A 1,084,083-nucleotide genomic window follows, 5' to 3' on the forward strand; every position below is an offset into this window, starting at 1 on the left:
CGGTATTTATAATGGTCACAGAATAAGGAATTAGGTACGCAGCCCAAGGTTACATGACTAGCTGGGCCTGGAGTCAGACAAACCTGGGTTCCAATTCCAGCTGTCACTTACAAGCTGTTACTGTTGGTTCCCTGAAGTCTCCCGATCTCAGTTTCTTCATCTTTAAAATGAAGTTACTGACGATGCCTACGTCACAGGGTTACAGTGAGAGTTAAGTAAGAGGGCACATGCCAAGGGCAGCCACATCATTACACCTGGAGAAGTTACTGGAATCAAGACCTGCGTGCTTGGCAAAGGAAAGAGAGATGGAGAGAGAACTGAAGAGCACTGTCTGTCCTGCTCCCCATTCCAGACAAGGAGCGCCTGGTGCAGGGCAAACACGGAGCAAGAGAAAAAGCATCTCTCAGATTCTGTTCTCCAGTGTCTCTTATGCTTGAGCCAGCTGCCAAAACAAGTGTGATTAGGATGGTAAAGGGTTGATATCCTCCATACATTCAGTTCCTAAAACATTCAGTGACTTCCTCATACACTCAAGTGGAAAAAAAAAAAAAAAAGCAGCAATCTGTTTCAATTTTGTGAGAAAACCTAGCCACCCTGGGCATAGTGAGAACCCAATGGCAGTCCCCACTGTGGGACCTTCCTAAGGATGAGCAAGGCTGATGACGACCCTACACTTCTTGCCTGAGGAGCCACCTTCAGTATCAAATGCTCCCATGAGACGTCATGGTACTAAAGCTTAACTGGTAGAGCTGGGGCGCCAACTGTATACTGTGCTGAGATCTGATCAAGTATTTCAGATTTCAAAAGAAGAAACTCAAGCTGGGGAAGAGGGCAGAGGAGGAGACATACCAGCACTAGGATGGTCAGGTTCTGGCCCAAAGACTTTTTTCTCAAAACTGTTGAAGATACGGGTCTATTAAACACCCAGAATACATCCTCACCTCCCCAGCCAGTCATTTACAGTCATGGAAAATATGGTCTCAGCCCACCCTACAGTTTCCCCTCTGGTATCCAGTGTCTGTAGACCTGCCCCGTCAGCAAGGCTGAGGAACTCATGGCCCACCTTCTCCCTCAATACACCTTTTTCTTCCCCACTTCTTTGCATTTGCTTGTATTTTCCCTACCACTAAAATGCAGTTTCTTGCCTCCTTACCAAGTTCAGTCCCACCCATGCTGTGGAATCCAGTTCAGACTGGGCCTCATGTGTGAACTTTTCCTATGGGTGCAGGCATCACTCCCAGTCATGCCCACTGAGCACTGAATATTCTCTGACCTGGGGAAGCCTCACTGGCTTTTCCCATCACTGCTTCCTCAAGGAGCAAGACCATATTACTGAGAGATCGATGGATAAACAAAATATCCATTCACTTATCCATTCATCCATCCACCTATCTATCCATCCACCCACCCACCCACCCATCCACCCATCCATCCACGTACCTACTTAACGTCTCTTGCCTTGTTGATAAAAGGCTGTCAGTTGGAGACCACATCTTGTCATTTCTCTACCCCTGACCCTGCCGCTTCTAGCAGATATTAAAAGACCCTAGTATGTTTGGTGGTTCAATGAGTGATTTTAAACACGGTCTTTGCCCTGTCCCCACACTCTCGCAGCTGGAAATCTCACGGCAGTGAGGTATTCACTATAGGCTAGAAGAGTAGGTTGGTCTCTAACTAGTTTCAAGGATTAAGAGTTTATTTTGAAAATTAACAGCTTTTAAGTAAGTGCCCCTCTCCTGGGGAAATGACTGACACGTGGTGGGGGTGCCCTGGTGCTCTGGGATGCCTTCCTAGAACCCCTATGCTTGGCCTGGCCGTCCAGAGACGGATGAGGGCAGTCTGCGGATCCTTCAGAACCAAGGTCTATCTGATCCCTAGGTGATGCAGCAGCCTTAGTTTTGGAGAAGAAAACATTTTAATCTACTTATAACTTACGAAACACTTACGCTGTGCCTAGCATCTTAATAATTTATGTAAGTTTTAAAGTTTAATCTAAGAACTCTTTGAGGTAGGCAGTGCCTGCTCCATTTTACAGATGAGAAAACTGATACTTGGGAAGTTTCAGTCCCCAGCAAGGCCACGCAACTCAAAGGGGCCAGGGAGAAAAAAATCCATCTTACCCTAACTACCTCACCGCCTTGGTCCCTACATGTGACTGGCATAGCACAGAGCTCTTTGGAAAAGACTGTCTTAAAGGCATCAAGGTGAGTATCAGGCCCTTATAATAAATTGTTTCCTTTTTTATTGACTTGAAAGAAAATGCAACTGTGAATGCTGTACATTAATAGGTTTTCTGTGTAACTAATGGTCTGATGGGCTGCTCCAATGTGTAGTACTACAGCAAGCAATCATTAGATTCTAAGAAGGGGAAAATGGGCTTCATTGTTAGAAAATGGAATCCTTTCTACAAGGTAAAGGTAGATTCAGAAGATTGATTTGGAAGGTCAGGGTTAACAAGCTCATTAATGGCTGGGTTAAAATCCAGCCCAATCTTTCCTTTTTTTTAAAAAAAGATGAATCAATCATTTAGCAAAGTGATGCCCTTTGCTGGTAGCCTGAGGCTTTTCTTCTAGTCCCAGCAGGAATCCAGTGAAGTCTGGTGCTGCGGAGAACCTGAGCCGAGAGGCTGAAGCTAGCTCCGCTCCTCACCGTCTGGGTAACCTCGGCTGCACCGCACACCCTCTTTGTGTCGCGCTTTTCTTAACCGAAGAAAACCAAGATAAAACCTACTTCTTCGAACTGCTGGGAGAACAACATGAGACAATTCATGGACCCCAAGGGGTCCAATTTCATGTATGCTCTCAAAATAAACATTAGCGAATATTATCTTCTAAACTCCAGGTCTGCAAACTCATTTTTGGAAAGGATCAGCTCGCAGATATTTCAGTCTTTGCAGGCTGATAGTCTGTCTCGGTTGCGACTCTTCAAATCTGCTCCTATAGCCTGAAAGCCACATATAAACAAATGGGCATGGCTATGTCCCCATAAAGCTTTATTTACGTAAGCAGGCTGCTAGCCAGATTTGACCTCTGGGTCATCCTTCGATGACCCCTGTTCTAATCTAAACTAGGTAGGAATACACTTTCCGACTGGATCATAGGTCCCCCGAAGATGGGCTATAACTGCCATGCGGGCGACACTTACAAGACAGGGCTCATCCCCACGCTCAGCTTGGAGAACCAAAGGACGGAGTCATGGCGAGTTAAGTGGGCCCAAATCAGGAGCTTTGAAGGGAGTTTTAAAAATACAAATTCCAAGAGCCCACCCAGAGTGTGACCTGGGAGTCTACTGGAGGAGCAACTGTGACGGGCAGCATCTTGAATCTTCAGGCACTGGGTACCGCAGCCCCCAGGGGAAGAACGACGGGGCTCCGTCGACCGTATTTTTCAAGCTTAACTGTCTCTTGGGGGTGAAGCTACCTTAAGGCACCCTGAGCTCTCAGGTAACCATGCAAAGGGTGTCAGATCTTTCCTTTGAACAGATCCCAAATCATCCCAGAGGTAAACTGAGCTCTAACTCGATCTGAGATCTTGAGATTCCTGAGGCAGTCTCCCCGTGGGCAAGACGCATGTCAGCAGTGAATCTCCAACACCACCACGGCAAACTTCTTGTTACAAAACTGACAAAACGACTTTTAGCCACGTGGCCATGGTCTTCTGCAAAGAGCTTGATAAGGCTTTCTGACAATGTGCCGAAAGCCAAGTTGTTTGCAAACTTTTCCTCTGCCCATAATTTTATTTTTTAAACCATTGGCCCTTCGGGGTTTCTTACCTGACTGATGCTGCAAACCATGCTTTGAAGTACTTTTAAAGACTTCTATGTTTGGCATCCGCTCTTTCCTTTATTTGGGATGCTGAAGTAAATATGACCCTGTCACCCCATTTTCTGCTTTTTTATATACTAGATCTTATATATTTATTTCATGTTCCCATTCGCCAGCATGTCACTTTGCTCCTAGGGATGGTTAGAGTCAAGGTTTAACTGCTACCCCAAATGAAGAGGGTGTGGCCCAGCCTCTTACCCTGGACTTTTACCTGGGACAACATCACCACCATCTTGGATTAGCTTGGGTCACAGAAAGCAAGAGGATTTTCCCATCTACCTTTGCAGCCCACGTAGATTAGAGGATTATTTGGGCCCTCCACTCTTCTGCTGTGGAACCCTAGAATAATCCACGACTGAGTATAAATGAGATTTCCTTTTCTTCAATGTCTAGAAATTAGATTTTTAAAATGTATTTCTCAATCTCTTACAGCAAAACAATTCTTTGTTGCTCAAGTGAGCTTTTTGAGTGAGGACAAAAGTGACATTAATCTAACCACAAATTGCTTAGCTTCATGATTTTAATGGAGCAAAGAAAACTGATTTATTAATAAAGTGTATTGTTGAAAGAGAATCTTCGTGGAATTTCAGACTGTGCAACGCATCCATTTTTATTGGCTTCGCTTTGTTATGCTTTCAGAGCTATTTATAATGTTATTTCACTGAAAATTCCTTTCTATATTGTCATTTGTCTTCCATCTCCAGAAAGCTTCCCATCTAAATTAAAAAGAAAAAAAAAGTGAGTCTTTCTTCTTTCTTCTACACCTCCTTAAAATGAATTGAATGTGGCATCTCCTGGGAATGGGTCCATCTCCTGTCCACGTCTGAAGAGTCTCCTGCTCCCAGCAGGGGAAAAAAGTGGAACTTCCTTTTCAAATGTTTGCTCCTTCCAAGAAACACACCTTGGGCAAAGGCTCTCACTCCCTCCTTACCCAGAAGTGATCTGCTTTAACATTCTCTTCTTCTAGCAAAAGAAATATGAGAATCAGAGCCGTCTTCTGGGGGGTGGGGCCTGAGCCATCACACAAGGTGCTGAGAAGGACCCCACACACTTGGTTTAATGCTCTGAGGCATCGTGAGCCTTACCAGTCTTTGAACAAGGGTCCTCGTGTTCTCATTTTGCACTGGTCCCTGAGTGTGACGTAGCCACTGTGGACACTTGTTCTAGGAGACAAAGTTGAAGGCATTCTCTCTCTCTACACTGATTTCTCAACTCCATTTCCACCACATTTCTGGCTTTGGAGGCACCTCCTGGCTGGAAGACTGCTCCTTCTTCCACTTTCACAAAACTCCTTGTCTTTTCTTTTTTAATTCTGTATTTAAAATGTCATGGAAAGCCCATTCAAAACTGTGTATTTGGTATGCTTTGTTTCTCTCAGCCCGATATGTCTTTCCCAGATGACACCTCCTTCTCAGTCTTCGTCCTTGTTATCCTAGTGGAAGTGCTCTCCACCCATCCCAGACAATCAAAATAACCCATGTTTGAATAACAGCATCCCAAAGAATTTTATGATAGATTCAGGGATGGGCAACTTTGTGGGAATCATCGTGAAAGAGAAGCATTTTTTTTTCCCTGCTGTGCTGGAAAATGTGTAGTTGGAACTCCTTGGGTCTTCAAATTCAATCAGAACCAAGAGATGGAGGAAGAAGTATTCATGAAACACTTGAACTCCTTGATCCATTCACATTCATTCTCTGGACAACTTGACTTCATAATCCAAGAAAATATTTCGCTTAAGTCACTTTGTTGAGATTCTGTCACTTGCAACCAAGTGAGTTCTGGTTTGTTAACAGCAAATAGTGACTGCACTTGTCAAAGAGAAAGTTTTCTCAACATTTGTGTGGAGGACTTGGTAAACTAGGGACCATCCATACAATCTCAACCTGTGCTTCTTCTTTAATAAATGGGAATAAGGATGGGCTCTGAGGTTAGGAAGCAGACACACTGAGAGCTGAAAACATTCTCAAATTCAAAGATCACGTGCTAAAGAATCTCTATAAATTTTCTTCCCTGATGTTTCTTGTTATTTCTTGTCAGTGTAAAAAGTAGTTTTTTTTTTGTCTTTTTCCAATTGTAGTACAGAATTTGTCAATATTTTAGGAAAGGTATTTACACGCTCCTTAAGGGAAGGGTCTAAACTGTCTTGGGTCATTTTGTTTTCCTGGTGCCTGGCTGGTTCCCACTATGTTGTACATGGCCCCTTTTTCTCTCTTTCTCACCCACACATGCGCGCACGCACGCACAAATTGCCCCATGAATGAAAGACCTATCAGAATTCCCTTTCCGCAGCCAGAAGGGTGATCACTGTCATCAGTGGGCTGAGCTGGTTTTCGAGTTCAGTATCAATCTGCATTTGGATGGAAGACATGAGAGCCTCTTCTAAACTGTCTGCTTCAAGTGAATGAATGGATACTCAGAAGTTGAAATTGCTAATGGCATTTGGGAGAACTTCAAACAAAATTACAAGAGTTTTTCTTCATTTCTTATCTATCAGAAGAGACTTTGCCCCGGGTACTTCATTTTTCAGATTCTGTCAAACACAAAGATTCTATTCTCAAAATAAATATGGAAAAATCCATACAGTACATTTGGCTCCAACAGAGCTGCAGTGAACGAACTTTTGTGCGGGTGTCATTTTGGTGACTCTGCACATATTTTCCTACAGGTCACATGGCTAACTTTGTCAGGCCAGGAATCATGGAGGGGGCACTCCCCTCACTCGCTAAGTGCAGTGCTGGCAGCCATCCAGTGAACGCAGGGTGTGCAGACCAGCAACCAAGATTATTTTTTGCTTTGGGATATCTAGACATTTGTTGCCTACATGTTTAAACCTCCAGAAGGCCAGCCCATACTTCAACTTTACTGTATGGACCTGAGTCATTTAAAGAGAAATGTCTCTTGCCCAGATACTCCCAGGAAACAGTGCGCCATCTTTGTACACCTCATGAATCCTTCCGGGCAGAGGGTCTTAACAAGATACTCTGAAGTAACAGGTGACGGCCTAGAGTGCAGACCTGTGTTGGGAACTTCAACTCTATTATAACTTCCTGTCTGTTGTGTCCTTGGCCAGGTACTTAGTGAATTGGATTCACAATTTTCCTTTCTGTAAAATGGAGGTAACAACACTGACCTAGCCGAATTGTTGCACAGATGAGAGCTGATGCAACACACAACTTAGTGTGGCTGGACACACAGGAGGTGCTCAGCATTTTCTCCTCATGTCATGTTCCTTGGATGCCCATGAACTACGTGGCACTCACTTCTATTCCTGGGCTCTGCCTACTTCTCCAGAGTAAGTTGAAGAACATGGACTTGGCAGCTGGAAAACATGGGCTTGAATCACAGTAACACTCCTTACGGACCAGGGAGCTAGATTTAGCAAATGGAAACCCAGGATGCCCCCTTCAAATGGAACTTCAGAGAAAAGACAATTTTTTTTTTTTTAGTTTTAAGTATATCCTATGAAATATTTGGGATATACTTATACTAAAAAACTTTTTTATTTAAAATTCAATTTTAATGGGACATTCCATATTTTATCTGGAAACATTACCCATAGGCTATGCGACCCCTCAGCAAATCATGCAGTATTTTGACTTTCATCTTACATGAGGGTAACATTCACATCAATTGTTATATGCCACATAGTTTTCCAATCATTTTATCCTCAGAGAAGATTTATGAGCTAATTTTGTTATTTTTATCTTGTAGATGTTCAACAGCGGCACTGGGAGGCGAAGTAAACCACGTCCACACAGCTAGTAAGCAGTTGGACCAATTCTGAATCCAGTTGGCACAAGAGAGTCCACTGTGTCCTCCTGCCTCTCTAAAATGCAGAATATATCCACTAACTACTGACACCACATGAGAAGAGCAGGTCATACGTACTGGTTTAAGACTCATAAATCCAAGGTTCCCACATAGAGCAGTCTTGGGGAATCAAATTTTAAGGAGCAGGGTTCAACTGCCAAAAAACAGTTTTTAAAAATTTCATTAAAGAAGGCCCCGATATTTTAATAACACGGGTCAAAATTCTCTTCCATTTCCTCCCACTTCACTTGTGCTCTGCCAATCCTCAGGGACTTCTCGGCATCTCTTGGAGAAAAATCCTTCACCCCTTCTCTGAGACTTATTTTTCCTCCTCTTCTCCCCTCTTCTATTTCTCAGCCCTTTATTATGTAGATGCACTTGGCCCCTCTCCTAGAAGAAAGAGTCCATATTCCTTAGAAGAAAGAAGGAAGACATTTAGACTGGCAAGTTGAGAATTGTCTTTGGCAGGCTGGGGAGCTGCTCAAGTTCACGTACCTCCCCATGTTAGTAGTTTCTTGTTCTTTTATACTAGGGACTCATTAAATGTTAACTTCCTTCTGCTTTCCTTCGTTACTTGTTCATTTTTGCCCACTATTATGAGAGATCGCCCCAAGATCCAGCTCAGTATTCCGCACATGGCTTGACAGGTACCCGAGGCTCTTGGAAACAGATGGGCACTGAGGCCCAGCGTACCGCTGAGATTACTAGGTAAGAGAAGAGTGAGAAAAAGGCAGCCCAGAGAATAAAGGCACATCTCAAGACAGTGTGTTTCTAGGGAACCAAGGGGCAGCATAGGGTGAGAACGGAGTCCAAGAAAATGCCCTTCCTAAGTAGGAAGCCTCTGCAAGCCTAGGGTGATCTGTCTCTATTATTCCTTCTACAGCCTTCTACGTTGTTCTGTGTGATAAAGGGACAGCTAACCAAGGAATTTATTTGTAGCCAATTGGCTCATTCCACCTTCCCCCATATATGGCCCAGCCCTGTCCCCAGCAAGGGCTACGCCTGGCCTGTACGCTGGAGGTGTGTTTATGTACCCTCTAGTCACCATGCATTCTAGAGCATCTGGTACAATTACCTCTCAGTTCACTATGGCCTCTAATTCCAACAAAAAGAAGTTTCACTTTAGGTCTTGATAATCATAAGCATTTAAAAAAAAAAAAACACCACCACAAGATCTAGTGCAAGCATTTATGTGTCGAGGGGAACACTGAAACAATCCCTTATACTGCTTCTTTTGTAACTTTTATCAGCTTGTAGGTAAATCCTTGTGTAATTTTATTATTTTGCTATTGGAAGCTTTTCTCTGTCTCCTTTTCATGTGTCAATAATGCAGCAAAAAAAAAAAAATCGTCTCCTTAGCACATGGGAAACAATGGTAACAGACTGTAATTTGTATAGAATATTACTTATTTTATTCCAAAAAACCCACTGCAGGGTTGTTCTGCTCTTGTTATTTTGCAGCTGGGAAAATGGTAAAGGTCTTGTCTGAAGTCACACAGCTAAGAGGCTCTAGCACTGAGACGAGAGCCCACGGCTTTCTGGCTTCAAAAACTGTGTCCTTCTCTTGACGCAGAGTATGACTCAAAACACATGACAAGGACTAGAATAGACATTTCTCCAAAGAATATATACAAATAGCCACTAAGCACATGGAAAGATGTGCAACATCACTAAAGCATTAGAAATTCAAATCAAACCACAATAAGACGCCACTTTCCACCCATCAGGAGGACTATTATAAAGATTATATACATAGTCTATATCTGCATAGAACAAAATAACAAGCGTTGGTGAAGACAGGCAGACCCCGGACCCCTTGCACATTGCTGGTGGGAATGTCAAATGGTGGAGCCACTGTACAAAATGATGTAACAATTTCTCAAAATTTTAAACCCAGAATCACCATCTGATTTAGCAATGCCACTTGTGGGATACACCCCAAAGAAGTGAATGCAGCACTCCCGCAGGTATCTGTAAGCCCACGTTCACAGTGGCAGCGTTCACAACAGCCAAAAGGTGGAAGCAGCCCGGATGTGCCAACCTCTCAGAACCAGAAGGTGGGAGATGTGGGATTCGTTCTCAGACTATCTGACTTCAGAGTCTACTCTTTCAAGCACCACTATGGGAAACCTAACAATATACATTTAAAAATTGTACTCAGGGTGTTTTCTGGTGCCCAAAATACATGATATAAGCTTCTGGAAGCTGGGAAAGTGGATTTTCCTAAGTGTTGTTGGAGATCTGTGCTTCTCGACTGGGGGGTGACTCCTTGTGCCCCCCCTCCCCATGGACATTTGGCAAAACCTGGACACAGTTTTGGTTGTCAAAACTGCGACTGCTACATCATGCACTTGTACCTCATGGGCAGATACCAGAGATGCTACTTAAACATCCTACAATGTGCAGGACAGCCTCCATCCTTGCAACAAAGAATGATCTGCTTCAACATGTCAACAGAGCCGAGGTTGGCAAACTTTGGTGTGGAATACGCACTCAGACCTTCTTTCATGGAATTTCATTACAATCTCTTTTGGTAGCTGAACTATCCTTCTTCAAATTTCACTCCATTAAACTGAGTTGGGTAAGAAGCCCAGATAGTTTAAATTTGACCTTGACATCGTCCTTGAAGTCCGCTGGATTTTGCCGGTGACGTATTACGTATTCACAGCATACCTCTGTATTACTTATTTAATTTCTCTTAATCCAGTTGTTGTAGGATCTTTACACAGAGATCACATGTAACTTGGGGCAAAACATCATGCATCAATTTCCCCTTAATCAATACGTAAAAATCTTAGTGTTCAGCAACCTGCCTGTATCACGAAGTCTTCACAATGCACTCGTCCCTTTGGACTTGGCATGTTCTTTCCCTCCAAGTCAGTTTGCTTTTAGAGGTTAATTCCAGTGTAAGGACGACTTCATAACATGTGTGATGTCCTAACATTCTCACTGCCCTCCCCCCCCCGGGGTCTACTTTGGAACACCAATTTTCATCACTGAAGCTGAACTTACTCATTCAGGTGATCCTGAGGAAAACACATCTCTATGATTCCTACATCAAGTCGGAAGTTTTACTGGCTGTTGATCAGCAAAACTGATCTGAGCTCCCCTTGGAGATATAATCAAAATTCTTCCAATGAAGTTAAACCACAGACTGGGGAGGAATGAGTTTCACAACCCAAACTCTACCAATCTCGGTCAGCTGTACCCCGAATCAGTCTTGCCATCAACAAAAGGAGAACAAGCAGAAACCATGTGCATCCTGATATAACTCAAGAGGAAACAGACAGCCCCGCCCCTGAAGGATTCTTGCCAAAAACATAATTTAACCAGAGCGTAATCAAGTCTCTAGATCTAACGATGCACTTACAGGAAACGAGGGAGATGGAGGAACAAATGAAATTACACGATCAGAAAACGAGCAGCCAGAATCAGAATGCGGGAAACCCACCAAAGGCAACGGACCTTGTTTGGATTCTGAGTCATACAAAGCAAGTACAAAGAGACACGTGAGACAAGAAGGAAAATCTGAACATGCGCTGGGCATTAGATGATGTTAAGGAATCACTGTTCATTTTGTCAGAGATGATAATGACCCTGCAGTTATGTTAAAAATAAGTTAGGCACGCCTAATGCTAACAATAAAGTTTTTCCAGACGTGAGACTCCACTGTCTTACATCAGATGTTCAGGATTAACTATGTTTTTAAACTGGGACAACACGAGCCCTGCCACACCCCTTGGCAGTAACATTTAACCATGGGTTACCTTCTAGTCATGAACTGCAAAGTGGGTGATGATGGTCTAACTGAGATGACAGGCAGATCGAAATGTTCATAGCATAAAGCACCTCGATAGAGGCAAAAGCAGGCTTTCAACACATTAACTGAATTAGCTACAATCGAAAGTAACATTCCGATGGGGCATGATGAAGAGAGAAGGAGAGCCAAATGCTGTTGAGGGCATGCGATGAAGCTGTTGGAGCCAAATCGTGTCAATGGGCACTGAAAGTCCCTGAGATGTGCTTGAGAGCATCTCCCCGATCTGTGTCTCCATCAAGACGTTGGAGCCGGAAAAAGGGCACTTCTGCTTACAGATCTTTTGGATGTAAAACATGACAAAAGGAATGCAACCCACCAGTGAATTAGTCAATATTTAATGATTTTCAGTTTAATAACTTGCCATTTAGTTGCATAAAAGAATTGCTCACGCTTTTCTTTTTTAAACGATACTCTTCTTTGGTTGGATTTGTGCCAATATCATTTTGGAAGCATGAATGACGTCATTTTCATCCTCAATAGGGTTAAAACTACTAGCAGAACCCCCTTCAGCCAACACTGTGACTTGGCCTCAAATATCTGACTTTAATCCAAGCCATGGGGATGAAGGCATCTAGGGGAGGAATCAAAATTTAGGCAGAGGGTGAACTCAATCACTTTGGGCTTTGAGGCTATAACATCAGTGTATCAACACACCTGCTCAAGGGCAACAAAGAAATGAGGACTCCCACGGGTTACCCAGCCTTAATAATTCAGTACAACATCACGTCTAATTTTCCTACTCAACTGAAAGTTTTGGGGAATGATTTAACACGTGGTTTCACATCAAACAGAACAAGAGCATGTAGCATGTCTTTTCTTGAGTTCGTCTTCAGTCCTTCTCCATGCTTCCAACCTGACTGAGTTCACTCCACCATGAGACAAGAGTGGTGGATGGCTGAAGAGGAGAAAGAAACTCTAATCCTGACTTGGCAAAACATCCATCTCACTGTTGACTGCATCTTTACCACTCAGTAAAAGAAAAAAAAAAATCTAGAAAGGAGGTATAGATTCAAAGTGGGTTTTGGCTTTATTTTCTGATCCAGCACAGTCAACGGCTAGGACAACCCCTGATCAGTGATGGAGGAGCTCACTTCTGTAGTGCTGTGGGGAGGGGCTCACGCTCTGGCGTTAATCTGTTGTTATGAATACTTGCTGCTCCTCTCCGAGGAGGCGTATCTTTCCCCCTCCCACTGCAGCCAGGCTGGGCCACCTTTTGTGGTCAGTGACATGTGACTGGAGATGATGTGGCCCCTGTGGTTAGAAGCTTAGAAGCCTAAGTGCAACTTGCTGTGTTGCTCTTTTATTCTCTCGCGAGACAGGTAACGCTTTGGATAGAGACCTCTCCTTTAGCGTGGGTCCCGGAAGGAAGATGCTACGGGGCAGAGCTGCAGTCAGCACATGATGGGCAGGCAACACGAGTGGACAATACACCTGTGTTGCTGTAAGCCGCCAGTACTGGGGGTGGGGGGTGGTTGTTTTGTTTTACTAAAGCACAACCTGTCCCATCCTGAGGTATTCTCCCTGAGCAGCAAACCAGATTCGCGGTGGGGTGGTGAGAGGAGGGTAGCATCGCTTGAAAAGCCTCTCAGGTGATTCCAAGGAGCCCTACTGATCACGTCGAGGTAAAGACTGTTTCATCGAGGAGATGATCTTTTCCATGAACTATCAGCACGAGCACTGTGGTCTCAGACTTGTATCAGGCTTCGGCAATACGGGTTAGCTGCTCATCTACCGTTCAACTAGAAAGCGATCTTCCAACATATCGAGGACCTAGCTATTGATGATAAATGAGCCTAGTTCTTGGGGTTTTGTTTCAGCTTTATTCCCTCTTTTACTTTTTTGAATCTTAGGCAGTTTAACTGCCTTTTCATCATTATTGGGCTTTCTGGTCTTACAGCCAGTCTGGACTGCTTAGTTCTGAAAATAAAGTAACACAAGGTAGGTAAACAGCATATTCTGAGGTCCATTTACGTTCCCGGCCTTTGTATTGGATGCTGTAAGATACCACAATTGCTCTCACTTAACAAAAGAGGACATTGAGACTCAGAAGTGGTTAGGTTCTTTGCCTACAGTCTATCACCTGAGAAATGGAAGATCAGGCATATGAATACAGCCTAATTCAACCATCCATTCCCCCAGCGTGTGGCTCCCTTTACACACTGCTCTTTTTGAATGATCTAATCCAAAGAATTTCTTAGTAGGCATGGGTTCCTCCTTCATTTCCTTTACATTCTTTATTTCAGAGGGTTTCAAATTTGGCTCAGGATCAGGCAGAATATGCTAGTTTATGCTGCAATAAAAAAAACTCCTCGAGATCTGTGGCTTAGGGGAACATGACTTTAAACGCCACTCATGCTACATGACCAATGTAGGACCGCAGGCTCCCGGCTCCTAGTCACCCAACTGGGTCAATGCGTCTTGCCCCAGCATTCCATGATGGCCAGTCAGGGAAAAAAGAAATGCAATGCACCATGCACAGGCTTACTATTAAAGGTTCCCACTAGAAATAGCACGTATCACTTACATGTACATTTTATTGGTTAAAGCAAGACATGTGCCCTACCTTCAAAGGCAGTGGGAAACCAGTCCTGTCACACACATAGAAGGAGGGGAGAACTGGGATATTCATTAATACTAAAACATTTTTGAGGTACAATGCGTATCCAGTGGTGTTTCGTCATGAAACAAATAAAACGTCCTTTACTAAAACATAATATAGTAGCTACTGTGGGTATCAAGAAATTCTTGATGCTCCTGGGTTAGAATCGGTCAGACAACAGTGACTATCCAACTTACTCTGGGTGTGTTTTTCAGCACAGCTTCGATTTTTCAGATCTTCTCAATTACAGTCTCTCAAATCGGGAACTCATTCCTGTCTAAGCTTAAAGGCAGCATTTGATGGGCAGGAGTGAAATTCCTGTGCTGGGCTAGTCAGTGGGTCCTGACTTCAAGAACTGGTTCTACCCCACGGTCTTAAAACACTGTCTGTTTGTAAACAGGTTCAGAGTTTGGCCAATGCCGGTAAATGAACGAGATAGGCACACATTATAAATTATCTTATTAAAAATTAAAGCCAGATAAAATTGTATACATTTCACTAAATTACCTTTCTAGGCTTTGCAAATATTCTGAGGGCAGCTAATCTCTCCATTTTAATTAGATTGCACATCTTTTTCAAACGCTACTTACTGTCCTGATGTTTTAATATAAAAAGACCGTTCCTGTTTAAGGCAGAAATCTGGAGAGTTGAGAATTAACATTTACTGTTAACCTTTTCTTAAGGGGAATGATTTAACTTCAAGTGAGGAAGACCCTCTAGATTTGAACCACATTTCTGATTTTTAGAACAGAGTAGTAGCAAATGATACCGTCTGTCTGGGATGCAACCGAACTAAAATTAAACTCTCACCCTCTTCCTTTGCCCCTCCCCTAGTTCATTTTTACCCTGAGCTTTTATCATTACTCAACATGTTTTATGTTTTGCTTCTTTTTAAATTGTCCCTCTCCCTCACGGATTCAGGGATTTTTTTCTGGTTCATGGCTTTATCTTCAATGCCAAGTCAAATGCCTGGAACATAGTAGATACTTAACTAAATTTGTTGGCATGGAAGAAGGAATAAATGAAATTGCAGACCGTCACCATTAAGGAACACCTGCCACTTGAACATAAACTCTCCAAGAGGAGAACCTTGGTCAGTCTTTTCCTCCAACTCTATCTCTGGTACCAGAACACCTCCTGGGCTCCAGCAGGCTCTCGATAAATGTTAGTGAACCAAGGCACTAATGTACTCTGACAACAAATACAGCACAGGCTCATCTGGATGGCAGGCAGGAAGAAAGGAGGCCTGACACTTACAAACAACTTGAGCGCCACGTGGCACACTTTGCTCACAATGCACCGGCCACGCTGAGTGGCTTTCCCTGCCTTGTTGGTTCAGGTTGTCCCCTAGCTTTGGGCTCGCACCCGTGTCCAGGCTAGGTGGGACTACCTTCCAGCCACTCATTTTGTGGGTGATTTTTTTCCTCCAGGACTCAGCTTAGACATCACTTTCTATAACCCAGGGAAATTCACACAAAATACTTGCTGAATGTATTAAGTCTTCAGCTTCAGGCCGCAAATCCTTGAATGATCTCTAACATCTGTCTCTCATCTTTCATTAGATCCACTGGCAAATCCTGTCCAATCACTTCAAAAATACACTGAGGACTTGACCTCATTCATCTTCCATACTTCACGGCCACCTTACCGCTTGCCAGGGCTATCACCGTGACTTCCGGACGGGGCTTCCTGATTCAGCCACTGTCTCCTAACCAGAGTGATTCTTTCGAAAGAGAAACTGCCTTTCTGTCCTTCCACTCAGTACCCACCAGGGACTTTCTAACTCCAAGCCACGCAAGCTTCCTTGCAGTTTGTCAAACCCACCAAGCACAGCCCCACTTGGATGGTCTTCGACCAGCTATTTCCACTCCCCAGAATGTTTTTCTCCCAAACACTTGCATGACTTTCCTTTTGGTCTGAGCTCAGAAGTGCCTTTATAAGAACATCCTTCCGTGGTCATTCACTATGAAACAGCATCCTCAACCCACCTCTCACCCCAACGCCCTCAACTCACCTCCCACACTGTATTTACCTGCTCATCATTTGTCATCTTTTCTTCCCTCTAGAATGCAAGCTCCGGGTGACCCCAGTATTACCAATGCTTTGTGTTTTACAGAGAATATAAATTCAGTGAGTATTTTTTAATTGAACTGTTGAAATAGAATTAACAGATGTAGAAATTTTTTTTTTCCTGAGGATTTATCCAGCCTACAGAAACACTACTATCTGATGATGGGTTCTCTAGAAAGAATCCAGACCTTGTCAAGGGCAGTCACGTCCATGGTGATACAACTTGGCAGGGAGATTTTAAACCAATCCTAGAGAGGAGGCGGCACTGAACCTGTCTTCAATATGTAAGAATCTTCCTCATCATTTAGAGCTTGTTAAATTGACATCATCATTCAGAAACTATTTCAAAGTAAAGGACATTTTAGAAAAGCAGATGGTTGAGAAGCTCCCTTAGAAGGCATGCAGACAGCCTATCATGGTGGTCAAATGCATGGGTTTTTAAAATTTCAGCCATGCTCTTTCCTAGCTATGTGGCTGTGCACCACACACTTTGCCTTTAGAAGTTCAAGTTCCCTCACCCTGAAAGTATCACAATGGTTCCCGATGGGTGGGAACACACAAGACAGGCATCGCGCAGTGGCTGATGCCACGTGTGAACTAAACGTGACCTGCCTTTACAGTTACTGTCCTCACTGGTCAGGGCACTTCTGGTGCCCACCCAGCCATACTTAGTTCTACGCTCGACACGGAGAGATAGAAGACTTTCCATGGGACTCAAATAATGTCTTTTTTTACCCTACCCTTTATTTGCATCTACCCCCAAAGCAAACTTGAATAGCTCCCTCACTGGGTCTGGGTCTGTGGCCATTTGTGTGGGTGGGTGAAGGGCGGTCAAGGTCAACCCAGCCCAGTGCCAGGCCCATGGTTGCAGGCACGCTATAAATACCCACCCAAAGAACATCAAGAGCAGTTTGACCAGGAAAGAATGGAGTCTTCTCTCTAACGGTCAGATGCAGAGACACTGCGGCCTGAAGTTACAGCCAGATTCTCAATGTCAAAACTTTCGCATATACCCTTTATATGAAGAACACAGAGGAGAGTCATTTTTATCAATTCGTGCCTGAATATACAAATGCTATGCCTGAATATACAAATGTTAAGTGGATAGTAAATATTTTTGTAGGATGACCGCATGGTTCACGTATGCATTTTTGGTTTGACCAGGGAGAGATTTGAATCACATCACCACAAGCAGCAAACTGAGAGGGAGGGCTGAGAAGTTTAAACAATTCCTGAAGCACATGACGTTCAGGCTAGAGTTTTAAACGGGATACCCCTCAGATATAAAATTGCCATAATGACCCATAAGATCTTATCTTATATTGGTCCTAATTTTATCAAAGATCTTCTACTTAATTTCTCCTTTTTCAATTCCTAAATTCCCATTAATGCAGGGCCTTCTAAACTCTTACTTTCCAATTGTCTTTCTTTTTTCATTGATGTTCATTTTGAGGGAACTGTAAATTCACTGTGGTCTTAAGAAACAGCAGAGAGAGAGCCCTCATACACTTAGCTTTGTCTTCCCAATGGCAAAATTTTGCAAAATTATAGTATAGTTATTCAGTACAGTAGACTATCACCACCAGGATGCTCACATTGTTAGGATCCAGTGATTTTAGTCAGATTTTCTCAGTTGCTCTCACATACGTGTGGGCGGGGATTAACTTCTAAACATTATTATCATCTGAGTACGTTCTCTGTATCCACCACCCCACCAATATACTGAATAGTTTCAACACTACAAGGATCTTGCCTGCTGTCTTTTTCACAGCCACATCCACTTCCCTCCCACCCTGGTGCCCAAGTCCTGGCAAACTGTTTTCTACTCCTAAAATTCTGTCATTTCAAAAGTGTTATAAATATAAACATGTCATATGAAGCCTGTGGGATTGACATTTTTCACTCAGCCTAATTCCACAGAGAGCCATCCATGTGCTGCGTGTATCTATCCATCATTCGTCCCGATCGATGGCTGAGAAGTGTTCCACTCTATGCATGTGTCACACAGTTGGTGTATACTTGGAGAGCTGAGCTGAGCCCAGTTTGGGGCTACTCCAACAGAGCTGCCATGAACATTTGTGTACAGGTAACTGTGTGAACACGAATTTCATTTGGGGTGATAACGCCCAGGGGAGCAACTGATGGCTTGTCTGATGGTCGCGTGTTTAGTGTCTTCAGGAACTGAAAAATGGTTTTCTAGGGTGGCTGCACCATTTTACATTCTCACCAATAATCTGACGTGTAAGTGACCTGGTTTCTCCACGTATTCACCAGCATTTGGTACCGCCACTCCTATTCTCTTTCAGCCTGTCTGCTATCTGTGATCTCTTGTATCTGTATGCTGTGGTATCTGGCGGTGGTTATTTGCATTTCCTTAGTGGTGAGTCACATTGAACATCTTTCTATTTGCTCATTATCTTCTTCAGTAAAATGTCTGTTTATATCTTTTGTCAATTTTGAAATTTTATTGTTTGTTGCTTCACTGTTGACTTCTGAGAGTTCCTGACAGATACCAGAGAACCACCATCTTTTGCTGGATACAGGGTTTGCAAATACTTTTTCCTCTTCTGTAGCTTGTCATTCATTCCCTTCCCCTAAGCTTTTTCAAGGAACAAAAGGTTTACGTTTTGCTGCAGTGTTACTTACTAGTTTTTTCCCTTTAGGGGATTATACGTTTGGTGCCAAGCTCCTGAAGGTTTTCTCCTCTGTGTTTTTCTCAGTTTTACAGTTTTACATTTCTCAGTGAAGCATACACTCTATTTTGAGTTAACTTCCGTATAAGATGTGAAGATTAGGTTCCTGTCAGGGTTAGGTTCACTTTTTTTTTTTTGGTCTGAAAATGTCCCATTGCTCCAGCAACAAACTCATCTTTCCTTTACTGAAATGGTTTTGCACTTTTGTCACAGTCAGTGGGACGTATTTGTATGTCTTTTTTTCTTCCATTGCTCTGCAAGTGTACTCCTTCACCAACACCATGACTTCCTGATTACTGGGCTGTCTGTATCAGGCAAGCAATTCCTTTCACTGTCTTCTTCTTCGCAATTTAGTTATTTCAGGGTCTGTGCTTGACCATTTACATTTTAGAATAAGCTGGCCTATGTCCATGAGAATTCCAGGAGGTTCTTCACAGGAATTACACAACATATAGGTCAATTTGCGAAGAACTGCATCATTACTATGTTGAGTTCTCCAATTCATGAACACAGTACATCTCCCCATTATTTAGGTTTTCTTTGATTTCATCCACCAGCATTCTGATTTTTTTTTCATTGAAGTATAGTCAGTTTACAATGTTGTATCAGTTTCCGGTGTATGGCATAATCTTTTAGTCATACATATACATACATATATTCCTTTTCATGTTCTTTTTCATTCTAGGGTATTATAAGACACTGAATATAGTTCCCTGTGCCATACAGTAGAAAGTTGTTTAGCATTCTGATTTTTAAGCATACAAATACTGTAGATGTCTGCTGAGTGCTGGTTATTATACAGACATGTGACAGATTTTTTGGCATGTTGATTTCGTATGCTGCGACCTTGAACTCATTCAGCAAATAAAATTATTTTCAGACTCTGCTCTGGTCACCATATAGCTGAAATACAAAATGCTCAGGCAAAAGCCTGTGGTCCTTGGGGTTACTTATTTTGAAAGGGACCCAAAGACATTGTCTGCTTATTCATTCTTTTAGCCCTTCAGCCAACAACTGAGAGACGCTGCCCCAGAAGAGGTTTTTATCTGTTTTAACTTATCTGTGATCTGTTTTAACTGGCCTACTTTTTGCGGAGAACAGATCGAGCCTAATGACAGAGAAATGATCCCAGGTCAGCATTTTGGAGGGAAATTCATTTTCATTCTGGACTGACTTGTTAAGAAATCCTTGGTTTACTAGCTCACAGAAAATTAAGTGGTTTGGGGCTTAGAACCCACATTTAAGTTTTAAGTGATCTCAGAAGTTATAGAATGTGTCAAAGCCATCTTCTCCAGAAAATGTGTGGCCAAAGCAATGCTTTCCAGCCACTAGCCCTAAATAGCCCAAGAAGAAAGCGGATCCTGGTGTATCTTTCTTTCTTATGCTCTTTCCCCTCTAAAGAGTTTCCTATAAGAAATTCAACAAGACCAAATCCTCAACTTAATTTTTTTTTTTCCCGCCAGGTCCCTAATTTTGATTCAGAACCACATCTTTGTTTAAGGGTTTATGTAGATAAACCTCAATTTGGTCAATCTCAATTTTGTCTAAGAAGTAGGATCAACTTCTAATTTTCAGTGTTAAATCCTGCACTCTGCTTTCTCCTGCAATATTCTCAAGATGATTGCGCCAGGTTATGTCCCATCCTGGGCCAGACGTTCTCAGTAAACCAAGTCACTGTTCCTGCAGGTGCTGGGTGGCATCAAACGCTGGCAAGAACAGAGGGGAAGCCTGGACATGCTTATTGTCTGTGCTCTTCTCTGCCCATCTCCCGGAGGCATGTGGAGTTCTCCTGGGATAGCCAGAGGCTTCTCTGGTCAGACTCTGACTTAAGTAAAATTAATCTACCTGGTCATATTTGAAGGAGATGTGAAGCTTTATCCATACAGTGAGATCTAATACCTCAATGCTAGATGAAACTGGCCCCTTTGACTAATTGGTAAAGAATCCATTGAACCCAGAGGAAAAAAACTCAGATGCCTGGGGATGGATGGACAGGAAATGTACATCAACAAAACAAGTCTGCATAGAATAGGAGAGAACACTGGGGACCGAGGAAAACTTACAATACAACCTTGCCTAAGGTCAGCCCCCAATTTTTAAGGTATCGAGTAAGACTAGAAAACAAAATAAAACAAAACAAAATGCACCCGCCATCTAAATCTGCTTGCAAGACCGCCTAGTATAATATCTCTAGGTGGTGGTACAAACTCTGTAGGGGAGAAAGATACTTAAGACTTCAAATATCATTTCTTTGCAGGTATGCAAATATAACCAAATCTCAGACTGGTGGACTGGTGACTAGTTACTACTTAGCCTTACGAAAGACAGTTTCATGACTCCCTTTACTTTGGGTGGTACCCAAACTTCCAATACTACATTAGGAGCTGAATTCAAAGGATTGCCTTTTAATTCAAGCAAACAGACATTTATTAAAATGACTTTTCTGAGAAACATATTTATATGCATTATAAACAAGAACACTTTTTAACATTAAAAAATTTGAACTTTAAAAAATATGTAAAATGTTCGAGAGATGTAAACAGGAATTTTCATCTCGTTTTTCCATATGGTTATGTAAGCACCTTAAATATCAACACAGATCACAGACAGGCCCATTTACATTCATAGGAATTTTCTAAATAAGAAAAAATGGAAAAATTGTTTCCAAAATTAAATGTTATTTTTTGGCAGCTGAAGTAATACTTGTAATCACAAAGACTGAAGGATCATATGTGCTACATGTAAGTAAAATGTCCACGAAATTGAAGGGTTTTTCCCCCTTAAGAAGCTACTTTAAAATGTTTTAACATTTTCCGACAGGTTTCTGACTTTTTCTATTCGAAGATATGGAACATGAAATTAGATCGGCTTGATAATCCATGTTCTCATTAGAAACATCTCGAATTGGTCAGCATGTCTTTTCAGTTTTTATTTTCTTCATCCTCAATGACACTTGTTTATAGAAATTTATGCATTTATTTTATCTTCCCTGATTATCTCTACCAGTTCTAATAAAACTTCTCCACTGCAACAGGCAAAGAACCTGGACTGTTAGCAATATTTCTTAAATAAAAGTAATCACTGAATGAGATTTTAATCAATGAGGAAGTTTTGTTTTATTTTTTGCTGTTGTTAGTCAGATTTTTGGTTAGGGATTATGTTCTAGGTTGCTCAAGGAGGAACTCTTAGAATGACAGCTTTCAAAAGGACAATGACATTACATAGCTTTTGATGAAAGAAATCAACTTCTGTAAGTTAAGACCGAATGAAATCTCTGCTTTTGTGTATGGTCTCACATGTATTTTAAAACCTTATTTTAGCATGGGATAAGGTTTTAGGTTTTTTCTAACCACAACACAAACTTAAACTTATTTTGAATGAAAATGCTCAATACAGAACTGAAAAAGATGTGTGTGAGTCTTAGTTTCTAGGGCTGATGCAACAAATTACCACAAACTAAGTGGCTTCTAACGACAAAATTTGTTCCCTCGCAGTTCAGGAGGCTGGAAGCCCAACATCGAGGCATCATCATGGCTGACACCTTCCAGAGACTCAGAGGGAAGCTGCTCCCTGCCTTTCCCCTAGCTTTTGGGGCTTGTCAGAAACCCCTGGCCTCCCCTGACTTACAGCTGCCATCACGCCAGTCTTTTCCTCCACCTTCACACAGTATTTGTGTGTGTGTGTAAGTCCCGTTTCTTCTTCCTATAAGGACAGCAGTCATAGGACCCACCCTAAGAAGGATAACTCCACCTTAATTTGATTACATCTGTAAAGACCCTATTTCCAAGTGAGGTCACAGTCACAGGTACCAAGGGTTAGAACTTGAACCCATCTTTTTTGGGGACCCAATTTAACCCACTTGATATGGATACATGTTAACTATTTAATATGTTCTACAGAATATACAATGTATACATAAATTACAAACTCTCATGATAGGTGATTTTACAGATACACAGGAGATAATCAACTGCAGATCGATTTTTAAATGGCATAACTTAAAAGTAAAGATCTCAGTGCCCTTCTTGGATAAAGCATGTAATCTTCCAAGCCAAAGAATCAAGTCAAAGTAAGTTCCAACACTAGGACACTCTCCATGCCGGTCACTCTATCTAGATTCGAAGTGAACACACTAATTAGAACCAACCCTCATAATTACTTTTATATTAATAGCATTATAAGATAAGCGTTCTTCTATCTGGGTTTTATCTCTCCGCTATAAACTGCATTGCTACTTTCTATCATGCCTCTTACATTATCAATGATTGGAGTCGCTTTTTAGACGGAACTGGGGCCGTGAGTAATTGTAGAAGCATCTGGTGGAGAGGGGGAGCTTTTTCCTTTTCCTTGTAAAGCTAGATCTCTGTAATGTGGCTATGAGAACACTGGTATCGGACAACCCTTATTCATTCCGGTAGTTTCTGGAACGCCAGTATAAAACCTATTGGACAGGGAAGGGGATTCCTAACAGTCTCTCCGGCTTCTGTTTAGCTTTTTCCCTGATGTCCTGCAAAGAAAGCACACATGTGCTTACTAACACGAGGAGTGTCTACGTCTAGGTGACTCCCTGGAATCCAGCGACAGCCACCGTCAAACTAGAACAAGAAACAAAGTTTATGCTTTTAGGGAACAAACCTCTCTTTACACACTTTTAAGTTCAACTCAGATTGGTGACCTTGAGGAAGACGACATCTGAGGCCCTCAAAATCCCCAGATTCTCCCATAAATCCAGCTTGATTCATTTGCACTCTTCCTAGCGGTCTGATTTATGCCGGCGGATCGTTTTTATGGGTATCAGGTTAGCTTTCTCACAAGCCTTTTTAATTTGCACCATTATCTAGTGATAATGGTGTAATGGGCCTGCGTCCTCTGAAAAACACCAAAGTGTGCTTCGCCACAAAACACTCCGAAGACTTCACGGGTGGAGGGGGAGCTCTGCTGGAGGCTCTTAATGGGATGGTGGCTGACAAAAATGTCAAAGACCTAAGTTATTGTTCCAGTCCACTTGAAACCTTAGAATATGTTCCCCCAGTCACCCTATTAATGGAGATATATTATCTCTCTGAGAATTTCCTGTCAAACTCTGTTAAGTAAATAAAGGATAGGTGAAATATCAGAAACAGAGCTAACAAATGGAGTGGAGGCCTCCGCTTGAAAGAGGAAAGCCAGCTGTTTACTGTGCTAATTCGAAACAAAATGAAAATGTATGTTTTTCATCTTGCTGGAATATAATTTTCAAACACAGATTGAACATTGGCTTTAGAAAAGATTTTTTTTTTTAAAGGGATATTCAGCGGTCTGGTTTCTGTGTGACAAATGTGACTAGGCTCTGACATAAGACAAATGCTTGGTTGAGCCTTGCATATTGCCTCTAAATTGAACTCAAACCACAAAGTAATGTTGGAATCGTTTAGCCGAGTTAGTCTCAATGTGTCAAGATCAGAATAGACTAGATTTTTTCTTCCCCTACATGGGGAAAAATATGGGACCCATGTTCATCACCACCAATGGCCAGGCAGGCCCCAGGAAGAGGGGTGTAAGTGAGCAAAGGCCCCCAGCTCTCTGGATCTGGTGATGCTCGCAGATCTCAACCCACAGAACACACACTCGGGATTTCGTCCTGGAGGTCAAGAGTTCACCTGGGAGTGAGTATTTTCCTCCCAGGGGACACTGGGCAATGTCTGGAGACATTTCTGGTTGTCTCAAGTGGGGAGGTCACTTCTGGTATCTGGGCCGAGGCCAGGGATGCCGTTGGACATGCCGAAGTGCACAGGACCGCCCTCCACTGCAGAGAGGCATCAGGCCTACCACGTCTACAGGGTCAAGGTGGAGAAACTCCACTGCAGGATAGTGGTCCTCACACCAGGACGTCTGCCAGAATCACCTGATAAACTCACAAGGAAGAGGCAGGCCCAGCCTCATTCAAGGAGGTGAGGGCCTATTTTTTGCCAGCTTTCCAGGTGATTCCCACCACAGTTTGAGAATCATTGCTGGGGGGTATTAATTTGGCTCAGAAGTTGGACGGGAATCATTATTCACAACCTTTGGGGGAGTTGGTCTACATCTCTTGCACAGGAAAGAACTCAATCCTATGACAAATGCTTAATCATTTCTTCTCTAGACCAGTATTTCCCAATCTGTAGGTTGTGAAGTTATGAAGTCTGTGAGCAAGCATGTGTGCAAGCACTGCTAATAGAATCGAAAAAATATTCTCTTATACACATAAATAGAAGAGCATTTTCCAGATCGCATAGATGATCTGATTAATAATGTGCACGTTCATTTAGAAGCATTACTCACCAAGAGCTTTCTGTTTTCTTTCAAGCAGATGAACACTAATACATAGCTACTGCCACATGTGGGTTCATGAAATTTTTGATATTTTGCAAGATGTCCTCTGAACTGACCATTACCTGCAGACTGCATTTCAGGATTTTTCCAAAAATCTCTTTTTTTTTGCCCAAGTATCAGTGATCCCAGTTTCTTACTGAGATGCCAAGTTTTGTACCTCTAATACTAGGTTTAGAGCAGTATCTTGCCATGCTGAATTTTGCAAATATATCACCCAGGAACCTTGTTATCCTACAGATTCTAATTGGGTTTCTCTGGGCCTGAGATTCTGCATTTGTGAAAGGCTCCCAAGGAAATGCAGATTTCCCTGGTCCTCAGTCCACGATCTGAGCAGTGGGGATTCAGGCATGGCCAGTTCTTGATATGTATGCACTCTGTATACCACACGTCTTAAAATGCTTCGAGCTGGATCTCAGTAAAACAGGAAAAGAGAAAAAAATACGTATCCACTAAATGAAATATCATGACTCACATTTAGCTTGTATAAACTTTACTGAAAGTCCTTCTTCATGAACTGAATTTTAATTTTTCCAACACAATAAGAACAATGGAAGAAAATTCAGGTGAGAACAAAAGCCCATACACGAGGCTTGGGCCACGAGAGGGCTCTATACACGGATACTGGATACGAACCACATTTCATTCCCAGTCAACTCTGGCATCACTAATTCTATCAGCACAGCCAGGGACAAACGTGCACAATTTGATGACAAGCAGGTGGCACTACTAGGGTCACTGTAGAGTCTACCCCGCCTCTTGGTAAAAGCTCCTAAATGTTCCTCCTTGAAGTTCTGCAGCTTTTATTTTGTTTTCCTACATGAACTTCAGTAAACTAGCAATTGTGACATCGCTTAGATTCTGGCTAAACGTTTTAATAGATTTTAAAAAAATGCAATCAGGTGAGCTTCCAGGACAATTAACTGACTTGTTTTTCTGCGGTGGAAATAAGACATTTGCAGAAGAAAATAGACATAGGAGAGGTAATCTGGTGAATAAAATAAGTTAAAGCCTCTGTAGAAGTAAAGGGCAGTGAACTGAAATACAGATGTTAATTGACAGGTGTACTTGGAAGTCCTGGGCTTGGGGGTACAAATTCTGTCTCCCCTCCAAGAGCCAGACAGAGAAGAAGCCATCAAATTAGGGGTACTATCCCCTCACTCCATCTAATGGGTATGCCAAAGGAATGTGACTTTCCACCCTCTCAATTTTTGAAGGTGGAAATCTGGATGTGTGTGTGGAGTCTTTCTGACTTGTAAGAGTGGAAAAAATAACTTGGAAAATTTAAGCCGCTACAGGGGAGACAGTCAAGTGAGACCAGAAGCTGAATTCGGTTTTCAGACCCCGGGTTGCAATCTTGGCCTCTCCAAGTGTGGTTCACAGACCAGCAGCACCCACATCGCCTGGGAACTTGTCAGAAATGCACACTCTCAGGCCCCACTCAGCATCCGCCCAGTGGGGCCCAGCAATCTGTCTCAATAAGCCCTCTACGGGACTCAGATACAAGTTCAAGTTTGCCCATCACTCATCTGGAGCTTTTCTGGTGCGCCTGCTCAGTTCCTTCCTGCCGTGAGCCAGAGCTTCTCCCTCAGTTTACCGTTCAGGGCTACCGTTCCAGGAGCTTTGAGGTACAGGCTGGTTCTCTGATACCCGAGCTGTCACCCCCGTGGGGCTGCCCCCACCTTCCCCATCCAGTCACTGGCTTGGACCCTACTTTAACCTGCCTCCTACCTGCCCACATCTCTAGCTGTAAACCCTTTGGTCCTTTTCCCGTCATGCCATGTGAATCATATGGAAATCTGTTTTTGGAGGTGAAAATCTGTTTCTGATGAACATATTTGGTAATATTTTTGTTTATGATGTACCTGCTTTCCACCATGCATATCCATCATCTCAGAGAGTTGTAAACAGGAAATAAAATGCATAAAATAACTAGGGTAAGCCTGGCGCAGAGTGAGCGCACAGTAAACACTAGCGGTTACGACTTTCCGGTCCAAAATGGGAACAATCAGCAAGACAGTTCTCTCCTTTTTTAGGGGAATATATCGAGGCTCAAGGAATTATGTTGTCTGAGAGTTAGTCCTACAGCTAGAAAGAGGCAAGTGCTGGACTTGAACTTACACGTTTCTGCTCCCAAACCCTGTGCTTTATTTACCATGTAATATGGTCCTTCAGTCTGTCTCGGTGGGTAGTGCCACTGGGTTTGCTGCTTTGTGGACCTGGCATTGGACTTGTCAGACCCCCTTGTCCAGTCCTTGCCCCTCTGTCAGCCTATGATATAGATTATTTCTTTTCTCTTTTTTGTTTTTTTTAATGGCGGTACCAAGGATTGAACCCAGGACCCTGCGCACGCTAAGCACACACTCTATCACTGAGCTATACCCTCCCCCAAGTCCAGGATGTACTGGTAACAGCACTTCTGCCTCAAGGCATTGGGAAGGCTGGGGCGATGCCAGCTCTGAAGGCTACCTGTCTATTCCAGAGTGATTCCAGAGTGATTCCAGAGATAAAGAGGTCAAGGGGTAGAAGAGAGTCCCCAGATCTGACATCTTCTGGTTACACTGATGGGGCTGCTATGAGAAATGTTAGTTCTAGTGACTAACAGAACATCTGGGTTTCTGCAGCCAATAACCAGGAACCCAGCAAGGGTGGGTTATGCCAAGGGCTTCGGTAGGAAGCCCGGGGTCAGATGAGCTGGCCAGCAGAGGGCAGCATGCGTAACTGGGCTGTGTCAGTGAAGGCACTGCCCCAAAACAATATAGATGACCCAGCCACGACGAAGGTTTACATCTACCATTAACAGTGGTCCTCACCAAGGAGGCAAGAGACAGCCAAATTCTTGACTTAAACTCTGCCTGCCAAGCCAAGTTCCCATGGACTATCTCACCTTGAGGAGGGACCTTTCCCTATTTCTCTCAAAGACAGAAATGGGTTCACGCCAGTCCTGAGTCAAGTCAGTAGGGACAGGATAGGGAACAGGTGGAGACGTGGGTGATTTCAAACGTAACAGAGAAAGAATCCTAGAGGACCTTTGAAATTAGATGGCAGGGAGGAATCATAAAATGCTGGCACTCGCTGTATTGAAAACCATGGAACCTCTATTTATTCACTCATTCAGCACTTTGGAGGTTTGAACAAATTATGAATAGACTTCAGTTTTTAGAGCAGTTTTAGGTTTACCTGAAAAAAAAAAAAAAGCGAACGCACAGAGTTCTCATGTACTGTCTCCCCTCCCCCTTCATCTTCATCTCCCTCCAGGTTCCATATTATCAACTTCTTGCAGGGACGCAGTACACCTGTTACAACTGAGGAACCAATGCTGATACACCATTACTAACTGAAGTCTACAGTTCACAATAGGTTTCATGCTCTGCGTTGCACATTCTATGGGCTTCCACCAATGTATCATGATGTGTATCTGCTGTTACAGTATCATACCGAAAACTTTCACTGCCCCCAAAATTTCCTGTGCTCCAACTGGGCATCCCTTCCTCCAGGCACTGACTGCTGCTCTTTTTGCTATGCTCAGTTTCACCCTTCTTGGAATGTAATTCAGCTGAAATCATGAAATCAGACTGGCTTCCTTCATTTAGCAGTATTTATTTAAATTTACTTAATATCTTTTCTCAGGAGCTCATTTCTTTTAATACTGTATCATATTTCATTGTGTGGGTATCACTTGAAAGCTTTTGATCTACAAAATAATGTGCTAAGTACCTGCAAAGACACAAACCTCACCTGAAGTTTTAGCCAATCAACCTTATGACCAGTGTTTTGCATGGTCATTTTAAAGCAGTAACTCATCTAATTCTCATCAAGTCCCTGTGAGGTATGCAATAGTTTCTCTATTTTCCATGTGGAAACAGAAGCTGAGCTAAGTTAGTTAACTTTTTCAACAACTGCATGTGGTGGAGAGCAACCGAACCAAGGACTTTTACTCCAGTATCGCCCACTTGTTTCAATATAAATCTATGTATATATATGGACTGTCATTGGGAGAGTATAGTTCAGTGGGAAATAAGAACTTTGCATTGCATGCCTCAGATTCCCCAGTCAATATTTGTTTACTTAAGCAAAGTTATCTTTCCTACCTCTTGTTTCTTGTCCCATCACTCCATCATAAACATCCTCTAAAAATCATGCCTAGTATGCCAAGCAATTCAGATCTTGCCCTCAGCTTGCATTCCCTGCCAGAAAAACAAAACCCCAGTAGCTAAGTAAATGGGACCCTTCCACCACATGAAACTCTCTCTGGCTCTAAAAGCCGTAATTTGCTCACTGTACCACAGTCCACAACTCTGAGAAAAGACCCAGGGACAGCTGGTAAACCAGACTCCATCTTCCTTAATTTGCCATTCTTAGCAACTCCGCTGTCATCGTGGCCAGATGGTTGGTTCCTAGTATACTCAGGAGGTCCCCTAAGAAGCGTTGGCAAGCTTACCGACTGGAGTTCAAGGTTGGAAGAGTAAGACAATGTATTTCCTCCTTTCCAAAAGACACCACCAGCTTACAGCTGCATGGGCCCCACTCTATGCTGGATACCCAGCCCCGGCCCTAACTAATCCCTTCTCTAATTCATTCACCTGAGGCAACAATATATCCAGTTTTCCCTAACCACTACTTTCAATTCTTTACTCCTCACTCAAAGATTGCCAGTGAAAGGAAACAAGGAAGTATTTTTACAGGGGAGAAGCCTGACAGATACTCTCTTAACCCAGTAATCAGAGTTCATATCACCAGGAATGAGACAAATGAAACTTCAAGCCACCCGAGAAGATGTCATGAGAACAACACAGCATCACTTCTGTGACATACTTGCCAAAGCTCAACTCCCCGAATCTAAGTCATGAAGGGTCAAAGGACAAACCTAAATGGAGGGACATTCTACAAAGATACTGGCCTGCAATCTTTAAAAGAATCCAGTCATGGAAGTCAAGAAAATGGCTGTAGACTGAAGAAGGCCAAAGAATCATGACAACATATGTACCACATGATTTGAAACTAGACAATTTTGATGTTAACGCATTTTGATGTTAAGATGTTAGTGCCAACTGGCAAATCCAGAAAGGGGTAAAGATGAAATAGACTGTGTTAACGCAACAATGTTAATTTCCAAACTTCGATTATTTGTATGTTGGTTATGTGGAGGAACGTTCTTGTTTGTAGGAAATATTTTACAAGCAGTAGGGGTGGTGGGGCCAACCATGTCAGCAACTTCATCTTTGAAATGTTCCTGCACCTTTGTTCTAAGTTTGAGGTTTTTTCAAAAAACAGTACCAAAAGATAACTCCCGGGAATGCATCCTTATCCATAATGCCTTCGGCTGATGTATGTCAGGACCTCTGTTATGTGATTCCACCCTCCTTTTATCCCGTGTGGCTCCCCAGGCTGCTGGCCATCTCTTTAGGGTTCTAGGGGAAGGAGGCTCCATTCCTGCCTAAGGCTTCCCTCAGCAGTCAAAAATTTCCCTCTCCTCCTCCCCTCAGTCCGTCATCATCCTATCTGTTAGCCCAAGTCCAAGGTGATCACACCTTGTTAGACAGCCTTCCTGTCACATCAGCCCTTTGCATTACCATTTTTCTGATGAACTGTATCCTTAGCTTCGAGCATCCAATTTAGTATCTAGTTGTGTTGTTAGCTTCTAGCATCCAATTTAGCAGCTAGGTGTACAAAGATGTCTGTTACCTGCTAACTCTAAAGTACCCCTTTGGGAAGCAGTGTTCATTTCAGATAATTCCAAGAATACTTTCTTCTTAGTATGTGCTCAATAAACACCTGGTCTCTGTCTGAACACTGCCTGATCAGATGTTCATTATAATGATATAAAGACCTATTTATGACTCATTCCTCTGAAAAAGTCATCACTTGACTAATACAAAGGATTCCTACTCTTCTTGGGCTTGACAGAAAATTTAAACCATGTGGCAGCAAAGATTCCAGAGCCAACTTTCTCAAGCCTAAGAAAACTTAGTAGTAGCCTCTTTGAAATATTCTCTAACAAACTACTAGAGCTTTGTGTCCATCTGAGACTTTTTCCATCTTTCTGCTTACTTTCCTCCTTGATTTTTATCTTTCCACTGACATTTGCAGGCATCAGTGTGTTCAGCAAATGCAGAACCTGAGAAGTAATAGAGCTATAGAATTCAGCCCACAGGCTGGGATCTTCCAAGAATACTAGACCCAACTATTTGCCACATAACAGATAAACACACACGCATGCCTGCTTACTGAAAACGATTCTGATCTTTTAAACATACATTGTCTTTAAGCAAAAAATCATCACAAAAAAAAAAATCAAGAGAATGGAGGTGGGGTGGTACTTGAGGCGTACAGAAGTCTCCACAGTATAAAACACCGGCACGTACTTCCGGGTGCACTGGACGTAACTGCACGTCCAATGGCATTTCTGCACATCTCACTTTCTATTTTGTGTCTCCAAACTCTGCTTGGCTGTGAAGACAGAGAAAGTCTCTGGCACTTACCGTATGTCTCTCTCTTTTTGTGGATACACTTACTCAACCCAATTTTGGAAATCTGGGCTTCGGTGGGTGGCTCATTTTTGTGTGATTGGTGCATAATGATACTCATCAGTAGCTTATTGCTATGTAATCAAAACCACTCAAGGTTTCAATGCTGCACTAATATTAACTTCAACCATTTACTCTTTTAATGAAGTGAGTGTTGATATAAACATTTGCATACTTATTTGTCAATACAAACAGATTTGATGTTGAGTAATAAGGTCATTAAAAGTAATCACATATTTACATCTTTTAATCCCCATTTCCCTCCACCTCCGGCTCCAATTCCTCTCCTCTGCACCACCGCACTCAAAACATTAACGACGTAACACTGGAACCACAGTCCAGGACCACCGTGAGCTTTTCCATTCCAGAATCTGTCACTATCATTCAAGAAACTGCCAGCGGGTACCAGCTACACAGAGGAAGGTCACATTCTCTAGACAGATCCCTATAAGAGGCTCAGAAGCCTGCTGTGCTGAGCTGTGATTCATTTCAGGAATTTGATGCACTGGGTAAGTCCAGATGAGACAGGAAAAAAAAAAAAAAAAAGACTTACCAATAACCTGCACCTGGGTTGAGGCTACAAGCTCAAGCTATTTAGATGTATGCACCCTGCACCAACCTCCTACTCAAACCTGTTACCCTCCTTCTCCTTCTCACTATCAAGACAGCCCAGATAGAGGCGAGGGAGGTGTGGACTGGGGAGATGAAATAAACTGGGGCATGTAGATAGGAGGACAGAGGAAGCTGGAGACTCTTTTTGAAAGCCAAGGTACTGAGTGTTAGAGCCAGAAGGGATCTTTGAGATCCTTTAACTACAACCCTTGTTTTAGACATAAGTAGTGAGAGGCTCAGAGAGGTCATGTGACTTGCCTGAGGTCACACAGCAACTCTGGACTGTTCCTCGAAAGTACTCTTCAGAAGAATCTTTTGTCAAATGACTACAAGGTACTCAGCCATGAGATGCAGGATCAGTGGTCCAAAGTTGCTTCCGTATATGCACGTGTATACAGATATACTCAGACTAGCATTCATTCCTGCCCCACCCCCACCAGCCCCACTTGCCTTCAGGTCATAGCTCCTAGGATCTACTCCTTTTGCACGACAGTCTTGGGAGGACAGTCAGTCAAGGTGCTTTGTCCTTCTTTCACAGACGATGGGCTATAACCCTGGGCCAATCCCTTTCTCTTCTTGGGATTTCTGTCTTGAGCCTTAAGAGACTTAAAGCGATTAGAAGATTCATGCTGAGGTAACGAACTGTCTATGAAAGATGGTCTTCTGGTCCTGCTCCCTAGAACCCAGGAACTACTCCAGCTCTCTATCTTTGGACCTGGGAGTGGCTCTATGCTGTGGGTAGATTCATTCAGAGGTTCTCAACTAGGGGTGATTTGGCCCCCAGGGGATATTTGGTACCTTGATACACGCTTGGTTGTTACAAGTGGGGAGGGGGAGCTACTGGCACCTAGTAGGGAGAAGCCAGATGTGTTCCTAAAGAGCCTTCAAGGAACAGGGCAGCCTCCGCAACAAGGAATTACCTGCCCTCAAATGTCCACGCGGGTGAGGTTGAGAACTCCTGGGCTAAGCCCACTCCCTTCTCTCTAGCCTGCTTTCTTTCAAAGGGTGAAAGTTATTCTTTCCAACCCTCTCTCATAGCTAAAGATGAGGAGTCCAAGTCATAGTTTTGACCAGTGAGATTTGAGCAGAATCTGGTTTCCTACTTAGAGAAACAGGAGCAGCTGTTCTCATCATCCTATTTAGAAGGGAGATAAAGCTTGGTGCACTGGCAGCCACTGTACGAACATGAGGCAAAGGCCAAGAAAATCATAGGTACCATCACCAATTCCAATGGTTATCTCCTTTCAAGACTTTTTTTTTTTCCTTTTTTAATTTGGAGAGGGGGGTAATTCAGTTTGTTTCTTTAGTTATTTTAAAGGAGGTAACACGGGGATTGAATCCAGGACCCAATGTATGCTAAGCACATGCTCTACCACTGAGCTCTACCCTCCCTGCTCGACTTCTTGCTGTTGAAGAAAAACCGAATCCTCATTTGTTTAAAACTATTCATCAACAAGTATTCCTCGATGTTCAGTTGAGAGCATTTCAGTGGTTATTCCTCCCCACAAATGGTTTCTCTGCTTATGTCCACGAGAGTCCATTTTTGTGTTTTTGCAAGGAAAGAACTGTACTTGATGTAGCACACTGCACACAAGCCTTTGTGGATTATGCACTGCAGCCAGCACAGAGCTGGTCCCTGTCTTATTATTCTCGCTGCTGGCTGAAATGTGGGCTCCACGCAGCAAGTGAACGTGGGCAACTCTTCACTAGCATCCAGCAGTATTTTTGGATCTGTGCTTTGGGATAAGATTTGTGATAAAAATGACTTTCTGCCTTTTAACTCTAGGTCACAAAAGATTTCTGCCTTGGAACTCTAGGTCAGAAAAATCCTGTCAGCTGTAGGGTCAGCGAGACGTGTTCAGGAAGCCCTTTCCAAGTCGGGATGAGAGAGGAGAGCTGAGGAAATGTGTTTTCTGCTCCTCTGTGGAGTGAGGACGAGGACACAGCAGCAGGCATTTCAGGAGAAAGGGAACCAGCGTATGTGGGTGGAGCAGAGGAAGGCGGGCAAGAGAGACCCACCCTCCCCCACTGCCCATCCCCCCTCCCTCCCAGTCCTGCTTCACAAGGTTCTCCCAGGAGCTGGGGGTGAAGGCACTGCTGGAGAGCATCCTCCGACCAACGCTCAAAGGCTGCTCAACCTGCATTTTTATTGTTGGTTCCAGGGAGTAAGTCAAAGAGGCAGAAGCCATCGTCCCTGATTCAGACAGGCACTGTCGCTGTCCCCTTGCCCAACGTCACAGCGAGGCTCAGTCCCTCCCACAGTGCAGGGCTTCCTCGCCCTCCTCTCCCCTCCCCCACCGGGACCTGCCCATCAGAGCAGGGTCCCCTCAGCCCTCCTGGCTCACTCTCAGCACAGCTCCTTCAGACGCAAGGGGACTGGCTTATCTTCTCTGCTGACTCACTAAGGGCACTTGGGGTCTTAACTGCTGTTGGCTCCCTGGCTGTCTCCTGATTAGGGGGTGGTCAACGTTCAGTCATCTCTCAGGACTGCAGCATTTCTTGGAGGCAGCACGTGTGCAGAGGTGAGGAGCCCAGGTTCTGGAGCCTGCCCCGGTGTGTACACGGTAATGGCAGCAACAGCAGGTGATGTTAATAATTGACCGTATGTAACACTGAGCTAAGTGCTTGACATACATTATCCCGCTTCGGAGCGGTTTGACTTTCATCAAGTTGCTGGACATCTTTGAGCATCAGGTGACTCAGGCAAAACGAGGATAATAAGAGAACCCAATCTGGATGATTACAGGACCAAAAGGAGCAACACAGCAGAGCGCCTGACACCTAGTGAGCCGTCTTTTGATGTCAGCTCCTAACATTCGAGGTGACAGATCTTGACTGGTTGAAAGCTACCTGAAATTCCTATTGAAATGAGACACTGTAAAGCCAACGATCCGGTATGACTTATTTTGACTTTTAGAACAGAGAATCAGGAGCTAAAGTCTGGAACATCTCTCCTGCACATTCACCACCAACTCGCACAGCGTGGGTGCACAACCAGGACTCGAACCCCGGGGCCCTGGGGAGGCTACTAGCTTCCTTCTTGCCCCTGGAAACCTGTAAAGCTTGTCTTTGAGGCTGGATGGCTGGAATTAATAGGATTGATTGGAGTGTCTGAAGGCTCCTGATCCAACTGTTTCCTTCCTTTGCTTGCTAGAACAAGCTTCCGGTGGATAATTTAGAAACTGTTTGGCAAAAGCGCCCATTCCAGTGATCTGCTGAAGTTGGAGGGAAAGTGGGCTTCTGAACTGCGATGAGGTGACATAAATGATAATGATGAGGACAATTATTATGGAAGATATGGATGCTGGGTTATTACGGAGTGTCACTCACCACACCCCAGCTCTCATCAAGTCCAAATCCCCGGGAGAAAGACACAACCCTACTATGCTCAGGAAGAGTAAATGACTTACCCACAGACCCCCCAGTGAGGAATCAGGAAAGCTAGGACTTAAACCCAAGGACTTCTCCAAGTCTGGGTCTCAGAACCAGCTTGCTACAAACCAAGACAGAGGGTTCTACAGCTGCTCTGGGAAACCCCACTGCACAGGGGAGAAACTGCCCCACTCATCCCCAGTGGATGAGGCTGTGTGACCTTCTGGGATGTTAGCGCTGGCTGGGATGTAATGGGAGGCCCAGTCTGACTTCCTTTGGGCACAACCTGAGCTCTGAGAAGCCTTAACCAGGGATCTTTCACCTCGTAAATCAAAGGGATGAAAATCAAGTTACCCTCTGATATTAGAGTAGATCAACTTGGGAAAATGCCATCTCTTGTTCTACATCTGTGTCTGAAACACTGGGTAGGAAGCTCCTAGGGTCCTGCCAGGACTGGTGATCTCCAAGTACCTCCCTATGAGCTATGTTCTTGGTATAAAATGTATCTCATTACAGGTTATTACAAACTATTGAATATAGTTCCCTGTGCTATACAATAACCCATAATGAAAAAGAATATGAACAAGAATGTATAATTAAGTCACTGTCTATGATTATATGCTGAACACCAGAAACTAACACAACATTGCTAGTCAACTGTACATCAAAGAAAATACACTAATAAATAAATGTATTAATATATTAATAAAATAAATTAAAAATAAATTAGTTTGAAAAGGCAATGAAATAAGTGTATCCCAATAATCTCACGCAATGTGCTGGTATTTACCTGAATTTAGAAAAACGGTTCGTATAGCAAGGCACACCGCACAGCTGTCTGGCCTCTTCGGCGTGTGCTTTGCAGAATCTGTGCTCCTTCATAAACAACCTGTCAGCGAGGTTCCGGCCAACCTCACCGGACGTGGATGCACTCAGCGCTGAACCTGCAACCCTCTCACTTCATTAGCCATACCTTTCTGGCCGCTGTTTATTATTCCTTGAGATAAATGAAAGTTTTCTATTTCTTGCCAAGGCTCCAGCAGAGAAACCTGGCTTTTTTTTCCTTTTTTTTCCCCCTTTCTTTGAATATGTCCTTCTTCAGGCTCAAGTATAAAATGAGTCAGAACTCTCAAAAAATTTTCAAATCAAGTCCAATTTACGAAAAGTGCCTTAGACTGTTAATTAAGTGAATTAAGTGAAAGAAATTTTTTATGAAGGGCTTACTAAAGGACCTTCAAATAGGAGAAGACATGCTTTTAGCTGGCAGTGATAAGAGGACCTGTAAGAGAGGCCAGCTGGTCATTAGACAAGACAGTAGATCTGTAGACAATTCATTTAGGTCTATGGGGACCCACAGATACCCGTCTCTCTCTTTTTCCTCCTTCTCCCTCCCCTGCTCTCTAGGAATCAGCTCTATTTGTCAAGTAGGGCAACCATGACATGCATGGTTGTGCAGGCTGTGCACTGCACAGTCTCACCATGTCAACAAGGTTACTGAGCAAAGCCAAAAAACCACGTTCTCAGTGTGACTGGAGACAGTTCATGTGGGGCCTATATTTTAAGGGGTCAGCAGGTTCTTTGACTTTCTGGGGCCACGACAACTTTTGAGACCCAGATGACAATGCTGGATCTTCTCTTCTGGAAAAAGGCACAAACCCTCAAATAGTTTGAATACAATTTAAAGGGATTCATCGGTTCTCAAAACCCATCCACAAGCTCTAGTACTTGGGCCAAGAAAGCCAAGTTCTGATAGAATCAGTTGAGAAGCCAAATGCGAATGAGAAGCTTGCCTGGTGAACAAATATTCCGATATTTAATGGTGTCAGACTAAGAAAACACGGTACATCTAACTCCATGCTGGGAAAAGCCTTACTTTGGCGCAGGATGACCCTCAGTCACAGGGAGGCTCCCTCCATGCCTTGAGCATGGCTGGGGTGGGCAACGTCAACTCTGGATTTCCAGATGCTCGTCTTTTCTTGGCTTGGATGTCAGATCCACACTTACGCAAACCCTCTGCTTCCTGACGGACACATCCTTCCTTTAAATATGTTGATCCGTTTGGGCCTCACTGGCTGAGGGTCACTGGACTCTTCAAGAGATCTGCCTCATCTCTGTCCTCACCTCCTCTGTTTATCTTGCCTTTTAACCTCACAGATCAATGTCTTATTTCTACATCCAAATTCTCCAAGGAACCCCCTCACTCTAGTTTAATACCAGACACCACGCCAGACCCAAGACCTAACAACAAGAATGGTACCAATTAACCTATTTTGTTCCTCCTGTGCATTAAGCCCTCTGGCTATGACCTGACTCCTTTTAATCTCATAACCACACTTCACCGTAGGCACCAACTACTATTATCCATCCCAATCCACAGGTAAGGAAACTGAGGCCGAGAGCAGTTATGTTAGTTGTCCAAAGTCACAATGTAAACTGCAGCTTTGGAAATCAAACATGATCACCTGTACCTACCAGGGATTCGAAAACTTTTTGCTGTGAAGGGTCAGATGGGAAATATTTTAGACTTCATGGACCATATGATCTGTTTCAACTACTCTGCTCTGCCTTTGCGGTGGGGAAGAAGTCGCAGAAGCATGGAAAATGGGCACGGTCTTGTCCTCTAGGCCTTGGTCTGCCACCCCCTGCTCCACACCACACTTCAAGCTCCAAGTCTCAGGATGTGGTTACCTTGGAGAATGAAATAATCACAACTTGAACACGTAGAGCTTGTTACGCTTTTAAAGCAAATCTGAATTCTTACAGTTAAAAGAAAAAAAACTTAGGATAGTAAAATACCGATAGTCATAAATTTGAAAGTAACGTGCATCTTACTTATTGTTTTAGCAAATTTTGTATTTCAAGTCATGCCAGGCTTCTGAAACCCTCAGTTCTTGTTTTCCGGAGATGTGGGTTAGATCGGACACAGAACAAACAGTGAAAATAAAAGAACACCGAGTTCTCCAACTTCCTGGAAGACTTTGGTCAGGCAAGAAAGCAAGCTCCTTATTAAATACTCCTTTGCATGCTAGGTCTGGGGAAATAACATTTTTGTTTATAATAAATACCATTCCAAAAAGGATTGATTAAACTAGACACAGACGCTAACCAGAAAAGTGAGTGTTCATGTTTTCAAATCACACTTGGTCTGATTTTTCGTGTCTGCCTATTTGCTCTTCAGAAGCTCTGCCTTTCTATGTCTGCCTGGGGAAACTTGTCTTGAATTTAATTAGAGAGAACATTGTGACAGATCAAAGATGTGGTCTGCAGTCCCTCTCTCATGTTTACTGCCTCTGTTAGCAGAAGGTGACGAAGGCAGAAGAAGGCAAAGTAAATGGAGAAGAGATGATTAAAGCTGAGATGTTTGGAACTGGGTACGGAGATATTGAGCTATCCTTGCCTCTCCTCAAGGGAATGCCAGCGGTAGTGGGGTAGCCTTGGAACTATCAGAAGAGAAGGTGTATCACCCCAAACCATCACGTACCTACCTGGGTGAGGAAAAGGAGATGAGCAGGACGGGCTGGGGAATTCACCCTAGGAAATCTCTTCCCCAACATTTGGGCTAATTCCTTCCTAAGCCTTGAAAACTTTATTTAGGTTAAATGATATGAATAAATCCCTTTCTTTTCCCAGTATTTAAAGATAGTTCCACTTTACAGAATGGTGTGTCCTCTACCTTCCTGAAACAATCACACAAGCTCTAATAAAGCAGCAACAACACCACAGTAACTATGACGATAGCAACGGCCAGCTCTTATGAAGTGTTTCCTATGCACCAAGTACTGCTCTTAAAACTCCATGAGGTACAATTGTTATCTCCACTTTACAGAGGGAAGAACTGAGGTTAGAGTTTTCATTTCCCAAAGTTTCACAGATAGGAAGCCCATGTAGAATTAGACTGTATCGGGTCAAGAGAGCTGTCAGTGTTTCTCAAACTGCTTTCACTGTGATTCCCACAAATGCACAGGACAGATCGGAGGTTTTGAGGAAAAGCCAGAGATGAAGAGGTAAGAGCGATGCACTGTCATTCTTCTATCTTTGCCTTTTTTCCCTCCTGTATTTCAGATGGTGTTTAATTTTGTAGCTGTGTTGATATTAATATAAAAACAAGATTCATAACTGAGGGTACGAGAGGATGTTCCACCATGGCTTCAGGCACTCCCAGGGCGCACCTTTATCAGTGCGGGAAATGCAGCTTGAGTTATCACTTCCCAGCAAGGGAACAGACCCAAAGGCCAGGAGGGTCTGAAAGCAGCACTCACCATGTCCAGCCACACAAACTCAAGTACTTATTTATTCATCAGTGCTTTTACAAATAAATGGAAAATAGTTTTTTTAGGGGTGGAAGGTTATCAAATATAACTCCCTCTGTAGATTCCTTAAAAAACTAAAAAGAGTTACTACATGATCCAGCAATCCTACTGCTGGGCATATATCCAGAAAAGACAAAAACTCTAATTTGAATAGATATACACACCCCACTGTTCACAGCAGCACTATTTACAATAGCCAGAACATGGAAGCAACCAAGTGTCCATCGACAGATGAACAGATAAAGAAGACAGATAAAGAAGAAGAACAGATAAAGAAGACAGATGAACAGATAAAGATACACACACACACACAATGCAATATTACTCAGACGTAAAAAAGAAAGAAACAATGCCATTTGCAGCAACAGTGATGGACCTAGAGATTATCATACTAAGTAGAAAAAAACCAGACAAAAAAAGTATCTTATCACTTACATGTAGAATCTAAAAAAATGTTACCAATGAACCTATTTATAAAGCAGAAATAGACTCACGGATATAGAAAATAAATTCATGGTTACCAAAGAGGAAAAGGTGGGAAGGGATAAATTAAGAGTTTGAGGATTAACAGGTACACATGACTAAGTACACATTACTGTACATAAAATAGATAAACAATGAGGATAGCACAGGGGGCCATATTCAATACCTTATAATAACTGATAATGGAAAAGAAATGGAAAAAGAATATACATACATATATCCTTATGTATATATTACTGAATCACTTTGTTGTATACCTGAACCCTTGTAAATTATACTTCAATAAAAATATACAATACAAGAGGAATTGAAAAAAGCAATCTAGGTCCTTCTCTCAGGGCACATCACCTGAATGCCCAGATGACACAGATCCATCCACTTCCTCATTCAACAGAATGTATGGAGTTCCAACACTTGTAACAGGCACTGGGGCCATCATGATTTGACCTCCAAGGAGTTTGGGGGTTATAGGCTTTGTGGATGCCAGACATCAGAATAGAGCAAGGCCAGGTGGTCCTGGAAATGGAACCCAGTCTTGACTCTGAAATGCCCCTTTCTCCTCACCAACTTTCCTCAAGGTAGTCTTGAAAGGCTGACAGTGTCTACCCACATTTGCTAAGTGTCTCATGAAAAAGGGGAAAAAAAAAAATCTAGTTTCTAAGAAACCCCCCTTTGAATGCAGCCTAAAGTCTCCATTTTGTTTTGAGAAACAAATGCTTCCTAATGGCCAAAATATTTATGTTTGAAAGCCACATAATGAAAATACACAATAGTTGCTTCCCTCAACTTTTTTTTTTTATTCCAGCACTAATTTCCTTGTCACCTGAATGTGACTCTCGATTGTCACAATGACTCTGAGACAATGATTCGGTGCTGCCTGATGGCACAAAGTGAAGTTGTGAAGCTGATGCCAAAACTGTGTCAGCTTAACTCAGGAGAATGACAAAAGCTGTGAGCAATCTTGCCTATTTAGAAAGCGGCGGGGCCACCAAAGCAGCACTCAGGTTAGCTCCATCCAGTAACTTGCCTTTTTTGTTCAGTACCTGGATTGGGTGCCCCTCCCATCTCTTCACTGCGAAGGCGTCTCCATTTGATACAAACTGCTCTCTGAGATTCCTGAATCCAGGACTATGGAAGGCAAGTAAGCCAGGCACAGTCCCAATGGGAATTACTCTCCCCTCCCCCAACTCCCCTGGGGGGGGGGAATCTCACTCAAGTATTTTTAATGAGAGAATAAGATAATTTAGATTGTTTAAACTATTAAAGCCAAAAGTCAAAAGGCTACCCGGGCCTTTGTTTTTTCAGTCAGTTGATGGCCCAGAGGCTGCCATTCTCCACCACTAAGGCCCTTCTTGCCCGAGGACCCTGGATGTGACTTCACAGTCTTTCCCAACACAGTACCAGCCCCACAGGCTTCAAGAGCAAGAGACACAGCAACGCTCTCCTAGGGCAGTCTACCCAGGCATTAGAAATAAAAGGCAAAATATACATACGGGATCTCATTAAACTTGCAAGCTTTTGCACAGCAAAGAAAACCATAAGCAAAACAAAAAGACAAACTACAGAATGGGAGAAAATATTTCCATAAGATGAGACTGACAAGGGCTTAAACTCCAGAATATATAAACAGCTCATACAACTTAACAACAACAACAATAAAAAACTCCCCCAATCTAAAAATGGCAGAAGACTTAAACAAGCAATTCTCCAGTGAAGACATACAAATGACCAATAGGCATATGAAAAAAAAAAAAAGCTCAATATTGCTAATTATCAAAGAAATGCACATCAAAACTACAACGAGGTTTCACCTCACACCACTCAGAATGGCCATCATTCAAAAGTCCATGAACAATAAATCCTGGAAAGGGGGTCGAGAAAAGGGAACCCTCCTACACTGCTGGTGGGAATGTAGTTTGGTGCAGCTGTTAGGGAAAACAGTATGGAGATTCCTCAAAAAACTAAAAACAGACTTATCATATGACCCAGCAATCCCACTCCTAGACATATATCCAGAGGGAACCTTAATTCAAAAAGATACATGCACCCCAATGTTCACAGAAGCACTATTTACAATAGCTAAGACAAGGAAACAACCTAAATATACACTGACAGATGACTGGATAAAGAAGTTGGGGTATATTTATACAATGGGATACTACTCAGCCATAAAAAATAATAAAACAATGGCATTTGCAGTAACATGGATGGACCTGGAGAATGTCATTCTAAGTGAAGTAAGCCAGAAAGAGAAAGGAAAATACCATATAATATCACTTATAATGTGGAATCTTAAAAAAAAAAAAAAAGGACAAACAAACTTGTTTATAAAACAGAAACAGACTCACAGACGTAGAAAACAAACTTATGGTTACCGGTGGGGGGAAGGGGGTGGGAAGGAGTAAATTGGGAGTTTGAGATTTGCAGATACTAACTAATACACATAAAATAGATCAACAAGAAGTTTATACTGTACAGCACAGGGAATGATATATATTCAATATCTTACAGTAACCTATGGTGAAAAAGAATATGAAAATGAACATATGTTCCTATATGACTGAAGTATTGTGCTGTACACCACAAACTGACACATTGTAAACTAACTATACGTCAATTAAAAATATATATATAGATAGCAAGAGACAGAAGCTGCTCTGCTACATCAACAGTCCAAATTTTGGCCCCGTGGGATCTTTAGCAAATCTCATTCATTGTGTCATTCAGGACATATATGTGAAGTCCCTGCTCTGGGCCTCATAAAATGGGAGTAAAGAGCAGACTGACTTACAGTCCCACGGAACTGATAGTCTAAAGAGAATGCTGCACACAGGAAAAGCAGTTACACTAAGGGATGCTAGACTTTACAATGTGTAAGGAAGTTATCTTTGAAATTAAATCTAGAAAAAGAAGAAGTGACACTGCGGACAAGGACTGCAAGGGCTGAAGGGGTCGGGGGCTGAGGAGGAATTCAGTAAGTACAAAGTCTGAGCAATCGATAGAAATAGAATCCACAGGAAGGGAGTGTAGCTACAAAGCTTGCAGCAGGAATTACACAGAGGAAGAGGCTGCAAGGTCAGGAAAAAGGAGTGAACCACCATCTTTCCCATTGTCACCTTCTGTTGAGATCTTATTCATGCTAGAAGGCCCTGCTAAAATGTCCCTTTCTTTCCTCTTCTCCTGGACTGTTGTACCAAGAGCAATGCTGCTGTAACATCTGACTTTATCACGTTAAAGGAGAGTTTGTTTTTCAAGTAAGTAATTAGGGAGAAAATTATACACAGTAAAAAACAAACTGCCCATCAACATGAATTTTAATCATCAGGATGGGGTTCCTTGCAAGCCCCAAAGCCAAATATTAACTTCCTCAAGATTCTCTTGCTTTCCACCTTTTGTTTTCACTAAGGCAGGAGAGTGCAAGGTCAAGTTGAAACAGGAAAGGGTTAAAGATGATTTCCTCCCCCTCTTTTCTCCTTTCTTGCTAAGCCTCAGAATCCCATTGCTTTTGCTTTGCTGAGTAATGTATGCTACTTGAGGGCACAGAGCTCCTATTGAGGAAAGTCAAGGTTTTTAGAGGAAATCTGGAGGAAGGAGGTTGGAGGAGAGAGAGAGGCTACAATGGGTAAATAGAATTAAGTTTTTCTCAGATGGTTCAGAACATAATCCTCTCATTTGCCTCATTAGGAAAGCATCCATAAAAATGACATTCATAAGCGATGCTTTAGGTATTTGGATTATGTACTGTGTGTGCTCTTGATGCATTAAGGACGGTGGATGGCCTTAAGGTAGGGATACAAAGAGCAAAGGCGGAGGCTGCCGGGAGCCGCACCAGCCCACCTCCATGACATTTGTTCTCAAAGACCGTTGCGTCACTGAGAGATTATGGGAAACGCGCGCCTCAGTCCGCCCACACAGTTGAACACAGTTCACTGGAAATCCTAAAAACAAAACCAACCTCTAACCAGCTTGGGTCCTGAACAGAAATCAGTACACTCCCGAACTTCAGCAAAAACAAAAGCCCCAAGCAGTGATACAAATTGCAACCAGTGTGAATAACACGTCTTTTACGGAATATTTAACCCGACCGCTTAGGCTGGATGAGAACTTTTATTCTAGAGAATTCTCCCCCTATCTTTCCGGATTCTTCTCTCGGAATCGCAGCATATCGGCAATCACTTGCTTTTGCCTGAATCCACGAGACTCTGAAATTAGGATTTCTGGCTCTTGTCTTGTTCACCAACAAATCCTTACCTAACACGCACTCACTGCTTTCCTCATTCCATAAACAGCGCACGAGCACCTATGCGTGGGTTGCCCACGGCTGCTGTAAGGAGCTGCCACAAAAGCAACGACTTAAAATAACACGAATGTGTAAGCTTACGGTTTGGGCGGTCATGAAGTCTCAAGTCCAAAATCCACCTCACGGGGCTTAAACCACGGTGATGGCGAGGGAGCCTTCCTCCTGCACGCTCTAGAGAATAATCCACTGCCCTTCGTCGCCCACGCGCACAGCGCCCGGCCCTCCTCGGCTCGCGGCCCCCCGCACGCCGCCCCCCCCGCACGCCCGCCCCCCTCGCCGCCTCTCCGCCTCGGACGCTGACCCGCCCTCCCGCCCCTTTATAAGAGCCCTTGATTACATTGGCCTCACCTGGCTGATCCACGCCGCCGCGCTCTCCGACTCAACAGGCTTCATTTAATCACACCGCAGCGTCCCTCTGCCAAGTAAGGAAACCTGTTCACAGGTTTTGAGGATTAGAACACAGCCGTCCTCAGGTCAAGAAAGGGGCAGTTACTATTCATCTTTCTACAACCTCCTACGTGTCAGGCATTATGCTAATACTACGAAGAACAAAACCAGATATAGGTCCTGTCTTCATGACGCTGTGGCCTAGACGGGGATACTTCTGAGAGACAGAATCTCATGAACAAAGGCTCTCGAGCAGGACTCAGAAGCTGAACTGTGAACTTGGGGGACCACGGACGTCTGTAGACCAGCGTGGGATGGAGCACTTGCTGCAGAGAGTGACAGCAGGAATGACCAGGGGTACAACCAGCAGGATTTGAGGTTTATAATTACCAGAGCAAAAGAAGCCAATGCAGCTTTTTAAACAGGTGTGTTGGCGGTGTGATGCCTGGGGAAACAACTCACTGCCTGGCGGATGTGTGGACACTAAACTGCATGGACCCAAGAATGCCATTAGTGGGGAGACTACTGCAATAATCCAGACAAGCAGAAGTGCTAGTGGGAATCAGGATGGAAAACAAAGATGGAGAGGAGTCACAGGACGGGGGATAGGAGACCATGGCCTGAAGGCCACATCTGGTTCACACCCAGTGCTGTAAATAAAGTTTTATTGAAACACAGCTACACCCCCTTGTTTACTGATTGTCTATGACTGCTTTAGCCTACAAAGGCAGAGTTGAATATTTGTGACCAAGACCATGAAGAACGGCAGAGCCTAAAACACTATCTGGCTATTTACAAAAACAGTTCACCAACCCCTAATATATAAGGTTAAACTAACATGACTGACAAAAGTTGGGGACCAGAGGTTTCCAAGAGAGGCAGGTTTCTTCACTGAGGATGGTACCCACTTGGAGGAGGTCCTGGTTTGGAGGGTGGAGAGAAGTGGTGGTGTTGAAGACCAGGAATTAATTTAAAAAAACTAGGTTAGGTTTGAGTTGACTTTGAGATTTCTTAAGGGCAATAGTCAGTAGATATGTGGGTCTGAAGCTCTGAGGATATATTCACAAGCTGTAGTATCCTGCCTACTTGGTGCTCAAAGACATATTGAAATTTTGGACTAAATCCCATAATAAAATTTCATTTAAGCTCTGTTTTAGAACTCTTACTGTGTTCATATTAATGGAAAAGACAACGCCAGCAACACTGGTTGAACCAGTGTGTCTGTGAGAGTGAGTGGATGTGCGTATTTGTGTAAATCAATTTGCAATTATTGAAAGACATTAACATTTTCATTCAGCTCACTGTGATTCTTGGTCATAATCTAAACTTCATAGCCAAAGAGTAGCCAATTCATATTTTAACCTTTTCTCAAATTTGAGAACTGTGAAAATCTATATTTTGTTATTTATGAGACTTAATATTAATGCGTGAGAAGTGAATGTCAGGAAGAGCCCATAAAGGGTACTTTTTATCCAAGCAACTGTCAAAGAACCAAGGGGATGGCAGTGACATTTCTCCTTCCAGTTAACTGCTCAAGATGTCAACTCTCCTTGACGCTGGTCAGTGTGTGAAACCAACTCAGCATGCAAAAAGTGGATGGTGACTCAATGGTTTTACCTGCTTTAGTTACAGGATTCACCAACTTATCTGTGTACGACCCTTCCCTTTTGGTCCTAAAATAACCTTACGTTTCTGATCAAACATTTCCACTGTAATGTTCCTGAAGGTGTCTCCCTCCCCTCCCCCCAACATGAGCACATACTCTGGTAAGTGATTCCCATTTCTAAACTAATCAAACTGCACCCTCGATCCTCCTCCTCCCCAGACAGAAGGACATATAGCCCTCTGATTTATTCCTCACCATTGTCCTGAACACCATTTAACAGTCTATATTTTACTTCTTTCATTAATTGCTTGCCTCTTCCCATTAGAATGGAAGCTAACCAACAGTAGAGAATTTTATCTTTCTTTGTTCTCTCTGTTCTAGTACCTAGAACAGTGCTTGGATTATAGCAGAAATTCTGTAAATATTTGTTGAATTGGTGAATGAATAGGCAATAGTTGCTTGAGATTCAAGTTTCATAAAAATCTGTATCTGTTTGATCAACACTCAACCATTATCCCCTCTTTTTAAACTGGGTAGGTTTTTATTAAAAAAAAAAAAAAGATTCTGGCACATTGTTGCTTAGTATGAAATAGAGTTGAAAATAAACTGTAGTGTTGACAAGACGGCTTGCCAAGGATCTTAAGCCTAGCACTTCTTTATTGAGCTGCAAGATTCCTGACCTTCATTATCAGTTTGGTAATCAGCCTACTACTTCCTTCTCATCTTCCTGAACTGCTCAAGATTTCAACTCGATGAGTCATAAGTCAAGGCCAATTTCTCTCCATTTTCAGATTGAACAATTCAAGATGAAAAATTTATTTTGAGTCACATGCTCATTCCTGGCCAACCAACATGGCAAGGTGAATGGGCTATGGTGAATGGCTGGTCTTGAGCCATGTATCCTTCCTCTTTTCCAGGAAAGCAACAGCCCCAGTGACCCTTCCAAGCTCCTGACTGTAGTCATGGTAAGTAGATTCCCAAAGGAAGAGTCAAGGAGGTGCTGGACAGGCAAAAACTAGCATCTCTCCGTGGTGCCTTTCTCACCCTCACTTGGACGTCTGCCAACCAGCCTCTCTGCCTATTTTCCTACTTTTTTCTGGGTTAGTCATTCTTTCCCTAACAGGTAGTATGATTAAAGCATAGATGAGATCACATCACTTCTCCCCTACATACTCCCCGATAGGCTGAATAATGCCTCCCCACCAAATACGTCCACGTACTGGTCCCCAAACCTCGACTGTGTTTACCTTTCATGGCAAAACAGAGTTTGTACATAAGTTTAAGTTAAGGATCCAGAGACAGATCCTACCCTGGACTATCTGAGTGGGCTCAAGGCAATCACAAGGGTCCTTATAAGACAGAGGCAGAAGGGTCAGATAGCTAGAAGGAGGCAATGCAACAACTGAAGCAGCCTTGGAATGACTGTGAGCCCAGGAATGTTAGCAACCTCTAGAAACGGGAAGAACCCAGGAACAAATTCTCTCTTGGAGCGTCCAGAAGGAACCAACTCTGCTGACACCTAAGCCTCATTTCAGACTTTTGACGTCCAGAATGGCCAGATAATAAATCTGCGTCCTTTTAAGTCACTGAGTTTGTAGTAGTTTGTCACAACTGGGTTAGGAAACAAACACAACTCTAATAGTTATTTATTACACTTCAAATAAAACCCAAATTCCCAGTTCCTTACCATCTGCTGAGAAGACTTACCTTCCTGGATCTTCCCTCCTCACTCCATCTATCTCAGCTCTCCCGAACTCCTCGTCCTCTGACTCCGCCCTGTCCAAAATGGTAGCCACGAGCCAACTCAGTTGCCGAGCACTTGCAGTAGAGCTGGTGCAATCCAGGAGCTGAATTTTTAAATCCAGTTACATTTTCATTCATTTACATTTTAATTTAAACACTGAAGCAGTGTAAGGGCTGTTTTTCCTTAAAACACAACTTTATTGTTCAGCAGGATTACACTTATCTATTGAAAACTTTGCATCCAAATTGAGATGTGCTTTACGTATAAAATGCGCACTGGATTTTGAAGACAGTATAAAACACATAAAAGATCTCATTAATAATTTTTATACAGATTACATGTTGAAATGAAATGACAACACGCTGCATATGCGAGGCTAAATGAAATACATTCAATTTAATTTCATCTGTTCTTTTTGCTTTTTTGGATGTCACAACTAGAAAATTTAAAAATTACATATGTGGCTTGTACTCTGTGTGTCCTGGACAGTGGGCTCTACTCTTCCGGCTTTTGACTTGTTTCTTTGGCTTGCAAAGCCATTCCCCTAGGTTTTGTAGGACTCACAGCTCCAGCCTCTTTCAGTTCACTTAAAGTTCAATGCCAGTGTCACCTAGTCAAGAATGCTCTCCCCAGTGCAAGAAGCCCCCCCACCCCCACTCTCTCTTTGCCAAATTCCAGCACTCTTATCCTATTTTGCATAATACATCCTGATTTATCTTCTTCCTAGCAACTAATAGCATTTGGCGTCCTTATTTACTTGCTTGTGTTTCTGTTGTCTGTCTCCCCCAGCTGGAATGCAAGCCCATGGGAGCAGGGTCTCTGGTGTTCCTTTTCACCCCTGCTCCCCAGCAGGTAGAATGAAGCCTGGCAAATTTCAGGTACACAATCATTATTTCTTGACAAGAACCAATCATACTTCCCAATGTCAAGTTCCCAGTGATTCACCTGGAAACTTTTAAATAAAAGTCCCTTGTTTTGTTTGAGTACCTTTCAAAAGGTTTCTATTACCAGCAAGCAAAGGGGCTTTGACCACGTGCAGTGGGTGCCATAAAGGGAGTGAAGACGTTTCTTCACTCTGTTTTTACACTTGGAGCAGTTTTGCAGCCCTGTTCAAAAATTAATGTGTAAATCAGGCAAATGATGAGGCAAAAGAGAGTAGTAACTGGCCTTCTTTTCCTTTCTCTCTCCCCCTTAAAGGGCAGGAAAGAAACGTTTTCACTTTATACTTGTTTTTTCTTGAGTGATGTAAGAGTTTGCTTTGAAAGGTTCTCCTCCAGGCTCCTTGATGCAATAACTTTGAACGAAAACCAAATTTGGGAAGGAGACAGAGGGCAGCCAACCTTCCTAAATCTACTTGCAGCAACTTGAATTCCTTCTTTGGTTCTTCCTGGGATTGCTAGCTTCCTTTTATTAGTTAACATGTGCTGTTATTTACACAGCTGTTAATAGAGCATTTTTTTCCTCATGTTATTTTTGTTTTTTTCCAGTTCTGTTTGTCTGGGCAAATTTGGAGGCTGACAGTTTATGTACAGCCTGGGATTTAAATCTGCAGTTGTCAGTTATTAAAAGCTACAGAAGTAACAGTTCATCCTCTTAAGATAGAGTCTCTGGGATGCAACTTTTTGAAAACAGGACTTGAATGACACAAGCAACATAAGCAACTTGGATTTTATATTATTAGTCAAAAGGGACATCTAGTCTCTCTGTACCTTTAATTTGAAGATAAAGTAGATTGCAAAGATAAGGTCTCCTTTATGATGAGATCTCCAATTATGGAAGGAAGTTCTTTGGTTTTTCCAATTTACATATTTTACTCTAATTTTACATTTTTCCCACTTCTCTTTTATCTGCCTATCTTTTCTTACTCCCAGTGCTCATAAAATACAGAAAGCAGAAGTTGGGGGGGGATCTGTCTGACATGGTAACACCAGGAACCGACCTATACAACGGATGCAGATTGACATCTTTTTAGCGATAAGTGGCAGTAAGTGAACAAGTTTATCTCCTTTTTTTTTTTTTTTAAAGTTTGACAAGTGATTTAATTTCAGCTGCAGAAAATAAATAGCCAGGCAGTCAGGAAATTTTCATGTCCCATTTTTCTCTGGGCAGGAATAAATGGGTTTTGTAGGAAGAGATAAAATTAATGAGGACCAGAGTTTCTGAGGAGGTGTCTACAAGGCCCCAGCTGAGATAGTGGACAATTATTTCATTAGACTGCAGTACAGGGAGGACTACTGTCTGCCTGACAAGTTCTGTGGGATTGTGAGCAGCCACCTTACCATGAACTTCTCCCCTCAGCCCTCTCTGTATAGGCTGCGTCCTCCAGGATGTATGTGGTCACATATGTGTTTTGACAACATTTTTCTTTCTTTCTTTTTTTTTTTTTTTTACTGTGAAAGACAAAATGCACAAGACCCTCAAGGAAATCATTTTATTCAGTGCACTGCAATCAGGATAATGCTCTCAATCAGAAACATCTCAAAGAAAAGGAAGGAGCCATCGGGTCTTACAGAGACAAGCAAACAAGGGAGTTACCCCTAGTCTTATGGGAATCACGAGGAAGGATGGAGATGAGTCTTATCTGAGTCACTGAGGCAGGATGAAGGTAAGTCTTAGCTCAGAATAGGTGAGGTCCTAAGGCTGAGAGTGGTCCTTGAGGACAGCTCTTTCTCAGAACCCCAAAGGGTAGGGAGGAATTTTCAACTGTGTCTGGTTTTTTGGAGCACAAGACTCAGGCAAAGTTCAACACTGTCAGTCTTCCCTTTTGTTCAAGATGAATGAGTATAATTTGTCACTGAACATTTCAGAGGTGATCAAAAACAGGGTCTAGGAAATCGTGTCTTGAAGGATTCTTGTTTGCATTTCTTCAAACCCAGTTGAACCATCTGTTGAGAGGTGGTGGCAAACGTCAGTTTTCTTAGAGTTTGGAAATCAGGCATCTTAAAAGAGGAATGCATAAAATGAAGAAAAATTAATATAAAAGGTTGTATTCCAATAGAAAGCCAGGAATGGAACCATGAGGATAACTAGTTCACTGGATTCCGAGAACTCTGTGGAGGAAAATCTTCCGATTGTGCAGTTATGCATTTCTTGATGCCCTTGAGCTAGAACACTGATGCTCTGGGTGATGTTGTCCACAGCACTGGTTACCTCTAGTACAAGTGCATGCATGACTGGACTACCTTAATGGTCCAGACTGTTGACCAGAGAGAATTCAGGTCCTTGCACAAATGGCTGCATAAAGAGTCCTTTGAGGTTAATATCAAGTCTCTGGGCTTCAGCTTGCAGGACTTCTTTAGATTTTGGAGTGTGAGAGGGATCTGGGCAGTAGACTCTAGTTCTTGATGATGCCAAAGCAAAGGGAAGAAAAATTGGAAACACTAGTTTGGAGAACTGTAGCCAGATATCAAAGGAAATGGGAAGAACTGAAAATTTTGTATGGATTGACAATTTGAGCAAGGCAAAAACTGCAGTGCAATTTACAAGTAGGTACCAACAGAGATAAGATTTCTAGAACCCATTAATCTGTTTGAAGAAATCACCAAATAGGTCCGGCCATGAAACCAAAAGAAGTCAGCACCTGAAATCAAGCAAGTACTCAAAGAGAATAAAAATCACATCCTTACCTTGTTGCCAAGGGGTAAGTGTCCAGAGGACAAGATCAGGAATCGGACTCAATGTTGGCTCCCCAGTTCGCCAGCCAGGGAAGGACTGCCTGTGCTACCTAGCTGGAAAAAGCAGAAATCTAAAGATGAGGTCTAATCCTACCCAAGCCACATCCCCAAACTGAAAGACAAAACACACAGGCCAAATCAGGAGATGATTCTATTCAGGCTATTACAATAGGGAGAACTTATTAATGAGGACAATTTCCAAGAAAAGAAGTGAGTCGAAGGTTTGAGAGAGGCAGGTAAACAAGAAACAAGGAGTCTTCTGGGAGTCAGGAGGAAGAATGGAGACAGATCTTATTTGGGAGGCAAGATAGAGGTTGGTGTTTTCTTGGAATATGGGAAAGCAGGGTAGTCCTTTGCGTTTAGCTGTTTCTCAGAATGCAAAGGAATAGCCGAGGTGTTGGTGGGGCTGTATGGAACTCTCAGCCATCATCTCCGCTTTGGGGAGCTCAGACTCAGATCAAGATCAACACTGTCTCCATTTTTCAAAGCGTTACTTCAATATTTACATTAACAGGAACATACACATGACTACTCAGGGAACAAACAATTGGTATGTAGTAGACTAGGTACAGTGTTAGGTCTAACCACTAGTCTAATACTTGACCTTCCCCAAGTGTTCTCCAGCTTTTTCTTGGACTCTTTTATTGACAAGGAAACCCATGTACCTGAGGAGGCAACTGATTCTACTTTGACTCACCTCTGTTACAAAGGTTTTGGGTTTTTTTCCCCCTCTCAATTTTGAAAATAACTTTTATCTACATGTCAGTTCTAACCACTGGGAAGTATACAATATTAGACCATAGAAACATTATCAATATGATACTGGAAAATACAAAATTTAGTTGGAAAACTATGATTGATTCCTATTTTTAAAAACCCTGCTCAGACTTCATAGTAGACACTTTGAAATTGCTAGCAAAATGGTAGCAATTTGGATTAATTAGCAAAAAGGTAATTTACAATTAATGAAAATTCTGAATTAGAGAATACAGTATTTAAAAGAAACTCTGGTTTATTACTTTCCACCACATTCTGTGACTCAAATTCACTAAGGGAACTTGCCTAGAAGATCATCTTAGGAGACCTACTTTAATAAGAATTACTTATAATTAGCATAATAATTTCATATGCAAATAGTACTTCTAAAGTACTTTAAATTTACTCTTAAGTATTTTATACATTGCCATTTGCAGTCTTATTTACACCTTTAATTTGAGCTTTCTATGAAGAATGACTTTTCCCTAATGAAGAGTCAACTTAAAGCCAGCTCCACAAACTCTGAGCTAGCAAACCCAAATCAATGAGATTTTACTTCATATATGTTAAATAGTACTATATATAACAAAAATACTGATTCTTAGTGATGTACAATTATAATAAAACTCTACTCCTATTTAAATTCTGTAGTGTTTATATATACATGATTTATGGTAGGTTGGGAAAGAAACTAACTTATTGCAAGTAATTGGATGTGAAAGGCTTTAAAATTCATACTGTAACTGCCGGTACTATATACCGTATATCTTCATCTGGTACTTTTAAAGAAATAGCACTTTTGAACACTATTTTCAGAAAATAGTTCTGCGATGCCCAAAATCTTAGCTCATCTGTAGAATCAATAGGAGAAAACTGTAACCAACAGCACATTAATAGGTCTTTAAAACAAATATAAACTAAAATGAAAAAAATACGTGTTTCCCCAAATTTACATCTAAAGGGTGAAAAAATATGCAAAATAGTTTCTAACTTTAGCTACCTGGGACACTATCTTTAATTTAACTCTGAGAGAAAATGCTTTGGACTGCTTTGAGGTTTAAATCCCCCCCCCCCCCCGTTTGGCAAGCATCATGGGCCACAATTTTAAAATCTGATTCTCAATCTACCTTTTGCAGTTTCCAACTCTCCCATCTATCTCTCGGGGCTTGCAGGCTGTGTTTACGTTATGCCAAAGAGCTGAAGCAAAAGTGGAATTCCAATTCATCACCCAGATGTTTCCAAACTCCATGGAGCCGTATTTGGAATTGTATATATAAAATATCCCTATAATTTATTAATTTTTCTTCCCCACCTGGATGTTTTGGCATCAAGTCACTTTATGTCTGGCAACTCCTGGGAATTTCATATGAAGGCCTGGGATGGGGGTTTCTTGCTCATCAGTCTGCTTTCATCTTGAAGTCCAGCCAGATTGGTGGGGGCGGGAGGGGCCAGACATTCCCCAAATGCCCGATGCTTAGAATTCAGGTATTTTTTTTTAAGAAGAGTGGGAATGCAAAACCAGGATCAGTAAAAAGTATGCTTACTGCTCCTGAATAGTGATCAAGATAGAAAGCTAATTTGCTTTTCATTACTTAAAAATAAAATGTGTATGCGTAAGTGTATACATGGTATACGTGTGTGTGTGTACATATACATATGGTGTCACTTTTGTCATCAGAATAAAAAAGTTCCTTCTTCTTAAAAGAAGTTAATAAGGTAGTTCTCGTCTTGGAGCTAGAAGCTCCAAGAAATTCGAGTCTGCTTCATTCCTTTCACAGATAAATAAACTATGGCCGAGACAGGTGAGGTGACTTCTCCAGGCGGGCAGAGTGCACTGAAAAGGAACTGAGACCAGAACCCAGGTCCAAACAAGCCGTGCACGGAATGTTGACGCGGTAGGTTTCTTTATTTTGCCACTGGGAACAACTATTAGGATAAATAAGGCTTTTATTACTTTAAATGCCAAATCATATCAGGATAATTCTCATATCGAAATGGGCTTAGAAAGCTTTCATGTTGTTTAAATGATACAAGCACTGAATCAAATCCTGCCTTTGGACTGTCACATGTCATTTATACTAGGGTCACATGGCAGTTAATAGGAACCTAGCCTCTGAGCCTCAGTTTCTCCTTCTGATAAACCAGAAGACGAATACCAGCCTCACAGAGTGGATGCAGAGGTGAACCAAATGTGTGTAAAGTCCCTGCCCTGGCACAAAGTTAAGTATTGAATAAATGGTCACGTGATGATGGTGACCTGTAAATTTCACCCTGGAAGGGACAGTAATGTTTCCATGAACATCTAGACGGAAGACCAAAGTGTAGGCTATCAATCTTCCACCACAGCAAAGTATGCAGTATCACACAGATTTGCTGAATAATGTGTCACATCTGGAAGAAACCAGCTCATGAATCATAGAAGAAGCTGCTGTGGTTAAAAAAAAACAAAAACATAAGCTCAACCGTGATAAAGAAATTGCTTTTACAATGCGGTGCAAGAGTGAGGTTTTTGTTTTTTTTTTTTAAATATACGAAGTTAGTATTCAAAAGACCTTTGCTAGACCTTGAGAGACTGCTTCTAACGCTGACAAAAAAAAAAAAAAAAAATGCACATTGCACCAAACAATCTAAGCTAACCAACCCACCAAAACTCTTCTGTCCTGGAGTAGAAATACAGTACATGGCACTAACAAGGCATTAGCACTGTACCCATATGTCTAATCACTGAACCCTAAGATCGTTTTGCAATCTCTTTCAGCTGCATCTTCTTAAGCAGCTGACCTACCGACTGTCTTTTATGAGAAAGTTAAAAATCATCCCCTTCTAGGTGAAGTGATGAAATGTCTATGCCGGGCAGAGGAGACTTTTTGTGAAAAGATCTCATCTGTCCTACAACGTAGCAGATGCTTGCCATTTAGGGGGGAATATATCTAGAGACCATTGCAAATACAATTTTGCTTAAAAACTGCAGTCAAGTACCACTGAAAAGATTTCAGAATGCCTTTGCATCCTTAGTAAGAATTTTGGCATTTGTGTAAAACAAAGTGTAAAGACAGTATTGTGCTATCATGATACTCATTCATGAATCAAGTGATGAGTTCTTGAACTCTAAGCTTGCTATACATAAAATTAATATTAGTACCTGTATTAGTCATACTGCTGCGTAACAAATCACCACAAACTTATAGCTTAAGCAACACATCCTTTATCACCTCCCAGTTTCAGGCTGCAATCAAGGTGTCAGAGGAGGCTTGACTAGCAACAGTCTGCTTTCCTGTTCTGAGACTGTGGGGAGATTCAGTTCCTGGTGGTCGTAGGATTGAGAGCTTCATTTTTTTTTTCTGACTGTTTGTTGGAAGCCACACTCAGCAATTGGAGGCTGCCTACAGTTCCTTGTCACACGGGCTTCCCCAACAAGCCACTCATGGCAATGTGCTTCCTAGACAAACACAGCAAGCGAGCAAGCGACAGACATCCTAGCAAAGATGGGCACCGCAATCTTAATGCAATCACGTACATGTAAACACACGCAGCCCATCACCTTGGCTATATCCCACTGGTTAGAAGCAAGACACATCCCTTGCACACTCAAGAGGGGACTGCGCCAAAGTGTGAATAACCAGGGTGTGGGGCTGATGGGGGTCACCTTAAGAATCTGCCCATCACAGCATGTCTGCACAATTACAACTACCGGAATTACAGTATTTATCTCTTGAATAGTCAAAATTGCCAACGTTAATTCTGTCAATACCAGAGGCTTGCATTTGTGTAGCTCTGAGTGTCTATCCTGTAGAGTCAATCCACAACTTCTCTTGAGCAACAGCAGCCCCACCCTCCCAGAACTACAAATGGCTGGCCTATTGGTAGGCACACACACTCCCTCTTTTCTTCAAGATACTGTAGCGGGAGAGGATTTTCTGCTTGCTCCCTTCACTTGCCTTCTTATCCCTGCCATTTTCTTCCCCAGATCTGTGAGGGGAGCAAGTGCCCAAAGGCTGGGATATTCTTAGCTTAATAGCACACTAAAATGATGCTATGAGAGGTCATATGAGAGGTAAGAAAGCATAAACTTTGATACTCAAGTTTCCTCACAGCTAATTGAGTCCCTGGAAATGAGGAGGGATGGAAAATGCTAATGGGATGGTGAGCTATACAAGACGGATGATGCTTAAAGAGAGGAGAGCAACTTAATGGTACCCATGGACGTCGGGAGCAGGCTCATCTGATGTGCGACTTGATGAGGAAAGTGATGACCTGCCTTGCACCCTGCACCTTCCTCAGGACCTGCTCACAGGCGATGAGTTTGGCCTAGAGGTCTTGGGTATGTGGGCATCAGTAACGTTTAAAGTTCTAATTTCCCCCAAGTGAATGTGAGTAACAACTCCTTCTCCCTTAAAGGAACAAAGAAGGTTTGAACACGACATAGTTACAGCTGCACCCTAGATGATTTGGGAACATCCTTCAGGATGAGAGAAAACTCAGCCTCGTTACAAAGTCTCTTAATGTCCTCTCAGCAGAGAAAAAGACTCCTTGGGAGCAACTCTCACAGCAGAAGGAAGGTAAACTGTTTACATTTTCTCCGTGCCCTGCTCCCCTTGGAGCACAGCAAGTGCTATCTCGTTAGCAAAAACAAAGGAGTGGGTATCTTCTCTGCTCAGTACGTGGGGATTCAGACAGGCAGCGCGCATTAGTGTTAATGGGTGTTAGACGCGTAAAACCCAGCCCTTCAACATGATAATACATAATACACCCCTTAATTTTTAATTCACTCGGGTCTCAATTTTAAAGCATTTTCTTGTAGTTTGTCCTAATTATAATCATTTTTAATGACAGCTTAAAAATTTCATCCAACTGTCTTATCACATACGGTACTTAATTTCTCAAGTGAACAGTTTTACTGTACACCATTCTGGGAATTTTAAGAACTAAAACATAAAAGGAGAGAAAGTCCTTTGTATGGTGAAACTAGATGTTAATTGTTCTAATATACATAAAGAGACCAAAGCAGTTTCTTTGGAAGCGCGGGGCCGGCCTTCCCGCGGAGTTTACTCCCACCCCTTTCAAGGGAGATGCGCAAAACCCCAGGGAAAAACGAGAAGAAAAGGATTCCACTCCCCCTCCCGCTCCCCCCAACCCCGGTTTGGCTGGGTTCTGCCAAAAACCAGAACTGGGATTGAATATTCATCATATTCTACACGTTGAATAGATTGCCCTTGTTTGCTGAGAGCAAAGTGGAAACTTCCCAGTTAGAAAGAATCACAAGCAGACTCCCTCAGCCGACCAGCCTCGGCCAGGCTGTTTGTCGGGTCGTTTGAGGCACAAGGAGTTTTCTAACATCTGCTTGCCACTCTTTGGGTGAGTGGACTCCCTGGTATGTTCGCTAGCTTACTGGCACCTGGAAAAACAGCGGATCCCAGAGCTGTTACATGCTTCGCTGTCGTTAACCATGAGCCCCAGGTACGATGTAGGAGGGTCAGACACGCGCACACACACATACACACATACAGACATATTTTAAACCGACAAGAGAGAGCTGGGGGCCATCGTGTCTTCCCCATCTTCTGTGATGTTAACACGCCAGACCAGGGCTTCCTCCACTGTTTCCTGGGGTCCTTGATTTCACTGCCCTGATAAGTCTGACCTTCAGTGTTATCCTAAGGTCCTTGGACTGTGCTGTTCTCTCTGGCTCTGCTCTCTTCCTCCACAAACTGAGGTCTCTGCTCAAAGTGCTACCCTGCAAACAGGCTTCCCCTGACTGTGTTGGATCCATCTCCCCTATAAGCCTTACCCTTTTTACCCTTCTACAGACCCCTTGTTACCACCTGAAATTATGTTCAATGCTGTAAAGGGAAAATGCCCCCCGTTTTAGCAGCACAAGCCTAGAGGACACCACCGCTGAAGCGCCATGACCTTCACCTTGTGTGGCCCCAGTTCACCAGCCCTAGTGAGTCCTGGTCCAAGACTCTTCCCTCAACGCCAACAAAGGGCTTGTTTGGTCTTTGGACTATCACTTGTGAATAGCTCACCATTTACTTAGTTACTGTGTTTCTTCCACAGACTGTAAGCTTCACGAAAGCAGGCATTTTACTGTTCTACTTACTGCTGTGTTTAGAGCAGTGCCTGGCATGTGCCAAGCTCAGCGAGCCTGTGGAATGACTTTGTCTGTTGGATTGTGGACTGTCCTTACCTATGGTCTCAGCTGAGACACACCGATGGACCAGAGCAATTAAACCACACTCAAGCCTATTTCTAGGGTATAAAGGCAAGTGAGAACCGAGGAAAGGTTCTTTTTGAGATTTTGATACTATATAAATGACATAATTATTTGAACTGTCCATTTTCAATGTGATTTTGGGGGGAGGGGGTAAGCATTACATATATACAGAAAAGCGCCAAATTGTCAACGTATCACTGGATGCATTTTTACAAAGTGAGCACATCTCTGAGATCAGCACCCAGATCACGACACAGAACATTACCAGGATCCCAGAGCCCTTTGCTCCTCTGGACCCATTCGCCCCGAGTCACCAGAGTAACTGGGATGTTCTCCCCAGTGCAGATCAGTTCCCTAGGCCATGGCTGTATCGTAATTAGAACATATGGCTATTTAATATGCTAAATTAACTGCTGAGTTTGGAGGAAACTTTGCATCTTCTGCTTTTTTTTGTTAATATCCTAGGGCTCGAGTTTTGTTATGCTTCAGTCACAGATTTTTGGAGAAGCTGGAAATCTCCCGTGAATGCCTACCGAGCTGGCAGAAGTTTTCTGTGCTTCTCTCTGTCTCTAAGAAGCTGCACTGAGGGCTCTTTCTTTTCAGTTTAGTTGGGTCAGTCTGTTAGAGCAGGCAGATAGCTAGATATGAGCAGAGAAAGGGGGGTCCGGGCCAAATGACAGGAAACCATAAATCTTGTGAACAACGGGGGGGGGGGGGGGTCCTTGGACAACCAGAGGAAAGCAAGAATCTCGGCACTGATAAGAGATCACACATTTTGGGATGACAAGTGTCCTGGAGGCAGGAAAAGAAAGGTGGGAAAATGGAGGCAGGAATCTCCAGTGTACCAATGTGACCCTTTGCTCATTATGCTATCATTACAATAAAATTAACCTTGTAGATAAGAAGTACCCGTCAGGCACCGAAGCCATCACACTTTGGATCAAAACTAAATAAGGACAAAAATCCCTCTTCCCCTCAGGAAGGTGGAGCTGGGATGAAAATCGGGGAATACAACCCCAAACCATCGCCTCCCCAGTGAACACTCCACCCATTCATTTTTATACCCTATGTAACCAACTTGCCAAAGAAACTCAGGGCAGCTGCTCACCTGAGTCTGCCCGCTTTCCCCCTGACAGTGTCCTACCTATTGCTTAATAAATCTTTACTTTACTTTCCTGAACTCCATGTCTTATCTCTGAATTCTTCCTGCAGTGAGACAAGAACTTAATTGCTAGCAACATCTTCTCAGATGACCACTAACTGGACTGGGGAAACTCCCCTTTATTTGTTGTGATTAACCCTGAGAACAATTCGAAAGAACACAGGAGAAACTCAAAAGCTGTGACATTTAAATTATTTAAGCTGTGCTACAGAACAAGCCACGCTCTACTCAATCTCCACACCATCTGTAAGGCAGGGGCTCATGACAGCCAGTGAGTACTGGAATCACTGAGCTACACTGAGGTGGGGTGGGATGCTGACTAAAAATGCACGTTCCTATGAATCATTTCCAAAGACCCAGATTTGGTGGTCCTGTGGGAGGTTTATTTCTATTAAGAACCTCGTGTGATTCTAAAGTAAGATGCTGTAAAGAGTGACTTGGGGACCTAGTTTCTTTGGTAGGACTTGGGCTGTGGTCAAAACAAACAAAAAAAAAAAACCAAAAAAAAAAAACAAACCCCCACAATAAAAAGCAAAAACAAAACAAATCAAAACAAAACCCAATAACAACAATAAAAAAATTCCCCAATAAATGCTTTTAACTCTTCATCGGCAGGCAATTTCCTTTTCCTGTGAGAGAAACAACCACAATAACAGAGGCCCTACACACTCACACACAAACGAATTCTACACACCCACAACCATTTTAAGCTTAGCAACCACTTGCCAGCAGGCATTACCACAAGTTTTTATCAGGAGCGGGATATCAAAAGTGACATTTAGAGGGAAGTCTGCCTGGGGTTTGACCCTCTGTAGTTTGGGTACATCCAGATCTAACATAACTATTGGGAAAAAGCCGCACTTCCCCCCCATCAGTTTACTCCTGCCGGGCTCCTGTTCCAGATGGCAGGAAGGCACACACGCTATTTCCGTGCGTGTGGGTCTGTCTTCACTTCCTTTCGGGGAAGGCCCAGGTTTTTCTGGGTGGTGTGTACAGAGTTCATATTCAGCTATGTGTGTTCATTCCCCTGTGCACGGTTCATCGCTGCAGCGATGGTGGCCATGACCCTCTTTGAAACGGCTCTAGGGTTTGCAGTGTAATGATCAGAACCCAACGTTCGCCCAAATACGTTTACTCCCATCATGTGCCAGATGGAATGAAGCAGGCAGGCACAAACATTTCTCTCTCTCTTTTTTTTTTTTTTTGGATGCATCTCTCCCATCTATGTGCCTGTGCAGTCTGTTTTGACTTCTTTTTGAGAGAAAAAAAAAAAAAAACAGGTTTTTCCCATGTGTTTTATGCAGGGCCAATATTAAGACCAAGAGTGGAGCTCTCCCAATGGCACACATCAGTCTTCTGCTAGTACCAGCCACACCCCCCCCAACTCAAGCAGCCCCTGATACTGTTCCAGGGGTGCAGGTGGGTGGCAGAGCGGCTGTCCCTTCTTCTTTGGCCCAGCACACCCAGGGAGTGAAATCGAAAGCCACTGGCCACCCCGGCAGGTGAGCTCGTGACCACCAAGGCGGTGCACGAGAAAGCTAATCTCCCTTCTCCGGCGTGGCTGGGATGAGGGATTCCGTGGCCCTCCAAGCGGAAGGGGAAGTTGCACTCAGTGTAAATGCCTGCGGGTAAAAATCACCGCCAAATTAGTAGCTTCCAAATATCATTTTCAATAAAAACTTCACGATAAAAAGCATGTTAATACCCAATGGTTAGTGGTTTTTATGACGGTGTTAAACCATTTGTACTGAGGCTCTCCTGCTGGTGCCGTTCCCCTCGCCGAAGAAAGAAATTGGCTGTTCGTGCAACGTTGGTGCGCCTTCACTGTTGCTATAAAATCAGCCCCCAGGAGAATTTTAAGTCTTGAATTGCTTTTTAGCACAGACTAAGGAAGTAAAAGTTCTAAAACTGCCTGGTTACAGACAAATCACTTAAAAAGCCAGCTCTGTACTGGCAAAGTCTTGCTGCAGGAAATGTTTCAAAAGGCAGAAGATAACAATATGAAAGCTAAGTATTGTTATTTATTTAACAAACGAAGCCGGCTGTCATGGAAAACTAAGCCTCTGGGAGGAAACTCTTTAAGGTCATGTGAAATGCCAGATCCTTGTAACAGACGTCCTGCTATAACATGTGATGATGTTTACACACGTATGTCTTGGCTGCTGGACTTGTTTATAAATACACACACAGGCACATACACTCTATTCGATGAAAGTTCATTAATCCACTGCACGGTGATTCAAAATAGTACCTTTGGTGAAGCCTTTCTCCAGATGGCCAGAATCACTGCATCTTCCAATGAGAAATACAGACTAATCTAGGGTAGCAGAATTCAAATCTGATAGACCGAGAGGGAAACTAACCAGATTTTGTTGTACGTTACATACACCCAGTGTGCACAGTGTTTTTAAGAAATGGAGTGAGGCCGGATGGAAGGAGCCACTGTGGAAGGTGGGTGGCGTTCCAAAGGTGGGAGGACGTGACCTGATTTAAGTGTTGAGTGTTATCTATTCCTCTCACTGCAGGGTGAGCCCCTCCAGGACCGACACTGTGTGAATTCATCTTTCTCTTCCCGGTTCCTCGGCACCCATGGTGGTATTCTGCATCTAAACGTGTTCAATAAGCATTTCAGGTCAGAAAATAGATGTGGTGATATATTTTCTACTTCACTGGAAGGAGATTATTTCATTCCATTCATTGGCCAAGAATACAAAGATCATAATTCAACAAAATAATTCTATCAAACAAAATGAAACATCTAGGCTGGTTTTCATTGATTGGCAGTGAGATCCTCAGCCCAGAAATCCGCTTAAAAGTGGCCCAATGTAAGCCACCAGGCACTCTGCCGCATGCTGGAATGTTCCCTGGCTTACATGCCACGACCTTTGGGTTGGCCATCCACGCATATTCCAAACAACTTATCCTCCTCAAACGTAACAAAGAACTAGGGTGTTAAAATCCAGGGAAGACATTTGAGAAATGATAAACAACCCTGAGGATTTGAGTATTTATTCTAGGCTGCTTATGATGACATATTTTTATAACACTTGTCTGGGTGCCAGGTAATGGCAGGATGGAAAATTCACATTCCCCAAATAAGTGAAGGGTGTGTCACCCCAAACTGTTTCCATCTCTAGCAGACTCTCTGATAGCTGAAAAAGAGAGTTTAAAGGTGCAAGAGAGATTTAATTCCTCTCAAAATGTCTTTTAAGAACCTTATGTTCGGAGAAGCCTTCTTTTCCTCCCTTTTTCTTTCTCTTTCTTTCTTTCTTTCTTTTTTTTTTTACAGCCCACTCTCAGTGTTTGCTAATTTGTGATCTTTAGAAATGTCTAATGTGTTTTCAGGCCTTCTGTGTACCTTCAGTGAGAAAGGTTTCTCTGCTTAATTAATTTGCATTCTTTTTTTTTTTTTTTTTTGCCAGATAGGGTATTCTGTTAATTTTTTTTTTTTCCTCTAGGAAGCAAAGAAGGAACTGGAATCATTTTGCATTTCAGTTTTGGAACATTTCATTTGAGTAATTTGGGTATTAAGCTGATGAGAAGAGACATACAAATCAGATTCCTCTCAATTTTGTATGTCTGTGTTTCTGAAAGTCTTCACTGAAAGGTTAACTTAGTCTTTTTTTTTTTTTTTTGTTAGAGTAGGACTTGAAATTGGGATTCCAGCAGGAACCATGTATACCTTTTCAGTACACTGACACTTCTCATTGTAAAATAATCCATGTAAAGTTCCAAACACTATATAAGTTAGGGATGGTCATTACAAGATTTACCCAAGATGCTTGGATGGTTTCCTGTCAAGTAATTAAATTTACACATGCAAGTTAAAAGCTACCACTGAAAGAAAAACACAATTTGTGTAAAAACCAGGGCTGGGAAGTCGACCTTCCTCACTGAAAATTAGAATTCTCATAGCATGTGGAACTATCATACTTAACTTCACGCTGGTCAAGTAAGAGACTATTATTAGTGACAAGTAAAACCAGGAGATTTGCAATTATGACTTTGTCTAGTTAGGGGTTGAAAAGGGCAGACAATTTATGCCCAATACATCTGATTTTCTGCATTTTTGGATGTTAATAGTAAACTTGGCTTCCACATTTGCTGAAATTTGCATGAGGTCTGCCATAGCGCTCCAGAACAGAGTAAAAACTGCATTTCAATGACCAGAGCTAAGCTCATAACCTCCAAAGAACATGGAAAACAGGTTCCTTTGGGGGCTAAGGAAGATCATTTGAGTGTTTCTTAGAGATGTAGCACAAAAGAAGGCCATTTTCAGCCTTTTTTGAAGATCCAATACTGAGCATCTGAAGAAGACGTGGAGGTGTTTCAGGATGGACACAGGTGGACTGTGCCCATTTTGTGGGAATGTGACTTGCGTAGGCGCACTGGGCCCTCAACTCAGAAGGACCTGTAATTGTTCTGAGACTCTGTTGTCTCCACCTTGAAATTTTAAATCATTTTACCTTTGAATCTGTGCTTTGTAAGTGAAGTCCTACAAGATGACAGATCATGCGTGTGAACAGAGGAGGTAACGCGTAATACGTGTTCATCCTTCCTTGCCACCTTGTTTGCATATAACCTGCACGAAGCCCCTTGAACACAGGATTTTGGACGATCCATAGCGCATGGGGGTTGAGACTCAAAGTGCGTACGATGGGAACCTGTTAAGAAAGCCTAGAGATCCGCAGAGTATTGGTAGAACGTGGATGAATCAAGAAGTGAAATAAAAACAGGAGAGGTCATTTGGGGCAGTGTTTCTACTGCTCTGGTAAGAATGAAATACATACCCATACAAGAGCGATGAAAAACAAATTGTGTAACTGTAACGATTTCACGCATGAGTTGAATGTTCTTGCGTCTGCATTGAAGTCTAGCACTGGACAATCTGAAGATGAATGATAAAAATCATGCCAATATTTTACAGTTTTACTTTTTCGTAGAACAACATTAAATGGCAAATAAAAACCATGATGACAAGTTGAGAGAAAAAGGCCACGGGAGAAAGGAAAAAAACCCCACCACCACATTTTAGTGCCCATAATGGCACTTCACCTCTACTTTTTGAGCAAGAGGTCTTAACTTTCATTCCGCCCTGAGCCCTGTAAATTACGTATCTGGGGTTGATTAGGAAGACAGATACCATGTTAGCCATTTTGATGGAGACAATTTAATACGGGGAGTTAGATAAATACGTATTGATGGGCTAAATAGGCAAAAAGAGAACATGGAGGTAACTCAGATGGTAAATGTGGGCAACAGTCAGCACTCCAACGGCAGGGAGAACAGGGGGAGGAGCTGGGGTTATCAACGCCCAGAAGCTCAGAAGAGAAGCCTTGTAGAGCTGGGGCCCAGATGGCCAAGGAAGGGGCATTGACTGGCTGGTGCTGGTACCTTGAGAACTCAGAGGAGCAACCCCACAGAGACAGGACTCAGACCTCTGAGCAGGGGACAATGCTTCTTGTGCTGGTACCTCCGGTGGAGTGCACTGAGGCTGGTTCTAGAAACTGGATCAACACTGCTAGAGCCAGTTACTGTACAGGAATGGTCCATGGAAAAGGAGCAAGGCCCTCTCCTCCCTTCTGCCTTCCAAGTTACTTTTAGTGCTCCCCACCCTGGCCCATCTAGTACGGATTCAGCTGGGAAAGGAGAAACCTAGTCCGCAGAGTCCCCGTGCCAGCATCACAAAGCAGAGCATGGAAGGGTAGGATTGGGGCTGAGACACTTGCTTAATAACCAGCACATAAATGAACCACGTTGAAACCTCTAGGATATTAACCATTTGTTACAAAAGCTAAGTTTTCACTGGTGGCCATACACAACATTCATCCTGCCTGCATGACTTCTCTTCCTCATCACCAATTTGAAGGCTACCTGCTACTGTCCCTGTACTGAATAATCACATGAATCATACTTCTTTTATAATTTCTATATTCCCATGATTTTTTCTTAATCTAAAATCTATTAGCATCTCCACATTCCACTATTTACACATTATTTTATAATTGTTGCCTTAAATTGTCAGAAACGCTGACTCTCACGTTCGTGAGCGTGTACATCCATTTGTCCCCTAGGCGTTTCTAAGACTTAGATGAGATTCATGTTTTCATTTTTGTTTTCCTCGAATGTACATAGTAGGCATTTAATGAATGTCTATTAAACTCAAATAGGAAAATACGCCTTTAAGTGACAATCCTAAAGAAATTATGGACAGCAGAGTTGACATCTAATTCATTCTTCCTTAAAGGAAATTCCTGTTTGATGTATCTGAACAAACAACAGAAGTAGGGGTCAGAGGAAGCACAGAGAGAACAGGAAGCTACCTGCTTGAGATGAAAGGGTTTCCAGAAGGGTCCGCAGAGCTGAATTTTCAGCATTAGTGATTCGAACAAGGGAATAAAGAAGGAAAGGAAGGAAGAAAAGCAAGAAAGATAAAAGAATGGATTGCAAATTAAATCCATTTTTAATTTAAAAGAGACATGGAAATAAACAGAACTAAGAATTAGGGAATTCAATATTTTAAAATTATGAGCACAGTAGCCACAGTTCTTTTTAACGACATATTTCGAATCTCCTAGCTTTTAGAAGTTAACTACAACATAATTCCCCAAGAAGAAGGAAGATGGCAAAAACCAGGGTTCGGAGTCATCTTAAGCACCAGGGAGCACACACACATGTGATCTTAGTAACCGTTCCCAGCGTCCCTGGGCCCATTTCAGAGCATCGAGCAACCCTTTGCCCCTCAGAAAGTGAAACAAAGACAAGAAACTGCAGCACAGGACAGCGGTTAAGAGTTTAAGGTGGGAAATCGGACTGCCATTGAGTCAGACAGCTGGTGTCAAATATCTGCTTCCCCTCTTCCTAGCTGTGGGCCTTAGGCAACTTAGGGAAGGCTCCCGGGTGTGAGTCTAATAGTATCTCTTAGGTGGTTGGGAAGATTAAAGAAGCTACAGCATGGGAAACTCTTAGCACACGGTTTGGCAAGTAATAAACACTCAGTAAATGCTATGGACCGTACAAAGCAGCAGCCCTTTTGTCTAACCACCAGATGACATTTCCTTCCTTTTGGGGTTGCAGATTCCCCTATCAGGTGGTTATAAAGTTATCTGCTATCTCACGGTGGAGGGAGGCCTGCCTTCACATTTCAGTTTTATGAGTTTCCTGGCTGCCTGAGTGCTGGGAAACCCTTCATGTGCCCAACGTGCCAAACCCATCTCCCTGCAAACAAACAAAACGATGACAGTGTCCTGCTCCAAAAACAAAACAAATCCAGAGCCTGAGAACTAAGGCATTTCCACGGTAAAGAATAATGAGCGCACCGAGAATGTAATTTCTGCCACAGTCCAGGTGGCCTTCGAGGCAGGTGACAGCAGAGGCCAGGATGGTATTAACTTCATCAGAGTAGATAAGTCAGCGGGAGCTACTCAATCACTTGACAGAAGTCAATTCAGAAGGCATCTGAAATGCCTGGCTTTAAAGATAATCATGTTACGAATCAAAAAGGGGTCTTATGTTTGAGTCATGCCTTTCAAATGCAACAAATCATTATACCTGTCAAGATTTATGGACAGATGTATTTATGTTGACACTGGACCACTAATGCTTTGACAAATGAGGGGCCTTGACATACACAACAGATATGTCCAAGTCTATTTCCTGATTCAAAAAAAGGGATGCAGTAGAGAATGATGACAAGCTAGCGATGTGGGCTGGCCTGGCTCTGGGGGGCTTCTGCTGTCTGGCCACCCCCACTATGGCCCCTCGCCCATTACAGCAGGCCCAACGACGTTAAGCACAAAGGGCCCCTCTCGCCAATGAGTAAGACTAGAAATGGCTGATGTGAAAGTTGAATAAAGAATAGATTCCCCTGGAGGTTACCCCCACACAGAAATGAGTCTGATTCCTCAGGCCTCAAAGGACTTGTGGCCCTCTGTGAAGGAAGTGAGGAGAATTGGATTAGCTGCTGAGAAACTGAGTGTGGTGATGCAGCGGTGGCCTCAGCTCCTGATTAAGTTTATTAAGGACGCTAATTCCTGTCAGTGAATTAAAGTCAGGGCTGGATGCAGACCCAAACACCTGGAAGAAATTTGTTTTGGAAAGAAAAGAAAAGCCTGTAAAGAGGCAATTAGATTTATCATCTATCATCAGGAATTTGATAAACTCACGATGGTCAAAAGGGACTTTAGATGAGATTCATTAATGTAACAGGATCTGGAGCATTAATAAGAGGGGCCTTTGCAGATGGAATTGTATTTCTACCTGTGTGTTTTTGGATATCATCCCCTGAATTTTTTTTTACCAACTCACACCTAAGGCAACTAACTTCCTAAGGCCAGACTTAGGAAAATCCAATCTATAATAACATAGTCCCTGGATTAAAAGAAGGGATTTCTTTATTACAGGAGAATGCAACACACACCAAAGCTTTCTGGGAAGGAAACAAGAGCCTGGAATGACAACAGTGAGCTTCTATATAGGGTCAGAGATTGGGCGGTGGCCATTACTCCAGAGGCAGAAGGTAGCATCACTAAGAGGTCCCCATGAGACACAGCAGGTAGCTTCAGCCCACGTGTCTCCATGCCTGTGCACAAACACACACACACACCCCTCCTGAATTCCGTTGTGATGATGGAAGGCAGAAGGATTAAGAGGAGTTCCGTGTGGTAGAACAACCACTATCCCAACAGTCATTCATTCATTCATTCAGAAAATATTTATGAACACTTCCTGTGCTCTGGACACCAAGTCCTGAAGATACACCAGTGGAAGATCGCAGATAACACGCCTGCTCTCAGGCGCTGACAGTCCAGTGGTGGGTGGTGTGAGGGGAGAAGCATCAGCAAGGCAGATTAAAAGATAAATGCAGGGTGAGACAGATGCTGTAAAGCAAAGAACTTGTGGGATGAAGAGTAACGTGGAGGAGGGCACCTGAAGAAGACTTTATGGGAGGATGGCTGAGAGAGAAGATAGGAAGGAAGAGGATGGAACAGCCACACCGAGACCTGATGTGCAGTGAGCTGAAAACTCCTGAGGGAGGCAAACTCTTGGCTTGTTGGAGGAAAAGACAGAGAGTTGAGCATGAGAGAGAAGACAGAGTAAGTTACGGCAAAGAGTGAAGAAGAACCAGTCAAGTTTTATCATCAGATTTCACTCGAAAAAAATACATCTGATTGATCTGTCAGTAACCTACTGTAGAGAGGTAAGAAGGTGCGCAGGGATATGTACTAAGGCTGTTTAGTAATTCAGGCGAAATGATGGCTGTGTGGACCATATGGATGCCATGCGGATGGAGAGAAGTAGATGGATTTGGGATTTATTTTGGAGTCAAAACAGACTGTAATTGCACAGTCAGTTTCTTCTAAGGTTAGAACTTTTTTTTCTTCCAACCATGCACCTAAGATTTATATGGAGATTAATAAAATGGTATCCACACAGTGCTTTGAATTCCTTGGAGGGAAGCAAAGCATTATTATTATTTTCTTTACTCATATTATGAATTTATTAAGTTTTAACTCCTATACAGAGGTAGGCATTTCACTGACAGCTGGGGTCTCATTTAGCTAACCAGGTGCCCAAGTTAAACAAAGGTTATATTATTATTGAAGTTATTATTGGAAAAACATAATAGCTCATGTTGAATACCAATAACAAAATCTAATTTCATATAACTCCAGCAGGCAGCTTAGTTATGGGGCATGGGTAAGGGTACTCAGTGATCAGGTTTCTGATACTCAATGTTCTCTTTTTCTTACCAGCTTTAAGGGGGTTTGGGGTCTTGAATGGTTCCAGCCCAGTTCATTCTAAATGATAGTTTTGCACAGTGGTCAAAACCAAAAATTTCTCCAGAATTTTAAATTAATCTCTTAAGGAAGTAAAGGCCAGCATGTTGACAGGGCAAAGGAAAAAAAAAAAAAAAAAAACCCAAATTAACTGGTCCTTAAGAAGTAATTAAACCCAGGAAATTTGGTTATAGGAGGAAGGGAATTTTAGAATAGGCTTATGATTAAATTAAACAAAGCATAATAAATGTAGTAAGAATACACAGTAATATATTTTTCATAGTTTGGATGTGAACAAAATCAGAGCTAATATATTGCCTGAGACCATTCTAGTCTCCCCTCCCCCGCAAGGCCCTCCTCCTCCAAAATTAGATTGTACCAGGCATAAACTGCATAGTTAGTTGTGAGCTCCATCACTTAATAGCTGTTTTTTTTTCTAAAAAAGATTAGAGCTTGCAAACTAAATAATATGGCTTAAATGAGGCAACTGTGTGCAGAAATACTGGTTAATGGCTATGTTAACCAGGGTAAAAAATGTCCTTTAATATGGACTGGGCACCTACTGAGGACATAGTCGCTGCTGTTAGCATTGGTGTGTGTCAGTGAAGTACACTATTAGAGCCTGAAATGAGGGCTCTCTGAGAGTCAGGACATCAATATATGTATAGTTGGAAGATGGCCATTACCAACAGCATTAATCCACATCATAAGTCAAATGGGCAGAAGGAGAGTTTCCTCTAACTGAGTGCTAAGTTGTGAACTCCTCATACTCCTTCTCTAGGTCCAGGCCCTTGCTCTCATGTTTCGTGCTCCCTTCCACCATAGAAGACATTAGTCTTCCGTCAGCTGCCTACCCAATTTCCATTTCCCTTTTCTTCTTTGTTAACAGAGCCCTGATTTTGACTGAGGTTGTCATGTGCCTGGGCAAAGTGTCCAGCTTCCCCGATTCCCTTGCAGCTAGGGTTGGCTCCGCGAGTCACTTCTGGCTAAGGAGATGTAAGTGGAAATCTGTTGGATCAGGCTTCCCGGAAAGCCATTGTTTTCCTAATCGTAAGAGGCCAGACTTGACTGGCAGGTCTTTTTAAAATTTTAGCCAACTACCCTTTGTTTCTTTCTCTTCTTTGTGCCAGAAACAAGGACATGATACCTGGAGATGCAGCAGACACACTGACCACATAAGTTGTCAAGCAGAAGGATAAAAGCTAACTCACTAAGGATAGGGGAGAAGTGAGAATGAGTGAGCCTGGGCCCTGCCAGAATTGTTGAGCAGTGATAAAAATCCTGGACTGCCTACTTCCAGATTTGCTAATACATTTCTAAGCGACAGTTGGCTGCACTCTTACATACTATCCTGAAACACTGAGGTGGACCATCAGCTTTTACCTGATTTGCAGAGCAATGCCCCCCACTTCACTCTAAGTTTCCTGAGGGCAGGAACAAAGCTTTCTTTATCTAAGCATTCCCTATGGTGCCTAGCTAAGAGCTAAAGACCTAGGGAACCCTGAACTAATTTGAAACCTTAAAAGGGATGCAAGAAACCTAAGGCTTCCTTTATACGAGTGATTCTCAACCAGGAATCACACATCAGATTCACTATGTGTGTGTATATATGTGTAAAAAGAGAGACACAATCATATACAACATAACTACCTGGGCTCCATCTCCAAGCATTCAGATTTAGAAGGTCCTGATTGGAACTTCTGGCATCTGTAAAGAAACAAAACAAAACAAATGAACACACAAACAAGAAAACCTCTATAGGTGCAATTGAAATCCTTTCTTCACACAACTGCCAGGACACGGAGCTTTAACTTCATGTACTTTATGTACACATCCACCCATCTATGTATCTCACATACTCCCTTCCAGAAAAGTCCACCATTCGTGGGTTTCCAAATTTTTTTGCTCATACTTGGAACTTTAGTGGCAAGAATTCCTCCCCTCCCCCCACTTATGAAACATGGTATATTATAATATCCTTTTCTCTTTTAGCCATTTGAGAGGAACAGAAATTAGAATGGTCAAGAGCTAAACCAGGGCTAGTTAGTCCAGAGCTTCTCCAAAGAGAAAGCTTCAAGATTGTGCCTGGTAAGGAGCTACAATGATCATATCTCTTAGCAATTAAACAAGCTCAAGCTGGCTAAATAGTGACTGTCTCTGGAATGGCTGAGGTAAGAACATGGTGGCATCCAATCAGGTAGGGACGCTCTAGGGCTTCAGAGGGGGACTGTTTCTAAAAGTGGGGGGTTGATCCAGGCACATTTGCTACCTATATACCTTATGAGTGCATTAGAGACACGCTTATGAGTATAAAATATTTTGTAAAAAATACGGAGAAATTCAGGCAAAGGATATTGTAAGTCTTCTTTGATCAAAGAATATAGAAACAAACAAAAGGCAAACAACCAACCAAACAAAGATTTGTGTTTCATGCAAATTTTCCCCATCAGTGGATGATGCCAGTTTCCAGCCTTGGCAATTTTCTTTTCTACTACCTTAGTACACAAATTTTCCTGATTAAGGAAGTCCCCCATCATCAAATGTAAACCCTGGTCACACTGAAGAACTCATCTCTAAAGTAAGGAGTGTTTTATTTAGAGCAATAAGGGTATAATTACTTTCCATTGACCTTCAACTTATGGAAAAAGGGCAGGTCATGGAAGGCTGTAGATCTATCTTGTTTTATTTCAAAACAAATTCTATTTTTATTTTTTTCCCTCTTGGACCAGACTTTCCATGATCTGCACTGCGGGAGAGAGATGCAGAAGTATATAGATCCCCACAGAACAGGCAAACTCGCAATGGTATAATTTCAAAAACTGCTTACTTCCTGGCCAACCCTGAACCCCCTTTGGAGCAGAGCAGGACATTGTGTGCATTCCTTTCCTTCCTTCCTGAAAGTGATGGAGGCTAATGCAAGGCCGTGACGGGAAGTAAGCTGTAAAGGGTGTGCTACTCCCGATGGAGAGTCCATGGCTAACATTGCTAACTGATTGCAAAACTCTTCCCTACTGAGCCAAATGGAAGCAGAATCTACAACGCAGGGCCTCAAACAGTCCCCTCCAGTCTGTTGGAGATGGCATAAGCACATGGACCTGGTTGCCATCACCGGTGAAACTGAAGACCAATGCCCTGAGTGAGTGGGGATACTGAATTTCCCAGCGACCTATTCATACTTCTGCTTTATGACTCTCCCCTTGGCAATGCCAGCTCTCTAGCTGGTAGGTTTTTGAGATGTTACAGACCAAGTCCATCACACTGAGTGAGATGACTTCTTCAAATCATTCAGACCAATAGTTCTCCAAATGAGCGCGCATTAGAAACTCTTGGTGCTCGCCCACGCCCCTTGCCATAGATTAAGGTAAGTCCAAGGTAGAGTGCAGGTGATTCTGGCACAGGTAGTCCACACTTTTAAAAACACAATCCAAAACATAACCCAAAACCAAAAAACAATGTTATTTACTTTATGAACTCCTGTGGTTTTTTTTTAAAGGAGGAAAGGGAAGAAGGGTGTTTACTAGTTTGACACATATCTCTTCTTAAAGGATCTTATTGAGACTCTAAGTCTAAGGAAAATATCTTGGAAAAAGATGAGCAATAAAAGAGCAAGCCAATAGCAGCAGCAACCTGCCACGACCTTAGACCTAGGAGCTGGAGAGAGCAAGACACCCACTGGGGTGATGGCTACCACCTGGGCGAATGAGAGAAGCGGTCACTGCTGCTCACTGTGTCTCACCCCATACTAGGCTAACATTTTAAAGCCTCATTTAAAAGATGTATCTCAAGATAAACCTGTGCTAAATTTAAAAAAAAAATTAAAAATGAAAGACCAACAAAAAACCCCACCACCTTTGGACTGGTCTAATTTCTCTTCGGAGCGAGACTCTTTTCTGGTGGTTCTGGGGACTTAGAGGAGTGCCACGTATGGGGGGACAGTAGATACAGCTTCCAGTCCTGTTGCCCCACCCATTTGTTCAGACCTGAAAAGTGACACAGATGGAAGTCCTAATTATTTGTCCTATTTGTCTGGCCACTGATCTACCCAAGCCCACCTCTACCCCCTCAAACAATAAACTATGAAACAGTAGATTCTCAAAAACATGTTGAGTGGATGGACACATGAATCCAATTTTACTTCAGGAAAGAGCTCCCAGAGGTCTCCTGACATGGATTTGAGGGTCTTTTAAGGCCTCTGATTGCATCACCTGCATCACCTTTTAAAATATTTTTGCAAGAAAAAAATTCTCTTCTCGGGAGCCCACTCCAAAGCCAATGCTGTCAGTTGGAATGCGCGTGGAGTGGCTTGATCAGGGAGCACTTCGGCTACGAATAATTGAGTAGAGCCTGGCTGCCAACGGACCCAGGGGCACAACCACTGTCTGACAACTTCCTCTGGTTCACAAGCTGCCCACTATGTATAAAAGAACAAAGGTTGGAGCAGATGTTTGCATGAAAGTTGTCCAGTTGAAAAATTGGCTCTAAGTCAAATTAAAAATAGGACTTCATAAAATAGATCACACTTGTTCGGTGACAGTCATTCACCTGTCTCTGCATTACTCAAGGTCAATGCTGCCGGCTGCTTTTTATATAGGGAAAGAATTGGCTACTGTTTCTCATTATGTCTTCTTAAATTTTAATGCCATCTTCTCAGCAAGACTGAATTCCACATAACTCTAGGACACCTAGCGTTGGAATGTAAGCCAGCCACAACCACGGGGGTCCATCTTCTCCTCCAGGGAACAAGTGAATTGTCCAGATTCATGGGGTGTGTACTTCCAAATAATGCCAGATTAAAATTTGTTTAGCTTTCATCTCAGTTCAGTTCAGTACATATTTACCGAGCCCCTACAATTTGCCAGGCTTTGTGTAAGGCCCTGAGGATCCGGTGGTGAATCAGTCAGACATGCTCTGGCCTCACCAGAGGAGCTCTGAGTCAAATGCAGGAATTCTTATCTCTTGGGAGCTACAGAGCCCTTCTGCAGTTTGGGGAAACCTATGAACCCTTTCGTGGGATAATATTCTTAAATATAATAAATACAGAGGGCTATAAAAAAATCAATGATAATAAAATTATCTCAATAATTTAAAAACCTGATATAATAATATATGTGCTTCTTTATTAATGTATTAAATAAATTCCTGTGTATTAAAGAAGTTCCTCTGATAGTGATGAGCATAAATATTTCAAGAGGTCAGTGATAACTGTGTTATGAAATATCTGCTCCATTGTTGACGAAGTCATAGCAACTGCTAACACTACTGGGTTCTGCTGCCTCCACACACACTGGAAGGAAATGATGAATTTCAGTTTGAAGTTAGTGAAAAAAAAAAAAAAAGATGTAATTTTTTCCACAGCTAAGTCCATAACCACCCCTGGAGCCCCCCTGAATTTCTATCTGTGGATCACTTGGAGATTTGTCTAGTCAGGTTAAGTCAGATTTCCTGGTAGTGGATTAGATGATGAATTCGGTAATTATTCCTTCTATAGCATATCTGTATCTTTATATCTAAATAGAAATAAAATATAATGTGTGGCAGATGGTGTGATTGGAGAGTATAGGGCTATTGTAATATCTAATCGAGGAAGGCTGGGACATCTGGAAGAAGTCTGCCACTTCCATGGACGTTGGGACATAAAATACAAGTAGAATTAAACCAACGGAAGGAGTATAAGGAGGCGGAATGAAGCGCTGTTTCAGACAAAACAAACCATATATGCAAACTCTAAAGCAAAATGGAGCATGCAAGGAAGGGGTGAGAGAAGTTTCCAGAGCTGGACTGTGGAATGGTGACGCGCGTGTGGCTGGGGAGGGCTAAGAGCTGGCACTGGACTGGGGAAGATACCAGGTCATTAGGGAAGATAAGCCATGCTAAGGAGTTTGGCCTCTGTCCTAAGGCTGGCGAGAAACCACGGTTGGTTTTTAGGAAGTGTGTTAATTTCGAGATCACTTGGACTACTATGTGGAAAGCAGATCATGAGGGGAAAAGAAAACCGGCAGAGAGACCGCTGGAAGGCTGCTGAGCCAATCTGGCCACTGACCCGATGTGGAAGTGAGCAGGACTCTGCGCTTACCATGGCACCTTCCCTGAAATTGAGATTTCAAAAAGAGATGTGGGTTTAGGGTAAGGGAGAAATACTGAATTTGGTTTTGAGTGTGGTCAGTTTCATGTGTCTGTGAGAAATCCAAGTGGCCATAACCAGTGTGCTGGTGTATATCTGCATGCAGTCTGATGCACAGAAATAAAATATGGGCTGGAGATGTAAATTAAGATAATCTTTTTCTTGTTGGAAACCAAACCAAAGATTCTAAAATTGGTGACAAACTATACTGAATCACATATTACATAATTATTTTTAAAAAACTACCATTTAATGCTATGTTTCGGCACCATAATATATAATTTGTATATATTTTTTCAGTCTTTGAAAAATTGTATGATCTAGGTATATTTGTGCTAACTTCACAGACAGGGAACATCAATACTGACAGAGGCTAAGTGATCTGTAGGTCATATGATGAGTAAAAGACAGAACCAGACTTTAAACCAGGCCATCTGATGCCCAAATCCATGCTCTTAAATACCACGTTCTAGGGTTTCCCTAACTAATTGCCCTCCGTGAGAAAAAAGCATAACACTGCATTTACAGAAAAAACAATAGAAATTTCAGATTTTTTTCTTTCTCTCTTCCTGAAAATTCCACTAATCTCTATAAAATTTTCTGCACATTTTTGTTTGAAGTCACGGATTACATCTAATAAAATCTTTTTATCCACTTCATTGGTTTGTGTTGTATTTATGAAATAAATGGAAATACAAGTTTCACTTGAATTAGATTCATTAGGGAAGAAGAATATGCAGGAAAATGTTGTGAATCAGGTAGAATTATGTTAGTTGCAAGAGACGTACACCAAACCTGCTTCAAACTAGTTTAAAGAGGACAGAAAGATTCTCTTTAGGATGACTGGATTCAGGTATTGTTCAAGTGACGTCACTAGATTTGGTCTCCGTCGTTCCTTTACTGTGCTGGTCTTGTCACAAGGCTCCCTCCCAGTAGCTCCAGGTTGACATCTTCTTAGATTCATTTCCAGGAAAAAGAGCTTCTTTATTCCAGGCATTCCAGTATGATTCCCTGAATTGCATCTCTTTGGTCTGGCTGGGATCACACGTTCATTTGGAGCCAATCTCTGTGGCCAAGAGGAAAGATTCCAACGTCTGGCCGGGTCTGAGTCACAGGTCCACCCTTCAAGTGTGGGTGAGGACGAGGGTCCTCCCAAAACCATATTCACTAAGGGGATGATAGGGGTGGGATCTCCCCCCAAATGCAGCCCCTGTTAATACTAAAGGGAGGAATATGCGCTGGGCAGGCAACAAACAACAGATGTCCATTGCATTTGGCCACAGCAAAATAAGATTCTAGTTTGTCACAAAGAATGCAGTTTTTATATAAATATCTCTGTGTCTAGAGATAAGAATATTTCAACAACAGTAAGTTCCACAGTTAACTATTCAATCACCAGGTGTTATTTTATGAGTCGCTTTGTGATTTTTTAACTTGACTCAAATAACATCACTAAGACATAAAATTTTAAGGGCACCTAGCTGCAAAAAATGAAAACCACCATCAGCAATGTCATCTGGCCTCCTGTCAGGAATTTCTAAAGCTATATATTCTGTGATTTGAAGGAAAAAAATCATCCCGGACACCGGCGGAACTTCTGTGCCAAGAATAAGTGACTCATCTTAGAGCAAAATAAGAAAACTAGCTCTCATTATCTAAGATCTATTTGGTTCCTGGGTTCAGATCGCTTGAGTTATCACTGTGAGGGTCACTTATAATAATTTTACGCTAATAATTCTCCGTACTTGAGGTACTTAGGATAACTTTTACTTTGTGATGTTATCCTTATACACATCAATGACATACACAATTATGTAAATGTAACATTTAACAAAATAAGAACAAAATTCCATCCGTTAAAGATGAACTATAGCATTCTGAAGATGTGTGACAGTGTTAGTTTTGACTATAAGTAAAGGAAAAGCAAAAGGAAGAATAACTTAGTTACCTAATTGAACTCATTAGACACATACACTGTCTGCATTAACGTTGTATTTCTGTAGTGCCAATGTTAGGATGCCCGAGATGATAGACGTCTAGACATTTCTTAAAGAATAAGTTCATCTCACAACAAAGCAGAGCAAAATTAGATAAAGGCTTTTCTTCAGTATTTTTTTTTTTTTCTTTTCTCCCTCTCCCTTTTTTGTTCTTGGTACCCAGAGAGAGATTAATTAAAGGAGGAACAATAGGAAATTGTCTCAGGAAACTGATCAACATAAATATTTCAAGATCAAGAGAGGAAAATTAACAGGATGAAACTAACATTCACTGAACACCTACTACGTGCATGAAAATTTCCAACTAAGATAAAAACCTTTTTATTTTAAAGTAATTTTAGACTTACAAAAGAGTTGTAAAGAAAGTATAGAGAATTCTTATTTGTTCCTGAGCTACCCTCCACCTATGCTAACATTTTACACAATCGTAGAATGTTTATCAAAATTGAGAGATTAATTTCAGAACAGTATTATTAATGAAACTACAGACTTTATTTGGATTTAACCATTTTTTTCACTGATTATTTTTTCATATTCCAGGATCCAACCAAGGATTCCACATTGCATTTTAGTACAGTTCTTATAGATACTTATATATATGTCCTTTAGTCTGCATAACTTTCATACATGTTAAACAACAGAACTTAAGACTCCTGGTGGCAAGAACTCTGACAGCAAATGCTGTAACTTTTTATCCCTATACTTCACACTTAGCTTATAAATGAATAAACTTAGAAATTATATTAGGAATATTTTTGCTTAAATTCTTACTAATTAAAGAATTTTATATTCATACATTCAGAAATTTCCCCTTTAAAGAGTATGATACAGACAACTTCACATCCTGTATTGATCCAAAACTAGACAGTCAGGAAGATCAATATAGCACTTTAAGAAAACTATTAGTGTTTGATTAATTCAAAAGATAGGCATTTCTTTTCTAAGACTCTGAACAAATAAGCAAGAGGTGGTCAAGCAGATCTTGTGGTCAATTGCAGCCTCACATGCATTCCCGCTTTTTGATGTACCTTCATTTTTTTTGTTGTTGTTGTTGGGGGTGATTATAATCACCTCTTCCTACGCAATTCCTTATGATGGTTTCACACTGCAGAAGGTGAGGGATGACCTTCATCTTCCTCCCACCTGGAGACAGCCCAGCAGTAGCTACAAGACCGAAGCTCAACCAGCTACAAATTGCTTCCCAGAACTTTGGATCTTGAGCAGACAACATAAGGATAAAAAGACCAGCCAGAATTCAACAGCCATCTCACCATTCTATTTCTACCATTAAACTCCGGTTTCTGCTCTCCAGGGCTCTCTTCCTGCCGATTTCTAAGCCAAATTCTCTAGTGGCCCATTAATTCTGAGTCTCCACCTCACCTTTCCTTCCAATAAATTCCTTTTTACTTAGGTTAACAGAATTGTTTTCTGTTGCTTGCAACCATGTGCTCTAAGTAAAACATACGAGATACCCTCTGGAGACACTGCTAATTCCTCACACAATTAGAATGCTTTGGAAGGCTTCCGAACTCTTTCTTATCCAATCCTTCCTTAGTTCATAACCTGAATGTTTAAAAGCCCAGAATCCAGTACTCCCTGTTTGGTCATATTCATCACACTTAGTTTTCGCTGTCTGATTTCTGTCCTAAATGACTCTTGCCACGCAGGCAGGGCCTCGGCCCTCAGCATCTAACACTGCATCAGACACATGGCAGGCACTCATTAGACAAGAGGGAAAGAAATGCATGATTATGAAACAAATCTCTCCCAGTCAATAGACATCATTTACCGCTATTCACGGGAAGTCCCATTTGTACCTTTGTGATTCTGGTGAAGAGCCAACATTTGTGTCCAACCCCAACTTAGCAAAAGCAGATACAATTTCGCCAAACATTGAAGAAGATCCCTTTAAAGGGGCCAGAAACATTTTCGTCGTGTACATTGGAAAGTTGTTTACCAACTTTGACTTCACCAAATAGGCCCATATTATTACTTGGCCTAGGATACTTGAGAAAGAAACCACTTCCATATGCTATGCTGAATCTCATGATAGATCATTAAAACTCTTAAGGGAGACGTTATTTTTCTCTAGAGTTAAGACATATTCAGAATCATGGGCTTACAAGTTGGGGAAAAGCTACAGCCAACCAAAGCCATAACAACAATGTTTAGCAAATGAGCGTGATGTTTACAACAGGACCGAATGTGACAGCTTTCAAAGCATTATGTATATTTCCAGGCAGACACATGTAGAGCTCTGACAGCATGTCACTTACAATTTTTGGAATAACGTGGATATAATTTATTAGAGTTCAAATATAGAATAAACTGAGCACACACTTCAGCCCAAAGTACTAATTTGTCTATTGCTGACAGTTTTGTGTGTGTTTTAAGGAGAAATAAAGACATTCTAATTGAATAAACGTTTTCCCTTTGCTAACCATGCCCTCTCAGGGTTAACAGCAAGCAAATGGAATAATGTGGATTCCTTGCAAAAGTAACCACAAATAAGACAACTATGGGGGAGAGGTGGGTTTCAGCTTTCCTGGTCGCCTGCCCTAGAAGTTTGCTCATATGTGATTGATTGCCCTGGTGAGTAATACTAGTTGGCAGACATTAGTAACACTTTGTCTTACTTTTGGTACAGTTGTTAGCTTTTCTATGTTTAGCATGTTTTCATATTTTAATAAGAATTCTGAAGCTGTGTATATATATATATTCAGCATTAGCCTGAAACTTGACACTTTTGATTCTGGGGTAATTTATAGCTTCATCTGTATTTGACATAACTACAAGATGCTTTCAACATATGGAATTATGCTTGTAAAATTTAACCTTATTACATTCCTTTTCCAGCCCCTGTGCATTTTTTTACACACATTTTACTTTGCATTTTCAACATTTTGATTAGATATTGTTAGTGCGCTTGGCACGGTTTTGCAGGAGGCACGGAGGATGGGAGAAAAGTAGGGGCTACGTGGAGTTGTTTTTTTTTTGTTGTTGTTTTTTTGACAGTTGACCAGGAGGCTCCATTTCATTTACGACGCGAGATGGATGAGGTACCAGCCTGAAATCCTTTGTGATGTGGCCAACAACACGAGTACCAGGAATGTTTTTACCCCTGCCCTTAAGTATCGGATGAGGTGTTGGAAACATGCGGGCTCTTCCAGTATTTTGCGTGGTGCACTTGCTCCCTTCTGGGAGTTGGATCACATCCACCAGGCGAACCATGTGAAAGGCATGAGCCTTCAACAATGGTGTGATGGAAATTTAAATAGGCAAGGACCGGCGCCAAGTTTGCGGAGTATTGTTTCAGGCTGACTTTAAGCTCCAGCCAATGAGTGGCTTGGCTTGCCTACTTTGAGGCAGAAGTTGAAAATGGCTTATGGTTGTTTTGAAAGTCCTGGGAGTTTCCAGATACTTAATAGCACCCCGCTCCAACCCCCCCCCCCCTTCTTCAACCTGAGATAGTTCTAAGGGCTAGCTTGATCTAGGAAATGGCACAAAATACCCCCAAGAAAGAAGGCTCTGAATGGTTTTAATTCACAACGACAAACTACAACCAAAATTAAGTGGATGATAATCCATTCTGTATTTGCTTTATTTCAGTTTATTGCAATGGAGAAGTGCATTTTAAATGCTTTATTATGTTCTTTCTATGGAGTTCAGTTAACACTGCCTCGGGCTCAAGAGGAGGGGAAACTTAGAGGTTTTTCTTAAACAAAAGAGAGGAGTGCTTGCTCCTGAAGCAGGTTTCCCAAGGTCATGGCCACTTCTAATTACGATTCTAATGAAACATAAGGAGATCTTCCCAGGAGATCATTACTTGGTAATTTTTCAACAATAGCTATACCATCTTCTTCCCTATTTGGAAAATACAGAAAAATGGCCCATCAGCGTCCCTACCATAGATTTCATTTTCATACTGGGTATTTCTGAATCCCTGATTAGTTCTCTGACAAGCAGCACATTTATATACAGTATGAAATATGAGCGTTATCTGTGCCTCAGTCTTAATTTAAAATTTGCATTATACAGTATTTATGTAGACCTTCTCTGCAACCTTTCAAGTACTCAAACAAATGATTCTCCATTAACAGAGTTTATCTTGAAATATCTGTCTGAGCATTGTAAATAGCATGTTACGGATCACGCGTTTATTTAGCCAAGTGAAATACAACATCAAAAGCTATAGTGGAAAAACTAGGCCAACATGGGCATTAAAAATATAGCACCATATATCTCGGGCAGGAAAGTTCTCCAGATCCCACATGCGATGAAGGGGAATATTTAGACTCCCTAGCAAAGATTACATGTTTCTTGATTCATCTCACAGCGCAAGTCTACTTCATTTGCAAAGTGATAACCTATTACCATAACTAAACCGCCTATTGCATGGAGGCTCAGATATAAAATAAAAAGATTAGCCAGTTATCTTATTTACATATATTGAATTGCAGTAATACAGCCCGATCTCTGCCTCTCATTTGATTCTAATTAAAGCGTAGCAGAGAAACTGCAATCCACACAAGAGCTTATTTTAATAGTCAGAGCTGGCAAAGTCCCAATATCACAATGTAGCAATTAACAGCACGGCTGTATTTGCTATTCATGGTTTGATGTAAAAACTTGTTTATTAAGATGGGCTGGAGGCGCTGGTGTGCAATAGACCTGCATGTAATTAGATTCCAATTATTTGTCTGTTTCTGATATTGTAAACTGGCACTTAGCACATCAGTTAAATTGACACACGGCGCTGCATGGTTTACTCGGTAATTAAAACATGTTCTGTTAATTAGATGATGACCACTTTATTTCAGGGCTCTTGTGTTTGGGTTTTCTAGTGTGCTCTGTTTGTATCATGAGCCACCAGACGCTCCTCTAATGAGTCCTTGTTTTGTTTCAATTACCACCTGCTGTTCAAAAGCAAAGCTTGTTTTAACTAAACAAAATTAATGCTTGTCTCTTCCTTTGTAAGAACTTAAACGTTAGACAAATTAATACGCTTATTATCGAAGTGCTAAGCTCTGGTTTTAAAGACTGCTAAGGCAATTAGAAGAAAGTTATAAAATGTTGTCGAGCGCGGCATAAATATTGTTTAGCGTATTAAGAGGCATTACAAACAATGAAATATTTGCTGGAGTTGAAAGGGAGCAGAGAGACTTAGCCTCCCCATCCCCAAATTAAATTAGCTCTTGCAACTGGCAAAGGGATCCAGAAACTAAAGATACCAGAGACTTTCGAAGAGAAGGAATCGAATGAAGTTAGACGTGAAGGTATGTGGCGTGGCTATAAATAAATCCATGAATGATACTGGATCATCCTGGATGGTTTCCCAAACTACATGTTTGCTGCATGTTCTCTCCCATGATACGTGCTCTTTCCATGCTAAACAATCAACGGAGCTGTTTCTTCAAGCTTTTACTGCAAACATTGGCAGGAAAGCCACTCTGTATTTTCTGGGGGAGTTAGGGCTTGTCTTATTAACTAAGCTTCTTATTCCACAGTCACCTCCAGCCACATCAGCACCTCTCCCACGGGACCACCAGAGCACAGTAGATCTTTATAACATTTCCACAGCCCTTCCATCCGAACAGCTTCTCAATGCACACCATGACATCATGACTACTGTTGGGAGTGGAGAATTATGGTGGTGTAAGGGTAGGAACAAAGGATAACTACTGATTTCCCACAATACCTTCCTCATCTGCTTTGGAGAACTCATTAATGAGACCAATAAAGTGATGTCAGGCAAGTAAGACACTGTTTAAGAAGCTACTCCAAATAGATCAGGCATTTTAGAATGGCTTGTAAAACTACCAGTTTGTTCCCCTCCACTGGCACCAACCAGACAAATCAGGAAGTAGAGTTGTCCTATATAAGATAGCTGAGACATAAGATGACTTCCAATGCACTCTTTTTAAGTTGCAATTCAGTTATTCAGGGTTCACGTCTCAGTGCTTTAGAGTTAGTATCTGTCATCTTTAGGGAAATGCACCAGCAAATTTGGAATGGCATATTCACGATGTGGTTCCCTGGAAAGGTATTTGAATTCCAAGGCAAATCATGTTCTTCTGTTGCAAGAATTGTTCTGACAGGTGTATCCTGGAATCATTTACACCAGATATCCAACAATAGCGATGTCACAACATGGAATGCAAATGTGAGTTTGTGGACATCAGCCCCCAAGACCACAGCTCCAACAGTGAAGGTGATACACGTGTGTACAAAAAGGAAATGCTGCACTTCCTCCTGGAACTTTAATTAAAAAAAAATTCACAGTAGCTGTTTTCTATCCTTAGGGGTACATTTCCAAAGCAATGGGCGGCAAGTGAGCTGCAAGACTTCTTTTGATATTAATGGCAGTCACAGAGCTAAATCACTGAGCACCACTTGGCAAACTTACTCCTTAATGCTGCGGTTGCCTTAAATTAATATTTTACAAAGACCTAAAGTAATTAGACTGTGTCTCACTAAATGCCCCATTTACTCATTAGGTATTTCAAAATGCATCTTTTGCTGCAGGCCCATCGGGGCACATTAACTACTCTAAAATATATAAATGACTTCATTGGGACCTTTTTAAAAATACTGGTACAGGGGAGGCGCACAGGCTCTTCACCGGTGACCAGTTAACATTGGCCCATTAAGGTACACACTGTTGGGGCTCAGGGGACATGACTTGATCCTGACTATCCAGATCCAGGAAGCCATGAGGTCAACTATGTCTCATGCATACATTTTAAAAGTAAGCCCTAACTGACAACCTTGTGGTAGACATTTGCTGGTTGTGGCCTTCCAGGCTCTATTCCCTTTGGACTAATTTTTCATTTGGGTTCTTTTCTTTGCCAATTTACACCTAGGGAAGCTGATTCTACTCTGGAATGAGAAGGCCAGGTTGAGACCACCCCTCTTGGCTGCAGTGATGGGTTCATAAATGGGATCTTAACCAGGATGGTCCAATCCCTGAAGCCAAGGATGTTCATTCAATAGGCGAAGAAAGAAATATTTTCTTTTCTGCTGGCTGGGGGCCTGGAGGGAAAAAGCCCCAGTAGTTGCTGGCTGACATCTTTAACTACATCTTTGGAGCAAAGAGTCAACCCAGAGGAAGCAGAGGCAATAGACAGAACGTGATCAAATCTTCCATGACCTGTATCAAACCGTGTCTGTCATCAGTGCCAGCCCTAGATTTATGTGAGCCATTATCTCCTCCACTACCTTCGCTACCATTGTTTTTGTTTTGCTTTGTTTTAGCATCTAAGCCAGTGAAGGATGGGTTTTTTTTCACTTGCACATAGGAAAATTCCCAACTGATACAATCCAACCTTTCTCATCACGCCATCAGTCTGTTTTACTCACTTGGCACGTGAAGCTCAAGAGAAGAATCCCTAAAGGCAGAGACTTCACCTGGGGGTCCAGGGATGGATTTCAGAGGATTAATCAATTCCCTGAAATCATAAGCAACATTTCATGCTATGTGCATTTCTCCTGGGAGTCAAAATGACAAAATAGTCCCATCTCAAGAAAGTTCAAGAATCCCCATTACCAGTAGCAAAAGTCCTGGAAGGTCAGCATCAGGAGGCACAACAGGAAGGAGGATTTTATATCAAGGTGTCAATTTTGTCTGACATCAAAAATTCAAGAGAACACATGGGGTCCTCTGAAGAAAACTGCATAGCTGAATACTAGAGTTTTTTAGAAAGTGGAAGTGGTTTCCCTGGAAGATAAAAGATGCAAATTGGGATTGCACAGGAATGAATAAAGTGGTTTTTTTAAACCCTTAATGATTGGCTTGACTTTTCTGCATCTATATATGTGATGTGTATAGAATATACTACATATATATGTATCTATATATATCTATATATTTTCCCCCCACATAAGTCCACACCAAAACGTCTACAGCAAGAAACAGGTATTTCTAGTGCACGGCAGTCTTCAAATGCACTTCGGGAAGGAGCTCACCACCAGGTTCTGTACTCAAAGAATAACACCAGAACAAGGCCTGAAATGGTTGTAACGCCACAGGCGTGGAGGAAATGTCTATTACAACACCTTCCCATCTTCTCTCAGATGTTCATCAACACCTGTTCCAGCTGATCTAAATGAAAAGAGATCCCTGCTACTCAGGGATGATAGGACAAGAAAAGCAAAGCAAAGAAAAACCAAACTAAGCGTAAGAACAAAACAGACCCAGTCCTGCTAAACTTATCATCACGTACACTTCGGAGTTCTGCCTGATGATTGTGTCAGAGTGATCAAAAGCCTGGACTCTGAAGGCAGATTGTGAATTCAAATTCTGGCTCTACCATTATCTGATAGGAGACTTTGAACGTAGCAATGAACATGTCTGTAACTTAGCTCACCGTCTAAAAAGTACCTGTAGGCTCAATCACATGAAATGGCTTGATCTTCATCTGCGTTTAGAGAATGAGCAGTTTTGTACGGTTCAGACCCATATCTCTACTGAAGGGCTGCCATAATAAAGTACCAAAAATGGAAGAGCTTAAAATAGCAGGGATTTATTCTTTCACAGTTCTGGAGACTTGACGTCCAAAATCAAGACGTCTGCAGAGCCATGATCCCTCTGAAGTTTCTAGGGAAGAACCCTTCCTTGCCTCTTTCTAGCTTCTGGTGACTGCTGGCCGTCCCTGGCGTTCCTTGGCTTATAGCTGCTTCACTCTAATCTCTGCCTCTATCTTTACATGGCTCTGTGTCTCTCCTTATAAGGAAACCAGCCTCATCCAGGATGACTCATCTTGATTACATCTGAAAGACCCTACTTCCAAATATGGTCACATTCACAGGTACTAGGGGTTAAGACTTAAACCTCTCTTTTCGGAGGATATAACTGAACCCACCATACTATCCTAGGGTTATTATAAGGATTAAAGAAATTAATGTATGCAAAGTATTGAGAGCAGTGTCTGGAACATAGGAAGTACTCAGTGTTGCTATAATCATTTCATCCTCTTCCACTCTGCCTGCATTTGACAAAGCTCTGACTCTCTTAGACCCTGGATACCTCCATGTCTGCACCAGAATCAAACAAGCTATTTTCTGTCTTCTCAAGGGAATTCCTTATGTACCCTGACTGACCCAGCTGTATAATCTCTCATCATAAAGATTTTCAAAAGATTTAGTAACAGAACTCTTTCTTCAAAGGGAGCGTTATTGGAAGACCACTTCTTAAACCACATGAAAGGGGAATTGCTCTTTGAGAAGAAGGTGGGAACTCGCAAGCTGGTGTGTTAACCACCACCGCCACCACTGTGTATCTGTTGCCTTATGCCCCTCCCCCAGTAGCCCCCAAGACATTTCTTTGGAATATAGAAGGGCCAGGAAACTACTTTTCAATCATAAATAAGCTCATTTCAAACATGTGGGAAGAGGTGGTCTTTGGACCCTCATCCTCTCTTTCAGCATCCCACCCCCCCATCCACCCCCTGCCCCTGACTCACCCCCAGCTCCTGTACCCCAACCAGGCCAAGGAAGCAAAGGTTGTCACTCTGGGCAGAATCTAGGGTATTTATTGTGCCATATTCACCAGCGTCACTCATACTACTGGTTCTGTAACAAGGCTGTGTTTATCACACAAGCCTGTGCTTCTATGTATTGGACTTGGCTTGGGATTTCCCTAGCAAGGATCATCCAACGGAGAAGGATGTCCAAGATCTAGATACAGCTGGGCAGAGAGGGGTAGCCTCGCTCATACCTTGGAGCCAAGTCATATGCTTCCCCATAGGGCACTGTGTTAGTTCATTCTGGCTGCTGCAACAAATAACCACAGACTGTGAGCTTATAAACAACAGAAACTTATTTCTCGCAGCTCTAAAGGCTGAGAAGTCTAAGATCAAGGCATGACCATGTTTTGGTAAAGGCCCTCTTCCTGGTTCATAGCTGGTGCCTTCTCACTGTATCCTCACGTGGTGGATGAGGGGAAAGAGCTCTGTGGGGTCTCCTTTGTAAGAATACTAATCCCACTCATGAGGGCTCCACTTGCATGACTTTAGCAACTCTCAAAGGCCTCACCTCCAAGTACCTTCTCAACAGGCATTAGCATCTCAACACTTGAAACTGGCGGAGAAAAACATTCAAACCACACCAGGCACTTAGGAAGAAGCCCAGCTGACTTAACAAGGGCAAAGTCTTTCTCATTTGGGTATTATTCCTGGTATATAAACCTCCTGTGGGGACCTCGGGGGAGAAGGGATAACTTCCCGGCCTGAGTTGGAATATTCCTGTGAGGACTAGCCAGTGTCGTCAACTCTATTTAAAGAATCCTTCCTCCTGTCTCTTCCAAATGAAATCTGGGTTCCTCCAGGGGATACTACTTGACCACAGGCTGCTTTTGTGCTGGAAGCTGCTTTTCCAGTACCCTGTATCCACTGTAGGTGTGAGCAACCATTAGGACCCACTGTTTATTCCATATTCTGACTCGTCAACTCGTTCAAAAATACCCACCATGTTATAAGATCTTTCCTCCCTCTCTGCTTTGTTTTCTTCTTTCATCCTCATCCTCATTCTTACCCCCAAATTCCTGTTCATGGCTAAGTTAGACAACTTGAGTTATAACTTTGTCTCACTCCTACTTTTGCTAACCATCTGCTCAGGCATTTCTTTCCCAAACCAAAGTGGTCCCAAGCGAAACATTGACACGTACTAGTCAGGGAGACCCAGAGAAACACAACCAGTAGGAAGTATATATTGACAGAAAGAGATTTGTTATAAGGAATTGGCTTATATAGAGGCTGAGAAGCCCTGAGATCTGAGGATGGCAAGCTGGGGACGCTGGATTGCCAACTTGTGGTTCCCATCTGAGTCCAAAGTCCTGAGGACCAGGACAGCCAATGGTGGAAGTTCCAGTCCAAAAGCCAGGAGGCTCAAGACCCAAGAGGAGCTGATGTTTCGGGTTGAGTCTGGAAAAGACTGATGTTCCTGCTCAAGACAGTCAGGCAGGAGGAATTTTTTCTTACTTGTATAAAGTCAGCATTTTAAATTCTGTTCAGGCTTTCAACCAACTGTACGAGGACCATTCACATTCAGCACATAAATCTGCTTCACTCAGTCTCCTGCTGATTTAAATGTTAGTTTCATCCAGAAACACCCTCTCGGATATACCCAAAGTAATGTTTGACCGAATATGTGGGCACCTTACGGTCCAGTCAAGTTGACACATAAAATTAATCACGACGAAGAAGGTTCTCTCCTCTGAGAGAATTTCTGCAGACAACCCTCATATTTAATGTTTCTTGCCACTCTCATCAGATTATTTTAAGTTTTCTAATTGGTTGCCCATTACCAATTGTCCCTTACCAGTTAATTTTCCATATAACTGGCAGACTACACTTTCTTAAAAAGCTGACCAAACCCTGTCTCATTCCTGTCTACTGTACCATTTCTTTTTGCAAAAAAAAGGAGGGGGAAGAAAATGAAAAAGAAAAAATAACTCAAAATTCTTAGTTTGACATACCAAATTAGTATATATATATACACACACACACACTAATATGTATAATATATATATATGATATATATATAATATAAATATATATATATAATATGTATATAATATGTATATATATCCTTTTTTTTTTAGTCATTTTTCCATGCATCCTGCCCTCCTACCATTTTGAGTTTAAATTTTTTCCTTAGAAGCCCTTTTGGTCTTTTACTCCGACAGAAGGCTTTCCACTTACCTAGAATATTCTTATCCTCTTGCTTACTTGTTCTAAACTACTTGCTGTTTTATTTGCTGTATTTGTGAAACATGTTCTCCACATCATTATAACAAAACTTCCAATTTTTTGTTTATATATCTCTCCCTACCACTAGGCCAGCATTTTCCAAAATATGTACCTGACTATGGTAGCCCCAGAAAAATACTCCCTCTTAAAAAAGGATTTCCTATTAAAAATTGCAAAATGTGTCTATTATATTCTCTTGTAGGAATTTTGTAATGTATATGCTAGTGACTGTTAAGAAATTCTTCAGAAAAGAAGCCTATTTAACTTGGTCTACTTTAATATTTAGTCTACTTTAATATTTGATTTATTTTCTCCTAAGGGTGATTTATTTTGCATTTATACTAGCTAGAGGTTTATGGAGTCTCTTGGATCTATGGGATGAAATTTTTCACTTCATTTGGAAAAAAATTCAACATCATTTCTTCAAATGTTTTTCTGCTCTAATATCTTTTCCTTTCAGGGCTCCAGTTACACAGTTAGACTATTTGGTATTTTCCCATAGTTCATTGATGCTCTCTATATGTATTTAATTTTTCAACTTCTCTCTGCCCCTGGCTTCAGTTTGAATACTTTCTACTGACTAGTTTTTCTTTCTCTCTTCCTTGGTGTCCAATTTGCTACCAAGCTTCTCCTATGAACTTTTAAAAGTAAGAGATATTGTATGATTTGGGGTGCTAGATTTTTCATTTGTTCTCTGGAATTTCCATTTTCTTGCCAGAAATAACCTCATTATATCCACTTTTTCCTATAAGTCATTTCATGTATTTACATGAGTTTTTTTTTTTTTAAAGCCTCACTAATTTCAATAACTGAGTCATCTACTGATCTGCTTCTATTGACTGTGTTTTCCTTTGATTATGTATCACATTTTCTTACTTCTTCTCATATCTCATAATTTAAAATCTCATACTTGATTATATATAAAATGTAAAGGGTCTGAAAGATGAAAGGTACAGAGAACACAGTTGTGGCTATTCTTCTTCCCTTATTGTAGACAATGAAAATGGATGTTCCATTCTCCTAATCAAGTGTGGGGACTTCTAGAGATGTACTTGTAGAGATGATGTGTATTCAGGAAGTAAGGCGGGGAGCCCATTTCCTGGTTGGGCATTTGATTGTACGTTACCTTTGCTGATCTTTCTCCCGCTTTGAGCATGAGAAAATCAACAGGGGAGAGACAACAAACTAAAGAGAGAACATCAATGAAATTGCCTATTCTGCTACACTCAAGGCAACAGGAACATGTGAATTCTGTGTAGGTCAAGTGGACCAGTCAGGCTTGCACTGTCTTGTCATCTCACCCCTTTGGAGGGTTGCCTGCCAAGAGGCTGGGGTTAGGGACTTAGGATGGAAACTGAGGCATCAGAAATGCTTATGCCACATTGGGGAACTCTCAGTGAGATAGACTCTTGTAGGGCTTTCTGGAGAACTCATACATGGGTACCACTGATCCTTAAGGGACAGGACAGGAAACCAGATATGGTAAGAGTTATACCATTTCATGACTGTAGTACTTGTCAGGGTTTGGAAATGCTTAATAAACTAGTTATATTAAGTGTCTGTCTCCTATGATGAGCCATATGCCAGGGCTTGTGTCTGTCTTGCCTGCTGCCTTGTACAGAGACTCACATATAGTGGGTGCTCAGTGTGTTCCAAAAATGTATCTTGAATAAATGAGCAAATGAAGTAGAGTGTCCCCACTTTTCCCTTACCCTCTCATTACTTTATTTTTATTCTTAGCATTTATCACATCTGACACATTATATGTTTATTTATGTACTTGGCTACTGCTTATCTTCCCCACAGAATGTAAGTCCTACGGAGATGGGGGGGGAGAGGGCTGTTTTGTTCACTGTGTGTCCCCAGGCCCTACAACAGTGACGAGCACCTAGCATGTGTTCAATAAAAAATTTTTGAATGGGTGCTTTGCTGTACATCACTTTCAGAACATAGATATTACGGGTGGGGTAGCTAAAAAGGTACTCTCAGGGCAAACATGTGACATGTATTTCAGTAGCAGAGATAAAAACTGAGGCAGGAGAGAATTTTTATACTAAAATAGATTTTGGAAATGAAGTATAAAGCTACTCCAAAGGACCTTTTTTATTAAAAAAAAAATTCCTCAAGTTTCAATATGTATCTTTAAACAGTCACCTTTGCTCAAACCTTTTACAAATTGTAACATTTTAATGATATATTGTATGCCAAGGATAAAGAAAGAAACAATTTCTGATTGATAGGATTACAATCTAAGAAGTTAGCTGAAGACTAAATATTTAAAAAACCAGTTGAAAAGACATGTGAATACTGGTTAACGTGAGGCTTCATACAGTAAGTACTGAATATACTTAAGCAGATACAGTGAATATTAGCTTTGGAGAGAAGATTTAAACAAAGGTTTAAATGCAAAAAGGAAACAATCTTATATTGAAACTAGAGAATTGTTTTAATCTAATAATGTACTTGTGATATGTATTTTGCTTAGAATATTTCTTGACTTACCGCCCTTTATCCTGCTAGTAGGAAGGGCACCAAATCGTAACCCAGGTGAGAAAGGAATCAAATCTTGGGTAGTCTGTGACTGTCAGAATGTCTAGTTCTAGAGTGTTTGTAAACAGAGCTTTGGCTGACCTCTACCAGGGTCACTGGCAGACGTATCATGGATAAGGAAGATTTTTTTCCCCCAGTATGAAATTGTTTTAGTGTTGGTATCTGTACAGCATGTGATGTCAAGATTGGAAGAAGAGCAAACGCACACTCAGTGAGACATGGCTATCTGAGACAAGCTGTGAGTGAATGGAGAAGAGTTCACATGGCTTCCATGCTTTCCTGGGTACCAGACAGCTCCAGGCCACCTCCTCCCCTGCCTCCTCTATGAATGTCTGTCTGCTAGACGGCAAAAAGAGAGGGGTTAGGCTTTTGTCCTTAGGAGCCTAATCTTTCTGTCACAAATATCTCCCCTAAGTAAGCAACTGACAGTGTGGGGAGCCCGTGAGCTAGCTCTTTACTTCCCTATGTCATCATCTGATTGAGCTGCAGCTGTCCCTGATAGCAGGGTGGAGGCTTACTAAGTGAAGCCAGAAAAAGAAAGCAAAATACCCTATGATATCACTTACACGTGGAATCTAAAAAAAAAAAAAAAGACACAAATGAACTTATCTACAAAACAGAAATAGACTCACAGACATAGAGAACAAACTTAGGGTTACTGTACCCTGTAGGGGGTACAGGGGGTGGGAATGGGTAAATCAGGAGTTCGAATTTTTCCCCTCTTGGGGGAGTGATGGAAATGTTAGCTATCTTGATGGTGATGGTGGTTTCATAGGTGTATATACATCTATCAGAATTCATCAAATTATACATTTGAAACATATGTAGTTTACTGTATAGAAATTATACCACAATAAAGGTATTTAAAATATTAGAAAAAAAAATTTAAAGCCAAAAAAAAAAAAGGTAGGGTCATGGCAAAAGCACCAATCATAATACTATATTTCTTTCAGTCAAAGATTGTGGGTAAGTGGAAGAAACATCTTTGAGATTTCACTTGATATTCTTTATGCTTAGTGATAAACGTCAGGCCAACACTGGGACTTCAGAAAACCTATTTTAATAACCACACTTCCTAAAAACATGCTCTCTGATGTCGGTAAGGTGTTGTTTCACCACACAGGAAATTACCTAGAAAAAGAATCTGCAAGTGGCAATTTCTACAGTAATAGATGTTAATGAATATTTTTTCAAAATGTTCTGCTGATGCTTGACATCGTAATGAATCATGCCAGATTACATCAATCATGTTGTGTCACTTAAAAAAAACCAAAACAACCCCTAAACCACAATGTATCTGGTAAAGATGGAGTTTTAATGGGTCATAGTTAGGAGGTACCAATTTTTAGAAAGAAAAATATACTGTAAATACTTAATATGTAGTGCCTGATAACCAAATTAAGAAAGGCTTGAAAATTTTCTCTGAAAAGCAGAGAACAGTGTAAGGCTTCATTTTTAAAGATGAGATATACATTAAAGAAAAAAAGGATCATCTGGAAATAAATATTCTAAATACTACCAATTCACAAACTCACACTGATTGGGACCATTCTCAAAAGATGATTCAGTTCTCTCCAACTAGAACACAATTCGTAGTTTATCAACCAAATGGGGCTTCTAGAAACATTCCCAGGTAGAAGATAGCTGTCATCAAACAAGACCACTTGGGGCTGGATACAGGTGAGGATGAGGAAGATGAGATTATCCTGAAAGGTTCTGTATCACCCATCAAGTTCCTAGGGAAGGTCTTTCTTCATTTGACTCACTTAAGTAGTATTTCTGTAGGTTGTCAGTGCTCTCAGAATCAAGAAGTGTTTCCTTCTAAATCTTTCCTTCAATTGAAATTTAACTCTGCTTCCTTTTTACTTGTCCCTATAGAAACAGGATGGCATCAACTATATCATATATATTTTTTTGAGATGCAAAAATTGCACCTTTTTCTTCTTCTCTAAAACTATTATTTTCCAACTGCTCTATCCTAAGAAATCTCTCTTCCAATAAAGTTTTAGTATAAAATAGAGCAAAACTGCTTAGGCTGAAAGGGGTAGAGGATGTCCTTAAATCCTTCTTTCAGGAAATATTCCATTGACCCAGTCAGGTCTACATGGAATACGTACAGTGTGGCATGACAATTGTTTCATCCACCTTTGCATGTTCAGAGCCAAGTTCCCAATGTTAAGCATTTTTGTTACTCTTTTCTGCACACACACCCCCACCTTTACATATTCATACGAAAGCCTAAAACTAAAAAGTTTTGAAAAAATCATGCTGAAATTTGGTGCAAAAAAAATAAATTCCATGGATGAACAATCTGATTAGGTTTAGCATGACTGGTTTCTTCCTTATTTTGCAGATGTATTTCTTAATACTCTGGGGGGCATAAATATCTCCACTGGTATATATTTCCCTGTTTCCAAAATTTGTGATTAGGTGAAAAGTTTTGGAAGTCTATTAAATATTTTTTTCTATGTTTTTTAAACTCTAAGCCGATAGATCAAATTCTTAGATTTTATACCCAGTAGCAACCATCCTAATATGTTCAGGAGGGGGAAAAAAATGAGAAAAGCACCCTATGGGGTGTTAATTTGACAAGAAGACTTCACATATCGGGGTCAGTACTGGAGGGGAGATGGATTCAATGAGATGTCTATACTCAGTCTGCCTGGAGTTCAAATCTTCACACTAACTACTAGTGGTAGAACTTTGGTAAATTATTTTATCTCCCAAAACCTGTTTTTCATCTGTAAAATGAGAATTTTACTAGTGGCTGCCAGTCAGAGGTACTGTGAGGAGAACATGACCTAGCACACACAAGACATTTGATATGGAGGTCTCACTCTTAGCCAGTGTACTTTTTTGGGGAAAACAATTATCTATTGTAATTTTTGCATGTCACTTTACATTTCTGAAGGTTCAAGACTATTATGAAATATTTTTTCTAATCTTCCTTGAGATGAAAAAATTCAATCTTAATCACAGACTTTTACTAGAGGATACAGTTGACCACCAAGGATTAATATTCCCATTCTAACAGGCAGAGAGGCAATGTAGTCTGAACGCAAGTCAAGGTTAGAAAATGCCTGATTCTTCATACCTCTCCTTTTAACCACGAGACAATATTTACCCTGCAAAAGAGTTCTCCCTTGTTATTGAATCTCTTGCAGCTTTGACCTTTGGGCACTGGCCGGTATATATTTGGATTTTCTTCAAATGACTGGAATAAATTCTTGGTTGAAACTGAAAGTTGGAGAAACCAGAAATCCTTCACGGTGCATTGTGGCCTGAGGCCCTTGGAAAACTCAAAAAGCATCACAATTTACCACCTGTTCTTACTTTCCTGCTTCATGAAAAGTGATGGTTTGTTGGGTGGGGGTGGCTTGGGACCGGTGATTTACAAAGAGCTGCTTCCCCTACCCAAGTTTTGCAGCATGTGAGAGCAAGTCACGTGGGAGGGACAGAGGACGTGGACTGCTTTGATGACGGTTGGCCATCGCCAAGGAAACTGCTCCCTTGGCAACTGTGGTCAGTACATCTGTCTAGTTGCATTTCTAAGACTCAAATAGTCACTACCATGGAAAATATGTTTTAAGACACAAACACATGAAAAAACAAATAAAAAGTAATGGAGTTGATAAGGAATTCTTTGCTTTTATGGCAAAGTAGTTTGGATGGAGTTACAGTGGTGCTCAGCAGAACACATTCAGGGGTGTTAACTCATAAATGGAAAACACGATGTCCCCAATTTAAGCCAGCCCATAAAACAAAACAAATCTAAACCAGATAATCATTGGGTTTACTATTCACAATACACATGGGTTTAAGACTTCACAAAATTGTTTGTAGGGAGCTTATTTGCAACGTTAAGTGCTTCCAAGTACAGTTAAACTAAAGTTTGTATAACGTTATCTTAAAAAGAGACGTAGGCAAGAAAGAGGGAGATAAAGATTGAACTAGGGTAGGGTAGAATGATAAGATCTGGCAAAAATGAAGAAAAGCAATTCTGAAGTAAAAAATCTAAGGTGGTAGAAAACCTGATTCTATTTAAAACCCCTTGATTTATTCACAGATCTTCAGGAATATAATCATGCAATATGGGAGGAATGCCTACATAGAAATGCCACTGACTAGAGACTAGACTAGGTTAGAGAGAGTTAAGTTTTGAACTTACAAAGTTTGAGTAAGAATAGAAACAAAGATTTTAATATATATTACCTACACGAATTTCATGGGAAGTATATTGTTTCTACAAAAATAACTTGTGAATTATAATTAAGCTCTTCATAGAAAACATAATTTGAAGAATTTACACCATGAAGGATGGGTATAAATTCCATAGGAGTGTTCTTTACAAGTCCTCATTTATACCAATGTAAAAAGCTAAAGAAATAAAAGATACGTTATGTGGGTTATATTTTATATTCTTCAAAAATTTTTTTAATATAATTTAATTTATTTTTACGGGAGAGATCATTAAGTCTATTTATTTACTGTTAGTTTTTTCTTTTTGGATGGGGGTAACTGGGGATTGAACCCAGGACCTAGTGCATGCTAAGCATGTGCTCTACAACTTGAGCTATAGCCTCTCCCCTGTATTTTATATTCTGAAAACACTAGACAACATTAGGGAATTAAGAAAAGTTGTTGGGCTTTGTTTTCACCTGCATGATCAACAAAAATTGTATTTAACAAATTCTTGATGTACTTTTCTCACATCTTATTGGGAAGTATTTTAACATGCTGCTGACCGGGCAGTGATGGTGACAGGGTTATCACCACCTGTGCTTGCTAATGAAAACTTTTTGCACGAGAGGGTGTCAGCAGCTTGGAGGAAAGTTTGGGGGACAACAGCGGCACGTTCTTTTAGGGATGCTAATGCTCATGATGGTGCAGAAGACAAGAGTAGATGGAAAAACACAAACATCAACAACTGCGTCAAGCGAATTCAGAAAAGTTGGACTATAAATGTGCAGAAATTTTAGGAACACTTTAACCAATTTATTTTACTTATGTTTTACTTTTTATGTTTGCACAAGTGTGAAATATGATAAAAAATGTGTCTAAGTCTAAAACTGTTCTTTTGGTAAGTATAGAATAAAAATTCTAGGTGATAGGAAAGCATTACATTATAGTTTAAGCAGTACTGTTTTTCCTTTCTTGGTAAATTAAAAAATGGCGCATCTTACAATGAACAGGACCTTAGATTCAATGAAATAGGGGCCTAAGTTTTGACATCACCCTTCACTGTCTAAGAAGTGAGGCAAAAAGAGAGTGAGAGAGACTGAGATGGAAATACTGATCAAGAAGGATACCACTCACTTCTCTCCTCCTCCCCAATAAATGGAAAAAAGCAAAGATAGTAAAAGGTATTCACTGCATTGCTGATTAGCAAAGACAAAAATATAAAGTTGGTAAGCATTTCTCTGTGCCAAAGCATGTCACAATTAAACAAATGATTAAATCAATTTCATAGATGACCTTGATGTTTAATCTTAGTCTGCTGCTGTCACTTAATCTGAAATCCAATTTAATGTCGGCTTTGTACATCAAAGAGCAACACCGGTCCATGCTACGTATTTTCTCAAAGGAAAAAGTTAAATTAAAAGAGAAAAAGTTTCCCAAATAGCAAGGTCGATGTAGATACGTTCGGTGGAGTACCACTAAATTTGGCAGTTCTATAGAAACTCTATCTGATTTTCTCCCAGATAAATTATTCTTCCAGAATATCTTCAATGTCAAGCCTAAAAAGTTGTCTTTACAATACTGCCAGTCAGTTATTGTACATGTTCTCTTTCAACTGATTTATCTAGCAGGGTCTTTGTGTGTCTATTGATTAAGAAGTCAACCCTGCATACATTTCGTTTTCCTGATCTATTTGACAGAATCTTGGGGAAACATTGAAGGAGAGAATCCTGCTTCCACAGTTACATCACTCTGAGATTCCATTGAAATTCAGCAATAGATAATACCAATTCCAACTTTATAGTATAACTTCCATTTAGTGGAAAGCTATTTTCATTTTGGCACATTAACTAGCAAGATATGAAAATGAAAAATCCGAAAGTGACTATGAAAATCTGTATACCCTCCAGCTGATCCTTCAAAGTTCATTTTCAAAATGTACTTGTTTTGAGATTCTCTGCCATAGGGACACTGTATTTACCAAACCACGTAGCGCATTCCTAGACAGACACAATACCACTAAATCAGTCCATTTAATGTTGGCACTTGCCTTCCTTGAGAGTTTGGTTTTTTGAGCATGGTTCTCCTGTTCTCACTGATAATACAATTTCTGGAGCATCTGGAAACTACTGGCAAATTTTAGTAAGACCTAACTGTAGCAGAAACAAAACCATCTGTGGCACTGGGAAGGCCACATTTCCTAGCCTTCTTTGCAGTCAGGTGTGATGGGGAACTCTATTCCAGTCAACAGAATGTGGACAGAACTGACAGATCCAGTTCCGGGCCTCATTCTTTTGTTTCTATGCTTGTTGGACGATAGGTCCCAATAATCCAGGGAGGACTCTTGAGATTTTAGAAAGGGATGAGCAGCAGGAGGAAGGAGCCTGGGTCCATGTCCACCTGTGTGCAGGAGACCAAGCCCCCATTCCCAAATCACTTCTGACCATGCCAAGAGTAAAACCTCAACTCCTGTTATGTCAAACTGCTGAAATGCTGGGACTGTTTGTTACAGCAGTGAGAGTTACATAACCTGACTAGAAATGATAATATAATAGACATAGAGAAGTCCCAACCTATATTCCTTAGTAACTCCACCAGATATTGTATAATATAGGTATAGGGCCTTTGTAACATGGGGAAACATTACCAAAGTGTTCAGTAACAGTTCTGGACACTTATGCCCTCACCTTGGAGATATGTTTGGGTGACTGTGTCTCAAGCATCGGGAGGAGTTCAGGGGATGTCCTAATGAGCTAAACAGACGTCATGCTCTTCCTCATGAAACTTATAATCCAGGAGGTAGACCCATCATGGCAATGGATCAAACATACTAATGTAAGATTATAACCATGATCATTTCCAGGACAGGAGAATCATAATCTTATCCAACATAAAAATCAAATTATTTGCCATAATGAGGGAGGCACCCATGAGGAAGGATTCCACGTCCAGGAGGACAGATATGCGATTGTCATGGGGAATTCAGACGGCAGGAGACAACGTGAAAGAGAGCCAGATGAGGTGGGGTAAAGAGATGAAGGGAATTAGCATAAGATGAGCCTAGACGAGAACGCAGGGGCCAAACCACGCTAGAATAAGGATGTTCCTTTTTGTTCAGATACTACATGATCAGATCTGCCTTTTGTCTTTTGAAAAACCCACTCTGGCTACACTGTAGAAGAATAGAAAGCACATGAACAGGTGCCTAGAGTTACATGAAGACAGTAGAGAGTATGTGATAACATGAGTATCACCTATCAATATACATATCCCCAGAAAGAAAAGGAAATAAAATAGTTCAGCATCAGAAATGCTTTTGGGATTGGATGGTTGTTAGGAAAATTTTTAGTTATTTTTAATTTTGTGCTTTTTTTTTTTTTTTAACAGTTAAGATCCTCTAGTAGTTCAGTCTGGTGAGTTTGAGGTAGGAGACATTTGCCTTAGGCCACTGGCAACATCCAAAGCAAACAAAATTGCAGTAAAATATGAGGCTGCTTTGAGTGAGATTTTTGTCTTCAGTGACTCCATCACTCAATACTCTTGGGAAATCTGTAAGTCACTCTCCCATACCAGCCACTGAGGGGGACTCCCTAGAAGAGACACTGGGATTTCCTGACTTTCATTATTGGGGTGTCATTATGACATATCAGTCTCTCCACATAATTTATAAAGAATTATGCTGAAAACATGAAGGAGAAAGACATCTTCAGCTTCCGTGATTCATGCAGATTTCTAGTATGGATTTCCATTTTTCTTAGACAATCTCCCAATTCCTGGGAGAATTTACAGGTTGATGTCTCCAATTTTTTCTCCTAATTTTTTTCCTCTCTGTATATGCAAACCACTGCTATAGAAGCTTGCAATTAAATAATCATCTTGAGATGTTCTCTGTTGGATTCTGGGCCCCAGTCTGATTTCTTGCTCTTGTGATTCAGGTGGTGAAACCTGGCAATCACCCCTTCCCAACCACATAAACATCAGAGCAAGTTCCTACTGGCCCTCTCCCCTCCATGCATGGGAGATCTGCATGCCCAGCCCTATGTTGCTTTTTGTTTTTAGACACACTACACCTTTCCAGAAGCAATATACACAGAGAATTCTAAATAGGCTCCCCTGCATTGAGTTGCATCTAAAAGATGTTGTTTCCCTGTAAGAAAGGATGATTAATTCCAAGTAGTTATTTTCTAAGGTACAACTGTAGACCTTCAAAGTCAGGCTGTTAATTTGGTGTTATTAACTTTTGAGTCACTTGACGAGTCAGTTTAGGAAGCAACAATTCTCTTAAAACTCTCATAATTACATTTGGACAAGTTTGCGCGTAGGACCGCAAGTCCATCAGCTTATTATAACCATGGCGCATTTCACACACCATCTTCATTATCTTGTGCTAAAGAAGAGAGCGCACACTCTTCTGTGGGTAATTTTAGATTGGCCACTGACACACTCCACAGTGTTTATAAAGAAAACAAAACTTGGATGTTGGCCCTTTTAATTATAACTGGCAGAATCGCTACACCCAAAAATCACATAATCTCTTCACCATATTATATCTTTGAAGACATCTGCTTACAAAGCAGTAACAAGGAACTCGAAATCTAAAAACAAACTTTGTACTAGATTGATTGGTTTGGCGAGCCATGCTTTTGAAGCACTGGCGGATTCTGAAAAGATGCATTCCTGAAGTTCAAAAAAAGCTTAAAATATGCTACGATGGAGCTACAGCAACTTGTCCTCAGTCTGGACAGGCGGATTGGAGTCTGTTATTAGGGTGCCGATCAACTGGCCCAGCTGAAGATGCCGTAAATTTCACCAGCCATTTTTGCTGTTTCGCAGTTTCCAAACAAACGTCTAGCTGATGAAACATTTTGGTAAGTTCGGGGTACTGTTTCACCTGAGAAATAATCACCCTTAAGGTGCTGTTATCTAGGTGTTTTATATAATATTTTGAGGACAACTGAGAACCCTAGACATTCACCAAAGAATGAAGGCTGATCTATGACATCATCTTGACTATTCGTCAGATACGTGCCTCTCTTCACACGGATTTGGACGTGATTTGCACTCGTCTTTGAGTTACTACCAAGTCACTTACCTTTGGGCGGATGATTTCACAGCCTGCAGAGTTCCTCAACTCATGGTACTGTAACCTGAAAGATAAAATGGAACAATTATTTATTAGTTAATCTGTGCTCTGCAGATGGGTAGGAATCTTTCTTTCTGTAGGTGACTTGCGGACACGTATTTGAATTAAGAGTATTAACCCCCCCCAAAAAAAAAAACCCAAACCCAATGCACAAGCCTGAATTTGTTGCCAAAATAAAACTGCCTACATCTTATGCAGTCATCTAATTCATAAGGTCCCACCCTCCTTCCACAACTCCAGCCAAACAGTCTGTTTTTCCTTCCCTAACAGTATTTTCTGGAACTCAGGACTAGTTGTTAAACACTAACGTGACTTAAGACAGCGGCTGGAAAAGTGAAAGTAATCTCATTGTGCTGCATTATTTCAACCAAAATGACTAACAAGTTTCAACATTTAGATATCCAATTGGACAAATATTTACTGCTCAGTTAGTAAGTTTATTTTAAGAATCTTAATCCAAAATCACTTTGCTGGTAGTAATGCCGTGAACACTGCCTATACTTTAATCAAACTGATTTTTATTCCCGATGTTAAAAATTACAGTTATAAATAGGTACACTGCCTAAAAATTACAAAACAGTGTGCTTAATTTTTTAAATGTCAAAACTGCTCAAAAAGCTTCAAAGATGCTGACATTTGTTGTCATTCTAATACTGATTTTATTAGTCAAAAGTATTTTTTCCCAAATGTTTTTTCTGAGATGCGCAGAGCACCAAACTATTAACTGTTAACAGCAGGGGAGTTTTCAGGCTCCAACATTTTAGTGCATGCTTGGATGTAAGCATTTTACTCATACATCTCCCTCTTGCAAATATGTAAGCCAAGACAGTTAGTAATTTTGATGTGAATTAAAAACTCCTGAAAGTCTTCATAAATGTAGCACAGACTTGGGAAACATTATTAGGACTAGCAAACTGCTAGGAGCATAGAAAGTGAGAAAATAAAACGAACGATTACAGTACAAATAATGATTTATTTTAATGGAGCCGGGTCAGCATTTCCATTTTAGTTATTTATAGTACCATTATCCAATATATTTTCTTTCTTTCTTTCTTTCTTTTTTTTTTTTTTTTGGTAGCTCAAGTATGGAAGATTTCAGCTGAAGAAAATCAGAACAGATAAGAAATAATGCAAGAGAAAAAATTAAAACTATCCCATGAGGATGTCATTCTAGAACTTTCTGTCTCCCAGGGAGTGAGGCCATAATGTTTGGAGCTAGGTACATCTGGAGAGAGCTTTGGGTTCTCAGGACTTCCACAGAACACAGTAGGGGTAAAAAGACCAGCAGAGGCTTCTAATTAGAAGAGCTATAAGGCATGTGGTGATCTTTTCTTGCTTTACAGTGTGTGTGGTTTTGTGCCCGCAGATAGATGCCCCAGTTATAAGTTGTAGGTGATTTTTATGCAAGTCTGCTTTGCAGGACTAGTCTTCCAAGGTGTTTTCCGGGGGTAAGTAAAATCGTGATCATCGAAAAAGGATGAATGCATACGTCCCCACTCCAAGTTAATTTGCCCCACAGGCTGCTAACACACAAAATTCCTCTCAGGAGGAGAGAATCTAGAAAAGCCTGTGACTTCTGCACGGCCCTCTCAGATGTGAAGGGAGAAAGCACGGCTGCTTTCCGATTCTCATAGGAAATGTAATTTCTGCAGTGAGTAATGGTACAAATAAAATTATGTTTATTATTATTTCATTCAAGGCATTTAATTACAGAGGGAGATGGGTAGTCAGATAACAGAACAGCCATAAACAAGGGAAAGTCCCCTTCTCTCTTTTTAAATCAGGGCTCTAAAACAATTGGGAAGAGTGTTAATAGAATGTCCAGTGAGAGACAGACTCCACAGGTCTAAGTGTTCACTTGGGGTTCATCAAGTGATGGACTGTCAGCCTATTTTTCAAGCCATTTCTCTGCAGTAACTTGACATTTGATAGGATTACCTCTGGATTTTGGTCTGAGTCTCCGCTGTGCCTGAGAAGATTGTCATCTTTTGATTTAAAGATAACAGAGCCGATCACGTGAAAAGGTTCTGTACAGTCAGCCTGTGACTCATAACCAAATAGCAAAAAAGATTTTGTCTACAGTTTGCTTTCTTACCTCACTGTTGTAACTGGATCAAACTACCAGTTTCCATTATAAACACCATATATTCATTTTCTAAAAAAGCCTGACATTCTTCTGAGATGAAATCTAAGAGGATCATAAAACTCAGGGGCGATTCTTTTCCCCAGAAGACTCGGAGCATTTGCTGATTATAATTTCAATTTCAAAGTTTTACCAAGAAAAATGAATCAATTTTGCTTCAGCAGAACATCGAACAATTAAAAGAAAAATCTGCACGGGTCAGACATAGAGAAAACCAAATTACGAGGCAATGGAATTATATACAGGAGAACAAACAAAACACACCTAAACACTGGCAATGCAATTGACCATTCAAAATAGAGTTAATAAGTTCCCAAACATGCAAGTCTGAATTTTAAAATTAAGCCTCCCAATTGCCAATTTCAAAAAGTGTAATGAGTTTAGAGTGGCCTTTTTATTATGCATGGTTTTATGTCTTTAGATTTCAAAATTACCTAGCATGCATTTTCAACTTTGCTACAATTTCCGGGCTGTTTTCATTTCTATTTAAAAAAGGCTAAACAGTAAGATGTGCCTCTGCTTTGCATTCTAATTGCACGTAACTGATTTGCACTGCAGAACAAAAAACTCATTTTCAGATTAAGAATCGTGCACCAAGAAATAATTATTGTTCCACCAGAAAAAAAAAATTTCCCACTTCCTTCTCTCATTTACAGGAATTGTTTTCTAGGTTCCCCCCGGTTGATCTCTTTTATAGACCACCATGCATTGCTCTTTGGGGACGAAAATAATGCAAATAGAAACAAGGAACATACAACTGTTTTGAGTACATTCTTCTACTTGCAACATAACACTTGCCTTTTATTATTTTATCTTCAACAATCAAGGGGTGACTAAATGGTTGCAGGTGGTGATGAAAATAAAAGTCATCCATCATTATTTATTAGGCATGAAAAAGATACACAATAATGTAATTTAATCTCAGAGCAGACAATTATTTCCACATATCGATAATACAATGTGAAAACTGTCATGAATTCTAATATGATATTTCGGCTTTATTGGTGCACCACGGCCAGCATGGCAAATAATGAAACTGCATCAAAAAGAAAAAAACAAGGTAATTATGAGCGTATGTCAATATCATGGGTGGAAAACATATCACCAAATTTTTAAAGCTTCTTCATTACAACTTGAACAAGCCAGAAGTTTGATGTGGAAAAAAAGAAGCACATTTTCTGTTTTCGCTATTTAAAACACAATCTATTACATTCATACCACAATCTATAATCTGAATAAACACTGACTATGTAAGTGTTTTATCATATAAAAGTTTTGAAGACCAGCCAGTCTGCTAAAATATTTGCAAGAAGTATATATACACCATAGGGTCAAATTTCTAACATATTCTTTGTTTCACTGTAGTCTGGTAAAAATCTGCAGATGAAAACTCTGTGATCTCTACTTTGGGTAGCATACACATGGCTATTAAATGTAGCAAAGAACATACCTTTTAGCCAAATAAAGCAAGAAATGGTTGAAAATAAACATCTTTGGTAGGAAAAATCCTGACTGATGAAATGCTTGGTCAAAAAAAGTGAAAGCTAGTTTTTCGTTATGTTAAACGATTCCTATTTCTCCTTGGCAGTTAAACTCTAGCTCCAAATAGGACTTGGAAGGTGAAAATATGACAAAAAAGAAACAAACTATCATTTCATCTCTGTAGAGGGGAAGCAAAAACATCTTACGACTTATATTTGAATAGATTTTGGTTTCGGCCAGGAGAGTGATCACAATTAGAGACTTTCCTAGTTAGAAATAAATTAGAAGCTTTTTTATAACACACATTTATTCTACAGCACATATATACAGCTACGCTTTCTCAGGGTCTAATTTATTCACAGTTCACGTATATATTAGAAATATGAATGTAAGCTTATTGGATAAGATAAATGACCTTCTCTTAGAAAAATGCCTTTTTAGAATTATTAAGGAAGGAAAATATTTTAGACTTGGATTGAGTGGTGGACAAGACCTGGAAGAAAAAGTGTTTCTGAGTGATCACAACACTGTGACCATTCTGGGCTGGGAGAGAAAATTTATATATCATGCGGTTACTCAATTTTATAAAGGGAACCTAAGAACAAGTGTAGGCACTGGGTAGGAAAAACAAATGAAAGGAATAATTTAAAAAGTCAATAAGCCACAGGAAATCTGGAGACTGTTTAAAAACACCTTATTGGAAGCCTAGCAAAAGTATGTGCCAGAGATCAAAGGGACACTTGGAAATGTGGCCCAAGTAAGGAAACCAGGGAGCTCCGCAAACTGTGGCAGGTCAGGTGCGAACAAGAATGCGGACGAGCCAAAAGAGAATTCAAGAGTCCCTTGCAAGTGACTCCAAAGCTAATAAAAATGTTCTTCAAAATATATCCATGGCAGAAAACCAAGTAAAGAACTAATGGGCCAATCAAGTGACCCACTCTGGGCAAAAGAGATATTCTTCTTAGAGGATATAAACTCTTCTGACTATACTGAAGAACATTCATTCATTCATTCATTCATTCATACATTCATTCATACATTCACTTTTGTCCACTCATTCAATCATCCACCCATCTGATCATCTATTAATTAAAAAAAAGTACAGATTGCCTACCATGAACCAGACTTTGGGTTCAATACTAGGGATATAAAACTATTAAGTCATTCATTCATTCATTCTTTCTTCTCACTCAGTCACCAATTCATCCAACCATCATGTGTTTGATTACCCATTTATTTCACAAAAAAGTTACAGAACATGTATCATGAGACAGACTCTGGGTTAAACACTGTATCAATTCTTAAAACATCCATTCAGTCAGTCAACAAATACTTGAGAGTCTGCCATGTGCCCAGCCCTGATCTAATTCTTTGAGACAGATCAGTGAACAGCAGAGACAACAGCCCTGCCTGAATTGAGCTTCTTTTCTCATGGGGCGTAGCAGTGGAGGTAGGCAACGACACAACAAACAACTCATCACAAAATCAAAAGCAATCATTTAGAATGACAGGTATAGTGAAGGACAAGTTCAGGCAGTTGTCAGGGCCCAATGGTGGGGGAGGGGTGGGGTGGCAGGAAACAGCACCCTTTTGACAGACCTGAAGGAACAAGAGCAGGGAAGTCGCAGGAGGTGAGGATGAGGAGAAGGCAGAGAGGTCACATTATCTGGGACTTGGTACTCCACATAAAGAACTCTGGACTTAATCTGAAGAGCAAGGGAGGCAGTTGAAGGCTTTTAAGCAAGTACGATTTACGTAGGAAGTTTGACAATTCTTCTGTTCAAAACCCAGCAAAGGCTGCCCCCTACAAGCAGAGTACAGGTTGATGTACTTCCAGTGACCTACCAGACCCTCTATCTTCTGTCCTCTGTTAGATCTCTGGCTTCATTTTTTACCACTCTGCCCCGCTCACTTGACTCTAGCTACATGGGGCTCCTTGTGGCCACTGGCTAGTTCCTTCTCACCCAAACCAAATGGACGCATGCTTACCTTCTTCAAGTCCATGCTCAAACCTCACCTTGTCTACGGGGCATGACCTGAGGACTGGACTTAATACTGTAACTTTCCTGCCATCTCTACTTCTACCCTGCTTCGCATTTCCCCCCTGGAGCATTCATTCCCTTCTGATGGACAGTACACTTTATTTATTTATTACGTTTTGCATACAGTTAACCCTCTGTATCCTCAGGTTCTCCATCTGTGGATTCAACCAACTGCAGACTGAAAATGTTCAGAAAAAAGAATTCCAGAAAGTTCTGGAAAGCAAAACTTGAATTTGCCCCACTAGTTACACATTGTATTTGCAACAACTTACAAAGAATTTACATTATATTAGGTGGTACGCTAGAGATGACTTAAATTATACAGAAGGATGTGCATAGATTATATGCAAATACTACACCCTTTTATATAAAGGGCTTGAGCATCCATGGATGTGGGTACCAGCAGGCAGTCCTGAAACAAATGTACCACAGACACTAAGGGACAACTGCACAGACCTGCCTCACTCTCATTTTATTCTGCTCTGCTTTATTGCACTTCACAGAGACTGTTTTGTTTTTTTTTTTACACAAATTGAAGGTTTGTGGCAACTCTGTCGAGCAAGTCTACCTGTGTCATTTTTCCAACAGCATTATTTTTCCATTAAGGGATGCACACTGCTTTAAGACATACTACTATTACACACAATAGACTACAGTATAGTTTTAGTTTTAAACATAACTTTCATATGCACTGAGAAACAAAGAAACTCGTGTGACTCACTTTGTTGCGGTATTCACATTATTGCAGTGGTATGGAACTGAAACTGCAGTATCTCTGACGTCTGCTAATACTGTCTACCTCCCCCCACAGGAGAATGGAGTTTTCATGAGGCCGGAGTTTTTGACTTGTGTTCACATTTAGCCTTGTCGACTGAAAACTGAAATAGTGCTTGGGACATAGAACTCAACAGTCATTTGTTGAACAGATAAATTAATGAATGCATTGGATAATAAAACCATATTGGCATTTGAGATAATTACTCTAGTTAAGCTTGACGAATACGTTGAAAAGAGCTAAGTGCAGATGCAGAAAAACAAGAGGCTATGCTGAGTGTCTAATAAAAAAAGCAATGGCAATTTAGGCGAGGGTGATGATGCTAGAAGCGGAGAAAAGTAAACTGGTTTAAAGGGTTTTTTTAGTAGAATCATCAGGGCCTGCTTACAGTGGTGTGCTGGAGTTGGTGTGCAATGGCCTGCAAGAGTCGATAATTACTCTTCAGGAATTTTGTTAGGTGGTTGTTAAGCACAGATGTTATTAAAAATTAAATTATATAAACCTTCAATTAATTATATTAAAATAAAGCTAATAAATATTCAAAAGTAATTAATTCCTAATTATTTTACTATTATCTATGCTCACGAGGCTATTTACGTCTATTGTGTTTCTACGGGAAATATTACCTGACGCTGTGTTACTGTGCAACATTTTCCTACTCCACATTCAGTTATGTCACACTGGTAGCTTGAAATCAGTCATAGTGGGAGTATTTATTCCTTGGTAATTGTCAAATGCTATAAATCAGAGCTTGCTTTATTATCTTGTTGACTTAGTAGACTAAGAAAGTGATGGAGAAGGCGTTAATAATACAGATTAATTTAAAAAGTATGTCATGTCTGCAGATATTTCACTGTTTTTTTTAAACATTTTTTATTGATTTATAATCATTTTACAATGTTGTGTCAAATTCCAGTGTTCAGCACAATTTTTCAGTCATTCATGGACATATACACACTCATTGTCACATTTTTCACTGTTAACATCACACAAAACTGAGGAACTATTTCTCCAGTGCGTGAAAACAATGATCTGATTCAGCAAAGAAGTCATTCACATCATTGTTAAAAGAACGAAATTCTGACATACATCTATGTTGTGTCACCCTTGTCCTAGCTTTTAATGTAAAGAAAACTACCAATTAACATATACATCGGAAATACACTCACTTGTTAGTTGCAATCAACTATGGATCCAAGAGTTTTGCAAAAATCAATGAAAGCGTTCTATGAGAATCGATTGGCTATGTGAAATTTATAGCAAAAAATATTGTATACTTTACTATCATTGTAAACTGTGTACCACATGTCCTTTATATCAATAAAATATGGGATAAATTTAAATATGTATGTATACATTTTCTTTCTGGAGAACTGCCTTTTAAACAGCAAACCACTGGGTATATATGGGTCAAGAGAAAAAGAAGCACCAAAAATGCTGCCAGTTTCTGTCTTGTTCAACTGTCTAAATGACGACACCCATGCTCTTACACAGGGAACATTAGAAAAGGACTAGGCTTGCTGGGCTGGAATAGGGAAGGCAGTAGCATGGGTTAGTTTGGGTGATACTGAGTTCGAATAGACAGGCAGACACGGTCAGGAGGCCAGTTGTAGCCAAAGCTCTGCAGTTCTGAAAATAATTTGAAGCTGGAGCCATCATTTGGGTGATATTTGTGAAGATCAATTACTCAAAGACCTGAGAGTAGATGAAGCTATTCTGAGTGTGTCTTCCAAATTAACTTCCAAAGCAGAAGTTTGGAGGCATTTAGATTAAAATGGCAAGTGCTGAATGTTCTAGTACTGACAGGCAAATTAATAGTACACACATCATCAAGGCTAAACAATGTCCTCTAAGAATATTGGTTTCCATCAGGGATGTACAGTTCCATGACCAAAGACATGTCCTCCTTTATTAGAGAAGGATGTCTCAGTTAAATGGGTAGGGTCAAAAACACAGATCCCTGTTGGGAACCTGTGATGAGTACAAGATTACAGGGGGTGCCATATGTAAGTGGACTTGGGTTATTTTCTTGTTAGTTCCCAATGATTCTGTGCACTGTGAGTAGGATTAGTTAATTACTAAATAATAGGAAATTTGGGGGTCAGATTCTCAAAAACAAGACCTTTATTTGAGGGCTTTATATTACCTATAAAAAAATAGAATCATGGACACCCATTTCTGAGAAGATGTGGTTTTTCCCAATTTTCTCACTTTACACATAAAAGCCCTGGACAGTATATGTAACGTGTATGCTTCATCTCTGAAAGACAGAGAAAAGAAGGCAGATCAGCTAGGGTCTTTGGTACTCAAGGAACAAGGTAGAATTCAGTTTTCTGGGTTTTCCCTTTGTTTCATATATCCCAAACTCGGAGCTGAAGAAGCCAGCAATTCAGAAACACCAACAGGCACAGACCCTCCCACGCTGCCCCCTCCCCTCGCCCCAAATAAACCAACAACGAAACAAGAAACAGCTGCACCAAACAAAAGCCTACTCTCTCTAGTTAAAGAAGCAAGAAAGGGGCAACTTAAACAGGTAGAAAGCTTTGAGAAAATAACCACTCTACTCCAGCCAAACACTCCAGAAAAAAATGTGGTTCCACCCCATTCACATCAGCAAAAACCAAGAGGGGAGCATAGACATACACCTTTGTTGGACTGTAACAAGGCTCCCCAGCATCACTGTTGGGATGGTGTTAGAGAAGTTCAAGTAGGAAGTGCAGACTTTCATCTCCACCTATGGTAACAGACACCCCACCCCTCCCCACACTTATCCCCTGTGGTATTGGTGGAGACCACAAATGGACCTTAGAATTCCATCTTCGCCCAGCAATAATGTGGACCCCACCACCAATGCTGGTGTCAACAAAGGCTGAGTGCGGAGCCTGGACTTCTACCTCCAGTCGGCAATAGAGAGGGACTGCTTCCTTCCTTCTCTTGTTGGAGTCATACAAGAAGTAAGCTAAAACAGAGGTCTAAATAAAATTGAAACATAATACAAAAATGTCTAGATTTCAACTGAAAATCACTCATCGTACCACAAACCAAAAAGATCTAAATCAGAACAAAAGAAGACAATAAATTTTAACACCAAGATGGCAGAGATGTTAAAAACATCAGACCAAGATTTAAAAATAGCCATGATAAAAATGCTTCAATGGGCAATTAAAATATGTGCGAAACAAACGAAAAACATATAATAGCTCAGAAAATAAATAGAAAATACCTGCAAAGAGATAGAAGGTTAAAAAAAAAAAAGAACCAAGTGGAAGTTTTCCAACTAAATTATACAATAACCCACATGAAAAGATAAGTGGATGGGTGCAACAGCAGAATGGGAAAAACAGAGAGGAGAATCAATGAATGGTAACACAGAATGACAGGAACGATCCAATCTGAACAATAGAAATAAAATATACTGAAAAAATTTGAGTCTCAGGAGCCTTTTGCTCATTTCTGTATCATTGCTGCCTCCAGTTACTATTGTGGGGTCCTCATTTCCAAAAAGAACCCTGTTTTGAGTTCTTGCTATGACAAGTTGATCTAGTCTAGTGAATGAGGCAAGTAACGAGGATGGGGATCAGGAAACTCAAGTTAAATTTTGATTTCTGCTCATAACATTAAGTAAATCTTTGCATTTACTTTTAAACCTTGTACCTCCAGGTATTGATTTCTCACAGTCCAGAGGGATGAGTGATGGGTTTGTTCATTTCATTTTCACTTGCAGATTGGACACTTTTGATGGAAAAAAGACAGAACAAATATTTTATTCCACAGGATGGCCAAATTTTAGATCCCTTAGGGCAAAAATATGTTTGCTAATGTTTCTATTGAGGGACCACAGTTATAGCTGCTTCGATTTTGTTTTTATATGTATAAAGAATTTTTAAATGTTGAGAATATATTTTTTAACACTGTGAACATTTATTATTTGTTGTCCACCATAAACAAATCTGTCAAAATGAAAACCTGTACTACTGAAGTCTGGGAGATTTACTGTACTTCAGGACTTTTATTTTGACTCTCTCTGCTGATTCATTTTAAAGTTTAATTTACTTCTCAGTCATCTACTTCTTCCCAATAATGTACATACCATTTCAACGGTTATTAAATGTGAACACAAATGAACCATTCTTATTTTTATTAATAATGTAGCTACATTTGGGCCAAATCATTGTTTGATAGGAGAACTGATGGACTTTGAATGGAAGACTACAAATTCATGAGAGTTTATTGTTTAAAATAAAAACAAAAAAGAAAAGAGCCTAAAATTTCTTTTGGTTGTAACCACAAAATATCTTGAAATTTTATGAAATTCAAAGGTAAAATACGGGAAATGTTGGCAAATTGTTCAGAGTAGCTGAAATTATGTATTATAAATATTTGTGTGTGTGTGTGAAATAACTGACATTTTGTGAGGATCAAAATTACCACAGAAATTTGGCCAAGTCAGCATCAAGTGATTTCACACAATTATTGAACTTTTCTCTGTTGGAGATGTTCCCGGCCAAATCCTTCCTTTTTGGAAATTTCCTGGAGCTCCCTCGTCTGCCACAGAATAGCACTGAATGTTTCTCATCCAACAACTGAGCAAGACATGAGTGGCTCCCTTTAGTTTTCAGCCAAGCCTTTGTCTTTTACCTCAGGAGAAGCTACTTATTTATTTTTTTTCTACTCTTGATTTTTGCCCGTTTGTACAGCTTTTTGAAGCGGCGCCTAGGATTGACCTTTCTCACTTATCTGCTTGGCTAATTCTGTATCTCAAACTCTAGAACAGCACTTTCCAATAAAACCTTCATGATGATGGAAATGTTCTACATCTTGCATTGTCCAACATGGTAGCCACCAGCTCCATGAGACTCTTGAGCCCTTAAAATGCTAGTGCATCGGAGAACTGAGGATTTGAATTTATTCAATTTTAAATTACTCTTAATTGAAATAATCACATGCTTCTACATTGGACAGCACAGCTCTACATGGTCTCTTTTCATAAAGACTTTGCAAAACTAAAGACTTTTAAAAACTAGATTATAAATTCCATGAATACAGGTCTACGCTCTCTCTGTTTTATGCACTGTTCCATCAATAACATATAATACTGGGTTTAGCATACAGCAGGCACTCAAATGTTTTCGTTAAATGTATGACTGACTGCATGAATGAATATAGGAACTTTAAGCATAAAGGTAAAATTCAAATGGGGAAGACAAAAAGGTCTATGTGTGCCCTTTAATCTTAGAATGTATTAAATCCATTCCTTTTTAAAGGTGATCTCCTCAAGATAATATTGCTGGTTAAACTAAACTGTGGGACACAAAGAAATGATGAATTTCCACTCATTGCGGGTTACCTTCTGAGCTCTATATAGTCCCTTAACTTAAAGGGACTGTGCCCAGTATGTACGAAGTTTTCACGGATCAGTCCTGCTCACAGGGTTGTTTTTATTAGTGGCTGGCACATACTCCTCTCAATAAATATAAATTCCTGGGAGATCTGTTGTGGCACCTGTAGACTGAAGCTTTCTTGACATCTGCAAGTATGAAAAAGACAGTGGGGAAGTGCAGGAGAGGCACAGGGCATGGTTTTCACGCATTAGCTCACTGAGTTCAATATTGCCACTTTCCACCTCGTGCTTCAGTACTAATGACCTACCATGACCAAATGTCAAAGAACACAACCGTAAATACAGAGTGAGCTCTCAGGCTGCGGAGTTCTACTTTGTTATAAGATAGGACAGTGCTATCCAACCCAAAACAGTTGTATTTGGGAGATAAGTCATATTCCAGATAAGACTAAAGAGATCAGTCCCTATGCAGTAAAGCCAAACAATTTTTAAAGAGTCTAATAGTGAAGGGAGGAGTGTACAGCAGGTAAACTGAGATTTGAGGGAGGCCAAAGATGATCTGACTCACTGAAACTACCTGAAATATAAACTTCAATTCCGCATTCTCCACAAGAATGATGCCAGGACATTTGAGAATGACATTTGATAAAAAAGCTGAAAATCTGGCAGAGATGAATAGGCTCTTACGGTACAAAGTTTAGAAATACCAGCTTCCTTTCAGAGAGCATTTATGGGCCAGACCTGGTTCTAGGTGAGTTGCATTTTTAATTCACAGATAATATTTTAATATCCATTATGCAGATGAGAAAACTAAGACCCATCCGTCCATAATCACCCAGCTGTTGAGTGGCAGAGCCAACAGGCAAACCCAGGGTTGTTGGATTACAAATGGCTATTCTTCCATCATTCCACAAGACCACTAAAACCTTGTGAATAATAGGTATGTTTTCATGTCAATATAGGTATGTTTCAATGCCATTGTCCTGGTCTCCTTAGAATGGGTAGTTCTGGGTTTCATACTATCTGAACTCCTTCCATCAAATAAATATACTTCTAAGGCACTTTGGGTATTATCTCTTAAGACAGTTCTCATCTATAGGAGAGCTTCTCTCACTGAGTAAGCAGAATAGCTTCTGTACTCATTGACTATCTGTTATCACACTTTCTATCTAAATAATGAATAGGTTCCTTGTTCCATAGGCTAGAACTCTCAAACTCTAAATAAAAAGAAAAAGAAAGAAAATAAAAAGAAAGGAAGGTTGTTTACTACATCTGCAGGTCTGTTTCTGTTTTGTAGATGAGTTCATTAGTCTTTTTTTTCCTTTTTTTAGATTCCACATATGAGTGATATCATATGGTATTTTTCTTCCTCTTTCTGGCTTACTTCACTTACAATGACAATTTCCAGGTCCATCCATGTTACTGTAAATGACATTATTTTACTTTTTTATTGCTGAGTAGTATTCCATTGTATAAATATACCACAACTTCTTTATCCAGTCATCTGCTGATGGACATTTAGGTTGTTTTCATGTTTTGGGTATGGTATATAGTGCTGGTATAAACACTGGGGTGCATGTATCTTTTCAAATCTGAGTTCCCTCCAGATATATGTCCCCAGGAGTGGGATTGCTAGATCATACGGTAAATCTATTTTTAGTTTTTTGAGGAATCTCCATACTGTTTTCCCTAATGGCTGCACCAAACTACATTCCCACCAACAGTGTAGGAGGGTTCCCTTTTCTCCACACCCTCTCCAGCATTTGTTGTTACAGTTACCAGAGGGGGAAGAGGGTGGGAAGGGATAAATTTGGGAGTTTGAGATTTGCAAATATTAAGTACTATATATAAAAAAAGATTAACAAATTCTGCATATCACAGGGAACTATATTCAATATCTTGTAATAACCTTTAATGAAAAAGAATCTGAAAATGAATATATGTATGTATATGTATGACTGGGACATTATGCGTACAGCAGAGACTGACACATTGTAACTGACTGTACTTCAATTAAAAAAAAGAAAGGAAGAAAGAAAGAAAAAAAGAAAAAGTGAAAACTTCCAATTAGTTTCTTTCCACTTATTGTTCTTTGGCCTGCCAACAGTTTTAGCTAATCATATGCCTTTACTCAAAATGGCTTTTACAGGGAACATCTCCAAATCTATAACCAGTTACTGAATTTATCAAACCATGAAGGAGTGGCAGAGAAGACAAGAGTAGAAGAAAAACATATACAAACATGCACACAAGAGCATATACACTTTAATGGCCTCTCCAGGACCACACCCATCTATCATTTGGCCTTTCTACAAAAGATCTCAACTTATTTTTGCAAATGTTAGATCAAAAAAAAAAAATCCATCAACAACCTCATTTCTTTAACGCTAATCACTTGGAAAGTTCTATTGACATTATATGGTTATATTCTCAGAGGAATTTTCCCGTTCTCCAAGATTAATTTTCATTTTTCTCAGATGTATTTTCTGCATAGACCCAGGCAAAACAACATTCTAGATGCTCATGGAAAATTCTCTTTTTCCCTCTGCAAATATTATGCTGAAATCTGTCATTCATTCTATGTCCCAAATCAACAAATGGTAAATATTTCAATATAGTTGTCTGATATATTTTGGTATCTTCCTCTCTAAATTCTTTTTAAAGAAAAAGTATGCCCTTCACTTAACTAATGTATCTGCAAAGAAACTAAAAACCAGTCTGGGGGAAAAAAAAGTCTTTGTTCTCCTTTATTGTCTCATACAAGGACCTTTGTACTTACAATAATGCTGTGAAAAATGTCTCCGTGTTCTATCAATAATACATTGAGGTTCAGTTTATTTCATTTCATGTTGTTTTTACTCTGCTTGGCAAATAACGCTTTCTGGACTTTCTCATTCTAATCAAACTGTAGAATGTTAATAAAACAAACCCAAACCAATAAAGCCCATTTTCTCTATATTAATCCTCTTAAGGTTATCAGGGACTCACATCTCTATGTATGAATAGTACAATCAGACATAGAGTAGGCAGATAAAACATGGATAAAGGAACTATTAACATACAAGGGTAAGACAAAAACATAGTGACAAAGGCTGTACTGAACTTGTTGATGTAAGACATGTGCTGGGGACAGAGTCCAGTCTACAGGAAACATCTAACACTGTTGCACCCCCCATCACCTCTGCATGAGAATTAGTTCAGCGTTCAGAAAAAAATTTAATTTTTGTTTTTACACTGATCAATTTCTTTTGAAAAAGATTTCTGCCTGCAAACCACACATTTGATAATTGTTTTCCTCAGTGCTTAGGACTATTGAGATTCTTTGCTTTTCACAAAGAAGAATTTCCTCTAAAATCTAGTTTAGTTTAATTATAGCAGTCTGGGTGTGATTTCTGTTTATATCCCTCCGGTTGAATCTGCTCTGGTTGGGTTTGGGTCAGAGCTATTTCTAGGAAATGCTTGCTACTTCTTCTCAAACTAAAACTTCTCTGTGTTTTTCTTTTTTCCTGCTTGATGTATTTCTTACTTTGATAAGAGAACAGGTGATTCACATGCATGTCTATAACGAGGCATGTGGACCTGATACCTGACGCAGCTAATTCTAAAGGAGGCTGGTGAGTCTGTGGATATGGTAAGTATTTTCCTTGAACTATTAAAACCACTCCATTATTTAAGGCTCTTCAGTTCCAGGTAATAGCAACCAAGCTTGATTTCAGCAAAATGAACCAACCAACAAACCAAATGAAAAGCAAAGAAAGAACAACGCATGCTAACAATACAGAGGTGCCCTGTGCGTTCCTTGGCAGGAAATCTATTGGGTTTCAGGAAGCACTGGACCCAGGACCTCACAGGCAGCCTGGAATCTGTGGAGTACTCTCTCCCCTTCTCATGGATGACTGGCTCTATGTCTATTTAAATTTCTTCCCTGTCAGAACAGCTTTATCTGCAGACATAAGATGGTCCCCAACAACTCCCAATTTTACAGGTAACAGTAACTTTCCCACAGAGAAGTGAACTTTTCCTTCTTCCCACTTCCAAATTCCTAGGAAAGGAATCTGATGGGAGGCAAATTTGGTACAAATTCCCACTCCTTACAGTCTAGTTGTCCAAGCCACTGTGGCTAAGAGATCTAGGGACTCACCAGAAGAGATTCATAGGGGTAGATTAAGGTGACAGTTAAGAGTATTCGCTGAGAGTTTGGCAGTTGCTCTATAAAGTTTCCCTGTCACTAAGATGAGGAGAGAAAAAAAATCAAACATGCGACAGAGTAGTAAGGCTGACATGAGGCACACGCCCACTGGCCTGTGACCACAGAGTATTGTGAGCTTTAAGAATAACTCGGCTGCCATCTTGAGATGTTCAGCCCAACAACTGTCGTGCCTGAAGCAGTTCATAGTTCTTTTCAAAAGGTGGGATTTGGTCAGCATGTCCCAGTTTCGATGCTCAGCTGTACTGGTATTACATTCTGCCCCGATCTGAGATGTCAACTTGGCCCCCTGCCAGCTGACAAGACACTGCACTCTGAACACTGCATTTCTCTAAAGCCCAGTGAACTTTATTCAAGAAATGACACTGAATCTGATCCCATAAAGGAGATTTCATAAGGAAAATTTTCACACATCAGTGCCCCCCAAAATCATATAAAAAATAGAAACTTAAAAAAAAAAAAGATGTGGATTTAACAGTTCACATTGTCCCACCCATATAAGGCGGCTCCCAATTAAGAGATATTTTTCCTTTCTCTGCTAAATAATAAGAGCAAAATAAAAAAAAAATCCCTTTGGACTACACTATCAAAATTCATACACCTGTATCAATGAAAACCCACAAAAAATTTAAATTACACTTATTCCTTATGTTGTGATTTCATCTTTTCCTCACCCAAAGGAGGCACTGGGAACTTATGAAGGTGGTGGGTGACATTGGCAGCTGACTACAGAGCAACCAAGAATGACAGACACTTCTGTACAAATGCACATTTTCTCCTTGACTCTTTCTGAAGGAAGAAATGAGTCCCTATGCCACCAAGACGTCACTAGCTTTGGTCTGTAACAATCAGTGAGGGTGGGGAGATTTTCCTTCTCGCACAGTATTCAGTGAGTTACACCACGATTCTATGTAATTGCTGTGATGAGGAAGACATGGGAACCTGGAGAGGTGTCCTGTAATTTACCAGGATGCAAGAGCCTCGTTTCACACAGATACACTTTCTCCACGTTTTCCTTCGTAGGTTTATTAGGTTTTTTTTTTTACCATGCATTTTTTACCATGATTACTGGATTGATGTCTGTCTTTTCACAAGACTGCATGTTCCCTGAGGGCAGGGACTTAATACATCTTGCTGTTTAGTAGCAAGTCAAACCAAGAGCGTAGTGCAGTGGCAACTTAGTTTGGAGCTAGGAACATGGTCTTTGGAGGCCAAAGGTTTGAATCTCAGCCTTGCCATTTGTCAGCTGTGGGACTTTTGGCCAACTACGTGGCCTCCTGTGTCTAAGTATCTCACCTATAGAAGAGAAATACATCTATGTCATAAAGATGCTATGAGGATTGAAATGAGTTACATATAAAGCACTTACAAACTGCTGGCACACAGTAAGTGCTTGTGAGTGTTTGTTAAATGAATAACAGAGCCTCAAATATTTATTAAACAACTATTTAACAAATTACACAGAGAAAGGAATGAGAGGGGCAATTTTAACAATTTTACAAGCTCTGAGCTCTGGCATATGGTTTTATATTTTGTCTCCAAAACCCAATCAGTTCTTTTCCTGCATATTATTTTTATAATTATATTTAAATTGAAGGCATTATTTTTTTATCCCCAAAGTGGCTCAAGAAGCTTTGAGCTCTGATACAGGTGGATCTTAGTTTGTCTGTTCTGTGCCACCTATGGGTAGGGAATGGAGAGCATCTCTATTAAAAGAAAAAACATTATTTGTTTTCAATCACCAATTCTCTCTAGACACAAGAATTATTGTGTCTTAGTAAATTTAATTTTAGTTTCATCATAAAAAGAATACATGTTCATTATATAAATACTTAAAAGTAAGAAATGTTCATAGAGAAATAAAACAAAACACTCGTATTAATCACACTACATTGAGAGAATCACTGTTTTGTAAAAATGTTATGATATATCCCAGGTTATAAATTAAAAGTGTATTCACTTAAAAGTTGAGGTTATAGTAAACATTTTATTCTACTAGTTTCTTCGTTTATATCATGAACATTCCTTTATGTTATTAATAGTTTTCAAAAAGAGAATTTTTAAATGGGTGTGGATTTTCCCTCATATGGATAATTTATTTTATGATTCCAACATTTTTGGAAATATAGGATGCTTGTGACTTTTCTATTACAAATGATGCTGTGATCAGCATTCTCAAAAGAGGGCAAAACAGACTTTCCCTGAAAATATTAAGAAACAGGCAGGAAAAGAAATGCCCACAGAAAAGAACTGCTATCTCCTTTGCAATCAATCTTGAAGCCCAAGGAATATTTATTTCTGGTTTCTGACTTGCCTATCAAATTTAATTTAAATTTAAATTTAATCTTTTAACCTTCATATGCCTGCAAAATATTCCAGAAATACTGAAAAGAAGTTCACAGTGCCAGGATCACTATCTCTGCTCAAGAAATACATGCTGAATGATTAACCACTCTCTGTTTTCTCTGTGAAGTTTTAGAGTTGAATCCATAAAACAAGATCCAGAAAGAGGACAATTCGAAGATCAAGATATTGAAGCAAAGTTGAAAGCCATTCAAAAAAAGATAAAGGGAAAATGCATGGATGAGAAATTTCACTTTTCAACAAAAGTTTAACAATCAGGATATATGAGCTGGTAGTTTAATGAACACTTAACAATTAATTCTCTCTTTTACAGAGTCAAGAATTTTGGAGTTAAAAGGTTATGGATTCTTATTTGTCAGAAGAGGAACACAGAGGTGTGGAGTTTAAGTAATTTTTCTAAGGGTACATTTGGAATAAAATCTAAACTCTTCACCCAGCTTTGCCAAACCCTACTTGACCTGATCCGTGCTACTCCCTGCCACCCCCATCCCCATGCTCCTCTTCCCATTAAAGGCTACGTTCCAGTCACGATAGCTTCCAGGAAACCAGGAGCCCCAGATGGGCCCTTCCAGCTGGTAAGCAATCTCAAGGAACCTCACTGTCCACATACTCTGCCACCATCGCACCTTCCCTCCCCTCTAGCCCCCAGCATCCCTTCCCAGCCCCTCCTCCCTCTACTTGCTTTCTTTCTACAAGAAAAGCAGTAGTAATAAGAGGTGAAATTAACAGCTGCCTACTAGCCCAGGCACTCACTTATCAGACTCTGTACCCACATACCTTGCCTACTGGTCTGTAACCGCTCTGCACATTCCCTTTTTCTGGAATATTCTTTGTTCATTGTCACACAGTGGCTCACTCAGATACCAAAGACCTCAATGGGGTCTTTCCTAACAGCACAATCTAAAAGAGTCCCCAATTATTTGCCACCACTCACCCTATTTTCATAGTTCTTGTCATTTATATCTTATTTGTTACTTTATTTTTTATTGAAGTATAGTCAATTTTCAATGTTGTGTTAATTTCTGGAGTACAGCATAGTGATTCATTTATATATATATATACACACACACACATATACACATATGTGATTCATTTATATACATAAACACACATACACACACATACATATACCTTTTTATATTCCTTGTTGTTATAGGCCATTACAAGGTACTGAATATAGTTTCTTGTGCTATACAGTAGGATCTTGTTTATCTATTTGATATAGTAGTTAGTATCTACAAATCCCAAACTCCCAATTTATCCCTCCCTACCCTCCTTCCTTGCTGGTAACCAAAAGTTTGTTTCCTGTGTCTGTGAGTCTGTCTTTATTTTTACATATTCCTGGTCCCCAACCCCATTCATTCATATTCACCTCTGAATTTCTAGGACCTAGAACATTGCCTGGTATATATCATGCACAGTTTTATGATACGAAGAAAAATCACACAGTTAGTGTACCATCTGGAAGGTATTACACAAATCATATGTTAATGGCAGAATACAAGGGCAGAACTTTTTCCTACTGCAGGTCAAAACCTCCTTAATAGGTGTTCTGCCAACTTAGCAATCAAAAGAAAGCTAAACAAGAGGATAAAATATGATATTCCTATTTTTAGTAGGCTTTGCCATCATGATTTATCTGAGTCACGACCTAGTTTTCACACAAGGGGCTCAAACCCATGGAGTGTTGCACAGCTTCAGCTGAGCTCCTCTCCCGCTTCCTAGGATCTCTATTTCCCTGACAGGTCAATCATGTCCTTCATCGACATGTCCCTTAATGTTTACAAACACACTTTCTTTCGCTTCATTTCATCTGAACAAACATCTAGAGGATATAACCCATTGCCATTTAACCCCTGTTTCAATGCCTATAGACTTAGTAGGCAGTGAGGGAGCGTCCATTTTCCCATGCAGAGTTAAAGCCACGAAAGAATGGACAGTGACAGCATTCCACGCTTAACCACACCCTTCTTGGTATTGTATTATAGGCAAAGATGCTCACATTGGAGCTACACGTGTCCCATGATGAACACAGGAAAGTTGATGGGTCTCCATAAACGTGTAGGGGATTATGAACTCAGAGAAAAGTGCTCAAATGAGCCGAATGAGAGTGAAAGCAGAACAGATCTTCAGTTGGATGACAATGGATATATTGTAGGCGTGGATCCCCCATAAATCTCCCTTTTAGTAATAGTGCAAAGTTATGAGCATCTTGGTCCACTGAAAACATGGTGGTCTGTCACAGGGTAATTTGGAGGACTTGGCAAAGCCTCAGGATCTTTTGCTGAGTCACTGGAAGGCAGCATGCAGGCTAACATTGCTCATGGAAAGCGGCCTCTGCCCCACTCCCTGTCATTCCAAGCTAACGGGGCTGTCAGAGGGCTCACCTAAATGGCCCCTGTGGCATAGCTTCCACATGACCCTCAGGCATGTCCCCAATGCTGTTCCATTTCCTCTTCATGGAGTTGCCCCAGGTCAGCACTCTCCTCTCTGACACCTCTATGCCTGGCCTTCAATGTCACGGTCTCATCACGCCTCTGTCTCCCTTTAACCAATGTGACCCTCCTCTAATTGCTAGGGTTTTAGCCAGGAACACCATACATGTGTGAGACCAAATTGGAGGGGAGGAAAGTTTATTTGTTAAAATCCATGTGAAATTACCCATCTGAAGCAACACAGGAGGAGGCTGTGGCAATGGTTCTGAGCAGGTGAGGGAGGGTGGCAGTGAGGATTCCCAGCAGAGGGGAAGAAGGCAGGGCTGAGAGAAACTAGGGTTGTGGAGAGTCCCATGGATAGAGGCAGGAGACAAGGGTGGCCATAGCCCTCAATCCATAGTTAACCACTGGTCAACCCATCAGCTGTTCTGCTAAGTTGCTTTAAAAGAATAGAAAGGGGGCGGGGCAGACACTCTGTGAGCAGTTAGGTTTTAGAGAAGTGTATGCACCATTTAATAAAAGTCATTTAAATAAGTCAACACTTACTCCATAGTAAAAAGCACTTGGAATTGACTTGCCCCTGTAGTGAATGGCCCTTGTTACTGCTTATCACACCAGAAACCACCGTAGAGGGAGATCTGCCACAGGTGGGAAAATGATTTTAGCATGTGTGGTACAAAGTCATGGTTTGCCAGCCTGGCATCCTGTCCCTCTTCCTTTGGCCAAAGACCCATATTTCAGGAATGACCACCCAACACCGCTACTCTCAGCCCAGGGAGCTTTTACCCCCTGGTTTCTGTAAATGACAGTGACACGGGATGCAGGAGTGGTTTGAGTACCTTCATTCTCATAGTGAAGACCCCAGAGGTGGTCATGTGACTCAAGTCTATGAAACACACCCCCTGGGAGTTTTGTAAGGGCTGTAGGAAAGGGGGCTCTCTTTTCTACTGGAGTTAAAGCTGGACACCTATGATCACTTGGGGAGGTGGGGGCCACAGGGATAGGATTTGTCTGAGAAAGAAGCCGACACAGAGAAAGGCAGGAGGAAAAGCACATGAGGATGGAACATCATCTCTCAGGGCGGTGTTCAGTGTCAGACCTCCTAATGGGGTCAGTGAATAACACTCACTGCTGGCATTTTATTTGCATTAGTGAATGAGTGAAGGACTATAACCATAATCTGTTCACTACTTGCTATTGGTTTTGTTTTAATATTCAACTATAGTAGTGTTTTAAAAGTTAAACGAAGAATAAACTTGAATATAAAAGCTCAAAAAAAAAAAAAAGAGAGAAAGACAGAGAGATCTGAAGAAATAATTTGCACACTTGGATCCAGTTGTGTCTTGGTGATTTTTTAAGTTCATTGAGTCAATGAACCCCTATTGCTTTTGACTTGGGTTTCTGTCACTTGCAGTCAGAAGAGTCTGACAAATAATAGTATCAGCAGACACTCACACAGTGCTTACCATGTGCCGTCACACAACCTTTTATGTACGAACTCATTTAATCCTCTAAGAACCCTATGAGGTTGATGCTGGTACATCTCCATCTTATAGATGGGGAAGCTATGTGATCTCAAGATCCAGTAAATAAGCAATGACTCAGCCTAGCTTCAGAACCGGTACCCTTGAGCACTGCATCCCACTAGTCTAGTTGAGCACAGAATCAATTTGAAGAGCATTTATGGTATCCAGAGTGACTAGCCTAGGTCCAGCTTAACCAGGGCTGGAAAATTTCTTCGGGATTTTGACTTCAATAGAGTGGAACTTCCCACAGGGCAAGAATAACATTTCATTCTCTAAACCCCAGTGTCCAGCACGTGCTTGGCTCTTGACTATACCATCATGATGGATGCCGAACTGAAATGGAAGGCAAGATACTTTAAAAACAGCTCTATAGTTTGCCTCTAGGATAGAGAAAAAAGATCTAGAACCATGAAGCCAGGTAAAAGTGTGCCACACTCTTACACACACTTGACCATATGAGCAGTCTTGCCCAGGGACAGAGCTGTAGGAAGAACTGCATATAGGACTTCATAATGAATTGGAATTCACTTCCAAACACTGAACATTTTCTCTTTCTCTCTTATAATAGCCAGGGCTGCTGCTTAAGCCATAAAGGAAATCAATTTTCTGAACTGTCTCTCGGAGCCCCACGCAGGTTTCAACCGCACCCTCTGTCTGCTTGGCAAGTTCTATTCACTTTGCTGCCTCTACCCCGTGGATTCCAAGCACGGGTTTTCTTCTCTTTTGCTGCCCGTCCTCCCCCTGTTCCCCCTCCTTCCAAACGTCCGTTCTGATCAGATGGACAAGTCAGGCTTTGCCCAATTAGTCCACTTTAAGTAGCTTACCCTGTACTTTATTAAAAGCAAAATCCACATTGGGTTGACAAGATTAGAGGAAAATATAAAAATAAATTACTGTATTAAAATTAATTAAATGAAAAGCTGTATCTAATACCAGGAAATGATGGACTTCACAGGAGCAGTGAAGCCCTTAGTTCAACAAATGATTTTTTAAAAATCCTAAAAACTCCCAACCCAGGCCTGAATTAAATAGGCTACACCAAATGCAAAGGCAAAAAGATGTTAATTTTGGCTTTCTGCACAAAGTGAATCAAAAGTTCATTCTGCTCTTTGCTCTGCAGGAAAATTCTTTTGATTGCAACACCATTCCACAGGCTGGGTGTTATAAATGCACTACCTCAGACTTAAAGAGAGCAACTTTGATTTGAGGATCTCTAAGAATTTTGAAAATAGTTATCTAAGTGCACTGACAAACAAATAAATAAGACTAGAGGTTCAATTACTCAATTTAATATCGACTGCACCATTCAGGAGCCAGGTTCTGTGCAGAGTGATGGGCATGCTTGAAGCTGGAAACTAGAAAAGAGCAGTTAGAGAATCAGGATTAGAATCCAACACCAAAAGCCAAATGGTTTGAATTTTTATACCCTGTCATCAATTATTTTTATAGCTTAGTTCTTGATAAGATCAAATTCCTTCATTCATTCATCAACAGTAGAAGGAACTGAAGAAGGATTTTAATGAGTATGGAATAAACCGGGGGAAAAAATCAAGTCCAACATGGAATATAATAGAAATATTCAGATGTTCTTATTCTTCATTCATATTTTGGATTTCTGAAACTACATTTTCCCGTTTCTTTTCTATGTGTTAGTGCAACAGGGGTGAAGAAGTCAAATAATGGAATCGGTTTTCTTGGCTGCCTCTTCCTCTTCTAAAGCAAGTCCTCACCAAACGCCCCACACCCCAGGAAGGGAATGGAAAGCTGAGTGGAACTCAGAACCAAACACGGGGTTCGGGCAGCTCAGGTGGACTCCGGCCTTCCCACCACCTGCACCACTTACGAGCCCTGTGAGAGACCCCAAGGACTCAGTGCCTCTGAGACTTCGCTTCCGCTTTTGTTAAAAGAGGACAGATCATCAGAGCCTCTGCCTCCCACGCTGGCTGTGCCGGTACCACGGGTCTTGGAATATGTGAAAGTTCCAACACTGTGCTTGGCACGTGGTAAGAGCTTGACATATTTTAGGTCCCCAGCTGAGCTGGTACTGCTGTATTTTCTGGGCCTCCACTGAATTTCATAGAAATTCTCTTTTTCTTCTGGAATTTCCATAGAATGTCCTCTTTTCCTCTCCAGGAGAGGCCCGATCACTGTCTACTCCACAATCTCCCCAGTCTCCATCACTCTCTATCCCTGCACTCTGCCATATTTTTCCCCAAAGAACACACCACCAAGAACATACAAGTATTTGTATGTTTACTTCCCCACCTCCACCTCCCTGATGTAGTTACTATGACTCTTACAAATGAGGAAACAGTTGGTTTTTCACCCCCAGCCACCAGACCCTCAGTTCTGGGAGAGTAAGGATTGGTTTGTTCTTTTCCTGATGCATGCCCAGATTCTAGAACAGCACCTCGCAGTAGGCCCCCCATAAATATTCTGAGACTAAATGAATAAGCTAGTTGTTCTCAAGGGCATAATACTTCCTGGCACAAATCTGACCCACAGTCCCTTCTTCTGTGAATCTGAACCCACCTTGGAAAGGCTACATGTGTTCTATACTGCATTTGAGGAGATCTAAACACAGGAAATGCTGGATTCCTGATGGTGCAGTTTCCCTGGTGTACATGGTACCTTTTAATTCCATCAGAACATTCTCCTATAATCCCATGCCCTGGGAAGTGATCAGAAACTATCCACCATAGAAACTAGCCACCTGGGCTCAAAAATATGTGTGTGCGTGTCTGTGTGTGGGCATACGCACACTCACACGTATGTGTGTATTACTTAACGATTTCAGCAAATACATAAAAACTGGGAGATTTCAGGTTCCCTTTAAGAGGTCCAGAGCTGTGTAACACAGTCCCGGGTATCATTCCCTGGCTCAGAGTGGCTGTACCTTCATTTAGATGGAGCATGTGTCTCTGGTTTGCTACAGTCTTTGCCAATCCTTATTGAGTTTCTGCCATTGTGGGTAAGTGTCACAACCAAGGAACACTTCCTAAAATAGATAAATCTTCTGATCAAAAGTGAAAAAACAAGAAGACTTGGTGCTTCAGAAAATGGGAGAAAGAATTTTTTTTTAAGTAAAGAATGGATTGTTCTGATATGTTTGCTACTGAACTGCCCAGCAGGCTTGACTCTTTATGTCACGTGGCCCCTTTCAGTGCTTGTGTTTGCCATCATACCCTACAGAGTGAGGCCTATGGTGTGGACCACTCAGCCATCTTGGGGTTCTGCTAAATTGATGAATATTTAGTGTTTTTTTCTTGCAAAACATGTTTGGATATCAACTTACATTGTCATTTAACTTTATGCAAGCAATAGTTTGGGTAATACTGCAGAATATTAATTCACAAAGTCTCAAGAAATGGCTGTTCCTCCAGGATCAGCAATGATAATCTGATCTGAATGCATTAGAGCATTTTATTTCTAATTTTACTCATATACTGGGATATGTTTCAGTAAGTCTCTATTGGTAAGAGGCATTATAGGAAAAATAGGTTTGTGGTTAAATAAGACTAGAAAACATAAGATGAAATCAGATACTATGGATTCCTTTCTGTGAATTACTTTTGCTTTTTTTTTAAAAACAGACATTGTGAATCTCAAAGACTGAGGACTCAGAGGGATGAGGGATGGGAAGGGCTAGGGGCTGGTATGTATTATTTTCTAAACTTGTTTTATTTGGTTATAGACCTCCCTCCACACTTTTTAAAATCACAAAAGATCAGTTGGCAAGAACTACAGTTTTTGATCTACTCAGCATCAAGCATATTCTCTATGTTTTCCAGGTCAGTATTAACTGGATCCATGAAGATAACAATACAGAGACATCACTCACATCCTGGATTCCCAAGGACTTAACTAAAACATGCTACTCAACCTTCAGATAACTAATGTTTCACATTTATTAGGATCTTATTACTGCCGGACATTGTGCCAGGCTCGCACTCTCTCAGTCTTTACAACAACCCCTGCCCCGCCCCACTTCCAAGGCAGGTAAATACCATTCCCATTTTACATATGTGGAAACCAAGGCTTTGGGACATTAAGTAATTTACCCAAGGTCCCACCTAGAAGGAGTGAAGTTAAAGCATCAGGGAATGTTTTAGGTAGCTATGTTTCTGAACATCTATGCTCTTTAGTGATGAATAGCTAGCATTTGTTTAAATGCTTAAGATGAGTCTGGCACAGATGGATTTTATATGTATTATTTAGTTTAATTCTCCCCCTATAAAGTAAGTGCTACTAGAATTCTCACTTTCACAGATTAGAAATTAAGGTTGAGGGGAAACCTCATAAAAGACGTATCATCACAAAATCAGTAAGTTGTGGGGCCAACTCCACACACATCTGGAAGGATGCTGACATCCACATGCTTAATTGCTATTCTGGACGCTCCAGAGATATTCCTTACGCATCTGGGCCTTACAAAGTTCCACAATAAATACTGATACTTAGTCAGGGTTTAAAAGCACAGAGGAAAAGAGAAGGGTGCTTATCTAAAGTATCAGAAGTGTATCTCTAAGAAACGGCAAAAATTCTAGTCAATCTGCTTAACGACGTCATTGAAGTGTTTTCTAGTCTTTCAGTGTGTTTCTGAATCTCTGTTTTATTCTTTGTGTGCAAACTTTAGCCTAGTAGCTTTCGCTTATTAGAAAAAAACCCACAAAACTTGTCTTAATGAATTCCAAGTGAGAAATTGTATAACCCACTGCTCACACCTGCTCTCCAACAGGTGGCTGCTGCCGCCGGGGGAAGGTGGGTGTCTTGGCCTTGTCAATGTCTTCCCACACATGGAAGGGGGTGTCCTGGCTGTTAGGTGCACCCACCGCTGTCCTAAAGACGTTGACAGATTCCCCAAGAATGTAACAAAGAGCTAGAGGAAGGCACACTCGCAGAGGAAATTGGAAGCGAACGCCAGAGCTACAAAGAGTTCCCAAAGTAGGTCCTTGTAAAAGTGAATAATGAGCTGCATAGACTAGTTTCTTCACGCTGAGCTCAACACACATCTTTAAACATAAGATTGTTGAGGAAGCAGATACTCGGAAACCCTTTCATCTTAATTAAAGTTATGTGGGCTATGAAATACTTTCCCTTTACATTAAGCTCTTATTCCTGTGGAGAAATTTCTATTTGTTTTTATCTAATTTGAGCTTCAAGGTTAATCTTGGTTTAAGACTTTCACTCACTGGGAGAGACGGCCCATCCTGTTCGCCCCTGATCCCATGTATATGCATGTATCCACCAGGACCCTGCTGGGCTCCAAAGCCTCTTGCCTGTGATGCATTCTTTACACTGTTCCCTTCAACGGAAAGAACAAGCTGCGGATCCGGGAAGGATATAACGGAATGGGGAGGATTTTGCAAAAGGTCACACCACTTTCTATTTTAGGGAACCACATGCCACAATCCTTAAATGTGGAGTTTCTGATAAAAACTTACTCTGAGATACAGAGTCCAAGGTTTTTACAGTGGGGGAAGCAGGAGGACGCGGGAGACACTGGAGACAAAGAAGGGGAATGTATTTTCTTCCAGAAGTGGGTTTCTGTAGACTTTCAGACAACTGATAGATCGGATTCCTTGGCACACCACGCTTCCTAATTTTCTTCAATAAATAATATGTTGGGTTGAATTAAACTGATGATGGAAGTGACTTGTGCTTTTGGTTTCAAAGAGAAAGTAAGAACTCATAAATAAGTTGCAGAAGATCGAATGAACGATCTAATTGGAAGTTCTTGGAATTTTCTCTTTGAGGGTCTGCCTTCCCTATATGATGGTAAGTTATCTTAAATGCCATTATGCCTTTAGTGCCTGAGAAATACTATGTTCTGAAAAGTTGGTGAAACAAATGAGGGCAGATTCTGATGTACAGTGAGTGTTCAGCCACAACCTGAGACTGTGCCCAGGACAGACATCATTAACTAAGGATACTAATCATTAATCAATCATGATATTCTTTCCACCTGCAGCTAGATGAAACCTCAAAACCCTTGACAATGACCTTCAGTTCCCAGAATGAAGCAATTAACGGCAGCATAAGTCATGAAGTCTATTTATCACTGTAGGCCCCACATTTCATTTTCCCAAAGTATTTCAGAAATATTTGGCCTTTATGGAATATGCACAATTCACTTTCCTACTGAGCTGACCTCATTCTCGTCTCCTCCTTCCACTTCATTTTGCCTTTCTTTTCTTTTTGTTTTTTTAATTTTTTTTTTCTTTCTTTCTTTTCTCCTCCCAGTTTTATACAAAGCCCCCATCAGCCGGCTTGGAGTCCCATTCTCAGTACATCCTGCCATCCAGCTATTTTTACATAAGCCCATGAAACTCCAGACCACTGACCCAGGAGAAGACAGAATTTTCATCGAGACGTTCACATTTCTATATTATGATTCAGAATGGTACTGAAAGGATTTCTGCAGTTAGTGCATAAAGATTTATCTCCAGCAAACGCACTTCATCTGAGAGAACCAGGCTTGCTACACACACAATAACGTACTTGGAATCAGAAAACCCAGATGCATGTCCTGGATGAGATACCACATGTTGTGACCTTGGATAAATTACCACACAGATCAGGGCTTTGGTTTGCCCCATTTATGATGTGAATGGGCTTTATGTTTGCCAAGGTCTTTTCTTGGGTCTCCTTGGAGAAGATGTGAGAAGTCAGCTCCTCAAGCACATTTCCATGGCATCCCCTTTGCTATAGGGAACCACCTCTTCTCTGACCATGTTTCTGAAAGAGAACTTAGATGGTGATATCTAGATTTGGAGAGAAACTGGAGGGATTCCAGAGAGCTGTGCTTCATGGCTCATCTTCAGGAAGGTTAAGTTATAAGTAATAAATTTTTTTAGTTCTTTTGCATTTTTTTCTATTTTGAATGGTAATATACCCTGCAACATTAATTTCACCACATTTGAAATCTTTTTTTTAACTTTTTAATTATTTAAAATTCATTTTTTGTAAAGGAAATTTATTTAGTAGTTCAAAAATAGGTAAATTACTAATAAAATCACCTTCCTCACCTTCTTGTATGCCCTTGAATATAAATATAATTCCTCTCCTTTTAAAAACTAGACATATTACCCATGACATTTTTCACCAAAATAGAACAAATAATCCTAAAATTTATATAGAATCAAAAGAGACCTAGAATTGCCAAAAAATAGTGGTAAAAATAAAAAAGAACAAAGTTGGAGGCATAACCCTCCCAGACTTCAGACAATACTACAGAGCTACAGTAATTAAAACAGTGTGGTATTGGCACAACAGACATATGGATCAATGGAACAGAACAGAGAGCCCAGAAATAAGCCCACACACCTATGGTCAATTAAACTTCAACAAAAGAGGCAAGAATATACAATGTAGAAAAGACAGTCTCTTCAGCAAGTGTATTGGGAAAGCTAGACAGCCATATATAAAGCAATAAAGTTAGAATGCTCTCTCACACCATGCACAAAAATAAACTCAAAATGGCTAAAAGAATTAAACATAAGGCAGGATACCATAAATCTCCTAGAAGAGAACATAGGCAAAACATTCTCTAACATAAATTGTACCAATGTTTTATTAGGTCAATCACCCTAGGCAAAATAAATAAATAAATAACAAGTGGGATCTAATCAAACTTATAAGCTTTTGTACAGCAAAGGAAACCATAAATAAAATGAAAAGACAACCTATGGAATGGGAGAAAATATTTGCAAACTATTTGGCTGACTAGGGTTTAACTTCCAGAATATATAAACAGCTCATACAACTCAATAACAAACAAACAAATTGAAAAATGGGCAGAAGACAGACATTTTTTCAGTGAAGACACATAGATGGCCAATAGGCACATGAAAAGATGCTCAACATCACTAATTATCAGAGAAATGGAAATCAAAACTACAAGGAGGTATCACCTCACACCAGTCATAAAGGCCATCATTAAAAATTCACAAGTGATAAATGTTGGAGAGGGTGTGGAAAAAAGGGAACCTTCTTACTCTGCTGGTCGGAATGTAATTTGGTACAGCCACTATGGAAAACAGGATGGGGATTCCTTAAAAAGCTGAAAATAGAGTTACCATCTGATCCTGCAATTCCATTCCTGGGCATACACCTGGTGAAAATTCTAATTTGAAAAGATACATGTACCACAATGTTCACAGCAGTACTACTTACAATAGCCAAGACATGGAAACAACCTAAATGTCCACTGACAGATAGATAGATAAAGAAGTTGTGGTATATACATACAACGAAATACTACTCAGTCATAAAAAAGAATGAAATAATGCCATTTGCAGCAACATGGATGGATTTGGAGATTGTCATACTAAATGGAGTAAGTCAGACAGAGAAAGACAAATATACGATATCACTTATATGTGGAATCTAAAAAAATGACACAAATGAACTTATTTACAAAACAGGAACAGAATCACAGACAGAAAATAAACTATGGTTACCAGGAGGAAAGATGGGGAGGGAGGGAGTCAGGCATTGGCAGATACAAATTACTATGTGCAAAACAGATAGGCAACAAGATCCTACTGTATAGCACAGGGAACTATATTCAGTGATTTGTAGTAATCTGTAATGAAAAGAATTTTATATATCTCTCTCTTTATAAATATCTGAATCACTACACTGCATACTAGGAACTAATACAACATTGTAAGTCAACTATACGTCAATCTAAAAAACCCAAAAAACTAGACACACATACTTTTTGCACCTTGCTTTTTTTTTTTTTTTTGCTAAATATGCTTATCTTTCTAAAGCAGTACATGGGAAATTTCTTATTTTTATTTAAACTTTTTTAAACACTGGCACAGCATCTCATTATATAGATGTGTTATTCTTTAATTGGTCCTACTGGTGGCCATTTAGGTTGTTTCTGATTTTTTGGTGCCACAAACAATGCTGCAATGAATATTCTTAGTCATATATCATTTTTCATGTGGGCAACTTATTTGTCGGAAAAATTCATAAAAGGAAAATTACTAAATTGAACAACACATGCATTAATAATTTTGATATTGCCAGATTGCTTCCAGAGGGGCTATCCCAATGGACAATTTGACCAGAAATATATGAAATTTCCTATGTTTCCTGGCTTTCCAAGAGTAACTTTATAAAAACCTTTTTAACATACAGATAGAAAAGTACCAAATCCATAAGTGCATAGCATGATGAATTTTCATAAACCTGAGACACATAGTAATCCACAACCAGATTAAGAAACAGAACTGTCTCATGACCCCAGAAGCCTCCCTTCCAGCTCCAGCCATCATCCCCAACCCCAAGGGAATTTCTTTTCTGAACTTTAACAGCAGAGATTAGTTTTATAACAGTTGGTAAATTTTAAAGTGCTTACATCAATGGTGGTTTGCCCTAAAAATAGTCTTTGCTTCACTATGCATACTATACGTCTTGGCTCTAAGTACAAAAAATTTAGTCAGACCACTGTCCCACCCAACACGTGCTTTTTTGTCTAACAGGTCCAGTAAAGAGTTTCCCATTCTTTTATAAGATTGTTTGAGATGCTATCCAACCCAGCCCACTGTATTTGGGCCATCTCTTGTTGTAAAGCATTTGTGTCTTCCTCAAGCTGGAAAACTAAGCTGTTATAAAATGATGTTCACCAAGTTTAGCCAAGTATTTGGAATGATTTCTGATTTAAAATATAGAGTATATGGAGTAAATGGGATTCATTATTTTAGCAGGAGAATCTCAGAGAAATCCAAAGAAAAAGCCACCCATACTTCAGAGTACCTTAAACTGAAGTAGAAGAAAAGTAACTCTTGTTTGAGGGAGACTGAACACATATAATAAAGTGCTGGGGACCAGGCAGGTAAGTGCGGTTTTCAGTATGAACCCAAATCAAAGTCAGAGCATACGTGCTCCATGTTGCAGGTGTTGAGTTGTGTCCGAGAACTTTTACACAGGGGCAGTTCTACTGAGTATCCTCCAGAGTGACTAGCAATAGGAATTTATTGAAGGATGCCTAGTGATTTTCTTAAGGTTCACTGAGGCTGCTCAGTGATCTCTGGAGCAACAGAGGGGAGCCCATCTGTAATAAACATGATGCTGCTCTAGGCTACTTCCTTTCTGAAATCTCCACACTGGTATTATTGTATATTCTTGGCTCCAGACCTTCAGGTTTCCATGACTTTTCTAAGAACATCCTGCTTTGCTCTTTTGAGTCCTTCCTTTCTTGGTATTTCCAGTTTTCCCTTTCTCCTTTTCTATTCAGCCAACTTACCGTAGTCAAGAGGAGTCAACTGGATTGGTGGCATGATGCCTCATAAAGAAATTGTAAGGAATTCACAAACAAACCATAAAAACATGATATAACCTGCCCATCTGATTTCTCTGAAGACTTGCCTGGTTTATCAGTTAATATGAAAAAACCAGACTGCAAGGTCTCTAAACTAAAGTAATTTCATTTTATGTATTATATCTACTGGATTGTCTGAAGGATTTAGGATGACTTACAAAAACACATTATAGAGAAAGATAAGCTATGTTTGAATACGAAAGATCAGGAAAAGAAACAACATGGGTAGTGATACTAAATGAAATGAAAAAGGCAATTTGAACTGGAAATGTTTATCATTAAGTCCTTTGCACTTTGTGGATAACAATTTTGACCTTAAAATTTCTGGAAGTTAACAGCAATAGGAGAACATGAAAAGCTACAGAACTGGCTATTGTCCAGAAGATAAAAAAGCAAACCAGCTCTTTAGAAGAGGCACTATTCTTGTTACTAAAATAAGAAATAGAAGTCTGAAAGGGTTCTCATAAAGAAGATACTTAGTAATATGAATTACAAGGTCAATGTAGCAGGTGTAACAAAGCACTTCTAAAGGCTCTCGATCATCATCATCGTTAGATGGTACTTTACCAAAGAATAGAGTGGCTCAGGTCACAGATTTCCAACCAGCGGTGGTAAACATGAGCTGTTCCAGAAAAAAACACCTGAATCACATGTGCACCATCAGAAAATGGTTCAAAATTATTTTGACCTGGATGGTGATTTATCTGGGTTTCTACCTAGGGTTGGAGACGTAAGTTTTAATAGTCTGTTGAGCTGATAAAAAAAATGGTTGATATCTTTTTATTAAAGAAAGGGGCACTTAAGATGTTCACATAATTTCCCTGAAGGCAACTCAGCTGCTACTCAGAAGTAATCAGGAGCCTGGATTTTCCTGGGACCATGATTAAGATTGTCCTTAGGAAATAATTTTAGATCTACTCTACTGTACTGAAAAATGGGCAATGGAAAGGTCCAAAGATGCCCACTCTCGAGCCTGAGAACCATTAGAATCCACCTTACATTTAAAAGCAAGAAATCTCAACAAAGCCCCCAGGGGACGTCTGCTGTCCACCATGAGATCTCTGATGGGTTCTCTGAGACAGACTATTTGCCCAGCTTATGTTACTCTGAGGACAGAAATAAAATCTATAAAGTACTTAATCCGTACAATCATGCATTCTCCTAATGGCCAAGTCCCAAATTAGACACAATAAAAACCTCTTTCTACTAATTGCAGAATCTTTTCTGCTGAGAAGAAAATGCCATATAGGCACTGAACCCCTAACTATAGAAAAAATATTCCTTAGCAGAACGAAATATAAAATATAGATCTACTATTCTCTCTGCATTTGATCTTTTGTGTTTGATCATAAATGCACATTGTGAGGAGATGTCTCATCCCTCCAAGCTAAACACTGTTTGCTACTCATTAGTGATTTATAAATGATATTTTCTCCCTGGTGACATATCTTTTGATATGATTCTCTAATAATAACATCCACCAATATTAAAATAAGAACATCCCCATGTATTGTGATCATCTTCAACCACATTTCCTCACGAAAATTAAATTTTAGCACACCAACTGATATTGTATGCATATATTTGTCTACCGTCATTATAAATCTCCTAAGGGTCTCTATAAAATGATAGTTTTGCCTCTTTGCAGTAATTCTACCTAATGCTCCAAAGCAAGAAACTAATTACATGCTGACTTTTCACTAACTTTGATCTTTCAAATACCATGCTATGGAGGTTCTATAGGTAATCATATAATTACAATTCACTAAATGAGTTGAAATTAGCCATAAACCTTTTTATTTAAATTGTATTAACTGTTTCTTCAGTAACACTGTCGGCAATTCTACTTTTTCCTACATAAGTTCGCCAATATAAGGTTTCAAACTAAAATCTGATTATGGTCACTAATGTTTATAACAAATGCCTCATTATAACACCAGAAGCACCAATGAAGATGAATATGTGAAGAATTTCTTAAAATATGCTTCAGGAAAGGCCAAGGATAAACTGTAGTGCTATAAGGAAATGACTGAAATTTCTCAGGGGAATTTTCTAGTCGGCAAGAAAAAAAAATGACCTCACTTGTGTTTTCCCATTGAGTTGGTGCGGTATTTCCTGAAAGAAAAATTAAAGACAATTGTTCCTTTCAGTATACCACAGAGCTATGTATAGAAAGAGAAAAAAATTCCGGATTTCACTTTTGGAAAATATCAGTTTAGACTGATGAGACTATTGGCTAAGGATTGCCTTTAAAAAAAAAAAAAAAAAGGTTATTTAATTAAATTTCATTTATTCACAATAGTCATTTTTGTGGGGAATGTTTAAGTTCCTATTGCTATTTATTTAACAATACATATAATACTGTTTTTCTGGGTTGCTTTCACTTGGCACTGAAACTTTCTTCTCTCGTTAGTAACACTGGACCAGTGTCTCACAACTGGGATTGCTTTTGTCCCTCAAAGGACATGTGACAATGTCTGGAGACACTTCTGGTTGTCATAATTTAGGGGGTTCCACTAGCATCTAGCATGTAGAAGCCAAGGACACTGCTAAACGTCCCACAATACACAGAACGGCTCCCACAACAAAGAATCTCTAGCCCCAAATGTCAATAGCGCTGAGGCTGAGAAACCCTGTCTTTGACCACATAAAATAAAGCCAGTACAGATTAGTAAGTATTTTGAAAAGCCTTAAAAGGAAAGAAACAAAACAAAACAAAACTCAAGCCTTTTGAGTAATCAAACTGGTCATGAATTTCCTCTTGAAAGTTGACCCTCGACAGGTACAGAAAGGCAATGTTCCATTGTTTGGAAAACAGACCTCTACCGTTAACGTATTTATGGACCTTATTTACCTAACAACATTCAGAACTGCACAGAACCCTGACCACCACATTCTCGTTAGAGCTGAGTAAACAAAGCATGTTTTGACTTGTCATGAATCATGACATGTGATCACAGGGAATGTTGTGTGCAAGAGGCAGTTGTCTTATCTGGAGTCTCAGCCTTGAAAAAATCCAAAACAGTGAGGTTGTTTATCTGACACCGCTCTTGACCTGACGGCAGTGCTTCATTTTAAGAGAAAGTAAAACACACACTACTTTTTGATGATTTGTAATTACGTAGGAAGTCTATTTCCCTGGCGAATATTGCTGTGGTCTTAGGACTAGAAAGAAACAGGAAAAGCTTAAAAAACAAAAACCAAAAAACCTTCATGAAAAATGGGGTGAGCGTTAATTGTTATCTCCAAGCCACGTGTGGAACCGAGGAGGACTCACTTTTTTATAAGTTTTCAGAAGTATTAGAGTATTAGTATAAGAGTATTGGTACTAGTATTAGAGTGTTAGTGTGCATTTAGCTCTAGGAATTGCATGCTTTCAGCGCCCTTTGTTCCAAAGGATGAAATTACATACACAAGTATGATAACCTGACCACCCAGCCTCTGAGACCCACCTATAAACCCAACGACACATGCTGGGCTTCGTGCAGGTGGACAGCCAGCACTGTTTCAGACACATACTTGACTTAATTTCCAAATCTTACTTTCTCTGACCAGACTCACCTCTAATATCAGCTCCTTCCATTCTGTATGAAGATTGTCTTTTACTAACTTTGGCTGCCTAGGAAAGAAGTGTTTGTATCCTGGGGCATGCACTGACCTCGCAATACAGAGCTGAGCCACCTGACCCAGCGGAAACAAGACTGTGCCTTAATCGTGATTCTCCTACCTACCGGATGAGCAACTAACTTTAGCCACTTGGCTCTTCCAGTCAGTAATTCTCAGGATACCATCCAAAGCCCTCTTGGGCTGTTATTTGCCTTGATTCTTTTGGACAAATGACATACAAATTCATTTATTTCTTATTCAGGTCATTACAATTACTTACAACATTCTAATAAGTTATTGAGCAAAACCAAAACTTGGTTTTCAAGAGCTAAAAAGACCATGTAATGAAACTATCACTAGCATTCAAAGACGTAGGATTTTGAGACATCGGACTACAAAGCCTTTCCCCACACCACACGTGCCCACAGAAGAAATCCTAGCGGGCTCTGATGAGTGGGTGCCAGGGCCACGTTTTTTGTTTGCTTGTTTTCTTTTAATCATTTAGGTAGGATGTAGTCAAAAAACATACAGAGTCACCGTTCCAGTATCTGTTTCCTCGTCTTCAATTTAGGACAATTGGACTAGCAGATTTCCAAGCTACATTCCAATGATTTGAGCGGAAGCACACCTACAAATTCAGGTTTACCTTACTTCCTCTTGGGTCAAGCATACCTCGTCACTGGGTTGGGAAGGAGAGACATAAAACAGCAAAATGGGCATTCCATATTACATTAAAAAAGGCAATACTTGAGATGTAAGGATAGTCGACATATTTATTTTAATTCAGCGAATTTCTTTGATCTTACTGGCCCAAGGAACTTGACTCTTCCTTTCTCTGCTTAGAATGTGTTACCTGTGTCCACCCTGTCCAACACTGCTTAGTTTTGGGGACTTAGCTCAGCATCCCGTCCTCTGTAAAACTTCCTTCTGTACCACTCAGTCACTCCTTCCTCTTTTGGGAACCACAGCCCTTAGCATATATCTGCATCCATACATCCACACTATCATGCTATTCTCTATTTTTAACAGCTTTATTGAGGTATTTTTGTGTCATATCATAAAGTCACCATTGAAACACACAATTCAATGATTGTTAGTAAATCTGCAGAGCTGTGCAATCGTCACCACAATCCAATTTTAGGACATTTTCATCACACCAAAAAACAGCTTTCATAACCATTTCAGTCGTTCTCCATTCCTACCCCACCCTCAGACTACCACTAATCTGCTTTCTGCTTCTACAGATTTCATCATGTCCCTTGTACTTCCACTGTGCTTTTCCTTGAGAAGATTCTAAGCTCCCGGAAGACATGGATCGTGATTTTCTTTCTTAGCCTTTTCTTCCCAATTCTTAGCACAACTTCCAGAACACAGGTGATAAATAATAGTGTGTAATATTTATCAAAACTCCATAGAAAATAAACTTACGGTTACTGGGGGGGAAGGGTGTGGGAAGAGATTAATTGGGAACTCGAGACTAGCAGATACTATTATATATAAAACAGATATACAATAAGTTTCTTCTGTATAGCATAGGGAACTATATATTCAATACCTTGTAGTAACCTATAATGAAAAAGAATATGAAAACAAATATATGTATGTATCTGTATGAGTGAAATATTATGCTGTACACCAGAAATCGACACATTGTAAACTGACTATATCACAATAAAAAATTCAAAAATAAAAAAAATAGAGTTCTTGTGTAAAAAAAAACCTACAAACTTCCGTTAAGAGCATTATAAATTCTAATTTAATTCCTAAAACAGTCATTGGGTAGGTACTACTTTTATCCCCTTCAGAGATAAGGATATAATCTTAGTGTTAAATAACATACCCAGAGTCATGTCAAGATTTGAAGCCCAAGTTGTCTGACTACAAATGAATGAATGAATGAATGAATGCATTAATGAATAATGAGGATAGGAGATCTTAATCTGGAATAGAGTTTGGTCATTCTAGAGAGAATTCTGAGAGAAAACTCTAGAATGTGTTTGCAGGGTTTTAGGTGCATTATAGTATACATTGCTGATGTGATGTGCACAGATTTCAGTATTATTAGTATTTTTCATGATTATTTTAAAGGCAGCCATGGTCCAAAAAGTGACAGCGCCCCAAGTGTAGGTACTGAGAGGAGCCAGAATAATGGTGGGTCTTTGTCCCTCAACGTGCTTCGATCCTATCAGGATAAAAAGGTAGATGCAATCCTTACGCTTTGTGTGATGCGGATCACTATTTGAGCAAGGTTTTCTAAGAACTTGTCCCAAACCTTATTTTATGTTCATAATAAGGAAGTTAACCTTACCTCACGCGTATCAAAGGAAACACCTTCCCACTCTTTGTCCTTCCTTTGTTTCCAGCTGCCTGTCACGTCAATAAAGTTGTTGGGGGAAAAAAAAATTCAAATGGGAGAAAGACTATTAATGGAGAACCCCTTAGATCCTTTCTTCTCCCTGGCGTAAACTCTTCCTTTTCCCCCAGAGCAGGGGTAAGTTAATTGTATTTGAATGAATAATTCTAATAAAGCAGTGACCTTTAATGCCAACTGGTGTTTTTAATTTTGATTCACTGTCAGTCACTCCAGTGTGAGCCACCCCAGGATGTGAGCAGTGGAAAGGCCAGTATGTACAGAGAGGAGAAAAACAAACACGCAGAGCTGGGTGCTGCCCACAGGTAAACACGGAGATGGCAGATCTTACAAAGAGATGTGGCCTGGAGACTCCTCACAAAGGACTCAGGAAAATGGTGGAAATTAATCAGAACCACAAGCATAGTGAAGTCCAATTGGAAAATTTTCCTCCTTTCGAGAAGGTAACAATTCCTTACTCACTGTGTAAAATTTAGAAGAGACAGGAAAAAAAAAAAAAAAAAGAGTGAGAGAGAGAGAAGTGAAAAAATAAAATAGAAAAAAAAAAGCCATCTGAAATCGCATCATTTAGAGACAACTACTGCTATGACTACTGAATATTCTCAAGTATATCCTTTCAGCCTTTTCCCAACATTTATATACATATATAAAATATATGTATACCCACACATCTATAGATTTGAAAACTGAATTATTCTGTGCATATTGTTTTATTGCTTACCTGAGAATCATTTTTCACTTTTTTCTTGTGACTTAAAATTGAGTTTTAAAATTCCTCAGTCATAGGAAAATAGTAGATGTCACTATCTGAAGGAAGAAAAGAGTTCAAGAGTATAGAATCACCTACAGAAGATTTCAGAACTCACATACTTAAAGGAGTTGGACTGGCATTTAACTGATGATAGAGACCCAGGTTGGTGCTCTGTCTCACTGAGACAGACCCTACTAGGGCACAGTAAGAATTTGGGCTCATTTTTGCCCATACATTGACGTCAAGTCAGAAATTCATTATTCTGAGAAATCTTCCCATTTGAAAAATAATAGCAACTAATTTAAATAAAAAAGTTGGACACTGACCAAATGAATCCTATCTCCAGGCTGGACTTGGCGGAGGGACTGACAGTTGTCAATTCCATTCTAAAGTAACACGCATAGTTCCTCCACCCCCAGCCCACCCCTCCACTCCACTCCACCATCACAGCCAGTCCAACCATCCAGCATTCATCCTTTCATAGAAGCTGGCTGATCTTACACAGTGTATACTAAAATTTAAACAGAATATAATTTAATATGCCATTTTAATTCCTTTTTTCTTTCATGGCTTCTCTGTAGTAATCTAGAACAAAAATGGATATGGTGTCTTCCTTCTGAGGGTCTTTTTCAAGAGGTGTTAGAGGCTTTACCATGGGAGAGGACTCCATACCAATATATTTATGTATATATTAATGACATCATTACAAGCATTTTATTTCAATCCAATGAACATTTCTTAGGCATCTACTATATTTAGAAATAAAAGAAACCACCCATTATTTCACATGCAAAAGTGTGTATATTTAATTATCTGTCCAATATGTCACTGAATTTCTACTGTGGTGACACTGCTCTCAGCACTGGGTAGAGAGAAGTAAATGGACAAAACTGTAAGTGTGTGTGTTCAAATACTGAATAAATGTCATAAATTTATGGGAAATAAAATAGTTTAGGACCTGTAGGCATCTTGATCCTATGGTACAATCCTTTCCTCTTAGGCGCAAGAATACGTAGTTCACAGAGGTAAAATCAGTTGCTCAAATCACACAGGTATGTCAATTTAAATGCATCTCAAAGATATTTCAATGAGGAAAAAGAAAATTAATAAACATGATTCCAGATATAGAAGGTGAAGGTGGACACCGTGGAAACAACAGCCAATAGCAGTGGCTGTTGTGAGCTACCTACATGTACTTGCCTGAACTCAGATGGGTTAATATGAAACATATCTGAAATCTGAGTGGCAAATATTCATGATTTCTTAGGTGACAATATACAAGTACAGCATCCTCAATGTTAGAAATTAAAACAAAATGAAACAGAAAACCCACATGGTATAGCATTAAATTCAAGAAGGTGTTTAATTTTTATCTCTGTTGGCAACAATGATTAGAATATGGTTTTAATGTCTAATCTGATTCCAAATGTATTTCTTAGTGAGAATCAAAAATGATTCACTAGATATGGTTTTGACTAAAATAATATTTTGTTAGACTCTAATAGGATGTTAATATCCCTATGAGCCAGGCTGGCTCCATTCAGTGTTCATCTTAATTAGCTAACATTAACCATCATTAGGATTTTATATGGTACAATGCACATTACTTCATAACTTCCACCCAGATCACATGGCGCTAGATCATAATACATGTTATCAATCATCAAGTTCCTGGGCTTTCTTAACACCTAGCTTTTATTTTAAAAGTTAAGGTCAATGTTAAGTGTTACACTTCAGCTGAAAAAGTTAAAAAAAAATCAATGTTAATTAACAATGTTAATTAAATGTTAATCATGTAAATGAAAGCATTTTCCATTCACTTGCCTAGTAAATTATACTCAGGTAGTGGCCCATGTATTATTTGAGATGACGTAGGAAAATGACACTCACGAAGAGGGAATGGGGAAGGAAACTGCATAAAATAAAACAAAAATTAACACACAGGAAGTAGGGTTTTGTTTTTTTTTTTTGACCTAAAGAAAATCTACCTTTATTTCCAGAGACCTCATTGAGTGATATACGGGAAGGGTATAGAAAAAATAAAGATGAAGCTTTTGAATAGTGTGATATTTGGAAGGTCTTTTTCCGACTAAACCTATCCTCGCCTGACACAAGACGCAGACCATATACACTTGGCTTCAGAATTTTGAGTTAATGAAAATAAGGTATTTTTAAACAGTATTTTAATATCTAAGAGTCTTACAAAGCAGGTAGGGGCCCTACAACCAAAAAGCCCATTTGGAAAGTTTCAACATTCCTCACGTGCAGGCCTGTTTTATCCTTGTCCTATCAGCAGCAATAATTGCTCCCAAAAACTTTGGTCTTCTTTGGTTTTGCAAACTGTGTTGTGGTTCTGAATTCTAAAGCTCCCAGGGAGAACTTTACATAATGACACTGATCTCAATGGGTAAATGCCTACTCTGTGTCAAATCCTGTAAATATATGGATGGGAATTTCATGGATGTGCAATCCTTTCTTATTCAGGTCCTACTAGTTAAAATATAAGACATCAGACTCTGAATACACACACACACAAACACACCCCCACACACAGAATTCAGGGGTCACTGAAGCTAAGTTAATTTCATAGGTAAGAAAGAGGAGACCCAGAGACGCTGAAGGGTGTAGCAAAAATCAGAGCTATGGAAGGCTGGACCCCAACAGTTCCCTGTGTGTATTTTTACCACGTAATTATTGGGTGTCATCTGAAAGGAGGCTTGCATTTGTTTGCTTATTTGAGCAGAAGGCAAAGGCCACTTGTCCAGGTTGTTTGTCAACATGGCCAATGGGAGAGATGACGAGAGTGGATGTTATAAAATGACAACAATACACATGTGAGGGTCATTTCTTTCACTAGGATTCTTCGATTGCAATCAACAGAAACAGTCTCTGACTTAAGCAGAGACAAGATTGGTTGAGGTTTAGAAGTTCCCAGGACAGGACCTTGCTCCCTACCAGCCTGTACTGGAGGGAAAGGGATGGAGAAGGATGGATTCCGTGTAGGTAAGATGTCTCTGCTCCACTCACCAAAGTAGATAAATTACTCACAGACTTTTACATTGTGATCATCATTAGCAAAATCGCCTGCATTGCACCTTATTTGAGACAAATTTATGTCGTGTCACCTCTCTAATCATTATGTGATTTTATGCTTTAGGCTTTGATTTCTAGGGTTAGAAAGTGGAAATGATGCCTCTCTCCCAGAAATGACCAAGGTGAATGATTTCCAAAAGAAAAATACTTGAAAGAGGGTATCTCTTCTTTTGACTGAAACTGGTTGTGAAGTCATTTCAGAAAAATTGAAATATCTAAGTCCTGTTAGAGGTTTTCTCCATTTGGAGGTTCTAATCCTACGGCAGAAAAGTGAGTGGGAGAAGCTATCCCTATTCCAAAACTTTTCACTTCTTTCTCATCACTCTTCCTACCTGGAAAACACACACACACACATACATGGATTCCAAGAGGAAATTACTTTAACTCCTGCTTTTTCAAAATCCAGTAACTTTCTCTGATCATAATTGCCTCCTGAAACATCTGGACATATCTGGTTCCATTATAAGAAAATAGGTTATTTAAGAGAAATTTTAGCCTTCAAGGGACTTTTCAATGCCTTCTCTTTAATAGTCAGATGGCAACACCATTTAATTTGCCAAACTACCCTGCAAATCAAATATAAGTCACTATGATTGGTGATAGCAATGCACCCACTCAGCTTTTGACTTTCCCCCACTTGGCCTGGGTAGATATATCAGTTCTTGACATAGTAACTTGAAATTTGTGTATTTGTTGTCAAAATGTCAGCTGTGGAAGACAGTATCTTAGGGTGATTTTTATTTGCAGAGTTCTGCACCCAGATTGGCAGCAGGTTTCTCAGGGCAGTTAACAGAAGTTGTTGGTGGGGTTCAGGTGGCAGCGGCTGGAGCAGAGGACTACCAGTTGGCAAGGATGAAGGTCTTGGGGACATGGGGTTAGCTCTGTGATTATTAACGGAAGGCACACATCCCAGACAGAACAGAAACTGGAACCCTCTGTTGTGCTGGGGACCAGAGAAGTGAGCAAGAGGTAATTTTTTGGTTTTGAAATTAGCTACGTGATGTAAGAAACCCTGGCATCCTCAGAAGCCTCGGGAGCAGAAGAGTCAAACGTTAAATTAATTTTTGCCTTAATCAAGAAATTAAGTCATGATCACAATGAAACCAGGGGAAAGGACATCTAGAAATTCTTAATTTTGTTCATTTGACAGACTTGTGTCATGGAGGCTCACACAGAATCAGAGACACACAGTCACAAGCAGCAGTTCTGATGCTGTGATTCACCACTTGCGGCTGAGCTTCTGAGATGGGATTCTATGTGGCAAATCTGTTTTTAAGAGGCCCACATAATTTGTCTTTGGAATTTTGATTCAAAAATGAGATAAGAGAAAGTTCCTCTTGGGAAATCTGTGTGTCTGAAATTGTTTCTCCTTCCCACACTGTGGCCCCAAGATAAACACAACCATCTAAAAGCAGTTCACTTCATTTTGGAAGCATGTTTACTTCTATAAACAAAATTCTAAACTAGAAAAAAAGAGAATGACTATCCACTGAGTGAGTCACCAGGAAATTTTAACCTGAGAGCATTTTGAAACAGAAGAAAAAACTTGCAAAATAAGAAAACAGCAAACTTCTTAACTGTATGTTATGCAGATGGGAACTGAACACATTAGAATTTTCTTCTTGGTCACTAATCAAATTCTTTGGTCATCAAAGCATTTTGGTGTTTGATTTGAAATATACTTTCTTTATGAATAAACTATTCCCATGTCATCAGAATCTCTCTCCTCAACCCCATCTTTCTCCATTCAGTCATTTAAAAACCCTTCTTTTTGACGGAAACTCTGGCCACACCCATCTTATAATAATAGAAAAGCATATAAAAACGTCTCAAGCATCTTTTACAGTGAAGAATAAACAATACAGGATTTCTCCTCTGTCACTCACTCATCAAAAAAATATCTGAATGAAAATTTTTCAATTCAAAGGCCTACATTTTAACTTAGGATTTTTCAACCCCAGCTTTGATATCATAAAAGAATGATGCACAAAAAGAAAACTCAGTTATTTTGAGTGATTTCTCCCTCTTCTTATTATTTCTTTTCTTTCTTTCTTTCTTTCTTTTTTAACTATTTGGCACAACTGGCAGTATAAATCTGTACTGTAATTTTGGTCTACAATGTATAAAATGTTGGCTAAAGAAGGATGACTTTCAGTTTGATGCCACGGGTTTTTGTTAAGGGAATAAACTTAATCATGTTGTCTTGAATCGCTGCTGTAAAACACCCAAAGTTTTGCAATCCCAGGGGAAAAGCTGTGGCCTGGTTAGAGTCTGAGCAAATACTGTTCTCTTTTTCTTTTTCAAAGACTTAGGCAGTTGTTTGCTTGTAGATTTAACTCAGTCGTAATTTGATTTCTTGTGCTTTTCTGATTTGCTCTGTTAAGTTACCAAATCCTTAATATCAAAGCATTAAATGAAAGTCTTAGAAGACCCAATTCTGAAAAGCAACAAAATACTGCATCCTTCCCTTTTCCCTAACTGTGTTTAGTCTTACATTGTCTGTATTGGCATCAACTTTTAAAAGCCAAGAACAGTAGACACTGGAAGTAACACAAATGTGAAGAAACTGTTCACATGTGCCATGTTTCCATTTTCATAGGACTGTTGAATGGCCACCCCTCCCCCAAAAAAAGGATTTCTCACAGGAAGACAAAAATCAGTAGGCAGATTAAGGAAAAGAGATGCTCTAAAACTGCAGGATATACTACAGCCTTCCAAGAGATCAGTCTTTGCAAATGCTGGCCTTAAGAGGGAAGAGAATGAACTCATTTTGGACAATGCAGCATTCCACAAGCTTAGTCATTCTTAGAAATACTGGCTATCGCCTTGGTGCAGACACAGGGGGAGCTAGTGCCTGGATTCCATAACAGAATGGAACCAGAGAGAATGATATAAAACATATCAACCCCCCAAGAGCCTCATGTAAAATTCTTCTTCCCTGATTTTTTTCCTTTGCAGCATCTTAATAGTGTTTATTTCTACATCTGAGGCATAGAGAACTTTATTCTTCAAGTGGCAGCAGCTTAAACACAGAAATCAGAACTGCCACGAATAAGCCCTGCTCCAGAGTGTGCAATGCTTTACTCCAACCATAAAAACGGAGTGTTTGTTTTGATAACTCTTGAAATATTTTTTCTTTATTTTCACTCTGAGTCTGAGAACTTTGGCATTGGCCTAATTTACCATGCATTTAAGGCTGGTAGCAATATCGGGAAAGAAATATGATAATCACTTGCTGCCACAAAGTATTCTGTATACTGTTCTCTCTTTCAGCTCTGGTTTCACATGTGTTGGTTCAATGGAATATTCAATAGACATTTATAGGAAATAAATTGAGAGATGAATGTAAACCATATGGCATCTGGAGGTTTATTTGCAAAGTCCCTGCATCAAAGCTTTCTCCAGATCACACCATATTAGCTATGTTTTTCCAGTCCAGCAGAATCAGGAAGGTAACCACAGACTTCCTTGATGGAAAACACATGAAAAACAGAGCAAATCTTAATATGTAGCTTGAGTTGCTGGTCAAGGAGCATCCCTTAAAATAATTTTATTACCAGTGTTTTCAGCACATTGTTTAGAACTGCATTAAAAACACGAAGCACGCCGCTCTTGCCTACGATTTTCTTCAAAATTATAGGACACATTTCTATTTATTTATGCCCATAAAATTAAATCTCTATAGTAGCATTTTATTAAAACCTCAGGACTATTTTTTTTTTTGGCTTGGATATGTAAAGCTAAATTCCAATCAAAGAGAAACTCAACATTTAAATATAGCACATATACAACTGGCCATTAGAATTTTTATGAAAAGAAACAGTTGTATATGAATACTCTCGCCTATACAAAGGCCACCATGCTAAACTTTGTAGAATCACATTATTATAAGTAATAGTTTAAAAACACAGATTGGACAGAATGAGAAATGGTCCTCAAACTTAATTTCTATATATAAAAAATTTCCTCAACCTTGAATGCTCTCTGCTGGGTGCAGTAGGTTACAGCTAGCGTCACATCTGCTATCGAATTAATTTTCATGCAGCCTGTTATATAAATCATTATGAAATGTCAAAAGCTTGTACATATATATTTTTTAAGTTTTCACTTACTTTCCAAATAGTTTCCATTTTTCAGTGTCACCGGCTTTGCAACCACTCAGTCAATTTTAATGATTTTTTTTTATCACTCTAAAATGTTTCTCCCATTTACAGTCCATTTGTGCAAGCCTACGTATGTACATGCACGTGTTACACCAGAGGATGCGGGTGACATGCACAACAGGAAATCTGAAAAATTCTTCATTCTTTTCTTCAGTTCGTATTGAATGGTCAAATGATCGGCACAGGCAAAGAAGAAAATGTTTTGATATTGAAATATGCAACAGCTTCTGACTGCCCGTGATAAATAAATATTAAAGATGAAAACAACAGTAAATTGACTCCTTGACCCCTGTTACCCATCATTCCCATTTTCTAACAGTTGCTAAGGAAAATGGTGCTTTGCACTTTGTGGCGATTAACTCAATTACACATCTCAATGAAGGTCTCCTCCCTCTACAGGTTAAGCTTTGAAATTTATGGCAGTCAGTTAATGCCACTCACAACTTAAAAAAGAAAAAGTATATGAGCAACATCACTTAAAAAATATGTGGCTAACTGCTGGAAGCTATTAAAAACCAAATAAACAAAAGAGATTACACTTCAAAGAAATGTCAACAGTTTTTCCTCTCTCAGAACAGACGAGTTTTCTTTACTTATATTCACATCCACATCTGGAAAATGCTTATGGCTTTATACATCTTTTATGGTAAAATGAATTTATTGAGTTTCAAAATTTTCGTGATGGATTAATGCAATCTTCATAAAAGGTAAACCCACACCCTAGTAAGAATCTGTCTTAACGGTGAAAAATGATTTCCACAATAAATTAATGGTCCAATGTTCATTTCAAGGAACAAAATAATTTTGAGAAAGCATTTGGTTAACTAGATTTTATATTTTTTATATTACTACATGGAAATGAAAAGGCAATATCTTGTTCCTTATGACCTATCTTTATGCTGGCACAATTAATTCTTAGGTTGAGGGAGAAATAAAAGAAGCAGTGTGCAAAGCCAACTCAAAAGTTTAACTGAATATACCTTCTCCAATTAACTAACAATAGACTTAAAGAACACAGTAAATTTACCGATAGCAAGATCTCCAAGGGAAGATTTCAAAACAATTAATTTCCACAGTTCTTCACAAAATTATACAGCGTCGCTTTTGTGTATTTAAAAGGTGAGATATAGTTTCCCCAAAAATCTGTGCCTGTTCAGAGGGCCCAAACAATTGACTTCATATGCTACACAACATTCTCTTGTGGCCCCAAGGTGACAGCTTTCATTTGATGTTGTTTTACAATTAACTAGGTAGTAGCAACTTGCCCTCTGCGCAAGCTTGCCAAAAAAAATATCACCTTGGATATACAATCCAATATCCACATGTGGACAACTGACTTAAATGGAGTAATTTACAGTTTTGATGGGGGCACGGGGAAAGACGTGAAATATGGGAGAAAGTGTCATCTTTATAAGTCAGGCCAAGAATTAAGGAGGGGAGGAAAAAAAAAAAACCAAACTAGAAGAATGTTTAAAATGGAAGAACATTATTTGGACATAAAGTAAGTGGTCTGTAGTCAATAAAAAAAAAAGAGAAAGAAAAAGAAAAATAAACTCCAACAGGCCGGCTGCAGAATAGGAAAGCAGATCTATTTTGTTTATTTTTAAGTGAGTAGCAAGTCGATTCTTTCACACTAACTAAACCAGACAGTAATTATAAACACAGGTTGGTTAAATTCCGTGCACCCCTATCAAAGGAAACAAGCTCCTTTCTTTTCCAAACATTGTCCTTTGTTTATTGAGCCTCTTTGGGGCTTGGCTTCATTTAAAACTATGTAAGCACACATCTGTTACCCCCAAACAATGTCAACCTTTTTAAGCCGAACCTGAATACTCATTATCCAAAAATTTGCAAGTAACCTAACAGCAATTCCTCGAGTAGCCAGTTAGCATACTGAGTAAAGAATTTGGATTATTTTGTTCCATTACAGAAAAACCTTACATTATAGTGTAATCATACAGGAAGCAAACAGTCACTGCCTCAGTAGTTTCGGATAATTAGTTACCTAAATTTTCTGAGGTGAATTCAATGTACTTAGATGGAGGAACATTACTGCTTATATTCTGCAATACCGCAATACAATCTTGGTTAACAATGAAATTATATAAATATTGGAGTAAAACGTCATTTTAGAAATCATTAGGTTTTATCAGTACAGTACAACTGAGTCCCTCATTTAAGCAACTGTTTTATTAAAAAAAAATAAAGGGGGGAGCCTGTGATATTGCTTATATTAGCTCATGTAAGATATCAGATTTCAAAAAACTTTAACACGGTAGACACTATTAAAACATCATTATTAGAGTTGTCACGCTTGGGTGGTTTGAACTAAAGTGAATTTCATGTATTTGCTGGGAGACAGCACTAATAAATCCTGGAGTCTGCATTTCTAAGTTGTGACCTAGAGTCTTAGGGAATTGACTTAATGAACAGGACAACTGGATGAGTCCAGGGGGTGGGGGGCACTGTGGAGAGGGGCGGAATCTGACCAAAGCTCACATGGAAGTACACATGTCACCCCAACTCCCTCCGGCAATCACTCTAAACGGGATAATCTGTGCCTACTTTGACTTTTGTGCCACTCACAGAATCCACATAAGTGGCGATGATCTCAGCGTATCTAGTACTGCCTGCCTACCCTACTTCCGTCCCCCATGCAGACATACCTAGTTGATCACCAAACTCTCCCTGGAGTCTGAATGGAGAGTCTTGATCTTTCTCAATGCAACACACTAGTCAGCCACCTCCAATCAATCCATCTGCCAGCCCAGTGTTAGATGAGGAGTGAGAGTTTACAGAGCAACCCCTAGACTTTGCACCCCACCTGGAGCCTGTGGGAGGTACACAAATGTCTGTTCAGGAAATGATGACTTAACTTGCCTCAAATGGAAGAACAGAATAGTTGAGAGTACTGGCTGGTGCCAAACTGGGTTCAAATCCTACCTCTCCCACCTCCTTTTTCCTGTAACTTTGAGCAAGTTACTCAACCTTTCTGTTTCTGTTTTCTCATCTATAAAATATGAGGAATTAAGGAGTTAACATAGATAGAGTGCACAGAAGAGTGTCTGATATGTAATAATCTATTGTTCTTGGCTGCAATCACTACTTTACTTCTTATTGTTTATTGAAAGGTCTTGTCTAGGTGACAAAATTCCATGTAGCTCGTCCCTGCTCCTGTTCGCATTTAGTACACATTTGCTAACTCATCACATAAATGCTAGAGACATCCTTCTAAAACACAGATCACAGGACATTCATTTCTTTAAAAGCCTGAAGTGACTTCCCATTGGCGATGATACAACATAGTCCAAAGCAACCTATTTCACCTTCTAAAAGGTGAGGCCAACCTATACTTTCAAACCTACTTTTGGCTCCCAGACATCACCACCTCCCATCTCCCTACCAACCCTGCACCCCTATTCCTGGGTCATGCCTAAGTCCTTGCTCTGCGGATGAGCTACGAGCTCTCATTCATGTCTTCTGTTGAACCACTGTACTTTCTGTTCAGTTCTACATGGGCAGTTCCCTTGTGTAGCTGACAAACACAGACTTGTCTTTTGAGACACAATTCAAACACTCCCTCCTATGTGAAATATTCCCCAAATCCCTCAATGAACTGCTTGATTCTCAGCACATTTTGTTTATCTCATTATTTTACACTGCCTGCCGTTGGCTTCTTGCACTGACTTGTGAGTTTCTACCGTCCTGCTTACGTATGTGTTCCTTGCACTTAACACAAAAATTATTCAAATATTTTAAAATGAATAAATAACCCCAATCCCCAAATAATAAATTTTCTAAGGCTATTTTTTCCCTTTGTTTGTACTTAAATTGTTATATTTCAAGTACTCCTGACTGGTTGTGAAAACTTACAGGATTAATACATGACTACGTTGAAAAAAAAAAAGTGTAACATAGTCCAGAGCCATTCAGTCCTGCTCTCTGACCGAACCAACAGTAACAGAGCAGTGTACATCCTCACCTTGCTTTTTGCTTATGGGAATATATACAATCATACATACCAGGGGCCAACATTTTCTGTAAAAATCTAGATAGCAAGTATTTCAGTCTTCGCTGATAATATGGTCTTGGCGACAATTTCTCAAATCTGTCCGTGTAGCGTGAAAGCAATATAGAGGAGTCATCAATAGTTGTGGCTAAGTCCCTCAACTTTGCAAAAACAGACAACCAGCTGAATTTGGTCTAAAAGGCCCACTTGGCCACCCTGTGATTGAATATTTTCTCTGTTCATTTGCCTTTAAGCAACATAGCACCAAACCATACAAATCACACTGCAATTTGCTGTATTACATACTCTGTTAACTTCCAGTAAGTTAATGGAGTCAAACAGAATTCTTTTTTCCTCTAATTTCTTCGGCCATATATAAAACATATACAAAGTATACATTTATCATAGCTTTAAAAAAATGGGACATATCATTCCCATTTCTGAGGTGTGCGAATGTGTATTATTTTCTTTTTGGTGTGCTTCTTTTTTTTTTTTTTTTTTTTTTTTTTGCTTGCCTCTTGCATGCCATAGATCCTCTTAACACTCACATGCATTCTTCTTTATTTTCCTTAATGCTCATTTATCTGAGTATAAAACACACACACAGACTTCTATGCATATTGTTAGTGTTACTAAAACCGTATGGCATACCTGTTTCTACACCTTACTCTTTCGGTTCAAAGCACTCATGGAAACTCTCCCAAGTCAACTAGAAGAGGACTAATCCATTTCTTTAACAGACACGTTACGTGGTATACTTGTACCATAAATATTAATACCTATTCATTGGTTCTAGGTTTTTGATGCTATGAACAACACTCCAATGTATGTCTTTGTGCTTACAGATAAGATAGAGTCCCAGAAATGGGTTTGTTGATTTGAACCACGTACACAACTTATTTTCCATGAATGTTATGAGAACTACATTTCCACTTAAAACGTATCAGGCGGCTATTTTCGGTGCAACCCTACAAGCAATTGGTATTATCATTTTAAATAATTCCTGGGACAATCTGTTAGGTAGTGTAGTATCTCACAGTTACTTTGACATTTCTGAACACACATGATCTGGGATATCTTTTCATGGTGGCTGATCATACAGATATGCTCTTCTTCAACTGTCCACTCAGTTTTTGAAACCATAGCTTTTTATTAACAATAAGCTAGAATCACATTGTCTTCAGTTATCTTGATGTTTTATCTTTATCACTGTTAACTCCAGATAAGGTGAACAGCCTGGCTCTGTTTTTTTTTCTTCTCTCTCTTTTTGTAATCCTGCTATCTGGTATCTTGGTAGACGTACCCAAATTCTATTCACCAAGTGACCAAGGTACACCTTACTTTAACCATTGCTCATGTGGCCTAAATTCTCTGTAATATTTTCTTTCTTAAGTCTCAATTTAAAATTTTCACAGCCATTGTGAGTTTTAAAGGTGCACTGGCTGAGGTATAAATCTAACAGAAATGTTTAGGTTCACCCTTAAAAACTGTATTTAATCAGGAGTATTTATTGAGTTTTTGCTTCATAACAGACACCATGCTGAGCACTTTCTGTACAAGATCTTATTTAATACTCACAACAATCCTATGAGGTAGAGGTTTCTATCACCTACATTATGGTGATGGGCTGTTGAGGTCATGAGAATGTGAACAACTCGCCCAGGTTCACACCAATAATCTGATTCACTCCAAAGGTTCTGCCCTTCACACTATGTGATCCCACCAAATTTAAGACATCCAACAGACAGAAAGCATGGACATATTTTAAGTTTTTGTTGGAAAACGGGGACATAGCTTAAGTTTTGCCTTGGATAATTTGACTAGTCCAGCCTTTCTACTTGAGAGTAAAATTTTTGTCAATCCAGATGTTAGACGATTAGGTCCATAACTCAAATGTTCAATTGAGAATCGCACAGTAATTGTCAGGGAGCAACCTGTTACAATTAACAAGGAGAAAAAAAGCACTAGATTTGGAATTGGAAAACCTGAACTCGGGTCCTGACCAAATCAGCTATTAGCCACGCGACTTGGAACAGTTGACCTTGACTCCTTAGTCACATTATCCTCCTCTGCAAAATAAGGACATTGCTTTTTGTTGTTGCAACTTCACAAGGTTTTCATGAAGCCCCAACGAGATGAACTATAAGGAAGCACTTTTTGGTGTTTTTTCTTCTTTTTTGGGAGATTTAACAATTGGTTATCTTTTGCATATTTGCATTGTTATTTTTGATGAATTCTTTTAAAGAAATTATTATTTATTGAAGCATGATTTATTATTACAACATTATTACATGCTTCTTAACTACATCAGAATATATCTCTAAAAAAATAAGGACAGTAGGAACCACTTTTTAAACTCAAAATCACGAGTTCCGAAATAAGGTACTATTATGATTACTATACATAATGCATCTTGAAGAATCTACTTAACTTCCCTGTACCACTGAATTCCACCTGTGTCGTAAAGGCTCTGTCAAGAGGAATGTCAAATTCTTAGGCTGCTGAAGAGCTTCAGAAAAAAAAACAAACCCACAGTACTTATATAATCACCATCTATTCTTTCCATCTAACGACTGTAAAAAGAGAATCCCTCTCAATTATACTTCAGAAGTAGAGCACTACATTAAAAGCAGGACACATTCAATAACTCAAGTTAATAACGCATTCGTCTGTCTGTCCTTTCAAACACAGAAGAGGGAATTTAAAGTAAGCACAAGTAAAAGATTCTGCCACTTCAAAACATCTGAAGAAACGAAATAAGATGTAGACTCCTGGATCATAGGGGGGAAAAATTATTTCCACATCTTTGAATCTGCCCTATGTAAGCCCACGACACCTAGGGACAGCCCATGCTCCCTAGAGGAGCTCAACAAACATTTCTTGATGAAGATAAACACCTGCTGTATTTAAATACGAGATGAAGAAGTCAGAGCGTAAATGAATCTAAGAATAAACTGGGTGTGTATGCGCACACAGCTCCTATTAGCATTATGGGAAATTACATTCCTGCTATTATTATGATTATCATTCTAATGACAAAGGGCTACATACTGAGACAGGGAAAATTATCAAGAAGAAAGGAATAAATCAGTTAAAGAGGAGAGTGAGTTTAAAGCACACATATACTCTTACACCCAAGGACCCCCAAATAAGGCAAAAAGATGGGAGTTTTCTAATAGAAATGATGGCAGGGGCGGAAACAGCGGTAAACACCACGCGATCACAGTCGGAAAGAGCTAGAAACTGCGGGAAGAAAACGTACAGCATCTTCTCCACTAGGCTTCGATCCTCTCTCCCACCCGAAAAGCCTTTGTCCAGCATCTTCTGTTTAGCAGATGCTTCACTGCCATATTTTCTTTGTGGTTTGTTCATACCAATAATGACTCGAATCAGATTGTTCAAACCCGAGCGAAAGCAGGGTGGCACAAAGGTTTGCGTCGGCAGACAAGACACAAGAGACAGCACGGACTGAAGGGTGACTAGGAACAATGAAACTTAAAAACCGCACTGGCTTGTCTAGCAGTAGGGTCAACTTTATCTGCTTCGGAAGCCCACTGTGAGCTGGAGTTCGAATTAATTAGACTGTTTTCTCATGCTAAGCAGTCACCGTTTCCACAAATAACCTCTTTTCTCAATAATATATTCCAAGCGAACACCATGATCTGAGAATCGAACTCTGGGGGATGACACTGTGAAATTTCCAGGACCTTGGTGCTTACATGTAGGTGCTTGAATGCACTGCATGTCGGGCAGACTTCCAAAATCCAGTCCAGGGGTGAGTCTACCTAGAATACTGTAGTATAATTCAGCCTTTCCTGGAGAGGGTAGATCTTTCTCAAAGTGACAACCACTTACAAACAGTACTTGAGGAGAAAACAAAATTACCTGCTTTCTTGCAACTGAAATGGCTCCCCAGTCAAAGCTTCCGGAAACACTTCCAGGGCAGGGGTCTGACAGGAGTCAGCAGGTCTGCAGATCTGCTCTGACCCTTCTGGGTTAGGATGGTTAGACAAAACCAAACAAAGCGCTGCTCAGCACACAACTGAGTGGGGCCTAACGCCGGGAGGAAAGAAAACAGACAGGGGTACTGGGAAATCTAAGGCCTCTTATTTTTTAAATGCCCAAATGTTTACCAGCTGACCTTCCTCTTTACTGCGGTCTGGGAAGCAAGGTGCATACAATAAAGTTCAAACCAATCAACTGCTTTCAGCTGTTCTTGTGCAATGAATTTTTAAACATGTGGTCATTAAGCCCAATATATATGCAGGTCAGTTTTTGAACAGGATGGGAACAGTTTGGGAGCAGATGCCACGGTGCTGCCTGGTGGAAAGGGGATAGTAAGGGAGCACAGAGGATATTTGCGTGGCTCCGCCCATCAGGTTCAATGTCTCCCCGTTCTTTTGCCCCCCAGCCACCTCTCTACATTGCTTCAATGATCAGGAATAGTTATTAACTTCTGTTGTCACTTCTTTTCATTAACTGAATGGCAGCCTGAAGACCATAAAGAGGAGACCCTGGGTCAGTCTTCTCTTAAACTGAACCCTCCACGAGTAGTCTGAAGGTGGTGGAGCTGCAAACTGGCCCTGTGTGTTGGGTGGGTGGCACACTGATTTGTTAGTCTCTGAGCCGTCTGTGCTAGGTTCTTCAACTTATTTTTGAACATCAATGGGCTGAAAGCTTTCAGGGGTAAAGAATTTAAATCACTTAACCATTTCCCTTTGTTGCATTCTGGTGGCCATATGTATGGGGGTAGCTTTAATGCCAATAGCATGGGGGTCAAACACAAGATTATACTGAAGATGGCAAAAAAAGAAAAAAAAAGAGAAGACACAGTATCCTACAAGTCAGTTTAAAAGGTTATCCTTGTTAGCTCAGACCAGCAGCCTATGGTTGCATTCCTCACAAGGATCTTCTAACAGCAGCATTCACCAAATTTTATAATACGCGTTGCCCCTCCACGCCCCCAAACCAGGCAGGAGGGGAGGTTGCTGGGGTTGATGTTAGATTAGGACATATATAAAATCTCATTTAGAAGTACCCCAACAAATAGAAGTCCAGCGTGGCCAGGTATGTTTGGATGGTGGAAAGACAACCAACCACAGCTTGCTGATAAAATTTTCAGAAGTAGTGTTGGGGAAAAGGCAACAACTTGCTTTATAAGGCACAGCTGGTAATGCACAGGGCTTTTTGTCTGACTATAGCAGCTGGCCATTCGGTTTAAATAATATCTGAATAGCTAGTAATCTTGATACTATCAAAACTGTAACAAAGCAATAAAGTCAGGGTGTTAAACCTTTTTGTGTGTGTGTGTGTGATAGCAAAATTCTGTACTCCACACAAACTATCAGAGACATAGAGTATTATTCAAAAGTGATTATTTAAGTAACACAAATATCATTTCTAGTCTTTTAAAAGTATTCAAGCCTGAAGATTCGTATCAAGAAAAGTCAAGGTGTTTTACTAGGGGAGAACCATTATGGACATATATCTTTGCAGAACAACTGTGGGAAGGGAGGTATGGGAAGAATTATCTATATTTTAGATAACCAAATATCTATAATGTGTTAATAGGCTGGTAGCGTGTGTGTCGACATTTGTAGGCACTCAACTATCAAAGTTTTCCCCTGTAAAATCAAGGAGAACTGGTCAGTCAGCAGCCTCAGGACACTCTAAATACAAGAAGGTTCATTGTGAAGTTCTCATTTGAGAAGCCAAATAATAGAAAACGTTGATAGGCAAAATCATTGAGCGGTCTCTGGGTTTTTCCTGGAAGAGAAATCTGGATGTATGAGAAAAAGAGTCTTTCAGTTTAGAAAAAGATATTGCAGATTTAAGACCAAAATTTCTAAGGAATGATGCCATACAACTGCTCCTCCCTGCCCCCTCACCCTCCACCACAACACCCACCCCCCAGGTGCTGATGCTCCTACCTGCTTGAAAAGAGAGAACCACCAAAGAACCAGAGCAAGGGGCACTGCAAGGGCCTTTGCTAAAACTTCATCAATACAAGGAGGGAAGCCGAGAACAACCATCAGGCCAGCTCACTTCTCCCTATCATCCAAATATTTTTCCTCACTCATTACTCTGTTTCTGACAGAAGGGTAAATCAGAAGACAGGACTCATTTCCACAGTTATTACCTGATCAGTGACTTTCAAAATCTAGCTACACAGATTTTTTTTTTAATCTTATGTTATGCCACCTGAAAAGTTTATTTTAATACCCGCTTTTTATGTGTCACAAAAAAACAATGGTTTGTGCTCCCTCTGTTGGCTTTTCAGTAGCAGTTAATTCATAAATTCCGTTCCTGGAGGTCCCCTGGTATCGCTGGGCACTCCTGCAGCTGCCGCAAGGGACAGGATGTGTCAGTAATTGAACTTTATGTTCCCTTTAAACAGAAAGTCATTCTAATTTCATTTCTTGCAAATAACGCAGCAAGCTGAAGATACTTGGTAATGGAGCAGAGTTATTTCACAACCAAAGAAGAGTATGGATGCCCTGAAAGTATCAGGTCAGATTTTTTAAAATGTATAGAAAAATAGTTCTTCTAACCATTGGAGTTGGTGAGCAAACATATTAATGGAATAATTGATTTTCCATTCATTCTCTTAATTGTTTTTGTCCCCGTAAGAGCTGCACGCTTAACATAAAAGGACAGAGAGTACTAAAATAAGAAACAAATCATTTTCACACCCCAGTCAGGGTAATTTGAATGGAGAAAAAAACCTAGAACTTCACTTAATTTAACTTATCTTCCTATTAAAAAAAAGTAAGTTTCAGACCAAAATTATTCTATGTAATTCATTACTATTCACCTTCATTTAGCCTGGCAAGGCCTCCTAAGGCTCTTAACTTACTGAGAAAAACCCATTCACGATGAGTATGCTAGTCTAAGGTTTTGGGGTTTTTTTGTTGTTGTTCTTGTTTTTGTGGCTGTTGTCTAATTGTGGGTCTTACGCTTTAAAAGCTAGAATATTTACTTGGGAATGCCAAATCTCGAGTACACTGATATTTCAGGCTCCTGTATTTGTGGTTTAAATGATCTAATTATGTATCATGCAAGCCTGTTGGCCTTTGGAGAGAGCTTCTCAATGTTAGACAAGGGAGTTCTTTTTAAAGAGGATCAGAAAATCATCAGAGCACTACTAAGTGAGTATTTGCTATGTGCCAGGCACCATGCTAAGCTCTGCAGATGCGTTATCTCATGTCATCTTCAGAACAATTTTGCAGGGATTATCAGAGACATTACCATCAGACTCATCTGGCAGGAGTGGATGGACACTGAGGATGAGAGAGATCAAATGTCTCGGCTGAACTCACAAGCCTGCTGAGAAATTGGGCTGGGCTTCAAACCCAGGGAAAGTGATTCCAAATCGTTGCTATAGAACAGTGGTTCTCCAACTTGAGCAATCAAACAGTTCACCTGGGGAGGTGGTTAAAACGCAGACTCTGTCTCAGTAGGGTGGGACCTGAGATTCTGCATTCCTAGTGAGCTCCCTAATGATGCTGATGCTGGAGATCCTCCCAGCATAATTTGCATGACCAGGCTCAAGGTCGGCAGGTCTCAAACTTTAGTAACCTCAGAATCATCTGGAGGGCTTGTTAAAACCCAAGATTGTGGAGCCCCATGCCCCAGAGTTTTTGATTCAACAAATCTGGCGTAGACTGTGCTAGTTTGCATTTTGAACAATTCTTAGGTGATGCTGATGCTGCTGGCCTGGGTACCACACTTAGAGACTAACTGTCATAAAAGATGAAGTCCTGCCCATGAGATTTTAATTTTGTGGGCATTGAGAGGAGCTGGGAAGAAGTGTCTTCTCCACTCCTGCAGGTGATTTTTTGGGGGGAGTGGAAGTAATTAGGTTTTTAAATTTATTTATCTTTAATGGAGGTACTGGGGATTGAACCCAGGACCTTGTGCATGCTAGGCAGGAACTGCACTTCTGAGCTATACCCTCCCTGCCAGATGATTTTTAAAATCAGGTAAATTTGTGAAATACAGCTCTAATGTAGAATATACAAGTAGTTTGTTACATTAGAGTGTAGTATTCTATAGTAGGGCTGTCATAATACAGCATCCTTTATTACTCACCAAATATAATAATGCTTTATATTATTCAAAGAATATATGTACCACAGAGACACTCCCCCCCCACGCACACATTAAAAACAATGATTTCCTCTCCTTTTGGTTGGAGTGTCTTTGAAGTTGTGCAAGATTCCCAGAGCAGTTCTTGATGTGGAAGTTTGACATCTGGTGGGTTTTTCAAATTTTTGTTTAGTGTCAATGTGTCAATGTAGTCAGTAGTATACATTTCTCAAAATGCCGACTATTGAGCAAACATCCACTTAACCCTGCTTTTTGGTGGATTTCAGTCTGATAGCTGTGACACTGCAATTAACTTTGATGGAGCGTGTGAGATCTGTGTATGTGTTTGCTGCTCTGTCCAAGCTTGAACAATTAGAACGGGAACCCAAGTTGGAAAATCCTTTTCAGAATCATCAGCTGAGTCAAGGAGGCAGGAGATGCTCATCTGACTTTTCTGCCAACAAGCCCTGTCTGCATATGTGCCCGCGGCAAAGCACAGCTGCCCTCAACACTTGAGAAATCTTCCAGTTGGTAGGGCCTCTATCCTCTTCCTCGCCTCTAGCTTTGTGCTGGGCTTTGCTGCCCAGAGATTAAGTAACTTGGTCTCTCATTTAAACAGGCAAAAACCAAACTTTACTGCAAGAGGGGCACTGCAGGAAAAGTGGAGACAGAACGAATGTTCCTTCTGAAAACTATTTAAATGTCTACTCTGTATTAAAAAACAACAGGAAATAAGCCCCATAGCCCTGAGTATAAGCCTTATTCTCATTGATTAGAAAATCGGACATTTGGCAAACATTCTAAAATATTTCAGATATACAGTAAGTACGTAGAGCAATATGACAAATACAAGTGTATATACCACCTCAGTTAGAAAATAAATCATCACCAGTACAGCTGAAGCCCTTGGTGTCCTGCTCCTCGTTTATTTCCCCGAGCCCTCCTTGGTAAACAGTATCATGCAGAATTGATACTTGTTATGTTTTTATATTCCTGTATGCTATTATTCTACTTGTATGAATACTGAAGGAGCGGGTAACATTGCCTTGGAGGTATTTTAACTTTACTTTGCAGGTATTTTGAAAATATGCATTTTTCTGCAGTTTGTCTTTATCACACAATCTATTTTTATGGCAACTATGGCTCTTGCTCCTTTCTTTTCACACGCTTCGTCGTACTGTATGAGACGGCTAGACCAGAATTCATAAACCTATTCTTTTGTTGATGGACATTTGCATTGTTTCCATTTAAAAATTTTTGTAAGAAGGCTGCAATCACTGTTCTTCGAACTCCTGGTATAAATTTGCGGTGGGCTTCTTATACGGATTTTACTGGCTGTGGACTTGTGCTCACTGTCCAGTATGGTCGCTGCTTACGACATGTGGCCATGGAGTTCCTGAACTGTGCCTAGTCTGAATTGCAACGTCCTGTGAGTGTAAAACACACAATGGGTTTCTGAGACAGCATAAGAAAAATGAGGTAAAATATCGCGAATAATGCCTGAGATTGATTATATGCTGAAATGATAATATTTTGGACAGGTAAGTCTAAATAAAATGTTATTGAAATTAACTTGACCTGTTTTCTTTTACCTTTTTAAAATGTGGCTGCTGGAAAGTCTCTCTTCCATTTGTGGCTCACATTTTATTTTTATTAGGCAGAGCTGGCCCAGATGATTTCCAAAGTAGTTATACCAATTTAGCCTCCCATGAAGGATGTTAAGAACTCCCTCATACATAGTCTTGCTTACACATGGTACTGTTAAACTCTCATTTTTGCTATTTTAGCTGTGGAATAAGATCTATTCAGGGTAAGATTCTGCATTTAACTCATTATTTATGAGGTTGAGAATCATACGTATTAATCATCTATCTTGGTTTCTTCCTCCATTGATGTCTTTTGATCATTTTTCTATGGGGCTATTTTTTATTTTCTTAATGACTTGGAGGAGTTCTTTATGTTCTCCCAGTGTAGGTCTTAAAAGCTTTTTTTTAATTGTCTTTTTTGATATCTAGAAATGTTTCATTTAATGTATCCATTTACTGACTTTTCGAACTTGAGCTTCTCAGTAAATAACATTTTGAAATGTTTTAACAGGGGTAGGGATTTTTCAATTTGTTTTAATAACTGCTTTATTGCCAGCACCTAGAATGGGGCCTGGCATGAATAGGCCCTCAATAAATATTTCTTGAAGTTACATCGCCTTCTGTGGCTTTCTGAAGCCCATACTAAGCCTTTGTCATCAGATTCCTTCCCCAGGATCTAGAGTTGCTTTTCTGTGTAGCTTAATGGAGCTTGCTTTCATTCCCTTTGAAGCTTATTGGTTTCATATTTTTCACTCTGCTGACCATTTGTACTTATAGAGTGTTTCTCAAAGTGCATTGCTTCCAATAGCAGCTCCAGAGAATGTTAAAATGTTACGTGAAAAATAGATTCTCATAGACAAGTAGTGTCTGGCAACTAAGACGGACAGTTTCTGGCATTACAGTTCTTCTGGAGCCTTTGATATGCGAATATGATCGTGAACATCTAAGTGTGGGGTGGATACAGGTTACAGCGTTGCCCAAACCCATTCTACCAAGGGCATGCATGTTAAAAAAAATGTTATTGTGTATCTCCTGCTCCAAAGAATATGCTTTTTCAAAAAGCTATGGATGGACCTACTGGAGGACTGAATTAAAAACCCCAAGACGGCGATTACACACAGAGCAAAATATTGAATATGGTCAATAATTTGGAAATAACAAGTTTTGAAATTAACACACATTTAACTCAAAAATCTGAATTTTTCCATGTTAAGTTGTTTTCTTAATACTTTTAGATCACTAACCCTTCACAGTGTCTGGGTGAACATGTCAGCCATGTTAGGGGCTGTACTTTAAATGAACATAACCAATAGAACATACTAAAAGTTAGCTTTTTTTCAAATTAGAAAGGCTATTTTTGAAATAAGTGCTTTCTAATATGAAAGGTATTTCTGTACCTTTTGAGACTTCACTTGCATCAATAACTATTCTTAGTCCTTTTAAAGTATTTTTTCCTTTTTATTCTAAATTTAGCATTTGCCTTAAGAAGACGTTTTCCCTTTTAATATTACAGACACCAGGTTGGACAGAAAAGCATATGCTATGAACCTGGACACAATGGGCAGAATACGTTAAGTTTATAAAATTCTTTTTCATTTGTTTCTGGTTTCAGGCTGTTAATTTTCAGTTTGGAGAGGGTTAGAGATGGTATGATCAAAAAGCAGATCCAGAAGAAAAGAGATCAAATTGGTAGAGCCAGTTTGGAAGGCAAGTTGGCAATACTTATGAAAACTAAAAATGGACATTCCCTTTGGTCCAGTAATTTCATTTTTTTGTATCTACCTTAGGAAAAAAAGGAAATCAATGATGTGTTAGACTAGATATTCAGAAATATTCATTGAAATATTATTCATAATAGTGAAAAATAGAAAAAAATTATAGACTATTTAAATGTTACTAGGGGAACACTTGAAAACACTTGACAAAGACATACTATGGAATAATATGAAACAGTAAAAAAATTACAGCTGTATCTAATAGTAAGGAAAGACCTCTAAGATGTATTTTGAGTTGTAGAAGAAAGCATACAAAATGATCCCATTTTGTTTGAAAAAACACAAAACTCATGTATTTCTATAGTCACATGTGATCTAAATGTAGTCAGTAAATATGGTATGAAAAAGCAGTAGTGAAAAAAAAAAAAAAAACCAGAAAAGAAAAGCAGTAGTTATATCTGGTGATGTTAAATCTGCCTGAGTTGGAGAAGATGGTCAAGGGAGATGCAAAAATAATCCTTGTGTTGCTTTTGTAGTTATACATTAATGAAAAAATAAAAATATTACTTATTAAAATCTTTTTAGCCTTTTACACATTTAACTGTACTGCAGCTCAAATTTCGTAAAAGCAACTCTTGTTACCCGTCTTCGCTCAGTACAAAAAGGCACAATTGATCCTTCTATGTCTGTCATTGGGATATGCAGACTCATATTATTTTAAGGACTATTTCCTGATGATAAGGGGCAGAAATGAGGGAGAAAATGGAGAAGAAAAGCCTTTCTGTCTGCGAGACAGCAGGAGCACATTGTAAAGATTCTCCACTTGACAATTTTTCCCCAGGACAGGACATGTAGAAACGTATTTGCCAACAACAAAGCCACATCTGGCTTTTAGAAACAGAGAAAAATAAAAGCGGCCCTGAGAGAAATGCCTTTGAAGACGACCTGTTGTCCATTGTCGACGTTCTTCCCTTGGAAAAGAATCAGCAAATATATATGCGGTGGCTGCATCCCCAAACTGGGCACTAGATTAAAAACATGCCAGAGCAAAGGCACGAGACGCATGCCAAGATGGGGATACCTTGGGCTGTAAAAACAGGTAGAGAGGTCTGCTCAGTTGAAACCTGCAATTGGGTATTAGGGAGAGCAGAGCGGTGTTATGGGGGAATTTATGAACCTATTTGAACATCATAAGTTTGAAATTTCCAGACGAAATTGAGCCTGGTACGGTTCCATTTATCACACTTTCCATTTCAGGCTGGCGGAGATGGAAGGAGTTTAAGTGACAGCTGGCTCACCCTCACCCCCAGGCCACCTGATGAAATTGTGGAGCGGAGTCGGCCTGGCACGTAGGAGGCAGAAGGGATGGAGCAGCAGGGGAATGTGGAATGAGGGAGCGCGTAGGGGTAGCACCGAGCAGGTCGAGGGCTTGATGAGAGATGGGGAGCGAGGACGGGGAGGAGTCTGCTAGGAAGACCTGACAAGGAGAAGGAGCAGAAGGCTTACAACTGAAGTCTTTGTGCCTAGAGAAGGATAAAAAGGGATGGAGGGGGAAGGCAGGAAGGAAAAACTAGCCCAGCTGTTCAAGCACCTTTAAAGTGACGAGGATGGTGATGGAGAACAGTCATCAGTCACAAAGGCCAGGACAACAAAAGAAACACAGAAAGGGACTGACTGCCTGGAGGAAGAAAGTCTCTTGCATTTTTATTACTGCTTTTAAAATGAGGGAGAACTGTCAAGGTGGGTGGAATGATTTCAGCATCTCCAAACATGTTGAGACCTGCCTGGCTATGGCCAGGATGTTTGCTTGGCCGCCTCTCATCTCTTGTTTCCTTAGAAAGTTGGAGAGTTAGCTTATCCATTCCCCTCAGACAGGTGGAAACTGTCCTTGATACAGAGGTAGCTCTCTGTGCTTCACCGGACAAGAAAAAGGGACGAAGAGTAAGAAAGTTCTAGCTTAGCGATTCACAGCATTTTTCCCCTTCTGTTTTACCCCCAGGCTACTATTTCTCTCTCCGCTTTGAATTTCTCTTAGTGTTTAACACACTAAGTATTTTTACTGTGTTTTTGTTGTATTTTTCAAAACCGCCCTCTCTCCCCCCAGAATAGTTACCTTTGGGAAGAAGGGATCATGGACTCCTAGAAATTCCAAACTGGCTTGTGTTAATCCAAGGCACATGAAAAAAATTTTTTTTCGGAGGGTCACTTGAGACACATCAATAGTACCAGTTTGTTTTGGAATCACATTTAGCAGAATTTTTTTTAAACCATGAATAAGTCTGTGTTTTTCATGAAAACAAAGAGCAGATTTTGCAAACAAAGGAGGTCATTTCTCCCCCAAATGAAAGTGTTTTGTATGTAAACAATATGACACTTTACCCGAGAAAATTAGTGATGAATTAATGACAGTAGATTCTACTTCTATCCACCCTCCCTATCTACTGGTGGTAAAAAAATTTGCCCATGAAAGAAACTGTAGTCCTTTCTCCTCACAGAGTCACAGAGATACCAGTCACTTTGTGAAATGAAAATTGATGGTTTGATAAGCAATTAACACGTGCTTCTTTCAGATACAGCCAAATGTTTCATTAGATTTTTAGATAACGGCATTTTGAGCCTTTTATTCAAGCTCACGTGTCGTGTCTTAGAAATGGTCCCATTTGAAGCTGTTGCTGAGACTACAAAGGAAGAACATCACTCTCTCCAGCAAAGCCCAACAATCTGCCCTTTTCACTCGCACTTTTGCACTAAAACCCCAGGTCACAGTCAACAACAATCGAGGTCTCATGGGACGGCGCAAGTTGAAGTGCTATCTGTTGGGTGAGGTGGTCGTGCAGAGCTGTGAGTTGCTTTCAGGTGCATCACAGAGGATGCACGCTCCCAAGAAAGTGAAAGGAGAATCTGGTTCAGGAGTGCAACTGATTTGAAAGTGACCTAACAATCTGAGTCACTCTACAGACTTGAGGCTAGCCCGTTGTTCTCTGAAATTCAGAGGGGGAGACAATAAAATCAGATGCTCCTTTGGAATTGAGTGTGCTGATTCAGCACTTCCCTTGGCTCCCTACCAAGAGCATAAAATCTGTGCTTTAAAAATGTAAGAGGCAATACCCTGATTGGATGGGATGCTGTAAGATACTCCGATGGCTTACACTTCACTTGGGATCAACTGGAAAATGTGTGTTAAGAATCTCTTTCACAATTACGAAATTTCACTTCCAACGCAAAAATATCTTGCCGGGCTAAATGAGAAGTAATACCACTCCAGAGAAAAGCATTGGCTGTCTCCCAGATTAATATGGGGTTATGATCCATGATTGGGTTAGATGAGGTAAAACTTTCCCACCACTCTTCCAGATAGACAGGAAATTGTTGTGCTTGAAATAGATTTGGGCTAAGCAACTAATTAAAAGAATTTGGATCAAGAAATGTGACATGGAATGTGATGTCGATATTTCCAGTTCTTATGCAGGAAACCTTATTGCAAAAAGGTTGAAAGATAATTGAGAAAATAATTTATATGGTGGTGAGAGTTATTTGTGTGAAGATAAAATACAGAGTCCTTTTCATTGAGATGGAGAAGCTGCCAAATAGCTCTTGGTGATAATTCTATGCGCAAAATTTTCATAGTGGGCTTCAATACCTTGCCAGATGAAAGCTTTTGCTCAGTTTAAAGTTGGAAAAGAGATTTGAGTCTCCACCAAGGATAATGTGTTAAGCTTGGTAATTAAAGACTGTTTTTCATAAATAATGCCAAAACCACACTGGGAACATTGGGCTCATATATTACTGTACTTTAAAGAAATCTAGGGCCTAATAAATTCTTGATAGGATCACAGACACACATACACACACATACCCCATTAACATCAGGATATGAGATGAAATGACATAATTTTTCTAACTAAATACTATTAAAGGACATTAAAGGGAAACACACCTATGGTGTTTGTAAATAACAACCAGTTTTAAAAATACAAACTTTCAGCTGCAGGGTCCTGTACTACACAAATTGTTTTCAATGATCTGGGGCCAGTTCATAATCAGTCCACAAAAGATAAACACAGAAATGGAGTGTAATCATTTACAAACAGTTACAGCAATCAGACAATGACTGCTGAACGTCATAATTTAAAAATGATCTTGTGCTTCCTATCCTTTTCATTTTCTATTTTGCATCTATTCTATTTTATAAATGCCTTGGTCCACCATGCTAAAAAATATTTTCTTCCTCCACAGACAATTTGAGAAACAGTGACCTTAACTGTTCTTTTAAGAATCTCCATACAATTATTTGAATTCACAATACCTTTGTATTTACAGAAGGTGCATGATTTAACCTCAGTTTAATGAGGACAACCAGGCACGCAGGTGGGATCTGATCCAGACCCCTGCCACCCTCCCCCTCACTTACTCTAACCCCAGGCCCTTCTCTCTGTCCCTCAAGTACGTCAAATTCCTTCCTGTCTTTCAGTCTTCGCACTTATACTCCCCTTTGCCTGTAAGGCTTTTTTCCCTCTCTTTCTTCCACAAGCCGGATCTTTGCAATGTACATCTCAGCTCCCATGTCACCTGCTTAGGCTGGGGCCTCCCTAACTCTAAATGAAGTTACTTCCCTCCAAGTCATCTTGAATGATTCTTTCAGTGCCACCATCGTGACTACTATATATTTTTAAATTGTCTGTTGTCAGTTTTGCCACACTAGATTGTTAAGCCAGAAGAGCAGGGAACTTGACTGTTTTTCTTTTCATTGCCGTGTCCTCAAAGCCTAGGGCAACACAGAACACACAGGCATATTGGTTCACTGAAGGACTAATAGACCCTCTGAACATCTACAGTCTTCTAGTAGAGTGTAAGCCCCTCAAGGACAGGTTTTGTTTTATTCATGTATGTATTCCTAGCATTTGAACACAGTGCCTAGCACAGAGGAACTACCTGAAAAATGTCTTCTGAGGATGTAAGTGAATAATACCCCTCCTGGGAACATCCATCTGGGGGTCCCACGGGACTCAACGATTTGCATCTAAACTCATCGCCCACCTTTGCAGTCTTCACTTTTCATTACCATTCACCCAGGCAAGGAACCAGTGTCAAAGCTGATTGTGCCCTCACCCTCATTCCTGATTAGCAAATTAAGGACAAATGAAACTTAATTGAAATTCCAATACTTCTTTTACCTTTGACTATATTCTTATTTTTGTTCTTGAGAACTTTTTTTTTTTTTTTGACGTAGGCAGAGGTACAATTTTTTTTCTTTATGACTTGGGCTTTTCACATCTTGTACAGAAAGTCCTACTTATTGTTTGTAGTGGCAGTTGCACTAGGGTGCTTTGCCTAGTTCCTTGGGTCCTTCTTCCTGCCTACCTCCCTGCTTCTGTATGCTTTGCTTCCAGGGGCTCCCACTTGCAACTTTGCTCAGAGAGCTGTGCAGGGGTTACTGGAGATGCTTGTACCCCATGTGCAAAAAGTCAGCAGGCCCTGGAAGTCTCTCCATCTCCTGTATGGCATCAATACATGCCTTCTATCGATGCATGTCAGCCCAGCATCCTTGCCTCGAGCTGGGACAAACTCTGAGGGGTAGTTTATTCTCTAGAGCTCCCTAGGGATCGGACTAAGGCTGAGACTTCATTGAGGCTAGTTTTACATTTCACTAACTGAAGCTAAGCACATTAAGGAATCAGCAACAGAGTTACTTTTTTCCCCCCTAACCAATAGCTTATGAAGGGAATTACTTTTCATATTTCTTAAGGATACTAATGCTGTGGGGTGGAAAGAACAAAATAACAACCTAAATCTGTAAGTCGAAGCTTCCTATATACCCATGTTTCATGAAGCAATTCATTAAAATCTCTGCAAGAGAGAGAGAGGGGGTCACCTGCCATTGGTAAGGCAGGTAGGGTTTGAGGAAAAAGATGACAGAGAGCATCATACAATGGATTTGTCCTACAAAGCTGAGTGGGAAAATTCAGTTAAAGGAAAACAGACAATAAGATGTTACGGAGATAGAGGAAAGCTTCTAACCCACATATCTCCACTTAACTATATATATCTCTACTTAACTTAAAAGCCTTTGATACTGTATCCAGAACTGTACCTTACATAAGAAACAGAATCTAAAGTCAGTGTATATGGTACATGTTGTTCAAATATAAATAATAAAACAATCATTGTGGGGAGATAATGTTCCTACAAAAAGCACCCAAGAACTGAAGGCCGCAAATGGAACAACAGATTCGTGTTTCTCATCTAATATTCGCGCTAGGGTAGAAGCATATTGCGTGGATGATAAGCAGAATCGTGACATTTTTTAAGTTGTTAGTTTTCTTTGTTACACTTTGTTTCACTCTTGCTGACCTTCCTCTCATGATGAAACAAAACCATATACATTTAAGTAGATGAAACGTTTACATATTATACTATATTAGTAAAGTAAGACAATTCTATTCTAAGAAAATCAAATGGGTTAAAAAAAAAATGAAGAAACTAAAGCGGCAGGCGGAAGAGTTCATGAAAGCAATTTTAGGAGAGAAAGGTCTTCCTGTGTCCACCAGAATCCCCCTTCCTGGGAAAGCGATTAAGACAACCCTGAAGGAAATAAAAGTTTTTCATTGTATGCTGCAAGGTCTAGAATTGCTTCTTAATTAGAAGAACCCGTTTAATTAACTTTTTAATTAAGGATTTTTAGCAGTAGGAAAAATTTGCACACATACAGGAAATGGATAATTATTTTAACATTTGGTGGCCTTTTATTAAATATTCTGAAAAATATAAACTCTGTAGATGCCAAATTTTGCAACATGATCTTCTTCAGTCTGTTCCTGTACAGAAGTAGGCAGCTGAGTGGAAAGAAAAGCAAAGTTTCTCTGCTCAGAAGAAAGATGGCTTTTGTTTATCTGGCCTCTCGTGCTTTTCCACTCACGGCTATTTCAGAAAGATTACACTTGTGAAAGGTTTACTCATGGCACAATCTTGGACCAGACGTATTAATAGATGTCTTTTAAAAAAATGATAAAAAATGAATAAACTAAACAACAATAAAAACACAATGCAGTTGGGTTTAATACATGTTTATCTTTATCAAAAATTAATATCTCCTGTACTGTTGATTAAAATTTCATCAGCTATGTTTCTGCATAGAAACTCAGTGGTTATTTTGATTTTTTTCAAAGAGAGAATAAAAATATACAAAATAATAGTACTGGACAGGAAACCCAATATAAAGCCCTATGATTGGAATGAAAAGCAGGAGTCTGCATTCACTTCTAGTCAAACCCGGCAACGTGGAAAGATAAGAGTCCGCAGGCATCCGACGTAGAGATACTGCCTGCCGACTTTGGAAGCTCTAGGTGGTCTAATGGTGTTCCTTACTACCTGGGCCAGAATTCTAATGTCTCTGAGCCTAGTCTGTAGGATGGGGATGCTACAGTGCAGGACCACTGTGAGGATCAAAAGCCGTGATGTGTGCCAAGCACTTGGCAGTATCTGATGTTGTATATACTTAATATAGGTTAGCTATTGTCAGTGCAGTGGTACAACTTCGGAAAATACTTTCCTTGTCAGGTATGTCTCCCCACCATTAAAATAAGATGGCTGAGCAAGATCTATGATTCCCAAAGAACAGGTTTGCAAAACACTGGTATTAAAATCAAGACAATGTAAGGTGTTAGAGGACACAATACTGAATAAACTTGAATCTCAATATGAAAATGATGTTCCCATTGCAAATCTCATCCAAATCTTCTCATTAAGTCAAAGAGAACATCTTTGTTTAGTGTTAGAATGACTTAACAACTCCTTGTAATCTGGGAGGAAAAACAAGCCTTAATCCTTTGACAGGCAGTGACAAGAATTTGGTACCATGCTTTATTTTTTTTTTTTCATCATATTTATTGTTGATTACATTCTATTCATGATAATTGATACTAGTTTTATATTTACAATAATACTATAACATTTTCTTTTTAAAGTGTTATTTCAATAGCCACTGTTGAGAAAGGCAGTCTTGTGAATGCCACCTTTTGACCCCTATTCAGGTCTGTAAGCATAAGCCTTGAGTCTGGAGCAATTCCTTATTGATAGAGTCCTCACTGCCTGTGCCAGGTTTGTAAGCCTGTGTGGGAGTATCTGTCCCTGTTTCAGATTCAGTGTGTGCTTCTTTGTTCTGCTTGAGTGTGTGCATCATATGGTACCCGGCCAACCTCACTCCTGTATCTGTGTCCTGCAGGGAGAGGATGGGGTCCTTCATGCAGTGGCACAAGAGGGGTATGTGCAGGCCAGCTGCCCTGTATCAGCCGCCGGCAGGGCCTCTTTGGTCATGATGGACAAATGCCCATGACTGAAACAGACTGTCTTCTGCCTCTTCTCTGAGTCAAGCATTATTTCATCCAGTGCTTAACTGTACGTTTTCCTTGCTGACTCTAATGCCCAGATGCAATGTGCCTAGACTTCTATTATTGGCGATAGGTGATAGATTTTATTTGCTTCCCTCCAGACCCCAAATGATGAGTGATTTAAAGAAAAATAAAGTAAAATAATACAGGCAATGTGCCAATAGAGCAAAAATCTTAACCTTGGCTTGCTAGAGACTAAAGTTTGGAAAATGCTGGATTGATCTAACATTTTATATTTCTATGGGGAAGAACTAATTCTCTCTGGTGACTGTCTTGGCAAGACTGGCTTTAGGGTCAAGTGTATGCTGATGGCTTTACTTTATCAGTCCAGAGCTTAGTTGAGGGTGGAGGCTGGGTGTTTCTTTGTAGGGATCAGATAGGTAGAGAGTGACTTGGGGATCTTAAAGGGAAAGGGCAATTCTACTTACTGGTGCTTAAAAAAAAAAAAGCAAACGAACACACAGAGATAAACACAATCCGATCAATGCACTACACCGCTCCACGTACCACCAAGGAAGAGTGGGAAGATACCTAACCCCTCTACTTATTGGCTTTGATTGTGACCAAATATACCAAAAATTACCATCTTAATTATTTTTAAGTGTACAATTCAGTGGCATTAAGTAATTTACAACACCGTACAACCACCCCTCCGGAACTTTTCATCATCCCAAACGGAACCTCTGTACCCATCAAGCCAATAACTTCCCATCACCCCGCCCTCCAGCACCGGGTAACCTCTATTCCACTTTCCATTCCTATGGATTTGCGTATTCTAGGTACATCATAAAAGTGGAATCATGTATTATTTGTTCTTTTCTGTCTGGCTTATTTTACTTAGTGTGTTTCCAAGGGTCATCCATGTTGTATCATGTATCAGAACTTCACTCTTTTTTATTCCATTGCATGTATATTCCACATTTTATTGTTAATGGACACTTGGGTTATTTCCACCTTTTGGCTATTGTAAGTAATGCTGCTAATGAACAATGCCCCTTCTATTTAACACTTAGATAATATGTTCTTCTTTTAAATACCACCCTTGAGCATTAGTCAAGGTGCTGGCAGGGCTGATTTCTTTTGGAGGCTCTGAAAGAGAATCTACTTCCTTGCCTTCTTTCGCTTCTCAAGGCCCCCTGCATTCCTTGGCCAGTTGCCCCTTTTTCATTCTTTTAAGTGCATCACTCCAATCTCTGACCCTCCTGTCTCCCTCTTATAAGGCCCCTTGTAATTACACTGGGTTTACAGAACAATTGAGAATAATCTCCACCATTTCAACCTCTTTAATCACATTTGCAAAATCCTTTCCACAATGGAAGGCAACATATTCCCAGGTTCTAGGGGTTAGGACCGGACACTTTGGGGACACAATGACCAACTTTATTACTCAGCCTATCACAGTGATTTTGACCACTAACAAAATGGCAAGAGGGATCTAGTAGGGGCAGTGATATTTTCTCATTACTTACTTGGGAGGAACTCAGGGAACCAATTTCCCTAAGGATGGCCCCCTGCATGAGCCAAGCAATTTCAGAATGTGGAGCAGAGAACGTCACACTTAAGCAGACCCACCTGGAACACCATCTCAAGGATAATTTGTTTAGGCCACTGAACAGATCGGAAACAAAGAGAGCAGATCAAGTATTTCTTCACTGCTTATTAGGTGCCTGGCTTGTGCTGTCTCATTAATCCACGCAGCACGACCCTAAGGTCACAGCAAGTACACAGTGAAGCTGCAGATTCAAATACATGGTATCTGACCCTGCTCAGCTTCTCTGTAGCTCCGCTATGACTGGGTTTATGTCACTTTAACTGGTATCAGCAAAGAGGGTTGTCGGTTCCTCAGAGCTCCGAAGTGTGGCAGAGACACACCAGGGATCATTAGTGTCTATACCTAGACGAGGCCTTCAACTGACCGTTAGGTTCCACAATCTCTTACCTACAATTTCAAAATGCAATGCTCTGAAAACGAAAAAATTATTTTCTTATCTCTGTTGGAAGCAAAAACATCACCAAGCTAAAAATAAGGTAATTCATAGATGTCATTTATCCCACTTGGTATGAATATTCTTACAATTTGCCGAGGAAATGCCTACAAGATTATGGTGTGCTGCTCCGAACCCCAGATCCTGAGATATTCGTTTCATAAGGTATGGTATATGCAATTTTGTACCTTCCTGAAATCCAAACAGTTCTGAAGTTTGAAATATATTTGACCTAAAGGCTTTTGGAGAGAGGATGGTGGACTTGTACTTCTCATGAACGTCTCATAGTCAACTTTGAGACACAACGTGTGACTGCATTAGACTCTCTCAGCTCTAAGTGCTACAGACCCAACCCAAACTGCCTTAAGCACAACAACAACAACAACAACAACAACAACAACAACAACAACAACAACAATAAAGGAATCTGACTGGTTGTCATAACTGAAAGGTACACGTCAGGTATGGTGGGCTCCAGAGACTCAAACGATGTTTTTCTGGTGTTCCCCTACTAAGCCTGTTGACTTTATTCTTGAGGATATTCCTGTACCACAAGGCACGAATAGTAGCACTCCCAAATTCACATCCTTAGAGCTTATGATCCAAAAGGAAAACATTCCTCCCCTCAAAATCAAATATCAAATTTCAGGGAGTATCTGATGGACTTGATTACACATGCTGATCCCTAAACCAGTTACTCTGGAGGGACACGGTTTTCTGTCCGGCACCTGTCACGTGTGCCACCTGGTTACTGAAAAGCATAGGGAAGGGGCATGTGACTGACCCTATCACCAGGACTTCAGGGAGTAAGGAAAACTCATGAGCTCATAGAAAAGTGAGGCAGTGCTATAAGAAGAGGGAGGAGAGATGCTGGGCAGGCAAACTACATAAATAAACGAACAGATATCACTACTTTCTCTGTTTCACCATACAGTGTTTCTACAGGTTTACTTGCCACCAAATAAGGGACTACTGAAGCAAACTACTCTATTTTAAACAATAATTTGTGCAAAAAGTAGGTATTTTGTATTTTTCTCTCAACTCACAATGACCAACTTTATTAAGAAAGTTTCTTACTTTCCTAAGCTAGGCCCCTGGCAACCAAATTTGTGCTAAGGTCTCTTAAACATGTGATCCAGGATGAAGCAATCATGTTCTTTCTGTTAGAATCAGGAATGAGACCGAGAGGATATTCAGCATCTCGGCGAACTTCTTGAATGGAGAATGTATTCTCAGGAGTCTTTCTTCTTTCACACGCACAGAGAAGTTGAGAAAGTTGATGTGCAGCAAGAGGAGATTCAAGCAGCAGAGAAGAGAAAAGAAGAGACAAGAAAAAGAGAGAATGCTGCCTGGGTCTCTTGAATATTCAGTTCCTTACTCTGGTCCCTTCCAGAACCTCAGACTTTGCTGCCCTTGGAATTCATGAAGACGTCCCGCATTTGTACAACAATCCCACTTACTGCTGAAGCTGGTTCTTGTTCTTCATAATAAAATAATCTTAATTTTATTAAGCTGATTTTTTTCAGTTTCTTAGATCTGAAATATTCTGGAAATAAATGATAGAAGTACTATATATATATTCCAAAACAAGTCAACTGCTAATCACAAGGATTCCATTTGTATCACACGAGGACATTTGCTTTAACTACTATCTAATTCAATATAAAGTAACCGGAGTTCACCATTATACAACACATTTAAGAAGACCCCTTCTTAATTTGATCAATAATTTTAGGAAAAAGAATCTTACCTTTGAGTAAGATACTAACTAGAGGATGATTTGATGCTAACTAACTAGACTGATGGCAAATAACTAGAGAGTGATTTGACCACTGTTAGGTGATCACATTAGTCCTCATAAGATGACATCATAACTTATCAGAGAAATGGAACATGCAGAACATAATTACACATTTTGCTACTCAGTACACTGCACACAGCATCTCTGGCCCAGGCTGTATGTGATCTTCCTGATCTTGAGGCTGGTAGAAAAACTCAATACAATAATGAAAGAGAAAAGCTGTCCTTAAGGTAATAAAGCCCCATAGGGCAAATTTATTACCAACCCACCCATATAGCTGCAGAGAAAGGAGAAAAATCAAGTTTAAAATGAAACTAGGAGCTTACAGAGAGCTTTTTATTCATGTGACATGATTTTGTGATAAATTACTTTAATGCTTTCTGAACCCTAGTAAATGGATTGACATGATAACAGATTTTGTTTGGTGGCTTATTTACTCCCTAAAATTAAATTATGAAGTGGGAAGGACATCAACTCTTTTATACCAATAGAAAATCATTTAGGGCACTGGGCTGGGGAAAGTACTAGGAATAAGGGCTTGAGGGAGGATTTCTAAGCCTCTTTATATACCTGATGACCTTACTAGAATGCAAAAATCACAAAGACAAGGGATGAGGAAACAAACACACAAATAAAGAACAGTTAACACTTGCACATATGAAGATTATGCTAAAATTCTGCATGCACGGTAACTGAAAATGTAAACCGGTGGATCTCAGCATATGGTCCTCACACCAGCAGCAGGGACATCACCAGAAAACTTGTTAGTTCTGCAAACTCTCAGGCCAAACCCAGGTCTACTGAATCCATAGTGCTGAATTATGTTTTAACAAAGCCTCCAGGTGATTCTGATGTACACCAAAGTTTCAGATTCACTTGAACACAGGTGAAAATGAAGGGCTTTATAGTTGGGCCAGTGTGGGTTGCAATTAGCTTTTCTTCTTACTCATCGTATTATTTTGGCCATTTACATGATCTCTGAGAGCCTAAATGTCCTCATCTGTGAAATGTGAAAAAGGATCCCTATTTCACACTCATGTACCGTTTATGAAAAGGCATGTCAAAACACCTGATACATTCAAATAATGGTACCATGTTATTAGTTCCATTTTACAGCAGTGGTATCTGGTGGACCCAGGCCATAAGTCTAGGTCAGCTGAGCCCACAATCCATGGTTCTCGGCTACAAAATGGATTGCTTCTCCTAGTGCTGAAATACTGTTTCCTCTTGCCACTCCACAAGAATCAACTTAATGGATTTATTTATTCTCTCCAATATATATAAGAAATATATGTCTAATGCAGGAGAGGACAGAAAAACAAAAAATGCAGACTTCAAGAAAAAGTCATCATAATTTTACAACTCAGAGATTACCACTACAGATTTCAGCACTACAGATTACAAACAAATCTTCTGTTATAAAATATCTTAACTGCTGTTTTTCTCCCACTCAAAATATTAATAATAATTAAGAGCCTCTCTGTCATCTTGATAAATGTACCTACGAAAGGATCAAAAGCAATCTGTGCTGTATGAAACGTTTTAGCATATATGCTGTATACAGAAAATAGTATACTTCCAAAGTTTTGAGTGTAACTAGAATGGGCATTATAGCTGTCATCCTGATATCCACTGCACTCCTCCTCAATTATGCCGCTGCCCAGAGATTAGAATGCTGCTGACACCAGGCCCAGCACTAGGAATGAGCCCTAATTAGTATAAAGCAATAGAAGTTACCACGTTTCCCTGGTCACATGATTCGTTTAGAGAAGTGCACTAATCAAGGCTTTTCTTGTAATTAGTGTGCTACTAATTCAAAGTTGGCTCATGAATGAACATGAGATCCAAGTTGGCCCAGTCAGAGGGAAGCTATGGACTTTTGCTTGAGAGCAAAAGGACTTCCCTCTGGACTTAAATGACAAAGGTGTGACCAGGAGGCACTGACAGTCACTATGTGACTTGGAGGAGAATCAGACTTAGATTAAAACTGAATCAAGAGATTGGAAGATGAATCTCACAGAATCCCTGGATCAATTAGTACTGAAGCTACAATACCACTAATTAGTTTCCTTATAGCTTAATTCAGTTTTATCTTTTCTATTACTTGTAACCTCAAGTATCCTAATGTATATAGTAAGTATAGAAGTAGAATCTAGAATTTGAGAAGAACCTAAGAATTTATCTAATCCAAGTTCCTTCTTTCCAGAGCCAGCCTAATTTTATACCCACACAATTCTCTTTCATCAGCTGGAGTAATTTAATTGTCCTCTTAACTTTAGCCCCGTAAGAGGTTCTGGGACCAAATTTATCTACATACAGATGAGATATTAAAAGACTGTGTTTGGTCATGACAGGGTAACTACACTGAACCAGCACTCTCCTCCTGTGTACAAGTATAAAATGGAATAAAGTGTATATAATAACTATTTTCAGATGTTGGAAAAAATGCAACACAGAACTAAACTGTGATCTTTTAGAGAATGCAAGTAAACAAGGTGAGACCCATAATCACCCTCTCTGCATAAAGATGTTTGCAGATTGTGGCACAGGGTGAGGAAACCCAGAGTATGGCAGTTATGCTGGATTGAGGAGACAGAGAACCAAGCTTGAGGCTCTAAGGTGACTTGAATTCGTTGGGGCGAGATTCCTAACAAAAGAGTTGGGCAAAGCAGAAGCTCTTAAAATCTGTGTAGGGGTCCCCCTGCGCCAATGACCAAATACTAAACACGTATTCACTCAATAAAATAGCATCTCATGTCCAGCATAAAGAAAAAAATTAGTAGACATAGGAATGGATGGGAAAATGCTACTCATAATGAGAAGAAACATAACTGAATTGAAAAACCTAGAAATGATAGAACTAAGGAACTTGCCAGAGAAGGATTTTAAAATAGCAATTATAAATATTTCAAGGATTTAAAAGAAATTATGAATATAATGAGGGGACAATAAAGACTCTCAGTAGGGAAATGGGAACTATGAAAAGAACCAAAGAGGACTTGTAGAAATGAAATTACAGTATCTGAAACTTAAAAAATTAACAGACAAGCCTAACAGCAGATTAGATGCTAAAGAAGAAAAGATCAATGGATGTGAAGACATAGTAATATAATCTAAGTATATATATATAAGCTGAAGCACATGGTGGGGAAAAGAGGCAAAACAAAATACCACACCAGAGCCTAAGGGAATTGTGGAATAATATCCAATTGACTAACATACATGTAACCAGATTCCCAGAAAGAGGTTGGAGAGGAAGTTTTTTTTTGAAAGAAACATCGTCCAAACTTTCCAAATTTGATAAATAATATTAACTCACATTTCCAAAACATTCAGTGAATCCCAGCAGGACAGAAAAAGAAAACTACACCTCAGAATACTTATGATTAAATTGTTGAAATCCAATGATAAAGAGAAAACCATTAAGAGATGTCAGAGGAAAAATATGTACTGGAGAACAATGATAAGGATTTCTGTTGACTTCTTATTAGAAACAATGCAAATCAGATGGCCATAAAAATATTTCCTTAAAAATAATTGAAAGCCAAATTCTCTTAATGGTGGAAAAGTGAAATGTTTATGTTCACTCTTTCAGATAAGAACTATAATATGTCATATTTTAAATCTATTTAAAGGCATTAAAAACATCTAAGAGCAGACAGAAACCAAAGGAACGTTTAACTTAAAATACTGCTACCATAAGAGATAAGAATTTGAGTTTAAGAGTTTCCAGTTTAACAATATTGCTTAACTCTCACGGCTATGGCTGGCAACAAGGCACGGCAAAAAATGTAGCACATTGGCTAAAGATATTGGAGATCAGACTATACGTCTAGGAAAGAAGCTGGAAATTTAAAGGGAAAAATGAGACTTGTGAGAATCTAAGAAAATATGAGGCCCACACTTCAGAGTATAAACAATCCAACTCACTTGTAGCTAAACCATGGGAAAGTCTGAGAGTAGGGAATGCTTAAGAAAGCAGGTAGAGACTAGAGAGAAATAGTCTTAAAAGATAATACTACGTGGAACCTGATCTGGGAGTTTGACACTTAACTGGGTGTGTAACGAATGTGAAATGGATGGGCTTGAGATTTAGAGTTGGAGATGACTGAGTAGCTGAGAAATAGGGATCAATTCTTAGCAGCAGGGGACTACAGAGAGAACTATCCTTATTTCTAGTGAACTCCTTGGTTTTAGCCACATTTTGCAGGTACTGAGAAAAGATTTTAAAAAGCAACAATGAAGTCATAAAGTGGATATTATCAATTGTACATTTACTAAGAGTCAAAGTGTGCAATTTGAATCTAGGCAATTTTAATGTCTACTTCCACAAAGACACAAAACAACTTTCATTAATCCTCAAAATAAGATGCCAATTAGAACCATATATTGTAAACAATGTTCAGTTTTCAACCAAAATTTATCAGACATGAAAACAAACAGAAAAGCAAGGTCCAATATCAAGGAAAAAAAAAGCAGTTGAAAAAAATACTGACTCTGAATAGGCTCAGATGTTGGATTTACTAGATAATACTTCAAATCAGCTATTACAACCATCCTGTAAGTATGAAAATACTTTTAATGATTAAAGGAAAATATGATATTAGTAAATGAACAGATGGGGAATCTAAATATAAACTTGGAATCAATAAAATAAAAAGGGGGGTGGGGTAAACTTAGTGGTATAATGCATACTTAATATGCATGTGGTCCTGGGATCAATCCCCAGTATCTTCACTAACCAACCAACCAACCAATAAATAAAATTAAAAATAAAATAAAATAAATAGAAATTCTGGAGCAGACAAGCACAATAAATGCAATAAAAATTTGCTAGCTAATCTCAACAGCAGCAAAATAAATATTCCATAAACTTAAGACAGAGCAATAGAAATTACCAAGTCTGAAGAAAAGAGAAAAACAGGGTTAAAGAAAAAAAATGAACAGAACCTTAAATTCTTTCTCACACACACACACACACACACACACACACACAGGACTATATATAGTGGGGCTTTACATATATATGATATATGTGTGTGTGTGTGTGTGTATCTCTCTACCTTATTTTTTAATGTAATGGCTTCCTTGCTGCTTTTGTTAGTCTGTTCCCTTGTGTCTGCAAAATATGGATACAACCAAGGAGTTGGATAGGGATGAGGACTGCACTCTCTGTAGTTTCCTGCTTTCAAGGAATTCCCCAAATATACAATTATCTGTATAATATACATAATTACTAATGTTTATAATTTCATACATATATGTACATAGTCTCAGAAAAGGAGAGAGGAAAAAGGCAGAAAAATATTTCAAGAAATTATGGCTTAAAACATCACACATTTTTTGAGAAACATTAGTTTACAGTTTGAGAAGTGCAATGGATATAATCAGGTTAAGTTAAAAGAAAAGTACTCCTACATATGTAATAGCCAAATTGTTGACAGCCAAATGTAAAGAGAAAATGTTAAAAGCAGCTACAGAAAAAGGATACCTTATATGCAAGAAGACAATAGTGTGATTAATGGATAGCTTCTCACTAGAAACACAGAAGTCGGAAAGCAATGTAATGACATATTCACAGTGCTGAATTAAAAGTTAAAATGGCAGTAAAGAATTATATATCCTACACAAGCAACCTTCAGAAATGAAGGCAAAAGAAATACATTTTAGAAAATAAAAATCCGTAAGCATTTATCACCATCAGACTGGCAATATAAGTAACACTAAAAGAAATCCTTAAATCTGAAAGGAAATCAAACCATAAATATATATATATATATATCTCCATCTATAGCTGTATCTATGTCTGTATCTATATATCTATATGACTAGAGCTCTAGAAATAATAAATATGTTGGTATATATAAAAGATCATTTTTCTTGTCTTTTGTTAATCTACTTAAAACACACATGCCTTATTAAAGCAAAAATAATTCACATTGTATAGGTGGGTTTACAGTGTTCGTAATAACAACAGCTCCAAGACTGGAGGCTTCATAACAAATCCTCACAACTTGGTGGCTTAAAACGATTCCGTTTATTACCTCACAGTTCTGTAGGTCCTAAACCTGAACTGGGATCTCTGTTTAGGGTTTCAAAAGTTGAAATCAAGGTGTCAGATGTGTTGTGCTCCTTTCTAGAGTTCAGAGTTTTCTTTCTAGCTTACATGGCTGTTGACAGAATTCAATTCCTTGCAGCTCGAAGACTGAGGGCCCTGTTCTCTCACTGGCAGTTGGCCAGGAGCCACTCTGAGCTCCTATGCATCTTTGCCATGTGGCCTTCTCTGTAGACCCTCTCTTGTTTTGAATCTCTCTGACTTCATGAAGGGTCCAGTCCCTTTTAAGGGTACATCTGATTATGCCAGGCCCACCCAAATAATCATCCTTTTGATGAAATCAGATTCAACTGAGTAATAATCTCATCATGAGAGTGGTATTCTATCATATTCAAAGGTTCTACCCTCATTCATGGAGAGGGGAATATACAATGTACGTACATTAGTGGACAATAATTTCAGGGGCCATCTTAGACTTCTGCCTACTAAAAAATACAATACAAATTAAAACCATTGTAAGTTTTTCATATTTTACCTTTGATAGTTATATCTTAGCATTAAGTACATTGGAATAAATTTAAAAGGCATATTGTAATCTCTATAGAGATTACATGCAAGCTTTTGGTGGTCTCTACAGAGATTACGTGTAAGCTAGACCAATCACGTAAGCTAGAAAGAAAACCCTAAACTCTAGACAAACTAAAATAAAATACTAAGAAGTATTCAAAAGAAGACAAGAAAGGAGTAAAAGAAGCAAGAAAAGAAATAAGACAAATAAAAAGCAAAATTAGAAAATGTTAGAACCGAATACAACCATATCAATAATTACATTAAATATAAACAGATTAAACACAAATAAAAAGGCAGAGATTATTCAGGCTGGACTGAGTAAAAAACAAGAAACAACTCTATACTATCTGTAAGAGATACACTTTAAATAAAAAGACACAAACAGATTGAAGGAAATCAGAGAAATAGATGTACAATGGAAATAATATGTATAGGAAACCTGGAGAGGCTATATTAGTATCAGACAAAGTATATTTTACTTTAGTGAGGTGATTTTATTAGATATAAAAAATAGATAGTTCATAATAATCAAAGAGTCAATAAATAAAGAAGAGTGTATGGTAAAAATATATTATGATATAAACACAAAATAACACACCTGATTTCACATCCCTTCCTCAATCCAAACTCTACTGAGCAGCCAAAGTTATTAAAATCAAAATCAGATTATGAGAGCCAAATAGACTGAAGCCTAACATAAAATAGAATTTATGCCTAGAATGCAAGACTGGTTCAACACGAGAGAAGCCATTTTGTAAATAACACGAGAGAAGCCATTTTGTAAATAGCCATTTTGAAGGAGAAAAACGATATGATTACCTTGATAGATGCAGAAAAAGCATTTGCCAGAGACTACTACCAGTTACTTATAATATAAACCATTAGTAAGTTAGGAATTGAAGAGAATTTTCTTGACAGCTATTCGTAATACCAAAAACCTTCATGAAACTTTATACAAAATGAATAAACTTTAGCTGCATTCCTATCAGGAATGGGAATAAGACTTAGATGTCCATTACCACTAATGTTTAATATTTTTTTAGATGTGCCAGCCAGCATATTTCTTTCCCTATATAAAGAGAATGAAAAAAAATATGAGGACTCAAAGGAAGAAATAATAGTGACTATCATTATATACAGATGTTTGCTCATTTCTATCAGCACTGTCCAAGAGAAATGCAATGTGAGCCATATTCTACACCATTACTAATGAACTAGAACATATAATCAAATACAGAATTATACATAATGGGCAAAAGAACCTACAAAACCATCTAAGAGTTAACAAAAATTAGTCTAGATCTTTTCAGAGTAAAGTTGCACACTAAATTTAAAAATATGCAAAAAGAACTGAATAACTGGTGAGACAGTTCTTCCTAATTTAATCTTTGAAGTTAACGGAATGTTAATCAAAATTTCAGAAAAAAATTCTTGCTTTAGGAACTCAATAAGCTTATTCAAAATTTAGGAAACCAAAATAGAACAGTGAATAATGGCATGCCCTACAGAGTAAGTCATGTTTTAAATCTTTACAAGACTGTTACCAGAATAGACAAACTGACCCATGGAACAGATAGGTGAGCTCAGCAAACTTAACATTTGATTGCGAGCATCATAAATCAATAGAGACAGCTTATTGAATAATGTTAGGAAATCCAGATCAGGTACATGGAATAAATAAAACTAGGTCCCTTTGTAACCCTACATGAAAATGTGGACCCTGGATGGATTAAAGATGGGAGTGTGAAAGGTAAACACGTAAAGTCAGTAGAAAATCATGTAGGAGAATAACTTTAGGACCAAATTAGGTAAAGATTTCTAAAATAAGTGCTCCAAAGTGCAAGCCATACATAAAAGAAAGCATAAATTTGATTGTAACAAAATCAAAATATTTGTTCAAATGAAAGTTACAATGGGTAAAGTTAATAGAGAGGTGGCAGATTGGAAAAATAAGTTTTCAATGTCCAAAACTGGTAAGAGAGTAATATTGCGGTATATTAAGTAGAATTTCTGCAAATCGAGAAATAGAATTACCAATGGAAAAGTAGGTAAAGGCTATGAACAGGTGTTACACAAAATCAAACACTCAAAAAATTGATAAACATACGTCAAGATACCGATATTCATTACTATTTAGAAAAATGCTTCTTAAAACAATAATGAATTATCAGTTTATATCTATCATATTGACAAGAATTAGACAGCTAAGTAATGCAAATTACTGGCAGAAGTCTGGGAATACGAGAGCCTTCAGACACCTCCCTTGAGAGTGTAAACAGGAGGAACCTTTCTTGGGGGGCATTTTGGAGTTGTTAGTTAAATACATTTACACCCTATAAAGGGACAATTCCACTTCTAGGTCTATATACCAGAGAGCATCTCAACACAGCTTGATAAGAGAACAGCTTGTATGAGAATGGTCCTCTTAGCTTTATGGCAGTGGAGAGTTGAAAGCAATCTACTTGTTCACTGCCCAATTAAAGGATAAAAAAATTACCGTGGGTTCATGCTTCAGAATGTCATCAAAATCAACCAGCCAAAGGCGCTACAAACTGGCAAATATTAAGAAAATGGTGCTGAGTAAAAAGAAAACCTAAAGAAGTTATGTAACATGGTACTATATAAAACTACATGTAAAGAAAATGAACAACGCATGCTTTATAAGAAACACATGCTAATAAAAAACAAAAGAGGTATCAAACATATTACAATGACTATCTGTGGTGGAGGGCAGGGTGGGAGTGAGTTCTGTGACTAAAAGGGAACATAAATGTAAATGAAGAAAATGACTCACACGGGCCAAGATGGCAGTGTGTGATGGTCTGGGAAACACGATTAACTCGACCCTCTGCCCCTTTGGTCCAGCCTGTCTTATTCCCCTTTGTGTGCAGAAATACAAATCAGATTTTGTCAATTATAATTGTTCAATGACTTCCCATGATTCTTCAAACTAAATCTAGACACTAATCTGGACTGTAAAGCCCACTTTTTACACCCCAGTGCTTAGAACAGTGACTGGAATTACAGAAGCTCTCTATAAACATGCATTGTATATAAACAGTGAAGGAACCGTAACTCTCACTGGCCTCTTACCATATAATGTCTTATTTCACAAGCTGATTTGTAAGCCCAGGAAAAGCTAAGAGCTACCTACTTACTTGCCTTTTTGTGTTCCCAGGCAGTAGAATTGCTCATACTAAGTCAGTGAATGGCTTTTTCAGCATAGTAATCATAAGTAAAATTATACAGAACTACAATCGGTTCAGGAAAAAGCCTCAAAGTTGAAAATATTCATTAATGTTCAAAAATGTTACACGGTGATAATCACAATCACTCTTATTTATTCATTTAAAGGAGTTTTCCAAAGCGTTCTCTACTTGGCAACAGTTTATGCCCTCTGGTCCATTACAGCTCGAGAAGTATTCTGAATTACCAAATATGTCAGAAAGTTAGGATATATAATTTCTTTAAAAATATTCTATAATTCCTACTTTTCTACCAGTTAAGTTTCGTTTTTCCACCAGTTGGTCTAAATTAGATTTTACTGTATTTGGCAGTTCCTTCATGTTATATAAATCACTCTCTTATTAACATCCTCTCACTGCTAATTAGTTAAGGGACTTTAACCACTGCACACGTGGAACTCCCACTACCTTCATGAGGATTAAACATTCATACCTTAGGGCAGAATTGGCATTTAACAAGAGAAATTGTTTCATGTGAATTAACCTTGAGGATGGGAGATAAATAATCCAGAAGGTACATGAAGATTCCCAAGGGTCCTCACTGGGGATTCCATAATCTTAGACTGGCCCAAATACCAGTGGCATATTGAGAAATTTAAACCACCTGAACTGGCATACAGTCTTGTGCTATTTATGTTAAATTTTTCAAGTGTCCAATATTTAAAGAATACCTGGTTATTAGAGTACATAGCTTGGTGGAATCCATACTGTAACTACAAGTGCAAAGCATATTCACATGTGACAAAAACTCTTTAATTTCATGCATTTTAAATTGTTCCAATTATATGTTGATGATCTGGATGTCTGGTTAATATTGAAGAAACTGGCACAAGTTGTTTTTTTTTTTAAAGCAGAAAATAAATTTACTTTGGGTAATTTTGTCAAAGTTTAGAAAGTGATGGATTTTGGAAACTTGCACATAGAGAATTCTTATTAATACTCTGTGCGAGGCATTATGTTGCGAGTTGTAGAAAAGCAGTCTCTAACCACAAAGTGTTATAGGATACACGCAGTGAGCAATGGAATGAGAGTTGTATCAGACCACTAGTTTGAAGAGAAATTCTGTCTGTGAGGGAGGGGATAGGGCAGGCAGTTCAGAAAGAATAAAAAAAAAGGTAATGTTTAAGCTTGATTTTAAATGGAAGAAGGAGGGGTGGAGGCGGGAACAGAAATTCCACATGGGAGAACAAGAAGAAGAAAGCCATAGAGTCATGGAGGAATAGAATAGGAGAATACTGGCAGTGAGGGGGGTTATGTGTCGGTAAGGCTCCTGCACAGAGACGGCGCGCCTAGGATATGTATACAATTCTGAGTCTGTACTATGAGGAACAGAAAACTAGTTTTAAAAATCACATGAACATTTTTTACCTCAGAATCTACTTCAGGGAACCGAACCTAAGCCAGATGGTTTAGATCTAAGATGCCTATTTGCTATCAAAGTGAAGATGTCAAGTATATAGTTGATTACATGAGTTTAGAAATCAGAGGAGAGCTCACGGCTGGATGAGAAAAACTGAGGAGTCATTAGTGTGTAGATGGTATTTAAAACTATGGCCATGGAAGGGATCATGACACATTAGAGGAATAGAAAGGAAGACCACTGTGACCAGAGTGCAGATGGAGGAGATAAGAGGAGACAAGAGAAGAAAGTAAGGGCCAGAGTGACGCAGCACGTTTTAAGTTTTGTAGGACTTGAGTCTTGTTCTGGAGAGTAAAACCAAAGGCAGCTTTCGAAGCACTATTCAGACAGCAACATGTTAACTTCTTATTTATACTCTCTTTACAGCTCAGGAAACACTACACAGAGAGGTAAAGTCACTTGTCTAAGATCACAGAGCTAGGAAGTAGCAGAACATGGCTGTAAACCCTAGCAGTCTGACTTCAATGTTTCCGTACGTATGCAGTTAATAGATTAATTCAAAATGTGATGATATTTCACATACGCAATGGTGGATTAGAGATAATCTGTTCCATGGCAATTCAGAGTCAAAAACTTCAGTAACTTGCAAATAGTTCATGGAGACAGAACAGGGACTCATGCTGGGGTGTCTCGACCCCTGGTCTGGTGTTTTTTGTCTAAATTTGATTGAGGTATAACTTTCATGCAAAAATTGCACCTACTTCAAGTATACAATTTGTTGACTTTTGAAAGATGTGTATATTCATGAAACACAGAGATACTCAAGAGACAGAACATTTCTACCATCACAAAATATTCTTTTGGTCTCTTTGGAGTCCATCCTTCCTTCCAGCTTCAGCATTCAATATCATGATGAAAATACTACAAAAATTTGTGTTGCAAGTTTTTGTGTGGACGTACACTTTTATTTCTTGGGTAAATACCTAGGAATGGAATGGGTGGATAAAATGGTGGGTGTTACATTGGACTTTCTAAGAAACTAAAGAATCATTTTTCACAGTTGTACAATTTTACGTTCCCATCAGTGGTGAATGAAAGTTTTAGTTGCTCCACATTCTCTCCAACGTGTACTACTGTCAGGCTTTTCACTTCAGCCAACTGACAGATCCTCACTATGGGTTTAATTTTCATTTCCCTGATGCTAATGATGTTAAGTGTCTTTTAATTTCTTTATTTGCCATTTATTGTGTTCAACTCTTTTGCCCTTTGAAAAAACTCAACTGTCACCTATTTCTTGAGTTGTAAGAATTCCTTATATATTCTGGATATGAATCTCTTATCAGATAGGCATTTTGCAAATATACTTTTCCAGTCTGTAATTTGCTTTTCATTTTCTTCAGAGTATCTTTTGAAGAGCACAAGTTTTTAACTTTTGAAAAAAATCTAATTTATCATTTTTTTCTTTTTGGTTTGTACTTTTGGTGTACAACCCAAAAATCTTTGTATAACCCTAAGTATCACAGATTTGTGATTTTTTCAAAAGAAGTCATTGTTTTGGGGTTTTCTATGTCTATGATTAATTTTAAATTTATTTTTGTATATTTATATATTTTCTATATTTTTGTGTATTAGATGTTTACTTTGGGTGCATGCTGTGTTAAGCATATAATACACATTATTTTATTTAATCCTCACAAAACTCATATATGATTGATACTATTATCTCCATCCTACTGATGTAGATACTGAGGCTTCGAGAGGCTAGGAAACTTACCCAGGGTCATTACTCTAATTATTTGAGGACCAGGAATTCAAATACAGATATTTTTATTTTGGAGTCTGGCTTTAACCCACTAAACTCTACCTACAGTGTAACCATATCAGTAAAATAATGAGGCCCTTCTAGATGGGTTTCTAGCCTGTTGTGCCTCTTAGTAATTCCAAGTACTTCCTAATGACTTATTCTGAACTATTATGGAGAAGGATTCATACTAAAACGTCTTAGTACTGTAGGTATTTATTCAGGAGTTGAGATGGGGATGCTTATCAATTACACAGAATAGAAAATCTTTTTAGCATAGAAAACAACTATATTTAGATTATCCTAATAAACCAGAGGCATAGCATTTTTTCCTATTTTTGTAACTATTTATACAATTTGACAAAAGGCATTTCAAACTTCATAAGTGAGTGATATCATAGAGTGGAAGAAATATAATCCCAAAAGATCAGTAAATCTGTTCCCATTCGAATACATACAACCCTTTAAAGTACAGTGGATTAGGAGAAACTTTGAAGATCCCACTTCTGGTTCTACCATTAGTTAAGTAACGTGGATTTATTGCTTGTATTAGTTTGCTAGAGCTGCCAAAACAAAGAACCCCAGACTGGGTGGCTTAAACAACAGAACTAAATTTTCTTACAGTTCTGGAGCCTAGAAGCCAAAGATCAAGGTGTTGGCAGGGCTGGTTTCTTCTGAGGCCTGACTTCTAGAAGGCTGCCTGCCCCCTGTATCTTCATGCTATCTTCTTCTGTACAGGTCTGTGTCCGAAGTTCCACTTCTTCTAAGGATTAAGGCCAACCTAATGACTTCATTTTAACTTTATTACCCCTTTAAAGACCCTACCTTCAAATAGAGATACATTCTGAGGTACTGGGGGTTAAGACTTCAACATATAAATCTGGAGATGGTGGGGGGGCACACACTTAAGCCTATAACACAATCTAACCTCTGGGCTTCAGTTTATTTATCCATACAATGGGAATATTGAATGAGATCAAGAATTCATAACCTTGAGTTTTAGTTGGGTTAAGGAGGGTGTGCACAAACCCTGTGGAAATATTATACCACATTTTGTATGTAAATGTTTTCTAAGGAGGAAAGTCTACAGTGTTAATTAGATTCTAAAAGGGTTAGATGAGCACTCAAAAGATTAAGAGGCAATGTATGAGATAATATGTACAGTTCTCCTCAGTTCTTAAATTGTAAGAGTCTACTCCATGTAAAGAGAAGACAGTATTTTATTCTTTCATAAGACTCAGAGCAGGAAATTCTCTGTAATGCCTTTAATAAACACTTTCCATTATAAATACAATTTACTGCATTTTGGACTGATTCTAGAACAAATGTAGTCAAGAGAGGTCACTGGTACATTTCTATTCTTTCAGAGTTTTATGAATAACGTCTCTGGTCATCAATGGGATATTGAAATCTAATTCCTTTGCTGTTCTGCTTGGAGCTGAACTCACTAATCTGCCAACAATTTTTGTTGTCCTTCTCTAGTCATTATTCCTGCTCTTTAGAAAGTTAATGTCTGATGAACTGTCATTCGTCCATGCACACCCCCCAACACACGTACCAATGGCCCAGCTTGAACAAAGACAAAATGAATAGAATGCTATGCTGAACATAGTAAAAGTTTAGCAACATTTGTTAAATAAAAAAATAAATGAATGAGTTGAATCCTAGGGAGAATAAATTAAACTTCAATTCTGTTAATCATTGAATAACTACTTTCAAAGCCCAGAAATAACACGACTGTACTAGTTAGACTTTTGATTATGAGTAATCACTTCATAGATCATTTCAGGCAGAAAACAAAAACCTAGAAAGATGATTAAACAGATAGAAAACAACAACCTAGAAAGATTATCAAAAGACTACGTGTGGACGTGTATGTACTAGATCTGCATGTACATGTATTTATGTATTACTTATTTAATATTTAGAAACGTGTGTGTGTATGTGAGTGGGTAATGTAATTAAAGAAAGAGCAGTGCAAACTGCATCTCTCTCACTGGTGTAACTTGTGCAGTGAAGCCAACTTGTTTATTTCCTCACCCCCAATCTAGGGCAAGCTGGCTGGATTTTTGTTTCACTGTAATCCCATGTTTACTGAGTAACATGTTAGGAAACAATGTACCGCATTGACATTTTTACACCTCTTGCGCAAGCCTTAGCTCCCCATGCTTGCCTGGGTGCGTCTGTGCGTCGTGGTCAAGGTGGGTATCACAAAAGGGACATAGAATCAAAAGAGAGGGCGGAGGCTGGTTTACGATGTTGACTTGCACCATTTACACAGGGGCTACATTTCCATAACACACGTATTTCTTACACTTTCCCAGCATATTTTACTGTCTGCTTCAGCATATGTAATGTCCAAAGGCCCAGGATTTGACTAACACTGGTGAGAAGGCTGGAGGTCTGGATGCTGTCATGGCTCCCAGCAGACTTGACTCCCATTACACCTGCTTCAGATCTTCCAGTGTTTGGCACAATGTGTCTTTTTCAACATGTTGAACCTCCCCCTCTATCATAAACATTCTCTCATGTATTTGGGGTTAGAGGACTAATGAGAAATATGCTTTGGATTCTGTGGTCTATTTTATTTGGGGATCATTAATGTCCAGAGAAAAGTTAAGCTTTCAAGGGTTTTGCTGAAAGATCACTGCCCTGTCAGGGCTGCATCACAGGCACTCAATTTATCAGCCTTCCGCTGGGGTGACCCGGCTCGGATTTGAACCTCCGGCTCCAGGGAGTCTAGGTTGAACTACGGTGATGGGGAGGCCACTCAGCCACTGCCTCCAGCCAAAAAAGATTAGTGTCATCAAAAATAGATTAGCGAGTCAGTTAAAAAAATTAAGTAACCCCTTTGTTCTAAAATATTTGTCAGAGTAAGCAAAGAAATTAGCTTTCATTTCAGATTAACTACAGAGTAAATTAGGATTTGAGGCAAGAACACTGTAGATTTTTTTTCCTCCTTCAACTATGGACATGGAGAAATGTGTAACATTTATAATAACTATCTTTGAAGGCACGAGCATCTATGCAAAAGCCTGACGCAGCTTACTGGAGCTCCTGCCTGTAAACTTTTGGTCACTGGAGAATTCCTGCAATGTAGACTCTGCCCTTACCGTTAAGGAAAGAAAAATGTTTCAAAGGAAAGAAATGAAAAACTCACCTTTGGTTTCTTCTGATTCTGACTCCTAGAACCATGCGATCTCATCCCAGCTCCCCCACCCCACCCCACCCAGGATCCTTGACACAGAGTGAATTGGGGTCCCATCCCCACAAAAGGATAATGATACATCTGGACATTTAGTCAGTACAGCCTGGATGTCAGACAGGAAGAGAAGTGAAGTACCGACTTGCTCTTTTCAGGGAAGAATCTGGGAAATGAACCAAGACATCTCTCTCAACAGTGGGCTGTGCTGGCTTGGGCAAACAGAAAGGCGGTGCATTGCTCAGCTGCCTGACTTTGAAGAGAGAAACTTAGTCAGTCAGCATTCATTTATTCATTCATGAACAAATATTTACCAGGCATCCATTATACACCAGGCACTGTGCTAAGAGTTGAAAACATTCAGATGATCAAAAATAGAATAGGAACTTTAGAGTAGAAAAACTGAGATGATCACCTTCACCAAGTGATTAAACTGAACATCACCAGTCAATGAGAGACATGGACATCCTGTACCCCTGAAGAGACGTACTGATAAGGTATGACATCACTTCTGTGGTATCCTTGCCAAAAATGGAACTCTAATTTTGAGAGAATGCCAGACAAATCCAAATAGAGAGTATATTAAAAACTGGTACCCTTCTAAAGTATCAACGTCATGAAAGACACAGGATGACTGAGGAGCTGTCACAGTTTGAGGAAATAGGTCAACCAAAGGCAATGGAGGAGCCTGGACTGGAGCCTGACCTAGGAAGAGGACACAGGTGGGGAAACTGGAAATCCAAGTAAGGTGTATGGTTCAGTAAAGAACATTGCTTATTGGGCTTAATTTTTTGGTTTTAATCACTGCAATCTGGTTATATGAGATGTTAACCTTAGGGGAAGGCGGGGGAAGAATATACACGAATTCTCTGTACAAGTTTTGCAACTTTTCTGAAAGTCTAAAATTATTTCTAAAGTAAGAAAAATTTTTTTCTCAATTCCAAAACTAAGACACATGTGGCCCCTGGCCTCAAGTTTGCCCTCTAATGGGGAAGATCTTCAATCATTCAAACACACAACTGAAAATGTATTTACAAACTTCAGCGCTTCCAAGGAAAGAAATTTCATGAGAGTATAACGAGAGTAATCACGAAGAGACAGCATTTATTTAGAGCTTACTATGAGCCAGAAATATCAAGTATTCATCAGATAGTAATCACTTCATTTGCCCCTTCACGTTAACTGCTATCATCTCAGTTCTGATGAAGCCCTCAGTCAATATTGCCTGTATTTTCCTGTGATATTTTTCACATGTAGACTCAACCACTGCCGAATGCCTCTGCATGGATATTCTAAGGATACTTCAAATTTGCCAGCTCCAAAGTGAACCATTACCTCCCCTCTAAAGAAACCTACTCTTCCTATCAAAGACCTTGGGTGACATCACTGTTCACGTGATCGCTCCAGTTAGAAACATCTCTGTTTTTCCCTTTCTTTAATTATGCTCTGAGAAAGTTATCTGGCAAATGCCAAACTTTCTAAAAAGCAAATCTGATCACACCCTTTGTTTGCTTGCTTGTTTTACTTCTGCAGTTTATTTCTATTACCTATAGGATAAATTCTAAGCTTTCTCATATGCAAATTACATCCTCTATTGTCTGCCCTTTGCAGACACCACTCCAGCCTCTTGTCTCTGCCCTCCTCAGTGGCCATCTCGTCTACCTTTGGGGTGGAGAGCAATGCCCTTCAGGCACTCACCTTCCATCCCTAGCTCACCTTCCTCACATTCTGAACGTCTTTTCTCAGGCTTCAAACAAGTACCTTAATTTTGTGTACATCAAAGTCATTTTCATTCCAGTTTATGAATGTGTCACAATTACACTTTAAATAATTGCTTTGTTTACCGGTAGGTGATTTTATATTCGGATCTTGGGTATAACTTTTTCAAAGCGTGAGGACAAACATATGTGGTCTAAAAACTCCTGAAGAGTATTTTTTTGTTGTTGTACATGTGTGTATGCCTGATTGGCCCCACTACCCTACAAGAGTCTGGTTTTTAAACATGTCCCATAAAAACCTTCATAGAAAATGAAAACCAACCACCACCATGGAGTTTTCTCAACAGTAGAGTCAGGTTCCCGTAACCACATCTTACTATTGAGATTTCCACCTGCTTGTGTCTGAACTGCAATCTGACTTTAAAATACTCAGATGAGAGATGAGGACAATGTTGCTTCTGTGAGCCACAGCTCCGAGCATCCAGAACCATTTCATCACTGATAGCCAAGCCACATTTAGTAAGAATTTCACGACTTTAATCTTGGTAGGAAACTTCTGCAGCTGCAGTGGGGGGGCGGAGGGGGTGACTGACTCTTAAATACTCCATCATTGTAACATGTCAGATTTGTCCAAAAGAAACATTTTTCTGTCTCTGATTATTGTATCATGAGTTTAAGGTTTTGAGCTCCCAGGAAAGCCACGAGGGAGGGCGATGCACGCACACATCTATTTGATGGCTAATGCCTCCCAGACACTGAGCACACTGAGACAAACAAGGGATCCCCAGAGTGCTCATCTGCTACAGGACTTATTTCATACTGGATCAATTATGCAAATTGAGATGTGAAGATAGCTCCCTCTTTTAGCAAGGCGTGATTACTCCTGCACTCACAATTCTAACACAGCCTCACCGGAAATACCAGTCAGATTCTGAACCACCTGGTTCCATCTGGAGAATGTGCTTTCTTAATCGAGGGGAAGGGGAAAAGGATTTTTTTTTCTAATTTCCACAGCATTACTATTCATATACATTTAACATCATAAAATGTTTGCCATTAAGTGATCCAAGTAAAGATATTTACATATGTGTGAGTTTTGATTTTGTGATGAAAACTATAGAGGATAATGAATACTTATTTTTAAAAGTTTAACAATCTTAACTCTTAGGCATCATTTCAGAGACTTGAAAGCTAGAGTAATATGACAGGTTTATCCTTTCAGATACTCTTCTAAAAACCCCTTTAAGGAACTGCTATATGGAAAATGTTTAAAATGCCAAAGAGTAATTTATTGGGGCTGGGAAAATTAATAACGGTGGTGAATCAGAAAATAATGAGATGAGAGTTAGTAACTGGAGAAATGAAATCTGGTTAGAAAACCTTTTGACAATTATTATCGCTAGAAATGCGAATTATTCCTCTCCCTTTTCTCTGTGTATCCAATACTCACACTTCCCACCTTCCCTGTCCTCTATCCACATACTCCCCTCTTCATGGAATGCTTGTCTTGGGGGTGAAAACCTTCTTTTATTTTTATTATACTACCTAGTTGGTCACTTCTATGTCTTCTTTTCTGGGCAAGCCTCTAAAACTAAAAAAAGTAAGTTTAAGAAAACTAGGCACGTGCATTCTTGTACTGGGAAATGGCAGAGAAATCTGTAAACCTCCAAGGTACTGGTTTGACAGAATTCCGGTGGTTTGTCGTGGGTAAGATGTAGCCATTTTTAAGAAGATAATTATGACTCACAGTAGAGACCTACCATAGGGGGGCCCAAATGGCCCTCTTTTGTCCTGCTTTGATGCAAACCAGTCGCTCAGAGAAATCGGGACTATTTACCCACTTGAATAATTGCGTACTTACCTCATTTTCAAAATGACACACCCACATACAAAATTGACAAGTCACAGATATAAATCTCAACTAGTTGAAAGTCCTTTTATTTCAAGGCACATAAATCTTTCTAAGTCCATCCATTAATTTTATGTAGTTTTAATTACAGCTTCTAACCTCTGCAATTATGACAAGCCTGGATGTTTCCCCTTAAGTCAACAGATGGTAATGAGAAGTCTGCACGACGTAGCAACTTTGGCTCAGCTGAATAGAGATCCCTTGCCCTTCAAATTCCTCTGTGTTTACAGTTCATCTCCAGTCCCCTGCCTCAGTTTCCTTGCACAAAAGCTGCAAGTTCTGAAGCTTCTACTTGTCTCCCAGGGACATGAAAATTATTTTAGGTTTATAAGCTTTTTAAAAGATCTTTTTTTTTTAAAAAGCTCTTTCTGTAAGTGCTACCTATTGCTTTCAGAACTAACCTATATTTTATCAAATATAATGGAGTCAATTATTTAAAAATGTAGACTAAAACTTGTCTACGGCTGACTAAAATGAAAGGAATTAAAATATAAACCTTTTAGGGGTGTGTGTTTTATAGAGCTCCTAAAACACATGCCACCTGAAGTCACAATAGTAGAATTTTCCTGAAAGTTACCGCTGAACGTGAAAGTCACTTATACGGGAAGAATTTGTATTGCATTTGTGAAAGCAAAATTACAATAGCTGACAAAACATGAAAGTTTCATCATGGTGGATAAGAACGTTGCAAAGAACTCAAAGGAATTTATCGTTATTCAACATTTCAGCTAACATTCTTGTAACGTCTCTTCTGGGAGTAGATTTGTCTCCTCACTCTGTAGGAAGCCCATACACATAAAAAGGTTAGATTAGCGACACATAGTAAATAATATAACAAACAGTTCCTATCATGTTAGACTCCACTCAGCACAGAGCAGGCAGGCAAGCAAATATGTAATGTTCAGATCCCTGCTCTGCTGGCTGGTCTGTCGCCCACGCGGCGGGACGGCTCCCCAGTGTCTCACAAAGCTCAGCCTTGGATGAGGCACTGCCTTTCAATATTGTCGAGGACTGATGCCACTTTCTCCCTCATCAAACATAAATAATGCTCGCAAATTTCCTCTGTCCTCTGCTGAGGGTTTGACTTTAGGAAATGACATTAGGGGAAGAGAAAAGACTGAAAACGTTAGAAGATTTGGGTTAAGTGCTTCTCTTTGTTTTTTTACTTGGTGAAGTCTTTTTGTTTTTTTTGTTTTTTTGTTTGTTTGTTTGTTTTATGGTACTGACTGGATGTCACTTCCACTTTCCTTACAAATTCCTTCCCCTTCCCCAGGTGTCTTCTTATGCCCCCCATGCCCATCTCTTTAAAAGAGTACTGACCACACAGGGAGAGATTTGAAGTTTCTAGCTTGACTGTCTGCCACTAGACTACTGATTTTCTCATCTCTTGGGCTCATGAGTTCTGTCTTAGTTTGGGTTCCCCCAGAAACAGACCCAGAGACAAGGATTCCAGAGGGGAGTGGTTGACTTGGAAAAGGGTCCTAGGAAAGATGGTGGGAAAGAGGATGGAAGAGAGACAGGGACGAGGAGGTAGGCAGCAGAGTGGACCTTATCAAGCAGTTACCACTATGGGTAACTGGAGCTTAATCCCACTGGGGAACCCTCGGAGTCACTGCAGAACTGAATTGGGGGAAGGGCATAATTTTTACTTCCTGTCTGCCCTGTGCACGGTCGGAGAGGTGAGATCCAAGGGGTGGGAAGAAGAGGGGAACCAAGACAATTTGAGTAACTAATAGAAACGTGTGAGATCTCTACCCACTCCTCCCACCTCAATGTATACTGACTGAAGGAAAGATAGGAAAAAATAAAAACTAAACAAACACTTAAAATAGACCAGAAACACCTTGCAGGTAGAGTATACAGACCTAAGCATTGTTATATTTTTACTACCTGATATAATTTCTGGTTTGCAACAGGCTCTCCAAAACATTTGCTCGATGAATAAATAAATAGGAAAGGTGCAGAGATGGTATTTTCAAATTATTCACATAGAGAACATTTAAAATTAAGCAGAATTTTCAATTGCGATGGGAATGATCTTGGTTTTTGGAAACTCTGATGACTGAGATAGCCTTTAATTTATTCTAAAGCATGCAAAGATTCTTAGAGCTGGGTAGTTTGCCTTCCCAAGGCTAGAAAGATTATGGGGTTAGCAGTTTAGCAAGTAACTGTACAGAATATCAGTTCCCCATTCCAAAGATTTTGGAAAACTTTATATTTTAATTCACTTCCACTAGGAAAAACATGAATGAAATTCTAAGAATCCAAGGTTTGTGTGATTCTAAAAATTCTGGTTCTACATGGTCTTTGGGGACTGTGTATTCTGGGCCTCTCGGTCAGGTAATAGGGGTCCACAGTAGACAACTCTACTATATACAGAGAGAGTCTGGCCCCCTACTCTTCAGCTGCTGGAACTTGAGGATTCTAGCTAGGTCTGGTCAACTGGATGCTTTCTCTTGGAACATTGAATCTTGAGTGAGTGATGGATACTTCAAAATTATTCATGGGATCTCACAGAGCTGAGAGTTCATCAGTGACAGTGATGAGTGTCCAGGACCAGGGGGAGCGTCATGGAGCGTGACTTCAGATGTGTGCTCTGAATAGGCTCCCTTAGTTCCTCAACTTCTTGTTGGCCTCTTTTTCTTCTGGTTGACTCTATGAGCTATCTGATATCCTTCCAATGACTTTTTTTTTTTTTTCCTGATCAAGTCATTCCACAGTTTATTTGTTTGTTTGTGTGTTTGTTTTAAATCAAGAGCTCTGATAAGTGTCCTCAAGAGATTGCTTCCTGGAAAAGAGTTTTTAAGAAGGAGATTGAAGAAAAGAACATAAGAACAATGGGTACCTCAGACTTAGAGAAAGAGACCTCCACCTGAGGGTTCAAATGCACAGAAAGACAGTTCTGGGGATACATGTGCCCTTTTTAGCAACTGAGAAAAATGGGTATTCCTGTGAGAGTTGCCAAATGAGATACCTTATGCTTGCTGCTGTTTTAAATTCATTTAAATTGCATCTGATATGCGTTAGTACAGTGGTTTTCAGAATCACGTAGGGTGTACAGAATCTCTCAAAGCATTTGTTAAAAAAGATTCCTGGGCCCCATCCTCAGAATTTCTGATATACAAGGTTAGGGTGGTGCCTGAGAACGTGCAATTCTAACAAGTTTCCAAGTGATGCACTTTGAGAACCACTGCTTAAGTAAACTCAGACGCCCACGGTCAAGGCAACCTAAGACTCCAATCAGCTAAAAGATGCAAAGGAATCCTGGAAGAACCTGGCCAGAGTTGGCATGGGTTGGAATGCTGGTTCTTTTACTTTATACTAGTTAGGTGACCTTGGGAAGTTCTCTCTGGACCATAGTTTCCTCGTCTATGACATTAGAAACACCCACAGATCATTCTGGAGATCAGCTAAATCTGAATTCCCTGAGACTCATATTAAAAGGCACGTTCTGGGGCACATCCAGCCCAGACCCCCTGAACCAGAATATTGTAGGCCGTTCTGATATTCAGCCAGGTCTGGGGATTCCTGGTACATGATCCTTCTTTCTTAAGCAGAGCAGAAGAGCATAATTTAGCTTTCCCTGGTGACTCAGGCTCATCTTAATGACCATCAATTACCATACAGCAGTTTTATTGCTTTGTCTTGTTGCTGTCTCTCCCATCTGCAGCTTTGTCCTTGCCTCTGGGGCGCCCCCACCCCCCACTTCTAATTTGCACTGACTAATGTGCCGTGGGATGATTAATCAGACTGCCAGCACTGTCAGTACTGGGGGTAAAATCTGAATCAGGAAGCTTTGCCTCCTGCCTGATGACCGCCTCTGGAACCCACCAGCTAAAGTGCAGGACTGAGGCTTTCTGGTTTAGAGCTAGGTTTTTGGAAAGGCGATGGTGTCCAAAGCCTGGCCTCCTAAAAACCACAGTCACATTGCCTCTGTAGAAGGCTGAGCCTCACCATTAGAGAGGCACTGCTTCTAGATCTGGTCCAAAGAACCACACCTCTCTTGAGGCAGACAGTGTATTGTCAATACTTCAATCCCCATACAAATATGTTCTATCATCACACGTTTACTGTCACCTTCTTATTAATAGCTTCCATTAAAGACACAGTAAGTTTAAAGATCATTTTTAATATTAGCATAATCTGAAATATTTCAATATTAAAGTATTCTCATGATGGAAACATATTTGGTTTTCACTGGGAGACTGATTTCTAGGTACGGAGGCTACCATGAGGGGGATGTCATAATCTTTCAGGTGTTGTAAACTCCAGTGCCTCGATTTCCTACATTTACAAAGTCCTGCACTCAATCTTTCATCACACAAAGTGACATTTACCTCTGCCACAGTCAACTGAGTGAAGGGAAGCACCAAGAGAATCCATTTTAAACTCTATTTCCTGTGGTTTTTATATACTATTCAGATTAAAAAATGTCTTCCCAAAACTCTAAAATCTGTAACAATATTTACTTTACATATGTTCTTTGTTCCCACAGTAAAATGATATTCTTGGTAATTTTACAAGAGCAACTACAGACCCCACAGAGCAATGACACTGTTTTGTCTCTTGCAATATGCTGCTAATTATTGCTCTCAGACAAAATGGTTCAGAAACAGACTTAGGTTCCTAGGCTGGGGGAAAAAAAAAACCCAGAAATGCATTATGAAAATGATGTATTTGCCCTCTGGGGACCCCACCCCCTCTATGAAAACTCTTGCCAATCAGTCCACAGAACAGAATCTGACTCAATTCTGGGGCAAACATTTGCCTGCTGCTGCAGCTCAGAAGAAAAGAAAGATGTTTCGTGTTCTAGTGCCAAGGAAGGTGGGAGAAAATGGGACTTAAATCTAGGGGGCAAATAAAGAAATATGTACATGTGTATTTCTGTGTTCTGTATTTTGGCTCTAATTGCTTCAAAGATTATTTATTTTTCAATTTTTTTCCTTTCATTTTTAAAAAAATACCTTCCAGCTTCTTAACATATTTTTCAAAGTAGGAGCTGGAAGGCATAATAAAAAGCAAGCAGGGATATGCTTTTTGAATAGAGTGAAATAATTAATGTAAGAATGCTTTCGTTTGGGCATTTTTTTATGAAGTGAAATATATTATTTTTCTTTTAAAATGGAGGTAATTTGTTACACAAAAGTGGTGTTTTCTTTAATCTGAAAATAATACTAATTATAACACTATTTGGGAGCTAGAGTTTTGAAGCCTAAAATTCCTTTTGTAGTTTGAAATTACTTAGCTGCCATAACTCTACTGGCCCAGCTTCCTGAATATTGTCATTTCTTTTGGCATTGTCCCTTTCCCGCCACCCGGCCACTCTCCTCCCTACATTTTCTATGGAATGCCTCCGAGCTCCCCAGGCTTTGGGCTACTGGTGTTTATTCTCTTTAATTTAATTTATTCCCTTTGCAGTTGGTACTGTTCTTTAAGCTATCCACAGCGCTTCATTGTTCAACACAAGAAGGGTTGTGTGGCAGGACTTCTGGTCAGAGAGTGGGGGAGTTCTGCGCTCAGAACCTTTCCGGACTTTGTCCTGTGTGTCTCTTCATCTGGCTGTTCACCTGTATCCTGTATCATATCCTTTATTAGACAACAATTTGGTAAATGTGTTTCCCTGAGTTCTGTGAGCTATTCTAGCAAATGACTGAATCCAAGGAGGCGGTCATGGGAATCTCCGATTTGTAGCCAAATCAGACAGCATTTGCGGGTAACTTGGGGACCTACTGTTTGTGATTGGTGTCTGATGTTGGGGAAGCAATCTGGCGGAACTGAACCCTTAACCAGTGGGGCCTGCATTAATTCCATTTAGTGGCAGAATTGAGTTACAGGATACTCAGCTGGTGTTGCAGAGAATTTCTTGATGTGTAGAAAACTGACACATCTTGTGTCGGAAGTATTGGGAGAGTGTTAAGTGAAGGAAAAAAAAACATAAGGAATATGTTTTTCCTAAAGAAGGGTCATTTTTGAGGATCGAATGAAAAGTACACACATAGACACACACGTAAAAATCTGTGAATCTTTAAAGGGATTCAGAGGTATTTCCCACCCAGAACCAAAGTTCCTCCAAAGGTTTCTTGGTTAAGAAGAACTGTTTATTGAACACCAGAGAGCCCTCCCTGTTGCATTCTTCTCTGTCCTCATTTTGCACTGTGCTCCCCACCACTCATAGTACCTCATAGTTTCCCTGCAATGGTACATGCTTGTTCCTGCCCAGTCTTTGAATTAGCTATTCTTAAAAAAAGAAAAAATTAATGAAGAACAGTTGATTTACAATGTTTCAGGTATACAGCAAAGTGATTCAGTTATACATATACATGTATTCTTTTTCAGATTATTTTCCATTGTAGGTTATTACAAGATATTGAATATAGTTCCCTGTGCTATATAGTAGGTCCTTGTTGTTCATCTACTTTAGATATACTAGTGTGTATATGTTAATCCCAAATTCCAAATTCATCTCTTTCTCCCCCTTTCCCCTTTGGTAACCAGAAGTTTGTTTTCTATGTCTGTGAGTCTTCCTGTGTCTGACTTACTTTACTTACTATGATAATCTCTAGGTCCATCCATGTTGTTGCAAATGGCATTCTTTTTTAATGAATGAGTAAGAAAGCTATTCTCACTTCCTAGAATGCCCTTTCCCCAGAAAGGCTCCACATTATCCTTTGGGTCTGACCAGTCACTGCTTCTTCAGAGAGGCCTTCCTTGACCATTCTAACACAAAGTGATGACAACCTTTCTTTTTACCACATCACTCTTCTTTATTGTCTTAGCAAGTATTTTATGTAACAGGAGGGCTCAAAACACTAAAGCAGAGTGATGTCTGTTTACTTCTTTAGTGTCTAAATACCTCCCCTGTCCTGTCTCTTTAATGTGTAAACTCCATGAGAACTGCTGTATCCCATTCCTGATAATGGTGCCTGACCCTCAGTAAGCAAATTAAGCAGAGTAGGAATGGATATTTAAATTACTAGATTGTGTGCATGGTCTAATCATGACTATCTGAGCTTTCACTGAGGGAAGCTTCGGCCCACTGATTAAATTTAAGGAGGCAGCAGGACACAAAAATAAATTTGGTTTATGAATAAATCCTATGAATTGTGCTTGTTTGACCTCTAGGTTTGTCTCTAGGCTCCTAATGCCTGGCACATAATAGAAAATACATATTCACATCATTAGATGCTTCAAAACTAATCTGTCCAAACTTCTGTATATTTGGGGCGTTATCTGCCATGTGTACAAAAGGAGATGAATTTTCTGTTTCATTCAAGTCACCAAAGAATGGGATGGCTTGCAGCTTCAAAAGTCTTTGAAACTCTTATAAATCATTTTCCTTAGGTTTGATTAGATTATAAGCTTTTCTACTCAAGATCAGAGCACAATACTTTTCACTTTCTCTTCTTCCGTGTGGCCGGTCATCTCCTCTATCAGTCACTTCCCATTGGCAACTCTGACACTACGCAGCAATTTACACAGCTCAGCTCAGCTTTGGTCTCCCATCAGGGCTTGTAAGGTAAAACACTGTAATCATTAGGTCCTGCTCTAAACTGGCAGGATGTGACAGAGAATCTACGATCCGGGATAAGGCCAGTGTCAACTAACTGTGACATTCTATCAAATAGAGCATCCTTAATGTCATGGAGAGTTACTCTCTGCATGGGTGATAAACTATGGGCACGCTGACAGGCTCTTGCTTAACTGTACTCATTGGCCTTGGTATGTTCATGCCAATTCATTGTTTTATAACAGATTGGCTCACATTGAAGATGAGCATTCAATTTGAGATTTTATTGTTAACCTTTAAGGTCCTTGGAGGCACTGTTGGGCTCCTCCGCCGACAGGAGCTAACTGGAGTTTATGCTCCCATTCGTCTGTGTCTATCAACCATGATTTTACGTTGACACGTCCACATCAGTCTCTCAAGCCTCTCTAACAACACTTAACACAAAAATTACTTATTTTCAGATTTGAATAAAATTTGGTGACTGGTATCCCATACTTGCTGTACTTTCTAGCAGACTTCATTTTTGGATATCAACCTACTTGACTTTTATTTTTATGCCTGACGATATTTTTCCCATTTAGGATTGGGACTTCAATCTGAACGGAAGTAGAGCAAGGCCTTATGAAGGGTGACTTGAAATACCACTCCCAAGCCACATCATGGAAGGAACCGCCACATTTCTTTTCGAGCATTCAACCTACCAGTTCTAAGGTCCATGGACTTTGTTAGAATAAATGATCACTACAAGTCTGAAATGAGTTGCAGGAGAGAAGAGAAAACAGGACACATTTGTTTTGAGGGACCACTAGGAGCTACTAAGCATGGGTTTTGAACAAAGTGCACCTAGAATTGAAGTATTTATTTTAGACCTGGAAGTGCTCACAATTCACTCGGCAACAATGGCATCGAGGCCCCTCAGGAATGATGACAACTATTCCAGCCAAATCTCAGCAACCCTGTACAAGTAAATAGGATGATACATGCAAAGCAGTCCCAGTTTCTTTGATGGAATGTTTTCTTCTTTTTAAAGCACTACAATAGTTACACAAGGTTCACTGGATTATTTCATTTTGCTTTATTTATGCTCTTTGGAGGCAAATGGATGGGCAAGAAAAGAGCACATATTCCTATAAATGAGTCAACTTATAAATAATGATCTTGGTTGTATAAAAAAAACACCTCTATTTAGAGAGATGGGTTTTTTTTAAATAAATGCAAATATTTCTAGTTTTTTATGTGCCCAGCCTAGATTTCTTAAGCTTTGGGCTGTTATCCAGCACAGCATCAGGTATGCAACGAGGTCTATTGTATTACATATTGGCAAAAAGCTTACTAAAGCAAAGCTAAAAGAGTGATGGCATGTAGCCAATTCTACTGTCAATTCTCCAGCTTGTTTCTCTGTTCCTCCCTTGGAACCCAACCATTTCCTCCCTTTCATTTCTATAAAGAACAAAGCAACCTGCCTCTATTAGGAGTTTTCGGGGTTTTTTTTAGTACTGTTTGTTATAATAGGCAGGATCAATGGCTGTGATAGCCCACCATGCTCAGAATCTGAAATGCCACTTTTCACCAGGAGGCTAAATTTCATTATGGGACACCCAAGAAGTTTAAGTATGTGAAATGTCAGAAACATCACAACAATATAAACGTGAGTTCTGAATTATGATTACTTTCGGCAAGTCCTACTATATGACTAGACTTCTAATAAGTGGGGAAAGAAATGAACTGTTTGTTGCTTAGCAGGAAGCCAACAATGTACATCTCTTTGAGTGACACCACTGGCTGAAAGATTCAGATCACCTCATAGCAGAGCAGAAGATTTTATTTTGGTGGTGGATACCTACAAAAATATTCTGCAATGTGTTAGACAGCTTCCATTTCTTTCTCTAGTTCCTCCTCTCCACTCTGTACTCTTTGCTCTGAGAGTTTGGTCTTTTGGCTTCTGGCTGGGTTCAGCCAATGGGGACACCCCTCCAGATGCTTGGTGGAAGTGAGAAGAGTAGGGTCATGTATCAGTTTTTGATTTCCTGGTTCCCTCTGTACGAGTCGCCTTGAGCAGGGCAGTGTGCCTTTACAGAAGGTAACTACTTCTTTTAAAGTGGTCCATTCTATACAATTCTCTCCATCCACATTCCAATACCCAGGTTCTCTGCCTGTTTCCTCAGACCCAGCATGGGACTAGGTAGCAAGCTACCAGTCCCGGTTACTGTTGTTCTACACACATCCCTTTGAAAATTCCCTTGTTAATTAAACCTTCCTTAAATTATCCTATGTTAAGTGTCCCATCTGTTTCCTAATCTTACAATTTTGCAGATACACAGGGCAACAAAAAACTGGAAAGATGTTAAATACATATCTGAGAAATCAGGAATAATAAATTTGAAAGTAACGCTAATCAAAAGGGTGACTAGTAGATGGGGTGAAGAATAAGGTCCAAGTACAACTCTATCATTAGACAAAAGAAAATAAAATTTGTAGAAAAGGTAATGAATATATTTAAATGTCTGAAGAACTATTATATGAAGAATGGATTAAACCGAAGTGCCACTATACAGAACAGGATCTGTAGCATATTTGTGGAAGTAAGGGAGGTACTGAATTTTGATTCAATATAATAAAGCATTTACTTTTGTTTAGGACTGAAATAATCTGCCTCATCAGGAAATAAATATTTTACTATAAAACTCATTAAAAGAATACATTCTCATATTGGGAGAGGTACTGGACTGCTTATCTTTAAGATTTTCTCCAACTCTAAGATTCCAGAAGTGTTGTTATAATCTCATTGTAACCCAAATAAAACACAGGGCCTATTTTGGCTCATTTTAGGGCCACAATGAAAGAAAAAAGAGACCATAAATAGCAATGCAAGTAAAAAGTAAATATAATCTTTTTTTGAATTGCTTGGACACCATTAAATGGATTCAATAAATTATTTACACCAAAGACTTCTAAGTTCTTGTTCTTCCATTTCTGTTGTTTCTTCCTTCCCACTCAAAGCTGCTTCTATTAACTCTCTTTTTGTCTATTCTCAAATCTTTCCATCAACATTCTCCTAGAATACCTCCTCCCAAAGCATTTTCTTCTACTCCCCCACCCAACCTTTGTTCCTTATTTCTTTCTCTCTGTACTGAGATAATTCCTTACATCTTCCTCTTGATTTTGCTTTCCACTGACTACTTTGAGATACACAATAGGATGGACACAGCAGTGTAAAGTCCTGTTTTAGCAATGACTATGTGGGTGAGGAAAAGAGTAGTAGTACTGGAAAGAGAGGAAGAATAGGAAGTTTTGATTCATTACAAATTTTTGTTCCCATCACATGAGCTTCTTTCTCAAACAAATAAGCAATCGAGAATAGAAAAGTAAATTACTGCTAGTGTATTGTGTTTATATAACAATCTGTTTAGGAAGATTTTTGGACACAAGAAAAAATATTGATAAGAATAAAAGTTGAAGCGGATAATCACAAAGCCTTAGTTAAATCATTTTTAGGCTGAATTGCAGTGGCAAATTTCCACGCATTTAAGTCCTCCCATTTTATTTACTGTCTGCATCATCCACCACTTTGGGCCAGTTAGCTGATTTCTCCTCTACCTCAATTTCTCCACCTAAGTAACAGTGACAATAATAATAGTATCTGCTTTATGGGGGATACTATCAAGTTTAAGGGATATATTTCTCTATAGTACTTAGTATTATAGGAATGACTCATCAAAGGTCACCATAATTATTGCTATCACTTACAATTTTTATAAGTAGTATTATATAGCTACAAAGCTCTATATGATATACATATTAAGTTTGAGCTTGAAATTTTTTTAGGGAAATAAAGTTAATGTAAAAGTTCTGATTGTACATATGGTAAAGACTGGCTGGTTGGACATTCAACTAATTTTCTCTTCTTCTTAGACAATATTTCCAACATCTTCTGAAGTTAGGTGTGATCATACAGCTGAGATCGTTCCAATGGAATGAGATAGGAAGTAATACGTGTCCTCCTGGGACTGGCCCATAAAACTCCTCTGATACGCACGGCTCCAGGATTATTACCCTTCTGTGACATGACGGACCTGAGACGGCAACGTTGGCAGCTACATCTTGAAGGTGACAACCACGGGTGGAAGGAGCCTTGGGTCTTTGAATCACTGCTTGGAACAAAGTCACTTTGCCAGTCTGAGACACTTGTTTTAGACTTTATATGAGGATGAAATAGACTTCTATTATCTTCAAGGCCATTCATTTCTTAGGTTGGTTGGTTGGTTTGTTTTGCGGTAATACCTAGGGTTACCTAGCTAGCTCAGTAATATATTGAGCATAGTGATTATTTTCTTTGGCCTAAGTACCTTGTAAAAATCTCACCAAAATAATCTTATTAGAGTAAAAAGTCTTCGACACAATTAAGTTAAATCAACAAATTTAAACATTTTCATTTGTGTATCTTCCTTGTACCCTAAACATTTCTCTCAGTGTATTATTCAAGGCTTCTCCTCTTTCAAGTGTTTTAACCCTTTGCTTGAATATTATGTCAATATTTTACTTCTGCCAGAACTGCAGCTAATTTTTTCTTCTTGTATTTTTGATCATAAATATTTACAGCTGGTGGCTGTGCTTGGTGTGCACTAAAATGTCTTACAAGGAGGTATCAAATAATTTTGTTTAGTAATAAAGGCAAGGAAGAGGTAAGTGGAAAACAATGACAGAAATTTTTCCCCAAAGTCCATAAACTCAGTAAGAGGCACTAGTGGAAATGGTTTTGGCATTAAGTCAATGGGGAAAACACATGTTAATAAAAATATTTCTTTTTAGGACACTATGAACTCATCTACAAAACAGAAATAGACTCGCAGACATAGTAAACAATCTTACGGTTACTGGGGAGAGGGGGTGGGAAGGGATAAATTTGGGAGTTTGAGATTTGTAAATGTTAGTTACTATATATAAAAATAGATTAAAAAAACAAGTTTCTTCTGTATAGCACAGGGATCTATATTCAATATCTTATAATAACCCTTTATGAAAACAAATACATGTATGTATATGCATGACTGAGACACTGTGCTGCACACCAGAGATTCACACATTGTAACTGACTATGCTTCAATTAAAAAAATTATTTTTAAATTTGGTTGTAAAGGCATTATATATATTTAGTTTCTCCGTTCCAAGTGTTGTAAACTGAGTCACAGTCTTAGAAAGAGTACATGACCAGTTAGCATGATTATGATGTAACTTTGAAAGCAAACTCGTTCCACATTAAGAGAAATGAGGGCAGTAATAACATTCTCTAGGCTGCTTTGGGCACATGGGAGACACATTGCTAACACAGATACAGTGCTCTTAATTGTTGAGTAGTTGGGTGGTGTGACACTGTGATTTATAGTAAGAAATTTATATTTGGTTTTCAACCCCATTCCTGGCCAGAGCTCCTAAAACCCTTAGAATTTCCTAAGTGGTGACTGCTACTAAGATATCTTTTGTTATGTTAATGAAGTGACTTCTGGACCATCCCGAAGGATGGGGACTGGTTGCCAGGAGGACCAACCAGGTGACTGGAACTTTCAGTTTCACCCTTACCTCAGCTCTTCCACATATACCTCCTGGGAGGGGAGAGGGGCTGAAGGTTGGATCAATCTCCAATGGCAAATAATTTAATCAACCATGCTTTTGTAATCATGTCTCCACAAAAAACTTACAAGGATGGGATTTGGAGAGTTCCTGGGCTGATGAACACGTGGAGGTTCTGCTGGCATGGTGGACCAGGAGAGAGCATAAAAGTTCTCTACCCTTTCCCCACACACTGCCCTAGGCATCTCTTCCATCTGCCTGAGTCATACCCTTTGATAATAAACTGGTGACCTAGGAGGTAAAGTGTTTCTCTGTGTCCTGTGAGCCACACTAGCAAACTGATGGAACCCAAGAAGGGGACCATGTGAACCTTCAATCTATAAGTGGTCAGTCTGTCAGAGGCACAGGTGACCACCTGAACTGGGGATTGGTGTTGGAAGTTGTATGGGGTAGGGCAGTCTAGTAGGACTGAACCTTTAACCTGTGGAATCGGATGCTATCTCCAGGTAGACAGTGTCACAAACTGAGCTGAATTGTAGGACACCAAGCTGGTGGCTGAGAATTGCTTGTTGGTTCCCCGCTCCAACATACACATGCACACGAATTGGCTCCAGAACTTAGCTGGAGATGCTAAAAATATCTGAGAGAGAAATAGCAGACCTGGAGGGGTTCAGGGGTGGGATTTGGACTACTGAGTATATAATTTTGGTTCCAAGTGCAGATTTCCATATGCTAATAATAAAAATAGCATCATCATTATCAATAACAATAGTTGTACTACTCCCACTATGCTTCAGAGTTAGGAAAATATTTTCATATTAGCTTGTTAAGTAACTTTGGGTAATAGCACTTACACAATTTTATGACTGTGGCTGACACTGGTTGTTTTCCTGGCTTCTTCCTTGTAACACAACTCTGATTTTGTTCTGTTAGTGGGTGATTCTACCTTGACCTCGGAAAAGCCGGCCTCTCCTTCAGCCTCTCAGGATGGATCATGGCTCTACTTCCATCATAGGAATTCCCTTCTCCTGTGATTGGGCTCGGGGTGGGTTTAAGTCTCAGCTTTGACCAATGAAATATAAGGAGAAGTGTGTAATCTGTTTCTAGAAAGGAACTGCAATGGAAAGACCAACGGAATCATAGAGGACCCAGAGCTTTGAATGAACCTTGGACCACTGAAGGAACAGGTTTCCTGTAATATAAGAAAAATAACTCCATTTTGGTCACTAGTACTTGAGAATCCTAACTGATATGGTGACATGGGCAGGTATAATTATCCATATTTTTGTTAAAGTCATTATATTAGGCTCAAGATGGAGCCACGTATGGGAAGCCCTATGTCAGCACACCAGAAATAACTAAGTCTGCACGCTGAGCTCTCCCAGGAAAGGAAGGTGTAGGTCAACCAACCAGTGCTGGGCTGCTAACCCTAGCTGCATGACCCGGCGACTAGACTTCCCTTTAACCCATGTAAGCAAAGCGATCCTGCTTTAACCAGACAGAACATGCCCAGTATAACTTCCTTGACCCTGCCCACTTTGGTCTAGAAAAATCTCTCACCTTGTACAGATCTTCAGAGCTTCCTTCTATCTGCTAGACTGGCTGCTGCCCTATTCATGAGCTGCTAAGTCAAATCAATTAGATCTTTAAAATGTATTCCGTTGACTTTATTCTATATCAGTGTAAAAGTGAGGAATCTAAGACTCAGAGAGGCCAAGTAACTTGTTAATTCTCATGCCTTAAAATGTAGGAATCCTGCCCTCATAAATTCTCAATGGTAGGGAGAATGTTTTTTATTCTTTTATTCCTCACCCACAGATGTGAACTTAATGCTAAGCCTTTAACTGATTATTTAACTTACATCTATTAAATACATGGAAATCTCACTCTTATTCTACACAGAATATGTTGAAGAAGAAAAAATAATATATCTTCCTAAGGACAAGCCATCTTGTACATAAAAAGCTATTTGTGCCAGTAAAGTTTTATTTTCATTTACTTAGCATTTTTTTCACTATTGAAGTTAAATGTGTTTAATGTCTTCTGTGTTTTTAGAAGTGTTTTCCTTTCTAATGCCCTTCAAGTGGATATGCACCAAGTCCTAAGAATTCTTCATGAGTTCCCATTAATTAGAAAAGAGAAGTTTGTTGGTGATCTGCTCTGCTACACTGTGAATAAGATGTTATAATAGAAGTTATCTGACTTAAATCAAGTAATTTCATCCTAAACAAAGATAACTTTTTTTCTAGTGTGGAGTTTTAAAGTAAAAGTCTCATGATTTCAATTTCCTGCAACTCGGAACATTTCTCAGATTTTAATATATTTCAAACTGTCTATCAGAGTAGAAAGAGGAGGACTTTGGGCAGGGGACAGGAGAGGATTTGTATCCACCTTGCAGCTGGGGAAAGCAGGGCAGAAGAAAGTTAATCAACGTGACTCAAGTACACACAGAAAATCACAAAGCAAAGCTCTGAGAAACCGTGCCACACTTTTCCATTAAATGCTCACACTCTGTAAAGCTGCCACAGATATACACATCTTTTCAGAGAAAAGAGGTACTCTTACTATTTTTAAAAGTCTTTTAAAGTAAGGGGGGTGGGTGTAGTCCAGCAGTAGAACTCATGCTTAGCATGCACGAGGTCCTGCATTCAATCCCCAGTACTTCCACTTAAAATAATTTTAAATAGAAAATCTTTTAAAATAAACATAGCCTTAATACTAAGTCGTTAATATTTTCAAAGACGCAACAGTCTAGATGAATGTTAATGAACTTTATATAAATCTCTCTATACAATTTTATTGTAGTTTACTTAGTTAAATCGTAGTGTTTATTGTTCCTGCAGCCCCAAGTAATATACTCAGATTTCTTGCACTCTACCTCCAGCATAAATAAATCACCATCATTTTCACTTATACTGTTTTCTAAAACCTCATTCTTTTTTTTTTTAACAGTTTTGTTGTGGTATGATTTCTGTACAGTAAAACTACACATATTTCAGATGTACAATTTGATGAATTTTGATAGATGTATACCCCAATGAACACACCATCACAATAGCTAACATTTCCATCACTCCTCAGGAGGTACAAATTTCAAATTCCCAGTTTATCCCTTCCCACCCTCTTTACCCCGTGGTAACCGTAAGTTTGTTCTCCACATCTGTGAGTCTGTTTCTATAAAAACTAATTCTTAATTTATTTTTCAACTGCACATCAGCTCCGTCATGTCTATCAGTTTATCTTATGTCTGAGCATTCTGATTAAACTTTGATTTCCATCATCCTCCCCTCTCCCTCCCAAGGCATCCTCACTTCCACAGTGCCCTGCCCTCTTGCTCTAAACAGGATTCTCATTTTCTGGACTTGCAGCACCAATTCTATAATTTGATACAAAAATTACCTCATAAACGAAGATTATTTCTGTGAAACTTAAGGAGGCAGAAAGGGTATTACCCTAACAGCTGTCTAACTCAACACTTGTCTTTCCTTGGGGCTACACAAAGCTAAACATCCAGATGTAATGCGATCATTTCAGACAATCAGCTGGATGCCTCAGCACGGGAGAAGTGTGGTAGCTGAGAAACAAAGCAGCCTGACTGCGTGGCTTTTTCCCATTTGCATCTGGATATTCTGACACGATCCAGACGTCATCTTTATCATAACACGACCAAAAATGAACGCAAGATCTGGGTCCAATGACTGGAGGTGAGCACAATGTGCAACCTTATTCTCATTTATGGTGATTCCTTGACAGTGCTCATCCTGATTTTTTAGAAATTTCGCACCATGTTTAAAAAAACCTTGAGTGCTTATGTACTTGAAGAAAAATACTTTTAATTTGATAAAAACATTCACGCTAGGTTTGTTTTTTTTTTTTTTGCAAGGAGTACATCTCTTGAAAATTTTACCAACACCCATCTTGCCTTCAAAAATTTAGGTGTCATATTTTGTTGGGCAAATCCAGTTCTACTGTCAGGAAATGGAAAGAACTCCTTTATTCTTATTTATTCTTACTCCAAAGTTTCATTTCTCAGCATTTAGCCACAGGCTGAATAAAGTATATTATATTTACAATCATAATGGATTTTAAACACACTCTTAGCCAAAGCTTTCAACATTAAAAAAAAAAAAAAGAAATTAAAAAAAAATTAGCTTTGTCCAAAAACTGTTCTCTTTCCCTGATAGAACCGCCCAGCAGTGGTACCGTGGCATCCCGCTTAGTCTTGGAGTAAGAAAGAGAGGACTGAGATGTGAGTTACAGAGAGAAGGGCACCAGGATTAATGAAGCAGATCTTCAAACAGTATTTTCTAGCATTAAATTTGTAATTTTACAGTATCAGATGGAATTATATTCTGCCCCCATTTTGGGGGGCAGTATTCCTTTAAGAAACTATTTTGATCTACTCTTCCTTAACCAGTTGGACACTCAGGAGAGCCAGATTTTATTGTCTCTCTATCCAGTACTGTACCTAGATGATAGTCAAAGAGGACGTTAACTTCCAGTAATCTTAACCCTTTTACGAGTGCAAATTGATCGCTTAACATTTTTTAAAAAGTCCATTTGGTATCTGACCTGGTAACCTTCATATGACGCCATGACATCTTAAAATCAGAGAAACTATTAGAAAAATTATGTCTTAAATATGGGCCTTTGTATCTTTCACACATTCTCTTCTCTAGTGGTTATTACCTAATAATTTTTGACACTGGTGATTAAACACAAAGTTTTACATTTTACGATTCTCTTTCAAACACACAATTGCTAACATATATATCAAGGCAAAAATTAAGCATTCTTAAAGAGTCTGTAATTATATTTATACATTAAAATGTCAACTGGGTAAAATGAATAACTTCAAACAATATTTTAATCTAATTGTTTTAAAACAAAACAATTAATCAGTATTTTATCATCACTCCTAAATAATCTCATGTTTAAAGAAATAGAAAGGGAGACTGATATCCTTTTTCATTAATTGGAGAGGTGATTATGATTAGGAAAAATTCAGTTAATTATCGGATATTTTCATAACCACATCCTATCTGATTAGAGAGTAATTTCTAATCCTTTACAACTTGATTACTGAAACATTCATTGTTCTATCATTTATTCCTGAATCTTCATATTTGAGGCTCCTTTTAAGGCTTAAGTCAGTGGTAAAGGTTTCATGTCTTAAAAGAAAAATTTCTGTTCAGATTGTCACATATGCCAGTAGTCTTGTTTGTACTCAGCTGGGAAACTCAGAGTAGGGAGGGACCTTCTGGGGTGGAAGCCTTGTTTTAGAATAGGAATTCTTTGGACAAAGTTAATCTTCCAGAACACCCAGCATTCATTTTCTGCACTTTCTTCCTTTTTTTGGTGGTGGTGATGGTGGTGGTGGGGGTGATTACATTTATTTATTTATTTTCAGTGGGGACTGAACCCAGGACCTGGTGCATGCTAAGCATGCGGTCTACCACGGAGCTATACCCTCACCCCCTTCTTCCTTTCTTGAGGATAAATAACATCCCTAGGTGCTGAGTGTGTTCATGATTGCTTTCTACTCTGATAACTTGTTTGCTGTATATATCTGCCCACTCCAAGGAAGATGGCTAATGGACTCATTCATACTGAGATGCAAATGGCTAATATTAAAAAGTTACCATTTGCCCTTTGGACAAACCAAACAACTTCAGCTACAGTTAGGGATATCCCAGCATTAGCAAGTCTGATTAAGCTCCTCTATTCAACAGGCAAACGTTAAGAGTCTAATATTCTTGGCAGAGTAGGAGATTAAAAAAAAAAAAGATGAACAAGACATTTCTGTGGACTTCAAGGAACTTATACTCTAGTTAGACTGATGAAACGGTAAAATAAATGAGATTAGATGCTTCATCCTTCTTTGAAAGTCTTTTTGCCCCTTGGGTAGCTCAGAAACTGCTCCTATAAGATCAATCTTGCCTGCTAGCCAGTGTTTATCTTCATCAGAGCCCTTAAAATACTTCACATGTCTGTTGATTGTGAAATCATGGACTCCTTGAGGTCAATGACTTTTTTATTTCTGAATATCTAGTATGTTATAGTAGGTTTTAAATAAGTGTTTTTAAATGGCTGGACATATAAATAAATTAATTAGCTATTCAATTACTTTGTTTTCTGGATGCTGTCTGTAGGAGGCAGTAATTGAAGCTGTCGAGGGCAGAAAGAAGAGGCTCAAGAAAAGAAAAGAGGACGATCTGCATATAAGGGACAAGAGGAAGTGGAGAAACTTGGACAACGGAAGCCCACAGTCCCCTCAGAGACATAGAACTCCTTTTACACAGCTTGAAATACCTGCTCATAGAACTGATTTTGAAACAGACATTTACCCTATTACCAAAGGGTTTGTAAATATTTCTTTAGAAAAGGTAAATCCCCAAACATGTAATGTAATAGGTGGCAATAAAGAGAATTATTCAAAGCAGCCAAATTTTAAAAATTGAAGAATTATCTCTGAGCTCAGAATTATGCATAACAAGCTAATTCATTTGCAGAAAAAGACAAATACTATATAATATCACTTATATGTGGAATCCAAAAAAGCAGAACTAGTGAAAACAGAGGGGAGAATGTTGGTTACCACGGGCTGAGGGATGGGGGAAATGGAGAGATGTTATTCATGCGTATAAACTTGCAACTAGTAGATAAGTAAGTCCTGTAGATGTAATGTACAGCATAATGATTACAGGCGACAATACTGTAGTACAGACTTCAAGGTTGCAAAGAGACTAGATCTTGCTCTTACCACAAAAAAGAAATAATACGACATGACAGAGATGCCAACTGTACATAGCTAACACCAGGATGGTAATCATACCGCAGAAGATAAATGTATCAAATCAACACGTTGTACACCATAAACCTACACAATCTTATGTTTATTACATCTCCATAGAAAAAAAGGATTTTCCCATATATTTGGGAAATGATCAAAGAAAATATGCTCTGAAAAGCCAGACTCTTAAGTTTTTCTGCTACTTAGTTCTGGTGCTATTCATTTAGATAAATTACATTACCAAATAATAAAACTTGCTAGCATTATTTAATTATCCCATATTCATAAATTAAAAGCAACTCAATATTTGGGAACCATGTTTAGTCTTGACAATATTTAATTTTCTGGTGTTCTCTGCCTCTATGCTTCTCTCCTCCCCTCCCTCCCTCCCTCCCCACAGCAGAGACTGCTAGCTGCCCGCCCCACCCCTACTCTTCCCTTTCACCTCTGCAGGTTCATTTCCATCCAGCTAAAATACCATTATTTCCATGTCTCTCTTACAATCAGGGTGGCTGTGCATTTATGATTTGGTCAATGAGATGCAAGCAGGCATGCTGTATGAGGCATTCTAGGAATCTCCTTAAACAGGAGAGGGCTTGTTGGTCTTCTCTTCCTCCCTTCTACTGCTTGGAGCTCTGATGTGATGGCTGAGGATTAAACAGCCACATTCTGCAACGAGGACAAAGGTGATGCCTAGCCAGAGCGAATCAGGGTTCTAAGTGATTTGGAGGAGCTGCTGTTTCAGTCCAAGGCTGCTGAGAGAAATGAACTTACATCTTGTTTTTATCATTATTATTCTAGATTTTGTTCTGTTTTGTTAGAAGCAGCCTGAAACTAATCTTACCCGTAACTACTAATTATCTCCACATTCTGACTTAAAAATTAGCACATATTAAATATACATATATATACGGAAATATTGTCCTACTTCCTTAGAATAAAGGTAAAATTTTGGTAACATTGCCAAACTCCTTTATATTCTAATTTGGGTTTCTTCTCAACAATCTCCTTTCATCACATTCTTATGGAAAGGTGGAATGTGCTTGATACCTTCTTTGAAATTAGATGTGAGATAATGCATGTGAAAATGCTGGTAAATTATGTGGTGTTACACAGAGTTTCTGGGTTGTTATTTATATAAGTCCCTTTCCCACACACTGCAGTTCGAGAACATCTGACTGCATCCTAAAGTCTATCCAACTTCTAGAAGGGAATGAGTTAGATGTACAGGTTTAGGGCCAAATTTCTCATTAGTACCTCATGAATAGCTGTGGCAAAAGGCAAAAGAATTCTAGTCAAATTATACTCATGCTCTAATGGGAACCAGAAATCTTTTACTCCTATCAACTTATGATTTTGCTTATTTATGGTCTATGTGCCCAAGGGCTAGACAAGAAAGACATTTTATTAATCTACAAAATGAGCAAGTTCAATGGAGTTTAGTTAATATTTTGTACCGTATCAAACGATGACACAAACAAAATTTTGGCTACCTCACCGCCTATAAATAGGAAAATATACATACAGAGAGACTGAATGCTGGAATATATGACCATGTGGATAGCCAATGTTAAATTGTAAATGGAAAATCAATGGCCAGGTATCACCAAGAAGAAAATCAATAAATCATTCATGTTAAAGTGACAACCATTGTGACCACAGTGTCAAGGGCTCATTCCCTGAGATGCTTCTGAATTTTTAGACTTAAATTTGGAAATATACATCTAAAAGGGGTATAAAATCTTCATCAAGGTCTAACTGCCAAAGAGAGAACAAAATACATCTCAGGACCCTGCTTTACGTTGGCAAAGTGTAAACGGTCTTTGCAAATTGTAGAGATAATTCTATTTAAAAATTTTTTTAGTTAAGTTCTTTGGATTTGCACAGGAAATTCTGAATCATGTTAGAAAATAAGATAGGCAGAGGGGAAATAAGGAAAGCATAAGAAGAGACCCAGGAAGCAAGAGGAAAGAAAGAAAAGAAAATATAGAAACTTATTAGAGTTTCTAATAAGACATACAAAAAATAAAATTGCAAAAAAGGAAGGGGAGAATAAAGAATTATATGATGTACGTCCTGCACGGGAACGTGTAACCAGTTTCATCATTTCCAACAGATTACCATTTGATCCACGTATATTTGGGGGTTTCTTTCTCTCCCTTTTGAAACAAAAACACATCTGGCAAGAGCATTTTTACATATTATTTTCATCACCCGGCAAATGCTTAAAGGTTTAATGTTAAAGGAAAAAGAACAAAAGACTAGACCAGGGGCTAATTAAGTGTAGGTGGAAAGAAAGAGTGAAGAATGGGAGAAAAGGTCTGTAAGAACAAACATAAGATTTTTCTCCATTACTTATCATTATTGGCCCCATATTCTTTACGGCGCTAATGCTTTCAGTACTTATTGATTTACTGTACTGGTAATTACACTAACATCGACCTGCAGTTTCCCTTCCTGCATAAATGTTGAATTTGTTTAAAAACTGGTGTGATCAGGGAACTGCAATGCCCAAATATAAGACAGTGGACATACTGAAGTCCTACTGTGTGCGAGGCTCAGCACTGGCACTGGGGAACTCAGCCTCAATTCTTAATTTGAGGAAGCTATCTGACCTACTTTAGAGATTAATTTTATTTTCAACGAAATGATCATCCAGCATATAGAGAATCATAAAAATATGAACACCGGCTGTTGGGGGTTTCAAAGAAAAGAGAGAGGGTTTGTTATAGACCAGAATATTTTAAAAGCACAACTTGTAAAATAGATGGCATCAAAACTGTATGACCTTCACCAAACTGCCTCCGCTCAGGAAACCTCAGTTTCCTGCTCCCTAGGATTGAGATAATAATAACACCTACTTCATGAGACTGTTTTTAAAGAATTAAGTAAAATACAAAGTACCCCAAACAGTGCCGGCACATAATAAACCCTGTATAATAAATGTTAGCTCTTAACGATCTATAATTATTATATTTATTGCTATTATTAAGCTTGAACAGGTAATCTCAGAATTCTAACAAGACCCAAGCTATTTTCATTCTATTTTTTTCATGCGCCTAATACATTAACAAAGAAAGGACAAATAGGGTTGTTAAAGGATGGAGGTGTATTTTAAACATTCACATATAAGAAATAAATGTTTTTTTTTTAACACCAAGACATATCATCACTTTCTCTACTTGACCATAATTGAAGGGAAATTTGAGGGGTTTTTGCGCGTGTAAGCCCTCAGGTAAATGGTCCTCCTCCCCATCCCATCATAAGCCCTGATACTGAAAAATGGACATCAGTAAGAATGTAGAGATGAAGAAGGGGCATTTCAGGTGGAAGAAACAACGGGAACAGAGGTTTGGAAGTAAAAGACACAGGGAGAGCCTGGGGAAGGATGAATTGTTTATTTTACTTGGGGCATAGGTAATACCTAAGAAAGCAAGATAGATAATTTTGGAGCACAAGGTGGTAGATGTCAAAGTACTCAATTCAAGAGGGAATGAGATCAGTTTCTTTAGTCTCTGTGTGTATGTGTATGTGTCTGCACGCCTGTGTGTGTGTGTGTGTGTGTGTGTATCTTTGTATTGGTAATGATAGTTATGTAATTAAAATTGTATTTTAAAGGGATTAATTTGCAATTGTATATAGTGTGTATCTGATAGAGATGGGTGGCAGTTAAAGTGTCAGGCAGAAAATTGGAGTGAGGACGTGGAAATGACACTGGCAAGAAAAAGGGACTTGTTTCACTAATGGATAAAGGAGATGTGGTATACATACACAATGGAGTATTACTCAGCCACAAAAAAAGAAATTCGGCCATTTGTGACAATGTGGATGGATGTAGAGGATGTTATGTTCAGCATCTTAAAACTTTTGATTTAATTATCTTTTTTTTTTTTTTTAAAGATAGGAAAATTTATCCAAGTATCTGGAATTCTAGCTCCTTTAAAAAAATTGGAGCAGCTTAGTACAATGAGGCCCCATATCCGTATGGAAACAATAGCTAGGTCTGAGGTGATTCCCACACAGAGTTCTTCCACTTCTCACAGTGTCCATCCAGCCTGCTTTCCCCATTCGAGATGCCTGATAGGCTTTGGTGGGCATTTCAGTCTAGGGCCCCTGCAGCTTCTTTGGGAAACTAAAATGTGTTTAAAAGGGCTTTCCTGGGACACCAGCACTGTTGAGGGCTATGTTGCTGTGAGAATTTTCCCTTCTCAGTTAAGAATTGATCTCTGCCCTCGTATATCATGAATAATGTGCTAAAATTTAAAAAACCATCTGGGTAAAGCATTTGTTATATATTATGCTGTAATGGTCACTGTCTACTAAGGGTGCAGGCGATTAACTTTTACTTGGTGATTTCTTCAATTTTAGGGAAACGTTTTTGATTTGGTCTTGATGTAGTTTAAATGCATTGTATGAACTTCCTTTTTTTCTGAAAGAATATAATTTGGTTCATAAATTGCAGATGGTGGAATCATGCTAAATGAATATCCTCATTGCTCAGAAAATTAATTCTTTTGACAGAATCATTCACTTAAAATGGAGTGAATATTTAACTTTACATATTAAGAGGTCTGGATGAAGTATCAATGCCTTCATTTTCATATACTGCCTCCCTCCATAATTTCATAGTTCATTTCCCTTTTATTGAAGTTAGGGGTATTTGAGCCATATTTGTAAGTTCTCATTGCCAAACATTTTTCTTTCATTCATTTTCTCTTTATTTTTTTTCTTTTTTGTGTGATGTTTCTGGTTCCCCTGCATTTGCTGTCTGATGGAAATGGTCATAATCAATACATGTACCTTTAACAATTGACTTAGGCTGTACAGTGATTAAGAAAAGGGGCCTGGAATCAGACTGGTTGAGATTTAAATCCAGGAGTCTCCACCTTTTGCTATGTGACGTTGAACAGTCAGCTAACCCTCTCCGAATGAATTTCAGTTTCTTCATGTATATGGTGAAGACAATTGGCTGTTCAAAAGAAGAAATCAGGTAATACACAGATACAGATGGATATCTCTATCTATATAATACTTGGCCACTATTATTAAGATGATACTCATTGCAATTTCTGTATGCTGCTGCCAGCTTCAACGTGCTAAGGCAAATGACCCTGTATGCATTCAAATCTTCCAGGTCAAAGCCTTTTCACCATCACTGCCCACAAAATGGAATCCAGAATCCAGTTACTTTTCTAGTTAAGGTCTTCCACATTCTAAACTGCTCTTTGAAATTCTCTTCCACTTACTCCAGGCTCCCTGATTTTTGCTTTGTTTTGGTTTTGCTTCTGATCATCCTATGTGTCTGCCTTCCCTTATCCCTCTGCTTTTGCCATTTTCCTTGACTATAATAATTTTCTTAATCCTCATAATTATCAGAATTCTTTTTGTCCTTGAAGGTCTGGCTCAAATAACACCTTTTCTCTTAGACTCCTTCTCTCAAACGTAGAAGTCTTAATTTTGGAACTGTAAATTTGGCACTTGTATGTCATTTATCTTTTTTATAGTTTCTGTTAATGGAAGCAAATGGGGGGAGATGTGTGCAGATAGAAATAGATGGCCTAAATTTGGATAAAAGAAAATAGATGGATTTGAATTGTACAGGATCAGATTAACCATGGTTTAGCAGGTGCCTGGGAGTTAGTTATCTCCAAGCAGGTCTTGGCTGTAATAGCAGAAGTCAATTCTTAAGTTAGGGCTACCCTGGAGTGAGACTGAGATGGTGAGTCGGATGCAGGGGAAACTGGAAGACAAGAAAATGGGTGAATTTTCAGAGAAAAATAGGAGGAAATAAGGACAATCTAGATTCCTGACAACTTTTAACCTTAGTTGATTGTGGTAATCAACCCATGAATGACTTACAGGGATCAGCAAACATTTTCTGGAAAGGTCCAGAAAGGAAATATTTTCAGCCATATCTTCTATGTTGCAACTAGTTAACTCTGTAATTTTAGCACAAAAGCAGCCGTAGACAATATGTAAAGAGATAGGTGTGGCTCTGTTCCAATAAATTTTATTTAGATATCTGGAGGCAGGCTGGACTGGGGTTGAATTTGTTGACCCCTATACTTATGAACAAAATATAGATCTTCAAGGACAGGGTTGTCTCTCTCTCTCTCTCTTCCCGAACCTCTGTGAGTATAATTCTGATATATTTTATATATTCAATAAAGATGTATTATTCATTAAGGGTGAAGATTATTTGCGGCATAACACATCTCATTTATAATCTATATATGTTAATCCACTCTGATACCTGGAACGTTTTCCTCCATTACCATATTTGTGTTGACATTTACTATTTTGGGGGTAACAGTTTTACTTCCTAAATATGTTCTCCTACTACATTTTCTGAATGTTTCATTAGTTAAAAATAATATAATTCTTTTTATTTGAGTTTTATAAAAGTGCTTCTCCTGCTGATTTTTATTTCCAAAGACTCTGAAAAACAAATGAACATTATTTACTAACTTTAAAAAAGCAACAAGAGACCATCAATTTAGGTACCAACTAACTCCAAGTGGCTGATCCTTGTTGTCTGTCATTTTCTGATGATATGACATGAAGCTACTAGTCCCAGGGGTTGGAAAGCAGTAATTGATTGATACTGTTTGTCACAAGTGGGTGAAGAAGGTAGTGGTGATAACATTTAATTTATATATCTGGCATCCTTGATCCAAATACCATAATAAATTCTGCTGATCAACAAAAATATAATTATATTTATATTCTATGACTATGTGTTTATATTTGAAAGAAACTCACCAAATTATTAACGAGGGTAGTCTGGATGGCAGAGGATGCCATTTTTGATTTTGACTTTTATAGATTTTTCCAAATGTTCTACCATGAAAAATGTTACTTTTGGGATTTCTGCTTCAGGTAGTAAGATGGACTAGATACCCAGAAGAGCCTAAGATAATGCACCTCTAGAGTATTTTTAATGCATTACTGGGTTCTCAGGAAAGTTGGAAAAATAAACTAATCAGTTAAACTATTTGATCTCACTAGCCCAGAGAAGTCCTAGAAGTAAATGTCAACACCAGTGTTGGGACCAGAAGGCTTAACTGGGGGCTGCTACATGTTGATGGGGCTAAGTCTCTGACTCCTACACTAGGGCAGAAAACTGAAAAGTGCTAAAGTGGTCCCAGGGCAAAACTGCAAATTCCCTCTAGAATAACGAGTCCAAAATGTATGTCATCACTATTTCAACAGGTAAAATTCAACAAATTTTTAGCTCACAATAAAAAGAAAATCACCAAACACAAAATGAAATAAAACCACAAGTGAGAGGCAGCACAAACAATAAAGATTTAGGTCCTTACCTGGAGAGTACAGCTAATGGAATTATCAAACATAGAATATAAAATAGTATATAATACAGTATAAGTTTAAATAAATAAGAGGTAGAAGAAAAAATGAGCAATCAACAAAAAGTTACCAAGAATGACCAACCAATTGAATTTTTAGAAATACGAAAGGTAACTATTGACAATTAAACTCAATAGATGGCTTAAAAATAGATTAGACACTATCAAAGTGAGAACTAGGGAAACAAAAGGCATATCCAAGGTAACTACTCAAATATATTAGAGTGAGACAGAGATGCAAAATGCAAAAGGCTAAGATATATGGACATTAGAATTAGAAAGTTGAATACACTTTCAGTGGAAGTCCCAGAAAAAACAGACTAGAGATAACTGTGGAGAAGAGAAAAATGTCTGAGACTTTATGACAACTTAGGAAAGATAGGAACTCACAAACATAAGAAGTACAATATATAAAATACAGAGAAAAAAAAAAAAACCTAGACAACTGTGGTCAGACTACAGAACACAATGTCAAAAGAAAAGATCTTAAAAGAGCCCAAGAGAAAGAATAGATCAAATGAATGTAAATTAGACTGGCAACAGAGTTCTTAGCAAGAACAATAGAGGCATGAAGGTGAACTACATTCAGTTCTAAGAGAAATGACTGTTGAACTAGAATTATGAACCCAGCAAAACTATCTTTTAAGAAAAAAAGTGAGATGAGAACAAACTGATTCTCTGGGGGAGTTTATTTAAAATCATATTTCTTCTTCAAATACAACTAGTGGCTTTATTTTAGCTTGGAATTTTCTTCGTTGCAAGTTTTATTTACATATTCAATCTTTAAAATAGATATTAAACTTTCAATTTCTTCTTGTATAACAAAAATTAGCTCTACTTCTCTGAGAATTAAAAAAATCTCATTTGAAGTTTCAAATTTATTAGCATATGATTTTCCAAAACATTATTATCTTTTGGGATATATAGTGATAATTATTTTTTCACTTCTGATATTGATTATTTACTTCTCTTTTTTTGTTTTTCTGATTCACTGAGGTTTCATCAACTTTTCTTTTTTTAAAAAAACTTCTTTGTGCCTGTTGAACCTCACTATTTCACTTTTCTTTTCTATGTTTAAGTTCATTTCTGCTCTTAGCCTTATTCTTCTTTCTCTGATTTTCTTTTTTAAGTTGCTGTTTCTTTTTATAATTCTTTTAGATGGGCGCTGAGAATGGATTTCACATCTTTTTGATGTTCTAACATGTATCATTTGACTCCACAGTTTTCAAAGTCAGTCCCTGGATTGGCAGCATTAGTGTTACCCAGGAATTTGTTAGAAATGCAATTTGTTGGGCCTAACCTCAAATCTATCACAAAGAGAATCCTGAGGGATAGGACCCAGCAATCTGTATTCTAGAAAGTTTGCATTTAATAACAGAACACTGTTCATGTTAGTTAATCGTTGTAAAGGGTAGACAATTAGACTAATAAGGTTAAAACTAGGCTTAAAAAAAAGTAAATGTAGGTGAAATCATTCTTTTTCTATCAGAAAAAATATTATTACAGAAATACATCCTGAACTAAATGTGGTTATGGAAACCCCAGCAACATCAATACCAAAACCAAACCAAACACAACACAAAATTCCTAACACAAAATTGAATGGCTGATCACGCTAATATTAAATAAGGCTCATAATTCAATCACAATTTTAAATCAACCCTGCTTTCTTATACCAAATGCTCTTCCTCCTAAACAATGGAAGAAAAATGTTCTTAGCCATTGCTATATATTTCAAATTACATAGAAGAAATTTCCTCATGATAATGAGGCACTAAGTTCCTTAAAAGGGTAATACTCAAAGAAGCAACATTTTAAGCTCTTTCATTAAATTATTAAAAAAAATAATTTTGACTGAACATTAACAAAAGGAAAAAAAGCCACCAGGAACATCATCTCAAACAGATGGTTTCAAATAGTTGGAATGCTATTCTTCGCCTGCTTCAGTAGCTCCTGAAATAACATGTAAATCCATAAATAAAGAGAAAAAAGCAAGCAGACAAATCAGATAGTACTGAACTTCACTTAGAATTGGTACGGAGAATGCCCTATTTTCAAAAGGAATGCCCACAACCAACAGCACATTATGCACTGTTAGGTTTAATATGCAGCCTTTATGAAGAAGAAAATACACCAGAACAGCAACACCAGCAGATAAAGACAAAACATTTGGTCACTTCAACTTTAAAGAAAAGGGTATCAGTGAGAGAAAACTATATATGGAATCTCAAAGTCCTATTAAAATCTGGAGCAAAAACATTGTAATTCACTTATCACCACTGAGTAATTCAGGCAAAAACTACTTGTTTGATTATTAAAACTGTATCTTGATTATCAATAACTCTTATCAAGATATTTTGTCAGTATACCTAAATTGACAACTTCTGAACTTTTTTTTTACCAGAAAATCAAGTGAGTTTATACTTTACTATGGGGAAAAAAGTCTGACCAAGTCTTTAAATAAAGCAACTGTTTTAATTTTTAAGCTAAAATAAAGCAAAAGAAATCTTCTAATCTGTAAATCGTTCCTAGTTTGACTGTACAATTGTTGGCATTTGTCAATCAGTTCAGAAATGGTTTTTTTCCTCTTTTCTATCAAATCACTGAAGATTGAGTCATATTTCCCTTTTTTTTTAACTTCTTCCTTTAAAAATATCTTTCCTTAAAATAGTTCTGAGACACTCAAAAGGGTAAGCAATGGAAGAATAGTAAGAAAGCAAAATTATCTGGATGACCTAGAAAATGGTAACAAGTTTTGAATTTATGTGGAAAGTTTAAATTCTATATTCTATATATTACCAATCACTAAGGAGATTATTAAAATCACACTTTTCTGCAAAGGAATTATATAGTATTTTATACCTTAGTAAGCCATTAATATTTCTATATACTAATACTTTGTGTGTGTGACAATAACAGTTTTATTCAAGATTCTGTGGATGTTTATTTCAATTATTGACATAGTAAAATAAGAGTATTTTATACATTTTACCAGTTGTATTAATGTTGTTTTATATTCAGTGCATATTTTGAAATAAAATGAAGGAACTTATCAAATGTCTTTGTTCATTTGTGCCTTAGTTATTAAATGAAGTTGCCCAAAGTAGATCTAAGTAAAAACTTTTATTATTCTTTTTATTCACCTAAATTTAATGACATGTAAATTTACACTATACATATTGAATTTTATTTGCCAAGTTTCTGCAGAATGAAGAAAAACCTTGAAAGATAACTAACACAACAAGGGACCTTTACCACTGCATGTATCCATTCTACCTAAAGAACTCTTATGGTCACTACGTTTGGGAAAACAGTTATACAGACTGATTTAAAATTCATTAACAGTGGTTTCATGGATAGAATATTTTGGTTGTTGAGAATACCAGACGGCACAATGAGTGTAAACCACGTTAAATGTTTGAGTATTAGCTTTGAGTTGGGCCAGTAAAGTAATTTGCTTCCTAAACTGTGTCAAGGTTGACAACAGCAGAGAGTGAATAAAACAGAAAGTAAACCATGTGTTAAAATAGAACAGAAACCAAGGAAAACAATGTGAGCTATCAAGGCAAATAAATAAATATAAACAGTGACTGTGGTGGACTACAGAGTCTTACTGTTTGTTCTTTGTCTAGGTCATCAGGTGAAGGAAACTCTAGTTGCAATCTATTCATTTATGGTAGAGGTGTGTGTATAGTTTGTCCCAGGGCACTGATAAACCCTCAGAGCCTCCAGGCCAAGGATTTTACGCTCCAATGGAGACATTTTTTGCCAGGTACGTATTTTTGATGCTATCACACCCTAAATGTTACTTCAAAGCCAATCACAGTCTGTAGAATTTATTTCCTTCCAAGATGGACAACTCTGTTAGTTATTATCAGTGTTTATATAATAAAGACTTTGGGACTTGGCATTTTAAAGAAGCTTAAAATACAAAACAGAAGTATGCTATTAAAACTGCCAGCCCTACTTCTTTTTAGTGCTGGCATGTTATTTGAAAAGAAATAGAGATATGGGAGATAAGAAACTTAAAAAAAATCCATCATTGATAAAAGAAAGATGACTAGATTTGGAATCAGAGTAACTTTCTCTAATTTTTGAGAAAGGTCTTTAAATTTTCTGACTCTTAGATTCCTTATCTGTAAAATCAGAATAAGGATATGAGTAAAACATATGTGAAAGATATCTTAGGAAGTATAAATTGATAGAAAAATAAGAATTTTTGTTGACATACTATGTTAAATCTCTCTTGTTATTTATACATTATTTTTAAAATTCTATTTTAAATGCTTAAAAATTTATAATGTATGACATTATTTAAAAATTTTCTTTCTAGTTATCTCTCAAGACTTTTTTTTTCTTATTTTTATGGGTTTATTTTTGATACCAATCAGAGATAGGACAATTTTTATTTAACTAACTGCATCTGTTTGAGTTAAAAAAATTCAAGATAAAAAATTAACAAAGCCATGTATTTTCAACTTCCATTAATAAATTCTTAAAAAGCAGCTTAACTTCTCTACTCACATATGTTTGAGGACTGAGTGTTGCCCCAAAATGTTAAACACACAGTGATGAGTATGACATGGCTCCTTCCCTTAGAGATCTCATAGTCTCACAGAGGAGACAAACCTATAATCATAATAACCACAAAAATTATAACATAAACATAGTCTCATGGATAAAGATGTACTTTTCATTTAGCCTAGTGGGTGGCAGGTAAAGAAAAGTTGGTTCACTTACTTGCTTACTCTGTACAAAGCATAATCTTGCTATGTGCCTAGTGCACAAAGCTTTAGTTTCTACAATAGAAAATCTAGGACAACAGTGGACGTGTAGCAGGGGTTTGGTTTGGGGCATGAATTAAAATGAAAGCAATCTTACCCACCCATTCTTCAGTAGATATATTTTATGTCAACTAACTATATGTAATTTATCCATGCTTCTCAGAATACTCAGAATTTACTGGGAGTTAAAGCAATCGAATCGCCCTTGATCATAGGACATAGAGTAAGGCTTTCTATCCTGGACTGATTAGGGCATGAAAGTTATGCGTTTCTGCATCAGTTTAAACATGACGTTTTGGATAACAAAATTCATTCTGAGTGAAAGAAAATAAATAACTTGGGATTTTATCCCAATTTTGTGTTACTAAAAATGGGTAAAACTGCATGGACTTCATGGACATTACTTTATACAGTTCTTTGTATATTAAATGAAAATGTTCATCTATTTTAGTATGTGTGTGAACAAGAATAGGTACTGATAAAAACATCTTAGTTCACTGCAAATATAAACAGTAAAAAACAGCATGTGCAAAGATTAAACAATATCCTATGTAAGCAAAAATCACTCTTTATTTCTTATCATGTTATGACATAAGGAGAGAAAAAATGTTTTGATTTAAAAATCTGTCAGCTATCATGTAATTTAATATGTAGTGACATATACTGCTAAAAGGTATATATTAACATTAAAGACCTAAACTCCAATGATTAATATTATAGTGATGACAGAATGAGAGTGCCTAATTTTAATCCACTGTTTATCTATGTGAGGTAATTTATAGATCACTCGACATGTTTTAATAGTAGACATAAAAAGATATCCTCTAATACCCACTTGCTTTCAAGATCTGACATTTGCAATTACAAATACAAAGAAATACCAGGGGTTGCCTTCATTGGATATGTATACAAATAGCTAGTCATCCCATACACAGTTTATAAAAAGTGATCTATTAATAACAAAACTGCTCCAAAGACCCAGGGTCTCTTAATATTCTAGTTGAATAGCAAGGGGTTGACTTAAAATGAGGGCAGAAACACAAAGAGTGGACAACACATTGATTTGCCTGCCAAATATAGTTTTACCATCATAAATCTCAGGCTGACAACTGCACAAAGCTTTCTTCACCCAAACACTGCCAAGTAAGGGCGTTTATTCACTGATTGGCTGATAGTTGCCATGACAACAGATGCCACAATTAGACAAGTACAATCCCACTTTCAAACATGCACACAATTCATTAATTCAGCAGGACTTTGTTGATGATACATTATGAAGGAAATATTTAATACTATTCAGGGACTGGGACATTTGTCCCTTATCTAGGGTAAAATAAAGTATAAGGAGTGATGAAAACAACCATTTAATTAGACCAAAGTGAGTCTGATGAGCAATTCAGTGAATTTAAATGTTTTTAATAATTCTGTACGTGTTTCATTCTGTAAACTTCCTATGGGCCCTTTTAAAAAAAGAGGTTGGAAAGAAGGTAAGCCTAATTTTCTACATACTAAATAAGATAACAAGAAATATTTCTTTGGCATGTGAGAGGAAATAATTTTACTCAATGTTGACTGATTATTGAATTTAACAGATATTCATCTGGAGAAACCCCAATGAAAATTGCAAAAGGAATTATTTCCTTATCCTTTGTCTACACAGAAACCATATTTACCAGAATCCTAAGGCAGATTAACCATGTAAATTCAGAATCTAAGTACTAGTAAGAGTAGTCTAATGAGACTAATGTACGTGAAAACTGTGTTTGTCAACTTTTATTTAATTTTAACTCAGCCAGTCTTATCAAACTATTGGAAGTGAAATGCTGAGATTTCTAAATTCAGTTCCTCATATTGAGATCCAACGTGAAGATGTGTTAATGTGAAGATGCAGTTAATGAGTTAAAACCCTATACATATATGTGTTAAAAGTTTGTGTTTCAGTTTCTTTACGTCTCTAAGAATACACAGTGAAAGGTGAAGAAAGCTAGATACCAAGTCGTTAATGATGTTTATTATTTCAGAGATGTGGGTTAGGAGAGGGAGCGGAAATAATTTTTCTTTATATATATCTTTAGTGATTAATTTAATTACAATGAAGTTTAATTCTTAACTTTCTAAGTACAAAATCCAATAAAGTACTGAAAAAGTGATCATGATATCATTAAAAACCTGGGTACCAAAGTATTATGTTTAATATGTGCGATCTCATTTTATTATATATGTACTATATATGTCAGTTTACATCTCTGTGTGTGTGGAGTGTATATTTGAGTATAAAATGGAAAAAAAAAGCCTAGAAGAATGTATACTACACATTTACCATTGATTATCCCTGGATAGTAGGATTACCTTTTATTTTCTTCTTTTTAATTATTTGTATTGTTTGTGATAAGAATGATTTAATTCTTTTATTAAGAAGAGTTATTATGTTATAATCTAGAAAAGTGAGTAAAGGAAACATCTGTTTTTTACTTTCTATGGGTAATGCTCATTATTAGGAACCAAAGGAGATGCCGAGAAGAGTCTCTGTTTTCAAGATCATTACCGTTTAATGCAGAAACACAGGACAACTATGAAAAATTGTAACACATTAGAGGAAGAATACAGACGATGACTGTATAGCAGCTAAAAATCGTGACCATACACCTTTTTCAAGATAAATATTTGCCACACTTATACTACCATTTTTGGTGAAGTGTTAAGGTTAAGTCATTTGATCCATGGATAATCTGAAAACGCATTTAAAGTAACTACCAAAATTAATTTGCTTAGGCAATACAAGAAGAAATGTAATTCTAAAACCACTTAGAAGTAGGACAACAATCTCTAAAAATTTAAACTTTTTAAAAAACCAGTCCTTAAAAAAATGAGACTGACTAAATAGACAAAGTTAAGAAATATCCAAGTGCAAAATATTTTATCTTTTTCTTTGACTCTGGGTGCAACCTAGAAGCTCATTTAAAAAAAAATGGCTCAGGCTTTAATGAGGTTGTATAAATTAATACCCATATTTACTATCAGCTTAGCATGCTTTCATCCAACCAGAGATTCTCCTTAGTTCTAAACTAGTGACACAGAATATGGGAATGCTTGGAGTCATATTTGTGAATGATGTTGGGCAGGTCTAATTGTTCTTTGGTGTGAATATTTTCTGTAGTTCTTGCTGTAGGACCAAATAGAGGGTTATAGATTCATGCCTGCTTTCCAAGAAGGGTCCTCCTGGTTTCCATTAATTTTTCTGAGCCCCTTAGAGCCTGACAATAAATTGTATCTTGCCTAAGATTTACCAGAATCAGTTTCTGTTGCTTACAACTCAGAACCTGACCAAACTGCTACATCCCAAATTATATGATGCATCGTAACAGCATCCAAAATGCCTAACTTCCACATGGTTTTAAGTTCCACGTGGCTTATATGTGGTCATATTTCACCAAAATATAGGTTTAAAATTTATACTGTGCCTAAAAAAATTTTGAAATCCACATATTTAATGGAATTAATTAAAAATAAAATCTCAAGAGATTTCTTTTTCAGACAGTTGTGTGATTTTTATTCAATGGGAAGATTTATATAAAGGGTATCAAATCTGAAACTTCTTGTAGAGTCCATTTTTATGACATTTTCCCCTTAGAATCAGCAACTTAGAAGATGTAGTTAGCTTTTTGCAATGAGCAAACATCTTTGTGTAATAATGAGGGAGAAACATAACCTTTACTCTGAATGTTCACTCAACACACTACTTGCTTGGTTTGTGGCATCCTGAAAAACACTGCCTCAAAAACATTGCCTTTGCACACCTTCCAAATGCTTCTTTTTGTCATCTTCTGTTTCAGTTTCTAAGTGTTTAAGGGGGATACTTTCTGAGGCAACAGTCAGAAAAACAGCCCTCCAGCTTATCTTTTCTTTTTCTCTTGCTAAACACTTTGGTTCAAAACTGTAATGTCTTACACACCATGTAAAAAATAATACTAGTCTTTTCCTTGATGAGTTGTACTCTGTTTTAGGAAGCAAGTAGAGGACATTAAACAGCAATCCTTATTTACTTTCTTGTGTTTGCCTTAGCTGGACCTTAGAGTAGTTTAAAGTGAAACTCTTTGATTCAACAGCAAAAAATTAGAAAAAATCAAAACACCTCTCTGCTCGCTAACAGGATGAACTTGGGCTAGTTACTGATTTTCTCTGAACCTCACTTGTTTCAGTTTTAAGTAGAGAATTAATACCTGATGTTGCCTACATCAAAAGGCTGTTGTAAGACTCAGATGAGGTAATTATGTATGTGACAGCACATTATAAATTAAAAGTTTTTTTTTTAAATAAGGCTGATGTTTAGATAGTCAGAGACAACAGTGTCTGTGTAAGGCCAGACTGTAGCCCTGTCTGTAGCAATTTAATAGTTCCCACAAAAGCAAAGGCTTACATGAAAAAAATATTCATCACTACCACCTATAAAAGAAATGTACTTTCAAACCAAAGAATTATCACTTGGCTCTATTCCTTACTGTCCCTTACTCAACAAACTCAGAGAGCATACAGAATTTCCATGATGCTACTAAGTTTTCAGATAGTCCAAAGAATCTTGGTCTCAAGCAAGTCTTGGGAAATGCTATACTTCTTTAAAAGTCTGTCTGGAAAAGTTCCTAGTTTATACATCTTTGCATCTAATTTATATTTCAGAGGGGACAATCTCACTGCAAGCAACCCAGGAAGCTCTCTGCTTTCATGCCTCCGATGGAAAGAGGTCCACCTCAGAGACATGGGTGTTTTTAAGAGATAACACCATTATACTTCAGTCCCTTAGTGTAAGGTGTCCATTTCAGCCCTACCATAACATCACTCAGGGGAACAATTTGCTGGCTACCATACCTGGCATGACATAGGCACGAGAGAGAGAGAGATGACACAAAAAGAGCGTTTCATCTAGTTGTGACATATGTAAACTAGCATGCTGGAATAAATTCTTCATAATTTCATTATTTGGAAGTCACACAATTTCACTAAATTCAGTGCTGTGTATTTTATTTTTCTATTTCAGGCTTCAAAGAGAATAGTAATGTCTGAATGTCTTCCAGAAATACAGAGATTACATATTTAAATTATTTTTTTGTCCATTTTGTAGAATATACACATTCAAAAAAAAATAGTGCTATGTGGGTCATGTGAAGAATCTCTCCAAGAAATCTGTTTAAGTGGCACAGCCATTATAAGGGGAAATCGGTTAACATGGCAATTTTCTGCTTAGTGTTGCTAACCAATGTCTACTCAAGTCATGGCACTGGAAAATGGGCCACATCAGCAAATGGACCACTAGATCTCTTCCTCTTCTTGAGGCTCACTCCCTCAGACGTTTCCACAATGTTTTTTGCCAACAAGGGAAATGGTGGTGATAATGGGGTGCATTCAGCTCCCAAACTCTAGAGGGACAACAACTGAAGAAGTGGTCAGCTTGGGCTGCAGTGACAAAGCTGGGATAACTAACGGTACAAAGAAAGCATTTTCATTTTGGGTGGACAATGGCAGATCATTAAGAAAAAGAGGTTTAATGAGGAATTTCCAATGTGGAAGTGAGATTGGGTCTATGATAATCAAATAAGATGCACATGATAGGAAAGAGTAATAAAAATAACTGGGGCCAATTAAATGGAACTGATAATTCATTTAGTGCAGCTTTAAGGACATGGGAGAATTGAAAACTTTTGCAGTCAGATACCTAAATGATAGCAGGAGAGGAGAAAAAACTAGATGGTGGAGGTGGCAGACACTGGGGGAAATTTTGTAATTTTCTAAGTGAACTTGGAATGCAGCAAAAAGGCTTTTCTGTGCTGCCACAATACGTTTTGTGCCAACTGTTTAAAATTGAGGTTGCAAAGCTAAAATCCAGTGAGGGTGAGGTGGGGATGTAAACAAGAGATGACTATTATGTGTGCGAATAGGGAACCAGGAAGAACCTGGTGCACCAAAAGAAGGATGAGCCTTCCAACTAGAAGACAGGTCAGTACTCGGTGGAAGTCGTCACCATGCGAAAGCATCACACTGACATGATTTTTAAGAGAAGCTGAAAAGCAGGAATGTATGATTTTTTTTTTGATATTTAAAACAGTGGATTGTGGGCCACAGTTTGTAACTTCCAACTTAAAGATAGAAAAGACATTTCTGAATAACATTTTAGTCATTTAAAAAACATGAGGTAACTGGTATGGAAGAGTGGCTATAATACATTGTTTCATGCAAAAAGCCAGTTACAATTCAAAATATACTGAATGGTTCCGTCTTATAAAAAACTGCATATGCATTTATGGGAGAGGCAGAACCAACTATTAACAGAGGTTTGGGAACAGATAATACCTACATAGATGTGCACTGTTTGCTTTTTCCCAACATACATCACTTGTAATTACCAAACCTCACTGATTCTAAAACACATTTTTTTACATTTCTCAAAATTTATTTTTTCACATTTCTCAAAATTGAGGTTAGTCTTGTAATTCCAACTCACAACAGTCCATGAAGTAATAGTGAGTTATATAATCAATGCAGGTTAGATTCAGTGAAATATGATTTAAAAAGTTAAAAACAAAAAAAAATTTAAAAAGAAAATTCATTTAACTCCATTTCTTTGACATCTGATGCTTGAGGAAAATAATCTGGTACTTAGGTTTCTTAGAATTTATGTTTACATAAAAAACCAAAAATAATCAGATAGCAACCGGACATTCAGGTAACTCCTTGGATGACACATTTCTCCCTTTTGGAATGTATCTGAGTTACTACACTTTTTATTTTAATGGTTGAGGTGTCAAGGATCAAAACCCCAAATCTTCAAGACCCACACCATCTCAGGAGCAGATTCTGGTATATGTAAAAATTCTTGCTTCCAAAGAAGTTATGGCCCAAACTGTTGAAGACTTTAATTGTCAGAACCTCTAATTACCCCAGAAAGCAAAGAGATCTTTATTGCAGGTTTCAGATCAGAGGCATTATGTACTCCAAGTGGCTAACAGCATTACGGAGCTGGGCAGTTCCACTGAGCACCAGCTGAAGCATCCACGAGGTCTAGGGGTTGTCATGTTGCTAGATGAAATTATGAATAATTCGTAGGAAATACTTAATGAATAATTTCTCTTGCCCCCCTCCTATGTGCCATTATGGTCTAGATCCTAAAGAAATTTCTAATAAAAGTGTATCACATTTCTTCATTAGTAACCACAGTATGTATGCCATTGATGTCACGGGAGTTCAGTGTACATTTGCAATGAGGTATATTATGCAAGGTATCACAACAGCCAATATTAAAGTACAGCACACCCGGATCCAGTGATGTGATATATTTTTTTATGCTATAGACCATGAAATTATAGAATCTCCCATAGTTCTGACACATTATTTCTCCTCCTAAATCATTATAATCACCAGACCCATCTCATGCCTCAATCTCTAAATGATAATGGAAGCAGAATCACAGTATAATCAAGGAAGTTCTCAAGATTCATTTTCAGAAAAATATGATGCTCACCCTCACTAAGTAGAATTCTTCATTAATTAATAGTGTCATGGACGGTGTTATGTTACCCACCACCAAGTTTCTGAAAATCTCACTTTATGGCACCATAAAAATCAGAATCTGTGGAAAGTACTGTATGAATAAATAGTTATAGTATAGTCAAACAGGAACAACTGCTTGAAGAGACTTCTGGAAAAACTCCTCCATCCTCCCTGTTTTCAGGAAATGGTTTGAACTAAATGCATAGACTGAATTGTGGCCCTTAGATTTTTACCAAATGGTGCCATGGAGAGGCTTATGGGAGGGATATGTACTCTAGACTCTGTAAGAGGAGGGTTATATGAACTTCACCTTCCCTGTCCCCTGCATGCTCAACGCGACTACCTTAGTCTCAGCTATTATCAGCTCACTCCTCGATTGTGGCTTGGGTACCGATGAAGCAAACTCATAATGCTTCTAGATTAATTACAGAGCAAGAATGAGACACAAATGCACAGAAGAGTGGTGCCTGGCCATAGCAGATATATAATAATTATCTGTTAAATCAATGATTTTTAGACATTGTAAATATAATACATACTCATTTGAGAGACAGATTAAGAAAAGCAAGTATAATCCTGTCAACTGTAACTCCACCCCACAATCTCCTCCTCCTTTATAGGTCCTACTTTCAACCATGTGTACAGTTGTGACTCTGTCCAACATATGCACATCTATACACACTTCATTCTATATCCTGTTTTTATCTTCATAACAAAGGTGACATCTTTCTAAGTACAGAGACCTGCTTCATTAACTGCAATGGCTGTATATGTGATTTGATATTATTTATCTGATCCCCTATTGACTGGTCATAAAAATTGATCCCCGTGATACACTGTGGTAAACAATGAACAATATGTATGTTACAGAATACTTGAGCTTTTGTTGGGAGTTGAGTTCACTCCCATTTCTGTCCATACAACCTTGATGAAGTTTTCTCCTGATTGCTCACAGATGGTCTTTCACAGTGGGAAAGAGTTCAAGTTTTGGAGTTAGACATGTTTGTGGCTGAATCCCAGATCTGCTACTTACTACCTTGGTGGCCAAACCTCCCTGAGTCTTGATACCTCAAACCTCATTCCATCAAGGGAGGATTAGAGAATGAACTGCATGTGAAACACTTAGGACAGTGCCCGGCACAGAGAAATTCTCCCTATCGAAGAGGCTGCTGTTGGCAAAGCAACTTCTGCTACAAAATGGCTTGCTTCATGACCTGATAATAGCATATTAGAGCACTATCTTAGAATAAAGTAATTCCTTCATCAAATAGGAATTAACCCTGCCTGCCAGCCAATAGTACCAAAGGGTAATATACAACCAGCTGAATCCCATGACAATATCCCATGCTAGGAGACTCTAATCATTATTACTACAAAATAAGTGCATTTTAGATACATAATTTTCCCCTATTTATTTACTTTAATCCTAATTTATAGTCCAAGAAACTGAGGGTCAGTGAGGATTTAAAATCATATTTGTCTGACTTCATAGTCACTGCTCTCAATTAAAATGCTAACCGTTTTTCTTTATCGTCAACTTAAGAAAGAAGAATTTACATGAAAATGTGAGAAACTGCAAATACTGTATGTATAAAAAGTAAAATGATTATTGTGTTTTGTAAGAACTTTTTAGAGATAATAACTCACATACTGCATAATTCACTCAATTGAGCACTGTGTTTTAAACAAAATTTCCTGTTGAATAGATTAGTAACTTCATAGTAATGCTCAGTCTTTAGTACGTATTTGCTGAGAGCCTACTGTGTGGCAGGTCTTGTTCTGGGCCCTGGGGATAAGGCTTAACGCTGCAAATCAGGGATTATCAAGCTCAGCACTATTGGCATTTTGGGCTAGAGTTCTTTGTTGCAAGGCTGTCCTGTGCATTGTAAGGTACTGAGCAGAATCCCTGGCCTCTACCAGGTAGATGCCGGTAGTCCCTCCTCCTTAACTGTGGTAACCACCAACATCTCGCAACATTTACAAATGTCCCTTCAGGAGCAAAGTTATCCCCGTTGAGAACCACTGCTCTAAACCATACGGTCAAGCTCTACACAGGCTCATGGAGGCTTGGTTATGAGCACACTTTTCATACCATTCTTTGATTTAAACCAATGTATACAAATTACATACACATATTAACTTTCAGATATATTCTTGCATCCACACAGCACCAAACACAGCCTGCACCACTATGTGATGATGCAAATATTTGTTGACTCCCATGGCAATGAGGTTTCAGTCAGTTCTTTATCAAGTGGTTCCAATCACTACTTTGTTACACAACCTGCAGTATATTAGGCAATATATTCAAAGCCTATGATAATGTCAGAAATAAACAAAAAATTAAATTTCTTCTTTTGTATAGTTTGTGCTGTATCTCACACCAGTGAATTTATTTCTCAAGCATGAATTTATTTCTCGTTACATTTTGAATATTTGTATCAGAAGGTGCCTGTAGAGCTCCCCTACTCAGCATTCATGCAAAAGAAACAACAAACGAGTCAATAATTCAAAAAATAAAAGCTACTCTGTCCAGATAATTTTTCTTGTCCATATGCTGGATGGCACTGATTAATGCCTGCCTGCTGGCATTGTTTAGACAGCTCAAAATTTAAGGCCATTTTGTGGCCTCTGCCATGTCATTCCTAGTTTTAAATTCCTGAGCAGACCCCACTTCCCTCACATGGCTGTGCCGTCTGTCTTCAAAAGTCCCTACTTCCCTTACTGCCCACAATTCATGGCCATCTTTCTCTTCTGACTCCATGTAGTCAAAGGAGTAGAACGTGGCCAGAAATGATTGCTACATCCCTGTTTAACTTGAGACCCAGTGATAAAAGCCAAGAAAGGAAATTCTCTTTAAAGCGTGGCAGAGGAAAACTACATTATTCATTATTGGATAGTTGGAAAGGCCCCCGGTGGTATTTCACACAACTATGTGAGTACTCGGATATTGCATACCCAGTGCGCGGGATTCCCATTGGACATCCTTGATAATAATTCCTATCTGGAAATTACACAAGAACTATAATGAGACACCATTACCTAACAGCAACTTGACTAAATGATTGCATTAGTGAGGTGTAAATCAATAAATGGTGATTAATGAGGTTACATTTCATTTGTGTTATTTCAGTGGTGCTCAGTAAAATAAACCTGAGTTGCTTATACTAGGTAAAACAGAAACGTAACCATCAAAATGTTTCTTTCTCTTGTTTCACTAACATTTTCTTTTATGATTTGTTTAGTTGCCCATTTTTTTGTTTGGGGTTTTTTGTTTTGTTTTGTTTTTAATTTTTATATTATTTATTTATTTACTTACTTATTTATTTATTTCTGTAGCAACCCAAAGAGGAAAAGAAAAATGACTATTAAAAAGTAGGAATATGCCATATTGAGATCCTGCCATGGTCCTTCATTGCAATCAAATAGGCAAAGGTATATTAATAAGAATGTCTAGCTTCAGTGAGCACTTGCTATGTATGAGATATTCTGCAAAGAGCTTGGCATATAATTTATCTTTTAATTCTCACAACAGCCATATGAGATCATGTGAAAGGCACTCCACTGCATTAGTCATTAGAAAAAGGAATATTAAAGCTACAAGATAATACTTCAACCTATCAGAATGGCTAAAATTAAAAAAAAAAAAAAAAAAAGGCAATGCTAACCATCATTGGTGATGTGAAATGCCTGGAAATCTCATATGCTGTTGGGAGAGTAAATTGGTAGAACCACATTGGACAGTTGTTCAGCAGAGTCAACCAAAGTTAAATATACAAATACTCTCTGATCCAGCAGTTCCATTCCTAAGTATATACCCAACAGAAATGCATACATATATTTATTAAAGACACTCACAGAATATTTATGGTAAAATATTCAAAATAGTCCCAAACTAGAGCTCCAAATTTCTATCAATAATAGAATAGATAATACATTATGGTACATCCACAAAAAGAAACACTATGCAAGAATGATAATGAACCAACTATAGCTACACGGAATAACAAGGAAGATCTTCCCAAATGTAATATTGAAAGAAAGAAGCCAGACCCAAAGAAGTCCATATTGAATGATATTTTTATATATAAAGTTAAAAAAAAACTAGGTAATGCTGATCTACGATGCTAGAAGTTGTGAGAGTGGTAAATTTCGGTGAGATGGTATTGACCCAAAAAAGGTAAGAGGAGGACTTAAGAGATTTTGTTTCTTAATCTGGAAGCTGGGTACATGAGTGTGTTCACTTTGTAAAACATTGATTTAGCTCTATATTTTTAATCTGTGGATGTTTCTGTACGTGTGATACTTCAATAAAACAGTTTACTAAGACAATTTGAGGGGTCAGGGACTAACATTATTCCCCATTTTATAGATGTGAATATGGAGGGCTGATGAAGTTAAGTAACCTGTCTGAGGCTACAAAGAGAGATTGTGAGTTTAGGCAGTTTTTACCTCAAATCCCTTGCTCTTCACTGCTGCTCTGGAGGCTAGACAGGAGAGGTTCAGTTTTGTCCCTCTCTTCAGGACTCATCCCTTGTCTCTGATTATCCAGAGTTGAAGGAGTGGGGAGAATCAGACGGGTTCACTAGGGATGCCTCATACTGTGTCATGAGATTTCTACTTGATGAGTCCTCGGAAAAGACCTGATTCCGACCGCACACCAGCGATACCACAAGCCATTGTGTATTCAGTTGGTAAATGACATGTCCAGTTTTAGGTAATGCATTCTCCTCCAAGTTTGATTCCAAGTGGAGAAATTTAAAGCTGAAGACCTAGACAGATATCACTGAATACCCTGGAATATGGAATAAGAAAGATAAGAACTCTAAAAGCTTCTAGTGAAATCTGCATACCCCAAAATGAGTAGGTGATGGGACAGGGGCCCTCTAGGGAAGAATATAGGGAGGAAGAAGGAAATACGGCAGGTTCCTTGCCAGTATGAATAGAGGAAGCTGCTAAGGGCATTATGATGGGAAGCAGGGTAATGCTCCTTACGTGAATAATAGTCGGCGGTGATGCTGTCTGATGCTATCTGTATGGAATAGTCACAGGGTCATGGCGTTCAGCTACAGTATGAGTCAATGTGCAAATAAAATGCAGATTTGGGGACCTATCCTCGGTGATTCCTGTCTGAGGTAGAACTCAAGAATCTGAATATGCTTAATAATGATCTGATGCAGTCATGACACACTGAGCAATACTGGTTTGGTGAACTGCTACCTGAAAGAAAAATGCCTTGAATGGGTCTTCAGTGGGTTTCAGGTCCTTGAGGTAAAAGGGCAAGAGAGAAAATGGAAAGCAGAGAGAGTTAATTCTTTTCTCAAGCATCCCTTTTACATGTTAAGTTTTAATCTAGATTTAAATTGCTTGACAAATATAACTCTGATTAAATATAAGAAAATCAAGAACAAAAGAAAGAATAAAATAAATCCCCAGTAATCCAAGGTATGCAAACCAAATTCATTTCTTAAGTACACTCTAAACGCACACATACACACAATTTCTTAAGCCCTCCAGGCTTCCTAAATTTTAGCATGATGGATATCTTGGAGTTAATTGAAGAAGTAATTTAAAATGAGTGTTGATATATTCTGGGAGCTGAAAAAAATGACAGTAGTACCACTGACTTAGAATTTCAAAGCATGTTATGTATGTGACAATAGTTCTCATGTTCTGTATGCATATATACCGATAGAAAATACCAGTCCCCACCCAAGGTACTACTCACGATTACTGTGTGACAGCCTAGAAAATCAGCATCTGACTTAAAGTTTTGTTTAACTTTATCCTATGTGATTATTCTTACAAAACCTTAAGCTGTAATGTGTTTTAAAGAATTCTGCTTTTCCTGACTGAAGTGCCTAGTTAGTATTGTGTATGTACAAGAAATTTTAGTCCGAGTTATTAGTATATTTGTCATGGCAACTTACACAACCAGAGATCATTCCATACTTTTACAAAGCATGAGAGCATGAATAGTATGACATACATAAAAATGTTATCTTGTATTGCTTAGATTTTAAAGTTCCTGAAAATCTGGATCATGAGAGTCTGTTTCTGAGTAGGATGTAGTAGGTTACTACAGATGGATGGATGGCACTGACAGACATAACTGGGTAAATTGCAATAATCATGATTTTATAGGCAAGAGAAAACAAGAAAAACCAGACAGACTGCAATGTAAGAGAGAGGAGAACCAGTAGGTGGTAAGTCGATAGTTGATGAGTGGCTTTATCCTGGGGATACTCGTCATACTAGGCACATGATGAGATCCTGGTGCTGGTGGATGGTCACCATAGAAAGAAGGAGAAAAAGCAACGTTTTTAGTCGTATGATGAAGTCAAAATAATAGAATTTGGTAATGTGAGGGCTTTCATTGAGACAGCCCATTTTTACATGAGTTGATTAATCTAAGACTGTGTGAAAGGCTAAAGAAACACACCAAGAGATTCTGAAAGAGAGAATAAAAAAATTCCACAATCTTCCAGATTCAAGAAACAAAGACCTTCTCGGGGAGAATGACTGAAAACAAACTGAACAATATGGAAACCTTAAAGAAGGGTTGAGTTAGCACCAAAGATTTGCAACTAATGTTACCTGGGCACACTGATTCCAGATTCATCTGAAACTGAGGATTAAGGACAAAGGGGATAAGAAACTATGATGTTTTTGATATTTGTGTGGGACTGACACATAAGGTTAGATGCTTAAGACCTCTAATACATGGACTTAATATATTTACTCAGTTTTGAAGCTGCATGAGGTCAAAGATGAAACAGCTAAGCTGAAACTGAGTTTGCAAAAGTTACAGCTCAGCCACAATACAGCACAATCCCTGATTCCATGTAGCCAATCAGCCCCTCACATCATCTGCTAAAGCAAAGAGGAGACTTCTTTTGTGGAAGTTAACAACATTTGAAGTCTGTACAGACTTTTATACACAATGTCTCACATACAGTAAAAAAAAAAAAAAAAAAAAAAAAAAGATTAAACACAAGAAGTGGAACAGCCATAAGCAACAACCAAGAGCAAAAAGAGACAATAGAAACAAACCTACAGATAATGCAGATGCTGACATTAGCCAACCAAGTGTTTTTAATAGTTATGATTAACATGCTCAAAGAAATAGAGAAAAAGATGGATAAAATAAAGGACAAAGAATTTCAAAATGCCTATCTAAATCTATAAAAACTGATTCAAATGAACAATTTAGCATTAAAAATACAATATATGAATTTAGGAAAGGGGATTCGTAAGCTAATGATAAGTCAATAAAAGACATTCAAATTGAAACTCCGTAAGAAAAAAGGACAGCAAGAAGAAAAAAAGAGTCCAAGAGACATGCAAGACAGTCAACAGTACTATGGTCGGTGGAACTGGAGTCTCAGGAAGAGAGCAGGAAGACAATGGAAAAGTCCCCGAACAAACAAAAGAAATCAACGTAAATATTAAAGAAGCTTAGAGAACCCTAAACAGATTTTAAAAATCCAATAGATTGTAAGAACCAGAGAGGGCAGGACAATACTCCAGCCAGCTTTGTATCTGTAGGGGGTCCAAGCACAGAAAAATGAACCTCTGTCGAAGTAATTACTCCCCGAACAGCCTCACATTACTACCATTATTTTTTCAACCATTTCTATAGAAATTTCACAACATGATTAAACCTGTGAATCAATTACCTCCTAGAATTGTGACTGTTCTTATGAAAAGACACCTTAGGAATCCCCTAGTAAATAGCTTTAAATTAAACTTTGCTGATTCCCAAGGCTTTAATTTAGTTCCACTGAAGAGGACCACAATGGGAAAAAAAGATATTGTGCAGGAGGGCTCTGAGGCACCCATCCCTGCTTTGTACAAAGTTTCCCTGCTTTTATCTGTGTTACTGGTTTGCACTCACATTTCATTTGGAAAAAAAAAATCTTCACATTAAAAAAAAAAAAGATTGTGGAATCATGAATCTATTGCACAAACCCCCACCCCCTTATATAAGAGACAATAAAATTGAGGCGTGGAGATACCATGTGACCTTCTCAAGGTTACATTGCTAATTAATGGCAGAATAGGTACTAGACTAAATGTCTCCTGAATTCTAATTCATGGCCATTTGTAATACATCACACCACTTCTCCTTATCTAAAAAATTATACAAAAAAGGGTACTTTTGCAACATATTCATTAAGACCATGGTACTTTCTACTATATTATTTGGACATTTGTTCTGAACTCCTATAAACTCATTATTTCACTTTCACTGCAAAATAGACTTAACCTAATTGCTCCTTCCATTCTTTATCTTTATTTCTATAATTTCTGCCTCTTTTTATCCTCCACCTTATCTTACACTTCCTTGAATGATGTGGCCATCAGCTTGCACCATGAGGATATGATTACGCCCACCATGTTAATACTTCCTGATCTCATGTTTAGTTTCAAGTCTAGCTCAAGACCTATTTAGTCTAAACCTTTTCTAAACAGCATCATAGGGTGGTCAGTTGTCATTTAAAATTTCCCTAGCATTAAACATGTCTTTTTGTATTTGTTCTTATATTGTCTTAAAGTAACACCTATTTTTTAAAAGTTAATTATACAGGCACAATAAATGCTTGGACAAAATTCAAAATATACAAAAGGATATAGAGTGATTAAAAAAAAAGTTGTAATCCCGTCCCTGTCCTATAGACAATGGACTCACCATCTCTTCAGGGATAACAAGTGTTCTTGTGTGTACCTCTAGTGATAACCTATGCAGATGGTAGCATATAGGTATGTATTTCACTTTTTTTTTTCATACAATGGGAATATACAGTAACACTCATCTGTACATTGCTGTTTTCATTTAAAAATATTCTTACACATAATTCTTACTTGTACTCACAGAGATGCTTCGTGTTTTTAATGTCTGTGTAGAGCTACACTGTATGAATGTACAGAAATACATTTATTGGGTTCTCTACACTTAGGTTGTTTCCATGGTTTTTATACAGCAAGCAGTGCTACAGTAAGTAACCTGCATTTTGCCCATATGTGAGAATGCCCTAGAAATAAAATTATGTGTATTTTGGGGATAGATATTGCTAAATTGTTCTCCAAGAGGATCATAATAAATTCAACTTCTACTTTTACAGTGCTTATAACAATTTATACTTACACCCTTGCTAACAAGCTGGTTGTAAAACTTTAAAAATTTTTACCAATATTCTAAATGGTATCTCGTTAAGTTGCATTTATCTTATAAAGAGTGTAGATGAACATTTTTCAAATATGTTAGTGCTAGTATATTTCCTTTTCTTTTGTCCATTTTCCTATTATGCTGCAGATTTTTTAACTGATTTGTAAGAATATTATATGTATTAAAAATCAGTCCTTTACTAAGATATGAGTTGGAAAAATATTTCCCCATGTGTTGTTTGTCTTTTGACATTACTATGATACTCTGTGGCTGTGTGGATTTTTTTCATGTTTATGCAACAGATTTTGTCATTTTAAAAATAGATTGAGTTTTCAGTTACACATAGACAGGCCTTCCCCTATCTAACACTAAGATTACATAAATATTTTAGAAGGTCCTTGTTTTCATTTAGTATGTTGATTTCATTTTGCAGATTTTAGTCTGATCAATCTAGAATTTGTTTTGCTGTAAGCTCTGACATAGGCATACAGCTTTTATTTTTTTCCAGAAACTATACTTAATTTTAATAGATTTTTCTCAATTTTATCATGACTTTTCTAATAGGATGTGACTTAAAGTCAGAGATCTATTTTTTAAATTGGCACAATACTGTGCATAAAGTTAGCTCTCAGCAAATGTTTATTAAACTGAAATGATGCAGACAGTATAGTACTATAATAATAATACACATATTATACATGTATCATAATAATCAGCTTCAGTAAAATATGTGGATGCCAGATCAATTTCATGTTGTATTTCTTCCCTTTTTAAAGCTCAAATGAATGATTTGATTCAATTTCTTTTTTCTTTCTAGTTTGTTGGAATACCTATTTTCACAAATTGCTTCTCAAATGTGAATAATACAGTTTTATTTGTATTTGTTATTTCCTCATCAGTATTATATATTTTAAACACAGAACATAAATCACTGTCAGTAGCTTGTGAAAATGAGTCATAAAGTGGAAAGTCAACCCACGACCAAGCAAATCACATACATTCTCTTAGAAAATGTAGAAAACATCTAAAAATTTTATTTCTGTGCTCATGTTAAAACCTCAGCATTCTCCCCAATATATATACTACAAGATGGGGTTTGGAAACCATAGTAAAAAGCAAACTTTATGCATTAGGTGAAGAATAAAGAAATCATAGTAAAAATATGCTGTCGTTAGAAAAATGGCTGCAAGAGTTAAAAAAGAAACGATAGTGACCATAAGTTACTAAAGTCCGGACAGCAGACCCAACACCCATCAATATTTTATGTATGTTTTATTTGCCTATTTATTTCACAGTTCAATAAAAATTACATGTTGCTATGGAAACATAAAAAAACCCATAGATACCTGCTGTACTCAGAGGTACGGCTTTTCACTTTCTTAATGAAACACACATATCATAGGGGCTTAAGCTCTGTATTTGGTCATAACTTTTGGAAAGTAAAATTTTTTACAGAATGAACAGTTATTTTTGGTACTGGCACTGATTTAGCAGAAGAGCTAGAAATATTCCACAAAAAATAAAAGATAAAATAGTATACATCTAAAACAAGGTAAGTAAGATCTCTGGGTTCCTTGAAAGCCTGAAAAAAATTTTTTTTAACAAATTTAAAAATAGTCTCTAGGTAAGACCCACCTGTGGGTCACCTAAGATTGTTTTTAAAAGGGAAAGCAACTGGTTATTCATTTCCATTCCTAGAAGGGGCCAGAAGAGCAATTGCCAAAAACACAAAGCCCCACCCTTTTTAAGCAGGCATACTTGAACTCTCCTGTATTTTCAGAATCCATTCCAGGGGGACGAAAAATTCCACACCAAGATTTCCTGGTGCCCACCACTGGTGCAAACAGTACCTAGTGATGTCTGCACAAGTGTCAGAGAGGTGGAGAAATCCTTCAAATCTGTTAAATGTGGAATAAAGAGGAGAATAACTTGAATTAAATTCCTGTCCCCACTTGAAATAGACTCTGACTGTGCCTCTGTACCTGGCCCTGATTTTTGCATGAAAATATTCCTTTTGTCCCTATCTGGTGCTAGCCTTCAAAAAGGAACAGGGTTTAAAAAGCAGGAAATAATGTGAGATTTTAAGCAAACAGTTCAATATTCTTTTAGAATGCTCTCTGTATTCAAAAGCACTTTGATTTATATCTTTAGGAGTCTTTGAAATTGTACCTCTTTTAAAAGACCATCCCTGATTTTGGGTCTTTGTTCTTTTATGAGCTTTGTCCCTGATTTCTAATATAGAGACCCGAGAGCATGTTGTTAAAGGAAGGAAAAATAATTTTTTAAAAAGCCTGGCAAACTGTGTTAAATATGCTTTTGAAAATTAAGTTTAATATAAAGTTCAGTATAACCGTCACCATTGAACATATTGTCTGTGCCAAGTAACTCTTCTGATAAAAACATCCTTTGTTTTCCTGTAATGTAATTAAAAGTGAGCCCAAAAGGGCAGCCATAAATCAAGGTGCACAAAAGCAGAAAAATATTATAATTAATATTTAACATAAGTTTTGATTGCTTTTAGAGTAAGTATTAAAAATATCAATTAGAATATATATTCAAAGTTTTCTTCCTTTCCCATTACACAGTGGAAGGGGCTATTTTTAATTCTGGATACTACAAACCAAATAATACATAGTCCCTAATTAAATAAAAGGCTACAATTGAACTGAGAGTTTCTGCTGATGTCATACATAATGAGAGCACAGCTCGAGGTATGAATGAATGGCAGCCGAACCCTGAGAATGAATTACAATGTTAGCATTCAATCAGGGACTAGGTATTGTTATTCGTAATAGATGTAAAATGATTATTATTATTTTTAAATACAGACAAAGGGAAGGAAATTTGAATTCAAAAATCTGAGACTAGGAGGCAGAAAGATTAGAAAGTATGTGATTAAAGTGAATATGCTGTATTGGAAAATGAAATGTACAAATTTACCAGTGAATAATTGCTTTATATATTATATATAGATAAATAGCTAGGTATAACCATATCCATATCTATGTGGGGATAGATGCGTGCAGAAAGCCTCTAAATAGAATAAGACTTTTAGTTTGCAGGCACTTATTTGAAAATACTAAAAAGAAACTTATGACATAATGAAAGGGTAAAATGGTATATATTTAACTTATCTAAGATTCTGCATAAAATGCTATGATTTACAGTCTTTATCAGAACATATCAAAGACTCTCTTTCAGAACCTTATCTGCAGAGGCACATTTTAATCTCTACATATGGTGAATTAAGCATGTAAAGCCAATATGGCCAATTATTTATTGTTGAGTATTTACTCAGCATAAGGCAGGGAAAATAAAGTGTCTTCTACCCTAAGGGGTTTCAGACAACGAGTTCTACCTCTTCTCTCTTCTCCCTCCTCCTGCTTCCTAAGTCAGATGATCACTGTAATACAAGTGCGCAAGAATGTCGTTCTCAGTCTGTCACTTTTTCCTTCCCTCAAATTTCGCTGGCCCCTCCTTCTGTCTTATTGCCAGATGAACAAAACTAGACTATAATCCATATAAGATGAATTCAACTCTAAAACGAAAGTATGGAAATTGTACTTAAAGTACCAAGACAGACAGAAAGTCTGAAAGTTTTGAGAGAAACAAGCAGAAGATCTAGGGAGCTTAGAAAAAAATTCAGAAAATTAAAATGTCAAAACCCTGATTGATACCAATGAGGAAAAGTAATACAACAAAAGGATAATTCTATAGAAAAACTCCATTAGTCCTGTAGAACCAGTGTTCTCTTGTAATATACCTCAGTTGAAAATATTACTAGTGTAACAACTTGGCTTGCTTGTGTTCAGTGACTTGTCAATGTCACCTGTCTAGAACACAGCCAGTAATAGTGTTCCTGAGTAGTCAAATGCTCTACCACAACTGAGCGGTGAAATTCATGCCGTATGTTCTCAAACTTTGATGTGCAAGACAATCACCTCGAATAGTTGTCGACAACAGAACCCAGACTTCAACAGTCTTCACAGCTGTGTGACCTTAGCCATGTCCTATCCTCTCTACGCTTCCATGTCTGTAAAATGGAGATCATAATAGATAGTCCCCATCACTAGAGCGGTACGGTTTAAATTAATTAATATACGTGGAGCTTTAGAGCAGTGTCTAGTCCATGTTAAGTGTTAAATAAGTGTTAATTATTCATTACCATTAAATGATGAAAGAAATGAAGTGGGCTCTCTTTGATTTATCTTTACTGCTTAATTTTTTATTTTGAAATAATTTCAGACTCAAAAAGAGTTGCAAAAAACACAAAGAATTTCCCATACTATCTATCCTGTTTCTCTTAGTAGTGCCATCTCACATAACCATAATACAATGATCAAAATTAGGAAATTAACATAAAACTGTTGACTAATCTAAAATTTTTACTCAAATCTTCCCAATTGTTCCACGAACACCCTTTTTCTCTCATCCAGGATCCCCTGCTCCATTTAGCTGTCATGTTTCCTTAAGCCTCTCCCAATCTGGGACAGTTCTCCAGTCTTTGTTTTTCATGACTTAGACATTTTTGAGGAGTCTAGTTAGAATTTCTTTTTTGTTTAGTTTTTTACTGAAGTGTAGTTGATTTACAATATTGTGTTAGTTTCAAGTGCATAGCATAGGACTCGGTTTTTTTCAGATTATACTCTGTTATGGGTTATCACGAGATATTGAATATAATTTCCTGTGCTAGACAGTAAATCCTTATTGCTTATATATTTAATGTATAGTACTTTGTATCTGTTAATCTCATACTCTTAATTTGTCCCTCTCTACCTCTCCCCTTTGGTAACCATAAATTTCTTTTCTATGTGAGTCTGTTTCTGTTTTGTATACAGATTCATTTGTATTATTTTTCAGATTCTACATGTAAGTGATATCATATAGTATTTGTCTTTCTGTCTGACTTCACTAAGCATAATAATCTCTAGGTCCATCCATGTTGCTGCAAATGGCAGTATTTCACTTTTTTATGGCTGAGTAATACTCGATTGTGTGTGTGTGTGTGTGTGTGTGTGTGTATTATATCTTCTTAAGCTAACCATCTGCAGTTGAGTGGTTTCATGTCTTGGCTATTGTAAATAGTGCTGCAATGAACACTGGGGGTGCATGTATCTTTCTGAATTAGAATTTTCTTTTTTTTCTGTATATAAACCTAGGAGTGGGGAGGCTGGATCATTGGTAGCTCTATTTTTAGTTTTTTAAGGAAACTTTATACTGTTTAGCGTAATGGCTGCACCAACTTACTTTCCCACCAATAGTGTAGGAGGGTTCCCTTTTCTTTACACCCTATCCAGAATTTATTATTTGTAGACTTTTTAAAGATTGCCATTCTGGCCAATGCGAGGTGATAATTCATTTTGGTTGTGATTTGCATTTCTCTAATAATTAGCAATGTTGATAATCTTTTCTTGTGCCTGTTAGTCACCTGCAAGTCTTCTTTGGAAAAATATCTATTTAGACCTTTTATCCATTTTTGATTGGACTGTTTGTTTTTTTGATATTGAGTTGTATGAGCTGTTTGCATATTTTGGAATATTAGCCCCTTTTTGGTTGCATCATTTGTAAATTTCAGAAGCTGTCTTTTCATTTTGTTGATGTTTTCCTTTGCCGGGCAAAACCTTTTAAGTTTGATTAGGTCCCATTTGTTTCTTTTTGCCTTTATTTCTTTTGCCTTGGGAGACTGCTCTGAGAAAATACTGCTATGATTTCAGTCAGAGAATGGTTTGCCTATGTTCTCTTTGAGGAGTTTCATGGTGTCTTATCTTATATTTAGGTCTTTAAACCATTTTGAGGGTTTTTCTTTTTTTTTTTTTTGCATATGGTGTGAGGGAGTAGTTTTTATTTCATTGATTTACATGTGGCTGTCCAATTTTCCCAACACCACTTCTTGAGGAGACTGTCTTTTCTCCATTGTGTATTCATACTTCCTTTGTCATAGATTAACTGACTGTAGGTGTATGGGATTAGAATTTCTTTATATTGGTTTCCTATTGTAACAAATTACCACAAATCTGGTGGCTTGAAACAACACAAATCTATTATCTTACAGTTCTAAGGATCAGAAGCCCCTAATGGGGCTTAGAGGGCCAAACCAAGGAGTCGGCAGGGCTGAGTTCCCACTGGAGGCTCTAGGCAAGCGTCTGTTCCCTGCATCTTTCTAGCCGCTAGAGGCTACCCAGGCTTTGGCATGTGGCCTTGCAGCACTGCAGTCTCTGCTTCTGTGGTCACGTCTCCACCTCTGACTCTGAACCCCTGCCCACCTTTAGTAAGACCCCGTGATTACATCAGCCCACATGGAGACCCAGAATACTCTTCCCGTATCAAAATCCTTCACATAATCTTCTCTGCAAAGTCTCTTTGCCATGGAAAGTGACATGTTCACAGGTCCCAGGGATTAGGATGTAAGCATTTGGGGAGGAACATTATTCCATCTACCTCAGTCTCTACTGAATTTTTCTAATATCTGTTCATGTTTCAAGTCAATGGATGTGTTTTCTGGCATAACAACAGAAATGGGGTTGTGTCCTCCTCAGGACATCTCGCTGCTTTGCTTTTGTGAAAAAAAAAAAAAAAAGAAAGAAACAATTAAGAAAGATCTGTAATCACTTTGCTGTACACCAGAAACTAACACAACACTGTAAATCAACTATACTTCAATTTTAAAAAATTTGGATAAAAATTTATAAGAAAAAACGAAAAAGATCTACAACTCCTTAATCTACGATTCTAAAATTGAAAAAGCTTTGAAAATCCATTTTTCCCCTTGCCAAGTTCTGCACAAACTCATTAGGCAGGAAAACCTGACCCTGAGTCAACAAAATGCTATGTACAGTTTTTATTTATTCCACTCAATGAGAATACCTATACATTTTCTCACAGAATTATTAACATGTTTGATTATGAGGTGCTGCCCTCAACCCTGCTTGGGGGTGGGAGATGTTATGTAATGTATAGTTCTGCACTAAATTACTTTGGTAAAATCTTAAGAATTCTAAAACATATATTGCCTCTAGGGTTTTATGCACAGATTGTGAACCTGTATATTTAAGCACAATTTAAATAAGAAAAGCTTTGTTGGAAAGAAACTATCATATACTCCCATAACTTAGAACATTGACTCTTGTCCCCTTGAAAAAAAAAATGCAACAAAAAGAATATATATGATATTCAAATTGTAATAACTAAGTGAATTGCTAAAATGACTTTTGTTACTCGTACCCTTTTGACATTGAGATAGTGATTACTACTTCAAAAAAATGTACCAAATGTTTTTCTTTTGGGGAGGTAATTAGGTTTATTTATTTATTATTACTTTTTTAAAAAATGGAGGTACTGGGGATTGAACCCAGGACCTTGTGCATGCTAAAAGCATGCATGTGCTCTACCACTGAGCTATTCCTACCCTCCTAAATTCTAAGCATACATATAGCATATAAACCACTATGTCAGTGACTTGATGGTTTCTTTTGGAAAAACAATTATGACAGATGAAATATACAGTAGATATGTCATAATTTAGTTTTGTGAATTTCCAATAATTTTTAAATTTGAATTTTTGTTCCCATTCCTCTGATTGAACTCCACAAATGCTGAGTTAAATAAAAAGTTAAAATTAAATACTTAACTTCTTCTAAGTTTATTTTAAAATTTGTAGATGCAATGATTTCAATTCTGTTAATCCTAAAATGCAACTGTGAAGAAGATTAAAGGTAACTTTATGGAATATTAAAAATCATAAGAGCATATTTAAAAAAATACAGTTTTCAGAAAATATCAATGAACTATTGTATTTTACTTTCCTTCCTTAGGCCTTGAATCAGCCATATTTCCCCAAGAAGCCCCAGTTTCTTTTAATAGGAAATAGTATTTCAGGACCATATAGCTACTTATTGTTCCTAGAGCTTTCCAGCACAGCCAGGAAATACTATATATATTTACACACACACACACACACACACACACACACACACAGAATAGCTAAGATAGAATGCCTCATGATTTCCTACTGATATTTCCAATTCAAATTCAGGGTTACAGATTTTCTTAACCTCTGGTATATTTTATCTTACATGCTGAGAATCCTGGTTCTCAAAGACACAGAGACAGAATGACAGAAGTAACTCACAATCACTCATTGGCTTTATCTTGTACTACAAACACAACTATCTTAGAATAATAATACGAACACTATCGTCACCAGTTGGGTTCCTGAAATCAGATAAGTATATTTTTTTCTAATCGTTCTCCTGCTCGTCTGTCATTTGTTTTAGAGTTATACTATGTCTACATGGAAAGACCGTATAAGCTTAGTTTTATATATATGTATATGTTCACAAAAGTCGTGGGTTGATGTCTGGTCATTTTGGTTGTCAGAAATTCCCTCAGCTCTGCACAGATACCACTAGCAGGCAGATACGGTGGTTTCTGTTGTTCTGTCCTCAGCCTACTGCACTTTGGGGCTCGTGGCAACATCTCGTCACTTTCTCTTATTGCAAACATGGTCTACAGTGTTCTGATGTGGCTCTCTAGTTGCTGTCCTGTTTCTATGTGGGGACTGAGGAACATCTAAACACTAGACTGCACTACAGTCACCATCTTTCCAAAATTCTATCCTAAATGTTTTTGATGCATTAACTCACTTAATGTTTATAACATGTCTAGATATTAGTCTTTTAAAAAAATCAGTTTTAATGTCTCCATTTTACAATAATAAAAGCAGAAGTCTCAAAAATGATAAATACTTATCTAAGACCAAATAGCTAATTGATGATGGAAAGCCATTTGAACTCAGGTCTACCTGACAACTCAGGAGTGCATATTCTTTGCCCCAACATCACACCGCAGTAATTTCAAAACGAAACATTTTCTTAATATCAGACAAACTAGAGCCTTGAGACTTCTAAACAAGATAAACTTTCAGTGGAAAATTTCAATGCATTTCAAACTGTAATAATCTTACCATAACACAAAAAAATACTGCATAGAGAGCTGTACACGCACACAATTTTCTTTTAGAAATTCTATATAATCACCAAAGAAACTTCCATTGGATTATTTTTAAAAACTCCTTCATGAATGCTCTATGTTACCAGTAAAGACAGCTTTCAGCAAGTCTTTACTAAATACTAAGATGAGGCAGTATCAGTTGTGGACAGAACACAAGACACATGGTCAGAATTCCTAGGTTTCATTCTTGATTCTGTCATCAGCATACTGTGTGGCCTCCTGAAAGCCCATTTAGCCATATGATTATAGGCTCCTTCAACACTCCTGCAAAGTTGGTCTCTGGTATCTAATGTCCTTCGACATCATCTGGGGACAATAGTTGGAGCAAATACGATAAGAGGCACATAATGGATTATGTATCGATGACATAAAGGAGGCACGCATAATGCAGAGTGGAAAATAAACTCTAAGCAAGTAGGACAGTGAGGGGATTGTTTCATTCTCTTCAGGAAGAGAAAAAAAGGCTTTTTTATTTTCAAAAAGCCATTCATAGACAAGAGTTTCATCAATAAACTAATTTCTCTGATTGCCCTGGTCAGAATCTGAGATGGATTTTTATACATGAGAAACTTCCACAGAAAATAGCCTGTTCTCAACTTCAAATCTGTGGCTTGGCAACAACAGTGCCAAAGAAAACCCAAGGTGACTGAGGAGGAAACAGTTTTAGACATACGTATATTTTAATATTTTGCTTGCTAAGAGCTAAATACTGGGTTACATGTTGAGGGCTAAGAGTAAAACCATAGGGACAGCAGAGAGTGGTGGTGGGAATTCTTGGGGACTCTGACTTCAAAGCCTTGAATTTTCACACAGTTGCTCTACATATATGTAATGAGAATTATAAGGTAAATCCCTGCTCTGAAATCTTTTCTTTCTCCTTCTCCCTTTCAGAAACATCTTCCTTGAAGTCTGTTTAGAAACAAATTTAGAATTATTGTGTAATTCTTTTAGTACTAACATCTGTCTCTGCCAAGTGATAGAGAACATGGAAACAAATAAATCTCTCTGGTTTGGATTATTTCAAAATGACTCAAAAGCTTTACCATGCTTGGGGATTTTCTATGTATTCACAGGGAGGAGACACAGTGAAGGAGACAGCTAACAGGTGCAACGCTTTGGAGAAAGCAAAGGATCTAGGAATTATTTGAACTGTTCCCCATAACTCTGGTGATCTGGTTACCTAGAGTCATCCTTGACTACCTCTCCATCACAGTGAGCTGACATTTTAGAGAGAATTTTGCCTAATAGGAGAAAGTTTCCAAGTGTTTTTATTTTAAATATGTGAGAGGAAAAAAAAAAAAACAGTAATAGAATCACTTCACTTCATGAACAGGGCAAACTATGTTAATTCATTTTAATTTGAGGCTAATTATGTGTGGATGACATTGAATAGTAGTAATTATTTTAGATCCAAATCACAGTGTCTTCAAGCTATAAGACAAGTAGGGAGGATATAACCTATACCGAGACTTCCAAGTGATTCATTCAGACAGTTCAGAGCTCCTTTGAGACCACTTTTCAGTATCTAAAAGTTTAGATGCTCTAGAGATGAAGTGTGGTGGGGGATGTGTGCAGGAATAAGAAATTCTCCTGACTCCTCCCCACCCCTCAAAATCTATCCCATCCTTCTGCACCCTGGCATTTCTTCTGTTCATTTCATTCCTTAATCTCACTTTAAAAATATCTGCACCTTAACCATTTAATGGTTGAAGTTTTAACATTTTCGGGCAACATTACAAATGAGGAAATTCCAACTTCAGCCACATAACTGCATTAAACCCAGAACCAACAAGTTATATGGAAGAGAACAAGCAAAACCCAAGAGCATAATGTAAGTTTTGATGCAAATGGGAGCTTGGGTAGAGTTTTAAACACTGAATCTGCTCCCAAAGCAGCTAAAAGGGTATTATGAAGTTCCCTTGGAGCCACATGTTCAGCAGGATGAAAGATGATGATGATGATAATGGTGACAGTGATGACGAAAGATAATGCAAGAGAGGAAGAGTGAAATCACTTTTCTTAAATCCGGTCATTGTTTGTAAAGTCTAGTGTCCTCCACTAACATTCTGGTATCATATTTCTATTGGAGATAAACATCATTATTTTTATTTTTAAAGTGGCCTTCTTCCCATTGGGACACTGCCCCTAATCCATGATGCTCTGTTATTGTGGGACTGTCAGTTATAGAGCCCAGTGCACACAGCGTTGAGCATGTGACCCAGGGTGGATCAACTCTTTGGCATTTCATCTTTTTGGCCAAGGTGACTGATCCAAGGGCTAGCATATGAGTAAAGGTGGGACAGCCCTCTTACAGATTTAATATATAAATACCAGGAGAGAGAAGTTTCTCTTTCTTTTGGATGACATGTTACATAGGACTAGTTGCTGAAGCTAGCAGCAACCTTCTTCAACGTGAGAGGATCTGGACCATCTAAAGCAAAAGAAAAAAGCAAAATGCAAAAAGAATCTAGGTGCACCAAGAGTTGGTGAGAGAGCTCTGACACCATCTTTGAGCCCCTGAATCCAGCCCTTCCTGAAGCAAGATCAACATTCAACTTCTTGGTTGCATGAGGCAGTCAAGTTCTCTTCCAACCACTTCAGGTTTTTTGTTTTTTTTGTTTAATTTAAAGGTGGCTAGCTTGAGTCTGTCTTTGGTTACATAAAGCTAGAAGTTTTGACTAGTATGTTTTGACTAACATGACATGGAGGAGCAAAACTATTTTTTTCTAATTGCATAGTTAAAAACCCAGAAGATGATAAAAAATAATCAATTATGGTGTGTAAATTAATTTCATATCTACTTGAAATGACTCATATGACTATTTACCAATAACTTAAACATAAGTGGCAAATTTGCTTAATGAAATGGTAACAGACTTGAAAGTAATCCAGTTACAACAAAAACGCACATCACTAAAATATTTATGTGTATTCATTCACCTGGGGTTTAGATCACAGATTGATAAACTTTTTCCATAATAGGTCAGATAGCAAATACTTTTGGCTTTGCACCATACAATCTCTGTTACAACTAATCAAATCTGCCATCAGAGTTTAAAAAGAGCTATAGACAATACATTAAAAAGTAGTATGGCTGTATGCCAATAAAACTTTATTTATAAAAACAAGTGGTGAGCTGGATTTGGCCCATGGGCTGTAGTTTGTCAACCTTTATGTATTTATTTATGTATTTATGTATTTATTTATTTATTTATTTATTTATTTATTTATGTATGTATGTTAATTATTATTAGTTCTATTATCATCTCATATCACACAAAATACAAGTTTGTATTATCAAATTTTTTCATCTTTGCTGTCAACCTCTACTTAGAAGATCCACTTTGGACTCCTCTAAATTCACTTCACCATGAATTCCTAGAATAGCTACATGATATGAGGTGACATATTCAGCTCTACAAAAAAATCAAAAATCAGAGATATGTATGGAAAAGTTCCGACCTTCAAAGAACCTGCAATATAATAGGAAAGGTAGGCAAGTTTACTACTAAAGTATCATTCATACCAAGTATCGTGTGTCTTATAAATAAGATAAAACAAAATTATATGAAAGCCCAGAGATGAAGATTAAGTCTACGGAGGGCATCCCCCTGACCCCCAATGGCCTGGAAAGATATTATTTGCTCAGCACGACACTTAATCCCATGTCACTCTGTGTTGCCACAGGATAGGGAAAAAACATAATAACTGTACCCCTTTTCTCTTTCCTTGTCCTGAAAGGTAATTCTTTGCCCTGCTCAGAGAAAGAGATTGTGTGTGTGTGTGTGTGTGTTGATCTGAAATTAATGTTGGAAATATGGAATTAAAGTTGGACAACAATGACTGGTGGGCAGGAAGATATACAAGGAAAGTTTTCTTAGACAGTATACATTATAGTCGGCTCTCTACTCCCTGGAACTTCTCGTTTCCTGATCCAGATTTAGAACAAGATCACTGGGAAGAGACTATTTGTCTAAAAATCTCCTCTATCACTGCTGAATGTCTGGAGTCGGATATTTGTTGCTTTTGAGTGATAACGTGACAGAGGGCATTTAGATGAGAGAGAGAAAGCCCAGACTAAATGGATGTTGAATATATAAATGACACTGGATGTTCAGAGTCAGAAGTGTCTTTGGAAGCACAGGCAATATGTTCTTTTTCAAAGTGTTTTCTGCAGAATCCTCACGTTGAAGGCAGGTCATGAGCAAGTGGGCAAAGACATAAGCGGGAGGCTCTGTAGGTTGGACACTGGGACCCTTGCCCTGAACCAGAGCTAATGGGTTTGTTTTAATCTGCTTTATGTGCTAGGGTTTCAGGTAAGACAGTTGAAAAGAAATGGTCTAAGGCTGGAAGAAGAAATGCTTCTTCTTGAGAGAGGAGAGAGGAGAGAGGAGAGAGGAGAGCAGAGGAGATACTATTTATTTCTCTGATCAGTTTCTCCTCTCTCCTCTCTCCTCTCTCCTCTCACCACTATCAAGTTGAACCAGAGGTGTCACGCAGGTTGAGCCAGAGCTGGGACGAGATCTCACAGTTTCCTTTTGACTCCCTGGCACTGCTCTTTCATGTGTATTCTCAAATAAGAAGGTGACTTTCCTGAAGACATAAAGGGACTGGGTTCAAATGATCATCTCTTGATTCACTTATTATATGTTGAGTATTAGAATCCCTGCTATGACCAAGCACTGTTCCCTGTTTACTTCGACCACAGGGCTATACACATATTTGTTGAACCAAACTGACAGTGTTTGTGCCTCCATACCTGATAAATTAAATGTACAAGTCTGTCTTCCTTTGAGATTCATCCCCTTGGAACTGGGCTTCACCTCTGCCTCTTGAATAACTGCTTCTACATTTTCAGCAAGAGGTCTTGGATGGCCTGCTGGCCATCTGGGAGGGGAGCCAGACTGACCTTCTTTTCTGTAGTACTGAGTCTTGGGACAAATGGCTCCAAGTGGATCTAGTTAGTCCCTGGGGCCATTTATAACTTGATCCTTTCACAGTATGGTTTGCTTTTTCTTTACTACCATGTTTTCATTCTGCCTTACAGAGTCAATCAAAGAGTCTCATGTGTTTATATTCACTTCTAGAATTAACCATACAAAATTATTCTGTCTTATATGAACTCTAGACTAACTTGCATTGATAATTTCCACCTGAAAAATTCTGCGAGTGGTTTTTGGTAACATTCCCTGATTCAGAGGAAGTAAAAGACGTCAACTCAATGAAGTGATACTATTTATTTCTCTGATCAGTTAGATATCTAATTGAGGAATAAAGCATGATTGTCCCCCTCTCCTGCCCCATCATAGAGGAATAAAGCAAGATCCTGGACCTCATCAACACAAATGCTAAAACAGCTTATAAAGAAGAAGATGGCTAAGAGAAGAACAGTAGTGGTGAAAAGATTGGAAGGAGGAGGAGTGATTAGATTTGGCTGTCCACAAGTTCTCGCTCCTAAGACACATACCCAGAGATAAAAACCATAATGTCCAGGTCCTACTGATGTATTTTTTCCACTGTTTCATTAAACAGTCACCTTCAGGCATGCCTACCAAGAACATTAATCCAAAATCATTTGGTAATCTCCTTAGGGTTGACGAACAACAGTCCCCACAACTATAACCGCAGTAACATCAACAACCAATAATTCGACAGGCTGGCTGAGGTTCAGGCACTGTTCTAAGCACTTCAAGTTCAGTATCTACCAAGTGCCAAAGGAGAAGAATCAGCTCCCATCCGTCTCTCTTCAAGCTTGCCCTTCAGATGAAGAGCACAAAAAGGATGAGAAAGTAGTTCTCTAATCTCGGGTTCCATAGATCTTAGGAAAAACATGACCCACAGAAACTGAAGAGTACTGTGCTAGCCTCCAGGAAATTAACCAGTTTGAAGGAAAGACCACCACACTGAAGAACTGAATGGACAGTATCATGAAAGAGTCAATGGTGTATCTGTCCCTCTATTCTCTTTAAAGTTTCACCATTTTGAGCATTTGATGAATTTTATCAAGCACTTACTGCACTTTAAGTTTCACATGTTTTGTGTAACTATTCAAAAAGGTCTGTGTGATGTGTTAGCCACAAACCATTTACTGAATTCAGGGTAGATTAGAAACACTATGAATTAGATGACATGGGCCTTCAAGTAAACGAATTAAGTATGCATATTTAATTCTTGATGACTTTCAGAGGTGACGCTTACCTAAAAACAGGATAACATACTTGAAGAACAAAACTCTTTCATCAACAGTCATTTGCAGCTATAATCTTTAAACATTCAGGTTGCGGCAGGAAATACAAAAGTTTTAAGATTTCACTGAAAGACAAATGATTCTAAATGATTTTTTTTTTACATAAATATTTAGTTGTTGGCATAAAGGCTAAAGTATCAGAAGCCAGGGGGAAGGAAACTGTAACAGCTATAAAGGTAACAATAGGCTCAAAATATAAAAAGGACCAATTCAGCTGGTTTAAAAAAAGAAAAGAAAGCACAATAGCACACCAGTAAGTTCACCTATTATATAATTACGGGTTTTGTATACAAGTGCAGACAAGCAGACAGAATAAAAACCTCCTCTAGGAAATCCAAAAAACTTGGCATCTCTGGCCAGGTGGGATGTGATGCTGGTACCAACAACAAAAAGAAACAGACTGCAACTAGGGTTTGGCCTAAGTCTGAATTTGGCTTCTCTCTGCTAAACAGCAGTTTGCTGCAAAACTCGGGGAAACAAAGGGAAAAATGGAAAGTACTAGAGAATTAAGGCATAGAGATCGGGTAACGAAAAGAAGATGTTGTCAGTCACAGGCTTTGCCAGGCAATGCTTTTGCCTTCATTTATGAGAACAACTCACTTGAGATCTTTTAAGAACTTCAGAAGACAGGCATTTCATAAACAAAGCTCTTCAGCAGAAGGCAAAGGAGGAGACAAAGACAAGTGTTTTTAGAACATGAAGCTGTGGTGATGATATACAATAATACACAGATGCGTTTTAGATTCAAAGCAGCTCAGATTTGACTGGGGTTATGGCAACTGATGATTCCAGATTTGGGAAACCTCCAGGCAATTTACTTCCTTTCCTAGCGTGCATATTTTTTTGCCCAATTGCTTTCCACCCTGTGTTTACTTGTTATATAGGGCACTCAAAAGATAATCAATCCAGCATATCTATCTCTGGGTGTATACCCAAAGAACTCAGAGCAGGAACTTCAAGAAATATTTGCATCCCCATGTTCACAGCAGTACGATTCATAACAACTACAAAGTAGAAGCAGCCCACATGTCCAGTGATAGATGACTGGATACACACAACATATAATACATACAATGGAATATTAATCAGCCTTAAAAAGAAAGGAAATTCTGACATATGCTACAACATGGATGAGCCTTGAGGACATCATGCTAAATGAAAGAAGCCAGTCACAAAAGGATAAAGATTGTATGATCCCTCTTAAATGAGGTTCCCAGAGTAGTCAAATTCATAGAGACAGACGGTAGAACTGAGGTCACCAGCGGCCGTGGAGAAGGGAGAGTGGGGAGTTAGCGTTTAATGGGCAGAGTTTTAGTTTTGTCAGGTAAGAAAGACTGGATGGACGGTGGTGACGGTAGCACAACAATGTAATGTATTTAAAGCCAGTGAACTATACCCTTTCAAAATGGTTCAGATGGTATATGTTATGTTATGTGTATTTTAATGCAATTTAAAAAATATCAAGTATCTGAGGGTGTGGAGAGGAGAGGCCAATAAGTGATGACAGTAATGCCACTGAAGAAGATCCTAACAGCCAGAGACTGGGACCAACTGACGATGGACGGCTCCCAAACTGCAGCAGGTGCTGCCGGTGCATTACCCACACTGCCTCACTTACCACTAAAATGAGAAAGGGGGATGCTGCTGAACTAGGAAGAAGTTCCAGAATCAGGATCACTAAAAGTCTATACAACAAACAAACACAAAATCTTAAATTCTTGCAGATGAGAGGTGCAAGGCTATTAGAGGGCCACGCGTATATCAACTGAGGGTGTCTCTTCCCTTTACATTGGCTATGTCACAAAATGGGAACAAAACCTCTGTGGGGTCAATCCTCACACACAGAAATCAACATTAAAGAAAGGCCTAGCCAATAGAAATAAAAGCAAAAATGAACAAATGGGACCTATTTAAACTTAGAAGCTTTTGCACAGCAAAGGAAACTTTAAACAAAATAAAAAGACAACCAAACGAATGGGAGAAAATGTTTACAAATGATGCAACTGACAAGGACTTAAGTTCCAGAATATACAAACAGCTCATACAACTCAATAACAAAAAAACAAACAACCCAATCCAAAAATGGGCAGAAGACCTAAACAGATATTTCTCCAGTGAAGCCATACAGATGGCCAATAGGTACATGAAAAGATGCTCAGTACCACTAATTATCAGAGAAATGCAGATCAAAACTATAGCGAGATATCACCTCACACCACTCAGAATGTCCATCATTAAAAAGTCCACAAACAGTAAATGCTGGAGAAGATGTGGAGAAAAGGGAACTCTCCTACACTGTTGGTGGGAATGTAATTTGGTGCAGCCACTATGGGAAACAGTAGTATGGAAATTCCTTAAAAAACTACAAACAGATTTACCATATGATCCAGTAAATCTCAGTCCTGGGAAAATATCCAGAGGAAACTAATTCAAAAAGATACATGCACCCCAATGTTCATAGAAGCATTATATACAATAGCCAAGACCTGAAAGCAACCTAAATGTCCGTTAACAGGTGATTGCATCAAGAAGTTGTGGTATACATATGCAATGGAATACTACTTAGCCACAAAAAGGATGAGATCACATCATTTACAGCAACATGGAGGGACCTAGAGATTTTCATACTAAGTGAAGTAAGGCAGGTAGAGAAAGAAAAGTACCACATAGTATCACTTATATGTGGAATCGAAAAGAAAAATGACATAAATGAACTTATTTACAAAATAGAAACAAACTCACAGGCACAGAAAACAAACTTATGGTTACTGGGGTCAGGGAAGAGGGGGAGGGATAAATTGGGAGTTGGGGATTTGAAGTTAATAAACAAGATCCCACTGTAGGGCACAGGGAACTCTAGTCAATATCTTGTAGGAACCTATAATGAAAAAGAATATGAAAAAGAATATAAAAAAAAGAAAGGCCTAGCAACATGGTTGATGGCTGACAGAGATTCCTCCTGAGTGCTCCCAGTGCTGTACTAATGCACAAAATGACTTGTGTCCTGGTCAAACTCACCTAGCATGGAATTCAAATTTATGTCTCGGCAAAAAGACAAATTATTTAATATCGCTGAACTTTGGGGAGGCCCTCAAACGGTCACCCTTGCCATGGCTGACACTCTGAATTCCCTGGGCCTCCTGGGCTGGGATTTCGGGCTCTATGAAAAACACGATTGGTTGTCATCTGCATTGACTCATTTTCCTTCACTGGAACTTTTTTCTTGGCCACATTAAGCAGTGAGCCTGTCAACACTTACAAATGCTCTCCAGGAAGAACGGTCACTCCCTCTCAGCCTGCCTCGCCAGAAAAATCTTTCAGGGCTACCTGTCCAGTTCCTTGTTCCTCTTGGGAGACTCCGTTTGCTTCTATCACCCGGGTTGTTTGAGTTCTCTGCGAGCGTGACGTTAACAGGCACTGCAGGGTGTTACACTATCTGTTCCTCTCTCTCTCTCTCTCTGTTGTTCATTTCCAGACAATCCAATCACAGAGCTTTGCCTTGGCGTCTCTGATAATGGGGTTGGTTCCAGGGCAAAAAAAGTGGGGCCAGCAGTTGGTGAGAAAATAAGTGAGAGTCAAAAAGAAGACTCCAAGAAATCATTTCTGGCTTCTTTTCTAATGCTTGGATTGATCTGACGCAAAGATATCCTTGGAGAGGGTTGATTATTAATGTGTCTTAATCCTGCAGCTTCCATGTAGAATTCCACAAAGATTCCCAGGGGTGGGATCGATGGTAGTTCAGCCTCTGGCCCCAGTAATATGTTGACCAGACACCTATGATTAAAGCTTCGATTGTACCACTGAAAACGCCAGACTCTATTGTGGGGCTTTAACAATAGCTTCTGCGGCACCCGATTCTATTCCAACATGAGAAGAGCACAGAAGACTATCAGAACCTGTAGTTTTATAGACATAATTTGAAAAACCGTATGAGAGGGAAACAGTCACACATGATGTTTAGCTTTGAAGACGAGGAGCTAAGACCCTTTTGTACTGAAAACCAATGGGCATGAATTCTCACTCTATCCCTGCTATGAACTACAGCCTTGGAAGAGTTGCTTAATTCCACTGGGCATTAGTTTTTCCTGCCTTGTCAAATAAGGGGGTGCGCAAGACTTTGTCCAAGAACCCTCCCAGCTCAAGCATTCTATGATATCTCAGCAAAAATGAGAAAATATCACAAATATTATTTGCACAGAATGGGTTAGCCTAGTCCCCAATCACTTGATCAATGGCAAAAACACTGCTGATAGAGACCAAAAAAAGAAAAAAGTGGAAGAGATGACTTGCATACATGGGGTTGATTTGAGTGTGAATCGATAAATACCTTGTGAAAAAAACATTAGATAAATAGTTTTCATAAGCCAGTAAAATATACTGAAGTGTATGAAAAATGATTGACATGATTCTAAGTGGGAAGGGGGAAATTTTTAGGGGAGGAATTCTCTCTCATCAGATGTTCCACCATTTCACATGCAGAGTCGTATACAGTGAGACCGTTTGAGATCCAGAGAGCATATAGTTTTATTTACGAACATCAAACTGTTAATACGTGAAAATCATAAATTGATCATTGTTTTCATTAGAATGCTCTTCCAGGTGGACTCTGAGACAAAGATTTTGGTGCAGGTAGCTTATTTGGGAGGTGCTACTGGGAGGCTGAAGAAGGGGAGAGGGAAAAGTGAGAAGGGAAGAGAAAAGGGAAGAGAGAGCATGAATCAGTGGGTTGCCACGCTACCACAGTAACGAAGTTTCGCTCAACAGCACCGGCATTATTTTGAGGAATGGCACAAGAGTGATCCTCCTCAGTGACTCACTGAAGGACAGGAAGCACTGGGTGTTTATCCACTCACCCCCATTTCCCTTTGGTTAAAGGCTGTTGGAGGGGACAATCCTGGGGTGTGGCTGTCTGCTACCTTGTTCTGTCACCCTCTCGCAGCTTCAGGAAAAGCAAAATGGAGGGAGCCTCAGCCCCACTGCTTGCAGACCATTTGACAGGTACAAAGAACTGCCCACCACACCTGCCTTGACATCAGCTAGGCCAACTGGATGTGGCAAGGTACATCACAAGAGCCACAGTTATGTTAATCAGATGTGGTATATTTACATCTGAATTCAGTTAATGGGAAAAAGCACATGTGCTCAAGATTTTTAAAATCTACTGTAACAGTTGAGCTGGGGACTTGAAAAAAAATTATCTTTAATCCTAAATTAGAAATATCTTTCAAGGAAGTGGGCTTAGAGAAGAGGGGTGGAAGGTGCCCATGGTGGATGCGGATGTCTGTACTGAGCACTGAGGCCGACAGCTGAGGATGACAGTCTGGGTGTCTGCACTCCTTTTTACATCACAACTGCATCAACTCTGAGAGCTAGAGAGGCATAAGCCAGCACCAAACAGCTGACTGCCTACCCTTTCACCCTTCCTTCTAGACACATATTTGCCCCTCTGGATTTAAAACACTTGAAAAGAGGGAGGGACAATAAAAATGACTTAGAAAAGCTCTAAGCCCCATTCTTTGTACATCTTTATTTAGTATTGGTCAACCTTATCTGCTGAAGAATAAACTTAGGAAGCCTTGATTTGGAGTTTGATTTTCCAACCCTGCTGGTTTCCAGAAGGAGAGAGAGGGAAGATCTTTATCCAGCTGAAAATAAAGAGGATACTTCATAACTTCATGGGCTAAATAAGCTCCTTGTGGTTCAAGGATCAGAGTCCCCACTCAAGCTCAGATGAAACAAAGTGGGATTTATTTTAATGACACAACACAGATGTGGAGAGACTCACACATAGCACACATGGGCTTCTCAAGGACTAGAATCAGAAACTGAAAACTCTATGCTATCACTTATATGTGGGATCTAAAAAAAAATGACACACATGAACTTATCTACAAGACACAAACAGACTCATAGGCAAAGAAAACAAATTTATGGTTACCAAAGGGGAAAGAGGGATGGGGAGAAAGGATAAATTAGGAGTTGAGGATTAGCAGTTACAAACTACTGTATGTAAAACAGATAAACAACAAGGTCCTACCATATAGCACAGGGAACTATATTCAATACTTTGTAATACCCTATAATGAAAGAGGATATGAAAATATATATATATATATGTATAACTGAATCACTACGCTGTACACCAGAAACTAACATAAGATTGTAAATCAACTATTCTTCAATTAAAAAAAAAAGAAATGGAAATGAAGTCCTTCTCCATTTATTAAGGGCTGTGGTTTTCTCTCTCTCACACACACACTCTTCACCCCTCAACCACCAACTTCCTCTACTGATTCTTATTCTAGTGCCTCAAATAACCTCCACTCATAACCTTCCAGTTCTAGAAACCCTTTCCAATCAAGAATTTCCTGTTTCTCTAACACCAAGTTCCCGAGAGAAGAATCCACTGGAACCATTCCAAGTCACACTAGACCAGACAAGTCATAAATTGTTAGAAACTATACAGTTAGGTCAAGTTCCCATCTTCTGTTCAATCAGCTATTGCAAGGGCCAGGGTCACAGAGACCACACACACTCAGGAGGGCTGCGGGTGGGACAGGTCCCCCCAGAAGAGGGCATGTGTACGGTAAGCAGTAAGTCACATATCTAAGGCTTCCAGAATAGCCCATTAGAAAGTAAAGGAATAAATTACTTTATTTTCTATACTACTGTAGTTTATTGATATATTTTAAAATAAATTTAACTAGTGCTCATTAAAAGTCACAGTCCATCACTTACTTATGAGACCTAAGTAAATAAAACAACCTTTTGGAGTTTCACTTCTGTCTCCTACTCGTGGCAGAAATAATATTTATCCCCAGATCAAGGGTTGGCAAACCAGGACCGGGTGGGCCAATTCCTGCCAGTTGCCTGCTTTTGTAAATGATGCTTTAATGGCACATAGTCATGCCCTTTTTTTTTTAAAATAAATTATAAGGTAACAATGGCAGAGCTGAGTACTGGGACAAAGACCTTCTGTCCCATAAAGCCTAAAATATTTGCTATCTGCTCTGAACTGAACTGTGTCCCTCCCAAATTCAAATGCGGAAGCTGTAGTCGCCCACATGATGGTATCTGGAGGTGGGGCCTTTGGGAGGCCTTTAGATTTCCTGAGGTGACGAGGGTGGGATGTTCATGATGGGACAAGTACCCTTAGAAGAAGAGGAGAGAGATCTCTCTCATTGTGCACGCACAGAGGAGAGACCCAGTGAACGCAGAGCAAGAAGGCAGCCGTACACAAGCCAGAAAGAGGGCCCTCTTCAAGACTCCAATCATCTAGCACCTTGATCTTGGACCTCAGCCTCCAGAACCGTGAGAAATAAATGTCTGTGGTTTAAGCCACCCTGACTATGGTAGTTTGTTACGGCAGCCCAAAGACACAATCTATCCTCTTACAGATAAAGTTTGTTGACCACAGCCTAAATTACCGGGAGATTAATTGTGACAGTGCCTCCCTAAGCACATATCCTGGAGACCACACACTTTCTCAATGTGTATCACATTCCTTGTGTTGCACTCGGAACACATTCAGGGTTCTAAGATCACATACCTTTGGAGGGAGAAAAGTAGCCTACAAATTCAAGATCAAAGAAATGGTTGTTATGCATTTAGTATACTCTTGAAATCTTTGCAGGTTTTCAGTTAATCTGTTAAATGTAGCAGTGTGTTCATAACTTAATTTGTGTATTTTAGCCATTTGCTTTAATGCAAGTAATTGGCAGGTACCGCATTAACACACAAAGGTATTTAATGCCACGTACAAAAAAAAAAGTGTATTTAGTTCTTTATTATTTCTGCTAAATAATATAATGCACGAATCATAGAACTGAAGGGCCTGAAATGAAGTGTGAAGGTGGATTCATTCATCCCTCAGCTTCTGGGCAGCACTTCACATCAATTATTCTACAAAAATCATCGCACGTTAGTCATTAAAATCACCAGATAATGAGATTCCACAGAATCCCTTGGTAACATGCACCAGGGCCTCACAATTCCTTTCTTGGGGTATTTTCCTGAAATGGAGCCCCAATTCTTCCTGCTGCTAGGTCTTTCATGCTGTTCTCAAAGGTCTGGGCTGCTCTACCTGAGGTGGGATGTGGCGTACAGTCACTGAAATGCCTGCTTCATTCCTTCCCTCCCTGTGAACAGGAGTAACAGCCACGTTGTCCTCATAACCCCCTGGACCTTGAAGATGATGCTCGTACAGTCAGGGCCACGTTCGAGTCAGCGAAGAAGAATAAAGCCACTCCTCAGGAGCCTGAAGAGGGGAGGCAGGGAGGCTTCTGGGACAAAGAACATATTTTTCCTCTGTCTTGGACACAGGGACCATTGCCGTTTGTCTAACGATAAGGCAAGAAGGTCGTCTTTGTTAGAGTGTTATAAACAACACCACCTTTTCCACGGAAAGCGAGGCATCCCTTTGGGATGGTCTGTGATCTCTTAACATTTGAAATACATTTTCTTAAACCTGTATCCTCGATAGGCAGAGAAACTCCAGTTTCTGACAGTAAGATGCTTAAAAGTTTGAGAAAAATTAACTGCCTCAGGACCAGAGAGGGTGATCTATCAACCCTATCACACGAGAAGTTTGCTTTCCTGCAAACGCTTTCCAAGAGCATTAGGCTAGCTGAAGATATACTCAAATGCATCTTCATGAAAACATGGTAGCTAAAAGTAAAATAATCTAAGTGAAGGCATGATTAAAACTATATTTCTGTTGTCCTCTCTATTCTTAAGAAAGCATTTTTTTAAAAAAACAGGCATAAAAGCATACATTCATGATTTGAAATTCTTCTCATTTTAATTATTCAATTAAAATGCAGTGTTGGGGGTTTACCTGCCATTCCTTATGCCTCCCCTTTCCCGTGTTCCTGTAACCACACCCTATCAGAATCTCACCGCAGAGAGGCTGCTTCATTAGACTTGGCGACAAGAGGAGTGACCCACAGAATTCCCAGTTGAAGATGCACCTCTATGTAAAGGCAGAGAAGGAAATAAGAGTTTCTAGGAAGCAAGAAAGTTGCTGAAGGGGAGAGACCAGTGACATTATTTGATAAGACTGGTTCCCTAAAATCTGAGATATATCCACGCACCTCTATCACGGGGACTTTTAAATAGACAGTGGTGAAAGATGCAAACCATTTGGAGCATATTGACTGACACGGAAACAAACCAGTAAAAACTGGAATGTGTCTTGGCAACTAGGTCATATAAGCTAAACCACACTTTGTCAATATTTCTTTCCAGACATAAATAATTGTAAGATAGTCACTACATTCCCAGAAATATATGTGATTTTCAAACAGATATTTTTCTGATAACTTTAGGCCATACTTCACTCCTACTTAAGAATGTGTTTGTAGGTTCAGCCACTGGATAGTTCATACGAATGTTTAAATCACCGACCTAATGTATAGTTATCACCCAAAATGGGTCAGATCACTTTTACAACTGAGCCACAAGCTTGTATTTACTATATCAAGGAACTTCTAAGAAATAAATGAAAACAGCTTCATTTTGATCCAGGTAGAATTTTGAAACTTGAAGTTAGTCTCTTTAAATCTGTTTCCAATTTTAGAATGCTATCAACATCTGTGCCAAGACGTCTTCTTAGAGAAGAACCTAGGAGGACTTTTTAGGTTGGACAGATTCAACTTTCAAATTTGATTAATGAAATACGTTATATGTGAAAGGCTACTGATTTTTTAATTTTGTTCCCCATCACATACTCCCCAGAACACTGTGAGAGGCACCTTTAATCATGCTAATTTAGGCAGGTTCATAATGTCCTGGAGATTCGTATATTTTAAATTGAATTAATCATCACCTCCCCTCTACCCACCCTCTTAGCAAGCAGCCCCCTTTTCTATTTTTTTCCCCCCTATTACTGGCACCACCATCCTCCCAGCCACCCAGACTCAAAACCTCACAATGATTATCACATTTCTTTTCATGCCTAATATTTAACCAAATGACAAGATCATTGATGCTACCTTTATAACATTTCTTACATCTGCTCTTCCTCTTTACTGCTTCCTTTCAGTAATTCAGAGACTTACTCCCTTTGGCTCAAACCAGAGATTTGTTCTGAAGCCCCCAAAGTTCTGATAACCCAAAGGTTTTTTATTTTCTGTTTTTAGTTTATTTGTTTTTAAATAATTTGTGACCTGAACTGACATGAGGCTTTTTATAGACACCATTTATAATATTTAGTTTGAGTTTATCTGGAAAAATATTAAAGAGAGCTTCGCTAGACCCCATTGTTGTCCAATATAAGGTATATGCCTTGTAGCACTTTTCTAAAATCTGGAAAATTCTGAATCCAAAATAGATCTGGCCTCAGGGGTTTCAAAGGACAAAATGTGGATTTTAATTAACACAATAACCTCTTGAAGAAAACTCTAATTATTATTTTTTCCTTTCTTTAATCCATTCTATACATTTCTACCAAAGGAACCTTTCTGAATATATTTAATCCAAAACTGTAGCTTTTATCAGATACTTCCACCTCCACATTTTGGCATTCAGGCCCTTTGTGATCTGGTCTATTTTTTCTGCTCACAGAAGGTGGGGCCTACAGGACTTCAGATTACATACTGACTAGCTTTGAGAAATACAAGACGTCCGAAGTTAAGCACCAAGCCCAATTCACTTTGTATACCCGTAGGTTGGCTGTTGAGTCCATGAGTACTCAATAAACATCTGTTGAATAAATAAAAGAATGAATAACTGGCTGAGAAAAGAAAGGCTGAATGAAAGAATGAACAAGTATTGATCAGAAAAAGTATGAATGATAATTGAAAGCGGCAGGTTTTTGTCCATATGTCACTGCTCAGGTTCTATTTAGGGTCAACTTTGGAATTCCTTAACTCAAGAGAGACAATGCAATTTTAGAAAAGATCTAAAGAAGAGGCAGCTAAATAGTGAAGTATTCTTAAGAAAATCTAAATAGGCTGGGTTTGGTTTTGTTTTGTTTTGAGTGAGGAAAACAAATGAAGGGAGTTGTAAGACAGGCAGTTGTGATGGCCCGTACTTACTAACTGCCCACGTGACTAGCTATAGAAAAGACGCAGCATCAGGGGACAGGGAGGGCCCACAGCCTGACACGCCCAGCAAGCATGTGCAGACACGGTCAGGGCCCATGGCAGGCTGTCTCTCTCAACGTGGATGCAAATTGTTTCAAACACAGTAAGAGGGATTTGGTTCTTACTAAACCAAAGTGAATACACGTGGACTGAAATTTGAAGGATTTCAGCTACACCTATTGAAGAAACCACCTCAAACTGATATAATATATAGAACAGAAAATATCAGAGTGACATATATTTGAGCAACCAATATATTTGAGTAATAAGTCAATAAGAACTTCATGAAGTGGGTTAAAGACATCGAAGCGAGTATGACAATTTTATTTTATTTTTATCGAGACTGCTAAAAGAAAAATAAAGACACATATCTTCTTGGAACTGTGTCGTTCATTCCAGTTTGGGAACAGACAAGTGAACCCCAGAGCTTTTTCCCTACCTACCTAGTGTTTTGTAATGTAGGAGTCTGAAGGGCTATATTCAAAGGGCATCAGAAGGGAAAAAAAATTAAAAAAGGCAAGCAAGCTACTGGTGACAGAAATAGAAGCAGTGGAGGGGTTTGTGATCCTTTTGACAATTCATAAGGGAAGCGTCATCTGCCATAACCTTAAGCGCAGTAGAGTATCTGTGAATACTCCAATAACGCTGGCTTATATCTGAATCACCTAGTCAGCAGCTCTGGTAGTATCAATATGACATATATGAATGGACCCACTCAACCTGCATTCCAATCATTCACTTCACTCCTAACCCAGGACTTTAATGACTGCCAAACCTCAGCATTCACTTGCATGCACTCATCACAGTCACGCTCTTCTGACAGCTCATTCAAATAAGAGGAATATGACTCAACTCCCAAAGCAGGACATAGGGAGTTCTAGCGCTGAAAAGCAAGCCAAATTTACCATTCAAAAAATAAATTCCAGCCATGTTCAATAAATTACATATTGCATACTCTAAGAATTACATTATGATTGCCATAATAATATATGGCTGTTATTAGAATTACTAGCAGTAACATATGCAACTGCTAATGGACTTATAATGTAGCACGCCATTGGGAAATAAAAACGAACTATATTTTTTCCTGTTACCAAACAAATGTTGCCATAATCTATATAGTAATTTGAAACTGAATAGTTCTAAGTAGAAGTTTATACCCGTATTTGCTATGCATATATGGGCCTCTGTCACATAATTTTCAACTAAAGTTAAATAAGAGGAAAATATTACACACAGACTACTTCAGATACTCAAACTGTTGTGATTATTTTGATTGACTAAACTGGCTAAGTCAAGTGTTAAAAAGTTGAACTCAACCAAAAAGAGTCAGAGAGGTCAAAACAATAATCAAGTCAATCAAAAACTGAATTTTAAGTTCTTTCCCCCTGCTACCCTTGAAGAGATTGATTTGACTGGTCAAATCAGTCAAAAGAGTCAACCCAGTTTGTGTGTACAGACATAACCATAGCATTTAATCATACCTAGCTCAATGGAAAAAATAGCAACGATACTTTACATTTATTAGCTAAGTTGATATTCTTATAAACTCACTGAGATGGGTAGGACAAATGTTTCCACTCCTAGTTTTAAGCTGAAGAGTTTCAGAGAAAAGTGGCTGGCATGTGTCATCTACAACTGCCCTAAAACATAGTGACTGAAAATGATTTATTATTTTTCACAATTCTATGAGTTGAATGGATTCAGCTGGACAGTTCATTTGCTCCACTTGGTATATAGACTGAGGTCATTCATGTAGTTGCATTTAGGTGGGAGCTTGGCTGGAGATGGAATATCCAAGGTGACCTCTCATCCACCAAGATTTCTCCCCTTCTAGCTACTCACTATTTCGTATAGCTTAACCTCAGTTTCCTTCTAACAAGACGGTTGACTTCCAAGTGGAAACATTCCAAGAAGACAAGCCCCAGCGTGCAAGCATTAACTGAGTCTCTGATTGCTTCACACTTGCTAACATCCTGCTGTCAAAGCAAACCCAGAGACTGGGTGGGACGGGACTCCAGAAGGGCATGAACACCAGGAGACGTGATTCCTTGGGGGTCACCCATGTAACATTCTACCACAACGTGGCTATTGAGCTTGCAGAGCAAGGACTACAATTCTGGCCTCCTTAATGTGGTTTTCTTCCCATCAGACTAAGTTGACTTCCCAGTGTCACATTTGACCTTTCTTTTAACTCATGGTCTCTTGGGAACATATGTGCATAAACCTTAGAACGTATTAACATGGAGCTTCTCTACCTGCTGAGAGTTTATAGCACAGATTGATGGTGGTGTCTACGTGAGCATTTGAGGAGTTCCATGTCTTGTAGCACAAAGGACACCCCAAACCAGCTTCCTGGTCTCAAAAATCCCTTTAATTTCTAAAAATTATTAAGAACCCCAAAAAGCTTTTGCTATACAAATACACCTGTCAATATTTACTGTATTATAAACTGAAACTGAGAATTTTCTTCAGTCATAAGAACATAAAAGTATATATTCTGTTCACTGTCAGAGTGATGACATCACCACATCTCATGTGACTTCTGTACACTCCACTGTACCCTCTGAAGGGAATGGGAGGAAAGAAAAGGCAAATCCTATCTTGTTTATTATTATGGACATAGTTTTGACTCTGAAAGGGTCTCAGAGGCACTCAGACGCTCCTACATCACATTTTAAGGACTGCTGTTCTAAAACAATTTTCTCCCTGAAAATAATAAATGGCACTAAGCAGGAAATTACTAAACCTCTCTTTATTTTCACTCCTAAACTGACAAGAAATTAAAAGCTATCCTTAGAGAATAAACCTGAAGTGACAGCACAAATGCAGAGCGGAAAGGGAAAACTGAGCCTGGGGTCCATCTTTTGTGACCATCAAATTTGACATGGAAAGATATGTTTGGTGGAGAAGTCAAAAGCACGGCTCAAAGCTGGCCCAAAGTGCTTGTTTCAATAGATGGCAGCTCCACTGGGCTTTCAGTTTTATGCCAAGATCCCAAAGGGATATTGTATCTCAGCAAAAGGGTGAATGAAGGAGAAGACCTGCTCCTCAGAAAGGGACATGAAGAAATCTTCTCTCATTACAATCTTGGATGGAAGGAAAAAAATTCCTCTGAAAATTCATAACCATAGGTTTGCCCTTTTCTGGGTTTTCAGCCCATTTTTTATTACAAAGTTATCCCAGGTTGGTGGTGCTTCCAGGCACTTGGCAAGCACAAAAGCAAACTGGACCTGGAGGAATACACTTTTAACCCGGGCTTCAAAATATTCTCACACACAAGTGCCATTAAAAAATAAGCTCGTAATTAAAAAAAAAAAACCATGAAACACAAATTGCTGAGTTAGATGGGCAAAAACCACACTAAAAAGAGTATAAAATAAGAATGTTTACCATGCCTATTAGAAAAAAAAAAGTATGTCAAAGGACGAGTCTAATCTGAAAAGGAATAAAATCAAATTTCTAGATGAAATAATCAAATCACTTTGAGAAATGATAATATTTGAAGTTAAATAGCGCATAAGGCCACAGAGCAACTAGACTTCTCACATACTGCTGAGAGGAGGGTAAATTGGTAAAACCACTTTGGAAAACTGTTTGGCAGTATTCACTGGAGCTAAATGACATATACTTCACAACAAAGCAATTCTTCCTAATATAAACTCAGTAAAAATGCTCAACACATTCTCACCTCAAGAACTACGCAGTAAAGTGTACAGCAACTCTATTCATCACTGGTATAAGTGTGCATTTGCTCTATAAAAATTCATCTAGCTCTACATTTAGGATGTGTATATTTTTCTATATGTACGTAGTGACTGAATGAAAATTAACACATATACGTGTGTGCACGTACACACACACACACACACACACACTGAACAAAAATTCCTTAATGTCCAAAGAAGAGGACATTCCTGATAAATCAGAGCAAATACCACTCTGAAATGGATTTACTGCACAAAATAGAAAAAAGTCAACAAATGAATCAAAAAGTAAATCTGATACTTCTAAAGAAAAGAAAATCAGAAGTTACATCTAAAGGAATTATAAAATACGGTCCAAAAAGAGCATGAGAGACAGTATTTGAAATAAAGACTAAGAATCTCCCACAACTGATGCAAGACCTGATGCAAGAACGCGGAAGAAGATAATTTCCAAGGCTCGGCCAGATAAGGAAACACACACCAAAATGCATCGTAGAAAGCTGTAGAACAGCAAAGAAAAAAGGGAGGTCCTAAAGGCAGCAAGAAGAAGCAGGGCAGAATTTATGCAAAAAAAAAAAAATTTTTTTTTCTTTTTTTAGGCTGGCAGCAACAATGGAAGTCAGAATATCACAGAATGATGATTTCAAAAGTTCAAAGAGAAAATCATTATCAATCTAAAAATAGTCTAATTTGGGAGAGAGTTATGCAGAATTTGCAGAATTAAAGCATGTAAGTACTGTGTGTTGCCTAAAAAGATACTACATCGAGGTACTGTTCTTTTCACCATGAACTGCTGCAGAAAAGAGCATGGTATACTCTCTGGTTGTTTGTGAAATTTAAACATGCAGTTAATAAATTGCTCTGTTAATGAAATGTGCTTGGTCACCTACAATGAGCCAGATAGATGTGATCCATATAGTCTAAAAGTCCTTTCATTTTCCTGGTACTCAGCATTAGGCTACGTATGAAATAGATGCTCAGGTAATATACAAACAGAGGAAAGGATAAATGGATGAATGGCTGTTAGATGGATGAATGGATAGACAGACAGACGGATGGATGGACACATAGATGGACGGATAGACAGAGATATATATATACAGGCAGACAGGACATACATTTTGTGGACTAATTTCATCATCTGTATCTGACTCTCACCCTGAATATCTCTTAGGCAGAGTCTGATAGAACACAGAATCCTAAATGCTAATTTTCTGAATTTTCAGCTCCCGGATCTGATTAGTGTTTCTTGGACTAAAGGAAATGCAGGGAAACAGCTTTATGTGTCCATAATGGAGAGCATTTGTCTCTATGAACACTCGCTGGGCGCCACCATTATGTTTTCCAGTGAAATCAGCTGATGAAAGATCTCTGCCAGGGTGGAGGTCAGGGTCTTTCCCTGAGTGAAATGTGACAGATGTTGGGCCAGTTGTGAATATCTTTGTCCATGGCCCAGAACTTATTTATCTTCTCTGGACACTGACAAACACACACACACACAGTATGGCACACTTTTAAAAAAGTGTGTCACCGTTTCCTGAGAGAAATGATCTCCTCTCTAGGATGTGACTGAAAATCATGGGCAACTGGAAGTCTGGTGTACCCCTGTGGACTATTACTCACCCTATAAAAGTTAATTTAAAACAAATTAATCCATAAATCTCCACATTGTCTGCAAATACCTACCACTATAAAAAACCTAATTTAAGCCCTTTCCCCTCTATTCTAAATTAGGGTTGCACTGCATTTTAGAAAATGTCTTCCCGACTCGGAATAAATTACCAGTTATTTCCTCTTATTGACGACGGTGTAAGTTCTAAGGGTGGTAGTAGGTCCAACATCACAATCCCTTCATACTCAAAGAGAAAGAATGCACAGTATTTTACAGGAGTCTTAATACAGAAACTTTATATATTGGAGAAGTTTAATTTTAAATGCAGTTCCTCAGGCCGTTCCTCCTGAAAGTCACTTAATAGAGTTTCTTAGTTAACACTTTAGTCACACTTAGCATGTGGAAGAAGATGAAATCAGAGAGGTAGATCTTTGACAGAGATAGAATTTTTACTTTTATCAGGATCTTTAATTACGGAGTCTCAAAGCAGAATAAATAAGAGTGGCCCACCCTTAGGGAAAAGGCTAAAAATGGCAACCTGAACCATTAAATGGTTCAGATTTCTACTGAAAAGCCAAAATACAGACTTTCTAAACTTTAGAAAACTGTTTAAAAATATTTGTGGAGCAAGGTGAATGACCAGGTTAAAAAAAACGTTTTTTATCTTTTCTAAGTTGATGAGATAGTAACTAGAAACACAGTCATTTAAAACACTAATTTATAATCCCTCCCACCCCCATCTTGAGGGACAGCGTGTTTAAAAAGGAACATTGCCCCCTCTGGTACTTTGGAACTTTTAGAAATGCAATTTTTGCATAGAAAAATCCTATTCTTGATGCTAAGTGGTTTTTATCCTGAATATTTGGGGGAAAAAATGGCTACCTTCTAAGCCAGAGGAAGACTCAGGTGGCGAGTTCGTCAATTAAATCTAAATGTCCCCAATTCCATTGTCTATAGCCAATGAGAATAAACAAGAGGGTATTTAGCACATTGAGACATTTCACAGAAAGGTGTTCCAGGGCTGTCATTCCATAATCTAAAAAAAGGCACTTAGCGAACTGCTAATTATCAGGCTCCCCCACACCACTGTACTGATGTTAAATGGCACTGTTCCATTAGCTGTAATTATTCCATTTGTAATAAATAAGCATTAACCATTTTCAAGCATACACTCACAAATCATTTTTAAAGGATGAGTTTCATGCATTTAAAATCATATATTTCAAAACAGCCTCAGCGGCAAATCTACGTGAAGGCCTAAATTCAAATGAGAAGAGCATTTAAGAAATTAAAATAAAATATATTCAGTAACAGAAATTATTACAGCCTGCAAAACCTTCAAAAGAGAGAGAGAGAGAAAGAGAGAATACTGCCACCAAGTTAAGGAGAAAAATGTTTCAATGTTCAACGGGGTGGATATAATAATTCTTCAAAAGGCCCAGATTTCTTTATATAAGACAGCATCTGGAACCTAGGAAGTGATTTGTATGAAAACAGACTGATAGTGGAAGATCAGATGTGGTCACATTAATACACAAATGTCTTTGACCTCTATTCGGGGAAATGGGATGTAAGCGACCACTTGCAAATGCGGAGATACAGATGTGGGCGGGCGTGACTTGGGGGGAGGAAAGGAGGAGACATAACAGACTTAGACCTTGCCCACAACTGCTACCTGGAGGTCATCTGAAGGAGCACAAGACTTACTGCATTCACCAGTCTTTAGACGTTTACCCACCTTGCTTACACTGAGAACAAAACAATTAATTAGCAGTACTATAAAAAGTCACTGAACCATATAGGTATGATGTGTGCACCTTTTCTGACGTATGCCTTCTTGCAATGAAATTTACAAAGCAAAGCAAAAACTGAATGAATAAATTATAAAGTGACTGTTACAAATTGGTAAAATCTATGTGTGGGTAACCAAAAGGCTGATGTGGATGTAGAAGATAAACCCTAACATTATTTTTTCAAAGCAAATAAAAAATAAGCGCTTACTTTATTAATGAACTTGGAGAGTCAAAGTTCTGTTTGCTATGAGTCTTGTACGGAAAGGAGGTACCTACATATTGGTCCAAGAGTCCTCAAAGTAGTTCTAGGTGTGGACTCTCTCAAAGACTCAGAGCTTTTAATACTAGAGTGGAAACTATTCAAAGGATTTTATGAACACTGAATATGACTTGCAGAAAATATGACTTGTTATGTATCCACAATATATGTAATACATATTCCCAATCATGAAAAAAAGATCGGTTACCAATAATACCAACACACAGGATTAACCTGCTTGCTATCGTGAGCGATGGCTTAGTATCGTGCACTGTCCAACGGAGCACTAACGTGGAGATTTAAATTTAAATTAATTCAAATTAAACAAAATTAAAAACTTAGTTCCCCTGTTGCACTGGCTACATTTCAAGTGCTCAACAGCCACCCATCGCTAGTGGCTATGACTCGGGGCAACACAGACACAGAGCGTTTCCATCGCGGAAGAAAGCTCTCACGGACAGCACTTTCGCCAAGCACTTTGTAACAGTCGGCTAAAAAGGATAGGCCCAGACAATTCATAGTTTTCTAACCAACAAAAGATGCTAATGAGTTGCTTTTACTGCTTAGGTTTTCTGCAACAAACACGCTTTTCAAATTTTGCAGTCAATCTATGCCCTTGAAGTTAAAGTTTATATTCCCAAGAAATGAAATCAAAACTTCAAATCTGAAGTTAAATGTCGTGGGGGGCCTTAGGCACATTTTCTGTAAACACTGGGAAGAAGAACTGTGATTTTTCTGATGACAAGAAACAGAACCTGTATAAATTCAAACTTAAACAGACTCTTTACCCCACTTTGCCTGTGCTGTCTGCTCACTGTGCTTCTGCACTCACTGAAATGTAAATATTTTCTAAATGTCTCTTTCTTATCTTTGCCTATAGGGTGAATAGCACCTTGTATTTTCAAATACAGGACCATGAGATCATTTTATTTCAAGTATTCTCATCAAATGCTACTGTCAACTCAAAGTCTTGATGCCTTAAGTTTTCTTCCACACTGTGAACATCAGTTTTCTTCTTCGTTTGCTGAAAGCACTTGGTTAACAATTTAGCACCCTGAGATAGCACTAAGTCACAGGACAGAATTTTTAACAGGAGCTGTTGAACTGATTTTCCACAACACGGTACCCAAATACTGACTCATAATTAAGCAGGGTCCACTCTGTCTAAAATACACTATATACAAACTGATATATTAATACATATGTTATATATTATATCATATATTAACCTATCTATATATGTATATAATATAATGTATCTCATATATTATAAAATGATAACTCAAAACATTTGTTTCGTTCCAATTTTTTAGCTGAACCCATAGTGATCCAGAAAATTGGCATAGAGTTTACTCTTTCAATTTATGGACTCTGAGTGCTAAGGAATGTACAGTGACTTTCTTCTGAGATCTGTTCTCCAGTCATAGGACTTGGGAAAGTCACTCAGTGTTATCCAGGAGAACTGTCACTGGCTGGTCTGGTCTAGTCGCCCTTCTACAGACCAAGCTGTGCTGGTGCCACATGTTCATTTGGTCCGTCCTGGAAAAACCCTGTTCTCACTTCAAGGCCTTCATTAGAAGATTTTATCCCTTTTTATACACTTGTCCAAAATAAGATGTTTATATTCTGAGTATTTAATCAGTTGATATCTTCTGAAGGCTTTATTTCCTTAAATTAAAAAAAAAAATTGTCTCTTTCGATAGCTGTGTTCCTTTTCCTCTCCCATTCTTTACTAAAATATGATTTTATCTACTCCTACGCAATTAAATCAGAATCCCTAGGGGTAGAGACCAGGCAAAAGCATTTTGGAAAAGTTCCTAGGGCAATTCTAAGTCACACTGATGGGTGAGAAGCTGTTCCAAACGGAGTGTGATTAATTTTACTCCTCAGTATGTGGGTGCACATACTGGTCCTGTCACTCATGATTTGTGCCAAGAGATCCCCCAACCTTCCTGTGCCTCACTGTCATCATCCATAAAAGGGGAATGACAGTGGTTTCCGATAATTGTTGAGAGACTTGAATGAGGTAAAACTTGCATTGTCTTCATGGAAATTGTACTTCTCATTCCCCTGTTTTTGGTAATGAGAAGGCACTTTCTAAGCTGATTTTGGGGAAGAGGTATATTCCTTCTTGGGGTTCAACGTGAAAGTGGGTTCCTGGTTGGAGAACGCCATCAAATGGCCCCGTTCATGTGCCACTCCCACTTGGAGAAACACAACTCTCTGCGGTTAATATTAATTACTTTCTGCCCAGTCTTGCAGTGGTTGCAAACTCAGTTCGTTTTATAAATTTCTTATCAGCATTCAGAGAGGTTCTGGTCATTTAAGAAAACCACGGGAAAGAAAAGGTTTCACTTGAGACAATTTGATGCATTTGCTTAATTTGATTTCGTGAACTCTGAAAAGACGATTATTCTATTTTAGTGTCAAGAGTACATTTCTTCTGCAAAAGAGCCTGGTTTGAGGACCACTGAGGCAACCTACCACATTTTCTGAGCTACTTAACTGTAGAAGAACAGAGGTCACATATAATTCATACTGGGGTCTCTAATATGCTTTGCAAAAAGAAAACACTTGGTAAATATTTAGGGACTTACAATTGAGAAAAACAAGCAGGTTTCAGATTTCAAATAGTAGATAGTCTGAAATTATTAAAAAAAAACAAAACTGGAATACACCTTCCATTTCACCTTCTAGTTATGATGGGCTCGAAAGGTTCTGGCTTCACTATGTATTACCTAAGCCCAAACCAGCTCAGAAAGAAGATGACCAAGAGAGGGGAAGATGCCTAGGGGTCGCAGTCTTCCTGGAACAATCCACGAGTCTTTTCTAATATTTCAAGCATTTATAAAGGAAAATCTCAGTGCACTGGCAGAACTGCTTATATGACAGCCTTGACAGACAGATCAATTTGACTCCTGACAGTGTGAGGGGGGGGTCTGCTCATTTTTAGTGGAGTTACATGTAGCTCTGAAGGTGAAAACTTAGAATTACCCCAGATGACTTCCCCAGGATTCCACAGTGGGTCCAACCACAATCTAGCTAAACGACCAGGAGGGGTGACTGTCAACCCTGGTTGAGGGTTTTTTGTTTTTGTTTTTGTTTTTGTTTTTTTAAGAGAATCATGAGATGAAGACAAGATCCTCTATTTCAAAAACACTCTAGGAGCAAATTCTGTAACAAGCCAACATTTAAAAACAAATCTTCACAAATCCTAGAAATAGAGTGGCCTCGACTCATTTTCCAAATAAAATCAAAAGGGATGAGCCTCGGAAAACTGTGAAAGACATGAAATGTGCCTTCTTGCCTCTAACCTTTCTCACCCCACCCCACCCACCTCTCAGTGGGGCTCCCCACCCCAATGCCAGGAGCCCCCTGATTTCGTGTCAATCATTTGTGATGGCTGAGTGACTGGCACTCTCAGAATGAAACTCATTCACACCCAAGTGCCACCTTGAGCGCTCATGTGCATTTGAACTCTTTTTTCTTTGGAGTTGCCAGCATTTTGTTTTTGTTTTTGTTTTGTTTTCCCTTCCTCAAAAGATTTTCAAAAAATTTCAAGCAGAAGACAAAAGAGATCTGCTGTGGGGACTAGGGTTTATCGTCACCCCAGGTTTATTTTCCCAGGTCTGAAAGCAAAGCTCAGAGCACCTTTTATGTTTGGGGAAAACAAGAGGACTGGAAGGATGGAGAGATGAAAGAAGAGAGAGATGAAAGAAGGTAGGAAAGCTGGAAAGAAGAAAGGGAAGGAAGAAGGGGAGGAGAGAGATGATTTTGGCTTTTATTCTAGAGTTGAAGATTTCCTGTCTGATGTCCCTTTAGGGGTAGTCTTGGAAGTTAGAGAAGATGGGGGGTGGGTTCTCTTGGCAATGATTCCTCTAGAGCTTATCTGCCTTCCCCTCTCTATTCAAGTGACTTGGGATCTGGTAACTCTCCGGATTCCCACAATTTTAAAACAATCCATCTTATTCCACTCCTTTGACCCACGATATGACATATATGCATTTTGTTTGTGACATTTCTGCTAGGTGTTTTCCTGTGCATATATATTTGAATGATTTAAAATAATCCCTGTATATTATTGTTCCAGCCTCTGTTTCTGACAAAATAAGCCATTTTCTTCCCCTTCACAGCATCACAGGTATCATCACAGAGCATGCTGTCGTCAGTTCCTTCGAGCTCATCCACTTGGCTGAGCACTGGAGGGGGAAATGGCTTAAGACTAGGAAGACCAGAATGAAACCTCGCGTGGAAAGGCTGGCTCTCACACGCACGTCTCTAAAGGTGGGTTATGAATGGTCTGCCCAGCCCTGCATGATTAGCAGGAAAAACTGAGTAGCGATGTCTGTCTTGGGCCCAGGGTGACTGCAGGACACTTATTTGCCTCTTTCGTCTAAGCTTCTCTCAACAGTCTTGGCTCTGTCCCATCAGTGCCCAGGCACTTTGTGACTTTGTGGCTCTAGTTGCCTCTCCCTCTCTCACATTCATTTTGTGAAATCTTACTTGATTAGACTTCTGTCTGTTGTTAGTTAGGTGGCCTGAGTGAATAAAGATGACATTCAAATGCTCCAAGCATAGCATCCCAAGACATCAACTTCCCAGGGACAACTAACTGTAAACATTTGATCTAGCCTTTGGAGAGGTAAAGACGTAATGCAAAGTCCAGCAAAGGAGTTATTATGGAATTGCCAAATATCTCATGCTTCTAGTTCTGTGGTGGTGTTAAAATCGCAAATGTTTTATATCAAGATAATATTAATGAAGATGATGATGATGGCTAAATACTTATCTTTAAACAACAGACTCACAAAGCAAGACAGCCAAGACTGGCTGAGGGAACAGCAGATTGCCACCTCCCACCGCACTCTCACGCCAGCATGGAGTGGCAGGTAGAAAGACTGGCACTATTGAAATTAATTCCCCCATGCCTTTTTGGGGGGTTGTTGTTGCCAATCTTGTAAAGTTGAAGTTATCTAAGTTAGATGTTCTTACTGTGAATGTGTACTGTTTTCCCAGCTACACCCTGAGAACAACCATGGCATTGTCTTATGATAGACAAAAACAGGACATCAGTGAGCACATGTTAGTCTGCCAGTACATCCCCAGTCCTGGATGGCTTCCCTAAACATGTGCTTTGCTAATTAGAAGCGGAAGGGTCTGCATGGAGGAGTGATTGCCTCAATCAACAACAAAGTTAAAACACAAGCTATGAAGTAGGACAGATACGAGGTAGCATCCCAGCCCTGCCACCTATTAGTTTGTGGCGTTACATGGCTACTTCACATCTCTGAGTTCTTTTTTCATCTGTGAAATGGGTATAATGACACCTACCTCAGGGACACATTGTATAGTAGGTGGAAGGTACTTTTTTTTTTTTTGCATATGGATTCCAAAAATAACTGCATTCTGGTCATTTCAATGAGAGAAGTTGTTCTGGTGTAAGAATAACATTGGGCTGGTAGGGACAGTCATGACAGGGAAAAAAACAGGGACATCAAAAGGAGGGACGCTCATGATGCACAGCAGCCAACTTCTGTTTGGCTGGAATCTAGCTTAGTATTTCCAGATTTTCTAATTTTTCAAGGGGATTTTTTTTCCCCAAGGAAAATAAAAAAAATACACATTTTCATGTGAAAAAGTTCCCAGTAATTTGTATTTTAGAACCATACCAGATCAACTGGCTAGTCTAGAGAGAACCTGTGCTAGGATGTGATTTGGCCCTTGGTCTGTCTCTTTCCACCTCCAGTCTAAAAAAAATCACACTTAACATAAAACAGTGATTATTATTATCATTAGCCTCCACACCAGTAGAAAAACAACTCAAATTGGAAATTTCTTAACAAGTGTATGACAATTATCTGGTCATATAGTAACGCTGATGTTGGAATCTTCAAAATGAACTGAGGACCTGATGGCTAGAGGTCCTGTCTGTTCAGAGCTAACTATGAATTTATCAGTTACTACCTGAAAACTACAAGCTCAATCTCATCTAAGCTTAAGGAGACGCAGCCAAACCCAACTGGAAATTTGGTACCATCCTATGAACATAATAATAAAATGCAACACACATGCCAGCGTATGAAGAATGCATTCTACTTGGAAAGCAGGAGAGAAAATGAGAAGTGCCTATTTCTATGTATAAAGCATATCCTATAAGTGCTAAACGCAGTTTTACATTATAATAGTACATAAGCAAACTGCTTAGGATATATTTATAAACTTCCAGAGAGAGAGATTTGGGGAAAAAGAAGCAGTTGTGTTCAGTCACGATGAATTTTCATCCCCTGAAATGCTGAAGAGGCTTGTTAAGTGCTCAGAGGTACACTCAGAATTTATTGTGTCAAAGCTCTTCCCTTCTTTGCTGCGTGACAAGAGGTCAAAGTGACTCAATCTCTCTGAGCCTCATCTGTTAAACGGAAATAAATATTAGGTTCTACTTCAGAGGCTGACTTAAAACAATAAAGAAATTTAATGTAAAGCTGTTTATTTAGCACAATGCCCAGAACATAGTAAACGCTCAGAAGGTTAGCTGTTAGGATGAAATGACTCAAGTTTAACTAGTGAAATTCGTATATGGATAACTCGGCTTTTTTAATGGGCTAACATTTTTATTATGGTATCTCTCTGGGAGCAAATTACAAAAATAAAGACTTTTGGCATTTTCTAAGAGTAACGTCTATAAGGTACGATTTAAAAGCCTTTATCTAGGACGAACTGTTGGAATAGAGAGATTCTAATGCAACGTTTCAGTGTTATGAACAAGGAGCTTTTGCCTGGTAAACTCATGGGGTGAAATCCCATCCCCTGATCTTCAAAATGTGACAAAGAGCTATTGATTGAGAGCATATTGTCATTTAAATTACAATTAGGGATGGGTGAAAGGTGGTTATTCAACAATTCAAACCTTTCTTTTAATACTGTCAAGGACGACTTAACCTTCACCCAAACACACTTCTAAAACTTTTGAGTTTCAACATGTCTAAAATCAATTGCTCTTTTCTTAAAGTAAGAGAATCCTGTCATTACTCTCAAATGTCGAATTCGGTAGTTTTGAATCTGGTGGTGAAAATCTTTCAGAAAGCTTTGCTTGCAGTCACAAAACACGTGTGTCTCAACACAAAACCAGTACTACATTTGCACCTTAATATGAAATTAAATCATTCAGCACATTTTCCTAGAGGAGCTAGTTACAAAAGTATATGTATTTTCAAAAATCAAGCGTTCTGTGGGTGATGTATGTTTTAATTCAGAGTGTTTTAAATAGAAAACCATCCTTCTGAAGGCACAAATCGCTATGAACTTCATGTCTTTTATGATGGGCAAAACAATGCTCAATTCTAAAGGCATTAGGCAGTGCATATGTTAAATGAGCCAGTGGACAGAACGGAACCTGTGTGTGCGTGTCTGAGTATTTACGCTCTATGACCGACTTCCTTGCATTTTTGCAATATGAAGACACTTCATACATAATTTGCTTTGGTACTGCAAACACACACACAGACACACACGCTAACATGCTATGCCTGCATTGCAAAATGCGGGACTCAATCTTACAGTCTTGCCCCGGCCAAGTTCCCTGCAGCTTTCACAGGCATGCAGACAGCATGAAGACTGCAGCTCTGATCTCCTACACTGAAGTACATTTAGAATTTATTTCGTGAAAGCATCTCCTCTCTTTCTCTCTTTCTCTTTCTTCTCCTCTCTTTCTGTGATGCATGCACACCTGTCTGTTTCTCAGGAATGGTAGGCATTTACTCAGATGACTTATTATTCCAGAGATGCCTTTGGCAGCCTCTCATCCTCAGGGCAACCATTGTTCTGGCAGCAGTAGGTCAGTGAACAGTGCAAGGTCACCCAGCCCCACAGTCCTCCATCTCCTTTCTCCTGTATGCGGCACGAGCTCCAAGGTATCCTTCACTTGCTTGACACGTGAGGTCATGGAAGATAGTCTCCAACCCAGGAAAACACCAAGTAAGCCACAGCACTCACTGACAAGAGAGTTGGCGGTACCCATAAAGGGTAGGAAACTTACTACAGCAGTTCCGACTGAGCTTTCCATGCTATCATTAGATGATATCATCTCACTTGTAAAGGAAACCCATTAAAAGTGTATTTTTTTCCTGTACTTCAATGATTTGTCGGGCATCTGCTAAACAAGAGGGAGCATCCAATTTTACATTTTATTTGAAAACTCTGAGCAGAAAAATCACATGCGAATGCCATCATCACATAATATGATTAGGAAGAGAAAAAAATACATCAAACTTATTAACGTTGCTCAAATAGAACTTCTCTTATTAGAAAATTTACACGGACTCACTGTAACCTTGAAAAACAGGAAAGGAGTACTGCTTGTCAATATAAATAGGCAATTTATGTTATCAAAACTTTCAGGATTTTGATTCATCTATTTTAAGGAAAATTAATTGAGTATCATTAGGACCAGCTCATATTTACTAATGCATTCTGTTTGAATGGTGAAGCATCAACTTGAAGGTAGAAGAGTTTTTAGTGTTATTCAGGCAAATATAAAATCTAAATATTTAGAAAATGAAGACTTAGGAATTCAAGATATTGGGGGGAAGCAAGATGTTTTACTGCCGCCTTGTGGACAATTTAAAAGAACTGCGTATTTATTTAAACCAGTGGTTAATACACGAATCTTGGCCAGTAACAGAACCAGACAAAAACGGGTACAGGATAGATGTGGGTCAGAAACACATATCAATTAATCAAGTCTAGTCAGAGTAATATTTTCTTTTGTTTTTTAAACCCAAGGAGATCTGTAAGGTCTTCAAGTGACTATTTCACTATAGTTTGAGAAATTCCTGACAACCACAAATAGAAGATGGAGAAAAAAACGAGATAGTATTAAACATTGGTTAATAGAGTTTAATCAGAGTAACACCGTTCTGTTTTTTTTTTTTTAATCAAAGGCGTTTCATAGATTTTTGAATTTTGCCACTGCATCTCAAGAAAATTTACCAAATCCCAGTTCGTTACCATTGAATTAAATGCAGCACCAGAAAGCAGCGATAAGAAAAACTGGACATATTCTAGGGTTCAGTCCAGCAATTTAGCTTAGAATGTTTATTTAAATATAACTTGAGTTTATAAACTTGTTTTCTAGGGAGATTTATAGTGCTTTCTGATTTTGGCTGGACTGAAGAAGTCCAGCTTGACTTCCTGCAAAGAACACACTTGTATAAACCACCTTCTTACATTTTGACATGAAAATTTTTCATTAGATACATTTCTAATTACAAACAAATGCCCAGGTGGATGGTTAATTTAAATCTAGCTACCGATATCACAGAAGTAGCATCCTGAAACTTTTAGCATTCTAGTACCACATAAATCCTTGTTGACAAAACATCTAATAATATATTCTAATTTCCAGTTTCCCCTTGTTCATCTGTTGGATAAATATTTGATACGTCTAACTTATCCATTAAGAAAAAAGGTGCCTTAGCACTTGTGAGTTGTGAATCTAATTTAAAACTGAAAGAACAAATTAATAGGTTTTTAATTAAAATGTTTTTAAGCATATCAAGTTACACAATAAATGCTTTAAACTTCAGAATATGATTTTCAATGACTTTGCCACTATTGAATTATATTTTTTTCACTGGGGAGGAGAGGGGAGAAGTATCTTCAGTGAAACAATCTGAAGATCAAACAACAGGGTAATCTAAATTTTGCTAAATCATCGAAAATTCAAATTATTCATTTTTTAATGATTAAACTATCTTGATTTAAGTGAGAAGTGGGTATAGGAAAATTATTTAAATAAAATAACACATATTCTCTACTTAACAACAGTGAACACTTCATAAGCTACAGATCTGGGTGTAGTAATAGTCAATCTTTATCTTAGTACTGAGCATGACAAAACTTAAGTAAAGGACATTTTCAAAACTTCTGACCCATTTTTCTTACAGTAGAGAATGATTTCAGATGATTGATGAATATGCTCATCTCTATTATTAAAATAAGGGTTCTGTTTTAAATTATTTTACAAACATGTTCTTGCCTATTATTAGTAGACTATTAATCACTTATTTTTCAATGTCATGGAGTCTTCATTATATGCTGTATACCTTGGCTGCATTCTCATTACAGCCTCATTATGACCCATAAACAAATTATCTTCTTTTTAACAGATCAGAAAGTAAAGACTCAGAAAATAAAGGCTCAGAGAGGTTAAGCAGACTACCCATGGTCACACAGCCTTTCAGTGGTACTTCTAGCAGCATCAATGACTTTATGTACCTCTCTACTTCCACCAATCTTTGGGGAACCAACATCACCCATTTTTTCAGTAGGGTTTGGCAGTGCTTTGGAGTTTGGCTCTGGCTCATGATCAAAGGCCATCCAAAAATGTTCAGCTTTTGCAAGAGCAAAAGCTGTTTATTATCTACTAGTTAATTCATTTAATAAATATTTATTTAATGTTTCATGCTGGGTAAAGTGCCAGGAACAGGGGTGCAATAATGCCACACCCAGAACGGGAACTGGATTTTTGGAGCTTAACAGTTTAGACACTGAGGACGTTTGAGAAATGGAGAATGAGTAGGACCCAGTCCTTCATGATGAAGGGAAAAAAGCAGTAGTTCTGGAATCAAGTGAACTTCAAGCTACTCTGCTATCTTCTGTTTCTGAGAAAGTGAGAAGCCATTTGTCTTTCGTCGCTGCTTCCTCTTCTGTACGAACAGGTGCATTCAGAGGCTTAGCATACAACATATAATGTTCCTGGCCAAAAATAGTGTTCCATACACAGTGACAGTTATTACAACACGTGAGGGGGAGAAGGAGCTGTGTAAACAATTTAGTGAGAAGTCCCAGCCTAATGGTATTGACAAAGTTTTCTGGTAACCCAGGGGGCAAGGTGCTGGAGAAGGTTGATGGAAATGTCACATCAGAAGTGATACATGATGTGGGTCTATGAGGATAAGAAGAGGTCTGCTGGACACAGGAAGTTTCACGTACAAAGATGTAGATGCGTGACTATTTCGATGGGACCAGAAAGTTTGGATTGGGAAAAGAAGATGGGGAAAAGACTGCAGTCAGTTCTTGAAAGCTCTTAACTTCACAGTTTAAGGACTGTACCCTGCAAAGAACTCTGGAACATATTCTTCCTGTATCTTTTAGGAATCTTTGACTTCAAGTACAAGTAAATGAAACTCAGGTGAAGTTAAATAAATAAGGAATTTCTTGGTTCAGGTAAGTGGAAATTCAAAAGTTATGGTGGTTTCAGGTGAGGTTTGATCCAGATGTTATCATGCCCTGTTCTGCTATCCTCTCAGCTCTTCTGTCTTCCACGTGACATCATCTTCAGACGAGGCTTCACTCCTGGCACCAACAGTATCTGCAAGCAGTGAAGTCATGTCTCCTGGCCCTAAAAGGGTCATGTGCTCACCCTCTTACCAAACACTGAGTCCTAGCAGGAAGATGTGCTGATTGGCATAAGCACTCTCCAAGAGTGGGACCACTCCCACCTAAACCACGACGCTGTGAATGAGAGAGGTACAATTTGGGAGCTGTTCGCCAAAGAGAAAAATGAAACCAACCAACATCTAATACTCTCCTCTTATATGATGGCGTCTCAGTTGGAGCTGACCCCTGGAAAGGCTGGCATCCAAGTCTCCTCAGAATGATTAAATTAAACAAAAACAAGAAGAAATGGCGAAGTATATTTTCCTATTTTTACACAAGGAATTTATTATTGACACATGTTTGAGACGGCAATGAATGATATAGCTAAAGAGAATTCCAAAAAAATTTACTCTCCAATTCATCAACGTGTATCCACAAAGGCAGGGCTTAAGTCTGAATCAAGTACATTTCAAGGCCCTTAGAAGCACGTACTCCTTGAATTCCTTTTTAGTTCATATTTCTTTAGAGTCCACTTTTTTTTTCATGTTAACAGAGGCCAGAATGAGTTTAAATATGAGGGCAACAAGAAAATTGAAATAAAACATTTATTGTATTTTTTACTTTGTGTTTCCCCAAATGTTTCCCTTGCGTAAGCTTCTAATATCTATAGCTGTAGATGTGTCATCATTACTTAGCTGGAATGTTTGCATTATTAGAACCACATTAGGCAGTAAGCAAAAACACATGCCCGGGAGTCTAGTTATGAGATTTGTGCATGTTTTCTTTGAGTTGAAACAAAAGAATAATGACCAGCAGCATTCAGCAACTTAGCCTTGTCTCTATCCTATTAGGACCATATTCCCAGGAGAGAGCTCTGGTTTTAAAAGCTATTTGCAAATGTAGGGCGACTTTCTTGTAATTTTTCACCAAGCAGCTGCAGAATGGAGCACAAGGAGACACAAAACGTCATAACTTGAGGAGTTCCTTTTTTTTTTTTGAAATGACTACTGAATGATCAGAATACTAAGGAAAAATCATGATTTGTGTTTCTTATTTAGTCACTGGAGGGGGACTGTTCCATTTTAGCTTGTAGAGAATCATCTTGGAACATTCAGACTGATGATGTATCTTGATTCACTGGGATTATAAAACAGTGCTTAAAATCACGCCATAGTTTCTTTTCATTCCTAAAACAGTAAACACGTACATTATTTTATGTGAAGTTCATAAATTAAGTCCACTGAAAAAGAACTTCATAATGTCCCTCTACGCAATGCTGTTTTCAATGTATCTTAGTAGAGATAGTCCCTAAAATTCTAACACTTTGAGACATCTATTCATTTATTGTACATTTATTGAGTCTTACTGTGTGTTGGGCATGGTTTTAGGGCTCTGCAGATGTGGAGATCAACACCACATCTCTATCTTCATTGAAATAACAGCAAAAGATAGTCAAGGAATAATTAATCACAAGTTTGAGGAACATTTTAAAAAACAACAAAGAGATGAGTAGAGGTATGAGAACACATGAGAAGTGGATTTCAGTGTCTGTGGGGCAAGTGCTCACAGAAGATGTCCCTGAGGAAGTAGCTTTTAAGCTAAGATCAGAGAGATGATGACTGAATTAAGAAGATGTGATGTGTATGTATATATGTATCTGTGTGTATGTATACACACACATATCCATATACTCACACAATGGAATATTACTTGGCCATAAAAAGGAATGAAAGTCTATAGCATGCAGCAATGAGGAAGGACCTAGAGAATATTATGCTTTGTGAAATGTCAGAAAAAAAAAACCCACTGTATGGTATCATTTATATATGAAATCTAAAAAAAAAAAAAAAAAGTATATGCAAAACAGAAACAGACTCACAGATCTAGAAAACAAACTTGTGATTACCAAAGGGGGAGGAAGGGACAAATTAGGGGTGTAGGATTAACAGATACAAACCACTATGTATAAAATAGATAAGCAACAAGGATGTACTGTATAGCATAGGGAATTACAGCCATTACTGTGTAATAAATTGTAATGCAGTATAGCTGCAAAAAAACCGGAATTGCTATGCTGTATGCCTAAAACTAACACAATACTGTAAATCAACTAGACTTCAAAAAAAAGAAAAAAAATGGATGAATAAGAAGCACCTAGATCAAGCCTCTGAGTTAAGAGAGAACAGGATTCAAATCCGGATTCACAGAAGAGAGCGGAGCACCTGCAAGGATGTTCATGCTAGCTATGACCCTAGAGTGGTGTAAGATGGATCCCAGAGGGCCTTGAAATACAGGTTGTGTTGGTAATTTATCTTATAGGCAATTGGGAGCCACCATTAGATTCTAATTTGGTGGGTGATGTGAACAGATCTGAACTGTACATGGCCCCTCTGGCTGCTTTCTAGGGAATGACTTTCCACATGTGTATCGATTATAAGTGGAATATTTTCATTCTTGGTGTAAAACTCTATTTCTTTCTCCTTATTTGCTTCAAGATGGCAACAAGGACTCCTGACTTAACGCCTTCAGTTAGCAGAACAACAACCAGCAGATTCATCCCGACAACTGATTTCAACCAAACGTCTCATGGACTTGGGCAGTTTGGGGCTTTACGTGCTTTTTTTCCCAGACGCTATCTAAGTAGTCTGGTTATTGCCAAATTTAAGAACACATAAGGGATTTAACTGTGAAAGTTCTTTTTTGGAAACAGCCAAAATTAAAGCCAACAATTTCCAGCCTTTAATTTGGTCCCACTAAATTATCTTCTTTTAATTATGTCCCCCCAACCCCTATCATTGCCCCATAAGATTTTCATCATATGATATACAAAATCATCAAAAGACTGATTTTCTAATTTTCCCTCTCAAGAAGTCTATGCCTCTCAGTATATGTAATTATGAGAGAACATATACGCCTCCAGCAAGAGACAGAAGATTATACAGTGTAGAAGAATAGAAATGTTCCTCTTAATTCAACAATTCTGTCATTAACAGAAAATCAAATACGTTGGGCCTGATTATATAGACAAAAAGACAGAACTTCCCAGTTTTGGGGTGAATTATCTTTCCAGGGTGCAATTCCCTTTTTGCTGTGGCTGCTAGGCAACCCAAGGCCAGATTCAAGCTCATCTCTGCTATTGTAAATGACATGTAATATGCATTCAACAACCTCATACACCTAGAATTCACTTATATCAACTTTTCATCCTTTTGTCCAAGTTTTCTCTTTATTTACCTATTTCTATAAGTAACCTCAAGGAATTTTTTTTAACAAGGCGGAGGTATAAATAAAGATTTGAATGTCTTAAATTCTCCTAACAAAAAATGCCCTTCTACCAGGCCCTTTTAGGTGTATCAAAATATGTGTTAAGTAAAATTTCAAAATCATGTTTCCTACTTTAAAACAACTGTGGGATTGCAATGCTCCAAGGCAACCCAAAGAAATTATCTGCAGTAATTGCCCCCCTTCCCCAAATTCTCCCTGCATGCAGCCAACAAGACAGCGGACAGTGGAACTGGGACCCAGCCTTCTCAATAATTGATCTAAATGGGCTGTGTATCTGATCAGACCTTGGGGCCTCAAGGTCAGACTGAAGGAATTGACCTTGGTGAACTAGGCTGGAGAATATTTCCCTGCTGTGGCCACCCCTTCTGTGAGTATAAACAGGACTTCAAAGGGAAGGAAAAGGTCAGCCGGAAAGGGTGTTTGGCCACTGCCACTGTCAGCAGCCCCCTTTCCCTACCATCAGTTGAAATCCTATGGGCCCAGCAGTGTTTTTTAACTAGAAAGGAAATATTTTTGTCCTGCGGTCATTACAACCACTGAAGAGAAAGAGAGGCCATCCAGTTTTTATTCTTTCTTCTGTAATCAACAGGTCTTTTAAAGAGATAATATTCAATTAATCTTCCTTTTCTTTCTTTTTTTTTTTTTTTTTAAAAACATTAAACATTTTGGTAGTTTAAATGGGTTGAGTCAGTTCCAAGCCATGGCTAGTTACGGCGTCAGCAGGGCCCCCCAACCTAACGTCACGAAATGTTCAACAATGACTTTAAAATAAGTAGCTTTTTGGAAGTTATGTCTTTGAAGTTTCATTAATTAGTCATATCATCGGGAATGTATGGCTAAAGTAAATTACAGTGTTTAAAATATCTACTCTTTCAGTGTGAAAAATGAAAGGATCCCACTACCTTGTCTTTACACTAATGAAGATATTATTAATTGGTTTAGCAAAAACATAGATCTAACCATAATGTGCAACAGTTATTAAAGATAATTAACTACAGATCATTGGTTTGAAACATCTAGTCCAAAATGATTTCTGAAGGGCACATTATTCTACGAGATAAAATAATTAAATTTCTAACTGCTGCATGAGACAACTGTGGCATAGCTAGCGTTTTAATTTCTTTTGTTCTATTCTCAGGGTACTCTTACAGTTTCAGGTTTTGAAAAAGCTACCCGTGTTTCACAGTGAGCTCTCTGTACAGCGTGTTTTGCCGAACTCTTTCATGTCTATGGAAAAATTATGATTGAAAGAAAAGGATTACAATGACACTAGACCTCATAAAAAGCCCACATAAATTCAGCTTCTTTTTACTGGAGAGGGGAGTAATGGTAAATCAAACAAATAGAAAACTAAACAAGTTACTTAAATGAAATACCTTTCAAACACATCCCTCACTGAGTCTGTTTTTTAAAAATGGAAAAGTCTCACGTTTGCAAAATAAATAAGGGAAAATACAAGTACGAACAAATGCCAGGTATTTGTGGATTAATTCATAGCATCATTATGTGCATACACATAAAATTAAACAATTACAGTGAAAACAACTGAGGCACTGGAACAGAAGGTTGTTTATTAAAAGCTGTAAGATTAGAAGCAAAAAAATTCTGACCATATTTCTAAAAAATTGTTTTACTTGGTTCTTACCATTTGAAGAGCAGTAAAATTAAAGTGAAAAAAAAAATTAAGACTCAGATGCCAATCATAGCGGTTTTAGGAATCTTAAACAAAATTATGATAATACTTAACATCACTAGCACATTCAGATGTTCACTGATGATCATGTTTAAAAGGTCTGAAAAACATATTGCTCTGAATATGAGATGTCCGAATTTCAAAATATTTATTGTATTATCTTGTGACCGCAAACTTGCTTTGTATTAAAAGCCAACAGTGAAAAATAACAGGAGTGTACTTTCTCTTTAGAAATAATTCAGATTTATGTTGTCTAAATTCATAAACCGTGTCTTAATTTGTGGGAGGCCTGGAAAAAGCAATGTGTTTTGAGGCACAGCTGAAGGCTTAGGTATAAGTTATTATTCTGAGAAATATTAATATCTTTAATCCAGTAAGGGTACACCTGGTAAAATAGTTTTTAAAAACCATAAAAATAAAGACATTTCTTGCTAGGACTGAAGTTTAGAGACATGACTGAATATAAAGATTTTCAACTTGTGAAGTTTATGTTGATACTGATAATTGGAAAGAACAAAACCAAAATATTTAGTGCATTTTTTGGTCGATCATACAAAAAAAAAAAAAAAAATTCCTTGGAAAAAAAAAAGTAACACATGGAGGGAAGTAGGTTGAGGCTAAAAATGAGTAAAGTCATTACAAGTTCCCTACTATAGATTAAAGTTTCTGAAAATGTGTGCTGTGGGCCACTAGTCCCCTAAAAAGAAGGAAAAAATGTTCTTTGGTGAAAGGTTTGAAAATACAGCATACGAAATGCCCCTTTTATAGATTTGCAGGGCACATGAGCAAAATCAAAGGTTCTGAAAAGTCCTGCAATGACAATATTCACTTAACCTAGCTCTCAAATGCTTATTTTCCTGAACACTGATTCACAGGGAATTAGTATTCTTTATAACACTTTAAAAGACGGGGCTTTAAGGTCCCTTGTGAAGGTAAGTTTGGTTTGATTTCAGGGCGTCCCAAGTCCCATTTTGTATTCCTCTGGTGTCACATTCTTTCACCTTCAGCCACTGATTTCATCTCTTCTTCTCACTTAAACTCATTTTAAAAAGGTTTTTGTTCACTATTTGCAACTCAGTGAATATTTAAGTTGCATTATTATGCTTCCTACAGATATTTACTTTTAAATGTCTTGTTCTAATTGCAGAACAAAAGATTTTAAAAATAAAAGACTCACCTGTCATTGCAGAGTTTGGGGTAGGGGATTTTTAAGTCTCCCAGACATTGTAACACACAGGTCACAGCACCTTCCTTAGATGGGGAGGCAGAAGGTCCTGTGAACAACAGTCTTGCCCTAGGACACGTGGCCACTGACGTCCAAAGCTGAGGCGTGACCCTCTGTCCTCTTACTGGCAAATTCAAGGCTGCTTCTCTCATATTTTCATATGTACATCTAGAGGTAAGTATCTTAAATGTACCCAGAAGTCCCAAACTTGTAGACTCCAAGCTGCATTTAGCATGTGGATGTATTTGTCCTCCTGGTGCTTCATTCAATAATTACAGAGAATGAGTTGGGAACAGTTAAAATTCAGCAGATACCATGTAATAACCAAGATTCCACCTTCTGAGGAAGTAGAGGATCTTGGGATGTCAGACCCACTGGCTGGAGCTGTGATGGTCCTCCAACTTAGAAAGGGCAGCCGCTCTGCTCTCCCTTGAGCCCTGGTCCCTACCAATCCTTAAAGCCCCACCTGGGCATAAAGCGAGAGTAGGCTGCCATTTATTACTGCCTTACTCATGTTGTTCATTTATACCAGGATTGCTTCATTGATTTACATTTTAGGACTTCCCCCTTTTATTTTCAATTCCTGCTCTCAACAACCTTATATGTATCACCTTTCTATTTGGCTCTTTTCTGTCTGAAAATCCTCTTCATTTCCCTAATAGGGGAAGTAATTTAAGTTGGTCACCAGAATGTTACCTTTAGATAAATAAGTGGAACCCAACTGCACTAGGTGAGATCAAGGGCTCACCCACTACTTTGGGTGACCCTGATTAAAACCTTTGTGTCAAAGGTAGCCTCCTCAGACTGCTGACTGTCACCCCCACCGACACCGTGGCAGGTGCGTGGCACTCACTCCACGTGGGGCAGGGAAGGCAAGGGTAATTTTAACCAGTGCCCCGACAGTGATTCAATCAGAAGACTGTCTTTCCCCTTAATATGTGACACATCCTTCATCTTTTCATCAGGAAGATATCCCAAGTAACTGGAAGAAGGGCTCGCTGGTTCATGACAAGTGAAGAATGCGGATGTCTCCTCCTCCAAGAGATTTCCCTTTATACAACCTATAAAGAATGTGCAGTGTATGTTTTCAGCTACAACAAGACAACCTTCCATGGGTCACATATTCCTGTTGCTGGCTCACCAGCAACTGATGAGTCTGAGTGAGGAAGGCAGCCTGCTTCTCGTGCATTCCTGAAAATCAGAAAACTGAGCGGTCAAGAGACGCATGATTAATAGCCCTTGAAATGCAGCCTGAGCTTTGAAACCCGAGCTGTGGCTTTCCCTGCCTCCTCTTTGGGGCGTCAGCCATACGTTCACTGCCTGTCGTCCTGTGTGGCTGCAGGAGCGAGTGGAGGGGAGGTTATGGATGTGCTGTAATCAGATGGAGAGGTGGAGCCATCTGCTCCAACTTTGCCAGTTATTGTTGGCTCAGAGGCTGCAGCTTTGGTTTGGGTCTTTTAACAGTTCATTTAACTGAAGAGGAGGGAGTGGATTCCGAATAGGAGGCCCTGGGCATCGGTGAAGTTTCGTTGCAGATTTTCTGCTCCTCTTTCTAAATGGCCCCTTCAAATTCCTTCTCTTCTCTCAAACCCACTCTTTTTCTCTTTCTTTCTTGGCAAGGAACTGCTACTCCAGGATGCTCACTGAGTCAGTTCTTCCCAGCACTGACCCCAAGACACTCACCACCAACTATCACTTACTCACGATATTTAAAATGCTGGGTACACAGTGTCTTCTCGGGTATTTTTGTTGCATTTGAATGACATCCAATAATACTGGTTCTTACCAAACTGTCAATACCACAGATGTGTCTTGTTAACTCAGGTTTTCTAGAGGTTTTAAAAAAAAGACTACCGAGCATTATTTCTATTGAACTATTTTCATAGCTTATATTCTGGGTGGAGGGAAGGTTACGTGGAAACTTTCATTTTTCAGCCCCCATAATTTGTCTTTCCCTTAAAATTTGTTCTGTATCCTCTCTCTCGCTCCCATGTCAGACACTTCACCTTCAGGAAAATGACAACTGTGTTTAAATGAAATCACAGTGACTCCAACCCATTCTGAATGTTACCTTGCTTTTGAACAGTGCAAGTGAATCCCCCCCCAACACACAAAATATTTGACTAGCTTCTGGGTCAGGGTCGTAACTGTACAAAGATCTCCCTCCCCTTTACCTTAGTAAAAAATTTTTTCTGGCAGTTTCCTTTTAAAATTTAAGGAAGCAGCAAGAGCAAAAGACAAAGAAAGAGGCTTGCAATTTGAAAATTAAGAGTCAGAAAATAAAGCATGCTGAGTGGATATTATTTCTTTTGTTATTAATTTACTATAGAAAACAATGTAAGAAAAGTCAATGCCGAAAGAGAAAGTACATACAATTGGAAATTCCTTCCAAGAGGAAGCTTATGTTACCAAGAAGAAAAACAGAAAAAAATGTGTCCTGACTCAAGTCACTGTTTAAAAAAATACATTATCACACAGGCCACCATGTTCTCCCTTCTTAGCTACAGTTTCTCGCCACTCAGCTCAAAACATCCTCAGATTCCTTCTTACCTCTGGTCACCTAGGCAGACAAAGGCAAAAGAACTACATGGACTGGGGAGATGGAATCCCTTTGACATTCCTGTGCTCTTTGCTATGACTTCTGATATCTTGACTCCCTAACCAACCAGTCAGTATCTGTGGATGGGAATCATATCTACATTGTCTGCTGTGTAGGTTCAACAACTATACCTTTATTTATTTATTTCATTTCAAATTTATTTCATTTCAAATGAACAGTGCCTTCTGCCATATGAAGGATCAAGGGTAAGAATTATGAAGACTGATGATGCTTTAAAAAGAACATTCAAATCAAGAGATTCGAATCTCAATCCTGCCTCTGGCAGTTACCAACTAACTGTCTGACTCCAGGGAGTCACCAGCATTATCTTGTCCCCAGTTTCCTGCCAAACAGTAGTAACAAAACAATGTTCACCTCACAAGGCAGGTTGTGGGAACTGAAGGAGACAATGAATACTAGGGTTGAAAACTCAAATAGGAGCTGGGCAGGTAACTCAAACGAGTAAAGTGGGCTGGGTGTAAGACACACAGCAAGTGAGAGTCTCTGATTCTGAGAGAGCGGTGCAGCCTGTAAAAATCTCAAGACTTTCTGTTCCTCTAAAGGGGCAGCTGTTTTATTGGGCTCCAGCCAGTTTTTGAAATGGAAAAAATGAAGGCCTGGTATTGCCAGATTTTTCCGGGAAGCTGGAAGTCCGGACTTTTCTGTGAAACCTCCCAACTTTTAGTTGCTGGCAATCAATTCAAATTTAGAGTGCTGGGAAAGCCAAACAAAACACATCTGCAGGGCCCAAAAGCCCAGGGAGCCTCCAAGTTGTGACCTCTGATAGGCATGAACGTGTCTGTAACAGAACCTGCCTCATTACGGATATTCCATAAATATTTGCCTCCTCTTTTCCTCGTGACATCCCGCATGAGAAAACAAAACAAAACAAAACAATTCATTTGGTCTTTCTAGAAAGGTATTAGGATGCCCATTCTTAAGGCTCAGATTTATTATTTAAGTCATAAAGTGACATGTTTACTGAAATCTTACTGACCAGGAAAACACTTAACCAGGGTATATAGCTTGTGCTTTGGAAAATTTAATCGGGTCCCCTGACTTTGTGACGGAAGTTTAATTTTTGTTAGAAAACACACACTTAAGAGACAGCCGAGACACTGCTAAATCACAGCAAGGAAAATTCACCCTTTCAGATGCTGAGTTCCTTTGGAATCTAGTAAATGAGCTGTTCCCATCTGGACATTTCTTTGTCTTCGGAGGAGCAGGACCTGGTTTTAACTGGTACATCTTCGTGTCACTCACTCCTTAAGTAGTTTAACTTACTTTTTAACTGTTACATGCCAACAAAACAGGTTGCTTAATTGGTTTGACCTTTCACAGTATTTTTTAATTTTTCAATCTTAGTTTCATAGTTCCATCTGGCCCTTTAAAACGACATCTGGTTAACTGTACTTAACCAGCTGATCACTGTACAGTTATTTTTAAATGTAATGTATGCTTAAACAGATGTTATTTTTATAGATGTGGATCTAAACTGCACTTGTGTACGTGCTATGTCTGCATAAACTCTTTCTGCAATTCAAATGTTGACACCCAAAATTACAAGCCAGAATGCTTATGAACTCCACTATTATGGTACTGCACTTTTGTGCTGCTTGTTAGGTAAACATCAATTCAGTTCTTTTTTTCTCTCTTCATTGCACATAAATAAAACATTAGCATTTAGTTTATAAAGTGATGAACATTTTGCTGTGTTGGATTTAGCTTTATAAATACAACTGCTGTCAGCAAGAAAAAAGGATTTATTGAATAAATAATAAGAAAGCTAAGGGAAAATGAAAATATATATATTATGCAAAACATGGTGTCTGTCAACAGGTCACAAAGGAGCCTCAGTGCTTTTGGTTTTGCTGTCGGAGATAATTCCATTGGTGGTACACTGCATCTGAAGTATTCCGTACCTTTCTCTCATGGTATGGGTCTTAGATTTAATCCAGAAAGCACACTAGAGGAAATAAATTTATTTTGTAGAACTCTGAAGGCTTGACTGTCCAGGGTGCAATTAACACTTAGAACAATTTAAATGTCTTCTTACTGAAGCAGGGAAGATGCTCAGAAATCTTGTTTAAAAAAAATCTGCCCATTCAATTCTACAGTTCTATTTTTGTGTTTTTTCTACCACAAAAGAAAAAAAATGATGATGACAGTAATTTGTGCATAGGTGGAAAGGTCTTCCAATCATGAAAGCACCGTAACATGCAGGGTACCTGGTTTCAGGGGGAGCGCAAGCTCACCAGGCTGAGAGCTCGGTAGACCGTTAGTGTGGGGAGTCTGCATGCGACACAAGGTTGAGTCTTACTTGAGACAAAGAAAGTGGTCGCTGTTGGAAATATTCTACCGAGAACTTGAAAAGTTTCATTCTCAAGGTTAAAAATTGCTGTTATACATAATACCCCAGTAATTGATAGACATTTTCTCTCTCCAGAGTCCATTTTCTCTGAAAAACACCGCATAACATCTGTTCACAAACAGTCCTTCTGTGAAAACACTGACACAGGTCTTGAGCTTCCACGGGCTCAATTCCCCCGCCACGTGCAGATGGCACGATGTATTTATACAGCTGAAGCCTGGGTAACAGAAGCCTGGCCGGATCTCCAGGTAAGACTTCAGGCAAACACGTGAGGCTCTTCTATGGCCTCACCCCAAGTTGTTCAAGGGGTTCCTTCTGACACAAAGACAAATTGTTTCCCCCTGATGTGTGAGATTGGTCGGAAAAATGACCTTCGGCAATCAACGTCTAACTCTACAGAGAAAAGGGCATTTCCAGTCTTTTAAAAAAGATTCCACGGAACACATTAATGAAAAACTAATTAGGTTACAGAGGTATTTGGGAAACTAAATAGGGATCTGATTATTCCGTTGCCTTTTTTTTTCCTTTTCCTTTTTTTTTTTTTTTTTTTTGGCCTCTATGCTTGATGTGTGATGTTTAACTGGAATTAATTATTACAACTAAAAGCAAAAAGTTTGGGGTCAAGGGTATAAATAATTCATGTTCAACATTTCAATAATGACCACAAGGGGGGAAGATGTCATTCCAATGAAAGGAATTATTTCCTGTGAAACTTCCTTTAGCTTCTCCTGATACACATGAAGTGGAGATGGGTACAAAGATAGAGCTTTTCCACTGAATGTTGACTGAGAAACATTTGAGAGACTTGCAAACCCAAGTGAACTTCCATTGCTTTTCAAATCTGGTTTCCCTATTGATTACTGTGATGTTGGTCCTTTGGCATCGAAAATTGTCCTTTCTTGCTCCAAATTCCAAGGACAGGCAGAGCCCACTTCTCAGGACCTGGAGAAACACTGATTCTAAGTAAAAGCAGGATGCCAGAGCTTTCAAAGGGTTGAGCGGCCTCAGAGATCACCCAAATAAACAGAACAAGGAGGCTGCACACACGCATAACCTGGGTTTATTTGTACCTGTCTTCGTGACACAGCTGCATTGCACGTGAGAGTCAGGATCAGAAAAACATATCTACGGTACCTTAATATAGTATAAACTGTTCATATGTTATTCTCCATGAACACCACAGGCAAATTTTTGTTATATTTGACCAGCTGGGATCAAAAATGTTATGCAGGGTTTGAAGGATTTTTGCCTTAGCTACACTCTCTAAGTCACCCACCAGCTTTCTGGTTTGCACATTTCAAAGATGTCTTCACAGCATTTATGAACCCACTACTTTATTCAGTAATCTTCAGAGTGGCTTAGTCCAGGCTACAGACTCAACTCTGGTCAAGATTTGCAAGAGAAAAAAAAAATTAGCCATTTGAGAATATGACGCTGAGGTGTCGTGTCTCACTAGAGGAAGGCAGATGAACTCAAGAACATCTGGAAAATTCTTTTAGGGGGACAATTGTAGGAGTCTGTTTCTATATGATGGAAAAAACTCAAGAGACATTTCCCGTTCACCCTTCTCTGGTTATTCCTCAAAATAAACCTCAGTGAAAAGAGAAGCAATCACTGAGACGAAAATCAAGTTTTACCTCCACATCATCCACCAAGACTGCTTTTCACTCAGTACTGAGCTGCATGATTATTCCAGTGAAATTATATAGTTAGGAGAAGTAGAAGAGATCAAACACAAACCACGTTTTACATTGAAGAAAACACGCATTACATTAGGCTAAATTTTTCTGGGCTTAGTTATTAAGTTCTTTTACTGATACTTCATTTTTTCCCCCAGGAAAATTGGAAGTTGTGGGAATGTACCTTCACTTCTACCTGATGTATGCACAAATAATAGAAGCTTAAATTTTTTGGAAATATTTTTTATCATATTCTATGTTCCCATAGTATAATAGGATCATTATGGCATTATTTATAATAGAGGAAAAAAATGGAAAGAACCCTAAGATCAAATAATAGAGGCCTGATTAAGTAACTATTGACATGGGAAAATTATGTCATACATTAAGTGGAAAATAGAAAAGTAACAAATTGCATATACACTCTGGAATCTCAACTAGGAATATGACAGACAGGTATGAGAAAGAAAATCTGGAAAAATATGCCAATGTTTTAAAAATTACTATTTCTGGGGGGTAGGTTTATGGATTAATTTTCATCTTTTTATATAGGTATTTCCTAAATGTTTTACACTGGACATGTATTACTTTAATAATCAGAAAAATGCAATGAAAAGCTTAATAAAAACATTTTCTCCTAAGAAAAACATTTGTTATCATAACAATAGGAGTTTTAGCATCTTTGGGCAAGAATATAAGTAGATATGGATTACACTGAGTAATAGAAAGAAATTTATGAAATTCAGGAAGAGATGATTTACGGAACTCTTCTTCCCAGTAAGGTACCTTTGGATACAATCATAATTTGCTGCCTGGATACTGAAATGATGCCCTAGGTCGTGACCTCCCTGACTTTACTAACCTCTCCCTCCTTCACTCCCTCCTTTCCTTCCTTCCTTAATAAATACTTATTGATTACTAACTCTGTGCCTGGTACTCAGGATGTGGGTTGATACCTAGGAATTTGTAGCCGAGGAAGTAAGATAGTCAGTGAACAAGCAACAGACTATACAATGAATACATGAATAACAGCATCACAACTGCGAGAGGCAGGTGCACCTGGGGAAAGCAGGGGTGAGCAGCCCTGCCATTTGCAGAGTGGGAGGGAAGTCCTTATATATGGCAGCAACATTTGTGCTGAAAACTAAAACACAAGAAAGAACTAACTTGTTGTACCCAGTGTGGGAGGATGCTAGCAGGAGTGTGCTGGTCTCATACTGAGTAGTTGGCATCCTTGTCTTACACCGTCTCAGCATCCTTGTCTTAAACCCTCTCAAATATTTATTGATAGGCTTGATTTGGAAGATAAGCCATGGAAGTCTTCAATTCAGTAGGACCAAGGCAGAATGAATCAAAATCCTACCAGTCTGTGGATAACCTTAATTCCACCTCTAAAAAGGCCTGCCTTCCATGAGGTCCATCTTACAACCAAAGATGCAATGACTCACTGCTCCTAGCTATGGAAGGCTTTCCTGGTAGACACATGGAGACTTTGGATAGTTTAAAATGCATTCTCCATTTAAGTGGAGTGAAAGGTTTTCTCTATACTGAGCCTTGATGTAAAGTCAGTGGTAAATATGAATATCAAACTGTGCAAAATTATTACCGAATTTCTGGAGTGTTCTAATCAAGTTTCTAACCATTATAACGTAAGTGCCAAAGAACCAGTTAGTACTGTCAGCACATGTGGCTAGCTGCTTATAATTCTTAATATTTTTCCTCAATAAAAATATTTGGCTTAATATCAAAATCACCAAAAGGACTAGACACAGGTTGGCCCAAATCATTCATTCTTTCTGAATTTGTACCAACTGCTTTCCACAAAGAAGATGCCCACTCAGCTGGAAGAAAGCTGGAAGAATGAAAGAATTTTTGCTCTGTCAGATGCCAAGAGTGGCTCTGACTGACTTCCTCACTGGGTTGATCAAATCAAGCATTTGCCTCCTTAAAAATATAAAGAGTTTTATGTCCCTCAGCTTGTTGAGGGCAATGATTTATCTACTACTAATGAGGGAACATCATACCCTCAAATAAGATCAAATTCAAGAACTAAGGAAAAATGTACTTTCTGATCATGAGAGAGAACACATTTTTCATAGAAGAATATCTGGTTAGAGAAGGGAGGTGATGATAAACGTGGGAAACGATTAACCTTCCAGCTCCAATGAAAACAAGATGTTGATCACGAAACTAAAATTTCTAGTGCCTAGTACTTAAAAATCTATCACAAATAACTATTGCCTTCCAGACATGTATAATTGATCCTGTCTGTATCAACAGTAAGTTACTTTTCAGTTTTTTCTTCTGTTAACTTTTTTTCTTCACAGGGTATTATTTTCCTTAAATGGCATTTCCACTGACAACCACACCGAATGCACTGTATAATTATCATGTCTTCAGTTTCTTTTTCTACACTTCTTTTTAATTACAAAATAATACCCTTTTGAAGCACGCATCTCTGATATCTTAACCATCGTTGGGTCAATACAGCAGCGTGCTCATTATCAATATATTTTAATTATTTCATTCTCTCTAATGCCTCGTTTTTGTTTTCCATGAACTGCCAGGTAATTATGTTTGTATCGGGATAAATAATTAACGTTCTCTGAAGCAGAACGGCTATTATTTTCCTTTCTCTCTCTCTCTTTTTTTTTTTTTCTTCAGCCATGGCAATGGAAGAAATAGGCATTTACCTGGATTGACTAAATGTGGTCTTTTCTGGGGGCAAAAGTAACTTACTGGTGATTCAAGAACTGGTTCTGGTGAAGCTCTGAACTACTTAGAGCCTCCTAACTTCTCTAAACAGAACAAAGCTGCCTTCATTACACAGTGAAATTCTCTTCTGTCCTACTTCATGCATTAAGTCATCCTCTCAAAACAGGATGCAGGGTGTCACGGCTGTACGTGCAAAGGCTATTTATATGCATAAAATTAATATATAGTCCTATTCAAAATAATACGCCTTTAAAATAAACTCTAAATATGTAAGGCAACAAAAACATGAGCATTTTCAAAAATACTTACTGAGAAGAACTTGTGTGTGAGTGACAAGGTCAAAGACAAAGTAAAATGAAGGTGATGTTCAGTAGGTGAGGCTTGAGAGAAAGACCACAAGGCAGATGAATGGAGCAAAGCCAAGCTGTGGCATTGATCATAGTTAATGCCATTTCCTCATTGAGTGAAAATTGCTTCTCAGTAACTTGGAGTATCCATTCCTCGAAGGTGCTATTCCAGAAGGAAGGAAAAGGTAGTCTAGTGCTATCTGTGTGACCTTCTGCAAGTTACTTAACCTCTCTTGCTGGCAGCTTTCTCACCTGTGAAGTAAGGCTAATAAGAGTGTCTGAGCACACTTTTAGAATGCCAGTTTTGTAATGCAGGTTGTTATCTAAAGACACCTTTCAAATTCCTACAGTCCTTCAAGCTAAACATCCCAACAGCTTCAAATCAGATGCTTTCAAAGATCCTCACCATTTTGGTCACTCTCCTTTTGTCTGTGCTCAAGTTTGAAGTTCTCCAATCAACTATGGATGCTCCAGAAAGAGTCTGAACTCACATACCAAGAGAAGATAACAATCCTCTCCGCTTTCATCCAACTATAAAATTTAAATACTCAAATATTCAGCTTTCTGGTTTTCTCTGTTTTTCTCCTTCCCTTTGTATTATTAAGTCTGACAAATGTGTTGTTGGTTCTTTTCAACGTCCCCACATCTGCCAATTACTGGGCTGAGCGCCAGTGGCACAATGTGGGAGCGCCTGTTCTAATCCCTACCTTTATGACAGTGTTAAACTAGAGAGAGCCAAGGGTTCACCTTTAATTTTGATAAGTCAATATTCTCATAGAAGGTGCAGTGATACGGTAAGTCAAATCCCTCACTAGGAATGAAAACATTCAGAAGAACCAGATTTTCCCTTTAAATAATAAGTGAGATGCAAGAGGAGAAGAACTGTTGATGGACTTTAAAGACCATGATCTGGGAGAGGGGGACAGCTTACTTCAGGCATCTCTAAACTGCTAATCTTGGACTGGTTGGTCAAAGTCACCATTATCACAAATACTGTAGAAAAAGACACTTCAATAAAAAAATTGAATTTTATGACTCCTACGGAACGATTCTGCCCCAGACTTATGTGCTAAGTAAGTATGGTCATCCCTAAATGATATGACAAACAATACTAACGCATTTTATACTCTGAACCCTAGAACTGGATTAAGCATTGAACACTTCCTAATCCTCACACGTCTTTCACTAAATTCATGCTTATGTATTTTCAGAATCTTACCTGTCCTAAAACCACATTCATTCTTTTATAACTCATACAAAAAAATATAACTGAGCAGCTACTGAGTGCAAGGGAATGGTGGTTTCTGATCAGGGCTTTTGTAAAAGCACTTAGTCAGTATAATGTCCAACATTATTATGTCATCTTTCATTAGGAATATGCAACACTGCATCCTTCACGTCCAAATATCTGCATTCTTTCTATGACCCTGAAAATGAGTTCAGACTCCACTCCTACCATTTTGCTATATTTAAAGAAGAGACAAAAAAAGAAAAAAATAACAACAACAAATAACTATGAAATAATTTCATGCTCAGTGAGATAAAAAGTGCTTCAGTTTTCACAGAAAGGGTTTTACGCTGGGATTTAGGTAAACTCCAGCGTAACAAGATAGCTGTTCCTCCATGCTCTAGCCATATGCAAATACAAAATTTTCAAATACTCATTTCTGAGGCAAGATATTAAACAAATCTTTAAAATTCATAGTTAATTTAATTATTATCATTTGAACTTTCTTAAGCAACCCATTCCTAATAAAAGCATTTAACAAGAGGAAATAGAAAGCATTACTAGGATTTTCAAGCTTTAAATCTGACAATTCATGTATTTAAGACAGCCTAGAGGGGAGAAGGCACAGCTCAGGGGTAGAGGGCGTGCTTAGCATGCACAAGGTCCTGGGTTCAATCCCCTCACTAACCAAACAAACAAACAAGCAAACAAATAAATAAATGTAATGACCCCTTCCCTCCTTCAAAAGGCAGCCTGAACCTCCTAAGTGTTGCCATTTGGAGGCTGACTACAATGTAAACGAATATTTAAGCAAGATTAGGCAACATAATTTTGATCTTTGTATGTTCATAAAATCACAGAGACTAATACAATTCAGGAAAATTAGACTTCTAAGGGAAAAGTTTAAAAATCCTAGTAGTAACATGATTTTAATAAAACGCCCTTCTATGTAAAAGCTGTGTACGATAAATAATATTTAGACAACACGGCATCCATTTTAAGAACTGGCTAAAATCCTCTAGCCACATAAAGAGTGTCGTTTATCTTGTAAAATCAACTTCAGAGCAGCAAGATAATGCTTAGTTTTACAAGATTCTTGCCTCAGTGATGGGTGTTTATAACCAAACAGCAGATCTAGGGCAAGATACCTACACAGTCAAACTAAACAGCTAAGAAATTTGATGGAAACAAAGGGAGAGTTGCACAAATAAGTTTTAAGCTTTGTATCTTGGAAATCAAATGACTCTGCAGTACTGCAGAAAGAGTCATCACGGAGCTGCCTTCGAACGGGTTCAGCTGTATCCAGCGTTTACACAGAGCCGCTCTGCTTTCACTATCCCCTGCCTTGTTTTCTCACTTTGTCTGGGACTTTATTTGAAAAACTGAGCTTCAGTGATGCTTGGAAATAAGCATTTTAAGCACCCCCCAAAGAAATAACTCCAACTAAAGAAAGACTTTAAAATATTTTTCAAAAAATCTTTGAACTTACAGGGCATAACATTTTTTCCTGTTTTCCAATAATATGAGGTTACAAATACAGTAATATACTTTCTCCAAAACTGTTCTTAGAAAACAACAAAAACTATACATGTACACCTTTTGGGGAAAAAAGGTGGAGAGTTCTGCCTTTAGCAGACAAACAGAAGGGAAAAATCTGTCTGAATAAACTTTTAAAAAATTGCTTCTTTTATGTTATTAAGTAAGTCTGTCCATACTGGTTCAACACAGAGAAGTTAATAACCTTGCACAGTACAACAGTGGTAGCAATTCACTAACTGAATAAATATTCCCAATAGAAGGATGCATTTTCTGTCAGAAATAATAAAACATGTTAAAGTAATTTTCATTGCAAAAAAAAAAAAAAATAGAATTGCTTGTATGTATCTAAAGTGACAAAAAGGCAAATCAAGTGATGACCAGAAACAGAACTGAGAACAGTAAGTAAAAGTGGTGATCTTATCTCTCTCCACTTTCTGAACCAGTGACAATGGGGCAAAGGGGAACATCAGTATTCTGGATTCTGCCTGGCTCCCAGTTTTTGGAAATTTTTGGAAATTAGAGAGTATGTTGTCACAGACTACCAACCTTCATTTTTAAATGTAAAATTCGACAATAAATTTTTTCACAGTCTAAGAAGATGGAAGATGTCATTACATTATCTTCTCAGTAAGTTAATACCATGGAAGTTATCAGGGTACCAAAAAAGTAATGGAGTCCTCTATTTTCCAGTATTTTCTAACTTTTTCAAATAGAGAAAGAACACAGAAAAAAAATTAGCACATAAAGAGAAATTTAATGTCGAACGTGATAAAACAGAAAATTCTTTTCAAACTATAGTTTTCAAAATATTTGCCCCCCCCAAACTCTTCCTCTGTGCCCATCTATTTATTATTCATATTTAACTTTCACTTTGCTCAGACTATAGACCCTGGTATCAGAAGTTCTAAGTTTGAATTTTGGCTCCACTATTCACCAGCTTTAAAATCTTGTGCAAGGTATTTTTTCTCTTAAGGCTCAGCTCTACCTCTATAAAAATGGAAATCACAACCATATACTACTTTATGAAAAATGATCAATAAATGTGGTTGCTATTTTATCTTTTTATTACTATTATCATTACTCCTCCTCCTCCAATTATTAATCCTAAAATTCCCATTAAAATACTTTTCTGAAAGTAACAGATGGAATACTTTTAAATGTGAACAATAGCATAGTTATTTGAATGATTTTAATCTGTGTCCCAGCTATGTGAGGTATTCCATTTGTGATTAAAAAAAAAAACAAAAAACACAATTCCTAAATGAACATTTGGTTTCCTTTCTGTAAAAAGGGGATACGAATGTTTGCCTCTGGGTTTTGAGCGAATTAAGTAAGATTATGTATGGAAATCATAAACACCCTGCAAAGGCTAATAACTGTGAGGAAAGTAAGCAACTGCAACTTTTGAAAGAAAAGATATCACCATTAAAGGTCTATAAATACTGTGGCGGGGAAGCAATTTTTATGATTTATGTGGGTTTTATCTGCCGACTTCTCTTGACACACTGTGGTATTAAACGTATTACATTAAGTAGTTGAAATCAGATTGAATACAATTCATTCTGGTCCACTTGCTGAAACATGCCAATCGAATGTTTTCCAATTTTCTCACATAATATTCCTCTTGTCCTTTGGGGTCATGTGGTAATTTCTGCAGGGAAAACAGTCTTATCACTGTTAAACTGATCAAAGTGTGACTACGAATACTGCCTTAGGACAAATGATGTGAACCTTTCTATCATCAAAACATCTGCAAATTTCTCTCTTATATATGTGTCAATAAGGGAACGTATGCTGGTTGAATTTCCTTCCCCCTAAAACACCTGATATACACCTGGCATGTATAATTGAATTCAAGAAAAATTGGTGATGGGAACTTTTAGGAATTAATTAACAAATTCATGTAATAAGACAACGCCCAAATCTTACAAAGCCATAAATCATTTTCCAAAGTCTTAACTGTAAATCCATTTTGCAAATGTGAGTTAATATGCTGGTTCCTAAAATATTACTCTACATAAATATTGCTTTTGTACCTTTTCCAGAATTATGTGTGGTAGCCCAGAAACCTCCCCATGATATAGGCCACTCAAGGTCATTTACAGGCAGTTTAAAATAATCTCAGCCTGATTTTTGTCATGTACTGGTATAGTTCATGTTTTGTAGACATGTTTTTAGTTTAAAAGAAGACATATCTTATTTTGCTAAATGGGACCCTGATGAAAAAACTTAGTAAAATATTTGCTTTGGCAGTAATGAAGGCATTATATGTTTCTTTGTGTAAGCACGTGCACACACACCTGTGTGGAATACATATCTCTACCTGAAAATTAAGCTTTAAAAAAATAACATAATTGAAAATGGGATGATGTTAATTTTTGCCATCTTTTTGTTTTAATTGATTGTCATAAGCTAAGTCACTGTTTGATGCTTTGCACATACATTTGAAAGATTACAAATGAGGAGATTGGTCCTGGCCCATTCCATGTGTACATGTCATTTAAGTGGAGCTGCAGTCAAGAAATATGTAATAAAAATGACAGCTTCCTTTTGAAAATCTAAATGTGAAGCTATGCATGCCAACATAATTTTCAAAATGGCAAATAAGAATAAAAATAATGGATTGCAATTAGTCATAAAATAGAAAAATGTATGCATTCTTTCATTGGCAGGAGGTTGACTGCGCCCATTGAGTTAATTTGGCTGAATAGCTGGTTGGGTGAGTGCTCCCTTCCCCTCTCCTGATATGAGGGTTTCCACTGTCCCATCTAAGTTTCAGAACAATAGGAACCTAGGCCTTAAGTGCAATGATCTTCCCTATTATGAGTTTTATTATCATTAAAAATATTCTGAAATCCAAATGGAATATATTCCAGAATGTCAGATAATATGGTCCATGTATATAACACATACACTGAGGGCTCCTTCTTTATTTAAATATCCAACATGTCATCTTAACATTCTGTTTAACCTAATGTTAATGCTCACAGTTCTAGGTTTTCAGCTCCTGTGGTTTTACTTCCACCGATTTATTACTGTTTTTATTTTTCTATATCAAGTTTCTTATTAAATTATAAATAAAAGTATATGTTGATGGTGGTATTCTAAACATATTACCTTGAATAATAGGAGTGTTTATTGCCTTTAAACTCTAAATGACATACTTTGTACTAGGTTAAATGTTCTCCAACAATATAACAAAATATAAATCATCTGGTGGAACCCACATCCTAAAATATAACCAAGTCTATATTCATATTAACTCATGGAAAATTCTTTTCTGCACTGTTTGAGAGTGTATGCTTAATGTTTTACTATTGTTTATTCTTCAATAACTAATCACCCTTCTTGGTCTTCCAAAGGTTCCTGGTATTTCACTAGTTTACACACTGATTGAATACTGTTCCCAGAATTGCTTGTGGCATAAGGCCAACAGCTGTGATAATCAGCTATAAGATTTATTCCAGGAGAGAAGAGTTGTAAACATAAGGCGGCACGCTAAAAATGAATACTGATGCTTTCTTTGAGATGGTTAAAAACTTTTGTGCCTTCAATGAGCACTAATGCCAGTCTTTACACTCTTAAACTACATGTGAGCTTTGATTGTGTGGGAAAAAGGCATGTTCATTAGATTTGGCGATTTGATTTTTCTATTAATCATTATTAGCCAGTGTAGCAAATTGAAATGATTTCTTTTCACAAAGGCAAATGCAGAAAAAATCACAGAGAATACTTTCAAAGCTCCCCCCCTTTATGGAAATTAAGGGATTAACTGTTATACATGATCTGACACATTTACTGCTATAGGATATGTTATATTGGTTGATGGGTGGAGTAAAAGTACAAAGGAAGCCAAAAAAATTCAAAGGGAAACAGTTGGCAGGTAAATGCACTGAGCTAGAAAAGAATAATAAGGAGAAATGAGGTGTGAGTGGGAAACAGGACACAATTATTTCTTAAATAAAAGAAATAAAAGCAGAGAAAAGTAACTTACAGTTTACAGAATGTTGAGAAGAAAAGGTTGCAGAATATTAATCTTAAGCAGGGGGAAAGAAAATAGATAACCACTGAAACATGGGAAAGGTAAAGAAATAGAATTCAATGAATTTGGGAGTTTGAGATTTACAAATGTTACCACTAAATGTAAAAACAGATTTAAAAAAAACCCGAATTTCTTCTGTATAGCACAGGGAACTATATTCAATGTCTTGTCATAATGTTTAATGAAAATGAATATATGTATGTATATGCATGACTGGGACATTGAGCCATACACCAGAAATTGATACACTGTAAGTGACTATATTTCAGTTAAAAAAAAAAATGAAGGTAATTCATGACTACATAAAGACAGGTGTTTGGGTGGATTTGAGGGGTTGCAGAAGAGTTAAGGAATAAGAGAATCTAGAAAGCCCGGAGTCAAAACGACAAGAGTACTATGATTCCCACAGGATCTGGTGGGCCCTATGGGTACTCTGAGTTCATCCAGAGGTCACCAAAACTTCCTCAAGAAAACATCCTCAGATTTGCCAAACATGTGTTGAAAGAGCTCCCTTTATTTTTCCTTTTGAGAATGTATCACCACTTCTAATTATTTACCTGTGTCACTGTCTAATTTTCTCTCACAGGGGAAGAGACACCACAGAAATCCTGGTAGGGCAACCTCACCACGACAGCAGCAAGCTTACTGCGGCGCCCAAACAACAGTAGGCATTCAGGAACGCTGTTTGAATGAAAAAACACACGAATGGACTAGCTACCCTGTGTGCAGAAATCCTGCTTGAAATTAGGAATTAGAGTAACAGGAAGAGAAATAACAGTTCAATACAAAGAAAGAATTCTTAGGAAGGGCTTGCAAATAAATGGGGAGGAGGCAAAAGAAGAAACCTAGGGGAAAGAGAGTTTTGGAGGTTGAAAAACATAAAACTAGACAGTGAGGGAGGTGTGAAATGAAGGAGGTAAACATGGAAATTAGAGTTTAAATCTAATTTCATGCCCAAAGAGGCATCTAACAAAACATGTGGCAACCCTTACATGTTCTGAATATGAAAATCTAAGATACTGGTAAATATTGAAAATATAAATGGTAAAATCATAAACTCTTATACATGAGGCTTTTCTCCAGAATACAGTAATTTTTTTTCATTCAAATATCTAATGAAATAATAACAGTAATTTTTATTTATTGAGCGCATATTCTGTGCCAGCTACTGCCTGATTCTCGCATGTGTTTTGTCTTCAAACACATGGGTGAGACTTACTATTGTGATCTATCTATTCCAGCTTCACTAGCTCACTTCTCTCTCACTCTCAAACTACCTACATCCCATATCCTACCCACCCCGCCCCATTCCTCTGAAATTCTTTTTATGAAGGTTGCTGTGTCCCACCTGTTGCCAACTCTTCAAAGACCTTCTTCTACCTGCTCACAGTCTACAGAACAAGTGTGAAGGGAATCAGGCTTAGAACGGCACTGCCCGCATACTGCCTCCCTCAGGACATCTCTGGGGCCTTTCTCTGCAGAATGATTCCAAAGAGAAAGCGACTTATGTGCACAGCTGTGCTGGCCAGGTGCATCCGCATTTAGACTACAGTTGCTAAAAGCAGAAGTGGTAGGTGGCATGAAACGGTTGTGTGTGATGACTTCCTCTCTGCCTATCCGGTTAAGCCACTCTCCAGGCTCTACAGAGCGCCATAACACAACACTCCACCAAGAAGGGGAGACGTGAACACGGTCCCAGCCAGATGGACGTGAGTTCCAATCCTAGCTGCAATTTACACTGGCCGTAGGAGCTTGGAGAGGAGGTTTTTTGTTTTTTTTTTAAATTGAAGTATAGTCAGTTACAACGTGTTTTCCTTTGGGAAATAGAAATAAGGTCTCTTTAGCACCTACGTTGGTGCTTGTTAAGTTCTGAACAAAGGCTTGCCACGTCCTTAGCTGAGTGGGCCATTTAGCAAGTTCACGAAGCTGGGTTCTTTTTATACTTCTGTTACAAAAGGTGATATGTTAGTTTAAATGAGGGAAACCTTAACTGCTGTTCAAAAGTGTTAGCACACAGAGGATGCAACTCAACGTTTTCTGCATGTAGGAAAGGTTCATGCGAAATAGATCTGCCTTTTTACAATTCATGTACTAGAAGAGAATAATGACTATGATCACAGGAGTATCTTCACTGGCAGTGGAAGAATAAATGAAGTGCTCACTAAGGAATCTGCCTCCTGGATTTTCTTTCCTGGTTGTTTCCTGGCTCTGAATAATACTTTAAAGATACTGTCCCCCACATTCCCTAGTAGCTTCTCCTGTTGTGTGGGCCTTCTCTCTTTTCTTTTCTAAATGATCTATATTTTATTGTGCCATGGAAGGGATGACACACCCAGAAATATCAGAATGAGCAAAGGGGATTATAGCTGGATTTTGAGATTTTGAAAGCTTAATTTCCAGGTCAATGGGAAAGACTCACGTGCACAGCTAAGAGACTTGGGAGAAGGTAAGTGGGTAAAAACAAAAATTTCCACCTCACTCCTGAGAATACACAAGATTTCCTCAGTTGTAGGGCACTGGGAACAGATGCTGTGGGAACAGAGTAAGGGCCAGAGATGTCGTGAAGGGCCCCTCTCTCAGGAGTAGAGTTACTATCCAGCTACCCAGCCTTCATATGAACAAGCAATGCCCTGGAATCAACCGAGAGCTAACTTGGTGCCCTCAGAACCACACAGCTGCCATCCAAGTGAACGTCATTTATGCCACCTCAGAAAAGCCATGTTACTCACTGAAATTTAATTATTTAAAGTCTGTTCGCCACATGCAGAAAACACTGGAAGAGATTTATTAAGAATATATAAGATCTGAATGAAACAGATGTATCAAGCATGAAACACTACAAAATTATTGAATATATATTTACATAAATACATACCTCATATGTAGGTACTAGATATATACTGCACTTGAATTAGGGATCGCCTAGTAGAAAAGCCTTAAAATCACAAAAACGCCCATTTTTTTCATTTTAAGTCTAATACAAATATAATCAAAACTGTAATGGAAATTGGAGGAGTCGACAAAAACATCCTAAACTTCAGTAACTCTTCACACTCTCAGGTTTCTGTTCTCCTTTCCCAATCCTAACACACACAGGGGAGTGACAAAGGACTTTTCAATGTTCCCTGAATAAATGCTGTCCCCTTTCTTCCTGACCAGTAGTGAACTTCAATTCATTCCTCCAGACCTCTTTCATACATAAGTGCCACAGCCCAGCATTGAGAACAAGGGCTCCAAGAAACAGGCACCTGGGTTTATGCCTGGTTCTTCTTTCCAGATGTTGCGAAGTTGGACAATTAACTCACCTTCTCTAAGGCTAGTTAAGCCCAATTCTAAAGTGGGCAAATATCTACACCATCTACATCCAGACAGTAGACAGAAGAAAGCCTAGCAAAGTCCTCTGGAATGTCCACTGAACATATCCAGTCATGTTACCTGTCCCTGTCCACTTTCTTTTGAAAGGAAAGGCAACCAGTGCCCTGACTGCTCACTGACAGAGCAGATGCTGTCCTGGTTCAGGCTGTCTCTGGGTGGCCAATTAGATATGCCATGGCCCTGAGAGGAAAGATGACCTGTGAGACAATCGGATTCCACTTCTCAGGAAACTGAAGTGAAGGGACTGAAAGAATTCCCCTGGTGGGAACAGGAAGAGTAAAAGGAGAGTACGACGTGGAGACGGTCAATCGGCGTTAACAGAGGATCACCAGAACAAAGTCTTCGTACATCCTGATGCCCAATAACGTAGATGGGTGAGATCATTCAGACCCATCCTTCTGCAAGAAACAACTGAAAATACTGAAATAAATTTTAAAACACCTTCTTAGTCACAGGAACTTGCTGACTGTGTAGCAAGGAATTATCACAGCAGTATCTGAGTGGCAGTGGGAAGCCAGAAAAGTGGATCCTCACAGACCTTACAGAGCCAGGAGAACCTAACTGACTTTGGAGATGTCACAGAATGCAGAGAATTCAAAGCCGAGCCCACCCAGGGTAGGATGTCTAAGATGACAGCCTCCACCCATGCCACTGGGTCCCAGCAAGGCTTCATACTCTAGGTAAGGACAAATCAAAGGTACACTCACCACATCCCTGCTAAGCCCAAAGGTCTTACGTGAAGTTCTCTACCTGCTGAGCAGAGCAGGAACATAAAAAAAATCTCTGAGAAATTATAACAAGCCCCTTCTTGCTAGGATATTCCAGACAAAATATTAATACCTGGGTGGTCCAAAAATGTTCTTGCCCCAAAGTCCTCACCCCTTGAACTGTTTGTTATTATTATTATGACAAAAAAAAACATAGAACATAAAAATTTACTATTATAACTATTTGAAAGTGTACAATTAGTGGCATTAATAATATTGTGACTACAAGTCACAATATTATGTATCTATTACCACTATCTAGTTCCAAAATATTTTCATCACCTCAAATGGAAACCCCAAACCCATTCACTCCCCCTTCCCCCCTCTTATCAGTCCCTAGCCATTACTAACCTGCTTCCCATCTCCATGGATCTGCCTATTCTGGGTATTTCATATGAATGGGATCATATAATATGTGGTCATCCATGTTCAATTTATTTCAGTTAGTGTAACGTTTTCAGCGTTCATTCAGTTTGTAGCAAGCATCAGTACTTCATTCCTTTTAACGGCTGAATGATACGCCATTGTATGGATTTAGTATATTTTGTTTATCCATTCATTCATTGTTGAATATTTGAATTTTTTTCCCATCTTCCTTGAACTATTTTAAAAAGGTCTTACACTGGTAGTGGTCATGACTCTGGGCACTTGGCAGAAACAAAAGAAATCTGAGAAAGACATCTTGATCCAAAGAATTCAAGTAACTTAGGAAAATGAGCAGGTCATTAAAAAATAACCAACTATGTAAGGAAACAAAGCATCATGACTGAGCACCAGCATAATAAGCAACAGATAGCAGTAACAGAACTGCGAAGTTTCAGATCCTAGAATGAGCAAGTGGAGATTATAAAATAATAAAGATTTTTAAAAATTATATACAAGTTGGATTAACACAAAGATCTAAATAAATAATAATAGAGTTGAAAAGTAGATATGGAAAACAATGGGAAATTTGAATGAAAATGCATAAAGTTGGAGACACCAAAAATTAGACAATATCAGGTACCTGAATAACCATTCTATGCCTTGGCAAATGTATTTATTATTTTTAATTCCCTGAGATTCTACATCTGATCTTTCTCAAAATATTATTACTCAATATAATGTGTTTGATATTGAGTTCCTGGCCAATTATAACATTGTTCTTAGCTGAAAATATTATCAACTTTATGATATTCAGCACCTCAAACATTTCTGGAATGTGTTATGATAAAAGACAAACACTATTTGTGTATTTCATTCTGGAAACTCGAAGATGCATAGAAGGATTTGACAGTGGAGTGAAATCCACTATGTAGGGCCAAAAAGCAGTCATGAAATGTTAAAATCTGGGAAGTCAGGTAGTTATTAAAGCTTACTTTCCTTTAAATACAAACATGGACTCAAAAATAGGGGAATGAAATTTAACAGACAAGCAAATAATAGTAATTCAGGACGTTTTAAAAATTATGAGAAATATCTTGAGATGTTTTATTTGACTAAAATTTAAGAATTCTTACCAAATATAACTTAATTCCTGATCTCTTCCTGATAATTGTATGCAAAAGACCAAATCATACGAACGAAAAATGAAAACTTTAACCCATCACTAGATTGCCTCCAGAATGCTAAACATCCAGATGACTGATGTCAGCAAAGCTTTTATCCTGTTATATACCCACACTCAATGAGGAATTAGGTAAGCATTAAAGATTTCAAGGAAAAAAAATTTCACCATCCATATTAACATAGCGAGATACTCTGTAACACGACAAAAGCTTAGGCAAAACTGGTTCTGACTCCCACCCACCTAAAGAAAGAAGTATCAATTTCTTATCACCTCTAACCAAAACTATACAGAATTTTACATTCAAAACTCCAGACACATAACAGAAATTCAACAAAAATATTTGAATGCAGGCAATCCTTGCTTTGCATGGCATCGAGTTAACTGAAACTCCTGCACTGCGTCCTCTCTAAAGCAAGGACTGTCTGTATTCTAAACAGCTCACTATTTTGCACAAACACAAGCAAATGCAACTGTCTCACTACATGGGTGAGATATAGAACTCTTTGAGCTATTTAAAATATACTTTGTTTTCCCAATTACCATTCTGTTTCTATAAAATAGGGAGGGAGGAAGGGAATTTGATTTGCACAAAGTTACACTGATTAATAAAAAATTCTGTATTTATCTGAGAATATTATTCTGGGGTCTATTTAATGTGACTGAACAGACACAGATTACCATATATAACCTTAAGTGAAACTTAAAATGCTCATTCCCGCGAGCTTTATTTTATGCTCTGCATTCAGTTAAGTACATTCTATTCTGAAATGCGCTCTTTTAAAAAGGACTCTACAAGCACAAACAGACAGATGGATTAATTACATTAAAAACTGACATGTTAAATATAAAGTTAAAGAAGCCAAACTTATGCAAATAGAAAATTTATCATTTAATACCCAATTGAATCTAAATGAATTCTTTCTTACTGTCATCAGATTTCAAAACATTTCAGGCATGGGATAAGAGGTAATTTATCTGGCATCACAGAAATCTGAGAAAATAATTTCCCTTTCCTTTTAGATTTTGAGAAGAATCAACTATTTATAGACTAATATTAAAAATAATAATAAACCTTTAGGATAGAGACTTTTTTTTTAGAGAGAGTAGGTCAATGTAAGAAAAATATAGACCCTTCATTTCCCCAAATCAGCATTTTCTTTTCCAAACCTCATTGTCCTTATCTCATATTGCTAGAAAAATAGCAATTACTGAGTAACAGAAGGTTCACTTTTCTCCAGAGCACTTTCATGGGCAGAGTCACCAATTAAAAGTATTGCCAGATTTCAAACGATATCATAAAAGACACATAATTTTTTCTCTCGTTTTTATAAATCAAAAGGAAGGAACGTAACTATCTATAATAGCTGTAAATTTATTAAATTTCTCTACTTATAACTCACTTATTTGCCAAACTATAACTGTAACTACCCCCACCAGATACTTAGTGTAGGGGTTAAGAACACTGCCTCCACTTACGTCCCAGCTCTGTGACTACTACATATTCTCCTTGAGCAATGTTACTGAACTGCTTCCCACCTCAGTTTATGCATCAGTTAAATGGAATAATAATAGTTAATATCTACCCCATAGTTAAGAGGATTAAATGAGTTAAACCCCAAAGCATTCAGAGGAACATAATAAATGCTCAGTAAATACTGCAAAAATAGAAATAAAACATAATCACGGAAATCTGGGTGATGATAAAAATGATTGTAAATGGATAGATTTCCAGTCTGACGTAAGTTTTAGAAACTTCCTATTTATTTCTCATTCTATTTCTAATCTTCCTCCTCCAAAGTATCCTATTTGTATAACAACAGGGCAGGTCCATATTTTACCTTATCTTCCAAACTTTCTAAGTTAGTATTTCTCTGTTACAGCAGGAGGGGAATATGAGAGGAAAGGCAGGGTACACATCAGTATCTGCAGGGAGTAGGCTGATTTGTAGATGAGTTATCTGAAAGGGTTGGATGGTGATATTAATTCAAAGATGAGTCCTCATACACTGACCCCACCCCTTCTCTCTCCTTAGACCCAAAGAAGCAATTAGTTCCTCACAAAACAGCAGCATCAACAGTTTAGCAGGGGTCACGGGAAATGGAACTATTTTTAAAGCCAAGTCTACAATTGTAAGTCTTATAAAAAATCAATTAAAACAAGACTTGGAAAATTATTTCAACACATTTATCAGTAAGTATCTCACATTTGCACGTGCAAATCTGAAATCTCCCTTAGGAACATATGAAATGCGAACTTGTTTTATTTGCAATAATAACTTAATAATAATGGCTGCAAATTAATATACAGCAGCACTGTGATAAATCTGCTATATGGATTATGTCATTTCATTCATATCTCTGAGGGACAGTAACTATTAAACCTTATGGCATAAAGATTTTAAGTTACTCATCAAGTGGCCAGAGTCCACTTGATGGAAAATCAGATTCTTCTGACTTCAGAGTGCATGCTCTCAAGCTCTTTCCTATAGTCATGAATTTTTGTAAATTATTTGCTTGGTCAGATTCTCCTTGCTGCAGAAATGATCATGGCACTCTCTAACCTTGCTGAGAGGAGAGAATTCAGCTTTCTTTGGGAGAGGTACATCCACCTGAGGATTCTTCAGAGCACATCTCTGTCCCACCTGGAACCTAAATTCCCCCGAATTGGGTTTATTGTTACTCTAATTTTATTCTTCAGATGTCAGCCATGTCTTTGGACATAAAAGAGAATGAACTTTTGAAGTCATTTCCAAGGACTTCCGATCCTTTTCGCCTGCTAGAACTTTCAAGTACTAAGATTTGAATTCTTGCATCAAATTCTCAAATCAGATGTAAAAGCTCTGAAAGACTTAAACAGCTTTCATGTTGAGAGACTAGATATATTTGAAGGGGAAATGACATGTATTCAATTTTAATGTTAGAATTCAAGTTATTTAAACTGAGCTGAGGTGGTTAGCCCCAAGGTTTGTGTGTGGAAAACAGACGAAAATATTGAATCCATTTTAATAGTGTGAACATACGGACTAGATGGAAAATTTAATGGAGGCATCTTTCTCCTGGTTTCCTTCCTTGTTATTATATTTCAGGCAACAGCTCCATCCTGCCAAGTCATCATACTACACTGAATTTAGAACTCTTATGGGCACATGCTTTCAAAAGGAAGATTCCCTTACCATAATATTAGTAATTTCAGGCAGCTTATTTGAAAGTCAGTGGAAATTTAGGGTGCCCCAACAATATACTGACTTCCAAAAGTAGAAATGTGGTTCTAATATAAATGCTTGCAAATATTACTGTCGTCCTCTCTTGGGCTATATTTACTTCTGAAAAAATGAAAATGATAGTTTTATTTTAGCAAGAGCAAGTATGGAAATCTTTAATTTAAAAGACATTGGTAAATCTTGTGTAACTGTCGCAGCATTGAATTTAACACTGAATTTTCCTTGTAAACTCATGTATTCAAAGAGATGGGTAGAGTAAGACTCTCAGTGACAGTTTTTAAAGATTAACCATTTTGTCCCCATTGACCTAGTAAGGTATGGGGAATTCACGGTAGGTATAGGAAGGGCTGTTGTATGTACATACTTGGCTCAGAAGACAGAGTTCTCATGCCATGAAGGGAGACATTCAGAAACTAAGTGCACAAAGTATTTGTTGCCGAGGAAAAGGAGAGAGGTCTAAAAGTGATTGTTCTCTGAGCCTTTGCTCTATAGCTCATCTCAGACAGATAATACCAGTTGCAAAACTGGTAAAGGAATAAATAGTCGTATAAGGCAGGGTAGTTTTGTATTCTGATGTGCCTAGGAAGTTTTATTGCGCTACAAAGTAAGATACCTTTTGAAATGGGCATACACTTTTAAAAATAATTCATTATTTTAAAAAATTATTTTCCTTTTATTAATAAAAGTCTTTTCATAGTAGGAAATGTAGAAATACATACAAGAAGAAATAAAAACTGTAAAAACCACTTACAAAAGTACTTTCAGAGATAACTAGTATGAAGAATTTCATGCATCCTCTAAAATATCTGCATGCACGTGTGTGTATGTTTGTTTGTTTATATAAAGTATGAATGGAAACAGAAATACACACAATATTTTGTAATCTGCCGTCTGTATGTATGTTAGGAGCATTTTTCACAGAGATTAATTTTTTTTCTTTAAAACTTAATGTCTATCTGTAGGGCAAATAAGAAGAATTCAAATTCTGGACTTAATACTGGACCATCTTTCTTCCAGAACAACAAAGTGGCTGGAGATGTTGAAAAGCCATCAACTTTAAGGGGAAGAAATCTTGCTATACTAGATTTGCTGTAATCCAAAGAAAGGAATGCTGGGCAGGACCAGAAATATATTATTCATATGCTAGATACTGACAAAACTCCAGAGATGATAATGCTAAGATGTGCTACCAAATCTAAAAAGGATAATGACTCATGTTATTTCTAAATCTTCTTATCCACAGATTTATCTAAAGCATTCTTTTCTTTAATAAAAGTACAAATAGAAGTCAGGCTGCCTGGGTTTGAATCCTGAGTCCTAAGCCTCAGGGTGCTCTTCTGTAAAATGGGTATGAGTAATAGGTTGCTGTGAGAACAAATGAGACGGGGGCTCGGAACAGTGCCTAGTGCAATCCACGAAGTCCGTAAGTTAGGCTGTTGCTGTTACTGTTTGGTTAGGCTACTCTCCTTTGATTACTGGAAACTCCCCGACAGAATTTTTGAAGTAGAATTACCTTCCTCAAAGATAGGAAGTATAACTTGCTTACCATTGTATGGCTGGCTCCTATCACAGCTGACTTATAATGGGGTACAAAAATAAACAAATAGGCAAAACAAATCAAGCAAAGAAGAGCTCTCCTTGGACCTTACTTGCCCTGCAGGCTTTAATCCATCTTATGAGCTACCTGGTAAAATCTCTGATTAAATTTTAAAACTTAAGTTCGCCAGTATTGGTTTCTGCTGTTAGCAATTAGAGATTACCACTTCTTAAACTGACTCAGATGCTCCCAAGGCCAGCATAGATCTGTGTTCACTGGGGACAAATGTTTAGAGGCAAAGTTATTTTGTTAGTTGGCCAGTCCATAGGGAATCTTTTCATGTAATGACAATGTTTCCCTCAATATATGACCTCAACAGTGGGAAAGTGAAAAATTAAAATTGATGTAAGGAATCATTGCAATTAGAACCAAGCCTCTAGACTTGGTATCTGGGTTCTAAATCCTGCTTTACCCTGCACTTGTTGTGTATTCTGCAGCAAATTATGGAAATTCTCAGTGCTCTATTTCCTTACCTATAAAAGTGGGGATATGGTAATTCCAAACTTATAGGGTATTGTAAGTATACCATGTGCTTAGAGGGTTGTCAAACACAAGAACTCAATAAATGCTAGGAATAATAATATAAATAATGGTTAATAAGAAGAACAGCCTAGAACCAGCTCTATGTTGAGTTGGTTCTTTAAAGAATGATAGTGAAGTCCAGTGAGGGCCCTTAGTAAGTGGGAGTGGTACTAAACCCAACACTAATCTGATTGCATTCTCTGCATTACCAATACACTTAAACTGATGCTTAGTTTTGGAGGAAACAAAATTAAATATAGTAGTCATTAAATTAAATGTGAATGATTGACTTTTCCTATCAAAGGGCAGAGATTACGTCACTGGATTAAAAGAACCCTAGTTATATACTAGTTCTCATTTAAGACAGGAAATGTTAAACAAAAATAAAGAATGCTACACCAGAAATTAACACAACACTATAAATTGACTATACTTCAATAAAAATAAATCAGTTTTTTAAAGGATGTGCAAAGAATGCCCATGAATACATACAAAAGGCAAGTATTGTAGTAGTAATACACACAGCAGACAGGAATTCAGGGGTGAAAGCAGGAAGAAGGATAAAGAGGGACATTATGAAACGTAAAGAGGGACAATTTATGATGCACTTGTAACACATTTGCATTTCCAAACAAGCTAACAACTAACACTTACAGCAAAAACTATTTGCTATGCAAGATTTTTATAAAAATAAAATAGAATTTTCAATAGACCTCAAAGAATTGAATAGATCTACTAAATTAAAAATAAGTAAAGACATAGAGGACTTGATTAATAAATTGATTTAATAAATATACAGAGATATTTTCATCCATCAAATAGAGAATATGTTTTTGTATGTCCATGTACTATTTATAAAAATTAACCATTAAAAATATTTACTACATTTTTTTCAACTAGAGTTATATTTTCAGGCTATGCTTTTTAAAAATCATAAACCAATACAAATGTCTAATGCAATTAGATATAGACAAAAGATGATCAAAATAATTTTATATTTAAAAATAAATTTTCTAGATATTTCCTAGAAAATGAAATTAAATACAATCTAAAAAATACTGAGCTGGAGACTATTTCATCCCAAATTTAGTGGGTTCAGTGAAAACCATACTATTAGGACTAGTTCTAATTTTAAAAGTCTTCATTATTAGAGAAGACAAAAAATAAAACTATTATGTAGTACCTTAAGAAATAGTAAAAGAACAAGATAAACAAAAAGAAACCAAGATACACTTAAAATTAAGGACATAGAAAGTGAATATGAAGTAGAATGAATAAATAAAATTGAAAATTGAGTCTTGTAAAATGGCTAGTGAAATAGATGGCCTTCTTGTAATTATGATTGGTACAAAAAGAAAAAATATAAAAATAGATACAAGTAAGAATGAGAAGTGGGGCATACAACCCAGACATTCAGGAGAAATGAAACAAATCTTGAGGCTCTTCTGCCTGAAACTTTATGGCAACTAATTAGAAAACCTAGAGAAAATGGGTGACTACCTGGCCCAACACATTTTAACAAAATTACTTCTCAAAGAAAAGGATAATCTGGGTAGACCATTTATCCTTTAAGACATTAGATGGTGATTAGAAATGTGCCATGAAAAAGATTCTAGTTCCAGATGCTCTCAAAGCTGACTCTTTTCAATCTTTAAGGACATATACATTGTTACACAAACTTTTAAAAAAAATATGAAAATTCTTCCCCAGCCATTTTATGGAACCGAGTTTGTGTTAATACCAAAACCTCGCAAAGACATCACAAAAGAAACAAGACTACAATATTAACTCACTTTTAAAGACAGATGCAAAATTCTAAATAAAATGTTTAAAATGAAATCCAACAGTGTATCCGAGACTACCGCATGTGACTGACCAAGTGATGTAGTATCAGCAAAGTCTATCAAATAGTCCCTTAATAAATTAAAGGAGGAAAACAGATTTATGATAACGTTCATGGACTACAAGAAGATATTTGTTAACATCAACAGCCATTTCTAATGAAAACGCTAAGTCAAGCAGGAATAGAAAGTTACTAATTTAAATAAAACTCAATAGATTTACCATGAACCAATACAAGTGTTATCTGCAAATCATTTCACCTTCAAGTTTTGCTATTTTATTTCTAACCTATCCCACTGTATCTCTCCATTCCTTTCTCCTGTGAAGGAAAAATACTGCAAACCATATCAGTAAACAAAGAATGCTGAAACCATCAAGTTATCAGTGGCTGCCCACACCCCCCAGTGAAGACAAGCCTGCAGCCCAGCCTCTGCAGCCACTCACGAAGGTGCACCCTAAGGGGACTCAGAATAATAAAGGACAAGATACTGGTCCTAAATAGCTAGGTGCTTGTCAAAGGAATGAATTCAATGAGCCCAAATGTTTGCTTCCTCTCATACACAGAAAAGCACTAAATTCTTTAACTTGAGATGCCTGCTCTTAAAGAAGATAAATAACAAGTAATCTTTATTGTTCCAACTACCTGGTCTTTGTTGTAAAGCTCCTATATATCCTAGCTCCTCCCCTACCTCTTCTGAGCGGTCCCTCAGAATCCTCCCGCCTCGAGTCCTCCAGCCAAATAAAACATAACTCTCAACTTTTAGGCTGTGCATTTATTTCAGTTGACACTCCCTTCCATGAGCAAACATTGATTGTATGCCTGTATATTTCAGGCACTGTGCTGGGCCACAATGGAAAGAAATTAAATATATAATCCAAAAAGAAATATGAAAAATTAGCATCAAATGAAAACAATACAAAGTGACACACTAGGGGCAAGTTAAAAAACTGACTCCCTACTGACCAAGTTGACCTCAATTTCCCTCTTCTGAATTGGACAAGGATTGAAAATTAGCTTTTAGCATACAAGTTAAGACATTTTCTACAAATGGGGTCCATGATCGGATAACAGTGAAATAACTTCTGTTTTTCTCATATATTGTAACAGTCTGAACCAAACTAAAAACAAAAGCAAAATAGCAATAGCATTTTACCAAAGGGAAGAGTGTGCATTTCTCTAGCATTTCCATGGTCCCTGCACTTCTCTGGGATTTTCCAAAGTTTGCATTTAATCAGAGCACCCTGAAGTGACTGCAGGCAGGAGAAACCACTATTATGCTGCAGGGGTTGCTGACAGACAGCTTCAGGAGCGTTTAGTTAACAAATCATTACTTAGTGTTTGTAAGACTTCTACCTGAACCCAAACAGAGCGTGTAACTGTCTTGGAAGAACAAAGCCATCAATTGTAAAACAAACCTTGGTAAAGGCAGCTAGGATCAGCAGGGAGGGGAAATAAAGTAATTTATTCAAATTGTATATTTGAATAGTAAGAATTTTTTTTCTAAAAGTAACATAGATTTGGCATCATTTAAAAAATGTGAACGATAGGTCTTTGCTTTAAGGACAAAGAGTGTATTTGTTAAGTTGAAGGAGAGTGAAAATGAAATGAGAAAAGAATACTAATAAACCACTCAAGTAAGAAATGACCACGTGTACATTCTCCAACTTTTGTGCAAAGCATGTGGCAATGTTGGGTTTAGTTTTGTCACGGAAAAGAGAAAGGCAAAGTTTTAACGCTAACCTGTCATTGTGATATCCTAACTTCTGCCCTATTCAAGACACTTAATCATCTTCTAATTGCCAAGGCCACACATAGGCAGGGAAGAGGGGGCAGGGCTGAACCAAATGCAGAAGAGGAAAAAAAAGAAAAGAACAAAGCTCAAAGCAGCAGAGGTAACTATTATTTTTCAAAGACTACGCGAAGCATTGAAATTCTGATACCTCATTCCTGTGACAAAAATTGTAATGAGAACAGGAAATGGTACCCCATGAATCCACTGTCCTGACAATGATTTAATGAGAATGGGAAATGGTGAGAGCATAACTAATTCGCATTATGATCCTAAAGTTGTCATCTTGTGGTTCTGCTCAGATGCTGCGAAATGAAGGATGTCGGACATCAGCTGGGAGAGTGCGAGGAAAAGCATGAAGACGGTGACACTGCGTGGCCTGAAAGTAATAGCGGCATGTGTTAGTGATGGAGGGGTGCCGCGCGGGAGGGGCAGGAGGGAGAGATGAAGCCTGGCGTTGGTCTGCTGAATGACAAACTAGGAATCCACTTAAAGGCGGCAAGGGTGCGAACTGGAAGGGAGAGACCAGCAGGTAAGGCAAAGGCTGTGATGTAAAAGTGAGCGAGGAAGTAACCAAAAGGTCAAATGAGACTGCATAAATGGGGGAAATCTGCCGAGTCTGGATGTTTTGCATTTTATCTTCTCTTGGAGTTAGTCAAGTCTGTTAAAAAGCAATTGATTTTGTGGTTTTAATGTAAAGCCTCTTTTCCTCCTTTAGCAAATAAAGTTTTGCATTCAAATCTCTAAACTGTGCATTTTATAAGGGAAGCAATCAAAGGTACCCCATCTCAGCTGCAAAAGCTCTGGAATACAGTGGTCAGTGGGAGAAAGAATGTCATTCAGCTCGATTGTGCTGGTGGAAACCAGCTCTCAGGACATCAAGATTACTTAGAATCCAAATTCCACAGATGACAGAAAGTAATTTATTTCTTGTAAACAAATAAATTTTGACCATTTCTCTAAATAGCAACTCAGGTTCTAGACAGTTTTGAGGGCCAGATTATTCCAAAACTTCTAGACTTCACTGAGCATGCCAAGGCAATGTTCATCGTCTGCTTACATTTTGGGAAATATGTTACCATACATGGCATGGTTAAAAAATCAGCAGGTAAATGGAGAAATAAAACATCCTAACTATGCAAATTATGCATTTTCAAACATGACTTGCTCCTCAAAGAACTAGCCATTTAAAGTTGTTGCTTAAAATTTCGTCTGTAAGGCTGCCTTAACATTTAGAATGCTTCTCACAGGTGAATCCTCCAAGAATAAAGAAAACAGAGAGTCATGATGGAGATCAAATACTAAAAACCTCTGGGAAAAGAAACTGTATTTTACTGATTACAATACCAAAGCAGCATAGTGATCATGTTCCAGATTCATTCTACAAAATAACAAAAACAATAATAAAGAGTGGCATTTTTCCATGCAGTTTTCTCTTAGCACCTTTTATTTAAATACAACAATAAAGAGATGTTTTTGAAGATGAAAAGCAACTTAGAGAAAAAATGAAAATGACTGATTCTCTCACCACTAGTCAAAAACCTTTCAGACTAAGATAAATGACTCAAAGCCATTAGAAAAAAATTATTGCAAACTTACGTGTGCCTAAGCTCCCCCCTGCTTTGCATTTTGATTCATATTTAAAATATTGATTCCATCAAATGGAGGAACAGTTAGTGTCAGCAAGATGATGATGGAGAAAATGAAGTCAAAGGTGAACAATGTAAACAGTGGATTTATTTATTTATGCGCAGGTGAAGGTGCCAGATTTCACTTATATTGAAGACTTACTCAATTTATTAATTTAATCCTCCTAAAGCACCACTTTACAAAGCGATGCAATTTCAGATCAAACAGATCACTGCGTACTTGTTGAATTCACGGTTAATGATACACGAATTTGTAATCCAGAATGATACATAACTGAGTGAGCTACCTTATTTTCCTCCCCTACTACAGGAGAGGTGCACAACGAAAGATGATCATGTTCAAGGAAGAAATGTGAATGACATTCTCAAAAGTTGAACTATACTGAACAATAATAATGTCTAATGAAAATGAAATATTTAATGTCCATATTGAGGTCCTCAATCATGGATTATGTGGTCACGTAAGGGGTGTCAAATGCCAATGAGAATTTCAATCTGACCCAGCAAAAATGAAGTAAGCAACATCCAGTATTTCATCTGTTATGTCCATTTTCACAGTGAAGGATTGGTTCCATCATGCTTATTACTCAATCCAATGTCAAGGTCTTAAAAACAAATTTTGAAAGCACTTAAGAGGTTCTTTTAGCAGCTGTATTTAGTAACAAATGGCAGATATCTATTAATGCAAGTACATCTTATATAAAATATTTTAATATGGATTTTTGGTGAGAGTATATTCTTATTAACATCAGGTGGAAATTGACACATCACAGCAGCTCTTTGAGATGAAAGATCCATTTAGTCCCATCTTCAAATTATGGATTGATACAATATTCTATGCCATAATGGTTCCAAAAGCATTGTTAGTGCTATGTATTATTCATGTTTTTGGGTACCATTGTTTCAGCTCATAATAGAGTGTCTCACAGTTGTGAGTGAGGCTTATAATGAACTGAAGAAAATGATCTAACTCTAGTATTTTAACAGGTCACCTAGTTGGTGCAGAGGACATCCGGGCACTATATTTGTATCAGTACTTGGCACTGGACTCAAACTTGAGAAAAGAAGGATTTTAAGTTCTGAATGATCTACTTCCTCCCACAAGCACAATATGTTTACGAGGGTATTTTTAAAGATGCATATAGTTGTCAGGTATGATGGCTAGGGTGGGGAATTCAGTTTGAAAATAAATACGGTTTAAACATAGTCCAATATATGTCCATTAGGAATAAAACAAATTGTACTACTTAGCTATGGAATCGAAACATTGTAAAACTTGCTTCCCAAACTTTACCGGGCATACAAAATCACCTGGGCATCTTGTTCCCATGCAGATTCTAATTCAGGAAAGCGGAAGCAGGGCCTGAGATTTTGCATTTCTAACCAACTGTCAGAAGGTGCTGCTCACTGGACCAATGAGGAAGAGGATCACTGTGGATATCTAAACCACTACCCGCTAGTCTGGGATTTGCCACTCTGTGGACCTAGGATCCCAGTACTAACCACTTCATAAGGATGTTATACTGAGAGAATTAAATCAGAAATACACGCAAAGGGTTTAGCATAACAAACAACTACATCCTCACTGGCCGCTTTTGGAGGTTACCTACCTTGTTTATTCCTCAGGCTTAACACCAAAAATAAATGTTAATTTAAAAGCCAACTCTTGGGCAAGCTCTATTCTCTGATTATATGAGTCCGGTGACAGGTAATTATCAAGACCTTATAAGGCAGTAGATCTAATTATTAGAAAGCACTTCCTACTTTATCTGATATATCTGCTATTCTATGATAAGAAATACAACTTTTAGTTTTGTGTTTCGGAAACTGACCAAAAATAAATCGAATCCCTTTCTGTATGTCAGTAGCACTAATATTTTATGATATGCGGTTATTTTATTTTCCCCAAAATTTGAATTTTCAAAATATTTTTTGGAACAGAATACCTTCTCTTGGTTCAAAAATCAAAAAAGCAGCAGAAGGTATTGAAACAGATGCTGTGGGTACAAGGTCTACTACTCCATGCCTGCGACTGAGAGCAGGTGCAGCTGTGCCGGAGGGCTCCGCATCTCCAAGCAGTCATCAATCAGTGAGGTGCCCTTGCCCACTGCTGGGGTCACTCTGATGTGCAGTTCACACGGTTTGCCAGAGGTTGCCAGTGGGATAAAGCTCCAGTTGCTCATGGTGGTCACCTGTTTCATCATTCATCATCTACTGCTTCCTTCCCTTCCCTGCTGCCCTGCTACGCTTCCTAGGATCACCTCCTAAAATGCTACTTGGATGAAAATTGTCAGCTCAGGGTCTGCTTCTATGGGAGCCACATCAAGTCAGGGATGAAGTAGAAAGTTTCCCTCTAGTCCCTTTTCTATCCTCCCTCTGCCCAGTTCTCACCCCCAATAGAGAAGTTATTTCCTTCGTTTCTTTCTAAGTTTTAACTCTGTGAATCTCCAAGCAAGTTAAGATGCTTATTCCTTTCTATTTAAATAAAATATAACAAATATACTCACACTATGCTGCACCTGGTTTTTTGACTTAATATATCTTGGACATCTTTCAATATCAGTGTACATGGAGCCTTTATTCCTTTGCACGACTGTGTGGTATTCCACTGTATGTAAATGACCAGCTGGTCCAAACCCCTTTTGCCATTTCTTCTCCAGCGTCTACATCTCCATTTTATTTGATTACTGATTGAATGACAAGGTTTAATCATCTTAACGACCTCCTCTGGCCACAAACCTATATTTACGATGTCCTTTTCAAAATATTATCCCTCATAATAAACAATTCTCTTACAAGAGATCATCTCTAGCACAAGAGAAGTAGGATACTGTTCCTCCTACCCGAGACAAAAATAAAGTTGCAGACAGCTTGCTCACTGTGGTACCTGGGAGGCTGACACTGAATTTGTAAACAGGTAAAGCTCTTGAGACTTCTCCACACATAAGTTCTCAGCCTGTATTTATATAATTAACTTCTTTTAAACACAGGTCTGGAACTTTACCTTCTGGGTATATTATATGTCCACTGTTTTAGCTCCTTGTCCTAGACCATATTTCTAACACAATCATTAGCTTCCAATTATTGGACATTTAAAATTGCCAAGCCCTCTCATGTGTACTTTATACGTATCATTTTTTTTATCAGTTTATTAATTATCTTATAAGTTAATTATTGTCCCCATTTACAGAAGAGGAAATGGATGCTCAGAGAAGGTAAGTCACTTGTCAGAGTCAAGTAATCAGCAAGTGGTAAAACTCAGGATTGAGATGCTTCAGTCTTCATCCTATTGTCTAATGAACAAACTGTCCTTCCCAGCTTTCTGTCAAGGGCATAGAACAATCACTGCCCTCAGTTAAGTAGTTGATAAAATTACAAATTATAATATGACTAGGGAATGAGTCATGAATGGATTTCTATAGAGAACACTTTCCTGTTACACTAGCTAAAGTTCTCCAGAGAAGCAGAACCAATGGGAGAACCATACAGTTCTCTTATGACACATCGTATATATTTGTGTACAAACGTATACATATGTATAAGAGGGAATTTATTATAGAAATTGTCTCACACAGTTATGGAAGCTGGTTAAGTCCCATAATCTGCCATCTACAAGCTGAAGAACTGGGAAAGCCAGTGGTGTAACTCCCACTCTGGGACTGAAGTCTCAAGTCCAAGGTTCCAAGAAACCTGAAATCCAACATCAGAGGGCAGAAGGAAGAGGACATCCCAGCTCAAGAAGAAAGGGAATTCACCCTTCCTCCACATTTTTGTTCTACTGGGGCCATCGAGAGATTGGCTGGCGACCACCCACACAGGTGTGGGCAAATCTTCTCTACTCAGTGTATGGACTCTTTGACTGATTCAAATACTCAATCTCTTTCAGAAACAACCTCACAGACACACCCAGAAATAATGTTTTACCAGCTATCTGTGCATCCCTTAGACCAGGTGACATATAAAATTAGCCATCACACCTCTTTTAGTACTGATCAGTAATCAATACGCTTTAGATTCTGTCTTTCAAAAAGTTAATACGCTTCTACAGATATTATAATATATCCTTTTACCATTGCCCAGAAGAATATCATGGTTGTTACAGATTTAAAAACAGTAACATAACAACAACAAAACCCCAAACCCTTTACTACATTAACTTTTTCTCCTTTATCAGGTAAGGAAAAGGGATTTGTTTGGTATGACTTGTTTTTAGAACCTCTACTGTGGGTTGCAGAAAAAACGCTTTGCTTTCCAAGCCTCCCAATCTGCCACTTAAAGAACGAGTCAGCTGATTTTGCTAGGAATTAATGCAAACTTATTAGGCTGTCTCTTCCAGAATCTGAATTTTTCTACACTTTGGAGAATTTTAACAGGGTTTACTCAGTTCTCATTTTCTAACACGTCTCCCATCCTCCAGAATTCCTTGTAGATGACTGGGATACATTCTAGAATTATAACCACAACTGGCACCCTGGACAGAAGCCATCTGAAGCTTTAGGAAAATCTACTTTAAGGAGCCCCACACAGTCAGTTTACTCCCTCCCCTGGGCATCCTGCTTCCTCCTTCCATTTCAGTTTGAAGACAATTTCTGGTGGAGGAAGAAAGAGAGGTGGCATCCAGTAAGCTTCTTCCTCACTGTCATTAGTTATCGATACACCATCAGCCTCATCTCTTCCCAGTGCTTCCTTTTCCTCCTAACAATCCATAAAACCTTCTTTACAAAAATTATTTTTAGAGCATTTTGAAAGCTGCAGATCATTTTAGACACTGGCCTTTTATATATTGCTTTTCTGTTCCATATCATCATTTGTTCAAACTCTTTTTTTTCCCCCAGTGACTACATCATTGCAGGTCATTCTTTATAGACCCATTATTTCTATTTGATATCTTGTAAGAATTTAATTTATAAGAGCCTTCCATCTTGGAGTCACCTTTTTCTTCTGCTGTCATTGGCCATGGAATTTTCTGCATCATTTCCAACAAACTTAAACTTTGGTGGGGTCTAGGTTTATGGTTTTTAAAATGCCCCTTTATAATTTTGTGAGGAAAATGGTCAACTGCTACAAAGTAGGAAGCAGAATGATTTCTAGCAAATAGCACTGTGTTTTCCTTAATTGGGTATGTGCGTCAAAGTAAAACAAACACATAGTTTTAATATCTAATATTGTGTGATCTAGTGTTATACACTGAAAGTGCTAAGTGGAAGTAGTGCAACATAATAGTATTAATAATGTTTCACTTTATGGCAAAAAATTGAAATAACAGAAATTCTCTCCGATTTTAAAATTTAATCAGGGGCTGCAGTTAAAAGCAGGTAGTCTCAGTAAATTATGCTTACAATACTCTCATAAAAGATTCTTCACCCCCTTTGATGCTATCATTTGAAACAAAGAGTGGTTTATGTGCATCTTTAATGACTACTGTGCTCCTTTACAGCACTCTATACTGACTATTATACAAAAACACTTTAAGGCATCTTATAATAATCCACATATCTTTAATTAGCCCCCTATCTTTATCTACACATCTTTATTTCAAGTGTCTGAAGCATCTGTATTCTCATCTATTTCCCTGCACCCTCCTTGGTACTGGAGATCTCCCCATCTCTGAGGCTCTCCATCCTTTGTCCTACCCTCTTGCCCTGCTAGACCAGCAAGCATCTTTACATCTGTTTGTTCTACATGATGGTCCCTGCTTCAAAAGGCATTTGAATAACGGCTTTATGACTAACGAAATTTGAATACCAACTACCTAAAATCCTGGTGTAACTAAACTGAGTACTTTCTTCCTGAACTAGTTTAAACTACAATGAGACATAATGGAAATATGTGTTTTGACGATGTAGTTGAACAAATTTGCTTCATCAATCCACCCATAAAAATGTCGAAGGAGATAAACATGAAGACACAGCTATCCCAAGCCCAAGTAGAATTTACAGTAATTCCATCTTTTAGGGAGGCAAGTGGCTAAGCAAATTCTTGCTCTGTGAACCTGGTGTAAAAACAAAGTCCTCACTAACAGCATCTTACATCAGAGACAGAAGCTGTGCTGGCCAGACAAGTTAAGAGCCCATCTCTTAACTCTTTGCTGATCAAGTAGAACCAGAATCCTTCTACCTTCAATAGGTCCTCTTGGTAAATTCATTGTAAGGCCACAGAAAAAAAATTTTGATCTACAAAGATAAATGGATGTATATATATGGTCTTGTGGGATGTTCCCACACATTACTGTCTGTCTAGGATAGATCAGTCATTTTAAAATAAATAAGGACTAAATGACATAATAATTTTGAGTTAAAAACCATGTACTAATGTTCATCTGCTACATAAAGCCATTCTTTTTAAGCATTAATGAGCTCTATTTGAAAGTATACACAGAAAACCACAGAATAGTAAACATGTTCTCTAACAATACAGAATATAGCCTCTGAGCATGATAAACAAAATTATATTAAAATTAATCAACATTATAAAAACTAGACATTAAAGAGCTATCTCCATAAGCCGCCTAAAACTATTGGTCTCAAACAAAGCAAATACATAATTATAAACTATTTTGGAGACAACAAAAGTGAAACTTATTTACAGCATTTTGTGAGATTCCACCAAATACAAGTTGAGGAACAAATTCAAAATGTGGCATTTTATATTTAAAATATAAAAACAGGCAAATGGACCAGATTTAACCTGCCAGCCATAGTTTGCCTACTTCTGTTCTAAGAGATGGCACTGTTAAGAGGCATATGAAAAATTTAACAGGTGCTTTACTGTTAGCGAGAAGAAGTAAAAATGTGCAGGGGATGGGAGAGCTGAACTCTTCTGCCAGCACTGTACATCACCTTTGTCACTCAATCTTGAACATATATTAATGATAATGTATTATCTCTGGACAGATAAACTCAGCGCCATTTCTCAATGGGCCTGAATAAGGCCTCAGAATCCTTCTTAACCCATTTCTCTAGGCAGTCACAAACAATTAGAACTGACAGAAAACATAAAACCTTTTTGCCACTCCTAATCTTCTATACTCTTATTAGTGTATGTTATTGAGAATTTGACCCAGAACTTTGGCTTGACAGAATAGAGAGGAATCATCACCTTGCCTGACCTAAACTGTTGTAGCCTATGATCACAAACACTTTTGCAACCTCATCATGCCACTGACACACATTAAGCTAACAATCAACTAAAACCTTGAAGCCTTCTCCAAACCAGCTGCTGTTAAGTCATGCCTTAAATGCCTTCTATGTTAGATTCGAATGTATAATCTCCCAGCTTCAACTAAGTCAAATCAGCATGCCTTTGAACTTTATGCCATTTCAACATAAGACAATGGTCACAAACAGAATTCCTTAACACACCATTTGAAACTCTCTTCTTGATAACCGAAATAACCATGTTTTAAATTACTCTACCCATCAGGTGTAAAAATCTTTGTGGTAATATTTATATTCACACCATACATAATATCTACACACAAAAAATACTTTTTTGAGCATATAGGAAAATTTTTTTCAAAACCATATCATTGGTTTACTAAATTAAGCAATAAAGATAACTTCAAGACTGTTCTCCTACCTTTGAGCCTCAAGCACGGACTCCAGCTAGAAAAAGCTTTAGGCAAGTAGTGATTCCAGGAATTTCTTGTTTTCCAACTAAGTCTCTTGGTTGAGCAACAGAACAGAATACCTGTCATCCTGAAAGATAAAGAATGTACACAAAATTGAGTTTCACAGTGCTAAACAATAAAAAAAAAAAAGTGAGTTGTGTTACAGTACAGCTATCAAACATTAAATACTATCATGGAAGAGCTTTGAAAAGTTACAGGTGTTATACAAACATCAGGAATCACTTTTTTGGTATGTATTTTGTTGCCTTAAGGTGGACAGTGTTATTCCACCTGCATTTCTAGAAAAGAGATAGTAGAGTAGCATCCTGTAGTCTTAATTTATCATCCCGACTATATTTTCTTCATTTTAAGTTTATTTTCTCAAGATATAATTATTTTCCTTTTAGGTCTGATTTTCTTGGTGAAAAATGTAGCAACCCATTTGGTTAACACTGATTTCTTGGGATAACAGAATGCTTTTAATAGAGAAGATTATTTGGATGTATTCTTATACAGGGATCAGCACACTTTCGCTATAGTCCAGAAAGTAAACATTTTCAGCTTGGCAGGCTACGAAGCTGTGTCCTCAACTCTCCCTGAAATACTCACAGTCTTTTTTACGTTCTACATTTAAATATGTAAAAACCACACTTGGCTCACAGACTGTACAAAAACAGGTGGTAGGCCAGATTCGGCCATTATTTGGTGACGCCTGCTCCAGAATATTGCCTGTTAAACAAAAGTAAGACCACAGTTGCCTGGACATCCATCAAAACCTGAAACTTAGTCATTTCCTTTTGTGTGTTTATGGGACAAGACAGATGACACAGTTCAAAAATTACCTCCATTTCGATCAAAGAAATTCCATGAGACAAGTTTTGAATTCTTTCAATTGAGAAAATAGGACCCAAAGAATCCTAAAGTTTCTCTTTCAATAAACAAATATTAAATACTTATTGCCATTTGCCAAACCGTGTGCTGTGAAATGAAAAACAAAATCAAACCAAACCAACACCACGAACCCAAATAGATCCCAAGCCCCTTCCACTGAAACAGTACAGCATTTATAGATGACATCTTCCTACTTTACCTAGAGATACACGTCAGAAAGGACTATATAAAAGGCTTAAACATAGTTTTCACCAAAAACCATGAATGAAACTTGAAATCCTTTCTTTAAATTTTTCAAACCTGTTTCTTCTCCTACTCAAATAATTTCAATATAAATATCTTTAAAGACTTTGTAATAAATAATTACATAGCCAAAAGCTGAACACACACAGCTCTTTAGTCTGATAATAAACTGTAAAGTCAACGTCCACCAACGATGAGGAAGAGTAAGTCAAACTGCATGTTAAGTAAGTATAAAGAATTACAACAAGCTTCCCAAGTCAAAATTGTTTATTTCTTCTTTTTCAAAAAAGAATTAAACTTATATCTAACAACACAGAGAAACTTCTATGCATCCTCAGGCATTCTAGCTTGTCGCTGAGTAGAACCGTAGGGGTGTTCTGTCACCTTCTCTGCCTACAGTGCGCATTTTGAACATTCCTCCCATCCTAGAAGAATTCCTCATCTTAAGAGTCCTGCATCCCCATGATAGAAGCTGAAAACCCTGCTTTCAGAACTGGACTTTGCCCGCCTGAGATTTCACTTTGAAAGAAGCAACATGGAGAAGCTGGGGCCAGGTACACAGAGTTCACATCTGCCTGAGCGCAGAAGGGCTTGGCTCTCAATGGCAGGAAGGCAGACGTTCTACAATCTCATACACGCAGCAGCAGCGGCCACTGAAGCTGTGGTGTCCGTATGAAGCAGGAGTGGCTCTTCTTGGGAACCATCCCTTTGTGGTTGGGCGGTGTTCCTTGCTGTGCAGTCTCCAAGACTCATCCTCTGGCCCTCCCTGTGAGCTCCCTGACTTCGTGTGTCTCAGGTTCCTGCAGCGGGTTGATTTACGTCCCCCAGAAAAGACATGTGGGAAAGCTTAACTATTGGTACCTGTGAATGTGAATTTATTTGTGAAGTAGGGTCCTTGCAGATGTACAGAAGTCATGGGTCAGAATCCAGTATGGCGGGTGTCCTTATAAGGAGAGAAAATAAAAGACACACAGGGAAAATGCCATGTGACAATAGAAGCAGAGATTAGAGTGAGGCAGCTGCCAGCCAAGAAATGCCACGGATTGATGGCAACCACCAGAAGCTGAAAAGAGGCAAGAAAATACTTACCCAGAGTCTAAGAGGGAACATAACCCTACTGGCACCTTGATTTTGGCCTTTGAGCCTCCATGACGGTAAGAGAATACATTTCTGTTAAGCCACCCAAGTTGTGATATTTTGTTATGGCAGCCCTAGCAACCTAATAACAGTTGGCGTCCTCAGAAGGGGACCCTGAGACAAGGATTTAGTGCAAGTGACTCTTCAGAAAATGCTCCCAGGAGAAACTAGTAAGAAAGCAGAGAGAGCAGGACAGGGAAGGATTTAGGAGCCAAGTATGTACGAGATCTTAGGCAAACTCCCAGGAGTTTAAATTATACCCAAAGTTTGTCCTAATTGGAGGCAACCGAGCCGATTTTCGTACCTGGGAGCCAGTCAGTCATTGGCTGCCCCTCCAGACCTAATTTCCCTGGCACCTGGGGCTCTCTGTGCTGGGCAGGTATCTGAAGAAAGTTGCAGGTGCCAATCTGGGAAGAAAATTACTGGAAAATCTGGGTGTGAAGCACACAACACAGTAAAAGAATTTAGTGGTATTTGGGTGGAGAACGAGTTGCATTAGTATATTCATTAGTAGATTTCTTTACTGCTCAAATTTCCTAGTGTGAAGTCTGTTGTTTGCAACTAAGAACAAGAGTTGATATGCCACCCCAAAGAAGAAAATTATCTGTTATTTTTACACCTACAAAAATAGTTCAAAGTCATTCACCTTTTAAAATGTGGATGGGTTCCTAAAAATGTGGAAAGGTCCAGTTTTTATAAAGCAAGTCACATTTTAAGTGCATTAAGGGAAACTTGATATTGAAAGAAAAACTTGTGAAATATTGAGTAAAGTGAAGACTATTTCTATAAATATGCAAGCGTATCAGTTTTGTTATTACATATTTCTACAAGCTACTATTGTCTACAAATATGTTACAAGTGCCTCTCAGTTACAGAGTGCTACTTTGGGGACAATAAAAATATATGCTGTGCTTACTCTTTTCAAAGGTTCATACATCAGTATCCATATAGTCTTTGGTTAAGTCACTCAACACTTTTGAGCCTCAGTTTCCCTCCTTGTGAAATGCAGATGATAATGTTAATATGAACTGCAATGGAGATCATGATATAACTTATGTAAATACTTTTTTTGTGAGAATAAAAGATTACATAAATATAACGATATTGAGAAACATAAAAATATGGTATAAATACAAAGTCCCACAGGAATTCAAGTGAAGAATAATATCAAGTCCATGGGACCTGGGAAGTCCTAGTGGCAAGCAGATTTCTCTCAAAGATGTAGGTGCACTGGACAATTGTCAATGCATTCTAGAAAACCCTTGATGGGGGGGAGGGTATAGCTTAAGTGGTAGAGTGTATGCTTAGCACGCACAAGGTCCTGGGTTCAATCCCCAGTATCTCCTCCAAAAATAACTAAATTAATTATCTCCCCCTGCCAAAATAAAATAATTAAATAATATAATAGATAAAATATTAAAAAGATAAATAAAAATAAAAATATTAAAAAAAATCCAAACACTTGAGCCCTACATATCACTCTGCTGGCTCTAATTCCAAATACATCAGGTAAAATTCTAGTTACAATTTATCATCCCACAGAGCTTGCCTGCAAGGAGACAAAGTATCAAGCAGAGGACACATATGTCTGGGGCCTTGACAATTACATTTCTCAATGTACTCTGAGAAGTTCATACTCTAGTAAATAAGTTTGTGTGTTATCAGTTTGGTTAATGTGAGTTTGGCTTAAGAGATGACTCTGCTATTAAGGCACAAAGTCAAGTTTGAGAGACTTCAAAGTGCTAACCAGATAACTGAAACTTTTTCAATTCACCAAGATGTCCTATGTCTTGCCTTGGCAAGTAGCTATTATCCTCTTCCTTGAAATTTCCACTCTCTAGTACATTTTAAACATACTAAATGTTATAATTCTCTTTAGATTCTTGAGATTCCCTTTATTGAAACCTGCAGGATGCCTAGAGGACTCAAAAAGCTTTAATAGTCTGCAGAAAAATGTTCATCAGTTCTGAGAGCTAGTTTGAATACAGATAGTCGTTTCATGGACTTCTGGTTTCCAAAACAGAAACTACACAAACCCCCTGTATTATTTTCCCCCTCTGGATATAATCCCTTGTTCAATGATATTTGAAGTATGTTTATGGTAATTTGATTCTTGTTTGTTTTTTCAATCTATTCTTAGTGTAGAGGAATGGCAGGAATTTAAACAATCCTCTACTTTTACATCTAGGAAAACACCATTGAAATAATACCCGTTCAAGTTCAGTTCAGATTTTATGTTGAGATCCTGGTCTGGCCCCTCTAGCCTCAGAGAGAGTATTAAGTTTTCTTTCTTTCTGTCTGTTTTTCTCTCTCCTATCTTTTCTTTCCTTCGTTTCTTTCTCTTTCTAATATCTGGGTCATTGTTTTTCTTTCTGTATCACTTTTATTCTCTTTCTCTACCTAGGTTCTTCAATCTCTACTAATTTCACACACATCTTTCTTTACACATGCATGCACAGGCCTCCTCTGTTAGAAAGGAAAGAAAAATGAAGTGAAAGTGGAAGGTGGGGAAAAATAGAAGACAGGGAAAGAAGAAAGGATGGAAGAAACAAAGGGAGAAAATGAAGAGAAAACAACTGGATACATTTATCTTTTAGTCAAGCATGAATACATTACTACATTAATTTTTTTTTTTTATTAAATGCCTGTTATATGTAAGACCTTGGGCTAGGTGGTAGGAAAGTAAAGCTAAATTAGCCATGAATTTACCATCTAATAGAGCAGACATCATATCATTGTAAATAACCTAACAAAAGGCAAAAGGTAAATGAATAAGTTCCCTCAGAGACTCATAACTAAGTGACCGTTGACAGTGGAAAAGAAGGAGAGATGGCATTCAATTAGGTGGAGGATGGAGAGAGCAGAAAGGTCTCTTGGAAAGATGGCACTTGAGATGGGCCCTTGAGGATAAGATTTGCTTTCCCTTCAAATTTCTCCCATCAGTTTCACTACAAAACCCCTCAAGCAAGTTCTGTGGAGCCCCTTTCTCATCACTCCTTCACCTCCTAGCTAATCTGCCTTCTACTCTTATTCCATCCTCAAAATGGACCTTTCCAAGGATACCCACAACACTTTTACATTGAAACCCCACATCTTGGAGATTTTGATTTAAAAAACAAAACAAAATCATTTTTTTCAGAACAAAACTTGCTCTCTTCTTAACTTTTCTAACAGCAGTATTCCAAGTGTATTATCTTTGACTCAGACCAGATTCTCTAATGGAACTGATTTGGGGATTCCATCACCATCAGTATCAGGGATTTACCCTCGTACACAACCCTGAAAGACCTACTCAAAGATATAATTCAAGACTTAATGTCTACACTCTTCTGACCTAAGTGTGATGGCATCACCTTTGAAAACCTTGTTTTTTGATCCATGCTCACCTTTGACCAAGATTCAGCACATGAAGTCATCTCTGAAAAGCATATTCTATTCCAAACTACATTAACAATTAATCAGTATTTTACTAAAGATGTTGAAGGAAGACAAGAAATAGGATTTACATTACCTACCACTCAGGAGTATTGTACCACCACTGTGTGCTACCATTCTTCCTATAAAATGTCTTCCATTGGCTGCCCATGCCCCCTTCTCTATAGATGAAAATAGAAGGCTAAATTATCTTTGTCAAACAGAATGAAAATCATATACTCAAGTTGAGATGTGATATTATAACTAGGAGTATAAATTAGGAAGAGAAACATGGTGGAGAGAATAGGTAGAGAGAAAAGGAGGGTCGTAATATTTTCATCTTATATAGTATGGTGTTGAGAGTAGTCAGTGACCATGAAATGGCAGTTTAAACACATAATTTAAAGGTATAAAGTTTTTTAGAAGGCCAAAAATATCTATCAAAAATTGGTAGTAAATGGGGATACATGTGGGCAGGGCAGAACAAATGTGGTGGTATAAGCCTCTCATCTTTTATGTCCAGTATTTAACATTCAATTCTGATAAACTGAGACCTATTAATTAAGCATATTATTTAGTTTTTGGAGATAATCACTCCAAAGAACTGCATAGGAAACCATTAAAAGTGATTTCCTCCGTGTGCTAGCCTGAAGATACTGAGGAATGAGATGGCCAACTGCTACTTTAATTATAAGCCTTTTGTCCCATTTGTTTTTTTCAAACTATATACACAGATTCATATATTAAAATTTTGCAAAGGGAAAACATATTGGGAAGAATATTTTTAACATCAATTATTTGGTTGAAGGTCCTACCTGAAAATTACAGAGCTTTTTATTCTTAATAAAATTAAACATGTATTTTCATGCTAAACCTAGGTACCAGTAGATAAGCAGATTCAGACGTAAAGGTTTAATTCAGAAATATTGGGAGAACAATCTTGAGAGGGAGATGGTCTTATTGATGAAATATTCTTTTTCAGTACGAATTAGATCATTTAAAATTATTCAACTTCAAAAAATAATATTCAGCTTCAAATGCCTAGTCCAAGGGCATCATTTGAGAATCAATGTCCTAAATATTCACAGTTGGGTATATCTCACCTAAAAATAGACAGCTCCTATTTTATCAAAATAGAAGCCCCTGTAGGCAGTGGTTTGTGTCAGCCTCCCTCTGCTTTTCCTCTTTTCTTTCCCTTCTCTGTAGGGTGTCCCTAGTCTGTTGGGTGGTTTTCGCTCTCATTGATTGCCTGTACCTGTTCTCTTTTTTGTTTCGTTTTGTTGTTCAATTAATCTTCTTCTATTTGCCAATACACTCAAACCCTTAAAATTTTCTAATCTAAATGTCGCCAACAATGATTATGCCTCTGTGGGTTGCTTAACAGACGACCATATAAGTACATTAACGAATGCAAAGATTGACCCTCAAATCATCACCATTATCACTAGGTGATATTAAGTAGCTCTTCATAGTTAATAAAGTCTATAACATCAGATTTTTTGGCATTATACAACAAACTTGTCAATTTCAACATCAAACGAGATTGCAATCGGTGTGGATATGACCTCAGAAACCGAATGAGACATGTATGCAATTGTGATCATCAACTGTCTGGTTTAAATCCATGGAGGCAAAAAATCCTGTCTCTTCTAGGATGTGGACACTCCCTTACACAGCTTTCTTAAAGCTGGCGGGTTCTCCGGACAGGCAGGAGTACTTCAGTCTCATCTGTTCTAAGATTGTTTTAACAAAACTGGGTGCTTATCACAGATCACTGTCTTTTCAGATTAGAAGGCTTTTAGACCTAGACGAGTTATTTTCATGGTAATGTAATCATTAAATGTTATTAAGCAGGGGTTATAAAACAGCAATTGTTTCTCAGGACCTTGAAATTTAGGATTCTCTTTTGAGCTGCCCCTGATTCCTCTTTTTGTTGTGATCTTGGGATTAGTTATTTAGCTATTCTATATTCTAGCTTTTTATGCAAAATGAGAAAAATGCCACTTCTACGAGTAGGCTGTAAATTCCTAATGCTTAAAGCACACTTTAGTTCCTTTCATCTGAGAAAATTAAAGTAAATGAAAATATTTCATTATTAATAATCTAATTCTCTTTGAATCTCTGATTAATACCATTTTAATATATGAGATTTTCAAAATTGGGTCATATCCTATATAAATTTTTGAAAGTGGAAGCTATATACAAATAGAAAAATTTGAGTTAAAACTAATTCCCCTAAGAAGATCTAAAATGGACATAATACCTCATGAATTAAGCATAAAATAGCAGATTCAGGTACAGTTTCCTTCAAAACCCAGTAGTATATTGCTACTTTTAAGTATTTTATTTTCATTAGTGGTGAGATAAGCACTTTCACAACTTTGAATTTTTTGATAATATAAAAATTACATACTCTCTAATGAATATCTTTTAAATATAAGTCGAGTTTGTGTCAAAGTGGCACAGCACACCCGATGGAAACGGTACGTTCAGAATGTCATTTTGGATTGGCGAAATATTTTTCTTTCCCCACTAAATTGCTAACTGGAGTATATTGTGAAGTATTTCTCACCACTACACTCTTCTTCATGACGTTCTGTGTTAAGGCTTCAAAAATACGACACTTCAACATGAATGGATGTTTTCAGGGACTCTTAAGGAATATTGACATTTCAGTTGGAGCTCATTTGGTTAGTTTAAACTTTCTTAACATCCTTCTACGAAATGTGTAAACGTACTAAAATGTAAGGCACATTCCAAAGGAAGGGTTTGAAAGTGTTAAAGCAAAGTGTCAAATATGTTATAAAGTCCTACCACTGAACTCTGCATTACCCTTTCCCTTTCATATTTAACATGCACGCAGCTGCTCATGCCATGTAATCAACTGATTGTTACACAAGCATTTTCTAAAGCTATGACAATCTCAGATTTATGAGGTCAAGAAGTGCAGACTTAATCCATTCAATAGCTGCAATTTATCGTCTGATTATAATTGTATACACAAACACAGTAATGATTTAGATGACATAGTGTAAAGATGAAATCCGTTTATTTTAAAAGGGTTTCTAACCTTTAAAATATGTTGCCATGAACACCTTTCGATGTCCGCTTTTAACAACACAATTATTATTGTTTTATTGATCAGGGTTTTATTACGGATTTGACACTTATATTTCACACTAATCGAAAAAGGTGTAATTTTTCTGAGCAATTTTAACAAGGATATGACTGTAATTAATTATATCACTATTATGTTTTCAGTGTCAAGAAAGAAGTGCTTAATTTATCACACATGTCTTCTACAGCATATGGAAACCTCTTTTAAAAAGACAGGGTGCGTGCTCCTTCCTGAGATGATAGGATATGACATAGGCACTATATTTATAGATTTCTGTTGCCATGCTGACCTGGTTTTATAGTGACAGCTTCTCTGGAATGGGATTTGTACATTAGCAACTTAGCCAGCCTGGGTGGCACCCAATATTACCACCGTTTGGTCTTATAACACTAATTAGTGGTCACTCCCTAATGCCTTCATAGATCAAGAAAACAATCCACAAAGCCAAAGTGGTCTGGTTAAATAACACAACCATATATATTTCAGATTTTTTTTTCCAGTTTGCAAGTTGTAACAAATGACGAAATACCATTGCCAAGTTGCATGGCTATATATGGCAGTTTTGTTCACTTAATATTTACTGTTGTACATCAGCGGTTTTAAGCTATACCTACGGCATACACACACTATTATGTATGTAATATTTATACTGCTCTTTATTTTATTGTTAATGATCTTATTACTTTTCTAAAATATCATGGCTCTATCACACAAGAGAATTAGAACCCTTATATATAGCAGTATAATTTATGTTTCAAATGAAATTTTTAAAATAATTCGTATCCCCTGCTAATAAAGCCCACCTTTTTCCTGTTCAATTTTTATATGTTGTTCAATAATAACCTTATTAAATCACATAAATTTACATTTCACTTTCCATATCACCTACATATATGAATTGCATTTCATTACATGCTGCTGGGCATTCTTCAGAATTTTTATTATACGAATCCATAAATTCTAATTAATACATATAATTTGGCACATTAATATTTAGATACATAGCCTTGTATTTTCTAAACATGCTTAAAATCCTTATATATCAAAGGTTTGATCTATCCCCATATCTTTTTCCTAAATTTTCACTATGATGCTGATTATTTTAGTCTATTAGAAAATATTTGATTTAAGAACCTAAATGGGAAGGCATTAAAAATTAAAATAATTTATAAATATGAAATTCTATACTGAACATTATGTAGAATGGATGAAAAAGTATATAATATATTATAAGATGGCAAATGAAGTAAAATCAATAGCTGAATTGGTAGCAGGTTCTACTGTAATTAAACAGTCATGCTCACTTGCTTTTCTGCTGTTTTAAATAGAACAGTCCCAGTGGAGAAACACAGGCTAAGAGTTTTTCTTCACTCTTTGAAAGAACTGAATCAATATTATTATAATCAATATATCTTTATCTTTAATAGAATGGTCAGGGAAAAATACCACAAATAAAAATAATTATTTCCAGTAATTCAAATGTAAAAAGACAAATTATATGTGTTCCTGCCACATGTCATCGTACCATTAATAGATTTTTAAATTTTTGCTTTTATGTAAAAAGTCCCAATCTGAGCATTTTCATCATGGAAACCATAGTCTTAGTGTTAGGGTCTGGGCTGACTTGAAGCTTTGCTTTCCATTTTATCATTATCCTTCTAGTTTTAAGCCCACAATGTTGACAGTGAACTTTGAAATCATCAGAAACCCACTGCCAAGAGACTGGAAGGATGCGTCAAGTGCTGATTAATGGTCTTAATCACTCACTAGTATTTACTGGGCACCCACTATATTCCTGGCACTATTTTAAGCCCTGGCAACACATCCGTGAGCAAAACACATAAAGATCTCTGTCCTTGTAGAGTTTATGTTTTAGAATGGGAAAGCTGGGCAGTTAGCATACAGTGAGTAAGTTAACTACACAGTCGGTGAGAAAGTGAAAGTGGTAGGGCCAAGAAAAGGGGAAGAGGCCAGGGAAGTGCAGGCTGACATTTTAAATAGCATGGTCTGCACAGGGATTATGAAGAAGGTGTCATCTGAAGGAAGAGTCTAAGGAGGTGAGGGAGAGAGCCCTTTAGTATCTGCTGGGGGTGCTCCAAGCAGAGATGGTGCACAGAAAATATGGAAGTTCTTCTGATAGGTAGGAGGGACACCAAGTGTTGAGGCTGGAGCAGAGCTGAGAGTTGGGGGTAGGGGAGAGAGGAAAAGATGTGGGGAGAGGTCGAAGAGGTAAGAAGGACCCAGAGCAACGTCAGGAAAGGTCACTGGCTTTCCACTCCAAGCAAGATGGCACACTACGGCAGGGCACTATGTAGGAAGAAGCCTGATGTCATCTAACTCACATTTTAAGAGGATCATTTAAAGAAGGTGCTGTCTTGAGACTAGGCTGTCAGGACATATGCGTGGAGCAGGAGTAGATGGCAGGAATCCAGTGGAGAGAGGAGGGAGACCCAACTCCAGGTATAAGCAGCAACAATGGGATGGCAACACAACATGGGCTTAATTTAATACCATTCCTAACTGTTTACACATACTTAAGTATCTTTCCTAGGTAAAGCTAGTTGGAAAACAGAAACTTATGTCGGGTCAGACTTTCATTTTCAGGCCACGATCAAATTCAAGAATTTCTTAAAAGGCATAATTTATGCAAGATTCTTATAGATTCCTTTTTCCCCCCTCCTAACCAAAATGATTGTTTCCATATTATTCTTGTTTTACTATTTGTAAGTGATACTACCGTAATACATAGAATTATTTATTAACTATTTTCTTATCTCTGAACTTCCATATTAACTGATTATTCAAACAGATCTATGTGCTATCAACGACCTTCATAACCATTCATTCTTTCATTATATATTCTGAGTACACACTATCACAAGCACTGTGCTTGGCAGTTTCACAGGTGCTTTCATCCTAGTTCACCAAAGATGACCTGTTAGACCCTTTATTTGTAGCATGAAGTCTCATTCCATGCAAAGTATTCCTTAGGATTCACACCTTGAAACAAGTTGTAACAGCAAACAAAAAGAGTTCCTGCTCTTGGCCTGTCGTATAGGAAGGAGGACATGTATCTCAGCATCACACAAAGCAGAGGGAGAAATGCCAAGGTTAAGCCACGAGCATTATCCAGTGGCAGCACAGTGGCAGCTTTTAAAGAATGAGGAGGACTTTCTCTTTCCTACTGCCACAAGACAGAAGTGGTAATACATACTTGCAGAATCATACACACCTCTCCTTTTCTACCTTGGGATGATTTCTGCTATGTTGGGTTTGGACTATGTTTGGGAAATAGCTTTTTCATGAGTGAAACGAAATACATCAATTCTGCTATAATGCAACGTAGGCGTTGCATTATAAAAATCACCACATTATGCCAATGCACACAATAAAGACTTCAAGGCTTATATGGAAAATGGGGTTAGGGTGCAACACTCAAAAACTGTGACACATAAAAATAAAAAACTTTAAAAGGAACCTAATAAAAGCAGCAACGTAAGTGTACACATTTAAGAAATACAGAAATACGACAATAAATGTAGCATTTTACAATGGAAAAAAATGAAAGATTGCTCTTAGAAGTGGGTATTAGAAGACTTGCAGCTTTTATGTTATTGTGAATGGTAGAAAGAGGGTTGTGGGGAATCGGTTGAAAGGGTGTAACACCAGAGGTGAGTGGGTGTGGTGTATACAGCACGTGGGGAACTGGAGTAGATGTTTAAGTAAGTTTGTGTGTGTATTCTGTACGTAGCTTTGGGACTGGGTTTAGCTAGGGGCATTTCCTGCATTTATCAAGTGTTTCTTGTAGACAAAATCACATGTATGCAAAAGCAAAATTCCTATTTTGCTTGGATGTTCCCCAGTATATCATTCCTGTTGTAACAAATCATATTCTCAAAACAAGCATTACAGCAGAACTGCTATAGTTTGCACTCATTTTGAATTTAAGATTTAATAGAGATATACGGAGACAACTGACTTTTAAATGGCTTGAATAAACCCCTTCTGAACTGATGCAATCTCACTAGCAGGTTTTTTTGAGGGATGGTACCTCTGGTTGTAGAAAATAATGTTCATCCCTCTGGGGGCGCTGCCTGCTGAATACAGGGGAGGCTGTTCACATTTCAGGTTTACTTGCTTTCTCACCCAGGCCGATGTTATGCTAAACTAAGGTGAACTTTGAAGGGTTAATAAGCTAAAAGAATCACTGATTCCTTTGCCAGAAGTTCTAGGGTTTAATGTCAATGTTCTATTTCTTTACAAGTGTTATAGTTGTTTGTTGTAATAGCTTATAAAATAATTTATTCTGTGTAATTTTTAATGACTCCAAATTGTTAAGGTCCTAACCTATTTACTATTTCATTATCAAATGATGCAAAAGAATCCCATTAAAAAGAAGCCCAGATAAGACACAAAAAAACAAGAACCATAAAAGAAAAAAAAGTCAATGAGACTTTATCAAAGATAAAATTTCTCCTCATCAAAAAATAGCTTAATTTAAAATTGATTAATGTACAACTTTCACATCAACATGCTAAAAAAGAAAAATCATATGATATCAGTAAATGCAGAAAACATTTGACAAAATCCAATATCCAGTCATAATTAAAAAAACTCTCAGCAAACTATGAATAGGGGTAACTTCCTCAACTTGGTAAAGAAAATCTACAAAATACCAACAGTTGATATCACACTTAGTAGTGAGAAACTAAATACTTTTTTGCTAAGTTGAGGGACAAAGGTTTTCCTGCTAACCACTGCTATTCATCATCCTGGATGTCCCTACTAATACAGTAAGATAAGAAAAATAAACGGTATATGTATTTGGAAGAAAAAAATAAAACTGTCTTCATTCACAGATGACATGGTCGTCTATGAAGAAAATCTTAATCACCAAAAAAACTCCTGGAACTAATCAACAATTATAGCAAGGTTGCAGGATACAAGGTTAACATGCAAAAATCAACTGCCCTTTTACATACCAGCAATGAACAACTGAAATTTGAAATTAAAAACATAATATCATTTACATTGGCACCCAAAAAAGACATATGCAGGTACAAATCTAACATAATATGTACAAGATCCACATGAGGAAAACTGCAAAGTTTTGACTAAACAAATCAAACAACAGCTAAATAAATGAAGAATATTTCATGTCATGGATAGGAAGACCCAATACTGTCAACATACCAGTCCTTACAATTTGATCTATAGATAGAGTCAACGCAATCTTAATAAAAATCCCAGGAAATTATTTTGTGGGTATCTACAAACTGATTCCAAAAGGAAAAGAAGACCCAGAATAGCCAACACAGTATTAAAAGAGAAGAATGAAGTTGGAGGGCTGACACTACCAGACTTTAAGACTTAATATCAGGCTACAGTAATCAAGACATTGTGGTGCTGGTGAAAGAACAGATGAACAGGTCACCAGAACAGCCTGAAGAGCCCAGAATTAGACTCAAACCCACGGAGTCAAGTAGTATTTGGCATAGCAGCAAAAGCAGTTCAATGGAAAAAGAATAATGTTTTCAACAAATGGTGCTTTGCAACAAACTGGACATTCACATGCCCCCTCCCCACCCCCAAAAAATCTAGATACAGATCTTACAACTTTCACAAAAATTAACCCAATATGGATCACAGACTAACTTCAAAACTGTAAAACTCCTAGATGATAACACAGAAGAAAATTTAGGTGACCTTGGAGTTGGTAGTAACTTTTTAGATAGACGAAAAGCGTAATTCATGAAGGAAACTGTTAAGTCAGATATGATTAAAATTAAAAACACGTTCTCTGCAAAAGACACAGGTAAGAGAATAAAAAGATAAGCCACAGACATGGAAAAAATCTTTGCAAAGCATATATCTGATAAAGGATTGGTATCAAAAATATACAAAAAATTCTTAAAACTCAACAATAAGAAAAAGGCAACCCTATTAAAAAAACGGGCAAAGGATCTCAACAGACACTTCAACAAAGATGCAAATATGGATGGCAAGTAAGCATATGAAAAGATGCTCCACATTATGTATCATCAGAGACTTGCAAATTAAAATAACAAGTTATCAATACACACCTACTACAATGGCTGCAATCTGAAACACTGACAATACCAAATGCTGGCAAGGATGTGAAGCAAGAGGAATTCTCATTGCTGGTAGGTAAGCAAAACAGAACAACCACTTTGGAAGACAGCTCAGCAGCTTCTCATGAAACTAAACATACTCTTACTGTATGATCCAGCAATTGCACTCTCTTCTATTTAGCCAAAGGAGTTGAAAGCTTATGTCCACACACAAACCTGAACACATATATGTCTACATCAGTTTTACTCATAACTGAAAGCAATGAAAATGTCCTTCAATAGGCATATGAATTAACTGGTACATATATACAAATGAATATTTTTCAGTGATAAAAAAGAAATGAGCTATCAAGCCGCAAAAAGACGGAGGAACTTTAAATGCATATTGCTAAGTGAAAGGAGCCAATCTGAAAAGGCAACATACTCTATGATTCCAACTGTATGACATTCTGAACAAGGCAAAACTACAGAGACAGTAAAAAGATCAGTGGTTGTCAGGAATTTGAGGTGAAGGAAGAATGAATGGTCCCACTTAGCCTCAGTTTTGTTTTTATGGTTTTAGTTACCTATAGTCAATTGTAGTCTAAAAATGGAGAATTCCAGAATAAAGAATTCATAATTTAAACTGCACACCATTGTGAGTAGTGTGATGAATCCTGGGCTGTGCACTCCATCCTGCCCAAGATCTCCAACCATAGACATCATCTGCCCCTGACATCCAACTGCTGACAACATCACAGCTGGATGATGCAGGATCACCCAAAGGAGATGACACTCCTTCTGACATATCATCAGAAGGCTACGAATAGCCTAACACTACATCACAATGCCTGTATCATTCGCCTCACTTCCTCTCATCACGTGGCCATTGTATCATCTCACATCATCACAAGGAGAAAGGTGAGTACAGTATAATACGGTATTTTGAGAGAGAGGCCACATTCACATAATTTTAATGTAGTGTATTGTTATAAATGTTCTGTTTTATTTTTCATTATTGTTATTGATACTATGACTAATTTATAAATTAAAATTGATCATAGGCACATATGTACAGTAAAAATGATAGTATATATAGGGTTTGCTACTATCAGCAGTTTGGTTTATAATAACGTATCAGTACTGGGTCAGTAAGTGTAACTGTACCACATTAATTCAAGATATTAATAAAAGAGGAAATTGTGTTTGAGAGGCTGAGGGGTTATATGGGAACTCTTTGTACTTTGTGCTCAATTTTCCTATAAATCTAAAAAAAAGTCTATTAATCAAAAAAGAAAAAGTTAAAGAAAATTGAGTAGACAGGCTACATATTGGAATGTATATACATATATGTCTATGTGCACACATATTTTTGTTAAATATTTGGCAATTCCTGTGAATATACATTCACAGTACATTATATGCCTTAATATTTTTTTTAATGAGTTTTCTACTGTTTGTTTATTAGGCTCTTTCTCATTTACTTTGTTCTTGATGTTTCAGAGTTCTTTATATACCTAGATACAATCCCTTTATTAACTAGATACACTGTGAATATATTTATGTATGTACATGTGAGTTCATATGTATAAAAACACATAAATATATACACATGTATATGTGAATTCATATATATAAAAATATGTGAACATATATATTCACAGTACATACACTTGACAAAGGAACTGTATCTAGATATATAAAAAAAAACTCCTAAAGATGAACAATAAAAGAAAAATAGCCTAAAAACAATGAGCAAAAAAACCTGTAACAGACACCTCATAACAATATATATTAAGGGACAACAGGCACATGAAAAAACCCACAGTGAGTTAACACTTCACATCCACTAGAAGAACTAAAATAAAAAAGACTGATAAAACCAATTATTAAGAATATGGAATGAATGGAACCCTCCAGCACTGCTGGCAGAAATGTAAAATGAACCAACCTCACTGGCAAACTGGCTGTTTTTTACAAACATTCTCACCCCATGCCACCATGACCAAATAATTCTATCCTTTGATATTTACACAAAAGAAGTAAAAACATACGTTCACACAAAGACTTATGTCTGAAGCTTCCTGGCAGCATTATTCATAAGAGTGGAAAAGTGGAAACCATTGTGGTATATCTATACAATGTATAACCACTCAGCAATAAAGGATGAATGAACTACTTACATATGCAAAAATATGCAAAAACATCAAAAACATTCTGTTCAGCAAAAGAAGCCAGAACCTAAAGAACACATATTGTGTGATCTATTTATATGAAATCTAAAAACAAGTAAAACTATTTCTTTGTGATAGAAATTAGATAAATAGTTGCAATTGACATTGCCTGGAAAAGGGCATCAGGTGACTTTCTGAGACACATTCTTCATCTTGTTTGAGGTGATCATTATACAGGTTTATACAATTGTCAGAAATGAACTGAACATTCAAGACCTATGTACTTTACAGTATGTTAATTACAGCTAAATATAAATGCCCAGATGCCAGCACAATAAAATATATACACATGAATTAAAATGTTTCCTACTATAGAATCTGGGCAGACCCTGTTCCCAAGCTAATCATCTTGGAGACAGATTGAAATATTTTATTATATTCCTATTACTCCCAGGGATTCTTATCCTAGGAGAGTTTCATTCTATACTAAAGCAAAACTGAATGTCCCCAAAGAGAATCATGCAACATTTCAAAGTGTAAGAGACTAAGGAATGTTTTACTTAATCAGGTGTCTCAGAATTTTGTTTCACCCTAAACTAGAAAAGTTGATGAACTTCTATAATTATTATACCATATTTCTAACCAATATCATCACCTTAACATTGGAAATTTAAAACTTGCAAGAATCAACAGTTTAGTAAGGGCTTTCTTTCACTGAAAATGGATACTTCTTCAGACTTTAAAGCATTCTGAGCTTTTCTGAGGACTGCTCTATTTTTGTAAATGTTGCTTTTACAAATAACAAAAAATCTATTTTTGTAAATGTTCTTCTCATTTGAGCTTTTTCAGTGAGTTTCTACTCTTTTCAACAAATAAGTCCATAGGTTGTCCAAACTATTCTCTAAGAAACCAGGAGCTCAAAGAAAAATTCAGTGATCACTCGTCCATATCAAACCACTAAACAGTTGAAACATATTAATTTCTCAAGTGAAAAAAAAATGAAGTGAGGGCCCAAGTATTGAATTGAATGAAATATCCTCTTTGTTCAAAATCCTGGTAGAATTATCTCAAAACTAAAATGGAAAAATAAAATAAGACTGAGTAGAAATTATAACCTTATTGTGATAAGGTACAAATGCAAAACCACATCCAAAGTATATGTCAATCAATTTCTTGATGAATTTGATGAGATTAAGGACACCTTTCAAATCTGATCTTGTCTGAGTTTGTGCTTAATGGATAGCCATTGGTGCTGCTATGAACAACAAAAATAATGGACTTCATTCTAATGATTTCAAGGTTACATGTATACAGTTTAGGATGTGCGTTGCTTCTTTGGTTCTATCATCTCAAGGATTCCAGTTATGATCTTCCATATATTCTTTGCCTGGTTTAGACAAAAACTTAATGGCTAAGAACAACTCAGGTCTCAAACTAAACTTTTCTTTTTCTAAGAAATTCTTCCTAACTGCTCCCCCCTACTCTTTCTACTGGGTTAATCTCAAGTCACATGCTCTTCTAACAACATGGAATGTGTAATCAAACATAATATGAGTTTTACATAACCAGCATTGTAATGATTCTTTTATTGTGTTTCCATCACTTACTATCTTCAAAGGTCCATCAGGACAGGGATCATGCTTATCTTATTCTTCATGGTAGCTCCAATCTCTTTGATGAATAAGTGAATCATCATGATAAAAAGGAGGATGACATTTAAAAAGCACTCACCAGCCTAGGTGTCCATCAATAGATGATTGGATAAAGAAGATTATATATATTATCTCTATATGTCTATAGAGAGATATATACACACAGAAACACACAACTGAATACTATTCAGCCACAAAAATGAATGAAATAATACCATTTACAGCAACATAGATGGATGTAGAGACTATCATATTAAGTGAAGTAAGCCAGACAAAGACAAAAATCATATAATATCACTTATATGTGGAATCTAAAAAAAATGACACAAATGAACTTATTTACAAAACAGAAACAGACTCACAGACACAGAAAACAAACTTATGGTTACCAAAGGGGAAAAGAAGGGAGGGATAAGTTAGCAGTTTGGGATTAGCAGATACAAACTACTATATGTAGAATAAATAAACAACTAGGTCCTACTGTGTAGCACAAGGAACTATGTTTAATAGGTTGTAATAACCTATTGTGAAAGAGTATCAAAATGAAAATGTATATCTATAACTGAATCACTGTGCTGTACACCAGAAACTAACACACTGTAAATCAACTATACTTCAATAAAAAAAAAAAAAAGAAGCAGCCTTCACAAATCCTACACTAGTGACCTGTATCAAGTATCAAAGTAAGAAGAGAGAAATTACATTTGTAGACCGTAATATCCTCACTGGTGATACTCAATAGATTGCAAGTTTAATTTTTTGCCCATAGTATCCAATTGTTCCTGTACCATTTGTAAAATCACATTCTACTACATTGCCTTCGCACCTTTGTCAAAGGTCTGCGGTTTATCTATATGTGGGTTTATTTTTGAATTTTATTCTTTCCACTAATTTACAAATCTGCCTTAAAGCCAATTCTATATTATGTTGACTACTGATTCTTGAAATCAGGAAGTTTTAATCCCCCAACTTTTTCTGTACAATCTTTTTTTTTTTTTTAGCTATTTTAGGCCCTTTGCATTTCCACATAAAGTTGAGAATCAGCTGGCAATTTCTACCCAAGCCTGCTGACATTGTGTAAAGATTGTATACAACCTAAAGATCAATTTGGGGAGAAGTAATCTTGGTAATATTGAGTCTTCTGATTCATAAACAAACTATATATCTCCAGTCCTTTAGATTTTCATCAATTTCTCTCAGCAATATTTTACAGTATTCAATGTCATGATCTTTCACATATTTTGTCAGATTTATCCCTCAGTAATCTATATAGTTTTATACTATTTTAAAACAGTATAAAATTTTATTTCCTGATTGTTGGTTGCTAGTTCATAGAAACACAATTTATTTTAAATATTGATATTATCTCTTTCAACCTTGGAGGGAAAAAGGATTCTACACTGATTAAGATACCCTTGAAGTTACCAATGAAAGCAAGACATTCCAAAAATACCTCCAAAGGCCAGACTTTACAATTTGTGTGATGAGTAGAGATTGCTGACACATTTTTATGAGGATAGTTTCAAGTCACTACTACACTTGTATAGAACATTATGTTTAGTACTTTTACCTAAGTGAGAAAATATGGAAGAAATGCACACTGTGAACTTCAAAACTTTATACACATGCCAATTAGTACACATCATTAAGAAATCACACTTGAACGAACGAATGAACAGATGACTACAACGATGAAAGCTTGGAAGATCAACCCTGAACAGAGAAAAATTTTGTTTGCCATCACAGACTTTAGAATTTGCCGAACCATCTTAGTGGAAATGCAAATATCAAAAGGCTTTCCTTACCCATCTCTTCAATCTGATCACATTTTATGATTAACAACATGTGTCATATGATTCATCTTTGTTTTAAACCACATGTAGACTGAGGAGCCAGTGGTAACTTTTTGAAGAATTTACACTGTTCACCTACTATTAATATTTTACCATATATACCTTTTAAGCAGAAGTTAAAGTTTTATTCCGTCATTACCTTGGACAACCTGAATATAACCTATTTGGGAAATTTTGAATGTGAAGGTGACCAGATGTGAAATCAGTTGCTAAACTAATATGAGCATTCTTCTGGATGACCCAGCTAGTTAGGCAGGTTCAATTTTCTTCATAGTTTCACACTCATCCTTTCTATATCTAAGTTCTCAAAGATGCCAAGAATCCTAACAGACTTGTGTGGTTCAGGGCATACAAATAACTGTACTATCTTGTGAAAACTTTAGTCTGGGAAAGGCTAAAAGCTCTGTCTACTGGCATGGAAGTGATTCTGATATTTAAAAAGCTATTAGCGGGAGGGGAATTTAAACCATATCTTTTCTCACAGTTACTGGAAGAAGAAAGAGAAGGAGGGAGAGGGGAGAAGGGGGAGGGGAAGAAAGCAAAGAACAAAATCCTTGCCTTTTCATATTAAGCATCTAAGTTTAACAGCCTTAGAATTCTCAACCCAGGAGTCCTTGCAGACAATGAAGAATTTCACAGGGGAGAATTTCTTGATTAGAGTAGGTCACCTCCTCAAAATGATTTAGTGTGTGCAGTTCCTCTTCAAATCTCTGCTTCAGTTATCATAGTGTTTGTTAGCAATTCACTGTGGTTTCTAATAACAGATCTGCTCTGTTGAGTTTAAGGAATCCGGGGACAGGAACCTCATCCAAGCTGTCACATTTGGTCTCTTCACTGTCAGGCAAATGGTCAAGAACAAAGGACTCAGCCTCAAGAAACAGCCTATTGGATGACATAGGACAACAGACTTGCCAAGATTCTTAATATTTGTCATACTGTTCCATTTTCAGTAAAAAGACCCAGTGCTACTGAACTACTAAGTGATTTATCAAGCTTTAAGCAAACAGTTACCAAGCAAGAAAATATCCCAGAGGCTACATATCTCAACCTTTCCTTCAAATCCACATGACTTCTGTTACATTTTCAACAGGAACTACACATTGAGAACAACATAGGCCCTGACAATACCGCTAAGTTTAAAGAGTCACGGATGCAGATGCTACAAAAGTAACTTCAGAAATACTGATCTCTGCTGAACTTGATCCCTTACAGAATTACTAGAAATATTTCCTTTCAACTAACGTACAACAAAATTTTAGAGGTTACTCATCCTGAGTCCTCACATGGGCCTCAAATAAGAAGTAATTCTTGTCAGTACACAGCAGTTGCTAAAATTAGTGTTCCTAGGAATTTCCATGTATTAATATAGGAAATAGAATAAGCCATGAGTCCGCTGGTTAACAGAGTATACAAGCAAAATTTGAAGGCATGACAGGGAGCTTCTCAGTTCAATTTTCCTTTGTGTTACACATAGAGAAAGGTAGTGCTAAAGTGAGGTGGGAGAGCTTTAAGTCCAACACTCTTACTTGACAAACAGAGAAGCTGAGAACCAAGGAGATTAAGTGATGTGACCATATTCTCATGGCTCCTTCCAAACAGGAGAGAGATGAGAACACACATCTCTTGACCCATGGACTAGAGCCTATTAAGTCAAACTGCCTCCTACAAATCTTCTTTGTTCTTCTCTTCCTCTTTCTCCATCTTCCCCTCCTCCTTTCTCTTCTTCACTCCTTTAGTTCACTTCTTCTCTATTGGGGGCAATTTTGTTCCTCTGGGACAATGTCTGCAGACATTCTGGGTTGTCAAAACTGGGGAGGCAGTGCTACTGGCATCTTGTGGGTACAACCAAGGAATGCTGCTACACACCCTAAAAGGTACAGGACAGCCTTCCTCCACCCCAACAGCAACAAAAAAGATCACTCTGGAAGATCAAAATGTCTACAGTGCTCAAAGTGATAAACCCTGCCCTAGTTACATTGTGTAGTTATTAAAGATAGGTATAATTTAGAAGAGGTTTTTTTTTTTAAGGGTAGGATCTTCCATATTCTTAATGATCTCTTATGCATAACTCTAGTATGCAAATAAAAGCAGTTTTTGATTTGCATGGGTTTATTTGACGAGCACACACCCACAATTTTTACATACTACGGAGGCATTCAATGGAAGCTCGCAGTTACTGTGTCAGTGACATCCAGCGTGAAAAAACTTGCTATTTAACACATTTTAGTCCATTTGTTGTTTTTCATTATCATTTGAAAAAATATGTGAGAATGTGTTTAAAGCAAGATCTGAATCAAACATTTTTAAGATTCTTGAATTACCTCTACAAAGCATGAGAGTTCTGTGGACTACCTTTTGCTCTGATTTGTGTGTTATAACCCCCAAATAATATATTCCAAGGGTTAAGGACTGATTTTTCAAAGCAAAATATATAATACATGACTTTTATACAAATACAAAATTAACATGTCAAAAAAGTAATCAATTAATGAGGGAACCAGTAAAATTATCAAAACTGGTTCAAAGAGGATTCTGAATAACAGAAATTAATACACACAAACACAACAGTCAGAAATGTTGATGTGGCAGAACTAGTTACTAATTCATTGGGCAATAAAATGTAACATTTGGGGTTATCTTTTCTACAGGATGGGAATTAACTGCATATCTACTGGAAAAATTCATTTACTTTATTATGAACAGAATCACTGCAATTTAACCTCTCCTCCAGCAGAGCTGGAGACAAAGACCATCAAAGGTGCATATTCCTGTAGAATCTGATAATCCCAGACCAGGACGGTCTGCTAAAGAATGCCCAGTACTCCAATGAAAGAGTGTAGTCATCTTTTTTTGCCCATTTCCAAGTCACTGATACCTTTCCTTGGCACAAGCCAGTCCAGAAGTTTCTGTATTATGAAGAACCCTTGAAAGTATTTAGTCATTTCTAGGTTTTATTTATAAACATTCTACCCCCATCTAACCCCCGAACACATGGAGTTCTAAGAAGTCCTACACAATTAGGTCAGCTGACTCTGTACTTTTTAGACCTCATGTTAGTTAGAGAGGAAAATGTTAATTACTTAATGTAAAAATAAACCAGGAGAACACGTTTTTCTCACTGATTGCCTGACTGTTTTCTGGTACTTACAGCTGAGAGGGAAATTAAATTATCATCACTGATTGGAAGTTCAATGCTTGTTTTTATTTGGGGAGCAATCTGGAAACGGAGATGCTATTAGGTAGAAAGGTAAAATGTGATCTCCATGTTGAGTGCTCCGCATGCCTACCTGGGAGGATGCAGCAGTATTTCAGAAACTGAAATTGTTACAGGTAAGAAAACCATGTTGGTCCTATTTCTCTGTGGAAAGGCAAGGCAAATGGCCATTTTTTATAACATTTTATATGATTAAAAGAGAAACACATTCCTTCTAGAAAATTTGTAAAATATAGAAAAGCACAAAGAAGAACACAAAATACTCCTGTAATCCCCAGACCGACAGGTAAACATTGCTAACACATTAATATAAATTATATCTTTCCTTCTCTTTCTCTGACGATATATCTTTCTCTTTCAGTCTATTGTTTCTTTTTAAAATACACATAGCTATTCATGCAGACAAACTTCATTTTTAGTATACCTTGTATATACCGTTTTTAGTAACTTACTCTTTCATGTAATGGTATATTTTTCCCATATTCCTAAAAATTTTTGCAACTTCATTATAAGTGAGTGTGCGAATTTTATTACAAATAAAACATGCATTTTATTAAAATTATATAAAACTTATAATTGCTTGCTTTTATGTCAAATTTTAGGATGTACAAAAAGATTAAAATTTTAATTTTAATTATTATTTATATAGGTACCAACAGAAGAAAAAGTATACAGTATGTTAATCAAATTTCAAAAATCATTTTTATTTTAAGTTTTCTGAAATGAATTCTTGGCTTTATGATCATCCTTATTAGTTTTCATAGGTGTATCTAACAAATGAAATGAGAAAGCTTTAAGTTTGTTACATAATTTACAGGAATGGTTAGGTAAGGTTCAGAGTATAATGTGGATATTATTTAATTTTCTGAATTCAGGTACTATCACACAATATATTTGTGCCAAATAACTCAAACTGTTTTTCTGTGTTCTTCTAGTTCAAATTCCATTAACTCAGAGAGTGTTATAAATCAGAGATTATCAAATAATATGTTGTATAGAATAATCTATTGATTCATATGAAAAAAGGAAAGCAATTATATAATTAACGTGTGATAGTCAAAGATATAAACTATTCTCAGATTCTAAAACAATAGTTAGTGCTGACTGTTTTTTAGAGGTAAATCTGAAAAATTTCAGAAGTTGGGGGGATGAGGGGTGAGGCAAATGGGAACTGAAGAAGCTAATCTAAGAATAACAATCCATATTTTCCTCATTTTATTCCTCTGTCATCTTTTTTTGGTGTGACTTTTCCCTCTTACACTATTCAGTAGACAAAGTGCCTCTAATTTCTTTTTAACTCAGTTGAACATCATACCTCATCTAACACAGTATTTTTTAAAATTACAGTTTTATAATTTTTAACATACTAAATACAAGGTTCTTAAGTAGCTTATACTGACTTTCTCTCTTATGATATTTGTGGTTTGTTTTTTTTTTTTAACAGACCATGGATGAGTCAATTCCATCTACATTTTTTACTGGTGTAAAATACCAGCATAATTTATTTTAATCAATGTAGCCCTCAGCCATTTCATTTTCTTAAGGGAAAGGAATGGAAATCTCTAGAGTACGAGAAAACTGGAAAGTGTGAATCACCTACATTTCTCATTTACCCATGCTAATTAAGACCAGGCATATGAAAGTTACCATCTGAAGGAAAATTAAGCCAATTAACCCACTGATGAAGATAATTTTCAATATTCTATCAGGAGGCAAAACTCTTCACCAGCCCTTCTTATTCCTACTGTGGAGATAATTTTCATACTGTCTTTGAGCACTAAGAACTCAAATGAGTGTCACACCAGTTCTGTGGGTTCTAATTGCAACTTTTATTTAAATTCTGATTTTCTGCCCCACAGCTCGATTTCTGATTGGCTGGACCTGATTGCTTTCAGACCTGATTAGATTTTATTTGCAGACCCTTGGAAACTTGCATGGGTGAACATTCTTTGAGTTGAGAGGGAAATCCTCCTAAGATCTAGCTTTCCGTTTCAATTGGAGCATAAGAACCACTAGAGGTTCTTTAGGAAAAGAATTAATTTGGGAGCATTAATTACCAAATAATTATAGCCTATGTATAAGTCACTCATGAAGATGTTTTTCTAGATCTAAAGCTGTTTCTCAGATGAATTTATTCCTTTTTAATTTCAGCATATGCATTTCATCTTTTATTGTTTTTCTTTATGCCTGGAGTCTGTGGCTAGCATAAAAAAGACATTAAAGTAAAAATGCCTTTGCTAACTGAAATTGAGCAAGTAACTGAGCCTATTTCTTTGTAAAATCTTTCCTTGTTTTGATGAGGGGAGATTGAAAGATTTAAATGAGATAAATATATATGATTTAAAAATCCTGGAACTTTTTAGATATAAATGAAAGTTGTAATTATTATTTATCTAAATATTTAAACACATTTAGTATTCCAAACAACAATGAACTAACTTGCACAGAAAAAAAAATGTAAATTAAATTAAAATTGTTATTTTTACGTGTGGCCCTGTTCATGCTTTTACATTATCTGCAGGGTCATTCTAGGCTTTGAGTTTATGATACTTGCTCTGGGTTCTCAATCAGTGGCATATACTTCCACTCAGTCTTCCTGGTTTCCAGCTCAAAAACTTTTGGAAAAAGGTGCTCAATGAGGAAAATACACCAAAGCTCCCACAATCTCCTCCTGCACATTATTTCTGAAACTAGACCATTTTAAACTGCCCTAAATGCAAGCAAGAAGAGATAATAATGCTATGAATCTCTTCGGAGATAAGAGCTTGACATTTTATGATTTTTTTTTATACAGCAGAAATTTGGTTTTTATTTGTTTAGTATTTTTATAATAAACTTTTAAACATAAAAAGTTTAAGCAATTTGACTAGAATATGACTACATTTGAGACATTCAAATAGCCTTTAGGGAAATTCTGCTTTTTCCTAATCAATCATTATGATTATCTGTCAATGAAAATAACATTCAGCTATATTGACTACTAATGATAATTTATGAAAATAGTGGTTCTCACTGTACATTGATCCTTGGAAAATATACAGTCAGAGACCGTCACTCTCCACTTCAATCAGAGCAAAATCAAATAGTGGCCCCATGAGCTACCAGTACATTTCTTGAAACAAATGGTTCTTTCTTCTAAACACATGCAATGAACTCCTTTGGCATTGTGGTGAGTTTGGAAATGTCTACATGTGTGTCTCTCCTGCTTTGGGCTTAATGAGTTTTGTGACACTGAGTAGAAACAATTTTGAAAGTACACCAAAAACCACCAGGTAGGTAAGGGGACACATTGGGCAACTTACCATTCTATTGTTGGTTTGCTACAAGCCAGTTAGCCTATACGGCCGAGGCCATGGACAGTGAGTCATAAAATTGGGGGGGGGGGGGGTCTTTCGCCAGAAAGGCTCTTCATACAGGGCATGTGTCTCTCTTCTGTCTCTTCTCTCTCAAAGAAGTTTTAGAAAACTGTTAGTTCCTTTCTTCAACAAGAAATCTGACAATAAACCAAGAGAAGGGAACAAGCTCTATCCATGTGTAATACCATTTCACAGAGAGGATAATTGTGGTGGGGTTTTCACATGCGGGGGAATCTGTTTTCATTTCCTATATAATCTATATCCTAGAATTGACTTTCTCAAACCCTTCTTCCCATCAGTGGCAGGTCAGCAGATATAGAAACACCTAGCACAGCACTAACCTGAAGGATTCATCCAACAGAAAGGGAACCATTTGAGGGCAATAACTATGTGGTAGGAATAACAGTGGATATCTTAAGGGAGACTTGCTACTGCCATGCATTACCTCATTGACTCAATGGAGAAGTTAAATAGACCAAAGAAAACAGAAGTCAACTTTCGGGTTTTAAGTTCCATCACAATTTTTTGATATTTAAAAGAAAGAAGATTATAGTTCACTGGTAAGAGTCGGCCATGGTAAAGTCTAGAAATTTGCTGTATTACAAAATTTTAATGGTGAACATCAAAAGCATCTTCTGAAAAATCCGACCATGTCTTTTATGAGGTTCCCTGGAAACGAACTCCCAGTCAGAAAGCTGCCTGAGGAAGGTTCACTGGGAAGCGCTCCTGACAGACACACTTGTAAAGCAGTAAGGAAAGCAGGACTAGCCTGACAGGCTGACCTGCAATGTGGTTGAGACCAGCCGAGACCGCACTGCTCCCACGGGGAGTTCTTCAGCTGGGGAGGCCCTCCAGAGTGGCCCCAGTCTGAGGTGAACTTTCTGTGCCTATGTACCCTTTTATTGGTCAGCTGCAGGCTGAGGGACACTCCCTGGGAGGGAAGGTAACCTTGGGGAGGCAGTTCACCACTGCAGGGAAACACCACTGCAGGTAAGCCATCTGCAGCCAATACCTGCAACGGGTGGAAGATGGATGCATTGGGCCCTGAACGGATGACCAGGTAAAACAGGGGCATAAAATTTTATAAATACTGGAAGAGGATGACATTAGCCGACCACCTCTCTTCCAGATAAAGCTGGCCTGGATTAGAGAGGAACAGTTGGAAAGAAAGGGAGAGAGCTGTATCCTACTGGGTTTCCAAGAATGGGTCTTACAGTCTGCCATGTTTCTGGGCTAAAACCCCCAGAGGGAAAGAAGGGAGGTGGATGAAGGAGGAGCTGAACTTCCTTATCCCCTGAGGGAGACTGAGAAGTTGGCTGAGAAATGGCTATTGGATTTCAAGGGGTCTGATGAATGGGAATGCGAGAAGACAAAGAAGGAGACCGTCCATCAAAGCCATTGGGAGGCACAGATGCCCCAGCCATTGCTAGCCTGGCAGGGTATTAATGCCAAGAACCTCAGGAGAAGGGCTGGATCTAAGCAGAGGCAAAAGGAGGAGAGCTGGGCCAGGGGGTAGATGCCCCAATACCCATCCCCATTCAAAAATAATACAGGAGCAACACCCCAGGAAGGTAGGAGGGTGGAGAGGGGAGAGCCACAACTGACAAAATGTAAACTCTAAGCAGTGAGTACATAAAGGTGATGGGGTTTACCTGGAACTTCCTAGATTAAGTTGTGTAATATCAGGTGCTTGACCAGACTTTTAGTTATAAGGGAAGGTACACTCATTGTACCTGAATTTGTTCACTTTCTCTGAAACAGAAGAATCCTTGTGATGTCAGCATGAGTGAGTACTATCAAAGACAGAAATACCTGAGGTGAGTAGTAAGATATGCTGAGGTCCTGGGACCAGAAGGGTGATGGACTACCTAACCCAGATGGACAAAAGGTGGCAAAGTTTTCCCAGCATCTCTTTTCTTTCTGTTATTTAGAGAACCTTCTATTTCTTAACAGTCTGGCCCTATCCCATCAGGATAAGGTAGATGAGGGCAGCTGTTCATCACATGTCCTTTTGTTCTTTCAATACATACTGGGGGCAAATGACTCAGTCTGGCTTTAAACCAAGTGTCATGTAAGCTGGAAGCAGGAATGTGATCAACTGGAACCAATCAGAATTCTCATCTGGGACAAAGAGCACCTCTACCCTTTGATAATCTAAGTCAGTGTAAATCCTAAACCTAAAGCCTTCCAGTTACTGGTCTTTACTGCCATGGGGAAAACAGGCTTCCTGAGAAGGAAGCTATCACAGAGAAAGTCAAAGAATAGGACACAGTGAGGAGAAGAGATGATACTTCTGACTGAGCCCCTGGATCCAGCCATGCTTGAAGTCAAGATCATTTTTTTTCCCATGAGGAAATAAAATTCCCATTTTTTTCAGTTGAGTAAGTTGGAGTTTATCTCTCATTTGCGACCTGATGACTAAATCTTCCTAAAACTCTAAATTTAAGAAAGGATTTAAGGTAGTATTATAAAGAGAAAGCTAAGGGAACCTCAAATTGACCATTGCCCTGAGGAGGACTATGGAAAGATACTTTGAATGATTTTACACTTTGTTCTGCTGAGGGCTCCTTAAGTTAATAATGACACTGATATTAAATGAGTCCTAAATCAATTTTACCTGATAAATGTTTTGGTTCTAGGAAGTAGGCTCACAAAGTCCAACGATGATTGCCTTTAGCAAAGGGGTGAAATATTCTGAGGAGTAAAGACTCTCTATTCAGAACAGGATGCTGGGTTTCACTCCTGTGCCAAGCTATTAGATAGCTCTGTTCCAGGTGGCTGCCTGGAACAGCATGTTTGAAAGTATTCTGAGGCTGGGTCTTGGCTCAATAGAAAAGTGGTCTCAGCCAATTACTGCTATCTGTCAGAAGAGTTGGAGGGAGAAATGGTATGATCGTGCTAGGTGTTTTTGCTATTTCTGTGTGGCTATAGAGTCTTATTCTCAAAAGCACAGCCCTTGAGCAATGGCTTATTCTAGCATGAATTTCCTGGGTCAGTGAAAAAATTCAGCAGCTTCTGTTAGCTTCTACTAAGTAAATTTGCAATAGCAAACATTACAACTAAAAAAATTTAATCCTTGCCCTGTAACTTTCCCATGGAAAATTCTTACAAATTTCACTAAATTGAAAGGGATGCTTCCTGGTGATACATATCCCTTTAAATAGTTTAAAGTGAGGGTGAAAGGTATGTGCAAGGAGAGGGTTTATATACCACACAGATGAGTAGTGATTCTGTTTAAATTAGCCATAAAATTATGTGGCTGATTAAAAAAAGGAGAAACTGACCAAAGTCTGCACAATACATGCAGAAAAATCACTTCATATTGTATTTAGATTGATTTGGATGACAACAGAAGGAGAAATGTAATGTAAAATACCATGACTTTTACCACCCATCCATGAGTAATACACTGCTAAAATATAGCATATTTACAGTAGAAAGAAGGAGTCCAGATTTGTCCCAATTAACCTTGTAACTAGATGTACTCCAGTGCTTATTAATGACAGTAATGAGATGCAGACAAGACAATGCATTAAACATCATTGGCATATAAATTAAATTTACATACAGTTTAAAAGGAATAGATACCTTTATGTACTGGACATGAAAAGAAATTATTAAGAAGCTATTTCATAAGAAAAAGCTAATTAGAAAGAAAATTCAATACTTTCTCTAGAGTTCATCTCCATCAGTGTTGGAAACAAGTCTGACCACGAACTAAGAAATTGTCCCCATTGAAATTACTGTGCAAGGTATGAAATTAATTTTATGATTGTCCCAATGGATGCTACAGTAGCTACAAATACTTATATGCCCATTATCATTTTCCTCTATATTGGCCTACATTTTAATTTGCTTAGGTTTCTATCCAAAGCTTATGAATAATTTAAAATAGATATTCTGCTGTCTTTACAGCAAAATAATGATAGATAGAAGAACAAGATAAGACATTTTGCTGTACACAGAATCCAAATTCAACAGCAAAAAAAAAAAAACAAAAAAAAAACCTGAACTATATACTGGAAGATTGTTTTAAAAGGCCATTTACAGGGCTATATAATTAAAGGTAGCTCAATATGCAACATTTTACAGCATGACTCTTTCAGTGTATGTGATAATTAGCTAGAAAGAATTCAGATGGAATTCAGGTGTTCTATGGTTTACTCTTTACAACACTGTGTCTCATATTTTAGAAGAAGCATCTCAAATTTTTTCAGAGCTAAGGACAGTGAAATTTGATTATGACACTGACCTCTCCTGACAAGTCTTTAGAAAATATCACCACAGTGAAAGGCTGAAAAAACTGGGTCTTCCCAATTGTCACAGGCTAATAGCTACTGCCTTTTTCCCCCGAGATCTAGCTAAAAATGGGATCCAGTCTTAGAACAATAGCAGCAACCAAAAAGGAGGGGGAACTCCTCCCACTCACCTATGTAGTAAACATCAGACAATCAAGTTGGCACTGACATTAAGTACAATCGTGTCAGAGCCCCCATCAGAAATCAATCAAAGACATTTTTCTTTTGTGTTGTTGTTTTTTTAAATTCACAGCAACTCAGAGCACCAAAGAAGAAAGGCAAGCTTCTAAACAAAAAATAAAATTAGTAACAGCAGACCCATTGCCAAGGGCAACATGCGTTTGACAGAAGATGCAATGATGACAGATGAGTCCTCATTCCCAGTCTAAATTTTGTCTACAAAATGAATTTATAATATCTTAAATATTATCAGCCATGCTTCACTCACCTTTGTTCTATAGAATGGAAGGGGGCTGTGTTGGCAGAAGTCAACAGAGATGTAATTTCCTCCATTTCCCCCTTCTGATCCTCCCTACTTACAGTTGACAGTAATTGTTATAGTTTGTCCTCCCCACCCCCGGCTCCCCTGCTCCCATTCTCTTCATTTTTTTCTCTATATTCATGGATCTTTTCCCTCTCCTCACCTCTTCTCTTACAAAGTTGCCGTTGTCTAGTTTCTGCCACTGGGACCATCCATTTTTTAACTGATTTGAAATACTCATAAGTAAAATGTTTCATTCTGAAATTTCTTTCTTTGAAAAATACTACTTTTCCTAGAATGCAATTCAAATAAATTTTTGTTGTTGTTGTTTTAAATACTAAAAGCTGTCAGCGTTCACCTAGGGCAGCTTCATTTTACAAATGAGAAAACAAGGATCCAAAAAGGTCACATTCAACACCTAATATTGGCATAGCCTCAAAAATTGTTTAGCAAACTGTTTTCAGTTGTGTTTTGCTCTCCGATTTGGATGATCTCCAAATCTCACGGGAAAATCAGGTCTCAGTCATTGCCACTTCATAAAGAAGTGTAGGCTCAGGGAAGATAATTAATTCATCCAGGGTCACAAACTAAGTGACAGCCTTGCTGACTCCAAGTGTGGACACCTCCCCGTGGGGTTCCCCCCTTACTGTGATGCCGTAGTAGGCAAGTTATTTCTAAAAATATAAATTCCCATTTTTATATTTCATATTAGAGTTTTTACTTTCATTTTCAGTACTTTCCCCCAACTCCAAAATTAATACATTAAGCATTTTTATAAACACTATCATCTCCTTGTATTTACAAAGCTCTAGGAATTCAGTTAGAAATGGGCCAGAGGTTGTTTCTCAATACTTACGTCAAGGGATGAGCTGAAATGACCCCATGATAATGGGGGTTTACATGTTAAAGACCAGAGCAAATCAGTTTTTTTTTTTTTTTTTTTACTTGTCAAAATCTATGCCCCTCACACAAGCCTTTACAAACTGTCTAATGATCAGAAACCAGAGATTTTCAGAGAGCTCTCAATAGAACAAAACTATCTAAGACAAATGTAGGACAGATATCAAAATTACTCTGGTATTCTATTTATTAAGCTCTTTCCTCCAAAAGACTGGATTCTCCCTCCTCCTCCTTTTTCTTTGCCTGATAAGCTTTAGAACAGTTGCTATAAAGGACTTTCAAGCTTTCAAGCACACTATGTTTAGACAGACGGTAAAGGTAACAAAAGGTACAATTAACCAGAAGCCACTGCAAACTAATCATGGCAAAGCTATTTATTATTGAATCATTTTCCTCTAATTTTAGAAACTGAAGAACTTTCCTTCTATTGTCCATATTTTAATTACTGCCTATTATTTTCCCTAAATAGTGTCCTCTTTTGACACGCTATTTATACACACAGTTTCTGAAAATATACAGAATATGCCTGGCAAGCAGAATCTCCACAAAATGTTTTGTGAGAAGTATTTGGGTCCCTTTTGTCTCAGGAATGTCTGGAGGACAAATTTGTAATGGTGCCCTCCTGGGAGTATTCCAGCTTTCAGCTGCTTTTTATGTAATTTTAATATATTTGATGTTGTATTTTGATTACTCTGCATACATTTCCAGCTTTTAATGATGAATTTGGTTTCCATAGGACGGGCTGACAATAAGCACTTCTGACTTTTTCTGGTCCTTTTCAGGGTGACTTTGCAGAAGCCCACTTGTGCTATCACGCATAGAAAGTGTTTTTAGAAAGCTTATTTACATGGAACAAATGACACAGGAATATTTGTCCAGCCTGAATGAAGTATAGCCGAAATGTCTTTTGAAGCAATAGAGTGCAGCTTGATAGAGAGAAAGAATAAAATGGAACACTGGAATGGATTACTAAAGAAGAAAGCAGCTCTCTATTGGGGGAAATCTAGAATTACAGTGCTTAAAGAGGATTTTCAGGAGAGAAGATTTGGAACTCACCAAATAGTTGACATCTTCTCCATCTGTTTAATATTTTGATTCCTTCTTTTCTCCATTTTCTTAAATTAGGAAAAGCAGGTTTTAAAAGACTTATTTTTAGGATACTTTCTGAAGAATGGCAGATTCTATGTTTTAAAAACATAGGCCTCCATTCTGAGGTGAAATGTCTTATCTTGTGGTAGGGCAAGTTAAGAATATATTTTTTTTGCAATCTCGAGAACTAAAACACTGGAATATTGGTGAAATGTTAAAAACACCTTTATTCAGCATAGTAATTTAAGCCCCTCACTTCCTTCAGGATGTCACCAGTTGCTTGATTCTAGGTGTATAAATGAGTTCCCCTGGGCTTCTTAGACGAATCAAGCCTCCCAACTATATTCTGTTTAATCTCTGCCATGTCACAGCAGGTGCATTATGCTGACATCGATGCAGGCAAAGGAGATACCGTGTTTAAACACCATGAACGTGCTGTTGGGCTGTGCTATTCAAGTCCTAGTCAGAACCCAGCAAGGACATCTACTCGTACCTTACTTTACAGCAAACACTTCTGCAGATTTCTTACTATAGGAACAGAGCCATCACTTAGTAAATTCACAACTCTTTATACATTTTTAAATGGGCTTTTGGCTCTATCACTTTGCATACCTCAAATCTTTTCCCCAGTTTAAAAGAAAAAGTGTGCCTCTAGGCATTTTACTCTTCGCTTTGTTTCAAAAATGATTTTAATGATCAAATAGTTTGTTACATGTACCATGCATTAAGACAATATGAAACATCTAATTACAGAATGGTCACAGGTCTGATAGGTTTAAACTAGGATGGATGTATAACCTCGGCTTCAGTCCCACATCACATCACATTTAAAGAAGTCTGTCTGATTGCTCTGGTAAGATAAGTCCATCACAGTTAATATGTTTTTACATATTCAATTCATGAAGTTTAACTGCTTTCTTTTAATTTCATCAGCATTGAATTAGTCCTTTAAAAGCTTCCCCTCATTAACGTGAAAGGAAATTGAAAGGAAGAGTGAAAAGAATGGGTTGTAAGATCGTTAAAATTATTCAAAACCAGGAGGAAATGTCCTTCTTGCTTCTAAACATCCAAAGTACTTTTTGTTAAGTACTTCATGGGTATATACATTTTCCTTCATTATAAGGCATAAGCAAAATCATTCTCATCATTATACACATACTATATCCACTTAGCATCAGAACCAAAAATTTAATTGTCTAGAAATAAACAGTGTTTTTGATTCTGTTATCATGAACCAACATGTTGAATGTTTCTCATCTAAGAGGTGGAGGAAAGCTCTGAATTGAAATATTCAAGAAGATTCTTCTACAAAATGCAATTTCTATCCACAAAGCAAGAATTCGTTCACTGATATAAAATCTTTCTCTCTAGAAAGATTCAAAGCTAAGCCAGCTAAAACAGATCAAATCTGACAAATAAAATGCAAACACTTTATTCGGAAATGAACCCTAAATCTCAATAAATCTGCCTTCATGTTAGCCTAAACAATTCTTCAAAATTCTTGTCTCTGTTGGCATCATTCAAGTACAACCACTGTACCATCCTTCCCGTCCATACTTGTGCTACTTTAAGTAGATCATTGGTAGACTTCAAAGGAATGGAAATCCAACTGGGGAGGTGGAATAGAGGGAGGTTCCAAGGTGATAGATGATATCAATTCCCCTGACTTCTTAGATGTGATGGTGAATGAGATAGCATTCTGGCCCTCAGTAAGTGTGCAGCCTGGGGAATGGCTACAATACAAAGAGGCATGAAGGGAGAAAATAAAGTCCAAATTTCTCTGGACCTTCTGAGAAAAGAGACATTATTATCTGTTAAGTCATTCCTAGGCCTTGTTCTTCTGAAAATGAGCCCTTGTAAAAAATCTTCAACCTTGATTTCACAGTAACTACTTTTTCTTTCTTTTTATGACAGTAAGGACAGGGTTGAAATGTAAGTTCATTTGGTTGCTTTGTTTTAAGCTACAGCCTCACCAAGCTTAGGTGACAGTAACAAATTACAAAACGGTGGAGCTTCTGTTTTATTGCCCTTTCACAATTTTCATCACCTCATGGAAGGTTCAAAAAAGTCCTGCAGGAAAGAAATTTGTTTTGTCTTCATCACCCCCGTGTCTCTCTCACTTGTTTGTAGTTGGTCCCCTTTTTTCCCTTCTCAAGTACCTTATATTTAGACATCCTGGGGGTCAGGGTCACAGTCTAAATACATCTTGGAAAGTAGACCTGATATTTGCTTTCTGTGTTCCCACTGTTGACTGTCAATGTCTTGTATCTGTTTTTTTTTTTTTTTAATCCTAGCCAATGATAAATCCAGGGGAATGACTAAAGAGTAGCCGTGAGTAACAATTTAAGCATCAAAACCAAGGGCTGTGCCATCTTCATTTCTGTCGATACAGAAGGAACAGAGTACCTAGTTTACCAGAATAGTACACTTAGCTTGGTGGGGGACAGGCTGTACAACAGAATCACAGGCAGAATCTAGTGAGGAGGTCAAACATGAATGCGAATTGCACAAGGCAAATGGAGAGGTAAAAAGATACTGGAAAATCAGCTGAAGAACAGTTCAGGGAGAAAAGCTTTGTGTTCAAAAGCCTGAGTCTTGAGGATCACAAGCCAAGTCTCCAAATGACGCCACAATTAAATATATCTCATTCTATGAGACTTTCTTTTTCTAATTTGTGAAGCCACGAAGTTTAATAAAAGTAGGAGTACGTTTAAAAAATTAGATAATTACTGATATGTTAACTGTACCTTAATTTGATTTTTGGTCCCAAAGCACCTTAATGATACAGACTCTCCTCCCTCTTTTTTCATAGAAGAGGAAACCAAATATCACAAAGGTTAAATGACATGGATAAGGTCACACAGATACCTGGGGACAATGTTGCAACCAGAATACATATCTACATCTTTCAAAGTCAGCAACTAAGTATTTAAATTTTTTCTTCAGTTCTTTTCTTCTAGGAAAAGCATCTTATTTTTCTGAGAGTTTGTTCTCCTCCTTAAATGATTTTGGTTTTGTCAAATTTGGTTACGTGTGATGATTTTAAAAATTTAATTCCTATTTCAAGAAATTAACCACCAAGAAAATTAAACACCTCACTCCCCAATTATTGTGCCCTTATGTAATTCCATTCATCTGTTACAACAAAATATATTTTGGGGAAAACGTCACAAAGGAAAATAATGACTGGTTACCAATAATCATGTTGGATCATCAGTACAAGCTCACAGCAAGACCCTCAGTTATCTGACCATTTAGTGTTACAAAGCTGCACTGAGTCTGTCATTTACTCATTGTTTTCTGCTTGTCAGTTCTGTTCTTTGTTCTCTTCTTCCTCATTTCCTGTCTTCTTTTGGATTGATTTTCTTTTTAGAATTCCAATTATTCTCCTCTCTCAGCCTGTAAGATTTCATAGCTGCACTTACTGGCTTTGTTTCTTAGTGGCTGCTCTAAGGTTACAGTATACATCTTTAACTTGTCACCATCTACCTTCAAATAATGTATTTTATATTATATACAATGTAACACCTTCCATTTCCCTCTATCATCCTTTGTGCTCCTGTTGTCACAAATTTTACTTTTACATATTCTCTCATTTTCTACACACTCTCTCAATACATTATTGCTATTTTTAAGTGGTTGACTGTCTTAAAGGCATTTTAAAAAGAAAGCAAAGTCTTAAATTTGCTCCACATATATTCCGTTTCTGGACTCCTTTAACATGTTTTGAAATACAAGTCTGTGGGCAACAAATCCTCTCAGATTTCATCTGTCTAAAAATTATTTTTATTTTTTAAAGAATAACTTCATTGGATATAGAGTTCTAGGGTAACTGTTTATTTTTGCTTTCAGCACTTCAGTGATGTTTTGCTGTCTTCTGGTAAGAATGTCTTTTAATGAGAACTTAGTAGTGATTCTTATTTTTACTTTCCTGTATTTAATATGCCTTTTCTTCTGGCTACTTTTAAGATTTTTCTATTTATCATTAGTTTCTAAAATTTTATTATGATGTGCCTGGGTATACAGTTCTTTGTGTTAAACCTATCATAGTTCATTGAGCTTCTTGGCTCTTTGGGTTTAAACCTCTGTGAAAATGTGAACAAATGTTGCCCAATATTTTTTCAGATTTTTTTTCTGCTTCCTGTTCAGCCCTTTCCTTCTGAACTCCAAGTGCATACACATTAGATTGCTTGATATTGTCGAAAAAATCACAGTCTGCATTCATTATTTTCATGTTTTTTTTTTCCTTTGTGCTAAAGTTTGGATAGTTTCTATTCTATTGCTATATATATAACCTTTTGATTATTTTTTCTGCAGTATCTCATCTATTAAACACAGTTATTGTATTTTCATCTCTAGAATTTACATTTGGTTATCCTTTGATATCCATGTATCTACTTTTATGTTCATGTTCTCCTTTAAGTCATTTAACATGTTCATAATAGTTATCTTCAAATCCTATCATCTCTGTGTCTGTTTTTATTGCATGATCTTTCTTCTGGCTATGGGTCACATTTTTTTTCTGCTCCCTCTACCATGCTATGTATTTGCAGTAATTTTTTTTTCAAATTCTGATAATTTTAAATATTGTTGAGTATTCTGCTGAGTGTATGGTTTCTATCTGTTTAAAAAGTGTCAAGGATTTTATTTTATTGTTTTTCTTGTCAGCAGTTAAGCTTCATCATTTTTGTTTTATTTTAAAACTCTGCTAGGGTAAATCTAGAATAACCTTTATTAGGACTTGCTTAGCTTGCCTACTACTGTGGTGTGATCCTTCGATACCTAACGAGTGTCCCATTGTTAAATGAGGTTTTGGCACTTCAGTTGGTTGGAATTTGAACATCTCCCAGCCTTATGAGAGCTCTGAACTGTTCCACTTACAACTACCTGACAGTTATTTTTTTACTGGTGTTTTTCTTTTGCTAGCTTCATGGATTCTCACCCTGCACACTGACAGCTAGGTACTATGCCAAAGGCTCAAGGGAACCCTATACAGATTTCTGGGTCTCTTTCTCAGGATAGTTTCCTTCCCTCCTATGCTTTGCCCATCAATCTCTGGCTACTTCAGGTTCACCCAAACTCTGAACTCTGTGTCCTCAACTTAGGGAAACTGTTGTGCTTTGCTTATGGTTCCCATCCTACACTGTTCTCTGGAAGGGGCCTCATATAGAAATCTAGGGCAAGCCTAGGGTGTGCTTTTCTGTTTCCCCTCCCTTATGAATCACAGTCTTCTCCTGCATTTATCTGATTTCATTTTTTATATTTTGCTCAGATTCTGGTTGTTTATGACAGGCATGCAAATCTGGTATCATTCCTCCATCATATTCAGAAGCAGAATAGAATCATACTTTATTCAAAAAGACATCTAAACTAATTCAAACTATATACCATCCTTACTGTGGTTTTTATTCTTATGCTTGAATCCCAAGAAGATTAATTATATCAAGTCAGCATAGCTCCTTCCCATCTGGTCTTCCATGTCTACTGGGTATCTCTGAATCTTGACAAGATCAAAACTGCCATATGGAAGGATATCTACATGGGTCCAGGTCAATATAAGGTTCAAAAATGTCTTATATGTGTTAAATTTGATGCACAACATTCCTTGGTCTCAAAGTCATAGAAAATGAGTTACTTCTCAATTGCATGATCTTAAGTATCAACAAATCCTCCCAAAAGAATGTAAGTAAACATTGTGATAGGGATAGTAATGGTATCTGGAAACTAAGAAACTATATGACGATGTAAGAAAATACTAAATTGTATGAGAATAAGAAATCATGATGACAGCATGCTAAATTAGCTTAAATGTAATAGCAGAAAAAAAGTTTTAATCACTCAGCTATGCAAGATATTAAAGATCGAATCAAAAATCCATTCACAACTCATTTGAATGTTTCAATATAATCACTATCTTGAAAGTTGATGAAAAAAAACATTTGAGACTGCTTCCAAACATGGACCTTGTATTTTGAAAACTATAAGCTCTTTGTCAAAACCTGGTAATTTTATGTAGATACTAAAAGTGAAATTTGATAGAAAGCACAATATCTGTTCTGCATCAAGGTTTTTTTTCTAGCAAATATAAGTTTCTGCTAAAATACACACACATATACATACATATTACATATATACACACACATCCATATATCTGTACCTATGATCAGAAGATCAAAATGAGGACGTCTGGTATCGTATTATGATTTATTTACAGCAGGAGTCAGCAAACATTGGATGTTAAGAACCCTCTTGTGAATATTTTAGACTTTGTGGCCATGGAGTCTGTTACAAGTGCTCCACTGTGCAACTGTAATGTGAAAGCAGCCACAGAACATAAGTAAATGAATGTAAGTGACTGTGTTCCAATAAAACTTTACGCAAAAGGTGGTGAACCAGGTTTGGCCTGTGAGTCATGGTTTGCCTGTATAGCACAAAAATACCCAGAAGTCCTAAAGCCACTTGAAGACAGACGCATTATCTACAATAAGCTTTGAACCATTAAGACAGTCAAACTTGGGTACCCATCTCTTGCGTGAATGCCAAGCACAGGGTATGGATAACACTCAAGGGTTAGAAATCAACCCAGACACTTTCCTATCTGTTCTTATTCTAATTCATTTTTCTGCTTGTTTCCATCTTCCTTTCTGGCCCTGACTCCTGGCTCTGGGTATTTGTTTGGTCACTTCAGTAATTCTCCAGGGGGACAAAAAAAGTGACTGGGCCTCTTGTCTCCAGCTTTTCCTGCTCTGGACTGACTGCTTGAGGCAGGATAACCAAATATGATTTTGTCTCTGTCTTCAACCTTGGATGGGTCTACTCAGAGCAAGGTGAGGGGGAGGCCTGTGAGCTCTTAAGATCATACTTTGAATTTCATAGATTATTATGCAAAATAATGGTACCCAAACCATCTCTTTTTTCTATACCTCCTTAAATTAACTTCAGTGGCAAAATGATTTATGAACTGGCCATCTGTGACTATAAATTAGTAGTCTTGGCTACTAATACCAGGTTGATTCAGGGAAAATGTCCAGCATATACATAATTTTTAATTGTGAAATAAACACTCCTATAAGACTATATTCTATACTCCACCCATTTTGTTAAATATTTTTTAAAGTTTTCAGAAAAATATGCCAACTTAACCCATGTATGTTGAACTTCATAAAACAACATAGAATTGTTGTGATGTTTTAACTAAGAAAACATACAGAAAGTGCCCATGACAGTACATAGCATGTGGGAGGCATTCCAACATTAATTTCTTTACTCTAATGTATCAGATATAGAAGAAAATACCAATGGGACCAATTCCACTTACGAAAGTAAATGTGTATTTTCAGATGATGTTTCCGTAAGAAATTCCCTAAGCCTAGTTCAATTATTTCAGAATGAATAACAACTGAAATTATAAAGGAACCAAGATTCTGCCAATAACCATACATCGCCATAGAAGGTACTCTATATAAATATACACGTTACCACTGCAGAACAGATTTGAGATGATGGATAATATTGAAAGAAAAGGACATAACAGAGTAAGATTTTAGCACAGTATAAAAGGTCACACTTTTATGTAACCTGGAAAAATGAGGCTGGTTAATTATCTGTTGAATTTTAGTGAGCACTAAAGACATACTAAAGAAATATGATTAGGAAGAACAAGTAATGCTTTAGCCAAGGTTTATAAAAGTAAACTTCAGTATAAAGAAGAACCTTGTAGATGTTTGCTCATGACTTTTTTCAAAAAAGCAAAATAAAATATTTAATAATCTCTTTCATATGGCATAATTTAGCTTGTTTTTGCCTTAGGCAAAAGGGAGATTTTTGCCAATAAATTTGCTTTGAGCTTTTTCAAAGAGGAAACCTAAGCTAAAAGCTATTTCAGCAAGTAATAGATCCTCAGAATAAATCTTAACCACATTTTCAATAATTTTTTAAATTGCAAAAAGTGAAAATAAATAGGAAAAAAATTCCAGAAAAAGGTAGAGCAAATTTTTGAAAAATCAGAAGTGGTCATTTAGCAAGAATTTTTTTTTCTCAAAAAATAATCAGATTTGTACCTAGATTTCATTTTTGTACTATTTTGAGAAACAATAAACAATAAACTGTATGACTGAATTATTTTATCCCAATCACTAGGGATTATATTTGATCCAATGGACATTAATGGGAATTCTTTAACCTGAAGTACTAGAAACTGCCTAATCTGAGAGGAAGGTGAGGACCTAAGCTGAAATTTATATTCTGGGAAGGCCTAGAATTTCTGCAGCATCGCCAACTCCAGTATTTACCCAAGTTACTGCCTAATATAGAAAGTGAGTTGTAGCTCTTCATTTGGACTTTCCTATCTTTGATTATATAGCATTATGAAGACTATCCAGAAAAACCCTTGTTCACTGGACTCTACCAAACTTGTAAATGGGGAGAAAGAAAATATTTATTCTATAAGTTGCCAGGACAAAGTGGAAAAGAATTTGGCTTTAAAAAGGAAGGAACAACAGAGTTCAAGAAAAAGAATAAAGGCTAATTGAACAGTTTGAAACAATGGTGGACCATATTTCGATGTTAATCCTCAACTGTAATAGAAAATGATTATATATTCTCTTTTGAGATTCTCAGTGATGAGCAACTCTAACTCCACTCACATGAGTTTCTCTAGGTTAATGTTTTCCAAATCACAGTGACTCATGTACCACATTCAAAATTCTTGCCATGTTTGTATGCAAGGTCTACTATTATTTACTAATTGTTTTTCATCAACCTGATTTTTTCTTCATTAAATACATTTTCAAAGAAAATCTAGTATCACCATGAAATCAAGGGTTTGGTGTTCCAGAAATATTCTGAATACATATGAAAACAAAAACAGTATTATTTTTAAATGTTGTAACTATTATCACATAAAATTATCATACACTTTGCCTACCTGACTTAAAGAAAAACTACCCTATATTAGAAATAGTATACCTCACATAAATGAGAAAAACTGATATCCATGAAAGTGTTTTTATAATTGTGAACATTTTGGTAAAACGATATCAATAGATACATTTGTTGGGGCTTTCTTTTACTTGTATGGATTTCTAGTTGGTCTATAGCCTGAGGGAAATTTAATGGTGAATAATCAACTTTTTATTAACTACTATCATATTTACTGGCATTATATCACGCTCTGGACCGAAATACAATTTATTCACATGACAACTCAAGGAATTTGGTACTTCTGTCACTCCCATCCTCATTTTACAGATGAGAAAACTTTAAACAATTCATTTAAACAATTCACTTAGGAGTTTATAATCGGAATTTGCCCACGAGGCTGTCCTGTTACCAAGACTCCCCCTAAGAAGTAAAACAAGGATGTTGTGGAATGTGAGTGGGTGGCCCTGACAACCAGCAAAAGGAGAAAAAAGAGAGGGAGTGAAAGTGGGCTGGCTGCTTACTCCAAGTAAAAACATTTCTGTCTCTATTTCCATTGTAAATATCTTGGAGACTAAAACCACAAGATTCATGTATCGTCCTTCAGATGTTTCTAGCTCTAAAACAGAATGAGTCGAAGACTCACATTTTCAAATGATGGCCTAACGATGAATTAAGGTATACTTCTCATTTGGCCAAGTCTATTTTTTCCATCTATCACCTTGTCTCTATGGAGGCTCTCGTTTCGCAAAGCCATATAAATGGGATTTTGTCACATGCTCTTAATTTCGGAATTAGGAAATTTTGGCTCCAAAAGCCATAAGGCTGACAGATAGCTGTAGTAATTCCAACAAATCTATATTTATGTGTGTCTCAGCTGAGCATTGAGCATTTACATTTTCTACCACACTGCCTATGTTGTTGATGAAGTGAAAAGTCAAATTTGAAGGGATGAGGATAAAATTTACAGGACATTTTTAGGATCCCCAAAATTATGAAGAATAACTTTGGGTCATATAAAAGCCACTGTATAGTGTGTTATTTTTACATAAAAAAATGCTTCAGAAACATCTTCTATCTACTTCAATTGGTCAAACCAACAGTTTGATTAAGGATCACAAGGACATATGCTGTTGAGAAGGCAACTAGTAATACAAGACTGTGCTATGTTTATTTGGATTGTTAAAGAATACACAGCTTTTGAAATTTCTCTGTTGATTTGTCGAAGAAATAAGGCTTCGTAAATTATGGAAACAGCGAGAGATACATGTTAAGGTATGATCTACAAAATTATTTTGAATTCATTTTGGATGAAAAGCCTTTAATTTGACTTAGTCCAAAATATGTAAGAAACCTCATTCATTCTTTACTGAGATCAGTAAACACGATTCCAGGATAAGACCAACATGAGTAAATATCTTTCTTTTCAAGTGATAAACATGTTTAAACCACCTGTAGATACACATAATTTTGTATTTTTCTTTCAATATCTGCTCTGCTTTGTAACTCATGTAACTTGTTTCCACGTTGCCCTGGCATAGTTTTTGTGTAGCACAGATTTGCTTCCAGACATTTTGTTTTCAGACTCTGGCCACTATGATCACTGTTACTTAACACTGTTTTGGAAATTATAAATAGTTCAATAAGGAAAAATATATAACCATTAGAAATGAGGGTATAAAATCATAAATATTTGCTGAGCTACTGGAAAAGCTAAGAAAATCAGAACAATCACATTCAACATTATTCATAAAAAAAAATCCAAAAAAAGACTGCGATATTATATCTTGTCTAATATATCAGCAAGTAATAACCAAATATTCTCGTGTGGGTACTGTGAAATGAACTCGTTTTTCTCTGACGTTGAAAGTGTAAATGATATAATTTTTCTCAAAGGTATTTGATCATTCATAGTAAGATATTTATACCTTTTCATGCAGTAATTTCACTTTTACAATTTTTTCTAAAAAAACTGAAGTCAAATACACGTGTGTGTATATATATATATATCTGTATACATACATATATACACATGCATACCATTAATTGAGAAGTGGAGATGACTTTAGGAACTGAGGAATCTCTAGCAGATTCTCCTACATCCCCTCCATCAAATATTTATCTAACATTACAAATAATTTTTTCTAAACACTGTTAGAGAACAAAGGCTGAAAAATCAGAGGATCGTCTAAGAGTAAACTAAAAATGGAATACTAAACTCAAAACAGAGCAATGCTCAAATCTTGATTTAAAATTATATATATATATGTCACTTATAAAAAACTGAGAAAAATCTATTAATGCTGTAATGGTGACAATCTTTTAGTGGTGAGATTTGGGGTGAATGCTGTTTTCTTCTTTATCACATTATCTACTAAAGTGTATATATGACAATTTGGAGTACTTTTTCATTATTTTATGATTTTATGTAAAAAAAACCCACAATCCATATAAATGACTCATTAAGCATTAGCTAACTTCATGAAATTTTCTTTTCCACTCAAAGCCAAATTAAAAATTAGAAAGAAAAGCCAATTCATGGAAGCAACCTAAATGTCCATCGACAGGTAACTGGATAAAGCAGCTGTGGTGTATTTATACAATGGAATACTTCTCAGCCATAAAAAAATAATAAAATAATGCCATTTGCAGCAACATGAATGGGCCTGGAGAATGTCATTCTAAGTGAAGTATGCCAGAAAGAGAAAGAAAAATACCATATGATATCACTCATATGTGGAATCTAAAAAAAAAAAAAAAAGACAAACTTATTTACAAAACAGAAACAGACTCACAGACATAGAAAACTAACTTACAGTTACCAGGGAGGTAAGGAGGTGGGAAGGGATAAATTGGGAGTTCGAGATCTGCAGATACTAACTACTATATATATACATAAAATAAAAAGTTTATACTTTTTATGGCACAGGGAACTATATTCAATATCTTGTAGTAACTTTTGGTTAAAAAGAACATGAAAATGAATATATGTATGTTCCTATATGATTGAAGTATTGTGCCATACACCAGAAATTGACACAACATTGTAAACTGACTATACCTCAATAAAAATATATTAAAAATAAATAAAATTAAATTAAAAAAAAGAAGTCCAACTTCCAAAGATTCTCAGGTTTCTGACCAGGATCACTGCTGCTACTTGAACCCAAGCCATCAGCATCCTTTATCTCCACTCACTTGCAAGTGCCTCCTGTCTCAGCACCTTTGCACAGGTCTCCCTCTAATCCATTTTCCACATAGCTACCAAAGGCATCTTTAAAAAGTATTGGCTTGTACCACCTTCCAGCTTAAAACTCCTAAGTTGTTATTCGGCATATGCAGAATAAATCCAACGCCTCAGCAAACCTTGCTCTGCAGCCCCTGTCCACGTCTCTGAGCTCAGCCCCTACTTCTCTGTCTCATATTTTCGCTTTGCTCAGAGACAGAAGAGTAAAGCTTGTTCCCTCTTCCAGACCTGTGCATTGGTGGTCCCTCTGCTCTCTGCCTGTCTTACTAGTTCCCATTCCTCAAACTGCTGCCTAAGTCTCACCTCTTTAGAGAAGAGCACTAAATTATTCTTTTACAGCTAGTTTTTTTAAAAGACGCTTTTATCACAAACCTTCTGTAATTATATCATTCTATATAGGGGATTATATGCTTATTTTTCTCCACCTCCAGAAAGCAAGTGCTCCTAATTAAGGAACCACACTCTTGGCAACATTTAGCATTGCTTACGGCATACAGTAGGTGCTCGAACAACTTGCTGAATGAACAAACAAGTGATAGACCTTTTATGAAAAATGGTAAAACGGCCACCATTAGTTTCAATCAAGTGAGTACTAAGCATTGCACAAAGCATTTTACATATACAATCCCCTATTATGTCCCAGTTTAATGTGAGAAAAACGGAGGCTCAAAGAGTTTTATGGACATGCCTGAAGCCCAAAACACTGCAAGTTGAGCTTTGTGAATTAAACACCAGTGCATCAGTCTTTGAGAACCCAGAAAACATGTCAAGATTGAATATAAAAATTTGCCACAAGTATTCACTGTACAAGCCATAAAATGGCATACCATGGAAGAATGTATCAAAATCATACTCAGATATCCAAGCTTTTTATCAAAAGTATTCCCGTCTGTCCCTGCTCTGTTCCTGCTTGAATCACATTTCTTTGAAAGAGGTAAGAATTACCTTTTCTGAGCAAAATCTTCAGTGGAGATCCCCAAACAGCAAAATCAGCTCTGTGACGCAAACGAAAGCCTGCTCCTCTCCAAAGTCCGTACTTTCCCATGATCCCATGCTGCCCGGAGCTTCTGCCACGTGAATCCTCAGCTTGTTAAATACATTCACCTGTCCTGAGTCAGTTCTCCTCATTCCACCCCTATGGAATGAACAACCCACAGGTTTCCTATGGAATTAACAACACTAATGAGGTAAATACCCTCATTAGGTCCACTCTACAGCTGGCGTTACTGGGAATCAAATCTTTCAGTCAGAATCATGAAGCCAGTTGTAGAGGCAGCATTCAAACACAGGTGTGACTTTGCTAGAGCCTCCACTTTTAACTCTTTGGCATCCCTTTAAACATTCTTCGTATCGGCTCTGTTGCATGGCTCTTCAGAAAGGACCATGGTCTTCCAAAGAAGCATGGGCTAGAGTGAGTCTTACAACCTATCTGATTGAGCTCCAGATGTCTGCCGTTAGTGAATCCTTCTTCCGAAGAGGCCAAGTGTACATTATTTACTTGCAGGGGATCTGAAGTCAGGTAAGCCTTGTTGTCTGCTGCAAATTCCTGCGTGACCCCCGGTTAAGTTCCATAACCTCTCTGAGCCTCAAATTTATGTAAAGAAAATAGCACCTACCCCTCTATGGGATGGTGAGATTTTAAATGAGATAGAGAATGAAAAACAATTTGTATGGTGTTTGTCAGGGAGTAAGTGTCCAAAAATCAGAGGATTATTGTGATTCAGATCTTCAACCTTTTTTTTCCAGTCCTCGATTTGTATTTTCAAAACGAAGAAAAAAGCTTCCAAACGCAAAATCACGTCGACTTCCAATCTGTCTCAGGCTAGCCTAGGTAGTGCTGTACCCACTTCTTTCTATCGCTGGACACAGGAAGCTTGGTATTTGTGAGCAGACGGGCTTATCACTCATAGAGATAAATAGCAGGGTGTTCCTGATGCAACAGGAGACTATTTGGCATGCAGTAAGAACTAACAAATCAATCTTGTAAACATTGTTTTATGGATCTATTTGAAAGTGACAAGACTTCATTATTTTATACAAAATTTATCAAATTCTTACTATAGATATTGGCCACGATGGGTCAGTAAAGTTGCCTTGGTGTAACAAAAGCAAAGAGCAACTTCAGTTAATACAATTAAAAGTCTCATTCTTTTCAAAGGGATACATTTTAGCTTCACACCAGGAAATTGAAACAAATGAGCCTAAAAAAAAAAAAAAAAGTATGAAATTCCATTCCAAATCCCCTTTATTAGAAGAAAATAAAATTATTAAAATAAAAAGGAACCAAAACATAATCCTCAATACTGCTGAAAATCAAAGTTTGGCTATAGTGAACACAGACAATTATGCACATATCATTGGATTACAGACAACTTCCTCCTTGCAATTACAAGAATTTCCCTACAAATACCACGAAAGACACCATACAAAAACATTACTGGCACTACCCTAAAACACATGTTGTGCCATTGAGAACCCAGAAAGCAGGTGCCAAAGTGAAATGAACCTGAAATTGTACACAAAATACTATAAAATATTATGCCAAAAAGGGCATACTCCTAAGAATGCATCAACATGATTATAAATATTTATCCAGTTAATTTGAATCTTTTAAGTCCAAAATATTCCACTCATTTATCCATTCCTGCTTTAATTACATTTTTGTCAAAAGAGCAATAGGGATTTACTTTTCTAAACTTGTTTTTCTAAGAGTTGATCTCAAACAAAACAGAAACATCTTACATACATGTAATTCAAAATAAATAATTTCAGCTGCAGAGGTGAGGGGATTCTTTTTCTGCAATAGCTCTTAGCCTTTCTAGTCTAAATTACCACCAACCTACCCAAGACATGGCCTGACTGTAGTAACACATGGTAACATATTTTTTACAGATTGTAACAACACAATCGGGTCTAAACTTAACACAAATTTATTAACAGAATATCTTGCTGAATACACTAAACAATACATACTTTTATAATTTTGTATATAATATTTTTCATCTCCTGCATATACTCCTCCCACTTTTTAACTTCTATATTCCTCCAAAATTTGAAGAAATCCTAAGAATGAAGAATTATTTTTTATTTGGTACCTTGCTTCATTACACAGAGACAAAATACCTTATTTATTAAAATAATGTTTCTTGACATCAGCTTTTATATTTTATACCACATTCAAATAGACTAATCTGAAACAATGAGAACTATCAAATTTAAAACCACAAATGAAGAAATTTTATCAGGGCAATTACTCTAAAAGTGGATCATTTTTATTCATGTTACAAGTGCAGAAATTGAAATACATGGAAGATAATCTGCCAAGATATTATGTGTCAAGCATTAACCTTGCTTTCAGGAATCCTGTTTTTACAGTGAGTCCACACTGTCTTTAAACTGTAGGTTAAACCTAAGAATCGTATTACAGGACTCATAAACTGACATCATTTTTGCCATCTTGAAAAATTGTTCTGGTTATTTATTATCATCCCTCCTTCAGTTGCTCTTGGATTTTCAGGAAGAGATGAAAGTTATTAGTACTCATTTATACTCATTTTTTTCTTTCCAATTTAAAAAAAAAATACAATGTTCAGCCAGAACATTGCTCTGAACACTCTGTAGAGATTGCCATAATCTGGGTCATGAATGATATCCACCTTACTATACCTAAAGATCATTCCTGGTCCTCCTCCTGTGTGAACTGTCGGCAGCATTTGACACAGTTAATTACCCCTTTCTCCTTGGAGTCACTTTCTTGTCTTGGCTTCTAGAAAAATCTGCCAGTCCTCTTAACACCCAGATATCCCAGAATGTCACTTCTGCTGCATTTAACTGGTCAAAGCAAGTCACAAGGCCAGCCTAGATTCCAGGGGAGGGAGCAGACACCCCAGTGCAGAGAGCATGGGGAGGGGAGGGCTTGTTGGGAGCCATGCTTAGGGACTGCAGCACAGACCTCAAACATAAATAGAAATTAAACAGGTGGATGAAGGAAGAAGAGGATAGGAAGAGATACAGAGAACTATGTCCCATTTGGAGAGTAGTTATAATTTAATACAATATGTTTATAAATCAGACAGCCTATTTTTACTTTAGATTGAATTTGTAGCAACCCTACCTCCACATTTTCTTTCTTGCTACCCCCAACACTTGAGATTTGTAAGATTTTGAATTACAATTTTATATTAGATAGGCTAATTTATACTGTGATTCACAAAAATCAAAGATAATCAGGACTGGGGCTTTCACTCTTTCTTGGGGGTTTCTCACCTGCTCAGCACAGCCACACTGACTCTCCGCGTTCACACTCAGGACAAGAACGCGAGCAAGGGGTGGTGCTGGCTACGGTGGTTTCAGAATCTCCCAGCCACCCTTCATTCCTACATCAAGGACTAGAACTGAGTCATATGGTTGCCTTTAAGTATAAAGAAAATTGGAAAGTGAGTGTGTAGAATTCCCCAGTCTGTATTTTAGAGATAGCCGTGGAGAAAGAAGGTTGGGCTGACTTTTGAATCTACAGTGATTACTACACGTAAAAGAAGAAAACTGAAGGCAGAATATAAAGAAACAAAAAACTGTCTTTTACAGTGTGAGTTGGATAACCTTTTCTGTAAAGGAACATATAGTAAACATTTTAGGCTTTGAAGGTCATATATCTCTGCTGAAATGACTCAATTCTGCCACTGCAGTGCAAAAACAGACAGACACAATATGCAAAATATGTTGCAATAAAACTTTATTTATAAAAATAAGCGGTGGGCCAGAGCTGGCCCCTTGGGTCAGTCAGCTCACCTCTACTTTAGAACAATAACTTGAACAAACATTTGTCTAAATCATGTATATTCCCAGAATCCTACACCTCTACTCAAAGGATTTGCACAGTTACTAAGAACCACACTCCCTATTTGTACCAAAAAAAAAGCCTTCATCACTTCACTGCTCTGGGGGACCGGGAACTAACAAACCAGCAAAAACCAAACAAACAGAAACAGACTCAACTGTAGCAAATGTTAAGTTGGGATGTCATTAGAGGAATAATATATATTTTCATAATACATTTTAGTCATGTTCTGCAATAAAATTTCATGTACACACTTCAAATAACTCCTGTATCTTGATGACAGTCATTTGAGAGGTAGACAGAAGCCATGAACACAGCCCCTGTATGATTTACATCAACACAGCCACAGATAAGAAGGAGCATATCTATATGAACTGTGTACTCAAAAAACTGATCCTCAATAAAAAAAATTTCACTCTCCATTTTGAAGTTCTTCATGTGCCCCAATGGTTACATTTTGCCCTTTGCTATTCAGAATCTCTTAATTTCAACTCAACAGTATTTTTCCCAAGTATGGTATCATCATAATAGCTGAAAATGAAAACGATTCCAAAAATAACTTCAAGTTAATTGTGCAGGTGAGAAAATACATCCACCCACACATCCACCAGTGCCAAATTGTCTGAGTAAAGAAATTAAAGTCTGGAAAGAGAGCAACTAAGCCCCGATTCAAAAATATGCCATAATATATTTAGCACCACTTACTATTACAAACACCATTATTTAAAGCGTTCTATGGGACAGAGTTTCCTTCACAAAAATTTTTATCAGAAAAGTTCTTTTTAAAGAGTATGCAATGAGCAAAATTATTTGTACACCCTCTTCTATTCATCAGATTATTTCCAGGGGTTTCCATATATGGTATGTGGCAGTCATGATTCTACTTTGTCTTACATCAACATTCTACACTGTGACAATAACTGCTGAAATCTTTTTTTTTTAAGAGTTTAATTCTTGTGCTAAAAAGAGCTCTTTTGGTGATCTCATGAGACCAACTTCTGGCCAAGAGTTAGATATAGTCTCTCTCCTATTTCCTCTCCTTGCCATGCCCCCCTACTTGTTTCCAGAAAATCTATAATATGTAATGATTTAGAATTAATACCCCAATTCCCTAGATCTTTTAATGAATTCACTTACACTTGGGTATCTGACCAAGGCATCTGTTCATGAATAGTGGAATGATTACCAAGTCCTGATGGGGAAGGCACAATGCCATCTTTTCCTGAAATACATCCCAACTGAGAAATCAACTGCTTCATGCCTGGATTTCTGTGTGTGTGTCATTATTATTTTTTTTAACTAACTATAAAACTCGTTTGGAGATTTTCTTCCAAGCTATCTCCCTTTATCCTACTGTATCCAATACAAGGTAGAGAAAAAGATCCAGCATGTGAAACTTCCCTCATGCCTCTACACCAGGACTTTGAGAATGTAGCAGCCGAATCAATTAGTAGCCACTGTGACTCTAAATTTCAGAAATCATTTTTTAATGACATTGGGCTTAATTGACACCTCCAAATCTGCCATCTGCCAAACCCTGAACATGAGATGAATCATAGTCTAATGCCTGCAGTATTCCTAGTGAAAGCAGTTGATATTAGAGGGCAATATGCAATCTCTACTTCATTGGTTTGTTCCTTGCTTATCAAATAGTTCAAGCATTAAAGTTCAAGTAGATTTAGTGTTTTCATTTTATATACTTAAAAACTGAGTCAATTCCCTTCATAAACTGGATATAATCTCCACAGCTCATGTGTTTGACTCCAGCTGCCTCAAACCACCTGGGGAGGAATGGTGGCCACTAACCTAACTCCCCCAGAGACCACAGAGTCAGGCAGAGCTGTTGACTCTGAGATGAGGGACAAGGTCATGGGAGGGACCTGGATAATCAGTGGAGCTTCTGTCATTGTACGTCTGGTGTGAATTGAGATTGCTGACCTGGTAGCATAAGCCTGAGACTTTCACTCACCTTGTCCAGGCTGCTTCAAAACTCTCTTGCCAATGGTATTGGACAGTCTTGCTCCCTAAGCAGGGAGGCAAGCAGCCAGGGAGATTTCCCATGGCTAATAAATTTTCTAACTCTTGCAGATTTGTGACCCCGAGTTTGGATGTTTGTTCAAAAGCTTACCTCATTTGTCCTGGGCATTACACTGCTAGTTCAAAACTCATGGTGGAAAAGCACAGCTGAAAAGAGACTATTAATAGTGTTCTTCAAGCATTGTTTGACACTGGTTAATCTTTACCATCATCCATTGGAATTTTTTGAAAAACAGATGGTGAACTCTGCCACTATGTAAATCAAGTTAAGACAGCATATTTGTCCTTTAGGAGTATAAAATCAATAACAGACAAGAGAGAGGGAAAAAAAGAGATATATTGAATTACTGCCACTAACCAGGTAATTCTGTTTTTGACATCCGTCACCACATAGCTTAGGTCATTAGTCAAAATTTCTACTAATGATAAACCATTGCCCCAACCTCCCACCTCACATAATCACAGACTGTCCTGAACGACACACTCTAAGAACTCAAGAGCTGAGGGTACTCCTGGTATCTCCTCGCCACCCTCACAGTGCCTAGCAGAGTGCTGTGTCTGACCTGGTGCTAAAATGTACGTTGAATGAGGGGATGGAATACATCTAACCTCTGAATGAATTTACACATTTTGGCTGGTTTCCCAGGAATCCACCCACACCTACAATAATTAAAACTGGGTAACAGCTAAGCCCAATGTAGGCCTAGGTCTTCAATCACCAACGTATTTATAATGATTAAGAGGAAGTATTAACATGTGATTGAGCATCTCTTATAAGGCAAGACCTTTTTGTTAGTTGTCCTAAGAATATTTGCTTAGTTCTTCACAACAAACGAACAAAGTATTGTTACTCGTATTTCACAGAAAGTTAGCCTTAAAGAAAACTTGTCCAAAGGGCAAAATACCAGGACTGGAACCCAGATGCCCGAACTCCATCACCCTTGCTCTTTCTTCTACCTGGCCTGGCCTGTCAGAGTGCACAGGCCCACCTTTCCTCAGTGACAGTGGCTACATTCTGGGTTGGAGATGCCTACTATTTTGACTAAGTCATTCCCCTGACGCCTAGGCTGTATAATCCTATATGTTGACCCCTTAGCACATGTGGCCATTAAAATTAATTGAAATTACATAAAATTAATTTCAGAAGCAATCAATAGCCACCTGTGGCTAGTGCCTACCTTTACTGGGACAACACAGAATAGTTCCATCAGCACAGGATACTTCTATCAGGTAATACTTTCTTAGAAGAAAAATTCCTGACTTTCTAGAACTCTAACTAGAAAACCTGAATTCTACCACCTTTAGATGAGAGAGGAAAGGTAATTTATAGTAAGTTTGTTCTTTATTCTGACAGGGAGTAGGACGCTTCTGATTTGCACTATTGATTAAAGTGTGTATTTTTTGTTTACAGGTGTTGCTGGCCCCTTACTAGGTCAGATGCACGAGCGCTTCCCCTTGCTGGTGACAATGGAAAGGGATTTACAGTAACTTGTGCTCAAGCCCTTCTCTTGGCCCCTTACTTCTAACTTGAGAGTGAACTGAATAGTTTTGTGTCCAGAGGAGAACAAAACTCTTTCATCCACTCCAAGATCAAAGTAAAAAATACCTCAAATAAAGAGCTGACCCAAGGTCATGAAAATCACCCATATTTATCCCTCTGTTTCCAAGGAGGACAGCACCAAAGTTTTCTATATTATAATAAACATACAGAACTGCAAACAGACCTTGATGCAGTCATCCCATTTGGTTTTCCTTTTTCAGGAGGTTTTAAAAGGCGCACTGGCTGCCTTCAGATCATTTTCATTTCCCGTTAAGAAAAAAAAATTCCAATGTGTTTTATTAAAATTTTTCATCACACAGATTACACTCCAATTTCTATTTTTTAACTGAAAAGGACTGATTAAATCAGCAGGTAGCAACTGAATCGTGTTTAAGACTCAGTGTGACTGGAGTAGATTATTTTTTCCTTTTTTTTTAAAAAACAAAAAAAAACCAAAAAAACCCCAAAAAAACCTTGGGCAAGACTGGCTTTCTGCTCCTTTATTTAGTGGTACTGAAATGTTGCAGCTTTAACCGAGGGTTTTGTTGTCATTTCCCTCCCCACCAAGGACATGTAGAGTAAAAAAATTCAAAGTGCCTCTAATGACTTGGCTTAATAAAAACTGACAGGTAGTGTGGATACAAGAGAAACAAACTGTTAGAGGTGAAGCGGACAAGGCAACAACCATGCCTCGCTGCAGTACTGATGGGCAGATTTAAAGGCTTGCTGTAACTTGTAGCAAAGTTAAAATAATGCTTTCAGAGTAATAATACCTTACATATCTACAGTGTTTTTCATCTACAGTTAGCCTAAGGCTTTTTACATTCTATATATAGATTCTGCTTCAACCTCCCCTGAAATCCAGCTACCTTTGGGGTGGAACCCCACATCTTCTCTCTGCCAGCAAGATTACACAACAGTTTGCAGGAGGGAAAATGAGGAATAATTTCTCCTGTTGAAGCTGCAGGAGGAATTTCTGAGTGGGAAGAATGTAATTTCTAAGTTAGAATTGGCACTGACACTAGGACTTAACGCCCCGATTCATACGGAAAGTGGGCGTGGAAACATCAAAGAACACAAGGGGTCACCGCCAATAGTTTTAGTTCTCAAAAGATTAATTATAGCATTTATGAAAATGAAAGCTATTTCCCAATATGACTTCTAGATTTTACCTGTTAGGCTTGAGAGGACCATACGTTGTTTTTTTCTTTTATTTTTCTCCTGTTTTTAAGGGAAAACAACTATAAGAACACACCTACACTTTTAACCATGCTTCTAGAATGGTCAGCAAGGGTAGCAAATGTATATTAAGCCCTGCTAGGCACTGGTGGAGTGATAAATCTTTTCGCATATAGTTAATTATTTTGTAGGTTTGTGAATTTCAGAAAAGTATGAAAATTAAACGTAAAAATTGCAAATGAAAACTATGGAAAAACAGAGTAGAGATTTATGCTATCTAATCTCCCACAGAAAGGCCTTATCAACAGAAGTTACCTAATGGAAAATAAGCATGGACAAGAGGGTAAGGGGATGAAGAGAAAATGAAAAGGCAGGAAGGAACAATTTTCACTTGCTCAGAAGTAAAAACATAAACCAACATAAAAAACAACAGCAACCTTCACCTTCCAAACTAGAGAATGACTGAAATACTCTCTAATTTTCTCTCAAATTAGTTTTTTTTCAAATTAATCTTTTCAAGGCCTGCAAAGGAAAGGGCTTAGACATTTATCCAATTTACACCAAGAGCTTTGAATGAGGACCATATTTGAGTACTCATTACAGAAATTTTAAAAGTTGGCTTGACTAAAAACTAAGAATAAAAATGAAATAAAACTTGAGAGCTGAGAATCCCAGCATTTTTGATCTGTGATACAGCCATTACAACATAAAAGCCTCACCCTCTCAAACTCCTATTTTAATACAAATTACTGTACAAAAGTCCACCTGCTAACATACGAAACTGCCACCCCCTCAAAAAAAATTCTGATAAAAATTTTTAGAGTCATCAGAGAGCCATGATCTATCAAAGGTTTCTTAAAAATGTTTAGAGTCATCAGAGAGCCATGATCTATCAAAGGTTTCTTGGTTCAGCGTACCAGATTATTCCCATTTTCCTTCATTCATTAGTTTATTAATTAATTTAATAATTATTCACTAAATGCCAGTAGCACCTTCCAGTTGTAACAACTACAAATATCTCCAGATAATGCCAAGAATGCTCCCAGTTGAGAATCACTGATCTAATCTATGCGAGTTTAAGAAATCAATTTCTTTGAGAAAAAGCATCTCAAAGAGAAAACTAAAAATTAAAAGATAATATGCCAAAGTTTAAAGAAAGTGAAAAGAAATACACATATTAAAATAAAATTTCAGGTAGGTTTTCTTTTTAGCTTTCACTAAATTTTTTGGAAAAATATAAAAGTAGAGAAAATAAGAAAAAGAACCTTACATATCTATTATTATTATTATATACCTATTATTGAGATTGAAATTTATTTATATCTTCTATGTAAGATGTGTTCATCTATCACTTTTTAAAAAACAAACCTTAACTGTCATATTTTATCTAAATATTCACTATGTAATCCTAAAACATGAGGATATGTTCACACATAATCACAATACCAGCATTCCCTCTAACAAAACTGACAGTAATTACTTAGCATCATCTAATATAGTACATATTTGTACTCTCCCAATTGTCCCCAGAATGTCTTTTTTATAGTTTTTCATTTGATTCAGTATCCAAATAATATCAACAAATTGACTTAGTTGTTCATATCTTATAATTGCCTCCCTCCTTTTCCCCCACAATGCTATTGACCTGAAGAAACAGGATCTGTCTCCTCCTGTTTCTTTTGAAATGTTCCACATTCTGGATTGGTCCAGTTTCTGCTTTATGGTGCCATTTACCTTGCTTATCTCTCCCCTTTCTTCTTGTGATCTGTCTGTTACATCCAGGTACTTGGTTAGACTCAGGTGCAACTTAATTCATGCACAATATGTACTCCATATTGTCTCCCATCGGGGTGTACAGAATCTGGCTATTCCTTTTAGTAACACTAAAATTCATCAATGGGTACATAAGGGTTCATGTGGCAATAGCCTAAAAGCTCCACTGTGAGGCTGCATTTTGCCCCTTAGAGTTATCTGCAGTGGGGTTCTTTGGCAGCCTGCAAACAATCAGTTCTCCATTAGTCTTTCACACTTCATAGTTTTAGAATCAGTTGATTGCCTGAATTACTTCATTAAGAATTGCAAATTGGTGATTTTTAAAAATTTTATCATTCACTCTCCATTCTTTTCTTCACCAACCAGTCTTTATTTGGTTACCCTGGATCCATTTCAGAGGGGGAAGGCGGGATAAATGCTTACTCTCCAGTATTCAGAATGAAAAATCAGTTCCTACATCCTCTTAACACAACCAGATCAGTTTTTGAAAAGTACTCTGAATTCTCACACAACAGATTCTTCCAGGAGCCCCAAGTTCCTTTTAGAAAAGAATGGTATTTAGAGACCATAATCTGAGCAGTTTGTGCTCTTGGCAACCAGGTTGTTTCTAGAGCTTTTTAGTGTACAAAAAAACTAGAAAATATTCCTGTTTTAAAATGAGTCATTCTGATATTTCCATTTCAAATAAATGTTGCAAGATTTTTACTTAAGTTCTCTGATTTTTGTATCTGTATCTCTCTCTGCTAAAAATTCAAGTTTTCAACAATATTAGCATAATTATTTATTTATCCTACAATATACATACTACAGTCTCAAAATAATAATACTAATAATAAAGAAGTTTAAAATATTTTGTAGCCCTTACATTTTTTACCTTAGAATATATCCAACTAAGGTTACATGATCAAAACCCTTTTCTAGAATTACCTGATATTTTTTCTCTGAATTGTTAGGTCATAAATGCTTTGCAGAGACTTACTTATTTCAGTTTAACTTTTAGGGCCATTTTTTTTTCATCTTGGCTTTAATTTTATTTTTGTTAAGATAAAAAATTTACATCCAAAGTCAAAACTACTGAACAAAGTATATTCAAAGATATCTCACTTCCATTGCTCTATACTCTTTGCCATTGTTAACCATTTTTATTACTGTTAACTTATATTTAGTGTTTACTGTTACAAATATAAGCAAGGGCACCATATATTTTATCGTATTTTATGCAAATATGTATTTTATGAAAATCAAAGGCATAAAATACATCATACACTTCTCAGCACTCTGCTTTCTTCACTGTGAGGGATACAGAAGTTAGTCATCTGAGTTTTCTTTTGGAAAAGGACTTTTTGATCAGCTGCTGGGAATGGCATAAAGCAAATGGTCTTCAGCTGTCAGCCCCTTCAGGGGTGCTTCAGCCACAGAGAGCCACCTTGACCGCAACCAATGACTGACTGAGGAAGAAGCTGTAAATGCCCAGCCATTTAGGCCCAGTGGGGGACACTCTGACAGACTATTTCCTCCCTAGAGCTTGTGGGATCACCTAGGGTTGTCATTTGGCCTTTCACTCCAATATAACTTCTCCCTCTGCTCAGTCTTCTTCTGCATGATGGGTGTTGATACCAGGGACACTGCCATAAACATCCTGCACATTAAACTCCATCTCAGGGTGTTCTTCTCAAACATGGCTATCAAATCTAGCAGATAAAATTACAGAATGTCCAGCTAAATCTAAACTTAAAATAAACAATGATTTTTTTTTTTAGTATAAGTGTGTCCCCAGCAGTATCTGGAACATATACTTTAAAGAATACAAAACCCACTTAACAAGATATTCTACAGATGACTCTGCACTTGTGTATATATCTTTTCTTCATTTCTTTCTGCTGCTTATTATGAGAATATACTGGTACACATTTGAGTCACAAGTTTTGCTGTTATGTACAATGTCACAATGAATAACCTTATGCATATATTTTTTCAAACTTTTTACCCATGTACTTTAAGGAATATCCTTAGAAAGGGAACTGCCATGTTTACAAAGTAAATGCATATGCAATTTTGTTAATATATTGCCAATTCCCTTCGATAAGGATTACCAGCATGGTATGATGGGAAAGAATGAGAGAAAAACGTTAGCAATGCTTTTCTCCAGATCGGGTGGTTATGGATTAGCCTGATTACAGCCTATCTTGTTTTTTCAATGCACTGCGTATTTTAAATGATTATAGTTGTTTTTAAGTGCATATACAATATAGTTTTAGTTTTAAAACTGAAAAACTCTCCAAAGGAATGAAATTTCATGATTAAGTGAGAAACTAATAGAGGAGTAGAAGCAGGTAGAAGTTGGAAGTATTATTCTCTTAAAACTTGAATAGTGTATGGTAGGAATAATTTTTAAAAAGCATTTGGTAACAGATACCAGGCCCTCTTAAAGTACTTGTATATTTTAGTCTTCTGCTTTTGAAATGCCTTTTAAGAAGATACTCTGAAATATAGATGATTTACAAACAAAGTTGTTCATAGCCCAAGTTTTGGACCCTTAAGTAAAATATCATGCAGTTATAAAAACGAATGCTATTTTTAAATAATTTAATTCAAACTCACTGTGAAAATAACAATGACAACCCAAAGGAAAATCCTCTGGAATTTCATCACCCAATACATGTTTCCATTTTTATGGAGAACCCTTTAATATTTATGCATATACATGCAACTTGTGCAAAGTTACAATAAATTACAACTTGATATTCTACATTTTACAAAACATATCACTATGTTTCTATTTGCTACCGCCTTGATATTTCTTACCTCATTCTGACGCCATTAAGATTATCCTATTTATCAGTGGGTTTGCATCCTTCATCACCTTTCTCCAGGCTCAGATAATCCATATACACAAATTCAATTCACATGCAGAGGACATTTTTGTCTTTGCTTACTTTTATATAAATATGATCATTCTATAGACACTTCTTAATAACTAACTTTTCTCACTCAACATCATACATCATGGACATTGTTGTGGATGACCAGATATAGTTCTAAATCATTCTTTTTTACTAGCTGAATGATATTTCCTAATATGAATGAAACATGCTTTATTTCAACCATTCTCCTATTTATCGGCATTCAGGGTAAATGGGTTTTTGTTTTGCCACTCTATGCTGAAATAAACGTCCTTATACATATTTCTAGACATGAACAATTTGCTTTTGATAGAAAAGTTTCTTAGAAGTGGAGTTGCTAGGTCAAAGGGGATGGACTTCTTAATTTGAAATGCATATTTCCATACAGTACATTTTTAAGGTTTATACCAATAAATATTCCCACCAGTAGCGTATGAGAGTGCCCTGCCTCCACGTACTCACAAGCATTTTAATAAAATTTTTGCCAATCTCATGGGTGAGAAGTAGTATCTCATTGTTACTAATGAAACAAAGCATTCTTTCATGTTTATTGGTCTTTTGAATTTCTCCTTCTATTAACTGCTTATTCATATCCTCTGAACATTTTTCTATTGGGGCTCCTAGCTTTTGCTCAGATAATGAACTTTATATTATTATGGCTAACATTCTTTTCCTGTCATATGTGTTGCAACATTTACCTCCAGTTTCTCATTTGTCTTTTGATTTGGTATTTGGTAGACTTTCACATACCAAAGATACTTTATGGATTTAAATATCTCTTCTTTATGCCTCTGAACTTTTTGTCTTGCTCAAATTGCTTTCCTTTACCCTAAAGTTATCCAAAACATTCACTTAAATTCTCTTAGCAGGTTTTTAGTTGGATTTAAAAAAGCATATAACCTTTTTATTCACCTGGAATTTCTTTGTTTATTGTGTGAGGTGGGGAGTCCAAGAATACTGTTTATCCAGGTGGACAGCCAGTTGTGAAAACACATTTAATAAATAAATAAACCACTCTTTCTCTACTGAATCAAAGTATCATATTTATTATACTTTAATTTTCTAAGTATACTGAGCTATGTCTTTTCCACAGATATATTTCTCTGTTCCTCTGCTAATATCTTAGTATCTTGATTATCAAACTAAAATATAGGTTTTAATTTCTATTAAAATCTAGAAGTTAATAACTCCATATAATTTTTAAAATACAACTGTTAGAATTCTGAACATTTATTATTTTACAGAGATATTAGGATCATTTCACCTTTTTCACTCTCTTTCCAAAAACAATTTAAAAGAACTTTTGTACTTCTAATTGAGATGGTAATTTACTTATATATTAACATATTAATGTTTAGATCCTTGACATTTTTATGATAAATCTTTCGTACAGAATGATATGCCTTTCCTTTCTTGTAGTCTGTTTTTATGTACTTGAACAAGATTGAATAAGAATATTCAATGATTAGAATGATATTTGTGAAGACTTTCAATGACATCAAATAACATTTAATATTAAACCAAATAAAAGTAAAGAAATAAAATTACACGGACAGCATGATGCCAACTGAGTTAAAATGCATAGAAAAAGACTGACAGGAAATATTCTAGAACATTAACAACGTGACATGTCTGCGTGGAAAATCTGTATATGACCTTTATTTACCACGTATAATTTTCCATAGTTTTAAAATTTCTACAGTGGGCTGGACCCAGAGCAATACTCGGGCTAATAAAACGTATATAAATGCTCCTATCTGCCTCCTGAAAGAGGCAGTGACTCAATACTTGAAAACAAGCAGCACCCTTTGCCGTGTGCCAGAGTCCCATTCTGTCACAGAAGGACCTATAAAAACCTTCCATGACAAGGTGTCTGATGGATTCAGTCAAATTACACAGTACCGCTATATGTGTAGAATGTTCCTTTCCTTAGAAAACAGAAATTCTAAAATAAGCATACTAGTTCACTCTTCCAACATAAGCACGATGTTGGAGTTCATGGGAAGTAATGGCAATTAGTGTATCAGGCATTTATAATTCCATTCCAACATATAATAAATGCTTCATGAAGAAATTTTGAAAGCACTTTATCTGAAATCACCAACCAGTCAAAGAATGCACCGGATACAATGCTTAGTTAACTCAAAAGAAATTTCTGTGAAGTCTCTAGGAAGTATTTTGGTGAAGGCTAAACTGTCAATTGAAAATTGTTACCCCTTGAATAAACCTTACCAACATGTTCTTTCTTGTTTCATCTTTCAATATGTGTCCTTTTTGATTCTTCTGAAGTATGAAAATGAAAGACTGAAACATTAGGTAGTCAATAATATGCAGGTTAAAAATTTCCACTACAAAAGTGTTTCCCTAAGTCAGCAGTTTTTTTTTTAACCTTCTTCTCTTAGAAATCACATAACAGCAACAAGAAGACAAAGAAAGTCTGCAAACTCCATTTACAATGAAGCTAAGGTATGGATATAACCTAGAGACATGTATATGACCTGTCAGAAACAGCTTAGACTGAGAAAATGTGAGGAGAATTTTTTTTTAATGAGATTTTTGAAAAGGCCCAGCCACAGGGAATATCAGAAACAGTCAGCAACAACACACTTCCTGGAGGTGAGAGCCTCATCCTGTGCTGAAGAATTAAATTCACTGTTGGCAATAAGGGGTCAGAAAATAATGTAGACAGGACTGGAAACAGAAAAACTCTTTGACTTGGTTCAATTGAGAAAAGCAGATGAGGCGGGCTAGACTAATAATCACATTGACGGCAATATTTTTAGGAATGCTGTATTTACATATTAGTCCCTGTGGTAACAGAGAAGGAGAGAGTTTTCAGGCTGTGAACCTGGAAGACTTCCCCTTCTCTTCCCAGTTCTGAACCCCCTACACCACAACAAATCTCCTGCAAGTAGCCAGCTCACTCAGTGATGAGTAATAAGAAAATTCCAGAACAGTATCAACACAAAGATCTAACTTGAAAGCTGTAGCAAAGAACAGAGAACTGTTAGAAGATTCAAAAAACGTGTTTACCATAAAATATTTGTCATGACGCAGAAAAAAAGTTACAACTAAAAATATCATGGAGTATTCTGAAAATGTGAGGTAGCAACCACCTCTAGAAAGACCACAAAGGAAAATGCAAGAACACCTGCACAAATGCAAGAATTTAGGGAAGACACCGAGGGATAAAAAGAAGATATAAAATGTGATGAGTGTGAATAGAACATAGAATAGAAGTGGAACACAAAAACAAAAATTTGGGATAGACTTCACTTATAGCAAGATGAAGCAGATGTACTTTTCAATATTCCTCCCACTAAGTACAAATAAAAACTATATATAAATACACACACACAGACACACACATATATATGTGTGTGTATATATATACACATATATAAAAAACAATCACAGGAAGACTCTGAAAGTTGAAGAGAAGAAAGCAGACCTATTAGGGACCTTAGGACTCAAGGAATAACACAGTGGTGAGCTTCCTGGCTGATTTTTTGTTTGTTGATTTGTTTGTTTTATCTCATCTATATCAGACTGAATATTGGAAAGCCAGCAACCCAGAAACGCCAAAGGGTGCAGACAAAATAGTACCTAACAAAACCCTGCTCTCTCTAGCCACAGGATCAGGAAAAGGGACAACAAACATTTAAACAATGGCCACTTTACTCCAGTCAAATAACAGGAAAAAACTGTGGCCCTCACCCCAGCCATGACGGCAAAGGCAAGCGAGAGGCAACCCAATGTCCCTGATGGGTTAGTATTACAGAAGAGTCAGGACTTTCACCCCTTTTAGGCAACAATGATGCTTCTCTCTACCTTGTGGTATCAGTGGAGGTCACACAGAGAGAAATAACAAGGTACCCTCTGAACCAGGATTTTACCATCAAAAGTCTAGTGAGGAACTTGAAATCCTACTACCACTTAGCAGCAATGAGAAGCTCTCCCCACCCTGAATGTCAATAGACAAAGAGAGGAACCTGGACTTCTACCCCCGATCCCCAGCAGTAATGAGGCATCTCTCACTCCCTTATTGGAATGGAGCCACAAAAGACCAGACAAAAGACAGGTTTAAAAAAGATCCAGTCACCTAATACTTCAAATGTCTAGGTTTCAATAAAAATAAATCACTCATTGTACCACGAACAAGAAAAATCTTATCTTAAATGGAAAAGGGCAATCAATAAACACAATACTGGGGTAACAGCAGTGCTAGAATTATCTGGCAAAGATTTTAAAGCAGTCATCATAAAAATGCTTCAATAAGCAATTATTAACACAGAAGAAACAATTCTAAAAAGTAGAAAGTCTCAGCAAAACTGAAAGAAACAAAAGATACAGAGAAGGCTCAAATAAAAACATCTGAACTTGAAAGGATAACAACTGAAAAAAAAAATTAAATAACTCACTGGATAGGCTCAAAAGAAGAATGAAAGGAAAAGAGGAATTAGTGAACTTGAAGATACAGCAAGAGAAACTAACTGGTCTGAAAAATGACTGGAAAAAAGAATAGAGCTAAAGGACTTGAGGGACTATTACAAAAGAACTAGCCTGTTTGACATCAGAAACTCGTAAGGATAAGAGAAAGAGAGTGGGGCTGAAGAGATACTCAAAGAAATAATGAACCAAGTTCCCAGTTTGATAAAAGACATGAAACTTAAAGAAGCTTAGTAAAAGTCCAAAGGATAAATCCAAAGAAATACACACCAAGACATATCATAGTCAAACTTGTAAAATCAAAAACAAAGAAAAGAACTGAAGGCAGCAAGAAAGAAACAATACCTTACTTGTAGGAGATAAATAGTTCAAATGCAGGGATTCATCACCAGAAACTGAGGCCAGAAAAATGCGGCACAACATTTTCAAGAACTGAAAGAAGAGAACTGTTAATCCAGAATTCTATAAAACTATCCAGTGAAAATATCCCCAGGAATAAAGAGGAAACCCAAAAGGTATGCACACCAAACAAGGCAAAAATTGGTAGAACTAAAGTAAGAAATATTTATATCCAAAAAGAAGATGTGTTATATTTATACAATGGAATACTACTCAGCCATAAAAACTGACAACATAACGCCATTTGCAGCAACATGGATGCTCCTGGAGAATGTCATTCTAAGTGAAATAAGCCAGAAAGAGAAAGAAAACTACCATATGAGATCACTCATATGTGGAATCTAAAAAAAAACCAAAACAAAACAAACAAACAAATCATAAATACAAAACAGAAACAGGCTCATAGACATAAAACACAAACTTGTGGTTGCCAAGGGGGCGGGGAGTGAGAAGGGATAGACTGGGATTTCAAAATGTAGAATAGATAAACAAGATTATACTGTATAGCACAGGGAAATATATACAAGATCTTATGGTAGCTCAGAGAAAAAAATGTGACAATGAATATATATATGTTCATGTATAACTGAAAAATTATGCTCTACACTGGAATTTGACACAATGTTGTAAAATGTTTATAAATCAATAAAAATGTTTAAAAAATACATAAATGTTTATATCCAAAATTAACAGTTTGATATTTCAACAGCTCCCTCTTTCTCTCAACGATTGATAGACTAGACAGAAAATCAGCAAGGATATAGAATAAAATAACAACACTATCAACCAACAAGATCTAGTTCACATTTGTTGAACACTCCATCCATTAACAGCAGAATACATAGTCTTTTCAAGAGCCCATGAAATACATGCATTTACCAAAACAGGCCAAGTATTTCTCATGAAACAAATGTTAACAAATTAAAAAAAAAAAAGTTAAACCACTATGTTTCCTGACTACAATGAAGTCAAAATAGAAATAAATAATAGGTAACAGGAAAGTCTCAAAACACGTGGGAAACTAAAACCATACTCCTTTGACAAAATCCAATAACCATCATGATAAAAACTCAGCAAAATAGCAATGGAGTGTTAAAGGAAGTATTAAAACAACTTCCTCAATTTGATAAAGAACATCTACAAAATCAATGAAGACTGTAGCAAAACAATCTGAGTGCATTACAGATGTATAAAGCAACTCACTGAAGGAGTCAGGCAGAAGGTCCTGATCTAGGTGACTGTAACTGAGTAAATTTTTTCATCTGAAAAACTATATTCCTGTTGATAAAGTTATTTCCTACAGGGGTACTGGTTAGTAACTCTCATAACTTATCAATTCTTACTGGAATTAATAATAAAGTAAATGAATGGCAAATGGTAGGATTCAAGTTTCTCACTATTGTAGGGTGACTTTAGAGATAAGGAAGGGGAGGAGGCTCTACTGATATATGTGGTAATGAATTAGAGGTGGACACATTACTATGAATGCATGTTTAGTCTAATATAGATACAGTGGTTACATACAGAAATATTCATTACTATGAATTCATGTTTAGTCTAATATGGATACAAATAGTTACATATAGAAAAATTTCAGGTATGTATACATACAGGCATTAGTATATACACAAATATTTCCTTGGTCTGTCAGCTAGAAAAAAATACCCCCGTAGCAATGAGCCCACCTAGTTCCCAGATCTTGGTTTTTAATACCATTCTCCGGTAAAAGGAACAAGGGATCCTTGGAGAAGTGGCTCATTCTAGAACTCTGATGGAAAACATGTAAGATGAGCTTGGAGCAACTTGAAATGCCAGAAAGTAAGTAAGTGTTAAAACAAGCAAACAAAACAAAAGGAACCAGGATGATGGAAGTTATGTCAAATGGATACGAGAGGTAATTGAAAGAGCCCAATGGCCAGAGCATCAAAATCAAGTCAGAATGAGACTGTAGCCCAAAAAATAACATGAATACCTTGAGTCCACACTGTTATAAGTCAGTCACTGAATATGTAAATAAATAAACACACAAATAAGGGAAAAAAGACAGAGCTCCCATGCAGAATTCACAATAGTTTGTGCAGATACTTGGCCTTCAAGGAGGTGGCAATAACTTCCCATTTCTTGTGTACGGGCTGTGCATAGTGATTTCCTTCCTAATGATACAGTATAATAAAGGAGTAAAAAAGACTGACTTTATAGTCAAGAAAACTAACAATTGCTACCTCAGCCAGGTGCTCAAGGTCAACATCTACCTGTTGATCGTATGTACCCTTGACAATGATGTGGTAAAAATGACACCTTTACCTCTGTGATCTTCTTCCCCAAAACCCACAACCACAGTCCAATCTAAGAAAAGTATCAGATACATTCTAGTTGTGGAATATTCTATAAAATACTTGACCAGCCTTCTTTAAAACTGTCAAAGTCATCAAAAACAAGGAAATCCTGAGAAATTGTCCCACTCAAGAGAAGCCTAAGGAGACATAAGGACTAAATGTGGTATCCAAGATCAGATTCTGGAATAGAAAAGTGGCATTAGGTATAAGCTAAGGAAATATTAATAAAGTATAGACTTCCAGTTACTAACAATGTATCAAATTTATTCCTAATGAATGTTACTGATAATGAGAAAAACTGGGCATATGGTATACGGAAACTCTCTGTAGTATCTTTGCAATTTTCCCATAAATTTGAAACTGTCTTAAAATAGAAAGTTTATCTAAGAAATTGCTTTAAGGGGAAAATAATCAAACAATACAATTTTAAAAATGAGTGAAAGACATAAACAGAGATTATAATGAAAAGGATATACAAATGGCAAATAAGCACATGAAAAAATGTTTGATCTCATCTATTAGGGAAATGCAAAATAAAATAACAATTAGACATAACTACACACCTCTTAGAATGGCTACAATAAAAAATATTGATAACATCCAGTGCTGGGGAGGATACAGAGAAACTGGGTCTCTCAGATATTACTAGTGGGAATGTGAAATGTTACAGCCCTCCTGGGAAATGGGTCTCTCTGCATTATTTCTTACAGTTGCCTGTGAATTTACAATTATCTCAAAATGAAAAGTTTAATATACAACAACAACAAAAAACCCTCCAAAATGACCAGTGAGATGAGTATAAAACTGGAAGGAATACAAGAGAAAATCAGCCACTGTGGAAAGCATGGTAGGAGATACAGAGCATAGAGGTAGAAAACACATTAAGACTAGGACAAAATGAAGTTTAGTTAAAACCAAAAAAGCTACAGGATGTAGGGAAAGGAGATGCAACATCTATATTGTTAGAGTCCTCCAAAGAAGATCAGAATAAGGGGAAATTAACATACTTCAAGATTTGATGCAAAAAAAAAAGTCCTGGATAGAATATGACCTGAATCTTCTTAAAGGAAGATTATAACACGAACCACAGAAAACTGGCCAGAAAGTCAACACCAAAACACATCTTTGTAAATTTTTTTAATTTTAGAGCTAGAATTTAAAAAGCGAATCTTTGGGGATAGTAAGACAAAAAAGGTCAAGCTGTTAGTTAATGGGAGTAGAAATAAAGTTGACCTCAAATTTATTCGTGTTGACATTTTTAACCAGAAGAGGGATTAGCAGCATCTACAAAATACTCAAGGACATAAAGAGCGATTCCAAGACTGTATATCCCGCCAAGAACAAGGCTGTTAAAACAGACACACATAATATACACAGTTTTGAATACTAAGGAACATGGAGACGATGTTTCCCAGAAGCCCTTCTTGATGAAACTAGCAGAGGACAAACTTCCTCTAAAAAGAGATAATTAAGGAACTATGGTAAAGAGGCACTAGTCGGCCCTGAATAGATCTAACTGTAGAAATAAAATGTAAATGAAAACAGAAATTAATCATAAACATGTATGCTCTGCATAATAGGAATGATAGAAATAATAAGCATTAGGAAGGAAAGGAGGAGGGAGGACTGAGATACTGAGATAAGACCTCAAGAAAATGGAAAACATTTTCACGGATTTTAAAACCCAGAGTCAAACTAAATAGAAAAAATGTTAGCAGTATAATTTGCAGCTCATAATGGCCTGTGTAAAACAAGAAAATATTAAAATCTCAAAAAATATACCAGACTAGGTCACAGATAAATCTCTCTCTCACACATACACACGTGCATATAATGCAATAATGCAATAGACACTCTCAAACATGCTAGTGTCCATTTCACTGACCCCCAATTGGACAATTTCCTTTAATTGAAAATTAGAATGACTCTTTGAAAAGCAATGTATCAAATATTTAAAAAAAAAACTTGTACTACGACCTTCAAATGTTTATACAAAAAGAAAATATCTACACCCAGTAACTTCTTTTGGTTCTCTATAAAAAGATAATTCTAAACTTAGAAAAGGGCATATAAGAACACTGTAATTTATGAAATAGTAACTGTGCACTAAATATTTTAATCCTAATACCTCTGTGGTATTACAGTACATACCAGATACACAAAAAGATACATAACAATACAGAAATGCTTATACAATAATGTTAAGAGACAAAGCAGGAATATATCAAACATATACAGATATATTCTATTCTTTCTCCTGCATAAAAACATTTAGCAAAGGCACATGTAGTACTAAAACTCTGGAATATGTTTCCCAAAAACTTTGCCAAGTAATTTCTTTTATTTCTTTATTTTTTATTTTTAAGGGTTATTAGCTTTATTAGTCTTTTTAAACAATAAACTTTGGGTTTTGTTATTCTTTCTGTTACATTAATTTCTGTTATATATTTTTCTTTTATTCTTCTTTGATTTAACTTTTTTACTGAAGTATAGTTAGTTACAATGTGTCAATTGCTGAGTAATTTCTTTTAAAACACAGCTAGAGAAATAAGTAGGAGGAGGGGAAAGGAAAAACAGAGAGAGAAAGATGAAATTTGGAAAAACATATCTAGGGGACTTTATTTTTTTTTGTTTTTTTTTTTTTTAATTATTGTTCTATAGCAGAAGTAGCAAACTGGCTTCAATTTCACCATGTGGCCCACTAGTCAATTTTCATTGGCATTCTGTAATTAACATATGCTTCTCTATTTCTCCCTTTCCTACTCTTCTTTTCCTTTCAATTTATTATTTTATTCTTTCAATCCTCTTTTCCTCTACTGTGGTCTACACTTTAGCTCATATGCCTGATAGACCACTATGTTAGAATTACCTGGAGTGCAACCAACACCCAGAGAGATGCCTAGGCTCTGCCCCGGACCTGAGGTATCAATATTATTGGAGGTGGTCCAGGAATCTGCATCTAACATGTTTTGTGGGGGATTACTGCTCAGACTACACTTTGAAAACGACTCTTCAATACAGTTTTTTTCTTTTTATAACCAAGTTCAGGGACTTCAAACAATAATACCACATCAGTATTTTTTCCTATTCCTTACTTCAACCAGACTAGCTCTCTGCCTTTATCTGTTTCACACTTAGTGTTCCATGAAATTTTTCATTTAATAAAATGTTCTGCTTCTCAAGGAAAAGGCCTGAAAAACTATCGGTAAGGTTCTACCACAGACCTCTTAAACTGATTTGCCATATCCACAGTCCACAGAAATAGAAGGTCAAAGATAGACATGTTAAGGGCTTTAGTAAAGGAAAGAAAAGCAAATCATCTGCTCCCTCCTAGTTTTCTGAAATGTAGGACTGATTCCTGTTGAGAAATCCAAACATCACAGACTTTATTTCTTAGATCAATTAATTTCTTCTGTTTGATTTTAAACTTGATCTGTTAGGTCAACTGATTGCTAACTCCTCTAATGTTTGACACAAAAGAAAATCCAAACATCTACTCATCCTCCAAGAGTCAATTCAAATATTATATCCCCAAGTGAAGATTCACTAACTTCTTCAGTCATATTTAAAGAATCCTTCCTTTTTTTGCTACTGTACTTCACAGGCATTTAACACAGAATTGTAAATGATGGTTTACATAGCTATCTCCCCTTAGACAACGGGCAAGGTGTAAACATTCATCTTGGGAAATCCTGGCATAATAGGTACATTAAAATGATTGCATAAATCTAATTACAGAGTAAGAGATTCAGTCCTCTGCTCTAGATATAATTCAATAGTCCCTTCAGAACATATTAGGAAAGTGTTACCCATTTAAAATTTGTCTTCTATTTTTGGATTTATTTTCTTGCTTTTTGATCTTCATTTGTGGTGAAAATGTTAGGAGAATGATGTTGTCTGCTGCCGAGTTCATGTTGAAAAAGGCACTATATTGAGGTGCAGTTTGAAACGTGACAGCATATGTAAATGTGTTGGTGATGCTAAAAATATATGGATAAATGATGCATGACATCCACAGAGTATGCACAACTTTGTATTTATATAGTACCTACATGTAGACATTAGGATTCTATTTATGCATTTGCCAAGAAAGGGAAAAGTGTCTACATATGTCTCGTAAATATGGATCCGGGCTCATGCCCAATGCAGATGCTGCAGAGAGACGAGAGTGGGGAAAGGGGCGTGCTGCTCTGGGAGCAGCCTGTCTGTCAGATCATTTCCCCAGAATAGGTTTCTGGAAACATGAACAGAGATGATGGCCTGTAGACAACGGAAATTTATCCAAAGAGGATGAAAATTTTCTTCCATAGTGTTTCAGTCTTGCACATGATTTCTTATAATTCTTTGAAACTTGGTAATCTAGAAATGTCCCATGTGGTTGGTTTTAGTTAAAAGAACCCAAGCATCCTCGTTTCCCAAGTATGTAGACATGGGAGTTCTGCCTATTCCTTGTTTATAATCAGGATAGTGACTTGTAAGGAGACAAAGATTTTCCAAGAAAGAATGATGATATCGCTAGTGCATTATGCGTTTAAGACTTTTGCCCTTAGTCAGAAAAACCAGGTTTAGACTCTCAGTTTCAGCACTTAGTGTCTCTGTGACCTTGGGCCTGTGAGCCTGAGTCTTCTTATCTATAATAGGGGCATGATTAAGTACCCACCTCAGAGTGGAGTTTTTAAAACTCAAATGATGTAATGCTGGTAAAATGATGAGCACAATGACAGAACATTTTAAAATGTGAAACACTGTAGCTATTCATTATTTTATCTTCTACTAATCTTTCTCTTTGAAGAAAATAGGGTTTACTTCTTCATTTAGAATGACATTAGACTAAATTGTCACCCTGAAATATGAATGTATAATTTCAACAAAGTTTAGAACACACAGGTTTTCCCCCAAATCCGAATTTTTTTTCCACTTATATTTTTAAGTTTTATCATGTCTTACTCTGAAAAGATCTGGATTGTTTTATTCCATTCAAAACTTCCATGAGTAAGAGTTCGTCTTTTGACACTCAAAAAGTTACATCAAATTCCAGGTCTGCCATCCTACTCTGCTTTAAATCTTCCTTTCAAATGAGTCTGGGAAATGTGCTAGATGCGCCATTGCTGGTGGGGGCGGTAGAGTAGAGTGCATTTGGTCTGGTGAAGTGAAGGAGTTTCTATAATCCCCCTCCTTCCCTCCACAGCCTCAGTTTAAAGTAACATAACTGTCATTTTTACAACAGGAAACATGACTTACTTCTGTGGTATTGGCTTTTACTGCAAAAGAATTAACATCCATGACCACTTGATTAGCATTGTTTCCAAGAAGGTCTTGTCCTTATTGTATACTTAAGTCATAATGTTCAATGATGCAGAGTCCATGTCTTGAATTTGGAAAACTTGGCTTTTTACAGAGTCTAATCCGCATGAGGGACAAGAATGAAACACAATGGTGTGGGTAGAGGAGGGATCTCTTACTCTTCTCTTTTCTATTTATTCTTTGACTTGGATTTTTCTGTCACCCTCTCCCCTCCCTCCCTTCCTCTCTAATCCTCTTGTTGATTTCTTACATTGACGATGACATAAGCCGAATATAGTGCAGGAAATGAAGGCTCAGACATTAAACAGCAAATACACTGATGGAATTCTGTTTCATTTACTGGCTCAAATTCCACAGAGGAAAGTTTGATCTTTATAGTAAAAATATTTCAGCACAATACCATTCAAGGGTGAATCCCACAGTGCCAATTCACCACCTCCTCAACCTACCTGACAGCAGATCTCTAGTCTTCTAACTCCAGAGTGATTTACCAATATAGAAGTAGGTATATGCTGAACTAGTACATTATAAGGTCTGATATACCACAATCATTATTCTCTCTCAAAGAATTTTCTCTAAATATTACAAGAAATATATTCTTATTAAGTATACAAAAGCAGTATCTTTATATCAAAATTAGTGATAAACAAGTAATCTAATTATTTTAAACAAATAAATGGATATTCTTAAATGGGGTGGCTTAACTTACAGAACAGACAAAAGGCTCACTGTAGTTTTAAATAATAGCAATACAATTTTAATAAGGTTGCATTTTTTTTATTAGGTACATTTAAACTCTCCTTCTGATCTCTCATACTCAGCAGTTAAGCAGCTTTATTTGTGGAGCTTCTGTAACCACCTCATTTAACATTAGGTATATCTTTTACTTTAATTAAAGCATTCCTCTCCTTCAGTAATAGTCAATTGTTTTCAGTTCACCCATTATGTATAATTGTTTTCTTTGATCCATTCAAAACCTGGCTATTTTTCATGGCTAATTAAATCAACACTTGACCACTGCATTTAATGCTTAACTCAGTTTTATTTCTAATCTTGCATACCTGGGCTTCTGCACATAATATGCCTCAAAAAGATTGCGCACATTATATTAAGTTGCATACCGCCTGCAACTCATCCCTGGAAGTAGAGGCAAAGTGTATATTTCAGCAATTCCAGCAGAGGGCAGTCAAGCAAGAATAATCACTTTTGCAAGAGGAAAAATTGATGATGATGTTTCCTGATATTTTTTCAAATCAAATTAACATCAGGGTATGTGTGTGTGAGTGTATATGTGTGTTGGGGGTTGGGGGTGCGTGGAGAAAAAATGTATCCTTGGCGAGCCAACTCATTTCTCACTTAACCTCTTTCTCAGCTGAATAAGAGCCACTGTGTGCACAAGATAAGAGACAAGATATTTTCAAAACACTCCTAGTATTAAAACCAAAGCCATAAATTCTGTTGCGACAACTGACATTTTTATCACTCTACTTTGGCGTCTTTTACATTTTGTGGATTTTAAGACTAAGTTCACATCACTGAAGAAAGTAATCAAACTTTTGAAGAACATGATTCCTGGCCCAGAAATTATTGAAATAAACACATTTTATTTTAAAAGTAATAAGAGAAACAAGAGGAAGCTGGATTCAGCTTTCAGAAGAAAAAAATTAGAAGATATATTCTCTAGCAAGAGGTGGGATTTCTCACCCACAAATTACTCACAACAAGATTAACAACTCCTACCTGCCATCCTTGGTAGGTTTGTTCTCAATTACTTAACATCTATTTCTTTTCAAGGAGATCTTCCACCACCAATTAGAAACACTGAACCAGCAATCATCTGGCTAGGGATGTGGAAGTTCAGTTCCTTTTACTCTCAGACCCAATGAGACCAATAAACATTTAATAATCTCCTCTCGAAGAGGAAAAGGTCTTACTTTGTTGCTTCTGCCAATTTCCACAGTGTAAATACTCCAGCCTGGTCACCTCTGAGCTGCCAACATGAAGTCACTGAACACCAAGCTGGTAAGAGATGCAGGGAAGCACACTGTTAGATCACATCTCCAACCTACAGACACAGTAGATGTAAATAACTTCAATAACAAAGAAAATAGTAAAATGTAGTAAAATAATTAGGAAGTGATGAGTTTTGAGTATTTCTTACCTTTGTTTATAATTTATTTAATTATAAGTTTATACAATTTAATCTTTGATAATGGCTATGTTTAATAACTAGCTCACAAAATTACTGAAAATTTAACAGTCAGCTCTTGGGAGCTGATATGAACTGATCAGATCTGTCTGGTTCTTAGACCAAGAGAAGCAAGACAAGAAAACACAAGGCTGTCAAAAATGAGAATCAGTGTCCTTTTCACTTAGAGCATTTCATCATCCCTTACACCCAAGTTCTCTAGGCATGGAAAATCCTATCCCCTTAATGGATTATACCCTAACTTTTAAATTTAACTTTTTTTCCTACTAGAAGCATATTTTCATATTTAATAATTTATAGGCCACCTTCATGGTTTTTTCTGCCAGGCTATGAATGTAGGTTGTTACTTGACTCAAAAAAAAAAAAAGAAAGAAAGAAAAAAGAAAGAAAGAAAAAAAAAAAAACCTCTCAACTTTTAAACTTTAAATAATTTTATTTAGAAAGAAAAACATCAAAGGAAAAATCCTAATTATTTTTTATAAACAGGCATTAACCTAACAAATAAACGATGAAAGCAAACTGTTAGTAAATTCTAGCTAGACACTACTATGAACTGAAAGCTTTATATCTGAGGCTTGCCTCTTTTTATCAAAAAGATACTACAGCATGTTTTAATAAGTGTTAAAAACACATTAGCACTGAGACTTTCGCCTTGACATAACCAGAAAAACTGAAGCTTTTTCAAGGCTCATTATGTAATTCAACGTTGTTTGCTTTTATATCCATGTCCTTGTACATAAAATCCTTTAGAGTAGACTCTAAAACCATCTTGCCTTCCACTAGGAGTGCATATCCCTAGCTCAGGAGAACAATGATTCTACCAGTCATGTAGGCCTCAAATCCCCAGAATATAACTTTCCTCCTCTAGATTTGAGGCTTTTCAATTCTACCTCAAAAGTCAGTGTCTTTAGGCTGCATGTTATATATGAAAGTTGTTAAGAGAGTAAATCCTAAGGGTTCCCATGACGAGGAGAAAAATTTCTTTTTCTTTTTATTTGGTATCTGTATGTTTGGTGGATGTTTACTCAATTTATTGTGGTGATCATTTCACGATATATGTTAAGTCTGATCATCACGCTGAACGCCTTAAACTTATACAAGGCTGTAGGTCAATTATATCTCAAAAAAATGGAAGAAAAAATAAATACACATATGCTAAAGTTTCATTTCAAAATAAAACAGTGTCTCTGTATGAATTTGGGCAAATGACTTAATCTCTGAAAATCCTGAGTTTCCCAGTCAGTTGTTACGAAGATTAAAAGCACTTATCATACAAATTGCCCAGGAAGAAGTGTTCAAAAAAAGGAAAAAAGAAAAACACTAGCTATACTTACTGCTCTGGGCGGAGTTATGATTATTAATAAACTTAGCTATTTAGTTCCCAGTCTATAGCACATTAGATACATTAAATTAGAAATAGACATTACCCAGGATAACTATTCTTAAGGCAGAAAAAAAATCAGTTAATTCCTGATCATTCATGAGAAAACAACCCACTGGAAAAAAAAAAACAGAATCATGAACAGTTTGTTTGTTTGTCTGTTTGTTTGTTTTAAGAGCGAGCAGTAAAGTGGTCTGTGGAGCACCAAAGGCAGGGGCTGACACCTCTCTCAAAAGATCTTGAGAATGTCATTAAACAACAGTTGGGACCAGGACTCAGAGTTAGCAAGGAAAGTTTAAAATACATTCAATTATCTGTTTATTTAGCAGGTTAGTGTATAGCACATTTTGGAATTCTTATTAACCTGTTTACATTTACTAAAGTTGGTTAATGAAAATACAGTTCAATGATTTTGTTCTGTAGGCATAGACAAAAATTGGAAAAACATGTACTAGAAATCTTAGTATTTGTTATTTCTGAATTTGGGATTATGGGTGCTTTTTAATGTTCTTTTGTGTGATAATCTCCAAGTTTTTAAAAAAGAATATATGCTATTATACAATCCATAAAAAAAACCCTATGTGTACTGTTAAAAAAAAATTAAGGAATCAGTTCTTCTGAAACTTTGGTTAACATTGTATATGTTTCCCTTAATGTCACTGATTGAGTCATTACTGTTAGATCTTCAATCAGGTGTTAGTAATTCAGATTCATAATCAAAGAACATGTCATTTCAGATCTATTCCTGTCAATGAACATGGACTTAAAAGTCTCTGTAACGATTATGACAAATTTATGTCTTTTTTGGGCTTTATTTGCTGAGTGTTCTTCTGTTGAGCTTTTCTTACAACATGTGAAGAACTGTAAATCAAATGTAGTAAGAAAACCTGGATTACATAACTCAAAAACTGTTGAAGGAACAAGTGAAATTATGCCTGTGAATGTGATTCACAAACACGATCATAAAAACAATGCCATTTTATATTAGTATTATCATATACTAGGCTCAGCTCTAAAAGCCTCCAATTTTCATTTTCGGGTTTGTGAATGTGTTCTGAATAGAAGAGACTGTCAGACAAAGCTCTTTAGATAAATGAGGTTTTAATGGTATAGCCCAAATCAAATAATTGAGTTAACAAGTAAAAAGCAAATAATGTAAATCTGAGATATAATTTCAGGAATATTTAAGATTCCTCTCTAATTGTGGTTTCTTCATTTTATTTATTTATCTGTCTGCCTATTTATCTATCCATTCATCTATTTCTGTACCTATTTGCCTATCATCTACCCTTCCGTGCATCTATCCATGGATACATTCATCCATCTATCTATTCCTTTACATCACTCATCAGGAAAGTTTCTGAAAGCTCTGACTTTCCCTAAATAATGCACATTTATATAAAAGCTTATGAAACATGTCAAACGGTTCACAAACTAGCTATGCATCTGAAGAATCCCTGCTCTGTATCACGTAGTTTTCCATTTTTTAGACATTATCTCCTGTTTGGATATTTTAAGCATTAAAAAATGATATTGATTCTGTTTCATATGAAAGACTTACAGATATTCCACTACTGGTTTGCTGGAATTTCACAACAATGCGTGGTGTTTACTACTCTCCCCCTCTACCATTCCATACACTGAGCACTCAGTAGGCAGATTTAATTTGCACATTCTGGAAAATTATGTTGTATTATTTATTTAATCTTTTTTGGCCTCTTTTATCCTCTCTTCTCTCCTTTAAAGATATGTTGAGATAAATCTTAGAAATTTTTTTTCCTCTTATTTTTCTATTTCTTTCCTTCTTTTGTTCTCCTTTCTGGAAAATATCCACATCTTCATCTTCCAGTTTTAAAAATGATTTCTTTGCAAGCATTTTTCTTTTCTTTTCCAAGAGCTCTATTTTAATTTTTGGTTATTTATTTTTAAAAACAGCATCCTGTTTTATGGAAGTAATGTCATATATATGTTTGAGAGTTAGAAAGAGTTTCCTTTTTAAGTTCTTTTTTCCTGTTCCTACCTTATCCATACAAGCTACAGTTGGCTCTTTCCATTTATTGATTTCAGTATCTTTCTTCTTTGTTGGAAGCTTTCCCCAAGAGCTGGTGATCTTTGGTCCATTCATATGTCAGAATTAGTTATGAAAGAACTGACTGGAAACTTAGTCATGTTTGTTGACAGTTGGGCATGGAGCACCATAAGCAGATCTGGACATTACATATATTTAAAAGCCTAATAAGAAAGGTGGGAAAAAGAGGGAAGTGGGGCTAGAGGTCAGGGGCACTGAGGAAGTACATGGTTGTCAGTTTCCAGTTTTGTTTTCACCTCCTAATTCTACACTTGGAGCTTAAGAAAGTGACCAGTGAGAAATGCTTAATAGGAACAGACACACATTACATCAGAAGCCTGCTTTCTCTAACCCCAGGAAAGGGGAAATAGAGGAAGACAGAAACTTTTAGATGATATCATCAGTCTACTGCAGAAAAACACCACAGAAAAACTGTGACTCCATTTCCCTTCCAGGTCAGCGAAGATTCAGTAGGGAGTCCAGACTTCCTCTCTCACTAGGCTGTAATGAAGATCCCAAGTGAATTATAGGACATTAGAAATTATCTCAACAACAGACAGAAAATAGACTAAAGAAAAATTAATAGAACTTCAAGGGCCCTTGGGACTATGGCAAAAGATCTAGAATTCATGTCTTTGGAATCCTGGAAGGAGAGGACAAAGATGGAAGAAATGAAAAAGTAGTGAAAGAAATAATGATCCAGCTTCTCAATTTGCAAAGACATGAATCTACAGATTCAAGAAGCTGAGAGAAACACAAACAAGAAACCCTAATAAATGCAGACAAAGAACTATCATAGCCAAACTTCTGAGAATGAAAGAAAAAAATTCTATAAGCAATGAAAGAAATAAAATCTTATTGACAGAGGGAATATAATTCAAATGTAAGCAGATTTCTCTGGAGAAACCATGGAGGAATAGAGAAAAGAAATGTAAGAAGTATTTCTTTAAATTATAAAACATTTTTGAAACATATTTTCATTCCATGCCTCAAATCTTTTCTGCTATGGAACCTTGTAAAAAGCCCATACTCTTTTTTTTCCCCCTGATTACTTATCATTAAAGAAGACAAGCTCTGTCCAGGTATTTGGTCATGAAATTTTTAACCATTTTTAATTTCTCTTTTATACCCTGAGTATCAACTGATGTATTCTTAGAATTCTTCTCTGTTTTTGGGTTAGGGGAATTGTTAATATGAACCATACCTGACCAATTTTCCTATGTTTTCAGGTTTTATATGAGGAATTATTTTTTTTATCAATGATATTCAAATTTGTCCTCAGAGTACAATTTTACAATCACAGATTAATCACAATACCTGAAATGGAATATATTTTAGGTACGTATTTGGAGCAGTATGACATTGCTACTCTAGTCTTTCTGACCCTTCAGTATAACAAACTCACTCCAACTTAGGGGCTGCCTTACTATTCCTACTGTCTGAAGTGCTCTTTAATTATACCCCGAAAAGACTGGCTGTTGCTCACCATTCAGGTCTCAAACCAATGTCACCGTCTTAGAAATACTGTTCCTGACCTCCCAACCTAAAGTAGCCCAACCATTCCATCGTATTCCTGACTTCATAATGCTACATTATTTTCTTCATAGCATGTCTCAATATTTGAAATTATCTTGCTAATTAATTTACAATTTTACATTTGTATTCTATCTTCTCCCTCTAAAACATAAATTTAATGAGGAAGAGACTTTTAATTTTAATGAATGAATGAATAGCTAGTATGACACATTATAGAACAGTTTTATATTTATAACTCGTTTCAAGATTTTGAATTTGCATGAGGAAACAGTGAAAAAATATATGTGGGATTATCTTTCATATATAATTCTTAGCTCATTGTACAATGGGATCATGATATTTCAATATGATAACCTATTTAAATACACATTAAGAAAAAAACTCAGATCATAGAAACCATCACTGCTATTTAAAAAAAAAGAAAAAGGGGAATCTCTCTATAACTTCGGTAGCAAATCCTGAGGTAAATTATTTTACATATTTTGTTCAAACAGAAGAGCCAAAAAGATGACTGCTTTTTAGAATTTCAATGTAACTCTAAGGAAGAAAATTTTATCTATCTGTCTCTCTGTCTATCTATCTACCTATCTATTTATAGCCCCCCCTCCCCCCGCAAACCAGTAACTTTAGTACAGACTCTTGGGGAGATCAAAAAAAGTTAGAACAAAAAAACAGAACTATATTTTTAAATAATAACTTTGGGGAATAAGTTTAACATTCTGGAGATTTTAGTTATCCAGAGGATTTCTCTCTAGTTTTTTTACATAGATAACTTTGTTTAAATGCCTCTAGTGTCTTTTTTGGAATTTAGACCATAGCACATGGCCAGAACTGCTGTTCAAGATTAAGCACCCAAAGGAAAGAAATTTAAGTGGAAATTTTCCTATTTGTTTAATCACTGCCTATAGACTTTCTAATAGACAGTTGTTTTGAAGCAGCTCAGTGAAGTACTTGTGTTCATAAAAATGTATTCCGCATTGACATTTGTTCTTAATACCTTCTCCTGTTAAGTGTCTGTTGGGGTGCATGAGTGAAAGGAGGATGCGTTTGCTAAGCCAATTACCCATTATCGCTGAGCAGCCTCCCGAGTAAACACATGCATAATTTGTTCATAAGATACTGTGCAGGACTTTACCCATCCTGCCTGGGGGAGGGGACCTGTGGCCCTTCTCACTCACATTGTTTCTTTCCCATTACCTGATCTCTTCTCCCACCTCTACCTCCACTCCCATCTTCATATGGCCAAATCCAAACTGTCTTTCCAGCTCAAGTGTCTTAACGACCCACTTAAAAAGTTATTTTTCCTCCTCTCAACCCCTTCAGACTTTACCCAGACCCCACTTACCACAGTTATCTATAATCTGGGTGAGAAGATACTTATGAATACATTTTATTCTGTAGATTGTAAGTGACAGGAGGTGAACAACTAATGGGTTGCCAGCTTCCTTACACTCCTCCCACCAAATGCACCCACTTTCTGTTATTTGAAACACTCAACATGCATATGGTCACAATCTACACATATTTATATCTACATATATCTAGTTTTATTACTATAAGAATTGGTGGTTAATATGAAATGTTGCCTTTTAACAGACTGTTTTTAAAAACTGAAAATGTACAGGTTTTAAAACTTCTTTTAAAGGGGGGAAAAAGCCTGTTAAAAGGAGGCTATTTGGTAACATATAACACTTGACTATTTCATGCCTCATTCTGCTCGCCAGTTTTAGCAATCTGTTTAAATGTGTCTTAGAAGTCATAGATAGTAAATTTGAATTTATCTTTGATCAGAATATATGCCACTGTACATACAGATATTATTTAAATTTGTAAACACACAGTTCTCTGTGTAAGGTACTGTATATAAAACTCTTAATTGAAACTATTTCACATAGCAAAAAAAAAAAAAGTAAGGAAGTACGCTCCAGCAACCAAACTCAGCTACCAAACGGCAGCTCCTCAGGAAGCAATGCTTGGCTTGGGGTGGGCATGTGACCTCTCCTGTCTGTAACAGAGACTAAAAAGAAGGAGTGGGGGAAGAGACTGATTGCTTGGCTAATCTGTCTCCAGGTACCTCAGACAGTCAGACCTGACCTTGAAAGTGAATCAGATGATACTAACTACTATACATAAAACAGATAAACAACAGCTCATACTGTATGCCACAGGGAACTGTATTCAATATCTTGTAGTAACCTATGATGAGAAATATGAAAATGAATATATGTATGTAAATGTATGTACACCAGAAATTACATTGTACACCAGAAATTGACACAACATTGTAAACTATGCTTCAATTTAAAAAAGGGGGTGGGGGAATGAAGCAAAAAAAACAAACAAACAAAAAAAAACCTCTCTTGGCTCCCATGTTCCTTAGGGGAAAAAAAATAAAACTCAGTTCTTCTCACAGTCTGCAAAGTTCTACCTGACCTGTGGCCCTGTCACGTCTCTCCCCTTACCTCTAAATCCCCCCACTCTGCTCCATGCACTCTGGTTTCTGTGCTGCATCCCCGCACGCTCCACCTCGGGACTTTTGTACTGATCAATTCCTCTGCCCCTGATGCTCTTCGCCCAGATACCTGCCTGGCCCAAAACTCGCTTCGCTTTCAGTCTCTCTGGGCAAATGTAGCCCCATCACTGAAGCCGAGCCTGACACTCCGCCTACAACTGCAACCTCCCTTCCCTCTTCCCCACACACGGAGACCCCCTCAGCCTGTTATAATTCTTTCTACCTTTAGAATTGATCACCTTCTACCATGTTTTTTGTATCTAATTTTTCATGTTTATTGTTAAGGGTGTATCTCCACACACGAGGGTGGAAACTCTACGAGGACAGGTGTTTTTAGTCTCTTCTTTATTGCTGTCTGTTTTCAGGTACCTAGCACAAGGCGTAGAATGGTGAGTGCTCAATAAATATTTGTTGGATGAGTAAATCTACAACTGTTTCCTAGTAATATGCACAGGGAGTGGAAGAGGCCGGAGGGTAAAGAGAAGCATGAAATACACATACAAGAAGAGAGTCAGAGACGACAGGCAGAGGGAGAGAGCTTGCTGTGCCCTTTAGTGCCCAAGTTCATGGCTCCATGGCCTTTCTGGGGTCCTTCTCCACTCTTCCTCTTGTTATGTAAGATGCTCCTATAAAATAATGTTCCTCTCCTATTTAACCCAGTTCCAAAAAAATCACTATGGCTTGAATCAACAGTTTAATAAATTTAAGAAGGCAAAAGCCAAGTTCATTTATTTCCATTTTTTTAACCACTCTCCCTGGATTTGTCACAATGCCTTACATACAATGCACACGTTTGTGTTAAAGAAATAAATGCAACCTGGCTTAAATGAAATCTAACTTTCTAAGGTGTCTGCTGCACAGTAAGGAAGTCTTATATTGCCACTGTTTACAGTCAGAAATTCAGACTGATGATGTATTTACTTTCCTGTGTTATCTTAGGTTCACTGTTAAAGTAATTTCCGTACATGGCAGGTCAGTGTTTGTGTACCTTATTTTAGCACAGGGCAATCCACCTAATGACCCAATTCACGTGTTGGGCGGTGATCTCCATTTCTCTTCTGCTAAGATCTGTAATCAATATAACATCAGTGTGTAATCAGCATATGTCTTTGCGTAATAGTTGTGCATTAATTTCACTGCAAGATCTATTTGTGCATTCCTGAAAGGAGTCAACAGCTCAAGCTTAAGTGTAACACACCAGAGATTATCATTTCGCCCTTGGAAAAGGGATGTTCTTTGACTGGATTACAAGTACACAAAACACTAACAGCACATTTACAATGTCCAATTGTGTTCTTGAAAAAAAAAGACTATAAAACATATTCTGTAGGAAGTCTAGGATTAAAAATTGTATTATAAAAAAGATAGTTGTTAGTCCATCAAAGTGAAGACTTGGAACACTGAATCAACTCTGAAAGAGTTGTACCATCTTCCCTAAGTTTTAAATGCCTTCCTAGAAATTTTTGTTTGAGAAATGTTTTTTTTTCCTGAAATAAATGTATTAGACAACTTTTTCCTGTTCTTTCAGTGTACCTAGTACAGAGGAAAGTTTAAATGTAGTTGCACTGATAGTTTTTGAACAAAAAAGACTACAGAGGAAACAAAAGAGAAAACTGAAAAAGAATATTTTGGGGTTTTTTTCCTGTTATATTCTAGGACTTCTTGATTTTCTGTTGTTAAAAAGTCATGAAGAGAAGAAATAAAAACTGTCTTACTCACAGATGACGTGACTACTGATCTAGAAAATCCCAAAGATTTTACCCAAAAACTTCTGGAATGAATAACAAAAGAATAGCAAGGTTTTAGAATACAAAATCAACATGCAAAGTCAATTGTGCTCTTAGATAAAGGCAATGGCTATCAAATAGCTGGAATCAGAAATATAACAACAATATAATTTATATTTATGATAGACATTTGTAACAGCACCAAAAATACAATAATGAAGAATCAATTTTTAAAATATCTATAAGCCTTCTGAATGTGGAAAATTATAGCAAAATAATCAAGGATCAAAGTAAGACTCAAGGTCAATTCTTCCCAACTTGATCTACAGATTCAACATAACTCCATTCAAAATTACAGTGAGATATTTTCTAGATATTTGCATTAATTCTAAAGTTTATATAGAAAAGCAAAAGTTCTAGAGTAGCCAATAAACTACTGAAGAAGAGGAACGACGTTGGAAGACTCACACTATTCGATTTCAAGACTTAGTACAAAACTACAATAACCAAAAAATGATGGTTTTGGTGAAAGAAGAGACATTCAGCTCAAAAGAATAGAATAGAGAGCTCAGAAATGGATCACATAAACATAATCAATGGATATTTGACAAAGGAGCAAAGGCAATAAATGGACAAATGTAGACCTATCAGCAAATAATGTTAAAAATGGTACATTTACACGACAATAAATAAAACCTAGACCTTAATGAAAATTCACTCAAACTGTATCATACACCTTAACGTAAAATGGAAAACTACAAAATTTTTATAAAAGGACACAGGAGAAAATCAATGTGACTTTAGGTTTGATGATGGGTTTTTATACACAACAACAACAAAAAAAAAGTAAAAAAACCCTATTTAAAAATGAGCAAAAGGTCTGAAAAGTTACCTCTCCACAGAAGATATACAGCTGGAAAATAAGCATATGAAAATATGCACAATATCATTTTTCATTATGGATTGATAAATGAAAACAGTAATAAAAACAACATCCCTATTAGAATAGCTAAAAATCTTTTTAAAATACAATACCAATTGTTGGTAAGGAGACAGAGCAACAGGAATTCCAGTTCATTGCTGGGGGGATGGAAAATGATACAGCTATTCTCAGTGACAGTTTGGCAGTCTATAACAAAGCTAAACAGAGTCTTATCATACGATGCAGTAATTATTCCCCCTGATGTTTATCTAATTTATTTGAAAACTTATATTCACATGAAAACTTGCACAACAAAAATCTGCGATATTTATGGCAGCTTTATTCAAAATCACCAAAACCAAGATATCCTTCAAAAGGTGAATGGATAATCAAACTGTAGTACAGCCTTATAACAGAAAAATATTATGTGATAAAAAAAAAATGAGCTGTCAAGCCATGCGAAGTTGTGGACCAATGTAAATTGCTATTGCTATGTGAAAGAAGCCAGTGGGAAAGGGCTACATACTGTATGAATCCAATCATATTACATTCTGAAATAGATAAAATAGCAGAGATGGTAAAGTGATCAGTGGTTACCAGAGGTTCCGGAGAGTATGAAGGTAGGTGTTCAATAAATAAAGTAAAGGACACATAGATACTCTACCTTCCAGGAGGTGAAGCCTAATTCCTCACCCTTTAAGTGCCGGATTGGCATTATGACTTCCTTCCAAAGGGTACAGCAAGGAAAGGGGGGAGAAAAGAGTAATTTTATGGTGGAAACTTGACAAACATGACCACATCCAGGTAATCAAAGTTAACCTCAACAATGAAAAGCCATATTGGGAGTGTGTACCCTGGATATGACATGATGAGAATCAGACTTCACCCCTGTGGTCTTCTTTCCCAAAACTTATTAATGAGAAAAATGTAAGACAAATCCAGTTGAGGGCATTCTTCAAAATAAATGTGTCAAGGTCATCCAAACCAAAAAAAAAGTTTGAGAAACGGTCACAGCGAAGAGAGGCCTAAGGGGACATTACAAGTAAATGTTATGAGATATCCTGGATGGGAGTCTGGAACATAAAAAGGACATTAGGTAAAAACTAAGATATCTAAAGAAAGCATGAAGTTTGGTTAATAATAATGTACTAATATTGGTCATTCACCATGACAAATGTACCACACAACATAAGCTGTTAATAGTAAGGGAAATTAAGAGTGGAATTTGGGAACTCTATATTATCTTCTTAATGTTTCTAAAAAACTATCACTACCCTAGAATAAAAAGCTTATTTTTAAAAAGTAATAGGAATTGGCCTTAAGTACAAAGCTGTCTTGAAACAGTAACAGCTCCAGTTCCCTCTTGCTTGGAAGTTGTAATTCTTTCAGCAATTTACCCTCACCGCTGACTTTCAGTACCTACCACTCCCATTTGCCACATGCTGAATGGCTTAAACTATGTAATGTAACAGAAATTAGCCACCTCTTTACTCCAAATTGCCACAGTACACAAAAACTGGCCAAAGAAAAAGGGAAAGGGAGAAAAATATGAAAATGAAAGAGATAGAGGAAAAAAGAAATACAAGCACCTTTATGTCAAAAGTGCCAGGGTCATCAGCAGGGACCTTCCACAGTGCTGACCTCAGTCACTGGTTGTTTACTCCTGTCTAAAGATGTTTCTGGAAAGAAAGGGCGTACATCTCATAAACTCCCTGTTATATTCTATAGCAGAGTTTATAAAAGACCACAGGACGTTTGGGATTTCTTTGGAAAATGTAGCTTACAGTTATCCATTAATCAATCAATTTAGTGAAAGAAAAGTAGCATTTGGTTCCTTGGAAATTAATCAGACACTAAGATGAACACTCTGGAAAGAGGATGGTGGAGAGCCAACTATGCTGGTGTGCACCATCAATACATCGCAACTCAAAATTGTCATCAATTATTCACGAATTCTAAGCCAGCTAAGCAGTTATGCTAAGATACAGAGTCTTTAAAATTTTTCCACTTATTAACAAGCAGTGTCAAATATGACAGCAGGTGTTTACTGAAGCTACTGAAGAGATGAGTTTGAAGTGAGTCACCTAAAATTTCTTATTATAGACACCATGTGATCTTCTTCCCAGTTTTTGTAAAGAAAAAAAAAAAAAAAGAGGGCTGTCATCACTCTTTCGGCCTCAAATAAACTGACCCCCAAACACTCAATGGTAACAGTATTTTATAAATAAAAATGGTACATACAGAATAAAGCATTTCTATTAAAGGCTATATTTCAGAATGCACTTTGTGACTATTTTTCTAAAAGTGTTTGTTTCCTTGTAATAATCCACCAAGAAACCCATTCTGGGGATTTAGAACAAGGGTAGTTTTAAGCCAGTCTCCAGTAACCATGTATGCAAATGTTTGCTTTGAATTTGCCACATTCATTTATTCACAGGGATATCTATTAACAGACTGATATATACATATATATATTACTGATATATTTTAATATTGTATGCATCAAATATTAATAAAGCAATATTTTTACAGTTGCTCTTATTGGAGTCCCTGTTAGACATTGTGTCTCAATGAGGAAACACTGTGATGCACCATGACACCATTAAAGGCAAAGGTCTTTCTGTCTTTCTGCTCTGACATTCTTTAATAGCCTGTGTCCTCATGGACACAAAATGACCACTGTGCCTCCAGTTATCACATTCATGTTCTTGACAAGAAAGAGGAAAGAGGAAAGAGGGAAAGGGCTTTTGCCCCATGAGGCTTTGTCTTTTTATATTGGAAGGGAAATATTCCCCATTAGTCTTATTCTTCCATCTCATAAATCAGAAGATCGTCACCTGTCTACTGTTAGACCAATCAGTGGTCAAGGGGAATGAGATTATTTTATCACAATCTGTTTTTATTAACCAGGATTCATCCTCTGGGCTAGGGTAGGCACCTACCTTCACTGAGATGAAACAGTCCTACTCTCCCCATGAAAAAAAATATCAGGTTTCTGATGGTTATTAGCTGTCTGCTCAGCAGGAAAAAACCACCACCACAACAATAACAAGAACAGTGTTACTACATAGTTCTAGATTCCAGTTGGAAAGAACTGGTCACAGCGTATGCAAGTCCTTTCAGCTCTACCTTGGTTTCTTATGGGCTAGTGGAGGAATCACAGCAGGGCCAAGCTGAGAAAGAGGGGTGTCTTGGATGCCTTGCCCCACCTCCCACCCCCACTGCATCAAGAAAGCATATCCCAAAGTACCTGAAAAAGGTCTAACTTATAGGACAATAATTCAAAATAAAATAATAATAATAAAAATCATCAGAATGACAATAACTCATGCATGTATGACACTTTGCAGATACACACAAAGACATTTTAACTTGACAGCCACCCTGCATGGGACATGTCAGAATCATACACGTTTAACAGAGGTGTATTACCCTGCTCTAGATCGCAGTGTCAGCAGTCCCCAAACCACCCTAGGTTTAACAATTTGCTAGAAGGACTTCCAGGACTATGTAAGAGCATATGGTCACACTCAAGGCTATGGGTTTTTTTGTTGTTTTTTGTTTTTTGTTTTTACAGGGAGGAGATACAAAGCAAAATTAGCAAAGAAAAAGGCAAAGGAGAGAAATGGGGAGGAAACCAGGTGCATGCTTCCCAGAGTTCTCTCCTGTGAAATCACACAATGTGTGTTCTATTCCCCGAGTTGTGGCAACACATGTGAAACATGCACTTCTGGGGCAGTTCTTTAGAGATTCAGTGCCTGGAGTTTTTCCCGGGGGTTAGTTACAGAGACAATCTTTGCCTAGCACATCTTAAAATTCCAGATTCGCTGAAGAAAAGCAGCATAAACCACATTGTTTATGCAAACAATCTCGGCACATGCAGCCACTCTTATCAGTTAGGGTGCTGGGAACCCTCCCCAAATCCAAGTTCCCACACAACAGCCAAAGTCCAACATTTCAAGCAGAGCTTTCTACGGATAGCAGTCTCAGGCTTGCTACTGACTCTTTTCTGCACACTCACCTATCTAGAATACTCTACAAAAACCGGGGGCTAGGATCTGGGTGGGTCTTCTGTATCTATATCCTATCATCTCCCTTTTTCCTTTTTGAATATAATAAAGGGAATTTATACTATTAAAAACAAAAGGAGTAGATATCAGGATATTTGTACCTAGTTATGACTGAGAAAGTAAAGGATCAGACTTCCTACATCTTGCCCAGGGTGAAAAAGTAATCTTTGTGAGGGAGCTACAGAATGGGGATTTGAACACAGATTTGTCCAAATGTTAAGGTCAAATTTCGCCCCATGAAAACACACTGCGCTTTATGAAACTGATCATATAATAAATATATTGTACATTTTGATGACTGAGTAATAAAAATATATGACTATAATCTTTACATATTGGGATATATACAATCAAAAGGGTTTACTATTTTAACTATAATTTTTGATATCTACAAATTTATACATTTCAAAGGAACCAGAGAAATAAAATGAAACTGAATTTTAAATAAAAACCAGTCAATATCTCACAGTAACCTATAATGAAAAAGAATATGAAAACAAATATATGTATGTATACATACGCCTGAACTATTATACTGTACACCAGAAATTAACAACACTGTAAACTGACTATGCTTCAATAAAAAAGCAGAGATTAACTAACAGTACACAATGTACTTTATGGAGAAAAAATATAAAAAAACAAAGTCACTACTAAATAAAAGATAATATGAAAAATGTTAATGCTTTGATTTTTATTTATACAAATTTTCATTCAGAGAAACACATTTTTAAGATCAGTTTATGAATTGCACAATCATTACTTCAGTCCATATTCTAGGAGGAATAGAGGCACCTTTAAATATTAGTTATGGCATATGGTCATGCCAGGCAATAATAAAATCTCCCTAAATAAAGCTTGCAAAATGTCTATCATCACTGTAAGAAATTATAACAAACTCTGGACATTCAAGATGTTGAGCATTTATTTATTCCTATTCTTTGCTTGCTGCTATTTCCTGGGGGAAAATGAGCAGCTGAAATGTAGCCACAGTGCAGAATCTACAAGATGGAAAACAAGCACTTAACAGGGCAACTGCATTCCAACCCTGCTGGCCCGCTGTTAGGGCAGGAAGCTCTGACTCTGAGAGGAGTTAGTACTCTCTTTATGGTTCTAAGTCCTGGAATACCAGAGCAATTATTTTTAAATTAAATACCTAAGAGCATGAAATACAAAATTCCCTATTAAGTGTAGATATTATTATTAACTCACTCTAATTTTCTGTAACATGAGGAAGTATATTTGATTCACTGGTAGTGGTCTGGGAATAGCTAGCAATAGATAAACTACTATCTTTTGGTAAGGAATCTGCTCTTCAATGAAAGTAGTACTCTTCTCACCCCCCACCCCCCACTTACACACAAACACACACACACACACACACACACACACACGGACGCACACAAAGAACAGCAAGAACAACAAAACTGTCCATTATGTTTAACTCCTGCAACAAAACATTCCAAAGGAAAGAGGATGATTCGCCATGAAGAAAGGATTCATTGGGTACAGACATCAAAGAAAATAAAACGTTGCTAGGAAACTCAACTACTGAATTCTTCTATCAAGTCCCATCTCAGGCATCATACTGCTGTGGTTTCCTTATATGTTACAAGACTGATGAAGAACAAAAGTTGTTCATAGGTAAGGAGATGTCCATACCAATCAAAAGAACCAGAAAATGTTAGTTTCCTGAAGCTTGACTTTTTCTTATTCCTACAAGTTTCTCCCGCAAACCTCCCTAAGTAACAGGTATGTCTTTGAGTGGGAAAGGGGAACTCTATGTAACACGGAAAGATCTGGAAAAGAAGTAAACCCTTGCATAACCTTAGAGAGTCACATCACTACACTGATAACTCTTGTCTTAAAATTGCCAGTAGAAAAGTGTACTTGGGAAGGACTCAGTTTCCAAAGAAACTGTGATACAATTTGAAGAAAGTCATCAAATTGTTCTTGCCTTCAAAAACTCAGGCTCTACTTACTTTTTTCTCTTTTATATAACTTGCTATGCAGTTCTTAGAATTGACCCCAATTTTCAAGTGTGTGTGTATACACACACAAGTTATATATCTGAATCAAGTTATATGATTGAAAGATTTCCAAGTTCACGTGTTCGAGGGCTACTGTGTACAGTGAATCTTTTAAATATTAAAGACACTGATTGGAGATGTATTAATTTAAAACTTGAGGCTCTCTTCTTAGGAAGAACTTTCAGTCTCGTGGTGATGCCAATTCCTAACTTCAGTCTGAAACTGTTACACAGGAAGAATGCCTAGACTCTAATACCCTCTAGCCATGGAATTCTCTTTGGTTTTCCAAGGTGCAACTCTCTGTTTTGAAACAGTTATAATAACATAGTGGGGAAGATAAATTTGAGACTAACAATGCACTTCAAATATATTATTTGAGGAGGTGGAAGATTATGATCCCTAGTTTTAAGAAATCCAAATAAGCCCCTTTACTCTTTGCTGATGCTATAACGAAACTGTTTTTTCATTGGTGAAGTGAATTTAACTTGTGTACTTCACAAGCATCGTCTAAACCTAGGATATTGACTAAAAATTATCCAGACAGGAGCAGGCCCAAGTTTAAGGATTATAACCCTGGACAGTCCCACAGTGACTAAGTAAATAGACTGTCTATATTTCAAAGCAGCTACTTTGTTATTCAAGTTCAGAACAGTCAATTTTAACTGAGCTCTCTCTGTCTTAGAAATATTTTGTATGGAATTAAGAAAAAAATACTTAGATAAAATTCTGATAAAAACTGTAAGAAATATGACCATGTACTAGTCAAAAGGGACAAAAGCTGAACATATACATATCTTGTCCTGCTTACCACAATCATTCTCAAACAAAACAATGTTTAGAGATCTGAGGAATCCAGAAGCTAGCTACAGTGTTGCATCAACATGTACCATGTACATAATAACCTCAAAGAAACGAAATAGGAAAACAACCACACGTTACCCTCAAAGGACTTGCAGTCTAGTTGGAAACAAGATACACCCACCAGGTGAGAAAATTACAGTAACTGAACATTCATGTGTGTTCACGGCATTAGGTGTTTACTTATCCGAAGGATGACTTCGATGCCCATTCTAAATATAAAGGAACTACAGTTTCTTCCCTTTTATGGGTAAGGTACCAAGATTAGATTCTAGGTCAGCCTGAAATCAAATCAATTTTTCCCCATTACATCACACTGGCTCTGATGAGTAAAATTACATACCAAAAATATGTCACAAGGAAGGACACAGTTAATTTCCAAAGAAAAAGTAGATATTGTTTGTGCAAAACTTTCAGAAGGAAGAAAGATTACAGTAGGATGGCAGGTACTGCAGTTTCTTCATCAGAAATAAACAAGGAAGAATTCCAGCTGGTTAACAGGGTTACTGAAAATGTTTTTTAAAAAAATGTTTAAAATATCTAGCATGCTCTCTAATACATATTATATGCTTAGTTTTACATACTTATTTTTGTTGGTTGGTTTTTTTTTGCAAATCCCAGGGAAACATAGGAGTTGAGATTGGAAAAAGTGATACTTTAAAGTAGTATTTAAGGTTTAATATAACCTGGACCCCAGTTCTTTAACTTATTAACAGGATAGCTCTGAGGTTTTTCAAATCTTAGTTCCTTCACCTTTAAATATGGGAGAAAATATTTAGATTATAAGGTTGTTCACAAGGGACAGTGAACAAAATAAATGTCATCACACATAGTGCTTAGCACATTGTCAGGCACACATCGGTAAATGGGAGCACTTATTTATAATCATTTTACAACATCAAAGTAGGATCAGGATTTAGCTGAGTAGTAAAAGGAAGATGTTATCCTATAGGTCACAGGTGTCCAATTTATTTTCATTGAAAGCTGTACTCAGGAAACACAACCTTGAGCCTGGGCCCCTGATGCACATATGTTTACTTATATATTGTATCTGTATACTTCTTTTATTTGTTTATTTTTTTAGTAAAGGACTGTTCATTTACAGGGCTCTGTTAATTTGTGTTATACAGCATAGTGATTCAGTTATACTTACACATATTCTTTTTCATTAAAGGTTATTACAAGATATTGAATATAGTTCCCTGTGCTATACAGTAGGGCCTTGTTGTTTATCTATTTCATAGATAGTAGTTTGTATCTGCTAGTCCCAAACTCCCAATTTATCCATCCTCCCACTTTCCCCTTTGGTAACCATAGTTTCCTTTCTATGAGAGTCTGTTTCTGTTTTGTAAATAAATTCATTTGTATCATGTTTTAGATTCCACATATGTGATATCATATTTGTGTTTGATTCACTTCACTTAATATGATCATCTCTAGGTTCATCCACATTGCTTAAAATAGCATTACTTCACATTTCATTCTTTTTTTATGGCTGAGTAACATTCCATTATCTATCTATCTATCTATCTATCTATCTATCTATCTATCTATCTATCTATCTATCTATCTATCATCTTCTTTATCCATTCATCTGTTAATGGACATTTAGGTTGCTTCCATGTCTTAGCTGTTGTAAACAGTGCTGCTATGAACATTGGAGTGCACATTATCTTTTCAAATTAGACTTCCCCAGATGTATGCCCAGGAGTGGGATTGCTGGATTATATGGTTAAGTCTATTTTTAGTTTTGTAAGGAACCTCCATACTGTTTTCCACAGTGGTTGCACCTACATTTCCACCCACAGTATAGGAGGATCCCCTTTTCTCCACACCCTCTCCAGCAATTATTGCTTGTGGACATTTTTATGACAGCCATTCTGACCAGTGTGAGGTGATATCTCATTGTAGTTTTGATTTACATTTCTGTGATAATTAGCAATGTTGAGCACATTTTCATGTGCTTATCGGCCATCTGTATGTCTTCAATGGGGAAATTTTTGTTTAGGTCTTCTGCCCATTTTTTAAATCTGGTTGTTTGGTTGTTTTTTGTTTTGTTTTGTTTTGTTTTGAGTTGTATGAACTGTTTGTATATTTTGGGAAATAAGTCCTTGTCAGTTGCATCATTTGCAAATATTTTCTCTCTGTCTGTAGGTTATCTTTTCATTTTGTTTATGGTTTCCTTTCCTGTGCAAAAGCTTGTAAGTTTGACTAGGTCTCATTTGTTTATTTTTGCTTATTTTGCTTTTGTTTCTATTGCCTGGGTAGACTGTCCTAGGAGAACACTACAATTTATGTTAGAGGATGTTTTGCCAATGTTCTCTTCTAGGAGTTTTATAGTATCATGTTTTATATTTAAGTCTTTAAGCAATTTTGAGCTTATTTTTGTGTAGGGTGTGAGGGAGTGTTCTAACTCCATTGATTTACTTTGTCCAGCTTTCCCAAAACCACCTGCTGAAGAGACTGTCTTTTCTCCACTGTATATTCTTGCCTCCTTTGTCGAAGATTAATTAACTGTACGTGTGTTCGTTTATTTCTGTTCTCCATTCTGCTCCATGGATCCAATGTCTGTTTTTGTGCCGGTATCACACTGTTTTGATTACAGATGATGAATAGCATTTTTAAGCAATAAGATATTTTAAAATTAAGGTATGTACACTGTTTTTTGACATAATGCTATTGCATACTTAGTAGGCTATAGTATACTATAAACATAATTTTTATATGCACTGGGAAACAAAAAAAAATTGGTGTGACTCACGATATTTACTTTACTGTAGTCATCTGGAACCAAATCTGAATTATCTCCAAGGTATGTCTGTACAAGGCATTTCAGTCTCCAAAGTGGGAAACAGACTCTTTCTACAAGGAAGGAGTAGGGATTACCTATTGGAAGCACAGTAACAAGAGAAAAGAAATTCGAAAAGATATAAAGTAGAGGAATTTGTGACCAAGTAGGACAGCCTGAGTGAGGACAACAAAGGACAAAAAATGACTTCAAGTTTTTTAAGGTTAAGCAGCCAAGGAAAGCTAATAACATGGGTATAATAGAAAACACAGAAGGACCCACGATGGCAAGAATACTGTCGCTCATAATAGCATCAGCTAGGAACTTACACAGTGCCCAACATTGTGCTGAGACCCTGCTCTCACTTAATTCTCACTGTAACCTTTTGACGAAATATTTTACACAACTTCTTCCCATAGAAGGTAATGAGCTCAGTTTAGGGAACACTAGGTCTGAGATGACACCTAGGCACCCAGGAGGAAGGTGAAGACAGGAGCTGAGTCTTGCTTGTAGCCAGAATGTGCCTAGGAGTCATTCAGAAGGAGCTTAACCTAGGGAAGGCCTGCTGGGCTGGAGTGCCAAAGAGGGAAAGAGAGTCAGTTCAACGTCATGAAGAAACTTACCAGAGTCAGCCTGTTTATGAGAAGGTTTTAGTAAAGAGAAAACAAAACACCAATCTGAAGTGAGCTTCGGGTCCTAGGACTTGTATTTCCAAATATATCTTTTCTTGAATCAAAGAAAGCCATCCTGAAATGTCAACTTGGTTGACTTCCATGACGGTGTCCTTCGAGTATTTGTACAGTGAAAGAGCAAGCAGCCCTCCAGAAAAAGTCTCGTTTATCTGAACAATGGAGCTTTTCATTTCTATATCATTCATAAGATGCATCAATACTGAATTCGCAAGTGCCTCACTTCCCTTTGTCTGCACAGACAGTAGTGAAACAGTAATTTAATTGTGAAGTTACTGTACCAATTCTCATGAGATTTTCCCCAAATCTCACACTCATACCATTTTGTTCCATTAACTTTTATAATCTCCTGGCATTTGATAAATTCTGAATTGTGCCATTATCTGAATATGACAGTTGACTGTGAAGAGAAGCAAGTGGGACTTCATTCATTCTGCTAATATTTCAATACTAGTAAAGACAAAGGACAGGGATGCAAATGATCTGACAATTTTTTAGAAACAAAAACAAGTACGCTTTATTCTATCATTTATATCAACAAGCTGCTTAGAAAAGTTTAAGTGAATTTCCTATCTGAAAAGAGTTAAGTGCACTTCTCTGGTAAGATTTCTGTGTGCAGACTTTGTTGTTTTATTTTCATCAACAGCATCTTGAATTTCCCACCTTATCTATCATAAAGTACAGTGCGGTGTCAACGGCTATGTGGAATGCTTAAGTCTAAAATAGATTGAATAAATTGGATTTGTGGGGGAGGTAAAATCTAGGGTCTGATATCAGGTGGCCCCAAGTCTTGTTCTGATAAGAAGGAAACAGAAAACACACATTTCTCCCCCTGGAGTCCCGTGATGTGATAAGCTGCACATAAGCTCTAGCTGTCCACGATATTAGAACATCCATCCACCAGCACCAATTAACTTCGTGGGACTAAGTTTTGATTGGGCCAAGTAGGAGGGTTCACGGTAGCAGAAAATCATGCACTGAAGAGAAAAAAATACATATAGAAGACTGATGGAAATAAACACAGTGCTACAGAAGCCATTCCTGACAAGTAGGATGAGAATCACTGGGCACATTTAAACAATCTTCAGGGTTCATGCTTTGAAGGATTTGTGCTTTGTCCACAAGGAGAAAAAGCTTCAATTTGGGGATCTTAATTTTCCCAAGGTTCATATCCCCAGAGGATATGTATATATATTTTTATCAACAGAAGTAAAACTAAATCAAGATACAGAAAATTTTAACTCAGCCTCATTTAAAAGGAATTATGCTTCCTTTTCACCTGTAAGTGTATAAAATCGTATGTAACAAATTGCCTGTAATTTATTTTCTATCACTACAATCATTCTGACTTTATATAATAAATATCTTTTGTAGAATTTTCTACACAAATTCAAATAATTTTTATTGTATTTGAAATATTTAATATGTGAGAAAATTATGGCATTAAATTAACCACTCACTATAACTTACTATGGTTTTTATATTTAACTAAAACCCCCAAACATCCTTCCCTTACAATTGACCTAATTTCCCAGTTTTAAACAAGCAGCACTGACTTGAATAGCATACTATCAGAGTACATAATTATCAAGCATGGCACATAAACAATTCTTTTTTCAGTGGTATGAAAACATTATAAATATGAGAATGATTGAATTAATAACTAAGCAAATACTGTAATACAGAAAAACAATGAATACTGTTTTTTTTTTCTTCCTTTGGTTATTTTATAGTACTCCTATAAAAAAATCTCAGGAAATCTAAATGTTGTATTCAATGGTGTTATATAGTGACAAATACAGTTAAACCATAGAGATAAAGATAGCTTGTCTGAAGATATTTAATGTTAATTGTTCATTTCACATCAGACTACTGATAAGTTCTCAAAGTTCTATAAGTAATTACAGAAAAAGGTATGTGGGTTTTGAAAGATTTAGATCAGTTCATCATTAAGATTTTTAAATGATTTGATTTTTTAAATGTAGAAATACATTTAAAAATATTAATATTATTAGTTATTCCTTGTATCACTTTTGAAGTTTCTCTTAAAGTTTGTATACCCTTTCTGAATCAGGCATATGATCAGTTATTATTAATTGTCAAATTTGTATAATTATTTACAGATTACAGATTACTCACTCTTTTTTTCAACAGAGAGTTAGTGTCCTTTTTCACACTGGAATCAAGTATTACAGTTGTCTTGTTATATAAACTTTGATTATGTTTTTCCCGAATTTTTAAAATTTAAATACCTAATAACTTTCTATTACATATAAAATCATCTCATGTTCCACCAATACTTCATAGGTATATGAAGTACAGCCAGGTATTTTTTGATAATTTACAAAATACAAAGATAAAAAGTCTCTATTAAAAATATTTATTATTCAATTAAGCTTTTTATTTCAATTAAGTTTTGAGAAACCTCAAGAAAGCAAACCATGAAATATAATGATCTTATTTGTTTCTTCAGAATTTAAAATAAAGTAAAACTTTAAAATTCTCTCAAGCATGTGATTTTCCTTTTATCCCAGATAATGCATCTACAAATGAGTTTTGTGAGACAAGCTAAAATTCATAATATCATTTTTTCTTGTAGACAATGTTTTCTAGTCTCTCTAGCATATCAGAATCACTTGAAAATTCTCCATTAAAACGGAAAAGTTTTTCTGTGAAAGTTAAACTTTCAGTAATATAAGCCCATGGATTTTTTTCTACTATGCAATACTTTAATACTAATTTTGCACAAATTCTCACTGAGATTCACTAGGTAGAATCAAGTTATTATTAACTGACTAAGACAGCCAAGCATAAATTTAATTACAAATCTCTTATAGCACTCCCAACTCAATAGTGTTTAGAAAAATTGAGTAAAATAACAGTACAACAGCTTATCCATTAATTTGTTCACAGATAGCATTTTTAGAATTTTTAAAATGAGAAAGTAAGGGTAAATGTTAAAATAGCTTTTAAAATCTCGTAACTTTTTAAAGATATAAGGTTAACCTTTCATTTTTATTCAGAAAGTTTCTGCCAAAAAGCTTAAGTTCTATGATTCTTATTTCTTCTTTAATTCTAGCTAATTTAGAAAGTTTATTGCTACTGTTATTTTAATAAGATGAATAACTATGATTGAATATATGAAGTAATTGATTGTCTAAAATTTTGTGCTGTGTTGCCTAAATTTTGCTTTGTATCATTTGAGTGCCCAAGGATTGTAAGATTGTAATTTCTTTAAATCTTTCTTGTAACAAACATTATTTGTAAGTATGATCCCTCTTCAAAATGATAATAACATTGATAGCTTAACCATTAAAAATATTTTTTGGACACCTGATTTCAGTTGAGACAGCCCCACTACCTGCAAAATGCTGAAACATGATATTCCCTGGCTGTAAATTAAGTCTTAGACTAGTGAAACAAATATAAAGATAGTAAAGTTTTTACATTAAGACTCTATTTCTTTAGAGCAGTTTAAGGTTCACAGCCAAACTGAGTAAAAGGTAAGTATTTTCTATATAATCGCTGCCCCCACACATGTGTAGCCTTCCCCATCATCTACAACCCCCACCAGAGCAGTACATTGGTTACAACTGATGAACCTACAGTGATACATTACAATCACTCCAAACCTATAGTTTACATTACAGTTCACTCTTGGTGTTGTATAATGTGTATGTTTGGATGAATGTATAAGAACATGTATCTATATTATAGAATCATATAGAGTATTTTCAATGACCTAAAAATCCTCTGTGATCTCCCTTGTTTTTCCCAACTCTATACCCTCACAACTTCTGATCTTTTTACAGTCTCTACAGTTTTGCTTTTTCGAGAGTATCATACAGCTGGATGCATATAACCTACAGCCTTTTCATATTGGCTTGAAGTATGTGAGTGCAAGATCTGTAGTCTGGTAGTCTGGCTACACCACAGCTGTGCTTCTTTGAAATCTCACAAACTTAACTTCCCACTCCATAAGGTAACGATGCCAATAGCACATATCTATAAGGTTTGGAAAAGGATGAGATAAAGAAAAGCATGTGAAATGCTTAACATATTGCTCTGTTAAATATTTGTAATGATGATCTGCTGATGATGAATTTACTCAGCTTTTTATGTCTGAAAAGGTCTTTATTTCACCTTTATTTCTGAAAAAGATTTTCACTGGGTATAGAATTTGAGGTTGATTTTTTTCCCCTCTCAATACTGAAAAAACTTGCACCACTGTTTTCCGTCTCGCATTATTTTAAATGAGATGTCTCATGTCCATTGTCTTTCATTCCTAGATGATTTTAAGATTTTCTATTTGTACTTTTTTTTGTCTTTTTTTGTCTTTTTTCCTATTTGTCTTTTTTCCTAGATGATTTTAAGATTTTCTCTTAACATTAACTTAAGAAACTTGATGTGCTTTGGGGTAGTTTTCTTTCTGTTTCTTGTTCTTGAGATTCACTGAGCTTCTTCAACCTGTGGGTTGATCTTTTTCATCAAATTTGGAAATTCAATTTCCAAAAAACTGGATTTCCAGCCATATTTCTTCAAATATAATATTTTCTGTCTCCCACTTCTCCATCTTCTTCTAAGCCCCAAGTATACATAAACAATACTGATTATATTGTTCCACAGCTCACTGATGTTTTTTCCCCCTAGTTTTTCCCCTTTGTGCTTTATTTTGCATAATATCTATTGCTATGTCTTTACGGTCACTAATATTTTCTTCTTCAGTATTTAATATGCTTTTAATTCTATTTAGTACAAAAATTTTCATCTCCAGAAGCTCAAATAGGTTATTTTTTAGATCTTCCATGTCTCTCCTTAGTGCATGCTTTCCTCTATCTTTTGCAACATGTAAAGTATAGATCTAATAGCTGTCTTGAAGTTCTTGTCTACTAACTCCATTATCCAATTCTAGGTCTACTTCTAATGATTGATTTCTTTTCCTATTTACTGCCAAGTATCTTCTCTTGCATCTTGGTGGGCCCAGTAATTTTTTAAATTAAATGTCAGACATTGTCTGTTGAGTGTTGAAGATTTCTTTATCCCTAGAAATAATTTGTTTCATTTTTGTTATGGGACACAAGTTATTTGGAAACCAGTTTTTCCTTTTGTGATTTACCTCTACACTTGTTAGGCTGAAGACTGACTCGATGCCCAGTGTGCTAGGTCTTTTTACTCTAGCTAGTGGGAATATAAACTTTTCCTGGCACTGTGTGAGCTCTAAGTATTGTTCTGCCTGCACTTTCCTGGATTCTGGTAGTTTCCTCACTTGTAGGTACTGAGCCATATTCAGCTGAAAACTTGAGAAGAATCATTCACTCTGTGCGTAGCTCTCTCCTCCCCAGGATTCTTCTATATGAATTCTATCTGCTTTGTTTTTCCTCATCTCTGAACTCTATCTCCTAAACTCTGGGAGACTTCCAGGCTTTGTTTGGGCTCTTCCACCCTGAAATGAACCTGTAAAATCTTCCTAGGCAGCAAGCTGGGGCAATCATAGGGCTCATCTTGTTTGTTTTCCTTCTTTCAAGGACCACATCATGCTCTGCACTGCCTGTTGTTCAGTGTCTGACTACTGTTGGTTATACGTTTGTCTAATTTTTTTCAGCTGTTTAAAACAGAAGGGTAAATTTGGTTCTTCTTATTCCGTTACGGCTGGAAGCAGAAGCCTTTTATAATATACTTATTGAATGTTAATACTAGTATAGTAGTAATCATCATCATCATTAAATATGTACAAAGATGCCAAAAACTAGTAAAATAACTTTCACCCACAATGGTCTTTCCATCATGACATAAACTATAGGTACATGAAATATATACTTACAGGGTAATTAAATAATGAGAATGAAGGAAAGGTAATATATATGAAATTGGAAAAATATCCAAAATTTGCTAAGACATGGAGGAAGAAGGCATGGAAGGATGATACCTCTAGTATAACTCTTTAGACCTTCCAAGCGTCTCCTCAGAACACAAGAGATAACCACTGCACTGAACTGCACGTCTAAGTGCCATGGACGTCTGCACTGACAAATAAAAAGAAAGTTCGTTGTCCTACAAAGAGGAAGAGAAGTTTGCCTAACAATAACAATAGCTATGAACATTTATACAGTATTTACTAAGTTCTAGTAATTGTTCTAAGCACTTAACATTTAGCAATCATTTAATCCTACAATGACACTATGAGATGGATATGGTTATTAATCCCCATTTAAAAGATGAGAAAAGTACAACACAAAGTGGTTGAATAACTTGTCCCAAATCAGAAAACATTAATAAGTGTCATAGCTGAGGAGTCACACTTGTCATTTGGGAACTATATTAAGAATCCCCATTAAATGTTACACTATGAGTGTAGATAAGAAAGACACAATGACAGAAAAAAACAACAGAAGGAAAGGAAAGGAGAGGGAAGGAGAGGAGAGAGGAGAGGAAGAAGGGATGGAGGGAGAAAGGAAGAAAGATGGACAAAAAGAGGGAGGGAGGAGAGAGGGTGTGTGTTAGAAATGAGATCACAAAGTCACATAATTCAGAAGTGCTCTGCAATTGTCCTGATCCCAAGAACATCAGGGTTGAGCTGAAAGCGAATCAAATTTGCTAGGATACGGAGAAAGGTACTAGGAAAGCAAACGTGAAAAGAAAAGGTGATATACAAAAAAATGTTGTAACAGTCAACCAGATTGTAAATATATGAGGGAAAAAAATTCAGCATAAGGAAAAAATATCCGTAGTGTTCTAGAGGAAGGTAAACCCAAGTGATTTATCCAATATTTTAGGTCTCTTCAGGCTATGCCAAGGCAGCAATGACAGCTTGGTCTTTTTGTGGAAATAGAAGCTAAGAGCTAGCATAGATGGTTACATGTCCTTGGTGGAGCTTCAGTTATTTTTGCTAAAGTTACATGCTCACCATTCATTTCTTCATTCACTCATCCACCCAGTCTTTTAGAGTCTCACTACTCAAAAGTATGGTCTGTGGAGCAGCAGCCTGGCCGTTACCTAGGAGCTTGCTAGAAATACAGAATCCAGACCTCTTGAATCAGAAATTGCATTTCAACAAGATGCGCAGGTGATTCTGCAGGCATAAGAAATGTTGAGGCCAGAGGGTAGAAAAGGGTCACAAGACAGGCAAAATCTTTGTCCCTCTCTCCGTCTTCTTCACCGTTATATTTCCAGAGCCTAGTTCAGGTCTACACATGATAAATGCTCACCATGAATTTTTAAGGAATAAACTGTGGCTACGCTTAGTAATACTTCAAGTGTGTGAAAACCCGCCTGGCTTCTTCCTTTACTACCTCAACTCAGTAAGATGAAGTGATAAGCACTACAGAAACTCTACAGAAATACAATTACCTCAGTTCATAGTGAGCTCCTTTGTGCTTTAATCCTACGGAGTTATTGAATGTGCATCTCAAGTTGGCACCAGTGAATATCATGCCATGTTTTGCTGGCTGCGTTTCCACATGCATGAGCCATTGCACGTGTGACACTCCTCCATCTAGAGTGGAAGCTCCCTGATGGTAGGGATTATTTATATTCCCTTAGAGTAGCCTGTTAAATAGCTGGTTATATTCAAAGATATCTAGAACACGCATACTCAAGTAGGAGAGCCTCCAAAACAAACTAGAGCCTCCAAAACAAACTAAAAAGACCTGTATACTGTAGGGTATAGTAGTAAAGCATGAGCTTAGATACTAAGCTGGGGTCACTTCTGACTTTCACTATTTCTCAGCATTAAATACATTAGATATTTAAGTCTTCTGAGCCTCAGGTTCTTATCTTTAGGATAGAGATAATGGCAGATTTCAGAGTGGAGAACTTCCAAACTGACATACAGCTCATGCTATAACTCATCAGCTCATCCTATTCTTCTATCTTTGGAGCTCTTAGTCCACAGAGATATGAAATGATACTGCAGAAAGGGACTATTACACCATTAACCAAGCAAGAATATTAAATATTTTTGCTTTGGTCATGTGTAGACAAGAAGCAAAAATAGGAAGCTGCCATTTTGTCTGATTACCTATTTTCATAGACAGTTTAATAGTTCAGACAAGACTTCCTTTGACAGAGACATGGTTTACAATCTGATGTACCTACTAGTTCTCTCCAAGTGCTGGCCCTTTGTTTTTATAAACCTGTATTTACAAAGATTAAATGTTGATGTTGCACATATTAGCCACTCTCATTTCTTGGAAAGGGTATATTGTGAGTAGAGGGACAGAGAGGGAGACAGTAGAATTTGAAATGAGCAAACTGCAAACCAAGAAGTATCTTAAAATTTCTCTCCATATAAGAGGATCACACTGCTATTCTAATAAAATGTTTTAATATATATTATATATATACATATTTCCCCCCTCACAACATCAATTAGTTAAGAGACTCTTTGGAGTTATTTCCTCTTTTGAAATGTAAATGAACACTTGAAAGTTGAGTCTTATTCAATCTTCCTGCAATAACTTTTATCAGCTAATCCACACCTAGCTGAGATACATACATAGTGAAGTGACTGGAATAGGAAAGAAAATAGCCAGAGCCAGACAAAGTACTTGCAGTGTGACTCAACCACGACACAACTCGTTTTGGGTAGGTCATTTCTTTATTGTGTGGGATCCTCCTGGCCTAACAGGATGTTCAGTATCCTAGGCACCTGTCCTTAATATGCCAGTGATGTTTCCCAGTGTTTCTGGCAACCCAAAGGACTCCTTCTGGGAACGGCTGCTTACTTCACCAAGAGAAAACAAGTGCATCAGAAATTAACCTTGTCTATTTTACAATTTTATGTTAGTTGGACCCACAACAATTAGTGTGCCACTGAAATGTCTCATCTACATGTAAACAGCTGAGCAGCTGAGTTAAGACACAAATGAAGTGTATGGACTGCTGTTAAGCAAGACTTCTCTCCATTTCACTGAAGGCTGACCCGGTTCCACCTTTCAATATCTGAAGCCTTTTCTTCATTATCTCTTTGTCATTTCTGCCATTCACATATTCATCGTCTAGCTCATCACTAAGAGGAAAGTGGAATGGAGATAGGAGAAGAAGTGTTATTCCCTCTATCACCTCTTTTCACTGTCAAAGTGTACTGTGCCTTTCCTATGCCAGCATGTGTTTTCTGCCACCAGACTGTCTCTTGTGGTTCAAGATCTCCCAAAAGAGGCTGGAATGAGTCACACTGCATGTCATCCAGCATTGTTCTTCATTGCATTCTTATGATAACACTCCTGAATGCATTTAATTTTGACTGCCTAAATGGGATTTTGAGTTACATCAACTCTGTACTTAGATAGCACTTAGAAATGATGAGAATCAAATGTTAAATGACTGAGCTTATCACAATGTATTCCAGTGTCTCTCAAAGTGTGTTTTATAACCACTGGTTCAAGGGCTGTTAACTGGTGCTACTTAAAAGCTGATTTCATGGTCAAACAAGACTGGAGAAGGTGGGACCAAACAAATTACTGTAGCGCATGGATTTACAGAACATTTACTGTGTTAAGGTGATACGATGTCAGTGCAGTGGTCAGAAATGATTTCAGGGTTTTCCAAATGCATTTGGCTATGAAGTCAATTTTCCCACCTACTGCTGGAGCAATAAACAAGAAACAAATGATTCTAGTCTTCGTGCCACTTAAGCTATGGCAATACAGACTTTCAAGCCTACTGATTCGGCCCCTAGGCAGTGTGCTGCAGGACATCAGTGGGTGCTGTCATTTACACGGTGCAATATCAACGGTGCACTTTATCAGTCAGAGTTCAATCAGAGAAGCAGAACCACTAGGAAGTTTATATAGTAAGGGATCAGTCACAGGGATTTGACCTCACACAATCTAGGAAGTCAATTAATCTCTATAAAGCTGTTGCTTTTGCTTATAATGCTGTAGCTTCAAGTTGGCAGAGCCAGTCATCAGAAAGACAAGAAGGCATTTAAAGTGGAGGATAAAAAGGGTAAATTGACACTCAGTAGCTGAAGCTGGAATCCTTAAGTCTGGAGTGGAAACTGTTGGTTCCTACTACTTCCAAACCTGAGGAAGTGGATATCCTGCAGGAGAAGCTGGTGCCCTTCATCACAGAGTTAAACATACAATCATCCCAGGAGACAGAGAAGATGGAAGAGGATCAGGGGAAGATGGAAAGTTGTGAATTGACTGCTGCCCACACCAAGAGTGACCCAGCAGATAAGGAACAATACGCAGAACTACAGAAGTGGCTATCCAAATCTTCTTAGTGTAAATAACAATAGAGCTGCTGCTACACTTGCCGTTCAAGTCTCCCACCAAAATATCCTTTGTGACCCACCCTAACTGGAAATATACAAGGGAAGGAATTCTGGAAAACAGTTCAGCCTCACTAAGCTGACATGTCATGTACCCTGAAGTTCTGCAGTGTACAGCCTAAGCAACTGCATGTGTCAGCCTGAAAGCATTAACAAAGAAATCACTGTGACGTTCCTACTGTGATAAGGAATGCAAAGAAGAAGTACATGGTGACATAAGAGATGACCCTAGTGACACCCTGCAGTCACACCAGAGCAACAGACAATTGAAAGAAATGAGCTAGTGGTGTTGAAAATTTCCCTTTGAATGGTATTAATTTAAGACTGGTAAAGCCTGCATGGAAATCCCAGTTTTGTCACTTGTTAGTATGAAATGAATACATTCAAAGTGATTTTGCTTCTTTCCACCTTTTACAGTAACAAAAAATCTTGGGGTAATCTTACATTTGTCTTAACTTCAACCAAGATTTATGAGAGAAGAGGCAGCTTTTCTTTCTCTTTTTCTTGCATCCTAAAGGAGATTTACAATTCAAGAAAAAGGACCTGCTACTTTTCATATATTAAAAAAACAAAGAAAATGACATTCTCAATCTAATGTATGGAAGGAGAAATTCGCCCTTTTATCATCTGTACCCTGTCCTTATTCCCATATTTAACTATTATTTTTTAAAACTCTGTCCACTAAAATTTTTTCATATCTTCTACAGAAAACCCAGTTTTTCCCCTTAGAATTTGTACATTAACAACTGTGTATTCTTCGATCACTGTGGCTTACCTATGTAGGTCCTATGTGGTTTTAACTTTATTAATTTCATAATTTACAGATATACTGATATTCTTTTCCAATTAGTCTCTACAGCTCTTCAAAGAATTATTTTATCTCAAATAACATCAAATAAAACAGCTTACAATTTTTTATTTGCTTTATAGTTTTTTAAAGGATACAAAGACATCATTTGTGAATAGCTGATCAAATGTTAGAATTTCTCTTTGAATCTGAAAGTCCTGTTAAACTGAAATTGTATTTGAAGTTCAATTTATCTGAATGTCCTGCTTTAAGACTGACCCATGAGAGGTGGTCTAGAGAAAAGACTGATCAAGATAACATATTTTATTTTCTTTCTCTCCAGGGTTAAAAAAAAAATGTATTCCACATTGATGTAGGTAGAAGACCAAGTACTGTATGAAAGAAATATTATGATTGTCCATTCTACTTGGCAAAAGAGATCTTGGAACTAAAATAACAAAGACGTAGCCAAGAAGATGACAAAGAACTTGAAGTGAGGAAACTCAAACAGGAGGAAAATAATGACACGTAGTCAAGAAATGCCTCTCCTCCAAAGAGAGAGACATTTCCAGATTTTAACATTTTAGGGTAAATTTTAATGACATATCATATCGATTATAGAGGACTTTGTTTTAAGCATTACCATACCACCATCAATAATATCTATTAGTTTACATAATTATTTAAAATAATTATTAAGAATTTAGCAAAAGGTACTCCAATGTAAAAAATCCAATAAATCAATACCTTCTTATTAATAAATAATTTAAAGTAATTCCTAATACAATCTCAGTAAGCAACGTTCTATACTGCTGTAATCACTATCGTCCAAATATTTCAAAATATCTAGGGTTTGAATGAGAAAGCAAGTTTGCTGTAATTTAGTTTTAAAATAAATTATACTAAGTGTTCTAAATGTAATAGAAGTTCAATTATCTTTTGAAAAAATAATGGGGCACATTTATGAGAAGGCAATATGCCTCTTCATTTCTACAATACAATTTAGAGAGGTTAAGGAGCAGTATCTGGTTCTTATTGTCTGGAATTTTATAAGCCATCTTTTTCCTCTTTAGAGGGTTTTTCAGCAGATATTAAGCAAAGATCTTATAGTTGTCAAATATAATGCCAAGATAGCTATAAACTCCATTTGGATGTCAGCTAGTCTCTTAAAGTTAAAGTTGTTATATTCTAAGATAAAATTAACTTTGTAAGATAATTAAGACTATTTTTAAAACTGTATTTTCTAATTATACTTTTTTTCTTAGGCTTTTTCTTATTTTCCCCTTAAAATTTTTAATTTGATAAATACTAAAACCAAAAAAATTTGTGTCACAAACTTGTACATAAGTGTTTACAACAGCTTTATTTGTAATAGTTATAATGGGAAACCACTCAAACATCCATCAACAGGTGAACGGATAAACAAATTGTGGTATTGCTCATACAATGGAATGTAGTAAAAGGAAGTGTGCTATTAACACAACAATATGGATGAATCTCAAGATCACTGTGCTGAATTTTAAAATTTAGCAAAAAAAAATACATACTGTATGATTCCATTTATATTTCATTCTAGAAAATGCAGACTAATCTAAAGAGAATGACAAAAAAAAGAGGATTAATGTTTGTCTGAGAATGGGGGTGGAGAGAAGGTTGGATTAATAAGGATGAAGCAACTTCTGGAGTAATGGAGATGTATGTTATCTTGATTATACTGAATTGTAAATGAGTGCCTACATAGGTCAAAACTGATCAAACCACATGCTTTAAATATGTATTCTACCTTTTGTATTTGAACTATATCTTAATACAGTTGAACAATAAATCACTCATAATGAACATAATTTCTAAGACTTTACTAAGTGTTTACTGTTTGTTCAGGTTCTTTTATAAGCTCTCTACATTCATTAACATTTAACCACCCTTCCCAACAGCTCCAAAGTAGATACCATAATTATTACCTTTACTGTAAAGATGAAGAAACTGGAACAAGTAAGTTGCGTACTTTGCTCTCCCTCAAATGCTCAAATTCTCTACCTTCTCACAAACCAAACAGGCCACCCTAGATGACATAGACAACCCTATCTAACTTAAATTGCTAAACCCTAATGACTGGATCCCAATTACAAATTTTGGGAGAGAGGATATTGGATTAGTCAGCTTGAATCATCTGTTTCTGATACCACCTGTTACAGCCAGCAGGGTGCTGAACCCACCACCATGAGGTGATGATGGTCATTATGTAAGAAGGAAGCAATTCTAAATAGACTCCCAGATAGCACTGCTAAATGCTGACTACATTGGTGAACTCATCTTTATAGATCTCAGGAGAGTAGAGGGAATGGAAGGATAAAGCAAGGCTACGTAATTTGACCAACAAAACAAATATTGTTTTTACTTCTCTTTAACTGAGATTAACTTAGCATTTGTGCCCACATTTCTGCTGATGGTGGAAAACAAATTTACAAATTCAAGGTAATTCAATCTCTTTCAGGAGCTTTCAGGCTATATACAATCCCTCCTTGATTTCCCCTAGACAGCAACTCTAGTACATGATAATCCTGTCACTGCTCATCTTCACTTAGAGAGAGCACTTTCTGATACCTTTTGGGGATCATCTCTTTCCCCACTATTTCTTCTCCCAACATAAATAACCATCCCCACCCCTCATTGCCTCTAGTTTGGACTGTCTATTGTGCAACATCCACTAATGGCATCTCTTATTGTGACCAATAGCCTTGTTTCCATTTACTGGCCCTTAGCACTTCTCTCAAACCTGAAAGAAGTTTGGAATTCACCTCAGGTGTTCTCATAATAAACTGTATTATGGAAATACTCAAATCTTTTCACCTAGTCATTCCATTTGCTATTGACACTTAGATGTCATATTGGATGCAGAGATTTTTCTCTAAGTCTTGAAAACTATTAAGGAACTTCTAGGAAACTGGGCAAAGATCTATTCTGCCCTAGTAATCCCCAGATTATCCAGAGATCCTACTGTCCCAATCTTTCAAGAATTATCTAAAACAATAATGCACAAGTTCTTATTTAAGGAACATCCAGCATCTAAACCATCATCACACATCCCCTTCAAATTCCCTTCCCACTCACTTGTCAGAATTTCACTTGGTGGCATGATTAGCTCAAATGCTACTTTTAAGCAATTTTGGATTCTTACCTAACATGATTTATGGCTTAAATGTGATCTCAGTTCTTTGGTACTATCATAAAAAGGACTTGCTTTCAAAACTACTGATTCTTCTAAGAACTTAGAATAAAATGAAATTTGAATCTCAAAAATGAGCCACCCTTTGTTCTAGTCTCATCTGTCCTGCATCAGGGGATGGTGAAACCTATCTCTGATGTCTGATTGATTGGAAGTTTAGGGGTAAATGAATTTTTTTTTAACACTCTTTCATTTTTCGGTCTCAATGGAATAAATGGCACTGGATGTGCATCTCTTCCTATATAGTTATGAGACCAGACAAAGCAAATGGAGAAGTTACCTTTAAGTATCAGACAACAGGCAGAATAGAACTGTAATTCTTGAGAGTAGGGAAACACAAAAGAAGAGCTACATATTCACTCCAGCTCTTGACGTGGCAGCCCTCTCCCTACCATAGCGCAAGTAGATGAAGCCCAAGAAGAGTGGCAGACTTGCTAAACTGAAGAGACAGAGACTGGAGTTTAGGCTTTTAAAGTGGCTAGAACATTCAGTGCAGGATTCTGGAGCAGATGGAGTTGCACAAAGCAGGTAGGTGGCAGAGTACACCCTAGAATTACTGGCTAGGAGCTGGGCTGTGCATATATAGGATGAGACCTGAAACATCTTGCAAAATGTAGCTTCTGTGGGACTGAGCACTGAATGCATGTACCAGGGTTATTAATACAGTGTTAGAAGACACTCTGGTCCAAACAGACAGGATATATCTGACTGACTACCTTGGGCATTTAGTTGAGACCTAAAAAAAGACATGTTTTGGCCATAATAACCATATATTTTAGCATGAGCTATATCCTAAGACTAAAATAAAAACTGAAATTGACTCAACACTAATAAAACATAAAACCACACCTGAAAGGATCCAAATGATACACCAGTAATTTAATGCTTTGCTAGAACAAAATTCAATACCCCTTAAGAGAATGCAGCATTGTCCACATTCTCCATTATGCATCATCCAAAATATTCAGTATACAATAAAAAATGATTAGATATTTGAATAACCAAGAAAGTAAGCAGTCAATAGAAGATCCAGATGGTGGAGTTACCAGTTAATGACTTTAAACTAGCTATAATAAATATGATCAAGAAATTAAATAAAATTGGTGATAATAAATGAGAGTTCAGTATTACCAGTAAATAAATAGGAACTATTAGACAGTACCAAATGTAATGTAAATTCTAGAACTGAAAGTATATCTAAAATGAAAAATATACAGGATTGCCTTAATAGATTGGGGACTACAGAAGAAAGGGCTAGTGAAATCAAAAGCAAATCTACAAAGATATTCAATCTGAAGGACAGAGGCAGAAAGTTGGGGGAGAAATGAGCAGAGCCTTTGAGACCTTTGTGAAAATATGAAGTGGTGTAACAAATGTACAACTGGAATGCTACAGGAAGAGAAGACAGAGAAGGGGACAGAAAGAATAACTGTAGAAATAATGGCACCAAATGTCCTGAACTTGGCGAAAAGCATCAACTTGCAAAATCTAGAATCTCAGCAAAACCTAAGTAGAAAATTTTTTTAAAAAAACTACACCTAAATACATCATGGATAAGCTTCTGAAAACCAAAGATCAAAAAAATAATAATAAAGTGACTAGAGAGGGGAAAAGGCATGTTAGATACAGGGGAACAGTGATAGGAATAATGTCAAAATCAAAATAAAGGGAGGAAGGAAAGATGGAAGGGTGGATGGAGGAAACTGGCAAACAAAAATTCTATATCCAGGGTAAATATCCTTCACAAATGAGAATGAACTCAAGAGTCTGGCACCAGCAGGCCTAAACTGCCAGAAATGGTAAAGAAAATTATTTAAGCTGAAGAATGAAATCAAACGAAAATTCAGGTCTACTAGAAGAAACTGAAGAAACCAAAAATGGCAACTGTATGGGTAACCTTAAAAAATTATCTTCCTTTTCTTCTCCTAATTTCTTTAATAGACAATTGACTATTGTCACATACACACACACACACACACACAGGAACACTGTCAGATTATAACATTTGTAGATGTACAGTATATAACAATAAAAGTACAAAGGAGAGAGTGCATAAATGGAATTATATAGTTACAAAGTTACTACATTTAACATGAAGTGGAACAATATTTATACTAACTAGGCTGTATTAAATTAAAGAATGTATACTGCAATCCTGAGGAAACAAAAATCTTCATAACCCATGAGTAAGTGTCACATGTTTATTCTTATATCTTTTCTCAATGCCAGCCACAGTCTATGTCAGTAAAAGAAACTCTATAAGGTGTAAAAATAATTTGTTCAAGGTAAGCAGCTTTTTTTTAATGGTCCGGCATGAAACAAGGATAAAACTTAATGCATTTTATATCCCTGAGTTTTATTTCTTAAACCTAAACTTGTGATGAGAACTAATAAATCCTTGAATTGGTATGTCTTGTGATGTTAGCTGTAACCTGGGAAAGCCTGTGTTACAAATATGGAATTTTCTTCTTGTTTTATTTACTTTTTCCTTTGATACTCTGGACCAATGTTTATTTACTCCATGTGAGCTTTTGTATAAAGGCTAAGTTATTTCAAAGAGAATTTTTAAATGTGAAACATTTGATGGCATATAATGATTATAAGAATGGCTACTATAAACATTCTAATTAACTGTACTAAATAATATAGAGATTCCATTCTGTAAACATACATTCAGAGGAGACATTCAGAAGACATACTTTCAAAAGAGGACACCTATACCATTTCCACTCGGATCCAATCCACTAATCCTGCAGAAAGTAGTACTACAGTAGTCCTCAAATCAAATAATCTAAGTTGGTGACTTCTCTACAAATTGATTAATATCATATTGTGCATTAGACATATAATTCTATCATTGTACAAACAATAGCAAGGGAAAATGTAATGATTTTGAAGACCATCACTAAAGACTAATACAATAGCATATAATCGCTAAAGAAGGCTCCAGCTTCACACATTCAATTTTATTATAGCAGAAACAAGAACATAAAACATCATGATCTTGCAAGGTTTTCTTTTGGCAAAGATTGCCTTATGCTGAATAGTCTGCCCAGCTCTACCTTCTACCTCTGGATCAGATTTTGATTAGGAACCAGAAAAACTGCTGCATGAGTCAAAATACAAGGAACAGAATTAGAAAACAAGAGTACATTCAAACTATCTCCTTCTAGAAAAGAAAACAAAAACAGAATTTAACAAGGAAACCTGAGCCTTGAGATCACATTCCTGGGTCTGAATTGTTTAGCTCAGTTTCTCCCCACACCACCCTAGGGGGGCTTTTCAGGGCAGGCCAGAAAACCAGCTAGACAAATTTTAAAAGACCTGTTAACACTTAGCTCATTATTTTAAATGAGCACAACAAACATAATCTGGACAGGTGATTCTTTTCAAAATGTCTTTATTCTCCTAGGAGCTTAGTCAGACCAGTCTATCTTCTGAGGCTGGCTAGTCATTTCTGAGCTTCACTGTGGACCATCCATTTCCAAGTCTGCTCTGCCTAGGATCCATCAGATTTAACTTCTCTTTATTTCCCATCACCAACTGTGGTTATTTCATTCATCCCAAGGCCGAGCCTAGTCCAGGAGACTAAATCCCAGTCCAAACCAGACTTCATCACCCAGATGGAGAACTCTGTGGCCCAAGTACATACCTAAGCAGATGAATGTATGATTTAAAACTTGACATCAGTATGGAATACTCAACACAACATCCAACCAGCAAGGACACAATACACAATTGATTCAGGATAAAGCACTTGGTGCTTGTTTTTATCATCTTTACCGATGAAGTAGATGAAAAAAATGAATATGATGCTTATTAATGTCTACAGTTCTCATAAAGAATGACTGCTAATAAAAAGACAGGAAAAGAATTTAAAATGAGTTGTCTAATTTCCAAAAATGGTGCTCTTCAAAACAAAACAAAAAATTCCATATAGAAAATTCAAATAATGTCACACAGTCTTCAAAAAAAAAAAAAGCCAATTCAAAGGGCAAAAATGAAATCAAAGAGCAGTGAAAGGCTAAGTAGAAAAATATGGTAAAATAGAACAATAGAAAAAGTTTGACTGTTAGGACATGTTTAAAATATATCAGCCAAAATTGGATAAGTTTCCCAAATTAGAAATGAATTTTTATCTTCATAAAAATTCCCCCCTTAGAACTATTCTTCTTAAGGTTTTTAGAGTTTATAATTTTCTCAACACTGGGCCTCAAATAGTTGTATCACAGTAACTACAAAAGTAAAACAAGTGGAAAATATGTTAAGTCAAGAATAATCGAAGAAGAAACCACAATTAAGAGTAATTCATAACCTCCAAAGTAAGGAATGTAGACAAGGTTTGAGTTACAGGTTGCTCTTGGGAAAATAACTGGAAACTAGTTTAGCTGGAGGTAAATAAAACATGTAAAAACAATCACAGAATCTGAGAAAGGCTTCACTACCACACACTCACAGGTAGGAATGGGTTCTCCACCTTAGAAACTGTGTGGAAGTAGAGATTATATGATTGTAAACTTAGAAAGACTGAAAACCATTTTGAATCTTAAAAAAAAAAAAAAGGTTTCTGTTGAGGAATAGTTAATAGTCATATGATCCAATATTAAAATACAACTGAAAACAAACTAGGAGGATAACAGGTTCAAGTGCGTTTCTGGCTCACCCCTCTCCTGAATACTTCAAATGATTTCTTCTCATCTAGACATATTTGCACCTTAGATTTTCTTTAGCTCTGATGTTGTCTCTGTTCATTGTTTTAAGATCACTGTGATTGTTATTTACCAAATGTCTTTCTGCCCCCTACTAAATAAAATTCAGATAACTTCTTTTCCGAAGGACACTGCTTAAACTACTAAGGGAATTAGATTAGGTCTCCAAATTTATGATGAAGGGACATAGAATGCTATAACTCTAAAGGAACTTTGTAATCAGGTGTATCCTACGACTTTGGGACAACAGAAAACACCATTTTTTTTTTTTTTGGTTTTTTTAATCATTGGTTTTTGATATGTTGGTTTTGTTTATCCAGTCATGATTATCTGCAGGTGATCATGTAACATACTGAAGCAGGATGCGTAAAATGCAGAGATGGAGGATGAGTCCTCTGGGGGATTATAATCTTGCTGGGAAGGTAAGACAGGTTTACATAAGACCACAAAGGGGTGATTGATTATTCCAGGAGTCCCAAGTGGGATCAGAGAAGGGATTGATCATCTCTAGATGAGAGAGACCAAGAAGGCTTCAAGGTAGGGGCAGAGATGGGATTTTGAAGAAACATTCTGGGATGTTAACAACAGAAGCAAGTTCAAGAAAGGGCAGCATTATAATTAGGTTAGAGTAAAAGGTTAGGTACCTCGGAGAAATCTTAAAACTTAAAGCCACAATTTGAAAATGATGTTACAGAATCTGACCAGTCAAGGTCTTCCTTGGCTGTTTAAGGAATATGAAATTTATCTTTTGGTACCAGTTCTATTGTCTTTAAAAGCTACACTAAGCAGCCAGTTTTCACAGAAAACTGGGAGCCAAGTACAAGAAGAAATGGAGTTAGGGAGAGAGGTAAAATGAATACCAGACGATCAGATAACAGACAGTTGTCCAGGTAAAGACACTGGAGGAGGCAAAAATAAAGATGATTTTTTACAGTAAAAAAATCACAACATTTAGGAATGTTGGACTATTTATCATCATGCATACCTAAGGGTAATGCTTTATGTTGTTAACTTTCTGTTGAAAACAGTATTATCTTTGCCTAACAATCTAATGACAAATCCTCTTTGGAATGCCATTCCAAATTCTTTTTGCAATATCTGCAGACTCTCAAAAGAACTTGAGATGTTTTTTTGTTGCCTATAAAACATTAGGAAAACGTGCTTTTCAAAATAGCAGCTGCAGGCTGAACTTCTAGAAAATAAACCTTTTGCGGTTTCTCTTCCGTTTCTTGGAGCCCAAAGAGTCTCCGTACATTTTTCAATCTATTTTTTCCTACATCCTTTAATAATAACCATAAGTGATGAATGGCGGGTGTGGAACAGGAGACAGGACAACTCTGTCAATTTGAAAAGAGTTCGGTCTTTTTACCTTATTTTGCAGAGTGTCATTTTAAATAAGTGCTAGCCTGGAGAAGGTTTTTATTGTTTTGAACCACAGGCTTTATATTACCTTAAAAAAAAAAAAAAAAACAAAAAACAAAAAACCTCTCAGCCGCAAGTTGGATGCTTCTGGCAGCAATACAAATCTAGCACCACCCAGGGAGGGAGTGTATTTGCTTCTTCGCTCACTTCTGGCAGGGCAGAGGGATGCTGGACATTGAGAGACAGGGAGGCTGCCCAGAGCACTGCCACACTGCTCCCCCGTCCCGCGCCCTGGGCCTCCTCCCGTGGGAACACACAGGTAAGTACATCGAGGTGCTGATACTAGTGGAGCATCCTCGCTCACTGTGAGAAGTCATGGAAGTCGCATGCCGTGCACTGAGGATGCATAAAAGGTCTCAACACCTTGAAAAAAAACAACGTGGCCTGGCTGAGGTCGGAAGAGTCTCAATCTACCCAGCACATGGCTGAAAAGGTCCTTCTGTATTTATTAGTATTTATATCTTTGTACATCCCTTTGCAGCATGCTTTTCTGTAGACTGCTAAGAAAAACATCAAGATGTTTGTTTTTGTTTCTTTCTTTCTTTTTAAACAAATCTCTGGCTAGTTGTTAATCTGTTATTCTTTTGTATTCAGAAATAAGAGTTTATAGCAATCCTGACTGCTGAAAAGTGAAATATCATCTGAAGTTTGATTTTCAATGTCAATGTTTTAAAATACTACAATTGGATAAAATGTAAGACTTACCATTAGAGAGGGAGCTGAAAAACTAGAGATAAAATGTTCCTATAATATGGCAGTTGTCTCTAAATATAAGGTTCCATGTTATAAATTTGGGTTCTTAATGAATTTTTTATATCACCAATTCTGTTTCCACTTAGATGTCAGAAACTCAGCAGGAAAAGATAAAAGTCAGAACAGCTGAGCATTTTGAAAATGATAAAAATAACACTTCTTGGTTGAAGGAAGGTAAGTCCTCTTGCTGTTGATTTTCTATCAATGTCAAAATTGTGCTTTTATTTATAAGCAAGAAACAATGTGGCAGAAGAAGGGAAAATACCCAGGCAGCTCAAGTGATGTTAGTACTTTTGATTTTTCTTTTCTTTTCTTTTTTTTTTTTTTTTTTTTTTTTTGGCCTAAGTGCTAGTTTGAGGGTATTTAGTATTGAAATGCTTTTTGTATTTCTTAGACCACAGTACATGCAGATGATTTTATTGGTAAGAGAATACACATTTTCAACTCAGATACATGTTATCCATGAGGTTCTTGTTGTGCTGTAGAATTTTCTCCTTTGTAGCCAGGAGGATGAAATAATTTGATGACAAGTATTATTTTTAAATAATAATCACAGAAAGGCGTGCAGGCTGTAGGAAGTCATGTCTACAAATAGAATTGCCATTCACTGCAATTAGAGAAGCCACCTTCCCAGAGGAGAAGACGGTCAGCCGCAAGCACGGCGTGCGTAACGTGGTTGCTTGAAATACACACACAAATCAATATGTCCTCCTATGAGGAATACAAATTTGTGCACTTTGGAAAATATTTATAAACTAATGATGATTTACTAGAAGGTTTGGTTTCATAGTCTTTTCTTTTTATGAATACCTTTAATGTCTCTTTGGGGAAACTGACTTGATAGATAAGTTGTGTCTTTTACAACATTTCATGAATCTATTTGATTGTAAAGAGATGGCTCTTAAGTAGTTGCCATTCTTCAAAATTGTTTGATAAGGTCATAGGAGACTTTAATAAATAAGTTTTACCACATCAAAATAGTAATGATAATGACATCAAACACGTTGACAACGTGCATTGGTGCTTATGCTGAATCATCAGAGGAACCCTCTGAAGCACTAATTATTCCTCATTTTCAGGTGAGGAAACAGAGTCTCAAAGAGTTTAAGTAAATTGCCCAAAATTACAAAATTAAGAAGTGACAGAGCTGGGATTTGATCCCAGCCTGTGTGAGTCCACAGCACATAAATTTAACTACCACCTTATACCGTGTTTCACAGGAAAGATATTTCGGTTACTTGCTTGGACATGATCTGTGCTCAAAAAGTTTCCGTAAAGTGTTTAATCAGTACCCCCACCTTCACATATACTCTCCCATCCACTCTTATTCTTAATCCTGCCTTACCCAACCCTCATTTTTAAATGTTCACTTTTTTAAAAAAAAGATCATCCTTCTGCCGCATGGCCCCCATAATCAAATTTAATAGCTGGAGCTCAAATTTAATAGCTGAAGACTATTTCAGGATAAAAGTTAGTACAGACATGTAGTATTCTCAGAATAATTTCCTTCAGAAAGCCACAGGGCTGATAAATTATTTCTTTCTTTCTTTATTTTTATGAAACCATCTCTTAAAAAGAATCATAAAAAAAAAATGGAGAAGTGAAAAAACTAAACTTGGTCCAAAGATACCCCTGTTTTTCTTCTGAAGACCAAATCCGTGAAGACAAAGGCATTTTTCACTACGACTTATACTGAAGTTTTTCTGATTTATTTTTGCTTTAATGGCCCCATGCTCTACATGTATCAGAGAGAAATGATGAAACTAAGAGACCAGTCAATTGTTTCCTGAAGACTTTTCTTTTTAAAAAAAATTGTGTCCATTAAGTACAATTTAGGCATTGAATTCTTGTAATCTATAAAATCTAATTTCCCAGGTGACCTGTTTTATCCCATTTGGACACTTCATTTAAGCTACACTCAAATTATGTTTACTGTATTTCATAAAAGGAAATCGAGCCAGATGCTAGATGACAACATCTTAATTGGGAATTATCAGGATGAGTTAGTTTTCGAACATAAATGTCTTTTTCTTTTAATGTTTAAGGAACTGTAGATGTGTTGGCTCATTTTTCTTAAAGAAGGCAGGCTGGTGCAGTGGAAAGAGCAGAGGATTTGAAGTCAGGCACGTGAAGTTTTGAAAATTCGTCTCAGTTATTGACTAGCTGTGTGACTGTGTCATGTTGCTTAACCTCTCTGAGCTTCAGATTCCCTAGCTGGGGATTATAATACCTGCTATGTGAAACTATGGGGAAGAGATTTCATCATTTGTGTGTCTTTTTTCCTCTTTAAGATGTGATTCAAAATCATATAACGTTTTCTGAGACCATGGTCCACACTCTGAACAACCTGCACTAGTCACAGCACTCTGTATTTTTACAGCATTGTCAACAGAAAGGACCACAAAGTATAAAGAGGCAAAACAGCAGTTGATTTGGGGTCTAGATTTGCAATTCTGGGATCACAGATTTCAAAGGAATCCAGAATAGTGTTCCACCACAGGAAAATGGGTAGTGGATTTTATGGGAAAAAGCAGGAAGTTCATGCAGGCTTAGACAAGTTGTTCACCAAAGATTTGGACTGTTCCATACATAACAACTGGGTTATCGAGAACATCTCATCCCCTAATAGGGAAAAGTTGGGTTTACTTTGTCCAGAAAGGTCCAGTTCTCAGCATACTTCTTTCCTTTTGGCAACTCAGCAGATATTCAGCAGTTTTATTTTTGAGCGTTCAGCCAAAGTTCAGCATGGGCAGCAAACAAGGAGGTCCTCGTTTCACACCTCAGTCTTTCCCACCATTGTTTCTTTCATAGAATTTCATATAAATGCTTTCTCTTGGTCCCTACAACCATTTGGTATGCAGTAGTATTGTCCAATTTTACAGATTAAAGGACTGAGGGTCAGAGAAACTGGATCATGCTCAAACTTGCAGAGGCGTTAAGTGGCAAACTAAATCTTGAACCCAAATCTTCCAGTTCCAAACTCTGTTCTTTGCCTTAAACCACTTTGTCACAGGGACTTCTCCAGCCATTATCAATCAACATTTGAAATTTATCAAACCCCCTCCCTCCCCCAAAAAAGAAAAAGAAATACAGTTGTCCTGTGGTATCCATGGGGGGATTGGTTCCAGGACCCCCTGCAGATACAAAAATCCAAGGATGTTCAAATCTATCCATAGATGTGGAAACCCATGGATAGGAAGAGCCAACTGTAGAGACTTTAAAATTATTCAAAGGTTTTTTTCATGAATGGCCAAAGTAACTGCTTCTGCCATCACAATGTCTCTTGCCTCCCTCTACAACCCTAGCTGAATACTGCCCACTGTTAAAATGCAGGGAATCAAGGCAATGCCTGATTAGGGTTGGAGCAAGTACTCACTGTGATCAGCTGAATAAACCACTGAGCATAGAACCTGACCTCAGAATGAGCAGGGGACCAATAAAAGTTACCACCATCACTGCTAACTTGAGTGCTGATATTCTTTCTAACTTCTCACCTTTAAACATTCATTTAATTTATCCAACTGGATTCAACATTTATTAACAGCGGTGTTACTGGAGGCAAGGCATGAGCATGACATTTTATCTAACTGTCTTGGTTTTTTCTGGAAGGTGAAGAGGCTCTTATTTGCCTTCTACTTTCTGTCTTTTGGACCATGGGCCTGATTTAGCAATTATACCAAAGAGCTGGTTAAAGCAACATCTAGAGCTTTTATTAACAATTAGGGTAAATACTATTTAAGAAACACACTAATAAACCTGAAAATGCACTCAGTGTAAAATTAACTGAATCCTATTTTACCTTTTATCAAACTATCAGGCAATCTTACACCATTACTGGTCACCTAACCTTTAAATTCTTGACTTCTCAAATTGTAGACTGGTCAGATTGCTGGGTCCCAACTTAAGGAATTCAGAAGAATACAGGTGGAACCCAGAAATAAATGCTTAAGACCAAGTAACACAGAGGCAGATGTTCAGGGACCATACTGAGAGAAACCTTGTTTTAAGACAGTCAGCGAAACAAAATATGACTTTGAAATATGCACCAGGCAAGACAGCTGTCTTGTGTAACTGTGGACCACGGCGGTCTGGAAGGTGGTCATGATCTGTTTACGTAGGTGGAGAGGAAGAGTTAACGCTGGGAGCAAAGGCGTCAGGGGCTGCAAGGTGCCTGCTCTGGTGCTAGGGCAGTGGGCATCTTGGAAACAAGGGGGACAAACTGAGTGCCAACTATAAGTTAAGTAGTTGGAAGTGGGATGTAAGGGTCAGGGACTAATATAGTGCAGTGTGATTGGGGCATATAAATCTGTAACTGGAGTACAGAGTGAGATGAGGCAGGCAGAGGAAAGTTTTAGGCAAGAGAGACAGTGATGACTAAGACAGCAATGCATTCAGTAGCCCTAAAGGGAGGTCAAAACGACCAGGAGAAACGTCCCAACAAGGAGAGGAAGAAAATAAGCCTAACAGTGAAAAACTTTATGAAAGAAAAATTGATATAACAAAGAAATTGGGGGGGGGGGGGATTACAGGTGGAATCAGATGGCATGTAATACCCCATTAAGCCACGGAGCATTCGGGGTAAGCATTTCAGTGCTTGCACCTTACACCATTTGATACGGAAGAGAAGCATCAGGATGAAGGGATGGAAGCCTTTAAATTGTTGCCAGTTGCAGTTTAAAACCACAGCATCACCAGTGTTTGAACTACACAGTTTCTTCCAGCGTCTCCTGATTTTCCAGGAGAAGTTGGATTTCTATGTGACATCTCGTGATTTCTAAAGGTTAAGTAAAAACAACAACAATTAGGGTAAGAAAGCACCATGCAGGGTAAATAAAACCAGGTTCTGTGAGTCTATTTCAGTCCATAGGCTACCAGTTTGTAACTTCAGTTCTAAAAGCTTGTATCTCTTAACAAAATCTATTACAATTTCCTGAAGACTGGTTTGCCATAAATATTTACATATATATACTCAAAGTCAAAACAGTTGTTTGACCTAAAAAATGAGAAATAAAGAGCATTGAAATACAACTGTTTGTCCTTCAAAAGACTAGTTACCTGTAATTGTTTTAGTGAAGCAGTCTCTTTATGGTTGTAATAAGTAGAGGGGAGAATAAAATTATTCCAAGGTACAAGTGTGCCCTCAATGTACAAAGCACAGTTTTATAATCTAAACTGGTGTTGACTCTGTCCCATAACTGCTACATTTCCCCACTGAGAAAATTCATATTACAGAAAAGATTTGACTTTAAAAAAGGATGGAGGGGAGGAGGGCAATGAATAAGCTTTTCTCTCAGCTTCCAAAAATTCCAGGAAGCAAAGAGCATAAGAGCTGAAAATTCTCTAGTTATTCTGAACTAACTATAGCTCCTTTTCTATAAGTGGTCACATGTTGACTACAGTCTTCAGTGATTTCAAATCTTAATGTAGATACGTTTTAAAGGAATCTCCCCTAAACTTATTTAGTACTGATGTAGAGGAGTCAGGTCACCAATGAGTTGGCATTTTGAATACTCTGGTTATTACTGAGTCAGAATTCATGAATATTAAGAGACTAATAATCCAAGATACTGGGAAACATCCTAGAAGCCCAAAAAGCCGTGCTCCACAAACTCCCTTTTCAGGATAATGTGGAACCGCAAATCCACAACACAAGAATCCCATCTCATTCCGGATCAAGGTTTACAGAGGAGCTAGAGAAAGTGTAAACCTTACTCACATTTACTGACATTCGTAAGTTCACTGAATCCCCTTAATTCTAAGTGAAGACCATTTACTTCATTTGCTCAAAAAATAATTTTGGATCATAAGCATTAAAACAATTCTGAAATATGTATTTTATGCAATTCAGTGAGCATTTGGTAAGGCTCCTCTTGAACTCCCAGACAGCATATTAAACAAAGAAGTCAAAAAATGAAAATGTCACAAGTTTTACCCTCAAGGAACTTGTATTTAAGTGCTTTATTATAATGACTAAATATTAATCGATCCTAATTCTCTCACTCGGATAATTCTTATTTTTAAAAGGGCTGTGTTCTTGTGTCTAGCTTAAAAATTAAGCCACACTAATACCTATTTTAAACTGTTACTTTCCACAAATAGCCTATCTTGATTTCCTTTTACTAAGTATACAAAGGAAACAATCATTAGCTCTTATTTTTACAGTCTCCACGAACTTGGGAAAATGTGTCACCTAATAACCAAAATACAAGGAAGGAGAAGGTAACAGTCAAACAGAATGTTGTTTTGTTTTTAATCAGAACTGAAAGGAGAGATGAGATGTGAAAAGATGTCCTGGCAAGTCATATAAGTAAAACAAGCACACGATCACATCACAGGGTAACTGTTTGCAAGCTTTGAAACAAGATGATGCGATACAGACTGGCATAGGGAACTCTCCTTTAGAATCAGTTGTCACAGAAGTCTGAGGGAGATACTGGAGTCAGGACTTAATTGACAAGAAAGAGCTAGCTGTGCAAAAATCTGGCAAGAGCATTCAACAGGGAAAAGAGGCTGTGTAAAGACAGGAGGGCTCAGAATGGCTGGATGAAAAGGAAGGATGAAAGAAGAAAGGGAAGGAAGAAAAAAGGCAATAGGGAAGGGAGGGAAAAAAAGTTGCAAATAATGTACAATCCTGCTGGCCACAGTCAGGAATTTGGATGTTTTTCCCTAATTTGAATTAGAAGCCACTTGAGATTCTGAGCAGGAGAATATGAACAATCATTAGTTATTGCACATGGTATTGCATGTAGGCAGAATAAAATAGAAGACATTGCAGTTGACCAAGCAAAAGATGGTAAGCGGGATAGGATACAACTGTGAAGGTCAGAGGCAGAATAGGATTCAAGACCTAGTCTAGAGGCAGAGCCAACAGAACTGGCTGGTGCACAGATGTGAGGCGACAGAAAGAAGCGAGGCAAGGCTGACTCCTGGCTTGAGACACTGCATGATGGTTGTGCTGCGTGAAGAATATGAGAAAAACTGGCTGGAGATGAAACAATCAGGAGATCTGGGGAGAGGGGTCAGGTTAAGTGTGAAATGCCTACATCCCCACGAAGATTATCAATCAAGATGTATGAGATCAGTTGTCCACTTTAAGTAATGTTGAAAGGGAACGTTGGCTAGAGATTTTGCCTTAGACCTGAAGATTGAGAAAGCATCTGCTGATGGGACACTAAAGGAAATGAAGTAAAATTTCAGGTAGAAGGGGTAGGGCAGGAAAGAATATGTCATGTTTCAAGAACGCAATGAAAACAAGAATGGCTGGAGCATTTTCACCCAAAAGAAAACTGACATTTAATGAGTGTGGGGAGTTTGCCCACAAACAAAGCCTGGAACCTTTCAGAGACCTTGGTTAACATTCTTTATTCCAATAAACTCCTTACCCTGGAAATGCCTACTAGAGATATATTTTATACTGTAGTAAAACACATCCCACTGCATTTTATTCTCGAAAGAAAGTTAGGCAAAGGACTATCAAAGGATAACATACTAATTTAAAAATTTAACAATTATAAGATGAGTTCTTATAATTATAAGAGTTCCAGGCCAAGCCTCAAGGTCTGAGAGCTAACGGTGTAAATCTTGGTCCAAGCAAGAAGTTCTGGGAACCAGGAGTGCTGATGTCCAAGGGCAGGAGACAGATGTCCGAGCTCAAGTGGAGAGAGCAAATTTGTCCTTCCTCTTCCTTTTTGCTCTATTCACCCCTTAAGAGATGGGATGATGCTCATCCACTTTGATGAAATAGATTTTCTTTCATCAGACTCTCAATTCAAGTGCTCATCTATTCCCCTGAAACAGCCTCATGGATGCACCCAGAAGTAATGTTTACCAGCTATCCTGGTATCCCTTAGCCCAGCCAAGTTGACATATAAAATGAATCATCACATAGTTTTTGACCAGAAAGTAATAGACAATCACTTTTTCTAGCTAAAGTTAATGAAGAGAGGAATTTATTGGGAGGCATAGAGTCAGTTTGCAGTCTAGAAAGAAAATTCAGGTCCAGAACGAGGAGGAATTAATTTGGCTCTAGTGATCCAGACAGCAAGATTTGTCAATATATTCAGGTCACCACTCCTAGAACAAATTAGCTCCACACACTTTTTCTGTCCTCTCATCCTCCTGCAGTCAAGGCTGCAAATCTCAAGGAAGAAAGCTCAACAGTTCTGGCTATGAGTCCCCATCCTGGCTAGGCAGGGTAGGCTAGGCAGGGCAGGTAACCTTGACTGACAGTACCACAAGAAGTGCACATAAAGAGTGAGAGACGCTTCTTCAGGGGGAACTCAGGTTCTAGCACTGGAATGGAAGGAGAACAGGTGCTGTGTGGCTTCCAAATAATGTCCAATCTAAAAGCCAGTACCCATGACCCAATTTCCAGTGCTTTTACCTCAAGGGATAATATTTTCTTAAGAACCTGACACGTACTATTGATAGAGCACTGAACATTTCAGGAAGGAGAGTACTTATTTTAAATGTATTGGCCTTCTACTGGAGTTCAAATGGCAGAATCATCTTGATTCTCTGATAACCTTATTTTACATTTAGAAAGTTCAGTAAAAGATGAGATCTTCTGTGTCCTCATAGGTCAACAAATTAAATTCCAGGGGCACGTCCTACAGCTGACGGTTGAAATTTCTCTCCAACGAAGCCTATAAAGTTGTAAGTTCATTTCTTATAAAATGATGATGCTGATCCCAATGGAATGGAAGGCCTAGAAGATGCCATGTCAGCCTGGAGACTATGACCAGATGAATTAATCAGTGCAAAGTCCCTACAAGTTGTTAAACAGCAGATTTAAAGACTCTCTTTCAATGATGATAGGACAGTACATCAAATCCAGAATGATCTTAGCTCACCATTATTAATTGCAATTTTATGAACTAGGAGCGAAGCAAACTGCAGAGACAAGGAACCAATCTTTCCTGTCTCAACAGGAAGAAGAAAATTGTACCTAACTATAAACTTCAAGAGATTTACTTCTTTCAACTGAGATTTTCAGTAGATGCACTCATTTTCCTAGATGTCACAACAGCTGTAGATCTGATTCACTTAATCAGCATTAGTATAAAGAGCAATCTTATAGCGAGAGAAAAAAAAAATCCCTTATGTTCTACGCCTCAGGAATAGGGACATTGCATTTCTTATAAATTCTACAAAGAGATACTTTATTTTTATATGATTATGGCCCATTTCTTTCAGCTTAGGAACAGCATTTAGAGGGAATATACTCTCTAATAAAATGCACCTACACTAGGTGTTCACCAGACCATTAGTAAAAAAAAGAATGTGACTAGAGCAAATGAAGACATCACTCTACAGGCATAAATCACCTCAACCATTTTAGCCATTATTTAAGCCTGTCGAAAAGTAAATGTGCAGCAAAGACGAAAAGCAAGGGCAATGACAGTAGTTTTACCAGTGTATAACTTCAAGAAAAAATAGAGAGGACAACTCACAGAGGCATAGTATTAAATAAGACATCAGGCAATTCCTCCTCTTGAGCTGAAATGCCACATCACTATGGATTTGGAAAGAAATAGCTATTGCAGAAAAGACAGTAAGAAAGGTGCTTTGTAATTTCTGTCTGAAACAACAGGCAACAGGAGAGGAAAAGTTGCACATGTCGATTTTATTTTCTTTATTATATTTTGAATATACAGCATTATAGATAGGAAACCAAGTCTCTTCTAGAGTTACCAAAAGATACACATTAATACTAAAATATCCTGAAAGTAAAAATCAGAAAAATATATAAAGTTTATATAAACTCTTTTGAAGAATAAAAAATAATAAAAAAATGACATTCAATAAAAAAGAAAAGATTTCACTCCTTACATGTGTTTTAAAACTAATTTCTTAGACCAATATATGAAAACTCAGATTGTTAAGACAAATCATTCATACCAGAAAAGCAGCATTTGTCTTATAAGATAATATAAAGTTCAGTAAACCAAATCAACAAATGCTTTGATTTCCTGCAAGGCACAGACTTAAGCAAATAGTATACCATGATTCCTGTGCCCAACGAACTTACAATTCAGTTGCAGAAAGAAAAGACTAACAGCACATCCTGTTTGCAGACAGGAGCAGGTGTTTTCAGCTGTATTTGAAATATAGTACAATACGCACATGCAATTCAGATGAAATTTTTCAGGATCAAATCTCTCACACACCAAACCATACAGGTACACTGGAATTCCTTATACAGATGAAGATTTCTCTTAAGATTAAAAACAGAGCTGGTTTGTTTACTTTGTTTTTAATGGATTTAGCAGATAGATCTGGGCTAAAACAACTGCACACAAGATTCACTTGAAAACAAAAGGATTCATTTAAAAATATTAACTTAGATTTCTTTCATAGCTCTAAAAAGAAATGACCTATTGTGCAAATAGTCTTTAATATATTACCCAGCCTTTTTTCTTTAAAAAAAAAAACTGATATTCTCACTTTAAAATGAGAAAAAGCTATAACACGAAGAGATAGAGACACTTAATAGACAGTAAGGGAGCTCACTTTTCCCAGCGAAATTCTAGTGTGAATGATTTATTGAGTAAAGAGGGAATACTGCATTAAGGGCTTTTTTAAAAAAATAGTAACACAACTTGGAGGCATAGTATATATTTATGGGACATGAATACAGTGGAGTGTCCAACATGTGGTTAAACCTCTCAATTCTGTAGACCAATGACCATTAATTAAGAAGTCACTCTCAGGCCTCTGAGTTCTAGGGCAAATTACTAAGTCTGAGTTCTGAACTCAGTTCACAACTTGCTCTGTCATAGAAGAATGTACTCTTTGCTTCAGTTTTACTTCAAGAAATCAGTCTCATCTTGGACTCCCCTAGTAACTAGGAGAAATAACTTGTTCTCATCATTTCACAGGTTAACAATGCTAATTAGAAATCAAATCTAATTTTTAAAAACATTGAACAAGGAAATTTTTACATGGTTAAAATTATATATATAATTATATATTGTATACATAGTTATATATAACACATATGTATATGGAACAAAATATTTTATTCTATCCTTCTCTCAGGCCTTCCAACAATGTATCTATTGACTACCTTCTATTTGAAAGACAGCAGGGTAGTTTCTATGAGAGAGTAAGACATAAATAACACTCTAGATGCCTACAATCAGTGTATATGTGGGAGATGGTAGTTAAGGAAAGTTCACCGTAAGTCAACAAATTTACCAGAGGAGAAATGTTAAATACATTACATTGTTAATGACTCAAGGGCAGTGGGGGTTATATGTCTTATTTACTTCTATATTTAAGCATCCAGATAGCCCCTGAAACACAGCAGATGTTCAAAAATAATATGAATAAATGAATTAATAAATAAATTCCAAAGATGATATGATATTCAGAAGTTAAAAAGAACACATCTAAAATTCAGAAACATTGGGAATGTAGCTAGGCTATAAATCATGAGTCCAGCTTTAATAGGCATTAGTATTACAAACTGATGGAATATGATGGTCTAAAGCAGAAACAGAAAAGTCCAGGGTGTTCAGAGAACTGTAGTTATGTTTGGCTGGGTACAGGGTATGTGTGGGACAGCAGGAAATAAACGCCGGCTATGTTATGAAGGGCTTTTAACACCAGGGTGAAGAGCATAAACAGAACGTTCTAGGATAAAAAGTTATCCTCTATCGATGGGGTTGGAGCTGGGAAGGGAGACAGGAGCTAAGGATGACAGAAAACTCTGTGTTTTTAGAAAACACTTTTTGTTTTTTTAGAGAACAGTTATGATTTGAGGATCTTTATGTAGATTGATTGGAAGGGTAGAAATAGAGGTGAAGGGCGGAAACAGGGTGACTAGTTAGAAGCTTGTTGCATCCACAGATGAGAAAGAATGACTTCTGAATTGGGCTACTGGTTGTCAGGACAATGGGGACAAAGGGGCTGGTACCCAAGATAATGTTGGCTCCAATGCCTTGGCCACGGACTACGTGTTTAGTGGCTGAGAGAGAGGAATTGTCAGAGAATCTGGAAAACCTTGGGGTTGAAATTGGAATTTGTGTGGGTGTGTGTCTTTATGTAAGCAATCTGTTTATTTTAGAAAAATTAGACAACGCAAGTGGCAAAAAATTACTCCAAATCTTAACACCCAGAGGTAGCCACTATACATCTTATATGTTTTATATGTGTATCAATGTGCGTATACACACACTACTTAGAAAACTTAATGAAGTCTATTATGCACTATATTTAATAATGTGTTTTTTACTTACAAATTAATGTCAATGCCTTTCCAGGTTAATAAATATAGATTGACAGCATCATTTCATCATTTCAATGACTCATTTCCATGACTCATTTTAATACACAGTATTCCACTACTGAAGTAACAAAATGTATGTAAGCAATTCCTTACTTTTGGCTATTTAGGTGGTTTCCAATTTTTTGCTTTTAAACCTCAAAAGGATACACTATAATATCTATTGGGATTTCCTTTTAAACAGACTAACCAGAAGTATCTTGTAGAGTCAAGTTCGTAGCAGCCATATTCAGGAAGAAAGTAAAGGTCAGAGAAGTTTAAACAATGCAGTCCAAAGTCACATAGGTAGACAGACCACAGCACCAGATCTCAAGCCAGGTATTCTAACCCAGACCCAGTGCTTTCCACCACAGACTCTGCTCTGAAGTATACTTGAAGGTAGATAACCAATAACCCCTCACCTGCACTCATTATCACAATTAAAATGAAAGGAAACTGAAAAGGTTTGGGGAAGTCTTGCTATTAAATTCATCTTTAGACCTCCTATTCATATAGTTGGATTCTCTAACTACCTGTCTTCAACACAGACATGGTGATTTAAGTGGAAAAGAGGACTTAGTTATGACATTAGGCAAAGATTCAGAAGCCGACTTATCTACAGACTGCAGTGATTAAATAGTTCAAAATGAATTACAACAGTGTAATATTACTGCATTCATATTTAAGAGATAAAAGTTGGAGTACAATTTCCATAATATCCAGTCATTTAAGACACTAGAGAGTTAATCATTTTAATATCTTTCCGTTGATGGTGGCTAACTAAACAAAAAACATGGCTGATGGAGGAGGGAAGTGGAAATCTTATTTTGTTTGCTGATCTTTGTAAAATAAGCACTTGAAAATAAAACATATCACATCAAAGTGTGGCAGGGAGGGAGGGAAATAACTCTGGTGGCAGAATCAACTATGATCAGATTAAGAAACAGCAATATATTTTTGCATGGCTAATAAACAGATCAAAAACCTGCAAACCTAAGGATATTTGGATGCCAAACTTAACTTTAATTTTCACATATCCTATCTGGTCATACCATCTCTCTAGCAAGAAAATTATATTACACACAGCCCTGCTTTCTCTTATTCAGCAAGCAGCACCCCATCGTCAACCTTAGACGTGACCTTGATTTTCCATGTTATGTTTAGTGTTTTTAAAAATTTGTCCCCTTAAATCTTTAAATAGAACTTAGCGAAGAATAAGACAGAGTTCTGTAAAAGCTTGAAGCCAGAAATGAACACAGTGCATTTCAGATGGCCACTGCGGATACTTCATCCATTGTATTTTTCAAACATAAATTAAATTCAGTAATACTTTGGTGATCAGAAGCCTGCTAGGTTACAATATTTTTTAGTTAAAATTATAAAGCTATTCTTTTGGTAATCAAATGATACTTTAAAATTACTTCATCTCCTAACATCTACCCCACAAAAGGAAAACAACAACAAAATACTTAAGGATTTTAGTTTCCCCCATTACGTAAAATGAAAAATTAAGTCAGATATTTTTTCACCCTCCGGGAAGAAGTTTAATGCAGCTCAAAGAATTCTGACTACACAAATGCACTTACTGCTCCACAAGACACGCAGACATACACAATAAAAAGCATCCCTAGTTCTGTCTAACCAATTGAAACTACAGTGATTGTATGAAATTGGCATTAGTAATAAGAGAAACTAAATGAATAACTTGGGGGTTAAACAGAAGTATAGTCTAATTACAGCCCTCTAGTGGCTCAAATACCTAAACTGTCTATTTCCACCAAGACATCCAGTCTTTGTGATTTGCAGCAATTTTCTTACAACTTCTGTGTGAACTTGGCCTAGCATATTCATGTAAACAGGTAGGCCCTTCAGTTCTTTTGCTTTGTTTCTGTAAGGACTCATTTTACAGTTATTACCCAGAGCCAGACAAAATAATCTGCACAATTATTAAAATTGCCCAATATTAAATTTAACAAGAAGAGAGTGCTTAAATATAAATTGAGTTTGTTCGCTTTTTAAAGTAAGCAGAGATCAGAGAGAAAAAGGTTTGCATCATTTTAGAAGAACATTTTGATAAGGAATAATACATACTCTAATTTGTCAATCAACAAACACTGGCAAAATCATGATATACTGGTGGCAGGTGGGTATTGGATCAAAGCCTGAGAATAAGCTAGACCAGAGAGGCAGATATGTGAAATAAGTTACTCTAAGGGCAATGGGGAAGTATTAAGTGGCCTTAAACACAAAGAGACCATTATTAGATTTGCCTTTTAAAAAGACCACTCTGGCAGCAGCGTGAATAAGATAGGAGAAAAAGTGGATTGGCAAAGTAGGTAGGAGGGCTTGCAGTAGCCAAAGTAGAAATTTTTTTAAAATGACAGTATGAATGAGAAGAGAAATTTTGAGAAACCACTGAAAATTAGAATTGTCAGGACTTCCCAGTAACTTTCTGTGGACGAAGGAGACAGACATCAAGGGCAGTATCCAAACTGCTGGGTAAATTATCGAGTTCTTTGCTCAACTGGAAGGAAACCCAGGAACTGGAGCACATACATCACTTAGTGTGAGTAAAATAACTAAATTAGTTTTTAACTACCTTATTTGGAAAAAGTATGTCAACCAAGAGGTTCTAGAAATCGGAGCTGAGTACTTTTTGGACTTTGGTTAACTAAAATGAAGTCCATCATATTTTTTGGTAGGTTCTGGATACAGAAGTTATTAGGGAGAAAGTAGGATTTTCAGAGTTCTTCCAGCCTCTGAGTCAGGGAGACAACAGGCTGAAAGTCTGGAGAGGGAAAAGCAGAACGGGGTTTAAATTAAGCTTCAAGGCCTCTCATGTTTTAAACTAAGATTTATTTGGGGGCTTAAGGGAAAAGGAAGTCTAAGGTTATTAACAGGTGTAAGCAACTCATTCATTTTATCTTCGACTTATTACAAAGTGAAAAAAATGTCTTGATAAACAAGGCTTTCACCCCTTCCCATCAGTAAAAATGCTGCTGCTTAGAATGAATTATAAAATGTAAAACAGATCTAGAATTCTCTTGATGTCTTCAACAAGTTGATTCACACGTTAGACACAATCTTAAGTGGGGTACACAGAGGCTGTGAGGTTTGCAAATCAATGTTGTTTCTATTATTATACATAGATTAACTGTATTGTTTCCATGAAGATAAAAATATATATAATGAGCAGGTATAGGAAGAGGAGAGAAAATAAATAGGGGCGTGTGAATTTATCAAACCACATTTAGTTTCATAAAGTAAGGCTTTATATTGACAATGAAAGTACAACATCTATGCCTGAGATATTCAACATGAATCAAAGATATCATGGATCAAAAATACAGCACTTGAAAATATTTCCATTGTGGTGTTTATACCATTTGGAACAATGCTGCTGAGAGCCGAGTCTTAGGAATCACAATGATCCGTATATAAAATCAGGATCTACTCCTAATTAAATGGTGACCTCAGTCAAATCAACTAACAACACTGAACTTCAGCTTCCAGAGCTAGAAATCAAAAATAATAAAGGCTGTTGGAGCAGACAATGTGCATTGTGTACTCAACATCCGTTTTCCCCTTCTTCTTAAGAAACTTCAATTTTGTTCAGAAACCTACCTATCTCAACGCAGTCACGCATTTCCAAGGAGGCTGGTTCTATCAAGAGTCCCAGGAGTGAGATGAATCCTGTTGGCTTAACCCAATCATGGCGGTACCGCTGCCTTGCCAGTGAACTCATTCTCATTGATTTATTCATATCAATATATACTGAATAAGTAGTATGCAGAATATATATTCCTAATTCTTGGGAGACACCTGCGAAGTACTTAGGTGGAAAGGTCGTGATGTCTGCAGCTCTTCCTCAAATGTTTCAGCAAAATAATAGCAATGACACATAACACACTTACTGTTTTAGACAACAGTTTGTGAAATAATTCAGGACAATGAGACATGAGTCTGCTGGAAAGTTCTGGTACAGGCTTTTGTTTTGTTTTATTCTGTTTGAGAGAGGGGGAGTTGGTTGCTTTATTTATTGGTCTGTTTATTTATTTAGATTTTGGGTTTTTGGGGATCCTAAGAAAGTCTGCAAGAAAAGTTCTTTCCACTTTTGGATGCTTTATGAGATATTAAGTCTTTATGTGATGCCTGTAAGTGGAAACATCTCATTATCATGAAGGGAAGCCAGACTAATAATAAAGCCACATATCTGACCTAGATCAACGCAGGAAAATAAAGGAAACAAAAATCTGTGTTCTTATGGCTGTTGCTGAGCCATTGATTTGATCAATCCTTGAGCCACCTTGCCTCTGAAACTAACATGCGGGAAATAAATTACCTTATTTTAAAGGCAAGTTTAAGTTAGAATTTTCTGTTATTTGCAGCTGAAGGCTACTCTGCAGAAGGAAAAATAGTGAGTGAAAAGTACTGAGCACGCAGTAACAACTACCGTTACTATTACTTTAACCTTTCTTCTCATAGTCACTTTTCAGCTCCCTTTCTCCCTTCTCCTGATCCTTCTGAAACCATCAGGAATGTGTGGTTTCTTATTCCTTTCTATATTCCCCTACATGCCTACACCAGTGTTTGCCAACAGTAAGTGCTTATAAATATTGTCGAAATAGAATAGAATCTAAACATTTTCACACATTGTACTGTAAGATCTATTAATGAACTACCATGGACAGATTTCAGTAGCAAAAGAGACTATTTCATAAAGAACAGTATGAGAAAAATCAATGCACTTTTTATTCCAAAGAATATACTTTTTATTCTGAAGATAAATAGAAATTTCTATGAATCAAGGTTTAAATGCTAAAACACTACTATTTTGAACCAGTGACACTTCTAAAGCTCTGAGGAAAAAAACAACTCAGATGATAAAACTTAAAACATGACAATCTCTTTGTAAAACCAAGCTGTATTTTTAATAAAGATTGCTAAATATTAAAAATTCATTCAACTGTTGTCTAAAGTACCATCCTTGATCTTATACGCACACTGCTGAGTGATAGCTTGTGCTTTTTATGTTTTCACACTCCCTCTTTCACCAGATAACTCCACTCGTTTTCTGGCTCCAAGAGTCTCTTTAGGTCTCAATGTGTAACACAAAAACAAGTAAAGTGATGAAATAGAAAACGGTACAGTTAATTGTACCAGTTAGCAGGCTCATGAGACCTTTTTTTCATTCTCTTCTCAGTAAGATTCAGATATTCCTTCATCATTTTTTTTTTATCTTTCTTAAAACTATCTGGATGAATTTGAATGTCACACACACAAAAAAAAAAACAAAAAAACTCTTACTTCTAGTTCAGTTCAGTGTCGTGCTGAAAAGAAATGGAGAGAAAAGGAACAGGCCTAACAAAAAAATCTTTTTTGGCAACAAATACCAAACTAATACCATGTTATATTACTGTAATACCCAACTAGAGTAGACATGTTTTGTTTTCACTAACCTCTAACTAAACTTTAGAGTCCTTTTCAATCATAAATAAACATCACAATAAGAGCACTGGCAACAACTGATTTTGTGAACAACAGAAATCATGACTATTTTCATATCACATTATAACTGTTACTAATATCTCAAAATGTTGTTTATTCTCATGCCATCATTAGTTATTCCATTTCTGGGTCTTGCTGAATTTATTTGATAAAATGCACATATATTATTGTATCAATAATTTTAAATATTTTGATAAATGTATGTAATTGGTTTCCTTATAATCCTATGCATTTTATGAATTTAAAACATGATTCTGAGAAGTGGTTTATAGCCTTCACCAAGCTTCCATGACACAAACAAATGTTAAGGACCCCTGAACTAAAGAAATGCAAATAAGCAGCACACTTCCAGAAATCTAAAATTAAGGGCAGGGGTGTTGGCTAAGACTGAACTGCTGCCCCTCCCATCACACAAAATGCTACACATTTCCTCTCAAAGGGCAGAAATCAAAGTTGACTGCACTTCCAACAAACAGCCTTTATTCCTTCCAAAAGATAAATCTTAAATTTTCAGAAATCATTTGTGCATGTTTCCCCTGTTAGATAATTTTGAATCAAAAATATTCTATGCGTATTTTGGAAAAGTTGATTACATCGAATTTATATCCACCAGGGTAATTCTACCTTCAAAAGCAAATTTTGAACAAATCTATTTTTTAAATACAATTCCAATGTATAACCATAAAAAGGAAAAGAAATCTTTATCTGCAAAGGATAGATAGATAAATAACACATACATCTATATATAGATATAGATGTAATATACACATTATAAAATAAGTAGTTTTAAACATTCGTACAACATTCATTCATGGAAATGAATTTTGGTTTCTGTCAAATTTTTAGGTGGTTTAAAAGTGTTAATGCTCCAAGAGAAGAAAGTTCTTCCCAAAATATTTCTATATAAAAAATACACAAAATACGTAAGAGATATGAAAGACTGCTAGGAAAAAAAGAAATCATCATCAGTTTATGAACTTTCTTTTCTTAATATCTCTGAAATTAAAGGAGCCACACAAACATAGCTGGAATTTCATCTCTGCAATTGCCCCCAGATTCATCCTCATTATTGTTAATAGTGATTAACAGTAAAGTAAGAGTAACTGCATTTACTAGGCACCAGGCACACTGATTGAAGTGTAGCTGTTAAGGGAAACAAGGCAGGCATAGTAACTATACTCAGAGACTCTGGTCTAGTAAGGCAGACATTACATATTACAGGTAATCTGTTAAATACAATTGTTAATATTATGAAGGAAAATCACAGGGTGTATTAGCTCACTTAATTCCTACAATCACTCTGTGAGATAGGTATTAATTATCATTTCATGAAAAGAAGCTTAAATTCAGAGACATGGAGTAACTTGTCCCATATCATAAGTGGGCCACAGAGATATCAGTGTAATAGAAGAGGTTGAAATACACAAATTTAATCATAAAGTAACAGCTTTATATTACAGTAATGCTTAGCTTCCTGAGGGAAGGGACCATTATTTGGGTTCAGCTTTGAAACCATCATGTCTTGCATAAGATAGGTAAAACTTAACAAATGAATGACAATAAAAATAAAACATTGTACGAAATTTAAGTAAAAGAGGTCAAGGATGGGAGAACAGGAATTACTACACTCAGACATTCTGCCAGGAAGTTACACACAAGGGCTGCAGACTATACATCTTGGAAGAAGGTTAGGTTCATCTTTGGTTAAAAAAAGGACTCTTTTGGTGAGAGATGTTTGTAATGGGGGAAGATATGCATGTCAGGGGATAGGGTACCCTGTCCCTGTACCAGAGATGAGGAATCTCTGTGGCTTTCTCTTGATTTTGTCGAAAACCTAAAACTGCTCTAAAAACTTGTCTGTAATTTTTTTTCAACAATACAAAATGAATACATAAGTAGACAAGGGAAACGTTAAGTATTATTTAATATCTAAGAGCATCTACTATATGGATAGCAAATACATTGATCTTTAACTCTTAGGTTCTAATCCACTATCAGTGATCCCTAGGTGGGCTGTGCTGAAGAGGTTTCTGACTGGTAAAAGGGCAGCAAGGCGGTACTGAGTACCAGAGTGGAGAATGACAGAATGTTTGCCAAAGGTCTGCCATTTCCTGACTACTGATGTTCTGATGCTGTGCTAATAGTATTGCCCCCTTTCAAGAGCATCTCAGAGTGTAGTGGGAGATAAGGTCAAAGAAACAGAAAAAGTACAGGACACCGTGACAGGTGCAGGAACAGAGCTGTGTTCAAGATTCTGTGTCAGATGAGAGAAGGGAGATAGGAATTCTGCTTGGAGCCATTAGTAACTCGATGTATTTGTTATAACAATAATAATAACAGTATAATATATTGCATTATAATTTTCCCAGCACTATACTAATCACTTACATGTTTTAATTCACTGAATTCTCTCTAAATTCATAAGGGATGCCCGCTATTATTATTCCAAAAAACCTGAGAAACAGTTGAGAAAACTGAGTCCTAGATAATGTAATTAACTTGCCAAAGGTCAATATATGGTGGGTGGAGAAGCAAAGTACAAACCTCAGATGGTCCAGAGCCCAAGATGGGAACCATTAAAATATGTGAAAAATACTTTACTTGCACTTGGTGTGTTTCCTCCAGAAACAATTAAAATTACTTTAAGAATATTCTGTTCCAAATAGGTAATTTGGAATCACAGTGATTTAAGTTTAATCCACATAACATTGCCAATGAAACTTCAAAAACATAGATCAGCTACAACAATCCATTTACTCTTGATGTTTGTCGCTCTTCAAATAATCCTTTTATTTGTTTGTTTGTTTTTGCTTTTGTTTTCAAATAGGTTAAAAGAGTTTTGCAGGAAATCTATGAAGAATTAAAGACAAATCTTGATAGTTTACCATTTGGAATCGGGTTAACCTCACTGGATAACATCGTAGGGCAGGATTACAGAAATAAATCATAGGGATTATCAAGAACAAATATCCCAGCCTTGGCACTTTTCCTGCTGGTTAATGTTCATTAAGTCTGTCTAATGAGATAAAAAATATCAATGAAGCACAACATGACCCTAGCTTTCATGGAACTTTAACCAGAACGAGGTAACAGTTTTAAGAGTCAGACTCATGAAAACCATTCTAATTGGGCTTTAAACCCAAGTTTTATTCAGGATTTTAAAATGCCATTGGTATCTCTACCACCCAAAGACATGTTAAGCCTCTTTTTCTGAGGGTGGGTAGATGGAAAGGCCACATATCGGAAATCAGAGGTAGACTTAATAATCTTGTAATAATTGTGTAAGATTATTAACTGCACTTATATTAACTACTTGATTTTTGACATTTTACACATTCTTTTAAAAATATATTATTCACTCACCACCCAGACTGAACAGATGTTAACATTTGGCCATATCTGCCTCAGATTCTTTTTCTTTTTTTCTTTTAAGAAATAAGTACCACATACTACTTATTCTTATTCTGTACAAAATAGGGATTCTAACTTGCATCTCCCTTGAGATTAAGACCCCAACCCTCAATTTTATTAGGATAATAGCTACAAAGGGTCGGACCAAAGCATCAATCCCGTTAATCTGTGCAGGCACCACGGAGGTGGGTGACACAGTCAAGCCCACTGTACAGATAAGGTAACTGGCACTAGGAGAGGCAGAGACTTGCTCAGCTAGCAAATGACACAGGTGGGATTGGAACTGGGCTCTGCTTGTCTTCAAGGTCCTTATTCTTTGAATGTATCTATAGTCCCCAGGAAAAATAATGATCTCCATCAATCTGAACAGTAACTGTCCCATCCCAGCTTCTCCCAAATCCAGGCCTATTTTTACTACCGTTATTGAGCATTTACCACGCGTCAGGCACAGTGCACTGAATAGGCAGGTCAACCAGAAAGCAATCAATCAGAACACTGCTGATTTTACAAGGCTTTTGCAAGTCTATTCCAGTGCCCTCCTCCCTAATAAAGCTGGGATTCACAGACATCTCCTGCCACAGGACCACTTATGCTCCCAATCACCCAGTGCTACTGCCTGTGCCAAGATAAATGGATTCTATTGCTTGATTTTTTAAAAAATCCCTTGGTGGAGAGAATTCTACTGAGGTTCCTAAGTCACTAGCCTCAAAAGCTTTGATGATCAGGATATATTCAACTGCTTCTGCAGTCTCTTGCTGCATTCTGCCCTGTTACCAGATTTAGTCTATTGTGGACACCCAATTGTTTCAAGACTCATCTTTTATTCCCCTTTCCCTATCTTCTATTGGTGAGGTCACGTTGGCAGATTCATTTATTCTACAAATATTTACTGAACACCTCATTTTACAGACACTATTCTAGGAACAAACAAAATAGTCATGATGTTCGTACGTTAGCGGAGAATGGCAAGTGATCAGCAGACAAGTAAGTACATAGTATGTCTGGTGATAAAAGGGCTAATGAGGGGAAGCAGGCAGGGTATAAAAGGGGTAGCCCAGGAAGGTCTCTCTGATTAGGTAACACCCCAGCAGGTACCAGAAAAAAAAGAGGAAGAGCCACGTTAGTATCTGGAGGGAAAGAATTTCCATCACAGCAAATAGCAAGCACAAACTCACTGGGTCATGAGAATTCTTGGCATGTTTGAACCAGTGGAGTAGGATGAGCCAGGTTGAGTGCTAAGAGCTAAGGCCAGAGAGGCTCAAAGAAGCCTTTAAATTTTACCTCAAAAGGAATGAGTAATCATTACCATGTATAAGCAACATGATCTAACTTACAAAATGTAGGTTGTAGAGATAGAACATATGGGCATTTGGGAACTCTGTGGGAGACCACAACAGATTCCATGTGGCTGAACACATCTTCTTGAATGATGTGTCTGTCCAAAAGGGCGTCCATTCCAATCCATGACTTGCCATGGGTGGTACACAGGGTGTTAAAGTAGGTCAAGGGGCCGCACACAAGGAAATCACCCAAAGTGCTTTCTCCATGAGCCCAGCTCTGGGTTTCTGTGGCTAGGACTAAAGAATCTGCATTTCAAACAAGGTGCCCTAGCGACTTACATGTGTAAGAATTTTGGAAAGCAGCTGGAGTCAGGGAAAGTTTTGCAGAGAAGATGATTCTTGAACTGAGTTCCAAAGACAAGAAAGAGTTAATAGGGCAGAGAGCAACAGGGGTGAGGATCCCTCAGGGAGAGTAACCATCATGGATAAATACCGAGAGACATAAAATATTATCTGACATATGATTCCCACCTGCAATTTGACATAACCGGAGCAACTTAAAAAAAAAAAGTTTTACCCTGTGTCAGACATACATGTGATCTCATTTTATGACCCCATCACTATTAAAGGGACTTCAAGGAAAGTGAGAATCAGAGACACTAAGTGGCCTATTCAACATTACTCAGTAAATGGTAAAGGCAGAAATAAGGCAAATGAGGTTTAACTCTGAAGCACGTGATCTTAGCTATTAGACTGGGGTGAGTCAAATAACAGAGGTCCTTGAATGCCTTTGTATAAGCCAAAGTGTTTGAATGTTGACATAAAATCCATGGGGAGTTATCTTGAAAAAATTTATGGAAGAAATTTATGTGATGTGATCAGATAGGAGTTTTGGTATATGACTTCTGGCAGCTGGAATATAGGCAAGAAGTAGTGATGGCTGGCATTAAGTTAACGGCCAAGATACTACCTTCATTCAGCCACTAGAGAAAACAGAGCCTGAGGCAAGGGTAAAGTGCTGATGGCTTACTTGCGAGGTACCTACGGCAGTGAAGGTAAAGAAATAAAGTAAGTGTAGCAGGCTAATAATGGTCACCCAAAGATACTAGATCCTAATCCCTGCAAAGGATCTTTGCAGATCTGTTTAAGTTAAGGATATTGACCACTGGATCATGGATTACCTGAGAGGGCCTTAAACTCAATCACAAGTGTCTTTATAAGAGAAAGGCAGAGGGAGATGTCTAGAAGAGAAGGAGGTGATGCAACCACAGAAACAGAGATGGGAGTGAAGCAGTCACAAGTTAAAGGATACATTCAGCCACCAGAAGCTGACAGAGGTATTAAATGGATGCTCTCCTAGAGCCTCCAGAGGGACTACAGCCCTGCTGATATGACTCTGTTCCAGTGAAACTGATTTCAGACTTCCGGCCTCAAGAATCAGGAGAGAATAAATTTCTGTTGTTTTAAGCCACCAAGGTGCTAATTTGTTACAGTAACCCTAAGAAACTAATCCAATAAGCTAGGAAGGAAAGGATACAAAGCAATGTGAGGTCATGCATTTTGATGCCTTGCTATGTTGGCCACCACTTCATAAAGAACCACACTGTGACATAGCCGGTGGGCTGGCATGCAGCCCAAGGGGCTTCTGGAAAGGTATACAAGGAGAAACAATCGTCCAGAGCAGCCCATGAGAGGAGAAAGGGTGAGGAATTTATCTGCCTGAATGCATCATCCAGCCCTTTGGCAACTATTCAGGAAACCCCATTCCTCACCCTATGGTGTGCATTTCATGTAAATGCAGAATGGAAGAGCTGCTTAATTCAAATAGGACTCAGCATGTGGTGCAAGAGACCCAGGCAAATCTGAGCCTTCAACTCTGATTCTGTCTGAAATGGGAGTTCACCAAGAGTGCCAATAAAGGTGACAGTGAGGTGATACATTTGGCAAGAACACTGTCAAGGGAACCTGAGAAGATGTACAGATTTGCATGCAATAAAGGGGATAAAGAAGAAACTACATATCCAGGGATGTGCTGGAAATATAGTCAAGAGGACTTTCTGACTCATTTGCAGTGCAGATTTGTAGCTGATCCAATGAGCACTGGAGTCCAAGAGATTTGGCCTCAAATCTCAGTTTTACCACCTACTCTACGTGTGATCAAGGATAATTTGATCTCTCAAACTCTCAGTTTCTTGCCATCTGTAAAGTGGAAAGAACAATATTCTTTGACAATATATGAGCAAGGTTCTTAGGAAGCAATATGTGTAAAGCATTTATCACAGTGTATAGCACATAGCACTTGGTAAATAAAAAATTGGAATGCACTCATTGTCATTACTGCATGGAGTGATTGAGGCAGAGGAAAGAATGAAAAAGGACATTCAGGAGGTGGGATTGGGCAACTGAGGATATTAGGAAGGAGAGGAAGCTGGATAAGGTAGAAAAAGAGAAGCTGACAGGCAGCTATATAGAGATGGACCTTCTTGGATCAACACTGTTTTGCTTGACCACTCAGACCACTAAGAAGAGAGAAAAGGAACTATTCATTGAGTCCTAGCTACATGCCAGACACTATCTCACTACTTTACATGTATCATTTCATTTGTCTTCATGACAACCCTTTGATTTAGGATGTTTTGCTATTTTTTACAAAAAAAGGACTCTAAGTCATAGGGAACATAAGTTACTTTACCCGGCCCACTTGTTTACAAGTAGGTAGAAACAGAGATCCCTCAATCTAAATCCCTACGATCCTAAAACTGGCCTTCTCACCACCTCCCCATGGCATGTAATAAGAAAACATATTCCCAAGCAAAATATCTTTTTCTTGAATTTTCTTTACATGTGGCATTTAAAAGCATTCACATCTATTATAACAATACTGCAACTGACAGTATCAAGTAGGCAACAACACAGGGCAACAAGCATTCACATGCTGCTTAGGTATGTTCATACTAGAATCAGTTAGGAAAACTGCTAAGCTGTATTTACCTAAAGCTAAAAATATATGCCTATTTTACAATGCAGCAATTCTCTTCCTAGGTTTATACCCAACAGAACTAAGTGTTTATGTCCACCAAAACATGTACAAGAGTGTTCAAAGTAGCTTTATTCAAAATAGCCAACTACTGGGAATAGCCTTCAGGTCCCCCAACAAGAAAATGGGTAAATAATTGTGGTATAGGCCTGCAATGGAATACTACACAGCAATAAAAAAGAATGAACTGTTGATACACATAAAAACATAAATGAATCTTACCAAACATGATGGTGAGCAGTTAAGTTAGGTATAAAAGATTATACATCAAATAATCCCATTTTACGAAGAAGAGGCAAAAGTAACCTATGATTGTAGAAGTCAGAATAGTTACTCTCTGGGGAAAAGTTGCTAACTGGGAGTGGATCACAACAGAGCTGTCTAGGGTGCTGAAAATGTTCTTTATCTTGCTGGGCAGTGGTTACATGGGTGTACACAAAAACTTAAAAAACCATCTGTACACTCAAGATTTGTGTACTTTATTCTACATAAGGTTATATCTCAATAAAAATTTAACTTAAAACATTAAGGAGGCCAATGAAATCTAGCCAGCAAGTTCTTAACCATCAACCTCTGATCAAAACTGAGTTCCGTCTTAATCGGATCTGACTTACCCTTTCATCCCGTACACCTAGCACATAGTAGAACTCAACAAGTATTTATGTAACAAATGAGCTCACGTCTAGAACACTGAGTAAACTCCCACCCATCTTTAAGTACATCCGTCTACGCTCTTCAGGTAAACCACACACTGTTGTGGCATCAGGCTCTGCAGCTCAGGAGGTGATGGAACTTTCCCCATAACTGGCCACACTTTTGTTAGAAGAAATAAACCATAAAACCAGGCAGCAGTTTTGCAGTATGACACAGCAGCATTGCTTGCATTAGGCCAATTTTCCACTTATGACAGCAGTAATAGCACTAAAAGCCAATAAAAGCAGTCTGTTCGTTCAGAGATCGGCTTTTATGGCTTATTCTAAATATTATCAAGCGAATCAAGAGCCGTCATTATAGTGTCTAAAAAGCCTTCATACCTTGTAAGCAAACAGTGTGACTCTGACAAATAATCATTAGTGTGCCTATGTGAGGCCAGTGCTAAGGGAAAAAAGTCAAACAACTGATATTTCCGTTTACATAAGTCATTAAGATAATTTTGATTAGTTTCAGAATAAACAAAATGGACTTCATATGCAAAATGATATACTATTGCTTTCAACAATTCCAGTATTCTTAAAAATCTTATTTCCAGGCAGCTGAAGATATGGGCTACTTAAATTGTTGAAGCTTTCTCACTCCTTATGAGGACAGAAGCAAAGTTCAATAAAACTGCTGAGGGCTCAGCCAATCATACAGGTTCAGCCAATATTTCTCAGCTCTCATTTAAAGTAAATATCAGTATTTCTGGTTCCCCTCATTTCAGGTTTGGTGATTGTCCACACCTGATGAGCTCAAAATGACTTGTTTGCAAGAAGTTTCTTAAAAAGAAATAAATAAATCCAGTAATAACCAAGACATGTTTGGATTGTTAATGCACGGACTTCTGGATTACAGTTGAGAATATAAACTTTCTGGAGGGTAATTTGACAAAATTACAATCTACCAGATCAGGGATTGGTGAACTCTCTTCGTAATGGGCCAGAGAGTCAATATTGTTGAATTTGCAGGCCGTACAGCCTCTGTCACAGCTACCCAACCCTGTCATTACAGTGTGACAGCAGAGACAACACATAAATTAGTAAGTGTGGCTGTACTCCAATAAAACTTCACTTTAAAAAAGACACTAGGTTGCATTTGACCCATGGTCCATAGTTTACCATCCTCTGCACTAAACTGTAAGATCCATGACTCAGGACTAAACCTGCTTTATTCACCATGGTATCCACAAGTAGGTGTCGAGAACACAGCACAGATTAGATATTTGGTAAATATTTACTAAATAAATATTAACTGAATAAGCCTAAGAATTCCATATAATTCCCTGGCCACCTCTACACATGACCTTAAGAAACTAATCAGTGGTGAATAAAAATATTTTGCTACAAGTATTTGTTACAATATTTGTTTATAATAACAAGACAACAGAACTAACATAAATATCCAATAATAGGGGAGTGGATGGAAAAATATATATTAATAAGATGGAATGTTACTCATTAAAATTATATGTGCTATTGTAAGAATAATATTTAATGTCTTTAAAATATTTTTAAATATATAAAAATAAAACATTTATTAGAAGTAAGTAATTTCCATTAAACAAATATTTATTGTACATCTAATATACACCAAGCACTATGTGGACACCGAAATACAGGAGGAACAAAACCAGCAAAAACTCTATTCACAAAGAGCTTGTATCATACTATCTCAAATCAATATGGTTGTACTGTCAAAAAAAAAGTATATATAAAAATATTTTTTTAACTTTGAAATGTCCACCAAAATATTTTAAAAACTGTGGAGGAACAAAATCCTGACTGTTTTTATCTATGTCAGTTTGATTAAGAGTATCAACCAAAGCTGACTAGTTAACATGAACTATATCAATAACAAATAATCTAATTTGATTTTAAGTAAATATTGCCTAATTAAACTCTCACACAGTAAGACATGAGTTTTAGAACCTTCCAGCAGAAAAGTCCCTAGTTCAAATGAAATTTATTGTATTTACCAGGCCCATATATAGCATTTATTTAATTTATGTAGTAAGTTATGTTAGACTCTGCTCTATGTACTTCATGAATATAAACTTATGTAATACTTATAACAATCCTATGAGTTAAGTATTATTGTTATCCCTAACTTATAGATGAGGATACTGAGGTAAGAGAGTTCGGTAAGTGACTTGCCCAAAGTCACAAAGCTAACCAATGACAAGGCAAGGGTTTATTTATTTATTTATTTTATTGAATTAAGGCCAGTCTGTACCATTCCAGGGCCCATATTTTTAATTATCATGAATACTCTTTGGAAATACAATACATAAAACAGTTAATAATTTATTAATATCAACTTTTTATAAGTTAAAGTTTCCAACACTGATATAATTATAAGATCAGTGAGAATAAAGAGCAGGCATTTCTGATAACTATAGGAATTTCTGTTTGGAAGTTATGAGTGACAGCTGCAGACTTCCGTCACCCTTAAGAAGCAGGTTATTTTTGCAATCTGCTTTGGAAGACAAAGTACTGTGAATCTCTTCTCATAGACAAGTAGTTTCAAGTAGTAGTAGATTTTATTCTCCCTTTTTATATAATTCATTTGGCAAAACTGGAAAAAAAATCTTTAACAAAACTAATCCAGAGCTTACAATAGGAACAGTTTAAAAAAAAAAAGGTGGGGGGCGGGGTTTAAAGTTAAATCACTAGCAATTCCTAATAATTTTTATAGTCTTCCTTAATGCATATTCAATTTAGAGGCTCCCAACTAATTTCTTTACTTAGTTTAACATTAATTATTCGCAGAAAATACTTTGCATATGTATCTTATAAGACCAAGCTGATGAACAATGTCATTGAAAAATTACATACTCATGCTCGTTTCTGTTGGATAGTCACTCTGTTTTTCAAGATTTAAGTTTACTTTGTTGAATATGATGTCTCTAAACCATGGTTCATTTTCATCAATCATAATTCATCTGCAATCAAAAGCACAAAAATATTATAATCTGAATTGCCTAACTGAACTGCCTGATATTAAATTAATCAGCTATTTTTCTCTGTCTTCACACACACACACACTTACCCACCCCACAGACAGCTATTTCTTCACTTTATCTATAAGGTTTCTACCAACCTCTTCCTTCTGAAAGGCCAATACATTTTGGTGTCAAAAGGCAAATTCTGGACCTCTGTATATCTGACTACTAAACAACTCTGAAAAGCTACCCTTTAAAAAAAACTATGATAATTCGTAATGCCTGCCATTGGTACCATACGTGGAAAACAGCAGCATATGTGTGCTAAGTAATTCTATGGCTTGCCCTGTTCCCCTTTGACACTATCAAAATGCCCTTATAAACTAAAAACAAGACACTTCACTTCTTTTTTAAAAACTATCCTCGTAACTCAGACTTGACACAAGGATTGACTTCTTCCCAATTAGCTGATATTAGTGTATTATCTGGAGTTTACTATCTTAGCAAGGATTCTGCTGGAACATATCCCGGGTGATGGCAATCATTCTAAAATACTCCTGGAGAGAAACAATTCTGTGATCTCATCCTGAAGCCTTTAAGACTTCCCTTTGGATTAAAGGTCTTAGCATCTCATTTTTAAGAAGAAAAAAGAGGTGATAAGTACTATATAAACACATATTTTCTTGAGAGTAATCTTCAGAGAAACTGTTGAGTCGAGTAAGTTTTAATGAACTAGCTGGGCTTAGCATACTTGTTATTCTACCTCTGGGACAAGCATTCACATCTGCACAAAGCCTCATGCATACCTTTCATGTCCCACTGATCACTGGGGTAAATCTTAGATTTGGCAGTCCTCTTGGGATCTCATTCATCTTCCTTTTACAGATAGCTTTTCTCAGACAAAACTCACATCTCTGGCTGGCCTTCCTTTGGCAATCAATAGGCAGGTGTGTGTGATAGAATACTTGAAGCCAGGAAGAGGAGGGAGGATACTCTGTGACCTGGATGGAGGTCTTAATGACATCACTTAAGAAGGCACATGGCCATAAGGAGCTCTTCAGTTTTTGTAGAATGTTGTCTCCAAGCCCTCCCTTTAGTTATTTATTTCAGTTGCTCTCCTCTGAATATCTTTCTCATTTCCTTGCCTTCCCAAAATCTTGCCAAAAGACAATTCTAACTCAGTGACACAGGATACATTCACTTAGGCTTTTCAATGAAAACTTGGAGCAAAGCATGGAAGAACTTAGAGGAACGGTAATAGGGTTTTGGCATTTCAGCAAAGTTACATATTCTGTCTAAACTCAAATGTGCCAAGCAGTTTTTTATAAAGTTAAACATAAACTTCCCTACAACCCACCAATTTCACCCCTATATATTTACCGAAAAGAAGAAATGAACATTTGTCCACAGAAAGACCTGCAAATAAATGCTCACAGCAACTTTCTCCATATTAGCCCAAAACAGGAAATATGCAAATGCCCACCAGAGAACAGATACATAAATTGCAGCTTATTCATACAAGGGACTGTACACCTCAGCATTACAAATCAATGAACTCCACAAAATGGGTAACTCTCAGAAACACTGTGCCGAGCAAAACAAAACAGACACAAAAGAGGACACACTGTACGGCCCAACTTACATGAAATTTGAGAAAAGGCAAATTTAATCTATAGTGACAGAAAACAGATTAGTGGTTCCCTGGGGATGGGCTGGCTGTTGGTGGGGCATGGTAACCGTCAGGGGGAGGAGGGAGCTTTGGGGAGATGGAAACGTTCTACACTTTGATCATGGCTGTGTTTTTGTTTGCCAAGACCTCACCATACACTTAGAAGAGGTACCAAGTTGACCAAAATAAGTGTGCTGAGCAACCTTTGGCTCATCATTATTCCTTTAATAAAAAGTGACTGAACCATCACAATTCTAATCACTATCATTCAGGGATAACATGTCATTCTTTCATGCCTTTTGATAGGATTTTCACTGCAACACAGCCCTGGTGACTGTGAGTCAAGAGGCACATTCAAGGGTCAACCTTGCCCCCAACTCTCTGTGAGATCTCCTGGATGGGTCAGTTACTTACACAGGTCTCAGTTTTCTCAGCTGTAAGATGAAGGTGATAGAGTAGGCCAGAATTTGCAAAATGGTGGCCTATGGGTCACATGTGGTCAAATTTGCAAGTCCAGTGCAACGGATTTCTTACAGTATAATTCTTGTTAAATAGATGAATTACCAATGCATTTAAAAATCTGAAATTTTTCATAGGCATTTTAGACTTTCAGCTTGTCTTGAAAAGCAAATATCTGATGATATTAAATCAGCATCCCAAATGGCACCAATTAGCCAGAACTGATTAACCACAACTATTTATCCATGCATAATACTCTCCAGTTCGCCTTGTTTTCTCCAAGGTCCTTTTCAGTTTACAACTCTGCTGGCCCCTGGTCACTTTTAGTTTGGACACCTTAAGCTAGATTAATGATGAATAACTGGGAAGCTCAAGATGTGAACAGCTTTGACAAATGACCTATGATCTAATTTTAGGAATAAATGTAAAGTATTAAAAATCAGTCCTGAGAAGCCACTCACTCAGGTATATACAGAGAAAACATTTGCAAGCTGCGAAATTCCAGCCAGCCCTTTGCAAACACTGCAAAGTAGGACTAGGACTAAGGAAGCAGCCACACGCGTGCTAGAGAAAGTTTCAGTAATTAAGAGACCAGGACTTACACTATGGTAATCAGCCACTGATCTGACAGGGAATGAAACACAAAAGTTAGCCTTGAAACAGATTCTGTATTTATATGGAACTGCTCTCTGTTCTTTTGTCTGTTTAATTTATCATTTGGGGTTCAGGATGATATATTCTTCACAACACTATATTGGAAACTGTTCTTATTTATTTTCCCTGCTTTAAATATTTTATAAAGTGCTGGAATTAGTTGTACCTTAGAAATATGAAAGGACTTATCCATAAATCAAGTGGTATTTGAAACTTCAACCGCTTTTTCCAAAGTTGCTAGTCTATTCTGCTTGTCTGCATATTCCAAATTTTAAAGTAATCTAACATTTCTCATTTATTTGCATAGGTAGTTCTGTGGTTTGCATTATTATATTTCTTAAACTTTGTGCTCTTAGTGTCTTTCCTTCCCTGGAGGAAAAATAAACTCTCCGATTTATTTATATTTGTATTCTTTTCCAGTTCTTATTTCTGCTTCAGCCTGTTTTTCTTTTCTTCTCTTTCCCTTAGGATCATTTTCTTTTTAAATTTTCTTGAGTTGGATACTTATTTCAGTAATTGCCATTTAAGAATAGTAATTTTCCTTAAGTTTATATTTGACTTGTGCTTTAAAGTTTGGATATTTAGTATCACTATCTTTGTTTTCTAAACACAGTATCATTGTGTTTTTATTCCTTCTTCGTCCTGGTAACAATCTGGAGAAAATATTTAAACTTTCAATTGGCTCGGCCTCTCTTTTTAAAATTGTTGTCATTAATGTCTAATTTTATGTCACCATAGTAAAATATGACCTGTATATTTGCTGCTTTGGGGAATTTACTGTATTTTCTTATGACCTAGTATGTAATGGGAGACTAACGTATAATTTTTGTAAATATTGAAGGTGGAAATTTCAAAGAAATATTCCACATATGTTTAAAAGGAATATATATTTTCTGCTATAATTTCACCTTGTACATTTTATTATTTTAACCTTTATATCTTTATTTATACACAAATATATGTATTTTTTTAGCTTTTGACAGACTGAATAAAGGATACTAAGATCTCCCACTATAACAGTATCTTCCTCTACTTCTCTTTATATTTGACCTTCGTTATAGGGAGCTGAAGCCTTCTTCTGGTTCAAAGAAGAGCAGTATGTTTTAATGGCTTCCATTGTTAATTATTAATAGTGGGCATATATGATATGTGCTTCAGAGAAACAGTTCTCATATATTGAGAGTTTATAAATCTACTGATACTAAATATTTGGTAATAATAGCTTAGGTTCTATTGTAAATGAGAGGAAAATATTTCTGAAGCAAATAATCACATGTAAGGTGGATACTTCATTGAGATACTTCTCTAAAAGAATTTCAAGAGACAGGAACAGATACTGAGAATTTAATGGTTTGAAAATGAATGTCAGAAATTAGAGCCAAAGCTCAAATTCCCAAGTCTACTTCTCAGAAGGTGAGGTAATCTTTTCCTTAGATTAGTACTCAGGTCAGTACTTTTTTACTTAATAGGACTTTTTCCCTAAAAAACAACTTCAGCTCTTACCTGGTGAGGATCTTTACAATAAACTGTCTGCTATTCAGCTGCCATGAAAATACTATCATTTAAGAAATCTGTATTAGAGAATAGAGTCCACAGTTCTATCAAGTTAGATTACAGTATTTTATAACATGACAAATAACTTCACAATATTAAGATGCATCCATTGGTTCTTAGTTTTCCTTCTGCACTTGGTAACAATAAAGCTTCCTTAACTATTTGAGATACAAAGAGGTCATTAAGTATAAAATCATTGTATAACTGATCAGAGAAAATTTATAAATTAGAAGATGGACTCTTTCTTCTCTATTCCCTACCCCACCACCTTCTTTTCTCCCCCCACCAGCTGGCAATTTGGGGGAGTGACATGACTTAATTCATATTGACACAATATTGCTCAGAAGAAAGCCAGATTGGTCATTCATGAGAGCTTGGATAAGGAAAACTAAGAGAGGCAAATGCTGGCAGGATCCATCTAAGCATGTCTACATCTGAAGGTTCCTCAGGCAACAAAGCTCCAATAATTGTATCCCACTGCCTCTTACAAAGATGGGCACGTGGTATCAACGTTTCCAAACTTCTACCTTAACGGTTTTTCACATATTCGTGCACATCTGTGCTGATATTTACTAATTTGGTTTAAAACTGATTCGTGTTTCAAAAATTAAATTAATTTATTTTAGAAGAAAACTATGTATCTCAACGACACATAAAACACAAAGCAGTTACAACTGCAATAAGATGTTTACATAAAAAAATTATAGTTTAAACAAAATGTCATTCAACTTCTTAAGTTAAAAATTGGACACTAGATATAAACAATTAAATAGGAATACTAAAAGAGTGAATCAATTTGTTTAAAAGTATAGCTCAAAATAAGTTCCTGGATAAAAAAACACAAATGTTTATACAAATTTTATAATAAAGGGACATTCTATTTAAGGCTACCTGACAGAAGACAAAGATATAAAAACCAAAATAATATAGCAGACTTCTGTTAAATTAAAATTTTGTTTCACAAGACAGAGATCTCACATTCCTTCTTCCTCCTAAAAATGACTACTCATTTGGAAAGGTTCAGTGGACATTACAGAAAATGTCCCTTATTCACTCAATGTTGCCACTCAAGTTTGGGACAAATATTAACGAAGCAACCTTGATTAAATCTATCCAGTGTCTCCTTATAATGTGCTAAACATCTTCATGGAGCTCTTCAGAGAGTTTAAAACAAGGCTGTTAAGAGAAGGGAAAAACTTTTTAGATTGGTTAATGGATGAATGAGTTTAATGAATCTCTCTTGGAACTGTCTTAGATCTGTCTCTGATGCAGGATAAAAAATATATATATAAGGCTATCAATCACTAGACATCCATTAGATATAAGGCATTGTGTTTAAACACATCTCATTTCAATCTCATTTACATCACTTCATTTAAATCTCATGATAACTGCAGGAGATAGGTACCATTATTATCCCCACCATATACCTAAGTACAACAAGTCCAAGATTTGCCTGTGGCTATGCAACACACGAAGATTATTCCAACTCCAGAGCTATGCTCTTAACTACTGCCCTCAGCTGGATCACATTTCAAGGCTACAATTCCTCCTGAGTCTTTCCAAGCCCCCTGAACCAAGGAATGGATATAGTTAGTGGCCATCTCAGGTACAGGGATCCTGGAACTGCTGTTTCTAATTATCTCCTCTCTTGATAGGTCAGTCCCACTCCAAAAGTAATAGGATGGTTGTGAAGGTTCATTCATGAACTGTGTATTAGTGTGTAGGGGTAGGGTGTTGAGGTGAGGCAGACTGAGGTAGGGCTTGAGTGAGGTGGGGCTGGTGTTCATCAAAGTCCCAAAGACCTGAAAACATAAACCCACTTTTAGATGATTCAACAAAAACATTTCTAAGAATGTAAAGATGTCCTACGCTGTGGACAATTACCAAAATAAATTCAACTGGGAAGAAAACTAGTATGCACCTGACAATACTTTTTAGAGGTCAAGGGACATCAAGAGAGGCTCAAGCCACTGTCATTTTCCCAGAGGTAATCTGTACACTTTAAAAAATGAAGAAATACAAAGACTTTATTGGAAAATCCATGCTGTATTTTAAATATTTATATTTTTAATCATTTTCAAAGTAATGTGTTATGAAAAATGATAAAATGCAAAATGACTGTGCTAGCCACAAGGTAATTACAGAATTTTAAAAGTAACATAATTCATAGTGAATCTAGTCCTTCCAGACATGAGGGCGTAGGAGGATGTGAATCATCCCTGCACTCAGTATTAACTAGAAAAGTGGACAAAATATAGTAAATAACTATTTTAGATACTGGACTACAGGAACTGCATAGCTAAGAGAGAAAGGAAGCAAAGGGAATCCTACCATCACCTAGATCTTATGCTTGGAGGTAATTTCTGGACTCTAGTGTAGAAAGCAGAACCCAAATGGAGTCAGGCAACGTCACTGAGTTGAGGAACTAGAGACTGAAGATTGGGGACCCCAAAGAGAACAGAATGTGTAGGGTAGAGAGCCCAAGAGGGGAAAGTTATGTGGAGAAATATTTGAGGAATTTGCATAGAAGTCCATTGAAGCATACCATTTATATGTGTTGGGTGAATCCCAAGAGGCTAAGCATGACAAAATTTCTGGTCAAGAACAATCACCAGAGATATGAAGCAAAACATTTTCCAGAGATTACTTTGGGCTGATAACTACTTAAATTCTTATCAGCCAAATTGGAAAAACTTCTGTGACTATGTGGACTCTCAGGAGAGATTCTAGAAGGGTCACATCTTATAAGAGGTACTCAATCAACCCTAGAGTAAATATTACTATATGACCACACTAAAAGAACTTAAAACTTAGAAGAATTATGCTGATCATAGTTAATTTTAATTGCTACTAGAACAAGTCTAATACATTTACAGGAATATACAAATATCAAGCACTCAATAACATAAAACTTACAATGTCCAGCATAAAATTAAAATGACTAGACATGTGAAGAAGCAGGAAAATATGATTCATAACCAGAAGGAAAAACCCAATGATTAAAAACAGAATCATAAATGACAAATAGGATAGAATTTGAAGTCAAGAGTGTTAAAAACAAAATCTGCTTCATATACTCAAAGATGTAAAGAAAAACACAAATGTAACAAGGAGAGAGATAAATTGTGTAAAAATAAACCAAATAAAACTTCTAGAGGTGAAAAATCAATCCTTAAAATTAAAATTTCCCTGATGTAATTAACAGCAGATTAGACACTGGAGATAAAAGGATCAGTGAACTTAAAGATAAAGCAACAGAAACTATCCAAAGCGAAGCCCAAGAGAAAAAAACACTGCAAAAGAAAACAGCCTTACTGACCTAAATCAATGTCAAACAGTCTAACATAAGTATAAATGAAGTTACAAAGGAAAGAAGAGAAATGAGAGACAGACAAGATAGCTGAAGAAATAATGATTAAAGATTTCCTAAATTTGATAACAACAACAATAACAACAACAAAAAACAAAATAAATATATATAAAGCTACAGATCCAAGACTCTCAAATAACCCAAGCAGGATAAATACAACACATGCACAAACCTAGCAGTACATCTCTGTATATATGTTACCTATAACTTTATTCAGAAATAACTTTTAAATTACTTTATTTGACAGTAAAATAAGGATCATATATATGAATGGCCTTCCAGGTCCCCCAAGCCATAAAATTCTCTGTATATACTGAAAATGCTCTTATTTCATTTCTACAGAAAGAGACTTACTAAGAATGTTTCTACATGTTTTAAAGAGCTTTTACTGAAGTCATCATCCATTCAACAACTTAAATATAAAAAGCTACATAAATTCCGTGTAGATTTTTTTCCCTCATCACAGCTTATTCTATCAGATGAGAGTCCTAACAATGCATCATTTTTCATTTTGCTTTCGCTCCCAGGGATCTCAGTTAAATCATAAGTCTCAGTGCTTATTTTCACTCTAAAGTTGCTGGTATGATTATTTATTCATCCTACCCTTTCCTCATATGGCTCTTGTTCTTTCATCTCTGTTTGATGGTTCTATTGAAGGTAGAAATTGTTGAAAGTTAAAAAAGCCCATTCAGTATTACTGTATGTAAACTTTCATTCACTGAACTACTCTATGTACCAAAGACCATGCTGAAGACTTTACAAGCAGTATCTCACCAATCCTCACAGCAGTACTGTCAGTGGTATTATTTCTCTGTCATCCAGATGAAGAAAAGTAGGCCTTTGAGAGGTGAGACACTTTCCAAAGTTAAAGGTTCAAACTTCTGTTTGGCTGACTCCAATGCTCATGCTTTTAACCATTATCTTATCTAGTCTCTGTACATTCTGGGTGCTTGACTGTAACAATCACAAAACAGTAGGGGTGATGGCAGGGTCATTATCAAGAGAAGAGGATTCAAATCTACATTAACAATTAGGAGGCAGAAACTGAAGAAAGGAAAATAGTCACAACCATCTGAGATGATTGTATCTGAGATGTTGAAAGGCCACTGCTGAAAGAGAGTAAAGTTGCTGAGATTTTGGCTCTAGTATACATGGATTCCACATGCCATTTGTTGAAACACAAATGTCAGAGTATGATGAAGAGACAAGCCAACAAAGTGGTGGGGAGAAAGCTATAGTATACTGACTCCTTTAATTTAAAAGCAATAGCCATGTTTTTGATTTGAAGAAGTAGGACTGACTCTTGTTAATGACTCAAAACTATGACCACCCAAGGTCTCTATTATATCTCTTGTAACTTTCTTTCCCTTTTTGGTTATTTCTCAATTTTACATTGAAATTTCAATAGCAGATTCACTGTTAGAATATGCTCAAAAATTTTTAAAGAAAAAAACCAACTATAGCCTTCACCCACTGTCAGCATTTTTGTGTGCTTCCTTCCAGCTTTATATTTTATTGGATAAATAACATTTTATTGTAAGGTTTTATGTCCCTATTGACAGCTACTTATATAATTTTAAAGTTTTAATTATTTAAAACATGCTCCAATGCACACTCATACATAGAGCTTTGACTGCACAGTTTTTGTTTTTTATGAATTTCCAGTAATGTGAGAGCTAGGTCAGAGAACACGAATATTTTAAAAGATTGTACTAATCAGAACTTTCCATCTGCAAACTGATAGAAATTCAGATCATACTAACTTAAAAATGAGATTCTACTGGCTCTTATGACTGGATGGTCTAGGGGCTGATCTAGAGTTGTGGCTGCATCCAGAGTTAATGAGTACCTGTGTGTGAGTATGTATGTGTGTGTGTGTTCTCAAATGACGTTCTCTGTCAAATAAATATACTGTATTTATTTTCTCCATCTATGACTTGCCCTTTTGAATTACTTAATAGTATCTACCAAAGAGAAGATATTTTTATTTCAGTAAGCCAAATTTATTAACTTTTTTAATGGTTCATGATTTTGAAGTCCTAGGAAATCTATCCCAGCATTCAAGTTGCAAAGACCTTCTCCTATGATTTTTCTAGAAGATGACAGTTTTTGCTCTGGCATTTAGATCTATAATGCATTTCAAGTTAAATTTTGGTGTATGATGTGAGATTAAAGTTGGGATTTATTTGTCTATATGAATATCCAGATGTTCTAGTATCAATTAGTTGAAAAGACTATTTCCCTTATTGAATTACCCTGGCATCATCTTTGTCAAAAAACAATTGTTCTGTAGATTTCAAAGTACAGGTCTTACACATAGGTCCTTAAATTTATTCCTCAGTATTTAAGTTTTTCATGCTTTTTTAAGTGATATTTTCTTCCAATTCATTTTCCAATTCTCTCTCTCTCTCCTCTTGCTACCTCCTTCCATTTTACAGCTCTGCTTGTCTGAATCTTTTTTCCCTCTTAGCCATATTCTCTCCTGTCACAAACAAGTTCTCTCTGGAGGAAAGATGGCCTCTGGCATTCCTAAACCCAATTCCTTAAAACTCATAGTCCAAAAGGAAAAGATTCTTCCCTGTTACCTCCATCAAGAAATTCCCCAAAAAGTCTATCCTTGAACTGCCCTGAGTGACCAAATGCAACAGGTTTTAAGAGATTAGGAAGAGTCTGCCAACAAAACCTCTTTCCAATACTAAGGGTATCGGGAAATCAAAAAGCATAGTTAACCAGGCCCTCGACAACAATCATAACATACATGATCAAATTACCTTCTAGAAAGGAGGGACATGTCTCATAACTTTAGACTTGCCTGTAAAATGCACTGTTTATTTCACTGATGGGACAGAAAGTGGCACAGGTTTTCCAGTATCATATTAATTTTGTTAAAGTCATTAGGATTCTAACACTTCGAAGAACTAATTGAACAACTGAGTCTGGCGATCCTTCAAGAGTTAATCTACCACCCTAAATTAGAACTGGTATTACAAGCTTTTAATAGTTACAGAGTTTACAGTCAGCATCCCACCTTAAAGAAACTGTAGATATTAGTTTATATGCTGGATCATTATAGAGAGGGTTGATAAATAGGCCAAACCATCTATCTCAAGTCATGAATATATTTCTGCATGACTCAGAGAATTTGTAACACAGATAGATGTTATTTTGAATCGTAGAAAGTGGCTTTACTTTTACCACCAGCAAACAATTTATAATATAATTAAGGTTTTAACATTTCCACCTGAACAACAGGGGTCCATCTTAGAGCTATTCCTTACGATGGGGAAACTAACAGACACAATTCTTTGATCTTGCTGGTTCTTGCCCCATTACCTAGAGCCCTGAATTCTCGGTCTATCGTTACTATTTGCACTGAAAAAAAATTCTGGGTGGTATTATTACCTGTAAATTGGTTCAATCTAACAGGGAGAGGATGGGATAGATCCTGATTTTAAATCTCATATTTAAAAATTTTACTAATACTCCATGTAATTAAATTTTTTTTCATAAAATGCTTAGGATCCACAATTTAGACATAATCAAGGAGTTAAAGCCTTTCATACAGTGACAGAGGCTTCCATCAATGGGTGTGTGTTGTTCCCCAATTCCCAGTGTTCAGAGGGTACCTAAAGCATAGTTGAGGAATAGTCCTGCTTACATACTCCTGAACCACAGAAACACCAAGCTCATTCTATATCTGCTTATTAAGAACTAAATGTTAAGAAGAGCTCAGACTCATCTACGGTCCTTTTATTTGCATGCTTGTGAGGACCATAAAATCAGAAAACATTTTTCATAGTTTTGTTTTACATAAAAAAATTACCAGTCATTAGGACAATCTACTCTTTTTCCTCTAGTATACTAATACTTTCAATTTCTTTTACTTGTCTTGTAATGACATATCTCAAAATAACTTCTTTGATACCAAAAAAGCAGCATAGTTTAAGAATTTCACCAGTTTACTACTTTGTTAATTGATTCATATACCTTTAATTGGTCCATAACGTTCACTTTTACTTCTTCTTCTAGTGGTTTCCCATTCACTCCCCAAATTATTGCAATCCTCTCTCAGTATCCACAGGGGATGGGTTCCAGGGTCCCTGCAGATACTAAAATCTGCCAATGCTCATATCCCTTAGATAAAATGGCACAGCACTTGCATATGACCTACACACATCGTCCCATATACTTTAAATCATCTCTAGACTACTTATAATACCTAATACAATGTAAATGCTATGTCATTCAAGTTCTGCTTTTCAGAACTTGCTGGAACTTCTTTTTCAGAAAATTTCAGACTCATGGTTGTTTGAATCCAAAGAAAACATGGATACACAGGATTGACTGTATTATAAAACTATAGGAAACAAGTTAAATGCCATAAGTCTATGACTCATCAAATGCAGAGAAATATTACAAAATCATTAAAGAAAATGTTAAAGTAAACGGAAAAAATAAAAACCACTACATATAATAAGCTCTCAGTTTTAAAGTAAAAACAGGAGTTGCTATATATGCACAAATCACGTATAGAAAACACAAGAAACTGCCCACAGTTCAACTACTATAAGGCAGGAGGTGACTGGACATCTCCACTGAAAAGAGCGATTAATGAGAGGACTTCTAATTTTCATTCTATAATATCAAGAAAAAGACTACCTTTTTCTATAACTGTGATGAATTTAAATAATGAACTTCTTGGTAATTACTGATTTCATAGAAGAAAATTGCTTTCTACATTTTGGCTTTTAAGTGCAATTACCTTTGCCACCTCACCATTGGGGAAAACAGACTTGTATTTATTGTTCCAAAGCCGCCTAAGTAAAAATTAATTTTCTCCGATGTTCAGGGGAAGGAAAGCCTCCAAAAAGTCTATTTATATCCTTTGTATCTAAGGTGGATAATGTTATTTCAGATTGTACTCACATCTGTTTATAATAATGTAAAACTTGTATAAAACAAAATAATAATTGAGAATAATTGCACAGATTGAATAAAAATAAGCAATTTTAGAATGTTTGGGGTTGAGCTTTTTTAAAAAAGATTCCTTTAAGTAGTCTTAAAATATGACTTTAATTTATCCATTAAATTCAACAGAATTCAAAAACAGACATTGCAGCTGTTAAAATCATGCAATTGACACTAATGTTTTATCATTACTACTTAGCATACAATTTTTTTTTATAATTGGAACGAGGTTTTGTTATGTACAATTACTTAAAAAAGTTAATGTTCTGAAAAGAATATTAAAAATATAAACATGCCTACTAAATACTTGCTATTTGAATCAAACTGTACAGATTCATAATGAATCTTATCTCAGTACTTGTTAACCCTTTTTTATTCTACTGAACTAGCTCAGTTTTACCCATGAGCATAATAGAAGAGCTTCTGGATTTTGTTTTGTTTTGTTTTTAGATATGATTGTATATTTTTAATAAATTTAATTATCTTTACCTTGTGGAACAGAATGTTTTCTTTTAAGTTTACTTGGGTTATGGCATAGTCTTGATAGATGTTTTGTTACCTTGCTTTTCTGCTGTTTTTCTTTTCCTCCTTCACACTTATCCCCATCTAAAATATTTCTTATTCTACTTACTTCGTTTTTTATGGTCTATTTCATGAGTCAGAATATTCATGCCATGAAGATTTCTGATTGTTTTGTTTACCATTGTATCGGTAGACTCTAGAATCGTTTTGAGCACAGAGCAGGTATTCAAAAACACTGCAGTGTCTGCATGACAAAACCAGTTGGAGCGAAATAGCTACTTCTTATAAATGGGGTACATATTCTTCAGTTTACCGTGCAGGTCCCGTTCCTACTACCTGGCTCAATTTATTGATGTCTGTTGCTGGCTTTGCTTAACTTTTGTGATATTCTAACCCCTGAATCACTTCTAACCTGTTACTCTAAAATCCACCTCAAGTGAAGATAAAGGTATACTGGATACTCATATATCTATATAAGAGTATACTTAATAACCTTTATAACCTTATAAACTTATAACCTCAGTATACACAGTCAGATAAAGTAAAATCCCAGATGGTCCCCTTACTACAGCAAAGATGAACTACCAACATAGAATATGAAGACTGAAGACCATGGTAAATTACTTTACCTTCTGGATATTAAGTTCTAAGAACTCATATGTTAGAAGTGAAACTGTGAAAGACTGGCATCTCAAAATCCTGAGACAGTATTAACCACAGAACCTGAGGAGTCACTGTCTCCAAAGATGTGGGCAGAAACCACCTTTCTGCAGTTTCTCTAATGGAATTACAATTAACCACATGGGCTTGTTGTGGAATAAGGCTCTACTGGGTATTAGAAGTTTGGCTTAATGAATACCATTCAATAGTGTACAGCACACTCTCTGAAAAGGTATTTAAATGGCAATTTCAGAAAATATTACTTTTAATCATATCACATCGGGATGTGTCATTATTTCTCTCAATAGATAAAATGTTATCGAAGATCACTTTTTCAGCCAAACATGCTATACAGTTTTGGTGAAGTCTTATTATTTGACAATCTGCCCTTTAAACCTGGCGTGCCCTGAAAAGAACTGTGTGTTAAAGAGGAAATACATATATTTATGTCTATAAATCCAAGAGGAACAATATTTTCCTGGTCCCAAATTGCAACATGCTTCCAGGACAAACAAAAGATTGCCAGTGGAAACTCTGGATATTAGTATTTGAAGTGTTCTGGGGAGGCTGGAAATTTTTGTGAAATAAAAACATACAGTAATTTGGAATTAGACATATTCACAGAATAAACCTTGGCCAAACCGGCTGCTCAGAGACTATTTTTCCACCGAAATAGTTTAATGGTTTTTCTTTTAAGTATTAGTTGAAAATATTTACCTACAATTTCCAAGGAATGTCCTATCATTCACTGAATTCAGTCAGAAAACTTTTAGTTTAAAAAAAAAATTCATTAGGAAGAAAAATATAGAATGCTTTCTTGTCAATAACAATTAAATCTGAAGCATAAGGTGTAGTAAATTCTCAATCACCTAAAAAAAAGTCATCAACAACAACAAAGTTACAAGTAACTTACAAATTATGTACGAAGAGAGTGGAATTAATAAATACAATGAGAGAGATTCAGGGTGTTAGCTACACGAGATGAGAATTAAGGAGCCCAACTCAAGAAGTTGCGACAAAGTGTTAAAACTCCAACTCCCTCCAAATATTTACTGAACAGAGAAAAATAACTTGTAACAGATTGAAAAAGAAATCCCTTGGCTTAAGCCACTAAATGAAAAAGGGACATAAAATCTGCACAATCTGACCATTCCTTTGTTTAAAAACAATAATTTAATAAACAACTCAAAGTCAGAAGTTCTCTCTTGACTTTCAACGGAAATAACTCAACATCAGCTGGACTAGTGGATCTAATTATGTGCTAAAACTTAGGCCACTTGGCGCATTGCTCCTTTTTTTGCCAGAAAACTCCCTCGCCCCCTCAAGAACGTTTTTTATTAGCGTTAGCAAATAAAGGAATTTTAGTTCTTTATTTTATGACCACTGGCATCGGCAGTTACAATTTGAAATAACTACTGTATCTTAGCAACTCTAATCTTAACAAAATAAATACGGCAAGGAGCAAATGGGATTCATGCCACACTAGCGTCTCATCAACATCCAAAAAAGGGAAAGGGGGAAATCAACGGAGGGTGACTCTCATTCTGCTGGTACAGTGGACTTGGCAGCTCTCCCATGGCCCAAAACACCACATTTCTTTCCACTTTCACAGCAGGGACACCTGCAGTGTTATATTTTAGGGAAAAATATACTAAGACCTAAACAGGCAGACATGAAAGAGGGAGAGAAAAGGATGATGTATCCAAAAAGAAAGATACAAAGGGCAATATTGAAATTTATTTCCTGCTCTGCTTCCTCCTGGGACTTGATGGTCACAACAATGGTGGCACGTTCTAAATGGCATGCAGACCAGTGCTCATCCTTGCACAGCATACATTCCTTCCCAGAGACACTAAAGCCTGAGGGAGCTCCAAATTATGACTAAAATAACAAATCTGGATGAATGAATGAACGACTCTATTTCTGTCCTTTCAAACCGGTTAGGAAACATTAAAGACACAAAGCTCTTGAAACCACTTCATACTCCTGGAGAGATTACCTCAAGTGTCCCTGATGTAGAATTAAATCCTTGTTCAACTTGGTCCAAACACATACATTGGTCTGAAGTCAACTCGAAGCTGTGCCATTGAAAGCAAAGATCAAGGACTTTGTGGTTAGATGGACCTGAATAGGGACCTCCCCACCATCATTTCCTAGCTCTGTGAACTTGCAATATTACATTTAACATCTCTGAGCTTCAGTTTCTTCTTCAGCCAAATGGCATAAAGTGGCACAGGCAAAGAAAAAAAAAAAAGCTGTGAAGTTGTCAGTTGGAATAATGCATGTAAAGCTATCTAGCTCCTTTCAAGGTAATCTACTGTCAACAAGCTGATTCAATTTCCTTCCCTTCATAGCCTTACCTCTGAGTCATACAAGCCACTGTCAGCAAACATATCACATAGGATAGCCAACTCAATGCAGTCCTGTTTGATGCTAACCAGGTTTATCACCACTCCTCAGAATGTGCAGCTGTTGAATTCTCTGGCTCATTAACTTCTGAATTTGTTACATCTTGTCCATCTCCAATTACCAACTTGTGTAAGCCTTAACTACCTCTTACCTGAACTATTGATAGCAAGAGCCCAAGCACTGCTTTTCTAACCTAACCTTGCCCCTTCCAATCTGCTGCCAGTATTCTTTCTAAACTTGACCATGTATTTCCTGCTTTAAGTTCTCTTTTATATGATATATGGGGCCTCCAAATTCTGAGTCATGACTATTTCTCAAGTCCCATTTCCTGGCATTTGTTTTATGCTCCAGTCAAACCAGTCTGTCTCTAATCCTGCTTCAGACTCAACACTTTGGCAACAGTTGTGTCCTCTACATAAACTGTCTTTTCACTTTTTTTTTTTGGCCAGTTCATAATTCTCTCAAAACTCAACCCAAGCATTATCTCCCAAGTGAAGACATTCCTGCAATTGCCTTAGAAGGGTGATACCATTCTACACAGGAACATGTCTGTACAATATATTACGTCTTTATAGCACTTAATTACAATTCATTGTAATCACTCACTTCCTTGTGCATCTCTCCCATTAGACCATGAGTCAAAGAGTCCTGAGGTCACACATAAGGGTTTAGCATTCCCACTGCCTGGCACAGCGCTTCCACGTAGTAGACAGTTAGCAGGTTAGGAAAAGTCAGTCTAGCTCCTCTACCACTCTCCTCCCAACCTTTCCAATAATACAAAGATGGGTTAAATTGGCTTGTTTTGATCAACTTTTATTTTGATCAACGTAACTGAAAATTCTACTTTTTTTATTTATTAATGTAATGTCTAACCTACTCTAAAAGAAGAGTAAGCATCTTTTAAGCAAAGAAGATGCAAACTTACACTTAAAGAAAAAAAAAACTGATGTTATTTTTGCGCTTGATGAACACGTCCAGCTTCTGTTTCCTTGATAACCATAATCCTATTGTGTATGTGTTATAACCTTCATTCTTTCTTAAGATTCTATCTCATTCTGCTTCTTGCTACCCATGCCCCACACCTCTTGCTTTATGCTTCCTTGGCAAATGCCCACAGCATGTACACCATACGAATGAAACCAGTGATAACAGGGATAAAAAGATTTCCCTTTTGCTGTTAAAGAGACATAAAATTCTGAGTTTTAAAAGCGATATAGTGTTATATATCAAGATTTTAACACAATGGAGTTGCCTCTTGGGTCTGTGGCTCAAAAGTGGGTACAGCACCAAAGATAAAAACCCTATATACTTCAAGTCCTCTAAGAAAATTCTTAACTTATTCATATGATGGATAATATACATGACACAGTAAAGAATACATGTGAAGTGCTCAAGAGTAAAACTGAGTATCTGAAGTTAAATGTTTCTGTAATACAACATTCCTGGTGGCCTTAAAAAAACACTTCACTAATTCTCTCCATCTCCATGAAAGTCTCAACCATCCAGACCTAATCTAGCTCTATCCCTGTAAGAAATACTGCCTATACCCTACTGCTAAGATGGTATAACATTTCACCCCATGCGTGCTGCAAATATCTCAAAATGGAAATTCAGCTATAGCGGGACTATTATCATGATGTCTGAAAAAGGAAGGAAATGACAAAAAGTTAGAAGGAAAGAGAGAAAATAAATTCAATGGTCAGAGGATAAATCCATTCAAGCAGCATGGATTAAATGCCTACCATTTGCTTGGCACCATGTCTGGTAATCAGGAAAATATATTTTTTAAAAATTGTCTATCCTTCATGGGCATCCAGGGAGACAGAGACACCAATTATTATGATATGACCTGAGTCCTATATTGTTTACATTACATTACACTGAATATTCTATCCAGGACCTATCATCATAAATTTTTGAGCTAAGAGTCATATCTAAATGTCATATTGTTATTATTCTGTAAGGAGAAAAGAGATTTACAATTTTTTAAGATGGTAAGGCTGTTTTAAGAGTAATGAAAAAGTTAAAGTTCTATTGTTTTTTTCTCTAAAAACTTTCTTTACCCCAATGATAAATCTACTTTCTAAACAGTATACAAGCCTTGCTTGGATGATGAGAACTGCCAGATTAAACACAGGATGCCTAGCTAAATTTAAATTTCAAATAAATGATGCATAATTTTTTAGTATTAGGTATGTCCCACATATTGTATGGGACACATTTCTCCTAAAACGTATGCATGATTTATCAGAAATTCAAATTTAACTGAGCATCCCATATTTTTATTTGCTAAATCAGATAACCCTATTTGTAGTGATGCCCTTCAATCCTGAAACTCCGTACTCTGAGTTCACTGTATGTGGTTTTAAGGGATGCGATGGATCACACAGTGAATGAGATACAAAGCAGTCTCCTCAGCCCTGCTTTTACAATATTGTTTTTCAATGACTGTGACGGCTAAGTTCCCAGCTCACTTTCTCCTAGACTACTTCTGGTTTATCACACAAGTAACAAAACATGACCTTTATTCTCCTTTCCTCCTGGAGAAAAACAGAAATTTTCTAAAGGGCTAAAAATATCCAAAATGAAAAATGACTACGAACTATTCCAGAATCTTGAGGCTGTCAATACTTTATGCTTTTAAAGAGTTGCCATGGTTCACCCCAGAAGCATCTGCATATTTCTGCAGTTTTTTTCATGGTGTGTAGTGAACTTTGATATCTTTGGGGAATAAAAGAACTCTCTATCTGTCTATCCACACATATATATTTAACAATGCAAGTTATTGTTATATAAATGTAGGCTGTTGTCAATTTCAGTTCCCTGCCTTATCAAAAGAACAAAGCAGGCAGGAAGAGCAAGAGGATGATCTAATATGCCTACGCTAATAACAAAGCCAGTGTCCTAAATTGGCAGTGGCAGCCCTCTTCTGCGGGGATTGTTTTTAACACCATAAGTAGACATTTAAAAAAAACTGAATGGTGACAGGAAGAGCACATTTTAAATTGTCAACCTTCATGATGTCCTTTTGAAGAATAGCAATTACATAACTCACGGAGCCTTATTTTGCATCTGAAAAAATATATATCCAAAGGAGTTTGCAGTGTTATGCAAGACTCCATCTTCTGAATTTTTTGTAGAAATTAAAGTCCCTTATTTTTCCCTATCAGCTCTTATCCTTTCATTACTCACTGGCTAGTTAAGGGACGAATCAAAATTAAGTAAGGAGTACAGAATTAAAACTGTTCTGGATTTAAATTAGTAACAAATTCATTTAGAGACGCCGTTGACCATAAGCCATCTCTTAATCACATTTAAAGTCCAGTTTATAATCTTCCAAGGGTCACATACTTTTTTCTCATCTCCATGGCATTAAAAAGTTTGCTTGTAATAATCTAATATTTTGTTAAAGTTTTAAGTTGTTTCCTCTAGGGCAATGAGAGAGGAAAACGCAAAAGGAATTTATACCACCAAAAAGTCAGTTGGTCTTTTTCTTCTAATTCTCATCTTTTTCTGAAATAATTTTAGGGGGGGAAGAAACTTAAAAATGCAGACTTAATGCCAAGAGAAACGCATCACAAGTACCCTAAATAGTTAATGTATTTTCTAAATGAATGATTTAAAATAGCTATTAAAGGAGAGGAAATGAGCTTAGGTTTCTAGTAATGACTTCTCCTCTTCAAAATGAAATCTGTAAATCCCTGATTGCAATTCCAAATCCCCAAAGGACCAGCAGTTCTGAGACCAGGGCTCACTGGCTGTATGTCTAATAGCACCAGATAAGCAGCATGATTTTTATATATGTAATTTGGGGAAATACTCAGAATTTCTAGTCCTGGGGACAATTTCTGAATGAATTCCCTCTTTAAAGTACATTATTCTAAAAGTCAACTTTTCCACCCAAATTGTAAGCAGAGCACATAGGAATGTGAAAGGCATGTATGTACAGAGACATATGTATAGATAGTTATATATGCATGCACACACATGCACAAAACATAAGTACCATTTTATTCATAAGAGCATAATGATTCAGCCTGTGATTGTTAATAAAAATGCATTTCTAACCATCAAATTTGAGTCTATTATTCTAAGTTAATTGCATTTGCCCTAAAGAGACTTACAGCTGGCTGTCAGCCTGTTTGTGTCAGTTTCATTTTATTCATCAGTCAATCTTGTCTCCTCTTCTCTTTACATCCCATATATTGATCAAATAGGTTTGTTAGCATACCTCCACAGACTTCACGGCATCAAAAATAATAATAATAGTAATAATAACTTCGATATTATCATCAGATGCATTTGATTTCTTCATGCGTTTGCACATTACCTTCACTGCTATTTCAGTAGCAAATACATGCCCTTTTGACAGGCCCATAAGATTGCCATTAAATAGAATAGATGTAACTCACTCAAAGAGCTACTGAGTAAAATTTAAACATGAGAAAGTCTCCACGGCTGAGGTTGGCGGCATCTCCACTTTTCAGGTGGAATCAAGGATACTCATCACGGTAAACATCAGTTCTTTACTGGAGTGTATAACAGACTACAAAGCACCTGGTTAAAATTCACCCTCGGAAGAGAATGTGTATTAGGTGGTGAAGTGGATTAAAGAAATAAATGGGCACCATGTTCCTGTCTGAGCCCAGGAAAACCAGTGGGGGAAACAGAAGAGTGGGGAGGTTAGGGTAGAAAAGCAGTTAAGGTGAAAATCTGAGAAGAATTAGAATCTTCCTTATGTGAGTCAAGTTGCGTAGAGGGGAGATAAAAGGCATCACAGGGTGAGGAGATAATTAGCAGATCAGAAGCAAAGCAGTTTAAAAGGTGACCCTCACCTCTTCTGTTACTCAGTCTAAGAAACTATAGACAATTATTACAGTATTTTCTCCAGGGATGTATGATACAGTTCCTCCACATATCGTCTAAGACACAAAGCTCTCTCAGCATTGTCACTGCATTGCTTGAGTTCAGTGCTTTTTATGGAAATTCCTTTACATCGTGCCAGCCTTGTCTTTCAACCTTGCTTTAGATCAGTGATTCTCAAATGGGGCAATTTCACGCCCCCCAGGGGACATGAGGCATACCTGCAGACACTGGGGGAAAGTGTTACTGACATCTGGTGAGTGGAGGCCAGCAACACTACTACACATCCCACGATGCACAGGACAGCCCCCACGACAAAGAACTACCCAGCCCTAAATAACAACAGTGCCAAAGTTAAAAAATTCTGCTTTAGATGGATGACTGAAATACACTAAAAACTCAAAACCAAAATCTACATCACAGTTCAGTGGCAGTGCAGTGAGGAGGATTTAAGCAACTCTAAGAGACAGAGAGCAGTCTGGCTGCTGCACACGGAATTTCATACTTGCCTATTAAATAATACAATTCATTACCTAGACCCCAGGAACAGTGGAGCAAAATACAACCCCAATTTTGAAGAGAACAAAGAAAAATGAAAATCATTGCTTGAAAGAAGACGTTTCAAAGACCACCAAGACAAACCAACTGAAAAATCCCCAATAAAAAGACTCAGCAAGAAAATTGTGTCACAGCCTCTAATCCTCAACAGACCTTAACAAGATGTTCATGAGCCGAAGTCTCATGTCTGCAGAAGACAAAAGGCACAGGAAACAATATAGTCTAGAGAAGGATTATCGTTAAAAGGCAGGAGAAAGATTAAACAGATTCCTCAACCTCACAATTCGAACTCCTAAAAAGAATAACCCAGAAATGCACTCAACACCATGTCATAGTAACTGCTATATCTTTCTGCTCTTGGGAAATTAGTATTTAGGTTAGGCCCGGGGCAATATTTTTTAAACATTTTTTCGATGAGTGCTTTTAACCCACCTGACTAGACACCCCTGCCACTAAACCACTCCCTGGCACAGATGGCCAAGACATTTGCTTTTTTAAATACTCCATATTTCCACCGCCACCCACCAGACAAAAATTAGATTACCAATGCTTGTGTAAACTTTCCAAGCTCTGACACAATAAGATTCCAGGAAATGTACAGGCACAGCTAAAAGCAGCATTATACATAATGCACTGTAATTCCAACAGACAAGTTGTTATCTTCGATAGATATACACATTTTCCATGCCAAATACATGAACGTCAATACATTTTTCTCAAGTTAAAATGGAAACCATTTAACAGATATAATGGGCACAATGAATTTCATTTTGCATTACTAATGCTGCAGAGGAGGAGGGGAGTTTTGGCAAGGACTGCAGCAAGACCAAGAAAAACAGGAAACAATTTAGAAGCTCTCACTGCTGTCCAAGCCATTGCCCCGAAGTGTGATCAGTCATGGAACCCAAGGGCCACTGAGATTTCAGAATCTCAACACTCTAATTCCACATAAACAAATTTTCGACTTATGGGAAAAAAGTAAAAAATGGATAAAATAGTGGCTGCATTTTTGCAAAAAGGTCCAAGGAGCATCACCATCTGTTTTTCCCACCGTTCCTGAAGAGATGTTATCATCATCAACTTGATTTTAGAGGAGATAAACTGGAGGCCAATGAATTAAATGACGTGTCATGTGAAAGAGTTAGGAAGACAATCCAGGAGCCCAAATCCACAGCCACTGCTTTTACCACTGGAAATATGTATCCCCCAAGACTCCTTTTCATCATGGTTAAAAATAAAGTCAAAAATAGCAATATACTTCACTGGCCCTTGACTTGATTTTAAGTCTTTCTGGCACCTATAATAGTTTAGTTCAGTCACTGCACACTGAAGGATTTTTTTGGGTGCTATCTACTAGATTTAGACAATAAACTCTGAAGCCCTAAACAAATGTTATAATGCAGTTTAGAATAAAGGTTTTGAGCACAAGGTTATGGAAATCAGGTAGACCTCACTTTCAATCTTATCTCGTCTATTCAGGGAGATGGACAAACTCAGAGAGCTTAGGCAAATTCCTTTATCAAGAGTTTGTTTCTCCATCCATAAAATGGGTGTATAATAGTCTTTATATTAATGGTTTGGGGGAAGAATTACATGGGGTCATGTATGTAAAGCGTTAGGTATATTCACAGCAGTGATGTTTAGCAACAGCAGAGACCTGATTAAACACTCTGACCACCTTCCTGAATTCAAATCCCTGCTTCCAGTTTCCTGGCTCTGTGAATTTGGAAACGTTACTCTGCCTCATCACATCTCAAGTTTCCTCACCTCTAAAATGAGGATAATAATATCTTAGAGGCTTGCTATGAGAAATAAACTGAGATAATAAACGGTTTAACAATTCCTAACATAAAGTGTGTTACATTTTACCTAGAATCATTCTTTCCATCACATTTACAAAGGGAATTTAACATCTTCGATATTAGTCTCCAAAATAATTGGTGAAAGTATCTCAAAATGTAAATGTATATATAAACTTGGGAAGAAACTAACTGGAGGAAGAACAGGAGACTTTCTTCATTATGTTTATCAGGAGTTCCAGCAACGATTTGGCTTTCTTTTATTTTACTTTTGCCCTTGGAAAATAAAAACACATCCCTAGATAGTGAAGTTTTAAAAGGGGAAATATGGTAATATTCAGGAAGCTCTGACCTAGCAATTCTTGAGAAATGCTCCCACTCCCAGCAACTGATGACCTTTCTGGCTAATGGGCCATATGTGGTACCTTATCTAATTACAGAAGTTAGCATCACCACAGTTGGTCCCATGGCTAAAAACAATGTGACAGCAAATTGGTTATGAGGTGTAAAATAATGGTGGACACAAAAAAATGAAGAATATCTTTGTGAGAGGTCAAGATGAGTTAGTAAGCTATTATTCAAATGATGAATCAACCTTTACGAGAAATATTCAGTGTTTTTAAACTGCTTATCAAGATCCTAATTCTGTCCTCCTAAAGGCCTAGGCTACTCAAAACTTTAGAACACCACTTAATATCTCTAGCTTATTTTTGTCTGCCCATGCAGAATAAACTTTTCAAAATGAGGGGCTTCTAAGGTGCACCACGTTTAGCCAGCTAAAAACTAAACCAGATTGGTAAGACAGTCAGCAATAGAAAGAGAAACAAATTAAGTATTTACAATTAAAGCTTGAGGAATGAAAGAATTCACACTTTCTTACAGCTATTATTTCAGACAGTCTGGTGTCAGAATTAAAAGCCAACCAGTGCATCTGTTTATATTGCCAAGGATTTTCACAGTAAGAAGGGCTAGGAAACACATATTTTTTAATTAGGGTCCAAATCCCAAAGAACACCAAAAAATAGTATGTCAAAAATAAATGTTCTTGGGATTTGTATTGTCCAATGTCTAAACAAAGACAAAAAATTATGTGTCTTACTTCTCCTTCATAAACACAAGTGAAAGGATAAAAAAAAAAAAAAAAGAAAAGAAAAAGAAAAGTAATTCTGTTCCTTTGGCCACAGACTCCTTTTTTTGTTATTCTGGTTGCTTCTGGCTTAGCTACTGCGTTTCTTTCCCAGGATGAAATAATATAGGAAAAGCCGATTAAGAAAGGCTTCATTCACACAGAAGGTTCACCAAGATGGCTCAGTTACCAGGCCTTAAAAGCTGAATTACAATGGCCACCTAAAATGACCATTTTATACTTTAAAATATATCCTCTATTTTTAAAAATCCAAGTTAACTCTGTTTATCTTGAGCTGTGAATTAAAGGAAAGTCTTCTTTAAAATCCGCGCTGCTGGCTCAAACACTGAAGTATTCAAATCTATCATTAGCCCATTTTTACCTCCCACTAGCAAATCAGAGGGATTTTCTGCAGATCACTCTTTGGGTCAATCGAAATAAAAAACAATGTAAAAAGTAGTATTCTGTACACAAAAGTGAACAGACTTCTTTCCCTCACCTATCCTCTTCCCATCACATATTTATTCAACGAGTATTTATTGATCATCTAGTATTTACCATACCCTGGGCTAGTAAGACATCACTGCATACAATCTTAACACAGGGTGATACCATCTCAAATACGCGGAAGTAAAGGTTCTGGATAGCACTTATCAGTTTAAGAGTGTAAGAACAGACTTAAGAGATGGTCGACTGACATGTCTTTTATTTGACAGAGGAGGAAACTAAAATCCAGAAAGAATGAGCTCCATAATCACAGAGCTCTTCAGTAGGGGAAAGAAAAAAAAAAAAAAAATCACAGGACTAGAATTCATGTCTCCAAATTTTAACCTCAACCTCCCTATAGAGCAACATACTTCTCCCCAGAAAATAATTTTCCCCCCAGAACAATACTTGCTAAGCCATGAATGTCAGGGCAGTTGACTAACAGTTGGAAATGTGCTTTAAGAGCAAAGAACAGAGTCAACACTCATCCGATTGCACAGCATTTCAGATGGTGGAGCGGGAGGGCTTAGTAGTCAGACCCAAATGGACCCTAATCTTGAATCTACTATACCTAACCTGCTAGTGACCCTGGGCAAAAATGGAATTCTGAGTCACTTGGGTTTTCTAAAATCTTTCAAATCAAGAAAATAATACCACATGAAAGAGGTAAATTTTATCAAAGAGCTGAGTAGAAACTCAATAAACATAAATTTTGACACTCTTACCACTCATGTAAATTGAACAGAACTGATGAAAAACCAGGTCAGCAGAAACAACATCTCCATTTCTTACTTTCTTCCCAGTCATTTTAGCATAAGATCCAGCCTCCAATTTTAAGCCATTTTTGTAAATCATTTTTGGCATACCTCCACAAAATCAAACATTTCTATACTGTGAACATTTAGAGAGATAGAAAGCAGAGACTAAACAATTGAATTTAGAGAATTTCATTAGCATACACCCTCGAAAGAAAGAAAGAAAACAGAGTCAGAAGAAATATGTTAATAAATTAATTAAGCCCCCTATATAATGTTATGAGCCTCTTTACAGATCATAGATACTCAACTAGCACAGGTAAAGGGAATTTGTAGATTCACATACCTAGGATGTCTAGGAGGAGACAAGTTTCAGGAATAGGTTAATCCAGGGACCCAAATGATGAATTCAGTGCCCTACCTTTACTTTCTTTTCTCAGCTGTTTGGCTCCTTATTTTGGCTTTATTCTCAGACTTTTTACACAAGGCAGGAAAGATGGCTTCTGTCAGTCACAAGCCTACATTGTATTTCTATCCCACAAAGGAGGCGAGAACACTCAGTTTCAGCATGCTAATCTTAGGTCTCAGGGAACAAGCTGATTGGTACCACTCGATTCTTACAGCCATCCCACCACTAACTGATATGGAGGGAAATAGAGGACTCCGGTTATCATGTCCCTGTGCATGGAGCAGGGATGGGCAAGACCAATCCACTCAAGCTACATGGACTAGATCCTCCATTGGAAAGTGGGATTCTCTTTCCTGAAAAAAAAAAGGGTAAAGGGATCCTGGAAAATTAAAAAAAAAAATGATATCCATACAAATATTTCTCTTTAATTTCCCTTCTTTCAGGATTATCTGGCTCAATTCAAAGTCCTCTTGAAGATCTCAGTAGGTTCATTTTACTTTTCTGTAATAGCTTCCTATATTGGCTAATGGGCACTTTTGGCGCAATATGGTAAGGGGAGAATTCCATCACTACCCATGTCCACAGTACAGCTGCCATGCACTGGCAAGCACATCATCACCTACCTGCATTATTCAAGGCATGCTGCGATCAGGTTTTCGGCTGAGGGCATTCATAGCCTACCTGTCAATACACATTAGGTAACAGAAGTTTAAAAATCATGCACTCATTTATGTAATACATGGATTCCTACCCTACGTAGGATCCTATGTTTAGCTCTGAGGGACTACAGAAACTTCAGTCTCTGTCCTCAAAGGATTGAGGAATCTCTTAAAGATACCACATTAAGCTGGAATTAGCGTAGAGGGCTCTGTGTCTAATTAACATTGGAGCTGGGGTGTGGAGGATGAGCAGAAGTTTCACTATCAGGCATGTCCAAAGAGGCCAGACAGAAAAGCTGAAGTGTGCTTTCTTATTTAGTTAAGAGATTATACACATGAGAGGAATGGGGAATAAATTGCAAGATAGCTTTGAAGCAGTCAGCAAGGAAAGTCTGCCTAAATCTGTCATGGTGCTTCTATAGACACAATACTATGCCAAAGTTCTCCAGGAAGAGTACGGCTTAACTGAACAAGACATATTAATGAGGGGGAAAAAAAAAACAGTTTCACATAAACAAATATAGCATGGCCCATTTATAGTAAGTAAAAATCAAACCTGCATAGGTTCACTAATGTAAGTAAATGTCTAGAAAAGAGTTAGCCCCAAACTGATCATAGGAATCACCCCTGCAAAGAGCAGTAAGACTAAGGCTGGCAGCGGGGATGAGGTGGGAACCCTGCTTTTCTTTTACATTTCCATGTTGCTCGAGCTATTTTTGTCACAATAAAATTGTATCTACATGTTGCTTGCTTATTCAATAAATATTGCCTAGATAAAAAGCAGTTTGTGATCAAAATAAGGGTCGAATAACACTGGCAGGATAAGGAGTGTGGACTTGTCAAAATTAATGCTCTTGTTATTTTGTGGTTGTCAGAGGGGCAGGGAGCTACCACACTGGGCTATGTATTAGGAAGAATAACATTTTGCAGGCAGGATTATCTTAGCGCCAATAAGCAAATAGGCAGATAGAAGTCTTTGGAGGTTATTACAAATATATATACATATATTTTGTATGTGTAGATGTATATATAAACAAATACATACGTTAAATATATTTTTATATAGGAGGCTATTCCAAATATATATAATAAATATATATAATAATGAATATATATAAATCAGTAATAAGAGTTAAGAAGAGAGAAGACTAGCTCTTTCCTAAGTATAGAAAGTTTCAGATATCAAAGATATGCCTTTGGGGGCGTTTGTTTGGCAAGTGTATGGAGGTCCTAATCAGCTAAGTCTGATGTCAGCTGAGACGCACAGTCATCGACACGGAGAGAGGTGAAGAAATGAATGAGGTCAAAGGGTCATCAGGGAATGAATGAGGTCATCCAGGGAAAGGCAAGGCTTTAAGAAAGATCAGCCAATAACAGAGGACGAACAGTACACTTGCTCATTCATTCACAGCTACTTGTTTTCAAGGACCCTGTGCCAAACACCATAGGTTCTGAGAACAGAAGAGAGCGATGGGAAAAATGGCATGGTGACTGCTCCCAGGGAGCTTATATCCACTAGAACGCAAATACCCACTACTGTTAACTGAGCACTTAATTACCAGCAATGGTATTGAAGTATCACATCAACCTTCAGAACAAAGCTATTATCATTTCCTCTCTACAGAAGAAACAGGGCTGAGTGAGGTGGGTAATTTGTTCTAAGTCATACAGTTATGAAACAGCAGGGACTTGATTTGAATCCCAAGTTTGTCTGCCACCACAACCCATAAACACGTGTAACACTGCCTTTTACAAAGTGGCCAGCCAAGGGGTCACAGAAGAAATATCAGAATAGGAGAAAAACCAGAATTCTGTGTTAAAGAAGATGGGGACAGAGTCATGGGCCCGATAAGCCATGTATCAAGGAGGTGGGAAACTAATTAAAGATCATAGATTTGATGATTAGAAAGTCATGTATTCATTTGTTTATTCACTCAACCAATATGTATTAAGCAGCCAGCATGTATTACCACATGGACTCGGAAAAATCAGCTTTATTTGCATGGAGATGGAAGACAATTGTGAAGGATTAAGGAAAGAGGGGACAGTAAAGCAGTATATGTTAAGGACTCCTCTGAGGAATTAGGTGATGGAAAAATTAGCTCAAGAAGGATTTGCAGGCTACAGTGCACCTAGGCAAGCATGCAGGGGGAGGAGGGAGTCAGTAGAGTGAGAGCAAAAATACCGGAAAAGGGAATGATGGTGGATAAAGACGCATCCTGTGGATGGAGAAAGAGAAAGGGATGCAAACTTCTGATGCAAAGGTTCATGTTTCAGAGGAGCAGGGTCCCTTCTCCACTGGGGAGCACAGGGGATAGCAGAAACTACAAAGGAACAGAGAAATGTTACTGTAAAAGGTAATCATAGGAAACTGTACCAGTAAGATTTTATTTGTACACTTGTGGACAGCGGTTCTCAACCCTGCTTACACACCAAAATCATCCTGGCAGTTGTTACAAACTGTGATGCTCAGATTCAACTCCAGACCAGTGAAATGAGAAAAACGTGAGGTTTCTTCAGGCTGAGGATGGCCTGAAGGCTTGAAAGAGGAGTTGGCAAGGAAGAAGGGGAAGCATTACGCATGATAACTTGAGCAAAATCTGAAAAATTTAGGACCCAATAAAGAAATTACTTTGCCTAAAATAAAGGAAGGAAGGAAGGAAGGAAGGAAGGAAGGAAGGAAGGAAGGAAGGAAGGAAGAAGTGGGGAAGAAAATAGAAACACTATTCTGTGGACAGATCACAAAGGATCCTTATGAATTTCCCAATTGCTACAAAGTAGATACATGTGCATCCTGTTACTTATGACCACAACCTGTCCTAAACACAGGTCTTATCAGCACTCTTCACTTTTGTATTCCCAATTCCCATCAGAGTCTCTGGCAGAGAGATGCTCAATACACATCAGTTGAATGAATAACTTGATAAACAAATGTATAACTCAGACAGCAGCCCTGCCGTCTCTTCAAGCGTCCAGAATCCTTGAGAAAAGTGGAATTGTCTCATACCCGATCCTAAGTCACTCACTGCAAAAACTTTCCATGTCTTACTCAGACCTATGTGGAGCCTTACCTGGCTTCATCAGATATGACTTCAATCTCTTCATTCCTAATGCTATCAATAATAGATTGTGTAATCAATTTCTATTAAAGTTTGATAGAAGTGAGAAAACAATGGGGAGAAGGGCTTTATCATCAAAGCACCAGCCAGCGGGCAATTTAAAATTAGCTATTAAACAGTCATATTGTTGGCTGTGTCACTTGGCCATTCTCATCGGCCATTACTCCATGCAGAGTCCTTGTCTCCTGCCATCTTGCTGCACCCCTATTCCCTCCAAGCTTCAGCAGTACCACCCAAACCACAGATTTCAGCTGTTTATTATATAAAGAGCAGTTTACATATGACTATCTCCTGCACCATGGCTTGGGGGAACTCTCTTTTAGTACCTAAACTTTCCCAGAAATTATTTTGCCAAACCAAAGGTTAGTTATTAACCCCATCCATTTTAGGGTCCAAACTTTCACAGGCAATTATGATTTTAAATGGTGGTTTTTTTTTCCTTCTTTCCATACAAAAGAATGAATCATCGTGGGAAGACAGATGGAAAATCTCCAACCCAATAATAAATGAGGCCCCATGAGGAAATAAACATTCATTATTGGAAGTCCACAAAATATGTATTCACATTATTATTGAGAATAATCCTTACTTTCCTTGCTGCGGAGCCTCAAAATCAATTTCTTTGTCTTTGAACGTCATCACCGTATCCAGTCACACAAGTAGTGGTGTGAATACAGCAGACACTCAACACACATGCACTAATCACAAGGATAAAGGGTAAAGATGAGACAGTCGCTGAGATTTTATACCTTATAATAATAGTGGTAATAATAGCTACTCTGTATGTCCAGAGCCGTTTAAAGGCATTAACATTTCACACGGCCACACATTCTCAGAAAGCAGATCAATATTTATTCTTCCAAGTGTGTCGAGTATATAGTTGGGGCACCTCGAGGTGAAAGCGTCACCCTGCCAGTGTCAGGCTCAGAACCTGGAAATCACATCCCTCAGTTCATTATGTCAGAATAACAAAGTGACCCTGGCCGGTTGAACGTATTCATTAATGGTTAGAGCGGGGAGCAGGGCGCAAGGAGCAGACAATAAGGCTTTGCGAACTCACAGCACTAAGCAGCGGTCAAGGAAACACTATTATTTGGCATTGCATCAGTTCTGGAAGGGAAAAAGGACAGCTACACACACACACACACACACACACACACACACACACACACACACACACACACACACACACACACACACATATCAAAGCAGGCCTGTTTAGTTCTTCCCAATGAAACTATTTTTCTAATTCCTGATCCAAGTAATTTTATTGCCACTGATTGGAAGTGGAGAGAAACAGTAGGAGGAACTTCGTTTTGCACGCACTCTCTCCATCTCTCTCTCTCTCTCCCCTTAGTGTGTGTTTTGCTGATTAAGCAAATCAACCTTAATTAGTACCTAACTAGAAAGGAACTCCGCACGGTTTCCTTAAGCAGCGTCACAACGACCACAATCCGTTCTCAGAGCGCATTAAGAGGTAATCAACCAGCACAACTAACAAGTCACTCAGACCAGACTTTTGGAATTGGGCTCTTTTGTTCTGTCAGTTTGAAGAGTGCTGCGCGAGTGATGCAATTTAGAAGGGCGCTCTTTCAGAGCTTTCACTCAGGAAGGCGTCTGGAGCTCTGGGGGTAGAGCTTAGCTCAGAAAAAGCGAAAGAATGCAAGTTTGCACTGACAGCTTGATCCCAGAGAGAGGCGGAGGGCTGCTCCTGTCTGTTGGGTCCTCTGGGTGTGGATGAGGCAGGGGAAGGAGCCTTCATCTTAAGTGAAGGGGTGCCTGGGATATTAAAGGAACAATTACCTTCCCTTGCATTGCTCCCTGTTTGCCTCTGCTGTTTCCTTCAATAAAACCTCTTTTCACTTGCCAATTGGAGCCTGTCAGGCAGTAATATTTTTCAGGCACGATACACATACTAAAATGCCCTTGTGAGTTTTTAATACATTTACAGTTGATAACAATAAGGCTGTTATGTTAGGAAAGGTTAAAAAAAAGTATTTGCTACAAATGCAGAGCAATGACAAATCCGGACGTTCCAGCAGTGCTGTCTGTCCTTTGAGGCTGCTGGTCTCTCCTAAGGGTCAATCCAGCCCCCAAGAGCAGGGAAAAGAGATTTCTATTGTTATTCAAACATCCATTCAACTAGGGTTAAAAATATGCATATGTATATCTATGTCTATATAGAGAGATATGTCATCTATTTGCTTAATGGTAACGAGTTGGTAGAGATTTTGAGAACCAAATAATAGCTTGAGTGGTAAAAAACATAGGGTTTGATGCTAGCCCACAATAAATACTTATTTTTACGAGGGACATACTAGTGAAAAGAATTTCTGCTGTCATCCTAAGGGTGAAATGGATCTTCTACATGATTCTACAGAATAAGGGGAACTGTCCTGGCTGTTGTTAAACTATGTTTACCTTTATGAAAGGAGTAATATGATATTAGTTGTTCAACATATATTACGGTATCTATAAATGGGAGGCAAGGTACAGTTAAGTGGACAGCTCCCATGACTAACAGCATAGATTCAAATCCTAGCCACACATTAAGTCTATGCTTTTAAGTAAAATGTCTCCAACTCTCTGAGCCCCAGTTTCTTGACCATGATAGGGTGATGGCAGTAACAGTACCTACTATTATACTACTATATACTATCTACTACTATACTACTACTATAGTATCTACTAAGTACTTTACTTATAGGAGAAAATTAGATAATAAATACATTGAATTTTATACCAATCCTGGAACTCAATAAATAGTAAATATTTTTCTCATTATAATTCTATAATAACTATTGAAATGTATTTCTTAATTCACATATGAGCTGTATTTCAAATTAACATATTAACCAGATTGATTAACAGTGGCTGATGCAAACAGCAACCCTCAAGCTGCCATGGCCTAACTTAATAAATGTTCATTCTTGGCCAGGCCACACAAAGCTCAAAGCAGGTAAACATTTCTGGGTTGCCCCCCACCACCACTCAGGGATCCAGGCTTTTTTTATCTTGTGGTTCTGCCTCTGAGGGACCCCCACAGAGCTTTCTACTGTATTCTTTGCTAAAAGCTGTCCAAGAAGTAAAGAACAAAATGGGGACAATCATAGAGCATGTATCAGAGGACAAACTGGAAGTGAGACACATCATCTCCGGCCACATCCCTTCGTACAGAACAATTTGCATGACCCCACAGAGAGGCAAGTAAGCCAGAAAATGTAGTTTTCTCTATGTCCAAAAGAAGTAGATTTGGCTCAGTAGACATCCAGCCAGGCTCTGTTACCATCGTAAATCTTTATGAGCTAAAGTCAGTATAATTTAGAGGATTTTCCTTACCCATATTCGAAGCACCAGATATACAAAGTTATGCAAGTAAGGAGCTTTCTGAAAATGTAATGTTCCTATTACATGCACTGGAGCCGCTGACCACTGAATTCTTTTATACACTCACATTCCTTGGCAGCCTCTGGGTTTTAATTCTGCCCTCTGACTGTCCCTCCTCACTCTTCTTTGCTGGTTCACCTTCTAACATGTGTGCCAGAATGATGTTAACCGAACTTTTTTTTCATAAAAAGTTGGGTTTTTTGTTTTTTTACAAAACAAAATGTGCATTCTTCCTACTCATCCTCAGATTCAGCTCTTGACTTCTGTTCTCTGGGAAAACATCTTGTATGAGAGACTGAGCTGCGTGCCCCTCACTGGTAACCCCCAAACCTCTGTCAGAACGTGTTACATGGATTTCTCAGGGCCTTCTTCATGGACTCTGCTATTTGCGTGGAAGTGATCTAAAAGCCATTTCTGTCTTCTACCTGAGCTTGTCCTCACTTCATATAGTATCTACCACATAGCAGACACTCAATACCATTCACCGAATGAATTAAGGAATTCTGAGGTATAATCCAGCTGTCTATAGTAGTCAATAAAGAAAACCAAAATACAAATGAAACTTCAGTGCTACCAAAGAATAAATGAATCATGAAAAAGATGAAGTGGAGGAATATACATTTACCTTTATAAAAGTATAAAACTCTTTGGATTTTTTTTTTCAATTTTCAACATTTAACACCATACTTTTAAAAACAGTAAACAATCTTAAGTGTTTCACCAGGTTCCAGTAAAGTGATTTTAGAAATATTTGTCTAACCTATTTGTATTTGTATGCTAGAACTCGAAGGCAAGAAAAAGACACTTTAGAACAAGCCTACGAACTAGGGATCCTTCTCCTAAAACTTCTGTGTTATTGTTAAAGAAAAGAAAAGGTCATCTCTGAATCTCTATTAGTGAAACTTTTTTTTTTTGGCAGCCTAACATCAGTTGTAAGACAAACCATTGCTTCTAAGATGTAAGAAAAAATCCTTCTGCTAAAGACAGGTGACTTTTCAAATTAAACTTTGATTAGAAGATTTTTTGGTCAAGATTTTTCCATTCACTCACTCTGAAAATTATATAGTGTTTTAAATTTTCTTCAGTATTTTGGCATTACCATATATTTTAGATCTTACTATAGATATTCACCTCTAAAAAAAGTCTTCCTTCATAACAAAACTTCTAACACTTAAGGGTAGTAAACACAACTGTTAGCACCTAATTCAGTTCCAAATATTAAAATAGTTCATACTAAAGCCTAATAATTGTGGTCACCTGTTCAATCTGATATCAATTTCTCCCTTGCATTTAAGTTATATAGCCTATTCTATTACCATTACAATACTACTATATTATCCATATTATTTATCATATGTATTATGAATGCTATTATTTGCCTATTAAGTCTACTTGACCATAGGCAGGGCACCATAATAATTAAAAGATCATCTTCTTTTCCAGAACCAGACTTCCTGGGTATAAATCCCAGCTCTGCCACTCACTACTTGCAAGTACAATTCCTCGTACATAAAATGTAGATACGCGATAGCGCTTAGCCTGTAGTGTTGTGCTGAAATTCTTCCAGTAAATTGCCACCAAATTACCAAACTCCATGGTTTGCTTTCCATCCTGAAATAACCTTGCCTTTTTTGCAGCATATGGTCCTTTCAATCACACCTTTTTTTTGAAATGTTCTTATCTCTTGGGCCAGGAGAAGAGGTACAGAAAAATTCAGAGAGACTGATATTACAGTAGCCCAGGTAAAAATAGTGTAAGGAAAAGCTTGTAACTGGTTTACAGGTTAATGTGATAGAAAGTAGTCAAATAAGAATAATGAGAATCCTGGACTTCAGTTTACTTTCTCTATAATTCACCCACCATATTGGAATTTCTGAGACAAAAATATGATCTTGTTTTATTTCTGTTTAAAACATGTATTTCAGGCACTTAAACAGGAATTAAGGGAATCTGGATATAGTTTGTGTTTTCGGGGGTGGGGAATCTGTATTATATGTCTGTGTATGGTGCATTTTTCTAAGGAGAGGGGCCGTATATTTCCTTGGGGTCCTTTGCCCCTAAATCAAGAACCACTGTCCCAATGGCTGAAGTCTAAAATCCCCAGGTAAATATGAAAAGCCTTACCTAAACTCGCACAGTCCCACTTCTCTTCCTTCTCTCTCTTCACCATGCTCTTGCCATGCTCCGCTAAATAGTTTTCCATACTTTCATGTTTTATAAACTTTTTCTTCTTCCTAGAATTTTCTTGCTCTTAATTGCCACCTGGCAACTGAATACTATTTTTTTTTTTGAGATCCAGTGAAAATGTCATTTCTGTTTTGACATCTTTCTGCATTATATCAAGCATTATTGGAAATTTCTGAATTTTGCACCCACAAAACTGTGTACATACCTCTATTATCCACTTAGCATATGCCATGGAAGGCATCTGATTGCATATCATCCCAGTGAAGGGTAAACTCTGAAGGCAGAGACCAAGTCTTTGTGTATCTACCAGCAGTGGGCATACTGCTGAGTACCTTATAAAGAGTCCATAAATGTTTTCTGACTAAATGAGTGAATGACTGGTCATCATCTTGCTCTGAATTCATCTATTAGGTGGATATTGTATGGTATTTTCTGAGAGATCTTTTTTTTTAACATTTTTTACATTAAGTTATGGTTATTTTACAATCTTGTGTCAACTTCCAGTGTAGAGCACAATTTTTCAGTTATACATGAACATACATACATTGTCGCATTTTTTTTTTCGCTGTGAGGTCTTTTTTTTAACAAATGTTGGTTATTCCACATGACTACCATACTTCTTAATTCAGGGCTAAGGAGCTATGTTCCACATTTCTTCTAAATTCTTTTAAATCATCTAAGTATTCTATTAAAAAACAACTTGATAGTTGCTGATGGAACAAATACTTGATAGCATGATTTTTAAGTTCTACAAGGTCAGCATTTTTTCTACTGGTAACACTTGTCTAAACGGGACGCCTTGAAGTTATTTATACAAAAGTACCACCATATCTCTTGAACTGAAATACAGCATTGCTGCAGCAAAAGCCACATGCATAGCGAAAGAGGGAGAAACTGAGGCAGAAGCTGCAGCAAAAGCCACATGCATAGCGAAAGAGGGAGAAACTGAGAAAAGGATTTTGCAGTACAGAGAACATAAACAGTATACTGACTCTTGACACGTCATTGCTTTCTTCAACTACAATATTAAAAATTTGCAAATGAACAAAAGAGTAGGAGGTAGATACCTGATTTACAATGTTGTTGAGATAAAGAACACTATAAAATAAGATCAATGTGAATAATAAAGCATTGTTAGCTGAGTCGTGACATTTCTATTCTAGTGACGACTTGAACAGGAGAACTGCACATGAGCGCCTTGTGCCACTTTCAAAGTGGGAGGAAGACATATAATTATAATTCTTACAGTGACGAGAATTCAAGAAAATCTGGGGGAAAGTTTGCTGAAAAACATATTCACACATTAGTATTATAAATTACTTTCTCTTATTAACCCCTCCCCCAAATTCTTTTGTTGGCTAGTTCATCATGGCACAAGAGATATTTCATGAAAAGACAGATCTGCCTTGAAAATCCTTTTTTCATATATGAAGAATATCTACCGAATATTTATTCTGTTACTTGCTCAACATGCAGGATATATTAAAGAAATATATTTTCAAAACAGGTTTAACCTCCCTTGTCTTGAGCACACATCAACACTGTCATGTCACTTACAGAAAATCCTCATGGAAACCTTGTATTTAGTCAAAACTAATGAATCTGTTTTAACACCCTTTGCCAAAGGAAAGGAAGATACATTATTACGTTTTCACTTAATGTACATTTTCATCCCTCTCCTTTCTTTTTTGGATGGTTAAGAGGGAAAAAACAATACTGTAAAAATGACAGTGATGTTATCAACGGCAGTATTTTAATAGAGAATAGAACTGGAAATGAGATTTTACTGAGTGAACTTTTAAATGAATGGGGGAAAAACCAGACGGATGAATTTTCTGCAGGTGTTTAACCCCACTGAAGTCTCAGAGGGTAAACTCCCAAGTGTGGAAGGAATCTCTCTTACTGACCCCATGACTGCCTTCAGGACTTGTGAAGATGAAGGAGCAGCTGGAAAGTCAGACACCGAGTGAGCACTGCAAAAATCAGTGTCATGTTACATGTATCCTCTGCAGGATGCTTTCCTGTCTTCAGAGAACACACTAAGTGCTGCCAACGAGAAAACTAAACGTTTTTCTTCATGAAAAGTGCCACCTATTATGGAACGTCTGGAGCCCATCCAAAAGGCTTCCAGAATAGGTGGCAGAACGTAATAAAACAAAACACCTCAGCCATGGAGCTTTCTACACGTCCAGACTGATTCATCCACCATCATGACATGCTCGTAAGACTGGAGGAAGAACACAAGGTGCCCAGTTCATGCAGAATCCTGAGCTGGAAAGTTGACTCCACACACAAAATGCCCACTTACAGACTTAGAAAAAATAACGTATTTTGGCTATGTCTTGCAGTGTACTAATTCCATTTCATCCACACTCGATTTTTTCCCTCTGCTTGTTAGTGATAAAGATGCACATGAGGATTTGGCTTTTACACTAACCTGGTGTTGTCTGCATGGTCTGCTGTGATAAAGAATAAACTTAAGATACATGGGGAAATACACAAAGACTAGAGATATTGCACTCTTGTCTATATCCAACACAGAAAGTGTATCAGTTTAGTCAAGAAAGAAAAGGAGCCGCGAGGTTGAGAGTGGAGGGGAAAGACATTACAAAAGTCAGATTGACTGAAGGGTACCATGATAAGAGCACACTAAAAGAGAGTCAAAGAGTGGGTCCAAAAAAGTGATAAAAATAAATTCACTCCTGAGAAAAGAATTTTTCTTAAAAAGAGGAACCTAGAGCAGCCTAATGTTCATCTGTTATTTGTATGTGAATTAAATTGGTTGCGTGAAATCTTGGTACCCTGGTTCTGTCTTAGGATGCTCTTAAAATCGGGTAGTCTGTTGGGAAAAGTAGTCTCAGAATTAATTTTGGTGATGAGGGCACCAGTCTTTAAGTCTCATTCTGACAGTACAAGAATTCAATATATTTCTCATTTTCTCGAGGAGAACTTCAATCTTTCCTAATCAAGGCACAGCAACTAGTTTCCTTGAAGTCTTGAAAAGTAAGTTTTGCTCAGAAAGAAGAGAATCATTTCTAACTCAAACATCATCATCAAAGTATTGGACACAAGTCTTTTATTATCAGCACTCTGAGCTGATCTTGGTTCATTTTAAAGGAATGTGAGCAGAGAGAGAGAATAACAAAAGATAGGACTTCGGAGTCAGAACGAATTGGGTTTGAGTCTTGGCCATGTGACCTTGGACAAGTTGCTTCAGCTCTGAAATTTCAGTTGGCTCATAACAGATACACAATAAATGAAAACTTTGGCCAAAAGTTTCATTTTCACATATTAACATAGTGCTGCAGATAGACTAAAAAAGACCATGTAGAATAATGAGAATTATCTAAAACAGGCGGCAGAGATTTGGCCAAAAGATACACCAGGTTTTCCATCAATCTCTGTTTAATATAATTTCTTGAAATTAAAAATCCGCCCCTAACTCAGACTTACAGAATCAGAAAATTCAGTTAATTTCATTAAGAGTTTTTTTATACCTAACACAGCAATTTGTGTCTTAACAAACACCTTAGGTGATTCTGATGAATGCTAAAGTTTCAGAACCACTCTCCTAGGCATTATAAAACAGGATGGGGGAAGGGACGCTCATGCCAACAAGCGGTATAAACTATGCACAATTACCATTTGGGCTCAACAAGCTGATCACCTGTAAAGGCATCCCTCTCAGAGCAACTCTGACGATCACACATTTACCTCCTGTAGAACGTTAGCAGTATCTTTAGATGACTTAACGGAGCTCTCTCAGAGAAAGGAAAAAAAAAATACTCTTTCCAGTCTGCCACAAATATTGAACTGGAATCACCTAGTATATTTATATCTGTTTGTATCACCAAGGGACATCTTCAAAGTATGGCTGGCTCATTTCAGGTTTAAATATTCCATTAGCTAAGTGGTAAGGAAGCTCATGTGACCCAGAGGCCCTATGGGTTCCATCTTAAGTATTATTCCTTTAGAGTTTCTGTTACTGTTTTCAACCTTTTGAGCTTCTGCAAATGTATCTGGCATTCAATTAAAGTGAGATTAATCCAAAGAAGATGTAGTAGTAGTAAAGAATTGCTTTGCTGAAAGCTTACCCATCCAAAGTACTGAATTACGAGCACACAGACACAAACAAATCCATAAATATCAATTATTTACAATGATTTAAAATGCATAGCTTTATATAACTCATATGACAAAAATACAAATGCCAATGAGCTCTTCACAAAGGGCTAAAGTGACCAGTTTTATCTTCATGGCAACATAAAAGCATTTTAGAAACTGAGGACCTAGAATCTCAAAGAGTCTTCATCTCCAATTGCCAGGAACAAGCCAAATTTTACCCAAATCTCTAACTCTCCATCACTATGACTGTTCTCCTACCTTAGTGCTTAGATTTCCAGAGAAAGAGGTCAGCAGAACTTTGTTGTCCTATAAATTTGGGGGACAGTTTGTGGACCATAAAAGCACCTACAGAAATCTAAAGCATAAAGGGTGGGTGTGATCATAGTTAATATTGTTGTTGTTCTTTTCTAAGTGAGACACAGTCAGAGCACTCACCTCTGGACACATAGGATTTCAGCCAGGCTCAGTGGTTCTTTTTCTATGACAACCTAATTGATAGAGGCTCTTAAAGAGAATCAGGAGATTAATCTACCCAACTGATGGGATGAGGACCAACACTCATCATCTAATTCCACAATGCCCTGTAAATACTGAAGATCCCCTTAACAATGATAGCTTGACACAATCATATGCATCAGAGTCCTAGGGAGTGGGACATCAGCCAAAGTGCCTTATCTTCCATCATACAAGATCCATCTCATCATCTGTTCTCCTCCTTCATTTGAACCTTGGCTTCGTTGGGAGAATTCTGACCAGCCATTAGTCATTAAGGGGAATTTCACTGGTACAAAAATCAGGTTACAGATGGTATAGAAGGGATACCTGTGGACAGTCTATATGGTGACATGTCTGCCTCCTTTATAAATAGACCATAAAGTCCCCAAAGACACAACCATGCCTCTCATTCATCTCTGTATCTCCCCCACATACCACTGTGGTTCAGAGGAAGGACCATAGTCTCCAATTGCCTAAATTCAAATTCTAACTCTAATCTTTAATAGATTAGGAACACAACAATGAATAAGGCACAGCTGCCCTCCTCTCTAAACTGCAGTTTCCTCACTCGGAAAGCTGTACTTACAATAACTTCCTCATTGGGTTATTGTGACGATTAAATGAGAATTCATTTAAAGCACTTAGCCAGAGCTTCTCACGGTGTGAAGTGAATGTCAGCTATCATTATTTGTATTATTGTATTATTATTAGAGCAGGTTCTAAGTGAATAAATGGATAGATGAATTGGTGTGTGGAAGATGAAACTGACATCTATGGTTTAGTCAACATTTAAAATTCTATAATGCTATTCAGTTTCCAAACAACCTCATATATGAAAATTTATCTGAAAACATTTCACCAGTTCTGGCTATTATTGTACCTGTTTTGGATAAAATACAATATAGGGGGAAGCACACAGGACTAGAAGCCAGGAGAACCTGAATTTAAGTATCTCATTACCCACCACGTAGTAAGAGGACATTTATCTACATTCATTCAACCTTTATGCCAAGTGCTCTGCCAAGCTCAGGAACACCAACGCAAAGATCTCTTCCCTCACGATGGGAAAGATCCACTCATAACAGAATGTCTTGGAAGCACAGAAATGACCTTCCTTTTCACAAGTCAAGGGAGCTTCAGAGAAGGTGAAATGTCCAAGAGGATGGGAAATGGGTTTCATAAATTCCCATATTCCCTGGCAGGTTCCTAAGTACAGGAGCAGATGACAAACAGTTGTTCAATAAATCAAGTCCCATTTCCTCTGAGTCTGAGTGATGATGAGGAGTTGAGTAAAGGAGGCAAGGAAGAAAGGAACTCTAAGCAGAGAATGACACTTCTATAAAGGGCATTTACAAAACTGGGAGGTACAAATGTCTGTGTGTGGGGAGAGTGCTGTTGGGAGGAAAGAAATTACACATCAAATGAGACAGTGGCTATGAAAACACTGTGAACAGAAAGCACAGTCTTACTGCTGGACTGGTCACTGCCCTCATTCTGACCTCTAGAGAATCCCATATAGTTCTGACACAGCTTCCTCATCCAAACATTCACTGGCTCCAGTGTCTTCTTCAAAATCCCTAAATTCTCTCTTCCTCCTTTATGAAAATATTTTAGAGAATTACTGAAGATCAAAGACATAAATATTTGCCTTCATCATTCCTTTTATCAAACAAAGGAAATACTTGTAACACTTTCCAAAGAATAAAATTATCAATGTCTGCACTCTGATCACTCCAGCCACTAATGTTTCTGTTTGACTGTCTTGGTTTCTAATTCATATTAGCACATTAGTACTTCAGAGCATTCATTTTAAAGTTCCTTATTTTTAATGTGTCATTTTAAAATGAAATCTTTTTTTTCAATGAGGAGATAGATTTTTCTTAGCTTTTACAAAGAACTTTTTGCAGTGAAATGCCTGTTGAAAAAACCTGGAATAATTCCCCAAATTTGGAAAACCCATGCTTTTATAAACACTTGGAAAATTCAGAAAACGCTTTTGTGAATGGAGCTTTTATCAAAGAATCTTTCTTCTGTATAATTTTCAGGTACTGCCGTAATGAAGAATAAAACCTAAGAATGCAAAGGCTTCCTTATAATTACAGCCAGATACCATCATATAAGGAGAACAAACCCTTCCGCACACTTTCTGGTTCCTGCCTCTGCCGCTGCCCATCAGAGTTAATTGTTTTTTGTTTGGGGTTTTTTTTTTTTTTTTACATTTTTTTTAATTGAGTTATAGTCATTTTACAATGTTGTGTCAATTTCCAGTGCAGAGAGCAATTTTTCAGTTATACGTGAACATACATATATTAATTGTCGCATTCTTTTTTGCTGTGAGCTACCACAAGATCTTGTATATATTTCCCTGTGCCATACAGTATAATCTTGTTTATTTATGCTACATGTGCCTTTCAGTATCTACACAGTTAGTTCTGAATGCTGACATTCACCTCAATGCTTTCATTGTAATTTTAATTTTGTAATAATTGATAGTTCCTCAGGACAACTGTCATTCTTTCCTTGCCCCACCATCACAAAACCTGAGTTCCTAATTTTGTTTTGGCTCTCTCAGGAAGTGAGAATATAACTTTAAATAATTTTTTTCAAAAAAGGTTTTGTTGCTTTTCTTTATAGTAGTATATTTCTTTTGATAATGTATGGTTAAAGTATCTTATTATACTTTCACTCAGAAAAAAACAAATTGATTGGAGGATAAAATTGTCAAGGCAAAATCCTCTTCCCTCAAAATTTAAAAAATGCTGCATCGCTATTTTCTGGCACTTAGCTTTGGGCAAGAAAGATTTTGAGACAACCTCTGGACAATTCTTTTTTACGTTTTGCTTGTCTGAGTGCTTAAAAAAGATCTTTATTTTTATTCAAAATATTTTGCAGGATTGTTGGTCTCTTTTTACTAAATTTTAGACAGTGAGGTACACCCTCACAAATTGTTTCTACTCGAGGCATATACTTCAAGATTATCTTTAAACAAAGCTTGTGTTTAAATTGTTTTGGTTCCTTCTTTAGGAAACACTCACTCCTGGTGAGATCTCTGTTTCTAGCACCATTTTTATCACCTTAACTTTAATCTTTTGTCCTTACTTTTAAACCATGGGTAAGTTTTTCATATTTTCTCTTCACATTACTACTGATATTTTCTGCAGTGTCAATTCTGTGTCTTACTGCCCCTAATGCAGACTTTAATTCTGCAGTTATAATTTTGACCTCTTTAGAATCTCTTAATTCACCATGTCTCTTTGGATCTACCCTGCAGGCTTTTCATTTCAATTTGTTTGCTCCTGAAGGTGATCTTCTCTCTTCTCCACAGAGTTCTTCATGCAATCTAATGAGAACCTCACATAATTTTTGAATATTTTCTTTTTATTGTAACAAATCATATCTGGATTGGTCAGAGTGACAAAGAACTGTAGCACTTGCTCAGATCAAAAAGCATATCTCTTTAAAAGAGCAGGCAGTCCAGTTTTCTGGTTAACACAAAATACACAATTTCTAAACCAGGCACAGGGGAAACAAAGGTTGTACATTTCACTCTCAGCAGAGCTAGAAAAAGCGCCAGGCTGGATGCATTCTTCAGTTCAATTCTAATGAGTTGATACATTGTGTAAAATTTTCCAGAACAATCAAACTCATATTTTGTGGATGTGAGCATTTTTTTCCCTATTCTGTCAGAGGTGTTTTAGAAGGAAGCTAGGAGAAGTTCTATCAAGGATTGCTATAAAGACAGTATTTTAAACTTGGAAGCCATGACTACAGTGACTATTTGGCCTGTGGAAATAATTCTTTAAAACGTACTATTATTCATAAATGGAATAAGTGGATACTTGTTTAAAGGAGACTTTTTTTTCCCCTTGAAATGGCCACAACACTTCATGGAATTGTCCTGTTACGTTGAAGACCTGAAAATTTAACCTAACTTTGTGCTAACTTGTTTTAACACTCCAAAATATATTCAGAAGAGTATACCTTAACATGCTGGAATACTGAATATTTTATGTTTGGACAAAGAGCAAACTGTAGGTCTTTCGCCAAGCACAGTCAATGCACTTGAGTATGGGTTACCAAAAACGCTGGAGAATGTTTTTTTCTATTTATTGTTATAGCTCAAATCCTTGTGTCTCTGGTAGGCTTTAAGTGACATAAATATGCATTTCCATCTGCACATCCTTGTCAGGAATAGTTCTGTTGGGAGGTGTTATGCCACCCAAGTACTTCCAGAATAGAGTCTGTTAATCCTGTTACCACTATAGAAACTCAGAGGAAAAGTCTACTCAGGCCACTACTGCTGCAGCTGCTGTGGCTGAAAGTGCTCCAGCCACCACACCCTTGGTACCAAAAGGAAGCACAAGAAAACTGATTTTCCTTCAGGTGGAGAGGGATGGAGAGAGATGACCTCAGTCTATTGCTTAAACCAGTGGTCTCCAAAGTTTGTATGCAAACCTTTACTAGTAAAAAAGTGGGGAAAGGTCTGGCCCATCTTAGGCATCTATACCAGCACTACAGACACACATGCCCAATGGATACATATGTCAAAATATTAACTGCTATATATATTATAAAATATGCCAAAATAACTTATATGAGAATTTTCTTACAAAATAAATGTAAATAGCTGCTCTAACCTGCATCAGATACACTAGTACCTCTCCTAGGTTTATATACGGAGGGAGATCATTGGGCTAAACTTTCACCAGACGGGCCACCAGGAAAATAGATCTTAAACCCCAATTAGGTTTCTGACAGATTCCATAATACACTGGGCACACACAAAGGGCCACAGGAGTTGTCAGTGAGCACATGGTTTGCTCCCACACTCATTCCCTCCTGTTACCTCTTGCCCTTCCTCCTAGTGTGGTTGACTTCTGGCCTCCAGAGTCTCTGTACAGACCAGATACCTATCCTACATTTAAAAAGGCACATCCTGGATGGATACTAACCTGCCATGTTCTAGAAGCCAACAGGGATCCTCCAAAGTTTATCAACTGACATGTCACCTCAGAGCCCTCAGGACACAAAGGCAAGAATCAGCTAAACAAACCAAATCCAATCACCAATCATCCAATAAATATTTTTCAACAAAAATTCATTGATCTATAAACATAAAATAAGTGCCTTTAAATAACTAATTCCATATAATACAGAAGAGCTCAGAATTACCTATGAATCTAGATGTGAAACAAAAATTCTTCAGAAAGGAAGTGAATATGAAAAAAAAAACTTTCTCCTCTCATGATAGTGAAAGACTATCTTTTCAGATGTAGAAAACTAAAGACTTGGCTCAAAGTTCTTTTTGAATTGATAAAAATAAAATATTTTATTGGGAAAACAGAATCAGCCAGAGAACAGCAGACAAACTTCCCCAAATCACTCTGGTGTGAGTAGAAATTGACATGATCTTTCTGGAAGGCAATTAGCAAATTACATTAATAACTTTAGAAATTTGGCCATTAACTCAGTAAGTCCTTACCTATGAATTCAACCTACGTAAACATACAGATTTATGAAAAGAGTCATGAAAATAGTGTTTAAGAATATTTATAATAGCAAAAATTGGCAACAATCTTTATTTTTACTGAACAGGGGAATTGTTAAATAATTTGATATGTCATGCAAGAAATGTTATGCATTATTTGATTCCTTATTTATTAAGTACCTTCTAGGAGATAGCAAATAATTAATACAGACACAGGTTTCATAAAGGTGATGTTTTAGTCGATGGCAGAAGAGACATATACTCCACAATCAAACAAACAAATACATAAACATAGCATTTTCAGAATAACAGAAAGTGCTACGAAGACAGTGAAACAGTGATGTAATAGAAATGGCTGGTGGCAAAGACTTGGGACTACTTTACGTAAGGATTTCTCAACCTCAGCACTATTAACTTTGGAAACCATATTCTTTGTGTGTGTGTGTGTGTGTTGGGGGGGGGGGCGGGGAATCCTGTGCATTACAAGGTATTTAACAGCATTCCCAGCCACTACTCACGATACACACTCGCCCCAATCATGACATTAAAACATGTCTCCAGATACTGCTAAGTGTCCCCTGGGTGGCAAAATCTGCCCCAACTGAGAACCACTGCTTTCAATTTAGTGTAAGGGAAGGCTTTTTTGAGGAGGAAACATTTGAGCTGAGATGTGAGTATGTTTTTAAATAATCTTTAGGATACAGGCAAACATTCGTGATATAATGGTAACATATATATATATATTAGTACATTCAGTAAAATTCCAATACTGATTTTCTTTTTGGTTAGAAGCACAGACCTGGAGCCAGGCTGCCTTAGTTAAAATCCCAGCTCTGTCACTTTTTAGCTGTGTGACCTTGGGTAAGTTCCTTTCCATCCCTGTGTTCTTAGATCCTTATTCAAAAAAAGGGTGATAGTAGTAGTACTTAATAACATATTAGGACTTCTGAGAGGATTAATTGAGTTAATAGATGCAAAGGTCCTAGAATAGTGAGTGACACATCTTAGAAGCACTATGTAAATTACATACATACATAGTTTATATAATAATATATTAAAATTAGAATATTCTAATTATATCTAACATATATATTTTATATATATTCTGGATCTGATGTATGTAGATATATATGTCATATATCTATCTATATATATATACATACACACACACTAGATATTTCCATTGCCTGTTGTGAAACTAATAAAATAATGTGTTAATACTGGTAGAATTACAGGGGATTTTATTTTCCTTGTGTCTTTTTATAGTCTTCACAGTTTTATAGATACAAATGCAAATGTTGCTTTTACATCAAAATAAAAATCAATATGTACTTTAGCACAAAAAGAGAGAATTTTTAGACTTGCACCAGGATCAGCTGGCATTTCGAGAGTGGGGAGAAGAACAATGGAAGATGTGCCCAGAAAAAGGCGTCCCAGGGGGAAATGAGTCAATTGCCAATGGAAAGTCAAGACACCCCATGTTCAATCTGTCAGTCAGTTCATCAGTCATCTAAAATTTACTTAACATTTGCTTTCCGCCAGGCACTGTGCTAGGCACTGGGAAATCAGGGATGAATGGAGGGCACATTTCACCAAGGGGCTTGCAACAGAAAGGGGAAGAGAAATACAAACACAATTAACCACAGTACAACATACCAAAGTATAGGCCATAAGGAGGATACCCACCCAGGTCTCTGGGGGCTCTCAAAGAGAACAGTTAATTTCAGTTGGAGTGAGGGTAATGGTAGGAAGCTTCACCTACACTTGCATTGGTCTTTGACGGAGAAGTTGGGAAAATGCAATCATTTCTAAGAGTTCCTGCTGTGAGTGTACACATAACGTGCTTCCTAATCAAATACTAGCAAGATCAATTAACCTGAAGAGAGGAAAATCAGAAAGGACAAAGCAGTGACACTTCAGAAAAGTGTCTTGATCTCCTATCAGAGTGCCTGGTTTCATAAAGCAATTTGTGAAAGTCAAGTTTGACTGTCAGAGGAATTAGAAGGCTTAAGTTCAAGTACTGCCCCTTACCAGCTGGGTAATCTTAGGGAAACCATTAAAATCTCTGACCCTCCACCTACTTCCTCATTCATATAATAGTGATAATAATACTCTGCAAGACTGTTGTGAGCCTCAAATGAGATAATGCCAGTAAGAGACTTTCTGTGACATTCAAATAGTTGGGATGATAAAAACTCTGGTTTTAACATACCAGAGAATATTTTGAGTAATTATAGTTTAATTTTTAACATTTATATTTAAACACTAACAGTAAAAAAACAAAAAAAACAAAAACAAAAAAACAACTGTCTATACATTCCCAATTATACATGAGTTTATAGCCTGACTGACTTCATTCATTTTTTTCAGAGCACTAAACCTATTCCTAATCCAGGAGCATCAAGGTATTAAAAACTGCTGACCAATTTTTCTTTCCTGAGATAACATAATCTTTATTTCCTGAGACCCTTTATACTAACATTAAACTGAAGGTAACTGCATAAAAATGAAATGGAGACTCATAATTGCAAACTGTTTTCACGTCTGATGACGATTCAACCACTTCTGAGGACTGAATTGCTCCTGTTAGAGTTTAGGATCGAGCTATAAAAGTCTATCACTTAGCTGCTGTCTGCCTACAGGTGCAAAGCAGAGACAAGCAGAAAACTGCGGTAATTATCTAGAAGCATTAGGCCCAAAAGTCCACTCTGGCCCCAAAAGATTGAAGTTACTTTACAGGTATCAGGGAAGCTTGGGGAGGGGGTCATGCTCAACATTCTCTTAGTACTTTCTTCCTCTGGAATCCTTTTCACCTTGAATGCTCATTGGTATTACATCTGGAGAAATAATAGCCTTTTGCTTTTTCTCTCTTTAAAAAAAAAAAAAAAGATTTACTAAGACTGATTGAAAAGGCTTAAAATGTCCTCTTGTCAAGGCCCTTGATAAACATTTCATCTAACGTTTTCTGAGGCAGAGTTTTAGTTGAAGCACTGCGGGAGACAAATCAAAACAATGATACAGAAAACCATGGCTTTAACCTGAATGTCTTTAGAGGACATCTTCTAACCAGAGCTGGTATTTTAAAATTAAAGGAAAAAAGGTCCAATATGTTTAGCTCATTTATTTCTCCCCCCTCAAAAAATGGATTTAATGAACCCAAGATTGTGTTTCGCCTCATCTAACAGGACACAGAAATGGAACACTCCATGAATTAATTACTTCCATTCATTTCAAAAGGTGAGAATATTTTAGAATGTCTTCAGCCCTCACCTAGAGAAAATTATCCCATTCAGTTTCCAAAAAAGAAAACGTGATTTTTTCAAAATACCTCTTCTTTGAGGATCAATTACCTCTTATTATGCTTTTATGACTACTGAGGAATCTTTATCCTACTAATTTTGTTCTGTCTTTAGCCACGGTATCACATCCCAAATTTAATTCAGTATACTAAAAACCGTACTCTACATATCAAGAAAACAATTCTAACTCTTTCTAATAATTTTCCACGTTTGATCATGTTGAAAGCTTTTTTACATTTTGTGTATTGTGTTATCACCTACCAAGCTGTAGAGAATACAGTGCATATATTCTAACAATAACAACATTATATCATTTCTGACATTTGTGTGAACTTTACAAACTTCACATACCAAGAAAAAAACTTTTTTTCCCTCTGCAGTGTCAGCTCACTAACCATACTTATTTGTTAATGGTTCAGTAGCTTATACTCTGGAATGTTACTTGTCTGTTTTGATCTGATTTCAACCACAGATACTCACAGTATTAAATTCTAAGCTAGAATATAGCTTAAATTCAAAGGAAAATATAATTCACCATTACAGCCTTAAAAACAGTCCATGCATCTGAAATACACACTCACCTCAAATGTTTTGGTCTAGAATTAAAATTAACATCACCCTGCCTTAAAAGCTTATCTAATAATTTTCATACAGGTTTCTGGAGTTTACCACTCACAAGAAAAACCTAACAAGCTGCCTCTGTCAAAAGGCAATTTGTCAATAGAATAGATAGGCTGAGAATAAGAGAATGGGAAAATATTCAGGTAACAGTGAGCTATTGACATTTTGTGTGTGTGCTTTACTTTCTTTGTTTTTTTATGAGTAGTATGACCAGAACAATACTGCTAGCATCATTTTGCCTATACTGTGTAAGACGTCTTGGGCAGAGCTGTCACTAGAGCTGAGATCAATGACTACTGAAATACAGGCAGACCTTGTTTTATTGTGCTTTGTTTTATAATACTTCACAGACACTGCATTTTTTACAAATCCAACACCATGTTTTTCCAACAGCATTTTCTCACTTCTTGTCTCTGTGTCACATTTTGGTAATTTTCACAATTATTTCCAACTTTTTCATTATTACTGTGTTCATTATGGTGATCTGTGATCAGCGATCTTAGATGTAACTATTGCAAAAAGGTTACCACTCACTGAAGGCGCAGATGATGGTTAGCATTTTTCAGCAACAATGGATTTTTAATTAAGGTATGTATCTTGTGTTTTTAGACATAATACTACTGCACACTTTATAGGCTACAGTATAGTGTAAATGTAACTTTTATATGCACCAAGAAAGCAAAAAAAAAAAATCGTGTGACTCACTTTATTGCGGCATTTGCTTTCTCTGGGTCACCAGGTCGTCTGCAACAGAACAGGACTTGGACAGTATCCCTGAGGTCTGCTTGTAGTCCAGACTTGAGGGCACAGATGATTAAACCTGAGAGGTAGTTCTCCTAATGATGAAACAGAGATAGACCCGTGAGGTATTTAGAAGGAAGAACAAACAAGAACTGGTACATCATTGGATGGGATGGGGCAAAGCAAAGAATATTTTTAAGCTGAGGAAACCGGCAAAATGACAATACAATGAAAAGAAACTGAACTGTGAATTCTCCAGGGATATCCAGGATTACCTAGTTTGGGGAGGAGAATGAGAGACACTATAATTTTAAGGATTTGGCTGGTAACTCAAATAAAATACCCAATAGTCAGCTGCAAGTATGAGATGGCAATTTGTGATGACTGTGGGTCTTCTGAGGACCAAGACTATTTGCTCTTTGTCTCTGAATTCCCAGGCACCTAGTCCAGCCAGGTACATAGTTTACTCTCAGTAAAAGAAGCCTGCCTGGCTGGCTAGAGATCTGGGGGCCAATTGCACAAAGGAAATACATTGTGACTGCGAACAAACACAAACTTTAAGACCAAGGAACAAAGAAAGGAACTAAGAGGACAAAGTTTTGAGGAATAAATATACTAAAGGAACGGGAGGGAAAAACAAAACCAATAATAGAGACAGGGAAGGTGAGCCAAAGAAGTAAACTCAGAGAGAGGAAGGGGAAGGGAGGGGAGAGGAGAAGGAAAATTGAGAACAGAATCAGAGGAGCCAGGGGAGAAGAGATGTTACTTTTTCATAATTTGAATTCATATATATGAATTCATATATGCATGTGCGTGTGTGTGTGTGTGTGTGTGTGTATATATATATATACACTCAGAAAATGCATGGATGCAAAAATTATAAAGTTACATTTAGTGAGCAAAAATGAAAATCATTAAAATGTTTCCTTAAAACTTAAGGTAAATAAGTGACCAGCTCCTGTCACTTTGATTCATCCATTGCATGTGGGTACTTAATAAATGTTAACTGAATAAAATTAATAACATTTGCTCAATGGTAATAAAAAATTAATTAACTGTCTTCTCTATTACTTAAGTTTATGCCCATTGCTTCTGCAATTACTTCGAGCCCGAATAGCACTATTCTATTTCACTGACTGTCAATATACACTTTAATTTTTTTTCCCGAGAAATAAAGCTGAGATTCTAATTTTTGTCCTAATTTTGGCGATTTTTTTCCTGTTGAAAAAAATTATTTTCTTAAAGTTAATGTCAAAAACTATGTATAACATCCCAAATATAGTTTCACGAGTTCCTTATTTAATTTGGAAATAGTTTTCTCTGCAGAAGATGTGATACCACTTTTTATGTTTCCCCTTTTAGCTTATGTTACTTTATAATACTTTGGGTACAATGTCAAATAATACCGAAAAAGAAGGAATTTGGGGAAATTATTGTAACGTTCCATCTATAAAAGATGGAAGATGTCAGTTACATTCACCCCCAAATTGTGACTCATTTCAGATGTCAGAATTCTGGGTTGAACAGACTGGGTTCTGAAATGTGTGTATGTCAGATGATTTTCTAATGAGCAACAGATAGCTCCTGCTGGGGAATGAAAAAAAAATAAAAATATAAACAGAGATATAGAATTAAAATAACTTTATGAATGGCAGTTTAACTTCTCCATAAAATTCTCTCAGTACAAGCTCACTGTCTCCAAATGGTTGCTTAATGTAGCACACCACTTAGATTCAAAATGCTATACTTAAAATTGTCGAGAAATTAAAAAGAGAATCATATACCACTTGGCGGTATACTGTATTCTCCGCATGTTCTTATATGCCAGTAACCTCTATCCAACTTTTTTTTTGTTACTGAATTACTTTGTGCAAAAGCAATTTAAATTACATGCAGCCTGACTACGTGTGATAATTTGAACTGATTGTTAATTAATTCTGTAAGTAAATAGCTGCTGTAATCGCTATACTCATCAAGGCTTCGTTATCTATCAGTCCTTCCTGAGCTGCTCCTTAATGTATGGGATAAAGCAGCTGGAACTGAACAGGCAGGATTCCCTAAGTGTGCAAGAAGGTAGTCTTGCTTTGCAAAGACTGCTCAGGGAGAGGTATACCTGTAAGGTAATGTTATTTACAAGGCTCGATTTCGCGTAGGTGACTTATCACAGGAGTGAAGAGGGTTTTGCTGACATGAAGTCCCAGCAGCAAGGAAGCAAAGATAAAAGTTAGGAACAGACCAGAGGAAATGTTGTATAATATAAAGAGACAGGGATAAGAAGAAAGATTTTGGAATCCACCAGGCCTGGGTTCAAATCCCAACTACCAATTACTAACAAGGAAGCCTCAGACAGCTTATCTAAACAATCTAGCCTCGATTACACTCATTCATCTGTTATCCTGGTGTACCAATTCATACATTTCCTATCTGTTCTGGGAGGCTGACATATGCACCTCCTAGAGTCTTTGTGATGCTTAAGTTAAACAAGATATACATGGTAACATAGAACTTGACATAAAATGTATGCAACGTGTGTGTGTGTGTGTGTGTGTGTGTGTTGTGTGTGTGTAAAGCAATGGTCTGGTACTCATCCTGTATGACTTTGTCCAAGGAGGAAATCTGGTAGTATCCACAGACATTTCTGTTTGTCATGACCTAGGGCAATTAGTGTTACTGGCTTTAAGTAGGTAGAGGGTTGAGAACTGCTAAACATCCTACTATCTTTTCCATGACAAAGAATTATGTGGCCCAAAATATCAATACTTCTCTAAGTGCTAAAGCCATAATTTCAATGACTATTTGTAATAATAGTTGGTTACCCGACACTGTGATACCCAAGTAAGAAAAAATAAGCTAGTATTCTTTTTAATCATCACCATGATTATATCACTCAATGAATCTCTCTTGGGTTAAAGGAATCTAAGAGTTTCCCAATCTGTCGAGCTAATTCTATCTATTTGATATTACATTAATTGCTATCAACAATAAATGTTTCCCTTAATCCTTATTTCTGCCAGTCCCTTTTAATGTGAACCAAACTGCAACCAAGAGATGTAAAGCTAGTGGCATTAGAGGTAGGGAATAAAAGCAACCAATGTTGAAAGTCAAGGCTGTTTGGAGGCCCAGAAAGAAACAAAAATGGCCTAAGACAATTGTGTGCACCATACTGTCAGTTCCCATGCCAGTTGGGAGCCTTCCTAGAGCAATTTTCTAATGATTAGCTTCTGAAAAATCAGTGATGCACAAATCAGTGGTTTGTCATCTCCTTTCTCCACTCTCAAAAGCAGAAGGGCCCTGAGACAGTGGTTCCCAAACCTGTGTGAATGTTGGAATCACCTGGGGAGCTTCGCAAATCCCTCGGGGATCGTGATTTAATCTCTTGAGGGGTAAGAGGAGCTGCCTGACCTTTAAAAACTTTCAAATCTTTAAAAGATTTTCTAGATGATTCTACTCTGTACACAGGTCTAGGAACCACTGTCCTAGGAAAAATAACCAAGTAGAGGTCTCTTTCTACCCCAAACTGAGAAGTAGCTTCTAAAAGGACAATGAAAATGGACTTGGCAAGAATATTTTTCTTGCACCAAGCTATGTAAGCATGGTAAAATTAAACCAGGTGGCCAGTTGTTCTATTTACGTCAGTCCCTCAAGAGCATTACTGAGTCAGGCTCTGGGCTAGTGACAGGGAAGTAATTCTCCAGAAAACATCTTCACTGTCTCCCAAGAGTGCTGCCAAATCACAAGGACTGTTGCTTGTTTGGTCTTAAGAAGTCCCTGGGAATCAGCCTTGGATGCATGTTTGAGAATACCTTCTGTTAACTCTTCTCTCCATCTTAGTGTCACTTAATTGGTATGGATAAGCTATACACTAACTGCACCACGACCCAGTCTGTTCCCTCTCTAACGTGACTTCAGTGTGCTCCTCTTTATACACTCCTTAATATTGTCCTGCATTGCAAATTTGTTTGATGTTTTGGAAAGCCAGGGACCATGTCTGTCTTAGTCACTGCTGTTTCCCCAGCGCCCAGCTCAGTACGTGTTATAGAAGAGGCCCTCAATTATTATGTAGGAATGAGAGAATGAATATGGGAGTTCTGGAACACACGAAGCCCCTAGACCTTCTCAGCCTTCTCTGTGCCTCTCCAAAAAAGAATCTCAGTCAAGGACTTTGCTGGAGGTTTCTTCCCAGGTGGTTATATGGAAATAAAAGCATGTTCCCAAGAAGCACACCCCCAAAGTTACAGATTATCACCTTAACAGGGACCTAACAAATGGCAAGACAGACTAAAGAGTGGCAACTTAAAGAGTCTTTAAGGGAAGACATAGAAATGAGCTTACAGACTGCTTATGCGTGACCACTTTTCACATACAGGGGAGGAAACTGAACTTTGTAGAAACAAAGAACTAAGACAATTTGACTGTGATCACACACATGACTGAACAGTACTACTGTCTAGCATTTAAGACCCTTTTTCTACCTCTGAGATCCATAAAACATTATGATAATAAGCTGACAACATTCTATGAGATTTTTGTTAATCCCAGTGAATGAGTGTCTTGATTCTCTCCATCCACCACTAAAACAACCACTGTAGAAAAAAGTGTTACCAACTACTGTGAAAGGTGAAACTTGCAATGTGGGTAAAATCCTATAATGATTGCACTCTTTTATTCTCCCATATATTTCCAAAAAAATTCTGTTCAATAATGCTTTATTCTTTTAAATAAGATTCTAATCTTATAAAAGTCTAGAAAGTGTAATTTTCTGCAAAGATCCATTCTTGGATCACTAGGTCATGTCAACTATAGCCAGTCTGTGTATGTGTTTTCTTTTCTCATCTAGATACGCAACTCACAAACGAAAAGCAGGCAGATGAGAAAGCCATTAATGCTATCGTTATAAATTCAGTATCCGAATTCAGTATCACAGATGGACCAGCCAAGGAAACCCCCAGTGAGAAAAAACTGTCAGAATCCAGCACATCACTGTCCTCCCTTGAAGAATGCCAAACGAAATTTTCCTACCTCCAAACTGATGCTTCAGTTCATCCAAGAGACACTGATGGTATGTTTTTCACAATCAACCCGTCTCTAAATAAAACTCCCCAACCCCCAGCCCCTCGAAAATCATCACATATACTGTTAGGGGTAAAAAAAAGGTCTTTATGAATATTAAACAGGAAGACTTAGATCTGAAAACTCTGGTGAGTGACACATGTCAAGGTCACCTTGCAAGTAGGAGATGCTTGGCAGGTTGTTTGCACTCAAAGCTGGGAGTCTGAGGCCAAATGTTTTAAATAGCTGGAGTGAGGTATAATTATTCTTGCTATAGAGCTATGAAGTAGACTAAAAAAATGGTCAATTTTTTTTCTCTTCTTGGATCTGGGACTACTCAACCCATGGCTCTAGGCTGAGAGAAAAAAAAAAACAGTAAAATAGCTTTGAAAGCTGGAAATACATAAATACAGACCGTATAAAATATAAGGACGGTTACATCAGCAGCCTGTGAAAAAGATTTGGTTCCTCTAGGTAACATTTCCTCCTAGGCATTCAAATCAGGGCAAACCTACACCAAACCATCCCTAGATATGACATAAAAGACATGTTCTATCTGCAAAACGAATTTCAAATTAAGTTGCTGCTAAATGATCAACACAGTCAAGTTCAGAGTCACCAAGACACACGGAATTCTACTCAGGTTAACTTCGGAGACATAAACCGTTCAAGAGATTGGTAATATTCCATACTGACATTTGTATTTAAAGAAAGCTTGAAGTTTCTCAAAGGAAAACATCAAAAAGTATAGTTTCTGGTCTATATTTACATGCATATTATACTTTTTTTGAAAATAAGACCAAAACATGAAATGAACTTTGTGTAACAGGAAATATGAAATCACATCAGTTTAATTCCTGGCTCTGAAATTTATTAACTCTATAAAACTGGATACTTTTTTCTTCTTTACCATCCCTTAATCTCAGTCTCTCATTTATATAATAGAGCTAGTAATACACCACAGGATGTTCTAAGAGCAAATGAAATAACATGGGTAAAGCATTCAGTACAGAACCTGTCATGTAAAAGATACTCAATTTTTGCGTTTATGATTATTACAGTTTTAATAAATGAGAAATATTTTTAACACATGTTACATATGATCTTGTGCAAATGATGCAATGGATGCTTTAGACCAGAAGCTACAGACACAACTACCTGCAGCTGCCAGGAGATAATGTGAATGATGAAGTAAACTGGAGTTGAACAATAGGGATTGGTGACGACCATGACAAGGTGAAGAGCACTGCCTCTACTCAGAACCAGTGAATTGTTACTGAAAGGAAACTCAGGCTCAGAGTTGCCAGGTCTAGATTGCTACGTGAAATCTCTCAAACTTCTAAGCATTGGCAGTATTTTATTTCTTTTCTGAAGTCCCAGACACTCCCCAAAATACACAGCCTTTGGCCAACTCTGGCCTGTAGATTGCTAGGTTATGACCTTGAATCCAAGATGATGCCCAAATTCCTTGTTCTGATAGAGTTTGATGCCAATCAAGAAAACAGGACAGGAGAGTTCTCTGCATTTTGACAGTGGAGTATTTAGTATTTTATTAGATTGTATCAGGGATGCATGGATCTTACCTGTAACTGGTCTTGGTTGCAATGATCGTGAAACTAGGAATTACCATTATATGTATCCACATGGTACAACCCGGTGCCCCTCTAGAACCACTCTGATTTGTCTTATCAGGTATCTTGGCAGAATCTGAGGGGCCAATGCAGCTAGCATGATACTTGAACTCCTGTATTTCCAGGCAAGACCAAAACAACTATCCCATTAAAATGGTAGCCTACACTTAGGAGCCTCATGCAGGAAAAGAACCAACTACTTTGTCTTCAAAAGAGCAAAGGAGAGTCATGAAGACAACTGAATTAGATTGTTTCCTTAAGGCCTGGACTGAGGCCACTATGACCCAGGAAATTCCAGTATAAAGCTGACAGCATAGGTAACAGCCCATCCTTCATTGCCCACATTCTAAAAAAATCCCCCAACTGAGGTAAAAGCTTTTATAAGCTGGTTAAAAGGGAGCGTGAAACACCCAGACTAAGGCCCACAAATAGTGCTAAGAACATCTCATTGTCCTAGAGAGCAAACATCAAGGAAATAAAGAGTTAAGTCAGATTCACTTCATTTTAGGAAAATTTTGATAGTAATTAATATAAGGGTGCAGAAATTGAGAGCTGGGGTCATTGTTCGTACTGAGATAAATACAGAAGTATCTTTCAGGAACAGCAGGGGAAACAGAAGGGAAAAGAGAGGATTGCATCAACTTTCATGTAGTTTGTGGTTAATTTATTTTCAAATATATAAATGAGTGCATAGGAATGGATGCTTAATTGCTAATATCTATTATTTATATACATTGCCCCACTTAAAACAGGATGGAGAAGTCTCACACATGCAGATTTTGTAAAATGTGTTACATCCATTAGCACAGTTCATGGTGTGTGCTCTGATGGGAATTTAAAAGCATCTTTACTGCACATCACACACTATGTGCTGTGACATTACTTTATTATTAAACTGTGGCTCATGATGTGTGGTCCCTTTCCTGAAAAAAATGGAAAAGATCCAGAGCACTGTGTCTCTGCTTCTGCTTCTACGTTCTGATTGCAAAAGCATCCCTGTGGATGGTAAAGCCAGGGATACACATGATAGGAGAAAATAGTCTCCTTAAAAAGAACTCTGAGAACATGCCTAATTGATGTATAATTTTGAATTTGAGACGTCTCATCCAGGTGGATGAGGAAAATCATAAATACAAGATACCTCAAAAGAATAGTCTTAATTACACCATGGACTACTGAATAAAATGATTACATTTTCTACACTGTAAATTTCATACAATTAAATGCAATAATGTCACCTTATAAAATGTTTCAATTTTATAATTATTTCAGTTCATTTGCTCAGAAAAAAACACAAGCACAAATTTACTAAGTATCACCCAAATCTAGTCATTCTAGTTCTAAAGAAGTGACTTGAATGTTAGTTGTGCTTGTCTGAACTCAAATAGATCTTGACATATTTAAGTAGCTATTAAAATGGATAACATAAGGGATGATACCCCAGCTAGAGAAAGGCATTCAGTCACACTTTATTTATTCTCATTGTGCATTACAGACTTTTTTTTTTAAAGAACTTAATGTTGGGGGAGTGGGAATCAAATTTTATACTTTTTGGCCAAAAATTTTCAGTAAATCAGTTTGGGCACAGTGTCATAAATCTTTTCTCACTATTATGCCAAATTCTCAGTAATAGCACATTAATCATTAATGTATCAAAATCCTGGGTTGGGCCAGGTTCATCTTGCCTTTTTTTCTTACTTTGTTTTTTGGGGAAGAGGAAGGGAGAGTGTTGTTTATCTGGGGTCACTTCTGGAAGAACCATACTCTTGCCAGTTTGGATAATAGTTCCCCAAAAAGCAGGCGTTATGGTTATGGAGTTGGGGAATGCAACAGGGACTACAGCAGGCAACTACAACTACCTCTTGTCCCTCCCTCCTCCCAGTCCCAGGCATCACAGTGGGAAGAACATCAAAAGCTGGGAGGGCAAACTCAGGGATTACAGGACCATGAACGTGAGGCTGACCTCAAGTACATTCCTGGAAACTCCTTTGCACTGTTACCTTTTCCACTATAATTAAACATAATCTTTTGTAATGAAGCAGAGTCTCCCTCCTTCTCCCCTGGCTTCTTTTTTGGTACAGTTGATTTACAGTATTATGATAGCTTCAGGTGTACAGCATACTGATTCAGTATGTTTGCAGATTATATTCCATCATAGGTTATTACAAGACTGGGTATAATTCCTGATGCTGCACAGTATTTCCTTGCTGCTTATCTACTTTACATGTAGTAGTTTGGATCTGTAAATCCCATACCACTAGTGCCCCCCTCCCCACATTCCCCCTCCCCTTTGGTAACTACATTAAAAAGATGTGGTATACACATACAATGGAATATTACTCAGCCATAAAAAAGAATGAAATACTGCCATTTGCAACAATGTGGATAGACCTAGAGAATATTACACTTAATGAAATAAGTCAGAAAGAGAAAGACAAAGACTATACGATACCACTTATACATGGAATCTAAAAAATAATGAATGTATATACAAAACAGAAATACATTCTTCCTCTTAATTAGCCAATCTCCAGTTGTACATTAGCATCTCTGGGGCTTAGTCCTTCAGGGTCTTAAGGGTATTACTTAGCACATTACACTTAGCCTTTTGCCTGCATGTTCAGGAGCCATTCACAAGAGAAAACTAGAGAAGAGACAGGTTTGCAGAACCCAAGAAAAAGGGAATGATGCAATTTGACCTTCATGAGTGTGAGATGCTTTAAAGACACTGGGAGCGATGGGAAGCTGGCAGCTGGATGTATGGCACACTCTTCTGGATGGGCCAAGAGCAGTGCTAGTCAAGCGCTCTGACACTAATGCAAAGTTTATTAAACATTAAAGTCCCAGGTAATACCACAGGCAAAGGAAAACACATCCGTTTGGGAGAATGGAAAGTCCAACTCTCTTTTCAAACAGTTGCAGATTTCCCCCTGAACTGCTTCTGTCACTGCTGTGCAAATAAAAACTGGCCATATGCAAAACAGTTTTGCCTGCTTGTGTAGAATTATTTAATATGTCTTTCAGGAAAAGTGTGGAACACACTTGAAAGTGGGGGGGGGAAATCTGTTTTCAATTCATTAATGTTGCCATGTTTTTCTGGGCAACAGGCTCTGCCTTTTATAACCAAATAAAAAGGACTGACTTATAAACAGGGAAAAAAAACAGGCTCTATTCTCGAGTGCAAAATAGAGAGATGGAGGGAAAGAAATGCCAACTTGACCAAAGAGTTAGGCCAAAATGTATTTTTTTTATAAATAAAATCTATGGCATACATCAGAAGCAGAGAACTGTAGAGTCTGCTAACTTGAGAAGACATTGGCAGGAGGCACTGAATCAAACAGCTAGACACCCCCAGGAAATTATAAAGCCATTTTTCAAACAGGTTTTCACACTCTGATAGGAAATACCAACCCCCACCCTTACAGGACACTCTGCACCCAACCTGACTGACTTCCAAGCCAAACTTTCAGTCTCACACCTACAAAGGACCGGATCTAACAGGAAAATCATTTTTATATGGTCAGAGGGCTGAGTAAGCCTCTGACTCTCCAGCCTGAGAGATCAGGGAGCATGTGCTTGGAATATTTTCTCCTGAGAACCTTTTCTTTCCCAAGGGCGGCTAGAGCAGCAGTCTTGGCATTGAAGAAACTTGATGAGGCTTTATGCCTGTGATCTTTGACCACCAACGTGCCCTCCCTCAGAAATGCATATGCAAAATAGAGTCTATGGACTGTACTAACTCACTCCCCAATTTCTGTGGGTGGTTTGTAGGGACCTAGGAGATATGGATGAGTTGGCCACATGCTACAAGTTGGCTCTGAATGAATAAAAACACAGCCGGTCTGGCAGAGAGATGAGTACATACACCACAGAGGTATTTAGGAATATGCCACCTAAGCTATAAACACTGAGTAATGGCCACAGCATCTGCAACAATACATGTCAATTAAAGTGGCCATAAGAGTCATGGCGTGGTTCTTTTCCACCATCTTATTGGGAAGAAAATAAGGAAGGGTGAGAGGCAAAGACGGAGGGGAGGTGGGAGAGACCAAGAAGTGAAGGCAGATTTCTGTTGACCTAGATGCAGAACTCATTTTAGATCTTTATGTAAGTTTTTTAAAGGAATTAGAATGGTTTTATTTGTTCCCTTTCAGAGCAAGTTTCCATGTTCTCCCTTCTCTTGTAGATTAAGAAGTATATGAACAGTAAAAGAAAAAGTTTTCCGGAAAGCATAGTTAGAAGTAAATGAATGGGGATCTAAGGACACTTAGAACCTTGTGGCAGGTGACTGAGAGAGCAAAATCTCTCCTGCAGGGTTGTACAGTCTCAGTTGACTGAAGTCTGAAAACCAAAGGTTATTAACATTCTCAATGGGAGAAAAAAAACAGAAAGTCTAACTTTAATCAATTGATAAGCCCATCAGGAGGGGTGAATTTTCCTCCAATTCATGCTAGAATGTTACCTTCAACCATCAACAGTCTTAATGATACTGATTCTAACTAACTGGATGATACATCACATGAACGCTTACCTACCCCTTTACAAAACCCTCACATGTTTTTGAGACTTTCTGAACAAATTCATTTGAAAGGGCAAGAAAGAAAAGAAAAAAGAAAAGAAAGAGAGAGAGAAAGAAAGAAAGAAAAGAGAAAAATAAAGAAAAAAGAAACGTTAGAATTTAACAAGAGAACTGCTACATCTTTTAATTCCCTTTATGGAAACAAAAAATACAATAATCCATAACCCATCACAGCTGCTTGGCTAGCATTACCAATTACCTTTAGAGATACTTTTCAGATTTTCACAAGTTGGCATAGAAAATTTTTAAACCAATTTTCTTAAAGAGAATTGATAAGCTTTATTCCTTTTAGGCACATGATGATGTATTTCACTTAACTTGATATAAAATTAAGGCTTTACATAACTGAAGGAAGAAGGAGACAAGGATTAAAAATAAAATACAACCCCAAACAACTATGATTATTTTAAAAATCCTTTATGTGTGTTAGGTTTTGATATGTGCTTTTCCTTCATATTTGAATACGGGTGTGGCAGATTCACTGGAATTCACATCAAACAAATAAGAAAGTCTTGTAGCGAAGCAAGAAATTTGTATGATCTCTCCTTGTCCCCAAATCCAACTGCTCCCCCCTAACCCCGAAAGCTCCTTGCATTTGGGGAGAATCTACTGTTTTTCAGACAACTGCAAGGTTTCCAAATAGGTAGGTAACTGTATGGCTTCCCAGCACCTCTGCAGGTAAAGTAAATAAAGGAGTTTAGAAAAGTGACAGCACTTCAAATAACCAGATTATGTGGAATCAACAGGAAATGCTCAGAAAGTTAATAAAGCAATTACTTAAGTGGAGTGAGTGCTGGATGAGGAGGGTGGCAGAGGGCGGAGCTTGAGATAATCACGGTGGCCATTACCCCTGATATGGATAAATAATTTAGAGTTGGTGAAACAGTTATCAAGCACATCACTGCACATGCCAGCCCTTCATAGACATTCCCATAGGTGTCACTTTAAACTGTCTTTCTTTTTCTTTAAACAGAGGAGTGTGCCTCCCTCATCCTCACCTGTCTGTTTTGCCAGTTTTTGGATTGTCTCCTGATGCTCCCAGATACGTGTGAAACTGTGTGTACCAACTTGTGCTGCCCCTCTCACAGGTACCACCACACCTCGGATGAAAGCCACTCCCGGAATGACTGTAACTGCAACTGTGACATGGACTGCAGCCTTTTTGAATCTTGCCATGAGACCAGCGAGTGTCTGGAGCTGGCCATGGAGATTTCAGAAATCTGTTACCGCTAGCGCCACAAAGTAACCACATTCCAGCAGCCCCTTTGGCCCCGAGGGGAACGTTCCATTAGAGTAAGACTGTGAATTTCATGTGCTGAAATGTAAGGACTGTACACACTTCTTGGATGCTATAGACCATTTTATTCTGCACCTGTCTGGGAAAGCTAGTATTACCAACTCAATGGTCTTATTCCAAATTTCCCAACTGCATGGCTCGCTGAAAAGTAAGATCTTGATCACATGTGATGAACAAATCTTAAATACCTCTTAAATGCCATAGGTACAAGATGTTTCTGGACTATAAAATAGCATGTGAAACCATTCTGTTACTGCATTCACTGGCTTGCATCGTGGATTCAAGTTCATTCACAAATTCAGGACAAATTAGTGCATTCTGTTAGAACTGACATACATTAGCTCGTCTTTCTAATGGATTCATGCATAAACATTATGCATTGTTGGTTATTATTAATAATGCATTGTGTAACATCATTTTGTAATTAAAAATTTATTTATACAGTCTCTTAAAATTCACTTATATGTACAGTTTCAGTAGGAAAGGGAATTAAATGAATTAGAAACCATGTTCCTGTAATTACAACAGATGTCTCTAAGACATCTCCAGTGAATTCTGAATATGCTGTACTTTGAGAGAGTACTGTAATTCTAGACCATATTATTATATGTCTATGACTATGTCATAACAGGTGATGCATATTCTTAATTTGTTTCAGAAAGGCTTTTCTTTATTCTAATAAGCATAAACGGGAATTATGTGCAGGTTTCAAGAAAATGACCCCAGATAATCAATTCCTCATTTTCCTCATTTCTGTTTGTCAGGTACAATAAGCAGCAGGATATTAAAACAGAATCATTTCATTTTACTAAACTATCATTTGTGTAGGCACCCAAAAGAAATACATGAGCAGATATTTATTCAACACTAAGTTTCCTAATACAGCATGTGCTTCAGATACCCTATTTTTTTCCTTTTTCTGACAATTCAAGTAATTCATAATTATGTTGAGCACTTCCTCATACTTAATAAAAAAAATTTTAAGATATGATATAAACTTGGAGAGTGACTTTCAACTCAAACAAATGAGAAAAACAATTTGTGGGGAAAACACATCTCAGTTGAAGTTACCTAGTTACCTTGGAATCTTTACTTTCGTAGGCATGGCACTGTTTACTAATGTGTGCTTAAATTTTCCCATGGAGATACCTCACTATATTCATTGAATATAAAAAAGCATAATATATCAATAATCAAACAAAGAACACAGAAGTGAAATGGAAAGTCAACGGAACTTTTTAAAGATCTAGGCAAACAACAACAACGAATTCTAAAATACCTGTGTTTGCCTGACTTAGATTAATTCTGGGCAAAAGCAACATTAGCTTTGTTTCTGTAGTAAACTAGCACATTTTTCTACTCTGCAATAACTTCCTCAAAACACTGAAAACTATTCATCTTCTGAAAATACTTTTAAGCTGCCCATAAAAAGGCAGTGAACTGCTCCTGTCTTGTTCCTGAGAGTACAGCGCATCCATGGTGAATGTGGGCTTCATTCTTGTTTGACTATCACATTATCCACAAAGCACAGAGCACATCAGCACCGCATCCTCCCAATCCCCACCACCACTGCCAAACTCCTTATGAAATACTGCAGTCTCTCTGCTTTTCAGAAGCTCAGGGACAACGCTACACTCAATGCACAGAAGTTGCAGATCTCTGAGGGGGGAAAAAAGTAAATTCTAAGGAAAGGGACCTAGAGCTGCTCTTATCCAATGTTTTCATTTTTCAACAGAGAAAACAGAAGCTCCTCAGAACTGACTTACCCAAGACCATGCAGTGAGTTAACGGCAGTGTCAGGAACTCTAACTGGTGGTCCAATTTTCTAAGTACCCTGCACCACTCCAGGATTCTCCACTTCTTAGTCCAGCTGGTACACAGTGGTACAGCTGTTCCAATTGTTCAAATATTAAAATGCTCCCAGACTGGCTCATAAACAGTTGCTACTGTGAACCTCCTTAGAGCTTTCCCCATACTGCCTGCTCCCTGGCCCCTCTCCAAGTATCCCCACCTACCTCCCCCTGGTCCAGTCACTCAAGGAAGAACACCTGGACCTGTAGGGGGTCTCTGGGATTTTGGCCCAAAAATAACATACCTGGTGCCACTGATAAGACCAGGCCATATCACTGTTAAATAAATGATGTTGACCATCATCCCTTTATCCTTTCTAGTCTACATACCCTCAAATTGGGCAAAGATTATGCATTTCAAATGTGAATGGAACGCTTGTCAATTAGAGACCTAACAATTGTCAGGTCTTATTTTAGATTGTGGTCAGAACACTACAAGAGCATTCTGTGGCCTCTCTTTCCATGGTTTGTTAACTTGTTCCTCACTTTCAGAATTCATCATGTTACAACAGGAAGGATTGGTTATACAAAGTGCGAAATCTCTTTCCTTTATAACCAATAATAAAACATCACCCTTTTCGCAAACATGAACGGCTCTTTCCACTGAATTCTTACACAATAAAACATACCTAGCTGGCACAATGCAATTGCAGAGGTAAGACAGATGAAAAAAGGAATGTGGTTATTGATTAAATACAAATATCAGAATCTGAGAAGGCTCAGATTTTTTTCTGCAGTGAAGAAGGTCTGAGATTACAAAAAAAGATAATGTTTTTCTTTAAGGTTGGCTTCTTAGGGAAAAGAGTATTCTGATTTAAGGAAGCACATTAGATAAGAGAGATGTGAGAACATACAACCTTCACAGGGAATCCAGAACAGGGATTTTCCCACAGCTATATAACCAGATAAGTACATTGTCTTTGCTTTGCTCAATGGATTTTTATAAAATCACTGCTTCTCTAAAAGCCTACAAAATATGGAAAGCCATGAAGAAACGAAGTTACATTTCACTTGCTAATGAAAATTTCCCACTACATAAGCTGATAGGCCTACAAAATTAATTATCAATGCTGGACAAAGTTAATAAAGCAAAAGTCACTTCAGTTTTTTTCCAAGGGAGCAACACAAGATATTCATTCAAGGGAAATTTACAAATAGGAAACAATCACATGAAGGCATATCAGCATTTTTTCAAGGATACATGTGTAGATGGAAGTGTCTGAAGGACAGAATTCACTATCCAATGCCTCCAAATTTCTCCCTCTACAAAATGGAGCAAAAGAATAAAACATACACTTAAGTAAGGTAGTTTAACTAGAGGAATTTTGCCTATCAAATGCTAAATTCACCCAGGCTACACAAATTGATAACCTGTGATAAAATTATAAAATTTACATACTTGGTTTAATAGTGTGTTGGGTATTCTTTGAAAAAGATATCTGAGTTTAAACCGAAACAGTTGCCATATATAGCCAGACTCATGTGAGCTGTTTAGAAAGAAAGAGTACAAAATAATTTTCTGGGGATCACAATCAACACTGGACTAAAATTATATTATTGGGCTCCTGTACACGGATCTAGACAGGTCCTAACATTACCAGGAAGGAGTCCAGAATGTGGGGAACTGTGAGGAATGGAGGTAAAAGCAAGACCTACATGAGGATATGGACGGAAGTGCCGCCTTCTGGTCTACCATCCTGATATGCTGCCCAGTCCTGCTTGTGCCACTATCTCTGAAGCAGTGATTCTCAATGAGGGGTGATTAGGCAATTGTTCAGCAATGTGTCTGGAGACGGTTTGGTTGTCACAACATAAGGAAAAAGGATGCTACTTATATTCAGTGAGAAGGAGCTAGGAACGTTATTAAATATCCTACAACACAACGGACAACCTCCCAAAACAAAGAAACAGCTCTGAAAGCCTTTCTATCAGCCTCAAAGAACCATCACCAAACTGACCTTGAAAAACTGTTGGAGAGGGATTGCCAGATAAAAAAGGGATGCCCAGTTAACTTTAAATTTCAGATAAATAACAAGCAATATTTTAGTATAAGCATGTCCCAAATATTGCATGTGACATACTTATATTATGAAATGATTCCTCACTTATTTGAAATTCAAATTTAGCTGCTTGTCCTATATTTCTATTTGCTAAGTCTAGCAGCCCTAGTTCAGAAGACTCCACAATTTGAAAAGGGATCCCGGGAAGTGCTGATCCCTCAGCTCCCTCCCTTCCTCCAAGAGGGGAGACTGTTGATCTCTTTGCTCAGAAGCCAGGACATTCATTGGGCCACGTTTTACAAGGAGGTTAATTTAGGTTGTAGGAACCTGGCTTAAAGATCAGATCCAAAGCAGGACAGTCATTTTCCCTCCTGCCTGAGGCTGATGCTGGACCTACAGTCTTGGACTAAGCTGGTCATCCCTCGTTTTCTCAGCCTTACGTCTCTGTTGGCAAGTAAAGAAGCACTTTAGTCAAGGCCATCTCGATTAAAGACATAGCAAGCAGAGGTCTTCACTTAAGCCTTGATATCTAAACCATATTTTCTGATTCAGTCTTGGCTAGAAAGACCTGTCTTGATAGGTGCATGTCTCACTAGAAAGGAAGTATGTTCCCCTTCTAGCTATTTCCCTGTCCATATAGCTCCCTCTGCCAAAATTCTATAGGAGAAAAGAGGAATATCAGGGTGAGACTGAGGCATTTCTTGAACCTGGACTGCAACACCATGTGCTAACACCTGAACTGCACCATGCACTCTTAGCATACAGTTAGGAGCAGACCAGAGAGCCTCAAAGTGTTCCCTTTACTACATTATTCTTATTTATTTTACAGATGAGAAAAAATATAAAATAGAAAATATTTAAGTGCTTTATATACATTATCACAATTCTCTAAATATTCCTTAAAACAGGCTCTATTAGCACCCCCATTTTCCCAGGGGAAATAAAGATATAAAGAAATTAAGTAACTTGTCCAATGTCACCCATCAAATAAGTAATTGTCATAAGGCTTGAACCCAGGTCTGGGCATATCAAAGCCCATACTTTTAATCACTAAGCCTAAAAGTTATACATAAGAAAAATGAGCGAATCAAGATAAAGTTCAAGTGTTCACTTCTAAAGCAAAAGCAGTCAGAAAAATATAATGACTAAATTCAAAAAAACTCATTTGCTGATAGTAAATGTTTTCAAAGTTGTTATTCTATGCAATGATGAGAATTTGGAACATCTTCAAAATGCTTTTAAGAAATGTACCCAATAAGTAATACATGCAAAGTGAACGTATTGCAATTTAATTTTTACGTCAGTAGCTTTGCCCCATTCATTTATGGTTACAAAGGCTTACATTATAGTGCTCCATTTTAGCAAAGCAACTTTGATCTCTGCCTCAAGAGCCCATCCTGCACACAGAACCCAGGCCAGCCCCTCATCAGGATTCCAAGAGAGCCTTGATTGTTTTTAATCAGTCAACAACACTACGGTCAACCAAATACATTCTGATACTTAGACCTTTTATCTCAAAAGCTATGCAGAAACCAAGGTCACGATAACCTCTTTTATGGCTTATTGCTCCTCAAATGTACTTAGAGTGAATTTACAAAGCCACAAAATTATTTTGTGGATTCAGAGCTTTCACTAGGTTCAGCACTCTCCGACATCCTCTTTGTTTCCTCTTTCAGCACTTTCTGCCAAAGGGGTTTCACTGAACATCAAGTTCCCGTAAATTTTTTTTTAAAAAATAAAATAAGTATATTGAACAAGATTCTCCCAGCAGCTAAGCTACCCATCACTTGTAATTTAGGCTCTTCAGAAAGCTGCATTAACATTTCAAAACATCGCTGTACAGCTTTGCAATGTGAGGGGCAGGTCCCTGTGATGGGAGAGGAAGGCAAGAAGGTAGGATGGTCCAACGCCATCACTCTGCCATTGTTACAATCAAGTAACTGCTGATGTGGGCACGGCAGCACAGCACCCAGCTCAGAGGGCAAGTTTGGGGAACTGGCCCTGGAAGAGGAAATAAAGATAGGGCTCTGAAGGATGCAGAGCAGCCTCAACAGATCCACAAGCCTCATGAAGTTCCCTCCTAGCTCACTTTTTGGATGACTCTCATTCTAAGCAATAATAGGCATAAATTCATAGTCTCGATCTACTAGTAACACTTTTACAATAATGTATTAGCCGTGCATTAGAAATAATTTTGAGAATGAAAGTGTCTGTAAAGCACCAAAAGCCACCCTGCATGCTACCAGTAGTACTGGTACAAAGATATCAGGAAACCATAGATGCAATAAAGGCAAGAATGAGACAAACTAGGTGACCAGTTGGGAGGTGACTGTCCCATTCCAGGTAAGACTTAGAAGAGGCCTGGACTAAGGGGTTGGTTGTGAAGTGAGTGGCTATGGGGAAAGAGGAAGAGGCAGGTTTCATATCTAGAAAGGGCCTTGAAAATTAGTTTGCGACTGACTTAGGAGCAAATGAAAAGCCACTGCAGAATGGCAGGGAATTATATGATTAAAGTGGTGTGACAGGAAGCCAAACCATGCTGCTGTGTACAGGACAAATTAAAGCATGGAGGGACTGGAGACTAACAAAGGAGCAACTGCAACAAGGGATGGGGTGATGAAGGCCTGAAATAGGATGGTGACAGGAAAGACAAAAGGAAAGAGATGGATGGGAAAGAAATTAGAAAAGGACCATTAGTCCCTTCTCAAACTCTTCTTATTTTAAGACTCAAATATTCCCTACTGTCTATCACGTATATGAGTCATGAAGCCATTATTTTCATTAGGGAAGAAACGGGTTGGGGAGGGGAGAGTTTTATTCCAAGTGGAAAGTCAAGGTATATTTTTAACTACATTAAGCCAGCCTTCTGCTGCTCTGCACACTGATGTAATTCCAACATAAAACATAATCTATAATATTCTGGGGGAACAAATCCAATTCTTGGTCATATAAATTTTCATATAAGTCCATCACAATTCATTCCCAAAACATCTCATTCTCTTTGAAAGCTGGAGCTGCAGCAAGTGATCAAAAAGAGTAGTTTAAAATTGCTCTGGAATTTCCAGAGATGCTAAATCTAACCCGGCCGATGGCACAGGACCAATCCCCCAAACTTTAAATCAGAGGTAAAGCGTTTTATGTTTTAAAAGATATATTCCTCAAAGTTTACCGCAGTGTATTAAAGTCAAATGTGAGTTATTACTTACCAAATCTGGAGCTGATGTCTCCTCTTGATTACCCTAGGTAGGCGAGAATAAGTATCTTCCAACCAACATATTTTTTACCTTTTCATCTGCCTCTTGCTATTTACAATAGAGTGAAAAATAATAGCCAAGGAGTGACTTTTCAGGGTTGGACGAAGTGCAAATCCCATCTGACTATAGCCTGAATTGTATTCCAGGCCCCTGGCAAGTTCTGCTGCCTGGGGAAGGATAATGAAAGCTCACTTCTCAATAGCTGGGTTGGTCCTGTAGGAATAATCAGTGAAAACCCATCTGATGAACTTTCAGCACATTTGCATTGGCTTAGAACCTAGTGTGTATATGATTGGTCATGCTTGAAATTTACTTCTTTCTGCCCTCACCCTTGCTTTCTGCAAGAAAGAAACGGCGACGCCATGATCACGATGCCCTGTGAAACCCCAGAGCCAGTAGAAAATTTATAATACCATATAAACAGAAAAAAAAATTCATGTCAATTCTTCTAGTGTTATTTGTTGTCAACATAGCAATTATTCATAATCCAAGAGTCTTCCTAGGAGCTGAGGGAGGTGGGAGAATGGAGGATATCCTTTGGTTTAAAGTGATCTTAGATCATTTTTCTGTAGGTGTAGTGAGAATGCGATTACCAAGGCATTCTGATTTAGAGGAACATTAGCCAAAGATTCACCATCCCAAGGGCCCTCTCTTCTGGTCTTTGGGGGTGTTTGGGCTACCAGGGCATTCCTGCTCCAGAATGCCCTATTATAATGTAACTCTATTCTATTACATGGCTTTCTATTAGTCATATAAGTGGATAAGAAGGTTGAGATCTAAAGACAGACATGGATTTGAGTCCTTCTCCACTATTAACTAACAAAATGCACTGAGTTGTAGCTAAATGTCTCTGAGTCTCAGGTTCCTCATCCATAAAACGTGGTTATTAACACTTACCTCTGGGTCAGCGTGAGGAGTAAAAGAGATAACTCAGCAAAATCTTTAGTGCAGAGTCAGTCCCTAGAGTACATTCACTAAAATTTTCAGCTGTAATTGTTAGTAGCAGCACTACCTAGCTCATTTGTTTCCATAATACACAACAGGTATTTATGCTTCTGCAATATCCCACACCATAACGACTTTACCAATTTTCTGAGACAGAGTCATATGCCATCCTTTTCATTATTCCCTGCTTGCTCTCCCAGTTAGTGAGCACCCCATCTAATTCTTACATCTCTTTATTTTCCCTTCTCTTACGATATAGTACCCTCTCTTCTCAGGATTAGGTTAACAGTTACTACAGTAGAGGATTTTAATAAGCACGTATTATGTGCCAAGCACTGTCTGAATGGCCTTTCAAGTATAATCTCATTGAATTCCTCCACAAGCTCTGAGGAATATCTTGTCCCCACTTTACTGATAAGGAAAGTGAGGCCTGCATGATTTGAATAACTTTCTAATGCCAGGGTAGTATGATGGTAGAGTAGAGATTTAAACTTAGCAATTTGTCTGATTCCAAAGCCCATGCTGTTAACCACTTAAGCTGCAAGACGACCATGGCTAAAGTCCAGACTGGCCAATGTAAAAGGGTATGCAGAGGGAGGGTTTGCCTTCCTCTTTAATCTGGTGGCCAGGACTTTAATGTGTCCACTTGGAGAGCCTGATATGTTCCCCTTGTTTTGTGGGGAAGAAGTGGCCTAAGTTATGAACTGAGATTGTGTCTCTGATTTAAAGGCTATATGGTGGTGAAGAGTAAACAGAATGTCCTTAAGTTCACACCCAAGGGCCAGGGGAGGACTCCCTGTAATGAATAAATACAAGGATGGTGAGAGACAAATACTAACTTGCTCTTATGATTACACTCCATGAGTACTACTCATTCAACATCCTCTTGACATTTATTTCTCATCGCTCCATGGAACAAAGTTATAACGTGGAAGCTTCCTGGGGCTCCTGTGTGATGATCACATCTTATTTCAGCCAAGAAAGGTCCAAGCAGTTCAGTTTTCTGATCCTCTGCACAACCACCCTCCAACCTGCCACCACCAGTTAGATCCCTTCCAACTATTATGAAACTATTAGGTTGGTTTGTTTGTTTGGTTTTACTAAAACCATTGTTATTTTTCAAAACAAAAATTCCATCATTGGATATGAGGAGAACGTGATCAGGATTTGATTTTCTTTTCTAGTATATGGTCCTACAAGGTAAGGGAAACTGCACTTTCAATAAATCCTCTGGTTACTAGAGCCTATGAAGCCTTGGGTGGCATACGCTGTGATGAGGAAAGGATCTCTCTGAGTTTCAGGTAGAGTACTGAGGTGATGATGGAATTAAGGGGTCAAGCAGATCACTGTGAAGCTCCTGGCAGTGGTGGGTCAAGATTATGGTCTCACCTACTTGAATGTCCATGGAAGACTTTAAAACAGAAGTTAGATGTTGACTTTAGGTGGTATGTTCTGGATCTGCTAAACCGGATTCTTTGGCTTGCCATGAAAAGGGGTTTCTAAATGTAAGTATCGGAGACAACCCAGGGGTTAGCCAATATCTAGATACTCTCTGCACGGTTTTCAATGCTCTGCCTAGAGGAACGTAGGAAACGTCTATCACTGAAGAGTTCTAGGCCCGAAAGTTGCTACGGTCCCATAATCAGGAGGAGAAAAGGCAGAATGGACATTCACAGCTACTGCTGAGCACCTGTGTGAAACCCTCAGGTGAACATTCCAGCACGTGGAAGAGGTGCTCTGAGCCTTTTTATTATGACGCCTGTGGTTAGATGTGCGTAATGGATGAAATTTTAATATGGCCCCTCCTTTTGTGAAAAATCCAATGAAGGCTTTCTTTGGAATGGAGGCAAATTCACGCTTTGTGGGGCCTGATAACTTAAAACTTGGCAGAATCTTTTTAAGAATCAAGAATGCAAAAATAACTGCAGTTTTTTTTTTCCTGAGGTAAACAACAAAGTCCTACCTTAGAGCACAGGGAACTACATTCAATACCTTAACTCTGCTGTTCTATAAAACATATTAACGTGCTGAAAGGGGCTCAGCACAAGAGAGCCCCCCTCCCCCCGCCAAAGAGTAAGTGTCATTAGCTTCAAGGTAAAAACTGTTTCTATTTGGGATACGAGAGAACAAGTTTTTCTGCAATCTGTGATGGAGATCTAGACATCACAGAGCAAACAGCTTTACATCTAATGAGAAAGGGTCTCAGCAGATGTGCATATGCTAGTATCGTCTTTTGATGGAGACAGTCCTGTCTTAAAGGAAAAGAGCACAGCAAACTTGGCCCACCTGGCTTCCTAACAGTACACAATGCATTCCATTAGTCTCATCTGACAACTTGAGAAGTAAAATACAGCATGCCAAGAGGTACCTCAGGCTCCATTTCAGGATTCTTCCCAAGGATTCCCCAGAAAGGTGACATAAATGCACGGAATTATTCCAGCAAGTGCTTACAACTAAATTATTCAGTGAGAGCTGAAACTCCAAATTTCAGTTCTAACTTACCCTACTGCTTTCATTTCCTCTTTTACATCTTTAATTTATGGTTGTCGGAAAAATATAATTAGTTATTAATCCTTAGGAATTATGTGCTCTAAGCATGGTAAGAAATCAAAAAAGGACTAAAGTGGAGGAGAAAGAAGAAGAGTTAACTGGGAAAAAATCATTCATAAGGAACATCTAAGTAGGTGCGGGCTTAGGCACAATAATCCTAAAAATGAAAAAGAGACAGTATTCCAGCATTTCCCTAAGACTGTTTGGCAGCCCAGTAGTTTCAAGCAGCTACACAGTGGAAGAAATATTCTAAGATCGAGTGGTAGATTATTACTCCTTCTTAGAGACTCAGAGGGCATATTAAAGGCTCTGAGAAGTCCTGCAGTTAAAAAAAAACAAGTGTTTAAGTCAGCATTTCCCAAATACAGATTAACCAAAGAATCATGTCTATTAACTTGAGACACTGCTTTGGCCTTTTATTTAATATTTCTAAAGCATCACGCATGATGCCCTTCAAGGGGTATTATAATTCTTTCAGATAGTTACAAAAGACAGTTCTTCAGAGAAAATCAAATGACCCACCCCATCTTTGTAACCACACTGCTTCAAACAGGAATCTGCACCAACATGGAACACCCATCTGCTTTAGTTCACAGAACTGAGATTTGGGAATCTTTTCAACAAGACATCCAAAAGAAGATTTTGATTCTGCGACGAAGAAGTAGTGACACGCTCTCTCTTCTTATCTTTCTCTTTGTTTCATGGCAGGCAACTTGCTCTCTCCTGCTCTGTCTCACCATCCTTCTAAATAGATACCTACGCTCTTATTGTTTTTTAATCTGCTCTCAGTTTGAGCACTGGGAAAGAGCTCATGTATTTATTGATGCAGTTCACAGGAATAAAAAAGAGTCACAACTTCGGGGGCCCTTACTCACATGATGTTATGTACATCATGACTAGCTTATTTCAAGATGGCTCTACCTTTCCATCACAATTCTGGCACCCCAGGGGATCTTAAGTATCTGCTGGCTTTCAGGGAAAGCTGCTCCCAAAATAATAAAGAACTGTAACTTACATATTAATTAGTTAAATCAGAGATTCAGATGCATATTCAATGATTCCTCTGTTTTAGAAAGGCATGTTTTAACCCTTGAGAAACTCCCTGCTCCTGGAGTATGGAGATTTCTCTTTAACTCCATTCCGGGATAAGTCATCTTACACAGGCCAATGACAATAGAGAAGTGGGTGATACATTTACTCTGGGAATATTTTGTTCTTCACAGTTTCTGAAAACTTTTTTAAAGGACCAGACAAGTAAATTTATAATGTATATTCATAATGATCTCCTTGGGCAAGTCACTTAAATCTCCGATGCCTCGATTCCCTCATCTAAAACATGGAGTTAAAATATGGAGCTCGAACTCAGATCTCACAGTTACAGCAAAGAGAAAATGAAAAAGTACATGAGATGTCTTCAGGAGAGTGGCTGGCACGAACCAAGTCTTCAGTGAAGAATAGCCATTTAAATGCAAAGGTCTGAGGAGGACTCAAATGTCTACTTTTACCTAAATTGTCAGAATAAGAAGGACTTTTTATGTTCAAATATCAGTTCTGATTAACTCTCCTGTTAGAGTCTTTTTCTTTTGCGTCGTTAATAGATAGGCTCCAAAAAATCTGATTAGTCGATTAGTCCTTTGAAATTATGAAATTATGAGCCATAAGCACGATAAGGAACAACAACAACAAAAAAGGCTACCGAGAAGGAGAAAGACGAATCATTAGAATCATTAACTATTAAATGTCCATTCATAACGAACTTGTATGTAGGTGGGAGCAAAGCCATAGTTGTTCTAAACTAGCGAGAAATTTACATCACTAAGAACGATTCTGCCGTTTCCATTACTTGGAACTATTAGATTTATGTTTAAGTAAAATTGAGCTAAATTGGGCTCCTGTCACATTTGAGGGTCTCACTATAAATTAGCCCGTGAAATCACTGAGATGGAGGTGAAATTTCCAAAAGCTTAGTCTTCTCGGGGAAAATGAACAGACCAACAATCCCTTGGCGTTAGCTCCACCCAACTCCAATCTGTTACTTTCACATCCACCGTCAAAGGCAAGCTCTCCTCATTCCAATTGTACCCTGAACGCTCTCCCCCATAAAATACGGTTTAAAGGCCAGCTGCAGTGTGGAGCCTTTTCTCGGAGCCTACAGTTTCAAACAAACGACTGGGCAGAAGCCAGGATCTATATGGGCTCACGAAGACTGTAAAACATTTGGTGCGGCGTGGAAAAAGACGCCCGAGAGCTCTGCCAGACGTTTTCAGCTTTCTTGCACCTGTGCCAAGTGTTTTTCAGCTCCCCTACCCCTTTCTTTGGAAAGGGGGGTGGGGTGGGGGCTGGGGAGATAAGCAAGCTTTCTGAGGGCATATGCCACGGGAACTGAAAAACTTATTACCACCATTAGACACTTGTTTCTTGCCCAGTCCCTTCTCTGAAGGCAGCATGAGGACCTCCAGCCAACCTGAGTACTGAAATTTTGAGTATTTGAGCCCACTTGACATTTATTTCATCCTATCACACATCATCCCGGATTCTGCAGACCACCCCCTCCCCCAACATCCCCCTACCCTTCCGGCAGTCTGTCTGAAATCTCTTTCTTGAACTCTCAGTTGAATCACCCCTGCCCATCACCGACACCAAATTGCCAGTTATTTCAAGGAAATAATTTACACATTGAGACAGTTTGTAATATGCAAAAACGTGTGGGGAAGAAAGTATATGTTTCTTAAAGGAAGAGCACCCAAAATGTTTTCGGATGAAAGTGTGAAAATGTCTAAACATAGATGACATGATACAGATCATGAGAAAGTCAATTTGAAATGATCCTGGAACGTTGTGATAATGTTTTCAAAAGAAGGAGAATTCAGGGGAAGGGAGATGCTTCTCGGACCCTGCACAGTAGCATTGAGGATAAAGAGTTCCACCACGGGGTACTTATTCCTATGCATTTTTTCAGTTAATTCAACAACTTATGAATTGTTTTTTCCATTTACAAATAAGGAAACCAAGGGTTGAGAAGATTACATCACAGGTCATGCTTCTAGGAAGCTAGCCTTGGACTTGATCCCTGGTCTCTTTATCTCTGAGCTCTCACTGTTAGCCAGGCCACATTCCTCTCCAAAAGAAGCCCCTTCAGCCCTTCAAGTTGTTGATGTAAGGGAAATCACACACAGAGATTCATTCCTTTGGCTTAAACTTGGATCAAGACAAAATACACAGCTTTATCAGCCACTTTACCTGATCAAGGTTGAGAATATTTGATCCTTTCTCTGGGCGCATTTTACTACATAGGGCAGAAGCATTACTGGGCTGCTGCAGATGGGAATGGAGCAAGAAGAGAGCAGCTGCTGGTGGAAGGGATGGAAAGGAGTCTCAAAAGTGGAGGGGAAAAGTAAATGTTTCACTTCTTTGCTCCTCCAATGAGCACCCATTGCTCCCTAATTAACACCAAGCTCCTCATCATGACTTAACCATGATCCTTGCATAAAGTCTTCAGCCTCAGCTGAGTAACAGTCAGTCTCCCCAGTTCAAGGAGCTCTTTTCTACCTGAGGCCATCTGCATTTGTATTCCTTCATCTGGCTAGCTTTAATCAACCCTTCAGGTCACAGATTTTTACTCTCTCCCCCTAAAATCTCAATCTCAATTGGGAGGCCTCTGTTTCACTGTCTCTTAGCACTTTTCTTTTCCTTCCTGCTACTGGATTAAATTTGTAACTCTGTAGCAAGGGCAGGAAGAATGTTTTTTATACACCACTGCAGACCCCACAACGGTATATTCCTTGTACATAGGTGGCATGGATTTAATATTTGGTGGAAGAATGAATAGACATAGGGAAGAACAATCCACCTTGGTCCTCCCTGATTGTTCCAGGAGGAACAGCATGGCTGAAAGTTCAGCCAAGGACTCAAATACTTGCTTGACTGGATGCTAATGCAAGTAAAGGAGATTCTTGCCTACGTAAGTATCTTAAAAGTATATAAAAGAGACTCTGTCCTTTTAAAAAAGCTTCAGGTCTTAGATACCTATCTTCTAAGGCCTAGGTGTTATACATACAGATATATAAAACACCCATATACATATTTATGAGTGTGTGTGTATATATATATGTGTTCTATATATCATCTATATAGTATATATTATGCATAATATACATATATATTAGTAAAGATCAATATGATTATTATTTTGTCATAATTATAATTTTGCCATTAGTTATTATAGTAGCTCCCACTGGCCTGAGAACTTGCTGTGTGGTAGGCACTGGCCTAAGCAACTGATATATATTACTTAGTTCAAGCTTCATAATAAAACCATGAAAAGGGATTAAAACCTTCATTTTACAAAGAATTACTGCTTAGAACAATGAAGACAATTGACCAGGATTCTTTTAAAGCTAAGATGAAAAGTTGAATGTATTCAAAGCCATTTATCTTCAAGGACAACTGACTTCTACTTCATAATTCCATCATTCAAAAACTCAAAAAATAAAAATCAAAACTCCCTCCCCTTAACCCATTTTTCTCTTCTTTCACACACAGACCAAGCTTAAGTAAAACAACAAAAACCCATCCTGTGATAGGAGGAAAAAAGACACACACCAAGAAAATAAAGATCACAGGATAGTTGAAACTGCCCATGAATATCTTGTTACCACATTCATCCATCTGCTTAACAAGGACACCTTCCTTATAACTTGAACTTTTTCTTAAAGACTTCTGGATATAGTAAACCTATAATTATAATCCAAGATTTCATGTAGAAGCTTACAGGCTCCATTCAGATATAACAGAAGGTATTCTAACACCCAGGAGGCAGTTAAGTGAACTCTAAGTTTTCCTCCAGCTCTACGACACAATCATCCTCATACACAAGTAGAGACCTGACTAAAAGCAAAGCTCAGGGTGTGTAGATGACGATCCTGGTGATAACTGGCCTTCAGCAAGTAAGTCTAAGTCCCTCAGTAAAACGAGACATCAAATGCCATTAGTGGTAAACTCACCATGGAGCTTTGGCAGCTCAGTGGAGACAGGGTGGTGGCTGAGGGGAAGCTGAGTGGACAAGATGCCGGCCTGCTCCTCTTAGGTACTGTGGCCCCTCATGTGATGTCATTTACATTCAATGAACACTCATTCACCACACACCAAAAATACAATTATTGAGCATTATGCTCCAGGCAAAGTTTAAGGGGCTACAAATTCCCCTTCTAAAAAGAAAAGGAGCAGGGGGTTCAGAAGGGAGGAAGAGACAGAGCAAGGAAAAAAGACCAAGGGGCACTGATGAGAAACAGCACCATGACATTCTAAGTCACACGCTCACTTCACCTCTTGAGTCTCAACCTCCCCATCTTTAAAATGGGGATAGTTACCTTGCCTCAGGCTTCATGAGACTGTTAGGCTGTGTGACATCAGAGAAAAAAATAAACAAACATAAGATGAAACTGCTCTATCCATTGTAAAGGTCCTACTGCTACTCCATGAGCAATACAAAAATCATTTTCCTAGTGAGGCAGCTAATATTTCTCAGCACCCAATCCAGGGAAGATTCAAGACCCCCGCAACAATACTCGCCGAGCTGGAAACTCGACACAAATGCTCCCTCCGTGGTACCACACCCCAGTTGTGAAACATTAGCCTTTCCTCAGTGTAACGGATTTTCTTGCAGCGACGGCTCCACTAACAGGCAGAGGTGCATTAGTGGGAGATTTATGCTAATACCTCAGCACTGGAAATCAGGAGCCTCACTATATTCTCATTCGGTCCAAGACAAGTAGCCAGGGTCTGTCCTTTAACAGGATTTCCAGGAAGGCTACTGCATCTTAAGAAATGCTGATTTGCTGGCATTTATATATTCCAGGAAGAGGGCTGTCTTAAGTGTATCAGAGCCTGCAGCAGAAAATTATTTTAATGCCCCTTGCCTCCCTCCACACATCTCCAGCATAAGAGAAGAACAGAAAATATCTGTTGGCTACAGAAACGCTGGCATTGGAGAAGAGGTTGGAACCATTTTGAAGAGCCCTCATAAGACAATAAGACAAGCGTCCTGGAGAATGGGGTTGCCATCCATTCCCAGCAACTGCTCCTAGGAGGGCCCTGCCAGCATGTGTAACGGCCAACTGGTTCATCTTGCTAACTATAACGCTCAGCATATGGGGCGGGAGTGTTTATAGATATATACATACACCATACATTTTTCACAGCAAGTACATATAGAGACCATCCAACTGTATATTTTGCAGACATACAAACACGCACATATATTGTCCATATGTTCAAACAATTTTTAAGCTCTATTATGAACAAATAAGGCTCTCTTTACACAAAGAAGTTCCTAAAGGTACCAGAGTGAACACTTCAGAGCATGTATTTTAAAGATTAAAAAAAAAAGTGGGCCTGAATTTCAGCCTTACCTTTTCCAGGGATATGACCTCTTCTATAAAGTGGGAATAATACTGAGATCTTCCCCATACTGAGGACTACACGGGATTATGAATGTAATGTACTTAATAGCACACGATCCAGGATAAGGTAAATTCTCAACAAACGCTGGCATCGTTAATACTGGATACCAAACCAAGTTGTAATCACCAAAATTCTTTCAGAATCAAGAGAAGTCAAAACAAATGGCAAGATATTACACAGTGCCCATCTAGGGCTGTCAATAACTTGATGTCCCTTGTCTACTTCTAACCAGACTCCAGGCACACGTCCATCACTGTACTTCGCCTACTGTACCCTCCTCCCTTCATTAAACTATGACCTTCTGGAAGTCAGAAACAGTGTTTTTCATCTTTGTTTTCTCAGCTTCTGGATTAGAGACCAGTTCACTGTAGGTGCTCAATGAATACTGACTGAACAAACTTATTAATAGATGATATATCATATGCAGAAAGATCTGTAAGTCGGACAAGTCTGACTCAGTCCATCAGGGAGATGCACATATGTAAATTATAACAGTAAAAGCTGATCTCTTAAAGAAACACAGATAAAGAGGAGTGTTAAAAAAAAAAGACTGTGTTTACTTTAGATATTTCTTTCACTGAGACTATATTAGTGGACATATTTTAATTCGTCTTTTTGGGTAATGCCAAAGGACAAGTAGATGTTTGATAAAGTCCCACATCATTTTTCTTGCATATACCACCTGCTTAATGCATAATCTAAATGTTTAGCCTTAGCTCCTAAAGAACATACAGACCCTTTTTGAGAACCTGTGTGAATAATTCTTCCAGATATTACATTTTGTATGTTAGTGAATTTGGTGAATTCAAATTCCTACTAAAAATGTGGCTGCCTACTGCATGGACATATTATGAGTATGGTGAATCTGAGTCTCAGAAATATCACTGGATGAAAGGTGCTCCCGAGTGGCAACAATAAAAAAACAAATTAAGTGTAATTATGATATGCAAAGGGGTTTTGGCGGCACAGTGCAAAGGGCAACTGTGAACAAGCAGGACACCCCATCTTAACACTAGCTGTCTCTTAGGGGGTCACAGAACCCAACTGTTTACCATCATCAAAAGGGCATTTTATACTAAGAGTTCCTTGTTATAATGCAACAGTCCTGAGAAGCCAACAAAATGAAGTCATTCTAAGCCATTATCACCTCATCAGGAATTCATTATCTAGTCATTTGGCAGAGTTTCTGGAGAAGACTGCAGAGGGAATGGGGTAAGAGAAACAATAAATCCAAATCCTTAGATGATATCTATGAAGTCCCAGCACATATCATCATCATTTTTTTTTTTTAGCACAACAAATTTGTGGACCAGGGTCAGCTCACAAAAACCCACTTCCCTGAGATGGACACTATGAGTTGTCTTGTCTACCCTGATCTACTCTTTTTGACTCTCTCTAAAGAAAACCTCTAATTTCAATCATGTATCCTCTCCCTCTCATATAGCTCAGGTGACTCCAGGGACACAAGTGAAGCTTCAGGGGTAGTGCCTGATGAGAATCAACCAATCAGTGTAAGGCATTTTCCTGATAACTCTGATTGGTCCAAGACTGGCCAGGTGATCCAAAGTGACCCATTCGGACTGAAAGGAAGGATTTATATATTAGGCTAAGGGGAATGGAGCTCTTTGTCACTATCATTGGCATGAATAAGGAACTAAGGTGCCTTGGTTGCTCTCGACACCAACTGATGGCATGATTAAATCAATGCCATCTCTCTATTCCTATCACTGGCAGAGAAGAGGTGACAAGAACTAAGGTCCCTGATACTGTTAAACCACTGTGTCAATTCAAAAGCAAACCTGTTCATCTCTAGATTTTCTGTTAAGTGAGATGAATTTCCTTATGCTTAAGCCAATTAAATACCAGCTTTTATAATATAAAAGAAAAACTACTACATTAAGTGTCCATATTGATTTTAAGATGTAGTTCAATTTGAAAACATTAAAATGTATAATGGGAAGGTGGGGGGCAGTACTTATTAAAATTTGGGAAATAAGCTATAATACAAAAATATGTTAGCATTGGCTTGGTTCATGATTCTGAAATTAGAATGTCCACTTAGGATTTATGAGCTCTAATTAGAAGTGGTTCCAGTCCGGTGGCTACTCCTTCGTAGATGGCAGCCTAAAAATTCTCAGACCTTGTTGATATTAATTGAGTAGATAATTGAAAGGACAGAAGATTAACCTTTCTAGATTTTTCATCTGTAGGCATATGAATACAATAAAACTAGATTCTATAAGAAAAAATAGATTATTGAAAAGAGTTGAAAAGAAAATTCTTTTCATGAAGTAACTCTCACATAATTTTTTAAATAATTGATAGCCATTTTATCTAAATCTAGAGTTAATAAATATCTGTAACCACTTCCAGGATCCTCTATCTCAACATTTATAGCTTGCTTAGCACTTCAATTCTGCGTGCCTTCATGTATATTCCATCTTGGCTCAGCTCTGAGCCTGAGTTTCAGATACAACCACTTCATAAAGCAACTAACACTTGTCTTTCTCTATTCAGCCACTTAAACTCTTTAAAATATACTTTAAAAGATATCAAAACATGATTACATTTACAATTTAGACTTTTTCCAAAGGGTGAAATAATAGTTTCTTAGCACAAACAATTTTTATCCTTATCCTGCTCCAAACCATCTGATTAAAGATTCAGGTGTAGAAGTATTTGGTTAAAGCCTGAAAACAAGTATAAACCAATATAATCATCCAAAAAAATAGGAATTCAGTCAAAAAATAGCACCTTATTCACTACCTAGTTAAGATGGAAGAAATTAAACTGGACAGGATACCTCATCAAAAAGAAGCCCAAATAATCAAAGAGAGGGTATAATTTAGGGGTTCCTATCTTAAGTAACTGTCCTGGAGAGTTGTTTATGTTTTGTACTTGTTTAATCAGCCATTCTGATTTCCAGTCAGTCTGCATCCCCCAGATACAAAAATGTAAAACTTGGTAACATGTTATAATACAGCTAGATCATTTGCCTATAACTTTAAAAACATAAAATCATTCTTTATACTGAAAAGTAAGAAAATAGCACCTCCAGGAGACAATTTTATGAGTACTAGGGGGAAAAACTCTAATGAATATATGTGTTAATATTTGTTAACTTTTTATTGTCCCTACAGAACAAAATTAAACAGAGACAGAGGTTTTACCTGGGTAAGTAAGTAACAAGATAGTGAACACTGTAGGCAAAATTTTAAGAAGTATCAAGTTGAGTCATTTTGGTACATGATCACTGTAAGTAATCTACAACTCAGAGAAAAGTGTTTTTAAAAGTTTTTACAACAATTAGCTAATGTGAGCATATATAAATTCTACTATTTATTAAAAGCACACACAACAGTAGAGGTGGGGGGAGGGGTGTCAAGGATAATATAACACCTAAACAGGTGACTTACAAGTTATGACACATACTTGCTTTCTTAGTTAAGGTAGATTTTGCTTTTTACTGCTATGAAAAATCTGGGTAAATTTTACATCATTTCTTGAAATAGTTAAAAGTCATTTTTAAAAGTGGACTCTGAAAATACATGGCAGAGAGTAAGCACTGGATAAAGTTTTTAAAAATTAAGCTGATCAATACGGCACCACACAGGCCATGTGACAAAGAGAACAGAGACTATTTTACAGGTAATTCATGCTGAAAAATAAACGATGAAGAAACAGTAGCCTGTATTACAATCTGTTGAACTCGATGCATTAATACAACAGGAAATAAGATCTCTATCAGTATAAATTTAGGCCGCTTATATTTATCTAAGAAGAAAACTACAGCAGGCTGTCAGTGGTTAAGTATGTGAGCAATAATTTATACGTCCTCCTAAACCCTGCATAGCACTTGATTATCATATATGGGTGGTTTCTATACTCTAGGTAGGCAAAGAACGAATATGAGATGAATTTATAAAGATGCTATGAGGCAACGTTAACTTAGGTAGAACACCCTTAGAGAATAAAATTTCCAATTTTATTGAAAATTTCCAATTTTATAAGAAAAAATAACTTAGGTGTAAAACTAAGATTTGACCTGAAATGATGTGTATTAAAGATAAACTAATAACTCTTATGGAAAATAAAGCTCTCTAATACTGTTCCATTTTTTTAAACCAAGAAATCAGATTTTGCACCCAGCTAAAATACTGAATTTCCCAGGCTCCCATTTGGTTGTAATGGGCCATGAGAAATAGTTATGTTCAATGAGCTTTTAGGGAAAATACGGTTATCTTTAAAAGGAGCAGGTCCCACAGGTACTGCCTTTGCCCTGAACTCCTTCTCAACATTGTGTTTAAGCCACTCACATTTGAGTTTTCTTACCTGCAGCCAGAAGCCACCCCTCACCCAAACAGGGGTGAGCATCTAATCTAATTCTGACTTCTAATGAGCAATTTATTGTTATGAAATAGGATGCCTCTTCAAATTCCATGAAAATAAACCAGCACCTATAAGAAACTAGTGTAATAAACTTTTTACCCATTTAAACAACATGAGATAGATGGCAATAGCAGCATCTTAATGACACAGAATTCCCAAAGACTTAAAAATGAAGCTTTATTTTCTCTTTCTCACAATGCAGGTGAAACCATAAACTTTTTCTATCCTGACACAGAGAACTCCCCGTGGCCAAAATGAGACTGTCACCTAAAAACAAAACAACAACAACAAAAAACCCAAAAGAAACAGACTACTCATGAAACAAAGTAACAGCTTGAGGAGGACAGATTTGTTTGGGTTCCAAATACTAATCAGCCTATAAGGAATTTTAAAATATTTTACCTGGCCTGTGGTTCCCTATTGAATAAAGACAAAGTAAGTTAAAAAAAAATTTAACTGAACAAAGCTTAATAGAACGTTTTTTGAAGTGGGTAGTATGTGTCTAATGGATTCGACCAGCTGTCTAGATTAAATCATTGTCATTTAGATACTATCTGCTTGTCAGGTTAGTTTCCAGAGACAAAATGATCCAGTCACTGCTTACTTTTCAAAATCACTTATCAGCAAGAACTAAATCACTTCCAATACAGCCTTAAAATACAGGAACCTGCAACTTGAAGCTTCTTCAACTTAATTCTGTATTTCTTGTTGTCTAATCTGCCAGGTGTCTTCCTGAATCTATGGCGGGGGTGCAGGATTTGTTCATTTTGAACACCCAGTAATTCTTGTTTTGATTTTCTGGGATAGTGATTATGTTCTTTGAAAAGAATAGAGGTTTAAAGGACAACAGAACAAATTTCTAAATCCAGTACATGAAGTTACAGTAGAAGAATATAAACATCTCTCAGGCTTTTTTTTTTTTTTTTTTTTTTTTAATGAAGATCATTCATCTTTTAGTAAAAACCTGGGAATAAAACTCCTCCAAAAGACTATGCCTTTTAAGTTACACCAATGTCCGGTTTTTTGGTGCTTTTTCAAAATTATTTCAGCCAAAAATAATACTCAGATTTTCCATTTTCTGCAGTGCACATTTTGAAAATGTATTTTTATTTATAGCATTACACATAAAGCCTATAAATGCTCTGAACAGTATGGGTTTGATATGTCTGAAGATTTTTTTACTTATATTCACAATATCTTCCAGGAGAAATATATGGCAATGAAGTTAAGCTTCAGCTAACCTCCTAGGCATAACTCTTAGGTACTCCCAGACTTGCGAGTGATCAATTCTCCACACTTGTGAAAGCACAGAATAGTCTTTGACACTTTGATAGACAAATTCCACTTTTAAAATTATGCTGTTCATAGAGTTGCCTGAAAGAATAGACTTCGTAATTTGTGAGAAGCAGAGAATAGAGAACAGGTAACAAGGGGATTTTTTTTTAACATGTGTTTTCTGGACAGAAGGCAAGCAAGCAGTTATTTCTGGAACTCTTTCATTTCATTAAAATATCACAGAGCCAAATTCTGCCCTCAAATGATTTTTCTTAAACTTACTTGAGTCCATATGTTTCTAGAAGCTGAATTTGCTTCATTGCATTTCAAGGTCTAATCTCCCAGTTATTACACAGACAGAATCTCCATGAAATCGAATTTTTGTTTGTGTAAGAACAGTGTATTCAAATATTTCCCAAAGCAAAATGTGGTCAAAGACTATGAAGAACTAGGGTCAGTGGCAAATAAATTGCAGATCAACAAAACACCTCTGAACTGACAGATTTTTCTTACCAGATTCTTCCTTCTATGTGAAAAATGCCAGAAAGACTTCTGAGAATAGAGAAAGGAATACCTAGAGAATTTTTACTTACAGGTACCTCTAAAAAAATTAACAATGTCCTTTACAATTCCCTTTAAAGATGCTTTTTATTGCCATTTAGCTAGTGAATAAAATACAAATGTCTATGCAAAGCATCGTAAATACAAAATAAGAGAAAGGAAAATCTAGACTGCAAGTGAGCCTGCTTGAAACTGTTATTTTTGAAAGTCTGGTTGCCAATTTAATACCATATGGCCATTAATTGTGCAGTATAAAGTAAAATATGTGCTTTTCTGTATAATTAATGAATCAAATTTGAGAATTTAAAAGAGGCAAAAAAATTATTCCACCAGATTCCAGACATTCAGGAACCTCTATATAATATCACAAATCTTCTTTTAAAGTTTCTGAACATTTGTCATTTTTCCTGTAAAGCTATATTCATCTTCATACCAAAAGTACCTGTTTCATTTTGCAGATAATAAGGGGAGAAAAAAACTCTCCTACATCTGCACAAAATATGTCTATCCTCATTAGAGCCATTTTTTCAATTAAATTCAAGTTTCTCTGTCCAAAAGGCATAAATCTGGGTATTGATTTAACTATAAACTCATGAAACTCCCGGTAGTCTTCTAAAACCATTTTACTTGGATGAGCATATAAGCTTTTAAAATATCAAGTTATTCCAGTATTTAATACACATAACTGCTTCCAGAGGGCTAAAGGCAATAAGGCACAGCTGCCCATTCCGTTTGAAGACCTACAACTAGACTGCTAGCCAGTGTCTCGTGACTTTCTGGGTTTTTTTTTTTTTTTTTTTTTTTTTTTTAGCGTTTGCTTCTATTTTATTCAGCATGAGTTTGATACCTTCTGAACATGAACCATATCACCAGCAGCCAAAATCAATAACCTATCTAATCAAGGCCCTATAAACTAACAACAGACTCTCCATGCTCTGTTCCTATAAAATGTAGTTCATTCTAAGTCTTTCCTTCCAAACCAGTCTAACTTTAAATTTATTATCCTCTACTGACAAGGTTAGAGCATTGTCTACCTAGACTTCTAGAAAGACCCTTTTGGGGAACAAATCAATTACCTCTTGAAAAGAAAAAAAAAAAAAAAAAAAAAAAAAAAAAAAGACCTCTCTAAGCTCTCTTTGAAATCTTTTTATTTTGCTTTTTTTTTTTTTTTGAGAGCAAGGAATCTTTGCCATGAAGCTTTCATGCAGCAACCAGCTACTTCTTTTCAAATAAAAATCATGTGTAAATATTTCACAGACACGTCTCTACTGTGAGTTGCACAATATGAAAAGGAAATGGTAAAGAAATATTTCCCTATATCGAACCAAATAAGAATACAAACATTTGCCTAAATCCATGAAGTTTTGAAGTATAAGCCACAAATTCTCCCTGTATAAAAACATCGTATGTTTTTTTGAGATCCTGTAAGCTGTGGCTGAATGGCCTTCACTCAATGACTTCATAGTGTATCTGATACTCATGTTTATTTCAAGCTTCTTCAAATGATATTTTCCATCTTAAAAACTGAGAAGGATTTTTGCCTTGAAAGATTATTCATAGGTAGCAATATAAGCAAAACCAAAACTTTATCCAAATTTTCTTTTCTCCCCCAGATCTGTGACATTAAACATATGTGTGCAAAAACTCTTTTCATGACAGCAGTTTTCCCTGTATATTTTAGTTAATGAATCTTTCTCCCCAGCTAGATACTGAGCTGTTTGTGGATGGTAACCTGATAACTTTACCTTGGTGCTAAAATGTTTCTCTTACTACAGCAATTGTAGCACAGCTAGTGATAAACACACAGCTATTGAACTGGATGGAAACTAGCAAATGCATAAAACAGCTGGAAAACTTGAATCAAGTGTCAGCAAAGACACTGGTGTGAGTTCCACAGGTAATCCACTGTTTGCTGGTAAAAATATAATCAACAAGCCCCTTAGAATAGTACAAGAAATCAAAATTCACTGTAAATGTAATAATGAAGAAATGTGCTAATAAACTGATGGACAAGCAGAAATGATACTATCTACTGAGAACACTCTTAAGTAAGCCTAATGTTGGAAAAAAGGAGGCATAAATAATTATTGATATGGAAACCTTAATGCTGATGCTGGCTACAGTCTAACAGTATCTTTATCTGCACTCATTGATCTTACCAGCTTGTGTTCTTTTAGAATCTACTGATGGCCCCATATTTCAAAGAGCTAATCTCTTCTGCTGCGTTTGTTTACTGGCTTTGCATCCACCCCCAGATTTAGCACCAAGGCATGCTTTCACTGGAAATTCACCATGATCCAATTTATAAGCATATGACTCTTCCTGACGGCATAAGCTCCACATGCTGTTTTTCTTTAGAAGACGCCACCTCTGACCCATGCTCTATAGGTTATGAGTTGTTTTGCCAATAGGGGTGATGGATGGTCCTTATCTACTACCCCATGTTTCCTTAATTCCCTTGGGGTCAAATACACACTCATTTAAGACAGCCACTGGAGGAATGAGGGGGATCTGTGGCTGGGAAACATTGAAGTTCACCGGTCTATATGATGTTTGAAACTGTGCCCTTGAAATCTTCACGCCTCCTTACAAATGCTCTAACCATGCTATCCGAAGATGGAATAGGGAAACTTGAGAACACTCTCTGTCCTCAATTCAGAATGTATGAGTCTTTCACTGAGCATAGATTTCAGCAAAGAAACACCACTTTATTTTTCACTCCTTACAACTGCTTCTTTGAGGGTGGTATTGGTCCCTGTAAGGGCAGCTCTCCAAGATTCAAAACCACCATCTTTCTCACATTCAGATGTAGGTAAAAATCAATAGCTTTAGCCACTCTTATTACAAGCTGTGCAAGTGATCCTTCAAATTCAGTGATAAAAGGACACTAGCACCACCTGCAATGACCACGGGCTTCTTTCAGAATGAAGCCTGTCACTGCAGCCATCTCCAGTGTGGCCCATTACCATGAAAGATTTAGCAGCTAGAGTGTCATAATGCAACAAATGCTGATTTTCATCTGGTTTTGTGATGCTTATTTGTTTCCCCTAACGCTCTTTATGCTGGCAAGAAAGCTCATGTATTTTGTTGACTAAATATCTAAGAGATACAGATCTACGAGAAAATTCAAGAGGAAGTTGATGGACTACACTGGCCATATTTTTCTCTGGTCAATCTCTCGGGCACCACGTTCTCATAGGCATCTTACTGGATTTGTACTATTCAAAAGACAAGATATTGCTCACCATGTCCAAAGGCTGTAAAAACACAGGCTCAGCTGCATTTTGGAAAATACTGTATTTAAGTATGGTCTTTATTTTCATGTATAAAATGTCACAAGGTATCTATTAGAAGATGGTAGAATGCTGCTCAAGTGTTATTTAAATACAAAAGTCAACAACTATATATTCTATACCTATTACTATGCAGCAAGTAACAAGCCACTTATTTTCCACCAATATAGTTTTTTAATATTTGTTAGCTAACTAAAGTTTAATATCCAAGTATATAGAACTGTACTCTCCAATACAGTAGCCAATAGCCACATGTGACTACTGAGGACTTGAAATGTGGCTGTTCCAAATTGAGAGATGCTGTAAGTGTAAAGTATAAACCAGATTTCAAAGTCTAAATACCAAAAAAATTGTTTATATTGGTGACAAGTATAAACAATAATATTTTGGATATACTGGGTTAAATAAAATGCAGTATTAAAAATAATTTTACCTGTAATTTTTTTACCTTTTTAATGCAACTATTAGAAAATTTTAGATTACATATATAGTTCATATTAGAGGCTCACCCTATATTTCTGTTGGACAGGGTTTATACAGAAGATAAGGCTAGTTCAGAGGTCAACAAAAGCAAACAATATCAATAAAATACAATAATTTCCAGCCTTATTTATTTCCAATGTTCTTTTTCTCTGGAGGAAAAGGAAGAGAAAATCTATTAAGACATTAAATGTACAAACTTCAGACCTCAACAAGCTAGAATTTACTAAATATTTGCCCAGGTGAGTATTCAGTGTTGAAGATTCTAAAACTGTCACTTCTTAAAGTGCCACAGTCAATTTTGACAACTGGAATAAGAGCGCATCTATGAAAAACTTACAATGAATATCATACTAGATATGAACAAATGAAGCAAGTGCCCTAAGACTGAGAACAAGGTGCAAAATGCCTTCTCATCACTTCTTTTCAATGTTGTACTGGAAGTTCTAGCCACTGCAGTCAGGCAAGAAAAAGAAATAAAAGCCCACCAGATTAGAAAGAAGAAGTAAAATTGTCTGTATTTGCAGATGACACACCTTATAGAAAGAAAATCTTAAGGCAGCTACACACACAAAAAAATTGTTTTCAAGCTGACAAACAGATACAGCAAGTCACAAGATACAAGATCAATATACAAAAATTAACTGTATTTCCATATACAAACAAAAATCCAAAAATAAAATTAAGAATACCTTTCACAGTAGTATCAAAAACAATAAAATGCTCAGGAATAAATTAGGTTATTTCCAAATTTTGACTATTATGAATAATGTTGCTAAGAACTTTCATGTACAGATTTTTGTGTGGACATTTGTTGTCATTTCTCCTGGATATATACCTAAGAGTGGATTTGCTGGGTTACAGGGTAAGTAACTGTATGTTAGCATATTGAGGAACTTCCAAACTGTTTTCCAAAGAGATGGTATCATTTTACATTTATGTCAGCAATATTTGAGGGTCCTACTTTCTCCACATTTTTGCCAGTATTTATTACTGTCTGTCTTTTTTATTATGGCCATTTTAGTGAGTGTAAAACTGTATCCCATTGTGGTTTCTATTTGTTTTTTTTAATGATTAATAATGTTGAACATCTTTTCGTGTGCTTATTAGCCATCTGTATATCTTTGGTGAAATGTCTACTTGAATCTTTTGCCCATTTTTGATAGAATTGTTTGTCTTATTTTTGAGTGCAAGAATTCTTTGGATATTCTGGATATAAGTCCTTTGTTAGATATGTGTTTTTCAAATATTTCATCTCAGTCTGTTGCTTGTCTTTTCATTTTCTTATTGGTATCTTGGGAAGGGCAAACATTTTGAATTTTGGTGAAGTACAGTTTATCAATTTTTGCCTTTTAATGGATCATGCTTTTGATGTCGTTATCTAAGAATTTTTGCCTAATCCAAGGTCTTGAAGATCTTCTGTTCTCTTCAAAAAGCTGTATTGTTCTCACTTTTACATTTAAGTTTATGATACATTTTGACATTTTGAGTTAATTTTTGTGTATGTTATGAAATAAATGTCTGCATTCCTTTTTTTTTTTTTTCTTGGTAAGTGGGTAGTTTATTGTACCAGCACAATTTGTTAAAAAGGCTATTATTTTTCCAGTGCACTTCCTAGGTATGTTTGTTGAATATATGCTAACCATAAATACAAGGATCATTTCTGAACTCAGCTCTGCTACTTTGATCTGTATGTCCATCCATATTCGAATTCCATCTAGTGTTGATAACTGTAGTCATTAAGTTACAGTAAATTTCCAAATTGTGAAGTGAAAGTCTTTCAACTTTGTTCTCCTTTTTCAAAATTGCTTTGACTATTCTAGATCTTTCCCATTTTCATATAGATTTCGGTATAAGCTTGTCAATTTTTGGAAATCTGATGAAAATTTGAAAGTGATTGTACTGAATCCATAGATCAATTTGGGGATAATTACCATCTTAACAATATTGAGTTTCCTAGTCTATGAACATGGAATGCCTTTCCATTTATTTAAATCTTTAATTTCTCTCAGCAGTATTTTGTAGTTTTTACTGTACAACTCTGGAACTATTTTTGTTGTTGTTGTTGAATTTATTCCTAAATGTTCATTAACTGGTAAATTAATAAGCAAAATATGGCTTATCCTTACAATGGAAAACTATTCAGCAATAAAAAGGAATGAGCCATGAACACATATCACAACTTTTAGAAGAGAAGTCTTCAAGACCTTGGATTAGGCAAAAATTCTTAGATAACGACATCAAAAGCATGATCCATTAAAAGGCAAAAATTGATAAACTGTACTTCACCAAAATTCAAAATGTTTGCCCTTCCCAAGATACCAATAAGAAAATGAAAAGACAAGCAACAGACTGAGATAAAATATTTGAAAAACACATATCTAACAAAGGACTTATATCCAGAATATCCAAAGAATTCTTGCACTCAAAAATAAGACAAACAATTCTATCAAAAATGGGCAAAAGATTCAAGTAGACATTTCACCAAAGATATACAGATGGCTAATAAGCACACGAAAAGATGTTCAACATTATTAATCATTAAAAAAACACAAATAGAAACCACAATGGGATACAGTTTTACACTCACTAAAATGGCCATAATAAAAAAGACAGACAGTAATAAATACTGGCAAAAATGTGGAGAAAGTAGGACCCTCAAATATTGCTGACATAAATGTAAATGGTACCATCTCTTTGGAAAACAGTTTGGAAGTTCCTCAATATGCTAACATACAGTTACTTACCCTGTAACCCAGCAAATCCACTCTTAGGTATATATCCAGGAGAAATGACAACAACAAATGTCCACACAAAAATCTGTACATGAAAGTTCTTAGCAACATTATTCATAATAGTCAAAATTTGGAAATAACCTAAATGCTCATTAACTGGTAAATGAATAAGCAAAATATGGTTTATCCTTACAATGGAATACCATTTAGCAATAAAAAGGAATGAACCATGGACACATATCACAACACTGATGAACCTCAAAAGCATTATGCTCAAATAAATTTTCTACAAAAGGTCACATATTATCCAATTATATGATTGTATGATATGATTCCATTTATACGAAATGCCCAGAAAAGACCAAATCATAAAAACAGAAAGTAGATTAGTGGTTGCTAGGGTTGGGAGGGGGAGCAGAGGGGAAGAATTAACAGTAAATGCACATATGGGGATATTAAAAAATGTTCTGAACCTGGTTTACAGTGATGGTTGCCCAACTTGGTAAATTTACTAAAAATGTGTGGAATTGTACACTTTGGAAAAGGCAAATTATCTGATATGCCAAATAAATTTTAAAAAAACTTACAATCTGCAATTAAGACCCTACGAAGTGGTTTCATCTTATCCAGGAACCCCCCCCCCCAACAACAACAACAAAAAAAACTATGTGGATTTAAGAATGTGGACTCTAGAGTCAAAGAGATCTGGCTTCAAATCTGACTACCACTTACCAGCTGTGTGACTTGAGTGAGTAATTTCACCTGAGACTTATAATTTTCATCTGTAAAATAGTTAATAATGGTGTCTCCTTGGAAGATCATCATGACAATTAGAGGCAGGGCATGGAACAAAGTTAGGTATAGAGTAAGTGCTCACATTTACCAAGTTGTGCAACCATCACTGTAAACCAGGTGGCTAGAATTATTACCTGTATTTCCAGGGTTTTCCAAAATGAACTCAGCTTCAGCTACTCAACTGCCCCCTGGAAACTCCTAATTTGGCATGCTGTTGTATTATCATTCTCTTCACTAAAGGTCTCTAGTCCCCCCGCCCATCAAAACTACTTATCCTTCCAGGTCCATTAATCCCCTCAGAGCATTCCATTCTACTAGGCTGATTCTCTTTTAAACTTCTCTTTCTCTATAGATAGATAGATATGTATTTAGTAATATACATATATAGTAGATATATATATATAGTATATGGTTATATATATAGGTAGGTATATAGTAATATATATGTAATATACATATATAGCAATTTATATATGTATGTAATATATATACAGTAATATAGCTCCTGTGTGTGTATATATATGTCCTCTGTATATATTACTATATACATATCACTTATGTGATTCATAAGCACACAATCACATTATCACCAGCTACCTTGTCTTGAGTATATGATTTGAACCCAGCCTCCCATACTCCCCACCTTCCTGAAGCCACGAAAAATATCTAACCATGGGACTCTTGCCTGGCAAGTTCAGATGTAACGTCAATCCTTCTTTACCACCATTCCAGGTAGCCATAGTGGTATGTTGTTTGAAATTATGTATTATCCCTGCATCTAGATTAAATCTTTATGAGAACACACCTGCAGCAAGAAATGCTCAATGATCATAGAATGAATGAATCAATGAATAAATAAACAAGTAAGTTTAAGGAGAGGCAAATGTCCTATAAAATACATTTTTAAAATTTATCTAGGTTATTGTTCTATCTTCTCTGGCTTCTAGACAGAGGTCCAAGCCTACTGCTTATCCTGCTTTCCAAAATGTTAAGCACCCAAGAAGTGAACTCAGTAGGAACAGGCAAGAATAGGAGTTTGGGTGTGTCAAATACTTAACTTATAAAGAAATTCTGCATCCTCTGCTCTTAAACTCTCTCAATATACTGCAAACTTTCAGCAGCGCTTTTGTGAATGAAGCAATGCTTGATTGGCACAATTAGCCTTCCTTATTAACAACTTAGCAACTTTTTCTTAAAATAGAAACATACATCTTAGGAAATTTTCCCCTTATTTTACCTCCTACAGTTCTTTCAAACAAACAAACAAAAAAAATCAGACATTTTCCAGGAATTTTGACATCAAAATTTCAACCCAAAGACCTGTCTTTATCAAAAGAAATAACTGCTCTTGCTAAGATTTTTATTCTTCAGAGTATTTCTAAATTGCCCCTTTCCTTTTTTAAAAATTACATTAGAACAAATAACGACCTCCATCATTCCAGTTTTTGTCACTTTTGATGGAATCTTCTCTTTTCCACTTCATTCATTAGTCTTGTCTCTATCAAAATATCAGTTATTGAAATGTTTGATAGAACTTCCTCATTGCTCTGGTGAGAGGCCGGGAGCAGCATTTTCCTGGCCTGGCATCAGCACTGACCATGTGAGTGACCTTAGATGAGTCTCTCAAAAATACACTGAAATCAAAATACTCAACCCACCTACTTCAAAGGTATGTTGAGAGAGTAAGTGAGACCACAAGTACGAAAACACTTTAGTGATTTGGGATAAAATTCAAAACTGCCATTATGCTTATTATATTTCTTCCTTGGCTCTGAATGGGTGGATCCACTAGGGACAAATCCCCATCCATCCCCTGAAGTTCAAAGGAACCACTGGGTTAGTGGATTTCATCTTTTCTTTTATTCATTAAGTAGGGGAATGGCCTTCATAAATTAAACGTGGATCTCTCCATTTGGAAGGAGGTAGAGATTTGGGGTAAAAGGTTTATTTTGAATCTTGGCTCCAATACTTAGAGCTCTGAGCAAATCATTCGACCACTGGTCAGTGCCCTCATCTGCAAAGTGGGAATGAGTATCAAAGGTTATAAAACCCTTAAGCACTGCTCAGACGTAAATGCTTATTACATATTTAGTAACTCGGTTTCAAAAGGAGGCATGTTCAATATTTGAGGAGCTCTCGCACCTCTCAGCTTTACTGTTTGTTCCATTGTGTACTTCCAAATCACTCTATCCTGGGCAAGGACTGAATTTTCAAAACAGATTAGTTTTGCAGGAACAGAGAGAGAGAGATTTACAAATACAGCAACACTGAAATGAGATTTCTTGAATACCGTGCCTGTTCTTATAACAAAATATGGGATAAAGGGGTTAAAAAAAAGCTTCATTACTGCCCAGGCCAATTTGACTCTTACAAAGAGCTAATTAAACATGTCTTGAGTCTATAAAATATATCATCCCCCAGATAACAGCATACTGTTAAGTTCTTCATCTTATTAAGAGCTTGCATTAATGCTTCTTCAACATAAATTTTATACCCAGACAGGTACTGTTTGAGAAGCCTCACAATAGAAATGACCTAAATTAGGGTGACAGAGGCAAAAGATGGATTACCGGTGCCTGTCTCAGCAAGAAGAGGAATGAGGATTCCCATCTCCCATTACTGTCTGATTCTAACGTGCCAATATTATCTTCCGAAAAAGCTTCCTTTCCCAAGCCTTAGGCACCTCTGGAGTTCTGCATCAAGATAAGGGATTTCACAATCCAGAGGACTAAACCCCAAACCCCAGAGTCATAAAGTCAATGCTGAAAGGCCCTCAGAGATCCTTGAGACTTCATACTTTGTAAATGAGGAAAAAGAGACCCTGAGAGCTGACATATCTGTAATTATAGGCACCTGATACCTAGTATAGCATTTCAGAGAGAAAAGAAAGCTAATGTAATAGAGTCACCAGAATGTATCTGAGTCCTAACAATAAAAATAAATAAAGGTTTAAACATTCATCAATGAATTTCATCAATTGATTTGATTGGTCCAAGCCTCTTACTTTCCGTTATCTCCCTGACCGTCCTAAAGCACTCTTCTGGTTCATGAATGAGCCCTACCCCGTGGGTAGAGGCTCTCCAACACATCGTTTCCCCCAGCCTATATTTAAATATGCCTTTTTTGGTGTGAACTTCCCCCTTTTGGGATGACACCTCTTGGAGGACCAAAGGGGAAGCTAAAGTTAAAACAAACAGCACAAACTCACTATCAGATGCTACAAGATAATTAGGAACCAAGAGCTTTACCAGACTGAACTTCTTACAAGAATCTCTGCTTATATAACTCCCCTGAACTTATGTGATTCTGCTGCGTACATCGAGGAGCAACTTTTTTATGGAGACTGATGTTCAAAGCTATTTATTCAGGTACCATGGCTCATTTTCTATCATTTTTCCTATGTTCCACTCCAGGGGTTCTCAGCTTGACTATATACCAGAATCATCTGAGAAGCTTTACAACACCATGAGTTATCAGACCCGACCTCAGCCCAGTTCAAGTATAGGATCTTGTTGGGGGGAGGGAGTGAGAGGAAACATAATACAGTGATTAGGACCACAGCCTCTAGATCCAGACAACCTGAGCTAAAAACTAGGCTACACAACTCACTTGTTACACAATCACAGGCCAGTTCCCTAACCTTCCTGTGCCTCAGTTTACTCTCTATAAAATGAGGAAAATGATAGACCACTTTTGTAGGGATATTGTAAGAATTAAATAAATGAACACATGCGGAGCACACAGAATGATGCCTAGCACATGGAAAGCCCTAAGCAGTGATCCTATCATTATTATACTTGAAGATGTAGGATGGTGACTTGTCTTTAGGGATGAACAGATTTTTCTGATTGACATTTAGTCAAATGTTGCCTTAAATAGCCCCTAAAACTGTGTTGGGAAAAAAGTTAGTTTCAAGGAGTGTTTTGTTATCACAAAAGCTTTACCATTTAATATGGAGAATAAACATCCTGGAAAAAAACTGCAGGATGGATAAACCTTCGAGACATTAGGCTAAGAGATTTAAATAAGCCAGACAGTAAAGCACAAATACTGTAAAATTCCACTTAGATGAGGTACCTGGAGCAGTTAAATTCATAAAGACAGAAAGGAGAAGGTGGGACTAGGGGGAAGAGTGGAATGGGGAGTTGTAGCTGATGGACACAAGGTTTCAGTTGGGGAAGATGAAAAAGCTCCGGAGATGGATGATGGCGGTGGTGACTGTACCACAATATGAAGTCCTTCATGTCGCTGAACTTAGAATGGTTAAAATGGTAAATTTTATGTTGTGATATTTTAATAAAAAAAATATTAAAAGAGTGAAAAGAAGTCACTGGAATGTACACTGTTGATTGTAAGAGTTCCTTCAATCTATTAAAAACCCTTTTATATTCTTTTATGTTTCCCAGATTAAGGCTGTATTTCAGTAACTTTTTTTTTAATGTATGACCTCATTTTTAATAGGTACAATGGGAAATTGACCCAACCACGAAAATCTCCATCAGTGATCTCCATTGCAATGAACTGCAGCCACAGTGAATGCCCTATGACTTACAGGGCTTCCCCAAACAGAAAATCCTGAGCATTAATGGTAAATTTTCACTGACATGGTCAAGTTTCTGTAGAGCTGACATCTGACTGATGCTGTGACAGCTTCTTCAAACCCTACATACTGTCAGTGCAACCATATAAGAGACTGCTCTTGACTTTGTAAGTCATTTTAAAAAGTTGAGGGGGAATAGGTAAGGATTAAAAAACACTTTATTGACATCCCAAGGGCACTTACATATTGACAGAATAATGGCTCTCATTTTGAAAGAAAAAAAAAACACAGAGATTTGTGTGTATACCTATTTACATACATACGTATATGTATACGTGTATTTACATAGGTATGCAAACACACACACATACCTTCTAGGGACAAATGCAATTCTAGGGAATCTACAACTCCTTCAGATTCATTAACGGGCCAATGGAATGGCGACTCTACATAAATTTACACACTGTGTGAGGCACTTCCACTGAAATTCAATTGTGCCTATGAATGCTTCAAACCAGATACAATTTTAACATTTTCTGCTACTGGAGTGGGAAGACCAAATAGCTATTTCGAATTCACATTTCCCTTTTCCAGTTGATCATGGCACTCCCCCTGGAACGCCCCCATGCTACAAGAGCTCTAACTTTCCAATTCATTTTCATTGGAAAAATCTAAACATGAAGCAATACCTTCTACTCTACCAGTCACTGAGGTTCCCCTAAGGGTATTTTTGTGTTGAATGAAGTCACCGAATAGCAGACTGATAGCTTTTTGTCTTCCGAAGCTCATTGACTAAGAAAATAATACACATAAAGGCAGTCTATTCCAACAATCTCCCAAGGGGAAAATAATCAACTGCCCACCTCCTTTTAGTGATGAGGATGGAGAGGGTTGGAGAGTAAAACACCCTGGGGGTCTACAAAAGATAACATGCCAATACTCTAATGGAAAAAAAAAAAATCATGAGAACTGTGCCTCTTTAGGAAATAGAAAAAGTATTCACTGTCACTTCTGATTAGAAGACAGTTGGAAAAACAAGATCTATCCCATCATAGATATTTCACTAAATTTGTACATTGCTTTACTAAATGAAAACCCAAACACCAAAGGGGCATCAAATGACACTTTGTTAATCAGAGAACATAACCTATCCATACTTCCAGAAACTGTCAATGCTAAAAACTATACATTTGAAATGGTGACACGAAATTCTCCCTCAAATTGTTTGAATGACTTTTTTTTCCTTAATGGTATTGTAAACCAAGTGTTCGTTTTCAATTTAGAAACACAAAATTTGGAAGATAAACATATTTCTGCATCAGGTGTCATAACCATACCTTATTTTATAAATATTTTTACTTTTACCTGCTTAAAAGCAGTATATTTAAGAAAAAGGCTCAAGCAGCAGGAATTATCTTTCTGTTTACAATTTTATAAACACAGCTATACTTTCCTTTCAGTGCTATGATCTGCAGCTGTAAACCATCCTTCACACTCTGTTAACAATCTGATTTTACTTAAAACTGCTTCCTTCCTTTTCTGTATTTCTTAAAAGAAAAAAACTTATTTGTATCTATTTTAGAGAAACTGAGAAACAGTTCACTCATCTCCTCAAAGACAAAATTTCTGGGCTTTGAGTTCAAAACGACAATATTATCAGGAAGTACATACAATAAGCATGTGAAGAAAAAAAGGAATCATTTATTTGATCAGATGACGGGAGTGTAAGATATTTTGTCTTAGATTTCTCTTATTTCAATATTGTATTTTGAGGTAAAGTAATGCTTTAAAAAGAACAATAACAATACCCTGAATTTACTTGGTGTTTTATCACTGAACAAGTGTTTTAATTTTTTCTTTTCCAAAGACAACCACCAAGACAGGCAGAGCAAAGACTATTGGTCTCACTTTACAGATGAAAACAATGAAGTTATTAGAGATGAAGACAAAGGAAAGAGGTAAACACATCCCTGTAGCATCTCAAATCACAGGGCAAATATCCGTAAATGGTTCCAGTTGAAATCCGGATTGGACCATAACTCAGATAAATAGGGCTCTTCACTTGGGGCGGGGGCGGCAGCAACAGTCAGCATCCGGCTTCTTTCCACATGCCCAGAACCAGCCTCACTGAATGGTATTCAGAGGTCCTCTCACTCCAGACAGCCCCACCCATCCTCAGAGATCTGAGCTCCAGCCCCAGGGGGTCCCACCTATAAGCTTTTGGATTTGAGAACCTCACCTTCCCTTTGTTCCTCCCACCTCAGGGGTAACAGCTGCTTCCTGTACTCAGTTCTCCATCACCTAAGTTTTCCGATTGCTTGAGTCCTCTAATACCTGCTTAACCGGTTTCCTTTCTGAAATTCTTTCTGTTGAAATACAGAAAGTGGTTCTGGTTTCCTGATTTGATCGTGACTAACACAGACATGTCAGCCACAAATGAGAAGTACTGATTTGTACATTTCTGTCAATCCAGTAACACAGAAGTTCTGATTTTCAAGTCTAGCCTGACTCAAGAAATTAAGTATTCATTCGCCTAATTTGGTAATTTCATGTTCTTGCAGATTTGCTATGTGTAGCCTCCACAGGGATAGCAAACGGCCCACCTGGGTTCTTTCCGTTTCCCAAGTTCCAGGGCTAAATGGCCAGGTTACTTCTCCTCTAATTGTAGTAAAGGAGGCCTCTGCATCACTGAAGCGAAAACACTGTACTAACATGTAGTTTACTCTAACTCATGTCCTTTATCATTACCTCCAATACCATACATGTGACTGCACCCAGGAGTACAAAGCATATATTTCTGAAATAGTAAAAAGAATCCTACTAATCTATTACATCTTTAAACATAAGGCATTTGGGGCCAAGTTCAGAAGGAAAGCCAAATATGGTTTAACTTTTCTAAGCTTCAGCTGAGTTTATATTTTGTAGTGTTTTAACTAACATCCTATTTGTAAAGATTTTAAGAGGTACGTGACACTTGGACAAGAACTAGTTCAAGCAAAATAATATCCTGATGAGTTAAGTGTAAACGAATCAGAAACATACTAACTATAATTCCCTTGAAACACATAGGGATATAAAAGTTAATGGAAAAAGTGCCAGCAACCCACATTTAGAGTTTTTATTGAAATCAGGATGTTTGAATAAACATTAGACATTCAAATAACTCACAATGAAACGGGGTTCACCAATCCTTAATTATAACAGTGCTTTAAAAGATGAGGAAACATGTCACATTCACACATCAGACATAAAGCCTTACTTAGCAGACATGGCTCTGGTTGGAGAAACCTCTGCAGTCCTATTATGACAACCAACTGAGATATTAAAACAGACAGTGAAGTTTTAAACTTACTTTGGCAAGCACCATGAGAAAGTAACTACCAATTGGAAATTTTTTTACAAGAGTGTCAGGAGTGTAATAATGAAATACTGAAAGGAAGTTAGCGCTAGACACATAATTTTGAAAGAATATTCCTTCTTAAATGGGTAATAATGAGCTTATCACATAAGAAACTAAAGAGTGTTATGTATTTGGGTTCCTCTTTTCTGTTCTGAGGATGGTAACTTGAAGCTGCAAATCAAAATGGCTTCTAAGTAGGACATGAACAGATGTGTGATGGAATTTTTATTTCTCAGATGCCTAATGCTTGAATTAAGCTAGCAGTTGGCTGAGAGGACTTTCTGTGACCAAGTGGTCAGTTTGTGACTGCATAATGTGAATTCCCAATGGACTGAAAATCACATCTGGGGTTGTTCAGAGCCCTACTTGAAATAAGTTAGAAGCAAAACTAACTACATGATCGATACCAAACCTTAGTATGCATCAGACAAACAGCAGCTTGCATGAGAATTGCCAGAAAGGCTTAATGTAACACAGATTATTGGATCCCACACCAAGAATTTCTGATTCAGGAGATCTGGGTGGAGTCCTAGAATTAGCGTTTTCAACAAGTTCCCAGGTAATGCCCATGCTGCTGATCTGAGCCATCCTCAGGGAGGCTCTACTACTACTAACTATAGAAGCAAGTTTACAAGTGCTTTATACGAGCACCTCACACTACCATCCTAAGAAAGGGCTTTGGGCCTCCAGCTCTACTTTGTCCCCTAATAGACCAGACCCCCTGAAGGAATTTGCTGGAATATAAATAGATGAACAATTTTACAACAGAATCATCATAAATATTTTTTCTAATTTTGGAGGGGGGGAGAGAGGTATTATAAAGTCAAGAAAATTTATTTCCAGAGGTTATGACACAGAGCTCTCCTAAATTAAACATGCACACCTACAAAAAATATCTTAAAAATAAATGGAGAGTAATTCTTTCCATCCCATTTCACCTCCTACTGGAGGGTAATATTCAGAAATTCAGATTAGTCTGATACTTAAGGGTCCAAAATTGATCAATCTTGATCAATCTCTAAAATAACTATGATTGCTCCTGTACCTTGTGAGAGACAAACTGATGGACACTTCAGCCAGTCTGCACTGTTCCTCACCTTGTAACAACAGATGTTTTGTCATCCTCTGGCTCCTGGCTATTTCATGGAATTACAAATGAAATGACCTCAGAAATCTAACAGAACATCTCTCTTTCTACAGGAATCATTTCTGTAAGCGCCTGGGCAAGAGTTTCCATCCTTTTCTTAAATGTCTCCAAGAACAGGAAAACCACCATCATGCATGGCAAAACACCCTTTCTTAGGGTGAAAGAACTTGGTGGAGGCCCAACAGCAGGCTTTTGCATCAATATGAAACACTTAATTCTCACTCCTAACAAAGATCTCCTTCTCATCCCTTGCATCCAATGAGTCTCCAGGTCCTTCTACTGGTTTTACTGCTTCAATATCCCCATCTCCACTCTGACTACTTAATTACTCTGCAGTAAAATGGACTTTTTGTGTGCACACTTCTATAAACTTTAACACAATTCAGATTTACATAACCACCACCACAGTCAAGATACAGAACAGTACCAAAACCACAAAAAATTCCCACGTGCAATTGCTTTGATATTACATTCCTTCCTCTCCCCTAACTACTGATCTATTCTCCATCACTATAGCTTTGTCTGGTCAAGAGTATTATATATGAAATCCTAGAAAAATGTGACCCTTTGAGACTGACATCATTCACTTGGTATAATGCACTGAGATTCATACCAGCTGTCGTGTGTATCAATATAGTTGGTACTTTTTTATTGCTGAGAAGTATTCCCATGTATGGATTTACCAGTTTGTTTATCCATTCACCTGTTGAATAACATTTGGGTTTTCCCTGTTTCGGGTGACCATGAATAGATCTGCTATAAAAGCTTACAGATAGTTTTTTTGTGTGAAATTTTTTCCCTTTTACAGATTATCTTCTTGTGTTGTACTGAAGAAATCTTTGCTTAACCCCAGTTTGGAGAGTTTTCTGCTAGAAGTTTTCTAATTTTAGTTTGAATCTATGACCCATTTTGAGTTACTATTTGTGTAAGATGTGATGTTTAGGTCAAGGTTATTGTTTTTGCACATGAATGTTTCATTGTTCCAACACCCTTTGTTAAAAAGGTTATCCTTTCTCCAAAGAACTGCTTTTACACCTTTTTAAAAAAAATCAAGTGGCATATGTGTGTTCATTTATTTCTGGACTCTGATTTATCTGTATGTGATCCATTTGCCAATAATACACCATCTTGGTTACTGCAACTATACAGTGAGTTCTAAAAGTGGGTAGAGTGATTCTTCCAACTTTATTCTTTTTTCAAAATTGTTTTTGTCTATTCTAGACGTTTTGCCTTTCCATGAAATTACAGAATGAGTTTCTCTCATTTACAAAAAAATCATGGTAGGATTTCAAATGGAATTGTACTAAATCTACAGATCACTTAGAAAACAGCTGCCATCTTTCCTGCAGATTGGAAAACTATTTTGGTATGTTTAGTCTTCCAGTCCATGAACAAGGTACGTATCTCCATTCATTTACTTCATTTTTCATTTTTTTATCAGCATTTTGTAATTTTCAGCATATAGATACTGCAGATGTTTTGTCAGATTTGTACCCAAGTATTTCATTTTGTGACAGCTATTACAGGTGGTAATTTTTAAATTTTGGTTTCCTACTTTTTATTGATAGCATCTAGAAACACTATTGATTTTTGTGTTGACCTTGTACCCTATGTCTTTGCTAAACCACCTTAAAATTTCTGGGAATATTTTGGATATTCCTTGCAATTTTTTAAATAGATGATCATATCATCTGTGAATAGGTGACAGTTTTATTTCTTCCTTTCCAATATGGATGCCTTGCCTGATTGTACTGGCAAGGATTTCCAGTATAAGGGTGAAGGAATTGGACATACTTGCTTTGTCTTCTGTCGTAAAGGGAAGGCATCCTTTTTAAGACAGGGTGTTACACATGATGTTAGCTATAGGGTTTTCTAGGTTCTCTTCATCATGTCGAGAAAATTCCCTTCCATTACTAGTTTGCCAAGAGATTTTTATCACGAATTGTCAAGTCCCCTTTCTGCATCAATTGATACATTTATGTGGTTTTCTTATTTAGAATATTAATATGGTAGAGTACACCGATTAATTTTTCAGTATTGAATCAGCTTTGCAGTCCCAGAATAAACTCCACTTGGGTATAGTGTATTAATTCTTATATATTGCTGGATGTGGTTAACTAATTTTTTCTGAGGATTTTTGTATCTATGTTCATGAAAGACATTCGTCTGTAGTTTTCTTTTTTTGTACTACCTTTGGTTTTTAGAATTGGGGTAATTCTGGTGTCATAAAATGTGTTTGGGGTGTTCCCTCCTCTTTTCTCAAAGAGACTGGGTACAATTGGAATTATTTCTTCTTTAAATGATTGGTAGAATTAATTAGCCAGTGAAATCACTTGGACCTAAATAAAGATTTCTTTATCAGAAGGTTTTAAAGTATGGATTTAATTTCCTTAATAGTATAAGACTACTAAGGTTACACAGTTCTTATTGGTAATATAAAAAGTTGTAGGTGTTTTTAAAAATGGTCTGTTAAGTTGTTGAGTTTATGTGCTTCCAATTGTTCATAGTATTCCCTTATTGGCCTTTTAATGTCTGTAGTGACAGTCTCTTATTCTTGATATTAAGAATTTGTGTCTTTCCTGTTTTCTCTTTGTCATTAATTCTACTGCTGTTTTCAAGAACCAGCTTTTCTTGAATTTCTTTATGGTTTTATTTTAAACTTCACTAGTTCCTCCTACCTTTATTATTTCCTTCTTCCTGCCTCCTTTTGGTTAATTTTTCTCTTCTTTTTCTAAGTTCTTAAGGCAGAACTTTAGATTATTTGCTTGAGAACTTCTTTTTCACACAAGCATTTAATGTTTAAAATTTTCATTTCAGTACCACTTTAGCAGTAACCTTCAAATTTTTTTCATGTGGGATTTCATTTTTGTTTAGTTCAAAATCTATTCCAATTTCCCTTAATATTTCCCCTTTGATCCATGGATTATTTCAAAGGGGGTTGTTTAATTTCTAGCGGAATTTTTCTATTATCTTTCTCTCACTGGTTTCTAGTTTATTTTATTTTTTATTTTCATTTTTTTTCGGTGGAGAGATAATTAGGTTCATTTTTTTTTTAATGGAGGAACTGAAGATTGAACCCAGGACCTTGTGCAAGCTAAGTACATGCTCTACCACTGAGTTATATCTGCCTCCCAGTTTCTAGTTTAATACACTATGGTCAGAGAGTATATTTCGTATGATTTTAATTATTTTAATGTGTTATGGTTTGTTTTATGACCTAGAATATGAGCCCTCCTGGGTAAGATCCATGTACTCTTTAAAAGAATGTTATCTGTTGTTTTTTGATGAAGCGTCTGCTAAATGCTAATTGAATCTCAGATGGTTCACAGTGTTGTTCAGTCCTTCTACATCCTGGCTGATTTTCTGTCTACTAGCTTTATCAATTACTAAGAAAAGAGTGTTGAAGTCTCCAATCATAATTGTGGAGTCTTCTATTTCTCTTTTTATCTCTCTGCATTTTTATTTCATGCATTTTGAACCATTGCTGTTGGTTGGATCTAGCCTATGAAAGCATGTGGAAGAGGGTAACTGCACAGGGTTCTCAGTGACCAGAGAAGATCTGCTACGGCCACAGGAGTAGTGGGTAACAAGGGAGAAGAAACAGCAGGAGGTAACGGGAGAAAGGTGGGGAACAGATTACAAATATACGCCAGGAAGATGTATAGTTGGTGGTGGGCAATGGGGATTAAGTGAAGACAGTTGAGGAGAAAATATCATAATCATATTGTTCTTTCCTAAGTACAGCTTGGAAAACACTATGGATAAAGTACAGGATTCCTTGGAGGGAAATGTGAGTGCCAATTAAATAAAAGTTAAATTCTAACTAACAGACCTGGGAATTGAAATATAGTAGGATTAGAAGAGATGTGATTTAGTCATTTAGGTCAGAAAACCCTTCAGAAAGAAATGGACCCCATATACATACAACAGTCCTGAGGCCTAGTATAGTTTTTAAGCTGTGGGTAGACGGGGAGAGAGAATTATTTCATATACAGCAGTCTAGCGTATTCATTACAAATTTAACATTAAAAGTTTAATGCAAAGGCCAATTGGCCAATTTGCTGCCTGTCCCTGTGACTGGCCTTTTTAATAAATAATGCATATTGTTTAATGAGAAAAATGAAAGGCAAGGTAAAAATGTAAAACATTTTAATGAGATGCCTTTACAAAAGGTCACTGCCCTTTCTAAATATTTTTTGATGATTTCTTCTACCCAGGAATGCTGTTTTTAAAGGCATACACTTAACAGCATACAATTACTCCAGCCGCTTAAGGATATCTAAGTGGACTTTGAGAGGAATCCAAAGTTGTCTCCAAAACTGCTTAGCAAGAAGAGTAACTATGGTCCACTACTTAAATACTTACAAGCTCTATGAATAAGAATAATGAAAAATTACTCCTCATGAAAAAAACATATAAGGCAGAGTCCTGGCAGGATAGCAAAAAATACCTGCCACATCAAAGGAACACTGAAAAATATTTGGAAAAACAATTATTTACAAAGATGTGGGTAAGGGTCAGGAAAATTAACAAGGAATGGTGAACCCCACCAAAGCCAGCAACAGCAAAGACCGTGCTCTTTGACCAGAAGGGTTAAGGGGAAGGAGTGATTTCTCAATGTTTCCCAAGAGTACCTACAGTTAAAGAAGAGGATGTCTTTTACTGCCCTCTCCACCACCCAGCCAGGTGTTAACTCACTCTCCCACTCCTCACCCCTACCACTGACCAAACCCAACAGAATGTGATTTAATTCATAAAAGTCAGCCTCCCACGGCCCACAGCTGAGTAATAAACTGTAGTAAGTGAATGGGGGTGGAGAGGGAAATTGAAAGCATTGACAGGCACATGAAATAAAAAAATTGGTTGGGCATATTAGAATTGAAATAATTCTACCTCCACTACCAGTTTTTCACACTCACACACATATAGTCACTTACTGGTTCTACTCATTAAGAAGATATTTCTGGATCTCACATTTATAATCTCTTTCACTCAAATTCAAGCCTTTGATTCTCCCAGTGCCAGCTGAAAGACTGATGTTGCATATTAGCATTCCAAGCCCAGATGTTTCATCCATGGAGAAATTATATTATTTTCTAACATAGTACAAGAACTGTAAGTGGACTGTGCCCATCATCTTAACTGACGGGGCTTGGAGTAGGGACAGCAAATGGTCAAGCAACAAGTCTAAAAATCTGAAAATCCAAAAGCACATCAGATCATGCAACTCTAAAAGTAGCTAAATGTCCCAGCGATTTAAAGTGCTTGAGGCTTTAAGTGGTTCATTCAGAAGGCACATCGAGATCATTCTGAGTCCTTGTCTTTTTTTATCATCACTTGATCACAATCCCTCTAATGAGATGAAGGGCTTCTTAGCGAAACAGAGACTCAAGCATGCTTAAAGCAATTGAATTATGTTTCTTTTGTACAGGTGCTTCACCAATGTGCTACCTTTTATATCCCTCACGCATTGACTGGGGCAGGAACCCATTGGTCTTTTTCACTACCGAAGCTATAGGACCTCACACAGTGCTTGGTAGACAGTCAAAGTCCAGCAGGTATTTCTGAATAAATTAACAAATGAACCAACTAAGCAGGCAGTATGGTACTAGGAAGAACACTGAACCTTGATCCAAGACTTATTCTATGTCCTGGCTCTAACCTTCTAGCTGTGTGGTGTCTTCAGAGAGATATTTAACTTCCCTAAGTCTATCACGTCAGAAATAAATTAGGGATAAAACCCATTCTACACGGAGCTGCCAAAGCATCATGGGAAATAATGTGTCTGAAACTGTTTGGAAATCGCAAGACATTCTAAAATATACACTATTTTTACCACTGAAATTGGTTACCAAACCCAAAAAACTATGAGGATTTCATATTAATACAGATTTTTAAAGTGCCAACAAAAATATTCTTTTTCTTCTGGAAAGAACACTGAGAGAAAACAATACAGAACAAAAACTTTTGGGGAGGATCTACAACTCACGTGCTTTTATGCTTGAACTTCACTTCCAAAAACAAATTCTTGTATCTGTTAAAATTAATGGCACCCAGGTCTTGATGCAACAACTCTACTTCTGGTACCCTAAATCCTATAGAAATGAATACGTATAAGGACACGTATGTTTATAATGACAATAACAACTGGAAACAACCTGAACATCTATCAGCAAACTATACATTAAAAAAATATGGTATATCTACCCTACAGAACTACACTGATCAATACAGCAGTCACTAGCCACACGTGTCTATTGAGCATTGGAACTGTGGCAGTTCAAGTCAAAAATGTGTTGTAAATGAAAGATACACAGTGGATATCAAAAAGTATGAAAAATAAGCACATAAAACATCTCATTAATAATTTTGTATATTAATTCAATGCTGAAATGATATCTTAGATGTATTGCATTAAAACATAATACTATTAAAATTAAATTTTCCTTTATCTTTTTCCTTTTTTAAAAATGTGGCCACTAGAAAAGTTACAGTTACATTTGTGGCTTGCATTGTATTCCTACTGGATAGTGTGCCATAGATCAGAAATTGGTAGGGCCAGATAGTAAATATTTTAGGTTTTGCTGGCCATGTAGTTTGTTGCAACTACTCAACTAAGTTGAGACAATATATACACAAGTTAGCATGACTCTGTCCTAATCAGACCTTATTTATGGACCCTAAAATTCGAATTTCATATAATTTTTACATATCAAGAAATATTAACCTTCTTTTGATTTTTTCCAACCATTCTTAAAATGTAGAAAACATTCTTAGCTCACAAACCACAAAGAAACAGGTGGCAGGACAAATTTAGCCCACAAGTCATAGTTTGTCAATCCTTGTTTTAGACTATTAAGCAGTATTAAAAAGAATGGATTAGATCTGTATGTACAAGTACTTTCTCTAAACTAAAACAATCTACTACAGAACAATATGTAGAACAAGATTTCATATATGTAAAACAGAAAATTTTGTGTTTATATATTTACCTAATTTCACAGGACCAGAGAGATAGGGAAGGATGGATACACATCAATCTGTTTATCTAAACTGCTACCAATGGACATAAGACTGAGGGCAAAGAAGATGGCATGTGTCTATGTTAAGTTTTTCTAATTACACTATAATCAATTATAACTCATAATTAAAATTCTGATAAAAGTACACAAATTTTAAAACAAACATGAAGTTCCATCCTACAGCCACAAAGACTTCACCACTGAAATGTTGATATTCATGCTTATTTCCTCTGAACAAGTTTTCTGTTTATCATAACTACAAAAACTGGGGAGAAAAACTTAGAGCACAACCAAAACTAATGATACAAAATATTTTTAAATGAAAGATATCATTTCCCTTCTTTGCATTGTCTTCCCACTTTTGCATATAATTTGCCTCAAATTCTACCCTTTGAATGAGTGGTAAGTACTACAACTAAGTGAAATATTTAGACATTATCTGGGCTTTTGATAAAGATATAGTGTCCGCATAAGCTTATTCATTCAGAACATACACAGACCTGATTTAGCAGACACCTTCATTTTTGGTTTGTACTAGTTATTTATTGCTGCATAGCAAATTACCCCCCAAACCTTAGGGGCCTAAAGCAAAAACAATGTACTCTCCCACAGTTTCCGTACATCAAGAATTCAGGAGCAATTTAGCTGCTGGTTCTGGCTTAGTCTCTCAAGAGGCTGCAAGCAAGCTATCAGCTAGGGCTGCAATCAGCTGAAGGCTTAACTGGGGCAACCGGATTCATCCAAGATGGTTCACTAAAGGGACTATCGGCACAAGGCCTCAGTTCCTTGACACATAGACCCCTCTATAGGGCTACTTAATGTCCTCCTGGCATGGTGGCTGGTGCCACTAGAGGGAGTGATGAAAAAAGAAGATGGTGGAAGCCGACACACCTTTTATGGACTAATCTCGAAGTCACACATCCACAATTTCCTAACAATACATGGGCCAATTGCACTTAATGGAGGAGGGGACCACACTGGGTATGAATACCAAGAAACAAGAATCACTGGGTATCAACTGAGAAACTGGCTACCACAGTTGTCCAAAAAAATTTATGAAGACAGCTATGGGCATGGCTTAAATCTAGCTACTGACTATGTTTTACAAATGGAAATCTGATATGAAAAAGTATTTTAATTTCGTCTGTAGGAAAAAAACTTTGTTACATTAAAAGGATACTTAACTATAAGTTGTCAAATATAGGACAACCAACAAATCAGTGCTTTTAAAACCCTTAGGGAACACAGGATATTTTAATACAAGCAAATTACCTATCTCTGTATGCCACATGTGCAAATGAATAAATACAAGAAGGCATTAGTGGAGAAAAACTGTATTGTAAAAATTGCCTGCTTTAGCTTATTATTTTCTTGACAAAGTGGTATAGCATAAAAAGTCATTTGATAAAAAATCAGGGTATCACCCAGAGCATAAAATAAATTTTTGGAAAAAAATTATTAATGCATAGGAAAAAAGACTGGAAGGATACTCACTGACATTAAAGTAGTCTCTGAGTGTTTGGATTGGACATGGCTGTTTTCCTTTTGGCTTATATGTTTTTATTTAGGACGCCCACAGAGAACATGCTTCATTCACTTTTATGATGAAAAAAGATGTATGTAAAAATGCTCAGAGTCTGTTCTTCTGGCTGGCTTTAAGGAATTTCTGTTCCCTAAATTGCCTTCTGACGAATTTTGAGACCCAAAAAAGGTTAAGTTACCTATTCTAACATTTATTCCTGAGGCTATCAGAAGCTAATTGTGAATGGGTGAACTAAGAAGCAAATTTCATCTACATCACCTGACTTTTATGCTCAATAAGGTCAAAGGTAAAGGTTTTGTCTCTCTGGTCCATAAAATATAGATTGCTGTTTTCAAAGAACATCAACAGTAGTAACAGCTATTCCCATTATTCAGTCATATAATCTGATGAAATACTGACATGATAAAACAATGCAACTGAGAAAAAAACAATAGCATACACATTTTATAAATGCATGGGCTTAAATTGTCTCTCACCAGCTTTCTACCTGATTGACATGTTATCAGAAAAATAAAGATTTAAGCTGGCCAAGATCAATGATTTCAAAATGATTCTTTAGTGCTCCATCAGATAAAAATACAAATTCAGTCCAATCATAATTCATATTTGGGCTCACGCCACTTTGACAGTTACATTTTATGGCAAAATGTACTTTAATTTTATATTCAAACCTTTTCCCAGCTTTTCTTCAAGAATTCACTTTTTAATTTATGATGCTTCCTTGCTCAATTCAAGCTTCATTCACTTTTAGATACTTTGGAAGAATAAATAACTGACATACTCTGCCATTCATGAGTAATGGGCTGCCTGTAACTTAAGAAAATAAAAGAGGTGGCCAAAGAGATATATTTGTTTTAGAAATAAATATGTATCATATGTATCAGTAATAAAATAACAATAAATTAGAAACATGTCATAAAAATGCTTTCCTATTTTACTGAGCTTAAATTATACACTGTAATATACGGTTAGGTCACATACATTTTAAGAATGAAATACCTTCGTTGTGACTTATGCTGAATATAACTATATTGGACTATAAAGCATGCAAGTTAAGCCGTATGTTTACATCTTATCATAGACTTCTATTTTCAGTATATACCCATTGGGAAAACTTTTTTTTTTTTTTTGGTAAAACACTATGTATTATCACAACACTAATCAACAGCAACAACAACAAAAACTTGAAAAGCAAGGACACCTCCATGTAGCACTTAAAACCTTTCTCCAATTCATAGGTCATGACATAATGAGCACTCCTGATAAAAACTGTAACAGCAATCATTTACTGAGCGCTCTCCATGTATCAGGAACACCACTGAGTTCCTCACACACTTCTGTCAAGGTGGAAAATATCTCCACTTTACAGATGATGAAACTCACACTGGTCTAAAGCCAAAGCCTAAATTCTTAACAGCTACACCACAGAAAACTAATCAATGTGTCCACTACACATTTGTGCCCAATGTCCTTGGTTTTTCTCAGTTATTCACAGGTGGGATCATGAACAGAAACACCATCCACCTGTTGGCAAGGGTGCATATTAAAGTCAGAGACTGAAAGCTTAAAGTAGCCTTCAGAGACCTGTCTTACAAAGCCAACCTTAAAAGAAATTTCAAACACTGCACATTACCTCCTATTTATTCTCTAAATATGATGATAAGCAGGACATTTACAAGCGTAGTCTAGAACTGCAAATTCTGTTACCTGGAGTTAATTAACCAAACTTGTTCTTCTACTTAGTGAATGGAATGAAGTAACAGAAAGAAACAGTGAACATGAAGGTGATGTCCCCCTATCCATCCTGCCCAGGACAAATGACTAAGTCATTCACAGTAATTCCATCCTGCCAGTCAGTAGTAAAAATTTTCAACGGGCAGTGAGGTATGTGGGGAAATCTCATGGCGGGGGCGGGGGGTCACTTCTACGCAAACTTCCAACCCTAAGAAGGAAGCAGAGAAAGAGGTCATCCTTTTCTTTTCTTTTCTCTACATATTATTGTGACTGAATAAAAAGTTTAGACTTCTAAAACATGTTGCTCCCAGACTGAGATAAAGCTATCCCTGAGAATGGCCCCATGTAAGTCCATCCATGTAAAGGTGAGAGAAGAAAGACATCACCCATGATAGAATGGTGTCTGTCTCATACTGTAAAAATAGCATGTGGAGTGGAATATACAGAGATGTAGCCATTATGGAAAGCACAATCTGCTACAACAAGCTTGGACATCTGTTTGATTATGAACAATTTTATGTCTATAGATTGTAATCTATAAGCAATCCCAAAATCACTGAATAAAATGCACTGGCTGGATAAAAGAACTGAATCTGACCACTGGCTGGGTCATCCAGCACAAGAGTCAATTCCTCTGTAAGTCTCAGTATTGTTATTAATTAAAAACCAGTATTAATATTTATAAAAGATTTTTTTAAACAGATGATCTTTCCACGTCAAATACTCTGTAACTCATCTATTTTAAAAGAAACATAAATAATTTCCATCAGTGCTATCTGTGTAATTTTTGTTACTTAAATTTGCTTAAACATCAGTATCCTCATCTGGGAAGTTATTACAATATTGTTTCCCTGTTAAGGTCACCATGGGAATGAAATGATACATGTAGAAAAGCTTAGAGTAAAACCTAAAATATAGTAAGTACTCAATACATTTTGCCTAGTATTTAACAGAGTATTAAGTCCCATACTCATTTGACCATTTGGGAAGCATATAAGTTACAAAAGAGGTGACTTTTATTAAAATAATAACTGAGATATGTATATCTCCAGTCTCAAATAAATGTGAATAGAAACGATACTTCTTCGCTATTTGTAATAGAAAATATTTATTGATCAGGTTTAGTGTTAAAGATCTATACACGTTTGATGCTTACATAAACTTGTAAGGTAGTTTTTAGAATTAAAAATTACTACCTTTCCCTGCTTTGTAAAATAATTACTTTCCACATTGCTATACATTCTCTCCGCTTTTAATACTTCTCACTTTCCTGCATTTCAGATGTACCAGGCAAAAGTGTCTAAGAGATACTGAAGGTTACTAACAGACATCGTTAGTAACAAACAACAATGTTAATTTCATGCCCCAAATGACTCTTATCTTGCTCCTGATTGAAAAGAACTCCTTGTCTGGCCCTCTCAGCCTCATGTCACCCCAGAGTATAGCCAAGGATCGGCTCCTTTTCTTAAAGAGTTAGACAATCTAAAGGAGAATAGGAAATGGCAACTTTTCAAACGAGAGTTTCTAAAATAAGAGAAGAGATTACTAAAAGAAGAGGGACACAGAAAAATCTTCCAATCATATGACATCCTTATTCCAATCCTCATCTTTTGAATTACCAAACTACTTTTTTCTCTTTTCAAAAAAACTGCAGTAAAATTAGTAACATTATATAAGTTTCAAGTATACAGCATTATAATTTGACATCTTTATACATGACAAAGTGATCACCACCAAAAATAGAGTTACCATCCATCACTGTCCATTTGATTCCCCTTCAGCCACTGTGCAAAACAGTATGGAAGTTCACCAAGCTACTTTTGAAAATATAAAATAGTTTAAAAACATTAAACTGGTTTCTCACCCCAGGACTTTTCAAAGCTAACATGTGAGAATCTCCAAGAGGCATTCATGAAGCATATCCCATATATGTTTACACTTGAAACTAATTTTTATCTTTCTTGCTAGACTAGTATTCATTGGATTCACAGACTGTTGGGGTGGACTTATCCATAATTCACATAATAGTGTCAGGTAATCAGATTGAGAAATGGTAATTCTGATTTGGAAGAAAAATAAGGGGAACTGAGGTACCTCTGCAGTAGATGGTCCCATACTGGGTAGCAATGAAAGTACTACAGACATCAGTATCAGCAGAAAGACAAGTACGCCTGGGAACTGAGAACAGGAAGAGGGAAGCTCCCCCAGATAAGTTTATCTCACTTTATACTATTTTCTTTGATCCGACAAACTTCTCCAGGCCATTCAATTAATTTATCAAGTGAACTCTAAAATACCTGATCCAGGACTTCATCCAGGCCAGTCCCATCAAATCCTTGCATTTAAGAGTGCAGACTATCACCAAAAAATGGGAGGCACAGACTAATTCAAAGTTAGCAAGTAGGTTTTATCCCAATTTCTCAATGCTGGTCAATCATAGGCACTTTCATATCTTTTTTGTTAATAATAATTTTTTCAAAGATTGTGAAATCTTCTATCTCATTTGCAGTATGTTGGGAAATGGAGCCACGATCAACCCCCCAGGTCTGCCTTGGCTTCGAGTGGAGAAGTTACAATGTATGGTCTTCCTATCTGCCATCCTGCAGCAGAGGCTCATTAAGTTCTGAATGCTTATGATGACGAGCCTAATAAACCCATGGACAGCTTCTCTCTGGATGCTGCTCCACAGTCTTCCCTAGAAGGAGGAACATAATGAGAGGAGTCTGAAAGTTAAAGATAATGATCTGACAATAAAGCTTTGGCTATATCATGAAAAAGCCCACAAACTATAAATTCTGGAGAGGGTGTGAAGAAAAGGAAACCCTCCTACACTGCTGGTGGGAATGCAGTTTGGTGCAGCTATGGAATACAGTATGGAGATTCCTCTAAAAACTAAAAATAGACTTACCATATGATCTAGCAATCCTACTCCTGGGCATATATCTGGAGAGAACTCTAATTCAAAAAGATACATGTACTCCAATGTTCACAGCAGCACTATATACAATAGCCAAGACATGGAAACAACCTAACCATCCATCAACAGATGACTAGATAAAGAAGCTATGGTATATTTATACAATGGAATACTACTCAGCCATAAAAAAGAATAAAATTTGCAGCAACATGAATGGACCTAGAGATCGTCATTCTAAGTAAGGGAAGCTACAAAGAGAGAGAGAAACACCATATGATATCACTCATATATGGAATCCAAAAAAAGAAAAAAGACACTAATAAACTTACCTACAAAACAGAAACAGACTTAACAGAGTAAACAAATTTATGATTGCTAGGGGGAAAGGGGTGGGAAGGGATAAATTCAGAGCTTGAGATTTGCAAATACCAAGTACTATATATAAAATAAATAAACCACAGGTTTCTTCTGTATAGCAAAGGGAACTACATTCAATATCTTATAGTAGTAAGAATGAAAAGAATGAAAAAGAATACAAAAATGAATATATGCATGTATGACTGAAACATTATGCTGTACACCAGAAACTGACACATTGTAAACTGAGTATACTCCAATCAATCAATCAATCAATCAGCAAAGGGAAAAAAATAAAGCTTTGATTTTAAACATTTTATTCTTCCTTTTTGAATAAAAATAAATAACATACCATTATTTGTGAATTTTTGAATTAGATACCAAATTCTCACAGACACAGAAACACACAGCCTTCATGGGGATAGTCTTGGTCATTATTTAAAACAGTCATTCACGTAAGTCTAATGTATACTATCTACCATTGACATTTCACACTGTTTCACTTAATTTTACTTGATTAAAATTGTCATTTTTAGCCTTGCTCAGCTTTCTACAACTGATCTTGCCATACAAAGCTGGTAGTCCAAATAACAGAGAGAAATTTTACAAGTGTTTTTCAACTCCAAAAAGTTATATGAAACTTCTTTGTGATAGATAATTTTTATACTAAAATGTACTCAATGATCTGTCTACTCTACTTGCTTTTAGGCAAATTTCACAGCGAACAGGACCCTCAAATTTGGCAGATACAATATTTTTATAGTCTAATAATGAAAGAATGTTTCCATGTCAGATAAAAATGTTTTCAACTTACATTACAAGACTTTGATTTTTTTTTTATATATGGGATTCTCCAGCATCTAATGAACTTTGTGAAAGATATACTTTCTTCCTCAAAGGATGAAAATCTGTGATTAGTCACACCTCTACCTTAACAGGTCTATTCATTAATTCATTCAGCATATAGTTATGGAGTATCTACTCTGAGCCGAGTACCTGGATACTGACTGGAACTGAAGAGAAATACATACATTAATTTCATTCATTCACTCAAAAGACCTTTATAAGAGAGGCTCTGTGCTCCATGCTGGAGATACAAGGGTGAGTAAGACAAGATACAATCTGGGCAGAGAGACAATCAAATCATCACAGTGATAAATCCAAGAGATAAGAGAAAGTTCAAGCAATCAAAATCAAGGCACTTAGTGACTTAAGCAGGGCATTTAGTTAGTTAGTGAAATCAGCCTTCTTGGCATATCCCTTAATCCTGTTCAGAGGTAACAGTATTGAGAGTGGCTCCCACTGAGTACCCAGTGCTGTGCTGTGCTGTAAGTTCATTTCATTCTCTGAGATAATGAGTCCATTTCACTCTGACATTGTCTCAAAACTACTTTGGAAAGAAAATCTTCAGAGGCCCTCCAAAACCTCCAGGCTTTAATCTTTATGTTCCTCCCCTTCTCCCCCAACCCCTCCCCTGCCCCACAAACCTGGAGGCATCTTACAAGTTTCCAACTTCCTGGTTCAGGTCCCTGCCCAGGCAACAAGTGAGTGGTTAATGTCCTATGGAACTATTACAGCAACACTGGTTTCCAAGCCTGGCTGAACACCAAAACCACCTGGGGGTACCTCAAAAACTGAAGTTTCCCAGAAAAGCATGATACAGGTTGAGTGGTTTCCAAAATATGGTACCTAGTCCAACGGCGGCGGCAGCAGCAGCAGGGAACATATCAGAAATACAGAATCTTGAGCCTCATCCCAGATGCACTGACTGAGAAAATATGGAGGTTCAGCCTAGTGATCTGCTGTGCTCTAGCAAGCACTCTGGGTGATTCTGAGGCTCTAACCATTCTGAAGTTATAGCGTAGGTGCTAGTAATTATATTTTAGCACCCCAGGTAATTTTGAAGACGAATCAGTTTGGGAACCAAAAGGAGAGTATTCCTCAAAGCTCACAACACCATTTGGAATGCCCCAGGGAGGTGAGATAAACAATGTACAAAACAAAATATTGGATAAAACTTTGGGGAGGAATAAACACAGAGAAATTTGGCAGAGGAGTCACAAAATGAAGGTTGTGCTATCAAGTATGGTACATTCAAAAGTTACACAACAGGATTTTTTTTAAACCATTTATTTTTGCAAAATAATCCTATTTTGAGACCTATAAGCCTATTCTTTTAAATTTTTAAAGCCATGATTTTTAAAAGAAAACAATTTAAAGAACCCATGCCTGAAACAGATAAAAATGTTGTGTTAAATAAATGCTCCGATAAAAAGCCAGAGCTTCTTATCTTGGATAAATTGTATGGCACTTTTTTCCTATTAGTTTTTCTCTTTACATTTAGTGCTTGTTGAAAACTGTAACTGTGTTTTAAGTATTCAGAATATGATTATATCTGTGTTAATTAAGCATATCTATGTCCTCTGTGTTCTTTAATAATTGAAAATAGGAAAGAGGTAAGATCTGAAAAAAACCCCACACTCTTCATTGTAGACTGCATACTGTACAAGTGAAAATAAAACCTTCAAGGGCTATAACTTTTTGCTACCTGTTGATTGCAAAATAAATGTCCAGCAGAAGCAGTCTAATAAGACACACTTTGTATCCCAAAGGATAATTGCTAAGTCCATGTCTTTGGAGACCCTGGTTAATAACATCGTCCCTGAATTTCACATGTCTGGACTGTGTCAAATGCTTTACGTGCACAACTGCCCCCTCAACGAAACCCCACTGTATCATAAGAACCCTCCCTGAAGATAAGACAAGTAAAGCTTGAAGAGGGTAAGCCACTCGGCTGACTCAGCTGATCCCAGGTAGCCTGTGACCAGTCCATGTCCCCTCCCTGTCACTATACTGCCTCCTTCATGCTTAACGTGGTACCAGGAACACGACATGTACCAGGAAAGACAGGGCTGTTTCATTTGCTTGCTGAGCACATGGCTCTTGTCCGGTGGGGCTTAAGACTTAAAGAGCCCCAAAGTACTGAAAAGCTGACGTCTACCAAATTTAAAAACCATACTCAACTATAAAGTAAGCCTAAGAAAGTCCAACAAAGTTCTTATTTTTCTCATGATGACTACTCTGATGCTGCGTTAAAAAATCCAATGTAAAAATTCCTTGAAATAAATATTTATTGCTTTGGCTTCTAAAAACATACATATGGCACCATCCAGGGCTGGCCTATTTTCAACCTGATACACTGAAGAGGGGGTTAGTTTTTTATAGACACTCTCCCAACTCATGGCTCATCCAAGGGATGGCTAGGGGGCAGAGAAGGAAGACTACTTTCTATCCAATTTCTGCTTAAGTACATCCCTGTCTCAGCATCCAGGCATCACTAGAAATCTGCAAGAGGGAGCCAGGTGCTAGAGCCGTCTCTCCTGGGGTGTGAATATCCTAAAGCCAATGAGGTTTAGCCATCTTAGTCAGAAAGATGTTGGAGTGTCACCCCAGGACATTTGCTCAAGCATGGGGCAGAGCCACCTTCAGTGCTTGCATGTGTGTGTGCCTGTGTGTGTGCCTGTGTGCAGGAACTCCTGCTGGCATTGGTACAATGGCTCCAGAGTTGTGAGCACAAAGCAGGCTACTACTGTCATCATGATATGCCAAGAAGAAATCGGCCTTTGACAACAAATCAAATTAAAAAACTGTCCAGCTCTTAGGCTTGGCTGTCTTGGGAAAATGCAAATTCCTCACCCCATATAAGCACTCCACGATTCGAAGCCTCTCAGGGCCTTGCCTGACCAACTCGCTTTCTAAAACGCAAATTCCTAAATGCCATATACATCCATGTACTCTGTCGTGAACTCCTCACCTTGTTCTGAAGCTTCCACATGAGATGTCTTTTGTGACAAGTGTGGGGAAAATGTAGCGAAGAGTTAAAAGTGAATCTCTTACCTCTTTGAACTGTTTTCTTCGTACTTCGTGTACACAGATACACTTTTGATGTGTTAACTAGAAAATCTGACTAGAAAAGAACAAAGCAGCTGTCACTGGAAGGAAGACACTGACAAAAAAAAAAACCACACAGCCCTTTATTGAAGAACTGTCAAGCCTGTCCTATAGTTCTGGGTTTGCCTGTGGTATTTATCAAAGACCTACATCTGATGCAGGAAATTAAAAATAATAATAATAATAAATCTGTCCACTGGACATTATTAAAAGAATCTAAAATTATATTACATTTAAAATAACTAAAAAGAGTATTTTAAGAATTCAGACACAAGGTTGTTTTTATGAGTTTAATATATTTGTATATCTCTGTGCACACTTTTCTAACCAAAAACTGCATGTCTATATTGGTAACATGTCTGCATAAAAATGAAAAGCGTATGTTTCTTCTATGAAGTGACTCTTTTAATGCTTTTGAATGTTTTTTTCTCAGTATAACTTTCATTTGAATATTAGATATAAAATTCAATTTTTTAAATATTTCTGGAATTAGCTTAAACAAGGTCCTTCTAGGCAAGTGGATTTCTTCATTTCATGTTGTTCTACTGACTCACAATATTTTACTGAGTATTATTCCCAGTTTTAAAGTAATATACAGGCTTTGCTTAACTCCATATCTTTACATACTGATTATGAATTTGGCCTCAGTTCTAACTACTGTATTGCATGGAAGTTAATAATCTTTTTTCTAAGCAAACATACTATATGTAATGACTGTTGCATGTGCTTTTTTTTTTTTTTTTTTTTTTTTTACAAAAACCCAATAGCATGAACATGAGGAGAAAAGAAATCCACTAAAAAGTACACAGAGGAAAAAAAGGCAAAACATAGACAGACACTATCCATGTATTCAAATGAATGTGTCTCCTTGTATTTTCGGGTCACAGTGACAGTTTATAAGACAGAGCTTCAGGCTTGGCTATATCACTCAAGAGTTGTATGACCTTAGAAGGTTATCTTACTGCCCTAAGCCTCAGCTTCCCCATCTGTAAAAAAGGGGTATCTACATCACAAGGGTTGATTAGACAAGAAGAAGTGAGCAGAGTTTCTCATGGTTAAGTAAGTTTGGGAAGTTCATTCTACAGTGAACAATGGAGAGCAGGTTGCAGAATAGAATGCAGAGCTTCTCAAAGCCTTTCATAAGCTCATGTACCTTTTTCATCATAAATACAATTCAGTAATTAGAATTCCACATAATTACTCAACCTGGAACCCATTTATGTTAAGTATTTCTAGAGATTAGTGTTTCCCAGAGAACAGTTTGAAAGGGGGATGGGGATACTAAGGGCCATCTTAGGTCAACAGAAACCCTTTTATGGTCCACCTGGACTTGTGTGCATAAAGACCATATGACAAGAGCTAGGAAACTCTGATAACTCAGGTCATTGCTGCCTCAGTTGCAAAGTGAGTTTTCATGCCCTGAATTGACAAGTATACTTTTCCTGTGTCCACTGAGAAGAAACTCTCTGGAGGACAAATCATTAAGCAAATAGATGGTTAGGGAATTTTTTTACACTTAGATTTACATTTCCATGGGGCTGGAGCGGGAGGGGATGGGGAAGTGCAAAATAGGGGAAAGGGATTAAGAGGTACAACTCTCCAGTTATAAGATAAATAAGCCATTGTATATAATATACAACATAAGGAATATGGTCAATAATACTGTAATAACTTTGCATGGGGACAGATGATTACGAGACTTACTGTAGTGATCATTTCATAAGGTATGCAAACGTGAAGTCACTATCTGGGCCACCTGAAACTACCATAATATTCTATGTCAACTGTATTTCAATCAAAAAAAAGAATTTGAGATTCCCTTTTAAGTAATTTATATGTATTTATGTATCTATAAACATCCAGTTGGATTGTGGACCAACTAAGTATCTAGATTTAGATCAGGACAAGCACTGGGGAGTTTGGTGGCGAGTGAGTTGACCTTTACAGTCCTTTCCCCAAAAACAAACCAAAAGGAAGATTTGCAGGGGTTTGGAGTTGAAGTCCACGATTCCCTGTTTATTTTTAATTCTCAAAAGCAAAACAGTGCACTGAACAAGGGCTTTAACAATCTGTCTAATTTAACTTCTCAGTCACTTGAAAACAGAAAGAATTGATGATTAATTTCTCTCCTTTTTGAAAATTCTGTCCTCTGAAAATTCCAACATTTTCAAAGGATCTGATAAATAATACCAAGTTCATTGGCATTTCAAACAGACAAGACATTTATCTATTTTAAACCATTATGAATGTCATATTTCCATTCAAACTTGGGAAGATCACATTTTCAGCTACCAACCAACTATGGAAAAATCTTTCAGACAACAATAACCTCTTAATTGAAGATTTCTCTTAAAATTATTTTTATAGAATAATGTGGGAGTTATACTGCTGAAAAACAAAATTACTTTTAATGAAGCAGTTCAAAATCAGGGCAGGAAAAGAGCAAAGAGTTTCCTTGAGGTTCTGGTGACAGTATACATAAAAAGATGTTTTATTTTCTCTTTGCAGGGTGTAAACCATCATTTTGTCTTATTATTCCTGACATTCAGTTCATCATATTAGCATCTTTGTGAGAAACAAGAAAGCAATTAAGGGTTTTGCTCTTTATTCTTTGGGAGACAGAAATTTGCTTTCCCTCAAAACTCTTAACAGTGAGACAGACCTGGTCAAACACCAAATGCACGTATTTTAAAATGCAATAAAGATAGAGTTTTAATAATTTTCAATTACAGTTATTCTGCAATAATGTTAGCAAATCTCATCTAAAAAGTAAATTATTCATTGAATAGGAAATGGTAAAGCTCTGGGATTGTGTGACTCTCCCATTAAAGTTTCACTAAGATTCTCCTTGATAAGGTCCTTTTAAAAAATTACACATTTTATACTTTGTTTCTATCCCTCTTCTTCATTCATGATGCTGTTTCTACTTTTTAATATACTTTTCTAACAAAACACGGTAGTTATAGAGTGGCCATTCAGAGAGATCTATTCAGAATAAGTATTCATTCACTTGCTGCCAGAAATACTGATAATATGATTTTTTTTATTTAGTTTTAAGAATACATTTTTCATCTTAAGCAAATGAAACTTAGAACCAAATAAAGAAAACTGTCATTGACTTTCATTATAAAATTGGTAGGAAAGAGTCTTTCGTGTTGCCTTTGCATTAGCAAATCTCACCTTTCATATAAATAAATAGATCATTTATTGGGAAGTGCACAGAGCATAGTGCATATAGCAAAACTATAGAATTCCAGAAAATATTTTAAATCAAAATATGACAAAATGAAAAAAGGGCAACACAGAAGATTTTCTTTAAAAAAAAAAAAAAAAGAGAACCATTGCCCTTCTTACTGAACTTGAAAACAAGTCATTAACTTAGTCATTTTCTATATTCCCTTTGCAATACTTTCCAATATTTGTACTCAGATAAATGTTAAGATTCTCTATAATCTACCTCCTTACTCTGCTTTCTCTTGCCAGCAATTTAGTTATATTTGTTAATCTTCCTGCCTTAAAGTTGAAGAGGGTGTCACATTTAACTTGGTGATTAGCTTTGTACAAAACTCTTGCAACGAAACTCGTGACTGGAAAACTCTGTGTTCAGAATTCTAGAACACATTCCAAACTTCCCCATGATTTATGAGAACAGTTCTTGAGTTCAGTAACACATAAATTTGAACATTTCATCCAATGACTATCACCAGTCTATCTCACAAACCCAAGCCAATGTGTTTGAGATGGCAATGCTATGGGAAATTTGAAGGCACATGTCAAATTCAGTGTTTTCTGCTGAATAGTATTTTAAGTTCATGGGTCTTTTTTTGTTTCGTTTTTCTAATCTTGTTTAAGAAAAGCATTTGCTTACTGTATAGCACTGGGAAATATATACAAGATCTTGTGGTAGCTCACAGCGAAAAAAAAATGTGACAATGAATATATGTATGTTCATGTATAACTGAAAAACTGTGCTCTACACTGGAAATTGACACAACATTATAAAATGACTGTAACTCAATAAAAAATGTTTAAAAAAGAAAAAGAAAAGAAAAGCATTTGCTTATCTACTTTAATGGGTAACTAGATTAGGGCAAGATTAAGTGTATTAATTCCGGTATCTGTGGACCCTGTTCCAACTGGAATAAGAAATCCCTTATAACTGCCTTCATCTTCTAATTTCATTGATTCCATTTTATAAAATGCTTTGAGTTATTACCATGGCATATACTTAAATGACAAAACAAAGAAAAAATAGAATCCACATTTTCCCTTAAGGATCATCTTTTCAGCACTACCTCTCCAGATAAGACATGGATACTTAAATCTTCACTAGCTTAATTTAATTTAGATACTAATATATATATATATATATATATTTAAGTATCTATCAATACATGAATATTAGATAAATCATCTTTTTCATTAAATTACTCATGAAGAAACTTTGTAGCATTAACTTTTATTTTAGAAACCTTTTTGAAAAGCTCTTTACTGAGGAAATTTAGGTAGACCTAACACAGCAATTACACACATGGTTCCTTGGGTCCAAGAGTCAAGGGTTCAAGTTCTGGTTTGACCTAGAACCAGCTACCTTGTGGGCTGTTAAGATGACTAAAGAAGACAAACACATCTAAGGTACTCAGACCAGTACCTGGCATAGAGTGAGTACTTAATGAACAGGAGTTAATGACTAGTGAATTATTACAACGAACAATCAGAAGTAATAAGGCATCTTTTGCAATCTTGTCAAAGCTGACCTAGGTTAACAGAAATTATGGTCTTATGTACAATTTGGTCTCCTTCAAATCCAGCATTGCCTATTTGACTCTACAATTCTCGGTATGATTTGCATGGTCCTATTCTTTATTTCTCCCTCTCTCTCGCTCTGTCTCTAGGGAAATATTGACATGTTTCAGATATGACAAGATTACTGTTAGTGACAATAAAAATGCTCAGTAAAAACATGAAGAAAGTGCTACCTGCTACATTAAAAGGAAGAATGTCCTAAAGTAAGCCATATCTTAAACGAAATTTGAATATTCATTTAAATCTCCACTTGAATACTTAGTACCTTTGCATACAGTAAAACTCTGAACCCCACAGTATGCTCGAATCACTATGAAATATTTTCTTATCTCAGAGATTCATTGTTCAACACCTCTATACTTGGTTTGTCAAAGTTATTTTCTTAAAAATCTTTTCCCAATGTCCTGACATCTAAAAACTTCTACTTTTCCCTGATTTCATTTTTTAGGTCAGAGATATAAATGAGAACAGACTAAACAAAGTTACCCATGAGCACTAAAATATATCGTGAGCACATTTTGGGAAACTAAGTGACTTCTACAAGCTTTAGCTTAAGTAAGACTCTTGACAAATACTGTAAATACAAAAAGTCACTAAAAATGCCTTTGATTCATGTGTTTTGATGCCCAGTTTCATAAACAACTTATGTTTGACTACTTCCCTTTCAAATTCTATTCATATTTTACTATATTACAAAGAGGTTTAGTTGGAAGAAGAAAATTATCCAGTATTTTCTACTTGACGCCAAAAGGGACTTCCAGCTAAGATACAGGATCTAGGTGTCCTAACAATTCCTCCTGAGAGCCCATTAAGGTGAAAAACACAGGGTAACCTACTCATTGTCATGCTCAACAATATGTAATGTAAGGTTTGGTTTTAAACATTCTCAGAAACACATACAAGTAGACCAGCACACACCAGAGATTCAGACTTAGATTTAGAGGCGGTTCCCAGGCTACCCGAGGTTCAGTCCCCCTACCCACGGTGGGTGTAAAATTGAGATAGAATGAATTAGTGCTTCCAATGTGATCCACTTGTCAAGTCCAACCTCATCAAGGAGTCCGGGTGTCTCAGTCAGCTCAGGCTGCTGTAACAAAATACCATATACTGAGTCACTAAAACAACAGACATATATTTCTCACAGTTCTAGAGACTGGAAGTCCAAGATCAAGGTCTTGCCAGATTCAGTTTCTGGTAAAAATCCTCTTCCTGGCTTTGCACCATGTACTCAAGGTAAAGAGGGACAGCTCCAATCTCTCTTCCTCTTCTTCTAAGGACACAAATCCCATCATGGGGGCTCCACCCTCATGATCTCATCTAAACATAATTACCTTCCAAAAGCCCCACCTCCAAATACCATCAAACTGGGGGTTAGAGCTTCAATATAAGAATTTGGGGGAGGTGCACATTCAGTCCCTAACACCTGTTTCAATGTGTCAGGGTACCATACCCCACTTCCAAAACTCATAGCAGGAAGAAATAAACTTGTACATATTATTTTTCATTTATGAGTGTGCTAGATGAAATCCCTAAGGACCCATTCTTCCTTCATGAGTTAAATCAGTGGTCAAGCAAAATAGAAATAATGTCTTGAGATAAATATTTAATGAGACTTGATTACCCACATTTTCAAAAGCCATCTAACTTTGACTCTGTATAGACAGACATTTTATGTAATTGTTTGTAAATTTGGTTTGTGTGCAGTTACATGAATATAACCTGGCCTATTATTTACTCTGGCTTTTAAGAACTATGTGCATGATCAAACTATCAGCAGGCTTAATAACAGGGAAAAATTGATTCAGCAAAAACAACAGTTATTCCTCTGCATTATCACAGCTAATTAATGCCTCCATGCCATTTAAATTTCTATTTTATCATTAACTATGGTGCAGTAAAACTTCCTAATTTAAATAGCTATACCATGCGCTGTTATATGTGTCCATTTTGTTCTGAAAAGAGATTTATGTGTCCTCTCATGCTTTATTCTCAGCCATCTGTGACAACTAATCCTGTGGAAAACACACATCAGCAGTGCTTCAATCTGAGGTTGTAAAGTGTTAAAATACTTGGAATCCAACATCCAGCCATGCTCAGTTGCTATGATTTCCTGTTCACAGAAGCCACTCAATACTCCAGAATATGTATGTGTGCATTTTGGCAAGTCTATCACGAAAAGGGTGTTTGAGTGACTTCATCAAGACTCTCAAAGATTAGAAAGAAATCTAGTCCACTATGTCAGCAGGTGCCTTTGTATTTAAGGTCTAAGAGTACATAACTGGGATTTTTTAACCAATGTAAATGTGAGACTGTCAACTGGCAAACTGATTCATTTACATTAATTCTATTTATTAAAATACTTTGACTTATTTCTGCATTTAATTTGGAAAATAGAAAATATTTACCGTGATTTTCCTTTGCCCCTCCCAAACCAAAAACAAATTTTTTTGTATCTTCAATTTTTACCATACTTTCTTAAAGAACAGAAAAATTTTAGATGTAGCCACGAGCAACTGAACTCTATTTGTGTTCTGTCGTGGAATACAGTGGCTCCACACTGTTCTTCATCCTCTATCATATTAGCATGTTCCCCTACATCAATATCCTTTCAGGTTAATTCACATCATTTCCAACATCTTGGTTCACCACTGCTTCTTCTAGTGCACTCTTTCCTTCCCAAGCTTCAATTTTCCTCTTCCTAAAGTCCATCCTCTGGTAATTATTTAGCAAGCTTCTATGAAGGCAACATGCTTTATGTCATCATTTTTACTCCTGAGCAGATGATTAGCTGGGTGCATAATTGTAGGTTGATAGTTAAATTCCCTCAGGACTTTGCACATATTTTATTGTCTTTTGACACCTGTTACTACTGTTGAGAATTCTACTCTTAGTGTATGGACTGCTCCTTTGTAGGTATTCTATCTTTTCTACTTATTTTCAAGGTTCTCACTTTTATCTTTGATGTTCTACAATTTATGATATTTCTGAACGTTGATTTATTTACCTTGCTCAGGATTCAATATAACACTTCAATCTGAAGAATCATGTCTTTCATTTATACTTAAAATTATCAACAAAATGTAATACAGTTTATCTCTTGATCACTAAATTACTTCCTTCCAGAAAGTCCAGTGAATTTTGGAACTTCTCATTTTATCGTCCATGTCTTTTAGTGTCTCTTTCTTATTTTACAAATTTTTTATCCTTCAGGACAGAAATTGGTATTGTTTCTCTAAATCCCTCCCGTCCCCCTGCCTCCCATATATCTAATCTGTTATTTTACTTACTCATGGAGGTATATTTTATGAACATATTTTTCATTTTTGTGACTCCTGACATCAAAATTACTTGTTCTTTTATTCATACTGTCCCTCCTCATTCGTGAAGTCTTTCATCAGTTTAAACTCTCTTGTATAAAACCCTCTTATAACCTCAAGTTTGTTTCAGTGTCAATCCTCCTGTTTGTAGAATCAGCTTATTCTCTCCAATAATGGATCACCTCCTTGAGTGATTTGTAAGTTTTTACTGTAAACACATTTTGAGATGAGATTATTTTTCCACTGGAGTTCTACACACTGTAAGTTATGAAAACAACTTCATGAGACGGTTTTTTTCTTTTTTTAGTCTGATAAGTAGTCTAATTTGTGTCTTAAGTTCCCACATCAGGGTTAAGAATCCAGCCTCTCATCATTAAAGATTATACACAGATCTGTTATCCTGCTAACTACTCTCTGGATATGGTTCCCTCTATTTATAAATCCCTGGCACCTGGCTATTCTTCCATTTTTCTTTTTAACTCAGCTAGAAATGTTTTTATTATTACTTTTATCTAGCCTATCCATGTGTTCACATGTGGTGTCAGAAAACTCATTAACTCTGTTCCTTGTATCACAAGAGCTATAAGTTCCTACACCATATCATTATGTAAAGATCTAAGATCAATGTAACATAATACTTGGCGAAAATTATTATTTATCATGAGGTTAAACCAAAGGACATGACTGATCAAATGGGGAACACAGGCTGCTAGGTAAGCCAGGGACATTGTGAGCAAATGGTTTTAGAAGGGTCTTAAATTTGACCAGAGAAAGGTATCTTCCTGGTTACTAATTTCTTGTGTCCTAGGAGAGGGGTCCTGCCACACACAAGAGCTTTTCTTCCAATTGTACAGGTAGGTAGGTGGCATCACTTCAGGTTATCTGTCCAGTTAACAATAATTTCCCCTTTCTCTGGGAACTGCATTTCACCACCTCTTTCCTATGTCCACAAGAATGGGTCCTCAACAGCCATGTTTCTACTGACCCACCCTGGGCCAATCAGCTCCTCTCTTCTGGATATTTGGAATTGAGACTAAGTGAAGCTAAGTTAGTCTTACATGTGGCTGAACCTACAGTAATAAACCTGTGAGGTGTGAGGTGGCAGGATTCCACATTATGGAGAGAGACAAATATAGCAGTTCCATCAAGAGAACCAGAAATGAAAAACAGAATTCTGACATTTTTCAGTTTCTGATTCTAGTTTTCTCCTGAGGACAGCTGTATTTCTACACCTAATTTCCATAACACACCCTTGTATCCTGATAATAAATTACACATCTTCTCTTAAATTAGATCAAATTGGCTGCCGTGTCTTGAAACCAGAAGAGCCTTAGACAGGAGTCCTGGGGACACAATCGGAGTCTCAGGTGGGTAATGATTAAAAAAAAAAAAAAAAAAAAGAGTTGAGAAACACTGGCAATAGATAAACTATGCCAGACTTGATGCTGGCTGAGCCCATTCGTAGCATTTACGTTGCTCTATACACTTGGCTTTTCACATTCTTCATTCAAAAAGTTACTTTCCTCTTGCTCCTATGCCTGCAATACCACAGGCTTCCACCAAGGGGATTAACAGAGTCAGGGACTAGCATGTTTTTTAAATTCTTTATGTATACCTTTTTTTTGTTATAATAAAAAAGGCTCTTAGTAAAAACACTCTAACACAACCAGCATGGGTAAACATTTAAAATGTAAAGAACAAGAGGAAATATGTTTAAATCTAAAATAGTACTTCTGATTTATTGTAGACTAGCATTAATTACTGTAAAAATTTAAGAATAAATATGATTTTTTCTAACATATTTTAAAATTTAAATTATATACTGTAGAGCAAAACACTGAATGAAACTGATAATCCAGGAAGATGGACCAGGTTTATCCTTCCCATCTCACCTAACACATCGTAGGATACCTCTGACTTATGAGGCATAATTCAAATACTTCCTAGCTAAAACTCTCCCCATCTCGGGATTATCCCTTCATTGCAATTTACGAGACAGAGCTACCTCTCAGAAGGCAGTGCATAGAATCCTTCTTTCCATCTTCCATAACCTATTAATTCCTAGGACAACTATAACTTCCTTTCATAATCTCTTAATTTACGGACTTCCAAAAGAAATTTGAGAAGAATTAAAATATCAACTTACACATACACACAAATAATTCAAATGAAAAAGACTAAAGAAATCCTGAAAGTAAACTGAGAATAAGTGGGTTGGGTAAGGAACAGCTTCCTAGTGACTACTAAATTCAACCCAAACATCTTTCACTGGATTCTGAGGTCATTCCATTGGTAAACTCAATTTTCCTTTCCAGGGTTATTGTTAACCAAATCCCTGCGTGAAATATGCACTTCAGCCAAACTGTAACTATTCCCAATTTATGACACACAGGCTACTTTTCCTACCATATAGTTTCTCAAACTTTCCTTCCCTTTAATATCGTCTCACCTCAGTCCACACCCCACACCCCACAGCCCCATTTCTACACATGCAATCCCAATAGTTCAAGCCATGGTTCAAATGCTACCCTCTCCATGAAGACTCTCTTGGGCTCTGCCATCAGATGAGCTTTCATTCTCTTTCCCTTGAATCCAATTAACATTTCATTTGGGTATTTAATATATCATCTTAAATTATCTCCATTTTATGCTGATTTTCAAGGGTATATGCTGTGTCTCCCTCATCCCATGATGGAGGTTAAGCTTCTTGGTTGCAGTCATGTGCCTTATTCAACATCATGATTCCACACAGCCCTCAAGTGAACACACTCTGTGTATTAGGTGTCCAACACTATGGGAAGCTGCTCTATCTGTGGCTCAGGCTATATAAGTGAGTGGTGGATGTCACTGAGATTGGAAGTACTATTTGCAATTCAATGTGAGCTCTTAGGAAAATAGCTCTTATTAGGCAGGGATTTTTGTGAGTCATTAACAGGCAGCAGCAGTACGAGGGATTAATTTTAAGAATATTTCTGTTATAAAATTCAAAGGCAATCTTAACCAAAACATGTATATCCCAGACAAGTGCACCTGTTGATAATCACAATGACCACAGCTGAATTTTAAAATGCCTTCATTGGAAAGATATATGAAGCCTTACCACTTGAAGTGTGATCCACAGACCATCAGTGTGGTTCAACCGAGGAGCTTGTCAGAAATGCAGAATCTCAGGGTACCTGCCAGACCCACTGAATCAGATCAGCATTTTAACAAATATCCATATTGAAGTTTATCAGCACTAGTTTAAACGTCTAAATGGGCATTTTTTACACTGTAAATATCCAGCTGTTTCCATTCATTTGGTCATATATTTATGTCCAACTATATTATGTCCCTAGATTTATGAAAAGGGCGTATCATAAAAGCTTCTTCAGTATATTTAGGAGGATTTAAAGTCAGGAAGTTAATTGCATATAACATAAACACAAAATAAAAAGGAATTAAAATACCATATCAAATCACTGTTTTTTTACATTTTGCCTTCAGTCTTTCAAAAAGCAGCGAAGAAAAACTGTTAAGAAATGTGAAGCACCAACTACATTGTTGTTTCTGAAATTTTTCTTCTCTTAAAAAAAAAAAAAAAGAAAAAACACTAAATACCAACATGACAAGGTTGGAAGTGAAGAGGCGTCGTCCCAGGTGGGGCTCATGAAACCCAAATTGTTTGATTCAAGTCTTCAAGGGAAGGAGGCACTTCTCTCTCTAACCTCCGAGGAGAGCTGAGAAGACCCCTGAGAAGAGGAGAAATGTGGTCTCCCTGCCACGCTGACACCCTTAATTATGGCTTTTGAGCTTTTGATGTTCTGACATATAAATAGCTAAAAATTTGCTTTTTCATTTTGTGCACTTGCAAGTTGGAAATGTCATCAAGTTTCATCAAGATTGAAATGGGGTCCAATTTGCTAAAAATGCCTCATGCATAAGGAAGTTTTGTGCTCTCTCCCACATGGGAGTCAGCCCGCACAATGCATTATGCACCTCGAGTTGGAAGGATCTCGATATGCCACTCAAATACTAGAAAGGAGCAAGCAGTCTCACTTCAGGGTCTCTGCCCTTTCAGAGGGAGGGGTCACCCTAGCCCTCAAATATTCAATACCCAAATAAAATAAAACGGTTCTGTGTACTCACTATGTAAGTACTGTGTATAAACTACACCTACAGTCTCTCCCTACTCATAATCTCTGAAGCACTGACCATTATTCTGTCATGGTGCACCCCCAAACAAAGAAATACAGGTTAATGGCAAGAAACAGTTGCTATCCTATGCTTTTTTCCTTTTAACAAAGTATAAAATCAACAACTTCTTTCTCCAACAATAGGAAAGTTGAAATGACTTAGTCCAGGGAAAGACTACATCCTTATTATCCCCTTTATTTTTCTCATTGGAATTACATTTTCCCAGATTCTGTAAAGAATCTCTGAGATTCTGGACCTCATAACAAACTTGGAAAAATGCTCGACTTACTCCTTGGGTAGATATGTTTTTATTTCCTTCTCTAATGGTGATTCTTTTTCCTTCTGCTTTTCCCATGAATCTACAGATAATTACTATTTTAAATACAGTGTGGTTCAGGAGACAGAGAACCTACATCAAAAAGAGTCTCTGCTGCCCAGTAATTTATATCAAAGGAAAGGGGGATCATAAAGTTGTCAGGTATTTCCCACTGGGCCCCCTGCATCTGAAAAACAGGAGCCAAGAAAGCAGGGGGCCTCCAACTTTCCAACCTACCCACTATCGAAGACAAGCACCCAAGGCATTTGCATACAGCTCGGTGAGCTCTCACAAAAGCAAAATTTCTGTGAAACTCTTGCTGCAAGCAAAAACTCCAAAGAATTTTGCATCCTTTTCCCTTAACATATCTTTTTTTTAAAATTTTTTAAAATACTGTTAAGTGCCCTACCACAAAGTGTAACCATCACTCTTTGAAGGTTCGCTGAGCTTTCAAGTACATCCTGACCCATCTCTTCTTACCATGGAATTGCTCCTTCCTCTCCACCCTGAAAATTCAGGGTCTAGAAGATCATAAAGAGTTTTAAACATTCGATTTTATCTAGTGCTTTTATGTCTATCAGCATCATCAAGATACCAACAGCCAACATTAACTGAATATACACTGTATGTCAGGTACTACGTAAACTCTTTGCACACATACTCTCATTTAATAGTTAAAATAATCCTATAAGCAGGAACTGCTAGCCTCAATGTACAGATACAGAGAACTGTGGCTTAGAGAAGTTAAATAACTAGTTATCAGTGTCGCAACCAAGAAAGACAAGATTTTGAGGATTACTGTGATATACAGCCTGTCCATACCTGTTTTTCACACAACCTCCACAGACTTTATTAGACTCAAATTCCAAAGAGGAAACCAAGACTCTGAGCTTCACATCACATGGTGAATACACAGCAGAACTATCCATTCAAGATCCTCTGACTCTAAGACTATGGGGCTTTCTGTTCTATCACAGATGCTTAGATCATTTTCAGGTTTCTATTTCTAGGAGTCATGAGAGGGAAAAAAAAAAGCTTAAATGAATCAACAGAACAAGATGAAACTTGGAGTCTTTATTTTCATGCAAATAGCCTCAGAATGAAGGTCAAGACATAAAGATTCAATGACCTTAATTGTAAAAGAATTAGAAATTCCATTAATAACTATCACAATTTAATAATGCTCATTTTTCTGTAAGAATGGGTGATAGTTACAGGAAATTATAGCAACCTCCTAATTTCTAAGAGTATTTTTTCAAGTGCATTTTCCTAGTTAAAGATTAGGTGACTTTTTCAGCTGCCAATAACAAAGAGGTTAAGTTAAAAAAAAAAATGCCATTAAGAGCTTTCCTATCTTCAGACTGGTTGAAACAGGAGTGGGCTATCTTGTACTGTAGTAAGTTCCCTGTCTCTAGGGGAATTCAAGGAAAAACTAGATGACAATTTGTCAAGGATGTAATAGAAGAGATTCACAATCTTTTAGGGTGATACACTTTTTCAAGAATGTCCTAAAAGCCATGGACATTGTCTCCATAAAATTGTAGGGATGTGCAAAATATTACATACACTGGGGTAAGAAGCTGTACTCTGCTGTGTCCATATGGCAGGAAACCACTTGGTTTGGGGTAAATTTCATGTATGTAGGTATAGATAATAACATGTAAACTGGGGAGCTTTTCTCCGGGCTTTGACCCATTGTCTTCCCTCAGACTGGTTTCCAAATACCTACGGAAAAAAGGAGCTGCAACCTGGCATATTTTGTTTGGCCTACAGGATGATTTATTTCCTTTATTTTTTTCAATTTGTTAAATCACAAGCTCTCACATAAAAATTCTGATTTCCGGATGCTGATGGAAAAAAAATCAGAAGTTCAAGATATCCGTGGGCATTCCAGCAGGAGGCCAATTTGCTGAAGCTGAGTGGAGATCACAGACTACGCCTTTAGATGAGGCAATGCCAGCTGGCCACAGTCCACAGCACTCACTATTTTTCCACCCTCAGCCTGATTTACTCACGGATGTTTCTTATATCCCTATGCATTTCAGTTTGCGATCCCTGAAATAGAAACAAGTCTTTGGCCCCCAATTTTCCAATTGGCTTTTCAAAGAAGCTGGTATTCTTCTGTTTAACCATAGTCTCTCTCAGCAGAGATACACACAATACTTAAGGGAGGGGAAAGGGTGCTCTTAGAGCCAAATCAAACACAAGAGCAGAGACACCTATGACTTTTGCAATCAAAGTCTAAGAAGCACACCTATTAATCTTCACTCTTCATGGCCAGTTTCTCCTGATGACTACAAAGACCCAGTTAGCATGCCTTTAGAGACCAGAGACAAGACACAGTTCTTCCAACCAGGAGCCGACTCTCCAACTCCATTGACTGTGAGCTGGAACTTGGAGCTGTTCCTATAGGAAGAGAGAAGGATTCTGTCTCCTTTGCCCCATTCACTGTGTAGAACAGAACTGTCAGCTCATTGTTCAAGGAGGGAAGAAGGATCTGGGAAAGAGGAAGGGAACTGAAAGGGAGATGCTCCTCCAGTGGTCTTTCCACTCAACCACATACTGGGACTCCCAACGAGACTTCGGGGCACCTAGACACATGATTACAGGTGGTCCTCAAATTTCACAAAGCCTGCAAGTCAGCGTGTTACACACTGACAGTTTCAACATAGTGTTTGGATGTCACATCCAAGTGTTTTTACATTACCCAGTGAACAGACATTTCTAGCAGTTTCATGATGGTTCTGTTACATTTCCTCTGGATAGCAGTAGATGGTCATTGATTTGAGTTGTATTGGTTCTTACCTTATTATTTCTAAGAATAAAGAAAATCAGGAAATGATGAAATGCTGATTCTAGTAATACAAACTGCAGACCTCATCAGCTTAATTCAAATAAGACAAAGATGGAATCACTAAACATCATTTCACCTCAACTGAATGCTCACTGGTCTTACGCTGTATGTTAACTCTGAAGGAAAAGACCTACTTAAAGAACATAGAGAAAATAATGAAAATATATCCAAGAGAGAGACCAATGGGAGTCATCAGGAGACTGATCATTTATTTCTAATACTCTAGTACTGGAACCCTGACAGCTCTTCATAACTTGTAAGCAATAGGCAACTTTTCCGCTTTCTCCATTCTGTCTGTGTCTGCAGGAAGGCATTAGGTACGAAGTCAGGGAATTACAATTTCAGTTTTGTTATTAATTGATTTTTCAGTTTTGTTCAAGCCACATAACTTTTTCTGGACTGTTTCCTCATCTGTTGAATGAGGGATTCTATCATCCCAGGGATATTGGAAGGAAAAAAATCTAATAGTGGATATCAAAATGCTTGGGAAATACAAAATGCTATCAGATATAAGGTATTAGTAATATATCAGTGTGTTATGTAGATAATGCTTACTGTCTCATATAAAAATCTAACTCATAAACAAAAAAGTGACTTTTTTCTCAATTATGGTAAAGAATCAAATGATGTTTATTTTCATCTTACTCTAAAATCTTCTTTTAAGATTCTCTTAAGTTCTTTTTTTCATTAAAGAATGCCCCTAATATTCTCCCAGGTAAAATGATCAAGATGCAATTCAGAAAATAAGTGATTATAAACACTTAATATTCATTTACTTCTTCCATCCTGTCATTTGTTACTGCAACACTTACAGCTTTAAATATTAGTCCCATCTTATTTAGAACAACATTGGGTGGCACTCCTCATTTATCTATTTAAAAAAGGCAATTTGGAGGAGGGGTAGCCACGGTGACAGCAATTTGTCATTAACAGCAGTTCTAATTAAAAAGCCTCATCTACACATTACTGCACCATCTTGTGCATTTTCCCTAAGACAAAATATCTTCTAAACCTGAATAATCCACCAGATCAAAAATTCAGCTGCTTATGAAAGTGAGAAAATAGTGATTTACATGTTACACTTTAAAAGCTTCATCAAAGCTGTAATAATTTTGTTGGATAAACAATGCAATTCTTGAGATTAATAAGAATTTCTAAATATGAACAATATGTACCCTGAGGAGAATATTATCTAACAAGAAACTGATAAATTATGTTGGGCAAATAATCTGCATACTAAAATATGTATAATGGAGACAGGAAATTAAATATTGAAATGTGTAAATAATACAGTTTGGTGTGTTGGGTTTTTCTTTTTCCCCTTCCATTGGGTTAAATCCCAGCTTCACAATAACAGATGTCCCGGTGCATGTCCTTGTCATTCACACAAGAAAGAGAACTGAGTTAACTGACATGAGTCCCAAACCCAAATTCACCTTGGGTAGGAAACAGGAAGTTCTCTGACAAGCTCCATGTGGAATAGATACCTGAGAAAGAATGGAGAGAATTATCCATGCAATTCTTTTCTAGGCTTCCAAAAACTATATTTGGGGCTTTTTTTTCTCTCAAGTGAATAACTGCCTTTGAAAATTGGAATCAATGTTGCTGATTCGAAAGACTATGATGACACGGAAGGTGATGGAAATAAATCAGCATGTTTATACAGGACCTGGATTCTGTAGCCAAGCACTGGCTAAAGAATTCTTCAAAAGGCCATCTCACCACCCATTCTGGTAGGCCATTCAGGAAGACCTCAGGAGAGCCAAACAAGTGGGTGGCAACCCCACTGGACATTATTTTCTTTTTCAGGACAGTTATTTCTGGGAGATCCAAAGCTGAAAAGTCTTCCCAGGTCAGCACCAGGAGCTGTGCAAATGCAGAGAAGAGATGCAAGGAACAGTGGAAGGGGAGTGGGGCAGGGGCAGCATAAGCTTTCCAAAAGATTGGATTGTGAAAGAAGTGATAAATGTTAGCCAGGCAAGGAAGAGGTAACAGCTTTCCAAGCAGAGGAGACAACATCAGCAAGAACGTAGGAGGGATGACAAATATATGCCAAAACATAAATCAGAGATGCAAAATGTTTAGAAACAAGACTATAGGAGAAATCAAGGCCATGTAACCCACAACTGTATTTGCCATGCTAAGAATTCTAGAAAATTTTAACCTCAAGGCAATAAAGAACAAACGTGAAGATATGAGTACTACTGGCAAAACATATAACTGACAAATGATTGGTATAATGAATATATAAAGAACACTTACAAATCAATAAAAAGACAATCCAGTTGAAATACAGACAAAACTTATGGACAGGCAATTCCAGAACACAAAGACTACACAACTACAAAAAAAAATTTTTTTAATATGTTTTTGCTTTGGTAGTAATCAGAAAAATGGAGATTAAAACATAAGGTACCATTTTAATCCCATAAAATATAAAAATCTGACAATACTAAATGTAATAAAAATGCAAAGAAACCAGAACTCTCACACATCATTAAAAAGTATATTGTATACCACTCTAGGCAAAAATTTGGCAATAATCAACAAAAGTTTAAGATACCAATGCCATTTGATCCAACAGTCCCCCTCCTTGTAATATACCTTAGAAATGTCTCATAAGTGCATATAAATATATGTATGTAAGAATCTTTATAGTAGTAGGGTTTATGGTTAAAAAAATATAAATCACTTAAACATCTATCAACAGGAAATAACCCAAAAAAGCATGGCACACTCACAGAGAGAAATATTAAACAGCAATGAAAATGAACTAGATCTCACATATCAAGGGTTAATCTCCTAAATAAAATACTGAGGAAAGAAAAGGCAGGTTGCAGAAACATATACACCTTATGATGCCAGTCATATAAACTTTTAAAATATGCAACATGATAATCTGTACTGCTTGGAAATGTACATACGCTGTACAATACAAAGACTGTAGGACACAGGAATGATCATCACCACACTCAAGAGAAGGGTGTTTTACAAGGTAGAGGCAAAAGACCCTGGGAGTTTCTGCTTCTATTGGTAGTATCTTATTTCTAAACCAAGGTGGGAGAGATATGAGAGCTCATAATAATATTCTTTGTACAATGTTATACATTCAAAACACTTAAAAGTCAAATAATAAAAATAAAACTGAGTTCATATGGAGAAAAGGCAAGGAGAACAGGAAGTGGTAACATCAGCTTAAATTTGCAGAGATTCCTGCCATTAAAGCAATGAGACACAAATGCTGCACTTTCCAAGGAGGATTCAACAAGAGGCCAACTTTACCTGGACTTCTTTTTTTCTTTTTCTTTTTATTGAAGTATAGTCAGTTTACAATGTTGTGTCACTTGCTGGTGTACAGCTTAATAGTTCAGTCATACATATACATACATATATTTGTTTTCATATTCTTTTTATTTATAGGTTACTACAAATAATGAATATAGTTCCGTGTGTGCTATACAATGTAAATTTGTTGTTTATCTATTTCATATATAGTAGTTAGTATCTGCAAATCTCGAACTCCCAGTTTATCCCTTCCCACCCCTTTCCCCCGGTAACCATCAAATTGTTTACTATGTCTGCAAGTCTCTCTGTATGGTAGATAAGTTCATTAGTATTCTGTTTTTTTTCTTTTTTTTTAGATTCCACATATGAGTGATATCATATGGTATTTTTCTTTCTCTTTCTAGCATACTTCACTTAGAATGATGATCTCCAGGTCCATCCATGTTGCTGCAAATGGCATTATTTTATTACGTTTATGGCTGAGTAGTATTCCATTGTATAAATATACCACAACTTTTGTATCCAGACATCTGTCAATGTACATTTAGACTGCTTCCATGTCTTGGCTATTGTAATTAGTACTGCTGTGAACATTGGGGTGTATGTATCTTTTTAAATTAAAGTTTCCTCTAGATATATGCCCAACAGTGGGATTGCTGGATTATATGGCAAGTCTATTTTTAGTCTTTTGAGGAATCTCCATACTGTCTTCCATAGTGGGCAGCTGCACCAAACTGCATTCCCACCAGCAGCGTAGGAGGGTTCCCTTTTCTCCACACCCTCTCCAGTATTTATCGTTTGTGGACTTTTTCATGGCGGCCATTCTGACTGGTGTGAGGTGATATCTCATTGTACTTTTGATTTGCATTTCTCTGATAATTCGCAATACTGAGCGTTCTTTCATGTGCCTATTGGCCATTTGTATGTCTTCACTGGAGAATTGCTTGTTTAGGTCTTCTGCCCATTTTTGGATTCAGTTGTTTGTTTTTTTCTTATTAAGTTGTATGAGTTGTTTATATATTATGGAAATTAAGCCTTTGTCAGTCTCATCTATTGCAAATATTTTCTTCCATTCTGTAGGTTGTCTTCTTGTTTTGCTTATGGTTTCCTTTTCTGTGCCAAAGCTTATTAGTTTAATTAGGTCCCATTTTTTAATTTTTGCTCTTATTTCTATTGCCTGGGAAGACTGCCCTAGGAGAACATTGCTAAGATATATGTCAGAGAATGTTTTGCCTGTGTTTTCTTCTAAGAGGTTTATAATGTCTTGTCTTATGTTTACGTCTTTAAGCCATTTTGAGTTTATTTTTGTGTATGGTGTGAGGGAGAGTTCTAACCTCACTGATTCACGTGCAGCTGTCCAGTTTTCCCAAGCCATTTGCTGAAGAGACTATCTTTACTCCATCAAATATTCTTTCCTCCTTTGTCACAGATTAACTAGCCAAAAGTCTCAGGGTTTATTTCTGGGCTCTCTATTCTCTCAAAATTAACAAAGCAAAAATCCTATACTCAAAACTACCCACAAATGAGTAACTTTGGCAAAAGAGATGCAAACTTAAAGGTAGACAACTACCTGCTTAAGGAGACAACTCCATTGTTATTCAAAAGGAATACGAAGTTCCCTATGAGAGGGAAAAGCTAATTTAACCTTTCAACCCTTTGCTCCATATTTATTATGTGGTGATAATAATATGAAGGATGTTGTGAGGATTAATAAATTCATTTCTCAAGCTTTGTAGATAAAAATTTGCTCCACAAGTACTTTATTTTAAGAACTATGAAATGGTTTGTTTATTCCAGTGTCCCATTCAGCCATTCCTTCAACCTTATCTCCTAGTTCTGGGTTTTGAGATGAATATAGGGTCGTTTAAATGACTGCTAGTAACCTTTGAGGATTATGCATTTTTAAGCACTGGTTCACAATGAATATGTGACCAGATATATGTCACATAGGAGAAAGTCAAAAATATAATCCCTAAGAGGTTAATGACACAAATTGTACTTAGAGTTTCAATTTGCCTCAATAATTCTGAACACTTTAGAATAAGTGACTTTGGCCTTAGTACCCAATGTCTGTCAATACAAAGACATCCTGATTGGGGGCCTATCAGAAATAAGTTAGGGTTTTGTCTGGAAGGCAGCAAATCAAGCCATAAAATTCAACAGAAATATATACACTATGCTCTTCATAAAGACAATTAAAGAAATTTCTTTGAGTAGTTTTCCTACAAGCAGGCAATAGTTTATATCATTTCATCTATACTCCTACGCCTCGCCTCCTTTTGGAAAAAGAGCACAAACTTGGAATAAAGCTGGCCCACTTTCAATAAAATTAAATTCTGTTTTGAACTAACAACTCTGGCCACTTTATGATAACTCTAAATGTATTCATTCATCCCCCAATTGTGCACCAGCTTTTTATACTTTCCTTTTCACAGCCACAGTAATATCAGTGGTCAGAGTAGCAACTGAATATTCCAAGCACTCACTATCTACTTTCTCACTGAATCCTCAAAACAGCCCCTAGGAACTATCATTATCCACATTTTATAGGTGAGGAAACTGAGGGATTCCCTGGGATCCCGTTCCTGATAATTGGCAGAGCTGGGTGTTGGACCTGTTTCTAAACCAGGGCGCTACAATGACATTAACAAATGTAAAATGTACACTCTGTTGAGTTCTACAAAGAAAAGGTATGTGGCCTTAAGACTGTCTATAATTGAGATTTAACCCAGCCAGGGAGTAAGAGACACTTGAGCTGAAATCTGAAAGATAAGTAAGAGTTTATTACAGAGAGAGAAGCATCCCAGGGAGCAAGAACAATAAATGTCAAGGCTCTGCAGGAAGAGGGAATGTGTGATGGCAGAAAGAATGAAATGAGACTACTGGGGTAGGGCCAAGACATGAAGGAGAGATTAGAGAGGTCAGAGGCATCAGACAATGCAGAGTGTTTGCCACAAACTAAGGAGCTTTGTCTTCACTTTGAGAGCAATGGATAGCATATCACTGGAGGTGTTTAATGAGGATAAGAGGGAGCAGGAGGCTCACATGATCATATTCACCTTTTGAGACTATCATTCTAAACCCTAGAGTAGAACAGATTGAAAGAAGTCAAGAAAAGATGTCTGACATAGAAAACAAACTATGGTTACCAAAAGGGAAACGACAGGACAGGACAAATCAGGAGTTTTGGATTAACAGATACACAGTACTATATATAAAATACATAAACAACAGGGTTCTTCTGTATAACACAGGGAGCACATTCAATATCTCGTAATAACATTTAATGGAAAAGAATCTGAAAAAGAATAGATATAGATATACATATATGTATAAAACTGAATCACTTTGCTGTACCCCTGAAACTAATACAACAATGTAAATCAATTATATCAATTTTTTAAAAACTTTAAAAAAATTAAGTTAAATAAAAATAAAATAAAATTGCAATCTGGGGTAAAAAAAAACTGATGTCTGGGGCTATTATATTGGTCCACGCAAGAGATAATGGCAGTGACTGAACAAAGTTGCTGGTGGAGGGGCTGGAGACGCGTGGGCACAATCACGAGCTATTTGGGTGATGAAAATCAACAGAGCCTGGGTAAAGGGAAATGAGGGAGAGATCAAGGACAGGCAACTCATAGGTTTCATTCACGCACAGCTTGAATCACACAATGTACACCAACTGCAGGCTGATGGTTGCACGATTTCCAAAGTCAAAGGCAGAGCCTGAGGAAAGCGAGCCCCCTGAGTCAGGTTTGTGGTTTCCCCATATATCACAACATAAAACATAGAAAACTTGCTACAGAAGGTTAGGAGTTGCAAAACATCCCCCCAAAGGCACCTAAGGGCTTTGACTGAGGACTTCAATCATTCGTTTAAAAATCAAATAGCTCTGATTTTAGCAAACAGACTTTTTCAATGAAGGGGCTAATCTGGTTTTGCTCTAGGCATCATTTCAAACACTCTCTGCATAAGTATTTCTGAGTCTCAGTTTGCATCTCTAAATGAAAGTACCAAAGAGATCTGGGCCCACTCCACCCCACCAGATGGGCTGCGGGCAATTGCACGAATCCAACTCTTTCCTTCCACTGTCCAGGGTTCTCTTCTGTGCACAACATCCCAAACCCCACCCCCACATCCAGTGGGCAGGACATTCTTAGATGCCGCACAGAGAAGAGCCCAGATTACATAATGTAAATAAGAAATACACTTAGAGGTAGTTTCTTTCATTAAAAAGATGGTTATAGCACAAGTCTAACACAGAGCAGGTTATCTTGTTTCCAAACAACTAAGCCAATTTCTTTCTTCAGGCACAAAGACCTACAATCCAAGCTAATGCCATTATGGGAGCACAATATTCTAGAGTCTTAGGACTAGTCCAGAGCATCTGTCTAGCTTCTATTTAGTTTTTGTTAGTCTCTATTTCCTTATCTGTACAATGGGTATAATAGGCACCCAATGAGAACTGAAGCACGTAATCCATGAATGACACATTGCTTGAACAGAGGATGTTCTTTAGAATGTTCACTATTATGATTATGCCCCATCCAGTGAAATTCAGAAAAGAGGGTAAGAACACTGAGGTCAGAGAAAAGACAGCCCTTAGCTACAGGAGCTTCACATTCTAGTGAAAGAGACAGGGGACAAATGAAGGTTTGTAATGAGGAAGATCAGTAAAGATACTTCATCATGCCATGGGCCCTCTCCTCCCTTGCTTCTCCCAGCATTTTCACAGCTCCAGCCACAGGAGAGTCCCCACGGAGACAGGCAAAAATCTGCAAAAGGAAATCTGAACACTGATTTGGTAGAAAAAATACTAGACATCCAGAGACCCTCGCCTAAGAACCTGATGAAACAAATCACTAAACTTAGCTGTCTCAGGTCCCCATTCCACAAACAAAAGGGTTATAATTTCACCTGCACACAAAAGCACATTTGCACTGAGGGAGAGGATAAGATGAGATGCTAAGTGAACTGGCCACTAAAAAATAAAATCAATTAACCCAGTGTACATTAAACACCTACTACGTGCTCAGCCATGAAGTGACTGCTGAGCAGAATGCAGAATGAGTTCATGCGAGGTCCCAGCTTGGGAGCAAAGAATGGTTCTTCTTTGGGTGGGACAAAGAATAGCAGTTTCAAAGCTAAACAATACCAGGCAGAACAAAATAAAATGATAAATGATGTAATGGAGATGATCATGTTACAGGATTTTAGAGCAATGAGAGAACAATAAAGAGAAAGCTTTATAAAGAACAGAAGGCATGAGTTGCATCAAGAAAGATGATCCAATGGAGAGCAGAGGCTGTTGTTGTTCCAGAGACAAATAACCTCACAGTTGACCCAAAGGTGGGAATGAGCCAGGCATGTCTGGAGGAAATTTAAGCATCTCTTATGAATATTAAAAACTTACACATAGCTTTAAAGAAGTGTAATCTTTGAAAACCTCACCTAATCCCACTTCCATTTCATCGTTTAATTTCAGAGCAGGTATGACTCTGCACATGAGCACACTGAGACCAAGAGAGGTTCATTTCCAAACCACAGCCAAGCAGCACAGTGGGGACAAAAGTCTAAAGCCCAGATATTCACTTTCTTATTTCTAGACTTATCTTGGATATTATAGTCTCAGACTCCATGAGGAAAAAGTAAAATACTCTCATCTCTTTTTTACTTCCTCCATGAACTAAAAGAAAGCAGTCAGGGGTCCCAGAATGCAGGCAACTGGCATGCAGCTGAAGGTTTCATCTCTCCTATATTATTGAGACAATACGATATTCCTGATAACCCTACATGTGCACTGTCATATCTATGTTGTAGGTCCCATCTTCTGCCCTTTAGAAGAATACACGTTAGAGTGTCACAGGCTGCTCCGGCATCTGTAATGTGCTTGTCCTCTGAGTCTTTAGTTTCCAGGGACATCACCAAATATTTGTATGTTGCTCCCAGTCAATGGTGTTGCCAAATCTTTCCACTGAATGACAGTCTCGTGAAGGTTGTCTTGCTTCTTAGACTATACATACATATCAGCATTCTTCAATATCGAAAGTGCGTACTTTCAAGATGCTTTTTTAATGCATTTGAAAGGTAGTTCTCAGGTGACTGACTGGGATTTTGCCAAGTCAGTGAATGACAGCAAGTCAATCCTGACCAATCAAGTTCTACTTCAAATTAGCAACATGCCACAAAAGTAGACAAAAATTGGATCTGCCTTTAGCTGGCAGATGTGCCCAGGGTGGTAACTAATCTCTGGACAGACCTTGCAAACCAAGTGAATCCCACAACCTTCACGTCACTGCGGGCTTTTTTTTTTTTTTTCTTTCTTTCCTTCTTTCTTTCTTTCTTTTTTTTTAATTGAAGTCCAGTTTACAATGTTCTGTTAATTTCTGGTGCACAGCATAATGTTTTAATTGAAAGCTCTCTGGGTGAGTAGAGAGAGATCCAGGAAATACAAATGTATTCGTGTGAAAGGCAGCGGCGACCTATGCCTAAGGTCTTCACACACACCATCATTTAGGATTCTCATCTCCCAAATGCCTTGAAATAGCTGGAAATTATGCAGGCTGGGCCATGCTGCAGCCTCATCAAAAACAGACTTGTACGTCTTTCCCCCTGAGGTCACATGTTAGGTCACCCAACAATACACAAAGCCAGCCAAAGCATCAGTACACCCCATCTATATGTGGTCCATGACGGATGGATGAGAAGAGATTAAACAAGACCCCTTTCTCAGAGGCTAACATAAGTTACAGTCCCACTTATGTGTCAAGCCTAAGTATAATATTAACATACACATTGATCCTGTGTTTTCAGAAGGAGGGGGTGGAAAAGGATTTCTAATCATATGCTACTGCATGCAAAATTTATCTAAGTAAATAATTATTTTTAAACCTCAGATTTAGGCAGCTTTACCATTACACAATATGCTAATGTTTGACAATTACTAAGTGCGGGTATCAGCCAGTGGTATTTTTTTTTTTTTTAGTTTAATTTAAAGCAATTTGACATGGAAAGGTTATTACTTTAGTTGCCAATAAAAGCTGTACTTTTAACATAAGTGTACAGTAGGCCCCAGGGTACGTGACTATTATCTTTTCTGCAATTATGTGGTGTTCTACATAAATGTTAAAAAAAAAACTTAGAAATATCAAAAGTACTAACTTAGATACAATACGAAAGTTGAAGAGAAAGAGAGCAGAAAACCCAGTTATTTCAGACACAACATGGGTTGAGGTTTCCTCCTAGAGGTTATATTGGGAACAGCACCAGCTGGCTTTGAATAAATTAATTCAAACTATATCTTAAAAACACACACTTAGCAACCAGAATATCGATTTTATGAACATTCTGTCTTGAGATGCAGTTGTTCAATTTCACAAGCTAAATGCCATTAACAGTAAGAGCAAGTCTCTGAACCAATTAACCTATTTTCTGGAGTTGCTGTGCCACTAAAGTAAAAAGAACATTTCTCAGATGGTATTTGCCATCCTAAGATTTCATATGTCCCTGAGAAAAGAAAATAATTTATTGCTAGTAATTGGGTAATCTAAACTTTTCTTCTTCCCTTGATCTTTTAGCAAGATGGGACTTTAACAAAACAAACAAAACAATAACAGTTTGTTCTTTAAGAGACAGACAGCCACCCGACGCCAGCTCACCTCCTTTCACCTTTCTGCATTTATCTCAGAGGTGTTCATATTTAACTAATGGGGGAAAGTCAAGGGAAAGAGGCTACAAAAGAATTTAATCAATAGCCCATGTCAATTTTTCATTATTATGGGATACTCCCTTCCTATAATAGGAAATTACTCAAGAAAAGTAAGGCCAGCAAAGACAGGGACATTCACCCAGCCATCTGCTTAATAGGAATATTTAATCCATCAAAGGAGGCCCAACAGGGGCTCTTGTGCTGAAGAAAGTTCCACATACTGCCTGTGAAGATGGTTCCATGGGAGCAAAAGTGGTATGTAGACAAATATTTTTTAAATACTGAGTAAATTATGACTTATTATTATTAACATCACATTTCTTGAGAATATCCCTCTCTAAAAGCCCTGACATAAAAACCTTAAAAGCACTTCCTTATTATGACTCAAGAGAACCCAATGGGGGTACGTATTGAACTTACAAGCATTTCCCATATGAACATGTCAAGGTTCCATGAATAGCAGTGGTCCTACTGTGAGTCCAACCTCAGTCAGTCTGCCTACAAAACACCCAGCCTTCAAACAGTAAGGCAGTTGGCATCAAAAGCTTTCTGTATATGAATCCTACCATCATAATTTCCAAGCTGAATAACCTCAGCTAAACTACTCTTGGTGTGAGTCAGTTTCCCTGTCCATAAACCGGGGATAGCAGTTATGCCTCCATCATGAGGTTTTGAGGACTGGCTATGATGATGCATGTTAAGCACTTAGAACTTAGGACATTGATAATAAATGCTATTTTCATATATCATGATTGCCTTTTGGCACATACTTACTGAAGCCTACTTTAGTAAATGTCTTCTACTCTTCTCTAGGCACTCTGAGAGAAGCCCAAATAAGTGAGTCTTCCAGGAACAAGGTTGGAATACAACTCAAAATAATGATAGGATATGTTTCCAAAGAATCCTCCACGGTAAGCAGGTTTTTTTATTTCAAGCGTCCCCTTTTATTGCCCCAATTCAGAACAGAGGAGACGTGTTTTTAAATTTAGTAACTTCTATTTTGACTTCTTCAGTGACCCCAATGATCTGCTGGTCATCTTGCCAAGGAAGAAACTTGCATCACATGAGAGGTTTGTGAGTGAAAATAAGTCACTTGCTAATGAAGGTTTCTAGTTACCTGCCCAACATCCACCTCCCAGCCACCATTATCAACAGTAACTTTGTCTGAGATCTGAAGGGATCATTTATATTTCCTTATCATTTCTACTTCACTGTATAGAGAGAATTGCACACCATGGAGATGTCTGCAGCTTTGTGACCATAAGGGACTACTATCACACCTTAGCATTGTTTGACGTCTATCCCATGAATATCCCTTTGGATACTTATAAAGCTATTATAGAGATAACACTATACACAGTTTCAAAAGAGAAGAAAGTGAGGCTCAGTAACTGAACCACAATGATCCATCAGTACCTCCACAAACTATCCCAAATTTAACAAGGAAGAGCCTGGCCAATGTATACATGAGACTTTCATTTTGATCTTAACTATAAGCCTTTCTTTCAAACCCTACTTGCTGGAAAAGTAGGACATACCATGGTGAACATCTGTTAAATTTGCCTTCCTCCTTCTTGTAATAACATCCCAGTTTTCCTTTTCCATTCTCAGTTCATGTGACTTAGTAGGACTAACCTACCCTCAGCTCCAAGACTGGGCATGGGTACTAGGTTTGGTCAATCAGAGCACACGAATCTAGGCTGAAGACATTGGTTCAGGGACTGGTATGCAACACAAGCCTGACTACTATTCCACGTCTATTGGACGTATTAGAAAAAAGAGGTTGTGTTTATCCTAGAGTTTGGTCCAATTCTAGGTTACAAGTCTACAGCATTTGGAGATCTTAAGTGAAGAGAACCTACCTGCAAATAAAGCCATCACAGAGGAAAGCAGACCCAAAATAGGAAGAAAGCACATTCTTCTATCAATATTTAAGTCCCTAGATTCAGCCATACCTGAAGCAATGCTATCCCCTAGACTCTTTTGAGTTCTGTGAGCCAACAAAACCCCATTTTAAATTACATCAAAATGGGTTGTGCGTCTTGGTGTCCTCTCTAATACACTCATCCAGATGTGCCTGTATCTCTGAACATGGTGCCCTCCTTCTGAGTTGTGACCTGCCTCAGTGCATGTCTGATGCAGACAGCAAGGGTCTGGAGAACTGACAGGCCCTTGGTTCTCTTCTGATCATTCCTGGTACATTTCTGAGTCCTTAGGCAGTGTGGATGATAAATAACAAAGATGATGCACTACCTAGCCCACACCATTTCTTCAAAAGGAAAGCCATCTTTCTCTTCTCTCCCATGCTTGACTGAAATAACTCAGGTGTCACCTCTGCTAATGGGAACAAAGTTGGCTGCCCCACTTGGATGTCAGAAGACTCCAAGTGAAAGAGAGCCTAGCCCATAAGACTACTGAGGGAATTAAGTTGCTTCTTTTCAAATTTGGGGGTTATTTTATGCCTATGTGTACACAGAAAAAAGTTTGAGGCTGGGACCCCTAAGATGGAAGGATTCCAAATTGCATGGCACAGCTGTTACACCTATAACATACATGTGCATCTACTGGGAAACTTTCTAAAAATATTTCTCATCAAATTAAATACACTAATGTTTATTTGCAAACAGGATTCTGGTCTGGGAATTGGTCACTCAGGAAGACAACTTAGGATCCAAAGCTAGGAAGACAAGGTCAGAGGTTGAGAAGGTGGTCTTGGCCAACTAGGTTGAAGTAGGGTACTAGCATTTCACAGTGGACACTGGAACATTCCTGAGAAACAGAATATGGCAGAGATTCAGAACGTGGCAAGAGGAGAACTTCAGTGTAGCAAACCCTAAGAGTCCTTGAGGAGAAAGGCAACAGCCAATTAAAGATGGCCTGAAACTCAGAGATGGACTCTTTCAGGCTCAGAGAAAGCAGCTGTGTGTTGTATCATCTTCTCTATCAGAGAGCCATGGGCTTGAATCTGCCAGAGCTGTGAGCTCTGCAACTTCAGGGAAGTTGTTTTCCAAACCTTACTTTTTCCCCTCAGTGAAATAAGACTAATAATACCTTGTTCAACTGCCATGAGGATTATATGAATGAGCCCCTGCATGTGTGAAACACTGCAGACACTGCTTTACATATGGGAAGTGCTCAATAAACATGAATTAGAAGTTTAGTAAAAGCGTGGTCATTCACTCTGAATAAAGTGATTTCAGATCAGCACTTAGTTGAAAATGGTACCCACTCCATGGTTTGACTCGAGAGGCACGGGAAGCCATCCCACTTCCAAAATATGATCTCTTGACCTCTTTTTAAAAATAAGGTAAGTAACCCTCTTCCCTACCCTTTCACTTACTCCTCCACAAACATCACTCACCCCTACTCTCCACCCATTCTTGAGGTAGGACATCTTATTTTCAAGAATGTACAATTACAATGCACACATTTTGTCCAGGAGGGATTAATTTGCAACTCATTGCTACAGATTCATTAATTTATCAGTTTAATTTGTTCAATAACTCTCTTATGGTTCAATTTCTATCTGTAAATTGGGGAATGATAATGGTACATACCTTACATAACTGTTTGCACATTAAATAATTCATGCAACGTGTCTGGAACTCAGTAAGTGCTCAACAGATGTTGGCTCATTTTGTAATTGTTGCTATTGATTGTAAGTGATAAGCTGCAAAGTCTCATGGTTATGACTGTAGAATTGAAAAATACAGAAGTAACAGGAAGGAAAGTTCTGTAATGCAGGGAGCTGCCTAGTTAAGCAACACAGGGAATGGGGACCAGAGATAGTGTAGAGAGGCATGAAGGCAGGATTTCTTATACCCTTTTCTGTTACTCTACTTCTGAGATACTTCTACTTCTACCCTCTCCAATCCTAATATATCATTTGAGAAGGGGGGGAAAGAAAATAATCTCTTCAAATTTCATTAAATGGTTCATAAGCCACTTATTTTTTCCCCTTCTAAGTAAAACCAGACTGCAAGATATAAACACTCCTAATGAAAGATTTTCTCAGCTCTGTTAATTAGCGTCAATTGCAACGGTGGTTTTTGTTTCAAATCCATTCTCGTTCGTCACTTTACCCTTACATGATGCTAGACAAGGCTGCAGTGGGCAAGAGGTAACCCCTAATGAATAATCCCCAGGCAAAATGGTTTGGATGCATTCCTGAGGGCCCCAGGGAGGTTTGTTTATTAGCCTCATATGGGAGAACAACACAAAAAAGTGAGAAAGAGGCATACAATGAGCAACCGGATGCAAACCTGTCACAGTGGAAAGGTGTGACGGAGAATAGACATGTGTTTAAAGTGCATATGCTGACATATCTTGTAGCAAACACCAAGGTTTGTGGTGGAGATTCCAGTTAGGACTGGATGATTGTAATGGCTAACAGTAGGAAAGATACCTACACAAACATCATTCATCTTCCCTCATTCATTCAACCCATATTTACAGAGCTTCTACTTGGGATGCAGCTCACAGTTTTACTGGTAAGACAGTCATCGCAATGAATCATATGAAAGAATGAATGAATGGATGGATGGATAGGTGGATAGACAGATAGTTAATGGTACTGGGTTAAATACAAGAAGGTTAACTAAAGATGAGATGACAGTTCACTATAAAGGAATGACTAATTTAGGGAAGGGAGATTATATTCTAAAGTGACACACAGAACTAAGATCCAAGGGGTAGGCAGCAGTTAGCCAAGGAATGTTTGGGGAAGAAAAGGCACCAAGAAGAGTAAGAGTCTTCACTGCACGGAAGCAGAACTCTTCCTTCATCCCTGCAACACCAAGTAGCAGCCAAGGAAACCCAGCAGTTGTGGGAGGACAGCTTATAATCATAGGTCCTGATTCTGTCTCTGGAGTTGGTTGGGCATGGCAAGATATGGTGACTCTAAGGTGGGATGAGGCAAGATACGACAATGTCAGTGCTCCTCCCAGTTGCTAGAAGTCATGGCTATAGGAGATGTAATCTGTGGGTGAGAACAACTTTCCAGAGTTCTCATTTTAGCTTAAATAAGAAGATAAATGACCTGTAACACTTGCTGTAAAGACAGGGAGCTGACATGTAAATGTTAAGCTTCAGAGTAATGATATCCCTTCAAGACTATTTATGTTACAGTCACATGCGGCTTTGGAATGAAAACCAAATGGCAAACAATAAAAGTCTTTCAAGACAACCAATTCTGCAAATAACTGTAATCCTGAGCGAATGCTTCTTCTTCCACTAAGTTATGTGCCCTGAGTGGTTCCAAAGACCAACAAAGGCCTTCGCAGTCCTAGACTTGCCAATGGCCAAGGGGATGGCAATGAAGATTATTTCAGTTTCCTTAACTGGACGCTCACTCACCCAGCTGCTTTACAAATCAAGAGTTAAATCACCTCAGTTATATGTAAAGAGTACAAGTGTCCACATGTTTCAATTTTGGAGTTTTGAATTCTAATTTAATTCTCAGTGCATCTATACCAACAGATTTTGAACATTTTAAATTAAAGCTGAAGCAGATGCTGATTACATTAACAGAGAGCAGCAGCACTGTTCTTATTTAAGCCAGAGTAGGTCTCCTAATATGCACCTGCCTGGTCCACTCCCCACCCTGCAAACAATATGACTATGCAGCCTCTGAACGTGGCCCTTGGGAACCTTCCAGGGTTCCAAAGAACCCAGTTTGAAAACACAGCCAACACTAGCACAGATGTGACTGACACCTTCAATGCCAGTTACCTCCTCCTGTGCTGAAATTACAGTCAAACCAGGCTCTCACAGCTTTAAACCTTCACAGTAAAGCAACTCTGAGGTAGACCCATCTCGGAGTCAATCCATAAAGCCATTTGAGTGTCACACTAATCATTTTAGCTATAATCCCTACCTTAAATTTATTCTTCTCCTCACAACTTGAATGTACCCAGAAAAAAGAATTTGTGGTGTACTGCATTTAATCTTAATAAATAAAGTAAAATCTATTTTCAATTTTAGATGTGGCATGGATGCCATATTTTTTACATAAGAACTAATTTCAGGAAAAAGACCCATGAATATACATTTGCACTTTGTAGAAAAGTACAAGATTTATCCAGCTCAAGTAAGTAAAGCAGCTGGCTGGTAAGTTTCTTTAAGTGACTTCATTCATTCACTCACTCTAATAATATTTCCCTTTTTTTTTTTTTACTGGAGTATAACTGACTTACAATATTATATTAGTGTCAGGTGTACAACATATTGATTCAATGTTTTTACACATTATAAAATGATCACCATGATAAGTCTAGTTACCATCTGTCACCATACAAAGTTATTACAGTATTCTTGACTACATTCCCGATGCTGTACATTACATCCCAGTGATTATTTATTTTATAACTGAAAGTTTGTAGCTCTTAATTCCCTTCACCTATTTTGCCCATCCCCCTGTCCTAAAATATTCTTTGAGCCTGTACTATGCCACTGTATCCCTGGAAAGTCTACACACCTCATTTGTTCTTTCAGTCATGGCAACATACATTCATCGTGTGCCTGTCACATGCCAAGACCTTGCCTTCAGGGAACTTAGAGTCTTTCCAGTTAAGAAAGATTGCTTTTGGGAAACAAATCAACTAGAAAATTAGAAATACTTATGAGAACTATGAATAAATTAAACAGGGTGAGAAGATAGACCATGACAGTGTATATAATAAATAGAGCTAAAATATTTTTGGAGACCTACCAATATAGCAATTGAAACCTGTTGAAAGCACAAGAAACAACTTTCGGAGGCAATGCCAACAAACCGTATTTAGCCGCTTCCCTGAGCAGCAAATCAGCTGTATCTGGAAAATTCTTAGATTTCAGCACTTAGTAGGAACTACAAGAACTACATTTCTAAAGCCATACTTTTTTTTAAACTGCTGCTCAGAATAATTACTACACTATCATTATGATATTCCCGTATCGCTCAATCTATTCAAGTAAGTTAACATACGATAACAAGTTTCAGGACATAGACACATGAAAAGGAAAAGAAAAATTCACTTGGCAGAGAAAACAATGGAGTCAGGAGATAGGAGAATTGTGTGATTTAATTTAGAGTGAGGACTCAAGATTCAGAACGCACCAACTAGTAATGGCTTTACAGGTAAAATGTTCTTGGGGAGATAAAACTGCCATTTGAATAAGCAGCGAGAAGCAGAGGCTGTATTTCAGATGAGCAGAAGAGCATATATAAAGGTACAAAGGCTATATGATCTACCTTTCCATATATCTGTTTGTCCATCGACACATTATGGTTTCAGTCCCTGTTCCAAGTGCTTTGCATGCCTTATCTCATTTAGTCCCTAAAATACACAGTATGTCGCAAACAACTCATTATTACACTCATTTGTTTGAGACTGGGTTTCTTTTAAGTAGAGCAAAAAATCAGATTTTAGGTGAACGTGACTTACCGGGATCAGCAGAACCCAGACAGGGTGAGAACAGTGAGGCGTCCAAAAGCAAAATTTTAGGAAGCACTCCTTCTCAGGGTTGGGCAACTGGCATGACCTTGATGGTGAATGTTTCCTTAAATTCTGCCCTCTAGGTGCTTCACTCTCCTCATCCTAGTCCAGATCCTTGGGCAAGCTCTTTAGAACAAACCTGTAATGTAAGGAGTGAAGCAGGATAGTGAAGGTGAGAGAGCAGATGGAGAACACGGTCCTAGGAAAGTCCAGCCCTGGGCTGATCCACGGCAGGAGTGGTGTTCTGGAACAACACAGAATGGCGCATGGGAGCTGGCCTTTTGTACCCCCTCTATCCACTCTATCCAAGGTCACTGCCCGCCCTTGAGAGGCACAGGTATAAGCTATTAGCTGCTGGAGTGGAGGGCTTGGTGCCACGGTGACTGAAGTGGATCTGGATGGGGCACTAATGGCATCTAATACATTATTTTGAAGAATCATCATCTAATATTTAATGGAGGCAGCAAATCTTTAATTGCTGTTCTCGAGGAAGTCCTGATGGATAGCATATACCTATTTGCCTAGTGTAAATACTCCCACCAAGGCTGATTTTGAGCTACCAACATGATCTGTGAATGTGCAGTTTGCAAGAGAGGTGCCCAATCTCCAGGACCAGGGCATGGTGCTTCAGCAACTTAGCAGTCAGAGGGGAACCAGAATTTGACCACAGGTTGTCTGACATCACACATCAAGGCAAATCCACAGGGTCACAGAGCACAAAGCAGCCAACTTTTCCTGTCAAGAGCCAGGTAAGAAACGAGTTCTGCTTTGTGGTCTCTTGTCACAAATAGCCAATTCTGCTGTTGTAGCAGTGAAAGCAGACTACAGACAGTACATAAAAGATATGGCTTTGTTCCAATAAACTTTATCTACAAAAGCAGGCAATAGTTCACACTGAGACCATGGGTTGTATTTTTGTCAACATCAGCTCTAGCTGTTACTTAATATTTTTCTTAATATTTGTATAATAAATAACATCTGCTACTTAACTGTTGAACAGGGTCAACATCGCAGTTGGGGAAGAGAAGCACCTAGAACACAAAATCTGCCTGCCCCTAGGCCTGGTCCCATTAGAGAGTCACCCAAACTAGACTGACAGGCCTACTGTTCGGGGTTCAGTTGTTCAAATCTGAACCACTTAAGCAGAAAAGGATGTAACCCATGGAATTAAGGGCTTGCAAAATTGTTGGAAGGGCAAAAGAAGCTGGTGAAGCAAGGCAAGCAGCCCACCAGGGAGCTCCTACATCGCCTCCCTCAAGAATGTGAGCAATCAGGAGGCTGCCAGTGGAACTTCTGAGTTCAAAGACACAGGGACACAAGCATGGTCCAGGATCAGGATCACCACCACTTAACCCACAGGAAGTCAGAAAATGGCACTAGAACACTGCTGCAAACAAACCCAACATCTTTAGGCTCAAGCCTACCAGGAGCAAGAGCTGGAGCAACAAGAAAGTGCCCCTCCCTTGCTTCCATCTTCCAAATACCACCTGCATGCACCTGTGTGAACCTAATTTTCTTTCAGAACCCTAGCTGCAAGAGAGTCAGAGAATTGTAGATTTTAGATACTCAACTGATGACTCTAGAAGAAAGATGAAATAAATGCTAAGTGACAGCTGACTGCATTCACCACAGTAGGCATCCTAGGAAATACTTCATTTGATGAGAACTTAAGGCTACTTGCCCAATAGGCATGAGATTTCCCTACGACAAATCTAGTTCCAATCAGAAGTTCCTGCTGGTAAAGGAAACACCATTTGTGGCCCTAGATACACATACATACACACACACACACACACACACACACACACACACACACACACTCTCTCTCTCTCTCTCTCTCTCTCTCTCTCTCTCTCACATGGGCCTAGAGTATATGATGGGATTAGTGATGGGGATCAGAAGTTTATAGGTCAGGGTTGGAGGATGAGAGTCTAAGATGCAGGGGAAGAACTGCATCAGGCATAAAGAACTGGGTCAGGGAATATCAGGAGTGGTGGCAGTGAGTAGAAGTAGTAAAATGAGGAGCCTATAGAACAATAGGAGTTGTGAAGGGGTAAATGCCAAGGGAAAAACTGAGAAAATGTCTTGCACAGGTCATTCATCTTAAGGGAACCACTGCTTTGTGACCGCCATATCTGTTACTAATGGAAGAAAAATACTAGCATCGTTCCCCGAGGTCAGAGATGTGTGCAATTAAGTAATACTAAGCATGTTACAAACACACAGTGCTTTACAGACTGCAATTCATTAAGTACTGCCGTGAAAAAAAATTTATGAGTCAGTCGAAATGGAGCTATTTCCTTTAAAAATGTTTTGCATTATGAAATAGGATCTAAACAAACATATGCTACATGCATGTGATTATGAATTAAAATAACGAAATATTCTTGAATCCACCATGTCGCTTAAGAATTTTACAGCTGGGGCTGCCTGGGTGTGTTCACCCTGGTATTTCTGACCCATCCTTCTTCTTCATTCCCAAGCTTATGATTTTTATTCCCTTGCTTTAAAAAATACATAGTTTATCACACATACATGTCAACTGAAATTATTCCAAGTTTGCATGCCTCAATTTATTTCTAATTGATAGAAATTAGTATTATTGCGAAACAAATGTTTTTCAAAACCTATTTTCAGAATTAAAAAACAAACATCAGTCTTCGGTATTTACAAAAAGGATGGATAAAAGAAAAGCAGTATCTTCCTTCCATGAATGCTTAATTCACCTAATAATTCAAGCAACTCTTCATTTAAAAAAATCATTTAATCACAAAATCCTTTTAGACATATTAGCCAACTAAAACAGTGGCTAATTTCCACTGTTTTTCACAATGGTGAGCCAGTCACATAGTTAATAAAATTAAGCTTCCTTCATTTCTCTCACATTCGCCCCACAAAGGAGAGCTGTCACCAACAAAATGCAGCCCAAGTATGTGGCTGTGCTGGTTTCCAGGACTTGAGCCATCACTGATTTGTCACACCGCCTCTTAACAACATATTTGTATTTTGCAAAATGCGTAATTTTTTTTTAGCCCCTGAACAAATATATTTACATAACTGTGTCTAACGAGAAATTACATTTAACTTCTCAGAAATGACAATAACTAAAACCTGAACTGCCAATTCCACTTCATTAGTGTGGAAGAAATGCATTCCAAATGTTAATAAAAATTCCAACATGCTGATAAATTAGAGCTTCTAAGGAGCATGTGACACCTTGGTTAATATATTCAACCTCAATTATATTTCTCTTCAGCACCCTGTTATCTGGAACCTTTGCTGGCAATCAGAGGTGCTGTTTTTCAGCGGCCAATTTTCTAGATAATGTAGCTTATCAACACTGTGGGTAAACTTGCCAATGGAATCAGGCTGCACTGAACCACACACACGCTAATTGCATCCCTTTTTTATGCATATTTACAGACTGTCACTTCAAAGAAATCAGTGGCCCATTGAGGCACCCAGTTAGCTGGAAGAATTGCCTCTTGCAAATGAAAATTAGCAAACAAGCCAGTGATAAATATGAAATGAACAAAGTAGAAAAATCCTGTTTTGTTCCGAAACTTCCTTGTCATCCCAATTTACACTCCCAAATAGAAGGAGTTTTGAACACAGGATGTGCCTTTTGTTTCAAATGAAGACAGAAAGAATTATTCCTTCAACCCACTAACTAGGTAAAAGCCTATTAGCTTTTTCTCTCCTCTCCCACGCCACCCCCAACCCAAATTTCTATTCACATAAACAGGTTATTAAATCCCGTATTAGATTTGCTTTGGAGTTTGAATAGACAAATGACATGTTAACACTTCAGAAACAATTAACCCCGGGAACTTAATTAAGTTCTTCTGACTTTAAGGAAGCATATTTCAAAATAATATTTCTAAACTCTCCAAGTTTGCTCGAAAATAGCATTGCTTTCCTTCCTAAAGTGTTCATAAGTTCTACTTAACAGAAGGAAGCTTTGCCTGGCTATATATGGATAAAGGTTATGGTGTTATGAGCCTGCTCTAATTTGACTAACTCAGGGTGAGTATAAAAAGAGACAGGTGCCAAAAAATTAAAATTTTTTAAAATTTCCTAAAGCTCCTAACATTGGCCATATATAAAAGAGAAAATGATTTTATAACTATGTCCTGGGAACTCCACACAAACGAAAGCACTGAGATATGGGTTGTGTGTTTGTCTGAAGTCCTCTCCCTTGCTTTTTAGAATAACATTTTAAAATCTTTCACCACTAGGACAATGTTTTTAAGGCAATATTAGGTTTTGGAAAACATGTCATTTTAATATAAGCAGATCATTTTAATATAATTTAAAATAAACCACATACCAATTGAACTATAAATACTTTCAAAGGGCTTGTGCCAAACTGAGCAATTCAGAATGGCAAAACTCAACAAATAAATGGCACTTAACGTCTTAGCTTACAGCCCAGGTTCAGTGATACTTTATTTGGTTTGGAGTACTGAGCATCATGCCTGCTGTATTTCATAGTTTCAACAGACTCCTAAATTCCTAGTCACTAACATGAGATATACAATGTCATTGGAGAGGTGTTTTTTTTTTTTTCCTTAAAGAGCACAAGCAACAACATAAATATTGATACAAACACTGCGAAAACATCGCTATTTTAACAAACACACTACACCTACATGCCTACTGCTCATTTCCTCCCTCAGAAAACAGGGTTCTGTAGTAAATTAGCTTTCATCTGTGTGCACTAATTTAGACAATTGTTTTATATCGCTTTCCAAATTGACATATCACTGCGTGTTGATACTTGTGTCTCCCAGCCCAGACTGGGAACTCCCTGAAAACAGGAATATAGTTTTGCGGAAAGATGACTAAGACATAGACCCCACCACCAAGCAGTTCAAGATGTAGGGGGGACAGGGAAAGACACTGACTTCCGCAGCTACCCTGTACCAGGGAGAGGAACAAAGAGCTATGGGACCCAAAGAAAAGACCAGTTTACTCTGCCCAGGGGTCTGGGAAAGAAATCACATAATTGATGACATAAGAATCAGATCTTAAGAGATAAGTGACACTTCAATGCGGCAGGGAACGACCTTTCAGGCACACCAAGTAAAACAGAAGGCAGAAGGGTAAATGGACCAGTCGTGAGAGAGATTTTTGGCAATGCTAAATCTTGGGGGGGGGGGGACAGGAGCATCTGCAGTATAAAAGAGAAAGATTTGAATTCTGTATGCTGCTGTGTCACCTTTCTCTTTTGTATCTTTTTGCTCTGGGGAAAGCAAAATGTGGGGAAGGCTGTGGGAGCACTTCTAAAACAGAAAAGTGCTCATGAAGACTGACCAAAAGACAACCTGATTAAGAAAAAAAAAGTCTAACAATTTTAATTTTTCAACTTCACCTGCAGTGCTATCCAATTATATAAATAACATACCCACCCAGCACTGCTATTGAGTTTGTCTTTAACACAGTAAGACTGATTTCACGAGACACAAGAAGATCTTATCATGTTACTCTATATGGACACACTGAGGAGTATGTCTCAATCACTCATGAATCAAACTAAATACTAATAAATTTCCCTGTCTCTTAAAGGGGCTAACTAAAATCTGGCTCCATCTTTAGTCCTCAAAATATTCAGAGGAAAAGACAGCAAGCATATCTAATGTGGTAGAGTTTATCTAAAAACCTAGTTTATTGAAAATGGTTTTGAATTTTAACAAAAAACCTGCAATGGTAAATAGGCCAAAAAAAAAAAAAAAAAAAACCTAACAGAAGAAAAGGCATTATGTAATATCAAAGCTAGATGGTTGGTTTCAGAGAAAATTTTTCAACTGATGAATACATCATTCCCTATTTCTTGGCTATTTTATAATACAGACACTGTTTATGTCCAAGACATAAAAGGTAAAAGAATCATTGTAATAGTAATAATAATACAATAGCAGCTAACAAGTTTAGCACACTATCTGCCAGGAACTGAGCCAGTGACTTAACTTACAGTTTGCCATCTAATTGCTAGAAGATTCCTATGAAGGAAGTATTTTCAGCCCTATGTTTTAGGTAAGAAGAAACTGAAGTCTCTGCCCTTGGACAAGGCTGTGAACTAGCTCATGGCAGGGCCAGGATGCCAATCTGAGCCACACCTTTCTAAGCCTAGGAGGGTAACCACTATAAGATGCTGCTTCTTGTTAAATAATGTTAGGCTGTTTCTCTCTTTCAACATGAGCTTGGCTGAATTCTGTTTGGAAAAGAAAGTTCAAGCAGGAAGGAGAACAACAAGGGAACAAAAGGAGGAAACAGAAGAGAAAGAGAGAAGAAAGTTAAAGAGAGGACAGGGAGGAAAAGGAGGAAGGAAAGGAGAGGGAGGGGAGGGAAGAAACGGAGGAAAAGCCAGTTAAAGCGAGATCCTCATCTTCCTAGGCGTTCCTGTAACACTTGCTACTCCTCATTCTCCACAGTTTCTTTTTAATCGAAGTATAATTGATTTAAAATATGATGTTAGTTTCAAATGTACAGCCAAGTGACTCAGTTATATATAGATACTATTTTTTTCAGTTTCTTTGCCATGATAGGCTACTATGAAATACTAAATACTGTTCACAGTGTTATACAGGAAATCTTTGCCCATTTTCCACACTTGCTCATTACTTTTTCCCCTGGTCTGTCTCTCTGGTAGATCACAAGCTCCATGAGGGCAGGACCTGTATCTGTCTTGGCCGCCACAGGCTCCCCTAAGACTAGCAGAGAACTGGCAACAAGGGGGCACTCAATAAATGAATAAGTAAAACACAGTATGTTTTCTTTCCCTTCATGGCTTGAATATTTCACTTGTCAACCAGTTGTCTTCTTGTTCTCTACAGCCTCAAAAAGAAATATATCAATGCACAGAATGACAAGGATAGGACAATTTCATTCTACTATACCAACACATGTGCGATCACAAATTATTTAGGTCTTAAGAGGGCTGCTTTGTTGCGGCCATTAGTGAGAGCTTTGTTAAGTACACCAGCTGGACTCCTGGACTCTAATGGTGTCCTAATTTTCTATTCATCTCTGACTGGATGCTGGACAAATGTAAATCAAACAGTAGAGTTCCCCTGCCTTCTAAGTTTTTAAAATACAACTCTCTGTAAGGCAGTTTGAAGATCCTGCCATAACCAGAAATGGCACCACTCTCAACATTCCACAGACGTCAAAGATCATTTTAACCCTACTGTTGTAACCAAAAAACTTTACACTTAACCCAACTAGGAATGTTCTTCAACAGGGATACTGCCCCAATTTATACTATCAATCAAAAAAATAAAAATAAAAACCCCATAGGTTTCAAAATATAAACACATGCTCTCAATTCACATTTGCAGAAATACATATTTGCTTCATAAATGAAATTAGCTGTTAAAATGCGTGTCAAAGATGTGCACCTTATATTGCTGAGTTTGCTTTTTTTTTTTTTTTTTGGCTTAAGCTTCATCAGACACCTGTTTTGTACTGAAATCTTCATGAAAAGGTTTTACTTTTTTCTATTTTTTTCCCTTGCTGTTTTTTTTTCTTTTCTCTTTCCCAAGCCCTTTGCTTTTTGGATTAAAGCTGCAATTTTTATCTGTATTCTCAGATTCCTCTTTCACTGGTCAGAAGGAGAGTTTTTCTTTGTGTTAGAATTATTCACAGGACCCATGGAATGAAGGCTGAGTACAAAATAAACTCCAGCTCAGGGGAAAAAAAAAAATGTGTTGTTTGAAGAGGGTGGCTCTGGCAAGTTCGCCAAGCTCAGGACGAAATAAACAGAACTGGAACTAACTTGGGAGCAAGAATATTCTCCAAGCAAGCAGCCAAGCTGGTAGCCAGAGCAAAACAGAACGTCCTGAACATCTGTTTTGTTTTCATTTTAGGAATTTGGAACACCTTAGTCCTCACTGATTGTTGTGCTCTGGGTAATCCATTTGGACTTTTGCTAAACCCAAAGAAAACCTGGGACAACTTGGATAAAATGTGAAAATGCAAAGCGTTTACTTAATATTTAAAAGAAAGAAAGAGACAGAGAGAGAGGAAATAGAGAGGTACCTTTGAAAGTTTTTAAAAATTAGGTAAAATGCAATTTGTCCTGACTATCTTTGACACAAGTCACCCTATAATTGCCACTTCTGCAAGGTGTCTGAATTACGATAGTACAATGTGGCTGTTTAAATGCCTATACATTTGTCTGAAAAGAGGAAAAAGCCACAACATTGTCTATTAAATGTCAAAAAGCCTTTTCTTTAACTATGGATGAGTTGGACAGAACTCAGGAAATACTTCAGTTGGAAAAGAAATGTTAAAAGCTACCCTTCAAGCTCTTGGAAAACCTATTATCAAATGTTAACACCTTTAAAAAAAAATCCACCAGTATCCCGAGCTGGATTACATATCTTTGTTTAGCAAAGGGTGATCATCACTGAAAACTAAAGACAAAATAACAATAGATGCAAACTACCGGCTCATTAGAAATTGTGATGTTTACATTAAGAAACTGAAGAACAGGTATCTGATTACATGTGTTCTCTTGAAACAGGAACCACAGTTACTTACAGAAAATGCCGAGCATGTTTTTCTTTATCACATCTCTAAGTCAAAATGTCAGCACTTTAGATGCTGCTAGCTGTCACTGTGCCTGAGAGCGTAAGGAGGAGGGAGAAAAACCAACATAACTTTCCTTCAGAAGAAAAACAGTGTAGAAAAAAAATACAGTGTATATGTATATGCAGACAATCTTTCACATCTTTTTCTCGGTTCACAGGACATAGTAAGAATTCATTAGCACATTCCTAAATCATTTGCCCCAATTTCCTCTCTAATGTGTGTATCTACAAATAACTACAGATTTTGTAAAGAAAGGATACAGAAACCAGAAAGCTGAGGTCAGAGGCAGAAGCACAGACGTACAGATGTACGTACGTATCAATGGATGTTCTGTGATTGTGTCTCTTTGTGATGCATAATTACAAACGATTTTAATATAACCCCTTCACTCTGAGCCATCCTTTTCCCCCCTGTTCTAAATACAGTACCTACAAACCCCCCAAATTCATCTTTTACAGACTTTGAAGATTTAAAAATTTCTCCAAAATGCCACATGTCAGTCAAAAAAGAAAATGATTGGCTTTTAAAATTACAATTTAAAGCACAGTGATGAGAGGGTATGTTTTCATTAAAATTTAACCCCTTTTTAAGCTCTTGTGTCTAGGGCTTTGGGGAACACACTGAAAACTTGGGTTTTTAATCTGCATATCCTTCTGAGAAAAAAAGAGCTACAAAATAAAAAGCACAGAATTACAATGAACAGTAGCCCATGTTAATATAAGGCCATGTCCTTTAATACGAACCTCAAAAGTATTCACTGCTCATTGTTTGAAATATGCAGAAAAATCAAGAGTCTGTCACTTCGATCTGTAAATGTTTAGCAATTAAATCTAATAAGTATGCTTTAAGCCACATGTGTATGGGAACCTTGTTTTTTTTTAATGGAATCACTCTATATTCTCTGAGGGGAATCATTTTCTATAAAGTGCAATCTTTTTGCTAAAATTCACACTAAAATTCAATTAAAACATGATTTATTTTAAAAGGGTAGACTATGTGACAAAATAACCCAAAAACATAACAATGTCATACCAAGAAACAACTGATGGTTGAAAACACTTTATATTTCCCTTTTTCTTTGTGCCAGCCTTAAAAAGCACTAACTCCTGGCGGTCACACAAGTCTATACATGTGATGAAATTTTACAGAACTATATAAAACAACAGTGTGCATCAAAAAGACGACAAAATCATGTAAGGTCTATAGTCTCAATAGTATTTTGTGAAAGTCAGTTTCTCACTTTTGAAGGGTACTATGGTTATGTAAAATGTTATCATCAGGGGAAGCTGGGTTAAGGGTATGCGGTACCTCTCTGCTGTTTTTACAACTTCTTACATATCTACAATGATTTCAAAAGTAAAAGCAAAAAATTACCTCTGTACCGGTTTTATAAGTCTGAATTCCCAGACACTGTGTTGGACTTTCACAGTGCAAGGAATCAAAGAGATTCTCTCTAAAATTTAGATCTACAATTCTCAAAGAAACTGCTGAAAGGTTCAGAAATACATCCTTCAACTGACTCAGATTAGAGGGAAGTATGGTTCAGTATTATCATCTTCCAAGTTCTGATCAAGAGCATGTCTTGAACTGTCTCTGATCGCCTTATCCTTTCTTTGCCCCAAACTCTATACCTATCCACCTTCCAGGTAGATACAGTGTCTCTCTCACATCTCACAGAAGTCAGATTTAGTGGTTAAGAGCCTATATTCAGATTGCTTCTCTGAACCTACCTGCCTGATTTAGTCAAGTTGCTTAAACTCTCAGAGCTTCAGTTTGCTGACCTGTAAAAGGGGGATGATAAGAATATTGACTGCACAGGGTTGTTGTGAGGGTTAAGCGAAGAAATGGGCAAAGAACCTAACAGGCAGAGAGTACTTTATCTAGGTCAGCTGGGACCTAGCGTCATGCTTCATACATGCTCCCACTATAGTGAGTGAGTGAAGGATAAGGAAGAGGAAGTCTGAGCCACACAGAGTTTCCTTTAAATGCTGGCCCCTCCTCTGTTAACTACTCGATCCACCCTCTCTCCAAGCCCCAGCTCCCTCATCTGTATAAGAGAATCATGATGCAAAACCAGGAAGAGAAAGCTTTTTTTGAAAGTGTTGTATCTAACACCATGTTACAAGTATTTCTTCTAACTCTCTCTATTTTGCTGCACTATGAGATCCTGATAGGCAAAAGTCAGGTATTATTCCAGCTTTCTGTCTCCTACCTTATGTCAGCACTAAGGAGATGATGCTCCATCAAGGTTTGTTAAATAATAACTTTTAAAAAGCTAACGATTGAAAAATAAAACTCACCATTTGAACCATATCACAAAGGATCCCAGGAATGAAAGAAACATTTACAGAGCCACTTTGGTTGCTGAAAACTTTTTCCTTTTATGATTATGCTACCTCTCTAAGTTGTCAGAAGGTGAATTTGTAAAAGTAACCCTCCAGGGTAAGTTCCAAGTTCCGAATCCCAGTAGGCATCTGCCAGTCATCCTTGCTGGGAACGCTCCAGTCCTAGAGGAACTAAGGAGGTGCAAGTTCCACTGATGGAGGACACCACAAAAAAATGATACCACTTCCGTGTCTTTATTAACATATTCCAATATGCTACTGGTTAAATAAGACTCTTGAAAACTGAAGAACTACCACAGACATGGCCTTGGATGCCACGGTTCTCTGTAACATTTATTCCTGAGCTCTCACCTCTTCCTCACAAAGGGGTCTTGCCACAATCCTAAAGTCATTTGGACGACTGGAAAATCGCAATCAGGAAATAGTTGGTTTTCTGTCATGTCTTTATCGACTGTAACTTGTGAAACCCTCATACAGATAAATCCAACACCACAATAATTCAATATTTTTTCTCCAAAACAAAACCATTAGCATTTTATTAGAAGAAATATTTCATCTCCCTCACTTTCTATTTAAACACGCCACAGATGCAGCACTCTGTGTGGGTTGTTAGAAAGTCAAAGAATATAATTTCTTGATTAATTGCCATACACAGGATCCAAGTTATGCACAATTTTGGTAGTTAACCCCACCACCTCCCATAAGCAGTCCTGCTCAACCTTCCAAATAAGCACATTTCTGATAAATCACTTGGAGCTGTTTGAATGGATCAGGCTTTAAGTTATTTCTTGGGATAGATCATGTCATTTTCAATGTGCGGGAACTACAGGAGAGAAATTCCACAGTAAACTTCTGCTGTGGTATCTTCATTTCCCTTGCAGGCTTTAGGGAGTCTCAGTCAATATTTCTTATCTTATTTTTAAATATCTTGTGGTCTCAGAAATGGATGGTGATTCAGAAATTACATCAAGAGTCTAAAGACAGACTTCAATAAACACAGCAGTTCTATAATAGGAAAAGAAAATGCCTGTTGGTTTGAAGACTATTAGGAACCAAAGAGTTATTCTTAGTTAGGCCAGTTACAGTCAATCTCTCCAAAAGCAAGTTACCTCTTCTGCTCAACCATCCATCCATGTAACTGGGTGCTTGAATATAAATCACAAGGGTCCCTGGATACTGGTATAGCTGAATTCTGAGCTATGGATACCTTTTTATGGACTTTTTTCCCCACCACTGGGGAAAAGAAAGTTCTTGGGACAGTTTCCATATTGGTTATTTGACCAATGGAACGAACGATTTCCCCAAAACAACAGGGCTGACATCATTAAAGTCAGAGGGAAAAGGTCAGGTCACAGGTGACCTGAGCTGGAGGATGCTCTTTTATGCCATCCTACCTCAGTAAGTTACTATCCCACATTTTTATCAGGCAACCTCCAGCATGAAAATTCCTTGCAGGTGATCCTATATACCTCAATTATGCACTTCTTTTTCCAGTACACATGTAACTATAAAAAATATCTCCTTATATTTCAAATAGGATTAGTCAACCCGCACATAAATGGCAAGTAACTGGCCTCTCTTGCCTTCATGGCCATTTCAGACCATCAGACAGCTCCTCCATTTCTCTGAAAATTTATCTTCTTTAACACTGGAGGAGTGTTTCCCTAAACGTGAATTTATTTGGGATTTATCCAGATAACCCTCCCTTCTTTAGTTCAAAAAGTGGGAGGGGGGGACAAGAATTCTGTTACAGATGACAGTCAATTAATCATGACTTTCCAGTAAATAAAGAATCACCCTTGGTACCCTTTTCTTGAGTCTCACATCCTTCTAATTCCGGGTCAATATATGTTCATTTAAAATAAAGAAAATTGCATTTATTTTTACTATTCTTTTTGGCTTGTATTATTGAAATGTTCCATAAAATTATATATATATATATATACACACACACACACACACACACACACACACACACACACACACACACATAAATACCATATAGAAAATACCATAAGGAAGTCTCCCTGAAGCCTGTGCCAAGTTCTGTTTGCTTTGTTGTTGTTGCTTAGTCTTTTTCCTTTTTAAGTTTCCCGGACCATCCTGGCTTACCTTATTATTAGACTACAATCCATTCCCTAATTGACTCTTAAAAAGTGTTTTACTGAATATGCAAAATGAGAATGAAAGAGGGGGAAAAGGAAAAAAAAACATGAGCAAAAATGTCCTCTAAGTTTTCCTACACATATCCTATAATTTTCCAGTTGGCTTAACCACTCAACATATTTAAATAACCAACCAACATATTTATTTAACATTCGGCAGATGGACATGATAGAAACATCATGATTTTCAGATGTACTTTTATAACTGCAAGGTTTTCTTCGTGCCAGGATCACAACAGGTTCTTAAGGTAAAGCTGCCCCTACCTGCTGTTTCTTCGATATGAGAGCAACTCGCAACCTCAACATGTCCACTCAGACTAATTTAAATCCCTGACATTACAGTGGAAATCAAATCGTTCCCTTCAATCTATTTTTTACCCACAGCATAAAAGAGACTATTTTACATGTTAATAGTAATCTGATGTGGTTGTATAAATCTGATATAAATATGATACTCTGTTTGGAAATGATGCTAATTTAGTTTAAAATGGAGATTACATTTCAACTTGTAAAAGAGCAGGATGGAATATTAGTATTCATGGCTGTTATATAATTTCCCTTTACACTACACAAGTGTTACTCAAAATCCTTTCTGAGCCTCTTTGTCCAAAGATTTCCCATTCTTCCTATAAGAAAAAGGACTTCTCTATTTAACTACAAGTTAAACAGGTGGTACAGACCCTTGAAAAAAGATTAACCACAACATTATAAATGCATTTTTGAAGAAACATTTAAAGTTACAGTGTAATAAACTGAACAGAATGTCATAAGAATGTCAAACTGGGCACAGTAAAAATAAATGTTATTCCCAAGGAAAATAAAAAGTCTGCATATTTATGTAACATTCAGCAGATGGACGTGATATTAATATAGGGTTTTCAGTTGTACTTTTATAGCTACTAGATTTTCTTGCCTAACTTGGCAACCCGAGGCACCATTTGAGTTTTGGATTTGGACAATACTGCAACAGATGTCCAGACCAATAAAATAAATTCCTCAAGGGCTCTGCTTAATTTGTGTAATTGATCAATTTTGGTTACACAGGCCTCAGATCACCAGCATGTAACTGCCTTCCACAAAAGCTCTGCAGTGGGGATTTCGTTCCATATGTTACAAGGGTTTATGGACTCTCTCTGACAAGGCTGCAAAGAGAACAGGGCCTGTGGTGACACCTGTTGGCAACCAGCGGTGAGAAACAAGTACCGATACGGTGGATGGTTCCCGGGGCAGTTTTTCTCAACCTCAGCACTCCTGGCATTTTGGGCCAGTTTTTGTCATGGGGGTTCTGTGGTGCACTGCAGGATGTTTAGCAGCATCCCTCACCTCTCCCACTAATAGAACCAAAAATGTCTTTAGACCTTGCCAAATACCCCCAAGACAACAACATCTCCCCAGGTGAGAACTGTTGCTATGGTAGGGTGGATTCTTCTGGAATGACTTAAGATTGCTCAGTTTTATAAACAGAACATAGGACACTTTTCCCCTCCTTGCAGTGAAGTTTCTCAATCTAATTGCAGTTTTACAGACAACTCACAAAACCTATGGCCTGATAAAGGATAACCACAATACTCGTGCGGGAGCACAGCCCCATCATTGCATGCAGGCCGGTGGTAATTAAGACATGAATTTTGAAACCCAACTCTCAATGTTCATCACTCACCTATTAAACTTGCCAGAGTTGCTACGTTAATTATCTCCCTGTATCCTTGATTTAGCATAATACGGCCTGCAGCCTGTGACAGAAATTAAAGGAAAGACCGGTGACCTCTTTTGTGATTGTGCTAATAACTACATGATAATAAATTAGTTTTCAATTTTCGGAAGACTTTACATGGTAAAAAAAAAAATGGAGCAAGTACAATACACAAACTTAAAAGAAGATGGCTGAGCAGCACCAACTTTGAGACTGTTTTTAGAAATTTGTTTCCAATCAATGACAACAGGAAACTCGAACAATTGTGATGTTATTTACCAGGCAGGAAACATTACTGGATATACTAGTAATGAGATGATGTCAGTTTATTTCCTACATTGGATGTTGTAACATTAAAAGCCTACTCATTTGATGTTTTCAGGGATAAAGGAAATTATGATACCTACACACTGTACACATAGCACACAGGACACTCACACAAAAGATTTCTGCAGTCAGACATATTGACTTGAAGGATTTTTACTAATATCAGAATAAAAACATGCAAAGTAGAACGACTTATATAGTGATAAAGAAGGACCATGACTTCTTGGAATGTTTTGTGCCTTTCTTACATCTGCTCCTGCCTCTAACAGCTTTCTTCCTTTGGCTGACAAAACACAAATAAGAATGTACAGGAAGCATGCCCTCACTCTGATGTACAATAATATGTAGCTAATTAGAAGAACGCCAGCTCATTATGCTAGGCAGTAGGAAGTAAGAACCTACATGAAAGCATGACACTTGCTAAGCCCTAGGATGGTGTCAAAGCTGAACTGGCCTCACTTTCTTCTATTTCTTTATAGACTTGGTTGGAAGGCAATTTCATTCCTTTAAAACCAAGAGTTTTGACTTTCAGGGAGAAGGATCCCTTGAACACTGCACCATCTTCTGGCCAAATACTAAACTACAAGTTCTTAATTAAAGGGTAAAGTTACAATTTTCTAAGAATGTCTGCTGGTTTAGCACTTGGTATACTTTATTACTCCTATTTTCAGACAGCATAACAGATCGATGAGAAATAAGAAACGTCTTCCTTCTAATTAAATGAAAAGGTGGTGGAACTGTCTTTTAAAACAGCTTTGTGTTTCACAGTCTTAAATAATTTTTGATCCCACAAGTATTCATGGAAAGCCCTGTATATATTTGGCATTTACAATACACTGATTGGGGCCCAAAGAGGTATACAACATGGTTCTGGCCCTCTGAAAGCTCACAACCTATCCATACAATGACGCACTGTAAAATGGGTGAATTCTGAAGAGCCTAGACCAGAAATGATTCAAGGGGAGATCTGAGGACTGACCTTGGTGGAAAAGATTTATTCCAGACAGTGGGTCTTGAATCTTGATGAACAGTGATGATGTTGCCATTACTGATGCTTAAAAAATGCAAGGCACTGTGCTAAGTCCTAACAAATATTACCTTAATTAATCCTCAAAACCACCTCATCTTGCTGACGAGTATCCTGGCAATGGAGTGGAAGAGATTAAGACTCAATCTTAGCTCAGCTAGACTCCACAGCCCATGCTCAGAACCACCTTGCTTGTACTATCTTCCATGATAAGGATTAGATTCTCAGAAAGGATGACAGAGGGGGTTTCTGGAGGAATGGGACAAGTTTAATAAAAGCGCAGAGAGAGGCAAGTGCAGGGCCAGCTCTATCATTTCCCTCTAGAAGAGATGCAGGATAAAAATCTCTTCGGGGGAAGGTAGAGCTGAGGGACTTACCTGCTTGAAGCTGCATTCGCAGAGGAAGCAAACAAACAGATCCTGCCCAGAGAAAGTAAGAGCCAGTGGGACCATGGGAAGGGCTAACCTCCAGGCCATCCACGGATGCTGCTGCTGAGAGCACGTGCTCCCTTCTCAAAGAAGAGTGAGGAAACCAGTGGAGGTAAATAGCTATAAGGTTCAGAGGGCAATTCGAGGAAACTAGATGGGAAAAGCAGGTTGGAAAAGACAAAACACGTTTAGAGAGCTAACAACAATATGAAGGTTCCAAAGGAATAAATAGTAAGCAGTAGTTTCCTTCACTGGTATAATCATTCATTCAGTCATCAAAATGATTTTGTTCAAGAGCAAAGGATCTTAGGAGGTGGCAGGATCAAGTGAGGATTTTGCCAGTTAAGGCTGACCTGGTCACTATCCACAGCAAAGAAAGTCAGTCTAGAGAGAGTAAAGGGAGATGCTACAGAAATAAGGCACAGTGAGAGAGTATAGGTAGGAAGAGCACGGTAATTAGCAGAGATTGATGGAGCCAGTCTCCAGAAAGGTTCTTTTCAAAGATACGTAAATAATTCGATCATAGCCTACAACAGGGACCGCAGACTCAGATTTGCCGCCAAGTAGTAAATGTGCACGGTGGCCTGGCCAGGTGAAACGAGGAGGGAGTGGTAGAGGGGTGGCAACCTGGAGGCATCGTGCCCTGTCTAAAGGGGACAGCTGAGCCTCAGCTCAGGCCAAAACAAGAACCCAGAATTGCCAGATGCTCTGATATTTCAAGACAAGCTAAAAAGACAGGTTTCTAAATACAGTCTCTCAATGTGTATGTTGTAAGAAATTTTAAAGAATTTTAAAACACTATGTGAGCCAAACAAAACACATCTGTAGTGCAAATGGGGCCCACAGGTTGCCAATTTAGGACCCCAGGCTTAGAGGAAAGATGTGAGCGTGGTCCTCAGACCTGGTCATGGCTCTGAGTGCCTGAGTTCCAGTTGTATTTACCAGAGAGGGAAGTGGTCTCAACTGGAAGGTCTTGCCAGCATCTGGACCACAACATGCCCAAACCCAAATTCATTTTCTTTCCCCCACCCCCCTCCTCCTTGCTGTGCCTATCTGTTCTGGATACCACTGCCAGGGCCAAAGTCCTCACCTTGGAAATGGCTTCCCTCTTTCCTTTACTCAACCTTCCAGAAGTCACATCCAAAAGTCATATCCTCTGCAGTGACTTGCGTACATCCTTCTTTTTGACCTATCTCCACTGTCATCATCCCTAGTTGAAGCTCTTGTGACTTCCAATCTACACCTCTGAGATAATTTCCACACCTCCACTCCCTCCCTGTTCTTCTCATGCTACACGTATCACTGGACTCATCTTTCTAAAATATAGTTCTTTTTTGCCACCCACTTCAGACTCGGCCCAGAAACTTGTAATGACTTTCATCATTACTTATTCACATAAGCACAAACAACTTCAGCCAACCTGCATCCATTATGCTTCATGATAAGGCATCATAACACAGTCACAACAGCCCAGTATTTCTTTCCAACTGAAATGCTCTTCCATATCTGTACATATCCTAAGCTTCTGAAAGTGTGAATGACCCAATTTCCAAATGCTGCCCAAGTTTTCATGTATGTGGATCAGAGTTTCTCAGTGTCAGAACTACAGACATTTGGGGTCAGATAATTTTTTTTTTTTTTGAGGTGAGGGGAAAGACTGTCCTGTGCATTGCAGGATTTTTAGTAGCATTTCTGGCCCCTATGCACTAGGTATCAGTAGCATCTCCCCCTAGTTGTGACTACCAAACAGGATGTGATGGAAACAGCTGAGCCCTCATTTCTCTCAGGATAACCTTCAACTTAACTTGAACTCTCTAGATCTTCACCAATGGGTAGCAGAAAAGTTTGCTGAGAAACAGCCAGAGTGACTAAGGAAGGCTGGCCACTGATGAAATGTTATTGTGTATGAATTATAAAGAGTTAGCACATCTCTTGACTTTTTGATCTCTTATCAGAGTAAAACCACTTCCCCCAAGAGGTTTTGCCTCCTTGAGTCCTGTGCTAGGACAAATTCCCTTACTCTAGGTTCTCACAGAACAGACTTATTATTATAATCACTCATTTAATGTTGGTTTCTCTTCTGGGCTGTACCATCCATGAGGGCACAGACCTGTGTGTCATCATCACAGGCTCCTAACACAGTGCCCGACATGGAGAGGGCACAAGCTAATCAACCTTCCAATAACAGATCTCCCTCTCATCAAATTCTAGCAAATCCCTAGTCTCTTTTTCCTTTCAGATGCAGCTCAGGAAAAATTGATAAATGATATCCATGAAGACATCCCTAACACACACCAACCGACAATGACCTTTCTTCTCCTATAAATCTAGACAGCGCTTCTCAGTGCTTGTTACTCGTCGGTTTCCATATAGATCATGACCACCAATGAAATTCAAGATCTTCAAGAGAGTCTCTATCTTCAAGTTTTTTTTTTTTATTACCACCTTTAATAATAAGTATACAGGTGATAGTTCAAAGTATTTGCAGGTAAAATGAATAAATGATCGTGTTAGTCACTAAAACGGCTGAAAAGCTTTCCATAACCAAATGGAATCTTGGAAACCAAATTTTGAATTCATGCTGTCTAAAATGCTTACCTAATGTTTTCTTCCCGTATTTTAAAATTAAATTTCTATTGATTCAAGTTCAATTATTATTTACTTGTACAATAAATATGTCACTTTACAAATAATGTATATAAAAACCTTCCAGCAGCACACATTTTTATCATCCTACAAGTCTGTGGTCTGGTGGAATGAGTTCTTTGTTATAAAAATACATAGAGTTGTGAATTTAAGCAGGTCAATTAGCATTCCTGGTTTCCTCAATCCATAAAATGGGTACATTAATATCCGTCTGCTGTCAAGGGTAGTAAAAATACCTAGAAGCTTAGGGTTTGGAGTTCTACAAGTCAGATCCAAAACTGTATTCTACCTCATGACAGCTGTGGGCTCTTAGTCAATTATTTATTCTCTCTGCCTTGGTTTCTAGCAGATATAAACTTCTATATATAAAATAAACAATAGAGTCCTACTGTATAGCACAGAGAACTATATTCAGTAGCTTGTAATAACTTATAGTGAAAAAGAATATGAAAAAGAATACATATGTGTGTAACTGAACCACTACAATACACACCAGAAACTAACACAACATTGTAAATCAACTATTCTTCAACTAAAAAAAAAAAATAGAACTTACCTATTGAGAGACATACATGATGATGTTAATTGCTGGGAAGTTGCTGGTAATCAGCAAGTGCTCAGTGAATGCAGGTCTTCTATAACTATAGAGAAAGAAATGAGAGAATGTAATCAGAAAAGAATTCTGGACAAGAATACTTTTGAGGGGTGACCCATTTCTTGATGATTGGAAAGTTAAGTGATAACAAGATTAGTTACCTAATATCCATTTAAACAAAATTCTAACTTCTCAGTCCTGTGGCCACAAAGTCAGCCCAGAGTTTTTGGACTGAGACTGGATCTGGACCCAGGACAGGCAGTATAGTTCAAAGGGTATAAACCTGTCATTTTCCCCATTGCTCTTGGAATTTCAAGGACACCTTTTCATTAAATCTGGTGATTCTAAATATCCAAATCTCTTCTGAGTTAGTTGGACTTTGCACCAAAACGGAGGCAAACTAGAACTGTAGGTTCAAATTCATGTCAAGCAGAAACCAGCTTCATGCTACAGAGTTCAGTGCCCATTCCAAGCCCTGGTAGTGAGACCCTTTCACATTCCACAAACTGGGTGGAGAGAATAGTCTTCATCCATCTCTTGCTCCTCCTGTGCAGTACAAGCCGCGACTCCCTCTATTTATGTCTGTAAACCTGCCTTTCCTCATCAACTCTCTTAAGCCTGAATGAAATTCAACTAAATTCATGGGTTAGATAGCATTTTTCTCAAAAGGAAAAAACAAGAAATATCTTGACCAATTCAGATCCCCAGTTTTTTATATGTGTATTTCATTCACTCAACCAATACTGATCTTCAATTGAAATATCAAATAAATGTCTCAAATTTCCCTTTCACTCTGGCTCTGAGGCTCTGGATTTTGTTTGACCTTGAACAAGATTTTACTCTCAAATTTCCCATCAATAAAGCAGAGATAATGACAGTACTTGCCCACTGCATGGGGGAATTGTAAAACTTAATTAATTGAAATCTTGGATGAAGTGTGCTTGCAACACCAACGTTCTGCATTACTTCCTGACCTGTATATGAATGAGTGTTAATTTAAAAAGACAAATTCTCCAATTTATAGCATGACTGTACAGTGGAGTTTTACATACACACACACACACACGTGCTCATCCATATACATATGTATATGCATATGTATCGCTTGGCATTTATACGAATGTGTGATTTCAGCAGCAAATCAGCCAAAGGAAAAATTAGCTCCAGTTTTTTCCAAGGGAAATAATTTTCTGTTCATGTTCTGTTATTTTCAAAAGACTCTAATGCTGTTATTTCAAAACTAAATATCCTCAAACAAGGCAAAGACAATTCTTCGTTGAATTATGCCTACAGATGCCAAAGTTTTAGTGTTGTGTTAAAGTCCTACAGGAATAATCCAAAATTTTGAAAATGTATATGGAAACATTCTTTTAAAATGAATTTAAAATATTCCACCCTTTTAGGATCAGATAACCTTAGAAAGAAGATAAATAAACATTCAACAAGAGAGAGGGATGGGAGGAGGAAAGACAGAGAAGAAGGGCCTGAAGAACTCAGTCATCCCTTTCCCCTCCCCAAGAGAAAATTACAAATCACCAATAAAATTTATTCTGCATTCTTGCTCAACTAAAAGTTAGGCAGGGTCGTTGTGAGACAAAATAATAGAAAGGAGGCGCTCTGATGTCATTTAGTAGGAGTATTAAGAAGCTATGTCTCTTTCTCTTGGCACAGATCTCTGGCTATCACATCAGTAAATTCCAGCCTGCCTTTTTTTAGGACACAAACAGATTAGATATTTCTTACAGCTAAATGTTTTCTCTGGATGCAGCTACTTTCATAGTTGATTAGTTGACTAAAAGTCATAGTATTTTTAAACTAGTTCGTTTATATAGATAAGGCTTTTTTTTTTTTCCCCCAACATAACACCAGTTAACTTTGGCATCAAAATACGGCCTCCTGTCATAGGAAAAGTACATGCAACTGATGAGGACTGAACACTGCCTAATACTCACAGTGGGATGAATACATGGCTTAATAAGGCTGTTTATCTTCTAGCAAGAATGAGGATCTTTTATTAAGTAATACTCTATCTTAACACCTAAATAAGTGTCAGATGTGAAATATAAACATTTTTATAGATATGCTATGAATTTTAATATCATTTGACTTTATTATTTTCTACCTACACAGTATATATTCATTAACATTTTTCATGGAGAGAAGGACCACATATAAAACACCAAATAGTTTTTTTAAAAAGGAAAGAGGGCAGAGTTCTCTCTAAATAAACAAATTCAAACAGAAAACAAAAGTAGAAAACCTGAAACAAGAAATAATTGTTGATGAACTAATACAGCTTTTAAGAAGCTACTAAATTCTTCTTTCTATTGTTGAAATCATTTTAATTCATATTCCTCATTAATTTAAGGCAGGAATTTTTGTGTTTTGTTTACTACTAGATCCTCACAGCCTAGACCACTGCCTGACATACAGTAGGTGTTCAAAAAAATCTTTGCTGAATAAAGGAACAAAGGAAGAGAGCCTGTCAAGTCGGGACATAAAATCTGAAATTGGTCAAAAGCAATAGGGATCCCAAGGATCCCTTTGTCTGTCACTGTGAGATTTCTTAAGAAGAAGAAAAAAAACATATGAAAATAATCAGTAAATGAGGCTCTAGATCAGTCTACAAACCTGACAATAAGAAAACAGAAAGTATGCAAAAGATAATTGGAATATTACACTCCTCTTTCACAGGAGTAAGACAACCTCACTTTCATCAAGAAAGAAGTGGATTTGAAGTAGCAAGAAGACATCAGATGAAAAAAACTGCCACAGAGTAAGGGGCTCAATAAATACCTCTGAATAAATGAAAGGGTATCCACAAACCGTAACTGTTCTCAAAGAGCTCATGGTCCACAGGGTAAGAAATAAATAGGCAGATTCAAATCCTGATAGAAAAGAAGGTAAAAATAGGTGAGAAAGGTGACAAAATTAAAAGGAAAACTGATCCTTCTTTTTCCAACATATGACACATTTGGAATTTGTGCAAAATCGCGTATGTCTTCGAAAGGACACAATGGATCACTAGAGGTAAGTTCCACAAAGCGTCTCGGAAATACAGATTAATAAATCTTAGAATTTTTATATGAGAGAATAACGAAGAACTCAAAATCTTCTGGAATGATGAAAGCTCAAGGGAATACGATTGGAGGTTGAAAAATGTACAAAATAAATGGCATGAATAAGCACCTGTCCAAAAAAGCTCAAGAATTGTGGAATGAGAGATAGCTCACACAGTGTTACATTGGTGCATTTATGATAAACTTTTAAAAATACCAGAACCAAATATAGCACAGACTGAAAATATAAATGTATTGGGGCATATATAGAAAAAAATCACGATAAAAGATGACTCTCATAGCCTGAGGTAAATCTAACCTATGGCCATGGGTTGTTTTTTTTTAAACTCTTTATTACAAAAACATCACACATATACAAATTTAGATATGCATGTATTCATCCATCACCCAGCTTCAGTAATTATCAATCCACAGTCAGTGTCATTTCATTCATACCCCTTGTTTCATTTATATCCACTTCCCTGCCCTAACCCTTGGATCATTTTGAAACAAATCTCCAACACTGCATCATTTATCTGTAAAGATTTCAGTAAATATTTTAAAAACATAAGGTCACTTAACAAAAAAAAAAAAAGCTAACTATAATACCAACAGCACACCCCAAAAAACGAACACTAATTCCTCAACATCATCAAATACCCACTCCATTTCAAAATTCTGATAGATACGCAATAGCATTTTTAAAAATCAGTAATTTATTGTCACATTTGAAAACAGAGCTATTTCAACCAAGTCTAGGTTTCTGACTTCTTTCTCTCTTAATAAAAATATCTAGCAACTCTGGGTAAACATTCTGGAACAGCAACACTGAGCAAAAATGACGTAGCCACTTTCCCTTTTATGCAGGTCTTGCACCCTGCAGCCCACCCCACTCCTCACCACTCCCTGCTGTCCTGCCCACTACACAATCCACACATCTACATCACCTGTCTGTCTCTCAGCCACAAATGAGCCTACAATCCTAAATCTAAGATAATAGAAATTTTGGATACTTGGACCCCATCCTATAGCTTTGAGGTTAATGATGTTGTAAGTGGTGACCACACTCATGATTTAGCTTTTCAGACTTCAGTAAGTCACAGACAGAACAGAAAGGAACAACCCTGAAGACAAATGCTCCAATTTGAGGGTCAAACCACGGGCAGAACCAGAGAAGATGCAAAGTCAACAGACAAGGAAGCCAAGAGGTGGGGTATGGAGGAGTTATGAGGCAGACTGATTTGATTAGTTCAAGAATTATTTGGAGAACCAAATTATGTGTTGGGCTCTCCTCTCAGCAATGCATTCCAAGATCTGGAGATGGGTAATGTTGCTTTTAAAGGAGTTATGCCAAGTCCAACACTACATAAAGCCTTCCCTTCTTCCCCATTCATTTGTCAGTTCTGAAATGTGAGAATGCAAGCACAGTAGGTTAAATTAAAAGTGTAGTCACTGGGGCGACATATTAATGCTCTTAAAATTGAAACTAAAATTAAAATCTAAAACAAGATCTCGTACACTCACCTATATCTTATATGTGCACTCCTTTTCAGACACGTTGGAATGCTCAGCACTCAGTGGAAGAAAATAAAATGGTGTGTGTTTGACAACCAGATGCTATTCAAAATTAAAAGAGCTTAATTTTAAGACTGGCAGAAGAGAAGACGTATAATTTGCTTACTGTGCACACAGTAAATTAAAAACTAAAAAAAGGCAATGAGTATGAAATATTAAGTATTTACTTCTCAGGGTATTTTTGTGCACTTTGATATTAATGGCTAATAATAATTACTGTACCTTACCCAAGACACACCTAGACTGAGAAATTAAATTCCTAGCATATGGGGAGATATACCAGTCGATGCACATGCTTAATTCCCATTATGTTAATAGAACCAGAGGAAATGCACCCAAGGGAAAAAAAAAAAAAAGAGATACCAGAAACTTAATATAATGGGAAATCTGGAAGGGTCTTTTTCCTTGGAAGTAGGTGAATTAATTTTTGTTAAAATGTCTCAAAATAAATATGTATCCAGGACAGAAAAGCTGAGTACATAAATGACTTCATGGAAAATAACTCCCACAATTGACACTTGTCTCCTTGTGTATGAAAATGTGAACATGGCCTGGGACTCCATAAGGATGCTTAGACAAGGAAATCAGTCATTCATCTGAGACCCCACCACTGCTCACGTCTTTAAAGGGGAGATGTCTTGCCTTTTCTTTTCTATTTGTTAATTCTAATTCCCTATTAAAGAGTCTGACCACGGGGATACAAACTCCAGTCACTATCAGAGCCATGCCTCCATGTCACACATGGAAAAGGCTAGAGGCCCTGGAGCAGGTAACTTGGGAGTCAAGAGGCTGGAGCTCCAGAGCAAGCCACTAGGATGACCTTGATCTTGACCTCAGTATTTATATCTGGAAAGAAGGATGCTAATAAGCCCTATCCACTTACTTGACAAAATCAAAAAGTCTCCAAAACAATGCCATGTATGGATGAAGGTAACTACACAAGGCAGAGCACTCTACAACTGCAGGGACCACAAGCAGTTTAGTGCTGTATGCTCTGCTTTTCAGAGCTTTGATTCATTTATTATCAGTTTTTTGTCTTTTGGCCTTTTTTCAAATATAAGAGTAATACACATCAGTATAAACAAATTAGAGTAAGATAAGCAGACAGAAGAGGGGGTATTATTCACGTTCCCACCACACCAAAATAACACCCATTAACACTGTATGTATATGTAACATATATATATACACACACACACATATACATACGCAGATATATATATACATCTAAAGCCAGTGTTGCCCCCTACCCCTACCCCAGGTGACATCTGGCAATTTCTGGAGACATTTTTGGTTATTCACAATACAGGAAGAGGTGGATGAGAGGTGCTAAGGACATCTTGTGAGCAGAGGCCCAAGATGCTGCTGAACCTTCTACAATGCGTAACACAGCCATCTGCAATAGAGAATTACCCAACCCCAAATGTCAATAGTGCTGAGGATGACAAACCCTGATCTAATACACCTGTGTATAGGTGTACATAGCATCATATACAGCACTGATGTTAGAATGCCATTCTGAAATGTCTTTCACCAAACTGTGCTAGGTGGAATGGCAGTCCCAGAATCCCACAATGAACCAATGTTTGCTGCTATGATAACAACATACCAGCAATAAGTGAAACTTAACACTGAAATTATAAAATATTTCTCCATGTACATTTAACGGAGGCAGTGTTTATGATAATACGACACCATTTATCATTTGCTCTCCCAAATTCTTCAGTAACTGTAGGAAGCTACTGGGGTGACAGGGATGAGGAGAGCTAGGATGGCTCTTGCGGGATCAGACTGAAGGCTGCTGCTTTGTCACTGACTTCTACAAAATACATTTCTTGATATCCTGATACTGCAGCTGAGGCACACTGACATTAGACTGACCATCAAGAGTACACAAGAGATTCAGATTACTAAGGGGGCATTGGTAAATTGTGGGCCATTTTTTTTTTTTTGGCTTTTCTTATGAATGAGTAGTTAAGAGTTAAGAAAATAAATAAGTTATATATTTTAAATTCTCTTTAATAAAAGTAAATATCACTTTTACACAGCTAAGAAATCAAACAGCAAAACTCTATCAAAATAAATTGAATAATTAAGTTAATAGAAATGGAAAGATATCAAATAGAAAAGACATTCCACAATTTCTTCTTAAAGAACACTGTACAAAAAGAGACCAGTTAAATGAGATCAACCTCAAAATCAAAATCAGAAGTATTATCTTATTTTTGACTTAGTAATATACAGTACACACCTTTACAGGTTATGTTTTATATATATATCATTTAACACCACAAAAATATATCATTGTATAGGTACTTATAATTTACCTAATCAATAACTTACTGTAAGTATTTACATTATTTCCAATCTTTCATTAAATTAAACATTACTCTGAACATCTTCATTGTGAAGTCCTTACCTACATTTTGAATTATACTGTGAAATTGGTAGAGTTGAATTAAAAGTCAAAGTGTAGGAATCATACCTCCATTGCCCTCCAAGAGATTTTACTGGAAAGCAAAATTCAACCTCACCTTGATACTTACTGTTTTACCTTCTCTAACAATCGGACCCTATTCATGAAAGTAGTGCCCACTTCAGTTCCTTGTGAGCAGGTGTGTTTTCAGTGACAGGGATTATTTTAGGCAATAGGAAATAGGCCACAGCTTGTCTAAACCTGCCTATATTAAAGTGACTGCCAGGTTTTCATTCAACCGAGTACTAACCACTTAATTATCATTCAGGTAAAAGTTCAGAGACAGACCCATAGCAAATCTGATTCAGCCATGAGGGAAGCCCTCATTAACAGTCAAAACTAACCTACTAACCTCATCCAACTATGTGTCAATTCAATTTTCATATGTAATTAATGTTTAAAATGTGTCCCCAAGCACCACATACAGGCCTCCTCCTTCTGATGGGTTCTCAGCAAACACTCATGGAGACAGACCTTATCTGAAGTTCCAGACCTTTCTTTTGTTGTCCCTATGGTTAAGAATTTGGCCTTTATTCTTCTTCTGGGAGCTGCTCAGCTCAACTAGAAGACACTGGAAATGGTTTGGCCAACTCAATGCAAGACACATGAGGTTCCCAAGGCAGGTGTCTTTTAAGTCATTACAGCAGACTGTGTTCACGCTTGGGCATATATGCCATCTATACAAAACCTTTCTTATCAAGTGGAAAGGGTTCCTCAAATGTGAAGAGGGCTCCCTGTTTCAATAACATGGACTGTGATGTCATGGTATTGCAGTTGTCCTCTCCGGCCACTAGGGTGCCGTTTTCTGCTCCAAAAAGGAACTGGCTAGATGGGGCCTCCAGCCTATAATACCTCCTTCCAAGTGTGAATGTATTCTTTCCCGCCTCGCTAGCAAGTTTTACTTTTCCAGCTTGGCACATAGAATCTTGCAAGTCTCCCTGGAAGGTGACTCATATTTAAATATGAATGGGGCAGCTGGCTTCTGTTATCTTAAAGGGTTACATTATGTCATTGCACATTTTCAACTGGGGTAAAAACAAACTGTGCTCTTTCTACACATCAACTCCAGTAATATATATATTTGTACAAGATCACAGGGACTTATAAACTGTCTGAAAATTTTCCAGCTCTAAAAATTAAGACCAATGTACTACGTTTCTTAGTAATTCAGCAACAACTGAAAAAAAAATCCTTTTGTTACCTGTCAGGCTGTTTAGGATTATTTCTAAAGAAATGATGATAATGATCATGATGATGATGGCAAGGATGATACTGACAAGAGCAATGATAATAAATCATGTTAACATTCACCTTACACCCAGGACTATACCAACAGCTTGACATGTAGTCTTCGCTACTATCCAAAGAAAGAGGTACTCTTGATTGTTCCCAACCTTCAGATGACGACACTAAGGGCTCATTGAGAAAAAGGTCAAAGAGTTAGAAAATGGTAGAGGCAGGGTTTGAAAGTAGCCCATTTTAGCTCCAAAGCCTATGCTCTTAACCATTATGATACACATTCATCCACAGATCTTAGTAAATAATTTTCTAAGGCTCTGGGGTAAGCAAATCTTCGATTTTCCTCAGGATACATTTCTTTTAGGAAACACTTCCCGGCCACCTCAGGCTGGGTGAGATGTCCTGAACTCTCCTAGGTACCACATACATAAGCCCTCTGTTAGACCAGGCAGCATCCTCAGCACCCTCTATTTTAACAACCCCTTTGTAGTCACTCCTGCCCCTACAATAGAGTGAGAAGTTCTTCAGGACACCAAGCTTAATTTCTTCTAACAGCATCCCATACCTGGTAGCCACTTGGTAAGTGTTTGATCAAAGAATGAATATTTGAGCAAATATGTGATATCCTTTTTTGTAGAGCAGAGAAGTGGAATCTCAGCCCTGTATTCCTCTTCTATTTTCAAATCATCCTCCATCATGAAATTTACCACACTGGAAAGTTATCCCACAACCTGTCTCCTTCCAAAGAATGGCGGGCACTGCAGCTGGACCACCTGGGTTAGAATCCTGGGCCACCCTTCCCTTGTTGTAGATCCAGGGTTTAACCGTCTTGCGTCTGTTTCCATAACAGTGAAATGGGTTCTTCAGCAGCACCTAATCCACACTACAGAGCTGGGAGATGGGTTAAATATCATAATGCAGGTACTGTGATTAGATTAGTGACTGACAGGGAGCAAAAGCTTAGTAAAAGCTAAGCACAGTAGTAATAACAATAGTATCAACAGTTGTAGGGACAAAAACAATAGTATTAGCAGTAAAAGTATTCTCTGAAAAACTGAGCATAAGAAATCAAGGAGGAAAGCTGAGGACACAGCTTCGCTTTTTAAAGTGTATATGCTACTTGGTGCTTTCCCTGTAAGGAACGTAACTAACCTTATCAAAAACAGTACACATCTTTAAATACCATCCCTCCCCCCCAAAAAGTTATAATATAATCACTTTTACGTGCCAAGGACTATACTAAACTTTAATGAGCATTATGTAATTTAATCTTTATAACAACATTTCAAGGTAAGTCCTGTTAACCTCAGTTACAGATAAGGAAGTAAAGATTCAGAGAGGTATAGTCATCTGCCCAGACCCACACAGCTGGTAAGTTATGGAGCCAGGAAATAAGCTTGAATTTATTTACTTAATGGCCTGTCCCTTCCGCTAGACTGAAAGCACCATAACTATTCTGTTCATTATGGTATTCACAGCCCATAGCATGGTGCATAATAGCAATACGGAATTTGGAATTTGTAAAAAAATAAAATGAAGGAATAAATAGATGAGTAAATCCAGAGCCTAAACTCTTATGTGAGATGAGTGACACTTTTGTCTAACACATCACTGGCAAAATGAGAAGCTGGCTGAGAGATTTTATAATAATAGTAATAATAATACTTATTGGGTACCTACTATATTCATAGTTCCTATGCTAAAGGCCTTATAAACATATCTCTAATCCTTCCATCAATCCATAAGTTGGATATTATTACCTCTATTTTACAGATACCTTATGTTACCCAGCTATGCAGGATTTGAATGCAGATCTTTTCCTAAAACTCAAGACTTCTCTTTGGGACACCAACTCTGAAATAGGGACAAAGGCAGGTGTGTGCTCTATTCACTCTCAAAGAGACACATGTGATTTATGCCAATCAAACCCCAGGAGTTAAAGGAAGTTTCATAATTCCACTGACTGGGCCTGAGAAGAATCGTTCATGACACTGATTACTCCAGGTGCCCTCTGTGTGCTGAACTCTGTTTCATCCCCTCCCAGTATATTTTACAGGGTTGAAGGAACATTCAGAGTTACATACCTTCTGCTATCTGTTTCCTTCAGGGAACAGGTGTACAGGTTTGCACTTTGACTTTTGAGTATGAACAGTTTATTCCAACACCTGATGTTTAGTTTTAAGTTACTGGAGCCTCATGCCTGTGGCAAATGTTACACCAAGCCATGGATTTGCTTATAAATATCAGTCAGTTCCTACCAAACCTCTCCACTTCTCCACTAGTAACCGAGCCCAAAGTGCTTTCCCACTTCTGCTAAATGCTCTAATAATACCATCCGACTGAATAAAGACAAGAATCAATCCATTCATTCATTTTCTCAACAACTACTTAGTGAGTGCTTACAATGCATCGTACATGGTCACTTTTGTAAAGGGCACAAAGAAGGCATCAAAGAAAATCAATGGCAGTAACTGCTGTTGCTGTTAACTTTATTCATCCTTTCATGCACAGAGGCAGAATAATGGTCCCCCAAAGATATCTACATCCAAATCCTTGGAACCTGTGACTACATTGCCTTACTTGGAAAGGGGGACTTTGAACATGTTAAGGACCTTGAGACAGGGGACTGGCTTGAATTATCTGGCCCAACCTAGTCACATAAGTTCTTAACAGAGTCTTTTCCTGCTGAGGTGAGAGGCAGAGGAAGATCTGACTACGTAAGAAGAGTCAGAGGGATGCAATATGGCTGGCTTTAATGATGGAGGAAGTGCTAAGGAACTTGGGCGACCCCTAGAAGCTGGAAAAGACAAGGAAACAAATGACCTCCTTGAGCTTCCATAAAGGAACACAGCCCTGCCAACACCTTGATTTTAGCTCAGTGAGACCTTAGAATGGTAGGATATTAAATTCATACTGTTTACAAGTGATCCTGTGTTACAACAGCAGTAGAAAACCAATACACAATGTAAGCAAAAAAGAAAAAGTTCTCCTATGCTTCCAAATAGTAGGGAAACAGATTTTCTAGAAATAGATCAAGGGTAAAAAAAAAAAATTGACTTAATTTAAAAAAAAAAAATCAACTTTTATGCTTAAAAACTAAAAGTACAAAAAGGTACTGAATAATAAAATAAATATTAGTACTGGATACACTTGGTACCAGCTGCAAAAATACCTATTACATGTATCACACTGCAAATCTTCCAAAATCAATATGCACATTAGAGGATTAAAATGTACTCCCTCACCAGTTGGGGTAGATGGTCATTCCTTATAACCATTCGGCAGAACTCCAAACGGCTCACCAAAAAGTTCTGCAGCAATCATTTGATTTTCATTTTTCCCCTTCAAATATTTTCACTGGTCACATTCACCTGTAAATTTGTTCTGTCCAAAAAATGTGTTTTCCACTCAGATCATTTCATCCACTGGGAGGAGAAAGGAAAAAAGGATTGGAATTGTGCCGCAGAAGAAAAGAAAACTAACTTTCTTTCTGTGGAGGATCTTGCTAAAATGAAACATCTTTCCCATGAAATGGAGGCTAGCACAACACAACAGAATACTAACAAAGTCTTTTCATAATATTTTTCCTAAAGATCACTTGCATTTTAAAAACTGCCTTTCTAAAGCCCCACAAGTGATACTTAAAAAGATAGATCACTTCTGAACAAGTGTTACTTTTTCCTTACATTTCTGGTTAACTTACATATGCTTCTGTAAAGTTACCTTTACTCAAAAGAATTTACCAGAAGAAAAGATCATGTAGAGCTAAAAGAAATAATCTGAACGATACAAATCTCCCAAGATAACACACTTAGATGGCAAGCCCATATTTGTGCTTAACAACTGGAGGAAAAAGTACTTGTGTTTAATATTTCACAAACAATATATTCATTTTATGTGCATTTAATACATGCAGTTTTAGACTCAGGCTTCTAAATATTCTTAACAGTCCCTTCATAATGAAAATTGAATGCATCATGCTTTTAGATCTGGTGGGGGGGGTGGTGAGGAGGATGTATAAATTTTAAAGGAAATATGTATCTACTTTTTCCTCCCTCAAGAAAAAGGAAGGTAGATAAAGAAAACACTGATGGTGTCAGGGTGTTGGGCCATTGGTGAGCAGGTGTGTGCTGTTGAATGGATCTCTAGTGAACTGGAAGCTTTTAAAAGAGATTGATTCTCTCGCTTAACCAGTTATTTCAAACATGCTTTTAAAGGTATTAATTACTTTGCAGGAAAGAGTCTCCATTTGCTTCTAAATTGTTTCTTTAGGTGATTCTTTGCTGGCAAAAATGTCTGGGGGAGAACTGAACATTCTGCCATCATAATTTTAAATAACATTTAAATAATATATTTAATTAAATATTACATTAAATGTTATACTTAAAATTATAGAAAAAATTTTAAAGAATATTCAAAATATATTTATAATATATTCAAAATAGATTTCATATTTTATAAAATGTTTAAAATTACTTGTTTTAGATGTATAACTTATAAATTTCTATGTAAAATAATTACATGCATTATTCTATATATACATAAATATATGCAAATGCTAGAGGGAACAGCTCTTTAAAAAAGTTCACTTTTTGTTTTATTCGTGCATGTATGTGTATGTTACGGAACTCTATGTAAAGGTCTACTATTTGGTTTATTTTGCCAAATTCTGTAAATTATAATCAGACCTTCACTACCTTCAGCATCTTCACTACCTTCAATACCTGTCCCAGGGCTACAAAGTCATTTACTCAATGATTTTTCAGTTTAATCTGCTGAAGGCATCTGAATCTGCATCCAAAAAAGCATCTTTATTTAGCCCCAAATATTTTAAAATACATCAAATCTAGTATCACAGGGGTAGACACCACTGTCATCAAGTCCTCAGAATGTTAAGCACAATTCTGTAGTGCTTTGTGATTTAATTCTTCAGTTTTAGCAGCCTGGGGCGTCCAGGTTCGCATGAAAAAAATTTTGCAGCCCCTCAGGTACCACATATTTTCATAGTGCAGAAGGAACACTTTCCAGTGACAAGAGGCCATTTTGCCAATTTGCTGTCCAGAACAGACTAATGAGTCACAGACAGCAGAATAAAGAAATTTAACACTCTTGGCATTAATGAGTAGGGTAAGGATTACTCATTTTAAATGATCCTTAGTAATGCCATAAAGTAACAAAATAACACTTTAAAAAACCCACAGGCACCTTGATGTTTGAGCAACTTTATTTTAACCCAGCATCTGGCAAAATTTGTAGGAATATATTCTCTATGCCAAGATTTCTATACCTTTTTCCACACAGGCATTTTGCAACAACAAAAAAAGAATACTGAAAAGAAGAGTAATCCCATCAACTGTGTTCACTCCTCTTAGATTTTAAAATACTACAGCAACTCACTATCACCCATCCAGAGTTTTAAAAGCTTCACTGCTAATGTGAAGTATATAGATAAGTGAAACACACAAGGAAAAAATCAACATCAAAAATGCATCTTTGGTTGACCCAAAATACATTTTAAGACACTGAATGAATATCTAATTGTTAAAACCAACACAAAAGACTGAAGCCTTTCTATGTTCCCAACAGAATAATGCAGTCTAACAGTTTATAAACACAAGCCAGGAATTAAAATTTGAAACTACCCCAGGTCAGAAATGAGACCACTTTATAATTAGAGAAAAAAACCTACTGGTCCCCAGTGGAGATTAAGAAGGAGATGGTTTCTGAAAACGTACATAAGAGCGACAAAAATAAACAACTTCCACAGTCTGGTGGCACAATTCTGTTCCCTTGTGATGGAAACACAAAAAGGAGTCTCTAACAAGCTCCAAAAATATGTGTATGTGTATTTTAAGTAAAATTTAGCTTTCCAGACAACTACGTTTTTCTGCTGGAAATAATGAACTAACATAAAAATGATACAAGGATGTGTGTTAAAAGGACATTTAAGTGAAACAGTTTGAAGAGCTTCATAAATTTACCGAAGATTATATTAAAGCTGAGTACGTAAGATGTAGTGATAAAACAATTTGGGGTGGTTCCTTCTTTAAGCAAGGATGGTTTGGGCTTTATCAGAAACCAGGCTTGCATAACTAATCAGTGGCATGACCAGCCTAGGCTCTGAAATGAGAGTCCCAGGCAGCCCCCTTGTAATACATATACGTTCAAAACTCATTATGTTTGATATGCCTTGTTCTTGACCTAAATGCAATAGAAATTCTTCCTTGGGGTGCATGATACACATGAAAAAGTACAACTTCTTTTTAAAACGCCATTAGAATATTTTATTGTGTGTGGACATACACTCTTGTTACTCCTAAATGCTATTCTATTGAGTACAGTTTATATTCACTGACAAAGTGAAATCTCCAGGGAAGCCAGAGAGGGGAATGCAATTTCTAGTAATAACAGCTCACAACAGTGAATACTATCCACTTATCCCCACAATTTCCAGCTATTTTGGACTCCTTTCTGAATTAACCTTTCATATCAAAAGGAGCAATTCTGCACACTAGAGACTCCGGCACAATTTCATGCATAATTTATTCACTCAGTTCAACATTAAACGCACAGTCCTTGACTTTGTCAAGGTGGATTCTGTTGGCAGACTTCACGAGCAGCAAAACAGGAGAAATGAGATCTACAACTCAACCTCTTCACCTGTTCTGTCTGGTGAGAGTTGGTGGGTGGGGGTAGAGGAAGGGGAAAACAAGACAAGATGGCAGCACGGCATGCTGGCATCCAGATAATCGAATCACTGGCAAGCACACAGTATTTTCGCACTGTTAACCTCTCAAAGGGTTCGGTTTTGGTTTTTTTTTTCAGTCCAGAAAAATTGAAACTAGCTTGAATTCTATTTCACCAATGAAAAGTCTGGGGTGATTTGTTACCTTCCTGACAACCCCAGCATTCGTGGGAAGCAATACTTTGATCCTGAGTCCCTCAGTAGGCGCTGTCGGAAGAAATGACTCAAAGCCGTTACTCAGACTCAGACATTAGCTTGAGGTCGTATTAGAAGGGCTCGTTTTAGAAATTTAAATAACACAGACCTTCCAATGAGATCCCAAATCCCAGATCTGCACTCCCAAATTGGCCTTCAAGAACAGAGACATTCATTTTCTCTCTTAAATGATCCATTTGAAACCTCAAATGAGGGATGTGTGAAACCAGTTAGAAAAACGGAACACTGATATACTATGAAACTGTGAAACTGTTCCTCCGCCTTTTTGAGCGTCAGCTGACGCTCAGAGTAGACAGAACATCCATTCAGTCTCCTTCAAAAGGCCACCTCGCTCAGAGCCATTCTATCCAGACACCTCAACCCAACTATTGTCCAGAGACCCACAGATTGCTCTATTTCCCAATATCCCGGATTACAAACTATGTGGTTCATCCTGTAACAGATGTTTTTTTTCCCTCTGTTAGTAATTATTCTATTAGGACTTAATATATGCCAGCAAGTTTGCCGGCATTACTGAGTTTATTCCATGTAAACCATGTCCCTCTCAGGCCTCCCTCTGCCTTGAAACCCCAATTGTGAAACTAAAGCAATAATTAAATTTTAGCACCGAGACCGAATAAGTGATTTCCCTGAATAAGAGACAAAGTGAATTGCTTCCTAACTTTAGCATTTGCCCTTTAAAATATTACCTCCCAGCAGCCACGGCCCACTTTCCAAACCTGTGGATAATATGAGGCCTAGGAGTATACAGAGAGACGGCTTTGGAAATTTCACAAAAAGCTGGAAATTTTCACGCAGGACCCTTGGCAAAAGTCTTTGAATTTCAACTTTCTTAGCCAGCTGCCCCCACAGGCTAGTTAGAAGCCCAAAGCACATAAATTGGAGCCTTACCAAAACCGAGCCTTACTTTTATAATTTGCCTTTAAATTTATTGCAAGACCGTGAAAATTAAATGCCTCTGGTACCGTCCAAGTAGCTCACTGAGAGTTCAGCCGTCTTCCTCAGTTACCATTCAGCAGCCTTTTTATTGTCTCCAGATAGTTTCTGGATTTGGACCAAATCATTGAAACCTGTGAAAACCCTGAGGTGGAGCAGGTTTTCTGTTGACGACCTTTTCCACCTCAGAGACGTTCGTTGATTCGCATGCCGCTAATGACTCACCAAAACGAAGATGAGAAGCATGGTTCTGCCCTCGATTCCACTGACCAACGTCCCCAAAACATCGAGCCTTTTGAGGCAAACAGCAGGTAGGTGGGAAGAGCGGGAGTGAAGGCGGCCACTCCGCGTTCGCCTCAAGACGCAATGGCGGCGGCTGGAGTCCCGGATGTTCCCATCACCCTTTGCGGCACATCCCAAAGGGCCATGCGCGCTCACGGCCGCGGCCTGTAAGTCCCGACACCTGGGGCAGGACCTCATGCTTCCGCCGTGACAACCAAGCCACAAAGCGTCTGGAATTCGATTTATCAGAAGCCAAACGGAGCTTTATTTCCTAATAGACACTTGGAAGAACGCCCGCTCTTCCCAGCCCGGTGACCCCCCCGGGCATGTGACTCTTAACCCTTCCGCACCTCAGTTTCCACATTAGGAAACCCGCGGAATGGTATCTCCTCTAGAAAACTATGGTGAGATTTAACGGGATAACGCTTTTCGGTTTCTTCGCCCCCTGCCTGGCATGAAAGAGTTCCGTGTTCGTGCGTGATGTTTATTTGCTCTCCGTGTGTGATCTCGATTTTCATTCTAACCTTCACAACACGTCTATGAGGTAGTTACTGAAATTATGTGTCATATAGATATGGACTCAAAACCCAGAAAGTAAGTTACACGTGTAATTGTTGCCCAGCGGGTAAGTGGGGAGCCGGAACGTGACCATGTATCTAGTTGATTTCAAAGCGCAAAAAGTTTAAATCACCGTACTATGGTGCCACACTAATAAATGTTTCTAAAAGGAGCTTTGCAAGAACTAACAGAGTACTGAGGAGGGATTTGTGAAGGGCTGTAAATTTAACTTGCAACTAAATAAATGTAATTCACTACTCTTTATTCTTGCATCATTTTCCCAAGCACCCCATAAAAGGGGTGTCCAAAAGCAGGCTCCCAGAAGGACATGGGTGCTTCCCCAAATCCCCTTTCTCGGCTGGTGTGTGGAGCCACCAGCTATTCCTGTGACCTTCGCAGGAGGCTTGCCCTTGGCAGACAGAAGCCACCTCCCCGGAGATAGAGACTTCCAGTTGTGTTTTAGTCAAGATTCTCTAGAGGAATAGAACAGATAAAATGTATAAATGGAAAAAATGCATTATAAAGCATTGGCTCACATTGTTATAGAGGCTAGCAAGTCCAAATCTGGAGCATGGGGTAGCAGGCTGGGGCCCAGGAGAGCAGATAGTGCATATGAAGTCCAAAGGCAGTCTACCAGAGAACTCCCCCCTGCTGGGGAGGCCAGTCTTTTTGTCAGATTTCAGCCTTCAACTGATTGGACAAGGCCCACCCACATTATGGAGGTCAAAATTACTCAAAATTCAGGAATTGAAATGTTAATCTCATCCAAAAATGTTCTTGACCAATAAAATTAACCATTTCAGGAGGTTATCCCCCAGGCCCTCCATTTTCAGATGGCCAGTGACCAGCACAGGATTCAAAGGGCCTAGGCAGACATCTTTCTGGACCAGACTGAGGCTATAGTTTATCTGAAATCATGTTCTCACTTGGATTTTCCCCTTCCCTATTCAGTTTCCATCTCTCTCCCATAGGTTTGCTATCACGCCCTGCCCCTCAACAACCACATACAACATAACCAAATCCCTGTCTCAAGCTTTGCTTCCAGAGAAACCAGCCCAGGACAATTCCTAGTATCCCTTGACTAGCCCCTGAATCATGCCACACTTTTTTGGTTTTACTCCACTCCTCTCCTTGTGTTTGCTTCACCCTACCTGTTCTCCTGTATGAATTATGCTATGCTAACTCCTGCTTCGTCTGTTTGACAAACTGCCCCTGCTCACTCAACACCTTCTGACTCACAAAAGCTTCATCTGAGGGTGGGGCTCCAAGAGTCCAATCTGAAAGCCAGTGCTCTAAAGAAATTTCACTTACTTACACATTTCTATCACAGGTTTTCCACATTTATTGGAACTGTATTCATAATGAATGACAGTTACCTGGACCCTTGTTCTAAAGCTATATTTGGAGTCCAGGACACCAAAAATACCTTTTGGTATAAACTGAGTTATGCTAAGATCCCTGAGAAGTTTTTAAACCCTCTTGATGGAAGTTAACAAGAACCACCACAAATAAGTAACTTAACACGTACCCATGGTATATTGCCACTCCACAGCAAATTGGATTTGTATTTTAAACTGGCTAACTCATCTTCTCTGACCTTTTTTCTCAACTGTAATAACTTGCAATATGGAGTGCCAGGTTAATAGAATCCAACATCTTAATATGACATTCAAATCCCTCTACACTTTGAGCTCCACAACTTTATTTACCTGACAAAACATCCTTCCACATTGAGTGGTGTCTTTGTCCATTTGGGCTGCTATAACAAAAATAACATAGATTCAATGGCTTAAACATCACTTATTTCTCACAGTTCTGGAGCTAGGAAGTCCAAGAGCAAGATGCCAGCAGATTCAGTGTCTGCTGAGGACCTGATTCCTGGTTCACAGGCTGCCATCTTCTCACTGCATCTTCACCAGGTGGGAGTGACTAGAGAGCCCTCTGGGGTGTCTTGTATAAGGGCACTAATACCATTCATGAGAGCTTCACCCCTCATCACCTAATCATCTGCCAAAGGCCTCAAATACCAGCTTGGAGATGCTTATAACTGTCCAGGTAAGAGAGGATGAACAAGGGAGGTTCAGATGTGAATAAGCAAGAAGGGACAGATTGGAGTGATGTGGAAGCAGTTCACTCAAGGGATGTGGTGACTGCATGGAAAGCTGAAGGAGAGGATGAAGTTCAAGTGGTCACTCAGCTTTTAGCCTGCTAGATGAGGTGGATGATGATGCTTCTATAGGTTGAAAACCTATAGAAATACTTTGTGATGGTATGTGAAGCCTGAATCAAGGACTTGTGTGCAGGTGGTTTATTTGGAAACTGATCACAGGAAGCAGAAGAGCAAAGAGGTAAGATGGAGAAAGCAAAGGAAAAGAAGTAAAGAAAGCTGCGGTATGGAGGTGATCACTAGAGACAATGTGAGGACCTTTAAAAACCACACAAAAACCTTCTTAGAGTTGTTGCTTTAAAGGTGGGGAGACTGGGGCATTGATCTGTTGACTTTTCTTCTCCCATCAGTGGAAGGTTGCCCCTCAGGGCATTAACTACCTGGTCAGTTCTGCACCCTACTTCCAGGTCCTGGTATTTCAGAGAAACCCTCAGGCAGCAAAGCAGAGAGGCACACCCATGCTCTCAGTGTGTCAGAACTCTCCACTGCCCCAGCAACAGAATCAGAGGAGCAGCGAGGGGAGGTGATGAAAGGCCCCCAGAGCACCTGCCCCATCTTCTCTGCAAAGCTTCCTCCTGCTCCTCCTAAGACAGGAGTGTTCCACTGCACCACTTCTGGAGTTTATTGTGACTCTCTGTCCTTGCTGTCTCTCCCCAGCTTAGGCTGTGTGCTCCTAGAGGACTTGTTCTCCGAGTAGAGCCCCTGGTCCATCCTAGAATTCCTAAAACACTTGTTAAATAAGTCGATCACTAAAGCTTATCCTAAGCCATTCCATGATTCTAAATGTCTGATGCTACATATTTTGAACACAGATCCAAAGATGCCAACTCATTAATACGAAGTTTAAGATCTACAACCCTGCTGTCAAAATATGACCAAATACTTTAGACTCAGTCCAGAATGCTACAGTGCTTTCTTCCTGGCTTTTCTAATTTTAAAAGTAATAAGTAAAAGAGACAGAAAGCGACATTCTCTAGGCTGAAGGAATTTAAAATGTATATATATATTTTTTAAGTCACTATTCAGTACTTCTTTACTATGATTTTTTAAATTTTTGTTGCTATAAACTCAATCGATAAAATGTTACCTTTAAAATAATATAAGCAAGTGGCTATATTTTTTTTCTTTTCCACTCTCATTCAAATTAATTTGAATGATTTTTTTTCTTCTGTACCCTTCTCCTCCTGTTTGCTTGATGTGCCCTGACAGAAATTCAATACAAATATAGGTGGTCGTTCCAAGGGGCAGCCTAGAAATGTTAATTGGCCGATCACAATAACAGTCTCATCCTAATTCCAGACAGCTCTCATCCCTAAAAGAATCATGGTCCCAAATTCCAATAAATGTAAAATAGAATTCTAGTGCCCTTGAGCGTGCCAGTTTGCATTATTTCTTCCATTTTATAAAACATATGGCTGGGGAAAATGTATATTGCACAAAAAAAAATGTGCAATACACAACTTATAAATAATCCTTAAGTTATTATGTTGCTGTTGGCTTTTGGTAAAGTTAGGCTTGTCATTCAATAGTTACTTGCTCAGCACAGACTATGTGCTGGCTCTGTGCTTGTGGTTGTATTTATTATTAGTGACACAGAGCCATTCTTCCATTTCAGACTCCAAAAGTCCACAGCGTTTTAATAGCTTATCACCAAACTCTCTTGGAAAGTCAAGTCAGTTCCATTTAGCAAAGCTAACCGATATCCCACTAATTATGCACACACCTAAAATAAGGATTTTTTTTTCCCTTTGAAAATGTTTACCATCTGTTAAAGCTGATAGTCACTACAATTTTAACCCATCTCTATACTTAGATTTGTATTTTAGTTCTCACCTAGTCTTTTTTTTTTCACCCAGAAGTATTTTAACCCTCTCTGCATATATATGTATATGGAATACATATACAAAATATATGTATATATAAAATATACATATCTAAAGTTATGTGGCAATTTAGTGTACAATTTAGTGGCATTAAGTACATGCACAATGTTAAGCAATCATCACCTCTGTTTCCAGAACTTTTTCATCATCCCAAACAGAAACTCTGTACCTTTTAAATAATAACTGTGCCCTCCCCTTCCCCAAGACCATGGTAACCCTTGTGTCTATGAATTTGCCTATTCTAAGTACCTCAGATAAATGGAATCAGACAGTATTGGTCCTTTTGTGTCTGGCTTATTTCACCAAACATCATATTTTTAAGGTTCATCTACATTATAGCATATATCAGAATTTCATTTCTTTTTGTGGCTGAATAATATTGCATTGTATGTATATGCCCTATTTTGTTTACACATTCATCTGTAGAGACACGTGGGTTGCTTCCACCTTTTAGCTATTGGGACTAATGCTGCTATGAACACTGGTGTATAGGTACCATTTTGAGTTCCTGCTTTCAGTTCCTTTAGGTACATACCTAGGAGTATAATTGCTAGATCATATGGCATTTCTATGCCGAACTTTTTGAGGATCTGCCGAACCGTTTTCCACAGCAGCTGTGACCATTTTACATTCCTACTATGAATGTTGTGGTGGTGGTAGTTGTTGAGTTGCAGGAATTCTTTAGTCTGTATATGAATTCCTTATCAGATATCTGATTTTCAAATATTTTCTCCTATTCTGTGGATTGTCTTTTCACTCTCTTGATCATGTCCTTTGATGTTCAAAAGTTTTTCATTTTGATGAAGGCCAATGTTTTCTTTTGTTGCCAGTGCTTCTGGAGTCACATCCAAGAAGTCATTGCCAAATCCAATGTCGTGAAAATTTTTCCCTCTGTTTTTGTCTAAGAGTTTTATAGTTCTGGCTCTTAAATTTAGGTCTTTGATCTATTTTGAGCTAATTCTTGTATATGGTGTTAAGGTAAGAGTCCAACTTCATTCTTTTGCATGTGGATACCCAGTTTTCCAGCACCGTATGAGAAGAAACTGTCCTCCCCCACTGAATGATCTTGCATTTTTGTCAAAAATCAAGCGACCAAAAATAAAGGAGCTTCTTAATATATTTGAATATAGTCCCAGTGAGTCAGTTGTTAACAATCACCACTAGAGAGCAATAATTCAATTAATATCACACTCTCCGCAAAAAAAAAATGATCTTCAACACTGCACAAAACATGGGATTTTTAGTACAGCATTTTCCAACACTATTTTGACTCCTTATTTTCAAAAAGTCAGATTTTACAAATGCTATTATTATTTAACTCCAGGTCTAAATATTTCATGCCACACTTGAGTGAGAGAGAAGCATGGCCTCATAATTTCACTTCAAGGTAAGGACAGGTTTTACTGAATTCACCTTTTAACCACACTGGATAATTTCACTAATGAGCAAAACCTATTCTAGCATCTGTGGCTAGAAGTTACAACTGGTGGTATATTTCAAAATAACGAGTTCTAATTTCTACATTTAGTTGATGCTACAGCCCAATTGAAGTCAATCCATCATGAATTATTAGCCAAGGGATTCTGTAAACAGGTCAAGGTTCAGATGAAGTCACACTATTCCTTGGACCCAGAATCAAAGGTAGAAGTGAAAGCATCTCAAATTTCATATTGAATATGGTGTTCTCCTTTGATCACCTTACCTAGCAACAAATGAAGAAACAAACCAAAATAAATAAATAAATAAATAAATAAAATAAAAGTTGTCATGAAAAGCAAAGGAAACGACTGAGGTAATTCATGGCCAGGATTTCCCTAAGTGAAACTATGAAGCCTGAGGCTCAAACAGGGAAAGGAAAAGATGCTCAACATCACTAATCATCAAGGAAATACAAATCAAAACCACAATGAGACACCACCACACATCTGTTACAATGGCTATTATCACAAAGACAAGAGACAAGCATCAGTGAGGATGTGAAGAAAAGGGGACCCTTGGGCATGGCTGGTAAGAATGTAAATTGGTACAACTAGGATGGAAAACAGTATAGAAGATCCTTTAAAAACTGATGATAGAATCGATATGATTCAGCAATCCCACTTCCAGGTGTACGTTATGAGGAAATGAAACACCGTCTCAGAAAGAGAGCTGCACCCTCATGTTCGTTGCGACACTACTTACAATAGCAAAGACAGGAAAAGAACTTGTCATCGTCCACAGATGAGTGGATAAAGAAAACGAAATAGATATAAAAGAAATAAATCCTACCATTTGCAACAACATGGGTGGACCTTGAGGGCGTTATGCTAAGTGAAATTAATCTTTAAAGCTGAACGCATAGAAACAGAAAGTACAATGGTGGTTGCCAAGGCCTGGAGGTAGGGAAAATGGGGAAATATTGGTCAAAGGGAACAAACTTTCAGTGATAAGAGGAGTAAGTTCTGGGGAGCTAATGAAGAGCATGATGAATGTAGCTAATAATACTGTTTTATATACTTGAAAGTTGCTAAGAGAATAGATTTAAATGTTTTCACCACATACAAAAATGATAATTATGTGAAGTGATGGAGATGCTAACTAACCTCATTGTGTTAATCATTTTACGATACACACCTGTATCAAATCATCATGCTATACACCTTAAACTTGTGTAATATAATATGTCAATTATACCTCAGTAACGCTGGGGGTGAGCGGAGAAACAGAGAGGTGAGAGAGAAAGAGAGAGAGGGAACAACTCTTCAACAGTGCTTCGTAAGGTGCTTGGGGAAGAGATACAAGGGGGCCAAGGGTGGTAGAAAGTGCAAAGAAAGAGATTTCATTGTTGCTTTATAACCTACTTTGCATTGCTCCTGTACTACCAACATCAAAACATTCTAAAATTTGTAACTTTAATGCATTCATGACTGAAAACATTTTTGTTAAACACTTTAAATATTTTATTAATAAAATGTTTAAAACAATGCATGTAATAAAATGTTTTTTATTGAATGTGCATTGCAAAACAAAACAAAAAATGAGAAGAGTTTGCACCACTATCCTTAGCTGAAGTTTCTGAAACATATCTAAAAAGTTGGTAGTACTGAGCAATATCATCACAGGATTTGGCTTTAGACAAATACATATTTACTTGTTTTGGAGCCTACTGAAAATACCTGATCCTTAGTTTCCTAATTTCTAAAATGAGGTTGTTAATAACTACTTCATTCATTCAGTGGGACAATATATGGAAGCCCTCGGAGCAGTGGCTGGCAATGCACACTACATTTTAGTGATGGTTACTATTGTTATTCAAGAAGGAATCTCTGTTGTGTGGATGACATTTGGAGCTACATTTCTTTCCTTGGAAAAACATTAGATACATCTTATTTTGGATATACCTAAAGAATAGGTGTGACACTACCTGGAGAGGCTTCATCCCCAAGCAGTAAGAAATGGTTCAGTCACGTTTTTGCTGTCTTTAGCACCAAAAAACAACAAACAAACAAACAGACAGACAAAACAAACTGCCACGCTGACCCAAGGAATGACTTCTACCAAAACATTCCATTAAATGTCTCATTTTGCCTCTTCTTTCCTCAAATGTATGGTTTTTCCTTTCCCAACTAATAAATAACCAGACAATTTCTGGGCAAGGATGTGACACAAATCTGTGGCACACACAAGAATGAGCCATCCACCCACACACCTTTTGGCAGAACAAGTCTCCCAGCCACAAATTTCGCCAGTTAGTCCATCCGTCTGGCTGCAATTGTGGTACCAACAGCCTTGGGAACATATCTCCCACTCTAAGTAAAGAGCTCAAAGTAAACGCTACATATTCAAAAAGTACATCATATCCACCGAGAGAGAGAGAGAGAGAGAGAGAGAGACAACTTCAGGTGAGAGATGTCCAAAAAATTTTTTTAAATTAAGAAAACCCTGAACTCCCATGAGGGAAAGCATTAAATGGGTTTTAAGTGAAAATGAAAAGCTATTTACATTTACCTCAATATTACCTAAGTGTCTGCTGCAAAGGCCTTGAAATACCATGTATTTCAATATTATCTCCAAGTGAAAATGGTTTTGAGATGCCTTCTGTATTCTTTGCTGGGGCCTGAAAAGAAATCACTGCCTTACCTTGCATTTGCTCTTAGAGTCATTAGCCTTAGACAGCATCATCATTTAAGAAATTTATCATCAGGGCTGTCCTTCACAGAATATATGAGAGCAATACATTATAAAAGCACCTCACTCTGATGATGTATGACTCCAAAGATGGCAACATCTGGGGACGAATGGGTCTAACAATAGACTTGATCTGAGAATAATGTTTAGACCCACCTCGGTAGTGTCATTCTGAAATAAACCAGTATTTGTTGTTCTCAACCAACTCCTCAAACACTCATAATAATCTAAAAAAATTTCCCTGATTAAAGAATTTATTCATAACATTAAACTGAATAAATGTTTTATGACAAAGAAGGAAGGTTTCTAAAATTAGTGGGTTGGTACATTGAGAGATAACCTAGCCCAAGCTGGATGATAAATTTCAATCGTGGCTTTCAGGAAAACTCTAATTTAGTCCACCTTTCGCTCCCTTAAATTTTTCAGTAGTCTCCAAAGGAGAGAGAGGAGATTAACATCTGATGTCCTCAAGGGTATTAGAACAAAAAGTGATTCACAATTAATTAGTCTATACCAAATTCTAGCTTTCTACATGGCTGATGATACATTTTCCCCAAAGCTCGGTTCTCCCATTTCCATCCTTCAAAGTCCACAATGGTGTCCTCTCCATTACTTCACCTAAACAGGACGCAAATATTTTAGCTAACTACTGAAATAAATCACGATGAACATTCAACCTCAAAGACAGTGATGGCAAATGAAAATACCTCCATGACTCCATCCACGCATGCTAGGGTAACCTGCAGGGTCACAGACTTCTTTGTTAAAACGGGTCCAGAGTGCCCGCTTTAGAAACTTCCCAGCACAATTTGGGGGCTGGGCTTATTGTCCCATCTGAAGCGCTGTGCCTCCAGGAATCAGCATTAAAGTGATGCCCCAATCCAACTTGCTGCTGAATCCCATCCTCCGGTGATGCTTCCTGAACTGGAGTTAATCAATATTCTCTATGCTAAGAATAAAGGGAAAGACTGAGAGGCTAAAGCACCATGTTGGCACAGCCCCACAATTGAGTCCATGACGTGTATTTCCTCCAACTACACTGACGTGCCAACCAGTTCGGCATCTTAGTGTGGTGAACTCAGAAGCCTCCAGCTCTTTTTACTCCACACCCACCAACAAGAATCTGGAAAGAGCCTTGCATCTCTCCCTGTCTCTCAGCCTAGCAGGAGATTGCCTTATCATCTGACCTTAACAAGCCAACTATTTTCCTCCCACAGGATGTTGCAGAGGGAGAAAAAGCTTTAGTCTAGACTACTTGTCTGTGGCGATCAGGGACCTGATATGTTTTCAAAGCTCCTGCAGCCCATCCACTTTGGTCTCTGCCAAGGCAATACCCAATGTTATTTGTTACAGATTTACTAAACCACCAGGAAATCTTGGTTTCTGGGGGAAAGAAACAGAGGCAAAAAGAAATGCAGACAAGTTAGAGACTAGCGAGAGAGTCTAGGCAGAAGGGAGGAAGAAATGAAAAAGAAATGGATGAAAGAAATCAATTGCTGCACTTCCAATGGGTTTCTATTTAACGAGCTCACAACTATCTTAAATCAGAAATCCTATTCTTAGAAGTTAAAAGCGAATCTATTCAATGCCTGGAGAGCCACACTGAATATCATCTTCCAACGACATTATTTCCTTTCATGAAATACATAGAGAACTCTGGCAAACTAAAATAGTTAATTAAGGAACATATCATTGTGTCATGGAATAATTTTCCAAAATTATTTCCTCCTTTTTCACTTGGATGAATTACTAAACTTTCACTGTTTGTCATTTCCATTATGCCAGTTTGTTCTCCTCACTGTTTCCTGTTTTCTAAGTTCTTTTCCGAGAAGAGGATTTCTGATTTAAGGTGGCTGTTAGCTTATCAAATACAAAGACAAACGAAGGCTCAGTATTAGCACAGACCCTGTAATTCCAAGATACCTCTCCTCCAGACTCTTTTAAGCAAGTGTGCCTCAAAATCTTACTAGGCTCACCAAACCTTAAATATTATGAAGTTTAGTCAATTTCATCTTAAAGTCACATGTCCTCAGCACCCAAGAAGTTATGAGTCCACAGTGGCCTCTGGGGGAAGCTCAAGGCATCTGCCAGCCTCTCTCACCAAGAATGGACCAAGGTCATAACCACAACAGAATGCAGACCATCTTTCTCACATCTCTTCCCACAACTGACAAAGCAAACTCAAGTTATCAAATGCTCTTGAATTTTCTGCTCTTACTTATTTTCCTCTGTCTTTCTTTGCCATCAATGTTAAGATCCAAGATTGCTTGTAATAACCTATAACGAAAAAGAATATGAAAATGAATATATATGTGTATGTGTGACTGAAACATTATACTGTATACCAGAAATTGACACATTGTAACTGACTATACTGCAATTAAAAAAAAAAATCCAAGATTGGCATGAAGTAGAGGGAAACAGATTATTTGGTTTCACTCTCATCTCTGGAAGACAAAACAGCCTTCCATGGGGATCAGCCTAAATGGCAAAGTTTTACACTGAGCTTTGGAGTCAAAGTCCCAGCCAGCAGAAGGGCATTCTGATGCCTTTCTTGGCCTCTTCCCCAAGGGTATCTCCTGGGGACCTTGTGAAGAACAACAGAGATTAGGGAAAAACAAAACTCAGCTGGGAGGCAGCAGAGTGTAAAGGCTGAGTGCTCCTCTGGCATCAGAGACTTTCCCCTTCTCTAGCTCTGTGCTTTTGGGCAAACATCTCATTTTCTCCATTTTCCATTTCATTTAGTGGCAGATGATAACTTGTGGATAAATATCTGCTAATTTTACTATTATTCTTAAGATGCTGGTCTAATGCCATTTTCGAGCTCCTCTTCCAATCGGAAAGGATATGTCTGCCCCATTTTGAATTTGAGGCAAAGAGGTAGCTTTGAAAAACCAAAAGGATAAATCATTAAAAACTACAGCAAACTATTATGTTTTGACCATGGGGTATCAGTGAACGCTGGGAAATCATGCATCAGTTCCATTAATCAGATACTTGTTTAATATTAAGCACCAACTATATGTCTAAACTGTGCCAGTCACTGTCAGAACACAAAAGAGATATGGGGGCATTGTTCTTTGAGTGTAAGAACTGCCAATCTAGCGGAGGAAACAAGATGCCTGACAGTGATTGAGGCAGACCTGAAACCAGGGACAGGCTAGTGTGGGCGTGAATGGTTGGGAAGAGGACAGGAAAAGGAGGTTTGAACCAAGCCTGGATGGGAAGGTCAGATTGAGACAGGCAGAAGGAGAGAGGGTGGGCATCCTAGGAGAAGGCTTTGATGTGAATGGAGAGACAGAGATGGACATGAGCATGGTGACAGCTGGAAAAGGGGAGCCGACCTTGCTGCAACAAACAGATGCAGCTCAGCTTGTGACAGTGGACAAGTGGGAGCCACTGATAGTCACCGAATCCCAGAGAAGTGTGAGGAGAGGGTGCAACAGAGTCGGGATTCAAATTCTTATATACTATGAACACTGCCTCCCAGATGTGAATTTTGAACAGTGGCTATGATAACGAACAGTTCCATGATTAAAGAAAAAGAAAAGTTGTGACTATGGGAAATAAAAAAACAGATAGGGAAAAAAAACTATTGTAAGATTTTTGGTCCCAGACACTGAAAATTATTTGATTGTTTCCACTAAAATTAATATATTTAAGGAGCCAGTTTCAGGAGAGAGATTATGAAATGAGTTGAGATTTTGCAATTCTGATGTTACAAATGATGTTTTTGAATCTAGTTAAGAGAGGTTTGGATTCAATTCCTCCAACCATTTTCTTAATCCAAGGCAATCATATGAAGATATCAACCCCACTTTTTCCTCACAAGAAATCTATCCATGCAATCTTTCCTCCATCTCCAGAAGAAAAAATAAAAACAAAAATATTTTAAAATGACAGAAGCTATTCCATTTGAAAAGGATGGTAGCTACCATTTTCGTTCAAGATGAGAAAGTTAAAACAAAATTGAACTTTAAAAGTCCTACAAGCCCTTCAGCTGTGCACCGAAGCAATCAGAATCCATGAATTCTTTAAAGATATTCTCAGGAAACACCCTGAGATGACAACATGAAATGGTGAGATGCTTAAGTCCACAGGGCCCTCACTTCCTCTGGTCAATTAGAATTGCCTTTGGAATTTATGATGACAGCCACGTTACTACATAGATTTTGCAATAAGAAATGAAATTAGTCTCATAAATGTTCCCAACTGAAAGACCAAAAGAACTAAAAAAAAACAAAACAAAAAAAAACCCAATGAAGACTATTCAAAATAACCATTCGTTTCTAGCCTGTATTGGCTATCTCACAACACAGTTCCTTAATGAAATCAAATGATGTACATTTGGGGGCCAGTGGGGACATTAAGTTGCCATTTGAATCCTCTGAGTTTCTGTGGAGAATCGGTTGGGAGAAATCTTCATATATTTCAGCCCCAACTCAGGGACCACACATTACTGGAGGAACAAAATCTTTAAGGTTGGCAAAAACACAAGGCCCTTCTTGTTAATATGTTGCCTCCTAGCAAGCACTACCTCTCAGCAGGTGGCATGAGACTCTGTCACCTTCCATCTCAAAGTCTTTCTTCTCCTTGATAGGGACTTCTTCTTTAAAAATGTTGATGAAGATTTCACAGGTTTCTTTGAAACTAATTATTAAAAAAGAAATGGCTCCCAGGCTTTTCCCACACCTAGCAATAAACCTCAGCTACGAGCAAGTTTTTTAAGTCAAGATTTTTGCTTCCAAAAAGGAGATTTGTAGAAATGCATTTAAAAACCTTATTAATTGGAGGAGGCTGCAGGCCAATTACTTCAGTGGCTTGAAAACAATTCCAAAATAATAAAATATGTAACAATGATGATTTTTCCCTCGTTCATATCACCACAATCTGAGAAATCCGCTGAGATGCTGCACCAAAAGTGATTTGGCTCTTTAGTGACAATTAATTATCAAAAATCAAAGGGAGGTTTCAAAAAGTAAAAAAAAAAAAAAAAAAAAAAAAATCAGGTATCGTATTCATACATTTAGCATTATTTAAATAAGCTATGTTTTTCTTAACAGCTCTTTTAGTACTGGCCACTTCTTTATTTTGCCACAGATGTTTCATTTTTTAAGTGGATAAATTTAATATAGGAGAATCCAAAAGGCCCCCTGCTGAATGGGAGAAGATATTTGCAAATGATATGTCTGATAAGGGGTTAATATCCAAATATACAGAACCCATACAACTCTACATCAAAGAAAAAAACCCGATTTAAAAAATGGGCAGTGGATCTGAATAGACATTTCTCCAAAGACATACAAATGGCCAACAGACACATGAAAAGATGCTCAGTATCACTAATCAGTGCAAATCAAAACCACAATGAGATATCACCTCATACCTGTCAGAATGGCTATTATCAAAAAGACAAGAAATAACCAGTGTTGACAAGGATGTGGAGAAAAGGGCACTCTCGTGCACTATTGGTGGGAATGTAAATTGGTGTAGCCACTATGTAAAACAGTATGGAGATTCCTTTAAAAACTAAAAATAGAACTACCATATGATCCAGCAATTCCATTCCTGGGTATTCATTTGAAGAAAACAAAAACACTAGTTAGAAACAATACATGTACCTCTATGTTCATAGCAGCATTATTTACAATAGCCAAGACATGGAAGCAACCAAAGTGCCTATCAATAGATGAATGGACAAAAAAAGATGTGAAATAAATTGTGCCATTTGCAACAACATGGATGAGCCTGGAGTGAAATAAATAAGTCAGACCGAGGAGGACAAATACTATATGACTTCACTTACATGTATAATGTAAAAAACAAAACAAATGAACAAACATAATAAAACAGAAACATAGCTATTGATACAGAGAATAAACAGGTGGGTGACAGAGGGGAAGAGGGTGGAAGAAGGAAAGAGACAGGTGAGGGAGATAAGGAGTCACAAATTCCAAATGCAAAACAAATGACTCACAGGTAGAAAATGTACAGTGTGGGGAATATAGTTAATAACTGTGTAGTATCTTTGTATGGTGACAGATCGTAACTGGATTTATCATGGTCATCATTTTGAAATGTACAGAAATTCCAAATCACTATGTTGTAAAACAGAAACTACCATAGTGTTGTAAGTCAGTTATACTTCAAAACAAACAAACTCATAGAAAGAGAGATCCAATATGTGGTTACCAGAGGTGGGGGCTATGGCGAGGGGGATGGGATTGTTGACTGAAATAAATGTGCAACCTAAAAGTTGAGAGTTACGTTTTATTTGGTGGACAATACTAAGGACTCAGCCCAGGATGACAGCCTCTCAGATCACTCTGAGGGACTGCTCCAAAGAGGTAGGGGAGGACCTAGGATATATAGGAGCTTTACAACAAAGACCAGGTAGTTGGAACATTTAAAGATTACTTGTTAACTGAAGAAAATGAGACATTTCAAGTTAAAGAATTTAGCACTTTTATATGAATGGGAGGAAGCAAACATTTGGGCTCATTGAATTCATTCCTTTGACAAGCACCTAGCTATCTAGGGCCAGTATTCTGTCCTTATTCTGAGTCCCCTCGGAGGGCACCATTGTGAGTGGCTGCAGAGGCCGGGCTGCAGGCTTGTCTTCACTGGCAGGTGGCGGCAGCCGCTAATGACTTGATGGCGTCAGCATTCTTTGTTTACTGATATGGTCTGCAGTATTTTTCATTCACAGGATAAAGGCAGTCAAAAAGCAAGACTTCTAGTTACAAGATAAATAAGTAGTAGGGATGGAATGTACAATAGTCTAAATATAATTAACACTGCTGTATGTCATACATGAAGATGCTAAAAGAGTAAATCCTGTCTCATCACAAGAAAAAAATTTTTCTATTCCTTTTATTTGATACCAATATGAGATGACGCATAGTCACTAAACTTACCTTGATAATCATTTCATGGTATACGTAAATCGAATCATCATGCCGTACGCCTTACACTTACACAGTGATGGACATCAATTTTATCTCAGTAAAAACTGAAAGGGGAAAAACGGTAGACTGTTAGATACACAGCAAAATGTTAACAAGGCTGAACAATAGACCATATGCTAGCTTCTTTCTTGAAAAGTAAATGTATCAAACAGAAATAAATGAAAATCTAATACCAAAAAAGTACACATTTTAAACTCAAAACAAGAACTCATTATACTAACTAGAAAAGCAGGCAATGTGTGTTGCTAACCTCTTACTAAGTAAAGAGTCTTCATGTCCTCCCTTCCCTTCCCACCCCTCCCACAGACACACATGCGTACACACGTACACACACACACACACACAGAGGAAATTTTTCCTATGACCCAATGATACAATGGAAAGAGAAAGATCTCTACAGTCATTTCCCATGAAAAACAAAATTCTGACTTTTAGCTGTCTTCTTGAAGCTAAGGCATCGTCATCTCCAGAATGCTCATGCTACAATACAAATACTACAACTGGCAGGGTAGAACGCTTTACTCACCATCAACAACTCTTTTGTAACTTAGTACTGCCATTCCCTCCTTCCATGGAACTGAGAAATTTACTTAAATGTCCTACATCTGAATCCTTTCATGGGTAAATAAAAATAGATATTTATATAACAACAGATGTTATATATAGCTGTGGGGGGGGGAGGTGGTAGGAAGCGATGCTGGGATTTGCATCAAGCCTCATGAAATGCAGAGGTGCTCACTCAACAGTATCTGCTACTGCTATGATTATTATTATTTATCATTCTTATTATTATTCCCATTAGCTAACAGGGAGGAGCAAGGCCCAGGTTGGCTCAGGCAGACACGTAGCTAGAAGGTGGAGAGGAATGCATAGCTGAGAGTAGTGGCAGAAGGGCAGCTCGAAGGCTCTGGGTCTCATGACACAGAAGGGAGGGAAAAAGTCTAAGATGAACACCACCTCCTTGTCCAGTTTGCCTGCAGCCAGGCCTGACTGTTGACTCACTTGCCACTGCCACAGATGTCACAGTCTCCAGACTGGTGGGTCTAAGTCCATGCGGGCTGCTACAACAGCAAAACCATAGAACGGGTGGCTTATAAGCAACCAAAATTTATTGTTCACAGTCCTGGAGGATGTGAAACATCAGTCAAGTCCAAGATCAAGGTGCTGGAAGATTCAGTGACTGGCAAAAACCTGGTTCCTGGGTCACAGATATCCTTCTTGTGTCTTTAAATGGCAGAAGGGGCAAGGGGGCTCTCTGGGGTCTCCTTTGTAAGGGCACCAACTCCATTCATGAGAGATCCACCCTCATGACCCAAGCATTCCCCAAAGCCCCACCTCCTAATACCATCACCTTGAGAGCTAGGTTTAAACATAGGGATTTGTGGGGGACATAAACATCAGTCTATAGCAATCTGCAGCACAAGAAGACCTGTGGAAATATGGAGAATTTGGATAATTTCAACTCCTTTGGCCATTTCCTCTGAAATGTGAAAGTTGGGCTCTTCCACCTAGGGTTCTGTTGAATCATTCCATCCCTTTGAATTTGTGCTTGCCTTTCTAACCTTTTAGATCTTGATGGGAAACAGAGTTGAGCGGACAGAAAGAAAGAACAGGATAAAAAAGAATAAAGGTAACTTTTAGATCCAAATGTATGATGCTTAGTGTTCACTTTTTCAAGATTAAGCCGGGGAAGTGCCTAATCACATACTCACAGCTGGTTTTCAGCCCAGGATCCTCTACTCCACGGAAACGCCAGCTTTTGTCTGGCTGTGATGTACACAGTGCACTTTTGAACTCAGCCCTTAAAGTCTTTGGATACTCTTTGCTTATAATTGAGAAGCCAAGCAAGAATTTCCTGGCTTCCAGTTCCTGGACTTGAGGCAGCATTTCTTCACAGGGAGTGTTCCAAATGTTAATAATTGTGAGGCAAGCTGTCTATCAGTGTAAGAAGGGTGACGTCAAATAAGGCCAAACAGAGTCTTTTACTGCAAGATTTCTCAGAGCCTTTAATGTGCTCACAGGGAACATCAGTTCCCCAGAGAGGTACTTCCTTGATCATTCACCATTTTTTCACAGAGCAGTTCAAGGACTTAGCAGTCTCCTAAAAACTTGGGGAAACGCTTGGAGAAGGCCCAAGATGGTTTTATATTTTGATTTGCTCTTTTTGTTTTAAATTACTTAGAGTTGGTAACCCAAGTCCATGTTATTTACTTAAGGGAGGAATTTAGAAACCCAGTAATTCTTAGTAATTCTGGTACGATGTTTAGGACGCAGGGCTCTGGATCTTAACTACAGCTACGAGTCCTTGAGAGATACAGAAAGATGGACAGTGCACACCAAATCACACACCTGACTTCTATGAAAAACATTTTTCTCAAATTCCACTGTAGACCCTTGAAGATTAAGGCCGGAAGTTACACTGGAGCCTGGAGGAAAGTCAAGGCAATTGGTTCTGTCCCTAAACATATTCTCCGTAAGTGGCACACTTTCAGACTATGCAGAAGGCAGTCACAGGTGGGAGCCTCTTGTGTGTGTTCAGTCCCACCACTGCCTGACAAAGTGTAGCCAATACACCTGGATTTGGCTAAAAGGTGTGGGCTCAGAGAAAGACTGGTTTTGCTCACAGTTCAGGCAAATATATCAAAGAAGAGAATAAATGTATGTCCTGAGGAATCAGGGAGCATGGTCCCCAGATGCAAGCAATTTTTCTAAAGTCTCCTCATGGTGGACAAGGGTTGATTTTGCCTGCAAACAACCAAAGACAACACAGAGGAAAACAAACATGGAAGATGGAAAATAAGGACCCCTGATGACAGTGGTAGGCCCGCTGGATCCAGCTCCAAAATACAGCCCTCTAAAGTTTCAGATTCCAGGAGCTGTAATGTCTTTTCGGCTAAAGCTAGTTTGAGTTGAGTTTCTAAAGCTTCAATAAGAAAGTGGCTGAATAATCCACTCCTCTTCTTAAAAATTCATGGAAAATTTGCATTCTCCTTCACAATACATCCATGTTTATTTTCAAAGAAAAATATGTTAAATTATTTACCTTTGAGTAAAGTTGACTTTCCCAGAAGATGTGCCACATGTACATAGTGTCTTCTCACCTGCCCCGGCTCACTGCTGAGGACCCCAGTTTTGAGTTGCCTGGTTGTGGAATAAAAATGCAATTGTGCCTTCTTAGTTCTTTCCATCTTAACTGTCCTGCAGACAAAGAAAGGAAGAGCTGAAGAAGATGGAGAAGCATTACATTCCAGGGAGGCTTAACCATTGACTCCTGGCCTCCTTTGCATGGAGCCCCACTGCCTGCAGTATGGCTTAAGTTTACTGAGCCTTGTCTACCTGCCACATGCTTTATGTGTATTGTCTTAGCTCTCATAACATTGGAGGTGGTTACTATTATTAGCTCTAGTTTATAGATGAAAAAGTATTGGGATTCACTCAGGTTTAAAAACATTGCACAAGATTACAAACCTAATAATAGAGCCAGCATCAAAATCTACACAAACCATCACCATCATCATCATATTTATTATGTTTCAGGTACTCTTCAAGTGTTTTACATAAATAACTCATTATTTAGATACTGTTATCCTTTACTCAAAAATGGAGAGACAAAGCTTAACATCTCACCGTGACTATGTTCCAAAACCGGATGGTCTTGCCCCAGAGTCTGCAAATTTGGCCAGTGGACTGTTTCTTTCCTTGGCCTGGATGGAAAGAAACAACAGTGCTTCCTTCCAAGGTTGAATGGGCCCCAGGACCCTGATGCCATCCCACCCATGTAAGAAACCAGAACTTCTAAGAAACCAAAGAGATCACAACTTCTCACTGAAAACTAAAGGTGACTTTGCCACACGAAACTCCACCTTTCTCTATATCACACTCAAAGTTGCATCTTCTAAAATGTGGCCTGAAACATGTCCTCTGAATTGACTGAGGGATAGCCAGTCTCCTCGTGCGGGCAGAGTGGAAAGGACCAAGTAGGTATACTCGTTTTTATTGTTATTTATTTATTTATTTATTTTTTATTGATTTATAATCATTTCACAATGCTGTGTCAAATTCCAGTGTAGAGCACAATTTTTCAGTTATACATGAACATACATATATTCATTGTCACATTTCTAATTGCCACTTTCACAAGTCACCACAAACTTAGTGGCTTAAAAGAACACACATTTATTACCTTCTGGTTCTGGAAGTCAGACACCTAAAATGGGTCAGTCAGGCTGTATTCCTTATTCCTTCTGGACAGTCTAGGCAAGAATCTGTTTTCTTGCTTTTTCCAGCTGCCAGAAGCTGCCTGTGTTCCTTGGCTTGTGGTCTCTCCCTCCGTTTTCAAAGCCAGTGGTGTAGCACCTCTAAGCCTCTCTTTGACTATCCTGCCTCTCTTTCACTTATAAGGAGGCTTGTAATCACACTGGACCCACCTGGGTAATCCAGGAAACCATCTCAAGATTCTTAATTACATCTGCAAAGTCCCCTTTGCTATGTAAGGTATCATGTCTGCAGGTTCCAGGGATTAGGACCTGGACATCTTTGAGGAGCCATTATTTTGCTTACCACAGTAGGCAGAGGAGGTTTTAGCATCCCCAAAGGCCAACAGATACTGCTTCTAGAAAATGATTTCAAGATTGAATGGCATCTCTTTACTCCAGCTCACGATCTTGGGGCAGAACCAGCAGGCCCTCTTGCTTTCTGAAAGGGATCTAAGACAGAAGGGTGGAGACATTTCACATAATTATCCCTGTCTCTTCTAGGCCAAAGGTCATTTTGCCTTTTAACCCAGAGCACTGCCATTTCTGGTTGCCAGGATGCAGTTGCCTGCGGGAATTAATTTCATTTGCTGCTTACAGAATACGTTTCCACAGGTCTCTTTAATAAATGTGTTTCAAAACACAATATGAATAGTGATTATCTCCTTGTTTAGGTCTGAGATCACTGCCTTTTCCACACTTCATAATAGTAAGTGATTTATTTGTTTTATAGTTTGCTTTCTTGGAGGCTCTCCCAGGTCATGTTTAAATGGGCATTATCAGATTTCCCCAATCTATGTTTTCTTTGCTATTAGAGAAATGGAACTGAAATATCCACAGTTTTTATTTTCAGACACTTCTTAACCAATTGACTTCATTTCTATAAAATGAACTTTTTATCAATTTTAAAAATTAAATCTATGTTCATTTCAGCCTAGCATACAGTTCTGAGATCTCTTCCCTCCCGTGAATTTCCAATTAAATGATAGCAGTCATGGGCCAAAATTGGCTTTTGTTAAGATTAAAGATGAATGACTAACAGCAAAAAACACTCTCCCTACCTATACGTTGGGCTGGGGAGAAGAAAAGACCTACATTTAAGAAGGCCATTTATTAGACACTAACTTCAAAAATTTGGCCAATTCCTTAAATATTCAAAGGATACCTGGAATGGAGTTAGAGGAAGAGTGAGGGAGAAGAGGGCTCCTCTTTCCACAAGAGAATGGAGGCGTTTTTGGTTTTGGTTTATATCTTCTTAGAAAGCAGTCATAGACCATAAACAAATACAATAATGGTCTTTCAACAAACTACAAAAACAGGTAATGGGCCAGATTTGGCCCACAGCCCACCGTTTGCTAATCTCTGATGTAATTTTTTAAACCACTAAATTCACCCCCACTCCTGACGTATTTTTTCTTTTTTGCTTGAGCCGGATGAAGTTAGGGTACTGAGTTACACCGTGTTTCAATACAACTGGTTTCTTTTGCATTGCATGTAGAAACATTAATGTGAGTTGTCCTCAGCAAACTGCCAAGGCATCTGAAACACACACAAAAAGGTTAAGATCCTCTGAGTAACACTCCAACGTGTGAAACCAGTGCTCTGTATTTACACCTCTCAGGAACAAATTTATTCCAGACAGATTATATATGATGAAATTACAAACCGGTTATTCAAAGTTGGGAGGCTGAACAGAAACCATAAGACGTGAGAATGACAGCCATGAGGACAGCAACCCTCCTCTCCTAAGTACCAGGGTGGGAGCATCAGTAGAGCAGAATGGACTCAGGACTGACCACAAGTGGTACTTCTCATGATAAGGTATGATTTCAATTCTGTTTGAGATTCAGCATGGGAGCAGGAAATCATAGGGACTTTGTACAGCACCAGATCCTGGGTTTTTAATCCCACTTCCGTCTCCAGGTAGCTGTGGGTCCTTGGACTGAATACTTGATCTCTGTGAGTCTCAGTTTCCATCTTGGGCAAACTTCATAGGGCTCGTAAAAATAACCAAGGAGAAAACACAACAAAGGAATGACAGGCGTTCAGTTGATGTTCTCTTGCTCCTCTGTTTGCGGTGGTTATTGATTTCTTTTGGATGGCTACTTAAAACAAGAGGCTGCAGCATTCCACAAATGGGTAAGAGCACACAGCAGCTCATTTCAGGTTTTTATTCAGTGATAAGACTTATATTCTGTAATTGGCACGTGTTCTTCTTTTTGCCTAATGACACTAATCTGTTCTTATCTTAGTCATTTAACTGGGTTTCGTGATTAGCACAGGCAAGGTTTTAGGGATTTAGATCATTTGTTTGATGTTTTAGCTTTTAGCCATGTTTGATTATTTATTAAAATCGATAAAATCAGCTGTGTCAACTAGTTATTAAAACTATAATTCTTTTATTGGCTAATACCAGGAAGGCGGAAGCAAATGAAAAACTAAAACATTACATGAATTCTTGATTAGAAAGCCAAGCTTCTATAGGGGTGGCCTACATACTTTGCATTAACTGCAGCCTGTTTAGAACAAGTCTGTTCTATCTTTAGTCCATAAGGAAAGGACCAAGTGGGTAAGCATATGCGCGACTCATGTTCTAATTTATGCTTTAAAATAAATACGAGTTTGAAAGAAGCAATGTGTTCTGGTCTTCAGAAAAGAAATATGAAGTACTTGCCAAGGGAGAGTGGTGAATAGTATCCAAAGACGGCTTCCATCAATTCCTTCTCCCCGCATACAGGCATGTCACTCCAACCACCAAGAGACGGATTTTATTTCCCTCCCCAGAATCTTGGCCTGCCCTGTGATCTGCTCTGACCAGTGAAATATGGTGGAAGTGACACTTGGCCAGCTTTGCTCAAGGTCTTGAAGAGACCTTTAAGGGCCTCTTCTTTGAATGTCGGAAGCCAGATGCCAAGCTCTAAAGAAGCTTAGGCCAGAATACTAAGTGATGAGACACCACATGGAGAGAGAAAGGACACATGGAGAAGCATAGAGAGGCAATGCCAGACACGGAAGTAACATCTTCTTGTACCTTTTGGCCCAGCCTACCCCATATGGAACAGAAGAATTGCTCAGATGAGCTCTACAAGAATTCCTGATGCAAATACTGTAAAAGATAATTACTCATACTTGTTTTAAGCCACTAAGTTATGGGTTGCTCAGTTAACCAAAAATAGATAACTTAAATGAAGGCAGAAGGGATAAGGAATGAATACAACTTTTGATGTAAGTGCTGAAAATAAAATATCTAGTTGAATGAGTGAGCTTCTATTGACCTAGGATTATCTCTACCCTTCAAAACTATTTCAAAAAAACAAACAAACAAAAAAACAACAGAGCTCCCCTTCTGAAATACTGCTGGGAAAAGAGAAATATCCAAAGTGTCACAGAGTTGAAGAAAAGATGTTGTTGGTTCAGGAGTTTGTAACATGAAATCAGAGTGACTAGCAAGAACAGTTGGTGGCATTACTAATGTGCTTGTTCATATAGAGAGTTCATTTATTAACCATAGGCAGCTCTTAGATGGGTTTCTGTTTCTTTGTGTATGAACAAGAAGCAGATAAGTTTCCAAAAGCACACCTCGTATTTTAACCTCAGTTATGTGAATTATGTAAACTCTCCTCATTTCCAGGAAAAGAAAAAGTTCTTAACCTTGTAAGAAATTAAGTACCTAAGAAAAGAAAGAGAATAGTAGTAAATATATAAAATATATGCAAATTAAAGCAGTATAATACCATTATCCCCTGTCAAACTGGCAAATTAAAAAAGTTAATTCCCAATGTAGGCAAAATAAAGGCATTTTTATTCTAAAAGACTAAAAGAATTTGTCACCAGCAGATTCTCACTAAAGAATCTATCAAAGAGGATTCTTTAAATAGAAAAAATATCATCCAGATGAAACAACAAAGATGCAGCAAAGAGTAAAAAGAAACAAAACCAGTAAATACGTGGATATGTCAAAATGGATATTAAATGTACAAAACAATAATGCTAATGTTTTACTTGCTTTTGCAATATATAAAATTAAAGTGCATGATGTCATATTAATTAGGAGGGGATACACAGCATTCAAGTAGCTAATATTAAAGTCTTCAGATTATACATAAAGAGTTTAAAAGATCCTAATATTTGACTTTGATTAAGTCAAGGACGTAATAACTATAAAAGTAATGAAAGAATATGAGTAAAACTTTCAAACTCCTAGAGAAAAATGAGACAATTAAGAACTCTTTACGGAGAGGGTATAGCTTAAGTGATAAGAGTGCATGCTTAGCACGCATGAGATCCTGGGTTCAATCCCCAGTATCTACCCTAAAAATAAATAAACCTAACTACCTCCCTCCCCCACAAAATAACAACAACAACAACAACAAAAATCTAAAAAAAAAAATTACTCTTTAGTTTAATTCATCAAAAATATACCAAAAAAATAATAATAATAAAGGTAAAGGATGAAAGAACAGGCAGGACAGATAGAAAATACTCTGTAATACATCAATAATTACATTAAATATAAATGTACAAAATGCTCATTTAAATGACAAGGACTACTCAACTGGATTAAAAAATAAAACTGATTTCAAGCTGTTTACAAAGGATAACTATAATGGGTTGAAAGCAAACGATTTTAAGGGAAAGAAAATGTTAAGCCATACAAAATAACAACAACAACAAAAAAAGCTGTAAAATAACACAGAATAGATTTTAAGTCAAAAACACTGCTAGAGCTGAAAAGGGACAATTTAAATAATGAATATTTAACTCACCAGGAAAATACAAGAATTCCAAATACGTATGCAACTGATGGGGCTCAGAGCAAGCTATCCCAAAATACACAAATGTTCACATATTGATTATTTTGGATTAAAGTTATTTCTGAAACAGCTGATATAAGAAGAACCCCCTGACCCTCCTTTGTTCCCCTGAAAGCAGGAAACAAAGTTCCCACAGAAAGGTATCTTCCCTGTGCTGGGAGGATGGAGGGCATCCTCATTGTCCAACATGGGGAACTCAAGGCTGAGAGAGCTGTACAAATAGACTGTTATTTCTTCATTATTTTGCTACCCCGATGAAAAACTCCCTTATTTTTTCAATCCTCACAGGTATTTGATTCTTTGTTTAAAAAGGTACACAGACAGCCTGCTTTGGTCTTAGATCCTATTACTATGGGGTTTCTGTACCTATAAAATTAAATTTGTTTTTCTCCTATTAATCTGTCTTATGTAAATTTGATTATTAGATCAGCTGATAAAACCTAGAAGGGTAGAAGAACAATTTTGCTCCCATACATACCTAACAACTGAGCCTCAAAATATATGAAGGAAAAATTGATAGAATTATAAGAACGAGACAAACCCATAATCATAGTAGGAAATTTTAACGTACCTTTCTCTGTTACCAACAGATCAAGTAAACAAAATCAGTAAGCATGGATAAGTTTTGAACAGCATAATTAGCAAACCCAGTTTAAAGCAAGTACAAAGATTATTGCCCAAAAGTAGAGAAGACATTCTTCAAAGACATACATAAATGTAACCACAATCAATCAGGTAGTGGTCCTCAAGGCAAGCCCCAGCAAATTTCAAAGGGTTGAAACCACACAAAGTATGTTCTCTGATCACTAGCAATTAAATTAGAAATCAAAAACCAAAAAGTTAAGTAGAAAATCCGATACATTTGGAATTTAAGAAATATATTTTGTGACCTCTATTTCCAGCTATGATAGAATCGCTTGTTGATAATAATCCTCTTCAAAAACACACCTAAATGCTGGGTTAAAAAAAAAAAAAGATGATAAATGCAATTCTACCACTGTGAGGGATAGAATTAGAAGTGATATGATGGCTGGCTTTTCATTGTGTTTATATCTATTTTCCCAGTTTTATAAAGTCAGTAAGAATAACTTTTTCTAAATTCAGTAAGAATTATCTTTTCACTTAGCAACCATGAAGAGTTGTTACAAATAAAGTATCACTAATTTTTTCCCATTATTTACATTTTCAATCAATACTTATAAGAGAACAATTATTCTCATGTGAGGGCCTTTGACACTGTTTGATGATGTTGAAAATGTACATATCTTTTGATTCAGCAGTTTCACTTACAGAAATTTATCTGCCAAAGCATATGCACACATCTGTCTAAACACAGATATACAAGAATATATATTGTGTATAGATGTATATTCTGAAGTATTTTTTGATGGGAACACTAAAACAATGTCTGCTCTTAGGAGATGGTTAAATAAATGGTGATACATGACTTTAGAGAAACACTATTCAGGAATTAACAAAGAATGAGGTAGGTCTATACATGCTGATGGACTGTATGCCTTTGATTAAATATCTTTGGTTCAAGCAGCAAAAATCAATTCTGGAGTACTGGAGCAAAAATGAAATGAAGTGGAGCCACAGGAGTTGGTCCACAGAATAGCCAGGAGGCCGGACAGCAGAAAAGACACTGGCAACCCCAGAGCACTCAGCACCTCAGGTACCACTCCACCATCTTCTCTGGATGTTGGCAGTGCCCTTCTGATGTTGTTTTAATCCTTGAGTCACTCCTGTTGAGATTCACTCTAAAGAGAGAAAGAGAACGTGGGTTGCATACCTCATCCTTGGCTACCAGAGGACAAAGGACTTAATTGACATTCCCACGAGGACTGTGCACAGTGAGAAAGAGGTGATTCCCCCGAATAAGATCAGCGTGCTGTTTGGAAAGGAGAAAGAATACTGTTTAGTAAGTTAAAAAAAAAAAAAAGTGTCCTGTATAAACTGCTACAGGAATAAAACAAAATGTAAAACATAGTAAATCACCATACATATTTTTTAAAATGAGAGAAAGAATATATATCACAAGTAACATATAGAAGGTATTCCTAAAAACAAACAATGAACAAAAAGAAAACCCTGCTAGAAATGGCACATCCTTATCTCCCATTAGGCCCTCTGCTCCACAGGAACAAGAACCATGTCTGTCCCAGGCTGTATTTTCAATGGCAAACACAATAAACAGTTGCAGAGTGAATGCAAGAATGTAGTTCTAAGGAAGAGAACAGGGGACCCGAGGGAAGAGAGACTTACTTTTCACATATTAATTTTTTAAAATCAAGTGCCTGTCGTCCTTTTACAATTAAACAAGAGTGTAAAGAGAATCCGTAATCATAATACACACTTTTTTTAAATATGAAAATGTCTTCCCCTAGGAAGTTTGGGAATCGCTGTTATAAACAATCAGCCTCACCCCCTCTCCCTGGACCATCTCATTGTTTCCGCGCCCAGAGAGTGGAGCAGAAAAGGCTGCATTGTCCAGTGGAACCGCCCAGCTTCAGCAGGGGAAGCTCCCCCACTGCACCGCACACAGTGCAACTCAGCTACTCCGGGGCCCCAGGAAAGAATGACTGGAGAGATAAATAGTCAAGGCCGATTTGGTCATCACGCTGGGGCTCCAGCTCTTTAGAAGTCTGCACGGATAGCAAAAACATTGCTGAGTGTTTAAACGATTTGAATGATATTCGTAGGGAGACCCTGAAAAGAGGAAAACAATGGCTTGATGACAGCAAGCTGACAATGGAAGAGAATTTTGTGGGCTGAGATGATTGTGGAAGCAAACAATGGTGATATTGTCCTTCTGGTGTTATTGTGGGACGCCGTAATTTATGGATGAAGTGGGATTTCAAACAAGATAAACAGACTTGAATTTGTTAACTAATACAGTAAGCAGAGAACATTCTGTTATATGAGGAGAGAAATGGGGATGTTTTATACACCCCTGCTATTTGCTAAACAGAAATATGTTTGTATTTGGGATAAAGTATTGCTTTCCATTGTTTCTGCTAGTTTGTTGAGAACATCCTTTTTCATGTAATCTTGAAAACAGAAAAACCTGGGTGAAAGAGAACATTGTCAATATATGTCACTAGACAACTATTTTTTTGGTTCTAGAAGTTAGAGAGGGTGTGAAAGTGTCAACTAATTTACTCTTTTCTTTGCAGATGTAATGCCTGTCTACTCACAGATACTGAGAGGATGTAATGGCAATCACAACGATAACTACTTCTCTATCACAAGCAGTTTATAACGTCGTGTTGAACAATTTAGTTTCGATTACACATAGAAAAGAGGGACCACTTCTCTCTAAACTATGAAAACCAGGTTTATACCTTGGTAAGCATGGTTAGTGATAAATTACTACTATTTATGGAATTACTGGATTAACATTTGTAAACTGGACAGAGGGCAAATTATGTATCTTACATCTCAATCCTGGAAATAGCGTCTGGCAGGCAGTAAAGAGTGGAGTTCTGTTGAATGAGTAAAAATTTGATTCTTCTATGGGCAAGGGAGTCTAAGTTGGGGATACATCTGTCAAAGATAAAACTTAGGCTGAGACAAAAGCATCAAAGACTATTCATAATCTTGCAAGGGGAACTATCAGCAGGGATTTTAGGGTGTGAGAAAGGAGACGGCATTTGATACAGTGAGAAAGGAAAGGCTCAGACAGCCCCTGAGTGGCAATAGTTCTTTTAAGGTGGGATTTTGGAAGCCAGGATGACTTTCTACAGGTACATTTGGCAGTCCTTGGCTAGCTGTCATGGGGCAAGCAAGCATTTTGGGCATGCTCTTAAAACAGGTACTAGTGGTGGAGGGTTTTCTGTGGCCAGTCATTTCCTAGAACATGTGGTATTCAAAGAGGTGCACTGTTTACAGTCAGATTATCCTGATGGTACTTTATAAGAAGATGCCTACAACCTAGGTCCACTCTTTCTTACAGAAACAAACAAACTCTATCTCTAAATTGGCAAAACAAAATAAAATTGAAAGAAGCTAAACAAAAAACACCCACCTCCTAGAAAATCTAAAAATAAATAAATAAAATGTCAAGTTCAAAACTGAAAAATACCACTAACACTCCCCAGTCCTAACTGTAGTAAAAATACGGGTGGTATCACTTCACCTGCTTTGGAGAACTCACCTGATGTAAGCAAACTTGCATTTTCATTCCAGCTTTTTTCGGTTATAGATGTAGACTCAGGACAAAGGTAAACAAATCCAACGTTTGACTGAAATTTGGATTATATCGGTGAAACACTTTCCTGAAGACTGTAGCGCCTGCTTTCTATAGGTGTTATCATGTTGATTGTGCAAAACAGCCACCTTAAAAAAAAAAAAAAGCTTGCAAATGTTATTTAGAAGTTAACCGTGAGGATTCACAACCTTTCAGATGGCTGTGTCTTTATTTATTAATTTATGAAACTGCCAAGGGACCGGTGTGGGGAAGGGGCAGTATTAGTGACCACGGGAAATTTTAAGAAATTAAATAGACCTCTGGCTTGGTGCCCAGAGGAAAAAAAAAAAAAAAAAAAGTCAGTCCCTGCGCAGAAAACCAGGCAAAAGATAAAAAAGATTCCATTATGTCTATAATACAATCTTCTTATGGCTTTAGTACAAGTTTCTTCTCTGCTAACAGAAGTCCCTGCAGAAGGTTTAAACAATCCCTACAATTTCATTATGTGAGTGTAGCTAAATCCAATAAAGAAAAAGGCCCTGCAGAGCCGTCCCATATGCTCAATTCCAGACCCTCTCCTTCTCGGGGAAGTCAGAGAACTTGGCTGGCTGGAAACAGATTCTATTCAGACTGCCTGGAGCACAAATCTTGCTTTGTTGACATCAATGCAAGCTCTCCTGAGGACACACAAAGAAGAGAAGAAGCTATTAGAATTTCTCGTGACCCTGCTCCGGGCCAAATCCAGCTTTGCTTAAATGAATGAAAATGCTTGTTACATGGCCCAAGAAGCTACTTTGTCCGTTTGAAAATTAATTAGACCGTAGCTAGATGAACAACCAGAAGATGCTTTCACAACGTTTGTAGATGGATGACCTTGGCTGAGTTCCCAATTTTAACAAGTTTACCCTAAAGCAAAAACATGGCCTTTTGGCTGAGCTAATGCCTACAATTATGATGCTTTCCTGCGTGGTAGCCAACCGTTTGGCACAATCCCACCAGAAAAGGAAGTTAAGAAGAGAGGAGTTAAAACGTTTACATAAAAGTGTAATAGAAGAGGTTCTCGAAGGAAATTTTTTGTCTCAAGTAGCCAACTTAGTTACCCATTTCACAGCTGGACTGGGAGAAAATGTTAACATCTTTTTAAAAAGTATTTCTTTTTTTTTTTTTTAACTAATTCTCTGTTTTATTTGGGGGGGATGACAATTAGGTTTATTTTTATTATTTATTTATTTATTTGTTTGTTTACTCATTTATTTCAGTGGAGGTACTGGGGATTGAAACCAGGACCACGTGCATGCTAAGCATGCACTCTACCACTGAGCTAAACCTCCCCCCTTTAAAATCTTGTGTATGTCATGATACACTCTTGATCAAGACTCTGAGAGGACGCAGATTCTGTTCTTCCTTGTAGCACTTTAAGTATAGAGGGACCAGAGTTGGCAGGTTGGCAGGAAGCATAAAACACTGATCCATATGTAAATCTGTTTTTCAAGTGTCAAGTTGAAGGTGTCAGGGAAGAGAGGGGGGAGGGTATACCTCAGTGGTAGAGCGTGTGCTTAGCATGTTTGCTTAGCTGGGTTCAATCCCCAGCACTTCCATTAAAAAAAAAAAAAGATTTTCATGGATGAATATGGATCACCTTTGAGTGTAAGATTCTGAGGCACTTCAGTCACAAAGAGAAGAATAGCTACTTTAAAAAGTAATCTGCAAATTGCTACATTGAGGAAGGTCCTTTAAATATATTAGGGATGAGACTATACCTGATGCTTAACTATCTTGTAACTTGAAGTTGAGGGCAGAGGTAAGAGGAATTGGACACATTGTGTGGAAATAAAATTCCCCAGTGTTCACAGCAGCACTATTTACAATAGCCAAGACATGGAAGCAACCCAAGTGCCCATGAATGTAATGGGATTAAGAAGATACCGTGTATATACATATATATAGAATGGAATATTACTCAGCCACAAAAAATAAAACATTGCCACTTGAAGCAACATGGATGGACCTAGAGAATATTATGCTTAGTGAAATAAGTCAGGCAGAGAAAGACAAATACTATATGATATCACTTGTATGTGAAATCTAAAAAATAATACAAACAGGGTGAGGGTATATCTCAGTGATAGGGCACATACTTAGCATGCACAAGGCCCTGGTTTCAATCCCCAGTACTACCATTAAAAAAAATAAATAAATGAAACTAATTACCCCCCAAAAACAAACAAAAATAAATAAAAATAAAAAACAATACAAATGAATGTATATGCAAAAGAGAAACAGACTCACAGATAGAGAAAACAAACTTGTGGTTACCAAATTAGGGGTATGGGATTAACAGATACAAACAATTATAATAAAATAGATATGAAAGAAAGATATAACATAAGGCACAGGGAATTATTCCCATTATTTTGTAATAACCTATAATGGAATATAATCTGCAAAAATACTGACTCACTATTCTGTACAGCTGAAACGAACACAATATTATAAATCAACTATACTTCAACCAAAAGTAGAAAAATTTTGAAAAGTTTCCCCAAACCACCACTTCCTTATTTAAAAAAAAAGTCTTGAAAGTTGTATCTGACCCAATAACAGCTGACAGGGGCAAGGATAGACACCTGACCTTGATGGAGCCAGTTCATTGACTGACACTGACCAATGACATCCTTCTCTGTCTTCGTGGGGCTCTCTCCATCTCTTCTGCACATGCTTTCTCTTTCTGGGGTAGACAATGGAGCATCTTTAGGCATAAAGATGACTAAAGAGAGACATGAGTTGGCCTGGGTGGAGGAGATTACTGCAGGTATTGAGGGAAGGACACAAACAAGAGGTCATGTCACTTTTAGCCTCTTAATTATAAAAACCTAAGAAGAAAAACCATGGAAGAGGCCACTAAGAACCCATAAGGAATCTTTCCTTTTGTCCACCTCCCACAAGGAATTTATACAGTTTAAGTGCAGAGACATAAATGTACTTTCTGCATTCTCGTAATGTAGTGAATTGTTTTAGGACAACCCTTCCTGCCTCCCCTAACTCCAGGTCTCTTCTATGTCTTATGTGACTTAATAGTTATCAAACATCATCCCTCCACACACTCCTCCCAAAAAAAGTTATGTAGGTCTGGGCTCTGGGAAATCTAATATGGTCAAAAATCTTTTGGTGTTGCAGTTCCAGGGATGCTAGAGGTGGGTGACTCTGGTAAAGAAGAATATTAAATACCTCCTCTTAATGCTGCACACAGAGGAAAGGACGTGTGCTGATCTATAGAAAAATCTGGTTCAACAGGTAATCCATTGAACAGAGTTAGAGAAGTCACATTATTTCCTCCTGTGGAAGTCACCTGACTCCTCCAGGATGAAACATTTCCCAGGTTCCATGACAGGAGTGGCCACTTTTAGATTAGCTGGAACTCACAGGAGGTCTCCTCTGCTAGCAAGGAGAGTAACTCGGTTTCCTTAGGAAAGGCTGGCAACTCTGGATTTGCCAAGATGCCCCTCTGTCATTTCAATGAACTTTCCTTGGTAGGCTCGCTTATGTCAGATTTTGTCCCCACGTTTTTTGCCCAGAGTTTGAGTGTTTTCACCCTCTGCCCAAACAACCAAAAGTAGCACAGAATATCCAACACAAATGTTTAGAACTGAAGATGGTTTCAAGTCCCTAGGTTCTGTATTTTCTCTGCCATTTAGTATCTTCTCTTTCCTCTTCTACTTTTCTCCCCCAATTGATGTTTCTGAAAAATCAGATCCGTAAGGCCAAATATGTCCTAAATGAATGTTTCTCATAAGAAATGATTATGGAAACATTACCACAATTTCATGCTGGTCTTTTATTTCAAAGACCATCACAGACCAGTGAAGTCCAAGGGTCCATCACCTTCCCATCTAAGTCTTCTTTATACCCAACATACCACTCTTTGATTTCAAAACCTTAACATTTAAAAATGTATCACACAGAAGGGATCATTTACAAAAGGGGGAATGACCAAGAAAGAACTATGAGGAGACAACGTAGAGCCCCCCCGGGCTGGCTTATGGGTCCTGGAATGAGCATGGAAGATTAAACAGAAAGGCTTATCTGACAGGTACGCACACAAGACCCATTACAGGCAAATTAAAATGTCGAACATAAAAATGCAAAGCAATAATAATAACAGCAATTTGTATTTTCCTGTGATGCTTTATAGTTTTCCAAACACTTTCAAATGTCTTATCTCAACAACAGGCAGTTAGCTACTATCACCACCAGATTGCAGATGAAGAAACTGGTCTTCCAAGAGCTTAAGAGACTTAGCGAGAAGAGGGTGGCTAATTGTGGGTAAGAACACACACACCGTAGAGGCAAAGAGACTGGGGTTGGAATTTTGGTTCCCACTTTAGCTGCAAGGGGCTTGAGACAAGCTGTTTCACCCCTCCTTACCTTGATTTCGTTATCTGTAAAACTGGGCCAATTTATCACACCTAAGCACTGCTCTAAAAGCTACAGATGCATTAAATATTCTTCCAAAACCCCTATGAAATAGAACTCCCATTTTACAGATAAGAAAATTGAGGCAAGTGAAGGTTAAGTAACCTGCTAAGGAGTACAGTCAGCAAGTGACAGAAGTAGGAATCATGCCCAGGCATGGTGTCTCATACCATGCACCATCGCCAGACAACGTCTGTACCCCGTCTCGTTTACTGGGGTGAAGAGTAAGTGGCCTCATGAAACTACTCTGTGTCCGGTGTAGTAAAAGGTCACTACAAGCAGCATTCTTTCCTTTTTTAAAGAGCTTCTCTTATTTATCGGCTGTCTTTCACTATAGAATGGAGGTGCCACAAGGGCAGAGGTCTCTGTTTTGTCCTTCATTATGGTCCTTGGACCTAGAATAGTGCCTGATACAAAATAGAAGCTTGGAAATTATCTACTGAGTGAAGGAGTGAATGAACAATGAAAGGAATAAGGCTCATATTGAGAGATCTTTGGGGGAGTTGAAAGAGGAAGGAGGCAGAACACAGCATGAGTTATTGCCTCCTAGCGTACTTTTCAAAAGTGGTTGTGTCCTCAAAAACTAAAGAATTACCATTAATGTGAAAGTTAAGACTGTGATGAAAAGGCGTCTTTGGAAGCAGTGTAAAATATACAATTGAAACTTCGGTGGTCCGACCTTGTGACAGGTAGATGGGTCGGAGAGGGCTGTTTGGGGTACGTGTGCACTTGTTCACCTGCCCGTGGTGCAGACTCTGCCTCCCTCTGGCTCCTCACCTCTCCCGCCATGCACACACCCCAAGTCCAGCTGCCAGTCCCAGAGTTCAGAATCTGGCTGCATCCCTGCACCCACTGGACCAGTTTGGGAGCTGAATGGAACCTGAGCCTCCTGGTTCCTATCTCAGTTTTCCATCACCACTGGTAACCTTAAACGCCCTCAAAAGAATTCCATAAAATGGACCAGGATCCAAAGGAAAGAACTAGATTGAACTTAGGCAGAAAAGTGAGAGTGTCCTTTAAATGCCAATAGGCACTGCCTTTGGCATAACAAAGGAGTTAAAACATAATTAAGATCTGAAGGCTGATTACAGGAATGTGTATGATTATTTTTATTATTTTTCCTCTTTCTATCTTTGCGAGAGGATGTGATCAACCTCTGCCATGCTCCGTTGCTTAGTAGCAGACAGAGTTTTAATTATACACTAAAATAAGCTAAAGAACAGAAAACTGCTTTATGTCTAATACGTATATATCAAGAAAGGCATGTGACAGCATCTAAATTGCTTTAGTGCCTGATAAAGAGTGTCTCCGGTAGGGTTGTCATCAAAAGATCACGGATGGAGTAGGAAAGTATTATTAATAAAGCTGCTACTCTATTTATATGTCCTCCATTGTTTGTGATTTCTTGTTAGAAGCTAGAAATGAATTTTTATCTACCACTAATTTCATCAGGTTTTTTTTTCTGAGTCAGAGGGAAAAAAAAAAAAAAACTTTTGTCAATTGCACTGCCAACCCTAGTCCTCCAAATAGAATTCTTTTCACTCCTTCAGCTCTGCAATTCCCAAAATATTATATTTCACAATAAAAAATTAAAGAATTAGTCCATTCAGTCTTTCAGCATCCAAAAAAGCCACATTCCAGCAGCAAACCCCAGAGGTGTGCTCTGCCCTCAGAGAGATTTAAGGGAAGAAAGAGAAAGATGAAAAATAAATAAAACAATGAACAGATAATGACAGACTATAACAAGGGTTATAAAATAAACAGAGTATATTATTTAGGATTATGTTTAGCTGCAAGTGACAGAAAATTCAAAATCACTTGGCTTTAGCCAAGGCTGTGATTCAGCCAGTATGTATGGAGGGAGTTACAACAATTTTTTTTTTTAACACTGCTATCTATTCTGACTGATCAGGGCCCCCATTCCCTTTGATTGGGTCAGGCTCATATGCCGGACAAGTTGCTATGTATGCTGAATACTGACTGTAGCTTAAAAAGGTTATTTCTTTCCCTCACATGAAGGAAGGCTCTTCAAAATGGGTCAGGCAGCTTCGTGAATTCATCAAGGACCTGGGTTTGTTGTTCGCCATTCTCAACACACAGCATCCACCTTATGGTCCAAGATGACTGCTTGGGTTCTAGCCATTACTTCTAAGTGAAGAACAAAGGTGAAAATAGAGCCAAATTTCCTCTCCTTGAGGATATGTTAGTGTTTATTCTAATAACCAGAATATAGTCAATGGCTACAAGAGAAGCTGGAATACCCAGCCTTTACCCTAGGTGGTCATATGCCCACCTGGAAATTAGGCAGTAATTCTATTACTAACAGAAAAAAGGAGAACAGATAGAGACAGGTAGTAGACATTGTCACACAGGGTGACGTGACAGAGAGTAACTGATACAGAGAGGACTGCTTTAACTAGGGTGGTCGGAGGCCTTCTCGGGAGGTGACAGTTGAGCTGAGGCAAGTGAGCTTGTCATATGCACGGGAGGAGGACTTCAGGCACCAAAAATGTCTTTTTTTCAAAAAAGATGGACTTCTGCTCACAGAATGATTTGTACCTCACTTTATAAGTAATATTATACAATTATGAAATTTTCCTAAACTGACAGATAATCTGTTTTCTTCCCTAATTCTTAGTTGTCCAAATCTCAAAGCATGTTACATTATGGGAATTTTTGAGCTATGGCAACAGACGACGACTGTCACCCCGTAACGTTGAACCTGGTAGGAGGATAGCTGAGACGTTCTTTAGTAGCAAAATACTACCTGATGTATTATTTAGGGGGTGTGTCTACCAGGGTGGGGGTGAGGTAGCCAAGCCAAATAAAGTGTGCATCTAGTAAGTCTTAGTAACCACTATGAGTGGCGTAAATAACATGTTAGACTCAGACAAAACCACTTACAAATTAGGGTATTAAATCACAACTCAGATTACAATAACATGATTTGGTTTTCTGTTCACTGGAATAGAACTGATCGTATGGAACTAATGTGATGTTTTGTGTGAATGTCACATTAGTTATGCATTTGTTACGTGATTTCCGTGGGTCCCAGAATGTAATTCACTGGAATAAACAGAAGAGCCTAGTGGCATGAAAGCCTAAAGCTATCAAGGGGGAATGTGTCTTCCCACACTGTAATTAAGGTGACATCACATCCAGGGCATTTTCTTAATGAGTATCTTACACTGACATCAAACAGAAAAAATAGAAAAGAAATCACTTAATACTATGTATTTCTATAGATTGCACATGAACAAAGGTGATTATAAAACAAGTAGATTTTGTCTAAATACATCTTGCAACGGCAACATGCCCTACTACAGAATGCGGAGATGGTGTGTGTGGATGTGTGTGCGCGTGGATATGTGTGTGTGTGTACTTGTGTTTTAAGCCTTCTTCTTGAGTCTGTTGACCAAATCATAGAAGAGGAGAATTCCTTTGGAAATCATTATTTTGGGTTTGGAGGAAGAACCTCTGAAAATACACTTTTTCTAAACTGACCAGATTCACACCCCCCCCCCCCATCTGTATGTGTCTAGCTACAAACGTAACGACCTCGTCTATGGGACCAAGAAATCACGTCTGTTCCAAAGCTGTTCGAGCATGGGCTTCATTTTCAAGTGCAAAGACTATGCCCTTTTTACCTCTGTAACTCCAGCAGCCAACACGACGTTTGACGTATAGTACTTGCTCAGTAAGTTTTAAGTGAATGGACGGTAACTCTCGTTCACAACAATATCCATTTACTCAACAGCTGTCCACGTCCTTATCGATGTATTTGACAGAAATCTAAGACATAATAAAATTCCAAGACCACAGAAATTAGAAGTGGTTATAGAAAAACCAAGGCCTTACAGTATTCTATCCTATACATCCACTTCTCTCTAGAAACCTATCTCAATAAGAAACATTAAATGTATGGAGTAAACATGGATGGCAGTACACACATTTAGGTGTGCAAAAAAAAAAACCCCGAAAAATAGAACTTGTTTTATTTTTCTAAAATTAGACTTCCTGTCTAATTTGAGTCTACTACCTCTTATCAAGCAGGTGGAGGGTCATCTTTGTAATTTGTGGGGGGTTCCCTTCCTTTTCCCATGGGGTTTTGCCTCAGTCTCAGGGGCAAAAAGAAGCATTGGGGGAAGCAAAGCATCAGGTCCTCAGTGTCATTGTCTTTGGTCCCTGGTGATGGGTCCGTATGGGTTACCAATCAGTCTTCCCTCATCCTCCTCTGCATGGTCCTTCCATGACTGGTTGTTTTCGTCTTTAATTCCAGGTCTTTCTAGAGGGTGGTTATTCCACCTAAGGCCCCCATCCTACCCAAATACTCCAGTAGTCATGTTTCCCTCTAGGGTACTGCTGCCTCTCCAGAACCCACATGGGGAGACCTTCACATCCTCTCTGCTCCCAGATGCCATAAAAGTACTTGAGATTTTTGCCACCTTCTGAGGCTTTGGCTGAAGTAACAGTGCACAGGGCCTCTTTCTCTGGTGCCTACCAACACCTCTGCTCTCGTTAACCTCCCTCTGACCTTCTCTTCACCCCTAACTCGGGAATCTTTTGGGAGTCTGTTAAGGAAACTTTTGGATCCAAATATTTGTCCTGTGCTATGAGCCTTTTCTATTTCATTATAAAGAGCCTCCTCTGTTTTCCACTTTCTGAAAAAAAAAAAAAAATCTCTTTTCTGAGTCCATGAGCATAGAATAATCAAACTTCATGAAGTTGTGGATATACCAAGGAGGAAGTTTGTTTGGTTAGTGTTACAAACGTATTATTCTACCCAGTAAGTTTTTTGTAGGCAGATGGAGTTGTAGCAAAGCAAGGAGGTGTGACGCAGGGTACAGGGCGTGGGCGGTAACAGGGAGTGCTGTCTGGGCTGCGGAAGGAGCCAGTGAAGGTTAACAGGAGGATGTCCTAGGGTCCAACTTCTAAGTGTTATAATTAGTCAGAGGTACACAGCAATCAAGAAGACCTGGGACCAGTCACCAGAAGACCTCGGGTAACAAGTACTAAACGATGAAACTATTGACTGAAAAACACACAACCTAAAAGTTGAGAGTTATGTTTTACTCAGCAGACTTACTGAGGACTTCAAACCCTGAGATAGCCTCTCAGATGCTCTGAGGGACAGCTCTGAAGAGGTAAGTGAGGAGCCAGGATATATAGGAGTTTCTGCAACAAAGACTGGGTAGTCGGAACACCAAAAGAATTACTGTTAATTTAAAGAAAACTAGACATCTCAAGTTAAGGAATTTAGCAATTTGCTATGTGCAGGAAGATGCAAGAGTCGGGGCTCAAGAAATCATTCCTTTGGTATGCATCTTAGCTGTCTAGGGCCAGGACCCTGTGCTCTCCCATCCTGAGTTCCCGTCAGGGGGCACCACTGGGGGTGGCTGCAGCAGTTGATGGATTGAAGGCCACAACATCCTTTGTTTCCTAATATGGTGGGTGGCATTCTTAGTCCACAAAACAGAGTCAAACTGATGAGGAAAGTTTGAAAAAAAAAAAAAAAAGGAAAAAGACCTCAACTCTTTGACACTTCTCCCATCCAGAGGGGAGTCCATGTCCCTGCCTCTGGAATCAGGGAGGGCTGGTGACTGCCCTGATTGGTAGTGGAAGTGATGCTTTTTGACTTCTGAGGCTGCGTCATAAAAAGCCCACGCAGCTTCTGTCTGGGTTTTCTGAAATATTCGTTCTTGGGTTCCTCCTGCTCAGACACCCGCCACCATGCGGAGAGAAACCCAGCCACATGGAAAGGCCATGTGCGGGCACTTGGGTCAACAGTCTCAGTGGAGCCAAGTGTCTGAGTCAGCCCGGTGTGGGCGCCAGACTTGGGAGCGAAAGAAGACTCGGGATGAGCCTAGCCCTCCGCTGCTGAGTCACTGCCTGCTGTTGGCATCCTCCCCGCCGAGGCCTCAGACATCACGGAGCAGAGATAACACAGGCCGTCCCAGCTATGTCCTGTCCAAATTCCTGACCTGTACGACCCGTGAGCAGAATAAAATATCTTGTGTTTCATAGAGAACAGACTCATAGTTACCAGGAGGTAAAGGGGGCAGGAAGGGATAAATTGGGAGCTTGAAATCTGCACCCCTTGGGGAGTGATGGAAATGTTAGCTATCTTCATTGTGGCGGTGGTTTCACTGGTGCATATGTCTAGCAAAATCCATCAAATTGTACATTTGAAATATGTGTAGTTTACTGTACAGAAATTATACCACAATAAAGGTGTTTTAAAAATGAATAAATAAATACATTAAAAGATAAGAAAAAATAATAAAAATCATGAAAGTCCCACACCAAAAAAAAAAAAAAATCAGCGTTTATGGCACAGTAAGTGCTGACATCTGAATGGCAGTCTGTGACAAGTCTCTTTGACATGTATTAATTCATTGAGCCTGGCGACTGTCTGAGTTAAGGAATATTATTGATCGACATCTTACAGACAAAGAAAGAGAAGTAGAGTGATGTTAGCTACCTTGGCCGGGGTTATAAATTTGTAAGTGGAGGGCACTGAATTCAACCCCATCTGTCTCCAGCATCCACGCTCTTGAACCTGCTGTAGCCAGAAACTTGTAGGTCCTGCAGCAAAATCTGCCAACCTGTTTGAGAAGATTCTATTAGCATTTTCAACAAAAGAAAACCAATGATTGGCCTTTTCCCTTGAGGACCTCTACTTGAAAGATAATGAGCAAAACGAAGCTTGATGTCTTAAACCGTCTCAAACACTTTCTATGACCAAATGCAACCTGGGCTTTATAGCCACTCAGATATGTTGATTAGTAATAGCGTTATTTGGTATGGAGAAAAGACAACTATTGTTTGAAAGAAAACACTGTGGTATAAATACAGCTGGTGAGAAAATACTAACAGCCATCAGGTGCTGCTAAATGTGCATTTTTCTTATTAATCTTCATTTTTTTTTCTTTTCTTTTCATTTTTTTTTATTTTTTCTTATTTTTTCATTTTTCTTATTAATCTTCACACCAGTCCTGTGAGATGGGCATTTTAAGTCCACTCTCTAGAGGAGGAAACTGAGACTCAGAAAGCTTAAATTATTTGCCAAGGAAGGTATCACATATCCCAGAGCATTTAAAAATGATGAGAAAAATGCTATTACAGGCTTCTTTTCCCACAATGACTCATAGCACAGGCAACAGCACTTGTACTAGTTTCATTGTGCCTTGTATAATTTTCAATTTTGGGCAACGTGTGTATATATAACACTCCACATTCAGCAGTTCCTCATCTCAAACTAGGTATGATTAAAGAAAAAGTTCAGCTGACAACAAAAGAAATAAATACTCAAGGCTGTTAACCAGTCTTTTATAATAATCCGAATAAAGAGATAAAATCTGCCTACAGTTTTCACTAACCAAAGTAAGATCTACCACCTCCCGTCTCCCATGGTTGGCATGTTTGGTTTTGCTTTTTTTTTTTTTTTTTTTTTTTGCTTCCTGTTATTACAGAAGAACAACAATATCTCCTAAGCCTTGTTCAGAAAACATATAAAATCCTTAGATGGCTTTTAAATGCTAATTCAACTCTTCTCATTCAAGCTACAAAGGGGAATTTCATCTGTTTTTGCTTAAGCAGAGAGAAAAATGCATTTACTTAGATTATTTGTATAGTAAGGCCAGTTAGCAGTAAGAAATAGTGAAAATCCTCAAATAATGTCTTTGAAGAAAAGGATGAAGAGGAGGAGCAGGAAAAAGAAAAGGAAGAGGAGGAGAAAGTGTTTCTTCCTTTTAATTGTAAAGCATATAGTCTATTTGTGAGCACAGCTAAGCTGTAACAAAAGATATCAGACTATAGACTTTAAATGAGTCTGTCTCTTTCACATACAGTCCAGAGATGCAGCGTGCCAGGCTGGCGGGCAGCTCAGCCACAGTCAATGTCAGGCATCTGTCTCTGCGTCCCAAGGGGCTGTTTCAGCTCCCCTCTTCCCAAGTCGGTAGGAAGTATGTGCTAAGCTCAAATCCAGAGCATTCTGTTACTAAAGGGAAAAAGGGAAAACTGGTACCAGGGGACAATTATCCATCTAGGCTGCAGTCGAGAAGTTTGAAAACCATGGCCCAATTCTGGCCCATCACCTGCTTCTGAACAGCCTGTGAGTTGAGGGGCTTTTACAAATGAACATTTACAATCAATCTGATGTTAGGAAAACACTAACTTCAAATCCCAGCTAAGCCAAGTTCTGTTCCCCTCAAAAGAGTTCCCCGCTCATTCTGAGTAGATCTGGGTCACAAACGCTGTACCCAACTATTATTATTAGACGTTGAATTTCACCAACGAAAAATGTGTGGAAATTGGTTTTCTCTCGTTACACAAGTACTGACATCATTTCTTTGATTCTCGTCTCTTGACCTGCAAAGCCTGCAATATTTACTATCAGGCCCTTTACAGAAAGGTTAGCTGACCCCAGTCACAGTCTGAACTGAACCAAATTAGTGGAATTCCTGCAAAGCACAGAAAGAAGAGCAGCTTACGACAGGCATAGCAAAACAGAACCCCCGTGACCCCAGGGAGTCTGGTCTGTGTTTCTAATCATAATAAAACCTCTTTAGTCAGGTCACAAATCCAGCAACTTCTATTAGCTGAAGTCCAATGGGGTGGAAAACAAAACAAAACAAAATAAGAAACTAGTGGAGAAAAAGTTCTGTACAGCCAACACCAAAGCACTAAGGTTTATATGCTGCACGTAAAGAAAACTCCCAGATCTTCACACAGGGCAGATTTCCCTCAGACAAGACCCAATTCTGTTAACCGTTAATAACTGGGTTCGTAGTTCACCTAAACTTACGGCAGAGCCCTAGCAGTAAATTTGAAGGGGTTGGGGAGGAAAGGAGATGGGGTAAGAGCACTGCTCCCCGGGGCCTCTTAATATAAGGACCACCACCTCTGTTCCATCTCTGAAGCCCCCAAGGACACCTCCGTACCATAGCTCCGTGAAGTAATGATCTTAAAGATGACTCTGTAACCGTCGAGCACAGGTACAATTAAAGTCATTACATTCTGTTTCAAGAGGCAGAGAATAATACACTTGAGGAAGTCGATCATCAAAAATGGTGAAGAGAAAATTTCGGCCCTTTTAAGAGGTAAGTTATGCGTAATTTAATTCATATGGGACTTTCCTTCTCCCAAGAACCCCTGTAAGTAAGACGCAATAACATGTGCTTGTAAACAGATATTTCCACGGTCCTAGCAGACAGATTTTTAACCTACAACTTTTTTCCAATGTTATCTTTGACTTTTGTTTCTTTGTTTTAAATAAGGCTGCATTCTTACTGACAATATTGTGGTAGAACTTGCCAGTCCTGGTCTACTGGTCACAAATTTGATTACTGTATACACTGGAAACCAGCTCAAACTGATTTAAGAATGGAAAGGGGGAGGGGAGGAAGGGGAGGGGTGAGAAGGAGGAAGGAGAAGGAGGAGGAGAAGACGAAGAAAAATATGGGCTATGAAGGAAATAAACAAGATAATGTGTTAAGCAAACACTAATGGAGCTTCCTTTCTGTGAGGTAGTCAGTACCCTCTTCTCTGAGGAGGTAAAATTTAACCTGAAACCTAAATGATCAGGAGCCAACTATTGGAAGAGGAAGAATTAGACATTCACAAGTAGAAAGGACATCTGAACAAGGGCCACGGAAGTGCACCTGCCAGCTTGCAGGGCTGCCCCTCTGCCCTCCAGAGGGACTGAGTCCACCTGGCTCAAGGAGGGTGATTTGTGGCTGGGTGTGGCTCATCTAGTCCCCGCCCCCTGCCAACAGTGATTGGTCCAGGAATACATGTATCTGCCAACTCAGGACAGGGAGACTCTGGGAGGACTGGGAGGACGGAGATACTTTTCCAGGTTGGTTGATAAACAGCAAAGGTGGTTTGGGGCCATCGGCCGTTTTGCCACCTCACAGGGAGAGTCTGGCTAAGAATGAAGCCCACAAAAAGGAGAGCAGAACCTGGAAAGACAGAGAGCAACCGACTTGTGAGGTGTCTGAAGTCACCATTCCAAGTTTCACACCTGGAGTTTTTTTTTATGTGAATCAATAAATACCCCCTTACAGTTGAAGTGAAAGGGAGTTTGGCTTCTGTCATGTGCAGATGAAAACATCCTAACAACCCAGTGGTCTTTGGAAATGACAGAAATAAGAATCCATGTGTATTTAGAGAAATCTGTGCTTAGTGGGTCCTCTGAATATCTTATTGAAAAGCTTGGGTCTTAGGATCTCCATCTGGTAGAGGATTGAGTCAGGGGCAGGGGTGAGAGCTAGAGAATCATTATGAAAAACTAGCCATGAATGATGGTGAGGAGGGAGATGCAGCTCTAGGGATTTACTACCTTCTTTCCCTCCCTTTCCATCATCCGCTGGTTAAGGTAGAAGAAAGAAAAATCCCAAATTGATGCTTCTGGGAGCAGCAAGAGTTTGGAAAGGCAGAGCTTGCTCAATCCTCTCCAAATGTACAGTGATGAGTATCTGTTGTTTTGTCTACCTCGAGTCCTCTTCTCCCTCTTTTAGGAGCAGCACCACCCTTTAAAATCTAGGTGAATCTCACCTACCTTTCTCCTGGACCATATAGTTTAGGCGTTGCTCAGGGAATCTACCAGAGTGGACCACGTAACACAGACCATGTTCCATCTTTGGGCCACGGCAGCCATACTCAAGCAGGCCTGACCGGAACTAATACAGGAACTTTGCCAAAGCAACTGGGTTAACAAGTGCTGGCTTTCAAACGAACCTTGAAACTGCCAGAGGAGTCCTTACGGAGCAGAATCACGTGCAGACAGGAGGGCAGAGATAAGAAAACTATAGAGAAGCAGAGAATGCCTTGTTTGAGCTCTTAAATTCAGACATACAGAAAGTTGTATTTGCCATTGTGACTTTATGGTAATGTGAGCCAATGAATCCCTCCTTCCCACTGGACAGAAATTCCTCTTTTCACCATTTCTTCCCAAGCAGAGAATGGGGACTGAACAATATGAATGGCAGAAGTTTCTGATCTCATTTATAAAGAGTGGAAAAAACATGCTAGTGTGTTTTCCCTCAGACTCTGTACTACTGGGTTTTTCAATTCTAGAACAGCCTGAGGAAGTACTATAATATACTTCAAGTTCGTGATGATTAATGTAGCTTTTCTGGGTTGGCCTGCAACCAGTTACAAACTAAGCTTTTGAGATTTAACCTGGTCCATCTGTTAGGAGTCACCTGCATTAAAAAAGAAATCATTGATAAGACGATGACAATTCTGAACACCATACAATTCTTCTTAACCTCATTCCTCCAAAACACCAAAGACCTAAAGTTATAAACCAGTTGTACTGTACCCAAGACCTCCATTCTAATTCCCAAACACCAGGGGTCTGCATTATAAAGGACTTTTTTTAACCACTCATAGGAACAATACACTGAATATGAGCATAATCAGAATTTATATATTTACTAAAAAATCAAAATATACTTTTTCCCCCCTTTGGGGGGAAGGTAATTAGCTTTATTTATTTGTCTATTTATTTATTTAATTATTTTTCTTAATGGAGGCACTGAGGATTTAACCCAGGACCCCATGCATGCCAAGCGAGCACTCTACCACTGAGCTGTACCCTTCCCGCTAGAACATACTTTTTGAATTCAGGAATAGTAATTTTAGTGGCAATAGCTTCCTTAACCAAAATTTTATATTTTCATTAGAAATGAAAACCTAAGTTAATTTGCTTATTCACGAGTAATAACTTTTTAGTGACAATATTTTCTTCCTACAGAATAATAAAGAGATGTAAGAATACTTACCTTAGGAAAACAGAAGAAATTATTCTTATCAACTCTGTATGTTTTCTGTAAAATCTTCAGAATTTCCCAAATTACGTTTTCTGGAACCATTAACAGGTGTTTTATACACACACACACACACACAATCCTGTGGTCAAAAACACTGGGAAACATTACATACCATTCCCAGTCCTGCAAAGGCTCAGTGCCTATTTGCATATTTTAGAATGTGAACAGTCTTGCAGTAGATACCCGTTCAAATTTGATTAACCCAGTATTTCCCAAAGTTAACTTTCTGAAAATTAACTACAGCATTTTGCTTCCCACCCCCGCCTCCAAACCCCTATTCCCCAAAGCAACTTTTGGAACAGCTTGTGGAACTAGTTCCTTAAAGCAAAGTTTGGGAAACAGTAGTTTACTGGCTTCTATCTACACAGATTTTGCTGTCTGAATAATATGTAAGGAACTTTGAGTGACAATTGCACCCATTTGGATATAACTTCAGCTGACTCCATAATTAGAAATTTAAAATGCAAATTTTTCTAAAGCAAACTGCCTTTACCATTTAGACATGTTGCAGAGATTTATTTGGATTTGGGTTCAGTCTTATCACTTTCCAGTATATCTGGTATAGGTAATAGGCTCCAAAGACCTATAAATATTGAGCACAAATAAGATTGGCCATGTCCAAATTTTATATATAAACAAGTCTGACAATTTTAATATGGCAAATGTACTCTGTATTTTTTGGGGGGGTCGGGTAGAGGGGAGATACACGTCTTGGGAAAACTGGGAATGGAATGGAAGCTTCTTCATTTATATTCTGTACAAGATGTGTATTACGGATTCGTGTTAGGATGGGTGAGGACATGAAGCCATTGCTACTGAGCTTCAGATGTGGCAGCAAAGAATTAAGAGATCATCACCATCTCTCTCTAAATATAATGAAAATCTAACTTTACAACACTCCTCTTAAATGAGCTTTCCTCATGCTACTTGGCTATGCATTAAATCTTGGCATACACAAAAAAATAAAAACATGGTAGTTCTAAGGGTTCATTTATGTTGGCTGGATTATGAAGATTAACTCCTCAGATGGTGTTCCAAAGAAGTCATCAAATGTAAGGATAATTGAAAATAAAAACCTGAAAAACATTTAAATATTGATAGGAAAGTGAACAGATAGGATACAGTCAAGACACCACGCTTTAGATATATAACATCAGTGTATATCATAAAGGATTAAAAGATTTAATCCTCTAAGGAATATAATAGAGATGTCAGCTTCAGCAAGGCAAATTTTCTTGAAATAATATAATAATTCTCATGGCAGAGGGAAACATGCAGCGTATACAGGTTTAAAACAATTTAAATTTTAGGTCACTTGTGCTGAAGTTGTTTTTAAACTGTGATAAATTGGATTTTTAATTAATTCTCTAAAGTATTCTAATCTTGGGTCCTAGAGACAGACAGGTCCTCTCCTCCAAAGCAACCTGTGGTTTCTGTCACCTTGCCAATTCATAGAAAAAGTTAGCCGTATACTAAAATGCAGTGTTGCTCAAAATGTGAATGTTTCTGTTGATATATATGATGATTTTAGATGGTTCAGGGGGTATTTTTCTTTTTTAATAGTGGGAGTGATTATGATGATAATATAAAAATAGCTACCATTTACCAAATACTTACTATATGCTGCCAAGCAAAAATTCTAGCTTGTTAATTTTAATGGTCTTCACAAGACCACTCGTTGGTAGCTGCTATTATTATTTCCACTGAACAGAAAGGAAATTGAGGCACAGAGAAGCTAAGTAAGTTGCTCAAAATCACACAGCTGGAAGCAGGCAGAGATAAGATTCAAAATCAGGAAATTTAGCTTGAAAGTCCATACTTCATAATTTCACAGATATATCTGTTTTTTTTTAAGTGGGTTTGCTTAATAAAAAATTTAAGAAAGTTTGTGGATATGAAATAAAATCATACAACTTAGAGGCAAATGTCTGATGTTCAGGTAACAATGGGGGGGTGGAGCTAGAGATTAAGGATCCTGATAGATAGTGAAGGAATGTTTATTAAACAGGTCAGAAACTTGGGTTAAAGTCCTGCTACAGACCCCCTAAGAGGAAAAGCCCCAACTTTCAACTTACCTGATTTCAATGTTGCCCAGAAAATTCTCTTGTTCAGATAGGAAATCTTCCTACTTAGACACGTTTTTAAGACATCACACAATCACATTTCTATAGGAAACATAAATGATTCAAATAACTCTGAAAAAGAAAAGGCTTGATTATTGTATATTATAATTTAAGAAAAAAAAATCAAGCTTAAGGAAAAGCTGACAATCAGATCAGAAGCATCACAGCAAGTTTCTTGCTCATTTTCTCCAGAGGTTAAACCAGAAGATTTTTTTAAAAGGGCAGAAGTTTAAGGTCTAGCTAGGGAATAAAGACATGTTTTGTCTGACATTTCCCAATTCAAATCCGACATTTATCAAATGATTCTTAAGTACTGTATTTAAAAAAAAAAAACAGCCAGGAGCTGGCAACCTGGGTATATTAAGCTTTCATTATCACAAATTTGTATTTTAAAAACCCAATCTCTTTTTCGTAAATATGCAGGAGTTTCTCTGACAATTTCTCTCTTTGTAAAACCACCTCTCGCTGAAACATTTTAAATAAAACTCCTATATCTAAAATGAATTCTTGGCATCTGGGAGTTTTAAAACTCCCCAAATTCAGAGCAGGAGATGGTGGGGGGCGGATAGAAGCTGCATAATTATAGTTCAGCCGAGTGCAAGTCATAAAGTAATCAAAAATGTTTAAAACCAAAAAGTAATATCTTAAGAGTGGCATTTAAAACAAACAAAAAAAAGTACTTACTGGCATTTAAAATTTTTTCCTGCAATTTGTTATTCATTAAATCAGAAGAAAATGCGTGCTACTGCTTTTTGATAAGGCAAACAATATTTGATACTGGTATTAACTAAACACAATTGGCCACCACTATGTGAAAAACCAAATGCTTTAATGAGGCTACCAAGAACAACAGTTCAATTATTTCATTGGATACATTAATATCGATCCATCATATACAGTGCTATGGACCATACAGAAATTATTGCTGCATCCGACAGCAGGTGACTAGTATTAACATTACAGTACCAAGCGTCCGCAAGAGACAGTCATTTGTCATTTTTTTTCAAGAAATAGGGTTTTTTTAATATACTGTTATCAACATCAACTTTTCCCCAGTGCATTTTAAAAAAATATTAATAAGTGCATTCCTTTGTGCTTTATATCTTTTAACTTCCTATGTATTTTATTTGTTCTTATTGCTTTATTATTTTAAAACAACCAGAAAGAACTGTCATCCTATGTATGATCAGGTTGGTTGTACGTTTTTTGGCAAAGTCAGAAGGTTTGGTATTTCCATCGCCTGACCCAGAGGCAGGTGACAAGTCTGGCATTTTGGTCGCTCCATATGGAGACACAACCCTGGGTCACACAGTTCTGCACCCAGGAATGGGGGGATTGGTGTGGACCATCCTCGTGGTCACAAACAGTGAGCCCAGAACACTGCCTCTTGGCTTAGCTAGTCCCTACCACGCACCCACACTCTAGTTGGCAAAAAAGAAATAAATAAAACCACCCCCGAGGTTTTAGCATTCTCCTGAGTGTGCTCACCTGCCCCTCCCAGAAATTGTCTCTTAAGTAGAAAGGGATGGGAAAGCAGGCGGTGGTGAGCGCAGGAGTTGCGAGAGTCAGGGCAGTGGTACAAGATGCCATGCTTTCTTTCAACAAAGCTTTCTGTAAGGTAGCTTCCCCCAAGCCCAGATCCCTGAGCCAGGGGTGAGTCAACCTTGCTCTATTTTTAAGAACCCTCAAAATCAGCTAAGGAAAACTAGCGTCACACCATCGTGATCTCCGACCTTTGCACCCAGCTCCCCTCCCCCCATATAAATATGAAGAGAAAAATAGACAATGTTATGATTGTATCAATGAACACTATGGTACAATTAGCTGTTCATGCAGATTTGCGTCACTAATCTAGGAAAAGAGCTATACAATTAAGGGGGTCGAAAGAATGGGAACTAATTTTCCCTACCCCCTTAAGTCATAAAGCTAGAAAACTGATAGCATCATCACTGCTTCCAAGGATTCTCACTGCCCAACATAGGTGGGAACTATGCGGTTGATTATTTTCATGTAAGCCATCCACTCAGACATCTTAACATTCATTCCTTCTCTCTGAACCCTTCGACACCCCAACACCAGTTCACATTTGACATTTAAACTGTTTTTCTCTAAAACGAAACAAAACAAACAAACAAAAAAAACACAACCTCCTGAATAAGGTTTCCTGATGAAAGAAGTTGGCACTCTGTCACTAAAATATATTTCATATTAAAAATATCTGAAGGAAAAGTTGGAAGCTCTTATATTGTCTACAGAGGCACCATGCTACATGTTTCTCTTGATTATAGATACCGCCTTGAAACGTTCCCCTACATTACAGTTCAGTCAGTGCTAGAGACTACTGCTATGTTTAAGGCACTTCATTCTGAATGGATATGCTTTATGCCACTTGCTATTCAACTGTAGGCTGCTACCAAGAAATTCCATTCAACAGCCTGCCTCTTAACACCATATGTCATCTGTATAAAACATCTAGGCCTGACAGAATACATGTAACACTACTGTTATTGCATAGGACGATACAAGTGGATAATGCACTGAAACTAACTTTACAACATTGCTGCTTGTTAAAACATTGTTATCAAGTAACAGTAATCTGCCAATACAGTATTTCTCTTCAAAAAAAAAAAAAATTCAGCAGGTTTGCTGAAATAAACCCCGACTTAAATGACCGTAACAGGGGTCTTAACGCTGTGGTTATCAGTCTCCAAGAATATTGCTATTTTTATATCACTAAAAATAAATATGTAAGTTTGTTTCTCTCTAGAAAGCCAGTTTTAACCTATTAATACTACACCTTAAATGTGTGGAAAAACGGTTCCGAGTGAGACTGCAATATACAAAATATTCACAAAGCTCTCTTTAAACGCAAGACCTTGCATAAAAGTTTTCTTCCACGTGTGTACAAAGAATGCGGAAAACCACCGGTGAGTTGTAAAAATATCGAAAACTTGCCATTTTAAGATGCATATTCTAACAAATTAATACAAACACACTGAAAAGAACGATGATAATAAAGAATCTGTACAAATCAAATGAACAGTAATACATAATTTAAAAATAAAAACAGTAAAGCCAATTAGAAATGTGCCCAGTTTGGTTTTCTTATCAAAAGTGAAATTGAAGAGGAAAAAAAAAAAAAAGTAAAGCTTTCAGTGCTCCTGAATATTTTACTTTGAGAGGACATTAATTTCCATTTCAAAATAAAATATATCTTAATGAAAAACTGAATCCCACTCATTGATGAGGAAAACGGTAACAGAGCACAGAGTGAACAAGAGCAAGATGAGACTCCATGTTTCAGAGCTTCGGTCTGCATCTCCCTTCAATTTCAGCTGCTCCTAAGGTATCGGATATGTTTTCTAATCGGACAATCCACATGAAAATGGCTGCATTTTTTTTTCTTTTATGGAATACAGTATTTCTTTAAATAGTTTGTAGTACAAAGATGCTATAAGGGTACTGTGTCTTTAAGGCAGTACCAATGAATCAATACATTTACAAAATGGAAAAGGGTTAGTACGATGGATTTCCTTTTCTCCCTCCTTCCTCTTTTTTTTTTTTTTTTTTTTTTGGTTGCTTTACATTCTTTCAGTTAAACTTTACATTTAATTGCCAAGGAAGCCACAGGCACACGAATCGCAAACCAAGTTTGCCCTGAATAAAAACGGACAGAAATGGCTCTGATGCAAAAATCCTCTTGCTCTGAAAGCCAAAGTCTGGGGCGAATTCAGTTCACAGATACTGTACACCTACTGTACAATACTTTGGAGGCGTGTGGAGTTGTAAAATAGAATATACAAGTCTGTTTCACAAAATTCTAAAAATAAAATATATCCTGGGCTATTTGATAAAGCATGAAAAAAAATCTTTCATATTAAAAGAAAATGATCAAGAAAACCCCTTCAGGTAAATTATGAAATCTGCTAATCAAGAAAGGAAGCAGTCTGTGAGAATGCAGAGCAGGGGGAATTTGCTAGCAAGCATGCTCGGTTTCTTCCATGCTCATACTGCTCCTTCGGCTACTGGTTTTGGATGCTCCGGGGGACACTGAGGAAAGAAGCGGATCAGTTATGCCAACAGGAGAAAGCGTGTCATCCATGAGGATGTCTTCCAGTTTGGATCCCATTTTCATGGGGACGCTATAGGCTTGGTTGCTCTCGGTCCCGGTTCCCAGGCTGTTGTTGAAGGTGATGGTGCCGTCTGTGAGATCCAGGGTTGTGGTACACGTCAGGTCTGCGTGATGCTGGAGGAGGTCTTGGCTGCAGTTCTCAAGAGCGGGTTCCTGCTTGATGATCCGGTTCACCAAATCTGGAGAGCAGAGGCCCGTGGATGGGATCAGGGAAAGTCCATGTGCTCGAGCCTGCATTTCAAGTTCCTAAGAGAGAAGAGAAGAAGAGACACTTAAAGAGGTGGCACGGAGGATTTTAGGGCAGTGAAACAACTGTACAGGAAGCTATCATGCTGGTTACATGTCGTTACGCATTTGTCCAAACTCAAAAGATGTGCAACGCCAACAGTGCACCCTAATGTCAAGTAGGGACTTCGGGTGATAATGAGGTGTCAGTGGAGGTTCACCTATTGTTAAAATGTACCACTCGGACGGAGGATATGCCGAGTGGGGGAGGCTACATACCTGTGGGAATAGGAGGTATATGGGAACTCTCAATACCTTCAGCTAAATTTTGCTCTGAACTTAAAATTGCTTTAAAATGTAAAGTATTTTTTTTTTAAATCAGATACTTGAAAAACAATAAATTAAAATAGAATTTTTTGCTATTTCAAATTGATAAATGCCATATTTATAAAAGTACATAGAGTACCACTGGTAACATATGAAATGATTTTTAGGTGGTATACGGATTTTGTTAAGTATTAAATACAGAGACAGTCTCTCCTAGATGTTCACAATGAGGATAAGTTATAAAAATAAAATGTCAAAATGTGAGCTGATGAAAGGAAAATATCCAGTAAATAACATAGTTCCATGGTCCCCAAACTGTGCAGTGATATCCACGGGTACTGCCATGAATTCCCAGGGCACTGGGGATATCTTAAAATTTCAAGGGGAATGCACTCTGCTGTGAGAAGGATCAAACTCAAGAGAGTTGTTCAGTTTCAGCATTAGACTGTGCTGCCTTCTTTTCTATCACATCATATCAACACAAAGCTGGTCTCAGCTGGTTGCTATGATTTAAACAACAACAAAAACAAGTACTGCATGAAAATGTGGAATGAGAACGAGAAATGAGGAGGGCAGTGCCCGATCGGACTCCAAGGCTGGAGAGGTTGTGCAGTGCCCAACAGGTACACACATCCCATTAGCAAGTAACGTGGTTACTTGGAGCTAAAGTAAAAATGCAATTTTTCTCCCAATTGATATGTTTTATATTTCCAAATGGCTACTGAGTTGTTAGGACCCAACAAGGAAATGGAAGGCAGCGAAAAGGTACTAGGATACCAAGAGCACCACACACTAATGAAGTTTGGGTAGTAACGGCTAAAGTTACAAAAGTTCCATACAAGGAACTCAAGTGGGAGAAGCGCTGTTTCACCCATCTCACCGCGGCAGAGGGAGTTATTTTTTCTAATTTCACAAGAAAGTTCTCATGTGGAAGATGAATAATCTCTCCCTGCGCTGTTTTCACATCTTTCCTAAAATGGACTGAATTGTGTCCCCTGCCCCAAATCCAATATTGAAATCCTAACCTCCAGGGCCTCAGAATAGGACTATATAAGGAGACAGGGTCTTTAAAGAGGTAATTAAGTTAAAAGGAGATCATTAGGGTAGGTCCTCATCCAATATCCATGAGGACTCATGTCCTCATAAGAAAAGGCTATGAAGACACAAAGACACATGGAGGAAAAACCACGAGAATGGGAAAGCACACAGAAAAGATGGCGTAGGAAAGAAGCCACAGAAAAACCAACCCTGCCCACACCTCGACCTTGGCTTTCTAGTCTTCAGAGCTGTGAGAAAATAAATTTCTGCCGTGTAAGCTGCCTAGTCTGCAGTATTTGTAACGGCAGCCCTAGGGCCTAATTCACTTGCTGAGTATCAGAGACTTGCCCCACTGCCTCATTTCAAATACCTTCCAAACCAGCTCTTCCCCTTTCCCCTCTCTGAGTATCCCTAGACTCCCCTCCCGACAATGAACTGTAGAGACCCCCAATTGATTCCATCTTTCCATGTTTGTGATACAATAAAAATAACAGAATCTACATCTGAAACAAGTCACCCCACATCACGAGAGAGACGGTAGAGAGAGGGAAAAGTACTCTCCACCATGACACAACCTCGCGACCTTTGCCCACAAGCCTAGAAACCCATGTTCCTGAAAAGTCGTGTTCAGCCTGTGTTAAAGGTTGTTTGATCTGCAAGGCAGTCCAAGTGGGAGATGGGAGCCTGAGATGTCACCCAAGTAGGTGCATGTTCCTTTACACCATCTCCAGACACCCGAGTTTCCTGGGCATCATTCTAAAGCCCTGGGCCATTTAATAAAATCGCAGTTCCCGTGATATTAAGGCTTCATGTTCCTTCTTCTGTGAACATTTCTGCATGCATCACTTAGAGTGAAAATGAAAGGAACCCCTTAGGCCCAAGCTGAAAACAGGCACTACACTAAAGCTACACCCACATAATGAGAGCAACACCCCTACATGTGTCATTTGCCTTTAAAAAAAAAAAAGTTAGATTAAGAGAGGCCCACGTCTTACTTTCATCTTTTGTTGTTTAATTAAAACTGTTTACCAGCTGATTAAAGCATCAGACTGCTAAATAATGTGATAAATCTCGTCTAGAGAATGCAGGCTCGCTACCTGGCAGAACCTAAAGAATAACGCTTTCTTTGACACGCAGAAGTTCTAAAGGCTGCTTCACTGTCACTAACAGAAACCCCAAGACATTGTCACCGTGGAATTTCTAATTCCTATTTTTCACAATATTCTTATTTCACATGAATAGATATGTGCAGAACCTTAAAACAAAACAAAGGCTCTCTTTCAAAACAGTGATTTTATTTTAATATTTGTATAAGGAAATAACACCCTAGGACAAGTTGCTTTTATAAATGGGTGTATATACTAAGTCCAAGAGACTGAATGAAGACTTGTGGCTACTTATTGAAGAGACAGAACACAAAACAAGCAGCAAAAGCAAAAAAAAGCAAGAGTGAGAGAAAGGGGAAGGGGGATTTTCAAGTGACACATAGCCTCTATGTCACTACCAAGATTCTAAAAGGCAGCCCTGAGAGAAGAACCATCTTCCGCCTCTCTGATCCACGGCTGAAGATTACTGGAGTGAAGTGAGAGATGGGACGCCTAGAAATGTCGACAGTGTTGCAAGGTATTAAAATATCGGAGATCATTATTATGGGTAAATTACTCTGTTAAGGAAGTTCACCATCAGGGAATAACATCACGGGATGGTCTCTAAAGTGCCATACTCTGCACTGCTGTTCCACAGGCAGTGGCGTGCGAAACCTGAAAAACAGCCACTGCTCTGTGGCAGAGTCTGGTACAAGTGGGTCCAGCTACTGCAGGAGAAGGTACAAGGTCACTGATCCTTACTGGCCGGGTGTGTTCAAAGTCAGCAAGTAAATTATAATGACCCTTGCAAAGTCCTTTAGTCATTAGCAAAGAGACAGCTCTCCTTTCGCTTCTTTAAAACAGTTTCGGAGGAAGTCATGTCTTTATACTCGGCGTGAAAGGCCAAGTAACTAAGAAGCAGCAGGAGCTGATATCAGACGGATCTCCCATCTTTTGTTTACACTGGTATGTTCATTCCCGAATGGAAAGACTGATGAATTCCACGTATGATTAAAATTAGTATTTCTCCAAGAGTATGTAAGGTAAAGTTAGGTATGGGATAACTTCATTACCTGTAACAATTTCTAAAATTTATATCCTGATGATAAGATCTGGGTGTCCCCAGGTTCCCCATAAACACGAGCTATGACCATGGTTGGCTTGCCCCTCATTACTAAGGCACCTCTGTATTTAACAACTACTGTCAATTCTCATTATTTGCAGTAGTTACGGCTTTGGACTGAATGTCTGTGCCTCCTAAAATTTGTACCCAATGTGATGGTATGTGGAGGTAGGGCTTTGTGGGGTGATAAGATCACAGGAGGCCCTTATGAATGAGATTAGTGCCCTTATCAAAGAGACCCCAGAGAGCTCCCTCACCCCTCCTGCCATGTGACCTTACAGCAAGAAGACAGCTATCGATGAATTCAGAAGCAGGCGCTCATCACACAGTGAGTCTGCCAGCATTGTGACTGTAGATTTCCCAGCCTGCAGAACTGTGAAAAATAAATGTTTGTTGTGTAAGCCACCCAGTCTATGGAATTTTTGTTGTAGCAGCACATTGGGCCAAAGACAGTTATGTGCTATAGAGCTGCCATGAACACTGGATGAGTGAACACTAAACCATCGCTCCCAGAGGAAACAGAGGATTAGGTTCCTGCAAGCAAGCGGTCACAACATCTCACAAACCAATCAACATGCAACTTTATGTGTGTTTCTGTTTAAAGACACCTTGTTTAGTACGTGTTGTTGATTCACTAAAATTGAACTCATGGACAACAGGACCATAACTCACGTTTGAAAGAAAATTATCTCCGTAAGGCACATCACAGCCTTCTTGTGCTTAGAAACACGAGATGGCATTTCAGGGCTCTGCTTAGAGGCCATTTTAAATACCAAAACATGCCCCCCTCCAAAAAAAAAAAAAACCCACAAAAATATGAAAAACATGGCACTGAATAGACAGCAAAGAGGACACTTGTTTACAGTACAAGCTGAAACCAGAAGGGAGAGCAATGCCTTGTCCAATCGTAAGTGGGAACAAATGCACCAGACATGCCAACTTCACCACCTTGCACATGTCTGCAAATGAGCATCCCAGTGCCTCAAGGGTTGACTTTGGGGTTTCAGATACATTTTCACGAGGAAGCAAAAGCACAAAGTGGAATCCACAAATAATGAGTACAGACTGCGTTAGGGCTCCATAAGTCTACTCCCTCATGGCTCATTATACCCTTTCTCCTTCTATCTTCAAGTCAGTGACAAGCAGTCGACCTCACCCAGCCCCCACCGTGTACCTGGATTCTGAGTAGCAGATGCCGATTGGCATGCTCCAGCTTCTTCTGTCTGTTTTCAAGCTCTTTCGCACGCTGCTGTTCTCGTTGCAACTTCCGGATATAGTCCACAGACGCTTTTAAAATGGTTCCCTTGTTCCAGCGCATGTCTCTGGGATGAAAATGGAAGGAAAGAAACTCTTTTTTTAGGATTTGAGGCTCCGTGAAAATTCAATATTCAGAGCATTCAGTTTCTAAAGATCGGATAACTATGAGTTGATCATCTTTATCACTCACTGAGGGCTTGACATGCAGTGGACACCGTCTAACCCACTTGTTCTACAAGGTCTTACTCTACCTGGACAAGCGCCTTGAGAGGGAGGGATGTTGTGTATGTGCTGAAACAGAGACTAGTCAACTTGACCTAGGTCCCTGAGCTGTACATGGAGGTGGAGTCAGGACTTAAATTTAGCTCTGATGATGACAAAGTCAATATTCTTGAACACTACGTTAAATAATTATATGTCTTCAGAGCTCTAAAAGTTAACTCATTCAGACAGATGGAATAGCTATGGTAAAAAAAAAATTCTGTGAGATCTCACTACTTGATTGTATGTGGCACAAAAGTAGTGTCCTTGGATTGTATCATGAATATTCATGGACAAGTTATCAACCTCTCTTAGTCTCTGCATCGTCATCTATAAGATGGTAATACTATACTCATATGAGCAGCCTCATAGGTATGCTGTTAGAATCAAAGGAGGCACTTCATATGAATATCCTGGGAACAGTTTATAGAGTACAGTTCAAACAATGGAACAGACACTATGTTAACAATTCACCATGGTAATTACAATAGTTATCTTAACTAGCATTTACTGTGTGACAGGTACTTTTTAAAGCATTTGACAGCTCATTTAATTGTAACAACCTCAATGGGTAGCCACTAATATTATCCCCACTTTACAGGCTGGAAAAGAAAGGCACAGAGCGGTTAAGTAAGTTGCCCAAAGTCAAACAGCCAGTAAGTGGTAAAGCCGGGAGAAACTTGCTTCAGACTCCGTGCCCTAAACAACTCTTCCTCTTATGTCATTGAGTCCTCAAAACAAGTAGACGAGGTAGGAATATTCTGTTCTGCCCTCCCCACCTTTTTAAAAAAACTGATGAGCAAAATGAAGCATGAGAATTCAAGTATCTTGCCCAAGGTCAGACATCTAATAAGGGACTGTTTTGGAATTCCAACCCAAGCAGCCTGAGCTTGGTGCTTTCAGTTTTTAATCACTGTAGCTCTAATGTACTCATATATGAGAATATTAAGAATGCCATTAAAATGTAGGCAAAAGTGAGTTGAAAAATTCAGAGTGCTCCAGAAAAATAATTAAGAATAAAATTATAACTACATAAGTAGTATTCCTGTAGTGCTTTAAATTAACCTGAGCTCTTTTATAGGCAATATTCATGATGATAACGACAATGGTGAAAACAAAAACAATTTAATGTATGGAAAACCTCCTACCCCATAATCTACGGCTGCTAAAAGCAGATCGGAAGTATCAGCTGGGATGTGGGAACGGAGGGCCATTAAAACAAGCCACCACGTAATTGATCCTCATATGGGTTAGATGAAGAAGAAAACAGAAGCCCTCCCATGAGAGGCCGAGTTACTGCCCCCAGAGAATTCTCTGGGGTTGATCCCTGGGGTCTGAGCACCCAAGATGGCAACCCAGGGAGGTGTCCTCGGATACCAGAGTGAGCACAAAGCCAACCTGCCTCATGTTCAGGGCTGAGAAGAAAGTAACAGAAACTTCAGCAGCCACAGAGAAATAAAATTATAGTGGAAGATGCCTTAAGTAGGCCAGTAAGGTGGGAAACCAGCATTGAAACCTATTAGCAGCCACTCAGTTTTTAAGAACAGACTATTCCAACCAATTATCTTGGGTGTTACTTCCTTGTGAGACCCAATTAATCCATTATGCTTTGGGGTTTTTGAACCTTTCTTTTTTCTTTTTGCAATGAGAGCAACCCTTTTTTCACACAAAAGTGTAAACAGATCCCCAATATCTAAATCAACAAAAGCAGATCTGCTGTAGGGCAGGAGAGGGTATGGGGCTGAGACCCTGACCAGCTAGACCATATCTCTACTGCAGCCTCAAAGTCTGCTCCAGAAACCTGCTACAGGGAAGCCCCCGTAACAGATGATAGTCCATTTTATCTTCAAACAATGCCTACAATTAAAGATCATTATCAGTTCAGATTATAAACACATAAGTATTCTAATACAATAGGGAAGGAAGATATGCAAATAGAGGCCTTCACTACAGCCCCATAATTTCATAATATGTTGCTAAAGAGACCCACGTGCCACAGTTTAAAAGAATACACTAAAAAAGTGAAAGCTGATAAAGAACAGGAAAATGGGAATTCAATTTCAACTATCATGCAAGACTGACTATTGGAAATGAAGGTCACAGCCCCTTCGTAGGATAAATTTGTGTGGCAGAACTGAGAATCTGAATGTTTTGAGTTTCAAAACGGCTTTCCTTGAAACCTGGGAAAGCAAAATGGTGATGATGGAAACCGTGCTTAAACATCCATCAAAACCACCTTAGAACGGGCAATGGTTTTATTTTATTTTGTCACAAATTCCCCAACAATAATGTGAATAGCAAATTTAATAAGCCTTGCATGAATAATGCTTGATTTCATCTTCACATTTTATTAGGGAGCTAAAAGGTCACAGTCAAAGGCTAATTTCATAGAATGCCTTCGGAAGCCATTAAAATGTATACACCCTCTAGCCCCTTACTTCAAATGGGCCAATTTCTAATGGATAAAAATTGTGTATTTGTTGTCCAATTTGCTGATGTTGCTGGTAAGAAAATTATCTTTACAACTGTCATCTCTGAAAGAGATGAGATTGAAAGCTGAAATCCAAATAAGCTAACCTGTACTTACAAGAGGATTAAAAATTACTTTTTTTCCCCTAGATAGGTAAAACAAACAGAGGGCATGTTAAATTTTTGAGGAAGAAAATGACCTTTTATCTGTTGAATATTGTTAAACTTGAAATCTTCAACATCAGCTCTTAGTGCCCGTAGATACTGTGTGAGTTTAAGGGCCAATAAATAGACAACAAATCTTGCTTTATCAGCCACTGAAATCTGTCCTGTATGATACTGATACTCTCTGTCTCAGTATGAACTGATAAAAGAATTTTTTTAGTAGCTTGGTGTTTATTTGCCAAGGATTCTCAGATTTCAGGGAGCCACCTCCTCATATCCAAAGCTGAATAGCTCATGTCCAATAATCCCTTGGAACAATTCAGTTTATTTCTCTCGAAATTTCAGATTGATGACACTAACCAAAAGAAAGGGGCAAGAATACGAGTATTCACAAAGGGAGCCTAAGGGAGAGGGGGTACTTCTTGACTCTAGTTTTTATAACTGCGTTTTTGCAACATATGAAAAAAAAACATTAAGGTAAGAAAAAATATTCGATGCAGATTAACATGCAATTGTACTCACGGATCATTTGACTTGGGAATCAAAGTACCTAGTTCCTTGATGCGGTCATTTATGTTAAATCTTCTTCTTCGTTCAACTTCAAGAAAAGAGCACAGGAAAGGGCTATTAGTAATGGTATCAGATACGCTGGGCATATCTCATTAAAGGCACGTGCATATTAACTCTGCTGGGTCAGGACGATGGAAACCTGAATCTGTATTTCCCCATTATTTTCCTGTTTTGGGTACCGAGATTAAAGGACTTTAAAAGATGAGCTACCTTTGGGCAGAACTCTATCATTTACCAAGTCCTGAGATTGTAATTTCTCATCTGATCCTAGTAACTCCTGAGATTGGAGTTACCATCCTTGGTGACAAATGACAGAACCACCTTGGTGATATTAGGGACTTGGCGAGGATACCCAGCAATAAATAGGGAAGAACCTGAAATCAGTTCTGATCCCCAAGGCGACCAGCTTTCTGCAAAGGGCCAAATAGTGAGTACTTTGCAGTCCAAACAGCAAAAGTAAGCATATTATGTATATACTTACACAGCAAGAGAGAAAATAAATTCCTACAAATTTTGTGTTGACAAAATTGAAAATGTACTACTATCAACTGATACAATTTTTTGCAATGCAAGCCTACTGACAAGAAACATCTGAGATGTTGAAATTTGGATTTTATACAATTTTCACATGTCACAAAATATTATTCTTCTTTTGATTTTTTAAAACCATTTAAAAATGCAAAAAACATTCTTGGCCTGTAGGCCATACAAAAACCCCTTCTCAAGCCCAGTGTTGCCCAATAGGAATAGAGCACAAGTTTCATATGTAATTTTCAATTTTCTAGTAGTCATGTTAAAAAAGTAAAAAGAGGTGAAATTCACTTTAATACTTTTATTAAACAATATATCCAAAATATTATATAATTTCAATATTATATATAGATTACATTAAAATTTTATAAGTTAGATATTTTACATTCTTTTCTCATACTAAGTTTTCAAAATCCAGTGTACAATGTACACTTACAGCATGTCACAACTAGTCACATTTCAAGTGCTCAATAGGCAGATGTGTTGAGTGGCTATTGTACTGGATAAAATAACCCTAGAAATCAAGCATCTTTAACTATACTATGCATTCTAACAGCGTTCCTCTTTTATAAATCCAATTATACGTTCAACTAAATTATCATCTTCTTAAGGGAGGGTGAAACAGTGCACATATGAGTTAATAAATGTTTTTAATTTACCTGGTCTGGCAAATAAATTCCAAATAACTTAAAGTCTAATAAATTGGATTAAATATATTAATATTTTACTTTACACATATTATAACCTAATACGTATTTATATTGGACTCACTAATATTCTGTACACTTTGATAAATAATATTATTCAGTACTTTCTCAATATATATTGCATTTTTCTTAGCTGAGTGATTATTTCTATGATTAAATCAGGCATGTATAATACTGTCTTAGCATCAGACTTTTATAAAAATAGAAAAAGTAAGTGATACTCAGTGGCTCTGAAGAAGCTTTTGGACCTCTGATCTTCTAGCTAAACTTCCTCCAAAACTATGAAGCATGAGCTGTTTAGTTCCTTTTTCCAAGCATATTATAGTTACAAAAAATTAAACAATACTGAAATCAATAAAATGAAGTAAAAGTCCCCTATTATCCAGATACCAGCACTGCAACATTTCTGATGTATCCTTTGTGATTATTTTTATGCTCTAAGGATAAATACATGCAGCCTAGATGTCAATTCAGAACACAGTTTCTGGGACTCTTCCTGATCTACATTCACTTCACGGTGATCTCATTTGGTTGCATAGATTTGAAGAACACACGTACACTGATGACTTCACCCTTCTATTTCCAGCCCAGACATCCCCCCAGAATGCAATGCTTGCAAGTCTGACTGCTAGATGTTTCCATATGGAGGTCTAATGGGCAGCCCTAACACTCCAAACTTGAGCTCCTGGTCTTCCCCACTCAAACAGCTCCACCCACAGGCTTTCCCACCTCACTTAATACAACTGCGTCCTTTAAGTTGCTTTAGGCCAGAACCTTGGAATCAATTCTATACCTCTATTTCTTTCCCATCTGCTCCATCATCAAAATCTGCTGTCTCTACCTTCAAACTATTTCCAGAATCTGTCCAACTCCAGCCTCCAACCTCCACTGCAACTTGACAGAAGCCAGCATCGCCTCTTGCCTGGATTACTGCAATCCTCCTGGTGGCACCACTACTTCACCCATGCCCACCGCTCCCTACCTCTTTAGTATCTCTGAAACACAGCAGCTGTTAAAAGATAAGCCGGAGCATGCCAGTCCTTCACTGAAAACCCTCCAATCGCTTCCCTTCTCACCTAGATAAAACCCACCTCCTCGAGGCGTCCTACAATGATCTGGGGGCTCCCATTCATTTGACCGTATTTCCATTCCTCTCCCTCTGTGACCACATTCCTATGCTGACTCAGCTGTGTCCCCCCTACCCCTCACCTGCCATGGGCTTCTTGCTCTTCCTCAATCAAGCCAGACACACTCCCCTCTTTAGGACCTCACACTGCTGTTCCCCCTGCCTGGACCACTCTTCCCCCAGATATGCGAATGGCTCTGCCCTCACCCCCCTCAGGTAACGACTCAAATTTACCTATGAGCCTTCCCTGACTATCTATTTAGAAGTCAACTACCACCTCCCATACCCATCCTGACATTCCAGACCCTTGTCTGCACCTTGGTTCCTCAAAGAACTATCTACCATCCACATGTTTCTTTCATTCATCCACAAAGCTCTATACCATCTAGTATCTGCATTTTTTTTTGGCCTGTTGAGTCATATGTTTATTCCCTGTTGCATTCTAAGTATCCACATGAGCCTGGCACATTATACACCCCTCAATAACTATGCACTGGATAAAGAATGACACAGTCAAAGCAGAATTACACTAAAAACCAATCTGCATCTATCTTTTCTCACTTACCAGCACATAGCTGACACCTTCCACAGTCAACATTTATATGTACTGCATTTCATTTTTAATTCAGTGCCAACCCACCCCAATTAGTTTTTTTTATTATAAAAGTGATATATGCTTGCAAAAAAAAATTACAAAACATTCAGAAGTGTATAAAGAGAAAAAGAAAGAATCAACTCTTTATACCATCTAGCATCTATATGCCTGAGGAAATTGTTCATGGTATGGCTAGCTCCTAGATCTTACACACACACACACACACACACACACACACACACACACACACACCCCTAGACAGTGTGTTCTTCTACACAATGGGATCCTATACATACTATTCTGCCGTTTGCTCTCCTCGCTTAGTAATATAGTGTAGACAAACCAACCCCATTCTTCTTAAGAGCCAGTGAGTACCCCTTACAGAGATGCACCATGATTTATTTACAAATCCCTACTGCTGAATATGTAGACTATTTCCAATTTCTCCCTCTTTTTCAAGGGTACAATGACTGCTTCTGCCAGTGCTCACATGTACTTCTCATTCCTACTGCAGTATTTATCCTGTACTGAAAACACCATCTGCGTGTATCTGTTTGCACACCTATTCTGTCTGCCCCTGACTCGAACGTAAGCTCCTCAGGGTGGGAGAGCTGTCTGTCTGGTTCACTTCTGGAAAAAGGTGCCTTGTACGTCATGGGGCTCACTAAGCAGCTCTGAATGAATACACTAATGTGTCCTTCTGCCCATTTTGGCAAGGACTCTTACAAGATAAATTCCTAGAGGAGGAAAAGCCATGCTTCCGGGCCATCGAACCTTAAGTATTAATTTCCAGTGGTTCAATGAGATCTTCAGATTGTTTTCGAGCCTTCAGAGTTGGAGCTGATCATGTTTGCCCTTTACTGACAACCCTGAACTTGAGCGTTTAGGTGACTAAGTCAAGGCAGATGACTTGTTTTTGACAAGATCCAGCTTACTTTTCCACATTTCAGTTAGGAGAAGTTTTGGATACTAATTATCTTATTGTTAAGGTATTTTAAAAGAAAAAATATCTCAGAGTAAAATTACTTGGAAGCTAGAGGAGGCCTTAGAAATGTTAGCCCAAATCCCTTGGTTAAGAGATGAGGAAAGCTTCTTACATGTGGAAGGGGAACTGGAAAGGGCAGTATCTATTAAAAGAAAAACTCACACACACCCTTCCCCCGGAGAGCCAGCGATTCCATTTCTTAGCACTTAACCTGGAGAAACAAACTCCCCTGGACCCAGAGAGGCGTGTCTGCAAATGTTCACTGTGGCACTGTTTACAGTAGGGAGGAACTGGAAACAACACAAACACTGAGCAGGAGGAGGATCACTAGATATCACAAGTCACACTGTGGAATACTATGCAACCGTTTTTATAAAGGAGGTAGATCTAGATTCATGGCAGCAAAAGGTCTTTAGGACATACTGTTGAGTGAAAAAGCAAGCAGCAACAGATGCAGACAACAGGGCACTGTTTGTGTTAAAACATCCACAGAACAATGCTATCACATTCTCTGTGTGCATGGGTAAGGCTGTGTATTCCTAAATACGCGGAAAGAAGTTGGAAAGATGAACAGCAAATTGAAAAAAAAAAACAAAAAACCCCAATTATTTTTAGGGATCAAAGGAGAACTCTGGCCTTTTGCTATCCTTTTTATAAGGACAAATTGTTTACATATAACTTATATTCTTAAAAATCAATTTAAGAAAAAGAGAACAGGAGGCCATGAGATAAGAAATTCACACACACACACATACACTATTTTTTACGTCCAAGCCCAATTCCTTTTTCTCTTTTATTTCTTTATGAAACAAAAACCTTAAGTTTTCATAGGAAAAAGCTAAAAGATTTGATCAAGAGTAAATCAAGCATGCAAAAAATTTTTTTTTTCAGTGTTAGAAGGCTCCTTTTTTTCTGTCACAGCTACCGTCAGAAATGTGGGAGGCAAGCTCACCCAGTGACTCCCCTCCAGATGTTTCATTTTTTTCTTTCAAATCTCACTGGAGAAGGTGATCCCATAATTCCCTTTTGTTAATAAGTTCCATTGCAAGCAACTTATAATTGGGTAGTTGGGGATCAAGACTCCTTCTTACCAAAAATAATAATAATAATAAAAAACTACTTCAGGTACTAAAAACAAGTGCATGTGTTTGTGTGTGTGTGTGTGTGTGTGTGTGTGTGTGTGTGTATAAAATTCAATTTGATCTGAGACTAAAATACAGGGAAAATATATACTTTAGTCTCTCAAAAACACAATTTTCTTCCAGAAAATGTACGTTCAATAGATGAAATCAATTTCCTTCCATAATGTCTGGAAATTTTTTGATGTAAGAGGGAACATCAACTCCAGTAAAATGAACATAAAACCAACTTACTCAGGTTGTGATTGTCCTTTTTTTGCCTCTCTTTGGCCAATGCTCTCGCTTCAGACTCTGTGGGAAAAATACACGCTGTGCACGTGAATGAAGCAATTAGAAAATAGAACTGTTGAAGGCACACAATAATGTAAACTACAAAATACCTCATTTTTTAACCAAATGGATGCTTATCTGACTTAACTCTAAATAAAAATAGGGTTTAACATTTTTTCACTTTTAAAAGGTTTGCTTTTTTTTTTTAATCAATAGATACAAAATAAATACAAAAACTCAGCTTCTACAAGATGGTAAAAGACCAGTAACAAAATGTCTGACTCACTGTAAACATACAGGTATGAACAAGGAGAAAACAAAACAAAACAAAACTAGAAGCTATGGAAATGTGCTGTTGATAGTGTGTTATCAGGAGTCAAATTTAGGCAAGAGAACTTTTCGGTCTTCCTTTGATGCCTTGGTAACACACTTATGTGAAAACTGATTCGTGGAAATGAACTCGTTATTTAAGAACCTGGAGCCAGGTTCTGTCAGAACCTGCTAGGATGAAATTATTCAATGACTCTTAAGGGCAACTATTTACTAGTCTGAGTTTATAAAAACAAAAGCAGGCATAGAGTACAAAGGCATTTATTTGGTGGCAACCCCATTTGTAAAAGTCTATTTCCATAGCAACTCTTGTGATATCTCTGTGGTAAGGGATTACTTTCTGCCTTACAGAGAGCAAAATAAAACAAGAAAAACAACAACAACAACAAAAAACCTAGAACCATGTTGTTTGACCAATCCTGGGATTCAGGAACCTCTGTTATTTTTCTTTTCAGGAGTAATATCCAAAACATTACACTACCATACTCCAAAATTTAATTTCAAAATAGAAATCTTTTCAGCATAACATGTAGCATATTTATTATATGTGTTTTATATATATATATATATATATATATATATATATATATATATATATACACACACACACACACACACACACATATACAGATATAGATAGATAAATAAATAATTCAGAAGTTGAATTACATCAATTGGGAAGATCAGTCTAAATCATTTTCTAGGTTTTTTTCCTCACATGGAAGCATGACAGGTCACTTTTATTCACACATCCCCCACTTAGGCATCTGAACTTTTTTGTTGTTTTCTTTTTTTGCTTTTTGTTTTTTCAGCTTTCCAGTCCCACCCCACAGTTCTCTGCTTGTTAACCTCAACCTATCAACTCTGGACCAGCTCTGGTCAAGGCAACCCAGTGAGCCAGGCAAGCCATCTAGTGCTTGCAAGCACACCCTTCCCCCTGAGGCTGGATCCCTGACCTTGGGGAGGACAGCCCTAGGCCATGCCTGGGCACTCTCCTGCAGCCTTAGGGTATTCTTTAGTATCTGTCCTCTCTTAGCAGCTGATTGCCCGGCCAAGGTTGAGGATTCTTTATTTTAACCCTTTCCTGTTCAAATCACTGTGTGGTTTCTGCTTCCTGACTGGACCCTAATTGTGGTGGGAAAAGTGGGCTTAATAAAGATAGTATTTTTCCCCCTAGGTCAGATCTGTTGACTCCCAAGCCTATTCTTTTTTGTCTACATCCTGCTGCTTCCAAGCTATCAGCAGTCAGAACCCCATTTCCTGTCCCCTTTCTCCTTTTCCTGACATTTTACCCTGGACCACTCCAGACTGGTCATTTTGTAAGACACCAGTGACTCTAGAAGCATACTGTCCATTATATCTGCTTTTGGTTCTAGTTTAATAAATGTATACCCCCTTCCCCCATTTCTCCCGCATCCCCCCCAAACCTGCCCGTTGTTTTCTTTTCTTTTTGAAGAAACAATCTTATACATAATTCAAAACTCCACTCTGCACTCAAGTAAGAATTTTATGCATATTCCTCGAACCACATTTTATCATTATCTAACATAGATTTCATTTAACTATATTTTCTAAGACTTCATTGTACTTTCCCTTCTTGGTAGGGTACTATCAATGGTTTTTATGTATTAATTCATTAATCGTCTTTTTAAAACCGAATCAATGATTTAAAAAAAAAAGTCTTTCTCCTGCCACAATTTTCTGTAGTATTTTTTAAAAAGACATTCTTGAACAGAACAGGCATTTTCTGTACCAAATCTCTATTCCATAGTCTCAGTCTGTTCACCCAATCCTGTCTGATGCAAGGACCAAATAATAAAAGGGGGATGAGGTAAAGGCCATAAAATTCCGCATGGTAGGATGCCAGTTCTAATACAGTTTTGTCATGTTTTAATGGCCAAATGTCTTCCTTAGAGCGTTAAACAAAAATGGCGAAATAGGTAATTTCACACTTGCCTCAGGAACCAGAGATACCCATTGCTCCATTTGATCATTTATTTTTTCACTCAATGTAATAAATCTTTTGTACATGATAGAGCAAAAATAACAGGAGGCATCCGAAGATGGAAGAAATATATTCCTACCCTATCCTAACTGTGGGCTTGAATGTGTGTCAAAGGAAAGTGCAGACCAGGGTTCTCAAAATCAAACACTTCTAGGGGCCGGGCAAGTAAGGAAAACACCAGACTGGGTAGAGACATTTTATAATTGAAAATGCTGCCTGCTGCCTGCTGCCTGCATCCCAAAGGGACAGCCACCACAGGCACAACGATGGGTGTCTCGGAGCAGTAGCGCCATGGATTGAAGGTGGCTTGATTCCCCGGACTTCCAGCAACACTGGAAACCAGGATTTTCAAATTTAAATCCTCCATCTTAAAATACTGCTCAGTGTTTTAACCACTGCTGAGACCTAAAAACATATGTCTGAAAGTTGGAAACAGTTCTGGAGGTCACAATTTGGATAACTTTGCTTATCAGAAAATTAACAGAAAATCCCCAGTAAGAGGCACATTTGCTGGGTATTTACCTGTGAGCTCCCTTTTTATGTTGGGTAGGTTGGCTGGACAGGAGTTGCTGATGGTGAGGCCTGGGGGTGGCAGGCCTTGATTTCCATAAAGGTCAATCAAGTTTCCAGAGACAGGTAACTAGAGAGAGAGAAAACCAGTAACGGAAATGAATTGTTGAACAATTCCTAAGTTATTCAGTGAGAAAATCCATATCCTATTCCAGACTTCATTTAAAAGAAATGGTTTGATGTAAAAAGTCATTTTTAGAATATGAAAACAAATATATGTATGTATATGCATGACTGGGACACTGTGCTGTACACCAGAAACTGACACGTTGTAACTGACTGTACTTCAATTAAAAAAAACTCAGTTTTAAACATAGGAAAACATGAGATGTTTACCTTTTCATTCATTCACAGATATATGGTCTCCTTAGTGGGTTCCCTTGGAGAGAGGAAAGGAGGCAGAATCTCACACCCAAAATACCGCTATAGCACCCACGTCATTGGTTTATTTTGAGCAGGAAGACAGTGGATAACGTGGTAAAGTCATTATCCAGCATATTTAGTAGCTTATGATAGATGTTCAGTAAATGTTGACGATTATTCTAAAATAGGGATCTATGTGGCATGGCTTTGACACTAAACCAGGTTTTTCATCAAAGTAAATTTTCTTCCTTCCCTCTCTTCCTCTCTCCTCTCTTCTCTCTCTTTATAAGGAAAAGCAATGGAAAGTTTTCTTATTGGAAAGGAAATGGTTTCCTCATTGCTAAAGCTGTTTTCTTAGAAACTGAAATCTTTCACAAAGCCACAAGAGGGAGCCCACTGACTTTCATAAAAGAACAAAATTTCACACTTAAAAAAAAAAAAAAAGAGAAAGAATGAAAGAAACAGTCGTCACAAACTAGCTACAAAGTGTTTGCCTCTGGTTCTGAACTGAATCCTTTCAAGCAGTGAACTTGTTTCCCCTCCCGCACCACCCCGACGTTGACTTCCTTTATCTGCATATGCATTTCCCTGTAACTATAGGTCATGGTCTTGAGTTTGATGCACTCAGTTTTGTAGATGTAAGAGATCCAAGACATTCCCTCTTCCTACTCTCTGAAACAAAGTTCTAAATACTAATTGCTATGAAATAGTTAAGTGACCTTTCACCATTTCCACTGCAGAAGCGTCCCATCTTAACTCAAATAATTCCTGTAAGACGTTACATCATTTAGCCCTTCCTTTACTTGATTACACATTCTGAATTTTACTCAACATCTAAAAAAAAGTGAATTTAGATAGCATTTAAGTATGATTAAAATGTTCAGCAAGCAAGAGGTACCTAAAGATGGTACTGCAATATAGCACGTTTCTTTCTTCCAAATAACCACTAACGTGCAGATGGAAATATACCAGGAAACAAAGACAGAATCAAATGTGTTTCCCCTCATTGGTGGCCATCAGTCATCTTGTTCCTATCATGTCTTCTAAATAAAACCTCTATGAACTAAACTCCTAGCTAAAGAGATGGGGTCAGGGCTGTGATACGTTTTCCAGCAGGTTAATATGACACTTGTTCTAATGTGGCTGGGGCTGGGGGCAGGTAGGACACACATCAGCAGAGCACATCTCTTTTTTTCCACTGAGTCTTGTGCTCCTTTGTGAAGACAGCATACAAATTACACATATAAAATGTAACACACATACCCCACTATGCATATGCAAATGAACAAGGCACTGTGATAACAAAATGCCCTTGAACCACATTTCAAGGCCTGCTAGCTAAAGAACTGATAAAAAAAAAAAGTGACTCCGATTATTAGCTGTCATTTCATTTAGTGGTTTCATGTGAAACAGGTCACCTTCTTAGGGTCAGCCCTGCCCTATATGTGTTCAGGTTTATTCTTGTCCAATTTAATGCAGCAAAGTGGAAAGCGCTCACATGTCTCAATGCAGCACTGTAAACAGGCAGAGAGTCAAAACTTAGAAAGCTGCTATGACATCTGGTAACCCCTCGAGATTCCGAAGCTTTATCCTCCTATCCTTCTGGAGTTTCGGATTTGGGGAGAACTACTGAGTATTAATAAACCAAGAATGTGACTTCAGATTCAATGCAACAAGCTTAAAAAATTATTCCTATGACTCTAGAAATACAATTATATGTATTATGTTTCATATGCAAACTGCATGCAAAACATGCAATTCTGTTATTATGATAATTTGTTAAGGATAAATAATAAGCAAGTGATAAGTTCAATTAGCTTTAAAAAAAAAAACTAAGTCATCAATGGATGTACAGTGAACAGATATCTAGTTATAAACTTCTCCAGAACAAGAATATATTTTCTAACCATATTCTAAGGAAAATATTACATGGACATATACTTAATAAATGCAGAATCACAGAAAGAGAGAGGGGAAAAAGGATGAAAAGAATCAAAAACTGCGAATGAGACAGAGACAAAGACACAAGGGACAGGGTGGAAACAGGAAGAGAGACACAAATGCAAGGTGGGGAGAGAGATGGAAAGATGGCTAGATGGACAGGTGAGGTGGGGGCGGGGGGGACCCAGAAAGAAATGGATTGGGATGGGGTTAAAAACTACAGGGACGATCACTGCAACTGGCACGGACTAACAGCACTGCCGACCAAATAGAGAGAGGAATTAAAATCTCTATAACAAGACGCCTTATCAGGCACTCCACTGGGGTCAGACATCATTACCTCCAGTTGAAAAGGTAGCTTATAACCTTCTAGAGAGTTCTCTAAAAGGTTTCCCACTTCGGCTGCTTTTCCAATACTTGCTAGTTAGGACTGGGCAGCGTAGAGCCTGCCAGAATATTTTGCTGGGGAAAACTTCATTTTGTGGGTGCCTACTCTGAGCCAGGCACAGAAGTACAAAGGTGCTTTGTGTAGATTATCTTGCTGATTTCACACACAAAAAAAGTCAAGGTTCTTGCTATGTTTGAGAGGAGGTTTTTGACAGGAGGTTCACATCCCATGTTAACAGCAGTATTTGGGGGTCAGTATCAACCTGCTGATATTAACCAATTAGAAACAGCAATTTTCAATTAATCGCCAACCCAACCTGAGCAAATAAAAACCCAGTTGCTCACTAACCAAGTGTAGATATTCAAATTTACAAATTAACAGTGCAGTCCTTTATAGCCTCTGTGTAAGAGTCTTTGACCTGGGTTAGAACCTGCCTCTGTCACTGACCAACTATATATTAACGTCTCTGAGGTGAGCTGTCCCTCTTTGAAAAGTGGCAAGCACGTCACCCATCTCACAGGGATTTGTAAAAAGTAAATGAGATAAAGCAGGTGAAACAGTACCTGCTTCTTAAGTGACTGATAAACTGCCATGTCTAGTAATACATCTTTCTAGAAAGTACTATACTCCTAGTCCAGTTTTTGGACAGTCAAGCTAATTTTCACTTTGATCAACAAAACCACCTGCCATGTTAATTGTCAAGCACCCTGATGACCATTATACCAGTTTACTGGACTGCAAATCTATGCACAAGAATCAGAGGATCTGCAAGGCTAAAGCCACTACTCAGTATCCTCTATCTTCTCCATTGGGGGCGATTTTGCCCCCTTTCCCCAGGGGACATCTGTCAATGTCTAGAGATATTTTGGGCTGTCACAGTGAGATGGCCAAGTGCAACTTGCGTCTTGTGGGCAGAAGCCAAGGATGCTGCTAAACATCCTACAACGGATGGACAGTCTCCACAACAAGGGATTGTCCATCCCAAATGTCAATAGTACCAAGGTTGAAAGACCCTGCCCTAACGATGGCTATGTTTTTTGTATTAATGGCTGTTATTTGTCGAGGCTACTGAAAGGAAGGCTGATTAAAATAATATGGCTTTCTAATTTAAACATTAGTCTCCTAGTCATGTAAATTTAAGAAACGAGGCTGTGGTTCCCCTTTTGAGTTAGGAAAATCCCCCCCCTAAACACATAACATCATAATTAGGTCAAAATAACACTTTGGGAACTAAGGAAGCAGAAGAGGCATCTTCGGTTCATGTGGATACATTGTGCCTTTGCTGGGTTCTTATCCAGCACATTAACCTCATGGACAAGATTTCAGTCCCAGGGCACCAGCTACACAATGGACAGATGGAAGCCACAGCCTAATTAGGACAAATAAAGAGAAGGTAGACCCACATGGGGATGTGCCCTAAACTTGGTCTGAATCAAGTTCTTCAATGTTCTGCTCCACCAAAATGAATATTTTTCCAAGTAAATGATAATTGTGAAATGTTATTATTTTTTTCTCTCTGGATGGTCCTGTTCTCTGAATATCAATCGAGCACTGTTAGCACAAGTAAACTGGGACTTTTATTCTTTGTTTGTGATGGTACAAGAGGGCCCTTGTGCTCTCAGAATGGTTATTTCTAGACTCCAATTCCCTTAGGATAGTTTCCTGTCTAAGTGTTCCTTCCACTTTAGTAGTTAACTTGAAATAGACCACTTAAAAGAATCAAATAAGAGGGATAAATGCACAACATAAAAAACATTAAGTTTAAACTTTACTGTGGGAAAAAAAATTATAACATTAGTACATTGTAGTAGCTTTGTTATTTCATTTTGACAACGCAAGAATAAGAGTTAGTCACAAACATCTACAGAAACCTTATCAGGACCAGAACTGTTATAAACATTTTCCGTAGATTAACTCTCATAATTTTCACATAGATTCTATTGTTTTAGGTGCTATCATTACCCCCATTTTCCAGAGAAGGAAAGTGAGGCAGAGGGGTCAAATAAGTGATTCCAGAGTATCAACTGGACTCAGATGTCTGGCCAGAATCTGTGTTTCTATGTACCTCTGTGATACAGTGTCTTTTCGCTACTAGTAAAATGCTGAAATTGTCTGCGGTGGGAAAGCTCTGATGGGTGGGAACCTAGAAGAGAAATGGGTGCCGGGACAAAGACGAGACTCACAAAGGAGGCGGAGGCTACTCCTCTCCTGACTGGGAATTAATTAAAATCTGCCTGGGGGCTCTTTCCTACCTGGGAGCCCCCCTGAGATGGCCTCTCTGCTCCTGAATTACCCTTCCCCACCCAAGGTCTGAAATGTTCTCCCTTCCCAGACTCATCTGTATCCACAGCATCTCACCCAGGGTCGGGCATACACGAGGCATTTAATAAATGCTAAATCAATCTTACAATTAGTCCAGGAGCAACTGGACAATGAAGGACTAGGACACCTACTCTAATGTAGACTGAGGGGACATGGATAGTCAGTCTGAAGGTCATCTTCAGGAGAACTGTCATGAGGACAAGCTCTCCAGGTGGCGGACTGGGGCCAATAGCTGGAACTCACAGAGAGACTCACTGTGAGAAATATCTGGATTATTAAGTATGATATTATTCTAATATGGAGCTTGACATGTCACAGGTGCCAAGGGGATATCACCTGGATAAAACACCATCAAAATTATTTCAAAGTATAATAAATCAGTAATTTAATAATTAATAATAAATTAATTGATTAATAAAAACTTAATAATTTAGATAGTGTTGAGTACAAGTCACATTTCCAATGCTAAACGCCACACATACTTTATGAGATGACCATGTAAGGTAAGTACAATTATCAGTCCCATTTTCCAGATGGGGAAACGCAGGAATTCAAGAAGCTAAGTAACGTGCAAGGTCATGCAGTAAATGGCAGACTTGGGATATGAACCCAGGTCTGATCATAAATCTTCAACTCCTAACCGCTGTGCTTCACTGCTTCCCTTGTGAGCTAGTACACATCCCTCAGTGAAGGCTTTCAAGAAGCTGGATGCCTGAATTTTTGTGGGGGGTACAAAGGATATGCAAGAGGAGGTTAACGTATTGAGTTGTAGGTTGGCTCACATGATGTCAAAGGTCCTCACCACTGGGGAGAAATAGAAAAGGAATAATCTTTTAAAATCATGTCCATTCTACAGACCTCTGAGTGTGCTCAGCTATCTACTTGATGCCACTGGAAAAATGACCACCCTCATCAGCAAAGCTCTTTTGAGATGACTGGGCCATTGCTAATGAATGCTGCAAGGGTGTTGTGTGTGTTTATAAATTCCCCAGTGCAAACTCCTCCAAGGGTTTTGCTCACGCTCATCCTAGGATTGTGACTACTGACAAGTGCAGTCTGCCTCACGGGATGCCCGAAGCTGGAAGCAAGAGGGTTGCAGAAGCCAACTGAGGACTCAAAGAAGGTGGGAAAATTCTGTCATGGAAACATTAGTCAGAAAGAATATTTAGTTCTTTCAAAATCAGGGGGTGAGTTTAAATGAGTAGGAAAAGGACAAAACTAAGGATCCTAGAAAAAGCTTTGAGGCTTCAAGGAGAGTCCTCACTCCTCAGGACTTCAAGTAAGTGACTTAAAGAACTGGATCAAGACAGAAAAGAAATTAACTACTGTGTATAAAATAGATACACGCAAGTTTCTACCGTACAGCACAGGGAACTATATTCACTATCTTGTAGTAACCTATAATGAAAAAGAATATGAAAACAAATATATATATATGTATATGTACGATTGAAACATTATTCTGTATACCAGAAATTGACACAACATTGTAAACTGACCATACTTTAAAAAAAAGACAGAAAAGGTTAACTACAAAAATTTGGTTTTCTAGGGATTTTAGAATAAATAAACGCTACCATGTTCTGTTGCCAAGGGAATTTATTATTGGAATCTAGTCTTAAAATTTGTTTTTTGCTGTGACAAAAACAAAAAAACATATTTACCAGGCTAACCATTTTTAAGTGTACAGTTCAGGGGTGTTAAATATATTCACATTGGTGTGCGACACATCCCCCAAACTTTTTCATCTTGTACATGTGAATCTCTATACCCATGAACAACAACTCCCCCTTCACCCCTGTTCCCTTGTGGAAATCAGTCGTTCAAATACTAATTGCTGAAGAATAAGACTGCCTCGTGGCACTGGTCTCACAGAAGACAGCAAAGGACTGGACTAGGCACTCAGAGACGTACTGCAGGGTCCTGGCTCTGACACGTCCGAGCTCTGTAATCTCTGGCAACACGAGCTAACCCTTCCTAATCCTGAAGCTGAGGGCGATGATACCACCCCCACGTGACTCAATAAATTGCTGCAAGGACTAAGTGAGATCTGCAATCAGACTTTGGCAAAACGGGAACACAGGACACAAATGTGAGGAGTGAAAGAAAAGAAGCGCTCCAAGCAAGGCTCCAAATTCCAGAGAGCAGTGAGTACCAGAGAAAAGCAGATATGGGCACTGGTTAATTAGCTCACACGGGAGTAAATCTGCTGTTGAAGAAGGGTAACTCGAACGTCAGTCTATTGTTTGTGAACAGGAAAGTAACTCTTTTAAAAACTGCGTGAATTTTTCAGGCCAACTGGAATACCGCTGTAAATAATGCAATTTACAGTATTTCCCTTGGCAGCAGTGTACTAAGTTGGGCATCAGATGGTAAGGGAACTGGAAGAGCTAAGGTGCTACTGAAGGTGGACCTGGACTCCACGGAACGCGGAGCTTAATCCTGGGGTGACTGATAAACTCAGGAGAAATTCTTAACTTCTGATGTCCAAGTCATTTATTTGTGATCCTGAGAGAATTCTCTGTTTCATTATGAATAAATTTCTCCATGAATCACTTGCAAGGATAAACAGAAAATTCAGGGAAAGGGAGCAAACACTGGAAATGATATCTCAAGATTTTCTTTTAGGAAAAACAGGTCAACAATACCGTATTTGCCATTTGCAAGGCAGGATCCATCAAGCCCAGGATTTCTTCATTGTAACTGGATTCTAGGCTAATGATGTCATCAATTACATCATCCATCTGAAGGAGAAAGCCACAGAAGAGAGACAGATATAAGCAAAAACACTGTGCAAAGCAAGCCAAAAAGAGATCCAAGGTCTTTTCTTATCCAAAGCAGTAACATTCTTTAGTTAGACCCTAAGAGGTAATTGTCCTCTTCCTCCCCAAATGAGAACATTATTGAGGACCACTAACACTAGCGGGTGATGAGGCTGACATACATAACCAGAGCTTTAGTGAGTGATTACCAGGTGCCAGGCACTGGGCTCAGGGCTTTTCATGGGCCAAGTGATTTACCCTGACAATCACCCTATCAGCGTAGGTGCTATGATTATAGCAATTTTCCAGGTGAGATAACAAGAAGTAACTTGCCCAAAGTTACACATTGGAGAAGAAAACTTGAACCATACTCTCAACCATCATGCAAAACTGCCCGCCCTAAAGAGGAAAGATGAACCTGGAAACTTCATCTTGAATGACAGACTGCTTTTTGCTCTTTTCTATAAAGACTCTGCTCAGTACCCTTCCCACACCCTCCTTGGAGTGAAAAAAAAACCAGATGGCAATTCTGGCCTTGGCTCCCTTAGGGATGAGTGGGGCACCATGGCTCCCAGGACACTGGGTAGCCCTGCACTATTCTTAAAGTGACTCGTAGAATAAAGCCTCTCCTTGTACAGCTCCTTGGCATTCCCGGAGGAGTATGCCAGGACGAGGTTATCATTACACTCGTGGAGCTGACATTCCCTCTAGATCAATTTTATTCCTGAAGTACCAAAACGTCAGTTATGATAATAAACAACAGTGATTACACGTGCATCGCAGCAGTTGCAAAGACAAGACTGTGAAAACATTTCTTCATAAACACCTTATGTATTTGAGCTATCTGGCATGTATGTGTGTGCGCGCGCACATGCCCAGGTCTTAATAGTAATTCACAAACACACAATGCAATCTCAGAACTCAGATGGGTGCTCCTTTGTCTTTTTGCCATTTTCAATCAAAGAAGACAGGCTCCAATGTCATGGGGCTTATTGGAATCCTGGTTCTCCCACATTATGAACTGGGGCAATGCTGCTAATGTTTAAGAGCCTCAGTGTGCCAATCTGTAAAATGGGGTTAATAATATTCATTGCCTCACTGGATTCTTGTGACATTTTAGGATAAACCATATAAAGTGCTCATAGTACCAGGAATATAGTAAACACTCAAAAAGAAAAAAAAAAGCGTGGTATTAAGGTGACCCCTGAGAAGAATAACTGGAGGTCAGTTTTCAAAAACTGCCAGCACGTTGTTTATTAACTTCCATTTCTAGGTACACCAGTTTTATCTGTTTTGTTTGTTTTTAAAAGATGATTTTTCCAAATGGCTTGGCGAACAAGAAAATGGGCCTATGAGCAACCTTTCTTTGTAAAATTTTTATTTTATTTTTAGGGAAATGAAATTAGTGGGTTTGGTATAATAGAATTTTTTAAATAATTTTTTTCTTATGAAAAGTGTAATGTATGTTGGTTATAGGCAGTATAGAAAAGGAAAAAAATAAGAATTTTTGTTGCTTATTCATCTTTCTCATATATCTACGCACATATTTTAAAATACATAAATATATTAATAAATGGATGTAGCATGATTCATATTTCCATTAAATAGGATGTCACAGAGGAACCTTTAATTACTTGGGAAAAATATCCATTAATTATTATTAAATGAATAAAGACAGTTTCAAAATATATGTTCCATGAGATTCCACTTTATAAAACAACATATGTCACACACACACATCTTTTGGTTTTACTAATATCCGATCAAAGTAGCTAACCTATAAACTTGTATAATATGCTTTGATGATGGTATCTAAATGCAGTACAGCAGTTTATACTTTATTTGTTAAAATTTATGTATTTTTAGCACTTTTTAATGACATAAAGCAACTTGAATGCATTTTAAGTATCAATTCCCTAGTAATTTTTTAATCATGAGACACCATGAAAAAAGGAGGCCTGCTCATAGCTTTTTCTATTAAAAAAAAAATCAATGGGGGTAAAAAAAAAAAATCCCTTAAGTCATCAGGAAGGTGTGATTAGCCACAAATATAGATCCTCATTACCATGTGTTACATCCCCGGGCTGCCAAGTCATTCAGTACCTGCATGCACGACGCTCGTGAATGCGTGTTCATACTTGGGCATTCGCTCTCCGCCCTGTTTTGCTCTTCAAACTTATAAAATCCCTGCAAAAACACAAGCAAAATCAGCTCATGACTTGGATTTGCAAATGACTTTTCAATGACATGTTCACACGAGCCTGATGGCACGGCAACAAGAGGAACAATAAAGGTGGAATCTGACGAAGAACCGAAACAACGAAGGAAGAACTTCCCATCCAATCAGCTCGATAGATGACAAACACGGACAGAGAAGAATAAGAAGGTTGGTTTGGGCAAAAGGGAAGACTGTGTCCCTCTAGAAATTAACATCAACCAACTTCAGGAAGTCACCTCTGAAATCACATAAACGTTTCAGAGGACAGTAAAACTCCATTCAAGTGAAGCTCATCGTCTCATAATTTGTAAACAACAGGCATCAATCTCCACTCTCCTCTTAGGTATGCTTCCAATTTTGATGCAACAGTCAGCTTGAGGTCTGTTTGAGTCTTGTCTCCAACTCAGCCTTTACAAAAGCAGATCGAACCAGCAGCAGCAATTTAGTAGGAAACCGAATTTACTCAGCAACGACACCTTTGCTTTTCTGTTACATTCTCCTGTGCTGTATTATTGCAATCCAGCCACGCACATTCTGCGCTTTCCACCCCCCCCCAACTCAGGGAGAAATAAAAATAATATTCCAGACATTCACAACAAGCGGAACTTCTAAACCGCCTGTCCCACACCTTTTCTATTTTTGCTATTCTTTTTCCACCTTCCCTCCTCTCCCTGCATTTTCACTGCTTTGGAAACGGAAAGGCCTGGAAGACAAGAGAACATTCAGCTAACGAAGCGGAAACAGGGTGGGAGAAAAAGTGTGCTCGCCTCCACATTCCGCTCCAAGGGGACCAGGGCTCCTGCTACGAGCCACGAGCCATAAACCCAATAACCCAGCGATGGCGGCAGTGGGAAGAAGTTGGAGGGTGACGGCTCTGATGGGGAACCTGGGACAAAGGCCGGTGAAGGTGGCCACGTGGACAGACTAGAGTCCGTAGTCAAGTGCGGGAGTAAGATCCAACAGACAGTCATTCAGTGTAAGAAAAAGGAGAGGGGAGGAGACATAAATTACCTCTTTTTCACAGTTGGAGTTAAGTGTAAGCATAGCCATGGGGCTGTTGGGTGCGCTGCTCCCCGGCACCGGTGGCATGACATGATCGCCAGGCTGGTTTGGACATGGCAAGCTCAGGACTTGGTTGGCATGTTTATTGGCTAAAGTGGTAGAAAGGTACTGCTTTACCTGCTGCCTTTGGGCTTGCTGTATGTGGTACTTGGTGGGGTTTTCGAGGTGGGTCTGCACCTGAACATAGCCACGGAGGGAAGAGAAGAGAGCGCTGTTATTTGCGAGTTCTGGACAGTTCTTTCAAGCACAAACATGAGACGGGCCAGGCCAGCAACAGAATCAATGATTAAGCCCCTGTTAGGTACCAGGCACTGTGCTAATGGATTTTGATATTACTGAAGTCTCAAGGCTAACTCTTAGGATTTGGGGTTAATACTTTGCCCTGTTTCATTTCCCTGCTAATTAGCGGTACATGCCTTTAAAACCCTGCGCCCGTCTTCTCATGTCTAATAACTGAAAATGTACAACTATCTGTAGGGCAAAAATTTCCCCAACACACCTGGAAGAGTTTATTAAGATCAAAACAATAATCTAGAAGAAGGTGCATAACTTGATTTATTTCACTTTCCTTTGGCAAACAGAACAGCTTTCTGCTTTAAAAAAACAAAAACAAAACAGAACAACAACAAAAAAACTCCTTTAGAAACAAGTGTAAAACGGTTGCAGAAAATAAACAGAAATATTCTGATGATTAAATCAACTGGTTGTGGATTAATTCCTTCTACTTTCATTTGGACATGATTATTCAACATTTTAATTAAGATTTTAAACTCACAATAAAAGACAGTTCCCACATTAAACAGTTCCTTTCAAATGCATAACACCTCTATGCATGTGTTTTTAAAAGCATGAACATTAAGCCACCAGGAGATTTTCCCCTTCTTTCTTATAAACATTAATACAGAATAAGAAGCTTTTTTTTTTAAATCAATGATACTAAATTTAAAGTAATTTTTTTCCCTTGATAAACACAGTTTAATCTTATGAGCTACAAACAGGAGCTGATGGAGAGAGCACAGCCGTGCACCAGGGGGAAAAAATTCCTACTCATATTTACTCTGTTCAAAACTACATTGAATTACTGCTTACATTATCAGACAATAAACAGCATCAAACTGGTAAGACATGTACTTACTGAGAGCTGTGTGTCTACTACAACAACACGAAGAGGTGAAACACTCAAATTTATTGATTAAATTTCAGAGACTGAATATGAATAAGAATAAAGCTCACCTGATAGTGATTATATTCTAGCATTTCCAGCATAACAACGTTTTTCGTGGCCCCAATCCAACGAGAAACGGTAGACTATTCACTCCCTCTACTTTCTATAATTCCGATTTGAAGACTGGCATAGAGAAGGCACTACAAGGTACCTTGAGACACCACCGGAAACTTTATCACAGCAGCCCTGCTTATAATAACCTAAGCTAATTAGTTATGCATGTAAAAAAAAAAAGTTCACACAAGGGGCTTTTTTTTTTGGAAGCCCTACGAGTTTGATCTTAAATATTGATATCAATCCCATCCCACCCCACCCAGCTTGACGTCACATTTTTTTTTCATAAATATAAAAGAACCTTTTTAACTGATGAGCTATCAAAGTCAAACTCACTGTCACATCAAGGCCAATTCACTATTCATCTTTAGTTCCAGTAGTATTAATAGACAATGCTATTTCTCTTTCAGCAATAGGTTAAGAGCCAGATGCCCCCTTTGGAGAGCACTGCCTATAAGATGCACATGAGACTTTTCTACTGGACAAATAACTGCCACTTCCAAATGCAGAAAGAGTGTCTTTTAGTATGGAGACGTCTTCGCTGCTTCCAAGTTCAACAGCCTCATCTTGCATCCAAGATGAATGGGCATCTTATTCTTAGTCGGACAGATTCATAAATTTCCGACTGACCTTACATCAGGAAGAGGGGGAGCAACTCTAAACAGAAAAGGGAAAATACATACACACACACAGAGGCACTTTTGCATATATATTCATCTGGAAAATAAGAAATATACATCTCCCCAATTTAATCCTCAAATTAGGAAACATAAACATTTTTACAAAAAATCTTTTAATATAATTCTTGGTGCTAGAGAAGAATAAGAGTTATATACACAACGGATGCATTTATATATTTGGTCATTTACTCCATTATTTACTGTTACTGTGTGCTAAACACTGGGCAAAGCAGAGAACACACACTAGGAACAAGTAGATATGCTTGCCAGCTTTGTAACAGTCTGGGGTGAGGCAACCCAAGAAAAAAGGCAGACAAATACATATCTAAAAATTATGGTAATGGGTGACAGTCATTGCTGAAATGGTGAGATATTTTAAGCACAAGAATTTGACATTCAATAATTGCATCCAAATGCCCAGGATAATGAAGTCCTTTAGTCAGCAATCTCAAATTGTTTCAAATGACTGATCTAACATGCACACAGGGGTTCACAGAGACATTTTAGGGTTTCATAAAGGGTCCAGACACGATAATGATGAGGACAACAGACATGACTAAAATAAACATAAAATGAGGGCAATGGGTGTAATGTGCTTATTTCACTATTGCACTTAAAAAAGAAAGGGCTGAATGTTTAAAAATAAATGTTAATTCACTGGCAGATCCTTATTCTTTAATGAATCATAATTTTAGGCATTAGTGAGGAAATAAGCAATCTGTTCTCTATCTGGCATCGTCAGTGAGGTCTTTACTACAACCAGGCTGGGGTAATCAGGGTGGGATGTATGTTGCCTTATTACTGTCAGGGTCTTTTAAATAAGCTGAGAACAGATTGTCTATAAACACTACAGAGAAGACTAGCTGTTTTCAGTCCAACACTTAAAACAGATAACATAAATGAGGTCATGTTCTGTGGGGTGTAATAGGGAGTGGTGAGGTCTGTGGCAAACTAGAGGACACAGGTCTCATCTAAAAGGAACAGCTGACATAATCTGCAACTGACTGTAGCCATATGGGAAAACCATTCCAGTCTAGCCAGATCTTATACTTTTTCAATTTAGCTGGCAATCTGAACTTCTTGTTTAAGTGAAATTTCCCAGATTACAAAAATGACACCCAATGGTTTGATTTTTCATACAGTATAAGAAAAATCAAACCCATCTGTAGGCTGGACTCAGCCCACAAGTAGAATGTGGTCTCTGCTTTACATTGTTCACAAGGAGAATCTTCATATCCACATTCCTGAGGCAGGGGGGTGGCCAAAGTTCTTAGAAGTCAGTGTCAAGATCCAGGCACTTCCTGGTGCTTCTGTGAGAGGCAACAGCAGTCAGAACAGAGAAGAACTCGAAACCTGGGTTCAAATTCTGACTTTGCAACTTACTACTTAGGTGACCTTTTGCAAATCATCAACCTCTCTAGGTCTTCCTCTCCTCATACTCAAGGGGGATGACGACAGAACCTGCCTTTTAGAGGTGTTTTCAGCATTAAATGAAACCCTGCCTCTACCAGGCTTAGCAACCATCTGAAATAGCAGTTCTCAAACTTCCTTTTGTCTTAGAACCTTCTTAAACTCTTGGAACTTATTGTGTTTACATGGGTTACTTCTACACGTTTTTATCATCTTAGGAATTAAAACTAAGACATTTTTAAAACACAAGATTACCCACTAGCACATATTCCACTGGCCATCAGAACAACACCATTTTAACACATCAAGTGGCCTTGGTCAGACTGTTCCGTCTACAGTCATCCCTCGGTATCCGTGGGGGATGGGCTCCAGGACCCCCCACAGATACCAAAATCCACAGATACTCAAGTCCCTGACATAAAATGGCATGTAGTATCGTACTCAACGGATAAACACAACGAAAGGAAAAGAACACCTTAGCGTTCTTATGAAAGTAGTTTTGACCTAGCCGAACTACAAGAATCTTGGAGATCCCCTGGCCACTTTGATGACACTTTGAGAACCGCTGACCTGGAACACAGCTGGCGCCGTTGCATCACCTCCACCCAATCCTAGCCATACAATTCCCAGCTGTGTGTTGCTGGTGTGTGACACAGCCTCTGAATAGTGTCTTGCTTCCCTCACATCCAGAAGATGCTGGAGGAAAACGCTAATTGCCCTAACTTTTTATGGCATTATTATGAAGCTCTATACTACTGTCCTTTGAATATTTTAAAAGCCATGTAAATATAATGTCCTGTCTTCAACCATTCTAAACCATAACTTTTTAGTTAGTGATTTCTGTTTCACTCATTTAAAAATAGCCAAACAAGCATGCAGATGAAAACTTTTATGTGGCATTCAACTTCTGCATCATTTCCTGATAATTTTTGCATGTTTTTGACCTTCAAACCAACTATCCACATTAAGGAATTCAGATACCAAAAGTTGGATATTACTGGGCACTTGAAGCACACAGACCACAAAATAAAGCTGGGATGCTTCTTACTCTATCAAAATACACTATTTTACTGGCATAATTTATATTTCACATAAATAAAGTATGTTAGCTATCTTGCTCAAGGGCAAAAATCCAAAAGCTTTGAAGCTTTTTTTTCCTGGTTACAACTACTATCTTTTTGCCCTTTTTCCTTTCTTCATTCAGATCCTGAATTGATAGCAAGAGAATTGGAATGAATCACCTTCTAACTGTCACAGTTTAGCCTCACCACTTCCCAGGTGACACTGACAAGTTGTTTCCCATCAGTTTCAGTCTAAAGAGATTCTGGAGCACAGCGCGTAAGGCAGTATTTGTAGATACTGTCATCTTGGCTGACAAAGGAGTTCACTGGAGCAAAATAAATCCCCATCTGATGTCCACTGTTCTTCGAGTCCTTCTAGTATTTGTAAACCAGAATATAAATAAAATTGAATGAAGATTCCTGTAATCCTTTTAGTTTACAATTGATTTTACTTTTTTTTAAACAAGTCAATGAAGTGTTCAGATTTCTCAGTATGTGGTTTAGAGAGAGAATGTGGACTTTGGCTCAGTAAGCTTAAGGCATATTATAAAAGGATGATAATTCAATCAGTTGCTATACACTCCCACCCAAAACCACCATTCTTATACCGTCTTTTAAAGGACAAGGTATAGAGAAGGTTAGTTATGCAATCACTATCCCTGAGAGAATGATGAAACAGAGAAAGCTAGCTTTCTGAAACGACTGGACCAAAGTCTTATCCAGGGTCACCTCTGAGAGGTGCCAAGATTCTTTTCAGTCCCACAATGATAATGTGAGCACAAAAGCAAACACCAGCCCAGAACACATGTTCTCACTCAGTCATGTTTTCTGTACAATCTGTACAAAGGTACCCTTAACCAAAAATGAGGACAACAAGGATATGAATCTTGACCTAGGAGGGAAGAATCAAAAGCATATGCAAACAAAAAGCAAAAATAAAGAGTACTTAAATAAAGGCAAGTCAGAAGTGACCAAGGGTGACACGCCCAGGTCCTCTTCCCTACCACAGGGACCTGCCCACCAGCCCCTCCAGGCCTGCTCCCCATTTGGGGATGGCTTATAAACAAAGAATAATTTTACATTTCTAAATGGTTGAAAACCATCAAAAGGATGGTATTTCATGATGCATGAAAATTCTATGAAGTCCAAATTTCAGTGTCCATAAATAAAGCCTCCTTGGCACACAGCCACGTCCATCCGTTCGTGTGTTGCCCACGGATGCTCTCACACCAGAGCCGCAGAGAAGAGCCGCTGTGACAGAGCCCGCCTGGCTCCCAGGGCCTAAAACATCTACTATCTACATTTTTACAGAAAATGCCAACACGCCCTGTAAAAAAGCTTTACCCATCTAGAATTCAGCTTTCCTATATGTAGAAGCTTCGGCAAGGCTTGAAGAAAAGAAAGAAGTGATTTTTCTAAAGAAAAACAGTACATGTACACATCATTTCATAGTTGTTTTTCCAAATGCTGTCTAAACTGAACAAGCAGCCACGTAAGAACACAGGATGTGCTTCATTATTCCTGTTTTGAAGATAAAACAAAAACAAAAACAAAAACAAAAACAAAAACAAAAAACCCCTGCAATTCTGAAAAGAAAGTTAAAAGACTTGCCAGGGTTAAAAATCAAACCAAGGGCCCTACCATCCTATCCCCAGTTGCAAGTGATGGAAACACCTTCACTGTTGATCAGTTTTGATCTAGGACTTTAATTGAGTAAAGGGAGAAAGATAAAACTGTGTAAAACCGGAGGGGTACTCCCACACCCTATGTGTGCACACACGAATATGCATAAATTTATACCGTGCTGTTACTGGTCTGCATACTTTCACACCACTTTGTAGGATCTCTGAATTCAGAAAAATGAGTCATAAACGTGTACAAAAGGAAAGGAGGGCAAATCCATTTTTCTGTCATTTTAGTGCTGCAATAGAATAAAGTAGACCAGCCAGACCCAAAAGTTTTAGCAGGCTTCTTATCCTTAGCTAATGACCTAGAAAACACTGTGCTTATTATAAACCTCAAGGTGGGCATGCTTTGCATTTAGAATAAACAATATTTAGCAGCCTCAGAAAAAAAGAAAAGTATTATCATAAAAAAAACTCCTTCTATATGTAGTGTTTTTTCTCTCTCAGACTAAAATAAGCCAAAGGACTGAATATAAAAAGAATATCAAGTTTTCAATTCAGCCAAATAGAATTATGAGAGAGTAAAGAGTGGTAGCTGTCTACCTGCAGAGTATTTATAATCCCAGAATAAAAACGCTACTTATAAAATCAAATTCCGTATGAGAGAAGCAGCAAGAGCCAACAAACTTGATCCATTACTCATTTTAAGAGACAACCATGCACTGACAGGTCCTGGATTTTGACGATCGTATCAGTGGTTACCCGTGGACATGTCATATTATATACCAAGATTTTGTAAAATACAGGAAACAGAATTAGCATTCACTCACCCAGAATTGTCTACCACGTATCAGGTGCTGTGCATTTTATATTCACTCCTAGCTCAGGTCAGTTCAAAATAAAACCAAGAAATCACTTGGATAACCATATAAAACATTCTTGAAAGCCTCTTCATGCAAGTTTATTTTTAATCACATGATAACAACTGATTGAATACAGAAGCAACTACAGACTCCCCGGTTCTGATAGTTTTAACCTCTTATTTTGAGTCGCTGTCATCTGAGAGAACATCCAATCACCCTCTTGCCATGGATACATAAAGAACTAAATACAGGATTGGGTGCAAGCCTTAATGTGTAGGTCTGGGGTGGGGCCCAAGAGCCTGCATTTATATTATTAGGTACCAGGGGATGCCCACCTGGATGGTCCATGAGCCAGACCACACCTTGAGCGCAAGGCTTTAATACATTCTCCTGCAGACTTCTACTCCCAGCAAAAGAGTTGTAACTTTACCATTCGTTCAGCGAATATTGTTTGAGTACCAGCCAGATGCCAGGCAACCACCCTCATCTTACACAGGCTGTTCAGGGAAGGCCTCATCAAAAAAAAACCCAAAAATGACATTTAAGCAGACCTGAAGTTGGGGAAGAGCATGAGCCAGGCAGATGGGTGGGAGGAACATCCCATCAAAGTGCCAAAGTCCTCAGGTGTGGACAAGCTTCCCCTGTTCAGGGAACAGCAAGGAGGCTCTCCACACACTTTTTCCCTTGGCTTCTTATTTACCGCACTCGCCTGGTTTTCCTTCTGCCTCTTTCATTATTTCTTCTCAGTCAGTGGCCTTTACTAGTTTTCTCATCTTCTCTCCCTCTTAAATGTCAGAGCGCCTCAAGGCTCAGAGTTTAACTCCCTCTCTCTGCACGCACAGCCCTGGTGATGGAAGCCATTCTCCTGGATTTAAACCCCCAGTCCAGATGTCCTGAACTCCGTACTCATCTCCCTGTGCTGACTCCAGTGGCAGGACTGCAGACATCTCCAACTTAACATGTCCAACCTCTCCTGCAAATCAGCTCCCCTCGTGGTCTTCTCCATCTTAGTAGATGGCAACTCCATTCTTCTTTTAGGTTGAAATATATGAAATTACCAGTGTTTTTTTTTTTTTGGGGGGGGTGGAGTAGGTCAAAAAAATGGTCTTCATGTGGTTCAACCCCATTGCTCACTTCCAAAATCTGGGTCACCTCTGATTCACTTCTTTCCTTTACACCCTACATTCAATCCATCAGTAAGTACTGGCTCCATCTTCAGAATACATCCAGAATTTAACTGATTTTCACCACCTTTACTGATCCGGGCCATCATCATCTCTCACCTGATGACTGAAAACCTCTAGACTCTTCTATCTGCTTCTGTCTCTGCCCTCTTGCTGCCTATGTTCAACACACTGGGTGAGCCTTGTAAAATATGTCCGATTGTGCCACTTTTATACACACACACACACACACACACACACACACACACACACACACACACACACAAAACCCCCAGACCCTCTGCAATGGCTCCCTGCTTATGTCTGAGAAAAAACAACTACTTACAAAGGCCTACATGTCCCTAAACCAGACATACCCACAGAGCTCCTTAGAAATGCACATTCTCAGGACCCACCCCAGAGTCAATGACTCAGGAGCTCTGGGTGAGGACCAGAAATCTGTGTTTTAACAAGCTCTCCAGGTGGATTCTTATGCATAGCAAAGTCTGAAGACTCCTGCCAGCTGGGCCTATTTCCCCCTCCACCCTGGGGTCATGACCTCTCTGAGCTTATCTCCTACAACCACCGTTGGAACCTATTCAAAACCCTAACCCTCGCCCTGCCAGTTCTCTTCATTCCTGCACCCTGCTCTACTTTGCCCAGAATAGGTCCTGGCGCATAGTAGGAGCTCAGCAAATATTTGGAGAATCAATGAATGAACGGAGGCAGTGTGGCTGAAGCTCATGAAGGAAGGGGAGACTAGAAACTAAGGACTAAGGGTCAGATTGTGCAGGGCCTTGTACAGGTTGGAGACTAGGATCCAGACAGTCCCTGAAACTGTCCTAAGGAAATGGACAAGTGGTAGACCCTCACTCTTCCTGACTAATTCAGAAAGCTCTGGAGGAAATGTCTCCAGGCCAGGCAGATGACTCACAAGTGCACCTCCCTACTCAGAGCTATAACGCTTCCTTTCCTATAGGGATACATAGCCAGAGATTGCCAGACCTTACAGTTCTCATCCATAACGCCCTCCCTGCAGGTCTAACACACGTGGCCAGGAGCCAGGTGATATGCCTCCAACTCTAAGCTGTAGACCCCTTGGTAAGTCACAGTTAAAGCAGAGGTCCCTGAGCCGGGCACAAGTCCACAGGCATGGCTTACTGGGCCACCAGGTATTTAATTAAAAATGAGGCGTTTTCACACCAAAATCTGGATTTCTGGTTTCTCTGGATAAGACAGATCAGGCAACAATGAACCACTTTCTAGTGGGCCAGCAGGTGGCAAAGCTGAGAACCAGCTTCCCACTTTTGATGGGACACTTGCTCTTCATTTTGCCACGTTCCCACCACTTCTTATTCTGACAATGACAACTGGCCTGATTTACTCATTAATCTGCTTGACTCCTGAAGGCATTTAAATTGGCAAACCCTGCCTTAGTCTTTCACGCTCCACATTCCTGGAGGTAGCTCCAAATCTGATGGAATGGTGCTGGCATAAACGAGTCAGAGTAAGCCACACTCAGTGAGCAACCTCCTAAGATGTAGGCGAGAAAATAAAATAAATTGATGTAAACTTTTAAAAGGTACATACATGTTCATCCAGCAATTTATACTTTCAAGAATTTTTCCTAAGGAAATCACCGGGTATAGGGGCAAAGATTTAAGGACAAAGATGTCCAACAAAACATTACCTAGAACAAAGTAGGCAAATTACTACCAAGGGCCCACCACCTGTTTTAGTAAATAAAGTTTTATTGGAACACAGCCATGGCCATTCATTTACATACAGACTACGACTGCTTTCAAGCTATGACAGTACTACAACAGAGCTGAGTGACAGCTCTTAAATCCCCCAAAGCCTAAAATGCTGACTATCTGGCCCTTTATACAGAAAGCATGCCAACCATTAATTTCTAATAACAAATATTTAATAGCAGGCAATGCATTAAATTAATTACGAGGTGGCCGCGTAAGTTCAAGATTTCCCAACTTCAGCACTATGTACCCCATGGCCAGGTGCCAGGTACCCTGTTATGGGGTTGCCCATGGATTGTAGGATGTTTAGCATCATCCTTGGCCTCTGCCCAGTAGATGCCAGTAGCACCCTTCCCACACCAGTTCTGACAACCAAAAACATCTCTAAATGTCCTGGGCTGGGGAGGAATTGCTCCCAGTTGAGAACTGCATACAGATGGATACAGTGCAGTCAATGAAATCCATTTTTTTTAATTGAAGTATAGTTGATTTACAATGTTGTATTAGTTTCTGGTGTACAGCATAGTGATTCAGTTATACATATATATATATATTCTTTTTCATATTTTTTATTATAGGTTATCACAAGATATTGAATATAGTTCCCTGCACTACACTGTAGGACCTCACTGTTTATCTGTTTTATATAGAGTAGTTAGTATCTGTAAATTCCAAACTTACAATTTATCCCCTCACCCTTTCTCCTTTGGTAACCATAAATTTGTTTTCTATGTCTGTGAGTTTGTTTCTGTTTTGTTAAGTAAGTTCATTTGTCATCGTTTTAGATTCCACATATATGTGATTTATCATCATATGATATTTATCTTTCTCTGTCTGACTTACTTCACTTACTATCATAATCTCTAAGTCCATCCTTGTTGCTGCAAATGGCATTTCATTCTTTTTATGGCTCAGTAGTATTCCATTGTGTGTGTATGTGTATATATATAATCACATCTTCTTTGTTCAACCATCTGTCAATGTCGATGTCTTGCTATTGTAAATAGAGCTGCTAAGAACATGGGGGTGCATGTATCTTTTTGAATTAAGAGTTTTCTCTGGATATATGCCTAGGAGTGGGATTGCTGGATCATACAGTAACTCTATTTTTAGTTTTTCTAAGGAATCTCCACACTGTCTTCCACAGTGGCTGCACCAAATTACACTCCCACCAAGAGTGTAGCAGGGTTCCCATCTTTCCACACCTTCTCTGGCATTTATCACTTGTGGACTTTTTAATGATGGCCATTCTGAGCCATGTGAAGTGATACCTCATTGTGGATTTGACTTGCATTTCTCTGATAATTAGCAACACTGAGCATCTTTTCATGTGCCTATTAGCCATCTGTGTATCTAATGCAATCCATAGTTTATGAAACTATTTAACGAGGGGGAAAGGTCATCATGTAAGTAGGAACACAAAGCAGGTTAGAATCACTACATACACTGTGACCCTAAGTTGACCTAAAAATGCTGTTTATACATATGCATAGACGAAAAAGACCTATTACAAATCATTCAGCCAAAGTGTTCATCATGACTATCTCAGAATGATTAAATTATAGGTGACTGTTACTTCATTATTATGATGTTACTTTTTAATAAGTTCTACAATGCATATAGCACTAATTCTGTCATTTTAAAAAATCTATAAATTCCACAAAAATTAAAGTCTCTGGATCTGGACAAATAAAAATATACTTGGACAGAATTCCTCTACTGAAAATTCTGCACACCACAAACCCATGAAGTTGTTACAGAATGATGAAATCTGCCTCGTTTCAATTTTTTCTTTAAATATTTGAGCAGACAAAGAGGACCCTCTTATTTAGGAAATTTTTGGTCTAACATTCAAGCTCAGACAGTTTGAGCTTGTATAGTGTTTGACACATTTTTTATGGTTTTGTAAAAGGCCACAATTACGTGGTTCAGTGGTGACCTTACAATAATAGCTCATTGTGAGGACCCTCCCCGTCCTCCCCTCTCCTGATGGCAGTGGTGAGCGCAGCATTCCACGTGCTGTAACTTTTTCACGTGCCCCAGTTTAGCACTGCCTCAGAATCGCAGATGCCTTTTTGTTTTGGCATCCCTCCCGCCCAAAATGCCCCCATTGTTTGCAGTTTATCGGGTATTAGAGATCATTATAGCACAGGCAGCAAAACTCCTTTTCACAAGGGCAGACACTCTTAAGAAACTGGCAGGGGTCAAGTTTGTCAGAGATGAAAACATTGCTCTGGGCCTAAGCAAAAGGTCAGATAGAAAGGAGAACTGAATGCTGCTGGTCTGAAGGTCAAGTCCACATGAGCTGAAAACTGGCAAAAAACAGCCGCCTGTTAAAAACACGGACTTCAGGGCCTAGATCATGAGACTGAGGGGTCCTCCCAGTTTTTGAGGAAATGCGTGATCTTGGGCAATTCCTAAGACTGACGTGATGATGAAATTCCAGTTTGGGAATGAACAACCCCACCAATAACAGGAGCCGCTCATGAGTGCTTTCTGACTGTGCAGATGCCGTGCTGAGAGTTTTACTCACAGGTACATCATAACCACCCCACTGAACAACCCAGCCACCCGTTCAACCAGCATTTACGAAGGCACTGAGGACAGAGCAGCCACTAAAGCAGACCTTCAGATCTGACAAAAGCCATACGATATTGGGGAAGTGGAGACACACATGATGGAGACAAACCAACAAAGAAGGAACTTCACACAGTGACACGAGTACAATACAGAAAAGAAAAAAAAGAAAGCCACTGGGAGAGAAGAAGGCTACTCCATGGTGGGGACATTCCAGCTGAAACCTGAATGATGGGAAGAAGCCAGGTATGCTGAGAACCACAGGAGCTTAAATCCTGAGCTGGAAGCTGCACAAGAGTGGCGTCAATAGCCAAGCCAGCAAGGCTGGAGTTGGGACCAGGTCAGCGTGTGAACTGAGAGAGGAGGCAGGGCCAGAGGTTACGGTGCTTTGTAGACCTCGGAAAGTAATTTGATCTTTCTTCTCTGCTGCTTGTGAGAAGTCTTAGGGAGGTTTTAAGCAGAGAAGTGACACGATCTGCTGAACATGTGTAAAACATCACTCTGGGGTCGATGTGGATGGGAAGGAACAGTGGACACACGAGGGACAATGAGGAGGCTCCTGCTGCCACATCCATGAGAGGTGATGATGTCTTGGACTGAAATATTAAGATACTGTTGGATAAGAGATACAAGCTGCTATCTCTTGTCTCTGGTGGCTTCTTGGCTTACATCAAACCTAATTTAAGAAGAGCACATACGTGAAAAGACTTTCTTACACAATGCTCTGAAATGTCTCACATCACCACCAAGAAGTAATTATAAATGCCGCACGTGGGTGTAAAATACCCCTTGGCTACCCGCTCAGGGCACACAAGCTAAGCGTACAGGCAACCGTCAGAGTGCAATGGAGAGAGGTGGCGTAGTCTTGTTAGTATCTGGCTAGAATTTCAGAGAGATCTGACTTTCAAACCCTAGGCAAGGTGCTTAAATACTTTGAACCTCAGTTCTCTCTTGGTAAAACAGGATCATGAATACTGCTGACCTAGTAGTTAGTCATTTTATTGATGAGTTTAAGTGATCCAAAGCATGAAGAGCACTTCCCATGTAGTTAATGCTCAATAAATACATACTGCTCCCGATTATTGTCAGTCCTGGATTGTTTTGTCTTGTTGTTTTGTTTTGTTTTGACATTCACGTTGATCAATGTTAGATCATTTAGCTCATCCATCTCAAAAAATAAATAAATAAATAAAGCCGCCTTGAAGGACTTGGGGGCAATAAGGAGGCAGGCAGTTCAGCCTCTTTCAGGTATCCTTTTATCTTTTTCTCTTTGGCTGACACAAGTGTCACAGGTGGATGCCAAAGGTAAGAGTAAAAGGGGAGAAGCAAGAATCTTAGAGCATCGGACACTTGTTGCCTGGAGTATCATACAGAAGGCTTTTGTGAAATCTTTTTCTCTCTCCCACTTCCAAAGGAGCTAGCTCAGGTACTGATTATTAAACTGGGCTTTAGGGAAAGTAGGAACTCCTGAAAACTATATGCAGACTTTTGACTGCTCATTTTTCCAGGAAGAGGTCTAACATATTGAAACATTTAAAGATGAAATCACATGTAGAATTTGCAGGTAAGAGGGAGGTATATACAGGAAACAAGACAAGTCAGGAGTTGATAATTGCTGAAGCTGGGTGATGAGTACAGGAAGGTCTCATTATATTACTTTCTCTACTTTTAAGTTTGAAACAACCTTCCCAAGTTCACACTGAGCATAGACAATTTATGTATGAGATACTTCATTTGCATTCATTTTCTATCTTCTTTTGCTATAAAAGGAAAAGTCAAGCACTTGGTCAATCTATTAACCTACCACAAGCATAAATTACTATTCAGGATCTTTGCCCAAAGCTGTCTTCTACAGGAGTTGACTTTATGTTCCACGAACTGATCATGGATTTAATACGATCCGTGTCATTCCTCTGTAGTGCTGTCAGCCTGAGCACCTCTCAGAGAAACATTTTGTTAACAAAGTAAGTTGGATTTGCTCACGCCGTGTTCTCATGAATAAAATCATGTGCGTATGTTAGCCACAAATGAAACATTTATTTACTTGTGCAGAGGGTACAAAACTGAATTCATATTGACCTTTTCAGATCAAAATCAGGACTACCTCTTTCAAACAAAATGTGTGGTGATCTATAGTTGATGTCACAGCAGAAAAAAAATACAGCCAACTGAAATTTGAACTTATAAAAGATATTTAGGAGGAGTTTTGATTTTCATCATTAAAAAAAGTCCATTTGCAAAAAAAAGAAAAAGATTTATCGCATTCTACAAAGCAAACTTTCAGAGGAATTTAAGATTTGCTGCAAATCTATAAAAATGTATAAAGAGAGGGCACATCTATACAAAACCAATATATGTAACTGGGATAGCCCCACGTGGATTTCTTTGTGTGACAAAAATAATGGATAAAATGTGTGAAGAGGAAAGGGACAAAAATATTTTTGAGAACAGAAGTGGGAATTTTGAAAGAGATAAGAATATGGTAATATAGTGGGGTTTCTCATAATGAAAAATAATGAAAAAGTGAAAATGAAGTAATTATTGAACACTTACTATGCACTAGGTAGCTTTTCTAAAAGTTTTCAATGGATTTGCTCATTTAATGTTCACTACAACCCTATGAGGTAGGCGCTGTTATTATTCCCATTTTAGGGATGAGAAAACTGAGGCTCGCTCCTGATCACTATACTAAATACTGGCATGTTGTGGGTTATCTGTAGAATTTATATTTCAACATAGTATTGCTGACTGTGAAACTGTACAGAGTCCATTTGTAATGATTTTTTCATCTGAGTACTTGTTTTCACATTTTCTTTATAAATAAGCCTCTCTTTAATATATGATCCTCACCTGGCTGCACACTAGGCATTAAACCAAAGTTTTTTATTCCTAAGAAAACAGAAGCAGACATTGGGGCCAGCAGGGGACCAATGAAGACAGAACTTCATATCAGAGAATCAAAGTGAACATCCATTATGGGAAAACTGCCTCAGGACTTTGAGTAATTCAAGGGTTGATGCCTTTTCTTTCTTTTTTTTTGGGGGGGGGGATGGAGGGGGATGTGTTCGGGGAAGGGGGGGTGTCAGCATGCAAACAGAATCTTCCAGATTCAAAAGGAATTTTTGTTAACCAAAAGCATCTGCATCATGGGATTTTTAAAGGAAAGGTTAAACCATTGTACAGTATAGTAATGTCTTTTATAAGAAAGAAAATGGGCCATTGTTATCATTGAAATGCCAGTCGCCATATACCTAACCAAAATTAAAAAAAAAAAAAGTTAGGGGAGAGAAGCGCACAGATTAATCCTTTGTTAAATGGCCCAATGTACTGTATGGTTTGGGGGGGTGGAGGGAATGGTTTAGTCAGTCCCCAAAAGTCTGCATCTTTGTGTAGAAGATAGAAAGAGGGACCTCGTTGTGAAAGAACATCCTCACTCCTCTCCTCCAGGAGCTTACAGATGGACGGTTAGGGTGGGGACAGGAGAAAGGGAAACCCATACACTCATTTACTTATAAGGTGCTCCTACCTTTAAGACAGTGGCTCTCAACCGCAGGTGATTTTACTTCGTGAGGAACATTTGGGAATGTCTGGAGGTATTTGCAGTTGTCACAATTCGGGGTACAGGGGGGTGGCTGCTACTGGCATTAAGTGGGTGGAGACCACCGATGACGCCAAACATCAGAGTGCACAGGACAGCCCCACAACGAAGAACAACCTGGTCCCAATCTCAGCAGCGGAGACACCCGACACTAGGTAACGTTGTGTCAATTCACTACCGCAAACCGCTTTAGGGGAGATTTCAGAAAAAAAGGGCAACAAGACCAGCCAAGCCAAAGGAATGGTGTAGACAGCTCATAAACTACTGGCAGGCTTCCTTCTTGTACGAGTTTCATAGTCAACAGTTATTTCCCGTCTCGTCTTGACATGCAAAGGACACCTTTCCAGTTAAATGGAAGGAGGAGGAAATGTCCCATCATCACTGTGAAGAGCTGAATTCAAAATCCAAGACTTCAGATCGACCTTAGTTCCAGACAGTAATGTGGTCGGGAAAAGTAAATTGAGAATTACCAATTCAACACAATTATGATCAACTGTGCCCTAAAACTAAACAGGACAAAAGTGAACAATTCAGATGATTTAAAAAAAAACACTGGAAACTTGCTTTGGTGTCTCTGAGTGCATCAGCAACTGTGAGTGCACTGGTGACATCACTTAAAAGTCCCTTTTGTCTGATAAATATTAAAGGAACACAGGCTGTGCTCAAAAACAAAACCAGAGGTCATCAATTCTTAGTTTTACAACGTTTCACATAAATCCTCTTTCTCCAAAACTACAATAACAAAACAACAAATAGTTTTCATCTGTTCATTTCCTACATCTTAAAAAAAAAAATTACTTTCCTCAATATATTTTAACAACTTTCAAAAGTTACTAATTTATAATTTTATATCTGATGCACAGATTTTATTTTCTAACTGCTTTTTAAAGTATAAATAGAACTTAAGCCATTGCTGCTATCTGTCCAGGCTGAATTGGGGCAGAAGGAAGCTACGTGTGCTATTCTTCCTACCTCTGTGTGTCTCAGACACTCTCCATCATAAAGAATTATAAACAAAGAAAAAAGTCTAAATGGTTCTTAAGACATAAAAAAGAAAACACATACATAATTGCACACAGACAAATGCTGCCTCGGGTGTTTATATAAAATAATTTAATCCTAATGACTTCAGTGGCCAATTCTTTATGGTCTTAAAGATTTTAGACCTGGCTTTATTTTTGCTACCTGCCTCCCCATCAGCTACATTTAAGGGGAAAAAGCTATGAAACACTCAGAAAGAAAAAACAAACAAAAAGCTAAAGCGGTAGAAATAGCACTAAACAATATCTTCTCAAAAAGTTTTCATCTCATAACGATGCCTTAAGTGCACCACAAAAGTGCAGACTTAAATGACCATGAATGGACTCTCAGTTTTTGCAAAGTGGTAAGTGGTTTCAACTGCCAAACTGAAAGCTTCCTCACGTTGTGTTTTATCTAGCTGGCACTCTAGAAAATGCCTGCATTGCGGTGACTGAATCTGAGTGTTCCCTTCTCCCTTAGCACGGAAATACAGAATGAGGCAGTTATACCCTTACCACTGAATATGCTCACGAACTTATCGTTTGATATAAAATGGTGAGGGGGGAGGGAGAGAGAGACAGAGAGAGAGAGAGAGGAGAGAGAGTGCTTTCTTGAAATAAAAGAAATTATTAAAGAAAAGCATGTCATGTAAGGCCAGGTAATGCAAATATTATGGTTGGTTTTCCTTTAGATGGAACATGATTACTTACTTAACGACAAGCCATGTAATTTTTCCATATTCAAAATGGTCATCGGAGGGTAGGAGACTGAGTTCTAACACAATTTTTACCCTCTCTGTTCAAAGAGAAGAAAATTCGGGAAGAAAATGAATTTTTCTTGAGCATCTCTTCTGTAAAAGGCACAGGCTCCCGAGCCTTCACAGATGTGAATCTTACTTGATGCTCGCAACAGTGCTCAGTGCTATCACTAGGCTGGTGTACAGATGAGGAAACTTAGCACAGAGGACAAATCACTATTCCACAGTCACTTGTCTGCTCTCACACAGTCAGAGATCGAAACCCAAGTTTGCTGGGTTCCAAACCAACCAAACCATGCAGGACACACCGAGGCTTCACTTCTCAGGAGTGAGTAATGGCCTGTTACAAGTGATGGGGCAAATATGCTTATGCAAAGACCTCCAGAACTGTCACTATGGAAAGGAATGTACCAGAGGAAAACCACTCAGGGAATTTTACTGAACTTAGTATTGCCCTTAAGACTAGGGAGGAAACAAAAATTGCATGACTTTTCTTATTAAAAACTAACAGATACGGTTGGAGAAAATTTAGAAAATAAGGATGAGGAAAGAGGAGGGGGAAAAACCACACACATACAAATTCCGTCCAGAAAGATAAATCCTGACAGCAAGATAGCACTTATCTTTCTATGGATCAAAGTACAACTTTAATGTGGTCACAGGCAAAGTTAGCAGGACTGGAGCAAAAGTTACCCTGTTCAGAAAGACCAAGCCCCCATTTTTCCTCAAGGGGGAATATACTCATCTCTAAAACCTAAAACATACTTGCCAACCTGCCCACCAGCATCTTGCAACACTGCACCCAATTTAATCTCTCAGAGTAGAGTTCAGATTTGGATTATTAACTTACATTACATGTTGCTACTCCTGATTCTTCAACTATATGTTGTTGGGTCCCAATTCTAGGAAACAGGTGGAGCTACAAACAGCTCCATGCCAGGTCTCAAGGGAGTAGAAGTGAAATCACCACTAAGAAGAGCACGAGGAAGGTCATACAAGGAGCGATGTAATGCTGAAAAATCCTATGCTTTCCCCCAACCCTTTCAATTTCATCACACTCACATCTTTTACATCATGTCATAAATGCAACCACCTCACCTAAGAGAAGACTTGCAATCCACACTAGGTTCAAGGGCCAACAATGGCAAAAAAAAAAAAAAAAAAAAAAAAAAGGAGGAGGTGGGGAACCATATCGAGTCAAATAGCCCCATATTCCAAAGTTAAGAAGGGTGAGCAATACCTAACAATTTCCCAGACTTATGACCTCCAACCACACACACTAACCTAAAAAATGCCAACAACTTAAATACACACAAATGAGATTTTTGGGGGTCATTATCCCCAGAAACAGTCAATTGTGGTTTTGCAAAAGCATCCTTACACATACTTTTCTAGACCATAAGACCATGTACCGGATGAAAGCTGACTGATGGCAGAACAGACATCCTTCTTGTTCTTGTACCTTAGCACTTAGTACAGTGTCTGACCTGCACTGCACGGCATGTTTATACTGCCAATAAACAGTATGTCAAATGAACAAGAGATGATACCACAATCCTACTCTTCTAAAGATTAAAGTCTTCTAAAGATTAAAAGTGGTAGATGGACAGGTTCACCAAGGGAGCTGGCTAATAAACTATGTTATGTTCTTTTATGATAATATTTAATTCTAAAAGAATCCACTTGCACATACTGTCATTAATTTAAAAAATCCACAAGGAGAATATCATTCCAAGATATGGGATCTGGATGAAACTGAAATGTTTTACTTTAAAAAAACATTAGGAGACGAGTGTTAACACTCATATGAAAGCCACAAGCTTATTATGATGTACATCAAATTACTTCGTCTAGATACAACTATTCATTATTAGGCCACAGATTGTCTTCCCTGATATTAAATTAAAAATCAGTGCTATTTAGTAAATCTTTGCTTATCAAGCACAGCTTGCCTACATAAAATGATTTTAAAAGTTTATACAGCCCCAGATGTAACTCACTCAATTCTGAACCTATAAAATTCCACAGCAAAAGGAGTCAGGAGTGTGTCTATATCGAAATTTGAGAAAGGTAAAAGTTACATATATTGATTTTTCTTATTAGGGAATGGAGAGTTCATAAGATTTTGCTCTGGCTTCTTAACCCCTAAATCCAACGTGCAGACGCCAAAGCTCTAGATATGAACATACGGACCCCATTATTTTTCATAATAATGAAAATATATTAGCAATCTCCAACATCAGAAGAATGACAAAGTACACTCATTTGCATTATTACGTAAGTAGTAAAAATGATACGTAAGGGGAGTATACAGCAATATAAACACACATGATACGGAAAATAAAATGCAGATGCGAAAGTATAAAAGCTATTATTGCACTGACACAAAAACACAAGTTTTTTTATAAATGAAAACTATTTTAAAATACTTTTGTATCGGAGCAATGGAGTATGATATTTTCATCTTCTCTACCTTTCAAACTTTCCGATATGATTATTACAACAATTTGCCAATTTCTTTGGGTTGCAGAGCCAGCCTCTGACTAGAGAAGTGAGAAAACGTAGGTATTTCTTTTCCTGCCTCCCTTGCAGCTCAGGAGTGAACAGGGCACTTGGGATCCATGAATCGGTACTTGCACGGGACTCAGGAGCTAGAGATAAGGAGTGGGCACCCCTGGAGATGGTCACGGTGTGGGGAAAGGTTGGCTTCCTGGCACAGAAAGGGCAACATAGCAGGCTTCTGTGGCTGTTCTGCAGACCAGTTTTGTGCTGTGGTTTGAGATACTGCTCCTGGCTTCATGGCTCCAAGCCTGGTTCTCTTACCCACATACCAACTCTGCAGGTATCCCAATATCCTGTCAACAAATTTCTTTCCTTCTAAAGTTAACCAGTGTTGCTTAATGTTGCTAGCTATTAAAAACTCTGACATAGGGCTAAGCTCTGACTACTTTTATACATACATACATAGGTGTGTTATAAATATATACACTGTAGAAATAAGTACATATGTAAATATATATGAAATATGTATTTATGTACACAAATATATTTATTAACATATATATAAAGGGGAATTTTCATCAATTTTTAAGTTAGGAACTTTTCACACAAACAAGAACCATATAGTATGATTCACTTTTACTCTGCCTGATTATGATGTAGGCTTCTTGCATTTGAAGGAATACAAACTCTGGTTTAAAAAAGAATTATATGGTGAGGAAAAACCTCAAATGAATGGATTCTCTTATGATTTCTTCACCCAGAAGCAAGTAAAATGAGCTGTTAGCATTTCTCTCTGGGCTAATCTTACAATTAAATGTAATTGTAGTAAATGCAGATAGAAGGGATCTTTGAAGTAAGTAACTCTGGAGAAAAGAACAAGTGATTATGTTTAATATCCATGTTTGGTTCTATGTATTGCACAGTTACTGACCCACAGAACACAAGAGTGGTTTGATACATAAAGAAGGACAATTAGTTTATGATGTTTCCATTTCATTAGAACCAACAAAACTAGGCTTTATATCTCCTCCTATGCTCAGTACAACACATTGCTCATAGCAGATATGCAATAAATATCTGTTAAAATACTGAACTGATAATGAACTATCCTGAACTGCTCACTATTCGTATAGGGTAAGGCCCCTGAGACTAGGAAGACAAGCTCAGGGTCCCTCTTCTTGGTCTCTTATCTTAACAACCAGCCAATTATTACAATCCACCTCTTGAAACCACCCACCCTTGAGCTGTCACCCTTTCTCACGTACTTACTCATCTGACCCTGTACAACAATGGCTTCAACCCAATGCTCCTGCGGGGCAGGTGAGTGTCACTACTGCCACCTCATGAGTGGACAAAGCACCCCTAAGTCATTTGTGCAAAGACAGACAATAAATACGCAACAGAGTGTCAAGTTCCTCGGCTGGAGGAGGTTCACTGCTAGCCGAGTTCAAATACCTTCTTCTGAAGTGCAAAACTGTTCCTTGAAAACAAAATCGTTCAATTCTGGTAGCAAGTATCCATGACTATGAATCATGTGTCTGGCTGTGTAATAAAGGAACAGGAGAAGGGGCAACCACAAGGCGAAACAAGTGGGGAAGGTCCCAAAAACAACTTCTCCCAAGAACTAGCATTTCCTTAATTCACATTGCAAAAAGACAGAGAATCCCCCTTCTCATTTAAAGTGCCACAATCCAATGTGTCACAGTTAACAAAACGCACAATATCAAACTTATATTGCATTCACGGAAGCCGATGACAGCTTTCTCTCGTCCTGGATACAGAAAGGCTGAACAGGCACCACCACCAAAACAATTCAAGGGGCTGCGTTTTATCATGCTATTAACACGTGTGTTAGGAAGATATAAAAATCACTGGCTCAGTTTACGCGCTGATGACCCCCGTGGAACTGCCTGGCTCTCCCCTCCTGTCCAATGAGCTGTGCTATTATTTCTACCTAAAAAGAGTCAACTGCATTACAACAAATGAGATGCAGCTCACCACTGCGCCCAATGACCAAGTATCTCAAGGGCTGAAATCTGAGTCACCTTCATGCAAACTCCACATGTCACTGCTCCATTACCTTGGCTTCTTCTTTGGAACCTTAGGAAAATCCTACATTACAAATGCAGGGCAAATGAGAGCTCCTGAGGAAGGATTTATCTCCTGAAGAAAAATAATGGTGTAAAACATGAAATGCAAAATAGGACATGCTTCCTTCACATACTTGGACAGAAATGTCATGCAGACACCAGTAACGCTACTACATTGCTCATTAAACAAGGATAAAACGAGCTCATTAAAAAAATCTTCAAATGAAGACAAACATAAATCGAGACCAAAATGCCCCATCTCATTCTTCTCTTTGATTGCTTCTCTTTAGAAGTAATTACTTTTAGTGTTTACATGTATTTTTAATATTTCTAGGCTAATTAAAATAGAATTAAACAAGAACACAATCACATAGGTACGACACATGCATGCAGAACACTTGGTTATGTGATGCATATGTTTCTATAGTTTGCTTTTTTAAAAATATGTAGTAATATAATACAGACGACTAGATCTACCTCTTTTTTTAAAAGCAGCCACCTAGTGTTCTATTCTACTAATAAACTTTTAAATCATTTCCAGATGAAAGGCATTTAGGTGGTTCCCAATTTTCACTATAATAAGTAATACATAATTGAATATTCTTGCACTCATGAACATACTGCACCACTATATGGTCTTTGGTGGGGGTGGGGTGGAGTCTTTAAGGTCGAGGACACTTGGGCAAAATGCAAATGTCTGTTTTGCATTTTGATAGATGCCACTCAAATTCTCTGCAAAAAGGCTGTTCCACTCATACTCCCACCAAAAGAGGCTCCGAGGGGGCCACCTACCCACACCTTCCCCAACGCTGACTCCGACAGGTTTGACGAGCTTCCTAACAATTTTTACAGGCAGCTTAATGAATGAGTATCACATTTTCTTTAGGAAATTATTAAGAAGCCTGACAATTAAAGAAATCACAGGTAAAGTTCCTGCCCTAAAGATAATTACAGTATAAGGGAAAACTGCAACAAGGAAGACAACTAAAATACACCCAAGGAAGCTAACTAAGCAAAGAGAGTGATGATAAACTTCTATGATAAACGCTTTGGCAGTCCCCTCCGTTGGGATGTGCCCCACTACTTTTTTTCCTTTAAAGAGTTTCCTCCTTTTTTTTGTTTCAATTTTTAAGATTTATATACAATGATATCCTAATGGCTATCCCCTAGCTCCCGGGAATGAAAAAAAAAAATATTGCTATGTGTGCTTTAGTTTAAATGTTGGAGATAATAAGTCCCTTAGGTTCCCCTGTCCAGTCCTGTTTCCCTTTCCCCCTCCCCAGAGGCAACTATTACCCAGAATTTATTGTGTATCCATCCAGTCCATGCATTTACAACATAGCACCTATAAAGCATTGTTATTTTGTGTGATTTTCTTTAAAACATACACAAACATTGACCACATGTATGTCTTAACCAATTTGCTTCTCTCACTCCATGTTACGTTACTCAGATCTGCCCAACGATGATATATCCATATCCAAACCATCTATTTTCTTGATGTTGTGATGTAATCCATTCCCTTACTGATAGACATTTAGTTTGCAATTTGTTACAATCACAAATTGATCGCTGCTGTGAACATTCCAGTGCCTGTCTCCTTTATGGCTTCTTTAGGGCATTAACCTTGAAGTGGAACTGCTAATAGTAGGTTCTGGACATTAAAGACTTAAAGGTGTTTGGCCTTTAATCAATGCTCCCACCAGCAATGGATGAGGGTTCAGATTTCCCAGTTCTGTCCAAACATAGTATTATCAGTCTTTTGAATTTTTGTCAATCTCATTGTTTGTGAAATAGTATATGGTTGTCATGTGAATTTTCAGTTCTCTTAATTACAAATCAAGTTGAGCTTTTGTAAACTATCTATATTCCACGCCCTTCCTCTCAGCCCACTGTGTTTCTTACTGATTTTTAAAAGTTCTTTATATATTCTGGGTACTATGCCTATTATTTATGTTATCAATATTGTTTTCCTATTTACTATTTATCTTTCAGCTCCATGTTTCTGTTTAGCTACATCTACCTTCCTTGAAAACAGATTAAGAGTAAAAGCCATAGGAAAAAATCTTCCATTTTCAGGGTTTAATCAGGCTTGTGACAAGTACTTTGAAGTCACTTCCTAAATGTCAAATAACTATATCATTAAAGACCATGAAAATTCAGACTTAGAAAAAAATTAAAGATTAAACAAATGGATTTGTACATAACTCACCCCTCCGTTACTTGGGAAAGTTCTGAAATGTCTCAGTTAAAGAATCTTAAGAGAAAGACACTTAGCAAAATGCGGGACCATGGCATTCATTAACCAGAGTGAGAAAACAAAGTTTCAGTTTTACCTCTCTAAAGACTGTCATCATACACACAACTAATAACAACTGAATTTTACTTTAAAAAGTAACAACAGAAGAACCAATTAGAGGGTGATACTACCTGACTTCAAGACTTACTAGCTACAGTTTGGTATCGGTGTCAAGATAGACAGACCACTGGAACTTAAGAAATAGACAGACTTACGTATTTATGATCAACTGATTTTGACTAAGTGCAAAAGCAATTTAATGGAGATTGTCTTTTCAATAAATGATGTTGGAACAACTGGACATCCACATATAAGAAAATGAACTTCAATCCGTGTCTTCCAACATATATAAACATTGTTCAGAACAGATCATAAAACCTAAAACTGTAAAACTTCTATAATAAAACATAGGAAGAAATCTTTATGAACTTGGGTTAGGCAAAGAGTTCTTAGAAATGACACCAAAGGCATGATAATAAAGGAATAAACTGATAAATTGGGTTGCATCAAAATTAAAAACTTTTGCTTTTCAACAGGCACTATTAATAGTTTGACAAGACAAAACACAGACTGGGTAAAAATATTTGCAAAGCGTATATCTGGTAAAGGACTTCTAGATCAAGAACAAATAAAGAACTCTCAAAATAAATAAAACAAATGACCCAATTTTAAAATGAACAAATGATTTGCACTGACACTTCACCAAAAGAAGGTATACAGATAACAAGTAAAGGAGAAGATGTTCTGCATCATCAGGGAAATGCACATTAAAACCACAATGAGATAGCATTCTATGTCTATCTGTATACACACCTCCCAGAAAATGAAAAAGACTGACCATACCAAGTGCTAGTAAATGTAAGTAAAGTCAAGTAAAAATTTTTTTTAAAAATGGAGCTCTCACACACTGCTGATAAGAATACAAAGTGGTGCAACCACTTTGGGAAAAAATTTGGCAGTTCCTTAAAAAGTTAAATATATGCCTATTACATGCATCACTGGGTCTGCTCTCAGATATCCACAGAAGAGAAAAGAAAGGATACATTTATACAAATACCTGTACATGAATATTTATAGCAGCTTTATCTGTAATTAATTTGTAATTCCAAGACTGGAAACAACCCCAAATGTCCATCAATGGCAAATAGATCAACAAACTGTGGTATATCCATATAAAGGAACACTACTTAGCAATATAAAGGAACAAGTTAGTCACACATGCCATGACACTGCTGAATCTCAAATTAATAATGTTCGAGTGAAAGAAGCCAGACCCTGCCTCCAAAAAAAAAAAAAAGAGTACTTACTTGTATATATCCTTACTTACTAAACTCTAAAAAATGCAAACTCATCTATAGTGACGAATCACATCAGTGGTTGCCTGGGGATGAGGAGAGAAGGGCCGAACTGGGTGGGAAGGAGGGATGATAAAGAAGCACAGGCAATTTTGGGGTTAAAGGGCATGTTCTCTGTCCTGACTGAGGTAATCATTTCACAAGTGTATAATTCATCAACATTTCTCAAAGAATACACCTTCACAATATGTGCATTTTATTTGTCAATTATGCCTCAATAAAGCTGTTTTTAAAAATAACAATAACTAGCAGTTATTGAAAAAATACTATGTGCTGTGCCAACATTCATATATACAATGTGTGTGTGTGTGTGTGTGTGTGTATGATTGTATCACTTGATATATTCTTACCACACTGTGAAGCAGGTATTACTCACTCCCATTTTCAGAGGAGCAGGGAGATATAAATTGAGAAAGAAGAAGAAATCTCAATTAACTCTGCATCATACTGACTACTGAATATACACTAGGAACTGTCCTAAGAGCCAGGATCATGCAAAGATGTGGAAGTCATGTGGTCCTGCTGCCTCATTACTCACAGCCTATTAGGGTGAAAATAACTAACGGCAGTAGAAAGGATAAAGTGGTATGTGCTGTGAGTGGAATGCCCGCACAATTCCTTGAAGGAGGTGGGCAGAGACTGGAGGAGAGGGAGGTGGAGGGGAGAGCAGAGGAAGTCAAGGAATGTCTCACATAGAAGGCAGTGTTCGCGCTGCACCTTATTGGTTGGAGAGCATTTGGCCAAGGATGGATGGAGACAGAAAGGCAGACCAGGAGAAGATATGAGCAAACTGTCAACATTTCTACTGCTATTTTTTCATGCTGGTCAGTGCCTGGTGTAGGCAAACACACAGAATCTAAAAATGATTACGCATCTCAGCTCTTCTCTGTCTTCAGTACGGTTAAATGGTGGGGCTGTCAAAGAGCAATGGAATGTCAATTTTTAAACTAGCAGGTATGTGTTGTCTCTTTGGTTCACTACATTATTTTCAGAGTCTAGTACCCTGCTTGGCACACAGTCAGAACTAAGTCAGTATTTGTGAAATGAATAAAAATTCCAGAGTTTAAAAGGAGACAATTATTAAGGAACAATTATGAGTAACAGTGCTTCAAACCAATTGTGGCAAGTTGTCTCTGGAGCTTTCATTCAAAACTTATGGTAATAATAATAATAGCCATTTACATTTAGTAACACTTTTTTTGCATACATAGGCATTATCTCATATCTCCAACAATCTTATATTATTATTATTATTATTATTATTATTATTATTATTATTATTATTACTATTATTACTCTATGGCATTTACTAACCACAGTAATAAAGCAAAGTTTTGGCTTTATCTCTCTAAAGGCTGACATCACATACTTCTCATTTTGCCAATGGTAAAACAGAGGCTCTCAGAAGTTAAGCAATTTTGCTGCCAAGATCACACAACAAGGGCACGAGAGAGGCAGAATCCCAGGCAATCTGATTCCAGTGCCTTTTATTCACACATTCTTGGAATACCTCCTACACCAAGGCAGGGTTAGAAGCCATGACTCCTAGAAGGGAGGTGAGTTTCCGAACTCCAGCTCCAGTGCATACTGGAGAGGACTACTGAGTCTCAATTAATGGCAACTCCACAACATCCCTCCACTGACCGCTAATTTAAAAAAAAAATGAAAATTAAGAAAGAAGCCCCAGACACAAAGCTGCTGCTTGACGTAGCTAACAAAATGAGCTGCCTTTAGAGAAGAGAACCCTAGGTGTCTAGGGATGCAGGAGCTGGCCAGGGTCAGAAGCGGGTCTCAGGTCACAGAAGAGGGCACAATCAAAAGGCCAACAGACAAACCACATTCATGACCTTGATCCAGTGTTCTAAGCCAGGTTTTGCTTATCAGAAACTATGAGGGAGTTTGTTTTTTTTTTTTTAAATAATAATTGAAAGGGTAATTCCACAGTCTACGTCTGGGTCTAGCTATGTTTATTTTTAAAAGCTCACCAGGGGATCCCAGTGATTAGCTAGTTTGGAAATCACTACTCTCACCCGCAAACTAGACCCACTTCCCAGGGAAAAACTGTTCTTACCATATACCTTGAATTTTAACCTCTATGGTGCCATAATAATTGAAACTAAAACCCATAAAATGTCGTCAACTTAAAAGGGAAGTCTAATTCCTAAACTCTTTGAAGACTCGGAGATCATAGTTTATATTCTCTACAAACAAAATAAGAAATGATGAAACATCATAGGAAGTACCATTATTGTATCATTTTAATTATTCTATATTTTTGTAAACTAAAAATAAAACAAATCTTAAAATTCAAAAACAAATCCATTTGTATTGGGGCTGTGGTTTTTTTTTTTAACCTTAAAATATAAAGTATATATTGAAATGTTACAGGCAGAATTTCAGCTAAATGCGATGAACTGCCAATAACCAAGCCAAAAGGCAAGATCTTTAAAGACAAAGACTTGAATGTGTTGCCATCCCAGTGTTCCAGAGGTTATAAGTGTAACAAAGACTGCACAGTAATTAAAAGTAGTATTTTTGTCAGAAGATCAAACCAGCGTGTCCTATATTAAAAAAAAAAAAAAAGCCTCAGGCTGGTTTTCAAAAGGGTCTATTTTATACCAGAATAACCTATGAGCTGTCTGTTTCACCCTTCATTTGGAGGAAAACATAAATCATCCTCACAAGCCCACTGCAGAGCTAGGTCACTCAAACATAAAAATCAAGGGGTGGAGAGTGAGTCGTGGATTAAGCCACAATTCCTTTCAATAAATATTTATTGAGTCCACTGAATGTCCCAGTACTCTTTTGGGTGCTGGCACCCCTGCACGTAGCCAAGATCCATGTCCTCATGCAGTTAGAACTGAGCTTTAAGAATAAATATATTAAGTAAGGAATGCTCATGAACTTACAGAAATGGAAAGATGGAGGAAGCACAAGAAATGACCCATTACTGAAAATACGAAAGAAAAACTAGAAAAAGGAACAGCCACACAACACGAATGTGATTCTTCCTAGTAGACATTATGACTGATGTAGAAAGGTCTGTTTCACTGATGGTCACCTGCCCATTTTTATTTTCACCAAGCATGGGGGACACAGTCTAGAAGTCAGGCCCTCTCTCCTTCACTGCCAGTTGGACAGGGGCCACGTCTCAGTTTCCAACACAAAGCAGTTCTAAAGCCAATGGCATTACTACCACTTGCCCCCAGCTCGCCAGCCTGGGCCAGGTCGCCACTCCCCTCTACTACCCCCATGCAGGCAGAGTGGCCAACTCCAAGTCTGTAACACTTGTATTTGCAAGGTTGACACAGGCTGGGATAAATACATCAGCTAACTGCCTACGCCACACAAGCTCTTAATGACATGGGATGGGAAGTTATACCCAGAATACAATATATATCTCAGAAGCTCAAAGTACCACCCAAGTTTTTCTGCAACTCTCCAAATTAGACAGGTGGTGACATGTTAAATGCTTATTTTCAGAATTTACCACAATATTAATTCGTTTCTTCATCTGATTATAACCCCTAAAGAAGAACAGCTACTCATAGGATAGGACCAATTGCCCTATCTCAAACACGAGCTTAGACCATGAACTACTGGGAGAAAAATAACTAAGCAATAGCTAACCTCCACGGGCTCATGACTATTCTTTCTAAGTGCACTCCAACAAACAGGCATTCATAAAGAAATCTGAACCAAGAGCCGTTGGGAGAGGGACGGAGGGTGAGTACAAGACTAGAGTCAATGGCTCAATGGCACAATGGCTAAGAACTTGACTTTGTAAATTGAAAACTCTTTGCTCAAGCCCATGAAATTTATCTAAACCTTGGCAAAATGGAAACTGTAAAAACTGTTATTACAAAATTGTTATTAAAAAATCATTTAAACAAAAGACCCAGAACACTTGCATGATTCATAACCACTATCATAATTGAATAGTGGCTCTAACTGAAGCTAAATATTACCAATTTTAACACAGGGGCAAAGTCTTACGAAAGAGATACTGGATTGTAAAAAATCACTTTGGCTCATTTCGCTGCTAATTTGGTTAAAGAGCAGTTCCTTTCATCTAGCTGATCTGGGAGGATGCTTCTTGAAATTACAAGCAAAACCCAAGTCATACACATAAAGTTATACTGTAGCAACTTCATCCAGAGGGCTCAATGTAGCTCACACATATCTCATTCCATCCTCACAGGTTTTTTGTTTTTTTTTAATTGAAAGAACTTTTCTGGGGAGATGTGCAAAGGTAGACTTCTGGTGCTTAACATATTTTAAATTCACTTTTCCTAGGTAGGTATTACCTTTCCAAGCAAATCCTTCTAGTTTTAATAGGTAACGAATTCAGGACTTACACAAAGTATTACCTTTAAAGTCAACACTGTATAATTACGTCTCACTCTGTCCATCACTGGTAAGGTATGGTAATTCTACCTTAGGGGGCACTGTCCCCGTTCCTTTATTTGTCTTTATTATGTTACTTCTGTTTTGAACAAATTATCCAGTCAAATATTCCCCAAACACTCACAACATAACTAACTCTTATTATATTTACCTAGCCTACCTACTCCTTAATGAAAAAAAGCTGGCTGCAAGCTTCCATTCACCCTTTTCTACCTTCTTGTATCACCTTTCGTCAACTCAAATTCCAAAAAGAAGGTCATTGGTGTACCAAGTGTCAGCCAGTGTCACCTTATGAGTCAATCAGGATGTGCTTAGAAAACAAAGCTGTGGGAGGTGTTTGCTTCAACAGCGCCAGGAAGGATGAGAAGAAATTCAGGTAACTGTACCACACGTACTTTGCAAAACTAATTAAGGAGGAACTCTGGAAAAAGTGAAAGACACAGAAAGGGTTTAAAAACAGGAGAACACAGGGAAGAACAAGACAGGGAAGTATCACAAGTTTTTACTTTCGCACAGAAAGGTTATCACTGATGGCAAAAATAAACTAGCTGCCACTAGCGGGGTGAGTGAGCCTTAACTGGGAGCAGAGGAAGGGGCACCTGCGCACTGTGATGGGCAGGGTGGTAGAGAAATCTCTGAAAATCCATCAGTTTCCCCTCCTCCTCCATGCCAGCAGAAGTTAAGTCCTCTTAACATATATAGACTTGTTGGTGGGGGAATTGTGCAAGTGCACTACTCTTAGCAAGACTTTCTTGATTCATCAGATCTAAGGACAGGAGTGTGGAAGTCAGCAGGCCTCTGAAAACACGTGTCTGCTTTGCGGTCTTGTCCTCATGTCCCCAGGAAGACACCATGGAGAGACACCAACCACAGGTCAACTTGAAAGCCTGGTGGCCTTTAAAATCATTTCTGTCCAAAGTCATTTTTATTTCTTCTTCTTTTTGCCTGAAGTTGGTTGATCCAGAAATTCAGGTCTCCTGAATGTACACAGTCAACAAGGACAGTGCTCTCTCCCCGGGAGAATGTTCTCCCAGTGATGTCAGGAGAAACGTTCATGTTGTCGTGCTGGGGCCGCACAGGTTGCAGAGAAGTGAGGGTTTCCCCACAGAGCTTTGGTGCGCACACTCTTGGAGGATGCAGTGACTCCTCCTGAGAGGAGAATCCTTAGATTACCTGCCCACGTTGGTAGAGAATGGTGTGACAAGCTCACGCTCTCTCTACAAACAGGAGACAGCACTTCCTAAACTTAAGACTGGTTACCCTGCCGTGGCTTCCCACTGCACTTGGGATATAAAGACATGACTCCTACGGATGGTCTGCAGGCCCTGGGGCTCTAGCTCGTGCCCACCTTTTAGCCTGTGTGACACAATCCTGACCCGCACTCTCGGCCCACAACCACCCAGACTTGGACTCTTTATTTCCCAGAGCTGCCAAGCCCTCTGGGACCCCAGGACCTGGTCACAATCGTTTCCTTACACACTGAAACGTGCCCTCCCCACAGACTTCACAGAGTTAATACCTATGCTGCCTTCAGCTCCAGGATCACGTAGTCAGAGAACTCCTTCCTGCACGAACCCCTCCCCTCTCTCTTGTTCTTTGTTCCCACAGAAACTTCTTTCTTTCCTTCATAGCACACACATTAGTTTTAAATTGTCCATTCTCCTTTTTAGGTGGTGCTGGGGAAACTGCATGACTGAGTGTCCTTCTCCCCCACCTGACAGCAAGCTTCCCCACGTTGCCCTGAAGCGCCACAGTGGGTCCTGGCCAACCAGGCTGGACCTAGCTGCCCAAACGTACTAACAGCAAGGAAGGAATGGGTGTGTCAGGAGACGGGGCAGCCAACCAAGAAGCAAAGAGCGAGGGGTTTGGAGGGGAGAATCTTGGGGAGGAGAGCAAGGACTGCGTCTGGTTTTGCTCAGCTCTGGATCCCTAAGACCAAGATAAGATGCTCAGTAACTACTTGTTCAATAAATGAATGAATACACACTCGTTTCCTTTTCCTCTCTGCTCATTCATTCTACAGATTGGCAGCTCCATTTTCCCTCCCACCCTCTGAATCTACTCTTTCAAAGGTCACAGTGACCTCCCAAGGGAAGAGTCCAACAAGGCACTTTTTAGTTCTTCACTTCTTGGAAGCACATGCCAAGTCTACCATTGATCAGCTGTTCTCCCACCTCAAACTCTTTCTGTCACTCCAGGTTCTCCAAGTTTTTATTCTGAGCTTTTGTACCTCTTCATAGGTTCTCCATACTTTGTGCTTCTCTAGTGGTGTGTTCCAGAGTTCTTCCCAAGGCCCACACCTTCTCTCACAACACCCTCTCTGCTGACTTCATACTCTCTCTGGTTTAAAATACTATACTACTGAGCCCCAAATGCATAGCTCAAGTTCAGGCTTGATGGATTCCTGTATTCGGAACACAAGACCTTTGCCCATTTCTCCAGTCTCACTCCCAGTATGGCCAGCCTTCTCTTTGTTCTGTGTCTTCCCTCTGCTGCCACAGGGCCTTTGCACAGGAAGACCTCTGCCAAGCTGAAGTCTATTCACTCTTCAGACCATAGGACAGGTGACTACAGGAAAGACTTCTTTGACTCTACACCAAATCTTCCCATTACCAGTTCCCATAGAATTGTGCCCTTTTCTTGCCTGGTACCTGTGGACACCTGCAACTGCACATCACTTCTGTGATGATCTGATTAACATTTGTCTCCTCTATGAGCAGTGAGTTTCACAAGAGCATAAAAAATCCTCACATCAAGAACAATGCCTTCTACATTGTTGACACTCAATAAAATATTTGTTTTATATATGAACTCCTGCTCGAAATCTTAGACATAAGATACTGAAGATACAGGAATTAGTACAGAATAATCGTGAATAGCACAAGCTGCAAATCAACCAGGTCTGACTTTGCTAATGTGTTTATTCATTGACTCATTCATTCACTCAGGAGGAGTTTATTTATGAAGGCTTACTATGTATGGGACACAATGTAAAATGTTCAGGATCAGAGGTAAACAAGAGAGACAATCCTGACTCTCAAAGATTTAAATCCTAGGTCTAGAACTTATGGACCATGTGCAGAGACTAGCAGCCAGCGAATTCTTCCTGTAAAGACCCAGAGAGTAAGTATTTTCAGCTTTATGGGCCATGACTTCTCTGTTGTGCTACTCAACCCTCCACTGTGGTGCGAAAGCAGCTATAGACCACAAGGAAATGAGCGAGCATGGCTGTGTTCTCATGAAACTTTACAGAACATGCAGAAGGCAGAACTTGGCCTGTGGACACTGTTGGCCAACCCTCCTTTAGACCAATATCTTCATTTCTATGTTCAGTTTCCTTCTATGTAAAATGTATATAGTATCACGCATTCTTCCTTCTCCTTTTTATCTAGTACGTTTCCATTCACTTTATCCCTTAATTTTTTTCACTAATGCTTTCCTCTTATGTCTCCTAAGACTTCTAGAGTCAGTGCTTTCATAATTCATTTTCCCAATTATTTTGAGAGCTTCCCCACCTCCAACCGTATTCCTCTAAAACTCACCTCCCACCTCCACCAGCAACCAGAGGCATCCACTTGACCATCCCTCTCCTTCTCGAAAATGTAAATAAATGAAAAACACATGGAAACAAACACAAATACGCGCGCCCTCAGCGGCTGCCCAGCACCCGCGACATCAGCTCCAAGACCTCCTGGGGTCACATCCCAGCCTTGTATCACCTGGCCCCCCAGCTCACCCGTCCGTCTTGGCCTCCCAACACTCTCTCCACGTCGCCATCTACTGCCTCCCACCAAAATCTAGAGCATGTGCCCTTGGCTTCTTCCGCTCCCTATGCTCCCTGATTCTCGTCTTTCTGGAATGACCCTACTTGTTCCTCAAGGTTCCACTCGACAGTAACCACGCGGGGGGGACCGTCCTCACCTTCTGAGGCAGAAGTGCAGTCCTTCTGCGCGCGCGCGCGCAGCACCCCCCACGAGGCAGGAGGGCCGCCGTCACCGCCGGAGGAAGTGCCGTGCGAGAAAGCGGAGGGGCACGAGCTAACACTGCGCAGCGCTTTCCATCCTCTCCTGCAAGACTCCGAGCTGCGCAGTGTACTCCGCACACGTTAACTCACGAGATAATCACGCCTCTGAAATTGATTCAGGTGTGTCTGCTCTAACCCCGTCTATACCGTCCTGAGAAATGTCACATTCTGCAAAATCACCCACTCTGAACAAGAGGGCATGGAGGAACAGGGAAGGTGAGGGGCGACCCCTCAAAACCTCTGGACCTTTGTAAGCAGAGCATGAATAACAACAGTCAGTAAACCCTAATTCAACGCCAGCTGGTTAAATTTCTACTGGCGTTTGCAACCAGCTTCACAGATGGTTTTAAACCCTGAGCCTCCAGCTTCCTCCCCTTCAGAAGGTAGATCTTGGTGGGTAAGTGCTTCTTGTGTAGATCATTTCTTTAAAAATTAAAATCTGATCCTGGACCTAGCCTTCTCTGTGAGTTTACTGTGTTAATACAGAGAGAAATGTCTCTGCAGCTTTTCCTCTGCACGCAAATCTCTAGAGAGCACAGCACCAAGACAGGCAAGCAGTTCTTGCCGCCTAGATTTCACTAAACCTGCAGAGACATTCGGCTTACTGTAAAGTCTTCATCTACGGCTAAGGCTTTCGCTTTAAATATCATAAAGCTTGCCCTGGACTCCTTCAAACATTTACACACTGTGGAAAAGGAACAAAAGGAATTCACGTTACACCAGCGTGAGTTCTTTCTTTACCAGTAACACTGGAGGGATTCCCACTAAAGAAAACACATTGCAATAGAATAGGATGTCCTGATACGACACCCATTTTACAGATGAGGAAACTAAGGACTCGTCTACAGACTAAATTACCTGCCCCAGATTACCTAGCGACAGAGCTGGGATTCAAAGGCAAGCTGTGTAATTCCAGATTTGTGCATTTAAGGAAAGAAGGAGGAAGGGAGGGAGGGAAAAAGGGATACAGAAAGCAAAGCAGGGAAGGAGATTAACATCTATAAAGGTATTCTTCAAGAGAAAAAAAAGGGAAAGTCTTTGAGAGAAAATTAGTCATTTCTCTCTCTCTCAAGAAAGTTAAAATGAGTATTAAACTACAGAATAATTAACAAAAAACACACAGAAGTGAGCCACATGCTCCTGCTCCCCATACTCACTGACCAATCATAAACAAACATCCTGAGCCCAAACTTGTTTTCTGTTTAATAAAGAAAAGAACATAAAAGCTAGCGAACATTCTGCAACCACAAATCATGTCAGAAATGAATTTTCATCTTACAGATTTAGTAAACCCGAGAATTCAGTCTGTAATATGGATTTTAAGATGTGCGTATAAATAAACTCAGGGCAGTCTGGTCAGCTCCCTCACCATCTATTTCTAATAAGTCTGAGCTCAGTCTCTGCTTAAAAAGCCTTCAGGAAAGTCCCTGAGATGCAGTTAAGTGATAGCCAATATTTATTATTATTATTATTATTATTATTATTATTATTATTATTATTATTATTATTATTATTATCATCATCATCATCATCATCATCATCATCATCAGAACACACAAAGACAAATAACAGAACAACTAAATAACAATAAAAGAGACTTTTCCAACCCACCTTTTGCCACCTTCAAGGAGAAACAGGTCACTTAAACTACCGTGGAACTCTAAGCATTCTGTACACTGGAGTTTCTTTATCATGACAACTATTCTGTGTATTTAATATTTAAAGCAAATCTAGTGTTTTTTAAAGTCCGTTGTCATCTTCATCTTATCACGAATGCAGTATCAGTGACTTGTAGGTGGTCACCTCTCAAGGAAAAAGTAGAGGCAGTTCACTGAATGGCAATTAGGAGCGAAGTCTGAGACCAGGTGGTTGGCTGGGGAGATGGAGGCCCAGAAAGGCAACTTCTCCAAGGTCAAACTCCTGGTCCATGCTTGGGCACGGGTACTACGCATGTATGTTTGATTTCAGGGCTGTAGTGAACATTGCAAGATAGGTTGAAAGAATGGCCTTTGGTCTTATCTCAAGATAGTACATATCATGGAAGTAAGATAAATGGTTTAGTAGCAAAAACAGAGGTCAGCAAGTAGGTACTATTGAGTACAGAACACTCAAGGTGACATGTTTCTGAAAGGTAAAAAAATTGAAAGAAAAGATTAAAACGATATAAATTACAAGTAATAGGGGTGGAGCAGCAGGATCTTAGACCAGGAAAAAAAAAAGTGGGCAGATCATGTAAGGAAGAAGTCAAGGGATCCCCGAGCATAGGAATCAAAACTTGCAAACTGCATAAAAATAACTGTGCAACTTGGTTAGCGATGAAAACTTTCTCAGCACAGATAAAGGTTCCCATCAGTTGACTGGCTCTACAAAGTGGGCCCTGGGGCTCGCAGATGAGAGGCTGTGATTAAATGTATTTTGAATCTCTACTTGCCTAAAAATAATAATGCTTGCAAAAGTGAATAGTTAATAAAGTCATATATGATCACTTACCTTGAACCAGAGTTCCAGAATCAAAATTGTTGATTTCTTGGCATATAAATGAAATTTTAATTTCAGAATCAGAGCACTATGACAGCTTCTGACATCTATTAATTTTTCTTGAAAATTTAGCCCCAATTTTAACCAATTCCCCAGAATTCTCTTTAAGTAAGGATTTAACTGTTGCCTAATTTGGCTGTCAATCACCAAAACAACTTCTAACAATTTTAAGTAGTGGGTATAATTTGGGGAGAAGTTAAAAATTTGTGGCCAAGCATCCCACTTCCCCCAAGGGGAAAAAAAATTACTGTTAAGGGAGCCTGAATAGTCAGGTGATTCTTAAGAATAAAAATTCCTTTTGCTGCTGAAATGTAACTCAATTGTTACTGGTTAAAAGAATCTTTACATATCTCATATGTTTCTAGAGAAATTAATTCCAGATCCTATGTGGAATCAACTTTCCTCACCTTTTGCCCAAACATTAACCCTCTGATCACTTCTCAAGAACCCATTATGTGGTTGAATCACTGTGTGCTTAGTGTGTGTCTCTGGCTGAAACACTGATGACAGTGATCAACATTAGTAAGTACTGTGCCAGACACGGTGCTAAGTGCTTTGCAAGGATCACGTCCCTTATTTCTCACAGTAGCCCTATAAGCTAGGGGACTTCTATTATCCTTCTCATGCAGACAAGGGAACTGAGGTTCAGAAAGGATTTGGGGACTGACCCTCTCACACCAAGCCCACACCCTTAAACAAGGACGCTGCAGCCACAGGGCAGGTACAGAACAAAATCAAACGTCTTGGGGCAAGAGTTCTTTGAATGAATTCTCAGTGAAAAATGGAAACCCTAACAGAAAAGCAAAGTGAGTCCAGGCAACAAGGTTCATGATCAGTGCAGTTCATAAGGGCATCTTTGGGTTATTTCTGATTTTCCCCTCTGACTAGGAGTGAGGTAGGAAGATAAATAAATGTCTTCTGGTGGAAGCAAAGGGCACTTCATGGCTCCTATGTGAGTCATGCCTCTTCTAAAGCTGGACATGGGTCTGCATGCTGGGTGTGCAAATTAAGGATGCCAGCAACAGAAAGAGTTGGTCTTTCCCTTGGCACTTCCAAAAATGAACATTTGTTTTAGTCCAACCCTGAGGCAAGATGGCCGCATGCACTGAATATACTGCCTTCTAGCAGACAACTAACACTGAAAAAGAAAAAGAAAAACACTTTCTGTTGATGTCAATGCTCCAGTGTAAAAGGCCAAGCCAAGACTACGGCCACATCAGTAAAGGCCTTTGATGTCAGAGACTGGCTATCGAGGGGCTGCTGTCTGTGAAATGATAAATGATTGGGTCCCTAGGACCCTGAAAAGGCCATTCTGTGTTACCATTAACTAAATCCCACCTACAAAAAGGAAAGAAGGGTCCAAAAGTGGAATTTAAAGAACACTTGAGAGTTTTTTTTTTTTTTTTAAGTTTCCTAAAAAGAAGTACCTCTTAACCTTTTTTAAAAGTCAAATATTCCCAGGCCACATTCGATTAGGAGTTGTGCTTTTAGTTTTTGTTGATTAAGACAATGTGTAAAAATAAGGAAGAAAATGAAAGCTATGCCCTTGCTATCAATCTATACTTTGTTCCCTAAAGCAGTAGTAACACTTATTTGAAAAAGAGATGGATACGTAAGGGAGGTATGTATTTAATTTATAAATGTTGGCGGACTAATGGATTCATTGATCCCCCAGAGTTCCTACATAGGCACAATAGTTTCTGTAGCTTAAAGTGGGAACCACCGCATAATTTTAAAGTTTCTTATTATTGTTTTACCCCAACTCATCTCCCCAAGAATTGGCAGGATTAACCTATTGTTATCAACCTTTCATAACTATATGGGATTTGCCCTGTGTACAAAGACTCTAAGGAGCTACTGGATATTTTGTAACTTCCGCTGATCAATTTTACCTGAAAGTAACATTTTCTTTGCTTGTCTTCCTCTTCCCCTCCTTCGCAAAGTACCTACCAATTGTACCACTGTTGGAGACTTTCCATAACTCTTGATATGTTTACTTTCCATCTAAGAGGTTGACTTTATTTGCACAAGTATTTCTCAATTTTTCTTATGTTTCTTACAAATTAACTTCCAGGTTTCTACAACAGTGATTCTCAAACATGAGTCTGCATTAGAATCTTTCAGATTAATGGGCCCCACTCCTGGGGTTTCTGGCTCAATAGTTCCAGGCAGACCCAGGGAACCTGTGTTTCTAAACAGCTCCCAGGTCATGTGGGGGCTGCAGGCCCCAGACCACATTTTGAGAACCACTGAGTTACAGAAAACTGTCCCAGAAACACCGTTTGGAGTTAAGTTCTATACACCTTCGCTTCGTGTCAAACTGAATGAGGACTTCACATCAAAATTAAATGTCCTTCCAGAATGTTCAGGTTTTTTTCCTCATCTATGAGATACCAGTGGTCCTAAGTGTCAGTAAAAATGTGCACAATGTCCCATACTCTTAACTCTGCATTATGAACTCTATCAATATTATGCCAATTAATGAGTTGAAAAACCTCTTTAGGCATATGATTTTAATACAAGTTTGGAGAGCTACTAGGAAAATTGAAATCAACTTTACAACAGCATGCATGTTTATTAACTTACATTTTTTTTAAGATGATAATAAAATAAGTAATAAACATTGAGAAAATAGGTAGTTCCAAACTCGGGAAACCAAAAAACCTGACAATAGAAACGTTTTTCTTTCTGGAACTCATGGCATGGTTAATATTTTTGCTCCCTTGGTTTTCTTGCTAAACTGAACAAGAATGTAACTTCACACACTCTTAGTATTTATATGAAGAACACATTAAATCCCTCTAACAAAGTTTGCTAATTCCAGTATCATCAACTCGTTGTTTGCATTAGGAATGATGAGGTACCCAATAAAATTAAAATGATCGTTTTAGGTGTATTATTTCCTGTTTAACAAATGGTCATAAACTAGCAAACAGAAAATCTAGGTGCCTGGTATATAAGGAGGAAAAACTGTTTCATGGAGTTATCAGCTGTGCTGAAAAATTCCTAAAAATACACTGCAGGTTAACTGAGAAAAGAAATTGCCTTAGCAACGTTAGCATGAATAAAAATCATATATACAACTCCTTCCCCAAAAAGTAGTTTTTTAATACCTTATATGTTTATTCAGCTACAATTAAATATATATATATATTTAAAGAAGAACTAGGATTAACGGGTCTCCTTTTCCTTCCATGTCTTTTTTGCATCATGAACATTGACGGGGTGCTTCCATGTTCCTAAGGCTTTAGACATCTTTAACACGCAGAGCAGGTGCCATGTAAGTGTGGTACGTGTAGGTTTGAGAAAAAGCTGGATTGGAAGGATGAGTAAGACGTGTGACCGATGAGTTAAGAGCTGTCACTGCTCAAGCCTGAATGGAAGGCTGTTGGCAGAGACGGGTCCAAATGCCACATTACCAAGGGTGACTCTGCTGTGCTCGCCTGGGAAAGGGTGTTTGGACAGGAACTATCAACCACACATAAGGTACGTCACCTAACCTGGGCTACAAAGGGTTGTGAGAAAAAAAGGACTAACTTTTTTGGTCTCCTTTGGTGGGGAGGAAGGCAGCGGGACAGCAATCGTTTTGGGCAGGTATAAATGGTGGCAAATGAAGATGGCAACTTGGAGATGATAATCATAATTACTATATTTAGTGATTAATAATTAGGAATTATTATTTTATTCATTATCAACAACAATAAAGCAGAATCCTTTGCCGGGTACTTTCCATCTACTCAGCACTGTGCTAAATGCTTCAGATCTGTGCTAATACAGAGGCCATAGGCCACATGTGCTACTGAGCACTGGAAACCCGGCCAATGTGACTGAGAAAATACATTTTTTTATTTCATTTAAACGTAAATGTAAAGACTTGTACTCAACTTAGTTATTGGAAATCTTTTAAATTCGTTTGAAGCAACTTGGTAAGTAGATATAAATCCACTTTTCTGACTGTAAATCTCACAAAATCTAAATACAGATCGAGTAACTTAATGAAAATTCAGCACCCAAACTGCAATGCTCGTGTAAGTGTAAAACACATATCTGATTTTGAGGACCTAGTGTGAAAGACTCAACATGAAGACTTAACACAGAAAAAAGAGAATGTAAAAAATCTTAGTAACTTTTATATTGATTATATATGGTGAAATAGTAACCTTTTAGATATACTGAATTAAATAAACCATATTATTAAAGTTGACTTCACCTGTTTCTTTTTAATGTTTTTAATGTGACTACTAGAAAGTTTAAATTCATCTCTGTGGCTCACATTTTATTTCTGTTAGAGAGCACTGCTTTAGGTAAATTATCTAATTTAACCCTCACAAAAATTCTCCAGGCCACTGTTACCTCCATTTCACAGATGGGGTCACTGAGACCCAGAAAGAACAGGAAACATGCCTAAGGTTCCCCAGTTAAGTACTGGAGACTACTTTATCTGCTTCATATGCTCCAATTTTGAGTCCTCCAATCTAATCCCAGATTTTTCAGCAAGGATGCCGATTAGGGTCGCATCTCAAAGCAGAAAGAAGCACACCGAGTTGGCATTAAAGGGAATTTGGCGTTTAAAGAATAACTTAGAGCTGTGTTTGGATACCAAGGCTACCAGACTGAAGTCATAAGGTTCTGTACTTCTCATAAATTCAGTCTTTTAAGATTAACCTGGCTGTCATAAATATCACCAAACACTTAACAATGCAGGAGGACCAAAGGCCATTACGACAGCCTGTCTTACCAGACGAAGGATTCAAATTAAATTCCATCAAATCACACTGAGTCAATACACTTTGACAAGCACATCACATCCAAAACCTCCAAGAGCCTGGAATTTTTTTTTTTTCTAATTTGCTCCCCCTTTCTCTTCACCAGGAGACAAAAGAAAGCCCAGGAAAATGCTGAATGGGGCAAAAGAAAATGCAACAAAGTTAACAGGGGACTACAGATGCCCTTCAGAATTTGTAAAAACACAAAAACAAGAGGGCGCGTTTCCATCCCTGCACAATATTGCTTTTGTTCAAGGGCCAAGTCTCAGTCGTGAAACGTGTTGGTAATAAATCAGCAGGCATTATTTTAAATCAACCGGTTTTATGAAATAAGCCAAGAGTTGAAAGAGGCAGGACTAATTACCAACATTCCTTGATGAATTACTTAGCGGCGTGTGCTAAGTCAATGTGCGCCTACGTCTTGATCCCCAATTTTATCCCGGACTTATTTCCCAGGAGGTAAAAAGAACATGTGGCTAATTAAGGCACCGATCTCCACAGCCAGAAGGACTCAAGGTAAGATTCCTTTCGAAAAAAAGAAAAGGTTCTTTGCCTGGTACTTATTAATCTAATTTTTACTACTTCACTAGAAAAACAGAGCTAATCTTGTCACCTTTAGGCAGTCTGAACTACCATGCAGTGTTCAGAAAAAATGTTACATATTTGTAATTTAGCCAATAAGAATTTCTTAAGCCTTTCCTAACCAGCAGGAATGTCTCTGGTTTGTCGCTTCTAATTAAGTCTCAACAAAATTTCTAGCTCCTAAATTTTAATTATACAAAACTCAGGGCCAACAGAGGAGATTATGACAAAGCTATGCCTGGTGATAAGGTAGTAGAAATCTGAATTTTGCTTTTCATGTTGGGCCTCTTAACTACTTTTTAAAATTATTCATAAACTGGTGATTCAAATCCTTTTATTCATTTTTAATTTTCAGGACCCTTACACCTTGCCATCCTTCCTTTAAGAAAGTAAACTCACCTGACAGGAGAATTGTGCTGCTCAAAAGAGTTATAGGTGAAAAGAACTTTGCTAAGACTCCTAAATCAAATGTTTTAAGAGATATTCACTTTAATTACATTAAGAATGTAAGCATGTGCTCTCCTGGTTAGAAAATATATAACCACCACCATCTCTAGCCCCAAAACCCATTCCAGCGGTAATCAGTAAGAACAGTCTGATGTAGATTCAGCTAGACCCTCTTCTAGAACATTACCTAGTTTTTAAAACACTGATTAAAATAATTCATTTTTCTAGGACCATTCTGCATTTTAACAGCCTCCTATTTTATCTGTTTCATATACTCCAAGTTTGATTCATATCATTTTTTTTGCAAAGCTTTATACTAATAGGCAAAAACATCTAAACTTTATAAACAAGGCCTGAAAGACTAGTGTATTATCGGGAGCTAAATTTTCCTTAAAGTTTAGGCTAATGCTCAAAGAAGTCAATAAAAAGAGACATATTCAGGGCAGGATCCAATATTCCTGTACTGACTGCAGCTCTAACCTTGTGCAAAGCCACCGTACTCATTTACATATTTTTAGACACAGATCCCACCCACTTATTTTAGTAGGGCAATGTTAAAATTAGATTTTGCTTGCACATGTCCACAGTCTCTATTGTTCAGGAACATACCTATAGAAGGTAGTCTTTCAAACCTAAGTCCTTCTTTCAATTGTTGCGATAACGCAGGTAACATTTGTGAAGAAGACTCGCGTAACATAAGATTACGGTAACATAAGATTTATTACAGCTGACATTGTCATATAAAAGCAAGTGGAAAAACAACCAGAACTGAAGTTTCAGTTTCATGTCCTAAAATACAGTAACAGCTATATAATACTGTAGAGGGGCAGGGGAAGAAAAATGCTAAATGCAACCATAATTTCAGGAGAAAATTCATAGTTAAAAGACATGTGTGAGTCTATCAAATTGAGCATCTCAAAATTCATTTATACTACAAATATATTATTAATATGTATAGAACTATAAAGCTTATGAATTGTGAAGTCTGGTCCAACAAGACTTTTAGAACATAAGTCGTCTTGGGTCAGGATTTTGGGATGTTGTTACAGAAACTTTCACTGTAGAGCTTTCTGACCAATAATGATGACTATAACCAAACCGTAAATTACCATAGTGGTCAGTGTGGCTAGGCGGTATTTTCATACAGTAAGAACATATCCAGGTCTTTCATTTGGCGTATCGTGGAGACTCAGGGATACATTTATTATTCAGTATGGATGGCCCCTTACTAATTCCAAATGCTTAAGCTCATGTGTCCTTCCATTAAACCTATGAGACTCCTCTGCAGTTTCTCTTGGACCTCCCCCTTTGTTCTAACGTAGTCTGTTACCGGTGATTCTTTAGAAATGTTTACAGTCTGTCCCTGAGCTGTAGAAAATATAGAGGAAGCTGGGTATGTGGTCCTAGGTAGATAAGGTAGGCTGAGGAGCCTAACTGTGTGACTTCAGGGACAATCTCTCCATGCCTCCATTTCCCCATGTCAAGGGAGGGATTTATCTTACTTATCCCACAGGATTGTTAGAGGGATAAATGAGACAAAGGATATGAAGGGTTCAGCCAAACACCTAATTCAGCCAGTAATTAATGTCTCTGTAGCCATGTGCCTTTCCTCCATAGTACCACATTTACACTACTAACTCCTATAAAAATTTTAAGCTATGGCCTTAAGCTCTGTAATAAACATTTACTACAGGTCCTAGGCTATCAAGAAATTTGGGTCATGCAGTCCAACTGAGTGGGTTCAAATCCTGACTGTACCACTTGCTTCAGCAACTTTGGATGAGCTACTTGATCCCTTCACCTCAGTTCCCACATCTGTGAAATGGGGACACTAATAATAACTACCCAGTGCTGGGCATGCTAACCATGACTGCTATTCTAACAGCTATCCTGGGAAGATGGAGACTAGCTGGAAGGCAGGTGTCACATCTGTCAGAGTCTCTCTAAGCGTTCTCTAAACAAAACACAAAGAGAGGAGTTAAGAAAGATGCTGAACTGTTTACAATAGCTGAGACATGGAAGCAACCTAAATGTCCATCGACAGACTGAATGGATAAAAAAAATGTGGTATATATACAATGGTTTTTACTCAAGCATAAAAAAGAATGAAATAATGCCATTAGCAGCAACACAGACGGACCTAGAGATTACCATAGTATTTTTAACAGGTACGTATACTGTATCTCTGCTTATGTACTATGGCCCTTTAGAGGGCCACAGACCATTATAACATCTCAGACTTTGTTGTCCTCCAAGAGCCGATTTTTTGCTCTGCCAGGGGACAGTATTACCCCTGCCAAGGATGGAGGCTCTACAGATCTCAGCACACTGAAAAGAAATGATTATTCAAAGCCAGATAAAAAAGAGGCTCGCTCCAGTTTTCAGTCCTCACTCCCAGACGCCAGACCTCAATATTCTTCCTTAAGATGCCACCCTGCCCTCCAGTCATGGAATTAGGGGAATTGTGTACATGAGAGGAAACTGCTCCTATCAGTGCGACTTTTTGTAACAGCAGACAAAGAGGAGCTGAGCAAGTGCCCCTCATGCAAGCCCACAAAGTGACTTCAGTGATGTCGAAGCAGCTCATTGAGAAGATAATAAAGATCCTCGTCCCTTAAGAGAAGGTGACCTTCCCAGACCTGCATGGTTCAGGTATCCACTGAACACGGCTGACTCAATACACAACCTGAGGAGATCACACCACCGAGACTCTGTGGTACCCTTTGGCCGCATAAAAAATGGCCATGTCTCACAGTGGGAGAATTCATTTCCATCTTGTAGGTCAAAATTACCAACTGAACATGGGATTACAGCTGATGTTTCCATGTTTCCGGAAAAGTAGAATTAATTCCTAGGCTTAGCTGTGTCCAGGTTGACTATTTTGTTTTAGACAGCTGCTCCCCACAGAGCTGCCCTTCCAAGTGGACCAGGCCAAAAATCTAAGCAAAGATGACTTTCTTCAGCCAGCATTTCATTACGCGTTCCTAGCCCCTAAACGCGGTGCAGGCAGAATACGACGTCTAAAATTAATCCATGCACATGTCCTGAGATGCTCACCCCACTGAGCCTGGGTTAAGTCAGATTTCACCTATGTACAACAACCCTGTGGAGCACTTTCTTATGCCAGCCCTGAGGCAGCTAACCCCTTACCCACAAGGTACACATTCCTATTTGCAAGGGAAACAAACAGGCCACAGCTCAAGGCCCAGGGAAGCTGGCACACACTTGTATCACCAGGATGACCTAAGTGTTTTCAATACACAGGGTAAGAGGTTCCCATTCTGCCTCAGGAACAGTGGAGTTTGATGCAATATTCTCAAAAATACAGACAACCCAGAAGGAGGAGAAACTATTTCTTTTGTTCCATTTACAAAGGTGAACAAAGAGAAAGAGGGTTTATATCCACTTGATCAAAACTGCCAAATGTATTTCTTTAGACTTCACTCCCACAAAAGTTAATGGCTGGAAAGCAGCAGAAGCCAGGAGGGCTGCCCTCTCAAATGCTAAGAGCAGCTGCCCTCCTAGGAGCTCAAGAGAGGCAGGAGGGGGAGGGAGGAATGGAGAGTCTCTGCTGGTGTCTCCTTCCAAGCTGTTTAAATCTGTTCCATGTTTACAAGAACTGTCTATAATTTTTAATTATCAGTGAGTTTTAATGGGAAAGAAAATTACCTTACGTGTGACACTGAACACATCAAAGTGATACAACCAAGAGATTCAAAGACCCTATATGGAAATGAGGTTCCTAGGAGGATGAAGAGATGTCTGCAGAACCTGGAAACCAAGTCCCTTTGTCCCGGGAGAAGACGTGGTCTTGCAGACAATAGGTTTGATTCAAAAACAAAAGCTCACAGGGTGTTTGTGGTAAGTCACATGGACTGGAAAAAATATATGATGGCCCATGGACTATGGTATCAGAAGAATTCTCAGATGTCCTTTTTTATGGGGACAGCGCCTCTAGCAAGATTTCCTAAGGGGACTGAGACAAGCCAATCAGATACAGACTGCATCTGTTCCTGCTTCTTTTGGCCAATGTGATGCTAATAAAGTTCTGTGTTCCTGGCTAAATAAATTGGCAACAAAATCAAACGTATAGTGGGGTACAGGAGCAATCCCTTCTGCTAATCTGTAAGCAACCAGTCCACTTGTAACTCCACACACTCTTTTTCCTGTTTCTGTGTCATGCCTAAAGAATAAGCCACACCTTCACAATTCAACACCAGGTCAATTGCATAAATTACACAGAAAAGGCCAGCAATTCAGTTATCCAGCCTTTCCCTCATCAGCGAAATCACGGAACGTCGGTTGTGGAACAGGGTGACAAGGAAGAAGGACATCCATCCAGCCTGACTTGCCAGAATCTCTGTCGAAACAGGACGCTGCACAATGAGACATACACCAAATAAATGCCAATGTAAATTCAATTTACAATGCAGAGGGCGCTGGCAAAGTGTCTTTCGGTATTTGATGAACGGCAAGTATCATTTCTCATTCTGCAGCAATCTGCCCAACTGCTTAAATTACCTGAGATGACTTGGAAAAGGGGGGAAATTAAAAAATAATTCCTTCAAACTACTTAAGATAAAATATCCTAAAGTTATCAAAAATACATTTTTTTCTTTTAAATTCATATAACCTTTCTCCCAAGAAGAAAAAAACTCAATATACAATTTATTCCAGAGAGGACATCTTGCCTTTAAAGTTTTAAATTCCAAGGCAAAAGAAGGAAGGGAGAGAGGAAGGTAGAAAGGGAAATCCTTGAGAATTTCCTATAAATTTCTAAACAGAGAAATGTTTTCAAACTATACACTAATGTTTTCAAGCTACAGACTGTCAGAGTTCATATTATGTGAGAGTGGGGAGAGGAATTCTGATGAACTCGCCAGTCTACGATCAGAGCAACCAGGTGTTTCCATCATCAGTCAGAGTTAGAGAGATGACATAGTGAAAATGCATGCTTGATGGATATATGGACGAGGATGCAGTGGATGGTATGTGACGCTTCTATAGCCATGAGACCTGACATGTGTCCACAAGGTCTGTGCCTGGTTCCCCCACTTTTGTTTGAAAGAAACAAGATCAAATCTCAAACCTCAGGCATGCATGTCAATAAAACCCACCTGTGGAAGAAACTGCTTCCACTAATGGTTCTTAATGCCATACTTTGTTAATTCACAGTTTGAAACACAGAAGGTGTTCACTACTGTGAAAAATGCATTAGGCACTCAAAAGCACTGGTTATTTATGACAAAGAAGCATCCTTAAATTACAATACCCAATTGAATAGGGCTGCTCTTCAGAAACCTAGAGGAGATCTCTAACATGTAAATACAAAGCAATAAGACTAATGCCACGTCATCCAACATAAAAGTCAGTAACAGAAATAAAACCATAAATTAATCAAATCAATATAAAAACCAGCGAACTAATCCTCCAAAGCATCATGAATTTACAGACTGAACGATGACCATGGGAAGAATAAGTAATTCATATTTCCAATCCCTGTAAATTCCAAAGACTGCTCCTAACTTCCTAGAAGCTATCAACAATTTAAAACATACTTTTTAAAGCTTCATATTTTAAGCATAGCTCTGTGAAAGAAAGGGTATTAACCAGAAAACACTATTAAGCTTTTCAAAATCAGTCATTCAACCCAGTGACAGTAAAATGTAGGTACTGTGAGTCTGTGTGTGTGACTTCCTATCAAATTTTTGCAAACCAGTGGGAGTTGGAGAGATTTACCTAGAATTCTCCAGCACATGTTAGCATGTCAGACCGTATACATCTACCTCCACTGAGAAGCAGATATGTTCTGTTTTAGCAATTTACATCTTTAAAAATTAAATGAAAAATCTACTTTGGCTGTACTATTAGAAAAATTACTTATTCAATATAATCTGTATTGTTATGCATAAATTCATACACTCAGTGTTACTAATTTCATGGAAATGTATATTCATAGAAAAATGGTCCAAGATTAAGCAAATTAACTGTTTTTCTATTAACAATGTGCTTCATAATACTATGCTTAGGATTTAAAAACTAAAAAAGAGAAAACAAGAAAATTATCGTATTTCTCTCTTTTCATAATAAATATTTCATATTTTCATATATAAAACTTTCAAAAATACGTAAACTATTTTTATAAAGTACCAAGTCATTAAGTATTTGAACTAATCATTTATATAATACTCTCCTTTAAAATGTAATATGAATCTCTTAGAATGTCATCTTATATGAAGCCATTTATTTTTATTTGGTCCTCCACTTAAGGATACTAAAATCTGTCTAAATAGCTATCAAACCTTTCCACATTGCTATGCCTACAATTCTTTCTTTTCATTTTTATGACACACTTCACTATTTTATATAACTGAAATATAAAAATGCACAAGTTACACAGAGATAAACTAATTCAGCATTAAATATAAATTTACCATTTGTTCATTTTTATTTAGATTAGGTCTTCCAGTTCTCCTAATTTATTTGTGTTTTAACTTTGGACATATTTCCGGCCTAACTAAATTGAGGGTTGCAGCTAAGGCAGGTGTTACCAGAACATGGCAACATATAAGGAAAAACGGGTATATTATTCAAACCATTTAGTATAGATTTTAATTTTAATCATTTCAAAATTACATACTTTAAGTAATAAAAACATTTAAAAATGATGTCCATCTTTAAGATGATATGGAAATGATGGTTCAACATATTTGGGTAATTTCTCCCTTATCGGATATAACTGCCTTAATAGGAATATAGATTTCAACTAATACACTTTAATGTAATATCAAGCATTACCTTCAAATTGGACATAAACCACTACTAACACAAATCCATGTCATCTCTTCTAAAATATGCCCTTCAGATTAAAAAAAGACTATTAAAGAAAAAAAAAGACATATTTCTCCACATTATTATTATTTAATTCATACAACTTTAAATAATCTGTGGTATAGACAAAAACAATTATGATTCTTATGAGCACAAGACAACTTAAATCTTAAATAAATCTTACATCTATAGACACCTAGTGACTGTCAGTTTGCACTCAAGCAGAACAGAAAGATTTCATGTAGAATCTATTTCCAAGAGAAAACCTTGCCTTTACTGGGGGGAAGGTGGAGGGCAAAAAACAATCATTAATTGTGGCAATATCCAGAACTTCAATCACAGTAGAGTAACATTTTACACTAAACCATTTGGATCTTTTTCGCCCTAGCAGAATAATTGGTTTCTCTATGAAAGAGTTTCACTAGTTCATCACTACATTTTAAGAGTCTTTGCAAATAAGAAAACAACTTTTATTTTTGAAGAATCCCCTTCCTACTTCCTGGAAAGGATCACAGGTTGCTTCCCAAGTATAAAACGTCATTCCGTCTATGCGTTTTAATAGTAAACTTGAAATAGTGGGAGATGTACTTTCTGAGCACAGGAATGAATGCAAAGACCAACAAGGAATTACCAGTGGGTACAGTTCACCTTGCTTAATGAACAGTAACACTTGGGACTCTTCAGGATGAATCAATCAGGTGAATGGATATAAAAGAAATTAAGAAGTAAGGAGGTCCCCTTACTTTTCTTTTAACTTCACTTGCATCAGTCACATTTAAGAGTTGTAATGTTTATCTTTAAACAAGGAGTACCTCCCAATGTGATGTGGAGGATACGTGTGTGAGACAGAATTCTATTCTTAGACTTGTTACAATTTTTTTCAGTAATTAGGAAGCTATATGTCCCTGATAGAATGATGCTAACAGGCTCCTGCAGTTTCTACTCTAGCAAGAAATCAAAGAGACCCAAAACAGACAACTCACATCAGTTAAAGGATTACACAGTCTGGTTACTAAAGGGTAGAAAGCTCTGCTACAGTTTTATATCTGAAGAGACTTTCTAAAAAGATTCAAATTCTACAGCCAAGTTTACTTACAAAGGACAGAAGGAAACTAAAGAATGGCCCATGCAATGTATTTAGGAGAAAAAAATTACATACAAATTATTAGAAGAGGCTCATTTCAGATAATTTGTACATTAGGAAACTTTCCCAAAGAAAGAAAGATATCATTATAACAAACACCTATCCTAACTTGTAATTTCTCCTGGAACATCATTTAGTGAGGGTTACTACTAAATCTACAGTTAGTTAACATCCTTCTTTGAAAACACAAAGCCATGTAGAAATCAATAGAGCTGACATTTACAAATATGATTCCGATGGTTCCAATATAACCAAATACACACTGAGATAAATAAAACAGCTAGAAAATGGAGAATGTTGAAGAAGGCTTGGCCCAACCAACAAGGTGACACTCACATACCTTAAGGACTTCCATCGGCACCTGGGTGGCAGAGGGAAGGGTGGTGGGCACACTGACGTTTATGGCTGGTGTCTGGTTCACGGGCACTCTCTGTTGCATGAACTGGGCCGCCTGCAGCTTCTGCTGCTGCTCCCTGCGTTCCTGCTCCTGCATCTGCTCACGCATGAGTTGCTGGCGTAGCAAGATGCGTGATGTCATACTGGAGGAGCTTATCGGAGGCTTGGAGGCCCCGGGATGCTCCTCGGAACTGCTGTGGGAAAACCAAAAGACACACATTTACTTTTCTAATGAGACCCTGCGTTTGCATTTGGGGGTACCCTAAATTGCACCAAACTATGAAATGAGCCTGTGCAAATATAATCAAATCGCGGAATAGTACTCCACCTAATTGAAAATCAAGAGCTAACAGGATTTAAGTCATTAGTAGTTGAATTAAAGTAAGTCGGCTTGATTGCATCTAGGCATTTTTATCATGCGGCTTTTTTTTTTTTTTTGACATTTTATACTGCAGACTACTCATCACCACCAAATATAGTGCCACCATCTGAAGTGCCAAGAAGCAAGGCATCTTAATGGCACCCAGATTTCCACAGTTAAAAATACATCACTTGATTTCCTTTTTTATAACCGAATCTAACCAAATACCTACTCCTACATGCTATCTAAATTCCTTGGAGATATCTAAGATGTTTACTAGCACAGAATGGTTTAAAGAATAGGTAAACTTTATCATGGGGACATTTTCCTATGATACAGGAAGTAAAAATCATTAATGAAAGAAGCATCTGGACCCAAATGTTAACACTGAACTCGACCTCAGCCTTTGGGAAAGAGCGCAGAATGCAAGCTGGTTTGACAACCCAATTCTTCTTTTCTTGGTTTTCTTTGTACTGTTTTTTCTTCTGATTCATCTTGGCTTGCTCTGCCCTACACGTGCTCGGTGAGTTCCCCATGAGGCCTGTTTCTAACGGTGCTGATACTGACCCTACCCAAAATTATTTAAAATGCTTAAACACTTGTCCTAAGTCAAAAGAGAAAGGACTTCCTGATTTTCCGAAATACAGTTTTTTACTGCTTATCTTGCCAGCCCTCCAAAATCAACCATTAAACCTCTCTCTGCCCTTGTTACCATATCCAGAAAAGAGAAATAGAAATAACAGTAGGTTTTTTTAATCTACCCACTTATCAAAGTAGGAGATATTTTTTAAACGTCTGTTGTATCATTTATACTCTAAAGCCCTATCTCTTAGGGATTTTGGGAGGATTAAAGAAAATAATGAAGAAAATGATGCACACAAATCCCCTAATACAATGATCGCCATGCAGTGCTGCCTCAACAAATGTTATTATCCAGAAAATTTAATTGTTTCCAGTAATATAATTTTCTTTAAAAAAAATCACTTTTTAGGGCCAAGAATATAATACCTTAGTTAGCAACTGGCAACAGAAAAAGAGTAATATTTGAGAAAATATTCACTCCAAAGTTATTCTTCAAGAGAAGTATTTGCACCTTTAAGCTTCCTTCTTTGAGTATCAATCCCAGTCTCGTCTTTATCCTCTAACAAAAGGCAAAATAAAGCCTTGAAATCACTGACCATCCTTATAAACTCCTTAAAGATAGGAAACTTCAAACTCTGCAGGTAAAAAAAAAAAATCAAAAACAAAAACAAACAAAAATCTCCACTCATAATGGATGAAGAAATGTTTGCATTTCACCCTCAGAGTTCCAGAAAACTACACAATAAAAATTATACTAGCAGATAACTCATTACTCAGCACAGAAAACTGGTTCAATAAACTGTGATAGGTTCATATAACTTAATACCATCCAGCCACTAAAAATGGTGTAGAGATATACTTATTGTTGTGAATAAAACTATGTAATATAATAAACTTAGAAAAGCCAGTTGCAATAAAGTATTCCAGGTATGATTCAATTTAAAAAAATGCTCACTGTAAGAAAAAGTGCAATGTGACTGGGACATTATGTTGTACACCAGAAAGTGACACATTGTAACTGACTATAGTTCAATTTAAAAAAAGAAAAAGTACAAAGATAAAGTTACCCTGAGCCACTGTTGGTATCACAATCCCTTAAGAAAACAATATTATCAATTTGATTCAGAAATTTCATTGATGGATGATTTTGAAAATAATTCAAAATGCAGAAAAACTGCACTACAAAGCTGTTTATAAATTGCAAAATATTCTGAACCACCTAAATCTGTTCCCTTGTATGAGCATGATATGTAAATTATAAGTGGAGATATGGGTCAAAGAATACAAACTTTCAGTTACAACACAAGTTCTGAGGATCTAATGCACAACATGGTAACTATAATTAATAATACTGTATTGTACACTTGAAATTTGCTTAGAGTAGATCCTAAGTGCTCCCACCACAAAAGAAGAAAATAAATAGTAACTGTGAGGCAATAGATGTGTTTCACAATGTATGCATGTATCAAATCATCACATTACATATTTTATAGATATATCATTATACACATTAAATACAATTTTTGTCAGTTATGACTCAATAAACTTAGGGAAAAAACAAAACCATTCAAAAGATTTAAGTATAAAGTTGGTTAAAAAAGTCAACTATGATACATAGATTTGATCATATATTACCTGTTTTTTTAAATGCACAAGTACGGAGCAAAGTGAGAAATGCATGTTGTAAGAGTAAATTAAAAAGTAGGATTCAAAAGTTATTTACATTCTAATTTAGAATAAGTAGAGAGAGAGAGAGAGTGTGTGTGTGTACAAATACATGTATGACCAGCAGGGTGTGTATAAAGATAATCACAGTCAGAGTGGCAGTGGAATTACAGATCAATCTCTTTTTCTTTGCTTTCCCCCCTCCAAGTCATAATAAAGCCGTAATATTTTTTTAGTGGGAGGAGATATGCCACTAATTTCAGAACATGAAGAACATGAACTAATTCACAAGCGTGAAGAAATGACCAGAGTGATCAAAGGCACCATTTGGCTAGAAGAAAGGAGACTTGGGCCATCACGGGCAGGATTTTGACAATAGGATGGGAGAGTAGTGACTCGTATCCAGCACACTAGTTCTCCTGGAAGTCTTCAGTATCCCAGAAAACTTTAACTCTCTTTCCTCTATAGTTTCCTACAGATGCACACAGACTGAACAGTATTAATACCCTGCTTATTATTTTCACGTCATGCACTCACTCACACAAGAAAAATACCTAGCCAGGACTCAAAAAGAATCCATTCACCTGGTAAGGTTCAACTAAAAGAGCATCAAAAGAAGACGCATTTTTCCACTTTTGAGTCTGTGTTCAAAGCTCACATGTACTTTTCCAAACCAGGGAAAGAAGGCTATTTAAAAATAAATAAATAAATAATAGACGGTCTTACTATTCAAAGCCTGTCAGGTTAAAACATTCCCAGAGAGACTGATCCTTTTGATAAAAAACAGGAGCAAACCTTTGTGCTGTAGCAAATGCAGCTGTGGAATAATCGCACTAATTAGCTGCTCAAGACAAGCCATTGGCTGTGATACTGGGGGAAAAAATCCTTTCAATTAACAGTAAAGCATTCTTCAGACATCTTAAATTAAAGTTACTAGGTATCAACCGCACTAAGGTTTCAGACTTTAAAGTCAACAACAATATCATTGAAAACATTTACTGGAATGTCCTATCAGGAAAAGAAATACAGATTTCTATGGCAGACGCATATAAAAAAATTAAAACCCCACTAAAGAAAATCTAACAGAGCTCAGCTGATTGATATTATTTTAATAAATCTTCTCAAGAAAATAAAAGAAAGGAAGAAAACCATGCAAAGGAAGATGTAGCCACTTCACTGCACACACTCCCTGCGGGATATTTCCATGTTAAAGATGACTCTCAGATTTTCAGCTTTACTCTCAGTCTTTCAAATATCACTTTCTCTTAGAAATAATTGAATCCGCAATTATCACCTTACAGACAAAAATGAAGATATCTACACTTCAAAATGCTAGCAGGTCAAATGAGAATAATGTTTTAGACTCAAAGTCGAGGTTTATGTGAGAACATCACCGGTGGCCAAAAGCTTATTTTTAAAATGAGGACCTGATGTTTAAACCACTAATGATAAGCGAGAAGAGTTGTCCAAATGTATTTAACTTTAAAAGCTAACTGAACTCATCCAGGGCCCAGAAAGCTCAATCTGCATTAGGTAATCCTAATTCCATCAGTCTGATTCCTTTTAATCAGATTATGTAAAGGTCATTTATTCAACAAATAGTTATTGAGTGTTTCCTCTGTGCCAGGTGCAGGGAATACCTGGTTTCTAATCTCATAGAGTTTAAAGCCAGGGTCACCTAATTTTTCTGAGATACCTCCAAATTAAGTCAATTATCTAGATTATCTGACTCTCAGCTAGTTCCACGTGGGAAGGTGTATGCCTCACCGTAAGAAATCACTCTTTGAAAGCCAACTTCGGGAGGCAAATGCCTTTACTGGCACTTGCCCAAATCACTGAAGCCAGACACACAACTTCTCTGAGAACTGGGAACTGCTCAGTGGTGACTCAAGAAGGACGGCCATCAAGGGGACACAAGTTCGAGCTCCATTACTGCTGAGCAACTGATCTTCAACAAGCCGCTCAACCTCTCTGAGCCTCTCCTACATGCACTGCAGTGGTTGAATGAGCCATCGTCAGCTAACTTAAAGTGCCCAACACACTGGCTGTAGCCATGAATGTGACCTGAGTTCCTATCTCGATGGCAGAATTTACACTTTTAGCTTTCAAAGCCTCCCCCTTCTCTGTGATGGTGTAAGTAGGTGGACACATGCTCTGAACTATCCGGTATATTCCTGAATTCAAATAGTTAATTCCACTGCCTTGATCAACCATTTAAATACATCAGAAATTCCATGGCATCCAATACTTAGCCATTCAAACATCTGCATGACCATCCCTACCTTTGACAGCAATGCAAACGCCCCTTCACTAAACCTTATCAGTCAGTCTTTGGTCTCTGTATCTTGGTCAACCAGGACATGAATCTAGCTGTCAGGTGAAATAGTTAGTTTCTAGGCTGAAAGAGCTGATAAACTTTCCCCTGCATTTCCTCTCTTCAATTTCTCAGGCAGGATCCAGCTCTGCCACTTACTAACCTGTGACTATGGCCAAGTTAGTCTCTTTGAGCTTTGGTTTTCCTTATTCATAGAGTGTTTAGTACCTCTGCCTCTCAGCACGGTGAGGAGGATTAAAATTTGTAATAGATGTAAAAAGCTTAGCATAATGACTGGAACATAGGTCGGATAAATTGGAACAAAATTCACAAATTGGCAGCAAAAAAATAATAATATGAAACCATGAACATGCTACCTCTTTTTTGGTGCAAGGAAGCAGTTTTTTGTAAGCCTATATGCAAGTTTGGACCAGAGCAGATCTGACTGTGAAGGTTTAGGCAGTCTCTGTCTGATTCAGAGGAAATGACAAAGTTCTACAGGGGTGGAGAAAGAAGACAATTTTCCCTGCAATTCTCTCATGAGATAGAAAGTAAAAATCCTAGAGTTTTTCTCCAGGAAAAAACTGATCTTCATTATAATCATTCAATTAATAGAGCTCACAGCCTAGCATTTGCCAGAACTGGATACAATGTCATTATGTCCAGCAAAGCACAATGGCTGATGTTCACATACCCAGTGGGGACATAAGAAGGCATAATAATTAACTTCATGCACAGGTGAGAAAGCCGTGTCATGGGTAGGTTAGGCTACCAGCGTTTCCAAATGCAAAAGGCTGGCTCCCCCAAAATCAGCTGAGGACTGTGTCTAAAATCAAAATGCCCAGGCTCCATCCCTAGACATTCTGATTTCAGGTTAGGGAAGGCCCAGGAATCAATATGTCTACAAAAACTCTGCAGCTGATTCGGATGCCACGTTTGGAAATTAAAACACCCAAGATCACCCATCTGTTTCAGAGGAGAGCTGGGACAGGAACCTACATCTTTGATTCTTGACCAGAACACTCTCTTCCATGTCTGAGGAAATTCACATCCCAATTCCTACCTCCAGTAACCCTGACAAGAGCTCTGATAACTGAACCCAACATGTTGAATGGAATGGAAAGGGAAGGACTACACACTCCTGCCAAATGGGCTGAAACACCAAACAAACTAAAACAGCTGTCCAGATACCACCAATGACGGTTACAACATCTGTAAGGAACCTACAGGCTGAATCTATAAAAATTGCCCCAAACAGTTTGCTCTGTTAGCTAAAAGTCTTTAAAAAGTAAGTTCAAGTGCAAAAATCACTGAAATAAGAGTCAGTAAATGGATACATCTTTTTAAATGTCAGTCAGGGGATCTAACATTTCAGAATGATCAGTACTTCCATTATCTTAACCTTTACCTTCCTTTCAAAGTAATCACGTTTTAAGCGTAAGGATGAGTTTTTCATCATGTATGATGGAACCAAGCACCAATAAGAGAATATACTGTTACTTGTATAGAGGATATATATGTGAAATACATGGTATGTCTGATGTGTAGTATATATGATATATGATACATATGATAAATATGTATCACACTTAAAATAACTGAGAGTATAATCCATATAAATGTGAAAGTACCAGATTTCACAGTTTGGCTTAAAAAACTGAGGTCTTCTGGACTTCAGTCATCACTAACCTTGGTTTTAGGGGTCAAGAAAAAAAAATGAAAACCTGCCAAACGACTTTTTCTGGTAACATTACCAGCTCAGACAATAAATACTACAGGTTTCTGGCACAGAGAAAATAAAAAGGATTTCAAAGTGCAGCTTGTCTTTCTCCTCTTCTTTCCTTCAACAAATATTTGAACATTTTCCAAGGGCCAGGTTCTGCTAGACAAGAGGATATCATGGTGTCCAAGGCAGACGCTACGCCTGTCCTCTGGAGCTCTGTAACTTTCATTGCACAAAAGGACGAAAACATTCTAAAAAGCAAGAACCCCCAATCATACATAAGTCAAAATCTGAAATCGTTACTTTTCAAGACCTGGACCCCAATGAGTTTGAAAAAAAATGTAGACTCTCCATATATATTCAGGCTTAATTATCTTTAAACTGGTCTTTCAACAAGTGCCAGAAGAGTAATCACCATAATTGCTTAGATCAAAGAGCAAAATAATAGGGCTCCCAATATACCAATATTCTTCAAAGGAGGGTACAAAAATGATACCCTGGGGTGCAGAAAAAAAAGATGAGAACATTTGTATTGAGTTTATCCATCATTTCCACTTTCTATTTTTGCGTATGGTGGATATTATAATACAGTACTAGTAAAGGGGACACATGTATATAATTTCCAAGTAAAATAAAAACATGTTGAGAGAGTTTGCTTTGAAAAAAATCTTACTTTAACTAGGAGGGATGACCAAAAATGTTTGGAAGAGCTCTGTAATATCAGACCAGTATTTTTCCAGAAATTTTTCATCACCAAATTTTCTTTAAGTTGATTATCTTCACCACTCCCAAAGAGTCTTGCACTTCTAAGCACTCCAACCGAGGAAAGTGCCGATTTCTTTAATATTAAAAGACATTTTCCAACACACATAGGAGGATGCCATTTCCTCATTTTATGACCATGACTGTCCTCCACTTCCCACTGATGGGTTTCCACACTTAACATTCACACAATGCCCTTCAAGGAAATTATTTCCGACAACCCACTATCAAAATGTTATAACGCAGATAAAGTTGAGGTGCCCCACATTCAAGCTTCCTCCTGTCTCTCCTATCAAGCTGCCTTTTACTAGACCACATTTTAGAATTCTTGTTTACTCTGTCCAACTATGGAATCTCATTCACATCTAAATGCCGTGTTTTAAAAGGCTCTGAAAAATTCATCCCCTAAAAGGTGTAAGTAATTAATATGGCATGACAAGATATCCCACTTAAGAGTATTTTAAAAGGAAGAACTTTTTATCCAAAACTATGACAATCTAATGACAGAATTCAGAAATGAATGTGAAAGTAATTGGAAGGATCTTTTTAAAGACAGAAAGCTCTTCTATCTCTACTCAAATAATTGCCCTAGTCACAGGGCATGCTCTGTCCACCTGTCCTGGCAACATCACAACAGGTCAGAGAAGATTCAAAAGCCTTAGACTGCCAGCACTTAACAATTACTGCATGTCTAGGATGTATCTACCAAAATGCAAAGTTTGCAATACTGTGTGGAAATCAAGACAAAAGGACCGATTACGGTCTCAGGAGCAGTGCATGGGTACACCTGTCATAGCTGAAGGGACAGCCTTACAAATAATGGCAATGACTTAAGGTGGTCACATGCTACTTATGCCTGCCCAGCATCCTGTCCCACTTCTTTGGCAAAGTACCCCCCAATTTCATCTTTGAAAACCAGCCTCCTCACTGTCAGTTCATGAGGTAGCTTATAGTGATGCTTCTAACTCCAGACATAGAAACACAACAGAGGCTCAACCAGTCACCATGTGTATCAAATGGGTTTGTGCTCCAAAACAGCCCAATAAGAGTCAGCCCTGTCTTTGGCTAGAATTACTGGGGTAAAAGAACTCTCTCTATACTAAGGTTTGGAAAGATGCTAGGATGTAAATCTGGAACTTCCTGGACCTGTGTGCAAAGAGAGCCAAATGAGGTGAAACAATAATGTGAATTGAAAGAGGAAACAGAGGACTGAGGAGAAGGAAGAATGAAGGCAGAGCCAGTGTTTGGATGACACCAGGCATCTGGATCAAACCATCTCTCTAGCCTTGATAACCCTGGACATTGGGAACTGACTCACAAGTGACAGTCTCCATTTTTGTTTGAGCCAGTTGGATGGGCTCTGGCCCTAGACCACAGTTCATTTTTGTGACATTTTAGAAAATATCAGTTATTCCAAAAGAAATAATCAAAGTTTCAGCCTAAGATCTACAATTCAGACAATCTAGTATCCATTCTATTTTCTCCTTGCTTCACCTGGTACACTGCCACTCACATTTCCCAACTTTCCAGGAGCTAGGTTAGCTTCATGCCTAAGTTTTGCCAATGAGACTAAAGCAGAAAGGTCATGTGGTATTTCCAAGAATTCTCCCTAAAGAGATACCCGTCTTTGCACTGCCTACTATCATGTCTCCTAGAATTTAGTTGTAATGGCTGCAGCTCCAGCAGCCACTTTTGACCATGAGGATGAGTCCCAGACTTAAGGATAGAGCTGGAATATTCCTGGCCCTTCATGACCAGAAAGAGCCAAGCTCCACAAGGGCAGAGATTTTTCTGTTTTATTCACAATAAATTCCCCAGCACCTAGAAGAATACTTACCACATAGTAGGATGAAATAAATCTCTCCCCAATTAGTAAGTTTGGTATCTCTATTCTATCAAATACCTCACCTCCTCCTAAAAGTAGGTAATGCTAGAACCTTAGTGTTGGAAGACCTTTAGTCAAACCATTTACTTCAGTTCTCCAAGGACAGAGAACACATTTTTTCCAAAAAGCTCTAAGCTCTAGAGACCTACTGTATTAACTTAATTCTAATACAAAATTTCCCTCCACATTTTAAGACTTCTCAAATCAGAATAGGTCGTATAATCAATGTATATATTTAGTAGAGTTCTCTTCTCCCCCCAACAGTTGCCTTAAAATCAGTAGTGAACTGGATACAAGGAAATACGCTTGAAAGATGCGTACTGTGGCACTGAACTCATTCTGGCCCCTCAGAGGCTCAAAGGAGTTATAGTTTGGGTAATTCAGAAATCTGGGCATTGGATTAACCAACTCAGTTAAAAGCAGAGGAAGAAAGAGCAATTCATTTAGTATCTGAGATAAGAATCCATATCACAGAACAGAGGAAAGCATAAAGCCCTGGACCCAGAGTACCTCTGCAGAAATCTCAGCTCCATCATTTCTCAGCTGTATGACTTGGACTGGATCTTTCACCTGCCCGAACCTCCATTCTGTCATCTGCAAAATGGAGGTCGGAAAAAAGTACCTTTGTCACAGAGTCATTATGAGAACTGAAAGTGTTAATGCAAGTAAGAGTCTTAGAATGGTGGCCAGCACACCATGCAGACAGTTAAGTAAAAGTTATGCAATGACTCCTGAACTGGTATCCTCTGAACATCTTAGTATCTGGTAAACTAGTGAAAACTGACAACTTATTTTCTAGAAAGCCAAATCTCTTACAATGTTGCCTTCTGCTCTGGTGGTCCTTTGCTTTCTTGGAGGAAAATACAAAAGAAACAATTAAACAGTGTGCGTCCTCCCTAAAAGAACAGGCACAAAGAGTTAATCGGCAACAGCTCAGTGCACAAGTTTTGTCAAAGATGTATGCTAAGAATTTCATTCTGAGAATCTGTCAGGGAAGCCTGCTCCTGTGGCAAGTATTTTAGTTAACCAGGGGGAAAAAAATCAAAATCAATTAAGCCAATGTAGTTGAAATTAAGAATTAATTTGGGTATAAATTCAAGGATGACATCACTACTGCCCTTATGCTGCATGAGAATGGTATGGTGCATCCATTCATGACCTCCATTAATTCGCTTTAAAATAATATTTTAAAAATTGGTAAGTTATGGAGGACATTCTTGTGGGGTATGAATCACAAAGAACAACCCTCATCTCCCTAACTGCTATCTGATTTACAAAGCAGAAATTCATAACATTTCTAACATGATGACATTTTAAATACATAATTACGTATACTCTGTTCATAAAATGTTCTATCACTTTAGAGACATGAGTAAACTGTTTTAATGACATGTACAGTGGAAAAAAAACTATAAAGGCAAACTCAATACAGCAAAAATAGCACAAGAAATCAGAAATCATTCTAAAAGCTACTGTAAAAACTTTTAAAGATATATCTACTGAATATCAGGAACTTATGCCACACTTAAATCTGTGGGAATTTTATTTTTTTAAGAATCAAGTTCTAAAAATAGTTCTGCTACGTTTAGTATTTTTCCATTATTCTTGCTGTCTTTAAACACACCTTCACAAGCTGCTGAACATAATGCTTTTCTGACTTAATCAAAACCTCTCTCATGACCCAGGAACGTTCAGTAAATAATTATTAAGCTCCAGAGGTGGCTTTTGCTTAAGTTGATTTGCTTGAATGCCTATTCACTTAGGGAAACAGCTTTTAGCATTGTTTTCAAATCTTACCACCTAACATTGAAAGAAAATGTTGGAAGAAGAGGGGAGGGGTGGGGGGGAGTTATCATCCATTTAGCATTTCTCCATTTTAATATTTCTTTGAAATGCCCATTTCAAACTTGTTCTACATTCTATGCCAGATAGAGGATTTTGAGGTTTGGATGTTTTGTTTTCCTCTTAGAGAGACCAAAAAAAAAAAAAAAAAATCAATATACAGAAATGCAAATGAGATGTTTATTAATGCAACTAATCCTATTCCACAGTCAGGGGGGAAAAAGGGAGAAAGCAAAAATCCAGAGTGTTTGCAATGGGGCAATTTTGACAAATGTCACTAAGCACCCTCCTTTTCCTGAGGAAAACCCTTTTTTATTCATCACAAACCTGGGCTGCAGCCTACCTTGTAATCATAAATCAAGCTCTGTTCTCACTCAGGTTTTTCAAGCAGTCATTTTTTGGCATTATTAATTTAAGACCAACATTCCCTTTTAAACAAGAAGGCAGAGCTAATGGGCTAGCATTTTGATTCCCCCCACAAATTAGTTGTTATCCTTGTCACAGCCACCTACTAGAGGTTACAACTGAAGCCGATTAAAGCCACAGTCACAAAGTAACAGTTCCAGTATTTTTAACTACCAATAAATCTTCCCTTTCTCTGTCCTCCCCTTAAAAAAAAAAAAGAAAAAAACAAAAACAAGAACAAAACTCCTGTTAAGTGGTCCCAGGATTATTTCCAGAATAAAACTTCACTTACAGATATAAGCTTTCAAAGGAACAAGGCATGAACATCTGAACTCTAAGCGCCTCCATCTTTTTTCCTTTAAGGTGTTCTGCAAGCCCTTGGCGAAGAGTGAAAGTCAAAGTTAGTTCTGGCACTGGCTGTGTCACTAGGGGTGGCTCCTGATAAGGCCCTGGAAACTCCAATCCAAACACAGCTCGTGCTAGAACGGTGCCTGGTGTCTGTCTGCAACCGCAGACCTGTTTAATCCAGTACCTACTGTACCTGCAGGACAAAAATGCTGCCTCACTCTGCAAAGGGGGCTATGCAAGGACCCAGGCGCCGCCAGAAATCCAGCCCAGCAGCCAAGTGACACCTCGGGATGCTTGCTTAGCCCTCCCCGAGCGCAGGGACCGGTTGAGGCTTGCAGCGGCTGCGCGTTATTAGAGAACTTGAAAGGAGAGGTAATTTCACATACCGGTGAATTTTTAACACTTAAGAGAGCCACAGAACCTAGGAGGGCTGTGGGACTGCTTGTGCCCTTCTCCACTAGGGAGATCTCCGGCATCATCACACGCCTCTGGCTGCTTTGCATCCGTGCACAGGCATTTTTGGAACCGGGGCTTAATCATTGAACATACTCTCCTGCTGACAGGCTAGAGATCCGGACAGCATTCCTCACCCTCAGACCCCAAGAATATCAGGAAGGCTCTCCTTGCCCAGGACTAGTGGAAGTCAAACCCGAGCTGCTTCTAACTGCGGGCACTATCTTTTGGGACATCTTTAGGCCAGACATCTGTGTATTCTTAGACTGCCATCCATTTAAATTCTGAATGCACTGGTATACAAGAAGAGAAAAAAATAATGACAATACGTATTCTCAAAAGACACCTTACAATTCTGACGTGACAACATCAATATTATCAAATACGAATGCAGCTCCTACAGACTCAGCACACCAAACATGTTCTGCACAGTTAGTGAAATGTGTCTGTTTCTCCCTACACACAATTCAAAGGTCAGAACAAAGACATCTGACACTGACTAGCTGTGTACCCTGGGAAAGTTACTTCACCTCTCTGTGCCTCAGAGTCTGTCTCCAAAGTAAATGGCTGGAAGACAATGCAATTTCTATAAGCCACAAATCAAACTTGCATTCCATAATGTAGTAAAATTATGTTTTTTTAATTTCCCTTTAATACAAGGAAATATCCAGCCAGGAGTCTCAGACAAACTATTTCTGTCTCCTTTTATTCTTTGCTCATTTTTAAAATTCATTCTTTCTTTTGTTGAATAAATATTTACAGAACACCTATGTCCTGGACACTGTGGAAATTCTTGGGGTTTACCGTCTAGCGGGACACATAGTAAATAATCATCCAAATATATAATGAAAAACATGATGACTGCCACAGGGAGCTGGGAAAGCATAAAATGTAATGGTCAGAAAATGCTTCCCCTAAGCATGGCCCTCTGGGCTGATAAGTGAGTTGGGGTGGCAGTCATGGGGTAAGGGTGTGGGGAGGGCAGGGAAGAAGAGTTTTCTGAGCAATGGGAACAACATATGCAAGAATCCTGAGGTGAGGAGCTGAAAGATTCATAGCAGCTGGAGGACAGAGAGTAAGTGAAATCATGGCATCTGTGAGACTAAAGCAGTGACTAGGACCAGACCATGCGGGATCTGGGAGATCAGGGAAGGGTCACTGATCTTGTTCAAAGATGAACAGGAAACCATTGAGCAGCTGTAAGCAGGGAAGAGATGGGCTCAGATCTGAGTCTTCAGAAAGGTCCCCCTGACTGCTATACTGAGAACCACCTAGAGGAGGGGCAAGACTGGCCACTGCGATGGTCCTGATAGGAAGGGATCACACTCTACTAGGGTGGCGGTGGGGAGTGAGGGGAGAAGGAACAAGAGTGGAGAGAAGTGGCAAAAAGTGGAAAGATTATTGGTAAAACTGAAGACCAATAAATGGAAGGAATAGGGGTGGGGTGGGGAATCATTCAGTCATTCATCACAATAGTTACTGAGTACTTTCCACACAATGGGCATTGTGCTGAGTGTTAAGGTAAACAGAGGACTAAGATGCCACACTATTTCCCTTACCAACTTCCTCCACACCTCTCTTTTACCTCTAGCACAATACAGCATAAAAATCAAGGATACAGGTTCTGCCACCAACGTATCCAGGTTCAAACCCCACCACTTACTAGTTCTCTGACCTTGTGCAAATTTACTCAACTTTTTGTAACCCAGTTTCTTCACACAAGAAAGGGGAAATGATAAATAGCTATCCTAAGTTACTGTTAGAACTGAAGGAGAGAATATATGCAATGTGTATGGCACACTCTCTGACATATAGCAAGCTCTCAATTAAAAAACAGCCCTTATGATGATGATTGTGGTTGGAACTGTCTATTTTGGATGCACATTAACCAATCTAGAGAACCAGTGGAAATGCAACGGAGGAAAAAAAAAAAAACACACATAGAAAAAGTGGAAGATCAAAAAAAATGGAGAAGGTAGGAAATTATTGTATCAGGACCTTTAAGGGATTACTTTTTAAAAGACCAAGCTGGACTCTCTCCCACCTTGGACACTATTTGAAGCTGCATTAAGTTACAAGGTATCCGGGTAAATTTTAGAATTGAAACCCTGATTTATTACATGCTTACACACAGGGAAAATCTGTACCCTCTGTGGGATCTCAAATGTTGACCATGAAACCAATGGTATCAATTCCAGCCATTCCATCAGGGGCACAATGTGGTGCCAAAGGCTCCCCTGGCACGTTCAGTCAATGATGTCGCCTGACATTCTGTCCTGGACAATCTAACTAACCCCAAGAAGGCTCTCCATTAACTGTTTATGTAAGTGTTTAAATAAAATCACCTTTAAGGGGTATATGTTCAACCTATTCATGGTCCTTCAGAAATATCTATATAATACTAGGCTTCTTGGGGAATCTTCCTAAACACAGCAATGAAATACCCACCAGAAAATGGAATAAAGTTTGACCTACACATCTGACACCCTCTACAAAATTCATGAAACATTACATAGATTTCCAAAATATTAACATGACTGCCCCTTGAGTCGTCACACAATTACTCAACAGACGTCTTCTGAGCAGCAGGAACTATGTCTGTTTGGTTTACCATTGTATCTTTAGAACCTAGTAGAATAAACAGTCCATGGTTGATGTTTAATAAATATGTTTAAAATGGATCAATCCATAATACATAAGCAACTCTCTCATGCACATTTGTACTATTCAGATGTGCATCCTAAGTGCGTAGACATATGCATATGTAAACACACACACACATACACATAAATCTTAAAATTTAAACACAAACTAAGAATTAGTAGCAGAGGAAAAGGAAAAATACTATATTTTTAAAAATGAAGCACTGAATGCAGACTAAAAATATCACCTGTACTGCAATACATTTCAAATCTTAATTACTACTCCTTGCCCCAAATTCCAGCAAACCGACTAGAGTCATCACAGTTCTCACTGACCTTCTTCAAAGATGACCTTAACTAAAATGGAACTTAAAACTATCAAACATCCAAGTGACAGCCGACTTTTTCTTTTCTTTCTTTTTCTTTTTTTTTCCATTGCTAAATTTGGGCCTTGGAATCTTTTTGGAAGGGAAAATTCAATCACTAGGTTGAGCAAGTTAGAGAAGAGATAAGAGCTTTTACTTGTTATCATGTCCAAAACCCAGCGGAAGAAAAGTTGAACCATTGTTTTATCACAGTCAGAATTCCTATTTTATTTTATCTGGGTATCAAATGTTGTATTGCCTCCAAAGCATACCATTTTCTTGTGCCTTTTCTTTTGATAGTCACTGCTCTTTTCAGTAAATTCACACTTCTACCCACCACCCACACAGTACTTACCATGTGAGGACTAATACGTGCCATGAACTACCTCCTATGTACAATTTAGGAAGCACCTACCCAGTCTTCAAATATTTCATTATGATCCCAGGCAATAGTTTCCAAACCTGCAATGCATCTGGGGACCCTTCTCCCCACCCCAACCCCTAAAATCAACCCAGGAGCGTTTAGAAATATAAATGTCAAGGATCTTTTCCCAGACAAGTGACTGAATGAGACTCTCCAAGGGTATGGTATTGAATTCCGTATTTTTATATATTCTCATAAAAGACTAATGTGAAGTCAAGCCTGGGAACCACTATTATATAACATAATATGTATGATTATATACAATATACTCTATGTAAATGATCTCTCCAAGAATGTAAGATCCCCTAATTTGCTGAATAAAGAAGTCTTTACTTGTACAGTTTGATTTTTTTAAATGTCCACTTGGCCTGACTATGGATATGCTTTGAATGTTAAGTGAAAGCCTTACTTATTACATGGTAGTTAACAAGCACCATGAAAGTGGTTATGAAACTCAAAAGGTACTCTCCAGAGTAACAAACACATCCTCCCTTTCCCCCCCATACCCTCATGCTCACATTCTGGGTAAAATCAGATGCCACCAAAAGGCCCTTCAGCTCATTTATTGATTCGTCCAGCATCTGAGAGGCACTTCTCAGTGCTGTGGGGAAGATACAAAAACAAGATGCAAGAGGCTCTGCTTTCCAGGGGCTCACACTGGAGAAACCCCAAATTCACACACCAGGCCCCGTGGTAAGAGAGGGGAGGGAGACCAGAATGGCTGCCCCAAGGACTCCTTCCCAGGGCTGCTCCCCCTCATCTCTCAGATGACGTCTCAGGGCTTCCGTTTCTCCCCCAAGGAGGGTGTCCCTGCCCACCCTACCTGAAGCACAAATACCCACTTCCGCGACTTGCTATCTCAGCAAATGTTTGTGTCTTTCTTTTATACAATGTAACCCAATTTTTAACCATTTTATTTGTCTGTTTCATTGTTGTTCATCCCTGAGGGCAGGGTCCTTTGTATTTATTTCATTCCCAGTGCTCAATAAAGACTTGCTAGATGAATGGATGAGTGGATGGAAGGAAGAATGGATGGATGAGTGACAAAATGAAAATACATCGGGTAAGGAAGGAGCCATGAAATATAATTTGAAGATGGCATTTAACTCATTAGGAAGGAGGTTAATAGGCGTCAACTGTGTGGGACACACAGTTGTATACTTTTCCTCTGGAAGCTTCAGTTGTTGAACACAACTCGCTTTCATGGATAAAAGCATGAGGACAAAAAGTTACCAGGAACTGGCCCAGCAGTTCTAATTTGAAACTCTCACGGTGTGACTGAAGGGAATTTTGAATGACTACCTATCTGCAGAAATAACTGTTCAGTAGCACTCAATCACACTTATCTCTTTCATCCTGTTTCTATTTTCTTCTACCACCAATAACAGATCTTCCTGTAACAATGATGGTACAGCATTTTCTGAAAGACGGCTCACTATACCGGCTCACAAAGAAGCCCTTTAAGGTTGAAAAGGAAAATGCAGACAAGACCAAGATAACCCCAGGTAAACTTGATCTAGGCTTACGTCAGCATTATGAAAGAACTGTTTAGATGCTCATACACACATCTGGAGGAAAAAAAATTATTGTTTTTTAAAAACTGTTTAGAAAATTCTGCACTGAAAATATAAATATAAATCTACCTTGAGGCATCTCAAATCCTATCTGAAACACTGAATGAAGGAAGAAGTACATGAAGTAATAGCTTGGTTTTTCTTAATGTAATAATCAATGTGAGAGATTAATTCGTTACCTTGAGTGCTCTGATATTGTCTCTGTTAGAGTTCACTTCAAAGGAAGTGACTGCCCTGCCTTAGAGGCAATTCACAGGCCGTTTCTTGGTCTCCTATAAATGGCAACAGGGTATGACCACAATCTACCACGTAAGTCAGGTTCCTGAGACAGCACAAACTTGAAGACAGAAACACTGACTGAGATTCTGCCACTTTGACGGCACTTCCTCAAAGGAGGAATTTAGTAAAATTGCAACTACTTTCCTTATGGAGGTAAATACACAGGAAAAGGTAAGGAGGTTGCCGGGGGGGGGGGGGCGGCAAAGTTCCTCACACTAGGACTTCATAATAAATCAAGTCTTCCACTTGAGGACTTTAAAATCATGGTGTTTTTCTCTCAATTTAGTGGCTAACTCCTAACTTATTTAAAAATAAAAATGTAGACTTCTCTTTTACTGTAGTAACTCTTTTATTAAGTAATTAAAGACTGAAGAGCAAATAAGCAACACAGCAAGTCTCTGCCATCCTTCTAACGTGGTGTTGAGGACAGAAGCAGGAGAGGGCACTTCCGCCGTCATCATCAAGACATCAGTTTCATTCTTCTTTCAAGCAAGAGCCAAGATACTAAAATATTTTAAAGCAACACAATATTTGGCTATTAGAAGTGGCCTCCACAGATCACCTAGCTGAGGTCCTGGCTACTAAGGAAGGTGAATCCACCCTTCCCCAGCCTCCGTCTCTGAGTGAGACACAGCAGGGTACCAGGAGCTCAAAGAACCACCTCATCCTTTATGGTCCAAGGGGGAACTGGAAAAGGGATGAAGATAAAGAAGAAAAGGATGCTCTGCCAGTTTGACTTCCTATTCCATTCGTGAAAATTCAGTATTTGTATTTCAAAAACTGAGCTGAGGGAAGAGGAAGAGTCTTTCTCATGGACAATCACAATGCTACCGTGGAAGGTGGGACGGAAGTGCAAAAACTCTCATTTGGACAAGACACAGTAAGAATCCAGGGCAGTGGATTCAACCTGAGGGCAGCAAACCTCTGAGAGGTCCACTTTTATAAATAAGTGAATAGCTGATACGTCTCTCTTATGGGTATAAATTTAGCAACATTTTTCAACAGGAGAGAGCATAGCATGGTGGTGTTCTGCAGACACACACACATATACCACACACTGTGTTCATCTCGTAGCTTTATTTTGGGCAACTCATTTCATTTCTGAGTCTCAAAGGTCTGCATCTGTAAAATGGGGATTATTTATATCACCTACTTAATAGATTAATGTGATTAAATGAGGTAAGGTATGAAAAGGACCTAGGACAGTGCCTGTAAAAAATAGCACTCAAGTGTTGTGCAGGGGAAAAGGACTATTTCAGAACAGAGTAGGGCATGAGAAGTCAGCCCTTATAGCCTCAGAGAACTTCAAGTCCCAGGACAAATAAAATTATTAGGAGACAACAGTGAAAATGCTTTTGAAACTGGATGTTTGAAGAGGTTGTGCAGATTGAAAATAAATGTAAGCTCAGGAAAGGTCTAGAGATATCTGTGAACAACATATTCATTCATAATGAATAACTGAAAACTAGGATGTTGATGGTGATGTGGAACTTCTTCTGATAATGGACAACTCCCAATGGCTTTTCAATGGTTGTCTTAGCTACAGGCACAATTTCCAGCCCAGGAACCTTCAGCTCTGACTCAATGTGTCAATTACATTTTAAATTTGCATTTTTAGTATATAAATATATTCAGAAGTCAAGCAGGAAATAATGCACTCAAATAAGCAAAACTGTAACAAATCAAACTTCTTTGTGTACAGAAGCTCACTGGATGCTAAATTTATGTCAATAGTCAAATTTCCCGAACTTCTAAAGCATCGCAATACTCACACTTATACTAATGACATCCTGTTTCAGTTATGCTGAGCAAACAAGATTTGAAATGAGAAAAATAATATTTGCACAGAAATCCTTCCTGTCTGTTGATTAAATCCAATCAATCAAAATAAACTCAATACACATTAGCGTTCTGTATCTGATTTACACTCTAGGGAGTCTTGCCTATAATCCAAGTGTATATTTATGTTGATAGTAAAATGTTAAAATCACCAATATTTTAAATTAATAGCCTGTGTAATTTCAAGTAATACTGCCATGAAGTGACATAAAAGAAGTATTAAATCTTGGCTTGAAAAAAATTAAGTCATGTGCCCTTAAAAAAAAAAATAGTGCCTAACAAAGCTACCTAATTCTCTCTTTGACATTTACCAAGTATTTATTACCTGCCAGGTTTTACAGATGAGGCCGGTGATGTAGATACAGAGAATCATCACCATTCCCACTCAAGCTTATTGGGCTCCTAATATTAAATAGCACTGTTTTTTTTTTAACTGAAGTATAGTTGAAATATCAATGTTGTGTTAGTTTCTGGTGTACAGCATACTGATTCGGGTATACACACACACACACACATATATATATATCTTTTTCATAATAGGTTATCACATTGTTTCATTTTTAAGAGATACACGACAAAATCATGAATAAAAGACAGAAAAATCAAAATATCCTTATTAAAACTCATTCATTCAACAAATATTTACCGAGCACCCACTATGTTCCAGGCACTGTTCAATATGCTTGAGACACATCAATGATACACCACGGACCTTCGATTCTGAAGAGACAAATGCTTTGGAGTAACTCTGAACGTTCCAAATCATTCATTAATTTAGACAATTAGGAAATTGTGTGAATTTGTGATCTTTAAGCGCCGTCCACAATGATATTCCTGTTGACAGGGATGTTTGCTTTCTAATACTGGATCAAGGATTAATGTGTTTTCATTTCCTAGTGTGCCAGGAAAGAAATTAGAAAATCTGAAAAAATAATGAGATTGCGTCTCTGCCTCATTTTGGGGGGCAAAAAAAAAAGGAAGGAGGAAGAAGACAGGGAATTCATCATATGGTCACAGTGATAACTGTACCTTAATTTTTGCATATCAAACCTTATGTTTATTTAATCTCTTTTCATTTAAATTGAGAAGCAGAGGGACAGGGAGTGAGGTGAGTAACTTGCCCAAAGTCAAGACATTAATGGGTTGCAGATCTGGGGTTTGAAACTCCAGAGCCCACGCACCTCTCACTACGGTTCTCTGTTCCAAGTTTCTGTGAGTCACTCAACAAACACAGAAGCCAACTAATTCTAAAATTAGAACCTTGCACTGGAGTCGCCTCCTTACTTGTCTGTTCCCCACACCCCACACTAAATTCTGAATTCCATGAAGGCATAAACCATGTCTGTGTAGTTTACCTCTTCACTTTTTAACCAGGCACAATTCCAGACCCAGAGAAGGTACCCAATAACTATGCGTCAATGGGTTAAATGATTAATTAATTGACCATGGTGCTTTTTCTGGTCACTTTCTGACTATGATCTACCTTTAAAAAAAAAAAAACAGGAATAAAGCTGGCATCCCTGAGTATTTATACCAAGCATGAATTAAATTAATGGCATTCACTAGAAACATAAAGAAACACACAATGTTTGTCCTCAAATAGTTGAAAAAGAGAGTGAGAAAATGTGAAACATCGGCACAGTTTCTACTTGTTAACAAGAGAAGTACAGAAGTGCTCAGAGGAAAAAGAATTATTCAAAAAGGCTTTCAAGGGCAAGAGGGGAGAATGCTAAACTTCCTTTGGCAAAGATGGTAAACATGGAGTGAAGTTTCCCAAAATGTGGGATACAGAATGATCTCAGATGGAGACACACAGACTCCACATTAAATGACCATGGAATTACAAAGTGAGAAAGGCCCTTTCACATCTCTTTCATCCCAGGAAAAGTCTCCGTTTGATGCTAATATGTGTTCAACCTCGCAACACTTGCCCTTTGTAACCAAAAAAGCTCTGATCTCAGGCTCGGGCCCTTCCAGACAACACACCTAGTGAGGATCTAACAATTCTTTTTCCCAGTTTCATTACATTCATGATACACATATATCCATCTGTCATTGCCATTTATTATGCATTTCCTTTCAAATATATTTTTAATTTATTTAAGCCTCCCTATAGAATATGTGGGCAAAGGTTAGTATGAGAATGGCTCAAATTTGGGAGCTCTGATGGACAGAGATGAAGAATGTGCCAGAATCCTTCAGCGGACACATGATTAAATACAGCCCAGAGATAGTGACTACTCTATTGCACTGAGAAGCTAACAGCTACAAAGAATTCCAGTCTGATAAAGAAAACCGTGTAGTCCACGGGCCTAGCCCTCAACGCTTCCTAACTGTGGAAAGTGAGCATGACTGTTAGATAGGATTCCATACAGAAAAAGTGGGGGCCAGGCCAAGTAGTACTGAGACTATCACAATGGAAGTGATACGCCACGTTTGCTGATAATGCTGTAAACAGGACCTCTGTCCAGAAAGAAAAAAAAAACATAATAATAAAGGCCGGGCTGTTAGAACAAAATGTTTGGCGAGCTTGATGTTGGTGTTTCAATGTACAATGACCTCTTCTCTCACGCTGTGAAGGTCATTTCTGCCTGTGTTATCTCCTGAACTTACAGTCCAGTTTTGCTCTGGTTTGGCTTTTTCTAATTTCATAATGAAGTACCCAAAGAGAACCCTAGTGTAGAGGATTTTTTCTCCCCTTAGCTGTATAATACTTTCACACACTAGATGGAGCCAACTTTGTAATGCTTTGGGATTCATGTACAGGTTTGCGTTGCACGTGAAAAAAAATCCATCCACAAGGTTATGGGAGAGACATGTACCACCTAAGTAGATTTTAACTTCAATTTTGAAGATCAAAATTTTAATTTTTAAAGATCAAAAGGTCCCCTCAGTTTACCATTCTGCAGATTTTCTGTAACGCCTAACCTCCAATTAATATCAAACTATCATTAATGCTTTAAAAATGTGTGTTTGAAATATATCCATCTTATAGTTCACTGGCATTTTTAACTTTGGTTTATTAACATGTATTTATTACAGTTTTTTAAACTAAGAATTTCAAAAAATACATTTTTTCCTTTGCTTTGGGAGAAATGGAAGTAATTTATAAGTACAATTAGCATGATCCTCTCATCAGACCCATAAAAGTAAAGACTACCTCTAGGGTAGGAGAGATCAGAGCAAAGAGAGTTGCAGGTAGGTAGAATATAGAACATGTATGTAGGATATACAGAATATAGGTCCACAAGCACATAGAGAAAAGTCACCCACAGGAGATGAAGCTGCTAAGGCGCACAGGAGATGAAGCTGCTAAGGCGCTTGCTAGAGGACATGGCTGATCTCCAGGACCAGGAAGGTCCGCTGCCAGAGACAAGAATATGCCACTGCTCCAGTGCCACTAACCTGGGGCTGGCGTGGGGCAGCAGGGACGTAAGAGGAATGTTACAGTAATGATTCTCTCACATCAGTCATATTAACTCAATGCCTTTTCATTGACTTCTAATCCTTTAAAGTTGTGGTTCTCAACCAGAGATAATTTTGTCCCCAGGGGACATCTACCCATGTCTAAAGACACTTTCGGTTGTTACAAACAGGGAGGCCGGTGCTACCAGCAACTAAGAAGCAGAGACCAAGGATGCTGTTAAATATATTACAAGACCCAGCAGAGCCTTCACAACAGAAACAATCTGGCCGCAAATGTTCAACAGAGCTGAGGCTAAGAAACTCTATTTTTAAAGTAAGCAGCTCTCCCATACAGGAGACAAAGTGGTTCCAACTCGTTGTAAGCATTAAAGAATTAAGCAAAAACTTCCGTGTGTTTATCAGACAGCTTTTCAAGCCTGGGGGACACAGTACATTGATGTACTTGAGTCAAATATGTAACAGTAGTTTGGTCAATGTGCAAAAATTATTTTGATTAAAGCCGTAACACAGAGAGAAAAGATTAAGGAGAAAAAAATCAATAAATTGAGGATTATGGACACAATGAATTAATACACAAGGGTGAAAATGAATGAACTGCCACTATATGCGTCCACATGGATGAAATTTTTTTAAATGTTCCCAAAAGGCAAGTCACATAGAACAAGGCCATATGGTTCCACTGTTTAAAGTTCAAAGTCTAGTTTAGACATGCATTCATAGTAAATATATAATGAAAAGCATATAATGAAAAGCAAAGGAATGATTAGCATAAAATCCAGGGCGGGGGTTAACTCAGTGGGGGGTGTGACAGAGAGGAGGATATAATCAAAGGTGAAGCCTCCACAGAGTGTTTTATATCACAGGATGAACAGTAGGTACAAGCTTATCCATCTTACTGTCCTTTACTAAACCAATAGCTTTAGACACTCTTCTATATGTATGATATATTCAACATTTTTTAAGCATTCAAGAGAAGCATAAGGAAAGTGAAGGTACAGAGACAGCAAATACAGGTCACTCACTAGGAAAGATAACAGTAAATCTGGACCTGTCTGGCTAAGGTACTCCCAGGTCAGAGGCATCTCTCACTCTCCTCTGCCCTTAACCCTCCACTTTCTGGTCACTCATCACATCTTACCTGTCCACACCAAATCGTATCTCCTCTGCCCTCACAGTTACTCTGCCACGATCCAGCTCTGGCCTGAACTGCTAAATCATCCTCCCCACTCCCCGCAATACATTCTACACCCGCTGCTAGATAACTCCTCCTAATGCAGGGCTTTGCTGTTTTCATGCTACTACCTTAATAAAATCACTAGTTCATCAACACAGAATGAATGAATTCCAAATGTCTTTCTTAGACTGGCAATCAAGGCCAGCTCACCTTTCTAGTCTTAACTACTGTTAAGTAGTGCAACCAACATAAACAACATACAGCAGCAACACCCCCCCGGCTTTTTTATCCATGGAAGATAAGTTCCAAGACCCCAGGGGATGTCTAAAACCGAGAATAGTAGTGAACCCTATATGTACTATGCTTTTTCTTATACATACATATTTACGATGAAGTTCAATTTACAAATCAGGCGCAGCAAGAGAATATTGGAATTGCCAGCATCACTACTCTTGGGCTTTGAGGCCATTATTAAAATAAAGGTGCCCTGAACATGATAGATGGTCTGATGACCTAGATGGCTACTAAGTTACTAATGGATTGGATATGCTGGACAAAGCGACACTTCACTTTCGGAGCAGGACGGAGCATGGCAGTGTGAGATCTCGTCACGCTGCTCAGAATGGCGTGCAACTTGTGACTTCTGAATTGTTTATTTCTGGAGTCTTCTTTTTAATATTTTTGATGGTGATTGACTATGGGTAACAGAAACCACGCAGAAGAGGGGACCAAAGTACTCATCCTCCAACCCTAGCTGTATGCTCTTGACTGGACCATTCCTCTTGCCTGGAGGACCCTTCATGCACTCACCATCCCTTTCTACCAAAAATCCAACACAATTCTTAAGTAAAATGAAATAGAAACATATCACCAAATGCTGGTGAGGAATGGTGCAACCGGAACACGCAGGTGCTGCTGCTGGGGATGCAAAGTGGCACAAAGGCTTTGGACATGGTGTGCAGTATCTACCAAAAGTAAACACTTTATGACCAACAATGCTACTCCTCAGCACACAGCAAACAGACACATAAATGTATGTTCACCAAAAAGTATACAGCAATAATGTTCATAGCAGCACCACTGGTAAGAGGGCAAAACTGTATGCAAACCAAATGCCCATCAACTGCAGAAGAGATAAATAGTGATACAGTCATACAACGGAACATTCCATGGGAACAAACTACTGCCATATACAACAACGGGGACAAATCTCACACTCACAATGTTGGGCAAAGGAATATGGACATGGGGGTACAGCCTGCGTGGCTCCATTTGTATAAAGTTAAATAACTCCCAGACAGTATTAACCTATGGTGTCAGAAGTCAGGATAGTGCTGATACTTGGGGGAAGGGTTGACGAGCAAAAGGAACAAACAAGGATGCTGGTGATAGTCTGTTGCAGAGACTGGACGCTGATTACTTGGTGACAGGTCATCAGGCAGTACACATAAGAAGGGTATACTTTTCTGCAGCCACATTAGACTTCAATTAAAAGTTTATTTAAAAACTACCCATTCTTCAAGAGTGTACCTTGATAAATCTCCCTCAATTTAATAAAAAATCATCCATGATCTCCTCTAAATTCTCATAATATAATCATAACCTTAAAATTACCTTTTATTTTTTTGTGCATGTTTACCGAAGTCAATTGTTACACCACTGAGCCCGTAGACCAGTGTTTTCCTTTATGATTTCCTATAAAGCACTGCCTTGTAGTAGTTAAAATAAAACCTATTCATGAGATTTTAATGACATGTGTGATCCCTCTCTAAGCAAGTCCACAATTCTCTCTGAGTGTGTCAGGGTACATGCTGTCACCCTTTTAAAAAATTATTTTATTTTTATTTATGTAACATTAAAATTCACCTTTTTTGGTGTACAGTTGTGTAAGTTTTGAAATGCGTAGATTCGTGTAACCACCAACCATCACAGTCAAGACACAGAACACCTCCATCATCTCAAACACTCACCAGGCTGCCCCTCTCAAGTAAAAACATCACCCACTCCCTGACCCCCAGAAACGACTTGTTCTTATTCCTGTAGCTTTGTCTTTTTCAAAATGTCACATAAATGGAATCATATACTACATAAACTTTTGAGTGTGGCTCCTTCCCCTTAGCAACTGTACTTGAGATCCACCCATGCTGCTGCAGGGACCAGTACCGATTTGCTAATTAGTATTCCACTGTATGGATGAACCACGGCTTATTTATCCTTTCACCAACGAAAGGACATTTGGGCTGCTTCGAGTTATTGGTAATTGTGTATAAAGCTGCTATCCTTTTCTAAGATATTTTTAAAATGAATATTTGCAAATGACTCACCCAAGGTCATACAGATACCAGTGATAAAAAGGAACGGTATATACTTTATCATACTAAGTGAAGTAAGTCAGATATCATGGTATCACTTACATGTGGAATCTAAAAAAAAAAATACACACAAACTTATTTATAAAACATAAACAGTCTCACAGACATACAAAACAAACTTACGGTTACCAAAGGGGAAACAGGGTGGGGGGTAAATTGGGAGTTTGGGATTTGCAGACACCAACTACACATAAAACAGAACAACAAGGTCCTACTATATAGCACAGGGAACTATATTTAATAACTTATGATAACTATATTGAAAAAGAATATATATATATATATATATATATATATATATATATATATATATATATAAAACTGAATCACTATGCTGTACACCAGAAACTAATGCAACACTGTAAATCAACTGTACTTTTAATTAAAAAAAAATCCAAGTGCAATCTTTAAAAAAAAAAAACAACTGACTATGGGAAAATTAGGAGTCGACAATTTTTCCCCTTATATCAATGAATCCAGCTCACAATATATTTTCTATAAAGAGATTTCAAGCTACCTTTTCTATATTTAGTGTGCATTAATGGGCCAGAGTTCATAAGTGTCCAACTAAAGCACTTTTCTAAAGTCTGCTTCTTGCCAATGTGACCCTAAGGCTGCACTATTATAAATAACATGTATGTCTTGATCTGTGTACAGCTATTCATCAGGGCTACGTAAATAAGTGATTATGTCCTGCCCGCCTCTGCCTTTCATCTGACCTACTGGACTCACCTGTGATGCACAGAGGGGACAGTAAGTGACAGGCCTGGCACTTCAGGGGCTCCAAGAACGTGCAAGGAAAAGGGCTACTTCAACGATTATGCAGAGGGGTGGCTACAGCTGCACTCTTTTTCTGTTGATTTAGACACAAAAAGCATATGTCCAAATCCTCTGGGGCAGAATGCCCACATCACAAAATTTCCATTAGCTGGCACTTTCAGGTGTACGTCTGTAGAGCCTGAGCCACGCATGGCCAGGGGCGAGGCCACGGGGAAAGGAAATGTCCAAGAACAACATTTCAGGGGGGTCTCCGAGCTGCACCTGCCACCCTGGCTAGAGAAACATGTTGGTTCTAAGATTTTAAAACTCAAAGTGGCATGATAACTCTTTTTCTAATGTCTCCATGACAGTCACTAGTAAAATCAGAACCTCATCCTCCCGCCCCTTTCAAAAGTTCTTGAGTAATAATAATCATAACAGCAGCTAATTGTGGGAGGTATGCTATGCAATCCTGTGTTAAGCATTCTGCATGCTGTACCCCGTATTACTCTTCAGTAACAACCCTCTAACTTAAATACTATTAAGATGCCCCTTTTATCAGTGAGAAAAGAGAGGCTTTGAAAGATTGTATCACTTACTAAAGAGCTGGCAGAGAAGGAATTCAATCCAAAACACGGCCTGGTTCTGGATCCTATGTTTTTAAGCCACAGGCTATGCACTACCCCATGGCCCTACTTCTATATACATTCATTTATCCAGGTAATCAAAAAATATTGTATTATTATATTTACCCAAGGAAATAAATGTCCATATGACAAGCTCATCCCTTCTACTTAGGTCATTACTTGGAGGAGGATGGAGAATCCTAGAAATAATACCTTAACTTTTTTGGTCAACTACTTTTCTGAGAATCATATGAAAACTACAGACTGTCTCCAGAAAAAAAATTCACACCAATACAGACACATAAAACTCATTGAGTGCTGGGACCAGAGTCTAGGAATCCTTGGAATACTTAAGTAGCTGACTATTAGCTGCAAAGGATTTTGATTAAGAGAGGAGCAAAGTATTGGGAGAACTCAAAGAAGAAAGCTCAGAGTACAGAAGTCCTGAAGATTGAGAAAAACTCACTAGGCAAAGAAGGAAGGAAGGGGGACTTCAGTGAAGAGGTACGTGCTTCAGAAAGCAGGTGGCAGGAAAAAGACCTAGAGAGGAAAGAAGAGGGAAGCAGGGAAATAGGTACCAGATCACTAAAATATTCCAGACAAGACTTCCTCTTCCTAGGAAGGATGTGGTGAGAATGAGGGGTGAGTCCAGGCTCTGGGGTCAGAAAGAACTGGCTTCACATCTTGCGGTCTGTATACATATCGAGATACTACTCAGCCATTAAAAAAAAAAAAAAGATGAAATCTGGCCATTTTTGACAACTTGGATGGACCTTGAGAATATTATGTGAAGTAAAAGAAGTTAGATGGAGAAAGACAGATACTGTATGATTTCATTCATATGTGAAATTTTTTGGAAAAATGAACAAATCACATCAAACACATACACACAGATACAGAGAACAGAGTAGTATTTCCCAGCAGGGAAAGAGGTGAGAGGCAGGCGAAACGGGTAAAGAGGGTCCACAGTATGGGGACGAATGGAAACTAAAGTTTTGGTAGTGAGGACACTGTAGTGTATACAGAAGCCCAAATATAATATTGTACATATGAAACTTAAATGTTATAAACCAATAAAAGATACATAAACACAGGCACACCTTAGTGATACTGTGGGTTCGGTTCCTGACCACCACAATGAAGCAAATATTACAATAAAGCAAATCACAAAATTCTTGGTTTCCCAGTGCCTATAAAAATTATGTTTATACTACACTATAGTCTATTTAGTGTGCAATAGTACTGTATCTAAAAATATATATATGCACGTTAGCTACAAAATACTGTTAAAAAATGCTGGCCATCATATGAAACTTCAGTGAGCCGTAGTCTTTTTGCAATAGTAACATCAAAGATCACTGATCATAGATCACCATAACAAATATAAAAATGATGAAAAAGTGTGAAATATCACAAGAATTACCAAATATGACACATAGACACAAAGTGAGCTAATGTCGTTGGAAAAATGGTGCCGACAGATATGCTTGATGCAAGTTTGCCACAAATCTTCAATTTGTTAAAAAGGCGGTAGCTGTGAAGTGCAATAAATCAAACCATGGTAAAATGAGATGTGCCTGTAAAGTCTTCTGCAATGAGAAAAAGAGAGGGAGGGAGAGAGAAAGGAAGGAAGGAAAGAACTGAGTTCAAATCCAGCTCTTCCCTGTCTCAATAGCTTTAAGCCCAGGGGAGAATTGAGCCCCTCTAAGCTTCAGTTTCTCTGTCAAATGGGGACAAGAAGAGCCCCAACTTCACAGGCTGTTGGGAGGCAATCCAAGGAACAATGCATAACATGTACTTTGCACGGAATCTGAAACAGTGTCAACATTCAATACAGTGTAGCCATTATTATTAACAACTCCGTCCTCACTGCCACCATCCTCACCCGGCCTGATGCTAATCATACGGCCTTCCCAAAAGAACTCCTCCAAAACTGCACCAGAAGTTAACTCCCTGGTTCAGGTTTGGGCCAACCTGCTGCATTCTTAGACCCAAGAGGTGCTGTAGAAGGAGCTTTGCCCAAGTAAAGGCCCAGTGCAGAAAGCCACCTCTCCTCTGAAAATATTCCCTGTGTAAACAACTTGTACACTCACACCCAGTGAATTATTCTCACTAACCACGTAAACATGTGAGAAGTACACTGCAGAGCAGGAGGAGAAACAAATCATGGCAATCCTTGGGGTATCTGTGGTGGGCTTGGTTTGTATTTTTAATATTATCAGCATCTGCTCTTTTCTCCACTGAGAACAGACACTATCAAGAGCTACACAGATGTTACATATTATTGTCAATAACATCACGGTCGTAACAAGAGTCTGAAGACATCACGGTCGTAACAAGAGTCTGAAGACATAAATTCTTGCAAAGCCCTTCGGCACCCGGTTTGTCTAAGTTACCGTTCCTGGCTTGGCGTTACTGTGTAGAAAAAAGGAAAACGGTACAAAATATTCTACCCAAATCTTCTCAATCATGGTGCTTTCAGTAACAATTTATTTTAAATTCTTCACATGGTCCAGGAGCTAGCAGACAGGTAACATACTGCAGCCCACCCATGAATGCTCGAGGAAATGTGTGGAGAGTGTTTTGTTTTGATTCCTCGGCCATGGTAATAGACAGAACATTCATGAAATCCTTGCACTGAAAAATGTTCCATGGCCAGCCAATATCTGCCAGAATGACACTGCCATACAGTCAGAGCTGGAAAAATAAAGTCATGAGAAAACACAATCATGCAGCTCCTCTTCCCCAGAAAGCTGGAAGGGATACCTGCTTCCCTCAGCCACCGAGGCTGAAACCAGCTACAAAAATCACAGCGTTCCCCTCACCTGAAAGGAAAATGGAAGGATTCCAGTGACCCTCCCTGAACACTACAGACTGTTAGAAACTCATCAAGGTTCCTTTCACGTTTAAGTTTGTTCTCCTGCAAAAGCACAGTAGTAAATGAGTTCAGGCCGTCAAAAATGGAAATAAGTGGTAGGAAAACCCAACTGTCCTAGAACAGGACGTAGAAACGCTTGTCCATGAGTTGGGGACATGAGCTGGGGACAGAAGGGAGGAATTGAGGCTGACAAGAAGATAATGTTGCTGGCATGTCATTGAACGTGGCTGTGATGGCAAGGGCTGATAGGCTGTGAAGCATGTGGAACGTGATCTGGCATTTAGAAATCACCCACGTCTTAAGCAAAGTCGAAACAAGGATTCATGTCAGGAAGGGGTTTCCAAATGGTTTTCACAAACCCTGAACAATTCTCAAGAAACTGAACCAAAGCAATCTTGGAGGTGGACAAAAGAAAACTTGAGAAGTGTGAGTTACGAAGCAGACCTTTCTCTCCATCTGAAACCTGTCCATCATGTGTGATAGAAATGTCTGCCAACATTAATGACCATCAGTTACCAATGCCACGAACACAGTCCATTTAGCTGAAGTGAATTCTTTTCATACTTCTGTTTCTATATCCAATAGTTATTTTTCCCAATAAGCAACACATCCTAGGATGTTAAGAACACAACCCCTGGACTTAAACTCCCTGGATTTGCCACGAGCTCTAAGCCTCCATTTCCCCAAATGTAAATGAGATAATAACTGAATGAGTTAAAGGAAGTAAGACACGTAACACGTTGCATGGCCTTGATGCCATTTTAATCTTTTTAATCTTCTCTAGTCCTAATGCGTCCTTCTTGGGAAGAAAAGAGGCAGAAGGCATATCTCTGCAGTGTGACTCCAACACTGCTTTATGAAAGAGTTGAACATGTACACTTGCTTTGATTTTATTCACTCACTAACAAAGATTTATTGAGTTGCTACTATGAGCCCAGAGGTACTATGCTAGAAGCTGGGACATACCGATGAACAACGAACACAACAAAGAAGACACAGTCCACGTCCCTTTCCTCCATCATACATTCCTCAGCTTTGCCATGCAGATGTAACTTGCTGAGCACGGAGAATGTGCAGTCACCACTAAAGAAAAATTCCTGGTACATACGCTTCAGAGCTGGCCATGTTCAGTCATTAATCTGCGGGACTGTGACATACACGTAACTAAGATCCTGCTTTTGGAACCCTTTAAATGCTTCTATAACTATTTATATGGCCATCTGTTAACTGCATATATGTTTACTGAACACTTAACAACAGCCAAAGACCAGACTTGACCTTAAGGAGAGACAAGTGATAAAGGCATGGTCTTTCTCCAATGTAGAACCTCACATTTTAATGTAATATTTTTTAATCAAAGTGTAGGTGATTTACAAAATTGATGTCAGATTCAGGAATACAGCACAGTGATTTTTTTTTTTTTCAATTTATATTCCATTATCAGCTATTACAAGATACTGGGTTTAAATCCTGTGCTATACAGTAAGTCCTTGTCGCTTACCTATTTTATATATAGTAGTTTGTATCTGTTAATCCATTTTATTTCATTTCATTTCATTTTATATCTTGCATTTTAGACATGAGTTCACAGACATGGTCCAGAGGGCACCAGAATGCCAACTGACCCTAATTCATACCACAACGAGGAGCAGCAATGAAATAAAAACCACACCTAACGCCAAATGCAAGCATGTTCCCTCCTCAGGGATTTTACTCTTGCTGCTGACCCCTCGGCCTACAATGCTTTTCCACGGACAGCTGCACAGCTCACTCCTCGGTAGTTAATTCACATCTTTGTTCAAAAGGAGCCACAGAAGAGAGTTCTGACCTATCAGCCTCAAATGAAATAGCAACCCCTCCCGCCTTTATTCTTCTTCATAGCACCGACCACCCCCTACCGGAACGTAAAGTCCAGCAGGGCACGGATCTCTGCCTGTTTTACTCTTTGCTCTATCCCCAGCACAGGAACAGCACCTGAAGAGGGCAGGTACCCAATAAATATCTGCCACATGAATGAGCACAGGGTTCTTTCTACCTACACTCATGCACAGCCAGGATGTTCCTGCTGAGGAAGCTTACAACCCCCTGAGACTGGGGAGAAGAGGGACGATGACAAAAATCCAGTTCATTAAACTGGAGGGGGCGTGCTATGGGAAGAGCAGAGAGGCTGGGAGGTGACTACAGCAGTTAGAGAACACGGCCGAGTCTGGCTGAGGGTAACCAGCGAGAGGAGTCAGGGTGGTGCACCCACACGGCACGCGGTATCAACAGGTTAACAGCGAGAACAGGTAGGGACGCAGGACAAAATGCATTCAGCCTCAGTGTCATGGAGACAACTGGTGGTGGCAGGGGATGTGAACTGGACACAAACCCATCCAAGGACAAATGCTGGCCAATGTTTGTTATGTCTTCAGATTTTTCAAAGGAATATGGAAATCCTGAAGAGTGTATCAAAATTAATGATGCCACATTTTGATCAGTTCAGAGCTGTTTTAAACACTACTCAGGCTACACTCACATTCAACAGCCAGATTCAGAGCAGAAGGTCCCCAGACCAGCAGCAACTATTATCTCCTCTGATCATGTCCCCAGGATTCACAGCAGTGCCACACGTAGGACACTGAATGACACCTCCTTGGGGCCTTCATAGTTGGCAGATAACCTCTTGGAAGGTTCGTGGTGTCCTAATCTTCTCTCTTAGAACTCAATGAGCAAATCTTCCAACTTACTTAACTTTTCAGTTCTTAAGGCAAAATCATGGGAAGCCAACGACTCTTAGGTACAAAACAATGTTTTCTCAGACCCCCTATGGAGAATTACCAAAACTAAACCCAACAAAACCAAGCAAAACCGCAGCAAAGAATCTCAGAGCTCTGAATGGTGCCAGAATCAGGTAGACTCTAAAATAGGTCAGAGAAAGAGCTGAAATTGTTTTAAGTTCTTACCAGGCAAAAAATAAAAATAAAATGATCTGACAGGAAAAAGTCACTCTCCTATTTTTATGTATTTATACCTTGTTTCTTACCCCCCCCAAAAAAACTTAAAGCAGGTTATGTAAAAGCATACAACACCCCAAGTGAAGCAACAACAGAAACCTAATGTGTGTGGGTAAAGAAAACAGGATGAAAGAGAACTGAAGAAAAAAATATTAACTGACCCTAGGAATGAGATTAATTCACAAAAGGCAAATAAGCGCCCATATGTCTTCTAAAGGTGAGTCACAAAGGGCTTTCTAAGCCACAGGGCACAGAGTCCAATGTCTACAAGGGCCAGGCAGTTCAAGGAAAGAGGTAAAACAAAGTGAAGAGTGCCCGCTCTGCTTTAATGAAAATGGAGACATGTGATTCCACTGTTCCCAGATCTGATTTTTCAATGGATGCTGGAAATTCAAACACATGGGTGCGAATTCTCAATTTCCAACGCTGGCAAACTAGTTTGTCTTTTGGTTTAAAAAAAAAAAAAAAAAGTCTGGGTAAAGAAAACATGCCTGTGGCCGTAAAGAGGAAGAAGACACGATCAGTTACATGACTAACTGTATCCATAAAATTAAAACCCAAAGTTGAGGAGAAGTACAGTCATTTGTGGTATCAAAACCATAGCTACTTCGCCCAAGAATCTTCATGAAGAGGGCACTGTAACAGCCACAAGATAGGCACCCCGCACAATTAAGATTCACGGGGCTCTATCTCATAATGACCTTCAAGGGGTGCAAAGAGCATAAAACTAAGTGTAACGTAATAAAAATAGTCAGTGGAGTTTCCAAATTCTCAAGTTTGGAAATTTCTGCTGGTCTGGATTATTTCAGGTATAGTTTTTTTTTTTTTAAATCGAAGCATAGTCAGTTTACAATGTGTTAATTTCTGGTATACAGCATAGTGATTCAGTTAAACATACATATATATACATTCCTTTTCATGTTCTTTTTCATTATAGGTTATTACAAGATATTGAATGTAGTTCCTTCTGCTATACAATAGGACCTTGTTATTTATTTTATACATAGTAGTTAGCATCTGCAAATCCTGAATTCCCAATTTATCTCTCCAACCCACCTTTCCCCTCCTGGTAATCACAAGTTTGTTTTCTATTTCTGTGAGTCTGTTTCTGTTTTGTAAATAAGTTCATTTGTGGGTTTTTTTGTTTGTTTGTTTTGTTTTTAGATTCCACATACAAGTGATATTATATGGTAGTTTTCTTTCTCTTTCTGGCTTACTTCACTTAGTATGATGATCTCCAGGTCCATCCATGTTGCTGCCATTGGGATTATTTTATTCTCTTTTATGGCTGAATGATATTCCATCATATATATATATGATAGATAGACAGACAGATATGTCTCACAACTTCTTTATCTAATCATCTGTCAATAGACATTTAGGTTGCTTCCATGTCTGGGCTATTGTTAGATTTTTACATTAGATTTCCCTTAACTATTTTTTAACCAATGATCCCTTTGGTAAGTGTAAAACCCTCACACCTTTCTTAAAGGTTATTTGACAAATCAAAGTAAAAGCTACCTTGGAAAAAGGTTTTTGAAATGACATTCCCTTCCCTTCTCGTTGTTTGAGAGTACTCAGAGAAACAGACAAACATTTTACACTTCAGACTGTAATCCATAAACACTGTATGTTACAGCAGCATTTGAGAAGTATTGCATAGTACCGTGTGAGAGGTCAGATTCCCTGATGAGAACCTAGAGTCGGGTATTCCATGGGGCCATTAAGTTCAAGGCTGTTCACTTTACTGGACAGTCCATCTGGCAGTAGGACTGAACTTTATAAATGCTGAAGAACCTGGCATGCCTCCAGTCACCAGCCAAGGAAGGCTACAAAGGTAGGATCAAATGTCTCCACAAAAAAACACAAAACATTGTTCTGTATCTGTTCCAGGTCACTAAGCAAAGGACAAGCAAGCCCTACATCACACAGAGATGGTCCCTGGGGCCCCTGGGACGGTGAAGGGCAGTTGGGTCCCAAACTGGGCTCTTGACGTACCTAGAACGAGTGCAGCTTTACTTCATCTGTCTCATATATAGTTAGTTCTGCTATAATGCTTGTTCTGAAAATGCAAATTTGTTCAAACATGACTGAAACATTTAGGGGACCATGTGAGCATAACTCACAGGAATTTTGGATTCCCGATGGATGATTTTGTCCAAAAGAAACACTAGGTGAACACAGAAAACCACACCCAGCTGAATCAGGCAGTGGAGAATTACACAAAACATACACACCTCAAACATCTGCCCGCTACCCCAGTTTACCTGTTAAGTATCAAAACCACCCATATCTGGGGCTACAACTTTCCACCTGATTTCAGAAGAGCCTCCTTCCAACACGTCATTGTTTACAAGCTGCAAACCTTCCCACACCCACTTCCACAAGCAAATACTAGGTCTTTTCAGGGCAAAGTGCCAAGTTTATATTGTATTTGCCTAGTGCTTAACCACTGAACAAGTGTAGAACTCCACTGTTTCTCTAAGGTTCCCATCTTTCCTTTTTTTTTTTTTGGATTCCCTGAGGCACTGATGAAGTTTTTGAGTATGGTGCCCCTAGGTCCACTCTTCCCAAACACTCCATGGTATCTACTGCCTGATTTTGCAGAATCTGGTGATGTTTTTTAGAAAAGCATATGTTGTGTTAGAGCAGAATTGATGATACTGGGATACTATATAAAACGTTATTTAAAAAAAAATTGATTTCACTCAAACGTAAGTCCTACTTGAAGCTACTATGCTGCCCAACTCCAGGGACAGCATTCACATCATATATGACATGTGTCGTTTTTATTATAAATTAATGAACTCGACATTTAACAGATCATTATGTGTAGCCTAACATGTGTCATGAAAGTAATGTGTTTCATAGAATGCATGGGCTCCCTTTGGAAAAGTAAAGGAAAACAAACAAAAAAAAAGTATAAAAAATAAAAATCATTCATCATCATCACACTGCGAGCATTTTGATAGTTCTTCTTCTCAGTCTTTTCTCTTTGTACATAATACACCACTATCCCTGCCATGTGCCTGTTTTGCCTGACCTATTTATCTTGACTTTAAAATTGACCTGCCACTTCTAAATCAAATATGCTTACGTTTCTAAAAAAAATGTTTAAGGGTTGCCCAATTGACTTAATCAAGTACACACTATCTGCTTAGCACTATGCTCTGTGACATACAAATCAGAATATTCAATAGGCTGGGTTTAACTACTGAGAGAATTTCTTAAAGTTTCCAAATTTGGCATAGTTGCAACGTTTCTTGCCCTTAAGATTAATTACTGTTTTCATTCTAGTTCTAAGATTTGTTAAAAATATAAATTATATAAATAGCACATTTGGAAAAGAAAATGGACTGGTATTATCAGCCTCCTGCAAATTACAGCTTCAAGTACTGCATTCTGCCCTTTTATCTGTCACCTTTTCAAATACTGTGCCACCAAAATTAACGACACAAAACAAAGCTGTATTTGAATATTTCTAAGTAATAAATACACACATTAAAGTGTCATGAAGACTGCCTACTAATTTTCCCTCTTTATTTCTTCTAGCAGGGTTATTTTAAGATTTCATTTTGTGCATGTGTGTGTGTGATTACGGATTTAAGAGTTTAGTACATTCCATGGAAGGTATAGATAGATATAGATCAGAAACATACAAGTGTGTGTATGTATCCAAGACTAAGTTCAAACATGTATATTCCTGAATTTTCTTTCCCACAAAATGAGAAATGTATGTGTCATTCTATATATTTAAGTTAAATTCCCTAACAAACAACCAGACATAAAAAGCTACAGGGGGTTGCATCTTCTCCTGTCCTTTGATGAGATGCTGAGAAATGTTGAGAAATGAGGGCAAAAAGGACAAAATCAAAAGAGGCTAGATAATTCAAACACAAAATAAAGTGCTCTGAAATCACCGATAATTGATTTTACTCTTCTCTTAAAAAAAAAAAAAAAAAGAAAAGAAAAGAAAAGAAAGCTGCTTAGGTAAGTCATTATTCAGGTTCCAAAGCAGGGAGGGAGGGAACACTGGAAAAGGTCACAGGGTTACATCTTCAGGTGCCATTCAGGTGCCAGGCTCCACTACATTTTATGCTTCTCCCTCTCGCAGGGAAAAAGACCGCTGTCTTATTATGATAAAAATTTCCATGTGGTAGCTAAGCCTTCAGTCGAGATTCCTGTCCCTTTCAAAGTACCTGTGTGTGTGACATGGTGGATTAAGTGTCCAGGTCACCCAGGGCAATAGCTTTTCTCAAACCTCACAGCAACTCACCCTTTTCTATTCATAGAAGTCTTCTCAGAAAGATTGCATTTGAGAAGGGGCGAAAGCAAACCCCATAACTTTTCCACCAAAGCACATCTCAGCAGAGGAGACACCCTTGCTTGCAAGGAGCACATGGTCTGAATTCACCGTCAGCAAGGGAGATGTCTCTTTGCTGCCTCACATTTTATCTCACACCCTAACCTGTAATATACCCTTGCTTTATCAACAGGAAACAGTTCCTAAATTACTGACCAGTTGGATTACTGAAAGTTTGCCCCCTTCTCTCAAATATTCAAGAATTACTGATGCTCTAGAAAGATGAACCACATTAATCTCCAACTTCACACAGCTCTTGGCCCAGGGCGTCAGACCCTGGGGGATACAAATATTTTTAGGTGATACATATACTAAGAACATGAGGGCTTTGATTTCTAAATGATTTTCATTTAAAAAGAAATCAACTGAAATTCCCTACTCTTTTTAATCTATCAGTCTTGCTTGAGGTAGGACTGCATTTAGAGCAGATCAGTTTTCTCCTTGGTGGGTACTGAGCACTAATGAACGGAAATCTTGACCCAAGTTCCCTTCTGAGACCACAGAGATGTTACCGCCACTCAGTAAAACTATCAGCCACCAACATGTCCCAGCCCTCACATTACAGTGACCTCCATCAGCCTGAGAGCTGGAGAGGGAGGGAGAGGGCATTATATCCACAGCTGGCAGACGATGCCGTTAGGTTCCTCCAGCCCCTTGAGCCCCTCCAGCCCCTCCAGCCCAGGCTCCTGCTCATCCCCTTCTGTTCAGAGAGCTTCTCAGAACCCCTTATTCACCAGTGTCCTAAAAAGATACAAGAAGACAAAGTCCTCAACTGCGCTAGACACTGGAAGAAAAAAAAGCAGCCACAAAATGAAAACTGCCCTTTAAAAGTAGCTATGGTTAAACATTAAAAAAAAAAAAAATCACATGATTTTGCTCTCCATACTATAGCTAATGAAAAGGGGCATTTAACATCTAGTGGGAAAAGCAATGTTTTATAATATCATCAGCAATTACCACAAAGCTCATTTGTGAGAACTTGGCGAATCCTCACTTTTTCTGACCTCAAGAACCAACATTCTCTGAGGTCAGAAGCCAGGGACTTATTCTAATGTTGAATGTTCCCCTGAGTCTCTTTAAAAAGAAAAGAAAAGAAAAAAACTTCACATTGACTGATGCATGACGTTGTTTTAACACCCCCCCCCCTCAAAGTGCCAGTTGAAACCATTATAACATGTCATAAAGCATCAGTAATGGCCACTCAGCAAGATCTAAACCATTTTTAAGGTCATAAACAAGCACGTAAGCGCACTACACTCATTTATTAGAAACATCCTCTTTAAAAGAAAGGGTCACAGAGGGCTGTGGGCAATCACAGGGCTCTCTGCACGCCAGCCGCAGAACTTACTTATGACCTTTGCAATTCCCCTTGCAAATCCTTTCAGCACTCAGACATTTCACTTTAAAAATTAGGGGCAGGTGAGGCAAAGCTATAAAAATCAGTAGCAGGAACCCCAGGATAGGCTGGAATAAGATAAATGTCTTTCTCACAGAAGAAATGCAGGCACAATTAAGCACAGAATCCAATGCAAAAGGCAACTAGTCAGATCTCCTTGACCACATAGATTTTTAAACTCAGAAAAGCAAAATCAGACTTACCCTGGGAAGCCATCCTATAGGCTGACTCACAAAAGTAGCCTGTTGACAAGCCAAAAACAGCTACAAACCAGGGCTCCAAAAACTCACTGTGTTTAATGCTCTCATCCACCTACTAACCCCTGCTACTACGTCTGCATCTGGCTTTTGGTAAAGCACTTCTCCAAATGTACAGAGGATGAGTAATCGTCCAGACTTCGTAAAACAAGCCAAACCCATCACTAGTAACAGGAGTTGCATTTACTCATGATATTTTTGAGTGCCTTGATTTTATTTTTTTAAGTGAAATTGGTGTTTTTGCTGATGCAAATTCCCTGCCACCAGAGCACGCACATTATCCAAGAGGCAAGAAGCTGCTGGTGTGTGTTTAACGTTTTCTGGGTCCTTGTCAGCAGTCAGTAATGTTGAACTAGGATGTGAAGGCAGAGCCTGCTTGATAAATTGTCTTTTAACGTTACTATTACCACTATTTTCCTACATGCAATAAAACCTCCAGCCAATTCTCCTCATTTCTTTCATTGAAAAAGGCAATCATCTTATAATAATAATTAGGAATACTGAAGAATAAGAATAAGAAGAAATATGGGAGCATAAATTCATCTCTCACTGTCTCCCCCATCCAATCCCTTCTCTTAGAGGTAATCGTTGCTGACAATTTTCAAGGTATCATTCCAGAAATTTCTATGTACAGAGTATGCATGTGTGTAAACACACACACACACACTTCAAAAAAAACAAAACTTTGGTGACTGATGGGTCTTAGATATCAGAATTTTCTAGATTTTGTAACAATAACAAAGTATATACACAAAATAATATCCCTAGTGTGATCAGGGCAGTAGCTAGTAATCAACTGCATTAATATTTCTGCAGAAAACATGAATATTCAACTAAGAGGGATAATAAAGACTATAAATAGCCTCATGTCATTTCAGGTCAGGTAATTCTGCCAAATGAGAGTCAAAAAAAAAAAAATTAACATTCAAAGACTTCAAAATTTTGGGAGTGTGGATAAGGGATTTCAGCACAATAGCATTTCTCCCAGTTACTTACCAAGTTTTGAAAACTTAATTTTTTATTACAAATGTTCATAACAGGAGGTTTTTAAAATATATATGAATATAGTTAAAGTCAGCGGTAAAATCTCACCACACAGAATTGAGCTTTTATTCACTCGTGTACTGAGTACCTCCTGTGAGTACAGGCTCAATTCTCTGGGCACACTAAAAAAAAACTAAAGCAAACACTAGGCTGTGCACAACACTGTAAATCAACCATACCTCAATAAAAAATACATAAATAAATTTTTTTTAATTTAAAGCAAATATAAATCCTATTTTCAAACAAGGTAGAAAGTAATGCCTGTTTTAAAAAATTAGAAGGGATCATACTACCAAAGTTCAAAGGAGCTGTTAGGAGAACACGTACTATATTTTAGGCTACCTAGCACCTTTCAAGACACTTTGTGCATTTGGAGAATTCCCATCCTTATGAGTTTAGAAGGAGACAGAGACAGCTTTGATCTTGGAAGCCAAACGTTCACTATCCCAGACTCCCTTGCAGCTAGGATGCAGATGTGACTCCAGTTCTGCCAATCAGATACGCCGGGGCCAGACTGTGCAGAACTGTGTACACTGACAAGGAAAGAAGTAGCTACGTCTGGAAGGCCTCAGGGCTAGGGCTGCACAGCCAAAGGGCCATGTAGTTTAATGGTCTGTGTTAGTGGGATCAGCGATGGCAGTATCTGGGCCCAGAGACGGCAACCTCATTATTCCACTGGATCAGTGCTCGTGTGTTGGGACATGGCTCCAAGCTGCTCTGCCTCAGGTGTGCTCCTCTGGCCTCCCAGGCACCCTGAGCTCCTGAAAATCCTTTAATAAACTCTCTGTTTAAATTCAAGACAGTTTAGTTTTCTGTTGATACAGTGAAGAAATAAGACTGCTACGAGGAGGAAATTTCCTTTAACAAGGTGAGGCAGCATGAGGCAGTGAAAAGAATCAAAGATAACTGAAAAGAGCAGCTTTCAAAATGGGCCTCTTACCTCCACCCTGTCCCAAATGTCTCTAGGCCCATGGACAGACTTACTAAATTATTTGAATATCAATTTCCCTATCTTTAAAATAATAATATCCACCTTGCAGAACTGTTCATGAAAAAGATATGAGCTCCTTCATTTCCTCATTCACTGATTCAAATATTTACTGAGCTTCTATTATGTGCCACACACTGTGCTAAATATCAGGTACCTGGGTAGCCAGATGTAGCAAATAAAACTCAATTTAAATTTGAGCTTCAAATAAACCACAAATATTTCAGTATAGCATGTCTCGCATTTGAGACATACATTTTAGATTTTAATTATTTGAGATACATTTGTTAAAGTCCCATACTTGAGACACATTTATACTAAAATATTATTGGTTTTGATCTGAAATTCAAATTTCAGTGGGTGCCCTAAATTTCATGTGGCAACACTACTTGGTAAACAGCAGTGCATGAGGGAGGCAGAGTCCCTGTTGTCATGAACCCTCAGTCTCATGCTCGGGGGTGGAGGAAGGCAGGTGGACAGGTAATAAACTACACATAGTGTGCAAACAGAGAAGAGAGCTAGGGAGCCAATAAATGGAGCAATAAGATGGAAATAAAGAAGACGGTGTATTCAAATACAGGGTTGTTAAGGAAAGGTTTGTTTAGGAAGCTAACTTTGAAGGGAAGATCATACTGAAGGAAATAAAAACCTTATATAATAGAAGAACATCTTGCACAAGGTCTATCCCACAAGAGATGCTCAATAAATGTTCATTTCATTCCTTGGCAGGGCCAGGACTTCCACATCTCTTGGCTTGCCCCAGTCTGGCCCTGTGCCTTGGGATGGAGAAAGACAGTAAGATGGGGTATATATTGACCACCAATGGTACCCTCTTTCAGAAGGTCTGGCAGCCACCAACTGTCTACAACCTCATGAGAGGTCCTGCGCCAGAACTTCCCAGCACAGCCCCACTGAATGCCTGACCCACAGAAACCATGATTGATAGTAAAATGATAGTTACTGTTTTCAAACACTAATTTGAGTATGACTGGTTATACAGCATCAGTAACCAAGTGTTGGCAAGAACGGGGACCATGCAGAACTCTCAGGCACTGCTGGTGGAAATGGAAACCGAGGCAAATGCTCTGGGAGACTGTTGGCCCTACCCAGGAAAGCCAGACACCTGGATACCCTGAGCATCACCCCAGCTTCCATTCCAACCAGCGCTGCTACACTTCCGGTTCCTGCCATTTCCCACAATCCAGCCCCCGCTCTCTTCTCTGCTGGGTTTGCAACACCCTCTCCACCAACGACCCACATAGTCCCCAGACTGATCCTTCTACAGCTCACCTTTCACCAGGCCATTATGCTGCTCCAAAAGTCTTCTGCATATAAACTTAATAAACATTTGCTGATTGATTATCTGTAAGATTCAAATCTGAGGCTTTCACTAACTTGGCCCTGAGGAGGAAAGGACGGAAAGCAAATAACCGAGGCATTCAGAGATTTTACAAGGCAGCTCCTTGAAACGCCTTCCAAAAAAAAAAAAGAAAAAGAAACCATTGCCAGAAATCGTGATTGTTGTAAAATACATATGTGGAAAGACATCTCAAGGACCTACTGCTATCCATTCAAACAGAACGTCACAAAAAAAAAAAAAAGAAAGAAAAAAGACTGAGTACCATGATCATGGTGACAACTGGGATCAGATTTGCACAGCAAAAAATGAATTTCAAACTTGAAATTCATTCCATTACAAGGAAAGAGAAACCGTGCATGGAAAGAGGAAGAAAAGAGGAAGAGAAAGAAGGACAACCCTCAACCTTCTCTAGAATGTTCTGTTAATGCCCTACTCTCTGGGGACTGTCTGGGACCATGTCATTAGAGGTGGGAATCATGGGAGAGAAAAATATAATTGTAACAATGGCCATTTACTCTGTGTCTGCCACATGCAGACATTATGCTGAGCCATAAGGTACTTTTATTGTCAGGAGGGAAGGTCTAGCTCAGGGGTAGAGAGCATGCTTAGCATGCATGAGGTCTTAGGTTCAATCCCCAGTACTTCCAGTAAAATAAATAATACCTAATTACCTTCCCCCAGAAATATTTTTTAAAAAGATACTTTTGCTGCCATCAGCATTAACACAACCAGTATATTCATGCCAGGCACTGTGCCATCATCCACCTTACAATTATCATCTTATTTCACCTTCACAGTAATCTTGCAAGGTCATATACTATTATTATTATTATTATTCCCATTTTACAGATGAAGAAACTGAGGAATGGAGAGGCCAGCTAACTTGCCTAAAGTCTTATACATGAACCCTTCGAGGGTCTAGGGTAAAGTAAAATCCAACAAACTGTGAAAAACAGCAAGAAAAAATGAAAGTGCCTCATAGGAATATTTGAAGCATGGAAAGAAAAACAAGGAGGTCTAGTGAAAGCCGATTTATGGCAACATAAGAACTGAGATTCATGAAACCATGACCAGTAGGATGGAATACACACAAAGCAACGTGAGGAATCTTAGCTAAAGTGGCAGAATTTAAGCTCCATGTGGTACACTTTGAAAGTGTCAGATTCCCATATTCGATCATTTATTCATTTATCCACTCATGAAATATTTATTGAACACCTATTATGTGTCGGATACTGGTTGAGGCAGCTGGGGATACAGCAATGAACAAAGAGACAAAAATCTCTATTTCTGCGGAGTATCAGGGTGAGAAGGGGAATATGGACAATAAACTTGATAAATAACTAAGCCATCTAAGATGTTAAAGGTAGCAAGTGCTAGGGGTAAAAACAAAGCAGCAAGGACCCAGACAGGGGCAGGAGAGGGATGCTGCTGTAAAGTAGCTGGGGTAAGGCTGGAGGGTGATGGAGCGAAGGCTTAAAGGACGTGAGGAGATGAGCTCTGTGGGTGGCTGGAGGTCGGGCATCCCAGGTGGGACCACATGTGGCACGCTGGAGAAAGAGCGAGCAGGCAGGTCTAGCTAAGGCAGGGAAGCCCAAGGGACAAAGCAGGAGGAGCTAAAACCAGACGAAATAATAGAGGACAAAAGCCTCTTTGGCTACCGAACAGCAAAGATTCTTTAGCGTTCAGGGTCATGAGCTACTTGCACAAGCTGATGAAAACTAGGAGCCCTCACCCCAGAAAGTACACACGCACACAACACTGTCCTAATTTCAGAGGACTGACAGTTCCCTCCTAGATTCTCAGGATCTGAACAACATCCTACTGGAGCCACAGTCCCTCTGGCTGAACCAAAGAAACACCCCGGAACTAACTCTGTATTTAACAACATCCCAGGGGGCAGCAGTTCAGGACGGTGGATACGAAGGTTACTCCCCCAGTCTCTGAGGCTCCACTGGTTCCACCGTCCTCACCAGTCTAGGGAAGCCATGCTCAAACACCAGTGGCCCTGAGGGAAGCCACCAACACTTGTCACCTGGGCACTCTGGGCTAGTCACAGGGTTCAGCACAAAACCACATCAAAGGTGACCTTAACATCCACCGAGCAGAGGAGCGCATACAGGCATGGCCCAAGTGGAACTGGACAACACTGGAGCCAAAACACCACCATGCGGTTCATTCATCTGTGTATGTACACATGTGTGTATACATATGTTTACATATTTTAACTCTTTCCATATAAGTTAAAAGAGAACAGGGGATTGTTTTTGGTTTGGTTTGGTGACTGCTGAATTTCCAGTGCTTAGAACAGTGTGGGCAAACAGTCAAATGCTCAATAAACAAATAACAGCTGAATGAAGGAATAAATCCAAAGAATTACTTTTTTGCAAATCATTCTAGGAAATCAGTGGATTGAAATGTCACAATTAAATAGGCAGAATAGATATGTTAGAAAGATTACGGGATATGGTTAACGAGGGATTAGGAAAACTCAATGCAAAACACAGCACGAGCCACAGTATTCCGCATCGTAAATCACGTCTTTGGAAGATGAGAAATTACACTGTCTGTCTCGGTAATATGAGTTTCTCACCAACGCTTCTCAAACCATTTGTGATTTGTGGTTTGCACCAGTCTGTCTATTTTTTTTTTAATTTCAAATCCAATACAGATCAATCCTTTGGTAAACTATAATAAAAATGAATTCTTAGACAAATGAAATGAAAAACAAAACAGATACACAAATATGCAAGCCCAAATTTACATTTAATTCAAGAGACCTACAATAACTCTGTCCAACTGCTATAAAGGTTTTTGAACACTCAGTTTCTGTCTGTACCTCACTGCAGACAGACAGACAGTTCATGAACCAGTCTAGTCCACGGACCATACTTGGAGTAGCACAACTCTAACATCATAAACACAAACACACATATGTTGGAGATTTCCATTTTCAATTCAGATGCCAATGCTTTTGCTTTTCAGCTGATGAGAAAAATGGTGTTCTGTTTCTTATGACATTTCTGTCAGACGCTTATTTCAACTATCTAGGGATAAAATTATCAAGTCCATGATGCTCATAATATCATACTCCAAGAATACATTAATATATTGACTGTGCCTCACTTCAAATTACCCCAAGATTTAAACATACAAATTAGGAACAGATTTTTCATTTTATAACAAATACTACATTTTGTAGAATGATTATAATGAGATCCATTTTATGTATCTAAATACGATGATTTCATATTATTCCATTTATAAAATATAATCTCTATGTATTTATCTCCTATATTTATGCATCTGCAGCTTTACAGAAATGTATTTACTGTGCAAACTAGTATGAAGAAGTTTTAAAAATGCTACTAAAATGATGCATGATTGGTCCACAACTGTTTTCTTTTACCTCTTCTGATCTGCTAATATTACCTACTTGAAATTTATCATATATCCAACCTAAATAAAAGTAGATTAAACATAATTTATAAACAAAACTGACATATGACTCTTCTAAGAAGCAAACAGGTTGCCCTTTTCTCTTTTTTCCTTTTCATTAAAATAGCTCCAGATTAATGAAGGATGCTAGCTAATCTTATTAAATTATCCTTTATCTCAATATTCAACCTTTGAAACTATACAAACATAATCCTGAAATCTCTAGTCATTTACAGAGCTTCCTTAGGTTGGGATGAGTTAATGATTTTCCTGAAAGTCCAACTAAATGTGCATTCCAGAGGAAAGCCTGCTTGAGGCTGAACACAGAGTCAATACTCACTGACTGACTTATTAGCTGGCACCCAGGCAAGTAATCTGAGCTTTGGGCCGATTATAAATAAAGGCGAGTATGTTACTGATGGTACTTATAACATGTATTTTCTAGAGGCAGGATTTGACTGTTGCCTTTAAGCCCCACACAGCTTCCACCACACCATCTGGCGGAAGGAGTAAACAGTTATTGAATTACAGAATGAAACTGTTGATTCCTCATTTTTCACAGGTTGCCCAGGTCACTGAGGTGCAGGCATACAAACCCCTTATTGTAAGGATTCTACATCTTTGGGCAAAGCAAAGTGAAACAAGGTGAGCTGATGAAGGCAAAATAAGAAAAAAACAGTAAGCAAATCGTGTTATCATGGTGAGCCTACAAGGCAAAAACTGAGAAGAAAACTCAAGAATGATGTCTGGTAAAAACTTCTCTTCAGTCCCTGCCCCCAACCTGGATTACAACAGGCAAGTAATAAGTGTAGCATAGGGGAAGGGAGAGGGGAGAAAGGATGATTCAAATAAAGCATGGGCAAGCTCTGAAAAAAAGAAAAAAACAAAACAAAACCCGAAAACACTGTGTACAAGCAACAGAAAGAAACGGTAAATTATGCTGGTGCTTTGCTACTATTTATAAAAGCTTAATTTGAAAAATAGCAACTTCCATCCTTTGAGAACTTACAATGTGTCAAATACAACGTAGAGCACCTATGATGTCACACAAGTTTTTCCAAAACCCTGCAAGACTGGAATTAGCACGCCCATTCCAAATCAGGAGAAGGCTCAAGGATGTAAACAACTTGACTTAAGATCAAAGTTAATGTGTTTGTCTAATTCCAAGCTTGTGCCCTTGGCCTCATGTTTCCCTATCTCTTAATGCCCAAACATTAAAAAATAATTGCAGAGACAAATGATCACAGCTGCACTGTTGGTAAATGCCCCAAACTAGAAAACTCCCTAAATGCCCATCAACAAGAGAACAGATAAATACACTGCAGTTAGATTTATTCCGTGAAATACCATATAACAATGAAAATGAATCAACTACAATCACCCACAGCAACACAGATGAATGTCTCAGATGTGATTATGATCAACAGATGCCAGCATAGGCAAGGGCCTACTGTATGACTGTATGACTGATTCCATTTCTATAAAGCAGGAAGCAGGCACACTTTCATCTATGCTGTTAGGAGTCAGGACGGTGGCCACTCTTGGGAGCGGGGAACGATTAAAGGGCCCAAGAAGGGAGCATCTGGGGTACAGATATCATTTGACTGATTGATCTCAGAGCTGAATAACAGGAGTCTAGTTTCTAAAAAATTCATCTTGCTCTGCACTTACAAGTGAGTGCCCTTTCCTCAGAATAGATTACACTTCAATAAAATATTTTTAATCAAAAAACAATGCACCTACTCAAGGCATTTTCTGCTTTATCTTTTTAATGTATTCAGACTCAAATATTCTTTAATAAAGCACATATTGTATTTTTGGAGGCTTCAAGTACAAATGTAAGAAAATAGGGGGAGGACATAGCTTAAGTGGCAGAGTGCAAGGTCCTGGGGTCAATCCCCAGTACCTCCATTAAAATAAATAATAAACAAATAAACCCCAAAAAGAAAATAAATCATTACAGGTTTGAAAGTAAATAGATTGGAAGTGGGAAAAAAAACTGACTAGGAATAAAAAAAAAATGTATCTTGGTGTATTCTTCTGTTCTCTAACTAGATGCATACTCCTGAGAGGAAGGCATTTAACCTCACCTGTGGTCAGTTTGCTCATCCCAAAATGGGAGGAATCAGCCCTGATAATCCTCAGGGCACCTTAGTCTAGTCTACTCTTTTTTCCTGAGTCCTACACTTGCTGCTATCACACTGCTGCAGCACTCACACAGAAAAGGGGAACAAAAGAGCAACTGCTTGCAACCCTATCACATGCTACAAGGGTAGAAGGAAACACACTTGACATGGACATTTAATCAACTTCGGATTATCAGTGTAGATATCACAGCTCTGCAGACAATCCCCAGGAACTGAATTGTACCACTTACCGCTGGGTCCCACAGCAGCCTCGTCCACACATCCTGAAGCTCTCACAGAAAGCAGAACGTTCAGTTTGTCAGACACCATCTTCTGTGGAACTGTTTACTCTCGGCTCATCAGAACCATGAACCTCCTCCTTTACTACAGATAATTGCAGATTTCCAGTTTTTCCTAAGACTTGGTCATTCAACCAGAAGAACACAAAGAAATGTATACGAGCATATACATTCTTATTTCATGCTCCTTTGTACAAATCCTTTAGACTCTGTTACCTACTTACTTCTTGTAAGAACAGAACCTAATTCTGCTGATGGGACCCTGTATCCTTCTGGGTCCAGTCAGGAGAGGGGAACCACACAGCAGTACTTTGAATGGGGAAAGTTTAATATAAGGAATTATTAACTATAACAGCTAGTAAGAAGTAAATAGAACCTTAAAGAATATACAAATGGCAGGTATAAGGAGCAGAAGCCAGGTGAGCGCACACACCTGCTGCAGGAAGGAGACCGCCTTCCTCTTGTAATGTCTCTCCAGGGCCCTCACCTGACAAAGCTCAATATCAGGCCAGTCGGCACAGGAAAAACATTCAGAATCCAGATCCATTGTCACACAGCAGGTAACAGAGGGTGAATAAACCTGAGAGACAATAAATTGATAACTAACCACACACCCTATAGGAAGCAATTGCCGTAAATTCTAATAAGCCAACATCCTACATGCGTGCTACAGATATTAACTTCATCCTGGGAGTACTACCCTGGTTAAAGGTAACAAAACTGACTTGGAGAGAAATTCTTGTTAAGAGGCAAGCAAGCCTGATAGCAGCAGGAATAACAGAACTACTTCCGAGGCAGGTGCAGGGCTCTAATTTCCTGGGATACATCTAAACTGTCTTCTTTTTACGCCTTTTTTTTCCCCTGAGTTTGTCGCAAATCACTTTTTAACGGTCCTTAGCCTGGCACAGCACTAATAATACCAATGTTCTGACAAACGATGACGGAGTTCAAATATCAAATCGCTCACTGAGCCATAAATAACGTTGCTCATATTCTGACCTTTGCTTAGCTGTTCACACGCATGTGGTGACTGTTCTGTAAGAGGATAATTCCAGGCCTGTGTGTCTGTCCTTCGTGGCCTTCTGTCCAAGCTCTGGTCCTTCTGCGAACCAGAGTGCAGGCCGGGGAGGGCATCTTCGGAACCAGAACAGAAATCACACTCCACTACTCACATGCTCAGGAGAGCAGGATTAATGGTCAGGTAGTGCCACAAAGGATTCCAGCAACAGGACAGATTCAAAATAAAACCAACAGTGGTTAATTAAACTCGCTAAGGAGCAAATCACCAAATGCAGGCTTTTCAGAGAGCATCAGGTCTGGGGAAGGGCCTTGATGCTAGAAGAAGTAAAACAAATCGTGACCCCTATTTCCAGAAGAGAGGGGGGTAGGAAGCATAAAAGACTTAGGTTCAAAACCCAACTATATGCTACATACAAGCAACTAGCCTTAAGTAGAAGGACACAGAAAAGCTGACTGAAAGGGAAGGATGGAAATAAGTATTCCTGGTGAAGACCAACCTAATTTAGGACTCAGTGAGCTTGAGTTGAAATCATGAATTTCAGTTGGGGCTAAAAGAGATCTGGGGAAAGAAATAACATAGAAAATAAGGAAATCACAGGGAAAAGCAAACAACGTTTTGTGCTTATGTGTGGGCGGAGGGGGATGGGGGTGAACGCAAAGTCTGGGAAATAACTTAGTCACCGTTTCACAGCACGGCCCACGGAAGGAGGAGGAGAGGGCGAGGCACACAGCTCCCTCTGTTGTGCCCCATCTCACACTCAGCCGCTCTGTCCGCCCGGGACTTAATCTTCCAGTTTCCTATTTCCACTGGGTGTGCTCAGGTTTGGTCTTTCTTCCTCCACAGGAAGGTAAGCTTTGTGAAGACAGGAATATCTTTATTTTTTTTAACTTTATTCCCTAGTATCTAGAACAGTGCTAGGAACAGAACAAATACTCAAGAAATATTTTTTGGGTGAATTAATCAAATCCAAGAAAAGAAGTTTTACTTGATTATACATCAAGTTATCATGTTATCTAGCAAGCACATTCTAAACCAAGGGCAGTAAATATTTTAGGCTTTGTGAGAGCCATACGGTCTCTGGTGTATGGTTTTTATTTTTGTTTTTACCTTAAATGGTTGAAAACAACTACTAATTGCAAAAGCCACTCTTGGTTCTATGGCTATACATGTACACACACACACACACACACACACACACACACACACACACACACACGCCATCAAGACAATGTGGCTTGTACTTTGCTTTCATGGATAGATTTTTTTTCTTTCCTATTCTACATGGAGAATTCAGGAGCTAATATTAGCCTTGTTGCTATACACTTATGTTTCTTTTAATTTTTTCAATCTAAGTCTAATTTCTATTGAAGGAAAACCATGGATTCAAGGGCCTGAAACAATTTAATGGAAAGCGAGTAAGTTGCAGGACTGCAGCAGAGCGGCCACCTCGAGTCCGAGCACCAGGTTTCTGCCATCTCTCACTGTTCCCCAGACATCCTGCCCATTCGATTTTAGGTTTCAGCAACTTCATTAGTTTTCTGGGCTTTATGACTCAAGCTTAGAGGGTGGGGGAGAGGGCAGCGACCCATAAAACAAAGGCTTCAATGTCTCCAGAAGCTGAGAAAATCCCAGCATTGTTAGGGCAGGCACTATTTATAACCCGCTTCATGTGCACGCTCCTGAATGCATTTTCTACGGCGAGTAACTGACCTACCCTCTGCGTTCCCGGCTTTCGCAATGGTGAAGAGGGCAAGGCGCTAAAAGTCTGACGACTGAAGGGGACAAAAATGAACTCGCTAGCACTGCTTTGTAACATCCGGCGTCATGGGACAGAATTAAAAGGTTCCCGTTTTTGACTCACCTTTGACAAGAAAGTGCCTCATTGCTATGAGCTTTGAGCTGAAGTTACTGGAAAAATGTAGGGCCGGAAAATATCCTACAATGAGGCTTTAAGGAAAAAAAAAAGTTATGGAAAACCTCATCTAACTTTTTTCCAGAAAAACGCACACGCACAGGGACAGATGCCAAGCAGTCTTACTGAATGTGTGTATGTATGCCCTCTAATTACACGTTCCTATTTCTATGTTTTCGCTTTTAATCTCCTGCACCCGGGTAGGGTTCCTTGGAAAGACGTCTTGATGCGCTGCTGTCCAAAGTGCAGGGGATGGGCCGCCCAGCCTCCCCGCAGAAGCTCTGCGCTGGCTTATGACAATGGACTCTGCAAGCCCTGCACATTCACGGAGCCCAAGTTCATTTTCTCCTGTGCCAGTTCCATCACATCCCCTGGGCTCACAAAGAGGTTTTACCAGGCCATCGGAACCCAAGAGGGGGTGAACATTTTTGTCCTGGTAGAAACTTAAAATAGGGCTTAAAAATAAAACAATGGGAATGAATTTTTAGCTCTGCAAAGTTCTTAGTTTCTAAAACTTCTTTCACAACTGAAACAAAAAAAAATCCTACTCTTGCTTTTATTCCTACATTTAAACTGCAAGTTCTTAAGAAACTAATTTACAAACTCCAAGGTTTTAGATACACATTACTATATATAAAATAGATAAACAACAAGGATCTTCTGTGTAGCACAGGCAACTGTATTCAATTTCTTGTAATAACATATAATGGAAAAGAATCTGAAAAGAAAAAAAAAGTATGTATGTATATATACAAAACAGAATTGCTTTGCTATATACCTAAAACATTGTAAATCAACTACACTTCAATAAAAAAATTTTTAAAAGGTTTTAAAAATTCCAAGGTCTTAATTCCATATCTGAGCTGACATATTTCAAAGTGCACAGTCATGTCAAAGTGACAGTGGGACCAAGTTTCATGTACATCCCCAGGGAAGATTCTCCCCAAAACAGCACTTTTTACTGAAAATATAAAGCAAGCCACATACATAAATTTAAATTTTCTAGTAGCCGTATTAAAAAAAGAGAAACAGGTGAAATTAATTTTACCTTATTTAACCCAGTGAGCCCCAAATATTATTTCAACATTAATCAAAATTAAAAATTATTAATGAAAGTTTTTTTATACAAAATCTGGTGTGCCTTTTATACTTAGAGCATATCTCATCTTGGACGAGTCACATTTCCTGTGCCCACAGCCACATGTAGCCAGTGCTACCATATTGGACAACACAGCTCTAAAGGCTTCTCTCAGGCATCATGGAGTTCACTCTTCCAACCCAGAAAGTCCTAGTTGCAATGACAAGGCTATCATTGGGAGAAGAAGATATTCTGAGAACTGCCTCAACTTCTTGGACAAGTTCACACTCGGGCCTCACTCTCTGGCACGTCCACACTTCGGGCCATCTGTTACAATGGAACAATGCCCACCCGAAAGAGGTTACCAGCTCCTAGAACCAGACCTGCAACCACAGCAAGAAGAAATATCCTAGCTTAAGCAGTTCCAAATCCTGAACTTCTGAACTTCCATTTTCCCAGGTGCTGCATCTGGACATTTAGCAGGGCTTAAATTAGTACCATTTTTGAGATGCTGTCTTTGATGGAGGGGAAAAAAACAAGGCTGAATCTTTTTTAGGATGGGCCTTTAAGGAATGAAGGTTAAAAGAAACACAAGCTAACAATGCAAGAGACACTGAGCCTTTTACACGGCGTTTAAAAAAAAAACAAATCACGACTTAGAAAGTCTCTTCAGTGTGAACCTTCATTTCCATCACACCCTCAACTGCACAACTGCAGGTGCTTTTCCTAAACCATTATAGTGTTCTTATGTACATACATAGATATCTTTTTCCTCTTCAAGGTGAATCTTACTAAAAGTTCAACCTATTAATGACTCAGGATTAGGAACAGAGGAGCCAACAAATGCCACTTTTCATTTGAAACACTCAGACTTCTTTGATTTTTTCCAAGCCATGTGCTACTTGTAAGAAAAATTTAAATCAATTTGTAAAAGAAAATGAACCTATTTCAATGCCCACAGACTCTAACATTACTTCTCTGACTTTAAAATATACCTTTTACAATGAGGTACCACCTCACACCAGTCAGAATGGTCATCATTCAAAAGTTCATAAATGATAAATACTGGAGAGGCTGTGGAGAAAAAGAAACCTTCCTACAATATTGGTGAGAGTGTAGTTTGGTGCAGCTGTTACAGAAAACAGCATGGAGATTCCTCAAAAGACTAAAAATAGATTTACCATATGATCCAGCAATCCCACTCCTGGGCATATATCCAGAGGGAACCTTAATTCAAAAAGACACATACACCCCAACGTTCATAGCAGCACTATTTGCAATAGCCAAGACATGGAAACAACCCAAATGTCCATCGACAGATGACTGGATACAGAAGTTGTGGTATATTTATAGAATGGAATACTACTCAACCATAAAAAATAATAAAATGCTGCCATTTGCAGCAACATGGATGGACCTGGAGATTGTCATTCTAAGTGAAGTAAGTCAGAAAGAGAAAGACTAAAACTATATGATATCACTCATATGTGGAATCTTTAAAAAAAAAAAGATAAACAAACTCATTTACAAAACAGAAGGAGATTCACAGACATAGAAAACAAACTTATGGTTACTGAGGGAGAAGGAGGTGGGAAGGGATAAACTGAGAGTTTGAGATTTACAGATACTAACCAATATATATATAATAGATAAACAACAAGTTCCTATTATATAGCACAGGGAACTATATTCAGTAACTTGTAGTAACCTATGGTGAAAAAGAATATGAAAATGAATATATGTATGTTCATGTATGACTGAAGCATTGTGCTGTACACAAGAAATTGACACAACACTGTAAACTGACTATACTTCAATTAAAAAAAAAATATATATATATATACACACACACACACACACACAGAGCAGCATTCTGGACTCTTGAGCGTAACTTTATATTCTGGAACAGTCTTGGGGTAAGACACAATAACTGAATTTTATAATCACATTCCCAGAAACATCCCCAAAAGCCTTGATTTAACATGAACCAAGGCACTAAAGCAAAGAGCTTTTGTTCCAACTTGAACACTGTTGTTATTCTATTTGTTTTTAAGATATGTATCAAACATACAGAGAAGAATCTAACAAAACCCCTCATAAGCATCATCCAGATCTTAAGATGTTATTCCAAATATCTAATTTGATTTTTTCAGAAATAAAATATCAGATTCAATTTAAGACCGTTTAGTATTCCTGCCTGTTCTCTCTCCCACCCATTTCTCTCCTCAGAAAAGAAATGCTTTTCTGAAATTGCTGTTTCTTTCCAAACCACGTTTTTCATACATGACATACACACACATGTTCATTACGAGTATAGGTATATGGTAACATTCTACACATATTTTAAAACTTGACCTAAGTGAGAGCTATCCTATCCATCATATCGCAATTTATATAATTAATTTAATAGTTTTTTTTAAACATGCACATCAGGATTATTTGAAGGGGTAAGACAGCTGTTTACAGTTATGGAACATTTCAGGTGTACCAAAAAGAATGAGGACAAATATAATAAATACACCCGTCACACAGCCTAAGAAATAAAACATTAAAGATATAATCAGGTTGATTTTTCAAAGGCATTTTGCACAAAGTCTTTGGGAGTTTTGTGTCCCTCAAGGCTGTGTGAGTAATCTCAGAACAAGCATCAACTCTTCCAGCCGCCACGGCTAGAAGTCATTAATGACTTTTTCTGTAACTTCTCTGACAATCTTACAAGCAGAGAAAAGGAAAATGTCTATGTTCTCCTTGATTCTGTCACACTTCGGAGACAATTCATTGCCATAACACTTGTAGCACCTTGACTTTCTAATATAATAGCATTTTTTCCCAGTAACACCCTCACTTAATGATGCAAACAGAGCCCAGTACCACCACCCTCATTACCATCATCATCATCATCATCATCAAAGAATAAGCCTTAATATATGTCACAAGTTACACTAAGCATTTTACTTGCACTATTAAAACTAGTGCTCATAAAACCCTAGTGAATTAGATATTTTTATGTCCATTCTGCAGATAAGGCAACTAAGTGAGAGAGACGTTAACAAACCTCCAAAGATGAAAAAGAGTAAATGCTGGAGACTAACTCTGAACTTTGATTCTCATCCCCTGATCTTAACCACTACATAAAAATTACATCAGGAAAAAATTACACTTTCAATCATGCAGAGTAACTGGTACCAGATGACCTCTCCCCACTGTAACTAACTAGAAAATCAGAAAAAAAATACATGAAACAACAGTTTTCAGTCACTAAACAACAGGCATTTCATGACTGTGAATCCGAAGGAAGAGAAACAAAAGAAACGAGCAACAGAGCTAGCTAATCAGCATTCTGTCTAGAAGTACTTTCCAGATTGTGAGGCAGAGGGAGAAGCTGAGCAGAGCAGAGCAACCCCAATGAGTTGAGAAGAAAAGGTTGGAATTCGGGGAGAATGAGGTGACTGGAATCTGTAGGACAGAGTACAAGAAAGGAATGAGCTATGTAAAAAGAGAAATCTAGAAATCTTTGTATGGGTCTCCCTATATCTTTAGCTAAAGAGCAATATACCTAAGCAGAGGGTGAGATTCTGCAAAGCTGGGCAAAGACAAACACCAGAGGAAAATAACTACCAGGAAAAAAACCTCTACTGGGAAGCCCTCCACTGAACAGCTTTCAGAGCTCACAAAGGGCTGGGGGCAGTCAAGGTCCAACCTGCCAAAGTGCAGACTTCATTAAACACATATGGCATTTAGTAGACACTCCAGAAAGGCCATACCTTGAGAGCCAGGGATAAACCAAGCCTACAATAAGGATACCCAAGATCCTCTGTCACAAAGACTAAAAATAACCTCAAAAGAATCAAGCTGATTCCCCAAGTAAATTAACTGCCTGCCAGGACATAATGCAATACTTCTTAAAAGAGGTAACAAAATCCAGAGACACCACAGTGTAACACTCACAGTGACCAGCATCTAACAAAATATTACTAGACACGTGGGCAGGAAAGACTGACCTCAGCAGGCCTGGGTTGCTCAAACCCCGCACTTTCCAAAGGAAGGCCTCTCTTCAGGATGGACATTCACTGGCTTCTAGGAGATAACCTCTGAGCCCTTGGAATATTCTGCTTGGTAAGAGTGTTTTTGTAGGTCTGAGGTCTTGAGTCACATCGTCTTGTGGTGAACATCTCTCTTTGTATGCCTGAGGCCTTGGGCCATACTATACCAATTTACTACAAAACTTTATCCTAGAAAAGTTTTCCTCCCTTTTGTTCCCTCTTTAAACTTTTTTTCTAACTTTTCCTAACTTTTGTGATTTAGGGTGCATACTTGTTTTTGCTGGGGTAGGGAGAGCGGGGAGTGGAGTACAGTCTGAGTAGCTGAGATCAGTCACACGGGCCTGGCATGACCTCCAAAAAGATTTCCAGACACCAAGGCTCAGGTGAACATCTTTGGTTGGCAATACTTTGCATGTGTTACTACACACTGTTGCTGGAAAATTAAGTGAATCTCGATGTGACTCCATTGAGAAGGGACTGTTACTACACACTGTTGCTGGAAAATTAAGTGAATCTCGATGTGACTCCATTGAGAGGGGACACCTGAAAGTATTACTGTATCTTGTTCCTAAACGCACCAATAGATTAATAGCTGGCCCATCTCTTTGGATATAAAGATACCAAAATTTCAGACTACACAGAAAAATGGTAGTAAAATTGACAGGTTAAAAATACAGAATGGGAAAAGACTTACTGAATGAGTCAATGAATCAAAACTTAAGTTATACTTTATAATAAACAACACTACAAAGCCAGGTCATCAGACACTGTGAATGCATCAAACTATAAATCAAAAAATAAATAATTAATCAATTAATTTAAAAATAGATAAATAACAAGGTCCTACTGTATAGCACAGGGAACTATATTCAGTACCTTGTAATGACCTATAATGAAAAAGAATATAAGAAGGAATATATATATTTTTATATTATACACACACATATATGTATAAATGAATGAATATGCTGTACATCAGAAATTAACACAACATTGTAAGATCAACTATACTTCAATTAAAAAAAAAAAAAGGTCAATGGAGAATTGATTTTTCGAGAGGGATATCAAGAAGCTATCCTGTCACACAGTGACCTGACCAAAGGTATGTAACTCTTCTACTAGTTTCTGTGAGGCAATCATATACCATTTAACCCACAGACAGAAGGTCAGACAAAACAATACTCAACCACAATGTTAAGTATCTAGTATCTTCCAGGGACACTTAACACCCAATGGCCCTCCATTAAATTTCTGTAGTTAATGTGTCCCTAGAAAATAATGGACTAGCAATCCTCTTTCAGTGCCCTGTTACAGTATTTTATCTATGATCCTTAAGTATTTTCACTTTTTGTTCAAAACACCAACCAAAAAAAAAATAATAATAATAAAAATAAAATAAAGACACCCTCTGAAAATTACTGATTCTCCACTGAACTTAATTCTATAAACCCTAATCAACTTGTCAGTAAATTTCTTAAAAGAAGACTATTGCATCCTCCATCCATACATCACTGGAAATAATAAACCTCATGCCTTTTAAAGAAATCTTAAATATTTGGCAGTAAGGTAACTCCATAGAAGCTGCTAATGATTCAAGCAACATGTGGTCCAATGTCAGATCTATGAGCAGCATTTGATGACCTTCCTTTTCCACTAAAGTAAGAGAAAACAATTTGGAATACAAGGAAAAATAACCTAGGTCTTTCTGGTGGTAAAATCTACAAAAATCCTTATACTTTTGCCTCTGATATAAAATGAATTTGTAAGTGGCTCCAAATAAAGGAATGATATTGAAGTCCAAATATATTGGGAAATGTAACAGCACTTCCACGACAGAGAATTATTCCACTTGGTGTAAATGAACGCATAAATGATAGCAAAGACCTATGACCAATCTAATCTTCCTTTCATTTTTTTTAACCTTATCTTTCTTCAGTTTCTCAACTGTGTCAATGAAAAGTTATCTTGTAGAGTAAGGTAGAAAGATGAGGAAATCCTGTCTGAGTCAGGTTTCCAAATGTTCACTGCAGGGCCAATTTCCCTCAGCCCTGAACTCTGGACACCCTTACAATTCCCATCATAAACCTCTCCCATTGTCTCCCCAGCCCACTGAGTGGCAGACAACAAAATGATTTTAGGATGTGCCAACAGAGAACAAGAAGGAAACCAACCAGCTAAATTGTTTGCATGCATGACCCAATTCTTGCTCCTCACTGAACCCAGAGAAAAATAGTAACTTTTGTTATTAACTTAATAATACACAGAACTCTTTTACCCATGTTTGCAACAGAACCTCATGAAAAATATTGAACTGTATCTAAAAGTATTAGAAAAAACCCTATGAGATAAGTTAGACAAGAAATAATTAGAAATTCTAAGGATGAAATAATAAGCAGTGAAAGAAAAATCAAGCTGTGGAAATTTAAAATGGACAGAAGGAAAGAAATACTTTATTTAGAGTTAAATCAATACTTTAAAACTTTGTCCTTCAGGCATATTTTATCATTCAGCCTCTTTTCTCTACTATCTCTTTCTCTGAGAGCTAACATCTCAAAACTTGCCTTCTCCAAATCTCAGTTAACAAGGCAATCCCCTCACTGACATGCCCTTTTACCTTTTCAAAGCATTTCCACAACTGTAATCTAACTTTTCACTACACCATCCCTAGGAGATTGCACCATTCCCGTTTTAGACCAGCCCACTAGTGTCAAGCACCTTGGAGAAGGTCACTGAGCTATTCTGGGACAGAGCTGAGACTCTAACTTACTACCCTCATTCCTTCCACAACATGGCACTATTCTGCTCATTCTACCTACCCCATTTCTAATTTTATCATTGCCCCATTTGTTTCCCCAAAGTTTCTACTAACCTAATGTTCTACTCAAAGCATACGAGGTCGCAAAGGACAGAAACTCATTGAGGGGAGCACGAGGAAGAAGAGATGATAAAGACACAGCAGGCCACATCACAGGTGTCTGAGGACAGAAATTGCACAGCCAGGGCCCTGGGGACGGGAACTGAGATGAGGTCAGAGACAAAGCCCTCCTTGCTGTCTGTCTCATGGATCATCTAGGTGCATTCTCATGAAATCTGTGCCCCATCTTGCACATCTGCTCTATGAGGTTCTCTTTACACAGTTGGCTTCAGTCCATACGTGGTCCAAGGTTATCATCAAGCTCCCCACCCAGTCCTCATCCTTCCATGCTTCATGGACTATAGTCATGTTTGTATCTTATTCAAACTCCCTCAAGAGTGAGTTAGCTGTCTGTTGGCCAGATCATGGTCTGGCAGGCTTCAGCTGGATGTCCACCACTGGTTTGATCTGCTACGGGGAAGGTGAAGAACAAGACAGCAGGTCAGGAAACCATCCTGGTAACAGGTAACTTACAGACTGGGCACTAAAATCATAGATTATAGCAGAGCAAAAGGCTGGTACTGACATTTAACTGTATCCCTCATTCTAAGGATGAGAATACCAAGCTCTGCACGGTAAAGTGACAAGGGGACCCAGACACACTGCGGCAGCCACTGCCTACAGTCCACATCACTGGTCCTCTGAAGCCACGTATTTTATTCTGAAACTGATCACTGAAATTGTTCAATCCACAGTTAATGACAGAGCTCCTCTCACATCAAGCCATATATCCTGATACACAAATAGCAAATCTATCATTAACCATAATCTGTAAATACTCACCAAAGATTCCTACCTTTAAAACTACATCTCAACCACAGCTGCCCATTAGAATTACCTGAGGAGCTTTTTTAAAAATACCAGTGCTGCTGTCTCCCACTAGACCAACTGTATCAGAATCTCTGAGGACAGCCTCCTGACACTGGTAATGAGTTTTTTTAAAGGTTCCCCCAGTCATTCTTATGTGCAGTCAGAGTTCAGAATCACTGCTTTAGAATCTTAAAATTAATGTGCAATTATACCTACAGAAATTCTTCAACATCTCTAATTTAACTCAAATTCAAAATCTGGAAAATTCTCAAATAAGTTAACAACATATTTTAGATTACAAGTTTGAGGCAAATGTTGGATAGCAACAATTAGAACTACTGATTTATTGACCATCTATAATGTGCTTTACAAATAGGAAGTAGAACATAAGCCCCATGAGGGTAAGGAATTCATGCTGTTCTCTGTCACATCCCCAGCGTCTAACACAGTGCCTTGTACACTGCAGATGCTTAATATTTGTTAAACAAATAAATGAATGAATGATCTTACTTATCTCTCACAGTGACCTGTGAAGGTAGGCTTTATTATTTCCTTGTCAGTAATAAGGATTTTTAAGCTAAGAAGACTCTAATAAACTTAAAGTAACACATGGGCTGCACTTATCATACAGATAATGTTGAAATTACATGTCTTTTCAGGGAATTAAAACTGATCTTTTGATCCGAGATCAAAAAATGGTACATTAAAAAGTTACTTTTTAAAACATACTTTAAATAATAGAGTTACCTGCTCTGTAATTTAATTTCAAAAACTGAGCATATTGCCACCAAACAGATCTTTTTGGTCTGTCCAAATGCATCCTGGACAGCAAGCCAAGGAACCCTGCTTATGGCAAACACAGTTTAAACTTAAGCCACATATCTAACTCAATGTGTATAAAGTTTCAAGAACTCAATGGAAAAAAATTAACCACACTTAACCTACATTATGATTCAATGCTTAGTCAAGTAGTGAGTTGGCAAGTAGCAGTCAAAGCCACCTGAATTATTCCTGAACACTGGTCTCAGTCATTCCCAGTATCAAATCCTGCAATGTGGTATCAAAATCTGTACTAAGCTTTTGAAACATAATATCCAAAATTTTCTGACTAGCTAATGCCAGGCTGGGGATGAAAGACCAAAGTTAGATAAATATGCTCAGAACACTCAACTTTACAAATTAAAAAAAAGAAAAGAAAATTTCTAACAACATCATTCTTCACCTCTGGTCAAGCAAGAAAAAAAAAAAAAAGACTGCTAATGGAAACTGGATCTCTCTATATAAACTGGGGTAGAAATGTCACAATTTGCTGAGATCAAAGAGCCAAGCAAAAGCAGCAAAGAGAAATCTGTCAAAAACCCTGTGCTGCTTCTTATTTCACTGAAACAATAGTTTTAGAAGAACATTCAAGGTACCATCTCAAGAATTTTAGGATGCCACAAAATTGGTATTTAATATCCAAGGAGTAACCAGCATGTTCCTTATGTCAATGTAAATGTTGATGTTCTCAGCATAGCATCTGAACTAAGATTGCAAGATAGCCCCAGAGACAGGCCTGGTTCAGCTGTTGCTACAAAGTGTGCCCACGTGTCAGCAGTAAAGGCAGAACGAACGAAACACAACCCAGAGTGTAGACGGGGAAGCAAACTACTACGAACAACTACTATTTCGTCACTAGGCAAATATGTAAATAACAGTGTCAGCCTGATGCTACAGCACGTGCAAAAGCAAAAGTCTTCTACCCATAACATCATGGCCTACAAAGAAAGATATACTTAGTTCCCTGTTGTTTCTGCACAGTCACGTGACCCTGTGGGTTTTTATTTTTAATTCGTAAGCTCTCTTACATCATACTTTAATATGAGCAACGGCCTTATAAAAGAGCCATGGAATAAACTAGTTGGGTCCAATGTCTAAGATGCACCTTGACCATAGATGAAGCATCTGGAAATCCTTACCTTCACTCCTTCAGTGCACTAGGGTATTATTTAGAAAATTATTGTTCTAACGTCCTAAATGATACCTTGGTCATGGCTAATTGAGGAGAGATCAGGGTAAGAAGTCAATGACACAGCAATACTGGTTGGGATCCTACTATTTAGTTCAACTCTTGCATAAGGATGTACAAAGCTGTACTCTGCCTCCCCGGACACACTTCATTCTTTGTGGGATACTTCCGCCATGCGCTACATAGTACGCTGTTGATACCAAACAATTAAGATAGTTTCTGAGTTTCTGACTTCTCATGAACTATCTCCAGTCACTCAGGGACGATCTCAGAAGTCAGTGTGGCTAGCTCTATCTGTTCTATGATTTCTGCCCAGTGCTTCCCATTTTTAACGTATAAAACAGGCTGACTGGACACAAGAAAACCATACACTCTTATAGGTGGGCACAAAAGAATTTTAAATCCCCTTCATTCCCTATAAGACTCTGTTTCCAAGTCCCTTTGAGTTTTGCTTCTAAATACCTCTCAAGTCCAATCATTTGCTCCAACTCCACTGTTACCACCCTAGTTAAAGTCACCATAGTCTCTGGGTTGGACTAACACAAAAACTATCTCACCACTCTCCCCAGGTTTCCTTCTGCCCCAGCCCTGCTTTATCACACTCATCCCTGCTCAATCTCTTCCTCACTGGAGCCCAAGAGATCTTTTCAAAAACCAAACTTGATCACATGACCCATCCACCTAGTTAACCCCCTCCCTACTTTAAATTCTGTAATGGCTTCCCATTTTGGTTCAGGGGGACACCTAAATCCTTCCCAGGGCAGTCCAGGCCCTGCGTGGTGTGCTTCCACCAAGCTTCCGGGCCTCACCCAGCACATGCCCCGCACCGAGGCCCATGCCTGAGTCACTCTTGTCTTACCATTCCCGGAACACAGCATACTCCCCACCCTAACACCTTCTGCACTTGCTTTTTCCTTCTGAAATATGCTATTAGAACTCAGCACAAAACTTACCTCCTTAGAAAGGCCTTCCCTAACCCCATGACCAGGTCAAATTCCCTTATTATATGGTCTTGTACAATTTTTTACAGCTATAAACTGGTATTTGTTATCTGATTATTGGATTAACCTCCATCTCTTCCACTGACTGTGAGCTCCATGAGGACAAAGACCATGCCTGTTTTCACTAAAGTGACCCCTAAGTCCCAGATTTGCTGAAACAGCCTCAGTTTACACTTGGTGTCATAGAATAATGACTAAATGTGCTACCTTTGCCTCCCAAAGGTATCTGATTAGACTAAAATTTATATGGTTATCCTCGCTTGATTCATCACTGACTCTCCAGTAGCAGCCATATAAAATAATCAGTAAATACTGATTGAACTACTACTGAGTATAAAACCCAATATAATCTTGATATATATTGACATCAAGGGGGAAAAAAAATCTACCACATAGCTTTCCAATATACCAAACTGCTAAGCAGAGAGAACCATCAAATACACAGCCAAGTCTTAATAGTCTTTGGCGTTGAGAATAACTATGCTTAGGTACTAAATACACAATACTTCAGATTAACTCCAGAGAAGCACCATTGTGTGCACGCTGTTCAGAAACGGGTCACTGGAAGACTGACTGCTTTGATGAGGTCAGTACCTCAAAGGCTGTATAAAGAACATTTTGACCCATATCAAGGTATCAAAGTGGTTTATCCGCCACAGAAGTGCAGCAAAAAGTGTTCTGCCTTAATTATTGCACTCAGTACACGAAAGTGTTGCCTGTATGTACACCAGTGTAGACAACCAAGACTTACCACACTCAACCACAGGTGAGGAAGAAATTAAACTACATATCCATTTATTAATTGGCTCTAATCAATATAAAAGGCCTTTGTTGAACAACTACCTTTGACAAGGGAAATGTAAAATTAAGCACAGTTCGTGATCTGCTTTGAATACTAGCCAACATTTGATCATTAATTCCATCAAAGCCATAATGGTTTCGGTGAACTGTCTCCTCACTATAGCTCCAAATCCCCCATTAGTCAGACTGAAGAGGTGAGAGATCCACAGACTAAGGTGATAACATTCCATCCAAGCTCCTCAGGCCTGAGGTGTGCTGTCATCTCTATCATGGCTCCAGAGAACTGCAATGCACCATAGGGATTTTAAAGCAAAGAGAAGTCAGGCGGTAAGACCACCCACCCACAAGCTGGGGGAAGTCATGGAAGTTAAGAGAGAATCCGGCCCAGCTAGAAATACCTTCCTGGGGAGCTTCCCCAAGGAAAGGTAAAGCACTTCAATGGCTTTTCTTTTATGTTGAAAACTCAGAATAATCTATATGCAGACACGATAAAAATCTTCAACGGAGAACTAGACAAGGGATGAAATGTGTAAAACGCTTTTCAAAAGGGAGCTGGGCGTCACAATTTCCATTCATTACTCATTTTACTGGCTGGTATTTTTTCCTGTCTTAATTACACATGGAACCAACCTAACAATAACTGCGGTTTTGATTACAAGTCCATAGGTTCACAGGGCTTTAAGGAAAAGAGCTCTGTCTTTAAACTACCAGAGGTTTGTTCTTTACACAGAGCTTGAGAGAGAAGAGCCTGAGTTCTCAGCAAATGGGTTCAAGGGTCCACCTATAAAGGTCCATAAATCTTATTGCTGTGTGCACAAATTTTTAATGGGCTACATTAATATATTTTTCCAAGAAGGGATCCTTAACTTCAAAGTATAAGTTGGCTCTTGGCCCTCAGTGTTAACAAACATTTTATTATCAGATGAACTCCTCACTAAAAAAAAAAAAAAACTCTCAGTTTAAAGAACAGTAAAATGAATCCCTCAGTTAAAAAAATAGTAAGTTTATTAGTACTGTAAACAGATACCCTGCACCCAAAATTTGTTTTTGCAAGGTAGTTTTCCCACATAGCTTGTTTACATTAGATGGGCTGAATTATAGTAACTCTATATCCATTCTTCTAAAAATGCATCTACTCACTCACCAAATATTTATTGTCTATTATATATCATGAATGTTTGCAGTATTGAGGTACAGTGAACAAAATTAACATTAATCCTGCCCTTACAGCATGTATAGTCTAGCGGAAGAGATGACAATAAACAAGTAAATAAGTAAATGATTAAAATATATGGTTAAAGATGTTCTTAGTCACTATGAAGGAAACCAACAGGTAGCTACGATTTAATGTAACACCAGGTACTCAGGGAAGGCCTCACCTTTTCCCCTCCACCCCAGAAAAAGAAAACAAATCTTTAAATAATCAGAGCTAGTGGGGACTGTATACAGCTTCTTGTTTTTAGCTGAGAGTACCTTTAAAATACCAAGTTACCTTTAAAATTCTAGGGGAAATAGTGAATATTTGTTAAAATATTGATTACTTTTAGATTCTAGTTTCTATCTAATCAAGAACAAAAAAACTGCAAATGGGGAAGAAATAGAGCGGACATTAAGAAACATGTGGCAACAGATGGGTTATTTTTCCCATCTACACTGGTTAGCTGAGAAGGCACAAGGAAATTATAAGGTCAGAAAAAGCTACAAGATGAAATTATGTCATTTTATAGACTCCGTTTCTTGTTGGTTTAAGCAGAACAAGCTTGAAAAGTCAGAGAGTGATTCCTGTAACATCTGTCCCAAGAACACATCCAGAAGATGGCAAGCTTTATTTGAAACCTAGAGTTAAATTCCTAGCAGTACCTGTGCACTAGAGAAGTGGGACCTGCACGTATATCCCAGCATGGTCCCATTGTTCTAACAGGCAGAACAGATTGTTTCAGGGCTTTGCAAATTCAAGGGACAAGATGTGCATGGGAAGGTCTTAGGACTGTGCTGGCCTTGCACAGGATAGACAACACCCCATGGTTTCCTTGCACTCAAAACTCCCTCCCTGGCTGAGGAAGGTCTCTGCCCCTTGGGGCCCCTCTGAGAGCCTTCAGAGGCTCCAGAAAAGCAGAAGAGAAAGAATTTGAAAGTACACGCGTTAGGGCCAAATGAAAAAACTTGCCCTCACATGTTACAGAAGCAAATCACATTTTGAAACTATCCCTTCTTAATTGTGTTTGTGTACGTAAACTTTCCAAAATTCCATTTGGAAGAATACACACAAGAATAATGTCAAGGGCTAATGTGTCTTTTTTAAAGAGACATAACCATAAATAAAAGTATTCAATGTTGGACATGGAAGAATCATAGAGAAAAAAAGTAAAGGATAAATAACAGGGAAAGGGTGAGGGGAGCCAGAATTTTTTTTTTTTTTTCAAAAAGAGGTCTCAATGCCAGGAGTGTGCAGAGGGTTCAAAGAAATTAACTGCCGACATGGGGGGGCCAAGGAGTTGGGGGTGGGGGGTACAAACCAAACTGACAAAATTGATCAAGAAACAAAGTATGATACTACAGGTCATAACAATGATTTACATATTTTTGGAACTTCAGAAAGATGGTAGAGTTGGCCATCCCATAGTGAAGAATTAAGTCACTCAGGGTAGTACGTAGATTTCAACTGTTGAAACAGCTTGGACGACACAAGAGTGACCAGTGGAACCGCTCTGTGGTGCTGACTCAGTGCTTCCTCCTGGACAGCGCAGGGTCCGTCTGCCTCACAGAGTCTTTCTTCTATTTCGATTAGAACAGAACCAGACAGAAAAATAAGCCTAGCTCATCCATGATGAATCTACACTTCTAAGGGACTTCCCAGCATCAAGGAAACTGTTGGCCTCTTCCTCACTAGGGGAAAATTTGTGGTTAACTTAAAAAAAAAAAAAAAAAAAAAGACCGAGCTATTGGGTCAATGAAGTTCATAATGACAATAAGAAGAGTAATAATTCTTGCGTTTTCATGGGATAGAAGTACAAACTGTTGAGCATCAAGGCCTTTGATTTATCTTTTTGAAGGTGTGTGTGTGCGAGCACACGTGCACACTTGCTTCATGTCATTAAAGGAATCTATCAGAATAGAGACATTTTTAAAAAACAGAATTGCTTTATTCCAATCTTTTTTTATAAGGCAAGCATTTATTTTATTTTGAGGGAAATTAGGTCTTTTATGATACTTCCCACAAAACCCAGCAATCTATTTCATACTAAAATAATTAAGAGTAAACCACAGAGCTCAGTCAATATCCAAGGAAGATTCCTCCTTCCCCAAGCATTAACCTCAATTCAAAAAGTCATCTGAAACACAGACCAATACATCTCCTGTTTCTAGAAAGATTTTTACTGGTAATGAGAATGATAAAACTGTAAGTCCTTTCTGAGGGTTATACAAGGATTTATGGGAAACCAAAGAGAAGATGGATTTCCTTGAGTGTACAGTGCCAGGACCAAACACAGTTCTTAGCAAGGAGATGCCAGTGGCATAAATGTATCTGAGAAGTCAATGAATCAACAAAGGTTAATGTGAGGGTTCAAACGAGACAACTTCATTAACTGGGATTTTCATAGACTAAATCTTCTTTCTTTCACTTCTTACGCTACATTTCAGAAATGGTCTCTTCCACTTCTGAGAGATCGCTGGCTAGAGGAAGAGAAGCTGTATGAGAAAGAATACGGACCATCAATGACCACAGAGTCAGTGCTCACTAAGTGTTTGGAGAATTAACGATCAACACATGAATATCAAATTAATACACGAACGAATGAATGGGAAAAGAATAAGTGGATGGCGTTCCCTCCCACATCACCTCAGTTTCTCTGGACTTGGTCTGTCACCCTCTCCATGAAGCTGTAGTTGAGTCCCAAGCCATGAGACCATCTTAAATGGGCTTGCAAAACTCACTTTATTTCACTCCTTGGATTCTCAGGAAGAAATGAAATGGTTTCAAGAGGAAAAATATAAATGTATGACTCAGAAAAGTTGGTTCAAATCCTCCTCCTCTACCTAGAAAGTCCATGACTCTTGGCCAGGGTTTCTCAGTCTTGGCACTACTGACAGTGTGGGCTGGATAATTCACTGTTGCAGAGGCTGTCCTGTGCGGTGTAGAATGTTTTGCAGCATCCTTGGCCTCTACTCAGTAGATATCAGTATCACCCTGCACCCCAAGTTGTGACAACCAAGGACATCTCTCTAGACATTGCCAATGTCTCTTGGGGGGCCAAAACCATCCCCCAGTAAGAACCACTGCTGTAGGAAAATTTTTTGATAATCTAAGCCTCATTTTTTTCTTATTTAAAAATGTGTGTAATACCACTTCCCATAAGCAATGATTGTAATAATTAAATTTAAAATAACTGTAATTACAAACAATTCTGACAAGAAGACTATAAATGTTATTTGAATGCCCATTAGTGCCAGGCACCAAATAGAGGAGTTATTCAATTTGATTCCCTCCAACCCTCACGACACCCATATGGATTGTGGGTACTCTCATTTTCACCATAAATGCATAAATAAGAGTTGTTACAGCCAAGGTTCAAATTGAAGCCATCCGACTCCAAGAGACCCAGCTCTCATCCACCATACCCTACAATCAACCTCCGAGCACAACTTGTCATCCAGGAGACCGTCAACAAATATTTGTCTCCTTCCAATATTTTTCTTATTTTCTTAACCCAGAAATTATCAGTTCGGGGGTGTGTTTCCCTATTGCATGATGTCTGTATGAATCTGAAAATGATGTTTTAAAATTCCCATGTCAATTATATCATAGTTGCCTCTTCCATCCTTAAAATTACTGATCTCCTCCTGCCTGATATGTGCTGAAAATGCTTTACATTCACGGTATTGACTGGCATCAATGCTCTCCGTATTCAACTGTAAGTTCCTGAAGATCAGAGACCAATTTCCATACATAACAGAAATACTCATTACACGTCTATGGGTGATGCTGGTGATCTTATACCAGACAGTAACAAAAATAGACTGCTTTTGATTTGGACATTGTCAAAGTTTACAATGAAAAGCCATATACAGAATTTTAGAAAGGGTTAAGACAGCTGAACTGCAACTGAAATTGAGCAATTTTATTTCTTTAAATACTAAATCACATCTAATGAATGGGAGGAAAAAGAATGTATAATTGTTTAAGCTTTCAATGCTGGGCCCTGAGCCATGATGTTTCCACTTGAAAAAACAAAATAAAAACGGGGTTGGCTAGTGTTAGCAGAGCTTTTTCTACAGGATTTAAAAGATTTTACAAGATTCATCTACAAATGAATAATCATCATGGTAACAGCATATGAAGAATAAGTATTGAGTTTTAAAAAAAAAGTTAAACACAGAAAAGAAACCAAACCACAGAGGGACACAAATTTTTATTACAAAATTTCTTTTTGACTTTTTTCATATAATGATAGGTTTCTATAATTTATACATGAGAATATTTACTTGAGGCTCAGAGTAAATCCTAACTTGTAAGCCATAGCTGCTATTTTCCAGTTCAGTTAGTTTCTCTAAGCATGTTGCTTTCCAATCATAAAGTAGTATTTCAAATACTATTCAAGATTCCCTGAGTCCTAGAAAAGGCTCATTTCAGAATCTAGTTCTAATAAAAATGAAAAGAACAATATCCACTTTTTTTTACAGAAGAAAGGAGGGTTTTGGGGTGGAGGGAAAGAACTAATCAAATCCCATCAGAAACCAGGTCAGACATAATGACCACTTCACATGCCCCAGAATGGTTTTAATAAAAAAAACAAAAAACTGAAAATAACAAGAGTTGGCAACAATATGGAGAAACTAGGAACTGGAGCCTTAGGACATTTCCAGTGGGAACATAAAATAGTACAGATGCTGTGGGAAACAGTCTAAAAGTTTCTTAAAAGGTTGAACACAGAGTTTACATGATATGACCCAGAAATTCCACTCCTAGGTAACTAGCTGAGAAAAAAAAAAAAAAACATTCCTACATAAAAACTTACACACAAATGTTCATAGCAGCATTATTCACAATAGCCAAAAAGTGGAGGCAACTCATATGTCCATCAACCAAGGAATGAATGAACAAAGGATGGTCGATCCCTACAATAGAATATTATCTGGCCATAGAAAGGAACAAAGTACCGACACATGCTTCAACAAGGAGGAACCCTGAAAACTTGAAGCAGTGATGACTTCACAAGATAGTCAATAAACTAAAAACTATGGAAGTGTATACGTTAAAATGGTGACTCTGATGTTATGTGCATTATATCTTAACACAACACTAGAAGAAAAACTTAAGAGACTAAAAAAAGAAAAACACTCAACTGAGAGACTTCCAGTTAGTTCCACATCAGCTCCAACCACAGAGCAGCTGACAGTGGTCTCAGCAGAGCTTTGTGCCCTGAAAAATCTCCCCCTTCATGACAGACAGTGACACAAACAGCTGAAATGAGAAACCAATACTGAAGCTTTAAACATAAGAAATGGGAAGGGAAGCATAGGAAGTAGCTTTAAATCTGCTTCAGAGTCAAGAACCACAAGAAAATAAAAGTTTACTTTTGACAGAAGAAATAATAAGGCAAGGAAGGAAACTGACAAAGGGGCAGGAGAGCCTGTCCTAGGAAGGGTGGTCAACATCAGGGCTACCTCGCCACTGTTCTCTGCTCATTTTTGGTGTATAAATTGCTCTATGTAAATAAATGGACATGGCATCCTAGGGGTGGGGTGGGAGAGAATACTGCGAAATCAGACTTGAAAAAAAAAAAAAACCAAAACCCAAAGGTGTCAAACGCACAAACCAGAAAAATAAGAACTACAACAGAGGAAATAAATGCACAGTTTTCTATCAAGTCACTTCTCAGTTATTTCCTCTTTCCAATCCGCCAACAACTATTTCCTGCTAAGCATCTTCCTTCCTCCCTGCATTTCTTCATTTGCACAGTTTTTCCTCCTGCATAAACACACCACTCTTCCTCCATGGCATGCCAGACCATGAGCTAACCCTAACCCGCCTTCATTCTCTGAATTCCCCAGGGACGACCCTCACACCCCACCCACTACCTCCTCTATTTCCTCAAACGTTGCCCAGTTATTTTCTCTTCCCATCTCAGTCATGCATCCAGGCAGTCACTCCCTCCCACAACAAACGAGTGTGGAGGGGAACTAAGTGAAGACACAGTGGTGATCCAACTCTGACAGTATCTCTGCTCTTTCAGAGCCTACAGTCTGCAGGGGAATTAATTAAGTGAGCACACAAAAAACATAAAATGACAAGTGACTTAAAGAATTGAGTACAAGGACCTCTGAGGGCATTTAGTAAGGGGATGAGGAGGGAAGGGAAGAGGTAGAAGGGATGGGGAAAAGAGGTCAGGACTATCCCAAGGAGAAAAACAAAAACAGCATATGCAAAGGCCCTGTGGAGGGAAGGAGGATAACACATAGGAAGAAATGAAGAAAGTCTGTGGTGGCCCCCGAGGTACAGAAAGAACTATGGGAAAGCGATGGGGGAAAACGGGGGCGGGGTGGGGAGGGTGCAGCAAAGGCCAGACCATGATGTAGGATCTTTATGCCCACATGGGGAGAAGGGTTAAAGGCCTATTACAATGATCCAGGGAGAAGTAACAGTGGCTGGGTTATGGAAGCGGCAGCAGAAATTTTGCAACATAGACATGTAGTCAAATAATAATAAAAATGATAATAATGACACCCATAATAATAACAGCAGCTATCATCTGCTGAATGCTTCTGATGCGCCAAGACCCAAGCTATGTACTATAAATATATTATCTTTTTCCTTCACGACTCTGAACGGTAAATATTAGGATTCCTCTGTTACAATCGAGGAAACTGAAACTCAGAAGCAGTTAAGTGATGTGGCCGAGACCCCATGCAGCTGATATGTGATAAAACAGGAACTGAATCAAGCCTGCTTGGCTTATGCTAATACAACACAGTTTTCTTACCATAAAAAATTATAAAAATATCAACCATTATGGAGCCAGGAAAAGTCACAGACCTGGGATTCGAACACCATAAAGAAAGTAAAAGTTCTTGAGGGTCCTTCCTTTTCAGTCAAGATACAGATGGCTTAAAAACTAAAACTATGAGTCACCACTTTATCTGTCATCTGTTTAAAGCCCTCTGGAAAATCTAAAATGCTTGCTGCTTCTGAAATCCACATTCGTATTTTTATTGTAATCTCTGACCCACAGCATTGGGAGTCCCAGATCTGTATCGCTACAGATGTCACCACACCACTGACAGCTCATAAAGATTAAGATAACCTTGGTTAGATGAAAAAATACAGGGTTTTTCCACCAAGATGGGCAGAAGAAATGACTTTGACAATCAACTCATCTATGTGGAGTTACATTATTTTTCTCTAAACATACAGTGAAAGGTATCAGCACTTCAAAATCAAGACTGAAAATAAATGTCACTTAAAATCAAAGAGGACAATATTAGATCATGAGAATTTAAGAAAACAGAGAAGAGTGAAGGAGGCTCCCTGAATTTCCAATTACTCAACTACTATGACCTGTACCCCTTCAAATACATAAATCTGCAACAGGATTTATTTTTTTCCTCCCACTGAATCCAAGAAAATAGAAAACCTTTCCTGTTTGGCCAAAAAGAATCTTTTTTTTTTCTTTCTGTAACCTAGTCACTCCCCAAAATTACTGAACGAATGATTTTTAGTATAATAGCAGATGCTATAACAAACGTTCATTTATATGATCTGCAGATACTGTCAACCAGGCAACCTCTGTGAATATGAAGAATTTGAGAACATGGGTTAAAAAAACACCTACTGCTTAGGCATAGAGATTGGCATTGTATGTTTCCCTGTATCAGCCTAACCTCCAGCTACTGCGACAGATCCAACCCAGTTTTCATTCACATGTGTCACTAAATTACTTTGATGAAAGCCAAATAAGAGGTATACCCTTTGGACTAAAATACAGTGCGAATTGCTGCATATTGCTGTTAAAAATAATGTGTAAACTTAGAGCAGGAGAATTTCTCTTTGCTAATGCATTTAGCTTACACTAGAGACAGAAAACCTACAATGAAAATCTCCTATGAAGTGGATACTGAATACATGTATGTATATGCAAGACTGGGACATTGAGGGTCCTTCCTTCTGGTGCTGTACACCAGAAACTGATACATTGTAATTGACTATACTTCAATAAAAAATAAAATAAAATAAAACAAAACAAAACAAAACAAAACAAAACAAAATAAAATAAAATAAAATAAAATAAAATAAAATAAAATAAAATAGAAAAAAAAAGTGGCTACTGTTTCTGCAACCTTTATCATCTAAACGTGGTCCTGGTGCTTCTGCTTTAACGGCATAACCCCCGGGCATCACTTGTTTGTGGCATCTGCCCAAGTATTTTGAAATGTTTAGTTTGTCGTCAAGGCAACAGATGTGGACAAAGTAACAAGTCAGTCTGTCCCAGGTTTTGTTTCACAACTATCCCAAAGAGATGTTGCTTGTCAGCCTCACAAACTACAGTGCATCCAAATGACATTAAAAGATTTACTACCTGGAAAACGATTTCAAAAGATTCCTCACAGGCCCTGAAAGAAAGAATCCTGACAGGTCATATTCCCTTTTTCCATCAAAAAGGACAATTGCCACATTCTTCAAAGGAATACCAACTAAACCCAACCTTCAAAAATAACAACAGAAATGAACACAGTGCTTCATACCAAAGGATTTTATGTGATTTATGATGTAAGGGACCCTGTTCTATATAATCTGGTACGGTATGGCCATGAGCAAAAATAAAGAGAAATCACAGATAAACTAAAAATGTGTATCGTATACATAATTTCATGTGCATTTGAAAATATGTAAGATTGATTTAATATACTTGCTATGTACAAACATTTCAACTTTATGAAGAGATTGATTTTTTTAAATGAGATAAGAAAACTCATTATCTATTTTAAAAATCAAAGGTGATCTTTTTACCATATGAAGAGTGATTACTGATTACATAATTTTCTTTTTCTTTTTTTTTTTTTTAATTGAAAGTGTTCTAGATCAGGCTTTCTTAAAAAGAGGCAAAGGAACAAATACAAATGATTCCATATGAAGTTCAAAAATAGGTAAAACTAAGTCAGAGGGATAGAGGCCAGACTGATGGTTTTTCTTTTTGGGGATGGTTACTGGCTGAGGGGGACACAGAAGAACCTTCTGCAGTCCTGGAAATGCTCCAGTTTTTGATCTGGGTAGTAGCTATATGGGTGTGGGGGGGGGTGCATAAACAAATAAATAAGTAAATCACAATTGCAAAGCATATAAATTTTAATGTTTGCCTATTACTGTCACAAAAAAAAAGTTAGTGCAACGAAAATGCCAACAAAGGACATGACAACAAATCTCAGTCATCTTAGCTCATTATTAAGGTCAAAAGAAGGGAGATGAACATGGCTTATTCCCCAGCCTATAATCACCTATCTGAAAAAGGCGCTAAGTCAGACCAACACCAGATCATCTGAGTTTGGTTAAAAAAAAAAAACCCACACACTCATAAAAAGCCTGATGGTCCAGCTTTGTTCAGATATGATAATAGACACCCTTTTAATTAAATAAATCACCCATAAATAGTCATATAAAACGGGAAGCTACTTAAAGCATTACACAATTCATCTTTTTGCAGAGAAAAGCTACAGAATATGCGGAAAGTGGGGAACCTCCATGATCCTCCCAAGCGGGGTTATTCTGCCCAAGGTCCAAGGTTGGGGAGACTCTGTAGAAGAGAGGCAAGGAGAGGCAGCAGGTGGTTGGCTCCCTGGGTGCCACCTCCTACACACTTGAAATATCTGGAGTGCCATAGGCAGGACTTTGTGCACTGCAAAAATAGCAAACTAGAAAACTGAAAGACTTAAGCTCATAAAACTAGATAAAATTGTAAAGTAAATAAATAAATGCACAATGAAAAATAAAAAGCCCTTTAACCTTCCTTTTCAAATATTACACAGGGGAAAGAAAGGCTTTTCTTTTTTTTTAATTAATTAATTATTTTTAAAATTGAAGTACAGTCAATTACAATGTGTCAATTTGGGAAAGGCTTTTCAAAAAAATACGCAGTTAAAATAAGCAGCACTGTATGTTTAAGTGGGAGGAATCTGTAAACAATCAGAATCAACCAATAGGGGATTATGTGAATAAATTATGATAAAATCATACAATGAAATATTCTACAGCATTAAAAAAATAACATTTTTAAGCTAATGGTACTGATTTGCAGAGATGTCCACAAAATAGTGCCAGGAGAATAAAGTTACAGGGCAATGAACACAGCAAGAGTCTGTTTTTGTAAGAATTGAAACAAACAAGTTTCTCTGTATATAGAACATATCTGCATAAACAGGGGAATGACTGCTGATAACAAACAAATTATTCATATTGATTTCTGTAGGAGGGCAGGATTTGGAATGGTGAGGAGGAAGATTAACAAGTTTTTCTTTATGTTATTACTCTTTTGGAATTTAAAAAAAGATGATAAAGAAAAGTCAGCTTAGGAAAGGAGGGAAGGCAAGGAGGATCAAAGAAAGTAAAGAAGAGGAGAAGGGAGGGGAAGGAAGAGAGAGTATCACCAACAGCTGACAGCAAAGCTTGAGTGTGTCGTTCCCGTTTTTACCAGTGAGTGCTGCTGTTGACCAATGGACAAAAGCAGTGAAATAAAATTCGAGAAAGCAACTCCAGACGCCTGTCACTTCGTTCACTTTCTGGTCCCTTCAGCTAGCAAAGCACAGTCTGGTTCAACTGGCTTGTTTGGTTTGGTTTCTCTGATCTGCTGCTCATCTTCAAAAATTCTGCACCAGGCAGTGATGGAATCAACTACAGATATCTCCTTGCAGTAACAGAGACACCAACTCCGCTAGATGACAGCCTCACAGCTGCCAAGCACAGATAAGGATTCCGCGCTTCAGGCTCCCCTTTGAGGAGTAACTCTCAGGGCACAGCCAACTTAATTAACCGACTTTCAGCACCCAGAAAGTTATCCAAATGCCTCTACTCCACCAGCACTGGAAACAAAGGCGCTCTCTGCGGTTGGTCACTATCATTCAATGCACGCAACTGCATTTTCCAAGTTCTACTGCACAGATGAAACAGACCCAGCATGAAACATACAGGCATTTCTAATAACACTTCATGCAAACACACTTACACACATACACGAATGTCACGCAGTGTGAAGCTTTGAAAAATATATGAAAGTGCTGCTTCTCCAGTATTTCACCCCTACTTACAATGGACACTGTTAGCCCTATCTTGAAAGACTAAATAATAATAAGATTTAAAAGATACAAGGATGAAAAATTGGGCCAGTGTGAACTTTCAAAAGGCCAAGATTTTTATATTTTGCACGAGTAACAATTTTTAACATATCAAAAGGCTGGCCCTTGGGTCTCTGGATTTCTTTCTATAGACTGGCACTTAACTGATGGCACAAAAAAAAATCAGAAAACACAATTTGTTTTTGCTCACAAAAATGATTTATCACCGTACTATTAATCTAGCACTAGTAAAATCAACTAAGGAACATGTATTTTTCTTTTCTAAGTTGTGACACTTGATGAACCACCGCACGGTTAAGAAGAAAAACAACCGGGAGAACTCTTCAGGGGTCAGGGAGCTTCTTTCAACTCCGAGCTGAATCACAGTGGCGATGGTGGATTTCACAATCCCTCCAGGGTCTGTAAACACTGGTGCCAATCACAGCATTTGCCCTGATTAACAAACTGGCTTGAGACCCATCAAAAACTTTCACCTTTGAAATTTAACACATCTATACTTAGAACATGATTCGTAGGACAACATTTGCTGCAGGCAAAACAGCAAAATAAACAAAAAAGGGGGGAAAAAAGCTGAGGCTATATATTTGTTCTTACAGAAAGGACAGTGATCAGAACTCCCAGACCTGAAAGAGCATAGGCTAATTAGAGTGCAGGACCAGCAGAGCATCCACAGGTCACTATTAGCAGTGATAAGGCATTAGGAGTTAAGGAGTTAAATACTTGTGGAAAATACTGTGGCCAGGAAGTTAGGATATATACAGTTGACCCTTGAACAACATAATTTTAAACTGCATGGGTCCACTTATACATGGAATTTTTTTTTCAATAGTAAATACTATAGTACTAGACAAGCTGTAGCTCCATAAATCCCCTGATGCAAAGAGCCAGTTATAAATTATACGTGGATTTTCCATGGCATGAAGAGGGTGGATGCTCTAACCCCTGCACTGTTCAACGGTCAACTGTACATGAGGCCCTGGACCTGACACAAGAAATTAGGGAATGGGAAAGATGTGGTGTGAGTCTCATGCCCAGTCTAAAAAGAGATTGGCTATTTCTCAGTTTCAGTCATTCGTTGACTGGACAAAAGTTGGCCCCGTGTCCGGATTTTCCAGTCTTCCAAGAGAAGCTAGAAGTAGAGATTTTAATGCAAAATTTCCTAATTTTTTTAAGAAAAGTTGACCACTAATTCATGTTTTGTCAAAAAAAGATCACGAGTCCATTTGAATATGTCTGTGGGCCACATTCAGCGTGTAGCCTCAGGGTTTGCAACTTCAAGCAAGATGTTCGAGTGTCTCAATTAAGTAAATTAGTACCAGGAAACAAATAACAATATTTTTTCAATTCTAGTTTAAAAAAAAAATACCTATCATAAAACTTACCATCTTTTAAGTGTTCAGTTCAGTGATGTTAAGTACATTCACGTTGTTATGCAACCAATCTCCAAAGCTTTCTCATCTTGCAAAACTGAAACTCAATACCCTCTAAAAAAAAAAACTCCCCTTTTCCCCCTTCCCCAATCCCTGGCAACCACCCTTCTACTTTCTGTTTCTAAGAATCTGACTAGTCTAGATACCTCATGTAAGTGGAATCACACAGAATGTGTCTTTCTACGACTGGCTCATTTCACATACCATAATGTCCTCAAGATTCACCCATGTCGTAGCATCTAAGACTTCCTTTTTAAGGCCAAATAATATTCCATGCCATGTATATATCAAATTTTGTTTATCCATTCATCCATAAATAGACATGAGAGTCGCTTCCACCTCTTGGCTATCGTGAGTAGTGCTGCTAAGAACATGGGTGTGAAAATATCTCCTCAAGATCCAGCTTTCAATTATTTTGGACACAGACCCAGAGGTGCAATCGCTGAATCATATGGTAGTTCTATTTTTAACTTTTTGAGGAACCACCACACTGTTTTCTATAGGATTTGTGCCACCTTACAATCCCTTCTAACAATGCACAAGGCTTCCAGTTTCTTCACATCCTTGTCAACACTTGTTATTTTCTGGGTGGGTTGGTTGGTTGGTGTTTGACTGGCTGGGTGGGTTGTGTATTTTTGCTTTTATTTTTGTTTGTTTTTGTTTTAATACTAGCCATCCTATCAGGGGTGAGGTGGTATCCCTTTGTGGCTTTCATTTTCATTTATTTTATGATTAGCAATGCTGAACATCTGTTCCCATCCTTGTTGGTCATTTGTATATCATCTACGGAGAAATCTCTCTTCAAGCCCTTAGCCTATTTTTCAATTGGGTTGATTTTTTTTATTGAGTTGTAGGAGTTCTTTACATATTCTGGATAGTGACCCCTTATCAGATACATGATTTGCTATTATTTTCCATCATTCCACAGCTCACCTTTTCACTCTGTCGATTATGTCATTTGATGCACAAAAGTTTCTAGGTTTGATGTAGTCCCACTTGTCTAGCATTCCTTCTACTGCTTGTGCCTTTAGCATCACATCAAAGAAATCATTGCCAAGTCCAATGTCATGAAGCTTCTCCTCCAGGTTTTCCTTTAGTTGTATAGTGTGGGGTCTTATACTTAGATCTTAATCTATTTTGAGCTAATTTTTGTATATGGTGTAAGACAAGGGTCCAACTTCATTCTTTTGTATGTGGATATCTCCTAGCACCATTGGTTAAAGAGACTGTCCTGTCCCCACTGTGTGGTCTTGGCACTCCTCTCAAAGATCTTCTGAGGATACATGTGAGAGATTATCTCTGAGCTCTCTTTTCTTTTCGACGGGGATATGTGTGTGTCTTAATGCCAGGACCATACTCTTTAAATTACTGTGGCTTTGTAATATGCTTTGATATCAGGAAGGATGGAGTACTGCAGCTTTGTTTTTCTTTTTCAAAACTGTTTTGGCCATCAGAGAAAATGCACATTTTTCCATGAAAGGCTCAGGTTTTTCCAAGACCCATTCTAGTTAATGCACTTTTTCAATACTCTACCACTACTAGTGCATAAAAGCATTAACTTCAGGAGGGTTTAAAGACATAAAGCAACTTCTCGGGAATTCCAAATACTAAAAGGAGTAGACCCAAAGTATTCCTGGTTTTGATAGTGTAGGGAATAGTGATTAAAAGGACAAGGCCCAGAGCCAAAGAGATCTCTGTATTTTGGCTCCACAATTTCCTGTCCATGCAATCTTGTGCTTATTACTTAATCTCAGTCTTCCCGTCTATAAAATGGAGGTAATGACAGCACCTCCCAGGGCTGCTGTGATAAACAAACTGAACAACACAGATAAAGCACTCAGCACAGTGCTTTCCTGTCACAAAGTCAGCACTCAGTCCAACTGTAACCACTACAGGAAAATCTTAAGAACTTAGACCTCTCAGTATTAATGATTTTTTTTTAATCATGGTGTCATTTTTACAGAATAAAATGTCACGTCAGGCATCTAGGAGACCCATGTGGAAACCGATATCCTTTATTCAGTAGAACATGAAGTTTGAAGTCAGAAGCAAGGAGCAGTCACGGTGAGATCAATACGAAGGAGAGAGTAATAAACCTAGGGTAATTTATACGGCCTTAATGAAACTTCAGACTCACTCATCCAAAAGGCATCTGGTACAGAAAACCACTGGCCCCACCAGAGACTCAACTTAATGCTTTCCAAATTCAAAACCAAAACACCAAGACTCTTCAATAAGCTAAAAGGGAGAGAATTCCTGAATGTGGCATAGTGTGGAGTGTACTACTGAGAAAGAGAGCAGCTTAAAACTAAATCCTTCAGAAGTTAAGTCACGATCTAGGCCTCTTGTTCATTAACTGGCCAGTTTCTCCTGTAACTGCTAATATAAGCATATGAGAGAAACCCGTCAGGTGAATTGTGTCATGAGTCTCAACAGTTGAAATCTCCATCCATTCTCACTTACTCTGGAAACCACCCGACTTTCCATACCTTCTCTGCAAAGCTCAGGCCTCCTTAGAATCCAGGAGTGGAACATGGCACCACTGTCTATACCAATCAGCCTAATAAACCCATTTCCTCATCAGAGGCACTGGCTCATAAATGGGAACATGATTTAAGTCTGGCCAATATGAAAGGTTTGATCTTCTTCCTTGCGATTCTCAAAGAGCTTCCAGAATATGCCTAATCTCTCAATCTCTCTCCCTCACTAGGAATGAGGCCTTCAATCTCAGTCCCTCTCTCCCGCTCTCCCTCCCCCCCTGGATGTGGAAGAAGGAGTAGGTAGCCTCAGGAATATCTGGTGGACATATGGACATGAAGTAAAACCAAAAATAGACTAAAGGTGATATGTCACCATGAAAGCAGAGTGAATTGGATCAGAAACCAGACGCATGATAGTAAAACCAGGCCTCTCAGTCAAAACAATCCTGAAGTTCAAACCAACCCTGCACTCTTCACCTCAATGAACCAATAAATCTCCTTTTTTGCTTTAGCTGGATTTTATGTCATTTATAACTGAATGGGTTTTTCCCTGATACAGTAATCAAACTGTAACGTTAAAACAAAACTTTGAAAATAGCATACACTGTCAAGGATGTATACCCTGATGTATGCATTTGGGTTTCTGGCCTCAGATACTTGGACCTCAAAGGTTAAGACCACACAAACAAACACATGGCCCCCAGTCTTACAGGGAACTCAACATTAACGTTACTCAAGTGTCATGAGCAGTCATCTCAGGGCCACCTACAGGAGCCTGAAGATTCGCCTCCAGGGAGCAGTAAACATTTTCTAGATATCTCTCCTTTCCTCCCCTAAATAAGCTATTCAATCTGTCCTGCTAGGATTCACATTCATTTCTCAGTGTTAGCCAAAATGAAGGCACTCTGGGTATTTGACAGGACAGTATGGAGACCTAGGACTTCAAGAGCTTCTTTCTTCTAAGAAGCTCAAGGAGCTTTACAGTCATTTACTGTCAACATTCCCACAAAGTAGACAGAAGCAGGTACTCCTGCCCCTGGCGGCAGCAAGACGGAGCCCTGATGAAGGTCACTAGACACTGGGCAGTTACAGAATGAAGTCAGACCCTCAGGGAGTCTCTGCTTTGGTTTGAAAATACATCATGTCTCAAACCTACGTTTGAGGGGAAGCAAAGTCAGAATAAAATGATTCTGTCATTTGTTATTCCCCCAAGCACATGGAGACAGTCTCCCTTCACCCCTCCTCTCCTCCAAAGGCAGGAAAGGTCTGCATCAAGGAAGTCTGTGAAGCACTGGACAAAGATAAACAAGTCTGCTGACTGCTGGAACTTTCAGAACCTTTACTAGGTTGATGCACATTATGACACTTGAGATGGTTAAAGAAGTAAACACAAATACACCTGAGACCTGAGACTGGGGCCTGGCACATATATGTGTGCTGAGTAGATGATTCCAGAAGAGGTAACAGTAGCTAAGAGTCCAGTGTTGTCTAGGGCCAGACTGCTTGGGTTAGGATCCCAGCTCTCCCACACAGTAACGGGATGACCTTTCTCCATCTGTGTAACTGGGATCAAAATAATACCCACCTTGCAGTGTTGGCACATCTAAAGTGCTTCAAGTGCACGCAGGAAGCGCTCAGTAAGTGTTAGGTGCTATGGGTGCTTTGGTTGCTGCAGCCCTGAGATGAGTATCAGAATGTAGTTTTACCAAATTTATTTGATCACAGAACCTTTTTTTTTTTTTTTTTTAACATAAAGCATCCTATGGTGTTACTACTTGGCTGATCTCTGACCTCTAGTTCTTAAATTATCTTCAATATCCTCCTTCTCCTCTCAGAAGATAGAAATCACCCTGGATGTGTCCACCTGTCTGCCTCTTTCTCTCTTACCCAACCCTCCCAACCTCTCCCCCTACAAGATTCCTTTTATCCCTCAGCCACTCAGTAAATGGACACGGTCTCAGGCCAAAGGCCATGCTGTTTCCCAAGGCTGGACTTTCTCATGTCGTATTTACCCTCTCACTCAAAACCTAAACTCATTAAAAAAATAAGAAAACAGAGACTTCGGGAGCATGGATTACTTGGTAAAAATGACTGTAGAAACTGACTAGGATGTGATTTAAGGGGGGAGGGGGAAAGTTGGCGATGGTGTGTACTTCAGTCAGAGAGCGCGTAGTGTTGTTAAAGGCATGCACTTGGGAATCCAAGAGATCAGAGTTCAAGTTCCACTTCTACTTCTTACTGCTTGCCTGTTTTTGAGATGATTATCTATAGAATGCAGATAAAAGATAGTGCTTAGCTCCTGGGACTGGTGCCAATTTAAATGAGATAACGCATGGAAGGCACTCAGCAGGGTGCCCGGCACGTTGGAAGCATCAGTAAATGCCTGGCTGGCTACTGCTGTTAAACTGTTGTTACTGCAGCCGCCGCGGTTATTCCAGGACACAACTGCCCCAGCACGCAGTGACTCACAGCCACTCAGCTGGCCTGCTCAGCCCTCATGAGGAGCGCACCAGCCCCTTGCAGGATAGCCTGAATGATACTCAGTGCCACGTCCATCAGCCCAGCTCTACAGGATTCTCTGTCAATACAAAGTTCTTGTGGAAGAAACGCAGCGGGAAGATAACAGATTTGTACCATTAAAAAAAGAAGAAAATCCAACTGCAGCACTTAGGAAAAATAACAGGCGCTCTCACTTGTATGAAGTAGCCCAAACAGAAACCAGACAGTTCGGTGCTGCAGCCCAGTATTTCCAGATTGCAGTATGGGACCCTTGAGATTGACTTGAGAGTCTCCAAGAGAAAACACACCTTGGAGCCCACACTTCGGAAGAAATCACCACAAGTTTCTTAACTTTGTAACACTTAAGTTACCACTTTCCTAGGCTAAAAAAGTCCTCTTATAGGTTGGGAGGGTATAGCTCAAGTGGTAGAGTGCAGGCTTTAGCATGCATGAGGCTCTGGGTTCAATCCCCAGTATCTCCTCTAAACAACAAATAAATAAATAAGCAAAGCCTAATTACCTCCCCCTCAAAAGAATTTTTTTAAAAATTCAATTTAAAAAAAAAAAGTCCTTTTGTAAAGAAGAATCTGCCTCTAAAACCATTGTCTGGATTAATATACCTTTAGGCATATCCATCCACGGCACCTGGAAAATTCCTAATCTCCTGGAATCCAACTAGCCATTTACCATGGATTAAAGTGGAGCTGGCTAGTTCAGCTCCTCAACAAAGGAATTTCTCTAATGTCGGGGAGAGGGGAAGGAATTCTTCTGTCAAGAATACTTTTTTTTGGTTAAAAACTTCCTATTTTTTGAAAATCCATGAAAACCTTTAGTTTTGTGACTATTTCCTACACTTATAGACCTCAAAGTCCTCAACACAGCATGCTGAGGGAGTCTTTACCACCTGTTCTGAGATCCCATAAAACCGTCGAAATGATTTCTCAAAGATTTGATTCCTTTCTCTCACCCCATAATATAGTAACCTCTAGAAACTTTAGAAATGTCTGCACTAAATTCCAGGATTTATAAAAAGGAAGAGTCACAAATTGCTGAAAAGCATTGATTACAACACCCATTATCAAAGAGAGCGTGGGTCATCCTGAGAAAAGAACAAACAACATTTTGTTCCTTCCTGGAGATTTGCTGTGGAGAATAGAGGGTATTCAAAAAAGAAAAATTCTTCCCCAACGGCTCCCTTGATACAGACCACAAAGGAAAAGATGGAACTGTATACTCCTAACATGAACAGTAAAAAATATATGCCATTAGAGTAACCCTTGAAATAGTTTTAATTTATTTGAGGGAAGAGGGGGAAGAGAGACAGACAAGAGGAAAGTGAACCAAAAAAGAGATAATTGAACTGAATTTCATCCTCCTGTTTATACATTTGAGAGTGCTCAAACAGTGGTGTGCCGAAGAATCACACAGGAGCTGAGGAAAATACAGTTTCCTGGAAACCTCGAATCAGTAGGGCTGGCGACCCAGGACCCCAAAATTCATATTTTTAACGTGCTCCCAGATGATTTAGAACACAGTGACCCTCAGACTACACTTTGTGAAACACTGCTTTTAGACATACAGGGAAAAAAGAAATACATTCTAGAGTACTTAAAACATCCTTTATTAGAACTTTGCATATAAGTAGAAAAAAGTATCCCACAGCTCCTGCCAAATGCTTCAAGTAGGGTGGGAAAATCTTTCATTTTTACAGTGCTGAAAGCAACAAAACCTGACGTTCTGTTGTTACAAAGGCTGTGTGTGTGTGCGTGTGTGTGTGTGTGTGTACATGTATATGTATGTGTGTCTGTATGTATACTTGACTAAGTATTCTGTGGTCAAATAAAGCACCTTATCTTTCTTTCCTACTTGCCCTACATAAACTATTAGTTAAGAATAACCAGGATTTTTAGAAAGATGACTATCATTAACTCCATCATCCTGTCTGCAATCTCATACTGTACCGAGGGGCAAGAGAGACAAGAAGCATCCAAGCAAAAGATAATTTCTGGCATCTGCACTTGTCCATAATCCATCAGAGGGTACTCAGCCTCTGCTTCCAAACCAGCGCTGTGCTCACACCTGGAAAAGAACCTGTCTGTTCACATGCATGAATTTGACTGGACTGTCACTCTAACGCAGAAAGAGAATCCTAGTTTCTACCTGGGAAAGAAGGAACAAAGCAAAAAGCTGTCTTTCAAGAGAATCGGTCTCTCCATTCTTTATACTGAAAGCATTGTAAACCAGCAAAGAGTCAATTTCCTTATCACTGTAGGAAATTCTCTGCTGATGTTTTAGGGCTCTGTTCTCTGTGTCAAGGAAATAAGTTAACTTTTATGTTCTCTTAAAAGTCTGTAAAACACATAGCTCGAATAGAATTCTATTTACCATTTGTAATTTCAATTAACTCAGGTTGCACATTCCTAGATTTATAGAAGTGGATAGCAATAAAGCCTATGGAAGGCCTGGTGGTTACTTGGAAAAGATGAAAGAATCCTGAGAGAAATAAACCTGGGTGGAGAATATTTAATTAGGGAAGGATCTAGGAAAAAAAAGAAAAGACCCATGGTGAAACAGGCTTTGAATGGTGAATTGTTATATGCAAGCATTCCTCTAAAAACACAGTGCACACCCTATGCAATATTGCTTGGGTTTGGAAACCAGACAGCACTGGATTCGAATCTCAGCTTGTCACTTAATTAGCTGCGTGACTATGGGTACATCACATAACCATACTTGATCTCAGTGTCCTCATCTGTTAAATGCAAAAATAACAGTAACTATCTAATAGAGTTGTTATGAAGATAAAATTAGATAATGCATGCAGAGTTCTTAGCACATAATAAGCATTCAATAAATGTTAGCTTATTATTATTCTATAATAAGGGTCAGGAGTGTGGGTGTGAGGGTAATTTGACCTTGGCATCCACTGACTGATGGGGATGATTAAAAAAAATTTAAGAGCTTATGATGCTACACGTCAAGGGCCCAAACAAGTAATTCAAAGTGGCTCAAGTATTATAAAAAAAACCCAGCTCCACAAACACCTCTCTAAATAATTACAGCAGACTGAGATTCTCACAGGGCAAGTCCTCCATGCAGGGCCACTTGGGCTGTGCAGTGAACAATGCCAAGGCTGCCATTCCTAGACCACAGTCTGAAAACACCCCTTATATGGGTTGAACTGTCTGTCCCCCAAATTTTATGGTGACGTCCCAACCCTTGCTACCTCAGAATGTAACCTTATTTAGAAACAGGATCATTGCAGATACAATTAGTTATGATGAAGTCATAATGGAGTAGAATGGGCCACTAATCCAATGTGACTGGTGTCCTTATAAAAAGGGAAAATTTGAACATAAACACACATGCAGAGAGGCCACATGAACACTGGAGTTATGCTGCCACAAGCTAACGAACCACCAGAAGACAGGAGGGAGGCCTGGAACAGATCACTCCCTAGGGCTTTCAGAGGGAACGCAGCCCTGCCGATGTCTTGACTCCAGACTTACAGCCTCCAGAACTGTGAGACAATACACTTCTGTTGTTTAAGCCACTCAGTTTGTGGTACTTTGTTTTGGCAGCCCTAATAAACCCCGTGAAGTCAGGCAACATGGCAGCCTTATCTAGAGTCCACCAACTGCCTTCCAGAGATGTTGATCCCCAGATCCCTAGCATGATGAATGATGCTAATGTCTGTTTCAAATGAGTTTAAATGCCCATCCACTGGACAGGCGATCTGTTCTGTATGCTTCAGAAACAGAGTTCAGTAAAAAGGGAGCAAGTACATTCAGGAGAAGACCTGTCAAACACTCAGCAACGCATACCATCCCCAGTGTTGGGGCCACTGGAAGTCAGGAAGCCGGATGGCAGAGTGTTCAGCCTGATGCTTGCCAAGACCAGCTGCTGTGGCCAAAAAGTAGACTGCCTGCTTGGGAACACAGACCTTTTCCAACACAAAACTGTCACCTTTTCTAATTTGTGTAAGCAGTTCTTCGAAAACTTTCCTGGGTGTCTATATCAAATGAGAATTTGATTCTAGAGTCAATGGCCCTCTACTGGAAAAACATACTTTACCCCAACATTGCCCACATTTCCAAGGGTCTAAACAGGGTCAGCCTGATGGGTGTGTGACATGCAGTGAACAGGGCTCGGGCTTGGTTTCATGCTCTGCTGTCACCAGCTTGAAATTCTTACTTTTAAAATAAGGGGTCCCACATTTTCATGGTGTATGGGGCCCTGAAAATTATATAATTATTATAGAGCTGGTTCTAGGTCTCAGGAATACAAAAGTGCCATGATAATGGACATCTGCACCTCTTTGGGGCCAGTAAAAATTCAGAATTCTTATGCAACAAACTTTATGTGAGGGCTTCTTTCCTAAAAGGATACAAGATTAGGAACCAAAGATTAATTAACAACCTGGTCACATATTTGAAAAATACACACTCACCAAAACCAGGGGTAATCTGTCTTGTCACTTAACAGTAGCACTTTCTAAAAGAACTAGAAAGCAAATAACTACCAATGAGTTATGTTTCCAAAGGAAATCATTGTATTAAAAATTAAATCTTCTCTAGAATCACAGCTACCATAAAAATAAAAATAAAAAAACTTTGTATTAGGCAGGTCTCACAAACTTCAGAGTAACATGGGCTGATAAGCAGAAGTATTTGCCCCGCCTTCCCACCTTATCTTGATAAACACCACCACCAATAACTGGACATCCAGACTTCAGTCGTAGGCAGCCTCCAAAGATGGCCATCAATGAGCCAAACCAGGACTCCCCCTATTCACGCCCATGTGTAATTTCCTCCCCCCCACCCCCCACATACAATAAATCCGGGCTGGCCTGTGACTTGCATTAACTAAAAGAAGGTGGCAAGAGTGATGCTTTGACAATTCTAGACCCACCTTAAGGGGGATGTTAGTTAGCTTCCTTCCACCTAGTCTCTCCTGGAACATTCACTTCAGAGAGCTCTGAGCCACCATGTGAGAAATCTAGTTACCCTACTAGAGAGACCACATGGAGAGGCCACCAGAGGCCATGAAACTCTATGTAGGAAGAGAAAGTCCCAACTGTCTCAGGGCCGAGACGGATCTCCAGATTTCTCTATCCCTGGTCATCATCCACCTATGACTCTACCTACATGAAGGACTCCAAGGAAGACCAGGAGAAGAACTATCCACTTGAGCCCAGTCAACCTCCAGAAATGAGAGATGTAATAAAAGAGTTACTGTTTTAATCTGCTAAGTTTGGAGCGACTTGTTACACAGCAGTGGATAACTGAAACAAGCTCTCAATATTCCACTGAGAAAACAGAGGCTAGGAACCAGTAATTATGAGGTGATTCTAGGCCACAGATGAGAGTTAACTGGTGTGCATCTTTTTTTTTTTTTTAAGTTGTATTCAGGAACATTTAAAAATTGGGAGGTCTCACATAAAATTCTAGATTCCTGGCTTCTGAGAAATCAGAATACCAGCCACACTTGATCTCCATTCTCACATGGTCATAACCAGCAGCAGCAGAACAGCAGTTACCCCCTCTACAAAAGGCTCACAGTCTTTTCCAGCGTCACATAGCTTTACTGGGCCCACCTCCCCTCAGTCACACTGCCTGGTCCCTGTCAAATCATCTTGTAACTCCTACAATGTCTGGCAGAGTGACTGTCACACAGCTGGTCCTCAATACCTACTTGCTGAGCTAATGCGCAAAGCATCAAATGCTCTTAATCATCTCGGATGATAGCCCAATCCTATTATTACTACCTTGGGTATCCCCTCCTGCCCAAACCTATTACCATGGTCTTCATGTCCTTCTTAGATCATTGCAAGAACCTCCTAAGGGTCTCCTAGCCTCCAGCCCACTCCAGTCCACCCCACGAGGATCACCCATTTAAAACACAGACTCGGGCATGATGGACCCCTCTTGAAAGTCTCCAGTTGATTTCTGGTTGTGATACTGTACTAGATGTTACCATTGGGAGAAACTGGCCAAGTACTTGGTATCTCTCGGTACTATTTCTTAAAACCACATGTTTTAGAAATCTACCATTATCTCAAAACAAAAAGTTTAATTTTTAAAATCTACAAAAATTTTAAATGTACATATTTGTTGACCCATAAAATCCACTTCTATTAACATTATATTTGTATGAATTTTTAAAGTGTCTTTGGTTGCTCCCCATCACCTATAAAATGAAGTTCAAACTCACTCAGCCGGACTTTTGAGGCTCTCCTCACTGTGTCCTTTACTGAAAACAATACATCTCTGAAACCCTCAAACACACCCTGCACACTATGTGCCTGTGCTCAGCCTGGGGTCATTCTCTATCAGCCTGTAAATCCTCTGCATTCTCCAACACGGGGTTCAAACCCTCCAAAACACCTTTCTAGAGTCACCCAGCAGAAGTTAATCTCTCCTTATCCTACAGCCCTCTATATTTCACTTGCATCTTCAGTGTGCCCCTGATACCTTTGTTTCAGAGATATTTTTGTATATGAATGTGGTAGGGACCATAAAACCACTGCCTGCTCTTATCCCAACTTCAGGAATAGACAAGTTCAGAGAAGGTAAGTAATATTCCCAAGATCACACAGCACAGTGGTAGGCTTGAATGCCCCCTTCCAAGATCCCTGCTCCTTCTGCTCAACCTCAGGGACTGAAACATGATTTATCTTCACAACCACTCTCGGCTAAAACAGTCACTGAGAGAATCCTGCATATATTAGGTGGTGAGACTCTCTTGAATTAAACTGGAATAGAGGACAAATATTTGCATTTTATGATACCGTGAATAACGTTACCTTCAAAAAGAGTGAACAAACATTTCCCCTCTCTGGTTTTAAACACAGAATAATTACATCCTTCACAGATACCATCATGCACCCCCTGCTTCTACTTTCATGTCAGTAACTGAACACCAAATGGAATTTTCCTCATTTGCTCTAAACCCAAAGAGGTCATCTACTGAGAGAGCTTAGGAATAAAGAGAATTTGGAATAAATTTGAGAAAAACGTCTTCTACAGCTTGAGAATTTTAATCAGACAGGGGGAATAAAGATGTTTGATGTATTTTAAAGACAATTAGGAGTTATATGTGTTTGAAAGTAACAAGCAAAAATATAGTTGAAGTTTAAACACAGTTCATAATTTATACGTTAATAAGAAATGACAGCTTGGAGCTGACTACAGAGTTGAGAGGAAATGTGTCCATTGAAATTTCTCATCCATGTGGTTAAACTTTTCCATGTCCTCAAACATTTCAAACCCCTTCATCCCATACCAGAAACCTGACTGAGGCAAACCAGGCAACTATCTGCATATAGAAGTTCCACTTCCCTTGCTTCCTACTAACAGAACCATAATTTGCCCAGGACAGCAATGTGCCCAGTAAAGAGCTACTATGTGCCACAGTTCTGACCAGTGAGATGCAAGGAGACATCCACAGGGAGTTTCTAGAAAGACCTGTGTTGTTCTGCTACAGGTGTTTCCCCTTTCTTAAAGCAGATGTGATGCCTGGAGGAGCAGCAGCCACGTTGCAGTCACAAGGTGAAAAGCATCAGAAAAAAGCCAAGGCAAATCACTGCAAGGACGGTCCGACATCATGGAAACACTCAAAGAATGGCAGTGGTCACAGACCCCTGGGCTTCTTGTATGGGAGACAAATGGATCCCTATTTGTTTCGGGAACTGTTAACTGGCTCTTGAGTTTCATGCATGAAAAGGTAAACCTGATTGAAACATTAAACTCTACCCCCAGAATTGCGCCTGCCCTAATGCTCTCTCAAGTGACAGCCACTCCACCTGACACCCCGTGTACAAAGAAGAACTAATACCCGCCCTCCCCAATCTGTTTCTCTCCCAAGAGCTTTGTCTCTGCAAACAGCACCATTGTTCCACCCACCTGCCCGGGTGAGAAATCTGAAAGCCACTCTTCTTCCTCAGTCTCTCTCTGCGTTAAGTCCAACCAACCACCCAGGCCTGTGCTGCTTCATCTCCAGGATTTCCCAGCGTGCGACCACCATGCAAGTCCAGGCTGGCATCATCTCCTGCCTGAACTGCTCCTCATCAGTCCTCTTTGTCACCACCATCTGCGACCCATTCTCTGTGGCAGTGACAGAGTGATCTCTCAGAAACACAGATAGCATCCTTTTAACTCCTACTTAAGACTTTTTCATGCCTTCCTATTGTCCTTTGAAGAAAGCCCACTCTTCAAATCATGGCTTAAAAGGTCCTCCATTCTATGGTTCCAATGACACTGAACTCCAATTAACTTTCTCTCCAGGTTCCAGCCTTCAAACCATCCCATACTCTCAGCAGATATCTGCACATGCCAGGAGGAAGTTTTCCCATGTATTTTTGATTAAAATAATTCTACTCATCCTTCCATGACATGTTGTCTAGGAATTCCATCAGCACCTCCACATTTTGACTTGAGAGTATCAAACAACCTAGGCCTGGTACAACCATTTGCATTTCTCCGTACATTCAACTGCTCGATACAACTTCCCACCTACCATTAAAACACAGGGGACTTCGGGTCAAACATGAGACAAAACCTTGCTTTTCTCAAATGCCATTTATAGCTCTGTATTATAACTGCTGTTGTTTCTTCCCTGACTTTTCTTAAAAAAAAAAAAAAAAACAGGAAGTTGAACTGAAAGATATATTGCAAAACAGAAAGGTTTAAATATGGACACTGTAGACACAGTGACCCAAATGACTCAAGTGGAAAATGTTAGCAGCACTGGGATCAGCGCGTATCCATTTCCGGTGATGCGTGGTTATCAGTCATAAATCAGATTTAACAACAGAAATTCAAACATGGTCAAAACTTTATGAACACAAAGCCTGTTAAGATACAAGATAGGGTACAGACTTGACTTACATATGGTTTATGGGATGGCTTTTATTTTTTTGTTGTTGTTGTTGTTTTAGAAATTTTAGTTCCTGATGCTTCCTATGAGTCATTTTCCATGAATATAAAACTGTCCACCTAACACTGACCCTGACTCACTTCGACCTTCTGTGACCTATAGAACTGTAAAGGCACGCTGACCGGGCTCTTTCTGAACATTTTCTATCTGCTGGAATAGCTCCATTTAAATAAATACACCAACTGTAACAACAGACTTTAACATTATTTTCCACATATTAAACAGGCTGATTTCCATAGCAGGTTTGTGGAATCCACCTTAGAATATATGTTCTATGTAAGACAGAGATATATTAGCCATAAATTTTTAAAATGGAAGCAACACTAGTGATGGTAACAACAATGGTAAGAAAAGTCCCTGCTGTAGCTATGACTTACTAAGTATTTTCCATGGCCCAGGCCCTATGCGAGTAAGCACTATGCATATGCATTACCTCACTGATTTCTCATAACTTGGCACTACAACTACAATCAGTCCCATATTACTTAAAAAAAGAAAAAAAAAAAAGGAAACAGAGGCTCAAAGAAATTAGCCATTTCTTCACGGTTGTATACCCAGTACTGATGGAACCTGACTTATGACCCCACACCACCTATCTGTAGGACATGGGCTTCTTAATCGCAACTGTAAACATCTACATAGCATTTCTCATGTACCAGGAGTTGATAAATACTCAGTTAATCTTCATAATAACCCTGCCGAGCAGATATTATTACCATTCTCGTTTTACATTATGAGGAAATGCTAACATGGAAAGGTCAAAATGCTTTGCTTTACCAGGTCGAAACTACTTTACTAGGTCAAAATGCCCCAGACAATAAGCTGCAGATCCAGGATTCATACCCAAGCCAGGACCTCCAGAGTTTGTACCTTTAACTACCACCCTATCCACTGTACCATCCCCCAAGTAATAATACCTTTAGGGCATTTATCATGTGCTAGGCATTGTGAAACTTTCCATACATTATCTCATGAAATCCTCAAATAACTCTGAGGTAGGTGGTCTTTTGAATCTACACTTGACAGATGGAGGTTCTGTGGCTCAGAGAAGTTAATTCAGTTGCCCAAGGCCACACAGCCAAGTGCCACATTGGAGAATGTAAAGCTCAACAGTTGGGTTTTGCTCCCCACCTCCCCCAGTTTTTCCTGAGGCATGAGTGGCTGGGAAACAGTATGCATCAGACTTTCCACCTCTTTAAAACTATTTAGTTTACGTAATTTAGGGTGTGACTATTCAGATACCTTCGAGCTAATCTACGGGAGCCAGTGCAACCACAATGCACACTCCAGAACAATGCATGCTTTCTCTATAAATTAAACATGCCAGCCCAGCTTTGGAAAAGTCAATGTGATATGAACACTCAGGACAGTTTAGTTTTAGAAATAAAGTCCATTGTTGTTGTTTTTCTTTCTTACACACACTATGGAACTTTGCTCTTTCTTCTAGAGAAAGTACCTCTCAGTTTTCTATTTTACTATTCACTTAAAAGTTCCATTATTTAACCTAAAACAAATCTCTCCAAAATAACATTATGAATCCTAGTAAGAAAAAGCACTTGTTTCTTTATTCATTTTTAATAAGTAGAAAGGAGTAGGATCTAAACAGAATTAAAGCTCATTTCTGGAAACAAAATTAAGGAATAAAAATGCAACTACAGCAAAATACATTGATATAGCCCAACATGTCAAGCCCACACCAATTAAAGAATGCTGATCTGTGCGTGTCACTGGGTTTTGGTTTTTGCAGAGACAACTTTAATAAAATTCCACAAAGCCACAGAGTCATGCTGGAGACAAAAATCACATCTTCAGCATCCTCAGTGACATACAAAGTCAATAACAGTTGTTACCGTAGCCAGGACAGGCAGAGACATTTAATATGAATAGACAAGAGAAAATCCAGAGTCTGCCTTTTAATCATTTACTCTTTCATTTATGGACTCATTTAATCAACAAATATTTATATTGTGTCTGTCTGTGAGCTAACCTCTGGGATCACAATGATGAACAAAAGAGCCATGTTCCCTGACTTCATAGACTTGGGAGACTGGAGACACGGATGAATATAGGATAATTATATAAGTAACTGAGTATGTAAGTAAGCAGCATGAAAGAAAAGACCCAGAGATCATAAAAGAATAGCAGAGCAAGCTAATTCAGATGACGGGGCAAGGATGTGGCTCAGGAAGCAACCTTTAAATTGAGACTGAAAGATGGAGAAGAAAGTAGACCAAAGAGTGATCAGAAAGTGTTCAGGATGGCGGGAAGAATCTGTGCAAAGGCCTGAGGCAGAAAAAAATTAAAAGGAGGCAGTGACACAGGGGTCAAGAGCTCCTGGCTCTATTTTCAGCTCAACCACTAACCTGGGCAAGTCCCTTCACCTTTCCGGACCTCAGTTTCCCCTCCAGCTCCAACAGCAGTCATTGGCACAGTCACTGGCCCCCCCAGGCATTACCATAGGGACTGCCTAGGTGCTGAAGGGCTGGCCTCACTCTTCTGAGTCATGACGCTCTTAACCATGGGAACTCCAGTTGGCAGCAGTGCCTCCAAGCACCCCACTCCCCAAAACATGGCAGGGACTCAGCAGAAGGGCCAGTCTAGGCCAGCGGCAGCCCTCCTACCCTCTTGGGAAGTTGTTTCCGGAATCCTCAACCTGGAAACTTTCGACATCTCCAGGCTGCCCAAGACGAGGCCAGTTAATAGAACACAAGGAATACATTAAGTCAGTGGGTAAAATGACTGGGGCTCCACTTTACTCCTGATGAAGTGTTCACACTGGAAGCTGGAAGATCAGGCAAGGCTAGGGCAATACTTCTCCACAAGGGAGACAGAGGACCTGACCAGTCCACATGGGGCACTAAAACATCAAAGGAAGTCGAAGAAACAGTCTGACAGAAGAGAGATGGTTGAGATGCCCAAAGGACATTCTCTAGGAATAAAAGGTGGTCCCTATGCTGCCTTCTAAAGAGGGCTGATTACAGGACCTTGATGTGCTGAACAGCGTGATACAAGTTTGGGGCAAAGCAAAATCGCTCAGGGCTGCAGAAGAGAGGCTGCCGGGCCTCTGGCACCTCCCACCTCGCATGGCACTAGGTCTAACTGGGTGGTGGAGACAGACTTACAGAATATTGGTGTGAAGGTTCACCTGGATTATCAGTCTGCCTGGACTCCCACGAGCCTCAGGCTGGCCACGACTTCCTGCCCTCCTTCCTAACATGAAATCTGCCTTGTACTTTCTTAACCAGGCCTGTCTCCTCCTACTCAGCTCCTTGAGGGCAGAAGCTGTGTCTTGTTTACCGCTCCATCCCACTGTAGTGCTCACTGTAGCACTCGGTAAATTAGCTCTACGTTATGTAACCGAAAAATAGGATTATGGTTATATGATAAAGCTTATAATCTGTGTGTATCCAGACCAATTAGGCTGCAAGCAATCTTTAACATCAATACATGAAATTACTTTATAGTTTACAAGGTTTTCAATGTGAGATGTTTACGGAAAACTACAAAAAGGAAGTGCAGCATGAGAATTCACACATCTGAGGTCCTGCTCTGTGTATGCAGATAAGTAAGCAGCCACAAATATGAAATCCTCAAACACACTGAGATGGCGGGGGACAGGGATCGGTGAATGCAGAGAGGCCATATCAAACACTGGAAGGTCATTTACAATTATCTAGTCCACCAGCATTGCTTTATACGCTCAGAATGCTGAATTAATATGCCCCCACCTGGAGACAAAACCACGACTTAAATAATGACCTCCAAATTCTTAGATCATTGTTTTCCCCACCACACTGGGCTGCCACCTGCATTACTCAGTTTACTTTACTCCTCGAGCTGGAAATCTGCAAAGGCTCTCCATTCTTCTTGAGTAAAAGGCAAAGTCTGTAGAAACCCCTAGAGGGTCTGCCTCCACTTGGACCCCATTTCTTCTGCTATTCCTACTACTCCCCTCTTTGCTCAGCCTGTCCCAGCCACTGTGGCCATCGTGCTGTTCTTGAATCAGGCACATTCCTGTCCAAGGTCTAGGTGCCAATCCTTCTGTCGGTCTGCTGAGCCTTTCTCCTAAATACTGACATGATCCACTCTCTCATCTCCTACAGATCTCTCCTCAAATGTCCTTGTCTCAGTGAGGACTTTCCTGTCTGCTCAATTTTAAGTTACAAGTCACCCCAAACCCACCACCTGTGCTTTATCTCCTCTACAGCACGTATTACCATTTAACATATTTTACTTGGTTTCATACTTATTTCTACAACTCTCCCCTCCCCCCCATCAGCACAAGGAGTCTGGCCCACTGCTCTGTTCTTCAAATCCAGATGAGTGCCTGGCACACGGCAAAACCTCAGTCAGTATAAGTGGAATAACTGGTTATATGGATGGATGGAGTTCAAAAGTGGCTCAAATCCAGAGAATTCAAGAGCTATGAAATGTCTGAGAGCATCTGGCAGCCCCTGGGAAACAGCTTGTGGCCTGGGTGTCATCTACCATCACTATGTGCCCACTCTAGAACTGGCATTCACTGATACTCCGGGTAAAAGACAGTAAACTAAGGTATGAAGTGACATGAAGACTTATCAAAGCAACCCCCTTTGAGGCTGCATGACCCTAGGTTAGAAAGGCAACTCGCAAGCCAAGATTTTTAATCAGAAACCAGATGCCCTTACATGTACAGATGCAGAAATCACTTTTGAACTGCTTCCCTGTGCCCTTCAGCTTGAGTAGAAGGGGATGGCTTACTCAGATTGGACATCTCAAAAAAGAGACCAGATTTCAAAGGTTTTTGGGCATGAACCAACATTTGCCATTAAGCCTGAATGGTTGGCACAGCTGAACCTCCATGCATCATTCTAAATATAAAACACCAAGCTTCAATTATAACTTAATGACAGATATATAAAGGAAGGTATTAAGAGTAGCCAAAACAAGGCAGTAGGAACCAAGGGTAGATATTAAAACTACATAATGGTTGGCCCCACCATCAAGGAAGAAAAAAGTAGCAACATTCAGACAGACCCAAACCAACATAAGCAGTTTATGGTCTTTCATGCTTAAGAATCCAATAAATGTTTGCATCCAGGCTATACCTCACCCCACCAGTACCTGAAATAGCAAAAACATTCACCAGGAACTACCTGTCTGAACTTGAAAGACATGGACTACTCCTAACTTACAAACAAGAAACACCAGGGATCACTAAAATCCTTGCTAACTTCCAGTCTAATTCAGAGCTTGACAGCCAAACAAATAGAAACATTGGACACTAGAGTTTTCCATTCCCAGTCTCAGCAGTCCCTCCCATGCACTGGACCTGCTACTCAACCCAACGCTTTTCACTACATCCCTTATTATTCATTTACCAGTCTGTACCCCCAGTTACATTTTCATTCCTTTCCTGGAGAATTGGGGGTGATCTCCACAAGCCCCAAATATTGGGGCCATTTTAAAATAGCATTAATTGCACACAGAATCATTTCAGGGAAAACAAACAAACAAAAAAAGTAAAAGTCCTAGAAAAGAACTGGTGAAAAATATTCCAGAATTGACTGCAATGGTTAACTCTTACTTTCTTATTCGATGCTAAAGCTAAGACAAGAATAGCTGGTCTCTTAAATCTACAACGGCTGAAGCAGGAGTGTGTGTGTGACACACCATCTGTAGAAACCTCCCCATTGGCTGATGGCACACTGCTGGAGACTCACTTGGGACCATTCAAAACCATTAAGGCTATTAACTCTGACTTGGGCCAAGTCTAGTAAACAAGTGTCACCCCAACAGGAAATGAGTTAAGCTGGCCTTCAAAGTCATTTAAGCAAATACTCACAGTCAGAGTGCCTCACAAGAAGCTTCTCATTAAATTCTTCTGCTGTTGATTTTGTCCAATTTAAATCAGAAATCACTGGAAATGTTCATTTTGGGAAAAACATATATTTAAATGGAGAGACTTTCAGTGGGTTTTTGAGGTGACTAATGAAGAGTCTCTAAACATTGCTCAAGTCTTTCTGGCCGCCTCTTACATGGCGACAGCAGGTGCACGAAAACACATTCAGGAAACCAACATGGAATGAATCCAGCTTCACCTACATGAAGTCAAGTTTCTGATCTGGAAATTCTAGACCATAAACAGTCCCACAGGGCGGAAGAGGTCCCAGCCAGTTACGGTGCTGGGGATACTTCTGTCATGTCTGAATAACTTGCTCATTTGAAAATGTAGCCATCTCCATGCTTTTGTTCACGCTAAGAGTACACCTAGGACACTTCATTTGCCAAATGAAATCATCCTCATTGTTGAAAAGCTCTCTCAAATCTGACCCTCCAAGGAGACATTCTTTGTACTATGGTGTAACCCACTCCTATTCCACGTGCTCTTCAGGTGTAACCACTTCCTACATTCAACCGTCTGGGACCTGGTTTTCCTTGCCTTAGACCCCGACTTTATTTATTCTGTCTTGTGTCATAATCGTTACTTGCCTTACTGCTCCACTTAACACTAAGGATTTGGGGGACCAGAGCCATGCTTTCAATTCCTCTCTACTTCTACGCAGTTGCTTTATGCCCAGTAGATACTCTAAATAAATACTGGTTGAATTGAAAGAATCTAAGTCTTGGATTAAATTCTTTAAATGTCTCCAAATAGTCTAATAGCTCAACGACCAAACCTACTTAAAAATTAACTTAAATTTTAGGAACAATGAAATCACTCTAAGTTATAAATAAACACTCGATGTGTTTATTTTTCTAGTTTGGAAAACCAAGCCAGCCATAGGCAATGACCTTCCCTGGGTAGGTGGCTCAAAGAGTAATGAAGTCATTTCCTTCAAAGATGATGAGGTTTTCAGGATTCTCTGGAATGCATATCTACCCATTAATGTGTCATTAATAATAGTTCCCTCTGGGTAGAAACAACCCTAGAACATGTCAGAATTTTTGAGCAGCTCTGCACTACACAGGACTCAGGTGTCAACACAACCTCAGTGTGAAGGCCCCACTGCTTATAGTAAATCAGGAGACATATTTCCTAGAGATACTAGGAAATATCCCATCAAATCTGGTGGGTGTCATTCACTGTGTGTGCACAAGCATCCATTCACATTTATGTGAATAAAGAAGATGAATAAGGGAGTAAAAGGGTAAGTTTTACCCCAAAACATAGGTTGCCAGATCTAGCAAATAAGAATTAGAATGGCCAATTAAATTTAAATTCAGTGGGGAGGGTATAGTTCAGTGGTAGGGTGCATGTTTAGCATACACAAGGTCCTGGGTTCAATCCCCAGTTCCTCCTTTAAAAAAAACAAACAAACATAAAAACCTAATTACCTCCTCCCCCTAAAACAAAAAACAAAAAAAAAATTTAATTCAGATGATCAAAGAGTAATTTTAAGTATAAGCACCCCATGAAATATTTGAGGCATGTTTATACTAAAAAATTATTCTTTGTTTATGTGAAATTCAAGTTTATGTGAACATCCTGTATTTTACCTGGTAACTCTACTTCAAACCCAGAAATTGTATTATTGAGTCTTCAATTTAAAAAAAAAAAGATACAACAAGTTTCCTCTTTGTAGCACAGGTAACTATATTCAATATCTATAGGAATCTATAATGAAAAAGAATATCAAAACAAATATATGTATGTATATATATGACCAAAGCATTATACTATACACCAGAAATTGACACAACATTGTAAACTGACTATATTTCAATAAAAAAAAGTTAATACAAAAAATTTATAAATTTAAAAAAGAAAGCACAGAGCAATAAATGCATTTTGTGAAGCCTTGATTTTTAGAAAGAATACAAAAAAAAAAAAAAAAAAACAGCAAACAGTGTTACAGAACACTTTAGAAAGCTCAGTATAGTGATGGCAGGAAACACAGCAAGTAAGGTACACTGAGTACTAACTATGTGCCAGGTACCATGCCAAACCCTTATCTCATTTAATTTGGACCACATCCTTATGAGGCAGCAACTATTATTATTATCAACATCATCATCACCACCACCATTATTATTATTTTTATTTTTAAAGATAAGGAAGATAAGATACAGAGTGGACAAGTTACCCAATGTCACAGAGTAGTAGGGCAGAGTCAAACCCAGGCAGGTGTAACAAAAGGGCTTATATGCTTAACCACTACCACATTTTACAGGTGAAGAAACAAGAATTTTAGCAATGGCCCAGTCTCACACAGCTGCTCATCAGTTCAGCTGGGATTTGAACCCAGGGACAGTCTGACTCCAGCCTCTTCACCTGAACAACATACCTCCTCTCCAAGTCACGCACAGTGGGAAAAGTACGCCTCCCTCCTAAACCACCTGTGATTATCATCGTAATAAGTTAGAACACTTCATCTTCAAAGAACAGTGCTTGAACCCAGAATGCCCTCCTCAGAATTTTTATCAGATCCATCCAGTTGAATTTTGACTCCTTGTAACCTAAAGGTTATCCTGAGTTAGTTGGAGAATGTGGAGAAGAGTTCTTTTTGGAGGAAGAATTTGTTGTTACTGTCATTTCTGTACCAAAACATCTCTTTCAAATAAGCCACTTATCTGATGTCTACCAGTCTTGCTGCCTTGAGGCAAATTCTTCCTCCTGCACATGAATCCCAAACACTGGCAATAACCTGGAACACAGACATGAAGGTCAATTTGAAGGAACCACCAGAGTCAGCTTCAAGATCCAACTGTGTGTGGAAAGATCCTAAGAGCAAAGATTTTTTTCTGCTTGGATCTGGAACCAAACAACCAGGATTATTCCACATAAAACATCAGAGTTCAGAAAATATCAGAAGCTATCAAGAACTTTACCTGGAGCAGATTTACCTATGGTAACCCTCATGTCTTATTCTAGGTACCACTGGAGAGAAGACAGATATCTTTAGTAAGACCGTGTGTGTGTGTGTGTGTGTGTAAGTATGTGCAACAGAAGGCACGTATAATACAATGCTTTAACTAAGTTTACCCTCAAAACTCCCTGTAGGAAGCAGAGAACATGCTGGTCAGAACATGAGTTAACTGCAGGAAAAGAACGGGGTTGTCTATGGACAGAATGGACACAGATTTTTTGCTCAAGTAACTTACAAATACACAGTAATCTATAACTGTCTGTGTACTTAACTGTGTCTCTCATTAGAATATAGGCTTCCTGAGGGCAGGGACCATGTCTGTTTTATTCACCATTGCATTTCCCAGGCACCTGGTGATGCAACGAATGAATAAATGAGCAGTTACTACTGCCACCAGTAAGCAATATGCACACAACCTTACTTTTGCCCTCATTGCCCTTAAAATCTGTGACTGAGGTCTGTCTTGCAATCACGAGCTCTCTTTGGGGTTGAATGCTGCATGTGTATCATCATTCCTCACAAAGACTATTAAGCTGGAACCATCGTAACTGGCCTCCGTGACACCAGACCTTGGCCATCCTCCAACCTGTTCTTCATTTGGCAGCCAGAGTGCTATTCCTCTGCTTAAATCCAGCCATGCTATGCTCCCTGGTGCTCCAACCACGCTGAAAAGCTTACACTCTCCCAAAGGCACCACACTGCACTGCCCTGCCACATCTCCTGCCTCCCCGGAAGGCCCTCCTCTCATCTGCTTGGCAGTCATCTTCCAGTAATGAACTCAAACTCTATTTATTCTGTGAGACTTTCCTCTTCCCTTCTTCACCACTCTGTCTTTTGTCCCCAAAGGTGCAATTACAAACCCAGCATCATATTCATGTCACTGCGAGTTACAAGAAGGCAGGGTTCATGTCTTAATGGCTGGCCATGCTATCGCTAGGACACTGTCTGGCATGTAGCAGGTGTTCAACAATCACTGCCTAGATGGATCAATGGGTTTTGGAAAATAAGGGTGGAAAACTTTGTTAAGCTTATCATTTATTGGCCTCCTACTCCACTGGAGGAATATTGTCTGTACCCATTCATTCAGTTCTACCTTTAGCTGCTAAGTCTACCAGAAAAAGGGTAGATATTATTGAACTGAGGGACGATGATGCGTGCTGTTATTGTTTAAGTGAACACCTGCTGACCAGGAACCTCACAGAATATTGCCTCCTTTTAACTGGGCTTGAGGTATCAAAAACAAAATGACCCCAAATCAAGGAGCCGTGGTAAGGGCCCTCAGAGAGAAGACACTGCTGAGACAACAAGTTTTGCCTCTAGTGTCCAAGGTGAGACGTGGACATCTGGTGCACTAAATTCAGCTCCTTCTGTGTTCACAGGACAAAAGGAAGTGATTGTAGGCAACATTTAGCATGGCACAGCCAGAGGAAGGAACAGCCAAGTACCACACAGGCCCTTGATCTAGTCCCGACCCTTCAATGAACATAGGAAGAGAAAGAGTCTTCATACACACTTAGCTGAGGGTCACACGATTACTTGGTGGCACAGCTGAGCCTGGAACCAGGCCTCCTAATATGTTCATTCATTCAACATTTATTGAGTGACTGCTAGGTTCTGCATGGTACCATTTGCTGGGATAAAATGATTAAAAATATGCATGGTCATCAACCTAGTGAAATTCACAGTTCATTTGACGCCTAATCCATAGGCCCCCTTCTACCTTATAAATGTCTTTCCAACTCCCACCTCCTCTCAGCTACAAAACTCTCATTTTTTTTGACATTCCGACATTTCCTACATAAATATAAAAATTCTTTTTTTAAAAGTACCTCATTCCAAATAATTCAACCAATTCGTAACCAATCTTTCTTTCCCCTCCATGACTCTATTTATCCAAACTTTTAAAAACTCACATTTAACCAAAAACTCCACAGTGATCTTTGAAATATTTTTCAGATAGCTGTATCATTCCCAAATCTTATCATCAAAGAACTCACCATCACAACACTAGAAGGAAGTATCAGCTAAGCGTATAAGAGATCCTATAATTCACATTTTCCAGAGGTTAAACAATCATCACTTATACTCAGGTACTCAAACCAGTGCTGGTTTTTACAGTAAGATAATTCTTTTATTCCTAATCCAAATCCTACCACTAAAAGTAAAACTAAATCCACTGTATCATCAAAGACAACAGAAAAACCCAGGCACCATCTTAACACCAAAGAGTATAGTACATGATTTTGGTCCACAATTCTTCTCTTTAATCTTTTTCTCTTTAAAAATTAGAAAAAAAATAATTAGTCGGAAAATTAAGCAAGAAAAGGGACTGCTCTGAAATCTTAAATAATTTAGACAAAAAAAAATTTTTCAAAGGAAGTAATTACCCTGAAAGAAATATTTATGTACCTATAATTTTTCACTAAGGACTTTCCATTTGATTCTGGAATAAACACATGATTTTTCAAATTCATGGTCTGCAAAATCCCAAGGCACTAAGCAGCCCTTATTTCCATAGAGTAAAAAGACACATTCTGGTCTTATTCTAAACAGGACACCAGAAAACAAAACTAATCCTGTGAACAAACAAATCTTAGCTAAAACTCATTGAAATAATCCAAATGGTTTCCATTCCAGGGAAAATAGTAAGTCAGCAGTTTGCATACGGCTGCCTTTTCCAAATACACAAAATAAGCAAAAACACCACCAGAGGAAAGTGCAAATGCTGAACCCTTTCTATTTCTGTTTCCAGGGACGGCAGTTTGATCAATACAGCAGCCCGCGCAGCGCTCTGCCCCCGTCCACGCACACCTGCAGGTGGCCCCCGCTGTCCCGCCCAGAGAGCCCCGAGGACTCCCAGGACGAGGTCCAGGGAGCCATCCATCAAATCACAAAGAGAGAGACAAGAAAGCCTGGGCCCCAGATTCCACCTGCTACAGCAAGGCCAGGAAAGCCAGAAAAAATTAATGTTTGAAGATGTCTAGCAACCAGAACTATCACCAAGAACACACAGACTCTACACCAGAAAACAAGAGAGACGGAGGTAGACAGTCCTTAAAGAACACAAGACTCTGGAGGGAAAAAAATAAATAAATAAATGAATCACAACCCTTCACCTACTACCATTAACAGCCTGGAGCTGGCGAAGGACTGCTGAGTAAAAATCTTCTATATAAGGAAACCTACTTAAGGGAAGTATTCAAAACCCTTCACCCAGAACAGAAGACAACCCAACGTGCAAAAGCCTAAGGGGGGAAAGTCTATCTGAGGTTATCAAAGAGCCTATTAAGGTAGCATCCTAAAAACTACATTATTTTTTGAACAAACAACATTAACAGAAAAAAGGAAAATTGCTGCTTTAACTTCAATATAGAGAACTTACTCCCAAGTCCTCCTACAGAACTTGAAAGGACAATAATTAGTCAAGAAAACAGCAAAATGAGGAAGTGGTATTCTCTTACAATTTCTGTTAATCCCCACCAGCTGTAATTTAGGAAATTCAGTGACATCAGCATTTACATCGGATCCAACAAGAAAGACAGTCCTACGACTGCGGAATCATATGAGAAGGCGGGGGAAAGAAATTTGGGGGCGACTGGAAAACACATTTGAAGACATGGAAAATTAATTCACTTTGCAGTGAATCACTTCAACAGCTTCAAACACCAACACTGCCAAAAATAACAGAAAAAGTGGGAAAGGAAGCACCAGCACTCCAAACCTAATCAAATGAAGCCAGTGGAACTTCTGAAAAAAAAAAGTTCACTGAAACAAGTGAACTGAGCATTTCTGAAAACCAACAGAAAGCAACCTACCCACCTGTGAATGACAAGAACTGAAGACTCAATGCTGTATAAAGACTGTCACTCTTGGGGAAAAGAAAAAAAAAATCTCCTAGACAAGAACTTGTAAAAGTTGAGTTGCTTTGGTTATTATTTGCATTACCTTCTTGAAGACAGGTAGAGTCCATTCCATGGTCTCCTTTTCCCCAGAGAGAGAAAAGAGCTCGTAAGAAAACCACTGAAGTACTTTCGAGGGGCCCCATCCAAGTTCAGAGATGGACCCAGAACAGGTCTGAATTCCCAGCATAAATGCCAACCATCAGCTTTTTCACTCGAGTCAGAGTCAGAGGGAGAAGAAACCACACCAAACGTGATTGACCAAACAACCTGGAGAAGAGGTGGGAACACTCACCAGGGCTGCCTTGGCCCTTGGGCGGAACATTGAGTCCACTGAACCGTCTCAGAAAGGAGATTTTTACCCAGATGCGACTGAGGCTGCTATGCCGCCCGCTTACAGGCACCTTCTCTCAACACTAGGAGGGCTGGATGAGAGACGGAGTGATAATTAATAGGATCCCCGGCTGCGGGAGCCAGCTTCTTTAACAAACCATAATTGTTGCCTACTTAAAATGACAGGGAGTGCAGCCAGGAAGGAGGGAGGTGCTAACAATGGGAATAATAAAAGGTAAAATAGACTTTACATCAACAGGTTACTTGGCTGCCATTCAAAACTACCTCCTTATCTACAGATTCAGTTACTAATGACGGCAAGTAAATTGAAAATCATATGGAGGATGACGAGAGATCAATAATTCTTCCAGAAATATTACCGCAGACATAAGGTCTCCCCTCGATGCATTCTCTGACCCCTCAAAATGTCGAAAATTGATCATGAAGATAATTATCAATTTGTACATGATACCATATTGCAACATTTTTTCCTTCAGTGATATTTTCAATTTGGGAATCATTGGAAAATATCCAGCCTGTTGAGAAACTGTTAACAGCAGCCACAGACAGAGTGTACGTTTCCTATTCTGAAATGAACACAATCTCCTTGCATCCTCTCTGGGAAAGAAAAAGGATTTAGCTCAAAAGTTTCTTTTATCAGAATAACTAAAGATTTCTGGCAAGGTAAAAGACAATTAGTACACAGTGTCTCCAGTTTCTCCTCCCAACCCCAGGAAATTAGACAGCCCATCAACCTGTAAGACTGATTACCAAACATTCAACTAAACAATATCCCCCAGAGAAGACCAGTATCTCCTACACATGCTCCACCAAGAAATAGACCAATGTACCTCTAACATCTTTAGATGCCCGGTGACATGGGGAGATGAGGATTCAATCTTCTGCCAAGAGGAGACGTCTACAGAGAGAAACCAGGGCAGCAGGCACATAGTTTCAACATGACTAATGCTGACCAAAACTCTTCATAAAATCAACTCCACAGGTAAAGACCCACCTCGTTCAGTCACCCAGGAAATCCCTGGCTCTCGGATGGTACTGCAGAAGATACCCTGATGCTCTTCAAAAAAACAGATCATTGCAAGACTAAGGGCTTCAGCCCAGGAATCCCTACTGATAACATCTCATGGAAATCTCCAACATTTCTCATCGTAGTTAAGATATATGGGAGATAGTAAATCAGGAGAAGCACTAAAAATTCAAATTGTTTATGTTTTTCTTAATATGCATGAGAATTAGGTGCTTCTTTTTTTTTTATTGTTGGTCTTTTTTCCTTCCCACCAATAAAAAAGAAGAATGCTTTTACATTCATCCTGTGAATCTCTAGCCCATCACTCCTGGAACCCACTAAGTATACGGCTCATCATTAAAGCCATCAAGTAGTATTTTTATAACTTCTCCCTCTCTATTAGATCATTACAGCCTTTTATTGAAAATATTTAACTCAATACTTTGCAATGACTAATGTTCCTAACACCCACATGTTAAGGCAGAAGTTATGTTCATTACACAACATTATGATGTTTCAAGACCTTTGGCATTCAAAGATAAACAGTCCTAAATGTAATCGACTGGCTACAACTTCATAAAGACATACAGGAAAAGCAATTAACAAGCCAGGCTAGAGAGGAAAAAGAGAGGGAGAGAGACATATATGGGAAACATCAAGATGGTAGGAGCTACATGTTCAGTGGTAGACCACAGGTTACATATGTAGATACGACTCCTTGATGTCATCAGCTTGGGCCATTCAAAGAAGATCTTTAAGGAGGAAGGAGGAAAATCTACAACTTACACACCACACCCGTGTGCGTGATTAAGTATTCACCATCCCACCTTTTGTTACCTTTCTTGAAGCCTTCACAGCCTACCTCCTTTCCATCATCAGAAACAGCTTTGAAACAAAGGACTATGCAGCCAAGCATTCTGTGAGCACCTTTAATAGACAGATCTATTTATCTTGGATTCAGATGTTCAACCACACCCAGAGTCTGTGTCTTGACTTCATCAGAAACCTTGTCCTCTTTCTACTCCAAAATCAACATAAGCTGTTGCCCTTATCACTTCCTATCCTGCCTCCCCCTCCATACTACAGCATATGCAGTCACCACCTCAGCAGGGTAGCTATGAGGGCACGCTTTTTTTTTTTTGGAACTATAGTCAGTTGCAATGTGTCAATCACTGGTGTACAACATGTTTCAGTCATACACATACATACATATATTCCTTTTCACATTCTTTTTCATTATAGGTTACTACAAGATATAGTCAAGAGGGTAGGCTTTGAAGTCAAACAGTCCCTTGTTTAAGTCTTGGTTCCACCCTTATTTGAATGACTTTAGGCAAAGTGACTTACAATGGCCAAGCCTCAAAGTCTTTACCTATAAAATGGGATCCTACCTACCTCATAGAATTAAATTACATAAAGCATTTGAAATGTAGGTGTCTTAATATGTTTCTAATGCAACTAGATCTGAATTATTCATTCCTGTTCTTTCAGCTTCTTGACTTTTCTAAGACAGGAAAAAATCTGAAAAAGTAAAATTACATAGGTATCTTCCTCATCCCAGGACAAAGACAGATGGACACACACACACACCATGCACATACACACACCACGCACGTACACATACAAACTAAAGAAGCCATTCTTTTTATAATATGCAAGGATACATTATGAAAATGTGAAAGGTAGGCTCCAGATGCAAGGCAGAAAAAGAGGCAACTTTCAATCCTTTAACTGCATTATTCTACAATTTTCATTACTTTAGTAACCCTACAGGGCTTCAGTCTCCAAAATGTAGACGATATTAAAGCACCAATGGAAGACACAGCCTGTTGTAAGGACTTGGGAGATGCTAGGAGCTGCTGTATTGTTGTTGCTGTCCATGTTTCTTTGTTGTTATTAAATTGTCTGATCTATCTGCTATGCCACTCGAAACTACCAGACCTACTGAAGACAAATCTCTTCTTCCCTCCTTCCTAAAAGAATTCCAAGCATACTCAACAAGTACTAAATTAATGTTTACCATCATGACTATGCTTACAACTATCTTATGCCAATTTTCAATACACTGAGAAGTCAGACGCATCACCTTTATCTTCTAGGGCCATGAGTAAGCTGAGCCTGGTTACTTCAAAAACAGCCTGCAGGAGAATTTCTAAACCGTTTTATTGCTTTCTGCTGGATTCTTCAGCAATGGTCCCCATAATTTCTCTGTGTTCCTTTCATAGCTCCCCAGTCTAACTCTTCATCTTCTAAAGAACAGTAGAAATTATATCAAAATAAACAGTAACATAGATGAACTGCCCCACATTAAAGATCTATAAGCGATGGGCCATTTTTATTGGCAAGTAAACTGGTAAAAGTGGAAGCCCAGGTGCCTGGAACACCTTGCTTATTGTGGCTTCATGCACACTCCACAACAACGTTGGAGCAGACAGTGTCTGAAATTGTTTTCCCTGGTGAACATGCTTTTTAGCTCAGAGAAAGAACTGCCAGAGAAAGACAGAAGCTAGAAATAACTTTTAATATAGTCGACCCTCATTATTTGTGGATTCTCTGTTTGCAAATTCACCTAATTGCTGAAATTTATCTGTAACCCCAACATTAATATTCGCAACACTTTCACAGTCATTTGTGGACAGAGAAGTGAGACATTTGAGTTACCCACAATGTGAATTCCCAACTGAGGTCAAACAAGGTGACTCTCTGCCTTCTTGTTCCAGCTCTCACATGGGAAACAAGTGTCCTTTGAGGGGATTTATTTAGTGCTATGCTTTTTGTGGTTTTTTTGTTCATGACTTTACTGATTGCCCCCCAAGCCTACCTACTTGTAAAGTGCTGTCTAGTGTTGCTAAGGCTGGGTGGTTCCTTACAGAGAAAACACAGGTGTTAGACAAGCTTCCCTCAGACAGGACTTACCAGGCTGTTGGCTGTGAGTTCAATGTTAGTGAACCAATAATTATTAAATAAATGTCTTATATAACAAGGTTATATATCAATCGGCTGACAAATATGCTGTGACCACAGGCTCACAGGAACCTACCTATTTCTTCTAGGAGCAATGGTTCAGTGTTCGAGAATTAAGTGTTCATCGTGACTTTATACAACAGAACTGCACAAATAACAAGAGTGACTGTGTTTATTTCCTCTCTTACCACCAACAGCAGTAACAGCAATCAGTGCCCCTACTAACTGAATGTATTCAGCATTTCACATACAGCAGGCATGTGACACATGATCTTCTATCATCTTCACAGCTATCCAAGAAGAAAATACTTTTATCCTCACAATTTAGGTGAGAAAACAGGTTCAAAAAACCTTAGCAAGGGTCCACAGCTAATAAGAAAAAAGAGGCAAGGTATTTTCTTACACATTTTCCTGATAGAGTTTAACAGAGTTCCCTAAAGTTACTGATCCTTTCCAGCATGCCATTAACACCTCATCATTGTGGTCATTCTTTATGCAAGAAATATTTATTAGGGGAAAGGGGGTAGGAAGGGCTAAATTTGGAAGTTTGAGATTTGCAAATGTTAGCCACTATAAATAATAATAGATTTTTTTAAAAGTTTCTTCTGTATAGCACAGGGAACTATCTTTAATATCTTGTAATTGAGGCGGGAAGCCCCATAAAAAGACCTGCAGGACCCCCAGGCAGGGCCACTACTCTCGTGCTGGAACCACCCGTTTCCCTGGCCCAGAGGCTCTATCTCACTTTTTGCCTCTGAAACGGCTAACTTACGCCTAAAATGCTATTGGTTCCCTGAGCTCACTTCTGATTGGTTATTTCCTTCACTCCTGATTGGTTATTACTCTCAATTCTGATTGGTCCACTTCCCCAACTTCTGATTGGTCCATTTGTAGTACTTCATTTGCATGGAGCTCACTCCTGATTGGTCATTTCTCTCACTCCTGATTGGTCTATTTCTACAAAGCTTGTTCCTAGTTGGTCAACTTTTGTTATACTTTATTTGCATATGATGTTGCAAAGTGTAAACTAGCACCCTACAAAGGCCTGTGTAAACCTAGAGATGGGGTTCAGAGCTTGGAGTGTCAACTCCTCTGGGCCCGCTGGCGTAAAAAACCTGAGTTCTCCAACTCTCCGAGTGCTGCTTGGTCTCTCGCCTGGATCCAGGTTGCTGTCACAACTGAGCTGTAACACCGAGCTGTAACACTGAGCTGTAGCACATTTTTCCACAACATAATAATCTTTAAAAAAAAGAATATCAAAATGAATATATGTATTTATATGCATGATTGGGATATTGTGCTGGACACCAGAAATTGACACATTGTAACTGACTGTACTTCAATTAAAAAAAAAAAAAGATTGAAAGGAAAAAAGAAAAGAAATATTTATTGGAAATTCACTGTCCTGGATCCTGCAGGTGACCAGTGAACTAACAACTTCCCTGTTCCCGTGGGTTCTCTTTCAAGTGAGGATGGACAGACAGTAAAGTAGTATTACTTATCAACTTATATATAGGTAGAAAACACTTGATTTCTTAAAATACACAATAAGGGCTTCAAAATAGGTGACAGTTAAAGGCAGTCTTCAGTGAATATCAGTTTAAAATATATTTCTCACTTATATAGGAGCTCTTACATTATGTATGATTTCACTTATATGTGAAATTAAAAAAAAATAGAGCTCATAGATACAGAAAACAGAATGGTGGTTGTCAGAGGCAGGTTTGGGGGTGGGTGAAATGAGTGAAGGTGGTCAAAGGGTGCAAAATTTCCAGTTATAAGGTAAGTCAGTCATGGGAATGTAATGTACAGCATGGTGACTCTAGTTAATAATACTGCATTGCAATAAGCAACAAGGGTATACTGTATAGTACAAGCAATTATAGCCATTATCTTGTAATAACTTTTAATGGAATATAATCTGTAAAAATATTGAATCATATTGCTGTACACCTAAAACTAATATAATATTGTGAATCAACTATACTTCAATTAAAAAGTTAAATAAACTGTTTAAAACAAAAAGCCAGAACAGAACAAAACAAAATACCATATTGCATATCTGAAAGTTGCTAAGGGAGTAAATCTTAAAAGTTCTCATCACAAGAAAAAAAATTTTGTAACTATGTACGGTGACAGATATTAACTAGACTTACTGGGGTGACCATTTCCCAACATACACAAATGTCAAATCATTATGCTGTGCACCTGAAACTAACATAATATCATAAAGTCAACTATACCCCAAGAAAAATAGCAATTTTTACATTGATTACATTCTGACTTGGTAATGTTTTGGATGTACTGGATTAAAAAGCATACTACTCGCATTTAATAGTCACTTAAATATATTTCTTCCCCAGGGTAAGTGATGTGACCACCAATAGGCTCTTTTCCTCCTCCAGAAAGAGCTCCTCTGGCCCTTGATGACCTAATCCGGGTTCCATGCCAGCCCTTGGCAGCCACCCATTTGCCAAAAGCAACAGCAATTGAAGATTGACCTTTTTTGTTCACCATTATCTCCTGACTCCACAGTAGACTCAAAAACTATTTACTGAGTATCATTCTACCTCATGGGCAAGGAAAATTTGCCCAAGGATCTTGCAAATAATTCCCAAATCATGACTCTGAGAAAATAAGAGTCGGATTTCTTCACATCAATCCACTGAGACATCCAAGAAATAAACCTACTCTGAAAACTCCCCAAACTGCCTTACCCATTTCCTCTTCCCCTAGTTATGGGTGTCGTCATTCTCAGCTGCAGCCTACACCACTTCATCCTGCTTTCTTGCTCAAATGCAAAGCTCAGATGCCCGTCAGACTGGTCCACTCCTGAGCAACCTTCTCAGGCTTCATTCTGTCCTATGCTCATGAATTCTCCACTGTAAAGCATCTAACTCAATGCATCTTTTGCTTCTGTTTGTGAATGTGTGGGTGGGTGGGTGGTGGGGTGGGAGGTGCTTCAATCACTCAGGAAGAGGAAAACTGTAATTTTCCCTGTTTCTTTATAAAACTCAGGAAAGGAACTGTTTGGACAAGAATTAAATTTCAATTGGTCAGGACAATACTGGAAAAAGGCTGCAAATACTCTGGGAAAAGCTGCCTTGAGAATCCTATATGTGTTTGTATAAATTTATGTTTCTCGTAGAAGATGTCTCCCGTTAATTGGTGATCAAACTAGTTCCCATCCCTCTGCACGCAACAGCTGATAGCTGGAGGAAGTAGTCCAGAAGACTGCTGAGTGACAACCAAGTGTAAGTCCAGGTTGGAAAACTTACTGCATATATCCCAAATATGCGAGAATGGACCACATGGTTGGGGGTTTTAAACTATAGAGAGTCTAATTGTTCTTTATGTACTTAACAGTGACAAAACCCTGGCAGAGTCAGCAGCACCTGCACAGGTGAACCACGTCTTTGATTCTTATATAAACCCCTAAATTCTTACAGCAGTGACACCTGCAGGAGCACCTGGGCGCAGCAGCAGGCAGAGAGCAGCAACAATGCAGGTAGGGCAGCAGGTGTAGCGGAAACCGGGGCATCGGGGACAGCAGCCAGCACCCACTGCACCCTTACTACAGGTGGTAGTCTCACTACCTCACTGCTTCTTCACAGTCATCCAATGCGGCAGGCACCCTCGTTACCCAGGTAACACATCGAAGCTATAAGTGATCATGCACCCACTCATGCGTGCAATGTAATGGGAACTTTCCTCCTGAGAAAGAGGATATCTTCTTCAAGGTATCTGTCTTCAAGGTAACACCCCTTTCTGCTTTCCAGGGATCAGTTCAGCCACAGGTTTTGGGGGGAACTTTGTGAGGCTCAAGCACACCATGCCATCTGATTGTCGTGATGTCACAATGTACACATCTACCAAAGTATCAAGTTACGCACCTAAAATTTACACAGTTCTTACTTGTCAATTATACCTTGATAAAGCTGGAAAAAAGAAAAGCAAGCCATTGCGTTGGTGTGGATAAAAACATTTAAAACTTAGGTTCTAGACTCTAAAATAGCTCTGCATTGCTGCTTGGAGGAGAAAACCCTAGAAAAGTGAAAGATATAAAGATTTTGAGATTCAAGAATACAGGGTATTAGGGCTTATACTGGAGAAACAGAACTGTATCAGGAGGCTGTCTGGTGAAATGTGAAAAGATAAAGCAGGAACTCTCTACAGGCCAAGTTGAAACGTGACAGTTAGGAATGATAGGGAGTCTTGAGGACACCACCGTGGAGCTGAACGGCTACCCTGCATGGTGTTGCAAAACCCCAGTTAGTGCATCTTATTATTTATTCCTCCACCTGGCCATAGTCTATCATTATGATGAAAGGAACCATGCTGATACAGACAGAGATTGTTCTGGGAACAAAAGTAATGCCTTACCTGTAAATAGCACGTGCTATCTCTAAACACCTCCCTGTTAGGCACCCACAGTTCACCACTATTTGACCTGCACCAACTCCCAGAGATCCGGATGCTGATCATCCAGCTGAGGGGTGATTTGGTCCTACTCCGCTTCTCTTCAGTGGGCCCTCTTCTTTTCCTGCTGACTGCCTTGGAGTCCTTTTCTCTTAATAAAAGGATCCAAAACTAAAAATTAATTTCAAGTCCAAAACCTTGTTGGTGCTGGGGACACAGATGGAACCAGAATGAGGGCCTGGTTATGAGGACAAGAGCCAGGCTCTGGGCTGAGCACTTCACCCACGTATTTCTTTTAATGCACACAATTACACTACAACCTAGTTCACACAATTACCCATTCACTCCACTTAGTCCTCTGTTGAAATAAAGGCTACACGAATAACTTGACCAGAGATTTTTTTAAAAAAAAGCCAGTAGGTGGTCAAATTGGAATTTAAGCTAAAATTCCTTTTTACTCTGAAGGTTAAACCCAGAACTCTAGACTTCTTAGACTGGTTAGGGCTCTTAACCAGTTTACAATAAGAACAGATTCTCTGCCAAAGAGCAGCAGGGCTTTTTGTCTGGAGGAGGTCAGCATGCAGCAAAAGGAAAAAATAAAAATAAAAATGCTTGGGTCTACGTGGATTAAACATCAGAGGAGGTCAAGTGTCCTGGTGAGTAAGGATTCCAGCAGTGTCTTACAGGCCCAATTTGCCTGACACAGCACTGGCCCCACCCTGCCCTCTCCAGGACGTGGACAGCCTGGTGAGACTCACAATGAGGGGAACGATCTGTTATGTCAAGACAACCTTACACACAACAAAACAGAGGCTGGCTGGTCGCAGTCACCCCGCCCCTCTGTTTTGGAAGCTCCCACACTCTACAAACTGTCTGGAATTCATTAAGACGGGAAAACAGGCTGACAGTCGTATTTCAAATTTTATTCAGCAGAAGTTTCGTGAAAAACAATTTGGTCATGTGGGCACACTCAAAACCACCATCACCCTGTTTCTCAACCAGATCACTCAGTCAGGTGACTGCAGTGTGCTTCGAGTTCCACACTTCATGAGCCTCCACTAAACTACAACCCTCTGACATCTGGGCCAGGGCTCCTTATGGGAGTAAAGCTAGGTTACTTTACTCAGAGATCACATGTGGACAACCAAGAATCCTACCTGGTTTCACTAACATAAATCTGATGGCTAACCTTCTAGAGGGGATTTTCCTTTTTTTTCTTTTCTTTTTCCTTTTTTTTTTTTTTTTTTTTTGTTTTGTTTATGGAGGTACAGGGATTGAACCCAGGACCTTGTGCATGCTAAGCACGTGCTCCACCACTGAGCTATACTCCTCGCCCCCCCCCCTTTTTTTCCTTAACCAATGAGTAATTACTATCAATGATCGTCTCTGGCCTGACCATAACAAGCAATACCCCAATTTTTTTCTTCACAAAATGTATTCCAATCCACGGTATTTTTCATTCCAAAAGAGTAATACAAAAATAAGTCAATGTGGAGACATAGGATTTATGGTAAAAGCATTAGGGAAGTGGTTTGCAAACTTCCGTGTGTATCAGCACCTCCTCGGGGGCTTGCTAAAAAACAGACTGCTGGGACACCCGCCCACCTCCACCCACCCCTGCCAACACCAACCATTTCTGGTTCAGGAGGTCTGGGGTTGAGTCTGAGAATGTGCATCTTGAACAAGTTTCTAAGTGACACCGAAGCCGCTGCTCTGGAGGCCACATTGTGAAAACCACTGCACTAAGGTGGTGGTGGCGGTGGTGGATACAGTGCTGTTGTCAGAAAGTGGGGTGGTGATTTTAACCAATGAACCGGGAATAGGAAGCCTTGCATAGAGGTGGGATTCAGACAGTGGATCAGCTCAGGCAGTCTCCATTCGGGTGGTAGAAAATCCAAATTAACCATGTTTACTCAGAAAAAGAACTTATTGGTTAAAAAAAAAAAAAAACCAAACAGAAAAGTCTAAGGATCAACCTAACCAAAGGTGGGCACAACTTGATCCAGGAATCAAAACCCTACTACGAGAGCCATGGCAGTGATGGCCAGCTAGCCACCAAAAGGGTGATCTCTTTTCTCAGGCAGAGTTGTTGCTGCCCAGCTAGGGTCTCTAATTCCCACTCCCCAGCCCTGCATCCAGAAAGACATATGAAACTGGTCCTTGGCAAGAGAATTTGAGCAGAAGTGAGGCCTGCCACTTTTGGACCTTAGTTATACCTTATCTTCTTCCTTTCCACCACCAGATACAAAAGATGCCAGGGTTCTAGGGCAAGTGCAGAATCAGAAGACAGAAGGAGCCTGGGTTCTTGATTAGTCACACGGAGGAAAGCCACCTGCCAACCGGGAATTACTACACATATGACCATCGCCTGCCACTTCGTTACAGCAACTAATATTAACCCAATACAAGAACTTAGTTTTTTTCTGCCTCTAAGGTAAGATTTTGTTCTCAAGCAGAACATTTCCCAAGTTCAAGATCAATGGAATTAAAGGGAGACTCTCTTTCTGTTGGCATCCAAACAAATTCCTGGGATTCGTGCTCATTAGTCAACACAGACCTCTCTAAAACATGCTAGAGAAAAGTGCCTAGGCCTGTGTCAAACGCTCCACTCCAAAGCCATGAAACCGAAGCACATGGGCTAAGAATGTGGGGAGAGGCTGTTAAAGGAATTTGAAAAAGTGACTATGGGCAGGCAAAATCAAAATGTCCACTAGGAAACACAGAAGGAAAGGGAAGTTGGCTGCCAGTGAGATGTAGTTAGAAAGATGTCAGGTATATGAACCCAAGAGTGAGAAAAAGGGGATCCCTAGGCCAGCAGAGTGACATGTGACATCTCTGACTCCAAAGACAAACCCCAACTAATTGTTCTTGCCATTCAGCCCGCTGCCATTAAAGCTCACATTTTCATGACTGTGACACTATGAAGTGCCGTCAGACCCTCTGGTTCATTTCTGAATCAACAAGGATTTAAAGCATCCATATGTAATCAGTATCATGAGAACTGCATTCCTAGATGCCATCACTTAGCATTTACACGTCTAGCATTTATCTAGATAAGACATTATTAGTGTTTATCTACTTAAAGACCAGTGGATAAATGACCATGCTAAGGTGATGCAAGCTGTGGTTCCAAAAAGTCTACCTGCCGATTGTCCAGTACACCCCAAGCCAGGGGCCAGTCTCTCACAAGTTGTTCTCCAAGCATACTTCCTTGCAGCAAATGGGCAAACTTTTGTTTGAAATGTCACCAGGAAATCATGGCAATGGCTTGTATTTTTAGAGACTGTTTTATGCAAGCAACTGTAAACCCTTCCTTTAACAATATATAGAAGTTTCAAGAATGCATAGTTAGTGTCATCCTCTTCCCTTGAAAGTAACTGACCCTAGCTGGCCCCTGGTGTGTATATATAAATATAGATAGATAGATAGATAGACAGACAGACAGACAGACACTTACCTACCCAGTCCTTTTGATGGAGAAGGGACTGTTACGATAGCTGTGTGTCTACCCAGGGACTCAATTCTAGAGAACGAGGTCCAGCTGTTTGGGACAAGTGCATGCAAGAGAAACTATGTGGCTGCATCTCATTGAGGTGCCCTGGTACACTTTATAAGGTCTGTGCTGGGTTCCAAGTTAAAGCGGAAAACCATCCTTAGGATTTCTGTGTGCTTTTCCTTTCATCAAGTTTCAAATCTCTAGTCATAAAAATAAAATGTATGTATTGAAAACCACACTTTCTACACAGCGAAAAAAAAATGTGACAATGAATACATGTATGTTCATGTATAACTGAAAAATTGTGCTCTACACTGGGATTTGACACAACATTGTAAAATGACTGTAACTCAATTTAAAAAAAAGTAAAAAAAAAAAAAAAAGAAAAGAAAAGAAAACCACACTTTTTGGAACCAGTTAGTATTTAGGAACATATTACAATAAAGGTACCAAAGTAAATATACAGTGTTTCTATCTGCCAATTATTTCCTAATTTCACATGGTTTATAACCTCAACCATCAGGCTAAATAAATCTTCTCTGCCTCTAATCTTCCTCCCATGGAAGTCAAGCTTCCCAGAAGGAAAACCTATCCTACAAACAACAGCTATACGTGCTCCTAACAGTGGGGATGACTTGACCACTTCTCATCTGCCCTTGACCACGTGGGAAAACAGGGGAAAGGGTATGAGTGATTCAGCAAGTTATCCGAGTCTGGGGCAGAGGCGGGGTGGGGAGGGCACAGGCCACAGACGCCCTCCTGAAATTGCGCAATAACCCACAATCTTCTTATAGAAAGGCATGATTCTACCGGGGCCTTCCGCAAACCTGCATGTGGACCAAGATTTTTCCTTTGGAAAGTGCCCGCTCCATGGGCCCTTGAATCAAAGAACACAGCTCCTGAAATTTGAATGCCTTGAAGATCTGTTTCATAAAATGGTTGAATCAAACACGCCATTGCCTGTGGATGTCAAGGCTGATGAAAGCTGGAAGTGGTGAGTAGGAGGAGAGGCTACTTCTTTCTCCCTTCGCCACCAACTCTGACATTTTCACATCAGTGTAGACAGGAAGCGTGTGATCTAGGGGCTGAAACACAGGACTGGAGTCAGGAGTTCTACAGGGGTCATTTGTTTGTGGTGTGTGTGTGTATCTGGCTAAGTCAAACTTGAGCTTTACTTTTTAATCCTAGGTGACTTGAACCTCTCCTTTGTGCCAAAAAGTAACTCCAAATGCAGCCAAAAACCATTCCTGAACTAAATGTAAGGGAAGTAGGGCCAGACATGAATGATCTCAATGCAACAACAGTGACATGGGCAAGGGGACAATTTGAGTAAGATGATCCTGGCGCAAAGAAAGGATAATAAAAATAACATGACCCATCTCCACGTTTACTCCAGGGTTAGATTTGTGAAGACAAACATTAATCTCTGACTCACTCTACAATAGGAAAACACTTAAGACCAAGTTATAAACACAGGGAAAATTAACGTCTGTATTTCTTTCTCCACTATTCACATATTACCTTAAAATTATCTTAAACCAGTCCTACATGTCATCTTGAGCAGCTACTGTTAGCTGTTTTACATTCATTACCTTTATCTTCAAAGCAGTCTTGCAAGGTAGCTAATGCTCAATTTTAAGAGGAGGGAACTCAAGTTCAGAGAGGTTGGCTAATTTCTCCAAAGTCACACAGCCAGTGAGGGGTAGCACCAAGATCTCACTTTTAATTCAGATAGTCAGTGCCTCAAAAACACTTTGTCCATGAGGCCATTCCTAAAGACCCATCCAATAAAGCCCCTTGTTTCCCAGTCACACTCTGTCAATATTCTATTTCGTTTTCATTGCACCAAAACGTATCTTGCTCATCTATTTGGTTTGTTATTAGCTGTGCACCCCCACCTCCAAGATGGGAGCACTATGCTGGCCAGGAGCCAGTCTGGTTCTACTTTTGACTCTCTATGGCCAGCACAGAGCTGACACAGTATAGGCACTTACAGGGAGAGAAAGGAGGAAGGGAAGGAAAAGAAAAACAAATGAACCCAGGTCCTTCTCACCCCAAAGTTATACTGCCTCTGCTGAAAGTGACTGAGGGATGTTTTAGAAGCAACTTGGGGAGGACAACTGGGGCTCAGAATTCTGAGGTACCATTTATTTCCCGGTGTGTCTTATTCTCACCATTATCTCACCACTCCCCAAAGCACTCCATCCCCATCAGCCTGTCCTCGTTCAGCTTCTGGCTCCAACAGGAAACAGCCAGTGGGCCACCACCTGTGACATACTCCAAACAGTGCCCAGTGCTTGAGAAGCCCCGGAAATGTTGGCCATTGAAGGGAAGAGCCCCATTGTTCTGAATTTCAGGGCAGATGTCTCCTGTGAACACTCCGAAGGTGTACATCCTCACTCTTCATAGCGTGTGTGAAAGACCACGGGAGGGAGGGATGCAGCGAAGAAATAGAAGCCACATTTAAGACCCAACCTAGAGGAGTGGAGAGCCTAGTCCTCCTCCCCAGGTCCTCAGGAACAGAACAGGAGACGTGGGAATTTCAACAGAGATCCCAGACCTGCCTGCAGGTCTTCCTGCCCTCTGCGCTCACCTGCCTCAGGACAGATGCAGACTTCATGGTTTGCTGCAATTCCTTGCCCTGGAGTACACAATGTTCACCAGACTCGCAGAAATCTCCTTATAAACTCCAAACTTGTCTTTCCAATATCAAAAGCCTACGGTGACTGCATTGACTATCTCTGACCTGCCTTCTTGATTATTTTCTCCAAATAATGCATATCTGGAAACGAGTCAAACATATTTTTATAATTTACCCCGATGAGACAAACCTAACAGCAAAGTACATTTTATACCTAAAGCCCCCACACAAGACAAATGAAACTCTTGCTTACTGTCCTTGAAAACTGACCAAACAACAAAAAAAATCTAGCCAAAGGGGTATTTTTCCTATTATTTATCCTAATAACTGCCAGTTCTGAAACAAAGCAGTTGGAGGGAGAAATTTAGTAACTTTGATTTGTCCCAAGATACATTTTTTTACACTGAGGTCCTATTCCTGACAGTAAGCACATGTGACCTGTTCTAAAAAAAGGATATTTTCCACTTCTTGCACAACTGGAGCAGATATAAACATCAGCCTGTGCAAACGGCACTGCAGAACTCAAAGGGAATTAAACACACACACGCTTAAATAATTCTATAAATAGGAGTACTCGGGAAAAGGAAATCTCCAATAACACATGAAACCAACACTTAGAATCCCACTTTAGTCAAGTTTGCCACCTAATCATACCACACAACTAATCTGCATAATAAGATCTGAACATCTGCCAGGTTAAGGCACGTCAATCTTGTCTGTTTTGCTTTGGGTGCGTAATTCTGCACATGCTTTAGTGTTGTTAGGAGGAGGGGGAAACTACGATGAGGGTAAAGGAGAAGAGAAGGACTAGCTATTACTTACCAACATGAGCTATGCATCCGCAAAGCCCTTTTACACATTTTATCTCAATTTTAAAACTTCTACTACCAACTCTAAGAGGACGGTTCTACTGATCCCACTTTACAGGTAAAGAAATCTAGACTCGAAGAGGCTAAGCGTCTTGTCTTGAACGCGGGCACAGCATTTAGTAAGCATGGCTACTTCTGGGCCTGTCCATGTGCATTCAGTTTCTGCCCTCACCCCCACCCCCGGGTGCTCGCAGACCACGAGGAAGAGCCGGGACTCTGGTTAGAAGTTTAAAAGGCAACCAGAAACCCTAAAAGTCTATTTTAAGATTATGCCCTCCAAGGCGTCTAACGTTTTATTTAATGCTGTAGAGAAAGATGTTTGATTATCACTCGACCTTCAAGGCCAAACTCAAATAATCATTACTCATTCACGACACTGCCCCACAATTTCCCTTCCCATATTAAATTCCCATTGCTGATGCCTGACCCTGATGGTGATCACACTCCGTCTTGTATGTGTGGCTGGGTCCCCCATGTTCTGCTTCCCTCCTCCCACTGGGGCGAGTTTTGGAGAAGGTACAGGTACAGGATCTCCCACAAGCAGGCACGGTGCCTTTCACAGGGAGGTACAGATTAGTGGATGAGAGTGCAGGGCAGAGCCAGACAGCCTCCGTGTAAACCTGGGCCCATCTACTGGCCAAGCGTCAGTCCTGAACCTTCTCTGTAAAATGACAATAACGAAAATACACACAGCCAAGGTTGAATTGAGAATTCACTGCGTTCATACAAGTAAAATGGTCAGAATCATCCCCGGTATCTAATAAATACCGCATGAATGTTAACCTGTTCTTAAAATTAACATTATTATTCTTATTTATTACTCTCATCTCATGCAGGTTTTGCAAGATTAAGTTAACAAGTATAAAAACGCTTAGAACAGTGACTCAGTATGGCGATAAATGTTAGCTGTGTTTACTGGTATTAATTTGCATGTACTCATCAGACATGTGTTGAATATGAATTTGCATGTATGTGCTGATGCCACCACGACTGCCTTTTTTTTTTTTTAAGACCAGCACAAAGAACTGTTAAGGACTGGATCAAAGTTATAAAATGCAAAAAGTCTATCTCCAACACCTCATTAGGAGGAAAGCAAAAAAGAATTTACTAAAATTGTGGTAATTTTATTGCATAACAACACTGGCCTTAGAAAAGAAAGCCAGAGGCAACAAATGCAAACACTTTCTGGAAAGTTAGGACTCACTGCTAAGTAATAAAGAAATAACAACAGAAACAACATCTGCTAACATTTAGCGAGCACTTACTATCAGCCCAGCACCATGCTAATACTTTCCTGTAGTCAAAGTCACAGCTAATGTCCTTAAGACCCCTCGGAGGCAGGCCCCCATTTGCCAGATGCTGAAACTGAGGTTAGAGGTCACCCAGCCTCCCCAAGGTCACCTCGCTTGTGAGAGACAGACAGACATGCCAGAACAATGCTTTTAATCTTCAAGCAAAGTAGTTCCCTGAAGATTGGACAAGCAGAAAAATCAAGAAAACTTTCAGAAATCAATAAAAGATGGGCAGTTTTGTTTTGCCAAGAATGGATTATCATTTCATAAACGAAAGGGTATTTTTAATAGGAAGATGGGAGGGGAAAACCTCAGAATAAATCCAAGAAATAAATGGCAGTGGCCTTACACAGAAACATGTGCGTGCGACACAACCGTCTTTTTCTTTCTCATTTCAACACGAACCTGCAGCAAGTTCACACGCCTGCTCTTTGAATCGGCATTCAGGAACCACTGCTTTATCTTATTCTGCCATTACAAACCTATTCCCACTTCTAATTTGCAGGAGGTTAAACAACAGTTAGCTAAACCATTAGTAACACTTGGAGAAGAGGAGAAACTGGAATTAGATTAAGCCAATTCTGAAGTGTGTCCAGGAAAAGGGCATTAACAGCTACAAAGCCAAAGAATTTAGCACTGAAGTCAACGAAACAAAAGAACAATGAACCTGAAAGATGCTACCATATTTGTAAATGTTTTTTCAGGACCCAAAGCTGTACAGAGAGTCCCTTTCCTGCCAGGAGCCCATTCAATGGTCAGAGCCTGACCCTGACCTGCCTGTGTGAATTCTGAGCTCAGCCCTGATATTCCGCACTTTTCCTCCACCACACACAATTCAGGGTTCATTCCCAGGAAAACCCACAAAGGTTTCAAAAACCTTTTGGGAGGAATCAAACTGCAAACAGTCCCTCATTAGGACTTTTTCTCATAGCGTGTGTATTCCCACGACACAGCTTCACCAGGCAATGTCACCAAGATGGGGTCCCCATCACCTAAATCCCCCAGCCTCATAGTCATAAAGGCCAGGAGGTCTAATCTGGGTCAGGAATGAAAATGTCTTTCCTCAGCAAACACCTGCACATCTGAGCTCAAATGAAGAATATATAAACTTCTCTTTGGAAAGACCCTGGTGGATAGCCATTTAAAAAAAAAAAAAAAGGGCAAGGTTGAATGCAAAAACCAGAACAAAATGCTTCATCCTCAGTGGGATTCGAAGGGAGAAAACAACACACACTCAAATGACAAACGATCACTGGGCCAGGCATCATTCTAGACCAATCACTCTGAAGCAAGGGTGAGTCTGCCCCCCATGGACATTTGGTGGTGTCTGGAGACATTCTCGGTTATCATACCTGGGGGAGGGGTGCTACTGGCTTCTGGCAGGTTGAGGCCAGGGATGCTGTTAAACATCCTGCCATGCCCAGGACAGCCCCCACAGCAAAGAACAATCTGCCATGCCCAGGACAGCCCCCACAGCAAAGAACAATCCGGCACAAAATGTCAACAGCACTGAGATTGAGAAATTCTGTTCTAGGCTCTGGGGACACCACAGAAAACAAGGAAGAGACAGAAACCCGTGTCCCCTTGGACCCTGCAGTCTAGCGTAAAGAAATATATCACAAACATGACACATTAGGAAACTATAGACTAGGACATAATGTAAATGCTGTGGGGAAAATAGAGCAGGGGAAGGAATAGTTTGGAGGGAGAGCCACTGTACACAGCACGCTCAAGGTAGGCTTGGCGAGAAGGACATGAAGTGGGTCGGGGAGGGAGCTCTCTGGACAGAGGAACCAGCAAGTGCAACATACAAAGGTCCTGGGATGGAGGGGCCTGGAGTGTTCCAGGGATGGAGAGGTGACCAGCTGGAGCAGAGGGAGCTGTGGGAGTGGCAGCAAGAGACACACTCAAAGCTGACAGGGAGCCTGCCCATACTGTCTGCCTTGTACCATTTTAAGGGTCTGGAGTTTTATCAAAACTAGGAGCTACTGGAGGGACTTGAGGAGAGAGTGTGACACATTGTAACACAGGGCTTCTCAACCTCCCCAGTGACAATTTGGGCTCAGATAATTCTCCACTGTGGGGTTGACCTGTGCACTGGAGAAAGTTTAGCAGCATCTCTGGCCCTGACTTACCAGAAGCCAGCAGCAACCCCCATCCATTGTGACAACCAAAAATGTCTCTGCCAAATGACCCTGGGCAGGGGTAGGAGGGGAAGGGGGTGAAAATCACTCCTAGGCTGAGAACCAGTTTTAACAGAAACATTGCGGCTTCTCAGTTGCAAATCCAGTAAAAGCTGGTAAGGATAGAGGCAGACCAGGTTAAGAGACAATCACCCAGGCGAGGACTGGTAGCAGTTTGGACCAGAGTGGTAACAGAGGAGCTGGGGACGAGTGGGCAGATTCTAGACATATTTTCAACTCCAAGAGACAACCCAGAGAATTTAACTAGATAGAACAAATAGCTACAGCAGTCTTTACCTTCCAATTTCAACTTTTTCCAACCCAGACTTATAAGAAGGGTGGTGCCCCGGCAGAGACTTCAGACAAAAAGCCACAAGGAGGGCCCTGAACAAGTTGCCCTTGTAAAGTTGCACAACAGATGTCGATGACAATACGTTAGACAACTGTGGAAAACAGTACTATGGGGAAATTTTGCCAACCCCATATATTTATTCACAGATTTTATTTCACTGGTTTATTTCAAAGAGCATGTGTCTGCTCCAGAGACAAGCTTTACAACTTTTTTAATTTAGCCTTCCTTTGCATACTGGTTCTGCCCCGCACCTGCTTCTAGCTTCAACATGTGAAGCCATCGCTTCCCACGTCCCCACATTTTCCCTTACACGTGCAAGCTAGCTCCTGAGGATGTTCAACCCTTGCAAGTCATTTTTTGCCGACTCTGAAAAAGAACAGGCCCCAGTCCTCCAACACGAGTTTCATGGCATGTATGTGGGTTTTTCCAGATGGCATTTTCCTCACTCTCTCAAACTCATTTAATGTTATGTATCAGCTACCATCAAAAATGTTCCAAACAGTCCGGTTAATTCATTTCTTTCAGGACTACACACACACACACACACACACACACACACACTTCCTCCCTCATTCTGGCCATGTAAGCATTTGCTTATAGAAGCAAAAGCAGAGACTGCTCGGTAAAACACTGGTCCCTTCAGCCGAATGCAGATAAAGCCCCAGTGAGCATAGCCAACAATACCCTTTACACACTATTACTCCAAACCCCCAAGCCCCAACACACACGATCTATGCTCACACACAAAACAGCCATTATGAAGTGAAACCACCAACTAAAGGCTGGTTCGATGCCTCTAACTGCATAGGAGGTTTCTGTCCAATCTCCGTTAAATATCTGCAAAGAGGCTGCTTCAGCCACCCAGCAGTGGGTGTGCTGTTCCCAGATTTTCCTCCCCAAAGTGGATTCAGAGTCTGACACAGCCCTGAAGGAAACAAACTTAACTGCACTTCTGCCTAGAACAAGGACCGGCCCCGTGCACCCCAGAAGCTAAGATCACACCACCTCACTCCTGATTCAGTTATCCCTCTTCATTCACCCTGATTTCTGGACCCTCTCTGCCTCTGCCAGCGGGGACCTTCACCCAGTCCCTACCCACAGTGAGGGGCAAGCAGGAAGGTTTGAGATGGGTGCAGAGGCACTGCTGAAACTTCCAGTTACAGCCTCATCTAATCTCACAACTGAGAGGGGTGGAAATAAACCTTCTCTACTCACAGCCTCAAATGACCATCTCCCTCTTAGTAAACATTGGGTATGTCCAGAGTGGCCAGAGGACAGAGAAAGTAAGACACCCAAACCCTCCCGACGGACAAGTGGGAATGGAGGTAGCATAGGAAGGGGGCACTAGGGGTGGAAGAGGCACCAGATGAGCAGGTGTCTTCACTCCTCTCCCCAAAAGTTTTTCAAGTCCCCAGAGAATTAAACACGTGTCTCTGCCAAACAGAGGACACTCCCCAAACCCTCCAATCCCAAAGCTCTTTCTCCTCCAGGGAAGGCCTGGATTTGAATGGGACCCTATAGCCCAGGGAGTTCAACCTGGACGAGGAGACACGCCCACCCCGCTCCCCACGCCCTCACCCCCTCCCCTCCACCCCGCGCTCAGGTGCTGCGGTTGGGAAGGTGAGAGGCGGGGCTCCGGAAATCTCACCTGGAGGCGGCTGGGGCGTGTTTTCCCAGAGGGGCCGGACTCCTATGAGGCAACAACACAGGACCTAACTGCTTCCCACGAATGTCGCGCTCAATCCACCCTAAGCTCTCCCTCTCCAAGTCCTCAGCCTGCTGGGACCTTCAGAAAAGAGGTTCACCTGAACTCATTTTTTTCCCTCCTTCCCACCTGGACAGCGTCCCGGCCCGGCGCTCCTCCTCCCCCCACCTCAGCGCCAGGGCGCTCCCCAGCCCCCACACGCTATCAGCAGCTGGTATCCCCAACCAAGGGTCCCCTCGCCAGCGCGGGCCGTCCCGAGCTGCCCACCGCGCCCCCAAAGTGCGCTCGAGCGGAGCCCCCCGGAGGCGCACCGACCCAGCGGGCGCGGCCCCCAACTGCGGGGAACAGTTCGCCCTCTGCCCCGGGGCAAGGGCACGGGGTCCTTGTCCCAGAGCCCGAGCGAGCGGCTTTCCTTGCCCCAGCGTGCGAGGCGCGGGGTCCCCCAGCCGCCCGCCGCTCCTCCCTCCAGCTGTCACCACTCACCTGCTCTTCAGGGGTTGACTTTTGAGTTCGTAATAGGTTTTGGGCTCTTCGTGAAACTCCTCCCCGACTTCGAAATCCGGCACGATCCCCGATTCCGACTGCATGGCTCTCGCTTCCCGTCCTCCCACTGCTCCAAAAGAAAACCCAGCCCGGGGGCGGAGGGAAGGTGACGGGGCCTGGGTCCCCGGAGCGGTGCGCCCCCGCGCAGTGCAGAGCTCAGCCCGCTGGCCCGTGCGCTGCCACCCTCTCCGGCGCCGGGAGTTTACACTCGCACCCCGGCGGGAGGGGCGGCTGCCTGGCGCCGCCTGGGATCTGTAGTCCCCTCGGAGCGGGACAATCCCGGCTCGCCAGGGGGGCTGCTCTCCCGAAAACTACAACTCCCAGAAGGCCAAGCAAGGGCAGCGGCAACGTGGTAGACACCGCTAGTGCAACTCCTGTTTGGATTCATTGTCAATGTCAGCAGCTCCTCTCCCTCCGCTCTCTCCACTTGCTTCAAGGGTACAGACTTGGCTATTTAATATTAATAAGAACGGACTCAGCCCTACTCTCCTACCATCACTCCTCCTCCCAGCTCACACATTCGCGAGGGCACGCCAAGTCTTTATTAAAAAAAAAATTAAGTGAAGATTTTGGCACTAGAAAGTTTCAGCCTGAAAAGCCTCCCTTAAAGTAAAAAGACTTCCTATCAGGCTTCATGCTTCCCAGCGCTGCTGCGACAAATTAACTTGTCCTCGGACTGGAACAGGGTGGAGGAACTTCCCTTCACTTTGTACCTAAAACATTACTGTAGAAAGTGTTCTTGTGCGTTTCTTTTCCATAAGTAACTCATTCTGGGCTTTTACAATACTATTCATCCAGTGGAATAGCTCTTTTCCTTTATCCAATTAACCACTTCTAATCTAAAGCGGCACTTAAAAGGTTCGGTTAATTTAAAAAGGCACAGTTAGAAAACGGCGTCGTCACTGTCTGCTTTTAATTTCTCAGTTGGCTGCGAGTTCAAATGAGATTGTCCTAACATTTCAGAGGTGAAATTGGGGAGCACATAAACTGTGCAAGTGTCAACCCCCGCCCCCCAACCTGAGCTTCCCCGTACTCAGGTAACAGATTAACAGGCACTGTTGTGGCTCATATTCCTTCTTTTAAAAGTGTCTTGAGGCATCAGGAAAGAAACAAGAGTCTTAGGGGGTGGCTCTTACAGTTCTAAGACCCACAGTTGAAATCCCGAGTCCTTCTCGAAAGTGCTGTGTAATCGTGGGTATATCACTTGATTCCTAGAAGCCTCCCATTTCTTCATCTATAAGAGGAGGTTGGCAAACTTGTTTTTTGGAGATGTTGCAAGGCCAAATGCAAGAGAGTGATTTGTAACCTATAAAAAATGCTGCTCAATGGTCATTCTTTTATTTATTAGCTCTTGAAGATAATCCTTTCAGACTTCTTTCAGTTTGTCCTTTCAAAAGCAGTAAACTAAATGATCATCCTACGAGAAAAACTATTAAGGAGGCTAGACTAATGATTGGTCATCTCCTAAGAGCTGGCTGTTTGCTTGTTTTGCCTCAGATGAAATATTTTAATTTCACATTAATTTCTTACCATTAAAATATGATAGAACCTCAACACTGCAGAGAAAAACAGGCTTTCTGTGCTCATGAGTGTGGGATCCCAGATTTCTTGATAGACATACTGCTGGAAATTAGACTTTAAAAGTAAAAAAAAAAAAAAAAAAAGGTGTTACTCTCTGCCAGAAGGAAGAGGAAGGAGTAAAACATGGAAGAAACATGGAGTCTAAACTCCTAGTCTCATCTTTCTCAACTGCAGGTGGCTGGAATGTAGTAGGCGGGGTTGATTATCATAGTAACTTGGGGGTATTGGAGGCAGTTAAGGGGTATGGGCCTAAGATGCTACCCATCTGTCTTGTCCAGAATCATTGGTACTCGCATTGAGAAACACCAGAGTCTTCTTAATCTTAGGTTCAGCAGAAGCCTTTTACTCTGAGGAAGGCTATAGACCCTCTCTCCAGGAAACATAGATGAAAACAAGATTCTTGTGCTCAATGTTGGTCTGTTGATCTTTGAAGTCTATCAAGGACTTCAAGTTAGAACTGCAGTTTATAACCTCTTTAGACCTGTAATGAAACAGTCCATTTTGCCATTCTTTTTGCCATTATATCCAACAGTGACCAGCTAGACCTAAGGGACCAAATCCCAAGGGGAAACAAACTTTCAAGAAAGCTAAGACACCTGAACTTAGCTCCAACTAAGCATTTTCCACAGAGATCCCTTGACACAGAGCTCTAGCTGAGCTTGCCCTGGGGTACACACAGATAGCTGTTATTTTTTTCCCTGCACCTATTCTTCTGATCTCATCTTACTCTCAGTTCAGGAAATTTTCTCTTCCATTACCTCTGTCAGGGTTATCAGTTATGGTGTCATCTGCTACCCAGGGATAGTGGGTGTGTGACCTAATCCTGACCAACCAGTGGGCCCATTTTCCTAGCCATGGTGATTTCACGAGGGATGGACCCAGGACCCTAACATGACTAGCAGTCCTCCCTGGAACTTTTCTTTTAGGGCAACTGGGAAAGATTGTCTAATTCTTGGAAGCACAGTGCTGAAAGGAAGGAAACCTAGAGCTTATTACTTATGGCCACATAGTGAAGCTGATCAAAAAGAAGAGAGAGGGAGATAAGATCAACCATCGAAGAGAAGCAGAAACAAGCAAAACTGAGAAACAGAAAACAACAATAACATTGTCCCAGCTCCCTGTTCAGCCATACTTGAACTCAGAGATCCTTGGGCTTTTCATATATATGAACCAAAAAATTTTCTTCTTTCGGCTGGAACTTTTGGTTTAGGCTTCTCTCAGTTGCAACCAAAAGAGCTTTGAGTAATCACCCTAAAGATCTTTTACTCCTACTAATGGACAATTTTCTGTGGGCTGCCACACCATTAATTCATGTAACCAAAAGTTGGCCACCTGGTAGATGGCCCCTGTAATCCCCCTTCATTAGTGAATTGAACCCTAGGAGCAGATACCTCTTCTTTAAAAGGTGATAAAAGTCAAGCTCCATACATTTCTACCAAGGACTATGCCTATTAAAAGCACAAAAGCAACGGCCAATGATTATAATTATTTTCATTAATAATATAACCTATATTTATGTAATACTTTACTTTTTTACACATGCACCTCTTATTGGAGCACATAAAAATCCAGTAAGGATAGACAGGCAAGGGTCCCCATTACAGTATGCACTGAACATGCACTGATTATGAACATAGTGTTGTGTTAGGTACCCAGACTACAAGAATGTAGTTGATTTCCTCCCTCTCCTTCAAGAGGCTCAAAGTCCAGGAGTTGAATAAAGGCTTGTAACACAATGAGAAACCACACCCGAGGCAGCAAATGTTAAGCAGCAGATAATGGGTGTGTGATTTATACTTTTATGTTCATTTAGCTAAACAACTATTTGTGGAGCCCCTACTGTGTGCCAGCCACATTATGTGCTAGATATGGGGGAAATGGCAGTGACGAGCCACCTGTACTCCCTGCACCCAAGATGTGGTCCTTGCCTTTTTTGGAATAGGAATGAAAATGATTTCATGGATAAATAAAGTGATAGATAGGTAGATCCTACAACTGTCTGAAAAAGGAGAAACCACTGAGCAGGAAAGAGATGAATTCTTGGAGAAGTGACAAAGCTACATCAAGAGAGCATAAAAGAGAGAAAGGAAGGAATGAGGGAAGGAATGAAGGAAGGAAGAAAAGAAGGGGAAGGAAGGAAGAAAGAAAAATCTAGGACATAAAATATGAAAAGTACCACCAATATACAGAAAAAAAAAGAGAGAGAAATTTAATAATACCACAAGGATGTAATCAGACAAACCCAGAAATTGAGAAATTCTACAAGACATTGAGAAATCTTCAAAAAATAAATATGAAATAGCATGAATTAAAGGGGAAGGAGGAACTGCTATAGATTTTTTAAAGATTTAGAAGTCATATTAGGTATGTGAATGATATCTCAATTTAAAAAAATGAATTGAGAAAAAAGAGACATATCACTCAAATACATTTTGTAGACTTTATCTGAGTTCTGATTTGAACAAACTGAAAAAGGATGATCAATAAATAATCCAATGCAAAATCTGTGAAGCTTGGATTTGAATATAAATGGTAATATAAATGTATTAGAGAAAGGGCTGGCTGAAATCTGGAGGGTGATTTAAACGACTTTCGGAAGGGAAATCTGATGAGTCTCCGGAATAGCTGATAACAATGGAGCAATGGGATAAGAGCTGAGCAATGGGTTTTGGGGTACTTTTACCTTGTCAAAAGCTGCTAGAGAAGAAACTGTTTCGACACTTATTAAGAAACAGTAAGACCAACTTTATTCAGGAAGACTTGCAATAGGCGTAGGTACTACTGCAATGTGGTATTGCAGTAGAGGTAAGAGATTGGGCTCAACTTCATAAACAAGGAAAAGCTGGGGATTTATATCCAAGAGGCAGAATGTGTGTTGGGGAGGGGGGTGGAAGGTGGTCAGTGGGTAGAAAATCAGTAAAAGAGTACTGTAATTCTTTGCTTAAACTGACCTAACAGTATTCTTGCTGAAGGTAGGCAAGGGTAATCAGGTATTTCCTAGGGGATGGTGGGGATGAAGAAGGTGATCAGATATCAAGGGTGGGGGATGCTGGCTAAACTGACTTGACAGGATTCTTGCTAAAATTGATCAACACAAATGCAAGTCCAAAAGTCAAGGTCTAGTTGGGAAGAGGATTCAGAGACTATGTTGAGTCAGGGAGAGATTCAGAGAAAAGATGTGCCTATTACAGGGTATAGGGCCAATACTTTGTAACAACTTTAAATGGAGTACAGTCTATAAAAATTTTGAATCAATAATGCAAATGCTGTACACTATGTTGTACACCTGAAACTAATAAAATACTGTAAATCAACTATATTTCAATTTTTTAATTACAAAAAAAATTTTTTTTAATTTTATGAAGAAGTGCCTCTTGTAGCTCATAAGCACCAAAGCCAGGCCAGTGACAGCAGGTGGCGGTCACCCCACAGCTATCAAGGCAATGGAGGAAGAGCGGTTTGACCTGTGTGTGGACTTTGACTCTAATGCAGAGCAATCAACCAAGGCCAGGCTTTCACTCTTGTTCCAAAGTGTCTTAGGTCACAGGAATTGAAGTAAGGGGAACACCAAACATTCCGTAAGATAATACAGCAAAAAGAAGGAATATACACTCCAAAGTGGGCGGTCCTACTTCTCTGTCTTCCTCTAAACAACTACCAAAGTGAGATTACTGGCTTTTCTGTAAAACATGTAAAATAGGTTTATCTTCTAATCGAAAAGTAATACTTACTTTTAATTAGAAAATGCAGATAAGTAAAAGGGAAAGAATTTTAAACACTCATAATACCACTATCCAGAGATATTTGCACCTAGGTATTTCATTATATTATATAATGATTATATAATATATATATATCAGGAAATATTCAGAAGGAGATCATACTGAATATACCACTTCATCACCTACTTTGCCCTTTCATGTAGTATTATAAATAGCTTTCCCTGTCTATAACATCATTTTTGTTTTTAAAATATACTTTCCATTAAGTAAATTTACTAGAACTTATTTTTCTAATCTCTCTATTGCTGGACCTTTAGGTTGTTTTCAGTTTTTCACTATTGTAGGTAAAGATAATTCTGCTGCTATCCTAGTAACTAAATCTTTGCTCCCATCCACAATAATTGCCTAGAAATCGAATACTAGACAAAAAAGCAGGCATGTTTTTGAAAATTTTCTAAGAGGGATCTCTCTAGGACACAAATCTCATCTTGTCTTTTCCCTATTTTAAACCCTCTCAGAATCCCCATTGTTCAGAATAAAGTTCAGGCTCTTTAAACAAATGCATGTATGTATATGCATGACTGGGACATTGTGCTGTATATCAGAAATTGACACATTGTAACTGACTGTACTTCAATTAAAGAAAAAAGAAAAAAGATCAGGCTCTTTAACATTGGATATCCAGCTCTCCGTGTCCTGGATCCTCCCATCCTCTTGACCTTTTCTGAGATCACTCCCTGACTTCGGTATTAAGTTGCTTTCAGTGACCCAAACTGCCAAAGTTCCTGGAATATGCCATGTTGTTTCTCTGTGTCTGGAGCACCTTTCTTTCCTCTTTGGCCCAACACACATCTTTAGCCTTTAAGACTCAGCTCACGTGCTATCTTCTCCAGGAAGCTTTGCTGTACACTGCCAGCCTTCATCAGGCTCCCACACTGGTTTACAGGCCCCATCCCTAAGTTCCCTAGATACACTGTCGTCAGTACACAGTATTGTAATTACTTGCTTAACTTTCTATACACAACTACCACCACCTTCACAACCCCTACTCCCACCACCACCCCCGCCACACACACACACACATACACACACACACACACACACACACACACACACACACCTAAAACACCCCTATCCTTCCTTGCCCAGACCGTGAGCGTCTACAGGCCTGGGACCATGCTCACACTGGATATTTAATAACTATCTACTGAATAAAACTAATGGATTAGCCATCAAGTAAAAGAAAAGATGTTTTCTAGCAAACTCACAATGTTCCTTTTTGTAAGGACAACAAGGATGCTGCAAATGAAAATAGAACTTTTAGTAGGTTCTCCACAGTGCTCATTTGTACACGTAGGCAAATATTGACTGAACAAAATAACTAACTTCTCCATCACTAATGTTCTATCCTAGTCTGAATTAATTTATCAGAGCAGAATTTAGCCTGTCTCCCAGTGGCAATGCTGATAAGGACGCTGAGATCTCTTCATTAGAGCAATAAGCGGACATGTTCAGACTTGCTAGTGGGAGACCCGGAACAACACCATGCTCGAAAATAACCGAATGAATCATATTTAGCACTTATTAGAGGAACTAAAATCAGAAATCGAAATAAGCCAAGACACATGCACATTTCCTGTCGTGAAGCCTGCAGGGGTAAACCTCAAGGGATTTGATGTTCCCAATCATGTTGACACAAAACCCGTAGAAAGTTTTAAAACACAAGGACTCATTTGTCAGGTTGCAGATGAAAATATATTCATCTTTATTTCCCCCTAGAACTCAATAATGCATAGGGAGACTCAATGCACTGCTGTTAAACTGACTTGCCAAAGTAATATGCTAAAATATTAAGCCCCAGGGGTCAACGGTCAAGTAGCTGGAAAAACAGAAAACTTCTGGCCTAGGGACGGGAGAAGAAGGGGAGGTCTCCAGGGACTTATTTCTTAAAGATGTATTAGACTGAATGTCAGAGGGTGGTAGGAGGACCATTAAGGAATTCTACTTATAAAACACACAGATAGTGGTTGGCAATATGACATACTCCACACAAGACTTTTGTAAATAAATAAAATAAATAAATCTTTATTTCTTGATCCATTTAAAAAATACCTGTGTAGTACTTACTCTGTATCAGTCACACACTGAGAAAGATGAGTTGATTGATTCAGCTAAAGCTTTCCTTATATATACTTATGGTCTTATAGTATATACACTGATATATTCTTATTTCCTTGTACTTATTTCCTTATATATACTTATTTCCTTATGTATAGTTATAGTGTGACTTTCTTTTCTTTTTTTTCCTTGTGATGAGAACTTTTAAGATCTACTTGCTCAGCAACTTTCTTTTTTTTTTTTTTTAATTGAAGTACAGTCAATTACAATGTGTCAATTTCTGGTGTACAGCACAATATCCCAGTCATGCATATAGATACATATATTTGTTTTCATATTTTTTTCATTAAGGTGATTACAAGATACTGAACCTAGTTTCCTGTGCCATTCAGAAGAAACTTAAAAAAAAATTTTTTTATATTATAGGTTGAGATTTACAAATGTTAGTCACTGACATTCTTTTCTACATCAGAAGGGAGCACTGGCTGGCTTCGATCTCTGGCTCCACCACTTACTGGCTGTGTGATGCTGAGTAAGATTCCTAAATCACCCTAATTCTCAATTTCCTTATTTGTAAAAAATGGGGTAATAAAACCAAATTGGTGTTTGTAAGAATTAAATAAGGAAATCAGTATTATGCACTTTGCTGTGTGTTGGCTGAAACTCGTAAGAATTGTTGGCTAATTTATGTTATTGTTAGCTCCTGCTGTTGTTCTTTTTAGTCCTCTTTTGACCACACCTTAAATTAGCCTTTAGGAATCCACTGACCTGTGTTTGAGGCATAAAAGAGAACAGAACGCTTTCTGTTTCTCATGTCAATTCTCTTTTGGTTGAATGTTTTCAGAGACCTTTTCTTCCCATTATGAAATATATTACACTTTGGAAAAGTGCATAAGACATAAATGTATTCTTTCACAAATAATGATCTCTGTCCACTCACAACAACTTCCCTCAAAGAGGTAACCGCTTTCATGGTAATCATTTCTTTTTCTGTAGTTTTACCACCTAAGTGTTCCACTCTAAGCAGTATAGTTCATTTTTGCCTATTTGGGGGTTTTAGAGAAATGAAATTATGGTAGCCAGCTTCCAAGATGGTGCTCAATGATCCTGATGTCCTGATGGTCTCTCCTCACATTAATTCAGGGCTAGTTTATGTAACCAGCTTCTACAGCTGTCAGAAAAGTTTATTGCAACTTCTGCCTAGTTCTCTCAGATTGTTCAAGCTGTGGGAAGCATGAGGAAACTACAGCAGCCCTGTGCAGAGTCCTGATCCCCCATCCCAAGTCAAACCTTCAGATAAGTGTAGCCCAAAAGGGCATTTGGCTACAACCTCATGAGCCCCCCGAGGCAGAAATGCTGCAAGCCACTCCCAATTATCTGACCCACAGAAACCATGAGTGATGATAAATGATTTCTGTTGTATTAAACCAAGAAGCACTGGAGTATAATTTGCCATAAATAATAGATTAAGTAATCAGAAACTGAATAGTATGAATCTGAGGATTCTTCTACTCAAAGTTTTTAAAAGATACATCTTTATGATAATGTGTGTGACTTAGTTTGTTTTTATTACTATATAGCATTCCATTGTATGGATACATTTTGGTCTTTTTTTTATAAACATTTTTGTCTGTGTGGTAAACTCTTAATCAAAAATGTTACTTTTCGATTGGAGGGAGTTTTCTGCAGGTATGGGAGGGGAAGATAAATTGCATTTGACACCTTTGAGGCCAAATATACCATTAGTATTTAATAATCCAAATACCTTGAATAACCAAAAACAAGAAGTTTTTGGAATGAGCCTTATCTCTTTTCACTGTCAACATAGTGATCCTGAGTGACAACCTTACTAGTCCTTCATATCACCTCAGAGAGACACTAGACTTCTCTGCCTTTCTCAAATAGAGACTAGAAGGGAGGATGGGGTGAAGACATACTCTCTGTCCCCTGGGTTATATTTTCATCTTACTGACAATTAAAATAAAGCAAGCATGCTTTTAAACTGTTGCAGACTCAGAAGCTCATATTTTTCTTTACATAGTATATTTTGAACAGCTTTTCATCTTGAAAATATACTTATCATAATGATTAAGCCTAGACAGTATTCTATTACATCAAGAACATATAAAGTGGTTATGAACAACTCCTAGATTTAGAGGTAAATTTTTAATGGGTTTGCAAATACCCAAAACATTTACGAGAAATTGTATGTACGATGTATGCACATTTTTTCTAGCAAAGGAGCCTACATTTCTTCTCAGATTCTCCAAGAATTAAAAAATAATTAAAGAAGTGGGGGGAAAAAAGAGCTGAATCACTGTATGAAAAGCTGTACAAGAGATGGCATGACTCTCTAATCAGTCTCTTCTTGATCACTTCGTTTGCATCCAGTTTTCACTGTTATAAACAGTGCCGTAAGTACATTTAGGAGTTTTCAGTTTCACTGTCTAGGAAAACATGAAAGGCATGGAGCACTCCTTGTGTTGAAAAACTGGTGAACATGCTGCAGTTCAACCACCTGTGCAGAAGGCATTCTCATCAAGTCATCAAAGTAGAGATTAGAACCCCCCAGACACTGAAACCCCATGAGCTCAATTACACAAAGCCTGTTGTTGGCTGCCAAACCTAAGACAGTGACAAGCAGAAGCAAAGCAGAAAATTCAGAATAGAAAAGGAGAGAGAAAAAGACAGTAACAGGATGGAGGAAAAGAAGGAAATTCGTGCAGTGAACACTGGTTTTTGACTGAGTCAGCCTTCCTTCCTTCTTTCCTTCTGCTCCTAAAGGCACTCCTTTTTCCCTTTGGGAAACTGCCCCACCTCCATCACAGGTGCCATTGGTACAGCTGTCAGTCAACAGTAGCCAACTCCCTCTGGTCAAAGGAGTGAAATGCTGACCCAACCTAGACCAAAAAGCTTCTCTCACTCAGAAAGCTGAATCTCCTACAGAAACCCCAGGGCGAGGAAGGCCCCTGGAGCTGAGTCATCCAGTAGATGCATCCTACAAAATCAAACTATGAGTTCCTGCCACAGAGAGTCACCCAAGGACTCCTGGTTCCTCCTGCACTTCCCCAGATGTGACTGTTTAACTCCTTCTTCTGGTCTTCAAGCTTCACAATATTCTTCCAGTTAATTCCTTCTTTTTGCTTCGGTTAGTGAGAGCCAGTGTCTGTTGTTTGCAAGAACAGAACACAAGTCCTAATACAGTTAGAATTAAACCCAAAGGTACAGTGAAAACAAATGGCCCACCCCTTGACTTTTGTTGTTGTTTAAAACACACCCCCCTCCAAACACACACAGGTCCTAATGCCAAGATATCCATCTAAGGTCTCACAACTATTGGTGATGGAGACAGGATCAGACACAGATCTCTCCTCAATAGAATATAAAATTCTTAAGGACAGAAACATTGTCTTATTTCATGGTGAGTACTCCATCCCAAAAACAGTGAGGGGCACAACCTAGGTATTCAGTAAATGACTGCTGTGAATGTTGTGCTGTTGTTGTTTTTGTTTCCTGACTTAGAAGCAAGGAGAGATATACATGAAAGACATACATGAAAAAAAAAGCACTTTGCAAGATGCTATGTATTGTGTGACCCTATTTTGGTCATTTTAAAATGTACTATAATATTTATAACTTCATTGTGTAAAAAAAGATCTGGAATTAGGTTCCCCATCATACCTGTTAAGAGTGGTTATCCCTGGCAGAAGAAAAGAAGTAAGCAATTTTTTAACGTTTCAGTGTTATTTGAATTTCTTGAAGTTTAAATATATCACTTTTGTGATATAGAAAATAATTGTTTAAATTAAGGAAAGGGAAGGAGGGAAAATAAAGAGAGAAAGAAGAATGACCCTTACTGGTGGCACTCTGCCACGGATTCCTCATTACAATGACCATCAGGACTGTTCACCAAGATTCCATTTCCCTCCTTTCAGGCACAGGGTAAGATTGAACTTCCCATACACTTGAAATCAGACTTGACCACATGTCTTGCTTTAGCCAAAGAAATAAGAACAGAAGCAAGTCATTTGGCATCCAGGCAGAAGCCTTTAAGGGTCAGTGTGTAATCTGTCATATTCTCTTCCCTCATCTACAGCAATCACCAATGGTGGAGATTCCTTATGGCCTGGGTCCCTAAGTAACGATGACAGGAAAATAGCTTCCCCACCAACGCCAACTCATGACAGACATGGAGCATAAGTGAGAAATAAACCTTTATTTAAGCCACCGATATTTTGCAATACGTATTTTTATAACCTCAACATACCAAGTCATACCAAGGTAATTGAACTGCATGCCCTTGGCCATATGGCTACTTACATCTTCCTAGGCAACAAATTCTTGGTTCAAAGCACCAGACGACCCTGAACAGCAGTCTCTCTATTGTAAATTCTAGGGACAGAGAAACTGATTGGCTCTAAATAGGTCATGTGATTGACCACTCTGGTCCAATTAATGTGGATGAACTCAAGTTGTAGAAATATGGCTGCCTGGGGTCCAAACCTCTGTATTTATGGAGAGGGGCAAGCGGGATTTTGAGAGGAATAGGGTTAACATGTAGATGCAAAAATCCTCAGCAAAATATTAGCAAACCGAATCCGACCACACATAAAAAGGTTCGTACACTATGATGAGGTTGGATTCATCCCAGAGTCACAAGGTGTGAAATGTAGCATGTTATGTTTCAAACAATGGAGTTCTTGGCTATATAATCCCACTCTCCACGTGTGAAGGAAAAACCGGGCTGGTCTAACAAGATAACTCACAAGTCTAGGAATGTGAAGGAGAGGCTGGGCTGGTCTAACAAGATAACTCACAAATCTAAGTATTTGAATACTGATCTGAGTTCTGCTGGACTAACTTGTAAATCTAAGTTAATTAGTGTTGGTTTGCTGTTTATGTGTTTTTGCTAGCCAGCTGGATTTTCAAAGATAATATCTGGCTTTGGAATGTCGGTTTGCTGCCTCCCCACCTCCACTTTTGTGATGATAATGCTGCTAAAGCTGTTCCATGCCTATTGGCCGAATACCCCAAGCTTGTACTTTACCCTATAAAACCTCATGCGCACGTCTTGGAGGTGCTCAGAGCTTCGGAGCAGAAGCCCCTCTGAGCCCGCCGGGGCGTAATACATCTGAGTACTCCAACCCTCCGAGTGGTGCTTGTTTCTTGACTGGCCTGTCGTTTCCGTAACACATGGACATACAGGGATATTTTCAGCCCAAGACCCAGTAAGTCTTTGATTTGTTTGTCAGTAAGGTGAGAGCTCTTGCAAGGACTGCTTGAAAAATAAATACACCATTGGTGAACTCCTTGAGGCAAAGGGTGAACAAAGGAACAAGTGTCAGGATGAGTAAATACTAAGCTGGGAAGGAGTTCCCTTGGGGTTTCCAGATGGTGAAGAAGTCTAGCTCACTCTACTCAACGGTGTCCAGCAATAGCAGGATGTTAACAGCCAGTCCTGTTCAAATCTACCTCTCTGCCTTGAGGCATTGGAAATGACAAAAACTGTGTCACAAAGTCACAGTCTACAAATAGATACAATTTCTGACACTGCACTGATGAACTAAAATTAGCTTTTACAATGTAAGAACTGCCTGGGACTTTCAATTGTTTTGATATTTAATCTAGATGCAATTAATACACACACACACACACACACACACACACACACACATTAAAGTGACTGGAAAAAATACATAACAAAACCAAAATTACTAACTCAGGTCATGTGCAAACACTTACTTCAATGCTATTTAAAATATCCTTGGGATTAAGGATGCAAAGTGAATCCCTTTCAAGTGCAAAGTTATCTTGTTCAGTTCACAGCTAGTCTCCTGCTAATCATTGCCTCCAGATCCTGTAGAGAGGGCTGATCACATGGATAATCAAGATTTGCTAAAAACCAAACCGAAAAAAAAAAATCTTTTGAGTCATCAGGTTGTAGCTGGAAAACTTAAGACAAGAGCTGCAGACTGCTATGAGTTTAAAAAGATCCCTGTTACGTTTAAGCCTGTTCTCTTGAATTTGACTCTGGAATGCCAGTGCTTCTCTTCTCACAGCTCTTATCTTTAGAGACAGAACCACACCCCAAACAGAGGCAATAATACATCTATCACACGAATAACGCCCTTACCACCTATGGGGGGAACACCCAGGAGACACCATAGATGACAAGGAGCAGCGGGTATGGCTGGGACCTTATTGGTCCTGTGCCTTTTTGCTCTCAGCTCCATTCCTTAGGGAACCACACTCCTCAGGCTCGATTGCTCTCTGGTTTTCAGGCAGTTTGGCCAATGGGAGGCACCTGCGCATGAGTGAAGGGCAAGAGGAGGTAGAATCTGCTGCACTTCTCTCCGCTCTCTGCTTCACAGGGTGCCTCTGACATGGCGCTGTCTCCCTTGTAGCTTCCCATCTGCGGGACAGCCCCTCTCTCTGACCCCGGTTCCTGCCTGGCAACCTCTTAGGGTTCCAGCTTCCAGCATATGGCCCCAAATCATGGGCTTTGGTAACTTACACTAAATAACTTATTTGGAAACTTTCTCTCCCCAGCCCTAAGGCTGGAACTGGCTTCCCACTATTTGTAATCTCACGCCCCTTGTATCACTTTTCAGCTTTTTCATTCCCTGAGTAACATGTTCCCTATGATAAATCCTCCGTGTGAGATATCTAGAGTAGTCGCAGTTGTCTTGTCTAGACCCTAAATGATGCAAGGACACAACACCAACACACACGCATTCAAGTCGAAAGTAACAAAACTAGAATTAAATGAGTAAACTGGATAGTCCAAAAAGTGTTCGCAGAAGGCAGAAATCAGAGAAGCCTAGACATTAAGTTTTCCTATGGTTCATCCTGGTTCCCAGTGTGACCTTCCTTCTACATCTTGATCTTACAGCTTCAGTGTCTACAGATAATACCCTTTTCCCCTTAGCATTATCCAGCCAAATTTCTGAGGACTTACCAAGTGATGCTATTCTTGGAATAGGACACTGGGCAGTCTATTCACTGGTTTTCCTTACTTTTGGTCCAGTCAGCCCTGGCCCCAAGAAGACTGAACACAGCAATAATACTAGCTGACATTCATTGAGCATTAACCCTGGGTAAGAAACTTTAATCCAGTTATCTCATTTATTTTATAAAATGACCTCATAAGGCAGGTGCTATTATTGTCTCCATTTTTAAGATGGGGAATTCAAGGCTTAGAAATTAAATATTCTGTCTCTGAACCTGGCTGCCTACTGCTGAGTCTTCTGTGAGGACTGCATCTTCCCTGGCCCTGTACCTCCTAGAAGGTCCAGGGAGTAAGTTCTAGTGGATAACTGGGAAGAGTGCAGGGACCCACAGGAGGGATCCTGGCTGTGGGATGTCTTCCTCATCAGGGCCTGGCATTTAAACATTCATTAGATTCTCCATTAAGAGAATGATAATAATAGAAAGCATAAACTTTTGTAGTTAGTAGCAATTGATTCCGTTTGGATTTTTTTTTTAATAAGAAAGTCCTTGGCCTGCTTCTAGAGGGATCTGAAGACCTTCTCTTGTTTAAAAGTGAACTCTATCAATACTGTATTCAGAGCCTCCACATGAGTGCTATTATTTGAAGCTCATTTGTAAGTTCTATCATTAAAAAAAAAAAAAAGGTGGAGTTACTAGATTTAGAAACTGAATAATCACATCCTCCCTAAGTAAACATCATGATCATCTACCTCCACCTTCACATAACATGTACAAAAAATACTGGGGGTTATTTTTACTGGATGCCCTAACTACAGCGCAATGCCCTTGCAGGGATCTCTCCTGCATATTATGCTGAAAAGAGTAAATACTTAATTGTTACACAGAGTGATAGATAAGCTTGTCTTTCTATACAGATACCAGCTGCGGCATTTTCCTTTTTCATATAATTGCACCTGTTCAAAGCAAAGACCTCTGGGGTTTTGAATGAGTCAGCAAAAAGCAAAATTTAGCCCACAACACACAAGCTCCCCCGCAACACATACACGTTTACACAGGTATATGCCTCGATCTGATCCCCTGGTTGGAAGACAGAACACTCAAACCTGCGCTTCTACCCAGGGGTGAGGATCTATTTGGAGAATGAAGGATGAAATCAAGAATTTAAAAATACAGTCCAATGAGAACCGCAGCCCCTTGTCAACCCCGGCTGTGCAGAACCACAGGTGGTCCAGTGAAGAAGACTGAGGAGGAAGTCATGTGACCATCATTGACATTAGCTCTCCAGAGTCCTGCCAGCTCTTTGGAGCAGAGCATTCCTGCAGGAGGATGGAGTCCCAGGTTGGAAAAAAGAGAAACACACTTCCATACTTGATGTACATCAAGAAAGCCAAGAAAAAGTGTCTTGTCTGCCCCCATGAGCAGGAAGTCTAATCACAGTGTCAGTGGTCAATTCAAGCATCCTTCGTTTAGAATTTAAATGCCATAATATCCCATTTCATACCATGAGGAGGAGTTCTGAGGAAAACAGACAGTGCATCTGAACCTGGGTTAGTTTCAAAATTAAAATTCATTTCCTTAATTTCCAAATGCCATGGTGTTGTGAAAGGACACTATTGGAAAACTTAGCCTTATCTTTAACTCTGCAGCCTGGCACATTACTTGATCTCAATTTATAAGATGAGCATATTAATCCTTGCCTAATAGGCAGGGAAAGTTTTCAGTCATTATGGGCTGGTGTAGACCAATACAGCTGTACCATGTGTTAAAATATTTAGATATTTTTGCAGTGGTTGTTACAGAGCTGCATTCCTTGACCTCATGCCTGATCACTGTCCCCAGACTGCTGCCCTAGCCATCCAGGCTTATTTCTCAGAGTCTTCCTGGATTGGACCTGACCTAGATCTCTCCAGCAGCTAAGGAGTTAAAACCTGACCCTGCAGAGGGCCCCCTGAGACCCTGCTCCACTGCCAAGGCCAGTGTGGGCCCTAACCGGCCAGTGGTGCTCACCCCGATATTGGTTATCAAGTGGTTTGAACATGACCTTCACAGGCTGACTGTGGAGATGAAGTGGCATCATGCAATTGGACACGTATTAAAAGTCGTTGAACTCTCTGCACATCGTAAATATGTCCTAGAGAAAAGCTGTTTAGTTGCACAAGCTCACACTTAAGAGTAGCTGCTACGCTGAAAGAATAACATGGACTTTTAACTTCCAGCCCAGTGACATCTGCGGAAAAGGCACTGTTCATTTCACAAAGTCACACAAGACACAATCATCACCTTCAAGAAGCCTAGACTATTCTGGAGACCAGTTTGGAGAAAGGACATAGAAGCCAATCAAAAGAGCCTCCAATGACCAAAGTTTAAAAATTTGGGCAACACGACACATAACAATAGTACTGGATTATAACCCAAAGCATAACAAATATTTACATGTATGTAATGACATAAATACATGAAGAATAAGCAAATAAATGGGAGAGAAGAAACACATCTTCCTTACAGAAGAATTCCAGTAATACACGTTGATATTTTTTCCTCTCAGCTAACACCTCTGCGCTAGATTTTCCATTTTGGGAACTATTTTACTCCAGGATGGTGTTGTTTGGTTGCTGCTGAGCATGCGATCCCTCCCTCTTCCACTTCACCATGCACACTTTCTGAGTAGTATTTTGACCTCTCTTTTTTAGGAATTCACCATTATTTGTAACCATGGGGCTGGTAGACAGGGATGGCTATTCCCAGAAGCTGCCTCTCGCTGCTGTTTCCTGAAACAGAAACGGAGGAGGTCAAACCTTGCCCTCACCCCAACACATACATGACCACGAGGCCTATCTCACACTTTAAATCTCACATGTGTGATGCAAAGATGGTGGAAACCACTGGAGGTTGAAACTTGGGTGGTATCTTGACCAGAGCTAAGCTACGGTACCTGCTGCCAAGCCTGTGAGATTTTCTTATGTTCTATTTTTCAAGCCTGTTTCTCTAGCTTTCTTTTAATCCTGCAAGCCCTTGGTATCCTTCCCACTGGTTAACTCCCTTTCGACCTAAATCTGTTGCTTGCAAACAAGAAGCTGACGAATGAAGCTCTTTTATTCATATTTATCCACCTAGCTAGCGCAATTGTTCTCAAACTTCAATGTGTCTCAGAATCACCGGGAGTACTCGTTACAAATGCCCCACTCCCAGAGATCTCATCCACAAGGTTTGAGAGGGTGCCCAGGAGTCTGATTTGAGTAAGCATTGAAAAGCACAATGTTTTTACAGACGGCCAATAGGTACATGAAAAGATGCTCAATATCACAAATAATTAGAGAAATGCAAATCAGAACTGCAATGAAGTGTCACCTCACACCGGTCGGAATGGCCATCATTTAAAAGTCTACAAATAATGAATGCTAGAGAGGGGGTGGAGAAAAGGGAACTCTACTATACTGTTGGTGGGAATGTGGTTTGGTGCAGCCACTACGGAAAACAGCAGGGAGGTTCCTTAAAAAACTAAAAACAGTATTACCATATGATCTTGTGATCCCACTTCTGGGCATATATCTGGAAAAAACTCTAATTCGAAAAGATATGTGCATCCCAATGTTCATAGCAGCACATTTACAATAGTCAAAACACAGAAGCAAACTAAATGTCCATTGACAGATGAATGGATAAAGAAGATGTGAGAGATATATGTGTATATATATATATGTGTCCTATATATATATAGGAATACTACTCAGCCATAAAAAAGAATAAAATAGTATCATTTGCAGTAGCATGGATGCACCCAGAGATTATCATGCTAAGTGCAGTAAGTCAGAAAGAGAAAGACAAATAGCATATAATATCACTTATATGTGGAATCTAAAATATGATACAAATGAACTTATTTATATAACAGAAACAGACTCACAGACATAGAAAACAAACTTATGGTTACTAAAAGGAAAATGGGATAGGGGAGGAATAAATTAGGGATTTGGGATTAGCAGATATACACTACTATATATAAAATAGAAAAATACCAAGATCCTACTATATAGCACAGGGAACTATATTCAATATCTTGTAATAAAGCATAATGGAGAAGAATATGAAAAGAACATATATATGAATAACTGAATCACTCACTATGCTGTACACCAGAAACTAACAACATGGTAAATCAGGTATACTTCAATAAAAAATTAAAAAAAGAAAAGCCCAATGTTTTTACTTGCTGGTCTCCACTGCAATATTTTGAGCACTATACATGGGATTCACTGACCCATCCTCTTGCCTAGTGCAGAGCCTGGCTGGTGTGCCGGCTAGAATCACAGGAAAGTACTTTTAGACACAATGTTCATCCTCAGCCCCAGCAGCACTCCCAGGTGAATGCAAAACAACCTTCACTTTTGATGCCAAGATTGACCTCCCCCTCAAGGGCATACAGTATAATCTTGGAATTTAAAGCCTACTAAACGGTATCAATAACATATCATACAAAAATTAATTCTCATGGTCAAAGAAGTCTGGAAAATGCTCTGTATTATCGTGGTCCAAGAGAAATATAATGCAAGCTACATATGTAATTTTAAGGTCACATTAAATAAAGGTAAAATAAAGCAGGTGAGATTAATTCTAATGATGTATTTATTTCATCCACTATATCTAACATATTCCCATTTCAGGATGTAACCAACAGAAATGTTTAATGTCTATTAATGTTTGTCAAATGTGAAACTTTCACAAAGAAAAGATTCTCTACCTTGTCTTCCGTACTACATTGTGTATTTTCCACTTTCAGCCTATCTTAGCTCAGATCTCAATAGCCATGTGACAAGGGGCTGCCTACTGGGCAGCACATCTCTACATACAATATACCTATCTTAGGGAACACGGAGCACATTAATTCATTAAAAGCTTTGAGAAATTATATCCTGAGACTCTATCCTAAGATCTACTTAACTTTATTTTCTTTTTTTTTTTTTTTTTAATAGGAAACGCTTCACAAATTTCCATGTCATCCTTGCGCAGGGGCCATCCTAATCTTCTCTGTATCATTCCAATTCTAGTATATGTGCTGCCAAAGCGAGCACCTACTTAACTATCTCAGAAGTTCTAAAACCTGTTTCACCATGGAACACATGCACACGTGTGCGCACGCGCATGCACAAACACACACACGCACACACACACACACATGCTGATTTTGGAATACCTATTTAAATCTTACAGAATTAGTCCTTCTGAATACAATACTTTCAAAAAGAAAATCACTACTTAGAGATCAGCCTATGCAGTAGAATCTAGATGACATGGTGAGGGTGTGCACACAAGGAAATGTATGTCTGAGGGTGTATGTGTGGTATCTGAGAGTATTTGTAGGTATACATGAGCGGGGGTGTGTCGGGGTGTGGGTGTGAGGGTGTGTATGAGGCTGTATGAGCTGTGTTGAGAGAGTTGTGTGCTTGCTGGAAACTGTCAACAGAATTTTTTTTTAAGTAAAAATGAAATGTGTTGTTTTTTTCCCTCATGAGAGTCCCTAAGGTAAACTATTATTTGATCTCTTTGTTTCCTCATGAAAATTACATTCTTCAGATAAATACTTTAAATTTTTAGTCTATTTGTTTCTTAACACTAGAGGTGAACCAAAGAACAACTGCTTGGGGAAAGTAGGAACTGTAGCATGGATTTTCTTTCTGCTTTTGTGGCTGCGGTAAGATTAATAGAGTTAAGGCTACCTAGGTAGAATTGGGAACAAAAATATAATTAAGAAGCATACATTGAGCTTCCTTGTATTCGTGGTTAGAATGATACAATATCTTCAGGAGCTGGATTCCTGTCAAATGTTCCTTCTTATTAAAACAAAAAATTCCAAAGCACTACCACTTGCCAAACAAATCCGGAATCATCTTCCCAAAGGCAGAAAGATATCAACTCGATTGTTTTTTTTATTACAATAGAAGTAAGAATACACTCCAAAGGAAACACAATGAAACAACTCCCAGGGGAGGGAAAGACTGAGTTTGCCACGTGGCGTGAGTCCTTAGCTCAGAACATGCAATGGGAATATGGCCAAGCAGGTCTCTAAGGTGTTCATTAGCACTAATGGGAGGGACGTGGCCAAGACACGTAATAAGTGTGCAGCTTCGGAAGTGTGGGATTATTCAGAGAGGACAACTAACATCTGAGTGATCAACACTTTGAGCATTTGTCATCTCGGGGCCTCTTCCTTTTCAGAGAATGTCCCCCTGTCATTTTTAGTTGAAAAATAGAAAGTAGAAGAGTTCTCCAGACATGGATAAAATGGTACATTATTTTACTATAATTACCAGACTGGCTGAAAGAACTCAAAGTCCTCAGTCCTTCCCTTATTCCTTTTAGATTCAGAAGGTGGACTTGGGGGGGGGGTGGACAAACATGTGGTACCATTAAAGAATCATTTGGATTTTGCTTTAGAAATTTGGTGACAACCACGACTCTTCTGCCAAGGACTTTGATAGATCACTGGAGCCTAGATTTGGTGGAGACTGCTGCTGGCAGCGTGAGGTTGGAGTAAATGACACATATGATGGGACACAAAAGTACAGAGGAAGCCAAGTGTTCATGTTCTGATACGGCCTCATGACGCACGGTGTGACCTCGAATAACTTTTCTAACACAGCTACCCTATCCATCCAATGGGTAACAAATTCATACCTCACAGGGCACTGAAGCTTCATTAGTATACATAAAGCCAAACTTGGAATTGTCCTGGTGCTGTTTATTACTCAGATATTCAGATTTGGAAGCACAGAAAGACAATGTAACTTAGAGGACAGACTCTTAAGCCCTTTGTAAGTTCCTCACATCAAGATGGCTGTTTAATACTTCACGTGTTTTGACAGTTACGTCAGTGACACTAGCCGTCAGTGGTAATCAGCTACAGCAGACGTGTAAATGACCAACGTTCACCCTCAGTGGAACAAATGACGCTTTTCAATCATCTAAGTGATCAGGCCTGTGTAGTTCTGTTGAAATGATGATACAAATAAGTTCAAAATAAGAAGCTTCTTATGTCGTGAATTTGAGAAAAACAGTGATGAGAGTCTGAAAATGTTATTAACTAAGACTGGAAATAAATCTGTTTCTCTGATGGTATAGTAGACGAAGTAAGTAAATTTTAGGGACTATTTTGTACAAACGTCTTTCTTTGAAGTAAGGGGAATGGGGAATTGCTCATTTTTTTGCTTGTGTGTGTGTGTGTGTGTGTGTGTGTGTGTGCACGTGCGCGCGCGCGGTATACACAGGTTGAATTTGCTTACGCTACAGTTCCACTGCTAAGCAGCTGGAGGTCAAGAATTGTGTTCTTAATACCCACTACGTAGGAAGAAGCATTTAATGGGTGCTTATTAATGGCTTTTGGTGTTAGTGCAGTAACTAATTGTAGCTTTTTATGTAATTACTGATTAGAACAGCCTGTCTGAGCTACTGAAGAAAACAGAAATGTGCTATGTCAGTGCTCTGGAGTCCCTGACAAACACATTAGAGCATCCCTATCAGAGTCTACTAGCTCTTGATTCTGGTTCCTTCCTCTTCCCTCACTGCCCAGATTCACGCTAGCAAAGCTCCTATCCCACCCTCCCTGTCCAGATCTGGCCAGTAGCCATCATGAGGCTGTTGGGAGGCAGACACCAAGGACCCCGTCTGTCTGCTATGCCTACAGTCTGGCCTGGCCCACGCTCCAGTTCCTCACTCTTCGCTTGTGACTCCACGGTCACACCTATGATTTCAGGTATCTGGGTCCACAGGCCAGTCTGCAACCTGCTCAGTTCTCTTTGTTTGCCAAGGTGGGATGTGCTGACCATGGGAATGTGAACCACAGCCCCCCACACGCAGGGAGGATTGTTGGCGAAGCCTCTGCTGCCATGTCTGAAGTGCATCAGTGTGCCTGGGCTCAGGCCACGCTTCCCGTGGCCAGTGACAGAGTATGGCAGGGGTACAGGACCCTGATGGGGTGACTTTGGCTTGAGAACTCCTGATGGCCTTGCCATAGTTTCCTTAGAACTGTACCCAGAACTTCCCTCTCTCCTTCATCTGAAACAGATTTGCAACAAGGTCTGATGGCTCTCCCAGCCCCTGTTTTCTCTCACAGCTGTTTCCCCAAATACGCTTTGTAGGTTTAATCCCATGTTAGGATTTGTCTCTGAAAGGACCTAAATTAACATATTGAACATGGGCTTTTGTACAAGGGATGGCAAATTGTATACAGGGATGTTAATCCTATGAAGAGTTCTGGCACTGGACCTGAAGCCACAGGGTTTAGGCAAATATGCTACCAATCCTCCTTTCTGTACCCATGACAGACATTGGTAAACAAGCACACCTATGCATGAAACAGCAGTGCTGAGTTAGCAACTGGCCATCAGCACAAGTGCTTATGGACGCCAGGCACTTGTCATTATGTTTCAGATCTGTCTGCAGAACCTAAGTGCAAAAGCGATGAATCATGACGGTTTGATGTGAGGACGTTCGGTCCTTCACCAGGATTCTTTTGTCAAGTTTTTCCAGCAACTCCCAGGGAATGCTTGCATGTTCCAGGAGTCTGTGCTGGTTGGTGCACGACATCTCCATCAGTCCTCCAGCTCTGCATCTCTGCACTTCCCCCTTGCCACTACCACTACACAGCAGGCCATTTTCTACCACTTCTAACTTTTTTTTTTTTATCAAATGAGATTTTAAATTTTTGTATTAAATAAATGCATGCACATGACTTTAAAAGTCCCACATGGGCAGTACTTAAAGGTTTATAATTTTTAAAAAATTTATCCCTTGCACTGCCCTTCATTTATGTCCCACAGAAGCAACGCTTTCTTAACTCTTCTAGCTACTTCCCCTAGTATTTACCTTTGTATTTCTAAAATTTTGCAAGTACTGCCATTTCTGGTTGATCAATTTAAGAAAGTATCTACTGACTTCCCTACATGCTACATTAAGACTTAGCTCATCGCCATGTCCCACCATTTTCTTTTTTCTCAACACTCCAACAGAGTCTTATGTTTTACCTAAACAACAGTCAATGTTTACATTATTAAATTTTGCAAATCTTATTCAACTCACTAGAGTTATGCTTCCTTTTCTTATTGATGTATAGTCAGTTACAGTGTGTCAATTTCTAGTGACCAGCACAATGTCCAGTCATGCATACATACACATATATTTGTTTTCATATTCTTTTTCATTAAAGGTTATTACAAGATATTGAATATAGTTTCCTGTGCTCTACAGAAGAAATTTGGTTTTTGTCTATTTTTAGAGTCATGCTTCTTCTATGTCCAAACATATATCTGCTGAGTTAATGCTTTTATAATGATTATTATCATTATTATTATTAATTTTCTTGGTTCCTAGAGCCCTCCCTCCAGGAGCTCTCTGTCCTCCTGATCCTTTCTGGGCTGATTTTTCTCTTCACTTGCTGAAAAGCTGCATTCCTAGGGCTGTCTCTTTGCCAGTCTTCAGGATGATATCCCATATTTTACTCTGTCTCATCATCTCCCTCTTTCTTGGTTTACCCTTTCATTTTGGTAGGCTGTCAATACTCAGTCTGTGGCTGATGTTCCTCCTTGAATCATTTCACTCCAGGATTTTCCAAAGATTGAGAAAGACGTTGGTTTATTAACTCCTTGCCCACGTGAAAATGTCTTTATGCCATCCTTGCACTTATTTAGATAGTTGTGTATTTCTAGGATGAAATCTATAGTCTAGAAGTAAAGCTAAATCTAGGATGAAAACGTTTGTTCTCTTTTTAAAAAGGCACTTTTTAAGATTCCAACGTTGTTGTTGGGTTGAGAGATCTAACGTCATCCTGTTTCCAGTTCATTTACTGTTTCTTCCTCCTTGGAGCTTTTAGGATCACCTTTTCTCCTTTGAGCTATGAAATATTACCACAGTATGCATAGGCATGGCCTCAGCTTTGGCCAGAGAGAGAGACTGTTGTGCAGAACGTTTACTGGGGACTGCTCTTGGAAACGACACCTAGGAGGGGTAGGGAAGGTGGGATGGGGCAGAGGGAGAACTTGAACTGTGACAGAGTTGCAACAGAGACTTCAGTCAGTTCTGTGGAGAGCTCTGACAGCCAGCAGGTCCTCCTCTGTGAGGAGGGACAGCACTTCAAAGGCAGCTAGGCTGAGCCTTGATGCGCCCTTCCCCTGTTGACTACTCATGGATGTGGGCCACTCCGAAGAAGGGACTGATCTTGGATGAGGCAGTGCCCTTGAGTCAACGTTAACTGTTCCAGAGAGAATCATCAGCCACCAGCAAAGCTGGGTTATGGGGAAATGAGTGCCTCAGTCCTGCAGGGAAATCTGGGTAGCACACAACGGTACTCACTGTAACACAGGTCTTACTTTAATAATTGCGCTGAGCTCTTGCTGGACTTATTCAGCCTGAACAACTATGTCCTTCAGTTTTGGGAAACCTTCTTCTGTTTGTTCTTTATAGTTTCTTCTCTTCCTTTTTCTCTTCGTTTTTTTTTTTCCTCTATGAGTCATACTTTGCTTCTGCAGAATTGACCTTCTAATCTCATCTTTCTTTTTCCATTGGCTGTCTCTTGGTCTTTTCATCCCAAGATGAACTTCATTTTCCAATATGCTTGCTGTGGTCATCTAATAGCATGGTGAAGCTGAGAGATATGTGTGGGGACACCAGTAGCATCTGCTATATGGATTAATAACTCACTTATCCCTTCAGGGTCATTTTGTGGAATTTTGGGAGAAGGAATATACAAGCACAGATGGTCTACCTGACATTCTGAACCAGGAACATGAGTTACAGACTGTCTTTACTCAGTCTGCTGCTGTTCCTCTTTGAATCACCTCACTCCAAGTGTAATCAAAGAGAATCTATTCAACTCACCGTGAAGGCTGAGATCAAGCTATTACATTCAGCAAGACTTTACCAAAGAGTATCTGAAGTGCACTGCTAGACAGAGAAATCTTAAATTAGATGTTAAATTTGCCTCCTCTCAGGAGAGATGCATCAACTGAGTGTTCGTTTAATCCAAACTTTGTCCCATGTTTCAGGGAACAACTCACATCTCCTCTCTGTGGGCCCTTGAGTGCATCTCTTCCACTGTGTCTACAAAAGCCAAAGTGAGGAAGGTCTCCCTTCACCTGAAGTCTTAGGCTTTCCAGTGCAGTCTTTATTTTTAACCCAGGACTGGCCTCTTCCCAGGATGACTCGTGGTAGAAATTCCCATTCTCTCCAGAGCTCTAAGGCCTTGAACAGAGCCATGTTTTCCCCAAGAGTGACGTCAGGATGTCTTAGGATGTCTTCCGCAGAAGTACTGTGAGATGTCAAGAGTTTAGTCCAGGGAAAGCACACACAACTCAGGGATTCCTTTGGCTCATTTTGATAATCAATCTACACCTCCCTCCAGCCATTTTATTTTCTTGGCTCTCTTGCTCCAGCATGCAACTGTTTAAATAATAAAACACACACATACACATACACACACACACACACACACACACACACTCCACTCCAAAACCAGGCGATAATATATAGACCTTGTAGGAATCAGGGCCTGCAGACATAAAGATTTTCACTGAATAAAAGAGTCTTACATGTTCTCCTGCAGAACAGTTAAACTCCTCAAACAACAGTTCCTCCAGGAAAGGGTCTTCTGTCGCATTTGTATAATCAGTGCTTTCTCCTAACCAAGGGACCTTTAGCCTCAAAGTAATAGCATGTCTATCTCCTGCAAACAGAAAATTATTCCACTGAAGACATTAGTAATTTCAGGATTTCTTTTTCCATGTACTAGAGCCTCATGTTCACAGCCAATGAATGTGACGTCAATCAGCAATGAGTTCAAATCTCAGCTCTGTAACTTCCTAACAGTGAGTCCTTGGGACAGTTATTTCATTGTCTTTGATTCACCTTTCTCATCTGTAAAATGGGAATAGTCAAGACAACCGACCTCAGATAGATGTTGCTAAAGTTAAGGGAGGAAATCCATGCAAAAGACCTTCACACAGGGCTTCATGAAAAACAGAAATATTCAATAAATACTGACTACCACTATTATTAATTAAGAGTGCAGCTGCTTTTTCTGCTTCACGGTTATCACATGTTGAGTAATTGGTTGTGTATTAAGACAGGACACAAGTGATGTAAACTGGAAAAACCTCGGCCATTACATAGAGACTACCAATTAAAACCCTGCTGGGGGTCAGAGGTCAGAGTAGGTGTTTAGCCCCCACTAGTAAGATGGTCCCCTCATGTGGCTTGAATCCTGTTTCAATGAGTTCAAGAAAGGGGCCCCAAATTCTGCAGCTTTTTTTTTTTTTTCTTCTCCTCCTGACATGAGGGAGAGGCTGCAGGAATCCTTGGCCAATTTAAAGCTTGACCAGTTGAAGGCTGACAATTGCCTGCCAGTCTGCACTGTGCAAAAGATGAGTGATAATGAGGAGTTTCCTAATTACCAGGGCTTTGGGCTTGTCAGATTATAAATCTCTTCATGAGATGCAGCTAATTGGCACTGTCAAGGGGAGAAATTTAGAAAGACCTAGATAATAAGCAGATATTGAATTTGGTTAGGGATGACTATTTCCTATTGTCTCTGTTTGTAGCCCTCTTACATAATAAATCTCCCTCTCTGCTCATGTGTCGGAAGGAAGGGGGATTCCCCCCTCTTCCGCCTACCTCAATGGTGTGTTGGAAAGAACAGAGGTTTGTGAATATTATTCCTCCTCCTCACAGGAGGGTTTTAAAAATCTGAACTTGGAATGATGGAGACCATCTCACTAGATTAGTTTTGGAGACTCAAGTACCATGTCTTGTGAAAGAAACCTGGATTTTTTTTAAATGGAAGACACATTTCTACTCCCACCTTGTAACTTTGTAACACATGGGAACACGAGTGGCTTACATCACTACTTGTATATGCTAAGTCTGGAAGAAGGTACCCCAAACTGGCACCCCTGAACTCCACTGGAGAGGCAACCAGGGAACTTTTGGTTATGAGCCAGAGGGAAATTTTCTTTTGTAGAGGCTTTGAATTTTCACAGACATATGCATATTTTCTTTAAAAAGAGAGAGAAAGAGAAAAAGAATGTGAGATAATCTGTAAAAATGTCTATGTCTCTCTTCAGGAAGCCCTTTCGAAAGTGCTATGAGACTCTGGAGTTGGGGAATTTCAGAATTGGCCAGAAATGTAAGATTATCTGTAACAGGAATCCCAACCCTGGCAATTTATGAGAATCGCCTGGAGATCTTGTTAAGCATACAGATCCCAGGGCCAGATCCCAGGCTGCTGATACAGAATTGAGGTGTGTGGCAGAAGGTGAGCATACGAAGAATTCACACTTAAATGTAACATTCTTTCTTCCTGACAAGCAGACAGCTTTGGAACTCACTGGCCTAGGGCAAAAATCTCTCTGTGCTTTACCCACTCAGCTATTCAAACTGTCTTCAGGTCACAGCACTGTCGGGGCCCATGGTTGGTGGTGGCAGGGGATGGAGGAGATAGAAGTGAAGCTAAGGGGAATTAGTGGAAAAGGATGGAGACACACACACATACAAAAGCCCTGCTTTCAATTATTACATATTTTGGGAGATTACTGGAAATTTCTTTTGAGGAAGAGATTCTACTGCTAAAAATATTTGAAAATTACTGTTCCATCTGGAGGAAATTATTCCCTAGGCATCATTTCCAAGCGACGGTCCATCCCCAGGTAGACAGAGAGCCAGTATATTTTCCATCTATCCTTATTCTACAAAATACATGTATGCAAAAATATGTGTGCACAAGTATTCATTCACATATATGGCATACGATATGTGCACGTGTAGACGTCCTGCCATAGGAACAAAGGTTTCTTCATGGATACATCTTCCACCACAAAGGACAGTAAACTTTTTCCATAAAAGACAAGGGAGTAAATGATTTAAGCTTTGCAGATGGTACAGTCTCTAACCTAATACCTCTGGCACTGACGTGTGAAAACAGCCATAAACAATCCATACGTGAATAGGAATGGCTGCGTGCGGATAAAACTTTGTTTATGGACACTGAAATCTGAACTTCATATAATTGTTTTAAAGACTTCATTTTTCAGAGCAAAACTGAGAGGAAGGTAAAGACTTTCCACATACCCTTTCTTCCCACAGATGGATAGCTTCTTCTCCCATTATCAACACCCCCCCCACACCAGAATGGTATATTTTTCACCAACAGAGAACCTGCATTGATACATTATAATTACTCAAACTCCATAGTTTACCTTAAGGTTCACTCTTGGACAAATACATAACCTGTATATGATTGTACATCACTATAATCTTATACAGAGGATTTGTACTGCCCTAAAAATCCCCTGTGCTCTGCCTGTTCCTCTCACCTACCCCACCACATGACACCACAGCAACCACTGATCTTTTCAATGTCACCATAATTTTGCCTTTTCTAGAATGTCACAGAGTTGGAATCATATAGTATGTAGCATTTTCAGATTGGCCTTTTTCACTTAGTAATATGCATTTAAGTTCCCTTCATGTCTTTTCATGGCTTAAAAGCTCATTTTTCTTTTTTAGTGCTGAGTAATAGTCCATTGTCTGAATGTACACTGTCATTATTTATCCATTAACCTACTGAAGGACATCTTGGTTGCTTCCAAGTTTGGCAATTATGCATAAAGCTGCTGTAAATATTTGTGTACAGGTTTTTGGGTAGAAATAAGTTTTCAACTCCTTCGGGTAAATACCAAGGAGCATGATTGCTGGATCATATGGTAAGAGTATGTTTAGATTTATAAGGAACTACCAAGCTATCTTCTAAAGTGTCAACTTCATATAATTTTCAAGTATCATGAAATATTCATCTTTTAATTTCTTTTCTACCATTTAAAAATATAAAAACCATTCCTAACTTGTGTAACATACCAAAGAGAGTGGTGGGCTGGATTTGGCAATCCTGTAGTAACTTGTCAACTGCTCCTCTATTACCTAGTTTAAAAGACATATTTTTCCTTCTTTAGCATTGGACAAAGTTATTCATCTCTCTTAGCACCAGAGTTCTCATCTTTTAAATGGAGTGGTTAGTGGGCCTAATATAACAGAATTACTTGAGAATTTTGTTGAAAGATGGATATCTGGTACTCTTCCATCTCCATACATTAATACACTTACATTTTCTTAGTGTTTTATTAGTCAGGATTCTTTCAAATGAAAATAATAATAATAATAATAAAATTCACACTGACTTCAACAATAAAGGATATTTGTTAGCTTAAACAGCCAAAAAGCTCACACATAGCTGCACCCAGAGGTTTAAGCACTGTCACTGGGGAGAGATCCCTTTCCATCCCTACATACTATTTTCCACATTGCTGACTATATGGTCAGACAACTTCTCTTCCAGTGATGTATCTGGCATCTCCAGGCTTACATCATCCCAAGCTTACGTTCAATAGAAAAGGAGTGTTATCTCTTTTCCAGGTGCTCAAACAAAACATCACAATTAGCTCTGATTGGACCAGACTGGCTTGACTTAGGGTAAATATCCATCTTTGAACATATCACCATGGTTGCGTGGATGTGATATTCTGCTGATTGGTTCTTTGTCACACATCTACTCCCAGAGCAGAGGGCCGAGGGGAGATGAAATCAATTCCATTCAAAGATATGAACTAAGAACAGGAGACAAATGCTCCTCCAAAACAAAATTAGCATGCTGTTATCTGATAAAAAGAATGGACTTGGACAGCAAAACTCACAAACGTAAACTTCAGAGTTCTTACTCACAGAATCTGGTATCATTAAGAGTTTGGCTTAATTTCTTTCCAACTCTGGGGCAGTGGAGTGAGAGATATTCACATAACTGATGACTCTTGTTTTTGTAGCTGTTGACTTTATTGGGCGTTTTGCAATGTTTCTAAGAGATGTGTCTTTGCAGTCTTTATGTTGTTTGTCTCTCCAGAGAGGAATGACTTCAGAGAATTAGATCTCTAAGGTTTAAACTCTCCCAAGAGGCCCTATGTGGACAGTGCTTTTCTTTCTTGTACCATTTCTTTATTCTCCACAAACGCCTTCCTTCCAATGGTTCTACTAGACGCTGAAAGTTCAACCACAGGAAGTTTAAACTCTCTCATCAACCACGAGGCATTCAGCAGACATTATAAAGAGTAGAACGGACCTCGGAATGCCCTCTTATCCACTGCCTTTCATTAGGACACAGATCATTCAAGACAGCCTAATCTTTTTCTTTGGAGATTTCCCTACTGACAGTCCAGGATTAACATCTGAGATTTAATAAAATACAAAAGGATATCCCATAAACTATAACCATTCATTGTAGCAGGGCTGACTTGAGTCTTTCTTCAGTCTCTGCCCTTTTTCAGCCATTAATATGCATCCTACCTTGGTTCTTTTCCTGTCATTCCAATTGGTCTGGTTCTTCCTCTTTCCTGTTCTCATTCTTGCATTCTCTCTCTCTCTGTGAATCATTTCCTTTTTTCTACTCCCTCCCTGTCTTCTCCAGGATCACCTCTCTCCTCTTTCTCTACTTACCCCTTTATTGTTTCCATTTGTTCTCACAGTTCAACAATCACTTCATTCATCCTTAACAGTACAAGCTATAGTTTATGGAGTGTCTTCTGTACACTGGCTCCTCTCAGTGGCTCTGAGACGGAGCTGGCATGACTTACATCTTACAGTAGGATCACTGACTTCCTAAAGGTCACAAAGCTAGTAATTGGGAGGCTTGGAGTTCAAGACTGCTCTATCTGCTTCCAGAGTCCATCCCCTTCCACTACACTTCACTATATGAATTCTCTTGGTCTATTACTCAGCCCAGATCCCTTGAGCATCTGCTTTGAACTGACATGGTGTATTAGGAATTGCAAGAGGCCCAGTCCCTGTCTTCAAAGAACTCATAGACTAGTAAGGGAGATAAGCAGTCAATTTAATTACTTTATAACTGCTATGACAGAAGCATGCATACATTGCAAAATTACCTCTACAGCCTAGACCTCTTGTCTGAGTTCCACGCCCATATCTCCAAAGACCTGTTGAACATTTTCATTTGGATATTGTTTTTATTATCTATTGCTGCCTAACAAAAATCCAAAGCTTACTGGCTTAAAATAACAATGTGTTATTATTTCTCATAAATTTCTGAATTAACTGAGCTCAGCTGAGTGGTTCTTCTGCTGAAGTTACTCCCAAGCCTACACTCCACTGGTAGTTTGACTGAGACTGAAACATGCAAGATGTACTCTCAACAGCCCTGTATCTCTCCATCCAAGACCTCTCAACGTTCTGTGGTCTAGCCTGACCTTCCTTATGTCATGGTGGCTGGTTCCAAGAGGTTAAGACTCAATGCACAGACACTCATCAAACCTTTTCCTGCATTGTGCTAATGTCTCATTGGCCAAATAAGTCACATGGCCGACCACAGAGTCAATATGGGAGGGGACTATACCAGAGCATGACTACTGGAGCCATGGATTGCTAAGGGCCACCAATGAGATGGTCCACCACAGGTGTTCCATTTTCATCTCCGTTTCTTAAACTGGAATCATCATGTGCCTTCAAAACAATCTCACAGTGCAATTTTTATTTCTAGTATCACCATTCTCAAGACAACTCACCATTCCAAAATCTACTCTAACTACATCTAATTAGTTTGCAATTCTTTTCATTTTTTTTAATGTAAAATATCTCACATTCTTTCCTTTCTTTTTCACATACACCACCACTACCTGTTTTGTTCAGGATGGTCTGCTAACTTAGAGGATCCCAGCTGTGTGCTGGTACTCACTGCTATGCTGTAAAAAGGTTATAAGGTATGAAGGAGAGGGTGATCATCATTTGAGGATCTTGGAGTGAATGTCTAGGGCAGCTAGAGTCTCTGGGCTGGTCACTCCTGGCTAGGAGGTGTACCGCAGAGAGTAACATACATGTTATTTTTCATATGTGTCATAATATAAAAACATTTTGGAAAACACTGTTGTAACTGAATCTTCTGCCTTCTATCCACCTTTCTTACCATTACCAGGTTAAATGTTTTTACCATCAAAAGTTAATGGCTTCCCACTTAGGAAACCACTTCATATTTTACTCTTCTCTCAACATCATAAGTTACTTATTACACACAGTACAAGTTGGCATCCAAAAATTTCTGCCACCTGACTTAAACACTTGCTTTTCAGCTTTCTTCCCAGTCCTCTACAAAAAATACACTTCTACCAAACTGATCTGCTTAGCATTTCCTAAGAATGCCTTATTATTTTCTGCCTCCCTGTCTCAGGGCAAGCCCACCCTCTTAGAGAACTTCCAGACCCCAACTATCCTTCGAATCCATTTTGAGTTTCTCACCCTCCAGTTTCTTCTGGCCCAGAGTGATGTCTCTGTTTTGCCTCTGACCTCCAAGAAGATATTGTTTATAATACCACACTGTCCAATAGGGTAGCTACTAGCCTCGTGTGGCTATTTAAGTTTGAATAAAACTAAAATTCAGTTTTTCAATCACACTAATTGCAGTTCTAGTACTCAGGAAATACAGTGACTAATGGCCACCATATTGGACACTAAGATACAGAGCATTTCTGTCACTGCAGAAAATTCTATTGGAAAGTTAAGTCTATGCTTTGTTGCCTCTCACTAGAGAGCCTGAAAACCCCAGATACTTCTGTTTCCAGACCCCCTTGCAGGTGGCTTGTCCTTGTGCCCAGATATGGCCAATGCAATTTAAGAGTATGCTTGTTGGGAGGGTTTCTGGGCAAAAGCTCTTTCATATGATCAAAGAGAGAAGTCTGCAAGAAGATCTCCCTCACTGGGTACCCCACTGCCTTTGGATATACCCATGCGAGGATGTCTTACCTAAATGTGTAACAGCTGTCTCATGATCCTGAGGTGAAGACCAGGACTATTTCAGAAACACCTACCCCTGAAACGATTAAACCACTCAACCAACTCTAAGACTGCTAGCCCCCAAACATATCGGTATGTAGTTAACATTATTTTACTATTTAAGTCTCTATTCATTATAATATTAGCTATGATTCCTAATTTTTATGCAACAACTGCACCCTTAGTAAACTTACGTATATTTTAAGCCCTGCCTTTTTAACCACACTGCAAATACATTAAGACAAGAACATCTTTATGACATCTCTCTGACTCATCCATAGCACACAGCAGGTGCTCAGTAAACTCAGGGGAGCTGAATGATTTCTTACTGCTTTGGAAAATCAGCAATCGGGGGTTCCCGGGCTGGACCACGGGCTTGCAAATTTCTCTTCTGAAACTCTTTAATCTTAGACTATGTGAAGAAGTGTGTCATTTTTACAACAGCAACACTTCAATCTATATTTGGACCTGAAAGTTACACTAGAAAGGTGAGAAAGGAAGAAATACAGTTCTTCATTTTTACCTCCAAGATACATCCAAGACATATCAATTTTAAAACACTAATCTGGCCGCGTGATGTCAGCAACAATCTGAAAGGAAGCTTTTGAGTCTCATTGAAAGCTTTGCCAGTTAATCCAGTCACACTTAGCTTCGAGAATCATTTGCAGTGTATTGTGTGTGCGATGTGGTATCTGTGTGTGTGTGTGTGTATGGATGTATGTGTTTGGTGAGCTCTCTTCAATGGCTTATTATCAAAGATGTATGAACTAAAACAGGATGTTATTGAGTTCACTTTATCTGTTTCTTTAAGCTTTTTGCTTTCCAATTCATGTCAAAGTTCCAGGTCTTGACCAAACAGGAATTCTCATTTCATTCATTTAACATCCATCATTGAGTACCCAGCAGACACCAAAGATCTAAAAACGGAGAAGACAAACTTTGCTTCATTAGCATTTTTATAGTGCTACCATTTAGAAATGTACCTCCTTTGCTCCATTCCCCAACCCTGGCGTGAGGGATGGCTCATGCCCCCAGGTATGGGGCTAGTGCTAAGCCTGGCTCTAAGGCTGGAAGTGACTGGCCCACAAGTGCACACTGAAAGCTGGCAGAGTGAGTCCCAGAACTGACACCTTGATTTTCTAAACTCTGGTTTTTCCTCCCTTCCACGCTGGGAGGCATCATGGGAAAAGGTTTTAGGGTATTAGCTCTGGAATCAGAGTCAAATTCTTACGTCTGCCTCGTGCTAGGTGTGATAACGGTGAATAGCATGACCACTGTAGGCCTCTGTTCCTTTCTCTATTAAATGGAGATCATAATAGTACCTATCTCACAGAATTAGTGGGGTTATATAGGATATAGTCTTTTTGATGAGCACATATTAAGTGCTCAATAAATGCTAGACTGTGTAGTGAACCATTTTAAAGCATCAGTTAATGTGAACCAAATGTACGGTACAATGAGGAAAAATGTCTGGAGGTAATCATGTGTGTTCACTCCAGATTAAGTGGACAACAGGCTAGCTGGGATCAGATTAGAGGCGCCCCCTTCTCCAAGGAGGGGCTGTACTCAGGCTCAGCTTCCCATGGGACCAGCGGCTCCCTTTCTCTTATGAGAGAGACTGCAACATTCCACAGGCTCCAAGGTCTTCAAGCGCCAGGCAGTTGGTATTGCCAGCAAACTCCTTCTGCGTTGCTGACCCTCAGATTCAGACTGCCCAGTGTCCAGACACCTGTGATTCCCCCCACAGGAGAGAATGCAGCAGAATACCCTGACCTGGCATGGACTTCCATGGAATCACGAGAGAATGGGGACTCAGGCCTTCTTTTCTCTTGCTGACCTTGGCCTGTGTGTCTCCCTTCTGCAACAAACTATTCCTTAAACAGTGGAGTTTGTCTTAGACTCGGGTACATGACAGGTGGAGGCTCAGAGGGACCCAGCTCATCTAATAAGTGGGTGCAACGTAGATGCTAACTGACTGGGTGGCAACTGGTCTACAAGACCTAGTGTCTCTGCAGGAGAAGAACCAAACAAACTTTGAGAGAAAAAAACATCCAGAGAAGCCCAGCATACGCCAAAGGAAACATAACTTGAGCCCCAAATTCCCCTTTTCTCATTCCATCTATATGTTCGCTTCCATACACATCTATATTTGTGACTCTGTATTCTTTTTCTTAATGTTGTTTCACCGCAAGAGGAAGGAGAGTGGCTGCTTACAGGTCACAAATGTAGCCCCCGATCATGGGAACTTTAATCTCCCCTCCTCATGTTTGTATCAGCAAAACAGTATTGAAGGAACACGTCCAGCTCCTCCCCCAAGAAACAGGTTAACATTTCTAACGTAGTTTTGGGAAATGACTAAGTGTGAGGGCCCTGGAGCCAGAGAGGGCTCAAAGTTCAAATACATAATCTGTCGCTGCCTTAGTTTCCTCAGCTGTAAGAATGGAGCTGGTGATAACTGTCTCATGCAGCCACTACAAGAACTCAATGAAGTAGCGCGTGTAAGCCCTGAGAAAGTCGGCCGGCACCCAGAAAGCACTCGGTAAATACTGGGTGAAGGAACAGGGCAGCGTGGTGCTTGACCCTCTTTTGCCTTCTGGTTCTGGATCGACTGCACTTGGGATGAAATGGGTGTTTTACATTCTGTTTCTACTGCCAGGTAGTAGGAATGTAAGAGTTGAGCCCAGGACTTCCTTCAAGAATCAGGCTCAAGAATCCCTCTTTCTCTGTTCCAGGAAAAGGGCAAAGCAGTGATTCCATGAATAGGAACTCTTGCTTGGGTGAGATACATCAAGGTCTAGAATTGAGCAAAACACTTACTAGGTCCAGGAGTGGCTGCAGATCAGGCTACTTTCTTCAGTTGACTTTTATCAGCGACAACAAAAAATCTGGATTTAGATCTACTTCTTTCTCATGTGAGCCCATCTTTTACTTGCTTATGAATGGAGGGGAGAAAAAAGTAGGAAGGTGGTGCTACCCGTTGGTCTCCTTCAAACACCAACAGAGGTCAAGTCAACTCTACAACTTAGGGCAACTCCAAATGTAGTGCTCTTCTCATGGTTGGAGTCAGAGGCTTTCTGCTTCTCCGTCATGTTGCAGGGCAGAGGAGTCATTGCCATGGCCCGAGCTCCAGGGCCAAATGTCAGGGTGCAGCCTCCCTGGTGCCCCATGGAGCCATTCCATTGTGAGGTCTTGCCAGCCCCACACTCCCCACCCAGGGCATGGCCAAACAGTGGGCTTAGGTCCTCAAGGTACTGGTGGGACACACAGACCTCTAGCCCTTTCCTAATGTTGGAAATACTGTTCTTTCTCTCTTTACACGTTTTTTTTTTTTTTTTTAACACTCCTAGCACCAAGCATCACCAATTAGTTATAACCTAGCCTCCCATGGGATATTATCACACACCTTTTGCTTCTGTCCCAATCCGACCTTCTTCCTATTTCCCAGAGCATGAACTCTACAGTCAGGCAGTCTGAGTTAAAACCCCAGGTCTACCCCCTACTTGCTTTGTGACTTAGGCAAGTTACTTAACCTCTCTGTGCCTCAGTAGCCCGATCTATGAAGATCAACCTAATAAGAGTTGTTGAAAGGATAATAAGTTACTATATGTAAAGTATTTGGAACCTCCTGGTATGTAGCTAGTTGCTGATTATCATCACTCAGCCTTCACCAAAACCCCAAGAGGTAGAGCTTTATAATACTAATTTTATGGACCAGGGTAAGGATACACTGCTACTATGGGAATTGTGTAGACATTGATTTCATTTATATTAGGTACATATTCCCATAGGGGGTTTTAAAAAGGGACTTAGGCAATGTCCAAGTTTATTTTTAAAGCTGGAGCAAATTATTCTCTAAGTATAATTAAGCACTTTTGAGAGTCCAGTAGGAAATGATTATTCACCACTAAATGGTAATCTTAGTAATTCAAGATAATTAAAAAAAAAAATCTCCCTCTGACTGATCCTCAGGGAGAGACAGCTTTTTCAGACAGCTGGGAGCCAGTCTGTAAATCTCAGGTAATGTTATTCTTGTAATTCATTATTTATTTACACGTAGGCAGATGCTGACTCAACGGGCAGAAGTTAGGCCATTACTTTATTAATGTCTCATTATTAATCTCATTACTTCCAGTATCTCTATCTTGGTGACAATTCCCCAGATCTTCTGGGACAGCTCTGATTTTAAAGATCCTATTGTGTTCTCCCTCAAATCATCCAAATCCTTCTCAAGGAAGTGCCAGTATCTGAGCATCTCAAGTCATCACCTGGATGGATACTGGCACTCACAAGTAGAATTGTGTTTTCATCATGCGTGCACGGATTTCAATTTGGAAAATATCCTCACCAAGCCCCACAGACTACCGAGGCAGTAAATTTGAGAACACAACCGTGAAAGACGTCCCAGCGTTAGCAGAGTCTGGACTATGGGAGCTGAAGGTCTAGGATGAGACCTTCCCTTTGCAATTTAGCTGGGAGACCATAGGTAAATTGCTCAATTCAAGTTTTCAACTTGAAAAATTAAAGTCTGTGGCCCCGGCCATTTGCCCTTCTTCTACTCTAAAGCAAAATGTCCAAGTTCATCTATAAACTGGTAACAGAAAACAAACGCAAAAACAAAAGGCTATGTTTCCATCTTAGGCTGAGTCAGGAGTCCTTAGTTAAGACAGAGAACGCAACGCAAAATAACAGCTGTCTTCCTTCCTGGTTAGGCCAGCATCGATCCTGTCTGCTCATTCTCACCCTGCACTGAATTTTATATATTTTGGCGACATCCTCTCCTCCTCCTCATTCCCCTAGTTAAGAGAGGTGAGGTGTATGTGAGCTCTGGGGTCAGAAAGACCTGGATCTGACTCCTGACTCTGCCTCCCACCAGCTCTGTGATCTGCGGCAAGTTACTTAAGCTCTATTGCCTTAACTTCTGTACAGTGGGGGCAACGGTAGACACTACTAGACATTAAATGAGCATCAAGCTCAGTTTTTGGCATAACATACACAGCAAATAAATGCTTTCTATTATCATTAACATTAAAAAAAAACCCTCAAAGTCTCCAGCTATAAAACAGAAATTAGAAACCAGTCCAGTAGGAGGATTAAAGGAAAACCTCACAATTGTAAAGAAAACTTGCACTTATAAAAAGGAAAATTAAACCGAAAAGCAGCAGTGGCAGCAGCAAAAGAAAAAGAAATGTAACCAAAATTTAAAAGTTGCCTCATTAATGAATACTATTCAGTTAACCACATCAGTGTAATTATAGAATATCAACTTAGCTAAATATATCACATTAGATCTACCCTGGGAGCGTGAGTGAAGGGGAAGGAAACATTTAAGAGAGTAAACTTCACTTGTACCATAAGAGGCAGTCAATAAATATTAAGAAAATCGATTAATCAAGAAAAAGCGTATCATGTAGTAATGTGGATACAAATATGGGAAGAAACAGCAGGAAGTGTTGTACGTGGCTGGGGAGTGGGACATAGGCCAGACAACAACCATGTTGCGCCATGAGCCTTTTAGCACTATATTAGTTAGGATGGTGCTAGGCTGCAAGTCATGACAGCAACAAAATGCATGCAAGCAACAACCGCTTAACTATAAGAGAGTCTATTTCTCACTCAGGTGAAATTCCATGGGGGTATAACTCGGTTCTGGTGTGGTAGCTCCATTCCATGAATGAAACTTGGGAGAACAAAACTGCTCCCAGCTCACTACCCTGAGGAAGCAGCCCTAATCTTTGCAGTCCAAAGCCTCCTTCCTCCCAAGGAGGTAGAGAAGGAGCTAAGAAGAAAGCACATCAGGCTGGAACTAGCGGTCCCTTTAGGAGGCTCCTTGAAGCAGCCATTCAACGCTCCTGCTTGCATCCTACTGGCCAGAACTTCTCCCATGCCCACGTTTGGCTGCAAAGGGAGCTGAGAAGCATTGTGTTTATTTGGGACAGCCACATGCTTGACTAAAGATTTCCTGCTGTGGGAGAACAGGAGAATGGATGTGGGATCAACTAGTTGTTCCTGCAAGCGCTGACGGATTACTTTAAATTTCGGACACTGTCATCAAAATGAAATCTAAATGCAAACCAAATCCAACACCATTGTGTTATGTGGTAGTTAAGAGTTCAAGCTCTAGGATCAGAGGGCTGGGGACTGAATCCTGTATTGTCCACTTCCTTGCTGGAGGTGACAATTAAAGGAGCTGATACTAAAAAGCGCTTACAGTAATTACTGGCATACAGTAAACATTCAGTGTTTGTTGTTGTTTTTGTCACAAACATTCTACAATTATGAAAATAAACAAGTACCTAAGCCTCAGATGTCCGACGAAAACCAATAAAAGGGAGGGCCAAAATAAACAAATTAACAACTGACTCTCCAAGGAACATTTAGAGAATCATTCAGCACATAGATGAGATAAACAAATTTCAGTAGGTAACCTTCATAATATTCAAGAAAATACTATATGCATAAAAAAGGAAATAAAATGCATACAAAGGGGCATCAAGGTGGGGAGGGTAGATAGCTCAGTGGTAGAGCACATGCTTAGCATGCACAAGGTCCTGGATTCAATCCCCAGCACCTTCACTAAAAGGGAAAAAAAAGGAGGGGGTAACAAGACAAAATGAGATACAACTCATACAACTAAGGTATAGCCTCAGATTCTCCAAGCTTCACCAGTTTCACAGACACACAGTAGCACCGTGGCCTCAGCCCACCTAACACTATAGAAACTGCTATGCAGTTATATAATGTGAGGGCAACCAGTGACACCCCATAGTTTCTGGCTTCTCCCACCACTTCTGGAAATGGCGTGCATTCTGGCTTCACCCAGAAGGGACAGGTGATATGACTAGCATTGGGGCTGGATTAATTCCAGTGGGGTAAACTAACCAGTGAGTGATCAGAGACAAGAAGAAGCTAGACCATAAATATGAGTATAATAAATATGCAATAAATGGGCTCACTAATTTTCTCTTCTTTTGAGCATGGAAAAGGTATCAAAGCCCCAAAATTAATCACTAGAAAAAACTGAAAAAGTAGAGCTAACAAAACTGGGGAGTTTGTTGGGTAAGGAGCTAGCAAAGAGACAACTAGCTATGCTATGGGGAAGTTGCCAAACCAAGAACTAATAGCATAAATACAGTATATAAAGTTGTAATGGTAAATACCAGCAAAAAAAAAAAAAAAACCAAATATGATTTTGGCAATTCTTTCTAGGTATTAAGACCAGGAGAGACATAATTTTCATATTATATTATTCTATGCTATTTAATACAAACTAATAATACTCAGATATTATGCTTATATAGCTTCACATATAGATAATTACTTTTTTAATTATCAAGGACTACATAGAGACTCTTACATTGGTTGACAAGGCAAGGAGAGGTTTTGTCTTAGTTTTGTTTCACTTTATATACCTTTGGGTTCTTTGAATATTGATGTTGATCACATCTGTCATTTATGAATAAAGTTATTTGGGGAGGGAAATTGACACAACAATATAGACACTGCCTGGCATGGAGTGAGCACGTGGTTAAGGATTCAATGACACGATGTATATAAAGCATTTAGCACAATGCTTGTTGCTACTCAGTGAACATGGTTATTACTATGATCTTAATATTGCTGATCATTGTTTGAGGTTCTAGTTTTAAATGAACTGAATCACATCCCACACGAAACTTTCATAAACAAATCTAAAAAAAAAAATTCCTTCCTTCTGTCAACTCAGGATCCAAAGATTTTTCCAAAGACTTTATGGGAAATTCTGGTTCCCTGCTTCACTTGTGATGAGATGCTGAGCCTCAGCTTCCTGATCTGAGAAATGGGGACAACAACAAGATGTAGCTCAAGAGTCTGTCAGTGCAACAATGTATCTAGTACCTGGCACACAGTAGTCTCACTATGTGGAAGCTACTGTTCCTGCTGCTGTTACAAAGAGCTGTGAATCCAAATTCAGCTAACACCTTGAAGAAGGAAGAAATATTCTGACAAGGACTCAGGTCAAAGACAGATTCTTTGAGACTGTTCTCTGCAACTAGGAAGCACAAGGCCTGCATCATCCAAATTCCCTAAGGCTACCATCATCACTAGGATCTGCTGCCTCCCTGTGGAACTTCACAGACACAGTCATCAGACCAGCAAAGCTTCTGGGCATGACTTTATCATCAAGCCAAGTTCAGAAAGATTTCCCTTGGCTTCCTCACTGTTTTGTTCATGGATTATTAATATTCAAGTCTTTACACAATTGTCATCTTCTCAATGAGCCCTGTGCAATCTTCTCTACTTAAAAGAGAAACTCACTCCCCACCTGCTCCCAATCTTTCACACTATTCTAGTGTTTCCATTCTTTGTTGCATTTATCACCTTCTAATATACTATATAATTTATTTACTCTTATGCTTATTATTTGTTTTCTCTTTTCTGTTACTTCACAAGGGCAGAGGTTTTGGGGGTTTTTGTTAGTTAGTTTGTTTGTTTGTCTGGTCTAATTTGATTCCAAGTGCTTAAAATGGCACCTGACGCATACAAGGAATAAGTATTTCCTGACCGAATGAATGCATTCATGCTTTCTCCTGCAACATGATGTGAAATGCTTGGGAACCTTGAAGATATTAAGGGGGTTGGTTGCACTGAATACGTATGCATAGAAAGCCACAGTCCATGGTGCCAGATGGTGGGTTTTTTTCTAATACAATTCATACTCTCTAACAGGAATCATTTCAGCAACTTAATCTCTGGGTCCTGCACAGAGAAGCCAAGCAAATACCTCCAGTACTTGGTCAGCAATAGAAATGCATGGACACAGGAAACTTCAGTTCATACTGTCCCAAGTAGACAGTGCTTTGTGGGTGTGCGTGTGACCAATGCAGGATTTTGAAGATGAACAATATGTGATAGGAAGAACTAATTTCTTCTCTGATGATTAGATTGTAAAAAGAAGAAAGAGGGAGAATTTCATAAATATTCAAGACCTTTATCTTCATATTTTTAGCCAATGTAAAATATTTAAAACTGGGTTTTAAAAAGCACAATCAAAACAGGGATGGGCAGATTGGAGTGAGATCTGAATCACTTTCTAGTCTAACATAAGCCAAGTCCAGGATATAGGTAATGTAAGGCTTTAAAGTTAGGGTTGGATTCAAGTCTAGCCTCGGAGACATCAGACAAGTCACTTTAACCACCATGAACTTCAACATCCCCATCCATCAAAAGAGTATCACCATTTAATCACTGAGAATTATATGAGATAATGAATTTATAAGTCAACCATTCGGTGAATCAAACCCCAAAACTCAGCTCTTTGAGTCACTTTCCTTTATATGTTAAAAAAAAATTCTTGGCTCAAGTGCCCCTTCCCATCTACACTGTGAAATCCAGAGGTCCTTGGGTTGGATTCAAGTGGGAGAAGGTTACTTTTTTGCTAGTAGCTTCTTACTCTGGTTCCCTATTTTCTCTGAACTGTGACTGGTCTTTGGCCGCTGCTGTCCTACTCTGCCCCTTGTTGAAGGAAGAGTTGTCTCCAGCAAGAGTTAATTAGCACAAGGCAACTATGTGGCCCATGCCCAGCAAAAGCTGGGGGCAGCAGAGGGGACTTTCCTCCCAGCAAAGTACAGCTGTCAGGTAAACTTACCTGTTCTTAAAGCTTCATGAAACATCCCCCATGGAAATCTGCCACTGGATGTGTTACTGCTGGGGACACACCCTTCCCCAGGCCTCATTCACTTTTTCTTTCTCTTGGTCCCCGATAACCTCTTCCTAAATGTTTGTCTCATCACCCGCCTTAAACAAATCCTGCACCTGCATCTGCATTTCTAAAAGCCCGTAAGGGGCTCTGCTCTGCAAGAAGCTGTCTCACAAGGACCCTCACCTTCCAGCACAGCAAAGCAGCCACAGAACCTGCAACAGACATCCATTCTTCAACATGACTGAATAAAGTCTCAGGTCTGACTCACCATCCCCTTTGCCTTCACTATGAGGAATAAAGTAGAAACAGTTATCCCCACGCTGATATAACTCATGCTAGAGCCGTTAGAGGAAAGGCTTTTTGTTGTTAGACTAAATTCTTTTCCCCTGTGCACCTCGGGGGAACAAGAACTTAAAAGTCTGCTGCGCCTTTAGCCATCACTTTCCTATCATGGGAAAGGGGAAAGAACGACTTTCATTGCTTTCATTGTGAGCACACACTGGTGGAGACGAATCCCCTGGGAGTTCCCAAGGAGGAACTCAAACTTCACAAGAACCAAGACAAGAGATATATTTCTGTCTACAGACAAGATAACTAAGATCAAGAGACCTAAAGGTAGGTATATGCCCAAGGTCACTCAGCAACCAATGAAAAAAAATTAAGCTTTGAGTCCAGGCCTTTAAAATCCCCAAATGCTTGCGCTTCCATCACCCAAGATGAAATGAGGAAAACAATCACAATCCAGTCACACAGGCAGCTCTGCTTGTGGAATATTGCACTGCCGGGCAAGCAACGTGGCCGGAGATTTGTTTCTGTGCTCAGTGGGGCTTGTGATCTTTTTTCTTTCCTTCCCTCCTTATTAACTACCCTGCTCACAGCCTCAGGCCATCTTTGCTACTTGTAATACCTGCAGCCAAGAAGCAGATGGTATTTACTTTAAGCCCACACTGGCCTGAAGCCATCAATGCTGTGCGGGCCCAGGAAGGGCCCCGCAGACAGAAGGACTGAGAATAGGGAGTCAGGGAGGCTGGGAGTTGGGTAACTCATTTGCTAAACTTTGAGAAGCTCCACATTTATCTTGCTCAGTTCTCTAAACACACACACACACACACACACACACACACACACACACACACACACAAACTCTCACACACACACCAGTCATCTGCCTAACCTTTCCAACCTGGTGGAGTGAGCCGGGCTGGAAGCAGGATTGGCAATTCTCTCCTGTGTCTGAGACTTAATAGACCACGAGAAACCTTCTGCTGGACCAGACCCCGCACTAGTAGATTTCATTTTATTTGGAAGTTTCTGTTTTTCTGTTAACTTCTCTTTTCAAGAGATATTTCTATGAGTCATTTGCTGGCTTGTCTTCTCTTAAGTCATCTGACTTCCATTTAGATGCTACTCCAGCTTCACAATGCATTTTCTCTTACAGCCATTTCAGTGGCACTTAATTGGTTCGGTACAGGCTCTCGCTGATCTTTTATGCTTCTCCTCATTTTATAGGTGCTGGATTCGCTTCACTTAGCCAGGTCCATATTTTCTTGTGTACTTTTTTTTAACTTTTCACTCCTTTCTCCCCTACTGTTTTATAATCAATCAACTTTAAATCTTCATGGCTATTTCACTTGGCTTGATTTTTCCTGGTTGAATTTTACTGCTCTCTATGTGCTTATTTCTCATTTATTTCTCAATAGACTTTGTTCTTCTCCTGCTTTGGGACTTTGCTGAGGGACTCATGGCTTTTCAGCCTCCTGGTATGAAGTCCTACAAGTCGGGTGACCGTATATTTTCGTTTGTCTTGGACAGCCCTGGTGTGGCCTGTTGTTCTGGTGTCCAGTCCAAGGATCCTTTTGAAAATGCTCCACTTGGGGGGATAAATTACACGGTCACTCTACCTGAAAGTGGGTTCGTTCCACTTTAATCTGCAGACCAGGACTGAACACACTTGGATCCCATGGGGCCAGGGACTGAAGACACATCCTTTCACATGTTATTCTCTGTGGGTTTCCCTATAGTCTGAGAAAGTTCCCTTTCTTTTCCTGAGGTTGTATAACAGGGCAAAGTTGTTGATTTACCCGGTGGTTAAATGTAAACTTGGGATTGGGCATCCAGGTAGAACATGTCTGTGAAAAAAGGACAGGATTTGATTAGAGGTGGGAAATGGGAAAAGGCAGGGAGAGGCACACCATTACACCTACTGGTTCATTTAAACTAAGGTGTTGAAATTAAAGCTGCAATGTCCTAAGTTCTGTTTCCATATTTTCCACGAAAATAGGGGATCCTGGGGTCCCCTCCCTCCATTCTTGCATTTGAAAGGGCTTTGGATGGCTGATGTGGATTTGAATCCTGGCTTTTTTCCCCCCATTAACTGTCAAAGCTCAGTTGTCTTTGACTGAAGCTCTTCTGGCCTTTTCCTGCCACTTGAAAATGCACATAACAAATATGTGACCTTTTAGAATATTGTTAGAATAAAAACTTATATGTGGAACTAGACAGAGGTAGTAGTTGCACAACATTGTGAATGCACTAAATGCTACTGAATTGTGGGCTTTCAAATGGTTGATTTTTATGTCATTTCCACCTCAAGGGAAATTTTAATTTTAAAAAAAAGATAATGTAAGTGGAAAGTTCTAATGCACAGCAGGTGCTGAGCAGAAGTTCATGGCCCTCTTTCTGCTCTTAATAAAGAGTCACAGGCCATTTTTGATAGTTTTCAGTGGGACCTGGTGGTCACAAAGCCAGGTGAGCCTTCCCAGGCAGGGCAAAACACAGCTCCAGCAGCGGCCATTCTCATTGCAGAACTAGTGAATAGCGCCCTCTATTGTTGTGTGGCATTCTGGTCCTCCGTTCAGAAACTTGGATGGTTTATATCAGAATTCCCCGAGTCAAGTCATAAAAATGACAAATGTGCAGGTTCTACCCCCCGGCGAATCTAATTCAGTAATTCTGGGGTGGGGCTCCTGATTTTCACTCAACACTCTCCCTGGATGAATTCTACAAGTGTGAGAATTAGCAAATTAATACTCTTTCATCTCACTGTGATTTTGGAACCATTATTTCACAGTCACACCTGTCGGCTGGTTCTTTAAGTAGGATACTAACAATAAAGCCTTATAGTTTACAGTATTTTATACTCAGTCCTCACAGGCCTTCTCTCCAGCTGGCTGGGCAGGACTTACTGATCCCATTTTACAGATGTGGAAACTGAGGTGGAGGGTTTCATCCACAGTCACACAGCTCTGCAGGGGTGGACCCAGAACTCGATTCCTGACCGCCCGACATTCATCCACTGAGACTTTCCTTCCTCTGAAAATAAAATTATTCTCATTTCTTCCAATGAACTTTTTCTTCTTTGTTTCTGCTTCTTGGCAATTTTCCCCTTGTTCTTTCTATCTTGCCTTCATTTTTTTTTTCTGTTTAAAATGTTGGCTTCTTCTTCAAATATCACCATTATTCCTCTTCATTTATAATACTTTTTTTCTCTAGCAGAGCATTCAGAGGGAATGGTTATATGAGTGATCATACAACTTTACAATTAATGCATATGCAGCCACTAAAAAAGAGGGAGGGGGGAAGGCTGCTTAATACACTGAGACATGAGAAAAGCAGGTCACAGAGGAGTGTGTGAGTGTGTGTGTGTGTGTGTGTGTGTGTGTGTGTGTGTGTGTCTATGTGAGCCAAGTTATGGAAGTACATTTATATATTCATAGGAAAGATACAAAACAAACTGTTATCGGGGATGTATCTAGTAGGTAGAGTGAACAACCATCCCAATTTGCTGGTAGTTGGAAAATAAGATTTTTGGTTTTAAAACTGGGGAAGTCTCCAGCAAATAAGTTTGAGTTGATCACCTTACCTCCTGGGCAGGATGGGAATGGAGCAGAGCAGGGTTGGGGTGGGGGGTGAGGTGCAGGGGAGCGCAGAACTGTGGCCCTTCTACTGTTTTCCTTAAATGACTTCTTCGAACCCCAGGCTGTTCCAGTAGTTGCTGTGCACATAGCTTGGAATCCAACTGCCTGGGTCCACTTAGATGCTGGGTGATCTCATCCAAGGGAATTCCCAACTCAGGGCATCAGTTGCCCCATCTGCTAAAACAGGGCTAGTAATAATCACTTCCGTAGAGTTCAGAGAACTGAATAAATTAATATGCTTAGAATGTTATTTGGCACATAGCAGGTACTAAAAAAGGGCTGGGTATATCACATGTCTGTGCTATTTGAATATTTTATAAGTGGCATTTATTAATTGCATCATTTAAATCACAAAGTTATGGGATTTTTTTTTTTTTAAATTTCAGGGAAATAAGACTTAGAAGAAAAACCCTCTGGTATCCTGGCACCATTCTTTGGTCTGTGCCCTAACTATAACTGTGTGTGTGTGTGATTCTCTGTGTATCATCTTCTAAATATTTTCCACAGCTGTTCTTTTTTACTCTGTTATTAAATAAATCTGTTTGACTTCAGTCTGTCTCAGTTCTCAAAATATAAAGCAGAGTCTCTCTTTTGTCACAAGCAGGAATGGGTCCCGGCCTCCTTATTTGCTTATTTAAAGAGTGTTTGTTTCCTTCTTTATCCAGTAGAATGGGATGTTTGGCCAAAACAAGCAAATGTCACTTTATTTAACTGCCAGCTGTGGCACTTTTCTTTGTCTTAAAGGCTGTTTCTCACCCGGAGGTGTTTGGAGGAAGACTCAACAATGGGAGACAATTAACTCATTCATGCCACAGGGTCCGGTTTATCCTTCCATTGTCTGGGAAACTATCTATTTGCTTAACTGGAGGTCTTTGGGTTAAGCTGGTTAGTCAGGGACGCCTGCTTGGAGATCACAAATACGTGACAATTGTGGGTCTGGGGTTTCCTGAAAGGTTCCCTCTAACAAATCTCTCCACGTTTTCAGCAGGACAGAAGGATTTAAACTTAGCAAAGTACAACTATTTATTCAAGCTGACAAACATTTTTCTTCACAATGGAACTGCAAACAGGGTTTTATTTCAGCAGTTTGCTGTTCCTTCAAATGTTGCCTTTAAGGCAGAACCTGTTACACACTTACACTCTTAAAAAAAACAAGTTCTTTTTTTTAGCCAACACAAATGCCACCTGTGCACATTACCCAACTCCTTTCTTATCTTTTCATTACTTGTTTTTAATGGCTGTTAACGCAGAAGGCAGCAGAGCCTAGTGGCTGAGAATTCAGGTTTTGGAGACAGACTGCCTGACACCATGCATTGGCCCAGCAACATCAGGCAAGTTCATTCACCTCCCTCCTGTGTAATCACGGTGATACTTTATCACACAGAGTCTTTGGAGGAACAAATGATATAGCAAACACAAGTGACTTAAAACTGGGTTTGGCACTTGGTGAACAAACAAGGGCTGATTTCTACTGTACCTGTGTATGTATTTAGACCAGGTGGAGTGGGGATTCTGAAACTCTCAGAAGCAGAAGTAGACTCTTGGGGGGCCATCAGGTCTCCACGTCCGCCCAGTTCTCTCACTCCTTTCTCTGGTAACAACTTCATTCTTTGTGAGAAATGCTTCCAGTGGGCCTGCCCACTCTAGCACCCTGGGCCCAGCAGGGTTCCCGGGCCCACAGCCGGCTAATCAAGGCCTGGATTTTACAAAGAAGACACTGTCATCATGATCATGATGATGACAGTGATGATTCTAATAGCAAACCCTTATCAAGAGCACTTACTATGTGTCAAGCTCAGTCCTAAGCACTTTATATATATTAACTTACTTAACTGTCAGTGACAACCCAAGGAAGTACATACTACTGAGATAGGCTGGGACCTGGGACCCTTGACCAGAGTGCTTGCACCTGGACAAATGCCTCCTCCAGCAAAAGAATACAGAGACTAGAAGGGACCAAAAATAACTGCACGCATGTGCAGCTGGGGCAAATTGTGAAAAGTAAGATACAAAAAGGCCACAAACCAGCAGCCACTTCTGCAGTGCCGAGAGCAAAAGCAGGGCACTGCGCATGATCCCTGCACCCAGCACCACCAAGGGGGTGGGCAGAGTGCCTAAGCCACCTCTCCAGCCCAACCCACGGACCTGCCCTTGTGGCTACTCCTTTTAAGCTTTATGTGCAATTCTTGTCTGGCCTCTTATCAATTTCTATTGATGAAAGAGTCCAAGGGTCTGGTTCAGTAACACTATGATTATTCCCATTTTACAGATCAGGAAACTAAAGTTCAAAGAGCTTAAGTAGCTTGCTGAGGATCATGTAGCTGATGAAGTAGGAGTGCTAGATCTTTTTCTTACCACTGCCCAATACTATCTGGACAGTTTCAGAGAGTCCCTCTTTCGTCTGGGGTTCCTCAGCTGATGATGGAAGCCTGGATCTATGTGAAGCTGTGTGCTACCCCCTTTTACTGCCACATAGTGGAAGGTGACCTATAATAGGTGGGAATCAGGCCAATATTCCAAGGAGAGCAAAGGTGAAAGAGGGAGGAAGGGAGGAGAGGAGAGAGAGAATGAGGATGTGTCCTACCACACTGTCTCAGTTCTCTACCTTTGGCTTCCCCGTTTTGTGATATAATGAATTCCCTCCCCCACAACTCCCCTTTTTACAACCAACTGGATTTGACGCAGTCCCCTGCAAACAAAAGAATACTGGCTAACTCAGGTAACAAACATGGGTTTGGTCTTGTTTTCCATAGTGGTCAAATACACATAACATAAAATTTTCCATTGGTGACATCCAGGACCACTCACAGTGTTGTGCAACCATCACACTGTTTAAGCCCAGAACATTATCACCACCCCAAGAGGAAATTCTGTGTCCGTTAAACAACAAATCCCCGTTCCTCCCCTCCCCCAGCCCCCAGCAACCACTAATCTACTTTATGTCTCTGTGAATTTGCCTCTTCTGGTATTTCATATAAACAGAATCATATAATAAAAAATTATGGCTTCATGCAAAGAAAGGCTTTGGGGGCCCTCAAAGCACACACCTATATGCTGTATTTACAGTTTAAACATCAACCTTCTATAAAGCTCTCACCCAAGCTTTGCAGGTGGTATAAAAGTGTCCGTCCTCAAAAAGCGTGGGATATAACACAGGCTGTAATTAAGTTGCCACTTTTAGGTCAAAAATTGGTGTTTATATGGACCATTTCATATGGTACAGCCTAACACAAAAGCAGTTATAAAAGTTAACTTGTGATTTTTAACTCTTCAGCGGTGTGCTGTTTTCATAGAATTTTACAGCTTAATACGTATATTTAATTAAGGACTCATCTGAGTAAGTGACAAACATTTGGGGGAAGAAATGGCCCCTGAGATGGGCCAGATATGGTGCAAAGGGCCAAGAATACAGATCCCGCTGAGCTTACTCAGTCTAGTACGAAGCTGGAGCAGTACCCCAGCCCCAGGGACCTTCGTTTAGTGACTGGAAGAAGGAAAATGTGCTGAAATGTTAGGAATATCTCTTTCTAGGTTATTGGATTAAGAGTCGTTTTTATCATTCTCTTCTTTTAACTCTCATATTTTCTAAGTTTCTCTGGAAGAAACTTGCATTGCTTTAACAGTTAGAAAAACAAACATAAATCCATTCTCTTAGGCAGGCCATAGAGAGAGGAAAAAAAATCCAGTTTCAAACATTTGTTTTCTTGTTCCCATAGATTCACATTTTGACCTTTTCTAATTCTGATTCTTATGAGATTATTGCTTTGAGAAATATGGTTACTCCAATTAAAACCCTTACAGTAAGTTAGACCGTGCAGACCAAGGTCTTGCTGAACACCATTAATAAAAAATTTGCTCTGGGAAATGTGTCCCTTTCGAAGATTTCTATTCCTTGAGGGGGGACAAGCAATGGAGAAGTTCAAGAGGTACATTTTGAGTAGTCTATTTTAGCATGAATGCATTCGAATGTAGGTGCTTTCTTCACAAATCCAGTTACTCTGTAGTGAGGGGTTCCTCTGTGCCAGGCACAGGACGTTGGTTAATTTGTGCAGCCCTCATAATATTGGATCCCTCAGTGAAAATTCAGGGTAAGTAAAAGCTATCACCAATAATAAAACACCCAGAATTCTGTGAACACCCCCAGGGCTCTGTTGTGGGGGCTGTCCTGTGTGTTGTGGGATGTTCTGCCCCTTTCCTGGCCTCTTCTTGCTAGATGCTGGTATCATTCCCCACTTACAGTAACCGAAAATGTTTCCAGGCTTTGCTAAAGTCCCCTGCGGGGCAAAATCATCCCTGGTTAAGAACCATGTACTAAATCAGATTCACATTATTTGGGGGGGAAATGATTAGCTTTCAGAAAGGTAGAATGTAAAGGAATTTCCCAAAGTCTGCTTGCCGGAGCCCATGATTTTGTCAACATGAAACACACAGAAGCAGATACTGGAGATTTGACAATATTTGGTCTGGTGCAGACAGCTCAGTGAGGGAATCGAGACGCCAGGGCAGCCTCCTGCCAACTTTCCCCTTCATTCACCACCCTGCCTCTGGGAATAACAGCACTATAGAGCAAGAGTTATGTCATATTGATACAAGGAAAGAAGACTTTTCATTGTAACATACAGGATAGAAACATTAAATCAAGTGAGAGAAAAACCCAGAGAAGCAGTCAGGCAGTTAACTTTTTAGAAATGCCAGCTCAGTGATGGCCATTGTTCTAGACCCATTGGTTTCCTCAGGAGATCTGTCATCGAGTTTGAAGTCCAATAAGGAAGACAGACATCAGGCAAAACATGTCATGAAAATTAACTAATGACGTATATGCTGGGTTGCACAGGATGAATCCTGGTTATGCTTTTCGATGCCAGGCCAAAAAGCACATGATCCCCATTCATGCTAGGTATCAAGATACTGTCTTTGAGCTCCAGATCCATTTCTCTACATTCTGCTCTCCGGTTAAGCACAAAATACACTTCCCCAGAGGCAGGTGGCTTCCTGCTGGATTCTGTTAACAGGGAGGGAACTCTGAAGGCAGGAGGAAGTGAGAAGGAAGTAGGAGTGCTGGGGAAGAAACTTCCTTCTCCCTCTTTGCTTACCGTTCCTAAGTTTCCCCAGCAGTGGCCCTTCAGCCCACAGCAGCCACAATTTCTAGCCTCCGGTTCCTTCTGGCATCCCCAGGACAGCCTCATGACCCTGGAGAACCCAACAGTAGATAAGGTATGTTCTTCCTCAGAGCTCTTCAGGGCTCCTCCTCTAAGCTCCTAAATTCTGAAAACCTCAAGCTCTCCCCTTTTGTTGCACCAGCTCTAGGGGATAATTCACTGGATTAGCTCAGTGCAGACTCTTTTTTTCCTCTTGAATTCCTCCAACCTCTGTGTATTAATATCCTATATTAAGTCTCCTTTGCTAAAATACCTACTGTGTTTTCTATTTCCCTGAATAAACCCCACCTAACCTATGATTTCATTTTGAGTCAAGCGTCATCCACAAAGTAGAAACACAGGTGTTCTGCCTGTGAATCAAGGCAAGGAGAAGACAGCGTCTTCAAGTCTTCTCTATTTTAGCAGGGCAACTTCATGAGACAGAATCAGTGGGAGATGGCATTGGGACAGAGCAGGGAACCAAAGTCCCTGCCCCCATGAAGCTTGTGATCTAGTGCAAAGAGCTTGACAATATACCAGTAAGTCACAAATAAGTGACAATGATTTGGCAGGAATATTAGTTTCCTGGAGCTGCTGTAACTAAATTCCACAAGCCAGGTGGTGGATAATAACAGAAATTTATTCTCTCACAGTCCTGGAAGCCAAGAATCCAAAATGAAGGCTCTGGGTGGGGGGGTGCTCCCTGTGAAGGAAGGACACTTCCAGGCCTCCTCCACCTTCTGATGGCAGCAGGCATTCCTTGGCTTGTGGTCATATAACCCTCACCTCCGCCTCTATCTATCTTCACATCACTTTTTCTTCTTTGCATGTCTTTTATAAAGACACTTGTCATTGAGGCGGAAGGGATATCTCAGTGGTAAAGCGCAAGCCTAGCATGCACAGGGTCCTGGGTTCAATCCCCAGTATCTCCATTAAAATAAATAAATAAGCCTCATTACCACCCCTGTGCAAAAAACAAAAACAAACAAAAAAACAGAACAATAAAAATGCTTTAAAAAAGACACTTGTCATTGGATTTAGGTCCCCCTGGACAATCCAGGATGATGTCAACTCAAGATCCTTACCTTAATTACATTTCCAAAAATTCTTTTCAAAAAAAAAAAAGTCACATTCACAGGTTCCAGAGGTTAAGATGTGGACATATCTTTCTGGAGCCACCATTTTACCCCCTACGCAGGCTAAGGAAGAAGACAGTGGGGGTGGGGGGCAGTGTCAGGCAGGCAGTTTGAGATAAGGAGGTCAGGCTCAGTGAGCTCAAGGTGCATCCCTGGAGATCTGAATGGGGCGCTTTCCAGATAAGGGAAAGAACAGGTGGGAAAGTGCCCCCACCCCTCCTTCCCCACTGCACCCTAAACACAAAACCTGTTTCTGCCTCATGACCTTTTACTGTTCCCTCTGCATGGAACTCCCTCCCCAAGATCTGCTGCCGTGTGGCAGAAACCTACCATGCTCTGCTTCCCATGCCCCTCGACCCAGCTCTGCCCTCTGCCTCAGGTGCAGTGGACGCTTCTGTGAGCTCAGATTCATTCTGTGTCTGCAGCATCGTGCCCCAAGCTCCCAGCCTCTCCTTCCTCCTTGTGCTTCGGGCCGCCTCTGACTCTGCGGGAGCTGCTCAGCTGGGGTCCAAGCACAGAAGTGTGAGGAGTTCACGCCCCAGAGTCTGGAGCCGGTTGATAAACACTCCATATCCTTCAAGTGGACCTTCTGCCAGGTATTTTACACACCTGTGTCTCCTCCCATGGGAATGAAGTCAGGGACTCTCCTGACTTCACATATCCATGTATCATCAATTGACTTGACTCCTGTGTGCACTGGTTATTTCCACGACTCTTCATAACTCAGGGATTAAAATCCCCATTTTTTTTTTATCAGACATCATCTCGGTACTATTTAACCTTTGCTATTTTGAAATCTCCTAAAAGTCTTATCTACCATACTTTATTAGGGAAAATAAATTAGAATTTCAAGGTAGGTTGTCATAATTACACCTCATCCAAATCTTTGTCAAAATAATAGAGAAAAGTGGAGTAAGGCTGTAATTTCTGTCAAAATTAACTTATTTTTAAAATACAGTTCAAAGATTAATTTTTAAAATCCCCATTTTACAACTGAAGAATCGGAGTCTTAGGCAGTTTGTTAACTCCCTGAGACTGCACCCCAAGATCTTCTCCGAGAAGTGAAATTTAAAATCAAGTGTTTCAGATTTCCAAATCAACACCTTTTCACTATATTATGTTTGCTTTCACTAAGTAATTAGACAGAACTTTGGACAATGCTGGCCATCAAATAAAACCTGATTAATTCAGTAGGGGCTGAATTCCTTTTATTAAACTGTGTTTTTCCTAGGTTAACTAGGGATGGGAATTAATGTTTATTAAGCATCCAACTCAGCATTATTTGATTTCCTCACTAATCACATAATGGAAGACGTGCTTTATAAACCCTGAGAGTAATCTGGAAGCCCTTGATTTGACAGAGAAGCACTTTCTTCTGCTGGTACACTGGGAGTGATGGTAAAAAAAAAAAAAAATTAACCTCATCAAAGGTGACAGCTTAGTTGCCTTCAGTCACATCAAGCCCAGTTGTGACAATGGCAGTAACATCATCAGACCAATGACAGGAGGTACCATGTGGCCAGATGAGGAGAATACTGCCAGTCACTGAGCGATTCAAAGTAAGTACACTAATACAAATTACATTTACTTTGGCTCTTATTTTTAATCATGGTTTTGATCTCTATTCTGATCTTATCCAAAGTAACATTTACAGACGCCCGGCATTCTGCCCATGACATGTACCTACCTTAATCTATCCCCTCAACAACCTTGTAGGTGTGTACCATTAAAATCCTCATTTGATAGCAGGAGCATAGGAAGTCTTACCTTTGGGGGGATAGGGGAAGTTCTAGGCTACTCTGAAAGTCTGATGAAAGCTCAGGGACACTTTGGGAACAAAAATGTGTATCATCAAATGACACACACTCACATACGCATACACAACACATAACTTTCAGAGGTGTTCATGGAACCCCATAGGTCCACATATAAAGTTATTAATGAGCTTGAAGTCCAGCGTAGAGACAGGCTCAGAGAGCCATACCAGCAGAAGTAACGTGCATGAGGTCACCGAACGATGAAGGTGCTAGGCATGTGGAGACTCACATCAGAGACAGCTTCAAAGCCAACACTGTGCAATTTCTTGAGAAGAATCAGTCAATGCAAACCCAAGCACACTCACTTAGATTAAACTAGAAAGTCTGCTGGTGTCCAGACTGCAGGCTATTAACTTTCAGCAAGAGCATCAAAAATATTAAACTCCATTAACCTTGGGCAAAGTGCACTTGCCTTCCAATTCAGGAAAGATCTGAAAGCGGCAGCCCATTTGGCTGGGGTATACCCCACAGCAGGACAGTCCACTTGGCCATCGGGCATGTCCTGGCTGTGCCTCGCTAGTGCTGGTCTGCGCACCCACCCCAGAGCAGCCAGCTGCCTTTACTGTTGATCAACTCAGTTCCCAAGGCCTGAACTTCACAAACTGCTGAGCTGCTGTGACCATGTCTGAAAGAGGTGCAGACTAGGACACACTAAAGACCAGAGTCACCACTGGGCTCTGGGTTGAGCTGAGCAAAGGCAAGTCTTTTATTTCAGACTCGTCAGTTTTTATTATCTCCACATGAAATTAAGAGGGAGTGCTGTGATTGGCACTTGACAGAGAAAATTAAACTAATTTAGCTGTAATCTGGGAAACTGCAGAGAAGCTAGGGCTCTGGGCTCTTTAATTTGCTGATTTAGCCTCATGAAGATGTTTAAATGATAATGATAATCTTTTTTTAATGAGAAATTAAAAAAAAATCTGAGACTGGTATTTGTAGGGAAACCATTCACTCAGTAGTTTTGGTAGCTTGGAATTTTATTTATACTGCATTAATATTCAAACATAACTCTAATTTGGATCCCAGGTTTTACATGAACTTGAAAAAAAAGAATTTTGAGCACGGTTATAGTTTTGAGTCGTCCAAGGTTGCATTTTGGAAAATTACCAGCAGATGTCAGTATCTGACAAAGAGTTTTTATATTTTTCTCCCCTTTCCCCTCCATCTAGCCAAACTTTGCTTTCAAAAGCCATGGCAAATAGATGCAAAAATACAGTTAATGCCTTACAAATGCACACTGCAGCTGAAACCAGTTGTTTCAATCCTTTGGAAAAATAAAAATAATTATCTGAAATCTTTTTCTAAGTATCCCAAATAATGGGTTCAATGTATTTCAATGAATAAATACTGTAATTATGAGACTAACTTGTGGTAATATAAATGAATTTGCATCAATAATAGTAATATTTTAAAAATACTGATTTAATGGAGATGTTCCATCTTTTTCTGCATCATGAATTTCCAATAGTAATAATATTAGATTTTGTTATTATTTCAATTCAATTTATTATTAACGTGTGCCAGGCACTAAATTACACTCAATCCGCTAGACAGCTCCCTTTCTGGTAAGCACAAAGAAATAATAAACAGAAAAATAATAATCAAGAGTTAGGAGGAAGGAATTTGGAATTTAGCGTCTGCCAGTTCTGGTTAGAACCCCAGTTTTACTTAACCTGAAAATGGCATTTCACTATCACTACTTTTTTTTTCACAGCACTCCCTGTTTCCATGTCTGTCTGCCTGTGTGAAACTGTATCTCAGGAACTGTGCCTTGCAATAAAAATGACACAATTTTATTCAACAAGTATGCTAGAAATTGAGGATACAGTATTACATAAGCCAAGTCCTTCCTCTCCGAAGCTTGAGTTCTGGTGGGCAAAGGCAAACAATAAAGACGTGTACAAATAATATACGAGTCTAAGCAAAACAAAACGACAACCTACGGAAGGGGAGAAAATATTTGCAAATGATGTGACTGACAAAGGCTTAATTTCCAGAATATATAAACAGCTCATACAACTTAATAACAAAACAAACAAACAACCTAATCCGAAAATGGGCAGAGGACCTAAACAAGCAATTCTCCAGTGAAGACATATAAATGGCCAATGGGCATATGAAAAAATACTCAATATCACTAATTATCAGAGAAATGCAAATCAAGACTACAATGAGTCATCACCTCACACCAGTCAGAATGGCCATCATTCAGAAGTCCTTGAACAGTAAATGCTGGAGAGTATGTGGAGAAAAGGGAACCCTGTTACACTGCTGGTGGATATGTAGTTTGGTGCAGCCATTATGGAAAACAGTATGGAGATTCCTCAAAAAACTAAAAATACACTTACCATATGATCCAGCAATCCCACTTCTGGGTATATATCCAGAGGGAACTCTAATCCAAAAAGATACACGCACCCCAATGTTCATAACAGCACTATATACATTAATCAAGACATGGAAGCAACCTAAATGTCCATTGACAGATGACTGGATAAAGACGTTGTGGTATACTTATGCAATGGAATAATACTCAGCCATAAAAATAATAAAATAATGACATTTGCAGCAACATGGATGGACCTAGAGATCGTCATTCTAAGTGAAGTAAACAAGAAAGAGAAAGAAAAATACCATACAATATCACTTATATGTGGAATCTTAAAAAAAAAAAAAGGACACTATGAACTCATCTACAAAACAAACAGACTCACAGACATAGTAAACAATCTTATGGTTACTGGGTAAAGGGGGTGGAAAGGGATAAATTTGGGAGTTTGAGATTTACAAATGTTAGCCACTACATATAAAAATAGATTTAAAAAAGTTTCTTTTGTATAGCACAAGCCACTATGTTCAATATCTTGCAATAACCTTTAATAAAAAAAAAGAAAACTAATATATGTGTGTATATGCATGACTGGACATTGTGCTGTACACCAGAAATTGACACATTGTAATTGACTGTACTTCAATAAAAAATTTTTTTTTAAATAATAATATATGAGTCTCAGAAGTGACGACTTGTATAAAGAAAATAAGCAGGGTCAGGAAATATGTAGTGGAAATGGAGGTGGTCTGGCAGGACCTTTAAGAGTTGTTGACTTTTGAGTTGAGTCCCAAATAATGAAACTGGTGATACGATCTGGGGGAAGAACATTCCAGACTGAGGAACAGCAAGTGCAAAGGCACTGAGGCAGGAAGGAATTGAGTATAATTAAGCAACTGTAAGAAGCCCATGTGACTCAGCAAATTCAGTGGGAGATAGTGACAGAAAATAGAGTTGGAGAGGGAGGCTGAGATCAGATCATGAAGGAGAACTAGGTCAAGGAATCTGAATCTAATTCTAAGTGCATGGAGAGTCACTGAAGTTTTAAAGCAGGGGAGTGATAGGGTCTGAGTTACCCTTTTATAAGACTTCTCCATGAACTATCATTATCCTCATTTTATAGTTAAACAAAGTGAGGAGTAGAGGGATTAAAAAATTTGCTAAAGGTTGCCCAGCTAGGAAGGAATGGCTTAACATGGACAAGAGGTTCACTCATGTAAGCAACAAGCACTTACTAAAAGCCAGCTTTGAGATCTGCACTAATAGTCATGAAGAATACTGAGAGATGCTGTCCTTGACTTGTAGCTTTAAAATTGATTGCAATTAGAGAGATTCAGAAAGAGGGCACAATTTGAATAAAAACTATTATATATCAGTTGATAGAAATGACATGAAGAAATGACTGCATTAGCCAGGATGCCACCATCAATTAATTCGATTTGGGCTCCACCAAAGAAAATAAAGGCTTACCTAGGATTTTAGAAACATACTCTGGTGGCCTCATCCTAAGATGATTCCCCCAAGATGATGCATGCCTTGTATAATTCCCTCTCCTTGAACAAGTCCAGGACCTGTGACTTGCTTCTAACCAGTGGAGCATGGCAAAGATGATGGGATGTCACTCCTCTGATTAGATGAGACATACTTGTCTTTAAAAAGAGTCTATCTTAGCAAAAAGGGTAGAGACTCTCTCCTGGGCTGGCCTTGAAAAAGCAAGCTGCCATGGTTTCTATAGCTGCAACGAAATGAATTCTGCCAACATCATCAATAAGAGAATTGGAGGAGAATTCCTCCCCAGTTGAGTCTCTGCTGAGACCTCAGCCCCAGCCAACTCCTGGATTGCACTAAAGTAAAGAACCCAGTTAAGCCATGCCCAGAATTGTGACACAAAGAAATGGTGAGAGGTTGTTTTAAGCAGCTAAATTTGTTATAATTTGTTACACAGCATAGAAAACTAATACATGCACTAATGTTCAGGAAACATCCTAGGGTTCTTGTAGCTTCATGCCAGCCTTGTCTGCGTCCCTTGATGCTTGGGTATAACCTCACAATCCTCAGGTAGGAAGACCCAGGTGTCACCCAACAAATAGAAAATTCACTGGTATTCTAGGGAGGGGAACAATACCATTGGAAAAGATTATCCAAAAACTAATATGGAAATGAAATAAAAAGGTTTTCTGCCTAAGACTGAGCCCACCAAGACTTCAGATAACATGAGCTCCCCATTTTGAAAGCATTGTGCAATGGAGATTATTATATAAAGTACAGAATAGCATTTCCCAAATTGTGTTGGGCAGGGAAATGTCCCCAAAGATCTGAGTAAGTTAAGAAAGGCAAAAATGCTTCAAGGTACAGTCATTGTGGGATTCCCAATGCAAATGAGTCTGTTAAGGACCTGACAAAATACATGTCATAACATAGGTTTAATCAAGAATTTCCCCAACCTCACGTGGAATATTCACTTCCTCCCTCTTCAGTAGGGATAAATAAAGATATACATATATACATACACACATATATATGTGTGTGTGTGTGTGTGTATATATATATATATATAAAATTCCTCTTGATAGTCACCAGAACTAGTGTTACCTGGAACATAGCTTGGGAAATGCTAGTAACAGGCATGGGTATGACCTACCTGACAACTTATAGAAGACATTTCGGTAACAGAAGCAAGAAAAAGGCTTCAATAATACTCAGTTTGAAACAAACATCCCCATGAAGTGGACGAAATATATGATGCAAAATGTGCTGGGGTGACTCTTTGTACCTTCCTTAAAAGGTCAAGTAGTTGAATGTTGGGCTATTTGTGTCATGATGATAAGTTGGTTTGAAGCAAGGTGGATTCAGCTCCACAAGGAACTAGTTTTATGGTTACTTACCAGATACTTACCAACAGCTTGCCATGTGCCAGAGGCTACTCAAAGGACATTACAAACATTTTTTCCCCTGTCTTACAGATCAAAAGAGAGCAGCAACACACCAACTTAGGTACATATGTCAATTTCCCAAGCTTATGCAGCTGGAAAGTGGCAAAACTGGGATTTGAACCTGTGCTCTGCACATATGAAGTCCAGCCCTGAAACTCCTTTATGAGACTGCCTTGCCATGCTGCTGTTCCCTAAAGAGCCACTGAGATGATGCTGCATTTGCAGAAAGTGCCAACTTCCAGATACCATGAAAGAATAAAGGGAAAAGAATCAGAATGAAGCCCTGTATGATTCTATTGTTTTTTAAAAATACATATATATATATATATATATATATATATATATATATATATATAGTATGTATAATATACATGTATATATCTCCAAGGCATTCATTCTTTCTCTTTTGCTTAAATTTTCTAATTTTTTAATGAGAATATACTGATTTTAAAGAAATTCTAATCTTTGTATTAGATAAAATATTTTAAAATAGTGAATGTATACTGAACACTGCTCTAAACACCTAGTCTGGTCATCACTCAGAACTAACAAATGTCATCCCCATTGTCACATTTGCTTCAAATTCTTTGATAGAATAAGTGCTACATCTATCATAGCTCCATTATATAAACATTACATACCCACTATGAAAAAAATGTACTTGAAATCAAGACTAAAAATTAAAAGGAAAAACTCTATTTTAATCAAACTTCTCATAGGTAACCATTTTACTTTGGCAAGCAACTTTCCCAACCTTTTCTTTGTGTATGTCCACATCTTAAAAATAAAAGGGAAAATTCAATACTGTTATTAACCTGTATTATATCTGAAAACTTTCCTCTTCGACACTGAAGGAAAAATACAAGTTTTTGAAGTAAAAAAAATAACAGGTTGCTTTTAACTTCCAGACCTGCACAGTCCAATAAGGTGACCACTAGCCACATGTGGTGACTGAGCACTTGAAACGTGGGTAGTGTGAACTGAATTGTGCTGTGTCAAATACACCATGGATTTCAAACACTCAGTACAAAATAAGAATGTAAAATATCTCAATAATAGTTGTTCATGTTGATTACATGATGAAATGACATTTCTTCATCTATTGGGTTAAATACTACGCTATTAAAATAATTAAAATTGGTTTCACCCTGTTTCTCTGGGTTAAAGAACATGTTATCATATATTAAGACATCTAATATTAATTTCATTGTTTCTTCTTACTTTGTTTGGAGTGGCTGCTGGAGCACTTGCAGTGCCGTATGTGGTCCATTTCTGTTGGACTGGTTGGCCTACTGCTCTCTACACCGGTGTGCTCTCTCATGTACATCCAAGGCACCCTCGGTTCTGGTTCTTCCTTCCACTCCCTGTTCAGCAGTAAAGAATAATGTGGAAATAACAACGCCATTTCCTAATTTGGAATCTGCACGTGCTACCTTAGCAGATCTTGACCGTGAGGTGTAGCCTATGTGTGAGAAAACTCTAAATCTGGAGCCTTCCAAAAGGTCTAGCAAACTCACAGAAAGCTTTCTTGGCATCCTTTGCTCCTAACCATGGGCCACGCTGCACACAATCACCCCGTCCAGCTCAGTATCTACGCCAGTCCAAACAACATTTGAATGAGATGTGGAATGTCGGCTCACATTTGGGGAGCATTTGGGGTCTTACTGCCTCTTTCTGGCTAATCTCCCAGCCCAGGAAGACAAGGGAAGGCTGTGCCAACGTGCAGGGAAGCCCGGAGCTCATTGCCGTGCCCTGGGGCATTTTCAGGATTTACACTTTCCTGCAATTCACACCATTTCCTCTCCACACCCAACAAACTTCCGACAGTGCCAGCAGCAGGTGACAGCCTCCCGCATCTCCTTCCTGCAGCGCGTCCTCTTTTCCCAGGAGCCAGAGGCAAATAGCCTTGATGTTTGCTGGGAAACCAGCTCCGGGGAGCAGACAGAAGGCTCCTGAGTGTGCTAGATCTTGATAAACATCCCTGTAGCTGCCAAGTCACTCACTGTCTCCCTCAGACACAATACAAACAAGCACTTCACATACTGAGAGCCCTCACAAGGCCTGTTTCCAGGCGGGGACTAGGAGTGGAATTTCTGTTACCTCCCACTGAATTGGGAAAAAACCCCCAAAAAAACAGAACATGATGAATTTTCTGTAAGTCATAATTTAATCCACTGAACTGTCCTCTATCCTTTATTTATTTATTTACTTTTTATTTTTTTGTGGGGGGAGGAGGTAATTAGGTCCACTTATTTATTTATTTTTTAGAGGAGGTACTTGGGATTGACCCCAGGACCTCGTGCATGCTAAGCATGTGCTCTACCATTTGAGCTATACCCTCCCCCATCTCTTTATTTTTAATACTAAGATGTCCTTAATTTTATGAAATAATAATGATAATAATTAGCATGGATGTGTGTGTTTAATGTCTCTACTTGACATCCTCACGTTAGCCCCCAACTATGGGATGTGTCATTACTGATCCAAAGACACAAATGTCTGGGAATCACTGGTCCAGGCTGACACTGAGGGGCAGCTTCCATAAGCTAAAGGCATAAAATCTCTGTTTCCTGTAACAAAGACAAGCCCTTAGATTTCCATGGAACATTATCAAATCCTTGCAAATAGAAATTGCCCTTTCACTCCCCCATTTTATTCCCACAGGGTGGCCACAACAGTGCCAGGTACACAAAGGTTCTCAGTAAATACATATGGACTTCTGTAACGCAGTAGGAATAACTGCTGATGGTAGCCAACTCCATTTGATGTGTCGATTTTCCTCTGATTCTATTTAATATTTTAACAGATTCCAGAAAAGGGAGTTTTAGTGCTCAGAAGTAGCAACAATGCCTTTTATAGATAATTTCTTCTGAGTATCAGTTGCCTTTACTAAGAATTCTCTGTGTGTGTAAACAACCAAATATAAGATATAAAATATGTAAATAACAAAAGCCCTTGAGCAGTCTTCAGTCGGCGTTTTTAACTCTTTACAGACTCTGTGAAGAGGAGCCGACCAAATCTTTATTAAGGGGCTAAACAGCAAGCATTCTCTGGGCTCCTGGACAGAGCTGAAGAACAGCTCATCCCTGAGAAGTTTAAGTCGCTAAGGGGGAAGCAAATATTAACCGGGGGATATCACGACAGTGTGATGAGTTTTACAGCCGTGAAAAGGACTCGATCTGAATTTAGAAAACTCCTAGACAAAGTTATCTAGTTAAAAAAAAGGAGTGAGGAGGGCAGATGGGGTTGTTCAAGTGAGTATCGAATTAGTTTCCAAGAGAGTGTGGAGGAGGGGGAAAAAGACATTTTGAGGTGGGGGAGTGGGGTCTGTGAAGAAGAGGGGAATAGAGATCAGTGAGGTCTACATTTTTATCTTGTGGTTCTCTTGATTGGAAGCTTGCTGGGAGAAAACAGGGTTATTTTGAGATTTCAGTTTTGAAATCCTGAGTGAAGGAAGAAGGCTGCCCAGAGGTGGGTGGATACATCTGTGCAAATATTTGGAAGGAAAGGAGACTAGGCCAGACCAGTTGTGGACAGCTATCCCTTGCAGTAAATGGCAATGATGGTCACTCTGCACCCTAGGGAAAGAGACAAGTGACCTTAAGCCAATGGAGTCACCAGCCCATTCCTAAGAAAACACCATTGTGAAGAATTTCATTTGGCAAAACAGATCTTAAAAAGTTGCTGATACATTAGGTAACAACATAAAGGCTGTTCAGTTTTGTTTTACGTGCATCCAGTTTTCCTGCATTCACACTCAATAACAGTGTTTTGGAAAATAACGGGATGACATGGGCATAAGGCAGATCTGTGGACCTACTTAGTAACATTCATGAGAGACTTTGATGTCTCCTGGTTTCTATCAGGCAGCTGCTGGAGTTTATTTAATTACTTTGCTTATTCTCATCAGAGTGATGGTCTAATGAAAAGAGAAGGAAGGAGTAATGGATTCTGCTGTCTTGATCAATGGGTCACCCGAAAGCCTGCTTTGAAGGTGTCAGGAGTTTGAGCGCTGTAGGGGAGGAGGTCTGCTCTGTCTATTTATTTTAAATTGGAGTAGAGTTGATGCTATATTACAAAACATCATGTCATTTTCTGTTTCCATGGAGCAATCAACCTAGTCAGTAAGTCAGAATAAGTGAAAATGTAAACCACCGGAGGCTGGGCCGGGAAGGAGGGCTCGGACCTCTGTGCGTAAGTGCGATGCAGTGAGTGACTGAGTTGGAGTCCACATACTGCCAGCTGTGGGATATTGGACACAATCTTCCTGGGCCTCAGGCTGCTCATCCACAGCCTGGGTATGAAGATCCCATCTCCCTCCCAGGTTACTGTGAGGAGTAATGATATTAACATGTTCCTGGTATTCCTCATGGTGCCTTATGATAAATAGTAAGCACTCCATAAATGATTTTTAATATCATCATCATCATCATCTCTGGTGGGGAAGGGTCACTGCTGTCTTATAATTTTCTCTTTTCAACCACACAGCTGTGCATATATCTGTTTCAGATATTGAACTTGGGTGGAATAGTTCATTTGAAAGAAAACATTCCCTGTTATCAAAATTTTTAAAGCTTGAGAAACTACTGATCTAGCTGAACTCCCTCAATTACAAGTGAGGAAACTGCAGGAAGGAGTTCGGTCTTTGAGTTCCTCTTAACCCTGAGTGACCCTCTCTTTTTTTCTTTTTAACTCTTTAAAAGGGAGAATTTTGAATAAATACAAAAGTTGGCAGAATAACAAATTCCCATGTTCCCATCACTCAGCTTCTACACTATTTTATTTTGTTTTTAAAACAAATTTGAGAGTAATCCCACACAGAAGATGACATCATTTCATAAATATTACAGTATCTATCTCTAAATGATTAAGGACTTTAAAACACACAATCCCAATGGCATTACCTCAATAACAAAATTAAATAATTCCTTCCTATCATCAAATACCTAGTCAATGTCAAAACTTCACATTACATCGGTCCCATTACAGTAATATTTTTAAAAAAAATTTGAATCAAGATCTAAATGCAAGCTACATATTAACTTCGGGTAATAAGTCTAAGTTTTAAAAAAATCTATGGTCTTCCTCCATCTCTTTTTCCCCCCACAATTTATTAAATAATCATCTCTTTTGACTTGGAGTGTAATGACAGTAATTTTTAATTTTTTTATTATATAGTATTTTCATATATTTTAATAATTATAGTGGTGTTTTACAAAATTTCATGCTGTGCCTCAGGATTAAAAATAGCAGCAATCTAGTTTAGCTTTTATTGAACGTTGTTCTATGTCAGGTATTTACGTGGATTCTTATAAATCAGTGTGAGGAAAATGCTGTTACTATCCTAATTTCACAGACGAGGAAACTGAAGAATAGAATGGTTAAATCACTTACCCAACAGGCAAGGGGGTGATCCAAGCACTCTGACTTTAGAGCTTGGGTCCCTGACACAAAGAAAGACCACCCAGGAATATGTCAGTAGAGGCTGAAGGCATTGCTCTGGGGGCATACAGAGACTTCTGGATGTTTTGCTTTTGTTGGTAGCTTTTACTTACCTTGACTTTTCACGGAGGGATCCATTTCTCCCTCAGCCTCACCATGGGCAGAATTTATAACCCAGGACTCAGGCAGTGAGCACTGGACACAGAGGCTGAAAGTGGGCATGTCACCGGAGCTGGTCCACGAGATGAAATCTAAGAGTTTTATGGAAATGTTGGGGAAATCTTTCCTTTCTTCTAAATGCGAAATTTCTGTCATCATCTTGCCATCTCATGCAGGCTGAGAGAGAAAGAAACACACAGGGGACATTTAAGCTAAGCTGAGAGAGGGAGAGATATCAGATCCTGGTCACTTTGTTTAAGCCCTAAACAAGCCATGCCTGCAAGCAGACTAGCCTTGGTCTTTTAGGTTGTGTGATTCAGTAACTTCCCTTTTAGCTTAAAACAGTTTGGCTAAAGGAATATAAATAATACAAATAAGATAAGATAAGATAAGATAAGATTAAAATAAAATAAAATAAAATAAAATAAAATAAAATAAAATAAAATAAAATATACTCTAACAGAGAACTCTGCAGTTAAAAAGAGAAAAATCCCTATCTCCTCCTTTCACATGGCCAGTCTTTCAGTTGCTGGCCTGTAAAATCATGAATAAAATTTTGACCATAATGTGATATTGTCACATGCAAAGACTAAAAGATCTGTAGGAGAATAGCACATGATACCAAAAACACAATCAAAGGACACCTCCAAAACGTAAGACTAGCATCATCTTCATCGTGTTGCTGTGTTGAGGTAGGACTTTAATATCTTATCCCAGCGGGCTGAGTTTTTTTTTTCACTCTGTGGCTAATCATTGTCAACTTCCTGAAGGGAATACAATTTGTCCCTTGCAGTAGATCTTAAATGTAATCTGTTCTTCGTGAACTCAACCACAATTCAGAGCTATTCATTTGCTATTTGTTGTCTGTATGTATCCTAACCAAGATACATTTTCATTTTTGCTGTTTTTTTTTTTTAATACAACTTGCTGGGCCATATTATAATTTTTATGGACCCTAGGCTCTTTTTGCCTTCATGAGCCCCTTACTACATAGAAAAAATATTTAAAAGTCTATGTTATTTCTACATTGTTATTAAGACAAACATAGTCCAGATTGGACTACATGCATTTTAAATCTGATTTTAAAATAAATGATAACATTTTTGTGGGCCCCTAAAAATGTATCCTAGTCCATAGGCACAATCCCTAATCAAGTCTGTCCTGAGTAATTATCAGGTGCTTCCCAAGGTATTTTAGAATTCGCACAGATGGAAAGACCAGGGTCTAAAACTTGAAAGCAGCCCCTTCTTGTCCACTATCATGATTCAGCAAAAAATTACTCTTTTTTTCTTGATGTAAATGAGCAGGAGCTTTAAAGCCAGATATGACTGGGTTCCAAGTACTGGCTCCCACACTTCTCACCTGTGTCAATCAAACCTGTCTTGTTTGTGTAAAAAAAAAAAAAAAATCGAGACTACGAAGTTTGAGAGCTTAGTGGAAAGAATTCACATAAGAGCACTTATGACTGTGTCCGGTTCACAAGAAGTGCTTAATAATAACGCTAGTTACGTAATACATTTTTGATCATTCCAGGCAGAAGCAGCATGGCATGGAGGCTGAGAGCGTGGGCTTAGGGATCAGGTCCCAGGGATTCGAATGTGGTCTCTGCTCTTACTAGCAGAGTGACTTCAGGAAAATTAAGTTAATTTCTCTCAGCCTCTGTTATTTCCCCTTTAAAGAAGCCACAACAGTATCTGTCTAGATGATTCTTCTAAAGATAAGAGATAAGGTACATACAGTGCTGGGTACTTAATGAGTGAAGCTAACATTGCTATTTATCTTACCATTCCTCAGACTATCTAAAAACCATTCTCAGTTTCCCTATTTATTTTTTAAAAAATAATTTTTTAAGAAGATAATTTAAACTTAAAAAAATTGCTAGAATAGTACAAAAAAGTCCTGAATTTCCTTTCCTTGCATTCTCTACTTGTTAATATTTTATATCCATTGTCCATGTTCTTTATACATATTCCTACTATCATCAGTCAAGATAATGATAGATATGATATTTCATTATCCCTAAACACTCTAGTGGGTTTCCAAAAATAAGGACATTCTCTTGCAAAAGCAGCACCTAAAGCTTCCCATCAGCACACACAGATCCAACGCTCAGATCCCTTTCAAATTTGCCAGCTTCACAATGTCTCTCTTTTTTTTTTCCTTCTGGTCCAGTAATATGCCTTGCATTTAATTATCATTTAGTTGTCACTTCAGACTCCTCCAACTTGAAACAGTCTTTTCCCGTATGTTATGTCATTTACGTTGTAAAAGTATAGAAGGATTGCAGGCTTTTCGTTCTGTAGAATGGAATTCTATCTGGGCTCACCCAGTAACTCATGATCAAACTCTGCCCCTGCATTCTCGGCATGAATACCCCAGAAAGGATGCTGTGCTCTTTTCTGTGCATCACAAAAGGAAGCGCACTATCTCACTGAAGATGTTCGCCTTGATCACCTGGTCAAGTTGGTGTCTATTCACAAGCTTCTCTCAAATTCACTAGCTTCTTTTTGTAATTGATTAGTATTTTGTGGGGAGGTTTTTTAAAAACTACACCCAAATCTTACTTCTTACCAAATCTCCCCTCGCCATCATGAGCATCCATTATTAATTCCCACCTAAATCTACCACCTCTGTTCCCACATTTATTACTGATTTATTTATGTCAGTATTGAGTCATAGATTCTAATCTGTTACTATGCTGATGCTCAGGATTTCCCCTACTTGGTAAGTGGACAGTCCTTCAAGTTGACTTTCGTATGTTCTTACGTTCTGGCACAGCAAGATGTTCCACGCTCATCTTGAATGTTCCCTGTCCCCAAACCCTGGAATCAGCCATTTCTCCAAGGAGCCCTGGTTCATTTTAGAAAGGATGGTATTTAAAAATCAAGATCTGAGCACTCAGTGTGCTCATTGCTACTGGGGTGTTATTGCTTGTTGAGTCCAAAAGTTAGAATTAGAAAATATAAGTATATATACACATACACGTATGTATATAAACACACATTTATACACACACACACACACACACACACATAATAAAACCGTAAGTTTATACTGCTGTATTCAATTCCAATCCAACACTGCTGGGTTCTTTCTAGCCTTCTTTCTTCCATATTTGTAAATATCTTCTCTGGCAGTGAGAAATCTGGCTATACCCAGTATACTTATTTATTTACTTGCTCAGCCACCAGGCTGACTTCAAATCAGGGAGGGAAGAAAAAGGAAAGGAAAGCAAGAAGAAAGGGAAAGGAAAACAGGAAGGGGAAGAATCCCCCGTTTTTATTTAAAAATAATACTGAGTTCTGGCTTCTCGAATTCAAACTTAAGCCCTAAAGTTCTGCACGAAACTTGAGGGTAACTCTACCATATCCAGTTTAAAATTCTGCCTTGGAAATTTCTAAGAAAGAGAGGCAGCCTTCCGAACACAAGTAATTATCTTAAGCAGTGAAGTGAAAGAATAAACTGATTCATGTCAGCCAGTGTGGGAAAGACATCTTCATCAGTGTATGTATCATTGGTTTTATATTTCCCAGGAAATACTTTGAGAAAATCTGATTGATTTCAACAGAAATAAAACTGATATGCCTAAAAGTACACTAAAGGTTCACTGGAATATTTTTTTTTCAACAAAGAGAGCTTCTTTCATTTGAGAGAGAAGTCCGAAAGCACTTAACCAGTGTGGTTTTAAATTTTCTCTTATACACATGTATTCACTACAGATATTACAGAATGCATTTGGAACATTAGCACAGCAATGATAGTAAATCATCACCAAGAAATGGATTTGTCCTGAAACTATGGCCCTCCTTTGAACTGTTCACTGACCCCAGTGGACAGATCGGGCACTGTACATCTTCAGGGAGGCACCATTCACATAAACTCTTGTAAGTCCCTAATGTAAATGGTCCCCTTAACCCTGGGAGATCTACAGAGCACGACTTGCAGAGCTGCAAACAGTGGCCCTGATGTTGATCATTATTATTTCCTCTCAGTGCCTTTGATGTCTGTTGTGTGTGTGTTACCTATTTGTGTTACTGTGTGTGTGTGTGCGTGCACGGGCCCTTCTTGCCTGCCTTTCCATGACCACTCCAGTTCATGGTAATAATCATCCCTCCGTATCTGCAGGTTCTGTATCCCCAGATTCAACCAACCAAAGTCCAAATATATTTTTCCAGTAAGTTCCAAAAAGCAAAATTTGAACTTGCCACAAGTCAGTAACTATTTACAAGCATTTACATTGTATTGACAACTATTTAGACAGCATTTATGTTGTATTAGATATTATAAGTAGTCTGGAGATGATTTAAAGTATTTAAGAGGATGTGTGTAGGTTATATGCAAATACTACATCACTTTACATCAGGGACTTGAGCATCCTTAGATTTTGGTCTCCATGGAGTCCTAGAACCAATCCCCCTACGGACACTATGTTCTTACACCTCATATCCTCCAGCACCGTTGCCCAAGTCAGCATAAATTACCTTGTATTTGAATTTAACTTTAAACCTACATGGTGGTGGTCCCAGCTCAGGCCAAGGCTATGATTCAGGTGTGTCAGGTCCAAGTTTGAAGACTTTGTGAGACAGGCCTAATAGAAACTTATTTACATGAGTGACTGAGAAATCGTCTGCTAGAAAACTTGTCCCAAGTGCAAAAGGAGCAAGAACGTGGTTATCAAGGGTGAGTTTGGGTTTTGGCTTGAAATGAACTATGTTAACCTTAAGCCAGCCCACTTTTGCTTTATGGCGAGGTGAAGTTGAATCTGATAATTTGAAGGTATTCTCAAACTCCAATATTCTTTAAACATAGTTTCATCATATAAAAATAATGCATATTATTAAAAAAATTAGAAAACATCAAAGAGGTTAACAAATATATACTCATGTAAACCTATTACCCAGACAGAATCACTATTAATACTTTGGCATATAGTCATCCAGACTATTCTATTAATTTTATCCTATTGGATTCTAAACGTACATACATTTGTTTTGGGTATCAGGGCATAAATGAAGTAATCACAAATGGGGCCACATTATGCGCACTCTTTCACATGTATGTATATGCATGCATATGACAAAGCTATATATATATAAATCATACACATACATATATGTAAGTTACATATGTATATGTACATATATCATTTTAGGTCTTTTGCATCTTTTAAAAATTAATATATCTTGGAGATCTTACATAACTGTTTGATCTTAAAGTATTTCATGTTTATCTTTCCATATTAATATACATATTCTCACACAATAATTTCAAATTACATCACAGTATTTCACTGTGTAGGTGGATCTTAATTTCTTTAACCAATTCCAATCAAGAGACATTAAAAATTTCAATGTGTTATGATTAATAATGAGATGGACAGCATTATGCATAATATATAGAAGTATCATTATGTATGTATAATATATAAGTTAAACTTAATGTAGAATATATTACGTTAACAACATATAATGTAATGATGTTTATCTCGTTCTTTGTAACCAAAAAAAATTCTAGCAACTTAAACAATTATGTGATATGTAAATATGTATTGATTATTTCTGCTCTTCTCTTATATTTTCTTTTGTATTAGGTCCTAGAAGCAGGGGTGCTGGATCAACAGCTCTACCATTCCATTGTTTAAAAATTTTTATTTATTTATTTTTAAATGTGTTTTTCTCCACATTTTCTAGGTGATTTTATTACTTACCTTTTTTTTAAGCTTTTTTGGGGGGTGGTAATTAGGTTTACAAAGGAATATTACTCAGCCATAAAAAGAATGAAATAATGTCATTTGCAGCAACATGGATGGACTTAGAGATCACCATACTAAGTGAAGTAAGTCAGACAGAAAAGCAAATAAATGATATCACTTATATGTGGAATCTAAAATATGATACAAATGAACTTATTTACAAAACAGAAACAGACCCACAGACATAGAAAACTTATTGCTACCAAAGGGTAAAGGGGGTGAGGGAGGGATAAATTGGGAGTCTGGGATTAGCAGATACAAACTATATAAAACAGATAAACAACAAGGTCCTACTGTATAGCACAGGGAACTATATTCAATAGCTTGTAATAAACCATAATGGAAAAGAATATGAAAAAGTATATATGTAGAGAGAGAGAGAGACAGAGAGAGTGTCACTATGCTTTACACCAAAAACTAACACAACATTGTAAATCAGCTATACTTCAATTTAAAAAAAACACAGAATTCCCTAGGGTGGGGGAAATGTTTATCCAGATTTAGATTTAGATTTTATTATTTTCTTAGAGCTGAATGGAAAAAAAATTCCAAATTTTTCCCAAGCTGGAAGTCACTTTCCTTTTGCACTGGATTTCTTCATGGAGTTTCATGTCTGTTCTGACCTTTGAATGGAAGCAACAGAGACTCAACATGTTACTCCAAATAAACGGGTGTTCATGAAAATAATGGAAATAAAGGTAAGCAGCAAAAGAGGCAGGAGTCCCAAAGATGGAATAGGATTTCCTGGGGCTTATTGAGAGCTAGTTTAGGGTCAAAAACAGGAAGCTGTACCATCAGCAATGGGAACTCATGGATTCCCTGCCATGACGCTGAACCCTCCTGTATTTCCATCACTCCATAGCTTCTGCTAACTCACAGCTTTGCTTCCCTCATGCCCTCAGAATTTTCATGGCCTTTCTCTGGATATCTCTGTAGCTTCTACTCCTGGAAGTAACTGCCAGCTAGCTCTCTCCCTGCATCTTAGTACTTGACATCATTTTAACACTGAGGCGGTGTGTGAGGGGTGGTTAAAAGAAAAGGAATGAAATTTCTGAGTAACCACCATAACTGTCTGGATAATGCTTTCATTACAGTTTACCTCACAAGTTGTTAGCCACCCTGCACTTTGGCTATTCCTAGGTACACTGTCTACTTCCAGTCTGTGGTTGAGATTATCTGGTTATAAACTCGTGTGTAAGGAATAGCTGGGGTGGGGATCCCCTGGAAGGGAGAGATGGCAGAACAGACACCCCATCCACGAGACCAGGACAGACTGGCAATGAGAAAGGGGCCAAAAGAAAGGAGATGTGAAGGCCTAAGGACGAAGAAAACCATGGGTCAGTGACTTAATGAGTATGTTAGATGTCAGCCACGTTTAACAGGAAGGTCCTACTAGTGCTGTTCTCTGGACATTGAGAAGTAAATTGTACTTAAAATCTACTCTCGGATCTGAATCCCTGGTCTATCTCATATTAGCTGCTCAGCCTTGAGGAAGGTTACGTGTCTCTGAACCACAATCTTAGAGTCTGTGTAAAGGGCAAAAAAATGCATCCTTTGTTGGGCAGGCGAGAAGGTTAAATGAGGTAATGAATACAAAGCACTTGGGTAACAGGAGCCTAATAAGTGATCTTGTTCTTATCCTGCCAGTCCTTGGAACATTCTTTGTGAATCCCAACCTTCTTAAGCTGAATCTGAATCTGAAACCCAGTGACATTCCAGGGAAAGCTGTTGAGAAGCAGGATTCTTGCCCTTTACTGTAGAAGGTGAAAGGGCTCAACTAAACTTAGCCAGAGGCTCTCCTCCTTACAAAGGTCAGAGCTTGACTCTCCAGAGGTGAGCTGTAAAGGGAGACTGTAGAAGGCCAAGCCCCGGTGCTTTCTAGATCAACTGGGATTTCCAGTTTTCTACAGTCTCTTCACCTCTGAGCATCCTTCTCCTCTTTTTATTGCTCCCCCCATGAAGCAATAAATACTACATGGGTCTTGAGGACGAGAGGTCTTTGTTAAGATGGAGCCTGACCGGCAGCCTGTATCCTTTAGGGTTGCTTTTGGAGGGATTTATCTGGATTCCTTCTGAAAACAAGCATTTCCCGAGGAAATGTTAGTAAAATATGAGGCTTTAGATCTAATCAGATGTAGGCTTAAATATCACCTAATGTGTATGGACCTTGGGCAAGTTATTTCATCTCTCTGAGCCTCATCTGAAAAGTAGAAAAACGGCACTAACAAGACCCACCTGCAGGATGCTGCGACGCTTAAAGGAGGGCATATATGCGCAGTTTCCAGCATCACGTCTGGTAAGAGTGAGCGAGCGCCTCAGTACACGGTAGCTTTAATTATTCACTAAGCTTTTCATTCCTATCATTTTCAGGGTGGCCTTTAAAAATATCCAGGTGACACTGTTACAGTGACCTCAGCATCCTCAGGTGACAATTGTTATTAAAATATGAAGCTTTAGAATCAGATAGTCCTGGGTTTACACGCTGACTCTGCAACTCACCAGCCAGGTGACACAGGCAATTATGTAAGCTCTGTGAGGGGCAGTCACTTTAACCACATGGTGGGGATCATCACACTTACTGCAAAAGTTTCTTATAGGTAAATGGTACCTAATATAGCAACTGGCATATATTAAAGGCCCCCAAATAGTAACTCAGGTGATAACCATGTTGTCAGTGAGGAGGAAGAAAGCAAGAATGATGCCGCTAATAGTTGCAAAAAAAACAGAAACAGAATTTCATTTCTGGTTATTTCTAGCATGTTCACTAGAGGCTGCACGTTCTTGGCAGCAGGGACAATACCTGATTTGCTTTCATTTTGTTCTCTGTACTTAGCAGCTAGTACCTAACAGGAGCTCAATAAATACTTGTTGACTGAATCAGTGAGTTGATACATCAATGAATGCTTTGGTGATAGAAAAAGAAATTATTCCATATATCAACAGCTCTGGCTTTGGAGTCAGACAAATATGTGCTTGTGTCTTAACTTCATCATTTACTATGTGAATTTAGCTAAGTTACTTATTTCTCTCTGTCTCATATTCCCTACCTATAAAATGGGAATAATAACAGAATTACTTCAAAGGGATGTGAGAGTTAAGTGATACCATATATGCAAAAAGCTTAGTACTGAGCCTGAGACACTGTCTGTGCTCAATAAAAGCTAGCCACTGTGTGCTGCTGAGACAGATGCCCATTTGACCCAAACTAGCCAGAAAGGAGGCTAATGTAACCTGGCTCACTTGAACTCATGCCATGTTCTCCTAATGTGCCACAATAGTCTCCCAGGTTGAAAGGGCACAGAGGTTGAGAAAGCCTCATCATTTTCTAATACCCATCAAGATGGCAAAAATAAATGTAGAGGCGAATTACCTTCTGTGAAGTGCTCATAACCCCCACTCAGTAACTCGGTCTCAATGCACCATTACAGTTAAACATGCAAATAGCAGGCCTTTCGATTCTTATCGTTTCTGGTAAGGATGAGCATTTTCAATCTGCTGCATTTGCATCCATTTAGATAATGATGATGATGCCAACAGATCCCTTCCATTCCTTTCTGCCTTTCATTCAGAGACTCAGGCCCAGAGGTGCTTTTAGAGACCACAGTTATAGATTAATTCCATTATGATGGAGCTGCAGGAATCCCTGGGGTAGCAACAAGCACATATTAACTTTCGCCAATGACACTGCACAAAGACCAGATTATAAAAGCAAATGGTAAATAACTCACCCCCTTGAAAATGTAAGGAAAATTTATGAGGCCCAGAAAGAAAGGAAAGAAAGAAAGAAAGACAAAGCCACAACCAGCAGCACTGTAATTTAGCTACAGGTTTCAAATAACAAGGAATCCACAAACTACTGTCACTTCCCCTGGCACTCCACATGTCATGGAGAGACTGGGGGAAATGACTCAACAGGAAGGGAGATGAATTCACCTCATTTGTCACCACCCATACTCCCTGTCATTCCAAAATTCCACAATGGAGAAGAGAGTGAATTAACTAAGCACTGGGGTTGAAATGCATGCTACTTTGGTCTAAATCTTTCTAAGCACTGATATTTTGAGTGTCCCCCACCTTTAAGGCAGACACAGGACAGTTCTTTTGACTTCATTCTTCAAGGACAATAGTACCCACTCTTAAACACTAGTGCCCGTCTTTTAAAAGCCCCCATTCTCCTTGGATTTGTTTTTTGTTTGTTCGTTTCGTCATGCAGTAGAAAAAGATGGACCTGAGTTTACTGAAGAGACTGAATTACAGCAGTAACCCTACTGTTACATCACACATACCTTTGGGAACATGCTGGAAGCATGGACCAGCTACTCAGATAAAAGGCACAAATACCCACGCCCAGAGTCAATCACAATTTCACATTCATTTTAGAAGAAATTCATTGGACACCTGCAGTTTACCTGCAGATGCCCTGGTCAAAGACAGCTGTTCCAATTGATCTCTAAGACTGTGTCTCTTGTTTTTACTCTTTGACTGATTGATTGATTCATTCATTAAAGATTTACAGAGCCACCATGTTCCAAGCACACCATGCTAGGTTCTGGGATTACAAAGGTAGATAACGCATTGCCTCTGCTTTTGATGCCTCCATAGTCCGATGGAGGGTGGTAATGTGTGATAACTGACCCATCAAGGTGTAAAAATACATTGAGGGTGGGTAAGAGGAAGGTGCCTGAGGTTAGTCAGGAAGTCAAAGAAGGCATTGTTGAGGAAGTAATATTTGATCACAGTGTTCAAGATGTAACCCACCCAAGGGGTGGGAATGATGACAGGTGTTCCTGGCAGAAAGAAACCCAGGGGCAAAAGTTTGGAGTCGTGAAAAAGGCTGGCGTAACTGAGCAATACTAAGAGTCGGACTGACAGAACACAGAGAATGTAAGGGAGAAGTCAAGAACATGCAGTTGTTGTATGTTTACATGAAGTTTAGACTCCATCCTTCGGGTAATGTGGGAGCTCCTGAAGGATTTTAAAGATAGAAGAACAACAAAATCAGACTTATGTCATACAAAGATGTTCTATCGTCTGTGTACGAAGGAAAACAAACCCAAGCCTTTATGATGGCAATGAACCTATTATCGCCCTCAACTTTCATTGCAAGGGACACAAAATAAAAGCAGGCAGTTAAACCAGTATTCAGACTACTCACAAAGCCCAATGGAAAAGGAAGTGTATTTTTAGAGTAAGGCTGTGTCTGGTACCCAGTGGGGATGGACATACAATATTAACAGATGATGACAGGAGCATTACAAATTCAAACCAAGAAAAAACAGCTGCTACCTTGAACTAGTCATGAATGATATTTAGAGTTAAGCACTAGCCAATAGCACTTGGTGGATTCCAGGGCCACCAGTGAAAAATGTCAAAAGCAATTTGTTATAAACACAGTGGAACTGCAGTTTAAGATGGTGGGGGTGGTGGGAGGCAGAGGGAAGATGTTGCCTAAAGCAAAAAGTAGTTACAGCCAAAATGACCCATGGAATTTCCTTCAACTGCCCATGAAGTACAGTTAGACACATGCAGTATAGATCTGGAGCATTATTTATAAATGCAGTCTGTGCACAATAAGGTTTCTAAAAGGGCATATATTAGAATGTAATTTTGCAGGGCTTTTTCTGTATCAATGGCTTATTTGAATTTACATAAGTTAAATGCAGGTATAGTGTGAATGCTGCTATAACACTTAAACAGTAAAATTGGCAAGTAAATGTAATTTTAAAACATAAATTAGAAAAGCTTCAAGGCTGTGGTCCCCACAGTAATTTATTTGTCCTACATCCTGATATGCTGTCCTGAGTGGCAAACAGCACAGCCAGAAACTGGAAATATACAGGGAACTTACATTGCTCACAATTGCCTTGGACTGTAATGAGGTTAATAGTTACTATGGAGATCAGAGATTATTGTGGGCCTTTATTTCCCATCAAAATATTTTGGGGTTTGGTCAAAATTTGGGTAAGTCCATTGAGTGGTGCCTTATATTTGAATGTTTGTCATGTGTCCTGAAGACAGCAGCTGAAAACTACTGATAAACTGGGGCTTGGTATAAAGACTTTCACAGAGGGCAGGCAGAGTGACTGGAAAATCCTGCACAGTTGATACTGGGATCCCAGATAACACTAGGTCAACACGAACGGTTCCATTTCAGGGCTCATGTGTGTCACCCAGAGGTCACCCTCTGGAACCACCCCCTTCCCTCCAGCTGCGTGGTGACAGGTGGCGGAGGCCCACCCGCTGCCTGGCGGGGGCTGGCGGATCTCCGCTGGGGGGGGACTCCACTGCCAGGACAGCCCTCGGGAGAGGTCATTCCAATTTCAGGGGAGAATATCTTTTTCTGAAGCTCAGGAGGTTGACCTCAAGGGCTAGTTTTGTGTATATCTGAGTTCAGCGATGACCAGAAACTGACTTTGAAAGACCTTAATGAGAAGTGTTTTTCCCTCTTACTATAATTCCCACTGTTGCAAATGGTGAAGTGAGTTATGCCTCTGAGACCTGTTATGACCACGAAGACTGATGCACCTTTAAAAATACATTGTCACCTTCCCGTGCCTCTTCCTCCCTTCTCCCTCCTCCTCAAGTCTTCCCTCCACATTCTTCCTTCTTTTTTTCTTCACACACACACATGCAACACATTCACACAGTATAGTGCCTGAAATTTGGATTCAGTACACCTGGATTCTAATCCCAGCTGGATCCCGAACAAGTTATTTACACTTCACTCAGCTGCAAAATAAAGCTAACCATTCCTACCTCCTAGAGTTGCTTTAGGGAGTGACTAATAAAGTGCACATGCCATGCTCACTACAGTGCCTCCAACAGGAGAAAGGCTCAACAAATACTATTATTATTTATCCCTATTGTTATTTTTATTGTAATTATACACCGCCTTGTAGCCTTCCAATGTTTAATTATGATATACACTGTGAACATTTCCTTCTATCAGTAACATCGTTCTAAAGTATGATACTGAACGGTGGCACGGAAGGCCATTGTGCAGGTAATGTAAATTAACAGTATAATTTATGTCTCCTTACTCCTATTTCTTTTCCTCAGTAAGCAAGAAGGAATGTTCCTAAGGCTGCTGAATGCTTAGCCATATGCAACTAACATACAGATTTGTTTTCTTCTCATTTCAATTAGAGAGAGAAGCAGAAATTATTTTTTTGCTAGATTACTTTTCTCGACAGATCAGTTTGGATTCAGTATAAAGGAAGAGGCCCTGCTACAGGCTCCTGGCTTTGCAGTAAAGAGTGGGGACAGCTTTGCCATTTCACAGAGTCTCAGTGGATGACCTGAAAAGATGATAGTCATCTGAGCTCTGTGAAACTGTTAACAATGATGATGCTGCTGATAATAACAAAAAAAAAAACACAGCTAGTATGATTGTGGAGTCATTATCTGCCAAGCCCTGCTTCAAGCATTTTACATCTACTAATATATTCACTTTTCCCAAGAACCCTTTGAAGTAGGTATGCTATTTCTTCACAGTTAACAGCTGAAGAAACAAGAGGTACTATTTCCTCATCCGTAAAAGGGGACGTTGCTGTCCACTGGTGAGCATCACAGGGCAGAGTCAAACCCAAATGCAGTAATGCTTTAAGATACTATTCACATCTCATGGCTTAAATAAAGCAATGATGACAACCTTCATTTTATGGACAAAACACAGACATGTTTTGACATGATTAGTGACCAAGTTGTGGCTCATACCTGAGTGTCTCCTGGCTCTTAAGTCCCAGGGTGTTTTTGGCAGACACACACTGTCACGTCTCACAGGTTTCTCTCCTTCACAAATCAATAAACCCTTGACCAAGCGGAGGAACTCATGCCCTCATGCTAGCAAATAATTAAGAAACACTCTTGGAGAGTAATGGAAATGTTAGCTATCTTGACTGTGGTGGTGGTTTCACTGGTGTGTACATCTATCAAAATTCATCAACTTGTACATTTGAAATATGGGTAGTTTGCTGTACAGGAACCATACCATGATAAAGGTGCTTAAAAAAATGGTGTGGGTTTTGCAGAGAGAATAATTTTTCTGAATAAAAATGATTTTCAATGATAAAAATGACATGTGATCTTTATAAAATATCTCAAAAAATGATGAAACATGAAGAAGAAAATAAAAATCACATCTCTGGAACGTAGAGAGGGCAATTGATCACATTTTGATGGTTAACCTGTTAGCCGTATGGTTACACACACCCAACCACACGCTATACTGACACGGAATTCTTGGCAGCTCTGTGACTTGTTTTTCATGCAACAATATTAATTTATTAATATTAATGTTGATGTTAATAATTAATTAAAATTAAAATTGATCTATACCATAGTTTTTAATATCTGTATAGTTCAGTTAGCCATAATTGATTTAACCAATCTACTTGATGCATATTATGCTGTTTTCCTTTTTTAAACTATCATAAAAATTTGGTAAAACCACTTTGACATCATCCTTTATATACTCCTCTGATTACCTCCTTAGAGTAGACTCCTAGATGTGGAGCTGCTAAGTCAAAGGATATACACGTTTTACATTTTGATTCATAATTAGGGTCTTAATATCTACATAGTTGGTCTTCCCAAAGATAATGTAGGGAAGCTGCCCATTCTTCCTGGTTTGTGGTAAACAGGAGAGAGCTAGCACAGATTTAGCAAAACACCTTAGTACAATTTTCCCAGGTAAACAAGGTCAGAGGGCACAAATCCCAACGGGCCTCAGGATTTAGCTCATCCCTGCCTGCCCCACTCCTCTCCTGTCCGTGTCTCCTGAGGGAACAACAGTTTGCAGTTTGGATTAACTCAATAGCCTGACTCTGAAATACTGTTTCCAGCACCTGCAGAGATTCATGCTGGGATCCCCAGATAATACAATTGATGGATCTCATTGCACTCAAGGAAGAAACTACTCCTCTGCTGACTGATGACATTTAAAACTTAAAAAAAAAAATTTCCAGGTTGCTGCAGTGAGGTGCCTTATGTATTTACACTGTCATCTTTGTTTCTAGGAAGAACCAGTCAGCTATTCTCAGACTATTCACTATGACATCTGGGATAGAAATAAAATCTCCATGGACCTCCTCAGAAATGCAGCTCTTTAAGTGCACAGATAAGCATACTTGCCTTCTTATAAGCAGTGGGAAAAAACACCACACCCCATGGCCTCATGGATGTCTTAAATTTTAGAATGACTCGACTATTTCTTGAAAAGTCTCTCTTGCCTTACTAACTCAGTATCACTGTATAAAAAGCAAATTCTCAATGCTTCCCCACTCTGGGGTGACACACAGCACAGATGTACTGAAGAGGGACACGTGGGTGAAGAACATTTTTTTATTTGACATGCACTGTCTCATTGCATTTTAATCACATTCACCCTTTGGTGTCTAGGCATGAGAAGAATATCAATGGGGTTTGAAATGTTCCAAAAGCTGAAGAGCTGAAAATATTTAATCTCCAAATTGTGTGTTTTCCTAAGAGTTTAATCCAGTGGTTTGGCAACATAGAACAAGCCAATAAATTGTGACATTGGGGGAAAAAAAATCAGTGACCCTTTCCTTGAAAAACAAATATAGCCTTTTTTATTGTTTACAAATTTTCCCTCTGGCCCAGTCCTGGATGGTATATATTCTTCTCCCTTGACACTCTCTCAGGCGAAGCACAATGGGCTTCTATAAAATTGCAAATGATGAGCACACAGACAAAAGCATAAAGGGGAAGAAAATTCAAGTTCTGGGAGGTTGGGAAGCAATAAGCAACCCGTCCCTTTCAATTTCACCAGAGAAGTGCATTTTGTCTTCCAAATACCAGTTTCTAGCAGTTGTGAGTTCACACGGTGCCCGCAGCAAAGTCTCACAGGGAGGAATGAAAATATCCTCCCTTCTGCTTCCACCCAGGTGGATATTTCACCAGAAACTAATGACACTGCATTCATAGAGCCCTTTACAATTCTGGAAGTACCTTCACTAATCTTATCTCATTTGGCCCTCAGATAGGAGGTGGCAGGTGGGTGGTTATTAATAGCTCAGTTTTACCAGGAAAGAAAAATTAGGCTCAGAAATACCTGCCCAAAGTATCATAAGAAATATAGCCTAGATAATGCTTGGCACATGGTAAGCCTTCCAGTGATGCGAGCTACTATTATAATTATTACCATTAGTATCATTACCGCCAGAGATGGCCTTAACAACACCTAAGCCAGTGGTTGACTCTCAAAAGTTCCTAATTTTCTTTCCCCAGGCTAGCATTTTAATGCATCTTTCAGAAAGATGCTGAAAAATCAACAGGACCTTCAACTGTATTAATGTATCTTGATTTATGAGTATATCGCACGTCTGATGTTCAAGTCTTACTATAAACAGAAGACAATGGAATTAGTTATCCCATGATAAATCACAGTCACCATCTAACTCACGCTATTTTAAAGAAAAGACGGGGGAAAAATTGTCTCTAGGATTAACTGATTGGGTCACAAGAATTAACACTAAAATATTTTATTGCTCAAAGTATGTTTGTTTAAAACATATATCATATTTTTAGAGCATTTCCCACAGCTTTATTTTAAAGATCAGGTGTTTATTTCTTTTCTTTTTTTTTTATTGTCTTTGGCTGTTTTTATTCTTTTTTTTTTTTAACATTTTTTATTGATTTATAATCATTTTACAATGTGTCAAATTCCAGTGTTCAGCACAATTTTTCAGTCATTCATGGACATACACACACTCATTGTCACATTTTTTTCTCTGTGAGTTATCATAACATTTTGTGTATATTTCCCTGTGTTATACAGTATAATCTTGTTTATCTATTCTACAATTTTGAAATCCCAGGCTATCCCTTCCCACCCTCCACCCCCCGGTAACCACAAGTCTGTATTCTCTGTCTGTGAGTCTATTTCTGTCCTGTATTTACACTTTGTTTTTGTTTGTTTGTTTTTGTTTTTGTTTCTTAGATTCCACATATGAGCGATCTCATATAGTATTTTTCTTTCTCTTTCTGGCTTACTTCACTTAGAATGACATTCTCCAGGAGCATCCATGTTGCTGCAAATGGCATTATGTTGTCGGTTTTTACGGCTGAGTAGTATTCCATTGTATAAATATACCACATCTTCTTTATCCAGTCACCTGTTGATGGACATTTAGGCTGTTTCCATGTTTTGGCTATTGTAAATAGTGCTGCTATGAACATTGGGTCAGGTGTTTATTTCTAAAAAGTAACACTGTAACAGTTTTCATTTCATTCTAGTGCATATGTATTTCCAATTATTCTAGTATAATATATGTAGTATGTAGAAAATTTTAGGTAGTATTAAATAGAAAATAATGTGATGAATATTCTCTATTTTTGCCTATACCCCAGACTTAGTGTGAATTTCAAAGAAGATCTTTTATAAAAGTGCTTTGAAAAGCCAAAATTGCACCTTAAAAAGTGATAATAAAAGGCAAATATTGTATGCTATCACTTATATGTGGAATCTAAAAAAAAAATGATACAAATGAACTTATTTACAAACTAGAAATAGACTCACAGACATAGAAAACAAACTTATGGTTACCAAAAGGGAAAGGAGTTGGGGTAAACTAGAAGTTTGGGATTAGCAGATGAAAACTACTACATATAAAATAAACAAGATCCTACTATCGCACAGGGAACTACATTCCGTATCTTTAATAACCTATAATGGAAAAGAATCTGAAAAAGAATATATATATATTATGCGTAACCGAAGCACTTTGCTGTACACCTGAAATTAACACAACACTGTAAATCAACTATACTTCAATAAAAAGGGTAATAATGCCTACAATGAGAAGTATCATCTAGAAATAGGTAATGGTCATAATTATCTTTGTGGTTATTTTTACAATAATATGTAAGAGTGAAGTGTGTATGTAAAGTACATATGATTTACATATGTCACCACATGTTCTTTTTACTACAATTCTATTTTACAGAGAGAACTCTGCTTTGTGAGAGGCTACATGGCAAGAACCATGACAGTCTAGACAGTGAGAAGGGCCGCCAGCTGACAGCCACTAAGGAAACCAGTGTTTCAATCCTACAATCCAACGAGTGCAAGAAGATGAGTTCTGCCAACAACCTAAGGAAGCTTGAGGGAGACTCTTTCCCCAGCCAAGCCTCCAGATGAGGATGAAGCCCCAGCTGATGCCTGGATTACAGACAGCTGAGACCCAGGATCCAGGAATCCAGGTTCGTTCGCCATCTGTGCCTGGATTCCTGGATTCTGGACCCAGAAACTGTGAGATAATAAACAGGTGTCATTCTAAGCTGCTAAATTTGTGGTAGTTTGTTACTCTGTAAAAGATGACCAACAAATCCAACACCTAAAACTTGAGAATCGTGGCACAGTGGTAGAGGACACAGGCTCTGGAAAAGACAGACCTGCTTTAAATCCTAGGTCTGCCCCTTCTCAGCTTCATGACCTTGGACAATAGCAAACCTCTTTAGGCTTCAGTTTCCTCACTCATCATTGTGAGAGTCCAGTGAGGGAGGGCCCATCCATCCAGCACGCAGGGCCAGGTGCCTAGTAAGAGTTCAGCACATTCAATTCCTTTCTTTATCAGAACTGTCCAAAGTCTAACAGAATCTAAAAATGTAGACTCTCCAAAACAGTTTCTCAGAGTGGGACTGGGAGTCCTTTCAACAACTTTTAGGATTACTTAAACAGGCAGAGCAGTAGGATCATGATAGAACCATAACTGTTGATAGGTCCAATCAGATACCATCTGTGTACTCAGCTGAGCAATTAGTAGCCATCCGCTGGTATCACCACTTAGATCAGATGCTAGGAAACACAGTGGATGATTCATTTGATTTGAAGTGGGGAGGATGGAATGCATTCAAAAGGCAGAGTGTGTGAACAGACTAAAAATAGGCAGTTTTGTAACACTTGGCTATGGCTCTTCCCAAAGGTTAAAACAGCCAACTCCTGAGTGGGTTGAGAATTTCAAGTACCTCAAGTATAGGTCCCTGAATGCTATCTGGCCTAGAAGAACAAAGCATGCATTGCAGGTTGCGTGTTCAGGGAGACAGATTCTGAAAAGCCTGGAGGTAGGAAGTTTATCAGGGACAACTCTCAAGATCAGCCGTGCCAGGGAGTGAGGGCCACAGAATGGGCAAAGGAGAAATCAAGCTGCAACTGCAATTTGAATCAAAAACCAAAATGCAATTACAGTTAAGACCTTAGCTCTGAAACTCAGATGGCCCTTTAAAAGTGCCCCAAGTTGTGGGCGGATGTCACAACTTTATACTTCTGCATCCACCAGTCTTTGGACCCAGGCTGTCCCTGAAAAGGGGCTTGATCTTGGGCAAGGGAAATTCCTGATGAGGGCTGACTACTGAGAGTTGTCAGACAGTAACAGTCCTAGAGGCAGAGTTGGGGCCACACAGTACAGTAACTACTGAAATACACAGTGCATTTCATACAATGTCTAGTACATGGTTATTGTTAAAATTCATTTTTATTATTTTATTTAGTGCATTTAATGTATGTTGTGCAAAGAGCATGCTTTGCACTTAAAATGCAACTGCTGTTATAGTCTAAGTGGAAAAATTTTATCATTGGTTATTTAGTCACCCATTCATTTGTTTAAAAAAAGAACCCTTAAGGCTGTTTATTCTTAAGAATATATAAAATAAAAATAAGGATAATTAAAAACTGAGATAAAAAGAAAAAAAAAGCAAGGATAGTGGCACAATGTGACAACCCAATCCAAGCATCCTGCGTTAATTCCGAACACTTAGCACTATTTAGAACTATGTTAATCACATGACAATTTATTTAATGTCTGACTCCTTTAGTCCAAAAGTATCAGAGGATAAGAATCTGTTTTAAAGAGCATTTCAAATCTCTAGCATAGTATTTGACACATCGATACTCAAATATATGTTGAATGAATGCATGCATGAAAAAGGAAACAGAAATGAAGCTAAGAAAAAGGACATCTTAATGAACTGACACATTTACTGTGAGCAGAGTGAAAATCTGAGATCACGTTTCCTGGCTGCCAATAAAAAAGGAGAACCTGATCGATTAAACAAATCAGGATCTCTAATATTAAAAATAAATTGTTCAGAAGAACAACTGTTCCTGGTACTGAGAACTGATGAAAAATTTCCCGAGCGATCTTCATAAGGAGGATACTACCTGTTGTCAGCAGCAACCATCAAAAAAACACCCGTAACATACGTGCAGTGGTGTTTCATGAGGCTGTTTCTGAGAGCTCTCCCGTGATATACACTGCTGGCTTCACAGGGAAGGGTTGTTAGCAACAGCAGGTAACCAAGTGTCTGCTGTTCTGGCTTGATCCAAAGTACAATTTTAGAATATCTGGAAGAGAAAATGGTTATATTCCCTGGCAACTACCTACAGCCCTCTCAGCCAGTGTATCATACACACTTCCATGCTAAAAAGCTTTCATAGATGTGCTGTGAAATTGTGTCCAATATCCAGAATGATTACTGCGTGTGGTTATGGCATTTGAACGCTGAACCCAGTGGGTCACAGGACGTCCTGTAGAAGGAAGTACACTTTACTGCAAGATCAGACAAAAGAGGAGCCTGTGGCTGCTGGAGCCGGCTCGGGAGAGTGGCTTGTGCTGTCTCTTTCCAAGTTCCTGTTCAGAGACTTCATGTTGGTCACTTAAAATCAGTGTTGGTGGGTGTATTTACTCCATGGCAATCAGCAAGCACTACAAATAAGGGTTTTATTTCTCCCTCAAAGAGTCAATTTACCAGTACACTGCTGGATGTCACTTAAAGTGAAGCCCAGGATGAATAAAGACTGACTGATAAATGCGTTTCTTCAGTATACAAGAGAGCGCAGTCAGAGCTGATGACCGTTCTACCCGAACTGTAGCACAGCACAGAGAGAAGATAAAGCAAACGGCATTCTAGACACTGTGAGAGGAGCTTTGCCATAGCAGCAACAGTTTTGTGACTGCCCGTGACCTGCTCAGTGCCATCTCGAGTCTCCTGATTCCCTTTAATGAGGCTGCCAAACCTCTGCCAGTGAAATCCCATGGCCTCACTGGACTAAAGGAAGACGAGAAGGAGAAAACAATTTAAAGACAACGAGTCATTCACTAAATGGACATGCACTCCATGAGCATCCTGAGGTGGCAGACACTAATCTGTATCCTTCAGTTGGTTTCCCATCCCTCGTGCTCCTCAAAGAGTGAGAATCGCCTCGTCCGGAGGTGTGATTCTGGCATATAATACGACATATTTCTCAAACAACATGGCTCCTTAAGTGCAAGCCAACTACTTCATCTGGTGTCAACCACAGAACCAGCCATCTGTTCCAGGGCTGGAAGAAAAACTGCCTGTTGGTATTAATGATGGAGAGAATAACACTGTACCTTATGGTTAACTCCAGGGATTTTTTTTTTTCAAGGGGATTTTGACGTCACACAATTTTTTTAACCCCTGCAGAAGATGTGATTCCATATACTAGGAAGCAGACAGAGAATACTGAATGGGATCTTAGCTGCTGGCCCAGAAAGAAGCTGTTCTGTATCTGGGTGACCTCAGACCTGAATGAGTCAGGGGAAACCTAACTGGAGGTAAGGTCCTTTTATCACCCTCTTGTGAAAGTCGAGAAAACTCTGGAGGATGTACAGAATGGAAGACAACCTCATTACCACACAGAGAAGAGCAGGAGGAATAATTCTCTCAGGCAATGAAAACCTAAGTGCCTACGGAGCAGGGTACTGCCCTGATCATCACCAAAACACCTGCATTTCATTATGTAACTGTCGATGTAAATGCCAAAACACCTTCTCGTAGAAAGCAAAGTCAGTTTCCTTTAATTTAGCGCCCTGGTTGCTTTGCGAATGAAGATGCAACAAGCAGGCATCATCCTGACAGTATTCTACGTTTTCTGTCATATATTCATTATACTGGTCTAAATGGAACTTCAAACTATCGCTGTCAAACAAGGCCATCTACACAAGAGGATTCCTTATCAGTGGAGCCGGAAAGTGCTGGCTATAGCCTTTTGGGTTCACGGAATGGCAGACACCAAGACTGAAGAGAAGAATTATTTATGTCAGAATTTTTTTACCTTTCACATCTCTCCCCATCTTTTCTGCTCAGTTGGCACTATTTAACAGAGAGTAAATGGACAAAATTATGTGCCCTAAATGGCTTTTCACTGCCTTTCAATTACGGCATTGATTTTAATGCCTCCCCAGAGCATAGACGACTTGATATAAATTTTAGCTACAGAGCTCCCAGACTGATGAACACATTTAAGCCAACAGAGGCCTCTTGAGGGAAAACGCCAACCTAAAAACTTCAATTCAATGTAAAATCTCCCCAGTCAATACACTGTCTTTTTAGGAGTGGAGTTAACTTGCCTGGTTTGTGGTTGTGGGTCTGACTGTTCACTCAGTACAAAGGAATCTCCTGGGTTCACACAGTGACAGGATTTCCTGTCCCCTTAGAGGAGAAAAAGCAGGCTCAGATGGTGACATCTGAAATATGACAGCTCTAAAAGAGGCTATGAGAATGCCGCCATCTCTGTTCTAGGAAAGTCAGGAAACCGCTCTTTAATTACTAAAGAACCAGTGGGTGGAGGGGGGGATAAAAACAAACTTGGCACAAACAATATTTAGCTAATTAAGAGCGTTTGGAAATAACAATGGGAATGGCTAACATTCATTGCAGGGGCTTTCAAGCTTTCTGACTATGATCCAGTGAGAAATACATTTTACAAGGCAGCTCAGGATGTGCAAACATTAATATATATGAAAGAAACCTAAGGTTTATGAAACAGTACCCTGATACTTTCTATTCAATTCTGTTTTTAAAGTGCTGGTTATGACCTAATCAGCTGATTTCATGACCCAGCAGTTGAACTACGACCTGCAATCTGAAATCCTGACTTATAGCAGGCATATGATGAGAAGAATGGTAAAGACCAAGATTAAGACACAACGGTAAAAAGTGCTCTGGGGTCAGACTGCCTCTGCTTGTGTACTGGCTCTTCTGCATACAAGCAAGCTTCCTAACTTCACTGTGCCTCAGTTTGTTCATCAGTAAAGTGGAACTGATAATATTTCAGAAAGTTGTTGTAAAGATTTAATGCTATTACACACATAAAGCTTCTGGAACAGTACCTGGCACATAGTAAGCATCCCGTGGATATTAGCCTGTTTGTTGGTTATCTATGGCCACAATAGCGCTGCATAAGGTATTCCCAAACTCTAAGCCCAGTTAATTCAGTTCATGAGTCTGTGGGGTTCAGCTGGCTATTGGCCGACCAGCTCTGCTCCATAGGTCTTATCCTCCCACAGAATAACTAAGTCATGTTCTTCTCATGTTGATGAAAGAAAGAGCCAAAGCAAGTTCAGTCTCCTAAGCATGTATCTGCTAACAGCTGCTGGCTAAAGAAATGACAAGTCAGAGTGGGAGGCCACTAGAATTACATGGTATGTGGCATGGATATAAGAGGGGTGATAAGTCAGGGCCACTTGTGCCATTAGACAGAGCTGTGATGACAATCCTCAAGCCATTCTCACTGTGCTAAGCGCTTTGCATTAATCAAGTTCAATCCGGACAACAATCCACGACTATGATAATAAAGATTCTTGATTGCAGATGACAGAGAGCCCATACAAACAATTTCAAGCGAAAGTCTATTTATCTGGGAAGTAAACCAGTCAAGGTTCCATAACACGTCTGCATTGCAGCAAGGTTGGCTGTGGGAGCCCAAATGTGATTTCTGTTGCTGTGTCTCTCCACATTCCTCAGCTGTTTTCCTCTGTGCATTGGATCCATTGTGGAGACCACTTTTCCATGAAGCCCCTTATAGCAACTCCGGGATTAATTCATTCTTACGGCGATTTGGATGACATACTATCCTCAGTAGGACTGAGAGGTTTCCTGGGATGTGGGACATTCACTGCTAAAACAGAGCAAGCCATCGGCAAATAGACAAACTGGCCACCCGACTTGCAACCCCAGAGGAAGAGAGGGCATTTTCCTAATGGATTTGGCAGAAAAGTCCCTTGGAGGACTCTCATCAGCCTGGCCTGGATCACGTGTCTATTTATGGACAAATGATCATGCCAGGATGATGAAGCCTCTGGCCAAGATCAGGTCATTATTCAACCTGTTGTGAGTTAACTTTTTCTGAATCTTATGAGAAGTGGGTAGACGAGATAAGACTCTCAAAGGAAAGGATCCAGGATATTCAAACAATGTAAGTTACTTGAATCGTCACCATTTCATAGACGAAGAAATAAAATCTCCAAAAAATAGAGTCTCTGAGAGGTTGAGTGACTTTCCAAGGTCACGTAACAAAGACAGTAGCTGAGCCAGGATTTGCATCACGAACTTTTTGGCTTTCAAGTCTGCACTCTTCCCACCACCCAGGCTGCTTGCCTGCTATAATAGTAACACACATTTTCTGAAAGCCTAATGTAGCACTTAAAAAGCAAAACTATACTTATACAAATAGTGAGAAGCTGTAAATTCCCTACTTTCCAACTCACTGGGGAAAAAAAATACAGAAATAAAGGCCACTTGCAGGGAATTTCTCCCCAAGAATACTTTTTGTCAAAATATGAACAATTAATTATACAACTTAAGAATTCTTTTTGTGGTTGGACAACTTAAGGGGTTTTTAAGTGGTTTTCCATTTTTTTCAGAGGTATCAAGAAAATTTTCTCTCCCCAACCCTCACCCCCATATCCAGAGGGAGACTGAGAAGAATTGCCATTGGATACTTTTGAGCCACACTCAGGTTCTCATTGGTTCCTGACACTTGAGACACCACCTCCCCTATCCCAGTTCCTAGAGCAGCCATTGGCCACATCCAGCCTCAATCAATCCCCTTTGAGGACTGAGATACTACGGATCATCCCTATTGGAGGAGCACAGAGGAGGAAAGTTCTGTTGCTTTAACTACAAGAAATGGGGACTCTCCAAGTCCCATTCTTTGTGGATATTTCTAGCATCTTGGCTCGAACAAGCAAAGACCAACAGCAGCCAGAACTGACAGTTGGTGGTATGTGCACCACAGAGGCTGGCGGCACTGGAAAAACACCACATGGCTTATCCCAACCATGCTGTGTTTTGCCAGAGTAAGAATGGCCAGGGCTCTGTGAAACAGCTAGAAGAAAAGAATAAATGGCCTTTGTATCCTCGGTGGGTCCTAAAACCACTGCTGCTCTGCCCAGCAAAGACGTGAAAGCAGCAGCTGGAGTCGTGGCCAAAAAACAGACAGGACTCCTAAGCTGGATGAAAGGAGTGACAGGTCATTGGTTCCTTTTAGTCTCCACTGTGTCGTACAGAGCCTGTCACCCCGCCGGCAGCAAAGAAGAAAAACAGCTATGGGTTGGTGGGTTGGGTGTTTATCTACTTAAAAGAGCAGAGAGCGGCCAGAGAGAGGAGAAATAATTGTCATGGATATAATGTTAAAAATAATAGGCCAAAACATGCAAACATTTCACTTCACTGTTTTACCATGTACTTGTATTAAAAAATAAAAAAAACAAAAACACACCAACTTTTAGTTATTAAAGGTCTTGAAAAAAATTACAAAATGTTGGTGAGTCCACAAAAACTCCTCTTAACATGGAAGTTCTATAAAGTGATTTGGATCCAAGAGGAAGGAGAAAAACATCTACTGAACTCCAGCTTGGTACCGATCACATTGTATCCAGTATGTAATGTAAGCTTACAACAACCCCATGAGGTAAGTATCACTAGTATAATCTTATCTATGAGAAACCAGGCTTATACAGGTTAATAAATGGGGAACTAGAACTTGAATCCATGTGTGCTTGGCCACAAAGCCCAAGCTGGCAGCCTCCCAGACAGAAAGACCATTGGGGAAACTTTAACAGAAAATGCAACTCAAGAGTCAAGATGATTTGTTTTTGCAATGTTATCTTTCCTCCTGCCCTGTGATTGCTAAACAGTACTATGTAGACAAACACAGCTGGCTCAGTTGAGAACATTCTGAAAGCATCTTATCATGCCTGTTCAGTATTTTGCAATGGGTTTCTTCAAGACCATTGCCAAGGTGAGATAACACATGCCATGGCTATAGCCATGACTGGCGAGGTAAAGGCTTCATCGTGACCTGAGTCACCAGGGCAGATTTGGGGGAATAGGTTATTTCCTTCCAACCAATTAGTTTGGCCAGTCAGGATGGCAACTGTCAAATATGGACTACTATTTTTTCTTTGCCAAATCAATGAGTGAGGATCCAAAATATTAATTACAGTGTAGAAATCACCGACTACACATTGCACGAGCAGCATGAGGACTACCACGGGTATTCCTGCTGTTTGTTAACGCGAAGCCGGGAGACATGTCAAAACAGAGGGATAAAAGCTGTCAGAGCTCAAGAGCTGATGTGAACCCATCCAGCTACACATCTGCTGTAGAGGATAATGGGTCTCATTTCAGACAAGTAAACATGTCATATTCTCATTAGAGAAAGCAGCAATGGATAATTTGTACCTATAAAGGTAATTAATGTGTGCATACAATTTCCTTCAGAGCCTGTGCCACGAGTATGGAAAGTCTTGGAACAGAAAACTATCGTGAATGTTAAAAGGTTGCTTCTGGGTCAGATAATTCCACAATATTAATTCTACTGGGTCACCTTCATTGCTTAGCACTAACAACATACAACATGCCCTTGAAAACTTACCTAAGACTAGGGTTATCCCTTTTATAGAAAATGGAGAGTTTCCAGCTTTTTGAGCTTAGACCATATGGTGGCAGGGACGTGAAGCAAGTTTTACAATGCTTAGTTTCCCTAGTACCTGGTGTAGTGCATGACCAAGGGAGGCTCCTAATAAATGTTTCTTGAACGAGTGAATGAATGAAGCATTTGTGACTGTTCTGCTTGTGTTTACAAGGTTAGTTCAACAGATGCTGCTTATTTCTGTTTAAATTTTTTAGATCATATTTTGTGTAGCTGCCTCTAGTTGATTTGTAAGATACTTACACCTCTTTCAATGATGTTTCTTATATGTGTCTCATGTAAAAGATGACTGCTTTTTTAGTTACATATTGAGGGCAAAAATAAGCTAACAATGGCATGCATACACCATTCCTCCCTTCTGTATTCACCCACGGCAGACATCTCTGCCAACACCAATTCCTCTCTGGCTTCAAGATCCCTCTCAGGCTGGCAAATCCAGGCAGCTACCACCAACTGGCTGGATTCGGCATAAAAGACCCGCCTATTGATCCTCCTTCAGTTAGGATTTCCTTTCGGGATAGATAAATTTGAGATGCTCTAAGTGTACGTAATAAAACCAATTAGTGAATTTAGATTTCCTACACAAAATGTAATTCTCCTGGCAATTCAGTTCTACTACAAGATGGATTTTCACTGTTTCTTGAGTATGCAGGTGATAAGCTCAGAAGAACTGTGGACTCTGCTTTGACCGGGCTCCTACCTCAGCCAGCTTCTAAGTGGTACTGGATTCTGAAGTGTCCTTATCCCAGCTCCTTGTGAGTGGCACATGTCATGAGACATGAGAAATAAAGTATATGGTATGATATGGGGTTTTTTTTTTTTTCCTAATGGGATTTTAGCACATGTGATGCAAGAAAAAGCTTGTAATGGTTTTGGGCTACTGAGCTTGCTCTCAGTCAGCTATCACCATGGGATGACAAGAGGTCGTTCATTCCTTAAAGATTAGCTCCAGTGTGGAACCTGAAACCCATGTCAATGAACTTTTCTGTTTCATTAAAGTATTCTGCTTCATTAAAATCTACTGGTCTAACTTAACCATGTGTGATTCTGTAACATTATGGATAAACCACACGAAATACTAGTTCACTGAGTTATGTAGATCTTCCCAATGTTGCACATTTCACTAAAATATCAAAAATTACATATGCAAATATCCCCACCAATCTCATGAGAAGAACCTCAGGTTTTAAACTCATGGTATCAAGCTCACAGTGATGCTCTATAAAATTTTCCAAAATTCTCATTTTTCACTTGAAACCTCCAGTTTTATCATCGGCAAGAGATACTGTCAGTTGTTTTCTGTGAAGTGGCAGCCTCATTTTGTTCATTCTCAAGGAAAAGTCTGCCAAATGTCCAAGTCTGGATAGTCACAATTTGTCTATCAGTAGTTTTTCAAGCCGAGATCCCATTCCATCAAAAAAGCACTTAGTTCAGCTGGTCACTCAAATAATCGCAGAAGTGCTTTTCCTCAGGGCAACCACAGCACTTCCAAATTAGGCAAAAATACTTCAAGCACAATTCCCATTTTGTCACACAGAATACCAAGGGTCAGGATTCAGTGAAATTACTAATTTGCTTCATCAAGTTCACTCTTCAGTGAACCTTATATTTATTATTTTTGTTTAAAAATTGTTGTTTGTTCCTGTGAGTGCACGGCAGTGAAGCATGCAGCGACTGCTAGAAGCGTGGCTGCCTTCATTCATGCGAAGGCCCAGAGCTTTCACTCATCACTGCTTTTGTACCAGATGCACAAACAGCAAAACTATTGTTCCGGGACTGAACCGTGACGTCCAAGAACGTACCTAAAATATGAATGTTTTAGCGCCTTTTTGTATTTGACGCTGAGCTCTCACCAGAAAGATACTACGTGATGATGAGTCGAGGCTGAAAGCGGACACATCCAAGCGAAACAGCAAGCCCGGCTCATCTTCAGAGTCAACCATTTACAAGCTGTAATGCAATTTTGCAGATGAGATATTAATGTGATCTTTATGTTTGCTGCTAGATTTTTTAATTGATGACGCAGTAGGTCTAAGGTGTAAGTATGTCTCTTCTCAGAGATGAATTCAGTTTGTTCTCACTACTCATACTGTGTTCTCACTAACTATGATGGCCTCACAGACGTCTAATAAATTATTTCAAAATTCCTAAATTTTGCTGCTATTTTACTGACTTTCCAGGCAGCCGGCATCCAGCAATGTCAACGGTGGAGGATGTATGTTGTTTATCAGCTGTCGTGTGTGCTTCTCCGACAAAGTTCTTACCCCATAAGATGCTTCAATAGCTGTTTCCTTTCTAGTTTAAAAATCTGTAACAGATGACTTTTGATTTTAAAGAGCTCAACATACCTATGCTTAAAAAAATTCAATTCCTTTTTCTTCAGACTCTTAATGACTTGTCTCAAAGTTATGTCTCCACTGGCACCAAAATACTATTTGAAAATGTGCTGTTGTACAAACCACAATAAGGTAAATTATTAACATCTATAAATATGGCACACATTATATTTTTGTTTCTCCCTTCCATGAGGCAGAGAATTCTCTGATCTGCAGTTTTATCTTTTTCAGCATCTTTAGACATACACAGTGTGGTTAGGAGATCAGAAAGCAAGTTTATTTTATATGCCAACAATACCTCTCTCAACACAATAAAAAAATAAATAAATTTTCTTTCATTTTAGAATGAACTATAAATTTAAAAATAATTCAGGTAAAATTTTAAATTGAGGAGCTTTTTGAAAAAACTATAGTATTACTGCAAAATAAAATAACAAAATGTATTCATTTCTAATTTCACCTTAGTGTGTGTACAGGGAAAATTTAGGAGTTGTGAAATAATTTATTAGACATCAGTGAGGTCATGATAGAACACAACAGGAGTAGTGAGAACAAACTGAATTCATCTGTGAAAAGAGACATACTTATACCTTAGGCCTACTGCCTTCAGAAAGTGTAGACATCACAAAAATAGACAAGCACATATCCCGTTATCTGTTAGAGTGATGACACTATCGCTCATCACGTCATTTGGAAAACCACTACATTTGTGAAAGAATGACTATAAAAGGCAAATATGTTTTAATATCATTATGAAAAAAATCTGAATTCATAGATCCCCTTGAAAGGGTCGAGGGGAACCTAGAGGTTCCTAGACTAAACTTTGAGAACTTCTGAACCGCTTCATCTTACTTTTGGAGATAGAAAAAGAGATTCAAATTAGTCCCCGAAGTAGAATTAGCATGCAGATCTTCTGGCAGCAACTACTATAAGGCCTGTGTGCCTCTCTCACTCTCCCTCTTCCCTCATCCTCATTCTTCTTCTTATGAAATAAGTAATAATTACAAGTTCCACAAAGGTGGAAACCTTCATATGTATCTCTATGTCCCAGCACTTACTAATCAGAGCCAACTGATACTCAATAACTGATTTGTTGCATTGGATTCAAGATTTGGTGATAAAGGATTGCTACTATACACTGATGTGAAAATTAAGGCTCAGTTAAAATGACCATATTTTTCCTGCAGATCGTGTGGAATAACCCAAAAGTTCACCCAGTTTAATCTTTGGATGTAACACACAGTCTTTCCATTTGGTTTTTAGTAAAAATGGTTCCAATGACCAATGAAAGAATACTAGTTGAAACTAGCTTAAACCACAAGTGAGTTCACTGGCTCATGTAACTGTAAATCTTGTGATGGGTTTGGCCTCAGGAACAGGTGGATCCAGAAGATGAAATCCATGTTTCTGGACACTGCTACCGCTCAGTTCTCATTTCTCTTCTCATGGTATTTTGGCTTCATTTGCAGAAAGATTATTTCTGCAAGTAAGGGAAGAAAACTCAGCCTAAATCTATATCCCTATAGCTCATAATTCAAAAGGGAGAGACATTCTTTCTCTCTCCCAACATTCATTTGTCAAGCCATATGAAGGGACCTGTACTGGTGTTTTCCAGGGGCCACAAGCCTAGCCCTGGGTGAATCCCTGAGTTAAGGATGAAGTGGTTCTATGATTGGTCCAGATGTCAACATACCTCTAAAGGCAGCGGTAGAACAGACCACACTGTTGACCACCCTCCTAGTTTTACATGGAGTGGACATGGATGCCAAGGGGAAAAAAAAATGTTGGCTGCATTTTAGTTCATAATATACTTTTCCTGATTATAAATCTAATATATGTACTGGGTAATATAAAAAGAATAGTAAGAAAAAATAAAACATGTAATGTTATCACACAGAGAGACTGTAGGAGACATATTTTATGTGTACTTTTCCAGTTTTCCTATGGGCTGGAAATGAAAAAAAAAAAGAGACCTGCTTTTACATTTAAAATACATTAAACCACCTCACATTCTAAAATATCCTTCTACAACCTAACTGCAATGACTGGTTCAAAGAGAAGTCTTGGGAGGTATTCTAAGGCTCACAAACCTCCCTCTTTCTTAAAAGTTATTTCCATCTTCCCTTCGTACGCGACGTTACTATGTTCTCCGTAGTGTTCCTTGGTGCTTAGATAAGGCTACAGGGCAGAACCTGAGCCTTCTGTGGAAAGCACTTACTTCCGATGCACAAAAATAAATCCCTATTAAAATACTGAATCTACAGAAAGACTGGAGTCACATCAGCAGGCACTTGGGCTTGCAGAGGTTTGAAAGACAGCTTGGCTGGACACCTATCTGAGTCCTGTGTGTTGCTTAAAAGGCTGTGGGCCAGAATTACATGCGTCTGTGCATGCTGAAAGCAATGACCATGTTGCCGACCCAACTTGAGATTTCTGATTCTTCTTTCTACTTGTTAAATAATGGAATAGTAAAAATCTACAGGAGACATCCCTAAATTTATATGAGCCAATCAATCATGCAGCCAGATGCTAAAACCTTCAGTGAAAGTCATGATAATCTGGTGTAGCCAGATGCTAAGACCTTCAGTGGAAATGGATACGCTGTATACCTTGCATTGTGAGACAGGGTTCCGTCAGCAGTATGCTGGCAAATTTTTAACAACTAGTTCTCCAAATAAAACAGCCATTAGCTGCCGTGTTTGTCAATTTCTATGGTGTAGACACTCCCACAATGGTTGGTCTTGTCTTAAACTGCCAAGCTGACATCACTGAATATGTTAGGAGGTTAGGAAGAAAATTGCACAATTGGTTTTCATGAGCTGATACAAGCCAGCTTCAGCACAACACCCGACACAGTCATTCCTTCTGCCAGATACTCAGTGAGCTCCTGTTCTGTGCCAGATTTTGTGCTGGGCTCTAGGGATGCAAAACACAGATGTTGTTTCTACTCTCTCAGATTTGTCATCTAGCGGGAGAGACGTGAGTCACAGCCACAGAAACAAAAGTTAGACTAAAGCAATGGAGAGCTATGGAAGCAGAGAATAGGAGGCTGTTACCTTGTCCTGGAGTCTGGAAAGACTTCCCTGAGTGTTATTTGCCTGTGGTCCAGTGTAGGGGACTGGTTTCAAGCCAGAGGAAAAGCAGCTTCTGATCTCTGGGTAACCAATTTCTTGCATCATATCCCTGTGTTTGAAATTCCTAGGATGGATTCTCTTCTCCTAACAAGACTCTGACAGATGTACTGAGGGAGTGATTGAATTGAAATCTTTTTTTTTTTTCCTGAGCAGACAAAATTCTAAGACAAGGATTTGAAGGCAAGTAGGGGAGTGGAGAAGTAAGACAAGAAGTGAAGGAAGTGAATAAAGAAAAGTGCATTATCAAGCAAATGATCACTGCAAGCACCTGGCACTTAATTTTGCCTGGGACTGTGGAAGACCGGGTTGAAAATGCACCTCAGATTTAATTCATGCTGTGGGAGAGGGTGTTGGAGTACCTACGTTATGTATCCACCAACTCCCAACAGCCATGTGTTAAAGGCTGCTTTGGAGGGGTATAGTTCCCAGCATTTCTGGCCTGCTGTGCACTTGGAAAGTGTGGGCTTTGGGGGCACAGGAAGACCACAGGCAAGAAGACTCAGGCATGGGTATCTGGAAGTCAAGCCAAAGGGTCCAGGAATGGTCAGTGTCAAAGGGACATATGCAGGGCACCGACACCATCTGCTACAGGTAAGGAAAAATTAAAATGGTATGTGTGCAGAGGCATGACAGGTAAGCGAATGTCTTTGTAGAGAACATGTATGAGGTTGTTTAAAGTTGGCTCAGAGTGCAACTAGAGACGCAAAAGCAGCTCGTGGTTATACACTGGGGTTTAGCAGCTGTGCATGTCTGGACACCACTGTAATAATGTGCCCTGAGCCAAAACGAGTTTATGTTGCTACCCCTAAACAGCCCTTGAGATTTCCAATCTTTGACCTTTGAAAAATGTGCACTTTGTGTTGCACGGTAAGTGCTGGTTTAATGTCATTCTTCAGCTTCATCTCTTGACACGTCCCTTTTCCCCACGGAAGCCCTGTATGCTACATGACGTCGTCACCAAATTACCTCCCCTTCCTCTGTTTCATGCCTTTGAATTTTCACAAACTATACTACCTGTCTGGTGAACCCCTCCTCATCCTTCCAAACCCAGCTCAAGCATCAGCTCCTCTGTGCAGCTACCCCTGGCCCTCAGGATCAGGTAAGTCTGGGTTTACGACTTTACATTCTAGCGGTATGATAGCAAGAACTCTTAAAAAGAAAATGCTCCCCTTTTTATTGAGATAAAATTGATGTAACATAAAATGACCCGTTTTAAAGTGTACCATTCAGTGGCATGTATATTTACAATGCTTTGCAAGCATCATCTCTACCTAGTTGTGAAATACTTTCAACTCCCTCCCCCGCCCCGGGCAAAAAACTCTATCCATTAAACAGTCACTCCCCCATCCCTTCCTCCCTTCAGCAGTTGCACTAAACTGCTTTCTATGAATTTATCTAGCTTAGCTATTTCAGATAAATAAAATTATATCAATATTGTCACCAGCAAGACCCATGAACAATTTCCTGAGGAATAAAAATAGAACTTGGGTAATAAAATAAAGCCCAACCTTTTTTTTTTTTTCTTTTCTTTTCCTTTGTGCTTCATCTAGTTTCACTTGCTCACAGGATGCCATGTGCAGAGTTCTTGCCCCCAGGCACTTCAGACTCGAGTTCCTAGTGAGAACGGCGGTGCCGGACACCTCAGCGTGGAGGGCCGTGTGCTGACTAGCCGCGCGCAGAGGCGTTGCCTCGGACTCTGCAGTTCAAGATGGCGGCGGCGGGCGGTGTGCAGAGACGCTGCGCGCGCACACTTGGAACTGACGCCTATGAGCAGCACAGCTGCGCCTGCGCTGGGCGGTGAAAGCCCCGCCCCTCCGCCTGCCCGGATGAGCCCCATGAAGCAGCCCCGCCCACAGCCCTCCCGGGAGAACCTGTGCTCGAGAGCGCGAGCTCCCACCTCTCCTTTCATAAGAGAATAAAGCTTTCCTTTGTTTCAGAACCAAACTCAGTCACGTTCTATTGGCTCAAACGACAGGGAGCAGGAGGACCCTTGTTGGGGACCGACTCGAGAGGGTAGGTAACAATATGTGACTGATTTTTGTGTCCGGCTTCTTTCACCAGGCACGTTTCTGAGGTTCATCCAAGTTGCAGCGAGTGGCAGGACTTCATTCTTTTTGTGGCCAGAGAATGTTCCATTGGATGGATATACTATATTGCGTTTCTGCTTTCATCAGCTGATGGAAATTTGGGTGGTTTCTGCCTTTTGGCTGTTGTGACCGGTGCTGGTATGAACCTTCACGTACAAGAATTTGTTTGAGTACCTATTTTCAATACTTTTGGGGATTCCCCTAGGAGTGGGCTTGCTGGACCATGTGGTAATTCAGCGTTTATCTCCTTGAGAAACCATCAAACGTTTTCCGCAGTGGTTGCACCATGTTACATTTTCACCAGCAATGTCAGAGTGTTAACGGTTTCTAGAACTGCCTGGTTTTGAATCTCGGCTTTGCTACTTACTAACTGAATGAGCCTTGGGCAAAATACTCCCTGTGCCCAATTTGCATCATAAATAAAGAAGAATAGAATAGTACCTATCTCATATGATTGTTTTGAGGATTAAATGTGTTAGTATCTGTAACACTTAAATGATACCTGGCCCAGGGAAAGTACTAAGTGCCAGATGCTTCAGTTATTTACTGTTCTAATTGCACTTAAACATTTCAACGTTAAAATGTGAAGCCTATCCAGTTTTTCAGATTTTTATCTCCACTTCTTGGCACATTATCTGGCAAACAGAATATGGTCAGTAAGTGCTTGGAGAACGAACTGGATGATAAAAGTTAAGGAACTTCTCAAAAATAGTGAATAGATATATGCCATATTAAATATTACAATATATGGCAACAAGTGTCTAAACCATGTAGTTCTCACATAATAGACACATTGCTGAATGTAATAAGTAACTAGTCCATAAGAGACCCTACTATGTATAAGTTCTTAATATATGATGGACATATGATAAATGATAGAGAAGAATGGATTATCCAAAAGGTGTTGCATAATCATCTATACACAGAAAAGGATGAAGACGATTATATTTGACACCTAATACCAAACTAAATCCAAATGAATATAAGTTTTTGTATAAAAATTGAATTATAAAAGACTACAAGAAAATTTAAGCAAGTATTTTAAACTTTTTTTTTGTATTTCTGCCTGTAGAAATAAAAGTATGAACTAAATCCCTCTCAAAAAATCAATATATTTGGCTGTTATAACAGAAAAAAGGCTCTCTGTTTCAAAAAATATATAAAAAGGCAAACAAACTGAGAAAAAATATGTGCCGCAAGTCTTAATAAGAGCATTAGTTGTCTCTGCCTTGTGGGATTATGGCTAGTTCTTATTGAGACTACATTTCACTATGTTTTTAATTTTCCATGATGAGGATGCAATACTTACAACATTTATGCAAAAAAAATTTATAGTAAGTTTGCTGACCTAACCAACGGATGGTTGGATTAAATTTTTTTTTTTTTTAGATTTCGCATTTTCACAGTTGTTTGCAGCTCTCTGTTGTACACATTGTAAAGGAGGAGAGGAGACATTAGACAGAGAGAAGGCAAGGTTTCAATTGTGCCAGCTCTTGAGTCTCTCAGATCTAACACATTTTCTTTCTTCAGGCCCTAACATCTTTTATGAAGAAGCAAAATAGAATGCACTAAACTATAAATAAAACTGCTAGCAAGAGGAAGATATTAGAGATTGCTACCATAAAGTCCTAAAATAAACACTTGACCAAAAGAATTCTGCAGGTAAAAGCCTAAGCTCCTCCCTTCTTTTACTGATTAATCATCATATTTAGAGATACCACATCAACTCTGATCTCGCTAATGTTTTTGCAACTCATGCTGATATTCAGGTACTTGTGACATGTCAAAATCCTGCTCTTTCATACAGTGAATCAGTCAACATGCTCAAAAGAGTGCCATTTACACCAGGGTGTGCCAGTTAAGTGTTCAAACCTTTGCACCAAAATGGATGTCATTTTACAGAAAAACAACTCAGCTAGGAATTTTGATGTAAGAACAATACTGATTAGAAAAAATGACCTCCTTTGATTCAGGGCCCCAGGTCTCCCCTGGAGCCACAGCTTAGTTACAGCAGTTGAACTCTAACATTTCCATCTTCAGCATTTGATTGCCAGAATCTCAGCCTGGCATACAAAAACATCCGAACTCACTCCCCCTCCTCCCCCCAACAGGCTGTTTGTTCTTCTTTAGCGCAGTTTTCATTTCCCCTTAGAGACATCATTCTCTTTGGCCTTTTCAGTACTACTAGGCTACAGAATGCCTCAAAGCCTAAAATGATACTTTACTGAGATTGACAGTCTATGGGAGTCAGGCTTTCATGCTGGCTTGGCTGAGTCAAGTATCTCCTTGATGACTGTCACGGAGCACAATTATATGGTCAGAGACATTTCATGCTGTTCACCAGCGTGGTGATCCTAGCAGTGAGCACCATGAAAGGACTTCTTGAATCAGAAAGAGAAAGATACCAATATTTCTGACGAGCTACCATGTCCTAGGCTTTACACAGTATTTGGCCATTTCTTTTCTCCCAGCATCTATCTCTTCCTTCTACACCAAAAGCACCCAGTTTTCCTTTGGGGAATCGACACTGTATTTGTAGCCATGAGGCTTAGGGAGGATTGACTTTTCCTTTCTTGGCATGGGCTACTATTGCTTTAAAAAAAAAAAGATGTATTTCTTTCCTCTGACTACAGTGACTGATTTGGGAGTGGGTGGGTAAATACAACACACTAATCCCAGGTACTGAAAAAAGAAGGTGTCTCCCTCTTCCATGGAAGCCACCAGCAAATAAGTTTGGCTAAAGGGATTGGTGTGAGGCTGTGTGGCCTGGAACTTCTGCAGCCATTGTTGCATGATGAGGTGAGCCACTTTGGGCACAAAACCAACATACAAAGAGGGCTGAGAAGCAGAGCTAGATCCCTCAAGATCCCATGAACTGTGGATCAAACAGTAGCTGAAGCCAAAACTCCTCTGAGTGTTTTAAGATCAATGAACAATTAAATATGATTGTTTTTCTTAAGCTAAGTTGGATTGAGTTTCCTGATTTTTGCAACTCGAGATTCCTAGCTGATACAGTATCTATAATTTACCACGCTTCCCTTACCATAAGCTTGTGAGTAAGTATCACTGTACCCATTTTACAGCTGAAGATATCAAGTCTCAGAGAATCTCAGTGATGGTGAGGCTAGGAGGTTAACTTAAGCTGTCTAAAGCCCATGTTATCCACCTCTATGCCAGCTTTTCTCAAAGTGTGGCCTTGGAACTCCTGAAGGGGGTGCCCCAAACTCTTGCCAGGGATTTAGAAAGTCAAAACTACTTTTATGATAATACTAAGACATTATTTGTCTTTTCTGCACTCATTCTCTTATGAGAACACAGTGAAGTTTTCCAGAGGCTTATGACTTGTGATGATGTCATTTCCCTGGTGGCTAATAGAATATGTGCTTCTGTGTTCTAGTGCTTTCTAGAATTTTCTAAGGCAGCCTCTTTGGAGTTCTCACTATTAGAGTGTAAAGACGTCTCAAGATTAAAACATTTGAAAATTCATGCTCCAAGCTGTACTGTATGATTTGAAATGCTCAGAGCATTAGCAGTGATATGTTATATCTAGCATAAATAACTTTTATAAACATTTTACATAAATTAGATATCACCTTATTACCATTTCATGTAAAGTGGAACAAGTGTTGTGTTAGATTCTGGTGAGAATTTATAATTTTTCTTTATATTTAATTACATATTCTCCTTGTGGAATTCTGGAATCTGTGAATTTTAGAAATTTGAGGGCCCTTTCTGAGCTTATTCTCAGGCTCTAAATATAAACTGTTCTCCTGGCCAAAATAAAAATTTTCTGAGATCAGTGTTTCCAAACAGAGATATATCAAAGTGGGTGCAGTATGCCTGGATACAGGCAATAAAGGGGTGCATTTTCTGTAGACGATTTTAAAACAATACTAAACTCAATGCAAAAGCTGTCTGCTTTTTATTAGGAACATGCTCTGACAATCCTAAACAATGTCAGTAATAAAATACTCCTCCAGCCACTATTTCAAAATAAAAAATACTTGGACCTGAATTGATACCATAGAGTTTGAACTGTTACCCTGAATTCCATCCCACCATCATCTCCCTGACTTGGATATGAAATCACTTCCTTCAGTTCTTCTCTTATAAACTCAAAGTAATGATTTTAAAAATACTCAATATTTGTATAGCATCTCTGTCTCAGCATTTAAATTGAGGACCTTCTCTGTTCCTCACAGCCCACCCTCCTCTGAATGGCCTCAAAACACCCTAGACGTGCTGACTCATTGTATCCCAAAGTCCAATGGGAACTCCAGATCACAAGGTGTTTGGGATGGAAATCAGTGTCAAGTTTACAGGTGCAAACTGCAGAGAACCTTCTAGTATACTGCCTTCACCCACTCCCCCATCTCGCCTCAGACTCTCTTCCCCTCCCTCAATACAAAGCACATTTTTCCATGCACTCCGCTCTCCCACCTCAGGCCTTTGCACATCCTGTTCCTTTGGCCTCGCTTGCTTTTCCCCGACTCTCCTCCTGGCTGGCTTCTTCTCATCCTCCAGGCTTCAGCTTAAATATCACTCCCTCAGGGCCCACCCCGTCCAACCCTTCAGAAGACTCAGTCCCCTGTTACTCTCTTTCCTCATCTCCTTTACTTTTCCTTCAGAGCACTTATCACCATTTCTACATGTACTTGGTTTTTGTCACTCTCCCCGAGTTGAACTCCTAAGGTTGGTCACCAGGTCCATTTTATTCCTTCTTCTCCCAGCTCCTCTAGACGCCCCCTAGGCACATGGTAGCCGCTCAATACATATTGTGTGCATGAATAAATATTTGCGTGAATGAATGCTCCTCTCTCCAAAAAACACAAAGCTCCACTCAAAACCTCAAGAGGAAGAGGCAGATTATTGTTTTAAAAAATAAGACTGCTCTTGGGTCTCTAAAAAATAAAAAATAAAAAAAATTGGAGAGACCAGCAGTTTGGCCCAATTCCATAAAAGAATAATTGAGTGAAAAGAAATCAGTCTTACCTTAGCTCCTTTGGCAAGGTAGACTTAAGAGTACATGCTGTAGATTCTATGTATGAGTTTGTAACCAGGAAACACTAATATATGGTGAAAGAGGTAAAAGTATTGTTTACAACTAAGTGGATGGAAATGCTCTATATCTTGATCAGGATAGTGATTACATGGGAAGATATATATAAATATTCATCAAGCTGTACACTTAGAATTAGTACATACTGCTGCCTGCATTTTACATCTCAAGTTTAAAAAAAATCTTCTTTACTTAAGTTGACAGAAGAAGACTTGACCAAAATTGTTGACCATACCAAGCTGATGAAGCTGTAGCTTCTAATACTACCAAGCAAATTGCTTTATCAAACTTCAGCTAAAAACCATGTCATCAGTTCCATCCCTGGCAGGATACACATCACATAATTGAGACACAGACACTTAGGAAGAAAATATATATTCATTTTTAGGAACATTACAGAGTCAAACCAATATACAGTAACCAAAAAGAACTCTGCTTTGAAATAAATAATTTAGTGTTCACTCTTGAAATCATTTTCCTTGTCAAAGAGCATAAGTGGATATCATAACTTTGAACTTGGATTGTTTCCAAAAGAGAGAAAACAATGCAAGTCACTGGCACACTCAGATGCTTCCAAAAGATGCTTGCCTTTGACAGACAAGTGGCTCATAAATTGATCTTTTTACATGGAAATTATGTTGCACTTAATTTTTCTCAGGGCCAAAACTACAAATAGAAAACAGGTCATTGTATCATGACAATAACTTATCCTTATTTATGCACAATGAAGATGAGAGAGTGACTTGCCTTCATAAATACCTTTTCTCCATGATTCAGTGAATTCTTCCTGACCCATGAATAATGAGTTCCCTAATTTCCTACAAAGAATTGGGGAAATGAAGACAAAGAGAGCGTGGGAGGAGCCTGGAAAAAATTATTGACTTAAGAATTTACATTTTTTACATAGCATGTGTATGAAGAATGTTCCATGGCTGTCTACACTAAATCGATGCTGCATAATTTGAAAAATAGCAGCCTGATGCCTCTTTATTCCCCCTTGACAAGTGCAAATGCTATTATTTTAACAATGGTGCTGAGTACTTTCTTGAGACTGCTTGCTCTGTGAAAAGAGCCTCCTTTGAGAAGTGCTTGTTAAGTACATGCGATCCAGTCATCTTTCATACAAAACCAGCAAAAAGCCTGTTTTGTCTGTACAAACACTGTTTGTTTGCTCCAGACTTTAAAATAAGCATTTAAAAATGGTGTTTTCATTAAATAATGAAACGCTCAAATAAAATTGAACTCTACTCTGCCAAATGCAACATTCAACAGGAAAAGACACTGTGATTAAGAATTGTCAATGAGCTTATTAGATGATTTTATGGGAAGAAGAAAGAAACGTTGACTATTTTTCTTAAAATATGTACCAATAAATTCATTAAGATGTGAGGTGCTAGAGTCATCCTTTGTCTCTAGATAATCAGAAATATGGGAGAAAAGCATTTACAGGAGAGAAATAAGAACATTATTGTAAAGTAATCTCACCATATTTATGATGTCAGTAAATTCTCATAGTGTCATGATCATTTCTAATTTGTAGAAGAGGAACAGTGTAATAAAATACAAAACAAAAACGAGGTTTCTTTTACTTTAAAAGAACTATTGGAGCCATTCTAGACAGGACTTTTTTCCTCTAACAACAGGAAAACAATAAATGTAGTGGAACTGAGATGAGACCCTTGTTTAATTAGAAAAGATGATTTGTCCGCTCTCATACAGTAAGATCTCCTTATTTCAGACTCCGCTGACTTGACATTCATCATCATTTGGGTAAGTGCTCAGTTAAAGTTTTCCCTTGTGGCTTCCGATTTAGAACAGCATCTGATTAGCAGACCCTGATTCAGGCTCTCACAATTTCCCATTAAAATATATATAAAGACTTGGAGCCAGGTGAAAAATCAGAACAACAATCCAAACTAGAGCTGATGATCTGTCTAGACCAATATATTGTATACATTTCAACTTATTTGTTATAATGATTGTTAATAGGAAGTAAAATATCTTTATTTGTCAGACGTTTCCGAAATACCAGGTTAGACTTACTGGTAAACTATGTCCCCCTACCCTTTTTGAAGCAGTCATATTGGTGCTTTTTCATTTATCCTCAATCCCTTCCTACCCAAGTAAGTTCTCTCTATTTTACATCTACTGAAACCAAAGTTCCCAGAAATCAAATGGACAGGAAGTTGAGAGGGATGACAAGAGAAGACGTAGGAAATTCCCCTGCCTGGGATTTACCATTTTTCATTTATTTCATCAAACCCTAGGTAATGGTAATAGGATGAGGTCACATCAGGCCAACAGAGAGATGCACCTGTTGAAACTGTGCAAAGACACTGAGAATGGAGGTGAGAGCTGTAGACATGACTTTATTTTCCAAGGTTATATCTTAGGCCTTTTTCAAGTCTGCTTTGCCCAAAATAAGAGTTTCTTTTAAGACCCTCATATGTTAATGGCATACACAACCAAGGGAACACACACTGTGTGGATTCATTGGCAATCCTTACATGCTATTGATTAACAAACAAGAGATCAGTGAACAATGTCATTCTTCTAAGTAAATAAACAGACAAACAGCAAGAACAACAACTGGAATCTATGAAAAAAATGGTAGAAAAGGGAAAGGAATCATTATCCTGCAGATTCAGAAGAACTAGCCTCTGAAAATCATTTACCTCAAAACGGGGGGAAAAAAGAAAACTGAAACTGTCCTTTACTGAATGCAAGAAGCTATGACCTCCACGTGGCAAGGAAGGCTGCCATAAGGAAATCAAACTGACATTAAAATAAAATGCAATGCAATGAAAAATGATATTAGTGGGCTAAGGAGGGGTAATAACAAAATTAAAATTGCAATGGCAGAACTTAAAACTTGTTACAGGATCAAAACGGAGATAGTCATTGTTGGAAATTAAATCACTGTTGTTAGGATGAAGTTTAGATGCTCCTCTAGGCACAGGAGTAAAGGACAAAGACAATAAGATAATTCAGTGGACTTGGAATGGGAATTATAATTAATTATCAATAGTTTCTTCTAAGGGAAGAGCCAGATCATTTTGAACAAAAGCAATCCTGAATGAGTTAATGGAGTAAACCTTCTATCAATGAAGCAAAGTAACCGATGTGAAACCCTGCATATACAGCTGTGAAAGGGTTTCCATTGTTTCTGCTAGTCAGTGAGAAACTTAGCATGGACTTTTTGAGTTCCAAGAATAAATATATAAATCCTAAAAAGGCTTAACATGGTGATGAGGGCAAGGCTTAACATGGTGATGAGGGGTTATAATGAGGAAAGGCTAAGTACAAAGTAACAAAGAACTTACCATCAGACTTCCCTCCAGCAGTAAAGCAGTATAAATATCAATGTCTATAATATTTTATGGGGAAAATATTTTGATACAAAATTGTCCCCGAAGGAGTAATATGCATTTTTATTAATCATTCCTTCAAATTGTGACCTAGAAATATATAAGTGAAACGCTATTTCATAGAACTATTCGAAACAAACTTCCCCTGACAGAAGGTGAGGGAAAGGATGGAGAAGAAAAGACTTTTGACTTTTTGAAGAGACTAGCCATCATTTTCCTAACATTTCTGTGATAATTAATTTTTGTGTCAACTTGCCTGGGCTAAAGGATGCCCAGATAGTTGGTAAAATGTTCTTTCTGAGTGTGTCCCTGAGGGTGTTTCCGGAAGAGATTAGCATTTCAATAGGTGAACTGGGTAAAGCAGATGGCCCTCCCCAATGTGAGTGGATATCATTCAGTCTGTTGAGGGTCCAAAGAGAACAAAAAAAGCAGAGGAAACATAAATCCTCTTTCTGAGCTGAGTCATCAATCTCTTCCCACCCTGGGACAGTGGCATTCTTGATTCTCAGATTTCTGACTTGGACTGAATTGCACCACTGACTTTTCTGGTTTTCCAGCTTGCAGATGGCTTCTTAGCCTCCATAATTGCATGGGGCACTTCCTATAATAGATCTCCTCTTCTGTACATTTCTATATATTGTATTTGTTCTGTGTCTCTAGAGATCTCTGAATAATACAAGTTCAAAATCCTGCTTGGTGTAGAAGTGGAGAAAGATGATTCTCCCTTTTGCATTATACAAACCCCAAAGCATGGTTTCTGCTGGCCCAGTATTTCCAGCATGAAGACCTGAGATTTTCTGTCTTCATGCTCTCCTCTATTTTCTGCAAAAAGTTTTGGATGACTAGTATTCCTTTAAATATTTCACAGAAGGTGCCAGTGAAGCTTTCTGACCTCAGACATTTCTACAAGGGAAGATTTTTATTTACTAATGTGATTTATTTACCTTACATAGGTCTACTCGGATTTTCTGTTTCTTTTCAAGTCAGTATGGTAACTTGTATTTTTCTAAGATTTCATCCATTTCCTCTAAAATGTCTAATAGAGTCGTTCATGATACTCTCTTAGAGCCTTTTACTTTTTGTGAAGTTGGTTGGTAGTAATGATACGTCTTTCACTCCTTGTTTTGATAATTTTTGTCTTCTGTCTTCATTTCTTTTCTTCCCAATACATGTATGTTTCACAAGTTTATTACACAAGATGCATAAAGCTCATTTTAAATTGCATATCATATTGTTACACATGATAAAAGCTCTAGATGTACTGCCATCTCTGTACAGTTGGTTTCCAGCTTGCTATATCTGTCTTCATTTCTTGGTCAGTTTAGCTAAAGGCTTCTCAATGTTTGCCACTCTTTCTTACACACAAACTTATGGTTTCATTGAATCTCTCTGTTGCTTTTCTGTTTTCTATTTCATTGATTTCTGCTGAGGCTTTTTTCTTCCCCTCCAGTTTTTTGAGATGGAAATCTATATGACTGGCTTGAGAATTTTTTTTGTTCTGTTCTAATGTAAGCAATCAATGCTTCAAATCCCCTAGGTCCTGTTTTATCTGTATCCTACGAGTCTTGGTTTGGTATACATTTATTTTCATTCCATTTAAAGATTTTCTAATTTCTCATAGATTATTTATAAGTGTATTGCTTAATTTCCAAATATTTGAAGATTCAATTTTCTTCCTGTTGTTGAGTTCTAATATAATGGTTTTGTGGTCAGAAAACATACTTTGAATGATTTCGAATATTTAAAATTGACTGAAACTGTATTATGACTTAGCATACGGTCTACACCAGAGAATGTTCCCTGTGCACTTAAACGTGTATTCTGTTGCCCCTGGGTGAAGTATTTTGTAAATGGCGGTTAGGTCAAGTGGTTGAAAGTGTTCAAGTCTTCATTCTCACTAACAAGATTTTCTGTCTTGTTATTCTTTTATTTACAATGGAATATAGAAATCTCCAACTATAAATTTTGAATTTTCAGTTTCTCCTTTCAATTCTGTCAGCTTTTGCTTCAAATGTTTTGGAACTCTTTTGTCAAGTACATATACATTTACAGTTGTACTATCTTCATGATATATTGACCATTTTTTCATTATTAAATCTCTTTTTTGTCTCCAGTAATATTTCTTGTCTTAAAATCTATTTTGTCTGATACTGACATTGTAAGTCCAGCTCTTTTATGGTGACTATTTGCATTGGTGTTGTAATCCATTATTCAATCTTATAAGAAGTTAGGAGTAGAAAGGGAAAAAATATATCCATATAATCTTTCATATTTTACCTACGTATTTACTGTATCTTGTGCTCTTCTTTTTTTTTTAATGGATTTGAGTTACTGCTTGGAAATATTTCAGTTTAGCCTGAAACACTTCCTTTAGCATGTCTTGTAAGGCAGGGCTCTAGCAATGAATTTTCTCTGCCTTTGTTTATCTGAGCATATTTCTGTTTCGCCTTCGTGTTTAAAAATTTACTTATTTTTATTTATTTTATTTAAATTTTATTGGGGGGAGATAATTAGTGGGTTTTTTTTTTTTTAATCAGAGGTGTTGGGGATTGAACCCAGGAACTTGTGCATGCCAAGTATGTGCTCTACCACTGAGATAGACCGTCCCTTCTTAATGTGCCTTCAGTTTTTAAGAATAGTTTTAGTGGACATAAAATTCTTGGCCAATCATTTTCTTTTAACAACTAAGGGACTTCTGACATCCACTGTTTCTGATAAGAAGTCAACCATTAATTGTTTTTTTGCTCCAATGTATGTAATGAGTCATTTTTCTTTTGTTGGGATCAAGGTCTTTTCTTTGTCTCTCAACAATTTGCCTATGTTGTGCCTAGGTTAGGATTTCTGTGTTTATCTATTTAGAGTTCATTGAAATTCTTGGATCTGTAAATTAATAGTTTTCATCAAATTTGGGGAGTTTTAGGCCATTATTTCTTCAAATGTTTTTTCCACTCCTTTCCCTCCTCTCTCTCTAGGTATCCCTTATACACGTGTTAATGCACTTGATGTTGTCCTATAGATCTCTGTGGCTTTCATTTTTCTTTCATCTTTTTTTCTCTCTGTCCTCCACACTGGGTACTTTCTATTGCTTTGTCTTCAGGCTCACTTATTCTTTCTTCCACCATCTCAGTTCTGCTCTTGAGTCCATCTGCCTAATTTTTCATTACAGTTATTGTATTTTCCACTTTAAAATTTCCATGTGTTTCTTTTTAACAGATTCTACTTTTAGATGGATATTCCCTACTTGTTGAGTCATTGTCATCATATTTTTCTCTGTTTTTTAAATATATTTTTCCCATTATTTGAACATATCTGTAGTAGCTTCTTTGAGGTCTTTTCTGTTCTATCCAACATTTAGACCCACTGAAAGACAGTGTGTTTACTGTGGTTTTTTCCTGAGTATGAGTCACCCTATCCTGCTTTTATAGCTCTTATAAATTTTTGGGGGTTGAAAACTGGATATCTTAGATAATATTATAGCAACTTTGGATATTTTTTTTGCATTCTTTTTTATTGAAGTATAGTCAGTTTACAATGTTGTGTCAAATTTTGGTGTAAGGCATAATGTTTCAGTCATATATACACATACATATATTTGTTTTCATATTCTTTTTCATTATAGGTTACTACAAGATATTGAACATAGTTCCCTGGGCTACACAGTATAAACTTGTTGTTTATCTTTTTTGTATATAGTAGTTAATAGCTGGAAAAACAGACTCACAGACAAAGAGAACAAATTTATGGTTACCGGGGGTAAAGGGGGTGGGAAGGGATAAATTGCACATTTGAGATTTGTAACATTGGATTTAAATTTTCCTTTTTTTTCTATCATTGTTTTAATTGTTACTCTTTTTATTAGCTTGTTACAATTTTAATTTGCCTATACTTAACTGCAGAATCAGATTGTTACCCCACAGTGTGCTGCCTCTGATGTCTCTGCCAAGTTTTTATGTAATTTTAGTTTTATTTTTCAGCCTGTTTCTGCAGAGCCCAGCAGTCAACCAATGATTGGTCGGTGGTGTGCACAAATACCTTCATCCCCAAAGGCTTCCACCCTGTGCTGGTGGATACATGTTTGGTTTGAGGAAAGCATTCGAAGTTTGGGCAATTTTCAAGTTTGTCCTAGCATTTGCTTTCCACAGGGCTCTCTCAGTTCTCCACTGTGCATGAGTTCAGGCTTCCAGAGAGCCAGGGAGCCGTGGAATGCTGATTAAGCCTTTCAATGGCTAACTCATTTCCCTTTCCATGTTCTTGATAACCATTCAGTCTGTCATTCACCCTCATTGGGACCAAAATCTCAGGCCAGATTTGGTACAGGCTTTTCTCATTCACTAGTGGTCACAGATTTTCCACTCTCTGTTAGAAACCAAGTTAAGCCCCTCCAACATCAAAGCTGCTAGTCTTCATGATCACTCCTGTCTGGAAGAGTTACTGAGGTGACCAACTTGGAGTGGAGTGTAGAAGCAACCACACACAAGAGAGCCACACATTCTAACTGTTATCATCCGAAGTTCAGCAGCTTTTCATGAATATATGCTTTTCAATTTGTTTCCTTTCAGTTGATTTCCAGAGTCCTGAAGGATTGTTTTGACAATTTTGTCCATTTTTACAGTCAGTTTTTTGGAGACAGGGTTTATTGATTTCTCTACTCCTTCTTAGCCAGAATCCACACCAACTCCATCTCCATATGCTTTTTTGTTTTTTGCTTCCAGGCTCCTCAAACCGTATCATTGTCAGAGCAAGTGCTAGGATGCCAGCAACTTTTCTCTTGCAGATTCTTGCTTGAAAACATTTTATTGTCTTTTGTTGATTCCCGAGTGATTGGTTATATAACCCATATGAGCACTGTATCTTATCCAACTCTTATAGTCTACCCTTCCCTGTTTCCCCTGCACAAATGTCTACCATCCCCAAAGCACAAAGGAGTGATGGAACATTTAAGGAAGTTTTCTTAGGAAAGATAAAGGAGAGGATATACATTTTTAAAATCACACACCATTCAGGAAAAAAAAAAAAACCTACAATAAATCCCCATTCATTAGTCATTTCTAATCTCTGCAAATTCCCACTTTGGCTGTGCTGCTGGAGGGAGGTCTTCTGCCCTCAACTTTCTACTAAACAATGCTTAGTTCTGTTACTACCCTCCTGAAGATTCTCTCTACTCATCCTCCAACACACACCAGATCCAATTTCTTCCTTTCCTTAATTATGTAGACTAGCTTCCCTTTCCCGTGAGAAAACTGGATTCAAATTCTAAACCTAGATCCCAAAGGCTTGCAGTTGGTTCTGTCAAAACATTTCCCAATGTTGGATCTACCTCTACAAAGATTTTGTACCACGAGTGAAGGAGATAAAAACGTCTTTGAACTTTAAGCTCTTTTTATAATCACATTCCATCCCCTTACACTTGGCAGACAGTCCAACTTGTTACTTTGTTCAGAAGCTGGAACCTGTCTGTCATCCTGTCCATGACGCTTCCCTTGGGTCCCAAAGAAAGGAGAGCGGGTCTCTACGTCCATATTTACACCAGTTAACATTCGTTTGGTTGCATTTAACTTAATGTGCTTCTGGGTAGTTCAGGTAAAGATTGATTTATCCAAGAAAGTGAAAACAAGGCTTCGTAAGGACCTTGGCAGGAGAGGCTCCGGTTCTTTCCTCTCGAGTGGTGTCATGAAACGACAGCCCAGACTCTTTTGACACTGAGTCTCTGCTCAAGTTTCAAAATCTCAGAGGAAGCAAGCTGACCGGCTAACCTTGGTTCAGAGGCCCCTCCACAGACAATTCACAGTGCAGTGGAGGGAGGTGACTGTCTGTTACTGGAGGGAAAACGAGAGAAATGTGCTAGATGAGAGCAGTCCTGCAGGGCTACTGAATGCACTTGTCCCCCCTGGCTTTTCCACAATTGTCTCCCATCTCTTTCTCTACATCATCAGTTTCTCTCTTTCACTTAGATCCTTCTTTGTGTCTTCAGACAAGTACAGATATCCCCTAGGTTGAAAGAAAAAATTCTTAACCTTATAACCTTCACCTCTCATCTTTTTTTTCTTTCTTCTCATCAGAATTCTCTAGTGAACCATCTCTTCTGGTCCCCCGGTAGCTGACTCACTCTTTAAAGAGACCTTGCAAATACTCTTCCTCTGCATATTCTTTGCTATCTCAACCTCTACCTTTAGCTGGAAGCCTTGCCTGACATCTGCTCCCTCCCTTCCTTCCTCCGTCCCTGAACCAAAAACTTCTAAACCACAGTTTGGTTTTAGCAAACATTTTTGCCTACAGTAAATGCTGTTCATTTGGATTTTATTGATTCTGTAGCTTGTCTTTAATTTGCTTATTTGCTTTTGTTTTATAGTTACCTAAGGGCAATAAGGAGTTTATAACATGCTTTTATGTTTGTACATATTTAAAATAATGCAAGTCAACTCTGGGAGCCTGAGAGAACACTTTTCTCTAAGAGGTCCTCAGTTGCAGAAAATTTAGATCAATGTATCACTGACTCACATATTTCTTGGTAGCATATTTAATCTCATTGGTAATGTGCCACACAAAAATACTATTAATTCTCCCAAGGTAGTGACAGTGAGGTTTGTACTTCTTTGTGTATCTACCTCCAAATATGTAGTAATATCTCAAAACTGTATTTTATTGGGTGAACACATAGAAGCTTTGATTTCTGAAGAGTTGTTACGAAATTCTTTTATGAATAAGAGCTATCTTTTATTGACTGCAGACTTTTATTAAGTGCAAGAAATTGGGCTATGTGCTTTAGATCAGTATCTCAATCCTCAAAAGAAACCTACAAAATATGACCTAATTAAGATAGCCATTTGACAGATGAGAAAACTGGGGATCAAAGAGATTAAATACATTGCCCAAGCTCATATACCTAGTAAATACCAGAGCTGGGATTGCATATGAAAAAATGATTGTTAGAGAACTAAGAACAGTATAAGTTTTATAATAATTTTAAAGTTCTTTTTATTTTGTAAAATATTTATATTTAATTCAGTCCTTAGTCAAAATATTGGTAGTTTGATTTCTTTTTCTCACTGAATACTTGTAAAGTGGTATAAAGTTAGCTAGCATTTTTATAGTCATTCCCCTTAATACGTTTGTAGTATTATCGTGAGCACTAAGAAATTTATATTCATTTAGTAGAACAACTTTGTTTAACTTCAGTTTGTACTTGATAAGATGATATTTTAATAGTTTAGGCTGTGTTTCGTAATATAGGAAATGCCATGCCAACACATCATTAACAGCACATTCCTGCCCACTGATTTTCCATCCAGAGCAAGGAAATACGTGTTGTGGTGATTACTGTACAGAGAGAATCAATGTCACTAATGTTTAAACAGTGTGTAGCTTTATAAAACATATTATAAACAAAATCTTAGCATAAATGGAACAGGCACATCTCAGCTCTATCTTGGCCTGATAATTGCTGCATTTATCAGTTTTCAAGCAGTTATACATTATAAGAAGTCATTTCCAGGACTTCAGCTCTCAATGACTTTGTTTCACATTCCTGACAGTGTGGATTAGCTAACTGGAAGAAGAGCGGTGGGTGTGAATTAATGCAGAGCTTGGTCGTGGCTAGGTTTTCCACTCCCTATGGCTACAGACAAACATGTGGTCAAAACCATGCTGCCCCATTAATTATGCTACTCCTGCTAATATTTAAACAAAAAGCCTAGGAGTTAGAGTGGTCCTTATTTTAAAGAACAAATGTTTAAAGAGAAGAGGCTGACTTTCCACGTTGTGAGGGGAAACAATCCACTTTTTAAAACTTGAAGTATAGTTGATGTACAATATTATATAAGTTTCAGAAAATCCAGAATTTTTATCATGGTTGAGGAGTTCCTACTCGCTCTAGACCAGCCTTGGTAGCACTATTTGCCTCTCTGTGACAATTTGTATAACAAATGCAGTTTTCTCTGCCTGAGGCTCTCTCCCATTCTCCTGCAGGACACCCATCTTCCTCCCTCATTCCTCATATCTCAGCTGAAGTGGGACTCCCTCAGAGAAGCCTTCCCCAAGTAAGTCAGAATGTCCATCATTGCAAACTGAATTCATATTTGGTAGCACTTATCACTAGAATTAGGTATTTATTTTCAGAGCAGGCACTTTGTCTGTCTGGCAGACAAAACAACAGACGTTCTTTCAATTCCACCTGGAGAGAGGGGAGAGACAGAGATGCAGGCAGAGAGATACAGGGAGAGAGAGAAAAGGGGAGAGGAAGGGAGGGGAGAGCAGAATAATATAGTCATGCAGGGAGAAGTAAAGACCGATGGTGTGCCCCCCCGGGGGGGGGGGGTGGGGGGGGAGGGAGAGAGAGAGAGAGAGAATCGCTGCTTGACTCCATAAATACTACCCATTTTTTTGTTTAGTCCAACCTTCATTTCCTGCTTATGACAGAGGCTGTTAGTGCCTCCTAGTACCTGTGTTTTCCCCTTACTCCTGGGCACACACTTAGGCTACATTTCTCAGCCTCCTGTGCACTTGAGTCTTACCATAGGACTGAGTCCTAGCCAGTGGAATACAGACAGAAGGGATGGACACCACTTCCAGACATGGCTCCCTAATTCTCTCCCCGGTCCTAGACTTTCTTTCTTTGCTCAATGACTGGTCAGTTAACAGGGTCCAGCAGAGGACTCAGGACCCAATAGAGCCATTAGCTCGAAGGAGCCCATATCCCTGAGTTACTTTGTGGAAGGCCACTGGTGAAGCCCCAATTGGCCTGTGGAATGAGTAAGAAACAAACCTTTACTCTGTTAGGCCATTGAAGATTTGGTGTTCATTTTAGCAATGAACTTTAACATCCATGAAACGTCATTATTTTCATAAAAAAATTCTTTTGTTGATTTATATTAGTTTGAAGCACATTTTAATTATTTACTAGCAAATAGCCTTGACTAAGATAGCTACTAAATATGGGTGACTTACACCACTGATTTAGAAGAATCTTACTATTAAAACAAATACACACACACACACACATACATATATACACATATACATACATATTTCCCTCCATATCCATGCATTCATTCTGTGTCTGCATCATTCTCAACCTGCAGATTAGATCAACCTCAGATCAAAAATATTTGGGAAAGAAATTCCAGTAAGTTTCAAAATGCAACACTTGAATTTGTCACACACCTGCAACTACTCATATAGCATTTACATTGTACTAGGTATGATAGTAATCTAGAAATGATTTAAAGTATATGGGAAGATATGTATAGATGATATGCAAATATGATGCTGTTTTATATAAGGGAGTTTTGCATCTGTGGATTTTGGTATCTGTGGGCCTACTGGAACCAATCTATATCTATAGCTAGAGAAAGAGAGAAATATACTCCTATAAGCATTACCATGGGAAGGGCGAATTTAAAATCAGTGATACTCAGTGAGAGTCAAGTGTAATATCTACTACTCTATGACCAAAGAAGTCAAAAAAGGCAATCTAGGTGACCAATAATATAGTCTGCGAATATTTATTGAGCTTTTAGTTCCAATACACATCCAGGTTGAGAACCATTTACCCAGAAGGGTACACACCAAACCACTGGCAGCCTTTATGGTGGAGGAGGGGGTCTGGAGAGGAGAAATATTTGACCGAATCTTGTCCCTACATGGTTCTGCACTATTGTCACAAAAAGCATGTTTTTTAAATGAAAACTTTGCTAAGGTAGTACACACATGATACAAAATTGAAAACATACAGCAAGGTTTGTAATGAGAAACGAGCCTCTCTTAACCCTCCTGTCTGTAGCACTCAGTTTCTGACCTGGACCTTAGAGGAAGCCACTGTTAGCAGCATTCTGTGTATTTTTTCATACTTAAGCTCTTATGTATGTATGTATGTATATATACACATATAAAATATTTTTATGTTACATATATTTATATATTTATTTTATATTTATGTATGTATATTTCCATATAAACAGAAAAAACTGATTAATTTTGAAAAAGAGCTAAACAGGAATGACAAAATTACTTATGTGTTGAATTTATAAATCATTCTAAATAACCTAATTTGATTAGTACAGGATTTACATCACAGTGGCTCTCTTAGTCTGAATTCATTCTATTTTGATATATTCGCAACTTAATTTGAACTTTTCAGATACATATTACAGAGACCTTTTTCCTTCCTCTATGCCGCTCCCTCTCCCTTACCCCCTCCCAAGCGTGGTCTGTTTCCAACCCCGCCCTTCACTCTGTGCACGTGCGTGTGCACGTGCGTGTGCGTGTGCACGCGCACAAGTAGTTCATGCGGGACGTGACCCTAGGGAGCCGGAGTGAGAGACGGAGAGGGACACAGAGAAGGGGACGACAGACAGTGTCAAGCCGCTGCTCCTGGTGATCACGGCAGGGTCCCCTGGGACCATCGGGAGAGCCTTGCGAACCGCCTCTCACCACTGTCTGCGGAGGGGAACAAAGGAGAACGTATTTCTCCTGGAGGCGCCCATCGCTCACTGTGGACCATTCACTTTTGGATTTGCTTCTTAATGGTCCCGAGGCAAAACTGTCTGCTTGCACAGATGTTAATTATTCGAGACTGCTCTTAATTAGTTGTGTGAGTTACTCATTCTGGAACCGTGACAGAAAGCCTCAGCCGGTTTGCTCTCTGAAGACGCAATCCCGGAGCTTTCCAGGAGCTTGGTTTGTGGCCCCTCCCCCATGTCTCTCTTCCCTCTTGAACCAGAACATTTGAGTTTAGTCAAGCTCACAGAGGCCACCCCCCCATGGGGACCTTTAAAATTAAATGTTCAGGATGTACATGATTTTTAAAAGCCCCTTGCGCAGAGGAGCCGAAAGCTTCGGTGTCGCTGCCCAGTGAAAATATTCAGCGCCTAGTCAAGTGGCATTGCGGAGGACCTGGTGGGCTCTGACTGTGAGATGACCATTCATTTTCCTTTGACTTGTAATTTCCCTTGCTCTGGTGATTTGCGCATTGTGCTGTGCAGGGTATTAAGCACGTTAGCTGCCTTCATGACCATCTAAATAATTAAAGCTTTATTGAGGAGAGCATGGTACAGCTTAGTGCATTAAATACTAATCTGATTGTTCATTACAGCCTCCTACAAGCACAAAACTGGGAGGCAGGAGGCCCCAGCTGGTATTAAAATTGTCTGTTCCCCATAAAAATACTCACATGGACAAAAGGGATCACAGAGATGATCATTCTGAAAGAGTGTACTGGAAGACATTGCTGGCCCATCCATCTGGGACCTCACTTTTTTTCTTAACAGAACAATTGGTAGCAAAAAAAAAAAAAAAAAAGCTTCCTTCACACTGAAGACCAGCTCCAGGCAGGAGGAAATGAAGTACTCCAGGTAATAAAATATATGCGAGAGGAAAATGACTTCCACTAGAGTTATACCATGAGGGGAAATAGACCAACACTCATTTTAAAGAAATTCGGACCCAGCATTCTTTTTTTGAGCCTGTACGAGGGTTTGGTCAGTAGGGGGAAAAGGAGAGTAGGATGCGTTATGATCATAACTTAAACTCTGCTTTACAAAATAAAGTAGATTGTTAAGAAAAATGAGGTAGTTGTATAAATACCACTATGGAAAGATACCCAGAATATGATAAAATACAAACAAGAGACAGAGTAATAGGTATAACATAATCCCATTTGTGTAACATCAGATTATTAAAAACTTTATAGAAAGTGTATTATGTTTATAAATGTATCAAATAATATCTGGAGGGTGACACACACCCGGGCTATTTTTCGATTTCCTCCTGGAGAAGCAGTTGATAATAGGGGAAGGAAGGGTAAGCTTTTATTTGTTATATTACATCAAAAATTTAAAAATAAATGAGTGAACACATTTTTTAAAGTTAGCTGAAGAATTTTATTATTGCAGAATGTTGTTGTGACAGAATCCTAAGACATTTTACAGCAAAGGAATTATAGGGAAAATTGATTTAGGCTTCATAATTTTCAGAGATCTTAAAAAGATGAAGCTGTTTGGTAGCAAAAATGTTAAACTACAGATTTGAAGAAAAGTTTATTTTTTCAGAAACCTCCTTTACTTCCCTCACCTCTCTCAGAAATACTCCTCTTGCATCAAAAGCAGTGCAGTGATTTAGAAGAAAGTATGCATGGGGTTTGGAGTCAAAGAGGATTATGGTCAAATCCTGCCTCCCTTACTTATTAACTACGTGACTCAGAGCGACATCTCAGTCTTACTAAGCCTCTCTGTTTTCTCATCTGTAAAATGGGGAGAATAACAAACCTGGATCATTGTAAAACTTAATTAAGATCATGTTTATAAAGGGCTTCACCTATTGGCCGCTGTAAAATAAGCATGCAATAAATGTTGGCTATTTGTAGGTTTTGTAGAATATATTGTTGTTCAAAACAGCCCATATACCTTCCTTGGGAGGTTTATATATCCCAGTCCTCTTCTACTCAAGAGTGGCCAAATGACTTGCTTCTGCCTGTGAAATCACACATAAAATTATCACTTCCAAGAAGATGCTTTAAGAGTCAGTTCATGATTTACATTTTTTCTCTTTTATCTCACCCATGACATCAGCAGTGTGTCAGATAGGGGCTGTGCCAAAAGCCCGAATCCTGGAGCGAAGACACACACGGAACATGCAGCCCATCAACAACCTCCATGATGTCTTGCATGAGTGAGAAATAAACTTCGATGGGTAAGTCACTGAGATTCTGGATTACTTGTTACTGACACTCAACCTAGTTTACCTGACTGATACACACACCTTCCCTCTTGGTAAAAATTCCTGGGCAGATTTCTTTGTGACTAGCAGTTAGACTTCTCCGTTGTAAATATTTGAATTCTCTCTAGTTAGTTTAAGCAGAGATGTAGTTTAGTGTAGAATGTTAGGTGGCTCAGTGCATCTCTGGATGGCCCAGTAATAAAGCTGGGGCTACTCAGCCAGGAACAATGACCAAACCATTTTGATTGTCACCTTCAGCAGAGATGACACAGCTGATGCTCCTAAAACTTTGTAGTTTGCACCTATGTCTGACCCTGATCTTGGTCCTTTGACTCTATCATTCCCGCTTCTGGTAGCTGGAAGTATCTGCCACCATCTCACCAAAATAGAGTCTACTAGTGTCTGCATCTGATTGGCAGAGCCTGCATCACATGCCTGCATTTAGATACAAGGGAGGCCGAAAAAGTGTCTGACTTCTACTTTGAGGAGACACAAACTCATAAAGCAGAACATTGCTCAAAAATGGGAATAGTGTTCAAATATGACACATTTCAGGTAGTCCATTGCCACGTGTGGCTGGTGGCTGATGTAGTTGGAGAACACCTCCATCACTGCAGAAAGTCCCTTTGGACAGTGCTGATACAGGGAACTGAGTCTGATGTGTTGAACTAATTGGCACCATAAGGAGATGGCTGTGTGGTGCAGAGAACACAGCACTGTGAAGTGTCCACAGCCTCCAGTTTCCAGTGACAACACCACCCCTCTGTGACATTAGGCAGATCTTTCAGTCTTTTCAGGACTTGATCTTCACATCTGTCAAACAAGGGCATGGTGATTGTCATGGAGTAAGTCCCCTTGGGCGGCCCCCATCCCCAAGACTCCACTATTTGACCCCCTGCTGCCACGTGTACTAAGTAGATTCCTGGATTGCGGGGCATGCAGTGATGATGAAGGGGTGAGGGGATGGATTTCTGCTCTACCCATGAACCCTTGAGGATCATAACCTTAGCTCCTTTTCTCTTTTGGTGGGTACCCTCTTGTCCCATTTCCCCTGCAGAGCTGGGTTCACCATGATTTTGGCTAAGTGCATAGGGATTTCCAGGCAGGCACTGTAGTACAGACAAGGCTGATTGTCAACCACAGCCCCATCTGGTACAGGGAACAGTTTCAGGGCTCAGTGTTGGGCTTCTTTTTCACTCCTGTTGACAGACTAGTGCTTCCTGCCTACAGCTCTGCTCTTTCTTCCTGATTCACCCGACCTTCTGACCCAGACTAAGGTCCTCTCTTCCTTTCCCTCCTTCCCCAGCCCTGGAGGTTCAAGGCCCCTTTCTCTTTGAGCATCACTTAGCAACAAGACTCCAGGTAAAAACAAGAGCCCATTCTTTCAGTTCCAACTCAACCTGAATCCGTTTACTTCTCTGTCTTCACTGCCACCTCCCAGACCAAACCACCACCATCTCTCATTGGGTCAACCGCCGGCTTCCCTCATTGACAGACTCACTAATTAAAACCTTGAACAGATGTTTATTTTATGTCTGTATGAGGGTCATGATGTTCCCCTTTTTTGAAAGTTACTTTTAACACTGCGTTCCAGCCACGTAGTTGTCGCTATAACCGCATAGCAGTTCATTCTTGACCCAAGAGCCAAAGTGGTCCTTGTCAGTGGGTAGACAGAGCATGCCTCTCCCTGGCTTTAAAACCTTCTCAAGGTTTCCTGTTTCCCTTAAACTTAAATCTAAAGTCTGTAGGTGGTCAGGGGAAAAAAATCAATGTGTCCATGGAAAACTATACATTAGCTAGACTCTAGATGACACCTGCCCAGCTATCTGATTTTGATTCCATGGAATTTGTTTCACAACTCTGTAATTTGGCAATGTGAAAATAATCTTTGTCTCTGGACATGCAGATATGTTCTGTCCAGATCAATTGAGTCCCCTCTCACTTGTGAGAGGAGTGGGTTTTGCCTCTCTCCATACATTTCTTTCAATATTCCTTTATTCCACACAAACTTGTGTAGTTGTGGCTTCTCCTTTGGCACGTTCCACCATTGATTAATAAATTAAGTCCTTACCAGATCTTTATTTTATATCTGTATGAGAGTAATGATTTTACCTTTTTTGGAAAACTATGTTTTGACATCCCATTCCAGCCACCTGGTTCTCCTTTTCCCTCAGATATTCTAGTTTACTCTTGCCTTGGAATTTCTGTACTTGTTGTTAGCTTGTTCCAAAATTCCCTGCTCAAAGGCCTTCCCATGGCTGACTTCAGTTTATTTAGGGTTCAGCTCATATGTCACCTCCTCAGAAAGAACTTCCTTTTCCACTCTCATTTTTAATCTGTCTATTCCTGTCTTTTGTTTTTTTCTCAACGCTTACTAATTATCTAAAATTTTCTCTTTGATGTATTTGTTCAATTATTTTTTGTCTGGTTCCCTCTTCTCTCTACTGCAAGGAGGTACACTCCATGAAAGCTGGGACTCTCTATGTCCTGGTCATTACTTATCACTTGTAGTGCCCCCCACATAGTAGATACTCAATAAACTTATGTTTGTTTGAATGACTGGATGGATGGAAATGATTGAACATCTTAACTTCATCTGAAATTACTCAACATTTCTGAACCACACCACAGTTTCATCAATTATAAAATAAATAAATGATATGATAAATCTAATTTGCTTCAAAATAACAGAAGAGGAGAAATAGATGGAATTATAGAGAAAGAAAACTTGGCCATGAATTGGTCATTGTTGAAGCTGGGTGTACCAGCGTTCAAGATATAGTCTACTGTGAAATATAATTGAAATTCTCCATAATATAGAGTTTTAAATACTACAATGTATGCTGATTTCCTTTGCCTATTTTTAAAACATGTGATTTTAAAATCATGTGACTTGAGAGGGATCTTTTGGTCATGGTAGTGCTAAACCCAGGTGACACTACTTGCAAATCAGCACTCAAGGATCCCGAGGCAGCTTCTCCCAAACAAAAATGGCAGCTGTATTTCTTGGAGCATGATACCTGATGAGATGAAATGATCTTGGAATTGGAGCTAAAAGTCAGGAACCAACAATCAAATGTCAGAACCCGAGAGCTCAAACAAAGTTGCGATTCCACATGTATTTATTGAGTCCTAATATATCTAAGCACTTAACTAGGTGCTGGAGGTACTGTTAGGACAAATGTGGTTCCTACTGTCAGGGAGCTTAGAGTCCATCAAAGGAGACGGAGGAGGATCACATCGTTACTGTACAGGGAAGGAAGTTCCATGTCAGAGGGCCCCAGACAGGAGCTCTTAGCTTCAGCCCAGAAGAGAGGAAACGAAGTTTAAGGGATAAGAATCAGCAGCTAACAGGTAGTAAGCTCTTACCCTGTGCCAGGCACTGCGCTAAACACCTGACATGTTTTAACTCATTAATCCTCACAAAACTTTAGCTGAGGAAGCAAAGAAGTTAAATCCCTTGGCCAAGGTCATAAACACAGTTAAGAAGTAGACTTAGAGGTTAAATCTAAGTGACCTGGTTCTGGAGTCCACCCTTGACACCAGGATGCAATGCAGCCTCCCAGGTGAGGTTAATCAGCGAGAGGAGGCAGGGCAAAGAGGGGTCTGCTCGGAGGGAATGGCAGTGGTAAAGCTCTGGAGACAGGGGAGCACACAGCATGTTGGGAGGAACCCAAAGTTCAGGATGTTTGGAATCAGAGTGGGAGAGAGAACTTGAGAGGAGTCTGTGGAGATAATCTGGACAGAGATGACTAAGGAGAGGATCTGGGAAGAGCAAACAGTCAGCGAGAGGGAAGCCAGGTCAAAGGCGAAGGGGCAGGGGCTGATCTTCTGCCAGCAGAATGCTGCCTTGTGTATGTTTCTCAACCTGCTGCCCATCCAGGGTGAGGCAACTGCTTTCCACTCTCCTGGCGCAATCTCTGCCCTTTCCTTTGGTCTCAACTTCTTGCCTTGTATCCTTCAACATGGTTACCACTTCTCAGCTCAGCCTCTTCCATGGATGCTGTACCAGAAAGACGCATTGCTTGGTAGTCGAAAGCACTGAGATCAAATGAAATCTGGACTTGAATCCTGGGGGTGCCACTTACTACCTGTGTGAGCATGAGCAAGCATTTTAGCCTCTCTGAACTTCGGTTTTCTTATCTGAAAGAAGATAATACTAATAGCCTTAACTCTAGGGATTTTTAAGAAGATCCAAGTAAGATAATGTATGTGAAGAATTTAGCCAGTGAGTGGCATGTTGTGAATGCTCAGTAAATCAGGACTGTTGACTTGGCTTTATCCTCGGTTGCTTGTTGAATGTTTGCTCCTGCTTCACCCTCTTTCTGGCCACATTGCAAGGACATTACATTAGCTGTCATGGAAAGTAAGGCTTGTGAACTTGAAATGCCAAAAGGTGCTCTTTACTTAAAATGAATAACTCATATTCTCCCTTCCTGGGGAGATGCTGATAGAAGGTAAGCAGGACATTTCTCTCTCTCTTCACGGTCTCTGTTGGATGATGGGCTTCACGCTGTCCTCCTTGGGAATTCCTCAGAGGCCTTCTATCCCTAGGTTTCTAATAACTATGAAAGTATTACTGTGAGGAGCCAGTAGGTAAGACAGAAAGGAGTTCATTTGAATCTTAAGTTTAGTTGAAAATATTTGTGAAGGTAAAAGGACGTTGACAAATGAGACAGGGAGAAGTGTGATGGAAGACAGAACAGTTGAGCATTTGGAAAACAGCTTGATGGGGTGGGGGAAACTGACATCAATTTTCATTTCAAAGTGAAGGATGGAATTAAATATGCTGTAAAGCCGTCTTATGCTCCAAAGCTAGCATATTGACTCAGAACGGTTGTGTTCCTAGAAAGGGAAGCATATGGTCAGATTCCCACTCAGAAAAACCTGACGGCCAAGACAAATAAACATGAACATTATGTCTGCAAGTAATATACGAGGGCTGCTAGTTTTCATTCTTTCCATGATTATGATTCTCAAGTAGAATCTGAGTGTTATGATCCTGTATTGCTGCTCACGCGTGCCCCAGCCCAGGTGAACTTTTGCTCTTCTCTGAGTCTTTATTTCTCATTCATGCCATTCTCTCTCTGAAAATTCTTCCCAGAAAAGACCATGAAATGCATATCTGAGCCTCATTCACAGGTAAAATAATGACCAAATCCATGTACTAATGAGTTGCATGTAATGGGGGTAGTTCTGTTCCTACAGAATGAATGGGATACATAAAGTATGTTGCATGTATGTTTGTTTTTTCCACCGTTTTTTATGCTGAATATATGTTTTTAAGATGGGGGATCGTTCAGGGTGGCAGATTGTGGGAGAAGAAAGTATAAGAGATACCATTGAACCTGAGGGGATCAACTTCTGTAATAAGAGGTACAAACGTCACACACCTGACACTGTTCTGCTGAAAAGGAGAGACGTGGCCATCTCAGTTGCTTCGTTTCTCTCCAGGCCAGCGTGGCCCTGAACTACACTTCCTGGGAAGAACTCTGAATTGTTTTCAGTGGAATTCTTGTCCTGGTGGTGGTCTGCAGGACCAATCATGCATTCTCTACACCTTCATTCTTCTCGTCCATCAAGCAGGGGCAGGAGGAAGTTGTTGCCTTGTTAGTTTCAGCCCTGATGCCGGTTCTGCATGCTGGCTCTGTTTTGCTTTTTTAGGTAGGGGAAGAAATAATTTTGACTAACATCTGAACCTGAATTGGAGGGCTAAGACAAAGGAAGATTTTTATGTTACATTATTTTATTTTAGCTGTCCTAGATATCCCCAACAAGTGAACAATGTTGATGATCATAGTATCGTCACAGGAAAGGGTAGTCAGCAATAATTAAAAATAACATTCACAGAATCTTACGGGCCTGGGAGATTGCTCTAGATATAATGTTAAATAGAGAAAAAAATCAGGAAACTAAGTGGAATAAACAGAATCACAGCAGTGATAAAGATTATAGAAAAAGATCAATGTCCACCTTTTAACAATGGTTGTCTCTTGTTCGTGGAAGTATGTCTGAACTGTGTTCTCTATTTCTCTGTTTATGCTTTTTCTATACTATTCTATATATTAAATATTCTTTGTATACATTGTTCATTTCCTAAAAGGGGCAGGTTCTATTTTCTAGGCAGTGGCTTGTGCTTTGAGCAGTCTTCCCTAGCCATGGGTGATGGATTTCTGTGTCTGGAGCCTACAGTTCCTTGTGAAAAATGACAGGAGCCTGAAAAACAGCCAGCTAGGTTGGAGATATAGCCTGTGGTCACTCGACAGAGCAAAGCATTCCCAACTAAATAGCTATTGAATCCCTGGCCTTGGTGTTATTAGGGGCCATGCACCACCCAGATGAACTAGCCATCCGTAAATGACTTTCAAACTATTAAAACTGAATAGATTTCCCTGAGCTAGAAATAGGTCATTGACACTGTAGGTGGTTAGACTGCAATACAGATGTTTTAAAGAACTTACTTATGATACAATAAATACTCTTCCTCCGCTAAAGACAAGACAGTGGCGGAGTTTAGTGCCAATAGGCATTCATTGAATGCGTGCTTGTGCCGAGCCCTGTGCTAAACACTGAGAATATAGGATGGATAAGATCCAGTTTTGCTCACCAAGGAACTCACAGTCTAGTACTTGATACAGACATAAAAACAAATCATTATGCTACCGTGCAATGAAATTGGTAATGGGAACAGGCCCAGGGAATGGTGGGAGCGCAGAAGGGACGTTCTGAGTTACCCAAGGGATGGGAGAGAGTATGAGAACTCTCCATGCAGGCAAAGGTCCTTGAGCTGAGTAATGACAAAGTTGAAATTGGTCTGGTGGCCAAGCTGAGGAGAGAGGAGACATGCCACATAGAGGGAACAGCATAAGCAAAGCTGGGGGGCAGGACCAACAGCACAGAGCAGGACCCTATAAGCCATGCAGCTTGGCTGACGTGCAAAGTGGGAGGCGGATAGTGGTGAGAAATGAGACTAGAGAGGAGGGGCGGGGCCAGATCAAGCAGGACCTTGAGGTCTTCTCCTGTGAGGGGAGTCGACTAGACCAGGGCATGGCACACCAGGACCCGCTGGCCAAGTCGGGCCCATCACAAGCCATGAGTTTAAAAAAAATTTTTTTAACCATCTTAAATAACTGTCTTTTAAAGATTTCTATAACTACCTACATAATAGCCTCAACTTTGCTGTGGCCTGCAAAGCCTACGTACTGTCTGACCTTTATCAAGTGTTTCTTGGACAGGAATACACCCTGAAAGTGAGAGGAAGCCGTAGAGGGGCACGTGGCAGGGAGAGAGCTGGAAGCTGCTGAGGGAGAGGTGAGACACAGCTTCGTGAAGGCAGTGCAGAGAGAAAGCAAGGAGAGATGCAGTTCTGAGAAGGACCTTGAGTTCAGTTTGGGATGTGTCTCCCTGGGGACACAGGTGTGGAGAAATCCCCACCTGCTGCATATATAAATCTGAAGTGCTCTGAAGAGAGGTCAGGGCTGAGCTCCAGGCTTAAAAGGCATCAGTAAATAGACGGAGACTGGAAATATGCAGCTGGACAAGATCACCTGCAATAAGCACGTGGATGAAGTGAGGAGGCCAGAGGGCCAGGAGCAGAATCTCAGGGCTGACAATAGTCAAAGTGCTGGAGGAGGGTGGGGAAATCGTAAAGGAGAAGAGAATGAGTGGGCAGAGAGTTAGGAGGAGAACCAGGCATATGTTTTCATGGAAACCAAAGAAGTAAATTATTTCAAGAAGGAAAGGTAGATCAAAGAATATTTCTGAGGGAGGGGCTTCAAGATGGCCGAATAGAGGATGCAGAGCTCACCCTCTCCCGCAAATACATCAAAAATACATCGACATGTACAACAGTTCTCCCAGAGTACCTACTGAACTCTGGCAGGAGATCTTGTATGAGGGGAACTACAAGGAAAATCATCATGTAACCAGATAGGAGGAAAAAAAGAAAGAAAAAGGAAAGTGGGATGGGACCTGCCCCCCGAAGAGGGAGAGCTTCGGAAGAGTAAAAGCGCCCTCACCCTGCGAAGCCCCCTCTCTGGGAGGAGGTCAGCGGGGACAGAAAGGGAGGCTCAGAGCCTCCGAGGAGAAAGCTACAGGTGCTTGGCAGAGAGAAACCAGCACACAGGGTCTGTGAGGTCCCCAGCCTGAGACACAGGTCGGGTGATAAACAACAAGGTCCTACTGTAGAGCACAGGGAACTATATTCAATACCTTATAGTAACCTATAATAAAAAGGATGTGATGGGAGGTGGGTATAGCTCAGTGGTAGAGCATGTGCTTAGCATGCGTAAGGTCCTAGGTACAATCCCTAGTTCCTCCATTAAATAAATAAATAACCTAATTATTCCCCCCCCCCAAAAAAAACTAAAAGAGAAATAAAAAGAATATGAAAAGGAATATATATGTATAACCCAATCGCTTAAGTTATACACCAGAAATTAACACAAACATTGTAAATCGACTATACTTCCATTAAAATAATTTTTTCCAAAGCAACATAGACTTCCAAAATGTTAAGGACTGAACAAATGTCCTTTGAATTTGACAATTGGGATGCTTTGGTAAAGTTATAGAATTCTCCATAGAGGAAAGACTGGATTTTCTTAGAGGAAAGGTTGGATGAAAATTTTCCCATAACTTCTGTCTAGATTCCTGAAGTTGCTTGTTGGATTTTGAGGTTTCTAGAGTCATGGGATACTCACTACCATCTGTAAGAAAGGTTCACAGAGCACCCCAAAGCATATTAAAGCAACTTGGATAGGTGAATGGAGCAAAGACTTGAATCATAATATTTGGATTAGTGTTAAAATAGTTGTTCTGGTAGATGTATTAGATACCTCATACAAAGATAATATGAATTGCCAAAGTCATGATTTAAAATAAAAATACAATTTTTTTTGAAGCAGGTGGTATAAATAAGAAAGCTAACACTGAACCTGTTTGTGGAGAAGAACAAGGAAGCAACCAAAATCAAGAATGCAACCATGAGTAAGATTGGAAAAATTAAGACAAGAAAGCAAAATATTGATAAAGATAGAGTTTGGAGTGTTAGGAAGTATATGAGTTTATGAACAGTCTTACTTTTGATTGCCCAGAATCCACTCCAGACAAATCCCATATCTTTCCACTGGGGAGGAAAGTCTTTGTGATTCAGAAGAAAGAGATGCCATTCACAGTGGAGAGCTGCTTAACCCATAGTTAGTGAGTGCTCCCATCTCCTGCTCCACAATGATTGGTTCAGTGATGGGCTCCTGATCCAACCCTGAGCCAGTGAGAATCAGAGTTGGGTGTTTCCCTGTCACCGGCTGCAAAAAGCCACCTTCTTTCCCCTGGAATTGCTAAACCAATAGGGTGCATGCATGGAGCCTCTGGTCACTATATTTGCCACTCTGGCTACCTGAGAATGAAACCCTCAGAGAGGAAATGCAGCCAAGAGAAGGAGAGAGGCACTTTCCTGAGGGCATCATTTTGGTCACAAGATCCTGCCTTGCCAGAAGCAAGACTTGGACCTTTCAAGCACAACAGCCAAAGAAATTAGCCATTTCCTCTTAATCTGATTTGACTTCAATTTCTGCTATTTGCAATCAAAATAATCAAGATTGATAGACCAAGCTAGGGATATTTGGGAATGAGAGGTAACTCACTCTAAGGTAGCCCCAAATCATAAATTTTATATGTATTCCAAAATATGGTTGTTAATTTAGTCAAGGGTTTAAAGCAGGGAAGACAGTCAGTTTGCTCAAAGGAAAGGAGTTTATTGTATCCAGTCAAGGGTCGCTTACAAAATCCAAGGGCAGAAATTAAGGTCAGGCATCACAATGGAGAATAAACGACCTCTAGAAAGTCGGCAGGAGCTAAGAGAGTTAGTCCCTCTGCTTCTCTCTCTTTCTGGGTTCACAGGATATCTCTATTGCTTCGCAAACATCTGTTCTCTTCTCATTTATTTGGTCCCTAAGAAACCATCTTAATGCGATTTCATTTGTGATTGATGTATACATATCCATTCAGCACCTGCAGGTAACTAACCCCACCTTTTCAAGTACCAATTCTAGATACCTGAGTTGGGGGCATGGAGAATGCGGGGCCTGAGGGGCTAGGGCAGTGAGAAAGAGAGAGAGAATGAATTTGATTAGCCTAACGTGGTATAGGTGTCCATCTTTGACCCAATCCACTGGGATGAGAGGGCTCTGTTGCCCAAAGGGGTCAAAGCACCTAAACGTACAGAATTAGAAAATAAAAAAGACATGAGGAAGCACGGTGGCACAGTGGGGAAAGCCCAAATTTGTTAACTCACATTCTGGGCAGACCTGGCTGGGTGGTTTTCAGTGGTTCACTTTGCTTCTGGGCGCCCAGATGCCTCTGCCCTGCCATGCTCAAGCTCTTCGTGCTATCAGCACCGTCCAATGAGACCATGCGTCTGAAAAAGCAATGTGAAAAAAAGTCAGTTATTCTTAAGAATATAGGAATATAAGTATGTCAAAACAAAGGTTCTGAATGAATGCACAGAGTAGAAAGATTGTAACTTTGGAATCAGATAGATGGACTGTGAATCCCCAAAGCTAAACCATTTCTGGTGGTGTGGCCTTAGGCATGCTCTCTGAATATTTTTTTCTCAACACAAAACAAGGATAATAATACCTAGGTTATAGGGCTAATGTAGAAATTAAATAAAGTGTCCCCATATATGAATTGTCTAGCCGAGTACATATGGCGCTTAGTACATTTTAGCTGTCATCATTGTTTGTTATTAAGGCACATTATTGTTATTTCTAAGATGTGTCCACCCTTAATCTAAAAAGTCTTCCACGATAATGCTTCAAATGATCACTTCTGTTGGACATAGCCCTGTAACAGAAGATTTTCTTTAAATGTTGGTTCTTTTTTTTTTTTAATTGAAGTATAGTCAGTTTACAATGTTGCGTTAATTTCTGGTGTACTGCATAGTGATTCATTTAAATGTATATATATATTATTCCTGTTCATATTCTTTTCCATCATAGGCATTACAAGGTATTGAATATAGCTCCCTGTTCTATATAGTAGGACCTTGTTTATCCATTTTATATATAGTAGTATGTATCTGCAATTCCCAAACTCCCAGTTTATCCCTCCCCTCCTCCTTACCCCCTGGTAACCATAGTTCGTTTTCTATGTCTGTGAGTCTGTTTCTGTTTTGTAAATAATTTCATTTGTGTCATTTTTTAAAGATTCCACATATAAGTGATATCATATAGTCTTTTTCTTTCTCTCTCTGGCTTACTTCACTTAGAATGATGATCTCCAGGTCCATCCATGTTGCTGCAAATGGCATTATTTTATTCTTTTTATGGCAGAGTAGTATTTCATTAAACATCAGTTCTTAACCAATAGAAATACCTGGAGAACTTTTTAGAAATACCAATGCGTGGATCCCAGGATATACCAACTGAATCAGAATCTCTGAGTCTGGGACACTGGCATCTGTATTTTTGAAAGCTCCACACTAGAAGATTAAAAGCTCACTAAATGTTTATAGGATGAATGAAGAAATGTGTTAAAGAATGCACAAATGACTAAATGATAACCCTATAATGAGTATAATGTATTTATAATAAATTGGGGCAAAAATGTTAAATTCTGTCCTCTGATTTATGTTTTAAAAGTAGATTTACACACAAATAAAATGTTTAAAGCAACTGCACGAAAGAGTTATGCTGGGGGTATCAAAGTATCATGCTTGTTTCTGGTCAGCATTTGTGTTTTCTTCGGTTAGAAACCCAGAGGTTTTTGGTGAAAAGTGCATTGCCACAGTAACAAAGGGAACAGTACAAAACTGCTGTGTGGAGAACACAGGAGGATAGAAAGGCCTCTGCTTATCTACTGCTGTCTTTGCTTTGCACTTGCTTCTTGGATTCTCACACCTTCACAGAGATGAAGCTGTTGACAGGCTGGAACGCCCCAACCACTTCTACTCCCTGCAACGTGTTCCCATCTTTTCGCTGACCAAGTTCTTGAGTTCTTGAGTTTCATTTACAATTGGCATGCGGACCACTTCTTTTTCAAGCACTTCATCTACCAAGTGCCACAAGTCAAAATAAAGACACTTGTAAGAAGAGAATTCAAAAAAGGAAAGGGCTTTATATAGATTCGTCAGCCCAGTTTAACCCATAAAAGGTCAGGAGGGAAACAAGTCCTCACATAATTCCTGTGACGTACAATTGATATGCCCTTGCAGTGCTGTTCAAACCTACAGGCTGGGAGAGCCTGGATATTTTATGGCTTAGCCGCATATGACTTTCAGAAATGGAGACCCTAAGGAAATAAGCCGTGAATTGAAAGGATTTTCAGATGCAATAGAACACAGCTATTGGAAGAAGAAAAAGGAAAATTGGTTTCATTTTTATTGAAATTGAGTAAGTTAGCCTGCCTGAGAGATCTAAAAAATAAGAAAAAAATAAAATTGTCGATTTAAATGGATTCATAAATCACTCTTTAAAATTATTGCACGGATGAGTGAAGAGGAAAAGTCCTGAAGAAATACACAAGGATGTTAGAAAACATTCAGAGTCAAAGGAATCAGACACACCACCCACCAGGGGTCACAGAGTCAACCGTCTACAGGGCCTTTGAGCAAGGGATGTGAGTGTAGGATAGTAAGGAGTGCTGGGGACTTGGGCAAACTGGAGTGTGCGTACAACCACCTAGTTCCAGTCATGTTGCCATGCAGGATATAAGCCCACAGGCTCTAATATTTTATAGAGAAGTTGGAAATAAAAGCTTTTTCATGTAAAAGACTCTCAATTTTTAAATGTTGAAAACAAATTCAAATATTTTAGGTGTACTGTGTTGGTGGTATAGTGGTGAGCATAGCTGCCTTCCAAATATTTTAGGTATACTAAATTAGCCAAGTCAAACATGTCAGGGGGTTGGATCTGGCCCATGGATTACCATTTTGAGAATTCTGGGGTATGGATCAAATACACATAAGCCTTGAACCCTTTTACAACTGGGTTTTAATCCTGTCCACCACAAACCAGCTGTGAGACCAGGGGGGAAAGAATGACTTAGCCTTTTAAAACATCAGTTGCCTTTTCTATAAAAGAAGAAATGATAACATGGATCTTCTTTGTTGTGAGAATTATACAGGAGCGCAGCATCCAGGGGCATGGATTTCAAGGCAGAGAACAGAGAGAGCATATCAGATCCTATGTGTTATCATGGGCCCCCATTCCACGGTAAAGGCCTGTGAATCCAAGGAAAGAAATACTTATTTAAAGTTTCATAACATAAAGAACCTTAAATGTAAGAGTGTATGAAATAAAATATAGATATGGGAAATTCTGAGTCATGATTTCTTAGGTGATGATAAAAATAACTCAAAAAAAGTCACATTATAATGTAAAAAACAACAAAATTAAAATTCAGCCCTCCTAAAAAATAAAACAAAACTAGGAGCTAACCATCTCTTAAAATGGTGTTTCTCAACCTTTTTAAAATAATTGGCCTCCTAAAGGAGCCTTTTTAGACATTTTTTTCCTAACCACCCCCCAAAATTTAATACCATAGACACTGCATATCTGTTTATATCCTGTATTATACCTGTGCTTTATATACAAAAAGAGCAAGTTTCTTAATGGATTGGAAGAGTTAATATTGTTAAAATGTCCATGCTACTCAAAGTCATCTATAGATGGTATTTTCCACTGGTGATTTTTTTTCCCCACAGAAATAGAAAAAACAATACTAAAATTTGCATGGAATCACAAAAGACCCCAAATAGCCAAAGCAATCTTGAGAAAGAAGAACAAAGCTGGAGGTATTCCCCTTCCTGATTTCAAACTATGCTGCAAAGCTATAGCAATGAGAACAGTGCGGTGCTGACATGAAAAACAGACACACAGACCAATGGAACAGAATCAAGAGCCTAGAAGTAAACTTGTGCATATGCATGTACAGTCAACTAATATTTGACAAGGCAGCCAAGAATACTCAATGGAGGAAAGGTAGTCTCTTCAATAAATGATGCAATGATGTTGGATGTCTACATGCTAATGTATGAAACTCATCCCCTGCCTTACACCACTTTCAAAAATTAACTCGAAATGAATTAAAGACTTAACTGTAAGACCTGAAATTGTAAAACTCCTAGAAGAAAATATAGGGTAAAATCTCCTTGACATAGGGACTTGGCAGTGATTTTTTTGGATATGACACCAAAAGCACGAGCAACAAGAGCAAAAATAACCAAGTGGGACTACACCACATTAAGAAGCTTCTTTCTGCATCGCGAAAGAAACAATCACCAAAGTGAAAAGACAATCAATGGAATGGGAGAAAATATTTTCAAATCACATATCTGATTAGGGGTTAATATTCCTAAATATATAAGGAACTCATACAGCACAGTAACAAAAACTGCATAATCCAATTTAAAAATGGGGAAAGGTCCTGAATAGACATTTTTCCCAAAGAAGATATATAAATAATCGACAGGCACATAAAAATGTGCTCAGTGTCACTAATCATCATGGAAATGCAAATCAAAACCACAGTGAGATATCACCTCACAGCTGTTACAATGACTATTATGGAAAGAAAAAGGGATAATAAATGCCCAGGATGTGGAGAAAAGGGAATCCTGGTGCACTGTTGGTGGGAATATGAATTGGTACATCTGCCATGGAAAACAGTATGGAGATTCCTCAAACAATTAAAAATAGAACTACCAGGTGATCCAGCAATCCCACATCACAGTGTATACCTGAAGGAAATAAAATAATTGTCTTGAAGAGATAGCTGCACCTCTGTGTTCATTGCAGCTTTATTTATAATGACCAAGACATGGAAAAACCTAAGTGTCCTTTGATGAATGAATAAAGAAAATGCAATATATAATATATACATGTATATATGATATGTAATATATACGTGAAAAAAGGAGTATTTTTCAGCCACAAAAAAGAAGAAAATCTTGCCATTTTCAACAACATGGATGGACCTTGAGGGCATTATGCTAAGTGAAATAAGTCAGATAGAAAAAGACAAACACTATATAATTTTGCTGATAGATAGAATATTAAAAAAAATTCATAGAAACAGAGAATAGATTGGAGATTACCAGGGACAGTAGGGTTGGGGAAAAGGGTAAAAATGTCCAGTTATAATATGAGTAAGTTCTAGAAACCATAATGTACAGCAGAGTAAATTTAGTTCCTAGTACTATATTGTATACTTGAAAGTTGCTAAGGGAATGAATCTTAAAAGTTCTCACAGGAAAATGGTAACTATGTGAGGTGATGGATGTGTTAACTGGCCTTGTTGTAGTAATCATTTTGCGATATATACTTGTATAAATAGTCCTGTTGTACACCTTAAACTAATACCATGTTACACATCAGTTATATCTTGATAAAGCTAGAAAAACAAAACACAGCAACAGCAACAAAAAAGAGTTAAATTCCCCTCACCCCTAAACCAATTTTCACTTCTATGGGGTTGATATTCCCTCTGAAAATGCATATTTTAAAAAGACCCACAACACAGATGGAGTTCCAATATTTTGTCTCACTTTGGAATTAGAGATAATGGATACAAATCTTACTGTTAAACGCCTGAAGCAGTATTGATGCACAATAAATTATGGCTATTACTATAAATGTCAGTAAGATACATGGAGATGTAACAGGACAATTCCTTGCAAGCACTGAGTGTCCTGAGTAGACACGCCCACTTTCTGTGTTTTATTGCCTGGCTCCCAGATCTTTATGAAGGCAATTTTATAACAGATCAGAAACTCTCTAGCAATCCCTCTGGAGTTATCACTTCCCAGGAAACCATATTCTCTAAAGAATATTACCAGTATTGCTGTTCTTCTTTACAACACTCAGCATATTTGTAAAAATTCAAGGGGAAAAAAAAGTACTCTCAGCAAGTATGTCAGAAAGAATAATCATCTTTGCTTAAACTTATAACACACTCTCTGACTTGTTTTGCAGCCAAAAGTCAATCTTTATCATCTTAGCCAAATGAAATCTAAGCCCCAAAGCCCTGAAGTGTATGAGAGGGTTCCTCTGCTTGGCTTCATGCTTTTGTACTGGTTTTCATGGTGCATTCCTTCCAGGCCTGCTCCGTTGGTGATGGACAATTAGCCAGACTCCAGGGGGAAAGGAGATCCACTGTACTGCAGCCTCTTAGTGGTCTGACTATTGCCTCATGCTTGGCAGTGCTTCTCAGTAACAAAAGTATAAATTGAACCATGAGGACGTTAGGAAATCGTGCCTCATGAGGAAATGTCTGAGGATGATGTCAGAACAATTAGATATTAGAAGTTGCAGACTCCACGATTATTAACAAGCTCAGGAAAACTAATTAAGGAGGGTGAGTAGATGCCACCTGGCTTGCTCAGAGGCACAACTTGCCAATGAAGATTCTTTACCTAGAGATTCAAGGAGTAACCTGGGAGTTTCCAACTGGGCTAACAGCTGAGGACTGGGATTGATGACAATATACGTAGAAAAGAAACACAAAAACTTATTATTCTGAGGAGACCTCTGTTATAGCTCTCATCTTGTACTTCGATTGTTTATATCTGTTTTTTTCAACCAGCCTGAAGACTCCAAGGTGGAAAGACTGCACTTTACTACTTAGTTCACTGTCAGGAAAATTGCTCTTAGTAAAAGCTTATTATAATGATTATTATTTATCACATAAACGAATATTTACCATCATGGATGAGGGAATAACTATTAGTATTCCCTCCAAAGAATGTATGCTTTTAAATCAGATGGATGAGTTTAATTTTTGAGTTTAATTTTTATAATGTAGTTAGTTCACTGCTTGGCACATAGAAGGTACTTAATAAATGATAACTTATAATTGTTATTATTATTACAATTGCTCTGAAGTCTCGTCTTATGAAGAGATAAGCTTTGAAAGTCAGGAAAAAAGCAAAAGAAAAATCATATGTATTCAAAATTTCCCTTGAAGATTCATTAATTGTCCTTAAATCAACAGACCACAGGCTCCAGGAAGATCAAAATCTAAGAATTAACTTCTTGTTGTTTCTTTTGCATTTTGGCTGTGGTTTCTCTCTTCCTGAAGCAGTAGAGGCCAGAAGCTAGTTTGAAGGGTGGAAGAGAGAAGGAGTAAATTAAAGAATGTTTTTCTTTTGGCCAAGTTCACATGGTTGAATTTGAGCAAGTTGAGCACATGTGTGATGTGATCCCCCTGGTCTAAGCTCTTGTTTCTATTGAATGCTGACTTTGAAGCAAGTTGTGGTCTCCACACATGGAGCAGTGATGGCTCATAACAGAGGGAAATATCTGATAGAGAAGGCTGAGAAATCAAGGTAGGTAGGAAGCTACCTTGCCATTTGTTTGTAGGCCCTTGAGTATTTTGTTATCATTCCCAAGAGCTTCAAACAATAGATTTTCCAGTTTTGTGAAGTAGCCATAATTGACTGTCCTTATCTTAAGCTCAGCTGTGAAATCTCCACCAGTCTTGGCCATTTCCCTCCCAAGAATGTCAACTTGGGCAGACTTCATCATGCCCACTATTCAAATAACATATCTAGAATGTCCCCTGGCACCTCTGTCAGCTGTGACCACCATTGTAGGAAACAATGGATTGTTTTAACTACAGGGAACTGGCTCTTCTGGTCCATCAGCCCCTGGGAATTCTGGGAAATGAAGGAAGAATCTGGTGAGAAAGAAGGGTGGCAGGACTGGCGTGGACCTGTGCTCTTGGGAGAGCCAGAGTCTTGCAAAATGGCGGCTCATGGGCCAAATCCAGCCCACAGACTTACTTTGTTTGGTTCACACAGTGTTAAAAAATTTTTTTCAGCTGGCTGCCAACATTTAAAAATCAGGAGGTATCTCTTAACTTTTGGAGTTTCTGGCTTCCCTTGAAAAATCAGAAGTGTTGCCAGTTCCAGGCCTGCATTCCCACATGGTTCCCAGTTGGCTTCAGCTGAATGGCAGTTGCTCCCCGGATCGGGTATCCTTCTCCAGTTTGCCTCCATCCCCAGCACTCCCTGCTTTTCTCTTTGTTACACTTATACTCTGTATGTAACACTAATTGTTACATTTCCACATTAGGACTTTTCTCATAGTAAAGGGAAAAATAAAAAGTTCCCTGCACCCGTGTTTCTACTCAAAGCAGAGAATAGAAATGACTATGTGATTTAAGATTTTTTAAAACTATCTCTCTCTGTCCATTCACATCACATTCAGCTGATATACACCTATAGGGCACTACTGGTTTGTAAAATAGTAAAGTATGTCTATACTCATCATTAAAGAGCCATTTGCCCCATCCCCTCAGTGTCCTCCACTGCCCACATGCTGCAGCCCCTCCCCTGGGACCCAGTGATTGAGGGTTGATACCAGCTCAGCAGAGGTGCTGGGTGCCCATAACACAGCTCATCTGGTAAGCTGACAGTGGCAGGTTCGAGGGCCTATGTTTGTCCTTATTTCTGCGTCTCTAAGACATCTCACCTCTGGCAATATTCCACACTGATAATGAAACCCATGGTGCTCCAGCTAGTCCCAGCCCTCCAGCCTAACAGCTCTCAAGAGCTTCTGGTTCTCACTGGCACACATGCAGGGAAAAGGTATGAACTCCTCCTCAAAAGATGGTGTCCCTAGGAAATGTTACAGTGATGCTTCTGGCTTCAGGGAGGAAAGAGCCTATGACCATCTGCTTAAGAACTCCCAATTTAAACACACGCTTCTATTTTGCTTCCTATTCTTTCCCTATTTTCAGTTACCCAAGTGCCATCCAGGATGTCGTCCATCATGGTCCCTGAACCGAGGAGAATCTTCATGATTCTGCTACCCAACCTTGAACTCTAGACATTTTCACCAGGCTAACTCCTTCTTACCTTTCGAGTCTCAGACTCAGTACTGCCTCCTCCAGGATCATTTCTCCCAAGCTGATGAGGTGTACCCCCGACCTAAACGCCCGCCTCACCAGCCACGTGTTGGGGCTGCCTGTTTGCTGTGCACACTTCTTATACATCATTTATCTCCAGCTCGTAGCGCACTTCAAGGCACCTGGCGGAAACTCAAAAAGTATTCCTCAAACAGATGGTTGATTGAATGAAAGAAGGTTTCAGACTCCATAAACTGCATGTGCTGTGACACGTCGAGACCGTGAAGCCGTGCGAGTCCCCGATCCCCTCAGATCCCTATTACCACTAACGTCCGCTGCTTGACCCTTAACTCTTCCCACCTTGGATAGAAAACCAAAGTGCCTGGGAGATCCCTCCCTTCATCCAGAGAAGCCAGTGGCTGAGTGGTGTAGAAGTCTAAAACCCAGCTCTGTTCCCTCCAGGTGGGGTAAGGTCTGAGGGGGAGTTTCTGCTCTAGAGCTCCCCACAGGGTGGTGCCGCACCTGGGGCTGGACCTGAGATTTCACCCTTGCCTGGCCTTGTTCCCTTGCCTGGCCCCCCTCACCCAACTCCCTCATCAGCTTCTCATGGGAGAACCCGATTCTTAGCTCAGGGTCTGCTTCTGGGAGAAGCCATTCTAAGAAGAATTGGCTGGTGAGCGTGTATGGAACACCTCCTGTAGATAGAACATCATTATCAGTAACACCAGAAAGTCAGTTGATTTGTGCTTGATTGCCTTTGGCCCACATCTTTAGGGACAGTGCAATTCTAAAAATACTGGACCCTCAATGATGCCGTTTGAGCTAGCCCTTACTTATTTTGGTACTTTTAGAATAAAAACTTACCACCACAGTGCATAGCCCATTAAAAAAAAAAAAAAAAAAGGACTCCAGAAAATCAATCGCCTTTCCTCTGAAGACCTGGAGAAGGTGCCAACACCGGATTTCCTTAGATGACTCTTTGGCGGGGGGGGGGGGGGGGTTGCTTTCACTAGCTACAGTGACGTGGTTTTCCCAGGTACCAAAATAGAGAAGTTATTTTGAAAGGTCAGTAATGTAGTCTTTATGTTGAAAGTCTTAATTGAGGAAATATTGATTTCCTCATTAATATTTTAACCTGCATGAGAGGTAAGAAAACAAAGGCTACTCTTGTTTTAAAAATACTCTACTAAAAATGGTCTGTCAAATACAAATACCTTTGATTCCATTAATGCTAGTGATGAAAAATCGTAGATCAGGGTTTCTCAGTCTTGGCATTATTGGCATTTGGGGCCAGATAATTCTCTGTTGTGAGGGCTATCCTGTTCATTGTAGGATATTTAGCAGCATTCCTGTCCTCTACCCATTAGACGCCAGGAAGCACACCCTCCAACACCTCTGCGGCCAACTGTAACAACCCAAATATCTCCAGGCATTGACAGATGTTCCCTGGGGGCAAAAGTTGTCCCTGGGTGAGAACCACTGATCGCAGATGGTATATTCCAGGGAAATTAAAGCCAGAGATTTGAGGTTCAGGGGTGGCAGAGTGGGTGTCAAATAACAGAGCTCTTATTTCAGTTCCATTAAGTGTAATTGGCTGAAAGATGTCATCTGGATTCTGGAGATTATAAATAGACCCCTCTCTGTAAATCAGTGAATAGTTAAGATCTACTTCATGGCCAGTACAGAGCACTTTTACACAGTGTTCTTCTCTAGTAAAAGAGATTCACATAGTAAAGAAGATTGTTTAAAAATGTGTCGTGATTTGTCTGGAATGATTACAAGACTGTCTGGGAACCTGGTCGATCAAATCTAACTACTGCTGAAACAGATTTCTCCCTAACACTTCTGGGTCAGCGTCTCTTGACTGCCTTAAAAAAAAAAAAAAAAAAGCAGGTCACAAACATCTGTTTTGAGTCCTTGGAAACTTGAAAAGATTAAAATCAAAAATAAGAAGAAAATAAACAAAGATTCTTTTACCATCTGTTTCCCAATGGTCTCTCACTTCAAATTATTGCCGTTGTAGAGGAGGACAGAAATTTTAAGTCTTCTAATCCCCAAAGCAAGCCAGTAAAGAGGCCTCTGCGGACAGCTTTAAAGGCAGCGAGGATTACGCTAAATCTTTTTTTAAATTCAATTCAAAGCATGTATTTCCAGTCTCTTGGTGATGTGTATGTTTGCGTGAAGTACGTTGTCCGCCAAGCGGTCTACGCTACATCAGGCCTCTGTCAACTGCGATAGACTCTGTTGGTGAAAAGTGTAAACTCTAAAGATGAATTCTTAGATATCTTGAATTCTTATTAAAATTTTGGGGAAACAATCTGTAGGACACGTGAACGTTCCTTGCTTTGTTTTGGTCTATTTAACGGTAGAATGAATAAACTAAGTTCTCTTCTCTGGACTCATTCTTCAAAAATTACTTAAAGAGGTGGAAGGAGGCCTTTGCTCTTCATTACAAAGAGCTGCACTTTCTAAGGAGGCTGTCTTTTGACCACGACTTAACTCTTCTGGCTTTCCTTTATTGTAGGTAGATGTGAATATTCATTCTCCTACTTTGTTGAACTCTGTTCTTTTCTCACACGGAGACAATACCCACATTTCCCCCTCTCCAATGGAGAGGGTGCTCTTTTTATATATATTATGCCTCAGGTCCTTTTGGAGTGAAATGATTTATCCCCCCCCCCATCAATACCCAAAGCCACAGGTACATCACATCTTACTTACAATAATGCCACAGCAAAGTTCTTTTCATGTGTTTCTGTGGTTGACCATTTTATATATTAATACTTGAATATTCTCCAGTGTTTGGCTCTTTGTATTTTGGGCTTTGCGTCTCAGGTTCTGTTATGCTTGGTTAAATGGTTAAATATCTACTCTGCTTTGTTCCTACCAAGGAGAACTATTGTTTGACTTGTTTCTAATATAAAACATTACTAACTCCATCTAGCAGCTGGCAAAGTAAAGAGCTAAGTGAGCTGCCTGGTGGTCCTAATTGTAAAGTGACTGGATAAAGTTTCATGGGTTTTAAATCCCAAATTCTAGTCATTGTTTTATAGTCTAGTAGGAGAGATGGACATTAAGCAAAGAATTACACAAATAAATGTAAAATTACCAATCTGCTTAGAGCAAGGATTCTCAGTCTCAGTACTATTGGCATTTGGGGCTGGATAACACCTCGTTGAGAGGCTGACCTGTGCAGGATGTGTAGTACCTTCCCTGGCTTCCACATACTAGGGGACCTCCATGCCCCTCCTCTCCAGTTGTGACCACCCAAAATGTCTCCAGACACTGCCAAGTGTCCCTGGGACGGAGGGCACAATCACCCCTGAATGAGAACCAAGAGGCTTCCAAGAGGAGAGAGAGATTCATAGGATCATCTGGAGGGTACAGTCAGTGATGTGACCCAGCCTGGATCACCTGGAAAGATTTCTCAGAGGCTGTGATGCCTGAGCTAAGATCCCAATAAGGGGATCTTAATTAATTAATTAATCCCAATTAATAAGGGTTAAAAACACAAAGAAAGAAGGGAAAGTATTTAACTCACCATCATTCATTCATTCTAGCTGTACTCAGTCTTAATAAAGTAAAACAAAGTTGGAGGAACCACACTACCTGATTTTAAGCTTTATTATAAAGCTACAGTAATCAAGACAGTGTGGTATTGACTAAGGGATATGCATAAAGATCAGTAGAAGAAATTGGAGAGTCCAGAAGTACACAAAAAATGGCCCTTGGAGTTTTTACAAAGGACTAAGACAACTGCGAAATGTTAGCCTTCTCAGTAAGTGGTATTGAAACAATTCGATACCAGCATGTTAAAAAAAAGTACCTCTTTCCCAAACCTCATACTTTATGCAAAAATTAACTCAAAATGTATCGTAGGTCTAAATGTTAAATGGAAAAGTATAAAACATTTAAAAGAAAACATGGAGTCAAATCTTCATGACCCGGAGTTTGGCAGAGATTTTAAACATTATGCCTAAAGCATGATTAAAAAAAAAAAGGAGTACTTAGAGAATGCCTGCTATATGCCAGTTCTGTTCTAAGTGCTGGTGGTACAGCAATCAATAGACCAAAATAAATTCTGTGCTTCTTGAAATTCTCTTGTCGTAAAGGAAGGCAGTTAATAAACAGGGGAACAAATAATACAGAGTGTAGAAGACTACTTTATCTAGAGTGGGCAGGGAAATGCATTCCCCTGAGGGAAATGAAATCCAGACAGGGGTAGCAGCATGCAGAGAGATGCTGTAGGGGAGAGTTCGAGAATACCCAGGATCACGTCACCTTTACATCCCTTTTGAATCCTGACCATATTAAGATTGAGAAACTGAAAGCCAGAGCTGTTCAAGGGCTAAGAAGTTGCTTCTATGATACCTATTTCCGGTGTCCACTTAGGCACAAATAGACTTGTGCCCATCTCACCACTGGCACAGTAGAAATCAAAAGCTATATTGTTAGTGGAACTGGTATGACTGTTCAGGACAGTTCATCCAAGATCCCGTTGTTTGGTCTACAGAAAGCCTTCACCGACTGTATCTGTTCTGTGGCTAAAAGAAAGAACCCTTAAAATGTCACTGGCTATGAATCTGGACCCCTATCCTGAAGACAAAACTTACAAGACAGATAAACAGCCTGCAATTCCAGTTAATAGAGTCTACAAGATTGCTTTATAATGAGGAAGGCAATTGACAAGATCATTTAAAAAGAAGTAATGTGGCAAATGCATCCAGAGGCTGTGTTTTCTAATAAAAAAGGTTGCTTTTGATGACATGTAATATTTAGCAGAGCACTTCCTCTGTGTTTATTTTTCTCAAAATAGCAGCAGCTCCCAAATGCTAGTTCCCTATCTCCATCCTGATCATTCCCCAAGGATTCCAATGTCAAGGATGCTGTTAAATTTTAGAGCTAGCGGTAGCCACCCATCTTATTTTACAAAGAGAGGATCCAAGGCTCAGAAATGTAGAGGGACTTGCCTAAGGTCATAAAATAATTTGTAACATTGCCAAATCAGAACGTCTTTCTGTGAGAATTCCAGTCAATGTTTCTTGCCTTTCACGAACTCACGCCTCCATTTTGCACAGATTGCTCATTGAAGGAAGCATCTTACAATCTGAAATCTATACTTCCCTTCAGCACTGCTCATCACATTAAACCAGTGCTATTTACCTGGCTAGACTTTGCCCTTCAAGGGACATCTGGCAATGTCTGGAGATATTTTGGTTATCACAGCCTGTGGCGAAGGGTCTACTGGCATTTAGGGGATGGAGACCAGGGATGCTGCTAAACATCCTATAATGCACAGGGGAGCTCCCACAGCACAGAATTATCCAAGCAGACTGTCAGTAGTGCTGCATCTGAGAAGCGCTGCCCTGGGCTTTGGCCTTGGCTTCCTCATAAAACTTCTACGTGCGTGAGAGCCGGGGCTTTCCTGACTGACTCTTGCCGGGACTACCGGCATTTGGTGCATTCTCCGTACTTCATGGTTGAATTTAATTTCATTGTAAGCTACAATGAGAGATGAAAATTCCTTCAAAAAATGGTGATGAGAGGCAGAAGAACTGCAGAAGGCCAATGATGACTTCTTATGAGAAGTTGGGTACATTTCAAAATAATGATTCTCAGATCAACTCTGAGAATCTCACAAGGGCTTTGGATGCCTTCTTACTAAAATTACCATTCATAACACATTGGCATACAATAGGGCCAGGGATATACTAGGGAGGTCAAGGGTTCTGGATCTAGAAAAACATGTGGATTGTTTTCAACTCTTCCATGCCCTTTAGACAGTTTAGGAAACTACTGGTTCAACACTGGTTGTCTTTTTTCCCCCCAAGAAAATTGGTTCCTGCTTTAAATATTTTAAAATAAAATGATTCAACTATTGGAAATGTCCCACATAGCCATCAAATGACATGCACAGGTCAAGTGTAAAATATCGTACAGAGGTTGAAATAATGAACTGGATCCACATCCATCAACTTAGATCAGTTTTCAAAAAAAACTTGTTATTGAATGAGATGCACAGGCCTTTCACAGTACCTTTCATGTGGTGTGATATCATGGACGTAAATTTAAAAACACAGATGATACAGATAAAACAGAACTATACACCATTCAAAGAAACATATATCTATATGGAAGTTTAGAAGGATTCTTTCAAAATTCAGGATGGTAATTGCTTCTGGGGAGTTGAAAACAAAAATAAGACTGGGAAGAGGAGGCAATCAGAATGTCAACTTTTCTGAAAGGCTTTATTTCTTCTGATTAAAAGCAAATGACAGTGGGCAAAAGAAGCTGAAGAGTCCAGTCCTGACCGGTAGCTGCAGGAGTGTTTGTCATATTATATTCTGAACTAGTCTGTATTTTGAAAAAAATTCTAAAAGAGGAGAAAAAAAAATTCAGATATATAATGGAGGTTTTTCAGTTAGTGAAACTCAGAAAAATTATCCTACTCCTTCGAGGGGTACTGGGTTCCTTACAAGTTTTCTGTGTATTATGTTTGCTTTGGCAAAACAAGCAAACTGCCCTGAAATGCTTTGCATGCATGGCTTCGTTTTTACAGTCACTGATTCACAGTGTATTTTTCTTTTCCTGCCCACCTAGTTCTCATTCATGGTAGAGAAGTCAACATGGTCCCTCTTAAATATTTTACTTTTTCTCTGTATTTGGCCAGGTTTAATAAAGAGATGAAGGGGGGAAACATGTAGGGGAGTAGAGAGGCAGAAAATTTTCTTAGTGTGTGAATTGAAGTAGATTTATACTGGTCTTATAAATGCTAGAACCAATTTAGGTTCTGTAGTCACATGACTAAAAAGCCATTTATTGCAAATTATGTGCTCCAAAGCCAGTGAATATCATCATCATAATTTTTTTAACAATGTGCAATACTTGAAATCACATAATTAGGAACATCATTTAAATCTTAGCAAGAAAATAGAAGCAGATGTTTGTATTGGAAAAGCCCTAGGCTAGAAGCCAAACAGCCAAGATTCCCCTTCCTGTTCCAGTGGTAAAGAGCCACATGCTCTTGGCAAGTTACCTTCACTCTCTGAGCCTCAGTTGCCTGATCTGCAGAATGACAGGGTTGGAATGGATCAGTGGTTACAAAGTGGTGGCCCCGCAGTCACATCAGGCCAGCAGATATGTTTTTGTTTGGCTAAGTGTTTAAAATGGTTTCAAATTAGTTGTCAACATTTAATAACTGGGAGGTTTTAATAAAAATCCAGAATCCTGACTTTTCTTGGAAAGCAAATCTAGCAACACTATTTCTCAGCAATGGATCATCACTGAGTATTGAGTATTGAGGACCCCTATAGACTGGTTATATGCTTTCCAATTTGCCACAGTCTCCACTATTCCCTATTGTCATATACTTGACCCATTACACTAATTTATGTTCTCGCCTGGCACCTCAAAGCCTTGAATTTGTAACCTGTGGACCAAAAGTTTTCTAAATTCCCTCAAGTCTTATCATTTCTTGACACCAAGAGAAAAGGGGATTGCAGCAAGGCCGCAGGACAAACTGAAACAGACATAATGGAAAATGAAATAATGCCAGGACCAAATTGGAAGAGCCCTTCTATTCATTTCTGGAGTAGGGAGGGAAACCATGCTGAGCTAATGGAAATTTTGTTTCCATGTTTTGTTTATTTTTAAGGGAAATCATGAAATCATGAATTTTTAATGAAATAATCCTAGAAGTATGAAAAGGAAGTCTAATTATTAAAGAGTAGCCTGTTTATAGGAAAACTAGCATGTCTAGAGTAACATTTTAACAATCTGGTTTTAGAAATAATGGAACAGCATCAAATTATATAGCCTGGATTTTTCACCTCTCCTCCAAATACACCCAGGTACATCCACGCACGATTCCAGATGCTTATGATAAAGTATCCAAGTTTTAACCACCAGCAACTTAGAAAACACCATCCAGGCCAAAACACGCTTGCTTGTTTACAACCTCTCCAGTGAAAAAGAGTTATTTCCAAAGTCATTACCAGATTATCTACCCTAACAAGATTGGGATCTTTGTGATTAGGTAACATGACTGCAGAATTGCTAAAGAACATTCGTTTTATTTCCCATGGAGGGTCCTTACCCTTTGGAAGGAAAGATGATACTCTCTGAACAATCTGATTTAAGATTCCCCTGGACCCCAGTGCTCATACTACTCGCTAAGGAGCTAGACTGCAGTGCTGGCCTCTTTCCAAGATGTTTCAGCCAGTGAAATGCCAACAGAACATTATTAAAAAGCATTTCACATAAAAAAAGGGTTCAGTGATGTACCCTCAAAAGACAGTTATGCGTGCATTGTTGTGAGGTTCCCACATGAGCGGGTGACTTCTGTGATCTGGAAGGAGGGGCAGGCACAGTTAGCCCAATGACACAAGCTCACATTCACAACTCGTCATCAGCAACAGCGTCACACGAGGTTGGACCCTGTGAAACTAATAATATTTGACCTTTAACCACAACAAGGCAGTTTCCTATGATTTTACCTAATCTTAGCCTGTGTTTAAATGTAGTCAATTACGTTTTCTTTCTTTTCTTTTTTTTTTTTTCTCTTAGTTTCAGGGCATCATAATTAGCAGACTTAAAACAAAGTACTTATTTATGTTGATTTACATCCCGTGATGTATTCAGAGATTGGAGATAATGACTTCATGTGCTTGTGCTACATTTGACTGTAAAAACCAACAGCCTTAGTTAGGTTAGTGAAAGGAGAGGATCTTGTTTCATCATGGGCTATGTGAAAAGGCCCTGGGGTTAAATAGAAAGATGAGGCATCAGTTACAATAAGCACTCCCCATGGAAGGCCGGAAGTAACAGGTCTTCCTTTTGTCATTTACGGATGTGTTAAGTGCCTTCAGGAGCAAAGTGTGTCCAGAGCTTACAGAGAACTTCATGACACACGGTACCTTTTAAAAAGGGGCAAAGTAACTTGGAGTGTATCAGAGATGGTCATTATTCTCATTTGTGGGGTTCTTGGTTATCTGCTGACTGCACAACCATTGACCTTGAATAACAGAGTAACTATGCAAGTGTGGTTGTCGATTTGTCTAATATTTCTGAGATTTAATTTTGTTAAGTCCTTACGGAGAACCCAGAAAATAGTGCCATCTATCAAAGTCATTACACTAATAACGGAAGTATCAAAAAAAGGCGAGGTCTCCTGTCACGGTGGGCCAGCCCTCCGTTCCTAGTGTCAGAAAGACCCAGGATCAAACCTGAGCTCCTGACTTATCGGCTGTGTGATCTTCAGCAAACCCTTTTACCTCTCTGGGCCTCAGTTTCCTCCTGTGTAGAATGGAGAGAACAGGGTGCTGACTTCATATGGAATATAATAACTGAGACCACATATATAATGTGCTTAACAAACACAAGCACATATTTTTCTTATCATAAACTAGTAGACATTTCCCCTACTCGCAAGCTTTTAGCTACACAATATGCAAGCCATTTATACGTTCTCAACCCAAATCTGAGTTATCAGCAGGAGATCTTTGGAAAGCACAAAGTCGCTGAAGCTATGAGGACCAAGTGCTGCAGGGGTGGTGTGACCTCCCTTTAACTTTGGTTTTAAATTTTGCTTGAAACAAACAAGCAAAAAAACCAAAGAAGCCCAGTGATACACCAATACATCATACGTATTGGAGACTGAGTAAGGGACTGAGTGGACAAACCATCTACATCAATATAATGGATGATCAGGACGTGTGTTTGCACTTTTCTTCCCCAACAACTAGTATATCAGTTAGGATTGTGTTTGACTGAATGTAACAAAAATACAGACAAAGGTGCCTCAACCAAGCAGGGGTTTATTTAAAAAGAAGTTCAGAAAAAGTCCAGGAAAGTGCATTCCAGGCTGGCACAGCAATTCCATGATACTGATATCTAGGACTCTTGTGTTTTGCTCTGTTATCCAGTTACCTTTATTGGTTCTCATTTACGTGGTGATTTCACGGTCACAATAGGGCTGCTCCCACCCCACAACTGAGCAACAGAAAGAGAAGGATGTGCGGGGGAGCAATGAGGAAGACAGAGAAAGCAAAGCACCCCAGAAGTAGGGTAAGGTTATATTATAGGCCAAAGTTGGCTCTGCATCACTTAGCTGCAAAGGAGTCTGACAAATGCAAGTTTTCTTAGCAGAGTTTCCCCAAGGAAAGAATTACATTGGGTTGGGGTTGGAAATATGAACAGTTGGATGGGATCCACGCACATTTTTAAAAGTCTAGGAGTATATATGTAAAAGGTGTTCACTCAGGGTGGTGAACTTGCGGGTAATTTTCAACTTCTATTTTATATATTTTCTTTGTATTGTCAAAAACTTGTCCAATAAGTATATATCTACCTTTAGCACAAACACATACATACATAAATGAATCTGCCTTAATTTGGAAATAAAATATTTATGAAGTATGTTCTTATTAATTCAAAAGCTGAATCTCATAACACACATAATAAAACACATGCCTTCATACTGCACAGAACCAAGATAAAGAGCTTAGAAGGAAGAGCCTAGGGAATTTCCAGCCCCATCTTGCATCACAAAGCGCAACCTTCCTCACTGTCCTATGTACACAGCACTTGGCGAGGCCCTCATTTTGTACCTGGAAAGCCTGTATTTCAGGACAGAATTGTTTCCTCTTATTGCTTACTGCTGTCATTTTGTTCACATGCCTTTGTCTTATCAACTCGATTTCGAGTTTCTGAAAGGCAAGGCCCATTTCTTTTATCTCCATTGCTGCAGCATTTCTACACAGTTCCCAGCCCACCCTGAAATCTTTTCTAATACAGGGGTTGTTAGTGGTTTTTTTCTCTGGATGTGATTCTTCCAGCCTGTCCAATAATGGTGATAGTAAACCAGCGATCCATTAGTGGATATGGCCTGCAGACATGTTTCATTTCATGTTCGGAATATTTGAAAAATTTTAGTTCGTTGTCAAGGTTTTTTAAGCACTGGGAGGTTTCATGCCAAAATCCAGATTTCCAGCTTTGGTTTAAAAAATCAAAACATCTAATCAATTAGATCAGCAGTCCCACATGACTGAATTGGGCTGGGAATGACAGTGGCTGCCTCCTTTAGATGGGGAGAATGCATTCTCCAGTTTGCCACATTCCCCACCATTCCCCATTGCTTCATACCTGTCTAGCTCACTGACTTGTTACTTACTTGGACCTTGAGTTTGTCACTCCTGAGAAGCTCTCTGGTTGATTCTTCGCACTTCTAGTCTCTGGGGGCTTCACTGCTTTGTCCATACTCTGTTCAGGCTTTTGACCATGCTCTCCCATGACTAGAACAATTTCCGGAAAGCGACTTAGAAGAGCTGCCTCCTTCATGAAACTGTTTCTGGTTTTCCTCATCTAAACGCACCCTTTGAATTTCTCTTATGTATGTATTTTCCATCTTGTCTACAGGTAAAGAAAGCCCTTGTTACAGGGTCTTGCCCACTGTAAGCCCTCAAAACATGGTAGCTTTATGATTACAGCCATTCCTGTTAGCATCTTTTCTTCCAGACTGTGAACTCCTTCTTCGCTAGCATGAAGGGTTTGACTCATCTTTAGATCTCAATCAGAGTGATTTGTACAAAACTGGTGCTTAATTAATGTGCATTGAATGAAATAGAAACGCATACACAGTGTTGGATTCATCACAGGAATTTAGCGATCTAGGGTGGAAAAATTCTGTGAGCCAGTAAGGTTGTATGGGCAACGAGGGATATAGGGGAAGGGCAAAGCGGGGTTTCTCATTCAATGAGAATAAGAGAAGAGCTTGTTAAAAATTCAGATTTCTGGTCCGTTAGCCTTCTGGAGCTGGAGTCCAGGCATCTTAAGGTTTTATCAAGCTCTGCAGGAAGTTCCTGGGCCTACCAGCTTCGCAGTAGTTGTCAGTCTTGACTGTAATTAATCTCACCTATGGAGCCTAATTCCACTTTCAGAGAAATATTAAAAACAAAAACAGAAACAAAACCCTTTGCTTCTAATAAGCAGCCAGAATTGATAATTCTGTCCCAGGGTGAGAGTAAGTTGAAAAGTTTTCTTTGTTTGTTCTATTGTGTTGTAGCTGTTTTTGGTATTTTATAAACATTTATTTCTCAGAAGATTCAAGTTGGAAAGAAAGTTACCCCCACTTTAATAATATTAGCTGACATTTATTAAGCATTGACCATGGCTTAGGCACTATTAAAACTGCTTTCTATGTAGTAACTAATTCAGTCCTTACAACAACTTTATAAACTTGGCATTATTATTACCCCGATTTTAGGTGGAGTAATTAGAAAAGCTGGTCTTTGAACCTAAATGGAACAGCCCTGGAGCTCCCATTGTCAAGCCAGAGCCCCATTGCTCCAAGAAATCCAGTAAACATCCCATATCTTCCAGAAAATTCTTCTGGCTTTCTGTGACCCAGATCAACCCTACTGAGATCTTTTATATTGCGTCTTGCCTGTTCTAGTCTCTGTCTAGTTTTCCCCCCCAAACATATACTGAGCATTATGCTATTCATCTCCCCTGCATTGCTCTGCTTTGCCCTACACTCTTTGTGTGGTTCTCTAGGGACTGTGTTACATGTACCAGCTTCCCTCTCCAAAGAAATTATGTGCACTTCTGAGGGCCCAGCAAGCTATTACTCTTTGCACTGCCCCCTTACCTGGGGTTCTTATGCTGCTGTTTATGCTGAATAGGTATATTGTGTGTTGGTTAGGGAATCGTCAGACCTGAGTTTAAAGACAGGTATGAGCACCTTCTAGTTTCATATTCTTATGGATCAGTTAACCTCCCTGAGCCTCAGGTTCCTCCTCTGCAAAATGGGGAACTTTTAACTCAGCTGACATCGAATGAGTCGTTGTGATGTGCCAGAGGTTGAACTAGGCAGACACAGACCCTATCCTCATGGGGCTTCCAGGCCAACCCCTTTCTCCCAGAAGAATGAAATGAGATGATACCAAACGAAGCACTTCCTTAGTTCAGGTGAGGGGCACATGTAATAGACTCTCAATAAATTTTAGCTATTCATTCAGTATCTTCTATTTAATTAAAAGCAATCAGACCACTGGACACCAGAAGAAAATTTAATTAAACCTCACACTGCACAGATATAATATTATACATCACTCCCTCCCAAGCCTTTACTGCTTCAGGTATTTTTCTTTCCATTTCATGTCAGTAGCAGCTATGCCAGAATGTGGGAAATCAAGAGAGGCCCCTCTGCCCTCATCCCATCTTTTTTTATTGGCTAGTGATCAGTTAGAAGGAAGAGGAGGGGGAGTGGGGGGAGGGAAAGGGGAGGAGAAGGAAGGAGGAGGAGGAAGAAGGAAGGAAGGAAGGAAGGAAGGAGGGAGGGAAGGAAGGGAGGAAAATAAATGAAGAGGAGGAGGAGAAATGTAAATACCAGGGTTATAGAAACTAGTCTCTTTCAAATACTGACATTCGATGAATCAACTAAACTTTCACCAAAATGCAGCTCTGTATAACTGTGTAGTTGCAAGATAATATTTTTCAAAACGGATGTAGTTTTAAAAATGAATTCATTCATAGTACAGAGAAGTGGGTGTAGTAATGGGACACACATTTAAAGCTGTTTGGGAAGTATTTTCTCTCTGCCCTGTCCGTGTACCTCCACAGCTTTACTTGCCAGCTCATCTGAAGATAATAGGAAGATCTCCATAGATCCTCACGAACGGTCCTCCCTCCTTCCTGCCCTTCTCTCATTTGCTGTAGTACACTCAGCATCAGATCAAGTTGGAATCTGTCTTGTCACTTACTAGGCATTTTGCGTTAACCTCTCTCTCTCCTTTCTTGATCTGTACAGAAAGAAGAAAAAAAACAACACTCCTGGAACGCAAAATTATTCTGGAGGATAAACGACTGGCATTGGGTAGGCTTTCTCTTTTTTCCTCTCTTTATCTGTCTCTGTCTCTGTCTTTGTCTCTGTCTTTCTTTTCTCTCTTTTTCTTCCCTCCCTCCTTCTTATTTCTTTCCTTCAGCAGCAGGCAGAAACACCAGTTTGCGGGAATCTCAAATTAAGCCATTAGCCAGACCCAGTCCCATCCCTGGCTAGGTTCTCTGCCTCCCGCGGCCGCCGGTGCCTCATTCCCTTTATTCTAAGGGCAGTCGGGTCTTGGGGTGCTTGAAGCCTGGGCGGCAGAATCAAGTCCCTCCCAGAGCTTTTAAG

At 38.6% G+C, this 1,084,083-nt stretch overlaps 3 protein-coding genes, 4 long non-coding RNA genes and 2 other non-coding genes across 26 annotated transcripts; 5 read left to right on the plus strand and 4 right to left on the minus strand.

The window, feature by feature from the left end:
* Positions 1–43,296: 43,296 nt before the first annotated feature.
* LOC106729852 lies at positions 43,297–702,912 on the minus strand. 5 transcript variants are annotated; one of them, XR_001366270.2, is made up of 16 exons: positions 701,661–702,912; positions 699,297–699,395; positions 692,065–693,143; positions 691,481–691,635; positions 688,387–688,481; positions 656,128–656,212; positions 636,295–636,484; positions 532,614–532,744; positions 411,098–411,182; positions 336,319–336,437; positions 101,776–101,830; positions 71,740–71,796; positions 52,131–52,232; positions 48,468–48,607; positions 45,116–45,199; positions 43,297–44,938 (listed from the first exon to the last, which is right to left on the minus strand). It is a non-coding gene; the product is annotated as an uncharacterized LOC106729852 (long non-coding RNA). The 5 variants fall into 5 exon arrangements; XR_004311953.1 differs by lacking the exons at positions 43,297–44,938; positions 45,116–45,199; positions 48,468–48,607; ... (3 more) ...; positions 699,297–699,395; positions 701,661–702,912 and adding exons at positions 49,972–51,443; positions 664,588–667,528; XR_004311954.1 differs by lacking the exons at positions 43,297–44,938; positions 45,116–45,199; positions 48,468–48,607; ... (4 more) ...; positions 699,297–699,395; positions 701,661–702,912 and adding exons at positions 49,972–51,443; positions 664,588–667,528.
* Positions 279,706–303,914, plus strand: LOC116657034. Its single transcript, XR_004311959.1, has 3 exons — positions 279,706–280,963; positions 285,674–285,683; positions 303,904–303,914. It is a non-coding gene; the product is annotated as an uncharacterized LOC116657034 (long non-coding RNA).
* Positions 449,513–449,575, minus strand: LOC116657352. The gene has a single exon (XR_004312471.1). It is a non-coding gene; the product is annotated as a U7 small nuclear RNA (small nuclear RNA).
* MDFIC2 (MyoD family inhibitor domain containing 2) lies at positions 452,096–545,651 on the plus strand. Its single transcript, XM_032458012.1, has 4 exons — positions 452,096–452,629; positions 453,210–453,297; positions 537,487–537,708; positions 544,882–545,651. The coding sequence occupies exons 2-4, from the start codon at positions 453,210–453,212 to the stop codon at positions 545,139–545,141; spliced, it is 570 nt and encodes a 189-aa protein (XP_032313903.1). The 5' UTR covers positions 452,096–452,629; the 3' UTR covers positions 545,142–545,651.
* An 18,022-nt stretch (positions 702,913–720,934) lies between the features above and the next one.
* Positions 720,935–930,447, minus strand: MITF (melanocyte inducing transcription factor). Of its 14 annotated transcripts, none has more exons than XM_014560761.2 (11): positions 930,014–930,447; positions 803,205–803,454; positions 752,210–752,269; positions 752,042–752,134; positions 750,916–750,999; positions 748,699–748,794; positions 740,989–741,106; positions 738,096–738,170; positions 732,731–732,806; positions 729,231–729,378; positions 720,935–724,504 (listed from the first exon to the last, which is right to left on the minus strand). In XM_014560761.2, the coding sequence occupies exons 1-11, from the start codon at positions 930,115–930,117 to the stop codon at positions 724,103–724,105; spliced, it is 1,506 nt and encodes a 501-aa protein (XP_014416247.1). In that variant the 5' UTR covers positions 930,118–930,447; the 3' UTR covers positions 720,935–724,102. The 14 variants fall into 14 exon arrangements, with proteins under 14 accessions (XP_014416247.1, XP_032313986.1, XP_032313982.1 ...); XM_032458095.1 differs by lacking the exon at positions 930,014–930,447 and adding exons at positions 813,063–813,146; positions 815,092–815,454 and having other exon boundaries at positions 752,042–752,269; XM_032458091.1 differs by having other exon boundaries at positions 752,042–752,269; positions 803,205–803,451; positions 930,014–930,446.
* On the plus strand, positions 762,653–782,887 carry LOC116657081. The gene is made up of 3 exons (XR_004312015.1): positions 762,653–762,663; positions 765,449–765,458; positions 782,811–782,887. It is a non-coding gene; the product is annotated as an uncharacterized LOC116657081 (long non-coding RNA).
* An 18,960-nt stretch (positions 930,448–949,407) lies between the features above and the next one.
* Positions 949,408–949,514, minus strand: LOC116657333. Its single transcript, XR_004312453.1, has one exon. It is a non-coding gene; the product is annotated as a U6 spliceosomal RNA (small nuclear RNA).
* Positions 949,515–1,027,756: 78,242 nt separating this feature from the next.
* LOC116657302 lies at positions 1,027,757–1,029,758 on the plus strand. Its single transcript, XM_032459424.1, has 3 exons — positions 1,027,757–1,028,430; positions 1,028,891–1,028,938; positions 1,029,390–1,029,758. Exons 1-3 carry the CDS (start codon positions 1,028,152–1,028,154, stop codon positions 1,029,756–1,029,758), a joined length of 696 nt encoding a protein of 231 aa, XP_032315315.1. The 5' UTR covers positions 1,027,757–1,028,151.
* An 18,915-nt stretch (positions 1,029,759–1,048,673) lies between these two features.
* Positions 1,048,674–1,051,037, plus strand: LOC116657083. The gene is made up of 2 exons (XR_004312017.1): positions 1,048,674–1,049,701; positions 1,050,917–1,051,037. It is a non-coding gene; the product is annotated as an uncharacterized LOC116657083 (long non-coding RNA).
* The last annotated feature ends 33,046 nt before the right edge of the window (positions 1,051,038–1,084,083 follow it).

This window comes from Camelus ferus, chromosome 17, assembly GCF_009834535.1.
Source record: "Camelus ferus isolate YT-003-E chromosome 17, BCGSAC_Cfer_1.0, whole genome shotgun sequence".
In the NCBI taxonomy this organism is placed as follows: domain Eukaryota; kingdom Metazoa; phylum Chordata; class Mammalia; order Artiodactyla; family Camelidae; genus Camelus; species Camelus ferus.

Coding starts and splice junctions, on each gene's coding strand:
- MDFIC2 (XM_032458012.1), top strand. CDS start 453,210: ATGTCAGAAACTCAGCAGGAAAAGATAAAAGTCAGAACAGCTGAGCAT. Junction 453,298..537,486: donor CACTTCTTGGTTGAAGGAAG/GTAAGTCCTCTT, acceptor TTTCTCATCTAG/ATACGCAACTCACAAACGAA. Junction 537,709..544,881: donor TCATCCAAGAGACACTGATG/GTATGTTTTTCA, acceptor TTCTTTAAACAG/AGGAGTGTGCCTCCCTCATC.
- MITF (XM_006186542.3), bottom strand. CDS start 930,117: ATGCAGTCGGAATCGGGGATCGTGCCGGATTTCGAAGTCGGGGAGGAG. Junction 751,000..752,041: donor ACTCCAACTGTGAAAAAGAG/GTAATTTATGTC, acceptor GTGTTTTTGCAG/GGATTTTATAAGTTTGAAGA. Junction 732,807..738,095: donor AAAGGACAATCACAACCTGA/GTAAGTTGGTTT, acceptor CTTTTCTTGAAG/TTGAACGAAGAAGAAGATTT.
- LOC116657302 (XM_032459424.1), top strand. CDS start 1,028,152: ATGCACCTCAGATTTAATTCATGCTGTGGGAGAGGGTGTTGGAGTACC. Junction 1,028,431..1,028,890: donor ACCGACACCATCTGCTACAG/GTAAGGAAAAAT, acceptor TTCCAAACCCAG/CTCAAGCATCAGCTCCTCTG. Junction 1,028,939..1,029,389: donor CCCCTGGCCCTCAGGATCAG/GTAAGTCTGGGT, acceptor TGCTTCATCTAG/TTTCACTTGCTCACAGGATG.